Raw genomic sequence first — 1,153,433 nt, 5'->3', positions numbered from 1 at the left:
AAAATGCCAAAATTTCTTGCTTTAAAAAATAGAAGAAAAAACAGCCTAGTTTCAGCTTATATGGCAATTACAACTAAAAATGGGTTACAACAGAGGTGGCTGCTCTGTGGGGAATTGCCTAGAACAATGGAAAACCGCTTAAAGAAAAACTCTGTTTCTCTTGCTTTACTCAGTTTCTTAGTTTACACCCTAAAGGGCAACAGACACAATTAAAAGTTTAATTAGTGTTCTCATCCTCCCCTCCCAAATTATATGTTTTCTTTCTAATCAAAAATTATTTCTTTAACAGATTCATTGTTTTCTCCCTAAATTAAAGCAGATCCTTAATGAGGCACTGCAATCCTTAAGTCAAAATGGAATCATCAGAAACCTCACTTTGTGAACTCAAGTGTGTCTCTCTTAGTTCTCTAAGAAGCAAGGACACTTGTCAAGTCCTCTCTGTTGTGTGCAGTCCATCATAATTGCTGCTCATGGTAATTTAAAACACATGGTGAAGTGGTTCTTTCAAAAGCAATTAATGAATTTCATGGGAACAAGGCTGGGCAGAAGGCCTGCCCCAACGCAGTGAGGGGCATGCCATTTCAACCCGGGGACAATGACAAGCTGGAAGTCTGGCCTTTTAGCTGGATCTTCCTCTAAGTTTAAGGGTTATCACCCTTTCAAAAGTCTGGTGATGCTGATACGGGGAGGCAGCTTTATAATGGCTGAGTGATCTCTGGAGTCAGGCTGCCGGGATTCAAATCCCAGGTCCTCTACGTACTAGCTAGGTGAATTAGGACAGGATCCTTAATTCTCTAACCCTTAGTTTCCTCATCTACAAAATGGAAATGGACAGAATATCCAACTCATTGTTAGAAGAATCAAAAGAAAAGATGCATGAAAAATGTCTAGCGTAGTGCTCAGTACAAATTAGCTATCTTTTTTTTTTTTTAGACAGGGTTTGTTCTGTCACCCAGGCTGGAGAGCAGTGGCATGATCATAGTTCACTGCAGCCTCAAGCTCCTCGGCTCAAGCAATCCTCCCACCTCAGACTCCCAAGTAGCTGTGACTACAGGCATGTGCCAACCTGCCAGACTAATTTTTAAATATTTTTTAAAGACTGGGTCTCACTATGTTGCCCAGGCTGGTCTCAAACTCCTGACCTCAAGCAACCCCCGCACCTTGGCCTCCCAAAGTGCTGGGATTACAGGTGTGAGCCACTACACCTGGTCTACCATTTTTATTGTTATTATTAGAGAACAGTATTCCCCTCTACTGATGTTTCCTGCCACGTGGAGGGACATCCATTTGTATGACATTCCTGGCATTAGCCCCTTACGTCTTCCCTGGGGAGATGGAAGGCCTCATCTCATTAATGAGTTTGGGAAGAGAAGCTGGCAGGCATAGCTGAGCTCATCCACGCATCCTCCTTGGGAGCCAGCTACTAGCAGGAAGCAAGCATTCTGCTGATCTCCAGCATTACCATAGTTCCAGGTTGAGGTCTGCAGTTTCCTAGCACAGCTCATGAGTAGGTACTTACATCTGCTTCATTGTAGCATTCAGTATCAGGAAGCCAACTGTGGCTACACCACTAAGCCACTCTTAGTCTGTTTGGGTTGCTGTAGCAAAATATCATAGACTGAGTAGCTCAAACGACAAACATTTCTTTTTCACAGTTCTGGAGGCTGGGATAGTCCAAGATCAAGGTGCCAGCAGATTCAATGTCTAATGAGGGCTTCTTTTCTGATTCATAGATGGTGGTATTCTCACTATGTCCTAACATGTTGGAAGGGGCAAGTGAGCTTTCTGGGGTCCCTTTTTTATAAGGGCACTAATCCCATTCATGAGGATGCCACCCTCATGACCTAATTACCTCCCAAAGGCCGCACCTCCTAATACTCTCACATGGAGGAAAATTCAACATACAAGTTGAGGTGGCGGGGTGGGACACAAACCTCCAATCGATAGCAGCCATGTTCTACAAAGCAGCCTGTATTAGTAATACAAGCAGCATTTCCATCTCTATCTCCCTGACCTGCCCCCAGTCTACATCAGCTATATCAGAACTAGTGTAGAGAAAGGAGGTATTATTTATCAGATCCTCTCAAACCTCAATGGTTGTCACTGCAACCTTTCTGGGGGGCAATCAAAGCCTTTTATGAACTGGGGGATCAAATCCAGCAATTCCACATTTAGGAATTTATCCTCGGGATATAATCAATCATATACGAAAAGTTACGTTGCAGAGTAATTTACTCCAGACTGTAATTTGAACTGAAAAATGAGAAACAACTAAATGTCCAGTATTACAGAAGTGAACACAAAACATCATGCAACCATTTTAAATGATGCTGTCAAAGAGCGTATCACGACACGTAAGGACACTCATAATCTGACAAATGAAAAAAGCAGGCACAGAACAGTATGTGCAATATGATTCTATCTTGTAAGGAAAAAACGTAAATGCATAAAAACATTGGGAAATGCTATAATACATCAAGTTGTTAGCAGTGTTTAGCTCTAGATGGTGGGATGATGGGTCAGTTACATTTTTTCCTTTCATCACTTATGTGAATGCTCTAATTTTCTCTGATGTACATGTAGTCAGAAATATGAAAAGAAGGTATTTTTTATTTCTCAAAAAGCCAGGTGAGGCCAGGTACAGTGGCTCACACCTGTAATCCCAGGGGCTACTCCTAAAGTGCTGCTTTGGGAGGCCAAGGCAAGAGGATCTTTTGAGCCCAGGGGTTTGACACCAGCCTGAGCAACACAGTGAAATCCTGTTTCTACAAAAAAAAAAAAAAAAAAAAAATTAAATTAAATTAGCTGGGCATGGTGGCGCATGTCTATAGTCCCAGCTACTCAGGAGGCTGAGGAAGGAGGATTGCTTGAACCTGGGAGGTGGAAGCTGTAGTAAGCCATGATCATGTCACTGCATTCCAGCCTGGGCAACAGAGCGAGACCTTGTTTCAGAAAAAATACAAAAAGCCATGTACCCAGTGACTAATGGAGAGAACTCCTTTGGTGAGCACAACCTTCGCTTGTTGCCTTCCAATGGGCCTGGCTCCCCTTTGGAAACAGAGCCATTAGGTAAATAGGACTGTGCATCTTCCCTGACTTTGCCAGTTAAAGGCTGATTGCTCAGACTCTACTCTGAAACAAGTCAGGGCAGGGTTGTGTTGGAGCTTGGGGCACTTGTGGGACAGTCATTGCTGGCTGGGGAGGGGAGGTGGTGACCAAAGCAGGGAGCTTAGAATAGCCTAGAGAAAACATTCAGGAAATGGGAACCTGGGATTTTGGGGTCTTCGCTGCCTACTGGTGAAAGTCCCAACTGCTCAACATCTTACATCTTACCCCACTGGCTGGGCTCCAATCCAGCAAAACTCTTGCTGTCCCCCAGATGGTCCATACCCTAATCCCTCAAAGCCCCTGATGAGCTGTTTCTTCTCCTCACCCTTCTCCAACCACTTACTATCTCTTTCTGATGGACTCCTATTCATCCTGCAAAGCCCAGCTCAGCTATCACCTCCCCTGGGAAGCCTTTCATTACCTTCATTCCCATTGCATATTGTTCAGACATTGATTATATCAGTGACCATATAATGTAACAACTATTTAGTTATGTGACTTATTCTTACCAGCATGGGGTTTCTCTGAGAGCAGGAACTATCTCTTATCACTGGATTTTATAACTCAGCATAAGTTGGGCACGTGGTGGGCACCTGATAAAGTTCTGAGGTAGGAAGAAAAGAAAGGAATGATGACAGGAAGAGAGAGAAGAAGAGAGGGAGGGAAAATAGGAAAGTAAGGGAAGAGATAAAATTGGCAATAACCCTGGTGTCAAACTGGTGCCCAAACCATAGGCTGGCAGCTGACGATGAAAGGAGCAGAGGCAAGTGGAAAGGTCCCCAGCTTTGGTTCAGACTGAGGGAGGATCAAACCCCAGTCTTGGGCAAGTTACTTAAAGTCCCTGAGGCTTGGCTTTTTTGTCTGTAAAATGGGAATTTTACAGACAAAGTTTAGAAATGAGGTCTGCACAGCACCCAGCACATGGGATGCGGTCAAAACCTGAGAGCTATCATTTGGTGACTCACGGCTGCACTGAGTGCAGTCCACCAAGACAAAAACAAAGTCCTAAATAACACTCGGGCTGCCTGGTGACAGGCTGCAGTGCTCATCTCCCTAAACCTTTCATTTTAATATGACATCATGTCAGAGGCAGCTGTAATCTCTGCTATCCGGTTTCTGCTCCCTTTGGAGCCAGCACACCACCAGGATCCCCTGAATTTACCCAGCAGCAGTGTTCTTGGAGTACCCAGAGCCCTGAGCCTGGAGGCAAGACTGGAAAGGGAGCAGGTGCCTAGAAGCCCAGAGGATGCACAGCAATCTCATCTGTATCTAATTAGCAGTCATTTCTCCCTTCTAGGCCTCAGTCTTCTCATCTGTGAAATAAGACGCCTGGACCAGATGTCCTAAGGGTCTCTCCACCCTGACAGTCAATGATCCCATCTCTTGGGCATCAGCCCCACTTCCATGCCTCCTACCTTTTGTCCTCACAGTTGCCCAGCCCTCAATTTGAGCACAGGCACCACGTCTGACTTTTTTTATTAGTATGAATGTCAACTTCCAGATGCTGAGATGACAGCATTTCTTAGGATCAGGAGGTCAGGTCAACTCTGACACCCCTTCTGTCCCATGCCACACCTGCTGCTGCCCGCAACCTGCCAGAACATAAGATGGGACAGCAGACTCTTCGGGGGTAGTCAGGCCTGGCCTGGATGCTGCAGAGAGATGGCTCCCACATTTTAGTGGGTTTCAGAATCCTAGGAGGCCTCCTTAAAATAGACGGTGGAGGCCGAGCAGTGGTTCATGCCTGTAATCCCAACACATTGGGAAGGCGAGGAGGGTGAATCACCGGAGGGTGGATCAAGACCAGCCCGGTCAACATGGTGAAACTCCATCTCTACTAAAAATACAAAACTTAGCTGTGTGTGGTGGTGTGCACCTGTAATCCCAGCTATTCAGGAGGCTGAGGCAGGAGACTCACTTGAACCTGGGAGGCGGAGGTTGTGGTGAGCCAAGATGGTGCCACTGCACTGCAGCCTGGGTGACAGAGTGAAACGCTGTCTTGGGAAAAAAAAAACAAATAGATGGTGGACCCCACCCCCAGAGTTTCTGATTCACTGGGTTTGGGGTGGTTTAGGGACCACAGTTTGAGAATCATTACTTGAGACAGGATTTTAAACTCCACCCCATTACCTGTCTGAACTTATATCCTCCACTTTCCCCTCCGCAATGCACTCCAGCAGGCCTCCTCACTCTTCTACAAACACACCAGACACATTCCTACTTCAGTGCTTTTGCACATGCTGTACCTGCTGCTTAGAAAGCCCTTCTCCAGGTATCTGTGGAGCTAATTCCCTAACTTCTTTGAAGGTCTACTAACATGCCACTTTCTCCTGCCACCCCAGCAAAAATCACAGTCTCCCAATGCATATATCCTCATTCCCTGGTTCATTTTTCTCTGTAGCACTTATCCCCACCTAACAAGCTATATATTTTATATAACAGATTGCATTTATTTGTGTCTTTCCCCCTCCACCACTAGAATGTGGATTCCACTGAGGGCAGAAGATTTTGTCTGTGCTATTTACTCCTGGACCCCAGAGTACTGTCTGGTTCATTGTAGGCAATTTAATATTTGCAGGAGAAAGAGAGAGAAGAACAGAAGGAGAAAGGAAAGGGAAGGAGGGAAAGAAAGGAGGAGGAAGGAAGGAAGGAAAGATGGAATTTTGGAGACATGTAATTTTTTTAATAGTTGTAAGGGATCGACAACATGGGTGCCAACTGTGTTATTTTGCCAAATAGGGCTTTAAATGCCCAGAAATACCAACTACCATCTCTCATCCTATTAGGGCCTCGCAGGGCAGACCAGAGGCTGCTGAGCACATGTAGTCTGAGTGGACAGTGGAGTTGGGTGCTATGCAGCCCACGTGGTGCCACGCACGCTCTGAGCACCATCATTTCATGAAAGAAAGGATATTTTAGCCCCAGTAAAATATAACAGAGTAACAGAGAAGGGTCAGTAAGCAGATATCACTTATTTTTATTTTTTAATTTTTTATTTTTTTAGAGATAGAATCTTACTCTGTGGCCCAGGCTAGAGCACAGTGGCATGATCATAGCTCACAGCAGCCTCAAACTCTGAAGCTCAAGCAATCCTCCCACCCCAGCCTCCTGAGTAGCTGAGACTACAGGTGCATGCTACCACAAGCAGCTAATTTTTTTTAAAAGTTTTGTAGAGATGGGGTCTCCCTATGTTGCTCAGGCTCATCTCGAACTCCTGGCCTCAAGCCATCCTCCTGTCTTGGCTTCCTGAGTCTCTGAGATTACAGATTTCATTTTAAATACCAGCTCTGAAAGCCTGGGGCATTGGGTAGAGAAGGATGCTGAGGCCATCTCTGGGATGCCCACAACGGAGCAGTTGGTGGAGGTGGGAGCACAGGTGTGCTATACAGTTGCCATTCTTGCAAAATATGCCCCATAAATGCTGGGCAAACAGATAAGTGGCATTTGCCTGCTGAATGTGTCCATAATATGCTGGCTGTCTAAGAGAACAAGTACAGTGACATTTCAAGACATGACCCAATGCACAAGCAACTTCCCAAAGCTGTAATTCACGAGATTCCTCAGGGTCCTCTAAGCTCCTTGAGGGCAGAAACTTATCTTTGTATTACAGCTAACCTTCAATCAGTAGGTGTTGAGCTGATTTTCTTTTTCCTTTTTAAACTCAGAAGTTAAGTTCCAGCTTCAGTGGCTATGCCCAGATGGTCTGATTCTGAAGGACAAGAGAATTCAGTGGCATAAGCCCTGTGCTTGGCATGTAGTAGGTTCTCAGTAAACTTTAGCTGGCGGGATCACTGACAGATCTTCTGACTCATACAAATACTAACCACAGCTCTGTGGACTTGACTGTTGCTCAGTCTCTGCTGCTGCATTTGTTTCTAAAGGAGATAGTGCAGAATTTGTCTGGAGTATTGCCAGGATTTATGAGAAAGCTGGAAAAGAAGGAAAACAGCAAGTGGCACACAGGGTGGAACATTTTTAGCTAAAGAACCAGCCAGATGAGAGCTAATTTTTCCATCAGGGATCAAAGTGATGGGAAGGGCTGTATTAAGATGACGACATTCACAGTCCTATAAACCAAGAGCTTGAAACACCTGGAAGGGCTTCACACGGAGAATGGCAGGCTCCCAACCTCTCCATAGTGGTCACAGCATCATAGCTCCTAAGTACTCTGCTCCTGCGGTGCTGGGCCCCAGCTCCCAGCCAGCCTCCTCATCGTATTAAAGAGGATTCCTTCCGATCTTCTCCATAAGGAAGGGGAAGTGCATTCATTCTTCATCTTCCCCTTGATAACTCCGTTCATTCTGTCATCAATTCATTCATCATTTACCAAGTGCCCATAATGGATCTCTTATGGTACCTGGTGGTAAGGATACTAAGATGAATAAAACACAGACACAGCCTACCTATGACGAACCCATAAGCAAATCCCCGTATATCACGCCATTTCCTACCCCCAAGTGTGGACCAGCTATCGTTGTTGGGCAAAGCTGGTCTTAGGTGGTATATGGATGAACATTTTTATTGTGAGTTATGTGTTTATTCATTTGAAGGTGTAGTACAAAAAAATAAAACTAGCACATCAAACCCTCTGTGCTACAGCCTTTTTAAAATGGGACATGTTTTTGCTGAGCAAGAAATATTAAAGATGATTTTAATAAAAAACATTAGCTAAATAATAGCACAAGAGGTAGAAGTGACTTATGAAGGTGTTACACCAATAACTGAGGTTTAGGGCACACTGGTAGTAGATGAAAGCACAGACGGTGGGTTCAAAGTTACACATGGTTAAATAATTTGTTTAAAGTTGCACTGCTGATACTCAACAGCAGTGTAGTTCAACAGGGCTGCTGCATACCAGCAGTATAACTAAACAAATGATTTAACCACCTATGACCTTGATTTCTTCTTGCATAAAGTTATTATGTCTGTTTCATGGGTTCTGATATATATAATAAACCTGTTAGATGCAATTTCATTATTATTTTATATCTTTACATCATATTCTCCCTGAGCCTGTAATAGAAAGTTGGAAAATTGGAGCATTCAAGGGTGGCAGGGTGGGGGATGAGGGTGGCAGTGCTCAAAGCCCCAAGCTGCAAACCTGCCATGAAAAGATGAAAAGAGATAAGGGAACAAGAAAATGACTTTGTTTATCCGTCCAAGGAGCTTCTGGGGCTCCCTGATGAGACAGGAGACAGCTGGACACTGAAGGCTCAGGGCTCCCAGGCACCAGCTGTTCCACGTGGTCCAGTCCCCACCTGCCTCACTGGGCTGGGGCCCACACAGGCTGCTTCCCAAGAATGGCATGTCAGAGCCACGACGCAGAGAAATTCTAATCCCAGGTGGGTCTCCACCCCAGGAAGGCTCCAGCTCATAGACGGTGAGCCCAGCTCTGCAGCTCAGAGGGACCTACAAGAGGAAAAGGCGGAGTCTCCTGTGAGGCTGGCGGCCTGGGGAGACATGCGAAAGATCTCTCAAACTATAAAAAGCCCCCGCTCAGGTGAGAGAACTTGGCCTCTGATACATTTGGGCGAGGGACCCCTCAAACATTACTGGCAATAAAAGCAGGCACTCCTGGGGTAGCACATGCATGCAATGGAATGCTACTCAGCGACAAAAAAGAATGTAATCATATGGATGAATCTCAAGTACACAATACTATAGAGAGGAAGGCAGAGTCAAAAAGCTATATAATGTATGGTTACAGCCATCATATTCATCACAAGCAAATCTACAGGGTCAGAGAATAAACCAGTGAATTGCCAGGGGTTAAGGGTATATACAGGCAGACTTCACTGAGACACCACTTCACACCCACGAGGATGGCTATAATCAAAAATACAGATAATAACAAGTGTTCGGCAAGCATGTGGAGAAGTTGGAACTCTCGTACACTGCTCAGAGGACTGTAAAAGGTGCAACCGCTTCATAATAGCCAAAAAGCAGAAACAACCCAAATGTCCAGCAATTGATGGATAAACAAAACATGGTACATCCATGCAATTGAATATTATTTAGCAATAAAAAAGGAATAAGGTACCGATATCTGCTAGAAATGGATGAATCTTGAAAACATTATGATCAGTGAAAGAAGCCAGACACAAAAGACCAGCTATTATATGATTCCATTTCTATGAAATGTCCAGAATAGATAAATACATAGAGACAAAAAATAAATTTGTGGTTGCCAGGGGTAGGGCAGGGGAGAAGATAGACAAAAGGAATTGGGGGAGTATGACTGCTAAAGATTATAGGGGTTTCTTTTGGGGGCAAAGTGTCCTAAGATGGAGTGTGATGATGGTTGTACAACTCTCTGAATATACTGAAAACCATTGATTTGTATACCTTAAATAGGTGAACTGTATGGTATGTGAATTATATCTCAAGAAAGCTATTACAAAAACTAAGAGATAATAAATTATCACAAGGAGAGAAAGAATGTAAGAGGGTTTAGCTCTCAAAGAGGCAGGAGACAAGAGAATTGGGGGAAGGTTGTGGAACTATTCTGTATCGTATTTGCGGTGTTGGTTCCATGGCTCTATTACTTGTCAAAACTCAGAACTGTACAATAAAAACAGAAAAAAACACACCAAAAACTGGCCTATCCTAAACAACATTAAACATGGCTACCTTCTACTGGTCTACTAGAGCAGTGATCTCCAATCTTTTTGGCACCAGGGACCGGTTTTGTGGAAGACAATTTTCCATGGACGAGGGGAGGTGGGGGAGGGAATGGTTTCAGGATGAAACTGCTCCACCTCAGATCATCAGGCATTAGATTCTCATAGGGAATGCACAGCCTAGATCCCTCACATGCACAGTTCACAATAGGGTTCACCCTTCTGTGAGAATCCAATGTTGCCGCTGATCCGATAGGAGGCAGAGCTCAGGCGGTAATGCTCACTTGTACACTGCTCACCTCCTGCTGTGCCACTCAGTTCGGACAGGCCATGGACCCCTACTGGTCCACAGCCCAGGGGTTGGGGACCACTCTACTAGAGTAAACACCCTACTAAGCACTTTATATGCCTCAAATTATGTAATCCTTTAAGCAAACCTTTTAAGTATAATCACCCCCATTTCATAGGAGGGCAAACTGAGGTTCAGAGATGTTAAGTGATTTGCCTGGGCTCACAGCTAGGAAATGTTTTCAAAGCCAGAATTTGAACCCAGTTCTGTCTGATCCCAGATCCCATGTCAATATCCACTGTGCTCTGTCTCCCTACACAGCTGATAATCTGGAACATTCCTTGAGCATCTCTCAGTCTTTGATTGTTAACCGTCCACTTATTACCACCCCACTAGTGAGTTCCTTGACGGCTCACATGGTGTCATATGGTTCTATATCTCCCCCCCACCATGCTGGGCTCAGAGCCAGGCACTTAGTGGGTACTCCCTACATGTTTGAGCATCAGGGTATCATGAAAGAGAGGCAGGGATAATGCTGTTCAGAAACTCCAAAGAGCTGTCTACCATGACCTGAATGCCAGGGTCTCCTGACTCTTGGCCTTGAGTGTGGCCACTAAGCCACATGACCATCACCTGATGGGTCTCCTACAGTTGGATCAAGAGTCTGAGCCAGAGTTGGAGAGCTGGCAATCAAACCTAACTCTGGCTCTTTTGGTAGCCCAGGGGCAAAATACTTACCCTCTCCACAGTGTTCTTCCTCCACTTATGATTTCTGCTTTCGAAAGAACTTTCTCACCTCACCCACTCACAGGAAGTAATGAGATCCAGGTGGTTCATATAGGCCAGTGGCATCCTCAGTACTCAAACCCACTCATTCTCTCCAACCCCACTGCCTCCCCAGGTACCCCCCATCTCTTCTCTGCCCACAGCCCTGACTCTACATCCCCTCCTACTCCTTCCTCCAACAAACCCAGCAGCCAGAGAAGAGGCTGAAAAACACAGATATGATCACATCATTCTCCTGATATCAAGGATAGCACCAGCTCTTAAGGCTCCCTGATAAGAATTAGAAAAAGGCACGCTCTCACAGGTAGCCCCAGGCTCTGCACTGGGGCCCATGGCTTGGTATGTGGAAGGGCCCCCTTAGTTGGACACTCTTGTGCAAGACACAATCTGGGTAACAGCTAGCACAGCCCTGCCCTTTGATGCCTGCCCACTGCCCTGAAAACAAACATCAGTTTCCTCCCAGAGGTCTCTGAGGTCTTGCACAATGTGGTTCCTGTTTATTTCTGCATCCTCTTTTTCCTCCAGACTATTCCCTCCCCACTGCACTCTAGCCTCCATCCAGACAGTTGGCACAGCGCTCAATTCCCCAAGTGCTCCATGCGTGCCCTCCCTTTGCACAAACTGTTCCCTCTAAGTCTGGACAACTCCTGAACATCATTTGGCTCTTACCTTGGATGTCCCTCCCATCACCAGAGCCTCGCCTGACCCCACAAAGTCCTAGACAAGGTACCCACAGCACCCTGCACCTGCCTCCTAACAGCCCTCTTCACCCAGTGTCATAACAGCCTGTTGACTGGGGTATCTCTCCCCTAGACTCCAAGCTCTGAAAGGGCAGAACTGTCTGCTTAGTCACCAATATCTGGGGCACATACTTGACACAACATAGGTATTTATTAAGTGAATTAATTAATTAGTTAGTAAAGGAGTGAGTGAATGAAACAGAATGGCATGCCATTGGTAGACACACAGGATTTCATATCAGTTAAAGACTCTTCCTACCTCAGCCTGACTCATCATTTTACTGAGGAAAATGATGCCTTAGAGAAGTCCCATGATTTGCCTCAGGTCACACACAAACAGATATTAATTGGGAGAGGGTGTGTCTTAGTCTGTTTTGTGTTGCTATAACAGAATATCTGAGACTGTGTCATTTATAACAAACAGAAATTTATTTGGCTCATTGTTCTTGAGGCTGGGAAGTCCAAGATCAAGGGGCTGCATCTGGTGAGGGCCCTCTTGCTGCATCCTAACATCAGGAGAGACAGTGCAAGAGAGAGAAGGGGCCAAACTCAACCTTTTATCAGGAACCCACTCCCAAGATAACAGCGTTAATCCATTCATGAGAGCAGAGTCCTTGCATTCTAATTATCTCTTAAAGGTCTCACCTCTCAACACTGGTGCACTGAGGATTAAGTTGCCAATACATGAACCTTGGGGGATGCATTCAAATCATAGTAGGGCATTAGAAGCCAGGCCATTCCTCCATCCGCCACAGCAGGCAGAAGGAGCAGAAATACCTGTAGCCAATGGGGACACTCCCTCAGGAGAAAGTCTGATGGCAAAGTGCAGTGGAACACAATGGTAAGGCTCAAGCGTTTTGCAATCAGAAGACCTGGGGCTACTCATAAGCCAGTGCCCTCAGCAAATAACTCAAACCCTCTGGGTCTACAATATGTAAAATGGCCACCCGGATACCAACTGCATGAGGTAGGAATGAGGATCAAAACACCCTGAAAAGGTATGAAAAGCCCCTTGGCAGAGTGCCTGGCACTAACTAATCAATTAAAATTTGCTGCAAATCCTGTAATTGAATAAATGCCTTTAATAACCTTGTAGGACCCCTTTCATCCTCCCTTTCAGCCCCAGGCTTGGTTTTTTTTTCCGGTTTCCAATCTTACTAGCAAAGACCTTAGTGCTGACTCCTTCCCATCCAGCACTATGGCACAATGGAAAACTCAAACCTCACTGGGAGTTGGTTTCTCGAGGTGGCTAAAAGCAACCAAGAGGACTCCAGGATAGACTTTAGGCTTTCAGGCTTTTTAAAACAACCCTCTCCATCTAAAATATTCCCTTGCCATCTCTGGGAAAGAAGAGAGACCCTTCAGTAATGCTGTTAGACCATGTTCAATACCAGGCCACTCACTTACAAGAGAAGACAAGAATGTGTCTGGAAGATATCACCTTTTTAAAAATGTCCCCAATCTCCTCCAGCATTTTGATGCTTGGAGCTTTACCCAAAGAGATGCTTTGGAAATTTTTTAGTGTGAAGCCAGAGACACCAATTGTGTGCCTCCTATTAGATCCCTGGGTGGCACATGGGAAATTTACCCCTAGGTCTCTGGGGAAGCAGAATAATAATTTTTTTTTTTTTTTGAGACGGACTCTCGCTCTATTGCCCAGGCTGGAGTGCAGATCTTGGCCCACTGCAAGCTCCGCCTCCTGGGTTCATGCCATTCTCCTGCCTCAGACTCCCCAGTAGCTGGGACTACCGGCGCCCCCCACCACGCCCAGCCCATTTCTTTTTGTATTTTTAGTAGAGACGGGGTTTCACCGTGTTAGCCAGGATGGTCTCAATCTCCTGACCTCGTGATCCCTCGCCTCGGCCTCCCAAAGTGCTGGGATTACAGGTGTGAGCCACTGCGCCCAGCCAGAATAATGAACTCTTACCATTTTATCTGAGAAATGCACATTCCATAAAGTCAGGGAACAATATGATTTTTCCCCCCTAAATTAGTTTCATTTTATTTTTAAATGGCTTATAGAAAATTAGAAATAATGAACTGTCTGTTTCCTCTACAACAAAGGTTATCCTTTGCCTTGAGAGGGAAGGAAACAGAGTTCAGCCTCCTGGATTACTCAGTGGAAAAGCAAACTTGAACCATCTGTATTACTTAATGTGCTAGCATTTTGTGCTCTCGCATTGTCAATCTCACAGTCACCGGGGTATTTGACAAGCCTGCTAGAAATCAGCAAGCATGGGTCTGGATTCTTAGGAGCTCAAATGGAGATGTCTATGTTTCCACAGCACTCTGTCTGTGCCTCTGCCATCAGTCAAATTGCCCTTCAGTGTTTGATTAGCCTGTGCTCCTCCAAGAAAGGCATTTTTTAAATTAATCCTTATCCCTGGGTAGAGTTGCAGTTAAAATATAGGATGCACAGTTAAAGTTGAATATCAGATAAACATGCAATACTTGGGACATACTAAAATAAAATTCCTCATTTATCTGACATTCAAATTTAATTGCTGTCCTGTCTTTATTTGCTAAATCTGGCAATCCTATCTCCATAACTTCTCATCAAATCCTCACAACTCTTAAAAATAGAGATTGTACCCATTTTACAGCTGAAGAAACAAAGACTCAGAGAGGTTAAATAACCTGCTGAGATTACACAGTACATGGCAGAGCTGAATTTGAACCTCTGCCTTTCCATCTGCATGCTCAATGTCTGGGGAATGAATGAATAAATGAATGAACGAATTCAGAAGATGAGCAACTGGAGAACCTGTTATGCACCTTACTCTGAGTCATCATTCCCCGTCTGGAATCCCAGCACACTTCCTTATTAGTGAAATTGCTCACTGTGATGATGCCGCCCCACATTCCTCCTCTTGGGAAAGGGCCAGCTTCCAGAGAACAATGATGTTATAGATGAGGCCAGGCTCTCCCTAAGTGAAAACAAATCTCCCAATGCCAGGAACAGCTGGGGCTGAGGCGTCAGGACAGAACAGGCTGCTCATCCTGAGAAGCTACCTCTCCAGAGCTCAAGGCATGGAAGCTGACCAGTCACCACCTGCAGCTGCCCTCCTCTTTGGCTATGAGTGAGTAGAGGGCACTGAACTCTAGCTGTGTGACCTCAGAAAGCCTTCAGCGTGACAAGGCAGGTTTACAGGTACAGAGAGAACCACAGTGCAAGATGGAAGCTAAGTGCCAAGACAGTTCAAATATGCTCATGCCCAAGGTCTTCTCACAAGCTGTTCCCTTTGCCTGGAACTCTGCCTAGGGTCCCCCCCTCACTGCTGCTCAAGTGTCACCTCCCAAGGGAGGCTTTCCCAGGTGCCCTGTCTAAAATAGCATCCCTGACTAAGCTCTACCTTATCACTCAGTACTACCTGAAATCGCCTTCCATATTTCAATGTTTATTGCTGGTCTCTGTCACAGAACATAGGACCTTGAACAGATTTCTCTTTTTTATGAGACAGGGTCTCACTCTGTCACCCAGGCTGGAGTGCAGTGGCACAATCAAGGCTCACTGCAGCCTCAACCTCCCAGTCTCAAGCAATCTTCCCACCTCAGCCTCTCGAGTAGCTGGGACTACAGGGGCACACCATCACACTGGCATAATTTTTTAATTTTCTTTGTAGAGATAGGGTCTCACTATGTTGCCCAGTTTGGTCTCAAACTCCTGGGCTCAAATGCTCTTCTGCCTTGGCCTGGGATTGGAGGCATGAGCCACTGCACCAGGCGTGAACAGGTCTCTTCTGACTGCTTCTGTTTTCTTCACCACCACATCCTCAGCACCTAGAATACTGTCTGGCATATACATTAGGTGGTCAGGACACATTTACTGAATGAAAGACTGAATGGAAGTCTCTGTTAAAATATGTATGTGTGTGTGTGTGCGTGTGTGTGTGTAGATATGAGTATATACATATATGTATATGTGTGTATATATATATTTCTATATACATATGTAAATACATACATATGCATAGATACCCACATCATATATACACACACGCATGCACATATTAGTACATATAAATAAAAGTAGTGAAGTATGGGGAGACTTTCTGAGTAAGGCCTTCATGAGGACCCCACCACCACGCCTTCCCACCTGCAATTCTCTCTCCCTAAAGTGCACAAACTATTCATCTTTCAAAACCCATCTTTCAACCCCTGGTTGCTCTTTCTTTTGAAGCCTTCTGTACCTTCTCCCCACCCCAGCCCACTGGCAAGCCTGTTCCTCCATCTCTGGGCTCCTCCTTCAGCTTGCTGGTATTTCATTGTTGTGGTTACCACCCTGCATTATACTTTACTAAACTGCACATCTGGATGTCCTTTGTGGCCAACTGCATTTTCCAAAGAAGTAAACAATTGATCCCTTTGCACATGCTTTTTGGCAGGGTGACCTTGTGACTCTCCCATCAAGGGGTGGGATTCTTCCCACTCTCTTGAAAGTAGGCAACCCTGTGACTGCCTTGACCAATGATGAAAGTGACACTGTCAGTTTTGAACGTAGCCCTTAACTGACTTGGGAGTTTCTAACTCCTGACTCTTGGAAGCCAGCCATCATGTAAAAACAGCCATTACCCTGATACCTCCATGCTGTAAGAAGCCCAGGCCCTGTGGAGAGACCTTAGAAGACAAGACGCAATGTAGAAAGAGGGGGGTCGAAACGCATCAAGGCACCAAGTGTATGAGTAAGAAGCCATCTTGGGAGCCACATGCATCACAGATGAACTGCCAGCTGAGCCCTTCCTGGGTTCCTGATGCACACAATTAAATGGTTTCTTGAAGCCAATATGTTTTGGGGTAGTTGTTATGCAGCAATAGTTAACTGAAAGATTCTCAAAGGTAGGAATTCACCCTGCCTTCATATTTAACTTTATATTTATATTTATATCTCATATAAAGATATTTAACTTTATATCTCCTAGCCTAGAACAGTGTGAGGCTCATAGCTGGCTCAATAAAATTTGGCTGAATGTAATTGGTTTGCACTAAATTAAATATTCCCCAAGTTAGGAGGACTACTTCAGTAAATACAGTCAAAATGTAATCAGCTAAAGCTACTCCGTGGCCCATGTGAAAAATGGATGAGTAGCATTTATATGGAGATTTGCAGAATAATATATGCTGCTCTAAATGGAAGACTTTTACAGGGATGAAATAAAACTATGATTACCCCCAGTAAGTTTTAAGAATACTGTTGGTTATAACAGTCACTGTAAAAACATCACATAAAAATACCCCAGTTTTGTGCCTAATACTAGGAAGCCCTGCCCTGTTTCTTCATTCCCTGCAGGACCAGAATGGAGATGTGATACTTTGGCCTCTGCTATTTACCCGCAAGCAGTCAGAGACAGAGTCTGGCAAGCCAAGGTCTCTGTCTCCAGTAAAAATTGTACTTTTTATTGACAAAAAATTAAGAGCAGACTCACCGGGCATGGTGGCTCACGCCTGTAATCCCAGCACTTTGGGAGGCTGAGGCGGGCAGATCACAAGGTCAGGAGATTGAGATCATCCTGGCTAACACAGTGAAAACCCATCTCTACTAAAAATACAGAAAATTAGCCAGGCGTGGTGCCACACACCTGTAGTCCCAGCTACTTGGGAGGCTGAGGCAGAAGAATTGCTTGAACCCGGGAGGCAGAGGTTGCAGTAAGCCAAGATCACACCACTGCACTCCAGCCTCGGTCACAGAGCAAGCCTCTATCTGAAAAAAAAAATTAAGAGCAGAATCAATTTGAAGGGCTTCCTGTTATGTGATGGTATTTCTTGTAACGAAGAGCTATAGCTAGAGGATGCCTTCTCTGGACCATCACAAGGGGCCATTTCCTGGCCCTGGATGCTTCTCCTCCTAGATGCCCCCTAACTTCCTTCAATGGGGGTGCTTCCAGAAAGTATTCTCAGTTTAGCCCCCATCCCAATCTAGACTTTCCATCTTCCCCCACATCACAAACTCAGAAGCAACAGGGACTTGAGGACTACCTATTTCAGCAGCCCCCAAAAGAATCCCTAATCAGGAGCATGCTGTTTTCACTACCAGATTCCTTCCAGTGTGCAGGGCAGCTGGATGGGAATGAGCACAAGCTCCGCTCCACGCCACTCTCAACAGCCCCAGGTGTGAGCCCTGATTGTGCTACTTAATGACAAAGAGACCTTGGACAAATCCATGGACCTTCCTGGGTCTGCTTCCTCACTGGTGCAACAAGGCTAAAATGAGTTCATACCTCATGAGACCATTATGAAGATTAATTGAGATAATGTCTTGTAAAACTTTTGGAATCCAGTAACTATTGAACGAAAAGAGCAGCCATCTCCTTACGTCCAAGTAGCTTCTCTAGCTCGTCATTCATTTCCTTCTACCCACTGTTTCCTCTTAAGATCCCAGGCTTTGTCCCACCTCCCCACCCACCAAGCCCTACTGCCAACACCTGCCCACAGTCAGTTCAAATTTTGGGGAAAAATACATTGCAGAATGGGCATTTTTTTTTGTCTCCCTAGGTTTCCTTGTTTTCCTTTGGGGAATTCAGTCCCTCCTCCACTCTAGTGTGGTCTGGGAGCAGCTGATCTAGCCCCAGCTCCAGGGTTGGGGGTGTCCTATCTGGCCCAAGCCAGTCAGCATGGGCAGCCCCTGATGCCAACCCTGTCCCTGGGCTTCTCTTGTACATGAACCAATAATCCCCCCCTTCTGCTTAAGTGAGTTTGGGTTGGATTTTTTTTTTTATCACTTGCAACTGAAAAGAATCCAAAGATACCACACCCATTTTATCCAAAGAAAAAACAAACCTCCTTCCAATTCTCTTTGCTGGGCAAATCCTATAAAACTCTCCCTTCATAGAGAGCTCCAAAGCCAGAGAATGGAGCATCCACTTGCCTTATGAATAGCCTTGGAGATCCATTTTTCAGGCCCATCAAGGTGTCTACTTATTTGTAAAGAGTCTTCTGCCTTTATCACTCTTTTTTTGCCCATCTATTCAACCCAGAGGTAGCCCATGATCTTATATTTCATGTTTATCTCTATGCACTAAATACCCTGAAAAGAGAACACTTTCAGGTGGGTGAAAAGGGGCTCTCCTTCCAGGTAGGAAGAACCTCCTGAGCAACAGGAAAAGCAAGGGTGGTATCCAGCTCCATATCTCACAAGCCTGGATGAAGGACTAGGCTGGAAAATGGTTATCTTCCACTGGAAATAAACAAGGTCTGGCCATAAAGTTATGAGGTTGAGTGCTTTCTAATCCAAGGCTAATTTCTTTTAGAGCCCTTTTACCCACCAGGGTGATTTTAAAAGCAAATCAATCATTTTTAAAAATCAGAATTCACTCTTATTAATCAAGGCACTATATTAAAACCTACAGAAATATTAAATTAAGTCTGTGTTAAAGCTCAAAGTTGCATGGACTCAAGATTATGTTTATTATCATGCACTAGGGACAATGAATTTAATACAGAGGCTGTTCTGGCTCTACCTCTGCTTTAACAAATCTTAATGTGATCTGGAAAATGCCAAGAACATTCCTCAGTGGGAGGTGATGAGCTGGCCATGACAAAGGTGTCAGCCATCATCCCTCCACGAGGTCAATTGTAGTTCAGTGATTTGAGGGACTCAAGGTGAATCATTCAACAAACACTTGACTGGGGATGAGGTCTTAGAGAAACCTGACCTCTGATGTCCTGGGATTCACTGGCAGAAAACTGCAAAGCTGGGGCTGGAAATATCCACTGCCTTCTCTGACAGGCACTTACTCTGCCTGAAACACAATAGGTCATTAACTAGCTACGATAAGTACTATTGGTTGGCAACCCAACCAATTTCCCTTCTCTCCCTCTTCTTCACTAACATGATTGGGTGGTAGTGGTGGGAACACTGTTTGGGTAAAGAACTAAACTTCTTAGCCTCCCTTGGGGATATGGGTGCTGGGGGACTAAGTGCTGGCCAAAGAGATATAAGAAGAATTATTAGGTGGACATCCAGTGACGCTGCTTAAAAGAAAGACTGACTCCACTGGTAGGTACCCTTTTTCCTACCCTTTGTCACTCTTCATTCTGCTTAAAATGCACATGTGATGACTGAAGCTGTAGCAGCCATATTGGGACCATGAGGCTACCTTGAGACTGGAATCCATGTGTTAAGGCTGGCAGGGCAGAAAGACAGAAGGAGCCTGAGTTGATGCAGAACTACAGATAAGGTTTAGCTCTCTGTCCCCACCCAAATCTCTCTTGAATTGTAATCCAAATTGTAATCCCCAGGAGTCAAGGGAGGCACCTGTTGGGAGGTGATTGGATCATGGGGGTGGTGTCCCCCATGCTGTTCTCATGATAGTGAGTGAATTCTCACAAAATCTGATGGTTTTAAAAGTGGCACTTTTTCCTGCGCTCACACTTCTCTCTCCTTCCTGCTGCCTGTGAAGACGGTGCCTGCTTCCCCTTCGTCTTCTGCCATGACTATAAGTTCCTGAGGCCTCCCGAGCCATGCAGAACTATAAGTCAATTAAACCTCTTTCCTTTATATATGTCTCAGTCTCAGGCATTTCTTTATAGTGGTGTGAAAATGGACTAATATAATAACCATCCCAGCTTTGGACTGCCTACCTGCCTTGGACTGTTGTAAAAGAGAAAACCAACTCCCTACCTTGTTTAAGCCACTGTTAGTTTGGTCTCTGACACTAGCAGTCAAACACATTGTGGCATCGGATTGGCCAATACTTTCAAATCAAAGTTATTATTGGTCAAATATGGCACATTCACCTCCAGCCACCTTTAGCAATCAGAACACTCTATAAGTGAATACATGCATTTGTGCTCTAACTGAGGGAGTATTGACCAAGAGGCATCTTCATTGAGCAGAGAGCAGGAAAGAGATACAAAAGAACTGGAAGAGGTCAGACATGGTGGCTCATGTCTGTAATCCCAACACTTTAGGAGGCCAAGACAGGAGGATTGCTGAGCCCAGGAGTTCGAGACTGGCCTGGGCAACATAGGGAGACCCTATTTCTATAAAAAACCAAAAAAACAGCCAGGTGTGGTGGTGTGCACTTGTGGTCCCAGCTACTTGGGAGGCTGAGATGGGCAGATCCCTTAGGCCTGGGGGGTCGAGGCTGCAGTGAGCCATGATCGTGCCCCTGCACTCCAGCCTGGGTGACAGAATGAGATCCTGTCTCTAAAAATAAAAATTTTTAAATAAAAGAACTGAAAGATTCAAACCCTGCCCTAGAAGAGCTTACAGTCCAATGGAGGGGCAGGTCATAGCCACAGCAAAACACTTTCAACAGCAAAAGGACATACATGACCCATTGCCCAAGCTGTATTACAGACAGCAAGCAAAGCCTACGGGGGTTCAAAGGAGGAAAAAATGCTTGGATGGGAGCAACCCCAAGAAATACGTAGGGCTTGATTTGCAGCAGTGAAGCTGACAGCAGGGGAAGAGAGGAGCCATTCCAGGTGGGCAAATGACTTGAGCAGAAGCTTGGAATTAGGAATGACAGGGTTCATGGAGAGAATGGATGCTCTGCCTAGGAGGAGCAGAGGTTCCACTGAGGCAGAATTAGAGAGTGCCAGGATGAGGAGCTTGGACTTGACCCTGCAGTCAATAGGACAATAATAATATCAGAGCAGGGCTGATCTGGGGTGTTCAGGAGGGATGAACTTGGATGAGAGTAAGGCGAGGCTCCGATAAGAAGGTTGACCATGGTCCCTAGGTTCTTGAGATGTTCTGAGTGGGGATGAAACAGGACAGCTCTGGCCAGTGTGGGAGATGGGATAACAGTGACAACAGCATCACCATGGTCCTTTCAGCTGAGAGCTACTCTGGACAGCCAGAGGGACAGAGCAAGCCAACTACACCTCAGCTCTCTTCTCCCTTTCCTTCTCCCCATCCCCTAGGGAGCTGCTTGGATGGAAGCTTCAGTATCCATGCCCCTTCCACCACCCCCTCCCCCCAAAAAAATGAGGAATATGAATCTGGCATCCATCTGCAAAGAAGGATGCTAGCCCTGGACCCAACGGAAACTCAGGATTCCAGACACAGGATCACAGTGGCTTAGAAAGGAAGGGAACTGTCACCAAGAAGTCAAAAATTCTAGGACAGCTTAGTCTCCTGGAGGTCTCCCGTGTTAGGCTGTTCTTGCACTGCTATTAATAAATACCTGAGACTGGCCAATTTATAAAGAAAAGAGGTTTGATTGGCTCATGGTTCTGCAGGCTGTAGAGGAAGCGTGATGTTGGCATTGCTTGGCTTCTGGGGAGGCCTCAGCAAGTTTCCAATCATGGCAGAAGGTGAGTGGGGAGCAGGCATGTCACATGGCAAAAGCGGAAGCAAGCAAGACCAGGGAGGGAGGAGGGAGGTGCCACACCCTTTTAAAAGGCCAGATCTCATGAGAACTTGCTGTGGTGAAGACAGTGCCAAACCAACAGGGATCGAAACACCTCCCACCAGGCTCACTTCCAACACTGGGGATTACATTTCAACATGTGATTTGGGCAGGGACAAATATTCAAACTATACCAGCTCCTCAGGGATCACTTCACCCACTGGTTTTCAAACTGGGTTCCACTGAGTAGCATCCACTGATGCTGATCATAGCCAAACAATTCTGCTTTTTAATGTTTCACATATTGAGGTTCCCAGAAAGACTGCACACCAAACAAAGGGGTCACTATTAAGTCTGATAACCACTGACAGCTCAACTCCCTCCCTCACTTAACAGCTGAAGAAACTGAGGCCCATGGAACCCTGCACTCTCTTTCTTCTTACCCCCCTCAGTCTTGCACTGACTTGGTCAATGTCTACATTTCCTGGACAGCCTCACGGGGTTGGGGCAGTGGCATTCTCATTCACTGCTAGACTCCCCTGCCAGGGAGTCTAGTCAACCTCCAGGTTGACCCTCAGCTCCTGGGACAAAGCCTGTGTCACAAGGTAGGTGCTTCACAAGTCCCTGCTACAGTGCTATGGAAGAACGTGGATGAAGACAGCACAGTGTGTCAGGAGCAAAACCATGATTACTCAATCCCTGTCTGCACCTGCAGCTTGGTGTGGCCCAGCTATTGCGGGAGACAGCACTCAGGGGTATGCTAACAGTGCATCCTTGGCTCTTCTGCTCATAGAGCTCCCAGCAACCTGTGACAGGGCTTGGAGTCTGTGCCCAGCCCTTCCCACGGCCCGCTGTTCGCAGCCTGCATTACATCTCACATCATCCTAGATTTGAGTAATGGTGTGTGTTTCTCAAGGGCACCAACTGCATTGTATTCATCTTTGTCTCTCCAGCACCAGCCTGGCCAAGAATGGGCACTCAGCACCGCCCTTCTGTTTCTCTTCACCAAATTCCTAATTTTTGTAAGCATTTGGCAAATTTTCGAAAACATACCTGGGGATGTGCAGATTGTAAAGTGACTTAGCTAGAAAAGGGCTCCATCCTGGGAGATCTCTGGTGAATTTCCCAGGAGGGTTTGTTTGTTTCTTTGTTTGTTCCTGCCTGGTGCTTATTTTTTTATTCTCTCTAAAATAGGATGGGTGGCCACTTAATCGATTCTCCAAGGGTTGCATCGATGCTTCATGTAGCTGTAGGAAAAGGGACCAGTGAACTGAAAAAAAAACGAGGAGTCACATCACAGGTACCAACTGTTTTTCCCTTCCCCACCTCCAGATTCTGAACACAAATATCTTCCTATTCAGATTTATAGACAACACACAGCACCATCCACAGGGAAGGGGGAAGAGATGGGAGAAGGCTCACTGTTTGGTTTTGTTTAAATTTTGTACTAGATTCTATTTATTGTTAACAACTGCATAGCCCTGCACAGTGTGAGTGTGTATGCATTTGAGAATGTGTGAGATGCCTCAGTCAGAGAATGAAACTCTCAGAGTTACCTTTCTGAGGCCAGTCTCAGCTGGGTTTCTTTATGTCAAAAGCACAAGACCATTTTTTCTCCACTAAGCAACTCAGTTCTTGGGCCTTCTTGAGCGCAAGAAAATATCCAACACTTCAAAAATTATCAACTCCAACACATGAAAAGAAAACTGCAAAGCCATGATTAATAACTATGTAAATGGCTAACATGCTTAATGTGAAGTCAGCATAATTAATTGTTGACTTCAGTATTCACAACAATTTCGTTGGGGGGCAAAAAAAAAAAGTCTGGTTAGATGTTTCTCATTTTGGAAGAATTCCTGAGGATATAAAATAATAGCAGATAAATCAGAGCCCTCATAAAATAAATATGATATCAACACAGCAAAAACCATTCCACAAAAGCAAAATCATTACAAATTTTTTTCTAGCCAGGAATATAAAGGTAATGGTTTGTGTTTGAGTGTGACATGGGATGGGGCCTCCATAGATAAGAAGGCTGGAGTCTATGAAGATGTTAGAATTGCCTACATGACAGTTGGCAAATTAGTTATCAAAACTCAACCCACACTCAGAAGCTATGGCAGGCGTCCAATTTCTGATAATTCTGCTGAGTTGATATAGGCACATGCACATGCAACATACACACACACACACACACACACACGTGCATGCACACACACAAGCTCCCTGTTTCTCGGGCACTACTATAGCAACAAATACTTCCCATTGCTTAACCCAAATGAAAACACACTGAAGCTTCCTTTGATATACGATGTACAATCAATAACCTCCCACTTCTCCTTTCATAGAAAACTCATTTTAAGGAAAACATGATGACTGATTAAGATCCATAACAGAGGCCCTGTGAGCAGAATACATAAAGATTTTGATTGTGACAATCTTTCAGTGGAAATCTTTTAGCAGAGTAAAAACACAAAAGGAAGGGAACCTGTCTAGAGGCATGTCTCTCACCGGGCAGTCCTCATCTTTTCAAGAATCCGGTGCAACACAGAATGGCCTCTTTTGGGTGGGTGCGGAACAGATTGATAGCTGAGCCGAGGCATGTGGGGCTTAAGCCTCTGCACTTGTGTTTTCCTTCAGAAAGAGCTTGATCGGGCTGGGCCACAGGTTCCTCCAGAAAGGCCCACTATGGGAAAGGTGCAAGGAGCCCAGGACGGTGGCCCATTCTTTCTGGGCCTGTGGGATGTTGACTAAGGGGTTATCCGACCTGCAGAACTAGCAAGAGTGCAGATAATCTACAAGTTACATCCTCCTCTCCTTTTGAGTGGACATTCCATGGACTTCCTAACTTTCAAGTAGCAGCATCTGAGGTCTAAATCAAAATGCTCTGATAAGCTGAGTGCTGTGGCATACCCCGTAGTCCCAGCTACCCTGGAGGCTGAGGCAAGAGGATGGCTTGAGCCCGGGAGTCCAAGGCTATAGAGCACTATGATTATACCCGTGAATAGCCACTGCACTCCAGCCTGGACAATAGAGAGAGACTCTGTCTCTTAAAAATTAATTTGTTAATTAATTAAAATGCTCTGGGTGGCTCTCGAGGAGCCTCATCACCTCTGATGACTGCTGATAAGAGGGTAGGGGCCAGGGTCAGCCACAAGGCTTCATAATGGCCTTAGAGGCTACAGGGGACAGAACAACTTCATATGTCCAAGAGTTGGGGGATTATGTCCCCCAACATAACGTATTCCTTGGGTTGGTTGGATTATGTCCAAGGCTGAGTCAACCTCCATGTCCTCATTAGTCTTCAGATGAGACTTCCCAACCCTGGAATATTCAGTCCAGGTCCTCAAGACATTTGAGCACTAACAATGTGCCCAGAAAGAGCACTGGAGTGGAATCAAACATTTGCCCAGACTGCCACTTATTTGGTAACATAGGGCAAGATACTTCACCCTTCCCACCCTCAGCTTCCTCTTGTGTGAATTAGGATACTAACGCCTACCCACTCTACAACATAGGGCTGTTGTGAATATTAATAGAAATAATTAACAAGACGCTGTAAATTATGGAAGTCTAAAGAATTAATAATAATAAGGCGTTGTGGGGTTCGAAATTACAGTCAGTATAGCCTGATTAATATTAAACATCTCCTCCTGTCTTACTGTGGCCCCCTTTTCAGTTTCATTCAACTGGCAGGTGAGTTTGGTCCCTGAGGAAGTGGAAAGAAGATACAGATTTGAGTTAGTCAGGAGGAACATTAGGTTAAACCGGCTCAGATAGAGTATTTGAATTAATTAGTATCACACTGTTCTGGGGAAAAAAAATGGTTCTGGTCTTTCCAACAACAAAACCAGGTTAGAAACTGACAGTGGCATGTCCTTTTCCCATTACACCAGTACCTGGCACTCCTAGGCACTGAACTATTTCCTGAATGAAGAATTAGAAGAGAGATGGAGAGAGAACAGCAAGACCACAAACAACGACTCATAAGAGGATAGACAAGTGGTTGCTTTATCTTTATAATTCTACATTGCCAATTTGATTAAATCAACAATTATTCACCTAATGGCTGATTTTCCCCCATGGAATTGACCGGCTGCCTTAACAACATCTAGACACAGTTTTGGTGTCATCAGAGCATTGAAGGAACTTTCAACGTGTCACACTGTGCCCTTACCGTATGTGGCCAACACAGTTAATGGGAGGGTCTGGTGATGATGAGCCAGGTGGCTGGGTGGGAACCTCAGCCCCTACATCCCCACTGCATGGCCTTGAGTATCTGTTAGCCTCTCTGAGTCAGCTCCTCAATTGTGCGGTGGAACTAGTAACACCGACATCATCGGTGGTGATGGAGCAACTGAATGAGATACTATTGTGAACGTGCTCAGTAGAATCTGGTACATGGGAACCAGCCACATTAATAAGTAGGAAGTGGTGTGAATCACAACTAAAGAAAGAGAACAAAGCCTTGTTTCCTTTTCCCTGGGGCAGCATGGCATCGTAGAGGCACCAACTGGGAATTCAGAGGGCTGAGATCCCGATCCAGCTGAGAAGGAAGGACTTTCCACCTTTAAAACAGGACTTCTATCGCCCACTAGACTCACTTGCCTGCCAGCAGCTGTGCAACCCCATACAAGTCTATTAATCCCCCTGGTTCTCAGGTGTCTAGCTTGCAAAATCCATCTGATACCCAGACTGAAGACAGCGGGGCTGCGCCCGGAGAATTGTGAAGCTTCTCTCAGCTCTAAGATCCAAAAGTCTATGCAGACACAGCTTTCAACTTTGGATTAGAACGAGGTGCCATCTCATGGGCTGAAACTGGGTACAAAGGGATAATGGGCAATCATTTCCTTTCTGTTCTTCAAAGAGAAGCAAGCTTTGAAAAGGAGCGTTGTTCAGGGCTGAGAATTCAGAAATATGCAGGAAGACTCCCAGCCAGTTAACCAATGGTTAGCAACAAGCTCTGGATTTGCCTGTTAGTGAAGCTCCATTAATTCACAGTTCATTTTCACAGGCTGCAAATATTTATTCAGGACATACTATACTCTGGCAGTCTTCTAGGTGTTGCCGGGATAGTAATGAATAAAACAGACAAATATCTGTGCTTGCATGAAGTTTACATTCTATGGTGTCATCCGCTGAACAGTATGTTGAAGTGCCTACTATGTGCCAGATGCTGTGCTGGAGACACAAGATGATCTGTAAAGACTGATAGGTTAGTGGGTCATTCAGTATAATCTGATGAGTGTTATAATAGAGGTTTTCTATGACTGGGGAATGACAGTCCCAACAATACCAGCCAACATGTATCAAGAACTCACTGCCACACACTAAGTGCTTATAGACGTCACGTCATTCTGTTTTATCCCCAAACACTCCTATGAGGTTACCATGCTTACAAGGGAGGAAACTGAGGCTCAGAGAGAACTGGCCCAAGGTGACTCAGCTAATAAGGGACGATGCTGGGATTTGCAGCCAGACTGTCTTCAGATCCTTGATGTAACTTCCATGTGATCCCTCCCCTTAAAATCAACCAGATTAGACGATTGAGTGGGTAAGTAACTTAAACTGTACAAGTCACAATATCCCAAAGTCATCATTTGCTCACGTCAGCGTTTGGGAATGCAGGACTGATCCTTTCTGTTTTCAACCTCAGACCTTTGAGAGCCATCAGGTGGATGTGCCAAGTTTGACAAATGACAACAAGCACTTTGGCATGGAAGGTTGGGAAGTGTCTGGCTGGACAGGCTATTTTTGGTTCAGAGATGGCTTTGATGAGTTCTACCTCTGCTCCCACCAATCAGCAATGCCACCTGGGAGGTGAGGATGCAGCAGTGAAGGAGGAACACGAACAAGCTTTGCATTGGGCGGGTGGTGGGGAGGGAGCAGAATTGCAAACAATTGTCGGGGCAGGAGGAGGAAGGGAGAGTCATCTTCAACTGTGAAGCATCCAGTTGTTGGACCCTGAATTCTGCCAGTTCAGTTTATTACCAATATTGGTTCTCCTCATGCCCTGTCTTCTCTCTTCCATCCCTGTTGGGTCCTGGAGCTGCAAAGGTTCCAAGCGCAGCACTCTTTCCCTCCCCTCCTGGCCCTACCTCACTCGCCTAGCCTCATTCAGCTGCTTCTCTGAGACTCAGCAGGACACTTTCCAAGCTTGTCTCATTGGTCAAAGCCAAAGCACACATCCACTGTGGGATCCCAGCTCCGTGGGTAGTCAGAGCCTCATGGGATGCCAGAGCAGGAAGGACTTGCTCATTACCCAGGCTAGTGCTCTTCAAACTCTACATCTTATTCAAAATCCCAGTATATATAAAACAGATACAAGAAGAAAAACTCTGCTGATGTGTGTGTACAGGGTGGAAGTGAGAAGCCTCCCTGCCTTAATCCATGAGAACCCAGATCAAAATCGTTGATTTGGCCTAATCCCCCTGGTTTATGGTTTATAGATGATATACTGAGGGCATTTTCCCTCTATCCCCTTAGGAAAACATCACAAATATCCTCAGAATCATTATGGTTAGTGTGGTTCCCAATAAGTACATCGATGCTGCTGCTTTTTTTTTTTTTTTTTTTTTTTTTTTTTTTTTTTTTTTTGAGACAAGGTCTTGATCTGTCACCCAGGCTGGAATATAGTGGCATGATCATAGCTCACTGCAGCCTCAAACTCCTGGGCTTAAGTGATCCTCCCACCTCAGGCTCCCGAGTAGATGGGATGACAGGTGCATGCCACCACTCTCAGCTGACTCTTTACATTTTGTATAGAGATGGGGTCTTGCTATGTTATCCAGGCTTGTCTCGAACTCCTGGCCTCAAGCAATCCTCCCACCTTGGACTCCCAAAGCACTGGGATGACAGGCGTAGGCCACTGCACCTGGCCTCAATGCTGCTTCTTCATGGGGTCTGAAACAGTCCCCAAGGGTTGCAGACAGAAATACTCACAGAGTTTGGGGGTACAATGGGAGTAACTACCTCAAATACCACCTGATGCAAGGGACCACTTCCTCCTTGGGGACACACTATCTTCTGTTAACTTCTAGGACATTCCCAGTTCTCCTCCACACTTGGCTGCTCCTTCTCAGCCTCCTCTGCTGGTTCCTCCTCTTCCATCTGGCCCAAGGAAGGGCTCTGTCTTTGGTCTTCTTGTCCCTTCTATACTCACTCCCGCTGTGACCTTGCCCACCTCATGGTTTGAAATATCATCCACATGCTCTCAACTCCCAAATTTTTATCTCCAAACCATCCTCTCTCCTGAATCCGAGATACTCCTAAATGAGTATCCAATGGCCTAGTTAACATGTCCTCCTGGACACCTAAAAGATACCTCGAACTTTGCATGTCCCAAGCTGGAGTCCTGATTTTCCTGCCATCTCCAAACCTGCTCTTTCCACGGTATTTCCCGTCTCAGTTAAGACAACTCCTCCTCGTTGTTCAAACCAAAAACCCTTCAGAGTCTTCCTTAACCCCCCTCATTCCCTCACACCCCACACCCAACGTATCAACAGGAGCTTGGTGAATCCACCTTTTAGTTACAGCCAGAAGCCTCTTCCTAGCCCACCTCCACTGCTACCACCCTGGCTAGGCCACCATCCTCTCCTGCCTGGGCTATTGGAAGAGCCTCCACACACTGGTCTCCCTGCCTGCACTCTTGTTCCTCTGGAGTCCATCTTCAACCAGACCTGCCAATCCTTATTCAAAACCTGCCATGGCTTCCCAGTTCACTAAGAACAAAAGCTAAAGTCTACAATGACCTATGGGGCCCTACCCAACCTGGCTTACGGTGACCCTGTGCTTTCACCTTTCATTACTCTTGGCTCACTCATGCTTCTCCACCACAATGGGTTCTTAGCTCTTCCCACCTCAGTGCCCTTACACTGGCTGTTCCCTCTGCCTGAAACAGTTTTCTCCCAGATACCAACATGATCAATTCCCTCACCTCCTTCATCTTTCTACACAATGTCATCTTTGGAGTGAGGCTACCCTGACCATGTTATCATTGCAACCATCCCCTACTCTCCCGATTCCCCTTACTCTGATTTATTTTTTCCATGGCAGGTGTCACCTTCTAACACTTTTACTTATTCAGTGTGTTTAGTACATAGGGTCTCTCCCACTAGAATGTAAGTTCTGTAAAGGCAATGATTTTTTTCTATGGACTGATGGATGCTAAGTATCTAGAACCATACCTGGTATATAGTAGGCTCTCGATAAATAGCTATTGAACAAATGATCGAATGAATGGTTATTTTACAGTTTACAGAGCACTTCTACATCTGAGGATTCCTTTGAGCCTCAAAACAATTCTGAGAACCTGGTATATTTCTTATCTCCATTTTTCTGATGAGGAAACAAGTCCAAAGAGGTTAAGTCACTTGCCTGAGATCAACACGGCTTGTTCTAGAGTGGGCCTCATGTCCTCTTCTGGCACTAAACCCTCAAGTGCTGTCTCATCTGACCACAACGATGAAACCTCTCCAAAGCCCAGGTCCCACCCAGCTCTCTCCTGCCTCCCTAAACTTGCACCCCAGCTTGCTGATGACTATACTTGCAGGTGCAATGTGTGGTCTGCTTATTTTGTCCCAGAGGAGCATATGAACTCACTCTGCTTCTCTACAGACCATCTGACTTAGATATACACTTCCAGGCCACCTTCTGACCCTAAGACCCTCCTCCAGAACATAGGAGGAAGAGTCATATGCTGCCCCAACCCCTGCCTTCTGTTTATACACAAAGAACAACTGGACATCCCATAAGGAATGAGGGAGGGGGTGAAAGCAGCAGGGATGGGTGGGAGAGACCCTTTGCAGATCAAGAAGCAGCTCCCCTTGTTCTTCCTTAACAACCGTGGGCTGAAATGTGAGGTCACTAAATGCAGCTTAATAATGGCTTCTAGTCTCCTACTGAGAAACTTCTTTCTGGCCTAAGCAACAGGCACAGCTATAGCAACTAGTTTATTGCTGTCTCATCTACCACATAAAGAATTGTGAGTCGGCTCATGATTGCTTCTTTTGCACAGGCTTCTGGGAAGCTCAGCAGTGGCAAATCTGTAGCCCAACCCTAGCAGGGCCAGTAGGAGAACAGGGCCTTCCTGCGGGTCACAACATCGCATGGCATGGCCTGGGGAGACTCACATCTTTTCCCCTCCTCCCCTCATGTGTACTCAGGCCTTGAGGCAGGATGGCCTGGGTTCAACCCCGGCCTCTGCTGCTACTAGCCACACAGTCTCAGGACAGCTGCCTCACTTCTCTGCCCCTGACAGGGGTGACATTACTCACCCCAGGTGCCTGGGTAAGTACTCCTCAGTCATCTTCCATGATTTCTGAGTCAGATCTCTCTCACATCCCATATTCCCTCCTCAAGGCACGGTGGTTAGGAACAGGCACCGAGAACCAGGGATGGAGTCCCCACTCTGCATCTTACTAACTGTAGGACTTTGAGCAAGTCTATCCATCTCTCCCAGGTGTCCTCATCTGTAAAACAGAGATGATAACCATATCTGCCTCATAGAGCAGCTAATGCTCTCCATTACCTAAAATGGTGCCAGGAGTGTGGCAAATGGTCAGAATGTGTCAGATTTACCATGACGATGTGCTGGGCTTCTTGGTTTTCCAAAGCATCGCCTCATTAGACAAGTCCAACTCTATCAACACCAGAACCTGGTGTGATCATTATTTCCAACTCCCATGTGAGGGCAATGAGGCTCAGAGAGGTCAGGAGCGTGAGATCACACAGCAGGAGCCCGCCCTCCTGGGCCTGAGCCAAGTGACGCCTTCCCATGCACTGTGGGGCTCAGGGAAATTCCTACCCCAGCACACGCTCCCAGCTGCCCCTCGAGGCTCCACATTACGGGGCCATCAGAGGCTGTGAAGGTGCCAGCTCACTCTTGGTCTGTTTCCTTAATCCATAGCTCTCATGCTGGGAGAGAGAAAACTTAGAGCAGCAGCCGAATCAGCGAGAGCAGCCAGCGGACCCAGGTGGGGAGAGGTGGGGCGGGGGGGAGGCCCCTGCCCTCCATCCACCATGGCTGCCGCAGCAAGCTGAACCAGAGGCCTATCATCTGGCCCCAACAATGGCAGCCGCAGAATGGCAGGAGCAGGACGAGGGTGGGGAGGGCTTCCAAAGGGAAGGAGATTGAGCAGAATCAGAGGCACTGACATGGGGATGAGATTCCCTGCTCTCCGCCCTCTGCCTGCCCTGGTGGTGCAGACTTCCGGGTGGGAAGGAGGAGCTCCAATCACCTGTGCACAGATCACACTCTTACCCACCCCATCCCTGCAGGCTTCCCCACCGCTTGTGTCACCACCAGCACCAGGTGGAGGAGGCTGACAAGGAGCCTTCCACCTCTGAATGCCTGGTGTCCCCGGTCCCCCCGGAAGCCCAAGGAAGGGGCAGCTCCCCTCCTTGCAGGCACCGCCCTGGACCTCACCCCGCAGTCTAAGGAGGCTTTGTCCCCATCAAACACTCCTGTCCCCGTGAACCTCTCCCGCGGAGCAACTGTCATGGGTGCAGTTTGACATCTGTGTGACTATCTGTGAGTAAACTAAACCCGCCTCAAGCCTGCAAGCTCCATGAGGGCGGGAAGCACCTGTGGCTTTGCTCACGAGGGTGAGCCCAGCCCCTAAACCTCAAAGTCAGTATAGAGAAGGCTGAAAGGGGCTGAGGGAGGAGTCAGAGAGAGAAAAAGGCTGTGCCACGTTCCCAGTACTTGAAATGCTCAGAAGCATCCAGAGAAAGAAAGGTAATTTAAGTCTGGTGTGCTTCTTGTGCACCTCATGACTCTCTGGGTGGTAACCTGAGCTGGGATTAGGAAGGAACAATGACACATACCACCCAGAGAAAATCAGTTAATCCATGCAGCCTCAACCTCAGAGGCAGGCACTGTACTTTAAGATTTCACTTACCCCTCCTCAAAGCTTCCTCTCTGATTTGCTTTTAGATATGAATGCACAGGGGAACTGTTAATTTGATTCTGCATTTAGCACACCTGATCTTCACAGTAATTGCTTTCAGTGGTTCAGCCACGATGTAATGGGGACCTCCACATGCTTCCAGACTAGCATTTATTTTACTGTGAGATGTATAGCAAAACCGGAGATATTACAGCAGGATCGTAAATTAATCTCCAAACTGCTGTCAACAATGCAGGCTTTCATCCCACTATGCTTCCCACGAGTGATCTGGTTTAGAGGAGACAATACATCACTGTGGATGGGAGATGGGCTCTAAAAATCCAGAAACCTGGGATACCGGTTCCAGCTCTGCTGTGTGATCTTGGACAAGACAGTAGCCCACTCTGGGCCTCAGTTTCCACATCTGTAAAATGTGAGCGTTAAACCAGATACTCCCTTGGAATGAGGCATGGTATGGTGAGAGGAAGGTCAAATTTGAAGTCCCTCAGACTTAAATTCTGTTTTTAAATTGAGTTCTCTACTTATTGTCTTAGCAACTTTGGGCAAGTGACTTAATGTGTCACAGCCTCAGATTCTTCTTGGGTAAGATGGGGATGATGACAATACCTAACCAGCCTTCCCACATTCACCCTTCCAGTCTGCTCTCTGAACTAATGCCAACATGATCTTTTTAGAACACAAATCTGATCACTGCATCTCCCTCCTTAAAAGCTTTCAAGGGCTCTCCAGTGCCCTCTATAAAAGCCTGCTTAATCTGGCAGATGCTTAGTCTAACCTCTACCAGGCTCCCTCCCTACCCTCTCCCATTCCAGCTGCAGTGGCCATTCTACCTTCCCCCCATGCTCTCCCCTGCCACAGGCCCTTTGCACATGCAGTTCGCATTCACCAAGTATTCTTCCTACCTTTTCCACCAACTTGGCCATGCTTCAGCCTCATTCCAGCCTCACTCAAGCCTCACTTCCCCATTTCCTTAGTGAAGCCTTACTCCCAACCACATCAAGAGCTGTGGTAAAGACTCTAATAGCCTGTATGTCTCTCCTTTGTTGCACATGTCACCAGTTGTAAATTTACATCTGCATAATTCTTTGATGAATAAATTAAACCCAGCACAGGCCTGCAAGCTCCATGAGCACAGGGACTGTGTTGCTCAACATTTAACACAGTGCCTATAGAAACAGTCATAATGAATATAATAAAACCCCACAATAGCCAACATGTATGAAGCAATTTCTACATGTCAGGCACTTCCCAACAGCCTTCAGAATTAGTTTTCACTATTACTCTCATGTAACAAAGGGAAAGACTGAGTCACAGAGAGGTTAGGTAACTTGCCTGACATCACACAGCTAATAAGTGGTCAAACTCCAGAAGTCTGTTTACTGACAAACTATAGAAGGCTTTTCAGTCACTCAGTAAATGAGGCAGCATCCAGGGAGCAGTTCTTTCAGCAAGGAGGCTGGCACTGCTTAAGCACTTAATAATAATGATGATGATTATTAACAGATATTGAGTACTTATGATGTGTCCAATATTATTCTAAAGACTTTTATATGAATTAACTCATTTTATTCTCTCAACGACATTTTCTTTATGAGGGAGCGCTACCATTACCCTTATTAAGCAGACGAGAAAATTGAGGCTGGGAAAGATGAACTGACTTGCCCAAGATCACCTGGCTTGTAGGCAATAGAGCCAGAATTTGAACCCTGGTCCACCTAACTCCAGAGTCTGGGAAAAACCCAGCTCTGTGATTCTCAGGGAGGACCAGCCTCAGTCTCCTCTGCAGTAGAAATGGAATCAATTCTCCTGTATGTCACAGTTTTCTGAATTCAGTTCTACTTGTCAGAGGGCCTGTGCTTCTTATGGCACTGAGCCCACCCAGCTAGGCAGGGTATGGGGGGAGCTGTCCCTGGAGACGATAAAGCCAGCTATTTCCCCAGGGCCTCCAGCTGAGGAGGCTACGCTGTGATCTGATGGACAGCTGGGAAGTGACTCATGGGGCAGCCAGGGAGAGGGGAAGCCGGCGGGGACTAAAAAAAGACCTGCGACCACATATTATGCGCAAGGACAATCATCAACCATAACCACCACCACCAAGGCAAGCCCCGCCCTCTACCCCACACGCCCCTCAGGCTGCACTTGAGTCCTTCTGGGATCCTCCTGGGGGCCCCTATGATCCAGATTTCACCACTGGGCTGCGGCAGTTCAGCGCACAGGCTTTTGAGCCCAAGTCCCAACTCAACCACTTTGTAGCTGTGGCATCCTGAACTAGTTGCTGAACTTTTCTGAGCTTCAGTTTCTTCCTCAGCACAATGGGGATAAGAAACAGTCATTTCACAAGAAGAGTGTGGAGATTAAATGAAGTCATGTGTGTGGAAATCCTGGAATAGTCCCTGGTTCAGCAACTGGTAGTTCCCCCTGTGGATAAAATGCAGGAGAAGGCAAAGAAGAAAAGACAGACACGTAATACAATTTTCCTGGAGCACCCACTCATTCAGATTGACATTTTATCTTTGCATCCATTCACTGTTAAACCACTCCACTTTCAGTATAGAATGATACTATCGATAATAATAAAGATAAAGATAACAGTTATTAAGTGCATATGAGATGCTAGGATCAACGTTTCACATTCATTATGTCATTTTGCTCCTCACAAGTATTCTATAAGGCAGTCTGCCAAATGCCTAATTCAAATCTGGCCAGCCACTTGCAAGCCATGTCACCTTAAGCAAATTCATTAAACCTTCTGTTCCTCAACTTCTTAATCTGTAAAATGGGGATAATAATAGCGCCTGCTTTGTAAGGTTGTTGAGGTGGCTAGCTCTATTAAATGCTTATGCCCCTCTGATAGTGTAGACTTGTGGCTGTGGGTGGCTGCCCTACCAGAGACCATAATTTTCAGTCCCCTTACATCTAGTGGAGGCCATGTGACTGAGTGCTGGTCATTGGAATGCGGAAGGAATTGACACACCCACACCCAGGACTGTATTATAATCCTCCACATTCTCTATCATCCTCAATCAGAGACATCTCCGGGAGTTATGCGTCCAAGATGGCAGAGCTTTCATCAACTTCCACAGACAGAGCACCTCTCTCCCCTGCCATCAGGTGGACTCTACATGAATGAGAAAGCAGCTTTCATTATGTTCAGCCACTAAGACGTTAGGATTCATGTGACACATCAGCTAGCATTACCCTAACTAATATAGAACTTAGTTCCAGAAGTGGGCTGCTTAAAACATGTGACATTGGCTTAGAAGTCAGGTAGCAGGTTATACTAGAGCCTGGAAAACTGGAGACCCATGTGATACAGAAGTAAAATGTCTCATTAAACTGTCATCTATGATAACTTGGCAGTCAGAGCTCATGCCTACTAAGCCTGTATGCTCTATAGAAAGAGACTGGAAAAAATAATGGTAATAAAGTTTGCTAACTGTTCCTGGCTGAGTTAAGTAAGGTACTAGGGAAAGAGAAGAACTCAGGCCTAAATTAACCAGTTTGAAAGTAATTTTAGAAAGGAATAGTGGAGAGGTAAAAACAGACAACTATGTCTAAACCCCAAACAATAAGACAAAAGAGTAAGAAGACATTTAAGTGAAATAAGTATCATATTAAGAATATAAGCTTCCCACCTAAGCCTGATGACCTCAAGGTAGCTGCCATTAAATTTAGAGAGAAAGACAGGTGTGGGGAAAAGGAAGTAATAATCCGGGCTTCAGAATTAAGTCTAGGAAATAACTCTGGGTGTGGCTACTGGCATATTAGACATCATAGATGAAAGTCTTACTAAATTGTTGAGGGAATTGCATTGCAAAATCTATAAACCTTAATTTTAATAGTCTTTTACTGTTACTGCATTAAAACAATCCTTGGGCCCCCAAAGGTTCAAGGGAAAGAACTAGGTCACAAAAGATTTAGAGCCCCCAAGAAGGCCATACTGCCCACGACCAACTTCAGGTGTGGCCACGAAAAATAACAAAGAAAATCCTCCCACCAGCACAGCTGAGAGGGTGGAGAACAATGAACTAGTAAATTCCCATCAGGAGAAGAATCAGGACCTAATCCAGGAACTTCACCCACTGCTAGGATACAACCCCACAATGCTTGTTTGGCAAGATTTCATCACTACTGAGGACCAGTGACTGCTGTGTATGTACCTTCCATGATTATCTTTTCCAAATGGGAGTTTCATGATGGTTATCCCACCCTGCTCAGATGTGGGATATGAATGCAGAGTGGCAGATAATATGTTTGTTTTGCCTCATGGGTCCCTGGACCATGGTGAGGTGCCACACTCAGCTTCATGGATAGGACTATCCATGACTCTGAACTTTAAGTTGGAAGCAGGGATCAGAAAAAATGTGGGTTCCTCCCTTAGGGAAAAGAGAATGTGTTTTGTGCATAGGAAGAAGGAGGCACACATGTATTGGTGGTCAGAGAGCCAATGATACATCTGGTCAATGATATGTGAACACAAGCAACGTTAAGTCCCTCCAGGCTTAGCCTGTACCACCTTTCTTAAGCTCCTCCACACTCACTGTCTCCCTCTACCTACTGGCTGGATGAATGCCCAAGAAAGGTACTGAAGGCCACACGTAGAAGATAAAAAAGGCAAACTCTCCATTAATCAAGCTTGGTACCTAAATGACCCTCCTACCTCCTCCAACCCCACTCCTCTCCCAATCAGAGTTTAAGTGTATAAGAAATGAATTTCTATTGTGTTAAGCTACTGAGATTTCTGAACTGTCTTTAATAATAGCTGATGAGGCTAGGCACGGGGGCTCATGCCTGTAATCCCAGCACTTTGGGAGGCGGAGATGGGTGGGTCACCTGAGGTCAGAAGTTCGAAACCAGCCTGGCCAGCATGGTGAAACCCCTTCTCTACTAAAAATACAAAATTAGCTGGGCATGGTGGCGCATGCCTGTAATCCCAGTTACTCAGGAGGCTGAGGCAGGAGAATATCTTGAACCTGGGAGGTGGAGGTTGCAGTGAGCTGAGATTGCACCATTGCACTCCAGCTTGGGCAACAAGAGCAAAACTCCATCTCAATAATAATAATAATCATAGCTGATGTAACTATAATGATTATAATACATAAAGCTCTTAAAATAGTGCCTGGCATATAATAAGCTATACAAGTAGAGCTGTTTATTATAATACCCATTTTACAGATAGGGAAACTGCAGCTTACAGGTGTGCCTGACTCCAGAGTCAATTACTATTTTGTATTTACCTCTCAGTAGATAATAAGTCTGGTAATAATGAGTTTGGTGCCTGGCTCAAGGTCACAAATACTAACAGACTCAGAATTAGAGGCCTTCCTTCTATTCAAAGTTCATCAACTCCACCCTTGACCCTAGGTCTTCAGGTTAGTCCTTCATTGTTTTTATTTTGTTATTTTTATTTTATGTTTCAGGAAAACACCCAACTTGCAAATGCCCCAGCACTGAACTAGCAAGTCTGCACAGAAAACCAAATCACCCTCTACTGACCCAAATTCCAAGTTTTAATTTACATCAAGCCAGTTAATTAAAAAGGTGCTCTGTGAGCACAGATACTGCTACAGCTGGCTCTTGAGATAGCATTTGTTGTTCCTCTTAAGAAGATGGGTTCCTTCTGTGACATTTTTGGTCCAACACAGCAACACTGCTCAACAGAACAGCATGACCAGTTTAGGGACAGGAAAACGGCTGAGCAAGCATTTTGTGCAGAGACAATAGAAAAGCAAGAGACCTGAAAACCAACCTACCCTCCAAGCCCGTGCTGACAGGTGAGGGCTTGTGTTAATTAATGTTTATTAAGTGATTGGGGATCCCTGAAATGAAAGAGACTATTCAAAATCCCACAAGTATTATTGTTATCTCCAGCCTGAATAATCTGTTTTTTGAGGAAGCCATTATTATCGAGTGCCTACTATGTGGCAGGTGCTTTTATAAACTGTATCTGATTTAATCTTTGTAATCGCCCATTGCGTTCGGTTTGGGTTTTCTTCCTTTTTAAAATACATCTTCTTTTGTTTTGTAATCCTCACTGTACAGATGAGAAAACTAAGTTCAGCAAAATTAAGTCACTTGCTAGAGAATGGTAGAGTGAAAATTTGGGGTTAGATCTAAGCGTAAGGTCTTTCTCCCTTTCCTTTTCATCATTCCATACTGCCTCTTCTGGTCTGCCCTTCAAATTGTACATTTAAAACAAAATTTAATTCAAGAATGCCTATGGCTTTTTTTTTGGTGTGTCTTTTTTTTAACTGAAGTATATTTCACAATACAGTAAAATGCACAAATACTAGGTTTACCATTAGATACCAGCCTGGCCAGCATGGTGAAACCCCGTTTGACAAATGCATATACCTCTGAACCCACATCCCAATTAACATAAGGGACTACATCCAGAAAGTTTCCTGGTGCCTCTTCACTAAAGGTAGATATCATTGAAGTTTAAAGTACAGCAAATAAAATAAGCTAACTTAATTTTATTTTATTTTATTTTATTTATTTATTTTTTGTAGAGCTGAGATCTTACTATGTTGCTTCAGCTGGTCTCAAACTCCTGGCCCCAAGCAATCTTCCTGCCTCAGCCTCCCCAAAATAAGCTATTTTCCTTTGACCAAAACAATCTTTTTGTGACCCTGGCCACAGGGCTGTGCCCATGGCATCAATCCTTGAGGTGGGTGTACTGAGTTACTTGGTGCTATAATAAAAAGGAGGATCCAGTTAAAATTCTGTGCCTTGTTGGCTCCATCCACCCTAAGCATGTGGGAATGAATTAATCTGGATGTGATAGAGATGAGATACCATTGTGCCTGGATTATCACAACTATCATCATCATTTTAGCACCTACCATGTGTCAGCACCAGATTATAATAGGCTTAGACACATAATCTCATTTAATCCTTGTAATTATTACCTCTGTTTTACAGCTGAGGAAACTGGAGGACAGAGAGGTTGGGTCGCATACCTAAGAACACACAGCTAGAAAATGGCAGCCTTGAAATTCAAATCCTAGAGGTCCAACACCAGAGGCCATTCTCTTAACAACTGCCTTTACAGGTGATAGGCAAATTTTAAATGCCTAAAATTGAATGAGCTGGTTATATTCGTTTAACAAGCAGTAGAGAGTATCTGTTATACAAAGTGCCAGGCACTGTGCTGAGTGATATGGAAGGAGACACAGAGATGAATAAGAATGGAGAAGGGGTTGCATCAAGGAAGCCCTCACAAGGAAGCCAGGAAGACCAACTCATTCTTGAAGCCAAGTCTTCAAGGATGAGTAGGAACTGGCCAGCTCTAAAGGAGTTTAAGGTACAATGACTAGCACATACAAAGGCACAGTGAAGTACTTCTGCCCCCTCCTTATTTAGCTCAATCAAGTCAAATTTTTAAAACTCCACAGAAACATCAATGGGGTCCCTTAGCTGTTTCCCCGGCTCTTCAAAACAGCTGAAAATCAACACAAAACTCCAGTTCTGAAAAGTTTTTACATAACCACAAAGTTCATGCCCACAGCAAACCCATGGATGTGATTTTCGAGAGCCCCTAAGCCTTCTTTTGCTTTAGAGCCAATTATCTTTTTTTTCTGAATCCAGTCCCATGTGACTAGTTTCACAATTCCTTAGCCTGGGCAGTTTAGCAGCAGCAAATTAGAAAGGTGGACAGGTACAGAAATGGCAGTAAGAAGGGGCAACCAAGGAAGAAGAACTTGGAGCCAGTGCCTGCCTGTAGTCCCAGCTACTCGGCTGAGGTGGGAGGATTTCTTGAGCTCAGGAGTTCAAGGCCAGCCTGGGCAACATAGTGAGACCCCTTCTTTAGAACAACAATAACAACAAAGTAGAAAAACTTGCAAAGATGATTCAAGAAACTCAAAAAGCAATAGCTTCTTTCAGGACATCATTGTATAATACAGTACAATAGCTTGCTCAACTCAAAAAGGTATCTAATAAGCTCCAACTGTGTACTAGGGCCTCTCTTAGGCTTAGCAGGGGATAGAAAAACATGAAAAATCCAGTTCTGCCCAGTTCCATTTGATAGGAACAAAAAGTATATAATTCAGGAATTATATGACAGGAAGGGTCTCTGTTCACCTGTGTGGGTAATAAAGGGCAGGTGGGATGCCTGAAGGCAGGGAACTCATCTGTCACTAAAGAGTCATACAGACAGGAGTTAAGAGTACGGACTCTGGAGCCAGGCTATCTGCATTTAAATAAGCAAGATACTTAAGTTCCCTATGCCTCAGTTTCTTCCTGTATATAATGGGTACTGGGGATCAAATGGGTCAATATACAGAGCCCTGCTGGATACATGTTAGCTGTTATTACCTCTTACCCAGCACTTGCTCAGACCCTAGAATTCGGCAACTGTAATAAGTTTCGATAAACAAATGAATTCACAAATGAATAAATAAATGATGCTACCAAGTTAAAGGAGGGAAAATCTATTATGTAAGGTATGTTGTCCTTAATAAGGCTTGCAGATCAGAAAGACTCCGTACAAAATAGTTTAAGAAATAGGTTTGATGTTTAATGTATGATTCCAATACCTAAGGAATTAATCACTCATTCTTTAACTCTTCTGCATATTCAACCTGCCATTTTAAACAAGCCCAAAGAAAAGGCATGAAGAGATCACAATGAAATCATAGTATATCTCATACCCAGAGGAGGCTGAAGGGGCCCCGAAACCCAAGAGTTAAGCGCTGTGGTGTGGGAGAGGTTGTGATGGCAGCAAACCCCAACCGTCACACACTCACCCTGCCCAAAACCAACTCTGTGGTCTTCTCCTTCCTTAAATTATACTTCCTCCAAAAAGGGTAAACACAAAAACTGTTTTTAAAAGTTGTTAAGGTTCATAAAAGTAAAACCTATTTGAAAAAATATAGAAGCAACTACCACAGAGCTACAAGAGGACCTGGGGGTGTATTACATATCTAGCCCCCTATTTTACAGATGAGGCAACTGAGGCCCAAAGATGTAAAGTGACTTGTCCAAACTCACAACTTCAGGATAATGGCAAAGGCAGAAGTAGGGCAGGGTGACCAGATTTCCACACTAGAGCCTTCCAAAGGAAATACTGAGGGAGAAAAAAGAAGAGGTTCCAGGCCCAGAAGGTGGGTAAGGAGCTGGGAGTCAGGGGCAGCAAAGAGTAAAAGATGATTGTCATGGGAGCCACCAGGAAGGAAATTAAGCCCCTCTGTGCTTTTTGGTGGAGGTAGGGTTTCAAACAAAGAGCAATCCAGTCCAAAGCTCCCAGGTTTTGCAGGTGAATCCCCGCATTCTGAAGAAGCACATACAAAGCCCAATGCCTTCTCCCCAGATGTTTCCATCTTAGTCGATATTTCAGGATGTGTGTGTGTGTGTGTGTGTGTGTGTGGCCTCGAAGATATCCTCTCTTTGAGGGTTGTGCCCTGGCTGGCAGCAGACGGGGAAGGGCTCTGGCAAAGAGATCCCGAAGAGTCTCCGAGATCAGTGCGGATTCCCCTCCCCAACACACACAAACACACACCCGCTTTGCTCCTTCCTTCCCCTCCCCCACTGACGATCAAATCCAGGTGAAGGGACCGAGGGCGGCAGGGTCGGTTTCCAAAGGCTTCGGCTGGAGCCGGGCGCCCTGCGCGCCCGCTTGTTCCTGCGCACACTCACAAGCACACTTACACACGCACAGACGCGCGCGCACACAGACTCTCACACGCACATGCACACCCTTGGCACCGCCCACCGCAGTGCTCCTCCAGCCCCCGGGAAACAGACAGGCAGCAACATGAATGAAATCTGCCCAGAAAGACTGCATTTCAGCTCCAACCGCGCAACCTCTGGCCAAACCGCCGAATATGTAACAAAGTTTTATTTCGCCTTTAGAGTCTCCAGTTACGTTTCTACCATTTCCTGTGGAAAATTGAAGCTTTGAAGTGTCTAGCTCCGGCTTTCGCAGACGGGCAGCACCGCCAGCGCGAGCTCTCGAAAACAAGCGCCCCGGCCCCACCCCCTTCAAGGACAGAACTGCGGGTTCAAACCTACCCAAGTCAGGCCTTCAAAACAGTGGGGCATGAAGAGACGATGATAGAACCTGCTGGAAACGACGCCCTAAACTAACAACCCCCTCCAGAACTGCCCCCCGCCAGCTCCATCCTGCCCAGATCCCCAGAGGCGCTCCTTCAGCCAAGTGGTGAGAGCTGCAGCTCCCTGCCAGAGGGAATGGAGAGGCCAAGAGCTGGGAGGCTGGAATTGGGGGCTTTGTCCATCCCGCAGCCCCCACCAGCTGTGTGCTCTAGCCCTCAAAAACTGCTCTGGAAAAACTTGGCACCGACAAGTCTTCCCGCACCCCAGTCTCACCACACACACCTTTACGACTGTCTAGGCCGTGCAAGCTTTCAACCATTCAGCCGGTACGGCCGCCAGGCCCCTCCTTCCCCCGTGCACTGCGTGCCCCCCGAGGGAGTGGGGAAGTGGGAGCACTGGATTGCGGAGAGCGGAACGCGCCTCCTCCCAAGTCCTAGGGAGCCCAATTCATGCGCCCAGGGAAGTGGCATCTTCAAGGTCAAAACAAACAGTGCAGGGGTGGAGTATATGTACTAAGCGCAAATGATCTCAACCCTGCTCCAAAAAATGGTGCTGGGTTTTGCTCACTGCCTGCTGGAGGCAGCTGTCGCCCCGCCCCGCACCGGGGGCGGAACCTCGCGCTCCCGGACCTGGGACAGCACCAGCAGCGTGAAATACGCGCACCCGAGTGCAGGAGCAAACAGGCAACCTCTTGTTCTGGCTACCTCCAGCCCGGCCGCCTCCTCAGCGGCTTGGGACAGCAGCGCGTGGCTGGGAAGACGCGGGAGGGGGACGCGAGGCAAACTTGCGCCAAGAGTTGGCCAGGTTAGGTGAGAGGGAGTGGCACCCGCGCAGACACTTACCGCTGGCGTTCTTCCCGCAGATCAGGTGCTGGTAGGGCTGCAGGAGACCCCAGATCTCCGAGTCGTTGTTGACCGTGTGCTCCAGGGTCTCCACGGTGAACTTGGGCGCCTCGTGGAGCGCATGGTGGTGGTGATGGTGGTGGTTGGCGGCGGCTGCCGGCGGGACTGCGGCGGCCGCGGCGGCCGGCGGGGCGCAACAGCTGCTGCCCCCGCTGGCGCTGCTGGCTGCGCTGCAGGCGCCGCCGCTCGCCGCTCCTCCCCCGGGCGCCTCCCGCTCTTTATCCGCCGCGGGGGCCGCACCAGGGCCCGAGCTCGGGCCTGGGCCGGAGCCCGAGCCTGACCCAGGGCCACTGCAGCTCCGGGGCACCCCGGAGGCCACGACCCGCGAGTAGATGTCCCGGAAGAGGCTCTCCATGCAGGCTGTCAGGTAGATGGCGGCGTGCTCGTGGATGCGCAGCGCCACGCGGCTGTCCACCATCCAGCGATACACGCGGCCCACGGAGAAGGTGAGGCCGCAGCGGGCCGACTTGCCGCGGCCCAGGCGGTCGCCGCCGGCGCTGCTCATGTTGTAGAGGGACAGTGCGGCCAGCGCAGCCGCCGTACAGTGCGCGGCCAGGCCCCAGGACAGCACGATCTCCATGGCGCTCTGGATCTCGTACTTGGTGCACTTGGCGAAGCGCAGGCTCAGGCGCTGCGCCTCTTTGGCTATGCGCACCAGCGCCCGGCTCACCAGCGTCGACAGCTTGGCCAGCGCGTCCTTGGGCAGGCCGCCGGGGACCGCCGGGCCTGCCCGGGGATCCCGCGAACGCAGCAGCAGCGCCTCCAGCTCCTGGAGAGTCCAGGGGACCTCGTCTAGGTCCGGCAGCAGCCGCGAGCAGTGCTGGCCGGCGCAGTCCAGCCCCTCGGAGTCTTCCACCAGGGCAGTGTTGACAGTGTCAAAGCTGTTGTGCCGGCTGTGCATGGAGTCAGCTAGAGGCGGCCAGCAGCTCCCGCCATACGGGGACGCCGGGTGCGAGTCGGAACAGCACAAAGACAAGTTGGAGGAGCGCACCGAGTCCGCCGCGCCACCATAACCCGAGTCCAGCGTCAGATCCTCCAGCGTTCTCACCACGGGCTTCTTACCTCTCCTGGCCATCGCTGCGCCACTTCATGCTGCAGCCGCCTGGGAGCCAAAGGGAAGGAGCGGCGAGGAGCAGCGAGTGCCGCGGGGCGCGGGGAGAGCCGAGTCCGCGCCGCCTTGGCTCACTTTTCCACTAGCCGCTGCTACCAACTGTTAGTACTTTCGGCTGCCTCCCGGAACTGCCGCCGCTGGAATATACAGAGCAGACCCTGGAGTCATCTTCCAGAGTCCGGGCCGGAGCTGGGCGCAATGGGGAGCGAGCCAGGCCGGGAAGGAAGCTCCCGCCGGGGCTTGCCCCTTTCTTCCAAAATAAAAAGTGTCTAGACCGCTCTTCCCTGAGCCCCGCTGGGCGCAGTAGCCACCGGGCGCCGGCCACGGTGTTCGTGGGACTGAGACCACCCCAGATGCCGCCGCCGCCGCAGCTCCGCGGGCAGCTGGCTCCCGGCTCCCGGCTCCCAGTTCCCGGCCCTGGTTCGCTCGGCGCCAGCCTGCCCTGCACCGGAGCGCAGCAGCGGCCGTGGCGGCTGCAAACCTTGCCGAACCCCAGCAAACCCCGGGCAGCCAGTGGGACGGGCGTATGCAAAGCAGGGGCGGCGGAGAGCCAGTGGAATCGGAGAATGCTAATTACCTCGCTTTTTTTTTTTTTTTTTAAATCCCTCCTCCCCATGCGGCCCCGCCCCTCACACACGCCCCCGGCGGACACCGAGGCTGCAGGAAGTGGGGAGCAGTGGCCAGGGACTTGGGGAACCCTTGCAAGCGTAGAGACGTGGATGCTGCCCCCTGCTGCTGTCCCTGCCCGCATTCTCCCGGAGGGTGGTGGGTTGGGCCGGTGACCTCCCCACCTAGGTGTGCTCTCCACCGCGGTTCACAAGGTGTCTGCCTGACGGTCGCTCTCTCCCCTGCGGTTCGCATTTCACTTTTTTCCCCCCGTAACACCTGAAACATGGTTTTCCTCCCTCTCTATTCCCACTTCGGGTACGCAAACCAATTAGTGCGGCCCTCTTTCAGCCGGGGTTTGCTCCAGCATGGAGGGAAATAAGCCTGTCGAGCGGAGGCCCGTGGCGGTGGACACCACTGGGAGGCCGGATCTCCGGCCATTCGCCACCTGCCACTAGGGCGCGTTAACTCGATTCCTTTCAGTAGCCAGGAGGACCCTGTCCCTGCTTCAAAGTCCTGGGCGTGTGCTGCAGGGAGGGCTCAAGCACCACTTTGCCATCCTGGTGGGCATCTTTCCAAATAGCTCGGCCTTCTTAAAAGGAGTAAATTTGCTCAAAGGAGAATCTTCTTTCCTGACTAAAGAAAGATATAATATATATATGCATGGCTTAGCTGCATTCCTGTGTCAAATAGCATCGTGTCATCTACTTGTCTGTCCCCACCCACCCAGGCAGAAACCATATCTTACACACATGGGGATTCCTAGCTCCGCACACTGTGTCTCTCAGCTTAGAATCCCCTCCTATAGGAAGCTGGCCCAGATGTTTCAAGACTGGCTTCGGTGCTTCCACTGCCTCTATCCCCTTCTGTGGTTGCTGATTTCTGGGCCCTTGCAACACTAGGTTGCAAAAGCCTGGTTACTTGTCTGGATTCTACACTGGGCTAGGGGTTCCCATGCATAGTCCTGGCACAGTATAAGTGCTCAGTAAATATTTGTTGTAAATTGATGAAGGACGTAAGGATATGCTTTTAAATTGTTGCTTTGAATGTTCAACAATGGCCAACAGGTATATGCAAATATGCTCAACATCACTAATCATTCGGGAGATGCAAATCAAAACCACAATGAAATATCACTTCACACCTGTAAGGATGGCTATTATCAAAAAGTCAAAAGATAACAAGTGTTGGCAAGGATGTGGAAAAAAGAGAACCTTTGTACACTGATGGTGGGGTGTAAATGAGTACAGCCATTATGGAAAACAGCATGGAGGTTCCCAAAAATAAAAATAGAACTACCATGTGATCCAGCAATCCCACTTCTGAGTATACACCCAAAGAAAATAAAATCTCAGTCGAGTGCAGTGGCTCTCGCCTGTAATGCCAGCACTTTGGGAGGTTGAGGCGGGCAGATCACTTGAGGTCAGGAGTTGGAGACCAGCCAGACCAACATGGTGAAACCCCATCTTTACTAAAAATACAAAAATTTGCCAGGCATGGTGGTGCACACCTGTAGTCCCAGCTACTCGGGAGGCTGAAGCACAAGAATTGCTTGAACCCAGGAGGCAGAGGTTGCAGTGAGCCAAGATTGCACCACTGCACCTCAGCCTGGGTGACAGAGTGAGACTCCATCTCAAAAGAAAGAAAAAAAAAAGGAAAAGAACATCTCTGTCTTGAAGGGAGAGATGCACTTCCATGTTCATTGCAGTTTATTCACAATAACCAAGATGTGGAAACATATCTAAGTGTCCATCCACAGATAAATGGGTAAAGACAATGTGGTGTGTATATATCTGCAATGGAATATTATTCAGCTCTAAAAAAGAAGGAAATCCTGTCATTTGCAGTAACATCATGAACTTGGAGAATATTATCCTAAGTGAAATAGGCCAGACACAGAAAGACAAGTACTGCATGATCTCATTTATACGTCGACTCTTTAAAAAAAAGTTGAACTCATAGTAACAAAAAGTAGAATGGTGGCTACCAGGGGCTGGAGTGTGGGCAAAAAGGGGACAATATTGGTCAAAGGCCACAAACTTTCAGTTGTAAGATCAATATGTTCTGGAGAGCTAATGTATAGCATGATGACTATAGTAAATAATAACATGTTATATACTTGAAATTTGTTAAAAGAGTAGTCTCACATGTCCTCATCACACACAGAAGGTAAATATGTGAGGTGATGGATCTGTTATTTAGCTTGATTGTGATCATCATTCACAATGTACATGTATGTCAAAACATCACATTATCCACCCTAAATATAGATAATTTTTATTTTTCAATCATACCTCAGTAAACCTGGGTGGTGGTGGGAGTCAATAGACTTTCTCAGATAATCTCATGAATTGTCTCATGTTTCTCATACCAGTGAGCCTCAAATCTGCCATTGCCCTATAGCTGCTATGCTCATATACATGCTGATCACCTCCCACTTTGACTATTATACTTTCCTACCAACTGGTCTCCTGTTCTCCTGCCCCTACCTTCTCCAAACCATCCAGCCCAAGAATCTTCTGAAAGCCTTGTTTTCATTTTATCATTTTTTGTAATTATCAAAAAAGAAATTCAAAGGCTCTCCATTACCTTCCAGATAAAGTTTCTACTGATTAGCTGAATTTCAGGGATCTGTTTCCAGATCTCACTGTGTTTCCAGACTCTTTCCATAATATCATAAACCTTTATAAGGGATGGATGGCAAGGATGTGGAGAAAAGGGAACCCTTGTACATTGATGGATGGCCAGAATGTAAATTGGTACAGCCATTGCAGAAAGGAGTATGGAAGTTCCCCCCACCCAAAGAAAAAGAATAAAAATGGAACTACCATATGATCCAGCAATGCCACTTCTGAGTATATACCTAAATGAAATAAAATCTCTATCTTGAAGAGATATTTGTACTTCCTCTCTAGGGTCTCATCACCCCAGCCTTCTGAACACACACTCACACTCATGTAGACACACAGATATACACAGATACACTCACACACCTACACACAGAAACATGCATGCACTCATAGGCAGGCATACTCACATACGCATGCACCCTATGCTGCGGCCATCCTGAAATCGCTTGCTGATTTTCCAAGGTAACATATTGTCTCTTGCATCTGATATGCCTTTGCAAATGCTGCTCCCTTTGCTTGTGGCATTCTTCTCGCACCTCCACTTCTCCATCCTTCCTTCTCAACCATTAATGTTCAGATCCAAGCTTAGCTCCACTGTGTTTTCCCTGATGCTGCCTCTTCTCCACCAGCCCCGACCTGGGAAGGTGTCCCATTTCTGAGCTTAGGGCTTGTTCCCAAGGCCTTTCTCTCTTCTCTGTATGTTTCCCTGGTGATCTCACCTACCCCATGCCTTCAGCTACTATCATCTATCTAAAGTGATGAACACTCAGTAGAATGCAGGCAGCAAGAGAATCCTCATTTTCTCCATGAGGGAAAAACCTCATGGAGAGGGAAAAAGGGACTGAAAGCAATGGGCTGTATGTTGACTCTTTCACCAGGTTGACTTGGGTTCCAGTACTATCTCTGCTGCTTTTCCAATCGCGTATCCTGAAGTCGCTCATTCAATCCCTTTGCACATCTATCTCCTTGCCTTTGAAATGAACAAAGTAATCGCACTCACTTTATAGGGTTTCTGGGAGTGGGGAAGGGGGATTAAATGAGATTTTAAAAATATGCTCTGTAGGATTTGGCACAGTGTTCCACCTTGATAATAACCCTATAAATGTCTGTTAATAGCTCTCACATTTTCCTGTTTTCTGTAATAAGCATTTATTTCTTATAGAGTCAGAAGAAAAATAAAACAAATGTTTCATTAAAAATTCTACTTATCCTTCAAGACTGGGCTGAAATGCCACCTCCTCTAGGAGATTTTGCTATTTCTCAGCAGACATGCTCTTTCCTCTTCTTATGCTATAAATGTCTTCTCTCCCCTTGCAGATGGCACAATTCTTAAATGCAGGGATCTTGTCCACAACATAGTGCTAGTACGAATGAATGTGATCCTTAGAATTATGAATAAACCAAAGCACACGTCCATTTGGTTGACGAAGGTAAATCATTCATGATACTGTTAAGCAACTGGGAGTGAGTGATCCCAACACTGATAATAATAAACAAGTCAATCAAATGGTAAATATTAGCCCCATACTATTTGAAAATTCAGTGTCTGCAAGCACAAAAAATTAAGAAAGTTTAAGTCAGCCAAAATCCCATGCCATGGAGGTAACCAACATTAACAACTTCTTGTAGTATTTCCTTCTAGCCTTTTAATTTTTTCCCCAGCCTTTTTGTTTAAACACATATATTTTAACGTAATTGGGATTATTCTGCAAGTTATTTCACATTGTGATTTTTCCTCAAAAAATTTTCTCAAACTTTGTAGTATAATAATTTCCCCATGCCATCACATATTCATCCAAAATATTCTCTCTCTCTCTCTCTCTCTCTCTCTGTGTGTGTATGTGTGTGTGTATGTGTGTGTGTGTGTGTGTGTGTCTACAAGATATTCTTCCATTGTATGTTTATACTTTCATTGGCGTTCAGATTCCCCCTTTGGTTCTTTCTGCTTATTAGCTGGTGTAAGTGATGCTGGGAGGAAAATTTTTGTACCTAAATAACTAATATGGTTCAGCTGTGTCTCCACCCAGCTCTCACCTTGAATTGTAATAATCCCCACGTGTCAAGGGTAGGACCAGGTGGAGATTATTGAATCACCAGGGCGGTTTGCCCCATACTGTTCTCGTGGTAGCGAATAAGCCTCACGAGATCTGATGATTTTATAAAGGGGAGTTCCCCGGCACAAGTCCTCCTGCCTGCTGTCGTGTAAGATGTGTTTGCTCCTCATTTGCCATCCACCATGATTGTGAAGCCTCCCTAGCCATGTGAAACTGTGAGTCAATTAAACCTCTTTCCTTTGTAAATTACCCAGTCTCGGGTATGTCTTTATTAGCAGCCTGAGAACAGACTAATACAATAACTATTCAAAACTACCAGTAATATATGTTATCCTCTAAGAAACGCTACTAGGCTATAAACATATACTAAAGATTAAAAATATATTTAAAAAATCAGAAATTAAATTACCAGGATTATTTTGCCTACCAGATTGGTAAAGGTTTATAAAACCAGTGATGATGAATGTATGTCATGACAGAGCATACATCTGGGGAGGGTAGTTTACTGATATACATCAATATGTCAATGGGTATTGCTTGCGACTTCCCAGAAATCGTATCTTCTGATATTATCCAAGGGGATCCTTATACTTTTTTAAAAATATAAAGGAAGCTCTTGATCATGTTGTCACATAGGACTTTGAGAAACAATCTTAAGCAGTTGCAAAGAATAATGATGGTGACCTTTATTTCTACAATATACTGGTGCATGAAGAAATGTTTTTAAAAATAGGTTTGAAAGAGTATATGTACTATGATCCTGTTTATGTACAATGCCTTATGTAGAGCTAAATATGTATATAAGTGTGTCAATTTGCTTGAAAGGCTAGAAACAATAGCTATAATTAGTTTGTTGGATTTCTGGTGATTTTTAAGAAGTGAGGTCTCACTCTGTTGCCCAGGCTGGAGTGCAGTGGCAGGAGTGCTCACTGTAGCCTCGAACTCCTGAGTTCAAGGGATCCTCTTGCCTCAGCCTCCCAAGTAGCTGGGACTGTAGGTGCATGCCACCATGCCAGGCTAATTGAGTTTTGTTTATTCTAATTTTATTCTGATGTTTTCTTCTTTTTCTTTTTTTAAACTTCTGAACATTTTATAATAAACAGATATTATTTTTATCAGAGCCACAAAATTATTTTAAAAGACAACAATTTTCACCAACTATTTTGAATCCTACCTGTCAATCAGAGTACTAATATAATACTTTGCCTTTCAGCATTTTAGAAACCAAAGAGTAAGCACAACAACTAATCCAACAACCATAATACAAACTAGCCTCATTTGGCTGAACTCAGACATACTGAGTTCTGAGCTCATACATGTTGGTGTTTTCTGAGCATCTACCATGTATGATTGTACCAAGCAACACCACTTGGATTGAAGCCTGTCTCTACTACTTAACTATTAGGTTGGTGCAAAATTATGGTTTTGCAGTTAAAAGTAATGGCCTCTGCTCTTCATCTTCAGTCGGGGATAATAATACATTCCTCAGAGGCTCAGCTGTGAGGTTTAAATGAGATAACTAGAAGTGTGTCTGGCTAGCACTGTAAATGCTCGATAGTGCTGGTTACTTTTATTATAGGTCAGGTACGGTGCTATGCGGCAGGAGGCTATGGGGACTCAGCTTCCCTTCGGGAGCCTGCCTTTGCTGAGCTTTTAGTTGAAAAAAGGACTTTAATAAGAGCTGCAAGTGCAATGAATTTCAGAAAAGGGGAAGTTTGAGAATTACACACATGAATGAACAACTTCTGTATGTTTCACTGCATCATTTCTGAGCACACCCCATGCAGATATCAGCTGTCTCCCAAATGCATATGTGTAAACCTCCGCAATGATCCTTGTGCTAAGGCTAATGTCTGTGTTGTGAATGGAAGACTCTCCTACTGGGTAGATGATTATAAGTGAACCTACCCAATTTCAGTCTGCTTCAAATCAGAAGGAGATGTATTTTTCCACTTCTGAATTCTCTCCTGAAATAGAATTGCAAAGTCAACATAATGGCTCGCCCGTTTGCAGAGCAGATAGGTCACATAACCCAAAGAGCTTTACTTATTTTATTTTTTTGAGGTGGAGTCTCGCTCTGTCTCCCAGGCTCCAGTGTAGTGACGTGATCTCAGCTCACCGCAACCTCCTGCTCCTTTGGGGTTAGATGTGGCTATGTGCCTGGCTTTAGCCAATGAAAAACAAACAGAAGCGATGTGGCGTGTAACTTCCAGGTGAAAACCTTAAAATGTCAGTTTTATTCTTATGGCCTCCACAACCTCCGCCTCCAGGATTCAAGCGATTCTCCTGCTTCAGCCTCCCGAATAGTTGGGATTCCAGGTGCCTGCCACCATGCCTGGCTAATTTTTGTATTTTTAGTAGAGATGGGCTTTCACTGTGTTGGCCAGGCTGGTCTCAAACTCCTGACCTCAAGTGATCCGCCCACCTCGGCCTCCCAAAGTGCTGGGATTAGAGGTGTGAACCACCATGCCTGGCCTCAAAGAGCTTTAAAAAGGCACCTGTTAACTTTGGGGACTGTCAGAGCATATCCCAATGTGAGCATGGCCCTCCTAGCAGTGATTCTTTATGTCTTGGGCATCAGGCACCCTTTGTCATAGTGGGAAAGCCATCATCTCTCTCCCTGGAAGCACCCTCTCAACACACGCTTCTAAAACTGATGAGGCAGAAAAAGGGGTGGAGACCATAAGAATAAAACTGACATTTTAAGGTTTTCACCTGGAAGTTACACACCCACATTGCTTCTGTTTGTTTTTCATTAGCTAAAGCCAGGCACATGGCCACATCTAACCCCAAAGGAGCAGGAAACTACAATCTTAACACCCACCCGTAAAGGGAACTGGAATGTTTGTGGACAATCATTACAGCTACCACAAATGCAGCGTTCTGCTCCACCAGGAATGTTATTCTATCGGAGGTCAGTTTATTGAATTGACAGACTGGAGGAAATGCTGACCTTTCTAAGTTCATTATCTTCAGGCAATCTGGTCTGTTAAAATCTGAGAATGTTGGTGACAAGCACTCAGAGAGCAGTAAGAAAATAGGACAGGCATTTCTTGGGTCTCGCTTCCTTGGGGAGACTTGACCTGACCATTGAAACCCCAAGCTAGATGACGTTCTCCTACTATCAGCTCTCGTAGGATATTTACTTCTCTTTCAGTGCATGTGTTCTGGTTTTTATTATAGATTTATCTCATTATTGCTTAATACCTGTCACCCCAACTAGACTATATGATGCATGAGGATGTTGACCTATTTGTCTCATTCACTACTGTAAACCTCATCAACTAGCACATAGCAGGTACTCAAGAAACGCTCATTGGAGTGAATGGATAGGTGTGTTAGCACAGAATCTGCCCCCAAAAAGTCTTACCCTAAAAGTCTCTATTTCCTAAGCAGATTCTCTCTAGTCAGTGACTCTGGGAAAAATGGACCAGCCTCATCTCCCCAATGGCTTTCCAGTGCACCAAAGTTCCCTAGTAATATGCGAGCTCCACAAGGAAAGGCTCATTCTATATCCCCAGCATTTACTAGGTACTCAAAACATGTTTGTTGATTGAAGGAATGAAAGAATGAATGAAAGGAAACTACTCCACAACCCAAGCAAAGCCCCTGGAAGGAGGATTAAGAACTCGTTCCTCTTTCCCCCGTATCTTCTCTTTGCAGACCCCACACAGGAGAGCCTATGAGAATCACTGATGGGATCTGAGACCAGGAAATCAATCAGATAATTCTTGAGTAACCGCCATGTCCCTCCTGTGGAATTCTAAAAATGGAGAGAGAGTCTCTGTCCATTAGGAACTTCTGCTGTAGGTGGGGAATGTGTCAGAGTCCAGCCAGTGAATAGAAGCCACTCTAGGTGTTTTAATCCAAAAGAATCTAATACAAAGAATAATTTACAGCAGGCATGGGAGAGCTGAGGAGTTAAAAGGACAGGGAAGGCTGGGTGCGGTGGCTCATGCCTGTAATCCTAGCACTTTGGGAGGCCGAAGTGGGTGGATCACTTGAGATCAGGGGTTCAAGACAAGCTTGGCCAACATGGTGAAACCCCGTTTCTACTAAAAATACAAAAATTAGCCGGGTGTGGTGGTAGGTGCTGGTAATCCCAGCTACTCAGGAGGCTGAGGCAGGAGAATTGCTTGAACCCGGGAGGCAGAGGTTGCAGTGAGCCAAGGTTACGCCACTGCACTGCAGCCTGGGTGACAGAGCGAGACTCTGTTTAAAAAAAAAAAAAATGGACAGGGAGGAGGCAGCTGAAAAATTCGCACCAGCAGGCAGCCTCAGCCACCCCCAAGGCTGAAGGGACAAGGAAGGAAACGGTACTACCAGAAGCCAAGCTAACCGACAAGAGCTAGAACCACAGTGGAGGCTGAGCAGGAAGAAGCCTATGTTGGGAGGGGCTGTCTGGCAGGAACTGGAGTCAAAGGTAAGACACAGCTGCTGCCAGGAATACAACCTGAAGCAGACAGAGAGGGACAGAAAAGCCCAGGGATCTCCTCTCCACCTACCTCACATCTTCTGCCAGGGCCTCCTGCTGGCTAAACCTATCAAGCAGCTGGAGGGCAAGAGGGTCTGGGAAGGGGAGTTCCCCATGATACAAAGTAGGCAAGGCAGGGCAGGAGAATGTCAGGCATGGTTATGAGTATAGACAAGCGAAGGACCATCAAGGAGATAAGACACACATGTAGGTAGTTTATCATATTGTAAGACAGGTATTTATTAGGGAGGGTATCCATGTAATGCCTTCCCACTGTCCTTATCCCGGTAAAATCACTCATCACCTTCTGTTGGGATTGTTACCAACAGGCCCTCACTTGATGTCCCCAGTACCAGACTTACTGTCCATGCAAACTTACCTCTACTCTGCTGCCTGGATCATTCTTCTACACTAGCTCCCATTGCATCAGAAGGTAGTAGTGCTGGTCTCTGTCCAACCTCATTAGCTACCACCCTGCTTGGATAACCAACACCCACACTCTTTAAAAGCAAATGACAGTTTTATAGTTTCTTAAAGATAGTGTGTGTCTTTACTCATGCTGTTCCCTGTATTGTACTCATGCTGTTCCCTGTATTGAATACTGTTACTTTTTTTTTCCTGTTGTACTCCTATGCATCCTTCAAAGCCCAGGTCAAATGTTACCATTTTGGTAAAAACTACCACACTACTCCTATCCTGCCCTAAAGAACTGGCCCCTCCCTTTGCTCTGCTTCTTTAAAGCATTGAACATGTACCTCCATTACCACCCTTATCAATAATTATGAAGTACAATCAATATCATTTTAGTAGCTGCAGCAACCTTCTGCTCTTTGTGCAAAAGAGTAGTATCAATAGTCAAGAGTGTGGACTTAAGGTCATAAAGACCCATGTTTAAGTACCAGTGGCTGGTTTGTGGTTTTTAAATAAGTTTTTAACCTCTGAACTTTCATCTATTGATTGTTTACGTGGGGAAAATTGTATTGCCTCCTAAACCTCATGGGGGGTTATAATGACATAAGACAATGCCTGTAAGTGCTTTGCACAGTGTATGGCACATAGACAGACTCCCCACAAAATACCAGCTAATCCTAATCTTTTAACCAAAAGTGGGATCATACTGATTATAGTCCATTTGTTTCATTGAAATATATCATGTTTTTCTGGGTCTTCAAATGTTTGCTTATGTTTTTCCAGGTTTTTATTTTGAAAAATTTTAAACAGAAAAGTTGATAAACACCCCATCCATCCTTCACCCAGATTCACCATTACTAACATTTGCTTTCTCTCATTCTCTGATATTTTATATATATTTCAGAAATAACATATATATGGTTTTTTTTTCCCGAACCACTTGAAAGTGTGCTGCAGACATCATTAACACTTCAGCATGTATCCTATATTCTCCTACGAGGAAACATAAGATCATTATCACACCAAGAAACAGCATTGACATAATAGTATTACCCAACAATATATATTTCATATTCTAGTTCTCCCCAAAATGCCTTTTATAGTGGTTTTGCTTACATCATCTGTAACGATGATATAGTCTACTAAACGGATGTTCAATAATTTGCTCACTGAATCTGTTATTATTGGACATTTGTGCCCTTTCCAGTATTGCATAAATAAATGTACACAGTTCTGAACGGAAGCCATTTACAGCTATTTCTTCATATGTTTGACTTCTTATTTTCTTGGGAAAGATTCTTGCAATGGAATTTGATCCAGGGCAATGTAGCATTCTAAGAGCTTGATGCATGATGCTAAATTGCCCTCCAAGAAGACTGGACCATTTTATATCCCTCTAGCAGCATGCAGCAGTGCCTGTGTCTCTACTACATCAGCACCACTTGCCATGATCATTTTTTTCTATATAGCACTTTAAGAGAAATAACTAACACTTATATACCATTCGCAATGTGTCTGGCACTATTCCAAGTGCATGAAATACATCAGCTTGCCTTACAACAACCCTATAATGCTTATTTTACAGATGAGGAAACTGAGGTCCAGAGATTTAACAGCTTGCCCAAGACCATACAAGTGGGAAGCAGCACCCCTTTGGCCCTGAGATGTATTTTTCTTATTGGTTTATATGAACTACTTATAGAATTAAAATACTAAGTCTTTCTCTGTCATATATATTGTAGATAATTCTCCATGGCTTGTCATCTTCCCCCTTAAACTTATTTATTTACTTTGCTTTCAGAAGATTTTAATTTTCTCATGGTTAAATTTGTCAGTTCTTTAAGGTTCATAAGTTTAAAAGGTCTTCCCTATTTTGAAGAGATAAAGATTATCTTTTATCTTATTTTATATCTGTACATTTTACTTTTGAATTGTCAGTCCATCCCATTTCTTCTTACCTTTACCAACACCAGCACTGCCTTATTTCTATAAATCCAGACCTCAAATGCCTTCCAGGGATAAAAATGGGATATCATTAGCTGACAGATTGATCCCAGCACATTTACTATCTCACTAAATCTGGGACTGTCACGTGAATTCCTCAGGAGCAGTGCACCAAAGACAAAATAAGATTGCCATTTCAGTCCATTTCATAAACGAGGTGTCCCTTTCTCCCTGCCTTCTACCCAAAATATGAAACACTTGATACACATTAGACATCAAGATAAAAGCCTGGCTTCCACTCACTGCTTCTCTGAAGCCGGCTATTGTGGGGAAGACCTTAGTTGTGGAGGGAAAAGCACGCCAAGAATTCATTTCAATTTGAAAGACCTTTTCAGGGCTTTATTTGTTCCAAGCTTTCTTTAAACATTTTAAATACAGTACAATAAAGTGTTTCAGGCACTATTTCAATACGGATTATGTCTTCTCTCCTTGAGGACAATTCTCTGCTTTAATACACATTACTGTTTTCAGTGAGGCTTTGATTTTAACATTAGCCAATTCCATTCTTTCTCTTCTTTGCTCTTTGCCCAAATATTGTGACTGAAACCATTACTCCCAAAATGAAACAATTAGCTAATTTCCAAATAGACTTGGGGAGAAACACAGCAGCACCATTGCCCAAGCAACAATCCGGTGCCTGCAACATCGTAGATAATCAGTCAATGTTTGCTAAATAAATTAGTGAAAGTGTGCATGTGGTCCAGGAAAAAAAGAATCACTATTAAGCTCATAATGAACAAAGGGGGGCATACTCTGAAATATTTGCAGAGGAGTTTAAGCCTTTAAAATTACAAGTTTAATTCATTAACTCATTTAGCTTATAGAAAATTTTCTAATGTGTGTTCCACAAAACATTAGCCCTATAAAATGCCAAGCAAAATAAAAATGTTTAAAGTTTGGGATCCACCAAACACTTTCTACCCCTTTTAGAGATTCATGATTAATATTTACATATTAAAGCCTCTGTTTATTCCTGTAGGATAGAAACAGGTTTAAATTAATTAACTCCATAAGGGCGGAACTCAGTTCTATTGTAATCACTAAAATGTCCCAAGAGCCTTGCATCATGTGCTTTGATATTTATCGAATGAATGAAAGAATATACTAGTTATCTATTGCTATGTAAAGAATTATTCTGAAGCTTAGCACTTTAAAACAACATTTTAAAACATTATTTCATAGATTCTGTGGGTCAAGAATCCAAGCACAGCTTAACTGGGTTCTGTGCTTCGGAATCACACAGGCTGAGATTAAGGTGTCATCCTGGCTGCCATCATCTCAAGCCTCACTTGGGGAGGATCCACTTGCAAGATGACTCACATGACTGTTCATGGGCCTCTGGTCCTTCCTGGCTCTTGGCTGGAGGCTTTAGTTCTTCGTCATATAGGCAGCTCCCAACAGGACAGCTGGCTTCCCCCAAAGCAAAAGAGCAAGAGAGAGAACCCAAGATGGAAGCCATATTCTTTTTATAACCTAATCTCAGAATTGACATCCCATCACTTCTATTGTAGTGCATTTGTTAGAAGTGAGTCAATAAACCCAGCCCACACTCAGGGAGAGAGTATGAGACAAGGGTATGAATAACAGGAGATGCAGATCATTAACCAGCTTAGAGGCTGCCTATCACAAAAAATGACTAAATGAATTTAGCATTTTCCATAATTATTTGACCCCCAACTTTTTTTCAATAGCTTTTAATCTAGAAAAGTACTTCAGAAACATGTAGGACAATATGTGTTGAATGCTGAGTCCTAGGGCATAAGAATAAAACACATTCCTTTATTAATTTATTCCCTTTTAGAAACCAAAAATGGTTTGAATAGCTAGTACTATCTCTTCAAAGAGTGCAAAGGTTATCCCACATCTAGAGATCCTTTTTAGAATGCATCACCCTGGTAGAAACAAGCTTGACCAGCAGTGCAAATTCCAACTAACAAAGAAGAGGAAAAATTCAGTCATATTTGTGGTCTTAGGGCTGACCAGCATGTGCTGTCTCTCATGTGTCTTTCTGATGGGGCAATGTGCCAGTGAGACACTCTTGCCAGGATTTTAGATTTTAAATTTTGAGTAGCACAAATTGCAGAGCTAGTAAGCAAATATTCATGGTGGAGGTAGTATTGGAGTTTGTGAAGTCATCAAAGCTGATCATAAATATAAAAATTCTCCTTGGGGATACTTAAAAGATTTGTACTTTCCCACCCCTTATGAAATTAGGCATGGCTATGTGCCTTGCCTTCATTAATGAAATGTGAGAGGGAGGTAGCATGTGGTACATCAGAAAGAAGCTTCAAGAGCTGATGTACAAATGGCCTCATGCTCTTCATTTTTCCAGCCTCTGGGATCATGAACACCTGAGTTGAGCTGGAGTCTCTATCAGCCTGGGATCTTGAGCAACTCTGATGATCAGAGTCATCCTCCACACCATGGGAGACAGATAATGGGAATAAAAACTTAACTTTTGTCATTTAAGACATTGACATGGGGTTGTTTGTTACTGCAGCATAACCTAGATGATACAGTATTCCAGCAGTGAACATCAGCATTCAATATCCAGCAATGACAGACTGAGTGTCTAGTAGGGGTAGTGTCAGTGGTGGCAGCTTACCCAGCCATGACTTTGGTTATATTCTTGCCATGTAACCTCTTTTAGTTCCTGCCAACATTATAAAGCTGATTCTGTGGGCTATGTCACTCTAATAAATCCCTTTCCTGCTTAAATCACTCAGGACAGGTTTCTGTTGCTTGCAGCCAAGAACCCAGTCTCATAACATTCTGTTTCATCCAACAGTAATCTACTGAACTCAGTGTGCCCATTACTGTCTTAACTGCAGGCAATGCAGGCAAGTTTAGGATTGGAACTCAACAACGGATAAGACATACTCCCTAATCTCAAGTACTTTACACTCTCATTAAACAAATTAAAATGCACGTAAATGATGCTAGTTGAGAAAGTTAAAATAAGCATGTGACAATGAAGGTACATGGGTGTGTTCTTTACCTAGAAACTTTCAGAAGAAAACACACAGATAAAAACAGATAGGACATTTATATTTTAATTTCTTTGTCTTACCCTTCACTTACAAAAGTTTAAGTCTTTTGATTTGAGAAATATTTTCTAAATGGAGGAAATATGATCATTGCAACAGTGCCTGGCACACAGTAAGCACCAAGTATATATTTGTTGAATGACTAAATGAATGATTGTGATCACAGGTACATAAGCTTTAGAGTCGGTGGCCTAGAGCTTTGAGTCTTATCTCTACCACTTATTAGTTCCTGCAAAGCTTCCTTAAGGTTACTGAGCCTTGAAACAGATACTTTTATAATTCTCACCACAAAATGGGGTGCCACTCTTGGCTTCACAGGGTTATTGGCAGAATTGAATAGACATTATATGACTAGCATAAAGGAAGCATGCAATAAATGGAAACTAGGCATTTAAACACCCACATATAGGTACCTATGTGTGTGTGTACACACTCCCCAGAATGAAATTTCACTTCACTTATTTATTATAGAAATAGTTCCTGAGCATCTACCACAGGCTACATGCACTGCTAAGGACTGAGAATCAATGGTAAGCATGACATAAGCCCAACAACAGAGGAAGGTCATGAGAAGTTATGAGACTACACTGCAGAGGAAGTTTGGGCTGACCTTGGAAAATCAGCATTTCTGCTTTTTGTGCTTTTCTGGAGTCCCAGGAGTTCTCCAAGTTCTACCCTCTAAATACTTATCCCAGCTGAGAACAAAATCAAAGGCCAGATGTGGCTGATGGTATAAGTCACCTCTTTGATATCCATTTCCCCTTTCACCTTACTACCAGAAACTTGATTTCCTTTAGGGTATTAATGCATCCTGCTAGGAGACTATAATACCCATCCTCCCCCGTAGCTTGGGGTGACTCATTTCTGGCTAAAGAGATACATGCAGAAGTGTGCTGGGCATTTCTAGAAAGTTTTGCTTTCCTGATGTAGGTGGAACCTCTTTCTCCCAGTCACTTCCTTCTTTATAACCTGGAGCATGAAGGGGAGCCCAGAGGTGAGGCGAACATCCTCATGCTCATGAGAACACCATGGGGAGAAAGAAAGCCACCTACCAAAGATGGCAGAGAGGAAAGCTAGATGGCCAGGCCCCCTGATGGCCTTGTGCAGCCACCCTACTGGCCTGAACAGGCCTCTGTTTGAGTTTTCTGTTGTGCAGCAAAATTCTAAACCTATAATGTTATATTCATTCATCTGACCTACATTAATTGAGCACCTACTATATGCAAGGCACTAATCGAGACCTTGGGGATATAGCAAAGAGTAAAACAGACAAAGATACCTGTATTCAAGATGCTTACTTTGGGGTGGAGGGGTGGAGACAAGATAAGTAAGTAAAACATACATTATGTTAGTGAAAAATCCCTCAGCAAAGCACAAATAATGGAAGCAGGCTAAAGGCTGTCAAGGGCAAGCTATAATTTAAATAGAGTGACCAGGGAAGTCCCTGGGGAGAAGGCAAGTATCCAATGAAGCCCCAAGGGAAGGAAAGGAGCAAGTCATGAGGATACCTGGGGAAAAACATTCCCAGCAGAAGGACCAGCCAAGCCCAAGGCCAAGATGGAAGAGTGTATGATGCTTTAGGGAAGGGGTGTCGAATTTTTGGCTTCCCTGGGCCACACTGGAAAAAGAAGACTTGTTTTGGGCCATACATAAAATACACTAACACTAATGATAGCTGATGAGCAAAAAAAAAAAAAAAAAAAGAAAGAAAGAAAAAATCTCATAATGTATTAAGAAAGTTTATGTTTATGTATTTGTGTTGGGCCACATTCGAAGCTATCCTGGACCACATGTGGCCTGTGGGCCGTGTGTTGGACAAGTTGCTTTTAGGAGAATAGCAGAGAGCCTAGTGTGGATGCAGCAAAGTGAGCAAGGATGAGGTAGGGTCTGAGAGGCGACAGTAGAGAGTGGAGATGGGGCATGAGGTAGGGCAGGGGTCAGCAAGATTTTTTTATAAAGGGCTGATAGCAAATACTTTAGGCTTTGCAGGATGCATGGTCTTTGCTGCAATGGCTCAACTCTGCAGCTGTGGCAAGAAAGCAGCCCTAGACAGTAAACAAACCAATGGGCATGACTGTGTTCCATTTTAAAAAGACTTTATTTTTTAAATGGACAGCAGGCAGCTAGGTTTGGAGCATGGTTGGGAGACCCCTGATGCACAGCCCTGTAGATCAGTGTAAGGACTTTGGGTTTATGGGAGTAATTGGTTAGCTGTTGGAAGGATTTCAGCATACTGACATGATCTGAATTGTATCTTAACAGGATCACTCTGGATGTTGGGTAGAGAATAGAAAATAGAGAGGAGGAGACAAAGGTGAAAGTAGGGAGACCAGTTAGGAGGCTACTTCAATAATCCAGGCTCATGTCACATAAAATATTTCCTTGGTTTCCAAATCCTGGGAAAGAGTACAACAGTGTTACCAGAGTGATTTATTCAGACCCACACAGCTTTTGTGTAATTAATAATACCTGCCTCCCCGCCAAACCAGGAGGACCCCAAATGCTTTGCAACCTGATTTGCCAAGCAGAACATGAAGAACACTTCATCTAATTGAAACAGTGGGGGGAGATTTTAAATAGGCAACATGCAATTAACCAAATGAGGACAGACACAGGACACTAAGACTCACACCCCAACAGAAATAAAAAACAAAAGCAGTCCAACCCCAAGCTCAGGAGATTGGCAGAGAATGAGACCTGGAGCCGAGCAATTATTGGTACCATGGCAGAACAGGTTCATCATGAATATTGAGACTAGGACAGCATAATGGAGCTATTTTCTTCCCTTCTACCATAGACATGGTGCAGGCCCTGGGATCCTATTTAGAGAGGAGCCATGTCTGCATGAAGTCTGGCTGAGATGGAGTGCTCAAGGGCCATCTGTTGGGGCAAGGGCTTTCTTGAGGGGTGAGCTTTCTTGAGGCAGTGGGACTGACTTGGCCTATGGGCCATTGTTTGATGACCCCTGTACTATGTCATCACACATTTGTTTCTCCTATTAGTACTCCATGGGTTCTACCACCCCTACTACCACTGTGCCTGTTCCCAGTGAAACAGGGTCCAGATGACTCTAGTTCAGTGTGACGGCAGAGGCTGATTACCTACCATGAAGCTATTGAAGCTTTAGCTCCACAGGCTCACTTGAACAAGCTCCTGCTATGGCCCTGGGTGTGCCCCCAACAATGGGATTACATGATTTTAGTTTTTATTTTAAAAAATCATATATTTATATATATAATTTTTAAAATTTGCATAAGACAGCCATAAAAAAGGAGGAGTTCATGTCCTTTGTAGGGACATGGATGAAGCTGGAAACCATCATTCTCAGAAAACTATCGCAAAGACAAAAAACCAAGCACTGCATGTTCTCACTCATAGGTGGGAATTGAACAATGAGAACATTTGGATGCAGGATGGGGAACATCGCACACCAGGGCCTGTCGTGGGGTAGGGAGAGGGGGAAGGGATAGCATTAGGAGATATACCTAATGTAAATGACGAGTTAATGGGTGCAGCACACCAACATGGCACATGTATGCATATGTAACAAACCTGCACATTGTGCACATGTACCCTAGAACTTAAAGTACAATAATAAAAAAAGGCAAATCGTCTTCCATTAAAAGAAATTAAAAATTAAAATTTGCATAAGGAAGATATTTTAATAATATTTCCTCTCTTCCTCCTTGTTCTCATGTCAGTGGCACTGAAACGGTCATGAGTATTTTGGGGGATCTAGTGGAAGGGAAACTTGAGTCTGGAGAAGCATCTAGTTTAGGTCTAGTGGGCTGTTTGTGGGATCACAGTCAGTTGTGTGTATCGTGAGGCTACTGTTTGCTGCCCTAGTGTGGGAGTGGCTTCCAGGACATTCTTGCCACCCTCCGTGACACCCACATACTCTCTCTAGCCATGAAGGTGCAGGGTAGAGATCCCAAGGTGCTATGACAGTGTCCTACAATGGCTGGTACTGTGGGGAGGGAGGAAGGGGAGAAAGAAGACTTGATCTGTGGGAAGGCAGAACTCCATCCGTGGAAAATTTCTTTAATCATCAGACATGTAAAACTCTAAATGGAGAATTGAGTTCTCATCCATGCCCAATCAAAACAGTTTCTCTCTTTTCAGGCCAATACTTAATAATGCAGCATCTGCCATTGTGAACACACTACAGATTTTTTACGGGTATTGCACAAGACAGTAAGGTGCTTAATGAATATTAGTTATTTTATTCCATTTTGCTCTCATTGTTCTATCAAAATGGGTGGAAAATAGAAAACTGACAATGTTGATATGAGCACTAAGAAATATAGGTCTCAGAAATGTAACACTATTAAGAAACAAGAGAAAGTACATTGAGCAGATAAAATCGGTGAATTGTTAGCTTCAATTTGACACTTACTGACGTAAGGTGAACAACCCATAGTCATTCAAGAAGGAAAAGAACAAAATGAAAGAACATGTACAAAACATAAGAGGCATGTCATCGAAAATGATACATAAATAGGAATTCCACAATGTTTTTGTAACTGGGAAGCAGTCTCCCTTCCTTAGTCCCTTATGACATTTGACACACACACACACACACACACACACACACACACACACACACACTTTCAGTAGCTCATTTATATAAAAATCAGGCACTGACTAAAGACATTTCATCTCCCTGAGCCTCAGTTTCTTGATGTGTAACATGGAGTTTGATAACATGACTATTGCAAGACTTCCACTAGGAAATGTTCGTGAAACTGTCTAGCAGAGGGTGGGGCCCCCTGAGGGTGCTCAATACATTTAATTCTCTTCCCGATACCAGGTTGTCGAATGTGGAATAAAGAGTTGGGAAGCTTTGAAGGCCTTGTTTGCCAGTGCTTGCCAGTGTCCACATCATTTCTTAGTCCAACACTTGGCTTCCGCATGATGTTGAGTAACATCCTGCACTTTTTCGGAAATGATTTAAATCCTCTGCAGCAGATGCAGACCCCTGGTCTGAAACAAGAATGGCAACCCTGTGCTGCTAGGAGTAGGCCCAGAGCAATGAACATTTCAGAGGAGGTGTGAGAAGGAAGAGAAACACTTACAACCTGTTTGGGATAGAGGAAATAATGGAATTCCTGTCTTTATAAAACTGCCCCTGCACTTCATCCTATGAGAGATGCACTGAGCCATGTGCATCTCACCCTCACGTCTGTCCTAAGCTGGGGATTATGATCTTCATTTTACAGATGAGGAAACTGAGGCACAGAAATTCCAAGGAGCTTGCCCAAGGACACATGGCAGGACAGGGCTGGGGCTCAAATTTCCTGAACCCATCTCTAGTGCTCTGTGGCACTTGCCTCTCCCCATGTCACAGATTCCGTGTCTCTTCCACCTGCTCATGGTGAAGGCTTTGGGGTGGGTTCTCTGGTCCTGCTCCTCACCTTCCCACCAAACAAGAGGAAAGACACCATGTAATTTTACTTTGGTAAAATTACTCTCACTGATAAGCCAAATTTTGTCTAGAAATTCTGTCTAAGGTCATAAGAGTTTCTCTGAGGAGGCAGGACATTGAATCCCAAGTCCAGAGAGGTTGATCTCTATCTTTAAGAGTTTATCTGAGGCCAGGCATGGTGGCTTATGCCTGTAATCCCAGCACTTTGGGAGGCTGAGGCGTGCAGATCACGAGAGCAGGAGTTCAAGACCAGTCTGGCCAACATAGTGAAACCCCATCTCCACTAAAAATACAAAAAATTAGCCGAGTGTGGTGGTGTGCGCCTGTAATCCCAGCTACTCAGGAGACTGAGGCAGGAAAATTGCATGAACCCAGGAGGCAGAGGTTGCAATGAGCTGAGATTGTGCCATTGCACTCCAGCCCAGGCAACAGTGCAAGACTCTGTCTCAAAAAAAAAAAAAAAAAAAAAAAAAAAAGAGTTTATCTGGAAGAAAACACTTTATCCCAGCTCTTCACTCACTCACTCACTCATTCGTTTATTCATATGTGTATCGAGTGCCCACTCTCCATCGACTGCTATGCTGGGCACAGGCACACAATGGTGGACATGACCAATGAGGTTCTTGTCCTCCTGGACCTGCACCCCAGCAGGGAAGACAGACCAAAAGATAGGAAAACAAGTAAAAAGTACGACTGCAAATGGTGATGAGAGTTAAATAAGAATACAAACAGGAAGCTGAGGTAGAGGCTGCCACTTTGGGTCAGGTGGTACAAGAAGGTGACATTTAAGCCTCGCCCTAAGGGATGAGGGGAAGGCAGCCAAATGAAGGGTGAGGGTGGGGTTAGGATGCTTTGCAGGTAAAGGGAACAACATGTGCCAAGCCCTGACCCAGGAAAACGTGGCCAGTGTGGCTGGAGCACAGGGAGAGATGGAGAGAATGGCCAGAATTGAGTTTGGAGAAGTCATCAGGGACCCACTAATGGCAGGCTTTGTAGTGACGGTAAGGAACCGGTATTTTACTCTGGTTGCCATAGGAAGCCACTGAACTTCAAAAGCATTGCTGTCTAACTGTACTTTAGTGGAGTAGAAAATGGATAGAAATAAGAAGGTTTTGATTTGGACGTTCGCCTTGAGGTAGGCTGATTGCATTAATAGCTCCCAGTCTTCACCCTGTCCATATCCATTTGCCATGTGACTTTCCAATTCCTGCCAGAATCTAGGCGGGATGTGTGACTCACTTTGGCCAAAGGACTGTCGGCAAATGTGATGCAAGCAAAGACTTGAACAAGCACTCGCATGTTTCTATTTGTTCTGCCATCACCATCAAACATCCAGCCTAGATGGAAGAAGAAAGACACGGACCAGAGCTGGGACCTAGTCATCTTATTCGATGAATAGGTGGCCAGCCAGCTCTCACACCAATGAATGAATCTGGCCAGGTCAGCAGAGCTGACTAGCCGAAATGCAACTGACTGCAGGCACATCAGTGAGCCCAGCCACACCCAGAACAGCTGAACCATGCAGACTTGTGAGCTAACTAAATGTTTATTGTTATATGCCATTGAAGTTTTGTGGTTGGTTATTACACAGCACTGTAGTGGCGATGGATAACCAATTCATACCTCAACCTCAAACCGCTTATATCTAAACCCCTGAAACTTCAAAATCAAAGAGTTCAAGTGGACTATTTGGATGCTTCAGCTCCTTCTAGCATGAGCTCTGGAGTCAGGGGTCTGCTCTGCTGTTTATTCCCAGTGAACAGTTGAACAAGGTATTTTACTTCTCTGAATCTTAGCTTCTTTATCCATAAGATGGATTTAATGACCACACCCACCCAGTGGGGTTATTAGAGGAATCAAAGGAGAAAACACTTCATAAACGTTAAATTCTGTCTTTGCATCTTCAAGTTATGATCATCGATATCTTCATGTACAGAGAACATGGAATCAAAGTGAAAAGGAAATAAAAGCAGCTATGGAAAGTGTGGCACAGAGAAGAGATATAAGAACCTGTGCAGAGCTGTGTGTTGAGAATGCACCCTGGTTAGTAAGGTGGATCTGTCCTAGGAAAAACCAGAGATCAATGAACGGTCTTTTACCTGGGGTGTAATATGTTTGGTTGTAAATCACCTTTTACGTGATGGATTGAAAAGGATCACCAGAAGCTAAGAAATTGTCGAGCTAGTGTAACCAGAGGCCCAGAGGTGGTCTCCAGGGCTAGCTGTGTCTAGGCAGCACAAGGAAACACTGCCTGGGAGTCCTCCATTCTGTGGATCAAGATGTCATAACTGTCAAACAGGGCCCTGAGGCTGACTCAGCGGCTGATTCAGGGTTAGGATCACTCACCGGTCAGGCAGCACCTGAGGGTAAATCCCTCCTCCTGTGCTCTGGCCTCACCTCCTGCTTCCTGGGAGGCCCTGCCCCATAGCTTCCACCTTTACCTCTTAAAGATAGATGTTGGCTGGGTGCAGTGGCTCATGCCTGTAATCCCAGCACTTTGGGAGGCTGAGGCAGGAGGATCACGAGGTCAAGAGATCGAGACCATCCTAGCCAACATGGTGAAACCCTGTCTCTACTAAAAATACAAAAATTAGCTGGGTATTGTGGTGCATGCCTGTAATCCCAGCTACTTGGGAGGCTGAGGCAGGAGAATCACTTGAACCCGGGAGGCAGAGGTTGCAGTGAGCCGAGACTGTGCCACTGCACACCAGCCTGGCAACAGAGTGAACTCCATCTCAAAAAATAAAAATAAAAAAAAAATAAGGTAAATGTCTACCTTTCCCACCTCTTTGCAACTCTCTACTTCTGCCTTGACCTCTCAGAAGCATTTAATTCCACATCATTTCTTGCCCCACCCCCAAATATCAACTGCTTGTCAAATCCCAGAGACTTTCTACACCTCCCACTTCCATCATCTTGTTGTTTTGGCCGCCATGACCCTGGTTTTGATATTTATTACTTTTGATTTAAATAATTGCAAATAATCTCTGGTCTCTTTCTTTGCTATTCTGTATTCCATATTATTTCTGGACTCTTCTTTCTGAGTAACACATCTGAGCCTAGCTGTTTCCCGCTCAACATCTCTCACTGCCCACGGAAGGAGTTAAATAAACTCCTTAGAATCCTTCAAAGGCCTTCATGCTTTGGTCTCATCCAGCCTCCCAATTTTATTTCCCACCACTGTCATTCATGAATCCTGTGTTTCCATCAAAATGAATTTTTTTTCCTTCTACATATTGAGTACTTTAATACCTCCAGGCATTTGCTCATGCCATTCCCCATTCCTGGAAGGCATCCCTGCAATTTCTACACAATTGAATCATACCAAATCTTCAAAGCCCAACATAAATAGTTCTTCCTGCATGAAACTTTATTTTATTTTTTAGGAGAAATACATCTTTCCCTTCTCCTTTCCTAGAAATGGATACTTTTGCACCTTCGAATATAGTTGTTGTGCATATTATATCCCCCAAACTGGACTAGGGACTTCTTAGAGCAGGATTCATCTTTGTTTTTTGGGGGTTTTTGGTTGTTGTTTGGTTGGCTGGTTGGTTGGTTGGTTTCTCTGAGACAGGGTCTTGCTCTGTCCCCCAGGCTGGAGTGCAATGGCATGATCTTGGCTTACTGCAACCCCCGCCTCCTGGGTTCAAGTGATTCTCGTGCCTCAGTGTCCTGAGTAGCTGGGACTACAGGTGCATGCCACCATACCCAGCTAATTTTTGTATTTTTTGTAGAGATGGGGTTTCATCACATTGCCCAGGCTGGTCTCAAACTCCTAAACTCAGGTGATCCACCCACCTTGGCCTCCGAAAATGCTGGGATTAAAGGTATAAGTCACAGCACCTGGCCAGGATTCATCTTTGTATCACCACAATACTTAGCACAGTGCAATGCACATAGCAGCTAACCAATTACCATTTCCTGAACAATAAACAAATATGCTTCAAATTATCATTGACATAAAGATGGCTACCATAATCATAATCCTAAACAATTTTACCTTATGGTAAAATCATGTTTAACATACCAGTTAACCTAAGGGTTGTCAACCCAGATGATTACAGGGGCCAGGCAAGTAATATAAATGGTAAAATAGCTAGGTAGGTCCTGTGGCTAATGTTGTAGTCCCTGCCACATACAACAGGAGCAGCAGCTACTTAGTACCAGCCAATTGTCACCATTTGGAGATGTGGGTCCTACATTACCAGGTCATTTGATTATTAGAGATGCAAGAAATCTGAATATTATATGAAATCGTTCTGTTTTTAAAAGTTGGCAACTAGCTCAATTTTTAACAACTGGGCTGCCAATTTGCAAGTACTGGGCTAGAGAATGCTGCATTCTGTTTAAATGCTACTTAATTGACTTACCAGATAAAATATAACCAGGCAAAGATGGTTGGCTCTCAGAGAATTAGAGCATCCTATAACGTAGTTAATGCTGGCTCCATGGTTGATTCAGAAGCGTGGCTTTGCCATGTCTCAGCTTCTCATTTCCAACATCAGTCATCATCAGGGAGAAGACAGAAGAGCTTTCTGGGAACTGGAACTCTCTGCTGTCTGTATTGCGGAGACAACTGCACTGCTTTCTTCCAACTGCATCTATTTCTGAGACTGCTCTCATTTTCCCTGTCTTCTGCACTGAGCAACCACTAACCACTCTGTGGGCCTCTTGGCAGGTTTATTAGTCAGGGTTCTCTAGAGGGACAGAACTAATAGGACAGGTGTATATATGCAAGGGAGTTTATTAAGGAGTATTGACTCACATGATCACAAGGTAAAGTCCCACAATAGGCCATCTGCAAGCTGAGGAGCAAGAAAGCCAATCCTAGTCCCAAAACCTCAAAAGTAGGGAAGGAGTGCAGCCTTCAGTCTGTGGCCAAAAGCCTGAGAGCCCCTGGCAAACCACTGGTGTAAGTCTAAGAGCCCAAAAGCTGAAGAACTTGGAGTCTGATGTTTGGGTGCAGGAAGCATCCAGCATGGGAGACAGATGAAGGCCAGAAGACTCAGCAAGTCTGCTCTTTCCACCTTCTTCTGCCTGCTTTATTCTGGCCATGCTGGCTGCTGATTAGATGGTGCCCACCCAGATTGAGGGTGGGTCTGCCTCTCCCAGTCCACTGACTCAAATGTTAATCTCCTTTGGCAGCACCCTCACAGACACAGCCAGGAACAACACTTTGCATCCTTCAATCCAATCAAGTTTATACTCAATATTAACCATCACAGCAGGTATCAGAGAACTCCAAGGTCAGGTCTCTGATCCTCTCAAACTCCATATGATCTCAGTGGCTGGCAGAGCCCAGTCTCAAGGAACTGGGGGCCATACAGGAAGCTGCCTGCTCCCCCAACCCTGAAGCCCCAGATCATTTGTTTAGCACCATTCCTATAGGACTTATTAATAATTTTTATGTGACAGTGACCATATATTGAGCACCTAAGCTAGGCATTTCCCCAAGTGTGTTGAATTCTCATGATACTGCAAAGTAGATAATTACATTAACCAGGATAAGTTAATGGCTATAACAAGACAACCCCAAAATTTCAGTGACTGGACATAATCCCACATGATTTGGGTTAGGAGGGAGAGCTCTGCTCCATGCAGCCATTCAGCGACTCAGGATCCTTTCACCTTGCAACTAGACCTTCTTATAGGATCTCAGGATTCTCTCTCTTCAGGTGGCAGATGGAGAAAGAAAACAAGGATTGCATATGGGAGACTTTTATTGATCACACCTGGAAGGGGCTCACATCACTTCTGCCCACATCATGTGGACCAGAACTTTATCATGTGGCCATACTTAACTGCAAATATAGTCAGGCTCTATGCCAGGGCCAGGAAGAACAGGGGAACTAGATATTGGTGAGCTCTAGTAACCTCTGCCATAGTGGTCATTCCCATTTCTCACATAAGGAAATTAATTTCAGAAAAGTTACTTCATTGTCTAAAGTCACATATCACTAAGTGAAGAACTGGGCCTAAAACCTAAGCTCATCTGGCACTGACATCCACCTTTTCCCACTGCTCCACTTGGTCCTTTTGGCATCTCCCATTCCATCGCACACTCCTGGCATTAACAATTGTTATGTGTCGACTCCCAGAAGAGCACTTGCTTCAAGGGAGTGTTTTATTGGCATATCTCCATGGGACTTTGCCTAAAGACACTCTCAACTCTTACATCTTTGACCTTTCCTAAAGAGGTACACATTACTTTCTTCTGGTAGAGAAGGAGGACAGAAGCAGGCCACAGTGATGTGCGCATCACTTGCTCATCAAGGCCACTCTCAGACGACAGTGTGCCACTTCATATCACTGGTTAGCTTGTATTGTGTTTGTATATTGCTTCCCCCACCCCCAGTAGCTTGAGAACGTGTTGAGTCTCATGCTTCCAGAATGTTCCATAGCCCCATCATGGACCTGTGTACATCATAAATACCTACTAATACATTTTGGTTGATTAGTTTCTTAGAGTTAAGGTGGCTTACAAGGTCCATACAAATGCAACAGCATTAACTATGTGAGAGAATTTGGGAGTATAATTAGTTGCAGATAATTATAGATAAATTAAAGACAAACTTGGCTGAGTGCTTCTGTTCCACACTCTGCCAGCACTCTAGATTGACATGGACTTCCGTCATGACTACTGATCACAATTACGTTTTTGAAAATTGTCTATATAATTATTGATTTAAGTCTGCCTAACCCCTTCAGGCTATAAACTCCATGAGGGCAGAGATCATGTCTTTGTCACTCATCATTACTTGTATTGGTCAGTCAATGTTGCATGACAAACAATCCCTAAACTCAGTAACATAACAATAATGATGTATTCTCACTTGCATATCCACAGGTTCACTGGAATTTTACTGATCTAGGCTTGTTTCCACCGAACTTAACTCCAAGCTGACGGTGTTTCTTATCCTTCAGAGATCTGCTCTCATGTTTTTCTTATGGCAATGACAGAAGTGCAAGAGGCAATGAAAGCAGTCTCTTACAGCCTAGTCTAGGAACTGGCACGCAGTCACACCTGCCCACACTCTGTAGGCTAAAGTGAGCCACATGGCCAAGCCCAACCTCAGTGGGGTGAGACAATACACTCTGCCTCTTGTAGGAGCAACTGCAAAGTCCTACAACACAGGACACAGACGCAGATAGGAATGAACGATTTTAAGCAATAATGCAAGGTATCACATGGCTGTATCTCCGTTAGCCAGCACACGGCATTGTACATCAGAACTGTGAAATAAATATTATTTGAATAAACATATAGGATATTCTAAGAAAATCTCTCTGGGTTGAAAAAAAAAAAAAAACCCAAACCACTGGTTGGTGAGGATTAACTAATGTGACAGGATAATATATTAAGGGATTAATTAATTGTATGTTTAAATTGTACTTTGTATATTAATTATATTAAAAGATTAATTCCTTCCCTCTGTTTCAAGCAGGAAGCCAGGTGTAGTTTGCGTCCCTGCTCACAGGGCAGGAGAGCAGAAGCAACCTTGAGCCAAGAGCTCCTCTGATGTTTTGTTCAGGTCTCAGCAGATGCAGAGAGAATGTTGGTCTCCCTGAAAGAGAGGGTAGAGAGACTACTGAATGAGGAAGACTTGCCCAGCTAGGAAGGGGCGAGCTGACCGTGGGTTCATCACGCAGCAGACACACACACGCTGCTCTGTGCCCTTCTTCAGCACTTTGAGAGGCTGAGGTGGAAGGATACCTTGAGGCCAGGAGTTTGAGACCAGCCTGGCCAAGAAAGCAAGATCCCATCTCTACAAAAATATTTTTTTAAAATGAGCTGAGCATGCTGGTGCATACCTAAAGTCCCAGCTACTGGGGAGGAGACTAAGGCAGGATACGTTGAGCCCGAGTTTGAGGTTACAGTGAAATGAGTGGGACATTGTCACCAAACTGGGTGACAGAGCAACATTCTGTCACCGAAAAAGAAAAAGTGGCTATTGTGTCAGGGGAACAAAGATACTCAGACACACGCACACTACTCTGTGCCCTTCTTCTAGGAAAATGCCTCAGAAGAAAGGCAGTGAGGAATCTTCAGCAAGGACAGTTAGTGGGTGTGCCTGAGGCAAGGGAGACCCTGAGTCCATCTGGAAAAGTTCCCAAACCCTATAAATGGCTCAGAAGCAGAGACTTGCAGACATCAAGGACCCCCTTGGGCTTAGGCAGTGAGGACACCCAACCACTTAAGCCTCCCAGATCCTTTTAAGCCCCTGGGACATGAAGAAGTGTCCCCAGTATGGTTTGAGATTAAATTTCCCACATCCCACTGGCATAAGGATATGGTGTCATAATTAATCTGATTTAAAGAAAGGAATGAGGCCAGGTACTGTGGCTCATGCCTGTAATCCCAGCACTTTGGGAGGCCAAGGCCAGCAGATCACTTGAGGTCAGGAGTTCAAGACCAGCCTGGCCAACATGGTGAAACCCTGTCTCTACTAAAAATACAAAAAGTAGCCCAGCATGGTGGCAGATGCCTGTAATCCCAGATATTCAGGAGGCTGAGGCGCGAGAATTGTTTGAATCTGGGAGGTGGAGGTTGCAGTGAGTGGAGATCACACCACTGCATTCCAGCCTGGGCGACAGAGCGAAATTCTGGCAAAAAAAGAAAAAAAAAATAGAAAGGGAGGGAGAGGGAGAGAGAGAGAAAGAGAGAAAGAAAAAGAAAGAAAGAGAGGGAGGAAAAGAAAGAAAAAGAAAGAAAGAAAAGACAGTGTTATTTCCTGTATTATACACCTGAGTTACAGGGTAGTCATTAACACCTATTAAACTATAAAAATTATAGCTGGGAATCGGAAAACCAAGGCTCTTTGATAACATAATAATTGTATTTAAATATTTTGGGGACATTTGTTCCCATTTTCATGGGAAACCTTACAAATCTATACAAAGGCCTGCACAGCACACCAAGGGAGAGGTGCCCCCGTAATATAACAAAGACCTTTCCCCTGTCTTCCAGGGTTTGAGTACTCTCTTATAAAGCCCACATAATCCCAGATTGTTAAATTAAATTATCAATAATGTTTAAATTATGCGGGTTCCTAACTGTGCTGTGATGTTTGCACACTTTATAGGAAGTGACTAATTATAATTAGTGCTTCAATACAAAAGAGCCGCTGTCATTAAAAGAAAAGGAGAAAAATTCATCTTACGTGCTTAGACCTCGGCCTCCCAGCACAGGCTCTTTGCTTTCCCTTAGGCTGGGGTTGCCGAATGAAGGACAGGCGGGAAATGAATGCTGGTTTACACACGACGTGTGAGAAGATGGATTTAGATATCCTTGGGTCAAGTGAGGTTGCCAGACACAGAACAACTCGCAACACTGAGAATCTGATGTCAGCGAGCCACCTCATCAGAAAGGCAGTGAGGAGTAGAAACCGGCAGCAGGCCATCAGCGTTGCTGGGTTCTTGTTCCGGCTCCGTTCCTCATTATTTGCAGAAGGTCATTTAAATTCTCTGGGTCTCAGTTTCCTGAGTTGCAAAGTGGAGCCAACAATGCCTGCCCTACATCTTTGATAGGGTTTTTTTGTTGTTGTTCCCCTGACACAATACACAATGGCCAGTTTTTTTTTGTTTTTTTTTTTGCGACAGAGTGTCACTCTGTCACCCAGTTTGGTGACAGTGGCTCAGTCATCTCACTGTAACCTCAAACTCTTGGGCTCAAGGGCTCCTGCCTTAAACTCCCCAGTACCTGGGACTATAGGCATGCACCAGCATACTTGGCTCATTTTGAAAAATATTTTTGTAGAGATTGGCGGTGGGGGCGGGGGGGGGGGGTCTCACTTTCTTGGCCAGGTTGGTCTCTAATGCCTGGCCTCAAACTCCTCAGCCTCCCAAAGTGCTGAGATTACAGGCATGAACCACAGGCGACTATTTTCTAAGTGCTTGCAGGGTCCCAGGACCTAGGCTGGATCCTCTGGGGTTTATTAAAGAATAAACACAGAACCTTCCCTCCTATGCCCCCCCGACTTCCTGACCTATTGTTATCATGGTGGTTTTCTCAATTGATCTCCCTCACTCGCCCTTGATCATGAAGGACAGGGTCCAGGTCTTATTCATTGTTTACTGTTGCATCACCATCACCTCCCATAGTGTCTGCACATTGTAGACATTTGAGAAACGTTATTTGGAAGAAGGAAGGGAGACGCCTTGTCTTATATTAACAGAAAATGATTTAAATGTATTAGTCTTGCCTCATTTGCACCACAAACTCTTTGAAAACAAGGAGCGTGTCTGATGTTCCTTCTGGTATTTACTACAGTGCCCAGCAATTCTGAGATCCCCTACTATGAGGAAGACTCTTTGGTAGGTGTTGAGGGCACAGCACGGAACAACACAGCCACACATCCTGCCTCACGGCAGTTACACTGGAAAGGAGAGTCAGATCTTAATCATCAAACCAACAAATACTCAACCACAAATTGTGAATAGTACTACAGTAAACACTGCAAACTGCCAAACACCATCACTCCCACTTCTTTCTTTTGCTAACAGAACCCTGATTTGATTCGTGAGGTCAAATCTCCGGTTCCAAATGGTTCATCATGATTTAGTTGACTTGGACTAAGCAGTCATGATACTTCTGTTTCTCTTTGCTAGTCAATGGTCTGAGTGGATGTGTGACCCAGCCTGGCCAATTAGACAGTAAGAGAGGGGGCATTCTGCCTAGTGACTTCTGGGTAATATTTCCCTCCTTGATAAAAGAGAAAAGCACCTTTGCCTCCCTGTCCTTCCAGCTTGGATGTGTCACATGATAATGTGATATTTGCTGCTGTGGCAGCAATGCGATGCTAAGGGGACATATCTCCCAGGCACAGGAGGCAAATTAAAGGCATCTGGGCTCTTGATGGTGTCTGTTGGAGTCTCTAAAGAAGCCTACTGAGTAGCTGCTCTCCCTTCTGAGTTCTGAGCAAACTGAGAACTCAGGCCTCCAGGTCATAGGTAGATTCAAAGATTTTCTTTCTTGGCCAGGAGTGGTGGCTCACACCTGTAATCCTAGCACTTTGGGAGGCTGAGGTGGGTGGCTCACTTGAGGTCAGGGTTTCGACACCAACCTGGCCAATGTGGTGAAACCCCATCTCTACTAAAAATACAAAAAGTAGCCGGGTGTGATGGCGCATGCCTGTAATCCCAGCTACTTGGGAGGCCAGGCAGGAGAATCACCTGAACTCAGGAGGCGGAGGTTGCAGTGAGCCAAGATCACGCCACTGCACTCCAGCCTGGGTGACAGAGTGACACTCTGTCTCAAAAAAAAAAAAAAAAAAAAAGATTTTCTGATTGGCAATTGGTTGAAGAGTTAAGTTATTGTCTAAAAACCTAGAATCAATAGAAGGGAATGTCCGGGTTAAGATAGAGGTTGTGGAAACCAAGGTTCCCATTATGCAGAGGAAGCCTTTGGGTAGCAGGCTTCAGAGAGAATAGATTGTAAACATTTCTTAACAGAGTTGATTCTCTCCTGGATCAGGAAAAACACCTATAGCAGGAAGGGGATTCTCTTCAGAATGTAGATTTTCTCCCAAGAGACAGACTTGCAGGACTATTTCAAGATATGGCAAAGAAACATAATTTGGGGTAAAATACTTCAATTTCCTTCAGGGGCTGCTGTCTGTCAGGTGATGCTATCCTAGAGTGAGGTTGGAATTTGGTATCTTATTGCTACAAAGAGTCTGCTTTGTCACTCTTAAGATCTGTTTTAATGTTAATGCTTGTCAGCTGGTCCTGAATTCCAAAAGGGAGAAGGGTATAATGAGGCATGTCTGATCCCCCTTCTCATCACGGCCCAAACTAGTTTTCCAGGTTAACTTTGGAATGCCCTTGAGTGAGAGGAGGGGTCCATTCAGATGTTTGGGGTGCTTAGAATACCATTTTTATTTACAAGGCCAAGCACATATTCTCTGAGTCTGAATTAATATGCATTGTGTCAACTTCTGTTCCTGCAAAGAATGAGCCATCCCACCAGCTTTTTCTTTTCTGAACCATTGCTTCTGTGACAGGATGAAGCTCTCAGAATCAGAAGGAACGCTTGAGAGAGCAGACTTTTAGACACCAGAGGCTGGGTTCTGTAGCTGGCATCTCATGGGGATATTTGGGTCTCCATAGCTCTCTCCTTCAAATAATAACTGTTCCTCCCATCTCTTAGGGAGCCACTTCTTGGTGGAAGCTACAAGTCCTGTTCTATCCTCTGGTCTCTGGGTTGCCACTATCACACAAGATGGACCAATAAGAGGGCCAAATTATCTGATCTTAGTGATTGGTTCAATGATAGGCATGTGACCTCAGCTGAACCAATCACTGTTCAGCTCTTCTTTCTTTCTGGGCACAGATTTGGATGGCCCAGGGGTTGCAGGTATCAGCTACCCTGCGAGAGGGAGAATAGAGCTCACATAAAGAAATAGCAGAACAAGAGACAGAGAGCCATAACAGCATTGAGACCTCCTGTGGCAGAAGTTTTGGAGGCCAGCCCATCCATCTCCTTGATTATGCAGGGCTAAAAATTCTATGTCACTCCACTCTCAACGTCTTTTAATTTTTTTTCTTAAAATAGTTTGATTTGGGTTTCTGTTCCTCAAAGGGAAAAATTCCTGAGCAATACAGATTAACTAAGTCACAATGCCGTATCTATAGCAGTATGGGATATTAGAACAGAAAGAGATAGTTTTATTCACTTACTCATGTGATCACTCAACAAATATCTACCTGTCTACTGTTTCAAGACAGTCTAATAGTAGTTAAGGGTGTAGCTTAGGAGTCAGAACTTTGGGTTCAAATCCTGACTTCATCTCTCTGTGACACTGGGCAAGTAAACTGGCTGAGCCCTAATGTCCTCATATCTTCAAATAGACGTTAAAAGTATCTATATCAGGTTGTTGTGCGATTTAAATAACCTATTTAAACATGTTCAGCAATTGAGCCTAGCATTTTCTAGGTGCATATAGAATAACAGTTCTAAATGTAGATAACATCTCCTGCAGAAAGAACAGGGAATTTCCCAAGGTCACCCAGCTATCTAAGGACTCGATTTATCCCTGTTTTGCTCAGACTTACCAAATTCCCTTAAAGAACCAAATAATTTAGATCTAGTTCGCCATCCATTACTTTTAAGGGGTTGTCATTAACTTAAGCTTAGTCAAGTAAAAGGTGAGGTTAAGAATGCTTCAAAACTCTCTAATACCCTAATATCAATGAGCTTGTATCAGCATACACTGATGCAAACTCCAAATTGCAGTAGTGTAAGCACATAGGGATTTATTTTTCTCACATAATCAAATGTCGGAGAAAGGCAGTTCAGGCCTGAATTGCTCCATAATTCAGTTCAGACTCTGCAATGCCATCAAGGATCCCAGATCCTCCTGTCTGTCTTCTGTGCCATCCATGCACTGTGGCTTTTGTCCTCATGGTCACACCATGGCTGCTGCACCTCAAGGCATCACTTCTACATTCTAGCCAGAGCAAAGAAGAAGGAAGCAGGAAGAAGCGGTACCTATATCAGAAAAATAAAAGCTTTCCCAATAAAAGCTTACCCATCCAATGTCCAAATATAGCCACAGGAAGTCTAGGGAAGTGATTATTTTTCTTCTGGGTACATTGACCCCCTAAAGAAAATCAGTGTTTTTTAGACAGGAAGACAGAGAATAAATGTTAAGTAGAAAACTTGCAGTGTTCACTGTATTCCTATCTTCCAATTGGCAGCTAGGTCCACCTAAACCCCAAAGGACCTCACCTTTTATATCCTATCAAACTCTTAGTTACAGACAAATAGGAATTAATTACATTGTTTATTCATTTATTCAGCACATTGTCAGATACTAAGTTAAGCAATGTGACATGACAAATAAGAGATGGTTCTTGCATCAAAGGAGCTCTCAGGCTAATGGAGAAGATAAATAAAAACAAATGATTACAATATAAGTATGATAAATAGGGTATTAGAGGTAGGTTCACAGAGCAACTGGAGCACAGTCCAGGGAGTGGCATCTTACTCTGTCTATACAGGCAATTAAGGGGAAGTTTCACCTTTGGCCTGGGCCTTGAAAAGCGAGTAAGTATGTTAGTTAGGATAGGTTGTGCTTTGCTGTGGTAACAAGTAAATCTCCAAATCTCAGAGGACTAACAGTAAAATTTTATTTTATACTCGTACAAAGTTGAGTGCAGACACAAATGGTCAGGAGGCTCTCCTGGCTACCTCTACAGTAACTGGTGACTCGAGGGACACAGGCTTTTCCAACTAGGGGCTCCACTGTCACCTGGGGGCATCGGAGTCCTATCCAGATACTCTAAATCCAGCTGGCCATTGAGTGAAGAGAGACTGCATGTGGAGGATTGTGAACCCCAAACTGAATGACATTACCTGCAAGTGTCACATGCCAATTCTGCTCACATTCTATTGGTAGGTGCTGGTCACGTGGTCCCACCTATGTGCAATGGGTGCTGGGAAGTGTGGTCCCTGATTGAGTGACAACTCTGCAATATGGAAGGTTTACACTGCTTTTGTTGGCCAGCCAGCCATCTATGCTACTGTAGAGTTCGGTAGGCAGAGGAGGGAGATAAAAGACATTATTTGAGAAAGAAGGAGGGGCTTATGCAAAATCTTGGAAGTATAGTTAATTAGGGACACCTAGAGTAAGTTTCTGTGACTGGGTTTCAGGTTACAAGGAAGGGGAGTAGTGTCTACGGAAGAGATTGAGAAAGTAGATATAATGGGGAAGGTCCTTGAAGGAGCTGTAACTACATGCTAAGAATTTGGCCTTGTCTTATAGGCAGTGGGGAGACATTAGAGGTCTTTGGTATGTGAGCAGGACTTTGATGGCTACGTGAAGGATGAATTAGAGGATGCAGAGAAGGTAGGCAGGGGCCACATTTGAGGGACAAAAGCAAAAGCCCAAGTGAGAAATGATGAAAGTCAGACCTATGCCAATGGCTGGGAAGTGGAGAAGAGAAAGCTTTGGGAAACACTGTGTAGTAGAGTTGCTTCGACATGCCCACAATAGAACAAGGAAAAGGAAAGCTCCAGTTTAGTACAGGGTGCAGCATTCAAATACTATTCTGTTCTGTGCTCCCATCTTATTTCCTACTATGGTGACCTACATAGGATCTAAAGGAAAACAAATAACTCCTTTCTCTCTCTTGTCAATTTGGAACACATCCATGCAGCCTGGGCATCACCCCCTGTCCTGTCCTCAGAGTAAGCTACCCTATCCCAGTGCTCTTTTTGCACCATAGTTCAATAACAGCACAAAACATCATTGGGGCAGTGATATGGTTTGGCTGTGTCCCCACTCAAAATCTCATATTGAATTGTAATTCTCATAATCCCTACTTGTCAAGGATAGGACCAGGTGGAGGTGATTGGATCATGGGGGAGGTTTCCTCCCATGCTGTTCTCAGGATCATGAGTAAGACTCACAAGATCTGATGGTATTATAAGCATCTGGCATTTCCCCTACTTGCACTCACTCCATACTGTCACCCTGTGAAGAAGGTGCCTGCTTCTCCTTTGCCTTCCACCATCATTGTAAGCTTCCTGAGGCCTTCGCAGCAATGTAGAACTGTGAGTCAAAACTCTTTTCTTTATAAATTACCCAGTCTCAGGTATTTCTTCATAATTGTGTGAAAATGGGCTAATACAGTAAATTGTTACCGAGGTAGTCAGGCACTGCTATAAGAATACACACAAATGTGGAAGCAACTTTGGAACTGGGTAACAGGCAGAGGATGGAACAGTTTAGAGGGTTCAGAGGAAGACAGGAAAACGTGAGAAAGTTTGGAACTTTCTAGAGACTTGGAGGGCTCAGAAGACAGGAAGATGTGGGAAAGTCTTGAACTTCCTAGAGACTGTTAAATGTCTTTGACCAAAATGCTGATAGTGATATGGACAGTGAAGTCCAGGCTGAGTTATTCTCAGATAGAGATGAGGAACTTGTTGGGAATTGGAGTAAAAGTCACTCTTGCTATGCTTTAGCAAAGAGACTGGCAACATTTTGCCCCTCCCCTAGAGACCTGTGGGACTTTGAACTTGAGAGAGATGATTTAAAGTACCTGGCAGAAGAAATTTCTTAGCAGCAAAGCATTCAAGAGGCAGCAGAGCATAAAAGTTTGGAAAATTTGCAGCCTAACAATGCAATAGGAAAGAAAAACCCATTTTCTAAGGAGAAATTCAAGCCGGCCCTGAGAAGAGGGTTACCATCCTCCAGACCCCAGAATGGTAGATCCACCGACAGCTTGCACCATGCACCTGGAAAAGCCTCAGACACTCACTGCCAGCCCGCGAAAGCAGCCAGGAGGGGGGCTATACCCTGCAAAGCTACAGAGGTAAAGCTGCTCAAGGCCATGGGAGCCCAGCTCTTGTATCACTGTGACCTGGTTGTGAGACATGGAGTCAAAGGAGATCATTTTGGAACTTTAAGGTTTAATGACTGCCCTATTGGATTTCAGACATGCATGGGGACTGTAGCCCCTTTGTTTTGGCCATTTCTCCCATTCGGAATGAGCGCATTTACCCAGTGCCTGTACCTCCATTGTATCTAGGAAGTAACTAACTTGCTTTTGATTTTACAGACTCATAGGTGGAAGGGACTTACCTTGTCCCAGATAAGACTTTGGACTTTGACTTTTGGGTTAATACTGGAATGAGCTAAGATTTTGGGGGACTGTTGGAAAGGCATGATTGTGTTTTAAAATGTGAGGACATGAGATTTTGGAGGGGCCATGTGTGGGATGATATGGTTTGGCTGTGTCACCACCCAAAATCTCATCTTGAATTGTAATCCTCGTAATCCCCATGTATCAAGGGAGGGTCCAGATGGAGGTAATTGGATCATGAGGGCGGTTCCCCCCATGCTGTTCTCATGATAGTGAGTGCGTCTTGTGCACTTTGCATACCATAAATGTTAAAAATGAAGGTAACAGAATTGCTGGGAGTGGTGGCTCACGCCTGTAATCTGAGCACTTTGGGAGGCTGAGGAGGGCAGGTCACTTGAGGTCAGGAGTTCAGACTCAGCCTGGCCAACATAGTGAAACCCCATCTCTATTAAAAATACAAAAATTAGCTGGGCATGGTGGTGTGCACCTGTGATCCCAGCCACTTGGGAGGCTGAGACACAAGAATCACTTGAACCCAGGAGGCAGAGGTTGCAGTGAGCTGAGATTGCACCACTGCACTCCAGCCTGGGTGACAGAGCAAGAGTCTATCTCAAATAAATAAATAAATAAATAAATGTAACAAAATAAACAGATAAATAATAAATACATAAAAATTGAATTGAAGAATACATAGTCACTTAGGATCTGGCATTTAGCTCTGGTACAGCACAAACAACAACCCTAAACATTCACTCCATTATCAACACGGTCAGGCTCCAGAGAGATGCTTCTCTACATTGCCTTACAAAAGGTGACTGTGCTCAAATGCCATGAGGGTTTGTAAGCTGTTGTGGCAGCTGATGTCAGAGACGGACAGTGATGGAGTGTGGAAAGAACAGAAAGGATGGAAGTGTTTAGGTAGGAAAAAATAAAAATGAAATAATTTATCAAATCTTCTGTCTCAGAAAACAATGCAATACATTCTTGTATAACAAAGTTTTGTTTCCCAATAATGTCAAATGCCTGGTTGCTGCCTCTCTTCTTGCTCCAATTTGAAGTTCCAGGAATACTCATGATTCAAAGTGGCACTCACAATAGTTGCATGTGGAGACTGAGGGACATTTTACATTAATAATTCATATTACTCTTACATTTGCATGAGATTTATGAAGTGAGATGCCAGTTATTTCCGCTGGCAGCTGTGTAACTATTGAATGCTATGAAATTAGATTTAATTAGAATCCTTTCTTTCTTTCTTTCTTTCTTTCTTTCTTTCTTTCTTTCTTTCTTTCTTTCTTTTTTAGACAGAGTCTCACTCTGTCACTTAGGCTGGAGTGCAGTGGTGTGATCTCGGCTCACTGCAACCTCTACCTCCCAGGTTCAATCAATTCTCCTGCCTCAGCCTCCTGAGTAGCTGGGACTATAGGTGCATGCCACCATGCCTGGCTGATTTTTTTTCCTATTTTTAGTAGAGATGGGGTTTCGCCATGTTTGCCAGGCTGGTCTGGAACTCCTGGCCTCATGTGATCCACCTGCCTTGGCCTCCCAAAGTGCAGGGGTTACAGGTGTGAGCTACTGCACCCAGCTTAATTAGAATTTCAAATCTTAAATAACAAGTTCAGCCATTTCGACAATTAAACAATGTTGATTTAAGTTTTGATATCATTAATATTAATTTGTATTCTATCTTTGAATTTCGATAGGTACTTCTGAATATTCTAGAAGAAAGAGCTGTTTTAAACATGTAAAATATTTCTAATTTTTGTTTTGTACATTGTGCTAGCTTTCTATTGTATAACAAATGACCACTAATTGTGCAGTTTAACATAACACATTCATTTTCTCACAGCTTCTGTGGGTCAAGCAAGAGTCTGAGTCTTAGGCAGGTCTTCCACTCAGGGTCTTACAAGGCTGCAATCAAGCTTTCAGCAGGAGCTACATCCTCATCTAGAGTTTGGGGTTCTCTTCTAAGTTCATGTGGTTGTTGGCAGAATTTAGTTCCTTATGGTTGTAGGACTGAGGTCCTCAGCTCCTGAGACCACCTGCAGTTCCCTACCATGTAGCCCTCTCCATTAGTAGTTCACAGCATAGCAGCTTGCTTCTTCAAGGGCACAGGAAAATCTTTCTCTTTAGTCTGCTAAGGAGTCTCACATAATGTAACCTAATCAAGAGAGTGATGTCTCACCTTTGCCATATGCCATTGGTGAGAAGCAATAATAGGTCCTATAACAATAAACAAGTACTGCCCAAACTCAAGGGGAAGGGTGGACTAAGATAAAAATCACTGGGGTCATTTAAGGGTCTGGATTCTATATTCACATCAATCTTTTTAAAAAGCAAGATTTAAATACCACTGTGTTTATAAATTTTCTTCGTGGAAAATGCAAACAGGCAAAAAGAAGAAAATAAAGAAAATTCATAATCCCATTCATCAGATAGAATTAGTTAATATTTTGGAGTACGTTGGCTTCTAGACTTTTCCCTCAAGTATCGGTATATTGACCCATTACTTTTAAAAAAAGCAAATATAAGATCCTACAAGTATTTCTTAGCCATTTCAAACACTTAATAATACCCCATGACCATTTCTCATGTCAATACATTTCTATGATTTTATATACCCCATGTAAGGATGTGCCATAATTTATCTACTCAATCCTATGTTATTGAACATTTAGTATTTTTCCTTTTTTGGTGTGTGCTACATTAGGCAACACCAAGATGAACATCTTAATAGCTGAAACTCTGGACACATTTTAAACTTTTCCTTCAAGTTAAGTCTTAGAAGCACAACTGTCAGGTTAATGAATATCTTAGGTTAATGGCATCTAAAAGTGTATCTTTTTAAAGGCTTCTAGCATATATTGTCACATTGTCATCCATACACTAATTTTCTTTTTCTTTTTTTTTTTCTTTTCTTTTCTTTTTTTTTTTTTTTTGAGACAGCGTTTCGCTCTTGTTGCCCTGGCCGGAGTGCAATGGCATGATCTCGGCTCACTGCAACTTCCACCTCCCAGGTTCAGGTGATTCTCCTCTCAGCCTCCCAACTAGCTAGGATTACAGGCGTGTGCCACCACACCCAGCTAATTTTTGTATTTTTAGTAGAGACGAAGTTTCACCATGTTGGCTAGGCTGGTCTCAAACTCCCGACCTCAGGTGATCCGCCCACCTCGGCCTCCCAAAGTGCTGGGATTACAGGTGTGAGCCACCACACCCAACTGACTAATTTTCTTAAATATTGTTTTCTTCTTGTTATTCCCTTATTTAAGAACTTAACAGTGAATTATTTACTATGGCCAAGTGTCTGTTTGTGTCATTCGGGTGCCTCCATAAATTGGCCTCAACCTTTCTTTTTACATTTATTTTCCACCAGACCTTACAAACACCATTTCTGCCACCCAGATGTTCTGTGTACTTTCTCCTCTGGGCTTTTATTTATGTTATTCTTCCTGGCCCTCCCCTGAACTAAATAATCTTCAAGGACTGACTCAAATGTCACTTTTTAGGAAGTCTGATGCCTTCGTCTCTAAATTTCTATTGCACTTATGGCTCTTCCATTGTTTCATCTGGGTAGTTATGTTTCCCTAGCTAAATTGAGTCACTATGAGCAAATGCCAAGACTATTATGCTGAAAACTAGTATTCCAGAAAGGGAAGTGATGCTCACAGCCTGTCAGCATGGGTTCACTATGATTAAACTTAATGTCATTTCCTCTTTTGAAGGGCTTGCTAGAAAGTTAGACTAAGGGAAGGAAGGAAGAATACTAGTATTTCTGTAGTATATAATAGATACATATATGTATCAGGAATTTTTTAGCTTTTTTTTTTCAAGTGTCTATTCTGGGTACTCTGCTAACCTCTCTGTGAGTACTATTTAAGCTTCTGCTTACAACAGCACTGTGAAGTGGATATTAGTACTATTCCCATATTCCAGATGAGGGAATTGATGCTCTGAGAACTTCAGTGACTTGTCCACAGTCACAGATTAAGTTGAAAGTAGAACTGGAATTTGAACCCAAGTAGTGTGTCTCTGCAAATGGCAGTTGTAACTACTACGTTCTGCTAACCTCATGAATTATACACATATTCCATTTAATGCTCACAATAATCCTAAGAGGTAGGAAATATTTTTATTTCAATCTACAAATGAGAAATCTGAGACTGAAAGACACTAAGACATTCATGTGAGGTCACAACAGAAAATAAGTGGTTGTATTAGAATCCAAACCCAGATTATTTGATTTCCATATCTACTGTAATTATGGTGTGGATGGATTATCAGGGTCTCCTTGAGTATGACATATTAGGTAGAGATGTAAGGTTTGATTAGGTGGATGTAAAACTGGCTAAATGGCCATGCCTGAAAGATATTGGGCATGCAATCCTTCCTTTGAGGAAGATTTCTATTGTGGTATCATAGTGCTCTGGCTGTAACACTTTCCTAACTAAGGAGCCTGCATAGTCCATATCTAGTCTGGTTTCTATGTGGATCTCCAGGGGGTTACATTTGGACAGAAGGGCTGGGCTCAGAAGATGCACTCTTGTGTTGAATTTCTCAGTGTGTGAGGAATGTCAAAGCCATAGACCAGTGTGGTCTGCTGGAGAGATGAGAATGTCAGAACCAGCCTAGCATGTATGTCTCTAGCTCTGTAATTAAGACCAATAGTGAGAATTACAAAGAGACCACTGATATTCAAAGTCAGGAATAACCTTCCTAAAGTCAGGAAGTTTGTTGATAGAATGGGCAACTGTGGATCCACATAAACCCAGTGTCAGGAGATTTGCAGGGAGAGTGTTTTTCCCTCAACATTCCAAAATAATGTCTGAATATCCCAGAAGGAAAAAAAATCATAAGAATTGGAAATGTCATAGACCTGACAGAAGAACATGAAAGCAAAAAAGTGAAGTATTAAAGCAGAGGTCTATTTGTTCCACAGTCATATAGACTTGCAAAATTTTCAGCAAAATAGAAAGTAAAAACAGAGTATAAGCATCAGGTTATAGAGAGCACTGCCCCATCTAGATTAGCATCAGCCATTTGCTGTGCTGTGCTGTGCTGTGCTATGAGAGATAGTGAGTTTCTTGTCAATGACACATCCAAGCAGAGGACAAATGGCCATTTTGCAGGGAGAAGATGCTGAAGCTATTCTCAAGCACAGGTGGAGAAGCAGATTCAATGGGTTTCTTTCAGTCCTAACATTCTAGGGTTCTACAAAAGGAGGCAAGAAATTTTCAAGAAAATGCTAAAATAGAAGGTAGGGAAAGAAGAGGTGCTTTTTAAAGGTTCTTAATGTCAACACCTGCTTAATAGTGCCACCTTGCCCATCCTCTTTCCCTAAGAGGAGAACATACCCCAGTAGCAGGTATGTTCCCTGCCATTATGGGCTGTGACAAGGTTGTATTTGTGTTCTCACCTCAATAACAACCATTGTGAGGAGGGGCAGATGGTCATATTGGTTTAGTCAGGATAAACATTATGCCAAAGAGAGGCCTTTCTGATGAAAGAACAGTGTCTGGGTGATATTAGAAGTGAGACTATCTCTGAGGAGTTCTGGGTATACACAATGCTGTTTCTAAAAATTCTTCATGTTAAGAGCTCTGTCCTTTTCTCGTGAACAGCAAGTACTGGGTACAAAGGGCTCCCATGTCTTTTTACCTACCCTGTTAGAGAATCTTCCCAGCCTAATTCTGATTCTGTCTGGTTCCAGCTTGTGGAACCAGGGCCTTCTGCATGGCAGTGTGCAGTAGGTACTCAGTAAGAGGTGGATATGTATTAGGTAGGAACTTCCTTCCCCTCTTGCTTCATGTTCCAAGTGGAGGGACCACCATTAGGGTAACACTTCTGCCCTCTCTCCCCAGAGGAGGAGTGATTTATCTGCTTGGTAAATTTAAGATAAGGAGGTGAGCTGGCTCAGCTCTCTCTCCCCCACCCCGCCCCCACTCCCCTCTCTCAGGGCCAGATGCTTGTAAAGCATTATCATCAGCTCTAAACCTATTGGCCCCTGTAGGAGAGGCCTGGATTTTGGGAATTAAGTTCAGTACTGGAAGTGTTAGCAAGCAATTTGGCCAAATCTAAGCCATGCTTATTGTTTTATCAGTAGTAAAGCTGACATTTTAACCTCTATCTGCCTGACTCCTTGGGGTTCCTCTCAATTAATAATTCAGGCAGGGAACAGGGATGTCACTTATTAGCTCCCTAAATCCCAACAGATCAAGTTCCCAACTGGAAGACAAGGCCTTCCCAATGTGGTTCACCCATCTCGCCAGGCTTAGCCCACACTACCACCTGCCTTCCTTTTTATCCTTGAAGAACATCAGGGTGCTAGTCATTCTTTTGTACCCCTTGCTATTTTATGTTTTTATGCCTTTTTTTAAGTTATTTTTTTCTGTCTGCATCCTCATTCGCCTCCACTCCACTGCCCCATCAGCTAATGCATATCCACTGATCTGTCCTAATGCCTCATTTCAGAGAACACGTCCAGGAAGTCTTCCCTGATTGTCACCTTCCCACCATTCCTTACTCAGTTTGGGTCTCCCATAGGAATAAAGCTCTGAGATGAACACACTTACCATATTGTTTTAAAATCCCTCTCTCACCAATAGATTGTGAGCATATTGAGTAGATACTAAGTGTTCTTCATTCAGAAACTTTCACAGAAGACATGCACAGTAAATGTGTGTTAAATCAATGCATGAATTAGTCAAGAGTAGGCGACACCCAGTGCTGAGACCAGGCTGAACTGGGAAAGGTATTTACACCAAGGCAGAGGTGAGGAGCAGAATCAAGGTTATAGCCAAGGAGACAGGGCAAACTGTGTAGTCCACAGATCAAGGACAAAGTAAGCAGAGGTAAATACAAATGGATAGCAGAAAGAAGAAGCTGAAAAGGAAAATGGTGCATGGAATGGTTAAGGATAAATGATATAGAACTAAAACTGTGAGGGACAAATGAGCCCTAATGTCAGATGCATGGTCTAGTGAGGAATGGAAGCTTAAAGCAAGGATTTGGTGACAGTGGAGTGTGGAAAATAATCATAGGAGTGAGAAGAAGGAGGTGTGGATCCTAGTCCCAGCTTTACTACTAAAAACTTGGGTGATCTTGGACAAATCTTTTCCTTTTCCTAGGAGGAAGTTTTCTCATCTACAAACTTAAATTGCATGTCTTACGTCACTTCTAAGTTCCCTCCCAGCTTGAACGTATCATGATCCTCCAACTACCATTCCACAGTATGATGGGGGAAAATTCTTCTGTTACATAAATAATATGTAATTTTTATAAATATATAAAACATATTTTACATGTAAATATAATATTGAATCTCCATTTTATTCTTTCTATTTCATCAGCCAAGGATGTTTCTTCTGTATTAACCTCAGTTCTTCTTCTGAAATCAAGCAGATTAAACTTCATTATTTTTGAGATCCTTTCTAGATATAAAATGTTTGTTGTTCTGTAATTTTCTTTGTTCATTGAACACTCTTTGTTCCTCTTTGTGCTTGGCACTGTGGCACTCTCTGTTCTGAATAAATCTATAATCCAGTTGAAACAACAACATCTTCAAAGTGATTAAGAGAAAAACCTAAGTTGTGTAACTTAGTGCTAAATTGTGTGTTATAGACTCTAATGAATTGACAGAAATGAGGGAGATGAAGGGTAGCTGAAGATATTGAGGATATAAGGAAGATTTCCTGGAGGAAGTGGGTCTTCCAGGATAGGAAAAAAGACAGAGATGAAAGGATGGATGGATGGATGGATGGATGGATGGATGGATGGATGGAATAGGAAATAGTATATTCTTTTCTTTCTTTTTTTCTTTTTTTTTATTTTTGAGACAGGCTCTTGCTCTGACACCCAGGCGGGAGTGCAGTGGCACCATCTCAGCTCACTGCAACCTCTGTCTCCTGGGCTCAGGCAATTCTCCCATCTCAGCCTCCTGAGTAGCTATCATGTTGGCTAATTTTTGTATTTTTAGTAGAGGCAGGGTTTCTCCATGTTGTCCATGCTGGTCCTTGAACTCCTGGGCTCAAGTGATCTGCCTGCTCTGGCCTCCCAAAGTGCTGAGACTACAAGCGTATGCCACTGCACCTGGGCATAATAGGATATTCTTTTTTCTTTTTCCAAAAAAAAGTCTTTATGTTCCTTTACTGGAGCAAGATTCCTGATCAGTATACAGTGATGTATTTACTAAACAGAGACCTGTGCAGAAATTACATACTATCCATCTAGATAGGTTGTGACACTTTTGCCTATTGATGGAATAGTTCCATTCATCAAGTTCTATACATCAAAAACCTTTTGAATTTCACCAGACTGTCCATTAATTCACCTCTGAAAAAGTGGCATTTAATTTCAGCTACTGTATTTTACAGCATTAAAAAGCTTATGCATTAAGGTACTTCTCTGCACAATAGCATTGAGCAGACAGAGCTGAGTCCATTATTCCACCCAGATTCACATAGTCACATTTGAGAGCTTTATACCAGAGAGTAGGGAAAGTTACTGCTAACCACCACAGACTTCTTACTCTGAGAGCCTGTCTTCTTGGCCACATTTTATATAGCCAATGAAGACGTGCCAGCAACTGTCCCATGTATAACTTGGCATTAGAGCACCAGGTCTGTTGGATGGTGGTGGCAGGCACTATTATTTTATATCCAGGTAAAAGGCCAATTTTAAAAACTACCACTTGGAGATAAAAATCAAGGGCACAATATACTCAGAAAGTATTGAGCAATCCGGTATCTCAAATGATGTGAATAATTTCAGAAAACAATGGCAAATTTTACCCATGTTTCCCAGCTATGGAGATATTAGTACATTGATTCTAATCCCGTTACTCAGTTCACATAACCCTGAGGTCATCCTCCAAAGTGCATATCAAAAAATATGAAGTTAGAGTGACAAAGTTTGAAAGTGATGTTATACAAGTCAAACTTGGAAGGTCATTGGAAGCATACCTATGCTGAGAGAAAAGCATCAAATCTTTTGTGTACACATTTAGTTTTACTGTAACAAAGCAACTTGCACACTTTTAATGTTTGAAACTGAGCATCATCTTTCCTTTCCAGTGAAACAAAAAGAAAATTTAAAAATAAATGGAACAAAATTACAATAGAGAATGTCAATTCCAAATAAGATCCTACAGGTTCTGCTGATTCTCCCATTGAGTGGCAGGGCTCAAGTCATCATTAGGAGAGAATTTATTTTAAAAGTGTCATCTTAAACAGCAAGGATATCTGTCAAATGTCACAATTAAACATGCCAAAGGAGAAGCCATGTTGTCAAAATGCCCACTTAACCCACCCAAACATCTCAAACCCACCCTTTGCTGACGTTTTATAACCCCATTTTTTAAAGTTTCTTTTTTTTTAAACAAGAGAAAGTAGACAGATATATGTTGGTAAATGCTAACTGTCCATATTCACATAGAGACACAGTGTACTCTCTGAGCCCAACATACAGAGAAGGGAAGAAAAAAGCTAGAATTATACGCACTACTACACAGCGGCCTAGCACCCTCCAGCTTCCAGCAGAGCGAAGGGAGCAGGTTTTTCTTTTTTCCCACAGAGCTCAGTAGTGTTGATTCCATACAGTTTTTATTCAGATAGTAAGCAATAAAAATGAATTTCGAACAGAAAGAGGTAGAGACTCTTCCCATTGTATTCTGCTCAAGGTATTTCCCCTAAAATAAGTTGAGAAAAGAGATCTCAAGAACAGGGCGACTGAGCACAGGAGGAAAAAAAAAAAAAACCACTGCAACTTGCTCCCAGGGACTGGAGAAAATTTTTAAAAGAGAAGGTTGGAATCCATCAGTGTTCTATTAGTCATCTTCTCCTTCATCCTCCTCTCCTTCCTTCCCTTCATCATCATTTTCATCTTCTTCACCTTCATCCTCACCCCCTTCTTCATCAATATCTTCTAATCCTTCCTCATCTTCATCATCATCATCATCATCTTCTGCTCCTTCTCCTTCTTCGTCATCCATATCGGGAACCAAGTAGTACTGTAATGGTTTTGGCCAGATATCATCTGTGATGACCTCTCCTAACTCATCAGCCCCTACATCAGAATGGTCAGTAAACCAGGTAAAGAAGCTCTCTGGTTCTTCATGCTGTCTCTTTCTGCTGGCTTTCTTCTGCATTTGACTTGAACGTTTCATCAAATCCTTTCCAGATTTCCATTTGATTTCGGTGGAATTTGAAGATAGATCACCACTCTCATTCAGATGGAATTCTTTGGAGAGAACTTTACTTTCAAAGTAAGGATTTTCATCCACTCTGAACGCACCTGATGTTGTCTGATCTGAGAAGCTAAGCAGGGTCAGGCCTGGTTAGTACTTGGGTGAAAATAGGATATTCTTAATAAGAGGTATAGCCCAAGCAAAGGTAAAAATATAGAACAATTGTGCTTGTGTATGGGCTCCTTATGGAAACCTGCTCTTCTAGAATTAGGAGAGTGGGGAGGGATGGAAGCTAATATTTGTTGTGCTCCTACTTAAGCTAGGTGCTTGCAGCTCATATGTTTTGGGGTGTCTGCTCTCCTGAAGGCCCTCTCTCTAGGAATCATCCCCATACAGGGCTGAAACGGTGGGCCTGGAGCCATGTTTATGTCATTTGTCCAGTCTCACATCCTGGTCACAAATCACTGGACCATGGATGAACACTGGATCTAAGCTCAGTTGATCCAGTTCTTCTCCCAGGAACATGGCACTAGGACACAGAAAAACTAACCCGGAGTACTTCCTATGGAAAGGCTGGAGTGTAGAAAGGTCCAGAGTCGGAAATAGTGAGAGGTAGAAGGGAACTGAAGAAAGCTGAGATCAGTCTGCACTGTGTAGAGAAGGAAAAATGTGCACAGAGAAACAGACAGGATGCTGTAAGATAGATTCAGTAGCTCCTGGGAGATGGCACATGTGCCTGGATTCCAACAATTCAGTTCCTGGTTTCTCTCCTGAGGATGCTATATTTCATTTCTTATTCCTTGATTTCAGTTGAATTAGTTTAAGTGCTTTCCTGTTCCTTACGATAAAAATAGCCTTGGCCAAGACAGTTTGTTCACATTTTTTCAGATTATCCTCTTAACAATTCATTGAAATAGATATCACTTCCACTTTATTAATATGGATATCAAGGCTTAGAGCAGCAGTGTGACTTGCCTATATGCATTCAGTTGATAATGGTTGAGCTGAGAGTCAAACCCAGGCCTGTCTGGCTCTAAACACTTTACACTTCTCCCTAAGGGACCTTGGCCAGTGTTCGAATCAACAGTTGATCCCAAAACACTTTCTCTGTAACTGCACAAGACACCCTCACTTCTGATGCTGTGTCTATTCAAGGCCCATTTGATAACTTTTAGTCATTCTGAGATTCTCCTGTGGACGTTCAAGCCCAGAAAGCTTATTTAATACATGAATTCAGAATTTGTAAGAAGTCGGATGCTGTATTTATGACTCTTACTGAGTCAAATTCAATGCAATCCTATCCTTAAAAAATATCCAGATTCTAGTGAATAAAGAGAAACTGGTCAAAATTAGTAGAATTTTTCCAAATCAAGAAAATTAAGAATGTCTTTAATTTGGGGGCCAGCTAAGTAATTTATTCATCCTAAACAATACTCACTGAATGGTTGATATGCCTCTTATATTTTAATAACCCATTACAAATACACCTTCTTTGTGCAGTCTATATTCTAGTCATAGTCAACTCTTACAATCCTTTCAAATACCATGCTACTCGAACCTCTATGCCATAATATGTGTGAAAATTCATTTCCCTTCCCCTATCCATCTGGAACACTTTCACTCTTTAGGATTCTGCTGAAGGTGTCACCTCCTCCACAAAACTGTTCAGTAACTCTTAGCCTCATGCAGGTGAGTAGATCTTTCCACTACGTCCTCAGGAAACCCCAACCTTAACTCTCATCACTGCATTGTAATTGTCTCTTTGCAGTTGAGGTGACATGTTCTTCTCACTCCCATGCCAGGCTACTCTTCTTTCCTTTCTAATTGCCACTTCCTCCTCAACTCTCACCTAACAGACGAATTGCTAATCTAATGAACTTGAGATATTGATTAGGCTACATTTCATTAGTGAGTAAGGTTGCCATGGTCAAGACCACTTTATCCTTCCTGTAGAAACTCAGGACTTTCCTACCCTTCCCCTGCCATCAAAGAAGGTCTGGGATGTGACTCAGGCAACCTCCTTTTCCTTCCATTTTTCTTCTGTACAGTTGGTAAAATAAGAGATCATGTAGCCATGTGTGTGATGGAGGTGAGGCAGCTCTGCCCCACAGGCCCAGCCATTTTCTGCACACCTTTGTGCCAGCATCTTCACCTGTGCATGCCTAGGTAAGCCAGGTGGGTTATGTACTACCAGCTATGCTATCTTTTTGGAGGGAAAGAAATGGGAAATCCTACTTCAGTTTCCCAGCTGAAGTCAAGTGGTCCAGCTCTGGGTACCAGGGAAGCCCTAATTTGCATGAGTGGTGATGAGGTCATTAGTACCTGCCCATCGGTTAACAAAGTGGAACTTGCTTTTCGTTTAGATCTGTTTCCTTGTACACTCTAGACTGTTGTAGTCAGCATTCTGGGCTAGGAGACTCGGAGCAGAGCTTGGCACTCAAACTACATCCCACAAACCCCACTACACACTTTTTAGTGAAATATTCTAACCCAGTGGGCTTTGACCCTGGCTACACATTAGAATCACCTTCTATACCAGAAATCCAGATGACTCTAACACATGGCTAAATTTGAGAGCCCTTGCAAAAGAAAGCTTCACGGTCTCCCCCATCCTACCATAACCGAGGACATGAGTTCTGCTATGAGGTGGTGGAAGGAAGCTTCAGGCATCAGTAGATTTGAATAGAGCTCAGAGTGAACTTGAGTTCACCTCTCTGTGCCATAGACCCATCATCTATAAAATAAGAGGATTCACTGAGAACTCTTGACATTTGGGGAGCCATAGACACCTTTGAAACTTTCATGAAAGCTATGTGCATCTCCTCAGAAAAATGAATATTTGCCCACATTCACACATTCACATTCAGCTTCTGGGGTGCTTCGATGCCCTGACACCCTGGCCTGCAGGATCATTGAGATCCTGTCCAGCTTTCAGCTCCAAAGGCCAATCTCTGTAATGTGCTAGAGAGGACCACTGGGCTGGCCAGACTTCATTCCTTTTTCAATCTTGTTCAAAATACATGTGCTTTGAACACCAGCACCAGCAAAATGCCCATGCTGTGAGAAGCAGGGGGCATCTGATAACTAAGGGAATAGTTATCAGTGAGTGATTTATTAGTCAAATATTTATTGAGATTTTCAAGGCACCAGGCTCTAGGGATATCGTTGTGAGAAAACACACACACACACAAACCCCACATTCATGATAAGGGTATATTCTGATGGGGGTTTTTAGCTTTCATCTCACACTTAGTACAGGACATATGTTCACTGAGTAGAATTCACCCATTCTACTTAAAAATCTCTCTTTGTCTCTCTCTGTCTCTTTCTTTTTCTAATGGCTGAAAGTGCATCATTGACTTTCTAAAAGACAATGCAGAATTTCCTTTGAAACTGGGCAAAAGACCCTGTCCCTTGGTCTGCTCTGACCCTCCCTTTCCTGTGTCCTTCCACCCAGAGCAAGGACTCCTTGAGGCTAAGGACATGTCCACTTGGGGCCTGCTCTCCACCCTTTCACACCATGCTCTTGTCATCTGTGACCCCATACTCCCTGCCCAAATGTCCCTGAATCTGTTCCTACAGCTTGTGCAGGCTTCTTCTTCAGATGTCTCTTCCCCAGGCTGGGCCACACTGCTGGTTTATGTGTCCCTGGACCCAAGGGGTGGCCACAGGGCAGCAGTTTGCTGGGGATGTGAAGGAGCTTGCATGTGCAGGATGGCATATCCACACAAATGCAGGTGAGGCTCATTGCAGAGAGCCAGAACTGGGAAGACAGGGCCACAGGCTGGGGCTGGGGAACTGCCTCTCTCCAGGCCATCGTTTTACAGCTCTGAAACTGAGAATTCTAAATTCAAACCTGGCCTTCCAGGGTACTATAAAAGTATATTTGTCTAAGTAGGTGGATAAAGACATATTTTAGTGAACAGTCTCTTAGCCTGAATGACAACTTTAGAGTATTTTTGTAGATGGTATTTGGGCCTCCATTTGTACACTTCTTCCAGGCTCCACAAATATTAGCGGGAGAGTCTAAGGAAATAGGAATGTGGTATGGACCCACCCAAGCTGCTTTGGCTCCTGACAGCTTTCCTTCATAGTCCCTTATACCAACCAAAGTAATAATAGCTAATATTTTTTTTAAAAACTCTTATTGAAGTATAATATACATATATTAAAATGCACAATCATAGAATAAATACATCCATGTAACAGCCAACTGGATCAAAACAGAACATTACCAGCATCTCTTACACACCCTTACAATAACCACTCCCTCCATCCTTCTCAAAGGTGACCAGTATTCTGTATTACTTTGCCTATTTTTGAACTTTACATAAATGGAGTCACATCATATATATTCTTTTGCATCTGGCTTCTTTCCCTCAATATTATGTTTATGATTATCCACTTTATTGCATGTAGAAATAGTTCATTCACTTTCATTGCTATATAGTGTTCTATTGAATCAATTTACCACTTTTCATTTACTTATTTGGTTGCTGATATACATTTGGATTGTTTTCATTTGCTAATAAGAATGATGCTGCTATATTTATTCTTGTACATGTCTTTTGGTATCCATATACCTTCCTTTATGCTGAGTATATATTCCTAGAAGTGAGACTGCAGGATTTTAGGGTGTGTAAATACATTCAGCTTTACTGCACTGCAAAAAATTTTCCCAAGAGGTTATATGGAAAGATTTTTAAATTTTCTTTTATAGATAGAATGCTTTTCAGATTTCTCACTCTCTCATATGTCAGTTTTGTTAAGGTTTGATTTCCTAGGGATTTAATCATTTTCTTTAAATTTCCAAATTTAAAAATAGACATGTTGTTTCTAACAGTCTCCAATTTATTCTTAATGCCCATAGGACCTATAATAATATTTCCTTTTTATTTCTAAAATCCGTCTTTTTTATTTTCCTGTTTTTATTTTTTTGCAAGTGATTTATTGATGTTATGAGTCATTTCAAAAAGTAACTTTTGGTTTTGTTGATTTTCTTTACTGTACATTTGTTTTCAATTTTATTAATTTCTACTTTTATATATATTACTTTTTTCCTTCTACCTTCTATAGGTTTTACTTGCTGGATATTTTTCTAACTTCCTAAGAGATAAATAATTGAGTTTCAGCCTTTCTTCTTTTCCATCATACGCATTTTAAGCTATACATATTCTTTAAGCACTGCTTTAGCTGTGACCACAGGTTTTGATACGTCATATTTTCATAACAATTCCATTCTAAGTACTTTCTGATTTCCAATGTGATTTTATTGTTAATTATTTAGAAGTATATTGCTTAATTTCCAAATATTTAGAGATACTGTAGTGGCCCATCGTTATTTATTTCAAGCTCAATTCCACTGTGGTCAGAAAGCATGTTTATTTCAATCCCTTAAAACGTTTTGAGATTTACTTTAAGGCCCAGTACATGGTCAATTTTGGTAAATGTCCATGTGCACTTGGAAACAGTCTGTATTCTGCAGTTGTCAGGTGTAGCGCTCTATATATATCAACTAGGCCATGTTTTATAATCATGCTGACTTCTTTGCCTGCTTGTTCTATCAGTTACTGAGAAAGATATATTAAAATCTCCAACTATGCTTCTGGATTTGTCTGTTTCTCTTTTTAACTCTGTCTTTATTGCTTCATATATTCTGAGGTATTGTTAATAGGTTCACATACACTTAGAATATTTCCACTTTCCTGTAGATTGACCTTTTAATCATTTTAAAACACTTCTCTTTATCTCTTATAATTCTTCTTGCCTTAAAGTCTACTTTATCTGATGTTAATATAACTATACAGCTTTCTTTTGGTTGGCATTACATGATATACCTTCTTTTATCCTATTACTTTCAATTTTCTGTATCTTAGTATTTAAAGTGTATGTTGTAAAAAGAATATAGTTTTATTTCATTTTTTATCCAGTTTGACAATCTTTGGCTTTAAATTGAAGTATTAAGTCTTTTTGCAAATCATGGAATTATCTACATATTTGGGTTAATTTTGTTATATCACTATTTGTTTTCTCTTTATTTCATCTGTTCTATGTTCCCTTTTTGTACTTTTTTTTGGCCTTATTTTGGATTAATTACGTATTTTAATAATTCCATCTACCATGAACAAGGTTTTACCTATTGTTACTATTCTTTTCAGTGATTGCCCTGAAGACAACTGCACAGATAGACTCAGCCAAGTCTAATATCAGTGAATAAAATTTGCCAATTCCTGGACAATTCAAGGAACATGAATACTTCATTTATCACCCTCCCACCTTTGATGCTGTTATTGTCATATATTTTAATTCTAAAAATATTTTAAACCACATAAGACATTAATATTGCTGTTTTATATTCAATATTAATTTGGATATACCCACATATTTATGCTTTCCATTAATCTTTGTTCTTTCCTGTATTTCCATGCTTTCACAGTGTATCATTTACTTCCAACCTCAAGAACTCCCTTCAGTATTTTTTTAGGGAGCATCTGCTGATGATGAATTCTCTCATATTTTACTTGTCTGTAAATATCTTCATTTTACTTTTATTTTAAAGGTTATTATCAGTGGGTACAGAAGTGTGAGTCATAACTACTACCTTTCATCACTTCAAAGATATCACTCACTTATCGTCTTCCTTTCTTTGTGTGTGTGCGACGGAGTCCCGTTCTGTCATCCAGGCTGGAGTGCAGTGGCATGCTCTCGGCTCGCTGCAACCTCTGCCTCCCAGGTTCAAGAGATTCTCCTGCCTCAGCCTCCTGAGTAGCTGGGATTACAGGCACCTGCCATCACACCCGGCTAATTTTTGTATTTTCAGTAGAGACAGGATTTCACCATGTTGGCTAGGCTGGTCTCAAACTCCTGGCATCAGATGATCCACCCACCTCGCCCTCCCAAAGTGCTGGGATTACAGCCGTGAGCAACCACACATGGCCACCTAGTTATAGTTAACCCCCCCCTTTTTTTTTTTTGAGAAGTCATATCAAATTATTGTTTCTTCTTTAAAGGTAATATGTATTGTTTTCAGTTGACTTTAAGATGATATGTTCTTTGATTTTTGAGTAGTTTCACTACCATGTACCTATGTGTGATTTCCTTTCTATTCATTCTCTTTGGAGTTCATAAAACTTCTTGAATCTATGATGCATATCAGTTTTGGAAATTTTTCAGCCTCTGTCTCTTCATACATCACTTCTCCCCCACTCTATTGATCAGTACTGATCAGTTTTGGAAAATTTTCAGCCTCTATGTCTTCATACATTGTTTCTCCCTCATTCTATTCCTCTTGTTCTTCTGGGGCTCCAACTACTTATTTGTTCAAACTTTCACTCTGTCCCACATGTTTCTTAGGTTCTTGTCCATATTTTCCATTCTTTTGTCACTCCATGCTTTAGTCCAGATGTTTTCTTCTGACAAATTATTCAGTTCACTAATCCTATCTCAGCTCTTTCTAATCTAATGATAACTTCATATGTCAAGTTTTTTATTTTGGATATTGTATTTTTCAGTTCTGGAATTTTCATATCATTTTCAATAGTTCTATATTCTATGTTGAAAATTACCACACCACCATCTAATTTCTTTAATACGTTTATGGCAGTTATTTTAAAGTCATTTTAACTCCAGTATCTTTATTTTCTATTGGTCTCTTTGTACTGTCTGGGTTTCTCTTCCTCATGGTTGCTGGACATCTTGTCTTATCTCCAAGTGAATGCGGTAATTTTAGATTTAATATGAGATATTATATATCAGGCTCTTGGTTATGTTATCTTCCTCCAAAGATTATTAACTTTTGCTTCTGGCAGGTAACTAGGTAAAGGCAGATCAGCTCACCTTAATTAAGTCAATGAATGAACAGATTCAAAACTGGGCTTTAGTCTTTATGAGGGTTGTTGTATTTCTAGTTAATCCATATTTCTAGACTATAACCTTGAAAGTTCCACCTGAAAACATTGAGTAAACATCATGGTTCCTTTTTCTTGACCCTAAACTCCAATTTTTACGTCCTTTATCTCCATAAGTTTGCCAATAGAAATGCTCAACTCTTCACCTTTCAATCTTTTCTGTCCAGATTCTGGGTATCTAAGGTAATCCTTGTCAACTAGCAGATGCCTTGTGGGGAAAAGCAACACAGAATGTCAGGTTCACAGCTCTTTGCTTCCCTTCTCTCTGTGATCTTAGGCTCTTAAGTCCTCCCAGCCTTCGCAGTTCTCCAATGTCTTTAAAATTATTTTTTTATTTGTATTTATTATTTTTTGTTTTTGAGATGGAGTCTTGCTCTGTCACCCAGGTTGGAGTGCAGTAGCACGATCTTGGCTCACTTTAAGCTCCATCTCCCAGATTCAAGTGATTCTCCTGCCTCAGCCTCCCTGGTGGCTGGGATTACAGGTGTGTGCCACCACACCCAGCTAATTTTTATATTTTTAGTAGAGACGGGGTTTCACCATGTTGGTCAGGTTGGTCTCTAACTCCTGACCTCAAGTGATCCGTCTGCCTCGGCCTCCCAAAGTGCTGGGATTACAGGCGTGAGCCACTGAGCCTGGCCTAAAATTATTTTTAAAAATTTCATCCAGTTTTTCTATTTGTCCTTAGTGGGAAAGTTGGTCTGAAGCAAGATAGCTATTACGAAAATTTTGATAGCTAACATTTATGAAGAGATTAATATGTTTCAGACACCATTCTACACACTTTATGTGTATATACTCACTTCACAACAATTCTAAGATGTAAGTTCTCTTATTTTCCCTGCTTTACAGACAGAAGAAATGGATCACAGAGTGATGAGTAGTTTGTCCAGGGTCATGTAGTGTAAGTGATACATCCAGGATTTGAAGCCAGGCAACCAGGGTTTAGGACCCTACACTTAGCCATAGAGATCTAAACCTCTTAATTCTCAGCTGTCCTGTATGCATTTGGGATCATGAGGTATACCTAATGCCTCATATTAAATACGCATTTTACTTGAGTGAATCTGAGTGGGTTTCTGTAACCTGCACTCAGATGATTTCTGACCAAGCTCTTTGGACAAGCTGCCTCTCCCACCAAAATGCTTCATTAGCACAAAAGTGCATATTACTAATATCCTTTCCCCAAATGGGTCTTATTTTTCTTCCCAGAGCTTCTCATTTGTCATTATCCTCATGATCTCATTTACTTCACTTGTTTTTAAAAGGGCACTCACTGGGTAATTCCCTCACACCCATGGTTCCAGCAAGCCTGTCTATGAGAAGTAAAGGATATATTCAAGCTAAAAGTAGGCAGCCTCAGTGAAGGAACAAAGTCCTCCAGCAAGGTTAAAATTCCACCAGTCTTGTGTTTCAAGACCCAAAGCACAGCTTGAACAGGAGAGGTAATTGAGCTAGCTGCTGAGAGGCAGCAGCCATGTCCCCCCAACTCATTAATCTGCCTCCCTCTGCTATGAAAGGGACCCAGGGCTTCGATTTTAGCAGTGTGAGGAAGCACACCATTTTCATGCATCGTTCCATAAAATTCCCCTCCTGGGGCTCTTATCTAAAAAAATAAATAAAAACACTCAAGAGAACAGTCTCTGCAGCATCACATCACTTTTTATTTAGCAATCTTACTTTATAAAATTCAACCAGCTGTTTATTTTTTCTACTACTGGGCAAACTTGGTACCCAGTGGTGGTTTATTTGGGGTCCATTTTGGCCCACACCAAGGTCTAGAGTTGGGGGAAGTCCAAAGGAGGGTGTTTGTCTTGGGGGGAATTGGAGGTAAGAAAAAACAGCCTTTTCAGGGAAAATGGCCTTTCAGTCATGATGGAAACATTTTCTCTTTATCAGGACAGAATGGGGAAAAGGATAATAGAAATTCATCTTATCCAGTGGATATGCTGCTGCCTAGCATTCAGAGAGAAATCTAAAAACTTACTAAGAGCACCAAAAAGAGCTTAGGTTGCTCATCTCAGAGGATTCCAACAGGAACTCCCATCTCCTCTGTTAAGATAATGATGATGATCATGATCATGATGATGGTTCATTTTATTGGCTATCATGTGTGAGATGACTTATATACCTTATCTCTGAGCAACATGAAAGGCAGGTATTTGTATCCTATTTTACAGATGAGAAAATGAGGTTAGAAAAGTTGTACAATTTGCCCAAAGTTTCTCTGCAAATGGTGAAGCTGGGATTCTAACCTAAAGCCCATGCTCTTCTCAAAACACCACCATATCTTCTGACTTCTCTGTATTGTCACACCAAAGTGATAATGAATTTTTTTTTTTTTTTTTTGAGACAGAGTCTCGCTCTGTCGCCCAGGCTGGAGTGCAGTGGCATGATCTTGGCTCACTGCAACCTCTGCCTCCCGGGTTCAAGCAATTCTCCTGCCTCAGACTCCCAAATACCTAGGACCACAGGAGCCCGCCACCACGCCTGGCTATTTTTTTGTATTTTTTTAGTAGAGACGGGGTTTCACCATGTTAGCCAGGATGGTCTCCATCTCCTGACCTTGTGATCTGCCCGCCTCAGCCTCCCAAAGTGTTGGGATTACGGACGTGAGCCACCATGCCTGGCCAGTAATGAATATTTTAAAATAAGCTCAAATCTGTTTGAGTTCATTGTAGATTCTGGATATTAGCCCTTTGTCAGATGAGTAGGTTGCAAAAATTTTCTCCCATTCTGTAGGTTGCCTGTTCACTCTGATGGTGGTTTCTTTTGCTGTGCAGAAGCTCTTTAGGTTAATTAGATCCCATTTGTCAATTTTGGCTTTTGTTGCCATTGCTTTTGGTGTTTTAGACATGAAGTCCTTGCCCGTGCCTATGTCCTGAATGGTATTGCCTAGGTTTTCTTCTAGGGTTTTTATGGTTTTAGGTCTAACATGTAAGTCTTTAATCCATCTTGAATTAATTTTTGTATAAGGTGTAAGGAAGAGATCCAGTTTCAGCTTTCTACATATGGCTAGCCAGTTTTCCCAGCACCATTTATTAAATAGGGTCCAAACACCGCATGTTCTCACTCATAGGTGGGAATTGAACAATGAGAACACATGGACACAGGAAGGGGAACATCACACACTGGGAACTGTTGTGGGGTGGGGGGAGGGGGGAGGGATAGCATTAGGAGATATACCTAATGTTAAATGACGAGTTAATGGGTGCAGCACACCAATATGGCACATGTATACATATGTAACAAACCTGCACGTTGTGCACATGTACCCTAAAACTTAAAGTATAATAATAATAAAATAAAATAAAATAAAATAAGGTCAAATCTACGTTGTGACAGAATAATTACTCTCCCACAAAGAAACAAAAATACCGTAAAACCATTAAAGATTATTTTACAGTAATGAGTGGGAAAGTTCCTAGCTCCAGGAAAAGACAACTAACACTGAACAAAGGTTCCAAATATCCAACCTTCTAAATAGACCCACAAACAACTGAGCCAGACATTCACCCAGGACTTCTAAAAAGCAGCAGAACTGGTTCTATATCAAGAGGAAAGATGTTGTGGGAGGTCTGGGTAACTAGTCAGAGGCCTAGTGAGTCCTGCCGTATTTGGGGTCAGAGCCCTTTCCTTCTACAGTGGATGGGAGGGGTGCTTCTCCACCTCCTAGCACAACAGTTCTCAAACTTTTTAGTCACAAGACCCTTTTACATGTTTAAAAATTATTGACAGCTCCAGGGAGCTTTTGTTTACAGCATCTGTGAACATTTATGATATTAGAAATTAAAACTAGAACTTTAAAAATATTTACTTACTAATTTATTTAAAAATAATAAAAATCCATTACATGTTAACATAAGTAAGATTTTAATGTGAATAACTGTATTTTCCAAACAAAAAATTAATGAGAATAGCAGCATTGTTTTACAGTGTTAAAAACCTCCTTACTGGTGAAACCCTATCTCTACTAAAAATACAAAAATTAGCCAGGCGTGGTGGCATGCGCCTGTAATCCCAGCTAGTTGGGAGGCTGAGGCAGGAGAATCTCTTGAACTCAGGAGGCAGAGGTTGCAGTGAGCCGATGGCACCATTGCACTCCAGCCTGGGCAACAAGAGTTAAACTCCATCTCAAAAAAAAAAGAAAAAAGAAAAAAAAAACTCTACTGTCCACTTTAATCCAAAATTGCTAGATTCTTATATCTACTACTTCATTTTATCTGTTGTATTTACTTTGATTGAAGAATATGAAAAACACTGACCTCACACAGATGTGTAATCGGAAAAAAACGAATATTTTAATAGCCGTTAATGTAACTATGGATATACTTCTTTGATATTACACAAAAATTTAACAAATGGTTATTTCTTAAGCATTACTCAAATGTGGAATCTGAAACCATGTTAATCATTTCTGGTCTTTGCTATTAATATGTTGAAATCCATTGGTCTTTCTTATACTCAGAATGGGTCTTTTTTCCCATTTTTTTTTAACATCATCCATTGGTAATATTTGGAAATATTAATTATTTGAGTTATGCAGATTTCCTAAATTGATACATTTCATTACACTGGTCAGAAACCATATTCATTGTCACCTATGATGTCATTAGAAACGTGTTAAGTATGGGAAGCTATCAAGCTTATGGTTGCAGACGCAAATTTTGAAAAATTCTAACTTCTGCTTGAAAACTCATTGTTTTTTCAAGTGACAACAATACTGTCAGTTACTTTTTTGGAAGCGACAGGCTCTCTTTGTACAGTTTCAAGGAAATAGCTGCCAAACTCTTAGTTGATAGAGCAATAATTTGTTTTTTCAATATTGTTTCAAGTAAAAATGGTGTTCCATGAAAGAAGGAGCTAGTTCAGCTTACAACTCAGTTGCAAAGTGTTTTTTCTTAGGACAGCCATGATACTTTTGTATGCAGCAGAAGTGCTTCATGTGTATTTCCCATTCCATCACAAGGAATATTATTTTAAAGATGTATACCAGCCAGGCGCCGTGGCTCACACCGTAATCCCAGCATTTTGGGAGGCTGAGGTGGACAGATCATGAGGTCAAGAGATCGAGACCATCCTGGCCAACATGGTGAAACCCATCTCTACTAAAAATAAAAAAACTAGTTGGATGTGGTGGTGCACATTGTAGTCCCAGCTACTCGGGAGGCTGAGGCAAGAGAATTGCTTGAACCTGGGAGGCGGAGGTTGCAGTGAGCTGGGATCGAGCCACAGCACTCCAGCCTGGCAACAGAGTGAAACTCCATCAAAAAAAAAAAAAAAGTATACCCAAGGGTCCAGATTTACAAAATTTAATAATTTTTACTGCTTCATCAAAGCATTCTCTTTTTTTGTTTGTTTGTTTGTTTTGTTTTTGAGACGGACTCTTTGTCACCCAGGCTGGAGTGCAGTGGCACGATCTTGGCTCACTGCAAGCTCTACCTCCTGGGTTCAAGCGATTCTCCTGCCTCAGCCTTTCTAGTAGCTGGGATTATAGACATCCACCACCACACCCAGCTAATTTTTGTTTTTTAGTAGAGGTGGGGTTTCTGCCATGTTGACCAGGCTGGTCTCAAACTCCTGACCTCAGGTGATATGCCCCCCTCGGCCTCCCAAAGTGCTGGGATTACAGGCATGAACATTCTTAATGGAAACTGGAATTCTTTTTTCCTACTGGTGAGTGTGTGGTGGTGAAGAACCCAATGGCTGCTAGTTTATTTGAGTGCCACTGCCTTCATTAATGCTGAGGTGCTAGCAGTTTCATCTACCATTATTGTACCCTCAGTGCAAAAGTCAACACAGTGAGAAAGGCAAATATTTTATTATGAAAGTAATTTTAACCTTGTGAATCCCCTGAAAGGGTCTTGAAGACCCCCAGGAGTTCATGACCACACTATAAGAACAGCTGTCCCATCAAATTGAAGGAAGATGAAGCTTCAAGAAAATCACTGAGGGGGTTGCTTGCAAGAAGTGGAGACTGGCAACCTCTCTGGATGCTTGTGGAACTGCCGAGTCAGTAGGCAAACCCTGGGCTGCCATCACGGGTGAAGGGATTCTTGGGTGAACTTGGCATGCCTACCCTGGAATCTGGGGGGACCACAACATAGGATGGTGCGTTTTTACTGTTCATTAAGATGGCGGGCTGAGGGCAAGAATAGGGGCTGAGGAACAAGGAAAAAGGGTAATTTGTCCACTCAGATGAGGTGCCCTTTTACAGCCTGCACAAGGCATAATGTGTACCAGTGGCAGCTCCAGGTTGGGAGCATGCATGCACCCAAGGACTTCCTACCTGGAGATTTCTAAAATCATGAGGCTAGCTGGAGTAGCCCCCAATAGTATGGAGAGATGGGATGGAACTGTGGATAATGTGTGTCTTGGTCCTCTTGGATTGCCATAACAAAAATACCATGGACTGGGTGGTTTATAAACAACAGAAATCTATTCCTCATGGTTCTGGAGGCTGGGAAGTCCAAGATCACAGCAGATTTGGTGTCTCGTACGGGTCTGCTTCCTGGTTCATAGATGACTGTCTTCTCACTGGGTCCTTACGTGGTGGAAAGGGTAAGACAGTTCTGTGGGGCCTCTTTTATAAGGGCACAAATTCCATTCATAATCACTTAGTAAAGGCCCCACCTCGTTATACCACCATATTGGGGATTAGGACTTCAACAAAGGATTTTTGGGGGACACAGATATTCCATCTATTGCCTTGTGCCTAGGAAGAAAATGAGGCATCTTCTACCCAGCCTAGTTCCCCGCAGCCATTTGAGAATGTTAAAGAGGATGTCAGAGATTCCCAGGGCTTCATGCAAGGTAGCAGAGGGCTAAAGGAAGGGGCAGGGGACATGAAGATGTCCAAAGTTGATAAGAGGGATGCCCGACAAGGTAAAGGATCATTGAGAGAGATTAGAGGGGTCAGGGACATCTGGGGCAGCAGGGGCCAGGATGAAGCTCAATATTACCTCTAGAAAATCATGCATGTCATCAACACAGAGAGGACCACATCAAACAGAGGAGACCAAGGGCATCTCCTCACCCTCTGCCAGCAGATAATTCATCTCTTCTTCCTAACTCTCAATTGCCTGCAAGGATAGACCCAGGGAGGGGAGGGGAAAGGGAGTGAGCTAGTACTGCTTATGTCCTCCCCTGTTTTCCCCATTCCCACAACACAATGCCCAGAGACACAAGAAGGAAGAGCAGCAGCTCACAATCCCCTTGGTCGAGTTGGGACAGCCCGGGAGTTTGAAATGGACATTCAGAACCATAGGCTTAAACTAGACCGAAATGAGTTTCAATTGCCTGATGTGTCAAGAAAATAATTGGATCAGTTTATGCTCTTGATAAGGGATCTGCTACCCCGTGAGGAAGATTTAATACAATATAACTAGAGGTAGTGAATGAAATAAATGAAATTGTTATGTGTTTATTTCCCCAAACAGCTGAGGCCACAAATCAATCACATTTAAACAACTAAACTGGCTGTAAAGCACAATGACCAAGATTCCTTTCAGCCACCTCCCTAAAGTATCCATGGAAGTAAAAATAAATGTTGTCTCTATTTCTGCCCATTATTGGCTAGAAAGGCTCCATGGAGTAATGAAGGGAACATTGGGTAGAGTGAAGATACACAGCTTCTATCTTCCCAGAAACCTCTATCCATTGTCACTGTATCTCCACAACCCATCTGACACCAGTGGACTGCTAATTGCATTACTTTGCTTGTCCTCTGGCCACAGAGGTGGACATGTAGTTAAGCCTTGGCCAAACATGACTCCCCATCTCCTTGTTTACAACAATTAGTGTATTGCGCAGACTAAGATCAAAGCAGGCCAATCAGAGTGCCATCAAGTGAATTAATCTATGGTTGCTAGGACAAGAAGTTGTTTTCTGTTTTTTTCTAAAATCATGGTGCTCTAAGGATGAACTAAGCCTGTTGCTGGTAAGGACCCTCTTTAGTGGATAAAGGTGAAGAGCTGAGAAGAAAATAGGGCTGAGGGTTAGAGAGACAGATGGTGATGTTGTCATTGGACCCCCTGGGTCCACCTTGGACTGAAACTCTGAAAGATGCCCCTTGGAATTCAAGTTCTGGGCCTATTGCTCTTTTGTAAAATTTTTTCCTGAGACAGGGTCTTGCTCTGTTGTCCAGGCTGGAGTGCAGTGGTATGATCATGGCTTACTGCAGCTTTGACCTCCTGAGCTCAAGTGACCTTCCCTCCTCAGCCTCCCAGGTGGCTGGGACTACAGCTGCGTGCCACTACACCTGGCTAATTTAAAAAAAAAAAAATTTATAGAAACGGGGTCTCCCTGTGTTGCTCAGGCTGGTCTCAAACTCCTGGGCTGAAGCAATCCTCTTGCCTTGGCCTCCAGCAATCCTCCTGCCTTGCCCTCCCAAAGTGCTGGGATTACAGGCATGAGCCCCTGTGCCTGACCTATTGCTCTTTTTGATTAAGCTAAGCAAACTTGGGGTTTTATTGTTCTTTATGATCAAAAACGGTGTGAATACATGGGACTCTAGATTCAGCTATTTCAGTTACATAATAGTGTGGGCAACTTATTAAACTTTATTAATTTTTTAATTTATTTACTCGTTCACTTATCCAATAAATATTTATTGAACATATACTAAGTAAATTTAGCACCAAAGAAGAAAGATGAAACTATTTGATTCCTGTCTTTAAGGAGCTCACAGTCTTTTGGAGACAAAAAAAATGACCACAAAACAAGGAAAAATTGTTTTAAAATTCAAGAGGAGTACAGAGAAAGCATATAAACATAAATCTGTCTGGAAATTTCAGGCAAGGCTTTGAGTTTGAGACTCGCTGCCAGAGAGACAAGGGCATTCCAGATAGAGAAGAGCACCTTCAAGGCATGGAAGCAGGAGAGGGGTGGGTATAGGATAGCTCTAGCATAGTGTGGGAGACAGGGAGAGGCGGACTGTAAGTCAAGAGAGGCGGACAGGGTCAGATCAGAAACTACATCAGGCAAAAAGGTTTTGCCTAAGTCATGGAGAGCCACTGAAGGATTTGCAGTAGGAGAGAAAGATTAGATAGGATTTGAAAGATTAAAAAACCCAAACAAACAACACAATTCCAGATGATTGAAACAGGGCAAGATTGGAGACAAAGGGAACTAAAAGATGAAGTGGTGGTAAGAGTAGGAGGTTGAAGAAGGTAGCTGTTGAAATCGTTTGTGTGAGATGGTGAGTGGGCGGGCTAGGTCATATATCTAAGTGGTGAGTAGATATTCTAATTGAATAGCCAGAACATGGTGGCTCTTTGGATGTGGATAAGCAGGGAGAGGATTATATGTTACTTAATGGGTTTATAATAAGAACAGTTCTTACATTTCTGAGATTCTCAACCTTTTGGGAGTCATAGATCCCTTTGAGAATTTTATGAAAGCATAAAATTGTCTTCTCATAAATATGTCTTCCCATAAATATAAATGTATATAAATATGTCTTCTCATAAATATAAACATGCATAATAATAATAATAGCTACCATTTGCTAAACACTTACTATGTTCCAATCACTGTTCCAGATACTTTATTTATTTAATTGTCATAGCAAACCTATGATTTAGTACTTTTTTTAATCCCCATTTTATGGTTAATGAACTTGGAGAGGTTAAATAATTTGCCCAAGTCACACAGTAAACAGCAAGGCCAGAATTTGAACCAGGTTGTCCAACTCAAGCTCTGTGATTTAATGACTATGTTTCACCAGCCCTCATACACAGGTACCTGTATTAGTCCATTTTCACACTGCTGATAAAGACATACCCGAGATAAAGACATACCCAAGACTGGGCCATATACAAAAGAAAGAGCTTTAATGGACTTACAGTTCTGCATAGCTGGGGAGGCCTCACAATCACAGCAGAAGGCAAGGAGGAGCAAGTCTTGTCTTACATGGATGGTGGCAGGCAGAGGGCTTGTGCAGGGAAACTCTGTTTTTAAAACCATCAGATCTCATGAGACTCATTAACTATCATGATAATAGCACAGGAAAGACCTGCCCTCATAATTCATCACCTCCCACTGGGTTCCTCCCACTACACATGGGAATTATGGGAGTTAAAATTCAAGATGAGATTTGGGTGGGGACACAGCCAAACCATATCAGTACCTATGTTATGCCTACAGTTCAGGGCGTCAGAGATTCCTCCACCCAAAGCCCATCCACTGCCCCTTAAAAGTCCAGATCTGGCAATAAGAACACCTACAATAAATGAAAGCCATTTGTCAACTCTAGGGAGTGAGATCAGCGTAAGGGATTCTCATCAATGATTTTGGGTACCCTCAAACCTACCTCACATCACTGTGGTTGAAAGAGACCAGCTTTATGGCCTAACCCAGTGATACTATGTCTCTCCCTAAGGCAGCATTTGAAAACTTTTTTTTGTTAGATTCCTCATGAAATGTTAATAACAGATATACTGTTTATCAGTTTATGTTCTCTCTCTGTGTGTATATATATATGTGCTTTATACATAAAAAATAAGGTTTTTTTCAGTCTCTCCTCCCATTTAGAGTCAACTTTCCCCTGGTTAGGGGTGTCATGTTCCCACTGACATACACACTCTAACCCTAAACACCCACCTATTAAAACTGTTTTCAATAACTCTCTGTCTTAGCCTACTAAAAAGAGACTTATCTCCCTTGATGGCTTGAAGAAGCTGCTCTGCTGTGAGAGGACTTATGGAGACTGTCTTTTGATAAGAAAAACCTGCAGGCAGTCTCGGAACTGACAGTAATTCCCAGCCAATAGCCAGCAAGAGAACAGGACCTCAGTTCTACAATCCCAGGGAAATGGATTCTGCCACCAACCTGAGGGAAGAAAGGAGGAAAGGGTGGGGAGGAGGGAGAAGGGAAGGAAGGGAAGGAGAGAAGGAGGAAGAAAAGAGAAGAAAAAAAAGAAAGAAGTAAAATTGAAGGGGAAACTAGATTGGATGTTAATTAATATATATTGTAGGACAAAGAGAAATAGAAAATTGCCATTTTGCTACAAACTTTGAGGAGATGCCAAAACCACTGAGTGAAAAGTTATTGAGAAATTGGTTATTTATACTATCTCAAAGGATCACTCCATGAATTATTTAGTAATTACAAAAGGTTAAAAGGAACCTCTACAATGGGAAAATCTGGCAATATCACCTTAATCAAGTGATCAGAATTACCATCACTAATAATGAAACAAACAGATATCCTGTATCTACAGAAGTGATGTTCTGGAGACTTGATCGTTTATGCAGTATTCCTGTCTCTTAAACCAGAATCTAATCATAAGGAAACAATCAGACCGTTCTGCAGAACAACTGTCCTGGACTCCAAAACCTCTCAATGACATGAAAGACCAAATAAGAAGGAGAAATAAAAAGTAGCACCTTTCTGGATTAAAGGAGACACAGTGGACATACAAACATAGCAACTAAAAGCAATAAAACAATTGGAGATCAGGTTCGAATCCTGGATCAACAAAAACATAAAACCTACTACAGACATTTTGGGGCATCTTCAGGAAATTTGAATTTTTGTTACTATGCAACATCATTGCAGCAATATTAATGGCTCAAGTGCGATACCTGCCCGAGAATGTCCTCATTCTTAGGAGATTCATGCTGAGTAGTTAGAAGCAAAGTGTTGTGGTATTTGCAACTTCTTTTCAAATGATTCAGTCAAAAGAAGTGTGTGTGTGTGTGTGTGTGTGTGTGTGTGTGTGTGTGTGTGTGTGTACATACATGGAAAAAAGCAAATGTAGCAACAATTGATAGGTGTGATGGTCAGTATGAAGTGTCAACTTGATTGGATTGAAGGATGCAAAGTATTGTTTCTGGTGTGTCTGTGAGGGTGTTGCCAGAGGAGATTAACATTTGAGTCAGTGGACTGGGAAAGGAAGACCTACCCTTAATGTGGGTGGGCACCATCCAATCGGCTACCAGCATGGCTAGAAAAAGCAGACGGAAGAAGGTGGAGTAAGCTGGCTTGCTGAGTCTTCAGATTTTCATCTTTCTCCCATGCTGGATGCTTCCTGCCCTTGGACATCAGGCTGCACGTTCTTCGGCCTTTGGACCCTTAGACTTAAACCAGTGGTTTGCCTTTAGCCACAGATTGAAGGCAGCACTGTTGGCTTCCCTACTTTTGAGGCTTTGGGACTCGGACTGAGCCACTACTGACTTCCTTGCCCTTCAGCTTGCAGAAGTCGTGGGTCTTTGCCTTGTGGTCATGTGACCCAATTCTCCCTAATAAAATCCCTTTGATAAATATATATATCCTATTAGTTCTGTCCCTCTGGAAAGCCCTGACTAATACAATAGTTTAGATGGAGGGCGAAGTTCGTTGACTGTTCTTTAAATTTTCTGTAGTTTTGAATTTTTTCAAAATAAAATTTGGATACAAACAAAACAGTTTCCAAATTGTACAACCACTTGTATTGGTGAATCCCAAAGTCTTCCAGTGATAAGCATGTCACTTCGCACACATTATCTCAGCTAACGCTTACCAAATTTAAAAGTTGTTCAATGAATGAATTCATCATTTATCAGGTACTTGCATGAATGATGAATGAATTATTATGCTAACTTTCTAGCTGTAGAAAACTGAGGCTCAGTGATGCCAATATTTCTAAGGTCTCACTGTTAAACAGTGACAGAGCCAAACCTCCCCCATCATGGCCCCATGACTCCTCCCCAATAGACAAACTTCCCACACAGACCAGACTCCACCACCTCGTCATGGGTGCATATGAGATGCCCTGTCCAGAAGCTGGTGCTCCTGGAAGGTTCTAGAAATCAACAGGGAGCAGCATTTACAGTCTGCGTTTGAAACATGTTGACTGCCTGGGAAGCCCTGTCATCCATTCTTTGGGCTTATTTGCACCTTCTGTTAACATCTTTTGCCCCTTTGCAGTAATTCAGGTTGTAAATTTTAACAAGCATAGCCTTGGCCAGGTGCAGTGGCTCACGCCTGTAATCCCAGCACTTTGGGAGGCCGAGGCAGGCGGATCACAAGGTCAGGAGATCGAGACCATCCTGACTAACACAGTGAAACCCCGTCTCTACTAAAAATACAAAAAACTAGCCAGGCATGGTGGCAGGTGCCTGTAGTCCCAGCTACTCAGGAGGCTGAGGCAGGAGAATGGCATGAACCCGGGAGGTGGAGCTTGCAGTAAGCTGAGATTGCACCACTGAACTCGAGCCTGGGCAACAGAGCAAGACTCCGTCTCAAAAAAAAAAAAAAAAAAAAAGAAGCATAGCTTTTTGTACACATAACAAAGGATTTTGTTGCCTGTTACTGCTACCCAAAGCAGTCCAGAAATTTTCTCCAGTGGTCTATAGCAAGGGCATATCTGTACTACTCTGTAGGTTGCCAAAGGTATCCTTTAATACATTTTAATCTCACTGGGTATTTGAATAAACTAAGGCCAAGTAGGTAAAGTGACTTGGCCAAGTTGTTGTAATAAACTTGGGGACAAATACTATTTCCCAGAACTGTGGGTCGTAGTTCCACTAGACCCTTGCTTCCCAACTGACAGACAGAAGGAACACCAAAGAGACTTATTAAAAATACAGAGTCCCAGTCCCCATTTTTTGAAATTGTGATTCAGTAGCTCTTGACAAGGCCTGGGAATCTGCATTTTGAAAAAATGCCCCAGGTGAATGTGATGTTGGAATTCACCAGACTCCACTTTGAGAAACATCACTCTAAACTCTCCACTCCATGCTGACAAGGAGCAGGTCTTCTCATATCTGTTTCTCTAGTGGCAAATAGAGTGCCTGGCACATGAGAAGTGCCTATGGCATTTCAACAAGTATTTGTTGAGCTCCTGTGAGATGGTAGGTTCTATTCCAGGAATTTGGGGTATGTCAGTGGAGAGACAAAGATAAAAAAATCCTTGCCCTCAAGGAGCTTAAATTCCTGCAAAGTGTAGAGAACAACAAACCAAAAATGTTTCAATAAATAAATAATATATTATGTTAGCAAATGATAAGAATGATGGGGAAGAGAATAGCATGGGGAGGATCAGGAGTTTGGATCAGTGCTGTTTACAGTTTCATCTGGTGGTTTTGGTGAAGGTGGGTTTCATAGAGAAGACGACCTTTGAGCAGTGGCCTGAGGGAAGGGCGGAATGGACCACGCAGGCTTCCAAGGGGAAAGTGTTCCAAGCAGAGTGATCAATGAGTGCAAAAGTCCCTAAGAATGGAGTATGCCTCACGTGTTCAAAGCAGCGAGGAGGGCTGTGTGGCTGGAGCGGAATGAGGCAGGAAGGAGGTAGTTGGAGGTGAGGTCAGAGAGGTTATTAGCTGGGGGTGAGGGGGTGGGAAGTATTGGCGATGGGGAGGGGAGAGGTCGTGAAATACCTTTAGGTTTCTATGACGACTTTGGCTTTTACTCCAAATGAAATAGGAGCCATTGCAAGGTTTCGAGTAGAAAAGTGATGTAACCAGATTCACATTTTAGAAGGATACTTCTGGCTCTAGCATTAGTGGGGCAAGGGAGTAAGCTTGAAAAGCAGTGAGGAAGATATTTTAATATTCAGGCCAGAGATGATCATGGCATGAACCATGATGACAGTAGAAGAGTGGTAAAGGCTTGGAGGGTTCTGGGCTTATTTTGGAGAGGGAAGCAGCAGGGTTTCCTGGTGGACTCGATGTGGAGTGGAGAGAGGGAAGTCAAGGATGACTCCAGGTTTTCTGGCCTGAGCAACTGGAAGGACTGAGTTGTCATTCACTGAGATGGAGAAGAATGCAGGTGGGGTGGGTGTGGGGGAGGCTCACAAGTCAGCTTAGGACATATGAAGATCAGGGTATCTATTGACATCCAAGTGTAGGTGGTTGGCTATATGAGTGGGTACCAAAGAGAGCTCTAAGCTGGAGTTATGTACTTGGGAGTCATTGGCATAGAGTTGGTCTTTAAAGCCATGAGACAGGACAAGGTCACTTCAGAAGCAAAGGTAGAGAGAGAAGAGGACCAACGGCTGAGGCCTTCCTTATGTCAAATAAAAAAGGAGGAACCAACAAAGGAGACTGTGAAAGGGCAGAAGGGAAAACCAGAAGAGCATGGCATCTGAGAAGCCAAGGGAAGAAACTCTTTCAGGGGAAGAGAGACTAGAATGCAGTGTCAACTGTGTCAGATGCTGTGTTCTAGTCAAGTAAGATAGACTTTGCACTGAGAATGGACCATTGGCTTTAGGAATGTGGAGGTCATTGGTAACCTTGAGAAGAGCAGTTCAGCAGCAGAGTAAGGCCAAAGGCCAGCCAGAGTAGAGAATGACACTGGTTACTACAGCAAATATAAACAGCTCTGTGGAGGGGTCTATTAGTTTTCTATTGCTGTAGAACAACTTAGCACAAACTTAGTGGCTTAAAATACATGCAGTTATCATCCTACATTTTCCATGCATTGGGATTCTGGGCAGAGGTTAGCTGGGCCCTCTGCTTGGGGTGTCACCAGGTGAAATCAATGTGTCTGCTAGGGTGGATTCTCATCTGAGGCTCAGGGTTCTCTTCCAAGCCCATTCAGTTGTTGGCACAGTTGAGGTCCTTGCAGCAGTCATTTTTTTGCAGGCTGGCAGCCAGGGGTCACTTTCAGCTCCTAGAGGTGACCCTCAGGCCTTTGCCATGTACCCCCCTTCATAGACCCTCTCACAGACTAGCAGTTTGCTTGGTATTGGCCGAAAAGAGAGCATATCTGACACTTCATCTTCTCATAAAGGTCTCACCTGATTAGGTCAGGCCCACCCAGGATCATCTCCCTTTTGATAAACTCAAAGTTAGCTGATTAGTAACCCAATCAGAGGTGTAGCATTTCATCATATTCACTGGCCCCTCCCATACTCAAGGAGAGGGGACTATACAAGGTGTGTACATGACAAGTGGAAGAAATCCTGGGGCTATCTTAGAATTCTGCCTACCACAAGTGGTTTTGCTGCTAGGAAAATGAGGTGTTAGAGTCTGGGAGTGGTGCCTCACACCTGTAATCCCAGCACTTTGGGAAGCCAAAGTGGGCAGATCACCTGAGGTCAGGAGTTCAAGACCAGCCTGGTCAACATGGTGAAACCCCATCTCTACTAAAAATACAAACATTAGCCAAGTGTGGTGGCAGGTGCCTGCAATTCCAGCTACTCGGGAGACTGAGGCAAGAGAATCGCTTGAACCCAGGAGGTGGAGGCTGCAGTGAGTGGAGATCGCACCACTGCACTCCAGCCTGGGAGACACAACGAAACTCTATCTCAAAATAAACAGGAAAGGAAAAAAAAGAGAATGGGGTGGTAAGGGAAAATGGGTGTGGTAGGTGGTCTCCAAGATGCCCCCAATGATCCCTGCCTCCTGCTATTCATGCTTTCCCTTGAGTGTAAGTTCACTTATTTTTTTTTTGCTATAACTTTAAAAAATATGGTAAAATATACTTAACATAAAATTTACCATTTTAACAAGTTTTAAGTGTTCAGTTCAGTTGCATTAACTACATTTGCCTTGTTATGCAACCATCACCACTATCCATCCCTTAAACTTTTTCATTTTCCCAAGCTGAAACTCTGTTCCTATTAAACAATAACTCCCCATTTCTCCCCCCAGCCCCTGGTAACCACCCTTCTACTTTTTTTCTGTCTCTGAATTTATTCCAGATGGCTATAAGTAGAATCATACAATATTTGCCGTCTTGTGCCTGGTTTATTTCACTTAGTATAATGTCTTCAAGGGTCATCCATGTTGTAGCATATGTCAGAATTTCATTCCTTTTTATGGCTGAATAATATTCCAGTGTATCTGTATACTATATTTTGTTTATCCATTCATCTGTCAGTGAACACTTCAGTTGTTTGTACCTGTTGGCTATTGTGGATGCTATTATAAACATGAGTATACAAATATCTGTTTGAGTTCCTGCTTTCAGTTCTTTTGTGTGTATACTCAGAAGTGGAATTGCTGAGTTACGTGATAATGTTTGGAAGAACCACAGTACTATTTTCCACTGTACCATTTTACATTCTCAGCAGCAGTGTGCAAGGGTTCCAACTTCTCCTAGCCTGACTTACTGACTTCTGACAAAGAGAATAAGACAGAAATGATGAGATTGGACAGGTTGTCAAAAAGCTTTTCTTGGGTACTCTTTTGGTTTGCTGGCTCTGGAGGAAGCAAACTGCCAGGTTGTGAGCTGCCCAGTGGAGAAGCTCAAGTGGCAAGGAACTAATGTATCTAGCCAATAGCCACCAAGCACCTGAGCCCTCCCCACAGTTGTGTGTGTGTGTGTGTGTGTGTGTGTGTGTGTGTGCTTAGCAGTGAATCACCTCCCCATCAAGCCTTGATATACTGCAGCCCTAGTTGACAGCCTTGTGAGAGACATTCAACCAGGGCTTGAGCTGCTAAATTTTGGGTATACATAGCATAGATAACTAATGCAGTGGGGCTGGATAAAAATGTATTAAGAAGAAAGAAAGAAAACAGGTTTGTATGCTGCTGTCAGTGATCTTGTAGAGGAAAAATTCCAGGACAGAGAGGAGAGAATTGCTGAGGGGATACCCTTTGGTAGACAAGAGGGCATAAGATCTGGCAAACGAGAAGAGGGATTGACTTTAGATAGAAGCAGAAGCTCATCTACACAGTGAGAGAGTGGATTCACCGGAGAAATCCATATGAAGTCTGTGGTCAGGAATTTAAAGTAACACCAGCAGGAAGTGGTGTGATTTTTCTCTAGCCACTTTCAGCTGCACAGGTTTGAGTATAGAGTAGGTAGGACTGCATTTAACCAGGGCTTTGTTTTGCCAAGAGAGGATGGCAAAGCCGGAGGGGGACAAAGGAGTTGGAGATATTCACAAGGCAGTTATTTTAATGGTTGACCATGAATAGCGACATGGCAGGATTGAGCAACTGGGGGTCCCAATGAGGACAAAGGATTGTTGGAGTTGGGGTACTTGAGACCATAGTGTTTAGAAGGTGGACACAAGAAATCAAGATTAGTGATGGGGTGAAGTTATAGGGTGTGGCCCTGGGACACAGTGACTGAGAGAAGGTAGAGGAGAAGGTCATTAGAGGAAAGAAGTTCAAGGAACTGAAACACTAGTGTGTCAGGTGCTGGGGAGGGATCATCTTTAATATTATCACTATAGAGATCACCTATATTGAAATTACAACATTGAGGGTTAGTAGGAATAAATGCATTAATAAGTAAAGAGGCTATTGAACATGTGTGTTATATCTGTGAAGTCAGTTTTTAAAATCTAGGATGAAAATAGCAAAAAACAAATCTTGATCATGGTGAACATGTGTTTACTTCTTATTTTCTGCTAGGCACTATTATGAGTGCTGTATGTGCATCAACTCATTTGTTTAATCCTCAACAAACCTGTGAGGTAGGTACTGTCATCGTTCCCATTTTATAGATGAGCAAACTGGCAGAGAGAGGCTTAAGTAATTTGCCCCAAATCACATTGCTGATAAGTGGAAGAGCTGAGATTTGAGTCCTAGAGTCTAGTTCTGGGGTCCTTACTTTTAATCACTAAACTCTCCTGCTTCCCTTTCATCCCTTCATCAATTTGCTCTTCTCTAGAAAGTTCTCAAGGCACTAGGGTCAGGGCCATGTAACTTGTCACTTAATTATATTTCATCTTGAATTAATCATCATGCTTTCTTGTGTATCAGTCTTCCTTCCACAACTAAGAGCAAAGAAACATCTGTAATCCTCACTCTCTTCCTCCCCTGATCCCAGTTCTTGCACACACACTCACAAATATGCACACACACTCACAAATATACACGCACGCACACACACACACACACACACACACTTGCACCTCCCTCTGCCAAGCATAGAGCTGGACACACAGTTGAGTGCCTTCCCAGTGAGGGTAGAATAGGGCAGTGATCATGAATGAGCTCTGGGGCCATTTCCTGGGCCCAAGTCCTGGCTCTGCAGCCCCATATTGGCTATGTGACCTTGGGCAAGCTCCTTTGCTTTGCTGGGTCTTAATTTCTCAATTGTAAAATGGGAACTTTAATCGCCCCTTCCTTGTAGAGCCTGTGAAGAGACTGAGTGGGAATTACCTAACCCTAAGCAAGTGCTCAATAGAAGTTATTATTGTTATCATTATTAACCTCCCTAATCTCCCATCACTCTCCTACTTCCAGCTCATTGTCTTTCTGGTAATTCCTTGAATATATTAAGTGATTCCCTGCCTCCTGGCCTTTACATTTGTTATGTCCTCTGCCTGAATCATTCTTGCTCTATATTTGGACAAGATAAGCTTCTTTGATTCAGATCTCTGCTCAAATGTCAACTCCTCAAGAGACAGCCTAATCTCATGGTCTCATCTAAAGCTCACATGTGCACGTGCATGCACACACACACGCACACATTTTACTCTTTTATTATCTGCACAGCACTCACCACTATCTGGAATTATTAAAAATATTAATTGCTTATTGTCTGTCTCCCTCCCTAAAATATAAACTCCAGGAGGGCAAGAACTTTGTATTCCTTGTTCATGGCCATAATCCAGCGCCAGGCATAAAAAAACACTCAATAAATCTTTTTTGAACGAATGTTGAACGAGTAGCCATGACTGCTTATAATAAAGATCACTATTAACTGAGTGTTTACTCTGTGCAAGGCATTGCATTAAGTCCTGGATATGAATTGCTTCATTTAACCTTCACCAATAGCCTAAGAAATACCTATGATGGTTCTCAAATTTACAGAAGACACACTTGAGGAACAGAGCAGGTAAGTGACATACTGAAGATCACACCATAGGTAAATGCAGGAGCTGGGCTTCAAATCCGTGATTCTTGGGCAAAGCCTGCAGTCCTGACCACTGCGCATTTCAGGTAAAAGTCTTCTCCTCTCTTCCGGCCATAACTTTTCCCTCTCATATTCCAACCCAGCTGCTGTATCTGGCACTCAGACAGGCTGCCTTCAGGTCCACCAGGGAATATTCTGGAAAAGACCCAACTCAGCTCCTTGGAAAGGAGCCCCAGCTGGGCTGGGAGTGTCGGGTCTGTGAGGCCCCTGCTGGCTCACCTGCTGCCTGCTGGCAAATCCACATGTCCGTGATTGATTCTGAGGGGAAGCCACCAGGTGTGGGAGTTGCTGAGCCAAGATCTCAACAGGCTCCTCACCCTTCACAGCCTACGCCTGCTGGCCCCCTACCTTCTAACTGTAACAGAATATGTGGTATTTCCACAAGAGGCCAACCTGTCTCTCTACCCCTTGCCTCAGAATATTCTGCTCTCCTACTGTCTTACCCTTCCTGCCTCCTTGTCCTCAAGCAAACTCCTGCTTATGCTTCAAGACCCAGCTCAATGGTCACCTCTTCCATGAAGCCACCTCTGATCTTCCCCAGGCTGACTGGACTACCCTCCTCTGTTTCCTGCCTCTGCACTGTACTGCAGAGCAACTAAGCAGGTGGGCTTGGAGCCAGGTTATTAGATTCACACATTTTCTCCTTTGCTAGTAAGCTGTGTGACCTCAGCAAATCAAAGTCCCCAGGCCAAAGTTTTCCCATTTGTAAAATAGGGACAATAATAGCACTTACCTCATAGTATTGGTGTGAGGCTCAAATGAGATAACCCACGGAAAGTGCACGTGCCTGGTACATAGTGAACCCTCAAAAATATTAGCAATGATCATTATTAACTCTACCTTTCTTAGAGAACCTGTATGCCACTTTAGACTAATCTTGGGACATTATCTTGTACTCCTGAGCTTTGCACTGTGCTTGGAACATACTAGTTGCTCCATAAAGGTTTGTGGAATGGACCTGGCAACTTTTTAGGAAGCATGAATTAAGGGAAGAGAGGAGAATGCATTTCTCTCTCTCTCTGTCTGTCTCTCTCTCTCTCTCTCTGTCTGTCTGTCTCTCTCGACAGGGTCAGAGTCTTGTTGGGGTAAAATAGTAGGATGGGGATGAGGTGGCAAACAGCTCAACCAAAGCCTGTGGCTTCTGTGCTTACACTCAGCTTGTAGCCTCACTTTCCTTCATCCTCTTAATCATTGTATTTACAATGGGAAAATCTTTTTGGAAGATGGTTGCTGCAGGCATCTCAAAAAACCTAGGACCCAGAGAAAATTCTTGGCCCCTCTTCACCGGGCTCATATGCTCAGATTATTTCCTGAGGATTTCCTGAGGATCTATGTAACCAGATCCTTTATTGCTCTGGTGCTGGGGGACAGCAACAACATAACCTTATAGGCTAATGCTGGGGAGATCAGGTTTCTTTTCAACTTCCCGTGCATTTGGTGGGCACGGCCTTATCGAGTGATGAATGATTCCATGACTCAAAGTGCCACATTACAGAGGGGTTCCCTGGGTGTAGAAAGGTGATCCCTCTGCCATACCCCTCTCCTCATCTTTCTTTCTATAAGGGTCCAGTGCCCTGATGACAAGGGAGTACCTCCTTCCTACCATTTCCTCCCATTTCCTCTCTCCATTTTCCCTGCCTGTCCTCATATTTACTTCTACTTGATAAGAGTCATGCTTTCAAAAGAATTTCTATAATAAATATCCTACGTTAACATAGCACATTAATGCATTTCTATTCTTTTAAAAATAATCTTTTTATTAAATAAGTAATGCATGATCATTATAAAAGATGTCGAAAATGCAGGGGCATTTAAGAGTACTTAAATCAACTGTAACCTCATAGCCCCAAGATAAACCACAAAAAAAAGTTTGCACATTTCCTTCTTGACTGCATGTGTGCTTATGTATACATTTGTACTTACTTAATGCCACCCTACATATTAAACACAGATGCACACAAAACACTTTGCATTTATTCAGATCTTGTGGCTTTCCATGACATATTCCCATGATTTCTTTTTTTCCTGGCCACCATCATAAAAAGGAAAGCAGATGTTATTGTCCTGGGATTCTGGATACAGGAAAACTAAGACCCAAAAAAGGAACACCCTTTCTCAAGGTCTTGCAGCTTGCTGGCACAGTTGGGATTGGAGCCCAGGTCTCTTGGGTCACAGCCAAGTCTTCTTTCCACTGGCCTGAAAGAAAAAATAGTCTGCCCCGGCAGTACCAAGGAGAAGAATCTTAAGTACCAGTGCCAAATTGTAAAATCTAGAATCAGAGTTCTTAGATTGTTTACACTTTTACCCAAAGTCCAAAGCTAGCAAATCCTGAAGTGCTTCCATGAAGCAAATTGGAAAATGTCCTGTGGTCACTGAGGGAGGTGAGAGACATCTTACGTGGCCTTGATTTTGATACTCTCCTACCCCTGCTGACCCTCTCTTAGCCAGGGTTTTAAGTTGCAAACCAAAACATGACTTACCCCTAATATATGCAGAAAATTAATTTATCCAAGGATATCAGGTACATCACAGAATCTCCAGAAAGGCTAGAGAATCAAATATGGTAGCCACATTGCCAGAAACAACCAAACCTAAGGACAACCATCAAATATTTGACAACTTCATGACACAGGCTCCAAGTAATCAGAGGAGTGGAAGGTGGTAGATAACCTCTGCAACTGTTCTGGAACATACTTGCTCAACATCAGCCTTGCCCAAATATACCTCAGAAACACGCCAGTAGGAAATGGTATTAGTCAGGTTTCTTCTGTAGTAGGGCCATATAGCAAATTATTCTCCAATCTCAACAATGAGCATTTTATTCTCTGTTCTTGGATCTGTTGTGGCTTGGCTAATCTTGGCTGGGCTCAGCTGAGCAAACTGGAGTTTGGTTTAGAGTTCAGGTCAGTTTCAGTTCTGTTTCAGGTGTCTTCCTTCTAAGACCCAGATTGAAGCGGCAATGGTTACATGGAACGTAGTCTTCTCATGGTGAGGAAAGAGGCTCAAGTGGGCTGACGGAAACTCACCATGCTTCTTAAGGCCTCTCTGAGATGCTGTCCCTTTCATCTACTGTCCATGGCTCAAACCAAGTCACACAACCAAGCCCTCAGTCAACGGGTCTAGAATGTAGACTCTGTCTTCTGCCATGGGAGGCACTGCAAAGTCACATGGTTAAAGGCATAGATTCTATTACAGGGAGAACACGAAGAGTGCAGACAGTTATTCAGTCTACCATAGCCCTATGGGTGCCACCCTTGGGCATAGCTTCTTCAGTTTACACCACCAACACTGAGCCCTGCTACTACTGGAACCTCTGTTCCTACTGTCTCTTATAAATGGAGGTGTTTGCCACCATTTTCATTAGAATGGATTCTACCCAGAAGCCGCTTTTCCACTTCACTTGTTTCTAGTTCATTATCTAGAGCAGATACAGCCTCTTGACTGTGTCTTGGCTACCAAGGAGGCTCAAAAATCAAGTTTCTGGCTTCTCTCTAGGCGGGGATGGGCGAGTTCATTTATTAAGGGGGGAGTTGGTTCATTCAGTGAGAAATCTCTCCCACATAGGAAGTGTGGTCAGGGTATCAGGTGACCAGAAAGGATGGCAGATGCCCACTGCACCCACCTTCACAGCAGACCTCTGGGAACAGGGAGACCTAGCACAGCCCATAACTCAGCCGTGTGTCTACCACTGTCCTCTTGCTGTCTCCTTGCTCTCACCTCCCTGACTCCCCTGCTCCCTGAATTTATCTTCTCCCACTCATAACATCTGCCCTGCCTCCTTTACTCTGATGACTGTCACAGAGATTGCTGGACCCACCCAACACACATTGTCCCCTTCTTCCTTTAAGTAAAGAACTCTTAAGCTTTAGCTGGGTGTAAGGACAACCACCTGAAGACTACACGTTCCACTTTCCATGCAGTGAGGTGTGGCTCTGTGCCTATCTTGGGGCCAATGGATGTAGTGGAAGGGAAGTGTGAACAAAGGCAGGACCATATTCTTAAAAGGAAGTTGCTTGCATTTCATTTCCTACTTTTCCAATCCCATAGACTGGAATGTAGATGGGTGAGCTGCATCAATCCTGCAGGAAGGGCAGCAGCCATGGAGATTGTGAAACAGCAAGATAGAAGGACCCAGGTGTCTGAGGGACCTTGGAGAGCAGAACCGCCTACTCCCCTGGACTGTCAACTCTGATTTATATTAGTACATAAGAGAGAAATGAACTTCTATCCATTGAAGCCACTAAAATTTTGGTCACTATAAAAAATAAAACCAGCTGAACCAATATTCTAGCAAAAACAGAGACACACCCAGTCTTTCTTTGGTGTGAGGGTAGATAAGATTAACTTACTAGCTTTGGAGACAGGCATGTCTAAAGTTTGAATCCTGACTCTGCTAATTCTTAGCTTTGTGACTTTGGGCATATTATTGCAACCTCTGAATCCTCATCTGTTTTCATCTGTAAAATGGGATTATTCTATCTACTCATAGGATAGTAGTATGGTTTACTTTTTTAGATCGGATATAAAGCCCTTAGTACAGTTGTTGGCATTTAACTGTTCAAATAAAAGACATGTATTACTATTATTTGGGAGTAGTTTGGACTTTGGTTGCAAACATACATCTCATATATGTGACAGCCAAAGGCTTAGATTCAACAAAATTTTCATTCACTAACTGGAATAGTTATTAATTCCTACTGTGTATAGGACAGGTGATCCTATACACATCCTAGGTGATGTGGAGGAGATAAAAAGATAAATAAGATAAAAAGATAAAGATAAATAAGGAACAATTCTGCATTCAGGTATCTTACAATTTAGTGAGAAAGGAGAAAACAGAAATGACCCACTACTCCATGGCTAAATAAAATAAATGTGAAAGATAAAGTGCAGACAAAATGTCGGGCAAGAAGAGGTTATACCTAAACCCAACTAGGGTAGGATTACCAGATTAAAATGTGGGACATCAAGTTAAATTTTAAAAACAACAGGTAATTTTTCAGTATAAGTATGCTCTATGAAATATTTAGGACATACTTATAGAAAAGATTATTCATTGTGTATCTGAAATTCAAATGTAACTGGGCATTCTCTATTTCATTTGCTAAATCTGACAACTCAAAACTTGGAAGCACTAAAGGAGACTTCAGGGACGAATTGGCATATGAACTGTGTCTTAAGGATAATGAGCAGGATTTCAGTAGCTGGATTATTTAAGGCTATTCCAGGCTGAGAAGACAAGAAGAATAAAGGATGAAAGGTTGAAAATGTCTGGCATATCTTGGTAACTATGCATCACAGTCTGGTGATTCATCTAACTTGGCCATCATCTTGGTGGATCTAGCTAATGCTGAGCCTAGAGTCAGATACAGAAAAACGTGCCGCCATGTTGCAAAATGCAAAAACTAGGATCTGGGATCTTTAGCATTGTGTCTATCTAACAGTACATGTCCCAAATTCTGAAAGCACAATTAAGCCAGAAAGTGGAGAATTTAAAGAAGGAATGTGTAGTGTGATAGGGACATTCGATTCTAGGAAAAATAGGAATCACTGCCCAGGTCTTCTTTCTCTGCGAGACAACTATAAGACACACTACTTATAGGTTCTGGCAGCTTACAAGGACCCTAGTCTGTCCCCTCGCCCACAGGGATGGGCCCCAGGCAGCCATGTATGTTCTATGAGGCCCATGTCACCTTACCCAAAGATGATTGGGCCAATTGTGAGTATGTGACTCAGACTGAGCCAGCTGGACTCCATTTCCTGGGTGTTTGGAGTTAAGACTAGAAAATTCTAGTTCATTCTGAATCCATTGCTTGCATGGAGGAGTTGCAGTTATTAATAATTGCTGACAGTTAGAGCAAAGTCTTGTCCCTGCATTGGCTCAGGAACTCTGCTTGCTGAGGGCGATGAGACGGGAAGCGTGGAGACTCTTCTAAGTTTGCTGATTGAAAGTTGGAAAGGTTCTTTGCCGTGTTCTAAAAACTGATATGGTGTCATACTGTAAAATGTACAAACAGCCCAATAATTGAGCTTTAGCTGGGTGCATGGACAACCACCCAGCTAAACCATTTCTTTTTGTTCTTCATTCATTATCCTTTAGCTGGTGTCAGGTTTGGCCTGAGCACCAAGGGCCCAAGGTCAGGGCATGGCTGCCACCTGCTCTCTGGATCCCATGCTGGCCCCTTCTCCATATATATTGTCTGGAACCTCAGTAAAGTTGTATCCTGATCCCTAGGATTTTTCTGCTCTGTGCCTGCTCTAAGCTCTGAGGGCTGCTGTTTGCATTACTGATAAGGAGGCAGCGAATCTGAAAGATCAGCACTGTGTGCCTGCCTCTAATACTTCATTCAAGCATGGGCTTGCAAGACCGTAGACCACACCCAGTCTCATGATTCGAGCTTGGTGAGCTTGGGATTTAATGAGACTCATCTTGGGCTTGAACTGGTTTTGCTTTGGTCTTTTGGAATTCCCACAGAAAAGGATTCATCAGACCTATCAGGTGAGCTCTCTCTGAATAAAATGAAAATTAATTGCCTACCGTGTCTTGCGCTCATGAATCAGGAAATGAGTCAGGGGGAAAATGCTAAGGAGTTAAAGCTGAAGAATGGTTTCTCTAACCTTATTGCCTACATGTGGCTTTGAGCCCTATCAGCTTCAGTGCTAACTGTGGAAGGAGGATGCTTTGAATGAAGAAACAGGAAAAGACTCGTTTCCTGGGGCAGGGGGCAGGGGTATAAAGTGTAGGGGATGTGGTATCTTTCCCCTGACACTCTCAGGCATCCCATTGAAACTGGATCCCATTTCAAAAGTCCTCATTAAATACCTCATTCCAGTATTGTTTACAGTAGAAATACCAAAGTGGGGAGGATGTAACCAATCTTCAAATAACCTGAGGTGCTGGACAGAAATGATTTTCACAGCTGGAGCATAGGAAGATGGAATCACACAAAAGCAAAAAGTAGTAAGCCTGTTACATTCCCAGCTCAACCAGACTCGCCAAGGTTACCCAGGCTCCAGGGAAGTCCTCAATGATCAGCTCACCTCAAATTTAGTCCTTGCCCAACTGGCAAAACCTGAGAGTGGATTTGTGATTAAAAGGGTAAAGTATCTTCTTGCCAATAATAATGATCTTTGTTGCGAGGAAAAAGCCCCAGTTCTCTGAACCAAAGTAATCTTTCACCAATGCTCATGTTTAATCTCTTTCTGGAATGACAGTAATTGTTAATATACTTCTTATTTTGTGTGTGAGATTAATCTGATGTTTCATTCCTCATGCCAGGCTCGGGGGAACCATTGTAATTTTCCACTTTGTAAAGCTTTCCCTCACGTTTTGTCCCACTTGAAGGCAGCTGTTCTCAATTTTGAGTATCTTTTGAATGACATGGGCATTCCTTGGACTATTATGGATGGCTTTTTAGAAAAAGATATCAGCAATTGACTTTAGCTACACCAGCGAAACAATTTTATCATGTGAGGTTACATTTCTTTCTTCCCAGGGCCAATGCTCAGTGTTTTATAGACATGACCACTAGTCTCGCTCTTAATCAACTACCTATGATCTGCCCATACATTAGACAGTAAAGCCTTCTAAATTATCAATAAATCACTAAAACAGAGCAATGCAGAAATAAACCACATATATTTTATTCATTCATGCGTTTTCACAAGAGCTTTATGAGAAACTGGCGTGGAGAGACTCCCAGAAAGAAAGAACTGCTGGATATCAAGAGGCAAACTTCCCCAACTTTGGTAGTGCCTTAAAGAGTAAAAAGAGGCTTCTAAAAGCTCAGCTAGTAGGTAGATAGCGACTTTACCTGATTGTGCACATCAGGAACTGGACTGAAGACAGATTTGGGTTCATATTCTGCCTCCACCACTTACTATGCGATTTGAGACAAGTTACTTAATCTTCCTTTGCCTCAGTTTCCCCATCTATAAAAGGACAATAATAAAGGCACCCACCTGATAGAGCTGTTATACAGTTAAATGAGATACTAATACTAATATTAGCAGCTAATTTTTTGGGGGGACAAGGTCTGCATTGCCCAGGCTGAAGTGCAGTGGTGTGATCACAGATTACTGCAGCCTCAACCTCCTGGGCTCAAGCAATCCTCCCACCTCAGTCTCCTGAGTAGCCAGGACTACAGGAATGCACCACTATTCCTGGCTAATTTTTTGTTTTTTATAGAGTTGAGGGTCTCACTTTGTTGCCCAGGCTAGTCTCGAGCTCCTGAGCTCCAGTGATCCACCTGCCTTGGCTTCCCAAAGTGCTGGGATTAGAGGCGTGCCCAGCCTGAAGCTAACTCTTTCAACCAGGAAATATGAACCACTTTAGGTCTTTCAATCTAGGGGAATTTAATACAGGAAATGGGTTATTCAAGACACAGCAGAGATGAGAAAGCAAACTGATGCTCATAAGGCAGCTTCGAGATTAGAAGTAGTGGGAAACAGTTCCTAGGGTTGGAGGAACAGCAGCAGGCTGCCCTGTGGGAGCTGAAACCACATCAGGATCTGAGCTGGAGCCATGGAGGAGATGCCACAGGATGCAGAGAGAAGGGGGACAATATTCTGCCTCTATCCAAATTCTGTCTTCTGGTCTTCCACTGGTCTTCCTCCAAATGGCTGACCCTTCCTGGGAGTTACAGGGAGCCCAGGGAATGTAGTTTCTTGAAATACAGAGCAGAGCAAGGGAAGGTCCAGGACTGATCTGAGTGCAAACAGGCAGTTAACCAGCAAAGCTGACACTCATTGAGCCCTTACCATAAGCCAGGTACTGGGCTAAGTTTTACATGGGTTAATTCATTTAAACCTGTTAGCAAGTGGTAGAACTAGGGTTTGAAGTGCCCAATATATGTTATATCAATTACTGAAGTAATCAGTGTGCAACCTAAAGGAAACAATGGCTTTGGGTGCATCCCCCAAATTAAAAACAAATTGAAGGGAGGAAGCATGTCTTATTCATCTTTAAATCTCCAGCACATGGCATGGTACACTGCCCTTAGTGGTCACTCAATTCATATGTGTTAAGCTAAGTGAAATTAACAGCAGTAAAGTCAGTGAAGTGGGTTCAAGTAAAGGACTGTCTCCCACCCTTGCTACTGACTTCCAAGATGAGTTCATAAAAGATTCCTGCCTGGCTCTTTATCTTAAGATAGCTTTGGAGTCCTGAGCCACCATGTAGAGCCCATCATGTCCCCCTTGAAGCCCATGCTGAAAGATCACATGGCCAGACTACAGAGAGAGAGAAAGATGCCCTAGGAATACCCAAACCCAGGCACCAGACTTGTGAATGCAGAAGCCTCTGAGAGGAGGCCAGAGCTGGCCCCAGCCCCAGCCTGACCACAGCTACAGAAACTAGCTGGAGCCAGGAGTCCCACTTGGCTGCTTCTGAATTGATGACCCACAGATAAGAGATGTGTATATTGCCACTTTAAGGCACCAAGTTTTGGTGTGATTTGTTATGCAGTGATAGATAATTAATATACAACTATAATATGACAATATAAAATGGGAAAAAATCCATTAAAAAGACAGGAATAATATGTCCCAAAATATTAACAGTGAGTGATAGGATTGTGGGTGTGTGTGCATGCGTGCGTTTTTTCCTTCTCTTTTCTGAATTTTTTTGAATGATCAACTATTTCCTTGAAAAACTGAAAAACTACATTTTGTATTGAAAAACTCTTAACTGTGACTTTTTTTTGGCATCCAGCCTCCTACAGCCAAGCTCAAGGCTTCCCACCAGGGATTCCTGAGGATCACAGGCAGGTACATGAAACTGAATACAGCTGAAGCCTTAAGGGGAACCATAGCCCATCTCGCCCAGCCCCCAGCTGCTCTAAATCCATATGCGCACCCATGAGATTGTTGTTGTCCAGCTTTTCTGTGAATTAAACCTCTCCATGACAGGGGATTTATCCCATCCAGAGCCAGTTCTTTCCATCTTCAGGCTTCGCTGACAGAAAGTCTTTCCTCCTAATGAACTGAAAAGTGTCTCCCTGGAGCTTCTACTCATTGGTCTTGCTCATGAAAGATTCATGAAGTCTTCATCGAGTGCCTACTATGAGCCATTGTTCTAGGCCCTGGGTACAACTGAGAACAAGATAGATCAAGTGCTTATGCCCAAGGAGCTTAGATTCCAAAAGGGAAGATACACAATATTTTAAAAACTATATAAATTTAAAGACATTGTAGTAACTACTATGAAGAAAATAAATCAAGGTGAGATGATTTAATTTTTTTGCTTTTTAAATTTTTTTTTTTTTTTTTTTTTTTTTTTTTTTTTTTTTTTTTAGAGATTAGTCTCATTATGTTGCCCAGGCTAAAGTGCAGTGGCTATTCACAAGCAGGATCATCGCACACTACAGCTTTGAATTCCTGGGATCAAGCAATCCTCCTGCTTCAGCCTCCTGAGCAGTTGGGACTACAGCCATGCCTCATGGCATCTGGCTACAGCAAGAGGATTGAGAGCATGATTTTAACATGTGTGGTCAGGGAATGCCACCCTGGGGAGGTAACTTTAAGTAGAGATCTGACTGAGTGAGAGAGGGCACTTTGTGAATATCTGGGGAAAAGAACATTTCGGATAGAGGGGCATCAAGGATGGAGTCCAGAAGCTGGCAAATCCGAGAAAGAGTGTGAAGGCCATGATGGCTGGAGAATGGTAGAAACGGGTGAGAAAGGAAGGAAAATGAAGTCAGGGAAGAATGAAAAAGTCAATCATACAGACCTAGAGGGCCATGTTAAGAACTTTAGATTTTATTCCAAGCGTGATGGGGAACCACTGGAGGGTTTTGCTCACTGGGGTGACAGAAGTTGATTGATGTTTTCAAAGCATCACACTGGCTGCTGCGTGAGAACAGAAGGAGGGTGGGGAACACAGTGCGTAGGGAGACCTCCAGTTGTTGTCCAGGCAGAAAATGGGTGAGAAGTGGTTGGATTCTGGATATATTTTAAAGGCAGAACCAGCAGGACATGTTGGATTAGATGTGCATGTGAAAATGAAAGGGGAGTCAGAGATAAGCCTAAGCTTCTTTTTAAATCAGCAACTTTACATTAACAAATATTTGTGTAATAATACGGTGGGGACACACCTTTGAATAAAACAGCTGGTTGGTAGCCGGATGTGGTGGTGCGCATCTGTGCTACTCAGGAGGCTGAGGCACGAGAATCGCTTGAACCTGGGAGGCAGAGGTTGCAGTGAGCTGCGATCGTGCCACTGCACTCCAGCCTGGGTGACAGAGTGAGACTCTGTGTGAAACAAACAAACCACAACAACAACAAACAGCTGGTTGATATATGTTTTCAAAAGAGACAAACATATTTAACATATTAGCATTTAATACATTAAATACACTGTAGTTAGGCTAAATGTTAAAATGTACATCCTTGGGAACCCAGAGGAGGGGCAGTAAGGGCTTCCTAGAGGAGAAAGCCCTCCGTGAGTTGTGGGTGAGAAAGGCAGGCAAACATCTTCCCAGCAGGTGGCCCAGCCTGGCTGAGGCCCAGAGGTAGGAAACTGAGGAAGGTGTTGCGGAAAATGCTAAATGCTTGGATATTACTGAGCTTAGTGTGCAAGATGGAAAGGAAATGAGTATAGGAAAACCCACAGTGACCAAGCTCTAGGGCGGAGTGGTCATTCTAAGGAGCATGGGTTTTACCCTGAAGACAGTGAAAGCCATGACTGGGTATGGAACCAAGGAGCTCTGTGATGCTGTGGTCCTCAGAAAGATCATTTTGGCCACCAAAGTGCGGAGACAGAGATGAGATTGCAGTCTGGTATGAAAATCATAATAGTAATCCAGGTTAAAAAATGCTAAAACATTGAACTAACACAAGAGAGGCAAAGAAAGAAAATGTGCCCAGAAATAGGAGGTCAAGCAGACAGGTCTTCATGACTGATTGGATGTGGGGATGACCGAGTGTGATCTAGGGTGGTTCCAGTTCCTGTGAAATGGAAAGTAGGGGGAAAGGCAATGGGTGCTTCTGCACATGTGGAGTTTGTGCTACTGATGGACACGCCAAGTGGCTTAGTCCTGCAGGCAGTTAGATATAGAAGTCTGAAGCTCAAGGGAAAGGTCAGGGCTGGAAAGAAAGATACATCCATGTCATTCTGTCCCCGGGGGTTCTATAAGTCAAGTCTGATTTGCTTTCTACATGGAGGCCCTTTAAATATTTCAGGACAGCCATGACGTTCTTCAACTCCACCCTACTGAGCTGCCTTGAGGCAAAAACTCTTGGTTCCTCCCATCAGCGCTCATATTGTGGGTAGTCAAGCAGAGTGGCTGGAAGTCTCACTACTCAGTGTGGTCCGTGGTTCTGCAGCGTCACCCAGGACCTGTAAGAAGTGCAGAGGCTCGGCCCCACCCCGGACCTACTGAACCAGAGTCTGCGTTCTAACAGAACCCCTTGGCGATTTGTGCGAAGCGCTGGTTTAAAGTAGACTGGATTCACACTGCAAGGTTTGCATCCTGGTCCTGATGCTTATTAGCTGTGTGGAGGCAGATCATTTAACTGCTCCATGCCTCAGCTTCTTTCTTTATCAAATGGCAATAATTTTAGGACTTACCCCGTAAGGATGTTATAAAGGCTTAAATGAAACAAGCTAGGCAGGTAAAGCACTTCTGTCAAGCATTTGGTAAGCATGAGGTTATTATTGATGACAAGGCTCCAGCCCCCTTCCTAGCTAACCAGCTTCCTCTAGATAGCCTACAATTTGTCTACACCCCTTTTAAAGCGGAGCACCCAGAGCTGAGCACCTCTGCTGGGTGTGATCTGGCCAGCCCTGGGTAAGTTGAACTAGTTCATTCCAGATGTTCCATTTTTATAGCTGCTGCCTTCAGGTCCCATAGAATAGAGTCAATAGCATATAATGGCAAAAAAAATGAGCTAGATACCTAGACTACCTGTGCTTGCATCCTATCCCTACAATGTATGCTGGGTGGCCTTGCACAAGTCACTTAACCTCTTTGTGCCTATTTCCTCATCTATAAAATAAGGATAAAACTAGTACCTACCTTACAGGGTTATTGTGAAGTTTGGATGATGTAAGGCACTTAGATTAGGACCTGGGACATATAAAGTATTTATTAACTGTGATAATCAATAAAATCCCCGTGTAATGCATCTTGCAAAATAATGGCATTTTAAAGGTTCAGAAAGGTTAATATACATCCAAGCCACAGCATCTGGAAAGGTATATACTTAAGACCGGTTCAGAAACCAGGCCCCTTGCCCCACATCTGTGTCCTCTCCTCATGCCGGTATATTGTGGGCTATGGGGATGGTGTCGCCATTGTGGGGTTGAACCACTTGGCCTACACAGCTGTACACAGCACATCTGCCCTCTATGTGTTCAGGGCATCAGGATCCTGCTGCCTTCATGCAGGCTATGGAGGGAGAGGGAGGCTTGCCGTCTACACTCACAGAATCTTAATATCTTTGGATTTTGCTTCAGGTCAGTAACGAGTTCTGTAACTATGACTTAAATGTGGCGTTAATTTCAGCGAGAAATAATTTTGATTTTTCCTCCTCCCTCACTTCCTTAAGCCTTTAAAAACTGTTGATGGCAGGGATTTTTGTCCAGGAACCTGGTGCTGAATGTATTAACTTCTTTACCTTTTCCTGTCAATGTTGGCAGAATGGCAAAGAAATAATCACCTTTTTCTGGTCTGGTGATGGGCTGAGGTTTTGTTTGTTTTTGATTTGCTGAGTGGCCACCAGGAGCGGGGGTTATGCTAGGGCAGTGAAACCACCAGGACTGAAACTGACAACGGGATCATAAATATCAACCTCTAGTGAGCATCACAGCTGTCATTCCTAACCCTCCCCAGGAAGCTGATTCAGTATAGGCTCCAGGAGCTGGCATTTGAATACGTACCCCAAAGGCTTCTCCTGAAGAACATTCACTCTGAGAAACACCGCCGTATAATGTAGATTAAGGTAATAGTCATTGGAGTTAGATAAGGGCCAGGTTTCCTTGTGAGATCATAACTTTGCTAAGCTTTGGATCCCCTTAGCATGGGCTAATAATTTGAAACAGCTCACCAAGTTGCTTTGAGGATTAAATGAGACAAAGCATATAAAACGTTTAAACACTGTGCCTCAATAGTCTGTGAACTCAATGAAAGAAAACTCACTGTTCTTGAAGAGTAGTATAGACTTTTGGTTTGATTGCAAACACTGGGACCAAACAGATCTGGTCTCCCATCCTGTTCTACCATTTACAAAACGTGTGACCTTGGTTTCCCATACTATTAAAAAAATGAGACTAATATAGTTCCTCCCTCATGGAGTTATAAATGCAAAGACATGGATCGAATGCTCAATACAGTGCCTGGTGTAATGAGTAGTACTGTTCACCAATATTTTTGGCTCTCCTTCTGGGTACCTGATGGAATTGTACCTTTCCAATTTAAAGTTAGGTATGACTACGTGACTTGCTTTGACCCATGAAATGTGAGCAGAAACAATGTGTCACTTCTGAGCAGAAGTTTTAAGAGACAGTGTGCAATCAACCACATTCCCCTTGTTCTACTGGGGGAGAGTGTGGAGTACAAGTCCTAATGGAGCCTCTGTTTATCTGGATCCTGAGAGTCTATGTGGAGCAGAGGCTGCCTGGTGACTCCAATGGGCATGTAGAATTAGCAGGCAAAAAAAGAACATTTGTTATGTTAAGCCACAGGGATTTTGAGGTCATCTGTGACCATAGCATAACCTAGTCTATCCTACCTAGTACACCTGCTGCACAGGATCTTCCCAAGCCCTTATCAACTATGAATGTTATAATCTTTGTCCTTGAGTGGCTTACAACTCAGGTAGAGCACAAGCAAGACTACAAAAAATGAATACTAAAGAATAAGCCTTCACTGCCTATGAGAGTGCTAAATAACTGGAAATTTTCAATATAGTATATATTCTAGAAGGAAGTGAAGAGAGACTGTGGCCTGCAATAATTAGAAAAGGTCTGGTTTTATATTAAACCCAAATTTACTAAGACTTTTAATTTTTATTCTATCTAAAGTAAAAAGAAATTTAATTCCTGATGTGTCTTGTCATATAACCTAGACCTTGAGTTCTTGGGAAGAATCTTCAATTGAATATTTAAGCAATTATAACAACCAGGACCTCCCAAAGTGTACCCTGCTTTCATTAAATCTCAATTTCCAAGACATATGTCTTCTCTTTTAGCTTTTCATTAAAGAAAAAAAAAAAGAAAGAAAGGAGGGAGGGAAGAAAGTACAGTGAATGGCTATGGGATAAATTGGTGTTTTGTTCTTTCTTACAAAAGGCATTCCTCCTCTTTCTTCCTGCCTGGCTTGAAGCATTCTTGGCTCTCATCTGCTGTCCAAGTCACTAGAATCCAAGGAGGTCTAGGCAGTGGGATTGAGATGAGAAGGCTGCAGTGGGGAAAGCTGTGACAGGGACCACAGCTTCAGCAGCAGGTACCAGTACAGGGCACCAAGAGACCACGTGAGAGCAGCCAGAGACCAGAGCCTCAGAACAGAGCCAGGTCTGTGAACCTAGTGGGGTGAGCAGTACCCACTGTGCGAGGCCACTGAGCATGTGCAAAGACCTCTCCCCTGCTGCCGCGAGGCTACCTCAGCTCTTCCTTGTGCCCAAATGCCTTCTTAGGAGAGAGGTGTAGGAGGAGGAAAAACAGCCCCATAGAAGTTTGAACTTTGAATGGATGAAGTAAACTGAGACTTTCCCCGGAGAATGGGGACTCCAGAGGAAGATGAAATCAGTTTTAGAAAACTAAAGTACTATTTTTGTTTACCTGAATAAAATTTGACACCACCACATATTGAATTATAACCACATGCAATGAAATTGCAATGATTGTACTATCCATATTTGAACAAGCATGAAAAAAAATGAACCCACAGACAGTGAGGCCCCTTCTTTGCAAGCCATTAAAACAGCATTCATTAATTTAGTGGTTCTCAAAATTTACGTGTGCATCAGAAATACCTGGAAAGCTTTTTCTCTAGTGAGAACAAATCTTCTCTAGTGAGAAATTATATCACTGTTTGTGAGCAGAATACCAATTACTGGACCCACATTCAGAGTTTCTAACTCAGTGGATCTGGGGTGGGGGCTTAGAATCTGCATTTCCTTTTTTTTTTTTTTTTTTTTTTTTTTTGACATGGTCTCACACTGTCACCAAGGCTGGAGTGCAGTGGCACGATCTCAAGTGATCCTCCTGCCTCAGCCTCCCGAATAGCTGGGACCACAGGCACCCACTACCACATCTGGCTAATTTTTGTATTTTTAGTAGAGATGGAGTTTCACCATGTTCCCAGGCTGATCTCAAACTCCCAGAACCTGCATTTCTAACCAGCTGTCAGGTGATGCTGATGCTGCTGGTCCAGGGACTTTAAGAACCACTGCACTAATTCATCCAAGTCCAGTGTTCAGCTAGCTCTTCTTTTCTATGGTTTCTCCAGTTGATATTAAATACTAGCTGATGAAACTATAGAACACAGCTGTAGCTATTTCGTTATTGTTATCATCATCATTTCTTCTTCATCTTCATCCCCACTGACATTTACTAAGCAGTTACTATGAGCCAAGCACTGTACTAAGTACCTTATACAGCTGATCTCATTTCATCTTCATAAATACTATTATTCTCATTTTCCAGGTGAAGGAACTAAGCTTTGAGAAGTCAGAAAACTTACTATTCGAAGTGATCGAGCCCCCAAGTGGCACAGCTGGATCTCACTGAGCAGTCTGACCCAGAGCACAATTCCTAAACCACTGATACTTCAGTCTTTCACTTGAACAATGCTCTTTAGAATGGGGTGATTGAGGGGTATGGTGTCTCAGAACTGATAAAAACAAACATACACAAAACCGCACTGAATATATAAAAACTGTGTTAGTCGTCCTTAAGCCATCTCAGATTGGGGAACATTTCTGGCCCTGTTTCTCCATAACTTCTACACCTGCCACTGTGTCACTGACTTTTATTTTTTTCTTTTTTATAGTCTCACTCTGTTGCCCTGGTGGGAGAACAGTGGTGAGATCACAACTCACTGCAGCCTCGAACTCCTGGGTTTAAGCAATCCTCCCACCTCAGACTGTTGAGTAGCTGGGACTACAGATGCCCACCACTACACACCTGGCTGATTTTTTTTAAACATTTGTAGAGACGTGGTCTTGCTATATTGACCAGGTTGGTCTTGAACTTCTGGCCTCAAACAATGTTCCCCTCTTGGCCTCCCTAAGTGCTTGGATTATAGGCATAAGCCACAATTCCCAGCCTCCATTTCACTGGTTTTTAAAACTCTCTTCCCTCTTCTGAGCCAAAAAGTTTCTATTTATTTCCTATCAGAGTTTAGCTCTCTGTTTTCTGGTCACTTTCTCAACTATCCCCCTGGTGGGGGTGGGGGGCAAAGGGAGGGGTTCTTGCCTGAGCACCTAATTAAATTGAATTTTGCTAAACAAAAAAAAAAAAAATCTTCTCTAGTGAGAAATTATATCACTGTTTGTGAGCAGAAGCAGCTGTCAGCAATTATGTTTTAAATAGTAGGGCTTACTTTTCTATTCGATATGTGTGGTTTATAAAAACTCGCCTGTATGGAGAAGCAAGGCCTGTGATAATCTTGAACAGGAACAGCCCATGTCCAAGTCCACCTTTTGCAATCTGTATTAGATCCAAAGACTGTTTTCATAGTCTCCCCTCATTCCAGCCCCCTGGTGTGCCAGATATGGGGGCTAGCAGCGACCACTTGTTAGGTGGCCCCAGCAGTATGAGCAAACCTCAGATCCAAACTTTCAAAGAATGAATTGGGTCCATGAATCCCATTAGTCAGCTGCCAGGAATGTGCTCTCTATGTTTTCTCCACAAGAATTTCCAATCTGGGTGTCGCACGGAGCAGGGCAAGGTCGTCTTCAGGGTCCATCTGTGCAGGAGAGCATTGTTCTTGTTCTCCTGGAGGCCTGGCTCAGCTCTGCTTCCTGGGGACAAAAGCGGGGAATCCTGGATGGAAACTCCACTACTTCCTCCTCTCTCTGCCCCTCCTCCTCCTTCCTCCCCCTCCTCCTCCCGGGATGGGGGGATGGGTGGTTGGGAATGGCACATCCTACTGGGCCCAACTCTTTACAGGGTGAGGAGGCGTCTTCCCAAGGATCAGCTGGATCACAGCTCACCACAGCCTCCAACACCTGGGCTCAAGCTATCCTCCCACCTCAGCCTCGAGAGTAGCTGGGACTACAGATGCACACCACCACGTTTGGCTAATTTGTTTTGTTTGTTTGTTTGTTTGTTCTGTTTTGTTTTTTGAGACAGAGTCTCGCTCTGTCACCCAGGCTGGAGTGCAATGGTGCGATCTTGGCTCACCGCAGCCTCCATCTCCCGGGTTCAAGCGATTCTCCTGCCTCAGCCTCCCAAGTAGGTGGGATTACAGGCATGTGCCACCACGCCCAGTTAATTTTTTGTAAGTTTAGTAGACACGGGGTTTCACCATGTTAGCCAGGATAGTCTTGATCTCCTGAGCTCATGATCCGCCTGCCTCAGCCTCCCAAAGTGCTGGGATTTCAGACGTGAGCCACTGCGCTTGGCCAATTTTTTTTGTTTTTGAGACTGAGTCTTGCTCTGTCGCCCAGGCTGGAGTGTAGTGGCACGATCTCGGCTCACTGCAACCTCCGCCTCCCAGGTTTAAGCAATTCTCCTGTCTTAGCCTCCCGAGTAGCTGGGATTACAGGCGTGCACCACCACGCCCGGCTCATTTTTTGTATTTTAGTAGAGAACAGGTTTCACCATGTTAGGCTGGTCTTGATCTCCAGTGGTCAAGGCTGTAGGGATTTCAGATGTATGGAGGTCATGGTCCCAGCACAAGGAGCTTATAAGGAGATGGAGAGATTTGGGAGAAAAACCTAAGAGCCTCAACACGGGGGGAAACTGAAAACCAGGAACAGCTGTGGGGAGGCCAGGCACGTGGCTTCCACCTGGAATCCCAGCACTTTGGGAGGCCGAGGTGGGTGGTTTACCTGAGGTCAGGAGTTTGAGACCAGCCTGGCCAACATGGTGAAACCCCATCTCTACTAAAAACACAAAAAATTAGCCGGGCATGGTGGCAAGCACCTATAATCCCAGCCATTTGAGAGGCTGAGGCAGGAGAATTGCTTAAACATGGAAGGCGGAGGTTGCAGTCAGCCGAGATTGCACCACTGCACTCCAGCCTGGCAGGAGTGAGGTTCTGTCTCAAAATAAATAAATAAATAAATAAATAAACAAACAAACAAAGATTCCACCATCCCCAAATAACCACTGTTATTTTATGTACGTATGTATAGAGTTTTATATACATTCAGTATTTCATAAATATCAGATATTTATGTGTATCACCCAGATTTTTCCTATATTTAAATATATGATATTCAAAATACAATTGCATCATACTGTAGGTACTGTTTCACGATCCCCTTTTTTCCCTGCTTCATAATAAATTGTGGATCTCTTTCCAAGTCAATCAATAGACATCTAAGTCATTATTCCTGGTGGTACATTATATGGCAGACTATTATAATTTATTTAACAGGTTCCCTCTTGTGGAACTCCTGAGTTCAGCAAGAACTGGACTAGTCCACTTCAACTTGACTACAGTCCTCTTCCCTCTCCACTCCTCACCCCCAGAGACTAACTAACATATGGCATTTTTCTCCCCACAGCTGTTCCTGGTTTTCAGTTTCCCCCCATGTTGAGGCTCTTAGGCTTTTCTCCTGAATCTCTCCATCTCCTTATAAGCTCCTTGTGCTGGGACCGTGACCTCCGTACATCTGGAATTTCTACAGCCTTGACACCACTGCCTGCCCACGGACTGATTCATGGACAGGCAGGCCGCCACCCAGGATAAAGGAAGATTTGCTCCTTTTTTTTTTTTTTTTTTTTTTTGAGACAGAGTTTCATTCTTGCTGCCACGCTGGAGCCTCTCAAGTAGCTGGGAATAGAGGCGTGCACCACGATGCCCAGCTAATTTTTGTACTTTTTAGTAGAGACGGGGTTTCACCATGTTGGCCAGGCTGGTCTCGAACCCCTGACCTCAGGTGATCCTCCCGCCTTGGCCTCCCAAAGTGCTGGGATTACAGGTGTGAGCCATCGCGCCCAGCCGAGATTTGCTCTAAATCACTCTTCTCCGCATCAAGGGTTCTCCCACCTGTGCTTATCCTCCCTGCTTCCCTCACACACATTCTAATACTCTCTCACTTTCACCCCGTCTTATATTCTCCTTAAGCTTGCTTCGTTAGCCGACACACATTCTAGAAATCTTCCTCTTTTTCTTTATCCTCTTAATCTTTTCTTCTTTTCTTGCCCTCCCAACATACGGTTCACACCCCCATATCACACCCCTCAAACTCTCCATATCCATGTCCCCTTACACTCACACCCCCTACACACACGCACCCCTATAACTAGATATCCATCCCACATACACTAGGACCCTCTGTGTCTCTCCCTGCCTCTTCACTGAGGAAACCCAGCCTTTGTAAAATCAGGCTGAGCAGGCCAGCTGAAGACTGCCCATCTGATTGCAATGCTATTGAGGGATGAATATGTCCAGGCTCTAGAGCTCATGGAATTCCTTCAACCCCTCAAGCAGCATTGAATTTGAGCTGCACAAAGAAGAAAGAAAAAGAGAAAAAGCAAGGTATATGTTATCCTAGATTCTCATGGTGCTAACAGGAACAGGAATTTCAGATGCATTAACACTTTACATCAATTAACAGAGACAAAATGGAGGGGTATCTTCAGGGTGTCAGGAAGATTCATGGGAAGCCTGGAGTGTCTAGGAGGTTTCTTGGGAGAGTTTCTTTCAGTTTTCAAATGAGCATCACTGTGCTTTATCTAAGGTGGAAGGATTTTTTGGGGCTTTGATTCACGTCACCTTCAACAAGTTTCCTCCTGGCGCAGTGGCTCACGCCTGTAATCCCAACACTTTGGGAGGTTGAGGCCAGTGGATCACTTGAGCTCAGGAGTTTGAGACCAGCCTGGGCAACATGGTGAAACCCCGTTTCTACTAAAAATACAAAAATTAGCCAGGTGTGATGGTGCACATTTGTAATCCCAGCTACTAGGGGGGCTGAGGGAGCAGAATCGCTTGAACCCGGGAGGCAGAGGTTGCAGTGAACTGAGATGGCACGACTGCACTCCAGCCCGGATGACAGAGCAGAGACTCCATCTCAAACAACAACAACAACAACAAAAACAATTTTCCAGGGGAAACTTAGGAGCTTCCATATCTTTCCAGATGTGTTGTTCATTTTCTTGCCATTGCCCTCAACTGAGAAAATGGCAAAAAAAAAAAAAAAAAAAAAAAAAGAGAGAAAAAGAGGCTTAAGGTGGGAAGGTGGACTTACGTCTATGTGGCAGGGTAAAACCAAGACACACAGGTCCGACCTCTGCTACTAGCTACTTGTGTGACCTTGGACAAGTCACTTGCTTTGAATCTGTTTCCTCATCAATAAAATCACAAAGGCTTTTCTAGCTCCAGATTTCTATGTGAATAATGATTTTGCTTTAGGGAGCAGAGAGAAAACATTAAAAGGAAGAGAACTTGCAAAAAGCAAGAGACAACACTCTATTTCTCAGTCTGACCACTGCTGGCTGAATACTGATTCAAAATAAAACTCAGAATTGTAAAGAACAGAACTGTTCCTAGGGAGATTATGATGCAGCCTGTTAACCACTTCAGAGATGATTTCCCCCTTTTTTCCTTTAATGAATACAGAGTTACCCTGATCCAAATAACACATCAATATTAATTACTTTCTAACATCAGCACAATGGGATATGAGCAGTAGTGACATGTGTAACTGTAGCATCATTTTCTTTTCTTTTCTTTTCTTTTTTTTTTTTTTTTGAGATGGAGTCTTGCTCTGTTGCCCAGGCTGGAGTGCAATGGCATGATCTTGGCTCACTGCAACCTCTGCATCCCCCGGGTTCAGTAGATTCTCCTGCCTCAGCCTCTGGAGTAGCTGGGATTACAGGCACGTGCCACCACACCTGGCTAATTTTTGTATTTTTCATAGAGACGGAGTTTCTCCATGTTGGCCAGACTGGTCTTAAACTCCCGACCTCAAGTGATCCGCCCACCCCGGCCTCCCAAAGTGCTGGGATTACAGCTGTGCACCACCCCCGCCGCCCCGCCGCCCGCCTCCCAAATCCCCAACCCCCACGGCGCCTGGCCTCTTTGACATTATTTTCTTAAATATGCCTGTCCTTAACTCTTTCTCCCACTTTTCACCAGCTGATCGCAGGTGACAACTGGAGTTCCCTAGCAAGCCACATCATGAGTGGCAGAGCCTTCCTGCAGCCCTGGACCACTCAGCTATAGACTTTCACATGAGAGAGAAAAACAATCCTCCGCAGTTTAAGCAGCTGTGTTTTGAGTCTTTCTGTGAGAGGAAATTAACCGTTAGTCTAACCAATATGGAAATCTTCCTATAAGGATCTAAGAAGTTAGAAAGTAATTAATACTATCATCAGGAAAAAAGTTAGAAACAGCAATGGGATTGTATTGAAAGAAGACAGGCTAAGGAGCCTGGCAGACCTGGATTTGAATCCCAGCTCTGTTGCTTACCAGTTCTGTAATTTTTTTTGTTTTTGGTTTTGTTTTTTGGTTTTTTTGTTTTTTGTTTTTTGTTTTTGAGACAATGTCTCCCTCTGTCACCCAGGCTGGAGTGCAGTGGGCTGATCTCGGCTCACAGCAACCTCTGGGTTCAAGTGATTCTCCCATCTCAGCCTCCCAACTAGCTGGTACTACAGGTGCACACCACCATGCCTGGCTAATTTTTTGTATTAACGGATCATTTACCCTGTGTCTGTTTGCTCATCTATAAAATAGCAAAATGCTATCTGGTTTAGTTGTGAAGAAGAGATCAAGATGGAAAAGTGCCTGACTACTCAGTAGATGGCAGTTGTGGTTATTATTCAAAATGCATCATTGAAAGAATCAATTCAAGGAGGACTTAAGCAGTAGGACTCAAGGAGGAGAGGCATTTTTATTATTTTCATGTGTGGGGCAATAGCTCTCAACTTCAGAGCCTCCAGCATTCCCAAGTTCCAACCAATGTGAGAGAGAAGGTGGTTAGCAAAATGACTAAAAGCCCAAAGGGGAACCAAAAACAGAAATACCTTAACATAAAGGAGTGACTTTCGCGGGACTGGGATCAGGAGACATTTCTTTCTGGTCCTAGAGTCAAGAAGAATTGTGCCTAATGGACACTGTAAATTTTATAGCTGAGCAAGTCTCCCTCTTGGCCTTGACTGCTGAAAAACTCAAAGCCAAATTTGACTCCTGGAAAATGCAAAGGTGTTACACCTAGCTGGTAAGACAAGCTCTTTTCTGTTTGCTTAATTCCTGACTTCATCTTACATCTCTAACCTGAATGATTTTTTTTCTCTTTCTTGCTTCTTCCAATTTGTGTTCTCTCCTGGTATATTATGAATTCCTATAAGACTCTTAAATTTTTTCTTGGAGCAAAGAATGAATGAATGGATGGATGGGTAAATGAGGGAATAACATCCTCACAGATGGTCAGTCCAATTGCCTAATCTTGATATTTGCAGTGATTAGAAGCTCCCCATCTGATAAAATAGTCCATTTCAGCTTCATTATTAGAATATTCTGGCTTACACAGTTGATATCTGCTTCCTTATAGGAAATAATAATATTATTCATAACAAGAGGAATTTTTTGTTTTTTTGTTTGTGTTTGCTTGTTTTTTAGAGGCAGGGTCTCACTCTCACCCAGGCTGCAATGCAGGGGCACAGTCACAGCTCACTGCAGCCTCAAATTCCTTGGGGACTACTCAAGCAATCCTCCTGTCTCACCCTCCCAAGTAGCTGGGACTACAGGTGCAGCCACTTTGAAAAACAGTCTACCTTTTGCTCAAAAGGTTAAACATAGAGTTATTGTATAATCCGTCAATTCTACTCCTAGGTGTATACCCAAGATAAATGAAAACATATGTCCACAAAAAACCCACTTTGTACACAAATGTTTATCGCAACATTATTCACAATAGTAAAACAACCCAAATGCACAACTGAAGAATGGATAATGAAATGAGGTATCTTCATGCAATGGAATATTTTTCAGCAATAAAGAGAAATGAAATACGATACATACTACAAAATGGATGAAACTTGAAAACTTGAGGTTAAGTGAAAGAATCCAGTCACAAAAGACCACATACTATATTATTCTATCTGTATGAAATACCAAGAATAGACAAATAGATAGACACAGAAAGTAGTTTAGTGGTTACCTAGGTCTGCGGTTGGAGTGGGGTGCCAGATGTTGGGGGAAAATATAGAGCAACTGCTAATGGATATGGAGGTTCTTTTAGGGGTGATGAAATTGCAAAATTGATTGTGGTGATGGTTGCACAACTTTGTGACTATACTAAAAACAATCGATTTGTATATTTTAATTAGGTCAGTTGTATGCTATATGAATCATATCTCAATAAAGATGTTATTTTTAAAATGAGGTGCAGGTGTTGTATCAATCATTGTTCTTGATTGCAAACAAAGGAATCTATGGTTAATAGCTGTGAACAGAAGTTCTCATGAGGAAAAGGAATTTGGAGGAAAGAAACTTTATACCAGTGAACAGTTTGCAAACCAGGGAGCAAACTGTTTAAAATGAAGATGCATTTCAGAGAACGAAGGGAGGATCTGCATTTTATAGTGAAAGTTCCCACCCAGGTTCCCAATCAGGTCTGTTTTACGCATTTGAAGAAGTCAAGCTAACTTAGTTCTGATTGGTCTATATAGCTGAGTCCTGATTGGTTGATATAGCTGAGACCTGATTGATTGATTCAGGTGAGCTCTGATTGGTTGGTTCAGATGAGCTCTGAAAGTCCCAAAGTTAAATAGAGGTGTGGGTTTTCATGACAGAGTATGTGTGTGACTTCTAGTCAGCAAATGGTTGCTTGGTTCTATTTAAAATTTAGGCCCAGTTAGCCACTTGGGGATCCACTGGAAGGATTGACTCTTTTGGGTTCACACTTGTTTACATAGCTTAAGCAGAAAAGAGAATTTATTAAGGATATTAGGAATCTCATAGACTCTCCCAGTGGCTTAGGGTGTCAGTCCTCAAATGCCACCCTTGGGGACTCCTCCAGTACAGCCACTACTCACCCATACTCTATAGCTCTCACCAAACAGGCTCGAGTGGATGCCTGTGTCTGTATAACCTTACTGCTACATGCCAAGATCTGATTATCCTCATCACCACAGCTCAAATGAAGCTTCCTCAGGATGCCCTCTCCCGAATAGAAATCCAGAGGGAAACCATCTGATTGATTGGCTGAGCCTTAGTCACATGCGTGAACCTACCCTGCTAAGGAAGCTGGAAAAGTGAGATCTGGCTTCTGCATCAGTAGGGTAGGTTGCATTTGAGAAATACTCCAATCACAAGAAGGACGTTTCTTTTTATATTCTTTTCCACCTTTCCATTGGATAAGGTGAGTTTGCATTTGAGTTTTCTTCTGCTGGTTTAAAGGTTAGATATTCCATTTTTGTTCTTACGATAGTTGCCATTAACTTAAGACCCATTTGTAGGTTTCTTAATACAATAGTATGCTATAGACAACTTGTGCACATCTTACTCAGCATTCATTGTAGTCTGTATTTCTTAGTAGCTGGAATTCTGTCATAGCAGGAGAATATTTACACTACAGAAATTGTCAAGTGCTATCCCTGTGGCTGGAATTGGTTCCTTCCAGTGGGTTATTGGTCTCGCTGACTTCAAGAATGAAGCTGCAGACCCTTGCAGTGAGTGTTACAGTTCTTAAAGATGGTATGTCCAGAGTTTCTTCCTTCAGATGTTCAGATGTGTCCGGAGTTTCTTCCTTCCAGTGGGTTCGTGGTCTTGCTGACTTCAGGAATGAAGCCACAGACCCTCACAGTGAGTGTTACAGCTCTTAAAGGTGGTGTGTCTGGAGTTTGTTCCTTCAGATGTGTCTGGAGTTTCTTCCTTCCGGTGGGTTCGTGGTCTCGCAGACTTCAGGAATGAAGCTGCAGACCCTTGTGGTGAGTGTTACAGCTCATAAAGGTAGTGCAGACCCAAAGAGTGAGCAGCAGCAAGATTTATTCTGAAGAGCGAAAGAACAAAGCTTCCACAGTGTGGAAGGGGACCTGAGCAGGTTGCCGCTGCTGGCTCAGGTGGCCAGCTTTTATTCCCTTATTTGGCCCCACCCACGTCCTGCTGATCGGTCCATTTTACAGAGTGCTGATTGGTCCGTTTTTACAGAGTGCTGATTGGTGCATTTACAAACCTTTAGATAGACACAGAGCACTGATTGGTGCATTTTTACAGAGTGCTGATTGGTGCATTTACAAACCTTTAGCTAGACACAGAACACTGATTGGTGCCTTTTTACAGAGTGCTGATTGGTGCGTTTACAAACCTTTAGCTAGACAGAAAAGTTCTCCAAGTCCCCACTCAACCCAGGAAGTCCAGCTGGCTTCACCTCTCAATCCCCCCTCTAAACAGGACACCACAACTGCCGTTAGGAATTGGGCAATGACTGCTCTAGCTACTTCCTGCTGGATGGGGCGAAGAAGGGGCCCTACAACACCACAGTTGTAGTGTCCTCCAGAGGGGAACTCTTTAGGCCAGTGAAAGGGCCAGCGGGTCGGTCCAGGGGTCCTCGGTAGAAGTTGTTAGTTGAGCTCATTGAAGGTTCCATTTGTAAGACCATCTGTAGCTTGATGGCCTCGATTCTAGAGGAAACAAATTTGACAAGTAGGTTAAAAATACAGGGCCTGAGGGTGAGTAATAGCAAGATGGCTGCCACGGGACCTAGAAAGGGGAGAAGCCATGTTGCCCAACTCCAGAGGTTGGTATAAGAGTTTGAAAGGCGTCTGATTTCAGAAGACTTTTCCTGTAAACGCTGGGCGGCATCTCGTACTATCCCTGACTGGTTAGTGTAAAAACAACACTCTTCCCCTAAGAAGGTGCAGAGTCCTCCTTTCTCAGCAGTGAGGAGGTCTAGGCCTCGGCGGTTTTGGGGAGTCACTGCTGCCAAAGAGTCTATTTGGGATTGTAGAGTAAGGATTGATTTCGTTATTTCTTGCAAACTGTCTGAGAAATCCTTTGAGAGTGTGTGGTAGCAGGATAATGAAGTAGGTAAACTGGCTATTCCGGTTCCTGTAGCAGTAGCCATTCCTAACCCTCTAAGTAGGGGTATTAATTGTTTGGCTCTGCGCTGATGGACTTGAGCTTTGAGGAGTACTGATAGGGTCTGATTTCCTGGGGGCAATGTTAATGTTGGGACTTAGAAAGACTAAGGTGCAGGTGCCTGTCCAGTTAGTGGTGAGGCAGATATAGGTCGACGTTCCACATAAGAATATACCTTGGCTGGGTAGACAGAACTGGTTGTGTATGTTAAAAAGGTGTGTGAGTTTGTTGTTTTCATTTTCCCATACTCCTAGAGTACTTGCCAAGGTAGCCCCGGTGAGCGGCTGGAAAGGGGTGTTGGGAGCACACTGAGTGGCTCCCTGTGTTCTATTCTCCCATTGGAGAAAAAATCATTTTGTATCTACTAGGAACCATTCGAGAAAGCGATTGAAAGAGGGGATGAGAAGGCATTCACTAGTGGTGGGGGCGCTGCTGCAGGGAGTCCAGGGGTGAATGGTTATGCAGGGAGTATATTAGCCATTACAAAACCTGGACTGTTTGTTAATCAGGGAGGAGGTGGTGATTTTAGGGGTCCCTGAGAAGCAGACAAGCCATCTGAATGGAGCTGTTTGGGTGACTCGGAAGTTATAATGATCAGTTGGGCCTTGAAGTTGTAGGGTGTAATTACACTGATGGGGTAGTAGGTGCCCAAGAGGCAGGCCTGATAACAGGTTGCATTGGATGCATAAAGGGGCTTGGAAAGTTAAGATGGTATTCGTAGTTACAGGGCCGTATATGGGCTTTTCATTGCTTGTGTAATAGATGAGGTTGGAAATGTAAGAACGTAAAAGTTGGATTGTATGTCCTGTTAGGGTATTCTTGGTCCTATCAGAGGTGGGGAGGTCGGCTAATGATTGCATATTTAGAAGTTGGAAAGGGTCTCTTCCTTCATAACGAGGGTGGTAGGTTAAGTTGGTAAAGACCCAATTTCTTGTGGGAATGGGAGTGGCAACATAAGCAGAAGTTGATAGAGAGATACAAAGCCAACAGTCGTTTGCCAGGGAAGGATTGCACTGGTTTAACAGAGAGTGGGTTAAGTTGAGAGTCTTGTAGAGGTAATTAGGAGCTAGTGGAAGGGGAGGGGTGATTGTATGAGGTATCCAAGGAAGCAGGAGGGATAGATAGGCAAAGAGTAAATAGGAAGGTAAAGAGGGGGCTCTGGAAGACGAGATCATTTTGTCCAGTCTGAGATAAAGGTAGGAGTAAATTGCTGTCAGAAGGAAGGAAGATAGAAAGAAGGTTGATGTGATTAGGATTTTCATCCCAGCAGGAGCTACAGTACATAGTCCTATTGCAAAGAGTAAGGTTAGTATGCTGCTTAATAATATGATGAAATAGTAAAAGGGTTCCATTAAAGGGGCAAGGAGAGGTGTTGAAGATAAAGATTATGTCGGTTTTCACTTATCTTTTTTAAAGAGGAAGGGGTTTTTCCTCAGGATCAGCAGTAGGAGCCTTTTTAGTCTGGGATGTTTCCTTCCGAAATAGGAGAGGCAAGTCCTCCAACGGTTCGCAGGTGTATTGAGGCTGGTCTGGCTGACCTTGGGACTCCTGAGCTGACAGTCCCACAGGTTCCTCAGGGGGTGCCCAAAATTTAATTTGGGTGCAGTGAATCCAAGATTCCACTCCTGCCATCTTAATATCTGTAGCAAAGTCTCCCAATTACAACTGAGGAGGTGGGAGAATTATCTGGTTACAGGCTGTACCAGGATTCCTCAGATGGTAACAGACCTTGAGGACAGCTGTCTGGGACAGGAGATTAATACTGAGAAAGCCATGCCGGTGTCCAGGAAGAAGTCAATTTCCTGGCCCTCAATGGTTAAATGCACCCGGGGCTCAGTGAGGGTGATGACATGAGCTGGCACTTGCCCCGGGCACCCTCAGTCCTGTTGTTGGATCATCTGGTTTGAGGCTTCTGATCCAGAGAACTTTGCCCTCTGGGGCAGTGTGCCTTCCAGTGACTGCCTTGGCATAGTGGACATGGATAAGGGGGCGGCTTGTTTCTCATTGGACAATCTTTTTTAAAGTGTCCTTGTAAACCACACTGATAACAAGCCCTACCAAGTGATTGGCCTGCCTCATTTTCTTTCCTCTCTGAACCACCAAGGTTTGTTTGTCTGAGGGCCATGACTAAGGCTGAGAGCTATGACTAAGGCTGAGGCCTTTCTCTGATCTTGCTTTTCCTTTTGGGCCTGTTCCTCTTGGTCCCTATTGTAGAACACCGAGGTTGTCAGGTTTAATAATGCCTCCAGATTTTGTTCAGGGCCCAGGGCTCACTTTTGGAGCTTTATTCTGATATCTGCAGCTGATTGGGTAATAAACTTATCTTTTTTTTTAATTATACTTTAAGTTCTAGGGTACATGTGTACAACATGCAGATTTGTTACATCTGTATACATGTGCCATGTTGGTGTGCTGCACCCAGTAACTCGTCATTTACATTAGGTATATCTCCTAATGCTATCCCTCCCCCTCCCCCGACCCCATGACAGGCCCCGGTGTGTAATGTTCCCCATCCTGTGTCCAAATGTTCTCATTGTTCAATTCCCACCTATAAGTGAGAACATGCGGTGTTTGGTTTTCTCTCCTTGCAATAGTTTGCTGAGAATAATGGTTTCCAGCTTCATCCATGTCCCTACAAAGGACATGAACTCATCATTTTCTAGGGCTGCATGGTATTCCATGGTGTATATGTGCCACATTTTCTTAATCCAGTCTATCATTGATGGACATTTGAGTTGGTTCCAAGTCTTTGCTATTGTGAATAGTGCTGCGATAAACATACATGTGCATGTGTCTTTATAGAAGCATGATTTATAATCCTTTGGGTATATATCCAGTAATGAGATGGCTGGGTCAAATGGTATTTCTAGTTCTAGATCCTTGAGGAATAGCCACACTGTCTTCCACAGCGGTTGAACTAGTTTACAGTCCCACCAACAGTGTAAAAGTGTTCCTATTTCTCCACATCCTCTCCAGCACCTGTTGTTTCCTGACTTTTTAATGATCACCGTTCTCACTGGTGTGAGATGGTATCTCATTGTGGTTTTGATTTGCATTTCTCTGTTGGCCAGTGATGATTAGCCTTTTTTCATCTGTCTGTTGGCTGCATAAATGTCTTCTTTTGAGAAGTGTCTGTTCATATCCTTTGCCCACTTTTTCATGGGTTTGTTTGATTTTTTCCTGGAAATTTGTTTAAGTTCTTTTTAGATTCTGGATATTAGCCCTTTGTCAGATGGGTAGATGGTAAAAATTTTCTCCCATTCTGTAGGTTGCCTGTTCACTCTGATGGTAGTTTCTTTTGCTGTGCAGAAGCTTTTTAGGTTAATTAGATCCCATTTGTCAATTTTGGCTTTTGTTGCCATTGCTTTTGGTGCCATTGCTTTTGGTGTTTTAGTCATGAAGTCCTTGCCCATGCCTATGTCCTGAATGGTATTGCCTAGGTTTTCTTCTAGGGTTTTTATGGTTTTAAGTCTAACATTTAAGTCTTTAATCCATCTTGAATTAGTTTTTGTATAAGGTGTAAGGAAAGGATCCAGTTTCAGCTTTCTACATATGGCTAGCCAGTTTTCCCAGCACCATTTATTAAGTAGGGAATCCTTTCCCCGTTTCTTGTTTTTGTCAGGTTTGTCAAAGATCAGAAGGTTGTAGATGTGTGGTATTATTTCTAAGGGCTCTGTTCTGTTCCATTGGTCTATATCTCTCTTTTGGTACCAGTACAATGCTGTTTTGGTTACTGTAGCCTTGTAGTATAGTTTGAAGTCAGGTAGCATGAAGCCTCCAGCTTTGTTCTTTTGGCTTAGGATTGTCTTGGCAATGTAGGCTCTTTTTTGGTTCCATATGAACTTAAGTAGTTTTTTCCAATTCTGTGAATAAAGTCATTGGTAGCTTGATGGAGATGGCATTGAATCTGTAAATGACCTTGGGCAGTATGGCCATTTTCACGATATTGATTTAATAAATTTATCTTTTAGAATCAATTGACCCTCAAGTGAGTTGGGTGACAGGGGAGTATATTTTCTTAAGGCCTCCTGTAGCCACTCAAGGAAGGCAGAAGGATTTTCTTCCTTTCCCTGAGTTATGGTAGACATCATTGAATAATTCATGGGCTTTTTCCTAATTCTCCTAATTCTCCTTAGTCCTTCTAGAACACAGGTCAACAGATGTTTAAGACTCCAGTCCCCATGATCTGAGTAGAGGTCCCAGTGGGGATCCATACTAGGACAGCTTGCTGAACGGTAGGGAATTTGTCCCTTTCTTCGGCTGTCATTCTGTCATTTACTTGACTAAGATACCAGGTATCTCCAAACTCTCAGGCTAAAGCTAAAGCTGCATTCTTTTCATTAAAGGCCAGGGTTTGATCTAACAATAGCATGACATCTCTCCAAGTGAAATCAAAGGTTTGCTCTAGACCCTGTAGGACATCTATGTACCTATCAGGATCATCTGAAAACTTCCCCTGGTCTGCCTTGATCTGCTTTAAATCAGAGAGGGAGAAGGGGACATGTACCCAGGTTGCGCCAAATTCTCCTCCCCCTATAGCATGAAGGGGACATAACTGATAGCCCAGAGGGTTTTGTGGTCCTTTGGAGATGTCTTTGTTTATTTCCTTCTGGGTGGGGAAGATTAGAGGAGGCTTATCATTAATAGGAAGGGGAGCTATAGGGAGGCTAGGATATGGGGGTAAGCTGAGAGGTCCTCCTGTGGGATGTAAATTGCAAGCTTTGCATAGTTGTGGATTCTACTTCAATGAAAAGAAAGCGTGGACATAAGGTATTTCACCCCATTTGCCTTCCCTCTTACAGAAAAGATCAAGCTGCAGGATAGTATTATAATTTATACTTCCCTCAGGTGGCCATTTTTCCCCATAAGAGAGAGAATATTGGGGCCAGGCTGTACTGCAGAAAAAATGAGCCACCTCTTTTTCAGGGTTTGCGGGTCAAATTGGTCCCAGTGGCTTAGGATGCATTTCAAGGGTGGGCCTGTTGATGCCTGAGTGTTTCCCATCTGAAAGAAAAAAACGCCCATGGTTTTGGTTTGTTTGGTTTCTCCCCCTGACTAAGAACCCGCAACAGTCCCTGGACCCTGCTGATCGGAATAGTTGCACTCACCGATGAAGCAGCAGAAACACCTCTTGCCCAAGAACCCGCAACGGTCCCTGGACCCTGCTGATCGGAATAGTTGCGCTCACTGACGCAGCAGCAGAAACGCTAGTTTTCCTCCTAGACCACAAGGAGGACTGAGGAAGGTCGGATTTAGTGGCCCTTACCCACACATTCTCAAAAACCTGTTAGAGTCCTAAGCATTCTCCTGTTAGTACTGGGACCTTACCCATGTCCTATAAAGATGTTATGCCCCAAAAATGAAGTGGAGGGCCATACTCTGAGGGAGGAAAGGGACCTCCAGAGTTGGAAGAGTGATGCCTTTTGTCCTCACTTATATGAATAGGAAAGATACCATTTCTGAAGCTCCCCATATCCTAGCTTCAGGAATAGCTTTTGTTAGGCCTGCTAGTCTGAGGAGGGATCCTAAAATTCCAGATAGTCCCCCGCCCCAATGGGGCTTTGGGCAAAAATTATATCTTTCTGTTTGGCAAGCCCAGGTGCCTAAAGAAGGTAACAGAGTCCTGAGGTTTATACTAGAAATCATTCTTATAGGAGAAACTAGAAAAGCACCAGAGACAGGGAGTGGTTTTTAGAAGTGGGACTAGCCTTGGAGAAGAGAGGCAAGAGGAAGTTTGTCTGAGAGGCGTTAGGACCCAGAAGGCAAGGGTCAGGATAGATAGGATAGATGGGCGAGTCTTGCTTGGGCGACATGACTTTGAGAGTTCTGCTCATGGCCGCAGGGTCAACCAACTTGCTGTCAGGAACCCGGAGCTGAATAGCTTTCCTCTTTGTTGACCCTTGGCTCAGCCCAGAAGTACAAGAAAAGTGGAAACTGGTTCCAGGCAAACCAACACTCCCAACTCTGGAGAGTCAGGGTTTGTTAGAGAGTGCTTTCCCAGAAAGCCTGACACCCGTGTGTTTAGTCTGGCGGCTGTGCTAGTCACTTTTAACTGGCCGACAGATGCACGGTATTTAGCCCCCGAATTCTGAGGAAAAATAGGACAGAATAGCAAGCGAAAGGGGTCCAATGGTGCTCACCACTTGGCGATAGTCAATAGTCCCTTTGTGGTTGCCAAAATGTGTCTGGAATTGGTTCCTTCTGGTGGGTTCTTGGTCTCGCTGACTTCAAGAATGAAGCCGCGGAACCTCACAGTGAGTGTTACAGTTCTTAAAGATGATGTGTCTGGAGTTGGTTTCTTCAGATGTTCAGATGTGTCTGGAGTTTCTTCCTTCCAGTAGGTTCGTGGTCTCACTGACTTCAGGAATGAAGCCGCAGACCCTCTTGGTGAGTGTTACAGCTCATAAAGGTAGTGTGGACACAAAGAGTGAGCAGCAGCAAGATTTATTATGAAGAGCAAAAGAACAAAGCTTCCATAGTGTGGAAGGGGACCCAAGGGGGTTGCTGCTGCTGGCTCGGGTGGCCAGCTTTTATTCCCTTATTTGGCCCCACCCATGTCCTGCTGATTGGTCCATTTTACAGAGTGCTGATTGGTGTGCTGATTGGCGCATTTACAAACCTTTAGATAGAGTGCTGATTGGTGCATTTTTACAGAGTGCTGATTGGTGCATTTACAAACCTTTAGCTAGACACAGAGCGCTGATTGGTGCGTTTTTACAGAGTGCTGATTGGTGCATTTACAAACCTTTAGCTAGACACAGAGCCCTGATTGGTGCGTTTTCACAGAGTGCTGACTGGTGCGTTTACAAACCTTTATCTAGACAGAAAAGTTCTCCAAGTCCCCACTCGACCCAGGAAGTCCAGCTGGCTTCACCTCTCATCCCCCCTTCAGAGAACCAATTGTTAGACATTCATCAGCATATTACTGTCTTAATCACTATTGATAACTAATTTGTCCCTGAAACAAGACAAGTATTTTAGTACAGACCTACCCAATGTGGGATCCATGGGCCTATGGTGACCTACAAGCATTTACTATAATTCTGCAATAAGTAAAGAAATTTAGAGTAATTTACAGCAATTTGAAATTACAGTGATACCCAAATGTGTGATTTTATATTTCACAAAAACATCAGTCCAGGATGGGTTGGAAATTTGAAACTCATCCATCACCACTGGTTGTTTGTGAAGTACTGCTTTAGCGCACTGTCATGATTCTTTGTTCACCTCCCACCTCCTAAGACAGGTGGTGACATTGTCTTTCCAGATATTATAATAAAAGTCCTGTTAACTGGTTGTGGATGGATTCCTCATCACCTTCTTAACTCATGGGCTTTAAAAATTGATTTGATACCTTCAGTCGGGTTCCACTGTTCTAACTTCTCCTTGGCAGCCTCCTCTTCCAATTGAAGTAGCATCAAAAGGCTTAGAAGAAGTGCAAGAGTTTAAAAACAAAAAAATATTAATTTTATATTCTAAATATTAATGGTTACTCTAAAAATAAATGTTAATATATCTTAGTTTGAAACTTTCACATTCTATTTTGCTAACATTGTTGGCCTCAAAGAAAAGCCAGTTCAAGGTTTTTACAAAATAATAAAACAGAAGCTTTTAAAAGTGAAATAGAACATATAGGAAATAATAGTGTAATGTAATAGAATTCATCATCATTAAGGGAATAATGGCTGGAAGTTAAAAAATAGAAAATTTAATATGTTTTCTCCTAGTACTTTGCTTTCTGACATTATGCAAATGTAATTTTCCTGGGTCTTATTTGGCTATCTATTGAAATAAAAATGATGGATAAATCCTGATCCTAAAAAAAAAATTTAAAAAAATTAATTAATTAATTAATTAAAATTTTAAAAAATAAAAACAAACAGACTCATACAGATTATAAAATATCCCTTCCTCTCTTTATCTTTCCCATTTTTAAAACCAAGAAGGCTATGCACAGACTTATATTGGTGGTTATCTTTGGATGGTAAGATAATGAGAATTTGTGTTCTTTTGCATATATGAATTTTCTATATTTTCTACAATCAATTGTGTATTATGTTATCAAGAGAAAAACAAGTCCATGCCCTCATATCCTGGGTTTTATGGACTTGCAATGGATTTTCCTTCTTATATCCTGGTTCCCTTCAGAGGAAATGCTGAATTTTATGTATAATTCCTGGAAAGTCTCAGGACACTGTCATAAAACTGTTGTCTTAACATTCTCAGATATTTAAAGCCATATTAGAACTTGTCCACAAACACTGAGCTGTTACGTGAGTTGTGGTTTGTCTCCTCTCCACCAATTTTCCGCTAAATCCTGCAGTTCCTACCTTTATTGAGAAATTATTTTAATCTTGAAGATTGGTTTGCTGGAACATCATCACTAGTATTCCTACAGGAGGATACGATACATGTATTCAACTCTGAGTTCTCCATATGTAAAGCAGGGGTCTTTCTGGGCTTATCCTAAGTATCTTAAACATGAGAACTATGAGAACTATTTTGGTTTGTGGTCAGAATCTAAGTATTGCAAGACAGTAATACATGCCTCGCATTTCTACAGAAAAATTTTATATCCAGGGGAAGTTTAACACATATAACATCATCTCATCCTATTCTTAAGTAAGATCCTTAAAGTAATTGTAATTAGAGAAATTGAAATTAAATCCACAATGTAATGCAGTTTTTACCTATAAATTACAATATATTCATTTAATGCTATTATCCAATCCTGGAAAACATATAGGGAAACTGGCACTGTCATATACTACTGACAGGAGCATAAATTGGCATAATGTTTCTGGAAAGCAATTTATCTCTCTGTATCAAAAGTATCAAAAATGCATGCACCAGGCCGGACGCAGTGGCTCACGCCTGTAATCCCAGCCCTTTGGCATGCCGAGGCGGGCAGATCATTTTAGGTCAGGAGTTTGAGACCAACCTGACCAACATGGTGAAACCTCATCTCTACTAAAAAATTTAAAAAAAAAAAAAAGATACAAAAAAATTGGCCAGGCATGGTGGCGCATGTCTGTAGTCCCAGCTACTTGGGAGGCTGAGGCAGGAGAATAGCTTGAACCTGGGAGGCAGAGGTTGCAGTGAGCCGAGATTGCACCACTGCACTCCAGCCTGGGTGACTAAGTGAGACTCTGTCTCAAAAAATAAAATAAAAATGCATGCATAGACAGAACATCTGAGTAGAGCAGAAAGATGAGGAAGGCAAATCTCTCCCCCTTCCCCCAAACACCTGCAGTGACAAAACTGGACAAAGTTATTCAAAAATAAGTATTTCAGGGCTCTGGAAGTTGACCAAAGGCAAACAGAAAATTTAAAAATATATACTCATGAAAAGCTGCTGAACTTTGGGTGAAAAGAGAAGGAGTCTACTATATTATTGTCTGGAAATATTCCCATCCTGCCAGCCAACTTGTGACCCAGTAGTGTGGGGCAATCTGTGCATATCAGTAGCTTTGATACTAGAAAGGATTTGATTTGGGGTTGAGGGAGGAAAATCTGTGCCCAGGAGTATTGTCAGTAAAAGTAGCAAACAAATAGGGAATAGTACTGATAGTTTGAAGTTGCATTGCTAGTTGGGCTGAAAGACAGAATGGGGAACTATCCAGAAATTTGACAAGAAGATCCTGGAAATGATAGAATCATAGAAACTTGACATAGAAGCTCTCCACACATCCCTAGCTAACTGGGACACTGCATGCATTGATCTGTAGATCCAAGAAGTTCAATAATGCCTAAGTAGGATAAGTGCAAATAGACTCTCACCTAGACACATAACAATCAAACTATTAAAAGCCAAAAACAAAGACAAAATCAAAAACAGCAAGAGGAAAAATGACTTACCACCTAACAGGGAAACAGCAGTATGATTAGTAACTGACTTCTCATCAGAAACAATAGACGGCACAAGGCAGTGGAACAACATGTTGGAAGTGCTGAAAGAATTCTGTCAAGAAAGAATTCTAGCTGGGCTCAGTGGCTCATGCCTGTAGTCCTAGCTACTAGGAAGGCTGATGCAGGAGGACTGCTTGAGCCCATGGGTTTGAGATTGCAGCAAGCTATGATCATGCCACTGCACTCCAGCCTGGGCAACAGAGCAAGACTCTATCTTAAAAAAAAATTATATATCCAACAGAGCTATTCTTCAAAGACAAAGGCAAAATAATGTTATTTGCAGTTGAACAAAAATTGAGCAGTGTTGCTAGGAGACTTGCCTTATAGTAAATACCAAAATAAGTTCTTCAGGCTGAAATAAAATGGCATCAGATGATAACCAGGATGGACAGAAAGAGGCAAATGGTAAATATGTGGGCAAATATAAAAGACTGTATAAATGTTTTGTCTCTTCTCATTCTTTAGTGTCTTTTAAAAGATATAATATTGTCTAAAGAAACAATTACTACACTATATTATTTGGTTTTCAATACATATCGATGTAATACATATGACAAAAATAGCACAAAGTAGAGTGAATAAAATGGAAACATATTGGAACAAAGTTGCCATATTTTACTCAAATGAAGTCAGGAATAGCCTCAAGTAAAATGTGAAAAGCAAATGGAGATGCATATTGTAATTCCTAAAGCAATCACCAGGAAAATAACTAAAAATATATAGACTTTACAAAATATAATCCCATTAGGTAAATACAAATCAAAACCACAATGAAATACCACCTCATACCCCACAGGGGGGTTATAATTTATAGAAAACAGAAAATAGGCTGGGTGCGGTGGCTCACACCTGTAATCCCAGCACTTTGGGAGGCTAAGGCAGGTAGGTCACCTGAGGTCAGGAGTTTGAGACCAACCTGACTAACATAGTGAAACCTCATCTCTACTAAAACTACAAAATTAGCTGAGCATGATGGTGCATGCCTATAATCCCAGCTACTTAGGAGGCTGAGGCAGGAGAATTGCTTGAAACTAGGAGACAGAAGTTGCAGTGAGCCGAGATCGCGCCATTGCACTCTAGCCAGAGCAACAAGAGTGAACCTCTGTCTCAAAAAAAAAAAAAAAAAAGCAGAAAATAATAAGTTTTGGCAAAGATGTCATGTTTTTGGAACCTTCGTGCATTGCTGGTGAGAATGTAAAATGGTACACACACTATGGAAAGCAATTTGGTGGTTTCTCAAGTTAAACATGGAATTACCATATAACACGGCAATTCCAGTCTTATGTCTACACTGAAAATAAATCAAAACAGAGACTCAAAGATGTGCTTGGGCACAAATGCTCATAGCAGCACTATTCGCAATAGCCAAAAGATGGAAACAACCCAAATGTCCATTAACAGATGAAAGAATAAGCAAAATATGATATAGACATACAATGGTACATTATAAAAAGGAAGAACTGATACATACCCACAATATGGATGAACCTCTAAAACGTCATACTAAGTGAAAAAATTCACACACAAAAGGTTTCATGCTGTATGATTCCATGTATATGAAATATACAGAATAGATAAACCCATAGAGACAGAAAACAGATGGATGCAAGGAGCTGGGGGTTGGATGCAGGAAATGAGGGGTGACTGCTTAATTGGTATGGGGTTTTCTTTTGGAGTGTTATGTTTTGGAAGCAGATGGGATGGTGGCTGCACAACCAAGTGAATGTACTAAATGTCACTGAATTGTATATTTTTAAATGATTAATTTTATGTTATGTGAATTTCATCTCAATTTTAAAAACCTTGATCCTATACATTGAAAATCCTAAGGAATCTACCAAATTTTAAAAACCCTACTAAAACTAATAAAACTATATAATTTTAGCAGGCTGCAGGAAATAAAATCAATATGCAGAAATCAATTGAAAAACAAGAAGTCAATTGTATTTCTATATACTAGCAACAAACAATTTGTACATGAAATTAAGAAAACAACTCCATTCTCAATAGCATCAAAAAGAAAAAACTACCTGGGATTATGAAAAGATAGGCTATAGAATGAAATAAAATATTTTCAAATCATGTATCTAATAAAGGATATGTATTTAGAATATATAAAAAAACTCTTACAACTAACTCTGAAAAACAAAAAATCCAACTTAAAAATTGGTGAAATAGGCCAGGCACCATGGCGCATCCCTGTAATCCCAGCACTTTGGGAGGCTGAGGCAGGAGGGTCACGAGGTCAAGAGACGAAGACCATCCTGGCCAACATGGCGAAACCCTTTCTCTACTAAAAATACCAAAATTAGCTGGGTGTGGTGGTGTGCACCTGTAATCCCAGCTACTCAGGAGGCTGAGGCAGGAGAATTACTTGAACCCAGAAGGCAGAGGTTGCAGTGAGCCAAGATGACACCACTGCACTCCAGCTGGGTGACAGAGCGAGACTCCATCTCAAAAAAAAAAAAAATTGGTGAAATATTTGAATAGATATTTTACTAAAGAAGGTATACAAATAGCTAATATGCATATGTAACAGTGCTCAACATCATTAATCATTATGAAAATCCAAATTAAAACTATAGTGAAATACCACTACACATCTACTAGAATGGTTATAATCCAAAATATTGGTAATATCAAGTCTCTGCAAGGATGTGGAGAAACTGGCACCTGAACACATTGTACCCGGAATGTGGACTGGTACAGCCACTTTGGAAAATAGTATGCAGATTTTTATACAGTTGAAAATAAATTTACCATACAACCTAGTAATTCCATTATTAAGTATTTACCCAAGAGAAGTGAAATATATGTCCATGTCCATACAAAGACTTTTATGTGAATTCTCACAGTAGCATTATTTGAAAGAGCTAAAGGTAGAAACAACCCAAAAGTCATCAACTCATGAATGAATACACAAAATGTGGTCTACCCATTCACTGAAATACTCTTGGGCAGTATGAAGGAACAAGTTGCTAATATGTGCTGCCAGATGAATAACCTCAAAACATTATTTAAGGGAAAGCAGCCGGACACAAAACAGTACTTTTTGTATGATTCCATTTGTATGACATTTCCAGAAAAGACAATTTGTAGAGTGGATCAGCGGTTGCCTGGAGTTAGGCACATCAGCATGAAGAAACTTTTAGGGCTGATGAAAACATTCTCAAACTGAACTGTGGTGGTGGTTGCACAACTCTATAAATGTACTAAGAATTATCGAATTGTACCCTTTTGGTAAATTATAGTTCAATAAGCTGTTAAAAAGGTATGTACTTTTTTGAACCAGTAATTCCACTTCTATGTATTTTAACACTTATAACCATTTATGTGATCAGTTTTAGCTCTAAGGGTGTTTACCACAGACTCATTTATAAATAGAAAACAATTTGAAATAAATGGTTCGACATTGCATAATGATTAAATAAAGTGTGGTATAGCTTTACAGAGGAATATTTTTACATAGGAATATTTACCAAATTATAATATATACAATATTACATATTCTAAAATGATATAAAATATATTTATTAACAATGAAAGATGTTCAAGACATTCTGTTAAGCTAAAAAAGTAAGGCTATAAAATAGTACACAGGGCTAGGTGTGGTGGCTCTCTCCTGTAATCCCAGAACTTTGGGAAGCCGAGGCGGGTGGATCACAAGGTCAGGAGATCGAGACCATCCTGGCTAACACGGTGAAACCTCGTCTCTACTAGAAATACAAAAAAATTAGTCAGGTGTGGTGGCACATGCCTGTAATCCCAGTTACTCGGGAGACTGAGGCAGGAGAATCGCTTAAACCCAGGAGGCAGAGGTTGCAGTGAGCCGAGATTGCACCACTGCACTCCAGCCTGGGCGACAGAGCAAGACTCCATCTCAAAAAAAAAAAAAAAATTGTACACCAAATGATCTCATTTTAGAAATACACACACACAAGTACATGTATAGAAATAAGTCTGGAATGGTATACATCAAAATTATATCTGGATAATGGGGTTGTGAGTGTATTTCTAGTTCTTTTGTATCTTTGTTTGCCTGCATCTTATATTTTTATACAATATGAATATTTATGAAGTAAGAAAAAAATAACATGGGAGGCCAAGGCAGGAGGATTGCTTGAACTCAGGAGTTTGAGGCCAGCCTGGGCAATATAGTGAGACCTCATCTTTACAAAATGCTTAAAATTAAAAAGAAGAAAAAAGTTAAAAGAAAGGTCTGTGAGGTAGGCAGGGCTGATCAGTATGATAAGTAAATGGAGTAATTTGCCCACCTGATTTATCACCTCTGATTTATCACCTCAGCAAGTGAATTTCTGCAGAAAAATCCCTTCCCCCTTCCTTTATGCCATATTCATTAATCGTAACACTTCATACTTGTCATAGTAATTCGTGCATATTTATACTATATGTTATATATAGTGTATAACATAATGTATATTTTTACATATACATATATATTCCTCATTTAGCTTTCACAACAAATCTGAAGTAGTTATTATCTTTATTGTATGAATTGGAAGAAAACCTGAGTCACAGGTTAAGAAACTAGCAAAGTTACATTATTATCCCCATTTTAGAGATTGGAAAACAAGGACTGAGCCTCAGAAAGGCTGGCGTATGGTAAAATCACACAGCTAGAAAGATGCAGAATTGGCACTTAAACTTTCCATTAGAATGACTCATTATTACAATGGCCTATCCAGAATCTTCCATATTGTTTGAATGCTGACTTTCTTTGGAGGTGGAGAAATAACGAGTGTTGGCACAAACAGGTTTATTTCAGGGCTGGTAGCAAGTAACAAAAGTTGAAAGAAATGATGGATCCCTTCCAGTGGTTTGTCCAGGAGGTGCTTGGCCTACTTACTCTCCCCGTGGAGTTTGGTTCTTGGAAAAAGGTGATTTTCTTTCTTTGGATTTAGACCTTAATTTGGATTTGAGTAAATGCAAGCCACAATGCTCTGCCCATGTAAAGGGCCTAATACAATTTGTTCAAGTCCATTTGTTCCTGGATTTCAGGCAAAAACTGCGATGTTAAACATAAAAATATAAAAGCATAAAGTTCTCCTTTTGGAATCCAAATGCTCCAAACATTGAAACACATGTTTGAATATACTGAACATTGTATCATGCCTTTTAGGAACCAGGCACTGCAGATAAGTTTATGTATATTGTGAGCAGCTAGTGGAAGTTACAACGGCCATTGTTGATGCCAAGTGCTAGTCATATGACCTTGAATATGTTATTACTGTAGCTAGGCTTCAGTTTCCTCATCTGTAAAAAAAAAAAAAAAAAAAAAAAAGGCACAAAAATGGTACCTTCCTCACAGGGTTGTTGAAAGGAGGATTTCATAAAATCCCATATACAATGCATTAAGCTCTATGCAAAGCACACAGTAAGCACTCAGTAAAAGTAGATATTATTACTGCTTAGTGTTCTGGGTTTGACAGCTGTAAAAACAACCCTAGCACTTAGCACAGACAGAATTCAAACTCAGATCTGTTGGACTCTGAAGTTGAACTGCATTCTGTAAGAGATTCTGTCTGTTGGACTCTATCCTGCCCCCTCTTAGAATTGTGGATATAGGTATCCCTGACTCTGAAAATTTGACTACTTCAACTAAGTGTATTCTCAGAATATTCCCAAAGACCTCTACAGTAGTTTAAAAAAAAAAATAAAAGGAGTAAGAAATACAGCATTTATATATCAGACCAATTTCAACCTATGTGTGAAGGTGCTACCCACTTGCTGAAGTTGGAAGAGTTAACCAGCTGGTAAGGATTAGAACTACAGATAGTTAAAATCAATGAATTCATTTCACTCAGATTTCCTTCATGGCTATGGGGGTGCTAGGCCTTTTATAATATTATATTTGTGTTTACAATATGTACAATATATAACATGTGTTACATGTGTTACAGTGACAGCAGGGTGATGTTTAACATTTTCAACCTCTGATACGGCATGGGCACTGACTCACCAAGTGGAGTGGACCCTAACTGTAAACTATTGGTATGGCTGTGCATTCCTAGTAGTAAATGTCAGCTCTGCAGAGTCATACCTACAAGAGCAGGGAAGCTTCAAAGCAAGGTAGTATTTGATGATTCAAATTGAAAAAGGAGTTGCATTTCCCTGGGCAAAGAGCCAAAAGAGCATTCTAGGAAATAACAGCATGAACAAAAGAAAGGCAAGGAAAGGGCCAGGAATGGTGGCTCAAGCCTGTGATCCTAGCATTTTTGGAGGCTGAAGTGCAGGAGGATGGCCTGAGGCCAAGAGTTCAAGACCAACCTGGCCAATATAGAAAGACCTTGTATCTAGAAAAATAAAATTTTATTTAAAAAAAAATAGAAAGGCAAGGAGGGAAGAAGCTACGTGATCAATGGACCAGTTTAGCTTGGAAATGGCTCCCTAATGGGGACAGTAGGAGATAACCTGGGAAAGACAGATCAGAGCAACATTCTGAAGGGCCTTGAGTATCACAGTGAATGCTGTGATATTAATAAAGGAATACTGTGATTCCTTTCTATTCTTGGCAATTTGAAGCCTTAGGGTATTTTTAAGCAGGAAACTGATGTGATTACAAATTGATGAGAATCATTAGATATTTTCTAGCCCTTCATCCTTAAAAATGCAAGTGTTAATCCCTGCAAATTGGTCAGCCAATTTTTCCTTGAATACATTCAAGAATAAGCAGCTCATTATTCTTAGTCTAATTCTCTGCTAGAGAAAATACTTTCTCAACTGCTTTGCTAAGAAGGATACACTTTGTTTGTGGTATTTTGTGACTGACTGACTGATGAATGAAGAAATTCGTTTCCATGTACTAGTTCTTCAAAATGACATAGAAGATAACTCCGTTTCCCACACTGAGCCTTCAAAAATTTGAAGTTAGCTACATTCACTCAAAAATCCCCTCCATATAACCAATGTTTGGAAGCAACCTAAGTGTCTATCAATGGACAAATGGATAAAGAAAATGTGGTACATATACACAATGGAGTACTATTCGGCCATTAAAAAAAAATGAGATCCTGTCATTTGCAATGACATGAATGGAACTGGAGGTCATTACATTAAGTGATAAACCAGGCACCGAAAGGCAAGCTTCACACGTTCTCACTTATTTATGGGAGCTAAAAATTAAAATGATTGAACTCATGGAGATAGAAAATAGAGTGATGGTTACCAGAAGCTGGGAAGGGTAGTGAGGGTTTGGGGAGTGGGGGATGGGGATGGTTAATGGGTACAAAAAATAGAAAGAATGAATAAGATCTAGTATTTGATAGCACAACAGGGGGACTATAGTCAATAATTTAACTATATGTTTAAAAGTAACTAAAAGAGTATAATTGAATTGTTTGTAACACAAAAGGTAAATGCTTGAGGTGATGGATACCCCACTTACCTTGATGTGATTATTATACATCATATGCCTGTATCAAGGTATCTCATGTACCCCATAAATATCATAAATATATACACCTACTATGTACCCACAAAAATTAAACATTTAAGAAAATCCCCTCCATGACCTAATTCATAGCACCCTTCACTGTCTTGATTCCTCTCCTCCTGAATACAGTACTTTAGCTGACTGACATCCTTTTTATGCTCAAGGCTACACAATAGACATTCCCTGCAGTCTATCTAGCACATGAGACTATTCCCGTTCTTCATCTGAACATCTTTCTTTATCCTCAGTTTTTGTTAATTACTATTTTTTTAACTTTTTAAGATTTGCTTATTACAAAATTAATAAAATGCTCATTGTAAAATAAGTCAAGTAATACAATATGTGTAAAGTAAAACATATAGCCCTTTCTTCCTCCTAGTTCCACTGCCCAAAGATGACTACCATGAATTCTGTGACTTCTTCCAGACTGTATCCAAATACTAACACAATGTGGTTGCATCATTATTAGAATTTAATTAGGTTCTTAAGTGTCTGGCTGGCCACTGTCTCTGCAGACTCATACACAAATTGCAGTCAGCTAAACCTCCTCCCCTGCCCCACATCCTCAAGTTATCAGAGAGTTTTGCTGGTTCTGTAGACAGAAGCAGTGCTTTATTATTTCTCTTTGTTGAACTTCAACGTATTGGTTTGAGCATTTTGTCCCAACCTCTAGCAGTCTCTTCAACTCTTGCTTTGTATCACCCATAGATTTAATCATTGAATTGAACAGGAGAGACTTACAGAGAGCCCCGTTGGCCCATCCCTGTTTAAAATCTTTCAGCGGCTCCCCACAGTGCCTCTGAGCCTTCCTTTCCTCACCTGTAAAGTTAACAGGTATGATTTCGTGGTCTTTGAGCTCCCTCTCCGATTTAAAAGTCTCAGAAACCATGTGCAGAATGGCATGCCCTGAAAAGCCTCCTTCTAGCAGTAGCTGTAACGCTTTACAACCCCGGGAAAGCCCACATTTCCAAGACACGTTGCAGACTGTAGAGGTGATTATTCTGAGAAGCCGACCAAGGGCAAAGCAAACAGCTTTGATGAAATTATAGTCTTTTGTTTTGAAAGACGGGCTGTGAAAACATTTGCAGCAATTCTAGAGAGGGGCCTAGCTTAGTACTGTTTTCAAGTTTCAAGTCCTGGATACATTTTTTCCTGGAGGGAGAATTTGATCTTAAAAAAAAAAAAAAAAAAAAAAAAAAAAATCAAACCCGGCCAGGCGTGGTGGCTCACGCCTGTAATCCCAGCACTTTGGGAGTCCAAGGCGGGTGGATCACGAGGTCAGGAGACCATCCTGGCCAACATGGTGAAACCCCGTCCCTACTAAAACCACAAAAGTTAGCTGGGCATGGTGGTGCGTGCCTGTAATCCCAGCTACCTGGGAGGCTGAGGCAGGAAAATCACTTGAACCAGGGAGTCAGAGATTGCAGTGAGCCGAGATCGCGCCACTGCACTCCAGCCTGGCAACAGAGCGAGACTCTGTCTCAATAAATAAATAAATAAAAACAACAAAATAAAACTCCCTCATTTAGCTAGGCATGGTGGTGCGTGCCTGTAATCTCAGCTACTCAGGAGGCTGAGGCAGGAGAATCAGTTGAACCCGGGAGGTGGAGGTTGCAGTGAGCCGGGACTACGCCACTGCACTCCAGCCTGGCAACAGAGTGAGACTCTGTCTCAAAAAAAAAAAAAAAAAAAAAAAAGAAAGCTGTGGCTCCCACTTCTACCAAGTTTGGCTGGAAGTTAGAAACTTCTGAAGGTGACTTAATTGCTTGGCTGGGCAATTCTCTTGGATGAGAATCTTAGCCTAACCAGCCTTGTGAGACTTTTCTTGAAATGGAATTCAGTGCTACCTCAAAGAACTTGTCCTCACTTAACCCCCAGAAAAAGGAGAGACCTGCAGAGCAGAGCGAGGAAAATCTTGAAGTGTAATTAATAGTTGAGTACACTTTAATTATTTGGTTGAAATACATTATGGGAATAATTTTCATTTTTAAATGATTTACTTTTTTTCCTCTTCCAATGTAGAGGATAAAAGCAGTCCCTAATTTCTTTTTCTCAAGAGCATATTTTTAGGGTTCTGTTCAGACCAGAAGGCATTGTTATTTCCCTTTACACCATATGTCACAATAGGAAATATTGCAGTACCCAGCCTTGATTGATGTTAGAAAGTAGATGTACAGAAGGACTTTTAGGAAGAGGGGAGGTGATGAAAGGGAAATCCAGTGCATAAGAAGTTACCAAAATAAGTAGAATTAAGCAAAGCTACCAGAAGAGAAGACGTCTGAGTGTCCTTTGGCAAAAGCAAGGATTCTGGAGCCAGACTGCTGAGTTCAGATCACCACATTCCAGCTGCATGACCATAGGCAAGGTCATGCGTACTTACCCTCTATGTGCCTGCTTTTTCATCTATAAACTGGAGACCATAATCATACCTGCTTTATGTGGTTATTGTGAGCATCACATGAGCTAAGACATGTAAAGTGCATAAGAGCAGTGTCTGGCTCATGGTGGGTCTCAATAAAAGTTTTATATACAGTGTGTATGTATTACATATTTATTCATAATACATATTCAAATACGAATGAGACCTTCACAGCCATTAGGATGGCAATTGTATTAGTCAAAGTTTTCCTGCACAACGGGACCAAAGTCTACCTATCTATATCTATCAATCTATCAATCTATGGATCTATCTATCTATCCATCTATCAGCTATCTATTGATCTATCTTAGATAGATATAGATAGGTAGACTTTGGTCCTATTGTACTGGAAAACTTTGACTAATATAATTGCCATCCTAATGGCTGTGAAGGTCTCATTAGTATTTGAATATGTATTAGATAGATCGATAGATGATAGATAGATAGATAGATAGATAGATAGATAGATAGATAGATAGACAGATAATAGATAGTTGTAAGATATATTGAGATTTGTTGTAAGAAATGACCCACATATTGTGCAGGGCCAACGGTGTAGTTCCAGTTAGCAGGCTGTCAAGCTGGAGAACCAGGAAGAGTCGATGTTCCAGTTTGAGGCTAAAAGCCTGCTGGAGAACTCCTACTACTCAGGGGAGGGTTGTCTTGTGTTCTGTTCAGGCCCTCAACTTATTGGATGAAGCCCACCCACATTATGGAGGGCACGCTGCTTTACTCAAAGTTTTACCAGTTTAAGTGTTAACCTCACCCCAAAACACCCTCACAGAAACACCCAGAATAATGTTTGACCAACTATCTAGGCACCATGAACCAGTCAAGTTGATATATAAAATTAAACATCACAGCTATTATTATTTTTTAAAAAAATAGGGAACAACAAGATTTGGCAAGGATGTGGAGAAATTCAGCACTTGTGCGTTGCTGGTGGGAATGTAAAATGGTGCAGCCACTGAGGAAAACAGCATGGCAATTCCTCAAAAATCTACACATAAAATTACATTTGGTGGCCAGGGGTGGTGGCTCAAGCCTGTAATCCCAGCAATTTGGGAGGCCGAGGCAGGTGGATCACTTGATGTCAGGAGTTCGAGACCAGCCTGACCAACATGGTGAAACCCCATATCTACTAAAAATACAAAAATTAGCTGGGTGTGGTGGCACGTGCCTGTAATCCCAGCTACTCGGGAGGCTGAGGCAGGAGAATAGCTTGAACCTGAGAGGCAGAAGTTGCAATGAGCCAAGATCATAACACTGCATTCCAGCCTGGGCAACAGAGCAAGACTCTGTCTCAAAAAGAAAAAAAAAATTACATTTGGTGCAGTAATTCCACTTCGGGTATGTGTGTGTATATATATATATATATGAGTTGAAAAAAGAGACTTAAGTAGATTCTGTACACCAATGTGTATAGCAGCATTAATTACCATAGCCAAAATGTGAAAAAGAACACAAATGCCCATCAGTGTTTGAATGGATAAACAAAATGTGGTTGACACATACAAGGGAATATTATTCAGCCTCAACTCGGAGTGAAATTCTGATACATGTACAATAGAGATGAACCTTGAAGACATTATGCTAAGTGAAATAAACCAGACACAAAAAAGACAAACAATATATGGTTCCACCTATGTAAGTCACCTGGAATAGTTGAATTCATACAGACAGAATGTAGGACAGTGGTTGCCGAGGGTTTCAGGAAGAGGAAAATGGGAAATTATTATTTAATGGGTACACAGTTTCCATATGGATAAAGAAGTTCTGGAGACATATAATGATGATAGTTGCACAACAATGTAAACGTACTTAATGGCATTGAACTTTATACTTAAAAGTAGCTAAAATGGCAATTTATGTTATGTGAATTTTACCACCTTTTTTAAAATGACTCAACAGACACACACATGCACACATGCACACACACACACACACACATATTTTAATTAGACCTAAGCAGCCTGATTCATCTTTACATGTAGCTTAAAAAACTCATCATGATATAATTTCAGGGGCTTTCGAAGTGACTCCTTGTTAAAATATAACCATGAATTCAGCATATTCAAGCTGGAAGGGACCTAATTGACATTACTTAAATGTTTTTTCACCTGACATGCCCTACTTAGTGCTTTACATGTAATAATTCATTTTATCTTCTCGTGATCCAATGGCAAAAGTCCTCATCTTACAGATGAGGAAACTGAGGCACAGAGAGATCAAGTAACCATCAAATGGTCACATAATTAATGATATAAACATGGTCCTTTGGTCCTGGGTCCAGGTCTTTCCCACTCTGTCACTTAGAAATTATTCATTCAGCTGGGGCTTGAAATTCCCCACCCCGCCTGATACCTCCCCACAACACTGAAAGACATCTAGAAATTTTTTCTGTCATTGAGCCTGAAGACAGTTTTACCAGATTCTTTTTGATAAGGAGAGTAGAGAAAAGACTTGAGGAACATAACTATCTGAGGTGGAGACAAGATGATGCCAAGGAAAGAGAGAGAGAGAAAGGAAGAAATTTTAACCCTGCCCTGGTTTGAGTGTGTTCCCCAAAAGTTCATGTGTTAGAACTTTAATTCCTCAATGTGCAATGCTGGAAGGTGGTGCCTAGTGGGAGGTTTTTGGGTCATGGGGACTCTGTCCTCATGAAGGGATTAATGCAGTTCTTATGGGACAAGGTTCATTCTCGAGAGAGTGGGTGGTTATAAAGCAGGTTGCCCATTTATCACCCCTCTCCTTCATGTGCACTTGCCTTGCCTTCTGCTTTGCTACCATGCTACAAAGTAGCACCAGGCCCTCACCAGATGTGGCTGCTTGATCTTGGACTTTCCAGCCTCAAGAACCGTAAGAAATGAATTTCTTTTCTTTATAATTTTCCCAGTCTGTGGTATTCTGTTATAGCGACCCAAAAAGGACCAAGACAGACCAAATTGGGGAGCACCCTAGTTTTGATAAGAACAAACCCTAAAACCAGTCAACCATAATCTTGCTGTGTGAACAAGGGGGAGCCAAGTTTTAAAGGCAAACCAATGTTTGAAAGTCACAGACTTTCCTGTGGAAGGTCTTAGGTGCTTGGGGAGCAATGGGAATAGTATACTGAGTTTCCTGGGCAGATAAAGGACCTCACAGAAACACTGTCCCTGCTCCCTCCCATCTGGGTCCCCAGGAGCCATACCATGTGGAGCAGGCTTGGCATTCAGGTAAACAGCTGCCATTTGCTGTGTAGGGGGTCCTCCTCAGTACCTGGTCATCCTTTCCATTTGGCCTAGCTGACTTTAAGAAGTAGACCAGCAGGGTCCCAGTTTATTTCCTGTGAAAGCCTTACTGGGCCGCATGGGGTGATGTACTGAGACCAGGTTCCATGTACTGAATGGAGAGTACCATTTCTTTTTCCTTGATGATAAGGAATTTCATTTTTAAACTTGGTTTGTAGGAGGTGATTCTTGAGGCTCTCTCAGCCCCAGGCATGGTTTGGGGACTCACGAAATCTTTGTGACCCTGAGGACCTCATGTGATGCTCTGTGGTGCCTGATGGTGCCCATAGGACATACCCCCACTTTGCAGGACTTCTTGCCAGAAAAAATCTGATAAGTCACTGCTTTTTAGACGGTAAGACACCCTCCCTCCCAATTATGTCTACCCCTAACACCCACTCCAATCAGCGGCAGGGTAGCTACCACCTTAGTCCTTCATTCTGACAATAGCCACAGACTTGCAAATCCTGATAATAACAATACCAGCAGTAGTAATAATAATAGCTAATGCTTATATATAATCTAGCACAATTACTGTGTATCAGCAAGATTTCTAAGTGTTTCTCACATTATAACTTAATACAACAATCCTATGAATTAGATAATATTATATCACTCCATTTTATCAGTGGGAAAACTGAGGCACACACCAATGTCCTACACCAAATAAAATGGCAGAGTCTGGAATCCCAACCCAGGTAGCCTGATCCAAATTGCACATTATTCCCTAAAGGATTTTAAACTTGAGAGCCCCCACCTGTGAATACAGAGTCAAAAATTACATGAAATTACTGCAAGGTGCCTGTGAATCCATATGGCAGTCAAGTATAATCTGCAAACAAATATATAATGCTTGAGACATTTATGTACAAATATTTTTCAAATGTACATAGATGTTATTGTGAAGAATAAAAATATCAAATATTGAATACATTGTGGCTCTTACTCATTATGTTGTTTCTCAATCTCAGATATAGAGGAGAAATCAAAGCTCATGGTGATATATCTAATTACTGTCTTCTTTTGCCTTCTTTCGAGACGCTGATAGATTTGCTTTTCTCTAATATTTTAGAGAAACATAAATCAAAAGAATAAACAAGTGCAAATTCTAAACAAAGGTGACTTAAAAAATTGTTTTTATTGAAGCAAAACATGCATACAGAAAAGGGTATATATTGTAAGGGAAGAGCTGGATGAATTTTCATAAATGGAAGCCAGGAGTAGATAGCATGCAGATCAAGAAACAGAACATCACCAGCACTCCTGAAGACTCCTCCTGCTTCTCAATCACTCAACAACCCTCTTCAGGGAGAGCCCTTTAAAGGAGTAGAATCATGTCCCTAAAAAGTTATATTCAAGTCCTAACCCCAAGAATCTCAGAATGTGACCTTATTTGGAAATAGGGTCCTTGCAGATGTAATCAAATCAGGATGAGGCCATATTGCATTGGGGTGGACCCTAATCCAATGACTGGTGTCCTCTTAAGAGGACAAAGACCCAACACACAGAGAGGAGAACGCCATGGGAAGACACAGACACATGCAGGAAGGATGGCCATGTGACATGGAGACTGAGATCGGAGATGCAGCCACACGCTGAGGAGCACCAAGGATTACAGGCGGCAACAGAGGCTGGAAGCAGCAAGGAAGGCCCCTCCCTGGAGCCTGGAGAGGGGGCATGACTCTGCTGACACCTTGATTTTGGAATTCCAGTCTCCAGAACTGTGAGAGAATAAATTCCTGTTGTTTCAAGCCACCAGCTTGTGATAATTTGTTACAGCAGTCCTGGGAACATAATACACTGTTATTCTGACTTTCAACACCATAGAATCATTTTTGCTTGTTTCTGTCCTTTACATAAGCGGAAGCATACAGGGCCTATTCCTTTGTGTTTGCCTTCTTTCACTCACCATTGCTCAGCATCATGTTTGTGAAATTCACTCAGGTTGTTGAGTGCAGTTGTAAATCTCTCATTCTTTTGCTCTTAGTATTCTACGTACAGTAAACAAAAGGACTTATTAACAGGAGATCTACCTACATCACATGTTCTCCTGTCTCACCACGAGTTTGCAATCTACCTTTGAGTAAAGGCAGGGAACCTTGGCAGACTTTGTATAAAAACAATAGTTAGTGTCTTCACATTCCATTAGCTTCCTAGGAGAAAAAAACAATGCTATGAAGTGGTGTCAGAGAGTCTCAGGTCCCATGTACAAGGGTCCCTAAGGGTCTCCCTAAACAGACTCCAAACATTGCAAGGAATCCTATCACAGAATTTGCCTGCTGGTACAGGCCTTTGGCTGGAAAAAATATTGGTATTTGGAATTGAGGGGAAATTTTTTTTTATTATACTTTAAGTTTTAGGGTACATGTGCACAACGTGCAGGTTAGTTACGTATGTATACATGTACCGTGTTGGTGTGCTGCACCCATTAACTCGTCATTTAGCATTAGGTATATCTCCTAATGCTATCCCTCCCCCCTCCTCCCACTCCACAACAGGCCCTGGTGTGTGATGTTCCCCTTCCTGTGTCCATGTGTTGTCATTGTTCAATTCCCACCTATGAGTGAGAACATGTGGTGTTTGATTTTTTGTCCCTGCAATAGTTTGCTGAGAATGATGGTTTCCAGCTTCATCCATGTCCCTACAAAGGACATGAACTCAATATTTTTTATGGCTGCATAGTATTCCATGGTGTATATGTGCCACATTTTCTTAATCCAGTCTATCATTGTTGGACATTTGGGTTGGTTCCAAGTCTTTGCTATTGTGAATAGTGCCACAATAATCATACGTGTGCGTGTGTCTTTATAGCAGCATGATTTATAATCCTTTGGGTATATACCCAGTAATGGGATGGCTGGGTCAAATGGTATTTCTAGTTCTAGATCCTTGAGGAATCGCCACACTGGTTGAACTAGTTTACAGTCCCACCAACAGTGTAAAAGTGTTCCTATTTCTCCACATCCTCTCCAGCACCTGTTGTTTCCTCACTTTTTAATGATCGCCATTCTAACTGGTATGAGATGGTATCTCATTGTGGTTTTGATTTGCTTTCTCTGATGGCCAGTGATGATGAGCATTTTTTCATGTGTCTTTTGGCTGCATAAATGTCTTCTTTTGAGAAGTGTCTGTTCATATCCTTTGCCCACTTTTTTATGGGGTTGTTTTTTTCTTGTAAATTTGTTTGGTTCATTGTAGATTCTGGATATTAGCCCTTTGTCAGATGAGTAGATTGCAAAAATTTTCTCCCATTCTGTAGGTTGCCTGTTCACTCTGATGGTAGTTTCTTTTGCTGTGCAGAAGCTCTTTAGTTTAATTAGATCCCATTTATCAATTTTGGCTTTTGTTGCCATTGCTTTTGGTGTTTTAGACATGAAGTCCTTGCCCATGCCTATGTCCTGAATGGTATTGCCTAGGTTTTCTTCTAGGGTTTTTATGGTTTTAAGTCTAACATTTAAGTCTTTAATTCATCTGGAATTAATTTTTGTATAAGGTATAAGGAAGAGATCCAGTTTCAGCTTTCTACATATGGCTAGCCAGTTTTCCCAGCACCGTTTATTAAATAGGGAATCCTTTCCCCATTTCTTGTTTTTGTCAGGTTTGTCAAAGATCAGAAGGTTGTAGATATGCGGCATTATTTCTGAGGGCTCTGTTCTGTTCCATTGGTCTATATCTCTGTTTTGGTACCAGTACCATGCTGTTTTGGTTACTGTAGCCTTGTAGTATAGTTTGAAGTGAGGTAGCGTGAAGCCTCCAGCTTTGTTCTTTTGGCTTAGGATTGTCTTGGCAATGTGGGCTCTTTTTTGGTTCCATATGAACTTTAAAGTAGTTTTTTCCAATTCTGTGAAGAAACTCATTGGTAGCTTGATGGGGATGGCATTGAATCTATAAATTACCTTGGGCAGTATGGGCATTTTCACAATATTGATTCTTCCTACCCATGAGCATGGAATTCTCTTCCATTTGTTTGTATCCTCTTTTATTTCATTGAACAGTGGTTTGTAGTTCTCCTTGAAGAGGTCCTTCACGTCCCTTGTAAGTTGGATTCCTAGGTATTTTATTCTCTTTGAAGCAATTGTGAATGGGAGTTCACTCATGATTTGGCTCTCTGTTTGTGTGTTATTGGTGTATAAGAATGCTTGTGATTTTTCCACATTGATTTTGTATCCTGAGACTTTGCTGAAGTTGCTTATCAGCTTAAGGAGATTTTGGGCTGAGACAGTGGGGTTTTCTAGATATACAATCATGTCATCTGCAAACAGGGACAATTTGACTTCCTCTTTTCCTAATTGAATACCCTTTATTTCCTTCTCCTGCCTGATTGCCCTGGCCAGAACTTCCAACACTATGTTGAATAGGAGTGGTGAGAGAGGGCATCCCTGTCTTGTGCCAGTTTTCAAAGGGAATGCTTCCAGTTTTTGCCCATTCAGTATGATATTGGCTGTGGGTTTGTCATAGATAGCTCTTATTATTTTGAGATACATCCCGTCAATACCTAATTTATTGAGAGTTTTTAGCATGAAGTGTTGTTGAATTTTGTCAAAGGCCTTTTCTGCATCTATTGAGATAATCATGTGGTTTTTGTCATTGGTTCTGTTTATATGCTGGATTACGTTTCTTGATTTGCGTATGTTGAACCAGCCTTGCATCCCAGGGATGAAGCCCACTTGATCCTGGTGGATAAGCTTTTTGATGTGCTGCTGGATTCGGTTTGCCAGTATTTTATTGAGGATTTTTGCATCGATGTTCATCAGAGATATTGGTCTAAAATTCTCTTTTTTTGTTGTGTCTCTGGCAAGCTTTGGTATCAGGATGATGCTGGCCTCATAAAATGAGTTAGGGAGGATTCCCTCTTTTTCTATTGATTGGAATAGTTTCAGAAGGAAAGGTACCAGCTCCTCCTTGCACCTCTGGTAGATTTGGCTGTGAATCCATCTGGTCCTGGACTTTTTTTGGTTGGTAAGCTATTAATTATTGCCTCAATTTCAGAGCCTGTTATTGGTCTATTCAGAGATTCAACTTCTTCCTGGTTTAGTCTTTGGGAGTGTGTATGTGTCGAGGAATTTATCCATTTCTTCTAGATTTTCTAGTTTATTTGCATAGAGGTGTTTATAGTATTCTCTGATGGTAGTTTGTATTTCTGTGGGATCAGTGGTGATATCCCCTTTATCATTTTTATTGCATCTATTTGATTCTTCTCTCATTTCTTCTTTATTAGTCTTGCTAGCGGTCTATCAATTTTGTTGATCTTTTCAAAAAACCAGCTCCTGAATTCACTGATTTTTTGAAGGGTTTTTTGTGTCTCTATCTCCTTCAGTTCTGCTCTGATCTTAGTTATTTCTTGCCTTCTGCTAGCTTTTGAATGTGTTTGCTCTTGCTTCTCTAGTTCTTTTAATTGTGATGTTAGGGTGTCAGTTTTAGATCTTTCCTGCTTTCTCCTGTGGGCATTTAGTGCTATAAATTTCCCTCTACACACTGCTTTGAATGTGTCCCAGAGATTCTGGTATGTTGTGTCTTTGTTCTCGTTGGTTTCAAAGAACATCTTTATTTGAGCCTTCATTTTGTTATGTACCCAGTAGTCATTCAGGAGCAGGTTGTTCAGTTTCCATGTAGTTGAGTGGTTTTGAGTGAGTTTCTTAATCCTGAGTTCTAGTTTGATTGCATTGTGGTCTGAGAGACAGTTTGTTATCATTTCTGTTCTTTTACATTTGCTGAGGAGTTTTTTACTTCCAACAATGTGGTCAATTTTGGAATAGGTGTGGTGTGGTGCTGAAAAGAATGTATATTCTGTTGATTTGGGGTGGAGAGTTCTGTAGATGTCTATTAGGTCTGCTTGGTGCAAAGCTGAATTCAATTCCTGAATATCCTTATTAACTTTCTGTCTTGTTGATCTGTCTAATGTTGACAGTGGGGTGTTAAAGTCTCCCATTATTATTGTGTGGGAGTCTAAGTCTCTTTGTAGGACTTGTTTTATGAATATGGGTGCTCCTGTATTGGGTGCATATATATTTAGGATAGTTAGCTCTTCTTGTTGAATTGATCCCTTTACCATTATGTAATGGCCTTCTTTGTCTTTTTAGATCTTTGTTGGTTTAAAGTCTGTTTTATCAGAGACTAGGATCACAACCCCTGCCTTTTTTTGTTTTCCATTTGCTTGGTAGATCTTCCTCCATCCCTTTATTTTGAGCCTATGTGTGTCTCTGCACGTGAGATGGATTTCCTAAATACAGCACACTGATGGGTCTTGACTCTTTATCCAATTTGCCAGTCTGTGTCTTTTAATTGGAGCATTTAGCCCATTTACATTTAAGGCTAATATTGTTATGTGTGAATTTGATCCTGTCATTATGATGTTAGCTGGTTATTTTGCTCATTAGTTGATGCAGTTTCTTCCTAGCCTCTCTGGTCTTTACAATTTGGCATGTTTTTGCAGTGGCTGGTACCAGTTGTTCCTTTCCATGTTTAGTGCTTCCTTCAGGAGCTCTTTTAGGGCAGGCCTGGTGGTGACAAAATCTCTCAGCATTTGCTTGTCTGTAAAGGATTTTATTTCTCCTTCACTTATGAAGCTTAATTTGGCTGGATATGAAATTCTGGGTTGAAAATTCTTTTCTTTAAGAATGTTGAATATCGGCCCCCACTCTCTTCTGGCTTGTAGAGTTTCTGCCGAGAGATCAGCTATTAGTCTGATGGGCTTCCCTTTGTGGGTACCCCGACCTTTCTCTCTGGCTGCCCTTAACATTTTTTCCTTCATTTTAACTTTGGTGAATCTGACAATTATGTGTCTTGGAGTTGCTCTCCTCAAGGAGTATCTTTGTGGCATTCTCTGTATTTCCTGAATTTGAATGTTGGCCTGCCTTGCTAGATTGGGGAAGTTCTCCTGGATAATATCCTGCAGAGTGTTTTCCAACTTGGTTCCATTCTCCCTGTCACTTTCAGGTACACCAATCAGATGTAGATTTGCTCTTTTCACATAGTCTCATATTTCTTGGAGGCTTTGTTCATTTATTTTTATTCTTTTTTCTCTAAACTTCTCTTCTCACTTCATTTCATTCATTTGATCTTCAATCACTGATACCCTTTCTTCCAGTTGATCGAATCGGCTACTGAGGCTTGTGCATTCGTCACGTAGTTCTTGTGCTGTGGTTTTCAGCTCCATCAAGTCCTTTAAGGACTTCTCTGCATTGGTTATTCTAGTTAGCCATTCATCTAATTTTTTTCAAGGTTTTTAACATCTTTGCCGTGGGTTCGAACTTCTTCCTTTAGCTCGGAGTAGTTTGATCGTCTGAAACCTTCTTCTCTCAACTCGTCAAAGTCATTCTCCGTCCAGCTTTGTTCCTTTGCCTAGGTTTTCTTCTAGGGTTTAATTTCAGAAAAATTGCTAGAAAAAAAAAATCAGGGATCTATTCCTTGGCTTTCCAGCCCTTCTTTCTGGGGCTGCCTGCTAAAGTCGTTATAGAGTTAAGATTTTCTGTGTGTTTCTGTGCTGGTTCAATGAGGTAGATATACATGCAGTGATAAACAAATAATAAAACAAAAAGTCTTCATACTTGAAAAGATGAAGAGTCATCAGAGAAAGTGATTGTATTACTTTGCAAGGGCCACCATAACAAAACACCACACACTGGGTGGCTTAAACAACAGAATTTTATTTTCTCACCATTTTGGAGGTTGGAAGTCCAAGATCAAAGTGTCAGCAGGTTTAGTTTCTTCTGAAGGCATGTCTCCTTGGCTTGCAGGTGGCCACCATCTCACTGTGTCCTCATGTGGCCTTTCCTCTATCAATGTCAAATAAAATATAGAGACAAATCTCTAAATTTAGAACGTTTTCTTTGGGAAGCCAGAATTGCAACTTGAGGCATACACACAGACTGGGTGGTCTTTAGTATGTCCAAAGAACAAAGAGAAGGTTGGAAGTTTTATAAAAAGGAGAAATGTTATATATTGTTTTAAAAGAAAGTTCATTGGCATTATGGTTGGGGGAGCTGGCAAGTTTTGATTGGTTGAGTGACTGTGGTGGGTAAAACTAGTCTTAATGTCACAGCAAGTTGTTTCAGGAATTATTAGATAGAACTGGTTTCAGGTTACAACAGGCAGTTTCAGCAGCCAGGAATAATCAGGCTTGAAGTTTTATAAAAAGGAGAAATGTTACATATTGTTTTAAAAGAAAGTTCATTGGCATTCTGGTTGGGGGAGCTGGCAAGTTTTGATTGGTTGAGTGACTGTGGTGGGTAAAACTAGTCTTAATGTCACAGCAAGTTGTTTCAGGAATTATTAGATAGAACTGGATTCAGGTTACAACAGGCAGTTTCAGCAGCCAGGAATAATCAGGCTTACAAAGAATTACATTCTTGGGGCAATGTTATATGCCCTGAGTGCTTTTTTACTCCCAGGTCTTTCAACTCTGTTTTAATTGGGTATAACAAGAATGACCCAGTCTATATGATCAACTTTCACACCTCTGTGTGTGTGGGTCCAAGGCATCTTTCTATGTGTCCAAATATCCTCCTCCTGTAAGGACACAGTCAGATAGGATTAGAACCCACCCTACTGGTCTTATTTTAACTTAATCACCTCTTTAAGGTACTGTCTCCAAATACAGGCACATTCCAAGGTGCTGGGGGTTAGATCTTCAGCATATGAATTGGGAGATGGGGTGTGTGGCAAAATTGAGCCCATAACAGTGATTTACTATTGTTTTCATTGTTAACTTTTATGGTCGTTCTGACCTCACCGTGGGGAACTTTTACACAAGCAGGTTTCAGACAGTAAAGCCTGAACCAAGGAGATTGCTGGTGGGCCTTCTAACACAGAAGCTCTCTCTCCTAGGCCACGGTCTCTGTGGTCTTTTTTTTTTTTCTTTAATATGAAGACATTCTGATTTTAGAATGTGGGAGGAAATGCCAAGTGAAGTTCTAAATCATCTCCTATAATGAGGTTTGACACCAGTGTTTCCCTATGTAGAGTTGTACTGCCCATGACTGACAGTAATTGCCTTAGAAGGAAGAATTTTCCACTCAGTCACTTTCTAACGCAAGCACTTTTCAGGTTTGGTTTTTTTCTCCTTTCAGTGAAGGTATGCTCTTTCCAAGGATATGCCTCAAGATGCTCGCTGTTGTTTTTTCTTCCTTTTTTCTCAACTCACTGTGTTTTATTTTGTAATGTTTCATTGAGAGGTTTGTAAATAGGGACTTTCATTATTATTTGTGTGTGTAAAAGCAAATGAATAAATGCTCATTCTTTCAAGGAGTCTTTTTTGAGTGCCCACACTGTGCCAGGCAATGTGCTTTGATCTTGAAGCTATAGAGATGAGTCCCTGGGGGTTCAGGGTCTAGTGGAGGAGAAAAGAATGGTGCCAATGATTTCCAGGAAGCCTTGTAAGTTTTATGACACAGTTCATTCAATCTGGGATCCCATTTCTCTAAGGAATTGCTCCTTCTGATATGCAGGAACAGGACCTGGCAACAATGTGGGCCAGTGATCCTGCCATCCAGCCTTAGCAGATGAAATAAGAGGTGTACAGCTGTCACTAGCTGGGTGTATCATGGTCCCTCTCCTTTGAGTTTTGTAGAGATACTCATTAGTCTCTACTGATCACTTGAACCAAGGACATGTGAATTTGGGAGCAGCATCTTACGCTGCTGTTTAGAGAAACAGCCAGTCTGTAAACAGGAAAGACTAAAACTCGCTCTCAGAAAGATGAGAAAACAGGCTACTACATGGAGAGAGAAAGAGAGAGAGAGAGAATGAATGAGCAGATAAACTGATTCTTAGCATTCTAGGTCCTTTTCTGGTACCTCCTGATAAGCCCCTCTTTCTCCTTATGCTAGAAAGCGCAATTGATGTTTAGGGCTGGATAAGTCTTTGTTGTTGGGGACTGTCCTGTGTACGGTAGGATGTCTAGCAGCATCCCTGACCTCTACCCACCAGATGCCAGAAGCACCCTCCAGTTATAATAATCAGAAATGTCTCCAGACAATGACAGATGTCCCTGGAAGGGTGAGAAGTGGAGCAAAATCACCCTTCCCTGGAGAGCCATTGTGCTCACTCTAGTGTGAGTGAGGTCCTGTTACCTGCAACCAAAGGATCCCTGGCTGAGATCCTCCCTGGGGGAGGCTGCGCTGGCCCCAAGCATTGCCAGATGCATCTACAGCAGAAGGGGTGTCCCAGAGAGAGGACAGGCTGGACGTGGGTGCTAGACCCTTGGAGAAGACAAAAATTTGAGGGAAACATGGTGGCTGCTGTTAGAGGTTCCTAGAGGGTGGATAATATAATTTTAGAAAGAACAGCTCCTTAACCTTTGAGACATAAAACGTGGTCATATCTCTTTTATTTTTCTAAATTAAATTTAAACGAGCTGGAATACTCATCTGCCACATTAGAAGGAATACCCACCCTTTTGGTTCCCTTTTCCACCTTGACTATCTGAAATAAAAAAAACAATTCTAGGGCTTAAGCATCCCAAAAAATAGAGTCAATTCTACTTTTAACCCAAAAGGAATGAACACTAGTTCTAAGGCAGAGATTTTCAAACTTTATTGAGCATGGACTCATATCAGTAAAATCTTTTTGAGATTGTCTCTCCAATATATGTACTTATGTATACTTTTTTTTTTTTTGAGACTCCTCTCGCTCTGTTGCCCAGGCTGGAGTGCAGTGGTGCGATCTCAGCTCACTGCAACCTCTGCCTCCCAGGCTCAAGAGCTTCTCCTGCCTCAGCCTCCTGAGTAGCTGGGACTACAGGCACGTGCCACCATGCCCAGCTAATTTTTCTATTTTTATTAGAGACGGGGTTTCACCATGTTGGTCAGGGTGGTCTCGAACTCCTGACCTCATGATTCACCCGCCTTAGCCTCCCAAAGTGCTGGGATTACAGGAATGAGCCACCGCACCTGGCCTTATATTTATTTATTTATAAACCACAAATGAGATGACTTATAAAGAAAGACAGATGAATCCTTTTACAGAAATACATTAAATTATGTAACAATGTACTGTTATAAAACATGGAAAATATCAACATTTTAAAGTGATTAAAGTACATATAGTCCATCAATGAACAAATGGATAAAAAAAGTGGTATATTCAAACAACAGAATATTATTTGGCCATAGAAAGAAACAAAGTACTGATACATTCTACAACAAGGATGAATCTTAAAAACATTATGCCAACTGAAAGAAGCCAGCCACAAAAGACCTCGTGGTATATGATTCTATTCATATGAAAGTTCAAAACAGGGGAAACTATAGAGACAGAAAGTAGAATAGTGATTGCTTAGGTGGATGGGGATACTGGGTGATGAGGAGGGGGCAATAGCTACAGAGTAAAAGTTTTCTTTGTGAGATGAAGAAAATATTCTAAAATTGCCTTTGGTAATGGTTGCACATATTTGTGAATATACTAAAAACCATTGAATTGTACACATTAAATGGGTGAATTGTATGGTATGTGAATTATAGCTCGATAAAGCTGTTTTAAAAATACATATAAATAGATGTTCTATTTTCTCCTCTCACCCCTTATTTCATGCTGGGTCCTCTTGGGCAAGAACGTCTCACTTTGGAGATCACAAAAGCAATGTATCAGACCTATTCTTGCCATTGCCTTCCACTGCCAAATTGAGGCACTATTAAGACCTGGTCTGCCAGACATGGTGGCTCATGCCTGTAATCCCAGCACTTTGGGAGGCTGAGGTGGGTGAATCATTTGAAGTCAGGAGTTCAAGACAAGCCTGGCCAACATGGTGAAACCCCATCTCTACTAAAAATACAAAAATTAGCTGGGCGTGTTGGCAGGTGCCTGTAATCCCAGTTGCTCGGGAAGCCAAGGCAGGAGAATCACTTGAACTCAGGAGACAGAGGTTGCAGTGAGCTCGAGATCACACCACTGTACTCCATCCTGGGCGACAGAGTGAGAGACTCCCCCTCCAAAAAAAAAAAAACAAGAAACCAAAAAAAAGAGCTGGTCATCCTAGCATGCCTCAATATGATGGCTAGAATTAAGAAACCTTTCCACATCAAGCATTGCCAATGATGTAAAGGAATTAGGTGAAATGGATATACACTCATATACTCTTTGTGGAAGTGTAAATTGGCACAATCACTTTACTATTAAAACTAAATATGTGCACACTTTAAGTCCCAGTAATTTAATTTATTAGCATTTACCTGATGGAAATACAAACAAGTGGAAATCAAAAGATATGTACTAGAATGCTCATAAAGGATTATAAATCATGCTGCGAAAAAGACACATGCACATGTATGTTTATTGCAGCACTATTCACAATAGCAAAGACTTGGAACCAACCCAAATGTCCAACGATAGACTGGATTAAGAAAATGTGGCACACATACACCATGGAATACTATGCAGCCATAAAAAATGAGGAGTTCATGTCCTTTGTAGGGACATGGATGAAGCTGGAAACCATCATTCTCAGCAAACTATCGCAAGAACAAAAAACCAAACACCACGTGTTCTCACTCATAGGTGGGAATTGAACAATGAGAACACATGGACACAGGAAGGGGAACATCACACACCGGGGCCTGTTGTGGGGTGGGGGGAGGGGGAGGGATAGCATTAGGAGATATACCTAATGTAAATGATGAGTTAATGGGTGCAGCACACCAACGTGGCACATGTATACATATGTAACAAACCTGCACGTTGTGCACATGTATCCTAAAACTTAAAGTATAATAATAATAATAATAAAATAGAATACTCATAGCAGTATTATTCGTAACCGCCCAAAACCAGAAACAACCCAAATGTCCATCAACAGTAGAATGGGCAGATAAATTGTGACCTATGGATACAATGAAATTATATTCAGCAATGAGAATGAGTGAAATAATCTTACATGTAGTAAATGAATAAATCTCATGAAAATTACTTGAGCAAAAAAAAAAAGCCAGACACAAAAGTGTACATACTTTATGATTCTATTTAGATGAAGAAAGGCAAAACTAATCTAAGTTTTTAGAAGTCAGGCTAGCAGTTACTGCTTAGGATATGGGTGGGGACTCATGACTAGGAATGAGCAAAGAGTTCTGGGTTGTTGTAATATTTTATTTCTTGACCTAGGTGGTGGCTACATGGGTGGATTCACGTTGTAAAAATTCATTGAATGTTACATTTTGACTTTTGCATTTTTCTTCATGAGTGCTATACTTTAGTAATGTTTATTAAAATAAAGTGAAAAATATAAATAAATAAAATTGGGGGAGGAGGGTCTGCTTGAGTCCTTCAGCCCACTCCAGAGTGCTGCTGTGATAGGTTTGTCTGATGCACACACAGCAGGTCAGTATACTTAGGCAACAGGGATTGCAGCAGAGAAAGAGTTTAATAATTGTAAGGCAACCAAATGAGGAGATGGGAGGAAACCTCAAATCCACCTCCCTGAGGAGTTTGGGTCTAGAGAGTTTAAGGGGTTTGGAGTGGGCTGAGGTGTGGAGATAATTGATTAGTCATAGAGTGCAGGGTGAAGTCATGGGACAGGGAGATGAAGAAACTGCATCCTCATGCTGATTCGATTCCTCTGTGGGGATCTTTAAACTGGTTGGCATCAGCCATTCTGCTGGAATTCAGGATCTGAAGAACATCTCAAACAATTCCTAAACAAAAAGGCTTATGACCCTAATGTCAGAAATCCTATCGATAGAAACAATGGGGATGCAAATGGTCAGTACCTATGCTATGACTTTCAGATACAAGAAAGGCGCCCAAGTGCCCACTGATTATAGTTTAATTATAACTGTATTTCTGCCCAGAACCAGCATGTAATTCCTACTAGCCCTGTGAGGACGGTTTCATGCCTCCATGGCCCAGCTTAGCTCTCAGGACAGAAGGCTGCCAGGGTCCTCTGTGGGATGCTGGCTCAACTTCCTTCTCCTCCCCTCAGCTAAGCTGGACCACGGATGCCTCAGCCTCCCAGGGGTCTCAGCTCCTTCTGACTCTTGCACTGCCCTTTCCTACTCCCTCTACCCACCCTGCACCTGCCGCCGGAGGGTTTTATCAGAATCATTCAAGCACTGTCCTTTCATATCCAGAACCACTTGCTCCTTTCTGGGAAATACAGAAGGATCAGACCGGTTCCTTTTAAATCTTTTTTTTTTTTTTTTTTTTTTTTTGAGATGGAGTCTCACTCTGTCACCCAGGAAGTAGTATAGTGGCACGATCTCGGCTCACTGCAACCTCCGCCTCCCGAGTTCAAGCGATTCTCCTGCCTCTGCCTCCCAAGTAGCTGGGACTACAGGCACGAGCCACAATGCCCGGCTAATTTTTGTATTTTTAGTAGTGATGGGGTTTCACCATATTGGCCAAGGTGGTCTCGAACTCCTGACCTCAAGTGATCCACCCGCCTCGGTCTCCCAAAGTGCTGGGATTACAGGCGTGAGGCACTGCGCCCAGCCTTAAATCTTAAACAGAGTACATTTCCCAATTCACACCCTTTCTAGTGAATTGCACTATAGCTGTCTGCTCCACCTTCCTGTGAGAAACACCCCTCAGGATGCTGGTGGTTGTGAATTTATGTTTCTGAGGGAGGTTCTCCCCATTGGCCATAATAGCTGCCTTTTAGGGGGGTTTACTCTTCACCACATCCTGTGTTAGGTGCTTTGAATGCATCATCTCATTTAATCTTCACAACAAGCTTTTGAGGTAGATACTATTATCATCTTCACTTTCCGGACAAGGAAGTAAGAGCCAGCAAAAAAAAAAAAAAAAAAAAAAAAACAGTGTCAAGGCAATTTGTTCCTATAAGAGAACTTCCCAAGGGATTCCATCCTTCCAGCAGTTCCTTAGTGAATTCCTGCAACTTGTCCCAGAAGAGTAGAGGGTGAAGAAAAGTTGTTCTAACTAAACATCTACTTCAATGATAAACATATAAATAATGATTGTAGGAGGGAAGTATGTTAAATGCCCAAGAGAGACATAAACAAAGGAGGGACAAAGAGGTGAGATAACCTCACAGCGAGGAAAGGAAGAGAGGAAAGGAGGAGACACCAGTTGGAGGAGGTGGTATTGAGTGGCCCTCAATGAGCAGCCAGGAATTGGACAGGAAAAGATGAAGCAGGGACCCATCTAGACCAAAGCAGGGAGGTGGGAGAAGCCAGGCATGATTAGAAAGCACTAGGGGTGGCCAGGTGCGGTGGCCCACGCCTGTAATCCCAGCACTTTGGGAGGCCAAGGCTGGTGGATCATGAGGTCAGGAGATCGAGACCATCCTGGCTAACATGGTGAAACCCTGTCTCTACTAAAAATACAAAAAAATTAGCTGGACGTGGTAGCGCCCCCTGTAGTCCCAGCTACTCAGGAGGCTGAGACAGGAGAATCGCTTGCACCCAGGAGGTGGAGGTTACAGAGCGACAGAGCGAGACTCTGTCTCAAAAAACAAAAACAAAAAGAAAGAAAGAAGTAGGGGTCCAGTGTGGCTGGTGTGTAGAGTGTGTAGAGAGGCAATTGAGAGGTAGGGCTGGAAAAAGAGGCTGAGTGTCCCTCAGTGGCAGTGTGATGATCAATTTTATGTGTCAAATTTACTGGGCCATGGAGCGCCCAGATATTTGGCCAAACATTATTCTGGGTGTTTCTGTGAGGGTCTTTTTGGATGAGATTAATATGTAAATCAGTGTACTGAGTAAAGGAGCTTGCTCTCCCTAATGTGGATGGGCCTAATCCAATCACTTGACAGACTGAATAGAACAAAAAGGCTGACCCCCTCCCGAGTAGGAAAGAATTCCTATTGCCTGATTGCCTTTGAACTGGGACATTAGCTTTTTCCTGCCTTTGGACTTGAATCGAAATGTCCTCTCTTCCTGGGTCTCAAGTGAACCAGTCTTCTAGAGAGCACCATCAGTTCTCCTGGTTCTCTGGCCTTTGAGCTCAGACTGGAACTGCACAATCAGTTTTCCTGGGTCTCCAGCTTGCCGACTCATCCTGCAGATCTTTGGACTTGTCAGCCTCTATAATCCTGTGAGTTTATTCCCTATAATATCTATTTATCTATATGGAGAACCCTGACTAATACAGGCAGGAAAAGGAGTTGACACTTTTTGGTGAACAGTGTGGAACGAGTGAAAGGGTTTGGCAAGTGGACTTTGGAAAGATGAATTCAGCAATGGAGTGAGGCGTTTCCTCCCTGGGAGAAATACTCAGTTCAAGGGCACCTCTTCAACCACCTTTTAATAGTTGGGAAGGTCTTTGATTGAAGGATTGGTCGGAAAGTGCTGTGGTCTTCTGGTTCTAAAGTAATTCTAGAATCACATTCAGGTCATAGATGCCTCACACAAGCAAAGGGCTCTGTCATATTATTTTAAATTTTAAAGGTACAAGAATATCCAGTGAAAAGTGCCATTCCCACTTACATCCTTCATCTATCCAATTTCCTTCCCCAGAGGATTCCAGTGTTAGCAGTTCCCAGAAATATTTTGTTCATACACATTCATATTTTTTTCACTTTGCTACAAACAGCACAATAGACACGCTATTTTTGAACCTCACCTTATTCAGTTGACAATATATCTTGGGGATCATTCCTTACCAGTGCATAAAGTTCCTCTCATCCTTTTTATGGCTATATAATATTCCATGGCTGGGATGTGCCATCGTTTTATTTAACTAGCCCTCTAGGGGTGGGTATTTAAGTTGTTTTCATTCTTTTGCTATTACAAACAATGCTGCAATTTAAAAGCAAACAAAAACTCTTGTACATATGTCACTTCACACATATGCAAGTATTTAGGTGACAGAAGTCAGACATCATCATTCTCCTGCTCAAGACCCTTCACCGCCCTCCTGTCATACTCAGAACAACATCAAAATCCTTCCCACAGCCTTCAAAGCCTCACATGATCTGGCCTCTGGCTCCTCTCCAGTTCCTCTTTCCCCTGGCTCACTCTCCACACTGTCCTCCTTTCTCTTTCACAAACACGAGCTCCTTCTCACCGCAGGGCCTTTGCATTCACAATTCTCTATACCTAACAGAGCTGCACAGCCCTCTCTCTCCCTCCACCAGCTCTCTGCTCAAAAGTCTTCCCAGAGATGCCTTTCCTGACCACCCAGCTAAAGTAGTCCCGTCTATCACTTTTTTTAGAGACAGAGTCTTGCTCTTCACCCAAGCAGGAGTGCAGTGGCGTGATCGCAGCTCACTGCAAACTCTGCCTCCCAGGTTCAAGTGATCCTCCCTCCTCAGCCTCACTAGTAGCTGAGACTACAGGTGTGCATTACCATGCCTCCTAATTTTTTTTTATTTTTTGTAGAGACAGGGTTTCTCCATGTTGCCCAGGCTGGTCTCAAACTCCTGGCCTCAAGCAATCCACTCACTTTGGTCTCCCAAAGTGCTGGGATTACAGGTGTGAGCCATAACCCCTGGCCTTACTCTGTCACTCTTAATCCACTTTCCCCATTCTATTTTCTTCATAGCACTTACTGCTACCTGAAACTATGTTTGCTTAATTTTATTTGTTTCTTTATTTTCCATCTCCCCAGTCAAACATAATAGAACATAATCTCCAGGAGAGCAGGGACTTTGTTTTGTTCACTGCTATATCCACAGCTTCAGCAACAGTAACTGGCATATATAGTCAGCTCTCCATATCCATAGGTTCCACATCCATGGATTCAACCAATTGCAGACCAAAAATATTTGGAAAAAAAATGCATCTGTACCAAACATGTACTGATTTTTTTTCATATCATTATTCTCTAAACAATACGTTATAACAACTATTTACGTAGCATTTACATTGTATTAGGTATTATAAGTAATCTAGAGATGATTTAAAGTATATGGGAGGAAGCATGTATGTCATATGCAAATACTACATTATTTTATATTAGAGACTTGAGCTGTATGGATTTTGGTATCCGTGGGTGGTCCTGAGATCAATCCCCCCACAGATAACCAGGGATGATGGTAGTAGATGCTCAATAAATATTTGTTGAAGGAAGAAATTTAGTGTCTCCCCTGTCTTAGCAATGTGCCTGGCCCGTGGGCGATGTTCAGGAAATATACATTACATGGGTAATTGTCTGTGATCTAGTTATTTCTATACTTGTTTCTCTTTCCCTCTAGATTACAAACTCTCTGAGGCCAGGTATCCCCTATTTATACCCCACATCACCTATGTATCACAGAGCTTTATACATTATAGGCCATGCATTTATTGACATCTTTGCCTCTAAAGTGGGTGGTAACTGCTGTGCACCTATGATGCACTCCATCAATATTTTAAAATTGCTACTGAACATTTCTACTTAAACATTCCATTACTGGGTTCATTATGAAGAAAGAACACAGACATTAAACAAGCGAATGACCACATGGGGAAGATCTGACCCTCATTTTGATTCATTGGATGATTTTATGTCTACAGCATTAGCAACCTGCTATTTAACTATGCCACAATAATTTTGTTGAATACAGAATCGGATCCACTCATAATGTGATTGGGTTCTTTTTAAAGTGCCACTTTTGCTGTTTTTAAGGGATGCATCTTTGAACTAGCATTTTCAGGACATCTTGTTTCAGAAAGTTGCGTCTTCAGTGAAATTCAATAGCCTTGATGAGAAGCACTTTTTGGAATAAACAAGTGAAAGAGAGAAAAGACTTTTCTTTTTGATCCAAAGGTCACAGGAGAATGAAATTGTCAAACACTTTTGCCCCCGTGAGAGAGCTAAAGGGCTGAGTTAAAGCTGCTTCATTATAGAAGCAAGTGAAGAGTGGAAAGGAGAGAAGGGAAAGAATGTTGGCGTTATTTAGTTAATTTCCTACGGAAAACTCCAAGCATGCGACACCCGTGTGCTTGCACAGCAGCGTCCATCTGGAGTTTGACTTCTTCCAGTGGAATCAGGGGCTGTGCCCAGGCGCTGAGGTGATGTGGGTTCTTATTTCACCAGGCATCCACTTGGTATACACAAAGCTTGGGAGGATTTGTATTCTCTCTGATTCTGGAGGAATCAAATTTAGAAAAAGGACAGAAAGGGAATTTTCTAGAATCTAATGACTGCCATTATAAGCCAAAGGCAAAATGTCAGCTCAGGGCAGCGTGATAATGAAGTTGGTCATTAGCAGCTAGGAAATACTATTCCTGCAAATCCTGCTCTGGTGAACCACGTGAAATTGGTTGGAAGATTACAGATTGCCAGTTTATCCTGCTCTCAGTGGCCTGTCACATAGTGAGAGCTGGGTGTCGTCACGAGTTTTCCCGTTTGTACGAAAACAATAGAAGCTGAATAAAACTGAAAAAAATCTGTAAAAAATCTGGAAAGAATATGGAATGGTGAATATCTTAAAAAGTGATCAGATTCTAAGGGATGGAGCAGGATTTCTCAACCATAACACACATACGCACTCATTTTAAAGGAAAAAAAATTATCCTCCTCCCCAACCAAAGAATTTATTTGCCATAAGAAACAAAAGCCATTTTGCTAAATGGCTGTGAATGGCAAATAATCATGCACAAAGAGAAGTTTTATCTTTCTCTTTATAACTGATGAAGTATTTTAAGATTACCGCGAAAAATACATACTATATTTTAAAATCCTGGTAGAACATACAGACCCTAGTTTAAGAAATACTGTGTTGAAGAAGATCTGGCTTCTGTCAACTTCAGCTTCTATCATATGGTCACTGGCTTACAACCGACATTTTTCACATAAACCTAAAACTATGCTAACTATTAGTTAGAGGTAAAAGAGGAAAATGCATACAAAATTGCTGCATTTCTTCTTCTTCTTCTTCTTTTTTTTTTTTCTAGACAGAGTTTTGCTCTTGTTGCCCAGACTGGAGTGCAATGGCCCAATCTTGCTTGGCTCATCACCTCTGCCTCCTGAGTTCAAGCGATTCTCCTGCCTCAACCTCCCCAATAGCTGGAATTACTGGCATGCGCCATCACGCCTGGCTAATTTTGTATTTTTAGTAGAGACAGGGTTTCTCCATGTTGGTCAGGTTGGTCTCAAACTCCAGACCTCAGGTGATCCACCCGCCTCAGCCTCCCGAAGTGCTGGGATTACAGGCGTGAGCCACTGCACCCGGCCCAGTGCATTTATTTAATATGACTTTGCTTCTATTTTTGTGAGTCATGAAACGTCAGGTTTTATAGGCATGTCTTCCCCCCAGAAATGGTTGAGTTAGTGTTACAGGTTAAAATCCTCAATTAGCCATAATATTCAAGGATGCATGTGGTCCTGACTAGAACATTGGTAGTTGGATGCCAAAGACCAAGAGCAAAGGTCCGTACAACTCAAAGCCATCAAAGCAATGATGTGCTGGAATTACTATTGCTGGCTAATGAAAGCTGACTGTTAAATAATCAGGAATTTTGTAAGGTAGTTGATAAAGTGATGGTAGCTTGAGATCTGGTGTGCTGAGAATACTTACACCATAGAAATTGGCACACACTATATAGTTTGGGTTTTTGTTTTGTTTTGTGTTAAGAGACAGAGCCTCACTCTGTTCCCCATGGTGGAGTGCAGTGGTGCAATCATAGCTCACTGCAGGCTCCAACTCCTAGGCTCAAGTGATCCTCCTGGCTCAGCCACCCAAGTAGCTAGGACTATAGGTGTGTACCACCACCTACTAGTTAATTTTTAAATTTTTTGTAGAGACAGGGTCTCATGATATCTCCCAGGCTGGTCCTGGCCTCAAGCAATCTTCCCACCTTGGCCTCCTCAAATGCTGGGATTACAGGTCTGAACCACTGTACCCAGCCTTTTTTTTTTTTTTTTTTTTTTTTTTTTTTTTTTTTGAGAGTAATTTTCCCAGCACACCTGTCTACATAGAAGAGTTTTTAGAGACATGCAAAACTGGTCTTTCAGGAGCTGCCAGGGCAAGCTCAGGAGTACAGGCTAACTGGGAGTCATGTAATAGTCAAGAACATTGGCCTTGAAGTTAGGCAGACAAGGTTTCTAATCCCAGATTGGCTCTTATACTTGTATGACCCTGATCCAGTCACTTACCTGAGCTTTCTCATTTATAAAATGGAATGATGGCTGGGTGCAGTGGCTCATGCCTATAATCCCAGCACTTTGGGAGGCTGAGGTAGGCAGATCACTTGAGGTCAGGAGATCAACACCAGCCTGGCCAAGATGGTGAAACCCCGTATCTACTAAAAATACAAAAAATTAGCCAGGCATGGTGGCACACACCTGTAGTCCCAGCTACTCGGGAGGCTGAGGCACAAGAATCGCTTGAACCCAGGAGGCAGAGGTTGCGTGAGCTGAGATCATGCCACTACACTCCAGCCTGGGCAACAGAGTGAGACTCCATCTCAAAAAAAGAAAAAAAAAGGAATGATGCCAGCCACTTCATGTGTTTGTGATGATTGGGTAAAACAATGTGTATATAATCATGACTTACCTAAATATAGTCCTTGGCACACAGTAGCCACATAGTGGGCATATATGTGTTGAATGGCAAATGAGCCCATTCCAAGCACACACTGTTGGCTTAATTGCCTCACAGACCTCTGAATCTAAACCACTTCTTATCCAATTCTGATCCCTCCTGAGTTATATATATATATATATATGTATATACATATAGAGAGAGAGACAGGATCTCACTCTGTCACCCAGGCTGGAGTGCAGTGGCATGATCACGGCTTGCTGCATCCTCAGCCTTCCCAAGGTCAGGTGATCCTCCCACCTCAGCCTCCCAAGTAGCTGGTACTACAAGCATGTGCCATCATACCTGATAATTTTTTTTTTTTTTTTTTTTTTTTTGTAGAGACAAGGTTTCACCGTGTTGCCCATGGCTGGTCTTGAATTCCTGGGCTCAAGTGATCCACCCACCTCTGCCTCCCAAAGGGCTAGGATTATAGGCGTGAGCCACCATGCCTGGCCAGGTCATCTTTGATGACTGTCCTAGTCTTTAAGCTCCTATTCGTGCTCTTACTCAAGCTTGGGCTCGCTTTCTCTCTCTCTCTTTCTCCCTTTCTATTTCTCTCTCTCTCTCTCTCTGTCTCCTGTCTCTCCTCAAGTCCTCTGGTCCTGAACTCTAAGGTTACAGAAGGAGTGGATGGGGGATGGCAGCTGAGTTCATCTATAATCAATATGTTGAACAAGCACAACTTGTGACATAATCAAAACACAATTTTATATTTATCTCCCACTATCTCTTTAAAAGTAATTCAGTGAACAGTCTGGCAGTTCCTCAAAAGGTTAAACATGGCAGTTTTTCAAAGGTTATCATGTGACCCAGCAACTCCACTCCTAGATATACATCAAAGAGAAATGAAAATACATGTCCAAACAAAAACTTGTGTACTAATGTTCAGAGCAGCATTATTCATAGTAGCCAAAATGTAGAAACAGCCTAAATGTCCATTAACTGATGAATGGATTTTTTAAAATGTAGATATCTAAACGTGGGTCTCCAACATCCATCTCATAAATGCTGGCATATTATTTGGCTGGAAAAAGGAAATAAAGTACTGATTCATGATATAACATGGGTGAACCTTGAAAACATTACGCTAAGTGGAAAATCCAGTCACAAAATACTGCAAAGTACACAATTCCATTTATATGAAATGCCCAGAATAAGCACATCTATAGAGATAGAAAGTAGATTAGTGGCTCCCTAGCACTGGTGAGTTTGGAGGGAAATGGGGAGTGACTTCTAATGGGCACAGGACTACTTTTGGGATGATGAAAATGTAAAATTGATTGTGGGAATGATTGCACTAGACTTGGGCGAAGGAAGTAGAACCCTTTTTCTCTCCCCTCCTGGGAGGATAGAGGGAAATTGCACAGGACCCCCCAAAAGAACTCTTTCCACAAATCTTCTTCCACCCTCACCCTTTGTTAGATCTTTGATCTGGTTGAGGGATCCAAGGGTCACAGAATTGTTCTTAGAGATTTGCTTTGTAAATTCTGCAATTGTAATGTGACCCCTTAATTTGAAGCACTTGAATGTCTGAGCATGGGAAGTATAAATACTATACTTACTTGTCACCTGGTCAGGTTCCTGGACCATCTCTGCTCTCAAGGAACAGTTCTACTGAGCAATTCCTCTTTAGACCATAGTGAGGTCCAGGAGACTCTGCTACCTTCTTGAAAAGTTAGCCACAGAGGTACCGGGGCTGGCCTGAGCTTTCTACTTGGAGCAATGGTGGGGATGTGAGCAAGGAGTGAAGAAAACTTACTCCTTTATTCAGTAGTTGATAGTTAAGAACAGAAGTAAAGTGCACAAAGAATTTAGTCCTCAAATCTAGGGTGCGAGACATGTCACACTTCATTTCTTGAAATCAAACGTAATCTGCTCCAACGCACCCCCCACCACATTCCCCTCACTGGTGGGGAATATTGTGGGGATTCAGTAATTGCAAGGTGGAAGAAAGGACTCTCTCCCCACTTCCACTGGATAATTCAAGAATTCTGGGCTAGGTGTGGTGGTTCACACCTGTGATCTCAGCACTTTGGGAGGCTCAGGTGGGAGGATCACCTGAGTCCAGGAGTTCAAGACCAGCCTGGGCAACACAGGGAGACCTCATCTCTACAAAAATTAAAAAATTAGCTGGTCATTGTGGCACACACCTGTGGTCCCAGGTACTTGTGGGACCAAGGTGAGAGGATTGCTAGGGCCCAGGAGGTCGAGGCTGCAGTAAGGTGTGATTGTGCTACTGCATTCCAACCTGGGTGACAGAGCGAGATCCTGTCTCAAAAAACAAGAATTCTGAAATTACAGACAAGTCCCTTCAGCAGACACAGCATGAAGGGACAGTGGTAAAGCTGGCGCCCACTGTGATGCAATGAGTTGCCTCCTACCCCAGGTTTCTAGTCTCAGAATGGGTCTTCTCAATGGGTCTTTAGACATCTAGTGTTGGCCTTGTTACCTGGTGGGAGGTGGAAGGAAGCAGATGCTAACTTAGCTAGTCTTTCCTGTGTGTGTGAGAGTGTGTGTGTGTGTGTGTGTGTGTGTGTGTCTGTGTGTCTGTGTGTGTGTGTTTCCTTAAAAATTTACCCTCTTACAGAATCTCAGCAAACCATGAGTCTCAGCACACATATTCATGACCTGTTCAACAGAATAACTCTGGATATGTGCACTCCTGAGTGACCCAACCACAGATAACAAGGGCAAGCTGGTACAGGAGACACAGCAGGGAGAACTCGACTTCCGGCACTCTCCAGCCAAATTCCCTGTGTGCCTGGAGGGCCTGCACAGCTGGAAAGCTGGCATTGGTTCTTGTGAACACCTTCACTGTCCCCCGCCCCCAGCTGGCCCAGGGCACATCCATAAGTTACACACGTGCTTCAGGACAATGCAGATATCTTGGTGCTCAAGCCACACCGACGCAGTCTTCAGTACCTAGCTAGCCCTTCACTGAAGTCAATTTCAGATTTAGAATTTTGAGTAGAAAGAACAAAATGATTATGGATTTGTACTCACTGAGAAAGTAGACAAGCCTTTGCTCCACTTATATTTTATTAAAAACACTCTGCTCCATGAAAGCAGCCTGTATACTGACCTCTGAAAGCCGATCTCATTCTCTCCTGGAAATCGCATCCTCTTCCTTCCTGCCCCGCAACGTCTGTTAAGGACCAGCTCCTCTCCCACCACCTCTGGGAAGTCTCTGATCATGTCAGTCTGAGGAGCACTTGCTCCCTTCTGAATCCTGATATTGTCACTCTCTGCCTGTCCCTGCAGCTTAGTTCAGGTTGTCCTTTAAGGTTTTAATGTTTTATAAGTTTTACCTCTTTGAGGCCAGGGACTGTGTCCTCTGTCTTAGCTCTATTCAGAGGGGGCCTTTTTGTTTTAATGTTTTATATGTTTTACCTCCTTGAGGTCAGGTACTGTGTCCTCTGCTTTAAGCCTCCCATCTCTTCCCTGACCCCATATCCTAGCACATTGTTTTGGTCATTATCATTATTGCAACTATTTTTACTGTAACCACTTATCAATGGCATGCCGTGTATCAAGTAGCAAGCTGTTTACATGTACCCCTTCAACAATCCCCACAGCAACCCTGTAATGTGGGGACAGTTATTACTCCCATTTCACAGAGGAGGAAACAGGGACTTCCAGAGCCTGAGTCTCTCTCCAGCCAGATGTAACAAAACTAAGTCTTCACTTGGGTCCATTTGACTCCCACGCCTACACTCGTAGTTTCCAAAATTACTCTGGGGTCAGATTACAGAGCAGAAAATGGAAGGCAGGGGTTACTTCTTAAATATTTATTTTATAGATGAGCAATAATCCCAGGAAAGACTCTGAAATTCAGAAAGGGACCTACCCTAAGCCAACAATTTGTCCAGGACAGAGAGGGGTGTAAATGCAGAATTCTTGATCCCCCAAGCCAGCACTCTTCCTTCCGCACCCTGGTGCTCTGCTATAGGACAAAAATACTCCTTTTGGAAACTTAGTCTTTTTGTACTTCTCTACTGTAGAACAAATCACCCTTTAGCAAAAACCAAAATAGTAATTTTCTGTGGAGTGGATAATCATTCACTCCAGTAAACTAAAACAACATACTGTGGTTAGAGCAGGAGAAATGTGAAAAATCTTATGCTCTGTTTCTCTCTGTTTATACAAAGTAGACATGTATGTCTGTGTGTACACGCGATGTATACATACTTTCCAGTTCACCTCCCTTGTGAATAAGAGCTGCTCCTAGTCTGGCCACTAACCCACTGCTGCCCTGAACTCTTCAGAGACTAGAGCAGAGCAAAATAGAATCTGTTTCTGTAACCATTATTTATAATCTTTAGTTTAAAAATTTCACATCCTGAAAAACTTTTGAACAGCGTGGCATTGAAAAGGTATGAGGGAGGGTGACTGAGAGAAAGGGGAGGGGGAGAAATGGGTGAGGCTGCACTTTGCCTAGAATACCCCTCCCAGCACCGATCCCATTTTAATAGAGGTCAATTCAACAGAATTTAACTGACTGTAATACCTGCCAGAGTCTCTGCTGGTTGGTGAAGATGTAAAAATGAGTAAGATGATCTCCAGCTTCAAAGGCTCACAGTGATGGGGTAAACAGACATGTCAGAATGAACACCCTCAGGGAAGATTAAAAGAACATAAAACAGCCTCCAAGTACCAAAGGAATCATCTTCAGGAAGAGCTTTCTAGGGGTGGGATAGCATGCTTAGCAGTCAGATGATCACATCCCAGCTCCATTACTGACCTGACCACTCTGTGCCTTTGTTTCTGCATCTGGAAAAATAGAAATAACATCCATATTTATATCCTGGAGTTGTCAGGATTAGAGAAGACAATGCACATCAGAGACTTACTGCAGTGCTTACTGCAGCGCTTGGCTGGTAGAAAGTGCTCACTTAAACTGTAGTAAAATAAAGCAGGACACGGTCTAAAGAGAGATGGGATGGACAGCTTATTCTGAGAAGGGTAGCTGGAAAGATGTCCTGAAGGGCTAAAACTCAAATGAGGTGATGGAGAGAAATATAAGGAAAGTGTACCCCAGGCAGAGGGACAGGAAGTACAAAGGCATGATTGAGGAAGGACAGACAGACAAATGTGGCTGCAGTGGACAGAAGAAGGGAGTGAGCGGTAAGAAGTCAATGAAGAGGTAGCCAAGGGATAGATCATATAGGAAAAGGCTTTGGTTTTTGTTTCAAGTGTGATGGGAAGCCATCTGTAGGTTTTAAGTAAGGGAGTGCTATAATGTAATATCCACATATGTTGCTGGGTGCAGAATAGGCATGAGGGTACCAGGAGTGGACACAGGGCAACCAGTTGGGAGGCCGGTTCAGTAACCAAGGCCAGAAATGATGTTGATTTATATGATGGTAGCAGGAAAGGCAGTGGGCATGGTCAGATCTGAGCTATATTTTGAAGATATAGCTCACAGGACTTGATGGGGTCATGGTATTCATTTCCTCATTTGTTTATTGTCTATTACTGATAGTACTTTCGAAATGATCACCAAGAGGACAGAGACTTTGAATTTTTGTTTTCTCAGTTTCTAAAAGATGGCCTGGTGAATATCTGGCACTTACATTTGTTATGTATTTGTTTAATGAATAATACATTGAATATGGGTGTGAGGGAGAGTGTCAAAATAACTCCATCACACAGGTGACTTTGCCAACATGCTCATAGTTTGATTCATAATCATGGGTCAGTTTTACTCCTATGCTCTATGTTCAAGACAAATGGAGAAAGAGAGAGAGAGAAAGAGAGAGAGAGAATGAGAGAAAGAGAGAGAGGAAGAGATATAGATATATGGAAATACAGATATAAGATAGATAGATGATAGATAGATAGATAGAGATAGAGATATAATTTTTTTTCAGTCAAGAATCATGGGACATGACCTTGGGAGATCATCTATCTGCATGCCCTCAAATGAGTACGAATAGTCATGCTCATTTTGACTTATGAGGCAAACTAAGGACCAGAAAGCTGAAGTGACTTACCTAATATAATTGAACATAATGATGATAATAGATACATTTATTTTGCATTTACTATGTGTCAGGTCTATTGCAAAGTGCTTTATAATTCTCACAGTTACTCACAGAAGTAGAGACTGTTATTATCCCCATTTTACGAATGAAGAAAATGTGATGTCACAAGACCACATAGCCAGGAAATAATGGAACCAGGACTCAAATCCAGGTTCTGTTTAATGTTAAAGGAACAACCCAATAGGGTCTCCAAGAGTTACATAACATATTGTGTTGTAACAACCAATCCTCTCTCATCCTCCTGGGTTAGGTAGGGAAGAGCAATACAAGAGTTTATGAATGATTAGCTTCTCTGGGTTCCCCCACTGACTCAGTTGTCCTTGTGACCTTTTGGACTTAGAGCCTATTAAACTGAGGAGGTGAGGTGAGTCAATCTATTATTTTTCTCTGTTCTCGGTCTCTGTCTTTCCCACAAATAGATCACCTTTAATGAAATGTGTAGCAGTTAACTTGAACATGTGATATTGTGTGTTGTTACAACAAATTGTAAAGACCCATGGAACTGATTTCTTATTGTCTATTCAAAAGATTCAAAAGGTATTGTAGTTTATCTTTCTTTTATATCCAAATCAGTTATCAAAGCCCTAGAAGTTAGATAACTTTTCCACATACTATATAGGTCACTGGTTATCTTTGGTACCTTTTCAATGTTTTCATGCATTTTAATGAGATATTGATTGAGACTGTTATTCAATTTCCAGTACTTACTTAAGAAATGTTTTATATGTAGCCAATAGCTAAAACTGAGCCACTAACTCAGAAAAGGTACAGCATCTGTTGACAAGAAGTAAAACTTTGAAGCACCTCATGGTATGCTAAATTTTCAAAGGCTAACAATTCATGTTTCCTCTTCTTTTGTATGAAAGTGGCTTTTATTTAAATAAGTATATGACTTTTAGGCTGGGTGCAGTGGCTCACGTCTATAATCCAGCCTGGAAAACATAGCAAGACCTCATTTCTACAAAAAAAATTTAAAATTAGCCAGATGTGGCGGCATATTCTTGTAGTCCCAGCTACTTGAAAGGCTGAGGCAGGAGGATCATTTGATCCCTGGGGGTTGAGGCTGCAGTAAGCTATGATCGTGCCACTGAACTCCATCCTGGGCAACAGAGTGAGACCCTGTCTGAAAAATTAATAAATGTTATGAGGCTTTTAGAAATGACTTAACACTTTTGGGTACTGAAACGTGAAATGGTCACAAAACCAAACATTTCATATCAAATATGCAACATATAGTATAAAATCAGAAAAGGCAAGCATAGAATTTTAATACACAATTGATTAGGGACCTACTGTTTATACTAAGCACTAGACAGAGAGAAGATATGGCAAGAATAAATTGCATGTAGGAAACCAAGACAATTTTCCATTTTCTAACATAGAAATCTCAAAAGGTCCCATATCACTTGGCCTATATTAAGTCATGAGGCTGATTTAATGCCATGCTGTTTCATTTGAAAAAAAAAAAAAAGATGTAATAAGGCAAGAGAAACGAAACTACCACATGAACCACTAACAGTCTGAAGTGTTTAACTGTGCCAGGTACTGTTCTAAGCATTTTCAATGAATTAACTCAATTCTCATAACAACTTTGTGAGGCAAATATTATTATTATTGTCATTTTGCAGACAGAAACAATGTGTAATAGGAGATTGAGTGACTTATACAAATAATGTGACAAGTACATGGCTGAGCAGGGATTTGAATACAGGCATTCTGAGGTTCTTAGTCTAGGTTCTTAACTACCATATTCTGGCATCCCTCAACAATAACAATATAATAATTTAAATAACATCATTTTTAAGTTCTAGCATGTGCTAGGCCTTATTGTTGAAACATCTTATCTCTTATCTCATTGAATCCTTCCAACAACCCAATGAAGTAGAGTTTGCTATCCCAGTTTTACATGTGAGGGACTTAGAACTTTCAAAGGCTTAGATTTATCTTGTTTTCACTTTCCTCTCCCCATTAAGTTGTTAGTATTAAGAGGCAGAAATAGAGCAAATGCATAAGAACACAGACTCTCATGACTAGAAGGGAATTAAAAGCAACTAAGCCCAACCCTGAGATGAGACTTAACCCCCTTCTCCACAATCTGTGACTGGGCTTGAACTTCCACTAATGAGGTTGTTACTTCTAGACCTTCCCCTCCAGATGGAAAAATAGACTTCTGCTTCAGATTTAAAAAGGGAAACATTTCTTCATTTCAAAGAAGCTGAAATAAAACAAGATGAGGCCATTTATTAAAAGGAACCGGTGGGAAAGTGTTAAAAAGCTATGAGAGTCCAAGACTATCCTCAAAGCTATTAATTTGCTAAACCATATGAAGCTGAAGGCGAAAAAAGGTGGAGATACTGTCTGACAATCCAAACTACAGGAAAAATGCCTAGTAGAGATGATCCTGCTCCTTTTCCAGAGCATAAAGAGTTTTAGAGCCAGACTTGGAAATGACATACATTACCTCTGCCCACATCCGGTCCAACTTAGTTTCAAAGGAGGCTGGGAAATGTAGTCTTCCTATGTGACTAGGAAGAGGAAAATAAAATAAGCTTTGAGAAATACATGTTATCTCTATCCACAATTACAATGATTTCTACAGTTCTACCCCTGGATTTCGATTTAATATTTGAAGGCGCAATTATGAAAATGAACCAAATGAACTGTATCCCTAGCATGTAATACTATTCTTAACATATTGTAGGAGAGCAGTAAGTATTTGTTGGATGAATGTATGAGCTAACTTCACAAATTTGGACATAATAAGTCTATCACCCTGTAAGTCTGAGTCTGGGACATGGAAACAGGAAAAGAAATTCCCCTTGACTTGGCTCTCTACTGACTTCCATTTCTTCCCCAGAACTTTTATGGTTAAAGGTTACTTTAAAAATTATTGAATGGAGGAATTAATTCTGGGACATAAGATGAAGGACTCAGTCTTGGCTTTGACACATTCTATGTATGTGTTCCTTAGGAAGCCTTTAACCTCAATGGACCTCAGATTTCTCCCCTATAAATGGTGGTGGCAGTAGGTATGTGGAGACTAGGCAGGTGTGCTTATCCAACAGTCCTTTCATCTTCCTTCTGGATAATAGAACCACAGTTGTTTGTATGTGGGAATGTGCCCACCCCCAGGGGAATTAATTATGATTGGTTTAAGCCAAGGATGGGAATTATTTTCTTTTTGACACTAATTGGTCTAAAGGTAGGCTTGTGATTAGGTTATGACCCATGAGATTAAGAGAAGGTCTGATGAAAACATTCAGGAAAAGTTTGTCCTCCCTGATAAAAGAAAAAGATTCATGAGAAGGACTTTTGACCCTATCTACTGCCTTCTTGGGATGCTGAAAAATGAGACTATAATACTTGGAGCTGCTATGGCTTGCCTAGACCTTGAGAGGAGACATTGCAAACACACTGAAGTTCCAGCATGGAAAAATGGGAAGAGCCGGGTCGTCATTGACATTGTTGAGCCTTTGAAACAACCTGGGACAACCTATTTTCAGACTTAGTGTTATATGAAAAATGTGCACTCCTATTGTTTAAACCACTTTATTTGCATACCCTGTTACTTGCAACCAAGAACATTCCAAACTCATCATCTATAAAATAGATGACTTTTAGAGGTCTTTCTAGCTCCAAAATTGTCAGTCTTAAGTGACATTTCAAAGACAAAAACAAAAGAGGCAAATATCCTGGGATATAAGAAGGGATGGGAAAAATTAAATGGAAGAAGAAACAATTGAAGGTAGCTAAACCTAGATATATCAACCAGGTGACAAGAATGGCATAAAGAACTTAAATGCAAATTGGAAAGCCCACTGAAACAGAAAATTGGGTCAGGTCCCTGTGGAGGAGGGAAAAGAGCTGGTACAAATGTGTAGGTACAGAGTTAGAGCAAATAAAACCTGAACAAATATGCAACTTTATCAAGAACGAATGACCATTAAAAAAGCCTTTTGAAATTATATTTATTCAAAGCAAATGCTGTCTTTTGATAAGCAAAAGAGTACTAAAAACAGGTGATTTTGAAATAATCCCTTCCATCCAAATTTTATGTGTCTATGATTGCCTTTTTGAAACTTTCAAAAACCTGTTCCAGAAAATGCTGCCTATGGTCAGATGATTAGAACAAATTGAAAGTCAAATTAGAGTAGGGAATAAAAAAGTTGACGACCGTCTTATACAAACAAAGTTGTCCACTGCCTGTGTCTGAGCCTGTAATTAGCATTAACCTTTCTTGTAGAAGATCTATTGAGCATTGTCGACACAATATCTGGTATTTATAAGGTACTCCATAAATATTGGTTCAGTTTGATTTTTTATGCATATTTTAAGTGACTCTGCTCTATTTAGAGCAATAACCAGAACAAATGGAAGGGCATCAGTCAGCAATAAACAAGTAAGAACACTTCTGGGGTCCTCCAGAAGGGAAAAAAGACCTCAGGTTCCACTTTGAACAACAGATCAAATCTAGAACCCAGGCATTTAGGTCACATACAGTGGGTTATAATAAAAATGATCAGTACTTGTTGAGTGCTCTCTATTTGCCATACATGGCATATTCATTTTCCCATGTAACACTCATAGTAGTCCTTTGAGCTAGGAACCTTTCTTATCTCCATTTTACAAATGAAGAAACTGAGATTAGGTCCAGAAATCTCACCAAGGTCACTCAGTCTAGAAAGTGGCAGAAGTCAAGCCCAATTCTATCTGACTCAAAAATTCCACTGTAGAAGATGAAAAGGAAGAGCAGGTTCTGTACCAGCTGAGGCTAGAAGAAAGTTGTTTCTCAGAGAAGCAGGATCAAAAAAGTGTAGGCTAAGAGGAGAAACTGGAAATCAAACAAAATTTTCCTTGGAGAGTTGAGAGAATAGAGAAGGGAGATGACTCAGCATAGAGCTGTGATAAAACCAGGTAAAACTTTAAAAAAAAAATACAGACTTCAAAAATAATCAGGGAAGAAAATGAATTGGACAAACAACAGTTGAGTTTAGATATCCAGCATATCTGGATTTCTCTGGCAACACAGGAAATCTCAAAACAAGCTTTTACCTCCTCTACTGGATTCTTCCTAATTCAGCTTTTTTGATATCTGATGGAACTCTCATTCTGCAAAAAGCAAAACATTTGATGAATCCTTCACTTGCCTTGTTAGCAATTTCTTCTTTTAGAAGATTCAGGGAGCAATGATGAAGGACATGTGACTGGGTGGGGACTGTGCTGATGAGCTCAAATTTTCAAAGGGCATGTACAGGAAGAGGGAATGAGGGACACATAATCAAGACTGAATACACAAAATCTGGCGAAGCCCTGTAAGAATCATGTCCAGGGGGTAAAGCCCCAAATCTCTGAGGCTGATTTAAAAAATGCTAAGAACAACAAAAAAAGGATTCTTCCAGTTTATACAGAGAAAGTACCTCCTGCTTGGGGCTGAGGGCATAATGCTAACAGATTTTTTTAAATATGTTAGCCAAACATGGAAACAAGTGGCAAAATCAAATTATATTTTTTTGCAAAGAAACTAAGAACAAAAGTGTGAATGAGATCTGGGGGACCCCTGAAGATGGCACAGAAACCCTGGGCTGGGAATAGCAGAACTATTATCACTCCTAGGCTTGAAGGGATCCCAGGACAGAGATGTTACCACAACCTGGAAGAAGAGAGGGTCTTGCAAAGCACAGAAGCTTGAAGGAGCAGTGACCATCCATAGAAGGACATGGCAAACCTCAGGCTACCTTGCAGGAATGAAGCCAAGGGCACAGACCCCTGACCTCCTCTCCTCCCTTTCTCTAGTCTTCTACCAGGGCTTCTTATGGGCTGCATGGGTTCCCCAATTGGGATACAGAGGGCTGGGCAGCCCTTCAATGTAGAACAGACAGGGAAGGCTCCTAGGGTAGAGGGCAGAGTGGAAAATGGTAAAGTGAATCTAGGGGATCCACAGAAGATAGCTGACACACTGCCTCAATGACTTTGTGCTTCTAAACCTGCCACATAAAGTGGGCACTAAATACTAACCAGAACACATCTTTAAAACACAGAATCATCCCAGTAACATTTCTCTGGCTTTAACTACTTCTGTTTCCCTTAGCTATTACTTACACCTGAGCCAATGCTGATGGTGCAACTCTCCTCCAATTCTACAAATATTCCTGGTACAAAATGCCTTCTTTCTAGATTGCTGCAATTGAACATGTTTTGTAGGCCTCTCCAGGTTTTAGTGGGGTGAGAACCAATGATCCAATGACTTTGAGTTCTACAGCAGAGGCAGCTGATGCCAGAGATTCATGTTTCCCTTCTATCATGTATCTTGGATACTGGAAAGCAGCTGCCCATTCAGGGACTACATTTCCCAACCTAACTTTCTTCTACATGGCAGTCAGGTGACTATTTCTAGCCAACAATGAATGAGAGCAAAAGTGATGTGTGTGTCTTTATAGAGCTAAGTCAGTTGGTTAAGTATATGGTGTGCCCTCATGTTTGCTCACCCTTTCACAGAGAGCCATGTGTGAAGACGGTGGTGTCACGAGGTGGAAAGACTGTAATCCCTAAATTACCCCTTACATGAAAGCCAGCCTGACAAGGAATACCCACATTTTGAAAGTGAGAAATAAACTTTTATTGTGTTAAGAGTGGCTGGTTCTTTGTTATAGCAGTTAGCCTATCTAGACTAATGTAAAGCCCTCTACTCTGTAGTTACTTCCTGTGATCCCACTTTCAAATTTTCCACCCTTGGCTTCAAATTATAATAACTGGAATAAAAGACTCGCGTAGAAAATTGCCTACTAGCTGCCTCACCAAGAGTTTGCTGTTTAACTATTTTGTGTAGGAAACATTTGTGCTGATGTTCTTGTTGTTAAAAGATGTGCAAACCATTTTCTTTTTGTTAAATTGCAGTTTGAGGCAGTTCTGCAATCATGAAAAGAATATAGTATTTGGAGTGTTTGAGTCCAAGTTCTACCACTTACTTATGTTGTCTGACCTTGAAGAGATCCTATCAGCTTTCCTCTCTGTCAAAGAAGGATATTAATAATGCTTCCCCGTCAAGTTGTTGTGAAGATCAAATAAGATAAGGGATATGAAAACATTTTGTTCACTAGAAAGCTTTAGACAAAATTAGTTTTCATCTCCACTAAAAGGGAGTCAAGTTGCATTTGCCTTTTGAGATCATTCTCTTGGGTCATGTTGTTGTCAAATTAAATCCCCCCTCCTTTTCTCTCAGATGGTCAGGTTCAGTTCCTTCCACTCTCTCTCACCTCTATTAACAGGCAAGCAGTTCTCTTTCTTGTTCGGAATTTTTGCAATCTGAGTTTTTCCCAAGGAAGAATGATTTTTAAAAAAATGGATCCAAAAACAAATTAATAAAAATATCTTCTGAACACTTTAGGGCCGTGGTTTACAGGAAAGCTCACTCTTTGCCCTGGGCTGTAGTTTCCACGTTGAAGTTGTTGAATTTCTCATATGCACACACACAAACCCGTATCCAATGCCCTGTTTATTATTCCAAATATAATACGGCTTTTTGCTCCTTTAACTTTCTCTATATTTATAAGTAAGATATTTTTTCATCAGTGGCTTTTTTAATTTTAACCCAAGATATAAACAGTGAATCTAGTTCAATCTTCTTGTTTTATAAATGAGGAACCAGAAGCCCAGAGATATTTCATGACCCACTTTAAAAATCACCTCTTCCAATAAGCTTTCTCAGCTTTGTTACTCCCTCACAGACTAAGCCAGGTATCCATCCTTTATCATAGAACTTGTTGGTAATAGACAGAACCAGATTCTGAAGTCTGTATAGGAAAAAAGCAAGTCTTCTCTGCATCCCAGGGACCTCTGATCTCCATGTGAATCCCCAGCTATCTTCTGCTTCTGTCTCATCGGCCAAAACTGTGTCACATGGCCACCTCTAGCTGCAACGGAGACTGGGAAAGGAAGTAGTTAGCTGAGCAAATTGCCTCCCCAAACAAAATCAGCGTTCTATGGGCAAAGAAGTGGATGTGGATATTGAGTTGGCTACTCACAGTGTCTGTTGCAGCCTGTGATATAGTAGGAGCTCAATAAATATTTGCAGACTGAATGTCAGTGTAAGGCATTCAAGGTTGAATAAGTAAACTGTCTAAGTTTGCTATAGTGGTAGAACAGTGGCTAGGATTTAGATATGCTGAGTTCCAGCCTGTATTAATCCATGTTCACACTGCTATAAAGAACTTCGCTGAGACTGGGTAATTTATAAAGGAAAGAGTTTTAATTGGCTCACAGTTCCACATGGCTGGAGAGGCCTCAGGAAACTTATAACCATGGTGGAAGGGGAAGCAAGTACCTTCTTTACAAGGCAGCAGGAGAGAGAAGAGAAAGTGTAGGGGGAAGAGACTCTTATAAAACCATTAGATCTTGTGAGAACTCACTCACGATCATGAGAACGGCATAGTGGAAACCGCCCCCATGATCCAATCATCTCCCTCCCTCAACACGTGGGGATTACAATTCAAGATGAGATTTTGGTGGGGACACAGAGACAAACCATGTTACAGCCTGAAGCTCTTTCTACTACCTAGTACTACCTCAGTATCATAAATTCAGTAATATGAGTATCTGGTTCTGCATTCTTTCCAAGAATCACTCTTCTCTCTCTGCAGTATCTTAATTCCTCTAAAAGACATGTAACCAATCCTATTGGAGGTTTTCTCTCCAATTCTTCTGTAGTATTTACCTAGATACCTTAGTAATAGGAACGTGACATTAATGGGAATCTAATAAATGTTAAGATATTGGGGGTTTTCCCAGTTTTTTACTTTATTTACTTCCAGACTCAAATTTGTTATGACAGGTAACTTTATCTCACCCAGCATTACAGTTATTAATAACTTATCCTGCTGAATAAATCAGAGACCTGGAAAAATGTGGAGTAAGCATTTGTTATGCACATATGGGATTTACCAAGTTTCCGCATTTGAAGGTCTAATATTAGGATTCACATGTTGTGCAAGGCTTTGCAGAGGAAAAGACATTTCACGTCTTCTCAACTTTGAAAATAGGGTATACTTTGCATGCAAACAAGTCTAGGTGAGTAGAGTGATTTTGAATAAATCACCAAGAAACAAGATTTCAGTAAACTGTGAGAAATACATTTCCAGGATAATTTCAAAAGCAGAAAATAAAATTAGGTGCAAGGATTTACCAGGACTAGTGGACCAAGTGTTAGTAGGCTGCACGTTAGGTTGAGCTCTGCTCATAATTAACAGTGTGACCTTATGGAACACCATTAATATTTGGAGCCTTTGGTTCTGTCACCGTAAGAGGAGAGGGTTGTATCAGGTGATCTCCAACCACCCCCCACCAGCACCCCACCATCCATGTCTAGATTCCGTCATTCTATTTCTTATGCACTGAGACCAAGAGAGTTAATTTGTGGAATTACGTGACGGCCTAATCCTGAAAAGGGCACACTAACCTTTTACCAGTGATACCCTTGGTTTTAAGGCTGATAATTTCTAAAATTTACCATAGAATTATTATTATTTTGGCATATTACTAGTTGTTTGCAATTAACAGACTTGTAATCATTGGAAACATGCTGTTTTGAATTCCATTCTTTTCACTTAATATTTCATTATAAATATTTGCCCATATTTCCACAGTCTTCATAATTTTGGTTTTGATGGTGCCATATTATTTTTCCATTTGGTTGACATGCCACAAATTTGGAGTCATTGTTCCCTTCCTTTCATACTCTGCATCCAATACCTTGGAAAATTCTGTCAGCTTTACCTACAAGTTATATGCAGAATATAACATCTCACCCTCTCCATTACAACCCTTCTTGTCCAAACCACGATTCTCTGTTGCCTGGATTATTTTCATGGTCTTCCAGCTGGCACCTGTACCTCTGCACTTCCCCACTGCAGAGTATATTTCACATACTGCATTGAGAGAGGTCCTCTCAAAACATGATCATATCTTGTTCCTCTTCTCAAAGCTTTCCAATAATTTTTTGTCTTAGAGCACTTTAAGTCCTTCCTATGGCCTTAAGAGTCGACATGATCTGATTTCTCTTCTAATTCTTTGATCTCATCTTCAACCACTTTTCCCCTGGCTCACTCTACCCCAGCCATATGGGCCCCCCTGTTGCTCTTGCCAGGGTCACTCCTGTCACAGAGCTTTGCAATCACTGCAGCCTCTAAGAATGCCATCCCCCCACATATCCTCATGGCTCCCCCTCTTACTACTTTCAGGTCTCTGTTCAAAAGTCACCTCATTAGAGAGGTCTTCCCTGACCACCTTAGCTAAGATAGCAACCTCCCCGCAGCATTCTCTGTGCCTCTTTATATTTGTTTATGGCACTTATCACCACCTGATATATTATTTATTTGTTTATAGCCTTCTACCATCACTGCCAAGACCCACCAAAATGGAAAATCCATGAAGGCAGGGACTTTGTTTTCTTCACTGCTATAGAACCTATGTCCAGAACAGTAAGTGTTCCGTAAACACTTGTTTAATAAATTGATTAAACCATTGATAATTGTACAATGTAAGGTTATAAGTTTTGTGGTAGAACATTCAGGAGATAATGTTGGGAGATAAGACAAGACAAGCAAAGGGATCATCTCATGAAGATCCTTGTGTGCTGTGCTAAAGCTTTGAATTGCATCATTGCCTAACATGGAGCCATAGAAAGGCTTTAATCAGGGAAATGACAAAAGCACGTTTGCCTTTAAAAAAAATAAACTCTACCTAGAGTGGGAGAATGCATTTGTCATGAAGAAGATAGAAGACAGTGAGGGGACAGTTGCAAAGGTCCACGAGAGGTAAATAATTAAAAACAGAATTATCATGTGATCCAGCAATTCCAATTCCACTGTTGAGTCTATAATCAAAAAATTAGAAGCAGAGACACAAAGAGATATTTGTAAACCCACCTTCATAGCAGCAGCATTCACAATAGCTGAAAGGTGGAGGTCACCCATTCAATCAATGGATGAACAGAGAAACAAAAGGTGGTATATATGTAAAATGGAATATTATTCAGTCTTTAAAAGGAAGGAAATTCTGGGCCGGGCGCGGTGGCTCACGCCTGTAATCCCAGCACTTTGGGAGGCCGAGGCGGGCGGATCACGAGGTCAGGAGATCGAGACCACGGTGAAACCCCGTCTCTACTAAAAATACAAAAAATTAGCCGGGCGCAGTGGCGGGCGCCTGTAGTCCCAGCTACTCGGGAGGCTGAGGCAGGAGAATGACGTGAACCCGGAAGGCGGAGCTTGCAGTGAGCGGAGATCGCGCCACAGCACTCCCGCCTGGGCGACAGAACGAGACTCCGTCTCAAAGAAAAAAAAAAAAAAAAAAAAAAAAAGGGAGGAAATTCTGACACATGCTACAATGAGGATGAACCTTGAAAATATTGTGCCAAGTATTTCAGTCATTCTAATGACTATATGCTAAGGATGCCAAGTCTTATTTCCAGCTCAAATGAAATAAGCCGGCAACAAAAATACAAATTGTGTATAATCTCACTAATGTAAGGTGTCTAGAGTAGTAAAATTTATAGAGACAGTAAGTAGAATGGTGGTTTCCAGGGTCTGGTATAGAGGGTGGAGGGAGGGAGAGTTATCATTTAATGGGTATAGAGTTTCAGCTTTGCAAGATCAAAAAAGTTCTGTGGATAGATGATGGTGATGGTTGCACAACAATGGGACTCTACCTAATGTCACTGTACCAAATGCTTAAAAATGGTTAAAATGGTAACTTTTATATATTTTTTTTACCATAATTTTTTAAAGTCTATTAGAAAGCCAGTGCAAGCCAGAGCCTGTGTAATGCAAGGGAAAATAGTCAGGAGGGGACAGATTCAGGAGATATAAAGGGAATTTGAAGCAGCAGGATTCTGAGATCAATTGAATGTGGAGAATGAGGATGGTTTCCAAGTTTCTAGCTGGGTATCTAGAGGGGAAAGGGGGGCCTAAACAGAAAAAGGAGGAAGAGGAATGTATCTGGGGAGAAGGATAGTGAGCTAACTTTTGAACTTAAGTTAGAGTTATCTATAGGTCTTCCAAATGAAGATACCCAGGAAACCTTTAAATGTATAATGCAGGATCTCAAGAGAGACACTTGAGCTGCAAATGCAGACTGGGCATCCTTAGCATACAGTCATTGGAATGACTGACATCTCTCAGGAAGAATGTTGGAGAAAGAAGTGAAGAGGGTTTGGGGGTAGAACCCTGGGGTCAGAAAAGGAAGACACGTCTACACAGAGAGACAATGAAGAAAGAATTGAAAAAGAGCTAGGACTTACAGGAAGTGGATGGTTTTGGAATCCGTGGAGTGGTCACTGGCATCAACAGCCATGGTGTGTTTAAGAAAGATAAGTACTGAAGTGGGTATCTTGAATCTAGCCATCAGGAAGGTCATTGAAGACGTTCATAGGAGCAACTTGAGAAGAGTGGTAGGTTTAAAATCCAAATGCAGTGAAACTACCAAGAAGGACTTACCAGTTAAAGGCATGCAAAGAAATTTGAGGAGAAAATTACAATGTCTTTAAAAAAAAATCTCCTGTAATTCAGACCTTTAATCTGGCTGGAAAAAAAAAACTAATCAGCTGGGAGGGATACCATTTATTTTTTGGTGATGACTTAAGTCAGCCAAGTGAGTTGGCATATGTCCACCTACTCAGCCCTAAAAACAAAGCAAAACAGAGAACATAGCTGGCTTAAAAGAAATAGTATCTATGGTAGAGATAACAGTTTTTCCACCCATTATCCTTTTTCACCTTCTCTATTAGCACAACAGAATTCTGATTCATTTCAGGTCAGCAATGTGTTCAGCTAAAAGTCTACCTTCCCAGCTTCCCTTGCAGCTAGGGAGATGTAAATAGAAATCTTTGGATAGGGCTTTCAGGAGAGCTCCATAAAGAAGACTAACTCAGGCCAGGTGCAGTGGCTTACACCTGTAATCCTAGCACTTTGGAAGGCCAAAGGGGGCAGATCACTTGAGCCCAGGAGTTCAAGACCAGTCTGGGCAACATGGCGAAACCCTATCTCTACAAAAAAGATACAAAAATTAACCGGTTGTGGTGGCACATGCCTGTAGTCCCAACTACTCGGAAGGCAAAGATGGGAGGATTGCCTGAGCCCAGGGAGGCTGAAGCTGCAGTGAGGCGTTATCATGCCACTGCACTCCAGCCTGGGCCACAGTGTGAGACAAAAAAAGGACTAAGAAGACTAACTCAGCATGATGGTGCCTCCCTTTTGTTTCATGCTGTTTCCTTTCTTCCTTTCTGGAGAGAGGATGTTATGGCTGGACCTCCAGGAACCATATTGGGTCCATGGGGCTACTTTGAAGATGGAAGTTATATGCTGAGGATGGCAGAGCAGAAAACACACCTAGGTCCCTAATACTATCACAGATACGATACCCCTCTGAAGTTTTTACCTGCGGGCTTCTTCTATGTGAGAGAATAAACTCCTACTTGGTTGTAGTTGGGCCTCTGCCATTAGCAGCTGAACAGAATTATTAACTGATATGTCATCTTATACATCTGACTTTGAATTACTATTCTGTTCAGGTCCAGCATTCTCCAAGATCCACCACTAAAATACTGCAATATTAAGGGCACTGATAATGCTGGCTGCTTGATAAAAAGTCTTTCCTGGTTGCTGATGCCTAAAATTCCTGGGAGAGTGGCCAGAGCTTTGTTTTACCACTCAAGATAAGATTTAAGTTGCAAATATCCTTCAGAAAGATGTCTCGTGGACTAAAATTAATTCTCAGAGTCTACCCTGGGTTTTGATCAGGGTCAGGGAAGGAACATGATATGGATGAACACCTGGGGAAGAGGGGTTATTAAAGGAGCTCATGATAGAGCCAGGCAGTCGGGCACTGGGGCCCAGATGATATATTCACCAGCTTTGAGACGGAGCAGGGACCTGTCTTAGGGGCCTGTAGGCCACCCCAAGCAAGGAAATATAGAAAAATCTCGAGTTCCTTCAAGGGAAATTCCAGGCACCTAGCTAGCCTTGAAAAGTAAATGAGCAGCTTGATAAGCAAGAAGGTAATAGTAACTTAATACCCAAAGAAGTTAAAGTCACAATATTGTTTGGTTCCCTACAGAAACTAAAGATAACAGGCCTGCTATGATGGCTCACACCTGTACCTGGCAAATTGGGAAGCCAAGGCAGGAGGATCCCTTGAAGCCAGGATTTCAAGACCAGCCTGGACAACACAACAAGACCTCATCTCTACAAAAAATTTAAAAATTAGCTTGCCGTGGTGGTATGCACCTGCAGTCCTAGCTAAGGTCAGAGGAGCACTTGAGCCCAGGAGTTCGAGGCTGTATTGAGCTATGATCTCACCCCTGTACTCCAGCCTGGATGACAAAACAAGAACCTATTTATTAAAAATAAAGGTTAAAAAATTTAAAGAAACCAAATATAGTGTCTTAACCTATGTCCCTGAGTTGTTTTCCAGAAACCCAAACCCCCACCAAATGGATCCGCTGGCACATAGGTTTCACATAAGGAGGAATTAAGAACTGAACTCTGGCCACTGTTCTGTGTTCTTAATTTCTTCCTGAGGGGCCTGGAGGAGGTCACACCCACAAGCCAGAGCTAACATTCTTTTCTGCTGATCACAAATTTTTAAACAAAGCTTTGCCTCTTTAACCCATTGCAAATCAGAAAGTCTTTGAATCCACCTATGACCTGTGGCCTCCCTGCTTCAAGATGTTCTGTCTTTTTAGGTCAAACCAATGTATGACCTCCACGTATTGATCTGTGACTTCTCCTGTAATCTTCACCTCCCTGCCTTTACAAACCTTTACCCCATCTTAATTTAAAAATAAAAAATAAATTTTTTAAAAGACACATTGCAGTACATCTTAGTTCTTCAATGCTCTGTTACCTATTAGAAGCAAGCACTGTATAAATCTACTCATAAGAGCATTAATGACACCCAAGAGATAGTGATACCCATTATTCTCCTCATTTTACAAATTTGGAGGCACAGAGGTCACATGACTTGCCCAAATGGAATAGAGGAATCAGGATCATGGCCCCAGAAAAAAAGCAGACCCAACCGCTTTGCTCTGGTGGGGTGTCATGGTAAGATGAAGGATGGAGCTCCTCCACACAATTTAAGAAGAAGTTTTAAAGATGAAACTCTCTCCTCCTCCTTTTCCCCTTTTGGAATAAAGGGTCATTTTTCTCTCCTAAGGAATTCAATCATCTCAGCAGCTAGCCTGGGAACAATGTCCAGGTGTTAGGGACTCAGGAGCCATTGCTAGAGGTGCCTGGAATGGAAGGTGACACCACAGATCACACTGACACCTAAACCAGCATCTGGGAGGGAGGAGATGGGCTGAGCATGGTTTCCACCATCAGCTGCTACTCTCTGGCCCCAGGCATGTTCTCTTGCAGCTGACAGTCAAGCCATTGTGGTGCATGGAGGACACAAAAGAAATCCAAATCTGAGGCTGAGATTTTCTTTCCAGTGCACCAGGACAGGCTTCCCAAGAGTGTCCTTGGTGTCTCCTTTTGGCTGAGAATCTGAGGCAAAGGAATTCAATCTTTCTTCTTCTGCTCTCCAACAATTCAAGCTGGAAGGTTCTAAGAAAAAGTCTAGGCTCTGAGGCTGTGTGCTTGTTTTTTTGTTTTTTTGGTTTTTTTTTTTTTTTGCTTTGATATTGTTTATTTATACCTGTTTAGAACTGTACACTGTTGTCAAATTATATAAAGTCCAAGAAGAGCTGTGATTGCAGTTCAGAATCCAATGGACTGATGGTTCTGATGGCAGATATCTTTAGAAATAGTACCTGTGATTTATTTTGCATTTCAAAGCCTTGTGGTGGTAAAATATTTCACGTGGAAGCAATGGCTTCTTGACATTCATCATCCAGTGTATTTCTTGATCGTTAGAAACCACGTGACTGTTATATAGATTCTGATGTGCCACAGTCACTGTTTTTGTAAAATATAATACATTACAGTATAGGGTTAAAAAATAAGTTATTACAAGTATATTTTACCTCTACTCCATTGCTAGATGAAGCTGGAAACCATCATTCTCAGCAAACTATCGCAAGGACAAAAAACCAAACACCACATGTTCTCACTCATAGGTGGGAATTGAACAATGAGAACACTTGGACACAGGAAGGGAAGCATCACACACTGGGGCCTGTTGAGGGGTCGGGGGAGAGGGGAGGGATAGCATTAGGAGATATACCTAATGTAAATGACTAGTTAATGTGTGCAGCACACCAACATGACACATGTATACATATGTAACAAACCTGCATGTTGTGCACATGTACCCTAGAACTTAAAGTATAATAATAATAATAATAATAATAATAATAATAATAAAAGGTTACTGAGGCTGTGTTTTGAAACATCCGTTCCTGCTGTTGTAAGGGGACATATCTGCCTATCAGGCCTCTGGTGGCTTGAAGGCCAGAACCTTTTAGTTCCACCATGTTAAATACCCCAATGAGTGGACTATTAATGCATATGTTGGTTACTGCCAATTTTTACCTGGATTCAGGCTTACTGGTTTTTTAAAAAATAAAACAACAATGAGAAACCATTTTCCACTTTTCAAATACTTCATTTTTTTAAAAAATAGTAGTAAATGCTGAGATGGAGAAGGGACATGGAATGATTTTCTAATACTCAGCAGGTGAGAATAAAGATTGGCAAAAAGCTTGGTAAAAGCTGTCAAAATATTAATATTATTTGACCCAGTGATTTCACATGGGAATTTATGCTAAGAAATAATTAGAAATGCAATGATTGATATATGAGAGTGTTGCAGTAAATGCTTTTTGAATTCTATCCAGAACAACTCCCATGCACACTCACCTTTGTAGAAACTCCCATCTCATCATGGTTCAAATGATATCATCTCACCCATCCCAGGCCCCCTGGCCACCACTGATTGGCTGGACACCTGACCCAAACTGGATCCATGAGAGTTTCCACTCCCTTGATCAATCATCATTTATTGGTCCAGGGATGGCTAGTTATTTTTCAAGCTGGATTTGTCATTTGCATTTGAAATAGTGCAGATGTTTATCACAGCATTATTTATAATAGGAAAAGTCTGAGACATAAAATGTCTTCTAATGCAGGATCGGCTAAATAAACTATGATATACCTACAAATGGAATAGTGATATGATTGTCATTATCAGCATCAAACTTGCTATTTAATATCTTCCTTTGTTTGTTTGTTTGTTTGAGACAAAGTTTCACTCTTGTTGCCCAGGCTGGAGTGCAATGGGGCGATCTCAGCTCACTGCAACCTCTGCCTCCCAGGTTCAAGCGATTCTCCTGCCTCAGCCTCCCAAGTAGCTGGGATTACAGACACCCACTACCATGCCCAGCTAATTTTTGTATTTTTAGTAGAGACGGGGTATCACCATGCTGGCCAGGCTGGTCTGAAACTCCTGACTTCAGGTGATCCACCCACCTTGGCCTCCTAAAGTGCTGGAATTACAGGCATGAGCCTCCGCATCCGTCCACTATCTTCCATTTTAAAAATCCTCCCTCCGCCTGCCATGTCCTCCTCCATTCCACACTGCATCTCTCCCCTCCCTTTCTGCAAAACTCCTAGAAAGACTTATCTAGACTCAATGTCTCCACTGTGTCTCCTCCCCTTCTTTCCAAAATCCCTTCTAATCAATTTCTGTTCCACAAAATTGCTCTTGTCAAAGTCACCGATGACTTTCATGTTGCCAAGTCTATTGGCTAATTCTCAGTCCTCATCTTTCTAGACCTTATCAGCAGCATTTGACATGATTGATGGCTTACATCTTCTTGAATTTCTTCCTTCACTTGGCTTCTGAAACTTGACTCTTTCCTGTTCTCCTACCTCCCTGTTCAATCTCTTAGTCTTTTCTTTTGCTGGTTCTTCCTCATCCTCCCCACTTCTAGACATTGTAGTGCCCCAGAACTCAGTCCTCAGGCGTCTACTGTTTTTTTACTTCCTCAGTGATCTCATCCTGTCCATGAATTTAAATTCCATCTATATGCCAGTGACTTTCAAGTTCTATCTCTGACCTCGGTTTCTCTTTTGAATTCCAGACTCCTTGTTACTCTACTTTTGCATTTGGATGTCTAATAAATATCTCAAAACTGTCCAAAACTGAATTCTTAGTTTCCCTTACATCTTAATGCCCATCCCTGAAACATGCTCTTCTCCCAATCTTCCAATGTCAGTAAATGGCACTACCATTCACTTCATTGCCCAGGCCCATATACTAATAGGGACTGTCCATGGATAGTAGAAATATAGGTGATTTCTGTTTTTCTTTACACTATTGAATGAGCAACACTGATCAGAGAAAGAATTAATGATATTACAGAAGGAAAAGGATTCAGGAATAAAGAATAGATACAGACTCTGTGAATTTAAGGCAATAAGTACAAGCCACAAAGATCTTGTGAATAAACAGGTAAAACAAGGAAGTGGAAACTGGAAACTGCATAATGTTTGCATCCTTGTGACCAAGAAGGTGAGGTAGCCAAGAGCAGCGAGAGTTTGACCAGATGGAAGAGCAGGTCTCTATGTAAGAGTGACAGTCACGGCACTTGGCCTTCCTGCATGTGCTTAGCCAGACCATATAGCTGGATCTGGGCTCTGGACTAGGTGAGAATGGCACCTGAGACTCAAAATTGCTTCTCTTTAGGAGAGCTCCCAAAGTAGACATGGGTACAGGAGGACAGACTTTGTTCTTCATTCCTCCCTTATCTCAGAGAGGTGCACCTACATTTAGCTCACTCTGAATAAAATGTCTGCCAGGTCAGAGGAGTAAATCATTGCAAGCTCAATGGCTTCTATCACCTTCCAGCCATGGCAGCAGCTAGAAACAAATAATATTACCATAGAAGGCAGTAATTCTGCTTCTCAGCCAGTCAGGTCATCTAAGCTTAAGGTCCTAGGTTCAAGCCTTGAAATTCTGCACCAAGGTAATCTTCCATTATCAGCACCTGCACTTCAAGGCCAGAAGTTTCCTGTTTCTGTCTTCCTAGGGGCTTTCTGTGGGCAAGACTAGCTGTGGAAATCTGTATTAGTCAGGGTTCTCCAGAGGAAAAGAACCAACAGGATGTGTATATCTATATATATAGAAAAGCGAGATTTATTTTAAGGAATTGGCTCATGTGATTGTGGAGGCTTGGTGAGTCCAAAATCTGATAGGGTAGGCCGGCAGCTGGAGACTAAGGAAAGAGTTGCAGTTTAAGTGCAGTTTGAGGCACTCTGCTAGCAGAATTCCTTCTTGCTCAGGGAGGTCAGGCTTTGTTCTATGAAGGCCTTTGACTGATTGAATGGGTCCCATTCACATTGTGGAGGGCAATTTGCTTTACTCTAAATCCTCCGATTTATATGTCATCCAAAAAAGAATACCTTCACAGAAACATTCAGAATAATATTTGACTGAATATCTGGGGACTGTGGCTCAGCCAGTTTGATGCATAAAATGAACCCTCCCAACAACCTCACTTCAGTTATGGGACCTCTACTTCATAATGAGGAAACTCCATGCAAATGAAGTTCAAAGAGCCACGCATGCTCTAACTGGCTCCATGTGGAAGAAGGTCAGAGAAAGGCCTGGGAAGGCTGTGTGTCGTAGAGGGAACACATGGGAGTTATGCATAACTGGTTTAAGTTGAGCCTGTGCACAAGTTCTGGGTTCCAAATGACTTTCCCATTTCCCCTACTGACTTCAGATAGAGTCCATGCAGATAATAAAATATAATGCAGCATATCTGTGACGTTCACCTGCTCTTCCTATTGGCATCACTGCCTAAAAGGAAACTTGGAGCAGAGAATGTCAGGAGCTCATTCATCTGTTGACATCTGAACATTAACCTGAGATCACAGCAACTGCAGCTACCTGCTGATTAGATTACTATAGCCCAGGAAGGCCAAACATACCAGAATATGTTCATGGGCAAAGAAAACAATGCACACTTTGTTATTTTATAAATTTCCTGTGAAAATGTATCTTTCTATAACAGATATAACAAAAAATCTTTTAAATGGCAAATATGGAAAAAATACCTGGAGAAGAGGTGGAAGGTGGAGGGGGTCAATAAACAAGAGAGCACAAACAGCAGAACTCATGTCAACCAAAATTAAGGCTTTAGAGGCAGAAATAATTTGATAAAGGTTTACAGTAAGCCAATTTGAGGATCAACCCAGGAAGATACTCCAACAAAGTTGAGCAGGTTCTGAAGTCTGTTGCAAGTTAAAATGCTTTTATAAGAAAGTTTAGGAGAAGGGAAGGGGACTCCTCATATTGGAGTTGTCCTTTTTTGTTGGAGAGTACAATACCGATGTTACAATCCTTGGCTACAGATGACAACATGCAGGATAAAATGTTTTACCTGCAAGACGATAAGTAAAACTTCATGATTCAGAAACAAATCAGCAAAACTTCATGATTCAGAAACAAAGCAGTGTCCTTTTCAGTGTCAGTAGGTTACGTATTAATCAGTATGACAGCGGTTTGAGGAACTCAGGAGAAGATTAGAGGGATTCATGGTAAGATTCTTTACTGAAGGACAGGATGTAAGCCATGAATCATAAGACCTTCCCCAGGCAGTTAATTTGGAAGCCCATCAAATGCGATCTGTGGGTTATCACTAGGAAAGACACAAAAACAAATTTCACCCCTAATTACCCGGTTTGATCATTACACATTGTATGCATGTATCCAAATATCACATGTGTCCCATAAATATGTACAATTATCATATATAAATTTTTTAAAACGTTTGGGAAAATTCACCAATTAAGAAGAATTTTTTTTCTAAGAAGCTGTTTCCCCATGCCTCACCCAAGTCCACTGGTAGGGCTTAACCCCTTTGTTCTTGAATTCCTGCCATTAAGCTAATCTTGAGTCTGGTATTCCTGCTGTTCCCTGTTATTTGATCCTTCCCATCTATTTTTCTGAACTCGACCTATAAGACTGAAGTGATTAGTTTTATAATATATGTTTGTAGGGAAGGTCTGAGACTTTTCCCCTGATAGATGAGTGAGGTTGTCTATGTAATATTGATTTTTTAAGTTATTTTGTCATTTCTTGCTTATAAAATCATAAATTACAGGGCCAGATGATATCTTAGGGTACATTGAGTTCAACTCTCAACTCTCTGGGGTTAGGAAATGGAGGTCCAAAGGGGGTCAAAGACTTCTCAAGACCAGCATCTTGCACAGAGATGAGCCTAGGCCCCAGCTCACCAATTTCTAAGGCTCTCTCCACTGCATCACAGGGAGAAAAAGCAAGCCGTGTCAAAGGGAAGAAACAGAATCCCCTCCTGCCGACGAGGAGGCATGTGACTCCTTCCACATATTGCATGTTTGTTACTCTGGGAATTAATGGCTCAATCTGGTATTAAACAAAATGGGTCTCGTGGCTGATCTGGCCCAAGTGAAGGATCAGCAAAATGGAGACGTGAGCTTCCCTGCATGATAATTAGAAGTAGTCCCTGAATGGGTAAGACAAACACATTAAGCCTTTCTGCAAAGCCAATTTTGGGCAATGGTCTGATTGCTGGATAAATCACACCAAGAAGTTGAAATGAGTGGTGAGGATGGCACAAGCAGGGTACATTAGAGGGTAGCAAACGGTTTTCTTTACCTTCGAGAAATCACTCTATCAGAAGTAGAGAGGAATTGTGCAGAATGTCCAGGGAAATAAGGATAGACAAGGAAGAAGAAAAAAGCATATATGAAATACATAAATCAAAAGGATAAATCGATGTTAGAGGTGGTATAGAATTAAAAGAAAGTAAGAAACTGATAGCTAAAGACAGGGCTGAAAGGGGAGAGACGACTGCAAGGGAAACAAAATACCCAAAAATATACTTCCCTCTCAATGGTTCCTTGACTTGGTGATTTATTCATAGTGTATTTTTTTATGCCAGGTTAGACTGACATGGCCACAAAGCACAGTACTCCTGTTCTCTCCCTTTGCTAGCCTATATTCAGAGGATGCAAATTAGTGTAATGCTAAGTAAAGCATGGACAGGAGACTAAATTTATTACAGTCTTAGCTATCAATCATTTATTGACTTACTCATGTACTCAAAACGTATTTATTGGGCATCTAATATGTACCAGGCACTGTGTTGAGATACAGTAATATACAAAGTTGTTGTAGACCCTGTCCTTGTTGAGCTAACACTCTAACAGGAGAAGAAAAATGATGTAGTACAAAGCCACATAAAAGTAATTCAAGATATTAGCTACTCTATGGCTCACGCCTGTAATCCCAGCACTTTGGGAGGCCGAGGCGGGTGGATCACGAGGTCAGGAGATCGAGACCATCCTGGCTAACACGGTGAAACCCCGTCTCTACTAAAAATACAAAAAATTAGCCAGGTGTTGTGGGGGTGCCTGTGATCCCAGCTATTCAGGAGGCTGAGGCAGGAGAATGGCGTGAACCCGGGAGACGGAGCTGGCAGTGAGCCAAGATTGCGCCACTGCACTCTAGCCTGGGCAACAGAGCGAGACTCCGTCTCAAAAAAAAAAAAAAGATATTAGCTACTCTACAGCTTGGGTATCAGGACTGTACTTGCAACATACAACAGAAAACCTAAATAATAGTGGCTTAAACAAATAGAGGTTTATTTTTTACATTTAATAAGAAATACAAGCAAACAGAGATTTATTTTTCATACATAGAAATACAAATACAGTCCAGAGAACGTGCAACTCCTCAAAAATGACACCAGGACCCAGACTGGGTGGCACAATGGTTAAGTGCAAGGACAGTAGCACCAGGCTGTGTGGACTGCTGCTACTTACTAGCTCTTATTGAATCTTACTCAACCTTGGCTCTGCTACTTATTAGCTGTGTGACACTGGGAAAGTTACTTAACCTCTCCCTAGTCCTCCAGTTTTCTTATCTGTAAAATGGAGATGAAAATAATAGCCTCACCCCCTAGGCCTATTGAAAGGATTAATAGTTTGATACATGCAAACTACTGGCACAGTGCAGTAGGCAGTATGTAAGTGTTCCTGCAGATATGGATATTAGATGTACATATTAGATGCTCAATAAACATGTTTTAAATAAATACATAAGTCAATAATTGCCCTGACTTTACAAGTTGGATTTTGTTCTCATGTTTGGCTCCTCATAATCTGTTTCAAGAAAGCTGCTGCATCCTGAGGCATCACATAGTATTCTGGACACGAAAAAGGAAAATGAAATAAAAATGACATGGCAGCTCAATCCAACCCTTTAAAAATCAGGAATACAAAAGCTTTTCTAAAAGTCCCCTGCAGCAGACTTTGCTTTCATCTCATTGGACAGAACTGTGTCACATGACCACACCTGGCTGGAAGGTGAAGAACTCAGGTTGTAGATGAGTTAAGGAGACCGTGGATGGGGGTTGGAATCGGGGCATGGGATCAGCCACCGATGTCTGCTGTGGCTTCCATTTAGAGACAGCCACTTGACATATTTCCATTTTGATGTGCACTTTTCCCCTCAATTACATGACTCAAGCTGGGTGAAGTGAATAGTCCCAGCTTCCCATCTACCTGTTACCCACCTGGGTCCCATTTCCTCCACACAAGATAAGTCACCCCAAGTTATTCATTTCCAACCATTCCAGCCAACTCAACTATTTACTACATTCCCAGTATGTATGCAAAACTTGCCATGTGCTGCAAGAGGACCTGAAAATTTAGAAATGATGCCTGGTCTCATAGATCATACAATCTCTTCTGGCAAGAGGTGGCCCAAATTAAGGAATTTATGAACATTATGGAAAGAAATCTGGCCTTAAGAATCGATAGCCTTAGAAATGTTCTTACCTTTAACCCAGCAATTTCATTCCAGGGCAACTCTCAACACACAGCTGGGAGGCCAGATAAAAATTATATGCACAAAGATGTTGACCACATGCTGTTTTCAATAGCCAAAAAGGCCATACAACTGAACGTTAAACAATCACAAAAATTACGCTTATAAGGAGCTTTTAATGTTATGGGAAACATTATGGAGAGTTTTTGTTAGGTTTTTATGTTTATGTTTTTAATGTCATGAGACATAATGTTATGAGAAAATGCTCATGATATGTTATTAAGTTGGGAGACAGTTTACAAATGTGCTTAACTCTATGCAGTATAGTGGTTAAGTATATAAACTTTGGAGTTAGATAGCCTAATTCCACATTTCTTCTCTGCAGCTCACCAGTTTCTTATTTGGGTATCGGGACTGTACTTTGCAACATACAGCAGAAAACCTGAATAATAGTGGCTTAATCAAACAGAGGTTTATTGCTTAACCATGGACCACCAAGTTACCATGTGACATGAGCCGCCCATCATGGACTGGGAATTATCTGACCCTTAGAAGACCTAACATCTCTAAGTCTCTAAATCCAGCATGGAAAGATATAGGCAGGAAGGGAAAAATTGTAAGAGGAAAGAAATGCCTTAGCAAGACACCATAATGGGAATGGGGTGGAGAACGTCAACAAGACCAGCCCGGGTAAAATAGTTTTCATCCACTGTGATCTCCTCTTCCTTACAACAGAATTTCTGCTCAACCCATCTCCAGTTTGTATACCCACCCACCCCAGAACACAGATCAGAATATACTTGCGTTAAGGTCACCAAGGACTTCCATGTTACTGAATCTAATGTTGCTCTCAACCTCGCTGAGGTGCCAGTGTTATCAGCACCTCTCATCTCTTGAACCCTCTTCTTTCTTTTCTTTTCCTGACTCCCTCCTGAGTTTTCTCATTGGCCTCATCACTCACTTCTTCCCCATTTCCACTCCCAGCTTCTACTCATCTGCTCCATCCCTAAACATTGGGGCATTCCAGATCCCAGCCCTGAGCCTTCCACTCCTATCTGAATGCTACATTTTTTTTTTTTTTTTGAGATGGAGTCTCGCTCTGTTGCCCAGGCTGGAGTGCAGTGGTGCGATCTCAGCTCACTGCAATCTCCGCCTCCTGGGTTCATGCCATTCTCCTGCCTCAGCCTCCCGAGTAGCTGGGACTACAGGCACCCGCCACCACGCCTGGCTAATTTTTTGTATTTTTATTAGAGACCAGGTTTCACCGTGTTAGCCAGGATGGTCTCGATCTCCTGACCTCGTGATCCACCCACCTGGGCCTCCCAAAGTGCTGAGATTACAGGCATGAGCCACCGCACCCGGCCCTGAATGCTACCTTTTATGATGACTCATCAACTTTCATCTCTAGCCCTGACATCTCCAGTTAAACTCCAAAATCCTTACCCAACATCTCCGACATAGCAAGTCCAAAAGAGAACTCTTGATTTTCCCGCTGAAAAATCTGCTGCTTTCCTAGTCTTGCCTGTTTTAGTAAATGATATGTTCAGCCAACGAGGTACTCAAGTCCCAAACCTAGAATTCTTCTGTTCCTCAAACTACTTCCTGCCCTCACTACATTTAATGGACCAGCAATCCCTGCTAGCTACAACTGCAAAATATATCACTTCTGACTCTCTGCATGACTCCAGCCTGCTCTACACCATCATAGTCTCTTGCCTAGGTCAGTTACCAAACTGTCTCCTTAACCGTTTCCTGTTTCAATGCTTACCTCCTAGATTAGTTTCCTAGGGATGCTGTAATACCATTTATTACAGCATCCCTAGAAAACTAATGGTATTCTAAGCCACAAACTCGGTGTTTTAGGACAATATAAATCCATTCTCTTACAGTTCTGGAGGCCAGGAATCCAAAATCAAAGTGTCAGCAGGACTGTACTCTTTCTGAAGGTGCTAGGGGAGAATTTGTGATGGTTAAGTTTATGTGTCAACTTGACTGGGCCACAGGGTGCCAAAATATTTGGTCAAATATTATTCTGAGTGTTTTGGCGGGGGTGTTTTTGGTTGAGTTTAACATTTAAATCAATAGGCTGGATAAAGCTGATTGCCCTCTCTAATGTGGATGGGCCCCATCACACAACACATTCCTCATTTCAGTGTGTTACTCCTACCCATTTACTGAGTGACCCAAAAAGCTGTGAGTTTTGAGTGGGGCCTAGAACAAAAGAAGGCTCTGCAACAGGTCCATGCTGCTGTGCAAGCTGCTCTGCCACTGGGCAACATAATTAAGAAGATCTAATCGTGCTTAAAGCATCACTGCTGATAGGGATACTGTTTGTAGCCTTTGGCAGGTCTCTATAGGGGAACTGCAATGTACATCCTTAGGATGTTGGAGCAAAGCTCTGCCATCCTCTGCAGGTAACTACAGCTGCTGTTTCTCCTTTTGAGAAAAAGCTCTTGGCCTGCTACTGGGCTTTAGTAGAGACTGAATGCTTAACCCTGGGCCACTAAGTTACCATGTAACCTGAGCTGCCCATCATGAACTGGGAATTATCTGACCCACCAAGCCATAAATTGGATGTGCACAGCAACACTCCATCATCAGATGAAAGTGGTACCTCCATGATGGGGCTCAACTAGGCCCTGGTGGCATAGGCAAGTTACATGAACAATCAGCCTAGCCAGGCGCGGTGGCTCACACCTGCAATCCCAGCACTTCGGGAGGCCCAGGTGGGCGGATTGCTTGAGGTCAGGAGTTAGAGACCAGACTAGCCAACATAGCAAAACCCCATCTCTACCAAAAATACAAAAATTAGCAGGGCATACTGGCACTTGCCTGTAATGCCAGCTACTCAGGAGACTAAGGCAGGAGAATCGCTTGAACCTGGCAGGCAGAGGTTGCAGTAAACTGAGATCGTGCCACTCCACTCTAGCCTGGGCGACAGAGTGAAACTCCATCTCAAAAAAAAAAAAAAAATCAGCCCAAATATCCATGGTTCCCACTTCTGCTACACTGTGTTCTCTCTCTGAGTTCCATCTACAGCATTATGGGGAGTTTCCTACAATTAGTTGACAGAGGAAGAGAAAACTCAGGCCTGGTTTACAGATGGTTCTGCATGATATGCAGGCACCACCGGAAAGGGGACAGCTGCAGCACTACAGCCCCTTTCTGGGATATCCCTGAAAGACAGTGGTGAAGGAAAATCCTCCCAGTGGGCAGAACTTTGAGCCATGCACCTGGTTGTTCACTTTGCTTAGAAGGAGAAATGGCCAGACATGCAATTATATACCAGTTCATGGGCTGTGGCCAGTGGCATGGCTGGATGGTCAGGAACTTGAAAGTGAAACAATTGAGAAAATGGTGACCAGAAATTTGAAGAAAAGGTATGTGTAGAACTCTTGGAATGGGCAAAAATGTGAAGATGGCTGGGAGCAGTGGCTCACGCCTGTAATCCCAGCACTTTGGGAGGCCAAGGCGGGTGGATTGCCTGAGGTCAGGAGTTCGAGACCAGCCTGGCTAACATGGTGAAACCCCATCTTTACTAAAAATACATTTAAAAAAATTAGTGGGCCTGGTGGCAGGCGCCTGTAATCCCAGCTACTCAGGAGGCTGAGGCAGGAGAATAGCTTGAACCCTGGAGGTGGAGTTGCAGTGAGCCGAGATCCTGCCACTGCCCTCCAGCCTGGTGCAAGACTCTGTCTCCAAATATATATATATATATTTGGGTCCTATGTGAATGCTCAGCAAAGAGTGATTTCAGCAGAAGAGGATTCTAATAATCAGGTGGATGGGATGACCTTTTCTGTGCATATTAGTCAAGCCTCTTTCCCCAACCTCCACTGCCACTGCGCAGTGAGCTTGTGAACAAGGTTGCCATGGTGGCAGGGATGGAAGTTATGCATGGAATAAGCAACATGGACTTCCACCCACCAAGTCTTACCTGTCTACAACTGTTCCATGTTCAATCTGCCAGCAGCAGAGAACAACACTGAGCCTCCAATATGCCACCATTTCCTGGGGTGATCAGCCAACTACCTGGTGGCAGGTTGATTACATTAGATCACCTCTGTCACAGAAGGGGCAGCATTTTGTTCTTACTGGAATAGAAACTTTATCTGGATGCAGATTTGACTTCCCTGCCTGCAGTGCTTCTGCCAAAACTACCATATGTGGACTTTCAGAATGCCTTACCTTTCAGAACGCCTGTGTGGTATTCCACACAGCATTGCTTCCAATCAAGGAACTCACTTCATGGCAAATGAAATACAGCAATAGGTCCATGCTCATGGAATTTCATGGTCTTCATCTTACCATGTTTCCCAACATCCTGAAGCACCTGGCTTGACAGGTTGATGGAATGGCCTTTTGAAGACTCAGTTATAGCACCAGGTAGGTGACAATACCTTGAAGGACTGGAGCAAGGTTCTCCAAAGGCTGTGGATGCTCTGAATCAGTGTCCAATATATGACACAGTTTCTCCCATATTCCATATTCAGAGTTCATGAGGCCAGAAGCCAACAGGTGAAAATGGGAGTGGCATCACTCACTATTACCCCTAGCAACCCACTAGCAAAATTTTTGCTTTCTGTTCCCACAACTTTATCCTCTTCTGGCCTAGATGTCATAGACATCTTTTTCCTGAGAGGGAAGAATGCTTCCACCAAGAGACACAAAAATTATTTCACTTAACTGGAACTTAAGACTGCTGATTGGCTACTTTGAGCTCCTCATGACTCTAGTTGGGGTGACTGATCCTGACTACCAAGAGAAATTGGACGAGTACTTCACAGTGGAGGTGAGGAAGAACATGGCTGGAATATAGGAGATCCCTTATGATATCTCTTAGTATTACCATGCCCTGTGATTAAGGCCAAATGAAAACTACAGCAACCTAATCCAGGCAGGACTACTAACGGCCCAGACTCTCCAGGAATGAAGTTTTGGGTTACCCACCAGGTAAAGAACCACAACCAGCTGACGTGCTTGTTGAAGGCAAAGGGGATACAGAATAAGTAATGGGAGAAGGTAGTTATAAAGACCAGGTATGACCACCTGGCCAGTTACAGAAACAAAGACTATAATTGCCAAGAGTATTTTCTCTTTATTTTGTTATAAATATGTTTATGTGTATGTCAAATATCTTTGTTTTCTTCCCTCTTCTATTCCCTTATCATCCAACATAGATGTATTAACTTTGTGTCATAGTATTTAAGTATTATTAATTTTACATCATAGTATTAAGTTATGGGATATCAAGGAGAAGAGTAAATATCACTCAAGGACTTCTCTTCTAGAGAAGGAGTTCGTGCCTTTTTGGCTGTATGAAGATTAGTTGGCAGAACTGGTAGAATTATAACCTTGATATTGTCTTCATTTGGAGATTAAGTATGGTTTAAGAAGATGATGACAAGGGGTAGATTGTGATGGTTAATTTTCTATGTCAACTTGACTGTGCCATGGGGTGCCCAGATATTTGGTTGTATTAATCCATTTTCACACTGCTGTAAAGGACTACTTGAGACTGGGTAATTTATAAAGGAAAGAGTGAGTGGAGATCCAGCCTGGGTGACAGAAAGAGACACTGTCTCAGAAAAAGAAAAAAAAATGGAATCACTTGGTTTACATCGTTTACATAGTTGCTTACTTTTTTATAGTCCATATTTCAGGACTGCAGAGACTTGATCTCGCTTGTTCACTGCTGTATTTCCCAGTGCCTAAAACAGTGTCTGGCCACAGCAGGAACTTGAAAAAGATGTACGAAATAAATAAAACAGCACACTACTAGTAGTAATAATGAAACAAGTAATACTAAGACTAATGCCTTTCTTTGTATAATGTTGTGTTGTTTCAAAGCACTTTCAAATATGGAGCTATATATAGAGTAGGATTTTTTGGGCCATTCTATAGGCTGAGGTTCAAAGCTGAAGACAAATGACACTAGATAGCCCCATATTCCAAGCTCAAGGAGCTTTCTAGAAGCCATTAGCCATTGAAATCATCTGCCTTCCTGCAGAGTTTGCTGAAAAGACACCAGAACTGGTACAAATACTTCCATCTACTACCAGTCACCCCTCACATAGGACTCAATGGCCAAAAGAGTCCATTGACTCTTATGAAGCTGAGGCGATCCTCCCACTTCAGCCTCCCAGGTAGCTAGAAATATAGGTCTGTGCCACTATGCCTGGCTAATTTTTGTATTTTTTATAGAGACAGAGTTTTGGCATGTTGCCCAGGCTGGTCTCTAACTCCTGAGCTCAAGTGATCCACCTGCCTTGGCCTCCCAAAGTGCTGAGATTACTGGCATGAGCCACCGCACCTGGCCCCAGCATTTTTTCTAAATAATATGAAGGAACTAGAGAAAGTGCCGAGGTAGGGAGAGGCAGGGAGAGAAAAACATCACTGGCCTTAAAGAAAGTGCAGTGTTTGTGGAGAGAGAACATTCTCTCCTCTAAGCCAGGAATACCTCTTGTGATGTTAGGTGTTATTGACTGAATTATGTTCTCCCAAAATTCACATGTTGAAGCCCTAACCCCAACACACTGGTATTTGGAGATAGACCCTTTGGGAGATAACTCAGTTCAGATGAGATCATGAGGGTGGGGCCCTCATGATGGGATTAGTACCCTTGTAAGAAGAGGAAAAGGCACCAGAGAGCTTGCTCTTTGCCATGTGAGGACACAGTAAGAACACAACCATCTGCAGGCCAGAACAAGGCCCTCACTAGAACCCGACCATGCTGGCACCCTGATCTCAGACTGCCAGCCCCCAGAACTGTGAGAAGTAAATTTCTGTTGTTGAAGCCACCCTGTGTATGCTACTTTTTGTTATGGTAGCCTGAGCAGATTAAGACATTAGGGGAGCTTGCAAGACAAAGAGCTTCCCATTTCCTGGTGGGTTGTTTGCTGATCTCTGGTACCTGCTGGGCCAGTCATCAAGCTGTCCCCAAGCATTCTCTAGTGAGAGAGAGCTCTTGGAGAATGTTTTAAAAACCCAGGAATAGCCCATAAACCTTCTCATTTCTCTCCTTACTATGGGAAAAAAGAGTAGGTGCCCGAAATGTGCAGTCTTGTATTTGGGGGACTTTGGAAACAGACTGGTGCTTACTTAACTTCTTACTGAAGTTGGATATCTTGGTGGGATAGCCCATACCCACAGGGCTGGAAATATCCATGGTGCAGTGTGGTGTGGCTGGAAAGAAGACAGTGAAGGCCCACTCCATACCTGTTCTCTGTGGCCTTTAGAGGGTGCAGAAGAGGAATTTGGAAATTTCTGTGTCTCCACTGGGTAAAGCAATACCAAGGCAAGAAGAGCAGGAATCTTTGAGCAGCCCTGATGACCCCTGGACCAAATGATGGAATGTCAACCAGGGAAAGTGGTCCCCAGTGGCAGAGGAGACCCAATACCACTCCAAAGAAAAACATGCACACCACCTGTGAGGAGACCACCACTCCAACAGAGGGCGCTAGCATCAGATAGACCCAAATAGAACTGGAGGGAAGCCAGAGGCACAACTTTTGCCTACCCCTGGTGGCCTTGTGGGCAATCACAGAAGAATACCTCTGCTTCCTGTAACCTTCCTCCTTGCCCTCAATTACACAAGAACTGGGGGGAGGAGGGGGGAATGGGGGCAGGGCAATGACCTCAGAGCCATCTCTGGTCTTTGGTCTTCCACTCCAGGCTCCCAGGGCTGCAAAAGAGAATGATCTACCTGGGGCCAGGAACAGAACTTTTAATCAAGCTTGATATTGGGGTCATGAAAATAAACTGCGCTGTGTCTTAAACTCTGAGACAAGATTGCCCACACCACAAGGTGACTAGGAAGTTATTAAATCTGTCCAAGCTATCACCAAGGGAGCACTATCCCCAGGAAAAGAGCAATACAACATAGCACAGTTGGAAGCAATGATTGGGGAAAATAAAACTACTTCATGGCATTATACCCAAAGGGATTGAGACCCTTCAGATAATTGATTGCATACACACTGTTAGAAATTTGAGCCTCAAAATTGTTCTTTGAAGTTAGTTATTATTATCCCATTTTACAGATGAGAAAAGAGAGACCCAAGAATCCTGTTAAATTACTTGTCCAAGGTCACAAAGCTAATAAGTAGCAGAACCAACAGCTCAGCTATAAGTCCAATGGTCTTTTCAGTGACAACCAAGTCACCATTACCTTTTATTAAGTGGTTACAATGGAAGCCAACCCTGAACTAAGGACTTTCATTCCAGTGTCTCATGTAATCCTTACAACTCTCCAGAGGCAGATTTTCCTACTTTCATTTTGCAAAGGAGGAAGCTGCCTCTCTCACTGTAGGTGCCCAACACAGTAATCTGCAAAGCACTATCTGCATAGGTGGGTGAGACGTTTCAGCTTTCTGTGGCTCACAACAGTGTCATGTCAACACACAGCTGAGTCAAAGATAAGTAACCAATCGAAGGGAGGACTATTAAATAGCAAATGAAAGACATAATCTATTACGTTATAGGACTCAAAGTAGGGAATGAGCATGTGGAGATGGGCTTCTTGCCCACGCCTAAGAAAGATGGCATTTTTACTGGGTCTTAAAAGATTGTCCAGGTTTGGAAAGCTAAGCCTGAAAATAGTGACATGGGACCCCAAGAGGTAGAGTAGGGAAATAATCACCAAGGCCACAAATGTGGATTCCAAGGACAGTTTAAGTCCTCTAGTCTGGCATAAGATGACTCTTCAGGAACAGTAGGCCTTTACCACATACTAGAACTTTCTCCTTATCCCTCTTCTCTTCACCCTCCCAACTCCCTGCACCTGGCTTACTCCTCCTCATCTGTTCAGTTTCGGCTTGGACCTTGCCTAAAGAGATCACAACAGGGACAAATAGGGGATCAGGAGGACACATTGAGAAAGAAAAAACAAATCTGCACTTGGTAAGAATTTAGAAATAGTCTATTGGTCTCCTTTCTGTTCCTAAGATTCAAAGCCTGCTCCTGACTCAGGGACTTTCTCAGTAAGGCCTTCTCTGACCCAATTTCTATTCCATCCCTAACACTTTACATCCCTCTTTCCACTCTGGATTTTCCCCCCCTCCTTAGCACTCATCACTAATATACTAATTAATTTACTTATTTATTCTATTTATTTTCTGTTTTCTTTATAAGAGCAAGGATTTTATCTATTTTGTTCGATTCTGTACCCTGCAGCCTAGAATGTTTCCAAGCACACAGGGAATCCATACTAAAGGGACTAGACAACAGGGACTCTAAGTTATAAATCTGAGTGTTGGGGGAAATGGTGGTTTGGTTGGCAGAAATAAGGGAAAGTTAGCTTGAAGAGTGTATTAATCCATTTTCACGCTGCTGATAAAGACATACCTGACCCTGGGTAATTTATAAAGAAAAAGAGATTTAATGGATTCACAGTTCCACTTGGCTAGGGAGGCCTCACAATTATGGTGGAAGGCAAAAGGCATGGTGTTATGTGACGGCAGGCAAGAGAGAATGAGAGCCAAGCAAACAGCAAAACCCCTTATAAAACCATCAGACCTCATGGGACTCATTCACCACCATGAGAACAGTATGGGGGAAACCACCCCATGATTCAAGTACCTTTCACCAGTTCCCTCCCACAACACGTGGGAATTATGGGAGCTACAATTCAAGATGAGATCTGGGTGGGGCACAGCCAAACCATATCAAAGAGAAAGACTCGGCACCTGACATTTGTCGTAAGTCCTGCAAGGGTGGCAATCGTTGACTATAGGGAATAGAGGGAGAAAATCCTTAATGTTTAATGTTGTCCACCCACAGTCAGTGAGCTCTGCCTGAACCCAGGCCAGGCAGGGCCACTGTCTCCCCACACACCACTTATCATTTCCCTCTCACACTGCCCTGCAGTGTTCCCCAATAACTGGGAAACACTGGATGTCAAGCAAGCCCACTAAGGCTCTTGTCCTGCCTGAGCTATGAACTACCTAGGTGATTTTGAGTCCTTCATTTCAGTCTCAACTTCCTCATGGAAAACATGAGTGTTGGAGATGATTTCTAAGGTTCCTCTAACCTTTACAGATCCTGTGATTCCAGGATGAAAAGACTGCAAGCTAAGCCATTACATAAGAGGTCCTTCCTAGCCTTCACATTCTGGGATTCTAAGAAGGGTACAATGTGGGCATCCCTCTGCTCAAACAGCAATTCAGAGCGGGACAGCTCGGGGTAAGCAAAGAGGAATCCTATGAAGGTGCAGAGCGAAGCTGTTTCCTTCAGGAAGATGTCCAAGAAAGGGCGGAATTTTGCTTTCTATCCTGAATGTGTTGGCCCCTGCGTATGGTAATCTCATTCTTATAGCGCCACCTACTGATAAAGAGCTTTTCAGCAGCAGATAAAATGTGCTCACAAAAGGGTTTGGTATCTCTACCTAATCTTGACCTTTTAATAAGCGTGTTTCAGGAAAGAATGTCAAGTGAAATTTAAAAACAAAACCTCTCCCATAGAGGGGCTTCTCTAACAGCTTTCACATTTAGAAAGAAAAAGGAAATAGAGCTTTGCAGACCTTATTCCATATTTGTAAAAAAGAACCAAACCTTTCATTTGTTCTTCTTTACAAGGAATGGATTCCTTGCTCAATAAAGCAAGCATTTTCCTGAAAGGTCATGAGTGTTAACCAAATTTGAATTGAGAGATTTACATTTTAATGGCAATAAGAGAGATCACTGCTCTGAAGAGTCCCAAGGGTAATCCTTTTCTAAAGCAGAATAATCACTCCACAATATTTGCTTTGGTAAGTTCAGCCTCTCATTTATTTTGTTTTAAACTGGGCCCACCTGTTCTTGTGACATGGGTTCTGGGCAATTTTAAATGACAGCCTTTAGCTCACACCCTCTTTAAAAACAAGCCAAATGCACTCAAAACCCATTTTGAGCTGGCAGTGAGGCATGTGTAAGAGGTTATTTACGATGTGCTGCGCCTGCCTGGATCTGGTGGGCGAGCCAGATGGGCGCCCTCCTCTTGTCCTTCCCAGTGGCCTCTGCCCAGGATCTCTGGCTTGTCAAATGTTGTCCTTAGCAACTACCACTCTAGGGTGCTTGAAATCATTGTTTAGGCTCTATTGTGGTTTTGCTACTAGCTCATACCCCAAAGAGCAGAATTTAGTGCAAAATAGACTTCATTGGGGGTTAGTTACTATAAGACAAAAGGCTCCTATTTTTAAAGGATTATATTCGAACTGTGTGGGCCAGGATGAGAGAAAGCATTATAATGCGTTTGGGCTGTCTGATAACAATCTGCTCATATCAAGTAGGATAACTTAAGCTTTCTAGGCCAGCAGGCTTTAAAAGATAGTTTCATATCTTTTGCCAAGAGGATAAGGTTCTGGGACCCAAGGATGGTACTAAATAGTTAAACACTTGTTTTCTGAGGTCAGAAAGAAGTAGATTTAAATTTCAGTCCTCCCTTTCACTCACTGTCATTTAAAATGCCAGATAAATTACTTATTCTGTGACTCAATTTTCTCAGCTGTAAAATGGGATAATAAGCATACTTACCCCATCAGGCTGTTGTCAGAATTGAGTGTGATACCCAGCATCAGGCACTTAATAAGAGCTAAATAAATGGTAGTAATCATTATTAATAATAATGATATCAAATGTCATAGCCCCTTGGCCAAAAGTGATAAGGGGATTAGAAGTCCAGAATGAGAGAAGGGAAAGGGCATAGGGTTGGAAGTCAGAAGACCAAAGGTTTGTTTTTTGTTTTTTGGGTTTTTTTTTGAGACAGAGTCTCACTCTGTCACCCAGGCTGGAGTGCAGTGGTGCCATCTCAGCTTGCTGCAACCTCCGCCTCCCGGGTTCAAGCAATTCTCCCACCTCAGCCTCCCAAGTAGCTGGGACTACAGGCATGTACCACCATGCCCGGCTAATTGTTGTATTTTTTGGTAGAGACAGGGTTTCACCACATTGACCAGCCTGGTCTCGAACTCCTGGCCTCAAGTGACCCACCCACCTTGGCCTCTCAAAGTGCTGGGATTACAGGCATGAGCCACCATGCCCAGCCAGACCGAAGGTTTTCATCCCAGCTCTGTGTAGAACTACCCATACGACTTTGGGCTAGTCCCATTGGTTCCCTTTGGGCCTCAGTTTCTTCATTTACTAGATAAAATCGCTAGTGTACTTGATCCGTTTCCACTCTGATATTAAATCAATGAGATCTGTTGCTGTAAATGTGGTTTTGAAGTTCTGAGTAATGGAAATATATGGTTATTATAAAATGATTATTCTGAAGCTAAGAGAAACATTTCAATCAAATATTTAGGTTAAGTATTTTCCCCCATGTTAGAGCCATCATAAATATGAGAACATTTTGGAGCACAAAGGCTTCCTTGTAGATTGTTATTAAAGGTTTGATGTGAAATGAGGTCAGGGGAAAGCCGAGAGCGAGCACTGATGACAGGACGGCATGGAGCCCCATGCAGACTCTGCAGGGCCTCTCTCGATGGGGTTGGGACAACTCCAAGGATTTAGCACATCAGCTTCCCTGAGGAGCAACTGCCCATTGGGCTTAATTATGGCAAATGGAGGAGCTGCTTGTAAAGTGAGCAAATATCCCCCAAGGATCATATTTTAACCAACACATTGTACTTTTCAAACTGCTGAGTACAACGTGTGGGAAAATGACCTTGTAATCAAATCAGACTGCCAATGTGAGGTCGGCCTGGAATGGAAGTGATTTTGGATATAGAAATCAAATTTATGACTTGTCTTAGTCCACCAGCTTTTATTGATTTTTTGGCTAGGTTGGCAATAAGTAGAGTTAATGTCGCCCATCTAAAGGCAGTTAGCCTGCTGAGCAGTGGAATTCTCTTTTCCAGAAAATTTAACTCCATCTCAATAATGAATCAATCCAAAGGCAAGACCCTTAAGAAGCCTATAAAGCCAAGTTGTAGATATTGTATGTTAACCTTTGACAAGCAAAGCATACTGGAACTGAGGAATTTTCCAATAAAATTTAATACTTCCTTTACTAGCTAATTTATTTGATTGGCTTTTTTTTGTTTTAAAAATAAGTGAATTTTATTCAAATGGAATTACCTAGGTCTGCGAACTATTTTCTAGGTCCACACAGAAAACCAACACCACACACTCACATTTTGTTATTAAACTAAAATTATATATAGGAAAACTATAACAACCAAAACAAGGCTCCCCTTAATCCCAGAACCCAAAGAGAACCATGAGTAATGTCTTATAGTATTTTTTCTGCATGTCTATATGTAGATGCAAATAAAATTGGGATTGAATCTGTGACTTTTAAAAATAGATATAAAAAAAGTTCTGACATCATTTGAAAATCAAAAAGATTGCTGAGAAGTGAATAACAGGAAAATTAGAAACCTAAAATTTAACAATACTCGAAACTCAGGTGGGCATTTGACTGATATTCTGGAGTAGAGTACAATTTCAGAAAACAAACATAATTTGTAATTTAAAAGATATGCTCTTCTTTTCAGAGGGTTTTTTCTATCAAGTATATTTGTAGACTTTGCAATTATCATTATTTTGTTTATTTATTTATTTATTTATTTATTTATTTATTTTTGAGATGGAGTTTCGCTCTTCTTGCCCAGGCTGGAGTGCAATGGCGCGATCTTGGCTCACTGCAACCTCCGCCTTCCAGGTTCAAGCAATTCTCCTGCCTCAGCCTCTCAAGTAGCTGAGATTTCAGGCATGCACCACCATGCCTGGCTAATTTTGTATTTTTAGGAGAGGCAGGATTTCTCCATGTTGGTCAGGCTGGTCTCCAACTCCTGACCTCAAGCGATCCACCCACCTTGGCCTCCCAAAATGCTGGGATTACAGGCGTCAGCCACCACGACCGGCCTTTTATTTTATTTTATTTTATTTATTTATTTATTTATTTGCTTCTAATCTCAACAACAGCATGAGACCATATAATTATGTCCTGTACGTCTTTTTCAGTGTTCCTGTTATTGGAAAGAGACTGAAAGCACTCCCCCAAATGCAACCATGAAGATCTTCATTAAACAGTCAGGAAAGCTAAGTGATTGAATATGCTGTGCAGCCCTGAGAATGAAGGGATTATATTGTCAAGTGAGACTAAAAGCTTGTAATTAAAGCTGACTGAATTCAAAAAGACACTACAGAGACCTTCTGTGTACCAATAACTTTGAAATGAGTCTGTGATTTGCTATTTTAAGGTTCAAGGACTTTGTCTCTATCCACGTGGCCATGATATCTATGGGATCTCCTGTGGGATTAAGATAATATATTTTATTATATGGCTTATAACTATATCATGTGGCTTGGAGCTGAACACTTCATGTTGTCGTGTGAAACTTGGCCAAGTTCCCTGTACCATCTACACAAGACACAGGCACAACAATCAAAACCCAAAGGTGGCTTTGCTTCAGAAATGAAATTTGGCAGACTGGAGTTCATTGTGTTAGCATAGTTCTGATTCACAGGTAGAGAATTTTTTAATCTGAGAAAGAATTGAGATGCAATGGGTTTTGCTGAATATTCCAACAAAGAAAAATAAGGGCCAACAGGAATCGATTGCTTATTCTATGTCAGACACCTGCATGGATTAACTCATTTAATCCTGACAGTAATCCTGTGAGGCAAGTACTGTCACACTCCCCATTGTACAAACGAGAAAACTGAAGCAGAGCTAATAAATGGCAGAGTGAGGAATAGGCCCCCAGGAAGGCTAGCCCAGAGCCTATGTGTTTAATGGGACACTCGGGACACCCTCCCTTCACTCTTTTAATTAAAATAACAAAGATTCAGCTCTCCTCCTGGTTCTTGGTCTGCTTAACTCAGTCGTCTTTCAGAATTCCCTAGAAACCTTGCTTCCCTGGAGGACTTCCGTGATTTCTTAGGCTATATTTGGCTATTTTTTTAACTTGTCCTCCTAGTACCATGCTTCAACTAACAAAACCCAAATTATAATTTTTGGAAGTTACTCATTGAATTAACTGTCCTCCCCAGTAGAATTCTTCAAGAGGGCAGGGGCTGTATCTGTTTCGCTCACCATTGTAGTCTCAATACCAGGCACAGAATAGACACATGATAAATCTTTATTGCATGGATAAATAAATAAGCACATCATATCTGTGTGCTTATGGGAGATGGTAAAGAAAATGTGTCCTGTGTAATAGGAAGCATGACACAATATGGAAAAACATTGTGTTATGGAAACAATTAACTGAAAATCAGGCAGCAGGCCCAACAACAGAGATCAGATATGACATCTGCTGGTGGTTCTGTGTATGGAGGAGAGGCTGATTCTCAAATAAAAAACTCATGACATGGCCCCATCTTTTGCTGCTAGCACCTATTCATTCATCCAGACCGTCAGCCTGGATTTATTGGTTTCCCCTCAGAAGGGTATGACATAAGATAAAAACAATCATTATCAGCCTGGCATGTTCCCGCTACAACCCCTTAAAAGAGGAAGTGGAGGAAGAGTTCAGTTACACTGACATAAAAGCTAGCTTCAATCTGTCCAGGATTTTTGTTCTTCATCTCACTTTACAAAAAGAAGCAAGACAATCTCCAAAGACTGTTAATTTAGTATAAACAGTATCTCTTTTTTATTATGGACTTCTAGTGAGTATAGCTTATCTTTACTAATTTGATCTTGTTCATTCAATTTGGAACGCTGGACTTGTATTCTAATTGTAGTTCAGTTTTATTATTCACTTAACACATTTTTTTTTAAATCACAGCCTTATTATGTGCAACTGTGCTAATAGCTGGGACACAGGAGTGAACAAAAATGCAACCCCACCTCACAGTGTAGTCTAGTAGACAATACAGATGTGTGAATAGACAATTGCAAAAATGGTAGGGACCTATGGCTCCTGCATGAAATTCAGGGAGTTTAAAAAAAAATCCTTAACTGGCAAACAAAACTGGGTATGTATGTTTATGTGCATTTTTCACTATTTTAGCAGATATTTAATCATCTTCAATCAAATGGTTCAGGTGAGACAAAACTACATGTAAAAGTCACAAGCACATATAACCAAAGCGTACACAAATCATCCAGCCCAGCTATTTTGAGCTAGATGTACCATGTAATTGGGGCCAGGCAGGGGCAGCTCTGAACCAGTTACTGAAAGATCTAGTTTAGAAATTCTGTGTACATACTATTCAGAGAACAAAAAGGCAGGTGTTGTAGACTGCATTTTTGTTCTCTATCATTCTCTTCTCCCCGCCTGTGATATGATAATAACGCCACACCTCCCTGACATCAGGGTTGGCCATGTGCATAGAAGTGTTGTATGCCTCATACAGGAAGAAGCTTTCAGAGCCTTTCAGTAGTTCTTCATTATTCTTTGCCTTCTGACACAAAGCAGACCTGCCTCAGGTATGGGCTACTCCTCTAGCGTAGGTTCCAGAATGAAGAAAACAGAGCAGAGTTGGCCAGAGAATAACATGTAATATGCACAAGTAATAAATCTTCATGGTTGTAAGCCATTGAGATTTGGGGGTTGTTTATTATTACATATAACCTAGCAAAGGTAAAGTAGATCAGTAGGTTTCAGAGTCACCAAATGAGATTCAGAGAGGCTTCAGGGGAGGTGCAGTATACACATGGAATAAACACAAGTTCCTATAGCAAGCCAATAAATTAAACAAGGGAAGTTTATGGTCAAGTGAACAAAGAAGTCAGTGAGATTTGAAATATGATTTAAATAACCATGAACAAGCTGGATGTAATCTCTATTTATAGTGCATTAAACCCAAGAACAGAAAAATATGCATTGTTTTCTTTTTCTTTTTATATATATTTTTTCATAGATGGAGTCTCACTATGTTGACCAGCTGGCCTTGAACTACTGGACTCAAGCAGTCCTCTCACTTCAGCCTCCTGAGTAGCTGCAACTTCTGGTGCATGCCGCCACGCCTGGCTCATTCTTTTCAATTTCCATGGAATAATTTATGAAAAATGACTAACCATGGTACTAACCATGAAAGAGTCTCAGCAAAAAAATTGATAACCACGATCTCTGCCTATAATGCAATTAATTTAGAAATCCATTTTTAAAACAGAAATAATCATACATTTAGAAATATAAGAACACATCTAAATAGCTCATAAAACAAAGAAATCATAATAAGAACTAGCAAGTATTTAGAAGTGAACAACACTACTACTTGTCAGAATTAGTGAGATACAGCTATGGGAGTATTTGGAGGGACATTTATGGTATCTTAAATGCATATACTATAAAAGAATAAAGGCTAAAAATTAATTAGCTAGGAATCCAGCTTTAGAAGTTAGAAAAAGAACAAAATAAACCCAAAGAGAGAAAAAATATAAGAGCAGAAAATCATAGAGAACAAATACACCACGGAGAGACCCGACAAAACTAAAACATTCTGGGTTTCTTTCCTGTGAATTCTAGGGTGACCTAGTTGGGTTTTTTTGAAGGACCGATAAAATTGGCAAATCTCTGGGAAGACCCATTTTTTTAAAAAAAAGGACAAATAAATACTATTAGGATCAGATTTCCTAGGCAGATTTCCTAAAACCTCTTGTACATAAGTATCAGAAGACAAAATGTTTACAGCAGCAATATTTGTAATAATTTTCTTAAAAAATGAAATTTATCCAAATCCATTGATAAAAGAATGAATACATAGATCATGGCTTGTTCTTTTTAAAAATTCTATTTATTTATTTATTTTGATATTGACAAATTATAATTGTATATATTTATGGGTTGCAAAGTGATGCTATGGTATATGTATATAATATGGGGTGAGTGAACCAAGCTAATTAGCATATCTACCATCTCAAATACTTATCTTGTTTTTTTTTTTTTTTTTTTTTTGAGACAGACTCTATCTCATCTCACTGATACCTCCACCTCCCAGGTTGAAGTGCTCCTGCCTCAGCCTCCAGAGTAGCTAGGGTTACAGGCGCGCACCACCACACCCTGCTAATTTTTGAATCTTTAGTAGAGATGGGGTTTCGCCATGTTGGCCAGGCTGGTCTTGAACCCCTGACTCAGGTGATCTGCCTGCCTCGGTCTCCCAAAGTGCTGGGATTATAGGCATGAGCCACCATGCCCGGCCTCAAATACTTATCATTTATTCCTTCTGTCTAACTGAAACATTGTACCCTTTGACCAACATCTCTCTATTACCCCTCTCCCCAGCCTCTGGTAACCACCATTCTGCTCTCTACTTCTTTGCATTCAATTTCTTGTAGCTTCCACAAAAAAATGAGAACATGCAGTGTATTAGTCAGGGTTCTCTAGAGGGACAGAACTAATAGCATATATATATATATAAAGTTTATTAAGTATTAACTCATATGACCACAGGGTCCCAAAATAGGCCATCTGCAAGTTGAGGAGCAAGGAGAGCCTGTCCAAGTTCCAAAACTGAAGAACTTGGAGTCTGATGTTCAAGGGCAGGAAGCATCCAGCATGGGAGAAGGATGTAGGCTGGGAGGCTAGGTCAGCCTAGTCTTTTCACATTTTTCTGCCTGCTTTATATCTAGCTGCACTGGCAGCTGATTAGATTGTGCCCACCCAGATTAAGGTAGGTCTGCCTTTCCCAGCCCACTGACTCAAATGTTAATCTCCTTTGGCAACACCCTCACAGTAATACTTTGCATCCTTCAAGCCAATCAAGTTGACACTCAGTATTAATCATAGCATGCAGCATTCATCTTTCTGTGTGTGGCTTGTTTCTTAAAAGGAATACTATGCAACAGTGAAAATTAATGAACTTGGCTGAATTTCAAAAGCGTAATGTGAGCAACAAAACCAAGCTACAGAAGACTAGATTCAGTATAATTCAATTTACATAAAGTTCAAAAATACAGAAAACTAAGCAGCATATTATTAGAGATTGCTTTTCTTCAAAATCTTAAAGAAAAATATAGGAATGAAATATATATTTCAGGATAGTGGTTACCTCTGGGAAGGAGGGAGAGGGAAGGAACCAAGGAGGTACACAGAGTTGGCTTCGAAGTTATGGTAATAATAGCCTATGCTTAAACTAGATATTGAATATATAGGTATCATGGTATTGTTATTTAAGTTTTACAGGTGTTTTATAGTTATCACATTGTAGATATTCAATATCCAATTAAAAAAATTAGATCTTTAAAGAATGCATGAAATATAGTGAATTGTGAATGTGCAATAACAGAAATAATAAAATTTTAAAACAGAGATTTCATTCCCTCTTCCTTGTTTCCCAAAACACTAGACAAAAGAGCAATTTGGATTTACTTTTTCAAACTTCAGGTTTTCACCAGTAATTCTTCCTCCTCATCTTCAGCAGGGACCTGAAGAAAATGAGAAAACCAGTTATGTGGCAATCTGGGAGAAGCTTCTGGAACCAAGAGTAGAATACAGAGGGAACAATAAATTGATCTTTGTCCCGCAATATCAAAAGTTAATCAGACCTATCAAGAAGGCTGTAGTAAATCACCTCCAGCAGCTTGCAGCCGGTCTGTGAATGATATTCACCCCACCCCCACCACTGCCTCTCAACCCCAACTCTCCCCTTACTGTGATATTATGATGAAGATCCTGGGTTGCATTACAAAGCCCTCATCCATTAACTCGGCACCAGAAGGCTCCATGTCTAATCACTACTTCCTAATTTCCATCATCTTCACCTTGACTCTGAAGGGCTGTGTTTGTTGAGAGATTAGGGGGTGGGGGTGGATTGTGATAACCACATTCCTGTTACTTTTTCAAATTTGCTCCCCTCTCTTTATCTTCACACCTACCTACTTTATTATTTCTTGCCTACTAGGGTGGTCTCCCTGCCTGTACCAGCCCACTCTACTCAATCTTCCAGGCTTCTGCCAGAGAGGTCTCTTCTTTTAAGATATAAATCAGATTAGTCCCTTGTTTTAAAGCCTCACTGACTCCTTTTGGACTCCAGAACTGTCCACAGTCCTTACTGTGGTATACAGGATGCTTTCTGAACTAGCTTTACCCAACCTCCTTCCTCTTCTTCTCGTGCTCCTTATGTTCCAGTCTCAGTCAACTAATACTTCTCATTTCCCATATTGTTAAAGAAAAATTATTGAATTGCACTTATTACAGCACAGTAAGGTGGATTTATTCAATACTGTTGCAATAGGTATGGGGGCCACTGCAATGGAATTTTGCAATGAGGGAGAGAGATTGGGCTCAGCTTCGAATACAGCATGAGCAGGTTGGAATTTATAGCAGGGCAGTGGTCAGTGGATGGGAAATTATTAAAAGCAAACATCAGGGAAAAGGGGAATTCTGGCTAACCTGATCTAACAGGATTTTTCCTGAAGACAGGTCAGGGTCATCAGACATCACCTGGGGGAGGGTAGAGGATGAGGAATCTGATCAGATATCGAGAATGGGGGAGTCCTTGCTACACTGGCTTAGCAGAGTTCTTGTTAAAACTGGATTTTACAAGGTGCCCAGGAGAAGCTTCATATGCCTGGCCAAAGTTTAGTGAAGCAAAGAATCTTTGTCACTCTATACTATGCCCCTGTGCCTTTGCACATGCTATTCCCTCTGAGTCGAATCTTCTTCCTGCACTGTTACTGAAGCACCTGATCCCCTGCAGATTATTCAAGTGCTAGCACAAAGTCAGCAAGCGCCTTCCAAGATGTCTCTGGTCGGAATCACTGCCCGATCAGAGTACTTCCCGTATTTCACAGGTCCCAGAAAAGTTAGGAAGCATGGGACAAGCTTATTATTTATTTGTTTATTTTTAAATTTTATTTATTTATTTATATGAGATGGAGTCTCGCTCTGTCACCAGGCTGGAGTGCAGTGGCATGATCTCGGCTCACTGCAACCTCCGCCTCCCGGGTTCAAGCAATTTTCCTGCCTCAGCCTCCCGAGTAGCTGGGACTACAGGCACATGCCACCACGTCCAGCTAATTTTTGTATTTTTAGTAGAGATGGGGTTTCACCATGTTGACCAGGGAGGTCTCGATCTCTTGACCTCATGATCCGCCCGCCTCAGCCTCCCAAAGTGCTGGGATTACAGGCGTGAGCCATTGCGCCTGGCTGGGACAAACTTATTTTTAAATAGAGCGCTGGTTATATTTTCAAATGATCTACTTAGTAAGTTTTTATTTAATCTCCAGACAACTTTTCAGGTGATTCCTCAGCACTGCTAAATTTAAAGCAAGGGCTTTGGTGTTTAATCTAAAAAAAGAATACAATAAATACACTACCAACTATCCCAAAGCCTGAAAACATAGGGAAAATATGTATTGTTTTCTGTCTGCATGTTTTTCTCCCTTCACCAGGCCATGTGCTCCTGAAGGAAATACATTTTATGATTTCTTCTACTGCTAGCTCCTAACACAAGTCTCAACACACAACTAGCAGAAAATATATGCTTGAGAAATAATTTTTTAAATGAGGTCAGAAAATAAAACAGTTGAACAAATAAAATATTCTCTTTATAAATATTTAAGACATTCTTCTGCTATGGATTGGAAATAAGAGTGTGTAATATTATATCTAACAGCTAATATGATTTTACTTCATAAAAATGTCCTAAATTATTGATGCTGTGTTTTGGAACTTACAGTGTAATCAGTGTTTGACAGTGAGTTTCTTTTAATTTGTACATCATGACCATATGTATTATGTAATACTCAGGTGAGAGGGCTTTCTGAATTTTGGTAAATATTCATCTGTTTCTCCACTTGAAATTTCTCCTACAGGCCAGGTGCAGGTGGCTCACGCCTGTAATCCCAGCACTTTGGGAGGCCAAGGCAGCTGGATCACCTGAGGTCAGGAGTTCGAGACCAGCCTGACCAATATGGTAAAACTCCGTCTCTACTGAAAATACAAAAATCAGCCCGGTGTGGTGGCATGCATCTGTAATCCCAGCTACTCAGGAGGCTGAGAAAGGAGAATCGCTTGAACCCGGGAGGAGGAGGTTGCAGTGAGCCAAGATTGTACCGCTGCACTCCAGCCTGGGCAACACAGTGAGAATCTGTCTAAAAAAAATAAATAAATAAAAAGAAAAAAAAGAAATGTATCCTAAAAACTACCAATGTGGATCAAGCCATACCTCATATTCAAATATTTTTCTTCTGCTCATAAATTCATTTATATTTTTAAATGAATTAAGGAATGCATAATAGGCATTCAACAAAATATGTTCAGTTGATCTGAACATAGGTAAGCAATTCAAGATATACCGAGTGAATAAAATCAAACTTTGTCCAAGAGAAGTTAAACTTAACTAGTATCAAGTATGTCTACTAGTTCTCTGTATTTGGGATTCATGGCCATCACCTCAGTCTTACTAAGCTTAAATCCTCCTGTCTGGTTCTCACAAAATTCTAGGTCGATGTTAGTATTAATCCACTTCTAAGAGTGAGGAACCACGCAGTTTTGCAAACCATACTTCCTGGGTGCTAAACCTGGCTTCTCCCGCTTACTGTGAGATCTTGAGAAAGTTGCTTAGACTCTTTGTACCTTGGTTTCCTCACCTCTAAATGGAGGAAACGATACAAACCTGAAAGAGTTAATTCAGGATAAAAGATGATATACATATTGCAGGCCCTTTTGGGTTGATATTCCAACACTCTCCCCAAAAGACTCTGCCTCAGAATCACATTGCTGGGCCTGTGAAACATACAAGTCCCTCAGCTTTGCTCCAGACTGTCAAACCTAGAATCTCAGAGAAGAGGGGAGATGACTGAGAACCCGTATATTTTGGTCCTGATCAAAAGGATAATTCTAATATGCCTATGTGGTAGGTAGAATTCTAAGAATGATCCCCAATGACCCTCACTCTTATACAATGCCCTCCCCTTTGAGTTCAGGTGGAATCTGTGATTATGGTGAGATATCCCTCCTCAAAAAGGAGATGGTCTGAGTGTGCCTCATCTCATCACACAAGCCCTTTAAAAGCCAAAAGTTTTCTCCAGCCATTAGCAGAAGAAAAAAGAAACCCTAAGGAGAGATCCCAGTAGAGCCAGCCTGCACTTCTGACCTACAGAACTTCTGACCTATAAAACTGCGAGATAATAAAATGGGTGTCATTGTAAGCCAGGAAGCTTGTAGTGATTTGTTATGCAAAAAAAAGAAAAGAAAAGAAAAAAAAACTAGTACAACAACCAAACCTGGGAAAGATGAGAGACGGCGTATTCTTCCTATCCCCCTAACCTGTACACAGGCTAGTTTTGATTTATCTCTGTTCACATATGGAGGTGGGCTTTTTTGGTGTTTTTTGACTGTTTTTTTAACTGGAAAAGGAGAGATGTTTTCATGAGGGGAAGGGCTGAGTAGGAAAAGGGGAAAAAACCCAGAAAGGTGATGAAATAGTGTCTTATTTTCAGCCCTCAAGGAGAGGGAAGTGTGGAGGCAGATGGGGCTACTCAAGAGGATTTGAGGGGCTCTGAGCATAAGAAAAGCTGCTTTAGAAGCAATCTTGAAGGAAACCATGTTCGCCTGGCTACTCCACCACGCTGCCCAAACCCTTGGCAAACAAACCCTTGGCAAACACTGTTCAGGCACCTCAGGGGTTGAAATCTGAAAGTACCCAAAGGCAAATCTTCAGTACAGTTCTTGGCAGGGTCCTGGGCACTCCCATGCAAGGTGGCAGCAATGCGGGGTGGGGAGCCTTCTCCAAGCAGCTGCATAGACAATGTCGGTAGACATATGATACCAAGCAACAGAAGAAAGGTTTGAATCACACTTTGGGTGTCTTCTGGAAATAACTGTGATCACTGATGGTGCTGGGAGGCAGGTTGAGGTGGAACTACTAATTAGCAGAGCCTATCAACCTAGCAGACATCTGGGCTGTACATACAAAGAACTTAGCATTAATATGACATTTAGCAGACTTTCCTAAAGGGTAGATCTAATCTAAGTGTCCCTGAACTCACAAGAAAGTTCTCTATCCTTGATCACCAAATCCTATTTCTGGCCTAACTCTATATTCCTTGCTAATTTGAGCAATAAATCATGTCTGCTTATTATAGCTGGCCTTTTTTTATTTTATTTTTTATTTTTCTTGGTGTTGTGGTTATAGTTGCCCTTTTCTTCCTGCCTAAATGCCTGGACTTCCTTTCAATCACTGTTTCCTGGGAATGAGGGTTGTACTAAAGTTTGGCTTCAGCCACAATATTTGGCCAAAATGTGTTTAGGTATTGGCTTTGACCGTTGGAAGGCTGAGTAACAGAATGCCAACTTTAATGTCATTTCTGGGCTCCCTGAATGTGCATTTGATCAATGAGCAAGTGAATGCATAGTTACCATCAAATTTAATCAGCACAATAATACAATAAGACATGCTATTCAGAGTCATTATTAATATCTGAACGTGTACTTTCAAACATAGGTAAGTATTTTAGATGTAACTGAGAGTAAAAAGAAATTATTTGTGTGCTTTGGACTTTGAACTCCTATCACTCAGTTGAAGTATAAATGTATATTTTTAATTTGCCAGAGTAAAATGCTGGAATAGTTCATGATGATTATGAAAGTTCTCCATGTTATGAAAAAAAATTTCAAGAAATTTCTAACATGTAAATAGAGATAGCATTAACTAGAAAACTTTAGGCAGAATATAATATCCTTTTTGAATCAAAAAGCTTTATAAAAATTTAAATGGCATTAGGCAGAATATAGAGATTAGATTATTTCATAATTCTAATTTTTATATAATTATTTGTTTTAGCCCTCTTAACATTAAATAAAATAATCTCCAAAGCTATATTTAGCTTTTAGTAATTTAATTCTGTTTAGGCCATGAATCTTCAGTTGTGTTTTCAGAAAGTAATTAGCATGCAGCCTAATGAAGCAGAATGACTGACTGTAAACAGGAAGATAAGAGGCCACTTTCATCATTTTTCTTCAGCGAAAGACAAACCTCAAGGCAGACAAGGAATTTTGGAATTGACTTGTCATGTACTTATACAAGATGTTCAAACAAGATGAAATAGCAGCTATTACATTTTTAAAAGGCTGCTCGAACAAAACAGAGCCTTTAATTCAGCACTTTGCAGATTAAAATGCCCATATAGCAGGGCTTGCTAACCACCAGAGACTTCCTGCAGAGAAAGTGGTCCCTACACCAAAATCTACTGAATAGCCAGAGCAATGGTCCTTAAGAGAGCAAGCATTTCTTATCGATAAAGATGCACCTATCATGCTTTGTCAGGGAAGATGCGAAAATTTGCATACTACAAAGGCCACGTTGAAGAAGGAAATACAGAGAACTGTATTACCTTGGAAGCCAATTAAAGTGGGTCCATTACCACATTTCTGGACCCAAGATTTAAGAACACACTTTTCTAAAGTGGAGGTGTGAGGCAGCAAGTACATGCAAACATCAGGAATTTTAAGAAATGGAATTGATGACAATGCTTCAGAAAGTAGAGTATATCTTCTTCAGATAGTACGCAGAGCTCTTATTTGTGGAATCTCCTCCAAAAATTGTATCCTCACCATTAGACATATCTTTAAGTCCAGGAGTCAAAAGTCTTCTGTGAGTTACTACCAGGAAGAAAGAAAAGCTAAATAACTCAGTGGTAATGCTGTCATCGGCTGTACCATAAGATGGTAAGGCTAGTTGGTAAGGCTAGCTGGGTCAGCTGGGATAACTGACTCCTTTCTCCATGTGGTTTCTCATCATGCAGCAGGCTAGGCTGGGCTTGGTCACAAGGCAGTAGTCACAGGGATTCAAAAGCAATGAGAGAGCAAGCCGACAATTCCCCTAAAATTGCTCCTATCAAGATTTCCTTGGACCTTAGATTGCTTTTGATACCTGTGACCACTCTGTAGATCTCAAAACCATCATCTCCCTGTGGCTCCTAGCTCTCTTTTAAATCTTTCTTCATTGTCTCTCTGTGCAGACACTTCTTGCTTTTCTGGCCCCAGGGTTCTGCCTCCAAGCCCTTTTCTCTTTTGCCAACACTCTTCCTGAGGGATGTCAGTCATTCCAACGACTATATGCTAAGGATGCCAAATCTGTATTTCCAGCTCAAATATCTCTCTTGAGATCCTGCATTATATATTTAAAGGCTTTCTGGGCATCCCCACTCGGAAGACCCACAGATAACTCTAACATAAGTACAAAACTGAGCCTAGATTAGCTGGGTGTGGGGGCGCACACCTGTAGTCCCAGCTGCTCGGGAAGCTGAGGTGGGAGGATGGCTTGAGCCCAGGAGGTCAGACTGCAGTGAGCCTGAGCCGTAATCGTGCCACTGCACTCCAGCCTGGATGACAGAGTGAAACCCTGCACGCCCCCAAAAAAACCCTGAGCCCAGAATCTGAACCCGAGTGGAAGGGCATTCCCGTTACATACCAAGGGGGGCATGAATACAGGGAGGAGTATAATTAAAGTCATTCTTAAAAATAACCTACCACATTTGCATAAACCAGAAATTCATTCTGTGGTGACAATAATTAGTTTTTGGCATGATTATAACACTCAGCCCTTGGGTATTTGGCCAAAAGTTATATTTGGTGCACCTCTACCAACGGGCACAGTAAGTATCTTATAAGCTGTATCTTTTAGCTAAGCCAGAAGGCTATGGCTCAGACAAGTTTCTTAGGCCACAAAACTCAGGTGTTAGAAACAAGCAAACAAACAAAAAACCAGGAAGATATCAAGCATATTTCTCAATGATCAAACTTTGTTTCTACCTGAGCTCCCAGTCTGTATGAGGGCAGAAAACTTATGATGTTTTTAGGTTTTCTCAGCCGGTTCAGGATGTTCTCAGCCACCTTGGGTTTAAACTCAGTTGATTTCGAATTTTCCCCTCTGCCTTCTTCATTCTGTCTTCCTGAAGACTGATCTAAGTTCAGCTTGGATCAAGACAAGCTGAAGACAAGCTAAGACAGCTTGGAAGCAAGATTGGAAACTGATATGCAGCTGTCTTCCATTCTACACCATCATTGGTTAAAAGGGTAAAATCTCAGCTGAACTTGGGGTATGGGCATTCTTCCATGCTGGCTTCTATTGAGGCACCCATGTCCCAGGGGACATGATCAACTTTCTGCTTTCTACTTCTGCTTTCCGCAGCAACCCCTCACTGAAACTGACAATTCTTTGTAGGGTCGCTCTCTCTCAGCTCATTTCTAGGCATTTTGTGGGGCCTCTGGAAATTGTGCTTGTTTTACTCCTTGCAAACTGACCTAAGCTAACTTATCTGTCTTATAATTGTCAGGTTCTTTTGGTAAGGATCAGGTGTGTCCCATGCTTAGAGGGACTGATGTGTCTTCTCTGTGCAGTATCACTACCAGATGGTATCATATAAAGCAAGCAGCATGTACAAATATTTATTGGCAAGCCGGCACACACAAAAAAATCATACAACCTGTTCCTATAATTTCAGTGACATCCCTACTCTCTGCCCTTTTAGAGCCTGACAAGCATCTGGTGTGAAAGGTTCATGCAAACATAAAATGCAACAATATTCTGACACACTGGAAGCTTCTAAGGCAAAGCTTTCCAATAAAAATGTCATGTGTCAGATACACAGTTTAAATTTTCTAGTAGCCATGTTTTTTAAAAAGGTAAAAAAAAGAACAGGTGAAGTTTGTCTTTTCATTTGTGTTTAACTTTTTGTATGTAAGAAAAATAAATGCTGGAAACCTCACAGAACAAATGTATAGCTTCATAAGGTGAACACCTATGTACCTACTACCCAGGGCATGAAATAAGACTTCACTGACCACCTCCCAAGCCTCTTCCCTTGTCCCGGCCCAATCTCAACCTACTCCTGCCCTCTGCATGTTACCAGGATGTTGACTTTTTTTTTTTTTTCAATTAATAGACTTAACTCTTTAGAATAGTTTTAGATTTCCATGGGGGAAATGAGCAGATAGTATAAAGAGTTCTCATATACCTCCACAGACCCACCCAGTTTCCCTTATTATTAACATCTTAGGCCAGGCACAGTGGCTCATGCCTATAATCCCAGCACTTTGGGAGGCCAAGATGGGTGGATCATCTGAGCCCAGGAGTTGGAGACCACCCTGGGAAACATAGGGAGACCCTGTCTCTACAATAATAATAATAACAAAAATTAGCTGGGTGTGGTGGCATGTGCCTATAGTCCCAGCTACACAGGAGGCTGAGGTGGGAGGATCACCTCACCTGATCCCAAGGAGTTTGGGGCTGCAGTAAGCTGTGACTGAATCACTGCCCTCTAGCCTGGGTGATGGAGTGAAACCCTGTCTCAATAACAACAGTGACAACAACAACAACAAAAATAATCTTGAAACATAAGTATGGTACATTTGGTATAATTAATGAGCCGATGCTGATACATTATTAGCAACTAAAATCCACAGCTTTTTCACATTTCCTTAGTTTTTACCTAATGTGCCTTTCTGTTCCAGGAATCCATCTAGGTTGCAACATTACATTTAGTTGCCATATCTCCTTGGGCTCCTCTTGACTGTGACTGTTTTGTAGATATTCCTTGTGTTTGATGACTTTGACAGTCTTGAGGATTATTTGTCAGGTATCGTGTTAGTCTATTCTTATGCTGCTAATAGAGCATACCCGAGACTGGGTAATTTATGAAGAAAAAGAGGTGCAATGAACTCACAGTTCCACATGGCTGGGGAGGCCTCACAATCATGGTGGAAGGTGAAAGAGGAGTAAAGGATGTCTCACCTGGTGGCAGGCAAGAGAGCATGTGCAGAGGAACTGCCCTTTGTAAATCCATCAGATCTCATGAGACTCATTCAGTATCATGAGAACAGCATGGGAAAAACCAGTCCCATGATTCAATTACCTCCCACTGGGTCCCTCCCATGACACATGGTGATTATGGGAGCTACAATTCAAGATGAGATTTGGATGGGGACACAGCCAAACCATATAGGGTATATTGTAGGACATCCTTCTACTGGAATTTTTCTGATATTTTCCTCGTGATTAGATTGGGGTTATGGGTATTTGGGAGAAAGATGGCAGAGGTAAACGCCATTATCATCACATAATATCCAGGTTATATACTATCAACATAATTTACGACTGTTGCTGTTGACCTTGATCACCTGGCCAAGAGTAAAATTAATTTTAGTAATACATTTTGTTTGCTGCAATAATAGCTAAAATGTTATCATCTCAACATGAAATCACTATAAAATTATTAACGAGATATTTTACTTTCTTTTTTTAATACTAAGACTTCAAAATCAGGTGTGTTCTATACTTGTAACACATCACAATTTGGATTAGACACATGGCCAGGGTCCAATAGCTACAAGTGGTAGTGGCTACCATGCTAAACAGGGCAGTTCCAAGAGGCTCCTACCTCCCAGGGTTCCAGCAGAAAATGGAGCGCAAGCTCTTTCCCTTTGAGTTCCCCAAACATATGTAAGGATTAAACTCAGTTAATTTTGAATTTTCCCCTCTGCCTTCTTCATTCCCTCTTCCCAAGGGCTGATCCAAGTTCTCCCCCACCTGGTTTTAGCTAATCTCAGAGATCCTACCAGAATGTAACACTCTGGTTTCTTGTCCAGCTTCTTCTTCTGTTGGTGGTCCCCCTTCTATCCCTCTGCTCATGGAATAATTTTGCATAACTGGAAGACACGTATCACAGTAGCTCAACAGTAATTATCCAAGTCTTTTACCCTCACACCTGGAAACGTGTTCAGGCTTTTTGTTTGCTTGTTTCTTGTCTGTTTTGCTTCTGCCTAAGAACCAAGAATTTCAAGACTGTGCTTCATTGATCTTGATGTGCCTACTTCCTTCTGAGGCAATTGAAGTGGTGCAGTCTATTCGAGGGGCTATACCTCATGGTAAGCATGAAAATATTCAAAGGATTTTTTGAAGGAGGTGAGAAAAAATGTTAGTTAATACTTCCCAATATCACCTTGCCACACTCATTAATGCCCCTTAAAATTAGTTATGGTCCTTTAAAGCTGCAATGAAAGCAGCAAGATAAACATATCTTCACTATCATACTCTGTAAAGTGGGCTCTATACAAAACTATGCATTGTTATCTTTCAGGGAAAGGGAAAGTCATTTGTAGCTAATTCCCAATACTTACCCTGGATATTCTTGCATTTTTCTCTCATTTGTGAAAGTCAACATTTAGCATCAAACTTTCAAATGTTGACCCTTAAAAGTTCAAAAATGCTGTAGAATTTTGTTCCAATCTGAACAGTTTTGTCAATGGTTAGTTTCCAGGCTAGTTCCCCAAAACTACTTAATTCATATTGTAGCTGAATTAAATTACATTTGAACTGAATAACAATACTGTTACATTATTTAAGGGAGCCCTCACCATTCAGTTACAACAAATGTGTGTCCATATACATAAATGGCCCCTTAGGCAAAACTAAATTGGCTTCATGGTCTTAAGTATTCTCTTTCCTTCTCCACTCTCCTAATTTTTTTCTCCTGCACTATTGAATTTCATCAAGGCCAGGAACCTTCTTTTCCCCCTTCTTACCAATCTTGCTAGTAGTAAAAGCTCGTAGAAAATATTAAAAGACTGTTCTTTTAGCGTGGTATCCATGGAGGAGGGTGGAAGAGGTGAAAGTTTGGTGTGATGTACGAAAAATATTATTTTTAAGCTAATATTTAACTTATTAAAATAATAAAATTTAAAGCCTAGTTTCCCTTAAGCCTCTTAAGTTCAGTAAGTCTTATTATTCTATTAGTAAGTCTAGCACATTGTAATAAGGGGGCTTTGATTAATAGTCTCAAGTTGAACAAACTAAACTCCCTTCAACTAGCTCTGTTTACAAGCTTAGTTTAATTAAATTTCCCTTAAAACATTGTAAACTGCATTCATAAATTCAACATTTTCAATTTTCTTTTTTTAAGCACATTAATCACCTACCCTGACAAGCAAAACATTCCCAAGCACTTACAGACTAAATTAAATTTATAAATACAGTATAATGAATCTCAAACATTTCAATACCATACTGTTTGCAAACCATAAAATCCTCTTACACCTTTCAGCAATAAACTGCAAATCTAAAGTCAATTACTTCACTACATATTTCAAGTTGGAATTAGAAGCTTAGTCTCTCAGATATTCTCACACACCCAATTATTTTAAACATTATAAATACTGTAAATGTGAAATATACACAGATTGTTTCTAAATTTAATACATAAGTATTAATATTGTGAATTTGGTCTCTTGATTTTTCAATATTTAATTCTACATCTTCCCAAAACTAAAATTCATGTATACACTATAACTAAGGGAATAATTATATCATCTCAAAATGAGTTGCACCTCCTATCCCAAGCAAGTTGAATTTATTTCTTGTCAGAGATATTTGGCCCAAGGCAGCATGTGAATTCCAGGGTGATTTTTTCAGCATCAAAAATGGATGCATTTGGCCTTTTGAAAAATTAGTCACTTACTTTAACTGGAGACTTCAAGTACAAACCTTTCCAGTAAAAATGGTGGGTTTTGTGAACCCACCTTCTGGGCTTAAGCTACATCATTATCTAATTCTTTGTTTCTATTTGAGTCTGCAACCCACCCCGTCCCCCATACTGCTTCACCACTTTAATTGGATTCAGTTAATCTTTTTACTGCTTGGATGAATGGAGCATATCCTCATATTTTTGTCTTTGTTTGCTATCTGTACAATCTTAAAGTCTTACTGATGACATGGGTTTGCTTCAAGGAAGGGCTGAAGTCCAAGGAACTCTGTGAGACTTCATTCTGTTTAAAGCAGGAATTGGAAAGTATTCCCCAGGTACAAGGGGAAGATGGTGTTCATCTGTGTGTAATGAGAGAGGAAAGGAGCTGGCAGTGTATTGAGTTTATGCTTAGGAGCAGAGACATGATTGTGTTACTGGAAAGGTATCCCAATCCAGATCCCAAGAGAGGGTTCTTGGCTCTTGCACGAGAAAGAATTCAGTGCAAGTCCACAGAGTAAAGTGAAAGCAACTTTATTAAGAAAGTAAAGAAACAAAAGAGTAGCTACTCCATAGACAGAGCAGCGGCATTGGCTGCCCAGCTGCTTATACTTACTGTTAATTCTTGATTATACACGAAACAAGGGTGGATTATTCATGAGTTTTCTGGGAAATGGGTGGACAATTCCCAGAACTGAGGGTTCCTCCCCCTTTTAGACCATGTACGGTAACTTCATGACGTTGCCATGGCATTTGTAAACTGTCATGGCGATGGTGGGAGTCTTTTAGCATGCTGATGCATTATAATTAGCGTATAATGAGCAGTGAGGACGACCAGAGGTCACTTTCATCAACATCTTGGTTTTGGTGGGATTTGGCCGTCTTCTTTACTGAAACCTGTTTTATCAGCAAGGTCTTTATGACCTGTATCTTGTGTCGACCTCCTGTCTCATCTTGTGACTAAGAATGTCTTAACCTCCTGGGAATGCAGCCCAGTAGGTCTCAGCCTTATTTTACCCAGCCCCTATTTAAGACGGAGTCATTCTGGTTCAAACACCTCTGACAATAGTAATCATAACCCAAACGTGGATTCCCTGCTCCATAAGCCCTTGCCTCCCCCTGTATCCTCAATTTGCTGTCACCTCTGCCCCTAGTGTAGTGGTGGTGGTGGTGGTAAGGGATTTTGGTAGGATCTCATCTCACTGCTACATTAAAAACAAAAAAATATATATATTTCTACTTGGGAGGCTGAGGCAGTAGAGTGGCATGAACCTGGGAGGTGGAGCTTGCAGTGAGCCAAGATCGCGCCACTGCACTCCAGCCTGGGCGACAGAGCAAGACTCCATCTCAAAAAAAAAAAAAAAAAAAGTATTTCTGACACCCTGATGTCCCCAGGAGAATCCCTGAATGTAGATTTCATTTCCTAGTACTTCTCTGCAGGCAGGCCTGAGAGCCATTGGTAACCAATGATAGTGTTTTTCTACTGGAAAATTTATTTCTGAATCACAGCCTGTGTGGGCCTGCTTTATCTGACTGCTGTGCCACGAGCCTTCCCTTCTACCATCTCCCACTTTGCTCCCTACTCCTCAATGGCCTTTCACTTCCTGCTCTCTCTGCTTGCTGGATTTTACCCTTGTTTCTTGTGCCAGTCCCCCCTCCCCTTACCTTTAACCTTCAAGTCTTAGTTTCAGTTCCGCTTAGGCTTGGACTAACTCCTTTTTTTATAACCTCCTGTATTCCTATGATCTTTCTTCTGGGTAGGACCTACATCCAGGTTACAATTCGCTTTCAGTGTTGTCTTCCCCACTGGGCTCCATCCACTAGGGCGTGGGCTATGTTTGTGTTTACTGTTAGAGTCCGAACTCCTAGCACGTGTCTGTCACGTAACTGATCTACAAAAACTGTAACGTAGAATTGAATTGAAATCAGAACTCTAATCTTCAAAATTAAAAAAAGAAATAGTGTATCTTGAAAGTCAGTGTTTGAGAAAACCAAGTTTAATGAAGAGTTAAATGAAGATTTCTGAAGCTTTCAAAATTGACACATATGAACAGTAAACTCTTTATTGAAATCTAACATATGGAAAAGTGTCCAAATCCTAAATGCACAGTTTGATGAATGTTCACAATGTGAGCACTCCCATGTAACCACCCCCAGGTCAGAAGACTCCAGCACCCGAGAAGTCCCCTTTGTGTCCCCTGACAGTGAATACTATGTTTTTTCAACTTTAATTTAAAAAAAATAATTTCTAGGCTGAGTGTGGTGGCTCATACCTATAATTCCAGCACTTTGGGAGGCTGAGGTGGGAGGATCACTTGAGCCCAGTAGCTCGAGACCAGCCTGGGCAACATAGTGAGATCCCATGTCTAAAAAATAAATTAGCCAGGTGTGGTGGCACACAGCTGTGATCCCAGCTACTTGGGAGGCTGATGTGGGAGGATCACTTGAGCCCAGGAGGTTGAGGCTGCAGTGAGCTATGATTGTGCTACTGCATTTCAGCTTGGGCAACAGAGCAAGACCCCACCCCCACCAAAATAATAATAAATAATACTAATTTATAATGGTACTTCATTGTTTGTAGATGTGAGTAGCACTGAATATAAACGTGGGATCTTAGATAGGTTAATCTCTCTGTGCCTTAGCTGCCTCATCTGGAAAATGGAGATGCTAATAGTAGCTTTCTAATAGGATTGATCCTAGAATACACAATAAATGTTAGTGATTGAATCAATCACGGTCAAGCTAGGAAATAGGAACCTTGTTAAGTCTTTCAAACAAAGGAAAAATAACAAAGAAAACTAGTGTTGGAAGAACAAAGAAGCCCAGCAGTTTAGTGAGACAACCCAGAGATCATCAACAGCAGAAAGTGGCTCCCATCCTTAGGCCTGGAGGAACAAAAGAACGAAATGGTCTTGTCACAGCCAATTGTCTTGACTAGGCAGGAACTGGTACCCCTGAGAGAGGGGCTGTCCAGCAGGTAATAGAACTGTGAACCTAAAAAACCTGAGACAGGTCTCAGATAATTTAGAAAGTTTATTTTGCCAAGGTTGAGGACACACGCCTGTGACACAGCCTCTGGAGGTCCTGACATGTGCCCAAGGTGGTAGGGGCACAGCTTGGTTTTATACATTTTAGGGAGACATGAGACATCAAGCAATATGTGTAAGATATACATTGGTTCAGTCTGGAAAAGTGGGGCAACTCGAAGAGGGGAGGGGGCTTCCAGGTCATAGGCAGATAAGAGACAAATGGTTGCATTCTTTTGAGTTTCTGATCAACCTCTCCAAATGAGGCAATCAGATATGCATTTATCTCAGTGAGCAGACGAATGACTTTGAATAGAATGGGAGGCAGGTTTGCCCTAAACAGTTCCCAGCTTGACCTTTCCCTTTTAGTTTAGTGATTTGGAGACCCCAAAATTTATCTTTCTTCCTCAGAACCATAGAGGAATCACAGCCGCTGCCAGAAATGATGTCACTGAAATAGCTGTGGCACTGAGGGCAGTGGGTGGAGGTAAACCCTGATTTCTCTCCTCCTGCCTTCCAGTCTAATGCCAGTGCCTCCCGGGGGCCAAACCTATGTGGAAGCCAGAGGGTGAGGAACCTGCGGAAGGTTGTTCAATGTGATTTAGAGCAGGGGAAATACTCTTGTTGTTATTATTATCTAATTTCAAAGTATATACCTTTCCTTATTCTTGATAAAAAGTGTTTCATTAGCATTAATCTTATATTTATTGATAAATACTAGGATTTCTTTTGGGCTCATGTGGGAAACCAAAATATGCCACCCTAAAATATGCATCTTTGGCATATTCAAGATGGCTGTTCAGCAGGGCTGCAGAGGCAAGAATGGCTCTGGAAAGCTGTCCTTTGTAGGGGAGATTTGCATCTGTGGAGGATATCTACCTTAGTGATGAAAACAGCAATGTAGAGGTGTTCTCTGAAGTCCCCTTATCTGGATCCAGGAAAGATTAACACTCAGGAAACGGAGGCTAAAAGTCTGACCCTTTTAGAGGTCTGACACTTTTACAGAAACTTTCCACAGGGTGCCATCTATTCTTTCTTAGGGCTGCGACCTGGGAGGCTTTACCTGCATCCCAGGACAGCTTTTGCTCACCATGCCTTTCCTCCCCTCACCCTTCCATAACCTGTCACCATGTTCCAAGCCCCTCTTTCCTTCTGTCTGGTATAAAAACTGCAGTCATATGGCCTTCTTGGAGTCTTATAATTGCAGGACTCCCATGTCCATGTGCATATTGATAAGTTTGTATGTCTTTCCTCCTATTAATCTGACTATTGTCAGTTTATTTCTCGGACTCAAACATCAAACTTCCCAAAAGAACAGGGAAAATTCCATTGTCCCTATACTCACAGGTGGTGTTCACATAACATTGCTGTGTAACAAGCTACTCCAAAATTGCGTGGCTTAAAACAGCAACAATCACTGATTTGCTCATAAATATGCAATTTGGGCAGGGCTTGGAAGAGGCAGCTTGTCTCTGCACCATATGGTAATTTGACTGGGGGCCAGAGAATCCACCTGCACACCACTGTATCCCCAGTGCCCAGAACATGGCCTGGAACATAGGAATATATTGCTATAAAAAAATTTGACTGGCCAAATCAATCGCAGCCTGAAACAAGCCCCACTTCTAGATTTGCAGTCATTTGAGCCAATATACTTTCTTTTAAGTCAGTTTGAGATGCATTTTCTGTAGCTTACAACCCAAAGATTGTTAACTGATAGGAAGGAGGTGAGGAAGTGAAGGCAGAAGTAAAGAGTAAAGTGTCTCAGAGATGCAAGAAGTGGTATCCAGATTACCAGAGATTAAGGAGAGCTGTCCCCAGCAATGGAGGAGGAGTAGGAGTCCCAGACATCTCTTGGTGGCAGTGTCCCAAAGAAATGGCAAGGCTCAGAGAGGCAGGGGGTGGACTAGGGAGGCAGCAACATGGCCAGGTGAGGGAGAGATCCCAGCAGCAAGAACAAAATGAACCATGATTCTGTAACTAACACACAAAATCAGCAGATAGCCACCCAGATCTGAAATGACCATATAGGAGAGTGGCCATCTGTGCAGAGGCCAGTAGGAACAGACGGAGGGCCCCCAAAATGTGGGTACTGCATGGGGCCGCATAGTCTGATGACTCCCAGGAAGTAAAAGGGAAACTCAAAAAAATGACTGAGGTCAGTTTCTTACCAGCCTGGCAGACTAGGGGCATGGCATGAAAAATTAAGTTGATTTTTAGAAAATAAATTTTCTCAACATCAGGATTTGGAGACTGAGATTCACATCAGTTAAACAGGAGTGATCATGAGCTTGTTTAAGTTGCAAAGACTGGAGGAAATGGTGTGGGGGGGCGGGCAGGTGAAGGGACTGGTGGGGGTTGGATGCTGAATGCTCAGGAGGTCAGGATCCTCTTGAGCCCTGTGGAGGGAAAGTGACTTACAGGCTCTTCTACTACAAAAGATATTTATGTTATGCAAATTAGCTTATAGATTATTGGTTAATACAGAAATGATGTCAGTGAAAGGCAAAAGCTTTGATGATTCATATGCAATTTTACCCAGTACATTAATGTTTTATTCCACTAAGAAACAACAGTGAATGGCAAAGTAGATCCGCAGAGATGAACACAGCAAGCCACGGAGGAAAACCATACTGTGCCGGATACTCATGACTCATCCCATGTTTGTCTCCTGTCTTGATTTGGCCATAGGTGGAGTCATGCTCAACTTTTGTTTATTACATTCTTATCTCCATAAATCAATAGGCTCAACTTGTTCTTATACGCTTTGCATCAAGCTAGCAACACTTTTAAAAAGTAAAGCTTTATGTTTCTTTAATGAGAACTTGTCTTTTTAATTGTGCTGTCATTTTACTAAGATTGTTATTTTTGTGAGTACTGTGGTTAAGTTGTGTACATTTTAAGTGGTTCGTTCCAACCAAATGTTTCCATCAGCGTTATTGTTTTAATTGTGCATCTTTGCTGAAGTATTGTATAGATTTTTCTGGAATTTCTTGTACTTCTTGCACTAGCCTCCAGGTGGCATCACCAGCACCAGACAACTTCTTGGCTGTCACCAGACAACTTCTTGGCTGTCGTGGGACTCTGAGAGGTGTGGGCCAGGGAAGTAGTGGACTGGGCAGTGCCTGTTCTCGCTATCAGCATTTATGTGTACCTTGCCTTCTCTAAATTTGCCTATTGGTCTTGTCCACTAACTATTCTTACACAAAAATCTAGCTTTGAGGACAGAGGGTTTTTCTTTCTTCAAAGAGCTCCTACCAGTTTGTGTGTGTGTGTGTGTGTGTGTGTGTGTGTGTGTGTGTGTGTGTGTGGCTTTGGTTGATACACGAAGCAACTACTAAATCCACTTCTCTACCCTGACCCCTCTTCCAAGTATTACCATCTCAATACAACAACCCCAAGAGTGGCTGGTTTTGTCCCCACTAAATGCCCAAGTACCACGGAGCTAAGCACCATAGAAGCACTTTGATAGCTCTGAGTAATGCACAGCACGATTCAGTGCCATCTCTCTGTTCTTTCTTTCCATTTCTTCCCTGCTTCCTACCAGCAGGCTCTGTTGATATTGCAGTTATAAAAAATACCCCTCCAGGTAACTGTCATTGTTCATTAGATCTTCTATTTATACTTGACAACCTTTTTCTTACATATATCGACTTCACCACATGAACATTTTTAATAAATATATTGCCGTAAGTTGCACAACCATCTACTCCTTTGGAATCCTTTCTTTTTTGTTCCTTTTTTTTAAACAAAAAAAAATATGTTTTAAATTTGCCTAGTATAAGTGCTACTTTCTACAGAAGGCCTTCCCAGGTTTGTCTTAACCAGAATTATTCTGCCTTCCCCCATGCTCTGATAGCCCTTGGTTTGCACCTATATAAAAGCACCTAAATACCAGTGCAATGGAGGCAGTAGAGTATGCTGGGCAACCCACAGCCTCTGGAGTTGGGAGAGCCTGGCTTTGTATCCTGCCTCTTTTAGCTTCAAAGACAAGTTATGAGAACTTAACCACTCTGGACCTCAGTTTTCTCATCATAAGATGGCAGTAGTAATATCTATCTCATAGGGGCTGTTGTAAAAATTAAGTAATGTTATCTAAGGTACTTAGCAAAGTACCTAATAGAGTAGTTCTGTGTCTGGCATATAGTAAGGATTCAATTTATCTTGGAGATTATTTAGAGAATTTTGGACATTTAACCATTCACTTAATAAATAAATATTTATTAACAATAATTAATTAATAATAAATAAATAATATAATAAATATTGTGAATAACAATTCATTCACTTAATAAATATTCACTTACATAAATATCAACAAATATAAATACTCCAGTGGGGAGAGACACATGTAACCAAACAAATATATAACATAATATCAAATACTGGTGAGTGCTGTAAAGAAAAATCAAGGGGATAAAGGGAATAGAGAAGGATGAGGGGTGTAGATGCAGTGGACAGGTAAGAAGACCACCCTAAGGAGGTGATACTGGGGCAGACACCTGAGGGCAATGAGGGAGGGAGGCATGAGAATGTCTTGGGAAAGAACATTCCAGGCAGAGGAAGTAGCAAGGCCAGAGGGAGCATTGCTGGCCTGCTTGAGGAAGAGCAAGGAGTGAGTAAGAAGAGAGTGGGAAGAGTAGAAGCCAGAGAGATGGATGGGCCGCGAAGAGGATGCAGAGGCAGGCCAGATCGCAGTGCCAGATAGCTTGTGCAGGTCTTTGGAGTTTCTACAACATTTGGCTGGATTTAGTAGCAACTACTATATTTTTCAGTCTGTAAATCAGATGCCTTCACTTTTTTTTTTTTTTTTAAGATGGAGTCTCATTCTGTCACCCAGGTTGGAGTGCAGTGGCATGATCTCAGCCACTGCAATCTCCACTTCCTGGATTCAAGCGATTCTCCTGCCTCAGCCTCCCGTGTAGTTGGGACCACCTGCACGCACCACCATACCTGGCTAATTTTTGTATTTTTAATAGAGATGGGGTTTTGCCATGTTGGCCAAGCTGGTCTCGATCTCCTGACCTCCGGTGATCTGCCTGCCTCGGCCTCCCAAAGTGCTGAGATTACAGGTATGAGCCACCGTGCCCAGCCTGCCTTCATTTTTCTAGAGCTAAACTAGAGTTAAACTATTTTAAAGTCTCAGTCTGCTCACTGGTTGAAAACTGGGCTAGTCAATTCTAGATCATTTCACGTTGAAATTCAATCAATTCTGAAAAACATCTAAGGAGATGTCTCCTGCTTCTCTTCAGGATAGCATCTCTGTCCCCAGATGCTTAAGGAACATTACATCCTTACAAAGGAAGGGTATTGATCTGGCTGACATTCCTTACCTGTCTACACTGTCATTTGCTGAATGTATGATCCTGTCTGGTCTTCAAATGTTATCTCTCCAGGCTGGCATGTGTTGAGATGCCCATGTCCCCATCTGGTCTTTGGCCACAACCTCTTGTGACACCTTGTACCATGCTGTCCCCTTGGCATAACCCCTTAGTTATCTGGTTTTGTCTTTCAGGTAATTTTTGTGGCCCTCTAAAGATGAGGAAAAGTCTAGAAAAGTCCACCTGTTCTCTTAGCCTGCAGGCTTCTGAGGCCCAGTGGCATCCCATACAGGCTTACTGTGCTGAGCCATAGCAAAGTGGCATGGAATTTCCATGAGACTCAGCCTCCAGATTTCAGATGGGAAGCTGGCACAAATCTCCTCTACCCTCAGATCACCCTAAACTTATCTAGACATCTGGAGCTAATCCTAGATAAAGGCAGATGAGATATTTTGTTCTTACTTTAGTTAAGATAGATAATTTTAATCTTATTTTCCTTGCCCTCATATTCCACCCCAGCCTGGAGGATTTTTATACAGTGTTATGAGAAGGAGTGGGAAGCAGCAAATCTTTTCTGATTTACATCCGGACCAAGGCTCTTGAATTTAGAACAAAAAAATGCTGGACTACCTTTGTCCTCTAGTTCTGCCCCTCTGAGGTGAAAAGACTCCCATCCAATGACCTGCATGGGGATGGTCACAGGACAGAAAAAGATCTGTGGGGAAAAAACATTGGCTAATATTTCACAATATCATATTGCCACATTTGTAACTATTTACACTTTCTAAAAGTACCTGGTCAAGAAAAAGGGTAAGAACAAGAGAACTGTTCACAAGTACATTCTGGTGGACTAGGTCAGTTCATGGACTATATCAATCAGTGTCCAATCAGACACAGAAACCACACAGTAAATCAAACAGGAAATATTTAATAAATAGAATGATCAATTATAACAGATGATTGATTTAAAAAGTGTAGGGGGAATTCTAAAGAATATTCAAAAGTACTGAGGGAGAATACCCAACAAAGGACAAACTTGGAAGTGGGAGTGCAGGGAATCCTCTCTAAGGGTGGGACTCGGATCTCATTGGAGAATGTATTGCTGTAGCCACTGGATAATGAAGAAGTTGGCTGCGTTTCCCTGAGCTCAGGTGGGGTCTACATTCACCAGGTAGAGGCCAGAGGGCAGAAAACATGGATGGGAGTGGCCATAGGAAACACCTTCCCAGAATGCAGGTGGACTGAGGCTGGGTAGCCAACTGTGGGGATGCCCGCAAGACTCACTGGATCCACCAGCAGAGATGCCAGTGAAACCTGACAGAAGTGAGTGCTACCGCATGTCCCTCTCCAAGGCATCTTTGTCAGTGGCAAAATAAGTACAAGAAAAAGAAAACAGAAAGACCGGAACTAGGAAGAGAAGCCCCTTCCTCCTGTAGTTTCCCTCCAATGCTCTCTACTGAGAATGTTTAGCATCGTGCCAGTGGCAAAGATGAAATCCTTACAGGGCCTGGTTCCATTAACAGAGAGGAAGTAATGAAAGATGAATTTGGAGCTGAGAGGCAATAAATTGATAACTAATATATGGATGAAATGCAGTGTTAAATGTGATCAATTGGGTGTTAGCAGGGCCTCTAGAAGAACAATGGATTAAGAGTTGAGCACAAGGCATTGTAGCAAGTAGTAATGATATAACAAATACTCTGCCCTCCTGGAGTTTGCATTTGGGGTTGGAGCAGGCATAGGTTGACTGAGAATAAATAAGTAAACAAACAAACAAAAACACAGATCATAATTGGTGCCACGACAAAAGTAAATAGAGAACTATGATAAAGAATAAGAAGGGACCCTTTTTAGCCAGGCACAGTGTTTCATGTCTGTAATCCCAGCACTTTGGGAGGTTGAGATGAGAGAATCACTTGAGTCCAGGAGCTGGAGACCAGCCTGGGCAATACAGGGAGACCTCATCTCTAAAAAAATGTTAAAAAATAGCTGGTGCATGGTGGTGGTCCCAGCTACTCAGAAGGCTGAGATAGGAGGATCACTTGAGCCTAGGAGGTCAAGGCTGCATTGACCCTGAGCTATGATCACCCGACTCCACTCCGTGGCCTGGATGACAGAGACCTTGTCTAAAAAAAAAACAAAAAAAAACAAAAAAAAACAAAAAAAAACAGAGAGAGAGAGAGACCCTTTTAAGAATAGGTAGACATGGAGGACCTCTCTGAAGAGTTAGCAAAAAATTCTGGATGATCTTGAAATAGTCGAAAAAGATTACTAGGTCTCTTGACCAGTGTACCCTTCAAGTTATTCTCTGCCTATCATTTTAGTTTTTTTTTTTTTTTGCTATATTTGAGCTATTTTATAACTCTGTAAATTGCAGATAATTGATAGCAATGCAAATGAATCCTGTCCTTGGACATGCAAATGAATGCTGTCCTGTGAAAGTACAATTGATCTCCATTCCCCTACCCCTCTGTGGAAGAAGTCAGTTTCACATATATTAAGCAAATTCATTTTAAATGCATGACGGCCTATCTGTGTAACTGCTCTTTGGATCCTCCGTTTAATCCATTGTAACATCATATGGGTTCCTTCATTAATTAGTGAGTTAAGTGAAATTTTTGACATGTTCATTTTATATTCATAAAAAAGTCATAACTTACCTTTAAAAAATAATTACAGTGAGCTATGACCATGCTACTGCACTCCAGCGTTGGCAACAGAATGAGACCCTGTCTTAAAAAAAAAATCACCCTTTAACACATTTAAATTCAATCCCCCAAAGACTCCAGTGTGAAGGATACTCAGCCAACATTCACATCATATCAGGATTGAACGAGCTGAACAGACTGTCTACTCCTTCATTATTTGTGTATTAACAGATGCCAAAAATCACCTCTGCAAGATGGGTTCAAGAGACAACACAGGCTTTTGATTTAGAGATCTGACTCACTTTTATCAAGAGTGTTCATGAAATCAAGGATACATTGATTTTTCTAACATTGTTGGCAGTTAAAAGAACCTTTAACAGGACTCATATATTTCTGAGCTCACAGCAGGGTCACGTTCATAGAATTTTAAAATAGCACAGAAAACTTAGAAATCATGTAGTTCAGTTCCCTCATTTTATAGATGAATTAGGCCAAGAAAACCTGGGTGACTTGTTCAAGATGATCAACTAATTTAATGGCAAGCTGAGATACAAACTGCTCTCTTCCTCTTAGTCCTGTACTCTCTTACCACCACAATGTTGGAGCCAACCAGAATTTCAAAAATGATTCCTAACAATGGCCTCCACCTCTTCTTTCCCCCTTTATACATAATATTCACTCTGAAAAGAATGGGAGTGTGTGTGTCAGTGAGGGATGGTATATTTTAAGGAAAGAGTTTTGGATCCAAAAACAGTATTAGTTTTTCAACGGGTTTGACTATGTATTTGTGTTTCTGAGTTTCTGTTTCTTCAACAGCAAACTGGGCACAGATTCTTATTAAATAATTATTAAATATTAATAAACTGCATAATTAAGATTACTAGGATTAATAATCTATACAAATAAGCTTGCACATAGTAGGTGCTCAAAAGCCATAGCTAGTATTAAATGGTAACCCTCCTCCCCTAAATCATTTATATGCCATAAAAACCCTTCAGTATTTGAGGAATGTGCAGTTGACACTACTGACACTTTTATAATAAATTAGCATTTTATGTTTAAATGAAAGTTATACACACACCCCCACACAGCTGTTTAAAAAAAAAAACCTGTTTTTATTGAATGAAAAATCCACAAACGTAAGTCAACTCTATACAAATCAATATTCTCTGCACCTCCCACTGTTTCATTTGGATGCTTGAAAACAATTCTTATGTCTTTAGACACAATCTGCTTACTTTCAAATTGCCTAAAAGGAAACACAAAACATTGTATTTTAAAAAGTACAATAATGGGCCCTGAAGAATGAAGCAATCCAAGTGAAGGCACAGCTCTGTATACCAGATCTGCTGCATAGGCGAGGGGAGGCTAAGTGTGGTGATGACCCAAGGCTTATCCTCATCAGTAAAAATGACCCATATTTGCTTAACACTTTACAGTGAACACAGGGTTTCCCTTCCCTTCCCTCCCCTCCTCTCCTCTTCCCCTCCCCTCCCCCTCTCCTCCCTAATCCCCCTCCCCTCCCCTCCCTTCCCTTCCCCTCTCCCCTTCTCTCTCTTTCTCTTTCTTTCCTTCCTTCCCCTCCCTCCCTCCCCCTTCTTTTTCTTTCTTTCTTTCTTCCCTTTTCTTTCCTTTCCTTTTCTTTTCTTTTCCCTCCCTCTTCCTTTCCTTTTCTTTTCTTTTCCCTCCCTCTTCCTTTCCTTTCCTTTCCTTTCCTTTCCTTTCCTTTCCTTTCCTTTCCTTTCCTTTCCTTTTCTTGACAGGGTCTCACTCTGTCACCCAGGCTGGAGTGCAGTGGCATGGTCTTGGCTCACTGCAGCCTCCATCTGCCAGCTACATCAATCCTTCTACCTCAGTCTCCCTAGTAGCTGGACCAGGCCTGGCTAATTTCTTTGTATCTTTTGTAGATATGGGGTGTTACCATGTTGCCCAGGCTGCTCTCTAACTCTTGGGCTCAGGGGATCCTCCCCAGGGTTTTCATTGTATTAGTATGTTCTCACACTGCTAATACAAATGTACCCGAGACTGGGTAATTTATAAAGGAAGGAGGTTTAACTGACTCACAGTTCAGCATGGCTTGTGGGGGGCCTCAGAAAACTGACCACCATGGTGGAAAAGGAAGCCAATACACCCTTCTTCACATGGAGGCACCAAGGAGAAGTACCGAGCAAAAGGGGGAAAAGCCCTTCATAAAACCATCAGATCTCAAGAGAACTCACTCACTATCATGAGAACAGAAAGGGGGTAACTGCCCCCATGATTAAATTACCTCCTGCTGGATCCTTCCCACAACACATGGGGATTATCAGAACTGCGGTTCAAGATGAGATTTGGGTGGGGACACACCCAAACCATATCATTCCAGCCCTGACCCTTCCCAAATCTCATGTCCTCACATTTTTAAACACAATCATACCCTTCCAACAGTCCCCCAAAGTCCTAACTCATTCAGGTATTAACCCAAAAGTCCAAGTCCAAAGTCTTACCTGAGACAAGGCAAGTCCCTTCCACCTATAAGCCTGTAAAATCAAAAGCAAGTTAGTTACTTCCCAGATACAGTGGAGGGAGTTACAGGCATTCAGTAAATATACCCATTCCAAATGGGAGAAATTGGCCAAAATGAAGGGGCTACAAGCCCCACATGAGTCTGAAATCCAATAGGGCAGTCATTAAACCTTAAAGTTCCAAAATGATCTCCTTTGACTTTATGTCTCACATCCAGGTCATGCTAATGCAAGAGGTGGGCTCCCACCTCTTTGGCAGCTATGCCCCTGTGGCTTTGCAGGACACAGCCCCCCTCCCAGCTTCCTTCACAGGCTGGTGTTGAGTGTCTGCAGCTTTTCCAGGTGCACGGTGAAAGCTGTCGGTGGATCTACCATTCTGGGGTCTGGAGGATGGTGGCCCTCTTCTCACAGCTCCACTAGGCAGTGCCCCAGTGGAAACTCTGTATGGGGCTCCAACCCTACATTTCTCTTCTGCACTGTCCTAGCAGAGGTTCTGCATGAGAGATCTGCCACCACAGAAAACTTCTGCCTGGACATCCAGGCATTTCTATACATGCTCTGAAATCTAGGCAGAGGTTCCCAAACTTGAATTCTTGACTTCTGTCAAGGCTGAACACCATGTGGAAGATGCCAAGGCTTGGAGCTTGCACCCTCAAGCCATGGCCTGAGCTGTACGTTGGCCCCCTTTAACCACAGCTGGAACACAGGGCGCCAAGTCCCAAGGCTGCACAAAGCAGCAAGGCCCTGGGCCTGGCCCACAGAACCATTTTTTCCTCCTAGGCCTCTGGGTCTGTGATGGGAGGGGCTGCTGTGAAGACCTCTGACATGCCCTGGAGACGTTTTCCCCATTGTCTTGGAGAATAACATTTGGCTCCAAATTACTTAGGCAAATTTCTGCAGCTGGTCTGAATTTCTCCTCAGAAAATAGGTTTTTCTTTCTTATCACATTGTCAGGCTGCAAATTTTCCAAACTTTTATGCTCTGCTTCCCTTTTAAACATAAGTTCCAATTCCAAGCCATATTATTTGTGAATATATAAAACTGAATACTTTTAACAGCACCCAAGACACCTCTTGAATGCTTTGCTGCTTTGAAATTTCTTCTGCCAGATACCCTAAATCATCTCTCTCAAGTTCAAAGTTTCACAGATCTCTTTGCTAAAACATAGCAAAAGTCACCTTTATTCTAGTTCCCAAAAAGATCATCTCCATCTGGGACCACCTCAGCCTGGACTTCATTGTCCATATCCCTATCAGTAATTTAGTCAAAGCCATTCAACAAGTCTCCAGGAAGTTCCAAACTTCCCCACATTTTCCTGTCTTCCTATGAGCCCTCCAAACCATTCCAACCTCTGCCTGTTACCCAGTTCCAAAGGTGCTTCCATATTTTTGGGTATCCTTATAGCAGCACCTCCCAGTAGCAATTTACTATATTAGTCTGTTCTCATGCTGCTAATAAAGACACACTCAAGACTGGGTAATTTATAAAGGAAAGAAGTTTAATTGACTCACTGTTCAGCATGGCTGGGGAGGCCTCAGAAAACTGATCATCATGCTAGAAGGGGAAGCCAACACAACCTTCTTCACATAGAGGCAGGAAGGAGAAGTGCTAAGCAAAAGGGGGAAAAGCCCCCTATAAAACCATCAGATCTTGTGAGAACTCACTCACTATCATGAGAACAGCATGAAGGTAACTGCCCCCATGATTAAATTACCTCCTACCGGGTCCCTCCTACAACACGTGTGGATTATGGGAACTACAATTGAAGATGAGATTTGTGTGGGGACACAGCCAAACCATATCATTCATATATATAATTTTAAAAGTATTCTTACAGAACCAAAGAAAGGCTGATATATACTTCTTGTGGCAACAGAAGCAGAAGTAGGGAAGACTATTCAGACAGATTGGCTCTCTAGAGTATTGAATTTACTTTATTGCTGCACTAGTTTGCTAGGGCTGCTGTAAAAAAGCACCACAAATTGGGAGGCTTAGAACAATAGGAACTAACTGTCTCGCAGTTCTAGAGGCCAGAAGTTCAAAATCAAGGTGTCAGCAGTGCGACAGTCCTGTGAAGGTGCTAAGAAAGGATCTGTTCCAGGTCTTTCTCCTAGCTTCCAGTAGTTCCTTGGCTTGTGGCAGCACAGTTCCAATCTTTACATGGTATTTTCCCTGTATGTATATGTATTTCTGTGTCTAAATTTCTCCACTATATGAGGCCACCAATCACACTGGATTAGGGTGCACCCTAATGACCTCATCTTAACTTGAGCATGTACAAAGACCTTATTTCCAAATAAGGCCACATTTATAGTCATTGAGAGTTATATGATTTTGGGGACACACAATTCAACCAATAAGAATTGCCATCTCCTTCTTTCTTTTAACTTTGCCAAACACACTGGTGGCCAACAGCACTCACTCACTCACTCATTCATTCATTAAATAAGCATTTGCCTATGTCAGGCTCTGTTCTGGTGTTGATGCAAAAAATAAAAACAAAAGAAAACTGAATACAGACCCAGTCCTTGAGAAATCACACTTCAGAGGGAATCAGAGGCACATTATTATGATAATAAGTACTATTACTGAGTTGGTATTGCTAGGAATGGGCACTTTTCAACTAATTTTCACGGTAGTGTGAAAAGTGATGTAACAGAAACATACTTGGAGAACCCAGGGAGGTCCTAAATTTGCCCTAGGGATCAGGAATACTTTCAGAAATTAGTTATTATTTCATCTGAGTCTAAAGGGATGCGTAGAAATATCCTAGGTAGCTCAAAGGTGGTAATATTGAGTACTGGATTCCAAAGAAGAGTATTTTATAGAGGAAAAAACAGCAAAGGTTAAGAGACAAATTGTAAACCCCAGGAGGGGTGGGGTTTTAGTCTGTTTTATTAAGTATCTCCTGTATCTCTAGTGCTTTGAACAGTGCCTAGTTCATTCAAAAAGTAATCATTGAATGAATTTAAGGGCATCATATATCTAAGGGATGCCATGGCCTGCAGTTCACTGTCGCTGGAAAAGTAGACAAACGTCCAGTTTCAAAGAGACCGGTAAACTACATTAAATGTAAGAGACGAGGGGTGAAAGGTTGATGATATATATCGCTAGTATTAAAAAAATTCCAGGAAGTCCAGGAATGCCTGGCATCCGTCCTGCCAATTACCCTTTTCCCCAGAGTATGTACAAGGGGGAGGAGGCACCCAAGGGCCAGGAGAGTGGAGGGGCACAGCTCCACAATCTCCAAAGTAGGGTTCTCTGGCCAAAGCAGGATTGAAGCACATGGTTTGGACTTGAAATGTACGTGGAGCCTCCCACTCTCCTCCTTCCACTCCATCCTCCCCTCACTCTCCGCCCGACTCCACCACTGGCTCCTGAAGGAAACCGGACAATTTCCAGGCCCTCCCCAAATCCCACGGGAGGAATCGCCGAGCGCGCTCCTGCCCGCCGGCCCCGCCCCCTTACCCTCTGGAACGCAGCGAGAGCGCACGCGCGCCTAACGGAGCAGCGCGCGCGCCCGCAAGCTCCCCGCATCCCCGTGCTCATCCGGGTCTCAGCGAGCCTCGGCCAATGGTGGCCGCTCATGGCCCTTGGGGGCGGGGCTAAGCCTTCCCTCACAAGGGGCCTGTGGTCAACGCGATTTGCTTCCAAGGGACGGCCACCAGTCGGCACAGGAAAGGGGCAGAGGCAGTGAGTTCAGCGTGTGGACGAGGGTCAACAAGTTTGGGATCAAGCGGCTGCCGCTCCTCCAAAAGCGACCGAAGCGCGAGCAGATTACCCCTCCGAGCCAGTGTAGTAAACACACTTCAGAAACGTGAGGTGCCGGTGGTCACGAGGGGAGCGCGCCCTCCAATGAGGAGCCGGGGGCGGGGCCGAGGCCGCTGACGCGGCGGCGGCGGCAGAGTCACCCGGGCAGCCTCGGGACCGGTCACCGGCCGGCAACCGTCCAGCGGCCTCGACCACCGCCTCTAGCCTCCGTTCCCGGTCCTTTCTCCCGGGCCGAGAGACAGCGTCGCCGACAGGGGCTCATTCCCCTCCGGTTCTCCTCGGTGACTCACCTCGGGCGGGCCGTTTTGTCTTTAGGGGCCGCCTTGGTGGGGCGAGGTTTCCGTGACGAATCTCCTGGGGCCGTCCGTGCCGGCTCGGGCCGTCGTGGCGGCTCGAGCTCCTGGAACTTGCTCAGGCTCCGGAGGTCCGAGGCCCTCGAAGTTATGCGTCGCCTCCAGGCGGTTGCGGCGGGCGCGGGCTCCTAAAGGGCGTCACACCCGGACTCCGCCGACTAGGCAACCTCCATTCATCTTTCCACTGCGCCTCCGGCGCCCCCGCCTTCTCCGGTCCCCTCCTCGGAGTCATTTTTTCCTGTTCCCCCTCTGCCGCCCTTTCCTCACGCCCCGGGTGAGGCAATTCTCTTGGAAGCGAAGGTGTCGGCTATGAGCCGGAGCCTCCTTCCTTGAATTTCTCCGTGGAGGACCCGCCGCGCCCCCCGGCATGGGGGTGAACGCCGTGCACTGGTTCCGAAAGGGGCTCCGGCTCCACGACAACCCCGCCCTGAAGGAGTGCATTCAGGGCGCCGACACCATCCGCTGCGTCTACATCCTGGACCCCTGGTTCGCCGGCTCCTCCAATGTGGGCATCAACAGGTGGCGGTGAGTCACAAGCCCGTGGGAAATGGATTTGGGTGTTTAATGAGTCTGATGTTAATGAATTCCATGCGATCCGCCAAATCTGTGAATTTAGACGTGGGACTGTCTTGCTTATACCGCTTACGAATTTTAGGTGCCCTAAGTATTAAATAGAATTGACTTAATACTTCTCTGGCCAAAGAGTACTGACGACCTGAAACACTCGGTCTTCATCAGTGAGTTATGTGTCTTTCTGTGCTAACTGGAGCTCCTCCCCTGAATTTGTGGAGAATTCTTAGTGCTGGAGTTAAAGAAACACCTTTCCTGTCCTTAGTGGCCATTGTATATGGATTCCCTTGGCCTTTTTGTGGCATTCGGAAGGATTGTGATGTTTCCTGTTTACGTTTGTGTCTAGGTAACTCATAGTATGGAGAAAAATCATTCATTCAGTACAGCAGGCTCCAGATCCAGTGTTCTTCCACCTTGAGGTTACTGTGGGAAAAGCAAGGGAAACAGCATTATCTGGTTTCTCTGCTCGGTTCTTTTTCTCAACTCCTCCTTGTGGTTGCCGAGACAAAGCACAGTTTTTCTTTCTAGGCAAGTTGTAGTCCTTCTAGGGATCAGAGCACTGAAAGAAATCTTAGAGATGCTTTATGATCTTTTCCTGAAACACCAGGCTACATGATTGTTAGGCCCCCTGGTGGAAATAAAAGCATAGCTCAACAGATAGACTCTTGATCACTTAGCATGTGCCAGGCACTGATTTAAATGCTAGGGATATAGCAGTGAGTGAAAGACAGAAAGTCATGTCTTCAAGCAGAAAGTAAAATATGTAGTATTTTAGGTGGTGATAAGTATTGTGGAAAAAAATAGAGCAGAGTAAAGGGATAAAGAATACAAGGGTAGGGATGGGGTTGCAATTTTAAGTATGATCGGGGGAAAAGTCACAGAGAAGGTGACACTTGAGCAGACCTGAAGGAGGTGGTGGGATGCAGATATCTAAGGGAAGACCATTCCAGGCAAAGGGAAGAGTAAGGGAAAAGGCAGAAATATGCTTGACCTTTGGAAGGAACAGCAGAAGAATCCAGTATGTCTGGAGCAGAATAAGTGAGGGAAAAATAGTAGACGATGAGGTCAGAGTTGACTTAGGGCCAGATTGAAGAGAGCCTTATAAGCAGTTTTCAAGATTTGGGTTTTTACTTAGTGAAATGGGAATAACTGCAGGATTATGAGCAGAGAAGTAATGTGATCTGACATAAGTTTGGAAAAGAATTTTTCTGCTTGTGGTTCTGAATTGGGGAGTGGAGGTGGACAAGAAGCAGGAAGTCCAATTAAGAAGCTGTTGGCATTCATCCAGGTGAGAGATGATAACGGCTTGAATCATAGTAATAATCGTGGACGTGGTGAGAAATAAACAGATGCTGGTTATATTCTGAAGGCAAAATACAGGGTATTTGTTGGCAGATTGGATATGTAGTGAGAGAGAAAGAAAAGGAGTTAGGCTGGGCGCGGTGGCTCATCCCTGTAATCCCAGCACTTTGGGAGGCTGAGGCCAGGAGTTCGAGACCAGCCTGGCCATCGTGGCAAAACCCTGTCTCTATTAATACTGAAAATATAAAAATTAGGTGAGCATGGTGGCGCATGCCTGTTATCTCAGCCACTCAGGAGGCTGAGGCACGAGAATCGCATGAACCTAGGAGACGGAGGTTGCAGTGAGCTGAGATCGTGCCACTGCACTCCAGCCTGAGTGACAGAGTACTCTGTCGCAAGAAAAAAAAAAAAGGACTTATAGTTTGGTGCTATATAAAAAGCACCAAAATTCAGTGCTTTTTATATAGTAGCAGTTTAGTTACTGTTTGAGAAAATTTTTGGCTTGAGAAACTGGAAGGATGGGGCTACACTTTGCTAAGAAAGTGAAGCCAGCTGGAGAAGCCATTGGGAGGGTGATTGGAGTTCTCTTTCATTAAGTCATTAAGTTTGAGATGTATTTTACACATTCAAATGGAGATAGCAAATAGGCAGTTGGATGTATCTGGAGCTCAAGACAGAGATCCAGGCAGGAAGTATAAATTGGAGAATTCATTAGTTTATAGATAATATATAAAGCCATTTATTCATCCAACCATTTATTGAACAAATATTTGTCAAGCACCTACTATATGCCAGGCACTGTTTTAGGTGCTAGAGATCCAGTATAAACAAAACAGCCCCCAATTCTCACCCTGTTGGAGCTACATTCTAGTGGAGCCGTGAGACTGACAGCATTAATAAAATGAGATAGACAAGAGATGCAAATGGTGCAAGGGCTGAACCTTGAATACTCTTAATGTTTATAAATTGTGGAGCTGTGAAAGAACCAGCATATGAGACTGCGAAGGAGCCACTAGTAATGTAAGAAGAAAACCCAGAAGAGTATGGTGTCTTAGAAGCCAAGTAAAGAAAGTATTTTGGTCAGGCATGTAATCCCAGCACTTTGGGAGGCTGAGGCAGGCAGATCACTTGAGGCCCGGAGTTTGAGACCAGCCTGGCCAATATGGCAAAACCCCGTCTCTAGTAAAAAACACAAAAAAATTAGATAGGCGTATGGCACATGCCTGTAATCCCAGCTACTCGAGGAGGCTGAGGCAGGAGAATCGATTGAACCCAGGAGGCAGAGGTTGCAGTGAGGCGAGATCGTGCCACTGCACTCCAGCCTGGGCAACAGAGCCAGACTCTGTCTCAAAAAAAAAAAGAAAAAGAAAAAAAAGAAAGAAGGAAAATATTTCAAGGAAGAGTGTTTTACTTACGTCAGATGCTACCGATAGGTCAAGAGGAGAACTGAAAAATAAAAATTGGATTTAGCAATTTTAGGTCATTTGGAATTTTATCTGGAGTGGTTTTGGTAGTGTCAGAGGCAAAAGTCTTTTTGGAATCACTCATAGTACCAAATTCAGTGCTTTTTATATAGTAGTAGCTCAATTATTGTTTGTTGAATATAGTGATATCTTGGAGTCAATAATTTTATATTTAAACAGCTTTATTAATTTACTTATTGACTATGGGATAATGCCCAAATTCCTTAGCCTGGCAAGATCTACCTTTTGGCTTATGTATTTCATTTTCTGCTGTTTACAATATGTGATTTCAACTCCAGGGGGAAAACCCTCTTAGTTTTCTTTAGAAGCTATCTTGTATTTTCTTCGGTCAACACTTTTTAGACTTTTGGATTTAACAGAAAAGCAAAATTTTAAATAGTATTCTACCTAATAAGCACATTAACAAAACCACTTTTTGATATTGCCATCCTTTCATTTAAAAAGGATGTTTTATATTTAAAAAAAAAAAGTTTGGCAGAGCTCAATGTCTCATGCCTGCAATCCCAGCTACTCAGGAGGCTGAGGCAGGAGAATCACTTGAGCCCAGGAGTTGGAAGCTGCAATGAGCTATGAATGGGCTACTGCACTCCAGCCTGGGTACACAGAGAGACCCTATCTCTTAAAAAACAAACAAACAAACAACAACAACAAAAAATTTGAAGGACATTGTCTCAGAATAACATGTTTTTGATTTGGGTAAATTTACAAGCTTTATGAAAATTTGCATCTCTTAGAAAAATTATCCTATACAAAAACTTATACACTAACATTCACAGAAGCATTATTCATAATAGCCAAAAGGTGGGAACAACCCAAATGGCCATCAGTTGATGAATGGGTAAACAAAATATGGTATATCCATATAATGGAATATTATTTGGCCATAAAAAGGAATGAAGTACTGATATACGCTACATGTATGAATGAACCTTAAAAACAAACTAAACGAAAGAAGCCAGTCACAAAATTCCATGTGTTATATGATTCTGTTTATATGGAATGTCCACAGTGGGCAAATGTATAGAGAGAGGAAGCAGACTAGTGGCTCCTTAGGACTGGGGAAGCTAGGGAGTTGGGAGGTGATAGCTAAGGGGCACAAGGTTTCTTTTTGAGATGATGAAACTGTTCTAGAAGGTGATGGATGATTGTACAACTCTGTGCTTGTCTGGGATGATTAGCAGTATTCTGAACTCTTGCACCACTTTTTGCTGTTGCTCCTCACATCACTCTTAGCATTTGCTGCCCTCATTTGTGAATGTTAGTATTGTTTTATTAATAGTTTGTTTGAGCTGCTATAACAAAATACCTTTAGACTAGGTAGTTTATAAACAACAGGAATTTATTTCTCACAGTTTTGGAAGATGTCCAGAATCAAGGCACCAGCAGATTCAGTGTCTCTGCTGAATAGACGATGCTTTCTCTGTCTCCTCACATGGCAGAAGGGGTAAACAAGTTCCTGCAGCCCTTTTTATAAGAGCACTCCCTTAGTCTGTTTGTGTTATTATAAAGGGATACCTGAGGGTGGGTAATTTATAAAGAAAAGAGGTTTACTTGGTTCATAGTTTTGCAGGCTTTACTAGAAGCATGGCTTCAGCCTCTGGTTCTGGTGAGGACCTCAGAAAGCTTTTAATCATGATGGAAGGGGAAGTGGAGCTGACATATCACATGGCGAGAGAGAGAGGGGAGGGATACCAGTCTCTTTTTAATAATTAATTGTTCTGTTAATTAATAGAGTGAGAAGTCACTCATTACGTGATAGCACCAAGCCATTCATGAGGGATCTTATCTCATGTTCCAAACACCTCTCACCTCCAACATTGGGGATAACATTTTAACATGAGATTTGAAAAGGACAAATATCTAAACTATATCACTCCACTTCTAGCCCCCCAAATATCTTGTCTTATTTATTTATTATTTTTATTTTTATTTTTGAGACGGGGTATCACTCTGTTGCCCAGGCTGGAGTGCAGAGGCGTGATCATGGCTCACTGTAGCCTCAACCACCTGGGCTCAAGCAGTTGTCCCACCTCAGCCTCCCAAGTAGCTGGGACCACAGGCATGCATTACCATGGCCAGGTAATTTTTTTTATTACTTGTAGAGGTGAGATCTCACTAAGCTGTCTCATACTCCCGGGCTAAAGCAATTCTCCTGCCTCAGCCTCTGAAAGTGCTGGGATTATAGGTGTAAGCCACCATGCCCACCCTCTTTTTTCTATTGTAAGATATAATCATCTCTTTCAAAGTCCCCAGAAATCTTAACTAGTTTCAACATCAACTCAAAGTCTAAAATCTTATCCGAGACTCAAGGCAGATTCCTTATAGCTATGAACCTGTAAGATCAAAAACAAGTTATCTACTTTTAAGATACAATGGTGGAACAGACATTGGGTAAATATTTTCATTTTAAAAGGGACAAATTGACCAACAAAAAGGGACCCACCCAAGTCTGAAACCTACAAGGGCAGACATTAAATCTTAAAGCTGTAAAATAATCTCGCTTGACTCTTGTCCCATAACTGAGCACACTGGTCCAAGAGGTGGGCTCTTGAAGCCTTGGGCAGCCCCATCTCTATGGCTTGGTTGGGCACAGACCACATGGCTTCTTTCATGGATTGGAGTCTAATGTCTGTCACTTCTCCAGGCTGAGGGTGTGTGCTGTTTTCATCCAAAGGATTCTTTTAATCTTTCCACTTCCTCACTTTCCACTCCCTCCCACATCCTGAGCACACTGGTCCAAGAGGTGAGCTCTCAAAACCTTGGGCAGCTGCATCTCTATGGCTTGGTTGGGCATAGCCCACATGGCTGCTCTCATGGATTGGAGTCTAATGTCTGTCACTTTTCCAGGCTGAGGGTGTATGCTGTTTACATCCAAAGGATACTTTTAATCTTTCCACTCCCTGACTTTTCTTTTCCTTTTCTTTTTTTCTTTTCTCTTTTCTTTTCCTTTCTTTCTTTTTCTTTCTTTCTTTGTTTCTTTCTTTTTCTTTTTCTTAACAGTATTTAACACATTTGACCACACCTTTCTCTTCTTCTCTTGGCTTTAGTTAGACTGCCACCACTGTGGGTCCTGGAGGGCAGTGCCCCTGTTCCCGCTGCTCTACAGTGAGTTCTCTGTGGGGACTGTAACCCCATATTTCCCCTTGGCACCAGCCTAGTAGAATCTCTCTGTAGGAGCTCTGCTGTGGCAGGCTTCTGCCTGGACAGCCAGACTTCTTGACATATCTTGTGAAATCTAGGTGGAAGCTGCCAAACCTCCATGGATCTTGTATTCTGTATACCTGCAGACTTAACACCACTTGGAAACCATCAAGGCCTATGGTTTGCACCCACTGGAGTGGCAGTCCAGACAGTACCTGGGGCCTTTTGAGCCCTGGCTGCAGCCAGAGCAGCCAGAACGTGGGGAGTAGCATCTCAAGACCGCACAAGGCAGCAACACCCTGGGCCTGGCCTCCCAAACCATTTTGCCCGAGGAGGCCTCTGAGCCTGTGATGGAAGGGGTAGCCTTGATTTCTGGAATGTCTTGGGGGCTTTTCCCCATTGTCTTGACTGTTAACAACTGGCTCTCTTTTATTCATGTTAATTGCTTTAACAACCTGTTCTGTCAGGGCCTGGTACCTGGGGCTAGGTAGTTTGGATTTCTCTCCTGAAAACTTCCCTCTACCACATGGTTAGGTTGTAAATTTTTCAAATTTGTATGCTCTGTTTTTCTCTTAATTATTAGCTTTAACTTTGTCTTTTTTTTGAACTCCCATATCTGATAGTAGGCTGTTAGAAGCAGCCATGTCACCTTTTGAACGCTTTGTTGTTTAGAAACTTTTTTTTGCCAGGTAGCTTAAGTCATTACTCTTAAGTTCAGCCTTTTACAAAGTCCTAGGCATGGATACAATGTAGCCAAGTTTTTTGTTAACAAGCATAACATATAATGTGGCCATTTTTTTGTTTTAGTTTTTAAAAATTTTATTTGAGATCTCATGAACGTGGCCTTTACTGTCTATATTTTAATCAGCATTTTTATCACAACCTCTTAACCAGTCTCTAAAAAGTTTTAAAGTTTTTCTTGTGTATGAGGTTTTTTGTTTTTGTTTTGTTTTGTTTTGAGTTCTCTAAGCTCTTGTAAGCAGCTTTAGTTTTTGCTTTTTTTTTAATACTTTAAGTTCTGGGATACATGTACAGAACCTGCAGGTTTGTTACGTAGGTATACATGTGCCATGGTGGTTTTGCTGCACCCATCAACCTGTCATCTAGGTTTTAAGCCCCACATGCATTAGGTATTTGTCCTAATGGTCTCCATCCCCTTGCCCCTCAACCCCTGGCAGGCCCCGGTATGTGCTGTTCCCCTCCCCGTGTCCATGTGTTCTCATTGTTCAACTCCTACTTATGGAGAACATGCGATGTTTGGTTTTCTGTTCCTATGTTAGTTTGCTGAGAATGATGCTTTCCAGCTTCATCCATGTCCCTGCAAAGGACATGAACTCATTCTTTTTTATGGCTGCTTCATATTCCACAGTGTATATGTGCCAGATTTTCTTTATCCAGTCTATCATTGATGGGCATTTGGGTTGGTTCCAAGTCTTTGCTATTGTGAACAGTGCCACAATAAACATACATGTGCCTGTGTCATTATAGTAGAATGATTTATAATCCTTTGGGTATATACCCAGTAATGGGATTGCTGGGTCAAATGATATTTCTGTTTGTAGATCCTTGAGGAATCACCACACTGTCTTCCATAATGGTTGACCTAATTTACACTCCCACCAACAGTGTAAAAGCGTTCCTATTTCTTCACATCCTCTCCAGCATCTGTTGTTTCCTGACTTTTAATAATCGCTGTTCTAACTGGCATGAAATGGTATCTCATTGTGGTTTTGATTTGCATTTCTCTAATGACCAGTGATGATGAGCTTTTTTTTCATGTTTTTTGGCCACATAAATGTCTTTTGAGAAGTGTCTGTTCATATCCTTCACCCACTTTTTGATGGGTTTTTTTTTTTTTGTAAATTTGTTTAAGTTCCTTGTAGATTTTAGATATTAGACCTTTGTCAGATGGATAGATTGCAAAAATTTTCTCCCATTCTATAGGTTGTCTGTTCACTCTGATGATGGTTTCTTTCACTGTGCAGAAACTCTTTAGTTTAATTAGATCCCATTTGTCAAGTTTGGCTTTTGTTGCCATTGCTTTTGGTGTTTTAGTCATGAAGTCTTTGCCCATGCCTATGTCCTGAATGGTATTGCCTAGGTTTTCTTCTAGGGTTTTTATGGTTTTAGGTTTTACATGTAAGTCTTTAATTCGTCTTGAGTGAATTTTTGTATACAGTGTAAGGAAGGGGTCCAGTTTCAGTTTTCTGCATATGGCTAGCCAGTTTTCCCAGCACCATTTATTAAATAGGGAATCCTTTCCCCATTTCTTGTTTTTGTCAAGATCAGATGGTTGTAGGTGTGTGGTGTTATTTCTGAGGCCTCTGTTCTGTTCCACTGGTCTATGTATCTGTTTTGGTACCAGTACCATGCTATTTTGGTTACTGTAGCCTTGTAGTATAGTTTGAAGTCAGGTAGCATGATGCTTCCAGCTTTGTTCTTTTTGCTTAGGATTGTCTTGGCTATACAGGCTCTTTTTTTGGTTCCATATGAAATTTAAAGTAGTTGTTTCTAGTTCTGTGAAGAAAGTCAATGGTAACTTGATGGGAATAGCATTGAATCTATTAATTACTTTGGGCAGTATGGCCATTTTCATGATGCTGATTCTTCCTATCCATGAGCATGGAATGTTTTTCCATTTGTTTGTGTCCTCTCTTATTTCTTTGAGCAGTGGTTTGTAGTTCTCCTTGAAGAGGTCCTTCACATCCCTTGTAAGTTGGATTCCTAGGTATTTTATTTTCTTTGTAGCAGTTGTGAATGGGAGTTCATTCGTGACTTGACTCTCTATTATTGGTGTATAGGAATGCTTGTGATTTTTGCTGATTGATTTTGTATCCCGAGACTTTGCTGAAGTTGCTTATCAGCTTAAGGAGTTTTGGGGCTGAGGCAATGGAATTTTCTAAATATACAATCATGTCATCTGCAAACAAAGACAATTTGACTTTCTTTCTATTTGAATACCCTTTATTTCTTTCTCTTGCCTGATTGCCCTGGCCAGAATTTCCAATACTATGTTGAATAGGAGTGGTGAGAGAGGGCATCCTTGTTTTGTGCCAGTTTTCAATGGGAATGCTTCCAGCTTTTGCCCATTCAGTATGATATTGGCTATGGGTTTGTCATAAATAGCTCTTATTATTCTGAGTAACGTTCCATCAATACCTAGTTTATTGAGAGTTTTTAGCATGAAGCGGTGTTGAATTTTGTCCAAGGCCTTTTCTGCATCTATTGAGATAATTGTGTGGTTTTTGTCATTGGTTCTGTTTATATGATGGATTACATTTATTGATTTGCATATGGTGAACCAGCCTTACATCCCAGGGATGAAGCTGCCTTGATCGTGTGGATAAGCTTTTTGATGTGCTGCTAGATTCGGTTTGCCAGTATTTTATTGAGTATTTTCATATTGATGTTCATTGGGGATATTGACCTGAAATTTTCTTTTTTTGTTGTGTCTGCCAGGTTTTGGTATCAGAATGATGTTGGCCTCATATAAAATGAGTTAGGGAGCAGTCCGTCTTTTTCTTTTGTTTGGAATAATTTCAGAAGGAATGGTACCAGCTCCTCTTTGTACCTCTGGTAGAATTTGGCTGTGAATCCATCTAGTCCTGGGCTTTTTTTGGTTGGTAGGCTACTAATTACTGCCTCAATTTCAGAACTTGTTATTGGTGTATTCAGGGATGTGACTTCTTCCTGGTTTAGTCTTGGGAGAGTGTATGTGTCCAGGAATTTATCCATTTCTTCTAGATTTTTTAGTTTATTTGCATAGAGGTGTTTATAGTATTCTCTGATAGTAGTTTGTACTTCTGAGGGATCAGTGGTGATATCCCTTTATCATTTTTTATTGTGTCTATCTGATTCTTCTCTCTTTTATTTATTAGTCTGTCTAGCAGTCTATCAATTTTGTTAATCTTTTCAAAAAACCAGCTCCTGGATTCATTGATTTTTTTGAAGGGTTTTTCGTGTCTCTGTCTCCTTCAGTTTTGCTCCGATCTTAGTTATTTCTTGTCTTCTGCTAGCTTTTGAATTTGTTTGCTTTTGCTTCTGTAGTTCTTTTAATTGTGATGTTAGGGTGTCGATTTTAGATCTTTCTTGCTTTCTGATATGGACATTTAGTGCTATAAATTTCCCTCTTAACACTGCTTTAGCTGTGTCCCAGAGATTCTGGTATGTTATCTCTTTGTTCTCATTGGTGTCAAAGAACTTACTTACTTCTGCCTTAATTTCTTTATTTACCCAGTAGTCACTCAGGAGCAGATTGTTCAGTTTCCATGTAGTTGTGTGGTTTTGAGTGAGTTTCTTAATCCTGAATTCGAATTTGATTGCACTGTGGTCTGAGAGACTGTTTGTTATGATTTCCGTTATTTGCATTTGCTGAGGAGTGTTTTACTTCCAATTATTGGTCAATTTTAGAATAAGTGCTATGTGGTGTGAGAAGAATGTATATTCTGTTGATTTGGGGTAGAGAGTTCTGTAGATGTCTACTAGGTCTGCTTGGTCCGGAGTTGAGTTCAAGTCCTGAATATCCTTCTTAATTTTCTGTCTCATTGATCTAATATTGACAGTGGGGTGTTAAAGTCTCCCACTATTATTGTGTGGGAGTCTAAGTCTCTTTGTAGGTCTCCGAGAACTTGCTTTATGAATCTGGGTGCTCTTGTTTTGGGTGCATATATATATTTAAGATAATTTGCTCTTCTTGTTACATTGATCCATTTACCATTGTGTAATGCCCTTCTTTGTCTTTTTTTATCTTTTTTGGTTTAAAGTCTGTTTTATCAGAGACTAGGATTGCAACCCCTAAGCAGCTTTAGTTTTAAAGCTGCTTTTATGTTTTTAGATATCTTTATAGCAACACCCCATTCCTGGTACCAGTTTTTTGTGTTTGTCTGTCCCCATGACTCAGATACCTCTTGCTAGGCTCCATCTGCAGTATTAGAGATCAAGTTTTAACATGGGATTTGAAGGGGACAAATATGTAAACTATATCAGGCACTAATCCCTCTCATGACAGTACAATGCATATGACCAAATAACTTCCTAAATGCCCCACCTCTTAATACTGTAGCATTGAGGATTAGGTTTTAACATGAATTTTGGGGGAACATAGACATTCAGACCATAGCAGGGATGTATTCTGTATATAATCTCTCTCTCACTTAACAGATAGTACCTTCCTGAAGAGAAGTTGCCTCTTAAATCAAAAGTTTATTTTGTGTCCCTATCCATTATAGGCAGTATTATTGATGCTGGGTATACAGTATTGAATAAAACAGAAAAAGTTGCTGCCCTATTCCAGTGGGGGGAAAACGGACAGTAAGACAAAAATAATGTATCAGGTGGTGGTAAATTCAATGGAGAGAAATAAAGCAGAATGTGAGAACAGGGACCTAAAGGAAGAGGAAACAGGCTATACATGTATCTGGGGAAAGAGCCTTTTTGTGTTCTCCACAGCATAGTGGCTTATACATAGTAGGCATTAAATATTGTTTTAATTTTTCTTATAAATCTAAGGTTGAGGGATAGGACAGCTACTTTATATAATTTATATGTTAATGTCTATCTTAAACTCATAACTTAAAAAAAATTCTCAATGAACAGATTTGTTTTAGAATTTAAACTTCAACATGTTCATTACACATTTGAAGCTATGACTTGTAAGCTCTCTTAATTTTCAGTAACCAAATCTATAAATGTGCCTACATCCTTACTAGTTCTTCCTTCTAGTATACAACTTCAGTGGAAGAGATACTGCTGTCTCTTTTCAAAACGAGTTTCTTCTTCTGTGCTCCATTTCAAAGACTTTGCTCATTTTTTATATTTATTCTTACCTTTTCTTCTACTTTTTCTTCTTTTTAGGTTGCCTCCAATCAACATTTAAACATGCTTAAGATCAAATTCTGTAAAACATACACAACCTGTAACAACAAAGGAACAGAACTTAGCATTAACTGTGTTCCACTCCTGCAACTATGTATCTCAGTTTCTTTGTAGCCAATTTCTTGAGCAAGATGTCTAATAGTGGCTGACTTCATTTCTTTATATTCTACTTACCCTTGAACCCAATCCAAACTAAGGCATGTCCGGCTTCACTCCCACCCACTCTACCAAAACTATTTTTATCCAAAGGATACTTTAAATCTGCCCATTCCCTGACTTTTTTCTTTTTTTCTTTTTTATTTTTTTTTAACAATGTTTGACACATTTGACCACACCTTCCTCTTCTTCCCTTGGCTTTATTAAAGGACTCTTCTGTGCTTTCCTGCCAGCGCTATTAGTGTTCTTCCTTAGCTTCTCCTTTTCTGTTCAACCTTTAAATGCCCCTGAGGTCTGTGATCTCCACCCTCTTTTCATTTCACATATTTCTAGGCAATCTTATCTCCTCTCATAAAGTCCGTTACCATTTACTCGTCTATGCCCAGAATTCTCAAGTTAGTGTCTTCAGCGCAAATCTCTTTCCTGATCCCCGGACGTGTGTGTGTGTTTGTATGTATCATATATACCCATTTGCCTGCTTGAATATATGACATTACCTCAAACTCAGCTTGTCCAAAACAGAGTTCATCTTCATCCTTCTCTATTGCACAAAAACAAACAAACCCCAAACTGAGTTTTCCTGTGTTTTCTGTCTTCACAAATGATACTTCCATTTGCCCATTTGAGTCCTTACTGTGTGCCAATTACTTGCTAATTTCTGTGGATAGCATGATAGTCAACAGGTAATTTCTCTGCCCTCAGGGAGTTTATAGTACAGAGGAAGATTTATTCAGAAATAAAATAGTTACATAAATACATTCTTCCCTCTCCATTGTCTCTTTAGCCCATATCACCATTCTCTTTGCCTAGGTTGTTTGGGTAGCTTACAAATCATTGTCCCCCTTGCCCTTCTCTAATTCATTCGCTACACAGCAAGTAGAGTGATCTTTTTAAAATTGCAAATCTGGTCATGTCATTTATGCTTTAAAACCTTTTAATGACATTTCTTTACCCTTAGGTTAAAGTTCAAAAAGCCATAGCATGGTTTCAAATCCTTGTGTAATCTGGCCCTCTGCTTCTTTCTAGTCTCTGGTGATTATTTCACTGAGGCAGTTAAACTGAAACTTGAAGTGTAAAGTGGATCTTAATAAGCAAGGCATGGAGGGAAGGGAATTCCAAGCAGAGAGAAGCAAATTCCAGACTGAAAGAATAGCTTAAGGAAAGGCACAGTATTCTGATAGTGGTGAGGAGGCTGATGTAGCTGAGTCATGTGGTGCATGAAAAGATAGGAGATGTTGTTTAGTACTTTTTTGTTTGCTAGTTGGTTGCCTGAGTCAAACAGGCTTAAGCAAAAAGAAAGTTTATTGGTAGATGTAATTGAATAACCTAAGGGAAACTGGCTTTGGACATCGCTTGATACCAGGACTCAGAAGATGTTACCAGGATCACATTTCTCTTTGCATCTCTGAACTTCACTTATTCTGCCTTGACTTCTCAAATAGGCTGTCCTCTGGTGGCAAAATATAGCAATAACAATGGCATTTATCTCAGCAAAAAGCATACACCTTTGGCCCAGAAGTCTCAGCAAAAGTCTTATGGCACTTCATTGGCTCTTTTGGGCCAGTTTCTGAACTAGTCATCATGAGTTTATGATTGTCTTAGCTGAAGTGTGCTTCACTGGTGGAATCAGCTTGACTGAACTGAAGTAACTGAAGTAAAATGAGTAGGAAGTAGGTGGATATCCTAAAACAACATTGTTGCCTATTATATAAGAACTCAGATAAGTGGGTATAGTTCAGAAAAGCTGCCCTTGTTTGGGGAAATATAAATTTAGCAGCTGAGTGAATGTTAGAAGAGAGAGTCAAGATACTAGTTTGGAGACTTTATCAACAGTTCAAGTGAAAGATAATACAGGCTTAAACAAGGGGAAAGGCTATGAGGAAGGGGAAGATATAAGAGGAAGCCTGTAGAGGTACAGTGAAAAGCTTAGGTGACTGCCTGGAAAACACAGTTTCACAGAGGAGGAGGGTGAGGGAGAAAGTAGAGTGTAAGATCCTCATACTTTGTGCCTCTGTGACAATTAGACATTAAGTTAGGAAACACAGAAATAGACCATAGGTAGGTGAGGAAAAGAGTGAGTTTAGGTTGTTGACCAATTTGAAGCACTGCTAAGATATCAACATGAGAAATGGAGAAAATAGAAATTTCACTCTGGGAATTATAGACATTGGATCTGTGCATATGGGAATAATTCCTGTATAAGTAATGGATGAAGCATGCCTGGATGAGATTGGATACAGCCATAAAAAGTTATGTTAGTCAAAAGCCCAGTGAAAAAACTCAGCGAATACTATGTTTAAGATGAATAGGAGCTGGTGAAGGAGGCGAAAGAGAACCAGAGAGGTAAAAAGAGGATCCAGGAGAGTGCCATATTATGGAAACTGAATGTGGCAAGAGTGATTTTACCTTGCACTACAGGAGGCAGGTTAGGATGAGTTTTGACAATTATGTAGGAAAAATTATCAAAGACTTAGAGGTGGGAAAAGGAAATTATTGCATATCTAGAATGCTAGATGTTGTTTAGAGGACCCTCCAGGAGTTATATGATTCTGATTAAGGGATATGCATCTTTGTATTTGATTGACAAGGCTGTTTCACAACTCTGTAAAAAGGGATAAAAGTTAAGTTGTAGAAAACTGAAAGCAGTACAAATGTTTTCTGCCCATACCAATGCAAATTATGTTTGTGCCATGAAAATGAATTTTGTAAGTTGAGAAATAGTAAATCAGATTCTTATTTGAATCAGTTTTAACATCTTATTTCTTTCTTCCTTAATCAATGAATTACGTAAATTTTTTGCCAGATCTTCATTTCATGTTTGTATGAGAGTCATAATTTTACTGTTTTGAAAATTATACTTTATCTGTTACAAAGGCTTTTGGTGAACTTTGAGATAACACTTCAATGTAGGTGTAAGGATAGAAATCAGATTGTATAGGATGTTAACAAAGGTGTGTGTAGCAGGTGAGGGGAGGGGAGTGGGGGAAATGATTCAGGTTGGAATGTGAGGGGGATTTTTTATGAGAGAGGTAAGAAATTAGCTCAAGGCATAGGTTCTGAACAGGCTGAGGAAAAGTGAATTTTGGTTAGATAACTAGACTTTTAGTCAAGACTGAGCATAGTGTATTCACAGGATGATAAATAAATAAAATATATAGATAACTTTTAGTCAAGACTGAGCATAGTGTATTCACAGGATGATAAATAAGAAATAAAATATATAGATAAGGTGAGGCCTGAATATGTAATTCTTTGAATGACAGACTGAAGTAAGTTTAGAACATCTGACTGTACTAAGACCTACTTTATAATTCTTACTTTCCTATTAAATGGCCGTGGGACTGACCTTGGGTAAATCTCTCTCCCTTCATTTAGTCATTCAGGAAAACATTCAGTGAGAGCCTGTTATCTACCAGGTACTGTGCAAGTCATTGGAGATACAAAGATGAAGGTTATGGTTCTTGCCTGTAAGGAAACTTTCACACCACTAAAGGACAATTAGAACATACAATGTTAAAAAGGACCTCTGTGGAAATCTGCAAATACAATTGTGAAAGCACAAAGGAAAGACAACTTTAAAGGGGTGGGAAAAGGGGTAAAGGTGATGAGTGTGAGTTCTAGAGGTGTGTGTGTGTGTGTTTGTGTGTATGTGTTGGGGAGTGCTGGGTGTGAGATATGAGACTGAGAGAGGAGGAATTCTAGAATGCTTCTGTAGTAGGCCGTTCTTGCATTGCTATAAGGAAATACCTGAGACTGAGTTATATATAAAGAAAAGAGGTCTAATTGGCTCATGGTTCTGCAGGCTGCTCAGGAAGCATAGCAGCGTCTGCTTTTGGGGAGCCTCAGGAAGGTTACAATCATGGTGGAAGGCAAAGGGGGAGCAGGCATGTTGCATAGCAAAGGCAGAAGCAAGAGAGTCGGGGGGAGGTGCTACACACTTTTAAATGACCAGATTTCATGAGAACTCGCCATTGTAAAGATGTACCAAAAGGGATGATGCTAAATAATTCGAGAAACCTGCCCTTTTGATCCAGTCACCTCCCAGTAGGCCCCACCTCCAACACTGGGGATTACATTTCAATATGACATTTGGGCAGGGACACATATCCAAATTAGATCAGCTTCTTGAAGATACATGAGTCAGTGTACTTACATGAAAAGAGAGGTTTTTTTTTTTTTTTTTCTTTGAGGCAGGGTCTCATTTTGTCACGCAGGCTGGAGTGTAGTGGCATGATTTCAGCTCACTGCAACCTCTGCCTCCTGGGTTCAAGGTGATTCTCTTGCCTCAGCCTCCCGAGTAGCTAGTGGAATTACAGGTGTGTGCCACCATGCCTGGCTAATTTTTGTATTTTTAGTAGAGATGGAGTTTCACCATGTTGGCCAGGCTAGTCTTGAACTCCTGACTTCAAGCAATCTGCCTGCCTCAGCCTCCCAAAGTGCTGGGATTACAGGCATGCACCACTGCGTCCAGCCTGAAAAGGGAGTTTCTAAGAAATCGTCTCTTATGTGACACCATTGGAACCTGCAGTTACTTGAAAAAGGAAATCATTTAAAAAAAAAATAGAAAAGTGTGCATTAATTTGATAGTTTTTGATGTAAGGCTTGATTCCAGGTCTGAGTTCTTTTGCTCACTTCTTTATCCACATTTATTCTTTAGGTGATCTCATCTAGTTGCATACTTGAATACCTGATAATTTCCTATCGTGTATTACCTGCACTGGCCTCTATCTTGAATTCCAGATTTGCCTATCTAGTATTTTTACTTGGATTCAAAATAAGCATCTTAAGCTGATTTTGTCTCCATCTCCTCTACCTCCCATGGCTTCTCTATATCACAGTAAATGTCAACATTCACCTAGTTCTGCAAAAACCCAGGAGCTACCCTTTCTTCTTTTTGTACTCAAACTTCATATCTAGTCCTAAAACAATTGTTAGAGCTTTTCCCTTCAAATTAAATCTCATATCCATTCAAATAACACCCTCCCACTGCTATCATAATATCCAGGCCACCAGCATTTTTTACAAGATTACTGTAAAAGCCTCCTAAGTTTTCCACTTCCATTTTTGTGCCTACCTTTCCCATCTGTTCCATGTGGAATTCAGAGTAATATTTTTAAAACCATAGTTAGGTCTGGTGGCTCAATACGTGGCACAGGGTGGGTGTCAGTATGTCCTTGTGTATTGAATGTATAAATGAGTATTGTTCTGCTGATTTTGCTGATGGAATTTCAAGTTGACTTTCCTGTGTAAATTACACCCGCAGACTGATATTGCCTATTATTCGTTAAAGTTGATTAAAACCTTCAAGACCATGGTGAAGCAAACTTGAATACAGAATTCCTTTAGTACATTTTTTTCTTCCCATCTAGTTTAGCTGTCTTATCTACAGATAGTTAATTAGACAAACTTTTTTGGTGATTCACCTTTTATCAAGGCTTTTTGAAGCATTCAGTTTCATTTTCTATAAAACTTTACTTTTTATATTCTCAGTTTATATAAAATTTAAATTACGTGATGAAAATAAGTTCAGCTGGCATGAACGTGTTTGAGAAACACAACTGACTCTTCATATGTCTAGAACTTTAACTGATTGGAATAGGAATTGGACTTATTAGAAAGCAGTAGCCTATTTTATTTTTGTCAAACTGAAATTAGCCATGTCCATCAGTCAGCATGGCCTCTGTATGCTTTGCACAGGGTATAGAAGGCATTTGGTTATTTGTGTGAATTGATAAATTGGAGATCACTAGTAGTTTTTGTTTTTTGTTTTTTGTTGTTTTTTTTTTGAGACAGAGTTTCACTCTTGTTGCCCAGGCTAGAGTGCAGTGGCACGATCTTGGCTCACTGCAACCTCCACCTCCTCGGTTCAAGCGATTCTCCTGCCTCAGCCTTCCAAGTAGCTGGGATTATAGGCATGCGCCATCACACCCGGCTAATTTTTGTATTTTTACTAGAGACGGGGTTTCATCATGTTGGCCAGGCTTTTCTTGAACTCCTGAACTCAGGTAATCCACCCGCCTCAGCCTCCCAAGGTGCTGGGATTACAGGCGTGAGCCATCGAGCCCAGCTTAGTAGTTTTAATGTATGTTAACTACATAATTGCCAAGGTCCCTTCTAGTTCTAGAATTGTATGATTTCTGTGATGGTAATACCAAAATAATTTTTAGTATTATAAAAGATATAACGATAGGTTTTTGAAATTTGACATAAAATTCATTCTCAAATATTTTTATTTGGTTTGGGTTGCATATTTTAAATAATTGGATATTAGGGTTTCCTAGAGATTAAAAAATGCTATTTAAAAAAAAGAGAATTCTATTGACTCTGGTTACTTTTGCCATTTTTATCTTATCCTATCTGTCTTCTCAATAGCAACAGCAACAACAAATTAAATATCTTAATGACACGTATTTTTATTTAGTTTTCTTGTTTTAAGTGATGTAGGCCAGCAGGAGTTAAAAGGCTGTAATAGAATGACTTAATATTAAATTACTGTGCTACAGTGTATATGTCTTAGAGAATGTGCTGCCAAGCCTTTTATTGGTATTATGTATGGTATGGGGTCAGATTCTAATTTTGAGGTTAAAATACCCTTTTTAATTGTCTGGCTTAGTGTTAATATTTTTTGCAATTAGGGGCATAATTTGGGGTAATGTGGGAATAGAAAGGAAAGATTGAATGAAAGGAAGATAATTAAAAAGAAGAATAACCATCAGAGTAGAGTGACATGTAGGTTTTTGGAAAAGGAGGAGTCACTGATTATATTTTGAGATCCCATGAAGAGAGACATAACAAAGTTAAAAGGAACTAGTTTAGAAATTAGGATAAGCTTAATTTTAGGTGTATCAAAGTTTGTTTTAGGTGTATTGAGGTTAGGGTAACAGTGGGATATCCCGATACAGTTGGTTAGCAGGGACTGAAGCTAGGAAGAGAAGTTGGGACTAGGTGTGTATTTTTAATTGGAAACAGTCTTTTGAGAGGTGATAATTAAAATTAGGGTAATGGGTGAGAATACTGAAAGAGGAGCATATAGCAAGACAAAAGGAATGGCAGTCTTTTCTATTTTTTTGAAACGGACTCTGTCTCAATTGGTCGCCCAGGCTGGAGTGCAATGGTGCAATCTTGGCTCACTGCAACCTCTGTCTCCCGGGTTCATGCAATTCTTCTGCCTCAGCCTCCCTGGTAGCTGGGATTACAGGCATGCACCACCATGCCCAGCTAATTTTTTTGTGTTTTTAGTAGATACAGGATTTTACCATGTTGGCCAGGCTTGTCTTGAACTCCTGACCTCAAGTGATCTGCCCTCTGCAGCCTCCCAAAGTGCTGGGATTACAGGCATGAGTCACCGTGCCCAGCCAGTAATGGCAGTCTTTATGATTATGATTTTTAAAAAGTATATTTTAGGCCAGGCACAGTGGCTCATGCCTGTGATCCCAGCTGCTCAGGAGGCTGAGGCAAGAGGATCAGTTGAACCAGGGAGACAGAATGCAGTGAGCCGAGATCACGCCGCTGCACTCCAGCCTGGGTGACAAAGTGACACTTCGTCTCAAAAAAAAAAGAGAGAGAGAGAGAAATAAAAAAATATATTTTACATGTTAAACTTTTTTGTATTCAAACTTTTATGGTTTATATCATTAGCGATAAGCCTCAATGCCCCTTTCCCACCCAAAGATGATATAAATATTTACAATGTTTTTGTAATACATTTAGAGTTTTATTTACACATATAAATCTTTGTTCCATCTAGAATTTACATTGACACTGAGGTTACACTCTAACTTCTTTTTCCCCAAATGATGATCATTTTCCACAAAATGATGGCCAGTTATTCCAACACTACTTATTGGATCATTTCCAATTCAGTGAGGTAAGTAAATATAAGTGTTAATGTAAATTTTTAATATTTTACGATCATTTCTAGGCTATTTAATTTTTAAAATGTGGATTTTTTCTGATGAAAAATACAATCATAGTAAAGAATTCAAATGATACGAAGAAAGTGTCTGTGTAATATCACCCATAAGAAGATAAGAAATACAACACTGGTAGTAGTTTTAAAATATGAAAATATAAATGTGCATATATGCACATATGTGTTAATATGAATGTGTGTTTACATGGAAACTTTGACATCTCTATTCACAAGTGTGATTAATTCATATTTTTCTTTTGGGAGCTAATTTTGTTAATTTTAACAATGAGATCATGTTAGCCTTATAGTAACTTCCTATCCTTTTTATGCCCCCAACAGTATAAATAACATAGGACTTCTGTGTTCCATAAACCTTTGCTAGAATTCACCTATAAAGCAATTTGGGTCAGGGGTTTTTGAGAGGAGTCAGATTATTTTTATAGCAATTTCGAGATTCCTGTCCAGTCCACACATCAAACTGCCCACATCAAACCCCTAGTTAATACATGAATTTAGCCTCTAATTTAGTAGCTGGTGACTCTGTAATCTACTTTCATTCTTTCTCCTCTGGAAGGTTTATTGAGTCAATAATTGATACCTGAGCTAAGCTTTGCCCATTTGGAATTTGGAAAAGGGATGCAGAGACTGTAGTCAGTTGGTATTGGGCCTTGGCACTGAGTAGTCATAAAAAATAGATATCTTTGCATAGAAAGGTGGTTGTAGAAAGACAAAAGAATGAACACATATGCAGAAAGGAACAAACAAGAGAGAATTCAATTCCAAAAAGGAGTTGGGTTCTAACATTCCAGAATCCTTAGACTTGACTATACTACTTGAGCACAAGTTTCCATGAAATACTCCTATATTCTTCCAATGCTTTTTTTTGTTTGTATGACCTAGTTTGAGTAGATTTCTGTTCATTGCAGTGAAACAATTCCTGACTTAGATCATCTTTGACATACTTTTTATTTCATTTGTGTTTATTGGTTATTCTAGGTTTCTTGTCAGTCAGTTTGATAATTGAATTTGCTATTAATGCATATTTTCCTAAAATACCTGCCGTTAAATCTAGTCTTCCATTCTCACATGTATTGCTAAAGTTGTATACCATATCTTTTATTTAATAAGTACCACAATTGCTATGATAGTCCCTTTCTTACATTACTAATAGATATTTATTTTTTTCTTCTTTTTCTTTCTTCGACTTGCTAGATGTTTTTATACTTTATTGATCTTTTCAAAGCATAACTCCTATGGAAGGAATAAAGAATATTGTCAAAGAGTTACCTCCACAAAAAACATCAGGCTTAGATAGTTTCATAGTTGGGTTCTACCAAAGTTTAAGAAACATGTGACTTCAGTGATATATAAATTGTTCTAAAACATGATAAAAGAAGAGGAAACAATGTGTAGAATTATCAAATAGGATACAGAAGCATATTTTAAATGTATATCCTACATTCATGTTGAAAATGCAGGAATAATTCAGTATTGGAAATATATTAATATGTCATTATATTAGTAGATCAGAGTATAATTATATGATCACTTCCATAGATGCTGAAAATACTTTTGATAAAGTTCAATATTTATTCCTAATAAAATTTAGTACTAAACCAGAAATAGAAGGCTACCAAATCAGCTCAAAAGTCAGCATCATGCTTAATGGGTAAAATTTAGAAGTTCTACAAAGTCTGGAGCAAGATACAAATGCTGGCTGTCATCACTATTACTTATTGTGCCAGAGGTACTAACTAATGCAGTATAAAAGGTATAAAAATGGAAGAGGAAGTAAAATTTATTGCTGTTTTTAGGACAATATTATTATATCCCAAAATATCTAGGAGAATCAACTGAAAAGGTACTATTAATAATAAGAGAATCCAGGCCGGGCGCTGTGGCTCACGCCTGTAATCCCAGCACTTTGGGAGGCCGAGGCAGGGGGATCACCAGGTCAGGAGATCGAGATCATCCTGGTTAGCACGGTGAAACCCTGTCTCTACTAAAAAAAAAAAAAAAAAATTAGCCAGGCATGGTGGCAGGTGCCTGTAGTCCCAGCTACTCAGGAGGCTGAGGCAGGAGAATGCTGTGAACCCGGGAGGCAGAGCTTGCAGTGAGCCAAGGTCGCGCCACTACACTCCAGCCTGGGCGACAGAGTGAGACTCCATCTCAAAATAAATAAATAAATAAATAAATAAATAAATAAATAAATAAATAAATAAAAATAAGAGAATCCAGCGATGTGGCTAGATACAATTTTTATTAGCCTTAGGTGCAGAGAATTAGTTTAAGACATTATCATTACAGGTTTATGTAAGGTCTCTTCCTTGTTTTCTTTCTTTAGCCTCCTTTATTCCTATTTGAATTTCCCTTCTCCCATACATAAATGCATTGTTTGTTATACAGTATACATTGTGGTTATATTCTAATATATTTATCTTTTTGTAACTGTGTGTTCATGCAAAACAGATATTGTTTTATGTGCATTTATTTTTAACTTACATAAATGCTATTGTGTTGTATTTCTTATTCTGTTTTTTTCCCACAAGCACTAAATGTCTAAGATGTACTCATGTTGATACTGCTAATCCATTGCTTCTAACAGCTGTATAATGCTCTGTGAGACCTTTACCATATTATATCTGTTATCTTAATGATAGCTACCTGTTTACTTCTAGTTTCCTGACACCACAAATTGTTCTGCACTGAACATCCTTGCACATGACTCTGTGTTAAGTATTTGTTTGGAGTGTATATACAAATCAATAGAATTGCTGGGACATAGGTTAGCCCCATATGTAGTTTGACTAAGAAATGCCAGATTGCTATTCACAGTAGCTGAACAAGTCTATATTCCCACTAACAATGCATGAGTCTTCTCATATCCTTATGTCCCAACATTTAAAAATTATCCAGCTTTATAAACTTTACTGATCTAATAAGCATAAACTGATGTTTGATTCTTTTAATTTGTACTTTTCTAGTTACTAAGTTTGAGCATTTCTTATACATATTAGTTTTGGAGGTTTTTCTTTCTGTAAATTACCTTTTAATTGTCTTGTTCATTTTTCTGTTGATGTGCTGTCTTTTCAGTTTTATTTGTCGAAGTTTAAAGTATATATATGTATATATACTTTATATATATACTTAATATATATTACATATATACTTTATATATATACACTATATATACACTTTATATATATACTTTATATATATATACTTTATATATACTTTATATACTTTTTATATATATACTTTATATATATATACTTTTTATATATATACTTTATATATATATACTTTATATATATACTTTATATATATATTATATATATACTTTATATATATAATATATATATAACAAACAATGGCTACAGGCACCTGAAAAGATGTTCAACACCATTAGTCATTAGGAAAATGCAAAACAAAACCACAGTGCAATACCACTTCATATGCACCAAAATGACTATTATTGAAAAAATTTTATACAAAAAATTAGCTGGGCGTGGTGGCGGGCGCCTGTAGTCCCAGCTACTCGGGAGGCTGAGGCAGGAGAATGGTGTGAACCTGGGAGGTGCAGCTTGCAGTGAGCCAAGATTGCACCACTGCACTCCAGCCTGGATGACAGAGCAAGACTCCATCTCAAAAAAAAAAAAAAAATTTAAACGGAAAGTAATTGTTGGCGAGGGTGTGGAGAAATTGGAACCCTTGTACATTGCTGGTGAGAGAATAAAATAGTACAGCTGCTGTAGAAAAATTTGCCATTTCCACAAAAAGTTAAACATAGAATTACCAGCAATATCACTCACAGAATTCCAAAAGAATTTAAAGCAGGCATTCTAACAAAAACTTATACATGAATGTCCATAGCAGCACTATTCACAATCACCAAAATGTGGAAACAACCTAAATGTCTGTCCACTGATGAATGGATAAACAAAATATGGTCTCTTCACATGATGGAACCATAAAAAGAAATGAGATACTACAACATGGATGTCAGACACATTCTAAGTGAAAGAAACCAGACACCAAAGATCACATATTATATGATTCCGTTTATATGAAACATCCAGAACAGGTGAATTCATAGAAACAGAAAGCAAATTAGTGGTAGCTCGGGGCAGGGGGAAAAATAGAGAGTGATTCCTTAATGGGTACAAGGTAATCAGTACAGGGTTTTCATTTGTGATACAAATGTTTTGGAACTAGATAGAGGTGATAGTCACAGAGCATTATCAATGTACTCATATGCCACTGAATTGTACATTTTAACATTATTAATTTTGGGCTGAGTGCGGTTGCTCATGCTTATAATCTCAGCACTTTGGGAGGCTGACAAGGGTGGATCACTTGAGGTCAGGAGTTTGAGACCAGCCTGACCAACATGGTGAAACCCTGTCTCTCCAAAAAAAATACAAAAATTAGCGGGGCATGGTGGCACATACCTGTAGTCCCAGCTACTCAGGAGGCTGAGGCAGGAATTGCTTAAACCAAGGAGGCGGAGGTTGCAGTTAGCCAAGATCATGGCACTGCACTCCAGCCTGGGCAAAAGAGTGAGACGCTGTCTCAAAGAAAAAATTATTAGTTTTGTATTATATGTATTACAATTTTACCTCAAAAAATTGTAATCAAATAGTTTCCCTATATATCAGAGATTGGCAAACTTTTAATGTAAAGGGCCAGATGATAAATATTTTAGGTTTTTCAGGCCATATGATCTCTCTCTCAGCTACCCACCTCTCCTATTGTAGCATGAAACTAATTAGGATGTCTGTGTTCCAGTAACACTTTATTTACAAAGAAGGCAGTGAGCTGGCTTGACCCATAGTTGGCTGGCCCCTTGCTACATATAAGCAACCAGTTAGCAAATATAACAGGAAGAAAAATTCTGTGTATAATAGCAACAAAGAGAAATACAACAATCTAGAGATAAATTCAGATACAAAGAGAATGATGATTGGATCTTGTTCTCTACTGAAGCTCTTGTTCTTATGGAATAGTTAGGAACTGACTGCCTTATGGCCCATGGAACATCCTCGGTTGAGAACATCTGTCAGAAGGAAACCTATAAATTATCATTCAGTCAGTTTCAAGATTCCAGCCTTGTCACAGACTCCTGTTCATTGTCTTCCTTCTCCTGTCCCCTACACTTTTCCAACACCTTCTTCCCCCCATTAATCTGCAGTCTGGTATCTTTCTGTATAGACTGTTATTTACTCCTAGTCATGGAAGGGCCTCTTTTCCAGATGTCACAGATTTAAAATGTGAAAAACAAAACTATAAAAGTAGTAGAAGAAAACTAAGGAAGTTTTTTTTTTTTGCCTTTGAAAAGAGAAAAGTCTTCCTAACATGCAGTCCTAAAATCAAAAAGAAAAGATTGGGAACTTTAGATAATCATAAAAGTTGTGCATGCCGATATCACCATGTCAGCATCTAAAGACAACATCCCAAGGGATAAAAGGGAGTCTGTGAGATAAAATTTGATTTCCTTAATATATAAAATTCTCTTGTGTATCAGTGAATTATGAGTTCCAGTAGATTGTACCTTTTGTCAATATAGAGTCGATAGTATAGACTAAGTAAGGGCTGGCAACTTTCTTGAAGAGTTAGACAGTTAATATTTTCAGCTTTGTGAGCCACACATAGGGTCTCTTTCTCATATTCTTCTTTTTTTTATGCAGCCCTTTAAAAATTAAAAGCCTTTCTTAACTTGTGGGCTATACAAAAACAGGCCACAGGTCAGATTTGTCCCATGGGCCATAGTTTGCAAACACTTCTGTAGACTATTTCCTATTTGTTTTATTGAGTCCTTTTGAGAGACCAAGGTGGGAGGATTGCTTGAGCCCAGGAGTTCAAGACCAGCCTGGGCAACATAGTGAGACTCAGTCTCTTCAAACAAACAAATACATAAATAAAATTAGCTGGGTGTGGTGACATGTGCTTGTAGTCGCAGCTACTCAGGAAGCTGAGGTGGGAGGATCACTTGAGCATGTGAGGTCGAGGGTGTGGTGAGCCATGATCTCCAGTGCCACTGTACTCCAGCCTGGGCAACAGAGCAAGGCTCTGTCTTGAAAAAGCAAAAACAAAACAAACAACAGCAACAACAACAAAATTAATCTAAGCCAGGCACAGTGTTGCATGCCTGTAATCCTAACAATTTGGGAGGCCGAGGCGGGTGGATGTTGAGCTCAGGAGTTCGAGACCAGCCTGGGCAATATGGTGAAACCCCATCTCAACAAAAAATACAAAAATTAGCCAGATGTGTTGGCACATGTCTGTAGTCCCATGTAGTCTCTGTTACTTGGGGAGCTGAGGCAGGGGGATCACTTGGACCTGGGAGGTCGAGGCTGCAGTGAGCCGAGATCGTGCCACTGCACTCCAGCCTGGGTGTCAAAGTGAGACCCTGTCTTAAAAAAAAAACAAAAAACAAAACTTAATCTACCATCTAGAAATAACCATCTTAAACATTATGTAAATCATTCTGGGTCTCTCTATGTACATTTAAAGATAAAAGGATGAATGGATATAGAGAAATGAAGATGGGATCATATTATGTACACCATTTTAAAATAAAAAGAAGTAAATTTACTTGAATATAACAAGGAAGTAAAATGTAAGAATAGCTAAACTTAGGATAAACTTTTAAAAATTATTTTAGAATTATGATTTTACTGAACTGTAAAGTTGGTGTTGGGGGATGGGCAATAATCTTCACTTTCCCAGTTTCGGACTAATCAAAGGAGAGATGCACACACACAAAGGAGGGTTGTACTGTCAGAAATAATATTCACTTTATTCCTAGTAAAAACTAGGTTGTACGACTGTGTAGTCAGAATGAGCCTTATGATACTTTATTTTTGAATTAGACTTATTTAGCAACATAGTCATAGACTGTGCTTGTCAACCACAGCAGGAGTGGATAATGCCTCTATAATTTTACTGCATGGGAGAATAGAAACTACATCCTATAGGGCTGGGTTGAGCATGTGTACTTCCTTGTTTTTTAATGCAGAGGCAGAGATAAATTGAAGATGTTCCTTTTACTTTTTCATCTTGGTTGTGAAGTAGAAATTGCTTCCATTTATGAAAATATGAAATGTTAGGAATAAGTGTCTCATTTTGGGCAACGTCCAATTTCCTTATCTTTCATGGTATGGATCATTTAACATACTGTATTTCTTTCTACCACCAGTGCCAGATTATTCTTACTTTGTTGAAGTTTATAATAGTTCTGTTTTATTTTGTTCTATACACCAAAATTCCCAGTTATTTTTACTCTTTTTTTTTTGAAACAGAGTTTCGCTCTTGTCACCCAGGCTGGAGTGCAATGGCGCAATCTCAGCTCACTGCAACCTCAACCTCCAGTGTTCAAGTGATTCTCCTGCCTCAGTCTCCCGAGTAGCTGGGATTACAGGCGTGCACCACCACGCTTGGTTAATTTTTTTGTATTTTTAGTAGAAACAAGGTTTCACCGTGTTAGCCAGGCTGGCCTCAAACTCCTGACCTCAGGTTATCCGCCCGCCTTGGCTTCCCAAAGTGCTGGGATTACAGATGTGAGCCACCGCGCCCGGCCTTTACTCCTTTTTTTTCAGACAGAGTCTCACTCTGTCGCCCAGGCTTGGAGTGCAGTGGCATGATCTCAGCTAACTGCAACCTCTGCCTCCTGAGTTCAAGCAATTCCCATGCCTCATTCCTGAGTAGCTGGAATTGCAGACGCGTGCCACCATGCCTGACTGATTTTTGTATTTTTAGTAGAGATGGGGTTTCACCATTTTAGTTAGGCTGGTCTTGAACTCCTGACCTCAAGTGATCCACCCCTCTTGGCCTCCCAAAGTGCTGGGAAAATGGTGTGAGCCACCATGCCCAGCCCATTTTTACTCCTAAATAAATTCAGAACTTATCAGCAGTCCTTTTATCTCCATTTATCTGTTGTTTGGCTTGATATCATTGTCCAGCTTTTGCCCCTCCCTCAAGTTCTTTTAGTTAGAGAATGTCTGTTGCTCCATTAGCATGATAATCTGGTGGAATTATTTTTCTTCTAACATATTTGTGAATACTTTTTCTATTCCATTTGTTGTGTTTACTGTTTGAAGTTTACTAATTAAGTTAGATTGGTTTTGACTCTCCTGTCTTTTTGTGGTTTCTGTCATTTCACTGTTTTTCTTTCAAATTATTGTGATCTCCTAGAAACACCTACATGTCATAGTTATTTGGCGATATTGTGTGGATTCTGCCCATTTCTATTTCTAAGTTATTCTGTATTTTGATTTTCAGTTTTGTTAGCTTTGTGGTCTTTTTATGTGCTTCCACTGTTGATGATTTTTGTCTTCTGTTTTAACTTTATTGAAGACTGCCAAACTGTTTTCCAAAGTAGCTATACCATTTTGCATTCTCACTGACTATATATGAGACCAGCTGCTCCTCATCCTTGTCAACATTTGGTTTTGTCAGGTTTGTTCTTTCCCATTCTAATAAGTATGTGGCGGCATCTCATTGTGGTTTTAATTTGCATTTTGTTGTTGTCTGTTTTAATGTACTTATTTTCCATCTATATATCTTTGGTGAAGTGTGTTACTCTAATCTTTTGCTAATTTTTTATTGGGTTGATTATTTTCTTATTACTGAGTTTTGAGAGTTCTTTATGTATTCTGGATATTGTCTCTCTTTGCCTAGTTTATTTCACTTAGCATAGTGTCTCTACATGCATTCACATCACAAATGACAGAATTTTCTGCTTTTTAAAGGTCGAATAGTATTCCATCCCGGTCGTAATAGAATATTTCTATAATTACAGAAAGTTCTCTCATAACCCTTTTTGAGTCAATCCATTCAGGGAACTTAAAAAAAAATAAGTATACTCTCAGTTTCTACCCCAGATCTATCAAAGAAGTAATATCCAGGGTGGCGCTTAGGAGATTTATTTTGCAAACCCCTGTCCCCCCAACCCCAGTATGAATATAATGAGCCCTGATTAAGAACTATGACCCAGCTGGACGCAGTGGCTCATGCCTTAATCCCAGCACTTTGGGAGGCTGAGGCGGGTGGATCACATGAGGTCAGGGATTCGAGACCAGCCTGGCCAACATGGCAAAACCCTGTATCTACTAAAAGTACAAAAATTAGCTGGGCGTGGTGGTGCATGCCTGTAATCCCAGCTACTCTGGAGGCTGAGGCAGGAGAATCACTTGAATCCAGGAGGCGGAGGTTGCAGTGAGCCGAGATCGCACCACTGCACTCCAGCCTGGGCAACAAGAGCAAGACTCTGTCTCAAAAAACAAACAAAAAAACAAAAACTATGACCCAGCTGGGTTATATATTGCATTTACCACATGGCCTAGATTACCCTGTAACATATTTGCCCCCTAGCCTGTTGCATTTTCTTTCCCTTTAATCTCCATGTCAGCATTGAAAAACTTGCCCCAAACATAGCTTTAAGTGGTGAGGCAGGGAAACAAAAGCAAAAGAACTCATATATTAGAAATCCCTAATTCTCCTGAGTTCCAGTCCTTTTTATCTATTTGTCAGGTAATTGACAACTCAACCAAGAATATTTAAAACCAAATTTATTTCTTAATTAATAGCGTATCCTCTCAGCTCCTAAGCTAGAAACTTAGTGCCATTTTTGAAGTTTCCTCCTCTTCTTGGATGTAAAAATCCTATTGGTTTCCACCTCTAAAACAGCTTTAAGTCTGTTCCATTTGTGTACACTGCATTTCTTGCTTAGAATATTAAGACTCCAAAATGGTGTCTTGAGTCTTCTTAATCCAAGATCTTCCTCACTGCTGGCACAGTTTTGTTTCTAAAATTGAGTTCACAAACTGGGAAATAAAGAGAACACCATGAAATACATATTTTTAACTTAAAAATAAATAAAGTTTTGTATAAAATCAAATACTACCTTATATACACAGTATCCTAGTATAGCAAATGTCAGAGAAGCAAATGATAGTCAAGTTTTAAATTGAGAAAAACTTAATCATTAATGAATGTTTTAGGAAGTAGGGAAATATTTGCCAAAAAGACTGAAATTCACTTATGAAGCTATTGACTGGACTGTTCTGGAAGAAGAGGCAGAATAAGCTATTTGACAATATTCTTTTATCGTATGACGTTATGGATAATCCTGTATTCATGGTATACAATGTAAAAGAGTCAGTACTGTTAAATACTGGCTTGAATATATATTTCCTTTTGTTTGAATGCAACTCCCAGTGTGCATTGTAGAAATGAGGTATTTGTACTTCTATGGTGTATGTATGAGGGAGATCTGCAAGATAACTTACTATTTTATCACAGAAAAACCAGGAGAAGAAATTCTTAGTTTAATGATTCTTTTGTGACTTTTTTTAGACTGGAAAATATATATTATGTCAGCGCTGACACAGTACTAGCTTTGAGCATCAAGGAAAAACTAAGTTTTAAGTGATAGTAGAATAAAATAACTTGTACTGTAATGTAATTGCTGACATTGTTTTATTCAGAAAAAAGAGTTGGTAGTCAACATTTTGCTTCCTAATCATGATTAATTGTTGAATGTAATACAAATTATGAATATAATTAAAACTATAATAATCAAGTGAAAATTGTTTCATCTTCCTGAAAATATCTTGAGTCAAGGCTTTGGTTTCCATTTCTGAAGTATATTATAAAAACAAAAGGTGCTCATGTAAGTTTTTGAAATATAGGATGAGATGAAAACATTTATTCATAATACGATGTCAATAAAAAGTTACTTCTGTGACTTTTTAGTTTCCGGAATAGAGCCAAAATAGGATTTTTAATGTTGAATGTTGAGGATAAGATAATAGGGTTTCTTTTCTTTTTTTTTTTCTTTTTTTCTTTTTTTTTTTTTTTTTTTGAGACAGGGTCTTGCTCTGTTGTCCAGGCTGGAGTGCAGTGGCACAACCTTGGCTCACTGCATCCGCCTCCACTTCCAGGGTTCAAGGAGTTCTCGTGCCTCAGCCTCCCAAGTAGCTGGGACTACACCACTGTGCCTGAGTAGATAATAGGATTTCTAAAGATTGAACTGTGATGGTGAAGTTTAACTCCTTCCCAGCATTGGATAATTTTGATCACTTGTTTAGAGAAAGAAATTAATGATATGCTAGTGGATATGGTAAGAAAAATGTGTATTTTTGTGCATTGAAATAGGATTTGAAGAAATATTTTCCAAGTCCAAATGCAACTAAAGAATGTATTAGGGGCCGGGCGCAGTGGCTCATGCCTGTGATCCTAGCACTTTGGGAGGCTGAGGTGGATGGATCACTTGAGGTCAGGAGTTCAAGACCAGCCTGGCCAACATGGTGAAACCCCATCTCTACTAAAAAGACAAAAAAATTAGCCGGGCGTGGTGGTGGATGCCTGTAATCCCAGCTACCCAGGAGGCTGAGGCAGGAGAATTGCTTGAACCTGGGAGGCAGAGGTTGCAGTGAGCTAAGATCACGCCACTGAACTCTGTACTCTAGCCTGGACAACAGAGTGAGACTCCATCTTAAAAAAAAAAAAAAGACTGTATTAGGAATCAGTTTATTACTATTTCCTGAATTGAAGCATTTGGCTGTCAGCTTTTTTAGGGTTCACTGAATTAACTTCTGAGTGCTTATAGTAGTGAGCCATCACTAATAAGGTAAAGAGACACTGGTAAAATATTGTGGTAGAAAACGATCATTGTTATTATTAATTAAAATATGTTTACATTTTATTAAACATTTTAATATATTTTCTATTAATTTACCTGAATTTAGTGGTCCACATATATGTTAAATAGTTGTTATAGCCATAGATCCTTTAATGAACTTTTTAATAAAAGTTTGATAAGAAATAGGAGTTTAATAAACACAGACTTCCAGCTTTTTGGGAATCTCAGTAAAGAGAAATAATTTTTTTTGTTTGTTTGATTTTTGTTTTTTGAGACAGAGTCTCACTCTGTCACCCAGGCTGGAGTGCAGTGGCGCGATCTCAGCTCACAACTTCCGCCTCCCGGGTTCAAGCCATTCTCCTGCCTCACCCTCCCGAGTAGCTGGGACTACAGGTGCCCGCCACCACACCTGGCTAATTTTTTGTATTTTTAGTAGAGACGGGGTTTCACTGTGTTAGCCAGGATGGTATCCATCTCCTGACCTCGTGATCCGCCCACCTCGGCTGGGATTACAGGCGTGAGCCACCACACCCGGCCCAAATTTTTTTAAAAAAGAGTTAAAAGGTCATAGTTTCTCTTCAGAAAGACCTGCGTTCAGTTCCTGATTTGAGCATTTACCCACTAACAACATGTGTGACCTGGGTAGGATATTTAACTTTTCTAAGATTGTTTCTTTATTTTTAAATGGAGATAATACTATCTTAGTCTGTTGTGTGCTGCTATAACACAGTACCAAAGACTGGGTAATTTTTAATGAACAAAAATATATTGCTTATGGGTTTGGAGGCTGGGAAGTCCCAAGATGAAGGGGCTGGCATTTGATAGGACCTTCTTGCCCCATCATCCCATGGCAGAAGAGCAAAGAGAGGACAAGAGAGAGAGAGCAATAGGAGGCTGAACTTGTCCTTAGATGAAGAACCCACTTCTGTGATAATGGCATTAATGAAATAGAGCCCTCCTGGCCTCATCACATCTTAAAGGTCCCACTTCTGAACGTTGTTGCATTGGGGATTAAGTTTCTAACATGTGCTTTTTGGGGGACACATTCAAACTATAGCACCACATATCTCATAGAATTGTTTGAGTATTAAATGAGATAAAGAAAAATACTTAGCATACTATATTGGGGAAATTATACTCAGTAAAATGTATATTAATATCAACGCATATAATATCAATATTTTGTTCTTTTATGTTACATGGATGGGGACTACAACTGATCACTCTGATCCAGATTAAATTTGATCTCAGATTACCTTTGATCTGCATAGTACCAAAATATTTATTTATATCACACATATTTATTAAAAACAGTATTATTTATAGATAACAATAAATTGGTGAATTACACTGAGATCACATAATAGGCTTGAAGTTAACTAAAGCCTGCAGGTCTTGTTCATTTCACCTGCTGCCAGGCTCTGTTGAGAGGATTTCTGAACCTAAATGCAGAGCCTTACCTGTGTAGATTCATTTTGTTTTCAACCCAGTGTTCAGTTGTTTGGTATAATTCTGAGTTCTGTCACTGTGAGATCATCATTACTATTTATGTTGATATAGTATACATCATCTACTGGTTGGATATCATGGATTTTGTTTGATATCTAAATTGGAGAACTATTTATTAAATTGTACAGCTGTATATAGATGACTTTAGAAGTCTTGTCCATTATTTTTTCAAACCTGTATTCATGATCAGGCATGGTAGCTCATGCCTGTAATCTCAACACTTTGGGAGGCTGAAGTGGGAGGATTGCTTGAGGCCATGAGTTCAAGACCAGCCTGGGCAACATAGCGAGACTTCATCTCTACTAAAAAAACGGAAAAAAAATTAGACAAGTATGGTGGTGCCCACTAGTTTCAGTACTCAGGAGGCTGAGGCAGAAGGGCCACTTGAGCCAGGGAGGTTGAGGCTGCAGTGAGCTGTGATCATGCTACTGCACTCCAGCCTGGGCAACAGAACAAGACCCTGTTTCAGAAAAATAAACAAAATCTCTATTCATGTCCCATTTTTGGTTATGATATCAATTTGGGGGGTTGTAACTTACATTAAAAATAATGAAATAGACTAGAAAATATTAGGCACATTATGTCATAAGAGCATTCTGTTTTATGAAACTTTTGTTTTAGTTACATACACCAAACACATACATGTTAGTTGCACTGGATCATTTTTCTTACTATTAATATGAGGGACTGCCAGAAAGTTTGAATGTCACTGATTTCGTCCACTTATTAGATGAGGAAATAGGTCCAGTGAGATTAAACCACTTGCCCTAGGCCATATCTGTGCTTACAGTGTCTTAATATAAAACGTGATTGATTAGATTCCAAATCCTTTTAGCTTTTTTGTATAATTGAAAATAATTATGAAATCATCAAGAGCTGTATGGGTACAGAAAGCCTCATGATAGGCTCATTGGTATTAGAATCCTTATTCCAGGTTAGAATTTATTCATTCAACAATACTTTATTGGCTACAATTCATCCAGTTAAAAATCTTATCAACATTCAGAATTTTCTGTCTTCGCAAAAAGCATCATTTACTTTGCCATATACTATTGTCATATGTTATTGCCAGTCTAATAATCAGAAAGTGAAAAGAGGTTATCTTGACATGACCTTATTAGTAATTCAGTTTTTTATTTTAGAACAAGCTCTGTTTTCTAAGTACTTCTAAACTTTGTTTAATAACCCTTTATGTTACCTTCCTGAGGAAAGTAAGCACACTTACTGGCTTGTAAGGAATTTTCCCCACTGATAGCCACCTTTAAAAATCCAACTTGTTTTTTCATCTCCAGTCCTGTAACTATTTTCTCAACTTGAGCTCATTCATTGTGTCTGTGGTGTTCTGTTACTCTTGCCAAGAGGTTTATCTTGGACTTTTGTTCTCTCTTTAGGTTTGTACACTCCTATTTAAAGTTTCTTATTGAAGCGTGTGAGTGTGTGTGTGTGCATCTGTGTCTGTGTGTATGTATTTACCAGGTGCTAGTGGAAGAGGACGTTCTGCATTCTCTCTGTCATTTATTAATATTATATTATTCTGAGTTATAGGCTTGTATTCTCTTTGTTAATTTTCTTGCCATGAGCATGAATTTTAAAAGGAGTTATATTCTCATCTTTAACTTTTTTTTAAACTTCAGTTTGAATATTCCTGACACTTTATATATTTGTTTGTTTTTTTATTTTTGAGACAGGGCCTTGCTCTGTTGCCCAGGCTGGAGTGCAGTGGTGTGATCATGGCTTACTACAGCCTCAAACTCCTGGGCTCAAGTGGCCTCAGCCTCCTGAGTAACTGGGACCACAGGCACATGCCACCATGCCCAGCTAATTTTTTTTGTTGTTTTTTTGGAGAGACGGCGTCTCACTTTGTTGCCCAGGCTGGTCTTGAACTCCTGGCCTCAATCAGTTCTCTTGACTCAGCCTTCCAAAGTGTTGCAGTTACAGGTGTGAGCCACCAGTCCTAACCTTAATTAACTCATTCTTATTTTTTCATTTATTTATTCATTCTTATAGAGACAGGGTCTTGCTCTGTCACCCAGGCTGGAGTACAGTGGCATGATGATAGTCCACTGTGGCCCCCAGCTCCTGGACTCAGGTGATCCTCCCACCTCAGCCTCCCAAGTAGCTAGGAGTACAGGCACATACCACCACGCCCAGCTAAGCTGAAACTTTTCTTAAAGGCTTTTGTTTGTTTTTGCAGTTTTACTCAATTATATGCCAGTCCTCTCATCTTTGAAATGTGGGTTTGTGAGAAAACTTTGGAGAGAAAGAAAGAGGCATTCTTCTATTCCCTCACTCCTGATGTTAGATTCCGCTCGTTTTACTCATTCACGAGTGGGTAGGCAGGGCTTTCTTTTTAAATTCCTGTGCCATATTGCCTCCTGATTTGCCAACCCATTATTTGCTGATTATTATTTATGCCTATTAAGTGACAGGCACTCCATAAATCTTTCTACTTGGCATTTATTGGGCTTTCTTTATACCATTTTCATTGTTTAGTCAGTGTAGATTTTTCAATCTTGTTAACAAAAGTATGACTAAGTATTGTACAATACTTACTGCAGTATATTATGGTGCTTATGTAACTATTTGCTCTTCTGTATTGTAAGTACTTAGGAGGCATCTAATGCAGTGACTTCATTTTCTCTTAATTTTTTCTTTTTTTTATTGTTACATGATAGCTTTACATATTTCTTACATACTAGACAATCATCTGTAATCACTTTACTTCTGCCTAAAATATATCATTTAGAATTTTTTTTAGTGACATCTTTTGGAGACAAACTCTTTTATCTTTTATCAAAATGTCTATATGTTTGTCTTAATTCTTGAAAGATATCTTCATGAATATAGAATTTTAGGTTTCTGGGTTTGTTACCAGTTTATTGAAAATATTCTGTTGTCTTCTGGTTACCTTTATTGCTGTTGGAAACTGTTTCTCCTTTGAATGTAATTTGTCATCTACTCCTATCCTCTAGCTGCTTTGAAGATTTTTCTCATTTTTTGAAAGATTATTTGTGGGAACTTCCTGAGGCCTTTTATAAGGTTGTCTTCCTCTAGAACAATCTTTTGGCTTCCCTGGGCCACATTGGAAGAATTGTCATAGGCTACACATAAAATATACTAACATTAATGATAGCTGATGAGCTTAAAAAAAAAAAAGTCTGTGCTTAAATCTCATAATGTTTTGAGAAAGTTTACAAAATTGTGTTGGGCCACATTCAAAGCTGACCTGGGCCACATGCAGCCCGCAGGCCACAGGTTGGGCAAGCTTGCTCTAGAATTTGAACTTACTTCTTAATGGCATTAGAGTCATTACCACTGCAGGGCACTTTAAATTTATTGTTTGAGATTTCTTGTGCCCCTCTGATGAAAATCCACCTAAGGGCTGGCCAGTGCTTACAGCCTATAAATTCTTTACTTTTTATTTATATTTTCCATCTTTTTCTGCTGAGTGCCAAGGCAACCTCACAAAAGGTGTGGAGGAGGATTTTGTTTCTGGTTCACGTCTTCCCTAACGATGTCTAGCCTTTTGGCATCTTGGCTTAATGTTTTGGAGTATCTTAGACTCTCTGTCTTGAGCTGGTTCTAGGCTTTAATTTCTGTCCTTGTACCGTGAGGCTGTCAAAACCACTATTAAGGTTCTCTGGGATTATTAGCAAATGTTCTTAGGGCAAAAACTAATTATATGTTCGACTTAGCTTTTGGTTTGGGAATTCCTTATTGTCTTGCCAACTCTTTAGGGAGATATTTTATATATCTTAACCAGTATTTTTGTTTGTTTAGACCAATTAGATTGATCTAAATAACCTAAGCTGTTACTTGAAATTGAAACCCATTTAGCTTTATTCTTGTTTGATATAAATATATGTAGTATCTATGGTTATTTTGCCCTTTTCTTTCATTCTTTTTTTTTTTGAGACAGGGTCTTGCTCTGTCTCCTACACTCAAGCCATTCTCCTGCCTCAGTCTCCCAAAGTGCTGGGATTACAGGTGTGAGCAATTACACCCAAACCTTTTCATTTTTGATATTGCTTATTTGTGTCTCCTACCTTTTGTCCTGATACATTTCATCAGAGGTTGGTTAGTTTTATTGTCTTTTCAGACAACCAACTTTATTTGCCTTCACTATGGTAGGTTTGTTTTTTATTTCAGAATGTGTTAATTTTATTTCTTTGTTCTGCTTTTTTTTACGCTAACTTATTGAAATGGAGTTAGCCTATTGAATACCCTATTTAGCCTATTCAATTTAATAGGCTGAATTCTTAGGCTATTTTTAGCCTTTCCTTTTTATCTGATACAATTATTTAGGTGTGTAAATATCCCTCTAATTGCTACTGTAGTTTTATTCCACATTCTCTTTAATGTGGTATTTTCATTATTCAGTTCAAAATATTTTCTAAATTTTGTTATGATTTTTTTCTTTGGTCTGTGAATTATTTAGAATTATATCCTTTGTTACTTATAATATTTATTATATTCCAAACATGCAAAGTTTTCTAATTGTCTTTTCAGTATTAATTTTTAGCATAAATACGTCAAGGTCAGAGACTATGCTGTAAATAATTTCAGTTCTTTGAAATTTATATAGACTTTTTTTTAAATGGTCCAATATATGCTGAATTTTTAAAAATGTTCCATGTGTATACTGCTGTCTTCATTGTTATTAGACGGGATATTCTTTGTTTTTCCATTAGGTCAAGGTTGTTAATAAGTTGTCCAAATCTTCTGTACTCATTTTTGGTCTGCTTATCTCAATTATTATCAGAAGAATGTTAAAATCCCCACAGTTTAATCATAGATCTGTCTTTATTTGAAGCTCTGTCATTTTTACTTTATACAATTTGAAATGCTAAAATTAAATATATGTTCTCCTGGTGAAGTGAAGGCTTTTGTTCTTATCATTACGAGGTGTGGAGAAATGTGTAAAATATGTATATATTTAGATGATTATTAACCTGGTTAAAGTCATTATGAACGTGACTTTATAGTATATTTCTTTACAGTTCATTATGTTTATAATTAATATAGCTATGGCAGCTTTCTTTGGTATGTTTATAGTCAACTTTTTTGTATCCCTTTTTTTTTTTTTCAAACTTTCTGGAGTCTTTTAGATGTCTCTTGTAAATAGCATATATTAACTTTTGTTTATTTAGTCTGATAGTTTTTAATTAATTGAAGCCTTTCGTTAGTCTGTTTACATTTGTTATAATTACCAAAGTATTTGGATTTATTGTCATATTATTTTGTGTTTTCTTTTTGTCCTTCCTGTTCTATTTTTTAATATTCTTTTAAATTCTGTTGTTTTAAATTTCATTAATTTCTTTCTAATAACTAGATTTATTAATTTATCAGACTTAATAAATTTATTAATTAATAAAATAATTACACATTATTTTAGCTATTCTTTTAGTGTTTACTCTAGAAATTACCAGAAGCACATTGGTTAATGTCTAAAGTTAATCAATAATTTTGTCTATTTATTAGATAATTCAAGGCCCTTGAAACGCAAACTCTAATTACCTTTCTTCTGATTTATATATTCTAATTCTGGTCATTTCTCTGTTTTTGTTTTTAAAAACCAAAATATATTATTCTTGTTTTATAAGGCCAGTATTCATTTACCCACATATCTACTATTTACAATGTTCTTTATTCTTCCTAGCATCTCAGCTCTTCCATTGGGGAACATTTTTCTTTTATCTCAGATGTATCTTTTAGAATTCTCTATAGAAAAAGACTGGTGATGGTAAACTCTCTTAGGTTTGTTTGAAGATACTGGCCTTGTTTACACTGGATATAGAATTCTAGGTTGACAGTGATTTTCTCTGAGCCTGTTGGGGATGTAGTTATAGTCAGCTGCCACTCCCACTCATACTTTTTTTGGGGGTAATATCTTGTTTCTTTTTGTCTAATTTTAAATATTCTCTTTCTCTGACATGTTCTGAAGTTTTTCGATGATGAATCTCCGTCTGAGTTTCTTTGTATTTACTTCTCTTGGATTTACAGTGCTCCTTGAAACCTGTCTGTTGCTATCTTTCATCAGCTTTGAAAGTTTTTCAGCTGTTACTTTTTCAGATCTTGCTTTGCCTTGCTTTATTTTCTCTTTTTGGAAATACATTTGTAGCCGGCCACCGTGGCTTATGCCTGTAATCCCAGCACTTTGGGAGGCCGAGGCAGGCAAATCACCTGAGGTTGGAAGTTCGAGATCAGCCTGACCAACATGGAGAAACCCCCTCTCTACTAAAAATACAAAAAATTTGTCGGGTGTGGTGGCACATGCCTGTAATCCCAGCTACTCAGGAGGCTGAGGCAGGAGAATTGCTTGAACCCGGGAGGCAGAGGTTATGGTGAGCTGAGATTGCGCCATTGCACTCCAGCCTGGGCAGCAAGAGTGAAACTCCGTCTCAAAAAAAAAATACATTTGTACGTGTGTTAGACATTTTTACTGCACTCTTTTATTTTCTTCATATTTTCCATCTCTTTGGTTCTCTGTACTTCATTTTTAAAAATGTCTTTTTATCAGCTATTCTATAAATGTTATTTTTAACTGTATCTGTTAAGTTTGGATTTCAATTATTATATTTTTCATATATGGAGATTTTCTTTGGTTCTTTTTCAAATCTGCCATTTCTTATTCCTTGCTTTTTTTACTTTAAACATGTTGATTAAATTATATGGGCTCTGCCTTCAAAATGTATCCAAGTTCGGACCATCTCATGCTTCCACATTAACTACCGAATAATTTCCCTTCAGATTCTCTGGTTCTCTCCTTCTTCCTCTTCAGCTCATTGTGATCCTTCATAATCACAAGTAGGATCAATCTCTAGTGGCTTATATCTCAGAGTAAAAGGCAGAGCCCTTACCATAGTCTACAAGATGTCATGTGAACTGGAACTTGATAACTTTCTAACCTAATAATCTCTTGCCACTCTTTCACTCTCTGTGCTGTGGCCATACTGGTTTTTTGAGTATTCTTTTTAAAGTGCCATGCATGTTCTTCACCTGTGTTGTACATCTGCTGTTCCCTCTGCACAAAATGTTTCCTTACCAGCACTGCTTGCTCTCCAACTTTCCTTCAGGTTTCTGCACAGATGTTCTATTATCAGTGAGTATTTTCTTGACTTGTTTCATATAAAATACCAGTCTCCATTCCTTTATTCCCTGAAGTCCCAGTTTCCCCTTTAACTTTATGTTATTCAGTTATTACCATTTGAACAGTTTGCTTTACTGTTTTTGTATTATTCTGTCTTTACTCCCTCTCCTTCTAGAATATTAGCTTCAAATTGTAGGAAGTTTGACTTTAAAAAACCACAGGTGTGTTTCTAATATCTAGTACAGTCTTTAGTACATAAGTTCTCAATAAATATTTGTTGAATAAATAAATGATTATAAAGTGTTATTCAAGGGACTGCCCTTGTGGTAAAGAGGTACTGTCATTTTAGGAGAGTCTCAAATCTAATTACGTTAGATTTTTTAGAATTCTCTATAGTAAAAGGCTGCTAATGGTAAACTCTCCCAAGTTTGTCTGAAGATACCATCCTTATTTACACTGGGTATAGAATTCTAGGTTCTTTTATGACCTTCTTGATTTTCTTTTTCTTGTCTTTCTCTTTAAAAATCATCCTTACCAAGTAACCGTTAGAAAAACCTCGTGCAAACTTGGGATAGTTGTTTACAATTTATATCATAGGTCAGAAAAATCAGAATAATTTTCAGCATTTTTGAATAATTTTTTTGAGAAGGGAAATTTCTTTTAGACTACAGAAAATCATTATATATAGTTCTAATTTGCCTTTTACAAATGCTTAACAGATTTTATTTAATTTTATATAAGTCTCCTAAAGTCCCCAAGTAGATGTTCTGCTGATTTTCCCTCCCCTTTGGAGTCACAATATAGTGTTCTTTAAAAATAGATAAAAATTAGTAGGAGCCTTAGATTACAATTACCTCTATGTGGTTTTTGAAATCATGGTGGCATAAGTTATATAGACTTGTGCTAGTGTAATTCAACTCTAGAAGGTATATATACTTCTATTACAGATCATTTTATGCTGCTGTCACAAAGTGAAATGCTATGATAGTTAAAAGGCCCATATCAAAGATTATCTTCGTGAAACTTTATGGACCTTCCTTGACAGATTGACTCCTCTGTGCCATGAACTTTAATAATGCAGTTTGATAGGTAATATCCATATCTTATTCTCATTAAATTTGGGAGGCTTCAAGGATGGGAATTCTGTATCTTCTTATTTATCTATTTTTAAAGCTTTATTGATTTTTTTTAACTCAAGAAAATACCCAAATGTTGATTGAAAGAATGAGTGAATGAAAGTGCTTCAGATACAATTTTCTGCATTTTATTGGTCACTAATATTTTACCATAAAAAGGACATAAAAGCAGTAGGACTATAAGAATATTTAAAAATTAATACAGGCCTAAATGTAACTTTTTACCTAAATAAGATAATGTGACTCACAGGATTAGTTAAGAATAGTTCTGTTGTTTCTGTTTGTTTGTTTGTTTTTTCTCTACATAACACATGTTTTTCATATAATTACATAACAGCTATATGGTTAGGGAACATTTTTATTTTCAAATGTGTAAACGCATGTAATTGAAATTTGTTTTCAGTCCATGACAGGTTCATAACCCTCTTGTTTGAAATTTTTAAACTGTTTCTCCACCTTTCTTTTGAAAACCACATCATATTTAGTGGCTATCTTAATTGGATTTATTTTGTTGTTCTTTCATTATTTTCTTTTTTCTAGAGCTCTCATACTCACTTCCTGTTAAGTCTCCTTATCAAAGTGTCTGAATCTTTCTGTCCTGCTCTTTCTCATCCATTCCACTCTTCCTTTCTTTCATGCTGCCCCCTCCTTCTTTCATAATTGACATCCAAACACCCATTTGTCCTTTCTAAGACTGGTTAGTCTGTCCTTCCAAGGCTGGTTAGTCTGTCTCTGTCATCTTTACAAAGATCCATCTTACAAAGGTCTGTCCTTTCTGTCAGCCTTTCTTCCTTTTTGTGTTATTTCTGTTTGTGCTGCTATGAGGGAACATCTCAGACTAGGTAATTTATAAAGAAAAGAGATATTTTGGCACACACTTCTGTAGGCTATACTGGAAGCTGCTGCTAACACTTGCTTCTGTTGAGGGCCTCAGGAAACTTACAATTGTGGCAGAAGGTGAAAGGGAAGCAGGAGAATCACATGACAAGAGAGGGAGCAAGAGAGAGGGGAGGAGGTGCCAGGGTCTTTTAAACAACCAAATCTTACATGAACTAATAGAGTGAAAACTCACGCATCATGACGATAGCACCAACCCATTGATGAGGTATCTGCCCCAGTGACCCAAATGGCTCCCCCCTAGGCCCACCTCCAATACTGGAGGTCACATTTCAACATGAGCTTTGTAGGGGACACAATGTCCAAATCATATCACTTATTCTGTCTCTCCCTTCCTTTTTTGGTGCTACCTGCCTATCCTACCTTCCTTCTTCCAAACTTCCCTCCCCTTGCCATCTTTCTTCCCAGCCCTCCTCATTGTTTTTCTCTCTACCTTTCCATTTTTTCTAGCTTTTTCTTCTTCTCTTTCCATTATTCCTATTTTCTTATGGAAAGATGCTCTCTTGCTTTTACTTTCCCCTTGTGTCTCCCCCACTTTGTCTTTTGTAACCACTCCATTTTCTTTATCTCCTTACTTCCTTGAATGCCTTAGTTTTTCTTCCTTCCAACTGTTCTTCCACTTGTATATCTAGTTTTATAGCAATTAGGGCCATTTCTACAGTAAGTCCCAAATTTATGTCTACTATTGCAGATGTCTAGCTTAAATTCCAGAATTATGTACATCATTTTATAATTAACAAGTCCTCTTGGATGTCTCATAGGCACTTCAAACTAAATACATGTTAAACTGGGCATTTCTACTTCTGGAAGTGGCTGATTTGGTTGTCCTAGACCAAACACCAGGTATGTATACTAAAAATACATAGGAAAGCTGAGAAAATATTTTTTAAAAATCTCTTTGAAGCCATCAGAGAGTTACACAGATAATAAGAATTTGTCTGGACACGATGGCTCACACCTGTAATTCCAGCACTTTGGGAGGCCGAAGTAGGGAGATCACTTGAGGTCAGGAGTTTGAGACCAGGCTGGCCAACATGGTGAAACCCCAACTCTACTTAAAAAAATACAAAAATTAGTCAGGTTTGGTGGCACGTGCCTGTAGTCCCAGCTACTCAGGAGGCTGAGTCAGGAGAATCACTTGACCCCAGGAGGCGGAGGCTGCAGTGAGCCAAGATCGCACTACTGCACTCTGGCCTGGCCAACAGAATGAGACCCCATCCCAAAACAAACAAAAAAAAGATAGTAAGAATTTGTGGGGCTAAGATCTGGAAGAAAAGGAAAACCAAGATAATCGAACTTGACATTTGATGCTGTTTTTTCCTTAATGCAAAAGTCAATTCTGAAAATTACAATGGTGACTGAGAGACTGAGCAGAATTTTTAGCAGTTGTGTTGGGCTGAAAGGGAAAAAAATGGAGTTCAGAGACTAACAAGGAAGAGGAGCCCTGGACTATTTCAGCTTTTGGTTGAAACCCCTGAAAGGCAATATCCTAGGAATAGAGTGAGTAAAATATCCTATACAAGCACTAAAGTCCATAGGGAAATCAGCTTAATACTTAAGTGATTAATGGTGTTAGATCATATTTTAGAAGTGTGCCACAAGTAAATGTTAAGGTTCTCTAAAGGAGGATATCTATAGCTTTTTAAATATAATGTCTGGAACACGGTAAAAAATAACCAGGCATTTTGAAAGACAAAAAATGACTGAAACCAGGAGGAAAAAAACCAGACAATTAGACTCATAGGAAATCCACATTAGACTTATCAATTATGGATTTAAAAACAGCTGTGATTAATATTTTCAAAAATTGAATACAATAGGGAATTTTGACAGAGAGCTTTAAATACTCAAATGAAAATATTAGAAATGAAAAATACGATAGCTGAAGTTAACAAGTCAGTGGATAGGTTTATCAGAAGATTAGATATAGCTGAGGAGAGAATTGATAAACTGATAGTTCAGAAGAAATAGCCAGATTCAAACACAAAATAATAGGATGGAAAATACAGAAAATAGCATGAGAGACATACGGTATTTGGTAAAGGAATCTGAAATGTTTGTATTGAAATCCCAAAAGGAGAGGACAGATAAACAGAATCTGCAGATCAAATATGAAGGAAATCTAGAGGGGTTTTGCCAGGCAAAAGGAAAATGATTCTATATAGAAATACAGAGATACAGAAAGATATAAAGAGCAATAGAAACCATAAGTATGTGGATAAATCTGAATGAATGGCTGGGCACAGTAGCGCACGCCTGTAATCCCAGCACTTTGGGAGGCCGAGGTGGGTGGATCATGAGGTCCAGAGTTCGAGACCAGCCTGGCCAACGTAGTGAAACCCTGTCTCTACTAAAAATACAAAAAGTTAGCCAGGTGTGGTGGCAGGTGCCTGTAATCCCAGCTACTCAGAAGTCTGAGGCAGGAGAATTGCTTGAACCCAGGGGGCGGAGGTTGCAGTAAATGGAGATAATGCCATTGCACTCCAGCCTGGGCGACAGAGCAAGAGTCCATCTCAAAAAAAAAAATCTGAATGGATACTAGCATTCAAAAAATAATATAATTGCTTTGAACAGTTATTTTATAATAGTACTTGTTTTCTATATTAGTCTACCTATTGGTTTGTCAATTTTGTCTTTAAAAATTTTCATTTTGTTGATCTTTTGTAATTTTTTTTAGTCTCAATTTTGTTTATTTTGCACCAACCTTGATTGGTTTTTTTCTCTATGAATTTTGGGTTTGCTTTGTTTTTGCTTGTCTGGTTCCTTGTAATGCATTGTTAGATTGTTTATTTGAAATCTTCCTACTTTTCTGACATAGGTGTTTGTATTAGTCTGTTCTTATACCGCTGTGAAGAAATACCTGAGACTGGGTAATTTATAAAGAAAAGAGGTTTAATTGACTCACAGTTCTGCAGGGCTGGGGAGGCCTTAAGAAACCTTACAATCATGGCAGAAGGGGAAGCAAACTCATCCTTCTTCACGTGGCAGCAGGAAGGAAAATGAGTGCCAAGCAAAGGGGGAAGCTTCTTATAAAATCATCAGATCTTGTGAGAACAAATTCACTATAAGGAGAACAGCATGGTGGGAACTGCCTCCATGATTCAATTACCTTCCACCTAGTTCCTCCCATGACACTTTGGGATTATGGGAACTACAATTCAAGATGAGATTTGGGTGTGGACACAGAGCCAAACCATATCAGTGTTTATTGCTATAAGCTTCTTAATACTGTTTTTGTTGTAGTCCATAGGTTTTGGTATGTTGGTTTTTAATTTTCATTTGTTTCAAATGAAATGATTTAAATGTTTAAATCTTTTTCTTAATTTCTTCATTGATCCACTGGTCATTCAGAAGTGGGTTCTTTGATTTCCCTATATTTGTATAACTTCAAAAGTTCTTGTAGTGATTTATAATTTTATTCCATTGTGGTCAGAAAAGATACTTGATATGATTTCAGTTATCTTAAATTTGTTGTGTCTTGTTTTGTGACCTAACGTGTGGTCTGTCCACAAGAACGTTTCATATGCCAATGAAAAGAATGTGTATTCTACAACTGTGGAACGAAGTGTTCTAAATGTCTGTTGGGTCCATTTGGTCTTGAGTGCAGTTTAAGTCCAGTGTTTCTTTGTTGATTTTCTTCTGCCTAGATGATCTTCTCAATGCTGAGAGTTGGATGATTAAGTCCCTATTATTGTAATGGAATCTATCCTTTTAGATTGAATAATATTTGCTTTATATCTGGGTGCTCCAGTGTTGGATACATTATATTAACAGTTGTTATATCCTCTTGTTGAATTGATCCTTTTATCATTATATTATGAGCTTTTGTTTCTTTTTAGTTTTTGACTTAAATTCTGCTTTGTCTAGTGTAAATATTGCTATTCCTTTTTGCTTTTGGTTTTTGTTTGTGTGGAATATCTTTATTCATCCCTTCACTTTCATTCTGTATGTTTCTTACAGGTGAATTAAGTTTCTTGTTGGCAGAATACAATTGGATCATTTTGTTTTTAAAATCCATTTGGCTACTCTGTAGCTTTTTAGTGGGGAATTTAATCAATTTATTATTCAAGGTTATTACTGATTGGTGAGGTCTTATTCCTGTCACTTTGTTAGTTGTTTTGTGTATTCTTTGTTTCTTTCTTTCTCTCTTATTGTTTATCATTGTGGTTTGGTGGTTTTCTGTAGTTGTAAGTTTTTATTCTTTTTCTAATTTGTGTTATCTGTTCTACCAGTGAGTTTTATACTTGTGCATATTTACGTGATAGTGATTATTGTCTTTGTGTTTTTAGATGTAGGATGCCTTTGAGCATTTTTTTTTTTTGAGGCAAAGTCTCACTCTGTCACCCAGCCTGGAGTGCAGTCACATGATCTTGGCTCACTGGAACCTCCACTTCCTGGGTTCAAGTGATTCTTGTGCCTCAGCCTCCCGAGTAGCTGGGATGACAGGTGTGTGCCACCATGCCCAACTAATTTTTTTTTTTTTTTTTTAAGACAGAGTCTTGCTCTGTCGCCAGGCTGGAGTGCAGTGGTGCAATCTCGGCTCACTGCAACCTCCGCCTCCTAGGTTCAAGCAATTCTCCTGCCCCAGCCTCCTGAATAGCTGGGACTACAGGTGCTGGCCACCACACCTAGCTAATTTTTGTATTTTTTTGTAATTATACTTTAAGTTCTAGGGTACATGTGGACAACATGCAGGTTTGTTACATATGTATACATGTGCCATGTTGGTGTGCTGCACCCATTAACTTATCATTTACATTAGGTATATCTCCTAATGCTATCCCTCCCCCGCTCCCCGCACCCCACAACAGGCCCCGGTGTGTGATGTCCCCCTTCCTGTGTCCAAGTGTTCTCATTGTTCAGTTCCCCCACTATGAGTGAGCTGGGACAACTGGCTAGCCATAGGTAGAAGGCTGAAACTGGATCCCTTCCTTACACCTTATACAAAAATTAATTCAAGATGGATTAAAGACTTAAATGTTAGACCTAAAACCATAAAAACCCTAGAAGAAAACCTAGGCAATACCATTCGGGACATAGGCATGGGCAAGGACTTCATGTATAAAATACCAAAAGCAATGGCAACAGAAGCCAAAACTGACAAATTTTTGTATTTTTAGTAGAGACAGGGTTTCGCCACGTTGGCCATGCTTGTCTCTATCTCTTGACCTCATGATCCACCCACTTCAGCCTCCCAAAGTGCTGGGATTACGAGCATGAGCCACTGCACCCGGCTGCCCTTGAGAATTTCTTGTAAGCCTTATCTAGTGGTGATAAATTTCCTCAGTTTTGCTTGTCTGGGAAAGATTTTATTTCTCCCTTGTTTCTGAAGGATATCTTTGCTGAGTATGGTATTTTTGGTGGCATTTTTTTTTTCTCTTAGCACTTTGAATAGATCATCCCATTTTCTCCTGGCCTGTGAGCTTTCTTCAGAGAAATCTGCTATTAGTCTAATGGAGATTTCCTTTTATATGACTTGACACTTTTCTCTTGCTGTTTTTAGAATTCTCTCTTTGTCTTTAACTTTTGACAATTTGACTGTAATGTGCCGTGAGGAATGATTTGGATTGAATCTATTTGGGGACCTTTGAGCTTCCTGGATCTGAATGTGCATATTTCTCCCCAGACTTGAGAAGTTTTCTGCTATGATTTCATTAAATAGGTTTTTCTACACCTTTTCCCTTCTTCTTCTGAAACTCCCATAATAGAAAGTTTTGTTTGCTTAATGTTGTCTCATAAGTCTTGTAGGCTTTCTTCGTTCTTTTTCATTCTTATTTCCTTTTCTTTCTCCAATGACAAATTTCAAATAACTTACCTTCATATTCAGAGATTCTTTCTTTTTGATCAAAGTGTGCTGCTGAAGCTCTCTAATGTATTTCTTTAAATTTCATTTATTGAATTCTTCAGCTACAGCGTTTTTGTTTGGTTCTTTTTATTTATATCTCTTTGTTGAATTTCTTGTTTATATTGTGAATTGTTTTCCTGATTTCATTGAATAGTCTGTCTGTATTGGTCCCTGCATTGATGTCTGTGCATCTGGTAGAACAGTTGTCTCTTCCAAACTTCCTAAAATATCTTTCATAGAGACAGACTTTCACCTGTTATTGGGTTTTAGTGTGCCATTTGGAAAGGGTATGGTGACTCTCTTTCCAGATAGGTGCAGTGGTATAGTCTCCATGCAGCTGCTCCAGCTGCATTGAACATCAGCAATAACTGTGGGCACCTCAGTAGCCTAGGCTGTAGAACTTTGTGGCGGCAGCAGCTGCAGCAGCATAGATTGTTAATGTTCTTGGTGTCATAGGCTTTTTGGGATTCTTCTATTCTCATTTTCCCCACAATTAGGAGACTTAGCCAAGGGGATTCCTCTTATTGTCAGGTCTGACACAACCTACAAGCAGCTGCAGCAGCTCTGGGTTCCAGGTGCAGATGTCCAGAGCAGCTGTGGGGCAGATGGAGGTCCTAATCTCAGGGTCTCATGACCCTGTTTTGGCAACTGGGTCTTGGAGTACAGGTTCGCTTTCTGTGGCAGGGTTGGATACCGGTTGTCCATAGAACCAAAATCTGTGACTCAGGTACCATCTAGCAGCCTGGTCTCAGGAAGCTGAGTTGTAGCTATGATTCTACCCCTGAAGGAGGCAGAACACAGCTCTGGCCTGACTCCATGGAGTAAGGGGTACTTTGGAGGTTTGAGCCTGGGGAGCAAAATTCAGCTGCAGTTTAGGAATCTGAGCCAATAGGGCTCAGTGGCAATTTGGGTTCTAGAGGATGAGCAACTGTGTAGTAATAACTCTAGACCGTGGTATAGTGGGGCTCAGCAGTATCCTCCCTCTGGGAGGCCAGATGTAGTGGCAGCAAATACCCAGAATGGCAGAGCACAGCTGTCATTGGACCCTGCGAGGAACAGGGAACAGCACAGTTCTGACCCCACCATCAAGGGAGATGGGTATCTCAGCAACTCACACTCTAGGTAGCTAGTCCAGCTCCACAGAAGCAGGATACTAGAGCTGTTTGGCCTGTAGAGCAGAGTATCTCAGCTTAGCCACTGCTTTTTTGCCCTGGGATGCAGGGTACTACATCAGCTCAGCTCTGAGATGTGCAGCTGCTCGGCTCAGCCAAGGCACCTATTCCCAGAGGGTGATAATGCTGCTTCAGCTCAAGCTTGGTAGAGTGTGATTATTCTGGGAAGACCAGGAACCATTTCCCTGGGATGTAGGGCTCCACTTCAGCTTAGGTACTGTAATGCATGATCATTCTTCTGGGTGGCCAAGTCACCATTTCCTGGGATGCAGGGCACTGCTTCATCTTAGACTTCAGGGAGACATGACTGCTCAGAGTGGCCAAGGTACTGTTTTTGCAAGAGGCAAGATACTACTTCAGCTCAAGCACAAGGGTGGAGGGGTAAGTAAAGTGGCTCTGTCTCTGCTTGGCCCCACAGGAAAGGAAGCTTGGCTTGGGGATGTTGGACCACTTGGCTGGGGCGGTGGTTCAGTTGCATCTTAGTCTCAGAGATGAAGGAGAGTCACGGCTACTCACCGCCAGAGCAAGACACCCTCCAGCCATAGTTCCAATTCTACGATGGCATAGCGTAGTAGCCCTGTAGCTGCAGGGTGTGGAGCCTAGTGTTTGCTTTTTCTCTACGGTGAGCACAGTTACGTGGACTCCAGGTAATTCCGTCAGCTGGACTTTGTACCTGTGAGGTAAGATCTCTACATGTTCAAGGTGTTGATGGAGGTTGCTGGGATCCTCTTGCTTATCTCCTCACCATGAGAAGTTCCTCCTGGCTTTCAGCTGATCCCATTTGGAGGATGAGGTGGTGGAGGCCCGGCATTTCCTTCCATTCTCCGTGTGGCCATCCTAAGTTTCTGTACTCACCAGGGTTTCTGTTCCTGTGATATACCCCAGTGTTCTCCCTTAGCTATTTTCTTCAAAATACATTTGTTTATTTGTTGTTCTGTCTGTCTTTGTGATGGCGATGAGTGCTAGGGGCTTCCAGTTGGCCATCTTACTCAGATACAGTATATCATTACCTGGCGAAGTATTTTGTAGACTGCTCCTCAATTTGATTTTATCTGATATTTTCTCATAGTTAGATTAAGGTTATGCATTTTGGGGGAAAAATGCCACAGAAGTGATGTGCCTTTTTTTTATATCAGGGGATATGTGGTATCGGTATGTCTTGTTACAAATGATACTAACCTTGATCATGTGTTTCAGTTAATGTCTGCCAGGTTTCTCAGCTGTAAAATTACTATTTTTCTTCTGTAATTAATATTTTGGGAGAGATACTTTCAGACTTTGTAAATATTCTGTCTCCTTAAACATTCAACCATGAATTTTAGTATTCAACAGTAGATCTTGCCTGAATTATGTGCTATTCTAATGATGATTTTTCTATTCCCTTCATTCATCCTATATTTATTAGTTGGAATTCTTCTGTAATGAAGAGTTGTTCCTTCTCCCTCATTGATTTAATTATTCAGTCATTCATTTATAAAAGTACAGACTCATGAGTATATTTTTTTTACTCTTTGGGTCATAATGTACTGCTATTACTGTTTATTTCATTTAAATTGTTCCAGTGTTGGCACCCATCCTGTTGTTTAACATACACCAATCCTATTTGTCTTGAGCACTTTTTTCTGACACTATGAAATGCTCCAGTTCATCTTCTGTTTTCCTTTCCGCAGCCCCGGAATCAGCAACTGCTCTGTTGAGTCTTGGTTATTCTTATTGGGGGACGATATTTAAAAACCAAAATCTGGGTGCTGTATTCAACTTTTACAGCTTTATTTTTCTTTTCCTGGCACTCTTCCCCACCCCCACCCCATAGTCCTACCACTATGAAAGCATCTGAAAAACTTGAATTCATCTAGCGTAAAAATAGGAATATCAGAAAACCAGCATATATAGCTCCTCCATTTGCTTTTGTAAACATGTTGAACATACTTCATTTAGTTCCATATTAATCCTGTAAAGCCTAGAAGTATATTTTATACATGATTTTTGGCCTGTAGTGTTATGTTGCAGCAGCTTCTAAAAATACACATGGAATAGTAAAAGTCCTATATTTCAAATACTGTTATGTGATTTAGAGATTAGGAAGGCATAAATTACATAGCCTTATGCTAGTGTTAAGTCAACCTCAGAAGTTAAAAAATACTTCAAGTAAAGATCAACTTAAGCTGCTGTCACAAAGTGCCATGATAGATATAAAAAGACCCAGATTAGTTACCATCTTTCTGTTATAAAACCTTAGAGATCTTCCCTAGTATAATTGCTTTCCTTTTTTATGTGCTTTAACATTGGGGACATCAATGATACAATGCATTCATTAATATAACAATAAATTTGTGTATTTTAATCTCATTAAATGGTGGAGATTCTAAGGAGTAGAATTTTTTTTTTTTGTATCCTGAGTAAACGCCCAAATGTTGGCTGTATAAATGAAAGAATGTACCTCAATAGGCGGTTCTACATGTTATCTAATTAATTCTTAGCTTCACCTCTCATATTTCTCTCTGTAAGTGTAGAACAGGTTCTGTCATTTAGTTGTATAGCATCCATAGGGCAGATGCAGTGGCTCATGCCTGTAATCACAGCACTTGGGAGGTTGAGGCAGGAAGATCACTTGAGACTGAGAGTTCAAGACCAGCCTGGGCAGCATAGCAAGATCCCATCTCTTTTTTTTTTTTTTAAAGGTTTATATAGCATCCATAAAGTCAAGAGATATGTCTCACTTACAAAGATGAAATCAAGTGTATATGCAATATATTTGAGATTCATGGAAGGTTCATAACTCACTTATTAGTAATTGACCTTTTTTGTTACAGAATATCACGTCAGATTTAGGATTCTAAAATTTTGGTTTGATTGTTCCTATCTACTCTTCCCTCTTCTTTTTTTTAAAAATATATTTTATTGCTGTAGGAATAATTGAGATCTACCCTGTTGAAAGATTTTTAAGTGTAAAATACATTATTAACTATAGTCACAAAGTTCTACAACAGATTTTTAGGAAGTTTTCATCTTTTGGCTGGGCACATGGCTCACACCTGTAATCTCAGCACTTTGGGAGGCCGATGTGGGTGGATCATGAGGTCAGGAGTTTGAAACCAGCCTGGCCAATATGGTGAAACTCCATCTCTACTAAATATACAAAAATTAGCCAGGTGTGGTGGTGCACACCTGTAGTCCCAGCTACTCGGGAGGCTGGGGCAGAAAAATCACTTGAACCAGGAGGCAGAGGTTGCAGTGAGCCGAGATTGTGCCACTGCACCTCCAGCCTGGGTGACAGAGCGAGACTCCGTCTCAAAAAAAAAAAAAAAACTAAAAAAAAAAAAAAGGAAAGAAAGTATTCATCTCTCATAACTGACACTGTATACCTGTCGATTAGCAACTTCCTGTTTCCCCTTTCCTGTAGCACCAGATAGCCACCATTCTATGTATTCTCTGCTTCTATGAGTTTGACCAGTTTATATACCTCATATAAATGGAATCATGCAGTATTTGTCCTTTTTTCACTGGCTTATTTTACTTAGCATAATGTCCTCAAGGTTCATCCATGTTGTCACATATTGAAGGATTGCTTCTTTTTAATAGCCAAATAATATTCCATTGTGTGTGTATTTTATATTTGTGTGTATGTATGCATATACGTGTGTGTATATGTATGTATGTATAATATTTTCTTAATCCATTCTTTTGGATTCATTCCATCTTGTGGCTATTTTGAATAGTGCTGCAGTGAACTTGGGAGTGCTAATATTGCTTTGGAATCCTTAGTTTAGTTCTTTTGGATAAAAACCTTGAGTTGAGTGGCCAAATCATATGGTAGTTCTATTCAAAAATTTTTTAGGAACCTCTATGCTTTTTTCTACACTGATCACACCATTTTGCAGCGCCACCAACATTACATTAGGGTTCCAGTTTCTCCATATCCTTGCCAACACATTGCCTTTTATTTTTTTGACAATAGCTAATAGGTATAAGGTGATATCTCATTGTGGTTTTGATTTGCATTTCTCTAATGATTTGTGATGTGAACATCATTTCATATACCTGTTGGCCATTTGTTTGTTTCCTTTAGAAAAATGCCTGTTCAAATGCATAGCCCATTTTTTAACGGGTTGTTTTCTGTTATTGAGTTGCAGGAGTTCCTTACATATTTTGGAAATTTACTCCTTATCAGATAAATGGTTTGCAAATATTTTCTTCCATTCTATAGGTGAGCTTTTCTCTCTGTTGATAGTTTCCTTTGCTGTGCAGAAGGTTTTAGTTTGATGTCATCTATTTTTGCTTTTGTTGCCAGTTCCTTTGGAGTCATATTGATGAAAGCATTGCCAAGACCCAATGTCACAAAGCTTTTTCCTCTGTTTTCTTGTAGGAGTGTTACAGTTTCAGACCTTACATTTAAGTCTTAATCCATGTTGAGCTGATTCTTGTGTATAGTGTAAGATGAAGGCCTTATTTTATTTATTTTATTTTTTTTGAGGTGGAGTTTTGCTGTTGTTGCCCAGGCTGGAGTACAATGGCACGATCCCGGCTCACTGCAACTTCCGCCTTCCAGGTTCAAGTGATTCTTCTGCCTCAGCCTTCCCGAGTAGCTGGGATTACAGGCATGCACCACCACGCCCAGCACTCTGTGTTGAATGATACAGATGCTAGTCTCTTGGGCAGCAGCTGGGAGGGATGGAACATTGGATGTATCTTCCTCAGGGAAAACCTAGGAGCTGAGAGTTTTGTCTCAATCATATGGCTCTGTGCCAAGAGTGGAGATTTTGATGAGAGGGTGTCTCCTGCTAGTTTCAGTGTGGCTAGTTTCACATTCTCCCAATGTGCAGGAGCTTCTCAACTAGTTTGTTTCTCACAAAGGGAATTGATCTGTGTATTGCTGTTGAATCAGTGTGTCTGTGGATGAAAGGAAAGTCCAGGACTTCCTATTCTATCATTTCACTGACATCGTTCTTATTTCCTTCTTTTTGACCCTCTTACGATTTTCCATCTGTCTTTATCCATTCTTGCTTTTATATTCCGTTAGTCTTCGTTTTGCTGTCCCACATGCCCTTGCTTCTGTCTTCTATCTTTGCTTCTCTGTCCCATTTAGCTGTTTTTCCTTCCTCCATTTCTTTTATAAGTCAATCCATCCATCTTTCCTTCTGAGAATACATACATCTATCCTTTGCCACTGCTTCTGTAGACTTTATTCCATCTTTCCTCTTTTCTGCTCTCTCTTCAGCCTTCTCTATCATTCCTTCTGTTTATTCAAAGTGAAGCTGCTTCTTTCTGTCAGCCATTCTTTTCCTTCATCTAGTCTTAAGACTACTACAAATGTGCTGATGATTTCCAGTTTTATATCTCAAATTCAGCCTTCTACCATGAACTCCAGACTTAGTCATCTCATTTCCTTTGCTGTATTAGCTCTTGAATTTCTATTCAGATCCCCACTCTTTTACCATTTTCACCATTACCAGTTTTATCCATGTCATCATCATCTCTCTTGTAAAGAAGTAGTAACCTCTAAGTGATTTTCCTGTGCCTGCCCTTTCTTTGCCTGGTACTTATTTTCTACTCAGCAGCCCAAGTGATCCTTTTAAAGGCAAATTCAGGGCCAGCTGTGGTGGCTCACACCTGTAATCCTAATGCTTTGGGAGGCCAAAGCAGAAGGATTGCTTGAGATTGGGAGTTCGAATCCAGCCTTGGCAACATAGTGAGACCCCATAGCTACAAAAAATTAAAAAGTTAGCCAGGTGTGCTGGTATGTGCCTGTAGTCCCAGCTACTTGGGAGGCTGAGGTGGGAGGATCGTTTAAGCCTAGGAATTTGAGGCTGCAGTGAGCTATGATCATGCCACTGCACTTCAGCCTGGGCAACAGAGTGAGACTCTTTCTCTAAAATAAATAAATAAATAAATAAATAAAATAATTTCTAAAAAACAAATTTATATTATGTTCCAACCTCTGCTCAAAAGCTTTCAATGAGTTCCCAACTCACTCAGAGTAAAAACTTAAGTCTCTACCATGATTTACACGGACACATGTGATTGACTCCCAGTAGAACCTGAACATCATTTTCCTTTTTTTTTTGAAATTGAGTTTCACTCTTGCTGCCCACACTGGAGTGCAATGGTGTGATCTTGGCTCACTGCAACCTCCACCTCCCAGTTTCAAGTGATTCTCCTGCCTCTGCCTCCCGAGTAGTTGGGATTATAGGCGCGCACCACCACGCCTGGCTAATTTTTGTATTTTCAGTAAAGACAGGGTTTCACCATGTTGGCCAGGCTGGTCTCGAACTCCTGACCTCAGGTGATCCACCTGCCTTGGCCCCCAAAGTGCTGGGATTACCATTTTCTTATTATTCTTTCCCCTTACTATTTGATGTCCAAGCATATTGGCCTATTTTTTGTTCCTCAAACAGTCATGAGGTCCCATGTGTCTGGGCCTTTATTCCCTCTGTGATGTTCTGTTTTCTCTGTTATCTGTATAGGTCATTTACCCCCTTAGGTGTCTTTCTGCTCACATGTCATCTTCATTCATTGAAACTATATATATTTATTGAATGTAGTGAATAAAAGAGGCAAAAACCTTACTTTCATGGAATTTACATCTGAGTGGGGGTGAGATACAGGTCATTAACACATAAATAAATTATATAGTATGTTAAAGAGATAGCAAGGAAGGGGGCTCAGGAATGCTAGGGGCCAGAGGTGGGGAGAGGTCTATTTTAGATAAGATGGTCAGAGAGAGCCTCACTTCAGAGATGACCTTTGAGCAATGACCTAAAGAAAGAGAGGAATTGAACCCTGTGGATGTATGAGGGAAATGTATTCTGGATGGAAAGAACATCCTGTGCAAAGGTACTGAAGTAGGAGCATTTCTGGCATGCTCACAGGATCCCAAGGAGGACATGTGGCTGGAACAGAGTGAGTGAGAAGGAGAGTAGTAAGAAAGATGGAGTCATAGTGGTATTGGTTGCCCGGGTTCGTTCTGTAGGACCTAGAAAGCCATTTTAAGGACTTAAAAAAAAAAAAAAACCACCAACTTTAAATGGACTGGGAAGTCATTGCAGTTGGAGACTTTGTTCATAGAGATGACATGACCACTTGGCATCTGGGTGAAGACTGGACTGGATGGCAGTAAGGACAAGTATGGAAGCAGTGAGATCAGATAGAAGGCCAGTGGAATCATCTAGGTCAGAAATGATGAAGAATTGAACCTGAGCTGTAGAGGTAAAGGCAGTCAGAAGTAATCAGATTCTGGATGTATTTTGAACATAGAGCTGTTAAGATTTGCCATAGTTTTAGATGTGGACTATGAAAGAAAGAGAGGTCAAGGATGATGTGGTAGTGTTCACCAATATCCAATTCACCATTCGTACCTGGGCTATGCAACATTTCAATTCTCAGCTCTCTTTGCAGTCTGGCGAGGCCGTGTGACTCTTTCTGGCCAATGAATTGTGTGAGGAAGTACTTGGTGAAGGCAATGTAAAGCCCTGTATGTTTCCCAGTTCTTCCCCTACTGTGGAGGAGGCCTTGTGTTGAAATTATAGAACCACAAGGTCATAATAGCTGGGACGGTAAAGTCACCATTAGAAGATAACTAGCTGGAGCTGCAGTGAACTCAGCATGAGCAAGATGAAAACTTTTGTTTTGTCAAGCCACTGATTTGGGAGGTTGTTTGTTACTGCAGCATAACCCTGTTCTATTCTGACCAACCAGGTGAGTCTTTGCCCTGATTAACTTGAAGGATGGAATTAAATGAGATTGGAAGACTGTGGGAGGAGATGGTCTGAGGCAATCTTCAAAGGGAGATGTTTAATAAATGGAAGGATATGAATAAATCCTTCTATGACTGCTTTGCATAAAATTATACCCCCCGATATCCTTCTACTCTATTTTAGTTTTCTCCATAAAAATTATCAGCACTGAAATACTGTATGGTTCAAGGAGCTTGGAATTTGGAGCCAAGCTGACTGGGTTTGAAATCATGGCTTTGCCACTTTATTATTCAAGTGTCCTTGGGAAAATTACTTAACCAGTATATGTTTCAGTTTCCTCATTTGAAATGGAGGAAGTACCTATATCAAAGGGTTATTGAGTATAAACATTTAAAGTGCTTAGAGCAGTGTCTTATACACACTTTCTAAATGTTTGCAGCTGTAATCATCATTATCATCATAATTATCATCTAACATCCAAACCTCATGATAGCAGGCACTTAATTTTGTTCTCTGCTTTATTACCAGGGACCACAACAATGTCTGACACTTAATAGGCTCTCAATAAATTGTTAATAGATACATTACTGGATAGATTGCATAAGTGACTAAATTTTTGCAGTAATGTCAGTACGAGAAAAATCTTGACCATTGGCCAAACTTCAAACAGACCTGAATAGTTACATGTGCTAAGTCATAGATCAAAAAAAGTGGAATAATTTTTCAGCATTATTAATATCTTTTTGAAGGACAGAAATTTGAAATAGGGCTGTTAGACTACAGAAAAGCATTATTCATAGATCTGGGACAGCATGTTTTTGAACACGTTAGGCAGATGTTATTTTAGTTGTATGTAGATCCTTTAAATCCTAGAAGTATATCTTATACTTTATTTGGCCTAACCTGGTAGAGTCACAATGCAGTGATTTCTAAAGTTAGATAAGAACTAATACAATTTCTGGACTATAAATAGCTCTGTGTGATTTTTGAGATCAGAGAGGCATAAGTTACAAGGATTATATTAGTCTAATTGATGCCAGAAATTAAGTGATTTTAATCCTTTGAAACGCTTATTTATGTATTTATTTTTTTCTGTATCGATAGTACTTATTTGCCTATCATCTATAAATAATCATGGTTTTGCTTCTTCCTTTCCCATCCTTATGCCTTTTATTTCTTCCTCTTCCGTTACAGGTTGAGTATCCTTTGTCCATAAAGCCTGGGACCAGAAGTGTTTTAGATTTCAGATTCTTCCCCATATTTCTGAATATTGACATTACTAGTTGAGCAACCGAATTCATTGGAGCATTTCCTTTGAATGTCATGTTACCAGACATGGGCTTCTGATTCAGCCCTTAAGAGAGGGTTCTTGGAACTCACTTAAGAAAGAATTTGGAGCAAGTCCACAGAGTAAAATGAAAGCGAATTTATTAGACAAGTAGAGAAACAAAAAATGGCCAGTCCATAGACAGAGCAGCATCATGGGTTTCTTGACTGAGTATACTCAGTCAAGAGTATATGCTAAACAAGGGGTGGCTTATTCATGAGTTTTCCGGAAAAGTGGTGGGGAGTTGTCAGAAGTGAAGATTTCTCCTCTTTTTAGACCATATAGGGTAACATCTGGATGTTGTCTTGGCATTTGTAAACTGTCATGGCATTAGTGGGGGTGTCTTAACTTGCTAATGCATTATAATTAGTGTATAATGTGGAGTGAGGATGACCAGAGGTCACTTTCGTCTCCATCTTGGTTTGGTGGGTTTTGGCTACCTTCTTTACTGCATTCTGTTTTATCAGCAGGGTCTTTATGACCTGTATCTTGTGATACCAGTCCTGCCGACCTCCTGTCTCACCCTGTGACTAAGAACGCCTAACTTCCTGGAAGTACTGCTCAGCAGGTCTCAGCCTTATTTTACCAAGGCCCTATTTAAGATGGAGTCACTCTGGTTCAAATGCCTGTGACAGTGTCAGCACTCAAAATGTGTTGGATTTTGAAGCATTTCAGATTTGGGATGCTCAACCTGCACTACATTAGTTAGGCCTACTAGATTGCATAGAGAAGCGGTGGGAGTAGGCATCTTTGTCTTCTTTCCGATCTTAAAGGAAGTGCTTTCAACATTTCACTATTACATATGCTGTTTTCCCTAAGTATTTTTACGGGTACCCTTTTTCAGATTAGGGATGTTACCTACTAGTTCTAGTTTATTGAAGCTAAAGGGAATTGAGATTTTGTTGCTACTCTTTATACATCTCGTCAATTGGTTATATAGTTTTTCTTCTTTATTCTATGAATGAGGTGAATTACAGTAACCAATTTGTAAATATTAAATGATTTAACTTTCTGAGGATAAGCCCAACTTGATCATGATATATAATATGTTTTGTATATTGCAGGATTTGGTTTGCTGTGATAATATGCTCATGAGTGAAATTAGTTTATAATTTTCTTTTATACTGTCTTTGTCTGGTTTTGGTGTCAAGGTAAATCTAACCTTATAAAATAAGTTAAATATTCCTTTTCTGTCTATCCTTTTTATGAGATTGGAATCCTTTGTAAAAATAGAATTATCTATTCCTTAAATATTTTGTAGAATTCATCTGTAAAGCTAACTGACTCTTGTGTTTTTCTTGTAAGATTTTAAGCTATGGATTCAATTTATTTAGTGACTTAGAATTATTCCTGTTCTTTCTTTACTCTTGAGTCCATTTTGGTAAGTTTTAAGTTTCTTGAGTCAGTTTTAGCAAGGAATTTATTTCATCTAAGTTTTCAAATTTGTTTGCATAAAATTATTTATTTTCCGTTTAATCCCTGCAGTATCTAAGATTATGTCCCCACTTTTTAAAAAATTCTTAACATTTCTTACTCTTCCCTCTCCCATTTTTTTTCTTAATTATTCTTGTCGGACATTTATATTATTGTCTCTTCATATAATACATTTTGGCTTTGCTGTTTCTCACGAATTTGTGTTCTGTTTTCACTAATTTCTGTTCTTTATCATTTTCTTCTTTTTAGTTTTTAAGGATTTATTCTGCTGTTTTTCTTAATTTCAAGTCTTCAAGTATTTTCTAATTTCAAAACATATAAATGATACCAATTTAAAATTGATCTTGCTCTGTCATGCAGGCTAGAGTGCAGGGAAGTGATCACAGCTCACTGTAGCCTTGACTTCTTGGGCTTGAGCGATCCTCCCACCTTTGCTTCCCGAGTAGTTGAGATTACAGGTGCATGCCATCATGCCCAACTAATTTAATCAGGGTTTCTCCATGTTGCCCAGGCTGGTCTAGAACTCGTGGGCTCTGAGATTATAGGCGTGAGCCACCGTGCCTGGCCTGAAGTCTGAGTTTTAAAGTTGAGAATACAGAGAGGATTTGTGACGTGTGTGTGTGTGTGTGTGTCTGTAACAGTTATCTCAGAGCACACCAAGCCTGTGACCACTTTAAACGCATTGTCATGCTTGAGGTGTTTGGGACCACATAGTTTCCATGAATTTGCGTTGAGGTGATTCATTCTCGGAGGATTTTTTTAATAAAATTTTTTTGAATAATTTTAGATTTGTAGAAAATATGCAGAGATAATACACAGAGTTCCTGTATGCTCTGTATCCTGTTTCCTGTAATATTAACATTTCCATTTCCATGGTGCTTTTATTAAAACTAAGAAACCATAGTACTGGCCGGGCGTGGTGGCTCATGCCTGTAATCCCAGCACTTTGGGAGGCCGAGGCAGGTGGATCACCTGAGGTCAGGAGTTCCAGACCAGCCTGGCCAACGTGGCGAAACCCCGTCTCTACTAAAAATACAAAATTAGCCGGGCGTGGTGGCGCATGCCTGTAGTCCCAACTACTTGGGAAGCTGAGGCAGGAGAATCGCTTGAACCCGGGAGGTGGAGGTTGCAGTGAGCCAAGATCATGCCACTGCACTCTATCCTGGGCGACAAGAGCGAAACTCCCTCTCAAAAGAAAAAGAAAAGAAAAGAAAAAGAAACCATAGTACTAACTAAACTCCAGACTTTATTCAGATTTCCACTAAGTTTTTCTTTTCCACAATCCCATCTAGAATACCACACTGCATCTAGTCATACGTCTCCTTTGTCTCCTCTGTAACAGTTTCTTAGGCTTTCTCTATTTTTAATGACCTCTGTGGTTTTGAGTACTGGTCAAATGTTTTGTAGAACGGCCCTCAATTTGAGTTTCTCTGATTTTTTTTGATAATTAAACTAGGGTTATGGGGGTTTGGGGGACAATATCACAGAGGTGAAATGGTTTTCTCATCACATTAAGTCAGAGTGAACATAATATCAACATGATTGACCTATCACTGGTGTTGTTGACTCTGATTGTGTGGTTAAGGTAGTACTTGTCAGTATTCACTGCTGTAAAGTTACTATTTTTTCCTTTCCATTCAAGGAGAGATTTTATTTTCTTTCATCCCAAACTGGCTAGAGACAGATAAGTTTCTTTGTAGTCTTCATCTGTGACTTAAGATTTGTATCTTTCAGAGCAGTCTGGGTATAATAAGCAAAAAAAAAAAAAAAAGATTTATGTCTTATTTACTAAAGCTTTTGGAAGCCCAGGCTTTATATTGAATCTATTATTAGCTTCCTTACTTTGGGTGGGTCTTGGGCTTTATCTCCTGTCCTCTTCAACCCAGATGAAGCTCAGAGTTCTCAGGGCTCTGCAGAAATCCCCAGGGCTAAAGCTGACTTTAGCTCCCTGTGACCTGTTATGCCTTCTTGCTTTTTGGACAACCCGGTGAATTATTTTAAGAACTTTTCTGTTGTTGTTGTTGTTTCTCAGTTTGTTAGTTATTTCTGTTAGGGTATCTTAATCCGGTGTACTGTCAACAACAGAAGTTGATAACAGGTTTGTTTTGACATTGATTTGAATATATTTTGAAATGTTAAAGCTTGTGTTGGGGAGAATATACAACTTAGTATAGAAAGCATAATACTTACAGTCCCCAGGTACCCCCAACCCCCAGCTCTTCTGAGTTTCTGTGATTTAAGCATACATACTATTTTTTCTGCTTTGGTTGCCCATTTCTGCTTTATCACCTTAAGCAACACCTATTAATTCTAAACTCTACTCAAATCTTTTCTTCCTTGTGCCTTCCCCTGCCCCCTTCCCCACCCCCACACAGTTAGGTTTCTTCTGGGCTACCATAATACACTTTTCATAATAAAATTTACCACATGGCACATAATATCAGTGCTTAGATATTGTGGTAGATATCATTACTGTACACTGTTATTTAGTGTCCCTTCCTGCAAGAAGATTATGCTTTCCTGCCTTTTTGAAGACTAACTTGGCCATGTGACCTGTTTTGACTGATTTGTTACCATGGTATATCCTAAATTCTTCTTAATTGATACACACGCCTATTCCTCAGCTTGAGGACAAAAACTGTATACTAGTCATTGTTATGTTCTTAAAGCTGTCAAATTAATTTTCCTAAAACATCTTAGATTATTACATATTCTGTAGAAAAGTCACATTATGTAGTACAAAGAGCACTATGGTTTGGAGTCAGAGACATCCAGATTAAATTTTCTGCTTCATTGTTTACCTGGGTATGGAAATGTCCTTGGTGAGTTTCAGATTCCATCATTTTTAAAATGAGATACCTTGTAAAATTGTTGGGAATATAATATATGTAAAGTATCCAGCACAATAGACATTCAGAGAATATTCTTTCCCATTCTTGTTCCTTCTTCATTGACTGTTGAATCAAGCCTTTAAAATCCCTTTCTTCTGCTTTCATTAATTTATTTAGTCATTAGATAGATATTTATTGAACTCCTGCTATATGTCAGGAATTGGACAGTGGGAAGTGGTGAACAAGGCCTAGTTGCAGGCTACAGTCCAGTGGCCAATAATTCTCCTTCCTTATCTCCAGCTATTGTATTGATACTTCAGGGTCACTACCTACCATCACCACCACATCCTTGAAATTTTTGCCTAAGCCGCTCCCCATATCAAAACAAGGAAAGAAAAATCCAGAAATGATTTCTCCCACCTGATTTTTCAGAGCATATTAGTGATATCTATTTGTATTTTATATGTTTTATTCTACCATAGCCAGTTCTGTAGTATTTATTTACATAATATACATATTCAGGTTACTTTTTTAGGTTTTAAGCTCTGTGAGTATTGGAACCTCATTTATCTTTGTATGACTCATAAATCAGTGATTGAAATTATAGAAGTAATTAACAGTATCACTCCTTCAAACACATTTTAGAAATTTTGTAGAGGAATTTTCAGTTGTCATAATGATTGATTTTTTTTTTTTTTTTTTTTGAGGCAAGACCTCACTCTGTCGCCCAGGCTGGAGTACAGTGTGCAGTGGCATGATTACAGCCAGCTCAGTGCAGCCTCAACCTCCCAGGCTCAATTGATCCTCCTGCCTCAGCCCACCCCAAGTAGTTAGGACTACAGGCATACGCCACCACGCCCAGCTAGTTTTTTTGTACTTTTTGTAGAGATGAGATCTCCCTATGTTGCTCAGGCTGGTCTCAAACTCCTGCGCTCAAGTGATCCACCCACCTTGGCTTCCCAAAAGTGCTAGGATTACAGGCATGAGCCCCTGTGTCCGGCCAGTTGTCACAATGATTGGAAGGTGCTAGTGGAATTAGTAAGGAGAAGCCAAGAATGGAAGATTTCTTTCAGTACTCAGAGTAATCCCTCAAAATAAATAGTTGTCTCTAGGTGCCATAGTGTGCATGCACGTAGTCCTGACTATTCAGGAACCGAGATGGGAGGATCACTTGAGTCCAGGAATTTGAGGCCAGCCTGGGCAACATAACGAGACCCTGTCTCTAAAGTAAATAAGTAAATAAAATAGTTTTTCTGAGTTACACATAAATTTCAAATGTTCTTCCAGATGTTTAATGTAAGTGAAAAACTTATTCATAATTGTCTGAACCTAGAGCCTAAATCTTTATGTATAAACAGTAGGTATTTTTTACACAATTTTAATATACACTGAGTTTCCCTGGAATGTATTTATCACCTATATAAATAAAGGAAAGATTGTACTTTGCTTTTTTTTCTGAACTTTCCTGTCTTGGTCAATATTTCAGAAAATCACATCACCAAAGGCAATATCACTCATGGTGTATGATGTTTGAGTCGCCAGTAACACAACTGTGTTAGTCTGTTTTGTAGCTGTTAAATTTTAAATGATTCTGTATGTAGGTGTGGACACTGAGTTTTAATTCATTGTCTCCTTATATCATGCCCACATATTTACCTCTAGAAGTACATGTTACTTCTTTTTAAAATATTAATGACTTTCCTTTAATTTCTCCTATATGTTTCAATTAGAGCATGATATTAATGCTTTAAAATTGTGTGTATGGAAATGTTATATTATCTAGGTCTTTTATTTCAGGATTTAAAAGAGGGCATTGCAAAATATTAGTTATAAAAAGTGATATAGGTCTACTGGTTTATGGCTTTTAGAGTGTGGCAAATGCAAAGTTTGCTTTTAAAATATATATTTCATCTTTATTGAACATTAAACTCTTATCTTCAGGGAAAGTGTGTATCACAAATATCCAGACAATTTAGGTAAAATTAAGTTAGATGAAAGCACTAAAAATTTGTAACAAACCAGAAAAAAGAGCATATGTAAATTTTATTAAATTTACACACACACAAATTGTTATATTTTTTAAATCTCTAATAAAATATAATAGACTTTGGTTAATGACTGAGAATCTCCATTTTTTTTCTTTATGATGGTGTATACAGAACTTTAGTTTTTTCTACATTTAACTCTTGTTTTATGTGGATAATAAGGTTATTCTCCTTGTAGTTTTAGTGATTTTAGTTTATATTCTTTGAATCAGTTCTTTGGGGTCAGCAATGAGTTGTTCCTGTTTAGATATTGTAAGTGTAGTTTTTATTGCTGAGTGTGTAAGATATATTTTACAAACTAGCATACAGAACCACATGGCTTTATTCTGGCATGGTACATGTTCTTAATGCCTTGTGTTCAGCAGCAATAGGATTATGTTGTATCTTACCATTGCCTTTTTTGGACTATTTCATAGACAGAACTAGAAATTCTAGTTATATAAAGCTGTTCTAGCACAGACTGGTAAGTAGGTCATTGTGACGGAGTATACTAAACCGTCCACTGGTTGCTATAGCAATGACCTACTTTAGGAAAATATTTCTGTTGATTCATGTTGAAGTCATCTTTTGGAAGTGGTATAAGGAAGCTTACTGCATATAATTTTTAAAATAACAGCAATAGATAGTGATCTCTGGAGGAAAAAAATCCTTAAAATGTTTAAAGTGAAGAAATATATATTTTGTCACCTAATGCCTCTTCAATTTAAAGTGGTGTGTTCAGTATTGTAATTAAATAATATGAGGACTGTGCTTCTATGTAGGCAGTACAATTATATGAAGGGATATAGTGAGTTTTACTATCATTTGGCCTATTTAAAAAGCAACCTGTTGTATGTAGTTAATAGCAGTAATAACGGAGCCATCAAATGGGTGTAGTTCAAGAAAATAATATATATGCCAAATTGGAGAAGGTCTGAAAGTATGTTCCTGTTAAGATGATATCATATGTATTTTCAGTGGAATATATTAAAAATAAATCATTCATTTCATTCAATATTGAGTGTCCCAGAGCACATGCATTTCTATTACATTAAAGTTGAACTTGGTGTGTTCTTTGGAACACACTGAATCTGAACTCTAACAGATCTAATCCTTTCCCAGTTAAGGGTAAAGGATTGAGCATTAGATTTTGTATAGTTTTGAAGTAACATTATTCGTTCAGCATTAAAGAGAAATCACACACATCACTGAGTTGATACTTTGAACCTGGGCTGTTAGAGGTATTATCAAGGAAAAATTATATGCTTAGAGATTAGTTGAGTCTTAATTGCGTTGTACCTTGTTTTATAATATTTATAGTCACATTGACCTTGCTACTGGGAAAGGTTTCCTTCAAATCATAGTTCAAAGTCACATTCAGATGAAGTTGTGAATTCAAAGTAATTCTGTATACAGGTGTAGGCATCCAACTAATTCACGTTTTCTTTTGTCATGCCCAAGTATTTACATATAGAAATGCATGGGGTGTTTTCTTTAAAAAAAAAAAAAAAAAAAAACAGGAATTATTCTCAAGGGAAAATAACAACTTCTGTTTGATACATATCTACCATGTGCTAGAGACTCTACTAGGTGATTTTATGAGGCTCCTAATCCTTTCAACAGTTACACAAGACACCCCTACTAGGTCATTTGATCCTGTTTCTAATCTTTTCAACAAATTATACAAGGCACATAATGAGATTTGTTTGCCAAATATAGAAACCAAAATATAGATTAAGAAAACTGTAGTTAGGGCCAGGCCTGATGGCTCATGCCTGTAATCCCAGCACTTGGGGAGGCTGAGGCAGGTGGATCACCTGAGGTCAGGAGTTCAAGACCAGCCTGGCCAACATGGTGAAACCCTATCTCTACTAAAAATACAAAAATAATTAGCCAGGGTGGTAGCACACTCCTGTAATCCCAGCTGCTTGGGAGGCTGAGGCGCAAGAATTGCCTGAACCTGGGAGGTGGAGGCTGCAGTGAGCTGAGATCGTGCCACTGCACTCCAGCCTGGATGACAGAACAAGACTGTGTCTCAGAAAGAGAGAGATGGGGAGAACTGACTTAATTTGAAATCCATTAGGAGGAGGTTTTATTTTATATATATATGTAATATATATATATATATTTTATATATATATGTAATATATATGTAATTATATATAATATATATATTTTATATATATGTTATATATATAATATGTATAATATGAGGTAAAATTTTTTCATCCTCTGAAGGACATAATGTACCTCAGAGGTTCAGAAGATGTAGAAGTGACTTTAAGATGGAAGATTTAAGGTTAGTGTGATATGAACTTAAAGGGATAGGAATTGGGAAAGGTATTCCAAGCCAAGGAAAGGCCCTGGAGCACATTCCAGGAGATTGAATGTGTGCTGAAAGAGAAGTTTGGTTTGGTGTGAGAGAAAGGGGTATGAGGTAGGAAATCAACCTAGAACCCTAGGTTAGTAGCCAAGCAAAATGATTTGTTGTGTATTGTATAGGGAATGAGTCGTTGAAAACCTTTGTATGGGAAGGTGTGCCTCATGAAGATCTGGAATTGCATATAAAATGAATTAGAATGGAGAGAGATTGTTAGTAGGCAGATCTATTTTAAGGCATTGCAGTAAATACAAGCAAGAGATAATATGAACTAGAATTATTGTAGCAAAAACAGAAGTGGAAAGGAAGGAGAACACTAAAAAGTAATAGATAACATATAATTGTGCTTACTATGGGCAGGCACTATTCTAAGAGCTTCGCATATGTTAATTTATTTAATCTCACGAACAATGCTATGAGACAGGTCCGATTACTGTCCCAATTTTACAGATGAGGAGACTAGATAGGACTTTTCAGGATTGATTTAAGGATAGTAATTTGTTGATAGACTTGTTAAATTATAGGACATCTGTGCAATGAAGTACTATGAAACTATGAAAATTGATGCTGTAGAAGTACGTCCATTGCCTTGAAAAGACGTTCACCATGTATTAAACCAGATACATATGTAGTGTATCTCGTTTTTCTTCTACTTTGAAGGAATGTATGCTAATTATCAATTTTAAACTTTTTTTATGAAGTTAAAAAAATGTGTTTGTTTCTCTGTTTCTCACCCCTATCTCAAACCCCCACTCCCTAACGGGGAGATATGATTAATAGCTTGGTAAGTATTTTTCCAATTATTTTCTTGTGCACATATAAACAAAAGTAGATGCATGCAATGTAAATTTTATTTTATCAGAGTAATATATGCAAATAGTTTTAAAAGCCTTATAACAAAGAATAGCATCATAGTGTGTTCTACTTTAGCCTTCTCTTTTGCTTTTCTTTTTGGATCTTTTCTACTTAAAATATTTGATTACAAAATACCTATATTATTTTTTAAGTGTTTCTATTTTTTAAATCTGTGCAGCTTTTATGTGAAATGAGAGATGTAAGTTATATCTGTGGAAGAAGAACACCATACTTAAATACAGCTTTTAGTCTTTTGTTTCATGAAGTACCAAAACAAAATTAATTCTTAGGTTTCAAAACTTTTCCTATTGTAACACATTACTTTAGTCCATATCATTCTGTGCATTTGTTTGGTTCATATAATGTTTATTAAGGCCAGGCCTGTGATGGTTCATGCCTATAATCCCAGCACTTCGGGAGGCTGAGGTGGGAGGATGACTTGAGGCCAGGAGTTCGAGACCAGCCTGGGCAACGTGGGGAGACCCCACCTCTACAAAAACTACAAAAATTAGCTGGGCATGATGGCATATGCCTGTGGTCCCAGTCACTCTAGAGGCTTAGGTGGGAGAAGTCAAGGCTGCAGTGAACCATGATTCCAGCCTTAGCAACAGAGCACAATCCTGTCTCCAAAAAAAAAAAAAGAATGTTTATTAAAAGCATTCGGAATGCTTATTCAGCCTATTAAGAAAGGGAAAGATTATTAATTAATCCATACTTAATTCTTCATTTTATGAATTAATCATGTCCTTTTGGTTTGTTTCTTATCCCATCTTACTGTCATTGAACTCTTGCACCACATAGAATTGTTTTGACCAAAAAGTTGAATATGGAGAACTCTTGCTGTTCTCAGTTCTTACTCACTTCTGGTGGGGAAGATTTTGAAACTAATGGTACAACAGAGATTAGGGGATTATTATTGCCTTAGATTACCCCCTCCAGGACATTTAAGTTTTGTACTGTTTCAATTTAAGAAAACTTAAAATTGCTAGTTCTTTCAACTTCTTAATTTTTGATCTGTGTAAAAACCCTTCGATCTTTGTTCTGTCTAGTAACTCTTCTTGCCAAGCAAATACATAAAATTAGATGCTTCCCAATAAACATTTGTCACCAGACATGATAAATTATTCATAGTTGGAGATAATTTTATTAAACTCCAATGCTTTTATATCACTATCCATCTAACAACAACAGTCTTCTCCCCTGAAATATTTGTACATTGGTAGTGGTGGGTTAGGATGGGGATCAGGTGTTAGGGAGGTGACTCCAAACCAAGGCAGAAAAGGGATGTGATAAAATATAAATGTGGGGATAGAAAGGTTTGCTTCCTACTTGGAAACCCATGAGACTTCCTAAGGTGAAATGGTGGGATGTCTTTAACATCCTCATAAAAATATAGCACCTTGACTCTTCAAGCTGTACAGATGGTGCTCCTAAAGAGGAAGAAGTGTCAGACCTGACTAGTGCACTTATGTCACTAATAACTACAGTTGTAAAAAATCAACAAGACTTATTTGGTGAAATGATGGTATCGGAATGTGTAAAGCGAACAAAATGATCTAGACCAAGCAGCTTTTTAGAACAATCTGTCCAGTAGAACTTTCTGCAATGATGGAAATGTTCTGTAGCTATACTGTTCAGTATGGTAGCCAGCCACCAGCTATACATGTGGCTGTTGAGGACTTGAAATGTGGCAAGTGTGACTAAGGAACTGATTTTTAAATTTAACTAACTTAAATTTAAATGGCTACATGTGCCTTTTGGTTACCATATTAGATAGTGCACTTCTAGAATTTGCATTTCCCTGCTTCTTAATCACTCCTCTTCACAAGTAAGAGATAATTGCTATTCTGAAAGACCATGTGGCCTGTGAAAAAGGCAGACAAATACTTAACCTTGAGATCAAAAACATAAAAGAAGCAAAATAGGAAATAAGATACGTCCAGCTGAAAAGAACAGAATCTAAATGAAACTTAACATGAGTCAAATAATAAGATTGGACCTTCCATGGGTGACATCTCTTTTAAATTTGTTCTTGGGAATGTTCCATTTCTTCGCAACAGAAGATGCACAGTAAGCAGTCTTCTGGTACTGCCCCAGAATTTTCCTAGATATCTGTCATGTGTAAGCCTTGTTACTACTTATTTCATTGAAAAAGTCTATAATCTCCACCCCAACTCCATGAAACCTTTTCTTTTTTTTTTTTTTTAGAAGTTAATCTGGCATTTTCTACACTCAGGGAATTAATAACCACATAATTTGGCATCTACTTATTAGTTTCTTTTTTTAATAAATTAGAAACTTGAAAATGGGCATTATGATTTCAATCTCTTAAATGATTACAATATTACAAAAAAGTACTCATAATCTTTTTTTTTTGTCCCCTCAGATTCCTTTTTACCATGATATTCTTAAATTATTCACTTGCTTATTCATTACATAGGATGTTTCTGGTTTTTTCCCCCCAGCAGAAGATATTCTAGATTTTTCAAGTTTTCCTTTCTATATGAAAAGCCATTTTCATACAGAAAATATTTCATCAAGTTTAAACAATGAAACCAATTTAATTGCTTTGATACTTCTTTGTATGTTTTTATGTTCACAAATTAAATTTTTGCTAATAGTCACTTTTATTTAATGAAAATTAGTGATTTTATTCAGTATTTTATTAAAATACTAGGTAATTTGTGCTATAATTAAAAAATATATATTAGTATGGTTTTTGGAAAAAGTATATATCAATAGGAGGTAATAAGATGATAGGTTGGCATTTCAACTTTTAGAATAACATGACTTTGTAATAATTTATGTCTTCTAAATATGTATTTTTTAATAATTTAAATAATACTTTCTTCTCTCTAGATTTTTGCTTCAGTGTCTTGAGGATCTTGATGCCAATCTACGAAAATTAAACTCCCGTCTGTTTGTGATTCGTGGACAACCAGCAGATGTGTTTCCCAGGCTTTTCAAGGTAATTTGAAAAATATTTGCATAAAACAATCTTTTCTCAGATAATATTACATATTTGGTAAATAAAGTTTTTTGACTAATTGAAAATGTAGCGAATATAAGTATTTTCAAGTAAAAATTTTGTGGGTTTTTTTTCTTTATTTAATGAAAAAGCTATACATGGTAAAAATCAGACAGTGAGAAAATAGTTTACAATGAAAAGTTCAATCTTTCTTCTACCTTAAACTGCTCGTTGCCCTCCCAGAAGCAACAGCTACTACCAGTTTCTTATGTATCCAATTCCAGTTTCTTGTTTATCCAATTAGAAATATTCTTTGCATAAACAAGAATTTTTTGTGTGTGTATATATATATATTTTTGTGTGTGTGTGTGTATATATATATGTGTATACACACACACACATCCATGTGTTTGTGTCTGTGTTACTGTCCCCTTTGTTAAAAGTTAAAATGACACACTATACACACCATTCTCTGCCATGCTTTGTTCACATAACCATATCTTTTGGAAGTTGTTCCATATCATTTCCTCGGTCTTTCAGATGACTTCATAGTATTCCATTTTGTAGATGGCTATAATTTTTTAAACTAGCTTTCTACTGAACGTTTAATTATTTTCTCTGTAGGCCTTTTGCTAGTATAAATGCCAGTGAACTTACTTGTCCACATTTATGAATCTTTGCTCACATGGGCCAGTACATTTGTGGGATAATTCTTAGAAGACTTTCTGGGTCAAAGGATTGTAACAATGGACATTTTACCAATAATACAGAATTTGTAGTGCTTTTTTTTTTCTTTTTTTGAGATGGAGTCTTGCTCTTGTCGCCCAGGCTAGAGTGCAATGGCGCAATCTCAGCGCACTACAACCTCTGCCTCCTGGGTTCAGGTGATTCTTCTGCCTCAGCTTCCTGAGTAGCTGGGATTACTGGCGCACGCCACCATGCCTGGCTAATTTTGTACTTTTAGTAGAGACAGGGTTTCACCATGTTGGTCAGGCTGGTCTCGAACTCCTGACCTTAGGTGATCCACCGGCCTCGACCTCCCAAAGTGCTGGAATTAAAGGTGTGAGCCACTGCGCCCAGCACTGTAGTGCTTTTTAAAAAACTTAGTAGGATCTTAAAAATCTTTAAAAATGTTTAAGATACCTAATCTTATCTCTTCCCTTTTTTCCAAATGAAAAAATTAGGCCTAGAGAATAATTGAGTTGCCCAAGATCATACAACTAGCTCATGGAAATGCCCAGACCAGAAACTGAGTTTCCTCATTGCCCTTTTTGTATTCATCCCTTCCTATTTATTACTGTATTAGTCCATTTTCACATTGCTGCAAAGAAATATCTGAGACTGTATAATTTATAAAGAAAAGAGATTTAATTGGCTCACAGTTCTGCAGGCTGTACAGGAAGCATAGTGGCTTCTGGGAAGGCCTCAGGAAACTTACAATCATGGTGGAAGGGGAAGGGAAAGGGGAAGTAAGAACTTCACATGGCCAGAGCAGGAGGAAGAGAGAAGGAGCGGGGAGGTGCCACACTTTAAAAAAAACAAAAAACAAAAAAAAAAACAGATCTTGCAAGCACTCACTCACTATCAGAGCACCAAGGGGAAATCTGCCACCATGATCCAATCACCTCCCACCAGGCTCCACTTCCAACATTGGCGATTATAATTCAACTTGAGATTTGGGTGAGGACATAGATCCCAAACCATGTCAACTACTATTAAACTTTATAAATGTATATCTGCTTTTTCTTGAATCATTTGATTCATCAAATTTTTGAAATAGCAATGTTTCTATTTGTATTTCTTAATGTAGAAGAGAACAGCTCTTTATGTGAATGAGAAGATCAATCCCCAGTGCTGGGAATCAAATAAGCATTACTTAGCCTTTTTTTTTTTTTTTGCTTGTATGAAAGACACATTTAATGTTTGTGAAAATTTACATTCAATAAAGAGGGTTCACAACTGTAATAGATCAAGTTAGAATTTAACCTAGGTATTTGGGAGAGTTCTAACAAGAAAGCATATCAGAAGCAATGATAATAATCTATCAGCAACTCATGAATATAAGAGTGTGTGTCGATAATTGTTTCAACCCTATCTCTAAATCTGTTTGATATAAATAAAATGAATCCTAAGTGGAGTTGCCTTTTTTTTTGTTTGGTGCTGGGGAGACAGGGTTTCGCTCTGTTGCCCTGACTGTAGTGCAGTGGTGCCATTGTAGCTCATTGCAGCCTCAAACTCCTAGGCTCAAGTGATCCTAGGACTACAGGATCGAGTAGCTAAGACTGCAGCTGTATACCACCATACTTGGCTAATTTTTTTTTTGTTTGGTAGTCTTGCTATGTTGCTCAGGCTAGTCTCAATCTTCTAGCCTCAGGCAATCCTCCTTCAACCTCCCAAAGCACTGGGATTACAGGCATAAGCTGTAGCACCTAGCCCTAGTTGCTTTAAAATAACAAAATTCTTATTTACTTGTTTTTGAAACAACATTTTTCAAACCAGCAAGTGTTTTGTGTTCTTTGTTTTGAGATTTCTTCTGCCTAAAATAGCACATTATTGGGCCAAACTATCTTCTGTATTTAAATGATGTCCTATCTTATCAATTTGGCAGAGAGGAATGGGTTTCCACATGGGCCCTAATATACAAATACATGAACACATACATATACATATAGTACTTATTATTTTATTCTGATTTTTTCTTTAGCTACATATAGTAGTCTGTATAAAATTCCATTTATAAAAACTTCCTTTTAGATTTATTTACCATATCTAGAGCCATAGAGGGAATTAATTCCTTTTTATTGAATTAATGTTTTGATTTTTACTTTTTGCTTATAGGTTCAACGTGCATATGTTTAAAAAAAAAAGGCTAAAAGGATATACAATTAAAAGCATGTTGTCCCCCACCTTCACCCTAACCATCACAACCACAGTTTCTCTGAGGGAGAAGATTCTTCTGTCATTAACTAGCTGAGTTACTTAATTAGTGTCTCAGGTCTTTTGGTTCTAGTACAGCAAGTAGTGAGGATTTTTAATAGGTAATTAATCTGGTTTTCCACATTGGAGGTAAGGCTAGTTTAGACCTGGTAACAGTACCCTTAGTTAATTGGGATAGTTGTGTCAGTGGCTCCAGTACTGATATCTCCCCTAGTATGTATCTTTCTTCTGTGTCATTCACTCAATTTATTCTGTTTATAAGGAGTAGATTCAGGAATGGGTCAGAACATTTTTATACACACTTAGGTAAACACATATATATCTAATAAACTATTGTCATTTTTTCTGGCGTTTTTTACTTAGTTTCTTTTCTAAGTTAAACTCTGACTTAATATAGGCTAACAAGATGGCTCTTTCTAGGCCCTGCAGAAACTTTTAATAAGGAGTTTAAATTATTGGTTTTAGAGACTAGGTGCATAATTAATATCTAGATTTTTTAAAAACATTCTCATTATATCTATTTCTTTTTTTAATTATTTCTATTTTTATTTTTATTTTTTGAGAGAGAGTCTTGCTCTGTTGCCCAGGCTGGAGTGCAGTAGTGCTGTCTTGGCTCACTGCAACATTTGCCTTCCAGGCTCAAGCCATTCTTGTGCCTCAGCCACCCACGTAGCTGAGATTATAGGCATGCACCACCACACCTTGCTAATTTTTGTATTTTTAGCAGAGAAAGGGTTTCGCCAATTGGCCAGACTGGTCTTAAACTCCTGGCTTCAGGATCCAGGAGTCTCCACCACCTTGGCCTCCCAAAGTGCTGGGATAACAGGCATGAGCCACTGTGCCCAGCCTCATTATATCTAAGAAACAGTGACACATGGCTAAAGTCTATAGATGGCCACACTGAAGCATTATAAAATGTTTTGTTCAAAATCACAGAATAAAAGAACATATAAAGCCACCATTTTTCAACAGTAAAATTTATATTATGCTTTTTTAAGTTACTTTGGATCTTGCTTTGTTAATTCATGACACATGCTTGATAGAATGTATTCAACAGATACTGATTGAGTGCCTGCTATATACAAGGCTGTGTCTGAGGTACTGGAGATACAGTAGTGAAACAAAAAATTTCTGTCTTCATGGTGCTTACACTGTAGTGGAAGGAGACAGATAGTAAACAAATAAGTAAACATGCAATGTCAGGTGGTGATATGTGCTGTAGAGAAGAGTAAAATGTGGGATAGTAAATGTCAAGGTGAGGGAAAGTTACTTTATATGGAATCAAAGAAGGCCTCACTGATAAGGTGACATTTGAGCAAGCATATGAAGAGTGAGCCATGCATCTGGGTTGTGGTATATCATATCCACAATATTTTGCAGCTCTTTCCGTCAAAAGGTAGAGTTTATTTCCTTACCCCATTGAATCTGACTTGCCCTTACAACTTGTTTTTAACCAAGTGTCAAAGAAGACATTGTGAATTCCAAATCCTAGGCCTTAAGCGACCTTTCAGCTTCTACTTTTCCCCTCTTAGGATGCTCCTTCTATCATGTAAGAAAGCCTGGGGTAGAATATCTAACTTTGGGAGGCCACATATAGAGAGTGGACCAAACAACAGCCAACACCAAAGTCTGAGATGTGTGAGTTTGACTATCTTAGGCACTCCAGCCCCAGCCAAGCTGCCAGCGAATTGCAGCCTCATGAGCAGATCCGAGTGAAACCAATAAAAGAACCATCCAGATACCTGACAGAATTTTGAGAATTAACAATTCCACTAAGCTAACTGCAACATGGGGAAGGAGCATGGAAGGCAGAGGAAACAGTGCTTAACAAAGGCCTTGAAGTAGACATGTGCATGATTTGTTTAGGGAACAACAACAAGGCCAGTGTGCTAGAGCACAGTGAGTGAAAAGAAGAAATGGCGTCGGAGAGGTGGCTGGAAGCCAGATCATAGGGCTTTATAGATCATGTTAGGAGCTTCAGCCTTTACTCGGAGTGAAATAGATGCCATTGGAGAGTTTTGAGTAGAAGAGTGACATGATTTAACTCATGATTTACAAGAATTTCTCTGGCTGTTTGTGGAGAATACACAGGGGATTGGAAGTGTTGTAGAGGCAGAAGCAGAAAGATCAGTTAGGAGGCAATGGCAGTTATTTAGGAATAAGATGATGATGACCAGGACCAGGGTAGCTGTAGAGGTGTTGAGAAGTGGTAGGGTTTTGGATATATATTTTAAATAGAGGCTGTAAGGTTTGCCTATATGTGATATATGAGAGTCAAGGATGACTCTAGGTTTTTAGCCTGGACGCATGGCAGAATGGATTCCCATTTAATGGAATAACAGACTATGGAGGAACAAGTTTAAGGAAAAAATAAGAAGTTCATTTTATAAATTTTTAGTTTGGGATGCCTTTTAGGCATGTTAATGTACATGTTGAGAAGGCATTCAAGTCTAGTGCTCAGGGAGAAGTCTGGACTAAATTTAGGACTCTTCAGTATATAAATAGTAGTTTAGACCCTAAGACTAGAGTTATGAAACAGAAGGAAAGGATGATGGATGGATGGATGGAAATTTTTAGAGTTTTACCTTCTTTGTATTTGGATTATTTTGTGAGGTAGCTTTACATTTTTATGCAATTATACTGTTTAATTTACTGTCAATTTAAAAAATAAATGCTTTCTCCTAGGACATATGTGATTTACAACTTTTAGTTTTACTATCAAATTTTACATTGCTTATTTTCACAGTATATTAATTATGACTTAAGAACTTTTTTTTAAAATTGTTTGGGAGTGCTATTTCTTTCTTTTGTTTTGTTTTATTTTATTTTTGTTTTTTGAGACCAAGTCTCACTTTGTCACCCAGGCTAGAGTGCAGTGGCACGATCTCAGCTCACTGCAGCCTCCACCTCCTGGGTTCAAGTGATTCTCGTGCCTCAGCCTACTGAGTAGCTGGGACTACAGGAGTGCGCCACCATGCCCAGCTAATTTTTGTATTTTTAGTAGAGATGAGGTTTCACCATGTTGGCCAGCCTGGTCTCGAAGTCCTGACCTTAAGTGGTCTACCTGCCTTTGCCTCCCAAAGTGCTGGGATTACAGGCGTGAGCCACCACGTCCAGCCAAGAACTTTATATTCATTTAGTTGTTCATGTTATCCTTTCTGATTAACAAGTAATTGTGATACACAAAAATAGATACAAATCTTATTGCTTAAAATTGCCAAGTGCTTGAGCCCAGGAGTTTGAGACCAGCCTGGGCAACATAGTGAGACTCTGTCTCTACAGAAAATTTTAAAAATTAGCTGGGCATGGTAGCATACACCTGTAGTCCCAGCTACTCCAGTGGCTGAGGTAGGAGGATCACTTTAGCCTGGAAAGTTGGAGGCTGCAGTGAGCCAAGATCATGCCACTCTACTCCAGCCTGGACAACAGAGCAAGACCCTCGCTCAAAAAAAATTGCAAAGTGAATATTCACTTACTCAAATGAAAATATGTTGGTGCTATTTGCAGTCTTACTGTTAAATCTAGGTATTGAAATTCAAAGGTAACTACGTGTTGCTTAAAATAAAAACCTGCTCTAACGAGTAGATAAGCCTGGACAACATGCTGAGACCGCATCTCTACAAAAATTTTTAAAAATTAGCTGGGTATGGTGGCGCATGCCTGTGGTCCTAGCTACTCAGGAGGCTGAGGTGGGAGGGATGATCACTTGAACCCAGGAGGTTAATGCTGCAGTGAGCTATATTCATGCCACTGCACTCCAGCCTGGGCAACAGAGTGAGACCTTGTCTCAAAAAAAAAAAAAGAGTAGATAGGGACTTCCATCTCTGGTTAAGATGTAAAAACTCACAATAGATCATTGTTTCCCATATTAACAAGGAGATGAAAGTGAATGTGACACAAAATTATAGAGGTCTTTTTTCCTCTTATTTTGTTTGAACCCGTTAGAGAATTGAGAAAATAAAGTCTTTAAAGGCTGGGCGTGGTGGCTCACGCCTGTAATCCCAGCACTTTGGGAGGCTGAGGCCGGCGGATCACAAGGTCGGGAGTGCAAGACCAGCCTGACCAACATGGTGAAACCCCGTCTCTACTAAAACTACAAATATTAGCTGGGAGTGGTGATGCACACCTGTAATCCCAGCTACTTAGGAGGCTGAGGCAGGAGAAACACTTGAACCCAGGAGGCGGAGGTTGCAGTGAGCTGAGATTGCACTACTGTGCTCTAGCCTGCGCAACAGAGTGTGACTCTGTCTAAAAAAAAAGAAACAAAAACACACAAAATATATATATATAGATACACCCAGGTTATATCCTAATGCTACACCATTCTACATAAGGGACTTGAGCATTTGTGAATTTTGGTATCCACAGGGGGTCCTGGAACCAATTTCCTGCAGATACCAAGGGAGGACTGTATATCAAAATTTACAGAATGCAGCTAAAGCAGTGCTTAGAGGAAACTTAATATTATAGCTTTCAATATTGTATTAGAAAAGGAAAAATCAAGAACTAAGTTTCTACCTTAAAGATAGAAAAAGAACACATTAAACTAATAGTTAGTAGAAAGAAAACAAAAAATAAAGAGGAACGGGAATCAATGAAATAGAAAACAATAAAGAAAATCAGTATGCATTAATTAGTTTATTATTTCTTAGTGCCAAACCCACCCTTCTTGCCCTACTGTGTGATACTGTGTCACAGCAGGAGAGAAGAAGCTTTTCTTCTTGATATACTTGTGCTTTTTTTCCCTGGGCTAGCAGATGAGTATGCCGGAGGATCAGTAGCATTCACCTCAGCAGCCCTCCTGAACCAGCCACAGCCTACATACACCCTCTGGTGAATTTCTGTGTAAGCCTATTTATACCCTCTGATAAGTTTCTATGCCACCTGGTGGACAGCTTCTACAGATAACCTGGTTAGCCCATACCTACCAGGAAGTTTCTCAGCCAACCAGCAGGTTATTGGTATGAAACACCTTTGGTCATTGCCCTCCGGTAAATTTCTTTACAGGGAAGGTTGTGTGTTCCTGTGGCAGCACGCTCCATCCAATGAGCCATGAATCTCAGTGGCTTGGTGGAGGGAGCTTTTGTTAAGTTTTTTATTCATTCCTTGTTTATTTTCCGTCCACATAGAGGTGGCAGCTGCTTTCTGCAATTGGTACTTTTGAACACCTTAGAGCAGTACCATCCAATAGAAGTCATGTTAAATTTAAAATTTTCTAATAGCCACATTAAAAAAGTAAAAACAAACAGGTGAAATTAATTTTAATGATTTATTCAACACAGTATATCTAAAATATTCTATATAAAAGTATTAATAAGCTATTTTATCTTTTAAAATAGCTTATTTTAAACGGAGTTTTAAAAAAATATGAAGTTCTTGAAATCTTGTATGTATTTTATACTTCCAGCTGATCTCAGTGCCAGCTAGTCACATTTCAGTGCTCAGAAGCCACACGTGGCCTAGTGGCTACTACCTACCATACTGAAGTGTAGCCTTATCTCCTGTTTTATTCCTTGTCATTGTTGACCACCTTTAGTAGCTAACAATTACAATTTTTGATACAGGCATACCTGGGAGATGTTACAAGTTTGGTTCGAGACCACCACAATAAAGTAAATATTGCAATAAAGCAAACATCACAATAAAGCAAGTCACAATTTTTTTGTTTTCCAATGCATATGTATAAAAGTTGTCTTTATACTATTCTGTAGTCTTTTCTGTGTGCAGTAGCATTATGACTAAAAAAAATACACACCTTAATTAAAGATATTTTGTTGCTAAAAAAATGCTAGTGATCATCTAAGCCTTCAGCAAGTCATAATCTTTTTTGCTGGTGGAGGTTCTTGCCTCAATGCTGATGGCTACTGGCTCATCAGGGTAGTGGTTGCTGATGGTTGTGGTGGCTATGGCAATTTCTTAAGACAGTAATGAAGTTTGCCACATCAATTGACTCTTCCTTTCACCAAAGATTTCTCTATAGCATGCAATGCTGTTTGATAGCATTTTACCCACAGTACAACTTTAAAAATTGGAGTCAGTCCTCTCAAACCCTGCCACTGCTTCATCAACTAAATTTGTGTTATAACCTAAATCCTTTTTTATCATTTTGATGATGTTCACAGCATCTTCACCAGCAGTAGATTCCATTTCAGGAAACCACTTTCTTGCTCATCCATAGAAAGCGGCTCCTCATCCATTCAAGTTTTATCATAAGATTGCAGTAATTCAGTCACATCCTCAGGCTGCACTTCTAGTTTTAATTCTATTGCTATTTCTACCACATTTGTAGTTCCTTCCTCCACTGAAGTCTTGAACCCCTCAGAGTCATCCATGAGGACTGGAATCAGCTTCTTCCAAATTGCTGTTAATGTTGATATTTTAACCTCCTCCCATGAATCACAAGTGTTCTTATTGGCATCTAGAATGGTGAATCCTTTCCAAAGATTTTCAATTTACTTTGCTCAGACCCATCAAAAGAATCACTGTCTGTGGCAGCTATAGCCTTACAAAATGTGTTTCTTAATAAAACTTGAAAGTCAGAATTATTCCTTGATCCATGGGCTGCAGAATTGATGTTACATTGGTAGGAATGAAAACAATGTTAATCTCCCTAATAAATCTCCATTGGAACTTTTGGATGACAAAGTACGTTTGTCTGTGAGCAGTGATATTTTTAAAGGAGTCTTTCTTTCTGAGTAGTAGGTCTCAACAGAGAGCTTAAAATATGTATAAACCATGTTGTAAACACATGTGCTGTCATCCAGGCTTTGTTGTTCCTGTTCTGCACAGGCAGAGTAGATTTAGCATAGTTCTCAAGGGACCTAGGAGTTTTAGAATGGGCAATGAGAATTGGCTTCAACTTAAAGTCACCAGCTATGTTAGCCCCTCACAAGAAAGTCAGCCTGTCCTTTGAAGCTTTGAAGCTAGGCATTGACTTTTTCTTCTTTTTTTATTTTTGAGACGGAGTCTTCCTCTGTCACCCACGCTGCAGTGCAGTGGCACGATCTTGGCTCACTGCAGCCTTCGCCTCCTGGGCTCAATTGATTCTCCTGCCTCAGCCTCCTGAGTAGCTTGGACTGCAGGCGTGCACCACCATGCCCGGCTAAATTTTGTATTTTTAGTAGAGACAGGGTTTCACCATGTTGGCCAGACTGGTCTCGAACTCCTGACCTCAAGCATCTGCCTGCCTCAGCTTCCCAAAGTGCTGGGATTACAGGCATGAGCCACAGTGCCTGGCCTGGCATTGACTTTTTCTGTCTAGCTATGAAAGTCCTAGATGACATCTTCTTCCAATAGAAGGCTGCTTCATCAACACTGAAAATCTGTAGTTTAGTGTAGCCACCTTAATTCATTATCTTAGATAGATCTGGATAACTTGCTACTTCTCCACCCAGCACTTGTTGCTTCACTTTGTACTTTTAGGTTATGGAGACAGCTTCTTTGCTTAAACCTTATGAACCAACCTCTGCTAGCTTCCAACTTTCCTTCTGCAGCTTCCTCACCTCTCTCAGCCTTCACAGAATCGAAGAGTGTTAGGGCCTCTCTCTGGATTAGGACTATGCTTTAAGGGAGTATTGTATCTGGTTTGATCTTCTATCCAGACCCCTAAAGTTTTCTCCATATCGCCATTAAGGCTGCTTTGTTTTTTTTTATGATTCATGTGTTCATTGGAGTAGCACTTTTAATTTCCTTCAAGAACTTTTCCTTTGTTTAGACATCTTGGCTAACTGGTGCAAATGGCCTAGCTTTTGGCCTGCCTCAGCTTTCTTTTTTGTTTTTTTTTTTTGTTTGTTTTTTGAGACAGAGTCTTGCCCTGTTGCCCAGGCTGGAGTGCAATGGCTCGATCTCAGCTCACTGCAAACTCCGCTTTCCGGGTTCAAACGATTCTCCTGCCTCAGCCTCCCGAGTAGCTGGGATTACAGGCACATGCCACCATGCCCAGTTTTTGTTTGTTTGTTTGTTTTTAGTAGAGACAGGGTTTTACCATGTTGCCAGGCTGGTCTGGAACTCCTGACCTCGTGATCCGCCCGCCTTGGCCTCCCAAAGTGCTGGGATTACATGCGTGAGCCACTGCGCCCAGCCTGGCCTGTCTCACCTTTCAACATGCCTTCCTCACTAAGCTTATTTCTAGCTTTTGGTTGAAAGTGAGAGATGTGTGACTCCTCGTTTCACTTGAACACTTAGAGACCATTGTAGGGTTACTAACTGGCCTAATTTCAATATTGTTGTCTCAGGGAATAAGGAGGCCTGAGGAGAGGGAGAGAGGGTGAAAGAGATGGGGGAAAGGCTGGGTAGGGCAGACAGACCACACTACATTTATCAGTTAAGTTCACCCTCTTTTATGGGTGCAATTCATGGCACCCCAAAACAATTACAATAGTAGCATCAGAGATCTCTGATAAAAGCTGGGTGTAGTGACTGGTACCTGTAGTGCCAGCTACTCAGGAGGCTGAAATGGGAGGATCACTTGAGGCCAGGAGTTCAAGACCAGCCTGGGTGATACAGTGAAACCACGTCTCTTAAAAAAAAAGAGAAGAGATCACAGGTCATCATAACAGATATAATAATGAAAAAGTTTGAAATACTGTGAGAATTGATAAAATGTGACACAGAGACACGAGGTGAGCACATGCTTTTGGGAAAATGGCACCAATAGAATTGCTTAGTGCAGGGTTGCCGTTAGCCTTTGATTTATAAAATGCACAATATCTGAGAAGTGCAATAAATAGCAAAGCACAATAAAATGAGTTGCCCTTGTAAATTTTTCATGTTCAAATTGCTGATGTGATTTTTGTCTCCTGTTAGTCAACAAAGCCAAAAACGGGTTCTTTGAAAACATTAATAAAATTGATAAACTCTTAATACTGATTCGGACAAAAAAGAAAGAAAATACAAGTTACCTATATCAGGAATAAGAAAGAGGACATCACTAGAGATTCTCCAGACTTTAAAAGCATAGTAAAGAATATCGTAAACACTATACTGTCAATAAATTATATATCTGAGATGAAAAAATTTCTTGAAAGGTATAATTTACTAGAACTCTCATAAGAAGAAAAAGAAAACCTGAATAGCCCTATATCTCTTAAATAAATTGAATTTGTAATTAAAAACCTTCCCATAAACAAACTTCAAGCCCTTAGATGGCTTTATTTTGAGTTATATCACACATTTAAGAAGGAAGTATTTCCTTCTTAAATTAAACTCTTTCAGAAAACAAGATTGAGATTACTTCCCAACTCATTTTATGAGGACAGCATAACCCTGATACCACAACCTGACAAGGAAAGTTTGAGAAAAAATTAAAAGTATAGCCAAGTGTCCCCCATAAACAAAGACTCAGAAATCACTAAATTGAATCTAGCAATATTTTTTATTTAAAAAAAGTTTTTTTTGTAAAGACACTATGTGGTCTCATTATATTTACCTAGGCTGAGCTCGAACTCCTGTGCTCAAGCCATCCTCCCATGTTGACTTCCCAAAGTGCTGGAATTACAGGTATGAGCCACCGTACCGGACCGTGAACCTGGAGATATAGAGATTTTATATATATATATATATATATATATATATATATATATATGTTTTTTTGTTTTTTTGTTTTTTCTGAGATGGAGTCTTGCTCTGTCGCCCAGGCTGGAGTGCAGTGGTACAACCTTGGCTCACTGCAACGTCTACCTCCCGGGTTCAAGCAATTCTCCTGCCTCAGCCTCCTGAGTAGCTGGAATTACAGGCACCCACCACCACGTCTGGCTAATTGTTGTATCTTTATTGGAGACGGGGTTTCACCATGTTGCCCAGAGTGGTCTCAAACTCCTGAGCTCAGGCTATCCGCCTGCCTCAGCCTCCCAAAGAGCTCACTGGTGTGAGCCACCGTGCCCAGCCTGCAATATTTTAAAATACTGCTACTTCAGGATCAAGTGGGGTTTATCTCATGAATACAAAGTTGGTTGAGCATTAAAAAAATCAATTAATATAACCTACTGGGTTAATAGGATAAAGGAAAAGAGAAATTATCTTAACAAATGAAGAGAACGCATCTGACATAATTCAACACCCGTGTATACTTTTTAAAAAGGTCTTTTAGCTAACTAGAAATTCTTTAAAGTGCTATATTAGTTTGTTCTCACACTGCAAATAAAGACATACCTGAGACTGGGTAATTTATAAAGGAAAGAGATGTAATTGACTCACAGTTTCACGTGACTGGGGAGGCCTCACAATCCTAGTGGAAGATGGAGGAGCAAAGGCACATGTTACATGGCAGCTGGCAAGAGAGCATGGGTAGGGGAACTGCCCTTTAAAAAAACCATCAGACCTTGTGAGACTTATTCACTATCATGAGAACAGCACGGGCGAAACCCACCCCCATGATTCAGTTACCTCCCACTGGGTCCCTCCCATGACATGTGGGGATTATGGGAGCTGCAATTCAAAATGAGATTTGGGTGGGGACACAGCCAAACCATATCAAGTGCTAAATAGCAATTTGATAAAGGAAGTCTACAAAAAAACATAAAATCTTACTTAAAGGTGAAACACTGAATGCTTTCTACCCAAGATAGGAAAAAACAAGGATATTTGCTTTTACAAATTACTTGAAGTCTAGCCAGTGCAGTCATGGAAGACAGAGTGTGGATTATTAGCTTACCACCTCATACCCCATCCCCGTATTCTTTATCATAGCATTTTTTTCCCTAATAGTTACGTATTCAGTAATTTACCTCTGTATTGCCACTCTTTCTCAATAAGCTCCAGGAGAGGGGCATCTAGCATAATATCTGTCATATAATTAGAATTATAATAAATACTTAGTGTATTACTGAATGCATTTAATTTTGGGAAACTTTCTCTTCCCTAGATTTTCATTTTTCTTTTGGAGAGATGTTCACTAATTTATCCCCAGGGAAGGAAAAGTGAATGATCTCATTGGTGAGTTTAGGAGAAGGAGCTGGGCTAGTTTAGCTGAGACGGTTCCTTTTCTTTTAGTTGTAGAGAGCACACGTTATATTCTCCTCTTCTATGTGATACGTTTTATAGGGAAAGCCCACACTGCGGGAGGTGCTGCTTATGATTGAGTAGGTAAATCTGTTTGATTCAACAGTGAAATAGTATTAGCAAGTTTACCTGCCCTGAAACCTGGTATGTTTTCTACAATTCAGCTTTGCTAATAATATGGCTGATATTTTTATCTTTAGCCCCCTGGCTTACGTGACTGAACTCAAGAAGGAAAAGGGGCAGGAAGTGTTATTTATTGACTCACTTCAGTATTTACTAAGATTTAAAATAATGTTTTTCAAAAAACAGTGCTAAATTGCACTAGGCACATTGGCTCTCGTCTGTAATCCCAGCACGTTGGGAGGCTGAGGAAGGAGGATCTCTTGAGGGCAGGATTTTGAGACTAGCTTGGGCAATACAGTGAGACCCTGTCTTTACGAAAAAAAATTAAGTTAGCTGGTTATGGTGGTGCATGCCTGTAGTCCTAGCTACTCGGGAGGTTGAGGTGGGAGAATTGCTCAAGTCCTGGAGTCTGAGGTTGCAATGAGCTATGATTGCACCATTGCACTCCAGCTTGGGCAACAGAGTGGGAGCCTAACTCTTAAAAAAAAAAAAAAAGAAGAAAAAGAGTTCCTGTCATTCATTGAGGGCTTGCTATGCATTGTGCTCTGTCCTAAACACTCTATATGCATTATGTTATTTAATTCTTTAGCAACCCAATAATATGGTTAATTTTTTCACATCACTGTAGCAAATACTTACATAGGGTTTATTACGTGCTAGGCACTCTCTCTGCACCTTACTTACTCTACCCATTTTATAGACTAGGAAACAGGCATGGAGAGTTTAGCAGTTTGCCTAAGTAGTTGAGCCAGTCTTTGAACTTAGGAAGTCTAACTTGTTAGATCCTGTGTTTTTAAACTATTCTATACTACCTCACTATAAAACAAAGAAATAGAATGCTTTTCTATTCTCATCTTAGTTTTATTTTTAAATTTCAAAAATAGCAAGTTCGTACTAACAAATCTGAGCAATGCAGCAGAATGTAAAAGTTATCTTATTTACATGCTCAAATTCTATTCCTCAAAGTCAACAGCCCTTAATTTCTTGATGTGCACTTTTCAGGACTTTTAAGAAAGGAAAAAATTTTTAATGAGATACTATTTTTTTCCTAATAGTTTAGCAGACATTTAAAAACAATTACTGGCTGGGCATGGTGGCTCACGCCTGTAATCCCAGCACTTTGGGAGGCCGAGGTAGATGGAGGTCAGGAATTTGAGACCAGCCTGGCCAAAATGGCAAAATGCCTTCTCTACTGAAAATACAAAAATTAGCTAGTTGTGGTGGTATGTGCCTTTAATCCCAGCTACTCGGGAGGCTGAGGCAGGAGAATCGCTTGAACCTGGGAGGTGGAGGTTGCAGTGAGCCAAGATCATGCCACTGCACTTCAGCCACTGCACTTCAGCCTGGGTGACAAAGTGAGATGTCATCTAAAAAAAAAAAAAAAAAAGATTACTAATACATATTATTGGCAAGTGTGTGGAGATCAAGCCTTAGGTGCACTGCTGATGGGAATATAAATTTGTACAGTCTTTCTGGTACATAATTTGACAGCCTATCAGAATTTTGAATGTGCTTATCTTTGATCCATCAGTTGTTTTTCAAGGGATTATTTCTAGGAAAAAATTGGATAAATACCCTATAATTTGTAAGATGTGTGCATAAAGGTAAAGATATATACTGTAAAGTTTATAATAGCAATTTTTTTTTTTTGAGATGGAGCCTCGCTCCTGTCGCTCAGTCTGGAGTGCAGTGGCACACTGCAACCTCCACCTCCCGGGTTCAAGTGATTCTACTTCCTCAGCCTCCCGAGTAGCTGGAATTACAAGCATGTGCCACCATACCCAGCTAATGATTTTATTTTTAGTAGAGACGGGGTTTCACCATGCTGGCCAGGCTGGTCTTGAACTCCTGACCTCAGGTGATCCACCCACCCCAGCCTCCCAGAGTGCTAGGATTACAGGCATGAGCCACCGCACGCCGCCTAGAATAGCAATTTTTTTAAACCCACCATTGGAATAGCCCTTGTCTAATCTGGAGGTGTTTGGTGAATTATAGTATGTTACCATATAGGCAGTTAAATAATGGTAGAATTTTTTCTTTATGAGATAAATCAGAATAGACTTAGAATAAAAAAAAAACTTTCTCCTTAAGAAAAATCAATTCCTTTAAGTCACAGTTTCCTCATTTAAAATCAGTATAAGGAGATGTACAGAACTTATTAACATAGCTCCTGATAATAAGTAACTGCTATTATTATTACCATCTCCAAATTTTTCAGTTAACGTTTTTTAGTAATCAGAAAGAAAATATTTACATACACACACACACACGACCTCAGCCAGGCAGCTTATACCATATCAATATCAAAGGTTAGTTAAAGACCAGTTCTTAGACTCAACAGACATAAATTCAGGTGGTCTGGCTTTCTGTGAACTCTGGCAGGTCCCTAAGTTTTAAAAATAAACTTATCTCCAAAATGGAAATACTAACCAAAGTGCCAAACTCTGAGTGTTGTTTTGAGGCTCAAATGAAATAATGTAAGTATGAGTAATTTGAAAAAGTAAAGTGCTCTACAAACACATTTAGTATAAGAGCTGGTTTTAAGCATATTGCTTTGCTAGATTGTTGCCTAGCATAATGCCTAGAATCTAATGGGTTATGCATTCATTACTTATGTATTTTTTAATTGATAAATTGTTTACTTTTTCCTGCATATTCAAAGTTTGATTTATGTATAATCCTTTGATATGTAGATTTTCAGCTTTTTCACTTTTCGTTATAATAGAAAAAATAACTATTACAATTGGTGTACATTGTTCCCCTTTCTCTTACTTTAGGAATGGAACATTACTAAACTTTCAATTGAGTATGATTCTGAGCCCTTTGGAAAGGAACGAGACGCAGCTATTAAGAAACTGGCAACTGAAGCTGGAGTAGAAGTCATTGTAAGAATTTCACATACATTATATGACCTAGACAAGTGAGTCCTTTTTTTTTTTTTACTGTGGGAAAATGCGTATAACATAATATTTACCATCTTAACCATTTTTAAGTATATAGTTCGGTGGTATTAACTACATAGATAAGTTTTTAACTGAGGTTTATAAAGTAGAAATAACATGTACTTCACAGAGTTATGGGAGAATTAAGTGAACATATGTCAAATCCTTAGCATTTTATTTAGCTGCTATTGACCCAATGACAGGTATCAGCATTTCAGTTTCAAAACTATTATGGATTAAGACTATTACAGAATTTTCCTTGACTACTCTTAACTCAGCCTCCTGTGGTCTTGCCTTTCTGGGCTCTTAGCATTATCAATTTTATAGTTATATATAGTTATAAATTGCCTTGACATATTTTGTATGCTTGTTTAATGTTATCTTATTTCATGTATATCTATTATGTCTGTCTGGATTTTAAATCCAGATGCAAATTGGATGTAATATAACATTGCATAGCTGTAGTCCTCTGAACAATGGCATAATAGAATATTTCCCAAAGTGTATTTCTTCCAGCACCAGTCCTTGGTGATGCTTTGTCCCACAGAAATTCTGTGGTCAAACTTAAATTTAGGGAGTGTTATATGCTATGAGTCTTAGAGGTCTGTAAAACTTAACTTTTTAAAACTTTTGGCATACCATTGTCCTTTTAAGTACTGAAATCTTATAATTTATTTACCTTTTAAATCATTTTACTTTTTTAGTAATTTATGTATTTTATCAAGTTAGTAAAACAAATTCTGTAACATGACAAACTAGTTGATTTGATTTCACATTTTAAATGTATCAAAAAATCATGATTTGATTCAGACAAAGGTCTTGATACTAAGCTAGAATTCATATATCTTTTAATAATAATCTTGCCTTCGAGCTCACCAATTTGCTTAACTTTAAGGAGCTCATAGCAAGGAGGGGGCAACACAGGATAAAAGCAGTTGCTTCTAAGTGGGAGACTCAGTGTTATGCATAAAATTGTTTAGGCTAGGCGCGATGGCTCACACCTGTAATCCCAGCACTTTGGGAGGCCGAGGCAGATGGATCACGAGGTCAGGAGTTCAAGACCAGCCTGGCCAAAATGGTGAAACCCTCATCTCTACTAAAAATACAAAAATTAGCCAGGCATAGTGGCGGGTGCCTGTAATCCAGCTACTTGGGAGGCTGAGGGAGGAGAATCACTTGAACCCGGGAGGCAGACGTTGCAGTGAGCCAAGATAGCACCACTGCATTCCAGCCTGGGCAATAGAGCAAGACTCTGTCTCAAAAAAAAAAAAAAAAATCAAGTGTTTATTGGATTGAATGTGAATATTTACTATATGTAATCTATCATATTAAAATGTAACATATAGAAAATGTTTTGTCCTAAGATTCTCATTTTGCTACTGTTGTGTAATTAACAATGTCCTCAGTAGTATTATTGTAGCATCATTACATTCAGCAAAATTCATTGCAACCCTATGAATAAATTCAAAATACACCAAAACAAAATTTACTTAAACAGGATATCTTTTATGGTGATTGCTTTCTGTATTACTTTCTGTATGTATCTGTAGTTGATACATCACTACGTATTGTATAATGAAAAATACACTAAAATACACTAAGAAAACCTTGATTTGCCGTTTATCAGTTATATGACCTTGACTAGTTTACTTAACTCTCCTGGTAGGCCTGTTTTCACATCTATAAAATGATGGAGTTGGATTTCACCTGTCATTTTTTATTAAGGCCAAATGCTAAGCAAATGGCCATAGTGAAAAAGAGTAGTTATTCCAAAAGAGTGTCTAAACTTAATCTTTAACTACCATTGGCAAAGCTAGTTATTTTTTTAATTAATAATTGATTGAGTTAATTAATGATCAGAAGTAAAAAGATACTTAAATTTAAATAACTTGAAATTTGGGGGCTTATGTGTTCTAAGTATGTGACATAGATACATATGCTGACATCTCTCATGCCTTCATTAGCACAATAGAAAATAGGAAGTAATTGTCACCACAGTAATATAGAATCAAAATTTATAAAATTTGCTGAAGGAAATAGGGTAATTGTTTTAGTCTGTTTTCACGATGCTGATAAAGACATACCCGAGACTGGGCAATTTACAAAAGAAAGATTTAATGGACTTACAATTCCACACGGCTCAGAAGGCCTCACAATCATGGTGGAAGGCAAGGAGGAGCAAGTCATGTCTTACATGGATGACAGCAGGCAAGGAGGGATCTTGTGCAGGGTAACTCCCCCTTTTAAAAACCATCAGATCTTGTGAGACTTACTCACTATCATGAGAACAGCACGGGAAAGACCTGCCCCCATGATTCAGTTACCTCCCACAGGGTCCCTCCCATGATGTGGGAATTGTGGGAGTTACAACTCAAGATGAGATTTTGGTGGGGGCACAGCCAAACCATATCAGGAATGTAGGTCCAAGGATACAAAGTAGAAGTTATGTAAGATGAACAACACTAGAGGTCTAGTGTACAGAGTAAGGATTTTAGTTAATAAAATTGTATTTTATTTGGAATTTTAATCAAATAAGTAGATTTTAGCTGCTTTTGTCACACACATACAAAAAAGTAACTGAGATTATAAATATGTTAATCTGCTTCACTATAGTAACCATTTTACTATCTACATGTATCCCATAATGTGTTGTAAACTCAAATATATACAATAAAATTTATTTTTCCTAAATGAGACCTGCTGATTACTCTTTCATATAATTATCAACCTGGTTTAGTTTTTATTGATGATTGAGATTCTTTGAGCTGGGCCATAACATGTTTTTCATATGTCTGTGTGTATTAACTTTTTGTAATTGCCTTTAGACTAATTTCCCCTCTTACTTGTTTTTTCCTCTCATAAGTTTTTAATATTCTTTGTCTTAAAGGTTTAATATTTGTGTAGTATATTTGTGTAGTATATTTGATACCCAGAGGATGTCTAGAAGCTCAGGAGAATGATTTTTGGACTCATTAATCATTTTGGACACATTTCTTGGTCATTATAACAAGCTAACACCCTCAAAGACTTCAGTGATTAATTTTATTTTCTGCTTTTTAAGCCTTTTGGGAGCTTATTAGCCAAAATGTATTGTCTTTTTTAATACTAACTACATTTTACTAACTCTTGTTATAGGATCATAGAACTCAATGGTGGACAACCGCCTCTAACTTATAAAAGATTCCAGACTCTCATCAGCAAAATGGAACCACTAGAGATACCAGTAGAGACAATTACTTCAGAAGTGATAGAAAAGTGCACAACTCCTCTGTCTGATGACCATGATGAGAAATATGGAGTCCCTTCACTGGAAGAGCTAGGTGAGTGTAAACTGTAGTCAGTGTGAGGCTTGCAAGTTAATAAATCATAAATTACTCAGAAAATTCCCCTTTTAATTTTGCCATGTAAAGTATTTTGCATTAGGAGAGAAAGAAAGGGCAGGGGGAGAAGAAAAAGAACCCTTTAAGAAGTGATATGTTTGTTCATCATTTATGTGTTTTATAAATATGTGATCTATTGTTACCACCTTAAGATGTACATCCTGAAAAATTGAAACCATGTCATATCCTCTATAGGTGAGGGCTTATTTAGGCCTTCAGTTCATTTTTATGGTACTCTCTTAATTTTTCTGCAAAGTAATTTGTTCTCCCAGTTATTGGGGTTAAATAAAAATTAGTTTCGGAAGAATGATGTTTTTTTCTTTTCTTTCTTGTAGGTTTTGATACAGATGGCTTATCCTCTGCAGTGTGGCCAGGTGGAGAAACTGAAGCACTTACTCGTTTGGAAAGGCATTTGGAAAGAAAAGTATGATAATGTAGATTATATAGCTATGCTTGTATTTCCAAACTGCCATTTAAAAAATAATTTTTCTCTCTTTTAAAAATAACAAATAGATTGTTGAAAGGGGAGGATTAACAGAAATGGTTAAAATAGCACAAACCTAATTGTTTGAAAGTTAACTACCATCTCCTCATTTAAATGCTCTTTCTCCTTCTCTTCTAATTATTTCCCCTTTAGCTACTACCGCACTACCTCTTCTGTTCTTTCTACCTAAGCTAGTATCTAGTGGCCACAATTTCGAAACTAGAATAGAATTATATTTCACCTTTACCTTTGTGTTAAAGAGAGGTTGAAAGCCAGGCATGGTGGCTTACGCCTGTAATCCCAGCACTTTGGGAGGCTGACGCAGGTGGATCACTTGAGGTCAGGAGTTCAAGACCAGCCTGGCCAACATGGCAAAACCCCCATCTTTACTAAAAATACAAAAGTTAGCCAGGGTGGTGGTGTGTGCCTTTAATTCCAGCTACTTGGGATGCTGAGGCATGAGAATTGTTTGAACCCAGGAGGCAGAAGTCGCAGTAAGCCAAGATCGTACCACTGTACTCCAGCCTGGGTGATGGAGTGAGACTCCATCTCAAAATAAATAAATAAATTTTCCAGGCCTGGTGGCTCATACCTGTAATCCCAACACTTTGGGAGGCTGAGGTGGGCAGATCATTTGGGGTCAGGAGTTTGAGACCAGCCTGGCCAACATGGTGAAATCCCATCCCTACTAAAAATACAAAAATTAGCCGGGCGTGGTGGCGCATGCCTGTAGTCGCAGCTACTCAGGAGGCTGAGGCAAGAGAATCCTCCACCCGGGAGCTGGAGGTTGCAGTGAGCCGAGATTGAGCCACTGCACTCCAGCCTGGGTGACAGAGCGAGACCCTGTCTCAGGAAAAAAAAAAAAGAGAGAGAGATTGAAGGTGCTCTCAGCTTTCTGTTGGAAATTTGAAGGAAATTTATTTCACATGAGTATGTGCTGCACAAGGACGACTGAAACAAAAGAATGCTCACTTTTTTATCCTGTCTTATTTTTTATTAAAACATGTAATTTGTGGCTAGGATAAGATTTTATTCCCCAAGAACTATGTAACTTTAAAAAAAAAAATCTCCATTCTGAGTGTTCTTTTAAAATGAAAAAGACAATTAGTTAATATAATTTTCTCTGTGTGTTTTCAGGCTTGGGTGGCAAATTTTGAAAGACCTCGAATGAATGCGAATTCTCTGCTTGCAAGCCCTACTGGACTTAGTCCTTATCTCCGATTTGGTTGTTTGTCATGTCGACTGTTTTACTTCAAACTAACAGATCTCTACAAAAAGGTATTCTCTAAAATTAGAGCTTATTGTTTAATACTTTAAAAAAAAATTCTGATAATACTTCTTTGCTTTTTAACCATAGGTAAAGAAGAACAGTTCCCCTCCCCTTTCCCTTTATGGGCAACTGTTATGGCGTGAATTTTTCTATACAGCAGCAACAAATAATCCACGCTTTGATAAAATGGAAGGAAACCCTATCTGTGTTCAGATTCCTTGGGATAAAAATCCTGAGGCTTTAGCCAAATGGGCGGAAGGCCGGACAGGCTTTCCATGGATTGATGCCATCATGACACAGCTTCGTCAGGAGGGTTGGATTCATCATCTAGCCAGGCATGCAGTTGCTTGCTTCCTGACACGAGGGGACCTGTGGATTAGTTGGGAAGAAGGAATGAAGGTAAGTGTTCTAACTGATATAGCATGCCTTATTTTGAAGGAATCCTTACCTTAATAAAACAAATCCTAGAAGTTGTCTGTTTATAGATTCATTTATGGTGTAGTTTTTCAGTGGATAAAACATTTAATTCCCCAAATACGGGGACACTTTCAGAGAAAAATGGTATAATCAGACAAGCAAAAAGGTGAAAACTGGTTAAATTGATTAACCTAAAGTCATTTTAATGGTTAAACCAGCCTAGCCACTAAGAGAACTGTAAAATTTAACACTGAATTTGTTGATAGATATATTTATAGGTGATATTTCTATCACGAAAAGAATTCACTAAAGAGTTCCTAGAGATAGTGAATTCATATTATAAATTTTAAAATATAAATCATTTCACCTCACTTCTCAGCTTTTTAGTAATACTTCTATTATGTAAAGAGAAGCATACTACATTTTGTGACGACATCTTGTGGATTACACGTAATAAGACTTAGGTACTTTTTTTTTTTTTTTTTTTTTGAGACGGAGTCTCTCACTCTGTAGCCCAGGCCGGGGTGCAATGACGTGATCTCAGCTCACTGCAACCTACGCCTTCCAGGTTCAAGTGATTCTCCTGCCTCAACCTCCCGAGTAGCTGGGATTACAGGTGCCCACCACTGTGCCCAGCTAATTTTGCATTTTTAGTAGAGAGAGGGTTTTACCATATTGCCCAGGCTGGTCTTGAACTCCTGACCTCAAATGATCCCCCTGCCTCAGCCTCCCAAAGTGCTGGGATTACACGCATGAGCCACCGTGCCCGGCCATTACGTACATTTTTTACCTTTCTGGCAATACCATACATTTGCCCCATCCAAGGACCATTTCTGAGCTTGTGTGTGTGTGTGTGTGTGTGTGTGTGTGTGTTTAATCTCTTATATTTCCTAGTACACCGTTGTATACAAAGACAATATATAACATACTTAATGAATATATATAAAAATCATTTATTTTAATTCTATTTTCTTTCTGATCAAGGAATTCGAAATTAAACTATGTAATGCTAGTATATATTTTTAAGTGAATTTATATTTGAGTATGCTTCCTTTATTTAGGCTAGAATATGAAGCTAAGTTTTTGTTGGTGTTTTATGTAATAGCATTTTTGCTTTCTTGAAAGTGGTTGACTGCTTTTCCTGTGTCTACTAATAATATCCTTTTAAATCCACATCCTTTTAAATCAGTGATTTGAATATTTTTTTTACCTTCCATTCTCCCAGTAACACTGCAGAGGTTGGAAAAGTAAATTCTCTTCAGAAGCATACTATATTACCACTATGTTTCTTTCTCTGGAAGAGCTCATTATAGAACAGAACATAGGGAAGCTAACTTTGGAATGTTTAATTTTACAATTCTGTGCTAGATTTTCTTTGCCTTGACTTTGGCTCTACTGTGACCTTGAAAATGCTTGCTTTGCGAATTATGTGTGTGCAAACTAATTGGTTACTGTTACTTCTGAAGGTATTTGAAGAATTATTGCTTGATGCAGATTGGAGCATAAATGCTGGAAGTTGGATGTGGCTGTCTTGTAGTTCCTTTTTTCAACAGTTTTTTCACTGCTATTGCCCTGTTGGTTTTGGTAGGAGAACAGATCCCAATGGAGACTATATCAGGTAAATCAAGGGTGATTACTACTCAGTTTGGAATAGTTAATTCAAGAAGAGCTTTTCATGTTTAATCAATGCTTAAAGTATTCCCCACTCATGATGGGCAGCAGAGATGAGAAGGGTAAACAGATCATTTAAATGGTCTTGATTTGATTTTGGTCTGTCATAGCTAGTAGTTATAGTTTGCTTAGAGTGCATTTTATTAGTAATCTTTCTTTTTTCTCCCAAAGGCGTTATTTGCCTGTCCTAAGAGGCTTCCCTGCAAAATATATCTATGATCCCTGGAATGCACCAGAAGGTATCCAAAAGGTAGCCAAATGTTTGATAGGAGTTAATTATCCTAAACCAATGGTGAACCATGCTGAGGCAAGCCGTTTGAATATCGAAAGGATGAAACAGATCTATCAGCAGCTTTCACGATATAGAGGACTAGGTATGTTAAGAACTGTCTTTGTTTCTTTGGCAGCTGTTTATGTACTTATCTTTGAATTTTATCTTGATCATAATTTAAAAGAAAATTTTTTTGTCCTTTAGGTCTTCTGGCATCAGTACCTTCTAATCCTAATGGGAATGGAGGCTTCATGGGATATTCTGCAGAAAATATCCCAGGTTGTAGCAGCAGTGGAAGTAAGTGAAAAGGAAATTTCTGCACTTAGTAACATGAAGAGGTTATTAAACAAATATATTTGTTATTGATCCTCACTAACATATTTTATAAAAATCTGTCTTTGAAATTAGCTTAATAGATTCTTTGTATGCATGCATACATGTGCACCCAGACACATCTCTTCACTCCATTGATGACATTTTAGAGATGGAAAATATCATTACGTATAATAGATACTGGGTCAAGTTAAAGCTCTTGCAAACTGAGGAGAGCAATTTTAAGGATAAAATGAAACTCAAATGTCATATTTTCAGAATGCTTATTATTTTTTACTCCTTAGGTGTATGGCAACTATAAGGTAATTAGTTAAGAAAGTCAGTGGCCCTGTGAACATGGCCAAAAGATTTATTGTACACATGCATAGAGCCCTCTAGTCTTTTTGCACATAAGTTTTTCTTATAAAGTCTGGTCTGTAGTAGTTTTCTGTATGATACAAATTTAGTGACCATGTAAATTCTTATGTGTGATATTAATAATTTCAGGAACTCAGTATGTGTTAGAAATTTGAACCATCATATTAGTTTTTGGCTTTGACCAAAAATAGCATGAAGCTCAGTAATTTGATTAAAAAATAGGACAGCATCAGTGAGAATGGTGATTATTAAAAAGTCAAGAAACAACAGATGCTGGTGAGGATGCAGAGAAAAAGGAAGGCTTTTACATTGTTGATGGGATTGTAAATTAGTTCAACCATTGTGGAAGAGAGTGTGGTGATTCCTCAAAGATCTAGAAGCAGGAATACCATTTGACTGAGCAATCCCATTACTGGGTATATACCCAAAGGAATATAAATCATTCTGTTATAAAGATACATGCACACGTATGTTCATTGCAGCACTATTCACATTAGCAAAGACGTGGAATCAACCTAAATGCCAGTCGATGATAGACTAGATAAAGAAAATGTGGTACATATGTACCATGAAATACTATGCAGCCATAAAAAGGAACGAGATCATGTTCTTTGCAGGGACATGATGGAGCTTGTAGCCATTATCCTCAGCAAACTAAGGCAGGAACAGAAAACCAAACACCTCATGTTCTTGCTTGTAAGTGGAAGTAGAATGATGAGAACACATGGATACATGCGGAGAACAACACATACTGGGGCCAGGTGCAGTAGCTCACACTTGTAATCCCAGCACTTTGGGAGGCCGAGGTGGGTGGATCACCTGAGGTTGGGAGTTTGAGACCAGCCCCTGACCAACATGGAGAAACCCCCGTCTCTACTAAAAAGACAAAATTGGCCGGGCGTGGTAGCGCATGCCTGTAATCCCAGCTACTTGGGAGGCTGAGGCAGGAGAATCACTTGAACCCAGGAGGCAGAGGTTGTGGTGAGCTGAGATCGCGCCATTGCACTCCAGCCTGGATAACAAGAGCAAAACTCCATCTCAAAAACAAAAAACAACAAAACACACATGCTGGGGTCTGTTGGGGGGGCAGGGGCAGGGAGAGCATTAGGAAGAATAGCTAATGCATGCTGGTCTTAATACCTAGGTGATGGGTTGATCTGTGCAGCAAACCCCCATGGCACATGTTTGCCTATGTAACAAACCTGCACATCCTGCACATGTACCCCAGAACTTAAAATAAAAATTGAAGGGAAAAAAAAGAAAAAAGAAATCTATACATGTGATAAAAGAGCATAAAATCATACAAACACTTTGTATCAATGTCAATACCTGGTTATATTGTTGTACTGTAGTTTCATAAGATGTCACTAAGAAGATAGGGAAACAGGACCTCTTTGTACTAACTTTACAACTGTTTGTGAATCTATATTTTTCAAAATAAAAAAAACAGGATAAAAACAGGGTAGCATTTGAGGAATGCTTTTTTAAGTCAGATGTTCTAAGTTGATATTAAGAATAAAACCTTTTAAAAACTGAACCTTTTTGAATTCAGAAATGTCCTGCATCCTCATGAAAACAGCATGTATTTTATCCTCCAAGAATTAGTTTTGGGAGAAGGGGACAAAAGCACTCACATTTTGACTGCCTACCTTTGCCCAGTAGATAGTAAGGGATTTTTGCATACTTTCTCACAGTAACCTGGGGAGGAGGTAGTGGGATCCTCATTTTATATTTGGGGAAATAATCCTAGAAAGATTAGGTAACTTAACCAAGATCCCACAGTTAGTAAGTAGTTGAGCTAAGATTCAGATCCAAGTCTGACTAGCTCCAAAGCTTGTACTTCTTCCTGCATCATTGGGCCTCCTCTGCAAATGGAATGCCATAAGTGTTTACAAGAGAAAATATTTTATTCCTGGAATGTGATCCACCCAGCAGTCGACAGTTGCCAGTGATGGCAGTATACTTGAGAAATGTTCCTTCTCAGTATCTCCTACAATTTGAATAAACTTCCACAAGATAATCATTTCAAAAGTTCTTTCAGATCTCTTGTTCAGTTCACAGCCTGCCTTGTCAGCCCACACATGAGTGAGGGACAGAAGCTCTGTGAAGCACTAAGATAACAGGCAGGTAGCAATGGGCTAGGAACCAAGGGTTGGGCTAATACACAATGATGGCACAGACTGCTTCTTAGACCACTCAAACCTGTGTCGTTTATTTGGAATTATCTTCAAAAGCTAATCATAGTAGCAGGTTAAATTGGGACAATTTTGCTTCACAAATGTATATAGGGTAGTTTATTATATAATAGAAGAATTAATAAATCTTGAAATTATTTTAATCATGTAAATATTTGCCTGTAACATAGTTTGTAGCCAGCTTCTTGGAGGCTTTCAAAAGACATGAGACATGAAAAGCTAAGTAGAACTTAAGTATAAATGGGGGTGTGGAGGGAAAACAAAAACAAATGAAAAAGTGATAAATTATAAGATGCTGCCTCCATGTGCAATATGAGAAAAGGGAGAGATTATTGAGAGCTGAAGGGACTAGAGAAACTTTCTTGAAAGGTGGCAGGATTGAGTAGCATTTGGGTAGTCAGATGAAGGAAAAAAACATTTTAGACCTGGAAATGGGAAATTGTGAAAAGACACGGCTTGGGCTATGCTATTAATATTAAACATTTCTCCTCTCAGGTTTCTGCCCCATTTGAAAGGACTTAAATGCTTCTAAAGCATATCCTTTTATGCCTTACACTTATCCTGTCTGTAGGCTTTTATAGTACCTTACAAGGCATGTCAAAGGGCAAAATTCTTTTACTTGTCTTAGTTTTTTGTTTGTTTGTTTTTGTTTGTTTTTTTAATGACTGTGGAACATTCTTAATCTCTGCAACACAAATTGCATTTTTCTCTGCTCATCTTTGTATTTGTGTGTGTGTGCACATGTGCTCAGGAAAGGAATAAACTATACATAGAAGTCTTACTTTTGTTCTTATAATAAAACAGACTGTAATATGTTTACTACTGTAGCAATATGTTTTAGTTTTTATTTAACTTTTAGGTTTTTTTATTGTAAAATATCAGTTCATCGGCATTATTAGTCATTAGGGAAATGCAAATTAAAACAACTATGGGATAGTACTTCATACTCACTTAGGGTGAGCAACTGCCACTGATTGCCTGGGATTGAAGTTAATTAAAACGAAAGTAAGTGCACAGTCTTGTTCAGGCCATAAGGTGTTGACCTATCCACCTGCTCGTGGATAGGTCCAGAATGCTCATATTTTTCCATAAACTGGACACACTGACAGAAATGTTTCCCTAAAACATACTTCTCTGTTCTAGCCAACCTATTCTCCTATAATAGTGTTTGTTTTTAGAAGGGTTGATAGGATTGCTTAGGCTAGGTAACTGCCACATAGTCTGTGTCTTCTGCTTGTCGTATGATTTGAATTGTTTAACTCATCGGGCAGGCCCTTATTCCCTTATCCTCAAGGAAATATGTTTGGAGGAGCTCTGAAGGAAAAGCGTGGGAAAAGGGACAAGAGTGAGGGAGGAATGTCTATCTCACTCTTGCCCCTATGTTTTACCTTCATGGTCAAGTTTCAAATTGTCATCTAGTAAGGAAATGTTTTTTAGAAAATGATCATCAATGATTTTTCCTTTGAGCTGTCAACACTTCTGTGAGCCTAAATTTAAGTTTTCCTGGTTTGAGCATGTGATTTTTGGTTCATAGGAAGATTGAGATTTAGTCTTAAAAGCATATAAATGACCTTAAGTACAAGCGCTAAAAGTTGGATTTGTAGACTTAATAATACATACATCTTGGATTTGATTTTAAGTAATTTTACTGTGTTTTAAATACTAACAGGTTGCTCTCAAGGGAGTGGTATTTTACACTATGCTCATGGCGACAGTCAGCAAACTCACCTGTTGAAGCAAGGTAAGAATGAAGCATTGGAGCATACTGTTCTTTTTCCTTTTCCTATCTTAAACATACATTTTTTAAATGTGCAGGAAGAAGCTCCATGGGCACTGGTCTCAGTGGTGGGAAACGTCCTAGTCAGGAAGAGGACACACAGAGTATTGGTCCTAAAGTCCAGAGACAGAGCACTAATTAGGTAAATATTTTAGAGCTGTATTTCTTGCTTTAGAAGAGTATATAATTAACATAAATTAAGATAATTTCAAAAATGGAGCAAATCTCTATTTTCAAACCAGAAAATCTTGAGGCATTAATTTTTAAGCAATTTTTACAAACTCAGTTAATTTTTGGTCAAGAGACATGCATCTGTACTGGAGAAATTGTTGCACCAGTTTTATATTCATCTGAACCAATGCTCTTTAAATTAGAGATGTTTATGATTTTGTGGTCAAGTTTTTTCTTAGAAAAAGACAACTTTTTTATTTCCTTACTATGTAACTATGAGTCTAAAACAATTAAAGTGGCCTGTTTATTTTAGTGACATTAATATAATCTTTTTATGAACTTTCCCCTAAATCTTTGCCTCTTAAATGTTGATAAATTTCTTTTATCTGTTATGATGCTTCTAAAATCTAAATTATTTCCAATTTGGGAATAGTTCAAAATTTTTTAAAATGCTGGCCCTTATTAGAAGTATCAGAAAGCCTTGCCTGCATTCAATTTAATTGGATTTGGGATGTCATTTTGTGATTTAAATTAATATGAAAAATATTTATACGTTGGATTTGCCAGTTTTTAAAAATTTTCTGTTTCTTCAGTTTCTAACACTGTTTACATTTTTTATTGCTTAGTTTTTTTATGTCAACCTAATTAGACTATAAGTATCTTGAAGATAAGGTCAATAAACACTCATCACATTTTTGTCATTGAATTATTTGCAATCAAGCTTTACCTAGTTTTTTTTTCCCCCTTAAATCACAGAAAACATTCAGGAGGAATACTGTTGCAGCTGAAATTGGTGGGGAGTTCAATACTTTTCAATTAAGTTATTTAAAAATATTCTTCATTGATGGAAAGCAGTTACATATTGAAATATGTTGTTTCTAATGACATTTCTGTGGTTTTTAACTTTTTAATGAATTTCACAGAGGACAATTGGTAATTTGTATATAAAGAACTTGGCAAGAGAATTTGCTTAATGTAAATATAAACAGTCACAATTAGTATAGACCCATCGATATATTTTTGATAATTTTTCATGTATGGTAAAGTTAAAATGACAAATTGATATTCTGATATAAAACTCAAAGTTTTGAAGTCAGTGGGAAAAAAGGAGGTTTTTAGACTTTCTTAAAAGACGTTAAAATTTTAGGACAGAATTTTCTTGATGTTGTTTGATCTAACTTTGCACTCTTTGATAATAATGTTTTAGATAATGTGCGTAATCCAAATTGGTATTGTAGCCTCTGTTAACACAGACAGTATATGTTTTAAACTTTGATGTAAACCTTTTTAGACCCAAACTTGTGGAAGTATCATGTGTTAAGTTCTCTGTCTCTGTTTCTTTGTTCATTTATTACTAAAATGAACTTGTTATTAAAGTATATGCAAATATGAAATCTTGTGTACGTGTTTTTTTTTCTTTTTTGGTAAGGGAGAGAGTATTGCTGTATGATATATGATTACAAATTACAAAGAGATTCTATAAACCACATCATCATTTTGAAGGAACAGCTACCATATGTTTAGTTAAACAGTGTTTTTCAAAATTATATGCAAGAAAGAGGTAAAACTAAAGGGACTTTTTTCAAGTAATGGCATTTGTAACCATAAATCAGGCAGTATGGGCTAGCAATCAATAGAGTGAGCTCTCGAGTCAAATGCCCATTTCTGCCATTCATTAGCTTTGAGGTCTTGAGCAAGTTTAACCTTCTATGTCTTCTTTCTTCTTATCTATAAAATAGGGATGAGGGTAGTATCTGCTTTATAGTTCAGTTCCATGTAAAATACTTATGAGCTGGCATGTGATAGGGTACTCAGTGTTAGCCACAGGGCTGCCATGCTGTGTCACCCCCTGTCGTGTACAGTGCACAGTCTGCATAGCTGTATGCCACAGCTCTGGTTAGCTGCCATTATTTTTATTAGTATTGTTATTATCCCTTTAGTGTTCTCTAGTAGGTTAGTTCTTGCCATTCTGAATTATAACCAGTGGCTTTTCATTTTCCCATCATTAATCATGATAGATATTTAGTATGATAATTTAAAGATAACTGAAGATAAAAGTTGAGTAAAAATACAGAAACGATAACATTTTAGATGATATGCATTTTTAAAAATATCCTGGATAGTGAATTAACAATGATCAATAAATTCCATTACTGAGGCTAGGTGTGGTGGCTCACGCCTATAATCCCAGCACTTTTGGAGGCTGAGGTGGGAGGATCACTGAAGCCCAGGAGGTCAAGGCTGCAGTGAGCTATGATTGTGCCACTGTACTCCAGCCTGGGTGGACAGATCAAGACCTCATCTGAGCTGGGTGTGGTGGCTCATTGCCTGTAATCCCAGCACTTTGTGGGGTTGAGGCGGGAGGATCACTTAAAGCCAGGAGTTTGAGACCAGCCCTGGAGACTTAGCAAGACCCCATCTCTATTTTTAAAAAATCAATATAAAAATAAAAAAAAAGTAAAGAAGACCAGGCAGGGTGGCTCATGCCTATAATTCTAGCACTTTGGGAAACTGAAGTGAAGCAGGAGAATCACTTGAGGCATGAACCCAGGAGGCGGAGTTTGCAGTGAGCCGAGATCACATCACTGCACTCCAGCCTGGGCGACAGAGTGAGACTCTGTCTCAAAAAAAAAAAAATGATTAGCCTGAACAACATCTTGGGACCCCATCTCTACAAAAGGAAACAACAAAAATATTAGCCAGGTGTGGTGGTGTGCACTATGGTCCCAGCTACTTGGGAGGCTGAGGTGGGAGGATGGCTTGATCTAGGGGATTTGAGGCTGCAGTGAGCTATGATTGCACCACTGCACTCCAACCTGGATGACAGGGTGAGACCTTGTCTCGGGGATGGGGCGGCAGGTGGGAAATCCATTACCGAGAAAAAGAATAAGAAAAAATCCTGTGCTTTATCGTTCTTTTTTCACCACTGTTAAAGTGAAGTAATATTTTAATTGTTTTTTATGGTAAGTGTACCTCACATCCTACTCTTTGGACCTGGTTGTACAGTGCAGAGTTGAGAAATTCATAGACCTGAGATTTACCATCACCGTACAAGAGGTCATAGATTTCAGTTTTCTTGTTGTTATTTTGAGACAGAGTCTCACTCTGTCGCCCAGGCTGGAGTGCAGTGGCACGATCTCGGCTCACTGCGGCATCTGCCTCCTGGGTTCAAGCGATTCTCCTGCCTCAGCCTCCCGAGTAGTTGGGACTACAGGCGCGTGCCATCACGCCCGGCTAATTTTTTGTATTTTTTAGTAGAGACAGGGTTTCACCGTTAGCCAGAATGGTCGCGATCTCCTGACCTCATGATCCGCTGGCCTCGGCCTCCCAAAGTGCTGGGATTACAGGCATGAGCCACCGCGCACGGCCAAAGATTCAGTTTTAATGTGAATAAATAAACAGTAAAAGAACACTATCTCAGCATAAGCACTGGTATGCTATTTATAAATGTAAGAGGATTTTTTTTTTATTAGGGAGTTTTTTGGAAAGCTTTTTCAGTTTGGTGTAAATAGTGGTCAAAATGAATCACTGAAAGGGAAAGAAAAGGCATCAGTCATCATGCTCTACTTGAGCAGATACATGATGTTCGAATCAGTGTTCTCCCCTTAACTAGAAATCCTACTTGTGGTTAAGGGATTTAAGACATTTTACTCATTCAGCAAATACTTCTTCAATTCTTATTGCCAAAAACTGTACTGACAACTTGGGAAAATTATATTGAGAGAACCAGGGTTTTGAATGAACTGTACAAAGTCCTTATGTTTTTCATATTTGCTTAAAATAAATAAGTAAATTTGAGATATAAAAGTCTATCAGTATTTTTAATGCATCTCTTACATACTAGAAATTTCAGGATCTTCTCACAATTCAAATGTGTTTGTAATTTTCTTGTACATAATATGCATAATTGTAAGTTCTTTTCCCCTTTTCTTCATTCAAGGTTTTTTTTCTGATTATATGGTCCTAGAAATGCACTGTTTAAATATTTGGGCTGGAAAAAACTTTGAGTAGCATTTATTTAATACAGTTGGCATAGCTGATTTGTCAGTTTCAAGTTTTGATTACAATGCACGGGGTCATATGTATTGTAATTCCTTGCACAATTACGTGGAGCCCTAATACAAGCTTCCAGCACCCTGGTGCACATTTCTGCTCCCTCCCTCCTGACCAGTGATGGCAGCTTGCAGTTCTAAGTCCTGAGTTTACATTCCTTAACTTCCTTTTCTGTATCCTAATTTCCTTTTCCTAAGTGCAAATGACACACTTTGGTTAGTCTGGACCCCAAATCATTTTATTTCAGGAAAAAGTGTGCAATAAATCTATGCATAATAGAGTTTTTATATTCGGATAACTCAGGAGTTGCTGGACAAACACCCCCCAGCTGTACACATGAGTTGCTCAGATCATTCTAGAATATCCTAGAGATCAGAGGTGGGTGATCTTGAGGAGCCAGGATTCTTGCTGCTACTCAGTGGAGTTAAATGCACGTGTGAGCTCCTCTCAATATAGCCTGTTGAGCCTAAACTGCATAGTGAGACTAGACTCAAAGATTTAGTTAACATTTCCTGAGTTCCTACTGTGTGCCCAGCATTGTTGACAGAAAAAATAATCAGTAGCCTCAAGGAATTCACTCCACAGGGTGCGAGGGCAGTCTGTATGCCAGTGCCACCGACGGCAGAACTGTGCACAGTGTGCTACGAACACCTGACAGCAGACACCTCCAGCTGGGAAAACCAGTTTTCCTGACTCCAACTCCACACAAACAGAATCACCAGGCCCAGCTCAGGGCACCCTGTCCTCGATAACACTTAACTAGGTGTGATTAGTCACGTTATTAGTTGTTGATATCTCTGCCCTCCACTAGAATGTAAGCTCCATAAGGACAGGGAATGTGTTTTATTCCCCCTCTATTTTCTCATTGCTGTTTCAATATGCTTGGCACTTAGCAGGCCTGCCATAAATACTTGTTTTTTGGATGGATAAATGTGAAAATAAATGAGAGAGACATTCAGCCTGGCTTTAAGGAGAAATTAACGTGTTTAGTGTATGAGGTTGGGCATCACCGGTAATAATTAGAATGGAAACCACTTGGCAGTTTATCAGAAAAGGGGAGTATTTAGGTGAAGGTGGCAAGGAGGGAGAGAAAGGAGAATGGCTTTTAAAGACAGTCGCTAACTGCTGGGGTAGGGTGGGGGCGGGGAAGAGTTCAGATGTGTTTCAAAGAACTTTGGGGGTTTTTTAAACATTTCTTTTGTAAGTTGGTTCTTTACCTAACTGAATTATTTTGGGAACAGTGATTGGCTCTATCTTAAAGATATAGCGGTTTCTGTTACTTCTTTTTTTTCTTATATTTTCTAAGCGTCAAAGCTACTGGAACTCCGCTTCCTAAAATGCTGGGAAGGAAAGGGTGTGAAAATGCCAGATGCCCCCGCCAGCACAGGCTGGGCTGCCTGGAAAGCCGATTCCCACTCCGACTCGCCCTCGTGGTGCGGGGAGGGACGCGTAGTTGTGTCCCGCGCTCTGACTGGCTGCGTTGGGACGCGGGGGCGTGTCTTGGGGGGGCGGGGGTTGGCGGTCATCTCCCGAGCCCTGATTGGCCATGGGCGAAGGGACTGATGGCCTGGTTGGCGCTGCTGAGAACTGTCGGGAGCTTCTTGAGACCGAGGACCGAAATCCCGGCTCCAGGCCTCGGGGACTGCGGACTGTGGGGAGGCTGGCCGGAGAGAGAGGGAAGGACGGGGCCTGGCCCCCGGGACTCCCTGTGCCTTGCTTGGAGCTGACGCCGACGGGTGAGTCGCCCCCTTCCTCTGCTCCTGGGCGTGTTCCTCACCAGCGGCGCCGCAGCGGTCAGGGCCCGCAAAACCCCACGCCTCGCCAGACGCTCAGCTCAGCCTGCCGGGTTTCTCTGGAAAAGCGGAGGCCCCACAGTGAATGTGCGGCCTTTTGATCGGTCCTGGAGATCTTCCGTGGACCCTCGTTTTTCCTTGCTTATAAACGTTGGTCAATTTGAAACTGGCAGCAGGGCATATGTGTTACGAAAGAAGAACTTTATTGAAACCAGTGGTGGTGTAGAGAAGACCATACTAACCATAACTGTGTATTACAGAAGTGAATTTCACTCCCCAAAAATGCTTAAGAAACAAGCATCCTAGAACAGCCCACATTGTGATTTAACAAACATTTACCAAAAGCATTGCTATATGTGGGGGCACAGGGCTAAGAGCAGGCAGGACTCTGGAGCCAACCTGTGGGGTTTGAGTCCAAATTCTGCCGGTTTTTTGTTTTTTGTTTTTTTTTTTAGCTGAGTAACCTTGGGCAAGTTCCTTTACCTGCGTCTGTTTCCTCATTTTAAAATGAGTTGTTGTGATGATTTAATGATTTAGTATATGTGAAGAGTTTTCTGCATATTCTAAGTGATTTATGGTATTAACTCGTTTGATCTTTGCAGTCACCCAGGAGATAGTATCACCATTTTCCTGATGCCAAACTGAGGCTCAGAGAGGTGAAGTAACTTCTTCAAGTCACAACACAACTGTTGTCCAGGAATCAGGCAGTCTGGCTCTGCTAACCCAGTTTTACCCACTGCATTAATGTACCGCATCCACTTGTTCACTCAGTTTCACCTGACAAATACTAATTTTGTCTCTCTGTGGAACAAGTTCTTTGCTGGGTGCAGGGAATAAAGCAGAACACCGTTCAGTTCCTGCCTTCCCAACGCTTGTAAATCTAGTGCAGGTCATTCATGGCCGGGCTGCAGGGTGTCCATGAATCCTGCTAAAATCATTTGCGAAATGTTGTGAGCGTGGGTCTTTTCTTCTGGAAAGAGAGTCTGTGACTCTCAGGTTCTGAGTTGATCTGTGATCCAAACAGAGGTGTGAAGAAGTGTTGTTTTAGCAGATCTGTGCCTAGTATGCCTGATACACAGCTTGAACTTCAAACAAACAGCAACAAAATTCCTACTGGTTGGAAGAATGAAGAACTTGTAAGAGCATAATAAGTGCTGCAGTAGCGTCCGGAGCAGGGTGCTGTGGAAGAGCACACAGAAGGCCACCTGCCCAGGAATGCCTCCTAGAGGCAGTGAAGGCAGCTGGGTGAAGGATAGGGAAGCAGTTCATTGGAACACTGTGGTGACCAGTCTGTCCATGTAGTGTTGAGACAGAAACAACACGTGAACAGCTGCAGCTGTTGTACCACTTGTGCGCAAGTGTAAAAGTCCATGGTGCCATGAAATCATGTAATGGGGACAGGAGGCTTCATGTATTCGTGAAGGTTAGAAAAGTTTCCTTGAGAAAGTGACACTTAGGCCTAAAAGTTGGAGCATTTTGGGCATGGAATCTGGCCCACAGTCTTCAAAGACCACATGGTAGAAACCAGTAGAGCACCAGGGACTGACAGGAAGCAAATGCAGCTGGTGCAGGAGAGGGAAATGGGAATTAGGGTGGTGGCAGAGCCCAAAGAGGCCTTGTAGGCCATGGTAAGGCATTTCTATGTTTTATTTTACTTTGTCTTTATCCTAAAATGCCATTGGCAAGTTTATTGCAGGGAACTGACAAGATCACATTTTGAGAAGAAGTTGGAAAGAATCCCAAGTGGATGAACTGAATATCTGGATGAGGACAAGATCTGTGGGGAGAGACTGTAAGGTAAGAAGAAGAGAGGTCTAGAACCAAGCCTTGAAGGTGAGCTTGTATGGGAGACAGATAGAGGGTGGCGAGAAGTATAGAAAGGGAGAAGAATCAAAAAAAGTCGAGTGTCCAGGAAGTCAAATGAGAGAATATTTCAAGGAGAAAGTGGTCAACTCTGCTAAAAGCTGCAGAAGTCAAAAGAGATAAGGAAGGCTGGGTGTGGTGGCTCATGGCTTGTATTAGTCCTTTTTCATGCTGCTGATAAAGACATAGCCAAGACTGGGCAATTTACAAAAGCAAGAGGTTTAATGGACTTACAGTGCCACGTGGTTGGGGAGACCTCACAATCATGGCGGAAGGTGAAAGGCACATCTCACATCGTGGCAGACAAGAAAAGAGTGAGAGCCAAGCGAAAGGGGTTTCCCCTTATAAAACCATCAGATCTCATGAGACTTATTCACTGTCATGAGAACAGTATGGGGGAAACCACCCCTATGATTTAATTATCTCCCACTGGGTTCCTCCCACAACACAAGGGAATTATGGGAGCTACAATTCAAGATGAGATTTGGGTGGGGACACAGCCAAACCACATCACGCCTGTAATCGACACTTTGGGATGCCAAGGTGGGCAGATCGCTTGAGCTCAGGAGTTCAAGAGCAGCCTGGAAATGTGGTGAAACCCCTTCTCTACAAAAAAAAGAGATAAGAATGAAAACTACTCATTGGCTGTAACCACATGAAAGTTATCTTTATCGCAAGCTATATAAGTAGAAGAGGAAATGGAGAGAAAGAAGGATCTGCAAGAATTAGCTGAGGTGAAGAGAAAGATAGGGTTTGGGCAGGGAAAAGAAGAGCAGTGGAGAGAGAGAGGGTTTGGGCAAGGACAGGAAGAGCAGTGGAGTGATGGCTGGAGCATCAGAGGAGGATACACCTGAAGGAGCAAACACTTGAGAAAGGGCTTGAGAGTTCTCAGGCCAGAGAGGCTGAGCTCAGCACAGGAGCAGGAATGACCCTGGATAATGAAAGCTGTGACTGGATAATGAAAGCTGTGAAGGGGAGCTAGTGATAGGTTTATGTCTGCTGAGAGGAGCTGCTCTCCTTTCTTTGTACAGATAGGAGGCAAGGGCACTGGTTGTGAGTGAAGGTGGGTATGGAGGTAGGTGGGAGGCCAGAGGTCTGAGTTGAGAAGATTTGAGATAGTTGGTGGGAAGTGTGGAAGAGTGAGTCAACCAGAGCTGGTTTGAGGATGGTCTGGCAGGGGGAGCCAAGTATGCAGCAAAGACCAGAAATGAGCCTCTTGGCCCCTTTGGGGAATTGCAAAGTAGGGGGATGAGGATGGAGGCAAATTAGAGACAAAAGCTACATTTAACATATGATAAAGGAGGCATCATAAGTCATGGGGAAGGAAAGGATTGTTCAGAAAATGGTACTTGGAGAGAAGTAAACTATTGATAAAATCTATTTAGATTCTCAGCTCACACCCAGAAATTTCAAATGAACTTAAGGAGCTAAGTTTTAAAGTTCAAACAAAAATATGGGAGGAAATAATGGATGAATTTTTACTGATCATCTGGTACTTAAAAGCAGTAAGGATCATCAAGGAAAACTTCCCTGACCTTCCTTTGACCACGTGAAATTAACTGCTTTGTTCTAACAGATACTGTAATATGAACTTTGATAACATTATGCTAAATGAAATAAGCCAGACACGAAAGACAAATATTATATGACCCCACATATAAAAAGTACCTAGAATAGGCAAATTCATAGAGACAGAAAGTAAAATAGAGGTAACTGGTGTCTGGAGGGAAGAGGGTATGGAGAGTTATTGTTTAATGGGCACAGAGACAGAGTTGGTGTTTGGGATAGTGGTCATGGTGGTACAACATTGTGACTATACTTTAAGCCACTGAATGGTACACTTGAAAATGGTTTAAATGGTAAATTTTTTGTTATTTATATCTTACTACAATTAAAAAAGGGGCTACTTTGGTATGCTAAAATATACCATCAACAACTGAAAATGAGCTGAAGAAAATATTTTCAAAAATGAGATTATATTTCTTAATTCATAGAGTTTATACAAGTCAATTTTTAAAAAGCAGAACGATTGCAGTTTTACAAGTCAGGAATGGTTGATTCACAAAAGGAAATAAAGATGAACGAAATAGTTTAATTATGAAAACATCACCCTTATAAATAATAAAAAGAAGTTAAATTAGTGTTGTATCATTTTTTACATATCAAAATAAAAACTGATGAGAGAATCACTCATACTGCCTGTGAGAATGTCAACTGAGATAGTTTTTCCTGACAGGAAATTTAGCAGCTTTGCTTTCCCAGTGTTCACGTATCTCCTCTTCAGTCAGGAAATCTATTTCTAGGAATTCATCCTAAAGGAAAAGCATATGAGATGTGGACATTTATTCAGCATATAGCAAAAATTACAAATAGCCTAAATGCTCAATATAAGGAATGAATTACAAAATAACAGTATATCCATCCCATATACCAAGCACTCAAATGTTTACAGAGCATTTTTAATACCACAGTTAGATACTTACTGTGAATAAAATAGAAGCAGAAAGATAAATTAGATACAAATATATGTATTATGTGTTCATTACATAGGAGTCACAACATTCATACTTTTCACTTCCATAGTCAGTTGTGTTTGCTCATCAGAGACTAAGCAAGGCAGATTAACTAGTAAAGACGACTCATCTGAACACATCACAGTTCATAACCAACTACTTCATCTGTGTGGTGTCTGCATAAGAGATTTTCAAGAAAAATTCTGAGTCTTTGTAATTTTCACTTTATAGGCTGAATTCAGAACCTCAGTACCATGTGTAGGGAAGGTAACACACAGGAGACCAGTAATACACTATCTTTCAGCAAGTCCAGCACAGCCAGGAGTTCCTGGGGTTTGGAACCCCAGGCTAAGCACTAGATGCTGCAGTTGGCTTGGTTGGGGGTTACATTATACAGAATGACGGATCATTAAACATTAGAAGGACATCGACCATGGCAAGGCACATCCACTGACAGAGGCTCCTGCACAGTGAGGCTAAGGGAACAGCAGCTGTCTGCATTTCCTGCTTACTCCAAGCTGAACTGTGATGTGTTCAGGTCACACATCATCATGTATGCCAAAATATGAACAGTTGTCTTCAGTGGTGGGGATTGTGAAAGACTTTTTCCATTTCCTTATACTTTCCAGAAGTTGGCAATTTTTCCACATTGAATGTGCATTGCTTTTATAAGCAGTTATTTTGGGAAACAGAAGCATTTAAAATCCATTTTTTAGGCCAGGCGTGGTGGCTCACACCTGTAATCCCAACATTTTGGGAGGCCGAGGCGGGTGGACTGCTTGAGCTCAGGAGTTCCAGACCAGCCTGGGCAACATGGCAAAACCCTGTCTCTACAAAAAGTACAAAAATTAGCCAGGTGTGGTGGCTCATGGCTGTAGTCCCAGCTACTCAGGAGGCTGAGGCTGGAGAATCACTTGAGCCCAGGAAGCAGAAGTTGCAGTGAGCCGAGATCACACCACTGTACTCCGTCCAGCCTGGGTGACAGAGTGAGAACCTGTCTCTTAAATACATACATACATACATACATAAACTTTTTGGTTTTCAGTTCTCTTTGTAAATAATCTATTTCTGTCTAAAATACAATTTAAAGTCATACTACTACAAGACTTCTAGCTCCAGAAATTTTACTCTGTACCAGGCATTGTGCAAAGTATTTGACATGCATTTTAACCCTTACAGTTTTCCTGTAAGGCTTAGATTCTGTTCTTTCCATCTCACAGATTGCTGCTGGTAATACTCATTGAATAGTTAGTGTGAGGCGCTGTTCTAATCACTGCTGTCTTGTTTTCTCTGAGGCTAACTTACCCAAGGGTGCCCCATAAGCTAGAGCCAGGATTGGGTGTGGGTGGTTGGCAGCAGCCCACGCTCCTCCCCCACGTGTGGTACAGAGGTGCAGCCTGAGCTTGTGGGGTCGCTCAACAGGGAGTGGGGAGCGGGATCCCAGCCCAGATCTGCCTGTGCTTCATCATGCTGCGCCGCCTCCTTCCTGTTCAAGTTGATGGCCTTCTTAGAAAGTTTTTAAAATAATATTTTCATCTTGGCTTAACAGTATTAGGAATTATCTGAAGAAAATTCTAGTTGAACCACTAAGAGTAAAACAAGCTATGCCTACAATTATTTTAGTCTCCATAGGCGCTCACAGTGAGCTAAATCAAAATGGGAAACCAAAATGGAAAGGGTGTTACCTAACTTTCCTAACAGAATAATCATTTATTTGGATTAGTTAAGACAGGGCTGAAAGTGAAGAGTCCCCAGCATACCTGGCAAGGGCGTTTAAATTAAAGTCAGGGATGGAAATGGCTGCTTTCTTCTTTTCTTTCAGACCTGTAAAGAGTGAGGGAAGGCTGCCAACAGGCTAAATTGAGCCGTACTACACACTTTTGTGGCAAGGCTGAGACACTTACAACACTCTTAGGTACTAAAACCAGATGTATTTTCATTACCAGAGACAAAAGAAATAGTGGTGAAGGAGTTCATTATACCACTTTTGACATATTGACCATTTTGAATTAAAGGCACCTGAAAAATAGCAGGTGTAAGATCTTTCTTTCTGTTTCTTAAAAGCAGATAAAATTCCCATGTGAAAGACACCCTCCCTATACCAAAAGGAATAACATCCTTAACCTCAAGGATGAGAAATTGATACCAAAAGATTTCTGCACAGTCCTTTTTAAAATAACTTATCTTTTAGACCTCCCCATGTAATTCGGTTGCTTCTTCGCAGCTTCCTATTTTTTGTCCAACTCAGTACATAAATAACTGACTCTAACTGCTTCTTTGGGTCTTTGATTCCTTATGAGGGCTCCCATGCCATGTGAACTTGTATTAAGTAAAGTTTATGGCCAGGGGTGGGGGCCCACACCTACAATCCCAGCACTTTGGGAGGCCGAGACGGGCAGATCACGAGGTCAAGAGATCGAGACCATCCTGGCCAACATGGTGAAACCTCGTCTCTACTAAAAATATAAAAATTAGCTGAGCATGGTGGCACACACCTGTAGTCCCAGCTACTCGGGAGGCTGAGGCAGGAGAATCACTTGAACTTGGGAGGTGGAGGTTGCAGTGAGCCAAGATCGCGCCACTGCATTCCAGCCTGGCAACAGAGAGAGACTCTGTCTCAAAATAAATAAAGTTAAAAAAAAAAGTTTATGTTTTTCTCCTGTTAATGTATCTTATGTCTAATTCTCGGGTCCTGCCACGACCCTAAGAAGATGGAGGTGTTTTGCTGCCCCTATAGAGGCAAAGACTGTTAATGTGTCAGACACAGTATAGCCATCTCAAGATACCTACACATGTCAAGTGGATAGCTGATTACACTGTTCTGAAAGTACAGTCACCATTCCACAGCTGACCTGATTTCCCATGGCACCACGGGAACAGTCATGTGGCATTTTTTCATTTTACCCAGCTAGGGATTACAGGCATGTGCCACCACACCCAGCTAATTTTTGTATGTTTAGTAGAGATGGGGTTTCACCATGTTGGCCAAGCTGGTCTCGAACTCCTGACCTCAGGTGATCCGCCCACCTTAGCCTCCCAAAGTGCTGGAATTACAACTTATTCTAATTCTGGATTTATAAAAGGGAGTTTTGCTCACATAATTCTAAAAACAAAAAAATCCATTTATTAACTCATTTAAAATAAAATAATTGGCCCATTTTGGGTGATAGTTATTCAGCAAAATATTTAACGTATAAAATTAGAGATGACCCTTCCCCTCTTCCCCCTTTAAGTATCTGCTTCAGGTAAACATCAACTTAATAATGTAAAACATTTCAAAAAACCATGTTTGTGTGTGTGTGCATAATACAGGCCTCCTAAAAGAAAAGATAAACAGTTGTGGAAAAGGGAATTTGTATGAAAATAACATTTGAGGTCTGTGAACCTTTGAACTCTTTGGTCTTGCTGCTCTTCTGTAAAATGGAAGTAACTCAACAGTGTATTTACAAAGTATAAGATATCGAAGTTGTGGAGAAGTGTATTACAATTCAATTAATTATTTAGGAGGTTTTTTTTTTTTAAGAGTTTCACTCTTGTTGCCCCGTCTGGAGTGCAATGCTACAATCTCAGCTCACTGCAACCTCGGGCTTCTGGGTTCAAGCAATCCTTATTTAGGAAGATTTTTAAAAATATTCCACATGAGCAGTTTTCTTGTCTAATTTAAATCCACTTTATTTCCAGACTTCAACAGCTCAAATTTGTAAGTGTATGTGTTCTGAAAGTCAACACCCTTATACTAAAAACCTTTATTTTCTTTTTTTCAGATAGAATGAGTCCATTTAAGTCCCAGGACGGTGGAAACTAGCTAGTAGATTGCAGCCATGTTGTGGAAGCTGCTGCTGAGATCCCAGTCCTGCAGGCTGTGTTCTTTCAGAAAGATGCGATCACCTCCAAAATACAGACCTTTCTTAGCATGCTTCACCTATACAACTGATAAACAGTCGAGCAAAGAAAATACAAGAACAGTGGAAAAGCTCTATAAATGTTCAGTTGACATTAGGAAAATTCGTAGATTAAAAGGATGGGTACTTTTAGAGGATGAAACCTATGTTGAAGAAATTGCGAATATTTTACAAGAACTAGGTGCCGATGAGACTGCTGTAGCCAGTATTTTGGAACGCTGCCCGGAAGCAATTGTCTGTAGTCCAACCGCTGTTAACACCCAGAGAAAACTCTGGCAGTTGGTCTGCAAAAATGAGGAAGAGTTAATCAAGTTAATAGAGCAGTTTCCAGAATCTTTCTTTACTATTAAAGACCAAGAGAACCAGAAGCTGAATGTTCAGTTCTTTCAAGAGTTGGGACTAAAAAATGTGGTCATTAGCAGACTTTTGACAGCTGCACCTAATGTTTTTCATAATCCTGTTGAGAAGAATAAGCAAATGGTAAGAATTCTCCAAGAGAGTTATCTAGATGTAGGTGGCTCTGAGGCCAACATGAAAGTTTGGCTACTAAAATTGTTAAGCCAAAACCCATTTATTTTGTTAAATTCTCCCACAGCTATAAAGGAAACACTAGAATTTCTCCAGGAGCAAGGTTTCACCAGCTTTGAAATTCTCCAGCTTCTATCCAAACTCAAAGGATTTCTTTTTCAACTTTGCCCAAGAAGTATACAGAATAGTATTTCCTTCTCTAAAAATGCTTTTAAATGCACAGATCATGACCTGAAGCAATTAGTTTTGAAATGTCCTGCCCTTTTATATTATTCTGTTCCAGTTTTAGAAGAGAGAATGCAAGGATTATTGAGAGAAGGAATTTCCATAGCTCAGATAAGAGAGACGCCAATGGTTCTTGAATTAACACCACAGATAGTACAGTACAGGATAAGGAAACTGAATTCCTCAGGCTACAGAATAAAGGATGGACATCTAGCAAATCTAAATGGATCAAAAAAAGAGTTTGAAGCTAATTTTGGCAAAATTCAGGCCAAAAAAGTAAGGCCATTATTTAACCCTGTGGCACCATTAAATGTTGAAGAATGACATACTGACTGTTGTTGCTTCTTTCTAGCAGTGCAGGGTGAAACTAACTAGCAAAGACAAAAATTCAGGCAGTTTGTAGACACCAGTAATTTTAAGAACCTGCTTAGCTTCTGTGTTGTATTTAAGTTATCTCTAAATAGATAAATTCTGACTCATGTGCCATATTATAAAATATAAATCATATTTATTTTAATAAGGTTGGTAACTTTTACCTTGAACCATTATTTCAAAAACTCATATACTATTAAATGGCATATCAGTGTGATACTTTATAAGTGAATCACTTCTAAGAAATGGACAAGTGCTTCCTTAATTCAAGGTATGGATACATTTATATTCATACACCACATTTCATGTTAGGAAGCAAATCCAGTCTTTCTCACTACTAGCCATGAAACATCACTCTACTGTGGTCTGAATTCTGTAGCTTAGTGTTATGTGAACTATTAGCAAACTTCTATACCTTTTTTTTTTTTTTTTGGAGAAAATTTCATCTTGTGTTTGGAATAAATTACTGTCTTTGAGAATCAAGTATTACTCATCCAAAAAGAAGAGTTGGAGCCTACTTGTGTGGTCAGTTTGCTTAGAATTGACCATTATTATAACTCTTATAAAACACCATGTGCATTCATTACTTTCCTCATTTTACACATGAGGAAACTGAAGCTGAGAGGCCACTCAGCTGCCAAATGGCAGAGTCTGGGTTTATTAACTGGGCTCTGACTTCTGTTTAAACCTTGTGAACTGGAAGGATTACTTATGAATTGGCATAAGAGAAGTCACCCCTACCTGACAGGCCAAAAGGAATAAGTACTAACAACAAATTCGGGGACATTTATGAAAACCTCTCTATAAAGTGTTCTAATTCAAAATTATCTAATTTATATACATTTGAAATAAATGGAGCTTTTTAGAAAACTTTCTGAAGATCCAGGTCTGCCTGTAAGGGAAAGTGGGTGATGGTTAGTACTAATTTTAGGGGTGGTGTTTCAAGTTTCCATTTCTGAACCTTGTTCCAAGATAAACATACCCAGATAAAGAACTGACTCACTTTCAGCTGTGAAGTCTGAACTTTGTAACAAATGCACAGCCAAACAATTGACTGACAACATCTGTGCACTATTTGTACATGGCTTAAGTATAATGAAAAAATTATGGAAAATGCAGGCAGTATCCTCACTCTTCACTCCTTCAGCAAATGCAAGTAACCCTTACTATCCAAATCTGTTCACTTCCTATAGGGAGCTCTGTATATAAGTGCTTTACGATTCTAAAGTACCATTGTTCACTCTTCTATGGATGAGGAGACTCAGGGTAAGTCACTTACCCAAGGTCATGCAGGAAGGTTTGTTCAAGAAGAATAGCAGCCAGTACAGTTGGAGCAGGGTTGAGTGATTGGGAGAGTGGCACAAGAGGAAAGAGGCAGCACAGGTCCATCTAAGGAGCAGAATCTCATTTGAAGTGTGATAGGAAACGCTTGGAGTTTTCAGTTTATGCTTCTTGTCCTGACAAAGTATCAGGGGCGCTCTTGCTCTTTCACTCTGAAGTGTCTCAGTTGGGAAGACATTATATGTGATATGGTTACCTTGGTAGTTAGATGTCAATTTTGAGATGCCTACTAGACATCCTAGCAGGGATGTCAAACAGGCAAATGGCTAAGTCTGGAGTTGAGTTTCAGTCAGAACTGAAAATACATATTTGGGGATCATCTGCATATCTATGATATTTAAAGCCATGGCTCTAGATTAGACTGCCTGGGGGAAAAAAAGTGCAGATTTGGAGTAGGGTGGTTGGCCAAGCCTGGAAAAAGACTGGTCAAAGCAAGAAGTTGGTCCCAGGAAGAAACAAGGACATGGCCAATAATAATGAAGCCACTGAGGGGGTCGACTAAGACACAGAGAAGTGACTAATGGGTTTAGCAAAAAGGAAATAATTGGCTCACACTATAGAGTGATTCTGGGCCAGGCACTGTGGCTCACGCCTGAAATCCCAACACTTTGGGAAGCCAAGCAGGAGAATCACTTGAGGCCAGGAGTTTGAGACCAGCCTGAGCAACATAGTGAGATCCTGTCTCTATAAAAATGTTTAAAAATTTTTTTTAAATCAGCCTGGTGTGGTGGCACACACCTCTAGTCCTAGCTACTTGGGAGGGTGAACGGGGAGGATGGCTTGGGCCCAGAAGATCAAGGCTGCAGTGAGCTATGTTCATACGACTGTGCTGCAGCCTGGGCGACAGCAAGACCATGTCTCGGGGGCGGGGGTGGCGGTGAGTCATTTTGAGGAGGGTGAAAGCGAACATACAATAAAAGGGCATATTAGAAAGTCTGACCATGTGTACTTTGTGGCCATTAATTTAAAAGGAGACTAGTCAATACGCAGCAAAATTTAAGTGCTCAGATCTAGCCACAGAGAACCAGAAGTAGTTACAGTTATAGAAATACAATTGTAGCTTACTCTAACTTGAAAAGATTACATTCTTAATCAATTATGCAGTATACTGACTTTATTTTCCCTTAGGGTCCATTCCATTGCTTTTGGCTCTTGAACCTCTGAAATTGTTCTGCTTTGCCTTTTTTTTCCATTCATACATTCTAACTCAGATCTTCCTATGAAACAGAATTTTAAAAATTCAAAATCAGTAACATAGCAGGGGGAGATACCCTTTCATAAAACACTAGAGTCAAATTCGGTTTCCTCTGTGAAAAAAGGCTCTTTAACAAAATTAGATTTTCTTCAATTTGTGTAAAATCACACTAAATTCATTGCTGTAGCAAAATGTGGTCACCAAAGTAAATATGGTCACGTGAAAGACTTCCGGTAAGCTGCAAGTCAGACAGCCTGGTCAATCAAGCATACAGGCTGCACTGAATGTCAACACTAGAATAAAGGCCTAGTTACTGAGTAGCCCCATTTCTGTTCCTGGACATAAACTGGAGAAGTTGTGACCTACACTAATTCAAAAGTGATATGGAAAATTCAACTAACATTGAAAGTTAGCCTGTTCTGTATTTGTAAGAGAGTAATGATACTTCCTTCATAAGGCCCTCATGCTGATTAAATGAGAAGTATGGCCAGTACCTGGCAGGTAAGCAGATGCCCAGTAAATATCAATTTTCTACACTCCTCCCCACCCCTTTTAGTCAGTCATTTCTTTCCAGTGAGATGTCTCAGTTGGTTCCACAGCTACTTGGAACAGACAGAAGTGCTCCCTGCTTTATAATCCATCAGTTTTCAAACTTTGTTTGAAAGTACTCTTGTTGTACTCAAGAATTACCCAGAGAGGTTGTTAAAATGCAGTCCTGGGCCCCACCTTGCAGAGATTTGGCAAGTTGGGGTAAAACCTAGAAATCTACACTCTTAATCTTTATTATTAGAGTTGCTTAAAATATATTTGTATTTCATGGTTGTGTCAGCATCAAAATACATATCCAAAGATATGTTTGTACATTACTATAAAAAAAATTTTAAACTGGCTACAGCACTTTCTGAACTGCAAAGTAACTAAAAATGGTAAGATCACCCTGTTTTAAAGTTTCCTTTATTTCTTTAGATCTTTATGAAACATTCCATCGTTTGCAGATCATAGTGCTTTATTAACAAATTCATGTGTTCTTTTCCCATCCCTTTAATACAAAAAAATTATTCATCAGTTATTTTCATCTGACATTTCACTAAGTACAGAATGCATAATGTCAACATTATTAGATCAGCCATTCAAGTGGGTCACATAAGTTTATCCTCATTGTGCCAAATACCCACTCAAAGGATAAGCTGAATAACAGATGCCTCCAGGTGTATACAACAACCTTAGTTTCTTGACTTGAACTAGTCCTGTTTAACAGGTCAAACTGCTAGTCTTTCTAAGTAAACTAAAAAAGACTCAAGTACACAGCTGTACATACATATCATCAGATGGTAAGTTCATTTCAACAAGAACCTCTATAACTAACTGTACATTTGTACAGTTTTCTGCTATCATTGCAAAAGCCCCTCTGAACAAACTTATAGTTTAGAATTTAAAACAATCCTGATGAGACAAAACGTACCAGGTGGCTTTTCTGTAGCAGAAATTAATTACAACCATTTTTCCTCAAGCAATTTTAAAGACAAACAAAGTTGAAAATAAATATGCAAGCATACAGTAAACAAAATGTCTATACTGAGAAATTCAGACACAAAGCACAGTGGAGTCTATAACTGTAGAAGTTAGAAATACAAACTAGCAATGAAGCAACAATCTCTTCCAAATAGCAGGAAACAAGTTCTCCAATACCATTATTTAGATAATTATTTAGTGATTTTGGAGTTTTTTTTTTAATCCCGTTTGCTGATTATGACATTTGACCAGAATCTCAAGAAATACCTTAAATCATACTGCATGAAATAAATGACCATTTAATTCCTGATTAGTTGAACTCCTTAATGACTTTTCAGTTTTGTATATAATAGAAAGGTTCAAGAACCTTTGTAGATTTGCTTACAATTGCTGCTGGTATTTATGAAAGCTTTTAAAAGTTATGTTATATTCTTCTGCATCTGTTGATTCCACATTAATGTAATTCTCAAGTATTTTATAAACAAGCCTTGGGTGTTAGAATGGTCTGTTTCAAATTTTCAGGCATGCTATTTCGACTTACTTACTGCAAGGTATCACCCCCCTTTCCTCCCCTCCACTATAAAAAAAAAAAAAAAAAAAGGTGGCAGAATGGAGACAAATTTCCAGATTTAAGTAAAAAGAAATTTAAGATTTTCCCAGGCTTGGATTACAATCCTTGGTGGACAGGAATGCCAAGTATATATGCCAATTGTTAAACGTTTTATGAAATTAAACATGAAACGAAAAGAAAATGAATTCCAGCTAAATCATATTAAGAAGGAACGAGACATGAGACATATTAATAAGATATGACACATTTATCATCCATAATCAAACAATTCAAATCCCTGACTGAAATTGGCTTGAAAAATGATACAAACTCTATGGCTGCTTTAAAGGACTGTAAGATAACATGTTTTTAAAGCCTATATAAACCACTGATGCACTTTTATATACTTTATATTCAAAACTAATCTATGGAGCTCATTCCATTCCATTTAAAATAGTAAGTCCTCACATATTTGTGGTTACTTTTACAGTGTTTTTAAAAAAGGAGTACTGCTAATAATTTAAGACATCCTAAAGACAGAATAGGTGTGAAGGCTTCTTTTTATATTTGGGGTGTTTTAGGTAATTTTTAAGAACTTAAAATTATTATTTGTTCCTCCTTAATATGAAACTCTTCCAAAATACCTTCTGACCAGTAAGTAAATGTTCCTTAGGCACTGTGAGGTGTATTAATGATGAAGCATGAACCCAGGCTGAGAAGTGTACAATTTGATTTTAACTACTGCCAAAACAGTTAACAAGCTCTGTCTTATCCACTGACAGCAGGAAATGTCTTTACCCCACTACTCCTGAGATTCTAAAAAGGGAAAACTAATTTCACAAACAACCTTTAAAAGAATCCATAGATGATTCTAAGAACAGCACATATTCAGGGTATTAGAAAAGATGTTTTCTTTTGTAAGGCATCAATGATTAAAATAATAGAACGCATATTTACTAACAAAAGATGGTTAACATTATCATAAAACCATTTATCTTTTTAAACTTCTCTAATTCCTGCTAATTTTGCCAGCTTAAATAAGAAATGAATGCCTCTTGGCCTAATCAACTATGGTTATAAAAAACTAAGACATCTGAAACTATTAGGCACATCAAAGGTACGGCTTATGTAATTCAAGGTTCCCTTCTTAAGGGGCAGGTGAGTTACCTGGCACATTATACATATGGAACTGTGAAGATCATCTACTAAATTCAACTTTCACATTTTTAGTCAAACTGAAAGACTTATAGTAAATATTCAAACATACCATATCTTCAGTTACAACCGAGTAAGTGTAACATTTTACCAGATAAAAACCTGGAACTTAAGTATGAGAAACCTTCATATACTGTGCTCGTATTGGTCTCTTCTTTTTAGATGAAAGCCAGTCATCAATACTTTCAACACAGCAGTTTAGAAGATAAACGTCCAAAACAGTTGACTTGGTTGTAGTCCATAATTTAGCAATTCAATGCCACTGGCATTACAGTGCTGTGGAGCGCAAGTGTATCTCTATATTTCAGTCAGATTTGTCTTTCTTCTTTCCTGTTAAGGGCACTTTGTTTACAACAGCAGACCCAACAGCTGTAACACCTCCAGCCACAGCAGAGACACCCCCTTTCACCAGCCCTATTCCCATGGAAGGCACAGTTGTAACAGCTGTTTTGGTCACTTCCAGACTCTTTCCACCAATCCAAGCCACACCACCAATGGTGGCACCAACAGCTCCCTTTGTAACACTGAAGATACCCCCAGTCACACGGGACAACATGCCTGGCTGCTGCTGTGGGTGATCTTTCATTGAACCTAATGAGAGAAAATATCATGAGACAATCAAATATAAGTCACAAGTCTTTAAAAGAGCAGTACACATCATTAAGTAACCTAAGACTTCCTCACAACAGGAGGTTGATTTGATAAGGCCAACCACACTGATTCAAAGACACTGAAGAGCTCTTCCTTCAGGGTATAGTTGTACATGTTTTTACAATATCTTGGTCCAATGCTAAGTCTTAGTATCTATGAGAAGAAATGCTTTAGAGACTAGACAACTTTTGTAAAACAGAATCCTATTTTAAATGTTTCCTTGGTTTACGGTTTTGTTAACAAATAACCTTTATTTTACATCCTAAAAGGAACATGAAAAAATAAAAAGATAACTACATTTGGCCTTCATTTCCTTGATAGGATTTAATCAGTCATTACCGAAACAATCTTCTTCGTAAAATGCAGTAGTTTTCAAGGTATGGTCTGGGACCACTACAGATGCCGAAGACCATTTCAGGGGGTCTACAAGGTAAAAACTATTTTCATAATATTATTAAAATATCATTTGTCTTTTCACTTTCTGTCATGAGTCTATAGCAGTTTTCCAGAAGCAGAATGATGTATAATACAACAGACTGAATGCAGAAGCAGCTGCAAGAATGTAGCTGTCTTGCATTAATCCAAACATTAAAGAGATTTGCTAAAATGTATAAACCAGTATCACCTTGCTCACAATTTCCACAATTTTTTTTGTTTTGAAAGAATTACTATTCATAAAAATATTTTAATTATGTTAATATGGGTTCTTTTAATGCATAAAATATTCAAATTTCTCAGTTTTTATTGCTAATATGGTAAATATTGACAAAGACACAGCTCTTTGGGGCCTCAATTTTTGACATTGTAAAGGCATCCTGAAACCAAAAAGTTTAAGAACCCCTATTAAGTAAATACATTTGGGTCTCTGCTCTATGTCTCCCTTACTGACGTATTTAAAGAGCTAATACTATGTAAAAGTAAAAAACTATTCATCATTTAAAATCGTGTTATCTACCTAAAAAATCATTTTTATTCAGACATAAGTAGGATAGAGAAACTATAGATATGGTTAACACTTAAAATTACTGCCTCAGTAATTCTTATGAAAGAGAGTGTGTGCTTTAAGTATCTAGTTTTTAAAAACTAGAGATATCCCCCATAAAAGGCAATAGCAATATGAAAAATTAAGCTCTAAGTCATGAGTTTATTTTCTTTGTTTTTTTTTTTTAAATAGAGCCACATATATTAGCATGTAAGCTCAAACTTAGGAATAAAATGACTAGCAGAAAGATTTCATAAAAATTTGCACTAGCTTAAAATGAACACAGTGAACACAGGTCTTTTCTCTTTAGTAATCTAATATTTTTTTTTTTTTTTTTGAGACAGAGTCTTGCTCTGTCACCCAGGCTGGAGTGCAGTGGCGTGATCTTGGCTCACTGCAAGCTCCGCCTCCTGGGTTCACGCCATTTTCCTGCCTCAGCCTCCTGAGTAGCTGGGATTACAGGTGCCCACCACCACACCCGGCTAATTTTTTGTATTTTTAGTAGAGACAGGGTTTCACCGTGTTAGTCAGGATGGTCTCAATCTCCTGACCTCGTGATCAACCCACCTCGGCCTCCCAAAGTGCTGGGATTACAGGCGTGAGCCACTGCGCCCGGCCTAGTAACCTAATAATTTAAGCAGCAACAACACATAAGCATTAGTGTTTTTCTAAACTTCATGGAAAAATATTTGGTACTTACACAATTCAAGCTTTACTTCTGAAAAAGAGGGGTAAATTACTGGGTACGTAAGTCCAACTAAGAGCACCAAAACTATTAGATTCTAGCAGAATCAAGTTCTCAGAGAAGGTATCATGGGGAAACTGACAATATTTGATGGAGAAAATAAAAAATTCTGAAAACTGAGCTTTCCAATGCACAAGGCACAAATTTACCTTGAGATAATTTTTCTTTTCATTGTCTGAAGATTTTACATTTTATCACAAGTGGGAAAATCTCACTGACTAGTCAAAATATCTTTGCAAAATAGTGCATAAATACAGATACAGCAATAGCTATAAACTTTAAAAACCAAATATTTTTATTAAAACTACTTAATAAGTATAGTTAATACAAATTTTTAATGACTGAAGTAAAAGACTTAATATATAGATGGGCATTTGAATATATTAGTTATAAAATTATGATGGAAAGGATTACATAATTGGTAATTCTGTAATCGAGGTCACTAGCCCTAAGAAAAAAGGCAAAATCCTGATTTGAGGCTACAACAGATAACTGCCTCATGCCAAATATCTCATTAGTAAAACTATCTTGCCATGCCAAATTTGGTACACATGCATTTAAAGAAGACAAATAATTGTTCTTAATCAAGTCAGATAAATAATTAATGCAGCTGATCTCTTTTATTACAGTATACTCTTAATTATCACCATATAAATTATCTGCTTTGCAGATTCCTCTTGTTTAGTGGTTGGCATAGAAAGACATTCTGCTTTGTTCTCTTCCTTGACAATCATGCCCCTGGATGGCCTTTATTTATCCCTTTTCTGATTTCTTTCTCACAAAGTCCTTGTTAACTTTCTCACTGAGCCCTAACTTTTCAAAACTCCATGGTTCCAGACCTAAAAATGTAAGGCATGGAAAAGACCTGAGTTAGTAATTTTCCAGGCTATTCCTCCACCAAACTAAACTAAACCTAATCAGCTAGTTCTTTTTTTTTTTTTTGAGACGGAGTCTCACTCTGTCGCCCAGGCTGAAGTTCAGTGGCACGATCTTAGCTCACTGCAATCTCCGATAGTTCTTTTGAATTCTTTATGGCTTAAGTGTAAACCCTTTGTTGCTATTTTCCTAGCAATTTCATTTTTGCCTACCAATAAAAGAAATATAGGAAGAAAATTTTAGACAATGGGTAACAGAACTAGGAAAAAATATATAATACCTAGAGTCACAACCTCCAGCCCTAGTAATCAACATGCAATTCTCCAAGGAGATCACTATTTGGATTAAGTTTAGTAACAGTCTATACCAAAAACATGCCTCTAGTCATTTTCTGTATGTACTCAGGACATTCAGGTGTGTTTCCAAGGGTTTCTGAAGAATTAAAATGATTCATGATAACACAATTTTCAAACTCAAAGAGAATTATGACTTAAAAAGACAAATGAAGCAGATCCCAAGATCATGTGTTAATAGAGGAGAGGTACCAATTACAATATAATGAATAATAGGAGTTTAACAACAGATCTCTAATGCCTCTTGCATTAGGCTGATTTTGTATGCAGGATATCAAAACTAAACACAGTCCATCCTTCCTCTGTATCCATCCTCACCCTTTACAAATGAAAGGATACTTATACTTCTAAAATGGTCTTAAAAGAAGAATGACAGCAAAATATTATGCCTTATATGGTAAAATTGTGTCCCTATTCACCACTATCTATGCTTTCTTATTAGAAGCTAAAAATGTTATCTTCAATTATTTTGGGGACATATTTACTGACAAGGTAAACAGGTTATATTTCTTTAATAAAAACAATCAGGGCTGGGAGTGGTGGCTCACGCCTATAATCCCAGCACTTTGGGAGGCCGAGGCAGGTGGATCAACTAAGGTCAGGAGTTCAAGACCACCCTGGCCAGCATGATGAAACCCCTGTCTCTACTAAAAATACAAAAAATTAGCCAGGTGTGGTGGCAGGTACCTGTAATCCCAGCTACTTGGGAGGCTGAGGCAGGAGAACTGCTTGAACCCAGGAAGCGGAGGTTGCAGTGGGCCAAGATCGTGCCATTGCACTCCAGCCTGGGTTGACAGAGTAAGACTCTGTCTCAAAAAAAAATAAAATAAAATAAGTAAAAAATAAAAACTATCAGAACTTTAATTCAGTATATTTTTCCATTCTTAGTGTTACAGATGCATACTTACCTTCTGGTGGTTCATCATTAAGGTATGATGGGATTTCTTGTTGATTTTTATCTGTCTGATTCATGATCTCCTAAAAAAAAAACATACAAACACATTTCATTTTAACCTCAACATGTGAGACTACCTCTTATCACATGCTAAATTGCGATTTCATCAACATTATTCAGATAAACAACATTTTGTACCCACTATACAACTAGTCTTCATCTTGTTTCTCTCCTACTTCAAACTGCGGCATTTAATAAATACTTTAAATTATACCAGTAGACAATATAAATCTTATGTGAAACACTCACCAAAGAGTGGCAGTCATAGTATAAGTTTTCCTATGTTGTTACTGTGGTGCTTCAACTACAACTGAAAATTACTCACTGAAAGAGAGCTGGAAGGTGGGGGTTAGCCGACAAAAATGTTGTTTCCTCCTACAGAATACTGGTTAATTTAATTGTAATTTATTTCACAATAGACTTAAAGAAAAAAGTATACCAGAACTAAAAAAGGTGTTCCCTAGACAGAATGGTTATTATTAAAAAGTCAAAATATAACAGATGCTGGCAAAGCTGCAGAAAAAAGAATGCTTATACACTGCTAATGGGAATGTTAATTAGTTCAGCCACTGTGGAAAACAGTTTGGAGATTTCTCAAAAGAACTCACAACTACCATTCAACCCAGCAATCCCATTTCTAGATATAACTCAAAGGAATATAAATCATTCTACCACACACGTGTTATGTTCATCACAGTACTATTCACAATAACAAAGACATGGAATCAACCTAGATGCCCATCAACAGTGGACTGGATAAAGAAAATGTGGTGCATATACATCATGGAACACTATGTAACCATAAAAAAGAATGAGATCATGTCCTTTGCAGCAACACAGGTGGAGCTGGGGGCCATGATCCTAAGTGAGCTAACACTGGAACAGAAAACCAAATACCGCATTTTCTCACTTATGAATGAGAGCTAAACACTGAGTATACATGGACACAAAGAAGGTAACAAGAGACACCAGGGCCTGCTTGTAGGTGGTGAGTGGAAAGAGAGTAAGGGTCAAAAAACTATCTATTGAGTACTATGCTTATTACCTGGGTGATGAAATCATCTGTACACCCAACCCCCACAACACACGATTTTACCCACGTAATGAATCTGCACATGTACTCCTGACCCTAAAATTTGAAAAAGTTAATAAATAAATACTAAGGTGTTCTATCTGAGAAAGTCCTTAAAAAAAAGACATCCCTCTCTTGTAATGATGACACCACCAATCTGAATCAGTAACAGATCAATTTTGATGACTTTTTGCTGTTCTTAAAGCTCTTATGAACAGAGGCAGTTAACAGAATTCAAAATTTACTATAAAATATATATATATGTATATATCAATACAGATGGAAAAAATCTCTGCCATCATGAAATGGATACTCCAATGGGGAAAGGCAATAAATAAATACAAAATAAATACAAAGAGAGGACTATATGTCAGTGGTATTTATATGCTATGGAGAAAAAGGGATGGATGAGAGGGTGTGATACTTTATTTTTGTGTGATTTTTTTTTTTTTTTTTGAGACAGAGTCTCACTCTGTCGCCCAGGCTGGAGTGCAGTGGTGCGATCTCAGCTCACTGCAACTCTGCCTCCCAGGTTCAAGTAATTCTTCTGCTTCAGCCTCCCGAGTAGCTGGGACTACAGTCGTGCATCACCATGCCTGGCTAATTTTTGTATTTTTAGTAGAGATGGGGTTTCACCATGTTGGCCAGGCTGGTCTTGAACTCCTGACCTCAGATGATCCGCCTACCTCGGCCTCCCAAAGTGCTGGGATTACAGGCATAAGCCACTGCGCCCGGCCAAGGATGGATGGGGAGAGGATATGATATTTTAGATAGGATAGTCTGTGAAGGCTTTACTGCGATGACACTCAAAGAAGGTAAGGATACAAGATATTTAGGTGAAGAGTCTTTGCGGAAGAAGAAATGGCAAGAGCAAAGGCCCTGATGTGGGAGCTTACCTGGATCAGCAAGAAGGAACAGCCAGTAAAGTGTGGCAGGGTCGCATCAAGGGCAGTAGGAGAGGAAGACAAAGAGTGAGGTCTGGATCAACATAGGCCCTTGAAGGTGATGATGGAGAGTGGCTTTTAACTGAGTGAGATGGGAAACTAGTAAAAGGCACTGGACAAAAGAGTAAGGTGATCTTTTAAAAGATCATTCTGGCTGCTGTAGGGAATACAAGCAATAGGTGAACAACAGCAGAGGCAGAAAGTCCCATTAGGAAACAACTTCAATAATCTAGGCCAAAAAATGTTGGTGGCTTGGATGAGGGTGGTAGAGGCAGAGGTTGCGAGAAATGGGAATTTTCAAAGGTGATTTTAACTTCATGGAATTCATCTTCTTATGACTTTAAAACGTAAATCCTACTTAAGATGACACTTCTCTGCACCCCTACTGAGTCCAGCAGCACATGTGTTTAATAAATAGCTTTCAATTGCTCTAGTGAAAATCCTGACTCAGGTCATTTATCAATGGCACCTAATCTTATCCTGGTTTGGTTTGAGAATTTAGCACATCATCCCAAACATAAGATTTAAAAAGTAATAGTAAAGCTAAGTAATCTCTCACAGAAAAACTAGTAAGAATTTCAGCTGATGCATTACTGGGAAAGGAGGTTCTTGATGGATGTGCCCTAATTTTAAAACTCCCCAACCACAAAGGTTCATTTATTACCATTCACATTTATGTTTTCTTTGATTTATCATCATGGTAAGATCATAACAAATTATACAGGATGGTGGTTAAGGCTTTGGGGTCAGAGTGCCTGAGTTTGAATCTCAGCTTGACCATAAACTGTATAGAAGAGGACAAATAACTTCATTAAATACTTGCTGTTTAGGATAGTTAAAATAAAAATCAAAGACAATTCTAGCCTTAACCCTAAGATGAGAATGCTATTTAACAAATTCCAAAATAAAACATGCAGAAATTCCTGGTAGAATATGTGTGTCCCTTCTGAGAAATGATGATTTTGAAGCCACTTACTTCCCTGCTGGACAATTAATTTCAAGAGGACAGACACCTTTGTCCAATTTGTTCATCATGGTAATCTCAGTACTATATATTAATACCATACACATAGACACAAATCCAGGAGATCACTTGGCTGGGCAATCAACAGAAGGTACCATACCCTATAGAGAAATATGGGAAATTACATATACCCATACATCTTACATATTTTAACTGGAGTTTAAAAATAGGTGTGATTATGACTGTAACCGCATATATTTCAAAACTGACTTTCTGGTGCCTACCCCATAAATCCCTACCAACAGTCTTACCTTTTATTTCTAATACAGTATCCCTTAAAAACAATTATTTTTCTATATCCTATCTTGTAATTAAGAAAAAGACAATTTTTAAAAATTAGTTCTGCTTTATGAGAGCATAAGATAGATGCAGTTTAATCTAAATAATATGAATTGACTTCATCCTTCTGTGGATAAGCATTAAGAACCCATGAGCAGAGTTATACTGTCATATCTGTGCCTTAAGACGCTAACTGAAGCAAGAAGAGATGGAAGGACAGAGAGATTAATACAGTAAGTGGCTACTTTAGTAGTCCAGTAAGATAGAATTTTCTGACAGTCTAAACTCTGCCAGATTTTCATGTCTAAATAAATGCTTTGGACAAAATGCCAGGGTCACCTTTGAATTCTGCTTTTTTTTACATTCCCATCTAATTATCGGTAAATTCTGTTGCCTAAATAAATCCAGAATATAACCACTTCTCATTACCTCTACTGTTACCACTTTAAGCCATCATAATCTCTTACTTGTACTACTGCAAAATCTCTGAATGGGTCTCCGAGCTTCCACCTTTGTTCTTCTTTCAGTCCAGTCGTGTCATACTCTGTTTAATATCCTCCAACTGCTTCCTATTTTGCTTAGAATAAAATTCAGAGTCCTTATACCTTTGCCTTTGAGGCCAAATACTTAACCGCCATCTCCACTATTCTACCTCTTGTTCATTCCAGTCTAGTAACACAGAGTTCCTTGTTTATCCTTTCCTCGAAGCCTTTTCCCCAGTATATGTACATGGCTCAGGTCCTTCTGCAAATGTCCCCTTATCAGAAGATGTCCCCTGACCACCTTATAATAGATGAGCACCCTCCACTCTTCTTATCATTTTCACCTAATCTGTTTACTTTGGGTCTCTCCCAATTAAAATGTAAGCTCCATGAGAACAAACGCTTGGTTTGTTCACTACTCTATCACCAGAGACTTAATCAATGATGCATGGTTGACACTCATATACTTGAATTTTTTGTCAGAAGTAGAATGTAACTTTGAGATGAAAGGGAGAATCTAATGTCATATTTCTAGTATAAGACAGAGATGATGAACACAGAGAATATCAGAAGAGAAACCTTTTGAGAGAAGATGAAGGACTTGTTTCTGAACAAGCTGTATTTGAAATGCCTTCAGGGCATCCACACTTGTTCAGCAGGCAATTGGATTTAAGGGGCCAGAAATTCAGCATAAAGTTGGAGTTAGAGTTGAGGTTCTAAGAGCGGTTTGAAGTGATAGCTGAAGCTCTGAGCAGTGGGTGATATGATCAAGGAAAAGAGTGATGAGAAGCCGACTGACAGCCTTAATTGGCCAGCTCATATTTAAGAGGTGAGCAAAAGAGAAGCCAGCAAAAACAAACAAAACACATCTGAAAATGAACAAATGAGTACAGCCTCATGGAACGCAAGAGAGGAATTTATAGGCTTCCAAAAGACATACATTATGCAGATGTGAAAATAATTTATGATCAAATACTACAGAAATATGCTAATGCTATATTTAGAGACTGTAAAAGGCATATATCATCATGCCCAATTTTTTAAAAAATGCATACAAAAAGACTGGAAGAAAGTATGCCGAAGTATTAATAAAGATTGCCAGGGGGCGGGGGGGGTTAGAAATACATAAGTTTTACATTTTACATACACATGCATGAAGTAGTATACATAGCATTTATATATTCACAGTATAATATAGTATTTGTATATAGTATTTTTATACCTACACATAGAAATATGCATAGTTAATTAACATCTATAAATTTTCTACCATAAAAATGTATTGCTTTTATAATTAAAGAAAAATACATATTTTCAAGTCTTGGAAATCAGTAATATTCATAAATATTTTTAAAGATTATGTAGTTCATCTAATCCTAATTATTCTAAGTTTTAGCCACAGATGAAGTTAATAATCTAAAAAACAACATACTTGAATCACATGATGCTTTAAGAAAATGGTATCACTGAGTTTTGTTCACAGTTATGTCTTGGGTAAGGAAATCCTGACAAACAGCCTTATGCAGGTTATTACTATATTAACTGTACAATACTGTTAAAGACATTACCCACTACAACACTTAATAGCTCTGATACGGAACTCCACATAAGAAATTTCTTCAGAGGTAACTATTTAGAAAATGTCTTGTTTCCCCCAAATATTTAGCCTGTTTTCTTAAAGATATAGGCATTTTTATATTTAAAAGATACAAAGGTATGATGTCTTCCTTCTCTTTGGCTTCCTGGAAGCTTAAAGCTAAAATCCCAGCTCAACTAGGTAGGCTCCTGTGGCCTGCACAGTTGTGTCCTATCTTCCTCCACACTTCCACACCTCCTCAAGATTGCTACTTGGATTGCTATTTCTCCCTGGTTTGCAATTTGAGTATCTTATTTACATATTTTTACCAATTTGTTGGTACATGTTTTTGTTGTAAGCTGCCAGATAGTATTTGTGGGATAAGTAGAATAAAAAGAAAATATTGTAATCCCAGCACTTTGGGAGGTTGAGGTTAGAGGACTGCTTGAGCTAAGGAAGTCAAGACCAGGAAAACATAATGAGACTCCGTCTCCACAAAAAAAAAAAAAAAAAAAAAAAAAAAAAAAAAAAATTGACTGGGCACGGTGGTGCACGCCTGTAGTCCCACATATTTGGAAGGATGAAGAGGAAGAACTGCTTAAGCCCAGGAGTTTAAAGCAGCTGCAGTGAGCCATGATCATGCCATTGCACTCCAGCCTCAGCCATAGAGCGAGACCCTGTCTCAAACGATAGGACAGGACAGGACAGGACAGGACAGGACGAAGAGAAGAGAGGAGAAAAGAAGCGAAGCGAAGAGAAGTATCCGCATATACTTTAAGCATCACAAGAAGAAATACCTACCAATATATGGCCCAAATTTGGGGTTTAAAAAAAAGAAAACTCTAAGCTAGAGACATGCTTTCCAAATGTACCTTTTTAAACATAGGCAGTGGTGTGCCTAGGACTTAAGAATACACAGGAGAGACATAATGCCTGCATTTAATCTAGAGTAATTTAAAATACTGTTTTATTTTTAAATTCACACACAGTAAAAAGTGAAATGAAAAGTGCTTTGAGCATTGTGTTTTTTTTAAAAGATAACTAGACTTTCAAGAGATTTCACTCTCGCCTGGGGCTGCTTCCGGGTATATTCTCAGACTTACCAGCTCTCCCTGCCAGTCCAACCACACTCCCACTCCCACGCCCACCATGAGTTCATTCTGGCCTAAAATTAGGAGTATTTCTGTAGAGGAGTGTGAAATGTAAAAAGCTAGATATTATTATATAGAAATATTCAATTGCATTTAAAATTTATTAGCAGTAGTTACCAATAGGATTATCAATAAACAAGAAAGCAGCAACTCTGGAGTCCTGCCATGCCAGGCATATCCTAGACTAGAGGAATTCACTATTTAGAAAGACTTGAAAGTCCTAAGTGCCACAAAGATTAGTTTCATTGGGACTAAAAAAAAAAAAAACAAGGGCCGGACATGGTGGCTCACACCTGTAATCCCACCACTTTGGGAGGCCAAGGCAGGTGGATCACCTGAGGTCAGGAGTTCGAGACCAGTCTGGCCAACATGGTGAAACCCCATCTCTACTAAAAATACAAAAATTAGCCGGGCATGGTGGCGCATGCCTGTAATCCTAGCTACTCAGGAGGCTGAGGCAGGAGAATTGCTTGAACCCAGGAGGCAGAGGTTGCAGTGAACCAAGATCTCACCACTGCACTCCAGCCTGGGTGACAGGGCAGAACTCCATCTCAAAAAAAAAAGATTAGTTTTGTTTTGATGTTTGGGCATCTTGTACATCACACCTTAATAGCCAGTATGTTGTATCAAAATTCCTCTAGAACTCTTAGAGTAATAAAAATTATTACTAATTTTTAATTAATTAAAAAGCCACAAGTATTTGAGATTTTTTTTCCTGAATTCCTAATTTGATCATAAGACACTGAGTTACCTTATAAAGGTATTTGCTAAAATCCTTAACTGTGTCATCTGTACTTTTCATTCACATAAACCATTCCAAAGTCCTGCACACAAATATGTGCCTAACTTTTAGTGATATTACCTCTTTATGGATATTGCCACTTCGTTACTAAAGAGAAATACTTCTTATATTACTATCCTGCTTATTATCACCATTGCAGGAGACCTGTTTCTCTTATAGTAGGAACTGTGAAGATAAATAGACCCCAATCTAAAACTCTGAAAGGTAAATAATCTACTAATAAAATTTTAGAGTATATATGTAGAGACAAGTATCAACTGACAGTAAAAATTTCAAAATGGGCCTGTAATCCCAGCACTTTGAAAGGCTGAGGCAGGCAGATGACCTGAGGTCAGGAGTTCCAGACCAGCCTGGCCAACATGCTGAAACCCCATCTCTACTAAAAATAGAAAAATCAGCAGGGTGTGGTGGCGGGTACCTGTAATCCCAGCTACCAGGGAGGCTGAGGCAGGAAAATCTCTTGAACCTGGGAGACGGATGTTGCAGTGAGTGGAGATCAAGCCACTGCACTCCAGCCTGGGCGACAGAGCAAGACTCCATATCAAAAAAGAAAAAATTCAAAATGACCATTTTTAAATGTTACCCTTAAGTAATACATTAAAATTATTAAATTCTATACAAACTATCTGCCCTGAACTCACTGAATCATTAATTCAACATATACTTGAGCCCTACTATGCGACAGGCACCCTGTTACACAATTAGGAGTTCAGTGTGATTAAGCACACACAGGCACTACTCTAAACCAGAGTTTACAATCCAGTGGGAATAGACTTTTCCGGCACTTGCCATTTAGTGAATCATTCAAGAAACAAATTATATATTCAAGAAACAAATATATCTGCTCTCTAGGACCTCATAATGCACAAGTTTCTATTAAAAACATACTTTCTGGCTGGGCATGTTGGCTCATGCCTGTAATCCCAGCACTTTGAAAGGTCGAGGCAGGAGGATCGCTTGAGCCCTGGGGTTTGAGAGCAGCCTGGGCAACACAGCAAGACCTCATCTCTACCAAAAAAACAAAACAACACATACTTTTCTAAGGAAAGTAGTAATGACAGACAATAGCTTTAGATAAGTACAAATGATTTAACTTATTCTACAGACATAAATCAGTTCTACCTTTTGGTCCTGAAGTGTGAATAAACTATTACAATACCAACTAAACTGGTTATAAGTGGGTTTTTAAGAAATTGTGACATATGAAAGGCTTCTTTGTTGTAGACTGTATATCACGACTACAAATTCATCAGCAGTTACATTAAGCATTGTAGAGATGGGGAGAAATAATTCTTGCCCAGTACAATAGTATCACATAGATTTAGCAGCTGGCAAATACACTGAGCAAGGATTAACAACACAATTCCCTAAAGGGTAATTTATTCCAATAATAGAAATAAGTAAACAAACACCTCTTGGGAAACGTGTTTTCTTTGATGAATCAATCTTGTTTGTGGGTTTCAGTAATATTTCATATATAAAATTTTTATTCATAATAAAAAATTCCAAAAACAGTACATAAATTTTCCTCTGGGTACCACCCCTCTATACACCAAAGGAAGTTAAATAACACTAACACGTTATATAAAGCTTAACTACAAAATACAGTGCACAAGTTTATTGTCAAAGCCACTTAAAACCACCTGTTATTCAACAGTAGGTGCCAATTTCCCTATAATAGAAAAAGACGACTATAAATGAATTAGCTAAATTCTTCTACATATTCTACCTAAAAGAACTTTACCACATCCTCACTCCCATGTTTTAGCTTTTTTGCCAAATAACTGCAAAGAGATTCAAAAATATATGTATACAGAGCTTTACAACATATACACCAACAAGCAGAGTACATTAAAACTCCAGCTTACTGTTTTTATGTTTTTCTAGTTAAACCAACTATCAAGAAGAGTCTGCTTTTAAAGATGGCCCCTGCCCATTAAATCAACAGCAAATAGGCTACAAGAAATGCTCTCAATCTAGCAAGGAAGAAAAGGTCATCTGCCAGTAAAACTTGTAAGTGCCCACTTAGACGAGTAATAACTGACAGTGTCAAAATGGCAATTTTTAAGGGTTATCCTTAAATGAAACATTAAGCAGAATTACAATACTCTATTAAACCAGAGAACCAGTAAACCATCTTCACATTATTTCAACAGATATTTGCATTCCTACTATGTGTCAAACATTCTATTAGGCACTGAGGCATCCTTGTGAACAAGCATACAAAGGTCTTATTCTCAAGATGTTTATATATAATCCAGTGAGATATCTTCCGGAAATAGAAAAAGAGCAAATACCGAATAACTGAAACAAAGGTAAAGATTTTCCTGTAGTTAAAAAAAAAAAAATCAAACCCATGCACACACAAAGAAATCTGTATATTTGTCCAATGTAGCAACCGTTATAATTTCTAACGATGCTTTCTATAAATGGACAAATTTTTACTGAACTTGGTTTCTGGTACATCTGTTCTAACAAAGACTAAAGAAATGAAAGTGGAAAAAGCAAAACAGGATGCATATGGGTTTATCAAAGGCTACTTCTCCCTTTCTTTTTAAAAAGTTAAGCATGGGCGCGAGCGCGCACACACATACACACACACACACACACACACACACACACACACACACACACACACGGGCGCGCGCGTTTACCTGTTGGTGTTGTATCGATATTCCTGGGGAACCCCTGAGGGCACTCACACCAGCAGAAGTTTCAAAGGCTAAACAATAGCATACAGCAAATAATCACATATAGCAAATATTTTCATTTGGAATTAGCACAGTGTTCACAAGGACGCAAAAATCAAATTAAGAACCCTTCCCTTTTCTCTAGGTGTTTCTAAACCCTTCCGGGTGGCCCCTTCTCTCCCTACTGATCCCTTTAGGCACTAGCAAATCTTTTTTTTTTCTTTAGCAGTGAGTGACGTGGCAGGAGGCAGAAAATGACCCTGGAGGCGCCGTGGCTAGCACTGAGCTTGGCACCTCCTCCCTCCGCTCCACGTTGTACACCCAGCACTCCCCCCACTCCCGAAGGGCTCCAGAATTTCTATGTAAGAAGGGTTTAGGACAGGCGATCTGATTGGAAGTGGGAGCTGGGGGGTCGGTCTTGAAGCTGCGTGTGCAGAGCAGGCAGTTTTTATTTAGACTGGGAGGCAGTGACGGCACGGATGGGTGCTCCAGCCCTCCCTGTCACCCCTGGGCGCGGCCAGCACCCTCTCCATTCCCACTTTTACTTTAGGTTAGGCGTGGAGATACAGCCTTCCTACCCAGGAAGAGCTATGGGGGTGTCCACTGGGAAAAAGTCTTGTGTGCCTGAACCCAAAAGGGAGGTTTAGCAACAGGTCAGGAGTTGGCAGGGCGAGGAAGCCCGGTACCCAAGCCCCTCCGCTGCATCCCTCTCCCAGGCTGCTGATGCCCCTCACCTTCCTCCTCCGCCCCCAACCCCGAACCCCCAGATGCTAAGAAGTCAGGCGGAGGCTTTCCAGGGGTGCGCAAGCTCCAATCGCGGCGGGGCAGTCAGCGACGTATAAGGAGGAGTAGCCCCAGAAGCGAACCTCCATCCGCCCCCAACTTCGTCCCGCCCCTCCCCCTTTCCCGCTGGGGCCTCGCCAAGGCCCCGCTGGGCAGCCAGGCCGGGCACTGGGAGGTGAGGGGCAGGGGCGCCGACGGCAGAGGGCGACGGAGGAGGGCAGGAAGCCGGGACTGCGCCCCTGCCCTCGCATCCCGACTCACTCACCGCCGGGGTCGCGGCCAGCGCTAGGGCTGGGGCCGGGCGGAGTGAGCGGGCCGGCGCAGAGGAGAGCTGAGGCGGCCTGGGCGGCAGCGGCGGCCGGCACAACCCCGGGCAGTCGCGGCTCCAGAGGCGTCCTCTCAGGATGTGGAGCTGGAAGACTGTGGCGGCGGTGGTGGAGGCGGAGGCCTCTGGCTGCGGACGTGGCGCCCGACGCGACCCGCCCCCTCCGCCGCCTCCTCAGCTCCCGCCTCCTCCCGCGGCTCCAGTTCCGACGCGCACGCGCGCTCGTGCAGCCCGGGCCCCTCCCGCGCCCACCGGGCACACGCCCACCCGTTCTCGCAGGGTCCGGCCCTCCCAGCAGTCCCCAGCCGGCTGTGTCCCAATTGCGCACGCGCGACGCTCCGAGGCCCGCTCCCGCCCCTTCGCCCCCTGGACGCCTCCGTGGGAACCCCCGGCCGGCCTGCGCGCCCCTCCTCCGGGGGTCTCCCCGCCTTCTTCCCGCCACCATCCAATCAAATCGGGCGAGGGGCGCGAAGCCCGGGAGACGCGTAGGCCGCGGCCCCCAGGCCCGGTGTTTTGACGTCGGCGGTGCCCGCGTTCCGCGCCGAGTAACGGTCTTCGGAATTCAGAGCCTTCGCCTTAGGGAAGGTGGGACGGTCGCCAGTTTCTCCAGCACTTTCTTCGTCCAGGGACGTCAACCTCCCTTGCATGCTGTCCTCAGGGACTGACAGCGGGGCCTGCTCAGAAGTTCTCGTCGGGACTCTCTACAGGCCTTTGTGATTAAGTGCTAGGGGTGAGGAGAGACGTGGCTTATTTATGTGTTTTTCAGTTTGTTATGATTTTTTTTTTTTTAATTTTACTTCTCCCTGCCCTAGAATTGAGCTCCTTGAGAGTAAAAACCCGCCTGGGTCGCCATCACCCTAGGCTTGGTGCAGGGCCTGCCAGGCGCTCGAATTTGTTGAAGAGGTGGGTGTTCAGTATCGAAAGAGCCGCGGATTGTACATTAGAAAGCCTGGCTTTGCGCCGCGTCCTTGCCACTTGCTGACCAGGCCCCTCCACGTGGTCCCCGCCGGGGCAGCAGCTCTCCTCACCCGTCCAAAGGCACGGGGAGGCGCGTGGCGGCCCCGCCAGAGCTGAGCCCCCTGGGATGTGAGGCCGTCTCGCTCTGAGCTTCAGAGCAGGGTTGCAGGAGACACCTCAGAAGGTCGTTTTGAGGACGGGAGGAGATGAACTGCTCAAAGCCTGCTTAACTAGATAAATGGTATCGATTAACTTTTCTTTGACTCCCTTTCCACACCTATAAAATGAAGATGACGGGAAACTTGTCATACTTTTTTTGTGGTGGGTGGGAAAGGTCTTTATGAACTGTGAAGTCCTATGCAAACGTGAGATGTTTCCTTTCGCAATCTGATTAGCGAAGCAAAAACACGCGAGTCAAAAACATACACAGAAAGCAAAAAAAAAAAATTCACAAAATGGTTTATCAACTGCAGAATATTCAGGATGGTGGAACTGAATGGTAACTACTGACAACATAGCTCAGAAAGGACGTGCTAAAACATGCTGGATGAAGCTAACTTTGATCCAGGTCTTAAATGGAATGGACTATAGTTTATAGCTTCAACCTAATCATTAACTTATGAAATCAGAGAATTAAGGCCACTTAAGCCACTGTGCTCAGACTGTCAAGATATTTAGTTTCTCAAAGCAGAAAGAGGAAATTAAATACTCTTGTCAATTCAACATATGGGTTGGATGATTAGCAGGATCCGTGGATTGTTGTTTATCCAGTATGTGAAGAAACGGATATCCTCTGTTTTCTCGTTATTACACAAACTTCTATCCTTAATATGTGACCTTTCAAGGTTGAACTCTAGGTAAAATTATGAAGTGCACAATTACGTCTTGTTTCTTCTTCCCTTTGCACGTCGTTTTACAAGAGAATCTAATTATTATTAAAGTACAAATGACTGACAAGATTGTAGCCACTCCTGGGAGATTTTGCATTTTTACGGTTATTAAAAGCCATAACTCAAAGCAGCAGTTGAATCTGTTTCATAAACTAACTAAGATTTAAAAGAGCTCCTTTGGGAGGTCATGAGTTCATCAGAAACTTCTGGTGTAGGAGTTCAGCCTATAAAACAAACAAATACATGACTTGTAGTATTTCTTCGTTTTATAGTCTGAACTCCTCTAAGTTCTTGATTCCCATTCTGTGACCTCCCTTTCTTAGATTGTTAAAATAAAATACAGATGACTCACGCCTTTAATCCCAGCACCTCGGGAGGCTGAGTCGGGAAGATCACTTGAGCCTAGGAGTTTAAGACCAGCAAGGGCAACATGGGGAGATCCCATCTCTTAAAAAAATAATAATAATAATTGAGCATGGTGGCACCCTCCTGTAGTCCCAGCTATTTGGGATACTGAAGCAGGAGGATTGCTAGAGCCTGGGAGGTCAAAGCTGCACTGAGCCGTGGTCACACCACTGCATTCCAGCCTGGACAACAGAGTGAGACCCTGTTTCAAGAAAAATAAAATGAAACATTTATTTCTGGATGTTATTTTGAAAGATTTTGTCATGTCTTAATGAGCCCTGGCCACGTAATCACAGCATTTTGGGAGGCCAAGGTGGGAGGATTGCTTAAAGCCAGGAGTTTGAGACTAGCCGGGTCAATATAGTGAGACCCTGTTTCTACAAAAAATAAATAAATAAATAGCCAGGTGTGGTGGCACGCACCTGTAGTCCTAGCTACTTGGGAAGTTGAGGCAGGAAGGTCACTTGAGCCAGGATTTCAAGGCTGCAGTGAGCTATGATTGTGCCTCTGCTCTCCAGCCTGGGTGACAAAGTGAGACCCTCTCTCTTAAAATAACAATAATGATGAATTCTTAGTGCCTTCAGGCAATAAAATTCTTTTAACAAAATTCTTAATACACATATCAATTACCCAGCCTCTTAAGTGACTGAGTTTTCTTCTAGTTGGGTACACACACAGTCTTTTTGCCTTATTGAAAAACTTAGAAATTAGATGTGGCATTGCTTAACATGGTGGGGTGGTTCAAAGAGGACCAGAAAGAAGGCAGAAACCAGTAATGTTAAAGCAAGAAATTATTTCTAGGCTGATAGTACGCTGAAGTTTAAAAAGCTCCAGCCCAACCTTCTACCCAACATGTGAGTCTGTCTCCTGTTATGTGCACAATCATAGTTTTCATCATTATCAAACACTCTTCCCAGGGTTTCAGTATGGACTCATTTAAGTAAGAAGCCTACTTGTTGCAAGGTGCGCACGTTTTTCCTGTTTCACCATGTTTTCATGAGTGTAATGCATTATCCTTGCATTAAATTAACAGCTTTATAAAAGTTAGTTACCCCCCAGTGTAAATCATTATGCTTTCTATCCTCACTTTCTTCACTGCTCTTTGCCATTCCTGGCACAATCACCTGTGCTATTGGTTTTCCTTTGCCTGCACCAATATCCTTAATTTTTCCTATGATACGGCAGATTTATTTGACACAGCTCCTAACCTCGATCATCTGATTTCTCTCAATCCAATGAAGCAAGCACATTATATTCTAATATAGGAAATCCTATATTCATATGAGGAAACCGAGGCATAGAGAAGTTGGATAATTTACCCTGGGTCCCACAGGCTAGTGAAGAGCAGGCTTTAGAATCAAACCCAATTTTGTCTGACTCTAGAGCCCAAGTTCTTAATCACTATATTCCGAGAAAGAGAAAAGCAGTTTCTGACATGCAGTAGATGCTGGCACACTAGGCTTTGGTATTCTTGTTGAACAAAAATAATTTTAGAGAACATCAACATCAGACGAGGCCACTCCATGATCATGGTGGATCAGGACAAAAATAAGACTACTTCATAATCGTGTGTGAATGTAGACAAAAACACAAATGCTGTCCAACCCACCAAATGAAATACACAAAATGAAAATACCAAACTAGTCTACGTAGCTGTTGCCTCTTTGCCAATGACAGCTTAAGCCTCATTCCAGTCTTCCCTCTTTCTAGATAAGATTTATTAAGATACCCAATCATAGAATTACCCCCACTTCCTGACAATATCCTGTTTAGAGCATAGAGCAAAGTTCCACCACCTTAAACCCTCTATCAGATCACCTAACACAAACCCAATCTTACTAAAAGATTTTTTTGAACACCTTACCAGTATGCCACGTGGTTCCCCGTGATGTGTTCTTCCTTGCTGCAATGAGTAGTAAATTCGGCTTGTTCAACCACAGGTGTGTTCCTGGTGATCTTTGACTAGAAAGCATTGACAGTTCTTTCTGGACTATTCTATATCATGCATTTCTATGGAGTAGAAAGCATACTTATTAGGTATTTCTGCCAGTCAAAGGACTGGAAACTGCCCTTTCATCTCCAGCCATAGGATTGTCACACCAAAGCTAGAAGGTTCCCTTTCTTTTTGTGGATCATATATAGAGTGTCTGCTAAATTGAGCCTTATTAAAAGATAGTGAAAAGAAGCACATGTTGGAATAATTGGACATCATTTTTAAAACAAAAGCTTAACACCTATAAACTCATGCCTTTCACCATATGCAAAATAATTCAAAATGGATCATAGACCTAAATGTGAAAATATAAAACTTTTAGAAGAAAACATAGGAGAACATTTTTATGATCTTGAATTAGGCAGAGTTTTCTTAGGTACAACAAAAAACACAATCCATGAAAGAAAGAAATTTATAAAAACTTGCTGTTTGGATAACACTTGCTCTTTGGATGTCACTTAAGAAAACAAAAGAACAAGCAACAGACTGGGAGAAAATATTTGCAAAACATACCTTTTTTTTTTTTTTCTTTGAGACGGAGTCTCGCACTGTCACCCAGGCTGAAGTGCAGTGCACAATCTCGGCTCACTGCAAGCTCTGCCTCCTGGATTCACGCCATTCTCCTACCTTAGCCTCCCGAATAGCTGGGACTGCAGGCGCCTGCCACCATGCCCAGCTAATTTTCGTTTGTTTGTTTGTTTGTTTGTTTTTTAGTAGAGACGGGGTTTCACTATGTTAGCCAGGATGGTCTCCATCTCCCGACCTCATGATCCGCCTGCCTCAGCCTCCTAAAGTGCTGGGATTACAAGCGTGAGCCACCGCTCCCAGCCAAAACATACCTATTAAGTGACTGTATTCTGAATATGTGAAACAATCTTACAACTCAGAAGACAATCCAGTTTTAAAATGTGTGAATAATTGAACAATCACTTTACCAAAGGAGATACATGGATGGCAAATAAGCATATGAAAAGATGCGCAACCCCTCCCACCCCGAGGCAACCTCTCATCTGTTTTCTCTCCTTATGGTTTTGCCTTTTCCAGAATGTCATATAAATGGAATACAGTATGAAGCATTTTTAGTCTTGCATCTTTCACTTAGAATAATGGATTTGAGATGTATTTATGTTGTGTGTAGGAGTAGTTTGTTCCTTTTGTTGCTGTAGTCTATTTACTATAGTAGTCATTAGGGAAATGCAAATCAAAGCCACAGTGATCACTACTTGGTTGAAATAAAAATAATTTCAAAAGCTATTGATGATGGACAGAAACTAAAACTCTCAGATGTTGTTGGTGGGAATGCAGAGGGGTACATACACTTGGGAAATGGTTTGGGAGTTTCCTATAAAGTTATGCATACACTTGTGATATGACCTAGAAATCCTACTCCTAGATATTTACCCAAGAGAAATGAAAACATGTTCACACAAAAACCTGAACATATTTTATAATCATCTAAAACTAGAAACACCCTAAATGCCCTTTAATTTGTGAATGGATAAGCAAACCGTGGTACATATATACAATAGAATCTACTCAGCATATAAAAGGAACAAACTGCTCCTACACACAAATAAATCTCAAGTGCATTATTCTAAGTGAGAGATGCAAGATTAAAAAGTCTTCATACTGTATTCCATTTATATGACATTCTGGAAAAGGCAAAACCATAAAAAGAGAAAAGAGATCAGTGGTTGCCTGTGAGGTGAGAGGAGTTGACTATAAAGTGGAGCTTAAGAGAATTGGGGAGGGGTAATGGAACTGTTGGATATCTTGACTGTGATGTGTGTGGGTTACAGAATGTATGCATCTGCCAAAACTCATAGATTTGTACACTAAATAGAGCAGTTTTGCTGTGTGTAAATTATACCTTAATAATTTTGACTTGAAAAAGAAAGATGTTGGAATGGGAAAAAAGAGTTGTGATGAGGTAGAGCTACCTGACACCATGAATATGAAGACTGGCCCAAAGGTGAGCAGCCTCTTATACTCCTAATGGGCAGCACTTCACAGTAGTTTCAGTAATACAACCTGAGTTTAAAGATGTTCAATTTGTTCTTATGTTTTTGCCTAATTGCTTACCATACTTGACCACTGTTGGCTAGTTTCTTCTCTCAAGTGCCCTTACCTCTACAGTAACCAGTAGAGCAACTTCAGTACCCAGTTTGAGTCTGGTTTCTACCCTTGGTTCTATCCTTGATACAGTTTGGCTGTATCCCCACCCAAATCTCATCTTGAATTGTAGTTCCCATAATCTCTATGTGTTGTGGGAGGGACCTGGTGGGAGGTAATTGAATCATGGGGGCTGTTACCCCCATACTGTTCTTATGATAGTGAGTGAGTTCTCATGAGATCTGGTGGTTTTATAAAGGGACTTTTCCTCCTTTGCTCGGCACTTCTCCTTCCTGCCGCCATGTGAAGAGGGACATGTGCACATTAAGCATTTAAAGATCGTTAAAGGGTAATACAAATAAAGGCCAAATTGAGTAAAAAAAGAGGACTGAATGAGTGCAGAAAAGATAGATATGGATGTGGGCTGAAGAAAGCTTCTGCAGCAGGGAGAGGAGGGAAGTTATATTTTAATAAGAATTGAATACCTACTTTTTTAAGGACGTCAGCATGATACTTATAAATTATGAGAGCGGAATCATTACTATTTTCTACCTGCATCCAGTATAGATGTTAGGACTAGGGAGAGGACTAATGATAAGCTTCCATTTCACCTTGGAGCAAGGCACCCAAAGTGGTGGCAGAGCCCACACAGCATAATTTATGCCTTATCGATGGTAAAAAGTTAAATGGGGATTGGTGAAGATAGACAAGGTGGAGCTTTAAAAAGATAGAATAGAGCAGCCCAAAGCTGAACAATAGGGTCTTTATTGTCATCTGCAATAGCCAGGTTGAAAGAACATGTACATTTACCATGAGAAGGGAGATTTACCAAGTTGACATTTTCAACGTGACCCCAGAATGCAATATGGTTTGACTAGGATTTATGTGAATTACAGTAAGAGAGCCTCTCAACTTGGCCTGCTTTTGGAAACAATGGCCCACCCCATGGTTTAGGTAATGCTGTATGCATTCTGAGGGAGGTGGTCCGTCATTTACAGATGAAGAAAAGGCTGAGGGCATAAAAACATCTTAAGTCTTCTGCAACCAGGGTAGATGGAATTCTAACTTGAAACACTAATTTCAGTTTGCAAATGCAAATGAGTTCTAAGAGAGGGAGAAACTGTTTTAGGGGACCATTTGAAATCTGTCCTTCATATTCACATTGAATGTAAGGGAAATAGCCACCAATCCTCAGAGTGTGAAGGAGCCAACATTAATCTCTTCCTAGATCTAAAACTGCCAAATTAAAATTTGTATCAGTGACTACTTGACCCACTTTCCTTTCTTGCTTTCAGGGCACATCCTTACATGAGCCTAATCACTTATTTGCCAAGAGAATAATTAACGTTTTAGAGTCGCTGTGCTAGTTAATAGTGTAAGACAAAAATAAAATTCTTAGCCCCCTAACCATCTGAACAAACCCCTCCTCAGCCAAGGGCATTCCAAAGTTAACCTGAAAAACTAGTTCAGGCCAGGATGGGAAGTGGTTGTTGGACATGCCTCACACCTGACCAGCATTAACATCAACACAGAGATTTTCAGACTGACAGAAGAGACTCTTTAATAAGAAACATTTACAATCTATTACCTCTGAAGCCTGCTTCCTAGAGGCTTTATCTACATACTACAACCTGGTCTCCACAACTCCTTATCATAACCCAGACATTCCTTTCTATCAATACCAGGTCTTTAGACAATAATCAATTGCCAATCAGAAAATCTTTGAATCTGCCTATGACCTGGAAGTCCTCTCACCCCCCATACCTGCTTTCAGTTGTCCCGCCTTTGTGGCTGAAACAATGTACATCTTACATGTATTGATTGATGTCTTATGTCTCCCTGAAATGTATAAAACCAAGTTGTAGCCCAACCACTTTGGGCACATGTTCTCAGGATCTCCTGAGGGCTGTGTCATGGGCCATTGGTCACTCATTTGGCTCAGAATAAATCTCTTCAAATAATTTACAGAGTTTGGCTCTTTCACTTACAATAATTTGGCACCTAACATCAGGCCTCAGAGAAGACTCAGAGCCCTGAAGGAATTGGCTGAACTTGGAGCTAAGGTACCAGCAGGGGCCCAATGATAGTTCTCCCCAACTTTGAGCATTTCCTCCAGTGGAATTGTTAGGTCCTTCTGAGCACTGGACCTCCCATTTGGCTGATGGTCCTTGATTTATTCTTGAGTTTTTTTTTTTTTTCCTCCTAGAAAGTTATTTGGGATCCCTGTCTAGTTCGGAGGTGCATTCTAAAGGTGTTCTCCATTGCCTTTTTCTAAAGACAAGGAGAAGGACCCCTTTTTGGGCACCTCATTTGGTTTCCGGTTTGGAGGTGCATTCTAAGAAGTCTTCTCCGTTGCTTTTTCTTCCAAAATTAAGCTCAATTGGTTTGTCTGTGCATTTGTGTGAGGAACTGAACTGTTATTTTCATAGATAAATGAGACTGAGGTCCTCAGCTCTGAAGAAAAAGGGCATTTTGTTCCTCCCAGCTGAAAGGTGCTCCTGGGTGACTGGGGACGAAGTAAAAGTGTCTGGGGGTTGACTTCCTGAGACGTGCAATGGCCCTACAGGGAACCCCCAAGAAAATTAGTTTAGAAAGGCTCTTCCAGGAAACACATATAAGAGCTGATCACTTGGCATTTTGAGCCCTCTTGGAGGTAATAGAATTCCAGAGAGAGAAACAGACATCTAAGAGGGCAGAAACAATTCAGTGGTGGAACACTGTAGAGTCCTGCTCACAGTCAGCACACATCGAGCCACCACACACACAGAAAAACCCAAATGTCTTTCAAGTTTATGTGATACAAGTAAAATATTTAATAAATAAGCTGGCTTTCAAATTATTGGTAAAGTAATATTAGAAATGTCTTAAGAATTTTCAGCATTTTTTATATTTATTGATCAAGCAGTTCCATACTTATCCCTGCCAAATACTATAAGATGTCAACATATGGCATGAGGTTTATAAAACTATAAACCCAACCCAAAACAGAATGATCTTTGCTTGTGTAATTTTTTTTATTTTTTGAGATGGAATCTTGCACTGTCACCCAGGCTGGAGTGCAGTGGTGTGATCTCGGCTCACTGCAACCTGCACCTCCCAGGTTCAAGCGATTCACCTGCCTCAGCCTCCCAAGAAGCTGGGATTACAGGCTCCTGTCACCATGCCCAGCTAATTTTTTGTATTTTTAGTAGAGACGGAGTTTCACTATGTGGGCCATGCTGGTCTCGAATGCCTGACCTTGTGATCCACTCGCCTCAGCCGCCCAAAGTGCTGGGATTATAGGCATGAGCCACCGCACCCAGCCATGTAATATATATTTTTTTGAGGCGGAGTCTCAGTCACCCAGGCTGGAGTGCAGTGGCATGATCTCAGCTCACTGCAAGCTCCGCCTCCCAGGTTCATGCCATTCTCCTGCCTCAGCCTCCCGAGTAGCTGGGACTACAGGCGCCCACCACCACGCCCGGCTAATTTTTTGTATTTTTGGTAGAGACGGGGTTTCACCGTGTTAGTTAGGATGGTCTCAATCTCCTGACCTCGTGATCCGCCTGCCTCGGCCTCCCAAAGTGCTGGGATTACAGTAATTTTTTATAAAGATACTTATATTGTTGGTTTAATGAAAACAGCTAAATCCTGAGTTATTGGTAAAATACCAATATAGTTAGCCTTAAGTTTCTTACTCAGGTAAACACCTGAAATTCATAGGTTATAAACATGGTTAACAGGGAAATAACTTTAAATGATGAATATTGGTTTTCATAAATAATCTAGGTAAACTATTAAAAATAAATTAAACAAGTAAATGTAATGGAATAAATGCTTGTAAACAAATGTCATATAATTTCCAATCTAAAGTTGTATGAAATAATAGATATCCACTAAACATCTGGGTAATTTTCAATTTAAGATTCTAGGAAAACATTTCTTCTAAAAATGTGTTCTTATTAAAAGGTAAATAATTTTTGTCTAGTTTATATGTTAAAGGATATATGTAAAACAAGATAAAAGGAACCAGGAAATAAGAGACATAAAGAAAGTTACAGATATAAAGAGGTATTTTTGGTAAGAAAGATTAAAAGAAAAATGACTTTGTATGAGAGAGGATCTTGTATGTTAAATTTTTATCTTAAAATAAAATGACTGGTTGTTTAAGAAATAGGGATATTTAGGACAAGCCAGAAAGTCCAAGCATGTCATGAATGGTCTGTATAAGTTGTAATGAGGTTAGTAAAAAAGGAATTTATTTTTTAAAAAGTTATATAATTAAGTGGGCTGTAATTGAAAGGAAATTATAATAATCTTTCTAGGAATTGAACTTTGATATTAAAAATACACTAATACAAACGAAATAATTGGTTAAACAAGCTTTTATAAAAACTATTGACTTTTAAAGCAAGAAGTTTTTAATTTTTAAATTCTATAATCTGTTTCTTTTTGAAATTCTTCAGATATCTCAGAAGTGCAACTTCTGCTGTACCCTGCTGCTTCAGGTCTTTCTTCCTTTTGAGAAGCCTGGTATGGTAAATCTCTTCTTCAATTTTTGTTGGCTCCTGCAATTTTTTTAGTAAAGGGAGAGAATTTTTGAAAACAGACAGATAAGAAAATAGAGGATTTGCTTTTGTTTATATGTCTGTTATGTCTATATGTTTGAATGTGTAATGTGGAAGTGAAATTTCACTACCAAATTATATGGAAGAGCTCTAATCAATTGACTTAAAGAAAACCAAGTGTTTATCAGACTAATAGAAACTAGCTCAGATGCCTTTTAATTCACATGACTTTAGTAACATTTGGTAAGGTTAATTTCGTAAATTTACTCATAAAATTCTCTTCAGTAATTTAAAAATTTTAAACCATGTTATGTTAAAGTAAGCAATCCTTATTTTTTCACTGGGAATTTGGGTTACTAAGAGTTCAAATTATAGGAGAGTAAAATGTGTTACTCTTCACCAAAACCTTTTTTGGGGAAGTTTATAAAAACACAAGGATGTGGTGTTGGCTAAAGAAAATGTAATTTTTAACTGGGTGTGGTGGCAGGTGCCTGTAACCCCAGCTACTCAGGAGGCTGAGGCAGGAGAATTGCCTGAACCCAGGAGGCAGAGGTTGCAGTGAGCCGAGATCATGTAACAGAGTGAGACTCCATCTCAAAAAAAAAAAAAAAAAAAAAAAAAAAAAAAGGAAATGTAATTTTTTTTCTAATTTTGAGGCTATTTAGGGGACACATTAAAATAAAGAAGAAGTATATAAATAAAACTAAATGGATAGAGAGAAAAATAAAAGGCTGGTAAGGAAAAACCTTTGACTCCTTGGTGGTCGCGTGGTCACCCATGGTATGGAGCTGCAGCTGGGCTGCATTTAGTTACTAAAGGTAAAAGTTACCAGTGGAATTTAGAGATGGATGATACTCATACTCCCAGGAAGTTACTTCACTGAGTGCATAAGGAAATGCAAACTAATAAGAATAAAAACAAAATATCCAATCCCTTGGTTATTGCTATCTGTAATAGTTAAAATGAAATTAAAAGGCCAGGCATGGTGGCTCACACCTGTAATCCCAGCATTTGGGAGGCCAAAGCGGGTGGATCACCTGAGGTCAGGAGTTTGAGACGAGCCTGGCCAAGATGGCGAAAGCCTGTCTCTACTAAAAATACAAAAATTAGCCAGGCATGGTGGCAGGTGCCTGTAATCCCAGCTACTCGGGAGGCTGAGGCAGAAGAATTGCTTGAACCAGGGAGGCGGAGGTTACAGTGAGCCAAGATCGTGCCATTGCCCTCCAGCCTGGAAGACAAGAGCAAAGCTCTGTCTAAAAAAAAAAAAAAAAAAAAAAAAAAGACAGAAAAAGAAATTAAAGGAGAAGTCTGGGTTGAGCCTTGCTGCTAGACCAAGGTCTGATTTAAGTCAGTCTGAGCTTATGCCACCAGCCTCAAAGCTGCCCCCCAAAGGGCAAACTTATGCAGGGACAACAGAAAGTGCCTCTATGACTTGTGGTTACCAAGAAGATAGTCAATGTGGGGTAAGGCAAAACCAAGTAACTATTAAAACCAGAGCAGGCCGGGCGCGGTGGCTCACGCCTGTAATCCCAGCACTTTGGGAGGCCGAGGCGGGCGGATCACGAGGTCAGGAGATCGAGACCATCCTGGCTAACAAGGTGAAACCCCGTCTCTACTAAAAATACAAAAAATTAGCCGGGCGTGGTAGCGGGCGCCTGTAGTCCCAGCTACTCGGGAGGCTGAGGCAGGAGAATGGCGTGAACCCGGGAGGCGGAGCTTGCAGTGAGCCGAGATCACGCCACTGCACTCCAGCCTGGGCGACAGAGCGAGACTCCGTCTCAAAAAAAAAAAAAAAAAAAAAAAAAAAAACCAGAGCATATAACATAAAGGAATTGTTCCATTATTAATTGGTGTCATCAGCTTCCTCAAAACCTTGTAAGAGCAACTAATTTAAGGACAGCATCTTTAATTTTAAATGCCACATAATGAAAGAGCAAGTTTGGGTTGATACAGGACTCACAGCCCACTATTAAACACTCACTGATGAGTATATGTTATCCAGTTGCACAGGAGGTTATTCCTGAGGGTATATCCAGCCTGGTGAACCAGATAAAAGCCACTGTAAGGCTGATTACCCTGATAAGGGGACTGCCCAACTCTCCCTATTAAATGCTAAGTGGGACACCCCAGACAAAACAGCTGATAATGCTTCTTATGTGAGCCATGTGAGACTGGCTTTATGATGACCAGGATATTCTCCCACTTAATATGCCTATTACCCACATCGTGGTAAATGCTGTGGTTAAGAGGATCCCTTCTACATGGGCACTCTGGGTGACATTACTCTTGCAGAACCGAACAACTGTTTGAGGAGCCTTATCAAATTTGCTATCCTTCATGGGTCTTACAGATGCTTATAAAACATTAGGACATGTAACCAAAAATAAATGGGGAAGGCAAAAGGAAGTCAAAGGACTCATCCCAGAAGGGTGGAAATCTTTAGATGGTTATTAAGAAATGAAATGAAATGAAAATTGATGAGGTTAAAACAAAGGTCTTTACAACACTGTCAAAAGTTGGTTGGGTGGACCAAAGGGAGCCCCTGCTGGCCCCGCAACATTAAAAGGCCCCATACTAGTGTCCTACATTTCATACATTTCCTTAGGAGAAATCTAAGGAAAATTAAAAGGCAAAGGTTAAAATAAGAAAGCTGACATTGCCTAGGGCAATGTTGAGGCAAATTAAGATAAAGATTGATAAAAGAGGCTGAGTCCCTTGGCCCAGCTCGCTGTTGGGAACCCAAATTCTTTTTCACCAGAAAAGGCAAAATGGTCTAGGGGGTAGAGAAGTTCCTGGGATCAGAACATAAAAATGTAAAGGTTGACAGGATTATGAAATTTGAGATGTTTAAACAACTACCTTATGTAAGGTAGTTCTGAGTCCTTTACCTAAGTGTCTTATGAAAATGGGTATTGTGTCTGACTAGGGGATGTTTCCCCTATCTAGTACTGCAAAACTGAAGGCATGTAAATCTGTCCTTTGAGAAATGTTAACTGGACATGCTAAATGAGAACTAGTAAGATTCCCAGAATACAGGGTAGAAGTTGGAGTGCTGGTCAGGGCAAATCTTCCACTTGATAGCTCTTTGTGGCATGTTTATTGAGGCTTATGGCAAAAGCCGGTAAGCATTTCCCAATGACAACTACTGGGACTTTGGACTAGAGAGTTCCCACTTGAGAGACATGTGCTGCCTTGCTATGGGATGTTAGCTGAAACTATCCCTATGCTAATTGAAATAATGGTGCCCAAAAGAGTTCCATGATAAAATAAAAATTATTTATATAGGTTCTTGCTACCTGGGGATGCACGGAGGAGATACTTAGGAACAGGGAGCCTCTTTTTCCCTTAGGACTGACTCACTAGGTGAGGAGCTACTAGATTGTGCCGTGCCTGATGAACGTCTCTCATCTGACAAGAGCTGCTTCGGTTGTCAGTGGCACTTCCAAAATGAACAAATGACATCTTGTTTGGAAGACTGCTGCTCTGATTAGATAAGAGTCAAGGATATCTTTTGAGTTATTTATAGTTTAGAGCAATCGGGTAAAGTATGTTTTTGAGAGCATATTTTCCTTTCTGAGTTCTCCAAAATCCAGAAACTGTTCATGAGTATTTTGACTTTATGACAATATAGTTATTTGCAAAAATTCAGTAAAAAGCTTTATATTTTAAAACAGGACAATTGGAGACACTGGTTATTTTACCAAGGCTTTTACTAGAATAACACATTTTTAGGTAAAGTTCCAGAAAGCCAACTTGAAAAGAGCCTCTATGACCAGTCAATTCTTGCTGGACTTTATGTGAATAATCAGGCCAAATATAATAAGCCTGAAACTTATTTTGCACACAAATTGGTCTTACTATAGTTTCTCTTTAGCAGAAAAGGAGGGCTAGAGAAAGAAAGAAATTGTTTCAAGGGAAAACTATAACATCTGTTACTAGATTCCAGCCCTGACTTTTGTTTTTGAGTGCAGATTGACTCATGAATTATTTCTGGGCTTCAAAAATCCTCTAAAGAGTACCAGGTTATAATTTGCTTCATGTTTTAGTTGGTGCCCTGATGGAATATGTTCCTTTTTCTATTCTGACACACACATTATTTTTTTTATTGTCAAATTATTAATGTTATCTCTTATAGTTTTACTTCTTCTGGGAAAACTGGAATCATGATACTCTGAAAACTGAGATGATTTGACAAATCCTGCGAATCTCCCTCATTTGGAATCCCCCTGGGCCCAATCTGTTTTTCACTGTAAATACCCTGCTGCTAAAACTATATAAGCACCCTCCCTCTAGGCCCAGGGACTATCGTGGAAGAGGTGGGCACATTAGATTGTAAGGCCCAGTTTTGAGGGAAAGCATTATTTCAGATCCTCCCAATTAAGGAAGAGTACACAGACACCTAAATAGTTGGTAAAATAAGAGACTTTGCCTCCTGGGTTATTACATGTGTGGCACCTTTTTTATCCATCCCAGCCATAAAGAATTTCCTGCTTCCCATAGAATTAAAATAAAATTACTGAGAGAATATAAAAATACTTCATGACAAAGCCTCTTCAGTATAATACTCCCAGTTATGAGACTTATGTCAATAGATATATTTTTTTAAAAAAATTTATCGGCCACCTTAGGACAAATCACTAAAAGACCACAAAAAGCATGGCAGCACAACAAAAGTCTCCAAATTTCTTAGCTTAAAAGGTTTTAATAATGATTGTTTTGTATAATTCATTGCAATTCATCTGTAACTAAAACCAAGATCACAGTAGCTCAATACATAGAGGTTAAAGGTAGATAAGTCAATTTTGTAACCTCGCCTCTGGCTTTTCATTTGTTGGCTTTTATATTACCTTAAAAATTTTAAGGGTTAGTGAATGCCTGTTCACATTCATTCCCATCTGGCCTAGAACATTTAAATTGGCTGTAAGTCTTTTGACTCTTAAGTCCCTTGACCATAGGGGTCCCACCAAGGGACAGGAAAAGCCAGGGCAGCCAGCCATGCCACCTCAGCAATTGTTGTGGGACAAAATAAAAGTTTGGTGGCCATTGATGTTGCCTCTGGAAAATCTTAGCTAGAAGAGGGAGAATGTAAACCAAAAATAAAATTCTAAGCCCCCTAACCATATGAACAGACCCCTCCTCTTGGCCAAGGCCATTCCAAAGTTAACCTGAAAAACTAGTTCAGGCCATGATGGGAAGTGGATGGCCAGACGTGCGTCACAGCTGACCAGCATTAACATCAACACAGAGACCTTAAGACTGACAGAACAGACTCTCTAAGTCTGATAAGAAACATTTACAGGCCAGTAGCAGTGGCTCATGCCTGTAATCCCAGCATTTTAGAAGGCCAAGGTAGGCGGATCATGAGATCAGGAGTTCGAGACCAGCCTGGCCAACATGGTGAAACTCCTCTCTACTAAAAATAGAAAAATCAGCAGGGCATGGTGGCAGGCACCTGTAGTCCTAGCTACTTAGGAGGCTGAGGCAGGAGAATCGCTTGAATCCAGAAGGTGGAGGTTGCAGTGAGCCCAGATCGTGCCACTGCACTCCAGCCTGGGTGACAGTGCGAGACTGTCTCAAAAAAAAAAAGAAAAGGAAAAAAAAGAAACATTTACAATCTATTCTCTCTGAAGCCTGCTACCTGGAAGCTTCATCTACATGATAAAACCTTAGTCTCCACAACCCTTATCATAATCCAGACATTCCTTTCTATTGATTGCAGGTCTTTAGATAATAATCAATTGCCAGTCAGAAAATCTTTGAATCTGCCTATGACCTGGAAGTCCTCTCACCCCCTAATCCCCCCACTTCTAGTTGTCCCACCTTTGCAGACGAACCAATGTACATCTTACATGTGTTGATTGACATCTTATCTCTCCCTGAAATGTATAAAACCAAGTTGTAGCTCAGCCACCTTGGGCACATGTTTTCAAGACCTCCTGAGGGCAGTATCATGGGCCATTGGTCACTCACATTCGGCTCAGAATAAATCTCTTAAAATATTTTACAGAGTATGACTCCTTTTGTTGACAGTAGTCCCAAAATATACCACTAGTCCCATTGCTGGTTGCTTCTGAGAAGGGCAGATTATAGGAGTGACAGAATTTGAACAAGAATGTATCTGTCCGTGCCTTTATGCTTATGAAAGATGTCACCTCCAACTCCCTTGGCTTAGTTGGTCTCTGGTGGGTTGTCTTAACCATGTCCCTTCTCCTCCTCTCAAGATTTATGAAAGCTTGAGTAGATGAAACCTGAGTTTCAATGTGACACGACTGGACAATATGGTGTGGTGACTCATAGTCCAGGTGCTATAGCTAAATAGATTTTAATGAGGACTCTGCTACTTTGATCAAGTACCTTAACTTGACTGGGCCTTTTTCCCCCCAAAAAATGTAGACTAATAGTCCCCATCTGCTAAAATTGTGTTTATTGAGTAACATAATGTATTATCCTGTTCATTCGCAGAGTGAGTACTCAATACATGGTAGCTGATAGCTGTTTGTATTGTGATAGACAATTGAAGGTATATCTGCCTTTAGGCTTTTTAGCCTGGAAATTGATTGGATTGGCTGGGGTTGTTAGAACCTCATGGAGGTGAAGGAACATGAAAGTCTTTGATCAAATTGTTGCTCCATGTAGCAGAATCTAAATTTTGCACACTATACCCAAATGTATAAAACATACAGCACTCTTTATTTTCTGTAACTTGTCTTGATGCTCCCATTCCTGCTGATGGCAGGGAAAAGTCGTAAATTTTCCAATTATTAAGCATAACTCAATAACCTTCCACTATAAGGAGTTGGATTTTTTTGTTTGTTTTTTGTTTTGAGACAGTCTCACTCTGTCACCCAGGCTGGAGTGCAGTGGTGTGATCTCGGCTCACTGCAACCTCCACCTCCTGGGCTCAAGTAATTCTTCTGCCTCAGCCCCCCAAGTAGCTTGGATTACAGGCACCCACCACCATGCCCAGTGAATTTTTGTGTTTTTAGTAGAGACAGGGTTTCACCATGTTGGCCAGGCTGGTCTCAAACTCCTGACCTCAGGCAATCTGCCCACCTCAGCCCCCCAAAGTGCTGGGATTACAGACGTGAGCAACCCCACCTGGCCAAAAGGAGTCTTTTTAGGGTCAACTTAGCCTCTTCATAAATATTCCCATTACTCATCAAACTTTCAGTGAATTCATTGACTTATTTAAGTCAATATGGACCCACAGATTTCTGTTTCATTCAATGGGTTATAATTCATTACTGTCATTATTTTGATGCTCAAGTTGCCCCAGATTTGGCTAGTGAGAGCCTTATTCAAGTTGACTTCTGTGTCCTTTTGACATATCCCCATAATTCTGAGCAGTTTCTAACTTTCTAACACCAGGCGTTCCGGTTTTGTTTTGCGTTTTCCCTGCCCCAGCCTTGAATCATCCATTTCATCAAGGAAAGTTCTGAGGAAAAGTCCTTTTAGTGGAGAATGGTATCTAGAAACCAAGGTTTGATGCTGCATAGGCTCATTGCTATAAATTATACACACACACACACACACACACACACACACACACACACACACACACCATATTTCTACATGTCTGTATGTTGACAACCATGAATTCACACCAGAATCTCTAATTTCAAATTAATAACACAGGGTTCATTTTTGCTTTCTCCCTTTCCATATTTGTCTGCCCCTTCTCTGACAGACACCTGGTTCCCATTATCTTTAATGTAAAGTGTTAACTTATTTGATTAATCCCACTCTGTGTAATCAATCTCATCACTACTGCAGCTCCTTCTTCCACATGGGTACCCTCCTTGGGCTTTGGTACTGCAGGAGGAGGCCACTCTCCTGCACTGACTTCCTCTTCATTCCATTTGGGCTCTGAAATTCCATACCACCCTCGCCCCACATGGATATCCTCCTCCAACTCTGTCTTTCTACCCTGCCGTGGAAGCCCACCTGGCCAGTTTTTTTAATGGCCTTGGATTGAATTGCCCACAAAGAGAAGAAAAGGGGAAACAGTAGAGAGAAGGGGAAGAGGAAGAAGAGGGAACATATTTTTTTAAGCTATGAAAATATTTAAAAAAATTTTTTAGGCCAGGCGCGGTGGTTCACACCTGTAATCCCAGCACTTAGGGAGGCCAAGGCAGGTGGATCACAAGGTCAAGAGATCGAGACCATCCTGGCCGACATGGTGAAACCCCGTCTCTACTAAAAATACAAAAATTTGCTGAGTGTGGTGGCGCCCTGCTGAGGCACAAGAATCGCTTGAACCCAGGAGGTAGAGGTTGCAGTGAGCCGAGATCACACCACTGCACTCCAGCCTGGGCGGCAAAGTGAGACTGTCTCAAAAAAAAAAAAAAAAAAAAAAAAATCAAGTATTGGCTTGGCACAGTAGCTTGTGCCTGTAATGCCAGCACTTTGGGAGGCCAAGGTGGGAGGATCGCTTAAGGCCAGGAGTTTGAGACCAACCTTGATGGTCACTTTTTGTAGAGACCATCTCTTAAAAAAAAATTCTAAAAATTAGCCAGGCATGGTAGCGCATACCTGTAGTCCCAGCCACTCAGGGGACTGAGACTGGAGAATCACTTGAGCCCAGGAGTTAAAGGGATGCGGTGGGCTATGATTGTGCCACTGTACTCCAGCTTGGGCAACAGAGCGAGACCCTGTCTCAAAAAAATCAAGTATCAAATACATATTCTATTCACAATTATAATTACTTATTAAAGCAACATTTATCTTTGTATACAAATACAATATCAGGTGAGAAAACCTAACATCTCAGATTGCTTACTGTTCATAATGCAAACAAAATATATGTCTCAAGTCAGATTTTTAGGAGATTAACTTAAAATGAATAGGCAATTACATACATTAAATTTGTCATTAAAATGTTAATTAAAATCACAATTTCAATTATTTTTCACTGAAATAATTTTTTTTTTTTGAGACAGAGTGCTGCTCTGTCACCCAGGCTGACTGCAGTGGTGCAATCTCAGCCCACTGCAACCTCCGCCTCCCGGGTTCAAGTGATTCTCATGCCTCAGCCTTTTGAGTAGCTGGGACTAGAGGTGTATGCCACCATGCCTGGCTAATTTTTATATTTTTAGTAGAGATGGGGTTTCACCATGTTTGCCAGGCTGGTCTCGAACTCCTGACCTCAGGTGATCCACCTGCCTTGGCCTTCCAAAGTGCAGGGATTACAGGTGTGAGCCACCATGCCTGGCCTCACTGAAACAATTTAAGTGTACAAAGTAATGATATGTTTTCCTCTCACTTTTTTGATAGATGAAGGCACTATCACTGCTTGTCACTGAAGAGCACATACTGATTTGTTGCCATTAAGTAAACTTGACTGTTACATTAGATAATGTATCTAAAGGCAGAGTTGGCAACTTATTCCAATGTAGGACAACCATGATTTACATGTGTATTGACCTGGATTTTTATTTTAATGTTAGCTTCCATAAATAATAGGTTTTAGAGCTGTGTGACCCACTTAGCTAAAAATAAGACAAATTAGGTAGAACTTAAAAAAAGGAAAAGCTTTACTAATCAATGCTCAAGAATTAAAATGAGGGGGAGGATGGAAGGGGGGTAAGGAATGAAAATTTACCTACTGGGTACAATGTACACTGTTTGGGTGACTGGTATACTAAAAGTCCAGATTTCACCACTATAGAGTTCATCCATGTAACCAAAAACTACCGATACCCCTAAAGCTATTGAGATTTAAAAATAAATTTTTAAATAATTAAAATGAACACTGGCTAATGAGCTGAACACCAGACAGTTTTTACTGACAGTTTTTAAATGTATACTCCAAAATATAACCTCAAGAGGACCATGTTTGTTTATCCTATAAACAGAGAAATCATTTGTTTAAAGTATGGCACATGATTGTTTTCAAAAGTATGTTTATTTAGGGAAATGGTTATTATAGAAAAATAATTTGCCAATAAAGTTGTAGATTCTAATAATCTACATCATTTTAGATTTTTAAGTATGTGGTTTCATAAATTATATCAAAGAACTATTCAATATAATTAAAATATTCACCATAACTTTCCATAAAAAGCAAACAAAAATCATATTTGCATTTTTATCTGAATGTTCTAAATATATATCCAAGTTCAAGAGGCACATAGCTACTCTGAGAGGTGCAAGAATTGTTTTCATAAATGCCTTCTAAGAATACTAAAACCAGCATTTTAATATATGCATTCATGGGTACACACACACACACACACGCGCACACACTATACACAGGCATACCTTTTAAGATATCGCAGGTTCAGTTCCAGATCACCACAATAAAGCAAGTATCATAATAAAGCAAATCACACATTTTTTTGTTTTCCTGTCCATATAAAAGTTATGTTTATATACCGTACTATATAGTCTGTTATGTGCAATAGCATTATGTCTAAAAAACACAATGTACATACCTCAATTTAAAAATACTGCCAAAAAATGCTAACAATCACGTGAGGCTTCAGCAAGTCACAATATTTTGCTGGTGGAGTGTCAGGCCTCCATGTTGATGGCTACTGACTGACCAGGGTGGTGGTTGGTGAAGGTTGGGTGGCTATGGCTATTTCTTTTCTTTTTCTCTTTCTTTTTTTCTTTCTTTCTTTTTTTCTTTTTTTTCCTTCTTTCCTTCCTTCCTTCCTTCTTTCTTTTTCTTTCTTTTTTTTTTTTTCAGGGTCTCTCTCTGTTGCCCAGGCTTGAGTGCAGTGGCACAGTCATGGCTCACTGAAGCCTCAACCTTTCGGGCTCAAGCGATCCTCCTACTTCAGTGTTCCTGAGTAGCTGGGACTACAGGTGTGTGCTACCATGCCCAGTATTTTTTTTTTTTTTTTTTGCAATTTCTCAAAATGAGACAATAATGAAGTTTGCCACATCAGTTGACTCTTTCACAGAAGATTTCTCTGTAGTATGCAATGCTGTTTAATAGCGGCTTACCCACAGTATAACTTTCAAAATGGGAGTCAATCCTATCAAACCCTGCTGTTACTTTATCAACTAAGTTTATGTAATATTCTAAATTTTTTGTTGTCATTTCAGTAATGTTCATAGCATCTTCACCAGAGACAGACTTCATCTCAAGAAACCACTTTCTTTGCTCATCGATAAAAAGTATCTCCTCATCTGCTCAAGTTTTATAATGAGATTGCAGCAATTTGGTCATATTTTCAGTATCCACTTTTTATTCTAGTTATCTTGCCATTTCTACCACATCTGCAGTTACTTCCCCCACTGAAGTTTTGAACTCGAAGTCATCCATGAGAGTTGGAATCAACTCCTTCCTAATACCACTTATTGTTGATATTTTCACCTCCTCCCTTGACTCACAAATATTTTTAATGGCATCTAAATGTATAGATCCTTGCCAGAGGTTTTCCATTTACTTTGATCAGATCCATTGGAGAAATCACTGTCTATGGTAGCAATAGCCTTACAAAACATAATTCTTAAATAGTAAGACTTGAAAGTCAGAATTACTCCTTGATCCATGGACTACAAAATGGATGTTATGTTAGCAGGCATGAAAATATTAATCTCCTTGTGCTTTTCCATTAGAGCTCTTGGGTGACCAGGTGCATTATCAATGAGCAATAATATTTTGAAAGGAATCTTTTCTTCTGAGTAGTAGGTCCCAATGGAGGGCTTAAAATATTCAGTTAACCATGTTGTAAACACATGTGCAGTCATTCAGGCTTTGTTGTTTCATGTATAGAACACAAGCAGAGTAGATTTAGCATAATTCTTAGGGGCCCTGGGATTTTCAGAATGGTCAATGAGTATTGGCTTCAACTTAAAGTCATCAGCTACCTTAGCCCCTTACAAGAGAGTCAGCCTGTCCTTTGAAGCTTTGAAGCCAGGCATTGACTTCTCCTCTCTAGCTATGAAAGGCCTAGATGGTGTATTCTTCCAATAGAGTGCTGTTTGGTCTACAATCTTTTGTTTAGTGTAGCCACCTTCATTCATGATCTTAGCTGGATAACTTGCTGCAGCTTCTCCACCCAGCACTTGATGTTTCACCTTGTATTTTTATGTTATGAAGATGGCTTCTTTGCTTAAACCTCATGAACCAACTTCTGCTAGCTTCCAGCTTTTCTTCTGCAGCTTCCTCACTTCTCTCAGCCTTCATAGAATTGGAAGGGAGTTAGGGCCTTGCTGTGGATTAGGCTTTAGCTTAAGGAAATGTTGTATCTGGCTTTCTTCTATCCAGACCACTTAAACTCTCTCCATATCAACAATAAGGCTATTTCACTTTCTTATCATTTATGTATTCACTGGAGTATCACTTTTAATTTCCTTCAAGAGTTTTCTTTTGCACTCACACCTTTGCTAATTGTTTGGCACAAGAGGCCTAGCTTTTGCCCTGTCTCAGCTTTTGCCATGCCTTTCTCATTATGCTTCATCATTTCTAGCTTTTGATTAAAAGTGAGAGACTTGCAACTATTCCTTTCTCTTGAACACGTAGAGGCCATCATAAGGTTATTAATTGGTTTATTTGGCCTATTAATTGGCCTACTATATACAAATGTAGTATATAAGTATATACATATGTTACATATATATACTACATATACTGTGTATATACGCATCCAGTATATATACAGGCATAACTCATTTTATTGCACTTTATTGCAATTCACAGATACTGCCTTTTTTTTTTAACAAATGAAAGGTTTGCCTGTGAAATGAAAAGACAGCCTATAGTATATACACTATATATATATATATATATATATATATATATATATATATATATATATATACAGTGTGTGTGCTTTCAAAAGCAAAATGCTATCCCTTTATCCATTTTTAACTTAATGGTAAGAATGGGTAAGAATGAGGCTACCAGGCAGAAGGTCCCAAAGGAACTTGAAAAGAATTACGATGAATAGGATAGAGACTTGTGTGGGATATAGTCTGTGGTACTGGTGGTCTACATAGGACAGAGCCCCACTGGGAAAGATGACACTGCCCTGGTGCCGGGGAGGAGGATGAGTAAGATATGGCTCTAGATGTACATGTGGCATGTTTAGAGTAGGATGCTGCCTTCTCATTTCTGGTGCCCATGGTTCGGAAACGTGGATTTTCATGGACCTAAAATACCAGTTGCAGCACGACTTGTGAGACCTGTGAAAGCACCATATGGTCTGGGAAGCTCTAGAAAGGGCATTTTTGGCATAGGATATGGCCTGTGGGGTCCAGGTGCATCACAGTTGAAGTTGGGTAAGGACCATTAGTTGGGGAGCAGGATGGTCCAGAAAGAGGAAGAGTTCTTGGGTTCCCAGAGGCAGTCCAGTGGGAGGCACAGAGGGATGCAATCCTGTTAGCAAAGGTCCGAAAGGTACAATGAAGAGTGTTGCACTTGGCGGGAGTCCAGATGGCATAGAAGGCACAGCACATGGGTTCTTCCAAGGTTTGGAATCTGGCCGGCCTTAAGGAGGTTGACTAGATTTCTATTAATCACAGCAGGACCTGGTCAGGGAAGTGTTCAGGTAGAGCATTTGCCATAGAAAATTCATCAGACATTTTCCTGGCAAGATCCTAGTCTTCAGTAGAAGTGGCAAAGGGTTTGAGACAACTGGGTGCTGAAGAATCAAAAGCAGCCTGACAGCACTAATACCAACAGCACATGGCGCCTCCTCCATCCAACTTTTTTCTGAGACAGAGTCTCACTCTATTGCCCAGGCTGGAGTGCAGTGGTGCAGTCATAGCTTACTGCAGCCTTGAACTCCTGGGCTCAAGCAATCCTCCTGCCTCAGCCTCCAAGTAGCTAGGACTACAACTCTGCATCACCATGCCTGGCTAATTTTTTTTTTTTTTTAAAGAGATGAGGGTCTTGCTATGTTGCCCATGTTGGTCTTGAACTTCTAGGATCAAGCAATCCTCCCACCTCAGCCTCCCAAAGTGCTAGAATTACAGGTGTGAGCCACCATGCCCAGCCAACTTTTGTTTTTTAATAACAGCTTTATGGAGATATAATTGACATACCAAAAGATCTATCCATTGAAAGTGTACAGTTCAGTGCTTTTTAGTATACTGTATTTACAGAGTTGTGCAAACATCACCACTATCTAATTTTAGAACATTTCTTCTCAACAAAAAGAAATCTATGCCCCTAAACAGTCACTCTGCATCCTCACTTGTATTTGTTATTTTTTGTGTTTTTGATAATACCCGTCCTAACTGGGGTGAGATGATACCTCATTGTGGTTTTGATTTGCATTTCTCTGATGATTAGTGATGTTGAGTATGTTTTCATACATTTGTTGACCATTTGTGTATCTTCTTTTGAGAAATGTTTATTCAGATCATTTGCCTATTTTAAAATCAGATTGTTTATTTTTTGCTGTTGAAATGTTTGAACTCCTTGTCTATTCTGGCTATTAACCCCTGTCATATGAATAATTTGCAAATATTTTCTCCCATTCTGTAGGTTGTTTTTTCACTCTGCTGATTGTTTCCTTTGCTGTACAGAAGATTGTTAGTTTGATATAATCCCATTTGTTTGTTTTTGCTTTTGTTGCCTATGCTTTTGGGGTCTTATTAGCAAAATCTGTTTCTAGACCAATGTCCTGAAGTTCCTCCCCTATGTTTTCTTCCTGTAGTTTTATAATTTTGGGTCTTATATTTAGGTCTGATCCATTTTGAGTTGATTTTTGTATATGGTGAGAGATAGGAGTCTAGTTTCATTCTGCATATGGATATTCAGTTTTTCCAGCACCATTAGTTGAAGACATTGGCCTTTCCCCAATGAGTGTTCTCAGTGCCTTTGTCAAAAATAAGTTGGCTATAGATACTTTAATTAATTTACCTGTCCTCTATTCTTTTCTATTGGTCTATGTGTCTGTTTTTATGCGAGTACTTTGCTGTTTTGGTAACCATGGCTTTGTAGTATATTTTGGAGTCTGGTAGTGTGTGATGCCTCCAGGTTTGTTCTTTTTGCTCAGGATTGCTTTGGCTATCTGGAGTCTTTTGTTCTATATAAATTTTACACTTCTTTTTCCGTTTCTGTAAACAATATCATTGGTATTTTGATAGAGATTGCATTGAATCTGTATTTTGCTTTGCGTAGTACCAAACTGCTTTTATGAAGTGCATATAACAATACCAAAACCTGGCAAAGTGAGAAGTACAGATTAATATTAATTATAAATATCAATGAAAAAAATCTCAAATAAAATAGAATCAAAGAGCATCTGGTAGCCTATTAAAAAATAATACATCATGACCAAGTAGCACTTATTTTAGGAATGCAAGTAGGATTTACATTTGAAGAATCAATAATAAAATAAAGAGGTTAGGGAGAAAAAATCATATAATCATCTTCAAGATGCTGAAAAGATATCTGAGAAAATTTGACACTTATTGTTGATTTTAAAAGCCATTAAAGTAGAAATAGATACATGCTTGACCTGGTCAAAATACACTTGCATGTGCACACACACACACGTTGCAAAAAAAAAAACCTTCAAACCTTTTATCTATTGAGGGCATTTCCTCAATAGATATCATCAAAATGATCTATCATCACAATAAGTCAAAGAATGCCACCATACTGAAAAAAGGTATTTGTGAATGCAAGAAAACAAGAGGACAAAATTAGCGATGTAAAACTTGGAAAGGAAGAAGTACGACTCATACCATTTGCAAATATGAATACTTATAACTCCAGGAAACCAAAGAGAGTCAGCTGAAGAGATACCATAAACAAGAAGAGAATTCAGTAAGACTTCAGATAGCAACAGCCTTCACATACACAAGCAACAGCTAGTATTAATAGAAGGTATGATGGCAAATATCCCATTTATCATAGTGTAAATGAATGGATGAACAAATGAATTAATAGGGAATAAATAACAGGGAATGTTCCTATATGAAGAAAACTATACTAAACACTTTTGAAAGACATAAGACAAATAGAGAGACATACAATGAATTTGTATAGGAAGACTCAATGTTATAAAGATATCATTACTCCTTAAATTAATATATAAAATAATCACAATCTCAATAAAACTACCATCAGATTCTTTTTGCTGGAACTAGACAGGTTGATAATAAAGTTCATATGAAAGACCAAATAAGAACAAATAGGAAAATCCAGAAAAGAAGAGCAGTAACAAGTTTAATCTTATCAGATATTAAAACAAATATTATAAATCATGTATAAGTAAACTAGTAGGGTAATGGTGCATTAACAGACAGATCAACCAATGGAACAGAATGGAAAAGCCAGAAAAAGAGGCAATTGCATATGAAAATCTAGTGTATGATAAAGATGGCATCTCAAAGCAGTGGGAGAAAAATAGACTTTATGGTTTTTTAATTTTTAATTTTTGGGGTAGATAGTGACTGGCTCTGTCATCCAAGGGTGCAGTCATGCTATTATAGCTCACTGCAGCCTTGAACTCCTGGGCTCAAGTGATTTCCCTGCCTCAACCTCCTGAGTAGCTGAGACTACAGATGTGCACCACTACACCCAATTTTTAAAACATTTTTTGTAGAGATGGGGTCTATGTTGCCCAGTTTAGTATAGAACTCCTGGGCTCAAGTGAGCCTCCTGCCTCAGTCTACCAAAGTGCTAGGATTATAGACATGAGCCACTGTGTCCAGCCTGGACTTCTTAATAAATGCTGTTGGAATAATTGGTTAGCCATATGAATAAAGGTAAAATTAGACCCATTCTTCGCACTATGTACCAGGATAAGTTCCAAATGGACCAAATATTAAAATGTGAAAAATGGCATCCAGTGCTTATTTCTAAGTCCATTCTTCAAGAAAAGGATCTAGGGCTTGGAGAAGTGGCTGATTTTAGGGTTAGGGCAGGGAACATACAAAATGAGCCTGAAACATCTGTTAGTCCCAGGAAATCGAGATGTGCTCAGAGCAAAAGGATGGAGGCATGTCAAAAAGACATAGGAGCCAACACAAAAGAGCTTCCAATAGCCAAACCTGGAAGAATTTGAGCAACAAAATAAATAACATAGTATTACAATAGACCTCAAAGTATAAAATACATATCCATGCATCTATCTACAATTAATAAAGGAATAAATAAATAAATAAATAGGGAAGAAGAAACAAATGTGCCATACAGAAGAATGCCAAATAATTTAAATACGTACTTCTCCCTCAAGGAGATAGAGCTTAATTCCCTTCCCACACTTGAATATGTTCTGGGCTTCCAAACACAGGGCATGAAAAGGGGAGGAAAAATGTAACTTTATGGTGGAGAAACCTGGTAAACTCTACCTCAGCCAGATCATCAAAGTTAACATCATCAATGATAAGTCATGTTGATATCATGTGCCCTTGATGTGATTGTGATGAGAATAAAACTTGTCTCTGTGGTCTTTCAGTAGTCTGTAACCCCAGTCTGTATGTGAGAAAAACACCAAACACCAATGGAGGGATATTCTACAAAATTCATGGCCAGTATTCCTATAACTTGTCAGGGCCATCAAAAACGAGGAAAGTCTGAGAAACTGTCACAACCTGGAGGCAACTGAGGAGACATGACAAATAAATGTAATGTGGCATCTTGGATGAGATATCAGAAAAAACCTAGTGAGGCTGGGCATGGTGGCTCATGCCTGTAATCCCAACACTTTGGGATGCTGAGGTCGGGGGGATTGCTTGAGCTCAGCAATTTGAAACCAGCCTGGGGAACATGGTGAAATCCCATCTCTGCAAAAAAATTTTATTTTATTTATTTATTTTTTGAGACAGAGTCTCACTCTGTCATCCAGGCTGGAGTGCAGTGGTGTGATCTCGGCTCACTGCAGCCTCTGCCTCCTGGATTCAAGCCATTCTCCTGCCTCAGTCTCCTGGGTACCTGGGACTGCAGGCACGCACCACCACGCCCAGCTAATTTTTGTATTTTTAGTAGAGATGGGGTTTCACCATGTTGGCCACGCTGGTCTCAAACTCCTGACTTCAGGTGATCCACCTGCCTCGGCCTTCCAAAATGCTAGGATTATAGGCATGAGCCACCATGCCCAGCCAAGAAATTATTTTTTTAATTAACTGGGCTTGGTGGTGCATGCCTGTAGTCCTAGCTACTTAGGGAGGCTAAGGTGAGAGGATCACTTGAGCCCAGGAGATCAAGGCTGCAGCAGTGAGCAGTGATCGCATCATTGCACTCCAGCCTGGGGGACAGAGTGAAACCCAGAAAGAAAGAAAGAGAGAGAGAGAGAAAGAGAAAAAGAAAGGAAGGAAGGAAGGAAAGAAGAAAGGAAAGAAAAAGAAAAGAAAGAGAAAGAAAGAGAAAGAGAGGAAGGAAGGAAGGAAGAAGGGAAGGAAGGAGAAAAGGAAAAACCTAGTGAAATCCAAATAAAGTGCAGAGCTTAGTAGCCAGGTATCAATGTTGGTTCCTTGGTTTTCACAAATGTACCACAGCAAAATAAAATGTTAACAATAGGGTAAACTGAGTGAGGGGTATACAAAAATGCTCTGTACTATCTTTACAACTTTTCTGTAAATTTAAAACTTTTATAAAGTTAAAAATTTCTTGGGGAAAAATGAAATGGTGCAAATACTAGAAGAAAGCAAAGGTGAATTTCTCTATTGGGATTAGAGGACATTTCTTTGCTATTCCTCAAAACCTAAAAGTGGCCAGGTGTAGTGGCTCACACCTGTAATTCCAGCACTTTGGGAGGCCGAGGCCGGAGGATTGCTTGAGCTCAGGAGTTTGAGACCAGCCTGGACAACATGGTAAAACCCTGTCTCTACAAAAAATACAAAAATTATCCAGGTATGGTGATGTGGGCCTGTAGTGCCAGCTACCAGGAGGCTGAGGTGGGAGGGTCCCTTGAGGCCAGGAGGTTGAGGCTACAGTGAGCTGAGATTGTGCCACTGCACTCCAGCCTGGGCAACAGAGTGAGATCATGTCTCGAAAACAAACAAAACACCCAAGAAAACCAAAAACCTAGAAGCAATAAGGGAAAAAGATTAATAAATCTGATAAGACAAAAAGTTGTGTATTAGTTTGCTAGGTTTACTACAACAATCACAGGCTGGGTGGCTTAAACCAGGGGTTCCCAACCCCCAGGCCGTGGACTGGTACCAGTCCGTGGCCTGTTAGGAATGGGGACACACAGTGGGAGGTGAGCAGCAAGTGAGCATTACTGCCTAAGTTCTGCCTCCTGTCAGATCAACAGCAGCATTAGTTTCCCATAGGAGTGCGAAACCTATTGTGAACTGCACATCCGAAGCATGTAGGTTGCACACTCCTTATGAGAGAATCTAATGACTATTGAACTGAAGAGTTTCGTCCTGAAATCATCCCCCGCCCAAGTCCATGGAAAAATTGTCCTCCAAACTGGTCCTTGGTGCCAAAAAGTTTGGGGACTGCTGAGTTAAACAACAGAAATTCACTTTCTCGTGATTTTGGAGGCTACAAGTTTGAAATCAAGGCATCATCAGGGTTGGTTTCTTCTGATGCCTTTCTCCTTGGTTTGTGGATGGCTGCCTTCTCTTTGTCTTCTCATGGTCTTTCCCCTGTGTCTGTGTCCTAATCTCTTATAAGAGGACATAAGGCCGGGCATGGTGGCTCACGCCTGCAATCCTAACACTTTGGGAAGCCGAGGTGGGTGGATCACCTGAGATCAGGAGTTCAAGACCAGCCTGGCCAACATGGTGAAACCTCGTCTCTACTAAAAATACAAAAATTAGCCAGGCATGGTGGCAGGCACCTGTAATCCCAGCTACTTGGGAGGCCGAGGCAGGAGAATCACTTGAAACCGGGAGGCAGAGGTTGCAGTGAGCCAAGTTCTGTCCACTGCACTCCAGCCTGGGAGAAAGAGAGACTCCACCTCACAAAAAAAAAAAAAAGTTAGAGCCTACCAATAAGACCTCATTTTACATGCAACTTACATCACAAAAGGTTAATGTTCTTAACATATAAATAATTTCTAGGCCGGATGTGGTGGCTCACACCTGTAATCCCAATACTTTGGGAGGCTGAGGTGAGTGGATCAGTTGAGGTCAGGAGTTGGAGACCAGCCTGGCCAACATGGTGAACCCCCATCTCTACTAAAAATAAAAAATAAAAAAATTAGCCAGGTGTGGTGGCACATGCTACTCTCTTATAAGAGGACGTAAGGGCCAGGCCCAGCTACTCGGGAGGCTGAGGCAGGAGAATCACTTGAACCCAGAAGATGGAGATTGCTGTGAGCTGAGATCATACCACTGCACTCCAGCTTGGGCAACAGAGCGAGACTCTATCTCAAAAAAATTTTTTTCTAAAAATGGAAAAGAGAAAGGCCAAGAATTGTATTTTTAAATGAGAAGATATTTTACACACAAAAAATGCAAAGACATTGGAAAATATACTTAACTTGGCTCATCATAAATTCTCACTTTCCACCTATCAGATTGGCAAAACTCCAAAGTTCACAAGTATACTTCATTACCAGGCTTCGGTTAACAGGCACTTTTACACATTGCTGATAGGAATACAAAAATAGTACAAGCCTCGTGGAGAATAACTTAGCACTACATAGCAAAATGACATATGCAAATGCTCTTTGACTCAGAAACCTAACTTCCAGGAAGATATCCCAAGGATTCACTGGCAAAAATATGAAGAAAATATACACACAAGGTTGGTCACTGCAGCACTATTTGTAATAGCAAAAGACTGGAAACAGTCCAGATATTCAGTAGGAGACTAGTTGAATAAACTGTGGTATTTCCTCACAGTAGAATCATAGGCACCCATGCAAAGGAATGAGGAACATCTCTGTATACTACCATGGAGTGATTTCTAGAATATACCATTAAGTGGAAAAGCAAGGTAGACGAAAGTGTACACTTTAATATGTTACTGTTTGCGGGAGGAAGGAGGTGAAAAAATTTTCAAAGTTGGTAAGAATCCTGTCAAAGGACTCAGGAGGCAGATCAAAGAGTCTTCCACTGGCCAAAAAACAAAAACAAAAACAAAAACAAAAACAAAACAATTTGAGCATCATTAAAAATGACCACTACAGTGAAGTGAAACACATCAAATATCATTAAATCAATGAGTTTGCAATGTTATTCAAACCCAAAAACTCATAGTCATTTCTGGAGGTCTCTAGAGAACCAACTAATCTTTCTGAAAATTAGTAAATGATGTAGTTTGTCTGTGTCCCCACCCAAATCTCATCTTGAATTGTAGCTCCCATAATCCCCATGTGTCATGGGAGGGACCTGGTGGGAGGTAATTGAATCATGGGGGTGGGTTTTCCCATGCTGTTCTTATGATAGAGAAGAAGTCTCACGAAATCTGATGGTTTTATAAAGGGCAGTTCCCCTACACACACTGTCTTGCCTGCCGCCATGTAAGATGTGCCTTTGCTCCTCCTTCACCTTCTGCCTTGAGGCCTCCCCAGTCATGTGGAACTGTGAGTCCATTAAACCTCTTTTTCTTTATAAATTGCCCAGTCTTGGGTATGTCATTATTGGCAGCATGAGAACAGACTAATACAGTAAATAAAGAGAAAGAATCAAGCACTTGACCTGCTTTTCTTATATGAACTATAGCTGAGGACAATCAAATAGTTGATGAAAGAAAAGCTTCTCCTTATAGAAGTATCCTGGCTAATATAAGACGGATTGATAAAATTAGAATATCACCATTCTGCAAACCATTAATGAAATGATAGGTGTACCAACCATGGATGATCGTCAGTGGCCACTAACATCACAGAAAAAGACAAGCAAGTATTATTAATAAATGCCTCCCGATGGAAGTACATACCTCTCCCTATGAAAGAGAATTTCAAACTGGTCTGATCAAACCTCCGGATCTTGTAAGACTACAGAGACAGAGAAACATGTTAAACAACAGCACAAGGAAGCAATCAACAAGTCCAAACTGTGGAAGTTCTATGGGGAAAATGACCCATTTAGCCAACAAATAAACTTCAAGGAAAACAAGGAAATGGAATGGGAATCTATAGATTAAAAGGGATTTCAAAAATTTCAAAACTTTTCTCCATTTACCTGTTTAACAAATCTGTACATCCTGCACATGTACTCTGGAACTTAGAAAAAAGAGAGATTTAAGCGTCAACCAAATGAATTTATGGACCCTGTTTGCATCCCATTTTGAACAAATCACTGTTAAAAAGAATTTTAAGACACTAAGGGAAATTTGAACACTCACTGGATATTTAATGATACTAAGGAATTATTATTTTTTTAGTGTGACAGTGATATTGTGGCTATGATTTAAAGAGTCCATATAATTTAGTACCTACTGTAATGTTGATGAATTAAATAATATTATATCTGGGATTTGCCTAAAAATAATCTATGGGTGGGGGAGAGAGAAAGTAGGGGCATAAATTATACAAGATTGGCTGTTAATTGATAATCATAAAGCTGCGTTTGGAAGCAACCCAAGTGTCCATCAATAGATGAATGGATAAAGAAGATATGGTACATATACACAATGGAGTACTATTCTGCCATAAAAAAAGAATGAGACCTTGTCATTTGCAACAACATGGGTGGAACTGGAGGTCGTTATGTTAAGTGAAATAAGCCAGGCACAGAAAGACAAACATTGCATGTTCTCACTTATTTGTGGGATGTAAAAATCAAACAATTGAACTCATGGACATAGAGAGTAGAAGGATGTTATCAGAGGGTGGGAAGGGCAGTGGGGGGCTGGAGTGAGGGAGGTGGGGTTGGTTAATGGGTACAGAGAGCAAATAGAATGAATAATACCTATTATTTGATAGCACAATGGGGAGACTATAGTCAATAATAATTGGACATTAAAAATAGCTAAAAGAGTGTAATTGGATTGTTTGTAACACAAAGGATAAATGCTGGAAGGGATGGATACCCCATTCTCCATGATGTGATTATTTCACATTGCATGCCTTTATCAAAACATCACATGTACCCTATAAATATATACACCACTATGTATCCACAAAAATTTAAAAATTTTAGCTGGTTGCGGTGACTCATGCCTGTAATCCTAGCACTTTGGGAGGCCAAGGCAGGTGGATCACTTGAGGTCAGGAGTTTGAGACCAGCCTGGCCAACATGGTGAAACCCTGTCTGTACTAAAAATACAAAGAAATTAGCCGGGTGTGGTGGCAGGTGCCTGTAATCCCAGCTATTCGGGAGGCTGAGGCAGGAGAATCGCTTGAAACCAGGAGGTGGAGGTTGCGCCACTGCCCTCCAGCCTGGGTGACAGAGCAAGACTCCATCTCAGAACAACAACAACAACAAAAAATTTAAAAAGCAAGAATGAAAAATAAAAGCTGAGTGATGTGTACATGGGGGAAGGGGGTGGAATTGGGAAAGAAAGCAAAGGAAAAGTATCAGCAAATCCAAGTTATTGATAAAAATGTTACTGAAACTAGTTTATTTAGGGATATGCTGAAAGTTTCGAGTTAATAGCATTATTTTAACTATTCTTGGGAAGACCGACTTTGTAGCCCACTATAGGATAGATTAAGTGAGGAGAAACTGGAAGAAGAGAGGCTGATTAGGCTATCATCAATTAGTTCGGACTGAGAACTTGTGGTGCAATTGCTGAGGGGCCTTTTTTGGTTGCTCAGAAATTGACACTGGGATCTCAGTTGAAACCTGTAGGAGCTAGTTCTCCCCCACAGGAGGCAAGCACCAACACCTGAGGCTAGACACCTAGATCCTCTACTGTTGAAGGTGAAGGTGCAGTGTTTGGGGTGAGAAGTTTTCCTCTCCCTTAGGCCAAGAGAGAGAAGGTCCCCAAAGAATCACTGGTAAGTATTGGAGTGCCCACAATACGAGAAGAATAACGTCTTACTCCCACTCTTTCATCTGCTTAGGCAAGGGCTAACTGATCTGTCTCTGTGCCTACCTGAGCACTGGAAAGAGAATGAAGAGGGCAGGCCTTTCCCTCCTTGAAGCAAAGAATTGCTTGGAAAGTTAGTTGTGAGGTGGGGGAAAGGGGTACCTGAACCATCCAAATCTTTCCAAGCATCACCTCCTCAGGGAAGCCTTGTGTTCCCCCTGTGCAAACTAACTTCCCTTCTTACCTGTTCTCCCGGAACTATTTTTCCTTTAGAACATTTATTTATCTCATCCAGGAGTGCCAAGGGACAGAATACAGTCATGGGTTCTTAGTTTTTGCTTCTGGTTGGGCCAGTAAAGCCCCTTCCTCTTGCCTCTTTTCTGCTTATCACTAGAGACAGAAACAAAAAACCATGGTTTCAGGCTGCTAAAAGCCTAAAGCAAAACAAAACAGAACAGCAACAACAACAAAATAAGGCAGGTTGGACAAGCTTATATAATGTCTTTAAAAAAAAATCCCATCCATTGTATCTCCACCTGGTACAAATTAAGCATTTGTTAAATTTAATCGGAGAAATGAATGAATGGAGAAATGAATGAATCAAAAAAAAGGGAACTCTTGTTTTAACCAACAATTATAATCATATTTAAAAGTACAAATGTATACATGACATAAGCACTAAAATACTGGATAGATATGCACAGAATGTTAACATTGATTTTATTTTAGTGGTGGGATTTCAATTTATTTTTTTCTTTGTAATTTAAGAAATTTCTACAATGATGTTAATTTCTTTTCAAATCAGAAGCAAGAAAACACTACAGAATACACTATGCTAAGTGCATCGTTGTTAAGGAACCAGGTTATGTCTCTGCTACTTACCACCCATGTGACCTGGGGGAAGTCATTGCCTCACTGACTATCAGTTTCCTCATCTGTAAAGTGGGGATAATCAAAGAACTGGGTGGCTGTGAGGATTAAGTGGGAGAATTCACGTAGGGCTTGGTACTGAAAGACTCTGGTCTTTAAATGTCAACTATTATTTTTGCCTTTGGGGAAAACATTTCTTGCCCTTGGCACTGTGATACATTTCTACTGTAAATATGTATGTAAATTCATTTGGTCATAGTGAATACTATTTATTAATAAATGCTAAACCTCAGTTTTGCTTAGAATTTAAAATAATTCAATGCATCACCAACAGGTGGCAGCATATCACAGCTTCTTTACAACAGTTGAGCCCACGGTGTCATTGTACAATTTTCCCTATAAGAACCTGTTTTTAAAGGGAAGAAGCTTTAGAGTTTAAAAGGGAAAAGACCTTAGGGTTAATTTAATTCAACTCCTTCAGTGTACATATATGGAAACCTGGAGATGCGGTAAAAACAAAGAACAGGTCCTGTTCTTCTGCTAGGAAAGGGCAGGGTTGCGGGAAGAGGTGGAGAGAAAAATCCCTGAGTGTACTTCAGGCCTGAATTTGCAGTATTTCTGCAATATACACTTTAATCAAGAAAACTTAGAATACATGGCAGAAAACATTTTCTATGGAAATATCAATTTGGGGAGTGAAGAATATATCTCATTGTCATGCACAGTAGGTGGTTGATGAGCCTCAAAATACGGAGATTCCCCCACCCCACCTCTTTTTTAAAGCTTTTTCCAGCTGACAGAGGCATTGCCCCTTGTCATAGCACTGGATCCTCACAATCAGGGGCAAGGGTTGTCATTGCTATTGTGCCAATGAGGAAATGAAGAAGAAAATGCCTTCATAAACAGGGGACATGAATTCAAATCCAGATTATTTCTTCCTTCCTTCCTTCCTGCATTCATTGAAAACATGCATTTATTAACTTCCTGTTGTGTGCCAGTGCTCTGCTAGCTGTTGGAGATGCATGGCTTATTGGGAATACACCTCCGAAAGGTCACAGTTCTCTGTCCTTAAAGAGTTAGGGTGTCTGAACTGCATGATACCAAATTCCTGTCTCTTTCTACCACACACACACCTGCACAGTCCTCTGCATGCATAGTGGGTACCCAACAAATATCTGCTGTACTGGGCAGTCTGGGCACATCACCAAAGGCCCTTGAGACCACTGAATTGCAATGATGGTATAATGTTTGACTGCAGTAGTCAAATATTACAATAGTCAAACATTACAGGCTCAGAACAACTTTTTAAATGTCTAAGATTTGTTTATATATGTATACTCTCTCCCACTCAGAAAGCACTTAGGGGCTGTAGGATCTTTGCATATTCAATGAAGTTTTTGTGTTTTGAATAATAGCCCCCTGATGTCTTTCAAAATACCTGAGGAAAGCTAAATCCATGCAGCCCTAGTTGGACTGCTAGATGGCAGTAGCAGCACATGCTGTTTTTAGACTCTAGTCATTCAATCTCATAGAGAGGAAGGGGCCTTCAGGAGCAGCTGGTCTATACCCTTTCATAGACGGGAAGGCTGAGGACCCGAAAGGGAAGGGCACCAACTAAGGCGAGGTAACTAGTTAGCCAAACAACCTACAATTGGCTGAATTATATACAGGTTGCTGACTTTTATGATTTAATATTTGCATGAAAAGTTTCTTTATGGATACACTCAAAAACTATTTTAAATGTTTTTGTATAAAATTGTTTTGGAAAACAAAAAGAAAAAAGCAAACAAAAGAATGGAAAATGAGGTTAAAAGTAAATCTCTCTCCCACCCCACCTTAGATCTCCTCCCCGGAGGAGGAACTTGCTACCAAGTTTTTGAATAACTATTCAGAGATATATTTAATTAAGTACACACACACAACTGCATACGCATACACACACTTGGCTATGGTGCATTCATAATATCTAAACTCTGTGTGTGTGTGTGTGTGTGTGAGATCAGATGGATATAATGCATATATGAAATACAAAATAATATGAACAAAAGCGTGAAAGCCGTGGCCCCAGGAAAATGTCTCCTTCACCTTCCCAGCCTCCACTAAAAAAAAAGAAGAAAAAGTCTATAAAGTAGTTTTCCAAACTCTGGAGTGGCTTTATTTTATTTTATTATTATTATTATTATTATTATTTTTTTTTTTTTACCATTTCTCTGTTGATTTAACAGATCAAAACTCTGCCAGTGGCACCCATAGTATCAATCTTGGTAAATCCTGCCTTCTGAAGCTCTCCCTGCCATAATTAAATTACTGTAAATACAATTAGAAGGTCCCTCTAGGTGGTCTGTGTGACACCAACCCCAAAGGAATTGTCTTGAGATATTTGAACCAAAAGTAAAGAGCAAAGTGGCGGAATCCCCTTAATCTTTGGGGCCAGTTCTTTGAGGATTTGTGGCCATGAAATAACAGGCAGTCGGTTTTAGGCAGAGCAAGCGGCACTTTCAGGAGTTATTTTTCTCAACCATCACTGGCCTTTAGGGTCAGCATGGGGGATCCGGTCTCCACTGCCAGCTTCCTGCCCTCCTCCTCCGCACTGCCCAGTAATTTGCAAATTCTGCTTCCAATCTGGAATAGCACAGTCTAGGGTAGTTAGTACTTTGCATCTAACACTTTTGCATAGTGTTGGGAGCTGTTGCTATGTGGTCCACGTGTGTTACTCAACAAGCTTAAACTTTGCATAGCCCATGCTAAACTAATTTGCGTCAATTTGTCTACATCATGCCAACAATCGTCCTGAGAGTCCTGAATAGAACATACAAGGCTACTGATAAAGGCCCTCAGCACAGATGCCGCCAGCCATTCTGCGGGGCCCCACTGTTGCTAGTTCTTCACCATGGTTTCTTCATATCCTAGTGACAATGTTAGTTTTTCCACTGTGGAGTTAAAACTTTTTTTTTTTGGTAACAAAAGGCAGTGCCTATACAACTGGCACTCCAACTGATTTTTTTTTTTAAGAAAGACACGGCTGAATTCTAGTCCTGGTGTTTCCTAACAACTTTTTTTTTTTTTTTTTTTGCAAGTTTCAGAGAAAGCAACTGGAGTTAAATTTTTTAGAAAGTGTTTGTGCAACAGTGACAAGATGCTTGTCTAACTGTCATTATGTTGGACTAAAACTTTAAGCCTAAAAACTCATTACTTTTTATGGAAAGATCTATTTTTCTAAGTAAGAACATAATTAACATTTAGGACCAAAGATAGCAGAAGCAATATGAGAAAACCAAAGTAATTTGTGCTATATGAACTCTAGGAAATAATCTCCTATTTAGGAGAAATTTCTATTTATTTTCAAAGCCAGATCTGGAAATACATTGATCCTGACAGTTTAGAGAAAGCATCAGAAAGCCTGGGGAGCTAATTTAACTGAATCGCTATAGGAAATTGTCCAGGCTGGAGTGCGGTGGCACAATCATGGCTCATTGCAGCCTTGAACTCCTGGGATTGAGCGATCCTCCCACCTCAGCCTCCTGAGTAGCTAGGACTATAGGCACATCCCACAATGCCTGGATAATTTCTTAATTTTTTGTTGACCTGGCTGTTCTCAAACTCCTGGCCTCAAGCAATCCTTCTGCCTCAGTCTCCCAAAGTGCTGGGATTACAGGTATGAGCGACCACACCCAGCTCATTTTTCTAAGGATCTAAAAACCATCCTGAGAAAACTGATATATGTCCAAATGTTTACATGTAAGCGTTATGCCTATATGTCTAGGTAGGAGGAACTAATTAAAATGTATTCAATTAAATGGGTTGGAGGAAGGGAGATGAAGTGAGGTTGGGTACATTGATGGGTACAAACATACAGTTAGATAGAAGGAATAAGTTATGTTTGCTAGTATAGTCGGGTGACTATAGTTAACAACAGCGTGTTGTATTTTTCAAAATAACTGTAAGAGGCTGGGCACGGTGGCTCATGCCTGTAATCCCAACACTTTAGGAGGCCAAAGTGGGAGAATTGCTTGAGGCCAGGAGTTCAAGACCAGCCTGGGCAACACAGTGAGACCCCATCTACAAAAAATTTAAAAATTAGCCGGACATGGTCGTGGGTCCCTGTAGTCCCAGCTACTCAGGAGACTGAGGCAGAAGGACTGCTTGAGCCCAGGAGCTTGAGGTTACAGTGAGCCACTGTATTTTAGCCTGTGTGACAGAGCAAGACCCTATCTCAAAAAAAAAAAAAAAAAAAAAAAGGACTTGAAATGTAGAACATATAGAAATGATAAATACATATGGAAATGATAAATGCCCTGAGTTGATCATTACACACCCTATGCATGTCACAAACTTCTACATGTACCCCATTAGTATGTATAAATATCACGTATTAAAAAGGAATTTATTCAACAAGTGATTATTGAGTTACTGAGTGCCTACTACGTGCCAGGCACCCTTGCAGGCACTTAAGATATAGAAGTGAACAAACAGTCACAATCTTTGCTTTTGTGGCACCTAGGAGAGACACGATACGTAAACAAACCAGTAAACACATAACAGGCAATGGGAATGCCAGGTCATGGGAGGTGCGAAGAAAAAAAACTAAGGGGAGAAGTAGTCAAAGTGCTACTCTAGATACAGAGGTCACAGAAGGTGTCACTGCTGAGATGTCATTGAGCAGAAACTCCAGGGAGAGTGGGCAGAGCCTTGTCATGTCAGTGGTCCCAGCAGACAGAGGAGTAGGAGCAACAGTCCCAGAGGCGGGAATGGCCTTGTATGTTCCTGGCCAGCACAACTGGAGAGCAGGGAGCTGGGGGGCCAGAAGGTAGGAGAGGCAGTCCTAAAGAGATGAAACAGGAGTGACTAATGCTGTACCAGCATGGTCTCTCCACTATTCTGTCATAGCAACTCTAGATATCAGCACACTGGTTCTAGTCTCTCCCAGCTATCCTTGCAGAGAACCCTAGAGAAAGATGGGCAGGCTGATACTACATAGGAGGATGTGGAGATAATTGAAGCTAACAGGCATACGATAAGATGCTCAAAGTCATTAGTAATTTAAAAATTGCAAATTGGAGCAACAAATATAACTTCTATTGCTGATCTGGCACAAATTAGAAAACTAAATCATGACAGGTGTTTGCAGAAGTGTGGGGGTGGTGGCGCCCTCATGCACAGTTGGTGTGACAGTAGACAGGTGCAGCCATTCTAAAGAACAATCTAGAATTACTTAGGCAAATTAGTATCTGAGATACCCTATGACCCAGCAGTCCTGTTCCTAGTATTCATGTATTCCATGGAAATTCTGTTGTGAAAATGAAAAAGACCATAGCCTTGGAATTTAAAAACAGGACTTTGTAAGAAGTGTACTGCAGGAAGAAAGAAAGGAGGTACTTACCAACCAGGGCTTGGGGACGCCACATCCTGTTTCCATAATACATCAGCACTTTGTGAATTCTTTTTGACCATAAGTATAGTTTGTGACTCCCACTAGCAACTGCCAGTGCTGCTCTTATACAGACTGGAGGGCTGGGCCACTTGCCTTCCCACAGCAAGGCTGACTACCACCTTGCCTTCTCTGAGATCCACAGGGGTCAACACTGAGGCCAGTTCCCTCCATTCCTTTCTGGGAGACCTGAGGGGCCTTTTCACAAGTCAGGGACCATGAAGCCTCCACCTACAGGGGCCAAAGCTGAAAAGCAGATGTCCCCACAACATTCAGAGCCAAGGCAAGGGTCCAAATGGACGCCCACATCCCATATCTAAATATTTAAAATTGGCCGGGCGCGGTGGCTCACGCCTGTAATCCCAGCACTTTGGGAGGCCGAGGCAGGCGGATCACGAGGTCAGGAGATCAAGACCATCCTGGCTAACACGGTGAAACCCTGTCTCTACTAAAAATACAAAAAATTAGCCGGGCGTGGTGGTGGGCTCCTGTAGTCCCAGCTACTCGGGAGGCTGAGGCAGGAGAATGGCGTGAACCCAGGAGGCGGAGCTTGCAGTGAGCCGAGATCGCGCCACTGCACTCCAGCCTGGCCCATTAGGGAATCATGATAGGTTTAAAGCAGATCTTTAAGGAAATAAAACCAGAGATGATAGAAACAGAACCATTTTGAGATAATTAGAAGTCAAACTGCCCAAAATACTAAAAGGTAGCACTTACTAGCCATGAGCCTTGAGTCTACTTAACCTCTCTGGGCCTCAGTGTTTGCAGCTGTAAGCAGGTGGGTTAGACGAGATTAACAACCTCAAAGGCCCTCTTCTAGGGACCTCCATTCTTCCATGTGTAAGACAGGTTCTGGGTTGTACATGATTAGGGATTCTCAATTTGGACTCCCCTGAGGGTTCTCCCTCCCACCCCACTGCCCACTCCCCACCCCCCATTTAAATCAGAATCTCATTTTTTAAAGTTCCCCAAGATGATTCTAAGCGCAGCTAGGGCTGAGGTCTGCCAGACCCAATGATGTTTTCCAAGATCCTTCTCCCGCCTCCACTGGAGTTCCTCCCTATGAAAGGAGCACATAGGGCGGGATCATCCATCTCTTGGCTTCTCTTATTTCTAGGACTGGCGACTCTCTGAGACTCAGCGTTTCCAACAAGCGGGGCTTTGTCAGAAGAACTGTGGGCTCCGAGGGAGGCCCTGGTCATGGGGTCACCTGCATTTGTGCGAAGCAGCAGGGGTGGGAGATGGGGTTTGAGGCCTGGGCAGACAGGTGCTGTGAATGAGAACCAGGCCCTGCGATGGAGCTGCCAAGGCTGGACTTGGCACAGAGAAGACCACTTCTCAACCAGCATGAATGGGCTGATGCCTTCTGGCAGCTCCTCCACCTCCACCAGGCACCTGCGGGCCGGGGCTTCTTGGCAGGTGAGAAGCAGCGAGGAGAATGGGGCTTTTCTCAGACTGTTCCCTGGAACAACATCTCTTGACATCTGGGGAGATGAGAAGCGGAAAAGACAAGGCATTGCGTGTTCATCTGGGTCCATAAGCGTCTCGGTGGTGGAGAGGCAGAAAGGGAGCTCATGTGGAAGCGCTACTTACCAGCCTTACATCCGGAGCTTAACATATTCCAGACACTGTGAATGAGATTGGCTGATGCTTTGTATCAAATGTAAAGTGGCCTCTTTTTGCACAGCTGGCACTAGAGGCTGATGACCAGGATCCAGAGCTCTCCAGGAGCCTGGCAGGGCCAAGCATGGGGCCTGATTGCGGCTCTGTGGGGGCAGCAGGGACAGTGCCGCCTGCTTAGGTGTCATTGTCAACCAGGACTAGGAGCCTGGGAGTGATGAAATTCCCCTGTCAGGGACAATCGAGCAGGCTTTGCCACCGCCCACCCCTTCTGAGGCCCAGGTCTTAAGTGCAAAGACCACAGATTCCAAACCAGACTCTAGAGCATAAGGTGTTGGTTTGGGAGATGCCTTTTGGATACTAAAATATCAGAAAGTCCAGGATAATTCCATTCCAGGTTTACGTGAACAACAGGAGAGAACACTGTCATAAAGACAGTCCCTGAAAATCAGGGGTTAAAATCAAAGTAACATTTGTCATTTATTGATGTCTTCTCTGTGCTCAATGTTTTACAGACTTCATTTTCTGAGATCTTTAAAACAACCAGGTGACGGAGATGCTGTTATTCCTATTTGGCAGTTGAGAAGATGCTGAAGCTCTGGGAAGTGAAGCTGCTTACTCAAGTTGGTAGAGCCGGGATTCAAACTCTGCTCTGATTTCCAAACCTAAGCGTCTCCCACTAGGCTGTGCTTCCTGTAAATCCAGGAGGCAGCTGGGAGAAAGTGTGGCATGCACATGGCAGAGGTTGTTATTAAAGGAAGACAATGGGGAAGACCCCAGATGCACTGCCACATGACCCAGCCATGCAGACATTCCTGGTGTCTGAGACTTCATAAATGTCATTATTGAAGTTTTCAGGAACGTTTTGAAAAGTGAGCAATAAAAGAACTGGATTTAAGCTGGGCATGGTGGCTCACACCTGTAATCCCAGCACTTTGGGAGGCCGAGGCAGGCAAATCACTTGAGGCCAGGAGTTTGAAACCAGCCTGGGCAATGTGGCGAAATCCCATCTTTACTAAAAATACAAAAATTAGCCAGATGTGGTGGTGCACGCCTGTAATCCCAGCTACTCCAAAACTGAAGCAGGAGAATCACTTGAACCCAAGAGGCAGAGGTTGCAGTGAGCCAAGATTGCGCCACTGCCCTCCAGCCTGGGCGACACAGCAAGACTCCACCTCAAAACAAAACAAAAAGAACTGGATTGATTTATTTCTGTGTTAATCAGGGTTCATGTGATTTTAAGAAGCAAAAACCAGCCAGGCATGGTGGCTTGCTCCTGTAATCCCAGTGCTTTGGGAGGCTGAGGCAGGAGGATCACTTGAGGCCAGGAGTTCAAGACCAGCCTGGGCAACATAGCGAGACCCCGTCTCTACAAAAAATTTAAAACTTCACCAGGTATGGTGGTGTGCACCTGTAGTCCCAGCTACTTGGGAGGCTGAGCAGGACGATCACTTGAGCCCAGGAGTACAAGGCTGCAGTGAGCCGTGATCACACCATTGCACTCCAGCCTGGCAACAGAGTGAGGCACTGTCTCGAAGAAAAAGAAAGGAAAAAAGAAGCAAAAACCTATTCTCCCTATTGAATCAGAAAAGGTCAACGTATGGGAAGAACATGGGGGTGTCCCATGGCCTCCAAGGACAGGAAATGAAGTCAAACTCAAGAAGGAACCAGAACCAGCAACTGCCTGAGCCCCTCCCCCAGCCTGCATTTAGTAGATGGATGCCCAGGCTTTTATGGGGCGACTCTCCAATTCGCTGTTGACTAGGAGGTTTGTGAAATTTCCTACTGGGAGAGAATGGGATTCCCTGGTCTGGCAGTATGGAATCTTAACCGACAATAAGGAAAGTGACGTTTCTGAAACAGAGCTACAGAGTGGATAGCACACAGCTTCTGGAGCCAGATCAGACTTAGGTTTGCAGGCAGACTCTGAGACCCCTAGCTAAGTTATCCTGGGAAAGCTTTATTGCTCTGAGACTTAGTTTCCCTGATTGAAAAATGAGGATCATAAATCCTGCATTGGATGTGTCAAAGCAGCATAGAGCCTGGTACTCAGTAAGTGTCCAGTGTAACTTCCCCCCCATCACTTCCTGAGATGGAGGTGGCATCTGATAGAGAACCCCTCTGAGGTTATCATCACCCAGGAGTTCTCAGTGTGTGACACTGAGAACAGAGGAAACGGGAAGATTCCAACTGTCTCTTGCAATGGTGACATGAACTCTTTAAAAAAAAAAAAACCAAAAAACAAGTTCTGGGCAAGTTTTATTAAACAAAATTTTGTATGGTTTACTTTTCACCAGTCTTCTCTGCCATGCTTCTAATGAACTCAGAATCACCGAGATCAATGATAGACAATGTACAGACTCTAGTATTTTCTGCATGCTGTGCCTAATTCAATATTCTTGCCATTGTAGTGGCAATAATATCGGACACCAGTTTTGGCCAATAGGGCCTAGTACTCTATTTTGGATTTCCTCAAAGCTGGGTAGTTGTTAGCGAGGATGATCAATTTCGTTTTGCCTTGTCTGATCATCTTCAGGGTCAGCTTGTAACCCAGCATGTACTTTCCACTTTTCATAAGGAGCTGGAGTCTACAGTTGATTCAGTCTAGCAACTTTCTCCATCCTCTTTATGGCCACCATATTCCTGCCCTTAGGTCTGGGATGGCCTCTAACCAGGATCAGCTGACAAGATTTCTGGGGAGTGAGGAAGGAAGCGTTAAACTACTCTTTGGGTATTAACACTTGACCGGAATAGAAATCTGTACAATCTTGTCTTCATAAGAATGGTTTTCTTCCCCTGCTTGAAGTCCCAGAGACACTGGCTAGGCTTTGGGGAAAACTAAGAAGAAAATGCCCACCATAGAATTTTCATAGATAGAGCTATAGGAGGAAAAAAGGGAAGTGGTGGGTTTGTGTATTGCTCTAATTAGCAAAATCAGGAAGTAACACAAACCACAAATGTGACCTGCATTTAAAAATCATTTTCTCAGTTGGGCACTGTGACTCACATCTGTAATCTTAGCACTTTGGGAGGCCAAGGTGGGAGGATTGCTTGAGACCAGGGGTTTGAGACCAGCCTGGGCAACCTAGTGAGACCCCAGTCTCCACACACAAAAAAAATTAATCAGGTATGGTGATGCATATCTGTAGTCCTAGCTACTTCGGGAGGCTGAGGCAGGAGGATTGCTTGAGCCTAGGAGTTCAAGGCTGCAGTGAGCTATGATCATGCCACAGTACTCCAGCATGGGTGACAGTGAGACTCTGTCTCTAAAAAATAAAAAAATTATTATCTTCTGATGGCTTTTTCTTTTTTTTATTTTTTAGATGAAGTCTCGCTCTGTCACCGAGACTGGAGTGCAGTGGCGTAATCTCAGCTCACTGCAACCTCTGCCTTCTGGGTTCAAGCGATTCTCCTGCCTCAGCCTCCCGAGTAGCTGGGACTACAGGCACCCGCCACCACGCCCAGCTAATTGTTTGTATTTTTAGTAGAGACAGGGTTTCACCGTGTTAGCCAGGATGGTCTCGATCTCCTGACCTCGTGATCCGCCCACCTCGGCCTCCCAAAGTGCTGGGATTACAGGCGTGAGCCACCGCGCCCGGCTCTGATGACTTTCTTATTTATCATTTTGTGATGCCCAAAGTGTCCCCAAGAATAGGGCTTATTTATTGCCATGCAGAGAGAGGAATCCAGATGTCCTAAAATCCTGGCTCAGTTTCCAGAGTCTGCACTGAGCCCACCTCTTGGGAGACAGATAGACAATATTCTTTCAAAACGAATGAGACGGCATGCCAATTCTGCCCCACTTCCCTGGCTCCCTCCATGAATGGGTCAGCCTGGGCTCTCCAAGCAGCTCCCTTTTCACTCTCAGGCCTTAGAAAGGACCTGATTCCAGGCAGGAAGTCAAACTCCACAGCTCTCTGCTGCCCGTGCATACTACAGCACCCATCAGGAGCATTAGGGTCTGGCCCAAGAGCTGCCACCAAAGACTCTGGTTTCTGTTCCACCTGAGATTGGGTCTGGATACCTCAATGACCAAAACTGGAGACCTCTGGAAAACAGATGAGGGAGGGAGAGGGGACAGGAATAAGAACCTGCATGCACCCGTGTAGTGCAGTGACAGAATCACGGCTCACTGCAGCTTTGACCTCCCAGGCTCAAACAAGCCTCCCACCTCAGCCTCCCAGTGTTGGGATTACAGGCTTGAGCCATGGTTCCCGGCCAGTTTTGTTCTTTTAATAGTTCTTAACCTTTTCTGGGCCATAGATCACTCTAGGATCTTAAGAGGATTCCTAGGAAACATGCCCCAGGAAAAGGCACACGTGCACACAATCTGACAGGCAGCATCAGGATGATCCCTGTAATCCCAGCACTTTGGGAGTCTGAGGCAGGAGGATTACTGGAGCCCAGGATTTTGAGACCGGCCTGGACAACGTAGTGAAACCCTGTCCCTACAAAAAAATACAAAAAATAGTCAGGCGTGGTGACACGTGCCTGTAATCTCAGCTACTTGGGAGACTGAGGTGGAAGGTTGCAGTGAGCTGTGATCATGCCACTGCACTATAGCCTGGGTGAAAGAAAGAGAGAGAGAGAGACAGAGACAGAGAGAGAGGGGGGAAGGACGGAAGGAAGGAAGGAAAGGGGGGAAAGAAGGGGAAAGAAAGAAAGGGAAAGAAAGAGGAAGAAAGAGGACAAATTTAAAAATTGACATAGTTTAACTGAGCAAAGAAGGATTTGTGAATTGGGCAGCCCCTCAATGAGAGGGTCCAGCTAGTCATGTGGTATAAGAAGATTTATGGACAGAAAAAGGAAAATGACCTACAGAAGGTGGAATGGAGGTGCAGAAACAGCCCACGTGGTTACGACATGCATTCGCCTGATTTAAACATGATTTGAACAGTTGGCCACCTGTGATTGGCAGAAACTCAATGACTGGCACAAGAGGAGGTTACAGTCTGTTCACACATCCAGTTAGGTTACAGTTCACTAGGTAAGAGAAACCTTTAGGCCGAACTTAAAATATGTAAGGAGGCAGTTTTAGGCTAAACTTAATTTAACAGAACCATCACTAGAACCCATTCAACTGCCTTAAGGGAGACAAAAAAAAAAAAAAAAAAAAAAAGAATGGTACTACCGCTGGGTGTCCTGGAAAGTTCAGCGCTGCAATTACTCGCTTCAGAGCCACACAGTCTTTGCTCCCTGTCCCACTCTGTCTGTGCTACTTCCCTGTCTGGGCCACCTCAGCTGAGGCTGGGGTGGATGGGCACAGACATTACCAAGAAGGTTCTGAGAGTGGGTGTGAGGGGACAGCTCTCAGGGAGGCAGGTGTAGGCTGGGCAGGTACTCAACACAGTGTCTGCCGCACCTAGGAAAAGGAGGAGCACTAGAAGAAGAGTCCAGAAAGCCTGGGATTTGAGGAGGTTTCCTTCCCCAGAGGCCCTCTGAGCTGGGGTTTTCCCAGTAGATTCCTAGTCCTCTTTCTCAGGTCATTCCAGCTCGTTAAAGATTCAAATGAAGGTCTGGAAGCCCAGGGTGACTGTTCCAGAGCTCACAAATGCTCAGGCTGGTTCCCACGTGCTCGTCCCCCAGACCCCCACCTCCAGGAACTCATTGGCGTATGCCTTCCTTCCGCGGCAGCTCCTTTTCCTCTTTGTGCCCCCTCACTGGGGCTGGAGGGCTGGGTTCTGATTCAGGTAGGAGAAGAGGCATGTTGAAACATTTGCATGCAAGACAGACGTACAACATTGTAGGGAGAGCAAACAATTCACTGAGTCTATCTCTGGCCCTCTGCTGGTGAGATATGTGATCTTGGAGAAGCCTCAGTTTTCTCTTCTGTAAATTAGGGGCAGTAATTTTTTCTTAGGGAACCCTCCCTCCTGGCTGGGCATGGTGGCTTACTCCTGTAATCCCAGCACTTTGGGAGGCCGAGGCAAGTGGATCACCTGAGGTCAGGAGTTTGAGACCAGCCTAACCAACATGGTGAAACCCCATCTGTACTAAAAATACAAAAAAATTAGCTGGGTGTGGTGGTGCATGCCTGTAATCCCAGCTACTCAGGAGGCTGAGGCTGGAGAATTGCTTGAACCAGGAAGCGGAGATTGCAGTGAGCCAAGATCATGCCATTGTACTCCAGCCTGGGCAATAAGAACTAAACTCCATCTCAAAAAAAAAAAAAAAAAAAAATAAGTCTTCCTCCCGTCACCCACCTTGCTAGTTTTTGCTCTATTCTAAAGCTCATTCAAGTATCAGCTCCTCTAGGAAAGCATCCTTGTCACTCTTTTCTCACCTTCCAAAGCTAGGTTAGGTGCCATCTGTCCCTTTTTCCCCATAGCATCTCATGCTTATCTCTAATCTGAGCAGCCCCAATCAGGCTGGGTTGTGACAGCAGGATCGCTGGTGTGTTTCTGCCACATGACTGGAAGGAAATAGAACAAATAGAACAGGAGTTGAGAAATAACCTCATTGTTGCGCAGAGATTGTGGAGGTTGTTTCTGCAGCATGTCCTAGCCTATCCTGACTGATTCATCCTTAGCATTTCTTGCATGGAAGTGAAGAGTCTCAGTCTATCTCCTGAGGTTGTTATGAGAATGAAATGATAATGCCTCTAACTCTAGCACTGTTAGTAGTTTTTCATAAATTTTAAAGATGATGTGACCAACATGGGAGGAAGTCAAATGTTCTCATTAATAGCATGGACGCTGGAACCTGGCTACCTAAGTTCGAACCCCTGCTCTGCCATTAATCCGTCAGTGTAGGAATAAAAATAGAATCTAGCTATTGTGTGAAGATTAAATGAGGTAACATATGTGAAGTGCTGGTGCTTGGAATTCCTGGGTGTCTGTGTGGTTGGGGATGGTGGGTGGTGGTGGAAGCTGGGGCTGACAAGGTAAGCAGAGGCAGGTATAGCCTTGGATTACAGAGATGGAGGCAGATCCAGGTTTGGGAGGCCTGATGCTTCTGTAGTTCTTGGTTCTCTAAGAAAAGAATACAAAACTATGAATGCCAAGTTAGACGTGAAAGTGAATGCTTACATACAAATTTTATGAAGTTGTCCAGTACCACGAACATCACAAGATTCAGAAAAACACCTAATATTTTTTATTAATAATTTGAAATATTCTATTATGATCATTTTCCTACTATATTTGGCTGCATAATCTTTAATCACCTTGCTATAGTCTAAATGTTGGTGTCCTCGCAACATTTCTATGTTGGAACCTAATTTCTAATGTAATAGTATTAAGAGATGGGGTTTTTGGGAAGTGATTCAATCACGATACCCCACCCACAGGAATGGGACTCATGCCCTTATAAAAGTGGCTCGAGGGAGCTCATTTGTCCCTGCCGCCACGTAAGAACCCAGCAAGAGGGTGCCATCTTTGACTCAGAGAGCAAGCCCTCACCAGACACTGAGTTGGTTGGCACCTTAATCTTGAACTTCCCAGCCTCCAAAACTGTGTGCAATACATTTCTATTGTTTATAAAATACCCAGCCTAAGGTATTCTGTTATAGTAACCCGAATGGACCAAGACACATCTTTGTATAAACAAGGATTTTGTTACATTTTCCATAGAGAAAATAGAAAGATAATCAGCCTCTCTCTCCTAGTGTGGTTGATCATAATTTGTTTTTATATGGAGGCCGGGTGCAGTGGCTCATGCCTGTAATCCCAGCACTTTGGGAGGCCAAGGCAGGTGGATCACCTGAGGTCAGGAGTTCGAGACGAGCCTTGCCAACATGGCGAAACCCCGTCTCTACTAAAAATACAAAAATTAGCTGGGTGAGGTGGTGTATGCCTGTAATCTCAGCTACTTGGGAGGCTGAGGCAGGAGAATCGCTTGAACCTGGGAGGCAGAGGCTGCAGTGAGCCAAGATGACACCACTGCACTCCAGCCTGAGCAACAGAGACTCTGTCTCAAATAATAATAATAAATAAAAATAAAAACATAATTTGTTTTTATATGGAGAGTTTGGAATTCTTTGTTTCAGCTCCGTAACAAATGTCACATGTAAGGGATATAAGTTTTTTTAAGATTGTTGTCAAATTTGAGGAAGTATCAAATTCCTATCGTGAATGAACTATAAGTTTTCAGGGCAGTTGAAGTTTTCTCGCACAGTGAATGCTTAATGCACAGTGACTCATTAAATTGATAACACCCATAACCAGTAAGTCCTCAGTGTCTTCTCCATAATGTGGGTCAGGTGTTTGATATTATCTTCATAGTTGTTAGTATTCCTTAGCAAATCATTGAGCAAGTTTAAATCTATTCCTAGTGGGTCCCTGTAATTCACTCTTATCATTAGATTATCAAGCAATCCAAAAGCCTGACTATTGTTGTTATTTAAAATGTGTCTCTTATTCTCAATTAATTATGTTTTAGTATTACCTGAAATTGATTTTGTTATGCTCCTCAGTGTCAGAATAATTTTCTTTGGCTTTATTGCTCATCTTTATTTCTTTTTGTTTCATGTACCATTTTTTTACTATATGAATTTTTCTAGAGGATTTCAAAAATATATTTAAAGACGCAAAAAATAAAAGATGCCCTTCATATATATCCACATCAGGAGACTGCAAATTTCTCACCTGTTTTACTGAAAAGTCCCCAAAGCATCTTTCCAAAGTGTGATTAAAATGGAGCATTTCCAACTCAATCTCCCCTTAGCAAGACCCCAAAATGCCCTGAGCCAGGACACTGTCACCTGATGGAAGAGAAATTTGATAAAGGAAAGTTAGAATGAAAAGAAACAGTGATCTTAATAGATGGCCACTAAAATGTCTTAATTTTTCAAACTGTGCAAAAATATATGATCATGTGAACCTTTTGCCAGGGTCTCTCCCAGGGCCTTAAAAGGTCTCACAAGCTTAATCATTGAGTTAGGCACTGAACTGTGGCCTGAGAATTCTTAGAAATTCATTTGTACTCTGTATGAAGCTATTAACTTCTATTGCTGTTATGAAAATTAATCAGACCTGGTTTTTCCCTTCAAGTGCCTTTCAGGGAACACGAGGTATACATAGAAAGTATTAAAAAATAGCTTATTGGCAACTATTTTCTGTTATATATGTATATTTATAAAAAACTACTTGGAGGTAATTTTAGAGTCATATGCAGTTGTAAGAAATAAAGCAAATGAAACACCGTGCAAGGTTATATTACATTATCACCATCAGGAAATTAACATTGATACAACCCGCCAAATTTATGCAGATGTCACAGTTTTACATACACTTGTGAGTGTATTTAGTTTTGTACAATTTTATCACATATCCATGAGTTGCTTTATTAAAGTAACTTTTAATGCTTAATTTTAAAAAAACCCCTTCAGAATAATAAGCGTTTGAAATGTAACTGAATAAAGATGCTTATAATCTTGCATTTAAGATTTGGATTTTATTCTGAAGGCGGGAAAGGGCCACTACAATGGTTAGAATGTACATTTTCTGAAAGCTCAATGTGGACATGGTGGAGGATGGTCTGGCTGGAGCAGGCTACCCATCCGACAGGGGCTGTTCACCCCCGAGGGTCTTAGACTCTCAGGGTTGCTCTCCGCAGAGTGCTACCTGCCGAGACTCCTTGCCCAGCAGCCACTCACTCAGACCCCGCCTACTCCCTGGGCCCCGCCCACCCCCACGCCGGGCCCAGCTGCTCCTCGCTACGGCCCCGCCCTCCCCAGTTCCCTGAACACAAACCTCGCTGAACCTTTCCTGAGTGCGGAGCCCTGAGAATCCAGTGGTGAGCAAAACGCTGACAGCCCAGTCAGGGAGACAGACAGTAAACACATGCCCCCAAATATATAATCATGTAATTACAGGCTGTGGGAAGTGTTGTGAAAGGAAAACACACCGGACGATGTGGGTCTCCAGGGGTCCGGGGCGGAATTCCCTGCGGAAGCTTCCCAGTCAGATCTGGACCTGAATCCTAGCGCTCCACTCGCGAGGCGGGTGTCCTGAGCAGGCTGGGTGGTCCAGCTGGACCATGGGCTCTCGGATCCAAGTGGCTCGACTGTCGAGCCTGGTGTAAACTGGCACTTCCAAAGCGTAGTCCGGAAAGGTTAGAGCTTTAGCAGCTTCTTGGAATGTGCATTTATTTTTATTTATACTGCTCCCTTCTATGCCCACTCCTTGGAGGAACTTTTTTGATCTCTTGCAGAACCTAGGCTGGATAAGAATCCCGTCCGTGTGATCCAAAAGTGCCCTGTGCCTTATTACAAAGCTCAATTTGCACGGTATTGGGATTTCCTGAGGGCCTTTCTCAGCAGCTTCCAGGCCCCTTGGATCCCGGGTTGTGCGTTCGTCCTTTCTCTCTCTGAGACGCACTGGCAGCATCATCACCGTCATCATCGGCATCATAACTAACTCCTATGCAGTGGTTTTAGGGTGCTGGGCATTGAGCTAAGCTCTACGTTATTAATTCATTTTAATCCTCATACTCTGGCTCCTGGCAGGCACTTTATAAAACATGTTCATTAATAAGACACAATGGAAGGAAAAAAATCACTGATTTATTTTTTCTAGGCACTCTTAACTTCACAGAGGAGGGGACTTTGAGATGGATTTTGAAAGCGGAGTTCACCAAGCAGAGACGTTGGGATTCATCAGTGAAGAGGAGCTTGGGCAGGTATAACAGGTGCGTCAGATGTTCTAGGAATGGTGATTAGAAAAGTATGGCTGGATATTAGGTACGGGCGTGAGGATGTGGAGGAAGAAATATTGAAACAACACCGACCTGGATATATATAGCTTAAGCTTTACAGATGGCTATCTTAATTTTGTGAATCCATGCAACATACTTTATGGGGATTTCCAGAAGCACTTTGGGGATTGTTGTAACTAGGGTCCTGCTGTAGCAAGTGGGAGCAAGAGTCAGTCAAAGACGGGTTCTAGGTCTACAGATGAAACAAGGTTACTTATTTTTCTGCTGGAGAGTGGAAGCTTGGGTGATAAAATGTTAGAGGAATAAAAAAAAGAACGTAGCTTCTTCCTCTCTCAGCGCAGGGTGCCCATAACTTGCGCTCTTTCTGCTGCTCCCAGCTCTTGGATACAGCCGATGACGCCATGGGTTTCAGAGATCTGAAAAGCCCGGCTAGCCTCCAGGTGCTCAACGATTACCTGGTGGACAAGAGCTACATCGAGGGTATGTGCCATCACAAGCACGTGTGGCAGTCTATGAAGCAGTGTCCGGCCCACCGCCTGCTGACTTGTGTCATGCCCTATGTTGGTATAATCAGATCAAGTCTTATGAAAAGGAAAAGGCCAGCCTGCCAGGAGTGAAGAAAGCTGTGGGCAGGTATGGTCCTGCTAAGGTGGAAGACACTACAGGAAGTGGAGCTACAAATAGTAAAGATGATGATGAAATTGATCTCCTTGGATCTGATGAGGAGGAAAGTGAAGAAGCAAAGAGGTTAAGGGAAGAACAAACACCTTGCACAATATGAATCAAAGAAAGCCAAAAAACTTGCACTTAAGGCTAGGCGCGGTGGCTCATGCCTGTAATCCCAGCACTTTGGGAGGCCAAGGTGGGTGGGTCATTTGAGGTCAGGAGTTTGAGACCAGCCTGACCAACTTGGTGAAACCCCCCGTCTCTACTAAAAATACAAAAATTAGCTGGGCGTGGTGGTGGGTGCCTGTAATCCCAGCTACTCGGAAGGGTGAGGCAGGAGAATTGCTTGAACCCGGGAGGCAGAGGTTGCAGTGAACCAAGATCGTGCCACTGCACTCCAGCCTGAGTGACAGAGACTCCATAAAAAAAAAAAAAGTAAAATAAGATCAATAGAAGAAAAAATACATGATAAGTGCAAAAATTAGAGAGGATCATCAAACCTAAAAGAAAAAAAACCTGCACTTGTTGCCAAGTCTTCCATCTTAGACATGAAACCTTGGGATGATGAGACAGATATGGCAAAATGAAAGGAGTGAGTCAGAAGCATTCAAGCAGATGGCTTAGTCTGGGGCTCATCTAAACTAGTTCCAGTGGGATACAGATTTAAGAAACTTCAAATACAGTGTGTGGTTGAAGATGATAAATTTGGAACAGATATGCTGGAGGAGCAGATCGCTGCTTTTCAGGATTATGTATAGCCCATGGATGTGGCTGCTTTCAACAAGATCTAAATTCCATTCTGGATCATTGCACTTAAATAAAAGCTTGAAAGATTAAAAAAAATGTAGAGTTAGACAAGCTGGAAATTTGATCTGGTTTTAGTCACTTATGCTGATTGGGTGACTTTGGGCAAATTCATCGAAGTCTCTGTAAAATGGGGATAATGCTAAAATCTACCTCATAAGGCCATGTGTTTAATAAGACGGCAGAGCAATTGAGTGTTTTAAAAACACCCTACCTATTTGTTTGTTGTTTTAATCACAATAGTATAGTCCAGGCTTGTCTAATTCTTGTTAATATGTGGTAACCAGTCATTTTGTAACCTATGTTTCTTAAGTGACACCAACTTTAAATGCAGACCTGATAACAGTTTTGGAACATTACACTCTAGATTTGTTCCCACCACCTGTGGGAGAACCCCTCCCCTCCATTTCTCTCCAATTCCTCTGATTCATGCTTTCCCTGAGACCTAGAGCCTTGCTTCTCAAGGTGTGGTCTGCAGACCAGTATCACTGCTTTCAGCTGTGATTGGTTAGAAATGCAGACTCTTGGCCGGGCGTGGTGGCTCACGCCTGTAATCCGAGCACTTTGGGAGCTTAAGGCAGGCAGATCACCTGAGGCTGGGGGTTTGAGACTAGCCTGACCAACATGGAGAAACCCCCATCTCTACTAAAAATATAAAATTAGCTGGACATGGTGGAACATGCCTGTAATCCCAGCTACTCCGGAAGACCGAGGCAGAAGAATCACTTGAACCTGGGAGGTGGAGGTTGCGGTGAGCCAAGATCACGCCATTGCACTCCAGCCTGGGCAACAAAGAGTGAAACTCCATCTCGGTAATAATAATAACAATAATAATAACAGATAGTATTTATTGATTGCTTACCATGTGCCTGGTGTTATGCTAAGCACTTAATATGCATTGTCTCATTTTGGGGGCACATTTCATCTTTATTTTAGCCATTCCAACAGGTACATAGTCAGAGCCATGTAGTTCTCAAACCTCTTTAGTGGATGCTGTTGGTTCAGTGGTCACTATTGGTTGTATATCCAAAATTTGTTTCTACAACTTTCTTTCCAGCAGAATCCTATTTTCTCACATCTCCACTCCTCACCATGGGCTTCAGGGAGAGCTGACCTGAGCCCTAGTTCCATGTAAAGGCTTTTATTAACTAAGGGTGATCCCATTTCCCTTGATAATTGGTTCAGGAATGGGCAGATGACCCAATTCTGTCCAAAGAGTCTTCAGGAGGTCTGTTGGGAAGGTTTCTTACTCTTAAGAGGGAGTTGCAGGGAAAGGCGATCTTCTTGGCTATTGTCATGTCTGGATGTTATGCTTGGAACTTCTGCCATTTGGCTATGGGTTTCGGGATGAAGCTCTCTCTGCAGTGATGGAGCAGAGCGATGCTTCCTTACCAGCGTGGAGCCGCTAGATCAACCCTCTGGGCTTCCAGATGTTGTGAGATTCGCTTCTTATATAAGCCAGACTGAGTGAGGTTTCTGCTCCTTGCTTTTTTTTTTTTTTTTTTCTGGAGACAGAGTCTCGCTCTGTCACCCAGGCTGGAGTGTAGTGGTGTGATCGCCGCTCACTGCAATCTCCACCTACCGGGTTCAAAGGGATTCTCCTGCCTCAGCCTCCTGAGTAGCTGGGACTACAGGTGCCCGCCACCACGCCTGGCTAATTTTTGCGTTTTTAGTAGAGACGGGGTTTCACCATGTTGGCCAGGATGGTCTCAATCTCCTGACCTCGTGATCCACCTGCCTCGGCCTCCCAAAGTGCTGGGATTACAGACATGAGCCACCGCACCTGGCCGCTTCTTGCTTTCTAACAGATATAATTTGGTTTAGAGTTGGTGCCCAGCAACCTCTGTGGGAAGTGCTGGTCCCCAGAAGATGCGGCTACATCCTCCTAGAGGCTTTCCTTATGGGGTTTTCATGAAGGAAAGCTTCTCTCCCCATTCGCCGAGGCCAATGGAATGGAAAAGGAAGGAAGGGATTCTCCTGGAGATGAAGACTGTCTCTTCTATTTGTTATTTGTGTGACCCTCGGCAAGCACTTTCCCTCCTTGAGACTTCGTTTTCTTATGTGCAGATGGCGGGGCCAAGGATCCCAACTTGCTTTCCAGGGTGTTGGTGAGATTCCAGTGAGACGCTGGAAGGGCAAGTTTTCATCACCAATCAAGGGCCTGCAGATCCAGGACTGACACTGCTCGTGGACATGCTTACCTCAGAAAGCTGGTCAGTGCCAGAGGTGGGGCTCGATCTAAGTCTCCTGACCCCCAGAGCAATGTTTTTTCTATCATAACCTGACTCAGCCTCTGCCCTAAGGGGTCATCTATTTTCTGCCTTTTTCTTTCTCAAATGCAAGGCATGAGCACGCCCTGAAACATAACTGTGTCAGGGTTTCCTGGGGCATTTCTTTCAACTCGACCATTTCCACCCCCAACTTGGCCGGGCTCATGAGGGCCCGGCTTGGCCAACCCTGGCGTCGTAATGCATTGGCCGGGAAGGGCCTTTGTTGCCTCTTTGGGCTGCAGCCCCCCTCCCACTCACTGTCGCCTACGGCCACTTTTGCTCATTTCTCTTGGGAGCTGCCTAGCTGCAGAGAAAGGCCTTTGGAACCCTTCTCTTTTCAGCCATCCTTTATTGAATTTCACCTCCATTTTTTTCCTTTCCAAATAGGAACATCATTTATCCAGGACTTTTAAGTGGCAGAGGTCTTCAAGAGCTTTCTCTTTCCCAGCTGCATTTGTTGACACACAGTCAATCTGTTTCTTGCCTCCACTCCCCTTCCCCCACCCCACCCCCCACGCAGGCCATAAAGTGTCTACAGCTGTGCCCTTTATTACCCTTCCCTTTCTATGCCCACGAGGGGGATGAGCTGAAATATAGCACAGCCATTACTGCTAACAAAAAGGGACAATTTTAAAGCATTTCTGCCTTTCATCAGGGAAGCTGATGGCACAAAAAGAAAATGCATCATTTTATTGTAAATGTTTTTAAAATATGGGTCACTTGGCCATAATCAGCCTCCAAAGTCGGACAAGTTTAAAGCGAAAGCAGTCACATAGATATCAGGTTTTTCCCCTTGCCTTTTAAATTATGCTAATTGACACCAAGAAAAACAGGGAGAGGGTAGCTCCTACCAACCCACACACTCCGTCTCCAACTCCCTCCTCTCTCTACAGTGAAGAGCATGGGAAATAAGTTTGCCAGGCCAAGAATGGTGCCCCCAGACTAAGAAGCCCTTTTTACTTTTTACTTCTGTTTCAGTAAGTATTAAGACTAAGAGGCTTGTGGTCTGGTCTTTCAGGATGGGATGCTTTTCCCAACCCTGGTGGAAAGGAAACTTTTATTATGTTTGCTGAAAAACTTCCAAATGCGGAAGGCTGCCTGACAGCTACCTGGTGTGTGTCTGGGATGGCTGGGTCTGGCCAGGAGCAGAGGGTCTGGTTGGAACAGATATGCTGGTAGGGCAGGCAATGGAAGTGGTTGCTCTTCCAAAGGGGACACTCTCTGAGTGATTTTGAAGATAAATGGATATGATGGTTGTTGGGACTATGGTGAGGGATTAGAGGTAGCAGAAAGAAACATACCATATTCAGATTGATGGTCAAAAGGTGTCCCCTTGCCACCCCCTCCTGTGCAGCCCCCACCCCTGGGTTACTGCCTCTTATAGTGTGAACCAGGCTCCACCTCTGGGAAAGGAAGTAGGGCTTGAGAAGAGGATTTGAGCCATAGGAAATAGGACCAAGTTTCTAATGCAACTGGAATGAGGTGGGCTGGATTATCCACTCCTGAGAACCAGCTGTCTACATGATACAAAGAATTGAGACGTGGAATCCAAAGAGCTGGACTCAAGTCGTGGCTTTCCAGTGCACTAGCTCCATTAACACAACCTCTCCGAGCCACAGGACCCCAGTCTGAAATAAGGATGGCAGTGGAGAAACTTGCACCACCCAACTCCACTATGGGCAGTCAATGAGCTCATGTGCGGGATGTGAATCTGGCAGGTGTTCAATGGTCAAGGAAAATATTTGATGAAACTGATTCCGAACCAGGAGGTGGAGCCCCAGGATATGCTATGTGGGCTACATGGACAGCTAGACAGTTTTCCAAGACATTCACATTCGAAACTAGAAATGGTATCAAGGGATGCTTAGAAAGTGTCCCTAGATAGAGATGCATGAAGAAGAGGCATATTGGATGAGGGTGCTGAGTCCTTTGGTGGGTAGAGGGCATGGCTTAGAATCTGCCAATCTGCTTTTGATTCCAAATCTACTGCTAAGTAGTTAAGTGACCTAAGCTCAGCCACCACTTCCCATCAGTACATTAGGAATAAAAGCAGTGGGATGATACAAGGTTGTTGTGAGGACTAAAATGAGATTAATCATACAAAGCCCTTAGTGCATCAACTGTCAGAGTAACTTATTACATTTTGTTATTCTTATTCCTGAGAACTTGCAGGTGAGAAATGGAGACTGGTTGATGATGGCTTCTCTCCCCCTCCCTCCCCTCCCCTCCCCTCCCTCCCCTCCTCCCTCCCCTCCCCTTCCTCCCCTCCCCTCCTCCCTCCCCTCCCCTTCCTCCCCTCCCCTCCCCCCTCCCCTCCCCTTCCTCCCCTTCCCCCTCCCCTCCCCTTCCTCCCCTCCTCTCCCCTCCTCTCCTCCCCTCCCCCTTCCTCTCCTCCCCTCCCCCTTCCTCTCCTCCCCTCCTCTTCCTTCCCTCCCCTTCCCTCCTCTTCCTTCCCTCCCCTTCCCTCCTCTTCCTTCCCTCCCCTTCCCTCCTCTTCCTCCCCTCCCCTCCTCTTCCTCCCCTCCCCTCCTCTTCTTCCCCTTCCCTCCCCTACCTCCCCTCCCCTCTTCTTCCTCCCTTCCCCTCCCCTCCCTCCCCTACCTTCGCTCCCCTCCCTTTCTTCCCTTCTTGCCAGCCTGCCAAATCAAAGAGAGTAATTGTTTAGCACAGGTTTCTTAAGAATTGACTCTAAATCATCTCATAAGACAGTGTGATCTAGTAACTAAAAACATAATTTGAGGGTCATACAGATAACTATGAAATCCTTGTTCTGTGAAACGCTAGCTCACTTCCTTTGAACAAGTGATTTTATCTCTCTGAACCTCAATTTCTCATCAGTTACAAGGTCCTTTCCTATCCTTGGAAGCCTTAAGTGAGATAATGCATGTAATAATTACATACATCTTCTTTCCTGAGAGTCTGTCTATCTCCTGCTTTGCATTGGAGAAAGCAACACTTTTTACAGTTTAAAAAAAGTGTAAGGTTTGTAACAGGCTGCAGATGTAGCAGGGGTAATGAAAAGGAAGGCTGGACTTTACAAATAAAATATAAATGAGGATCTCTAAGATCTAACTCTGAAAGAAGATTCTCCAGAGGATAGAGTTGCTAATATAGTACTGAGACCCTCTGTTCTCCTGAGTTCTACCTTCAGCATGTTCTCACAGTTCAGTTCCTGCTGTTACGGCTTTGTCTGATGATGATGATGATGATGATAACGATGATGGTTATGATGATAGCAAGCCTTTTTGTGCAAGCTTAGAAAAACTCCAGGCCGTTTTGTACCAGTTAGAAAAAAACTCCCTTTCCACACCTCTCCTAAACACAGTCAAGACTGGTGAGAACTTAAAAAAACAAAAACTTACTAAAAAAATAAGGGATTGGGAGGTCGAGGCAGGAGGATTGCTTGAGCCCAGGAGTTCGAGACCAACCTGGCAACATAGGGAGGCCTTGTCTCTACAAACAAAATTAAAACAAATTAAAAACAAAGGAAAGCAAAGTGGAAACACAGGAAGTGTAAGAAGCCTGAAACTCTGGCTTCAGTTTTCTGACCCTCCTGGAGCTGGATTGCTCCCAGGTACTGTCCAATTTCACACAATATTTGTGATATTTATGCTCGGTGTCTAGCTCAGTATGTTATTGGTTTTTCTGAGAGACTCAAGTATACAGTCAGGCAGCCCTTAACAAGAGGGAAGCGTTCTAAGAATCTTGTGATTAGGTGATTTTGTCATTGTGTGAACATCACAGAGTGTACTCACACAAACCTGGATGGTCTTGCCTACTACACACCTAGGCTAGATGGCATAGCCTGTTCCTCCTAGGACACAAACCTGTACAGCATGTGACTGTACTGAATACTGTAAGCAACTGTAACACAATGGGAGGGATTTGTGTATCTAAACATGTCTCAGCATAGAAAAGGTACAGTTAAAGTACAGTATAAAAGATAAAAGATGGTCCACCTGTACAGGGCACTTACTACGAGTTGAGCTTTCAGGACTGGAAGTTGCTGTGGGTGAGTCAGTGAGTGAGTGGCAAGTGAATGGGAAGGTCTTGGACATCACTGCACACTCCTGTAAGCTTTGTAAACACTGTACCCTTAGGCTACACTAAATTCATTAAAAAATGTTTTCTTTCTTCAAGAAAAATTAACCTTAGCTTACTGTAACTTAGTTACTTTATAAACTTAAATTTCTAACTTTGTGACTCTTGTAATAACACTTAGCTTAAAACATAAATGCATTGTACAGCTGTACAAAAATATTTTCCTTTATGTTCTTATTCTATAAGCTTTTTCCCATTTTTAAAATTTTTTCTTTTTTTTTTTTTTTTTTACTTTTAAAAACTTTTTTGTGGCAGGGCGCAGTGGCTCACGCCTGTAATCCTAGCACTTTGAGAGGCCAAGGCAGATGGATCACGAGGTCAGGAGTTCAAGAACAGCCTGGCCAATACGGTGAAACCCCCGTCTCTACTAAAAATACAAAAATTAGCCAGGCATGGTGGTGTGCACCTGTAGTCCCAGCTACTCAGGAGGCTGAGGCAGGAGAATCACTTGAACCCGGGAGGCAGAGGTTGCAGTGAGCTGAGATTGCACCATTGCACTCCAGCCTGGCAACAGAGTGAGACTCCGTCTCAAACAAAACAAAACTTTGTTGTTAAAAACTAAGACACAAACACACCTAGGCCTACGCAGGGTCAAGATCCCCAGTATCACTGTCTTCCGCCTCCACATCCTGTCCCACTGGAAGGTCTTCAGGGGCAATGGCATGCATGGAGCTGTCATCTCCTGTGATAGCAATGCCTTCTGGAATACCCCCTGAAGGACCTGCCTGAGGCTGCATTATCATTAACTTTTAAAAAATAAGTAGAAGGAGTACACTCTAATGATAGAAAGCATAATACAGTAAATAAGCCAGTAATATAGTTATTTATTATGATGAAGTATTATGTACTGTATATAATTTTTTGTGTGTGTGTGTGAGACAAGGTCTCACTGTGTCACTCAGGCTGGAGTGCAGTGGCATGACCATGGCTCAAGGCAGCTTCAACCTCCCAGGCTCAAGCAATCCTCCCACCTCAGCCTCCTGGGTAGCTGGGACCACAGGTGTGTGCCACCATGCCTGGCTAATTTTTAAAAAATATTTTGTGGAGACAGGGTCTCGCTATGTTGCCAGGGTTGGTCTTGAACTCCTGGCCTCAAGCAGTCCTCCTGCCTTGGCCTCTCAAAGTGTTGGGATTACAGGCATGAGACACTGCACCCAGCCTTCTGTACATAATTAAACGTGATAGTTGTATAGGCCTGGCAGCACAGTAGGTTTGTTTACACCAGCAGCATCACAAGCTCATGAGTAATGCGTTGAGCCACGATGATACGATGGCGATAATGTCCCTAGGCTGCAGGAATTTTTCAGCTCCATTATAATCTCATAGGGCCGTGGGCATATGCACTGCCCATTGTTGACTGAAATGTCATTAGGTGGTTCATGACTGCACTTTATAATGAAGTGAACCACTACCCAGCGTACTGCTTATCAGTTAATTCTATTTTATTTAATTCCCTTGTTCAGCTCTAGGTTTATTTATTTTTAGTTCTTGCTTATTGTTCTGCTCTTTTCTTGTAATAGAGCTGAAGTCTATGATAATTAATCGTGGTTTCGTAGACATTTTCTTTGGCTCCCTGTTTTTTTGGTTTGTTTTGGCCTCTGTTTTTCATGCGAGAGGATTTCCTCAAAGGTCTAGACCCTGTGGACTGTCCCTCCATATGGACGAGTGAGACACAGAAAACCTGATTGAGAGCTCGGTGTGAGCCAATGGGTGTCTTCTCCAAGGCCTGCGTGATGTGGTCTCATTCTCTCTGACCATCTCCTGTCTCCCTCCCCCTTTCTTCCTTTGTCCCAGCTGCACTGGCCACCCTGCCATTCCCGTCATATCCGGATTGTTGCTGCCTCAGGGCCTTTGCACTTGCTGGGTCCTCTGCCAGAAGAGAACATCTCTTAAGTGTTCACTCGGCTTTTTTCCTCCCGCTTCTTTCAGGTCTCTGCTCAAAAAACAATTTATCAGAGAGGCTTTCCCTGATGACCCTTTATAAAACTTCCACCTGGGCCTTACTCTGCTTTTGTTTCCAATGGACTTATCGTCACTTGATGTGACAGCACAGTATGCTGTTTAGATTTATTTGTTGTCTTTCTCCAGAAGAATGAAAGCTCCATGAAGTCAGGGTCTTTGTTTTGTTCACGGTTGTGTCTTTTGCACCTTCTGCAGTGCTTGGGATATTAGCACTCAGTGTATATTTGTTGAATGAATGAATGAATGGTGGCTTGAGTGACTGTGAAAAGGCTAGGATCTGGGCATTTCATTGGAGGATTCCTAATATTCATTCTCTATATCTCTTCTTTTGGGTCAGCTTTCTCAGCTAGAAGAGTCCTGGCTGCCAGTGTTCTTAGAGCTGACTAGGGAAGGAGGCTGAAGATCCGGTGATTCAATGTGTGGTCTCTTACCTGACTCTCATTTTCAGTAAGAATCTCCCTTTCTTCTTCTATGCCTGAGTCTGAGGGTCTAGAGCCTTTTGAATTAACTTCCTCAGTGAAACTCCTGGCTTATGCTGGGGAGGTGGATTGGGAGTCACCTGGTTGCATGCACATGCTTGCAAGTGTGTGTGTGTGGGAGGGGCTGGTGGCAGAGTGGAATTTGCCTGTTTTAAAGCCTACCCACACCCTTATTTGCAGATGTTACTGGTATTTCTGATTCCCAAGCCATTCTGGGGTTCTGCAGGGTATACTACAGTGACTGCTGGTAAATGTTTAATTGGCTCTCCAGGGGAATAAAAGCTCTAATTTGTGGTGTTTGCTGATTCACGTGGTGTCAACATTCCCACCACAGTTGACTTCAAGTTACCATCATGACATCACTGAACATGGATTTTATAAATCCCTTTATCTCCTCCTGTAAATAAGACTCAGGTCTCAGCTGTGACCGAGACCCCACTCCATTCTTTCCACAGCTTGGTTGTTCATCTCCTCCTTTCTTTACAAAAGACACATGTTCTTCCATTACCAAGCTAGTTCAATTTGAGTTTCTGATACTTTTTACTAAGAGTTATAAGTTTTTTCAATTATGAGAATTTCTTTTTCTAAAGTCTGAACTTTCCAGGGTCTCCTTTCGCATAATAGTGGCTTATCGTGCTTTAACTGAGAAAATAGATGGGCAAAAGGATACTAAGAATGCAGTAATAACTTATATAAATAAGCTTTTATCATGTCAACATGTATATATATAAGTATTTGTACAATAGGAGTACTTGCATGTCCAAGGCATTGTTTATTTGGTATATAAATAATGTTTGGTGACCATACACATTTGCAGACTCCTTGAATTAACTCTTAACTCTATTCTCCTACTCCCAAACCCAGAGTTGTTTAGTTCACAGGTTAGGAGCCAATGGTTCAGATGATCTTTTCTCCGAACATTCTCATTCTCATGAGTTAAATGAGCTCTTTCTTGCCTTTCTCCAAGATCAAAGTGTGTTTCTTTTATCTTTGAAATATTTCTTGAGTCCATCCCCTTTTCTACGTCTACTGCCAGTGTTCTAATCCAGGCCCTACTTGCCCCTCCCAGGTAGAGGCAACAGCTTTCTGTCTGGTCTCTTCTGTCTGTCCCTGCATCAATCCATTCTCTATACGGCAGCCAGAGTGCTCTTCCTGGTGGGGTCCTTTTCATGCCTGAAAGGCTGCTGCTCATGTGTCCAATCACGAGACATGGGATAGCTGTTTCCATCATACTCAACAACTTGTGTTCTGTAAACCTTTTGCCCATGAGCTTGTGTTTGACCCAGTTCTTTTGGTAGCAACAGCCTTTTTCCAGTGGATGGAAAACGCATATGTTACCTACAAAACTTTGTTATTCACCCCCCGCAATCCTCCTGGCCAGCATTAGCCATACCTCATCCTGGCAGCCTGTAACAGTACAGACTTTGGTTATGGACTTCTTACACTGTGGGTATTCAGGGGATAGGACCTTTCAGTTATGTTTGTATACCCAAGCACATTGACGAGTACCTGGGACATAGTCAATGCTCAATCAATGTTAATTGAACAAATTGATATGGATTGGTGTGCTTGGGACTATAGATTTATCTTTGAGACTAGTTCCTGAATGGGAGCTAGATAAGAAATGTGTGATATGGAAATGAAGTAAGAAAAATGTGTTGTTTTCCCAATTCTGTTTTTCCCATTTGTCTCTTCTGACATTCTTTTCTTCCAAATAAGCAAGATTTTATTGCATTTTTCTGATTGCAGAAGCAATACATTCGAAGCATAGTATTTATATGGACTCTGGCATCAGGCTTGAGTTCAAATTTTGCTATGTGTATCAATTAATAAGCAAATAGAGAGGGCTGTGTGCTTGCACACAGTGCTTAACACCTTTATGTCTTAGTTTTCTCATCTGAAAAGTGGATGGAAGCTATTATAATAGTGCTTACTTCTCAAGATTGTTTTCAAGTTAGACTGTGCATGTCAGTGCACAGTACAGACTTTGGTTATGGACTTCTTACACCATGCATGTTAGTGCACAGTCTAACTTCAAGTGCTTGGCACAGTGATTGCTCAACAAATACTTGCAGCTCTTATTGTGAAGTTCAGTGCCGAAAAGGTAAAGGTCTCTGAGATCTGGATATAGCTGCAGGATAGGGCTTAGGATCTTCATGGTGCTGCACTAAAAGAAAACGCAAATCTGACTCCAGAAGCCTTGGAGAATAATTTTGATCTCTTCTCTTAGAAGAGCCTTTTTCAACCAGGTTTCATCTGGACCACAGAACACAGAAAGTGACTGGAGTGACTATTTTCTCAGTTCTCAGAATGTTACATAACTTACACTGTTCTAGATGCACGGGAGAGTATGTTCATTGTCTACAATTCAGGGCATGTAGGTTTCATGATCTCCAGTCCCCTCCGCTTTAAGAAAGGCTGCTCTGATATTCTTTGATGTTTCTTAGACCTGGAGACCTGGTGCAGGGACTCAACACAGTGCTCAGAGTCAAACCACTTAAAGTCCTCTCTAGATACCTCTCCCTTTCCTTAAACCTTCTCATAGTTGCTACAAATATCTCCCTTCCTCACCCATAATTTGTTCCTTGAACAGTTTGTTCTCCATATCGTGCTTATCACACACCTATTCTGACACGTGTTACCTTGCTTTTCAAAACTGAGAGTCACACATCACTCCCCAACCCTGTGTGTTCTCCACTTCTGGAACTGCAGTGAATATCTCCAAGAAAATTAATGCGAATAACTGGACTAAACACTAAACATGGTTGACGTCTTTTTTTTTTTTAATGCACTTTTCTAAGTCACCTGGCTCCCTCGCTCCCTTCAAATAACTCTTCTTGACAAAAACTATAGTTATCGGGGCACTTACTCTAGCTGTTCTGACTTGTGCTGCCGAGGCTTCTGTGAGACTGTTGCTGTGTGGCAGAGCAAGCCTGCTCCTCCTGGTGCCACCCCTAGTTCCTGCTGCTCTTCAGCACTAACAACTCATGCTGCCTTCTAGAAAGGCAGCAGGCACCACCTTTTTAAATTTTTTTTTTTTTTTATGGGCGTGGTGGTCATGATGTCTTCTGTTAGAAAGAATATTGGGAAGGAAACTAGCAGTGTCTGCCACAATTCACATAATGGAATATCATATAGCCATTACTTTTTGAAGAATATTTATTGACATGGGAAAATGCTCACAATATGTTAAAGAAAGCAGGATACAAATCTGTAAATACAGCATGATCCCAATCTTGTAGTAAAATAAATTATATATGCATAGAAAAAATACAGGAAGGAAATACACTAAAACATTAACAGTGATGATCTCAGGATGGTGGGATTTGGGGTAAATTATTAATTTTATTTTCTGCATTTTCCAAACTTTCCACAATGAACATATATTACTTTTATAATCAGAGGGGAAGAGGTCAATACAGGTGACACCTAGTCCTGGGAGGTGGCGAGACTGATGTGGCACTAAGGGGGTGTTTAGAGTCACTTGTACTGCCTCATTCTGTGTCCTCATTTATAAAGAAGGGATAATAACACCTGCCCTGCCTGCCTCCCAGGACTACTGGGCATCTGAAAGGGTCACAATATCTGGTGATTGTTCCTCTGTAGCAGCAGCTCAAATGCTTTATTTTAGGACACACGCCTCCGTACCCTGCTTCCAAGGTCAGGAGAGTTGTGGGCAGAGAGGCCAGCCTGCAGCCTTGGTCCCTGGCCTATCCTAACGGATTCCAGGTCTTCATTGGAAATCCAGTGCTGACCATGCAAGTTTCCCACTCATACTTCCACTTCAGGTCACTTCCCTGCTTAAAAACCTCTTTAAACTAGTTCTGTTGAAATAGTTATTGCTTAAAATGGCCTGAGAATGACCACCCTCCTCACACCACTCTGTTCCCAGCATTTCAGAGCCCTAAGGAGGCACAGTGTGGGCCCAGGTGTGCTGTGGGGAAAAGGAAGGAGTGGTGCTGGGAGTCAGGCCACCAGAGTTGGACTCTTCCTTGCTGTGACGTGGGGTAACTTTCATAAGCTTTCTGGAGAGGATCTTTCATATGCGATAAGGTGAGGTTACATGAGATAACATACATCAAAAGCCCAGCATGTAGTAAGCACTTAACAGATATTAGTTCTCTTTCTGTGTGCCAGATGAAGACACTCTCATCTTCTTCCCCGCAAACTCTCTTTTCAAAAACAAAGCTTAGTGCCCAGTGCAGAGAAATGCAAAATGAAACAGAACTCACTGAAAGCAGAAGAGCACAGCTACTGAAACAGGACTGTTCAAACACTTACTCTGCATAAAGAAAGCTGGTAAGATGGCATTTCATTAAACACATCTTCATTTAGGTAAGCTGACATGCATGCCAAAGCTATTTGATTATAGAAATTATAAAAATACTTTAAAAATGCATTTGTAGAATAACAAAAATACTTAAATTTTTTCTAAACTTTTCACTTAATCTAAAATTATGAATTGCCCATTTCTTTTGCTGTTGGTTAAAACCTGGGTCACTCACCTCTCCCTCAAACATTTTGGATGAAATTCTAACATCTATTGTCTTCTTCCTACCCTTTTATAAAGCGTTCTGGATTTAATTTCTTCTTTTAAAAAAACTCAGGGTCACCATTATAGGAAGTAGTCTACGGGCCATACTGTTGTACACACATTTTCTGGGTCAACTAGAGTATCCTTTGGTAAGTAGACAGTCCCAGATTTGCTATGTCTTGAAGTTTTATTCTTCTCATCTCACTATCTAGTTTTCAGTTGGCCTTTTTCTTCTTTCAGTATGCCTGCCTTCAATCTAGCAGCCTCTTTCTTTGCCATTCTTTTGTGAGCTTCAAAGCCAGCTAATAAAACATGTTGGAAGCGTATGCAAATTTCAGTTCAGAGTCTAAGAGTGATATTCTTGAAGATCTCTCCCATAAGTAAGTTGCAAGAAACTTTGTGACATCTCCTCTGGCAGCTGAAAGGCCTTTAAGACGTAATTCCTGATTTTTTTGCTTTGCCAGAGAGGTAACTTCTGGATAAATGACCTTTTCAGTAACCCTCCATGTACTCTACCTGTCCTTAAAAAGGCTATTAGAAGTGGGACCATGGATGTAAAAGCACTTTAAAAAAGCATAAACTGTGAAATAGTATTGTTTAGCCCATGTATCTATAAAGAAACACACACAGATGGCCAAATTGAATCAACCCCAATGTTTTATTTAATTTAAAGTTTTAAAAGGCAGTGGTTAAGCACATTATGTATATATGTATATATATGAATGTATGTACGTGTGTATATACATACATATATATACAGGAAACCAACCCCTTTTCAACTTTAGCCACTGATGAGCTAGGCCCACTGTCTAGTGCATGACTCACTTTCTACTTCTTCATAGGACCAATTCTAAAAGTAAAAATAAACACCCTTTATCAGTTTAACAGTAACTAATTGTGTTTCTTTTTTTTAAATAAATAAAGTTACTATTAAACTGATCACATATGGTAGAAACGTAGAACTCACACACACACCAGCACACACAGTCCCCAATTTAAAATGTGATGTATGAATGACCTATATGTACAAATGGGTGCTGCTGACTCCCCCACCCCAAGCAGAGGCCATGAAAGAACTCCCATTACTCAGGGAGTCCCCATTCTCTATGCTGGGATGGAGGATGTGTGTGTTCCTGGCACCCCGGGTTAGACCTCAGAATGCACACTCCCCATGCGCTGATACAGATGGTGGTTCAGTTCTATGGTACTAGTGTTCAGGTACATTAGGGAATAAATAGGCATTTGTAGCTGCCTGAGAACTAAACCATCATTTATAACTCTTTATAGGGAGAAATGTATTCTGAAGTTTTAGCTAACTGACATACAAACTTTTAGAGTATAATCAGTTTGTAAGTCTGAGGCTGTGTGTGTGTTTCTATATATTTATACAAAATTGATATGAAGAATGGGGCTAGGTTTATGGAGCAGCTGCTAGGCTTCCATTTGGTGAGTTCTGATCTAAGAAGTCGCTTGCCCAAGGCTTTATTTACCAGCTCTTTCTGCTTCTCACGTGCCTCTGGCTGCTGGAGAGATTCAGAAGGGGCCACTCACACAAGTGAGGGGAAGGACATGGCTAAATCTTCTGCTAGGGATCTTGGCAAAAAGAATTGCCAGATTCAACCAGGGCCGCTTTATAGAATAAAATCCTTCAGTTCCATCCCGATGAAATGGAATTTTTTTTCTGCTTTTAGCCCCCGTAACCCCGTCTAACTGCAGCTCTGTATGAATGCCTCAATATCACAAAAAACACAGGGTCACCTCTTAAATATGCTGGATTCTCAATGAGTAAACCAGTTAATGTGTTTCTAGCCAAAGCAAGGGCATAAATGTTTTAGAGAAAAGATTCCCCTGGAGCTACAGAGAAAAGATGCTGATAAAGCAATATTGAGAGTTGAGCAGGTGATGCTTTTAGTCTGTGTCAGAGCTGGTCTCTTCGATGACAGAGTACTGGTTGAGTGCTTCCTCCAAAGGCGTTATTGTCCCATCAGGTTTTAGTCCCATTGGTTTAAGCAACTCCTCTCTAGAAAAAGAGATAAAAGAGAGAGAAAAAAAAGTATTCACCAGCATCACACACACACCCCTCCCCCCCACCCAAATCCACAACCTTTTAAAAAGAAAAGTCTTTAAAAACCAAAGTATTTTCCCTTGAGCTTTCTCTGTGTGTTTGTAATAGGAAAGATGAAAGGGGCATGGAAAGAAAAAGAGGGAAGAGGGAGATAAAAGACTTCATTCACACAGGCCAAACCTACTAAGCCAATTAAAAGTATGAAAAGTCAAGGTCTAAATGGGCTCAGGACAAGGAGCAGGTCTCTTCTGTTTTGAATAATTAACCTTTTTTTTTTTTTTTGGTGGATTGGTTTTGTTTTAGACAAGTTGAAGCTGCCAAAATTTCACCTGCCCCAGTGGTTGGAGCATACAATTAAATGGCTGATTTGATATGCATACACTTCATTCAATGGAATAAATCTGTCGGTTTTGATTTTGCCTCAGTCTCTAGTGATATGTAAGTACATGTTGATTCATTTCAAATTAGTTGGCCTTCCCCAACTCTCTCCCCGACTTTTCTTTCCTTCTCTCTCTCTCTTTCACTCTTTCTTTCCTCCTCCTCCTCCTTTCTAAAAAACACCATTGCTTTTGTTTGTGGCAGTTTAATTATGGGATTGACAGCCATTTTAATCTCTTCAAAGCTCCGCAACTGCCGCTTTTCAGCTAATCCAATTATATCTACTCCACAAGTTACAGCCTCATCTAAAGATGATTAATTATTGATTAAGCCAGTCAAAAAGCATTAGGAAAGATTTATTTAATCTTTTCATAGGCTCTTATTTATTACATGGAGATTATGGTGAATGTACCTGTTGAGTTGCTAACTCCAGTCCTCCCATCCCTAGAAAGGTCAGCAGTGTACTTAAGAGTGGCCTTGAAGAGCCCCATGAACTGCTTAAAACTTATTTATCACAGAAATGGGCATCACCCCCCAAAAACATGTCCATAAGCAAAAACCCACATGGCAGCAGCTATAATGTTGGTGGGATTTGGATGGAGGGGAAATGACTCCCTCCTCACAGTTGTCCCTTAGGCCAACAGAAAGAAGGGCTCCCTCCTGGGAAGGGGCAGCCACACAGTAGTGTAATGGTGTTACAGACACAGTGAAATCTCCTGGGGAGGAGTGAGAACAGCTCAGTGGTCAATGGATAAGCCAACAGGAGCCTAATGAAGAGCTCTGGCTAGCTCAGTAGACAACTTCGAAGTGTTTGAAAGCTTTGCTTGGGAAATGTGAACGTCTGACAGGCTAAATTGAGGCTCCTGAATACTATGAGGGAGGAAATGTGTTTCCCAATCCAAGAAATGGGGTCAGAATCATAGAACTTAAAGTTGGAAGGGGTCTGAGAGATCATTTAGTCCAACCCCCTTCTTTAATAAAGGAGACTGAATGACTCATCCAAGGTCACTTATCTAGTGGCAGAGCTGGACCTGGGACATGGGTCTCCTGAATCCTAGTCCAGTGATCTTTGCAGCCCACCACATCTGGATTAATTGCCCTAACTGCATTGGAGGAGCACACTGAGTTCATGTCTTCAACATCTGTTCAATGACTATGTGACAGGAACTATGTCATATACTGGGAGGTAAGGAAGACTGGGTACAGCTGCTGCCTTTGAGGAGCACGGAAAACAAATATATGCAAAAGTCATTTTGAGCAGAATGAGGTAAATGCTGTAAGAGAATTATGAACAAAGAAGTGAGGCAGCTCCTGAGATGAAGCACTGACCAGGCTGCCTGGGGAGGGCACTGTCAAGTGAGGTGTCAGTGAGTGGCCCTGCACTAGGCAGATGGGCACAGAGCATTTCAGATAAAAGAGACTGTAAAGAGCTCTGAATGGTCCCACTGACGTGTGTGATTCTCTATCTTTTTAAACCTTTTTGGATTGTGTCAGCTCATCTTTTCTATCTCTGTGCTCTCATGAAGCCGGGAAAGGGCCCAGTGTTTGGGGAATGGTGAGGTTCAATGAAGGAGGGGCAGGAGGTAAGGCTGCAAGGGTAGTTTGGGATGCAATAGTCAAAAATGTCTTAAATGCCAAAATAAGGAGTTTAGATTTTACCCTATAAAGAGTGTTTGATTACGTTTGTTTTATAAGAAAGTACCTCTGGCAGCAGCATGATAGACACATTGGAATTGGTGGCAGATAGACAAGTCATTAGGGGGGTCATCATAATAGTGTGTGGGGGAGGAGACAGACAGCTGGATTAAGTCTGAGGTTGTGGGAAGAAAAGGCAACATTTCTGAGGTAGATCTCATGACTCACTGGGAGGAAAAGGGGTTGGAGAATGAGAGTAGTAAGTAGAGAGTTCCTGTTGTTTCAGCTCAGATGACCAAGTGGATGGTGACTCTATTCAATGGGGCCAGGACATAGGAGATGGAGATTTGGTGGGGAGATTCTGATATATTTTAGGACTTGAAGGGCTTGAGGTGCCTACATGACAACCATGTAGAAATGTTCAGTGGAGAGCTAGAAACAACGTTTCCATTAAAACTTCTCTCTAGCACTGACGTAAATTACATACCTATATTTTAAATAAATTCCTAGTTCTGATTGTGCTAAAGGACTTTGTGATGTTGGACACTACATATTAACAACTGAAGCAAAAGGAGAAGAGGGAGAACCTGCTGGGAATGAAACACTGAGGGTCTGAAGGGGTTGGTAAACTCAGGTGTGGGGTGGGGACTGAAGGGTAGGGATAGGTAAAAGTAGGATTGGCAGATGGGACTGAGTGATAAACTGCTGGGTGGATATACCATCACTCCTGAGACTAAAACTACTGCATCTCTTTGATAAAAAGATGATTCTGGGGCTAGCTACTAACTTGTGTGAAGTATCTAGCACTTTCTCATCTAAACCCAGAAGTAATATTTTCAAATAAGTCTATCAGCTTTACCCTTGCTCCCTAATCCAATTATGCAAATAATTAAAAATATTAGTTTTATGGCCAAATTATAGGATTTCATTATGGAACAACGGGCCTATATTTTAATTCTTACTTGTGAACTATTCTCAAGCATTTACTTTCTGGGTGCTTTGTATCAACCCCCACTAAAATGGAAGCTCCTCTGAAGGTATGAATTATTTTCTTCTCCACATGGCTCTACGTAATGCCTGGGCTCATTGATACTTCTGTAGGAAAGGTGTCAGTGAACACTGGCCATACAATCATGCATTGTGCAAATGAATTAAGGCAGCAATGTGATGTCATGGAAAGAAAAAAAAGATCTGGAGTCAGGAAGTCTGTCTGAAGTCCTGGTTCTCCTCCACTTACCAGCTGTGTGATCTTGGGCAAGCTTCCGAGTCTCAGTTTCCCTACCAGTGAAATGGGGGTCGTGATAATCTTGGCTGTACCTACTGACTAGTGAAGATGTAAGTAGTGGTAGTAATAATAATAATAATAATAAGGTAGACCAAAGAGTTGTGAATTGTACAGAACAAATATTCGTTGTTATTGTGGTATAGTGAAAAGCACATATAGGTTTTGGAGTCAGACGGACCTGTGCTCTAATTCTGGATCGACCAGTCACTAGCTGTAAGAACATGAACTCACTGAATTCCAATTTCCTTCTCTGTAGAATTAGGACAGGAACACATACCTCACACTAAGTTGTGATGAGGGCAAAAGGCTACTATACATACAAAGTGTATAGTATAACATTAGGCTGGAATGTAGTTAGAACCCACAAATTGTCGTTCCTGTCCCTTAAGTGCTTACAGAAGGTTTTCCCATGCTAGTTAGGGATTAAGTGGGGGAAGAATATGCAGAGGCAAATAAAAGACATGGTCCCTGTCCTCAAGAAGCTTTTAGTCAGTTCAGAAAACACACACACATTAAACAATATTGAAAGAGTTACAGAACAGCAGATCAACAAGCTTGAGATGATTAACAGGCAGAGAGCCCTGCTTTCTTTAAGCTTTAAAATTTGTCAATACACCCTTACTGTATTTGAAGTTGGTTTAAAGGAGATTTCTTGTCCTGTCTGGGAGTAGAAGGAGAGGATCATTTACAGATGTGTGACTGTTTGTTCTAATTGACCCCAGGCTTATTTCTCATACCCCCATCCTAACTTTTCTCATCTTCTTCCTCTATCCTTCAACTAGTGGCCCACAAATATCAAAATGAAATATTTGGTACAGAGACTCACTCCTAAAAGGCTTGGTAAATGACCTGGTTATATTGGACTGTCTCATTTATAATCTGGGACTATTTCATTTGCAATCTGTTGTATCTAGATCAGCAAGATGTGGACAGAGAATGGGAAGCTTTAATGAACACCACAGAAATATTCCTTCACCAGTCGTATGGCTATGCACATGTGAGAGGGACACAGGAGGAGACAGGGATGCTGACCACAGGCTCCTTGCAGTAGGTGGACTCAGGGGCCAGACTGTAATGGCAGTGATGGACATGGATTCACAGGGAGAAAGGCATCCCAGAAGCAGAAGAATTAGTCAAGCAGAGGCACAGAAGCAAGAGTTAGTTGTGTGCAGGGACTGGCAAGCAGGCTGGCTCGGCTGAGATAAAGGAAAAAAAAAAAAACAACTCAAAAGAGATGCGGTATAAAAGAGGATTTGAATGGAGACCTTGAATCCTAGGCTGACAAGTCTGGACTTGAGTACAAAGGTATTCTTGTTTTCTATTTCAGGAGCATACCCCCCACCCCCAACTTCTAAGGATATTAAAAATAACTGTCATTACAAAGTTTGAGAGCTATGAAATACTACTGCTCTGATATTTTAAAAAGAGAATGTCTATGCTTTACTCAATTTTCATATCCCTATGTGTCTAGCACAGTGCCTTGCAGATAGCAGATCCTCAATAAGTGTTTGTGAATTAAATTTAGTTGTACTTGATATTATCTTTCATTTTCCTGAAGAGAAAAGGTATGGTGTCTAATGGGACTCCTAATGACTAAACCATGAAGAGAAAAGCTAAATCTCTGGGTACACATTCACTTTCATCACGAAGATTTACAGGGTTAGAAACAGGATTAACATTCCACAGGAAATTCTGTATAATGCTTTCCAGAGATTTCTTGTTCTGTACTAGACTGTGAGCAACTTGAGGGCAGAGTCCATGTCTTCTCAGGCTGTGATTTGCCAGTATCTAGTATAGAACACAGCACACAGCAGGTGCTCAGTAAACGTGGCATAAATGGGAGACCATTTGTCAGGAATCATTCTCATGTTATTTTAACTGTAATTATTTTCCTGATGAATTAATATCATCAGACATTCTGACAGTTCAGCAGAAGTCAAGCCCCCTTTTCACCAGACAGCCTGGAATTCCCAACCATTAACTAACTGGTATAGACTGAGCTTCTTCCATATGGGGCATCAGAAGACCTAGATTCTAGTCTCAGATGTTCCACTAACTTGCTAGGTGTCCTTGGGCAGGTCACTTGCCTCTCTGGGCTTGAGTCTCCCCATCTATAAAGTGAGTGGTTGGACAAGATGATCCCCAATATTCTATACTAATTTCAAGAGGCTAAGTGTTGGGCTATGAAATAATTTTGATCTATTTAAAAAGCTGCTAGGTTTTTAAAGATACTCAAACTCATTATTACTAAGCCTTTGTTTCTAATGCAGATATTCTAAACCTAAGAGTCAAACACAGCATCCTACCAAATTGTCACAGACATACACCAAGACCACAAGCCCTTTCTGCAAGACTACCAGCATATGATTAAAATGATTACAAAGGAAAACCAAAGCAATGGCAAGTGCTACAAAAAAGGATCCAAATTCAATCATGGCCCTCAATAAACAGGCCATTTCATAAAGAGTTACTGATCCTAAATTATGAAGGTCCTATCTAAAAAGGATGGCTATGTGTCAGATACATGTATATCATGGTAAAACGGAGATACTGTATATTGAAATGTGTATCAGGATTAAGATATTCACATAGCAACAACTCCTTCATACTTACCTTCAATGCTACACACAGGCCTTAACACAAGTTAAGACTGCCCTCGTATCAAAAAGTACAGTGGTGTCTACTGGATAAAGAGCCCATTCTAGGCACTGTGACAGTATCATGGCGGGCTTCTCATCTGATCAGGCATCTGGCCAGGGAAGAGATAAGCCTCCAAGAATGTTCAACTGGAACGAAACATCATTTAGAAATTTGATCTTACTAAACGATAAGGAACCATAATCTACAAGGGCTTGGCCAGGCAAGAGGACACAGATAAAGCACGTCCAAGAAAGGAAACCCTATTTTGCCCCAGCCTAACCCTTGGGACTGCTAATGGAAACCAAAAAAATAATTTCTTAAAGAGCTAGGGATGGGAGATACGGAATTTACACCATATTTAAAATATTCTGGTCTGTTTTTTTTTTCCAGATATATTTTAACATTTTCCTGAGCCACCGTTTGCCTGTAAGTATGGTATACTCTAGGATGCCTGGGCTTATATGACTTCTCAGCACCTTAGAGAAGGTTCTGCTTTTTAGGGCTTCTGGTTCCTATATGACTCTTTCCCCCAAAAATGACAGTGCAAAATTGGGGTTCAGATACTAACATACCCAATCGCACAATATAGAATAGGTCAGACGTGTATGTGTATAAAACACTTTACTTGACCTGAAAGCAAGAGAATACTCTTGCCCACAGCACATGTTTTTGTGCAATACAAACAAAACATTCAATTCAAGTGTACTTGTTGAAAAACAGGACATAATTAAGCAGTTGGTAAAATGCATTCTTGTTTCCCACTTGCAGATCTCCCAAGAGTCCCTTCGAATTTACCTATACGAGTTTCAGCTTCCCGCTTGCCACTTAGCTTGATAACGACTCAAAAATCATTCCCTTGTTTTCAAGGGCTCTTCTTTCTTGTCTGCTCTGTGTACTACAGGGCAGTATTGACACATGGAATTAATGACAGGGTCTGTAATGAAACAACAGTCATGCAAACACCAGTCTGCTCTTTTGATAAAACAGCATGTTAGAGACCTATTCACCTCCCTCTAATTGAGTACTGCATAATAGTTCCGATCCTTTTATGTAACATATTTTGTTCTATGATTAGAAAAGAAGAAAAGGGGGGGGGAACATGAGGCATTGCTTCCTTCAATCACCCCCTGATTAATTCTCTGTTTTTAATGAGGGCGGCTGCTATTTAGGCAGGTTCTGTTACATACTTGTTTTGTTGACTTCTGTACAATGTATAACAAAACCCAAGACAGGATAATTGGGAACCATTTCTTAAGCACAGGATTCCTGCTCTTAATGTAAGGTTGACTTGGAAAAAAGAATCCTGACAGTTTAAATTAGCCATTTCATATTTAATTCCTTTTCACATTTGAAAGATGGGATGAGAAATTAGTATATAAATAAAGCATTTTAATTAACATAGAGCTTTTCAAAAAATGCCTGTTAAAATGGATGGAGCCTGTGATAGCCCTGAGAAGGAAGCTCTGTAGTTCTTTTAAAGTCTGGGCGTGCATCTTATATCAAGATTTCAGTATCATGGATAGTTCATAATCCACTGAAGTATAACGGGTTTCCCAATAACTTGTGATATTCTTATAAATGTTTTCACCTCTTTTTTTCTCACAGCAATAATATTATAACCTTTGGACTGGTAAACATGTTCAGTTAGATACTGTGAAAGTGTCCTTTAGGCTTGAACCCTGATCCTTCATCTTTCATCTAATGACTTCCTAGAGCTGACTGGTTACACCGATCTTTCATTAAGCCACTAACTTGGTAGGAATGAGTGGTATGGTAGCTTTTCCATAGCAAATTTGAGGTCTAGGCTACATCTTTGAAAGGATTCTGAGATCCTTCCCTCAGCCCTCATCATTGTGCTTTGGGATTGGGTACAATTGGGAAAGTAAAATATGCAACATAAAAATATTGTTACCCAAGACAAATTGATATGGTGTACAGTCCCCACATCACCATGTCTTTCCACTTTATAAAGGTAATTGGGAATTGTCTAAACCAGGGATGTCCAATTGTTTGGCTTTCCTGGGCCACACTGGAAGAAGAATTGTCTTGCGTCACATAAAATACACTTAACACTAATGATGGCTGGTGAGCTTAAAAAAAATTGCAAAAACATCTCATAATGTTTCAAGAAAGTTTATTAACTTGTGTTGGGCCGCATTCAAAAGCGTCCTGGGCTGCGGGTTGAGCAACTTTGGTAAATAGTCCCATAGGGAAGCCTTTTTTAAGTTAGGTTTTATTAATGTGATCACATGTATGAAAATTTGTCAGAAGAGCCATAATCATTCTCTTTTTAAAACAATTTAAAAACCTTGTATTAACATAGAATCATAGAAATTTTACTTGTTCCCTTCAAAAAGCTTTGCTTTGTTTTGTGTTTTAAAATATAAGCTATTTATTTAGTATTTGACCTGATACCTACGAAGAGCTCAACTGTGGAATGAAAAAGCAGTAATGCATGTCCTCTAAATCTTAGTTCTCTTCTAAAGTAAATATGCTTATTATCTGTCTTTCGTGCTTTTCATTTATTTAAAATTTAGAATGTCTTATTTAAAAATAATCAGACAACTTTTGAGAGCTGTTGGTAATTTCTCACAATAGCACACAATCTGGAGTCTCAAGACTGAAAACTGGACTTGGGTTAGTTACTTAATCTTTGGTGCATTTAATCCTTAAAAAAATACCTGACGCTATTTAATTCACAGGGCTGTTTTAATAATCAATGGAGATAACGTATATGGAAGCATTTTTTATACCTTAAAGCACTATATAAATATTAGTTTTTTTTAAATCACTGTTCACATTTCTGTTAGATCACATGCAAAGCTTCTAAAAATCTGCTACCCACCTAATTTACCCACAGTAAACAGCATGGTTAAGAAAATATAGAGAAAAAGAGATCAGGTATAGTACTAGAAGAATAAAGTGCAGTTTTATCTTTAAGTGGTTTTAAAAATTATTTCTTGGTAATTTATTTACAGAATTTTTCTTATCTGTTGTCCAAATTAACAAAATAAATATTAATAGGTCAGCATGCCAACTGACACTGTAGAATAAAGTAGTAGAAACAGAAGTTCTTAACGCTCTTCCCAATAAGGAAGGATTAAAAGTTAAAGAATGAGGAGAACTAAGAGAACAAACAGCCAGTGGAGATGATTCTTATTTGATGTTCCTCTACTAGTCAAAAACCATTTCAGAGAGTACTTTAACCAAGAGCTCAAAGTAGTTAGTCCCACTACAGATCTAAAGAACAATGACTACAGATAGGCAATACAAAGGTAGCATGACGTCCTACTTAAAGGTGTCTAGCTACTGGAAAGGTCCTATATAACCTAAGGATAGATAATATCAAGCTTCTCAAGTTAATCCTCCCCTGACACCTTAAGGTGTTTAATTTAGCTGGATCCAAGTCCTCTTAATTCAATTTCCAAGCAACCTTACAGTATATTTTAATGAGGTAGAACAGCACTGTCTAATAAAAATATAATGTAAGCCACAATGTAAGCCAAGTGTATGTACTCTTAAATGTTCTAGTAGCCACATTGAAAAAGAATAGGTAAAATTAATTTTAATATTTTAACCCAGTGTATCAAAAATATTATCATTTCCATATGTAACCTATATTAAACAAATAATGAGATATTTTACTTTTTTTGTGCCAAGTCTCTGAAATCTAGTGAGTATTTTACACTGATAGGACATCCCAATTTGGACTAACCACATTTCAAGTGCTCAACAGTCATATATAGCTGTGGTTACCATACTCTGGACAGGGTAGTCTAAAGAATATTCTGATGAAAACAAGATCTTTATATTTTCATATCTATAATAGATCTTACAATGCTCTAAAAATTAGATCATGTTTATGAAATGTACCTGAAAAGCATTTCCTTAACTAACTTATCACAAAGGTAGGTATAATCACAGTCGTTGATATTTTTGTAAGGAGAGTAAAATAACTTATTTTTAAGAAAAAACTATGTATTTGTTATTTTTCAGTTATAAACTACCTATCTCAGCCTTAGTCAGTTTAAAATTAATCTTTTGATTAAAGGGAACTAATCCTATATCTGGTGCCTGCATTTATTATAAAAGTCATGTTCCAAATAGTACACAATGACTGGCAACAACAAAAAAAACAAAACACTTATTGGCTAAGGAGTAAGAAAAGGAAGAAATGGTAGAACAATTATCTTTAATTTATATAAATATAAATTTTAAAACATAGATTTTGATGGCAGAATATATAAGTAAAAAGGCAATGTATCTTGTTAGACAGTGATGGGGTAAGGGTGAGTAGAGGATTAATTAGCTCTGGTTCCAATGTAGAAACTAAAGGGGATTAGAGAAGTCAAAACAAAACTGTAACTTGAAATATTATTTCCCTTGGTTAGTTTAAGCTTAAGCCAGTCAATGCTCTCTCCCCTTTTCTAGAGGAGGCACCACTATTATATACAAGTTGTGTGCAATAGCTAAGGCAAATGAAATTGTATTAGGCACAGTGGGCTTGCTTTTACTACACAATTCCCATTCAGATCTCCTGCTTGAGTTGCAGGGGCTTATTTTTTCCGAAGTCAGGGAAGGAAAGAGGAGGTGAAGAGGCAGGCAAATTTCATCCGCTTTTCCATCTCTGCCCTCACATTAAAAAATGTCAAATGAGGCTTTCTATAATTTCATGCCTCAGGCCTTAAATGTTTATATTTGATAAATATTACAGTTATCATTCTATATTAAAGGAATTATGGACCCCAATATTTAAATAAGCCAGTCATGGCTCAAAGTACTTTATGGAATTCCTTTCTGGCCCTGAATTTTATGACATCTGGCCAAAAAATGGAACTGACAGAGTGTACTTTAAAGTCTTAAGCCATGTAGGTATTTTAAAGCAAAAAACTGCCCTTCAAATTTGGGGATCAGCTATTTTCATTATTTCATCATCACATACTGTGGAAACCACAGGGTACAAGGCACTGTACTAGCTAGACATGATGGGATTTATAGGGTTCAGATTCTTTTCCAACTCTTTAGACCTCCAGGTGCACTGCCAATCACCTTATCTACATCTATCACAAATATAATCCTTATACTAAAAAAAAAAAATCACTTGGAATACTCTTAAGTCAGCTGGTATTCAATGGGAAGAAAATATCTGAGCACTAATCTCTCCAATATCTTTGGAAATCTAGTTGAGAGAAAGCTGCTAAGGTGATGAGCTCCTTGAGGCAGCGGCTATGTCCAGCATGGAGGCAAAATAGAAATGTAATTTTAACTTTTACATTGGTGGTTTTACAATTTTGGTAGTGAATAACATCTATACCCTACACCAGGCTCAGTAACAGTACTTGGCATGACCAACCTTAGTCATCATCACTTTGGTAAGTGCTTTGGCACGGGCCACTGTTGCTAACCACCATCCTGGTGCAGGTCCTTCACATCTGCTCTCCTATGGATGGAAAAAAGGAAGTGTCTAGTGTCCATTCATTGGCCACATCACCTCCAACCCTATCCTTTACTCACATGCCTTTCAATTCAGGTGCAGGAGAAAACCATTTCATTTTTGAGAAGGAAAGTTAATCAGACAAAGCTATGGTACACTCTTAGCACAATAACGACTTGGTTGAATGCAGAACGTCCTAGAGTGAAAGGGAGGGAACTAACCAATAGTACAATGCTGACAGGGTGATGAGGAAGTGTTCTGGCAAACACTTACTATAACAGACAGACACCGTAGTACAGTGGACAGAGCAAACGTCTTGAGTTCTGGAAAATGAAGGTCTAGTCTCACTTTTTAAAATGAAACTAGAAAGAGGATGTATGTGAAAGTGTTTTATAAACTGTTAAAAGGAAATGAATTATCATCAGTCATTAGCTTGGAAATGCTTTGGGCAATTCTTTGGTACTTGCTTCCCCCAATGATAAATCTGATAACGTACTAATCAAATAATGATAAAACAACCTGAGCTCTTTAGAAGAAATAAGTAGTATGTGACTATCCAAGACTTATTAACAAGATTAAATTTCTCTCCACCTGGAATGAATGGTCATTTTTCCATTTTTCTATTAAATACATCAAAATTCTAGGATCAGCACAAATGCTAGCTTTCCTGTGAAACAGTCCCTGAATCATCCAGACAGAATGAACTACTCCTTTTCCTGCATGCTTACATTTCAACATAGAACTCATTTTGTCATTATTTCCTTCTACCTTGTATTCTAGACTAGATTACAGTCATTTCTTCCACTAGAATGTGAGTTTTCCAAAGGCAGAGACTGTCACATTCTCCTCTGAATCTTCCTCAGGTTCCTAGCACGATGCCTTGCACAGAGTAGCTGCTTAGTAAATGTTCCCTGAATTGTACTGAGTTTAGTCTATTTTGGCTTTATGGCATCTTTTTTTACCTCAAAAAAAAGTGGAAAGAGAGAAGAAACTTAAGACTAATGAGGAACACAGCACAAAAGACATGTAAGACGCATAAAGAATGACTTCATTCTTTGCATTACTGCTTTGGAATGCCCACTGCTGATCTTTATACAGTTTTGTCATTGATTGTATTTAGTGAGAGCAAATGTTAGAAAGCACACAAAGGCAGACAATGTAAAACGCCCAACACACGTCATGCAAAAATTCTGTATGATTTGAACTATTCTCAAGGTTGCCTTTTGCTTCAACTTTAATGGCAAAATTGATACCATCAAAGCCAACATAAGACATATTTGCTCTGCTTTAAACATGCAAAAATCAGTGTCACCTTCAGTTGGGCATCTGCTGGGTACTTCCGGATAAGTAGGCATCTTCTTTGAGGCATAGTTTAAATCAGGTGGAAGCTGGGGTATTTCAGACTTGACGTTTGTATATTTATTTGTTGGCAGCTTCTAGAATATGTGGATTCCCCTGAGATTAAAAGGAGAAGGACCTAGCACCTTTGTTTTCTGTGCCTGTGATAGAGATGCCTTATGAAATGGTAGTTCCTCTATTAGTAAGCCAAGTATCTGGATTATACTGTGTAGTCTTAGGCAGTTATTTCCCCTGTCTTCCATTTCCCTACCTGGAGTTTACTCATCCAGGGTAGATGGCCCAGTTAAATGGCATTTGTGTTAAACTTTAAAAACTCATGTTGTTGGTCAGAATATGAAATTTATGCAACTGGTTTACTGTCCTAACACACTAATGTGTTCTACTCAGGTCCTTGCTAACCTTTCCTCTCCAGTTTCTACCAGATGGACTCTGTCGGGTTTGTTTTTTTTTTTTTTTTTGAGACAGAGTTTTGCTCTTGTTTGACCAGGCTGGAGTGCAATGGTGCGACCTTGGTTCACCGCAACCTCCGCCTCCCAGGTTCAAGCGATTCTCCTGCCTCAGCCTCCTGAGTAGCTGGGATTACAGGCATGTGCCACCACACCCGGCTAAATTTGTATTTTCAGTAGAGACAGGGTTTCTCCATGTTGGTCAGGCTGGTCTCAAACTCCCGACCTCAGGTGATCCACCTGCCTCAGCCTCCCAATGTGCTGGGATTACAGGCATAAGCCACTGTGCCCGGCCTGACTCTGTTGGTTCTTATCCTGTTGTTTTTATACCCCTGTGTTTCATTAGCTACATCAGCTCCTCCTGGAAGTGGCCAAGCACACATCTTATCTTTATATATTCATTTTGATCTTATTCTGCCTCCTATAGGTTTGCCCTATCGGTATCTTCTCTGTGACTATTAATCCCTTCTGGGAGGGAACATTTCTGTTCTATACAAAGGTATGGAGAATGTAATTTGCAAAGAGGCAACAATGTCTTTTGAAGATTGTGAATATAGTCAGTTAGCTGTAAATTCTAACCTTGAGAAAGGATGAAAATTTAAAAGGGCTAGCTGGAAGTTACTGAGTTCTAGTCTTATTAGCTTTGTAGATAATTAAGCTATTTACTCCTAAACAACTTCTACCACACTACCAGCATCATACTCTGCAGCGTGGATAAATATCCATACTTGTCACACTCCCCATGTCAGTCTCTTGTTCTTGTCCATTTCTACCCCTAAGCCTCTGCTGTGCCCTTAATCTCTGCTCGTTTCTGTGTTCCACCTTTCCCTTTCATGGTTGGCTCTCTGGCTTTTCCATTCCAATGGCTCCTTCTTTTGACTGAGGGATACTAGCCTTTACACAGTTACTGTGAAAAAGGGGATGGCCAGAAGAAATGCATCTTTAAGTGGCAGCTGCCACCAACACACAGAAGCATTCATTCAAGATGGCTTAAAGAAGATAGTGACTCAATGTATGACTAGAAAATAGAGTGACTCAGCCAAGTATGAAAGGAATTATTTTCTAATAACTCCTCCAAGATGACTAGTTGCTGATTAGTATATACTTGATTTAATTATTTCAAAACTGGTTATTTTTGAAGGGGAAGGAGGTGAGAAGCAAGAGGGGAAGGGGAGTTTTTTGGTTTTTTTTTTTTTTTTTTTTTTTTTTTAGAACTCCTAATTAATACAAGTCCCTGTTTTCAGAAAATCCTTCATGTGAGCTATTTCTTTTCACTTTTTCTTATTGGGTGCATGACATTTTAGAATTCTTGGTTTCAGCAGCAACCCAAAAAGGCGTAATTGCAAACTTACACATCAAAAATGAAAAAATAAAAGCATCATGATTTGAAACAAAAACTAAAACAGGCTAAAACAAAAATACAAGCAGCAGCAAAATCACTGAATCTAACTCACAGCATCTTTTTGAAGACAGGGAGGTTAGTTGGTTAATTATTACAGTGCTCTGGTAGTTACTATCTTAGCTTTGAGAGTTTAAATGTTTAGGAATGCACATCCAGAAGCGGCACATGTAGAAAAACCATGGTAGCCAAGAGCTATCTGAACTACTGCTGCCTGGGCCACCCTATTCCAATCAACATGGATTTCCAGAGTTGCTGTTCTATGGTAACTCTCAGTGAGAGAGACAAAGAAATAGACCATTTTTAGAAACCAAGCAAAAAATGGATGGGAATACAATACCTGGAAAGTTTATCAAGCATGTTGACAAGTTTCATGGCTTCATATTCTTTTTGTTCTTCTGTCATTTCATCTATGGGGTTTGGCATTGGTTCCTCTAAATGACCAGTGATAAGATTAATGCTACAAAAAGAAAAAAAAGTTATGCTGTATGTTTTAAAATTATGCTCTTTCTATACTTTTCTGGTCCAACTTTTAAGTGATAATAAGAAAGAGTATAATAGCCAAAAAATTGGCAATAATTTCAATTTTATGGTATAGAACTGATATAGGAATTTTTAAAACTGGACTTTTCCACTAATTTGCTTTGGGAAATGGGCTATACTTTTTTTAAAAAACGAAAACTGTCTTGCCAACTTTTTTTTTTTTTAGAGGCATGGTTGCTTTTTAAAAATACAAAATTTGATTAGTGCCGTTAGGATATCCGTGGATGCACAGCTTATCCATTAATTCTAAGGGGACACATGATTTCAGGGAAGAAGAAATGAGGAAATCCATTTTGTGATACAGCATAAAACAAACATCAAAAAAAATTGGAAAAATGATGACAGAGAGGCTACAATCTGGAAATGAAAGCATGCCAATTTATAATCTCAGGAAATTAGTCCATTAGTGAGACCACAGAGGGCAATGAGTGTTTAAATAATAAAAGATAAAGCAGAAGAACAATTTTAATTAGGTTTGATCTGGCCTAGACAAAAAAAGGGATGAAATCTAGCCTACCAAGAGACAGGTATATCATCCTGGCTATCTGGAAATAGATTTAATACAGTACTTAAAATGAATACTTTGCATAAACTTTGTATGAGGTTATAATACCAAACAAACTATTCTCTTAGAGAAAAGCCATACTTTTTTTTTTTTTTTTGAGGACAGGAAATAAAAGATAACTCTTTCAATGGCTCCTAAATATCCACAACAAACATTTTTCTGGAGAAGCAGACAAGAGATCACAGTATCTTGTACCAGCCAAGTACATACTGTTTTTTTGTTTTTGTTTGTTTGTTTTGACGGAGTCTCGCTCTGTCACCCACGTTGGAGTGCAGTCGCACAATCTCGGCTCACTGCAACCTCTGCTTCCTGGGTTCAAGTGATTCTCCTGCCTCAACCTCCAGGGTGGCTGGGATTACAGGCACGTGTCACCACGCCTGGCTAATTTTTGTATTTTTAGTAGAGACGGGGTTTCACCATGTTGGCCTGGCTGGTCTCAAACTCCTGAGCTCAAGTGTTCCTCCTGCCTCAGCTCCTGAAGTGCTGGGATTAGAGCCATAAGCCATGGCGCCTAGCAGATAGTTTGTTTTTAATGATCAAATTAAATATCCCTGCAAATAGCAATTGCTAATAAATTGCTTTCTAGGGTCTATGAACATAAACGCTTTCAGAAGCCACGCCTTTAAGATAAGCAAGTGAGTGAGAGGGTCAAATATACACAATGTGGAGTGTTGGGAGATTGAGATCAACTGGAAAACGGTGCCCAGTTTAAATTAAAAAAAAAAAAAGATACTGGCCAAGACAAAGACACAGTGATTAATTAAATCTTCTGGTAGCCAGCTTGCAACCCGTCTTTGAGACTTTCGGTTGGGCAAGTTCTTTACTGACTAGGGCTTTTCTCATCTGGGGTAAAGGCTTGCTTACTACGTACTGTTATCTATTACTATTAGATTTACTTTTCTTTTCTACCTTCCTCAGAGGCTGCATGACATACCAATTCTTATGGAAGGACTCAGTGCTCACCATCCTCGAAAACCTGATTCAAAACCTATCTTGCCATTCTTGCGTAAGACCTACATCTAGAGTCATGTTTAAAACTTTTCCCCCATTAGAAACCCAATATATAAAATAGACAAAAGTGAACTGCTCAGGCAAGAAGGGGATGGGAATAGCCAAGTAGATAGGGGCGTAGAGTCCCTTTATTTGTCCCCTACCCACTTGTTTTCTCTTAAGGTACTTTCAAAGGTTCTGGGGCAACCTGAAAACCCATAGCCTTGTCATTTATTTCTAGCCTTGGCTGTACATTAGAATCACTTGAGAAACTTTGAAAAAAGCTTGGGTGACAGAGCGAGACTCCGTCTCAAAAAAAAAAAAAAAAAAAAAAAAGCTTGGGCCTCACCTTAGACCAACTAATAAATCTGTGTGTGTGTGTGTGTGTGTGTGTGTGTGTGTGTGTGTGTGTGTGTGTCTAGAGTGCCTGCTTTAGACACTCATTGTGTGCTATTTCCTCTTTTATCAGGTGCTCCTAAAAGAAGAGAAAAAGGCCTCCAGTTAGAGGCCATCAACAAAAATGCTGAATGGGTCATCGTATTTCCTAAAAGTCAAGAACAAAGAAGACCCAGACAAGGCTTCTGAGAACTATGGAGACGTATCCAGATGCCACACTGAAAATACAATTCCACCACCCATCCATTATTTGCTCAGGCATATAACAAGACATCTCTTTTCACTGGTTTCTCTTCTGCCACCTGTTAAATTAGAAAAACAACTAGTCTTATAAATGAATAAAGGTGCTTATTATAGATACATACCACTTCCCAAGCAAAGAAAATCAGGCCTTAGAAGAAAGTATAAGGGAAGGTAGATGTATTAACTATGTAGATCATGCTTATTTGCCTCTTGAGAGATGGCTTCTCTCCTCAAATTCAATGGAGCTGTAATTTGAAAAATCAGGCCTGTAGGCACTTTTAGGATATAATGACATTTGCACACATGATCACATGCTTCAGGGAAAAAAATGAAATCAGGAGGACACACTGGTAAGCTGTGGGCTTATTGTGGGCACCACAGCATACAAAGTCACTATATGAATTCCCAGATTAGGACACAGTTTGATGGTTTTCTTGGTTCTCTTAAGAGCTTGGTGGAAATTAAGTCTGTTTTACATAAGGTAACCTCAAGTCCCCTGGCTGCTAAAATGATATAATGGTTTGCTCTGAAATTAGCTACTAAAGTAACACAATTCTTGCTATCTGAGTATAAAAGCAGAAGGCAGAAATTCATTCTTACAGAGTAAGAACTCATTTTTTGCCATAGAGTAAAACATTCCAACCCTCCAAAGTCAGTCTAGGGATTTGGGTTTCATTTTTTCCTTTAAAAAGACATTTTTCCCCTGGATATTCGGAAGAATGTAAACAAAAGCCACAGAAAACACAAGTTAGGGCACTGAAGTATAGCGTAGCACTCTCTTATGGGAAAAATGCCAGTGTGCTGTGGCAGAAGGCAGATGAACACTGTCTCTTCTCCCGCTCCCCACTTCAAACCAGAGTCTCATGTAGTTTCCCTACCCAGAAAGGAAGAGAAAACAAATAATAGCCATTGTGACAACAAAGACGTGAGATTTCATAAAATAGATTACTTTTGGTGGAACAAATACCTGACACCTTTCAACCTCAAATAGTACAGTCTGAGACGCCACAGTCCAGGTTTCAATCTTAACGCTATGAAATTCTGGAGTTAGTTTTATTTCATTCCAAAACTTGGAGTCTTAAGATGCTTTAAGAACACTAATTGTGGTGGACATTTTATTGGGTAATTATATTTATCATGATCTCCTCCACCTTGTCTCTGCTCCTCTGTCCCATTTTGTAGCACTCCAATCTTGTGACTTCCAATTAGGTGACAAGAAGTGTCTAAATTCTTATCTGTGGTATTTCATCATAAATTTTGTATAAGACTATTATATGAACTGACAACAGCTATGGGCCTGGAGACAAAAGGATTAAGACACACTAAAAAGGTATGGACAAATGAACACAGGTATAAAACCTGAACTGTATTTCAAGTCTTTTGCTCTTTCTTCAAATTTTTGCTACCTTTGGCCAACATCAACAGTACTAGGTCATTTAACAAAAAAGATCCATTAAAACTTAATTCGGCTATATGAAAATTAACTTCAATCTACAATGTGTGGCTTAAATTCATTCAAAGCATTGTGGTTAAAAAAGGAACTCTAAAGTCAACCTACAGGAGTTGGACAGGTAACATAAGTGAATAGGATAATCTGTCAAACCAAAGGAGCTTATACCTCGTAGGAAGGAAACCACAGCTACTCAATTCCATCAACTGGTTGTCACGTAGAATGCAGGCCCTATGTAACCAGAACTTCCAGTTTTTCAAAAGAAGTTAGAAATCAAGATTTTCATCTAAATATCTATGGGATATGTTAACAGAACTTCCATTTTTTCAAAAGAAGTTAGAAATCAAGATTTTCATCTAAAATATCTGAATTCTAAATGTTGCTAAGTAATTAAATTATTTTAAGAACACTGTGTAAAACAAGCAAAACCACAAACCAAATAACCAATAGGACATGGAGCAAGCCAAACAAAACATACTTGTGGGCTAAATCTAGACAATTTGCAACCCCTACGAAAGGGATCAGGGTTTTTAGGAAAGGGCATTTTGTAAGCCAAGACCAGGAAAGAAGGGGACAGGCGGGTGGGAAAGGAGATGTTATATGTGAATGAAACTAAAACAACTTTCCAGGGGGAAAAACCCAGAATACACTGCTCCCCCAAAAAACAATATAAAGAACAAAATGGAAATTTACCATATCTGAATTTTCTTGAATTCTATTCCCTGGCTCCCATTCCTCAACTAGATGTAGAAGCTTGACGAGGAAAGGGAACTCAATTTTCTTGGTATCCTAATGCTGAGGAGGGGCTGACTAACTCAAAAAATTCATTCATTCAACAAAAATTTACTGACTGCCTACTGTGTGCTGGGCACTATTCTGGGGACATCTACATGAACAAAAACAGACCAAAAAACAAAAAAACAAAAACTCCTCTTCCCTCTTGGAGCTTACTTTTTGGAGGAGAAAACAGACTTAATAAGTAAGTTATATGGAATGTCAGAAGGTGAATAGCACTGTGAGAAAAAAAGAGCAATGTAAGAAGTATGATATGGAGTGGTAAAGGCAGGAGTGCAGCAACTGTTAACAAGGGCACAGAACAGGTGATACCTGAGTAAAGACTTGAAGGTGGTGAGGGAATGAGAGCGATATGACAGCTATCTGGAGGACAGGCATTCCAGGCAGAAGGAACAGCAGTCAACAGAAAGGCCTCAGGCAGGAGTGTGTCTGCAGTGCCTGACACATAGTAAAGAGGTCAGTGTGGCAATAGTATAGCAAGAAAGGGTGCAAGTATACCACTGCGAGGACGTCTGAACAGTTGACTAGTCTGATTTACATATTAAAAGGATCCCACTAACAGCTGTTTTGAGAACAAAATGAAGAGGAACAAAGGTAGAAGCAACAAGACCAGTGAGAAGGCTTTGAGAATGATCCTGGAGAGAGAGATTTTAGCTTGGACCAGAGTGGTAGCAGCGATGACAAATAAAAAGGGTAATTAGATTCAGAATGTATTATGAAGATAGGACCAGAACTACCTGACAGATGTATGTGAATATTTACCAATTTAGAATGAATCAAATGGATTTTTCTGTTTTCAGGAATATCGGGGTATACACAGATACATTTTCTTTCTTTTGTTTTCTGTTTTGGTTATATCAAAGAAAAATAATAGATGCTCTGAGAACAGGGAAGCTATCTGAAGGGCAAACTTATTTCTCTCTTTGATTGGCTTTGAAACAGAATATAGTAGAAGTTAAAATAAGCTCTGACTTCACACCCATTAGGATGGCTATTACTAAAAATCCCAAAGACAAGCAACCCCAGAAAATAATAAGTGTTGTGAGGATGTGGAGAAAAGGGAACCCTTGTACACTGCTGGTGGGAATATAAAATGGTGCAGCTGCTATGTAAAATATGGCAGGCTGGCAACAAAATTAAACACAAGAACTACCTACCATGTGATACAACACTTCTGGGTATATACGCAAGAGAGCAGAAAGCAGGGACTTGACAGATATCGGTAGACACATGTTCACCAGCATTATTCACAACAACCAAAAGGTGTATATGTAATGTATATACACACATGGAATATTATTCAGCTGAAACTTTGACATGTGCCACAACATGAACGAATCTTAAAGACATTATTCTAAGTGACACTAGCCAATAACAAAAGGAGAAATATTGTATATGATTCCATTTATAGAGATTCTTAGATTCCATAGAGACAGAAAGTAAAATGGTGCTTACCAGGAGCTAGAAGGAGGGGAATGTGTACAGAGTTTCATTGGGGACAAGGAAAAAGTTCTGAAGAGAGATAGTGGTGATGGTTGCATAACAGTGTAAATGTACTTAATGCTACAAATTTGTTCACTTAAAGCTGATTAAAATGGCAAATTTGATGTTACATATTTTATCCCCAAAGTAAAAAGGCAGAATGAAGAGCACAATAAAACTTGCTTTGCCTACCTCAAAAAACAACAATAAAATTCCCAAAAACCGCAAGCTCTAGAGTCAGGCTGCCTGACCACTTAACGAACTGTTTGCCCTGGACAAATTACTCGATTCATTGCCTTTAGTTTTCTCATCTATAAAATGAGATTAATTATACCTCAAAGGATTGTTGTGAAGATTATATAATATTTGTCTAGTTCTTAGAAAAGTGCCTGGCACATATTAAGCACTCAATAAATACCAGCTATTATTACTAGCGTTAGGGAGCCACTTGTGGAGAAATAGGCAACACAGAAGGCCTCAGATGATCCAGGAGGTAAGTTACTCTATTCAGTCAAATCCTTACTATGGAGATGCATGTGTAATCTTCATTAACTAAAAAAACCATGCAACAAATAGGTGGTTTTGTGGCGTGTGCTTTAAATTCAGATATATTTTGAAGAGATACCAGTTTCTGAAAATGTCTCAAGTAATTTAAGAATTACCATATAAATGATACACTGATTCTCCATAAAAGAAATAGGGTAAATTATGAAAGCACAACCTAATTCAGGTTTTCACATTACATTTGCAATAGAAAGAACCAGTGTAATATGGTGTCATTCTTTCATTTACTTATCTGATATTTACTATGTATCTACCATGTATTAGCCACATAAATTTATACATACTGAATATATATACATACAGGAATACCAAATTGCATCTAGGCAATAAAACAAAAAAGACCTCAAAATGCCTTTTTAAATTATAGTGCTTTTTAAATGTTTCCCATGTCAGGCCGTTTGATTAAGAGTAATAACCTTGACATAAAGGATATAGAAAACTGACGATTGTGAATCCATAGCAAATAAACACTGGAGCAAAACTCAGTACTGTAGTTAAGCTAATATACTGGCCTCTTTTACCTCTGGTCTTTTAGAACTCTGAATTTAGATACGTTTTATGACTGCTTACAGTAACAGGTTCTAGTTCCCAGAAATGCTATTTTACATAAATACATCATCACAGCCCAAATTGGGCAAAGAGAAAAATCTTCATGTCCTGGTTTCTGGGTCACTTACTTCAATAAATATTTAATATTAAAAATAAATAAATTTATAAAGCCCAATATAATGAGACAACTATAAAAAGACTTGACTGAAGCAGCATAGCAAAATCTTGACAAATAAAAGAAAAAGTATCTTGCCTTGTGCTGAAGAAACTGTTTATACAGCTGGTGGCATAGCTACAGCTGAGAAAAATATGGTCAAGAAGGAAACACCCCTGAGTTTATTAGTACAATGGTTTTAAGCTTTTCGATCTGATTATGAACTGGTGTGGTGTGTTAAGTGTGCAAGGAGGCTCCCTAGGGTTCTGCTCACTTTTGACCATCTGTTCCTCCTATCCCTCCACAAAGCAGCCTTTTAAAGATACCTCTTTGGGCCTCTAGATGCCTATGCACCCTGTGAAAGCCACTCATCTAAAAGGAGCCAAATGTCATTAGACACACATCTTTCAGTTGATGTCTAGAATAATGTATAAACCATACCAGCCAGTTATATCACCTTTACAGTCAAGGGACCTCCATTCTCAGAGGCATTAAAGAAACAGGTATAAAGGTTAGAATTTAGAAATTTGGTTTCCCTTTGACACAGGACTAAAGTTTATCTGAAAACTTTCAACAAACCTGGCTAGACATACACCAAAAATTTATGTGGCATGTAACTCAATTCTATGAGTATATTTTCTCTAAGTGTGCTAATTGCAGAAAGCCATTTCCAGTCCATTAAATACATTTATTTTGACACAAAAAGCTTTGTTGTGATATTAACTGTCTCCCATAGCCTGAATGTAAGCTCCATACAATTCTTGGTTTCAGATTCCAGTAAAGGATTACAGGTTACCTTGGTGCATTAATCAGAATCCACTTAAAGTTTTGACAATGGGACTAGAGCCAACTGGATGAAGAGTAAGTTCTCTGCTTCTGCCAATAGTAGCAACTGTTGTGAATAAATGCATCACAAGAAAAGCAGACTGAGATCTTGGGAACTCTGACTGGTGAATGGTATTCAGGTGTAGGGGAGTAAGCAATCCTTTCAGATGCTGACTTTATAAGCTTGATTGGTAAAAAATTTTTTACAACTGTTTTTAGGAAACAAGTTCTTTGAGCTCTATGGATCGCTCCACAGAGTACAAAGGGTACTCCTGCTTGCAGAGTACTTTATTTACCACCACTTCCATAGAGATCATTTGCACAAATATTTTAAAGTAACATTAAATATCTCACCACACTTTTTCACTTTAAAAAAGGAAAATTTAAGAGAAAAACAGATGCAAATCTATCCGAAGGGGGAAGATGTGATGCTACTTGAAAAACACACATTTATACTTATAATGAGCAGTGTTTAAGAAATACAACAAAATTTCACAATGATGACTATTCTGACTACAAAAACATACCATTCCTATGAATATTATAAGCAAAGTCCAAAGGCTGAATATTATAATTAGGGATGTAAGGCTTAAGTACAGAAACTTTCCATGACAGAGAGCCAAGACAGTAACAATACTAATCATGGCTGTTGATTTCAACAGAAGGTACTTCCTGAAATCTAACATCACTTCCACAATGTAACATAATTCTATTTTCCTATTGTTATAGTAGCATTCTGGCGCTTGCTACATATATGACCATTACCATTATAGAAGTTATCTACTAAACAAAACTAACAATACATATTGAGATACAAAGATATCAACCATGTATGAGTACTCATGAGTTTTCTATCATAGTTGAATGTGTCCACACACCCTGGGATGTAAGAAATGCCTAATGTAATTGCTACTTTAATTTAGAAATATGAAATTTCTCAAGTGGTGTATTTTAATGACTCAAATCAAGAGATATCAATATTAAACTGATAAGGAAATATAGTTTATAGAATGAAAAAAGCTAGTAAGACTAATTTAGAATGATGACTTCTATAATTCGGGAAAGAAAGAAGCAGGATTCCTCTATCTTAGCTTCAAATACTTGTCAGAGATAGCCAATTGATAATATCTAAATGGTGGCAGTCTTAAGAAAATAGTGCTTAGAGTCATTGCCAGCTTTCCCCCAAAAAGTCTTTATTTCTAGGACACACTCTATAAGATCCTACTAAGGCTGATGGCATTGGGGATGCTAAAAGTAACACTACCTACTCAGACCTGATTTGCCAAGAAACAGGCCATATATGTCCTGTCTAATTGGGAACTGATCATTTCTTTCACCTTCTGACAACCCATTACTTGCATGTCAACAAGGCACAATGTATGTTTTTTAAAAGTATCTAATTTTGCAGATAAAGATAGTCTATCCTCGAACACCTATTGCATGATCCACATCACACTCCAGAAGATGCCAAGCAGAAAACACAGCATGTCAATGTCACCATGTCACAAGGAAAGGGCATGCTTTTCCAATTTTCAGATGGAAATCTTCAAATGGAACCCAGAAAAAACATAGCTCAAATAACTCCTAATAAGCGGAAACTAAGAATTTACATGGGTTGAGGGTTACGAGTGGGATGGAAAGGATAGAGAGGGAATAGGAGAAAGGAGAGGTGGTTTATCTTGGGATAAAAGAGAATAATTATAGTGTCTTTAATTTGTTAAGCACTGACTCAGAGAAGACTTCACAGAGTCTCTGGTTTGCCTACTCATTGCACTAATGTATCTGTTAAAAGATGAGTCTTATATGTTTGTTTGATTAAAATTCACTGTGAAGCCAGACTTCTTCTCTTTTGATATTAATGTGTCTTGTTGCCTATTTTACTGACTTATAAGGGCTTTTATGCAAGGGGGAGGATCAGAACCTACATTTAGATTTCTGAGAAAGACTAAAGCATCAAATAATCAACTTAAATATGTGGTCTTGGTTATACCTTATAAAATCTTAACCTATGGAAAGGAAAGCAAATAGTAAGCAATAACACTTTCTCAGTACAACCTAAACACACCAGCTCTCTTAGTACTTGGGAGAAGATAATAAGTACGTTGAAAATATCATTTCTTGCATTATTAGCCTTCCTCCATCACTTGAAGTCACTCTCTAAAGCACTAGCTATGAAACTGCCTCTAAAAACACCATTAAATGGAAAGTTTCCAAATCCACAAGAGAAAAGAAACACTTGGAAAATGAAAGACAAAGGAAATAACCAACTCAAAGGCACAGCCATAGTTAGGTGAAAAGAAATTTGATACTATACTTTGGTTTTGCATTTTTGTATTCTTCAGTGTCTGTGTCCTCATCCTCTGAGTACCAATTATCTCCTCTTCCTCCAGCCAAGAGGCCCCTGGCCGCCAACAGTCCTGCAGCATTCCCATAGCCAGTGTATTTCAGCAGACTATCCACTGCAAAAACAGAATAGGGTTTTAGATAGGAATCCTTGGGTCTTCACCATCATCATCAACCACTCACCAACACAAGAAGATTGAAGACACACACTATGGCAGTAAACCTTTAAACTGAGAGAATTTCAAAATGTGGTAGTGGTTATACTGAACTACTTACAAATTTTCCCATAGGTTCTGGGGACTAAGAGCCTTTTTTGAGGTACCAGAAACTAAAGCAGAGCTGTTCTGAACACACTTTATGGCAAAAGTGGGGCCTCTGTGACTGCCAGGCCTTTGGTAAGGGTCACGCTTTAAGTTTCTGATCTCAGATCTTACTATTTAAAAATCCAGTTTTGGAGAAATGATAAGAAACTAGAGAGAGTGAAAGTCAGATTGGGACTTTAGCAATATGGCACATAATGTAAAATCTCTCTCTCATTCTTTGTTGGAATTGGAGGAAAAGGAAGTAAGAAATAAAGAAAACTTAAGGAAGAATATTAGCAAATAGCATAGGTGATAACTTACTGCTTTTTTAAAATAAAAAGTCGGCAACCATATATAAGCACATGAAGCCCATTACGAAGGTAGACCCAGGAGTTAGACTGGCTGGATTTCAATACTGGCTCTACCAATTACTAATTGGTTGACCTTGGGTAAGATATTTTGCAGCTTTATCCTAGTTTTCTAATCTGTAGAAACAGAATAGTAACTATCTACCTCACAAGTTAATATATGCAAAGTATGAAAAGTATCTACCAAGAAGTAAACAATCATTCTTTTTCTCTGAGAAGAGTGGGTAAAATGATCATTTTAGAATTATCTTAGTTTAAAAAAAAAAGGAAGCCTAATGAAAAGTTTGGTTCAGGCTCTCTGAAAGTATTATCCTGCCAACAGGGTCAGGTGATGTCTCTCTTAAGATGAGCAGACACACACAACTTTTGCAAGGGACACTTGCACTGCAGTAATGTTTTTAGTGATTTCTAAACACCTTTAAGGAAGATACTAAGCAATAACTGGCAGCTTTGTTTAGCAGTATTTCATTTTCTTCAGGTACAATTTCAAGGTAAACAGAATATTTAATCAAAAGATAAGAATTGAGAAAATTTACTTAAGGTCTTTAACAGAATGTTGTTAAAATGTCATCTGAAAGGCAACTGTAGGAAACACAACATAACATACAATCTTATCCACGTATAAAGCCATAGTAAAATCTACATCTGTAATTCAGATCACTTACCTCAAAAAAGACAAAATAGAGCTGGAGAAGATTCAGAAAAAGGTAATTAAAATGACTGGGGAACTGAAAGGGATGGTGGAAAGGAAAATAGGTAAGAAAAGTGGGTATATATGATCAGAGTATAAAATCATGGAGGATACGGACAGGATAAATATATTCTAGGATAGAGTTTACTGTTACATTTTCAAATACCTGAACTAGAGGGTCCTTCTCACGACACCGAAAATAAGTGGTATGGGGATAAATGAAAGGAAGCCCTACTTTCAAATAATATAGCAAACTGGTGAAATTTGTGCAAAAGGAAACATGGGCTAATGAGTATATTAAATGATGTTGAAACTAGTCATTTTCAATCTTAAAACCTATTGGTAACTGTGGTCTCTCTGTAATAATTCTCAGTGGGTGCTGGATAGAATCCTATTAGAATTATTGAATGAGGGTGGGGTAAGCCCTCTGAATAAGTCTGATATGCTCTCTCTTGGCATCAGTGCCTCCCCAAGATGTAGTGCTTTAGATAAATGAAGGAATCCTTAAAAAGTACGAGCAGAAGAAATGAGTGTTCAGTGTATATAGGTATTCTTAATATTCATGAAGGTCAAACATTTTCTTAATGACATGGTCAGACACAAAGCGACTGAAGGCAAAGGATCACAGATCTAAACCCACACAAAGTAACTTACAGATAGTAGGTGATGCTATCATTGTAAGCATTACTGATAAAGCTTATTTTTAACAAACAAGGAGGTTTAGTGGATCCAGAAAAGAAATACTCATTACAATTAGGAAACTCTAAATTGAGATATGAATAAATGTTTAAATGAATATACTTAAAGACAAAATAACAATAATTTAAAAAGACACAAAATGGCGAAAAATTAAAAGAGTTTAAAAATGCAAAGGTTATGAAAAGCCAAAATAGGTTAAACAGAAGTAAACAGAATACTAAATAACTGTTCTCTTATGTAGAAAATCTCTCTGGAAGCCAGTTAACAGTAAAAGCCCCCGGCAATTTTATGAAAATCGTGTCAACTCCTCTTTCACTGGAACAAACCTTATGTGCTAACTCTATGACAGGCAGTGTGGGTTACAAAGGTGACTTAAGACATAGTTTGCTTTCAAAGTAGATAAAGGGTATAGCCAAGAGTTTTAAAATCACATGAACTTCTGTTAACAGGATAAAATACCCAAAAATTAGGGGTAGAGAAGGTGAGACAAATGAAATACGAAATCCTCACAGTGAGAAGCATTGAAGCAGTGTTTCTAGCTACTTTTAAGTCTGTTTTCAAATACACCATAAAATATCCTATTTGATACTGGGAAAGTAGTAAACGGAAAACTGACTGCACTTGGATGTTAAGGTGAGCTGCTAGTGCAAACAAAAGATTTTCTGGGTGGTTCTAAAATAAAAAGGAAACACACAAATATATTTGTTCCTTGCATAGTAATTATCCATGCAGTTATATGAAAATGCTGCCTAAATGAAACAATTCAGCATTCAGTCAAAAAGTTGCGAGAAATATTTCACCACTATTTTATCAGGATGCTAGAGGGCACTATGAACAGAGGAAACCAACCACAGCAGCACTGTGCAAAGTCAGAACTGCACTGGTAATAACATAGACAGTTACACAAATGTGGGTTCTACCACACTCTAAAATAAAAGCAATACGTTTTTGCTCTTTTACCAAGAACAAAGAATGTCAAGAACCAGATTCTACCCAGAGACCATTCCCCCTTCTCTGTGAAAATCCTTTTCCTTCTAGTCAAATGCTGTAACTTTTAGAAGACTCAACTAGTGGCTTCGTCTTGGTGTCCATACAGTCTCACACTCCTCCATTTCTTATTCCACACAACTGCCCAAAATATCTTTGTAAAGCAAAAATAGGATTTTACAACCTTCCTGGATAAAATCTCTAACGTCTTCCCCTAAAAACTAAGCTCAAATTCCAAAACAGGGGCCTAAAGGGCTCGTTTTCTGGCCTCTGCTGTCTTTTCCAAACTTGTCTCCTAAAGATTCCTCACACATTAAACCAGTCTCTTTTCTATACATTCAAGGCTACTTCCTATTTCTCTGTCCTCTTCTGTGAAGACTTTCTCTGATCTCCTCCACACCGCCCAAGCATTCCCTCTTCCAGGTTGCCATAGCACCGGCACATTTCTTCTTAGGGCACTTATCATAGTGTACTGAAATTACTCCTTTAAATGGGACCCTGTATTCACCAGCCTGAATTTATAGAGAGCACAAGCATTTGCTCTTTTATTAAACATTTATGGGGCACCTGCTATCTGTTAAGCACTGGGGATCCAAAGATGAGTAGGACATGATCTCCGACCTAAAGGAAACTCAGTGTCTAGAATGTAAGTTCAACAAATAAAGAGTTACAACATAGCAAATGTCAAAAGTATTAACAACAGAGAAGGAAAAATGGCACAAAGGAGAAAATGACGAACTCTGCCTGGAAGGTCTTCACAGAGATGATGCTTAAGCTGGTCTTCAAGGATAAGTAAAGCTCGCCATGGTAACAAAGATGAGGAAGAGCATTCCTCACAAAAGGAACAGCATCTGCCAAGCCATGGAGATATGCCAAGAAATGGTGCAGTATAATCAGGCAAGAATAAAGAATTTAGTATGATTAAGCATGCAGTGTAACAGGGGAACAGATTTAAAATACACTACACAGAGACTCTGTGGAGGTAAAATTTGGTTTTTACCATGCAGGCAACAGAGAATCACTGAAAGTTTTATATGAGGGGAATGACAAGATTATATTTGTGTTTTACACCAATCCCTCTGTTAACCACGTGGAAGAGAAACTGAAGAAAATCTGACTAGAAACAGAGAGATGAGATATTTTAATAGCTTATTAATAGTTAAAATAATTTTAAGGGTCTGCACTAAGATGGTGGTGTGGGAACAGAATGGGGGAAATAAATAAAAGATATTTAACAGGAGGTAAAATCTACAGATGTGGTGATTATGACTTCTACAGGTAAAGAAGGAATCTAGGGTAACTCCTAAGTTTCTGGCTTTAGGAACTAAACAGACAGTGGTACTGTTTGCAGAGAAAGTGATAGAAGGATAATGAAAAGGTCGAAGGGCATGGGAATGAAGATCATAAATTCAACTTTAGCTATGAGTTTGAGATACCAGTGAGAAACTCAGGCAGAGAGGTCCAGTAAGCAAGTAGATAAATATGACCGGGTTCAGAAGAAAGGTTGGGGCTAAAGATACATAGATTTGGGAATCTACGCAAACAGAAGCCAAGGGAGAGGATAAGATTACTCAGGGAGCAATGTGAAGTGAGGATTGGGACCAAAAGATTACTTTAGGGAACACCAGCAATTAAATGTGGACAAGGACAGGAGCTAGCAAATCAGACTGCAAAGAAAGAAGAGAGGTCAAAGGACATCTAGGAGTGTGTGGTAGTACACAAACAAAGGAAGTGGACAACAGCATTAACTGTTATGAGAGACGTAATAAGACAAAGACTAAAAAATACCCATTGCTTTTGAAAATCAGGTAATTTGTGACCTTATTGAGAGCATTTTCAGTGGTATTTGGTGGGTAGTGAATGGTTATGGAAAGCCTGACTTGCAGCAAGTTGAGGACTAGTTTTTCAAGATGTTAAGCAGTGAAGGACAGTGATATAAGTATGCATAGAGATTGGGGAAAGCACATAGGGCGAGTTCAAAGAACAAAAGAATAAAGGGTAATGAGTGATGGAGCAACACTTCTGCAAACACAGGAAGAGAAATGATCAACAGGAAAGGGAGACTAGTGAACCTCAAGCTAAAGAGACAACCTATTCCTCTGAGACTGAAGTGGGTATTACAGTAAATTTATTGGTGTGGGGCTATGTGCTAAGGGAGTTCAAGCCTAATTTTTCTTTGCAATTCAGCCCCTACATCATAATGCCTACCACATACTGAGATTTAATGAATACGATAAAAGGTGGGGGGGGAACCCCTACCAAGGCAGATTATTTTACAAATCATCTTCTTTTAATTAAACAATGTAAGGCCTATTTTTAGGCCCCTAGTAGAAGGTACACAATTTGCAGGGAGATAAAAATAGTCATGTTCAGGCTCAATTGAACAAGTTAATGGCATGAGTACAAGTTAACCTGTGGGCCATTATGTGCTGGAGATACCGTTGGGCCTGGCACAGATGGGTATTTAAGACCTTTGGATGGTTCTTTCTGTGCCTAGTCTTCCATAAAATTTTGTCCTTTCTCTCTTACCTCTTTCTTTTTTCTTTTTTGAGACGGAGTCTTGCTCTGTCACCAGGCTGGAGTGCAGTGGCGTGATCTCAGCTCACTGCAACCTCCACCTCCCGGGTTCAAGTGATTCTCCCCTCAGCCTCCTGAGCAGCTGGGATTACAGGCATGCACCACCACGTCCAGCTAATTTTTATATTTTTAGTAGAGACGGGGTTTCACCATGTTGGCCAGGATGGTCTCGATCTCCTGACCTCATGATCTGCCCGCCTCGGCCTCCCAAAGTGCTGGGATTACAGGCATGAGCCACCGCGCCTGGCCCCTCTTTCTTAATGCAGTCTCTGTGTTCCTAACCCATTATAACTGCTGCTTACTGTCTGTCTCTACTTAGTGGTCTGACCTTTGAGCCTTGATCAAGGTGCCTTCACTTTCAAATTTACTTGGCATATCCTTAAGAGACAGTTCAGACATTCTGAAAAATTATTTGAAATTTATTTTATTTTATTTTATTTTATTTTAATAGTCTACCTCCAAACCCAAATTCCAAAATCTGATTACTGTTAAGTTGAAGGTAAACTGCAGACATTTTCTTTTTTTCTGGCCAGAAGGTTTTAAATTTGAACTAGCTGACAACATTTAAAAACAGAGAGCTTCTCTTGAAAACATGGAACATCTGCTAACCCTGGCCACATGTTCCTTGATGGTAACCATCAGTCGCTGCTAAATAGTAGCAACATACTCTTTATAATCTCCCATAGTCCCTTCGTCTCCCTACACCAGCCAATTGTCTCCCCAACAGTGAGCCAAGTGTCAGCTTTCATTTGTTCATCTTACATCTAGTCCACTTGACTTACTTTTATTACCAGCCTGGCTGCTGTAGGCATTTGAGTCTGTGACCCTTAAATAAAAAAGTAAGTAATACATGGGCAGAAACACTGTTTATCTTATATATCTCTGTAATTCCAGGGTCTAGTTCAAAAACATTTGTTGAACAAATGTCTGTTTATTCCGGAAGAATACATTTACTAAACTTATAATCAAATTGGAAGGAAAAAAATGATTATAGGTCAGGTGCGGTGGCTCATGCCTGTAATACCAGCACTTTGGGAGGCCGAGGTGGGCAGATCACAAGGACAGGAGTTCGAGACCATCCTGGCCAATATGGTGAAACCCCATCTCTACTAAAAATACAAAAATTAGCCAGGCATGTTGGCATGTGCCTGTAGTCCCAGCTACTCAGACGGCTGAGGCAGGAGAATCGCTTCAACCTGGGAGGCGGAGGTTGCAGTGAGCCGAGATTGCACCACTGCACTCCAGCCTGGGCGACGGAGTGAGACTCTGTCTCAAAAAAAAAAAAAAAAAAAAAAAAAAAAAAAAAGACTATAAAGCAGAATTGTTGAGGTCAAATTAAAAATATATTATCTGCTAATGGAGGTTAGCTTTGGGCTCAAAGACAGGACTATGAAACTAAATACTGGGTCCAAGAGGGAGCAAAACCAACCATTTTAAATTTAAAAAGTTAACAAAATTCACTTATAAATGCAATTTACCATATTTGCTATGATACTCATCGGTAATGTGATTACATTTAGAAATTATTTAGATATGTAATTATTTATTTAGATTTATATATTTAGATATACACTTAGGTGTGTAATTACAGGAGAAATAAACTTTATTTTCCCCATTTTAAAACTTTTTAAAGGTATACAAAAAAATACATGTTCATTATAGAAAAATTATACAGACAACTAAAAAAATCACCAGTTCTCTTATTACTCAGAGGTAACAATAAATAATATTTTGGTATATATTTTGACAAACTTTTTAAAATGAATAGATACACATATGTGTGATTTTGGATTTATGCATAAGCATGTATAATTACACTTTAAAAAACAGATCATTTCCGATCTCGAATCAATTCAATTCAGCCAATATTTACAGATAACTATGTGCAAGGCACTATGCTAACCACTTAATTCCAAGATGCTAAATCAATCTTTTTTCAAAGTCATTAAAGAAGAAGTAAATTGTCTAAAAGAACAGATGCTAAACAGTCTATGATAATAGTTAATATAATTATTATGAGAGGAAATATGGCAGAAAGAAAAGACAGGACCCAAATTTGGGCTCATGCCCTCAGCAACTGTGTGACATGTTATTGAAAGGCTCTCAGGTGGCAGGTTGCTTCATTTATGAAATCAAAATATAATATTTACCTTAGAGAGTCATTATGAGAATTAAATGAGATTATACATAGAATGTCAGGCACATGATACCTCTCAATTCATAATCACCATTATAATAATGATCAAATTAGGTTACTAACATACCATCTTAATGTGAACTTAAGTGGTTGGATCAATACATCAGAAATGAAGTTTAAGAATAACAATTGACTTAAGATTTTAGGAGGAGTGAACTTTTCCATCTCCAAATTATCTATCTTATAAAACTGGGGTACTTTAAAAAAGTAGAACATAGATCTGCTTAGATGGGATTTTATACTAGCAGACTTACAAAGTAGAAGAAGAAAAAATAAGTAGGAATAACTGAATAATCAAAGTTACTTGTTTGGAAAACTTGCCTTTTGCAGAGTAATCCATATAATTTTAGAAAATATCTTTAATTGTTGGATCTATCTCAGTAGACAATCACTTTATATACACTTATAGAGTAGTATTTATTACACTGTAGTACAGTTATTTTAAAATTTCTCTCTACCACTATCTTAACTTTGTCTCAAGGGTATTATGCATTTTAAAAATTTCTATTCAGTATATTATATAGCTCACATTCAGTAAGTACTGATTGGAAAACGTAGTAAAGAAACCAAAACTCCTATAGCTTTAATTCCAAGAGGAATTAAAAAGAGGAATTAACCCAGACCTGTGCCTCTTATTAAAATAGTAGCCGCTGAATTACTGAACCAATTTTTCATAATGGCTCTATGTCCTGCCCCATTAAGATGAAGGCTGGGTTAAGGATACAGAAGGCAAAGTTTAAATGTGAGTGTGTTTGGTAATGTATCTGTCTTTGCATGTCTCAATGAATTCAGAAGCGTATACAAATGTTTTTGGCTATTAATTTTTATTAACTCCTCAGCCTCTCTAATAGAACAGACAGTAAGCTTTGGAAAGAATGGAATGAGACGACCAGTACTAACACTATCAATTAAATTTCTCAAAGTCCCTCTGAAAGATAAAAGGCAGAGGCAAAGAGAGTTTAACCTACCTCTCTCTTTGCAAAGGACAAAAAGGAATTCAGCAGCAATTTGCTTGACTCCAAGGTCAACATGTGTCATGAGGCGCACCAGCTTATTTCTCACAGTTGAGCCAACTTCAGGTCGATTTGTCACATCCCTCAACGGTGGTAAAACCTGATGGCACAAATGCAAAAACCATCATCAATCGAGGCTACTAGAGTGAGTGAGGATGGTACAATGCAACTGGCCAGTCTTGTAATGTCTACTGGGGTTTGTATTGTAGGAGCAAAAAAAAAAAAAAAAAAAAAGGTTAGCTTCCAAGTAAAACTAAACAACAAAAACCAGACCTCAAGTGATTTCATGCCTCTGATGAGGTTTCATTTGAACAGAAACATCTCTTCACTGTATCATCACACTATCCTCAAGAGAATTTCCGAGTTTTTGTTTATCTCAACACCTGGAATGCCTCAACTTGCCTCTATGAAAATCCATTTTGAAGTTTAGGTCAAGTTTCTCTTTCTTCCATGAAGACTTCCCTAATACCCCGAGTCATACTGATTTTTACCTTCTCTTGAGTCCTCCAACATTTTCAGTATAGGTTGAGTATACCTTATCCAAAATGCTTGGGACCAGAAGTGCTTCGGACTTCTATTTTGGGGGGATTTTGAAATATCTCGTGTTATACATACATCTGGATTAAGCATCCTTAATCCTAGAATCTGAAATCAGAAATGCTCCAAAATGACCATTTCCTTTGAGCATCATGTTGGTGCTCAAAAAGTTGCAGATTTGGGAGCATTCTGGACTTCTACATAGGGACACTCAACCTTTATTTAATTAAAAAAACTGTACTTATGTTTTCTAGCTATTTAATTTTATAATAAAAATGGCTATTAATTTTTTAGTACTTTCTATGCATTAGTTGCTGTAATAGATGATATATATACATTATTTATAATCCTCACAGTAATCCCGCAAAGGAGATAGTAACATCACTCTCATCCCTGTTTTGTATTAGGTTGGTGCAAAAGTAATTGTGGTTTTTGCTTTTAAAAGTAATGGCAAATAGACTGATCCCCAGAGGGCTTATGAAACTTTCTTAGTTTGTCTGTTAGTTTGCTCACTCACTCACCCATTCATCCACCCACATACCTTTCTCCTGGTCCTCCTCCTATCTCATTGGTTGCTTTGTCTCAGCCTCTTTTGCCAATTGTCTTTTCTATTCCTGTTTTGTTAATGTTGGAATATTCAAGGGTTGAGTTTGTAGGCAACTTCATTATTTTTACTCAATTTGTGATCTAATCCAGTTTTATGGCTTTTTATAGTCTCTGCATCCTGATGACTCCCTAAATCAGCAGTCCCCAACCTTTTGGCACCAGGGACTTGGCCAGTTTCATGGAAGATAATTTTGCCACAGACTGGGGCTTGGTGGGTGGTTTCAAGATGAAACTGTTCCACCTCAGATCATCAGGCATTAGATTCTCATAAGGAGCACACAACCTAGATCCCTTGCATGTGCAGTTCGCAATAGTGTTTGTGCTCCTATGAGAATCTAATGCACCAGCTGATACGACAGTAGGCGGCGCTCAGGCAGTAATGCTCGCCTGCTGCTCCCCTCCTGCTGTGCAGCCCAGTTCCTAAAGGCCATGGATCAGGCCCTGGGGTTGGGGACCCCTGCCCTAAATTATATCTCCATTGTTGATTTCTTCCCTGACCTCCAAACTTCTTTCTTTAATCACAGAAATTATAGGATTTTACAAAGAGCTATAGAAACTAATAGATTTAAATAAGGGCAGAAAATATATTAAAATGGACTCACTTTCATTTTTTTAAGATAATTATATCTATGATAGATCTATATAGAGGATATTCAATCTAACACAATATTAAATACACTGCCACCACCTTACTTACACTTACAGACTGATTACAGAGCATATTAAAGTGTCCTGAAGTCATCCTGTTAACTAGGGCTTTTCAGGCTAGTGATTTTAGACTGGAATGTGCATTCCAAACACCTGGGGATCTTGTTAAAATGCAGATTCTGATTCAGTTAAGTCTTGGTGGGACCCATAACTGATTCCTTGTTTCTTTTTTCTAACCTTCTTAAATTTGTATGTGTACCATACAGTATTTTTTTTTGTAGTTTTTTTTTTTAATTTTTAATTTTTGGCCGGGCATGGTAGCTCACACCTGTAATCCCAGCGCTTTGGAAGACCAAGGCAGGAGGATCGCTTGAAACCAGGAGCTCGAGACCAGCCTGGGCAACATAGCGAGACCCTGTCTCTACAAAAAATAGATAAATAAATAAATAAATAAATAAATAAATAAATAAACTATTTAAAAAGAAAAAAATTTTTTTAATTGTTGTGGGTACATAGTAGGTTATATATTTATGGGGTATATGAGATATTTTGATACAGGTATACCATACATAATAATCACATCAGGGTAAATGGGGTATCCACCATTTATGCTTTCTGTTACAAACAATCCAATTACACTCTTTTAGCTGTTTTTAAACTGTACAACAAATTATTGTTGACATCACCCTGTTGTGCTATCAAATACTACATCTTATTCATTCTATTGAAGTACATTTTTGTACCCATTAGCCATCCCCACTCCTCATTCTCCCGCCACTCCCCCATTATCCTTCCCAGCCTCTGGTAACCATCATTCTATAGGTACAATGTTGTACAGCAGATCTCTTGAACTTAATAATTTTACATTATTGAAATTTTATATCTATTGAATAATAACTCCCCATCTTCTCCACAGCCCCTGGTAACCACTATTCTACTCCGTGTTTCTGACCTCCAGGCTTTTATAGACCTCTTAAATTTAGCGGGTCCTAAGCAGGACTCTTGAAGTTCCCACCAAACCTGTTCCTCATCAGTTTTCCATCTCATTAAATGGTAGGTCCATTCTCCCAATTGCTTGGTACAAAAACCTTGGAAATATCCTTGACTCCTCTCTTTAATATCTATCCATCAGCATATTATGTCAGCTCCACCTCTGAAATATACCCACAATCCAACCACTTCTCCCCACCTCCTCCAGTATTACCAAGTCCAAGGTACCAATATTTCTCTGGACTAATACCAAAGCCTTGTAAGTGGTCTCTGCTTCCATGCTGGTCACTCTCTAATTCATTTTCTACATAGTGGCTAGGATGATCCTTTGAAAGTCAGATCATGTCACTCCTCAAAGTTCTCCAGTTCCCATGGCTTCTCATCTCACAGTAAAAGGCAAGGTCCTTACAACTTCCGTACAGGATTCCACATAATCTGGCTTCCTGCTACTTCTCTGACTTCATTTCTACTATTCTCCCTGCCTATGCTGTTACAGACACACAGACCTCCATGGACCTTCTTAAACATGCCAAGTACTTTCCTGCCTCAGGTCTTTTGAATTTGCTTCTCCTTCTGCCCAGAAACTCTTTTTCTAGAAACTTGCATGGCTCTCTCCTTACTTTCTTCAGATGTTTGCCAAAATGTCACTTACAGGAGACATTCCCTGACCACTCCATATCACTAACCTTTAGCCCTCTCTTTTTGCAACACCTCCACCTCCTTACTCTGCCAGAACCTCTCTCATAGCACTTGTCACCACCGGACGTAGTATATAATTATCTGTTTACTTGTCTGCCTCCTTCCACAAGACCAAGTTCCACTGGGGCAGAGATTTCTTTGTTTTGTTTACTGCTTTCTTCCCAGTGTCTAGCATATTACAGGTGTTTAATGAATATTTGCTGGTTGAAGGAAAAATGAATTAATTCAAGAAGCTTTTATTAAGTGCCTTCTATTATATAAGCTAGGCACTGTGCTAAGAAATGAGGGCAGACACGAAGTCAAATAAGAACTTACTGTGCACCTATTATATCCCAGATCCTTTATGTATATATAATTTTACTTGATCCACTCAAATGACTTTCTTCTCTCTCTCTCTTTCTATGTCAAGTATCCACCATGTATCAGGAGATATCAGAGGCAGGGGAGACACAGCTATAAACAAAAATGGAAACTAAATCTCACAAAATTGAGTAACCTATCTAAAGTGTTTATGGAATCCATATTTCAGTCTCTGGCTGGGTAGAACAAAATGCTAGGCACAAAGTAATTGCACAACAAATCCTTACTACTGTGAACCATTATTGAACCATACTTAGTACGTCTCCCATTTCTAGAAGAATGAAACATGTAACAAATGATTTCATGTAGTATATGTCTATAGTACCTCGAGTACAGAATCTATGAACAAAGGTTATCATGTAAAAATTTTGTTAGCTACATTTTTGGTTCCTTAAAACAAATTTTTAACAAAATTTTGTTGTTATTGTTATATACCACTCCCAAACTGCCTATGTATTTCCCCCTAGAATACTACCTCCAACAAATTTTTTCTTTGACAAATCTTGTCCAGTTTCTTTTTCAAATCCCCCAAATACTCATTGCTTCTATAAGCCTCTCCAGAATAATACAACCTGGGTCAGTAATTTCTACCACTTGCTTTCTTTTCTACCTCCCAAACACAGAATATAGACCAATTTCCTTTGGATAGGCATGAGTTGGATTTAACCAGGTATTTACTACAGGGCATAATAATAAATCAAGGTTCCACTTACATTATTATCAGAGTTAATCATCTGTACTTTAAGTTCTGCCTTTCTTGATCATAACAGTCTACAGTGCATCCTCTTCAGAAGGAAAGTTGATTTCTGTATTATGCCTTGTATCTTTAGTTATCTTTTTACCTGTCATGTTTCATCTCCATACCTCTACTGTAATGTTTCTTGAAGACAGACAGTGGGTCACATAATCTTTTATAATGACACAATATGTGGCCCAAGGCCTTCATATTAAGAAGTATTTAACTAATAGGTTTTTTTTTTTTTTTTGGCTGTTCTGTTTAGAGATAGCAAAATCTAAACAGTTTAGGTGTACCTGGATCCCTTGTGGAAAAAAGCGAAAATGCAGAAAAAAAGTATTTTCATTTACTGTGCTTCACCAACTCCTCCTAGTCAAGGGAGAATGTCTTAAAATAATCAAATGTGGAAATGACCTTAATTAATTAATTAATCTTGCCTAAATCATTATTCATGCTTTCTGGGTATTTCTCTTCTTTCAACAGACTGTAAATTCCTCAAAGATGGTCTCTATTTTCTAATCTCTCCTTATCAGCACTACCTATTAGTGTTTCTAGATACAGTAAGGTGCTTACTAAATCTTGACCATAAATACAGAGGGAAAAAATGAATCTGGTTCATTTATTAGGGGAGATTCTATGTAGTGATAAATGAACAATTGGGTGAATGGTGGTACCACGTATTGAAATGTGGAAAGAAGGGGAAGAAATAGGTTGGAGGGATGAAAATCAAGATATTAGTTTGAGGTATGTTAAACTTGAGATACCTACTATACATCCAAGAGGAGGAGATGAGTCGGCAGTTCACTGTATAAGTCTAGAGCTTAGGTGACAGGTCAGGGCTGGAGATATAAATTTGAGAGTCATCAGCATATATGGATGATTTTCAAAACCATGACTCTTGAATGAGATCACCATGGCAGCAGAGATAGAGACAAGATAGTATTGCCTCGGGGCACTCAAACATTTAGGGTTAGGAAAACGAGGAAGATCAACAAAGAGGTTCTCTATTGTGTCCTAGAAACCAAGTGAAGAAAGTATTTCAAGGAGGAGGGAATACTTACATCAAATTCTATTGGAGAATTTAAAAAAAGAGACTTGAGAACTATTAGCTTTGGCAAAGTTGAGTTGGTGACTCTGATAAACACCTTTGCAGTGGGGCGGAAGGCATGTAGCCTACAGAGGGTTTAGGAGTCAAAAACGAGTAAAAAGAATAGAGAGAGTGAGTACAGAGAACTCTTCTGAGGACACTGCATAAAGAGGAGCATAGAAATAGAAAGGCAGCTTGAGAAGTGGGATAAGGGAAGGTGTTTTTGTTTTTAAGATGAAAGATGTGTTTGGGTGCTGATAAATGATCCAATACATTTTTTAAAATGATTAATATAAGAAGAGAGAGAGGGGAAATAAATGCAGGTGCAAAGTTAATGAGAGAGAAAGAGATCCAGGACAAATGCTGGCCACAGAAGTAGCAATGATTCATCCATTGTGACAGATGGGAATACAAGGGATATGGCAGTATAGATGCAGACAGATAGCAGATGCAATGGTGGAAAGATAAAGTTTTTTCTTAATTTCATGATGAAACAGGAAACAAAGTCAAGAAATGAGAGTGAGGAGAGGGCAGTAAGCATTGGAGGTGTGAAGAAAAGCTGTGAAATAGTCATCTTGGAGTTTGCTAAGGAACCGGTTGGGGCTGGTGGTCTTAAATTTAAAGTAGACTCGTCAAAATGGTTGTGTCATTTTCTCTTATCATGTTCAAGTGCTTGGTGGAGACCCAGAGTAGGAAGAAAGCTGGAGTTAGCCAGTTTGTTAGGTTTTGCCAGGTGAGTACGACTGAGGGAGCGCACAAGGTGCTAGTTAGAGATGTATGGAAAGGAGTGATTATAGTAATGAACCTCAGGTGGAATCTAGCCTGGGTAAGGAGAGAAGGCACAAGTGAGTGAAGAACAGTGGGAAAAAATGACAGACTGACAATCCTCCGAGGAAGAAAGAATGTTGGATTGAGGGTACTAAATAAGAGAAGGTGCTTGAAATTGGGATTTTAGAGGAGGCTAGTTTCAGGTATTGTTACAATCAAAGTCTTACACTTGTAGTCTAAGATATAATCTGAAAGTTTAAAAATCACCCTTATTTTTTCTTTTTCAACCCATACTCCAATCTATCAGCAAGTTCTGTGAGCTACTTTTAAGACATATTAAAATATTTAAAACATATCCCCAAGTATGAACTCTAACCACTACCATCCTACTCCAAACATGCAACATCAGTTATCTTTTGGACTTGTCTCCTTGCATCCATTTGTGCTCCACTATGTCAATCTTACAAATAGTAGCCAGGATATCTTTAAGCATAAATAAGGTCACATCACTTCCCCTCTTAAAACACTCCAATATCTTCTCATCTCACTTAGAAGAGAATGGAAAGTCCTACACCGCCTGCTGTATCTGGCTCTTGTTACCTCTCTTTATCTACCACTCTCCCCCTTGCATATTGTGGCCTAGTCACACAGGCCTTCTTGCTTTTCCTTAAGTGTACCAAAGCATCCTCTTGTCTCAGGGATTGTGAACTTGTTCTCTCAGGGACATTCCTTTCCAATCATTCTCAGAGATACTCTTACTTTTCCACCTTTCTGTTCAAATGTCATCTCAGAGAGGTCCTCCCTTGTTCCCTTAAAGTGTCTCCTCTCTCTTAAAATGCTTTACCTTTCTTCAGAATGCTTATCACCACCTGCCATTATATTTTAAATTTGTTTACTTTTTGTCCCCCTCTCTACAAAATAAACTTCCCAAGGGGAAAGACTTCATCTGTTGTTCAATGCCCAAAACACAGCACACACAGCAGATCTCGGTAGCATTTGCTGAATGAATGACTCAAAAAATACACACTTCTTGATTAAGAAGATTTCAAAGATTAAGACTGAGTTTCTGATTATCTGAAACAAAATCATTGTGAGAAAATTCAATTAATTCTATGTTTAAAATGCACATAAAAAGACTAACTTTGCAATGTAATATGCATTAAGCAGTTACCTGATCTTTGAGAAATTTTCGGATGTTTCGATGGGCTCGGGAACATTCGGTTAATAAGCTGAGAACTGGAGTTAGACCCTCTCTATAGCTGCTTCCCTATAAAAAAAAAAACCATATGTTTTTGAAATACGTTAGTTTTGTTTCTAACAGTATTACTTTCCTTCATGTAACTGAGGATATCAATTTGTTTTTGAGGTGGGGACTTTTTTTTTTTTTTTTTTTTTGGGAGAGGGAGTCTCCCTCTGTTGCCCAGGCTGGAGTGCAGCGGCGCAATCTCGGCTCACTGCAAGCTCCACCTCCCGGGTTCACGCCATTCTCCTGCCTCAGCCTCCTGAGTAGCTGGGACTACAGGTGCCCACCACCACACCTGGCTAATTTTTTGTACTTTTAGTAGAGATGGGGTTTCACCATGTTAGCCAGGATGGTCTCGATCTCCTGACCTCGTGATCCACGAGGTGGGGACATCTTATGTTACCTAAGCTTACAAACTATTTTAAAAATTCTTTTCCTAAAAACATTTCCATTTTATCATCTTCATGTTTACTATTGCCTTTTTTGGTCCTTCCTGGATGTTCCTACATTTTCTAGGATTCCCATGGGCTTAGCCAAAGGGCTTGAATGAAGCAAAATTTTGGTGACTGGACTATGCTACCTTGCTGCCTTTTAATACAGATACCTGACAAAGTGAGTGATAGACCAGAGAATGTATAAACAGCTCACAACAAATGGGAAATTGACAAGGTCTTCTTTTTTCTTTTTTTTGGGAAGATGTCTTTTAGGTATTATGAAGAGTATTTAGCAAGTTTTTGGGGGGATATTTTTTATTTCTAGGACTCACAAAGTAACAAAATGGAACAGTAATTACTTTTTCCTTTGTTTTCAAGCACTAGTCATAATTTTGGTGTTGCATGAACATAATTTTCAGCATTAAACAAATAAATTAACATGGCTTCAGCAATTTATCATATATTGTAATAAACTGCTTTCCAAAGTAAAAACAATTATGCAGCACATCAGTCAGAAAAAAAGCTTAGATTTAAAAATCATGCTCTGTGATGTGTGTCTGTATGTATGGCACATTTACATTCTTTGGAAGCATCTTCCCAGGGCTTCCATTTTATCAGCCTTACCTTGTCTATTCTCTTCTCCATAAAATTCAGTAAAACATGAATGGCCTCCATATTCATACCATTGTATACCATGGTATTGTTTTTCAAAACTGTTTCTTTCTCAGCTGTTTTATTACTGGGCAGTTCATCTAGAGTCGTTGCCTCTTGGGCTGTTTCTTCATGGGTTAACGGACAAATGAGAACATCCAAACAAGAGACTGGAACATTGCTTAAAAGGTTGACTGCATTGCTGAAAAGCAATTAAAAAAATACAATATTTTAACTTGATTGAATAGTCCTTTAAAATGCAAACATAATAAGAAGTTCAAAAGTGACTTTTAAGAGTCAATTAAAATATTTCTTTTCCAAAAATGAGCCATTATGGACACTTGACACTTACTATGAGATAGGAAATAAAAAACTGTTTCAAATATATGTTGTACAAATTAGAAAAAAAACAAATGTTGAATAGACAGACACAATCACATGATGTCATGTCACTTTCTGAAATGCTAAAATAGGAATTAGTGAGCTTTAATGCCAGCTCCTTAATTTTATTATGGCAACAATGCTAGCTTTGCATTTCTTCCCTGGGATTTTAAATCCTTTTGTGGATCCACTGGTGTTTTATTATTCCTTAGATTACAACATAAAGCATTTGAGAAACACTGAAAATAAGCAGCTTATCAGTAGCAACAACAATAAACCAAATATGGTAGAATTAAGTTTTATTCTTTCTAAATGTAGAAAATACAATTTAAAAATCATCCCAATTTTTGTAAGACATATGCAGAAAAAGGGAAATGGAGTTTTTTCTCTCTTTCTTATCATCAGGTCTCTAAATGAAGTTAATATAGCTATTTCTAATCTCTAGCCCCTAGGCCTTTCAGCTGTGTATTAATGAATACACGAGACTGGGATGCACACCAGTAGGGGGAACCCAAACCTTATATTTTTGGCATTCCCTAAAAACCTTGTTCTGTTGTTCAGTGTACAAAAGATTAAAATGACACTAACAATTTCAAAATTAGATATGTTCTCAACAAACATATTTTCTTCCATGAGTTATTTCATATTCTTTCATCTAAAAGGAGTGGTGGTGTTCTGGGCTAACTGGCTCTTATATGCCTGTGCCTTAGAACTTCCTGATCAACAATGGAAAGACAGGCATTTTATTTCCTAGTGACAGAGAAGCAGATCTAAAAATAACCACATCCTGACTAAAAATAAACTCCTGCAAATGCAATTTAAAAGTCCAACCACTTGGAAACCAAATTTAGAGCTTAATCTATCTGATACTATCTTAATTTAGACCAGTAGCTCCTTCTACTTTAGATTATAGTGACACCCTAAAAAATAAAGCAAAACAAACAGAAAAACAAAGAAATAGAAATACAAAAATTTTTCTTTCCTCTACCCTGAATTGTGCTCCACTTCCCCAAGAATGAATATTTCCTTTCTTTTTATATTATGGAAAAATAAAAACCAGTAACAAGTCAGTTGAAAAGTTAGACAATGCAGAACAGAAAGTGGTAATGTATAGGGCATCAAAAAAATGAATCAAGAGCAAAAAATAATTTAACAAGTCATATGAATAAATGGTTCCTAGTAAAATACAAGTTATTTGATTGCCCTCACTAAAACCAAATACTGCTGCTGCTACTGGTGTTATGCACAAAATCTCTATATTTGGTTATTGGTAAATAATCAAAGGTGGCTGAAATATAAGCTTTCCCCAAAACTTTCTCTTAAAACTTTTTTTTGCAAATATCTGTAGTTTATCTTATCTATAGTTCAGAACGTTTTGCTTCTATCTTAAGCACTTAGAAATTGTTACTAAATAATACCATAGATTCATTGAGAATAAAAGGGGGGAAATAACTCTACCTTAGAATTATTTTCAAAAACTGTATACAAGCCATTCTGAAATGTTATGATTTTTTCCCTAAACATCAGGCAATAGGCTCTTAAATACACTGACCGTATGATGCTCTGAACCTACCAGAGACCAGATTGAAAAGTTTCAGATGGGTCATTTCATTACAAAGGAATGTTTCCCCTTTAAATTCGTTTAAAGTAAGCAGTTTCCAGGAATTCAGTAAATTTAAGAAACCAAATGTAGAGTTTGATTCAACAAATATTTGGAGGTTTTAGGCTTTTCAAGAAAAGTTCCCATTTTCTTATTTCTTATTTAACAACTTGGTTTCCAAACAACTACAAAATTAATTTTTCTGGCTCACTGTGTTTGAGCTATTCTTTTTAAGTAAGGAAGGCCAGCTTTTTGAGCTCTGTCACTTCTCTGACAGTTTTATTTGTGGTAGAAGAGTGTATGAAATTCTCCAGCTACCAGGAAGTCAGTGACTATGCACAGATCTGCACAATAGTGTTTGCATTCCTACTCCAGGGGGTAGAAATACTGTGTATATTACACTCCCCTTTTCAGCTTCCTAGAGATCATTAATCACTGAGACATGACATCCTCCCGCTCATGCTCCCAGCCCCCTCCTGATATGCAGATTCAAAAGCAAGACCTATTTAGAACTCCTTAATGCCCTGATTAAAGCCTTGTCAGTTGTGGGAGAGGAAAGGCAATCTAAAATCTAGTCCTCTGTGAATCGCTGGACAAAAACATGAAATTACACTGAAGAACATGATATGGCACACGTAGATCCATAGCTGTTAATAAATCTTGCTGGTCAAATGTATCTTCTTTATATTTGGGGCTTACATATCTTTTTTCAAGGCTGTAAAGTCTATGTAAACGAATCTTAAAATCTCCAAAAGATTTTCCTTTTGCCCTCTTTATTCATTAAAAAAAATTGTTTTTGAGATAGAGTCTCTTGCCCAGGCCAGAGTGCAGTGGCATGATCATGGCTCACTGCAGCCTTGACTTCCCGGGCTCAAATGATCCTCCCACCTCAGCCTCCTGAGTAGCTGGGACCACACGCACACGCCACCATGCCCCTTGCTAATTTTTTAATTTTTAGTAGAGACAAGGTCTCACTATGCTCCCCAAGCTGGTCTCAAACTCCTGGGCTCAAGCAATCTTCCTGCCATGGCTTCCCAAAGTGCTGGAATTACAGGCGTGAGCCACTGCACCCAAACCCCTCAAAATCTTTGAAAAGTATTTTTTTCTTTTGTGGTAAGAGCACTTAACGTAAGACCTATTCCCTTAGCAACATTCTAAGTATACAATACAGTATTGCTAACTATAGGCTCTGCTACACAGGAGATCTCCAGACCTTATCTTGCATAACTAAAACTTTGTATCTTTTGACTGACACCTCCCCATTTACTCCTCTCCCCAGCCCCAGATAACCACTATTCTACTATCTAGTTCTACAAGCTTCACTATTTTAAACTCCTCATAAAAGTGGGATCATGGAGTATTTGTCCTGTGCCTGGTTTATTTCACTTATCATAATGCCCTCCAGATCCACCCATGTTGTTCCAAGTGATGGGATTTCCTTCTTTTTTTAAAGGCTGAATAATACTCTACTGATTCTGCTCTGTGTGTGTATACATATATACGCACATTTTATCCATTCATCTGACTGATAGACATTTAGGTTGTTTCAGTATCTTGGCTATTGTGAACAGTGCTGTAAGGACCATGTGATGAAAATGCAGATATCTCTGTGAAACAGTGATTTTATTTCCTTTGGATATACTCCCAGAAGCGTGATTGCTGAATCAAATAATTCTATTTTTCATCTTTTGAGAAAACTCCACACTGTTTTCCATAATGGCTATACTAATTTACATTCCCACCAACAGTGTAAAAAGATTTCCTTTTCTTCACATCCTTACCATCGATTATCTTTTGTTTTTTGAGGTTTTTTTTTTTTTTTTGGAATAACCCTTCTAACAAGGTATGAGGTGATACTGAGGTTTTGATTTGCATTAGTGATGTTAAGTACCTTTTCATGTACCTGTTGTCTGTTTGCATGTCTTCGTTGGTTAAATGTCTATTCAGGTTCTTTGCCCATTTTAAAATCAGGTTTTTTTTTTGGCTATTAAGAGTTTTTTAATAGGTTTTAGATATTAACCTCTTGAGGTATATGGATTGAAAATACTTTCTCCCATTTCTTAAGCTGCCTTTTCATTTTGTTGACTGTTTCCTTTGCTGTGCAGAAGTTTTCTAGTTTCATGTAATTCTACTTGTCTATATTTGCTTTTGTTGCCTGTGCTTTTGGTGTCATACCCAAGAAATCATTGCCAAGACCAATGTCCGTAAGCTTTTTCTCTCACGTCTCCTGCTCCTGCTCCTCCTGCTCCTCCTCCCTCTTTTTTTTTTTTTTTTGACAGGGTATTGTTCTGTTGCTTAGGTTAGAATGCAGTAGTGTGATCACAGCTCATTACAGCCTCAACCTCTCAAGTTCAAGTGATCCTCCCACCTGAGCCTCCGGAGTAGCTGAGACTACAGGTGTGTCACCATGCCTGGCTAATTTAAGTGTTCTTCTAAGAGTTTTATTGTTTTAGGTTTTACATTTAAGTCTTTAATCTATTTTGAGTTGATTTTTGTGTATGATGTGAGATAAGGATTCAATTTCATTCTTTTAGTGAAATCCAGTCTTCCCAAAACCATTTATTGAAGAGACTATTTTTTTCCCCATTGTGTATTCTTGGCACCCTTGTTGAAGATAACTATATATGCATGAGTTTATTTCTGGACTCTTTCTTTTGTTCTTTTGGTCAATATGTCTGTTTTATGCCAATACAAAAACTGTTTTGATGACAAAGTTTATGGCCTTGATTATGGTAATACCTCTCAGGTATTTACTTAGAATTCCAAACTCATCAAGTTGTATACATTAACTATGTACAGCTTTTTGTGTATCAACCAAACCACAATAAAACCATCTGAAATGATTCAGGCAACGAAAAGAACGATCCCCGACCAGGTGTGGTGCTCACGCCTGTAATCTCAGCACTTCAGGAGGCTGAGGTGGGTGGATCACCTGAGGTCAGGAGTTCGAGATCAGCCTGGCCAACGTGCTAAAACCCCATCTCCACTAAAAATACAAAAATTAGCCAGGCATGCTGGCGCGTGCCTGTAATCCCAGCTACTTGGGAGGATGAAGCAGGAGAACTGGTTGCACCCAGGAGGCAGAGGATGCAGTGAGCCAAGACTGCACTACTGCACTCCAGCCTGGGCAACACAGTGAGACTCTCTGTCAAAAAAAAAAAAAAAAAAAACAAAAGATTTTCAGATGTAAATAAATAATTTTATTTAATCTAACTCAATCCAGTAATTATTTATTATTTACTTATGCCAGGCACTATTTCAGGCAGGTATCACAAAGAAAATAAAGAAAAAATTCCTGTCCTCACAGAACTTATTCTCTGGCATGGACAGAAAAGTAAATAAAATTTTTTTAAAGTTAATTAAATAATATGCTAGAAGGTGATAAGTGCTCTGGGGGAATAACCCATGAGGGTAAACTAGTATGTATGGGTTATACTTTTTTTTTTTTGAGAAACAGTCTTGCTCTGTCGCCCAGGCTGGAGTACAATGGCGCCATCTTGGCTCGCTGCAACCTCCGCCTCCTGGGTTCAAGCGATTCTCCTGCCTCAGCCTCCTGAGTAGCTGGAATTACAGATGTGTGCCACCATGCCTGGCTAATTTTTGTATTTTTAGTAGAGACAGGGTTTCACCATGTTGGTCAGGCTGGTCTCGAACTCCTGACCTCGTGATCCGCCTGCCTCAGCCTCCCAAAGTGCTGGGATTACAGGTGTGCGCCACTGCGCCCGGCCGGGTTATACGTTTAAATAGGATGGTTAGGGAAGGCTTCACTGAGATGAGTTATTTAAATGACTTGAAGGGATTAGAGAGAGAGTAATGTGACTGAGGAAGGAGCATCAGAGGAAGAAGAGTAAAAGCAAAGGCTCTGGGGCAGGAGCAGTGGCATGTCTGAAGAACAGTAAAGAAGTTGGTGTGGCTGACCCACCATACATAAGAGGAGTAGGATATGACATCAGGTAGATAACAGAGAAGACCAGATTGGTCTTGTAGGATATTATAACTTTAGATCTTATTCTGATGGAAGTGGAAAATCATTCATTGCAGGGTTTTGCATGATGAGATCCTCTTAACTTAGGTTAAAAAGGTCACTCTGGCTACTGCATTGAGGACAGTCAGTAGGCCATCAAAGGTAAGGGAGAATAGTTAGAATGTTACTGCAATAATTCAGGTGAGTGCACAAGGTATTAACAGTGAAGTGGTTCATTCGATACATAATGAAGGATTTCCTGACAGGCTAGTGTGGAGTGTGAGAGAATCTAAAGTTCTAGCCTTAGCAAGTGAAAAGCTGGAGGTGCCATAAACTGAAAATGGGAAACACTGCAAGAGAAGAAGCTTTTTAGGGGGATGATAGAGAGTTTAATTTTGGATGTTAAGTTTGGGGTGTCTAGTTGACATCCAAGTGGAGATGTTAATAGGAAATTAGCTAGGTGAGTCTGGAGTTCAGGGAGGGAGATCAGGGTTACAGAGGGATATAAACTGAAAAGTCATCAGCATGTAGATGGTATTTAAAGAGAAGACTGTATTAGATCAGTAAAGGAGTGAGTGTGGATTAAAAGACTATGAAAGCTGAGACTGGAGCACTCGATCAATCATTCAGAGGCTGAGGAGTAGACAAAGAATTTACAATTAGTTAGGTAAGAGGAAAACCAAGACAGCATGGTATCTAAGAATGGAGTGATGATCTGTGTCAAATGATGCTGACAGATCAAGTAAGATGACTGAAAAATGTCCACTGGATTTAGCAACACAGAAGTCACTAGTGACCCTAACAATAGCCATTCTAAGTGGAGTAGTGAGGCTAAAAGCCTCGGTGAACTGGATTCAAAAGAACAGTAGAGGAATCAGATAGTTACCACTTAAAGGAGTTTTGCTACAAAGAACAAGAGATGACTACAGCAGCAACAGGTGGGGAAGCTTCAAGAAAACTTTGAATGGAAAGACCCCTGAATGCTACCCTCAGTGAAATACCTTTTAACCCATGGTGACCAGGTCATTGTTCTCTAAATGTGCTGTAGACATACTCTCTTTTCTGTATTTGTCCATGTTTTCTCCTGCCTAGAACATTTTCATTCTTTAAGACTAGCTCAAACCTCACTTTATTCATTCAACAAATATAATATTTGCTATGCCTTGTGCTAGGTGCCAGGTATAAAAAAGAAAATAAACTCCTTTTCGTAAGGGAAGGCAGCATAACATAATTAGTAAAGCACTGGGTTTGAATTCTAGTATGCCTTAGGCAAATTATACAACCTCTTCTAGGCCTTGTCCTACCTCTAAAATAAAGGAGCTTAAACTTACCAGGTTGATGTGGGTATTAAATGAAGAAAGGCATGCAAAGCATTCTGCCTGGCACATAGTAAATGTCAACAATTAAGGAGCTTCTGAACAGCAGACATATTCCACTATAAGAGGGAATAGCAAAAATTTGGAGGAATGAGAGATTATGGTACTTGTGGGGAACTGAAAACAGGTTCCTAAACCTAAAGCAAATGATAAGGCCTCTAAAGGAGGGGTCTTAGTAGGTAATAAGACCAGAAAGGTCTATTTATGTATGTATGAAATGGGGTGGGGACATTATAAAAAGTCTTGTATGTTATGATAAGGTAACTTACTAATGACCTTAAACCAGAGTTGTGCTGGCAGAGGAATAGATGCAGAAGCCTGATTACAGTGGGCTGAAGAATGAATAGAGGGTAAAGCCATGGAAACGGTAAGTACAAACCAGTAGTCTGCAAAGTGAGGTAGATACAACCCTGGAGGTACATAAGATGATCTACTGGGTGTGGGAAGAAAAGAGTTCTACTTTTTTTTTTTTTTTTTTTTTTTTTTGAGACAGAGTCTCGCTCTGTCGCCCAGGCTGGAGTGCACTGGCGCAATCTCAGCTCACTGCAAGCTCTGCCTCCCAGGTTCACGCCATTCTCCTGCCTCAGCCTCCCAAGTACCTGGGACTACAGGCACCCGCCACCACACCTGGCTGATTTTTTTGTATTTTTAATAGAGACGGGGTTTCACCGTGTTAGCCAGGATGGTCTCGATCTCTTGACCTCGTGATCTGCCTGCCTCGGCCTCCCAAAGTGCTGGGATTACAGGCGTGAGCCACTACACCCGGCCGAAATAGTTTTATTTTTATTATTTTTATCTAAAAAGTTGAAAAGAAATTAAGCTTTACTAATATTTTATAAATGAATTGACATTGGTACCCAGACCTGAACCATAAATCAAATGCTCCCCATGTCACAAACAAATGCAAAGTATCTTGAGATACTTTGAAAGAAGTATTAAAATTGAGAGAAGAGTTAAAATTCCATGTTACAGAAGGGTAGCAGTGATGTCCTTCCTTCCTGGTCACTCATTTGCTTTCTTCATTGGTCATATTACAATTTACATATGCCCAGTTAACTGGGTTTATATATTATATCCAGTTTTAACTAAACCAATTCTTGTAAAATGAACAAACTGTTTTAAATAATTCCTATAATACAAAGACACCAACATTGAAGATAATTAGTATAAGCAAAGGATAAGAAAATGGCAGAGCCTTTTGTATGCCATTATCATGAGTCAAAACAAGGACAATCCAAACAGATCTGACAAGAAACTAGTTTTAGAAAAACTGGAAATTATCTGTAACATGAATTCACAACTACTACAATACTTAGGAGTCTTGCCTTAAGTACTGTATTAGTCCCATAAAGGAATAGCTGAGACTGGGTAATTTATAAAGAAAGGTTTATTTGGCTCACAGTTCTGCAGGATGTACAAGCATAGCACTTGTATCTTACTGGCTTCTGGTGAGGGTCTCAGGAAGCTTACAATCATGGTGGAAGACGAAGGGAGAGCAGGAGTATCACACAGCAAGAGCGGCAGCAAGAAAGAGGGGGAGAAGGTGCTAGGTTCTTTTAACAGCTAGATCTCGAGTGATCACAGAGTGAGAACTCACTTGTTATGGGGAGGACAGCACCAAGCATTCATGAGGATCCACCCCCATGACTCAAACACCTCCCACTAGGCCCACCTCCAACATTGGAGGTCACCTTTCAACATGAGATTTGGTGGGGACAAAATATCCAAACATATCAAGTATATAATGTGCCCACAGCTATTAGCTAATGATAGTTCAAAGCCACCACAATTAACAAGGTACTTAAATAGTAAGTGTGCAGAACATAAAGAAAAACTTCTGCTATTTGATAATTTTTTTTTTCTTTTTTTGAGACAGAGTCTCACTCTGTCACCCAGGCTGGAGTGCAGTGGCACAATCTAAGCTCACCGCAACTTTTGCCTCCCAGGTTCAAACGATTCTCCTGCCTCAGCCTCCCAAGTAGCTGGGATTACAGGCATGCGTCATCATGCCTTGCTAATTTTGTATTTTTAATAGAGACAGGGTTTCTCCATGTTGGTCAGGCTGGTCTCGAACTTCTGACCTCAAGTGATCTGCCCACCTCAGCCTCCCAAAGTGCTGGGATTACAGGCGTGAGCCACCACGCCCAGCTGATAATTTTGAAAGTTTGTGGCAGGTTAATTTTAAAAATCTATTTTAAAATATTAATCTCTATGTTATCCCTTTTTATTATTTGTATATAATTTCATTATTTCGTATGTCAGTTTAGCAGCATATATATATAAGGTATATGTAAATAAATATACTTGAGGGTGTATTCAAAAATTTTTATTGATTAGGAATATGATCAAAATATTTAGAGGCTAATGGCACACAAAACACTGTCAAAAAACTTAGCTGTGAATGGAAGGGAAGAAACAGGGTCATATCTCTGAGGTGACAAAGATCCGATAAAAGATTTTTTTTTCCTCACAAAAGGGATAGATCTCAGCATGTCACATATTGAAGGGATAAAGCCCAAAGAAGAGACTGAAGAACTAGAGGAGGAGTTCAATGCTGAAATAAGGCCTCAAGAGGCAGAAGAAAAAGGTGTGGGCATTAACCTTGGGCAGCGAGAGAGCCACTTAATTTCCTGAGATTGGCAGAAAACAGGAAAGAATAGGTACATTTTACAGTACACTTATAGGTAGGGATGGGGAATTAAGGGTTTAAGAACGATCCTGCTTGACAGTTTCCAATTAGCCTCTTAAGAGGTCAGCAAGATCATCTATCTATCCATCCCTTCATCCAACTAATATTTATTGAGCATTTACTAAGTATACCTGTTCTAGGTGTTGGGTATATAATGGCAGAGAAGACAGACACAATCTTCACTCTTTTTAAGCATAAATTTTTTTTTTTTTTTCATACAGAGTCTTGCTCTGTCTCCCAGGCTGGAGTGCAGTGGCCCCATCTCAGCTCACTGCAATCTCAGCCCCCCAGGTTCAAGCGATTCTCCGGCCTCAGCCTCCTGAGTAACTGGGACTACAGGTGCCCACCACCCGCCCATCTAATTTTTGTGTTTTTGGTAGAGACGTGGTTTCACCATGTTGGCCAGGCTGGCCTCGAACTCATGACCTCAGGCGATCCACCCGCCTTGGCCTCCCAAAATGCTGGGATTACATACAATTTAATGAAGGAGAGAAACAATAAACAAGTGGAAAAATAAAAAATGAAGATTATTTCAGTTAGTGATAAGTACCATGAAAAAAATAAAGCAGATGATAAGATAGTGACAAGATATGTGTGTGTGTGGTGGCAGGGGGCTGGGAGGGAGTTCTTAATCTAAATTAGGCAGTCAGGGAAGGCCTAACTGAGGAAGTGACATTTGAGCTGAGTTCTCAGTGTCAAGAAGGACTCAGCCTCTTAAAGATCTGGGAAAAGGATTCCACGCAGTAGACAGAGCAAGTGTAAAGGCCCTAATAAGGAATCTATGTCTAAGGAAGAGAAAGAAGAGCAGAGTAGCTTGAATACAAAGTCATGCAGATTGTGGAATGGTAGGCTCCTGGAGGCAAAGGGAGGAAGTGGCTCCATGCCATGCAAATGTGTTGCTTGATAACAGAAAGACGGATGCTCTCGGGGCAGAGAGTTCCCAAGGTGAAGGCCAATGCCTCAGATCCAATTCCATGGATTCATCCAATACAACGCAACCAGAGATGGTTTCCCTCATTCAGAAGTTACTGGCATATTGCCATGATAACAGCATTTTGCCCAATTTATTAGGCAGAGACTCTGACACTTTAGCATGATAGCATGATATTCTGCCCTGAAGTCTTGTTGAAAGGGTTTAGATTTAATCCAGATGTCAGGCTTCAATGGCCATGCTAAGATGTATTTGAAGGCTTTAAGCTCTCTCATAATCTCACAACCCCTACACCATGTTGCCAGGCCACCCCAAATATCCATAATAAAAACTAAGTAAAAACATGTTATCTTCTGAGGACAAGGGGGTGCAGAAGGCCTTTAGAGAGTTGCAAAGGTTTGGTAGAATCATATACATAGGATGAAAGTGGGAACTGACCAGGGGAAACAGATTTTCTACATAAGACTGCATATCATAAACACATGCAAAGTGATTAAAAAAATTTTTTTTCTCTTAATCCTTAAGACAGAGAAGAGCCACGAAAGGACTTAAAGTAGAAATCCGCTTTTTGAAAAACACCTCTGTGTGCAGTGGAGAAGATGGAGCCATCTGTCAGGTTAGGTAAAACTTTCCCTTAGGGCTCAGCAGCCTGTGGAGAAAGAAGGTGGGCTGACAGATCTAGGGTTGAGTGCTTTAAGACTGGCAGGACATGGTAATGGAGTGGAGCAGGTTGAAATGATGAACAAATGTTTTAGAATAGAGATGGAAGAAAGGAAATCTATAAGAGGACTTAGAGATAGGAGAAAAAGGAATCATCAGAGGACTAGAAGTCTGGAAAAGGCCAGGACAGGTATCATTTGAGCAAGGAAGACTTTCTTCATCATGACAGACCATACTTACATTGCCCTTTGAATTCTATTAGCAATTATTATTTGAATAATTAATTTACTGGGAAACTACTAAAAAAAAATCTGTGATATCTCTCTATCCCTGTCTCGAATTGTTATTTAGCTTTCCTAACATTTATGTCTTTTCTCCTTATAAAAAAAATAAAGCAGATGATAAGACAGTGACAAGATATGTGCATGAGGGGGAGGGAGGGTCTTAATTTAAATCGGGCAGTCTGGGAATTTAGTCTCCATGTTCCTCCAGGTATGCATTGTGAAGTCCTCTAAGACCAGTGTTCAGCTATAGTTCAGAAAACATCTGTTCACCTAGATGACTGTCATTTACAGAGAGTCAGCTTAAAGAGCTAAGAGCTTTATGATTACAACAAAACCAATCCAAACCCCTTCTCAATCTCTCCAAAGTAAATTATCCTTTTCTGTACAACTATATAAGCTTATTCATGTCTAATACCGCACTCATCAAAACAACTCTACCTATTTACTTACAAATCTGTCTTATCTATTGATTAGCGAGTCATGGAGAACAGAGACTGTGCTGTATTCACCTTTGTTACTCAACATAGTGCCTAACACATAGTAGTGCTTAATTAATAAACAAATGAAATCAATTTTCAAACATTTATTAAAAGTCTGCCTTGTGTAATTAGAAGACAGTATTGTTAAAATGTTAATACAACCCAAAGCATTCTATAGGTTCAACGCAATCCTTATGAAAATCCCCATGACACTCTTTTTTAGAAATAGAAAAACCCACTTTAAAATTCATATGGAATCTCAAGGGACTCTGAATAGTCAAAATAATCTTGAAAAAGAACAAAGCTGGAGAACTCACACTTACTCATTTCAAAACTTACTATAAAGCTACAGTAACCAAAACAGTGTGTTACTGGCCTGAAGCCATACAGACAAATGAAATAGAATAGAGAGCTCAGAAATAAACTCTCACATATATATATTCAAAGGTTTGGTAGAATCATATATACAGGATGAAAGAGAGAACTAATCAGGAGAAACAGATTTTCCACATGAGACTACAGATCATAAATACTTGCACAATGATCCCCCACCAATCCTGCTGCCAAAAAGTTTTCTCTTATTCCTTAAGACAAAGAGGAGCCATGACAAGATTTAAAGCAGGCATTTGCTTTTTGAAAAACACCTCTGTGTGCAGTGGAGAAGATGGAGCCATCTTAATGAATAAATGAAAAGAGTTACGGAGAAGGATGGTGGTGATGGTTGCACATTATAAATAGAACCACCAAATTGTACACTTAAAAGATAGCAAATTTTATAACTGTATTTTACCACTATAAAAAAAACTGAAAGAAAAAAAGACTGCCATGTTTAAGGCATTGTATTTAGCACTGTAATAAGGTGTTATTAGGTACTGTATTATGTACTATATTGTCCCCTTCAATATGTGAGACAAAGTGAATTAGTCTAAACAAAGAAACAGTAACAAAAAGCTTTATAAATACCAATGTACTCAGTGAGTAAAAGAAAACGAGATTGAGAGCCTAAAATAAATTAAATCAAATCTGGTCCTCCCCTCCTCTCATCAGCATATAGGCCATCCTGATTTCTTCCCTTCTCTCCAAAATAAAATAAAACCACAACCACATGCCAACTTTTTTGGGCTAAGTATTTATGCATAAGCTTGTTGATTATGGACTGGAGTGCTGAAAATACTTTCAGGCACATAGAAATGAACAGAATTAGGATGTCCTTCAGTGGAGCAAAAAAGGTGGATCATACCAACAACCTACCTGTTACCATTAAGTACAGACAAAAGGAAATGAAAGAATAGATTTTAAAAGCCATATAAAATGTTGATTAGTGGAAATGAAGGTCAAGGTCTGCTGTCTTTACGAGCTAACTCATTTCATCTCTATGTCCATGTCCTCTTGACTTCTCTGAAAAAACTGCACTGTCTTACAAAGACAACGTATCAGAAAAAGCTGCCAGGCTATTTTTTTTAACCTACTTTTCTCCTAAAGCACCTTTATAGGCTCCTAACATGCATATATCATAGAACTTATCTGGCTTCAGAAACACTTGGATTAAAAGAAAAAAGATGTCTTTACATGATCACAGGATGAACATAGGCATAAGTTCCTAAACAGCGTATCAAAATCAACAAACAACTTTTAAAAAAAGATTTAAAATAACTAAATATTCTAAAATCCAGTATGTTTATCATAATACTAATAGAAGTAGCACATCAGTGGCACAGTGGCAGTGGTGGCAGCAGCGGCAGCAAGTGCCATTTACTGAGTATTTTCTCATTGCCAGGGAAGAGGTGCTTTATGAACCTCTCATTTAATCACCATCACAACTCTTTGGGTTTGATGATAACGCACAACCATACACTGTGCTACCCAGGGTTACCTATTTCATTAAACTTTTCTTTAAAGCAAATCAAAGTGTCCAAAAAAAAGCAAAAACAAACTTAGAAAATAACTTTCAAAAATGGAATTTGAGATGTTACTTTGAAATCCTTTAAAAAAATTTTTATGCTTAAAACACACACACAGAGAAAAATTGTTTTCAGGATCACTACAGAAGCTTCCTAAAATAGCACTTTGAGGTTAGTGCCATTTTCATTGAATTTAAATGGATTAGCCTGGAGTCATTACTGCTCAAAATGATACTAATCACTCTAATTCTGATTAAAGGAACATGCAAGGCCATTCCAGATAAACTGTTAAGTCAGCAGCAACCTCAATCTCCCAGGAAAGCCTCTGAGAAATACTCATAAATCCTGTCTGTGGCTCTAGGCATGCTCCTTATTTACAGTGAAGCCGATAGGTTTTTATCAAAATAACTTTTAAGACAAAAGCAAATTTAAGGAAAAAAGCTAGCATCACTAAGGAAAATAAATACGACTTCTTTAAAAAAATTTTATTTTAAAAACCTCTATTACATAGTTTTGCTCTCTTTCAACAAATACTGGGTGCTGCGTCAAGATATTAAATTCATTATTCGGAGAAATCTTTGGCAATGTATTTGTGACTAGTATAGCAATTTTGGTCAAAGTGCCTTCCTTTCACATCCTTGTATGATTATTTAACTTGTGATATCTGACTTCTTAAAAAAAATCAATTTACTCTTGGGCTTATAAGAGCATTTTCTTTTAGTTTTAGGGTCTAAATTTCTAGTGTCTCTTAATTACGAAAAAAATTACAGTGGGTCAAAATGTTTAATAAAATCTTGTTAGGATATGATTTATTGCAGTTAATCTGACTTTTTTTAAAGGTACTGTCTTAAGAAAACTAAAGGAATGTTTGATTTGTAGCTACAGAAAAACAATTACATTTTTTAATCAAGAAAAACAGTCTTTTGACAGGCTGCAGGGCAGGGAGTACACTGAGATAACCTACCAGCAAATTCAGTACAATATCAAATAATAAGTTGCTGATCATAACTAAAATAATATGGATTTAATTGAAAAATAACAATTAAGCATATGTTTCACTTTATACTGTGGCTGTGTTTCTATAGTTTTATTTAAGCCGTATTTTGGAAAACTGAATATTTTAAGTGTTCAAAAAGGAATTTCTACTATTAAGAACAACCCTATGTTAAATTCTTTGTAGAGTTAATGCCAAAGTAATTTGTTTGCAGATATGAGTTTATTTGAATTGTTTAAAATGCCATTTGTATTCATATAGAATAAAGCATCATGAGTAGCATCATGATGAAGTCAGAACTCTTGTTATTGTAAATCTGATCCAGAATGGAAAGAGAACTGGAAAAATGCATTAATTCTTATTCAGTTGTTCTCAGAGTACAATAAATTTTTACAGCAGTCCGTTAATAGTTCTAACGGACAAGTCGCAAAATTTGAACTATTTTATTTATTTATTTGAGACAGGGTCTCGCTTTGTCACCCAGGCTGGAGTACAGTGGCGGAATTTCGGCTCATGGCAACCTTCACCTCCTGAGGTTCAAGAGATTCTCCCACCTCAGCCTCCCAAGTAGCTGGGTCTACAGGCGTGCGCCACCACATCCAGCTAATTTTTGTATTTTTAGTAGAGATAGGGTTTTGCCATGTTGCCCAGGCTCAACTCAAGTGATCTGCCCGCCTCAGCCTCCCAAAGTGCTAGTATTACAGGCATGAGCCACAGCACCCAGCTGAACTATTTTATATATTTTATTTACTTTTAAAATTAATTAATTAATTTTTTGAGATGGAGTCTCACTCTGTTGCCTAGGCAGGAGTGCAACGGTGCGACCTTGGCTCACTGCAACCTCCACCTCCCAGGTTCAGTGTTTCTCCTGCCTCGGCTTCCCGAGTAGCTAGGATTACAGGCATGTGCCACCATGCCCAGCTACTTTTTTTGTATTTTTAATGGAGACGGGGTTTCACCATGTTGGCCAGGCTGGTCTCAAACTCCTGTCCTCAAGTGATCCACCGGCCTTGGACTCCCAAAGTGTTGGGTTTACAGGCATGAGCCACCACACCCGGCCTATTTTATATATTTTAATGCTAGACACTATGCCCTAATTCTTACAAGTTTTTTTAAAAAATAAAACTATCATTGCCAAAATATATACTTTTTGGTAAGTACTCTTCAAATGAAATTAGTGAGAGTACTAGTTAAGTGTAGTAATTAAAAGCAGGGTTTAAATCCCAGCTCTTTCACTTGTTAGGGCTGTATAATCTCAGAGAAATTGCTTGATCTTTCTATGCATCAGTTTCCTCAACTAGTAAAAGGGAAAAATTGCAGAATCTACCTTATAATGTTGGCATGGTGATTAAAGAAGTTATCGTTATAAAGCACTTAGCACAATGCCACAGAGTTAAGTGTTCAATAACTGTGTACTATTATTGTTGTTCTGGATAAAACCAAGAACAGTAACTATTTGTGGCATTTGCAACAAATGCCAAATTCTCTTCTCCTGTTGAGCCTCAATATAACAAAGTGAAAGGGGGCAGAATAAAAATTTCTCATCAGGGCATAGTAATGATTTCCATGATAATGATTTCTGACCTACCAGTTACCTGATTTACTGTAGTATTTTCACTTTCTTGTGCTTATAACAATTGAAATTAGATGCATAAAACCAAGAACAACTGATGATGTCCTTCATTGGGATATCAATACAGAGCTTACCCACCTGTGTAGCTCTTCTGTTTTGTCTTCAGTTGGACCTACGATTAGTAAACAATGACGAAGGACAGCTGCCATTACACGGAACTGATGAGAATCACTCTATGGCAAATAAAAAAGAGAGGAAACATTGGGGGTTGAATGCCTGAACAGTGGGGTCTGCTACTTTACTACATCTCTTGCCCACCCCAAACAAGCATTCTTATACCATACATTTTAGATGGCAGAATATCCTAGGAAGAATTCCTGAGGCAATACTAATAGTCACTATCTCTTATGAACAACCATAACCACTTCTAGAAATGCTGACCTAGCCACTCTCATTTACCTTCTTAAGATTCAATTCCGCTAGAGACTTTTTTTCATTTCCAAAAAGCCTAAATTCGTTTTTTCTATGGTGCACTGTTGCAGTTTACTAACCATTATAAAAGTTTCAACAGATGTGATGTTACCAGGTTATTTCAGAGACTGGTTGTACACCCTTAATAAAAATGTCTCATCTCTTAACTTTCAAAGCAATAAATCCACGAACTTCATTTTAATCAATCTTAATATCCTAATTCCCCCAGAACTACCAGCAAGTAATGAAATACAAGTGATCTCCAATGTTTACTCATTGGCAGTGGTATTAAAGAGACACAGGGAGTTAGAGGCAAGAAGGCAAACAGTAGGAAATAAACTAAGCCCTGAATACTCATTTGGTTTACTTCTTCATTTTTAGTGAGATCTTGGGCCATTACACCTGCTTTAATTATCTGCATCAAAGTCATATCTTTCTTCTTCCAGATTTTAAATAATTAAGAAGACACATGAAATTAGAGACAATTGTGATAGAGAGCCTGGATATGCCATATTTCAGGAAGACTCCAACTACCTCAAAAACTACTAAAAAATTATAAAACTTTTTTCTTTTTTTTTTTGAGATGGAGTTTTGCTCTTGTCGCCTAGGCTGGAGTACAATGGTGTGATCTCGGCTCACCGCAACCTCCGCCTTCCAGGTTCAGGCGACTCTCCTGCCTCAGCCTCCCGAGTAGATGGGATTACAGGTGCCCGCCACCACACCCAGCTAATTTTTTTTTTCTTTTTGTATTTTTAGTAGAGACAGGGTTTCACCATGTTGGCCAGGCTGGTCTTGAACTCCTGACCACAGGTGATCCACCCGCCTTGACCTCCCAATGTGCTGGCATTACAGGTGCCAGCCACTGCACCCAGCCAAAACTTCTTAATATATCATCGATTTCAAGTCCATGTGAAGTGATATATTTTCATAAATTATACACATACATCCTATATTCATATATAGAACTCACATAACCCTTCTAGGAAGATGTCTCTCCTAAAATCTAGCAAGCAATTAGGGCACACTTTCACAACTCATAATGTGGACCATAACATTTTAAATATAACATCATCATGTATAGAGCTGGATGAGAAGAGGGCCTCAGTGGCCTAACTGAAATAAAGGCACTGCACTTGGGGTCAGGACTCCAGATTGGCACTTTAGACAAGTCGTATAGTTTCTCTGAGCCTCAGTTTCCCCACATGAATCTCCAAATACTGGAGGGTTCTGTCAGGGTTACAAAGGATTAAAGAAGATGATATGCATAAAAGTGCTTTAATGCTTTCAATATAACATTTGAAGGTTGGGGGAAGGGTAACAGAGGAAGGGAACAAAAAGCAAGACTGATAGAGCTGAAACAAATGATAAATCATTGTAGGGGGAAAGGGGAAAAACAAAGAGGACTACTGGAATGACAGAGACACTGAGACTGGAAGGGTTGGAATGAATGTTGTCCCATTCACTATCCATCTCAAACGCCTGAATAAAAATTCTCTCATACGAGTCGGGTGCCGTGGTTCATGCCTGTAATCCCAGCACTTCGGGAGGCCGAGGCGGGTGGATCACCTGAGGTCAGGAGTTAGAGGATAGCCTGGCCAACATGGTGAAACCCCGTCTCTACTAAAAATACAAAAATTAGCTGGGCATGGTGGTGCAAGCCTGTTAATCCCAGCTACTCGGGAGGCTGAGGCAGGAGAATTGCTTGAACCCAGGAGGCGGAGGTTGCAGTGAGCCGAGATCATGCCATTGCATTCCAGCCTGGGCTACAAGAGCTAAACTCCGTCTCAAAAAAAAAAAAAAAAATTATCTCATATGTTAAATACCTATGTGAAATGCATTCATTACTTAACTCTTGATAAGATCATATTTCCCTTAGTTTTAAAAATTAACTAGGGAATACACTTCCCTTTAAATTATATTTTCCTTTATTTTAGATATAATAATCTTTCTCTTTTCATGCTGATGTTGACAGACTTTTGGAAATCTATCCATTTGGTCTTTCCATTATTTGCAGCTGCAAACCAAAATTCTACTTTTTACCTTTTCCAGTTTTGATAACATCAACTCCCAAGTTGTACCCGATGTCTACAATGTCCTCTTTTACTCTAAATCCACTAAATTAGCTCTATTTCTCTACTCAAAACAACTACCAAAATCCCTGGATTGTTTGCCTCTGCTCTTTGCATCGCTGGTTCCTTTGCATACTCCAGGTTTCAGCTAAAGTATCTTCTCCGAGAAGACTCTTTTTTCTCTCATGAAATCATAATTTGTAATTTCACATTTGTTTACTTGCATACACTTTGTTTCCTCCACTAATCTACTACCTTAATGAGGAAAGAGGGTGTGTGTTTAATAGGTCATCAATAAATTTTAATGTAAATGTTAAGTATAATGTACATACAGAAAAGTGCACAAATCATAAGCACACAGCTAAATTTTGACAAAATGAGCATACCCATATAGCCAACATAAAAATCATGCAATGCCAAGATTAAGAATCCCAGAATTCTTTCCATACCCCCTACAAATGACCATCTTCTGCTCCTCAAGGGTAATTCTAACTTGTTAATGTCACAGGTTAGTATTTTGGTTGCTACTGAACTTTACACGTATGGAATCATAAAATACAGACTCTTGTGTTGGCTTGTGAGATTCATTCACACTACTCTGTGTAGTTGCAGTCTGTTCTTTGTCATTGTTTGAGAGCAGTGCTATTTGAAGTATGTTTGTGTACCACTGCTGGTCCCCACCCTGTTCATCACTGGCCTGCAACACCATGAGTACAGAAGGTATGTGTGAACATTTAGAAACTTTTGAGCAGTTTGGCGTTGTATGTAATATTGTATTACACAAGAGTTTCATCCTGACAGATTTTTAGGGAAAAAAATCTGGTTCCTCACCTACAGGTAGGTTAAGAAAGCACTGCTATATAGTATTCCAATGTATGAATATGCCACAATTTACTTATCTGCTGTACTCCTGATGACACTTGGATTGTTTCCAGCTTGGGGCTATCTTGAAAAGTGCTGATGTGAACACAATTTTTACATGTCATTTGATATCTACAGGTATACACCCTAGAGAGGAGATGCTGACTCACAGGTTATATCCATATGTCAATCTTTACCAGGTACTGCTGAACAGTGTTTCAAAGTACTTATACCAATTTATACCCCACCAGTTGCTCTACAGGGACACCAATACTTGTTAGAGTCAGCCTTTTTCATTTTAGTCATTCTCACGGATGTGTAGTGATTTCTTGGTTGTAGTATGCATGTTTATGGTGACTAATAAAGTTGAACACCTTTTCATATGTTTATTACTCATTTGGATATCTCTTTTGTGAAGTTCCTGTTCAAGCCCTTTGCTTTTCTTTTTTTTTCTTCTTTTTTTTTTTTTTTTTTTTTTTTGAGATGGAGTCTCGGTCTGTCGCCCAGGCTGAAGTGCAGTGGCACGATCTTGGCTCGCTGCAAGCTCCGCCTCCCGGATTCACGCCATTGTCCTGCCTCAGCCTCCTGAGTAGCTGGGACTACAGGCACCCGCCACCACAGCCGGCTAATTTTTTGTATTTTTAGTAGAGATGGGGTTTCACTGTGTTAGCCAGGATGGTCTCGATCTCCTGACCTCGTGATCTGCCTGCCTCAGGCTCCCAAAGTGCTGGGATTACAGGCGTGAGCCACCGCACCTGAACGCCCTTTGCTTATTTTTCTATTGGGGTGTCTGATTTTTATTTTTATGGGTTTGTAGGACTTTTTAGTGTATTCTGAAGAGAGTCATTGCACATATCTTCTCCTCCTGGTGTCTTGTCTTTTTGCTTCTTTTGATGAATTCACTTTAATGAAAATCGATGTCATTTCTTTAATTAATAATTTTATCCTTATTTTGCCCTGTTTTAGAAATCTTTGCTCATATAAGAAATGTTTGACTTGCATGAGATAAAGTCATGAAGATACTCTTCAGTAAGCTTTATTATTTACCTTGTATATTTAGGTCTCTTATCCATCTCAAATTAATTTTTTGTGTATGGTATAAGATGGGGATTCAAATTCACTTTTTTCCCATATGGCCATACAATTGATAAAGCCCCATTTATTAAAAAGCCCATTCTTTCACTACTGCACTTCAATGTTACCTGTAAGTCAGTGACTGTATCAACTCTATTTATTCTATTCCATTAGTCTATGTCTCCATAAATATCCGTTAGATGAGTGCTATCATTTAAGAAGTCTTAACAAAGCTTAAAGTAGACACTATTTTCTACTGTTGGTTATTCTACTGTGTGACTTTCCTTAAGTAATTTAAACTCTCTGATCTTCACTGTCCTCATTTGTCAAATTGGGTTAATGCTCCTGTCTCACAAAGATGCCAGCAAAGAAATGCAATTGCTTTTTCCATAGCATTATACAAACACAGCTTATACAACTGTTTACTAATTGTTTCCTGATTTAGTTTTGATATTTTCAGGGCATCAATATTCTCTCCTCCTGAAATGATACCACCTTCAAAGGCTGAGAGAGAAAAGAAGTCCCTAAGGATGAAGGGCAAAGGAAGAGAAAGACAGCAAGCAGGCTTGGTTGTGATAGTGAAAATCGAAATGAGGTAACATTAAAATGGAGAAAAAAACTCAGGAAATTCTTTGGGATCTCTTTATATAGCTTTCACATCTTAATGACAGATTCTACTACTGCATATTTCCTTCAAAGTCTTTAAAATAAGCATGGAACTAACCTCTTTTGTGACATTCCTAATTAACTTCTATGGACACTCACTGTTTTATCTCATTTAAATGGTATCCTTTGACTACTCAGATACTTGTACTTCTCTGTGTGCACTGGGTTGTCTGTTTCTAACATGTCTGCTGGTCTGTACTTTCTTATTACGTTTCACTGATACCTTGGAAGCACGGGAGAAGGGAATGTGGTCTTCATTCTAGGGACCCCTTACAGTCCCTAGAATAACATGCTCTCTTCCATCAACAGAGATATTTAGAAAAGTGTTAAAACAGGAGGAAGACAAGACCATTTCAATTAACTTTTCTAAAACTGACTTTATATCCTGCTAAATAAATCAATTGGCTTTTTAAAACACACTAGCTTTAGGAAAGGGAGACAGAGGCTGATTCCACATGTGGAAATAAGGCTAGCTACATTTCCCACTGAATGGAAAGCAAACTCCAAATTAATCTGCTGATGGCATCAGCAGGCAGGCACGAATTTAACACTGAGGCATGAATCTAAAATGAACAAATTGCACTAATTTGCTAAACCTCAAGAAAAACCTAGTCATTAATTTTCTATTTTTGGTGAACTGTAAATGAAAGTGGTCATAAAAATAACTAAAACAGTTTAAAACCAAATGTTTGCATTTTCTGTAACTGTAAAGCTGTGAAACAGGCAAAGATTTTAAAAAGTGAAATGCCCAGGGTTTGAAAAGGTATAAACCAACAATATTTTTCTGAAGGTAAATTTGGCAACATATATAAAAACACCTGAAACTTTGAAACCCGCTGGCCCACCAATTTCAGGAATGTACCTAGAAAGACTTTGTAAGAAAAATCATTAGAATTTAAAACAGCAAGCAACTGCAAACAATCTAAGTGTCTTCAAAAGGGAGATTTGTTAAAGGTTGATACATCTTTCCTTATGAAGGAATACTCTAAGTATATAATATATAAGTATTTTATATATTTTATATATACTTATATATTATATACTTATGAGTATTCCTCCTCCTCTTTTTTTTTTTTTTTTTCCTGAGACGCTGTTACCCAGGCGGGAATGCGGTAATGCAGCCTTAACCTTCTGGGCTCAAGTGATCCTCCCACCTCAGCCTCCCAAGTAGCTAGGACTACAGGCACATGCCACAATACCTGGATAATTTTTATCTTTTTTTATTTTTTGTAGAGATCAGGTCTCACTATGTTGCCCAGGCTGGTCTCAAACTCCTGGGCTCAAGCCATGCTCCTGCCTCAGCCTCCCAAAGTGCTAGCATTACAGGCGTGAGCCACCACTGCACCCAGCCATATTCTTTATTTTCATAGGTCTCTTTATACTTATAAGTATGTATTATTTCACAAGAAGTTAGAAGGTGGTCATCAAAAATTTCTTTTGGGTTGAAGAACCCTTTTTATCCCCCAAGTTAAATCTTAATTACAACCTATATTTAAAGAAAAGCAATAGCAAGAACAATTGGTGCTCTTTATTTAAAGTGAGAGGGAGGAACTTGGAGCACTGTCCAATTACTCCCAGAGGCCACTGCTAGGAACCTTGTGGCTTAAAGAAACACATGTTGAAAACCTACTCTATGAATTTTTATTGTGAAGAAAAAAGACTAAGATTATTAAATGACTGCATTTTTGTAAAAATGTATATATATATTCGTTTATATATTATACAATGAAGAATAGTTAAAAAGATATACTCCAGCTGGGCGCAGTGGCTGACACTTGTAATCCCAGCACTTTGGGAGGCCAAGGTGGGCGGATCACTGAGGTCGGGAGTTCGAGACCAGCCTGACCAACATGGAGACACCCCATCTCTACTAAAAATATAAAATAAGCCATGGGTGGTGGCACATGCCTGTAATCTCAGCTACTCTGGAGGCTGAGGCAGGAAAATCACTTGAACCCAGGAGGCAGAGGTTGCCGTGAGCCAAGATTGCGCCATTGCACTCCAGCCTGGGCAACAAGAGGGAAACTCCATCTCAAAAAAAAGAAAGATACACACCAAAAGGCAAATAGTGCTTGGTGTAGTAGCTTACATCTGTAATCTCAACTACTTGGGAGGCTGAGGTAGGAAGACTGCTTGAGGCTACAAGTTCAAGACCAGCCTGAACAACATAGCAAGACCCACGTCTTAAAAGAATAAAAAACAATTAGCCGAGTGTGGTGGCCTGCACTCATAGTCCCAGCTACTCAGGAGGACGGCTTGAGCCCAGGAGTTCGAAGCTGCAGTGAGCTATGATCACACCACTGCATTCCAGCCTAGGCAACAGACAAGACCCTGTTCTTTAGTTAAAAAAGAGAGGCCGGGCGCGGTGGCTCATGCCTGTAATCCTAGCACTTTGGGAGGCCGAGGCGGGTGGATCATGAGGTCAGGAGTTCAAGACCAGCCTGGCCAACATGGTAAAACCCCGTCTCTACCAAAAATACAAAATTAGCCAGGCATGGTGGCGCACGCCTGTAATCCCAGCTACTCCAGAGGCTGAGGCAGGAGAATTGCTTGAACCTGGGAGCCAGAGGTTGCAGTGAGCTAAGATTGCGCCACTGCATTCCAGCCTGGGCGACAGAGCAAGACTCTCTCAAAAAAAAAAGAAAAAAAAGTGTTTATCTTTTGAGTGGTGAGTTTACAGGTAATTTGTATTTTCTTATTGCTTATATGCCTTTTTCCTTGATATTATACAATGAGCATATATTATTTTCATAAAAAGGAAAAAAATGTTTATTTTAAAAGTTGGATTCTTCTGTACAATAAGTTTTCCATATCCTTTTATTTCAGTCACTGTTTTAAAATTCTGGCAATTCTTTATGGGCTTGCCCAATTGAAGTAAACTGTCTTTTGTGTCTTTTGTCGGACAATCAAGCAGATATTAAAATCCAGGTAAATGGGCTCTTAGTAGCAAGTTTCTCTGCACTCTGGTGAGAGATTTTTTTTTTTTTTTTTTTGAGACAGTGTTTCGCTCTGTCTCCCAGGCTGGAGTGCAGTGGCGCGATCTCCGCTTACTGCAAGCTCCGCCTCCCGGGTTCATGCCATTCTCCTGCCTCAGCCTCCCGAATAGCTGGGACTACAGGCGCCCGTGACCACGCCCAGCTAATTTTTTGTATTTTTTTTTTTAGTAGAGACGGGGTTTCACCGTGTTAGCCAGGATGGTCCTGATCTCCTGACCTCGTGATCTCCCCGCCTCGGCCTCCCAAAGTGCTGGGATTACAGGCGTGAGCCACCACGCCTGGCCGAGAGATTTTCTTTATGCTATGTTGTGGGTCCCTCACTAGAAAGTACTCTATGTTTTGGTCTCTGTCTTTCATACACTGTTTAACTTCCACAAAATGTTCATCCCCCAATTTTTTATCCCCCGGTTTTTCAAATGGCTGAATCGTTCTGTTTTCAGATCTCAGGAGAGACCTTCAGAAAATTTCTCTTACTAAGTATTCTCAATCAGTGCGCTCTTTCTCTCCTAGCACTTAACGGAATTTGAATTATATATTTGTTTACTGATTTATTACCTATCTCACCTAAAAAAACTGAAGTTTCATGAAGGCAAAGACAATGCCTATTATTTGCCAAAATATTACATAATGCAGGGCATTATGTCTAGCAATTGACCATAAATATTCACTGACTGACAGACTGATTGGATGAATGAATGACTAAATGTTTGCTAAAAGTTGACTTTGGAAACTCATGAAGACATTCTTATCTAACTGGGTTGGCAAGAATCTTATTTTCAATAGTATTTAAATTTCTGAGCACTTCAATAATAGCCCAGAGTCACATTAAATGTGCATATTTTATAATGGCTATATCAACTGACTCACAACAGGTACTAGGTCAGAGATACCTGCTCCAGGATTACTGATCCTTTTCATATATCTTTTGAAGAATAAATATTCTATAACACAGAATGAGTATTTGCTACTTCAACATTTTCTAAAGCTTCTTCTAGCTCCGATATTACTTATAACTGAAGTATACTAATAAGGGATAATCTCAATATACTGATATTTATTACCTATCATCCATCTCATAAATATACTGATGTGTAGCCACTGAATTTTAAACCCTTTTTTGTCAGGAATCTGAACAGTGTGAGCTACTATTTTGGGTATAATTTAAATAACAGGGGGCTCTAACAATGGCAAACCAACAGTCTCTGGAATTTAAGGTCTCAAATGGAGAACTTAAAAACCCCAAAACAAACAGCGTAAGAAAAATAACCATAGAAGGTACCAAATAAGCATAGAAACATAACATTTTAAATACTTCCAAATATTTGGTTTCAATGCATAAATGGAGCATGTGGGCTTTCCACATCTTTTCTTGCCAAGTCCCAGGAAAAACTGACCATACTACAGTCATCTAGAACAGCTGTTAGAGCTGATATTCAAATATTTAGTTTCAAAATACAGATCTATTTGCGCTTTAAAACTCAGATGTCTGCATATTCCCCCTATAACAATGCACTGAGATAATCCCTTTAAAGTAGGCTGCTGGCAAAAACAGATCTTTACTCATGGGTGAGAAGTGTTTCAAATGTTAGCCTAAATCTTAAAGTCAATTGTCAAAAAAGACAATTTGCTCTGGAACCAAAAATCTCTTTCTTTTTACAGGAGGGGGTGAATTTCAACAGTTATTTAAAGCTAAAAAGAGAATAAATGTGACATGTTATGCTTCTAGAAGGAGGGAAAAAAGCTTATGTCTACTTCACTTAATTTGTTGACTTCCTTAAACTAAGTTTCCTATTTAGCATATTGTTCTTGTGGGTACTCAAATGTAAACTATCAAATCTGCGTCACTTTGGGTTGCTGAAGGGTCCAAGCCACAGTGAAGAAAGATCTTTGTTTAGAAATAAGTCAAGTGGTTTAAAATAACCTTTCCCACACTCTGGTATAATCAGCTTGTTTTCTAGAACTTATATATGAGCACAGATATCTAGTTGTGGTCCTATGCCTCTGATAGTTATCTAACACTACAGAGAAACCTCCCAGAGACTGGGACAACAGGCATACACAGAGCATCTTCTACTCTCCTGAGCAGACACCAATTCTGATTGATCAACTTCAATTGGCTTGATCTGTCTTAACTTTTCTTTAAGATGGCAGCCACTGAAAATGCCTATAGCTTTATCAACTACATTGTTTTGTTTCCCCTCAAATCTTATAATTTAAACCTTATTCCTGAAAGCGGCACTCTTAAAAAGAGAGAATAATGCAACTCAGAAAACTATATTTGGCATCTTACAAAATAGTAGTCCATTTTTACACCTATTCTGATAGGTGTTATCACACAAATGGAAAGAATAAGACTTACAATGGTTAAGAAGTATATCCTGGGTAATACAATTGCTTAATGGGAGAAGTGGGAACTTTTTCCATTTCCCAACTTGTATTCTTCTCTTGCAGGAAACTCTAGGGATGTCCCAGACCAATTAAATTCCAGGTAGACAAAAATAGCCTTCTCTACCTTACCTCTTTATGCACCTTCCAACTGTCTACCGTCACATTGAAGAGAGCTTTGAGGGCCTCAATGGCACAGTCTGTCTCCTGAGGTGAGAGAGGAGGTCCATTATGGTCTATGGCCGATTCATACTCATCGGTCCACTTGATGCTAAAGGCACTTTCCAAGATCTGCGTTAGCAGCGGTAGTCCCTGGAGCTCATAGCGCAATTGTGACCTGATGTCGGTGTGCAAAAGTGACAGAAGGAAGAGCAAGCGCAAGTCAAAGCACTTAATGTCATTGATAAATTTCCGGTCCTTGCACTTTCTCAGGAGGTTACAGAGCTTTGCAGCAAGATTAAGTTCCAGGCTGAGCTGCTGTGCCATCTGACTGTTGAACACTATATTACACAGACATTTTAATGACTCCACAATAACTGGGAACTCTGATACTTTCTCCAAAGAATCATCTAACTCATTTAGCTTGGCTAGTCGCAGCAGTATCTGCATATTTTCCTTAGTTGTCACAGGAACTAAAACCTTTTTGTCTCTGGAGAGAATGCGGAGTACTTCCAGGCAGGACACTTGACATGTTGTTGGGATGTCCTTTATAAGGACTTTAAATATGCCTTCACAGAGTTTCTGAAAAACAAGAACGAGTATGCAAAAATCATTATTTGGCTCAAATGACTTAACACAGAATGTTTCTCTGCCAATGTACTTAACAACAGTTAAAAATCCAGAGAGAAAAGGTTTTTATTATTTTTTAAATCACGGAATGTTAGAAACTGAAATATAAGGTCACCATCAGGATGGAAGACAATCAGTTTGAATCATAGCTGTTCCCTTCCCAGAAATAAAGATTAACGTCTCAAGAATTGGTTCATATTTGTCCAGAGTACAGGCTCTTGCAAAAAGACTTAAAGAAGTATGCATTTCTGCTGAGTTTTAGTCATGCTATTGCTTCTGAATTTATAGCTCTTTAGCAGCAGTCCCATGTTTCAGAAACCCTTGAACCCCCTTTAGCTAAGATCTAATAATATTTAATCATCAAACAACCCCAGAGAAGAACTTTTGCTGACAAACTGATAAAAAATTATTCAAGTGTTAGGTTCCAAATAGAGTTGAATTAGCATCTATTATGCCTTGAGCCAATTGCAAAAAGGTGACCCCTCCTGGTATACAAACTACAGAAAAAAGTTCCCACTGGGTGGGCAAATTATTAAAAAGCACACATAGCTTGGAAAGCTCAGACTGTGGACAGAATTTTAGCTTTCTTTTGTTATCTTGCTGTAGGGCACAGACTGTACAAATATATGTAGTAGTTCTGGTTCCAAACCTTGCTATCAATATCTCAAAAACAATTCTAGAATGAACCCAAATATCTTATATTTCCTAAAAAGGATTTTTTTATACCATTGTCAAATTTAAGGATCACTGACCACTCCCTCAAAATTCAATGTCAGTTTTCTTCTCTACAAACTGCAGGTCTGGGTCTCTCAAGCTTACCCTTATATGTGAGGCAAGCAGGTATAACTACTCTATCACCGAACATTTCTGTACTCCCTTACATCTTATAAAAACAACAACTACTATTACCAATATAAGATTTTACAAAATTTCTATTAATCTATCATCAGACTTAATTCTTCAATAAAAAGAGGCTGCCTGTGGGTCCCATTGTGATCTTGTCAGGAAACCTAGGCTATGTGCACATAGTCATCAGCTACAAAAATGCCTATTTTAAATGTAGTCATCCCTTGGTATCTGTGTGGGATTGATTCCAGAACCCTCTGCAGATAATAAAATCCACAGATACTCAAGTCTCTTATATAAAATGGTATAGAAGGCTGGACGCAGTGGCTCACGCCTGTAATCCCAGCACTTCAAGAGGCTGAGGAAGGCGGAACATGAGGTCAGGAGATCAAGACCATCCTGGCTAACGTGGTGGAACCCCGTCTCTACTAAAAATACAAAAAATTAGCTGGGCATGGTGGCACGTGCCTGTAATCTCAGCTACTCGGGAGGCTGAGGCAGGAGAATCACTTGAACCAGGGAGTCGGAGGTTGCAGTGAGCCAAGATCATGCCACTGCACTCCAGGCTGGCAACAGAGCGAGACTCTGTCTCAAAAAAAAAAAAAAAAAAAAAAGGCATAGTATTTGCATATAACCTATGCACTTCTTACTGTATACTTGAAGACATCACTAGATTATTTATAATATCTAATACAATGTAAATGCTACGTAAATCGTTTTATTATTTAAGGAATAATGACAGAAAAGTTTGTACATGTTCTACACAACTATCCTTTTTTTCCTTGAGTATTTTCAACCTACAATTGATTAAATTCATAGATGCAGACTGCACGATACAGAGGGATGACTGTATTGCGTTCTCTAAATAGATGTGGAAAAGAACTTTATCTGATAAGACAAAAAAAAATTTCATAACATTGTCAATTCTATCCCTGCCATACCTGATATTTAGAAAGGACTTTCTCTTAATATTTTACTATCATTGTTAAAGCACTTTTTTTGAATGTAGTTTGGGGATAGTGGAAAGTATAATGTGCCCATTAATTAAAAGTATACAGAACAGGGAAAATTTTCTCCATATTTAGATCTTTCATATTCAAGACAAAAAAATACATTCTACATACTGCTTCACATGTGGTATATTCCTGGGGGTGGAGTCAGATCACCTTTGTTTCCACACAATTTTATTCAAGAAGGAAATATCTACCATCCTCCTTAAGTTGAGAAACATGTAATAAGGTATTATAAAATATTATATATGTGAACTTGGAGTTCTACATATCTAAAAGCACACAAATATCTTTCTTCCATTCTAAACCAAAAACAACAGCGACAATAAAATTAAAAAAAAAAAAACAAACTATAGGCAATATGGTACCTTTCTTCCTAATAACTTCAGACTCAAGAAAGAAAAAGAGCAGAGCCTGAAGACAAATTGGAATAGCCAGGGCTATACAAAAACCAAATGGACTGAGAAACTCTGGGACATGAAAGAGATTAAAGGTGCCTACAAAATTTATAGTTAAAAACTGCTTCATCTAAAAGCTTGTAGAAGATCATCCAGCAAGCAAAGACAAGATTTTTTTGCACAGTTTTTAATCATAGTTGTTCTTGAACATACCATTTCTCACTACAGACCTACCTCACACGGTGACTGTTGCACAGCTTTTTGCCATATCTCTTGAAAATTAATACCACTTTTTGGACAACGACTCTTTTTAAATTACAATTTTTAGAACCAAAAACACGTAAAAAATAAAAGTGATGTTTAATAGACATATTTAATGTTTTACTCAATACAATAATTTCTATTTAAAGAATATTATTAGAAACAAATAAAAGTGGTTGAAAAGGCAGCATTCTTTGTAGCTCTTCTATCTGTTGAGTTTGTGTACTGCTTCCATGTTTCAAAGGTGCTCTTGTATTTCCCCTTTATTTTGCCCTGTCAGTACTTTTCTGTGCTATAACTATTTAAGTTGATTTTACTCTTCCTAAAACATGCTCTGCTCTCCTCAAACACCTTTCATACCTTCCTGCTGCCCACAGAATGCTGCTGAAATGGGCCCAATTTCCCCTTTCCTACTGTTGTCTGATACACACAATGCAAACACACACAGTTTCTTCTTCAGGTGTTCCAAATTGACCCCCAGACCCTGACCATGATACATCCTGAGTCTTTCCTCCACTGTTCCTTCAGCATGGTATGCCCTGCCACTACATCTACCCATCAAGGATTGCCAAAAACTTTTTAGTAGTTTGCTCCCGAACTGAAATCCTAGAGTGGACTCTAAAGGTGGTTCTCAAACTTCATCATGCATCATAATCACCTAAAGGACTTTTAAAAAACAGACTGTTGCACCTCATCCCTAGAGTTTCTGACTCAGTAGGTCTGGGATGAGGGTCCAGAAATGGGACTTTTAACAAATTCCTAGTTGATGCTACTGCTGGTCCAGAATCCACAATGTGAGAATCACTGAACTATGATTAACAACAGAGTGACATAATTCGGACGTTAGGGTCAAGGGTTAACTGAGAATACCTGACCAGACGAACACAGAAAAGCAGGCAGACTTGAAAACCATTAGCACATTACCTTGACTTCTCCTTCACTGCCATGTGCTAAAGATGTGTAAGGGTGGCAGGGACAGGAATGAGATGTCAGTTTCTATTGTCACATTACGTTTCTTAACTAAAATGTTAAAAACTGCCAAAGGTGTGAGGCATATTACTTGTTTAAGGTCAGTGATCCTGGGCTTGAAATTTGTTCAACCCACCATAGACTCTAAAACCAAATCAGTGTGGTAATTAAGAGTAGAAGTTCTGAATTTAAATTGTTTGTATGCAAATCTTGGCTCTTCTTCTGAACAATTGTGGCCTTGGCAAGTTACTTGTCTCTGGACCTCATTTACTGCAAGAATTAAATGAGATCGTGCATGTACAAACACATAGGGCAGTGCCTGGCAAGTGATAAATGTTCAGTACAGGTTATCTGTTATACATTATTATAAGGTAAAATGTCAAAGTCCTCAGTTTGGCACTTAAGATCTGCTAACCTGCTCTGAGTCTTCTTTCATACTATTCTTATCAAATTTTCCTCTTTAGCTATATTTCTTTCCAAATTATCTCATATTGAGCTTCTTTGCTTTTTTACAGCCTCCCTCTACACATCAGTCCTTTTCCTTTTCTATTTAAGTTTTAGCAATTCTCGAAGGCTAAGCTTAAAACCCACTTTCAACATAAAATTTTCCCTAACCACTTCAGCCCTCAACATTCTTCTTTTCTAAGGGATACCTAAACCACAAATCTGTAGCAATCATTTGGTGCTTAGCACATCCGTCCTGTCAGTTTTCTTTTTATGAGTTTGCCTCAACTACTAAAAGCTCTCTGAAGGCGGAAGGGACATCTTTTTTACGAAGAAAACGTATTGTAGTGGCTTTTAAATCAAAGACCGGAGTTTAATACCTGGGTTTGCCACTGTGTGACTTTCTTTTCTTTCTTTTTTTTTTTTTTTACCAGCTGTATGATTTAGACACTTCTTAACCTCAGTTTCCCATTTTTAAAAAATGGGAGGCTGGGCATGGTCACTCATGCCTATAATCCTAGCACTTTAGGAGGCTGAGGTGGGAGGATCAAAAAAAAAAAAAAGGAAATAACATCCATATCTCACAGGGATGTTATAAAATAGACGCTGGGACATAATAAGCACTCTTTAATGGTGACTACTATTATGTTTTATTTTTTCCTAAGAAATAAATAATAAATAATAAATAATAAATATGTTTTATTTCTTCCTAAGAAGTGATAGTAGAAGTGGCTTTGTGGTGGATATGGAGGGGTTGGTTAATGGGTACAAAAATACCATTAGAAGGAATAAGATCTAGTGTTCAGTAGCCCAACAGGTCAATTACAGTTACCAATAATTTATTATATATTTCAAAAGAACTAGAAGAACAGAATTGGAATGTTCCTAACACAAAGAAATTTTAAAAGTTTGAGAGGATGGATACCCCAATTACCCTGATTTGATCATTATACATTGTGTACACTTGTGTCAAAGTATCACATGTACCCCATAAATATGTAGAATTATTACGTATCCATAAATTTTTTTTTTGTTTCAAATTTTGGAGATTTCAGGTTTGGGGATTTGGGATGTGTAACCTGTAATATTTTTTGCTTATGTGCTTTACAGTTTACAAAAAACTTTTATGTTTCTCAATCTAAGAAATGCTTACTGAACACTTACTGCACAATTCTTTTTTTTTTTTTTTTTTTTTTTGAGACAAGAGTCTTCTCTGTCTCCCAGGCTGAAGTGCAGTGGCACAATCTCGGCTCACTGTAACCTCCGCCTTCGGAGTTCAAGTGATTCTCCTGTCTCAGCCTCCTGAATAGCTGGGATTACAGACACACACCACCACGCCTGCTAATTTTTGTATTTTCAGTAGAGATGGGGTTTCGCCATGTTGGCCAGGCTGGTCTCAAACTCCTGACCTCAGGTGATCCTCCCACCTCGGCCTCCCAAAGTGCTGGGATTACAGGCCTGAGCCACCATGCCCGGTCCCACCACACAATTCTTAAAACGTTAAATGATTGCCTGGAGCCACTTGGCTAAGAAATAAAAGATCAGGACTCAATCCGGATCATCTGATTCCAATGTAATTTCCACTGTAAATTATGATCATACCATAGCTGTCTCCGATTTATTGTGATTTTGAGCATGTCACTTTATTAGGCCTTTTTTTCCCTCCACACCGTGCATTAAAACTAAATGCCCTCTAAGACAACCTTCTTTGAGCTCCAGAATAGTAGGCTTTTTTTTCACTCTGAATCAATAAAACAAGGATCATCTTTGGCTTTAGCTATGAAACAAAATAGGCTATGAAGCATATGTGGGCATTCAAACGATCTATCAAGATTTATATACTATCTTAAGAGGTGATTTCTAAAACTATTAAAAAATTAAAAGTTTTATATTTTATACATAAAGAAAATGTCTTTGTTTAAAAGATTGATACCACAGTTCATCTACTAGACTCTGGGAATCCAAAATAGGTTATTAGAAAACACTTTTGAGGCAAGTGCTACTTAGAAGAATTGTCCATTGATTAGTGCCAATTCACCAGCTCCTTGTTGCTAGATCATGTTGAGATAGGTACATAAGGTGAGACAGGCATAAAAAAAGAGTATGCATTTAGAAACTTTCATAGTAATTTGATGATTATTTCTTTTAGTGATTAATTTTTATTATATTTTAGAAAAGTATTGGCCTACTGCAAATTAGGGAAAAACAAACAAGAAAAGACCTTGATCCTTCATCTCAAATAATTTGAGAAGCACTGTTCTAGACCACATTTCTTATCCTTTGTAAGTTTTCTTCAACCATATAAGGTAGCAAAACTGAGATACCAGAGTAATAAATAAATAACATAAAGTTTCATAAATATAGTTGTCCCTCAGTGTCCTCAGAAGGCTAGTTCCAGGACCTCCATAGATACTGAAATCCACAGATGCTCAAGTCCCTAATATAAAGTGGTATAGTACTTGCATATAACCTTTGCACAACCTCCCATATACTTTAAATCACCTCTAGACTACTTATAATACCCAATACAACATAAATGCTATGTAAATTGTTATACTGTATTTTTTATTTGTATTTTTTACTGTTATATCATTGTTTTGGGAGGTTTTTTCCCCTAATTTTTTTTTTTTTTTTTGAGACAGAGTCTCGCTCTTTTGCCCAGGCTGGAGTACAGTGGTGCGATCTCAGCTCACTGCAACCTCCGCCTCCCAGGTTCAAGCGATTCTCCTGCCCCAGCCTCCTGAGTAGCTGGGATTACAGACACGTGCCACCACACCCCACTAATTTTTGTATTTTAGTAGAGATGGGGTTTAACCATGTTGGCCAGGCTGGTCTCGAACTCCTGACCTCAGGTGATCTGCCAGCCTTGGCCTCCCAAAGTGCTGGGATTACAGGCATGAGCTACAGTGCCCAGCCTCCCCTAAATATTTTTGAATTCTGTTGGTTGAATCTATGGATACAGAGGGCTGACTGTAGGCTCATCTAACAGTTTAATTGTTAGACACTGTGATGGAAACTGATAGCTGTCCACCAAAACTCACTGTCCTTTTCTCATGCAGTAACAACTGTGGCAAGGCCCATGGCTACCTAGCTACACCATATTCCCCAGTTGTTCTTCACTGCTATATGATGGAGCTCTTGCCACTAGAATGAAAGTGTATAGACACGATCTATGCCATTTCCAGGTCTGGCTCTTGAAGACAGTGGGTATGACTTCTCCACTGTCTTATCCCCTTCTATAGCCTAAAACCTGAAAGTGGCAGTCCAGCCTAGGTTAAGACAATGCTCAGAAGGTGAAGCATGACTTGACGACTTGAAAGGAAACAGGCCCCTGAATAAATTCATAAAGCAGAGCCATTCACTGCCTGAATGATTATCTCAGAACTATTACTTGAAAAGGTAATAAACACTCATATTTTGTAAACCACTTCTATCTTGAGGTCCCCTTGTTAAAACAACTTAGCTTTAACCTAAATATAATACAGCTTTGAAATATGGTATCCCATTGATGTACCATACAGAATCTGTACCATACAGAATCAAAATGGGTTGGACTGGAACAAACATAGTTTCAACTAGAGTGGTAGCAGCGGAGAGGGAGACAAGCGAATGGATTTGGTGTGTATTTTAGAGGGAAAATTGACAGGACTTACTATTTGTGGGGGAGAGGGAAGTTTCTGGCTTAAGCCAACATAGTACCATTTATTGAGAAGGGGATGACTGAGGAAAGAACAGGTTTGGGGGAAAATTCTGTAAGGTCACATTAAGTTTGTGATAACTAGAGATGTCAAATAGGAAGCTGAATGTATGTGGCTGGAGCCCTAAGCAGCCATCAGGGTTATCTATGCTTTCTATATGAATAAGGGCATTCTTTTATTTATTTATTTATTTTTGAGATGGAGGCTCACTCTTGCCTAGGATGGAGTGCAATGGCATGATCTTGGCGCGTGCAATCTCCGCCTCCCGGGTTCAAGCAATTCCCCTGTCTCAGCCTCTCAAGTAGCTGGGATTACACGCGCGCACCACCAGGCCCAGCTAATTTTTGTATTTTTAGTAGAGACGGGGTTTCACCAGGTTGGTCAGGCTGGTCTCCAACTCCTGACCTCATGATCCACCCACCTCAGCCTCCCAAAGTGCTGGGATTACAGGCGTGAGCCATTGCGCCGGCAATAAAGGCATTCTTAAGTTACAAAAGTAAATGAGATTGCCTAGAGAAAAATATATAGAGAAAAGGGGGACTAAAAGCCATGAAAGATGCCACCACTCAGTGGCTGTGGGGAAGAAAAACTGATAAAGGAGGTAAAGAGGTATTAGCAAGAGGAAATTTAGGAGTGTGGTGTTCTGGAACACAAGATGGCAGAAAATATTTTATGTAGGGAATGGTCAGCTGTTTGAAATGCAGATGAAAGATCAAATAGCATTAAGACCTGGCAATGCTAGAGCACAAATGGCCTTGATAAAAACAGTTTCTGGGGACAGGCACAGTGGCTCATGCCTGTACTCCCAGCACTTTGGGAGGCCGAGGTGGGCGGATCACCTGAGGTCGGGAGTTCGAGGCCAGCCTGGCCAACGTGGAGAAACCCCGTCTCTACTAAAATTACAATTAGCCGGGCATGGAGGCACATGCCTGTAATCCCAGTTACTTGGGAGGCTGAGGCAGAAGAGTCGCTTGAACCCGGGAGGTGGAGTTTGCTGTGAGCCGAGATCGCACCATTGCACTCCAGCCTGGGCAACAAGAGCAAAACTCCATCTCAAAAAGAAAAGAAAAAAACCAAACACAAAAAAACAGTTTCTGAAGAGTAACTGGGAGGTGAAAAAGAGAGAGAGAAGTAGATACCTTTCAAGATGTTGCTGTAAGACAAACAGAGAAATGGGCTGGCAATAAGAGGGAATGTAAGATCAAGAAAGGCTGTTCTTTCTTTTTTAAAGAGAAAATATACTAGTCCACGTTTATATGAGAAGAATGAAGAGTCTGGAATTAATCCAGAGGGAAATGGGGAACTTACTGCAGAGTATTAAGCAGGATAATGACATTAGATTTGTATTTTGGAAATATTACTCTGATGTTAATGTGGAAAATGAACAAGAAAAGGGGAGCAGGACCAGAAGCAGGGCAGTTAAGTGGTTGTTGCAGTAATCCTAGTGAGGGATGATGGAGGTCTGAACTAAGGCAGTGGTAATGAAACTGGGAAAATTACAGGGTTTTTTTTGTTGTTGTTGTTTGAGACAGGGTCTCACTCTGTCACCTAGGCTGGAGTGCAGTGGTGCCATTATGACTTACTGCAGCCTTGATCTCCTGAACTCAAGTGATCTTCTCACCTCCCAAAGTGTTGGGATTACAGCAGTGAGCCATGGCGCCCAGCAGAGGAAAGATTTTAAGGGTGCAGAATTGACTGAATGATTGGTGGAATGATTGGTCAAGAATGAAGAAGAAAGAGGAGGCAAGGAACCTCATAGATTTCTAACTTGTATAACTTGGTTGTTGGTGGTATCTTTTACTTCTGAGATAGGTGACTTGCTTCCTAAAGCTGGCAGCAAAAAGAAAATGTTGCTGCCTGGTAGACATTTCTCTTTAACTGTCCCATAGTAGATACCTGAAATAAAACACATCCAAACACATTAACCAGGAAGGGGCCCGATCCCCCATAACTCACCTTTCTAAAACTCACATTCAACTACTTATTGTCACAATATCCTTGATCTAGGCACAATAATCTACTCTCTAATGCCTGTCCAAACTTCTGTGCCTTTTCTCATGTTACTTCCTGGATTCAAAACGTCTTCCCAACCCCTGACCTTCTTGAATCACTCCTCCCTTCAAATCAAACGCTATCTTTTTCACCATCCCCCAGCAGGAAGTAATCCCTTCCACCTCTAAATCCAGAACACTTAATCTCTAGCACTTTTATAGCACTTAACACCTCTGACCTTGAATTATATTTATGGAGAGTTCTCTCTTTTATCAGCTTTGGCGGGGGCAGGGTCTGTTTAACATATTTCTCTTCTTCCACATGCACAAAGATGCTGTCAAATATGTTGAATATTTACAAACATACATACTAAGTATGACATCTTCAAAGCACTGTGTGCTATAGAATATTATTTCCAAACATTTAATAGGTTATTAAAGCTCTGGATTTGATTCCCAGCTGCCACCTGACCAATTTATTTACTTCCTTACCTGTAAAACTGGTATAATAGTACCTACTTCAGCCTAGGCATGGTGGCTCACGCCCAGCACTTTGGGAGGCCAAGGCGGGCGGATCACTTGAGGTCAGAAGTTCCGAGACCAGCCTGGCCAACATGGTGAAACCCCATGTCTACTAAAAATACAAAAATTAGATGGGCGTGGTAGTGGGCGCCTGTAATCCTAGCCACTCATGAGGCTGGGGCAGGAGAATCGCTTGGGCCCAGGAGGCGGAGACTGCAGTGAGCAGAGATCACGCCATTGCACTCCAGCCTGGGCGACAGAGCGAGACTCTGTCTCAAAAAAAAAAAAAGAAAGAAAGGAAGGAAAAAAAAGTACCTACTTCATAGGGTTGTTGAGGGAATTAAATGAGATGATGTGCATGTGCTACCCTAGAATTAGTCAATAAATGTTACTTATCATTGTAACTACACCACACATGCCACATACAGTATTATCATATGTTTTAATAAGAAGCTACAAGGTATAATAGAGAATATAAGTTGGATATGACTGCTATTTATTATTTGTGAGATCTGGACAAGTTATTAGGTTTCTCTGAGCTTTAGTTTCATTACCTATAAAACGGGGATAATACTCCTTCTATGACAATGTTGTTTTATTAAATGAAATGATGGTACACAGTAAGAGCTAAAATTTTGCATTTCTAAGAACAAGACCTATAATTAAAGATCTTAACCAATAGCAACATTTTAAAGGTGGCTTGTTTTTCTGATTGAAATAAGTCCACATGTAGAAGTGACATAGTTTTCTCTCCAACATTAGTGTTTCTCAAAAGGATTTAATGGGCTGAGGGTTTCAGAAATCTTTACTATGAGTTGGTGAAACTCAGATAAAGATGAATAGATTAATTTAGAATAAAAATGGGCCAATAATTGAATACACTGAAACAAAGGGGCACAGAGAAAGTGAAAAACTGCAAAAGACAGGGAGTAATGTTTGTTTTATTTACAAGAAACAGGAAAATGCAATAACTTTCCAGTACCAGCTGGAAAAAATGGCAGGATACACACACATTACAAGCATTGAGTTCAACTTGTTAGTAACCTAGGATAACTACAGTCTAGAAACGAGCTGCACAGTCAAACAAACTGTGTCCAATTTCAGAATGTTAAGAGTTAGAAGGCACTATAATGATCACTTACCATTAACAAACACTAGCAGTACAAAAGATTCTATAAAAATGGGTTTTGTAGGCAAATAAGCTTGGGAAACTTATAAGGCATATCAAACTACCAAAGATTCTCCCATGTATTATGGAAAAGAAACTTGCTTTTTTTTTTTTTTTTTTTTTTTGAGACAGGGTATCATCACTCTTGTCACCCAGGCTGGAGAGCAATGGCACGATCACAGCTCACTGTAACTTCGAACTCCGGGGCTCAAAGGATCCTCCTGCCTCACCCTCCCAAGTAGCTAGGAATAGAGGTCCAATTAACTGTGTTCAGCTATTTTTTTTTACTTTTAAAGACAGGGTCTTGCTATGCTGCCCAGGCTGGTTTCAAACTCCAAGCCTTAATTAAGCAATCCCCTCACCTTTGCCTCCCAAAGTGCTGGAATTGCAGGCTTGAGCCACTGTGCCCAGCCCTGTTCATTTTTTTTAAACTGATATTTCCTTACTTTGACCATAGAACCCTTTCAAAAAATAACACCTATTAACATACTCAGGACAAGAGGATTTATAGATATGAAAACTGACTCCCAGATAGGCTAAATGATTTGCTTAAGGTAGCAGAGAAAGCTACAGCAGAAAAGGGGACTCAAATTCTTATTTGACTCAGTCCTACTCTCTTTTACTGGTATCTAGTGATACACAAGAACTAAAACAAAAATGAGTGTTCTTAACATTAAAAGAAATTCTGGGCTAAACCAGGCCAGTGAAGGGAATTTCTAAGAACAGATTTTTGTTTTCCTTAAATAAACAGACCTAAATCCTTAAACATGGTTCTACTTAAAAAAAAAAAAAAAAAAAAAAAAAAATTCTCATATTGTAGTGGCAGTGAAATACCTATCCCTATAGTCTGCCACTTTCTCTTTAAAAAAATAGAATAGATAATAGAATAGACTCCTCCTTCCCTGCTTTTTTGTCCATTATGGCTACAGTGTTAGCCACATGCTTGAATTATACTCACTTGAATCTACCAGTATACTCCTATAGTGACGGGATAGACCCTAATCTTAAAATAGGTTATGCACATTCATCTGGGAGATGTGGCCCAGTGCCAGGGATACTTAAAGTCATAGGGTAATTTTGGTACATATTCTTTAACCACTATTTTACTAAAAGATTTATTTGGGGTAGGCGATTTCTACATGAAAATAAATGAATGCATTACAAATCACAATACATAACTTACATGAATGTTAAGATAAAAAATGAGATGTCAAAGGAATTTTTGTAGTTAAGGCAGGCTCCCTTGGATGGATGATGTTTCCCTGGCCTCTCAAGGTTATGTCTACACTCTTCTGTGATGAACGTCACTGGATATATATTCCACAAGGATCTAATTTTAGTTCTTAACTGGAGCTGAAGGTCAGCCACCTAAATCTGATAGTCCTTAATTTCTGCCCTCTGTATACAGCACGTGTATGTAGGGGGGAACAAGAGGTACATGTGTACATGCAGAAGATGAGGGTTGTATTAAATTCTAAAATAAGCTTACTATAACTGTAGTTGGGACAATGTTGTCAGTTCCACAAGACGGACCTATTCAAAAACTGTATTTCACAAAAATACTAGTTAATGACTTATTGCCAGAATTTTAAAATATGTTTTTAATAAAGGTTCTGGGAGGATTCTAGAGGTCAAATTTGGAATTCTTTATAAAAAGCTAACATGGAGATCTTCTAAAATGAATACTCATGCAGCTGAGTTCATGTAAAAGATTAATATTATATACACTTGAGGGTTTTTCCTACTTGTAATATGGGAGGCAATGGCAATTCTCACTTTTTATTTAATGGATACTGTCTCTATGAACGAGGCTGTATCTCACTTCCTAAATTTCATCTCTAACTTCCTTTCCTGCACATGTACATGTTTCAGTAACACAATCAATGTTATGTTATATATCATGGTGATCTGTCAAAAAAACTGAAAATAAAGTTCTGAGAAACAATTATTAAACAAGTTTGGCTCAAACTTTTTTGCTAATTAGCAATCCTGAGAAAGACACATTACATCATCAAGAGTTCATTAACAGGAAAGAGCTTAGGTGTAAATGGAAGCTTATAAAACCAATCAGCTGCCCTTTCTTTCTTGACAAGAAAAGTTTTATAAGCTTCCACTTACAAGCCTCCATTTTGAGGGCAAAAATGGGTATGTCAAAACTTTCTATTTCTCTTCAAACACAGTACCAGCCAACTCTGCTTCTTTTACTACTTAAGCCTATTTTTCAGAAAGCCCTGTTCTCCACTGCCCATGTGAAATGTATTTTAGTATTTAAAGTTAGTATGTTGGCAAATACAGCGGTATCTTCATTTGTTTCAAATTAGAATTTACCAAATGAGAGAACAATACTCATTTAATCTTTAGGGAGTTCTTAGCACAAGCTATAGTTTGATTATACAGTACACTAGGCAAGGCTGCAAGATGAACACTGTCACAATAACATATACCTCATATCTTGGTGGCTGATATAAATCCTGGTCCTATAGCAGCCCCTTTGCTTCTTTGCCTTTTTAGTGAATCAAGTTCTTTCCTATATACAATCTCTTTGGAATTTCCTTACTTTGTCTCCAATGCCATCTACTCCACAACACTCAATTAGCCACTCTGAACTAGTTCCTCTATCTTTGAATCCCTGGTTTTCAGCTCTAATAGCCCAAGCACGTATGAAAGATAGTCAGGGACTCTGATGGTAAGCTAACATATGGACTGTATGTTTGTGTCCCATGCCCCCAGATTCATATGTTAAAGCTCTAACCCACAATGTGATAATATTAATATATGGAGATGGGGCTTTCGAACAGTGATATGGTTTGGATCTGTGTCCCCCCTCAATCTCATGTTGAAATGCAATCCCTGGTGCCGGAGGTGAGAATTACATGGTGGGAGGTGACTGGGTCATGGGGGTGGATTTTCCCCTTGGTACTGTCCTGAGTTCTCGTGAGATCTGGCTGTTTAAAAGTGTGTAGCATCTCCCCCTTCTCTCTCTCTTCCTCCTGCTCAGCCACATAAGGTGTCTCCCTCCAGCTTTGCCTTCTGCCATGAGTAAAAGCTTCCTGAGGCTTCCCCGGAAAGATGCTGCCTTGCTTCCTGTACAGCCTGTAGAACTGTGAGCCAATTAAACCTCTTTTCTTTATAAATTACCCAGTCTCAGGTATTTCTTTATAGCAGAGTAAGAACAAACTAATACAGAGGTAAGTGGGGTTAGGTGAAGTCATGAGGGTGAGGCCCCGGTCTCTTGGGATTACTTCCCTTATAAGAGACACCAAGAGCTTGTGTTCTTGCTGTATAAATGCATACAAAGAAGTGGTTATGTGAGCACACAGTGACATGGCAGCTGCTCACAAGCTAGGAGAAAAGGCTTCGAAAGGAAATCTACCTTGACAGCATCTTGATCTTGACTTCCCAGCCTTCAGAACTGGGAGAAATAAATTTCTGTCCTTTAAGCCATACAGTCTACGGTATTTTGACAGCTCAAGCAGACTAAGATAGCCGAGAACAGGGGAAAGAGGGAAGTTAAGTTGTCTCAATGAGATAGCTGTGTGATTTTAGAGGTCTTCAAAGGCATAAGAACACATTAATAATATAGCAGAAAAAGTACGGAAACAAAATATGTGGGTTCTTCCTAATCCCTAGTTCTATTTTCTGAACTTGGATCTGGAGTAAATTGATCTTTCTGAAACTAAATTTCCTTATTTGTAAGATAGAAATGTATCTATCTCACATGCTTATGGTAATTATTTACATAGACAGCATATGAAAGACCCTATTATGAAGTATAAGGCATCTTTTACGTGACTTAATTGAAACAGTATAGTTGAAGTAAAAAAAGCACCTGGATTCAGCCACTAGCTGTGCTCTGCCCCTGTGGCTAGGTAATCTTGGGCAAATTTCTTGAAATCACTTGAGCTACATTTCCTTAACTCTAAATAGATAGGGATAACAACTAGGGCTTATAAATATGAAATGAGATGATATATTAGAAACCTCTAGCATAGTGCTTGGCATAGAGTAGGAGGTTGATGCACATTACATCATAAAGATGGCCAGATGGACAAACAGATCAAGAAACGTTAACAAGCACATTCTATACAAGAAAAATATTGCTAGAAATATTTTTGTTTTGTTTACAAGGGTTTGCATTTTAATGAAATGGCAAAGCCACTTGAGAAAGGGAAGTAGTGATGTTATAAAAAATAACACTGCAGTTTTTCTATTAATTCTATAGATTCTACAGTGTCCATTACTGAGCACCTATGTACACCACCCTGATACAGGAACGTATCTGAAAATGTTCCCAATTTAAAATTTAAGTGCATGCAAATTATTCAAGAGAAATATATTCTAACTTAGTGACAAGATGTCTATTTTGAGTTAGTGAGATATAAAAGAACATGACTCAAGTAGTTTATAATATTAGGGAGGTTGAAACTATGTAAAATGAATAAGAAATGCTAAATTTCAATAGACAGCAATTTAAGCTATGTGCTAAAAGACTGAAGGAATGAACTATAAGAAATTTTGCCAGAGAAAGCTTTTTGATAAATGTGTTGGGCAGTAAGTGGGGGAAAAAAATGATAAAGACTAAGTGGCAAAAAAGAGGTGGAAAGCTAAGTCAAATGACGGACAACAGCAGCAGAGAGAAATATGGGTAAACTAGGACAAGCAAAGCAGATTTAGAGTTCATATAAGTAACAGCCTTCTAACAATTACAGCTATCTAAAAAAAAAAAAGTACAGTGGCTGCTGTAAGCTTTCCATTACCGAAAGTATTCAGTCAGGGTGATGACCCTCAGTGTAGGATGCCTTAGAAGGAATCATACTGTACTGGAAGACACTGTGGGTCCCTTATTACACTGTGAGCTATCTGAGGATAGGCCCTGCAAAGATCATCACTGAAGTCAGAAAAGAAGACAGAGGAATTGGTTTGAGTTCCAGCTTTTCTGCTCATTAACTCTGATCTTGGGTAAGTCAACCTCTAGTTTTTTTATCTACAAATAGAGGAGTTGAGAACGTGGAAACATCTGGTCAGCCAAGAACTTTCAGGTCCCTATGAGTTTTCCATACATCAAAGATGTACAAATTTCTGCACTTTGCTCAGCATCTGATCAAAATTTGAAAGGAAGAAAAAAGCCAGCTACCGAGAAAAGGAAACCTTACATTTTTGACAACAAAAAATGAATCCGAGGCATCAAAAAGATCTACGATATGCCTAAGTGTTATAAGGCCAGTACTACACAGCTATCTTCTTCACTAGTTATTTTATTCAGTCACTTACACTGGCAAGCATGATCTTCTGTTTTCTGTCAACGCTATAACTAGTTTAATGTCAAAGCTTTATGTTCTCCATCAAATCTCACATTTCGGGTGCCTAAAATCAGGAAATAAATAGAATCGATTCATAAACTACACAACAGGTCAATCCAATTATTAATGAGCGGCAGTACGGTGTAGCACACGGGTCTTGGAGCCAGGCTGCCTAAGCTCGAATCATGGCCTCCAACTTCTTTATTTTCAGCGAGTAATTTCTCTGCGTGCCTTTGTTTCCTCATCTGTAAAATAAGCAAAATTCTACCTACTTTATAGCTTTGTTGTGAGGATTAAATGTTAATACCCAACAGTACTTGGAACGATGATGGGTGTAGAGGATACATTATCTACTAGTATTTATTTTAAAATAGCTTGAGATATAATTCACATATTGTAAGATTCAACTTGTTAAAGCATGCAATTCATTGGTTTTTACTATATTCACACTTGTGCAACCACCCTTATTATCTAATTTTAGAACATTCTCATCATCCCCAGAAGAAGCTCAAGATATCTATTAGTAGTAACTCCTGATTCCCCTCTTCCTCCAGCCCCTGGCAACTATGAATCTACTTTGTCACCATAGATCTGCCTATTCTAAAATTTTAAGTTAATAAAATCATACAATCTGTGGCCTTTTAAGTGTCTGGTATCTTTCGTGTAACATAATGTTTTCAAGGTTCATCCATGTTGTAGCAGCATCAGTTAGTTTATTCCTTTGTATGGTCAAATATTTCATTGTATAGATATAACACATTTTATTTATCCACTCACCAGGTGATGGGCATGTTTACATCTTTTGGCAATTATGAATAATGCCATGAATATTTGTGTACAAGTTTTCATGTGGATATGTATTTCCACTTCTCTTGGGTAGACACCCAGGAGTACAACTGCTGGGTCATATGGTAATTATTCAACCTTTTGAGGATCCACCAGACTGTTTTCCAAAGTGCTGCACCATACTACATTCCCACCAGCAGTGTATGGGGATTTTGATTTCTTCCAGTTCTTGTCAACACTTGTTATCTTTTTTGTTTTAGCCATCCTAGTGGGTATGAATTGATATTTTATGGTGGTTTTGATTTGCATTTCTCTGATGACTAATGATATCAAGCATCTTTACTGACCATTTGTATATCTTCTTTGGAAAAGTGTCTAGTCAGATCATTTGCCCATTTTAAGATTGAGTTGCCTTTGAGTTGTAAGAGTTACATAGTCTAGATACACGTCTTTTATCAGACATAGGATCTGCAAATATTTTCTCCCATTCTGTGGGTTGTCTTTTTACTTTCATGATAGTATCCTTCAAAGCACAAAAGTATTTTAACTTTGATGAAATCCAATTCATGTTATTTTTTTCTTTTATTACTTGTGCTTTTGGTGTTATCTCTAAGAATCCACTGGCAAATCCAGGGACATGAAGATTTACCTTTATGTTTTCTCCTAAGAATTTTATGACTTTAATGCTTACATTTGGGTCTTTGATTCAGTTGAATTTTTGTATACAGCAAGAGGTAAGAATCCAGCTGCATTCTTTTACATGTGGCTACCTAAGTGTCACAGCACCATTTGTTAATATCTACATTTATCCTCACACCAATACCAGCTGCCTTGGTTATTACTGCTTTGTAGCAATTTCTTTTTTCTTTTTAGAGATGGAGGGGGGTGGGGGTCTCACTATATTGCCCAGGCTGGTCTCGAACTCCTGAGCTCAACAGACCCTCCCACCTCGGCCTCCTAACGTGCTGGGATTATAGGTGTGAGCCACCGCTCTTGGCCCTGTAGTAAATTTTAAAATAAGGAATTGTGAATCCTCTGAGTTTGTTCTTCCTTTCAAGGTTGTTTTGACTACTCTGTGTCAAAAATTCATATGAATTTTAGAACTAGCTTGTCAATTTCTACAAGGAAGCCACCTGGGTTTCTAAAAGGTATTGCGTTGAATCTGTAGATCAATATGAGGAGTACTGACATTTTAGCAATAGTAAGTCTTCTAATCCATGACCATGGGATGTTTTTTCATTTATTTTAAGCTTCTCTAATTTCCTTTAACAATGTTTTACAGTTTTCAAAGTGTAAGTATGAGTTATGTCCTTAGTCATTATTCTAGGGCTTAGCATATATACCTTATTAGAAACAGCTCCAGATTTATACTAATTCCAGTGAGATACAGAAACATTCCTGTATAACATTATTGATACAGGAGTTAAGAAGAAATTACTTAGGCAGATAGTGAGGGTACGGAAGTCCTCGGTAAGGTTTTCCTTTTAATGAAAAGCAGCCCCAAATTATTTTCCTTTCTAACAAAGAGCAGCCTGTAAAATCGAGCTGCAGACATACATGCCAGCAGTTGTGCCAATCATATTCAAGATGGTGGCTCCATCTTCCCTTCTCTTTGTCAGCCACATGTACATTAAGGAGCAGACAAGACAGTGCTGGCCAATGGGAAAGTTCATTTGCATAATAAGATGAGGTTGGGGCGGCCAGCCCTCCCCACGCTATGTAAACATCATACCTGATCGAACCAGTCTGTGAGCCCTATGTAAATCAGACATCACCTCCTCAAATCTGACTATAAAATCTGGCACATCCGCTGCTGGCTCCTTTTTCCTCTCAGAAGTCCCCTCTCTCTCACTAGAGAGAGAGCTGTTTTCTTTTCTTTCTTTTGCCTATTAGACCTCCGCTCCTAAACTCCTGGTGTGTGTCCATGTCCTAAATTGTCTTGGCGTGAGAAGACGAACCACGGGTATTTACCCCAGACAACGTAGCTACTTCACTATTCCCTTCCCCCTTTTTCTATAGTATTATTGTTATATACATCTATAAAAATTACAAATCCAATAATACATTATTATAATTATTACTTTATAATTTTGTCTTTTAAAGAAGCTGGGAGAACAAGTATACATTTATAGCTTTTGATATATTAGCCTTATTTATCATTTCTGGTTTTCTTGATTTGTTCTTGTGGATCCTAGTTACCATCTGGATTTGCTTCCTTAGTTCAATACAGCTTTGCTCCCATTCACCATTGTGCTGTTTTTGGCAAGTGTATTACATTTCTCTATATTACTGACTGAACAATACATTATATACATATCGTTTTATACAAATGCTCTTAAAATCAATTAACAGAAAATGGGAGAATTATGTATTCATACTGACTTCTACAATTACATAATTAGCTTTACAGGTACTCTTTATATCTTCACGTGGATTCAAAGTACTGTTTAGGGTTACTTGCTTTCAGTCTAAAGAACTTGTTTTATTAAGTCTTGTAAGGTGAGTCAGCTAGCAACAAATTCTTTCAGTTTTTTGTTTATCTGAAAATGTCTTTATCTCCCTTGCAGTGTTAAAAAATAGCTTTACTAGATACAGGATTCTTAGATGAGGTTTCTTCTTTAAGCACTTCCAATATGTTATCCCACTGACTTACATTTCTGATAAGTCAGCTGTGAATCTTATTGACCTTCCCTTGTAATGATGAGTCATTTTTCTCTTGCTGTTTTCAAGATTTTCTCCTCGTCTTTGGCTTTTAGCATTTTTACTATGATGTATTTATGCATCTCTTTGGGTTCACTGAACTTCCTGGATATGTAGGTTTCCAATAAATTTGGGAAGTTTAAACCATTATTTCTTCAAATATATTTTTCTTCTCCTTTCTTTCTCTCTCCTCTCCTTCTGGTATTCCCATTATGTGTAGGCTGGTATGTAAATGTTATTCCACAATTCTCTAAGGCTCTCTTCGTTTTTCTTTATTCTTTCTTCTGTTCTTTGCCTTGAATATTCTCTATTGCTGTGTCTTCAGGTTTGCTTATTCTTTCTTCTGCCAGTTCAAATCTACTGTTGAGCCCCTTCAGTGAATTTTTATTTCAGTTATTGTACTTTATTCAACTCCAGAATGTCTATTGGGCTCTTTTTAAAAATAACTTCTATCTCTGTATTGATTTCTCCATTTTATGTGACTTCATTACATCTGTTACTTCTTTAATCATGGTTTCCTTTAGTTCTCTGAATATATTTATAATGGCTACTCTGAAGTCTTTGTTAAATCCAACATCTGGTCATACAGGCAGTTTTTGGTGCCTGCTTCCCTCCCCCACCCCCACCCCGCCCATGGAAACTGGACATCTTGTAACAACTCTAGGTATTTGCACTCCCTTCCACCCACCTTCTCCAGGAGTTGCTATTGTATTTGTTTATTTGTTTAGTGACTGGCTAAATTATCTTAGCAGTCTATTCTCTCTCTGCTTCCTCAAAGTGTGAAGCCCTAATGTTGCACCTTATAGGGCACACCATTGGGTATGTCCACAGTTGCACTGGGATGACAGTGGCTTTGGCAGACCCCTCTGACTTTCTCTTTTCCTGATCACACACAGCTCTTATGTGACACTAATTGCTGGTTGACTGATCTACTGTCTTCAAAAATGTCCTGGGGCAAAAATTGCTCCACAAACAGATCCAATCTTTTGAAGGGATAGTTCCTCCCAGCTACCACTTTCCTCCTTTCACTCTAGCAATCTAGCTCAGTTATCCCATTCCTCCTAGCAAAGTAGCTGGCCTTTGGGTTAACCTATATCTCCAATGACTGTGTTAATGTCACCCCAAGTGCCTTTCATCACAACCTGCACCCTTAGGCATGAACTTCTCCATATTCTGTGCAAATGAAGTCAGTTCCTTTGAGGAGACATTCAGCACTCTCTTTTATAAGGCTTGCTTCTTCCCCTGGACAAAATTTCTGAGCCCTGGTGCTGATGCTGGGGGCAGAGACAATGGTATGCTTCTGTGTGACACCCTCACTTTAGGGCTGACAGCTCAACTGAAGTAAAGGTACAGCAACCCTTGATCTCCTTGGTTTGCTTTTCCTGGGGTGGAACCATGTTCCGCCACCAGGATGACTGTGGCCCCGGTATTCTCAGCAGTGTCACATCCAAGGTACAGCTGCTATCCCATGAGGAAGGGCAGAATGGAAGGAGGTAAGACCCACCTCTCAGCTACACTTATCCAGAATTTAGTTTCAGCAACAGGTAGCTGGGGGCAGGATGAGAAATGCTGACATTCCATCACTCCTGTGAAGACAGCACTCCAACTGGGACTAGAGGGAAAGGGAACCGTATATTCTTCCCTGCACCAGTTTGGAGAAGAGTTCTATCTCACTTAGCCAAGAGAAGAGAGGGAGAACAGGTCTTGGTTCAAATAACACAGACTTTCACTTTCCTTGCTTTTTTTCCTTAGAGATAGGGTCTCACTCTGTCACCCATGCTGGAGTGCAGTGGCGTGATCATAGCTCACCACAGTGTCAGATTCCTAGACTCAAGCAATCCTCTCTCCTCAAGCCACCCAAGTAGCTGGGATTACAAGAGTGAGACACAGCATCCGGCCCACTTTTCTTACTTTTAGATTTTTTTGAATAGGTGTTTCTTCATTGACTGTATGCCTTTGGGACTATTTCCAGACTTTAAATGGTTGTTCTTAAAAATAATTTTTACCAGTTCCATTAGGGAGCAGATCTGTAGAGATCTTCACACTGTCATGGCTGGAAGCGGAACTTCTTGATGAAATCTCTATATGAGAAAATGCACCTGAAACTCTAAAGTACAAATCAGAGATAGTATTCTTATTATCCCAGACAGAAATCTTAAAAAGTGATCCAACGATCATGTATAGACTGCCATACCTGTGGCTTACTAAGTCAGGGCTGTCCTGTCCTTGCTTTCTAGATTTACTCCTCCAGTGCCATGGAAAACATCTAAAACTAAAAGTGGAATTTGGAATGAAGTTTAAATTGTTTTTTTGACCTACCGTGAAGCATTCATCCTGCCCTATGATACAACCCAGACCTAAGTCAAGTCTTGTGTCAGATTCCAGCTGGACAGGAACTTTAAAAAGTAAAAGGTTTAGATGTACTTTTGGTATTGTGTGCAATTATTTTAAAGAGATGAAGATGTTGAAAATTACTGGTTTCTAAGTGAGAACTGTACTTGCACTATGTAACAAAACATTCCCTCAAGCAAAGACACCAAATAAATTTTGAGTCAAATTTGCAAAGCATACAAAGCTTATTTTATTTTAGTAAAAACTGGAGTGTGACAATTCCAAATGACCAAAATAAGGACAAAGGGCTTTTAGAACAAGCATCCATTCCTCAAGCTATTCCAAAGCATGGATTCACAGTCTAGGATTAATGATTCTATTTTGGCACATATTCCTTGGGGGAATCTAATATAGAAATTTACCCATTCATTTTCTATAGTCCACAATGGCAAGCCTCAGCATGCATCTATAATTGAGAAAGTGCCAAACCAAACACCATGGACAAAAAGCCAACTTAGGAGCCAAGGCCTAACACAAGGCCAGGAATACAGGATTTACTGAGAAAACATTTGTGGATTACAGAGATCTCTAATATGCTAAATACATTTGTGTCTGGGGGAAAAAAAGAAAAAAGTATTTGAAATGGCAGAATGAACTTTTGTGTTTATATATATTTCACTCCATAAACTGGCTCTGCCGATAATACTGCCCCAAACTGAGTAAGAGTTTTTTATGCTCTCCCAAAAGGAATACGTAATCAAGAAGGCCAATTTTAGAGAAAATACATGATTTGAAAAAAGAAATATTAGTCCTTCGCTTATAACTCCAATCACACTATTGTAACAGTATATTGTAACGTTATAATTATATAATGAACCTATGCTTATATCATTATAATCTATTGTAATATAAAAGAACAGTTTAAAAAACAGAAAAGAAAAATATCCACAGTAATAACTATACAGGTGGCTGCCATTTATCTCCTTGTCACCATTTTTTCTTTGTATGGTTTTTATCAGTTTTACGTGGCTGTGATCATACTGTATGCATACTTTTGCACTGTATCCTGCTTTTTCAGTGAACAACATGAGCTGTGCTTGGGATTCTACTTTATAGCTAAAATAATATAGAACACAAAACCAAACAATATGTACAAGTCACAGGAATTCTGGCCTCCACTCACTCACCAAGTTCTTTTCATTCAGTTAACAAGCATTTATTATAGGTGCCTATTTTGCTGAAAATATAAAGTAAGCTAGAGTTCTTGTCCTCAAAGAGCTTGCAATCTCAACTTGACAATTACCTTACGGCTTCACAGAAATATGGGCTGTGTGAATTTGAAGGTAATAAAATATGCTTGATATTTGGCTACTTTTAACTTTACTCTTTTGAGGAAAATTACTATATACACAAAGATTTATCTCAGACAACTGAAATTTTCCACATTTGATAAGGCTGTATTCTTATATGTGAAAGAGCTGGAAATCTTTTAATCATTTTATGATATGTCTCTTCCAAAACTTATTGCAATTAGTACTCTTTATTGGTTTTGAGGTCAGTTTTGTTTTAAAGCTTTTTGTTTAAGAGCTTTCATTTCCTCAACATGTGAATTTTCAGATTATTCATTATATCCTCCCCACCAATCCTACATATTTGCATGACATATTTGTTTATGTGCTGGTAGATAATCACAGCCTACCAATTTAGGTACAGAATATAAAGCAAATGCTTCAATAAACACAGGTGCTTTTATCTAAGTATACAATGATCCACATGCACCTGGAACTATTTGCATTATATGCACAAACATTAGCCGTTGTATCTGACTTTACTTCTCTAGAAAAATGTAAGCACTTCTAGTTGCTAATTTCCTTTGCTATCTTCCAACTTAAATCTAGTTACCTAAATGGTTTCTCAAGGTATAAAATGAGAGAAAACAAGGTACTGGATGATAATTTCAAGCCTTCTGAAATATACCTCAATGGTAATAAGAGGGAGCTATTGAGCAGTGAGCAGTGAAGGAGCTGCACATAATAGATAATCTGCTGTCTATGTGAGGCTGAACCACTAACTAGTGGTGTGAGTGTTAGCAAGCTGTCATTCATATGAGCCTCAGTTTCCTTATTCATAAGATAGGAATGGTGATATTCTTACCATACTTACAGCACTACCGGTAAGAAGCAAATCTTTGTAAAACTGCAAAACACTATATAAGTGTCAGGAATTAGGTCTAAAGATCATTAATTTATAATTATCTCCTAAAAAGCACAGTATAATCAAGTTTTTTTTTTTTTGAAGGGCACTGTTCCCTTACACTTACTTCTAAGTTGTCACAAAGATTTTTCATATAAGAGGGGTTAGTGTTTTTCAAAGAGATAGCAATGTAGTTTACCAAAAAATGTCCCGCTGTTACTAAGTAGTTGCTGGCATAGAGCTCCAAAAACACATTTAGGAAAGAGAACGAGGGGAGTGATATGGTTTGGCTGTGTCCCCACCCAAATCTCATCTTGAATTGTGCTCCCATAATTCCCGTATGTTGTGGGAGGCACCTGCTGAGAGATAATTTGAATCATGGGGGCGGTTTCCCCCATACTGTTCTCGTGGTAATGAATTAGTCTCATGAAAGCTGATGGGTTTATCTCATTCTCTCTTGCCACCACCATGTAAGAAGTACCTTTCGCCTCCCACCATAATTTTGAGGCCTCCCCAGCCATGTGGAATTTTAAGTCCAATTAAACTGCTTTTTCTTCCCAGTCTCGGGTATGTCTTTATTAGCCGTGTGAAAATGGACTAGTATGTTAAGTTGGTACCAGTAGAGTGGGGTGTTGCTGAAAAGATACCCGAAAATATGGAAGCAACTTTGGAACTAGGTATCAGGCAGAGGTTGGAACAGTTTGGAGGGCTCAGAAGACAGGACAATGTGGGAAAGTTTGGAACCTCCTAGAGACTTGTTGAATGGCTTTGACAAAAATGCTGATAGTGATAAGAACAATAAGGTCCAGGATGAGGTGGTCTCAGATGGAGATGAGGAAACTTGTTGCAAGTGGAGCAAAGGTGACTCTTGTCATGTTTTAGCAAAGGGACTGGTGGCATTTTGCCCCTGCCCTAGAGATCTGTGGAACTTTGAACTTGAGAGAGATGATTTAGGATATCTGGCAGGAGAAATTTCTAAGCAGCAACACATTCAAGAGGTGACTTGGGTGCTGTTAAAAGCATTCCACTTTAAAAGGGAAACACAGCATAAAAATTCAGAAACTTTGCAGCTTGACAATGCAGTAGAAAAGAAAAACCCATTTTCTGAGGAGAAATTCAAGCTGGTTGCAGAAATTGTGAAACTAATGAGGAGCCAAATGTTAATCCCCAAGAAAATGGGGAAAATGTCTCCAGGGCATGTCATAGGTCTTAATGCAGCCCCTCCCATTACAGACCCGGAAGCCTAGGAGGGAAAAATGGTTTAATGGGCCGGGCCCAGTGTCCCTGGCTGTGTGCAGCCTAGGGACTTGGTGCCCTGAGTCCCAGATGCTCCAGCCATTGCTAAAAGGGCCCAAGGGACAGCTCAGCCCATGGTTTCAGGGGGTACAAGCCCTAGACCTTGGCAGCTTCCATGTGGTGTTGAGCCTGTGGGTGCACAGAAGTCAAGAATTGAGGTTTGGGAACCTCCACCTATATTTCAGAAGATGTACAGAAAGGCCTGGATGCCCAGGCAAAAGTTTGCTGCAGGGGCGGGGCCCTCATGGAGAACCTCTGCTAGGGCAGTGCAGAAGGGAAATGTGGCTTCAGAGCCCCCACACGGAGTCCCTACTGGGGCACCGCCTAGTAGAGCTGTGAGAAGAGGGCCACCATCCTCCAAACCCCAGAATGGTAGATCACTGACAGCTTGCACCCTGCACCTGGAAGAGCCGCAGACACTGAACACCAGCCTGTGAAAACAGCCAGGTGTGGAGCTATACCCTGCAAAGCCACAGGCGTGGAGCTGCCCAAGACTATGGGAACCTACCTCTTGAATCACCGTGACCTAGATGTGAGACATGAAGTCAAAGGAGATCATTTTGGAGCTTTAAAATTTTACTGCCCTGCTGGATTTCAGACTTGCATGGGCCCTGTAACCCCTTTGTTTTGGTCAATTTCTCCCATTTGGAATGGCTGTATTTACCCAATGCCTGTACCCCCACTGTATCTAGGAAGTAACTAGCTTGCTTTTGATTTTACAGGCTCATAGGCGGAAGGGACTTGCCTTGTCTCAGATGAGACTTTGGACTGTGGACTTTTGGGTTAACGCTGAAATGAGTTAAGACTTTGGGGGACTGTTGGAAAGGCATAATTGGTTTTGAAATGTGAGAACATGAGATTTGGAGGGGCCAGAGGCAGAATGATATGGTTTGGCTCTGTGTCCTCACCCAAACCTCATCTTGAATTGTACTCCCGTAATTCCCACGCACTGTGGGAGGAGCATGGTGGGAGATAATTTGAATCATGGGGCAGTTTCCCCCATACTGTTCTCGTGGTAGTGAATAAGTCTCACAGGATCTGATGGGCTTATCGGGGGTTTCCACTTTTGCATCTTCCTCATTTTTCTCTCTTGCCACCACCATGCAAGCAGGGCCTTTCACCTCCCACCATGATTCTGAGGCCTCCCCAGCCACGTGCAATTCTAAGTCCAATTAAACCTCTTTTTCTTCCCAGTCTCAGGTATGTCTTTATCAGCAGTGTGAAAACGAATATAGGGAGCAAACGAATTGGGCAGTAATGTGACTTCCTTTTATTTTCTGAGTAGGCTTAAGGTACAGAAATGCCTATATTCTATATGTCTCTCCATTAAGAACTTGAAAAGCTTATTAAGGTATAGATCCTTCTGAGCTGTCCAATAGTTCTGATGTCTAAGTCTAAAAAGAGCCTTAGGCATGAAAGAGTCACAAATGGTTTTAACCCCTGGAGACTTCACAGAAATGAATTTGTTTGTTGATGTTTTCCCATTAATGAAGATTACCTGGCTAGGTCCCTAATGACATTTGTTTATAACAGACCTCCCAGGAAGCAGAAACCTACACACTGTAACTGGTAATAAGCACTACAGAGTAGTTACTCTCTTCAGAAATCTAAAACTCAGAAAAAGACAGTACTTTGAAAATGTTAGTTTTTTTCTACTACCCTATTGGAAATAAACACATTTTATTAATAACTGTGAAAGAAATTTCTCCCTTTCACCTGAAATTTATATGGGGTAGGAGACTCTGTCTTAATATGCTTGTATTTACCAGTAAAAGCACTACCAAAGACTCTAATGTCAGATTTCTAAGGCACCATGAATCTATGGATATAGTATGGATCTTCCAATGAAATTAAATAAATAGCAGCTGGCTTCCTAGCCTGAATACTTATCATGAGTTTGTCAAACAACATGTTCTTTTTAACACCTTGCTTTTTTTTTTTCACTCTCTCATTAGCACATACAGCAAATCTCTTTCTACTACATCATAATATTCCATAATGTAAATGAGCCATAGTTTCTTCAAACACTCCTTAAATGCTGGACACTTGTTTCCAATCTTTTGCTATTATGTACAATGTTTCAGTGAATAACTTTGCTTACTTGGGGTTCAATCTATCTGCAGAATAGATTTCTAAAAGAGACACTTCTTGGTGAAAGAGTAAAACGTATCTGTAATTTTGGTAGACACTGCCAGTTTCTTCCCCATAGGGATTGTGCCATTTTGCACTCCCATCAGATATATGAGTATTTATTTCCTGAAGACCATCTATAAAAATACACATTGGGGCCAGGTGCGGTGGCTCACGCCTGTAATCCCAACACTTTGGGAGGCCGAGATGGGCAGATCACGAGCTCAGGAGATTGAGACCATCCTGGCTAACACGGTGAAACCCCATCTCTACTAAAAATACTAAAAATTAGCTGGGCGTGGTTGCGGGCGCCTGTAGTCCCAGCTACTTGGGAGGCTGAGGCAGGAGAATGGCATGAACCTGGGAGGCGGAGCTTGCAGTGAGCTGAGATGGCGCCACTGCACTCCAGCCTGGGCGAAACAGCAAGACTCCGTCTCAAAAAAAAAAAAAAAAAAAAAAAAAATACACCTTGGGCCAAATGTGGTGGCTCACACCTGTGATCCTAGGGCTGTAGGAGGTCAAAGTGGGAAGATCCCTTGAGGCCAGCCTGAGCAACAGAGTGAGAGCCCGTCTCTACAAAAAATTTAAAAATTGGCTGGGCATGGTGGCACATACCTGTATTCCTAGCTACTAAGGAGCCTAGGGCGGGAGGATCACTTAAGCCCAGGAGTGTTACAGGGGACTATAATCATGCCACTGCACTCCAGCATGGGCAACGAAACAAGATTCTGTTTCTAAATAATTTATATACTTTATACACACACACACACACACACACACACACACACACAGAGAGAGAGAGAGAGAGAGAGAGAGAGACATAGAATACACATGTCTGGAGCTCACCTCCCAAATTCTCACTCGGTAGATAAGAGGTTGGGCCTGAGCAGGGCTATTTTGAAAAAGCTCTCCAAAGAGCATATCCCTAGTTGAGAATCCCTGTTCTAAAAAGGTATTCTAGTCTTGGTTACATTGTTCAAATCCAAAAGAAAGTCAGAGTTAAACCTTTAATCTACAAAATTTATATTCCATGGTCACTCATCCAATAAATACTTTTTGAGTGCCTATTATGTGCTGGGCACTCCAAATGTCAAGTGTATAAAGATACCAGTGTCTAACATCAACAGATATATAATTAAGAAACAAGGCATAAATATTAATTTAGAGATTTATATAGAGTATTATGAGAATATTGAAGAGGTACTTCACCTTAACTGGAATGTCAGAGGAGGCTTGCTGAAGGAGGTGCCCCTGAGGTGAGTAGGGATTCACCAGGTGAGAAAAAGAAGAGGTGTACAAGAGGGAGAGAGCACTCTAGGTAGAAAACAATATATTGCAAAAGTAGTAAGCAAGAAACAGAAGGGATGTGGATGTGTGCATAACTGGAAACATTTTCTATTTCTAAAACACAAAATACAAGGGAGAGAAAAGAAATAAGCTGCGAAAGTAGGCATATGACAGATCACTGAGCACCCAGCATGTCATGTTAAGAAGCTTGAAGTTTATTCTGTAGGTAAAGAAAGTCAATGAAGGGATAGATGAAGGGTTTTAAGGCTAAGGATGACATGGTCAGATTGTTATTTTGGATTTATGGATGCCAATCTACTAGAAAAGCATGTAACTGGAAAATGAAAGAACAGTCAGGAAACTGATGCAGTAATCAGATGTAGGCCTGAATTAGAGCAGAGGTTAAGGAGAAAATGGATGGAAGAAATCTGAAAACGTAAAATGAGCAAGACACTGATATTAGGTATGGGGATACAGGTGAATGGAGGAATGATTTCAAGGCACTGTCAACCCACTACTAGCAAAATACTGGATTTAAGCTATTTTTCTAGCAGCAGTGATAGATTTACACTGATTCAGTCATACTCTCTTGTTTGGTTCTGGCATTTGTATAGCCAGGGATAGATGTACGGAGTACAGCAAGACACAAAGGCAGGGCCAGGCATGGTAGCTCACACCTGTAATCCCAGCACTTTGGGAGGTTAAGGCAGGAGGGATCACTTAAGGCCAGAAGCTCAATAGACCAGCATGGGCAACATGATGAGACCCTGTCTCTACAAAAAAATTTTAAAATGGGCATGCTGGTGTGTGCCTGTAGCTCTAGCTACTGGGAGGCTGAGGCAGGAGGACTGCCTGAGCCCAGGAGTCTGGGGTTACAGTGAGCCACTGCACTCCAACCTGGGTGATAGAGCGAGACCTTGCCTCAAGCTAAGTTTTGTAATATTAGCAATGGATTTTGGGCAACCTGGAGTCTTGCCACTAAACAGTCAGTCTTTGGGAGTGAGTAGATCTGGGAAGAGACTCCTCTGAATCCCTCCCACTCCCCTGATTTATACAAGTGTTAATAGTCCTGCGAGGACAAAGGAGGAAAGAGTTACGTGTAACCCAAACTAAACCTAACCTAACCTTTCTTCTCAGGGTTCCTAAAAAACAAAATGAAGGGAAACAAGAAACCAATCAATAACCATCAGATGAAAACATGACCACTGCTTAGAAAGTCCATGAATGCAATACACACACACATAAACATTCACAGAGCAACACCAAGGCTTACCTTTCTTTTATCTTCATCTGTTGATTCAAATTTGAAAGTAGCCCTATGCTGAGGGGGAAAAAAGGGAAACAATGTCATTTTAAATACATGTATTTTTTAATTTTGGCTACGTTTAATAGCATCTAAAATAATGTCCCTGTAAAAAATGTTGCCTTCCCGTATCTCAATATTCTTATTAAAGTAAGGGAGACAGGCATGTAAACAAATAGTTATAAAGCAGTGTGAAAAGACTACAGCAGATATATATACAAAGGAGCACAGCAAACCAAGCCACTAACTGCCCAGGAAAATCCGGAATGGCTTTCACAGAATACAGAGCATTTGTGTTGGATCGTGAGGGATAAACAGGAGTTTGCCAGAGGCAAATGGAATGCATTCCAGGAACAAAAACAAAGGCTCGAATGTGTGAAACTATATGATATATTTGTGAAATAAGCAACTTTGTGAGACTGGAACACAGGACATACGTTTGGGGTGGGGCATGGAGGAAGAAGAGAATGGAAAAGTAGACTGGACAGTGATTTGGAAGGGCCTTCCGATGCTGCTGAGTTTATACTTTCTTTTTCATATGCAATAAGAAATCATCAGAGAACTGTGGATAGGGAAGACTTGATGGTTTGATATTTCAGAAAAGTAATTCAATAAGAATAAGAGTTTAAATCATGGTGGCTCCACCACCTACTAGCTGTGACCTTAAGCAAGTAAACTCTCTGGAACTGAGTTTCTCATCTGAAAACAGGGTGTACCTAGTTCATAGAGAGACTGTGACAGTTAAAAAAAAGCTAAGGCATGTATATAAAGCACAATCTCAGTGCTGGCAAGTAGCAATACTCAGTAAATATTAGGGATATAATGATGATGATGCCAATGATTATGAGGAAAAAATAACTGGAAAGGCAGAGAGTGTCATGACTCTTCTGCAATGATTGGCAATACTATATTTTCTACTCTGTAGCTGAAGTAGAGGGGAATAGAAGACAGAATAAGTTGGCTTGCCCATGATCACAGAAAGAACAATGGTACCCCAAAAATAGAGCACAGAATTCCTCATTCTCCTCTGAAGTTTTATTCAGGAGAACCAAGTACTCTTAAGAATTCTAAGCCTTTCTATTAAAAAACAAAAATCTCCACCAAAAATCTCTCCACTTTTTCTTTTTTCTTTCTCTCATTAGCCACACTGACAAATATTTACTGGCAACCCACCAGGAGTGAAGTACACTGAGTACTAAAGATATCATCATCACAGGTGGTTCTGTGTTGACATCTTTGTAGAAGCAGCAATTTTTTAAATTAAAGAAGATAGAGAAATGTTGGCAGAAAAGAAGTTCTGAATGTAAGAAATGATCAGAGGGAAGACTCAGAGGTAGGAGAGAGTGGCCATTTGAGGGAGGGAGGCTGCCTCGAATATAGATGCAAAACAATTAAAAGGAATGAACTCAGGTGGTAAGGGCATGGATTTTAAAATTTACACCTGAATTGGCAAATAGGTGACAGGCAACCAGGGGAAGACTACGACGGAGGTGTGAGACCAGCATTCTGGTAGAACATTTTGGGCGGTAGCTCACAGGCCAGATTAAAGGAAAGCAAGACTAAGGACATAATGCCCTGTGAGGAATGGACATCAATAATCCAGGCATGATACTCCTGGTGGCAGTATAAACTGACATAAACCTTAAAAGAGAAAGTGATTTGGCAACAACACATATTAGAAGACATAAAAATATTCATATTCTTTGACCCAGAACTCCTACTCCTAGGAATTTATCCTACTGATCTAGAAGGAGAGAATAATTATATGTGTATCACTGCAGTGTCATCCAACATAGTGGAAGAAAAAAAGCGAGAACTGGAATAACCAACAGGAGACTGACGGAATGTTATGCATGTGACAGTATTCTATTATACATAATATATTCACCTGACAAAATATTATGTAGCAATTTTTTAAAAAGAAGACTCATTGTTGGTATATTGTTTTCATAATAAAAATTTTTTTTAAATAGATAATAAAGAACAAGAAAAAGAAAGAAGGAGGAGAGGAAAGAAAGATTGTAAATCTGAGGGCTATACTTAGAAATGTATAGACCTGAGGTTTAGTGAAAATTAACATTAGACTTAAAAGTGCCAGATATCAGGTTAAAGTTGTAAACTAAAGCCCCTAAAGGTTCAATACAAATGAAAATAATCGCACTAAGAAACCAAGAAAGCCTATTTTTTTGCCATTATATGTAAAATGCTAATTCCATAAATTATCTGGAATAAATGTACCTACTTGTTAATATAACGTTTCTTCTAAACTTTTTTTTGGCATTAATGGTAAGGGGAAAGAAAAATAAATTGTCTTTTGGAAAGACACTCAGTAAGTTATAAGTGTCTTTTAAACAGTTCCTCTGTAGAATTAATCTTTTAAGGTGGGAATTCAGAATAGTACCAAGGTCTAATTATTCTGTTGCTCTTAATTAGAAAATATAATGGTCTGTGAGGCACTACAAATTGAATCTGGAATGCGCCAATCTATTCAGAAGCTCAAACCTCTAAGAGTGTTTGGATCCAATAGATGTTGGCTTCTATAAACCTGGGTTCTTTTATCCAACTTAGATCATACTTAACTTATTCAGTACCCCTATCTTTATTCTCTCCCCTTTCTAAGGCTGAAATGGGGAAAGAGAGAACAAGCATTTCCAGCTGTACATGTATTTCTAGAACTGTTAGCCAACAGTCAGCCATCTCACCTTCTTTACATGTTTAATTTCCAGAGAAACAGGAGCAAAAAATCAAATATAAAGAGTTAAATTGGCCGGGCATGGTGGCTCACACCTGTAATCCTAACACTTTGGGGGGCTGAGGTGGACAGATGGCTTGAGACCAGGAGTTTGAGACCAGCCAGGGCAACACGATAAAACCCCATTTAAAAAAAAAGAGTTAAACCATTGTTCAATTTAGAGATCAAGCAAGCTAACAGCTCAGTGACACACCAGACTATTATGAGGACTCTCACTACAGGTTTCATACTCCATGAATAAGCTCTAAAAAGCTCAGGATCAGGAGTCAGACAACCTTGAGTTTGAGTCCAGTCTTACTGTTTACTAAAAGTGTAAACTTGGTCAAGTTATTCAACTTTACTACCTATCAAATTTTCCTTATTTTTTATAAGCATGGCACCTTGCACACAGTAGTGTTCAATGGCCACTACTGTTATTGTTGAATAACCTATGGTGTGGCATCTGGCCAAATATTGACCTATTAGAGAGCTAGGAATAATTTCATAGATTTCTAAAGATACACTCAAACAGCACTACTACAAGGGAATAAACCTAATTGCGTGGTGTATGTTGTGCTGTTTCATGAACACAGATTGCTTCTACAACTAAAAATTAGAAACAAATTATATAACATAATCTGGACATAAGAACAAAGTATAACAAAGGAACAGCCCACTAAACATGCTTCTCTGCAAGAACCCACAGAGTGAAATCAAAGAGTCAGAGCCCAACTTCCAAAGTAGAAAACAAAAAGTCCTCTTACATGGTCCTGGATATTTACATACTCTATTCAAATGTAGAGGCTATATTTATAGAACTGTCCCAATATCAGGTTTCTATGAATCAGGTTCTTCTAGCACATGAATGAAGACCTCACTGCCAGCAGTCTTGTTTTCTTCTCCTAAGAGGACTACTACTAGAGACCTACCTATCTGTCTGTATCTTAAATACCTTTCATTTGGCCAAAAACTTGCCATACTTCAAAACTGGAATGCTGCTGGAATTTGCTATGTATGGGGTAGTCATATGTCCAGGTGGCCTGCAGGGCCACCAAGCCACGTCTCTGGTTATCATCATAGTTGATGAGTCATCTATTAAACGAGGGGGTTGGGCCCTATTATCTTTGAGGCTCCTCTAACATAAATAGCCTGCGATGTAAAGAATCATGATACTACTCCATACCTCAGGGCCCTTAGTCACAGTTTGTTGTTGATAATCATGATAATGATGGCAACTAATCTCTCTACTAAATGTGTTATTAGAGAAGTCCTGAGGGCTGGGCACTGTGCCTCATGCCTGTAATCTCAGCACTTTGGGAGGCTGAGGCCCAGAAGTTCAAGACCAGCCTAGGCAACATGGTGAGACCCCCAACTCTACACACACACACACACACAAAAAAAAAAAAAAAAAAAAAGAACAGGCCCCCGTGGGGGAGCAAGAGCTTGAACAGTCTAGACTGGAATGATACATAATTCCCCAAATTAACAGTTCATTCTATAACTAAAGTTGAGGTGATTAGGACCCAACAGTAGCCAAAGGATTCTGTATCTGTGGATTCAACCAACAATGGCTTGAAAATATCTGAAAAAAAAAAAAAAAAATTTTTTTTTGTGTGTGTCTGTGTTGAACAAGTGCAGGCTTTTTTTTTTCTTCTTGGCATTATTCCCTAAATAATACAGTACAACTATTTGTATACCATTCACATTGTATTACGTATTATAAGTAATCTAGAGATTAAAGTATATAGGAGAGGCCAGGCATAGTGGCTCATGCCTGTAATCAGAGCACTTTGGGAGGCCCAGGTGAGTGGATCACTTGAGGTCAGGAGTTCATGACCAGCCCGGCCAACATGGTGAAATCCTGTCTCCACTAAAAATACAAAAATTAGCCAGGCATGGTGGCACACATCTGTAGTCCCAGCTACTCAGGAAGCTGAGGCAGGAGAATCGCTTGAACCTGGGAGGCGGAGGCTGCAGTTAGGCGACATCAAGCCACTGCACTCCAGCCTGGGCGGCAGAATGAGACTCTGTCTCAAAAAAAAAAAAAAAATGTATATAGGAGGATATGCCCAGCCAGGCTCAGTGGCTCACGCCTATAATCCCAGCACTTTGGGAGGCCGAGGCGGGCAGATCACCTGAGGTCGGAAATTCGAGACCAGCCTGACCAACATGGTGAAACCCCGTCTCTACTAAAGATACAAAATTAGCCGCGCATGGTGATGCATGCCTGTAATCCCAGCTTCTCAGGAGGCTGAAGCAGGAGAATCATTCGAACCCAGGAGGCAGAGGTTATGATAAGCCGAGATCGCGCCATTGCACTCCAGCCTGGGGCAACAAGAGCAAAACTCCATCTCAAAAAAATGGAGGGTGTGCCCAGATTATATGCAAATACTATGGTGTTTTCTATCAGGGACTAAAGCATTAGAAGATTTTGGTATCCACAGATTCTGGTATCCACAGGAGATCCTGGAAGCAATCCCCTTTGGATATTGAGGAATAACCGTAGTATACCACTCCTGAAAAAGAAACTTTTTCTGTGCTCAAAAACACAGAAGAGACAGGGTAAAGGCAACATAGCCCTGCAAAAAGATCCCTGGATATGGAATCTGAAGACCAGGTCTGCCATTTCTTAGCTATGTGACCTTGAGCCTGTATATAGAATACTTCCATCTCCCTCATAAGTTTTAATATAAGAGGATTAATATAAGAGGAATTAATATAAGATGACATACGAAATGTGAAAATGCTTGGGATAATACATAGTACATAGCAGGCACTCAATAAATGTTAACAGGTGCATTGAGAGGAGAGAAAAACAACTGCTCCTCCCATTAAACAAACAAACAAACAAAAAAACTTGCCTATGCTGAGACCTATGCTGTGTCATGCCCTTGACAAACAGACAAGTTTCATTCTTTCTGGGATAGATACATATTTCCTCTCTCCAAGATAACAAAGGTCAGTGAATGAAGCAAGAAGGCTTGGAAATGAGAATCTATATAACACAGTAGAAATTAGATGTTTCCCGGAGCCCGACAGGTATCTCTAAAAGCGGTACAAGGTACAATTTTGCTACCCATTAGAAAAAGAAGGGGAAGAATGGAGCATATTCCCAAATTTTAATATCGTGCTATCCCAACTCATGCCACGTTTAATTTTTTTGTTCAAAGCTAACAGTTATGGGGTGCCTCCTCAGTGGCAGGCACTGTTCTGTGTGCTTTACACATGTAACTCATTTAATCCTGACAACAAATCTATGATATAGTTACTATTATTATCTCCATTTGGCAGATGAGGAAACTAAGCCACAGCAAAGTTAAGTAACTCGTTTAGGGTCACACAAGCCATTAAGTTGAGGATCATAGCCAGGCTGGCTACAGAACCTGTGCTCCGGCCACACCTCTTAGGTACCCTGGTCATTATAACTGTAACTTACTGAGTGCTTCCTAGGTGCATTGTGCCCAGTGTTGGCATTATATTTCATTTAATGTAATCCTCACAATAATTTAAGAGAATGGTGATATTATCCCTATTTTACAGGTAAGGCAACTGAGACTCACAGGCTTAATATAATTTATCCATAGTCATAAAGCTAATAAATGGCAGAGTTGGGATTTGAACCAAGTTTATCTGATGTCAAATCCCACCACCTTTCTACTACACTTGACTGCCTCCTTTCAAGGACTAGCTTTATTAGAGGTATAAGGTAGCATAAAGAACCTCTCCACTACTCTCCCAAATAACGAACCGGTCTCTCTCTCTCTACAGCATTCATTTCTCTCTGTTGGACTCCTCAATGCCCTATAATCACCTCATAATCCAAACATTTCTCAAATCCATTTTTCCAGATAAGGAAACTGAAGTATATGGTACCCAACTATTTTTTTTCAGGGTTCTAAATTCCATATACCATAGAGCTGGGCAATTTAATTCCACCTCCCCATTCTTACTGCCTGAACCACTATGATCATACATTCACTTCCTATTCATCTGCTCTCAAAATCTCTCCCTTTGAGGGGCAAAACCTCACTGCAATATGATGTTCAGCCATTTTCTTTGTATTATAATCAGCCCTACTATACTGGCCCTACTACAGTCAGTATTAAATATGAGAGCTTTCTCGCCAGGCACAGTACCTTACACCTATAATCGCAGTACTTTGGGAGGCCAAGGTGAGAGGACTGCTTGAGCCCAGCAGTTTGAGAGCAGCCTGGGCAACACAGTGAGACCCCATCTCTACAAAAAATGAATTTAAAAAGTTAGCCCAGTGCTGTTGCACGCACCTGTAGTCTCAGCTACTTGGGAGGGTCGGTGGGGGGGAGGAGATGGAGGCTGCAGTGAGCCGTGATTGCACCAGTGCACTCCAGCCTGGGTGACAGATACAGACCCTGTCTCCAAAAAAGAAGGGAGCGCTTTCTTCTGAAAGAGCTAACTGACCCAGTTCACATCTAGTCAGAGCACTCTCAGGCTTGATCCCAAAATTACAAGGGTTTGGGAATCTTTTGAAACACTTCAGATACCACCTTAAGCAAGACACACCATGCAAAACAACCTTAAAAACATTCCCAATACAAAAGGGGAGCTGGAGATGTTCAGGATTTAAGCTCTGACAGCACCTGGCCAGGAGTGGTAAGTAGATACCAATCTGGAGGGAGACCAATGAGAAGAGATAAATTGGAGGAAGCAAATCTGGAGTCTAATTAGTTTAGCCATAAAGGGAAGGAGAAATATTAAAGAACGTGATTATATCCAGTTGAAGGTTTTTCCTCCTTCCTCCCCTACAGAAACAAATTCCTATTTATTGCTGGGTATCTGGCATATAGTAAGTGCTAAATAAACATTAGTTGATTCAACAAATGGCCAAGTTCTCTTTGCATTTCTTGCTTCTGAAAATCAGTTTGAAGCTGCCTTATATCTTTTCTGGAAAGCAGTAATAAATCGGGTTAAATCATAATCTCCACAATATGTACAACTATGCATTGAATGAGTTATTCCTAAATTAGGCAGACATGTTCAACAATAAAGTGTATCAGAAAGTGAAGGAGCTAAGATATGAATAGATAGAACCTATGAATCTTCCCAAGGAAAGCAACACAGTACGGCAGAAAGAGCGCTCGCTGGACTTGGAGTTGGACAACGTAAATTCAAATCTCAGCTCTATCTCTCAGTGGCTGTGTGGACTTGGGACCACATTATCATTCTAAATTTTATCATTTGTGAATTGGGGAATACCATCACTCTCCTCCCAGGGTTGTTGGGAAGATTAAACGGGAATTCAGCCACCAGTATGCCATTTCTGCCCCGGGTGGAAAAGATTCAAAAATAAGACACCAATTGTCAGTAATACAAAGTGGATGGATGCAGTGGTGGACACAAAGCAAACACTGAAGGGGAGACGATGTACGGGGGCAAAAGAAAGAAAAACATTAACAGCTAGGTTGTGACTTGGTGTTGGGTGTGTTTTCACAGAAGGGAGTCGCCAGTCATTCCTATAAAGCAGTCTTCTAAACCAAAGGATAAAGGTGTGGTAGGCTATCTTTTGAAGTGAGCATGTAAAATTCCTGGAAGGAAAAGTAATGAAGAGCTAACGGTTCTTGGAAAGAGGTTCTGAGAAGTGACTGGGATTTATAACAAGATACTCTTTTACGCAGAGTTGTGAAGTGGAAAGAACTAAACTGGAATACCAGCTCCAAGTATGACCTTGGGCAAGTTACTTAACCAATCTAGAGTCTCAATTGCAAAATGCAGATAATACCTCACAGGATTGCTGTAAGATTAAATAAGATAATGGATAGGAAAGCTGTTAATGCGATACAAATAACAGGTATCATTAGGAGTTACATTCTCCACCCACTTACAACATTATATGTCCATGACCTTGGGCGTGATTTCAGCTCTTTGCACCTCGGTTTCCTCATCTATAAAATGGGGAGGATGATACCATCTACCCTATAAACACTCTGAGGATCAAAGGAGACCATAGATGAGACATCAATGCCTTGAAAACCGTACAGTGCTAAACGTATAGAAACTGCCATCGTTGCTGATACATTTGATGCATGTCAAGGGCCGTGTTTATGCAGGGAAGCACGTATTTTTATGCTATACAGGTGAGGAAGCCTCTCATGCATTTATGCATCCAGGAGTGGGGCACGGGGCACAGATGCACATCTACGGATTCCGGGGGTGTGACTTGCACGCTTGAGAGGAGGACCGGAGGTCAAGCTGCTGGGCCAGGAATCAGAGGAGTGGGCGCTACAGTGGGGGTAGTGGGATGCAGGATGCATGGATGGAAAAGGCTGGGGGCACAAACACGCATGCCCAAGCCGGAAACGTTTTCGGGGGAGAGCAATGCGCATCCCCGGAATGAGGGGGGTGGGGAAGGATGCGATGTGCAAGCACGGAGGGCGGCCCGGGGGTGCGATACCGCACGCCCGGGGCCAGGACTCTTTACCTTGTCGCTGTAATCCCTCAGGACCCGCTCGATAGCCCCTGCTTCGCCGGCCCGGACGATGTAGAGGGCGCGCTCCTCATCCATGGCCGCAGGTGCGGGGGAGCCGCGGCCGCTCTGCGCGCCCAAGCCGCTGCCTCCAGGTAAACGCCTCGCGCCCCCGCTCGCTCCTTCCCAGCTTCCTTCCTTCCCTCTTTCCCTCCCTCCGTCCTGCCTCCAACCCGCCAGCCTCCGCCCGGGCCGGCCCGACGTCACCGCCCCTCAACTTTCACCCCGCGACGTCACCGCTCCCCCAGCAACCGGCGCCTCACGGCCGCCCCTGACAAGGCCCAGGACTCGGTCGAGGCCTGGCTAGCGGACCGAGGCGGAGTCAGGCCCAAGGCCCTGCTTGCTCTCCTGCCTCTCCCTCCCTCGGAGAACTGTCCAGTCTTTTAAGGGGGCTTTCACAGACTGAACCGTTCTTCTTTCCTGACCCTCCTCTATGAATCATTCTCAAAGGACTAGAGCAACCCGGCTCTTCCCCGCCCATCTATGAACCAGCCGCTAAATGGACTGCAATTCCCTGCATGCAATGGGGCTATCCCGCTCTTCCATCTAATTTACTGGCGTGCCGAATGGCATGCTGGGATTGGTAGTCATCCAGCCGGAAAGAATTCCCGCCAAGGGCATGCTGGGAACTGTGGTACCGCGAGGGCCGGAAACGGGAGTCTGGCGGCCGCCTGAGGCCAGCGGCGGGGAGACCGTTAGAGGGAGGGTCTAAGCGTCTGCTTCGGTTTTGTTCGTTATGTCGCTGACTGTCCTGCTTCAGTCTCGGCTGGCTGGGCTGGCTGGACTGGCCGACGGTCGCGGAAACTGCCATCCCTTGGTGGGAACTGTCAAGCACGGTTTAATTCCCTTTTCTCATTTAGCGGTTTCGGTCTCGGGAATTCCTTCCACCCTTATTTGCGTTCTTGTTATGTACTCAGCTACAGTAATGTGGGAAATAATTGAAGGCAGTTATCTGGATAAAAGAGGACTCGGCGATTTTCTGCCTTAATACTAATCTCTAGCATGCATCTCGTGCCACCGGGGCTCCAGACTCTCTTAGGTAATTTCCCTATATCCTCTAATTCTCCCAACACAAATTTTTGTGGAAATAAAAAGGAACCCGAATAGTTTCAGTAATTTATCCTAAGTCACACGGCCAGAGAATGGGAAAGTCGAGGTTTGAAACCAGGCCTTTCCCCCCGAAGCGGCCGCTCTACGACCTCCGGGAACTGTAATAATACCGATACAGTAGCGGTGGTGGTGATGACAAAGATTCCCATTGCCCCGGTGGTAATTACGTGTCAGGCACTCTGTTAATACTTCACCTGTGTTAGCTCAATCAATTTCATACACATTCATTCAACAAATATTTGAGAGCCTGTGCTGTGCCCAGGTGCTGTTAAATGCAGTGTGGATACAGTGGGCCCAAAGTAAAGTCCCTGCCTTCATGGAGCTTCCATTCTAGTGAGCACCCATATGAGTTATTCTCATTTTAAGATGAGGAAACTGAGTCTTGGAGAGGTTAGTTGGTTAATTTATCAAAATTGCAGATTTTTGGAAACTGAATTTGAACTCAGAGCCTGTGCTCTTTCTGCTCTCCCAAGCTTTTTTTTGATGGAAAGTGGATGAATTCTCCAAGTAATTTCAAGTTTTCCATTCCAAGCAGCCTTTACCCATAATCATCCTTGATGTCTCCCCTACCAGTCTCTCCCTCTTGAGCTGTGCTGAAGAGGAACTAGAGGGGGCAAAAGTTTATTTATCTAATGATTGAATTTCTTCTATGCTGTGGTAGATATTCTGCTAGATACTGGGAATTCGGAAATAAGAACGAACATGGGACCTGAGTTTATGGAGCTTTTGGTCTTTCTGTATATTATACTTTCCATGCAGCAAACATTTATTGAGCATATTTGAGTCAGGCATTGGGGTAGGTGCTCTGTAATAAATTAAGTCAGAAAGATTTTAATCCATCTCTCCAAAAAGCACATTTTAGTAAGGTCATGGAATAGTTAGCTAATTTTCTAAGCTAATAGTAACATCTTGCAATTGTTTTTAACAGTTTACAGAACTTTTTAATACTTCTAATCTCAATGGATCATTGGGGAAGGTATTGTTCCCACTTTATAGATAAGAAAACAGGGTCAGATGAGTTAAGTAACAAGAACTGGGACAAAAACTGAGAGCTGTTAACAAAGTATTTGGGTGCCTGCTCTGTGTCCAGTACAGAATTAAGTGCTTTGGGGGTATCCATATATTTATTTTTGGAGCAAGGGTCTCCCAGAGACGATATTAAACGAGCACAAAGTATCTTATTTCCGTAGAGATGTTTCTCTTTAGAATTCTTTTAGAAGGTCTCTGACATTTCAGACACATGTCTTTGAAATGTCTGTTTGCCAGAAATAGGCTATGTTTTTAGTCTCCAACTCTGTACTTCTAAAAAGAGATTTAAAAAATGTAAAACGAGATGAATTAATGACTTGGGAAGTTGTACTTTAGTAATTTTAATTAAATGTTCATATTCTGATTTTGTAACTCAAAGGGATCTTTGACTCTAATTCAAGTCATCTTTTGACCACTGACGAGACTCTGGTTCCAGAAAAATTAAGTGGCTTGTCCAAGGTCAATAGCAGACTCTGGGAATGGAGCCTAGACTAGCTGAGTCCTAGGTCACTACATCACTTTACCTCCTTGAATATTAGTTACGGGATACTTTCAGGGACTAGAGACTCTAGTCCTGTTCTGACTTCACTTCCTGGTGATGCTTGAGTGGCATGATAGCAAGGAATTAATATTTAGAGCCTTGGTAATCAAAGCAACAAATATTTTTTCACAAGTCGTTGCTCTTACAAACAGTAATATAGTAATCCTATATATATCTATGGATAGAGATTTTAAATTCTTAAAATATCTCCACATAGATTATTTGATTTAATCCTTACTATAGCTGAAATTGCAAGATCAATAAGAGGCACTATTTTCTTTTTTACAGAGAAAAGGGAAGTTCAGAGTATTGATTAGCTGGCTCATAAGCAAGGAAGTTTGCTAATAAGTGGTATAGTTAAGGGCTAGAAGCACCCTGGGCTCTGATAACATAAAATATTATGGACTTTCAGGTTAGGGCCAATGAAAAAGCCTGCAAATAGATACTAGTCATTTATTTTGGACTTTGATATATCCTGCTGTGGCATTTCCTCTTGCCATGACAATGGGCTAGTTGGAATGTGCCAAACTGAAGGTCTTTAATGAGTACCTGGTGCTAACAGCTTTTAAAATTCAACTGTTATAATATTTTGAATACATTTTCTTTAGAAGAAAGCAGAATTTAAAGCCTTGGCAGTTTGGTCTATTGGCTACAGCTCCAGAACTGGAGTTCAGAGAATTCCACTAATTCAAGATATGACTTGTCACTCAGCAACCACCACCTCACTATGTGAGGCCACTCACTCAGCCTTTCTTGAGGTTTAGAAATTTAGAACTGAAATAATAGCTGGATTGTCCCACAGTGTCCTTAGCTGTTAAACTAAGGGATTGATCCAGATATTATTTCAGTTCTAAATTTTTCAGTTCTAAAATTTTGTGATTCTCGGAAAAACAAAACCACCTTTAAATATGCTAATTCTTTAGAAAAACCTATTATGAAGAGTGGGGATGTGAAAATCAATATGTGCAAATCAAATATCAATATGATATATGCAAATCATTCCTTGGGCATACCTCCAAAGATTCTGATTCAGTTGATCTGTGGTGAAATCTGGATACTGGTAGTTTTAAAAGCTTCTCAGTTGATTTGAATAAGCAGCTAGTATTGAGAACCACTGGATCAATATTTTGATAGAGTATCTACCACTGAACTGGTTTTTTGATAGACCCCCAAACTCATGTGCATGTAACTCATTAGTCTTTGAGAAATAACCTGACAATATGAAAGTTATTTTTTTGGCCGGGCACGGTGGCTCATGCCTGTAATCCCAGCACTTTAGAAGGCCAAGGCGGGTGGATCACCTGAGGTCAGAAGTTCAAGACCAGCCTGACCAACATGGAGAAACCCCATCTCTACTAAAAAAAATACAAAATTAGCTGAGTTTGGTGGTGCATGCCTATATCCCAGCTACTTGGGAGGCTGAGGCAGGAGAATAGCTTGAACCTGGGAGGCGGAGGTTGCAGTGAGCCGAGATCGTATCATTGCACTCCAGCCTGGGCAACAAGAGCGAAACTCCGTCTCAAAAAAAAAACAGAAAGGAAGTTATTTTTATTTCATTTTTTACCAAGAATGCAGTCTCAGCCGGGTGCGGTGGCTCATGCCTGTAATCCGAGCACTTCAGGAGGCCAAGGCAGGCCGATCTCTTGAAGTCAGGAGTTTGAGACCAGCCTGGCCAACATGGTGAATCCCCATCTCTACTAAAAATACAAAAATTAGCTGGGCGTGGTGGTGCATGCCTGTAACCCCAGCTACTTGGGAGGCTGAGGCAGGAGAATCTCTTGAACCTGGAAGGCAGAAGTCGCAGTGAGCCAAGATTGTGCCATTGCTCTTCAGCCAAGGTGACAGAACGAGACTCTGTCTCGGAAAAGAAAAAAAAAGAATGCAGTCTCCCTTTGATAGCAAAGTTACTTAACATAGTTTGATCTTTTAACACATATGTAGTGCTCACTGGAGCACAGCATTGTCTTAGATACCATAAAAATTTTTTAAATTTTTCTTATATCCTTTGGGGATATAAGAAACAACCAAACAATAAAGTAATCTTTTTTACTGATAGGAAAAAACAAATTGAACATAGTACTGTGTAAATCAAAGCAAGATAAACATTAATGGGAAGGATAGTAGTCAGAGTAGCCTTCTTGAAGGAGGTGATCTGTAAAGAGGGATGGTGGAGAGAGCATAGAGGGCTCCAAAACGGGGAAATGCTGTAAGAAAAGGTCAGGAGGCCAAAATTAATGAGACTCTTGTTGAGAAATGACACCAACTTGGTTGAACTTGAAAGCCAGCAATGGCGATTTCTTAGAGGTCAGTTTGGTCAGTGGGAAAGGAAAAGTTAAGTATGAGAGATGTTTCATAATCAATGACGACTCTGTAACCAGCCAGTCCAACTTCGACTTACAACATGTTGCATTCCTGAAAACGTTACCTTACAATGCTGTAGGACATAAAATTAAATAGAATTGGGAGACAGGAAGGGAGAGTCTGTTGCTGACTGTCTTCAGATCTTTATGCACATTATTTTATCTCTATCTCATAAAATTAGAGTCGGACTAGATGACTTCAAAGGTTTTTTTTCCAACTCTTAAAAATTTACTTGATTCAGCCTTTCAGCACCTTTATGAGGTTCCTCAGTAATATTCACTGTATTCTGATTGCTTAAATTGAGTCCATGCCGTTAGTCCTAGGCAGATGTCCCTCTAGTTGTTTAATATTGATTGACTACCCACAGTGGGACTCTTAGATTAAGCACACAAAATGGGCTCTGCCCTTTAGGAGTTTTTATTTACCCAAGAGCAGGAATGTGGGTCAGACCTATTTGCATCTCGCTGACTTGGAATCCCATCCAAACACCTCTTGGGAAAACCCAGCGCTTTGGGTGGCAATGTTGTAATGTGGTGAAAGAACCCGGACTGAGAATCGGAAAACCTGGTTTTTAGCCCTGACTCACTGTGTGAGTCTCAGAAGCTGATCATTTGTCAAATTCCTTGAAACCCTTCTGGCAACCAATTTTTTGTATCTAACAGGAAAACCCGAAGCTGAAAGACTCTAGTTTGAATTTTAACTCTGGGTGTACAGGGATAAATCACTTGCCGTCTTTGAGCACCGATTTTTCTCAACTGTAATGAGCATAATTATACCTACTTTGCAGTCAGTTGGAAGGGTTAAAAGAGATGGCTGTCAAAGTGGCCAGCAAGGCGGACCTGGCATGGAGTAGCCACTAAAATGTTAGCTGAACTGGAATGAAAAATGCAACCTTCCTTAGAAAGATGTGAAGATTCAGGGCTAAACATCTTGCTGTTCCTATGGATGCACAAATGCATGAGTTTTGTTGTTGCTGCTGTTGTTTTTAACAACAGCAAAGTGATTCCATTGTGCTGCTTTGGTCTTTAGACTTCAAAGTTAACATTTTAACACTGACATGCTGTAAGACAGTTTTCGGGTAGTGACTGTTATGTGTATGTGTGTGTAAATAGGAATCTAAAACACTCTTTCAGCACCCCCTTCCCATATCAATGCCTTTGCAATTAAGTTTATTGAGATTCACATGTCAGAGGAAATATATTCTCACAACCTTTCTTCCCACCACCTCCTTTTGCAGTAAGGCATTAATTTACTTACCAACATTTGATTAAACTCTTAAGGTTCAACCCTAGGAGGAGGTGGCGGTGGACAAAGGATTATTGTCATTCATCATCAACACATTTTAGTCTTCCCCTTGAGTTGCCTATGAAGGATTAGCATTTCCCTGAAAGGAGGAGGACAGAATAAATTGCGTCTACCGCCAAAGAACTGCCAGCTCCTTTCAGCTGGGGGCACATACCGGGAGCTTTTCCCATATTAGTCAGCTTTATCTCAACTTTTGGGCAGTGCCTACATCTGAATTTCATGGGTTTCAGGGTCAGTCAAAACAGAATTGTAGGGCTGTTGAGGTCAGAGGCCACCTCTGTCAAAGGGTAGTGACCTTAACAGCAAGAGGTAGCCAGTCTCCTCCGTGCTCCCTCCTCCCCCACCCCAGTGACTTCATTCCAGTGAATGCTTGGCTCATTGCACGCCCCCCTGCAGAGCTTTTTTTTTCGACCTGGTAATAAAAATCCTCTGTGACCTGGTATTTTTTTTTCGTTATTATTGATTTTCTTTTATTCCTGTTTCTCTATAGAATAACCAAATCTCAGTCATAGATAATGCACTGGTTTGTTTGTACGTTGGGAAATGACAGAGGGAAAGGTAGTCTGCTATTTATTTACAGTGAGCAGAATGCCACCTCTGGTTTAGGGGAAGATCTGGTGCCCAGCTTAGAAACTGCCTGCAGTTCGTGAGCACAAAAATTTTCCAGAACTTCTGAAACTCTCTTCCACCCCAGTAGGTTCTATTACCACAGTCAAGGTTGATTTTTAAAACTGCAAAACTGCTTAGGAGAGGGGAATGGAAGTTAGGATAGGGGTGGGAAGGTGGGAAGAAAAGTAGGAAGGAGGAAGAGTGTGCTTTAGTAGAAAAAGCACAGACAGGCTCTGGAGTAGTATTTCTTTTATTGTGTTTTAAAAATTAATATATAGAGAGAGACAGAGTCTCACTATGTTGCCATGGTCTTAAACTCCTGGCCTCAAGTGATCTTTCCACCTTGGCCTCCCAAAGTGCTGTGATTGTAGGTCTGAGCCACTGTGCCTGGAGTAATTTTCAGATCCCAGCTCTGCCACTTAAACTGTAACCATCAGCAAGGCATTAAGCTGCTCATAGTCTCCATTTCTTCACCTGTAAACAGAAGCGATTATGCCACTGGTATTGCAGGGAACTTGTGAGAAGCAGACATGGTGAGTCTAATGTGCCTGATACAGAGAAGACTCCAATAAATGGGAGACTCCGTGGATTAAGGCAGATCTATTTCAGAAATATGCCCCTGAGTGTGAGGTGAGGAGGAAAGAGTGTTGCAGACTTCTCATTTAAAGATCATCCTTCTGCCTCAACTATATTTTGGTTCTTAAGACATCTTGCAGTTTATTGTTTCTGAGAGGTGTAGCATATGCCAAGACCTTCTAGATACCGTCCCTCACGGGCACAGTTTGATAGTTCCTTAAGAATTCACTCTTTTAAACTTCACTCAGAGGCTTTTCTTTTCTAGGAGGAGACTTATAAATACCAAATATCAGCACTTCAGCTCTTTCTGAGTCTGATTCTCTTACCCCTGCTGTCACGGTCAGACCTCATTATTTTTCATAATAGATTTTAAACAGCTGGTTTTTAGCTCTTGAGGCATTTATGATGAGAAAGGGAGGCATATAACTGGGGAGTCCTATTTCTCCCGCCCACCAATTCTCTTCACCCACACTCCTTTCCTAGCAACAGCTCTTTCTTCATCTCTTGTGGCCCACGTCTTCCGTCCCACCTACACCAGCAGCAGCAAAATATGGGGGTGAGAGGGCGGCGGCGGGGTTGGGGGAGGTTGAGACACAGGAGGGGGATTGGGGGAAGAGCTTCAGGGAGGAGGCTGGTGAAGCACAAAAGGTTCTGACCTCCTTGGAACAAGAGGAAGCCCCAAGCACTGTGTCCAAGCTGGCTTAGCTTGGGAGGCTGCCAAGGAACTGAAGCAGAGAAGTTCCAGGTTAGAAGGGCAGGCAGCAAAGTGGTAGGGAGGTGGGGGTGGCTGAAGGGCGAACAGAACAGCGCAGTTTAGGGAAAGGTTTGTCAGCTAAGGGAAAACTATGCACAGTGTAGGTTACTGTGGAGTGTCACTACTTGCACAGAGCATGGTTCTCCACTCTGGACAGACAACACTGCAAGAGAGAAACCTGGGCCACATGTTCAGGGAATAGTAGTCCCTGAAGTTTAGAACTTGAGGGTGGAAGGGATCACGTTTCTTAACCTTGACTGCATATTGAATCACCTGGGGAGCTTAGAAAAATACTGATGCCTGGGTCACATTCCAAGTCATTATTTATTGTGGGTGGGACCTATGCATCAGTATTTTTATCTTTACTAATTTATTGAGACAGGTCTCTGTCACCCAGCCTGAAGTGCAGTGGCCCATTCATAGCTCACTGTAAGCCCAAATACCCGGTCTCAAGTGTTCCTCCCACTTTAGCCTCCTGAGTAGCTAGGACCGCAGGTGCATGTCACCACAACTGGCTAATTTTTAAATTTTTTGTAGGGATAGGGTCTCACTATATTGCCCAGGGTGGTCTCAAACTCCTGGCCTCAAGTGATCCTCCTACCTCGGCCTCCCAAAGTGCTGGGATTACAGGTGTGAGCCACTGCACCTGGCTTATACTCAGTATTTTTAAAAAGTTGACCAGGGAACTCTAATGGCGCCAGGGTTGAGAGCCACTGACATCCAATCCTACTTTAGAGCAGGAATGCCCCCTCTACAACAACTTTGGTGAAACCAGAATTTGACCTCAGTTCTCCCTCACTTCAAAGTCGCAAATGGGCCAATTTTTTAAAAGCTTATATTGATGATGATTTGCATACTTAAGGCTCTTGCCCGAGTCTGAATTCTATGCCTCTGCTCTCACTAGACTTCAGAGAGCTTTCCCCTAGGCTTCAGAAGACCTATGGCAACCCTTCCCCAAGTCTCTTCCACTGTAATAATGGGGGTATTTATGCTATCCCTCTTCCTAGGATTTAATTTATATTCTTTTTTTTTCTTTTTTGGTTTTTTTTTTTTTTTTTTTTTTTTTTTTTGAGACAGGGTATCACTGTCACCCCAGCTGGAGTGTAGTGGCGCAATCTTAGCTCACTGCATCCTCCCACCTCAGCCTCCCAAGTAGCTGGGACTACAGGCATGCACCACCACACCTAGCTAATTGTTGCATTTTTTGTAGAGGCACCTGGTCGCCCAGGCTGGTCTCAAACTCCTGAGCTCAAGCTCAAGTGATCTACCCACCTCAGCCTCCCAGAATGCTAGGATTACAGGCGTGAGCCACCATGCCCAGCCTTAATTTTTTCTAATCTTGCAAGTCTGCCTTTAAACAGTGCAAGAGGTTGGGACAAAATAACTGTTTTTGCTGTCTTTCCTTCTCTAGATTCACTTCAGACATTTTGACTTTACTTTAAAGCAAATATTAAGGCCAGTTTTGAAGAGAGAGGAAAATTGCCAAACACTACTATCCAGAGTTGTGTAAGGGAGGATGGGGGTTGGACTCATGAGCCTCACTCTGTGTTATAGCACCAGCTGGTGGAGCCAGTGCCTTCTCTCCTGTGGCTCCCTGCCTGAATCACTGCCCAGCTGCCAGTCTACTCCGTTTTTTGTTTTCCCTAAGCGGCCCGTCCATCCTCCTCATCCAGATCTGCCAGCCCTGGTCCATCAGTGCAGACTGTAAGTTGGAATGTCATAATCATGTAACACAACTGCTTGAGGTCCAGAGTGGGGAGGTGAACCATTCAAGGTCACATGGCAGTTTCCACAACTCCCCCTGGCCCCCCCACTGCCATTTAGGTTGGGCTTACTCGATGGCAAACATTTTGGGTTGGTCTGTGCCTGGGTTTCAGTCTCAGAGGGGCCACAAATTCTCTTTCTACCCAGAGCTGGGGTGTACTAGAGGCCTGACAAAGGACACAGCAGGATGGAATCTGAGGACACCACAGGCCTGCAATGTGGGTGAGCCATCCTGGCTGCTCTTCATGACTTCAACCAGTTTCAAGCTGGCAGAGTTCTTTTCAGAAAAAGCCCTAAGAGGGGAGGGTCCCTTTATTGCCAAGATTCTTCTGTTCTTCCCCTGACAAGTGACTGGCCCCACTCCCAGCTGCCAACCTTGCCCAAATTTCCCATTCTGGTGACTGGCTGGGAGCTATCAGAGGGAAAGAAGGTGCATTTGAGTCATGTGCTCACAGCAGCTGTTGCCTTTTCCTATTCAGATCTTTCCCAGTTCTGAAGTTGAAAGTTTTAAAACAATTGGGAACATAGGTACTGCTCGGTTCCCAAGAGGTAGGCACCTTGTGCTCTGGAGAGAAGGCCCAGTGGTCTTTTGCCTTCATCTGAAGCTGCCTTCTTTTCCAGGGTGCTAATGATGCCTAGGTCTTGGTTGTGCTAAGAAAGGGAGGCACACATTTTCTTCCTTGCAAAGTTCCTGGAGTGACCTATTCTCTGGGCTTCAGGCCCTTGTTGATTATGACTAGTTTTGCCTAAAGATTTGTTCAGTTAATGAACTTGTGGCTGTTACGTGTAAATGGGTGTCCTATGCTGTTGTTACCTGACTAAAGAATTTGGTGATTACTTTTTTGTGCTTAGTAAGTCAAAAGTCAGACTTCCTACACCCTTTCATTTATTTAAGGGAGCTCTAGCTTTGAATTGTAAGAGACAGACTGGTCTGGTCACTCTCAGGTTTATTTTTTGCAGTGACTAAATCTGAAATTTCATTCTTCCTTTTCCTTACTTTCTTTATATGAAAGCCAACTAATGGATTGTGGTCAAAAGATCAAACTAATTGACCATCAGAAAGTGAAATTCAACATCTGCTTTCTTTTTGTAGAACAATATAGCTAAATATAAGGGGATGCTCTGTATATAATTTTAATCTTAAAAATCATGTTCAGGTATAAATATATTATGTAATAGCAAGTAAGAACCTGGCTTTAAATATAAATCTTTCAAAATGCAAATTGAGTTGTCAAGTTCTCATGCCTTTTAGTTAATATACTCACTACTCCCATTTCTGGAAATCTGTGGTTCTGAAATTCTCATAGATCCTAGACTCTTAATGTTTGAGAAAAACACCATCATTGTACTTCTATACCCCACTCCTTTCAGCCTCAGAATAAAAATACAGTGCTGGAGAAGAATTTGTTAATACTTATTAAGTATTCAGTAATGTTACTGTTCTGTTCCAGAAGTTTATTAGCATTTAAAGCACTGCACTTGAAATATCTTTACACCTAGTGATCATTAAAGCATAATGAACTAAGTACCAAGGGACCTCTTAATGGTGTTGGTATTGAAGAATAATATTCCCTATAAGAGCTGAAAGGTACCTGCCTTTGAGTGACACTAACCACTGTGCAAACTTAGGACACATCTCTGTGTGTAGAAGAACTGGTCCCCTACAAACCTCTATCAGGCTGTAGGTACTATTTTTACTTAATCATTATTCAAGGCCAGGATGTGTGGCTTATACACATTTTAATTATTATTATATGACAAGATGATGGGGAACTGGATAAACACAGCCATATAAGACTACTTAGTTTTTTGCCCTGCCTACTTACACCCTAAGTATTCAGAATGTTTATACACACACACACACCGCCCCCCCCCCCCCACACACACACACACACACAGGTCATGTCAAATGAAAAGTCAAAAGAAAGCAGGTCGTTTCAATATTTTTTATTTGAGTGTGAAACCATTCATATCTTGCACAACTGTACAGATAAAACTATTTCCATTTTAGCTGTAGACACAATTATCACACTGAGTGGTGTGATCAAAGATTTTATTTACAGAACAGTTGCTGAAACATCCGATGTCATATTTCCATTTATTTCTTACCCATAGGGTAATAGGTCCACCATAATTGCTTGGTGCATTTTATAATACAGAAAGAAAACCTATATTAATCTCTAACAAACCTCACAAATTACTACAAATCTGACAGAAAAATGCCTACAAAAAATTCTCCAAAAGTACAATACATTTTTATTTCCACACATACACAGTATAGTATAGGCTCAAAGGCACAGCTTTGAATTTTTTTCTATCAAAGTGTCGGATATTATTATAGTTTTATGAAGGAACCGTGAAAGTCACTTTCACACTTGGTGCTTGGTAAGTTAAAGTTTGTTCCATCCAGTTTCACAAAGTTAACACAGCAGAGCTGAGTGTGATACTCAATGCCATAAATCCACATTCTCATAGAACTTAAAAAAAAAACAAAAACCCTCTCCTGCCTTTTGCTGACACTAGCCATTGTGCAAACTTAAGACAAATCCTTGTATGTAGAAGAACCAGTCTCCTACAAACCTCAATCAACTTAAGGCAATACAGAACAGACCTCTTCCTTCCCTCAAGACAGTGCTTACATTCCAAGACAATGCAGGTACTGTGACAGATGTGGGTATGACAGAAAATCTAGAGTTTCCAGATAGCTCCCCATTTAGCCCTGGTGCTCCAGGAAATAGGGATGGTACCACCAGGAAGAAGGGATGTGCAGAACACGTCTGAGGGCTGTTCCTTGTACAGTACAATGACAAGACAGATGGCAAGGTGAATGCTCTTGGTAAATTATGTGCCCATCCAAGAACACAAACCAGATTCTGTCTCCAGTATCCATCCTTCAAGACTAAAGAGATTTTGTCAACAGGAAAATCAGTAGCTTACTAGAAGTGGTTGCCAACACAAAGCAAAGTCATGGAACAGAGGGAAAAGGCACAGAATGGCCTGCCCGAGATAGTGCTCTACAGAAACAGTCAAGTCTGGCTTGGCTACAGAAACCCAGTCCCACTGACTTTTAGTAAGTCCTGTTTCTGAACTAAAGTTTATTCATCCCACATTGATCCCATCCTCATGTTCATTAGGAAAATGGGCACTTAGGAATAGCCCATGAGTTACAATGTATAGAGATAAAGTCTTCTGGGGGATGGGTGTTGGGTTTATTATTATTATTAATTATTATTATTAATATTAAATATGGATGCCTATGATAGCAGTCATTTAGCCCATCCTGTAGAGGCCTCTCCGTTGATGTAAGCAAAGCCAGGAAAGTGTTGCATGTGCTCATATTCAGAATTCCTGCGCGTTGTCAGAGGTGTATACATGTCACTAGAGTTTCCGTACCTCGCAGAATGCACAGACGGGCTTGTGTAGCACGTGTTGGCTGAGGGCACCTCTGGCCAGCGGGGAGTGACTGGGGTAGGATGCAGTCTGGGAGTACTGCTCATCAAACAAGGTTCCATCCGGGAAGTGGGGCTATTAAAAGGGTACTTGTTGAGGGGAAAGAAATTCCACAAAGTTAAAATTAGCTTGAGGTTGCATATACACAATATCAGTCATGTTTATAGTTTAAGTTAAATTTCTTAAGATGCTATTAATGAGAGTTGATGGAGAAGAATCACTGAACTTCTACAAGACTGAATATTGGTCTTAGGGAAGTCAACAGGAGAAATGCAAAAGATTTCATAGCCTGAGTTGGGCTGGTGTTTACTCATGCGGTTATACTGGCTTTCTGTTCCTAATCTACAATATCTTGGGAAGTCAAACCCAAAATGAGAAACAGCCACACCAGGAATACAGGAAAGTGTGTGTTTGTCACACACACACATACACTAGTAACTGCATGTCCAGATAAATAAATATGGATGTACAGATGGATGGTAGTGAGTTTTATCATTAGTTATGGAGATGTGATAGGTCCTAGTCTGTCAACCCAAGAGCATAACACTGCCAAGTAAAATACAATGATGTTATTAAAAATAACATTTTACAGTTGAATTCAATTATAAACTTCAGCCTAAAAGCAGGCTTTTGAAGAGGAAGCAAGTCAACAATTTCGAAGGTTATTATTAGTGCCTATCATTTAGAGAACATTTTTCTTTTTGGCTCACATTCACTGAACTCCTGGAAGATACATGAATAGGAATTGGGCTTGGTGTGAATGTGGAGGAAGGAGTCAAGAGAAACCAGTTGAGAGGGGCGGGGAGGGGAGCTTTTGTGCAGGTCAGAGGAACAGGTGTTAGTAGCTACAAGAAGAGGGGAAGTAGTTCTAGAAAGGATTAGGAGTAAGAGAAGTGCTTCTGAAGTGCTTCTTCTTTTACATTCTTTTCTGTTACCAAGACAGCTATGCAAATAAGCCCGTTAGTAGGATCAGAGGGGAGGAAGGGGAGGAGCTATGGGCTTCCTTTGAAAGCTCCCAGTCTGCAGGCCAGTCAGCACAAAGATTTCTTTGCTGTGCTGAGGGCTACACCAACAAGGACAGGAGCCAATCAACAAGGATGGCCAGAGCAGCGAGGAGGAGAGAGACTGTGTGAATGTATGAATTCTTCTGCTCCCCATCTGTCTTCCCTGACAGTTGGAAAGTGGAGGCCCAGGGGATTAGGTGGGAGGCTGCCTCCTGTGAGGGAGACAGACAGGCTGAAGCCTAGACAGCAGGGAGAAGGGGTTATGACAACAATGGCTGCTCCCTGGAGTCTAGGTGGCTACAGGGAACTGCTCTTCCTCTGTGAGTGAGAGCCTAAGGGGAGCTGGGGAAGGCGCTTAGGCCGGAAGCATGCAAAGAGAACCAGCAATTCAGAGGTCAAGAAAGAGGGATCCCAATTTGAGTAGGGAGGGATTTTTCCCCCTACATAGGATGGCATGCCTTACATAGCAAAAGTACAGCCACTTCAGAACCAAAAGAACAGTTAGGAAAGAGGGAGAAGGGCGTAGGTGGTGTCTGGGAACTCAAGGGAGAAGGCACCAAGGGCTGTTGCCAAGGAGACTATGGACAGCACGCCAAGGCTTTCCTAATCCCAAATCAGATCAGAAACACTGGCGCATACCCCTGTGCTCTGCGTCATGGGAACCTACAGGATGCTGTTTGTGTGGCAGCAGTGGTGGACCCTCAGGCCTGCACAGTGGGATTCTAGCACAGGAACCTCTCTAAATCCCAGTGAGACCATAGTAAGATTGGGCCCTGTCCCAAAAAACAAGATCCCAGGTGTATTAAACAGATAACATTAGGAACTATTACTACAAAACAATCCTTACTTTTTCAAAAAGGTTGCTTGCCCCACCTGGTCTTCTCTCAAGTCAACTCCTGGGTATCACCTCACCTCCTGGTGCTCTCCCTGGCACAGAGGCCTCCCTTCTGGTCCCATGGCATGTCAAGCTGGTTCCCATCTCAGGGAACTCTGTCCTACCTGTGTTCCTTGTACCTAGAACCTTCTCTACCACCCCTACCCCTGGCTCCTGCCATGCCTGCCCTTTTGTCATTCTTTAGATCTCAGCTTAAATGTCACCTCCTCGGAGAGACTTTTCTGGAATCTTATCTCAAGAACCTAAACACCCCAGCCTGTGCCTCTCGGGCCGGGGCCTTACCATCCTGCCTGGCAGCTAGCTAGGTCTTTCTTTTGGCTTATATTCATATGCTCCTGATGGGGCTTTGCTGTGTTCAACACCATGTTCCCAACATCTGGCATGGTGCCTAGCACCTAGCAGGTGCTAAATAATAGTTGGCAAATGAACATTGGGACGTTACTACTAGAAAGAATTTTAGGGATCCTGTGATCCAACCCCATGTTGTACAGATGAGAAAGCCAGGCCCCATGAGATCAAGTGTCCTGCCCAAAGTCACACAGCAAGCTAGTGGAAGAGCTGGCATAGAAACCCAGTTGGGGAGCACGCTTTCCTCACATTGATATGACCGTCCCAAAGGAGGCTGACCTGCCACTGCCAAGTTACCCAGGAGCAGGAGAGCACTCCCTTTTTGGAGGCCAGCCCATTAGACTTTAATCCCTCTGCTCCTCTTCCTTCACTAAGCTGCCTCTTCCCCGACAGAGCTCTGGGGCCTTAGAATTCTCACCTGGCCTCAGCTTGCTGGTTCTGACAGAGTCCCCCTTGCCTTGGCTCATGTAGGTAAAATGTCACAGAATGGACTTGGGCTCTTTTCCACAGAACCCGAGAGAGTGTGGCTTTTTTGCCTAGTCAAGGACCCTCGACACAGCTGTGCTCAGAAGTTGTGTCATAGACTGAAAAGAGTAATTGCCTGGAAACAAGACTGGCTGAAAATATCTCTAATGTGACAATAAAATTCTGTTACCACAGAATCCAGCATGGAAAATTCTGTCCCGTTAGGTCAGCTAATTGCAAATGAGTCAGTGACTCGTTTTCCCTGTAGTGAAGAGACCATTGAAAGACCAGTTAGCTGAAGTGCTCACTGCCTTGGCCTGGTCATTAACATGACCAATGAAGCTTCTATTTAGTCTGGTGGGAGTGGCAGAGGCTGGCCCGTGGCACCCGCCTCACCTCTCACACTTTACATCCGGTTTCATACAGGGTCCTTAAGCATGCTGGGCACAAATTCCAGGGTCCAGAGATCTCTGTCTGGAATAAGGCACCTTTTGTTGAGGGCCCATAACAGCAAGTTACCATTCTTTGGATCAAATCATATGCTGTTGCTACTGATTTTAAAAAGGACATAAGTCACCAGTTTACCATCCCTTGAAAGGAGTGTATGAGAGGTGCCTGTGTGCACATGTGTGTGCCTGCACACACAGTCCAACGTTCATCAGATGCCTATGGCAAAAGCCCATCTCAGCTGTGACTGACTCTTGCTCTCTTTGGAACCATATTAGGAAGATCTATTTTGAGAAATGACTCTCCACACCAAGGGCTGACTTTCCTACACATGGAGAGGGAAGAAAGAGCCCTTTATTCCTGACCCCTTACCAAATGAGCTGCTACTTGAACAAGGGGTGAAAGGTGGCCCAGTCAGGAGCACAAACTGTTTTCCTATGAAAGGCGGCTCTCACTGCACCAAAGTACTGCCAGAGGGCTCACCCCTAGCCTCTTAGCTTCTTCTGGAGAAGGATGTAGCTCCCAAAAAATCTTTGTCAGACAGTCCACATCTGCTGAGCTTTTTTTTTTTTTTTTTTTGAGACAGGGTCTTGCCCTGTCACCCAGGCTGGAGTGCAGTGGGGTGATTTCAGCTCACTCCAACCTGTGCCTCCCAGGCTTAAGTGATCCTCCCACCTGAGCCTCTCAAGTAGCTGGGACTACAGGTATGTGCCACCACTCCCAGATAATTTTTAAATTTTTTGTAGAGGTGAGGTCTCACTACATTGCCCAGGCTGATCTCAAACTTCTGGGCTCAAACGGTCATCCCACTGGAACTCCTGGGCTTCCAGCCTCCCCAAGTGTTGGGATTACAAGTGTGAGCCACCATCCCTCTGCTGCTGAGCCTTTAGAGTCAGGATTAGTTAAGTTATTACATGTGAAACACTTAGAACTCCTATGTAGTAAGTTTTCAAAAAGTGTTAGCTGTTATTAATGTTCTTTTTAGAATCACAGGGTCATGGTCCATTAATGATAGGAAGAGCCTTAGTGACTGACCATCTGGTTCTACCTCTGGGTTTACAGATGAAATAATTAAGGTCAAGAGAAGGGAAATGATCTACTGCAGTCACACAGCAACTTAGTACCAGAGTAAGAATCCAGTCATTCATTCATTTCATTGACAAGTATTTACTGAGCACTCACTGAGGGCCAAGTTCGGTGCTAGGCCATGGGAATATAATGGGGAGAGAAAAAGGACTTGGTCCTGGCTTTCACAGAGCTAGTACAGTGAGGGAGACAGATCTTAATTATAAAATTACCCTAAATATAATATTATAACTATGGTGTTACAAAGGATAATAATAAAATGTGTTAACTATGAGCCAGGCCCTGTTCCGACCTTTATTAACTCACTTGACCCTCACTGCAACCCTGTAAAATAGATACCATAATTATCCTCATTTTTCAGATGAGAAAATTGAGGCACAGGGCTAATTGGAGGCAAAGCTGGGATTTGAACCCAGGGAGCCTGGCTCTACAGTCAGAGATCTTACAACACTATCATTGATTAATTTTTTTTTTTTCTTTTTGGCCCAAGACACCAACCCAAAGTACAGTGCCCTAAGCAAACTTTGTAGCACCCAATGGTCCTGGGTTGGTTTGAGCCAGGCTGCTGAAGATTCTGTGAGAGGGGGTGATTAGCTGATAAGGCTGGGCCTCTGCCTTTCAGATGAGAAATAAGGGACAGCTTTCCAGTCTAAGTGTGATCAAATGGCTTTTGAGCTCAAGGTCCCCAGTTCCACTATGGCTGCTTGACAGGGTAGAGGTTCTATGAACATGTATTGAATGAGGCTCAGAAAGATTTTGTAGCTATGTACTTGGTCTGGTTTATTTTCTCCTTTTGGTTGGGCCTGGGAATGGGGAACCTGGAAAGAGGCAGCTTACTTTGATGTGAACAAGTGCAGCACAGTTGCAATGTTTTTCCAAAATAATTCAAACCTCACGCTGTGAAACCTCATTCATCTGGACTCACTAAGTCAAAAGTTACAAGAATCTAAGCAGGGCTGGGAGGTTTACCTTTGTAGTACCCAGGAAGAAAGTATATATTGTGCAAATAAGTAGTGTAAACAAGGGCATACACATATTCTATTTTGAAAACAAATGACTTAAAATTATTTTGAGCATATAAATGCTGGGAAACCTACAATTACTGCACTTCATAGATGTATCAGCCCTCTAAGGCAAATCTAGCTGGCATTTATTTGCAGTAGTTTCAGTTACTTTTGTGCTGATGACCAATTGCATTTCTCCAACCATATTGTATACTTGGAATTTGTCTTCCAATTCAGACTGTCCTTTTCCCTGGTGAGTCTGATGTAGTGAAGTGTGATATTCAGTTACTCAGAATTGGAACAGCTTGACCCCTGCTCTGGAAAGCTAAAACTAATTAGCCCTGCAGTGGATTTTCTCTATGCTGAACCTTAAACCAAAGAACCAATAAACGTAAGAAATAAGGTTATCTTGGGGTGTGTGCTTCTCTTTGGCAACTTGAAACTTACTGAGAATAGCAGCAGTAACCTCTTGAATTCACCTTCCACTCTCCGAAACAGTAGTATTAAGTACCACTGGTTTAGCATTGGGTTTGAGAGCTGGAGGATTTGCATTTGAGTCTGCTTTGTCCCTTACTGGATGCATGACCTGGGGCACATTACCTTCTGAGGCAGTCTACTTATCTTTAAAAACTGAGGGAAAAGTCTAGGTGTGGTGGTTCACGCCTGTAACCCTAGCACTTTGGGAGGCCAAGGCAGGAGGATCACTGGAGCCCAGGAGTTCGAGACATGTCTGGTCAACATGGCGAGACTTTGTCTCTACAAAAACACAAAAATCAGCTGGGCTTGGTGGCATGTGCCTATAGTCCCAGGTACTTGGGAGGCTGAGGTGGGAGGATCACTTGAGCCCAGGAGGTAGAGGTTGCAGTGAGCCAAGATTGCGCAGCTGCACTCCAGCCTGGGTGACAGAGTGAGATCCTGTCTCCAAAAATGCTTTCTTCCCAGGGTTGTTAGGGCAATTAAGTGAGTCTGTATATTTAAATATGCCTAGAACAGTGCTCTGAATAAATGTTAATGAAAAACAAAACAAAGGATACTTTGTCTTTAGACAGTACCTTCCCCCAGAGAGTATATTTTGAACACTGACCTCACTCATCAACCTGGGTAGAGACTGATATAATTAATTTCTTCCCACCCCATTTTACAGATGGAGACTAAGGCATAAACCATGAAGTGTGGAGTGTGTGTATATTGAGGGGAGTGTCAGAGGCACTCGTCTAAGAGTCACAAGGCATGGTGGCGAAGAGCCTGGCCTAGGACCCTTTGGACTCTCACACCTTGTCTGGATTAAAAGGGCCCTTCCATGGGCTTTCACTTGTCCTTGGGCCATTCTATTAAGACCAGATATTAAATGGCAGTGTTCCAGTTGGGGACTGTTGTGGCTTCCAGAGCAGGACCTCATAGGCCTTGAGGAGACCTTGGCTTCTTTTTATGGCAATGGCTTTAAAAATATCACCCCAGAAAACCAGCTCCTGCCATTTCATGAGGGGGAATGAGGAAGTGAAGAAGGAGGGAAGACAATGCCCAGAACTATGGCTTGATGATGCTGTCTCCCACTGGAGCATAAGCTCTACCAAAGCAGGCATGCTCTGTCTCCTTCTCACTGTACTCCCAGTGGCTAGTGCAGTGCTTGCACATAGTTACCCAGGAGCCATTTGAGAAATAAATTAATGAATGAATGAGATGCTTGGAGTGTGCGGAGTGATCTAGGCTGTTGCAGCCGTTCTCAGTCATGCAGTGGATCACAGTGAGGAGCACAGAGTGCTCCCAAGAGACGGAGCTCCTAAGGAGCTGGCATCTCTGTGTGACGCAGTTGGAGACCTATAATGAATGCCCCAGGTGATGATTTATTGGAATCAACTTCTTGGCTTGTCTGGGGATTAAACCAGGGCTCCCCTTGGTACTGCAGATGGAAATCAAAACAAACACCTGTTTGCCCAGAATGCCCATGTGTTGTGGATACGTTCTCCTTGGTGTCCTCCCTCAGAGACAAGTCTTTGTGCTAACAGCTGATGTAATTACAGCCTCCATGCTAGCGTCAGTCCTGCCATCTCATTCCTAAACTTCTGCAAGTGCTTTGGAGCAGAGCCCCCTGCCTCCACCAGTCCCCCTTGGTTCATTTTGTGGGGGCCCTGAGAGCTCTCTTTCTTAATCATAGCTCTGATCTTACCACTCCGTAGCTTCCTGTGCCTGCAGAATAGAGTGAGCGTGCTCAGCACACCATACTATTGTTCATGCTGACGCCACCTCCCATGTACTCATCTGCTCAGTGTACACTTAGTGAATGCCTGCATCTGAGAGGCGGCAGGGGGTGGTGCCTGAGAGCTTGGACAGGAGTCACAGCGCCTGGGTTCAACCCCTCAGGCAGGTTACTGTGAGTCTCACTTCCTCTTCTGCAGGGGTTATCTAAGGGATGTGGAGAGTGCTCAGCGCAGAGCCTGGCATACAACACGTGTTCAGGAGAAGGTAGCTCCTCTTTCTGATAGGTGCCAAGTGCTGTGACCTGAGGATACTGGACTTCATCTTTGCCTTCAGGGAGCTTAGGGTCTCCGTGCGCGTCAGACAGGAAAGTTGGTGATGATAACAGGGTGTGAGAAATGCTACTGAGAGAGGAAACCCAGGGAGTGGCACCTAATAAGGTCCTGGAGGACTCAAGGTGGTACTTTCAGGAATGCCACAAAGACGGCAATATGATTGCCATGAATGCCCATCATGAATGCCCAGCCGAAGAGACTGGGGAAGAGACACCCAGCCAGAGGGAACAATTTCTGCAAAGACATGGAGGAACTCGGCACATCCAAGACAACCACATGTGGGCTGGCATGGCTGCGGGGAGGGAGGGAGTTTGTGAGTAGGCCAGAAAGGTAACCAGTCTTAAGAGACATACTAAAGAATTGAACTTGTCCTGGAAAGCAATGATGTGCCAAAGACAGGGAAAGTGTCACGGTCAGTTGGGTTTTTTTCCGAAAGCCTCCTCTAGCAGCAGTGTAGGGGGTGGACCAGAGATGGGGCACATTTTAGAGGCATAGAGACCACCAGGAAGGCTTCTGTCTTCATCTAAGCTGGATATGATAAAGGCCTGAGCTGAGACGAGCACAGAGGGCATACAGAGATACTTAGGATGCAGAGTGGAACTGGCCACCAGTCGGATCAGAGCCAAGGCACAGGGAAGTGTTAGACAGGTAGAGTGTCCAGCGGTGGTTTCCCAAATGCAGCCAAGTGCAATGGCCTGTCTATTCCCCACAGGCCACAGAGGGCTGATTTGGCTTATTAGACAGTGAGGAGCCCAAGGAGATGTAGGGCCTGAGAGTGATTTGAAAAGGGATCCATTTCAGGAGGATTCTTCGGCTTAAGATTACCTGTGCGGGCTGGATGAAAAGAGCAGACACGGGACACCCCAAGGCCAGTTAAAATGATGTTGAGAGACCAGTCCTGACAAGACTCCATGAGGGTCTGCACCAGGAGAGTGGTGATGGGAAAGGAGACCCAAGGCCCAGGGTGAGGGTAGCTGCCCGAAAAAGGGCAGCAGACATGCAGCCAATTAGATCTTGGCATGAAGAGGTCAAAGAGGGGATAGAATGAAAAAAAAAACTGTTTAGCGACCAGGTGTGTGAGAGCAAATGGAGCATGAACACTGGCCGAGCACCCACTGTGGGCCAGCCATTGGAGGCCAGAAATGACACTGATGAAAAGACTGTCCTACAGTAACCAAAACAGCATGGTACTGGTACCAAAACAGAGATATAGATCAATGGAACAGAACAGAGCCCTCAGAAATAACGCCGCATATCTACAACTATCTGATCTTTGACAAACCTGAGAAAAACAAGCAATGGGGAAAGGATTCCCTATTTAATAAATGGTGCTGGGAAAACTGGCTAGCCATATGTAGAAAGCTGAAACTGGATCCCTTCCTTACGCCTTATACAAAAATCAATTCAAGATGGATTAAAGACTTAAACGTTAGACCTAAAACCATAAAAACCCTAGAAGAAAACCTAGGCATTACCATTCAGGACATAGGCATGGGCAAGGACTTCATGTCTAAAACACCAAAAGCAATGGCAACAAAAGACAAAATTGACAAATGGGATCTAATTAAACTAAAGAGCTTCTGCACAGCAAAAGAAACTACCATCAGAGTGAACAGGCAACCTACAAAATGGGAGAAAATTTTCGCAACCTTCTCATCTGACAAAGGGCTAATATCCAGAATCTACAATGAACTCAAACAAATTTACAAGAAAAAAACGAACAACCCCATCAAAAAGTGGGCTAAGGACATGAACAGACACTTCTCAAAAGAAGACATTTGTGCAGCCAAAAAACACATGAAAAAATGCTCACCATCACTGGCCATCAGAGAAATGCAAATCAAAACCACAATGAGATACCATCTCACACCAGTTAGAATGGCAATCATTAAAAAGTCAGGAAACAACAGGTGCTGGAGAGGATGTGGAGAAATAGGAACACTTTTACACTGTTGGTGGGACTGTAAACTAGTTCAACCATTGTGGAAGTCAGTGTGGCGATTCCTCAGGGATCTAGAACTAGAGATACCATTTGACCCAGCCATCCCATTACTGGGTATACACCCAAAGGACTATAAATCATGCTGCTATAAAGACACATGCACACGTATGTTTATTGCGGCATTATTCACAATAGCAAAGACTTGGAACCAACCCAAATGTCCAACAATGATAGACTGGATTAAGAAAATGTGGCACATATACACCATGGAATACTATGCAGCCATAAAAAATGATGAGTTCATGTCCTTTGTAGGGACATGGATGAAATTGGAAATCATCATTCTCAGTAAATTATCGCAAGAACAAAAAACCAAACACTGCATGTTCTCACTCATAGGTGGGAATTGAACAATGAGATCACATGGACACAGGAAGGGGAACATCACACTCTGGGGACTGTTGTGGGGTAGGGGGAGGGGGGAGGGATAGCATTGGGAGATATACCTAATGCTAGATGAGGAGTTAGTGGGTGCAGCACACCAGCATGGCACATGTATACGTATGTAACTAACCTGCACAATGTGCACATGTACCCTAAAACTTAAAGTATAATAATAAAAATAAATAAATAAATAAATAAAGACTGTCCTCTCCTTGGGGACACACACGCTGCACACACAGTATGCATAACAGTTTATGAACTGTGTTAACCAGATTTGGCACCAAGTATACCAAGGCCTGGCCAAGAAACCAGGACCACTGACTCACCTGTGCAGAGCTCCTGTGGTAAGGGGCATAGTGGAGTGGCCCAGAGATAGCTGTGTCATGAGGGAGGGCCGGATACTGGCTCTGCATGGGGTGAGGATGCTGGTTGCCATAGCTCCCATAGTTATAGCTTCCCGTGTATCTAAAATGCATCAAGCACATTGAATAGTGTGAGTAATAGCAAGAACAGATCAGTTTGACACCTTTTTAAAAACCTCATCTATTTTTTTTCCTTTTTCTTCTTTTTTCTCTTTTCTTTTCTTCCCCCCTTCACCCCCAATCCCATTTTTCTTTCTTTCATCTGTTTTTTTTTTTTTTTTGAGTCAGGGTCTCATTCTGTTGCCCAGGCTGGAGTGCAGTGGCATGATCTTGGCTCACTGCAACCTCCGCCTCCTGGGTTCAAATGATTCTCCTGCCTCAGCCTCCTGAGTAGCTGAGATTACAGGCATGTGCCACCATGCCCGGCTAATTTTTATATTTTTAATAGAGATGGGGTTTCACCATGTTGGCCAGGCTGGTCTCAAATTCCTGACATCAGGTGATCCACCCACCTTGGCCTCCCCAAATGCTGGGATTACAGGCATGAGCTACCGTGTCCGGCCTCTTCTTTTTGATTCTTACCATTTCCACTCTTGTGGCCTTGTTATGGTTAACTTAAAACCCCAGGTTGATTTTCCTTCTCCCTCAACACCTAGAAGATACCTCCCTTACCCCCCAGCCAGCGTTCAGGGATGAAATCTAGCCCTGAGCCAAACATCATTAGTGATGGAAACCTCTACTCCTGCTGTGTTTAAAACCCCTGTTGTATCCTGAAATCAAATAGGGATAACAAAAAACAAACCACTGTGAGATTTATGTTTTTGTATCACTCAGGCCTCTGCTTCCACATCATGGGGAAGGATGTAGTGGGTTTCTGTAAGCTGTCTCCTGGGGGGAGAGCACCATGGCGTGTTCAAACAGGCATCAAAGACCCTGGTTCTAAATCAGGCTCCACGACTTTCTAGCTGTGTGACTTTCATGACCCTGTTTCTCACATCCATAAAAATGCTGCGCACGGTCATTCTGAGGATCGTATGTGTGAACACACTCCATAAACCAGAAAGTCCTGTGTAGACATAGCCTATTATTATCACTGTTCTTCTTAGTAAAATATTTATGGTAAAGATGCTGACCTATGACCATGTGAGTATTTTTTCTGCTATTTCTGCTGAATCAAAAATCTCTCTGAAACAGAGTTTTCAGAGTCTATTCTAAATGTGTGGAAATACTCTCAAAGGCCCCCTGAGAAAATAATGGTTGCCCGATTGACTGCTCAGGGGCACTTGAACCTATGGAAAAGTACACCAACATCCAGGCCTGTGCCCACTGTCAGGTCACCGCCGTGCTGCATTATGCTGGGCCAACTGTGGAAGGGACCTGAGAAATCCTCCCCCTCCTCCTCCCATGTCCCCCACAACTGGTCTGTTGGAACCTGGCCTGTGAGTGGTGAGGCCCACTGCACCACATGGTAGGAGCTCTCTTTTTTTTTTTTTTTTTTTTGAGTTGGAGTATATCGCTCTATTCTCCAGGCTGGAATGCAGTGGCGCGATCTCAGCTTACTGCAACCTCCGCCTCCTGGGTTCATGCAATTCTCCTGCCTCAGTCTCCTGAGTAGCTGGGGCTACAGGCACCCACCATGCCCAGCTAATTTTTCTTTTCTTTTTTTTTTTTTTTGAGATGAAGTCTCCCTCTGTCGCCAGGCTGGAGTGCAGTGGCACAATCTCAGCTCACTGCAGCCTCCACCTCCTGGGTTCAAGCAATTCTCCTGCCGCAGCCTCACGAGTAGCTGGGACTACAGGCGCGTGCCACTACGTCTAGCTAATTTTTGTATTTTTAGTAGAGACGGGGTTTCACCATGTTCGCCAGGATGATTTCGATCTCCTGACCTCGTGATCCACCCCGCCTTGGCCTCCCAAAGTGCTGGGATTACAGGTGTGAGCCACTGCGCCCAGCCCATTTTTGTATTTTTAGTAGGGAGATGGGGTTTCATCATGTTAGCCAGGCTGGTCTCGAACTCCTGACCACAAGTGATCCACCCACCTCGGCCTTCCAAAGTGCTGGGATTACAGGTGTGAGCCACTGTGCCCGGTCAGGATCTCTTGTTAATATCATAAGTGCTTTTCAGATCACTGCTCATTAGACATTGTAAGGTTAGTGTCTTTTGATAAAGACAGTGCATAATGGCAAAGAGCTATGAGGATTCAAGTAACACTTTTGTATGGATTTGTAGTTCATTCATCACAGCAACATCACTCCACGTATTTGAAAAAGAAAAAAATATGGGCAAAACAAATGATGCATTTTTCCAGGGCATAAAACACCGCTAGAACCTATGGGAAATCCCCTGAACCTCATGAATAACTGCAGCCTAAAGGGACCTCCAGCCCTCAGGTGGGGAAGCCCTTCTCTAAATGGAATCATAAAAGACTTGAACCTAAGATGAAGCTCTGTAATTCTGCGAAGTGTACAAAGAGCCACCCAGGGGAACTGCTGAAAGGGGTTTTCAGCTGAGGCGTTAAAGGAGTAAAGAGGGAGGAACACAGGCTTTGGAGTCAGACATTTGCTCAGTTTAGGCCCTACCATGTGCCAGCTGTGTGACCTTGGGGAATGGAAGATAACCAAACAAGTTTCAATTTCCTCATCTAAAATGGGGTCACTAACACCTTCTTACCTACCTACCTACCCTGGTTGTTGTGGGGATTACACAATACAGTGCTCAGGATATTGTGGGAACTCAGCAAAGGGTAGCACCCTTCCTGTTCTTTGAGAAAATAGCTGCTAAGGAAACCCCTCTTTAGATCTTTTTTCTTTTTCTTTTTTTTTTTTTTTTAAGACGGCGTCTCGCTCTGTCACCCAGGCTGGAGTTCAGCGGTGCGATCTCAGCTCACTGCAACCTCTGCCTCTCAGGTTCAAGCAATTCTCCCACCTCAGCCTCCCAAGTAGCAGGGATTATCGGTGTAAGCCACTATGCCTGGCTAATTTTTGTATTTTTAGTACAGACAGGGTTTCACCACGTTGGCCAGGCTGGTCTCGAACTCCTGACTTCAAGGCCCACCTTGGCCTCCCAAAGTGCTGGGATTACAGGGTGTGAGCTGCTGTGCCCAGCCTCTTTAGATCAAATTTTAAAAGTCCAGCAGCATCCCTGGAAAGTTACCTACCCATGTTCCTCTCTGTGGGGATAAACTGGTATCCTGTGTGTGACGGAGGAAGAAGGCACATGAGTGTTCCTCATACAGGGCAGCTGTTGGGAGTTCTCAGCTGGGGACCCAGCAGCCGTCGTCACTGTGTATGTTAGAGACCACGTGTAAGACTGCATTGCTCCTGCAGAGACAAATTAAGACGTCTTGATCATTAACAGTTCTCATATCCCTTGTTCTTCCTTACTTTAGTGGCTTCCCTTTGTTCTTAAGTTGAAGGCCAAAATCTTTATAAGACATGTATCTCTGACTCTGCTGAGCTCACCAGAGGCATCCCCCATCCCCTGTCTTTGTTTTGTCTGGTCCAGCCACAGTATCTTTCATTGTCTCCAGAGTACCACAATTCCCAGCAACTCAGGGCCTTTGCACGTGCTGTTTCTGCTGCCTTATTACCCACTCATTCTTCCTCTCACAGTCCAAAAAGCTGTCCTCTTCCTAACCCCAGACTAGGCCAGATCCCTCACTGTACTGTAGGCCTAAGTGGTGCCTACTGCAATTTGTAATCCTACACCCATTAGTGAATGTGATTAGATTAATGGCCCCCTCACTAGACAGAAAGCACCATGAGGGTAGGGGCCTGGCCTATTTTGGCCACCAATGGATTCCCAGTGCTTAGTACAGATCCTGACTGCCAAAACACTCAATAAAAATTTTAGAAGGGAGAAAAGGGAAGGGAAGGATAGGAAGAAAGGAAGGGAGGGCGAGAAGGAAAAGGAAAGCCTGGGGAAATACAGCCCAGATAGGCACTGCAAATTAACTTTTCAGCGCTCAACTCAACAGGTGTTAAGGATCCAACAAATTGCTTTAAGCAAACATAAGTAGATTACTGGGCTCTGCCAGCTCAGGTCTTTTTGAAGATTATTAGACAGTGACCTGGACAGTGACCTATTCCATACAAATTATGAATTCCCTTTGTCTATTTTTTAATTTAATTGGATACCTTGAAAGTGCTAAAGACTGGGGGATAAAAACCTGACAAAATTAAATGCTTAATATTTTATGAGATGGTTAGTTTTTTTTTTGTTTGGAGACAAGCTCTCACTCTGTCACCCACGCTGGAGTGCAATGACATGATCATGGCCCTCACTGCAGCCTTGACCTCCCGGGCTCAAGGGATCCTTCCCCCTTAGCCTCCCAAGTAGTTGGAACTACAGGTATGTACCACCATGCCCAGCTAATTTTTAATTTTTTTTTTTTTTTTTTTTGAGATGGAGTCTCACTCTGTCACCTAGGCTGGAGTGCAGTGGCATAATCTCAGCTCACTGCAACCTCCACCTCCTGGGTTCGAGTGATTCTCCGGCCTCAGCCTCCTGAGTAGCTGGGATTACAGGTGCACACCACCATGCCTGGCTAATATTTGTATTTTTAGTAGAGACAGGGTTTCACCATGTTGGTCAGGCTGGTCTCGAACTCCTAACCTTGTGACCCACCCGCCTTTGCCTCCCAAAGTACTGGGATTACAGGCGTGAGCCACCGCACCTGGCCTTTAAATTTTTTATAGACACAGGGTCTCACTATGTTCCCCAGGCTGGTCTTGAACTCCAGGTCTCAAGTGATCCTCCTACCTCGGCCTTCCAAAGTGCTAGGATTAGAGGCATGAGCCACCGCTCCTGGGCTAGAATTTTTTTTAATGATAATTTGATAAATCATTAATAGCAATACTAAACTCATCAGACAACTTAATTTCTGATAAATTTTAAAATATGTTAGTATGGTGGAAATAATTAAACTTGTTTTAGAAGGCAGAGGTAATGGGATTCAACATCCCCCTTTAGGTACATGGAAAACATGAAAGAATTTAAGGGAGGACATTTTTAAGGTGAAGTAAAAGAGAAAATTTGATCTCCCATTCTGTATTTTCTGCAGCAGACCATTTCTATCTAAAAATTCCTCTGGAAAGATAAAGGAAAGGTTTTCATTTTAAAAATTAGTCCATTCCATCCCAGGGACTTTGCAAATAGCATATGAGAGGAGCTGCATTGATATGGAGTAGTGGGAGGAAGCAGAGTTGGTGGATCAGCGCTGTGCCAGTTATGTGACAGAGACTCGGTAAGGAATACCCTTGAAGAAATGTGGAAATGGTGTCCTATTTTAAATACATTGGCTTATTGTTAAAAGAACCCTTTGGTGAGCCCTTTCATAAATTGAAGAATCTTTTAGAATGCAAATAATGTCCTTTGTTGTAATGAGGTGACAAAGATTTATTCTAAGAGTATGAAAGGAGACACCATTATTGAGCATCTCTTACAGACCATGCACTGTGCTGAGTGCTTGTCACACACCCTTAAAAGAACGTTATCCCCCATTTATAGATGAGGAAACTGATGGTTAAATCCAAAAGAATTTAAGGGAGTGTATAGCAATATAAAAGATTCGAGACAATAAAATGGAAGTGGGAATGAAAGAAGAAAGAAAAGCAGAATTGGAGGCAAAAAATGCAATTCAGAATGAGGTGAAACATGCCGCCCAAATTCTTCCTATATGTGAACTTTAAACTTAGATATGAGTTTTCCAGGAGCCAGTGCTCCTGGAAGCCTGAATAGTTAGGAGCACTAAGACTGACGATCGCTCAGGAGTTTACTGTCCTCCAAATTCAGAGCAAACAGCAATATCTTTAACTATGAACTGTTCAACAATGTCCTCAACACCCTTACAATGGACTTCATCTTGATTCTAAGGACGGTTCCTTTTGTCAACACTAACTGCAGGCTAATGGCATCACACAAAAGTCCAGTTCAAGGAAACTTAGAATGTTAAATAACTTGCGCAAGGTCCCAGAGTGAGTGGGTGGTTCAGTCGGGCTGTGAACCCACACACTTTGTGCCACACACTTTCTACTCTCTACCGTTGTGTCTCTTTGCTCTGGGTTCTGGTTCTGCCAGGTACTAGCTATAAGATCTTGGGCAAGCCTGTTAAACTTTATGAGCTTCTGTTTCATCATCTTTAAAACAGGAGTAATAATATCTATCTTGCAGGACTGTTGTAATATATGTCAGAGAGTTTGGCACGTGGTAGGCTTTTAATGGTATGCAAACACTCTTCATTATGAATTCAGGTATTCTTACATGAGAACTTCTTAAAATAGATATTTCTGTATTTCTCATTTCAGACCCCAGGGAAGAAAGGCAAGTTTCTTGGGTGAGATTCTATTACCAGGGATGAAACATTTGAATAGCAACAGTAATTTAGCCAATTACGGCAAATTTCTAAACATGTTTTTCTATAAAATTACTAGTGTCCTTACTCACCAGCACAGCTGAAAGTACCCCTTCCTGCTTTGCACATCTATTCCATATTCTTCCCCCAAAAGATAATGACTTTAGCAGGCTACATGTTAGGCTTGATTTATAAGTACAAGAAAATGGGAAGGGAAGATCCCCAAAATGATCACAACTCAGATGACTGGATTATGCATAATTGCCCTCCTCTATGTTTTGAACTTCATGTGAAATTATATTACTGTTACAGTTTTTTAAAATGTCATGTTTATTAAAATGGGTTATCATTGAGTGGTGGGATTGAGGAGAGTTTTACAGTGTTTTCCCTTATTTTACTTATCTGTATTTTTCTGTAAAGAATGTGTATTGCCTCCGTAAAAAGAAAAACATTAATACATTAAACAAAGTTTAGAGTTGGAAATGGAAGCAGAAAGGGTGAGAAGTTTGGGAGAACAATGAACCAGCCACAGCAAGCAAGTAATTAACCCTTGAAGCCTCTGGGACCTCAGGCGAGCACAGCGAGGTCAATGGATATTGAAACGGGGCAGCCAAGGAAACCAAAGCATGTTTTTTTCCAAGCAGTGGGAAGAAGTCATGATAATAGCCATCACCTGAGAGAATGCAACAGCAGTTACTTTTGTGTGAGCCCCGGAGCACAGCAACTGTTCCTTATTCATCTCTGTATCCCCAACAGAGGGTGTGCCAAATAGTAGGTGTTCAGTAAATTTTCGTTCCATTGAATTTGTTGTTGAAGGAGTAAATGCTGCTAGAAATAGACGTTATCAAACAAAAAGCTAGTGGAACTCTTGGAAAAATGGGCTCCTGTGGTCTGGGGAACAAAACCCCTAAATGGACATGTGCCAGCAATCTAACACATCCACTCAGGCAGGCTTAAGCAGATTAACACCTACTGGCTTGGGTGAGAAACCCTTTTTGCCTGGGGAGCAGAAAAGAACACCCCTTGAATTCCCTTTCCTACCAGTGAGACCTCCAGTGAGAATTGCTGCTGCTGCTTTTCTAAGGAAGCTAATAAAAGAAAATCTGCGCAGCTTACAGTTTGTGCTTAGTTTTTAAGACAATTCTAATGCTTTTTGTCGGTAAAACAATAGCAAATCTTCCCTATTTGTTCAATTCCCATATTTTTCTCTTATTCCCCCCTCCCCTCCTCACATTTCTATTTATTTAAAGGTCTGAGGATAGCGGTGGAAGCCCCTGATAGTTGAGAATCCTATAAAGATCCCAAGAGGAGCAGTTGTTGGTCACCTTACAGTATTGAAACTGCTACAGGGGAACATTTTCTTCCCCTCCCATCCCCAACAAAACACTCTTCTTCCCCAAGGTTGCTTTGTTTTGGAAGGGGTTTTAAGCACAGGACAGGAAGGGTGCTCGGAATATAATAGACAATCAGTAATGATTTGTCAAATAAATGAATTAATGATCATCCAACATAAACCATATCTCATGCTCATTTCCTTTTATACATTGACCCATTCAGTCTTGACAACAACCTTTTGAGGTAAGTAGTATTACCTCCTTTTTCAGGTGAGAAAATTGAGGCCCAAGAGGTTAAATGACTTGCTCAGGTAAGTGGCAGAGTTGGGATTTCAATGCAGGTCTGCCCAACCCCAAACCCTTTCCATAGCAATGTTTCTTACAGTTGAATGTGTATTTGAATCACTGGAGATCTTGTTAAAAATGCAGATTCTGATTCAGTAGATTGGGAGTGAGGCCCTTATATCAAACTTCTAAATGATGACAATGTGGTTGGTCTGTGAACCACACTTTGAGTAACAAAGCTCTATAACATACTGCCTCCTGTCACACATTCTGTATGTTAAGGGCCATTAAAAATCAGAAGCTGGCGAGGCGCAGTGTCGCATGCCTATAATCCCAGCACTTTGGGAGGCTGAGGTGGGCTGATTTCTTGAGCCCAGGAGTTTGAGACCAGCCTAGGCAACATGGTAAAACCCCATTTCTACAGAAAATACAAAAGCTGGGTGTGGTGGTGTGTGCTTGTAGTCCCAGCTACTTGGGAAGCTGAGGCGGGAGGATCACTTGAGCTCAGGAGGTGGAGGCTGCAGTGAGCTGTGCTCACGCCACTACACTCCAGGCTAGGCAACAGAGTGAGACCCTGTTTCAAAAACAACAACAATAACAACAACAACAACAACAAAAACCTGAAGCTTTGAGATTCTGCTACAGACTTCTGAAAATTTAGAGTGCTTCCCAAGCTACCTGGCTGTACCCTTTTTTTTCAGATCTTGGACTGAATCCTTTAACCCAGGGGTCCCCAACCCCAGGGCCAGTACCGGACCGTGGCCTGTTAGGAACTGGGCCGCACAAGAGGTGAGTGGTGGGCAAGCAAGCATTACTGCCTGAGCTCTGCCTCCTATCAGATCAGAAGCAGCATTCGATTGTCATAGGAGTGTGAACCCTATGAACTGCACATGCAAGGGATCTAGGTTGCACACTCCTTATGAGAGTCTATGCCTGATGATCTGAGGTGGAACAGTTTTATCCTGAAACCATCCCCCCCACCTCTTCCCCAGTCTATAGAAAAATTGTCTTCCACAAAACCGGTCCCTGGTGCCATAAAGGTTGGAGACCACTGCTTTAACCTTTTCCTTAGGAGGATTCTGTGAACCATCACAGATATTGCTCAAGTTTTAACCTAACCTACGCCTTTTGTTTGTAAGCTCCTTTAAGTGTGTCAAGATTCTAGAGCTGCTCTGCCCTATCCTATAGCCACTCGTGGCTATTGAAATTTAAATGAATTAAAACTAAATACAATTTAAAATTCAGTTTCTTAATTCCACTAGCCACATTTGAAGTGCTTAATAGCCACAGGTGGCTAATGGCTACTGTTTTGGATAGCTAAGATAGAAAAAATTTCCATCTCATCACAGAAAGTTCTATTTGGACGATGTTGCTTGACAGGATTTGCTACTAAACAAGCATTTCCTGTAATCTTCATGATTGAGACAGGGAAAGAAGACTATATATTGATATTTACCTGTATCTCTAGGTATGTCATTGGCTATCATCTTTTTTTTTGTTTTTTGAGACAGAGTCTCACTCTGTCATGCAGGCTGGAGTGCCAGTGGCGTGATCTTGGCTCACTGCAACCTCCGTCATTGGCTATTATCTATCCTTAAGACAGCTGTGTCTAAAGAGACCTCCTATTGAAGCTAGAAACCTCATCTGTTTGAGTTACACTTTACCAATAGTTCCATGGTCAAAATCTGATTGACAGAACTGACCGGGGCAGCAAATGAATCAGTTCCTTCTTATGTTGCTGCATAATCTAGCCTCTGCCTATCTCTGCAACTTCCTCTCCTGCCACTCTCTTCCTTATTTATTATACACATTTGTCAGTTCCCACTATGCCAAGCTCTTTGCTGCCTGAGGCCTGTGCACATGCTTTTCCCCGTCGCATAGAAAGTTCTTTTTCCCTCCGCAACCTCTATGTAGCTGGCTCCTTGTAAAACTTCAGGTCTCAGATAAATGTCACCTTGTCAGGGAGGCATCTCTGACCACCAACTAAGATGCGTCCCCACTTTATACTTTTTCATAGCACACTATTATTTTCACACATAGCACTTTGACCATTTGAAATTACACCTTTACCTGGCAGTTTACTTCTGTATTGACTCTTACCACTAGAATGTAAGTACCATGCGGGAAGTGACTATTACTCTTTTTCACTTCTGTACTCCCAGGATTTGGTACAAATTAGACACGAAATATATATTTGTTGAATGAATGAACAAATGAATGAATGAGGGAGCCTAAAGTCCCAGCAGCAAGCTAAGATTTGATTTTGTGATCCAAAAAAAAAGAGTCAATTAAACAATCTATTTTCAATCCCAGCTTATTTTTCGTGATTCCATTCCTTTAAAGAAAAGGAAGTAGCAGGGACGAAAGAAGGAGGAATTCACTAGCACTGACAACTCTGAGGTCCTGTAAATGAGTCATCGCAGACTCTGTGGCAGGGCTGAAGTGTCCATCCTATCCCACTCGGTTTAGCTGCCCTCAGAATAACTAGGCTTTTGTTATTTGGAAAGACTAAGGGTCGGTTATCTTTGTTACATCCTCAACTGATGTAGAGAAAATGCAGCTGGGCAGGCCAGATGTTCTACAGTTAGGGCCATTTATGAGGAATTCGCTTTTATTTCATTAAGTATCCTAGTATCTCAATGATTTAATTTGCTGGTTTTGTGTTGCAGGGAACCCATGGTGGGAAGTTGAAAACATGAGTTTAATAGTTAACTTTTATTGTCATTGCTGAAGGAGGGAATACTTAAAATGACATCATAAACGAGGTTTTAGAACCCTTCGGTGGCCCGATGGGACAGAGTAGGAGCTTAACGTTTTGCTTTAGATGCCATTAAAGAATTGCAGCCCAATGTCATGTTAAATAGACTGATCAGTTTGGCACTGCCTGCCATGCTCCCAAGGAGGAAAGGAGCCAGTTTTCCTTAAAGAAAGTTAAGGTTTCTAAACTTTGCCAACTTTGCCAGGTCATGAGGGAGCGTAGCAAGCCTACAAATTTGGGGAGAAAATGGACAGACAGGCTAGATCTTACCTTGTGGAAATCTGTTGGAATGGAATCCTTTAACCAGCCTCTTATCATGACATTGCCGTAAACCCAACCAAAATTGGCCATATATCAGGTTTAATTTTAGGTACCTGAAATTTATTTCATTTCCCTTTCTTTCCCCATTTAAAAAAACAATTAATAAGTACAGTCAATAAAATATATTTAGAAATGTGGACATGGAACTAGACGTAGCTACAGATAAGCAGAGTGACTGTTTTCCTAGTGAGTCATAACTCATTATCTGTACTACCTTGTATTCCCTAGTCCTTGTATCGAAGGATGCCAAAAGGTTATGTGCAATGAATTAATTTTAGCTTTGTGCCACCGAGCACACATAATACTGTTCCTTTTTCACAGCTGAAAAATGGAGAAGTGTCCATCCAAAGTGGGACATTTATTTGTTAAAGAGTCCCAGGTACTTGACTGGCCTTGATTCTCAACAAGTCAAACCTGGTAATATTTACATTGTCTGATCAACGATATGCTGGAAACCCAAAAAAATAACTGGGTCACATAAAATTTCACATATTAATAAGATTTTAATAAATTTTTAAAGCTAACCATTGTTTCATTTAATTTTCCTCACCTTTTCTTTCTTTCTTTCTTTCTTTCTTTCTGGTTTTGGTCCTTTTTACGAAATTGATTTTTCTGTTTTTATTATAAACTACTTCAAAACTTTTTGGAAAGTAGATGGGATATATAAGTCAAGCGATAATTTTAAAATAGAAATAAAAATTAACTGGGCATGAAAACCATGTGCTGAGTTGACTTTTTTAAAAAAAGAAACATGGCAAATACATTTTATAAGATTTACATAATTGTTTTACAATTTACACTATTGTTCAATGAAAATTTAAGAAGCCTACCGTAATAGATTTCCTAATATTTAGGTTTCTAGCATGGGTAAATAGTTTGTGCTTTATAATATAATATGCCTATATAATCATACATGTTGTTAGGAAATTGGGTTTCTTTTCTCCAAGACCATGACCCACATTACATGCCCAGATCCAGTCTAATTTAGCAATGGAGTATTTCAAAAGTGGTACTTGAGAAAAATATCATACATAGTCTTATATAGGATGACATTTTTAATGCCCCATGGAGATATCTGAGAACAAAGCTGGAATGTGCCAAAATCTTCAAAGCTTAAAATCATCTGAAGAGAACCTGTTTCACATTTGTATTTCTAAGAAGCTACGTTTATGGCTCTTGAACACATTGCACAGAAATATCTGAAGCCATTTATGATATTCCTGTGGCCTTGTCTATCACACCTGCCATAACTTGAGGCCTCCACATTGCTTCAAAGAAAGCCAGGCACACTCACTAGCTGGATGAGAACTATGAGAAGATCCTAGACATCTTTCTTTCACACTCTTCCCTCCCATCCCTTATTCCCTTTGAGTCTGTCTCCTTATTTGAAATGTTGCTACACTTTGAGAAACATTTCATCCAAATGGTTTCTGCTTCATAATGCAGAACTGTTTTATTTGTATAATTTCCCTGTTTATTTCAGAAGTTAGGATATTATCACTAGCAGACTCGTGTGTGTCTCCCTGGTGATGACAGGGATATTTGGGCAGGATTATTTGGGTAAATGGCTCTTTCTTTAGGGAGAAAGGAGACTCAGGATGGTTGCCCAATAATCCCAATCTTTGAAGAACTCCTGAGAGCTGCATGAAGAGCTGCGAATGGTACTTAAATTCTCTTCCCTTTTAATGTTCAGTGAACAAAGTCATTCTTTTCACTACACGTACTTTTTCTGAGCCTTCTAAGCAGGAACTACAACAACCCACTATGGAAAGAAAATGGGAGGGAGGTGGGAGCCTGATCACATTCTTCCTCCTCAAAGCAGAAAACAAAATACAGTTTGAGGCGCATCTATATAAACAAATACGGCGATCTCAAATCTAAATTTCCACAGAAGAGGGCTCTCTAGCTGTGTACCCAAAGTGAAATCAAAGCTTGATCTAATGCCATTTATCAACAACCCAGCTTTTCAATACTTTGAAGAATCCAATTTCCTTAGCTGTCCCTGACAGAGGGCCACTGAGTTTATTGACTAGTACACAAGATAGCAAGTCCTTCCAGTTTCTTAAGCATCCGCTCAATCCTTCTCTAAGTAGGTGTAGTTCCATAGAGAGAGGAAACTTTGGGGAAGGAATTAATCAAAAGTCTCTGGGATATATACTTTTAAGTTTCCTAAAAATAACATGCTCTCTCTTGCCTCTACTTGGAATACCTTTTCTCCCCTCTCCTTCATGCTCCCATGATACTCTGACCCTTCTTCCAACCTAGCACTCCTCACACTATATTGTTACTGTCAGTTTGCTCATCAAGAACCTTAACCTCTAAACATAAACTCCCAGGGGGCAGGGACCACACTTCTATTGTTTGCTATTATATCACCACCTATCCGAAAGTGTTTAGCACATAGAAGCCACCTGAGAAATATATTTTGGAGAAATGGATAGATAGGTGAGTAAATGAGTAAATGCTCCTGAATGGAGCAATCTGACCCTATTTATTTGGTCCTCAAAAAAAAAAAAAAAAAAAAAAAAAAAAAAAAAAAAAAAACTTTAGTTCCGAGTCTATTCTGGAAACAGTCCTAAATAGAATTAGGATATAATTAAGTCCATGCTGTGAGGGTCTGGAGGAAGATTCTAACTTGGAGGGTGAGGGAAACATCAAAGGAGGTGAGTAGGATTTTATCAGGCAGAGGGTAGAAGGAGGCTAGCCCAAGAAGAAGGAACAGTGTGAGAAGTGATTAGGAGAAAGAGAGCTCTTTAAGGCTTTTAGAGTGAGGCAGTGGGTTCTTTGCCCCAGCACTTTGAGGAGGCACAGGCTTCATGAAAACGAGACTTAGTGAGTAGTGTGAGAGGACAGAGTAGAGTCTGGAGGCAGGGTACCAGCTTGAGAGTCACTGTGGATGTCCATGAGAGGTGGGGGTGGCCTGAACCAGAGGCACAAGTGGGATGGGAAGGAACAGATCAGTCTAGATTAGTATTAGAACAACTGGACTTGGGAAGTGTGATGGAGAATGCCCGCTGTTGCCCCCAAAGCTGTTCCCCTTTCCCTGCCTGGGTACATGCTATTCTACATTTCCCAGCCTGTCTTGCTGTTACATGAGGCCATGTGATTAAGTCCTCGCTGATGGAATATAAGTGGAAGTGACGTGTGCCACCTTCAGGCCAGGGCTTTTAAGAGAGTCGGTTTTCATCCTCCGTGCCCTTTTTCCATTTCTGCCAGCTGGTTGCAGACTTAACAAAGCCCTCAGGCAGTGGTCCTTAACCTAGTGAGCATCAAAATCACCTGGAAGTTTGCTGAACAAGATTCCTGGGCTCTGCTCCTAGAGTTTCTGATTCATTGGGTCTGCAGCAGGACCAGATAAGAGCATTTCTAATAAGTTTCCAAGAGATACTGATACTGCTGGTCTGTGGATCAGTTTGGGAAATACTGCCCTGGGCTATGTGGGAGCTTAATATTGAAGGAGCACGTGTTTCCAAATGACTGCATTACAGAGAGCCTCCTTTATGACTGAATACCCTAGCAGTACTGTCTTCAAGCATGAAATAGATTTCTGTTGTGTTAACTCCACCCGTGTTTGGATCTATTTGTCACACCAGCTTAGCCTACCCTAACTAATACAGGAGTTGAGGGAGAGGAAAGATTTGAAGCTGACTCCCGTATTTGTTGCCTGGGTAACAGGAGGGTAGTAGAGCAGGTTTGGATGGAAAGGTAATGAATTAATTATCATAGCCTGACCAAGCCCTCCACTCCATAAAGCCTGGAATCTTTGTGAGGTCTTCCCTGATACTTCCAGCCACATAGAATCTCTCCTTCCTTGGGAACCTCATAGCATTAGTTTATATCTCACTTATTGCATATACCACATTCTTCCTTCCATAACACTTGTCTCTGTACTTTTCTTTATCCTTGTGTTCCCTCTTGGTAGCAAGGCCTTGGCATATTAATCTATTTATTTCCCATAGCACCCAGCACAGGACTTGGCACATAAAATGTCCTCACGGGGGAAAAAAAAATACATGTGTGTACATATATACATGAATAAACATATATAGGATTCTAGATCCAAAGCTTTCAATGCAGTTTTTTTCTTTACACTTCAAAAGTATGGTTTCAGGTATTGAATCTAATGTTGCAAATGAGAAGTCTGCTATCAGTCTGGTTCTCTCTTCTTTGGAAGTTATATACATTTTCTTTGGGGAAACTAGTAAGATTTCTTTTATCTTTGATTTTCTTCATTGGGCTTAGAGGTAATTTTTTTTTCCATTTATTCAGCACATGTTCAATGAGAGCTTTTGGTCTAAAAAGCCTTGTCTTTATTCCATTTTATAAAACTCTCAGCTATTACATCTTCACTTTCTCTCTATTCTTTCTCTGGAACACTTATTAAATGAATATTAGAATTTCTGAGTTTATCAGTCCTTTTTCTTAACATCACTTTTATACTTACTATTTCTTTTTGCCACATTATCAGAGAACTCCTCAGCTCAGTCTTTCGGTTTACTGATCTCTTTCAGTTGAATCTAATTTTCTAATATTCAACCTATCTATTGAAATTATTATTTCAACAATTATATATTTCCTTTTGAAGATCTTGACTCTCATGGGTATGATTTCTTTTTCTTCTTTCTTTCCTTTCTTTCTTCTTCTTCTTTTTTTTTTTTTTTTAAACAGGCTATCACCCAGGCTGGAGTGCAGTGGTCTGATCATAGCTCACTGCAGCCTCGAACTCCTACGATCAAATGATCCTCCCATCTCAGCCTCCACCACAGGTGCACACCACCATGCCCAGCTAACTTTTTTAAAAAGCTTGTGTAGAGATGGGGGTCTCAATATATTGGCCAGAGTGGTCTCGAACTCTTGGCTTCAAAACATCCTTCCACCTTGGCCTCCCAAAGTGTTGGGATTACAGGGTGAGTCACCATGCCTGGCTGATTTCTTTTTAGTTCTCATCTTAACAATACTTTTCAGGTTGTCCTATTAACTTCATTCCTTTGGATATAGACTCTCTCTGTTCTTAAGTTTGTTGTTCCTCCTTCATGGAATTGGGCTTCCACGGATGCTTGGGTGACTTTTAATTGTGGTAATATATATCCATATTAACTTTTTTTTTTTTTGAGATGGAGTCTTGCTCTGATGCCCAGGCTGGAGTGCAGTGGAGCGATCTTGGCTCACTGCAACCTCCACCTCCTGGGTTCAAGCGAGTCTCCTGCCTCAGCCTCCTTAGTAGCTGGGATTACAGGCATGTGCTACCATGCCCGGCTAATTTTTGTATTTTTAGTAGAGATGGGGTTTCACCATGTTGGCCAGGCTGGTCTCAAACTCCTGACCTCAAGTGATCCACCCACCTCGGCCTCCCAAAGTGCTGGGATTACAGGCATGAGCCACCACGCCCAGTATAAACCATTTTCAAGTGTACAGTTCAATGGCATTAAGTACATTCACCATGTTGTGCAACCATCACCGCCATCCATCTCCAGAGCTTTTTCATCATCCTATACTGAACCTCTGTACCTATTAAACACTAACTCCTCATTTCCCTTCCCTCCAGCCCCTGACATTCACCATTCCATTCACTGTGTCTGTGACTTTGACTATTCTAGGTACCTCATATAAATGGAATCATATATTTGTCCTTCTGTGTCTGGCTTCTTTCATTAAGCATACTATCTTCAAGGTTCATCAGAGTTGTAGCATGAGTCAGAATTTCATTGCTTTCCAAGGTTCAATAGTATTCCATTTATGTATATACCACATTTTCTTTATCCATCATCCATCGATAAGACGCTTCAGTGGTTTCTGCCTTTTGGCTATTGTGAGAAATGCTGTTAGGAACACTGATGTACAAACATCTGTTTGGATCTCTGCCTTCTTTTGGGTGTGTATCCAAGCTTGGGTAATTCTTGGTTGTAAATTAATCTTATGAGACTCCTGTGCATATCTTGGACTGTGTGGGCCTCCACACAGTCTCACGGTAGCATCAGCCTCATGCTATGTGCCCGGCAGCTCTAGCTTAGCTGAAGACCCACTCACATCACAGCCCTTGCCTCCTTATGGTTGCCATAGCTTAGTGTAAAGTTTCCTGTCTGCCTCCCTTTCCAGAGAAAAAGAAAGCAGCTCAGTTTTTGATTCAGAGAGTTCCCTTTCTTGTTTTCAAAATGTTTGTGTATTTATGTTATATAGCATTATAATCAATTCAGTGGCTTAGTTTTGGGATTTTATCATATGCTTAATTTGCCAACTTGAAAACAGCAGCATACAGAATGTGTACCAATGAATAAATGAATACCTGTACGTCATTCACAAATCCAGGAAGATACCCAGGTTTTGGCATTATCTTTTGGAGATTGTGGGAGAAGAATGTTTTTCCAGAAAGCCCTGTTTTTCTTTTTTTGAGACAAGGTCTCACTGTATCACTAAGGCTAGAATGCAGTGGTGCGATCGTAGCTCCTGGGCTCAAGCAATTCTCCCACCTCAGCCTCCCAAGTAGCTGGGACTACAGGTGTGAGCCAAGATGTCTGGCTTTTTGTGTGTGTGGAAATGAAGTCTCACTATGTTGCCCAGGCTGGCAGAAAGCCCTTTCTTCAAACATTAACTACCCAAAGTTTTTGAAGGACTTTCCATTACCTGTAGTGCTGAGGCCAGTGTACTCAGGGGAAGGATTGCTAACAGGGGAAGAGGGAGGTGGCACTTCCACAGATGTGGCAGATTTTGCTGGAGAAAACGATGGCACTGGTGAAGGGGTTGGTGCGGCAGCCTCTGTCAAGATGATCTCTTCTCGGACTTCTGCTGTGGATAGAGATAGGGTAAGTTTTTAAAACCAAATGTAAAGGCAAGTGTCTCTAAAAGACTTTAAAAAGTGAAATATTATTCTAATCTGTGTGATGTCACTCTCTTGTCAAACTCTTCGATGGTTTCCCATCACCATCATGACACTCAAGGCAATTTCTGTATATAAATATGCCCACTTTATTTAATTTGTTTATTTATTTATTTATTTATTTACTTATTTTGAGATGGAGTCTTGCTCTGTCACCCAGGCTGGAGTGCAGTGGCGCACACTCGGCTCACTGCAACCTCTGCCTCCCGGGTTCAAGTGATTCTCGTGCCTCAGCCTCCTGAGCAGCTGGGACTACAGTTGTGCACCACCACACCCAGCTAATTTTTTGTATTTTTAGTAGAGATGGGGTTTTGCCATATTGACTAGGCTGGTCTTGAACTCTGGTCTGAAGTGAGCTGCCCGCCTTGGCCTCCCAAAGTGCTGGGATTGCAGGTGTGAGCCACCAGACCCAGCCCACATGCCCACTTTAAAGAGGAAAAAGACATGATTGGTTTGATACCACTTAACCTGTTCACCATAACTAAATTCTTTGAGATACAGAGTTAAAGAAACATAAAGCACAGAAGTAAGGATACAAATAACATTACCAAGTGGTGCAATTCCCAGGAAAATGCTGGCTTACCAGTGCTTCCTTCTCCCTTCATGGCTCGCATGAGCTCATTGGCCCGCTCCTGACAGTGCAGAGATTCTAACAGGTAGAGCACGTAGTCATCAAACATTAAGTGAATTAGGTGAAAAGACCCTGGTGAAAAAAAGGATCAAACAGAAAGTAAGTCGTGCTGTCTCGTGTATGCCCCCTCTGTCTGGTCAACTGCACAAGTTACACAGTGTTCTAAATGCTCTGCTCAAGAGTCTAATTTTCCACTCAATTATGATCTCCTCATGGTCATAGGTTGCAGTTCTTGGCTGTATCCTCACCTTAGCCTAGTGCTTGGCATAAGGTAAGTGTCATTAACACTTTGTGGCAAGTGAATCTTTTCCTTGCTGAAGTTATATCAGTATGACACCATCAAAAATGGCACCCACCGAGCCATCTCTGAGCTCTTGCTTACCCACTGGCCTCATCCTCATGTGAGCACCGCTCACTCTCTTCGGCATTTATTAACATAGTGTCTCTCATTTTTATCTCTTCCACCAGCATATTATTCCCCCAATTGGACTTTAAGTATGTCCATGGCAGGGACTTTGCCTTGTATTGCTATCTACTAATGTACCTGACATAATTCTAGGAGCCAATTTGAAAATTTAAATCTGCAACAAGTTATTTACTTATTTCCCTAAATGTTTTCAAGACCTCATTTAGCACATGGTTCTTAGAAAAGGTAATTCATTAAAAATAGTTGGTCTTTTCAAGTGGCAGTCTTCATTTTTCAATTTAGAGTAGATTATTTTGTAAAAGGGAATGTGAACAGTCATTTTTAAAGACTTTCCTATATGCCAGTCTCTGTGCTCAAAGTCTTATCTTCTCTAATTTAATAACTACAACCATGTGGCAAGGTGGGTATTTTTATTCTTATTTTGCAGGCCAAGCACTTATGCAAGATGACACGATTAATAGATAATACATTATTTCAAAACCAGCTTTTTTTTGCATGTCATGCTGCTACCATGCACAGTGGAATGGTGCACCTTCGGTAGGGGCTCAGTTAATGTCTACTGTAATCAAGGCCTCATGGACCCAGGGTCAGAGAGAGGGGCCAAGCCTTTATCTCCCATCCCATGTTTCCAGGTCCCAATAGGACATCTCCATGTAGATATCCTGCAGTCCCTTTAAAATGTCCAAAACTTCTCACCTCTCTCCAAGCTGACCAGTATACTGTTTGCTTTTTTCCCATTTCCTTCTAGTTTGCTTTTTTAGAGACTTTTTTTTTTGAGACGGAGTCTCACTACCTTGCCCAGGCTGGAGTGCATTGGCGCTGTCTTGACTCACTGCAGCCTCTGCCTCCCGAGTTCAAGCAATTTTCCTGCCTCAGCCTCCCCAGTAGCTGGGATGATAGGTGCGTGCCACCATGCCTGGCTAAGTTTTGTATTTTTAGTAGAGATGGGTTTCGCCATGTTGGCCAGGTTGGTCTAAAACTCCTGACCTCAGGTGATCCACCTACCTCGGCCTCCCAAGGTGCTGGGATTACAGGCATGAGCCACCACGCCCAGCCTTTTAGAGACTTTACGGGACTCTCTGGCATTATTTTTTTTGTCATTCTGTCTTCATCATGGATCATTACCATCACCATTATTATCATCATCACATCTACTGTTTATTGAGTGTTTACTCTGTACCAAAAACTCTGCTAAGCACTGAACATATGTTTCTTCCTTACAACAAACTGTGAGGTAGATGGTATTATCCTCCCTTACCGATGAGGAAATGAGTCTCTTCATTAGTAATCAAGTAGGGATTTGCCTCAGTTTGGTCTGGCTCCGTAATCTGTTCCCATTCCCCTATAAGTCATTTAGTTCAATATGTTCATAGCACAGATGAGAAAATAAGGCCCAGATGGCATAAGTGACTTGGCCCCTACAGGGGCCACTTGAGCTGGGAGCTAGGTCTCTCCAAGTCTCAGACATAAGGTAGTGGAGGCTAGTTGGGGGCTTGTGGAGCACTCCTTGGTGAAATTTATGTATTTTCTCCTTAACTGCACCTGGCTTCTGTATACACCCACACCCTTCATCTCAGATCAGTTAATTCTTTTGGTCTAGAAAGGCTAGAGAGGAAGATCCCTGGCTTAACTGTAAGGCCACTAGATGCTCAGCAGGTCATGAACATGACCCCCTCTCTCTACAGCCTGCCATAAACTCCTGTCCTTGTTCCCACAGAGCTCAAGGCCAAGGTCCACTGTCCTGCACCTCCTTCACATCCTTCTTCCATCTCCAGTACTATGTCTGTTTTTCAATGCCATTTGGTATTCAGCAAAGTCCAGGTTCTGCTCAATCACTGTGAGATGCAGTCTCTAAAACTAAACTTTCCAACTGTTTCTCTGAAATGGGATCCTGTGAACCACTGAGGAGGTACAGCACTGTGTGGGTAATTACATGCGCTGTTGATCAAACTGCCCAGGTTGAGATCCTAGCTCTGCCACTTAGTAGCTTAGACTTTAGATGAGTTCCTTTACCCTCCCTAATCCTTATAAATACTGAAAACAAAATCTGACATTTATTGACCTCTGCCTCTGTGGCAGCCACTGTGTAAACCACCAGAGATTTATTTTGGCATTTAATCCTCATCACAACCATGTGAGATAAGTGATACTTTCCTTTTACAAAGGAAGAAAGTGAGGCTTAGGGAGGTAAAGTAGCTGTCTAATGTCACACAGTCATTAAGCGGCAGAACCAAGACTTGAACCCTGGACTGTCTGACTCTGAAGTTGCTCCTCAATCGTTATGTGCTACAGCTCTCCAAAAGGACAGTAAAATGTACATTACAGAAGTACTAAAATGAGTAAAAGTGTATATTAGATGCTTAATAATTGGTAGCTATTATTATTATTGCTAAGATCCCTTTTGCTGCTATGTTCTAAGATCTCATGACATGATTGTTTTGTTCATAGAGTCAAACAAGTCAAAAGATAGCATCAAATAAGGAAAGGGTCTCCAAAATGAAGAAATTACTTGCTGGGATGTTGATCTAAAGTCAACATGGATAGAAAGAGAGAAATGTACTATGAAATAATGAATTAGCATGGAAAGCTTGGATGATAAAAATCCAAACCAGTAGTTTTAGGATGAACAAACAACTTAGAAATCATTTTATACCATTCTCTTGTTTTATAAGACAAGGAAACAAAGATCTGATGAGGTGAAGAAACTTGCCTAAGATTACTCTTAGAAAACATCAGAGCTGAACTTGGAAGCCGGTACTTTAGGGAAAGTGCGGATTTGACATGGGCCTTCAAGCTCTCTTCATTAATGCCTCTGATCAGCTACCAGTTTGTCTGTTAATTTTCCATTCTAAATTTTAATCCTTCAAACAACAAGAGTTTGTAGAGCTACTGCTACCTGCTTACCATTGTGCTAAGTGCTCTGAGTACAAAGGAGGCATAAAGCTCAGTCTCAGACTCCACAGAAGCTAAGTGTTCTTACTAAGCAGAAATTAATCATTAAGATTATTGGGCAGTAAACAGTTCATTGCCAGAGTGTCGCAGCGATGAGGATAGTGAATATCGATGAAGACAGGAAAATGAAAAGGAGATACAGAAAGACTGATGAGAGAGACAGAGAGACACCAAAGACAAGAGGAGAGAGGCAGTTACAGCGAACATCCCACTTTATTTATCTCCTTAGCATTTCTCACCATCGAAGTTAAATACTATAACCTGTATTTAACTTAATTGTTATTGCATGCCTCCTCCACTAGATTGTAAGCTCTATCTTGCAGAGATTTTTCTGTCTTGACCAGTGCTTTATACCCAGTGACTACAACATTGCCAGGCACACAATAGAGACTCAATGGATATGTGTTAGATGTATGAATCAAATAGGCAAGCATTGACTACTTCCATATGCACCGCGCTAAGTAAGCTCTTTTAACTTCTCAACAACACTGCAAAGAAGGTATTATCTTCAGTTAATACATGAGGACATGAAGGCTCAGAGGGCTTGAATAACTTGCTTAAAGTCACAGAGCTAGGGAGCAGCAGAGCCTGTTATGGAAAAAGGCATTAGGATTAGAGACAAAAGGAGATTTTATTTTGTTATTGTTATATGGTAATATAGTTGATTGCATTTGGTAGAATCAAAGCATTTCATCTTTCTTATGAAAAATATGCATCATAGAAAAATATAGAGAATTCTAAAATGAACACCAGTGTAATCACCACCAATTTTTTGTTAGAATTATTTCTAGGTACATTTTAGTTTCTTTTGCTATTATGAATTGTGTGAATGTGTATGTTTTAAGTTATATTTTCGAGTTAGTGAAATTAAGAATGCCAATGATTTTATAAAAACTGAATTCAGGGCCGGGCGCGGTGGCTCATGCCTGTAATCCCAGCACTTTGGGAGGCCGAGGCGGGCAGATCATGATGTCAGGAGTTCGAGACAAGGCTGGCCAACATGGTGAAACTCCGTCTCTACTAAAGATACAAAAAATTAGCCAGGTGTGGTGGCGCGCACCTGTAATCCCAGCTACTCGGGAGGCTGAGGCAGGAGAATGGTTTGAACCCAGGAGGCGGAGGTTGCAGTGAGCTGAGGTCGTGCCATTGCACTCCAGCCTGGGCAACAGGGCAAGACTCTGTCTCAAAAAAAAAAACAAACTAAATTCAGTAACTTGACTGAATTCTCATTGGTTCTATTAGTTTGTGGATTCTCTTTTGCCAGCAATCATGACATCTATAAATAAAGACAATTTTGTGTTTTCCTTTCTAATTCTTCTATTTCATTTTCTTTTCTTAAGGCATTGGCTAGGACCTCCAGTACATATTTATTAGATATCATATTAGAAGGCATTCCTGTCTTTTCATGATAGAAATGGGAAATTTTCTAACATTTCGCCATTAAGTGTGATGTTTGCTGCAGACTTGTAGATGCCCTTTAAGATATTAAATTCCCTTCTATTCCTAGTTTGCTAAAAGGTTTTTTAAAAACCATACCTGAGAGCTGAAATGTATCAAATGCTTTTTTTCTCTGTATCTATAATGATGATTTTATGATTCTTCTCTTTTTATTAATATAGTATGTTAATTGGTAATTTTTCCTACTAGGATTTTTGGCATAGTCTAATATTGATTTAAAAAATTTTGCCACTAAATTTGATCTGCTAGTGTTTTATTTAGAATTTTTTTCACCTATGGAAAAAATGTGTGTAGGCTGGGTGTGGTGACTCATGCTTGTAACCCCAGCAATTTGGGAGGCTGAGGTGGGTGGATCACTTGAGGTCAGGAGTTCCTGACCAGCCTGGCCAACATGGTGAAACCCCCTCTCTACTAAAAATACAAAAATTAGCTGGGCGTGGTGGTACACACCTGTAATCCCAGCTACTTGGGAGGCTGAGGCATGAGAATCGCTTCAACCCAGGAGGCGGAGGTTGCAGTGAGCCGACATTGCACCACTGCACTCCAACCTAGATAACAGAGTGAGACTCTGTCTCAAAAAAAAAGTGTGGTTGAGTCATAATTTTCTTTTCCTCTGCTTTTCTTGCCAGATTTTGAAATCGAGATTATGTTAGCTTTGTAAAATGAGTTGTATATTTCTTTATTTTGAATGTAATTTAAAAACTAAAAACTAATTTGTGTATGTGTTTTAAAAAGTTAAAAATAAGTTCTAGGTAAAAATATAACACGAAGTAATGAGAAGAGAATCTTCAAGGAATAAAGTATGCTAAGGTCTTTGTCTTTTTTAGGAATACTAAGTAATTTTTGACTTCATTGGAGAAATTCATAGTTTGGATTTAATAAATGTTTAGCATATATGTTAATAAATTAAGGTATCATTACTAAAAGAATACAATCATTTCCTTATTTTGCGGGGGCAGGTCAAACCATTTTATTGAAGGGAATGAGGTGGGCAAAGCAGCACTGAGGACAATGAGATCAGACATCCTAGGCTGGGCCAGGATGTCCTAAACTTTGCAGTCACTGAAAACAGATTTTCTTCTTCTTTTTTTTTTCCTTTTTTTCTTTTTTTTTTTTTTAGATGGAGTCTTGCTCTGTTGCCCAGGCTGGAGTGCAGTGGCACGATCTCAGCTCACTGCAACCTCTGCCTCCCGGGATCAAGCAATTCTCCTGCCTCAGCCTCCCAAGTAGCTGGGATTACAGTGCGTGCCAACATGCCCGGCTAATTTCTGTATTTTTAGTAGAGACGGGGTTTCACCATGTTGGTCAGGCTGGTCTCGAACTCCTGACCTCGTGATCTGCCTGCCCGCCTCATCCTCCCAAAGTGCTGGGACTACAGGTGTGAGCCACTTCGCCCGGCCTCTTCTTTTCTTTTATTCTTTGAAATATTGATTTTCATGTTTATTTTCATAGACTAAAGATTTTACATTTTTTATAAGTTTAGTTAAACTTGCCTATAAAAACATTTATGCCTAATTTTTTTTGGAGGAAGAGACTTTCTCCTTTATTGTGATTATCATTTGGTCTTTATTTCTACCATGCTATTTTGTGCTTTCATTTACCATCCATTTTCTATGCTTCTTTTATCTTCTCAATTCTTCTTTTCCATTTAACGTTTTGTCTCTTAAGTTTTCATATTTTTCCATTTTCCTCCATAAATCATGATTGTGTTCTTTTAGTAATGATACCTTAATTTATTAACATATATGCTAAACATTTATTAAATCCAAACTGTAAATTTCTCCAACAAAGCCTAAAGTTACCTAGTATTCCTAAAAAAGACAAAGACATTAGCATGCTTTAACTGTTCCTTGAAGATTCTCTTCTCATTACTCCATGTTATAGTTTTACCTAGAACTTATTTTTAACTTTTTAAAACACATATACAAATTAGTTTTTAGTTTTTAAATTACATTCAATAGTTAATTAAATATGTTTACATATTTTTAAATTTCTTTCATCTTAAAACAGGGTCCCTAAATTCTTTGATGTGCCGTCCATTAACAATTGGGGTCTGTGCGCCTCCTTGACTCATGGTAGGCTTGGGACTGCCTTTGACCAATAGAGTATGAGGGAAGTTACACTGTATCTAAGAAGGGATCATAAAAGCAAAGTGACTTCACATTTGGGGCACTTGCACGTGGAACTGTGAGCTGACACATGATCCTGACTTGCAAAATCCATAAACATAATAAAATGGTTGTCTTAAAGCCATTAAGCCTAGGTAATTTATTACACAGCAATGGCAACAATAACTAGAACATTGTTGTTTCTTGTATTCTAGACCTCAGCTATGGCTTTTTTTTTTTTTTTGAGATGGAGTCTCACTCCGTCACCCAGGCTGGAGTTCAGTGGTGCCATCTCGACTCACTGCAACCTCTGCCCCCGTGGGTTCAAGCGATTCTCCTGCCTCAGCCTCCCGAGTAGCTAAGATTATAGGCACCCGCCACCACACCCGGCTAATTTTTGTATTTTTAGTAGAGACGGGGTTTCACCATGTTGTCCAGGCTGGTCTCAAACTCCTGACCTCAGGGAATCCACCTCCCAAAGTGCTAGGATTACAGGTGTGAGCCATCGCGCCCAGCTGAAATGCATCCTTTAATAGTTTTTTGTTGTTGTTTTTTTAAGTGAACATCTGTGGGTGCCAAATTCTGTCTTTGTATAACTGATTATGTCTTTATTTTGCCCTCACTCTTGAATAATAGTTGACAGTTCTTTGTTCTCAACACTTAAAAGATATTACTCCATTGTCTTCTGGCATCTCTTACTGCTCATGACAGTCTAATAATTATTCTTTTCTCTCATAGCTTTAAATTTTTAAATCTTAATCCATGGATATTTTAAAAATATTAATACCATCAATGTGGATTAAATAAATTTTTCTAGCTCTATTGTGGCATGCATCTGAGCCCAGAGTATTTGCCTTAATTGTGATAATCAAAAAGGAATGGGCTTTGCGGTCAGGCAGGTTTGATTTTGAAACAGAATTCTGACATTTGCTGCATTGATCTTGTGCAAGGAAATTCTCCAAGCTCCCTTCTCACCTCTTTAGAAAGTGTCTATTATTACCTACATTGCAGAGTTAATGCAAGAATTCAATGATAGTATGTGCTTCCAAAATATTTCTTATAATAGTCATCATTATCTTGTCTTTGCTTCATTCTTATCTCTAATGTTAAGCAAATCCTTCAAGTACTACCTCAGCTTCCTGGTCTGTCATATTGAGGGCAGTAATTCAGACCTCACGGGGTTGTGTGAGAAGTAATTGAGAAAATGTAATGTCTAAAGTATATTCGGCCCTCAATACATGTTTCTGTGTTGTTATTAATTTTCTTTTACCTAAAGAAAGGTAAATGAGGTGGTGGCAGTGTAGCATGGCAGAAAAAAACTCCAGCTTTAGCATGGGAACAATTGCGGGTTGAATTCAATCTGCCACTTCCCTGAGTCCACACGCAAGTCCTCTCTTCTCTGGGTTTTTACTTCCACTCCTGACTACAGGGAAAGCAATTCCTGTCTCTTAGTGCTTGGTGGGGGCCTGAATGACATTGCGAACATTAAGGTCCTGCAATTTAGCAGATTCTGTCTAAAAGAGAGCTGGGCCAGGCCATCTAAGCATAGAGAAGCAGTTGGGAAGGCTTGGTCATGGCCTCTTGTTCTGGGAGCCGCTCCCTGACACATGCCCACATGGTCTCCCCAGCCCTGCCCAAGTGAGTGAGCTTTGATGCTAGGTCAGACAACAGGTGTGTAAAAAAGTGAAACTGTGGAAGTGTTGTGCAATTGTGCCCCTCAGCTGTCACACCCAGGCTGCTTTATAAACTGATATATGCTGGAGTACTTCCGGGAACTATTATTACCTTCCAGATGTTCATAACAGTGAGATAAGCAGGCATTTGCTGAAAACCCAGAATGAAAAGGTAAAGGCGCTGGCACCAACTTGAGATCTAGGTACTCTAGGAACTGAAATCAGATCAGTCGACTAAAAAGATGGTGTTTTTTAAAAACAAAACTTTGATTTGCTCTGCTTCATTAGGACTAAAAGTTTGCCTGATAGCCTACCTTTGGTAACTAATTTTGCTAGAAACACTGCTTGCAGCAAAGAAAGAAAGTCTGGCTACTTTAGTTCACAGCATAGGTTCTTTCAGTGAAAAAGAATTAAGGAGAAGAGAGTGAAAAGGAATTAAGGAGAAGAAAGGAGTCAACTACCTTTGAAAGAGGCTGTTCTGGGAAGAGGTGATAGAGTCCCCTACAGGATCATTGTGATATTCCACACGATCATTGTAATGGTCAGCCTGCTACGCTGACACACAAACCCTGTACCCATTCACAGCGACAAGGACCATGTGGGAGTTATAAGATATATAGAGCTGGCCCCTGTGGCTGGGGGAGGGGACCAAGGAACAGAGGGCTCTTTTTCCTAATTAGCTGTTTTCATACAGGGAACACATGACCCAAACACAACCACCAACTGGGTCTTTGACATATATAAGCAGAAAGGGGGAGCTGGGCTTTTGTCTGCTGCAAACTCTTTTAACTTGCCTGTCACCCCAAGCTGCAAAATTCAACAATGAGTCAGATGAGCTGGGCCATTTCAGATAGTTTGCTAAATGGACTTGGAGACAGGTATTATTTCAACCCACTCAGGGTTGAGAAATACTGTAAAACTGAGACTGGGTTAATATCTCTTTTTCTCCTTTTCTAAGTGATTTGTGATCATCTTTTTTTGCCATTTGCCTGAGTTTCCAGTATATCTATCCCAAAAGAGTGTGTGGTTCAAAAAGAAACACATTTCAAGGAACCATATTTCTTAGTAATAAATTCAACCCATTCATAAAGCCTAATCATTCTCCTGCTCAAGCTTTCTTTTTTACATTGACTGTTAACTCAGTAAGCACAGATGAATTTCAAAGAATATTGCAAGGGAATTACTTTCCCTGTCTAATGAAAGGCACCTGCTACCATACGTGGTCAGTTTAAGAATAAGCAAATTGAAGAGTAAAGGATAAAGCATGGAGAGGATGCTCGCTGTGTGGATGTGGATATGTGTGTTTGTGTGTGATATTGTTGATTCTCTGACTTGGAAGCAATGAAGAAATCTCAAATATTTTCCAACAGTTCACTTAAGGGAAAACAGTTCTGCATGAATGATTTTTCCAGAGCTAGAGGTAACATGTGCTAACACTAACTGTGCTGAACTGGAAGTCATCAAAATGCCATGCCTGATGGCACTGCCCAGGTAGCAGTCAGCAGAGCATTTCCATATACAGCTCAAAGAGAATTTCCATCTGTAGCCATGGTGCAGGCAGGTTCAGAGAACCTTCCAATGCTGAGATTAAAGAAATCCACAACAAAACACTTCTCCAAGTGGGTAAACACAGTCTTTCATGGACAGGGCTGTTTAGAAAAAATAGTGCCTTCTTTGTTTTCCCACATATTTACTTCGTTGTATAGCACAACTGGAAAATGGTGACAAGACCATAAAAAGCTAGATGGAAAAGTGTCAAATTAAACCCACAGCAAAACCCAGAGCTGATTGGCTTAATTGGAGATAATGAGAAACAAAACCACAACCCTTACTTGCAAAGGGAAATAGAGAACTGAAGCAATTACCCAGAAAATTTACCAATGCCCCTTTGCCGAAAATGCCTAGAAAATTGAAACCAAAATGTTTTGGGATTTCAAATGTCTGGATAATGCCTAAAAGTCCCATCTCAGTTTGCCAATGATGACCTGGACTCAGTACATACTGCTTTCTTTCTGGTGAAAAGTAGAAAACTGTCCTACAATGTATCATAACATTCACCCCGATTCAGTAATCAGGTTGCTGCCCGCAGAGACTGTTATCAGTACCTTTGGGCAGAGATTTCAAGCCCTGTTATACTAGAAAGCAGCAGATGAAGACTTGAGGTGGGGATATCTCCTGGAGGTGATGAAGACTTAAAGGGTCAGTGAAACAAAAGGGAAAGTGAATGCAAATGCCCTCTTTTAGGGATTAGACTAGAGTACATTTTTAAAGAAAACTTAAGGTCATCTGCCCACAGCAAGAGTATGGTCAATCAAGCCATTTGCAAGTGTTCAAACTCAGAGGTTTCTTCATGTGCCCAGTCTTGGGAAGTGCACAAATACGGGATTCTATGAAATTGTGCTTTGGAAGCAGCAATCACTGGGAACATCTAGGCATGGGGAGTACAGCCACTGCAATTTATTCTTCTTTAAGCTCAGATAGTACTATCTGTGGGCAAAACCACTCATTTTCAGATTGATACTCCACCTTTAGCATGTAATGCCATCTCTCTCCCTGAAAGTCCTAACAATGTCATGTCTCCCCAGAAGAGATGTGTTTCAGGGTGATGACCTTGCAGAAACAGCAAGTTAGACTGTGGTAGATTCCTCTGGGCTCCGTGCCCAGAGGAAAAAGTGCTTGGAGATGGGGAGGGCTGGGGTGGCCTTACCGAAGCTGGGGGCGCTGTGCAAGGTCATGTCCCGGATCACCCTTGTGCCGAAACAGGACCACATCAAGAGGAACTGCTGGGCCACTTTCTTCAAGGACCCTTGTCTCTTGGCAGCCACCTACAAGAAAGTAAATGGCTTTAATAGTGGTCGACTTGACCTTTCATTTATTACTGTCTCTTTGAAAAATGAGGCCGGTTGAAGTGGCTCACGCCTGTAATCCCAGCACTTTGGGAGGCCAAGGTGGGCGGATGATCGCATGAGCCTAGGAGTTTGAGACCAGCCTGGGCAACGTGGCAGAAACCCCATCTCTACAAAAAATACAAAAATTAGCTGGGAATGGTGGCACACCCCTGTAGTCCCAGCTACTCAGGAGGCTGAGGTGGGAGGATCACATGAGCCTGGGGAGGTCAAGGCTGCAGTGAGCTGTGATCGCACCACTGCACTCCAGCCTGGGCAACAAAGTGAGACCCTGTCTCAAAAATAAATAAATAAATACAGAAAAATGACAGGAAGGCTTATGGTCTTCAAAGTCAATGCTATGGAGCAATGGTTTTTGTTTTGTTTGTAGCAGCAAAAAAACTTTAAAAAATGAAATCTTATACCAAGACTCAGTGTATAGAGCAGATAAAAGAGATGCTGACCTGGTTGAATCAGGGATGGAAGACTCAAGAGTCCTGCCTCCTGACCCCTCCACCTCCTGGGGCCTCTCCTCAAAACCCTGTTCAGATAGCTTACCATAGGGCTTTGTCTTGGCCAAGTTCACAGAGGGCAGTGGTGGGCTGCAGGGCCCAAGGCTGCCCGCTAGGTGCCGGTTTACCAACCTTCACAACACAGCGGTCAACCATGGTATCCAGCCACTCAATGTAGGACTCGATGGGAGACTGCTCCTCCAAGAGATGGTCAAACTCCTGATATACTGTCAAACAAAGGAGAACCCCACACGCATCACTGCAGTTGTATTTAACAAGAGCTACGTCTTAAAAGAACAGAGGAACAAAACTTTGAATAAAGTAAAACTTTAAATAAATAAAACTCCAAGGTCTTAGCAGAGCATTCAAGACTTTATAAAACATGCCCCAACTTACCTTTCCAAGATCATCTTCCATGCCTGTGAACATGTTAAACTGTGGCTATCCCATATTACTTGCCATTCCGCCAGCAAGCCCTGCTTTTTTCATAGCCTTAGTCTTTTTTTTTCAGGCTTTTCCCACTACTTGGTTCCTCATGTCCCAGCTGAAATGGCCCTGGTATGAAATCCCTTTAACCTTCCATGCCCCTTGCCCGCAGAACTGATCACCCCTCCTCTGCACTCACATAGCACTTTATTATCGGTTTTCTACCTTTATTATATGACTAATGGCACTGTGGCATAGTTGGGTGGGCATGTGTGTCTCCCTGCTAGTTCTTTGTCTGATATCTTCATTAGCTGGTGCATTATCTGTGACATAGTTGTTACCCAACAAATTCTTGCTTGAATTAATGGGTGAGGCATTGCTGCTCTCTTGCTCTCTGCCCAGGGTAGGGCACATGTGATAATTCAAATGTTTCTGGACCACAACTGTATCAGGCAAGCAGCCTCTCTGTGTGGCATGTAGTAGGTGCTTAATAGATACTTGTTGAGTAAGTGAACCAGTCTCTCTGCCCCTCAGTTTCCTCATTAGAGAGATAATCCTACCACTTTACAACCTGTCTTCACTTTAAGTCAGATAACTGAATCTGGAAGTGCTTTTTTTTGTTTTTTGTTTTTTGTTTTTGAGATGGAGTCTCGCCTTGTTGCCCAGGCTGGAGTGCAGTGGCGCAATCTCGGCTCACTGCAAGCTCCACCTCCCAGGTTCACGCTATTCTCCTGCCTCAGCCTCCCGAGTAGCTGGGACTACAGGTGCCCGCCACCACACCCGGCTAATTTTTTTTTTTTTTTTTTGTATCTTTAGTACAGACGGGGTTTCACTGTGTTAGCCAGGATGGTCTCAATCTCCTGACCTCGTGATCCGCCCGCCTTGGCCTCCCAAAGTGCTGGGATTACAGGCGTGCACCACCACGCCCGGCTGGAAGTGCTTTTTAATCAATGAAGTGCTCTAGAAAATAGAAACATGGCTCTGGTGATCTCTAGTTTGAAACATCTCTTTTCATCACATTTTTGTGTTTCTGTATGCAGAGATCAATAAATCAAACCACAATTCAAGATCCATACGTTTCTTTCATTTTCATTTGAGCAGTTTTTGTTCTCTCATTTTAAAGGACTGGACACTTTGCTCTATTTTACTTAGTTGACGCTTGCTACAAGAAGTAAGATTCTGAGACCAGAGGGTCATAACACTAGAATGCTCAAATGTTTGTTGACTGAATGGATGAACAACCCATGGAGGTTGGTACGATTATTATCCTCCATTTTACAAGTGAAGAAAGAGACAAACAAAGATGAGTAACTTTCCAAAGGTTGTTCTTTCACAGCTAGTGAATTGCGGAGACAAGATTCAAACACATCCTGACTCAAGTGCTTGCCTCCTAACCACTTCACTATGCTAACACTAGACTGTGTACCAAGCATGTGGCACAGATAGTCTCATTTAATCCCTTCACCTTAGTCCCATTTTACAGAAATGGAAACCAAGGTCACAGTGTACTGGAGCCAAGGTTTGAATCAAGGTCTTTTGGGCATCCAGCCCCATGCTGTGTAAGAGCTGTGTAAGAGCAAGGTTTGAACCAAGGTCTGTTGGGCATCCCAGCCCCAGGGATCCCAGCCAACAGAACTTGGACATGGGTCTGGGATGCCCAGCAGACCTTGGGCAGTTACAATTATAACTCATTCTAATCAGCTTGCTTAAGTACTAATGTGCACTTTTAAAATCTAAGGTAAGCTGAGCATTGCCGGCTGAGATCTATATCACAGAGGTGATGGTAACCCCCTAAGCAAGAGTTTGCAGATTTGTCAGCTGGCTGTGAGGAAAGAAGAGCACTGCACACAGTTGTCCCAGCCCTGCTCAAGCTGACCTTTGGTCCAACTCCCTGTGTGTCAGGGACTTCCCAGCTGTCTGGTTAGGAGGTACAGGGTTGACGCACATGTGCTGGACTGCCTTGAGGCTTGGTACCCTCTCTCAATTCCCCCTTCACAGCACTGTATTACATGACATTGTTCTCTTTGGTAAGATGCAACACATCTGTAAATACATGTTTGAGGTCTTATTTACCATTAACTGTAAGCTCCATGTTGGGAAGGGATGTGTCCATTTTATTCACTGCCCTTTGGCCAGCATCTAATACAGTACCTGACTTAGGACAGGCATTCAGTAAGGACTAGCTGGGTTGAACTGAACCACAGCATTTACTTCCCCAGAAGAAGAATGCAATCACAGCTTTAAAGGGCACCATTCTGCCCTGGACCTAAAGGAACTTGAAGAGAAAGCCACAGAAGGTTCTTTCTTGAGAGAGGCAGCAGTGACCTCCATGGTGCTCCAGCAAAGGCTCAGAGCCTGGTCCTTTAAGCAAGCAATACTGATTGTATTTTTCCTTATGAGTCTGGTTCACATTTTCGTCCCTCATGAAAGGAGCTGAGGCGGGAAGAGAACTGAGTCTAACACTGCTAGGAAGATTTGCAGAGCTAAGAACTAGGTTAACTCTGGGTTTCCACTCATCTCTTTGGTATTCCATGAATCTTGCTGGACACCTGCTCTGTGCCTGGCCCATTGGGAGTTCCTAGGGGCACAGTGATCAAAGGTACCCCCAGTGCTATTAGGGTGTGCAGGGCCATGCTTTCTGTTGACTTTCCATCAGGGGACAGGAAAAAGCAGAAGAGGAAGGATGATTGTAAGCACTTGGAAAGATCCTGGAACCTCTAAAACTCACCCATATTTCCTTTTTTTTTTTTTTTTTTTTTTGTCTCCTGTGCACATGAATACAATATGAGCAGCACTAAGGCCTGGTGATGAAGCTGGGACTAGACGTGAGACCAGACTTGGGTTCAGCTCTATTGCTTAGTGGCTGCATGACCTTGAGTTAGGTTCACCAACTCTCTAAGCCTGAGTTTTCTCATCTGTAAAGTGGGGGTGATAAGAGTGTCTTCCTCATGGGGTTGATGTGGAGATTAAATGGGACCGTGCATGTATTGGATTTGACACAGGAGCTGGCTTAGAATAGGCAGTCAATAAGCTGAATTATTATTTTAGTGATGATCTCTAAAATTCTTACCAGGGGAAAAGTGGGCTTGGGGCAGCTGTGAAGGAAGAAGTAACAGCCTGAGTGAGGTTTGGGCTAAGCCAGGAAAGAAGCCCTGGGGAAGGTCCACATGTTCAAACATTTCGGCTGTTACATTTGCTTTTGAAAAGGGCTTAATGGGAAAGAGATCTCTAATAGGACCCTCTTAGGGAACTTTGTTTAAAGGCACCTCAAGTTTAGACTGGGTAGCTGAATAGAATTCCCTCAAGACAGCAGTGCAGAAGGCATATACTAAGAAATCTGAAGGGCCTTGGGGCTTTCAGAAAGACCCCTCTTCTTGGTGGGACAGCCTCTCTGCAGCTCCCCAAGCAGTGTCACTATTGGGATCCTGGGCCTCACCCCATTGAGAACATGGGAATGCATGCTCTCAACACCTTTCCTGACCTGATGTTCTCTAATTATGGAGGTAGCCTGTAGACGCCTATGGATCCAGGGTTATTGGGCTGGGGGGATGCCCTGGGCAGTCAGCTGGGATGGGCATCTGAGGAATAGCAGGGATGTGCTAACAATGATGTTGTTCTCTGGCCTTCTCATATTGCTTTAGTACCAAGATCAAACATCCTGCCTACATGGGGTTGATATTTGGAGCAGTATACCTGCAGTCTGCATGTTGGAAGCCCTTGTTCACCGGGACATGAACATATATTCACAGAAGTAAAATACCATCCACCTGCTTCTCAGACATTTAACGTGATTGAAAGGTTCACCTACCAATAGGTGGGCTGAGTCGTGACCCTCAAATGAAAAATAGGCAGCATATCCAGCTGACCCCAGGCTGACATACACTGAGAGAGGCAATAAGCTTTTGTTCTCATATTTAATGCCACCTCCATGGAACCGGGGCTGGCATTCAGGTCACATGTGGGGCCCTTTGCATGACACTGTATGCTGCCCAATTGCACCAGAACACTCTTTACCCAGCAGTGTTGACACATGTCCTCTCAAGTCAATCAGCCCTTCCTTCTGGACTGACTCATTTAAAAGGAACAATAAGGAACAATAAGGAGGAAGAGATGCTGGGAAGAACAGGGTGGGGATGCCACTTCGGTATTTACTAAGACACTTTTTCTTTCTTTTAAAAATAAAAACAGGACAACAATCCCTGGTGGGACAGCTTACATTGGGTGATGAGTTTCCGGTGCTCATCGCGAGAGTCTTCCATGGTGTAAAGGGTTTGCTTGGTGATGCTGTTCAGGTCCACGTTCCTCCAGTCTTCCAGCATTTGGAACGTGATGTCTGCACTGTGGATCACTGTTCGAGATGCCTATAATCCAATCCAATCAACTCGTTAGCTCATGGGTTGTTAAAACCCTTTCACTGTATTTCCTTTTATGCCTTGTTAATGCATCTGCTTATGGTATTTTGCAAACTACCCTGAAATTCCGGGAAATTCAATTTCAGGAAAGCACCAGAAGACTCTGTAACTCAGAAGACGCAGACACTGTTTTCTCCTATGGTTCTTTCCACACATCTCTTTTTCTCTACAAGAAACTGCGAGGGTGGGCTAGGCCAGACCAAACCCTGCTGTTTCCAGTCCCTTTGGTCTTGACCCCATGGAACAATGGGATGAAGCCCAGAGATCTGTCAGCTTTCTGATGTAAGCCTGTGGGATGGGAGCTCTGTGCTGAATTATCCTTGTGTCTCCAGTACCTGAGAAGCTGCAGGCTGGGATTTAGAAGTGTTCTTGCTACCCCTGGGCCTAACTTAATCCCAGAAATTTCAAAGTGTGTATTTTTCATATAAATACATTCTGAAGCAGTTTATGCTCTAGTTTTCTGTTTTTGCTTTTTTAAAATGTTGCTATAATGATTAAAACATACATGAATAATTAGGTTGGAGGAAAAGGGAAACTATACCATACATCTCAGTAGTTTGTTAGTGGATGGAGGGATGTGTATAGTGTGTGAATAATTATATATATGTATTTTTTTTTCTTTAAAGCTGTGGCTTTTTCATGGAACCCTTATTAGTGAACTTAAATTTGCAAGTTGGAACAATACTTGGAACAATATCATCAAGTTGAAACAATACTGAGAAAAGCTAAGAAAAATATGTATCTAGGATCATTTCCTTTATTTGCATGTTTTCAAAATGTCTTTTAATAAAATAAAAAAAATTAAAATACACGAAGACATTGTCAAGTCTCCTAATGCATGTAAATTTCTAGGCAAAGGTAAATACTGACAAACCCTTGTTGTACCCAGACCATCCAATTACAAGTAAAATCTTAGTTAAATAATTGTAGAACTCTTTAAAGGTCACAAAGGTGTAGAATATATGAGTTAGGTGAATCTCTAATGATAATGAAAACAACTGAATGGAAAGGTCAGGTGTCCTGGATTCAAACATAACCTAGTTCAAATCCTGGCCTCGTTGCTGAGCAGCTGACTTGGGGCAGGCAAGTAGATTAACCTCAGCCTCCTAATCTATAAAATGGAGATATGATAGTACCTACCTTTTTTTTTTCTTTCCTGAGCATGTTCCTTCAGAGATGCGTTGTGAGCTACTTTATTACAATGAAATGAACTGTTTACCAAAGAGTGAATTCTGTAAGCAAGTGTTTAGAACATGCTTTTTTTTTTTTTTTTTTTTTTTGAGATGGAGTTTCACTCTTGTTGCCCAGGCTAGAATGCAGTGGCGATCTTGGCTCACTGTAACCTCTGCCTCCCGGGTTCAAGTGATTCTCCTGCCTCAGCCTCCCTAGTAGCTGGGACTATAGGTGCATGCTGCCACACCCAGCTAATTTTTTTGTATTTTTAGTAGAGACAGGGTTTCGACATATTGGCCAGGCTGGTCTTGAACTCCTGATCTCAAGTGATCTGCCCACCTAGGTCTCCCAAAGTGCTGGGATTGCTGGCCTGAGCCACCGCACCCTGCCTAGAACATGCTTTTTAATAGTGTCTCTAACCATCATGTTTAGGGCCTTAGTGCTTACCTCTTAAAGAAGGGCTGCTGTTGAGGATTCCTTGAGATAGTGTTTGAAAAACAGAGTGCATAGTGCAGGGAACTCAATAAAAGTGGCTACTGTTATCCGATCGCTTCTCTTTCAGTGATTGTGTTGATACCTCAAGGCCTTTGCACATGGTGTTCTTGCTGGCCGGAACATTCTTCTCCCTCCTTGCCCCAGCAGCCCCACTACAATGTACGCTCCAGCTTAAATGTCACACCCATGGAAAGGCCATCTCTGACCACTTTATCTACATAGGACCTGAATGCCTTGTGATTTTCTATTTCCATTCTGTTTCTTTCATAACATTTAACACTTTTAATTTTTTTTCCTGCTGAGGGCAAGTACCACTAAGCACAGTATTGGGCACACAGTAGGCACCCAAAAGATTCTGTGAAGTGAATGGCTGAGATAGGAATGCCAAGTGCTTACTTACCTGGTGTATCTGAAAGAGCCTGGACGTGAATCTTAGGTCTAAGTATTTGAGGTGAGTCTTCAGTTGGACGTTGTTTAGTCTGACTTGCTGTGTATGTGTGTTTGGGAAAGCTCACTGGGATACTAGCTGGTGTTTCATTCCCAGCCTTAACCCTAGTCCTCTGTCTGATCTGGGAATGCGTCTGAAAGCTTTCCGGTAGAGATGGAAATGGGGCATTTGCTGATTAAATTACATACTGTTTTTGTGCGGAAGGTGGAGAGGGAACGTGTGTGTGCGCCCCTACGCTTGTGCAACACGTGGCTATAGGCATGGGTGTGGACGCTTTTATCTACATGTGCATTAAAGGAACAAAGTCCTCTCTAAATTGTCTGATCCCCAGAGGGAGGCACCAAAACCATGTCTAGTTCCCTGATATGACCCAAGAGCCACTCTTCCAAGCTGGAAAAAAGAACCAGATGCTGGCATGCATCCTCAGAAATAAGGCAGTGTTTCTTTGTTAGGCCAATATTCACCTTCTTTCCTGAATCCCATTAATCTGTCAGGCTCTGCACCATCACCAGAACAATGCCCAGGTGTAGCCTCTGTAGCAGCCTGCATGAATCTGGATGAGTTTCCCTCTGGTCTCCAAATCATCCCCTGTGCTGTCCATGCCAGGGGCAGGACAGGAGCAGTGAGGTATATGTGGGTGTTGTGTTATACTTTCTGGTTCCTGGTCTGGGACCCTCCTTCAGGCCACTCTAACTAGAAACCCCTCCCTACCACCTTGACCTTGAACCCACCCAGAACCAACAGCACCTTAAAGGAGAGGCTGCAAACAGAAACACAGGAAGGGGGCAGGCAGGTGACATTCAGGAGTGAGGTGGGCCAAGTGTGAGAGAGTTGGTGGAATGAGGACGGTGGCTGCTGTGGAGAAGCTTGGCCCAGCAGCTGACAGCTGCCCTGGGGAAATGGGACTCTGGGAGCAAGTTGTCAGCCCTTGAAGGTTTTCTACAGAAAAATGTGGGTGTTTAGCTGTCATCTCCCAGTTCCAACTGTTAGTGACCATGTGAAAAAAATTGTTTTGAACATATTCAAACCAAACAACAATAACCCCACATATCTGAGGGCCAGATTTGGCCTGTGGCCACCGGTTTGCCACCTCTGCTTTAAGGTCATTAATATTTTAATGTAATGTTAATCGGTTGCCTTAACAGACTTAGAGTCCCTTCATTAAAGTGCAAAATTAATAGAAATGTAGTTATATGCCATCAAGCTATAACTACAGAGTTGATAGGGGCATGGAGTGGGATCTTCCACTTTTACTTACTACACTTATATTTTTAAATGTTTTTGAAAGCAAGCATATGTCACTTTTGTGCTAAAAATAATGCAGATCTGGAAAAAAACTAAACAAAATTAGGCAAATATTGAATATATTATGTGGCTTTGAACTCAGATGATACAACAAACAAATCATCCTCTTAATCTGTTTGAATCATTTGATTCAACCACTACATACATTTTGGGCTGGATAATTAAGAGAAACACAGAACTGTGGACTTAGAACATATCTGAAAGGTTAAGGGGCAACTGATACCAGAAATTATTTTGTATATTAGTTGAAACTAGTTATTGGCTAATGTTTTCATTCCTTATCTGTAGAAATTAAAAAATAATAGAGAGAGTGCCCTGTTAACCTGAAAGATCCTGCAGGAGGTTGTTTTTGTGGATTTGCCCCCTCATTTGCAATGACTCAGCAGTGATTAAAACACATAATGGAGGACAGCTACCTGGCAGAGATGATTTAGTGATGTTTGCCGTCTCAGAATTTGGGAGAACCTTCTCGACACTGCAAGGAGAAAAGAATTAGTTTGAAATATTTGCATGCTTTATGATTCTAACTTGGATTTTCCAGGGGCACATTTCAAAAAGTAGCCTGCTTATTTTGCCTACGTTTATCTCACTGCCCAATCCCATTTTATGTACCCACTGGCAAAACCCTGCACTTGATTCTTTGTTCTCCCATGTGGGCTTCAACAACTACTTCCTAATGGTGACATTTGGGGTACATATTTCAAAGTCATGCACACGATACACTCGCAGGTGTGAGAAATGGTGGCGTCAATCAACCGTGAGTAAAAGCAATTATTTACTTGTCTTTCATTTCGCTAATTGCAAGCTCAATCACTTCTCCCCGTAAATAATTGCAGGAATCAAGTGGAAGCTTTGAAGAAGTCCCTTTAAAAAGTAGTATGTCTAATAGTAAACCTTGATTGAGCCTCAGCGGTGTGTGGGGCTAGGAGGTGCTTCTGGGATGGAACCCTGGCTTTGCATTCATAATCTGTCCTTTTTATCAAGTGATCTCCATGACCTGTTTGCATGTTTTGATGATGACTGCAGCTAGGAAAAGGTCTTGTTTCCTACACTGACATAATAGGCTGATAATTTGAAGTAGGGTGATCTTATATCTGTGGATTTCAACGCAGACAAGACATGTGCCTGCCCTAGCTCTTCATTCTTACAGAGTGGTTGCAGTGGGACTTGTTTCCACCCCTTGCACATTCTCAAAATACACTCCCAGGCTGGGCTCCCTGGGAAGAACAGCTTCCTCCAGACACACACAGGTGGAAGGTCCAACAAACCTCCTTGCCGCCGACTTTGAACAGGTTTGTTTTGTCGGCATAATTAAAATGGGTGCGGGGGCATTCTTCTTGGTAATTTCTGAACTGGTCAAGTAATAGTCAGAAATTTCCCTAGGATTATTCTAATTTGTACTCAGAGCTGGCTTGATTTGAAAAATAAGGTGTGGAGTGGAGGAATGGGGGTGGGAGGGGGCAGATGGACTTCTAATTTTCCAGGCTGATCAATCGTTAATCCTTCTCCTTAATTACTTTTTCTTTAACTTTGTGATGTGGAATTTAGTGCTCATGAAAAGAAAAGAGCTGAGAGCCATGAAATAAAGCAGGCTTTATCAATAGGTGATGGCCACTGCAGGCAGCCTCAAAGCGCGTCTGAAAGGGCTCCCTTTGCCTGTGGAGAGAGGGTAATTTGATCGCCTTCATTTTGTTCACTGGCACTTATTTTGGGCAGGAATAGCAAGCCGTTGTATTCAAATGGGGCTTTAAAAAATGTATATTTTAAAACTTTGTTTTGCTGAAAATCATTTCATCTTTGTTTAATAGCAGCAAACGAACGGTACATGAGTCTCCCTGCAAGTACAGGCAGATTGAAACAGAAAATTAGAAAACTAATGCTGGGGAATGGGTGCCAACACTCAGCAAAGAAAAGGTTCACAGTCTCAATCCCTTTATGAGAAATATTAATTTGGCTTTCTAATTAGGCAGAGAATGCATGAAGCCCTTAAGCTATTCTCTCTCTCCTGCTACCACCATTTTATGGGCAGGAACTTCAAGGAAATCTGAGACCTGAGTTTGATTCCTGGCCCCTACTTACAGCTGTGTGGCTGCGTGGCTTTGGGGGAACTCTCTTTGCCTCTTAGAGCCTCATCTGTAGAACAGGGATACTACTTTCTACATCGCAGAGGCAGCATGAGGATTAAATGAGATAAGGAGGATGGTGGTGGTGGTGAGCAGAAACTTTGGTGTCAGACAGACCTGGGAGAAAATCCTGTCTCTGCTACTTACTACCTCTCTAAGTTGATTCCTCTTCTGTAAAGGAAGAAATGTGCCACCTATAATAAACATTTTATGAGGATTAAATATATTTACATATGTAAAGTAATTAGTATAATACCTGGTGCTTTATAGTCAACCAGTAAACAGTAGCTGCTGCTACTATTAACAACTTATGTAAAATATTTGGCACTAAAATGTAATTCTCTCTTCCATCCCGCTCTCAACTCAGTACTTACATTCGAACTTGATGTTTCGCAAGTTTTCTGGGAGGTCGTGGAGAGCCACTTTTAGCCACTCATCCAGTTGCTTGGCAAACTTTCGAATCACCTGAGTTAAGCTAGAAAAAGAAACGATGAGTTTTAAGTGCTGCACATGTTGCTTAGCTCCTCCCACAGGCCCCTAGAGGGTTTTATTTCCCCTAATCATGTTTTGGCTGCTACCAATAGGTGCCATTTGTAATAGCAACCTCAGAGACAGTGCCAACAGTCCAAGCCCTGTGGAGAGCCGGTGGGTCTGGGAAGGGCACGAATAGAATGTACTCTGCTGGTCACTGATGGCCACTGCAAGGCTTGGTGGCATCCAGAACTATTTAGATGCAAGGAAAACATGCTCCTTCATGCTTTTGAAGAGCTTGTGTGAGGGGTGAAGACAGTGGGCCGTGGGCCTTAGAAAGCCCAGTCCTGTCTGATCCTCCCAGGCAGGCAGGAACCCTGTTTGCAACATAACTGCCATGCCTGCCCACCCAGCTTACCAAACTGCTCGCCATTTGGTGGGAACTGGGAAGCAACAGCATATTTTTAAATTAGCAAACAACCCTGATATGGGCCTTGAAACCATATTAGATTCCAAGAGTCAAAGACCATATTAGAACAGGAGGCAGGAAGGAACTGGAGAGGCGAAGCACTGAGCAGGGCAGTAGGTTGCAATAAGATGGGAATTTGAAGTTGAGAAGACACCGGGCACCATTTTCTGGCCCTTGCTATCAAAGCCATCTGCTCACAGGCCTAGGTTCGTTCTCCTCCACGAAGTCCTCCTTGGTTGTGCCAGACACAGGGACATCTCCCCATTGACCATCCATCCTTGCCTTCCACCAACACCACCTAGCCTGCCCTGGTTCAGCCTTTCACCCACTGTCTCCTGTCAGACACAAAATCACCAACCTCCACCCCACTGGGCAACCCCATTTCTCTCTGGTCACTGACTCTTTCCTTTCTCATGGCTATCTCCAACCTTCTTCAAGACCCTTACGCCTCCAATTCCCCAACTCTCTCCTCCCTGCCAGCGGGTGGAATCACCTCCTACTTCTCAGGGAAAAAAAAAAAACATACACACACACACACAAAGGAAGGACGTCATCAGCACTCAGCTACCTGTCTGGTTCATCTCTTCCTCCTTCCTGATAGAATCCATGAGCGATCCTTCCTCTTGCCATCCCCTGCTGCTTTCTCAGGAAATCTACATTACCGACGGTCCCTTCTCCTGTATATTCAGCTTTTTCTTCTCTACTACATCATTCTGCTCATCAGTTTTTTTAGGAGACAGTCTTGCTCTGTTGCCCAGGCTAGAGTGCAGTGGCACAATCTCAGCTCACTGCAACCTCCGGCTCCCAGGTTCAAATGACTCTCGTGCCTCAGCCTCCTGAGTAGCTGGGATTACAGACACACACCACCACGCTCAGCTAATTTTTTGTCTTTTTAGTAGAGATGGGCTTTCGCCATGTTGGCCAGGCTGGTCTCGAACTCCTGACCTCAAGTGATCCACCCGCCTTGGCCTCCCAAAGCGCTGGGATTACAGGCGTGAGCCACTATGCCCAGTCCTGCTCATTATTTTAATGCATTTAAGAATGTCTCACCTTAAAAACAACAACAACAACAACAACAAACCTCTTATTTCCTCCACTCTATCTCCTTGAGCCACTGCCCTTTCTCCCACATCACAGACAGACTTCTTCAAAGTGCTGCCCAATTCTTTGTCTCATTTCCTTCACCTCCCATTCCCTCCTCACCCCGCTCCTGACCTCAGCCTAAGCAGCCCCCATGCATGATTCTAAACCCAGTGGACTTGTCATGTTTCTCATCTGCTTGACATCTTGGCAGCATTCGATTCTGTCACCTGCGCCCTCCTTTTGGAAACACTCACTTCTCTTGGCTTCTGTGATCCCTCCTTCTGCTGCTCCTCCCCAGTCACAAAACTCCTGCCCTCTGCCTGGTCATCACGCCTCTCAGTTCTTCATGTCTAGTCCTGGGCTCTCTTCTCACAAAGCTTTCTTCCTTCCCCGGGTAGTTTATCCAGGCCCACAGATTCACTGAATCTGCGAAATTCCCATCTGTGCAGATTCACTGTCTGCACTTAACTTTTGCACCTCCGGCCCAGAGGTCTCCAAGTTGAACTTGTGATTTCCCCCTTGGACCTGCTTCTTTTCTTGTGTCCTCTATTTCAGTATGAACTCTATTTTTCATCATTTTATTTTTATTGATCACTTTTTTATTTTCAAGAATTTCAAACATACCCCAAGACAGGTAGTATAATAAACCTCCAAGCACCCATGACCCAGCTTCAAAAATTGGCATCATTTTTGCCAGTTTAATATATTATATTCCACTTTATCTTTTCTGAAGTGTTTCAAACAAATCCAAGATGTCATTTAACCCCTAAAAACTTAGTGTGCATTTCTCACTGGCAAGGTTTAAATACATATGTGTACATGTATACACACACGCACACAATATGCATGCAACATTTAAATCCTCCATGCCATTAGTTTATCTAACTGAATGAATAGTAATTCCTTAATATCATCTACAGCCCAGTCTGCATTCAGACTTTTCTATTTCTCCCAAAGATGTTTAGTTTGTTTGAATCAGGATCCAAACAAGGTCCACACATTGCATGAAAGATATAACATTGTCCTGTTCTATTTCTTAAATATTTTTTTCCCCTATTTTGTGCCATTTATTTATTGGCAACATCATGGTATTTGTTCCCTGGAATGTCCTACACTCTGATTTGGTTGAGTTCTGTCTTGTAGTGTCATGTAATCTATTCATCTATCCTGTCTGCTTCTAAAGACTTGATTAATTCAGTTACAATTTCTTTAGGCAAGTATCCAGTTTTGCATACGCTATTTTGGACACAGTCTCTCTTTCCCTTTACCACATATTACAGATTTTGCTTCCAAATTACTTCCCAAGCACAGCCACTTCTCTCCCTTTTCTCCCTAGTTCAGGCTGCCGTCATCTCTCATCCGGACTTACAGTAGCTTCCTGAGTCCATCCTGCCCTGCTCACCCTCCCACCTCCACTCCATCTTCCACATTGTCAGAGGGACATTTCCAAAACACCTGTAATTCCGATTAAAACTCCTCAATGTTTTCACATTATTCTTAGGATAAAAACCCCAATTCTTGCTGCAGCCCCCAAGGCCCCACCTTGCACCTTCTCCCTTTCTCTGCATTCCGGACCTCTGGCCTCCAACTCCAACTGGTCCTCTCCCCTCAGGGCCTTCGCCCCTGGCATCCTTTCAGTCAAGAACATCTCTTCCCTCTTCACCTGCTTAGCTCCATGTTATTTAGCTAATCTCAGACTAGATATTATTTCTATAGGCAAACCTTCCCCGAAGCCCCCAGACCAGGTCAGCACCCCTGATGATTCCTCTTGAAAGACCATGTAGTTGTGACAGTTTGTTGTTACGTCAACTTGTGTGATTATCTGATCATTGTGCATCTTTCTCACTGTACCCTTCATGCAGAGGGCAGGGACTATGTCTGTTTTGCTTATCACTGTATCCTCAGTACCTAGCATAGTGCCAGACACATAGTAGGCACATAAGAAATGCTTGTTAAGTGAAGTGTAAGAATGAATGGCTCTCCATCCCCAGATGGACAACGGGTCTTGTCCAAACTGTCCCCCTCCCTACCCTCCTTATCTCTGGCTGCAGCTCCTCCCACTGTCCCCTCAGCTTACTCCATCCCTGCAGCACTAGCCTCCATTCAGTTTCTCCAACACTTCAGGCCCTTGCTTACCTCACCAGGACCTTTGCACTTGCCATCCCTTCTGCCTGGAAGCTCTTGCCCCAGATAGCAGCTCACCTCCTGATCACCTGCTCTAAGAGATGCCTCCCTAAGCCCCAACTGACTCCATCTCCTGCAGCATCTATGCCTTCTTGACATACTGTCCTCTGTGGGTGTATACCTGCAGCTCGACCTCCTTCCTCCGCTTTCCCTCCACCTCTTTCCTTCCCTAGGCTGGGATGCCAGGGTCTGTCCTCCACTTCTAGGGACACACTTTTCCTCCCTCTTGTGCGGCTGGCTGCCAAGTCTACAGCTCCAGCTTCAGCCCTTCTCCTACATCTTAACTCCACACTCGTAGCTCCCTGAATGCCCATCAGCAGTGATGCTGTTACAACTGCAACAACGGTGATAACAGCAGTTACCTTTTAATGAGTGCAATGTGCCAAGCTACTGAACACTTCACATGTACTTTCTTAATTAATCCTCACCTCAGCCCTAGAAGTACATACTGTTGTTAGTCCCAACAGAGAGGTGAGAAATCGAGGCTCACAAAAGTTATTTTACTTGTCCAAAGAGATGCAGCAAGTGGCAGAGCCAGGAGTAAAGCCCAGGTCTATCTGACTTACAACCGCTGTCCTACTCCACTTTGATGAAAGTACCACATTGTGCACTTTGACATGCCTTGCTGCTCCCCATCTCCAGTGCCCTCTGCCTTTCTGTCTGATGTTGCTATTCCTTTGGCATTTCAGGCTTGGTCCTCAGTCTTTTCTTTGCCTCTTTGACTTCTCCTCCCTGCCCATACGACACACACACGCGCACACACACACATGCACACACACACATGCATACACACACACTTTCTTACTATAGCTAACCCAATTGTTATTAACAACCACTGTGCTGAGATTACTTGGAAGAAGTGAAAAACCCCAGTTTGAGAATGATTTCCCTTTCTTATAAATGGGAGTGTATGATCCATGGTTATCTCTATCATAGTGTCTTTTTATTCCCCTGAATTTCAACATGCTCTTCTGAGTTGGAAAGGAAGGGATGGGTCTGAGCTAGGGGGTGGGGAGATGTGCCTCAGCCTGGGCCTGCCCAGGGTCATGAGTGAGAACTTCTAGTACCAATTCTCATTTCCATGATGCCAAGCACAAGGCTTGGTACAGAAAAGGCACTCAAAAAAGTTTGAGGGATGGATGAATATATAAAACTGAAAAGTCAGCTCTCAGATGGAGCCTGATGTTTTGAATAACTTTGTCTTCCTGATTTAATGAAAACGGCACTTGATTTGTAAGCCTTGCAGGCTAAGATTGCAGTAGTAATTATGTAACCACGTGATTTTTTTAACAGTCTCCTTTGGCAGACTGTAACTCAATGAGAGCAGGGAGCATGCTTATCTTATGTAATGCTGTATTCCAGGAACTAGCATAGTCCCTAGCACATTGTAGTAATCAATCAACATTTGTTTAATGAATGAATGAATATTGTGGTTTTCTTGAATGAATATTCGAGTCCTGACTATTTCATTTATTTGCAGGTGAAGGTAGACAAGTCATTTCAGCCTTTTTTTTTTTTTTTTTTTTTTTTTTGAGACAGTGTCTTGCTATGTCACCCAGGCTGGAGTGCAGTGGTGGAATCTCAGCTCACTGCAACCTCCGCCTCCTGGATTCAAGTGATTCTTGTGCCTCAGCCACCCAAGTAGCTGGGATTACAGGTGCCTGCCACCACGCCCAGCTAATTTTTGTATTTTTCGTAGAGACAGGGTTTCGACACATTGGCCAGGCTGTTCTCAGACTCCTGGCCTTGAGTGATTTACCTGCCTCGGACTCCCAAAGTGCTGGGATTACAGGCATGAGCCACCATGCCTGGCCCTCATTTCAGCTTTTAATCTTTAACCTCCACATCTGTAAAAATAAGTCAATTATAGATAGGAAGGGAGGGGTTAACATTTCATTTGTACCCCACAAACTGCTTTGTAATAAACAGCAAATGCCATGTGTATGTGTGTGTTTAACACCTATAAAGCATTATTAAAAGTATGTGAATCTTTCTTATAAAGATGTGTTTTACTAAATCCTCAGAAGATACCTTTGTGGTACAAAATAAAAGTGGAGATTTAGCCTCCGTTCACTTGATCAGTGACTGAGAAAGATTTTAATAACACAAAGCCCTAAATGGCTCCTACGTATATAATATAGACATATACATATTATTATAAAAATTGAAATTCGGTCTTAATGTAGAACATTTGAATAATGCAGAAAAGGATGAGACTAAAATGTGGCCATAATCCCCTCTGGAGGTAACCTTTGTTAACCTATTTGGGTGTGTTTCCGTTCCATCTACAATGTGGAAAGCCGGAAAGAGCATCACTTCCACCATAACAAGAAAAAGCCAGATAATCTACAAAATTATAACTTTTCTTTAAACCATTAGAGAGCTGAGGTCACAATCATGTAGCCTGGAATTTATGGAAAGAAAGGCACCTCCAATGAGAGAAGGACTTGGGGACTGGCTCACTTGCAATAGAGGGAAGAAAACAGGGCGTTACATACAAGTGGGTGAAATAAATTTTGCTAACACTTTTAACAAATTGCTAATGGGCCAATATGAACTACCATGAGAGTATAGAACTCTTGGAATGACAGATGCAAAAGAAGTTCACATCTATTTGCAAGCCCTCCTCCACAGGCCTCACCAGGTGTTCATGAGGAAGACTGGGGACAGGACAGGAGGACAGAAGAAGCCTTTCTGAGAGGTACATGTTTGGAGGAAGGGAACAGCTGTTGCTGTGGAAAAAGCATGAAGTTCCACCAAGACCTTTCTCCCTTATGGAACAAAAGCCTCAGTTGACTAGGGGAAAAGCAGAAAACACTGTTGACCCCAGGGAATAGGGAAGACCCGTTGTAGGTGGGGGAAAGATGAAAAGAGAAAGCTCTGTAACCCTGCTAGAAACCACCAAGGGATCAAATCACTAGAGTTTTGTCTCTGCAATGAGTCAAGATCACTGAGAGTGCCCAACTCTGAGATCCAAAGCACAGGGCTTGCTTAAGACTGAAACAGGACTGTACAAAGGAGAACCCACATCCCCACTTCCAGCTCCAATCAGGCTAACAAGCACCAAGTCTTAAGCAACTGTGTGCATAGGGATGGCCTACAGGTAAAGGAGTAGGCACATTAAGGGAAACAACCCAACAAATCTCCAACTTAAGCACAAAGTACCCCAGAAGAATTTAAATCTGGTGCTACACTAAAGGTAATCATAGGAACAACAAAACCCAAATGCAATGAACTCCCGAATAGACTGCCTCAACTCATATTCAGAGCCCAGGGGAAGAAGCATGCCCATTTCCAGGCATAAGTATTATTTACCCCAGTCTCTACTCTTCTACACACTGTTTGGCAGCCAATAAAAATTATGAGATAAACAGAAAATTAAGAAAAAGAACCTACTGTCAAGAAACAAAACAATCAACATAACCAGACTATCAGACAGGAAATTTAAAATTTAAAGTAACTATGATTACTATGTTAAAAGCTCTAATGGAAAAAGTAAACAAGCATGAACAGAGGTGGAATTTCAGAAGAACACATAAATAATTACTACTATAAAATTAATATATTAATAATAAATGTGATAATAATTATTATTAGAGACAGGGTCTTGCTCTGTCATCCGGCCTGGATCATGATTCATTGTAACCTCAAATTTCTGGGCTCAATTAATTTTCCCGCCTCAGCATCTTGAGTGGCTAGACTATAGGCACAAGCCACTATACCCAGCTAATTTTTTTTTGTAGAGACAGGATCTTGCTATGTTGTCTGGGCTGTCCTCAAGTGATCCTTCTGCCTTCATCTCCCAAAGCACTGGGATTACAGGTGTGAGCCATACGGCACCCAGCCAGAATGCAGAAATTACTTTTAAAAGAATGTAATATTAGAAATTGACATAAAAACAAAGTACAGTGATGGAGATAAAAAATGCTTTCAATAGTCTCATTAGTAGCATTGGCATAGCAAAGGAAAGACTCAGTGAACCTGAAGATAGGTCAGTAAAAATTACTCCATCTAAAACACAAGGAGAAAAATGAGTAGAGAAAAAGCAAAATCAAGCATCCGGGAGTTGTGGGACAGTATCAAATGGCCTAACATACTTGTAATTGAAATATCAGGAGGAGAAAAAAGAGAGAAAGCAGAGAAGAAGATAATGAATGGGTATTTTCCAAAAATAATGAAATACATCAAAGCACAGATCCGAGAAGCTCAGAAAACCCCAAGTAGGATTGAAAACAACACAAAGCATTGAGACACATCATGGTCGAACAGCTGAAAACCAAAGATAGAGACTGAAAAACCAAAGACAGAGAAAACTGTGGAGGCATCCAAGGAAAAAAGGCACACTGCCTACAGAGGAGCAAAGATGTACAAAAGACAAACATGCAAGCCAAAAACAATGGAGTGAAATGTTTAAAATGCCAAAAGTGAAAAACGTGTTAATTCAGAATACCATACCCAGTGAAAGTATTTCTCAAAATCAAAGAGAAATAAAGACCTCTTCAGAAACAAATAATTTGTTACCACTAGACCTGCAATATGAGAAACATTAAAGAAAATTTTGCAGGCAGAGGACTATGATTACATATCCAACTCATATATTACACCGATGAGTTGGATATACACAAAGAAATGAAGATTAGGAATCATGTGAATGAAAGCAGATATAAAATATTTTTTCATATCTTTAATCATTCTCAAAGATAGTTATCTAAAGCAAAAATAGTTATAATGTTTTAGGAGTTTATAGCATATACAAAAACAAAATGTATGACAACAATAGCATAAAAATGGGAGGACAAATAGGGAGTATACTGTTGTTAAGATTCTTACACTACATGTGAAGCAGTATAACATTATTTGAAGGTATATTATAATTGAAGATATACAAACTTGGCCGGGCGCGGTGGCTCACGCCTGTAATCCCAGCACTTTGGGAGGCCGAGGCGGGCGGATCACGAGGTCAGGAGATCGAGACCATCCTGGCTAACAAGGTGAAACCCCGTCTCTACTAAAAATACAAAAAATTAGCCGGGCGTGGTAGCTGGCGCCTGTAGTCCCAGCTACTCGGGAGGCTGAGGCAGGAGAATGGCGTGAACCCGGGAGGCGGAGCTTGCAGTGAGCCGAGATCGCGCCACTGCACTCCAGCCTGGGCGACAGAGCGAGACTCCGTCTCAAAAAAAAAAAAAAAAAAAAAGAAAAAGAAGATATACAAACTTAAAACAACTAGTAAATTTTTTTTAAGAGGTATTTTTAAAAAGACAATCATGGCCAGGCATGGTGGCTCACACCTGTAATCCCAACGCGTTGGGAGACTGAGGCAGGAGGATTCCTTGAGCCCAGGAGTTCAAGCCAGCCTAGGAAACATGGCAAGACCCCATCTCTACATAAAAGTAAAAAAATTAGCCAGGCTTAGTGGCACATGCCTGTAATTTCAGCTACTCAGGAGACCGAGGTGGGAGGACTGCTTGAGCCCAGGATGTTGAGTCTGCAGTGAGCTGTGTTTGTGCCACTGTACTCCAGCTGGAGCCTGGGTGACAGAGTAAGACCCTGTCTCAGAGGGGGAAAAAGAAAGCCAACCATGGAGATAAATGGGATGATAAAAATAATTAAACAAAATTAGGCACAACAAGAGGAATAAAGGAGCAAAAACTGATGAAACTAATAGAAAACAACTAGGAAGAGGGAAGATCTTAATTGAACCATATATTTAATTACATGAAATATAAAGATCTACACATACCATACCAACTAAAAAGGAAAATTGCCAGACAATAAAAAAGAAAGACCTCCCTCTATGTTTCTATGTTGGTTACAAGAAATCTACTTCAAATATAAAGACAAATTAACAGGGTGGAAAAAAATGTAATGCAAACACTAATTTAAAAAAAACCTGGAGTAGCTATATTACAAACAGACAAAGTAAACTTCTGAACAAGAAATATTATGAAAGATAAAAAAAGACATTATGAAAAGAAGTCAATTCACCAATAAGACATAACAGTTCTAATTTGTATGCATTTAACATCAGAGCTTCAAAATACATGAAGCAAAAATGTATAGAAATAGACAAATTCACAATTAGAGCTGGAGGTGTCTATACTTCTCTATTGCTAATCAATAGAACAAATGGACAGAAAATCAGTAAAGACAAAGAAAATTTAAACAATACTATCAATTAACTTGACCTAGTTGACATTTATAGAATAATTAACCTAATGATACCAGAATATATAGCTTTTTCAGGTACACATAGAACATTCACCAATAGGCCACATTCTGGAGCATGAAACAAGTATCAACTTAAAAGAATTGATATATTACTATGTATATAATATGACCAGAAGGGAATTAAACTAGAAATTATTAATAGAAAGATATCTTGAAAATCCCCAAATATTTAGAAATTAAACAGTTTACTTCTAAATACCCCATAGATCAAAGAGGAATTCACAAGAGAAAGTAGAAAATATTTTGAATGGAATTAAAATGAAAATCCAACATATCAAAATCTGTGGGTGCAGCTAAGTAGAGATTAGAATAAAATTTATAGCATTAAATGCTTTTATTAGGAAAGTAGAAAGATTTATAATCAATGACCTAAGCTTTCACTTAAAGAAACTAAAAAAAGAAGAGCAAAATAAACCCAAAGCAAGCACAAAAAGGGAGGAATAAAGATAAAAAGCAAAAGTCAATAAAATTGAAAACAGAAAGCAAGAAACCAGAGAAACCAAAAGCTATTTTTTGAGATCAATAACACTGAAAAATTTCTAGTCACACTGACCAAGAAAAAGGAAAGAAAACACAAATTACCTACATCGGGAATGAGAAAGGACACATCACTACAGAGCCTACAGATATTAAAAGGATAATAAGAAAATATTATGAATTAAAAAAAAAAAGAAGAGAGGGAACACTTTTCAATGCATTTATGAGGCCAGGTTTCCTCTGATATCTAAATAAGAGAAAGACATTATGAGACAAGAAAACTAAAGATGAGTAACTTTCGTTATTGATCAAATAACTTTGATGAACTATAAAACCCTCTGAACAAAATATTAACAATTCAGATCTAGCAACATATTTTTTAAAAATTTATGACCACCAGACTAGGCTGTATAGTGAGACCCTATCTCTACAAATTTTTTTTTTAAATTAGCCAGGTCCTGTGGGGCATGCCTATAGTTCTAGCTACTCCGCAGGCTGGGGCAGGAGGATCACTTGAACCCAGGAGTTTGAGGCTGCAGTGAGCAGTGATCAATGATTGCACCACTGCACTCCAGCCCAGGCAACAGAACAAGACCTCATCTTAAAAAAAAATTAATTGGCCAGGTGTAGGGGGCTCACGTCTGTAATCCCAGCACAAAGGGAGGCTGAGGCGGTTGGATCGCCTGAGGTCAGGAGTTCAAGACCAGCCTGGCCAACATGGTGAAACCCCGTCTCTACTAAAAATACAAAAAATTAGCCAGGCATGGTGGTGCACACCTGTAATCTCAGCTACTTGGGAGGCTGAGGCAGGAGAATCACTTGAACCCGGGAGGCAGAGGTTGTAGTGAGCCAAGACTGCGCCATTGCACTCCAGCCTGGGCAACAAGAGCAAAACTCCGTCTCAAAAAAAAAATAATAATAATAATTATAATAATTATAAACACACACGAACACACACACATTCAACCAGATATTAAAAACCTATAGCTAGCATTGTATTTTATAGTAAATACTGAATGCTTTCCCCTTAAGGTCAGGGTAAATGCAAAGATGTCCACCCTTGCCTAGGCTAGGACATCATCCTAAAGATTTTAGCCAGTGCAATAAGACAGGGGTGGGGAAAAGGTATACAGATTGAAAATCACACACACACAGAGCAGGAAGCACTGTGAAGGTGGAGGCAGAGATTAGAGTGATGCGTCTGCAAGCCAAGAAACACCAAGGATTGCTGGCAACACCGGGAGCCAGAAGACAGGCATGGCACATACTCTCCCTTAGAGCCTCAGTAAGGAACCAACCCTGCCAATGCTTGATTTGGGACTTCTGGCCTCCAGAAGTGTGGGAGAATAACTTTTCTGTTGTTTTAAGTCACCCCGCCAGTTTGTGGTAATTTGTTACAGTAGTTACAGGAAACTAATGCACTTCACCATGTTAAAAAAAAAAAAAAGGTAAATGAAATGTCATTCATCACAGTGTTGTTTGGAGTAGGACAAAACTGGACATATCAAGAGAATTGACTAAATGCAAGATGGTGGAACCCTATACAGTTGTAAAAAAGAAAAAAGCTCCTTATACCTTATACATGGATGTGCAATGTGCTTTGTAACAGTCCCAACAGGAAGGAGTGCCACTCTAAATGGGTGGGTTTATTTACAAGGGACATGTCACAAAGGTGTGGACGGAGTAGAGGAACTATGAGGGAGACTGCTGCAACCTAAGGCTCGGAGCACAGGTTCTCGCCCACTCTGTGCCCAAGGACAGCCTGGAAAGTTGCTTGGAAGGGAACACAGCCCAGTGAAGGAACCCAGCCAGCTCAACACAATCTCACAGGAAGGGGGCCAGATAATCCATCTCCTGACTTCACTCTCCTCCCTCCATCCCTCCCTGAGAAGCGCCCTGTGTGGTGGCCCATGCTATCAGCATATGCCCCACCTCTGGCCCCAGCAGAAGGCAGCATGAAGTGTGGTGGAGAGTACATCTGGAGGGGCATGGAAGCTGTCCAGCATAAACTTCAAGGTTAAGTTGTTTTGTTTTACAGCAAGGCACAGAACAGGGTATAGTGTATGTCACCATTTCAGTAAGAAAAACAGTATATTATATGCATTGATTACATGTGCATATCAGATCTGGACAGACTCCAAGAAAATGATTCTATTTGATGTTCTGGGAAGGGACTGGGTTGTCTGGGGAACAGGAGTCTGGTGGGGAGATTGTTTACTGTACACCATCTTATACCTTTGAATTTTAAGCCACACAAATGGTTCAAAATATTAACAGTTTATTTATATTCCAAAATATAAATAAACTTTAATATTTAAAAGTTCAATATTAATGGTCTTTACAAGGGAGGCCTCTGGACAGTGCATGATTATAATCAGTACAAGAGAAGCAGAACAATCCCTTCTGTGGACCAGCCGTGAAGGAAGACAAGAATAAGCATGCCCACCTGTCAGGTAATGCCTGCAGCACAGTGGGCATCAGCACCCCGGAGATAGCTTTGTAGAGGATGGAGTCACACACGCCGACAATGTTCACCACCGTGGAGGAGCCCAGCACAGGCAGCATGTGGGGCGGCATTCCTTGCCAAAAGTGCAGAAGGAAACTTTGAACCTGTATTGACCCACAGAGAGAAGAATCATGAGGTTACCCAGGGCCCTCCCAACAGAAGCTTGGGACTCCACCAAGGCCAACCCAGTCTACAATGCTGTCATCTACTTCCCCTGCGGCAGCAGAAGTCACCCCCAGCCTGCCATGTTGTAGGAGGCCCTGGGAGTTTCTCCTGCTTCAAGTCTTCCCTCTGCCTAGGCATGCAACATGCACACTGCTGGGGAACTGACTAGCCTGGCAGGCTGGGGTCTCCTCTGCCCCAAAAGATGAAGCACTTTCACCCCTCAGCGCCTTCAGTGCTTACTGAGGTCTGGGAAGAGTTTAAGGAAAGGAAGGTGGGGCATTGTTTTTAAAAAGGTCGGAGCACTAGTACTCACTATTCTTTGAGCCCACTGAACCTCAGGGGCCCCTGGGTATTCTGGGAAGGAAGGGAAAGGTATGGGAGTCGCGGGTAAAAGGAGTGTGGCTGAAAGGAGAGTAGGTGCCACACACACAAAATTCTGATTCAAATTTGTGCGTCAAAGATTGGGTCAAGTGCAAAAGTCTTTTCATATCAGAATTCTTCCATTTCCCAAAGCTCCCTGGCCAGTGGGTGCTATATGGGATGCTAGATGGTGATACCTGAGTGGTAAGCTATGTGGGCACATGAAGTGTGTGTGACTGACTTTTTAAAACTCCCCAAACCACTAGCAAAGAACCAGATTATAGCAGGCACCCAGAAATGCAATTATTACTATTAATATGATGATAGCAGGAACTTGAGCCACATTGTTACTGAACGAAGGGCAGAGTGAATGTCCAAAGCAGAGAACCCCTTGCCGCCTCCCCTACACCTCTGTCTTTTAGCTGTGGATTAGAAGTTGAGTAGAATAGGGGGTGAAGTGGTGGGAAAGGTAAGGGAAGTGAAGAGAAATAGTAGAAGATAGTAACTGATGTATATAATAACATTTGAGAAAATCTAGACTTCAGCTATCAGCTAACATCTGCAGCACATCTTCAGTTGGGGAGCAGCCCATCTCGAAGCTGGGGAACACATAACTGAATTTTTATACATTCCAATGGGTTTGACTTGGTTTCTGGATCATGTTTCCTTCTCTCCCCAACAGATGGGCACTCTTGAGTTCCACATGTAGCATTATCCACATCCCTGTTTCCCCAAATCAATCCTGATTTGGTGTGGGAGATAATTGAGTCCCTCTAGTCTAACATTTTGGGGCAAGTATTATTGCCATTAGCTTTCTTTTCTGGGGAGATGGAGTCTTGCTCTGTCACCCAGGCTGGAGTGCAGTGGTGTGGTCTCGGCTCACTGCAACCTCCGCCTCCTGGGTTCAAGCGATTCTCCTGTCTCAGCTTCCTGAGTAGCTGGGATTCTAGGTGTGTGCCACCACACCTGGCGAATATTTGTATTTTTTAAGTAGAGACGGGGTTTCGCCATGTTGACCAGGCTGGTCTCGAGTACCTGACCTCAGGTGATCTGCACGCCTCGGCCTCCCAAAGTCCTGGGATTACAGTGAGCCACCGCCTGGCCGCCATTAGCTTTCTTTATCGAGTACCTACTATATGCCAGGTACTTTGCTTAGGTTCTTTCATGTAATACTCATAATACTATAGCTGAGAATCATTACTCTTATTTGCAGAGATATTAGTTGTCCAAAGCCAGACAGCCAGTCAGGGTATGGCTGAGATAGAGCCTATGTCTGCCTTAGTCCTTCCACAGTCTCTCTTGTGGCATTTGTTCTTCACATGGTAACTGGGTTTCTACCCCATTGCTGAGGCCCATGTCTCTCCCTAGACTGCTGCCTACTTCCCAGCTTTCTGCCCCTGCCCTGGTAACCTGCAGCATCCTTCAGGCCCCTCCAAGGAGTAGGGCCTAATTTTGCTCTGAAAAGGCTGCCTCTGGCTAGTAGAGCCATGCCCCGACTCTAGCCTGGTGACTCCATCTCAGCCTCCTGTGAATAGGCTTCCCTGATGCCTACAGCCTGCCTGGACTTCCCTGTGGAAGTACAGGATGGAAGGCTTGGAGGATAAGGAACAGGGATAAAGGCATGCCCCTCTGACTTCCTAGGAGAGAAGTGGTGATTGCCGAAAACATGATCGTAGTGGTGAATGAAGTCAGGTCTGTAAATCGAAAAGACTTCAGTTAGAGTCCTGTTTATTCCCTGACAGTGGAAATACTGCAAAGTTTTCATCCAGATTGAAAATGAAAACAAAATCTGGAGGAGTGAAGACTGACTTGCAGGGTTCTAATCCTGGCTCCACTACTGAGGAGTATCATATCTCTAAGCCTCCGTTCCCCTTCTGTGAAATGGGGATAAAAGCAGTATTTACTGCATAGGTTTTGGTGAAGATTTCTAAAAAGTGCTTCTAGTGCTTGGCACATCATAGATGTTTAATAAAGGTTAGCTGTTATTACTACTATTATATCATGGAGGCACTACCACTACTGGGCTCAAGAGATCAGTGTCCTGCCCTAGGTGTTTGAGACTTTCTTGCCTATGTTTCTGAATGTCACCCAGCCAGGATCCCTACTGTGGCTCCGCTCACCTATCAAGACTTTTGTTCTGTCACTGAGACACCCGGTGGCTGACTATTAGCGTGGCCTGAGCCTGGAGATGTCCACGGCTTTTGGACAAGGTACTTGCCCTCCAGAGGACCCTCCACTGTCCCCTGATCCCAGCTCATTCCCTGGGCATCAGGCTCAGGTCAGGTCCTGGGCCTTCTTGTCTGCTCCTCTAACTCTGAGTAAGAAGCTCTGCCCAGCTGATTCTTGAGTTGACACATTTTGAATTCATTTGCCTTACTTAGCTCTTCTTGCAGGCAGCCGTACCCCCTTTTTTATATGAGCAGTCAATTTCTAGCAGAATGTCTAGAAAAGATCAGCTGTTGTGTGGATTTAAACAAATCTGTGCAAAATCAGTCTCCTCAGCAGGCATCTGTCTGTTTGAAGCCTGTTCAAGCTGCACTGGGAAGGCTGATCCATCCTCAGTTTGCTGAGTGGCTTTTGTAGAAGATGTATTCTCCAGTTTTAACATCCCTTTCTACTCTGCATTTTAGGTCATTTATTGTCCAATGATACTTGTTCCTCCAGGTGAGAAGGAAAAGGAAGGAGGGAGAATGGCCTTAGCTCAAGCACTAAGGCTTGGAAGTTAGGCATGAAATGGACAGATGCAGTGTTTCCCTGCAGAAGGTGGAGCTGACAGGATCTCCCAGTGGACTGGATCTGAAGGGTGAGGGAAAGGAGAGAATCAAAGTTTGTGGCTTAAGCAATTGGGTGGAGGGGAGTGGCAATCTAAGACCTGGGAAAAACAGATTTGGGGCAGAAAATTAAGAGCTCTGGTTTGGCCGTGTTAAGTTAAATTTCAAGTCAATTGAATCTGGAGCTCAGGACTAAACATATAACTCTCAGAGTTACCAGCATTTGTAAAATGAAGATAATGATGTCTTCCTACTATTAGGGTGAAATAAGATAGCTTATGTAAAATGCTTGGCATCGTGTAGGCATTTAACAAATGGAAACATTATTAGGCAGAAAGGAGAGTTCTGATAAGTTCTTACACCTTACAAGCATAAACAGTGAAAGAATCAGAGGCAAATGATTCCAAATTATTAGTAAAATTAAGTTTCCTGAGGTATCTGTTTCAATCTTCTGAACTCTCGGCCCTTTGTCTCTCAGCTCAGTGAAGTACTAGGAGATGATTTCCTTAGGAATACCAAGCAAATTTTCTATTTCTTTTTCCATGTTCATATTTAGTTCATTCTGAACATTGGCACCTTGTGGAAACACCTGTGATGACTTGCAATTGGGGTCCCTAAGTGTACCAGGCTTGGAAGGCTCTCAATAAAATAATTACAAAAATGCCTAACATCATATTCTAGAACAAAATCAGACACTTTACATACACAATTTCATGTTCACTATGAGATAGGTATAATTATTATTTTCATCTTGTAGCAAAACAAATCCAGGCTCAGAGAGGTTAAGTGCCTTGCTCAAGGTCACAGGCTAGTCAGTGGCAGATTTGAGACTCAATCACAAGACTACTGAACTTTACAGCTTATTGTGCAATGTAGTCTGGAGAAGACGTTCCCGAGTCCCCTACATGCAGATTTGCATTTTTTTTTTTTTTTTTGAGATGGAGTCTCACTCTGTCACCAGGCTGGAGTGCAGTGACGCAATCTTGGCTCACTGCAACCTCCGCCTCCTGGGTTCAAGCGATTCTCCTGCCTCGGCCTCCTGAGTAGCTGGGACTACAGGCACGCGCCACCACGTCCAGCTAATTTTTGTATTTTTAGTAGAGATGAGGTTTCATCATGCTGACCAGGATGATCTTGATCTCTTGACCTCATGATCTGCCCACCTCGGCCTCCCAAAGTGCTGGGATTACAGGCGTGAGCCACTGCGCCCGGCCTCAGATTTGCATTCTTTAATTGCTTGACAATGTTATAAGTCAATGGCATTTCTACACCTGTTCATCCATTCATCCACTCATTCACCCAACAAATACTGACTGACAGCCTAAAAGTATGGCTAGATAGGATATAGTAGTGAACAAGACAGATGAGCTTCCTGCCCTCAAAAGCTTACATTATAGTGGTAGAGACAAACAATGAACAAGTGAACAAACAAGATAATTTAGGACTGTGATACTAGCATAAGTTGTAACCTCAACTGATATTAAAGACTTGGAAGACTTGAAACCAACTGTAAAGTCAAGGTGTACCAGATACATCCACCATCCATTTACCAATGACTTTTCTCAGCTATAGGAGAAAGCCATCCTCATCAGAGGTAAAATGTCTCCCTTCATTATTCTGTGGCTGAGAAGAATTAGCTATCTTAAAAGCAGCCACCAAATATTCCTGCCAGTGGGGTGGAATTGGCCTAAGGGTGTGAGGTGACGAAGGACCTTGTCACACCTTTGGCCCTAACCAACTGTGTGACCTTGGCCAAATCTCTGAACACTCTGGTTGATACATCTGAAAAGAACAAGCATTTGTATGACCTTTTACAGTTTACAAAGAGCTTTTACCAGGCAGTCTTATCTCCTCCTTCTAGTAACACTATGAATTAAATAGATGGGGATGATTTTTTTAAATCTTCATTTCTAGGATGAGGAATTGAGGCTTGAAAGGCAGAGCCAGCTCTTGAATCCAAGCCTGGGACTTGAAGCCTGGCACTCTTTCCATAGCAGCATCTGCCCCTCAATGTTTCTGGACCTCTCACCATATATTCTGCATCCTAGTTGCTGGTTACATGCCTTCCCCCCATCCTATCAACTGTGTTTTACTTATCTCTCCAATAGTGTATGGGACCCAATAGGTGTTGGAATTAAGCAAATGAAATGAAATGAGAGTGAGTTTTGAGATGACTAAGCTACATATGAACATAAGGGGGGACTGCCACTAGTTTTGTTGTTGGTAACTGTGGCAGAGAGGAACAGCTGTCCCTTAGAGATTTGAGTAGTGTAAGCTGCTGCCCAGTGAGGGACCACACTCCCCAGCCCCCGCTGCATTAAGGTGGGGCCGTGGGACCAGCTCCCGTCCATGGAATATGGGCAGAAGTGCTATTTTATTTCTGGGCTGACAAGGATAAGTAGGGGGTATGCCTTCCTAGTAGTTCTTTTCCCCACCCATCAGCTGAACAAAGAGGACTCCAAGGTTCTAGGGCAGGGTGGAAGGAGCCTGAGTCCCTGAATCACCCCCCAGCAACCAGCCTTCCAACCAAGAACAAACGCACTGGATTGTGACATGGGTGGGAAATAAACCTCCAGTGTGCTAAGATTTGCAGAGTTATTTGTTACAGCAGCTAGTATTGTCTTAGCCAGTCACGAATCATTATTTGTCCTGATCTCAGTGATCTTTGGAATGTAAGATAGAGCCAAACCGCAGTTCGAAAGAAAGCAGGGAGTTTTCTTTCTTAAAAGAAAAAAATCACTGAAATTATTGCTCAAGTAATTTGGGACATTTTAAAGTACATTTTAGAAGTCTAGTGGATAAAAGTCAAGAGAAGGAAGAACAGTACTTCTTTACCAACACACTCCCATCTTGTCTGGAGCTGTGTCTGTGAGCAAAGTGATAGTGGAAGTGCTCAACAAACATTTACTCCTAAAGGACACAGCCGTGGGAAGGCAGAAAAGTACAGGAGAAGAGCATTTTGTACCTGACATCGTTTTTATATCCCTCCACCTACAACAGCACCCCCTTCCCACAACACACACACCAAAGGAATTTCTGGGATGTCTTCCATCAATAGCTACTGGGTTTTTTATAGTCCTTTTAGAGACCACATTGTCTTCCCTCAAAAAATAATAAAGTTATATAACTTTATTATTGGTTATTGTTCTCCCATCCTTTCTCATTTCCTCCTCTCCATTCTTTAACTACAATATTTTAAAATAAAATGGACTTCTTACATTGTTTGTATTTAACGATGGCCCTACTAATGGGATTTGATGGAAATCTATGGATCAGACCTTGGGAATGGAGGGTAACCAGCTCCAAATGTACCCAAGTGGACAAGCCTCAGGAAAAGCCTAAATATACAAAATAGAATAAAGCTTTTTATATATTTTTTCCAAAATGTAAGGAAGCTTTTCTTTAGCTTCTCTGAATCTATAATCCTGGGTTTAATGATATCCTGGCAAAATGGTCTTCCTAGTGTGCTGATAGGGCAGGAGGCAGTTCACCAGTTCAGTCAAAGGAGGAGGCCAAGCCCACTGCTATACACATGTATGGTCTATAAAATGGGGATAATAATCGTACCTGCTTCATGGGATCTCATGAGGATGAAGTGAGCTAATGGGTATCCAGGAAGGGCTTCCAGATGCCAGGCCTGGCACCTAGCAGGAGCTCATGAAATAGGAGCTAGTGTTACAAGATTTTTAATACCGAGTATTCACAGCTCAACCCTTGTTGACCTACCTCATCAAAGTTGGCTCTTATTACAGTGTCCAGTATTCTCTGACAGTGTGTTCTGTACATCATAATAAAGGTAGAAACCTGTGGGGGTGTGTAGAGGATCAACAACAAAGACATACATTAATACACATTGCTGCTGCCCTTGGACTTTCAGTTTTTAAGTCATTTCTTCCCTGTGGGGGGGATGCAATTCACCTAACACCGGCTCAGCCTACCAGACCCAGGTGAGACTGATTTTCATTAGGTGGTATTCTCTGACCCTTGGCTCCCTCCTCTGTGCTCACACAGCACGAGTGTGTTTCTCCCTGAGATACGGAATGCGCTGGTTTCTCCTCCTGCCCCCATTTTCCACCCCCTGAGACTGTGAGCTCTAGGAAAACAAAAATGGTATCTTATTCATGCTCATGTATCCAGCACTTAGCACAGTGCCTGGCACATAGAGCTAAGCAGGGTTATGGAACTAAATTCTCTTCATTGGCTGAGACCACTAGAAAGTTAAAATCCAATGTATAGTTATATGAAGAAGTGATTCTGCCTAAGTCACCATAAGACATTTGGAAATTCTCTGCAATGTGCTTAGCAAAAATAAAAAAAAAAATTAATCTCCCCCTCCATTTATCCAATAATTTTTTTATTTTTATGTTTTTTTCAATTACCTGAGAATTTTAAATCCATGGTGCAGGAAGTTCATTTGTATGTTTATTGACCAAAAAAGCAAATTTAAGAAAAAATATTTATCTATTTCTTAGATTTAATGTATCCTTTACAGATACAAGTTCATTTTCCTCATTTTAGAACATAGACATGCATTTTATATAAACTTAGTTTGACTTATACAAGCACTATCTCCCTGGTTGACTCTAAGCTTTCTGAAAGCAGGACTCATCTCATTCTTCACTGCATCCCAGATCCTAGTGTGACATGGAGACTTAGTAGAAGCTCAATACATGTTAGAGCAGCACTGGGTTGCATCAATAGGTGCATTAAAGATGTGATACTCGACTGGGCCCGGTGGCTCACACCTGTAATCCCAGCACTTTGGGAGGCCGAGGTGGGCAGATCATGAGGTCAGAAGTTCGAGACCAGCCTGGCCAACATGGTGAAACCCCGTCTCTACTAAAAATACAAAAATTAGCTGGGTGTGATGGCGGGCGCCTGTAATCACAGCTACTTGGGAGGCTGAGGCAGGAGAATTGCTTGAACCTGGGAGGCGGAGGTTGCAGTGAGCTGAGATTGCGCCACTGCACTCTAGGCTGGATGACAGAGCAAGACTCCATCTCAAAAAAAAAAAAAAAAAAAAAAAGAAATGTGATACCCCAAGGGAAACTTCCCCAAATTTATTTTTCCAGTAACTTGCTCCAAATATTCTATGATCAAAACTATCAGATTCACTATACCTATAAAATCTTCTTTGACTGTTAGACTATTATTTCACCAAATCCCCTGCAGCACATGGGAAAATGGACTTTATCCTGTGGAAAAGCAATTCAGAGGGGAGAGGTTCTTTCCTCATGAAATGAGACAGCATAAGATCATAGGACAGGTAGGTAGGTAGAAAGACAGAAGATAGATGATAGGTAGATAGACAGATAGGCATACATGATAGAGATTGACAGAGCAAATTTTATTTTAGAATAGTTTTGGATTTACAGAAAAGTTGTAAAGATAGTACTGGGAGTTCCCATATGCCTCACCCCAATTGTTAACATCTTGCATTACTAGGATATATTTGTCACAACTAATAAACTCATAGTGATAAATTGTTATTAACTATAGTCCATGCTTTATTTTGATTTCTTTTCTTTTTTTTTTTTTTTTGAGATGGAGTTTCGCTCTTGTTGCCCAGGCTGCAGTGCAATGGTGCAATCTTGGCTCACTGCAACCTCTGCCTCCCAGGTTCAAGCAATTCTCCCGCCTCAGCCTCCAGCTGGAATTACAGGTGCCCACCTCCACACCTGGCTAATTTTTTGTATTTTTAGTAGAGACAGGGTTTCACCATGTTGGTCAGGCTGGTCTTGAACTCCTGACCTCAAGTGATTCACCCACCTCAGCCTCCCAAGTGCTGAAATTACAGGCATGAGCCACCTCTCCTGGCCTGGATTTCTATCTTTATATTTTTAAACTCACGGTTTTGCAATAAATGTGTGTGTGTGTGTGTGTGTGTGTGTGTGTGTGTGTGTGTGTGAGAGAGAGAGAGAGATAGAGACAGAGAGAGAGAGAGAAAGAGAGAGAAACCACCCACCCCAAATAGTCACTTCAGTTGTAGTTACCTTCTCCTCAGGCAGGCTGGCTGGCAGATTTAGATCTTTGACATTGGGAAATTCTGGCAGCAGTGTTCCGAGTTTGGACCGGGGTGAATATGCCACTGTCTGTTTGCTCACTTCTTTCTTGCCCGTCTCACTCACCCAGGCAGCTCCTTTCTTGGAATACATCACATCATAATATTGGGAGCTTTCTTTCACTGCAATGCCATAGTAATGGTACCTGGGCCACAAGGGGAGGGAGGGAGAGAGAGAAAAAAAAAAAAAGAGAGAGACCCACATGCACTGTTATTAAGTGAGGTTTCCTGAGTAGGGAGTGTTGCCCAAGGCCAAGGAAAGCTGGGGCCATCCTACCTGGGGATAGAAGAGTTAACTCTCCTGTAAGGCTAATATCACTGAAATATAGAATTAAACCAAAGTGCCAGCCATCAATCAGGCAGGTAAAAATAACCAAAATTGCCTCCTACAGAAAACGTTAAGTCAAATACTTTGCAAAGCAGAGAGGGGATGAAAAATTTTCCATTAGTACTTGATCTCTCATGTCTAGCCAAATGGGATACCAGCACTTGAGGGTCCCTTCTCTGTGGGGACCCAAGCAGGATATGTTTGTGACTACTAACTGCACCTCTAATAAAAATTCATTTGGCCTGTGTTTTCCTTTTCTTTTTTCTTTCTTTTTCTTTTTTTTTTTTTTTGAGACAGAGTCTCGCTCTGTCACCTAGGCTGGAGTGCAGTGGTGCAATCTCAGCTTACTGAACCTCCACGCCTCCCGGGTTCAAGCGATTCTCCTGCCTCAGCCTCCTAAGTAGCTGGGATTACAGGCATGTGCCACCACACCCAGCTAACATTTGTATTTTTAGTAGAGATGGTGTTCCATCATGTTGGTCAGGTTGGTCTCAAACTCCTGACCTCATGATCTGCCCACCTTGGCCTCCCAAAGTGCTGGGATTACAGGCATGAGCCACCGCGCCTGGCCTTGGCCTATGTTTTTCTTAATCAATAAATGGTAGTCTCAAAGAACTGTATTTTTAAAAAGGTAAATTCAGTGCTTCAGTTGACACTGAATGTAAAGCGAAGACCAGAACTTTTTATTAACTCAAAATAGGCTTAATATTAGCAATGTTTTCAATTAAGACTAACAAGGGATTGGAGGCTGCATTTTGTTTAGATTTTAGCTATAATCTATTGAGCATTATATATTGGCTACATGCCAGGCAGTTTGCAAAGGACTTTGCATGCATTAATTTGTAAAATAACCAATAATGGAAATTATTACAGTCTTTCTACACATGAGAAACTGGAGGCAAGAAAGCTCAAATAATTTGTTTAAGGTCATATAGCTGTTTAGGGGAGGAACAGGTTCTTGAACACAGACAGGTCTTTTTGACTATGAAGCCACAGTGCTATCCTACTGAAAACACTGCAAGATAGTCTTATAAACTTTGATCTTATCAGAATCATTTTTAAAGTTTAATAAAAATACAGACTCCTGGGCCCTCTCTCAGTACCTACTGATTTAGAACATCTGGGAATGGGGCCCAGGAATCAGCACTGAATCAAGCACCATAGGGGTAATTCTAAAGCACATCAGTTTGAGATCTCTGGTACTGAGTGCTTGACACACATTATCTTATTTAATCTCACAAAATCCCCATAAAGCTAGAATTAATTATTATCCCCATTTTTATAGATAAGGAAACTAAGGCCCAGAGAATTTAAGTCATGCACCCAAGATCAGCCAGTGAGTAAGGAGCAGAGGCAGGATTTGAACCTCCCAAGTGCTTTGAACCACTAAGCCAGTGATTCTCAAACCTTACTACTACTAAGAATCACTTACAAAACATATTAAAATATCCCTGGTAGTCTAGTAGCTAGGACTAAAAGAAGAAGAAGAAAAAAAACCATTAAAATAGAGACTCCTGGGCCCTGCTCCCCCCTTAAAGACTCCTATTTAGTACGTCTAGAGTCGATTTTCACAGTCCCGTGGCAATACAAATGTTAGGTCATCCGTGGACCTCGCTTTCAGAAACACCGCACAACATATTAACTACTTTTCTCTACCCATGGAGATACAATGAAAGTCACAAAATCATACAGATGAGAAGGCATTTTGAATTATGGGAAGGGCTTTTGCGAGGAGGGAAGAGATGAGCACGTCAAAACCTTCCCTCTCCCCAACCCTCCTTTACTCCTGATACCATTCCGTGATATTTCTGCTTAGTGGGCATCTCGAATCTATCTGAATGCCTTCTGGGATGAAGAATTCAGACCCTCCGAAGGCAGCCCAGTTCATTTTGCCAGTATGGTTATCAGAAAATTCTTTGTGCTGAGCGAAGTCTGCCTTCTGTGCCTTCCGTGTCTTCTACTACTTCTCAACTGTCATAACTGCCTTCCCACCTGGAACTCACTCTGTGGGTGGGGGAGGAGCATGGTTCCGGTGGCTTCAGGTGGGATGACAGTTATGACACACCACCGTAACCTTAAAAAGTTCACCTTTATAACTTCTTAAGAGCCAGATCATCTAATATGTTCAGACCAGACCACTTCTTGACTATTCAGAGATCACGTAGCTAAAATCAACAACCACAGTGAAGCTACTGCTCTGATCTTGAGTTCTTCTATTTCAGTTCTGTAGGGCACAACAACACATTCCTCACCAGCCACCCCCAGATTTATTTATTTATTTTTTAATTTCTTCTAAAAAAAGGCAGGGGATACATGTGCAGAATGTGCTTTTTTTTGAGACAGGTCTCGCTCTGTCACCCTGGCTGGAGTGCAGTGGTGCAATCGTGGCTCACTGAAACCTCTGCCTTTCAGCTTCAAGCAATTCTCCTGCCTCAGCCTCCTGAGTAGCTGGGACTAAAGGGACGTGCCACCATGCCCGGCTAATTTTTGTATTTTTTGTAGAGATGGGGTTTCACCATGTTGGCCAGGCTGATCTTGAACTCCTGACCTCAAGTGATCTACGGGCCTCAGCCTCCCAAAGTGCTGGGATTACAGGCGTGAGCCACTGCACCTGGCCCACCCCCCCAGATTTCTTCTGTCATTGTCAATTTGCCAAGGGAGTTTCTCTATAAGGCCATGATGCAGGTTGGAGACAAGAGCTTCTTACTGCCTTTCAACTGGTCGAAGGTGTGACCAACTTTGGAGTATCCTTATGGAAGAGGATACAATAAAATTGATTATACAGAATTTTTAAAGAGGGTATTTTGCCAACCTCGAGGTTAAAGAAAAAGAAAAACAAACAAAACAAAAACAGACTCTCCCATGTGGACAGAAGGAAATTTTCTCTGTTTATGCAGGATGGGAAACCTTTCTGCTCTCTCTTTACTGTGTGTCTTTACTATTTCTGCTCTTCTTAGAAATGAGCAACAAGCTATCGGAGCCACTGATTCCTCAAAGACCAAGAGCTGGAGAAAAATAATTTATTTTCATTTATTCCATATCGTTCTATCCATCCACTCTTCTGTTTGACCAACATTTTGAATTGCCTACTATGTGTTTACCAGCAAACAAGGAAGAACCTGGCTTTTGTAATCTATAATCGTACCAAGGCTGAAACCTTACTTTTAAACAAATACCAGAATTTTAAAATTATAACTGAGGTTTGTTTTTTTTTTTTTTTTTTTTTTTTTTTTTTCAGAATAGTCATCTTGGAAAATTATTAGGAATTTATTCCAAGAGGTCCTTTGTTCAACAGTCTTCTGGAAATTCCTTTAGAGACTGGTTCAAAAGCTTCTGAGCTACACCAAAAAAATTAGTCTCATTATTTTCAGAATACCAAAAAAGGGTTTTTCCCAGTTCGATCATCCATTTTCTTTCCCTACCTTGGCTCCAAAATCAAACCCACCCTTGGAGGATGGGAATGTGCTGCCCAGGGATGAGAGGAGCTGGTGAGGGACAGGGGTTTGGCCCAGGGTGAGAGCACTGGACATGCTTTTGACACATCCTTCAAGACAAGTCTTAAAAGTCCTATATGGTTGCCTTTCTAAAAAGTTACAGTGTTTTATAGGTCACTATGTGCTGACCTGCTCAACGTGGTCAAAATGCTTAGAAATGCTGCATAATAAGGCACCCTCTAGTGGAGTCACCTTGTACATTAGCATAATAAGGGTTCTGAGAAGTCTTGCAGTAAAGGAAACTGTTTAAACTTAGTGTTAACCAAACTTATAGGGCCTGCTGCTCTTCTTCATGGAACACCTATTATCGTCCAACAATTTTTGAAACATCCTTAGAGGCAAGTCCTATAAATGCAGATTTTAATGAAGGTCGAGCAGTACAGGAAGAGATTCCCTTCCCACTGACTCACACCTAGCAGACAAGTGTCTGCACAGCCTTCTGCACTCCCCTAGTCTTTACTTAAATGTAACCTCCTCTGAAAGACCTTCCCTGGCCATTCCTCTTTTGTTGCTCTCTGCTACAACTTTGTCACAATCTGATTCTCTGTTTTGTCTGTTTCCCACCGGAATCTATGCTCCATGAGGGCAGCAACTGATTTGCTCCTGTGTTCCCAGTACCTAGCACCACATATGTGACACACAGAAAGTATAAAGCATGAGTTGGTTGGTTGCTTGATGAAACTGATGAATGGGAAGCCGTGAACCCTCATGGACCATGGTGCAGCTGGACCTTTCTGCCCCATCTCCCATGCAGGGAATAGTACAGTTTTGCTTCTCTGGTCTACTGCATACTATCAGAGCAGAGTTTGCTCAGCAAAACAGTCCAGATAACCTGGTGATCCTCCAAGAGGCCACAAGGCAATCCTTTCAATGATGCCCAAGACTATTTTACAAAATATGCCTAAAAGCAGGGTGGTACAAAATCAGATTCCTTAAAGCAGCAGAGCCAACTCGTCTTGGGCTTTTGGACAACCTCTCTTTCAGGAGTCCTGAGAGAGGGGCCCTGGCCGTCATAAAGCTCTTCCATATTCCCTCTAGGCACAGACTTCTGCCAGGCCTGCAGACAGAGCTCAGGATAAAGAGCCAAGGGTGTGGCCTGTCTCGAGGCCCATAGATGTGCGCTCTGCAGGTGGAATGGCCGTCCGGTGCTTACTTTGACTGTCCTCGGGTCCCGAGTCTTCTGGTGGTTAACTGAGGAAACTGCTGCCTTATGATCTGTAAGTCAACACAAGAATCAGTTACCCATTGGGAAGAGTTGGGAGCATAGTGACTGAGTTTTACAAATAGCCATCTACAGAAGGGAGGAAAACATAGGTCCTTGGTTGCAATGACTTAATAGGAGTCTGTGAGGACCCTGGAGAAGACTACTGGTGTCAGAGTGGGGAGTGCTTGGATGGTTGTGGGGCTCTGGATACTAAGGGGGTCTCACTTGGCCACTCTATGCTTCACCCCGTCCTACTCACAAAGGAAGGAGAGTTCTGGTTGGTCCAGAACCTGCCTCTCCCCTGTTTAAAACCCTCCAGTGGCTTCCACAGCACCTGGAACTAAAACCCACACTTAGCCTCTGTAACTCGTCCTGCTTACCTTCTGGCCTTCCTCTCTTATAATTCTCACCTTTACTCACCAGATCCCAGCCACACTGGCTTTTTATTGTTTTCTCTATTACTGAAACACACCAGCGTTGCTCCCCATGGGGGGCCTTTGTACTGCACCCAGGAGTGGAATTTCACTCAGCTCTTCACAAGACTGCCTCCTCTTTAACCATTCAGGCGTCTGGACAATGTCCTTCTGCCCAGAGGCCTTCTCAGACCAGCCAGTGTGGAGTAGCACAAGGGTCACATGGCCCTGCTTTGTCTTCTTATCACTTAGCACTATCTGAAGTTATCTTGTTCACTTACTCTCTGGGTACTTAGTTTATGTCTCCTCCTGCTTGAACACACGCTCCATGAGAGCAAGGACCTCATACAGGGTTTGGCACATGCAAAGACCCCAATCCACATCTGTTGAATGAAGGAATGAAAGCCTAGGGGTATCTTTTTTCTGTCTGCAGAGCAGAGGATGATAATTGCTGTTGCCCAGGACAACCACACCAGTTCACAAGAAATCCGTGAAGAGAGAGCATCTCTCAAGGTGAAAACATAACCATGAGGCCCCTTTCCTTGGGGTTTACGGAGATGATGTTTGTGGAGAGGCATGACAGGTCAGGGGTTACGTGCAAGAACTCTGGAACTCGACTACCTGAATTGAATGCAAGCTCAGGCATTGGTTAGGCTGGATGCCCTTGGGCAAGTTATTTAGTATCCACATGACTCAGTTTCCCCATTTGTAAAATAGGAATGATAATAACCTCTAGAGTTATTGTGAAATTTTAAAAAGTGAATGTATGTAAATAGCTGGCAGTAGTGCCTGGCAGTTAGTAAGTACTTAATAAATGTTACCCATTATTACCACTGATTGTCCTGATGACCCTTTTACTTCCAGGGATTTTTTGAGTGTAACCAAGACTCCCTTCCCTCCTGGTACAGCACTGAGCAGGCATACATGGTCAGAGAGAGTAAGCCTTCATGAGAAAAGAAGCTGTTGCTGATTTCTTGTTGGTAGGGCATAAACCTTGAGTGCTTTCTCTAGGGATGGGGATGAATCTCTATTCATCTATTCACCCCTCTTTTATCCACACCACTACTCTCACTGATTGATTTACTCATTCACTCAACAAATATGGACTGTGACCTTGTTAGCTGTTTGAACTGGGACATACTGTTTAACCTCTCTGTGCCTGAATTTCCTCCTGTGGCATTTGAGGACTAAGGGGTTGTGTAGTCTTCCCCTAATTGGAGGGCTAGGTGTTGGTGATCTCAACTAAAATGGTATCAATGGGATGGACAGAAGTGCACAAATTAGTGAGAAATTGAGAACCTTGAAGACTGACCATTTCTCTACACTGGGGAGCTGACCACCTCCAGTGTGGAGAATGGATGCCGCAGCATTTCAGCATCAGAGAATCGTTGACAAAAAGATGCACCTCACAAGAATGTTTAGAGAATCTAATACGATAGCATCATGAAACCACTTTTGGAAGTAAAAAAGGCTTTTAAAATACCATCTCATGGTGATAATACTGAACAAAATGATGCAACAATTCTCTGAATTCTTTAAGGGTACCACTTTGTAGGCAATAAATCCCATCTCTTTAACCCTGACTCTTGTAAACTGAAGATCCAAGCTTTTCACTTTATGTCCTTCTCAAATTGTGGTGACCTGAGTAAAAGGCAGTGATTCAAGATGGGGTCAGTAACAGTGCTCTTTAAACACTTTGTCTAGCAGTGCAGCCTAAGACTGCATCCAGGTTTAGTGGCCTCATCACCTTGGATTTATATTAACCTGTGGCCAAGCCCTTCAGACTTTCAGCATATGAATGGCTTCAGAGCCAGGATTTGAAGCAGCTGTTCACAAAGGCACACTACTGAACAGACATAGACATGCTAATAGCGATAGAAAGAAAACAAGGGAAGCATAAAAATTGAGCCAGGGGATTTTTCACATTGGTTAAAAGTGGGTTCTAAGTTTCCTAACCACCCAAGCAAAGAAGATAATACAATAGAGTTCCAAGAGTCCCAGTATCAATATAAGTGCATACTAGTTGCTTAGAAAAAGCAGAAATTTTCCTATGTTTAGGTCTGGAAAATTTCTCCGATACAAATGGACACAACAGTAAAGTATTGTGGTTTTTGGTTTTTTTTTTTGTTTTTTTCTGAGACAGAGCCCCCACTCTGTTGCCCAGGCTGGAGTGCAGTGGCATGGCTCAGCTCACTGCAACCTCCACCTCCTGGGTTCAAGTGATTCTCCTGCCTCAGCCTACCAAGTAGCTGGGACTACAGGTGCACACCAACACGACTGGCTAATTGTATTTTTAGTAGAGACAGGGTTTCGCCATGTTGGCCAGGCTGGTCTCGAACTCCTGACCTCAAGTGATCCACCCACCTCAACCTCTCAAAGTGCTGGGATTACAGGTGTGAGCCACTGCACTTGGCCAGTAAGGCACCATGTTTAACCCTCTGTTATTCACAGACATTTTGGAAAGGTTAATATTCAGTGCTGTCAAGGCTGTAGTAAAACTGGAATACTCAGATGGCTGATGATATCATTTATTAGCACAACCCTTCCCCAGAGCGTTTTTAAAATACATAGGAAGCCATAAAGTACTTATATTTTTGATCTATTAATTCCAAGGAAATAATCTGAAATAAGGAAAAGCTAAATGTAAGTCTACTAATGAGAGTGAAAAATTTGAAACAGCATAAATGTCTAATGATAGGAAACTGTCTAAAAACATGATAGTATATATACACACGGTAGAAATTATGAAATAGCCATTAAAAATGATGGTAACAAAAACTATGTCACAACACAGAAAATGCTTATAATGTTAAATGAAATAGCAGATCTCAATCTGTGTTTATGTTATAGTTTTATAACAGAGAATTGTTTGTAAAAATATAGGAATAAACAGGTAATGTGGTAAAATGAAAATGGATATTCGTTAGGGCATTGGGATTGTGGGTAGAACAAAAAGGGTTTGTATATTTATGTACTAAATAAACTTTTTGTTTTTTGCAAATAGAAAAGGATTTCCTTATTGAAATAACTGAAAGTTCAAGATAATCTTGGAAGAAGCACCTAAAATCTACCAGAGTGTTATAGTGTTGTTATTTTTTTCTTTCTTTCCTTTTTTAAAAACATAAATCATTTCCTATTTTCTATAAACAATACGTAGATAATTGAAGAAAGCAGCATTGTTTTGTTTGGTTGCTAAGTCTTATGATTACTTGATTTAAGAGACTGGGCTAAGTTCTGAAATCTTTCTAAGTGTTTATCCAAATGGTATCCTACATAACATCTATAAAGCAACACAGGCCAAGCCCTTGATGCCTGGCCCTAGGTGAAGGTACCAGGGGTTGCCGACTGTGTTCTAGAGATGTGCCAGAAGGCCCCTGGGAAATGACTGGCCTTCTGGAGCCATTTGTTCTACCTCTGTGAGGCAATAACGTGTACAATCAGTGTGTTTGTGATTCTACGCACTGTGATCTTGAGGAATTATCAAGCCATAGCATGGGGCCTGGGAATTCACGGATCAATTTAATCTATGACTCCCTTCATTCCTGATGGTTTTTACTTATTCTTTTTGAATAATGTATAGATCAATACATGCAGTTTTAACATCTGTGTGACCAGCATCAATCTCCACTGAGTTACCTAAGACAGAACAGGAGAGTCCTCCCTGACTCCTCTCTTCCTAACACTGCACAACCCCAGGTCCTACTGGTTCTGCCTTCAGGATGTCTCCTGAACCTAGCCCCTTCTCTCTTTCTGCCCTTACCCCCACTACTGCACTAGTCCACTGTGATCTCTCACTGCCTGGACCACAGAAACATTCTTCTAACTGGTTTCCCTGCCACCAGTCTTGTTGCCTCACCAGTGGAATTTGTTTTTTTGATTTTTTTGAGACAGGGTCTCACTCTGTTGACCAGGCTGGAGTAGTGGTGCTATCCTAGCTCACTGCAGCCTTGAATTCCTGGGCTCAAGAGATCCTCCTGCCTCAGCCTCCAGAGAAGCTAGGACTGCAGGTACATGCACCACACCCGGCCTCAGCGGCAGGATCTTTCTAAAATGCCAATATGATCATTTCACTTCCTCATTGAAAATGCTGGATGTCTTCTTGCTGCCCACTCTGAATAAAAATCCAGGCTCCTCAGGATGGTCCATGAGGCCCTCTGTGATCGACTCCCACCCAGCTGCCCAGCCTGAAATCCAGCCACTCCCCAGAGCTCCAGGCTTATGTTGCTCCCACATCCACAGTGCTGTTCCCTGTGCCTGGAATGCCAAGGCCACACTGTTTCCACTCACCCCAAGGAACTCCTAGCTTTCTCCAAGCCTCTCCCACTTGCCCTGTGACCCTTCCCATGCAGCCTTAGCTGCCTCCTTTCTCTGTTTTCCTAGTGAATTGGGAAACAGTGGTATACAGTGATTAGGCACACAGGCTTTGGAGTCAGGCTCACCCGGGTTCCAGTCCTGGCTCAGGCACTGTGCTAACCACTTTACATGTATTATCTCAGTTAATCATCACAACAATCCAGCGCCAGGTTCCACTGATATTCCCTCAGTATAGATGAGTAAAGTGAGGTTTAGAGAGGCTAAGCAACCTGCACAAAGCCACACAGCTCAGATGCAGACCTGCGATTTGAATGCATCCAGTCCAACTTAACACTCTACCACCGCAATGTTACTGCTTCTAGACGAATGAGAATGTCTCGAAGCCTCTCATTCCTTCCTTTAACAGTAACCTTTATTTCTTTTATGTCATATTCCTACATTTACACATTGGGTGTGTTTGAGGAATGAAATGATTTCTCGTTCTCATCAACTCTTCAGTGAAGATTTCTCTTCTATTCTCCTCACATTGACCCTCTTGGAGATGTTCTGGTGGCCTCTGCTATGAACAGGATCTGAGGGCCCTGCACCCAATAGGCTAGGGAAGGTGAGAAGCAGCTGAGGGGATGGTGTCATCAGCAGACAGCCCCGTGTCTCCTCCTGGATGAAATTTCCCTGCACCCACTCAAGTGATCATCTGGCAGTGAAATGCTCCTGCTTAATAAAATGCTAATCAAAAATCATTATTTGCATAATTGAGGTCCCCAAGTAGGTTTACTGAAGGAATGATGCAGATCATTACCTGTCTACCTAGAGGCCTCTGGCAATTCTCCACGGTCACCTGACTTAGCAGAGGTTCTTTTGATTGAAACTCAGACACCACTCTTTGCTTCCATCTTTTCTCTAAATTTCCTTCCATGAACTCGAGGTTCTGTCCAAGTCAGACTACTTGGTGTTGCACTATTCCCTGAATGCTTCCCAGGTCCATACCTCTGCACCTTCTACCTTAAACTCTCTCTCCCTCCTCACTACCTGTGCCCTCAGAGCCCATCCAGCCACGCAGCATGCACTCTGCTGCTCTGTGAGCCTTTCCCCATTACCTGACCACACCAGAGCTCGCCTTTCCCAAACCATGATTGCCTTGTATGTGCCACTTCCAACCTGTGACCAAGTTCTACCCTCTATCTTCATATTCCTGATTCTACCCATATCCTCCCATCTCTACGCATCCCAGGACCATGGTTTTGCACCTGGAGTGCTGCCATAGTCTCATTGGCCCTGCTTCCCGTCATGCCCCATCACGACCACTTTTCCATGAAGCCTCTAGACAGAACCCAGACCCACCAGGTCCTGCCTAATTGGCCCTGCCTTTGTTCCAGCTTACCTCTCCCCGTCCTCTCCCAATTCCTGTGCTCCGGCCATACGGAATGGAACTTCTTCCAAGTTTCATGAACACACTGTGTTCTGTCTTACTCTGGCCCTTCCCACAGGATGTTCTCATTGTCCAGAGCCCTCTCTTCACACCCTTTTTCTGCCTAATGTCTACTCATCCTCACATCTCAGCTTGTACCTTATTTCCTCCTAGAAACTTTCCCTGGGCCACTTGTTGGGTGACCGTAGTTATGTGATCCATAGAATCTTTTTTTAAAATTAAAGTTGACAAATAAAATTGTGTATATTTATGGTGTACAATATGATGTTCTGAAATATGTATACATTGTGGAATGGCTAAATTGAGTTAATTAACATATTCATTACCTCCCATACTTGTTATTTTTTTGTGGTGAGAACACTTAAAATGTACCCTCTTAGCAATTTTCTTTTCTTCTTGTTTCTTTTTTCTTCTTTTTGAGACAGAGTCTCACTCGTCACCCAGGCTGGAGTGCAGTGGCACCATCTCAGCTCACTGAAACCTCTGCCTCCTGGGTTCAAGTGATTCTTGTGCCTCAGCCTCCTGAGTAGCTGCGATTACAGGCATACACCACCATGCCCAGCTAATTTTTGTACTTTTAGTAGAGATGGGGTTTTGCCATGTTGGCCAGGCTGGTCTCAAGCTCCTGGCCTCAAGTGATCCACCCACCTCTGCCTCCCAAAGTGCTGGGATTACAGGCCAGAACTACGGTGCCTGGCCAGTAATTTTCAAGAATACGTTGTTATTAACTATAGTTACCATGCTGTGCAATAGATCTCTTGAACTTGTTCTTCCTGCCTAATTGAAAGTTTGTATTCTTTGACCAAATTTCTCCAACTCCGCCACTCCCATAGAATCTTTATAAATAATCAGTGTTCTGCTTAGCTCTATAAAGTCCTGACCTAGGCCTGTAAGACTCCACACAAACTGGATCTCCAGCCTCATTTTCCCCATGTTCAACAAGCTGCAGCCTCAATAACCATAATAGGTTGGCTAATGGTACAAAGCAGGGATTCATTCACCAGCAGATATCCACTGAGCTCATGCTACAGGCCGGACATTTTGCTAGGCACTGAGAAACACACTGAGCAAAACAGAAACAGCCTCTGTTCAAGAAGCTTACATTCTAGTGTGAGAAGACCAAAAATAAATGAAAAAGTCAATGTATCTTCTATCAGGTAAGTGCTCCAGAGGGGAACACAAAAGTAGGGTGAGGGGAATAAAGAAAATGGAGGTGGGGGCCAGGCACGGTGGTTCATGCCTATAATCCCAACACTTTGGGAGGGTGAGGCAGGCAGATCACTAAGGTCAGGAGTTCAAGACCAGCCTGGACAACATGGTGAAACCCCGTCTCTACTAAAAATACGCAAATTAGTTTGGCGTGGTGGTGCATGCCTGTAATCCCAGCTACTTAGGAGGCTGAGGCAGGAGAATTGCTTGAACCCAGGAGGCAGAGGTTGCAGTGAGCCGAGATCACACCGCTGCACTCCAGCCTGGGTGACAGAGCAAGACTCTGTCTTGGAAAAAAAAAAAAGAAAGAAAATGGAGGTGGGGATGTTATTTTGTTTAGGGTGATTAGGACTCTGTGATGATGTGGCATCCGAGTAGTGACCTAAAGGAAGTGAGAGAATGAACTTTGTGGATATCTGGGGGAAGGAAACTGCAAGAAGGAATAGCCCATGGGAAGGACCTGGGTGGGAGCTTGTCTCATTCGTTTCAGGAAGAATGAGGAGGCCCATGTGGCTGGAGCAGAGCCAGTGGGCGAGGGAGTGGCAGGAGGAGAGGTCTGGGGGCTGGAGGGGTTCACAGGGCCTTGCAGGCCTTTGTAAGCTGTCTGCTTTTACTCTTAGTGAGATGGGAAGACTTCAGAGGGCTTTAAGGAGGGGAGTGGGGAACAAAACCTGACTTACCATGCAAAAGGGTCACCCTGGCTGCTGTGTGGAGAACTGACTTAGGGGCAAGGATGGAAGCAGGGAAACCAGTTGGAAGGCTACTGCAGTAGTCCAGGTGGGAGAGAAGGTGGCTCAGTGCATTAATTCATTGACTCATTGAATGAAAGAATGAAAGAATCATTCCTCTTTGATTGGCCATTGAAGTTGTCTCCAGCATTGTGTTAATGCAAATAATGCTATAAGCAATATCTTTTTGTGGCATGATTTTTGTTTTTTATTGTGGATACTTTGTTTTGGGATTTCCTCCTCGTGATAGTTTCTCAAAGGTGGAGCTGCTTTATCCAAGGGGAGACACATTTCAATGTTCTTAAAACACACTTTTATAAAGTATAGGACAGCATTAACACTTTATAAAAATGTGCTAAATTGAAAAGTCACAAAAGACCTTTTGCTCTTTCTTCCATTTGAGCATCAAGTTCTTCATCTATAAAGTGGGGATCATAACACTCGCTCAGCTTATCTCACAGGCTCGTAGCAGGATCAGAGAGGCTAGAGACTGGGTACCCAGGCTTGCCTCCTGGGACTTCACCAGCCGGAAGTGGGACAAGAGTGCAGGGCAAGAGCTCAACCTCAACAGGCTTTCACAGCCCGCTGGCTGGAGGGGAGCCAGGAGTGACCAGCTGCCAGGGAGGAGCCGGAGCAGGGGGTCCATATCTATTAACACTCCTCTCTGCCTCTCTAGTGACTCGTCCTCTAGTTATCATTATTTTCTAGCCCTTTCTCTTCACTGACGGAGTTAGCCCTCTATACTTCCATCCTTCATGGATTTGCAGACGCTCCTCATTCAATCTAGTTTTTGGGCTTTTGTGGTATATTATGCTTTCCCAAGGAACATATTAGTGTGGTTGGAATATTTAGTTCTGTTTGTGAAAATTCTTTTACCTAAAAGTATCTAATGGCCAAATCTTCTCCTCCTCCTCCGAAGAGAGAAAAAGGCAATCTCAAGTAAAGAAATCAGAGGAAAGGGAGTTTGCTGTGAGTAGGGGATGGGGGATGGGTGGAAGCGCTGCTGTATCACATCACATTCTGCCCAAATGCAGGTCAAGACTTTTCCCACTCTGAGCAAAGAAAGGGCTGCTGCAGATAGCACCTCCTCCTTGCAGCTGCAACAAAAACCTGTGGGAAGGGGGTTTGGCTTTTTTTTTTTTTTTTTAAGTGTTTCTTATGGGCTGCAAATTACAAATTATTCTCCTCTCCTTTCACCAAATAATCAACTGGTCCCTGAATCTGAAAGCCCAGCACAATTTAGTTCGAGTCTCAAAATGCAGGGTCGGTTCAGCCCCGCTCAGGCTGCTCAGCTTTTAATTTCTGGAGCAAGACTCAGCAAACAGTAAAACACTTTTGTGGAGCTGTGAAAGTTGAGCTTCGCTGTTTGATAAATGAGCAGACAGGCAGGCAGCCCCTCTTTCTTTTTTTGTATGGATTCAATGAAGCCTGCCTAAAGAACACCACATGCTGTTCTAGCTACTGATCTAACATTCCGCAACATCCCAGCCTTCCAAATTCCCTTTAATTACTCATGAATCCCACCCTTCTCTCTTTCAGCCTGGGCAGACAGAGCTGGGGGCTCCGCAGGGATAGGGGTGGGAAGCAGAGAAGCTCTGGAGAACTACTCTCTCTGGAGCTGTTGGAATTCTTCTTTAGGTGGTGGTGGCCATGTCACTCATCTCCCCTGTCCGTTCTCCTCCCCATACACCACACTCCAGTTGAAGGTAGCCCAGCATGCAGGATACCCTTACATCATTTTGTGGGTGCAATTTTTTTTTAAAGAAACATGAGTTTTAAGCAAGAATTTCCGAGATGGCATGTTCAAACAATTGCCCTCCTAATTTAAGATGAGGAAAGGAAAGAGTGAAAAGAGGAACTGTCAGCCACTGAGCATCACTAAGCACCATGCCCTAAATGAGGTGGTTTTATACTCGGTAGTACATTTTGTCTTAGAAAACAACACTGGAGGCCGGGTGTGGTGGCTCATGCCTGTAATCCTAGCACTTTGGGAGGCCGAGGTGGGCGGATTGCCTGAGCTTAGGAGTTTGAGACAAGCCTGGGCAACACAGTGAAACCCTGTCTCTACTAAAATACAAAAAACTAGTCAGGCGTGGTGGCGTGCACCTGTAGTCCCAGCTACTCAGGAGGCTGAGGCAGGAGAATCACTTGAACCTGAGAGGCGGAAGTTGCAGTGAGCCAAGATCATGCCACTGCACTCCAGCCTGGGTGACAGAGCGAGACTCCATCTCCAAACAAAAGAAAGAAAAGAAAAGAAAGAAGGAAAACAACACTGGAAGAGAGTATGATGATCTCACTTTACAAATGAGGAACTGGGATCTAGGGTGATTCAAGGCTGTCTCCATTCACAGTCTCTGGCCAGTGGAAGAAACAGGAATCTGATTCTTCTACCTGTCATCTTCTTTACTGTGGCTGACACATGCCCACACATGCCAGAGCCAGCACGGTGTCCTCTCATTGTGAATGACACCCCCTGCCCCACTGCCTCTCTTGGTGTTGCCTCAAGAGACACCCCCAGAGCCACCCAGGAAGGCCATTCAGTCTCATCACTCTACATAATACAGCCTTCAATTTTGACCCCAAATAATATGATCTTGATCAGTTTGATCTCCAATCTTAGTCATCGGGCGTTTGTTTCCAAAAATTCCACCCACCCTCAGTAGGTAAAGATTTGCCATCAACAAGAAGTGATCTAAAATAAATTCTAATGCAATGGAATCAGTAGATGTCCTTCCACACACTGAAGGAGATAAACTCATGTAGAATAAAGTATGCTGAACATAGTTTAAAAATGAGAGTTGTGGGTCTTACTTCAGGGGTCATTTTAGGTGTGGGTAAAGAAGGGCTTTTCAAGAAGCAAGAAATTAGAAATTTAATACAATGACAAGTTCCTGTTTTATAACCATATATTGTGGAAATCTTGTGGCATATTTTTAAAAACACACATAAGAAACAATGCTTTGAACAAGAGAGAGAAATGATTAGGGAAAGAAGTTGGTTAAAGGGAACTAATTGTCACAAATTTAACTCTGAAAGCAGGATATTCACTTTCTTTCTTTTGACAATAAACCTAGTCTATTTTTCAGAAAAGAAAAAATAATTAAAGCTGGTGATATGAATGGGGACTGTAAAACATCCTATCTCAATGCTTCCATCTTAAAATGAGTGTTTGCTGGGGTCATTTTACTATACTGATGTAACTCTTACCTACTCAACAATTTTTATGACACTTCCTGGGTGCCAGGAACTGGGGAATGAAAGGGTTAGAGAATGCTACAGGTGTCACAGGAAATTCCCTAAGAGAAATTGCAAAATTTCTACAAGAAATTCATACTGAGGGCAATGAGACAGAAGTGGAATTTCAAATCATGCCTATGGATTGATGAAGAATTCTTTGAAAAGCCCCAGGGCTGAAAAGGTAACAGTGAATCTGTTGCCCCTTGAGGGGTACCACGGATGGCAATAACAAGAATGCCAAAAATCCATATGTGAACACCTCATTGTCCTCAGGGTGACTGGATAATGTGTCACGTGTACATGAGAGAAGGCAGTCATCACACACTGATTTAGCTAGAATGAGGTGAGTTACATAAGATACAGGTTAAGTCAAAAATGGAATAATTCTGAAGATGATAATAAGAGAGGGCGAGGGTGGTGATGGCAGCATGTGTGTGATGTAGGACATTTTTAGAACAATTGTTCTCAAAATTGTTCAGAAAGAAGAGCACCTAGAAAGGCTGGAACACTGATATGTTAGTGATCATGAAATATTGCTATAATAAACTGAAGTCATAACTAACAAGCATTGAGTGTTTATAATTACAGGCTCTGTGCTAAGTAGCCCTTTTACAGTCATTATCGCAACAGTTCTCCAGGTGATTGATTGCTATCAATATTCCATTTTACAGATGAGGAAACTGAGGCTGAGGGCTGTTAGGAAATTATCTGAGCTCACACAGCTGCTAAGTGGTACAACCAGGATTCAAATTCAAACCCAAAGAGTTTGACCCCCCAGAGTTTTACATGGCACTACACACACACACACACACACACACACACACACACACACACCCCTAGAAAAAACCTGGTGTGAAATCAGACATTCTGTCATGGATGCCCCACAGCAGATTCAAAAATATTAAGAAAAATATATACAAGAATTAAAAGTAGAAGGAAAGTCTGTCTATGTACGTATTTTTTTTTCCTTTGAGAACTGGAAAAAGACCATCTTTGAAGGATCCTAAAGATGCCTCAAGAGTGCCCTCATCTTCTGCTGTGTCAGTTCAGGGGTGTGCAAGTGACCCCACGTCAGGATGGGAGGAGGGTGGGCAGACTGGTGGGACTAGAAGAAGAGGGCCACCGTGTAAATGAGGAAGTCTCTGTTCTCTCCAATGCAGGTAAGTGCAGCTGATGAAGCACAGGTCCCCAGAACACACTTGGCTTTTTTCCCCATTGCCCAAGGATGGTCAGCGAGGAGAAAGGAGCCAAATCTTCAAGGATGAGCCACCCACAACCCAAACTGCCAATTACCCATGTCCTCACTGAAAAAATGCAGGATATAAATAAATTTAATTCATACAAGCACATCTGTCACCTCAGCTTCCCTTTCTCCAGTCTCTCTACCTCTTACTGGTGTCTCTTCCACACTCTCAGCCCCACCACTGGATCCAGTGTGGGGGAGGGGGAGACCTGCCACCAAATGTAGGAACTGGGGAAAACCACTCAGTCCCTCTGAGCTTTAATTTCCACATCTGGAAAGTGAAGGGATTGCATCAACTGATCTCTGAGTCTCCTTAATAGATTAAACTCATACATACTGAAGTGTTAGTAAGTGATAAGTATTAATGAATGATCTTATCCTGTTCTAGTTGCATTTTTACAGACTTAAATAAGTGGGATTGAGGAATTTAAGACATCATTAAGCCTTTATTTCAGAAGGTATATTTTTGAGGCCAAATGGCCTCTCCACATATTCAAATTACACTATATCACAACTATCTAGTGCCTATCCATAAGCCAGCCTTTTCCTGAAAAGTTCAGCAAATTGCTGACCATGAATCATGTCACCCTCCACAGTCTTAAGTGATCACATTGTACCACCCATGTTACTTCCCATGAGCTCATAATTTGAGAGAATAACCTATACTCTTCCAGGATCCTGAGTTCCATTTCATAGTTGTAGCATATACAAGGATGCATGGATGTGTGAAACACCCTTATGTGGATAAAATGGCTAGTTGCCTACTCCTTCCCCACTAAACCCTAATTATTTTTTCTTTTTTCCCCTTCATCCTTAGTCCAAGGTAAATAAATCCTAATTATTATTTAAGTTTAAAAAATTTTTTTAAGAGGGGCTCTCGCTGTGTTGCCCAGGCTGGACTCGAACTCAGGAGCTCAAGTGATCCTCTCACCTCAGCCTCGTGCCTGAGTAGCTGGGACTATGAGCCTGCACCATTGCACCTGGCTCAAACCGTAGTTTTTATTCCAGGATAGAGTGGACCACATTTTCTTGCCTCCCTGATAGCCAAAGGCAGCCAATGAGATGTAAGGGAAAATCACTGGGCTGAGCTCTGGGAAAGAGTCTAAAGAGGGCTGACTGAACTGGGAGCTTTGACCTTTCTTCCCTTACCCCATTTTTTTCTACTTCTTTCCTGGAAGATAGTTTTTGGAGTCTAGCAGTCATTTTGGACCATGAGGTGATATAGAAACTGGAAGCCATCTGCTAGAAAGGGCAGAGCACAAAGACAGAAAGAAACTGGGTCTCTGATGCTTTTAAGGAGCTGCCCAACTGCAGCTGGGTTACCTTCCTCTAGACTTAGTTTATGTGAGAAAAGTAAGACCACTAATTTATTTAAGCCACTATTGAGGCATGGGGGGGACATCTTTCCCCACAGCCCCAATTTTTGTAATAACTCAGAGACCTTCTGGTTTCCACCTAGGATCGACTTTATAGAGAATGCTCCAGTGTTTTGCTCCTTTGCATTGATCAGAAATCCGATATTGACAACACAGGCCCTGGAGACAACTACCTCATCTTTAAATGGGAATAAAAACAGCATTTTGACTTCCAGTTTCTGGTTTTCTGTATATAAGAAGCTTTGAAGTCACCACTCCATCCTAACAAGTAAAAAGCAAAACAAACTGAAAAATCAACAATTCTTCTTGGGTTCTTAAGAGAGGGGAGGACACAGAGCAAACTGCTGCCCTCAAGATTGGAGAGACGGGTAAATACAGGGAATCGTGGCTCCCTGGAGCAGAGACTCAGGAGTGGGAACTGCCTCAGGACCCAGTACTGTGGTAGGAACACCTGAATTGTAATTGACAAGTTGTGAAGGCTTAATGCAGACAAGGCTGAGAGTTAAAAAATAACTCTAGGGAGACCCAATCATAGGGGAACCCACACAATATTGAGAGATGTACCTCTAGGAGCTTGACCAGGTTCCCACAGTAAATATCAGAGCAAAAGTCCCTCACGCTTCCGGCAGGGGAAGGAGTAAAGGAACCATTTTGAAATACGCTGGAGCACTCTGTTCTTCTTAACAAGGCCTGCTTTCAGGAGAAGCTAGTTAACCAGAGCCTAATCTGCTGGGGTATTATCAGAGCCTAACTGACTTGGGAGAAGGGAAATACCCAACTCCAGTCAGCTCTAGCCTTCCATGCGGAGAAGGGAAATAACCCAACACCAGTCCCCTCTAACCTTCCATGTGAAAGAAGGGAAATATCCAATTCTAGCCAACTTTAGCCATCCTATGACATCTAAGAGGGGAGGGAAAAAATGGAGAAACACTTGTAGTAAAGTTCACAGTCCAGAGGCATAGGCTTACTAAAGGATTGAGACCTAATCACAGGACAATAGATTGCTTCCCCCACCAACAACACGCCTTACCACCATATGACTAAAGGTGATTTACAGCAATTCCTTTTTTACCTGGCATATCATGTTCGGCCACCAAGAAAGAATTACAAGGCATGCTAAAACACAATTTAAAGAAACAGCAAGGCTCAGAACCAGACAAGGCAAGGATGTCAGAATTATCAGACCAGGAATTTAAAACAACTGTGATCAATTTGCTAAGGGTTCTAATTGATAGATTAGACAGCCTGCAAGAACAGATGGACCATGTGAGCAGAGAGATAGAAATCCTAAGAAAGAACCAAAAAGAAATGCTAAAGATCAAAAACACTGTAACAGAAATTAAGAGTGACTTTGATGGATTTGCAGGTGACTAGACACAGCTGAAGACTCTCTGAGCTTGTGTAGATATCAACAGAAACTTCAAAAACTAAAAAGCGAAGAGAACAAAGACTGAAAAACCGAACAGAACATCCAAGGACTAGGGGGCAATTACAAAAGATGTAAATACACATAATAAGAATATCAGAAAGAGAAAAAAAGAGAGAAAAGAAGCAAAGAAATATGTGAAACAAAAATGACTGAGAATTTCCTCAAATTAATGTCAGACACCAAATCACAGATTCAGAAAGCTAAGAGAACACCAAGCAGGATAAATGTCAAATAAACAACAAAAAGCCAAACCACAGGAAAACAACATCAAGGTATATCATTTTCAAACTATAGAAAATCAAAGATAACGAAAAACATCCTGAAAAAAGCCAGAGAGAAAAACAACCCATGTTACCTATATAGGACAAAGACAAGACTATCTTCTGACTTCTGCTTGGAAATCATGTAAACAAGAAGAGAGTGAAATGAAATATTTAAAGTATTGAGAGGAAAAAACCTACCAACCTAAGTTTCTGTACACTAGAAATTATCCTTCAAAACTGAAGTAGTAGTAGAGACTATCTCAGACAAACAAAAATTAAGGGAATTTGTTTTCAGTAAACCTGACTTGCAAGAAATGTTAAAAGAAATTCTTTAGGGAGAAGGAAATTGATATAGGTCAGAAACTCAGATTTACACAAAGAAAGGAAGAGGACTGAAGAAGGAATAAGTGAAGTAAAATAAAAACTTATTTTTCTTGTTTTTTAATTGATCTAACAGATGACAGTTTATTCAAAATAATAATGGCAACAAAGTACTTGATTATATGTGTATATCAATTAAAACACATACATAAGTATGTGTGCATGTTTTTTTTTACAGAGGGCACAAAAGTTATGATTTTCTCATTATAAGGTGCTCGCCCTTCTTGTGAAGTGGCATAGCATTATTTAAAAGTGGGCTTGAATTAGTTGTAAATATATATTGCAAATTATAGGAAGGCCATTTAAAAGGTTTTTTTATGTTAAAGTATAACATATGCTAATAAAGGAGAAAAAATGGAATGATATGAAATGCTCAATTAAAACTGCAAAGGGCAGCAGAAGAGTGGAAGACAAAAATCGTAACAAATAACAAGGGCAACAAATAGAAAACAGTAACAAATATGGTAAATATTATCCAATTTTATCAATAATTACTTCGAAGATCATGGTCTAAATGCATCAATTAAAAGACAAAGATTGCCTAAGCAGTTCAAAAAACAAGATCCAACTATATGTTGTCTATAAGAAACCCACTTTAAATATAAAGATCCATGTAGATTAAAAGTAAATGGATGGAGAAAAATATACTATGATAATACTAATCAAAAGAAACAGGAATAACTATATTAATTTCATATGGAGCATACTTCAAAGCAAAGAAAGTTATCAAGGATAAAGAAGGGCATTATATAATTATAAAGGTATCAATCTCCAAGAAGACACAATGATTCTTAATATACATGTGCCTAACAAGACAGCATCAAACTATATAAGGCCAAAACTAATAGAACTGCAAGGAAAAATTGATGAATCCAGTATCACTGTTGGAAACTTCAATACCCCTCTATCAGAAATGGAAATCAGTAAGGCAGAAGATCAGTAAGGACATGAATCAATTAAATATAATTGACATTAATAGACAACTTCATCCAAAAATAGCAGAATATATATTCTCAAACTTATATGGCACATTCATCAAGATAGATCACATTCTGGGTCATAAAACAAAAATCATATAATGTCTGCTCTCAGGCCACAGTAGAATTAAGCTATCATTCAATAACAGAAAGATAACTAGAAAATCCTTGAATGTGTGGAAATAAAACAACAATTCTACATAACTCATGGAGCAAAGAAGAAATCTCAGAGAAATAAAAATATTTGAACCAAATGAAAATGAAAATGCAACATTAAAATTTGTGAGATGAAATGAAAGCAGTGAGTAGAGGAAAATTTATCACACTGAATGCATATATTGGAAAAGATATAAAATCAATAATCTAAGTTTCCACCTTAGGAAACTGGAAAAAGAAGAGTGAATTTAATCTGAAGTAAGAAGAAGATACAATAAGAATTAGAGCAGAAGTCAATGAAATTGAAAACAGGAAATCAATAAAGAAAATCAATAAAATCAAAAGCCAGTCCTTTGAAAAGATCACTAAAATTGATAGGCCTCTAGCAAGCATAACAAAGAAAAAAGAGAGCAGACCCAAATTAGTAATATTAGTATTGAAGGAGGAGACACCACTACAGATCTTATAGACATTATAAGGATAATAAAGGAATACTATAAATAACTCTATGCCCACAGATTCGATAATCTAGATGAAATGGACTAGTTTCTTGAAAGATTTGATTTGCCAAAACTCACACAGAAAGAAACAGACAGAATAGGTCTATATCTATTAAGTATATTGAATCAATAATTAATAATCTTCCAAAACAGAAAGCACCAGGTTCAGATGGGTGCACTGGTAAATTCTACCAAACATTTATAGAAGAAATTTTGTCAATTCTTTACAATCTCTTTCAGAGGACAGAAGCAGAGGGACTACTTCCTAACTCTTTCTATGAAGTCAGCTGTTACCTAGTACCAAAATCAGATAAAAGGCATTAAAAAAAGTTACACACCAATTTCCCATAAACATAGATGCAAAAATTCTTAACAGAATATTTGCAAATTGAATCCAATGATGTATAAAAGTAATTATACACCATAACCAAGTGGGATTTATCCCAGATATACAAGGCTGGTTTGACATTCAAAAATCAATTAATGTAATCTATCACATCAACAAGCTAAAAAATTATATGATCATATCAACAGATGCACAAAAAGTATTTGGCAAATTGAAACACCCACTCACGATTTGAAAAAAAAAAAACGCTTTCTGCAAACTAGGAATAAAGGGTAATTTCTTCAATTTGATAAAGAATATCTACAAAAAACCTACAGCTAACATTATACTTAATGATAAGAAACTCAAAGTTTTCCCACTATGATGAGGACCAAGCCAAGGATGTCTCACCACTCCTCTCACCACTCCTTTTCAACATCATACTGCATTAGCCAATGCAATAAGACAAGAAAAGGAAATAAAATGCATGTAGATTGAGAAGGCAGAAATAAAACTCTTTGTTCAAAGATGACATAATTGTCCAAGTAGAAAATCCAAAAGATTCTACAAAAGAAAAAAAAATCTCCTGGAACTAATAAGCAAGGTTGCAAGATACAAGGCTAATATACAGAAGTCAATCACTTTCCTATATACCAGTAATAAACAAGTGGTATTTGACGTTGAAAACACAATACTATTTATGTTAGCATCCCCTCAAAATGACATACTTATGTAGAAATCTAACAAGCTATGTATAAGAGCTACACGAGGAAAACCACAAAATTCTGATGAACTAAATCAAAGAAGAACTAGATAAAAATAGAGATTCCATAATCATGGATAGGAAGATGCAATATTGCCAATATGTCAGTTATTCCCATCTTGATCAACAGATTCAATACAATCTCAATCAGAATCCCAGCAAGTTATTTTCTGGCAATCAATAAATTGATTCTAATGTTTCTATGGAAAGGCTAAAGACCCAGAATAGTCAGCCTGATATTGAAGAAGAACAAAATTGGTGGATTGATTCCACCCATATTCAAGATGTACAATAAAGCTACTGTAATCAAGACAGTATGGTATTGGGAAAAGAATAGACAAATAGAACAACAAAACACAATAGACAGTCCAGAAACAGACCCACATAAATATAGTCAACTGACCTTTGACAAAGGATCAAAGGCAATAAATGAAGTAAAGATAATCTTTTAAACAAAATGGTGCTGGAACAACTGAATATACACATGCAAAAAAAGTGAATCTAGATACAGACCTTATACCCATCACAAAAATTAACTCAAAATGGATCATAGATCTAAGTAAAACACAAAACTGTAAAACACCTAGAAGACAACATAGAAGGAAACTTAGATGACCTTGGGTATGATGATGACTTTTTAGATAAAACACCAAAGGCACAATCCGTGAAAGAGATAATTGATAAGCTGGATTTCATTAAAATTAAAATTTTATGCTCTGTGAAAGACAATGTCAAGAGAATGAGAAGATAAGCCACAGGCTGGGAGAAAATATTTGCAAGAGACACATCTAATAAAGGATTGTTGCTCAAAAGATACAAATAACTCTTTAAAAACAATAAGAAAACAAACAACCCAATTAAAAGATGGACCAAAGACCTTACTTAACAAACACCTCACCAAAGAGATATACAGATGGCAAATAAGCATATGAAAAGATGCTCCACATCACATGTTATCAGGGAAATGCAAATTAAAACAACGACATACCACTACATACCTATTAGAATGGCCAAAACCTGGAACACTGACAACACCAAATGCTGGTGAGGATGTAGAGCAACAGGAACTCTCATTTATTGCTGTGGGAATGCAAAATGGTACAGCCACTTTGGAAGACAGTTTGGCAGTTTATTACAAAACTAAATAAACTCTTACCATACAATCTAGCAATTGCCCTTCTTGGTATTTACCCAAAGGAGTTGAAAACTTATGTCCATACAAAAACCTGCACATGCATATTTATAGCAGCTGTATTCATAATTGCCAAAATGGGAAGAAACCAAAATATCCTTCAGTAAGTAGGTGGATAAATAAACCATGGTACCTCCAGACAATGAAATATTATTCAGCACTAAAAAGAAATGTGCTGTCAAGCCACAAAAGACATGGAGGAAACCTAAATGCATATTATGAATGGAAAGAGGCCAATCTGAAAAGGCTACATACTGTACGATTCCAGCTATATGACATTCTGGAGAAGGCAAAACTAGAGACTGTAAAAAGATCAGTAGTTACCAGGGGTTAGGGGACAGGGAGAGAGGACTAGGCAGAGAACAGGGGATTTTTAGGGCAGTGAAAATACTCTGCATGATACCAAAACAATGGATACATGTTATTATACATTTGTCCAAACTCACAGTATGTGAGTGAATTCACCAATGTGAGTGAATTCACCAAGAGTGAATTCTAATATAAACTATGGACTTTGGGTGATGATGTGTGAATGTAGGTTCATCAGTTGTAACAAATGTACTACTCTGGTGAGGGATGTTGTTAATGGGGGAGGCTGGGCAAGTGTAGGGACGGGGTATATGAGAAATCTCTGTACAATTTATTCTTTGCTGTCAAACTAAAATTTCTCTTTTAAAAAGTTTTAAATGCACAAACAAAAAACCCAGATCACAGCATCTCATTCACAGAGTATGCGAGGATTAAATGAGATAATCCATGAAAAGGGCTTGCCCAGGAACTGGCATAGAGTCAGTGTTAGCTATTTTATGATTTCTAGTTGAAAAGTGTTTTGGGCTAATACGGTAAGATCCTCATATGCTTGTAGACTAACTTCCCCATTTGATAGATGGAGGAAGTGAGGTTCAGAGAGGGAAAAGGACCTGCCCATCATCACATGGTGAGTAAGGGTGAAAGATCCTCAAGTTCAGGGCTCAAAACCTGACATTATTGGAAATTCCATGGGCTACAGCACATGGTGGGCCCTCAATAAGTGTGAGTTGAAGAAGACATTCTTTCACTTTGTGGCCTCTACTGCAGCAGTCCCCAACCTGTTTGGTACCAGGGACTGGTTTCATGGAAGACAATTTTCCCTTGGACAGGTTGAAGGAATGGTTTCAGGATGAAACTGTTCCACCTCAGATCATCAGGCATTAGATTTTCATAAGGAAAACACAACCTAGATCCCTCACAAGCGCAGTTCACAATAGGGTTCTCACTCCTGTGAAAATCTAATGCCACCACTGATCTGACAGGAGGTGGAGCTCAGGAGGTAATGCTCGCTCACTCGCCCACCCACTCACCTCCTGCTGTGTGGCCCAGTTCCTAACAGACCACAGACTAGTACCAGTCCACAGACCAGGGGTTGAGGACCTCTGCTCTACTGAAATGCAGCTTACAAATGCTTGGAAAGCAACTCATTTGTAGGCTAGAGATGTTCTCTTTTCTCAAAAATCTGAGGCTCAGTTGTTCTTTCTGAAAAGGCTTAGCTTGTTGGCCAAATGCAGTGATGCTCCATCTTTGTGTGGGTAGAGTTTTTGTTTTATTAGAGTTTCTGAAAGACAAGTGGTCAAGCAGGAGAAGGAGGTTTCTGGTGAAATTAAAACACCCACTTTAGCTTCCATGGACCTTCCAGGGTTGTGGGCTGAGAGAGGGGGATGCTCAGTGCCTGGAGCTTTTCCACAACCAGCCTGGTTCTCAGGCTGCCCCTCACCCCTACAAGGAGGAAGCATCCCTCTAATCCTGTGCCCTTCCAATCTTGCATTCATACTCAGGAATTGCATTTGCCATCTGGTTTTGCAGTCACTCATGTGTATATATCTCCTCTACAGGGCCTTCTCCTTGGAGGCAGACTTCACTCTGTATCCCATCTTCCAGCACGGGGCTGGGTCCACACAGACATGAGATAAATGAATATCAGATAAATGGATGAACCCGGGTGCTGAGGGAGTTAGTACTCAGTACCCCAGAGTTCACAGTACCCAGAACACCCCAGCTGGGAAGATTTGGGAAAGCATTTCTCAACTGCAGTGATCAGCACACTTGATCCCTGAGATACACAGAGGCTGAGACTTCTCTCCAAAATTCCATCACCTAGGAGATCACCAGATGACTACTAATGACTGCAACAAAGTCAAAAGGACAAGTGTGTGCACAAAACCTGCCTCCACACATACCTAGCCTAACCCTGAAATAACTCATCCTGTGTAAATGAGGTGGCTAAGGGCATGAGCTCTGGGGCCATATTTCCTTGGTTCACATCCTGAGTCCACCACTTACTGGCTGTGTGAACTTGGCAAATCATCCAGCTTCTCTGGGACTCAGTTTGCCATCCATGGAATGGGAACAATAACAGTATCTACTTCATAGAGTTATTTAGAGGACTAGACACGGTTGATATATGTAAAGTGCTTAGAACAGTACCAGGTATACAGAAAGCCCTACATAAATGTTTGCTCTTTAATCGTATGAAAACTGAATGTTGCATTCTAAGTTAGACAGAGCTAGACACTTCTACCATCTGTTAAAAAATTGCCTATTAATAAGCTTGGACAACGTCATGAGCATGCCAATTGTGATCCCTATTACCGTATGTTTGTTTCAATTTATAGTTCTGTTGTTCTCTAAAAATTTATTTCACTGTTTCCCTGGAGAGCTAGAGTTATATTCTGAAAGTATTTTTTCTCAGTCTAACACACCTAAAGGGACCAGGAGCAGGAGGGAATGGTCAGGGAAAGGAGAAGATCAGATCACACTCTTCCCTTCCTCACTGTGGGTCCCCAAGCCACAGATAGCCAGACCCCAGCTGGGCTAGGGAGGAGTTTTGAAGTGGATGTGAGACTGCAGTTTTAAATTCAAGAACTGGACTGGACTGGACTTTTAACATCTAAAAAAGAGTATAAATTATTGAGAAGATGCTTGTTCTTATAATCAATAACCCAAAAGCTATTAAATCTGCCATGCAACAATCAGGGGTCAGGGAAGGAAGTGGGCCATAGACAAACTTGGAACAAAGCAAAGCTATTTTTTGTTTATGCTTCATTGAGTTCAGCCTGTCCTATCTGCCAGTTCTGCTTTTTGGGGCTCCTCTGGGCATCTCTAAGAATCAGGGTGTAACACTCGGTGTGCAGTGAGTTGGCCAGAAGCTTCCAACACAATAACAGAGCTACAGAGGGACTCCTCAGTTACCCGAGGGGCCAAAGCAGCCTGTGAGTGGAGGTGGTAGGAGGTTGGCTAGAGAGCACATCTCTCAGCTAATGTGGACAGAGATCCACAGTGGCTCCCCCAAAACCTATGACAGGACCCCTGGCCCCAGCATTTGGGTGACAGTCATAGCAGAAGGCACTTATAGCTAGGAGAAGCCCCCAGTGAGCACCAGTTTGTCAAATGACTCTTGTTGCCTTTCCTCCCCCACTGTCTCCCAACCCCAACCCTGGAGGAGCCAGAAAAGGAAGGAGAAAAAGCTGATCCTACCCCTCTTTCCCAGAGCAAATTCTGAGCCACAAGGAGGAAGAAGGTCTGACTTAGATGTGAGATTGAAGTTTTAAATTGGACTGAACTACACTTTTTAATAGCTGAGAATGAGCTGTAATTATTCAGCCAAGACTGATGTGATGGGTGAACATGGCCAGATGCTGTGGGATTTCCTCTGAAGACATCATCATCAGAGCAGGAAGAGTTGGGTGGAGAACTTTGAAGGCGATTCTTCAAAGTAAGTAAAAATACAGCTAGTTTCCATGTGTACCTCAATAAGTTCATTTCTACTCAGTAAATGGGCTAATGGAAAATGGATACAACACCAGTTTCATAGGGTTATTATCATGAAGGTTAAACGAGTTCACATACGTAAAAGTGATTCACATGGTCCCTGACAAGTAATGTAAATATAAATCATACAACATGTAACAAATATCTGAGGGCTTATTCTGTGCCAGGCATTGTTCTGGGTGTAGGGGATGCATAATGAACAGAAAGTCCTCATAGAGCTTTCATTCTAGAGGAGACAGACAAAACAAAATCATTACGTATATATAATGCTTCTGTATACTCACATGGTAGGTGTATACATAGATATAGATATTTGACAAGCATAGAGTAGCAGTAGGGAAAGTTAGCTATATATCTATATATAGAGAGAAAACTATACTATATAAATGTATAAATATATCTATTTCAAGTCATGATAAATGCTATAAAGAAAAATAAAGCATGGTAAGGAAGGATGGGAGGTGAGATGGAATGAGGCCATCATTTAGAGAATGATGATTTATTTGATGGGTAGAGCACTTGACAGTTTCAAAAAACGCCCTCATAAGCACTGTCTCATTTTATCCCTAGTTTTGTGAGGGATTATTCCTGTCTAAAGATAAGGAAATATGAGCTCAGAAAAGTTCAGTGACTCCAAGTTGGGTGAACTTTCATTACCCTTAACAGCGAAAGCAGGCACAAGACCAGTTCAGCTAGAAGCTTTCACATTCTCTATACTCCCTAAATTAATTCTGGGACCCAAAGTCAATACAGCATTACTGGAAGCCGGTGTTTTTGGGGCTTGGCCACAGACTTGGAAAGAGGATTTACATTTCAGATCTTACTTGCAGCGAAGCAATGGCTGCCACCCACTTTATGAAGAACGGTATCCCAACCAGGTCACCCTGGTTGTCCCTGGGGGACAGCTTCAGCATTGATGTCTGTGTTGCCTCAGCCCACTTGCAAACTGGGTAGAGACTACTACCAATGTATTTGTTCTCCAAAAGCTAAGCTGAAATATTAAACCTCGCCTGCTCTAAGTTAAAAGTTCATCAATGAATTGTAAGTTTGGATGGATCTGCTCAAAGGAAGACTGTCCACGATTTCATCTCAAAGTTTCACAGAACAACTAGTCCCTTTCTCTCAAGGAGATGGCAGCTGCAGCATGCTGGAGTCCTCAGGAAAGGCAAATGTGTCTGGGATTTCAATCCAGCAAGCTCAGTGTGGAAACCCTTAGCAGGCAGCTCCTGTCCTCTGTGGCTGGAAGGACAGCTCCAATGCCCAGTCCATTTGAAACTGATGGCAAGGCAGCTGCACAGAGCATTTGCATTTGTGTTCTTAATGCCATTAGAGTATTTCCTTGTTTTAAGGCTGAAGATAAGATGGAGTTCGGATGTTTTTTAAATGACTATTTTGGAAGCAGCTGGCACTATAATTCTTAGGGAGGAAATGTATTGTTCAGAAAAATATTTTGAAATGCCATTTGGGGTGAGTGAGGTACCTCTATGGGCATAGATGTCAGCAGAAACCAAAGATCGCAGAAGAGAGACATTTGGTGGGGGGTGTCTCAAGGAGGAAGGGGAGAGGAGAATGAGGAGAAGGGAGATGGAAGAGGAGAAAAGGGAGACAGCAGGGTGGAGAAGCACTGGGACTAGCTTTGGGAACCATCAGGGGCAGGGCCAGTAAGCCCCCACTGTGGTGAAGAGGATGAAGAGCATTTTGAAGTGGGGGATGTCTGTTCCGTAGGACCCTGTTTGGGATGTTAACCCTGTTTGGGATGTAAACCTCTCCTACAAATCTCACTCTACTAGGATCACAGAGGCTTCCTGTGGGCTGTCTTGTGAAAAGCAAAGTGGGTACTGAGTTTCCTCCTTGGCTCACTGCAGTATAACACAGGACTCTCTGATAGAACTTTCTGTGATGCTGGGAACGTTTCATTCTGCACTGCCCAATATGGTAGCTTCTAGTCACATGTGGCTCTTGAGTATTTGAAATGTGGTTAATGCAACTGCTAGTGTACTGAAGTTATTATTTTGTTTAAGTTAAACAGCCACACATGGCTAATGACCAGAAGGAAGAGTCTCAAGTCAAGGTGACCCTGAGAATGCAAATGCCTTGAGATTTGCTGAAGTCTTGGGGCAGGCTTGAGACTTAAATTGAAAATGGGACTGGGGTGCTGAGGTGAAGGCGTGCGCTTAAACTGATTTTACCTAGATCAGGAGGTCAAGAAAACCACAAGCTAATAGGGTTACAAAAGTAGTTGAGGAAAAGAGAATAGAGGCTTCTTGTGCAGGCAAATTGGAGTTTCTACAAGTGGTGAGGGTTTTTATTTGTTTTGCAGAATATAAGCTAACAAATGTCTGTTTATGTCCATGCACAGACATCTCATGCAGAATTCATAACAGCAACAGTTGTAATCGCACATGGTAGGTGCTTAATAAATGTCTGAGTTATTGGATGACTGAGTAAACAGTACCTTCCATCATCCACTGACATCATCTCAGTTGACTCTTGCAACATCCCCCTGAGGAAGCTGGGGCAGCTGAGGCTTAGAGAGGTTAGATAATAAGTCCAGGAAAGTCAGGATTCTTGGTCTTTTGGTTCACCCAACCTGTCCCCAACCTGTATGTAAGAGGCCTCATCTGGGCTTTCCACTGTGGCCTCTGCGAGGGGTTTGTAGGTGCCACTGAATATTCCAGGACCGCAAACTCCTGACCAAGCTCTGGTAGCATACACATCCACCTTGTGTGCTCTCCCTTCTCCCACCTGCTGAGGGGCACCTCCATAGCAGAGCCATACTGAGTTCCTTTCTGGGTCCCCACTGCCACTACTTAACACAGGGCCTGCCACACAGCCAGTCTCTACCAATACTGAAGGATTGAAGAAATGAATGAAAGAAATAGCCAAAGGTAGTTTCTCCACTGACTTTTAAAAAAACATCCCTTTCACTTTGGAGAAATCATGTTAATCAACACAAAAATGTTTTTTCCTCCCCAAGTCATCACAGAGCATCCTCCCATTTATTGAATGGAGCCATTTCTCAGCCACTCCATTTTTGGGCTCTCCAGGGTGGCTGGCTCAGCCCTAACACGGCTCTTTGTCTTTTCCTACTGATGATTTATCTTTTGGGGATCTGAAAAGGGAATTCCTGAAACTCATACACTGACCTCTTTCTGCCATTTCAGCCCTTCGTATTCCTGCACTCAGAAAACTGATAAAAAATCATGGTACAGAACAAGCCTATTTTTGTTAGCAGATGCAGAAAAAATTACACATAGAAAAAGGAAGCTAACAAAAGGAGGAAGGTTTAGATGTATTGACTCAAATTGGGTATTTTTTTGGTGTAGCCATCAAATAAATAAATGATCAGTCTTAAAGAATGCCCCAACAGCTTTCCTTGGCCTATTAAATGGGAATGATCACTGCTAACAATTTTTTGTAGACATAGCTCTAAATGTGGATTGCATTTTTTTTATAAGGTGGAAAGAGAACAGTCTGGACTGTAGTGATAATGCAAATAGTACCACTCTTTGCAGAGGACTCCCACACCTCCAATCTAAGGATACAGGGCCATTTCCAGTTTCTCCAGGCATCCACATGACTAAGCCAAGCAGGTTGCCTGTCCCAGGCTGATTGACATCCATGTAACACACTTGTGAGTTCAATATTTGCCTCTCAGAGAAAATAAGTGACTTCATGAAAATTAAGTACTGAGGAAATTCAAGTGAGACATTGAATTTCTTACTTTACAATGTTTTTGAATTGTTTGAAATTTTGATAGCAAAGTATTACAGTGAAGTTGAAGTTGTCAAAGTACCAAAGTAAGTAAGTACTTTGATAACTTAAAAAAAATAACTAAAATGCTTTAAAACTGTGCATAAATTACTTAAAGTTGGGGTGGTAGGGAGGACAAGCCTGATGAGGCTGGACTCACCTTTCCAAAGCTGGCAGCATTGACAGGTTGGGTATCATTCTTCTCGCAGAAATCCAGGTAATGCATATAGAGGGCACTGCGAGGGATGCAGACCCCCTCTGCAATCTCATAGTTCTCCTCCAGCCTAGGGAAATAAACGCCCAATGAGCAAAAAATGTGTTACCTTCCCCAAGCAAGAACGGTCTGTTCTTTCTAGTCCTCCAGAGATGGGCAGTCCTTAGAAATAACGTTCTTTCTACAGGTGGAGAAGCTGGGGCCCAGGAAGACAAAGCAAGCTGCCCAAGGTCATGCCTGGCATTAGTGGCTTGGCAGTGTCAGAATCCTGGCCCCTTTGGGTATGACACCAGGCTACTTTTTCAGCCCAAATTCCCAGATCCTCTACTCTGTACTGTCATTGACCTGGCCTTGTTCTGGCTAGATCAGATACATGCAAACTCCAAAAACTACATAGGGTCTTGTGGGTGCCCCAATCAGCCAGGAATGGAACCACAGACCAACTTGAGGAGCCATTTGTAACAGCTAAAAGCCCAAGGAGGATGTGTCAACATCTTGGAGCTCCTTGGCTGACAAATGCTATGGAGGGGGATTGTCTGGGAAAACCAATGCCCCAGGAGAGGCCTGTATAGCTGTACAGACACTGATCTGCTGACTGAAGGGAGGTCTCATGACCAGAGGAGGAAGTTGGCCCCATGATTACTTTAGAATCCTCTTCTCCTCTGCTGTGCTAGGAATAATGATTCTATACCCATCACCTTCTTAGTGAGTCTCCATTAGGGATTCTGTAGGAGAGATTTTCTACAACTGGGTTTACATCCCAGCCTTGTCACTTGCTGGCTTGGTGACCTTGGGCAAGTTACTTAAGCTCAGGCCTCAGTTTCCTTTTGGTGGGATTGAATTGTAAGTGCCTCCTAAAGTGGTTATAATGATCAGACGAGGTAACGTGTGACAAGCATCCGCATGGTGCCTGGCACGTGCATGGGAAGCACTGAGAAGACGTCAGACCTCCTCATGATTCGTTCTTCCTCTCCAGAAAACATTTTTGGGCACTATATGTCCTGACCGTGTGCTAAATATTGGGGATATAAACAAAAATTAGATACAGGGTTTAAAAAATTTATTATTCTTTAACCCAAACACCAGAATGTAGGCATCCAAATAAATCTTGCCTCCATTGTCCTAGGCACTCTGGAAAGTTAAATACCTTTCCCAAGAAAACTGCTGTGGCACAAGACAATTTGGGAACTTCTCTTAGGGTCATGCCTTCGAAGCCTGGGGCACCTACTGCTAAATCAATGCACCAACAGGAAACATTTCTCCTTTGATCATTAACTAGATTTTAGGAAACAACCCAAAGTTATTTGGAAGCAAGTTTGGGGGATAAAGTGACTGGAAAACCATCCCCCACCCCCAATTTTTTGGTCAAAAATAAGGCATAATTCCAAAGTGATGAAATAAATGTCCTCAAGTGGCTTCAAAACTCCCTCTGAGAGCATTTGCCAAAGAAGTGGCCCAGCGCTGTCGTAAGTGAAGTGGAATGAGGACACGGCCCCCCAAGGTGCCCACTTGAAAGGGCAGCACTCGCTCAACTTATTCCAACATGTGATTGCAAGAACATCAGTTCAATCATTTCATACCCAAACCCCACAGAGGGGGAATACAACCCTAGGGACACAGACCTGTCAGCACCAAGACAAAACCTGGTGCTGAATAGTCCCCGATCATCTCATCTACTTCCCGCGCTTCTGGGATGGGGAACATTGAGTAACTTGGGATAGTTTTTAGAAATGTTCCCAGAAAGAGTTGATGTAATCCTTTCTAGGTGATCAAATTCCTTGAGGCTGGGATAGTGTCTGAGTCAATTCTGCATCATTGAGGTCCAGCATATTCCTTGGCACACAGTAGGGGCTCAGTAAGTGTCTTATGGATAGATTATTTCAGTCATTTATTCATTCAACAAATATTTATTGATCTTATCACCTGCCAGGCGCTGGGGATATCACAGTGAGCAAGATAGTCCATGCTTGCATACAGTGAACAGATTAATGGTAGACAGATGGACAAAGACACAGATAACCTTTAACTCAACAAATATTTACTAAGTGCCAGGCAATGTTCTAGACATTAAGGAAACAGTGGTGAACAAAACAATGGTCCTGTCCTGAACAGGCTTACATTCTGATGTATGTCTTTGACATCATAAATTGGAATTCTAAGTGTGTTTTCCAGTGGGAAAAGGGTTTCACATAAAGAATAGGTTTCTTAGGACTGTCCTAAGTTTCAGGTCCAGTATGAATGAAAATCAGCCTGGGAGGTTAGCCTGGACCCCTAACTGCCATTCGCGGCATTGTTTCTCTATAAAAGTGAGTTCAGAGGTCCAAATAACCAGCTCGCGTACAAACTTGTAGGGGCCATCTGAATAAGACAGCTTTCTCAAACTGGGGTCTCACAGACATGCTTTGTTTTGGCCTGAACAGTGTTGGCCCAATTTTTAAAATTCAGGACATTGCACATAAGAATCTGGATTTCTGGCTTCTTTTGAAAAAGCTGAGATCTGGCAACACTGGACCCATATTCCCGCACGACAACAATTGGCCAGAGCTACATGTGCCCTGAAGTTGGCCAGAGTCCTCACTCCTCCCTATTTCTTTGTACCCTGTCTATTTTCTGTTCCTTGTCTGGCTCCTGTAGGCACTTGTGTTGGCATAAGACATGATCTATGTCCTAGTTAACTTTGCAGTCTATTTGGGGAGACATATGCACAAGAAATAATATTTAATTACTATAAACTCCTGACCATAGGTACAGTTGAAGGTGGGAAAACAGAGAGATTGATGTGTAGATGAGAGTAGATAATTAAAGTTTCATAGAAGAGTTGGGTTTAGGATTGTGTAACAACAACAGTTAGCATCTGTTGAGCTCTTACTAGGTGCTGGGCACTGGGTATCCATGGTCTCATTTGACCTCACAATAACCGTATGGCATGAGGTAGGTATTTATACATATGTTTCAGGATAGGAATCTGAGGCTCAGAGGGTGTAACTCATTTGCCCAGTCATGCAGCTAGTAAATAGGAGGGTTTGTCTCATTCCAAATCTCTCTGGTATTCTGCCACGGTAGTTGGGGGAGGGAGGGAGGTTCCAGGCAAGTAGAACAGCAAGGATGGGAGACAGTGCCATGTGCTTTTAATGATGGAGATGCTGATCTGAGTAAAGAGAGAAGGAAAGGGTATCTAAAGGGAAGAACTATGGGAGGTGGAGGGAGTCTTTAAATGCCACACAAATGGATATGATTTGGCTTAAGAATTTAGCACCCACTTGGAGTTCAAGAGTTACTATAAAAATGTTATTTTCAGAAGAAGGTGGTAGAATTGTACTCAGGAGGACTGAAAGAAACAAAGACTCAAAGGAGTCGGGAAGACCTGAGTGCTTCCGGGATGCTATAGGAATAATAATGATGATAATAATAATAATATCATCAGTAACAACAATAACTGACATTAATTTAAAGCTTAATACGTTCTATTTGCCAGGAATGGCTTGAGTATAATAAAAGAATGTCAAACAACAAAACAACAACAAAACACCTGTCTCATAGGTATCATCTTAGACTTTTTTTTTTTCTTTTGAGACAGAGTTTCGCTCTGTCACCCAGGCTGGAGTGAAATGGCGACATCTCGGCTCACCGCAACCTCCGCCTCCCCGGTTCAAGCAATTCTCCTGCCTCAGTTTCCTGAGTAGCTGGGACTACAGGTGTCCCACACCTGGCTAATTTTTGTATTTTTAGTAAAGATAGGGTTTCTCCATGTTGGCCAGGCTGGTCTCGAACTCCTGACCTCAAGTGATCCTCCCACCTCAGCCTCCCAAAGTGCTGGGATTACAGGCATGAGCCACAGCGCCTGGCCATCTTTGACTTTTGAGAGTTCCATTAAGCAATTTTTAAGAGATTTGACTTCAACACTTGTAGTGGAACATTTTCCAGTCTCATGCATACACATGAACAATTTGGGCAACTGCAATTTTGTGTATGACAAGCTGTGGGGAAGATAAAAGTATCCCTTTTTGCTTATTTTTGCTAATGGCTTCCTAGAATTTATTTTGGCTAAAAAAAAATCCATGAACACACTAAACAAATGTGTATTTCAAACCATTCAGAATTCATCTTGCATATGATTATTTAAATTGATAGAAATCCTTTAAAACCAATTAGATTTTTTAAAGCATGGGAGTGGCATGATCAATGCATTCTTTGGAAAGTTTGCTCTGTACCTCTAGGGGAGGTGGCCCAGGAGGACGATCAAAGCCTGGCACATAGTGGCTGATTAATTAGGACTTGTTGAATGAATGAATGAACACAGGAGACCAATTAGGAGCTACTATAATAGTTCTGGCAGGAAATGATGGGGCATGAACTGAAGCAATGGTTGTGGGGGCAGAGGTAACACTTAGGGTGTGGGCCTCATGCTGCCAGATGTGAGGAGGACAGGAGTAACCAAGCAAACCCTCAGGTTCCTAACTGGGCAGAATGGATGAATGGGGGGCTCCATTCTCCACTACCAGAAATGCAGAAGGAGAGGACAGTTAAGGGTGAAAATCATGCTTTCAAATGCAGCATTAAACAGCATGAGTTTCTAAGTAAGTTACTTTATTTAAGCTCCTTGTGCCTCAGTTTCCATTTGCTGTTCTTGTGGCTTGTGTGCTTACTAAATCTGGCCAAGAGGTCAAGATTAAAATACAAGATCATGGTTAAGAAACATCACATCAAATGAACCCATAGCAGCAACAAACTATTCAAATCAGATGGGTGTAAGTCATGGTTCACACAGGCTGGGCTAATTAAACAGTTACCTGTCAAAGGCCAGAGCCTCCTAAATTACTACATTTCAGCCCACGTTTTGTTCCTCTTTCCGGAGCTTCTGAGCCTCAAAGTAACTAGGTGGCTTATAACTATGAAGCATTTTAATAAGCTCTATGAACAAATGGATGTAATTGGCATGGAAGGGCCCCTTTGATGCTTGATAAGTTTCTACAGGAATAGCATCATGACACCTTTGCCCAAAACCAGAGGTTCTGCCTATCTACTAAAGTTGCTAATTGGAATGTCCACTTCCCTGACCAAAGCATGGCAGAAAGAAAGGCAGTTAATTATTCTTCTTCATATCTGATGAAATTTTCTCGTTTCCTCCTCTCTTTTAGAGGACATCATTAGTCTGACATGGTGAACAATGCTCCATTATACCTGGGTTTTTTTTAATGATCACAAAAAAATTCCCACTTCTTCCATTTTCCTTATCTTCTATTTAACAACTTGATTATATTTGAATTGAGCCTATCCTATTATGGAGAGATAATGAGCTCAGTCTGCTAGCTAACATGAGTCATTATCTGAGTTATATATTTTTAAGAAGACTTCCTCACAAGGTTTCAGCATGTGGCCTCCTAAGGCACATGGAGGAAGCTTTGTATCAGCACTTTACAATGAAAAGCAAATGTTTCGGCACCTGGCATCATTTCCCACTGTCCTCATTTTAAACCTGTGATTTCTTATATGTATATGCAGAGATCTTTTAAACTGATTAGATGTTTTATAGCATGGGGGCAGCATGATCGATGTATTCTTAGGAAAGGTCGCTCTGCGTCAGTTCAAAGTGCCCACTCCTCAAGTTCTTGCACACATGTCAAGAACAGAAACTTTTTCATTCTCTTTTACCAAAAAAAAAAAAAAAAAACCCCACAGGATTTTTTTTTTTTACAGAAAGCCCAGACTTTACAAGACAACAGGATTTTTAAAAATATTAACTATTTTAACTTATCACTGAAGTTGTCACAGAGATCTGAGACTGTAAACTATGTAGAAAAAAAAAAAACCCTTGCTAAGCAATCAGGACAAGACAGTAGTCTACACCCGTCAACGGCTCCCTGTTCCCTCTCCACAAAAGTCTGGATTCCTGACCGTGGCATCCAAGGCCCCTGGCTCCTTTTCCGTCCTGCTTTCCCACACGTATACCTCTTTCCAGCCAACTGGATCGTTTCCTGCTCCTGAGACACACCTTGTCACCTTCCACCCACACACACGATCCATCACCTTCCTACCGCAGGGGATGACCTCCTCCACCGTGTTCCACGCATCAAGGCGCAACTCACATTTCTCTTCCATGGAACTATGTTCAGTGCACACTCAACCCCATCTGCTAACCACTTCTTCATCCTTTCCTCCCTGCCAAATTCATTTATTCATTCAATAACATGTAGAGTGCTGCAGTGGTCTAAATGCCAGCTGCTGTTATGTCTGTAGGAAAAGCCACATCCTCTGCTTGTAAAGCTCTCACTACTTCCCAGGGATGGCCATGGTTCCTCATAGCTTATGGCTCAAATAGCTTCATCAGGAGCCAGCACTGGTTTTAGAGTTTGAGATCACTGACTTTGAATCCTGCCTCCACCACTTACAAGCATATAGCCTGGGGCACGTTACTTGAACTCTCTCACTTCCTTCATCTGTAAAATGAGAGAAACTGTACCATCTCCCAAGCTTGCTGTGAGGACTAGACAAGAATCCATGCACAGCCTGAGGCCCTTTATTGTGGGGGACACTCAATAAAGAGTAACAATTAGCATTATTTTACAATATTGTGGAATATTCAGGTAATGTTTTGTATCTTAAACTGAAAGTCCTTTGATGGCAGGGATCAAACCAAATTCCTATTGATGTTAACATAGTTCCTAGCACTGTGTCCTGAACACAGTCAGTAAACACTGCAGGAGGAAGGAGGGGAAAGGAGGAAAGGCCAATAAGAAGGAAGGCAGGCTTTTGCACAGGTCAAGGGATTCTGGTATTTTATTAATCTTAATATCTGGGTAGTTAAAGGAAAAGCATGGTTAATATTAATATATTTGATTTATATTTTCAAGTGCCTACCCTGCGCTAGGGATGTTCATATTGGCTATCACTACCCCCACAAGATGAGTAAACACTATGCCCTAGGACATAGAGGAAGAAATGGAGGGCCAAGGAAGTAAAGTGGCTTGTCCACAGCGACTCTGCTGGGAAAAGCTAGGCTTAAAAAGTATGAACTCAGGTATGATGCCTCTAAAGTTCTCACTATGTGCCAGAGACTGACATTCATTTGGTTAGTCAGAATACATTTATTGAGCACCTACTATATGCCAGGCACTGTAGAATACAGCCATGAACAAGAAGATGCTACTCTTGCCCCAGCCTTTAAGAAACTGACAGTTTACCAGAAGGAAGATGGGAGCTAGGGAGATAACACCACCAGACAGCAAATGAATAGAAAACAGTGGGCTTTGGCTCATACAGGCTCTGGTTAGGACTGAGGCTAAGTCTAGAAAACTCCAAAGCAAAATAAAACAAACAAAAAAACAATCTATTTCATTACACAACCATTAAGCCATGCTTTGCTGCCAAGTAGACGAGCCAATCAGAAACATGCATTTGTGTGGACACTGACATTTCTCAGGGGACTTCAGCTGACCCAGCTTCCTTGTTGTTGAGGATTTCCCTGGGGAGTCAGGAATGTCCCCCTCTTTGTGTAGAAAGAGACTACCTTGGTTTCCTCCTCTTTAAATACAGGTAGCTGTCCTGCCTTCTCTACAGGATTTTCATGAGGATTAGGTGTGCTCAGCAGTGACATCACCTGACAAGCCTGGCATCCCACGGGTGATTGCTGAACCTGTAGGTTTGGCTGATGTGGGGCAATGGACTGAATCAGAGATTTATTCCTGCCATTGTAATGTCTAAACTGGACCAGAACAGTAGTCATCCAATTCCTACGCTGGGTTTGACCTACAACCTACTGAATTAGTGTTCTAGTAAGGCCTGGGCTTAGGTAGCTTCTGGAATCTCTCAGCTCAGTTTTTGGTTATTCAAGTCCCCTCTTTTTTTTTTTTTTTTTTTTTTTTTTTTGGATAAAACTAGGCAATGTATTAAGCACAGTGTTGCAATTTCCATTTGGTTCCGAATGCTTCTTTTGGGGCCTAGGCTACAGGTTTGCAGCCCAGAGCTCTGGTTGTCCTGGACAGTAGCTGAGGTGATTTTGGCACCATCCCCTACCAGAAGCTACCTCCTCAGTGGTCCCTTTCCACCTATACCCAGTACTCTACTCATCTCTACTGCACTTTGCCATTATGAATAAGGCCCCGCAGAACATCTTCGTATGTGCCCCCTTACACACCTGTGTGGGAGTGTTTCTCCCTGCCAGCATCAAGAAGCACAGCTGCTGGCTGCATGTGCTTCAAATGCTAATGGATTGCAAAATTGCCCGTCAAATGGCTTTACCATTTGACACATTTACCCACAGCACAAAATACTTTTTTTAAAAAAAGTTGTGGTTCCACAACACAGCATCTCATTCCCTGAGAAATTTCTGCCCTTGGCATTGGGTTGTCCAGCTTAACTGACCTTTCTCCATCTGTAGCTGAGGTCATCCGGAGGGACACAGTCACATCTAGTGGCATTATCTATCAACACTGGTTGTGTTCAGAGCTAAAAGTGTTCAGCCTCCCTTTTTAGAACCATGTTACCTAACTCACATTATGAAAGCAATGTTCTGTCACTGTTGAGTAAGAATCAAGTCACAAAAGGGTGCAAAATGTCAGTTATCGGTTACATCCAATGAGTCTGATCTAGCAGCTGTGATCTGGTCTAAAATGTCAATGTATTTCTTCTTTGGAACAGTGCCAAACCCAATGTCTTACCTATGACCTTCCAGAACATTCTAAAGAGAAATTATAAATTTCTTTTGTTTCATATTAATTTGGAATATTGATAGCTTGTCAACCACCCAAGTCCTCAATTTAATTTTTTTCAAAAGAAAGGAAAATCTCCCCCCAATCCCCCCCGAAAGTGACAATTTGATCTTCTGTCCTCCTTTTTGGAAGAGCCTCATTTCTTCAGTAAATTGCTGGAAGGGAAAACGTCCCCACCCAGAAGGCGTACAAGGAGCTCTGGGTAAGGGCGGCAAGGGTGGCGGGCGAGGGCGGGGCACGGAGGGGGCATGTGTTGGCAGCAAGTAGGCCGGGACTGCGGAACAGGCTGCTTTCCATTTCGAAATTCTCTGCATGAATAGAGGTTATTGTGCGGCCGGGATTCCAGCAGCGCTCACCATCCCCAGTGAGTTGGGATTTACTAACCCTCGTGACCGAGGATGCTGGAAAGTGTTTGGCAGAAGGCATTTGACAATATTTGCCTGTTTTCTGCTGGGAGTTGCCTCCAGATCACGTGTCCCCAATTATTTTAGGCTGCTTGGCTGCTGTATTATTTGTTCTTAGAGCGGTGTTATTTGTTCTAGGGGGAGGGGGAGGGGGTTTGTGGCAAGGAAGGGGAAGAAGGAGAAGCAAATAGCTCCTAACCCAATTCCAATAACAAGCCAAATGTCCCAGGAGAGCTCGACACTGTCAGGCGGGTGGCGGGCGCCTTAGTGGTGCGGCCAGTGTCCTTTCCTGGGCCTGCCCTCCTCTCTGTCCTCAGGGGCTGGCCACTGCCGCTGGAGAGAGGGCACAGCATGAAGGACATAAATGCCTCAGAGAATGAGATGCTTGTCCTAGCATTAGGTTCCTGTTTTGTTTTGTAAGTATTTTGCACTGCAGATGAAGATATAAAATGGTAAAGCCATTTGATGGGTAATTTTGCAATCCCATCAACACTTTAAGTGTTAATGGAGCAATTCTGTTTCTTGATACAGACATGAAGAAACACTCCCACGGTGTCCAAGGGGGCACACACGAAGATGTTCCGTGAGGCCCTACTTGTAATGGCAAAGATGAGATTTGAACAAAACTTAAATGTTCATCAAAAGGGAAGTGGCGCCGGGTGGGGTGGCTCATGCCTGTAATCCCAACACTTTGGGAGGCTGAGGCCGGTGGATCACTTGAGGTCAGGAGTTCAAAACCAGCCTGGCCAACATGGTAAAACCCCATCTCTACCAAAATACAAAAATTAGCTGGATGTGGCGGTGCGCGCCTGTAATCCCAGCTTCTTAGAAGGCTGAGGCAGGAGAATTGCTTGAACCTGGGAGGTGGAAGTTGCAGTGAGCCGAGATCACACCATTGCACTCCAGCCTGAGTGACAGAGCAAGGCTCTGTCTCAAAAAAAAAAAAAAAAAAAAAGGGGAAATGGCAACATTAATTCTGCCATTGTCTTATGCTAAACACTGAGCTGCAGTTAAAATGAGGTTGTTCTTTATGAACCATGAGTGTAGCTTCAGGACATTCTACTAAGGAAGAAAGCAAGTAGTGGATCAATACAGCATAACAGGTTGCGGGTCAATATTTTTAGTGTGATACATCTGCATGCTTTTTATAAAGGAGACAATGCTAAATTAAAAACCATACTTCAGAAACTTCTACAGATACATATGTGTGCAAATTCATAGGGAAGGGTCTGTAATACATATCTACACATATGTATACACACAAGTGCACACATGCACACACATGTCTCACTGAATAGGGTTGCTTTTGAGGAGAAGGCAAAGAACTACAAGGAGAAATGGACTGGAGTCTTACCTATAATGTTTTTAATTTTTTAACAAGGAAATGTATTTCTTGTGTAAACAAAATAAAAGTAAAGCAAAAATATATTTATTAAATTTACTTATATCCTGGGTTTTTTTTTAAGCTAGCAAAAGAAGAAGAAAATTAGACAAAGGAAAGAAGTGATTGCAAAAGTCTGTAAGCATCAGATTTAGCTCTCAACCCCACGGCAGCCACAGCAAAAAGGGGACACGTTGTAAATCATGTCACTTTTCCTTGTAAAATGGAGGGTGCATCCACTCTCTTTTGAGAGAGAAAGTTTTTATACTGAAACCATATTTTTTAAAAGATGATACATGTGCAGCTTTACGTAGGAGGTCACATGTTCTCCACACCGTTTTAAGCATGACTGTTCCTATCTAAGTTTAATGTCCTACTTTCTTTTCCCTACTGCTTATGTAGCCTCTCCCCTGCCTGCCTCTCCCACCTCATCTTGTGTCATTCTCCTCCATGTGTGCTATGCTCCAACCACATGGGCCACCTTCTCGTGGGTCCTTCAGCAAGCTCAGCCTGCTCCCATCCCGGGAAGGAGTGGTGGACGCTGAGTGTGCCCAGACTGCCCTGAGGCACTGAGACATTGTTCCCCCTACTGGGAGGCTGAATCATTCCAAGGAGTGATCCTCAGCAAAACATGAAGGCAACCGCCTCTCCCAAGTTACACCCCCACCCTGGGGGCAGCCTGTATTCAGTGATGGACAATGGGGTTGGGGGATAAAGGTCTGGATCCGTTGCTTTGATTCAGATCATTTTTAACTGGCCATCTCCACCTCAGAACTCCCTGTAGGATTGGCTGAAGCCTCTGTGATAACCTCTTCACTGCCTAACACCCCCTCTGTCTATTCCAGCATCCCTCACACCCCTATGGGCGTGGAGGCTGGGCGCATGCCCTAATAAACCACCTGTAGGCACAACTCTGCTCAATCTGGAGAGGTCACCTGCAACAGTGGGGCCTTTGTAGAAGCTGTTCTCTCCACCTGCAACATTCCCCTGTCCCTGGTTTTCACACTGTCATGGTGTCATACATGTATCCACTGAAATGTCACCTTCTCAGAGAAACTTGCCCTTACTGCTCAACCTGAAATAGCCTCTCAGACACTATCGTATTAGCCAAGCTAAAGTCTCTGCACAGCACTTCTCACTATCTAATGCATTACTTGTTTATCTATCAATCATTAGTTGTTTTTTTAAATAGAGACAGGGTCTTGCTCTGTCACCCAGGCTTGAGTACAGTGGCACAATCAGGCCACTACAGTCTTGATCTCCAAGGCTCAAGCGATACTCCTGTCTCAGCCTCCAGAGTAGGTAAGACTGCAGGCTTATGCCACCATGCCCAGCTAAGTTTTTTGTTTTTTGCAGAGACAGGGTCTCACTATATTGCCCAGGCTAGTCTTGAGCTCCTGGCTTCAAGCGATCCTCCCACTTCAGCCTCTCAAAGTGCTGGGATTACAGGCGTGAGCCACTGTGCCCTGAGTGTCATTAGTTTAATGACATATATATACGGGCACGGTGGCTCACACCTGTAATCCTAGCACTTTGAGAGGCTGAGGAAGGTGGATCACATGAGGTCCAGAGTTTGAGACCAGCCTGACCAACACGGAGAAACCCTGTCTCTACTAAAAATAAAATATTAGCCGGGTATGGTGGTGCATGCCTGTAATCCCAGCTACTCGGCAGGCTGAAGCAGGAGAATCACTTGAACCCAAGAGGCGGAGGTTACAGTGAACCGAGCTCACGCCATTGCACTCCAGCCTGGGCAACAAGAGCAAAACTCCATCTCAAAAAATAGATATAGATATAGATATAGATATAGATATAGATATAGATATAGATATAGATAGATATAGATATAGATAGATATAGACATAGATATAGATATTTCCCCTTTTTCCCCTGTCATCAGCTCCTCTTCTTGGTCTACCTTATCCACCATTGCATTTCCAGAGCCTAGAACAAGGAGCTAGCAAATACCAGGTGCTCAGTAAACATTTATTGAATTAGTTAATGACTGAAATTCTATCTTAAACATATAATATAAAGATAATTAGAGCAAACGTTAATGTTCTTTGAACAACTTGATGTCTTTTGATAAGAATAGGCGAATATGTACAAATTCTCAGATTTGGTTTGGCTTTGAAAATAGACTTATCATTAAAAAAAATTCACTGTCTGACCTTGTGACTTGGAGGGTGAAATTTCTTCTGGAATGATCTATGTGACCCTTTATTTAGAAAAACAGATATTTTGTGCAGAATTAGGTACCATAGAAGGAGAACTGGCTGTGCCTATGCCAGGGAGGAGACGGGGCCTGCTCCAGGTGGTCCCTGTGGGTCTCAGAAGGAAGGAGTGTGCTGAGGGAAGGACTGAGCCCCACCCCATGCCAGGTGCTGTTCAAGCACCTTCTATAGAACAACTCATTTCATCTTCATGACTACCCTATGAGCTAGACACTATTGCTATCCCCATTTTACAGGTGAGTAGACTGAAGCACAGAGAGGTTAAGGACCTTGCCCAAGACTTCACAGCTTGTAAGTGGCAGAGTTGGGAGTTAAGCCATGACAGTTTGATTTCAGAGACTGCACCATTTACAGCCTCACTGCTCCCAGGCAGATGTCCTGGAATCCCAGAAAAATAGATGTGAACAAAGTGATTTTCTTCTAGTTCCTTTCAAATTTTTTACTCTGAAACATATGACATGTTCAGGTTATTAAAGCAAGAATGTTTGTTGGCCAGGCATGGTGGCTTACACCTGTAATCCCACCACTTTGACAGGCCAAGGCAGGAGGGTCACCTGAGGTCAGGAGTTCAAAACCAGCCTAGCCAACATGGTGAAACCCTGTCTCTACAAAAAGCACAAAAATTAGCCGGGCATGTTGGCAGGCACCTGTGATCCCAGCTAGTAGGGAGGCTGAGGTAAGAGGATCACTTGAACCCAGAAAGTAGAGGTTGCAGTGAGCCAAAATCACGCCACAGCACTCCAGCCTGGGCGACAGAGTGAGACTCCACCTCAAAAAAAAAAAAAAAAAAAAGTCTGTCAATTCCATGCATGTCTAGAAACTCCCACTCCCAGAGTCCTTTACATCGATGCCTCATTCGATGTCTTGGCACTATGGGAACTTGCATGGCCATAATACTTAGAGAAGGGTGAAGGGGGAGATTTGATCTGATACATAAAGTAGAATTTTAAATAAAGCAAAAAGCAGCAAATGCAATGAGAAAAAGTCTATAGGAACAAATGATGGAAAGAGGCCAAAAGGCTGGAAATAGAGCTCTTGAAAACAACCTTTGCTATTCTTGAAGCAAAACAAGCTGACTGCTGAGGCTCTTGTTAGAGAAGATTGAGTTACGTTCCTGAATGCTTTCTCCCAGTGTTGTTTTCCTCTCACCTCTGGATGGATTAGACTAGAGAATCTAATATGATTTGCTCATTAAAGCCCATCTGCTTCCTTTTCTGATCTGTCCTCTCTTCTCTATCCTTCCTGATGTTTCTTTTCCTTTCTTCGCAAGCATGAGCTTTGCAGTTAAAGAGACCCAGCCACTTCCTGCCTCTGCCACTGATTGGCTGTGTGGCTATTCAGGCAAATGGTTTAACTGGTTCAGCTTTATTTTCCTCATCAGTTAAATGGGCACAACAATAGCAACTCCACAGAATTGTGAGAATGAAATGAGGCATATATATAAAGTGCCTAGCCTGGAGGGGTGCATATAATGGATTTTAGTTCCTTTCTTTTCCCCATTTCTCTTTCCTTCCCCGTCATTCCTTAATTCCTTCATATTGCTCGGCTGCACTGCTAGGGGAATAATCGCCTTCAATGGCCAAGATTCTTCATAGGGTGAATCTCAGGCATAGAGAGCTCTAGTGTTCAAAGCTACAACATAATTTCCAAATAAAGCTTTTAGAGGAGAATTTATCTGTAAATATCAAACACAAGTGCAACCACTTAAACATTATTAAATATTTCATCAAGCCCAGGAATGCCAAATATTAAAGAGAAAGCCATTCTAGTAGATTACTCTTGTTAGTGTTATTAATGTTAAAATAATTATATACAATTGTAATTCATTATGAATTAAGGGTTCATTGGTAAGAGTCAACAGACCTCTGTTTTTATTATAAATTGTAATAATGGATTCTATTAAAATCAATTAATAATACCCATGGGGAATCCAGTCCTTGCCAGTGTTTGGATAACAGAAAAAACATCTACCCTAAAATAAAATACAAAAATTCCAATCTCCAGGCTAGATCTAAGGCTAGTTGAGCATTTTACATATACTGCAAATTAAATAGATTTCATGTTGTGGAATGTCAAGTTATCAGGACAATGTTAAAATATCCAAGTGATATCCTATCCTATAGACAAGAAGATATGAGCATCCTCTGAAGACAGAACTTGCTAAAAATGGAAACTTACCATTGCAGAGTAGCAGGAGTGGAGTGGGGCTTGGATGCTCTATTATTTTCTTTTTCCTCATCTGTTAAAGGAAAGAAAAAGAAGCTAACTTCAGTAGGAAACAGTAGGAAAAAGTAAAAGTCCTCTCGACTCTCCCAAGTTTCAAAAGACTATGTTTCTTTGAAATGTTGATGCTTTGAAACAATATTTTGGCTTTTCCAACATGTTAGACTCATCATACTTTAATACTAAAAAGGGGAAATTGACTTTTATTTTAAAACTCTCATGTCAATTTTGTTTTTATTTGACACAATGTGTTAGAGTTTAAAGAGCATTTCCCTTTATCACTGAGCAATGTGATCACACTCATCCACTTAATATTTTCCTAACTGAAGCAGGACAGACTACAATTTCAACCCTAAAAACATAGGGACCTCAGTCACTGCTATGGACTGAATATTTGTGACCCTCCCAAAATTTGTGTGTTGAAACCTAATCCCCCAGATGATGATGATATTTGAAGGTGGGGCCTTTAGGAAGTGATCAGTCATGAGTCTTATGAATGAAATTAGTGTCTTTATGAAAGAGACCCCAGAGAGCTCCCCCATACCACTTTCTCCCCTCTGAGAAGACAGAGAAGATAGTGAGAAGATAGCCATCTATGAACCAGAAAGTGGGCCCTCACCACACCCAAATCTGCTATTGCCTTGATCTTGGACTTCCCAGCCTCCAGAACTGGGAGAATGAATCTCTGTTAATTAATAAATCGTTGAGAATAAATAATAGAGAAATAAATCTCTGTTGTTCATAACCCACACAGTTTATGGTATTTTGTTATGAAAACCTGAACAGACTAAGCTATTCACCATTTGTTCTTTGTAACCCCAATGAAGCAGAGCCTTAATGTGGGGAGGGAAAGTGTTCAGAAGAATCAGGTTAGCAATGCAATGGAGCAGGGTTTAGCACATATTTTCTGTAAAGGACATGATAGTAAATATTTTAGGGTTTGTGCATCAATAGTAAAAATCAAGAATATTATGTAGAATTTATATGACAGGAGAGAAAACAAGTTTCCATGAAATAGTTATTAATAAAATTCAATGTAAGGCCAGGCACAGTGGCTCACATCTGTAATCCCAGCACTTTCGGAGGCCAAGGTGAGTGGATCACTTGAGGTCAGGAGTTCAAGACCAGCCTGGCTAACATGGTGAAACCCCGTCTGTACTAAAAATACAAAAATTAGCCAGGAGTGGTGGCATGCACCTGTAATCTCAGATACTCAGGAGGCTGAGGCAGGAAAATCACTTGAACCTGGGAGGTGGAGGTTGCAGTGAGCCAAGATCACAGCACTGCACTCTAGTCTGGGCAACAGAGCAAGATTCAAAAAAAAAAAAAATCCAGTGTAATAGTAATAATCGAATATAATATTTGTAATATATGTCTATTAATAAGAAGAATTAAATTAATTTTGGGGGTGTGGGTAATGTTCTTCTAATTGGGATTAAAATTAGTATTGCCTATTATTAAATAGATTGCAAAAGTTGATCTGTAAAGACCATTTTTAACTTGCAGCCCTACAAGTATCGGGCCAGATTTAGCTCACATGACCCTGATTTGCTGATCCCTGCAATACCACAATCTGAATAACAGATTAATTTTTAGCATATCTAAAAAGAATTTGTCACAATTTCATCATGGATTTACTGAGAAATACATATAATCAGTCTCTTATCCAATTCCTAATAAAGATTATTGATAGGAACAGTCAACATAAAATTCCCTGACCCACAAAATTTGGCCCAAGATAATTAGGATAAATAACAATCTCAAGAAGAAAACTAATAATGTCAAAGCCTACAAATATTATCAATAAAATTTAATATAGACATTAAAAAGATCAATGAAATCAATCTGTGGCATAAAATTTATATGGAAAAGAATTGGTATCTATGAAAATAGTTTAAATAAAACAAAAATGAAAATAAAAAAATGAAAATGTCATATGATGTATAGAAAAATTTTTCTAAAATTAAATTAGCTCATCAAAGCTGAATCTAGAAAATATCTTCTTGATGAAAATTTATCAATATTGGTGTAATTCTGATTTAAATGTCTGCTTGTAAGCACTGTGGCAGATACTGTTGTTGCTTAATCAAAACCTACATGTACCCACCTTCTTCCTTATTTGTAGAACGCCAGTTTAGAGGGGATTGTGTGTTCAAGGAGAATGACCCCCTTTCAAATCCTAGAAAGGTGAATGTTGATTCATTTACAACAATCATGGTAATTAATTTTATGTCATCTAGCCACTGATTGGATTAGGTGGAGCATGTAACATGATGCGGGCCGATCACATTTCAGGAGACACTCTCTCTCGGGGCTTCTGGGAAAAGTATTTTTCCCTAATAAAATTGAAGGAGTGAGAGATTCTGGCCTGTTCTACTTTTGAATGTGGCTATGAGATGACACAATAACTAGATGAAAGCAGCAAACTTGGGATGGGGAAAAACGCAATCTGAGGACAAAGTCAACACCTAGGAAGGCAGAGAAAAAAAGGGAAAGCCTGGGGGCTCTGATTGTCACATGTGGTGCCTCTGTTGAACCAACCCAAACAATGGCTGCCTCCTGTTCTATGAGATAGCACAGTTTCTTCAGTTGATAAAACCTCCTTTCATTGGGTATTCTCTTCCCTGCCACCAAAACCATTCTAACTGGTAGTTAGAACCCAAACCACACTAATGCTAAATGTTCTCAGGAACGGAATGTAAAATACATCGTAGACTCAACACTTGTTCATGATGCTTTGTCAACCTGGAGTTCTTCTAAATAGATGTTTCTCATCCTTTCCAGCCTGGAATAAATGCCACCAACTCTTTGAAGCCTTCCTTGATACTCTCTTAGTCAGGAATCAATCATTGATCCTAACTCTGTGCTTCTATAACACATTATTTGCCTGTTAGCTGCCCAGTGTAGCCACCTGGATCATTATTTCTTTCTTTTCTTTTCTTTTTTTTTTTTTTTTTGAGACAGAGTTTTGCTCTTGCCACCCAGGCTGGAGTGCAATGGCACGATCTCAGCTCACTGCAACATCCACCTCCCAGGTTCAGGTGATTCTCCTGCCTCAGCCCCCCAAGTAGCTGGGATTACAGGTGCCCACAACCACGCCTGGCTAATTTTTTGTATTTTTAGAAACCCCATTTAGAGATGGGGTTTCACCATGTTGGTCAGGCTGGTGCCAAACTCCTGACCTCAGGTGACTGGAGCATTATTTCTGTATACATCCATCCCTTCTGCTCAAGCATAAACTCAGTGAGAAGGCAGGGGTGGTATCTCAGTCATCTGCATTACCTCCTGCAGGACCTAGCATAGTGCCTTCCACTTAGTATTTAAATACTTAAGTGTGCCTTCTCCAGTCTTAAAGAACAGCACAATAAAGACATGAACATGTGGGTCTCACAAGAATGTGGGTAAGTGAACCCCTAAACACATAGAACAATACTCAACCTCTGTTGTTCACAAAGAAGTGAAAAGGAAACAAATAATGAGGCACTCCTTATATCTCTGAGGGAAAAGCAAATTTAAATAATGACAATTTTTGATGCTGGTGTATACATGGTGAAATTGACACTCTCAGAGTTCTTTATACCTGAAGGTAGTGTTAATGTTTTTAGTATGCAGTTTGGCAGTAATACTGAGGGACATCTAAAATGTTCAGCTGCTTGTCCTCACAACCCAACTTCTAGAAATTATAATACTGAGCAAATAATTGAAAGGAAAGAAAAGGCTATATGAAAAACATGGGACCGGGCATGGTAGCTCACCCCTGTAATCCTAGCACTTTGGGAGGCGGAGGGGGGCAGATCACTTGAGGCCAGGAGTTTGAGACCAGCCTGCCCAACACAGTGAAACCCTGTCTCTACTAAAAATACAAAAATTAGCTGGGCATCGTGGCGCACACCTGTAATCCCAGCTACTCGGGTGGCTAAGGCACAAGAGTCTCTTGAGCCTGGGAGGCGGAGGTTGCAAAGAGATCACGCCACTACACTCCAGCCTGTGTGACAGGAGTGAAACCCTGTCTCAAAAACAAACAACAATGACAAATTGTCAATTGTATTTTTTTAAACAAGAAAAACAACCAAAATCTACCTCTACCTAGCTTGCACTGGCATGTTGTTAGTATTTTTGTTCCCCCTAAAACTGGCGGGGTTTTACATTTTTGTTTCTTTAAATTTCAGCATTTTGGTCCACCTGGACAGGTTGTCAAAAGACCTAGATTCGAATAATCCTAACACTTACTGGCCAGAACTGAGCAAATCACTCAACTTACTTGAGCTTCATTTTTCCTCATTTGTAAAATGGTCATCTTCTATGGCAATTATAAGAATCCTATTAATTTGTTCAACAAATATTTATTGAATATCTTATTTGTGCCAACTAGGCACTGGGGAGAAAGAAATTAAACTCTTGCCCTTGAGTTTGGTTGGGAAAAGAGAAAGGCAGAGGAGAGAGAGGACAAATTCAGCAAGAAGTGGTAAGTGCTGTGATACAGGTAGGCACAGAGGAGTCGGCCAACCCAGACTACATGAAAAAGCAGAGCTTGTCAGAGAAGACTCCCTGGAAGAAGTGATAGGTGAGCTGTGTCCTGGAGTGAGCCAGAGATGGGCACCAGATGGGGGGAAGGTGGGATGGAAGTGAGGAGTAGGGTGGAGAAGGTGAGAGCAGATAAAGACAAGGGGACCTGACAGATTATGTCACTTTCCCAGAAGCAAGGTGGCTGCAGCACGGGTCTCTGCTGGGTGTGGCAGAGTGGATCCAGGTGAGTATGGAACGTGATGTGATGTTTAACAATCTAATTATCCCGTTTAAGTCTTAAGACAGTCATCTCTAAATGGAGGATAATAATAATCCCTACCTCAAAAGGTTGTTGGGAGGATTAAGTGAAATGAGCTTAACAGAGGGTAAGCGTTCAAAAGCACCCTCTGCAGCCATCTGCGGGGAAAGGTTGCCCTTGGCTGTGCCTGGCCGGCCAGGAGGCTTTTGGAGCAATTCTGTCTGCTGGGATCTGCTGCTTTGGAAGATTTACAGGGGCAAAGACAATGGCATCACCAAGGACCTCACAAGGCAAACACACACCAGGGGACGTCACAGCTCCATATAGGAGACGGCACTTGAGCTGAGCCCTGAAGGGATGGTTGAGGTTTTTAAAAAATAACGTTGCTTTATATTCACAAAAGTAATGCATGTTCATCTTTTTAAAATTAAGAAAGTATGGAGAAAATATCTGAGAATCCAAGCTCCTCTCAACAGAGGGAACAACTGTTATCTTTTTATCCTATTTGCCTCATCTTTTATCAGGGTTCTTTCACACACAAGCACATGCATATCTACACTTAAAACATGTGAGGGTCATACAGTCCATCCTAGTTTGTAACCTGCCCTGTTCATTTTGAAGAGGACCTGTCAGACTCTGGGAGGAGGCCACCAAGGGAGAGGGTACTCCAAGAGGCAGAAGCAGCAGGAGCAAAGGCAAGGAACTGGGACCTGGGGCCCAGGGAAGATGCATGTGGTCCCATTGGTGGAGCCAGGGAAGCTCCCTGTTCTGGGATTCCATCGCAGTGTCTCCCACTCAAGCAATACTGCCTTTGTTATATCAGGTTTTTTTCCCAACTAAACTTTGTTATGGCCCCATTTCTGAGTATCAGTGAATAAAAATAACTTGGCTTTGAGGACAGGCAGGCATGGGTTTAAATTCCAGCATTGCCCCCAACTGTGTGGACTTTGAGCAGCAACTTGACTCATCCAAGCCTGAAGGCCCTTATCTAAAAAAATGTGAATCATAACTTCTGTCACAAGGATGTTTTGAGGATTAAATATAATATGTTAAGAACTAGATACAGTTTTTAAAAATGCCATACTAATAATAGCATTCATTGGTCAAGTACTTAAGCCAGGCACTACACATCACTTTTCATATGCTACCTCATTTTATTCCTCCAAATATTGCTATGAAGAAGTTTTATATCCCCATTTTATAAATAAGGAAACAGATCTTTGGTGAGGGTGAATAATTGCATGAGGCCATGTAGCTGGTGAATGGAAACAGGACCTCACTAGGTGCTCAGCAATCCAGTGGCTACTGATAGTGTTTAGAAGAGAACTGGTCTACCCCAAAGCCAATGTGGGCCCTCCAGCTCAGTCAGCAAACAGGTGCTGTCCACCTCTGCTGGCTCCTTTCCTTAGATCACTGGTGACTTTGTGCCCAGGGTCTGAATGCCCAAGCCCTTTTCTTCTAAAGTAGGAGGTGTGTCACACCCAGGCCTGACCCTCCTATTTGATGGCTCTCTATCTCAGTTCTCCTGAAGTGCTGGCTATTTATTTACTCATTCATCAGATATTTATTGAGCGTCTGCTACATTCCAGTCCCATGACAGGTGCTAAAGGGTAAGAAAAAACAGACGTAGTCACTGCTCTCTTGAGGCCATAAATTATCAGCCAATTAAATGTAAGTCCAAGCCAGATACGGTGGCATGCACCTGTAGTGCCAGATACGGTGGCGTGCACCTGTAGTGCCAGATACGGTGGCATGCACCTGTAGTGCCAGATACGGTGGCATGCACTTGTAGTCCCAGCTACTCAGGAGGCTGAGCTGGGAGGATCACTTAAGCCCAGGAGCTCCAGACCAGCCTGGGCAACATGGCAAGACCCCATTTCAAAAGTAAAGTAAAATTAAAACAAAACAAAACAAAAAGAAACCCCAAACTTTAAAATTAAGTCCTAGGCAAGAGCTGTGAAATGCAGGTCCAGGATGCTATAGCAGCACCAAGTGTGGGGTATGAGCCTGGCTTGGGCATCTGAGGAGGAGCAGCAACCTTACCTAGGAGAAGAGAGTAGAGAGTAGGAGAACACATTTTAGGTAAATAGCCATAGTTGATAGAGACTTTAGGAACTGGTCCTGCCAAATGCCTTTTCGTTTTCACTGGGAGACATGCCTTGAACCAAACAAGATTCATCCTGTAAAGTATCATTTTAGGCCAGCAGGATTCCTGGAGCCATTCGCAGGCACACCTGCAGTGCCCCGCTGATGGTCCTGCCAAGGCTGGAGAGCAGTGGTCTGCTTTAAAAAAAAAACTCCTGCCAAGATGCTGCCCCAGCGCCTGGTCTTCTTGCCACTCCGTTCTGCTCCCACTTGGCAGTTATGATTCCTAACACGGTGCAGAGGTCTCAGTCCAGTTTGCAGTGGTGAGCATCTCTGCTCTCCTCTCTGCATCTACCTCCTGACATAAACTCTGGGGCCAAATTTCCAGGCTCAAATCCCAGCTCCACTACTTATTAGCCACGTGACCTTGAACAACATTTTGGTTCCTCAGTTTCATTATCTGTAAAATAGGGATAATAATAGTACCAAGCACATACAGCTGTCATGAGTATTAATTGAACCACTTCCGGTTCAAAGGACTTGCTATCTAAGTGTTCCCTGCTCCTATAATGGTTATTGCTCCTCCAGAGGGACCATGTGCCTGAGGTTTGGCAAGCCCTGCAGCAGGGACAGGGTTATTCACTCTGTGCTGCCTCAGCACCCTGACTGCTCCCCAGCAAAGTCCCCATGGCAGAGTGTGGTCGCTGCCCATGGATCATTTTAATCCATTCAGGCTGCTGTAACAAAATACCACAGACTGGGTGGTTTTTAGACACAGAAATTGATTTCTCACAGTTTTGGAGGCTTGGAAGTTCAAGATGAAGGCACCAGTGATTTGGTGTCTGGTGAGGGTCTGCTTCCTGGTTCAAAGACAGCTGTCTTCTTGCCCTGTGTTCACACATGGCAGAAGGGGTGAGGGAGCTCTCTGGGGCCTCTTTTATAAGGAGACACTAATCCCATTCACAAGGGCTGAGCCTTCATGACCTAACCCTTCCCCAAAGCCTCATCTCCAAATACCATCACATAGGGGGTTAGAGTTTCAACATATGAATTTGGGGGGATACAGACATTCAGTCTGCAGCACTGACCACTGGGTCTGCCTTGTTAGCTTGTAAGCTCTGCAGGGTGCAGACCTTGCTCACCGTTGTCTCCAGCACCCACATGTGGTAGGGTCGGAGGAAGCACTTGTGGAATGAGTGAATGAATAAAATGACACCACAATTAAAAGTGGAGCCTTCCCATCTGATTTCAGTAAGCATACAAAACAGCAGTACCATCGGGGAATGTTTATTGAGGACTCATATTGTGCCAGGCACTGTGCAAAGCTCTTCATGGTATGGCATTTAGTTTTCACAGCTGCCCTAGACAGTGAACAGTTTAATGCATGTGAAACATCAAATGCAGTGCCTTAGTGCTTAATCAATGTTAGGCCTAATGATTAGTATTATCCCCGTTTACAGAGGAAGAAACTAAGGCTCAGAGAAGTGAAGGAATTTGTCTGAGGTCACATAGTGAGTGGCAGAGCAAAGACAAGGACCCAGGCTAGTTGATGTCAAAACCTCCCCAGACCCAAACATTTATAAGCCTCATTCTGTCTTCAAACTCATAGTACTGGACTGAAGATTTTAGAGAAGTTATTATCTGCCTCATCATTTCCTTTCTGCCTCCATGTCAAATGAATTCACATTTGGGAATCTATTCCAGAATATTTCCTGCCTGGAGTCAGTGTGGCAGAGTTTAATATTGAGGAAACACATTTCTAAATTAATTACTTCTTTTCAAATCCCAGGAAAGGTTCAAGTTTATGTGAGTCTCAAATTTCACTTCAAAGTTCTAATTCTATTTCCTTTCATTATACTGACCTGGCTGCACCTGGCCAGAACTCACCTGTTGGGAACATGGGGCTGCCAAACGTTTCATTTCCCCTCATTTGCCTCGTTTCCAGCCCCTGCAAAGGGCACCAGCTGATGAGCAGGGTGACTGGCACCCAGGCCTTTGGCAGTGGGCATCAGCCTCTGGCAGCAAACCCTTCTCCCCGTGGGAACGTGGCTAAATCCCAAACAAAACTGTGATGTTGGCAGCATTTGCTGTGAGGGGCCCACACCTGCTTCCTCTCGCCTCCTCTGGGTGAATTCCTTCATAATCTTGGAGCGAGAAAGAGGCTGTCTAACTTTGATACAAAATCACAAAGCCATAAAAGAAAAGATTGATAAATTTTACTATATAAAAAATCCAAAATTTCTATGTGAGGGAAACAAAAACCACAACATGAGTACAAAGATAATGACTCACTCAGGAAAACTGCAATCATTCCACAGACAATGGTCTCATCTGCCCACCATAGAAAAGAGCTCCCAAAAAAATAGCAGGAAAAAGACCAAGAACCAAAAGAAAAAATAGGCATGCACATGACACACAGTTCATGGAAAAAACACAAATGCTCTTAAAAGGTGGAAAGATGGTCAGTTTTAATCAATAAACATAGAAATTACACCAAGATGGCATTTCTTACTTATCAGATTGGCAAAAATCCAAATCACAACCGCACAACTCTGCTGTGAAGCTATGAGAAACAGGCACCCTCCGACCTTGCAGGGGGAGAGCGAACCGTGCCTCCTGGCCAGACAGTGGCTCACACCTATAATCCCAACACTTTGGGAGGCTGAGGCCGGAGGGTCATAGTGAGACCCCGTCTCTACAAAAAATTTAAAAAATTAGCTGGAAAGACTGGGCATGGTGGCTCATGCCTGTAATTTCAGCACTTTGGGAGGCCAAGGTGGGCAAATTGCTTGAGCTCAGGAGTTCAACCAGCCTTAGCAACATGGTAAAACCCCATCTCTATAAAAAAATTAGCCAGGCATGGTGGTGCACACCTGTACTCCCAGCTATTCAGAAGGCTGAGGTAGGAGCCATCACCTGAGCCTGGGAGGTTGAGGCTGCAGTGAGCCACGATTACACCACTGCACTCCAGCCTGGGTAACAGAGCAAGACCCTCTCTCAAAAACAAAAACAAAACAAAACAAAACAACAAAACAAACAAAACCCAGGGCTTCCCTGTATGGAAGGTCATTTGGCAGAATCTACTGAAATCCCACGTACCCTTTATCCAGCAGCCCCAGGTCTGTGAACTGATCCTACAGCTTTACCTGGACACATCCGAAACGATGCATACACAAGGTTATTTGTTGCAGCTTGTCTGTAGCAGCAAAAGTTTGGAAACAGCCCAGGTGTTCATCTGGGTAACTAAATTAGAATGCATCCTCACAATGGGATACTATGCAAGTATTTTTTTTTAAAGATGAAAACCAAAAAAGAATGAGGACGCTTTCTATGTTCTTACTGATATGGAACATTCTGGTTTTTATTATTAAGTGAAAAAAGCAAGTCACAGCACAGTGCATATAGTATGCCACTTTTTTGTGTTAAAAAGGTAACAAATGGCTGGGCATGGTGGCTCATGCCTGTAATTCCAGCACTTTGGGAGGCCAAGGCCAGTGGATCACTTGAGGTAAGGAATTCGAGACCAGCCTAACCAACACGGCAAGACCTTGCCTCTACAAAAACACAAAAATTAGCCAGGCATGGTGGTGCATGCCTGTAATCCTAGCTACTCAGGAGGATGAGACAGGAGAATCACTTGAACCTCAGAGGTAGAGGCTGCAGTGAGCCGAGATGGCACCACTGCATTCCAGCCTGTGACAGAGCGAGACTCTGTCTCAAAAAAAAAAAAAAAAAGGAACATATATTTGAATTTTTCATTTGCATGAGGAAATACTCGAAGAACGTGTAAGTAACAAAAGTGTTAATACTAGGAAGCTGGGGTAGAGTGTTGCAGGGGGAAGTTGGAGGTGAGACCAGGACTTCTCAATGAGTACCTTTTAAAGCATTTTGATTGTTGGACCATATGGCTGTATTATCTATTCAAAACTATTCTAACTTTTAAGCATGAACAAATTAAAAAGACCCTATAGGGGAGGGGCATCCACAGGAAGAATCTACTCAAATGGATAAGTGGTCCTGGAGTGCCAAAAACTGGAAGCAAATTATAAACACCCATAATCTAGGGAGGCTTTATGGTCTATTTTGTTTTCCTAATATCCATATGCTTACTGAGCACCTACTATGTACCAGGCCCTACTATGTTAAGTGCTGGTGAGATACAGTCAGACATAGTGCCTTCCCCTCAAGTATTTTGGCCCCATGGAGAGACTAAATGGAGGGTGGAGGGGCCCTGGCCTGGCAGTGTGCTCAAAGCCCAGAGGAAACGGTATGTCCTTCTTCCCCAGAGGAGTGGGGAAGGTAAGCTGGTGAAGAGAGGACAGATAGACTGACACTGCGGGCAGAATGGGCAGCCCTTGATGACACTGTGGGCATGGAGGTGAGGAAGGGGAGGAGCCAAGGAGGTCATCTTAAATCACAGCCTAAACACTGGGGCCGTGCCAGCCAGCTAGCAGTCTCGAACCTGGGTTCCCAGCCAGCACTAAAACTGCAGCAGACACCCCATGGGGGCAATCCAATTCTTTGCAAGTGTCCCAGGAGGTCTCTCCTGTTGAATCCTGTCCTGGACTCTCAGTGTTGCCCTAGCTCTAGGAGCTGCCTGAACGCCTTTCTGCTATTGGCAGGGCATTTGGCCTACATCTCAGTGGAAATACAAAACAGCTCCTGACCACCCTGAACTTCCTTCTTCTCCTGGAGACATTCCATCTCACCATAGTCTTCTCCTCTCCACAACAGATAAGGCCGAGCAGTTCCTTCCGTCTTTTTTAGTAAAGAATTTCAAATAAGGTTTAATGACATTTCCTCTTCTCTGGAAATCTTTTTATGAAGTTATAAGAAACCAAATTGGATAATCAACTAAGACATGCTGAGTGAGGTGAATGGAGTGAGAGAGAGATGTAACTTCCATTTACGTAGCCTTGAATTGTGATGTGTTTTGTTTTGTTTTGTTTTGTTTTTTTCTGAGACGGAGTTTCACTCTTGTTGCCTAGACTGGAGTGCAATGGCGTGGTCTCGGCTCACTGCAACCTCTTCACCTCCCAGGTTCACGGAATCCTCCTGCCTCAGCCTCCCAAGTAGCTGGGATTACAGGTGCCCGCCACCATGCCTGGCTAAGTTTTTCATTTTTAGTAGAGACGGGTTTTCACCATGGCCAGGCTGGTTGTGAACTCCTGATCTCAAGTGATCCGCCTGCCTCGGCCTACCAAAATTCTGGGATTACAGGCATGAGCCACTGTGTCCGGCCCGCAATGATATTTTAATACAATAGTGATGAGTCACCTTAAGTGGTGACCCCAGATTTTCTATGCCATCATGCCACTGAATTAGAACTTTTCCCTACCATTTGCTATAGATATCCTCTGTCCCCACTGGACAGTCAGTAACACAAGAGAGTAAAGGAAGAAGTGTACACTCAGAGTGAGGAACATGGTAAGACAGGAGAATGGCAGTGGCTAGGAGCTGTGAAAGGGCAGAGGGAACGGGACACAGCATGGACTGTCTCAGGAGAGGAAGAGCCTCATTCCATACATTCCACAACAAACATGCACACATGCATGTGTGTGTCTGATACCTCGTGGAGGGAATTGGAAGGTTCTGGACTCCCGCCTAGGATACAGGATGGAGTCATTTCATTTAGATGTTAAGGAAATGGTGACCTGAAGACTAGAGGACTTGAGCACCTCTTGGTTACATTTGACTTATTCTGTCTCTGAAAGAGGGAAACAGGAATCCCAAAGAATCCCATTGGGTTCCTGCTCTTTGGACCCATCCTATCCTCCCAGTTTCTCCAATTTCTTCAAACCCTCTAACACCTGCCTAGTCTAAGGCCTCAAACTTGGAGTAGGTAGCAGCCCTGATGTGTCTGCTGGCTTGAATCCACCTGCATAGAACCTCCACGCCAACCTTCTGAAAACACCACTTTGATTTGTCACTCCTCAGCCAGCTCCTTCAGTGGCACCTCAGACCTCAAACTCTAGACCCCTTGTTTGGAATTCAGGTCCCTCAGTGATGTGGCCCAAACTCATTCCTAGCCCTATTTCCCATGATTCTTCAACCTCTCTGTTCAAGCCAATCTGGAAAACTCTCCAAGCTCAAGACCAGTCTCGTAGCTTTCTGCCTCCCCCGATTTTCCCATCACTGCAGGAACCACATGGATCCTTTGAGGCCCAAGGCAAATGTCACCTCCTCCAAGATGCCTTCCCCAGAGTCACCTTTCAATCTTGTGACCTCTCCCAGACTTTAGCATGCATAATTAGTAAATCATCTGCAAGTATTGTTAAAAGGCAGAGCATGTTTCAGTGAGTCTGGGATGGGCCTGAAATACTGCATTCCTAACAAGCTTCCAGGGAGGTCTATGCTATAGGCCAGGATCACTCTTGGTGTGGCAAGGTCTTAAGTACAACTCATATCATTTGAATGAAGTCAATCACATATGGCCTTGCATTGTTAATATTCAAGTATGTGCCTTAACTTCTCTTCTAGATTGAAAATTCATTGAGAGCAGGGATCCATGGAAAAGACAGTTTATGTAGTCAAAAGAGAGCCAGCAATAAAATCAGATAGCTCTAAATTAAAGTCTTAACTCTACCACTTACTTGCTATGACATTGAACAAGTCACATAATCTCTGAATCTCAGTTTCTTCATCTGTAAAATGGGGAGAAAAAATACTTTCCCTCCAGAGGATTAAAAGAAATCATGGTTGTGATTATGCCCAGCATACTGCCTGGTGCTGAATATATTTTAATATTGGCTCCCTCCTCTTTCTTTCATTATATAATTTTGGGATTTCCATGGAGTCTAGCATGTAGTAGGGGCTCAGGGAATCTTCTGGGCCCAACTTTTGCAGAAATTTCTGTTCTACCCATACAACTCTGTCTAATCCACACTGCTGAGCTTTCCTCTCTGTATATGATGCTCCAACAGTCACGGACTTTTTAATATTTTACAGTCACAATCCTCCTGTTTGTTGGTGAGTATGCCATGAGAAGCATACATATCTACTGACATCTACTAGGGGAAAAATGCAATTGTTTAGATTGGAAGTGAGAATTCATGAGACCTGAATTATGGTAAATAACCCATCCACTCTTGCTCGGTTTCTTCACCCATCAGGCATTTAGGACTTGACCCCACTGGTCCAGGGTTTTCTTTCCAACTGCATTCCATCAAAAAATATCAGTCCCATATCACATTTCCTCACGCTTACTGAATCTCTAGCGAATCAACTGAATCAATCTTTTCTGGGTTGCTAAAGGGACGTAACAGAGCATTTGACAGATATCAGAAGACCTCAGTAACAGTCCTGATTCTGCCACTAACTAGGAGTGTGATCTCTGGCAAATCACATCCCTTCTCTAAGCCTCAGTTTCCTTAACTGTAAAACAGGAGAGTTGGGCCAAGATGATCCATAAAATCTCATACTATTTTATTCTAGGCTAACAAACTGAATAGTCTCCCATTCCGAGCAACACATTTTCATTTTGACCAGGTCCCTGGTGCTGATACTGAAAGGCTCATGCCAGAAAAAGCAGTCCTCTCAGTGGGTAGAATCTTGACTTCTCTGAAATCACACCCCGAGAAGGCATTTTTTCAATTGGCCCGGTCCAGAGATACACTCTATGGCAGGCCAGCCAATAGCCAATCGTTAATTTTTTCCTGCTTGCTAATCAAACCCCAGTTTTATCCAAGGCAATATTATGATAGCCCAAGAGGTAAACCATGATTTTTCTAACCAAGAGTTGGTAAGCTTTTTCTGCATAGAGCCAGATAGTAAATATTTTAGGCTCTGTGGGCCACATATGGTCTATTCCTTTTCTTCTTCTTCCCCCCTCCGCCCCGCCCAACACTCTTTAAAAATGAAACAAAAAAAAAGCCCGGGCGAGGTGGCTCACGCCTGTAATCCCCACACTTTGGGAGGCTGAGGCAGGCGGATTATGAGGTCAAGAGATTGAGACCATCCTGGCCAACATGGTGAAACCCCATCTCTACTAAAAAAAAATACAAAAAGTAGCTGGACGTGGTGGTGCGCTCCTGTAGTCCCAGCTGCTCGGAAGGCTGAGGCAGGAGAATTGCTTGAACCTGGGAGGCAGAGGTTGCAGTGAGCCAAGATCGCGACACTGCGCTCCAGCCTGGTGACAGAGTGAGACTCCATTTCAAAAAATAAAATAAATAAAATAAAATAAAAATGAAAAAATTATTAGATCATGGGATGTATAAAAACAGCCCAAGGCTAGATTTGACCTGTGGTCAGTCCAATTATCATAATCTTATTCTTTGGACAAATCCTCTTTCATCCTTCCTTTCAGCTATAAATGATAGAGTTCTGGACAAAACCAACGTAAAATAAGTCTGTTGAGGGCTTCTGGGAAAGATTTTGTTGTTTTCTGATAAAAGAGAGACACACAAGAAGAAAAGTAGCTGGCACCTCCCCTTGTTCCATTTTATTGTCTTAAATGTGGACCTGATGCCTGGACCTGCAGCAGCTGCCTTGTGATTATGAGGTACTAACTCGGGGACAAAATACCAACAATGTGGGGACTCAGCAGAAAGACATAAACAGCCTGGGTCCTGGAGGATGCTGAGTTGTTGAATAAACCCCGGAGCCTACTCCTTCCCATCTTCGGTTAAATAAAATAATAAATATCTACATCATTTAAATCATCAGGTTTCTGTCTCTTACAATCCAAAGCATTCTGCTGGATTTTTGTTTTTTTGAGATGGGGTCTCACTCTGTCACCCAGGCTGGTGTGCAGTGGCATGATCTTGGCTCACTGCAACCTCCACCTCCCTAGCTCAAGCATTCCTTCCAACTCAGCCTGCTGAGTAGCTGGGACCACAGGCCAAAGCATTCTTAACATGCTAAAGCAGAGTGGTTTTTTCCCTCGTAAGTAATTTTTAAAACTTCAACCATGTCCTGTGCCAAGTACTGGGGTTACAACAGTGAACCACACAACATTTCTGCCTTCTTGGGGCTTTCTAGTCTAGTAAAGGAGATGACAAGGCACAATCAAATATTGACACTCCAGATCAATCACTAAGCAGGGGTGATGAGCTCTACTCTTGGTGTTCCTACTGGCAAATTATGAAATCTCCAGTGGCAAGTCTTTGAAACGTGAGGGTTCATTACTTTCTGAGAGGTAGACAAGTGCAAAAAACACTATAAAAGACTAATGCTGGGTCAGGCACAGTGGCTCATGCCTGTAATCCCAGCACTTTGGGAGGCCAAGGCGGGCAGATCACGAGGTCAGATTGAGACCACCGTGAAACCCTGTCTCTACTAAAAATACAAAAAATTAGCCAGGTGCAGTGGTGGGCGCCTGTAGTCCCAGCTACTCGGGAGGCTGAGGCAGGAGAATGGTGTGAACCCGGGAGGCGGAGCTTGCAGTGAGCCGATTTCATGCCACTGCACTCCAGCCTGGGTGACAGAGCAAGACTCCATCTCAAAAAAAAAAAAAAAAAAAGACTAATGCTGAAAGGCAGACATATAGACCTGAGTTCAAATCTCAACTCTACCACTTACCAGCTATGTGACTTTGGGCAAGACTCTTGACACCTGCTAGGGGGAAAAAATGCAATTTGGGCAGGGTGCAGTGGCTCATGCCTGTAATCCCAGCACTTTGGGAGGCCGAGGCAGGCAGATCACCGAGGTCAAGAGATCGAGACCATCCTGGCCAACATGGTGAAACCCCATCTCTACTAAAAATACAAAAATTAGTTGGACGTGGTGGCACGTGCCTGTAGTCCAAGCTGCTCAGGAGGCTGAGGCAGGAGAACTGCTTGAACCCAGGAGGCAGAGGTTGCAGTGAGCTGAGATCACTGCACTCCAGCCTGGCAACAGAGTGAGCTAGACTCTGTCTCAAAAAAAAAAAAAAAAAATGCAGCTTGGAGTGGGCTAAGGACTTGAAGGGAATTTGAATGCAAGTATGCTTGAGCTTCAATTTCTACATATGTAAGCAAAAGCTCATAATCATAAGCCACCTCTTTGGACTATTGTGAGAAAGAAATGAGATCATGGAATTAAAGCACTTCTCATTGCTCAATAAATGATAGCTATATATACATATTAACTATAAATATATACATATATACAATTTTGCTTAACAATAGTATTCTTAGAAAGAAAAAAGACTGGAAGGAAACACAAAAACATCAAGAATGGTTATCTCTACATAGTAGGATTAGAGGCAATTCTTTTCTTTCCTCAGATATTTTTCCAAATATATGTACATGTAACTTACAGTTGTGGGACTGTAAGTTATATTATATTTTTTTAAAATATAATCTTTGTGTTTTGAAAATAAATGCAAAATGTGAACTGAAACTTCTTTATTCTTTTATTTGGACAAGAGTCAGGTGGCCCATGTTCTAGATCTAGCACTGGTATTGACTTCTTGTATAAGCTTAGAAAGCCACTTCACTTCTCTAGGTCTCAATTTCCTTGTCTAAGAGTTGTTGATAATCAGACTTCCAGTTCCCTCCATGATAAAGTAGCTTGCACTAGATTAACTCACCCACCAAATTGTAAAAGCTAGATAAAATATACAAATAGCTATTTGGAAACATTGGAGAGCAATAAATGCAGACAGGACTAGAGGAACTACAAGCCTTGAAAGAAAGGAAGCACCAGAAGTAAGCTCTACAGCCACCTTGGCGTTTTCCCGAAACACCAAGATCTTTCCAAAGATCTTTCCCGAAAGATCTTTCCAAATTGCTACACTGGGAAATGGAACCCAAGCAAAGAGTATAGTCTATTGAGCTAAGGAGAGTTTGGGGATGACAGAGTAGCTAATATCTAAGGAGCAAAATTCCAAAGAGAAGAGAACTTTAAACAAAGAGACAAACATACTTGTATTCAAATTACCCCTCAAGTCCTTAGCCCACTCCTAAGCTATACATGCAGATTGAGAAAACAAGAAATTGAGGGAAAAGTAGCAGCTTAGAGACTAAAGAGCCAATCATTAATTGGTTAGGGTTGGAGTCCAAGCTGGGTCAAAGTAAAGGGAAGTCGGTAAACACCCAGTGCTTTCAGCAGTGAACCCAGAAAGGCCAGGCTTTAGGAATAAAAACCACACCCTAGTAGTACAGACAAAAGTGAAATAGACTAGACTTAAGCAAGGCTTGACAAGATTAAGGAGATCTGCTAGCTCTCTCTCTGCCTGCTAGAACAAAACTCAACACTTGCTGTGTTGTGGGAAGTCAGGGACCCCGAACAGAGGAACCGGCTGGAGCTGTGGCAGAGGAACATAAATTGTGAAGATTTCATGGACATTTTTCAGTTCCCAAATAATGCTTTTATAATTTCTTATGCCTGTCTTTACTTTAACCTCTTAATCCTGTTATATTCGTAAGCTGAGGATGTACGTCACCTCAGGACCACTGTGATAACTGTGTTAACTGTACAAATTGATGGTAAAACATGTGTGTTTGAACAATATGAAATCAGTGCACCTTGAAAAAGAACAGAATAACGGTGATTTTTAGGGAACAAGGGAAGACAACCATAAGGTCTGACTGCCTGTGGGGTCAGACAAAAAGAGCCATATTTTTCTTCTTGCAGAGAGCCTATAAATGGACGTGCAAGTAGGGAAGATATACTAAATTCTTTTCCTAGCAAGGAATATTAATATTAATATTCCTTGGGAAAGGAATGCATTCCTGGGGGGTGGTCTATAAACAGCCGCTCTGGGAGTGTCTGTCTTATGTGGTTGAGATAAGGACTGAGATATGCCCTGGTCTCCTGCAGTACCCTCAGGTTTACTAGGGTGGGGAAAAACTCCACCCTGGTAAATTTGTGGTCAGATCGGTTCTCTGCTCTCGATCCCTGTTTTCTGTTTTTTAAGATGTTTATCAAGACAATACATGCACCGCTGAACATAGACCCTCATCAGTAGTTCTGCTTTTGCCCTTTGCCTTGTGATCTTTGTTGGACCCTTATCAGTAGTTCTGCTTTTGCCCTTTGTCCTATTCCCTCAGAAGCATGTGATCTTTGTTCTGCTTTTTGCCCTTTGAAGCATGTGATCTTTGTACCTACTCTCTGTTCTTATATCCCCTCCCCTTTTGAAACCCTTAATAAAAAACTTGCTGGTTTGAGGCTCAGGCAGGCATCACGGTCCTACCGATATGTGATGTCACCCCCAGTGGCCCAGCTGTAAAATTCCTTTCTTTGTACTGTCTCTCTTTATTTCTCAGCCAGCCGACACTTATGGAAAATAGAACCTACGTTGAAATATTGGGGGTGCGTTCCCCCAATATTGTTGGAGAAAGCTAACATCCTTCACCCAGAGGCTCTGCAACTTTGCATTCATAATGTCCAGCATTGGATAAAAAACTATGAGGTATTATTGAAAAACCTCAAAAGGACCAAAAATACCTGAAATCCAAGAAATAGCCAGATAATAGAAATAGATCCAGAGATAATTCAGATACTAGACTTATCAGACAGGAACTTTAAAATAACCATGGATAATATGTTTGAGGAGATAGAGAAAAATATGGGCAAATTAGAGGAAATGGACAAAACAGAAGAAAAAATGGAGAATATCAATCAAGATTTAGAAACTATGAGAAAAGAATCAATTGGACCACCTACCACAGAAGAATACAATATCTGAAATTAAGATCACTTGGATGGGCTTAATAGAAGACTAGATATGATAGAAAATGGGAATTTAGAACTGAAAGGCAGGTCAATTAAAAAAATACAAAACTGAGGTACAAAGAGATGAAGATGGACAAACCAGAGCAAAACATAAAAAAATGAAGTATAATCGAAAAGTCTAATATTCATGTAACTGCAGCTCCAGAAGATGAGAATAGTGAGGGAGACAAAATATTTGAAGAGACAATGGCAAAGAATCTGCAAATTTGATGAAAGACAACACACAGATTCAAGAAGCTCAGTGATCCCCAAGAAGAATAAAAACAAGAAAGCCATATCTATGCACATCATAGTCAAACTACTGAAAACCAAAGGCAATGAAAAAATTTTTAAACCAGCCAGAGACAAAAAGACACATTGCATTCAAAGGAGTAACAATACATCTGATGACTAACTTTTCAATAGACATTTTTGGACCCCAGAAGACAGTGGAATGATAACTTTAAAGTGTTGAAAGGAAAATTAAAATTAAAAAAAGTCTCACCAACCTAGAATTTTATCACCAGCAAAAATATCTTTCAAAAATATATGTGAAATAAACATGTGTTTCATGATCTTCAGTATACTACACAGTATGATAATAAATCTGCAAGGAATTTATCTGAGTTAAAGAAAAAATGATTCCAGATGGAAGCATGAAACTGCTGCAGGAGAAAGAACCCTGGAAAGGGTAAATTTGTGAATAAATAAAAATAAATATTAACTGCTTAAAACAATAATAATTATGCCTTGTGGGGTGTATAACACTTGTACAAGATGTATCCATTAAAACCAGAGCTCAGAAGGTGAGAAAGAGGAAAATGAGGTTAAAATGTGATGGTGCTCTTTCACTGAGCTTGAAGTGGGGGAAGAAGTAATGTGAGGTAGATGTATTAATAATAATTAGTGAAGAATGCAAAAATGCATATTGTAATCCCTAATAGAACCACTCTAAAAGAATGTATAATTGAAAAGCTAGCAGAAGAAAACATCAAATATTTTTAAAAACTCTATTAATCCCTTCCCAAAAAGCTAAAAAGTAAGAATAAAGGAATAAAGACAGATGGGAAAATAAAAAATAAATAGTAAGTTTGTTGACTTAAACTCAATAATGTCAGTAACAATATTAAATTTAAATGGTCTAAATTCAAAGATTATCAGACTGGGTTTTGTTTTTCAAAAAAGCTATAGTGAAAAACTTTACTAAACTAAATGTAGTAAGATTATATAGTAAGATTGAAAATAAAAAGATGAAAAAGATATACCATATCAACCCATGTATAAAGAAAACTGGTGTAGCTGTATAATATCAGACAAAATAGACTTTAAAGCAAAAATTCTTACTAGAGAAAAGGTAGAAATATTTAACAATAATAAAAAAGTCATTTCAATAAGAGGACATAGCAATCCTAAATTTCTAAGAAATTAATACTTCAAAATATATAAAGTAAAAATTAACAAAGCTAAAAATATCGATAGCCATAACCATAATCAGAGCTGGAGATATTAACATACCTGTCATAGTAACTGAGAGAACAAACAATAGCAACAATAAAACAGTAAGGATATGGAATATTTAAATAACATAATTAACCAACTTCACTGTTGTTAATCTATAACATATGTTATCTATAACATATAATCTATGTATATAATCTATATACATATGTATATAATCTATAACGTATGTTAATCACATAACTGTTATCTATAAAACACTCCATCCAGTATACATTCAAAATGTACATTCAAAATGCAAAATACTCATTCTCCTCAAGTGCACATGGGCATTAACCAAAATAGACTATATGTTGGGACATTTAAAATATACATTCAGCTGGGCGTGGTGGCTCACACCTGTAATCTCAACACTTTGGGAGGCTGAGGCAGGTGGATCACTTGAGGTCAGGAGTTCAAGACCACCCTGGCCAACATGGTGAAACCTCATCTCTACTAAAAATACAAAAATTAGCCAGGCATAGTGACAGGCACCTGTAATCCCAGCTACTTGGGAGGCTGAAGCAGGAGAATCTCTTGAACCTGGGAGGCAGAGGCTACAGTGAGCTGAGATTGCACCACTGCACTCCAGCCTGTGTGACAGAGCGAGGCTTTGTCCCAAAAACAACAACAACAAACCCAAAATGTACATTCAAAATGCAAAATATACATTCTTTTCAAGTGTGCATGGACATTAACCAAAATAGACTATATGTTGGGACAGACACTAAGTCTCAACAATTTCAAATTTTGAAATAATACAGAATGTGTTCTGTGACCACAGTGGAACTAAAAGAGAAATCAACAACAGAAAGACAATTAGGAAATCTATGAATGTTTGGACATTAAGCAACAGATTTCTAAATAAACCATAAGTAAAAGAAGAAATCACAATAAAAAATTGAAAATATGTTTAACTGAACAATAATGAAAGTGTGATATCAGAAAAATGTTGGGATTAATTAAGCAATGCTTAGAGGAAAATTTATGACTTTAAATGTATATCTTAGAAAAGGTTGAAAATCAATAATCTAAGCACCTATCTCAAAAGCTAGAAAAAGACAGCAAATTAAACTGAAAGAAAGTAGAAGGAAGAAAGAAAAATAAGAGCAGAAATGAATGCAATTCTTAAAAGATATAAATTGAGAAAAACAACAAACCCAAAAGTTGGACCTTTGAAAAGACTAATAAAATTGATAAACCCTGGCAAGACTGATGAAGAAAAACAGAGAAAACATAAATTGCCAATATCAAAAATGAAAGAACATCAACATAGATGTCAAAAACAGACAAAAGTGGCCAGGCACAGTGGCTCACACCTGTAATCCCAGCACTTTGGGAAGCTGAGGCAGGCAGATCACAAGGCCAGGAGTTCGAGACCAACCTGGCCAACATGGTGAAACTCCATCTCTACTTAAAAAAAAAAAAATACAAAAATTAGCCGGGCATGGTGGCGCACACCTGTAGTCCCAGCTACTCAGGAGGCTGAGGCAGGAGAATTGCTTGAGTCTGGCAGGCAGAGGTTAAAGTGAGCTGAGATCACACCACTGCACTCCAGCCTGGGAGAAAGAATGAGACTCCGTCTCAAAAAAAGTAAAGGCAAAAGTAATAAAAGGAAAGTTTGAACATAGTGTAAATAAACTTGAAAATTTAGATGAAACAGATTCCTTAAAAGTAACAATTTACTAAAAGTAAAAAAAGAAATAAAAATATAAATAATCCAATAACTATTTAGAAAATTGAATCCATCATTAAAAACTTTCCCTCAAAGAAAATTCCAAACCCAGTTGTTGAATTCTTCCAAACAATTAAGAAATAAAGAATACCAATCTTATATAACTCTTCAAAACAATAGAGACATAGGAAACTTCCTACCCCTTTTCATGAGACCTCTGTAATCTTGACACCAAAACCTGACAAGAACATAATAAAAAAGAAATATCATAGGCCACAAATCTCATGAACATAGATGCCAAAATCCTTAACAAAATCCAGCCTGAAATATATAAAAATCACACCCAGAAGTATATAAAAAAGATAATACTCTGACCAAGTGTGATTTATTACAGGAATGCATGATTGGCTTAACATTCAAAATTCAACCGATGTAATTCCCAGTATTAATAGAATAAAGGAGAAAAATATATGATCATCAAAACAAATGTAGAAAAAGTGTTTGATAAAATTCAACACCCATTTAAGAAAAGTCTCTCAGAAAACCAAAGATAGAAGGGAATTTTCTCAACCTGATAATGAGTATCTACAAAAATCCACAGCAAACATCTCACCTAATGGTGAAACACTAAATGCGTTCACCACTTAGGTTGGGAAAAAGGCAATGATGTCCACTATCACCACATCACCTCAAAATTGCACTAGAGAACCCAGCCAGTACATAAGACACACAAAAGAAATAAAAATACAAAGATTATAAAGGAAGGTGCAAAGCTGTCATTATTCTCAGGTGACATGATGATGTTCATAGAATGTTCAAAAAATGCAAATTTTAAATTAATAAGCACATTTAGCAAAGTGGCTAAATATGAAGTTATTATCTAAATAATTGATTATCATATGCTAGCAACTAACAATTAGGAAAAACTTTAAAATATTACTACTTACATTAGCATTGAAAAACATCAATTATCTAGGAATAAGTCTAAAGAAAGATGTGTAAAATCTCTACAGTGAAATCTACAAAACACTGCTGGGAAAAATTAAAGATGATCCAAATACATGGAGGCTCTAATACAACATATATTAATTGGAAATTTGATGTTGTTAAGGTGTTCTTCCCAAATTTATTATAGATTCAATGCAATCCCCATCAGAAATCCTAGCAGGTATTTTGCATATGTGAAAAAATGACAACTAATTCTAAAATCAATATGGAATTGTTAAGAATGTAGATTAACCAAAACAATACTGAAGAAGTAAAGAAGAACAAGAGGTCTTATGCTACCAGATATCACGACTTATTTTATAGGTGCAGTAATAAAGACTGTAGTATTAGCCCAAAAATAGACAGTAAGACCAACAGTTTGGAATAAAAGTCCAGACCCAGATCCAAATATATATAATCTGCCAATTTATGATGAAGGCACCACTGAAACTCAGTGGTTAAAGAGTGACCTTTTCAAGAAATCGTGCTCTATCAGTTGAAAATTAATAAGAAAAAAAAGAACTTTGATTACTCCTTCACACCATACACAAAAGTTCCAGATGAACTATTGATATAAAAATGAAAGGTAAAATAGTAAAGCTGCTAGATGATATGTTAAAAAGACCTTCATGAACTTCAGGTAAGCAAAAATTTCTTAATAGGATACCAAAGCACTAACTATAAAAGAAAAACATTAATTAAATTTTATTAGAATTGAAAACTTGTGTTCATAAAAGTTATTATGAGAATATAAAAGCAACCCACAAACCAGGAGAAGATATTTGTAATACTTTTACCTGACAAATATTAATATCTCCTATTCAAGATATAAAACCAACTCTTACAAACCTTTAAGGAGAAAACCAACAACATAATTTTTAAAAACACACAGGCGGCCAGGCGTGGTGGCTCACGCCTGTAATCCTAGCACTTTGGGAGGCCAAGGCGGGTAGATCACGAGGTCAGGAGATCGAGACCATCCTGGCTAACACAGTGAAACCCCGTCTCTACTAAAAATACAAAAAAATTAGCCGGGCGTGGTGGCGGGTGCCTGTAGTCCCAGCTACTCAGGAGGCTGAGGCAGGAGAATGGCGTGAACCCAGGAGGCGGAGCTTGCAGTGAGCCGAGATCGCGCCACTGCACTCCAGCCTGGGCAATAGAGCGATACTCCTTCTCAACCAAACACACACACACACACACACACACACACACACACACACACACAGGCAAAAGACGTGAAGAAGGGCCGGGCACAGGGGCTCACGCCTGTAATCCCAGCACTTTGGGGGGCCGAGGCAGGTGGATCATGAGATCAGGAGTTCGAGACCAGCCTGGCCAATATGCCGAAACCCAGTCTCTACTAAAAATACAAAAATTAGTTGGGCATGGTGGCATGTGCCTGTAGTCCCAGCTACTTGGGAGGCTGAGGCAGAAGAATCACTTGAACCTGGGAGGCAGAGGTTGCAGTGAGCTGAGATCATGCCACTGCACTCCAGCTTGGGTGACAGAGTGAGACTCCGACTCAAAAAAAAAAAGACATGAAGAGGTAATTCACAAAAGATACAAATGTCTAATGAGCATATAATAAGATGCTACAGTCATTATTTATCAGAAAAAATGCAACCAAAATGACATATGCTATTCACCCATGAAAATAGCTAATATTAGAAGGAATGGCTATCCCAAATGTTGGCAAGGAAGTGAAACACTGAAACTTATAAATTGATAGTGGGAGTCTAAATTGGCACAACTTTAGAAAACTGTTTCGGCAGTATCTACTAAAACTAAATATACCTATACATTATGATCTAGCAATTCTACTCCTGGGAACATACCAACAAAATAAGTGCTCATGTTCACCAAAAGATATACAAGAATGTTCAGAACTCTAATCCTCAAACTCCTTCAAAATAATGAAAGAGGAGGGAACATATTCGAATTTATTCTATGAGGCCAGCATTATCATGATATGAAAGCCAGACAAAGATACTACAAGAAAAGAAAACTACAGACTAATATCCCTTATAAATATTGATGCAGGCCAGGCGTGGTGGCTCACACCTATAATACCAGCACTTTGGGAGGCCAAGGAAGGTGGATCACCTGAAGTCAGGAGTTGGAGACCAGCCTGGCCAACATGGTGAAACCCCATCTCAACTAAAAATACAAAAAATTGGCTGGGTGTGGTGGTGGGCGCCTGTAATCCCAGCTATGTGGGAGGCTGAGGCAGGAGAATCGCTTGAACCTGGGAGGCAGGGGTTGCAGTGAGCCAAGATTGTGCCATTGCACTCCAGCCTGGGCAAAAGAGTGAGACTGCATCTAAAAAAAAAAAAAAATTGATGCAAAAATCCTCAGCAAAATACTAACAAACAGAATTCAGCAGCATAGTAAAAGGACTACAGATCATGACCAAATGGGATATATTTCTTGAATGCAAGGATGGTCTGGCATACAAAATCAATAAATACATTATATTGATTGATTTTTGTTTGCCAGACCATCCTTGCATTCAAGGAAGGAAAACTACATAACCATCTCAACTGATGCAGAAAAAGCATATGACAATACTCAACACCATTTTATGATAAAAGCACTCAATAAACTAAGAACAGAAGAGCATTACCTCAACATAATAAAGGTCATATATAAAAAAACAACAGCTAACGATGGTGAAAGACTGAAAGCTTTTTCTCTAGAATCAGGAACAAGACAAGGTTGCCTGCATTCACCACTTCTATTCAAAATAGTACTAGACGTCCTAGCCACAGCAATTTGGCAAGAAAAAGAAATAAAAGCATTCCAAATTAATAAAAAGGAAGTAAAGTTATCTCTTTTCACAGATGAAATCATCTTTTTTTTTTTTTTGAGACGTAGTCTCGCTCTGTCACCCAGGCTGGAGTGCAGTGGTGCAATCTTGGCTCACTGCACCCTCTGCCTCCCAGATTCAAGCTATGCTTGTGCCTCAGCCTCCCAAGTAGCTGGGATTACAGGTGCCTGCCACCATGCCCAGCTAATTTTTGTATTTTTAGTAGAGATGGGGTTTTGCCATATTGGCCAGGCTGGTTTCGAACTCCTGACCTCAGGTGATCCACCTCCCTCGGCCTCCCAAAGTGCTGGGATTACAAGTGTAAGCCACTACACCTGGCCGAAATGATCTTATATGTAGAAAACCCCAAAGATTTAACACATACCCAAACACAAAAGTACTGTTAGAACTAATAAATGAATTCAGCAAAGTTGCAGGACACAAAATCAGCACACAATAATCAGTTGCATTTCTATACACTAAGAATGAGCAATCTGAAAAGGAAATTAAGAAAATTTCATGTACAATAGCATCAAAAAGAATAAAATACTTAGGAATAAATTTAACCAAGGAAGCAAAACACTTGTACACTGAAAACTAGTAAATGTTGTTGCTGAAAGAAACTAAAGACACCAAATAAATGGAAAGACATCCTGTGTTCATGGACTGGAAGACTTACTATTAAGATGTTAAAACTATCCAAAGCAATCTACAGATTCAATGCAACACCTATCAAAACCCGAGTGGCATATTTTTTTTTCCAGAAATAGAAAAATCCATTCTAAAATTCATATGGAATCTCAAGGGACTTTGAATAGCCAAAACAATCTTGAAAAAGAAGAACATGAAAGGTCACACATTTCCTGATTTCAAAACTTACTACAAAGCTACAGTCTAGTTCTGTCATAAAGACAGACATATAGACCAATGGAATAATATGGAAAGCCCAGAAATAAACCTCCACATACATGATCAAATGTTTTTTGACAATGGTGCCAAGACATTCAATGGGGGAAAGAATAGTCTTTTCAACAAATGGTGCTGGGGAACCTGGATACCAACATGTGAAAGAATAAAGCTGGACTACAGCAGGCACAGTGGCTCATGCCTGTAATCCCAGAACTTTGGGAGGCTGAGGGGGGCAGATCACGAGGTCAGGAGTTTGAGACCAACCTGACCAACATGGTGAAACCCTGTCTGTACTAAAAAAATACAAAAATTAGCCTGGCGCAGTGGCATGTGCCTGTAATCCCAGCTACTCAGGAGGCTGAGGCAGGAGAATCACTTGAACCTGGGAGGCGGAGGTTGCAGTGAGCCGAGACAGCGCCACTGTACTCCAGCCTGGGCAACAGAGTGAGACTCTGTCTGAAAAAAAAAAAAAGAATAAAGCTGGACTCTTACCTAATACCAGATACAAATGTTAGCTCAAAACAGATCACGAATCTAAATGTAAGGTCTAAAACTGTAAAACTCTCAGAAAAAAAAAAGGCGAAAACTTCACAACATTGGATCTGACAATGATTTCTTAGATATGACACTAAAGGCACAGACAACAAAAGAAAAAATAGTTAAATTGGATGCATCAAAATAAAAATTTCTGTGCATTAAAGAACACAATCAACAGAGTGAAAAGGCAACCCATGGAATAGGAGGAAATATTTGTAAGTCACATAACTGATAAGAGGTTAAGATCCAGAATATGTGAAGAACTCCTACAACTAAACAACAGAAAACAACCTGATTTTAAAATGGGCAAAGGACTTAGACATTTCTCCAAAGAAGATATGCAAATGGTGAATAAGCACATGAAAAGATGTTCAACATCACCAATCATTAGGGAATTGCAAATGAAAACCACAATGGGATACCATTTTATATTCATTAGAATGGCTATTATTAAAAAAAAAACAGAAAATAACAAATGATGACTAGGAAGTGGCAAAATTGGAACTCTTGTGCCTTGCTAGTGGGAATGTAAAATGACGCAGCCACTATGAAAACCAGTTTTGTGGTTTCTCAAAAAATTAAACACAGAGTTACCATATGATCCAACAATTTCATTTCTGGGTATATACCGCCAAAAGAATTAGGAGCAGAGACTTGAAAAGATATTTGTATGCCTGTGTTCAAAACAGCGTTATTTACAGTGACCAAAAGACAGAAACAACTCAATTGCCCATCAATGTCTTAATGGATAAAGAAAATGTGACATATCCATACAGAGGAATATTATTCGGCCTTCAAAAAGAAGAAAATTCTGACACATGCTACAACATGGATTAACCTTGAAGGCATTATGCTAAGTGAAATATGCCAGTCATAAAAAGACAAACACCATATGACTTCACTTATATAAGATACTTAGAGCAGTCAAATTAACAGAGGCAGAAAGTAGAATAGTAGTTGTCAGAGACTGAGGGAAAAGGAGAATGAGGAGTTACTGTTTAATGGGTACAGAGTTTCAGTTTAGGAAGATGAAGAAAGCTCTGGAAATGAATGGTGTAGATGGCTGCACAACAAGGTGAATGTACTTAATGTCAATGAATTGTACATTTCAGATGATTAAATACTAAATTTTATGTTATGTAGATTTTGCCAAACTTAAATAAAACTTAGAATGTTCAGATATGTTTCATTCTTTTTTTTTTTTTTTTTTTTTGAGATGGAGTCTCACTCTGTTGCCCAGGCTGGAGTGCAGTGGCACAATCTTGGCTCACTGCAAGCTCTGCCTCCCAGGTTCACGCCATTCTCCTGCCTCAGCCTCTCGAGTAGTGTTTTATTCTTAATAATCAAAAACTTGAAACAACTAAATATTCATCAACACTTAAAAGGATCTGTAAACTGTGATATACTCATACAGTGAAATACTATACAGCAATGAAAAAGAAATAACTACTGCTAGAGACAACAAGATGAATGAATCTCACAGACATTATACTGACTGAGAAAAGTTACACACAAAAGAATACAGAGTCCATTATCCCATTTACATGAAGTTTTAAAAGCAGGCAAAAACGGGCTATAGTGATAAGTCAGGACAGTAGTGATTGACAGGGAGGAGACATGAGGAAGCCTCCTGGGGGACAAGAAAGGTTCTATATCTTTTTTGGGTAGTAATGACACCAGTGGATACAATATGTAAAGAAAAAAAAAACCCCATCAAACTAATTACACAAGATTTGTATACTTTATGTTCAATGTAGCTCAATTTTATAAAATGAAGTGACATGGTGATGATAGAATGACAATGCCAGCTAAGACTCAGGAGGGGGCTATTGAGTAGATCTAGCAAACATGCTAGGGGATTGTGGAGCAGGTGGGCCGGGGCTCATGCTTTCAGAAAACTGAACGAAGGAGATGCACTTTACCAACCATGGAAGAAAGACACTTCTGACTCTGCAAAAAATTAGACTTATAATAAGCTGATCCCTCTTTTTTAGTGTTTAAGGGAAAAAATACAAGTCCCATGTAGCCTACTGCTCTTAATATAGCACCCAGAAGCCCCAGTCTGACATAACACAGGACAAGGTGTAAACACAGGATGATACATCTTTCAGTTAACTCTAGCTCTCTAGTCCAAGAACCGGAAGAAATTTCTGCTTTCTGATATCAAGGACATTTATGGCTAAAACAACTATCCTGTGACACAACTACTTTGAACCCATATTTACAGTGGACACTGAGAATGGCCTTTCCCAACCAGGGTCCACATTTGCCCGCCTAGAGCGTCACTATAACAAGGTTTTTGGGAATGCAGGCTAGCAAGTCTCCTGCAGAAGATGAGTATGTAAACAGCAAGTTTTTGCTGTGGTCTTAGTTTCCAGGTCTTCCTGAATGGATTCCTCTCCCCATTGTGGAATATTACAGAGAGGACCTGGGATATTTCATAAATAGCTAGAGAGTGTCTTGTTCCAGGTGACTTGGCCCAGCCTAGCAATCTAGTGGCACTACCCTCCCATCAGGACATTGGCCATGTCTGGGATGTCATGGAAGAATGAGTTTCAAGCACTTACTTTCATCATTAGAAACATTCCCCAGAGATGTGTGGCTGGAATAACGTTTGTTTTCACTTTCGTTGAGACATCTTTCAATCCAGCTCTCTAAAAAAAAAAAAAAGAAAGAAAGAAAGAAAAGAAAAAGAAAAAAGAAAATCACAGAATTGCTGTGGGTGTTTGTGAAGAGACAGAACATCATAAATGCATTAGATTTAAATGCTCATCAATATTCATGTGGCATCTGCCCAGATTGGAATGGGATTTTGCATGGAGTTCCATGTGCACCATTGCTGCTGCTGATGAGACTGCTGAGTAGTTTGGATGCAAAATGGCTCTTTGAAGCCTCACTTGAGTACTTCTTGGTCAGATTCCATGAATTCTGGAGTATTTGTAGCACCAACTGAGGATTATCTTTCTGAGCAAAGAAGGTATGTTCCTGAGTAGCAGTTTGTAAAACCAGACTTGGCCAACTGAACCACTGGTGGTGATTTGTAAACTTGTGAATTAGCAGCAGAACTTTTCTTCAAGTGAAAACAAAGAGAAAAGCAGGTAAAACTTTAGGGACTCTGGTTGAAAGAGGGCAGGGAACCTTGTAGCTTGCCTCCCTTTGGCCAGGGACCCCTCAAAGAGCTCTCACAGACTGGAAGCCACAGCAGGAGAAGAAATCAAAAGCACTATGGTAGCTATGTAGCCCCTCTTTTTTTGTGTTTTTGAGACGGAGTTTTGCTCTTGTCACCTAGGCTGAAGTGCAATGGCGTGATCTCGGCTCACTGCAACCTCCGCCTCCCGGGCTCAAGCAATTCTCCTGCCTCAGCCTCCTGAGTAGCTGGGAAGGCACCCGCCACCAAGTTCGGCTAATTTTTGTATTTTTAGTAGAGACGGGGTTTCACCATGTTGGCCAGGCTGGTCTTGAACTCCTGACCTCAGGCCATCCGCCTGCCTCGGCCTCCCAAAGTGCTGGGATTACAAGCGTGAGCCATGGTGCCCAGCCACTATGTAGCCCTTTTAAAATCCAAGACTATGGTTTGTTTTTTTTTAATCCAATTTCAAAGGCTACCAATGTATTTTTTGCAATGTAGTGTAATACTTATTCTGTTTTCTAGACCACCCACCATTCATTCATTCATTCATTCATTCATCATTCAACAACATCAGCTAAGTACAGTCAGCTCTGCTATAACACTTGTCCTGAGAAAACAAATGCGTCCCAATGCAAGTGATATATTTGGGAACAATTTGAGCATAGTGCAAACTTTGTGTCTTTTTATGCTCCATTTATTTCATAAAAAAATTAGGTGAATGCAGAAAACTCCACGCCCCCCCCACCCCACCCCCCATTATACTTAGCACCACAGAAATATGCAGAACACACTCACGTTCACACCTCAGACACCTACCAGCTACTTCGGTCCACGTTGTGTTATGAGTCACACCTGCTCACTTCATAATAACTCACAGGCTGCAACCCTTCTGATACCCACCTCTAAAAGCAATCTTCAGGTCTTTTCCAAGGTGAAGTGCCATTTTTATTGTATTTGTGTATTTCTAAACCATTTAACACGTGCAAAACTGTGATATCATTTTTATTAGGTTTCTATCTTTTATTATGTGTCATTGACAAAGTTTTTCAGCATTGTGCCCCTAAGCTTATTTTTCCAGTAAACTGAGTGGTCTTTGTTGGCCGATTCTGTATAATGTGGTGATTTTTAGGAAGGCATATGGGGTATTATAGCAGAAGTGGCGACACCTATGGCTGCAGGCTTTTGGACAGTGTGGTTTCCCATTGCCTTCTTTATGATCTGGGAGCTGGTATTTATTGAACACCTATTTGAACATGCCAGGCCCTCTGCATAAGTTATTTCATTGAGTCCTCACAACAACTCTCTGAAGCAAGGATTTTAATCTCTGTTTTTCCTAGAAAGCAACTGGGATTTAGAGGGATTAAGTAATGTGACTCCTCATAATTCAAAGAGCCGAGGAAAAGATCATTAGTTAACACCTTAGGTTACACACCATAAAAAGAAGCCACGCGGACGAGTAAGCTATGCGGAGAGGGGAAATCAATGCCAACAGCTGGGAGAAATGTCGGATTTTTGTTTTGTTTTGTATTTTATGTCCCAACAAACTGCTCTTTTAAAAGCTGCTTCCAAAATTGTGAATAAGTAGGGGGAAAATATCTGAGGGGAAGAACAAGGGCCAGCTTGTTGAGAGGATATGGAAATCTGATATTTCCCAGGAAATACTGAGGAGCAGAGAAATTCAAAACATTAAAACGCTGCACCTTCCAGACATCGAATGCACAATGTGGAGACAGACAGCTTGTAATGTTTCAAAGCTGGGATGCACAAGGTAGGTGTCTGTCATCACACTGTATCCAAACGCACATCTGGTTACACATCTCCAGAGTTCTTTTCAGGATTCTCCAGAATGACTCCACTCACTTCTTCTCATCCTTTCAAGTCCTGGCACATTTTCCCTGGCAGCAGCCATAGCTACATTTAGATGGCATCTGCTAAAGTTTGCAGCCCCTGCCTCCACCAAACCTTACCACCAAAAGCAATATCTATAGTTCTGGGCCAACCCCTGGTCTTCCTAGATAGGTATACACACCCAGTCACTCTCACACACACACTCACATCTACACCCCAATCCCCCTTTCATCAGGAACTAAGGGAAACACTCTCCCTCTCACCCATTTGCCTGCACTGGATTCAGGCCTGATAACATCAAGGTCCTTAGAAGGGCCTGTTCTTGCAGGTGAGAACCCCCTGTGATTGATGGGACATTCTCTGAAAACTTCGTGGCAACATTCCCGAGAGAAGCTGGTTCTATTAACCAGGTAAGCCAAGAGAGCACAGTGCCCACCCGCAAGAGTTTGAGTAAAGAAAGAACTTTCCTCACGGCAGCACCTGTCCTCCACACTGTGCAATCCCACACTGGAGAGAGATGAAAGCAAGGCTACAAGAAGTGGGAGAGGGTGGGAGGTGCCATGAAAATGAAAGAGAAGACATCTCACCCATTGCACCCACTCAGATCACTCTGACCCCACAGTCTATGCCTGTAGCCAACTCTGCTCCCTGGGGCAATCCAGAATAAGTCTGGTCTCACTGGCACATTGCAGATATGAGAAGACAACCATCATTTCACCATATTTCTGGTTGAAGTACCCCCATCAAAGAACCACATTTGTTTCACCTCTTTCTTGGAAGAAATTGTTCCCATTTCTTTGCCATCCAGTTCACCTGCTTCTGGGTGTCTTCTAGTTAATCAATGTCCATGTGAACACGTGGCACTTGGGATAGACTCTGAGGGTTCAGACAATGGTCTGAGCAGTGAAAGAACCATCACCTATGTTGTTCTGGACAGTTAGAGTTCTCATGCATTCAAGGGTCTTGCATTTCAGACTATGTGGATGCAACACTCTGAGATATCCAAACCAGATTCGGGCCTTGGATCTGCAGGTGCACTTTGACCTCTGACTTCTTCCCTAGTGGAGCCCTTAGGAGTGGCATCTCCAATTCATGTCTCACAAGCCAGGTAGCTTCCTATGACTGGAAGGCCTCTATTTAGGTCAACTGAAGTCAATGTTATATACTTTAAAATTATTCTTAACAATGGATTTTGGTCTTGCAGAGGTCAAGAATTACTTAAGCAGAATGACATGTATACTGAATTTTGAATGAAACACTGTGTTCTTCCACCTTATTGATTTGTAGATGATGTGATTTCATAATAATAAAGTTCACTGTATATTGAGCTCTCACTATGGGTGAGGTATCATACAACTGCATTACATACATCATCATACTTAATACTCATCACAATCCTAGAGGTGGGTGCTATTAATAGGCCCATTTTAGAGATAAGAACACTAAGGCTCAGAGAGATTCAGTGACTCGTCCAAAGTCATCTGGCTAGTAAGAGGAAGACCAGCATTCAAATTCAGGTCATAATCACAGTTCTCTCTCCAAATGTGAACTGAGCTTTCTCCTTTTTCTATGTCCTGTTTAGTCCCCAGAACAATGTGCCAATTCTGCAGCATTTTTCTCAGTCTGCTTTGTATTCGAACTTTTCCTAAAACTCTACTTACATAATTTTGCTAAATTCATTTCCATATTCTTTGTCAGCCTTTGTCATACACAACAGCCTCTTCAGTTTAGAACTTAAACCACTTAATAATGGAGCCCGTTTTATTCTATTTCTTTTGACTCTCTACTAGTACTGTTATAAAATTTTTCCTGTAGTCTGGCCTCAATAACTGTTACATTAGTGACACACATGTCAAAGAATGCATAGCATATAAGTAGATACATCCACATATCTATAGAATTTCCTAATCATTTTCTTTTTTTTTTTTAACCACATAAGGCATGGAAAAGTATAACATATCAAAGGCGATTTTCCAAATAAAGCAAAATTCAACACACATTTATTTTGTGCCTTCCAGATGCAAGAAGCTGTGCTAAAGAGAAGCTGTAGCGGCCAGGTGTGGTGGCTCACACCTGTAATCCCAGCACTTTGGGAGGCTGAGGCGGGCTGATCACCGGAGGTCAGGAGTTCAAGACCAGCCTGGCCAACATGGCGAAACCCCGTCTCTACTAAAAATACAAAAATTAGCCGGGTGTGGGCAGCACACGCCTGTAATCCCAGCTACGCAGGAGGCTGAGGCAGGAGAATCACTTGAACCCTGGAGGCAGAGGTTGCAGTGAGCCGAGATTGCACCACTGCACTCCAGCCTGGGTGACAGAGTGAGACTCCATTCTCAAAAAAAAAAAAAAAAAAAAAAGAGAGAGAAGCTGTAGTGATATAAACATGAATAAGACTGGCTTCTGCCCTCTAGTTACCAAGTAGAAAGTAAGGCACGTGCTACTCCCTGAGCTCATGAGAGTGGGACCCTGTCATTTTTGTCCATCATCTCACACCCAGTGGCTGGCGCTGTGGCTGGCTCCATAGATGTCGCACAATAAATGCATGCTTTTTCTAAAAACTTTATTAAGCTCCTATTGTGTGGCAGGTACCATAGAAGCCATTTTCACATATGTTGTCTAAATTGGGACCAGAACAACATTACATGTTATGTTTTCATATCTCTATTTATAGATATGGAAAGTTAGGCTTGAAGCAAAAGTTCTAAAAGGAAGGCAGACTGTGATCAATGCTGCAATACTGGTACTGAGTTCTGGGGACTGCATGGGACATAGGAGAAAGAGAGTTCAGTTCATACTGGGATAACTTCCTATTCCCAATTGCCTCATTCTTGATCTATAAAAATCATCTGACCTGTTAGTAAGGACCAAGCTTGTGCTAAGTGCCCAACGGGATTTGCCTACAGCCGTGAGCAGAGGCTCCTGGGCTGTGAAGCATCCCTTCCCCTGATTCATCTGGGATTATGGGCAGAAAGGAGGAGGCAGATAATGCCTATGGATTTTCACTTTCAGGGAGTTCAGCCCACATACCTTAGAGGAAGATCTTTATGCCTCTGCACTTTGGACTGAAGATTTGGAAACCCCAATGTGAAGTTATTTTCTCGGGTACATATAATGAGGTTGAGCAGAGCCATATATAGTTATCATGTTTTCTACAAGGCTTCATTCTCTTTACAGCAGCAAAGAATAACCCAGAAGTAGCCGCATCAGGGACATGGCACGTCCAAGGCAGTTCAAGGTTCAGAGTGGTGCCTCACAAACCCATATTGACCTGGCAGGGAGGGCCTATTAAGACGGTTATCAAGAGCCAGGTAATCCTTGAAGTTTATAGCACACACTGACAGCAACCTCTTAGATTATCCCTGCATCCATTTATTCATTTTCCAATAATTATCAAGTGCCTTCGATGTTCAAACAGAGGGGATGAACAAAAGCTATTCAACAGGACACACATATATTACACAGGATATCTCTGGTGGACTAGCGTCTCAAGACCTAAAAGTATCTTGGGTTTTTTTGTTTATTCCATTTCTTTAAATCACTTATTTTTCCCACCCTTAACATGTAAGTTCGAATGACCTTGTCTATCTTGTTCAGTACCTTGTCCCCAAGAGCCTAGTACAGTACTGGGCACATAGCTGTAGCGATGCTTGTGATGAAGAAAAGTAAAGGAAGAAAAGAATAGAGAATGAGAGACAAGGAGGGGGGATTCTCCACCAGAAAGGCCTCTGGGAAGAAAGAGCCTATGAGCAGACACTGAGTTTAGTGAGGGAGCAAGGTTTCCCAAGATTCAGAGAGAGGGGACCACAAGGGCGAAGGTTACCCCCAACCCCAGGAAAGATCATGCTTGACTTGTTTGAGGAATGGCAAGAAGGCTCAGGTGGCTGATGCAGAGTGACTGACGGGGAGGTGGTGCAACATGAAAGAGAAGACAGAGACGGGCTTGGGAGAATGTGGGGTTTGGAGCTCAAATCTGACTGGATTTCAAATCCCAGCCTGGCCACTTACTAGTTATGTAACATTGGGATGGTTCCTAAATTGTCCTAAATTCCTACCTACCTGATTTCTTCAAAGATTAACTGGAATTATAAAGGTAAGGCACTTAGTGTGTTTGGCTTTAAGGGCCATAGAAAAATGAGGAAGGCATGGTTTCTATCCACCAGGAACTCACGGCTGAGTGACAGGGACAGATGCCTAATGGTGATGTCTGGCATTTATTGAGTAACCTCCAGGGCTGGTTGCCCCGCTCCACATGCTTCATCTCTGTTGCTCGCAGCAACTGAAGCAGAGACTTGACTAACTTTGATTTGCAAGAATGAAACTCAGATCCAGAGAAGCTAGTTGATGGCTGAGCTAGGTCAGGTCTGCCTGACTCCGAGGCTGGGGTGCACTCACTGCCCTCATGCCCACACTGCCCACACTGCCTCTACAAGCAAGCAGGTACCAGGAGTGTTTGGTATTATAATAAGATGCTGTGGGGCATAGAGAGGAGAGCTTCCATGGAGAGGAAAGCCTGGCTGCTTCACAGAGGGGGTGGCATTTCAGCTGGTCCTTAAAGGATTCAGCACCTGCCAGACCAAGGAGGGAAGCAGGGCATTTCAGGCAGGAGGGCTGCCTTCAGGACAAAGGCACAAAGCTGTGAAAGGCCTGGTGGTTCTGGGAAAGGTGAAGAGTTCGCCGACCTGTGACTCCCAGTGGTGGGAGACAGGTGGAAGAGTCCGTTAGGAGCAGATTGCAAAGGCCTTGCCCGCCGGGCCCACCAGGCCGCGAAGCCTGCAGGCAGCTGGGAGCCAGCCGTGGTGTTCAAGCAGTGGAGAAGTGAACACGCTGAGTTTTGTTCCTGAGGCACTGGATGAGAACAGGGAGGTCCTGACTTATGCAATACCTGCAGAAAACGCTGCCTGACTTAAAAAGTGTCACCGGGATTTAATAGAGGCCATTATTCACACTATATCAACAGTCTCTCAGGGCACTGTGCTGAGGCCTATTTTAGGAAATTGCAGCTCCAGAAACGCTACATAAAAGAGTTGACATGCCACACTCACAGCTACCAAGGCGGGCCTGGCCCCAGTTCCCCCTGAGGGTGCCAGGCCCACCCCAGTCTCCTGTCCCTGGGCCCTGGTCATTACCAGTGGAACGGCGCCGTCGAGGCCTGGTCCTGTCGCCTCCCGCACCAGGGTGGGCTCTCCTTTTGATCATTCTGTCTCAGCCCCTTTCTGTCTCTCTCCTGGCTCCCTGCCGGTGGCAGTGGCGACACACAGGAGTTTGGAGAAGCCCAGGAAGCCAGCAGCTGTGGCCTCTCCAGGGGGTGGCTCAGGTCAGTGGGTTGCCATGGCAACGCCACAGGTCCTGCCCCAGGGGCTGCTGGGTTCCAGGAAGGGGCCCTGCCCTGCCTCTGCTTTCATTCCTTCCCTCATTTACCAAATATTGATTTAGAACCTACTGTTTGACAGGCTCTGAGCAGCTAGTGATCAACATGGCAGACAAGGTCTCTGCTCTCAGAGAGCTTATATTCTGTGGCGGAGACAGAGACAAATTAGCAAGAAGACAGCAGAAAGTGAGTGTTATGAAGAAAATAAAGCCATAGAATGGGAGATCAAGAGAGGTGGGGGTGCTTTTTGGGCAGTGGGGACACTGAAGGCCTCTCTGAGGAGGTGATGTTGGAGTGCAAGGGCCTGGGTGGGCTTGGGTGTGTGAGGAGGAGCCAGGAGGCCAGCATGACGAAGCGGGAGGTGGGGAGAGCAGCAGGAAATGAGGTAGAAAGTTGGGAAGAATCCAAAGTATGTAGGGACTCGCAGACCCTCCTAGGAACTTCACATTTATTCCAAGTGCGCTAAGAAGCTATTGGAGGACTTTAAACAGGTGATGCGGACTGCACTGGCTCAGAAAGGGTAACCCACATTCATTCATCCCTGTCTGCATTTGGCAACTATTTATGGGATACCATGCACCAGGGGCTGGCTACACAGGAGGGACACAGCCTCGATAGACAGTTCTTTTTGGAAGATTAGAGTTTAGTGTGGTCAACTATAAATAATCATACAAACAGAGATGCAATTACCAAGAGTGCCACGCGAGAGAAAAAAAGGGGGGTTGGGTCTAATCTGGGGGAGTTAGGAAGCTTCTTGGAGGAAGCAGCATTAAACTGGCAGCTAAAGAATGCGAAGGCATGAACCAGGTAGAGAGGGAGGAAGCGTGTTCCTGGCAGAAGGAACAGCATGTGCGAAGTTCTTGAAGCAGGCAGAAGAAAGATGCTTTCAAGAAACTGACAAGCAGCCTGAGCATGACTACACACATTGATTCAGGTATCAACACGTGTTTCCTGATATTATCCTGCTTGATGAGCACTTTATGAGATGCTATAGGAGATGCACATACATAAGCCTTGCTTCTGTACTCAATGCTGGGTTAAGGAGTCTAGATTGTATTCAGTAGGTGGTTGAGAAGCTCATAAAGTTTTTGAGTAGAGTGGGGCATAAGCAAAGCAGTTCTGTGGGCAGCTCCATCTGGTGCTGCTAAACATATTTTAGAGGGGAGAGAATGGAAGAGGAGGCCACGGAGTAAGGGTGACCGTATCCCTTATCATCCAAACCTGAACATTTTGAGATTGAAAAGCAATATTATTAATAATTTTGCCAGGATCACATGCATAAACCAGGATTGAGCCAGGCAAACCGAGACTTACTTGTCCCCCTCTGTAGGAGGCCGCTAGAGGCTCATTATGTCTTAGAGACCTGAACTGGAGGGATGAAGTAATTTGTTTAAAAAAAAAGAATGTAGTGGAGAAAAGATAAGAACTCTTTCCAGTTAACTGTGTTCACTCCCCAGCCAATCCATGTGATCACTGGCTCTATGTCTCCTCCTCATCAGCTGGAGTCTCAATCACAATAGGACACAGGTGAGCCTGAGATGACGCTAATATCATTCTCCTGGAATATGGCTTCCCAACACAAGCACCATCACCTTCATCATCATCATCATCATCATCATCATCATCATCATCACAGCGATGACTTGCCCAAGATCACACAGTTGTTAAGCTGCTGAGCAGGGATTTGAATCTGACTCGAACCTAACTACTCACCTGTGGTTATATACTCGTAATTATATATACATTAAAGTCTCATTGTGAATTCTAAGCTGTGTCTAACATAACACCAATTGTACAATAGGTGCTCAATAATGTGGCTGCCCTTTCCCACTTTAGGGAAACTCAATATGTAAAACTCTAAAGTGGGCAAGGAAATTAACTAAGGGTCATTGCCTGCAATGTACAAGAAAAAAAAAAAAACAACGAGGAGGAAAAAAAAAAGAACGAGGAAACTCCCAACGATGCACAAATGCCGTTTGTTCAGAGATCATGAACTCACCAAGAGTCTTCAGAAACTAGAGAAAATTCAACCTAAGGTGTTCAGTGCCATCTCCTGTTGAAGATAAATTCAATGTAAAAGCAGATCTCGGCTCTGAAAATATCCCTGGGAACACTAGCATTAATGTACATTATTGCATAACCAGGTTGTAAAAATTTCATTTTCCCTCAACTTCTGGGGAAGGGTGTACCTACTACTACTTAATGTTAGCAGACTTTTTTCTTTGTTTCTATTTCTACTATAACAATATTATTAAAACATAAAATTAGGAAAAGAATCATTGAGGCCAAGGCTACTCGCTCTGCACGGCATCTGATATTATTCCATCCTTGACATCATTGCCTTTTCTACTTTTGGGTTTTTATTTTATTTTTACCTCTCCTGCTCTGTTTGGGGATGTGAATTCCCCCAAAAGCTCAGGAGCCAGGCACTCCTGGCTACAGAAGCCAAATAGATTTTAACCCAGCCTGAACTTTTGAGGTAAGCCACCAAAACACCCTTCTCCTAGGCAAAATGCTTTTTTCTTTCCTGTAAGTCTACTGCAGAAATTACATTTTAAAATATTGAAAAGAGAAACATATTTTCCCACAATCCCACCACTCTAACCCGGTAACTACCTTTCTTTTCTTTTTTTGTGTGTGTTGGTCGCAAGTCTCATATCTATAAGTGCACGTAAGAGAACTGTAACTCTAGCAAACATAGCATTTCCATTCGTTTTTCTCTTAATGTTCTATTATTATGCAGATTTTTCCTAGGTCACTACAGTCTTCATATTCATCATTGTTTGAAAGATGCCAAACGTTCCATTGAGCAAGTGTTTCCATTTTCCATAATGTTTCAATAAACGACTTGGTGCATATCATTTTTTCTTTGTTTTGAATCATTTCCTGAGAGTCACTTAGAAGAAGGAAAAGTTACCAGGTGGGATTAGTGACTAATTACCAATGAATTTTCTGAATTCTAGGCTTAATACTTACTAGCGCAATGAATCAAGGCAAATTAACTTCTTCAAACCTCAGTGTCTCCTTATGCATAATACGGATAATAATAATCTGTCTACCTCATCTTAATAGTGTGAGATTTAGGTGAACAAATGCACAGAAAGCACATAGAATACTACCTGGACCAGAGCAAGTTCTAGCCACACAGAAAAACCGTAATCCCAATAGTTTGTTTTTGACAGAGGCACCCTTTTTCCTCTTTTTCTTTTTTATTTTTGCACCCCCATCCCAACCACCTTTTTTTAGAGATGGGATCTTGCTCTGTTGCCTAGGCTGGGATGCAGTGGCACCATCATAGCTCACCACAGCCTCAAATTCCAGGGTTCAAGTGATTCTCTCACCTCAGCCTTCCAAAGCACTGGGATTATAGGTTTCAGCCACCACACCTGGCCATGTTATTGTTTTTAATGTCAGTATAATAGTTAAGACCATGGACTGGCGAGCCAAACTGCTAGATTCAATTCTGACTTCTTTGCTCTGTGACCTTAAGGCAAGGGACTCAACCTCCTTGAGCCTTCGGTTCTTCATCTGTAAAACGGAGTAGTATCAGTAACAGCTCACAGGGTTTATGTAAGAATTGAGTTAATAAGGCACATCAGGTGCCTACATGATTTAAGCATTGTATGTCTTAGCGAATGTATCAGGCCCACCTCTAAGGCATCCCACCTTAGTCTGTACCTGAAATCACCTTTCCTGTTTGATTCTTGGATCTCCCAATACAATTAAAAGAACTTGGCCTTGGACGCCAGAAAGACACTAATTCTAATCCTCCCCTTACAATTGACTAAGTAAGCTCTGCAACCCTGGGCAAATTACTTAACCTCATGGGCCTCAATTTCCTTCCTATTAAAAAAAAAAACTACCCCATGAGGTTATTATGAGGATTAGAAGAAATAATATAAGCTCCTTAAGTGCTGATTGTACTTTATTCACCCACTATTCGTTGTATTTAGGACAGCCCTTGGCCCAGAATAGCAGATCAATAGAAGTGGAGGAAAGGACAGAAAGGAGGGAGGGAAAGAAATGAATGAATGAAGCACTCACACTGTGCCTAGCACATAGTAAGGGATCCAAAGAGTGTTAGTTAATCTGTAATTTATCAGGTACAAACAAGTTTGTAATTTATCAGGCACAAACAAGTTTGCAGGGGCCCTTGGGCCAGGCTTCCTAGAAAGTAAGGAAAGAGATGCAGCATCCTTTGTAATATTAAAAATGGATTGATTTATATATTAAATAAACATTTATTAAGCACTAACTATGTGCAAGCCACTCTAGCAGATGCTATGTACTGTGCTAAACACAGATAAAAATTACACAGGCAAAACTCTTGAAAAAGGAAAAGCTCCAAATAACCATATAAAATCGGAATGAAAAATACACTTTCTTATAAGTTTTTAATTGAGATATAGGTGGCCTGGTTTAAACAAAGCAGGATCAGCTTTGGAACAACAAACCTCAGTTTGGATACTCAGTTGCTGTACAGACCAATGCATGTGACCGAATCTTACTGGTTTTACCAGGTGTACAATGGGAATGAATGATCCTTCCAATTCACTGGTTTATGAGATATTGCCTCAAAAGACTGAACACAGTGGAAGAACAAATTCTATAAAATTTTGTTTCCTTTTCCTGTGTATTAGTACGTTTTCATGCTGCTGATAAAGACATACCTGAGACTGGGCAATTTACAAAAGAAAGAGGTTTGATTGGACTCACAGTTCCATGTGGCTGGGGAGGCCTCACAATCATGGTGGAAGGCAAGGAGGAGGAAATCACATCTTACGTGGATGGCAGCAGGCAAAGAGAGCTTGTGCAGGGAAACTCCCGTTTTTAAAACCATCAGATTTCATGAGACTCACTGACTATCGCAAGAACAGCACAGGAAAGACCTGCTCCTGTGATTCAATCATCTCCCACCAGGTGCCTCCCACAACACCTGGGAATTATGGGAGCTACAAGATGAGATTTGGGTGGGCACACAGAGCCAAACCATATCATCCTATGTGGTCTTTGTGTGTGGGGGTTGGGGGAAAAGGTCTTGGAAGTCACTAGAGGACCACAAGGTTCTCCTTGCAAGTGGTGCTTAAAGCAGCTTCTGTTTATTGAGCTTTTACAATGTGCCAAGACCTGTGCTGGTTCCTTTACATATTACTTTATTTAATCCTCACAATACTCCATGAGGTGGGTATTTGAATAGTGCCATTTTACTGAAAAGCAAACTGAGGCTCAGAGAGGTTACCTAAGTTGCTGAGTTCATATATCCAGCCCATGGCAAAACCAATTCTCAGGAAGCCTGCTGGATTCCAGAGCCCGCACTGTTAATGATTCTATCGATGATTATAGACTGTAACATGCTATACAAATGGAAGGTGCTGTTCTTTTAACAGCAAGGTTTTTATGTTGAACCTATTCTAAGTGAAATCATGTCTGTAAGTAAATAGAAATGAAGCCCTTGATGATGTGTGTAAGATGTCAGATTTCCCAAAGTAACTGGCAGGTGGGAAGATACTGGCCTAGTGGTGGTGCCAGGTTGAACTTAGAAGCTCTGAGAATGATTTGAGATGAAAGGCACACATTGCATGGAGGCACCCACTCAGGGAGGAGTGCCCGTGGGCATCCTCAGCAGCCTGCTGCTAGAGTCACATCTCAAGGCCAGTGGCACCCAGTCGCCCACTGACACCCACGACAGTACACTCCAAAGAATGGCAGTGTGAGCTGCTGTCTCCCACCAGGATGAGGGAATGACTGGACCTCCTGAACTTTATGCAGTAGAGGAGGTGAACTAGAATGTAAAACTCTCAGGTCTTCCTTCTAGCTCTGGAGTTGGGGAGGCAAGGAGGCAACCTGGCTTTGGAATCACAGTAATCCGTGTTCAAATCCTGGTTTGACACTAGGGGTTTGGCCTGGACATATTGTTAACTAGGCTGTCTGAATCTCAGTTTCCCCATCTGTAAACTGGGAGTAATAATACCATAGAGTCAATATGTGAGTTAAATAAAGTAACATGCATAAGTGTTCAGCACAGTGCCTGGAAAAAATTACAAGTTTGATTAATCTGCTACTCAATTTCCAAAAGGGACTCACTTGTATAAAAAAGAAACTAATAATTTTGAAAAAACTCATTAAGTTAGCCTGCTGTCAATTATGGAAATGATTCTGATGGGGTCTCTTCCTTGCCTCCCATCCTCCCTTGGGGTCCCCCTCCCTCTCTTTCTCCCTTCCTTCTCAAAATGCTCTGTTTATCATCAGCTATCGATATACAACATACAGCCTTGGTGTTTTCATTTCTTTTTTTTTTTTTTAATCCCTCTCAATACCAAGAAAAACTTTGAGCAGAACACGGGATCCATGGGGCATCCTTGTGTAGGTCCTCCGTGGCTTGGATCCCTGTGCACTGCTCAGCTCGGCAGCCTTTCCCAGCGGCGCTCAAGGCTCAGCCGGCCTCTGTGCGAGGCTGCCCAGTACATGCGGGGCGAGCTCTGGACTGACGGCGCTCCCACTCCCAGCGCCTCCTCAGCTGTGCCCTGTGAGGCAGCCGAGGCGAGAATGCCCCGCAGCCTGGGCACCCAGAGGAAACCTCAACGTAGCAGAGAAATAATTTATTCTTGTCATCACACCAAAGTTTTCAAACTTTAAAACGCAGCCTTGATTAGAAGAAAAGCTGTGTTTTTTCTAAAAGCCTGGCATTTCTGAAAAGGTCCCCTACCCAAACCACAGAAACCTCAAAAACTCTGCCCACTGAGTTGAAAATAAAAGTTCACGGAGACCAAAGCCTTTCTCACAACAACCGCTCGACGCTTTAGAAATCTTCTCTCCAAAGCTTAAAAGTTTTAATGTTTTAACTGAGGGCCTCAAGCCCTCTGGAATTTTTCTCCCTTGTAAACTCCCAGAGCTTTCTGAGGCAGACTTATTTATTTTCTGTGATGTCCAATAATGCTTGTTGGAGAAATTATTTTACTTTTGAAAAAGGAGTCACTGAGTAAAAGAAATAAAAGTAAAAGAAATTTTAGCCCGGTTAGTAGCCATTTAAGGAGGAAGCAAACTGTGTTGATTTTCTTTTTGGGGAGGCAAATAACTTTACAAAGGCACCCTACTTCTTCCCTCACCCTAGACTTATTATCAGCAGTGGAAGTGAACACCATGAAGAAAACTTGGCAAAATGTTTAGAATAATCCATCAGTTCCACCATAAATAGGTTTGAGTTTATACCATGGACCCAATTCTGCCAATTCTGGAACTTTATAAAATCCTAATGACTTCAATAGAAACTTGACTTATTCATGAGCATTTAGATTCAGTACACAAATTATAAATATGTTCTATGTATGGACACCCCAAATTTGGACTAATCACGTTCAGAAAAAGATAACGTAGAACTCAAAAACTCTTTCATGCTCACTTTTAAAAATTATAAATCCTATAATCGCAACATTCCAAGAAACACTTCCTTCTTCAAAAGTGTAATGTAACTTGCGATGATTTGATGGCCAAGATTCAAAACAAAGGCACTGACATCATTTTATTCACAAAATGCATTTGTGTCTCAAAAATTAGATGCTGGCTTGGAGATGTAATTGTCAATCACTAATCACTCGTTAGATTATCCAAATGTCCATTCAAAATCTAGTTCAAAGACTAGTTTGCTTCCATTGACTGATACTGTATTTTCTCCAACATGATGGATTCAGGACATCAGTGCTTATGTAGTGGTAAATTTCCATTCTGATTAAATAAATATCTGCTACATTCAGCAGTCTCACTTAGGTTGTGTCTAAACACCGGTCTTTAGCACAACTACTGGGTAGCTGGAAAACACACAGGACACAAAGTGCTAACTAACCTTCACCGGGTTGCAGCCTTTTCAAAGGCTTTCTCATTGTTCTTTTAAATTAAAACAAAACAACTACAAAAATACAAATCCAACGTGTCCATTTTCACCTCTCTACTAATAATTATTGATTGCTCCGAGGCACAATAATGCTTTTATGTTTTATGGAAGAATAACCAACCAGAAAAGTGGAAACTGTACACATCTTTTGAAGTATTCCTGCCTTGAGGGTGGGATATGACACACATAAACTCCGTAATCTCCCGGCACAGGTCAATCCAGCCCTAGTTGCCTCAATTTGGACCCAATTCAACTGAAAGCAAAATGGCTGCATTTCATTCTTTTCTGCTTTTTATCATCTCTTTCCCTCTCGTAAACATTTCAAGAACTCAAAAACTGCAGTGTTAGTAAACATCAAAGTGTAAAGACAAAAACAGAACAAATGGACGTTTTATCCTCACGTTAAAAATATATATATAAATGCAAGAAAGGCAAAAGAACCAAACTCTCTCTGCATCCTGCTAAAATGAGTTCCAGAGAACGGCTCACTTGAAACTGAGTTTTCTACTTCCTGAAAACCAAGTGTAAAAATGGCTCAATCCTTAAAACAGTGATGCCTAAAAACATAAGAGGGTTGGGTGGTTGAGGGGGCTGGGGTGGGGGGAAGGCAAGAGGAAGAGGCATGAAAAATGTGGGCCATCACATTCCAGAACTGGAAGGGCATCAGGAGTTGTGGAGGGGCCTCGATCAGGGTTGTGCAACATACGTCGTCTCTGAGTACACCACAGATCTCTCTTCCAGGATTTAAATTCAAGCCCACAGGTGTTGCCTCCACAAAGACACATTTTCCACTTCCTTTAACAGACTGGAAAACACAAGGATGAAATAATGGCAAACAGGGGCATATAAAATGCCTTCTTCATGGGAAAGGTGGAGAAATAAAAATAAAATTAGTCTTTTGGTCTAAACCCTTCAGAAAAAAAATGACTTATCTCAACATTAAAACTGGGGTTGTATCTACATAGTACAAGCACATCTAGGTATTCTAAAACAGTCTACATTTTTTTTTTCAGTATTCTTATCCCCTTTCCCAACTAGACACCTAGAATAAAGTATAGGAAGGCCAGATAATTATTGTTAATAATAATAATAATATCTGCCTTTTACCGAGCAACTTTTAGGAGTCAGGCATGAAATCAAATACTTAACACGTGCAATCTTACTGAATTTTCATAACCATCCTAGAATGTAGTGAGTAGACATTTTCACAAAGAAGGAAACTGAGGCTTAGAGAAGTAAGATAATTTGCTCTGGGTCACACAGCAAGAATGTAACTGATACAGGATTTGAACCTTGTCTGATGGCAAAGCTCATGTTCTTTTCACTAAGTCACACTACATACCCCTGAAGCCATATTTTAACACATATCTGTGAATGACTTCTAGATGCAATATATTGTTTAAGTTACCTAAAGGCTCCATATATTATCATATTACTTAGCTGCTTTTGCTTCATTCTATTATTCTTCCTGTTGCATGAATGAAGCCTTGACTTTCTCAGAGACAAAGCAAATATTAACCAAAGTTTGAGTGAATCCCAAAGAAGATGAAAGTACATTTCACGTGTGTAGTAAAGGTATGAATGATTTACTTATGTCCCTATTTTTGTCAACAATTATACATTTTGCCTTTACAGTTTAAAAGATTATTTTAGCCGGACGCGATGGCTCACGCCTGTAATCCCAGCACTTTGGGAGGCCGAGGTGGGTGGATCACAAGGTCAGGAGTTTGAGACCAGCTTGGCCAACATAGTGAAACCCCATCTCTACTAAAAATACAAAAAATTAGCCAGCGTGGTGGCGGGCACCTGTAATCTCAGCTACTCAGGAGGCTGAGACAGGAGAATTGCTTGAACCTGGGAGGCAGAGGTTGCAGTGAGCCGAGATTGAGCCATTGCACTCCAGCCCGGGTGACAGTGCAAGACTCCGTCAAAAAAAAAAAAAAAAAAAAAAAAAGGGACTATTTTAACACTTTCATATAGGGAGAAAATAGCACGTCATTTACTTTTGCTAAAATGCTACGTATGTTACTGGGCATTCCTCCCACTGCCACCCTCTCCCTAATGAAAAAAAGAAAGAAAGAAAGAAGAAGAGATTGTCCATACAGCTTCATGACTAAGAGTATGGATCTAAGAGCCAGCCAGCTGGGTTGTGGGCCCTCCGCTCAAATCCTGGTTCTGCCACTTACTCATCTCTTGGATAAGCTTTCTTTTTTTAATTTTTCTTTTTTTATTGTTCTTTTCCTTCCTTCCTTTCTTTTTTATTTTTTTCTTTGAGACAGAGTCTCACTCTCACCCAGGCTGAAGTGCAGTGGTGTGATCAGAGCTCAGTACAGCCTTGAACACCTGGGCTCAAGTGATCCTCCCATCTCAGCCTCCTGAGTAGGTGGAACTATAGGCATGCACCACCATGTCCGTCTAATTTTTTAAATTTCTTGTAGAGATAAGAGTGTCACTATGTTGCCCAGGCTGGTCTCCAACTCTTGCCCTCAAGTGATCCTCCTGCCTCACCTCCCAAAGTGCAGGGACGACAGGCATAAGCCACAGCACCTGGCCATTATATCCTTTCTCTGTCACAGTGTTTTTAAAACATTTGCTTTTTAAAATACAAATGAAAAGCTAGGTCTCCTACTTGCATTCTGCCTCAGGAAAGTTAGGAACACACAATAAGAGTGATCTTGCTTCCCAAGCAATCGAGGTACAGCTTGCCAGCCCAGCTTCCTAGGGCTCAGAAACTTATTGAACATGTCAGCTTCTAGTTTCAATTTTTCCTTTAACTTGTTGGTTTCTCTATTTAAACTGTAAATAATAACAGTTTCTTCTTAATAATTACAGTTTCTTCTTAATAGGATTGTTGTGAGCATTACACAGATAATGTACTTAAAATGCTTAGCAAAGTGAAGACACAGTAAGTATGGAACGTATGTTAACTATTACCACTTTCATATTTCATATTCACTACAGCTGTATCAGCTGGTTGTATCAATCCCATAAGAAAATTGAGGCTCAGCAACATTAAGCTTCCAGACCAAATGCTCACAGCTTTACGTGGCACAGCCACCCTATGAAGCCAACAACCCCATCACCATGCTCTGTCTTTATTACTCCAGATAGGTTTTTTTCCTTCATATTGCTAATCACTTACTGAAATTATCTATTTTTGTGTTTACTTATTTGTGGGTCTAGAACTTATGCTCTAGGGAAGCAAAGATGACATTTTTGTTAAGCCCAGTATGTAGCAGAATGCTGGGCACATAGGAGACACATAGTCTTCTTGGATGAATGAATGAACACATGAATGAAGAAAGCCAAGATTTGTCTGTGCCCCAAATCTCTACTCAACCGCTGTGATACACTGCCTCCCATTGCTGCCACCATTTAAAATCCCCCTTAAAGGCGGAGTCACAGGATTCCTTCAGAGGGGTTTTCTCTGGAGCCCAGGGAAGACAACATTCTGTGATTCTCCACTCTCATCCATCTGTTTCCCTTCTCACCAAGTGGGATTCAAATCCACCTAAAGCCAGTGTCATAACTAAACCCTGACCTATCACGACAGCAGAGTCTAGGTGATGTGGCCTGGGTGGGGAGAGGGCATGAGTGTTGCCTAGTCTGCTCTCCAATCTAGCTCTGCCATGTACCAGTTGAGACCTCAGGCAGGTTCCAGACCCTCTTTCATCCTAAAAAGAGACTATGCAGAGTTGTGATAAGGCTTCAATGGCTAATGTGTGAAAAAGTGCCTGTTACAGAGCTGATACATGGTAGGTACTCAGCAAGAGAGAGCATCCTTTCCTCTAAGCTCCAAAATGACTCAATTTTTATGTTCCTTGTAGTGCTCACCACTCTCAGTGTGTCCATACCTTCTCTTAGTAAATGCATTCTGAAGTCCTCGACAGTAGGGACTGTGACCTTGTTCATCTTCAGGGTCTGCCACCTAGCAGGTAGTCAGGAAGTGAGACTGAATAAAACCCAAAGTAGTCTATTTTCTTCTTTTTTTAAACTTCACTTTTACCTGATACCTCCAAATAAACTCTTCAAGTTCATTCTCTCTCTCCCCTAAACCTTAATAAAATTGCAAATATCTAAAATAGAGTGGAAGAGGTTAAAAACAACATTGGGGGTTTCTCCCACCGTCTCCATCCTGCAGAGCCTTATGGCCATCAGAGGGGCAGCTGAAGAGTTTCCCAAGTGACCTGCAGAACACGTAGGATGGGCTCTCAGGAACCTGTGGAGTAGAGACCTGAGTGTCCGGCATCCCAACTTGTGATGTCACCACTTTATATCTTCTCAGCCTTTTTGGAAAAGACACTGAGGCAAACAGACCAACTTGGCTTAGAAATCAGTCTTAAAATGTTGGAAATGAAAGAAAAACCCTATGTTTCAGAATAATGCCACGCTCATGGAGTGCCTGGGAGGCTCAATGTCAGTAAAACTACTTTATAAACAAAGTACCCAGAAGATTTGACATAGATGTCAGAACACAAACGCGGACACAGGCATATAATTGAGAGGTAGAATTTTATTGGGTTGATGCAAAAGTAATTGCGGGTTGTGCAAACCCACAATTACTTTTGCACCAACTCAATAGAGCATATCAATTTTTACACCCAATCCATTCTTTTGCAAATGAGGCAATGGAATCTCAGGGAAAGGAGAAGGGCTCCTTTGCCCAGATTGTCATCAGGAGGGATGCCTAGGCGTGAGAAGAGACTTCTTCCCAAAAACTTGAGCAGTGGAGGGTGGAGTGATTTTCCTTTGATGGCCGCATTTTAGTACATTGGCCAATGTGTATTCCTCTCTCACATATGTGAGGGTCTGTGATGCCAGCTTCATTATCTAGAAGCATTTCAGTGTTCCCTAAATTGGCACTGGATACAGCCCCATAAAGTCTAGTGTCTTTTAGTAAATCCTTTGGGGATGGAGGGAGTTGGCCAAACAATTAAGGAATGCACTGCAGGTGGCAATGAGAAAGGACATTCTGGGCCTTTAAAAAGAGTTGTTCATGGTTATTGACTCTTAAAATCCCAAATGATTTGCAAAAAATAATATATCATTAGTTCGAGGAGAAATTACCTAATTGTGCAGTGGGTCATATTTCAGATAGTGGTAACCAGCTCATATATTGCTTCCTGGATTCTACAGTAAAGCCAAAGGAATAGAGGGAAATGTCTACCTTGTCAGAGATCCCAGCCTGTGAGCTGTCTAACCCTTCATTTTACAGGCAATTAAAAATAATCTTGGAAAGCCTAGAAGATTAACCTAAAGTCATATTACAAGTGGCTGAGTTGAATCACGACTCAGCGCCTTTCTCACTGTAAAAAGGGGGGAAAAATCAGAATCTCCTCTTTACCCATCCCCACTCGCAAGATTTCTGGCCAGACGCTCCCTTCTCTTCCCGTTCCGTTCCCACCTTATTCTAACCCATCACCCTTTCAGATCGGGTTTGAGATAGGGGGTGAGAAACTCACCCTGGGCGACCCACGGGTCGTGGGGAAGAAAAGCCAGAACCTTTCACGTTGGTGAGCCTGTGGCTCCTGGGGAGGCGGGCGCACTGCCCAGCTGGCGCCTAACCTCCGGACGGGTGAGGGGGGAGGCTGGAAGAGAACCCGGAGAGGAGGGAGGGAGCAAGGGCTCCAAGGCGGGCTGAGAAAAGGTATAGCTGCTGGAGAGAAATTAGAGACCTCGGAGCCTCTGGGAAGCAGGATGGTCCAGCACTCACACAGCGGCGGGGAGGCCCCGTGCAAACTCCTCTCTCTTCCTCGCACTGGGCCCTTTGTTGTCGGCCTCTGCCTCTGGCTCCCGCTCCTGCCCTCCGGTCCCCCCGCCCCCTGAAGTCACCCCAACTGCACTCATAATATTTTGCTTTGCGCCAGGTCTGTTTTCCACCACCAACTTCCAGCAGTCTCCATGGTGACGCGCTGGGGACGGGGGCGGGAGCGGCTTTGGAAATCCCAGGCCCGAGGCGCCGGGCGGCCCCTGCAAACTTTTCCGAGTCTCTGGGACCTGCAGGCCGGGTAGGAAAGCGCGCTGTCCCAGGCTGCCGCACAGAGTCGCGTGCTGAATCCGGGACTCCGAGGACCCAGCCTGCGTGCAGCCTCCGCGCCATCAAGGGCTGCAGCCTCGGGGACTCGGAACCCTGGTACCATGCGGCTCTCACTTGACCCCGCTGCCAAATCCAGACGCCGGCGCTTAGCAGGTGGCAGAGATGGGGGCGCACATGCCCCGTTCGCCCGCGCGCGCGCACACACACACGCCCGGGGAGGGCGAGACTGTCTGGTTTGGGCGCTGGAGCAAGGCTCGGACCTCCGGCTCCTTGCTCTCCCAAGCCCGCAGACAGTGGCTCCTTCCCCAGGGCTGTGCCTGGGCAAGAATGGAGGAGGCTCGGGCCCTGTTCCCTCCAGGACGCACTTTGCCTTGTGGGCACGGCGCCAAGGCCACTGGACATCCCTACCCCGGGCCCACAAAGGCATATAATTAATTTGGTGGTAGAATTTTAGAAAGAATTTGTGCTGAGCTGGGGGCCTGTAAACTAGCGTGCCCTCCCACCGATGCGGCCCGGGGAACTCAAATCCGGCTCCAGGAAGTACTTTGGCCGCCTCAGCTCTGGGTTCTGGAGATGGGAGCGGAAAGTGGATGGAGGCAGAAGTTTCCAGCTCCAGCTTGGCAGTGGCCCTCTCTAACGCGCCATCCCGTTTTAAAAGAAATGATCCTTCTGTTGCGTAGGCGACCGACCCGGCCCGGCCCACTTTGCACAAGTTCTCGGTGGCCTAAAATTCTACCCACTTTCCCCCATCGTTCTCGAATTTCCGGATAACTTGAGTAACTGAGCAACGATCACCCGGGCAGAGCAGCCCTGATTGGACCCGGCGGCCACAAACACGTAGCTGCCGGTGGCCCGCGTGGGGAGCGCAGGCCACGCGGGGCTCAGCACCCACTTTTGCGCGGCGTGGGGCTGTAGCGCGGGCCGAGCGGGACGCGCGCCTGCGCTTACTGCAAACCGCGCACCGGCCAGAAGGTGCGTCGACTGCCCCTGCGCGCGCCTGTCGCCTTTGCCTCCTGCCGGAGCACCGCGGCGCGCGGCAAGCTGGGGCTTTGCCTCCGAGAGGGGCTTTGCTTTGTCGGGCTCGGCAGCGAGAGCGCCTAGGGCCCAGGAGGCGCGCGCCGGCTGCCCAGCTTCCCCCGACCGGGCCATTGTCTTAGCTCCACACTTGTTGAGTATTTTGGGGAAACCCGAGGAATATATTACTGGCTCAGTGTGCGGAACAAAGGGGCGCGTTTCCGCAGGTCATGCTGAAGTGGCCCCAAAGCAGGCCACTAGAGCCCTGGCCCCTGCAAAACTGTTCTCCCGGGCCCGAGGCACTTCGCGGGGATTTTCCTTTTAAGAGTAAGGGACGGTGGCCCCGCTCGCCGGCCTCTCTTATCCTGGACGTTTCCTACTTCGCCCCAGCACTTGCTGTGAGTCGGTTGTTCCAGTCCTTTCGGAATGATATAATAACAGCAATATTCCTGGTTCTGATCGCGCGCGATCTTATACAAAAGGAGCAGAATCGAACTGCTCCATGGAGCGCGCGTCTCTGCAAGCCAGGAGAAAAGACCCTTTACATAACAAGGGAAACTCAGAAGAAAGGCTAATTGGATTAAATTCTCTGGAAGGGAGGTGAGGGAAGGCTTCTGGACTGGACCACGCCGAGCCGCACTTCCCTTGTCGTCGGTTTTGCAAGTCGGAGTGAAATGTCACCTGGTGCGTCTAGTGTCATTTCTTCACACTGTCGTGTACCAAAACTTTTGATTTTGCGTTCAGGGTGGTGACCTAGGGATGTCTCGGATATACAAAAGGGAGAGAAGTGGATGGGGAAAGGATTTCATTTCAGAACGTCTCTGGAGTGTTTGCAGTTGAGGTGAAGAGGACCCGGTGCCCCCACGAGCACCAGTTGCATCGAGAACAGAAAACGCCACGAATCCACAGCCCCACAGTCCTCCCCAGAAGTACCGAGGGGCCTGGCCCTGTGGAGGAGGCAGCTAAAAGCCCCCCAGCAGGGCCACTGCAGGTTTGGGATGTAGGGAGACCCTATGTCCCTGCGTGGGCCGCTCGAAAATACTTGGCCACAAACTCTGCAGACATGCGTTTAAGTTTGTTAAGGATATTCATTTTTAATGTTAGGGTTCTCAGGAGGTGGTGAGGGCGCAGCGCTTGAGATGAAAAAATGGTGGAAAAGGCGCTTTTCTCTCTCTGGGCTCCCGCTTTACCGCCAGTAGAGACCTCAGCGGGGCCTGCCGTGTCCGGAGAGGCACGCAGGGCAGGCGACGCTTCTCCTTGCCTTCGTTTGTCATCGAGTATAGGAAGGAGAACTTCGGGGCTTAGCCTTTCCCCACTCCCTGGGGGCTCACACCCAGCCAGGGGAGTGCAATCAGGCGGGGCCTTGACTCTAGGAATCAGAGATCGACAACTACCCTAAAACACAGAATATCCCCCTGGCAAGAGCAGTCCGGTGTCCGGGCCACCAGGGCTGCAGCGGAAACCTGGAGAGGCCTTAAATATTTCTGCAGGGACCGAGGAAAGACCTTCTGGGGCAATGCCCCGATGACCCCAGCCCCCACCCCACTTCCATATCCAGCCTGCCTAGGGGTGGAGTTGGGGAGACATTCGTGCGGCATTTGTTTATTTGCTCAAGGAAAGGACGTGCATGCTCAGGGGACGGCCGGGGCTGGAAGGCACTTGTTGCTCCGCGCTGCAATGCTCAGCAGCTTATGCTTGCAGGCATTCTCTCAAACCTCGCCACGGCCCAGGCTGAGTCCACTGCCCTATTTCTGCCTCTCCCCAAACTCATCACCCTAAGAAATTCTGAGGCTGCAGGGGGCCAAAATGAAAATAGCCGGGTTGCAAGAATGAGCCTAGGGGAGGGGGTGAACTGTAAGAGAACTTCCACCTGCAAGGGACTTAGGGAGCGTTAACAGATCTAGAAGTGTGACGGCTCTTCAAAGGTGCTAGGAGTGGGAGGTGGCGAAAACTACTGGAGGAAGAACCGAGATACCGGGTGTTTTCGTTGTGAAAGATTCCTTGGCCTCCTTTTTTCGTTGTTAAGGACCGCCGCACCCCCAAAACTGACGCCCAGCAGCTCTTGAACTGCAGAGCAGTTTGCAGACCCCAACGCCGAGTTTAGCGGGCCAGTCTGCGTCCTGCCCTCCCTCCAGCAAGGTCACAGCTCCCTAGTGGAGCCCGGCGTTGGGTGCCCCTTCCTGGCAGAAAAGCTAAAAGCCCGACCCCACAGCCCAGGACTCCCACCTCCCGTTTCTGCGGATTCCCCCGGACCACCGGGTTCGCCGCCGCCACTCCCTCCAGCTGCGCGTCTCTACCAGCCGGAGCCTCGGTCCCCACCTCCCAGGCGCAGTGCGAAGCCGTCACCCTCCCCCGCCTCGGGGCGTTCCGCTCGGCTTCCCGGCCCTGGCCGCCAGACCCCGAGCGCACCGCTATTCCGAGGCCCCCATACCCTAGGAGGACCTGGGTCCGGGAGGGGGCGGTCGGCTGGCAAAGTTTCTGCAAGTGGCACCTCGAGCTCGCCGCGAGCCAGCGCATCTTTACGTAACTTTGTGTCCAGGGCAAGCGAAAGCGCGCTCCTTCGCGCGCGCGCACGCACACACACTCACACACGTACACAATCACACGCTTATACACATACTTCCACGCATCCAGTTACACACATCGCCTCGAATTGAAAACTTCTGCAAGCTCTGCGTTATTCTTTGGGGTTCCACTGTCAAGTTGACCCGTCTGAACTTTTCCCAACTTCTTTCTAAAGTTCCCCCTCTCCCTTCTCCTTCCCTCCCAATGTATCCCCCCAACCCCGCCAGTAGGACTAACCTGTGGAATCCATGTCGGGTTCCTCCAGTAACCCACAATGCATGCTCTTCCCATGGACAGCACAGGCGCCCCCCAAAAGTCCTGATGTTTGGGGATCCCCTGTGCTAGAGATGCCCAGGGAGGAAGGGAGGGAGGGAGGGAGAAGGGGAGAGAGAGAGACGCAGAAAGTGAGGGGGCACAAGGATAAAGGAGGAAAGGAAAAGAAAAGAAAAAGAAGAGGAAAGAAAAGAGAAAGAAGAAAAGAGGAGAGAGAGGGAGAGAAGGGAGCGAGCTCGGAGAAGGGGGAGAGAGAAAAAGCGAGCGAGCAAGGGGACACTCAGTAATCCAGCCGGGCAAAGCCAAACCCGTCAAAATGTTTGCGGATGTTTCATGGGAAAAAGCATCATTTTATAGGAGCCCCGATGGGAGCAATGTCATTGATAGGCCAGCCGGCCTGATGAATGGCCGCTCGTCAGATGGGGCCGTGGCGAGGCGCACTGTGAAGCCCATTGTGGGCCTGTTTTGAATAAGAAAAGCCGCCTCCGAAAAGGGGGGCTCAGAGCGACGCAATCCCAGCCCTCCGACTTCCCCCTTCTATTATAGCATTAGCAACGTTTTTCTTATTTAAAGTTCCAGAGGCCTTCTCCAGCCTTCGCCCGGCACTCATTATAGGCGAAATCAAAATTGGCTTAGATGTGGCCCCCTCCCCCTCCCGGCCCTTCCCCACCATCGGGCCCCGCGCCGTGCTGGCAGGCCGGGAGGGGGGCGCGGGCGGGGGGGGAGCCGCGGGGAACTCCTGGAGCCTGGGGAGTCGCCTGCGCTACCACGAGTGGGGCCCCACTCCCTTCCTTCTCTTGCGCCCCCACCCACCCCCCATTTTGGTCCTGGGTTAGATTTCGGGTGGTGGCCCTGAGAATGCGGGAGGGGGTATGTCTTGACCCCTTGCACGCGGATCCGCAGACACGCGTGGGGAGTGAAGCGAGCTTGAAGGGGAAAGGGTGGGGAAGGGGAACTGAATCCCTAAGACCCCATGCCCCAATATGAGCGTAACAAGGCCGCTAGGCGGGGAGGAGGTGAGTGGCTGGTTCGCCTCCTCCAGAACTTTCTGTCTTCCTCTGGGCCTGGGTCCTTCATCCTGTTTCTCTCCTTCCATCTCGCTGTCTCTCTCCGCCTGTCTCCCGGTGTCTGTTTCTAGCTCTCTGTCCCTCTCGTCCTCTGTGTCTCTGTCTCTGTCCATTTCTCCTTCCTTGGCTGCTAGTGTCTCTGTCCAGACCCTGCCTCCACTTCTCTTTGTCTCCCCCTAGGACTCTGCCCCTCTCTGTCTCTATCCCCCTCGGTCTCTCTGTACTGTCCCCCCTCCCCCGCCTCTTCCCGTAACTCTGTCAGTCTGTCTGTCTCTGTTCCTCCGCCCTCCCCCTGCCCTCCCCACCCCACCGCCGTCCCCCAGTCGGCCTCGAAGTTTGTGAGAAGCCCCGGCATCCAAGTGGGGACGCGGTTTTCCCAGGGACCCCCTCCTCGGCGGAGTTGAAAGTGCAGAAAGAGGGGGGCGAGGGCCGGGGGGTGCTGGAAGTGGAAGTGAGGGGGAGCAAGCTGCGTCTCCTGCGGGCCCCGATAAAGTGGCCGTTCGCGGGTCGGCCGCGCTGTGATTAGAATATGAATGGGGCCCGGCGGGCGGAAGAGAAAGGCGGATTACCCCGGGTGCTTTGACCATGGACAGAGGCAGAGCCGGCGGGCCGCGGCGGGGGCGGGGAAGCGCGGAGTCCCTAACGCCGTGCGGGAGTGGGGGTCTCTAACCCCGGGCCCCTGGCAGCGCGCGGCTTTCCGCGATCCTTCGGAAAGACGCCCCCCGCCCCCTCGGTCCGCCCCCTCCCCACAATCAGAGCTGAGTGGGACAATGTACGGAGACTGGGGAGCCCGAGGGGCCAGCACGTGCCGAGTTAAGGTCACGGTGCGGGAGGAAGAAGGCGGCGCGCGGTACCGGCTGGACAGAGCCCGGGATGGACTGACGGTAGCGCGGGGTTCGAATCCCAGCTCTGTAAATTCCTTCATCGTTCTGGGCCTCAGCTTCCTCGTCTGTGAAATGTAGCAAAGTTGCCCCCTCTCAAGCTTTGGGGGAAGATAACTGAAGCAGTGGTTATAAAAGGAGCCGGGCATTTGCTGTTCCCTCTACTTGGCACTCTGCCGGCTCCTCCTTCCTCACAGGTGCCTAACCGGCCGACACCTTTGCGTCACCCTGGTCTCAGCTGAGCGTCGCCTCCTCGGAGGGGCTGTGCCTGACCACTCTCTGCGAAGGTCCCTTCCTGCCCCGGCCGCTGCCGGGCTCATTACCCGGTTTATTTCTGGAGGACTTTGTTCACCACCCCATGCCCAGTGCCCAGAAGGGCGCCAGGCACATTCTTTCCCGCTGCGATGCTGGTGATGGGAAAGAGGTCGATGGAAACCTTTGGCAGCCGAATGCCATGGTGGCGGTCACCGCGCGTCCTCGTGGTGCGCCTGGCAGCAATGACAGCGGAATTCGAAGTCAGATCTGACTGTTCGCGTTCGCCTTTGTAGCCTTAGCTTCTCTGCCACTGGAATAGGCTGAAGAGTAAAAGCCTTCTTCAGACGGCGGGAGGGTCTGACAGCGCGTAGATGGAGCCTGGCCAGGGGCGTTCCGGTGGCAGCAAGGAGCGCGTCCCCAGGGTGGGCGGCTGCCACCGCCCGGAGAGTCCTTGAGGGATGCCACGGGGGCACGGGTGGTCTCCAGGGCGGATGAGACTATTATTGTTGCTATTATTATTATAATTTTTGCACGCAGAGTGGAGGTGGGTAGGGTGAGGTGAGCCGGGCTCACAGGCCAGGAGTGAGGCGGAAGAACCCGGAGCCAGCCCAGCACAGCTCAGAGCCGGGCCAGGTGCGGCTGGTCCCGGCCCAGCGCTGCTTCACCTGGGATGGCACGAGTTCTCGGGCATGACCATGCTGCAGCGCCTGGGAGCTTAAAGAAATGAAAATAATAATCGCTCATTCGTTCCTTGGCAAATTTTTATTGTGCATCTACTATGTGTCCAGAACTATTCTAGGAAGCGGAGGCTACATCAGTGAACAAAATAGACCAAAAAAAAAAAAAAAAAAATCTTGCTCTCCTGAAGCTTACATGGGAGTGAGGGGAAACAGATAATATATACAACATAGAATTAAGAGGTGGGAGACGAAGTCAAGGGAGGGCCTCTCTGAGAAGCTGACATTTGAGCTTAAAAGTAATGGTATCCAGGGGCTAGTCACAAGGGTGTCATTTGTGACAATTCACTGACTGTGACACTTGTGATTTTGCGCATTTTTTGGAATGTATTTCATACTTCAATAAAATGTTTGCTTAGATTTAATGCTGTCAACATCATAAATAGTAATAGCTACCATTTACTATTAATGTATTCATTATGTGTTTCCACGGGTTCAGGCGTCTTCCATGCATTAGTTCATTTCATCCTCACAACACAACTAATACATATTATTGTCGTCTCCACTTTTAGGAGAACTACTGGGGTTCTGTGTGGCTCTCTTGCCCTTGACAGACACTGTGGACACAGTAATGAATTATCCAATTCCTATCCTGCAGAGGCTTGAAATCTCAATAGAACATAGCACAGGGGCAGGGAGGGGGTGATGGGGAAATTGTGGGTGCTGTGAGAGCAAAGAGAGGGCAATGTGACTGATCCTGGGAGGCTGGTGTCAAGGCAGGCCTCCTGGAGGAAGTGGTGACCCAGGAGCTGAATTAGCCAGACAAGGGGGTTGAGGGTGTTACAGACAGAGGCACAGGCGAAGAGGAGAACCTGTGGAGTGTGTTTGGGACTGGAGCCTGGCCTGGCTGCACACGGAACCCAAGAGAGGAAGAGAGGATTAACAGGCCATTTCATGGGGAGGTAAGCTAGGGCCATGCCAAGAAATGTACCCTGGAAGGGTTTGGTGCATATAGGACTAAATCTACATTTTGAAGAGATCACAAAATGTGAAGAGATCTCAAACTGTGTGGTGGCCAGATGGGGGTTGGTTGCAGGAGGGGGTGGGAGGGAGGGATCAGGATGACCTGACACAGGTACATGGCAGTTGGGGCAGGGTTCAGGAGATACCAAGGAAGCTGTATTCCCAGCCTTGATGTTGATTAGTTGTGGCCAGGGATGGGGAGGGAGAAGGGATTCCCAGGTTTCTGACTTGAGCAATGAGTAGCTATTGGTACCAGGATGTGACATGAGGAGGGAAGACTTGGCAGCAAGAGAGAAGGGTTTGAAGGGCCCTTAAAACTTCCCAGTAGCCCAGTGGCAATGACAGCCAGGCAGACCCACAAAGGTGTGGAGTTGGCACTGCTTGTGCAGACCTGGGTGGCTGCTGAATCCCCTGGAATGGATGAACGAGCAGCATGAAAGAGGAAGGTGCAGGGCGGATCCCTTTTAGATCACGGGGTGTGCTCTGCCTCCACTGCTGTAATCTCAACAGTCCCTGTACTTTCCAAACCCAGCACTCACTTCATTGTAATTATTTATTTGTCTGATGTGGTAGATGGTATTACTTATTCATAATTCTCTCTTCCCTCTCTGGCCTACTCTGGCTTTCCCTCCCGCTGATTTGGGGTTTGGCTATTGGCTTGCTTTCGCCAACAGAATGTGAGTGGACAACATATGTTAAATGAAACCAGAGGCCTTACATGTCCTGGGGGTAGTTTGGCTAGTACTCTTGGACTCCTGACTTGCCTTGAGCAAACCCCACGTAGTCACTGGTCCTAGAACGAGAGACACATGGAGCCAACCAGGACCTGCCAGGCAGTTTGAAGAGCTCCCCTTTTTCCCAGGGACCCACAGAACTGTGAGCAAGAAATAAATGTTCGTTGTTATAAGCCACTGAAAGTTGTTGGTAATAGTCTTACCATCTTAAAGGGGAAAGACAAGTCTATAAGTAGGGTTTTGATGTATTAATGTCTTCTCCTTTAAGATGGTAAGACTATTACTAATAATAGCTAATGCTTATTAAGCATTTACTAAGAATCAGGCACAGTTCTAAGGCTTAATTGTCACAAAAATCCTGTGAGGTACTTTTATTATACCCACTTACATGAGGCACAAAGAGGTTAGGTAACTTACTTAAGGTCACACAAGTAACAACAGGGTCAAGATCTGAACCTAGGCAATCTGCAGACATAAGGGGAGCTATAGAGGTGCTAGTGAGGAACATCTCTCTGGAGATGGCTTCACCACTGTGAATCGCCTTAAAGAGTAAGCCCATGGAAGAACCCTAGCTGGCTTCTCTCAGCATCCATGTCAGCTTAAGCCAGCCTTTCTGGAAGAAACCCTTGGAACTATAGCATGTGCTTCAGATCTGAGCTCATCCCCAGAGCCACTGGAAGCCAGGCCTCCAGGTTGCCCAACCTACATGAACCTTTGTTTCCACAGTGCACTGTGACTGCAGCCTGAGGCAGGACTGCCTAGCCAACCAGCAGACCTGTGATATATGCTTGTTATTGTAAGCCACTCTGTCCTTGGGTGGTTTGTGATGCAGCCTTGTTGCAGTAGTAACAGGGTTAGGGTAAGAGTTAGGGATAGGAGTAGGGGTTAGGGTTGGGGCTGGGGTCCAGGCAAATTGTATGGTGACTTTTAAAAAGAGGGTAGATATGAAGATAGGAGAAACGGACAGGTTTGGGGTATATGTTGGAAGTAAAACAAGACTTGCTGATGGATAGAGGTAGGGAATGAGAATAAGAATGAAGAAACCCTTGTGTTTTTAACTCTAACAACAGGGTAAATTGTGGTCCTATTTACTAAGACGGAGGAGTCTGAGGTCAAACAGGTTTGGGGCAAAACCAATACCTCTTCTCAGCCACGTATGGTTTGAGATGCCTCTTGGGCATCCACTGCAGATGTCAAATCGGCATTTTGATATATAAGTTTAGGGTTCAGTGGAAAGGCTAGAACTAGAGATATAAATGGGAGGGGATTGTTATCCATAGAACACCGTTCCTTAAACTTAGTGTGTTGCAGAATCAGCTGGAGGACTTTATATTGAAATACACTAGTGAGTCTTGTCCCCCGAGATTCTGATTAAGAAGGTCTGCAGTGGGCCCAGCAATATGTACTTCAAGAAAGTTTTATTATAAAACAATTCAAATAAATATAAAATAAGAGGCAGTAATACAGAGAACCCCCATAAGAAAGTAACCATAAGGCAATTATTATCAACATGGGATCAATACCGATTCATCTGTAAATCTACCCTATTACCCTCCCCGGCCCTTCACCTCTGACAGGTTTATTTCAACACAAATACTTTATCCATAAACACTCTCAGCATGTATCTATACTGACATCATATACTTCATCCATAAACACTCTCAGCATGTATCTATACTGGTATCATATACTTCATCCATAAACACTCTCAGCATGTATCTATAAAATACAAGGATTTTTTTTAAAAAAACACAACCATATCATTATCACACCTAAAACATCAATAATAATTCCATAACCATCAACTACTTGCTGTCAAAATTTGCCTATCTGATAATTTAAGTTGGTTTGCATTAAGATCCAAGCCAAATCCATGCAATGCATTTGTTCGCTATATCTCTCAGGTCTCTTTAAATATGGAGGTTTCCTGTCCTTGTTTTATTCCTTCTTATTTAGTGACAAAATCATTTGTCCTGTTGCGTGCCCAACATTCTGCAATCTGCTAATTGCATCACTGCTGGGTTGTTTCACATGCTCCTTTGTCCCCTGTAGTGTCTGTATATTGGTAACTGTGTCTAGAGACTTGATCAGGTTCAGATTCAAGGTTCTGGCAAGAGTAGCACATGGGTGGTGGTGTGTACTTTCTGTTACATAACATTGGGATTCACATGTCTCTATGTGTTAAGAAGATCAATGGGTTCAGGTGTTACCAACCTGATCCATTTTTATAAATTTCCTCATCAGTTGTTCACCTAGTGGTTTTAACAACCATTGATGACCATTACTTAGATCCATTATTTTTTCTTGGGGCCTGCAAAACAGCAGTATTTGATTTTATCATCCCATCTGCATGTATAGCTGGAATTCTCTATAAAAATTATTTCCATCCAGTATTTTGTTGCCTTGAGATAGAGTTAATATAACAAAGGCAGGATAAATACTTGATTTCCCCCTTTACTTACCAGGTTTTACAATAATAATTTTGTTTCCTAAATTCTTCCAAAGGTGGCCCTCATTGGATATTTTGTTGTAGTAGTATTATGATCTTAAAGAATTTAACAAATTTGAGATGCTTAATCCATTAAATTACTCTTTTTACACTAAAATTGTCCTACCTTTCAATTGGCCCCCAAGCCTTTTGACATGACCCTTGTGGCTTTTGATGGCTTCCTTGCTCTCTGGCATGACAAGATGACCCAGGCTCATCTTTTATTTTATTTTTTTCCTTAGACATGGAATCAGCTATTTCTCCAAGGAATCCCGGTTCCTTTCAGTGGGAAATGGTATTTAGAGCATATGGTAAGCTTTTAAAATGGTGGATTCTGTGCCTCTAGTCTCCCTCTCTTTTAAAACACCCTCCAGCCTCTATACCACTGTTTAGTAATATTTCTTTAAGGCAAATCTGATTACGTCCCTTACCCGATTTTAATTGTACACGGTGTATCATCATTCACAGGTTCAAGTCTAAGCTCTTTATATTGGCACACAAGGCCCTTTTTGTCTACTTTTGTGGCTCACTTCTCTATATTTCTAGCCTTCTTTTCTGGGCATACAATGTTCCCCAATCCTGTCAAAGCAATTTGGTAGCTTTCCAACCAAGCCATGCCTTTGTCTTTGTAAATTATCTTGGCCTGGATTGCTGTTCTCACTTTGTACTAGAAATTCATATATAGTGCAATTGTTACTTCTTCCGGGAAGCTTTGCCTGGCCTTATCACAAAAAATTCAGTATTTCCTCCTGGCTATTATCCTCGAATCTTGTTCATATCTCTATTATATTATTTATCGTATTGCCATGATTATTAGCTTTTATGTCTGTCTCTTGCACTTGGCTATGAGTACTGAAAGATAGGACAGTGTTCTTTATAGTTGTGTGTGTGTATAATAGTTTCAAAATTACAATACTGTATTATTACTAACAATATGATTATGGAAAACAGTTTAAGGTCATTTTATTACAGTGCTCGTTGTCATTAGAGTATATTTTGCACAAGCTATACAGTCAAATAATTGTTTCAAAATCCCTTGGGGAAAAAAATCTGGATAAATTATCAGCTTTATTCATTTGTTATACCTTCTTGGAAAACGGATCCTTTCATTATTATTTAGTGCCCTTCTTTGTTCCTGATAATTTCTCTTGTTCTGAAGTCTGTTTTGTCTGAAATTAGTAGAGTTATTCCAGCTTTCTTTTCTTTCAATGGAATCTCGCTCTGTTGCCCAGGCTGGAGTGCAGTGGTGCGATATCGGCTCACTGAAACCTCCGCCTCCTGGGTTCAAGCAATTCTCCTGCCTCAGCCTCCCGAGTAGCTGAGACTAAAGGTGCATGCCACGCCTGTCTAATTTTTCATATTTTAGTACAGACGTTTTCACCGTGTTGCCCAGGATATCTCTATCCCCATTACTTGTAATCTGTCAGTCTTTATATTAAAAATGTGTTTCTGTAGACAACATATATTGAACCTAGTTTTTTAAAATCTACTTTGATAATCTTTTGTTATATTTAGACATTCATATTTAAAGCAATTATTAATATATTTCTGGGAATGTCAACTATGTTTGTAACTGTTTTCTATGCATTGTCAGAGACTTCTTTTATTACCTTGTTTGGTTTTAATTGTGCATTTTCTCTTCTCTCTCAGTGCGTTATACTTGGTTTAAAAAATGTTATTGATTGCTCTAGAGTTTTCAACATACTTTTCTAACTAATGTAAGTTCACGCTCAAATAGCATTATTCACCTGTAGCACAGGCACTTTATAGCAGAACATTCCCAGTTCTTCTCTCCTGTCCCTTATGACATTGTTGTCATTTATGTACTTATCTATATGCTATAAACACCCATTATATTGTTAATATTATTCCCTTAAACTGCAGTAATCTTTTAGATCAAGTAAGAGAAATGAAAGATTTTATTTTACATTTAAACTTTCCCCAATGCTCTTATTTTCTTTACATAGATCTGAGTTTTCGCTTTTGTTTTGTTTTCTTTTGGTTTTGTTTTTTTGAGACAGGGTCTCACTCTGTCACCCAGGCTGGAGTGCAGTGGTGTGATCTTGGCTCACTGCAACCTCCATCTCCTGGGTTCAAGCAATTCTCGGCCTCAGCCACCCAAGTAGCTGGGATTACAGGCATGTGCCATCATGCCTGGTTAGTTTTTGTATTTTATGGTAGAGATGCGGTTTCACCATGTTGGCCAGGCTTCTTTTTTTTAAATACTAGATATGGGGTCTCACTTTGTCACCCAGGCCAGAGTATAGTGGCATAATTACAGCTCACTGCAGTCTTGCACTCCTGGTCTCAGCCCCCCAAGTAGCTGAGATTATAGGTGTGAGCCACAGTGCCTGGCTAGATCTGAGTTTCTGACATCACTCTCTCTCTCTTTGAAGAACTTCTTGTAACATTTATTGTAAGGAAGGTCTGATGACAATGAATTCCTTCAGTTTTTGTTAAAGAATGTCTATATTTCTTCACTTTTGAAGAATAATTTTTGCAGGATATGGAATTTTGGGTTGGTGTTTTTTTTTCCTCATAACACTAAATATATCACTCCATTCTCTTCTTATTTGCATGGTTTCTGATAAGTTTATTGTAATTCTTATTCTTGGTCCTTTATGGGTAAGGTGTTTTCTTTTTTTTTTTTTTTCCAATTTTCTCTTTGTTTTTTGTTTTTGCATTTTAAATGTGATATGCCTAAGTGGAGTGTTTTTTTGTTTTTGTTTTTGTATTTATTCTGCTTGGTGTTATCTGAGCTTCCTGGATCTGTGATTTGGTGTCTGTCATTAATTTTAGAAAGTTCTTTATCATTATTACTTCAAATATATATTTTGCTCTGTTTTTTTCTTCTCCTCCTGATATCCTAATTATATGTATGTTACTTATTTTGAAAACTGTCCCACAGTTCTTAAATATTCTCTTCTGTTTTTTTTTTTCCCATTGTCTTTGCATTTCTGTTTGGGAAGTTTCTATTGACTTATCTTCAGGCATGCTAATTTCTTTCTTCAGCTATGTCAAGTCTATGAAAGAATTCATCAAAAATATTCTTCATTTCTGTTAACAGTGTTTGTGATTTCTAGTATTTCCTTTAGATCTTTTCTTAGAACTTCCATCTCTCTGCTTAAATTGTCCATCTGCTTTTGCATGTTGCTTACTTTTTCCACTAGAGATCTTAACATATTAATTACCGTTATTTTAATTTCCCTGTCTGACAATTCCAACATCTGTGTCATACCTGAGTCTGGTTCTAGTGCTTGCCTTGTCTCTTCAGAGTGTTTTTTTCTTGCCTTATAATTTTTTTTTTTTTTGAGAAGGAGTCTCGCTCTGTCACCCAGGCTGGAGTGCAATGGTGTGATCTCAGCTCACTGCAACCTCCACCTCCTGGGTTCAAGCGATTCTCCTGTCTCAGCCTCCCGAGTAGCTGGGACTACAGGCATGCGCCACCATGCCTGGCTAATTTTTTGTATTTTTTTTAGTAGAGATGGGGTTTCGCCACGTTGGCCAGGCTGGTCTAGAAATCCTGACCTCAGGTGATCCACCCACCTTGGCCTCCCAAAGTGCTGGGAGTACAGGCATGAATCACTGCGCCCGGCGACCTTATAATTTTTTTGTTGAAAGCTGGACATGTTGCATTACGTAACAGGAACCGAGCCATTAGTGTGAAGATCTACATTAATTGGAATAGGAGGTAGACTTTGTTTAATGTTTGCTGTAGTCTAGTGTCAGAGATGTCAGAGGTAGTCAGGTATCAGAGGCTTCAAACTCCTTCAGTGTCCTTGTTTTTATCTTCCCTCTTGACGTCAGGCTTCCCTAAAGTATTCCTCTTCCTAAGATATAGTCTGAGTCTTCCAGCTGTAAGATGTCATCTGTAACCTATTATTATACTGGAATCCTGTTGGTGTTGTTGTAAGGTGTGAGGGAGGGGAGCCTTCTATAATATTCTAATTAAACCTTTTAGTGGGCCTGTGTCTCTGAACTGGTTTTTTTGTTTGTTTTGTTTTGTTTTTTGTTTTGAGATGGGAGTCTTACTCTGTTGCCCAGGCTGGAGCACAGTGGCACAATCTTGGCTCACTGCAATCTCTGTCTCCTGAGTTCAAGCAATTCTCCTACCTCAGCCTCCTGAGTAGCTGGAACTATGGCCATGGACCACCACACTCAGCTAACTTTTTTTTTTTTTTGTAGTAGTAGAAACAAGATTTCACCATGTTGGCCAGGTTGGTCTTGAACTCCTGACCTCAAGTGATCCACTCACCTCGGCCTCCCAAGGTGTGAGCCACCACACCCAGCCTGAACTATAATTTTCCCAAGTTTTCTATAGCTTCTCTTTTCCCCCTTCCCTTAGGTGAGACCGGGAGGCTAGAGGGGGCTGGAATGGGACACTCTTCCCTAAAGGCTCTGGGACAAGCTTCTGATGAAGATTTTTACTCTGGAGAATAGGCCTTTATTACAGAAAAAGCTCTGAACATATTTCACAATTATTAGTCCTTTCCTCTCCGTGATAGAGCCACGAAGGGATCTTTCTTAGATCTTTACCATGACAGCCTGGGTTGCTAGAGGTAAAGCCCATGAAATTTTGAGGGTGCCCTTAAGACTGAGGTCCCCAGGAACGTCTTCCTATTATGCTAATCCACACTTAACCTTCAACAATTCAAGAAAATGACCATTTAAACGTCGTATTAGTTCATGGCTCCAGTGATTTCTGCTCCAGATAGTAGATCTTGGCTGTGACTCTTTGGATCCTTCAGTTACGCTATATTCTGGGGTGGCACTTGCCTGGCAACCTCAGTTCTCTAGTGGATCCAAAAAAGTCATTGCTTTTCAGTTTGTCTAGAATGGGAGTAACAACTTCTGATCTCAAGGCCTAAAATTGGAAGTTGATTCATTTAACTTTTTAAAAAATGAAAAGAATTTTTTTTAAATGTAACTTATTTACATGTTTTCAAAGTCAAATATACACACAAAACATCTATGAAACAAAGTATATTAAGGATTTCATATCCCATTCCTGTCCCACTTACCATGTATTTTCCTTCCCTTATAGTAACTATTTCTTTAAAAAACAAAAACTAGGCTGAACACGTTGGCTGACGCCTGTAATCCCAGCACTTTGGGAGGCTGAGGCAAGCAGATCACTTGAGTCTAGGAGTTGAAGACCAGCCTGTGCAACATGGTGAAGCCCCGTCTCTACAAAAAATACAAAAATTAGCTGGGTATGGTGGTGTGCACCTGTAGTCCCAGCTACTCAGGAGGCTGAGGTGGGAGAATTGCTTGAGCCTCGGAGGCAGAGGTTGCAGTGAGCCAAGATCATGCCACTGCACTCCAGCCTGGGAGACAAAGTGAGACCCTGTCAAAAAAAAAAAAGAAAAAAAAAAAGAAAAAACTTTTGGTTTATCCTCCTATTGCTGTTGTGGCCTTTAAGTAAATGCCCTATGTAATTGTGATGCAGAAGGGTCAGAAGGGTCTTGGATCCACTTTGAGAGAACACTGCCCTATGGAAATATGTCTCATAAGGGAGTCAGCAAATGTGCATTTACAAAAAGAGAGGAGAAAAGAAAGAAGGATGTAAAGAAAGAAGAAAGAAGAAAAAGGAAGGAAGAAACAAAAGAAGGAAGGAAGGAAAGTGAAAGGAAAGGAAATGAAAAGGAAAGAAGGAAATAAATGAATTACCAATTCAGAGAATTACAAGATAAATAACCACCTCACTATTTCTACCAAGTTCTAGAAACCTAACTCTAAAGGCCTACATAACAAAAAGTCTGGTCATAGGAGGATTCCAAGTTTGGCTAATTGAGAGGCTCAAGAATGTCATCATGGCCCCAGGTTCCTCCCACATTCAAGCTCTGCTTTCTGCTTGCTCTCGTCCTCTGCTTATCTTTCCTCACCATCACAAGATGGCTGTAGCTGCTAAAGCATCATGCCTACCTAATACACTTCTCAAAGATTGAATGGAGGAAAGAGAATGCATCCCTTCCTTCTGTCCTTTCTTAAGAGTAGAAGAACTTTCTCAAAAGCCTCTTGGAAGATTTTCCCCCTTATACCATCAGATAATTGATTTTTACCTGCCCATTCCTTAACCAATACTAGGCAAAGGGAAAATAAATACCATGATAGGTTAAGATGAACCAAAATTCTCCTCTAGGTCTGGATAAAGGTCTGTCCTCCTCTGAAACACACAGGAATAGGCAGACAGCCAGGAGTGTATGCCATACTATTTAAAAGAAGATCAGCCTTGCATAACTTCATGCTGTGTAGTGGGAAGGACCCTTTTGCTCAACTAAAAAATATACATCTTGTCCATGAATACCTTCACCCCAGGTCCTTGCCTTCCAGAGCACATGACCTCCAGCTCTCTCCTGTTTGATTCCCATTAACAATTCACTTGTGAGAAAGAGTATTCACTGCACAAAGCTTTGTGTCCCACCCATTTCTCAAGACAGTATCTTCAAAATGGTTCTGTGGTTTGGTTTGACAGGTGTAAAGAAGACTCATGTTCCCAGCTCTGCAAAAATACCTCTCCTGCTTCTTGTTCATGAGAAGAATGGATTCACCACAGTGAAAGGCTTTACTCTTTGTAGCCAGTGCTTTTGCATATAATAGGCTGTTTTAAGGGAATATGCATTGAATGAGTGAATGAATGAAAATTCACCTTTAAAATGCACAAATAACTGGGAGAAAATAATTTACACATCTAATACACTTCCAAGAGAAATTTTCATATGCTTTTATTTCATTTGGAATTGGTAGGACTTAGTCAAGACAACTTTTATTTTTCTTTTTTAAAAAATTCTTTTTGCCTTTGTTCAATAACAGAAGTAATACATGTTTGCTATAAAACTCAAATTATGGCCAGGAATGGTGGCTCACACCTGTAATTCCAGCACTTTGGGTGGCCAAGGTCAGTGGATCACTTGAGGGCAGGAGTTTGAGACCAGCCTGGCCAACATGGTGAAACCCTATCTCTACCAAAAATACGAAAACTAGCCGAGTGTGGTGGTTCACGCCTGTAATCCCAGCTACTCGGGAGGCTGAGGCAGGAGAATTGCTTGAACCCAGGAGGTGGATTTGCAGTGAGCTGAGATCAGGTGTGGTGGTACACGCCTGTAATCCCAGCTACTCAGGAGGCCGAGGCAGGAGAATCCCTTGAACCAGGGAGGTGGATGTTGCAGTGAGCCAAGATTGGGCCACTGCACTCCAGCCTGGGCAACAGAATGGGACTCCATCTTAAATAAATAAATAAACAAATAAATAAATAAATAAAATTTATGAAGATATATTAAAAATTAATAATCTACCTTTCCCTCTATAATTCTATTGTGGTAACACATATTAATAGTTTGGTGCATGTGATTCCAAACCTTTTGCTATGATCAAACATAAACAAATCGGATAAGAATATTTCATAGTTTGGTTGTACCAAAATTTCTCCAATCTTTCCCTTATTGAAGGTCCTTCACTTTGCTTCTAGGGGACTTTTTTTTTTTTTGCCCTCAGAGATAATGTTACAGTAGACCATCCTTGTACTAGCAAGTACTAGTGCTTTTATTTCTATGAAATAGATTGCTGTGAAGGGGATTGCCAAACCATTTAATATTTTAGTGACTGTGTTAATCTGTTTTGTGTTGCCATGAAGGAATACCTGAGACTCAGATATTTATAAAGAAAAGAGGTTTATTTAGCTCACGGTTCCATATGCTGTACAGGCATGGCACCAGCATCTGCTTGGCTTCTGGCGAGACCTAAGGAAGATTTTACTCAGGGTGGAAGGTGAAGGAGGAGCAGGTGAGTCACACGGAAATAGAGGGAGCAAGAGAGAATACAGGAGGTGCTGGGCTCTTTGAAGCAGCCAGCTCTTGTGTGAACTAACAGAGTGAGAGCTCACTCCTTCCCTTGGGGTGGGCACCAAACCATCCATGAGGGATGTGCTTCTGTGGCCCAAACACCCACTAGGCTTCACCTCGAACACTGGGGAGATCACATTTCAACATGAGACTTGAGGACAACAAATATCCAAACCATATCAATGACCTTGATGCATTGCTTTCCCCAAAAGTTTAAAAGTTCACAGTTCTACCACCAATACATGAAAGTGCCAGTTTCTGCAATGCCCTTCTGTGCACTCAATGTTATTACTTAAGAACAATTTTTAAAGCCAAATGTTGAGTAAAAATGAATAATTGCTGTTTTAATTTGTATTTTGTTGAATACTAGTGGGTACTCAGCACATTTTCTTGTGTTTGACTTTTGCATTTTGTGCTTTGTGAACTGCCCGTGTTAGGCATCTTCTAAAATGGCTCTCAGTGATCCCTGCCTCCTGGGATTCATACATTTGCATAATCCTCTCTCCTTGAATGTGGGCCAGACTTAGTGGCTCCCCTCTAGTGATAGAACATGGCAAAGGTAATAGGATGGTACTTCCGATTTTTTCCATTCTATGGTTTGCTCTTTGAGGGTCTTATTTAAGAATTCCTGTCTCCAGCATTACATTCATTTTTCTTTCATTCACTTGACCTTTTATCATTCCATCTAGGCACTTAGTCCATCTGTAGTTCGCCTTTGTATTGTTTTGCAATGTTTTTCCAGTATGGTTAACCATTCTTTTTCCATCAAAACATGTCTCAGTCAGCTTGTCCTGCCATTAAAAAATGCCATAGACTGGGTGGTTTAAACAACAGAAAATGATTTTCTCACAGTTCCTGAGGTGAGATGTTCAATTCTGCCAATTCTGTGTCTGGTGAAGGCTCTCTCCCTAGCTTGTGGACAGCCACCTTCTTGCTATGTCCTCCTATGGCCTTTCCTTAGTGTGTGGGCAGGGAGATAGAGAAAGAGATTTCTCCCTTTTTTTTTAATACTAGTGCACAAAATTTATGTATGCTTGCCTGTTTTTCAGGGAGAAAAATCTTCATTAATCATGGTGAGAAGAAACTCAACTCCTTGGACCATAAAAATACAACACCCAGGTATCACTTGTAGCCAGGTGCCTGATTTATACCTAGCAGGAGTTAAAGCAGCTATGGCACACTGGCCTGGAAAACACACTTATGGAAGGTCATGGTCTAGTTCTCTAAAACAGTAGGGAGGCTGCTTGTGGGGAAGGCTCCCCAGTAGGATCCCACCACACAAAAGATTCTTCCTTGATTGCTCATAAAGGCTCATCCACTCTCCACACCCAAAGACAGCCGTATGGGTATCTAACTGGAGTGGCCCAAGATGATCCAGAGGAAATTCAAGACGCAGATGCTATTCAGTGCAGAACAGATGCTTCCTGGTATCTTTGTGGTCTAGATGGCTGACACATTCTTTTGCCAAGAAAAGCATTTCAAAGCATGGTCCACGACTCTAGAAACCCTTTTCCTCTGCTTGGGGGCAGTGAGAGATGGATCAGTCAATCCAGCTGCTGGATTCTGTCTCTTGTTCATGCCTCTTAGTTAAAGGCAGATCCTGTAACTGGCCCAAGGTGACCCATGTGCAGGTGATGCCCTGCAGTCTGACCCCCACCCCAGCTGTCACATAGACAGTTCTAGGACCAACAAGGCATTGAACCCACCAAATTGGTTCCAGTTTTTATAAAGGTAGTTTTTAATGCTGGTGTGATGGTGATGAAACAGACATGGACATTTCAACTCAGGAATAGCCAAATGGAAGAGATGTGTAGGGCAAGCTGTGGGGAAGCAGGGGGATGCGCGTGTCTGTATGTCCAGAACTGTCATGTCTTCTCTTGGGTGCCACCCTCCCAAATCTCAAGGTATTCACCAACCTGGAAGCTCCTCCCTCTTCCTATAAGGCCACCAATCCTGTCGGCTTAGGGCTCCACTCTGATGACCTCCTTAAACCTGAATTACCTCCTAAAGGCCCTGCCTCCAAATACAGTCACACTGGGGGCTAGAGCTTCAACATATAATTTTGGAAGGACACAATTCATAATTCAGTCCACAGCAACTATCTGTTAAATAATCTATATTTTCCCCACTGGTGTGTGGCACCACCACAATCATACTCTAATTTCCCATATAGGCACTCTTTAGTCATTTTCTTTCATCTGTTTGCTTCTTCCTGACCTGGTTCCATTCTACCTTTATCACTATGTCTTTGTAACATTTTTTATATCTGGTAAAGCAAGTTTCCCTTTCTCTTCTTTTTCAAAACTGGCTTAGTGGTTCATGGAATTAAATTTTTCATATATATTTATTTTAGAAGAAATTTGTCAAATTTATCAAAAATCCTTGAGCAATTTCTTTCCTTCTTTCTCCTTCCTTCCTCCCTCCCTTCCTTCTCTTCCTTTCTTCCTTTCCTTCCTTCCTTCCTTCCTCCCTCCCTACCCCCTTTTTTTCTTTCTCTTCTTTCTTTCCCTCCTTCCCTCCCTTCCCTTCCTTCCTTCCCTCCTTCCATCCCTCCCTCCCTCCCTCCATTGCCCAGGCTGGAGTGCAGTGGCACAATCACAGGTCACTGAAGCCTCGACCTCCCAGGGCTCAACTGATTCTCCTGCCTCAGCTTCCTGAGTAGCTGAGACTACAGGCACACACCATCACCCAGCTAATTTTTTGATTTTTTTTTTTTTTTTAAAGACGGGGTCTCATTATGTTGCCCAGGCTGCTCTTGAATTCCTGGGCTCACTCGATCCTTCCACCTCAGCCTCCCAAAATACTTGGATTACATGCGTGACCCACCATGCCCAGCCCTTTGAGTAATTTCAGTTGAACTTGCATTAAATTGTTGAGTTGAATCAGTATGTTTACATGTCACTCCACATATAAACATGGAATAATCTGTTCATTTATTTTAAAAAAATATGTCCTTTAAGTTTGTTGGTAAAAGTCTGCCTTAGTTTGTTCAATTTAGTCAGGAACTTATGGTTTGGTTTCTATTATTAATGCTATCTTGTTTATCCTGTTTTATACGTGGTTATTGCTAGTATAGAGGAACACTATTGGATTTTTTTTTTCATAACTTTGCTGAGGTATGTGGCAGTCAGGTAGACGTGTGACTCAGATCTCTTTTAAGAGAATCTGCTGTGGGAGCATGGTTGACTGACAGCTGCTGCTGCTGCCTCTCTGTGGCTACCATCACAGTCTTACCTATGGCTCCCAGTGACTGGGTACAGTAGTGGTAATAGCGCCGGTGCATTCTTGCAGAATGCAAGCTTTGTCTGAAGGCCCCCCGTTTGCCCGGCTGAACCATTTTTAGAACGTTGCTGCAGACTGAGAGTTGTCCTACCTAATCTTTCTTCCTTCCCCCTTTCCTTTCACAGATATGAGTCAGGCGTTACCATGTGACGATTCTCCCCATCTTTTTCTACTCTTTTTTACCCTTCACAGGAATTTTTCTCCCAATACATTTCTTGCATGTCTAATCTTGCTTTGTCTCCTGCTTCTTGGAGGACTAGAACTGAGAGAAGGGATGATTTACATTTAGTGAAATGCACAGATCTCATTTACAGTTCCATGAGTATGACAAATGCTTACACTTGTGTGTCTCATACTACCAACTATACTTGCTGACTTAGTTATTTCTTTCAATTGTCATTTAAAAATATGTGTTTCAGTGCTTTCTTAGGTGAATATACAGGTGTGATCATATATCTGTTGAAATATGCCTTACAAATATAAAGCTTCCTTCTTTGTCACATATCTATTTGTTCTGATAATAAAATTGCTCTCTTTAAGATCCTATTTCTCTGGTGTATTTATCTCCCTTCTTGTATTTTTTATCTTTTTGTATTCTCTTGCTTTAAGTGTTTCTCTCATAGATAACATTAGATATTAATCCTCTCTGCATCTTTATCTTTTTATACTAGTGAATTTTATACATATGACCTTCCTTTCATGTATTCTATTTACCACACTTTCTGTTCCTTTTATTTCCTCTTACTACTTGCCATTAGAAAGGGTAAAATTAAACCAGGTTTTTGTTTTAGTAAGTTATGAACGACTACCCAAAGAATAAAATTGAATGTATAATTTCAAGCAAGAGACATTTCAATCTATCTAATCATTTTTAATTATCGATTGTCACATACATGTTTTGTTTGCTTATTTCATTGTAATGGTTGCTGAGTTTTACAACAGAATTTACCAAATTATTTATTCACCCTTCCATTTTTGACCACATCCTCCTTGTTTCCTTCTTGCTAGAGCACTTCCTTGAATATTTTCAAAGAGGGTGTTTCTATGGCAAACATGAATTATTAACATTAAATATTACTATTAATTATCATATTTAAATGATAGTTTAGCTGGATTTAGAATTTTAGGTCCTAAGTTCTTTTACTTTAATACTGAAAATATTACTCTGTGGTTTCCTTGTAGATGTCACTGTTGAGAAACCTGATGTTGGTGATTCTTGTTCCTTTTCAGGCAATTTGTTTTGTATCTCGAAGTGTTTAGAATTTTCTCAATGTCTCTGATGTGCTTAAATGATATGAACATGTATCTAGGTATGTTTTTTTCTTATGTTCCTTATCTTGTTAGGAGTACTTGTACTTTGAGGTCTTAAAAACCTCTCTAATCTGAGAAATTCTCTGTTTACTCTTTCTTTAAATATTCTACTCTTGTTATTTTTTCTTTTCTTCTGAGACTTCTATTAATTGAATGTTGGTGCTTCTGTTTCTATTTTCCATATCTCTTTTCTTTTTTATATTACAACTATAAAACCCATAATGATGCTATCTGGAACTAATACTCCACTACTTTGATTTCTTATCTATGTATTCTGCTATTCAATCTACTAATCAATAGTCAATCCATTGAGTTTTTGTTTCAATTTTTTATACTCAGAAATTCTTCTTGGGGCTTCATTATGCCTTTGGCTTCACAGTATCCTTTCTTATCTGTTTAATATGCTTTCTTGTTCTGTCTGGTCTGCTAAGTTTGCTTTATCTAAGATTAGATTTTTCCATTAGTTGCTTTTCTCTTATATCAGTGGCTAATTATACCCAGGAGTATATTTTTTTCCTAGGAGTTCAAATTCAGAGCTGTCACACTGCAATGCAGTGGCCCTATACCTATTCTTCTAGAATAGAGATTCTCAACCTGGGGTAAATTTGCCCCAACAGAAGAAATTTTTGGTTGTCATCACCTGTGGTGGAGGGTGGAGGAGTATTACTACTGGCTCTAGTGTGTAAAAGCCAGGGATGCACTTAAAAATCCTATAATGTACAGGAAATCCTCCCACAACAAAAACTTATTTGGCCAAAATTTCAATAATGCTAAGGTTGAGAAATTCCGTCCTAGAGGTACTAGATGCCTGAGCCAGTGAGAAAGGCTAAAGCATAAGCCCTAGCTTCTATCTTTCTTGATAAATTTGGCATTGAGGGAGCAGAGAGAAAGAGAGCAAGAGAGAGCTCAGGATGTTACAGTTTGGACTTCCATCTGGACCCCCTTGTTTTCAAGATTTGTCTGTGAAGGAGGAGTCACTATAAAGCAGGGTAGAGGGAGGAAGGAATGCTAAGGGGCTGAGCAGTTTACTTGTACCCACTGTTAACCGGTTCTTAACTACCCAGCTTGGCTACAGTGCCTACTCTGATGTTATCTTGGCAACTCTGGCAGTACTAGACTGGCTGCTTTTTCTGCTTCGCTGTGGCATTGGGGTGGACACATGTCCACTTAGGACAATGTTAAAGAGCAAACGGTGCATCTAAAAGTCTCTTTGAAACATATCTTCCTGCCACCATCCGTGGGACTCAGCCATGCTGGGCTCTGGGCTTCTACTTCTCCCTCACATCAGGACCTAAACACCTACTGTTATACCATAGATTTTTAAATGTGTTTATGTTAGTTTCATAAACATAGTTTCAGGCTTTTGTGAAATTTATGAGGAGGGATTTGGAGGAAAAAATTGGTGAGGCTAAGCTAATATTATTTTGTCAGTAACTGGAACTCCCAAATCATTTGAGTTTTAAAACTGTATAGCTGTGTCTGTCTGATAAAACAAACATTAATTTAAAAATAAAAGAACAAGCAAACTGAAGAAACCAAGGGGATGTGCAAAATTTACCATCTGAGTGGTACCAAAGGAGTCTACATTAGTTAGAATTGGTTCAGCTGGAGTAAAAGATTCAGAATAACAGTGGCTTATTCAGGATATAAGTTTAATTTTTTAATATAAGTGTGTGAAGTAGAGATATTTCAACTTATTTTCTCTTGCATGATCTCCATTTCCAAGATTACTTCAGAGTCCAAGATGGTGGCTCCAGCTCTGGTCATCATGTATATGGAAGAACAAAGGGAAAAAGAAGAGGCAAAGAGTGTATGGCTTAGTTTATTTAGTGTTGCTATAAAGGAATATCTGAGGCTGAATAATTTATAAAGAAAAGAGGTTTATTTGGCTCACAGTTCTACAGGTTGTACAGGCATGGCACCAGCATCCGGGTCTGATGAGGGCCTCAGGAAGCTTCCACTCACGGCAGAAGGCAAAGGGAGCCAGTGTGTGCAGAGATCACAGGGTGAGAGAGGAAGCAAGAGAGAGTAGAGGAGGTGCCAGGCTCTTTTTAACAACTAGCTCTCGTAGGAACTAATAGAGTGAGAACACACTCACCCCGAGGGGGAAGGCATTGATCTATTAATGAGGAATCTCAACATGAGGTTTGGAAGGGACAAATATCAAAATTACAGGATTATGTAACTATATTTTAAGAAAGATGTGTTAATTTTCTATTGCAGCATAACAAACCACCCCAAAACTTAGTGGCTTCACATAACAATAACTTATCATATGTTATGATTCTGTGGGTAGATGGCTTTTCATGGTGTTGGCCAGCATTCTGACACAGTTGATAGATCCAAAATGACTGCAACCACATGGCTGGCAAGTTGGCACTGGCTATTAGCTAGGAGCTCAGCCAGGGTCATGGCCTGAAGCCTGCTCTCCTTCATGAGGTTTCTTCCTCACAGTTGCTTGAGCTTCCTTGTAGCATGGAAGTTGTGTTCAAAAAGGATCATTCTGAACATAAGTATGTGGAGAAGAAGGAAACAGAAGCAGCCAATCCTCTTAAGGCCCAAGCTTGGAAGTCCCAAGATGTCCCTGCTACTATATCCTATTGGTCAAAGCAGTCACAGGGCCAGCCCAGAGAAGGGGTGGACATGTTCCACCTCTTGATGTGAGAATGGCATGCACATACAGGGTGAAGGGGAATTGCTGGGGGCCATCTTTGGAGGATAGCAACCATAGAAGCTTCCTGGAAGTTGCCATAGGCCACCCCTGCTTACCTCCCATCAGCCAGAACTAAGTCATATGGCCATACTTAGCTACAAGGGAGACTGGGAGATATAGTTTTTAAACTGAGCAACCATATGCCTACATAAAAACTGTGGGTTCATCCTTTATGGAAGAATGAAGAATATCCAACACAGGCTTGAAATGAGTCATCAAAACATGAATGGCCTGAAGTGGTTATCAGGAACCAGGATGCAAAACCAAGGGTTGGAAAGCCAGGGAGACTAGAAAAAAGAATGGCAAGTTGAGTGGGCAGACAAAATGGCTCACTGCAAGAATACAGTTTAGCAGATCCAATGACAAAGGATACTTTAAAAAATTATATTTTATTCATCAGTGTATCCACTGATTGTCAAATACTTATTGATTCCCGACTACAGACTAGGCACTGGGTTAAGTGCTAGGAATATAACAAGAATAAGACACTGTCCCTATACTCTGGGGCAGATGCAAGGTAAAGGCAAAAATAAAAGACAAGGCTAGCTAGCATACACTTCCACTATTCCCGGTGTAGATGACACTTTATGTGAGTACCATCACATAAGGGTAGAAGCAATACTAAGCAGCAGAGCACCTCCAAGAACCTTTATTCAGAAGAGTGGTAAATACAGTCATGCACCACGTAATGACGTTTTAGTCAACAACAGACTGCATATGTGATGGTGGTTCCATAAGATTATGATGGAGTTGAAAAATCACCTAGTGACATCTTGATGATTCTGACCCTGTGTAAGCCTAGGCTAATGTATGTGTTTGTGTCTTAGTTTTCATTGTTGTTGTTGGAGACAGAGTCTTGCTCTGTCACCCAGGCTGGAATGCAGTGGCACAAACTCGGTTCACCGCAACTGCTGCTTCCTGGGTTCAAGCAATCCTCCCAGTGTGCTGGGACTACAGGCACATACCACCACTCCTGGCTCATTTTTGTATTTTTTGTAGAGACAGAGTTTCACCATGTTGCCCAGGCTGGTCTGAGAGATCTGCCCACCTTGGCCTCCCAAAGTGCTGGGATTACAGACATGAGCCACTGTGCCCCGCCTGTGTCTTAGTTTTTAATAAAAAACATTAAAAAGTAAACAATAAATTCAAAGATTAGAAAAAAGCATATAGAATAAAGATGAAAAAAGAAACTATTTTTGTACAGCTGTATAATGTTTGTTTTAAGCTGTGTTACTACAAGAGTCAAAAAGTTTTTTAAAAAATTAAGCGTATAGGCTACCTGACTTCAAACTATACTACAAGGCTACAGTAACTAAAACAGCATGGTACTGGTACCAAAACAGAGATATAAACCAATGGAACAGAACAGAGCCCTCAGAAATAATGCCATATATCTACAACTACGTGATCTTTGACAGACCTGACAAAAACAAGAAATAGGGAAAGGATTCCCTATTTAATAAATGGTGCTGGGAAAACTGGCTAGCCATATGTAGAAAGCTGAAACTGGATCCCTTCCTTACACCTTATACAAAAATTAATTCCAGATGGAATAAAGACTTAAATGTTAGAACTAAAACCATAAAAACCCTAGAAGAAAACCTAGGCAATCCCATTCAGGACATAGGCATGGGCAAGGACTTCATGTCTAGAACACCAAAAGCAATGGCAACGAAAGCCAGAATTCACAAATGGGATCTAATTAAACTAAAGAGCTTCTGCACAGCAAAAGAAACTACCATCAGAGTGAATAGGCAACCTACAGAATGGGAGAAAATTTTTGCAATCTACTCAACTGACAAAGGGCTAATATCCAGAATCTACAAAGAACTCAAACAAATTTACAAGAAAAAAAACAAGCAACCCCATCAACAAGTGGGCGAAGGATATAAACAGACGCTTCTCAAAAGAAGACATTTATGCAGCCAAAAGACACATGAAAAAATGCTCATCATCACTGACGATCAGAGAAATGCAAATCAAAACCACAATGAGCTACTATGTCACACCAGTTAGAATGGCGATCATTAAAAAGTCAGGGGAACAACAGGTGCTGGAGAGGATGTGGAGAAATAGGAACACTTTTACACTGTTGGTGGGACTGTAAACTAGTTCAACCATTGTGGAAGTCAGTGTGGCAATTCCTCAGGGATCTAGAACTAGAAATATCATTTGACCCAGCCATCCCATTACTGGGTATATACCCAAAGGATTATAAATCATGCTGCTATAAAGACACATGCACGTGTATGTTTATTGCAGCACTATTCACAATAGCAAAGACTTGGAACCAACCCAAATGTCCAACAATGATAGACTGGATTAAGAAAATGTGGCACATATACACCATGGAATACTATGCAGCCATAAAAAATGATGAGTTCATGTCCTTTGTAGGGACATGGATGAAGCTGGAAACCATCATTCTCAGCAAACTATCACAAGGACAAAAAACCAAACACAGCATGTTCTCACTCATAGGTGGGAATTGAACAATGAGAACTCATGGACACAGGAAGGGGAACATCACACACCAGGGCCTGTTGTGGGGTGGGGGGAGGGGGGAGGGACAGCATTAGGAGATATACCTAATGTAAATGATGAGTTAATGGGTGCAGCACACCAACATGGCACATGTATACATATGTAACAAACCTGCATGCTGTGCACATGTACCCTAAAACTTAAAGTATAAGAATAATAAAAAAAGAAGCTTCCTTTGGAGGTAATGGCTGGTCTGATAATTCACCTGGGGAAATTAGGCTACTAGCTGCAGTCATTGCCTGCCTCACCACTGAAGGATCTGTAAAATACCATAGAATTTCACCTATTTTGATTTTGGCTGTATGATATCCGGGACAAAGGGGGCAATATATGAATAAATATGAGTGATTAAAAAAAATTGAGTGTATAAAGTAAAAAAGTTACAGTAAAGTAAGGTTGATGTATTATTGAAGAAAGAAAAATATTATTTATAAATTTAGTGTGGCCTAAGTGTATAGTGTTCATAAAGTCTACAGTAGTGTACAGTACTGTCCTAGGCCTTCCCATTCACTCACCACTCACTGACTCACCCAGACCAACTTCCAGTCCTACCAGCTCCATTATAAGTGTACTATAGAGGTGTACCATTTTCATCTTTTATCCAGCATTTTTTCTGTATCCTTTTTATGTTTAGATGTGTTTAGATACACAAATATTTTCCATGAGGTTATAATCATCTACAGTATTCAGTACAGTCACATGCTGTACATGTTTGTTGCATGGGAGCAATAAGCCATATAACATAACCTAGGTGCGTAGTAGACTATACCATCTAGGTTTATGTAAGTGTACTCTATGATGTTTGAACAACAATGAAATTGCCTAACAACAGATTTCTCAGAACTATCCCTGTCATTAAGTGATGCATCACTATATTTTCATATTTGATAGCATTTCCTAAATCCTCATCTTAAATGCCAAATTCCCATAATAGCTATTCCTCAGATTCCAAACTATTAATAGTTAAGCCCCATTGTAGACATCTGTGAGTTTGGTTTTTTCAATATCTATTCACACTCATTTCATTAAAAACAGCTGTGTTTTTCCTTTGATAGCATCTACTTTATGTGTTTGAACTATATGGAATTGACCCCATCACTAGTTCCAGTGAGTGGACATGCGGCTCAAACCTAGCTAGAGCTTTTGTTAGAATTCTTGCAAAGGGCAGTTGAAACTGATGGGTGAAATGCTGAATCTACCGGAAGTCACCTGAGAGGGGAGCCTGGCTGAGACTGAATCCCACGTGGATGGAAACAGCTGACAAATGAAGGGGAGAGTCCCAGTGATGCCTTTGGAGTGGCTGGGTTTAACCATGCCTGAAGTTGGCTCTTCTCTTAGGATTTTCAGATATGTCAGCCAAAAAATTCACCTTTTTTTTGCTTAAAGCAATTCTAGTTTTGTTTCTGCTACTCACAACCAAAAGAGTCCCAACCAAATCATTCCTTATATGATAGACTTTCAGCGTACCCTGTTCTTCTCCTTTGAGCCGCTTGGCCAAACATCTCCTAATTACTGTTACAGTGTTCATCTCCCCATGGATCCCTCTCCTCTGACCAGGTGCTCATTGAGCTGAATGGTGACTGGGACTGCCTACACTATTTCCACAGTGTTGACCTGTTTGTCTCCCTCTTTTTAAACACAAGGCTGAATTCCCCAGGTTAAATGCTTGTATGTGCTACCCCCATCCACTGCCTTCTCTCTGGCAATGGCTGATGACTGTGAATACCACCTCTCCACACTCCATCAGGCTAAAACCATCTCAGCCATGCTCTGTCACTTAGAAAACTTCCTGGCTCATAATAAATGCTCAATAAACATTAGTGACACTGATTATAATTAAAATCAATAGTACAAAAGTATAACTAAGGATAACTTTAATTATTCTTCTTTTCCTTTATTCTGCACTTAACAATGTATGCTGAAGCTTATGACATTTTATATCTATGTGGTGCTGCTTTGGTCTTTACATTTTTTAATGGTATTTTTTCTTATACATGTTCCATAATTAATTGATTTCATCTTTGTTGGCATTAGGTTATTTCTAATCTTTTTTTCTGGTATAAACAATGCAACAGTAAATCTCCTTGTACATTCATTTTCTGTACATGTGTAACTGCGTAGGATATATTACTAGACATTTAATTGCTGAATGAAAGAGAACATTTATTTTAGAATCAGCTTATCAAGTACCACGAACACCTCATTAGAATCGTTGTTGGATTTTGTTAAGTCTATAGATCATTTTGGGGAGAATTGTCATGTTTATGTTACTGTCTTTCTATCCATCAACATAACAGTTCTACTTAAATATTTTATCTTAGTTAATGTCAAAGAACAAGGCTGAAAGAAGTCAGTATCTTCTAAAGAAAAAAAGGAAGGAAGAGAACCTTGACCTACTAGCTATTAGGGCTGACTGTGAAGCTCCAGTAGTTGATAAATTTGTCTCTATAAGAACTGTTCAATAAAATACATTGGAAAGAAAGTGAAAATGCAAGTAATTAGCTATCTGCTTTAATGATTGCTACATCAACATTGTGTCCCCACCAAATCTCATCTTGAATTGTAACTCCCACAGTTCCCACATGTCGTGAGAGGAACCCGGTGAAAGGTGATTTAATTATCGGGACGGGTCTTTCCTGCGCTGTTCTCATGATAGTGAATGAGTCTCACAGGGTCTGATGGTTTTAAAAATGGGAGTTTCCCTGTACAAACTCTCTTCTCTTCTCTCATCTGCCACCATGTGAGACGTGCCTTTCACCTTCTAGTGTGAGGCCTCCGCAGCCACATGGAACTGTAAGTCCAATAAACCTTTTTTTTTTTTTTTGTAAATTGCCCAGTCTCAGGTATGTCATTATCAGCAGCATGAAAACGAACTAATACATCATTGGTTTTTCAATTTTATATGTGATTTACCTGTAATGCTAGCACTTTGGGAGGCAGAGGTGGGAGGATTACTTGAGGCCAGGAGTTCAAGACCAGCCTGGGCAACATAGTGAGGCTCCATTTTCTACAAAAATTTTAAAAAGTAGCTGTGTGTGTGGTGTGCACCTGTAGTCCCAGCTACACTTGAGCCCAGGAGGTTGAGGCTACAGTGAGCCATGACTGTGCCACTGCACTCTTGCCTGGGCAACATAGTGAGATCCTGTCTCAAAAATCAACAAATAAAAATCCAACTGGATAGCTGCTTTTTTATACCAGGTAACTTATTTCATGGTTTGAATGGTGGTGTCTAAAAAGGTGTGCCCACTTCCTTACCCCCATAGTCTGTGAATGTGACCTTATTTGGACAAAGTAGATGTAGTCAAGTTAAGGATCTTGAGATAAGATCATCTTGGACTATTCAGATGGGCACTAAATCCAATGACAAATGTCCTTCTAAGAGATAACCAAAAGAGAGAGAACAGAACGCCATGTGAAAGAGGTAGAGATTGGAGTTATGCAGTTACATGCTGTATTAGTCCATTCTCACACTGCTATAAAGAACTAACTGAGACTGGGTAATTTATGAAGAAAAGAGGTTTAATTGACTCACAGGTCTGCAGGCTGTATAGGAAGCATGCTTGGGGAGGCCTCAGAACACTTATAAAATAATCATGCTAGAAGGTAAAAGGGAGGCAAGCACGTCTTCACGTGGCCAGCAGGAGAGAGAGAGCGAGCAAAAGGAGAGGTGCTACACACTTTTAAACAATCAGATCTCGTGAGAACTCTCTCAGGAGAAAGCACTAAGGGGATGGTGCTAAACTATTAGCAACCATCCCCACGATCCAATCGCCTCCCACCAGGCCCCATCTCCAACAATGGGAATTACAATTCAACATGAGATTTGGATGGGGACACACTGCCAAACCATATCACATGCCAAGGAATGCCTGAAGCCACCAGAAGCTGGAAGAGGCAAGGAAGGATCTTCCCCTAGAATCCTGAGGGAGCACTTTCCCTGCTGATATCTTGATTTTGGACTTCTGCCTTCCAGAATTGTGAGAGAATGAGCTTTGGTTATTTAAGCCACCAAGTTTATAATAATTTCTTATGGCAGCCCTAGGAAATTAATATAATCTATAATATAATTAATCTATAAATATAATCTATTATTAATATAACTAATGTTTATTTATATTTATTGGCATAAATAGCATAGACTTTTAACAACTTTTAACACTTATTTTTGTGTTTTGCTTACCATCCTTTTTATTTGCTGCTTTACTTTCTTCCCTGATTTCTGTTGGATTGAAAATGTTTTGTATATTTTTTCACCCTCCTCTGTGCTGATTGTCTTTCTATTCTTCCAGAGGTTTCCCATGAAGTTTTAGCTATATATTCAATTAATCTTTGTATAAAAAGACTAAAGTCACAAATGAAACAAGCTTAACACACTTTAACTGCCCATTGACTATAACTCCCACTTAATGTTGATTTACGGATTTTACCTTTTTTTGGCGGGGGGATGGAGTCTCACTCTGTCACCCAGGCCAGAGTGCAGTGGCACAATCTAGGCTCACTGCAACCTCTGCCTCCTGGGTTCAAGTGATTCTCCTGCCTCAGCCTCCCAAGTAGCTGGGATTATAGGCATGAGCCATCATGCTTGGCTAGTTTTTGTATTTTTAGTAGAGACGGGGTTTCACTATGTTGGCCAGGCTGGTCTTGAACTCCTGACCTCAAGTGATCTGCCTACCTTGGCCTCCCAAAGTGCTGGGATTACAGGTGTGAGCCACCGCGCCTGGCCGACACTGAGATTTCTTAATTTGCTTTGGAATTTTGTCTGTAGCCTCATTTTGAGAAGAATCTCCCTCTAACAAACCCCCTTTTCCTCCTCCCTGTCCCTCTCTTTCTCTCTCTGTTCACTCTCCTACCAGCCAGCCTATTGGCACCGTTCCACTTAGTCCACTCCATCCTGAACCAGGTTTCATTTGGCAATGTAAGGTTCCTGCCCCATGGTGATATTGAAGAAATGGCAAATATGCTACCAAGCTGTCAGAGGACAGTTTAATTTAATTCCTGGTCATAAACTGTGCTGTGTTCTTTTCCTCCCTAACACCACAGTTCATGCAAGCCTTGCTCCAGGCAACAATAATTTTTAAGCCTTCTTTCACAGGTAGAAGAACCCTGGGTGCTGCCTCTGGTTTCTGGTGACAATGGTGGCTGCATAGGACAGCTTTTAGACCAAGTTACCCTGCAGAGGACAAATGCCCATCTACCATGGCAAGCTGAGCCTAGTTTGCCTGTTTCATTACCTGGGATTGTTACTCTGTGTTACTGTCCTATTTGCCAGTGCATGGATCTGTTTAATTTGTTTTTGAGCCTGCATATCTTAATTTTCTGTTTGTATATTTTATCCATTATTGAGATCTCTTTGGGTACCTCAATACAGGGACTTACAAAGCTGTATTATTTAATGTTCCAGAAAAAAATGTTGAAGTACTAGAATTCCTAAAATTTTGGTTCAATTCCTGCTGGCAAACCATGTGGGATGTTTTGGTGGAAGATACCTGGCTAAATCTTTGAAAGTTTATTTTGTCTATGTAATTGATCTGTTGAGATTTTTTTCTCTAAGCTGAATATTATACAGTATTTTGTTTTTTCCTGAAAAATCACCTCATTCCATTTGAAGTTTTATTTTATTGTCAGTTGACATATAATAATTGTACATATTTAGGGGGTACAGTGTGATGTTTTGATACATGCATATAATGTGCAATTAGGCTAATTTACATATCAATCACCTCAAACGTATCATTTCTTTCTGGTAAGAGCATTCAAAATCCTCTCTTCTAGCTATTTTGAAATATACTATGTATTATCTTTAACTACAGTCACCTGACTGTGCAATAGAAGACTAGAATTTATTCCTCCTATCTAAGTATAACTTTGTATCTGTTGACTAACCTCATCCTATCCCTCCAAACCTCCTACCTTTCACAGCCTCTGGTAACCACTATTGTTCTACTTCTATGAGATCAATTTTTTTTTTAGATTCCACATATGAGTAATCATTCAATATTTGTCTTTCTGTGCCTGGCTTACTTCACTTAACATAATATGCTCCAGGTTCATCTGTGCTGCCAAAAATGACAGAAATTCATTCTTTTTCATGGCTGAATAGTATTCCATTGTACAAATACACTACATTTCCTTATTCATTCATTCATTGATAGACACTTAGGTTGATTCCATATATTGGCTATTGTGAATAGTGTGCAACAATAAACGTGGGAGTGAAGACATCTCTTAGACTTACTGATTTCATTTCCTTTGGATACATACCCAGTGATGGGATTGCTGGATCATATGGTAGTTCTATTTTTAATTTTTTGAGCAACCTCCATACTGTTTTTCATAATGGCTGTGCTAATTTATGTTCCCACTAACAGTGTGTGAGGGTTCCCTTTTCTCCTTATCCATACCAACACTTACCTTTTGTCTTTTTGGTAATAGCCATTCTAACAGGCGTAAGGTGGAGAGATCGTTCCAAGATGGCCAAATAGGAACAGCTCCGGTCTACAGCTCCCAGCGTGAGTGATGCAGAAGATGGGTGATTTCTGCATTTCCAACTGAGGTACCGGGTTCGTCTCATTGGGACTGGTTGGATAGTGGGTGCAGCCCACAGAATGTGAGCCAAAGCAGGGTAGGGCATCACCTCACCTGGGAAGTGCAAGGCGTCAGGGAATTCCCTTTCCTAGCCAAGGGAAGCCGTGACAGACGGTACCTGGAAAATCGGGACACTCCCGCCCTAACACTACACTTTTCAAATGGTCTTAGCAAACGGCACACCAGGACATTATATCCTACGCCTGCCTCGGCAGGTCCCACTCACACAGAGCCTTGCTTACTGCTAGCACAGCAGTCTGAGATCGAACTGGGAGGCTGCAGCGAGGCTGGGGGAGGGGCATCCACCACTGCTGAGGCTTGACGAGGTAAACAAAGCAGCAGGGAAGCTCAAACTGGGTGGAGCCCACTGCAGCTCAACAGCAGAGGCCTGCCTGCCTCTGTAGACTCCACCTCTGGGGGCAGGGCACAGCTGAACAAAAGGCAGCAGAAATATCTGCAGACTTAAACGTCCCTGTCTGACAGCTTTGAAGACAGCAGTAGTTCTCCCAGCATGGAGTTTGAGATCTGAGAATGGACACACTGCCTCCTCAAGCGGCTACCTGACCCCCGAGTAGCCTAACTGGGAGACACCTCCCAGTAGGGGCCAACTGACACCTCATGCAGCTGAGTGCCCTTCTGAGGTGAAGCTTCCAGTGGAAGGATCAGGCAGCAACATTTACTGTTCTGCAGCCTCCGCTGGTGATACCCAGGCAAACGGTCTGGAGTGGACCTCCAGCAAACTCCAACAGACCTGCAGCTGAGGGTACTGACTGATAGAAGGAAAACTAACAAACAGAAAGGAATAGTGTCAACATCAACAAAAAGGACATCCACACCAAAACACCATCTGTAGGTCACCATCATCAAAGACCAAAGGTAGATAAAACCACAAAGATGGTGATAAACCAGAACAGAAAAGCTGAAAATTCTAAAAACCAGAGCACCTCTTCTTCTCCAAAGGATCGCAGCTCCTCACCAGCAACAGAACAAAGTTGGACGGAGAATGTCTTTGACAAGTTGACAGAAGTAGACTTCAGAAGATCGGTAATAACAAACTTCTCCAAGCTAAAGGAGGATGTTCAAAACCCATCGCAAGGAAGCTAAAAACCTTGAAAAAAGATTAGAAGAATGGCTAACTCGAATAAACAGTGTAGAGATGACCTTAAATGACCTGATGGAGCTGAAAACCATGGCACAAGAACTACATGACTCATGCACAAGCTTCAGTAGCCGATTCAATCAAGTGGAAGAAAGGGTATCAGTGATTGAAGATCAAATGAACGAAATGAAGTGAGAAGTTTAGAGAAAAAAGAGTAAAAAGAAATGAACAAAGCCTCCAAGAAATATGGGACTATATGAAAAGACCAAATATATGTTTGACTGGTGCACCTGAAAGTGACGGGGAGAATGGAACCAAGTTAGAAAACACTCTTCAGGATATTATCCAGGAGAACTTCCCCAACCTAGCAAGGCAGGCTAACATTCAAATTCAGGAAATACAGAGAACTCCACAAAGATACTCCTCGAGAAGAGCAACCCCAAGACACATAATTGTCAGATTCACCAAGGTTGAAATGAAGGAAAAAATGTTAAGGGCAGCCAGAGAGAAAGGTCGGGTTACCCACAAAGGGAAGCCCATCAGACTAACAGCAGATCTCTTGGCAGAAACTCTACAAGCCAGAAGAGAGTGGGGACAAATATTCAACATTCTTAAAGAAAAGAATTTTCAACCCAGAATTTCATATCCAGCCAAACTAAGCTTCATAAGTGAAGGAGAAATAAAATTCTTTACAGACAAGCAAATGCTGAGAGATTTTGTCACCACCAGGCCTGCCTTACAAGAGCTCCTAAAGGAAGCACTAAACATGGAAAGGAACAGCCAGTACCAGCCACTGTAAAAACATGCCAAATTGTAAAGACCATCGATGCTATGAAGAAAATGCATCAACTAAGGAGCAAAATAACCAGATAACATCATAATGACAGGATAAAATTCACACATAACAATATTAACCTTAAATGTAAATGGGCTAAGTGCCCCAGTTAAAAGACACAGACTGGCAAATTGGATAAGGAGTCAAGACCCATCAGTGTGCTGCATTCAGGAAACCCATCTCACGTGCAGAGACACACATAGGCATAAAATAAAGGGATGGAGGAAGATCTACCAAGCAAATGGAAAACAAAAAAAAGCAGGGGTTGAAATCCTAGTCTCTGATAAAACAGACTTTAAACCAACAAAGATCAAAAGAGACAAAGAAGGCCATTACATAATGGTAAAGGGATCAATTCAACAAGAAGAGCTAACTATCCTAAATATATATGCACCCAATATAGGAGCACCCAGATTCATAAAGCAAGTTCTTAGAGACCTACAAAGAGACTTAGGCTCCCACACAATAATAATGGGAGACTTACCCTCCCACTGTCAACATTAGACAGATCAAAGAGACAGAAAGTTAACAAGGATATCCAGGACTTGAACTCAGCTCTGGACCCAGCAGACCTAATAGACATTTACAGAACTCTCCACCCCAAATCAATAAAATATACATTCTTCTCAGCACCACATCACATTTACTCCAAAACTGACCACATAGTTGGAAGTAAAGCATTCCTCAGCAAATGTAAAAGAACAGAAATGATAACAAACTGTCTCTCAGACCACAGTGCAATCAAATTAGAACTCAGGATTAAGAAACTCACTCAAAACCGCACAACTACATGGAAACTAAACAACCTGCTCCTGAATGACTACTGGGTACATAACGAAATGAAGGCAGAAATAAAGATGTTTTTTGAAACCAATGAGAACAAAGACACAACGTACCAGAATCTCTGGGACACATTTAAAGCAGTGTGTAGAGGGAAATTTATAGCACTAAATGCCCACAGGAGAAAGTAGGAAAGATCTAAAATTGACACCCTAACATCACAATTGAAAGGACTAGAGAAGCAAGAGCAAACATATTCAATAGCTAGCAGAAGGCAAGAAATGACTAAGATTAGAGCAGAACTGAAGGAGATAGAGATACAAAAAACCCATCAAAAAAATCAATGAATCCAGCATCTGGTTTTTTGAAAAGACCAACAAAATAGATAGACCACTAGCAAGACTAATAAAGAAGAAAAGAGAGAAGAATCAAATAGACGCAATAAAAAATGATAAAGGGGATATCACCACCGATCCCACAGAAATACAAACTACCATCAGAGAATACTACAAACGCCTCTAAGCAATAAACTAGAAAACATAAAAGAAATGGATAAATTCCTGGACACATACACCCTCCCAAGACTAAACAAAGAAGAAATTGAATCCCTGAATAGACCAATATCAGGCTCTGACATTGAGGAATAGCCTACCAACCAAAAAAAGTCCAGGACCAGATGGATTCACAGCTGAATTCTACCAGAGGTACAAAGAGGAGCTGGTAACATTTCTTCTGAAACTATTCCAATCAAAAGAAAAAAGAAGGAATCCTCCCTCACTCATTTTATGAGGCTAGCGTCATCCTGATACCAAAGCCTGGCAGAGGCAAAACAAAAAAAGAGAATTTTAGACCAATATCCCTGATGAAGATCAATGTAAAAATCCTCAATAAAATACTGGCAAACCGAATCCAGCAGCACATCAAAAAGCTTATCCACCATGATCAAGTGGGCTTCATCCCTGGGATGCAAGGCTGGTTCAACATATGCAAATCAATAAATGTAATCCATCATATAAACAGAACCAAAGACAAAATCCACATGATTATCACAATAGATGCAGAAAAGGCCTTCAACAAAATTCAACAGCCCTTCATGCTAAAAACTCTCAATAAACTAGGTATTGATGGGATGTATCTCAAAATAGTAAGAGCTATTTATGACAATCCCACAGCCAATATCATACTGAATGGGCAACAACTGGAAGCATTCCCTTTGAAAACTGGCACAAGACAAGGATGCCCTCTCTCACCACTCCTATTCAACATAGTGTTGAAAGTTCTGGCCAGGGCAATCAGGCAGGAGAAAGAAATAAAGGGTATTCAGTTAGGAAAAGGGGAAGTAAAATTGTCCCTGTTTGCAGATGACATGATTGTATATTTAGAAAACCCCATTGTCTCAGCCCCAAATCTCCTTAAGCTGATAAGCAACTTCAGCAAAGTCTCAGGATACAAAATCAATGTGCAAAAATCACAAGCATTCCTATACACCAATAACAGACAAACAGAGAACCAAATCATGAGTGAACTCCCATTCACAATTGCTTCAAAGAGAATAAAATATCTAGGAGTCCAACTTACAAGGGATGTGAAGGATCTCTTCAAGGAGAACTACAAACCAGTGCTCAACAAAATAAAAAAGGACCCAAACAAATGGAAGAACATTCCATGCTCATGGATAGGAAGAATCAATATCATTAAAATGGCCATACTGCCCAAGGTAATTTATAGATTCAATGCCATCCCCATCAAGCTACCAACGACTTTCCACACAGAATTGGAAAAAACTACTTTAAAGTTCATATGGAACGAAAAAAGAGCCTGCACTGCCAAGACAATCCTAAGCCAAAAGAACAAAGCTGAAGGCATCACACTATCTGACTTCAAACTATACTACAAGGCTACAGTAACTACAACAGCATAGTACTGGTACCCAAAACAGAGATATAGACCAATGGAACAGAACAGAGCCCTCAGAAATAATACCACACACCTACAACCATCTGATCTTTGACAAACCTGACAAAAACAAGAAGTGGGGAAAGGATTCCCTATTTAATAAATGGTGCTGGGAAAACTGGCTAGCCATACGTAGAAAGCTGAAACGGATCCCTTCCTTACACCTTGTACAAAAATTGATTCAAGATGGGTTAAAGACTTAAATGTTAAACCTAAAACCATAAAAGCCCTAGAAGAAAACCTAGGCAATACCATTCAGGACATAGGCATGGGAAGGACTTCATGACTAAAACAAAAGCAATGGCAACAAAAGCCAAAATAGACAAATGGGATCTAATTAAACTAAAGAGCTTCTGCACAGCAAAAGAAACTACTGTCAGAGTGAATAGGCCACCTACAGAATGGGAGAAAATTTTTGCAATCTACTCATCTGACAAAGGGCTGATATCCAGAATCTACAAAGAACCTAAACAAATTTCCAAGAAAAAAATCAAACAACCTTATCAAAAAGTGGGCAAAGGATATGAACAGACACTGCTCAAAAGAAGATATTTACATGAAAGACACATGAAAAAATGCTCATCATCACCGACCATCAGAGAAATGCAAATCAAAACCACAATGAGCTACTATGTCACACCAGTTAGAATGGTAATCATTAAAAAGTCAGGAAACAACAGGTCCTGGAGAGGATGTGGAGAAACAGGAACACTTTTACACTGTTGGTGGGACTGTAAACTAGTTCAACCATTGTGGAAGTCAGTGTGGTGATTCCTCAAGGATTTAGAACTAGAAATACCATTTGACCCAGTAATCCCATTACTGGGTATATACCCAAAGGATTATAAATCATGCTACTATAAAGACACATGCATATGTATGTTTATTGCCCCACTATTCACAATAGCAAAGACTTGGAACCAACCCAAATGTCCATCAGTGATAGACTGGATTAAGAAAATGTGGCACATATACACCATGGAACACCACGCAGCCATAAACAAGGATGAGTTCATGTCCTTTGCAGGGACATGGATGAAGCTGGAAACCATCATTCTCAGCAAACTATCGCAAGGACAGAAAACCAAACATCGCATATTCTCACTCATAGGTGGGAATTGAACAATGAGAACACATGGACACAGTGTGGGGAACATCACACACAAGGGCCTGTCGTGCGGTTGGGGGAGGGGGGAGGGATAGCATTAGGAGAAATACCTAGTGTAAATGACGAGTTAATGGGTGCAGCACACCAACATGGCACATGTATACATATGTAACAAACCTGCACGTTGTGCACATGTACCCTAGAACTTGAAATATAATAAAAAAAAAAAAAACAAGTGTAAAGTGACATCTTGAATTTCTCTGATGATTCATGATGTTTCGTACTTTTCCATATACCTGTTAGCATTTGTATGTGTTCTCTGGAAAAATGTCTATTCAGATCTTTTTCTTTTTTTTTCTTTTTCCTTTTTTTTTTTTGAGAAGTAGTCTCATTCTGTCGCCAGACTGGAGCGTAGTGGTGCAGTCTCAGCTCACTGCAGCCTCTGCCTCCCAGGTTCAAGCGATTCTCCTGCCTCAGCCTCCTGAGTAGCTGGGACTACAGGCACATGCCACCACGCCCAGCTAATTTTTTTGTATTTTAGTAGAGATGGGGTTTCACCATGTTGGCCAGGATGGTCTTGATCTCTTGACCTTGTGATTCACCCACCTCAGCCTCCCAAAGTGCTGGGATTACAGGCATGAGCCACCGTGCCTGGCCCCTTTGCCTGTATTTAAATCAGAATGGTGTGGGTTTGTTTTGTTTTTTTGTTTTTTTTTGGCTATTGAGTTGTTTGCATTTCTAACATATTCTGGATATTAGTCCCTTGTGAGATGCATAGTTTGCAAATATTTTTCTCTTATTCTGTAGATTGTCTCTTCACTTTGTTGATGATTTCCTTTGATGTGAAGGAACTTTTTAGTTTGATGTAATTCCATTTGTCTATATTTGCTTTTGTTACCTATGCATTTGGAGTCTTATAAAAAAAGTATTTGCCCATACCAATGTCATGAAACATTTACTCTATGTTTTCTTCTAGTAGTTTTATAGTTTGCCATCTTACATTTAAGTCTTTAATCCATTTTGAGTTGATTTGGATAGGTGGTGAGAAACAGGAGTCTAGTTTCATTCTTCTGCATACGGCTATCCAGTTTACCCAGCATCATTTACTGAAGAAACTATCTCATCTCCAGTATTTGTTCTTGGTGTCTTTGCCAGAAATCATTTGGCTATAAATGTATGGATTTATTTCTGGGTTCTCTATTCCATTCTATTTGTCTATGTGCCTGTTTTTTTTTTTTTTTTTGAGACGGAGTCTCGCTCTGTCGCCCGGCTGGAGTGCAGTGGCGCGATCGCGGCTCACTGCAAGCTCCGCATCCCAGGTTTGCGCCATTCTCCTGCCTCAGCCTCCTGAGTAGCTGGGACTACAGGCGCCCGCCACCATGCCCGGCTAATTTTATTCTATTTTTTAGTAGAGACGGGGTTTCACCGTGTTAGCCAGGATGGTCTCGATCTCCTGACCTCGTGATCTGCCCGCCTCGGCCTCCCAAAGTGCTGGGATTACAGGCGTGAGCCACCGCGCCCGGCCTATGTGCCTGTTTTTATGCCAGTTCCATGATCTTTTGGTTACTATTGCTTTGTGGTATATTTTGAAGTCAAGTAGTGTGATGCCTCTAGCTTTGCTTTTTTTTTTCTCAAGATTGTTTTGACCATTTGAGGTCATTCATACAAATTTTAGGATGTCTTGATATTTATGTGAAGAATGTCATCAGTATTTTGATAGGGACTGCATGGAATCTGTAGATCACTCTGAATACTGTGGATATTTTCACAATAGTAATTATTCCAATCAACAAACATGGGATAGCTTTCCATTTATTTGTATTCTCTTCAAATTTTTTAAATTAATGCTTTAGAGTTTTCATTGTAGAGCTCTTTCACCTCCTTGGTTAAATTTATTCCTGGGAGTTTTTTAGCTAATATAAATGGAGTTGCTTTTTAAATTTCTTTTACAGATAGTTTGATACTGGTATATAAAAATGCCACAGGTTTTTGTACATTGATCTTATATCCTGTAACTTTACTGAATTTGTTTATTAGTTCTAAGATTTTTGGTGATGTCTGTAGAGTTTTCTATAAGATTATGTTATCTACAAACAAAGTCAGTTTGACTTCCTCCTTTCCAGTTTGGATATCCTGTATTTCTTTCTGTCACCTAATTGCCCTAAGACTTCTGGTACTATGTTGAATAAAAGTGGTGAAAGTGGGCATCCTTGTCTTGTTCCAGATTTTAGAGGAAAAGCTTTTTTTTTGCCACTTAAAACATAAGATTCATATAATTTTTTAGTTTACCCTCAGATTATTTTTATCATCTCTATGACTTTGTGTTTTTATGCTTTTTCATTTTCTTGATTAGGTTCTTATTTTTATCTAGAAAATTCCTCTTATTTTTTAGACCAATTTAACATTTTAGTACATTAAATTCTGTCTTTACATTAGTTTTTCTTTCTGTTTTTGTTTTCTATCTTGTTAATTTATTTTAATCCTTAATTATTTATTACTATTAATGTCTTTGGCTATGAATTTTTCTCTATACAACTTTGGTCCTATCTCATAAGTTCAAGGAAATATTTTTATTATTGTCATTTTCTAATTATTCTGGCTTTTTGTTTTGATTTCCTCTTTGGTTGAATAGTTGTGGTAGTTTTTTGTTTTCTGTTTTCTAGTTTTATCATTTGACCTTTCTTGCATTGTGACTGGATACTGTTGTGTTTTGCATGGCTTCTGAGAAGATACTGACTACTTGCTTTGGTTGTGTAGAGTTCAATACATTAAACTTTCCTAAAGTATTTTATTTAGGCCTTCAATGAGCTTATTTATTTTTAAATGATATCTACATAGACTGAGAGATATTAAGTATCCTACTTCTATTTCTTTTTTTTTTCTTTTTTGAGATGGAGTTTCCCTCTTGTTGCCCAGGCTGGAGTGCAGTGGTGCAATCAGCTCGCTGCAACCTCCACCTCCCGAGTTCAAGCGATTCTCCTGCCTCAGCCTCCCGAGTAGCTGGGATTACAGGGGCACACCACCATGCCCAGCTAATTTTTTGTATTTTTAGTAGAGATGAGGTTTCATCATGTTGGCCAGGCTGGTGTCAAACTCCTGACCTCAGGTGATCCACCCGCCTCAGCCTCCCAAAGTGCTGGGATTACAGGCCTGAGCCACTGCGCCTGGCCCCTACTTCTATTTCTACCTCTTCTTTTATTTCCTTATATTTTTGCTTTATGAATTTAGATGATATGTATTTGGTGTATGAATAAGTATAAATGCAAGGCCTTTATTTCACAGTTTACCTATTATTAAAAATTGCCTTTACTCATCCCATATGCTTTTTGCTCTAAGTTTTATTGAGTGATAATTTTTGCTTTCTTTGTTTATATTTCTCTAAATTTTGCCCTGTATCTCTATGATATGGTTTGGATGTCTATCCCCTCCAAATCTCATGTTAAAATGCAATCACCAGTGTTGGAGGTGGGGCCTGGTGGGAGGTGTTTGGGTCATGCAAACACCTCATGAATTGCTTAGTGCCATCTCCTTGGTTATAAATGAGTTCTTGCTCTGGTAGTTCACACAAGATCTTGTTATTTAAAAGAACATGTCACCTCCCATCTCTTTCTGTCTTGCTCCCACTCTTGCCATGTGATGTATCTGCCCTCACTTTGCCTTCTGCCATGTTTGCAAGCTTCCTGAGGCCCTCACCAGAAGCTGAGCAGATAATGGTGCCATGCTTGTAGAGCCTGCAGAACCATGAGACAATTTAACCTCTCTTCTTTACAAATTACCCAGTCTCAGGTATCCCTTTATCATAATGCAAGAATGGCCTAATACAGAAAATTGGTACTGAGAGTGGGGTGTTACTATAAACATACCTGACAGTGTGGAAGAAACTTTGGAACTGGGTAACAGGCAGAGGTTGGTAGAGTTCTGAGGGGCTCAGAAGAAGACAGGAAGATGAGGGAAACTTTGGAACTTCTTAGAGATTGGTTAAATGGTTGTGACCAAAATACTGATAGAAATATTGACAATGAAGGGCAGGCTGACAAAGTCTCAGATGAGAAAGTTACTGGTAACTGGAGCAAAGGTCACCCTTGTTATGCCTTGACAAAGAGCTCGGCTGTATTATGTTTGGGTCCTAGGGATCTGTGGAATTTTGAACTTAGAAGTGATGACCTAGGATATCTGGCAGAAGAAATTTCTAAACAGCAAAGTGTTCAAGATGTGACCTGGCTGCTTCTAACAGCCTATAATCAGTCATGGGAGTAAAGAAATGACTTAAAGTTGGAACTTTTTTTTTTTTTTTTTTGAGACAGAGTCTTGCTCTGTCACCCAGGCCGGAGTGCAGTGGCATGATATCAGCTTACTGCAATCTCTACCACCTGGGCTCAAGCAATTCTCAAGCCTCAGCATCCTGAGTAGCTGGGATTACACGTGTATACCACAATGCATGGCTAATTTTTTTTTTTTTTTTTTTTAAAGTAGAGATGGGGTTTTGCCATGTTGGCCAGGCTGGTCTCAAACTCCTGACCTCAAGTGATCCACCTGCCTCAGCCTCCTACAGTGCTGGGATAACAAGCATGAGCCACTGTGCCTGGCCCTGGAACTTATATTTAAAAGACAAGCAGAGCATAAAAGTTTAGAAAATTTGCAACCTGGCACTGTGGTAGAGTGAGTCCAAGCAGGTTGCAGAGCAACCACTTGCTAAAGAGATTAGCATGACTAAAAGGGAGCCAAGTGCTAATATTCAAAACAAAGGGGGAAAAAGGCCTGGAAGGAATTTCAGAAATCCTTGAGGCAGCACCCCCCATCTAGGCCCAGAGGCCTAGAAAGAATGGTTTCATAGGCCAGGCCTAGGGCCCCACTGCTCTCCACAGCCTCAAGACACTGCTCCCCACATCCAGGCTGCTCCAGGTCTAGCCTCAGCTTAAAGGTGCCCAGATACAGCTTAGGCCACTGCTCAAGAGGGTGCAAGCCATAAGCCCTGGTGGCTTCCACATGGTGTTAAGCCTGCAGGCATACAGAATGCAAGCATGAACAAGGCTTGGGAGCTCCCACCTAGATTTCAGAGGATGTATGGAAAAGCCTGGGTGCCCATGCAAAAATGTGCCACAGGGGCAGAGCCACCACTAGGTCAGTGCCAAGGGGAAATGTGGGCTGGAACCCCCCCAGAGTGTCCCCACCAGGCCACTGCCTGGTGGTGCTGTGGCAAGTGGGCTGCTGTCCTTCAGACCCAAGAATGGTAGAGCCACTAGCATCTTGCAACCTCAGCCTGGAAAAGCCACAGGCACTTAACTCCAAACTATGGCAGCAGACCTGGGGGCCACACCCTGCAAAGCCACAGGGGAAGACATGCCCAAGGCCTTAGGAGTCCACTGCTTGCACCAGTGTGCCTTGGATGTGGGACATGGGGTCAAAGGAGATTATTTTGGAGCCTTAAGATTTAACGACTGCTTTGCTGGTTTTCAGACGTGTGGGGCCTGAAACCCCTTTCTTTTGGCTGATTTCTCCCTTTTGGAATAGGAATATTTACTCAACGCCTGTACCACCAGTGTATCTTGGAAGCAAATAGCTTGGTTTTGATTTTACAGGCTCAGAGGTGGAAGAAATATGCCTTGAATCTCAGATAAGACTTTGGACTTAACTTGGGACTTTTGAATTAATGCTGGAATGAGTTAACACTTTGGGGAACTGTTGGGAAAGCATGATTGTATTTTGCAATGTTAGGAGAACATGAGATTTGAGAAGCCAAGGGTGGAATGGTGTGCTTTGGATGTTTGTCCCCTCCAAATCTCATGTTGAAATGCAGTCCCCAGTGTTGGAGGTGGGGCCTGGTAAGAGGAATTTTGATCATGGGGCAGATCCCTCATTAATGGCTTAGTGCCATTCCCTTGGTGATGAGTGAGTTTTTGCTCTTGTACTTCACACAAGATCTCGTTGTTTAGAAGAGTATGGCACCTTCACATCCCCCAACCTTACCCCTGCTTTTATCATGGGATGTACCTGTTCTTGCTTTGCCTTCTGCCATGATTGTAAGCTTCCTGAGGCCCAGAAGTTGAACAGATGTTGGTGCCATGCTTACACAGCCTGTAGAACTGTGAGCCAATTAAATGTCTCTTCTTTATAAATTACCCAGTCTCAGGTATTCCTGTATGGTAATACAGAAACAACCTAATACATTATATTTCAAACTTCCTAGGTTTCCATGGTTTTCTGTGTTGGCTCACTAGTGCAAATGGCTCAGATTTGCTTTGTGGTATAGCCTGAATATTTTCTATTTAAAAAGTTAGTTTATCCAGTGAAATCTATGGATACAACAGGTACATTTGGTGTTCAGTTTTTAAATTATATCTTATGCTATACTATGTATTTTTTATTCATTTAAAAAATATTTTTATTATGTTGACATGATTTGACTGTCTCCCCACCCAAGTCTTATCTTGAATTGTAATCCTCGTGATCCCCACATGTCAAGGAGGAACCTGGTGGGAGATGATTGGATCATGGGGGCAGTTCCCTCCTTGCTGTTCTTGTGATAGTGAGTTCTCACGAGATCTGATGATTTTATAAGGGGTTCTTCCCCCTTCACTACACACACTCTTCTCTTGCCTGCTGCCATTTGAGATATGCCCCTTCCCCTTCCGCCATGATTGTAAGGTTCCTGAGGCCTACCCAGCTATGTGGAACTGTGAGTCAATTAAATCTCTTTTCTCTATAAGTTACCCAGTCTCAGGTTGTCTTTATAGCAGTGTGAAAACTGACTAATACACGTGTGATTTGTGTTATCTGTATTTCATTCATTCTGTGAATGCATTTTTCTGATGATTGGGAAGATTTTTGGGGTTATTTTGTTATTTTAGTGGTTCATCCTTTTAAAAGTTATTTTAGTGATTTAATTTTATAAAATTAATTATTAAATATTGTTCTCTTTAAATAGCAATTAATGGCTTTTGACTATGTGCAATACAAAAGTTAGTATGTGTTCACCTCCTCCCACCTCCTTATTGTCTCTTCCTTCTATCACTAACATTTAATTTTATAATGATTTTTAGCTGTTCTAGTATTTCTCTTCATACCTTTAAATATCCTTTATATGGCTTTATACAGCTTTATACCCTTAAATGTCCTTTTACATCTAATTATTTGAATTACAGGTTTAAAAACTCCTTTGAACTCACATTATAAAATAATGTCATTTTTTCTCTAATCCTCTTTAAAAGTCAACCTCACTAGGGAACAATTTATACACAAGAAAATGCACACATTTTAACTGTATAGATGAATGAATCTTGATAAAGATATACATCTGTATAATCACTACCATAATAAAAATATTTTCATTATCCTAAAAAGTTCCTTTTTGCCCCTTCTCAATCAATTGCCCCTGCTCCCAGCCTCACACCACCACTGATCTGCTTTTTATCACTATAGATTAGACATGTCTTTCCTAAAGTTTCATAAAAATTGAATCACATAATACTTACTCTTTTACGCCTGGTCTCTCAGTATAATGCTTTTATTATATTGATCTAGTTTGTTGCATATATATGTAGGTTTGTTCATTTTTTAATTCTAAGTAGTATTCCTTTTTATAAATATACCACAACTTGTTTAGCCATTTTTATCTATTGGGTGGCTACCAGTTTTGGGCTATTACGAGTAAAACTCATATGAATATTTTGGTACAAATCTTTGTGTGTACATATGCTTTCATATCTTTTGGATAAACACCTTGAAGTGAAATTGCTGGGTCATATGGTAATTGCATATATAACTTTATAGGAAACCATCAAACAGCTTTCCAAAGATGGATTTTTACACTCCCTTTTACACTCCCATCAGCAATGTATGAGAGTTCCAATGTCCCTATATCATCACCAACACCATCAATTGTAATTGTCATATTAAAACATTTTAGTTATTCTAATGGTTATATTGATACTTCATTGTGGTTTTTTAATTTTAACATTCAAAATTGTTTCATTTATTATTTTACTGCCATACATGATTAAATTTCAGTTTAAATTATTCACTTCCTGTAATTTTTAAAGATAAACCTTTTATTCTAGAACAGCTTAAATTTACAATACAATTACAAAGATCATACAAAGTTCATATATACCTAATACCCAGTCCCCCTTATTATTAATATCTAACATCAGTATGGTACACTTATTAATGAGCCAACATTGATACATTTATTATTAACTGAAGTCAATTCTTTATCCAGATTTCTTTAATATTTTCCTAATGACCTTTTTCTGTTCCAGAATCCCAGTCAAGGTAACACATTACATGTAGTAGTCATGCCTCCTCAGGGTCCTCTAGGCTTGCTCTTGCCTCTGCCACTCCAACAGCAAGAAACCATATGCCATATGATTGCCACCATATGCCATCATTCACTTAATCGCTCAACCACAGTGTGTAGCGGTATCAGAATTGTTAACCCACAACTCCCTGGGGAAAACTGTATCAACTAGATCAGTGGTCCCCAACCTTTTTGGCACCAGGGATCAGTTGTGTGGAAGACAATTTTTCCATAGATGGGAGTAGGGGGCTGGTTTCAGGATGATTCAAGAGCATTACATTTATCATTAGATTCTCATAAGGAGCATGCAACCTAGATCCCTCACATGTACACTTCACAATATGAGAATCTATGAAATTCTCTCCTACAAGAATCTAATGCTCCCACTGATCTGACAGGAGGTGGAGCTCAGGCAGTGACGTTCACCCACCGCTCACCTCCTGCTGTGTGGCACGGTTCCTAACAGGCCACAGACCAGTACCGGTCTGCAGACCAGGAGTTGGGAAGGACTGAACTAGGATAAATGCTTATATACAGTTTCTTGTGCCTTTAGCCTTACAAACTTGATTCACTTCCAAAGCTACTTAGGTCAGCACCTTTCCCTACCTCCTTTAATGACGCTGCATTATACATTTGTAATACAGGTAGGTTTTTTTTTTTGTTTTTTTGTTTTTTTTGTCGTATTCTACATTCCATCTTGGGATCCCTCAACCTCCCAATTGTTTTTTTTAAAACTTTACATCCATTAAGGTTTATTCTTTGGGCTACAAAGTCCTATGGGTTTTAAACAAATGCATAGTATGTATTTTCCACTACAGTATTATATGGAATAAATTTCTCCACCTGGGATGGAGGAAAAACCTCCCGTGCTTCACTTTTTCAACTTGTCTCCAAACCCCAGCAACCACTGATGTTTTTACCACTTCATTTTTACCAAAAATTGTTGCCTTTTCTAGACTCTTTCACTTAGCAATATATAATTAAGTTTCATCTATGTCTTTTTATGGCTTGATACATCATTTCTTTTTATTGTTGAATAATATTCCATTGCATGAAAGCATCTTAGTTTGAATGTCTATTCACCTATTGAAGGACATCTTGGTTGCTTCCATTTTTTGGCAATCACAAATACAGCTGCTATAAACATTCGCATGTAGAATTTTTGTGTGTGCATGTTTTCAAATCAGGCAAATACCTAGCAGCATGATTGCTGAATTATATGGTAAAACTATGTTTAGTTTTGTAAGAAACTGCAAAACTGTTTTTCAAAGTGGCTATACCATTTTGCATTACCACAGCAATGCATGAGAGCTCCTCTTGCTTTGCATCATCATCAGCAATTTGTATTGTCAGTTTTTTGGACTTTTTTCATTCTATAGATGTGTAGTGGCATCTCACTGTTAATTTTTAATTTCCTATTGGCAAATGATGTCAAGCATCTTTTCATATGCTTATTTGCCACCTGTATGTCTTATTTGCTGAGATGTCTGTTCAGATCTTTTGGCCAGTTTTAACTAGTTCACCTTCACTATATAACTTCATGGTAATGAACATACCTTATAACAGAGTAGAGATTGCAGCTCTGACTCGGACGGACAGAGCAGCGTGCTGAGGCTTGCATCATGAATTTTAGCTCCAGATCAACTGCAAGAACAAACCAGCAATCCCGAGAGGACCCACAGACCCTCTGAAAAAAGCGGACTGCTCCTGCAGGACCAGGGAGACACCACAAATACCGTGAGTGCCCCAACTGCAGAAGTGGGAAAGGGAGAGCCTCCTCTCCCGAACACACACCCCCACTGGAGAAACTGAAGGTCTGTTTGCAGGAGAAGTTTCCAACTGTACCTGGAGCTGAGTCAATTTAGAGAGCTGAGTGAAATACAGGGGTACAGGAAGCAGCAGAAAGGCCCTGGGAGCTTGCTGGATCCCCAAGCAGGCCATTCTTGCCTGGCACCACAGGGATCCGTCAGGAAGGCAGCAGCCAGAGGAGTGGAGTGCAAGGGGAAACACTACAGGGAGAAGGAAATCTCCAGCTAACTTTGTAGCAATTTGAACTGGGTGAGAAGCCTCCTGGCTAGAACTTGGGGGAGGGTATGAATCCGGTGTGCAGACTCCACAGGTGGGGGAAGAACCAAGCCCCTTTCTTTCACAGCTGGGAGGTGGGTAGCCTGGGGCAAGTTCTCAAGCCCGGCTCGCCCACCACCTGGAAACAGATTCAGGGCTGTTAGAGGGGCATGGTGGAAGTGAGACCGGCCCTTCAGTTTGCATGGGAGCTGGGTGAGGGCTGTGACTGCTGGCTTTCCCCCACTTCCCTGATAACCTGCATGACTCAGCAGAGGCAGCCATAATCCTCCTAGGTGCACAACTCCATTGACCTGGGCACCTCACCCCCATCCCCCATAGCAGCCATAGCACCTAACCCTGCCACCACCTGATGGTCCTTCCCTACCCACCCTGGTAGCTGAAGACAAAGGGCATATAATCTTGGGGGTTCTAGGGCCCTACCCTCTGCTGGTTCCTCCCCATACTACCACAGCTGATTCTCTGGAAAGTGCCACCTCCCAGCAGGATGCCAAGCAGCACAAAAACAGAGCATTAAACCACCAAAGCTAAGAACCCTTACAGAGTCCATTGCACCCCCCTGCCACCTCCACCAGAACAGGCACTGGTAACCACAGCTGAGAGACCCATAGATAGTTGTCATCACAGAAGTCTGTGCAGACAACCCCCAGTACCAGCCCAGAATTGGTTAGAATTGCTGGGTGGCTAAACCCAGAAGAGAGACAATAATCACTGCAGTTTGGCTCACAGGAAGCCACATCCACAGGAAAAGGGGGAGAGTACTACATCAAGGGAACACCCTGTAGGACAAAAGAATCTGAACAACAGCCTTCAACCCTAGACCTTCCCTCAAACAGAGCCTACCCAAATGAGAAGGAACCAGAAAACCAACTCTGGTAATATGACCCAACAGTACTCTTTAGCACTCCCCAAAAAATCACACTAGTTCACCAGCAATGGATCCAAACCAAGAAGAAATCCCTGATTTACCTGAAAAAGAATTCAGGAGGGTAGTTATTAGGCTAATCAGGGAGGCACCAGAGAAAGGTGAAGCCCAATGCAAGGAAATCCAAAAAAATGATACAAGAAGTGAAGGGAGAAATAATCAAGGAAATATATAGCTTAAAGAAAAAATAATTAAAATTTCAGGAAATATTGGACACATAGGAATGCAAAATGCTCTGGAAAGTCTCAGCAATAGAACTGAACAAGTAGAAGAAAGAAATTCAGAGCTTGAATACAACATCTTCGAATTAACCCAATCCAACAAAGACAAAGAAAAAAGAATAAGAAAATATGAACAAAGACTCTAAGAAGTCTGGGATTATGTTAAATGACCAAACCTAAGAATAATCTATGTTCCTAAGGAAGAAGAGAATTCTAAAAGCTTGGAAAACATATTTGGGAGAGTAATCAAGGAAAATTTCCAAAGCCTTGTTAGAGACCTAGACATCCGAATACAAGAAGCACAAAGAACACCCGGGAAATTCATCACAAAAAGATCATCACCTAGGCACATTGTCATCAGGTTATCCAAAGTTAAGACAAAGGAAAGAATCTTAAGAGCTGTCAGACAGAAGCACCAGGTAACCTATAAAGGAAAATCTATCAGATTAACAGCAGATTTCTCAGCAGAAACCCTACGAGCTAGAAAAGATTGGGCTCTATCTTCAGCCTCCTCAAACAAAACGATTATCAGCCAAGAATTTTGTATCCAGTGAAATTAAGCATCATATATGAAGGAAAAATACAGTCTTTTTCAGACAAACAAATGCTGAGAGAATTTGCCACTACCAAGCCACCACTACAAGAACTGCTAAAAGGAGCTCTAAATCTGGAAACACATCAAAACAGAACCTCTTTAAAGCATTAATCACACAGGACCTATGAAACAAAAATACAAGTTAAAAAGCAAAAAAAAAAAAAAAAAAAAACCCAAAAAACAAAAAATACCAAAGTACACAGGCAACATAGAGCACAGTGAATGCAATAGTACCTCACATCTCAATACTAACATTGAATGTAAATAGCCTAAATGCTCCACTTAAAAGAAACAGAACCGCAGAATGGATAAGAACTCACCAACCATCTGCTGCCTTCAGGAGACCCACCTAACAAGTAAGAACTTACATAAACTTAAAGTAAAGGAGTGGAAAAGTCATTTCATGCAAATGGACACCAAAAGTGAGCAGGGGTAGCTATTCTTATATCAGACAAAACAAACTTTAAAGCAATAGCAGTTAAAAGAGACAAAGAGGGACATTATATAATGGTAAAATGCCTTGTCCAACAGGAAAATATCACAATCCTAAACCTATATACACCCAACACTGGAGCCCCCAGATTTATAAAACAATTACTAACAGACCTAAGAAATGAGATAGACAGCAACACAATAATAGTGGGGTACTTCAGTACTCCACTGACAGCACTAGACAGGTCATCAAGACAGAAAGTCAATGATGAAACAGTGGATTTAAACTATACCTTGGAACAAATGGACTTAACAGAAATATACAGAACATTTCATCCAACAACCACAGAATACACATTCTATTCAACAGTGCATGGAACTTTCTCCAAGATAGACCATATGATATGCCATAAAATGAGCCTCAATGAATTTAAGAAAACTGAAATTATATCAAGCACTCTCTCAGATCACAGTGGAATAAAACTGGAAATCAACTCCAAAATGAACCTTCAAAACCATGCAAATACATGGAAATTAAATAACCTGCTCCTGAATGAGCACTGGGTCAAAAACGAAATCAAGATGGAAATTGAAAAATTCTTCAAACTGAACGACAGTAATGACACAACCTATCAAAACCTCTGGGATATGGCAAAGGCAGTGCTGAGAGGAAAGTTCATAGCCCTAAACACCTACATCAAAAAAATGATGTAGCATGAGCAATCATTCTAAGGTCATACCTCAAGGAACTACAGAAACAAGAACAAACCAAACCCAAACCCAGCAGAAAAAAGGAAATAACCAAGATTGAGCAAAACTAAATGAAATCGAAACAACAACAACAAAAAATACAAAAGATAAGTGAAACAAAAAGCTGGTTCTTTGAATAGATAAATAAAATTGATAGACGATTAGCAAGATTAACCAAGAAAAGAAAAGAGAAAATCCAAATAACCTCATTAAGAAACAAAACAGGAGATATTACAACCGACACCACTAAAATACAAAAGATTATTTAAGGCTACTATGAACACCTTTATGCATATAAACTAGAAAACCTAGTAAGAGATGGATGGATTCCTGGAAAAAATACAACCCTCTTAGCTTAAATTAGGAAGAATTAGATACCCTGAACAGACCAATAATAAGCAGTGAGATTGAAATGATAATTTAAAAATTACTAAAAAAAAAAAAGTCCAGGACCTGATAGATTCACAGCAGAACTCTACCAAACATTCAAAGAAGAATTGGTACCAATCCTTCTGACACTATTCCACAAGATAGAGAAAGAAGGAACCCTCCCTAATTCATTCTATGAAGCCAGCATCACCCAAATAACCAGGAAAGGACATAACCAAAAAAGAAAACTACAGAATGGTATCCTTGATGAAAATAGATGCTAAAATCCTTAACAAAATACTAGCTAACCAAATCCAACAACATATCAAGAAGATAATCCACCATGATCAAGTGGGTTTCATACCAGAGATGCAGGGATGGTTTAACATATGCAAGTCAATAAATGTGATACACCACATAAACAGAATTAAAAACAAAAATCACATGATCATCTTAATAGGTGCAGAAAAGGCGTTCAACAAAATTCAGCATCGCTTTATGATGAAAACTCTCAGCAAAATCAGCATACAAGGGACATAGCTCAATGTAATAAAAGCCATCTATGACAAACCCACAGCCAACATAATACTGAATGGAGAAAAGTTGAAACCCTTCCCTCTGAGAACTGGAAAAAGACAAGGATGCCCACTCTCACCACTCCTCTTCAACATAGTACTGGAAGTCCTAGTCAAAGCAATCAGACAAGAGAAAGAAATAAAGGGCATCCAGATCAGTAAAGAGGAAGTCAAACTGTCACTGTTTGCTGATGATATGCTCATTTACCTTGAAAACTGTAAGGACTCCAAAAAGCTCCTAGAACTGATAAAAGAATTCAGCAAAGTTTCCAGATACAAGATTAATGTACACAAATCAGTAGCTCCTCTATACATCAACAGCAACAAAGCAGATAATCAAATCAAGAACTCAACCCCTTTTACAATAGCTGCAATAAAATAAAATAAAATACTTAGGAGCATACCTAACCAAGGAGTCAAAAGACCTCTACAGGGAAAACTACAAAACACTGCTGAAAGAAATCACAGATGACACAACCAAATGGAAACACATCCCATGCTCATGGATGGGTAGAATCAATATTGTGAAAACAACCATATTGTCAAAAGCAACCTACAAATTCAATGCAATCCCTACCAAAATACCATCATCATTCTTCACAGAATTAGAAAAAACAATTCAAAAATTCATATGGAATCAAGAAAGAGCTCATATAGCCAAAGCAAGACTAAGCAAAAAGAACAAATCTGGAGGCATCACACTACCTGATTTCAAACTATACTATAAAGTCATGGTCACAAAAACAGTGTGGTACTGGTATAAAAATAGGCACATAGACCAATGGAACAGAATAGATAACCCAGAAATAAACCCGAATACTTACAGCCAATCAATCTTTGACATAGCAAACGAAAACAAAGTGGGGAAACCACACCCTTTTCAACAAATGGTGCTGGGATAATTGGCTAGCCACATGTTGGAGAATGAAACTGTATCCTCATCTCTCACCTTACACAAAAATCAACTCAAGATGGATTAAGGACTTAAATCTATGACGTATAAAAATTCTAGAAGATAACATTGGAAAAACCCTTCTAGTCATTGGCTTAGGCAATGATTTCATGACCAAGAACCCAAAAGCAAATGCAATAAAAACAAAGATAAATAGCTGGGACTTAATTAAACTAAAGAGCTTTTGCACAGCAAAAGGAACAGTCAGCAGAGTAAACAGACAACCCACAGTCTGGGAGAAAATCTTCACAACCTATATATCTGACAAAGGACTAATATCCAAAATCTACAATGAACTCAAACAAATCAGTAAAAAAAAGCAAATAATCCCATCAAAAAGTGGGCTAGGGACACGAATAGACAATTCTCAAAAGAAGATATACAAATGGCCAACAAACATATTTTAAAAATGCTCAACATTGGCCGGGCGCGGTGGCTCACACCTGTAATCCCAGCACTTTGGGAGGCCAAGGCGGGTGGATCACGAGGTCAGGAGATCGAGACCATCCTGGCTAACACGGTGAAACCCTGTCTCTACTAAAATACAAGAAATTAGCCGGGCGTAGTGGTGGGGGCCTGTAGTCCCAGCTACTCGGGAGGCTGAGTCAGGAGAATGGCGTGAACCCAGGAGGCGGAGCTTGCAGTGAGCCCAGATCGCACCACTGCAATCCAGCCTGGGTGACAGTGTGAGACTCTGTCTCAAACAAAAAAAAAAAAAAAAAAAAAAGAAAGAAAGAAAAAAAAATGCTCAACATCACTAATGATCAGGGAAATGCAAATCAAAACCACAGTGCAATACCACCTTACTCCTGCAAGAATGGCCATAATAAAAAAAATCTAAAAACAGTAGATGCTGGCTTGGATGCGGTGATCAGGGAACACTTCTACACTGCTGGTAGGAATGTAAACTAGTACAGCCACTATGGAAAACAGTGTGGAGATTCCTTAAAGAGCTAAAAGTAGAACTACCATTTGATTCAGCAATCCCACTGCTGGGTATCTACCCAGAGGAAAAGAAGTCATTACACAAAAAAGATACTTGCACACACATGTTTATAGCAACACAATTCACAACTGCAAAATCATAGAAACAACCCAAATGCCCATCAATCAACGAGTGGATAAAGAAACTGTGGTGTGTATATGTATGTGTGTATATATGTGTGTGTGTGTATATATATATATATATACACACACACACATACATGTACACACACACACACACAATGGAATACTACTCGGCCATAAAAAGGAATGAATTAACAGTATTTGCAGTGGCCTGGATGAGATTGGAGACTATTATTCTAAGTAAAGTAACTCAGGAATGGAAAACCAAACATTGTATGTTCTCACTGATATGTGGGAGCTAAGCTATGAGGATGCAAAGGCATAAGAATGAGGCAATGGACTGTGGGGACGTGGGGGGAAGAGTGGGAGGGGGCCAGGGATAAAAGACTACAAATATGGTGCAGTGTATACTGCTTGGGTGATGGGTGCACCACTAAAGAACTTACTCATGTAACCAAATACCACCTGTAACCTAATAACTTATGAAAAAAGAACTCTAAAAATAACAGTTTTATTCACAATTCTATCACCCATTCCTTAGGTTGTTGCTGTCATTATTTCACTTGTCTATATACTATAATCAACCAATAAATTATTATTCTTTAAAAAATTACTTTTTAGGTCAATTAAGAAATGTATTTTATTTTACTTTCATTTATTCCTTCTCTAATGCTTTTTTTCTTTGTGTAGATGCAAGCTTCTGAACTATGTCATTTCCTTTCTGAAGAAAATCTTTTAACATTCATATTGGGCAGGTTTCCTGGTGATGAATTTCCTCAAATTTTGTTTGTCTGAGAAAGTCTTTATTTTTCTTCACTATTGAAGGATAGTTTTACTGAATATAGAATTCTAGATCAGTAGTCTTTTTCTTTGAACATCTGAAATATTTCATTCCACTTTCTTCTTGCTTGCATGGTTTCTAATGACAAATCCATTGTAAGTCTTATCCTTGTTCCTTTACAGGGAAGATTCTTTTCCCCCTCTGGATTCTTTCAAGAGTCTCTATTTGTCTTTGTTTTTCTGCAGTCTGACTACAGACTATATGCCTGGGTATAGCTTTTTGGTATTTATTCTAGTTGGTATTCGCCAAGCTTCTTGGATCTGTGGTTTGGTGTCTGTGATTAATTTTGGAAAGCTTTTGGCCATTATCATTTCAAATATTTATTTTGCTCTGTTCTCTCTCTGATATCCCATTATGCATATGTTCAGAAATTCTGAAATTCTTTCACAGTTCTTGGAGGTTCTGCTCTGCTATTTTCTCCTCTCTCCCCACCTCCATCTTTGCATTTCTTTTCTTTTTTTTTTTTGAGACGGAATCTAGCTCTGTTGCCCAGGCTGGAGTGCAATGGTGCAACCTTGGCTCACTGCAACCTCCGCCTCCCAGGTTCAAGTGATTCTCCTGCCTCAGCCTCCGAGTGGCTGGATTACAGGTGCCCACTATCACGTCTGGCTAATTTTTGTATTTTTAGTAGAGACAGGGTTTCACCATGTTGGCCAGGCTGGTCTCCAACTCCTCACCTCAAGTAATCCACCCACCTTGGCCTCCCAAAGTGCTGGGATTGCAGGCATGAGCCACCACATCTGGCCCATCTTTGCATTTCTATTTAGGATGTTTCTACTGATCTATCTTTAAGTTCACTGATTCATTCCTTGGCTGTGCTGAGTCTTCTACGAACCCAGTGAAGGCTTTCTTCATTTATGTTAGTATATTTTTGATCTCTAGAATTTTCTTTTAATTCTTTCTTTGAATTTCCATCTCTTCTTCTTACATTGCCCATTTATTCTTGTATTTTGGCTACTTTTTGCATTACAGCTCTTAACATGTTAATCACAGTTATTTTAAATTCTCTTTGTGATAATTCCAACATCTGTGTCATATCTGAGTCTGGTTCAGATGCTTGCTTTGTTTTTTTTCAGATTGTGTTTTTTTTTTCTTGCTTGTAGCTTTTTGTTGAAGTTGGACAGGACATGTTGTACTGGGTAATAGGAACAGAGCCTTTGGTGTGAGGATTATGTTAATCTGGTTAGGAGTTGGGCTGTGTGTAATGTTTGCTGTAGCTATAGGTGTCAGGGGATTCAAATTCCTCTAGTGTTCTTGTTTTGTCTACTCTCTTGACTTTGGGCTTCCCTAAGTACCCCTCATCAGAGAGTCTGTGTCTTGCAGTTCTTTCAACTATAATCCACTGTGATTGTATTGGAGCCCTGTTGGAGTGGTGGTATGGTGTGGGGGAGGGGAAGCATTCTATAACCTTATGATTAAATCTCAGTGTTCTAGTGGGCTGCGTCCCTGACCTGTGACTGTCACAAGTGTTTCTCTATTGGCATAGATTTTCCCCTCTGAGTCAGAGGAAGTTAGAGGGAGCTAAAGAGGGAGGAATGCTCTTCCGGCCAAGTGGGATAAAGCTCTGGTATAGTCCTTTCCCTTGGAGAAAGGTTCAGGATATCTAATTCTTCCTGATTTAAGCTAGAAGGTTCTTGGTCATGGAGAACACTCTAGGTGTATTTCACAATAACTCTTCCCCTGCCCCTGCCAGAGCCGTAAGGAGATCCTTCTGGCATCTTAAGCGTGGTAATCTGGTGGGCTTACTGGAGGTAGAGCCCACAAAAATGTGAGGGACTCCTAAAACCAAAAGCCCCAGAAACTTCTCACTCTCAGGCTAGTCAACACTTCCCTTCTAGGAAGTCATGAAAATTACCATTTAAATTTTCCCACCACTTTATGGCTCCCTTGGCTTCTGCTCCAGGTAAGCAGATCTCAGATGTGTCTTCTGCATTCCTCTGTGTCTCTAGATTTCAGGGCACCGATTTGCTCTACATACCCAGTTCTCTGATGGGCCCAAGAAAAATTGTTTCTTTTCAGTTTATTCCATTTTTTCTCGTTGCAAGAATAGAAATGACAGACTCTGTATTCTTTACATGTAAGAGGTGAATTTGAAAGACCTGTAATTCTTTTTAACACTTTAGTCACATCTGTGTCATGTACAGGATCCTAGATGAGCCCTCACAAATATAGCCATTATATTGAAGGGACTGGCCTCTACTGAGTACAATTAAAACAACTTTCTCCTGCAGTCTCTTTAGATCTGCTTGTGGGCTAGTTATTTTCCCAGCTCTGGATGAAATGTCAGGCAAGATTAATTGCCTTCTGGCCAGTATTAGATTAAAAATTTTTAAATCTAATTTGTATTTTCAAAGCTTTAAGGAAAGAGGGAAAGAAGCTCCTGGGATATAAGTGAAAAAAGGGAAAACAGTATGTAATATTTGATCCCATTGAAAGAGAGACCCATTTCTCTATATACTGCTATGGTGGAGTCTCATGGATATAATGCTGGGTGAAGAAATCAAGGTGTAGTAGCATATTTCTGTTTTTCAAGGAGGATAATATATGCACGTATTTTAAAAATAATAAAAATATTAACATAAAAATTAAATGGTTACCTATAGGGTAACAAGGACAGGTATAGAAGCCAGAGTTGTTTTAATATGGCTTGCATTATAAATTTAACTTTGAAGCCACATAAATATTTCACCTTAATAAAAAATAAAATTAAATAAAAATCAAATTCCTAAAAATCCAAATCAAATTAAACAAATAAACCTAACTTTACGTACTATTGGTGATAACCTCACAGAGAACAATTCTAAATTACTATACAACCAGTCATTGACTGTGTATCCCTAGTATGATATCCTATAGAAACAGAAAGAATTGTAGCTGGATGTGGTGGCTCCCAGCATATGGTGAAACCCCATCTCTACTAAAAATACATAAATTAGCTGGGTGTGGTGGCACACGCCTGCAATCCCAGCTACTCAGGTGGCTGAGGCAGGAAAACCCCTTGAACCTAAGAGGCGGAGGTTGCAAGTGAGCTGAGATCACACCACTACACTCCAGCCTGGGCAACAAAGCAAGACCCTGTTTAAAAAAAAAAAAAAAAAAAAATTGTAAAGCCACAAATATATTACACTCTCATTAGTAATCATATTGTTGGTGGTAATGTTGGTATTGCTATTCTAAGACAGTTATGCATATATTCTGGGACAGCAACTAAGTAATTATGTTGGTATTGTTGAGAACTTGGTACTGGGAGTTTTAGTGAGAGAGAAAGGGGAAATTTTGATTGTCTGTAAGATGGATGCAATTAAGAAAACCTTGTAGTCCTGAATAAGAATGGGAAATATTGGTATGAACTTGATGTATTCTCTCTCGCTCTCTTTCTTTCCCTCTCTCAGCCAATTTGTGCTGCTACAACAAAATATCTGAGAAATGTACAAGGAACAAAAATGTATTTCTGACAGTTCTGAAGGCTGGGAAGCCCAAGATCAAGGCACCAGCATTTAGTCTGGTGAGGACTTTCTCTCTGTGACTTTGCATGGCAGAATGCAGAAGGGCAAGGTCACCAAAGAAGGCATAAGGCTTCTTTCAAAAAGGCCTTAATCTCAATCATGAGGGAGCCGCCCTCATGGCCTAATCACCTCTCAAGGGAGCCACCTCTTAATACTATCACATTGGCAACACTTGAATTTTGAAGGGGACACTTTCAGACCACAGCTTGCTCTCGCTCTGTCTCATCTATCTATCTTAGTTTTAACCATCAAAAAGGCCTGGAACCAATTACCTGCTCAGCAGTACTGTTTCCCTAACACCTAGATTGTGGTCTTGAAATATTATTTCACACACACACACACACACACACACACACACACACACACACACACACAAACTAGGCTCATTTAGAGAAAAGGTTGGGTTCAGGCCTGGGACAGAAAATGTACAATGGGAGACTGGAACATCATGTCATACTTGGAAGCAAGGAAATTTCCAAGTGTTACTGAGTTTGTATCAAAAGGGCTCAGGAGACATTTTGAACAGCTTGTCTTGGCCAAAGAGGGAGTAATCTGATCATCAGAAGAATAATAACTGCAATGGATTGGGACAATGCAATATGTTTAGTCCATGAGTTCATAAGAATTCCCCCCCAAACTCATTGGCTCCCACTGAAGGATGCTAGGGAACTAACTCATTATTTTGACAACTGGTAAGTAAAGGAAAAGAATAAAACACGTATCCAGCCTTTATTATATGAAATAAACTTCTGGGTAAGCAAATAATTGATGAAAGGAAGTTTCTCTAAACAGGTGTATCCTAGCTAATAAATGAAGAAACGATAGAATGAGCATAGCACCATTTTGCAAACTCTATTAAATTAATGGAGTATTGTGCACGAGTGGCTGCTGACATCACAAAAAGAGGGACAAAACGTGCGTGCCTCCTGTGGGAAGGCGACACCCCCTATGAATGAGTCTTGTCACAAAAGTCAAACTTGATCCAATCGAGCCTTTAGTTCTAACTGCAGACTTACAGAAGACACAGAATACAGAAAAACATGTTGAACTCTACTAAAGGAATGCAACTGGCAAAGTACAAACTATAGGAAACTATATGACAAAGGATCTGGTTTCTTCAAGAAATAAATTGCAAATAAAAGAAGGAGATGGGGACCTGGGAGATAGAAGAGACCAGTGCTGACTGTAAGAGAATTCAAAGATTTATTAACGTTAATTATTTGGATTCCAGTTCTAACATCTGGAAAAAAAATTTATGAGATGATTGGAAAATCTGAATACAAACTGGATATTTGATGACAGTAAGAGACTATTGTTAATTGTTATTATGACAATGGTATTGTGGTTTTTTTTTTAAGAGTGACTTTAGTGGTATATATTGAAATATTTATGGGTGAAATGAATTTGTAAACCTGGGATTTGTTTCAAAATATTCTAGGAGGAGAAAATAGGTGGGGTCATGGATACCAACCTAGCAATGAGTTGATAATCGTTGCAACTGGGTGATGGATAGATGAGGGTCCACTATACCATTCTCTCTAGTTTTGTAAATATTTGGAATTTTTTGTGGTTAAGGTTGAAAAAGTGTGTCTGTGTGTGTATGTGTGTGTGCCTGCATTTATATAACTATATATAGAAAAGTTTTGGATGCCAATTTGCTTTACTTTTATAAATTATTTTACATTATAAAGTAATGCATATGTGATGTCATAAAATACAAAAATAAGTACATGAAATAAACATAACTGAACAAAAAAGAAAACAAGGAAAGTTCTTTTCCTAAGTCCTTCCTCTTCTCCCTCCCTCATCCCACTCTTAACAATTTGTTGTCCAATCGGACATATTTTTGTACCTTGCTAAATCTCTTTCTTTCTCCCCACCTCTCTGTGTCTATCATCTATTTATATATCTACCTACTTATGTATCCATCTACCCATCACTTTTTTTTTTTTTTTTACAAAAATGAGACTTTATATTTCCTAAGTCTCTTTTTTCTTCCAAGTGTGAAACTTAGAGAGCTTTCAGTATTACTAGGTAGGGCTGCGACTGTCTGTCTTCTGTGTAAAGCTGCACAGTACTCCACTGCATGGACTACACTGAAATGTTAACAATTGTTATTTGTGATGAGATTATGAGTAACTTAAGCTACTTTATTGGTGCCTATCTGTAGTTGGTCCACAATGACATGTATTTTTTGTAGAGTACTGTATTTAAAGGACCCCCTGCTATGGGAAGGAATTATGGATCTCCAGCACCCGGGTCTCAGAAGTTTGGGGTTTTCATAAATTGAGGCATTTCTGTATCTAAGTATAAATCCCTAATACAAGAGATCTCCTCAGAATGGGCTTTGGCCATAAAACCCAGATGGTGGCCCCAGCAGTGAGGGATCAGTGGCCTTCCAACTTGGGTCCCAATAAGGTTTATCATTAGAAGCTGCTCCTGAAGTCAGGGAGGTGCAAGGTTCAAGGAAATCTCTTGGCAGCAGCCAGGAGAGTATGAAAGCACACAAACACACACATACATGGACACACACACATACATACAGACATACACACCCAAAAAAACCATACAGACACACATGAACACACATGCACACACACACAGACACACACACAAACACACACACACACACACACACACACACACGAGACTGTCTTCCTAGACCTGCTGTAAAAGGGATGACTCAGCGTTATTTACAGGTTGCTTCTGGTCTAAACTCTGCATTGCTGAAGAAGAATTTGAAGAGTACCTGGATAGCACTGAGGCCATGGGCTGGCGTACCATGTTTGGGTCCTTGAACACATTCTGCAGAACATTCCAGGGCTTTCTGACAAAGGAGGAGAGGTGGTAGAGTAGGCTTAGATCCAAGTCTGGCTCAGGCACTTAGTACTGGGTACCACTGGGCAAATCACTTAGTCTCACAAAACTGAGATAATATTTACCTCACAGGGCTGTGGTATGAGTAAAATGGGATTATGAATGCACACCCTAGATCCTCCATAATCAGATTGATTAATAGATCACCCAGTAACAAAATTTTACCCTGCAGTGGGCCTATAACAAGCTTAGCTCAAAATTGATTTTGCATTTCTTACACATAGGGATTATTTTGTATTAAGACATTTCTCCCAATCACATCAGGTTAGAAGGGAATACAATGGAGGAGAATAACGTCAACCTAGCAGGGTTGGGTAGTGGGATCCTCTACGTAAAGGGATTAGCCCCTAGTACGTGCTCAGTAAGCTTAAGGTTCCTTCTGCAGCAGTATTGGTCAAGTTGGTCAAAGTCCAAACTGTGCAAGTTGTGGGTAGGACAGCATGTTCTTCTGTCACCCTCCCCTCACTGTAATTCCCAAAGCCTCCATTATGCGGGTGGTGGGGTGTGGGGTCTGCTCACTTTGCCTCTCTCTAGCTGCCCTCATCCCGCCCTCCTGATCCTCGTCCATTTCCTCAGGGGCCTGAGAAGACAGGTTAGGGAATCACATTAGTCTTGATAGGAATCAGGTGTTCATGGATGGTCCTCCCAGGTGACTTGCCTGCGGAGTCCAATGTGGGGATTGCAGGCAGGCTGATGGGAGAGAATTCTGGGAAAGGGTGCTGACACCAGCACACTGGAGGCCACACAAAGTCCAGTGGTGTCTCCTAGGTTTGTTTGCCTCTGTTAGACAGTAAGTGGGCAATTAGGAACGCTAAGGCATCATATTAAACAGCCTCCTGCTGCTCCCTCCTCTAGTGCCTTTAACCTCTGCTGACTTCATGCCCTTGAATCAGCTCTCACAGCCTGGTGGGATCCACTGGACTTGCAGACTTCATCTTCCTGGTCCTCTTCACATTCCGACTTGTGACCTCCTTCCTACTTAGAAACCCTCTTCCCTTGGCCTCTGGACTCTGCTGTTTTCTGGCTTTCCTTTGCTGCCCCAACTTGGACTTCTTGGAAGGTGCCTCTCTCCGTGCCCATTCCCCACATGCTGGGGTCCTCAGGGTTCATTCCGACCCTCTTCCCTTCTCTGGAGCGGGTGTGTGTGACATTCATTCTGTGCCCACAATCACTGATGACTTCCCAATCTACCTTGGCAGCCCCTGCCTCTCATTTCCAGATGGGCCACTAACTCAGGGGTCCTGGACACACCCAACTCCATATGTGCCACACAGAACACATCGTAGTGTGTCTGCCACTCGCTCCTTGCCTTGGAGGTTCACTACCCACTTGGCGGTCCAGGCTGTACTTTCACAGTGCCCTTGATTCCTCTCTCACTGCCTGCAAAGTCCTGTCAGCTCTACTTCCTGATGCTCTCACCTCCAGCCCCACCCAGGACCATCTGCCCTTGGCAAATGTCCACTCATTCTTCAAAAGTCAGCTCTGGCAGACACCTCTTCTGGAAAACTTGCCCTGCCTGCACCGGAGCCCCCACTATAGGACACTACGGGCGGCTTCCCCTCCTGTATGATAGAGAAATCTAGTCTGTTATTTTCTACAGCAGGCATTTAAATAGTTTCAAGTGAAAACCCCATAAAGTCAAAATCATCCTTGAAGATAACTTAAACAGCTCATCATTGGGACAGTGGCTATTTGTTTGGTTGAACACCCAGTGGGACAGTACTTTCCATTTAGGGTCTATAAGGTACAAAAAGACTAAAAACTATCCATATCTTTTTAACTCCAGAGATTCACACTGCAGCAGAGATGCTCGTATTGTGAGAGGCATGAGGAGACAGAAGACTACATTCCACTCAACCTGGGCTCAACTATGGCAGGGGTGTGGATGAAGGATGGGAGTGGTATTGTCTGCCTTAAATACTACCCTTCCTTTACCTTTTAAATGCTGAGCATGTAATTGAATTTGCCAAAGTTACATAGGTGAATGGCGGCCTCCTCTCTCTGGTAGCTTCTCTATCTTATCTCCCAGTTCTGAGCATCCAGAGGGCAGGGACATCATCTAACTCATTTCTGTAGCCCCAGAACCTAGTAGAGCATCCGTTCCTAGAAGAGACAGAGAGCGCTGACTGAACAGATAAGTCATAAAACTTTTCCTTGGACTTCTCCAGAGATGTGGAACTCCATAGAAAACGGAACAACCCATTCTGTCATCTGAACAAATAAAGTAGACCTACTGGTTCAAGGTCTCTATTAGCTTACCATGATTCTAACTGGAATTAATGACAGGAAGTAGAGTTCCCAAAGAAGAGCTGGTTGGCAGATAGTAATATTTCTTTGAAGCCTCTCTTGTGGTTGGACCCAACTCATTGATGGGCTTTGGATGGGTTTCAACAGCGGGTAGGCTTGCTCCTCTCTTCCCTAATCCAGGTCTAACAAGATGAGCCCCATTTAAAAAGGCAGGGCAGTTATCCTTTAAGTGAGCACAGTGACTCTTCACAGAAGGACTGATTTTAATAGCCCAGTGCAAGACCCCCTTTAAGGTACAGAATGATTCTGGCACATCAGTAAAGTGTTACACAAAACAGACGTTGAGTATTCAAAATCAAAGGCGTTTTTCATTCACGTGAAAAGGGATCAGTAAGCCGCATGAAAACTGGGGTGTGTAAAAGTCTCCAGGGCCTCTGTCCACAGCAGGAAAAGCTCAGAGCAGATTGGACACAGGGGGAGGCAACCTCAGCCGCCCGTAACTCAAGAGATAGAAGGCAGTGATCTTCCTGCACCGCCTGTTTCATGTGCGGGCTCCTGCTTCTGATCTTATGGCAGTTGCCTAATTGCCAATGACTGTTTCTGTGGACACGAGGGTCTGCTAAATGTGTAAGGCCTGCATTTTTCCAGGGGAGACTTTTTCCTTTGCACATAAGCCAAAGATTCCTTTATATACAAATTCCTTCTTATGTAGGTCATCGGATTCTTACGCGGGGAGCATTAATGCTGTGTTCAATGCACACAGCTGAATATGGACATTATATATAAAATCTGGTAATATGAGGCAGTGTGGATGCCGGATGGGAAGAACAACAATGTCATATGCATGTCTTCAATTTCTTTCACACATGAGACTGTACTCCCTAACTCAGTGCTAGGTAAATACTTTAAGCTGTTTTGTTTCTGAGAGTGGAGATGGCTTTACTTTCAGTCAACCACACCCTTTAACCCAGTCTCCATTGTAATCAAAAGTAAACATTTATAAATTTTTGAACAAAAATTTAAACTTACTACTCCAACAAAGATGAAACCCTACCCTTAGCATGAGAGGCTGCCCCACTTAGGTAACCAATCACATAGCTGGATTGAACTTAATCTAAAAAGAGGAAAAAATGCCACTATACAGGGATGGAAATTAAGTTTCATAAGAAAGCCATTTCCAAGTAATCATGATGATAGCTGGTACTTATTGAGCATTTGTTATGTGCTCAATTGATTGATTCAATTAACCTATGAGTAGGTACTATTATTATTATGGGAGACAGGGTCTTGCTCTATTGCCCAGGCTAGAGTGCAGTGGCATGATCATAGCTCACTGCAGCCTCAAAGTCCTGGACTCAAGTGATCCTCCCACCCTCAGCCTCTTGAGGAGCTGGTACAACAAGCATATACCACCATGCCTGGCTAATTAAAAAACAAAAAATGTGTGGCCGGGCACGGTGGCTCACGCCTGTAATCCCAGCACTTTGGGAGGCCGAGGCGGGCCAATCACGAGGTCAGGAGATCGAGACCATCCAGGCTAACATGGTGAAACCCTGTTTCTACTAAAAATACAAAAAATTAGCTGGGCGTGGTGGCAGGCGCCTGTAGTCCCAGCTACTCGGGAGGCTGAGGCAGGAGAATGGCATGAACCCAGGAGGCAGAGCTTGCAGTGAGCCGAGATCGTGCCACTGCACTCCAGCCTGGGTGACAGAGCAAGACTCTGTCTCAAAAAAAAAAAAAAAAAATTTGTAGATGAAGGGTCTTGCTATGTTGCTCAGGCTGATCTTGAACTCCTGGGTCCAAGTGATCCTCTTACCTTGGCCTCCCAAAGTGCTGGGATTACAGGCATGAGCCACCATACTGGGCCAGTAGGTACGATTACCTCATTTTTACAGACAGGAAACTGAGGCAAAATAATCTGCCAGAGATCATAGAAGTCAGTAGGTTGTGGAGGTAGGATTTGAAGGCAGTCGATTTGATCGCAGAGTTCTTGCTCTCGACCACAGCATGCTCCTGACTCGCAGCTGATGGGTTGTGGCTGTCAGAGCTTGGTGTTCAAGAGTCTGAGATCAAATTCAGGTTTAGCACAATAGACTGGCATGAGCTAGATTAGGGAGCCACCGAGAATGGGAGCACATATATGTGTATTTGCCATCTCTGACTTTATTTAAATGAAAAAGTCCTATGACATCTGTACTATCAGAACTGTGCCTGTCTCATAATCTCTATAAATATTTACTCCTGGATTTTTGTAACATCTGACACTGAATAAGGTAATTAGAATAACTCTCCCTGCAGGCAGAGCAGGTAGTAAATCACAAACAGCCTCCTGTTTCATTGTCTGGACCGATGTTTCCATATTTCAGGTCCTGACAGATTATAGACATCCTTGGGACATGCAAGACCCAGAGTAACGATGAAGGAAACCTACCCGTAACTCACAAAGAGAGTTGTCGATGCTGAGATTTCTGTGCTGGGGACCCAGCCCTATTGCTGTCATATTAAAATGCAAGCAGGACTTTAGCTTGTGTGGAAGAGGGCCCTCCCTAGGACTTTCAAGCCCATTTGCTCCCACAGGGCCATTCAAGGCAGAATTTTCAGCGTTGGGGTGAACTGGGAGCTGAACAGTCCCTGCCACATGGCAGGCGGGCAGATGCAAGGCTGAGGGGTGATTGAGTAAATGATGAAAATCAGCATATGTCCTTGACAAAAACCAAAAATAGGCTAGATCTAGGACAAAATCAAGCTGGGGGCAAATGTGAATGACAACGGAGATTATGATTGATCTTATTTTTATGACTATAACATTACCAACAGATCTATAAAAGTACAGTGTACAACAGGAATGAAACTTATTTAACTTAATGACCAACAAATGATTGACAGCAGCTTGATCTGATGCCATGACAACTGATACATGAAGAAAAAACAAGGGTTTGCATTCATGTTCACATTTGTTAATACAGTCCCTCAATTATCCAGAAGCAGATTGGCTATCAGTTTCCTGAGGACAAAGCTGCAAAAGATTTGCTGAGACTGTTCTCAATTGCTCTGGAATTTAAAACACTTTCATACACATTGTCTAGTTCAGTGGTTCTAAACTGGGGGTGATTTTTCCCGGCAGGGAATGTTGGGCGATGTCTGGAGACATTTTTAATTGTCATGATTAGGGTACATTACTGGCATCTAGTGGGTGGCAGCCAGGCATGTTGCTGAACATCCCACAATGCACAGGACAGCCCCACAACAGAGAATTAGCCAGCCCCAAATGTGAGTAGTGCCAAGCTTGAGAAACTGGCCTAGTTTGAAGTTTACACATACAAAGAAAGAAAAGCGAATCTCTATCAAGTGTGTAGCATGGGGTAGGCCCTGTTCTAAGTGCCTCACTTGAATTAACTCATTTATTAATCACAGCAAACCTATGGGGTAAGTACTATTCTTACTCCTGTGTAAGCCCGCATAGGTCATTAGGTGGGGAGGTATTATATACCCACTGAACAGATTAGAAAGTTGAGACTCAGCTTATTAGTGGAAGCACCTTGGCTCCTTCTTTGTTGATAATACCACTGCCAACTCATTTTTAGGACAGCAGCCCTAAGGCTGGTCATACTCTAAAGCAAGCTTGTCCAACCGGCAGCCCATGGGCCACATGTAGCCCAACACAAATTCATAAACTTTCTCAAAACGTTATGAGATTTTTTTTTTTTTTTGAGATGGAGTCTTGCTTTGTCACCCAGGCTGGAGTGCAGTGGCCCAATATCAGCTCACTACAACCTCCACCTCCTGGGTTCAAGAGATTCTCCTGCCTCAGCCTCCTGAGTAGCTAGGATTACAGGCACGTGCCGCCATGCCCGGCTAAGTTTTGTATTTTTAGTAGAGATGGGGTTTCGCCATGTTGGTCAGGCTGGTCTTGAACTCCCAACCTTGTGATCCGCCCGCCTTGGCCTCCCAAAGTGCTGGGATTACAGGCGTGAGCCACTGCGCCGAGCTGTGATTTTTTTTTTTTAAAGCTCATCAGATATCCTTAGTTTATTTTATATGTGGCCCAAGACAATTCTTTCAATGTGGCTCAGGGAAGCCAAAGGTTGGACACCCCTGCAAAGAGAGCTGAAAAATCCCAGCACCAAACCACCCCTGCAGGTGCCAAGGAAGCTGTGCAGCACCCAGAGCGTCTCTGCTGACTTCAGGGCTTTGCTGTGGGAGAGGCGATGCTGTCCCATCCCTTCAAGGACTTGGACAGCAGACTGACATGACCAGTTGAGATAGGAAGAGAAACCGTGGCCTTCCAAGCACTCACTTAGGCCCCCTTTGAAGTGGGATATCTTTATGGGAGTAGCAGGGAGTGGAGAGGAAGCTAGAGGGAGAAAGCGGAAACCTCCAGACCCAGATTGCTGAGCCTCTCCAGCAGATTTTCTGAGCAGGTTTGGGGAGGGGCCTGAGAATGTGCATTTCTATCAAGTTTCCAGGTGATGCTGATGTTGCTGGTTCAGCGACCAAACTTTGAATACTAGTGGCCTAGAGGCATCCCAGTTGAGTGTGGCTAACCACCCCCCCCACTCCAAAGATCTGTCATTACTTAGCCAGAAAAGACATTATTATTCCACTTTCTTCAAATACAGTGTTCCTAGGAGTCACTATTTGAAGTACAGCAAACTCACCAAACCACCATGCAAGCTATATTAAAAATGTGCCTGCAAACTTCATCCCAGCATCCAATACAAAAGATGTTGAATTCATCATGTTTTAATTGATTCACATCACACCTTGCCTCCATTAATGTGGATGACTGGGAGTTAGCCAGACTTAAAATTTATTATGCATGGAACGAGAGCTATTACCTGACCTTGAAAAATACTTTGAGCATGGTGTGAGATGTTAGACTTGTGAGTAAAAATGTGAGTGTCTGGTTGTGCTGAGATTTTCTGCCGTGACATCCTGATCAAGACTGATTTGCTGAAGCAAATCTCTTCACTGCTTCTGAAGCCTCTTTCTAAAACTCAAACTGGTAGCTTGGCATTAGTAATCTATATACTTCTAGATTGCTACTACTTTTTCCCCCCATTTAAAACTGCCTTTTTAAAGCTTGGCATTAATTTCCCACTAATCTTGGCCCTGTGGGCTGAAGTAGTAAAAATCAACTTTTGGTCAACAAATGAAATAAACTGTTTTCAAGACACATATGGAGTAAATATGGATGGTAAAGAGGTGCTACTTTTACAGTCACTTTTCTGATCATCCGTTTCACAATGGAATTATTTACAGGTCTCTCCGAAACTGGCTCCTCTATTACTCAGACGGCGGAGAACGGATGGGCCCAGCCACCAGCCCTAATGTGCTCACCCTCATGTGGTTCATTACTGCAAATAAAGGTGTTAGCCAAAATGCTCTGAAGCAGCTGAAAACTATCCCATTATGTAGCACCCAATCAAGGACTTCTGTGTTTTTTTCAATCCTTTACTTGACTCTCACCACATGGAAGCATTTTGAGAACGTTCTGTGGGTTTCATGAAACCATTCTGGGACTCCCGCGCCGACGACAGGCCTCACTTTGATGTCAGTGCTAAAATGGTTGTTCCAGGGAAGTGTGCTCACTAAGTCCACCACCTTCCTTCCGCCCATCATTGTTAAACAGGGCAGCTTTCACAAATCGCTTTTGCAAAATCCTATGGGTTCTGCACTTGGTCCTAGTTTCCAAACTCTCTTCGAAAGGAAACTCAGGGTTTGCCTTTCCTAACCCTTGCCTGATGAAGTTGTACAGTTGTACACTGCCAGTCCTGGCAGTGCTGTTAATAAGGTGTATGATATGATTACTGGTTATCATCAATGAAGGCAATAACAAACATTTGTGAACACCTCTTTTGTGCCAGGCACTGTGGTAAGCCCTTTAGATGCGTTATCTCATTTAATCTTAAAAATAGCCCCAGGTGTTGGTACTATTATATTCCCTATTTTGAAGATGGGAAAACTAAAAGAACACAATATGTTATATTTGGAGTGACATATCTATTATGTGAAGAGACTGAAACACAGGTTTAGAGCTTGTATTCTTAAACTCTTAAGTCACCTGGTAAAGATTAAAAAAACTTATTAAACAATGATGTACATTCAGAAAGGTAAAAAGTCCTCAGTGAATATGGCTTAATGCATTTTCATAAAATGAACACACCCATGTAATCAGCACTCAGGTCAAAAAAATATTACCAGCATCCTAGAAGCCCCACTCTTGCACCTCTTAGCCATTAGCCACCCCACTCTGCACAGGGAAATCTTATGACTGTTCATATTATATCTTAATTTTGCCTATTTTTGAGCTTTAAAGGAATTGATATGTTTCTTTTGGGATTAACTTTATTTATTTACTTTTTTTTGAGACGGAGTCTCACTCTGTCGCCCAGGCTGGAGTGCAGTGGCGCAATCTCAGCTCACTGCAACTTTCGCCTCCCAGGTTCAAGCAATTCTCTTGCCTCAGCCTCCCGAGTAGCTGGGACTACAGGTGCCCACCACCATTCCTGGCTAATGTTTGTATTTTTAGTAGAGACAGGGTTTCACCATGTTCGTCAGGCTGGTCTTGAACTCCTGACGTCAGGTGATCCACCCACCTCTGGCCTCCCAAAGTGCTGGGATTACAGGCATGAGCCACCACACCCCATCTGGGCTTAAATTGTTTTGCCCTATATTATATTTGTGAGATTACCTATGATATTATAGGTAGCAGCAGCTCATTTTTCATTGCTGTATAGTATTCCATTGTATCACTGTATTCATCCATTCTCACACTGCTATAAAGATACTACTCAAGACTGGGTAATTTACAAAGGAAAGAGGTTTAATTGACTCACAGTTCTGCATGCCTGTGGAGTCCTCAGGAAACTTAAAATCATGGTAGAAGGGGAAGAAGACGAGTCTTAACACGGAGCAGGCAAGAGAGAGAGTGGGAGAGCAAAGAAAAAAATTACCATTTATAAAACCATCAGATCTCGTGAGAATTCACTCACTATCACGAGAACAGCATTGGGGAAACCGCCCCCATAATCCAATCACTTCCTTCCCTCAACACGTGGGGGTTACACATCCCTCCCTTGACACGTGCGGATTCCAATTCGAGATGAGATTTGGGTGGGGCATAACAGCCAAGCCATATCAATGACCATCCCACAATTTATTCTGTTGTTAATAGGCAGGGATTATTTACAACCTGGGCTACTATAAATAATGCTGCTAGAAACATTTTTGTACACACATACTGATAACACACTCATATTTCTGCTGGCCCACACCTAGGAATGGAATTGCTGAGTATGTTTAGCTTTAATAGATACTGCCAAGTTCCATCCGTGCTGTTATGAATTGGCAAATGTCTTCAGGGGTATGATGGACTGAACTGTGTGTCCCCAAATTCACATGTTGCAGCCCTAGCCCGCAGCATGATCCCATTTGGAGATAGGGCCCTTAAGAGAATAATTAAGGTTGAATGAAGACATATGAGTGGGACCCTGATCCAACAGGACTGGCATCCTAAAAAGTGACACCTGAGCTCACTCACATGCTCCCTTATTGTGTGCCAAGGAAAGGCCACGTGAGGCTGCAGTGAGAAGGTGGCCACAAGCAGCCAGGAAGAGAGGCCCACTAGACCTAACCCTGTGCACATCTTTTGTCTTGGACTTTTGAGCCTCTTGAAATGTGAGAAAATACATCTCTGTCGTTTAAATCCACCCAGTCAGTGATTTCACATTTTATTAGCTGGAGCTGGCAAATCCAGAAGAGTTGTGAAGAAGCTGAGCTCACTTCAATGTACTTCCTTTCTATATGGGATCTTGACCTCTCTGATCCTGGCATCTGGGCAATTTTGTGCCCACAGTCTTGTCTCCCCAGCCCTTTGATTCTGTCAAAGCTCATGTCAGGGTCACAGCCTCTTCAATGGCTTTGGTGTGGCTTTTCAGCCTCATCCTGTGCCACTTCCAGCCTCGCAAAAGACTGGAGGGAAAAAAGTGCTTTGAGGGTGGTCTGTAAAAGGTTACTCTATCATTACTGGAAAAGAAAATCTAATTATTTATAAACAACTCTTTAAATAAAGTTTAAATAAACTCTTTAAATAAAAAATAACTATTAAAGTTATTTGTAAGTTAATTGTTTTTAACTTACAAATAAATAAAACCGTAGTGGGACTAGCTTACCAAATCTGGCTGCTTTTTTTTTTTTTTTTTCCCTAGAGATGGGGTCTTGCTGTGTTGCCCAGGATGGTCTCAAACTCGTAGGCTGAAATGACCTTCTCGCCTCAGCCTCCTGAGTAGCTGGAACTACAAGTGCCTGCTACCATGCCTGGTGTCTGGCTGCTTTTCATTAAAGTATTTCTCAGAGTCAAATAGCTATTCAAATGTGGCAGTTGCTAATTTTTGAGATATCAATCTGATAGAATTTTTTCCTTTAAGGATGTCTCGACTTGAAAACCCATACTTTCTAGATCTTGTAAACTTAGAATTTCCTAGACACTTAGAAAGGTGACTCCCTCAGAAAGATTAGACTGGCTTGGAATGGTTTCCTGAGAAGGATGTTCATTTATAAAAGATACAACCATTCAAGGGCATCTGAATTTTTTTAAAAACTATCACTTTTGGTGACTGAAAAATATATAATCACAGATAAAACCAGAACAAAGCCCTGCATGTGAGAATGCCTGGTCCCAAGGCCCTTGCTGTCCCCCTTGTTAGCAGTGAGGCTCTGGGGAGTCACTTAGCTACTCAGGGCGTCAGTTTCTTCATGTATAAAGGGCATACTCACACTTGTGAAGTGTTTCCAAATCTTCAGAGCACTGTTGGCTGCTTTGCCCTGGGCACTCCCTCAGCACTGCCGAGGTTAATCCTCAGCACTGACTGCAGGGCAGTGCTCCATGACCAGCACATATATCTTGGCCTCCTCCACTGGACTATGTCCTCGGTCAGGCAGAGGCCCTGTCCTGTTCTTTTATCCTTAGTCCAGTGCCTTGTACGTGGCAGGTACTGAATGATGAACGATGAAGTCCTCCTGCCAGCACCCAGCACACTGCCTTTAACTCTTCCAGCCTGACCCTCTGAGTGTTCACTGAAATGGTGTGTCCCACACTGCAGGGCAAATGGATTTGGGAAGTGGATTTGCTACACGATGTGAGATAATCAGGATCACCCTAGAAAACTCCTTAAAAAGCCCACAAAGTACAGTATGATTGTACATTTAATCCAGTACGGCAATCCTTATGTACCATCAGTTTTGAGAACTATAAGCTAGGTTAAAAAAAGGAATTGGCATAGCAAAGATCTGAACATTCAAACTCCTTTTTGAAATACCTGTTGAAATACATATTGAGGCCAGGCGCAGTGGCTTACACTTGAGATCCCCGCACTTTGGGAGGCCGAGGCGGGCGGATCACTTGAGCTCAGGAGTTCAAGACCAGCCTGGGCAACATCGAAACTCCATCTCTACCAAAAATACAAAAATTAGCTGGGTGTGGTGGCATGCGCCTGTAGTCCCAACAACTCAGGAGGCTGAGGTGGGAGGATAGCCTGAGCCCGGGAGATTGAGGCTGCGGTGAGCCGTGATCTTGCCACTGCACTCCAGCCTTGGTGACAGAGTGAGAGACCCTGTCTCAAAAGAAAAAAAAAAGAAAAAAGAATACCTATTGAGTCCCTGCCATGAGGGCTGAGGAAGGCCTGCTCACCTGCAGTGTCTTTCATTCTGCTTTCACTGATACCGCTATGACTGTTATACCCACGTGTGTTAGAAATTTTTTATTGTGAAGAAAAAGAAGAAGTGAGGTTGAGTTCTCAAGTCAATGACTAGCCTCGGTCCCTGGAACATCCCTCTTTTGAAACCCAGTACACATTAGCTTGGGATCTTTAAGGGCTTTGAAAAAGTCCTGTGGAATGTTTAACTTGGTTACCCCGTTTCTCAACCTTAGTTTGACATAGGAGCTTGATTCTTGTTGGTATATAATACCTATTAATATTCTGTTGAACATCTTCAGTGTGACATGCTGGGAATGAAGGCTTAGGCCATTACTCAAAGTGTTTCTGACTCTGATTTTACAAACAATCCTTAACACAAATGTTTATCTGGCTTTGGGGCAGCAGTTGAGAACAAATTAGAAATGAGTAAGGAAGTCTGTCAGATTAAAAATGAAATGGACAGCTAGCATCCTGGCAGGCATGGAAGGGACAGAGCATGACAAAGCAGCCACGGGGTTAGATTCAGATATTTAACGAATAGTATTGCATGGTACAATCATGCAGGTTTAAAATAATAGCAATTGAGTCCATAGGAGAAGACGACATTCTTGCTTGACAAGGTAGGAACAAATTCATTATATTTCACCAAGACTAAAATTACAAAGTTTGGGTGTGTAAAGGCAAGATTTAATTGTTGGGAAAATTTATCCGAGCCAGCCACCACGACAAAAGCCAGGCTGACCAAATCAAATGGATTCTTTACATCCTCCAAGTTTCAGAAGAATCTTGAATATGGTTAGCCAGAAGATATGGTAAATTTGACCCCAAACATTTGCTTGAAGGAGTAAGGTCTTCTAATGAGTGAATGTCAAGAGATCAGCACATAAGTAATAGCTTATTTATCCTTTAGGTCACATCCATCTGTGAATCAAGCAGCCTTGCAGTCCACATGGTCAGCATCTCTCCCATGGCTCGAGGCTCAATGATCAAGGTTGTTTAGCCAGTCTTAGAGTATATAAAAAGCCTCTCCATTTTTTTTTGGTTGTTTTAGAGAGAGAATACGCAAGGGAATTCTTCACAGGAGGAGACGTAGTCCTAAATCCCTTCTGCTTTCCGTTGCATTGGATGTATCACTTGTTCTCTTTAATAATCATTTTTTCCATCCTCATTCATTGTACTTGGACAGTTTTAACCTGGGGATGATGTTCATAGACTGTAGTTCCTGGAAGAGCAGCTTGCAGGCATACGGAATACGGAGGGAAGACACGTGGCAGGATGACTTGCAGTAATGGCACCTGAAACGCAAGTCAGCAAGCGTTAGACAGACAGCAACTCGGAAACAAAGGCCTCCACGTAGGAAGTGAGAATGGTCTCTATAAAGTTCTATTATCATTCTATCAAATTATCTTTCTATTCCTAAGTGTTCAGTTGCACTATCATATAAGTACGTATGTGCCCAGAAAAAAAGAAACATCCAAGGAAGCAAAAGAAAAGAGGAAACAAACACCATTCCCTCCAGTGTTTAAAGCATGCAAGTTGAGTCAGTTGTTACCACACATCCAGCCCTTTCTCCTTAAAATGTAAAACATTTGCCAATATACTGTTTTGAAAGAGCTCCAGAAATCTGAACCATTGGGAAATTTACTCAGATTTAAATTTTTTTCATTGTTTAAAGAGTTTTAAACCAATTCAATCAATCTCCATGTATTTGATAAGCATCAACTATACTAGCAGTATATTATTCTAGGCAAGGCGCTCAACAATTATAACTTGATTTCTGTCACTGAGATACGTAAAGTCTGATGGAAAAGACAAGACTTTTGAATAGGACAGTGGTATTCAATCAAATGGTAACTTGTCTAGTGCTCTTCAGGCTTGGTGATTTCTATGAGTGTTGGAGGTACTATACTTACAACATGTTGTCCCTTGTGCAAAACTAAGAAATGTGTGTATGTGTGCATGTGCACATATGTTCCCACTTAACCCTAGCAACAACAGTCCATGTTCCTAACCACTTTGCCTCATATTCCAATTAGGACTTTAATTTCTCTTCTTTCCGGAAGAGCTGGTAAACTGAACTTAGTTCTTAATCAATGGCTACAACTGTAGAAGGGTCCCTGGGGAGAAAGTGAATTATTCTTTCAGGTTTCAGACCAAAATACAACCTTACCCTACACCTCAAGGGTCTGCAGCAGCTAGGACAGTAGGTATCCAGTACAAATCCTGACTCTTAACAGGTAGAAAACTAGGTCCTCACAGTTAACGAGGAGGAAAATGAGTCCAAGAAGAATAGCAACTGAGGCTTGGAAGATCGGGTGCTGACCAGGAATTGAAGGGGGATTCCTTAGTGAACAAAGGATTGGCCATTCTGGAGGGCAGTAAGACAGTGTGTGTAAAAACTGTAAATGTGCATATTCTTTGATTTTGTAATCCCAAAAGTGGCAAAGGTATGTGCACAAGAATGCTGACAGCCACACTATTTATAACAGCATAAGGTGAGAATATGCAAATGTCCACTGGGACATTTAGATAGAAGAAGACTGTGAAGCCATTAGACCTGCTGTTGTGGACACACATTTATTGAAATGGAAGGTGTATAGGACAAACTGTGAGGTGAAAAAAGCAGTTTGTTGATCAGCATGGTCCCAAGGGGGCCCTCAAACAAGTTTTGTAAGTGTATGGAGCCCCCAAAATCATACGTAAAATTTTAAGTTTTTTGTGTGTATATTTGTATTTTTCTGCCCTTATCAGAATCTTGAAAGAGTCACCAAAATGTTAATAGTGGTCATCTCTGGGTGGTGGGAATTAATGTGACTCACTTTATATTTGTGGTAACTTTTGAATGTTTTACAATGAGCAGGGATCATTTTTGCAATCAGTAAAATAAAGCTTGTATTATTTTAGAAAAGAAAAGCAAGAACTGAGGCTGAGAATGTGCACGTGGTGGTGGTAACTATGCAGACAGAGTTTCCTGAGGAGGAGAATGGGAGAAGACTAACCCTCACAAATGCACAGTTGATGTTATGATGAGGGGACGCAGGGTGCTTAACCTGTATTTGATCCGTTAACAGTACAAATACAAACTTGGTGAGTTACTTTTTCTTAAAAGATTATCTAAAGACCTATTTAATGCATTCGAGTTCAAAAATTACGTTTTTAATGTGCTTGGGTTGATGTAATTTATCTAGGAATCATGTTCATGCTTTCATTAAATTGGGGAAATGCATTTAACGGGGGTACCTTTCGCTTCTTCTCCTGACTAGTACATTACCCAATGACTCCGATCCAAGCTAATCTATTTTAAATTTCCATATGTACTGATTCATATTCCAGAAAGCCCTTTAATCTTCTCTATTATTAAATACTTCTCCATCATTTAAAATGTTCCAACGTGCATGTGTGTGTATAAAACCTTACCTTACCTTGTATCTGAACAATTTGCAAAGGTAGAAACTTGACGTGAACAACAATAAAATGAACGGCTTTTTTAGGGCAAAGGTAGCAAAAAGGGGAGGCTGTGGCTTCACACGAGAAATGACTGTCCAGTGAAACATCCTCTATGAGCTAATTACCTTAATAGGGATTTTCTTCTTCCTGAAGTCTTCCTTTTGGACCTCTCTTTTGTGACTTATGCCCTTAGTGTCTTCTGTAGAACAACAGTCGTGCTGTAAACATCCCCATAGCAATGCCTCACTAATGTGCAAATCCCTGACAAAAGGCCAGTTTCAAGGTTCCGAACTGCTCTAATTACCTAGCCTTCATTGTGTGGCTCATTAAAGAGCGACTTCCTCCAACGACGCCCATGCTCCCTCCCACTCAACCCAGCACACATGATCAGGTAATGATGGGAAAAATGACAGCATCATTACGCTCCTCGGCCAGAAAGCAGCACCCGAGGCAGCGGCTAGACTACTAGAATGGATTAGGATTTTTTTCTGTTGGCAACAAGGGTATAAGTAGGCCACTCAAAATCAGACATACAGTATATATTGAGGTCTGTTTAATTACAGTAAAGACCCTCAAACTGTATAACCTGATTTAGTCCTCTTTCAAAGGATTTCAAATACAATACACACGGAATACATACGCTTCAAAATCAGACACTGCCATCAGATGCTCTCTAAATGAGACAGAAATGAAGCAGGAAAGAAGATATACATTTAGCAGAATAATGCTGAAGGATCAATCGCTGCTTACAGGTCTTCTTGCTTACATTACCTTCCCTGGGTAACCAGTGGCGGAGAGGGGAAGGTTTTCAAAGCACATAAGTGAATCGGGTTGACTGTTTTCTTTTTTCTCCGGGGGTGGGGAGAGGGAGGAAGAATGCAAGGGGGAGGAAGAGAAAAGGAAACTCTTTTTGAAGTTCCATGACCTCTATTTTTAATGACGTGATTCTTCTGTACCATCCTTTCGAAGTAAATTATTTAAAAATCCTTGTGTCAAATTTGAAGATTTAAGCATAGTGGAACTAGGATCCAGGCATCTTCCTATTACATGATTTCTTTTCTTTTTTTTCTTTTTGGTTGCACAGCCCAGACTATAAAAAGCAAGCTCAATATGCATTTCAAAAGACAAATAGACATCTCAGGACTGAAGCAAACCCCCATCTCATTCATATAAGAAAGAGCTAGGCTTATCCTTGGAATCATGTCACCTCTGCAACCTTATGAAAGATGAACCGCAAATGGCCACCTCTTCTGTTAGTTTTTAAAGTGAAATGATCTCCTTACAGACGAGAGTCTTCACCAAAATCATGAAATAACTGGCCAGAAAGTTTTGACATTTATCTGGCAAGGGATACACTGCGTTTTAAGGAGCCCACTTGTTCAACTTGTGATTGGCTTTTTTCAACTTAGAAATTAGTAGCTCAGGATGGCAAGAAGTTGAGGCTCTGTCTGGAAGGAAACTACGATGGGGACTCAATGGGGAAAAGGTGGCCCACAAATTCCTCAAACCCCAGCAATGAATGCTATTTGGGCCTAACTCTATCTTGGGGATGGCCCCTATCTAGAGAAAAGGCACTCTGGGGAGGGCAGGTGAGGGGCAATGAGGGGGTGAGGCTGGAAGCTCTGTAGCTTGTGTCTTAGATCTTGTTGGACCTTGCCTCTGCTTGAAAAGTAAGTAAAGAACTCACTTTTGGCTGGGCATGGTAGCTCATGCCTATAAATCCCAGCACTTTGGGAGGGATCACTTGAGCCCAGGAGTTTGAGACAAGCCTGGGCAATATGGTGAAACCCTGTCTCTACAAAACATACAAAAGTTAGTCAGGCGTGGTGGTGTGAGCCTGAAGTCCCAGCTACTCAGGGGACTGAGGTGAGAGGATCGCTTGAGCCTGGGAGGTTGAGGCTGCAGTGAGCCGAGATCACACCACCGCACTGCAGCCTGGGTGACAGAGTGAGACTCTGTCTTGAAACAAACAAAAACCAAAAACAAAATAAAAAACCCCTTGCTTTTGGGGAACTATGGATTCTCTTGCCTACAGGAGTGTTTTAGGAATAACCCTAAGTGAGCTTTTTCTTCTCTGGTGAGAGTGGAATCATTACAAATAGGAAAGGTGGTGCAACTGCACAAAAACAAAAAACATCCAGCATCATCTTTTAAGGTGACCTTTGTGTACCAAATGCTACACAGAAATTATAAACTTTACAAATGACATGATTTACTTATTGGCAATCCTACAAATGCAGGGTATCATTCAACCAGTATTTTTTTATGAAGCATCTACCAGGTCCCAGGCTGGAGAAATGAGGGTAAACATGACAGGATGCAATCAGAATGAACTAGAAGATAAGCTCCTTGGGAGCAGCCATCCACTGTCTTGTTCACTGCTGCATTTCTAGGGCCTAGAACAGTGTCTGACACTTAGCAGATACTTACTACATGTTTGCTGAATAAATTACTGAGACAGACCCGGTTTCTGCCCTCACAGAATCTACAGTACAAGTGTGAAGCAGCTAGCCATGGCAGAGAGAGTACAGACAAGGGGGCAGGGTACCAGGTCGTCTTGGTCTTGGCTCTTGGCTCTGTCACCAATTTGCTATAAGACCTGGGGCAGCATCCCTGGCTCTTTGGGTCTGAAGTTACAAATGAAAGCATTCGATGTAATCTTCCCTAAAGAGTTTCTTTAACACACTGCGATTCTAACACCCGACAATGCATCTGTAGGATTTTCACAGGCAAATAGTGTTATAAAAAGTACCTGAGAGAATATTTAAAAGGAGGTAAAGTTTGTACTCCTTGGGAGCTTAGCCTCTAGTTGTGTAGGAAGTAGATCATGATGTAGACAAATGAGACATGTACACAGAGTATCCCCAATGACAGGAATACATGCATGAGGGAGGGTATGTTAGTGATCACAGACAGAGGCTGGAGAATATGCGGATAGGATCCAGGGTCAATTCTTGAGCTGTGATTTAAGAGGCAAGGGGTGTGGTATGGGAGACATATGGTATCCACTTACCAGCCAGAATACCCCAGAAGTCCACACTGCCCACAGACATCAACCTCAAAGGCATCACTTGAAATCATTAGTCTCTCTAGCAAAAGCATACTGGCTCCATAACCGATTAAACAGTCACGTTCCATTTCCCCGAGACGCAAGCCACCATCACGAGACCGTCCTTCAGTGGGTTGCCTTTGAAACAAGTTATTAGACAAATGTGTTATTATTCTGTTAAACAAACAAAGAGGTAGCATCACATGCTGGCAGAGAGCACGAGGCTTTGGAGCAGGGCTCATCTGGATCCAAATCAATAACTGGACAGGGACCTTGGACACGCTGCTTAGCCTCATTTGTAAAAGTGCATAAGCACACCTATCCCAAAGAGCCTCAATTGAGAAAAGATGTAATATTGATGGTTGTTATGGTTAAATGAATATATAATTGCATAATATCATATGATGTAATAACATATTAATATATAATCACAGAAAACACCATTACTATTACCATCACTATCATTATTATTAGGACAGCAGAGTTTTCAAATCAGGAAACAATGTCTTTAAGTATTTTCAAAGAGTCTCAGTATTCTATTATTTAAAAGCAGAAAAACTAAGCAGAATAGACTGTGGGGGAAACCTGGATCCTCCAGTAGCTGCTGCCAGAGCTGTTAGCCTCTTGAATGGATTCCCTGTGGTTTATATGCTGGGCTTGAGAATACTTTAAGAGGTTAAGAATACAGGACCCAGAGGTGTAGCTAAAATTAGGGGGATCTGAACAATTTAGGCAACCCCATGTAGGCATGGATCACACAAATTATTTGGGGGGAAAAAAAAGCAAGCTCCCTGGCAGGCTTCTTAAAGGTAATCTTTGAGCAGGGGTGACCATACACCCCTTGTTTGCTGTATTCCATAGCATCTTTTAATCTTTGTTGTTGCTGCCAGTCTCCCAAAGAATTAAGAAGGTGAACACAGGGTATGCCAACACATACTGAAATTTTAAGATTTTTTTAAATTGTTGTGGTTGAGTTTCAATGTGAAATCAAAGAAGTTGTAGATTACTTGTTGAAAGGAAATATACACATGAATAACTTACAAATACGTCTAAATAAACACATTATAGTGGAAACTTCATAACTGAGCACATCTATACATTTTTATCTGCCGGTAGAAACACAAATGGGTAGTTGCTCCCTTCACTTGAGGTCAGTGAACGAGGTAAAGGTAGACAGACCACATGTGGACAGAATCCAATACTTGGATTTTAACCAACTAAGATAACCAACTACAGACAAACGCACTCGAGGCAGTCTTCATATGGAAGAGACAAAAGTTACCAAAGTAATAACTTTTTCTACACAACAAAGCAAAATATAGGAAATAACTGCTTTGACATTTATGTTACTCTGAAATAGTTTTTGGATGTTGTAACTGAAATGGAAGTTTAGGAGGGGACAGCATTTAGGGGAGAAACACATCTAACCCAATTACGGTACCATTGCTGAGGTGATTATTGTCTTGAGAATCAACTTCTCTTCCCTCTTTGCAGTTTTAAGCACACATATGTCTATCATTTCAACAGACACGTGCATGTGCTCAGTTTTAAATGGTCAAAGAATTGAGTCAACTACACCTCTCCCTTGGCTTAAAAAAAAAATGAAACCCCAAGCATGAGCTGCCTCATCCTTGCCCCTTCTCTACATTGTTACATCCAGGCAGTGCTCAGTGAAAGTGGGGAGGGAACTGGATGCTTGCTGATGCCACCTGTGGATGGGTGCTGTACACATTCTGTATTCACACTCTTGACATTCACTGGCACCTGTTAAGTAGGTACTATTGTCTCCACTTTAAATATGAGAAATGCTTAAGCTGTGAGTTTCATCAGACTGTGGTCATCAGTGATCTGTCTAAGGCTTGTGACGGAATGAAAAGGTGGAGATGAGATCACAGCCTTGTCTGTCTGACTCCAAGGCCTGGGTTCCCTCCCCTAGCCCAGGGTTCCTCAACCTCGGCACCGCTGACATACTGAGCTGGGTAACTCTGTTGTAGGGGGCTGTCCTTGCAGCATCCCTGGCCTCTCCCTACTAGATGCCAGTAGCTACTTCCCCAGCACCAAGTTGGGACATCTGAAAATGTTTCCAGATGTTGTTAAATGTCCCCTGGGAGGCAAAATCATCCCTGGCTGAGAACCACTGCCCTCGACTATGCATCTCCAACTGGAAAAAGTAGCACTAAGAACATGTGAAACTTAGTAGCTATAATTCTCTTTCCCAAGAAATTTATCCATTCATTAACCCACAGACATTGTGCTTGGGATTGAGGGTACACCTGTGAACGGGGCACATGTGGCCCCTAACCTCCTCTAGCTTACTCAAATAAGTCTGCAAGTGGAGGTACTTTATGCTTCAATAACATTAGTTTTAAAAAACTCCAATTGTGGTTTATGCTACCAAATAATGTCTGCATGTGTCTTCTGTGTGCACATGGGTACATGCAAGTATATCAATGTGTGTGTGGCTATATACATACACATCTTCTTGTATGGACCTTTATAAATAGGACCATATTTGCAGACATTTACACAGTAAATAGTTGTGTTAGGAGTCCACTGGCAAGACCTATGGTGGGTTTGCTCTTGCGCTTGTGAAATATTTTTTAATTGGCTGCTACTTTTTCATTTTAATCATACATATATGATTTTCTTAATGCCAAACTTGCCAAATTTTGACATCTCAGGAAAACAGAAACTTTGTTGAGTCTGCTTTTTGCCATATCTGGAAAATACAAGGTGGACTTGACTGCATTATCAATTCTTTTTGTAAGTACTTTTCTCTTACCTGGTAAGGACGGCTCGTGGGCCCCGGGCCCGGGCATGCATTTTATCTAGCACCATGTGTTTCAGCTTCTGATAGTACACGGGGCCAAAATAGATGTATGCTTCTAAGGGCTCACTGAAAGAAAGATCAATTGTTGTGGGTTAAGAAACTAAGTTTGGGCTAACAAGAGACAGCCTTTGGACCCATCACTGGCAGGTCCTTACTCATTTATGACTGACTGGATAAGAATGATTTTCAGTCTGTAGTGAATGAAAAGACTAGTTGTAAAAATATGAAAAGTACCATAGCTATATTTAAAGATAAATGGCTTTACAAAGAAATAGACATTTAAACAGGTTGGGAAACAGTGTGTATGGGATGATCTCTCCTTCAGGATGACCTCCCTGGTCAGGCCACCATCCTTTCTTGCTTGGGCTACCACAGATAATCTTCTAATTAATCTCCCTGCTTCCACTCTCATCCCTCAACAATCTATTCTTTGCATAAAAAGTCAGGGGGATGCCTTCTAAAATGTAAATCACAATAGGTCATTCTTCTGTCCTGAACTCACCAATGGTTTCCCATCATACTTGGAATCTGTATTGCCAACATTCTATATTATGGCCACATGGTGAGACATACTCCAGTTCCTGCACACCTCACTGTTTCCTATTCCAGTGTCCCGCCAGTCACTCTACTCCAACAACACTGGCCTCTTCATTACTCCTCAAATGGAGCAAGCCTGTTCCTCTCTTGGGGCCTCTGACTTACCGTTTCCTTTGCCTGAAACACTCTCCCGCCAGGTATTCATATGGCTCTGTCAAACATTTCACCTGCTCAGAGAGACTTTCACTGAATACCACATCTAAAGAAGTCCTCCTCCCACCTGGCATCGTCACTCCGGCCCTGTCTCAACCTGACCCTTTGGCGCACTTGCCCCTTTTGATACCGTGGTGTACATTTATTATCTCTCGGATTATTGCCTGTCTTCCCCACTAGAAGTAACTCTGCAAGGATAAGCACTTTGTCTCCTTTGTCACGGTGGCTCCAGCACCTGTGACCCTGCCTGGCACACAACTGGTACTCAATAAATGTCTATTACATAACTGCTTCAATGAATCTTTAGAAAGTCTGTAGTAAGAGTTTAAGAAGAGGGTGAATATATAAGTACTTTGACAGAAGAAACCTTTTCTCATTAATCTGGAGCAAGAACAACCAGAGAACTGATGTCTTAAAAAATTTTTTTTTAACTGCCTCAAACTTTCTTCTTCAAAGGGAAGGAAGCAACTACCATGTGCTACTTAATCCACACAACGATCCAGGGAGGAAGAACTGTCACCTCTATTTTGAAGATGAAGAAATGGACACAGAGCGCCCGACAGGTCAGATAAGAACTGGTGAGTGGTGCAGTGAGGGTTCAAATCCAGGGCTCTCCCTGCAACACTGGTCTGATTTGGAACAAGTAAACTCTGGGGTACAGCATGATGTAAAAGTAGAAAAAGTAAAGGAAACAACAGACACAGCAGAGAGGCAAAGGAAAAGCTTGGCCACTGTTTGCTCGGTGTCCCTGATCACACTCTCAGCATCCTGAGCCAAGGCTTTTGTGGTCATCAGGCCATTCTGCTGACTTCAGCACAACCTGGTTCTTGGAAGACACAGAGTGGAGTGGAAGGCACAATGGAGAGGGTATTAAGAGACCCTGTCCTTGTCTTGGTTTTGTCACATAGTAAAGTAATTACATGACCTCTCTAGCTGAGTGTTCTTAGTTGTACAAGAAGGCGGTCAGAACAAGATTCTTTCCTGCTCTAACAGTGAATGATTCTATTCCTCAATGGTAGGGTTGCTCATGGTAGAATTTATGACACTCGGTTACCCAATGCTATTCCATCATCCACAGAGTAAAGCTATATGCAATTTTTCCTCCTACCTATCTATGTTCAAGAATGAACAAAAAGTGAAAGCTGGTGGTGATATATTTAAATGCCCTCGGGAATTTTCAACTAAACAGTGCTTCTCAGATTTTGTCACTGAAATAAATGGCAAAGAAAGGAAAACTCTGGCTGGGGGCATAGGGGAAGGCAGTGTGGACTGGGATATAGACTAACCATTGTCTACGGCAAGCAGGATATAACCCATCCAATTCTTTCAGTACAAATTATGTTCACGAAGGTCCACCAAATTGATCCTATGGTTTTGCACTTTCTGGTCAACACCTGGCCAAAAATGTGCCTTATTTCTGGGTGGAGAAGTGAAGAGAAGGTTAATGAATTTAGCAATGACAACTATGTTTTCTGAAATGGTCACAATTATTTTATTGAACCATTTCTGAAATGGTCCATTAGTCTTTTCCTGTAATGTGCTTTTCTATAACATCTCAGGTATGATACACCTAAGAAATCCATATTATTATAGTTTTAATAGGCAATTTTTAAAAGCACTCCACATTTTTAATAGATAGAGGCTTTAACAATTTCAATCACATCTGGAGAATCTATTTGCAGCACTAAAATCAAGCTCTGTTCTTACATTTGCTTCCATGCTGAGTTTCACTAGTGTTCAAGTGGTTTAAAACCTTAGGGCGTGGTGGCTCACGCCTGTAATCCCAGCACTTTGGGAGGCCGAGGCAGGTGGATCATTTGAGGTCAGGAGTTCGAGACCAGCCTGGCCAACTTGGCGAAACCTCGTCTCTACTCAAAATACAAAAACTAGCTGGGCATGGTGGTCTGTGCCTGTAGTCCCAACTACTCGGGAGGCTGAGGCAGGAGAATTGCTTGAACCCCCCCGGGAAGCAGAGGTTGCAGTGAGCTGAGACAGCGCCATTGCATTCCAGCCTGGGCAATAAGAGCGAAGCTCTGTCTCAAAAAAACAAAAAAAACAAACCCCAAAAAACAAAAAAAACTCCCAAAACCAAACAAAAAACAACACCCAGAAGAACACTAGAAACACTAGGTCCTGGAGTTTTATCTGGCATTAAATACCTAAGTGTGTCTTAATTTAGGCAACTAATTTGAACTTTTAAAAACCACGATGATTCCAGCTTCAGAACCTTGTCATTCACGATCATTGCAGAGATCTGTTTCTCACAGGTTAACACAAGCTCCCAAGCCTGGTCGCCTGGCTCTTCTTCCCCTCCACCCTCACCTCGGGCTGCCGGTACTGCCTCTTCACTGCACCGCAGCCAGGCTGGCCTCTTCCTGTTCCCTGAACTTACCAAGCTCTTTCCCTGGCAAAGTGTCAAACATAACTTTTCCTCTCCCTTAAACACTCTTCGAATGCCCTATCCTTCTCACCCTTTATCTCTCAGTTGAAATATCATAGCCAGTTCCTCACAGGGCCTTCTCACCCACTCTGTCTTCATTTTGGTGAGAGCTATATGTACTTGTATTTATTTGTCTGCATTCCTTTTTTCAATAAATGTTTATGGAGTGCCTGCTGTGTGTCAGGCCCTGTGCTATGCCCTGGAAATAGAACAGTAAACAAAACAGACCAGCCCTGCTTTCATGGAGGTTACATTCTAGTTGGGGAGACAGGCAATAGTATTACTATGTAGTATATTTGAAAATGGTCAGTGCTACAGGGAAAATAAAGCAGCAAATGGGCAGTATGGGGTTATAGTTTTAAATTAGATGGTAACAGTAGGCCCTACTGAGAAGTTACCTTGTGTCTATTATTTTTTAATGTCTAGCAACACACCTAAACGGTCAGCTCCATAGAACTGGGACCATGTCTACTGTATTTATTGGTATATACTCAGTGCCTAGCACATATTAGGTAGGTGCTTAGCACATCTTTAGTGAACACATGCACAAATGTTAGGCCTTGGTCTATCTGTCAAAGCATTTATTATTCTGATACTCATCACATAATTGCAGGGAAAGTTCAACAGTTAAAGGAAAACTTTGCATTATATGTAATTGATGTGTTCCTTAAAAGTAGGCATAGGGTAGAAATCATATTTTGGTAAATTAAATCTTTTCTACTTTATATTTTTTGAGACGAGGTCTCACTATATTGCCCAGGCTAGCCTCAAACTCCTGGGCGATCCACCAGCTTTGGCCTACCAAAAATCTACTTTCCAAATTATAATCTTACCAGTACAAACAGCACTCCTCAATTGTTAGTTTTCTAAAGTTAGATTTTCTTGTATCCAGTTTCTTAAAAAAATAAAGCTTAAGGCATATAGCCTTAATGCTTACATCTTAAGGCAGGGGTGTCCGATCTTTTGGCTTCCCTGGGTCATACGGGAAGAAGAAGAATTGTCTTGGGCCACACATAAAATACGCTAACACAAATGATAGCTGATGAGCTAAAAAAAAAAAAATTTTTTTTTTTAAATCATGAAAAACTCTCATAATGTTTTTAAAAAAAGTTTACGAATTTGTGTCAGACCGCATTCGAAGCCGTCCTGGGCCACATGCCGCCCACGGGCTGTACAAGCTTGCCTGAAGGTATACTTAATAGAGTATACCTTAAGGCTTTGTCTCCCCTATCCTAGTAAAACCATTCTTTTTCTTTAAAATAGCTCAATCGCATGCTTACCCTGTGATGCCGGATGTAACATAGTCTTTCCCCAAGTAGTTATAACCATGGCGAACGAGGTCCTCACACACATCCTTCACTTTACTGCCTCCAAACGCAGTGCCGTAGTGGAATCTGCCGTCCAGCACACCGGCCTTGCCAGCCAGCAGCTCAATGAGCTTCCCCACCTGCAGGATGTGAACAAATTAAGTGAGCACCTCCCTGTGGCACAAGCACTCTCTCTGCTTATTTATCTCCAGCTCATTTCCCCACGACCACTATTAATAACAGTAATAAATTAATAGAAGCAGTATTTAAGCTTGACATGTGTGATCTAATTTTACGCCTCTCAATACCCCTATGAGATAGGTCCTATATTTCTTCATTTTACAGATGAAGAAACTGAAGTATGGGAAGGATAAGCAACTTGTCCAAGGCCACACAGCTGGTAAGAGGTGGAGCCAGGATCACTAAAAATAATCACTGAAAGGGAGATCCATTTAGGTTCAAGACAAGGGATTCTCTTTTGCTGAGGGGTAAATTCATCACTCAGAAGACTCCACTCTCAAAGGGAGGTATAGATGTGCTCCTCATTCTTTATGTAGAGGGGAGTGGCCCAGAATCGTTAGGGGCTGGAAGCCTGTTTATCTGGCAAGGGGCAGAAGAGCTCTACCTGAAAAAACAGCTTCAGAGTCCTCGTCACCTCCACTCACTCTAACTAAACTAACTGCCTGCTTCTTCCTTAAAGGCAATGCCTCTGAAAAACCTACAGGTCACTGACCGTCATTCGTGATGGGAAGCCGTGTGGGTTCATGATGATGTCCGGACAGATGCCAGAATCACAAAATGGCATGTCTTCCTGGGGGACGATCAAGCCACAAACACCTGGGGGAGAGAAGATTTCATGCCACATAAAGCAAGTTGGCAGAAAGGAAGAATACAGTACTTAATTGGGATCTCCCCGCTGCTATCTCTATTTCCACTGCTCTAAAATCTTCCCCATGGCCTCTATCAAGAGCAACAAAAGTGATTTTCAACAATCCTGCTTGACAAACAGTTCAAAAACGACTCTCCTTGCGAAAGGCACTGCAGCCTGTGGACTGTGCTGCCGGCATAGCACACAATGGTGCTGTTGGGCTGCCTGCCCACCCTCCTGTGCCACAGAGACTGAAGAGCAGCAGCTTCACTGGACCCCAGGCCTGTGGCCATACCTGAAGCTTTAAGTCAGCAGCAGTTTTGCTCCTCATTAGCTAGTTCGTGATCTCCTGGGTTCTACACCCAAGTTATAGGAATCCAAGTTCTCTGACCCCCAAACACAGAAATGATTGGATGAGGAGTGTGCTTACAATGTGGTTTGAAAAACCAGTGACAAGAAGTACCTGTGTGTGGCTGATGTGCTAACAGGTCTACCTATAGGCTGCAGTGCTCTGGCTGGTTGGCTGATTTTTGCTAGGGCTTCCCCTGGCTGAGTCTAAACTGCCCAAAGGAATTTTAATTCCTATAGCTTACAGCCCATTAGGAAAGTGATCTTTGATTGAACTTGTAAAGTTGAACAAGAAAATTGAATACCAAATCGTTCTTGGAAAAAAAAAGGCTAGAATTAGAAATGGAATTCTAAGAATGAAAACAACAAAACAAAAATCTACCAACTCTATACACTACTAATATTCTCTTAAATTAATTCCCTTAATATTATTCTAACCTATAGGGGATTTTGTTGCTAAATAGTTTTTCATTCCTCTGATTTTTTTGGGAAGAGGAATGGGAATAGAATTTAGATTGTTAACTATAATCTCCATAATTTAGAATTGTACAGTGTCATTGGACTAAGAAAACAAACACTTTTACATTGGTAGTAAAAGATAAAATTCCTTTTCTCTGTGTATAAAGTTATTAACTATCTGCCCCTATTGCAAAGAAACTGCTCTCAAATATTTCATTCAATTTGATTCTATGTAATTATTCAAACTATTTCAATAGTTTGCGATTTGTTGTAATCACCAGGAGCTAAAGTCAAAAGAAAAAGAATGCCATTTTCCTAGGTAATACTGGTTATTAATATTCTGATTTATTGTAGCTGACAACAATATGGATATTGTGGAGTTGAATTCTAGAGCATGTAGTTAGTTTAAATTGGCTTTTGGGTTAAAATGGTATTGTTTATTATAAATATATGCTTTCCTACATGAAGAACAGAAACAATCATTCAGTTCACTTTATTTCAAATTCAGCTACAATGTGTTAGAATTTCAATCAAGCAGAGTGTGTGAGCCTTCTTTCTTCCCTCCAAAAATCCATCTTATCCACACTGAAATTATCTGACAAAACCCTAGGGCTACTGGGAAATCTACTTTGAAAGAGATCAAATTGTAAATCTAGGTGCACCGACAACAACATTGTTCAGCAGTGAACAAAATGTTAAAAATGGCAATCCCTAAAGGGGCCGGTTCTGGGACGAGCTCGGGGGAGAATGTAATTTTGGCTGGTGAGGAGATGGAGGGTTCAGCTATACCCCTGAAAAAACAAAACCAAAGAGAAATCTCGGCACCCCTTAAGCAGCAGTTCGCAGGAGGAGGCTGGCGTCTGCTCAGGAGGAAGCTGCCTGTCCACCCTCCATCAAGAGAAGGTGGGAGAGAGGGGCAGGAGGTGCAGAAACTGACCAAGGAAGCATGACATACTTATATTGGGGGTGGGTAAGGAGAGAGATGACTTACATTTTGTGTTTTCAGTTTTAATCGACACATTTAATTAAGCAAATTCAACTTTATTATGTTATTAAAATGAAAAAAGTGCTCGTTCCACTGAAATGTGAATCTCTAATACCTTTGCTTGAAATCTGATTAAGAATATTTAGTGCAGAGCTTCCTTCTGGGGAAGTTGTTTTCTTATCAGCCCTCTTCTGACATTTAGTTAAAAAAAATACACATAAGCAGCTTTCGGATTTTTTTCCTTCCATTATAGGAACTGCTTTGGCAATATCTGAACCAAGGGCACCTGTAAGTCAAAAATTAAATCTTAGCTGACTTAAAATTACTTCAGGCCCTGAAAACCCTTTTATATGCCAAGATGGTTCCCATAGCAGACAGCCCTGTGTTGTTTGTTTTGTGTGAAAGTGAATGATAAAAGATCCATGAAATCGACACAGAAAGCCAGAACAGCAGAAAGAACTGAGGGCTCTCCATCATTGCGGCTTCTACCCTCTGCTGACTTGCGGAACAATGGAAGCTACACATCCAACTGCAGATCTAACACAGCTGTGCATTTCATTAGATGAAGAGCACTAGTGACACAAGTAAATAATTAACTTATTCTGGTCCGCTGACTGTGCTTATGAGACCAGTCATAGCTGACAGATTTTAATACAAGTTAACACAAAGAGACCATAATGAGCTTAGAAGTTAAAACAAAATATTTAGACAGAATTTGATGATCTCGAATCTCAAATTAGACAGATGATTTTTAAAAGTTTGTATTTTACTGAATTCATTAGGGGTAGAAAGAGAGTTCTCAATCTTAGAACCAGACTTATCTTTTTCTAACAGTATTTCTCTGTTTCAGAATTATTCAAATCCTTAATCACAGCGGGAAGGTTTCTTTTCTTATTTTCAAATGAAAGATTAAAACTGTTTTCTCCAGGGACAGAGGCATAAAGTCCATTCCAATATTTAGAAGTCTTAAAAGTTATGGTCATTTTCCCTTAACACTGGTTTAAAATGTAAATGATATGCGGTGCGCTTCAATGTGTTAACACTCCCCTGGATCCTTGAAAAGAGGATGGACTACAAATAAACCATATCTAATGGAAGCTGTTGTGAAACAATTACCAATTCATACCTTAAATGCTTACACAGCATTTCAGATTTTAAAATAAAATTTCATCCCCTGGCTCAAGCTGGTGTCTCAACCCCATTGTTTACAGCACAGCCTCCCAGCAATAAAATGCAAATACACCAGTTTAACATGCTCAGGAACATTTAATGCACTCAGGAGGGCCAAATGGGAATTGGACCACAGACTACAGTATAGAACTTTTAACAAATGCAAATAGTAAGAAAAAAAAATAGAATCACAGAAAGTTAGAGCAGAAAGGGACTGCCAATACCCCAATCGACAAAATATTATTCCATCACCATCCATCTTAATTTCTAGTTGTAAAGGGGAAGAATTGAGGGAGTCTAAATCTGACTGCCGATCCACTCAGGAGAGGCACTTCTGACATCCACTATCACAGCTCTCTGTATCATGCTTCAGACACTGCTGGCTCCTACACCAATTTGTTATTTCTATTTCCAAGGCTTCACAGAACAACATAGAAATCATTTAAGAATAGGCTTGCTCAGGAAAAGTCAAGTTAATCTCAGGAATCATCTGGTTGTCTTTAAACATACTCATTTTTTCTTTTCTTAGACAGGGTCTCACTCTCTTGTCCAGGCTGGAGTGCAGTGGCACAATCATGGCTCACTCAAGTGATCTTTCCACTTCAGCCTCCCTAGTAGCTGGGACTACCACATCCAGCTGCGTGCCACCACGTCCAGCTAATTTTTAATTTTTTTTTTTGTAGAGATGAGGTCTCACTATGTTGCCCAGGCTGGTCTCAAGTTCCTGGACTCAAGTCAAAGGGCTGGGATTAAAGGTGTGAGCCACCATGCCTGGCTTAAAAAGTATTCCTAATTCTAAACAGCAACTGACATATTCAAGTCATTTTTGGCCTTTAAAAAATACTGGTTTTAGTGTACTGTCTCTGTGTAATGGACTATCTTAAGCAGGAAAAAAAAAGGTAAGAAAAGAAGAAAAAAATGGTAAGAAAAATTAACACATTCTAGTAGCATATGAAGACAGGAAAGCAAATGGCAACTGCAGAAGACAACTGTAATGCCATCTCTAATTCAAGAGATGTTTTTGATGTGACTTCAGTGTGTTGAGACCTGACTAGAAGATTGTTTCAATTTTGCTGATGGCCAGTTCTCATTTTAATATTACAGTCTGCTTTAATTTTTACATTTTTATTTAGCAAGTCTACCTTCTAAGTGTAATCACATTTGAATTAAATTTACCCCTCTGAGGTTAATATATATTATTACTCTTCCTTTTCTGAGTGAGGAAAGAGAAAAAGAATCATTTCCCTCAATTGCTGGGGAAGTAGAGGTTCAGGGCCCCAACTCCAGATAGGCGGAGGTAGCTTATGTCAAGTCATCTGAGTGAATATTGAAAACTTCGTAAATATATTGCATACATTTATACAATTCAGCTTGCCACTTTCTAATGCTCTAAATGATGTGGAGCACATCTGGCAGGATGGTCTGCTGAAATAATCCTAATCAAAGTCTAAATTACCTCCTTTTACTTTCTGCAGATACTCAGCAGTTGGACAAGGCTATTTATTCTGCACAGTTTTACACTCCTTACACTGAATGGTGAAATGATGCTGTGGTTTTTCTCCATCAGTCACAGTGCAAGAAGAGAGCTGTGTTTAGTAAGGGATGAACACTCAACCAGTGCCCAGTATTAGTGAGGTTTATAAATGTGGGGGAAATGCCGTCTGTAAAAAATTCATCACCCCTTGGACTCTTAGACCTATGTAGAGCAGGTGAATCGAGGAATTGGGTGACTTTAATTTGACTCAATGCTGTTCCACTGATATGTTACTTTGGGGGTGCGGGGGAAGCACCACTTTCTGGTGAGCCTTAGTTGTTTGCTCTTTGTAACGGGAATAATTAGCACCTATCTCATGAAGCAATTGTGTTAGAAGAACAGATGAGCTAATGTCTGAGAGGTACTTTAAGGTCCTTAGAGAAAGGCTGCATCTAAATACAAGGAATTATTATTATATAAGAAACCTAATTACTCTCAGCAGGAAGCAAACTAGCAAAGCAAAGGAGACCAACTTAATGAATAGAAGGAGCAGTTGCAGTTGCACTAACTTTGGCTGGAGAGGCAGAAAAGCAGCTCATTCCTTCCTGGGTTGTGCAGGTCATTTAACATCATCAAGACACTGTCTCCTGATAACTTTCACGAGGCCTGGGGTTGCAGATATCTATTGGGGAATAGTTTACTGCTGATGAATATGGTGGTAAATGGGGCCAAAGAAGCAGTAGGAATGCTTTCAAGTTTGACTGTTCCTATTAAGACATGGTTTGCTTTGAGTAAACTCATCTCAATGAGCCTTTATACATTCAGAAATGAAATCTCTAAATCAAAATGTTAAGGCTAACACAGGTGGTTATTCCGTTCTTCCCCTCCCCTTTTCCAGCTATCGAATTAACCTCCTTTTATTTTTCACACCACCACCTTAAATAATCCCCAGAGGGAGGGGAGTAGACAAAAACTGTTGAATCATATTGGCTTTGTTCTGTTGTTGAATCATTTCCAGATCTATCACATCACTTGCCATATACCGGTTGACATAATTTTAATTCGGCTCTTCCTTACATGTTAACAGATAAATAATGCATAAGAAAACTTGATTAGCTTTCTTATTAAAACATCACTCTAAATGAGAGGAGGCGCTAGAAGACAATACAGTTTTTACACGGCTTTCCCATGAGCAGTTGAATGGTTTGATGTGATAAATTTGCATAGTCTGAAGCGCACAAAGGGCTGATTAATTGAAACCCTTACAATGCTTTTGCAAGCAACTATTGTAAAACAATAACCATAGGAACTTTACAAAATACACACGGCTGAATGTGTCAAGAGCTTAATAAAATGTGTTGAGGCTACACTATTTGGAAACAGAATTGGAGATTTTTATTCTGGGCCATAAAACACTAAATACCCTAATTTCAAAGCTTTAGTTGGATATTTACTGAAAGGTCAGAGGGTTACTGGCGAGCTACTGAAGACCAAAATTTGTTCCTAAAAAAGTCAATTCCATAAAATCTTCTTCCAATAAGGTATCTGTGTGGACGAAGAAACCCTGATTTAATAACATTAAAGTAAGAGCTGCTGGAGTTTTGGTTTTGGACTGAAACTCTGATGGATCATTTGGCATCATACACCTTATGATGGGGCTCATACGGATAGCCCTACCAGCCTCCTTCTCCCCTCCCACTTAGAAACTTCCATTCAAGCAGGATCAAGCAAAGCAGACAGCCAAAGCTATCCAGACTGTTTAAAGCTGTGGACTTGCAGAGAGGATTTTAGACAGTCTCAAGTACTACACGAGTACAAGGTGTTATTATTATTACTTTAAATCAGGTTCTTTTCACTGTCTCAATTTTAGAAAGCATAATACAGAAAAAAGGACTAACAAATGAAGGTCTAGCAAAACCAAACCTTGTTTAACAGATAAACTTTCTCCTTGGCTTTTCTATCACACATGAATTACCATTTTCTTACTTCCCACAAGCCTCTTTATATCTACTGTAAAAAGATTCTTTAATGTGTTGGAAAGTCAGGGCAGGTTTTCTTTTCTTCTAAGAAACATTCAATCAAAATCTTAATAAATTAATTCTGCAGGTTATTGAATAACTTATTAGTGCAAAATGGAAGCAAGTGACCTTATAATGGAACTTTTCTTGTATAAGAGAGGGTCAATGATGAATCTTCCAAACGATTTTATCCATATACGCATAATCCTTATCAACCACAGATAGGCAGACTAAACCATTAAGTGAAAAAACTATATTTTGATAAGACTAGACTTCTATTGTAAAACAAAAGTTGACTTCACTCCATTTAAACTAGCTGTCTGGTCCTTAAGGATTTAGGGAGCGTATGCCATTATCTCAGATTTGCAGTTATTAAAAAGCTTCTATTTGCCAGGACAAACACTCTTGCTCAAATACAGTTTTTCCTCTCCTTAGGAGTACTGCTTGGTATTGCTGCCCGATGCTGTGATCCACAGGACCTTTGTTGGAGGTGCTAATCCTTTTTCACATGAGAGACTGAGAAATGTTCTTTCAGGGAAGTGATATATTGCTTTTTTTTTCTCTCCACATCAAAGGAGTCCGCTTTTTCCTCCTTCATTGTGAATGGCAGCAAAAGAAGAGGAAATCTGGAAATATAATAATTTGGTTTGCCTGAACACTGAAATGGAACTTGAGAATTCCTTGGGCTGTCAGATAATTTTTGTTAAAGATTTTTTTTAAAAGGAGTAGTTAATCTTCTAATAAATGCACTAATCATCAGAGAAAACAAGGCTCAAGATAAAAATATTTGCCCTTGATGAGTTCCCTCCATTAGAATTTATAACACAGTTGAAGAGGCTTACATGTGTTATTTTGATTTTAATAGAAAGTCTAATTCCAAACATAATTTCAATCAGCATATGTGAATGTCTCTTCCTATCTTTATCTATAAAAATGATTAGAATATACAGCAACACATAGAACATTCCACACCCATGTTCAGCTCTGTTTTCCCTTTGGAACATCATTATGCCTCAACCAGATAAGTCATGGCTTCACTCGAAAATACCTAGAAGTCTAGACCACTTGGGAAATGAGCTCAAGACTTCAGGGTTTACATATTTCTCCCCAAATGAATTTAAAACAAAACTAAACTTTCCTGCCTTCATAAATAAACAAAAGACAAATTCACAACTTTGATGTATAGAAGGTTATTACTAAATCATTTCACCTTGGCCAGCATTTTGCATACTACTAAAGGATGAACGGCTCTAGAGATTCTTAATCAAAGGTCCAGCTCTTTTGGGGGGATGCAGACTCACTGCACATTTACTGATAAGATATATAACTGACCTCACAATGCCCAAAGGAAGGTTGTACTTCATTAAGATTCTTTGAATGTCTCAGTAGAAGACTGTATTGAAATGTCCTCATCTAAAAAGTACACTGTGAGTGAATCCTGCCTGCTTCTGAGCCCACAGTAGTCTATGTTAATTGTGATGCCACCTTCTTTACAAAACATGGTTCCTCATTACTTGGTTCTCTGCTTAGTCCTCCTCCACTTTTGAGGTTACAGAAGGTGATGTTGCTTATTGGGTCTGTCACCTCTGTATCTGATAAAACATTTTCACTTCTCCAGTGGGCCTCCTCTGACCAACTGCATTCAATCTTTGCTTATCATGCAGCACTGATGTTGATTCCCAACTACTCAGTATTGACTCGCTTATTCCAGCTGACCCACGCATTCTGCCCCCTTCAGTCTTCTCCATGAGCTCTGTGATCACATGCAGCACATAACTACCACTGTTCCGCTTCCTCTTTATGTTTGTTTCATTTAGCTACTAATTATCCTACCACCTTTGAAGCGATCAGGCTTGAGCGGGACAGATGCACATGTTCTGTGAAACTAAATTTTCAAGTCTCCTTTAATTGTTAGGATATCTGAAGAGGCATTGGGCACCGAAATGTGATCTACACACAATTCATATACAGAAAGAATCCCTAACAACAGCTTTGTCGAAGTAAGCTTTTAAGAAAAGACAAAAATCAGACAATCTGCAGGGCCATGTTACTTTCTGAACACCCAGAACAATACATTTAATGCTCTAAATGGAGAGAGAAAAATAATATGCACAAAGGTATACTAAATCAAAAGAATTTTTAAATTTTCTCATAGATAATATGTATGTGTCAACTTGCAGGAGATACTACAAAAGAAAAAACAGGATTTCCAAACAATTCTACATCTCAGGATTAAAAACTAAGTTCAACTAACCACTGCTCTTATTCTGGCATGTATCTGGACCAAAACAGAAACAAACAAACAAACAAACCTCTGCAGGAATCGTGGTGTGACACATATACCCTGAAAACTCAACACTTTGAAATTTTTATCAGCTCATTTCATGACAACTACAAATAGCATAACTGATGTTGTGGACTACATTTTCTGTTTCACTCACATTTTACTTGCCAATATCCAACTCCTTTAGGCCTGATGCAGTCCCCCTTAGGGCCCACACTAAGCGCTGGGTTATTGTGTGGCTCCTTACAGACACCTGCCATCTGTGCCTGGCATGTGAAGGTTCCAAGTGCACTAACTGTAAACACTGTGGCCAAAACATTTTCTTCAAGTGCCCTCTTTTTGTGGCTTTTACTGTCACATCTAGCCAAATAAATTGGGAGAACTGTCAAAGTTGAGGGCTCAGAAATTTACTTCCTTTTACATCTGTTTGAAATCCTGATAGATTCTGAATTTTACACAAGGCCACTAAAGCCTGACCAGAGGACCCGTTAAAGAAGGGAGTGGGGATAGTGTTTTACAATAAGCTGATTTTAGAAGGAAAGGGACACCAGAAAATACAGCTTTATTTTAGGAGTACATCTTAATATGGGGCTTTGGCAGGCATTTGTGCGACATGCTGTATGAGGGTAGTATTTATTCTGGATTTGTGGCAGCTGTAAAGCTGCTTATCCAGGAAGAATGGGAATTTTGAGAAGATGCCCATCTTAAGGAGGAGACAGAAAATAATACTAAAAAACAGCAGGATTCATCCTCAGAAAAGGTAGTGTCTTTCCAACGAGAAATCTCTGGGAATATGGCAATCTCAGGAGCAGAGTAAGATACAAGAAGAGAAAAGAGCCACCTTTAACCAGATTTAACCAAATGAGCCATATGCTTGGAATCAAAATCCTGGATTCAAATGTGGGCTCTGCCAGCACCAAGCTGTAGGAGGCATGCTACTCACCTCCCCTGAACCTCAATCTCCTTACTCTTTTTTTTTTTTTTTTTTTTTTTTTTTTGAGACGGAGTCTCCCTCTGACCCCAGGCTGGAGTGCAGTGGCCCAATCTAGGCTCGCTGCAAGCTCCGCCTCCCAGGTTCACATCATTCTCCTGCCTCAGTCTCCCGAGTAGCTGGGACTACAGGCACCTGCCATCACGCCCAACTAATTTTTTGTATTTTTAGTAGAGATGGGGTTTCACCATGTTAGCCAGGACGGTCTCGATCTCTTGACCTCGTGATCTGCCCGCCTCGGCCTCCCAAAGTGCTGGGATTACAGGCGTGAGCCACCGCGCCTGGCCAATCTCCTTACTCTTTATAGTAGGAATAACAACACAAACTGGAACTGTACCAGTTAAAGGATGAAATATAGATAAAAGTGCTTATAAATGATCAATACACAAAAAGTAAAATACTATAAATGTGGAGATAAACAGCATGCAAATGATTCCTCAATTTTTTCTCTAGCCCAAATCTCTCCCTGGAGCTCTAGACTCTATAACCAATTGCCAGCCTATATCTTCACTTGGAGTCTAATCATCTCAACCTGAGGCCCAAACTCTCAACCTCTGCCCTTGTCTAATGCCAAAAAACTATTCTTTACCCAATTGCTCCCATCTTGGTAAACAGCATTATCAGTTGCTCAGGCCACAAACTTCATCCTCAACTCCTGTCTTTTCCTCTTGCAACATCCATCCAAGCCATAAGCAAGTCCTGTTGGCTCTATCTCCAGAGTATGTCCAGAATCCAGTCACTTCTCTCTATTTTTCCACTGCTGCTGTCCTAGTCCAAGCCACCACCCTTTCTTGCCTGGACCACTGCAATGGTCTCCCTGCCCCCTTCCTTGCCCGTTCCAATCCACTTTTCATATAGAATCCACAGTGAGCTCTAGAAGTTGTAAGTTAGATCTCGTCACTCCTTTGCTTATATTCATTTTTATGGTTTGTATGTACCCACAAAAACTCATGTTGAGATTTAATTGATATGGGGCCTTTAAGAGGTGGTTAGGTCATAAGGACTCCATTCCCATGAATGGATTAATGCCATTATTACAGACTTGGGTTACTTATCTCAGGACTGGTTTGGTTATAAAAGCAAGCTCTCCTGCCCCTCTGCCTGTCTGCCACGGGATGATCCTCTCCAGATGCTGGTGCCACGCTCCTCCACTTCCAAGTCTTTAGAACCATAAGCCAAATAAACTTCTTTTCTTTATAAATTATCCAGTCAGTGGTATTTTGTCATAGCAGCAGAAAATGGACCAAGACACCCACCATCCAACGGTTCTGTTGGTTCCCAGCATATCTGGAGTAAAGTCCAATCTCCTTTCTTTTAGCCAAAAGGCCCTATAGGATATGCCCCCATCATCCTTCTGTCACTCCCCAAGTCTCATACTGTGCTGCTTGTCAGGCATATGCCTGGCCAGACTGGCCTTTTTTCTGTTCCTTGAATATACCAAGCTTATTCGTGCCTCAGAACTCTTACCCTAATGATTCTCTCTGCCTATAACTAAATCCTCCCAGACTTTTGCTCGGCTGGCTCCTTTGTATCCTTCGTGTCTCAGCTCAATGTCGCTTCCTCCGAGAGGCTGTTCCTGATCGTAATCTAAAGTACACACCCCCACCTCTAAACCATCCACTCTTTTATATCATTCTTCATATATGGCACTTATCATTACCTTCAATTATCCTGTTTATATTTTTGTTTACACTTTTTTTTCTTGAAATGGAGTCTTGCTATACTGCCCAGGCTGGTCTCAAACTCCTGGGCTCAAGTGATCCTCCTGCCTCAGCCTACTAAGTAGTTGGGGTTTATATTTTTGTTTACTTCTTTTTTGTCTGTTTCCTCCCCAAGGAGAACACAAATCCCGGGAGAACAGAGACCCCATCAGTCTTGTTTACCTCTGTATTTCCAGTATTTAGAACAGTGCTTGGCACACAGTGAAAGCTCAATAAATGGATGAATTAATCAACAATATAGGCACTCGAGATGATCTTCCATCATCTCACCATCTCAAGTCAGTGAGACACAAATGCTTTGTGATTGGTGCCATCGTTTACCGGATTAAAACCACAGTCCCCGTGGTTTTTCTTCTTTATGCTGTCTTTATTTCAGTCAGTCAAGTCCATTCATTTGCTCTTCTCTGCTGCCCCCTGTTTTTCTTTCACATCTTTATCAAAGCCCTCTAAGCCTGAACCCCATCTAGTCTCTGAGGGCTTCCTTTACCAGGCAGCCTGCAAGAGAAGACCCAAGACAGACCTGCCCGCAGCTCACCTTTACTGCCTCCTGTCTGTGCATCAGGCACTGTGTTCCCTGCTTTTACACATTAGTATCAAGGAGGCCAAGACATAAAGGGACAAAATAGTTCACCTAGTTGGAGTTCAAGACCTTTCTCTCTCTGCTATACTTTTCGTCAATCCGAGGGCTTTCTTTAAATACTGAACAGAGGATGGCTGTGATGAAAAGGCAATATGTTCATTCAGTATGGCCCACAAGACAAGGCAGGACTAACTGCAGTAACTTATAGACTCTTGAGCACTCTTACTAACTCTTGAGCACCTCTGACTCAAGAAAACTATCAGAGCAGTGCTACTACAGAAGAGGCTGCCTCAGAAAATAGCAAGGGCCTCCCTTCACAGGCCACAATCAACATGGAAAACCATCTGCCAAAGATAATCTAAAAAGAACTCTTATACTAGAAGATGGATTTAGACTGGACTTCTAAAAGGACTTTTCAAACTCTAAGATTCTATTCCTATCTATGGTAAACTCTAAACCTCTATATTTTTAGTGGTTTCTCCCATATAATTTAGCATTTAACTATGTAATCCTTCGTATCCATCTTTTTGCTTCAGGTGTCAGTCAACTCCTCATGGGCATTAGTCAAGGGATTAATTTACTTTCTATCCCCTAAAGTGCCCCACACAGTTTTGAGCCCACAACAGTAACTTAAAAATGACCGAATAGGTTTCCCTGGGGCTGTCAAGGCAGGTTCTCATTTGTGCCTGGGATGGACGTGGGTGGGCATGTATACAGTTGACCCTTGAATAACACAGGTCTTAACTGTGCAGGTCCACTTATATGGGGATTTTTCTTCAATGAGATATGAATCGAAAATACAGCATTTGCGGAATGTGAGCCCTTCTCCACAGAGGGACAACTTTTCATATATTTGGGTTTTACAGGCCCAACTGTGGGACTTGAATATATGCAGGGGTCCTGGAACCAATTCCCAGCATATACTGAGGGATAACTATATTTAGTTATTATGGCTGAAGAAGCTTTAGTGGGCCTGTGTGATCAGTTAGGGTTGGGGAGCTATGAGTCTTAGGTGTTGAAACTCCTGGTGCCAGTTTAGATAAAAATGAGGCATCTCATTTCTGATATTTACTAGGAAGAATAAATTACACTTATTCTGGGAGTAGTGAGTTTGGCTTGTTATGTCAGTACAATTTCCAACAAGACCAATGAATATGTAAAATCCTTTATTTAATAAAGGATTCCTCAAACATCATAAGTGGATACCATATTATATGCAAAGTGCTATGCTGGGTGCTTTGGGGTTAAGTAAATCAGCAGGGCATGTTTCCTAATCTCAACGAACCTAAAATATACTTACCTAAGTGATATGGTTTAGATTTGTGTCCCCACCCAAATCTCGTGTCAAATCCCCAGTGTTGGAGGAAGAACCTGGTGGGAGGAGATTGGATCATGAGGTGGATTCCCCCCTCGCTGTTCTCATGATAGTGAGTGAGTTCTCACAGGAACTGGTTGTTTTAAAGTGTGTAGCACCTCCCCCTTCTCTCTCTTCCTCCTGCTCTGGCCGTGTAAGATGTGCCTGCTTCCCCTTTGCCTTCTGCCATGATTGTAACTTTCCTGAGGCCTCCCTAGCCATGCTTCCTGTACAGCCTGCAGAGTTGTGAGCCAGTTAAACCTCTTTTCTTTATAAATTATCCAGTCTGAGGTATTTCTTTATAGCAGTGTGAGAATGGAATAACACACTAAGTTAGCCAACAAGGTATTCTGGATATTTAACAACATATACAATTATTTTTTAAAAAAACTATTGGTATCTTTGAATCTTTAGAATTTTATTTATAAAACTTCAAAAAATAGACTTTTACTACTGTCATGCCTCTGGCTTCAGATGGGTGACATTCAAGAAGAGGACCAAAGTTGTAGACCTTAGTTACAACAATGATCCAGAAGAAAGATAAATTATTTTCAGATAAGAGCTGACAAACTATGATTAATGCTTCTCTGATGATTGTTAGCATTTATGTAATAATTCTCAGGGTGTGAGCTTTAAACATTTTAAAATTAATTTTCAATCTGAGAATTGATTAAAATAGACAAAAACAAACAAACAAACAAACCCAAGAAGTCTTAGAGGCAAGGCTCTGGTCAGGAAACAAAAGGTTAGTGCTCTAAAAATCCTTCTCATTTTTTATTAAAATAATTTTCAGTTCTATAAGTTGCATTGAAAAAAATCAAGCATACTCACTAAACATTCTTGTGCTGAATATTCACAAATAATAAACAGATTTCTAGTTAAACATGACAGATGAAACACATGTGTTTATCAACACTGCTTCTCTAAACTTCACTGAGTTTAAAAAAATTAAGGTGTAAACCTACGTGTAAGGAGAAAGAATGGGCACAGTGGTATCAGTGGGCATGAGATAATTCTACAACTTTGAAAGCTGATAAAGAGAGGAAAGAAAAGTAACAGGAGAGTAATACTAAGTCCCTGCAGATGAGATGTGAAGAGGTGAGCTGACATGGCCTTTGGTGCCACCCCCACTCACCCACCCGATTCCTGGGAAGGCTCAGAAGACAGAGACACGAAGTACTAGTATTGCAAAAGGCAGCGTGAGGAGCGAAGCTGAAAGCAAGAAGACTGAGTCAAAGCCGCCCAATCCATCAGCAATTCCAGGAGGCTCTACTTTCAAAATGTGTCCAGACTCTGATCCCTTCTCACCAATTCCTCATCGTTATGCTTTTCCAGCCCACCTCCAACTCTCACATAGCTTCTGAACTGGCACCACTGCAGTTTCTTTCAACACAGCAGCCAGTGTCAGTCAGATCATCTCTCTCACCAGCTCAAACCCCTCTCCAGTGGCTTCCCTCTCCCTCAGAATAAAAGCCAAAGTTCCTGCAGTGACCTATGAGCCTCATGGCTGCCTCCTCACTTCTCACTCTGCTCCAGCTATGGGGCCTCCTTGCTGGTCTTCTATTAGGTGAGCTACAGCTGCAAAACCTTCACCTCAAATGCTCTTCAGCCAGAGAGGGCTCACCCTCTTACTTCTCTCAGATCTTTACTCAATGCCATCTTTTCAACATGGTGTTGTTCCCCAACCACTCTGCCTAAACTTTGAATCACTAACCACACGCCCTCCCCTCACATGCTTCCCATCCCCCCTCCCAGCTTTCAATCTTTTCTCATCTCACGACATATCATTCCCTCAGCACTTACTATTTTCCTTCTTGCCCACAAGAACACAAGCCCCGCAAGGGTTGGAACTTTAATCTATTTTGTTTACTGCTTGTGACCAGAGCCTAGAATAGTACCAGACACGCAGAAGATACTTAACAAATATTTGTATAAATAAATGTCTATATAAGAAATTGTCAGTTCTCTGTATTCCCTAGTCCATACAGCCAGGAAACTACACTTCTCCCCTAACCCTTACCTGAGTAACCATCACTTGAGTACTTGATCTGAGACCCAAGGGTAGCAAGCGCAGCAGAGGGTGGGCTGGTCAAAAGCCTGATACAGAGGAATTAAAGTCTATGCACTGAAGAGTAAGCTCCAGTCCCTGCCCCTGCCTGACTCCTGGAGGTCAGCTGACAGCCTTAAGCACTGCCCCACCCTCATTCCCAGCTCCAACCTTCAGGCAGGAGTTAGAAAGATCCTAGTATGTTGAAACTGAATGGCACAACAATAAAGTAGTTCACTACCTGACCACCCAGCAATGATATTCACTAGTCAACAAGTTCTATCCATGGGACACAGAGCTTTGAAATGCTTTCTAGGGTTCAGGGGTATACCAGGTATTAGAGGAAAGCCTCCAACAACAACAAATCAGACACTAAAACAAATAGGAGAGGAAAATCCTATCGAGAGATAGAAACAGCCAGGCACAGTGGCTCACACCTGTAATCTCACACCTGTAATCCCAAGGTTCAAATGCCATTTTGGGAAGCTGAGGCAGGTGGATCACTTGATCCTAGAAGTTCGAGACCAGCCTGGGTAATATGGCAATACCTAGTCTCTACAAATAATAATAATAAAAAAAGCCAAAAAAAAAACCCAAAAACAAAAAACAAAAATTAGCCAGGCATGGTGGTGCATGCCTGTAGTGCAGCTACTCAGGAGGCTGAGATGGAAGGATCGCTTGAGCCCAGGAGGTTGAGGATGCAGTGAGCTGTGATTGTGCCACTGTACTCCAGCCTGGGTGACAGAGCAGAGCAAGATACTGTGAAAAGAAAAGAAAAGAAAAGAAAAGAAAAGAAGGAAGGAAAGAAAATTAGAAACAGAAGAAAACTAAAAAGAAAAAAAGAAAAACCAAAAAACTAAAACTCAAAGAAAACTAAAAATACATACTTCTTGCTATAAGAGAAAGAATAGGCTGGGTGCGCTGGCTCACGCCTGTAATCCCAGCACTTTGGGAGGCCGAGGCAGGTGGATCACGAGGTCAGGAGATCGAGACCATCCTGGCTAACACAGTGAAACCCCATCTCTACTAAAAAAAATACAAAAAATTAGCTAGGCATGGTGGCGGGCACCTGTAGTCCCAGCTACTCGGGAGGCTGAGGCAGGAGAATGGCATGAACCCAGGAGGCAGAGCTTGCAGTGAGCCAAGATTGCGCCACTGCACTCCAGCCCGGGCGACACAGCAAGACTCTGTCTCAAAAAAAAAAAAGAGAGAGAGAAAGAATATAAATTAACTTTAAACATTTAATTAGAAATTTAAAATATGATAGGTTTAAAAAAATCTGAAAAATAACGTTGATCAAATCTCCTAAAAAGAAAAACAAGAAGGCAAAAAGATAAGAAAACTAGAGCATCAATCTGGAAGTCCCAATATTTGATCACTAAGAAAACCAGAAAGGGTATGGGGAAAATGAGGAAGAGGAAATTATTAACTAAATAAATATAAGAAAATGTCCTAGAACTGAAGGAACTTAAACCTCCAGGATGCGACGGTGTCCAATTGCCCAGCACAAGGAATGAAAGAAGAGCCTATGAAATTTCAGAATGTCAAGAAGGGAAGAAGATAGTAAAAGCTTCCAGAGAGAAAGGAATAAAGTAGGAGGGAGGTAAGGAGGGAAAAAGAGAAACAGGGCACAAAAACACGAGGAAGAAGAGTGACATTACAATTTACATGGAATTTAGATGACCATGTGGCAAGGCCACCAAAATCCTTAGGGAAAACAATTTTCAACCTAGACTTTTATACCTAACCAAAGTTGGGTGAGGAGGAGAGACAAGGACTGATGGTTTTTTTTTGTACAAAGAACCCTTTCTTGTTCTGTTTGACCTTTTAAAACCATGTGCATTTATTATTTAATAATAAAATTATACTTAAGAGAAATAAAAATTATGTCCAGTTACGAGTCCCATGTCAATCCTTCTATTACTCTGTTAAAGTTTACACTACCTACTTTTTGTTTGTTTGCTTGTTTTTTCCCCAATCTTTAACATAAATTTGATGAAGCTGTAAGAGAAGGGACTATCAAGGGAATCTAGGCTAATCAGAAGGTTTTTACCCTTGGATTAAAAGCCATCTGGAAAAAAAAAAGTAGCAAGACAAAACTCCTCACTACAAGGGAAAGGTCAGCTAGACCCAGGAGGACTCCTTCAGTTTCGCAAAGAGACGTACAAGTCAAAGCTCCCCTAAGAATGAACAGTTCTCTAAAATCTGCTGTTTCAGATCACTGCAAATTAGAAACCATGCCTGTTAATGAACATTATACCAATCATATTAACAGTCTGAAAAAATGCTATAGCACAAAGACCTTCCTGACGTTTTACCTAGACGCCTGTATTTTCAGGAGCTTACTAATTAGGTGTGTTGTTTTCATTTTTAAAAGCACTGCTTTGGCCGGGCATGGTGGCTCACGTCTGTAATCCCAGCACTTTGGGAGGCTGAGGTGGATGGATTGCCTGAGCTGAGGAATTTGGGACCAGCCTGGGCAATATGGTGAAACTCCATCTCTACTAAGAATACTAAAAATTAGCCAGACATGGTGGTACACACCTGTAGTCCCAGCTAATGGGGGATGCTGAGGCAGAAGAATTGCTTGAACCCGGGAGGTGGAGGTTGCACTGAGCTGAGATCGAGCCACTGCACTCCAGCCTGGGTGACAGAGTGAGGCTCTGTCTCCAAAAAAAAAAAAAAAAAAAAAAAAAAAAAAGGGGAGGAGCCAAGATGGCCGAATAGGAACAGCTCCCGTCTACAGCTCCCAGCCCGTGAGCGACGCAGAAGACGGGTGATTTCTGCATTTCCATCTGAGGTACCGGGTTCATCTCAGTAGGGAGTGCCAGACAGTGGGCGCAGGCCAGTGGGTGCGCGTACCCTGCGCGAGCCGAAGCAGGGTGAGGCATTGCCTCACCTGGGAAGCACAAGGGGTCAGGGAGTTCCCTTTCCGAGTCAAAGAAAGGGGTGACGGACGCACCTGGACAATCGGGTCACTCCCACCTGAATATTGCGCTTTTCAGACCGGCTTAAAAAACGGTGCACCACGAGACTATATCCCACACCTGGCTCGGAGGGTCCTACGCCCACGGAGTCTCGCTGATTGCTAGCACAGCAGTCTGAGATCAAACGGCAAGGCGGCAGCGAGGCTGGGGGAGGGGCGCCCGCCATTGCCCAGGCTTGCTTAGGTAAACAAAGCAGCCGGGAAGCTCGAACTGGGTGGAGCCCACCACAGCTCAAGGAGGCCTGCCTGCCTCTGTAGGCTCCACCTCTGGGGGCAGGGCACAAACAAAAAGACAGCAGTAACCTCTGCAGACTTAAATGTCCCTGTCTGACAGCTTTGAAGAGAGCAGTGGTTCTCCCAGCACGCAGCTTGAGATCTGAGAATGGGCAGACTGCCTCCTCAAGTGGGTCCCTGACCCCTGACCCCCGAGCAGCCTAACTGGGAGGCACCCCCCAGCAGGGGCACACTGACACCTCACAAGGCAGGGTATTCCAACAGACCTGCAGCTGAGGGTCCTGTCTGTTAGAAGGAAAACTAACAAACAGAAAGGACATCCACACCAAAAACCCATCTGTACATCACCATCATCAAAGACCAAAAGTAGATAAAACCACAAAGATGGGGAAAAAACAGAACAGAAAAACTGGAAACTCTACAACGCAGAGTGCCTCTCCTCCTCCAAAGGAATGCAGTTCCTCACCAGCAACGGAACAAAGCTGGATGGAGAATGATTTTGACGAGCTGAGAGAAGAAGTCTTCAGACGATCAAATTACTCTGAGCTACGGGAGGACATTCAAACCAAAGGCAAAGAAAGTTGAAAACTTTGAAAAAAATTTAGAAGAATGTATAACTACAATAACCAATACAGAGAAGTGCTTAAAGGAGCTGATGGAGCTGAAAACCAAGGCTCGAGAACTACGTGAAGAATGCAGAAGCCTCAGGAGCTGATGCGATCAACTGGAAGAAAGGGTATCAGCAATGGAAGATGAAATGAATGAAATGAAGCAAGAAGGGAAGTTTAGAGAAAAAAGAATAAAAAGAAATGAGCAAAGCCTCCAAGAAATATGGGACTATGTGAAAAGACCAAATCTACGTCTGATTGGTGTACCTGAAAGTGATGAGGAGAATGGAACCAAGTTGGAAAACACTCTGCAGGATATTATCCAGGAGAACTTCCCCAATCTAGCAAGGCAGGCCAACGTTCAGATTCAGGAAATACAGAGAATGCCACAAAGATACTCCTCGAGAAGAGCAACTCCAAGACACATAATTGTCAGATTCACCAAAGTTGAAATGAAGGAAAAAATGTTAAGGGCAGCCAGAGAGAAAGGTCGGGTTACCCTCAAAGGGAAGCCCATCAGACTAACAGCGGATCTCTCGGCAGAAACCCTACAAGCCAGAAGAGAGTGGGGGCCAATATTCAACATTCTTAAAGAAAAGAATTTTCAACCCAGAATTTCATATCCAGCCAAACTAAGCTTCATAAGTGAAGGAGAAATAAAATACTTTACAGACAAGCAAATGCTGAGAGATTTTGTCACCACCAGGCCTGCCCTAAAAGAGCTCCTCAAGGAAGTGCTAAACATGGAAAGGAACAACCGGTACCAGCCGCTGCAAAATCATGCCAAAATGTAAAGACCATCGAGACTAGGAAGAAACTGCATCAACTAATGAGCAAAATAACCAGCTAACATCATAATGACAGGATCAAATTCACACATAACACTATTAACTTTAAATGTAAATGGACTAAATTCTCCAATTAAAAGACACAGACTGGCAAGTTGGATAAAGAGTCAAGACCCATCAGTGTGCTGTATTCAGGAAACCCATCTCATGTGCAGAGACACACATAGGCTCAAAATAAAAGGATGGAGGAAGATCTACCAAGCAAATGGAAAACAAAAAAAGGCAGGGGTTGCAATCATAGTCTCTGATAAAACAGACTTTAAACCAACAAAGATCAAAAGAGACAAAGAAGGCCATTACATAATGGTAAAGGGATCAATTCAACAAGAGGAGCTAACTATCCTAAATATATATGCACCCAATACAGGAGCACCCAGATTCATAAAGCAAGTCCTGAGTGACCTACAAAGAGACTTAGACTCCCACACATTAATAATGGGAGAATTTAACACCCCACTGTCAACATTAGACAGATCAATGAGACAGAAAGTCAACAAGGATACCCAGGAATTGAACTCAGCTCTGCACCAAGCGGACCTAATAGACATCTACAAAACTCTCCACCCCAAATCAACAGAATATACATTTTTTTCAGCACCACACCACACCTATTCCAAAACTGACCACATAGTTGGAAGTAAAGCTCTCCTCAGCCAATGTAAAAGAACAGAAATTATAACAAACTATCTCTCAGACCACAGTGCAATCAAACTAGAACTCAGGATTAAGAATCTCACTCAAAGCCGCTCAACTACATGGAAACTGAACAACCTGCTCCTGAATGACTACTGGGTACATAACGAAATGAAGGCAGAAATAAAGATGTTCTTTGAAACCAATGAGAACAAAGACACAACATACCAGAATCTCTGGGATGCATTCAAAGCAGTGTGTAGAGGGAAATTTATAGCACTAAATGCCCACAAGAGAAAGCAGGAAAGATCCAAAATTGACACCCTAACATCACAATTAAAAGAACTAGAAAAGCAAGAGCGAACACATTCAAAAGCTAGCAGAAGGCAAGAAATAACTAAAATCAGAGCAGAACTGAAAGAAATAGAGACACAAAACACCCTTCAAAAAATCAATGGATCCAGGAGCTGGTTTTTTGAAAGGATCAACAAAATTGATAGACCGCTAGCAAGACTAATAAAGAAAAAAAGAGAGAAGAATCAAATAGACACAATAAAAAATGATAAAGGGGATATCACCACCGATCCCACAGAAATACAAACTACCATCAGAGAATACTACAAACACCTCTACGCAAATAAACTAGAAAATCTAGAAGAAATGGATACATTCCTCGACACCTACACTCTCCCAAGACTAAACCAGGAAGAAGTTGAATCTCTGAATAGACCAATAACAGGAGCTGAAATTGTGGCAATAATCAATAGTTTACCAACCAAAAAGAGTCCAGGACCAGATGGATTCACAGCCGAATTCTACCAGAGGTACAAGGAGGAACTGGTACCATTCCTTCTGAAACTATTCCAATCAACAGAAAAAGAGGGAATCCTCCCTAACTCATTTTATGAGGCCAGCATCATTCTGATACCAAAGCCGGGCAGAGACACAACCAAAAAAGAGAATTTTAGACCAATATCCTTGATGAACGTTGATGCAAAAATCCTCAATAAAATACTGGCAAACCGAATCCAGCAGCACATCAAAAAGCTTATCCACCATGATCAAGTGGACTTCATCCCTGGGATGCAAGGCTGGTTCAATATACGCAAATCAATAAATGTAATCCAGCATATAAACAGAGCCAAAGACAAAAACCACATGATTATCTCAATAGATGCAGAAAAAGCCTTTGACAAAATTCAACAACCCTTCATGCTAAAAACTCTCAATAAATTAGGTATTGATGGGACGTATTTCAAAATAATAAGAGCTATCTATGACAAACCCACAGCCAATATCATACTGAATGGGCAAAAACTGGAAGCATTCCCTTTGAAAACTGTCACAGGACAGGGATGCCCTCTCTCACCACTCCTATTCAACATAGTGTTGGAAGTTCTGGCCAGGGCAATCACGCAGGAGAAGGAAATAAAGGGTATTCAATTAGGAAAAGAGGAAGTCAAATTGTCCCTGTTTGCAGATGACATGATTGTTTATCTAGAAAACCCCATCATCTCAGCCCAAAATCTCCTTAAGCTGATAAGCAACTTCAGCAAAGTCTCAGGATACAAAATCAATGTACAAAAATCACAAGCATTCTTATACACCAACAACAGACAAACAGAGAGCCAAATCATGAGTGAACTCCCATTCACAATTGCTTCAAAGAGAATAAAATACCTAGGAATCCAACTTACAAGGGATGTGAAGGACCTCTTCAAGGAGAACTACAAACCACTGCTCAAGGAAATAAAAGAGGATACAAACAAATGGAAGAACATTCCATGCTCATGGGTAGGAAGAATCAATATCGTGAAAATGGCCATACTGCCCAAGGTAATTTACAGATTCAATGCCATCCCCATCAAGCTACCAATGACTTTCTTCACAGAATTGGAAAAAACTACTTTAAAGTTCATATGGAACCAAAAAAGAGCCCGCATCGCCAAGTCAATCCTAAGCCAAAAGAACAAAGCTGGAGGCATCACACTACCTGACTTCAAACTATACTACAAGGCTACAGTAACCAAAACAGCATGGTACTGGTACCAAAACAGAGATATAGATCAATGGAACAGAACAGAGCCCTCAGAAATAACGCCGCATACCTACAACTATCTGATCTTTGACAAACCTGAGAAAAACAAGCAATGGGGAAAGGATTCCCTATTAAATAAATGGTGCTGGGAAAACTGGCTAGCCATATGTAGAAAGCTGAAACTGGATCCCTTCCTTACACCTTATACAAAAATCAATTCAAGATGGATTAAAGATTTAAACGTTAGACCTAAAACCATAAAAACCCTAGAAGAAAACCTAGGCATTACCATTCAGGACATAGGCGTGGGCAGGGACTTCATGTCCAAAACACCAAAAGCAATGGCAACAAAAGCCAAAATTGACAAATGGGATCTCATTAAACTAAAGAGCTTCTGCACAGCAAAAGAAACTACCGTCAGAGTGAACAGGCAACCTACAACATGGGAGAAAATTTTCGCAACCTACTCATCTGACAAAGGGCTAATATCCAGAATCTACAATGAACTCAAACAAATTTACAAGAAAAAAACAAACAACCCCATCAAAAAGTGGGCGAAGGACATGAACAGACACTTCTCAAAAGAAGACATTTATGCAGCCAAAAAACACATGAAAAAATGCTCATCATCACTGGCCATCAGAGAAATGCAAATCAAAAGCACTATGAGATATCATCTCACACCAGTTAGAATGGCAATCATTAAAAAGTCAGGAAACAACAGGTGCTGGAGAGGATGTGAAGAAATAGGAACACTTTTACACTGTTGGTGGGACTGTAAACTAGTTCAACCATTGTGGAAGTCAGTGTGGCGATTCCTCAGGGATCTAGAACTAGAAATACCATTTGACCCAGCCATCCCATTACTGGGTATATAACCAAATGACTATAAATCATGCTGCTATAAAGACACATGCACACGTATGTTTATTGTGGCACTATTTACAATAGCAAAGACTTGGAACCAACCCAAATGTCCAACAATGATAGACTGGATTAAGAAAATGTGGCACATATACACCATGGAATACTATGCAGCCATAAAAAATGATGAGTTCATGTCCTTTGTAGGGACATGGATGAAATTGGAAACCATCATTCTCAGTAAACTATCGCAAGAACAAAAAACCAAACACCGCATATTCTCACTCATAGGTGGGAATTGAACAATGAGATCACATGGACACAGGAAGGGGAATATCACACTCTGGGGACTGTTGTGGGGTAGGGGGAGGGGGGAGGGATAGCATTGGGAGATATACCTAATGCTAGATGACGAGTTAGTGGGTGCAGCGCACCAGCATGGCACATGTATACATATGTAACTAACCTGCACAATGTGCACATGTACCCTAAAACTTAAAGTATAAAAAAAAAAAAGCACTGCTTTGTTTATACACATACATGTACTCACACATAACAGACAGATTAAAACCTGAATAAAATCAATCCATCAACAGTAGAGAATCTACCTCCGTCACTTCCCCTACCTCCAATTTCATTCACTCATTCATTCATATACATTGTGAATTCACCTATTAACTACTATCTATTAAGTGTCTGCTAAGAGAAAGGACTTACTGGGCTTTATGGAGAATACAAGGACATGGTCTCTGCCTTCAAGAAGTTTAGTGGAGACTGACTGCATCCAAGATGGCCAAATAGGAATGGCTCTGGTCTATAGCTCCCAGGGAGATTGATGCAGAAGACAGGGGATTTCTGCATTTCCAACTGAGGTACCTGGTTCATCTCACTGGGACTGGCTGGACAGTGGGTGCACCTCACGGAAGGCAAGCTGAAGCAGGGCAGGTTGTCACCTCACCTGGGAAGTGCAAGGGGTTGGGGGATTTCCCTTTCCTAGCCAAGGGAAGCCATGAGTGACTGTACCTGGAGAAGAGGTACACTCCTGCCCAAATACTGTGCTTTCCCCATGGTCTTCACAACCGGCAGAGCAGGAGATCCCCTCCTGTGCCTGGGCTTGGTTGGTCTCATGCCCACGGAGCCTTGCTCACTGTTAGCGCAGCAGTCTGAGATCAACCTGGGATGGTGGAGTGTGGCAGAGGCAGGGGCATCCACAATTGCTGAGGCTTGAGGAGGCAGTTCCATGTTCACAGTGTAAACAAAGCGGCAGGGAAGCTCGAACTCGGCAGAGCCCACCGCAGCTCAGCAAAGCTTACTGCCTTTCTAGATTCTACCTCTGGGGGCAAGGCAGCAGAGAGCTTCTCCAGACTTAAACGTCACTGCCTGACAACTCTGAAGAGAGCAGTGGTTCTCCCAGCACGGTGTTCAAGCTCTGATAATGGACAGACTGCCTCCTCAAGTAGGTCCCTGACCCCCGTGTAGCCTGACTGGGAGACACCTCCCAGTAGTGGCCGACAAACACCTCATACAGGCAGGTGCCCCTCTGGGACGAAGCTTCCAGAGGAAGGATCGGGCAGCAATATTTGCTATTCTGCAGCCTCCATTGGTGATACCCAGGCAAAAAGGGTCTGGAGTGGACTTCCAGCATACTCCAACAGACCTGCAGCTGACAGGCCTGTCTGTTAGAATGACAACTAACAAACAGAAAGGAATAGCATCAACGTCAACAAAAAGGACATCCAGACCAAAACCTCATCCATAGGTCACCAACATCAAAGACCAAAGGTAGATAAAACCACAAAAAGATGGGGAGAAACCAGAGCAGAAAGGCTGAAAATTCCAAAAACCAGAATGCCTCTTCTCCTCCAAAGGAACACAACTCCTTGCCAGCAAGGGAACAAAACTGGATGGAGAATGAGTTTGACGAGTTGACAGAAGTAGGCTTCAGAAAGTCAGTAATAACAAACCTCTCCAAGCTAAAGGAGTGTGTTCTAACCCATTGCGAGGAAGCTGAAAACCTTGAAAAAAGGTTAGATGAATGGCTAACTAGAACAATCAGTGTAGAGAAGAGCTTAAATGACCTGATGTAACTGAAAACCACAGTACGAGAACTTCGTGAAGCATACACAAGCTTCAATAGCCAATTCGATCAAGCGGAAGAAAGGATATCAGTGATTGAAGATCAAAGTAATGAAATAAATCAAGAAGACAAGATTAGAGAAAAAAGAGTGAAAAGAAATGAACAAAGCCTCCAAGAAATATGCGACTACGTGAAAAGACCAAATCTACGTTTGATTGATGTACCTGAAAGTGATGAGGAGAATGGAACCAAGTTAGGAAACACTCTTCAGGATATTATCCAGGAGAACTTCCCCAACCTAGCAAGGCAGGCCAACATTCAAATTCAGGAAATACAGAGAACACCACAAAGATACTCCTCGAGAAGAGCAACCTCGAGACATGTAATTGTCAGATTCACCAAGGTTGAAATGACGGAAAAAGTGTTAAGGGCAGCCAGAGAGAAAGCTCGGGTTACCCACAAAGGGAACCCCATTAGACTAACAGCAGATCTCTCTGCAGAAACCCTACAAGCCAGAAGAGAGTAGGCGCCAATATTCAACATTCTTAAAGAAAAGAATTTTCAACCCAGAATTTCATATCCAGCCAAACTAAGCTTCATAAGTGAAGGAGAAATAAAATCCTTTACAGACAAACAAATGCTGAGACATTTTGTCACCACCAGGCCTGCCTTACAAGAGCTCCTGAAGGAAGCACTAAACATGGAAAGGAACAACCGGTACCAGCCGCTGCAAAAACATGCCAAATTGTAAAGACCATCGATGCTATGAAGAAACTGCATCAATTAACAGGTGAAATAACCAGCAAGCATCATAATGACAGGATCAAATTCACACATAACAATATTAACCTTAAATGTAAATGGGCTAAATGCCCCAATTAAAAGACACAGACTGGCAAATTGGATAAAGAGTCAAGACCCATCAGTGTGCTGTATTCAGGAAACCCATCTCACATGCAGAGACACACATAGGCTCAAAATAAAGGGATGGAGGAAGATCTACCAAGCAAATGGAAAGCAAAAAAAAAAAAAAAAGCAGGGGTTGCAATCCTGGTCTCTGATAAAGCAGACTTTAAACCAACAAAAATCAAAAGAGACTAAGAAGACCATTACATAATGGTAAAGGGGTTAATTCAACAAGAAGAGCTAACTATCCTAAATATGTATGCACCCAATACAGGAGCACCCAGATTCATAAAGCAAGTTCTTAGAGACCTACAAAGAGACTTAAGCTCCCAAAAAATAATAATGGGAGACTTTAACACCCCACTGTCAATATTAGACAGATCAACAAGACAGAAACTTAACAAGGATATCCAGGACTTGAACTCAGCTCTGGACCAAATGGACCTAATAGACATCTACAGAACTCTCCACCCCAAATCAACAGAATATACATTTTTCTCAGCACCACATCGCACTTATTCTAAAATTGACCCATAATTGGAAGTAAAAGACTCCTCAGCAAATGTAAAAGAACAGAAATCACAACAAACTGTCTCTCAGACCACAGCACAATCAAATTAGAACTCAGGATTAAGAAACTCACTCAAAACCACACAACTCATGGAAACTGAACCACCTGCTCCTGAATGACTATGGGGTAAATAATGAAATGAAGGCAGAAATAAAGATGTTCTTTGAAACCAATGAGAACATAGACACAACATACCAGAATCTCTGGGACACATTTAAAGCAGTGTGTAGAGGGAAATTTATAGCACTAAATGCCCACAAGAGAAAGCAGGAGAGATCTAAAATCGACACCCTAACATCACAATTAAAAGAACTAGAGAAGCAAGAGCAAACACATTCAAAAGCTAGAAGAAATAACTAAGATCAGAGCAGAACTGAAGGAGATAGAGACACAAAAACCTGTCAAAAAAATCAATAAATCCAGGAGCTGGTATTCTGAAGAGATCAACAAAATACATAGACCACTAGGAAGACTAATACGAAGAAAAGAGAGAAGAATCAAATAGATGCAATAAAAAATGATAAAGGGGACATCACCACCGATCCCACAGAAATACAAACTACCATCAGAGTATATTATAAACACCTCTATGTAATAAACTAGAAAATCTAGAAGAGATGGATAAATTCCTGGACACATACACCCTCCCAAGACTAAACCAGGAAGAAGTTGAATCTCTGAATAGACCAATAACAGGTTTTGAAATTAAGGCAATAATTAATAGCCTACCAACCAAAAAAAGTCCAGGACCAGACGGATTCACAGCCAAATTCTACCAGAGGTACAAAGAGGAGCTGATACCATTCCTTCTGAAACTATTCCAATCAATAGAAAAACAGGGAATCCTCCCTAACTCATTTTATGAGGCCAGCATCATCCTGATACCAAATCTGGCAGAGATACAATAAAAAAAGAGAATTTTAGGCCAATATCCCTGATGAACATTGATGCGAAAATCCTCAATAAAATACTGGCAAACCAAATCCAGCAGCACGTCAAAAAGCTTTTCCACCACGATCAAGTCGGCTTCATCCCTGAGATGCAAGGCTGGTTCAACATATGCAAATCAATAAACATAACCCATCACATAAACAGATCCAATGACAAAAACCACATGATTATCTCAATAGATGCAGAAAAGGCCTTTGACAAAATTCAACAGCCTTTCATGCTGAAAACTCTCAATAAACCAGGTATCGATGGAACATACCTCAAAATAATAAGAGCTATTTATGACAAACCCACAGCCAATATCATACTGAATGGGCAAAAACTGGAAGCATTCCCTTTGAAAACTGGCACAAGACAAGGATGCCCTCTCTCACCACTCCTATTCAACATAGTGTTGGAAGTTCTGGCCAGGGCAATCAGGCAAGAGAACCCAATAAAGTATACTCAGATAGGAAGAGAGGAAGTCAAATTGTCTTTCATTGCAGATGACATGATTGTGTATTTAGAAAACCCCATCGTCTCAGCCCAAAATCTCCTTAAGCTGATAAGCAACTTCAGCAAAGTCTTGGGATACAAAATCAATATGCAAAAATCACAAGCATTCCTATACACCAATAACAGACAAACAGAGAGCAAAATCATGAGTGAACTCCCATTCACAATTGCTTCAAAGAGAATAAAATACCTAGGAATCCAACTTACAAGGGATGTGAAGGACCTCCTCAAGGAGAACTACAAACTACTGCTCAAGGAAATAAGAGGGGACACAAACAAATGGAAAAACATTCCATGCTCATGGATAAGAAGAATCAATATCAGGAAAATGGTCTTACTGCCAAAAGTAATTTATAGATTCAATGCTATCCCCATCAAGCTACCACTGACTTACTTCACAGAACCAGAGAAAACTACTTTAAAGTTCATATGGAACCAAAAAAGAGCCCACATACCCAAGACAATCCTGGGCAAGAAGAACAAAGCTGGAGGCATCAGGCTACCTGACTTCAAACTATACTACAAGGCCACAGTAACCAAAACAGCATGGTACTGGTACCAAAACAGATATATAGACCAATGGAACAGAACAGAGGCCTCAGAAATAACACCACACATCTACCACCATCTGATCTTTGATAAACCTGACACACACAAGCAATGGGGAAAAAATTCCCTATTTAATAAATGGTGTTGGGAAAACTGGCTAGCCATATGCACAAAACTGAAACTGGACCCCTTCCTTACACCTTATACAAAAATCAACTCAAGATGGATGAAAGACCTAAACATAAGACCTAGGATCATAAAAATCCTAGAAGAAAACCTAGGCAATACCATTCAGGACATAGACATGGGCAGACTTCATGTCTAAAACACCAAAAGCAATGGCAACAAAAGCCAAAATTGACAAATGGGATCTAATTAAACTAAAGAGCTTCTGTACAGCAAAAGAAACTATCATCAGAGTGAACAGGCAAACTACAGAATGGGAGAAAATTTTTGCAATCTATCCATCTGACAAAGGGCTAATATCCAGAATCTACAACGGACTTAAACAAATTTACAAGAAAAAAGCAAACAACCCCCATCAAAAAATGGGCAAGGGATATGAACAGACACTTCTCAAAAGAAGACATTTATGCAGCCAACAGACATATGAAAAAATGCTCATCATCACTAGTCATTAGTGAAATGCAAATCAAACCACAATGAGATACCATCTCATGCCAGTTAGAATGGCGATCATTAAAAAGTCAGGAAACAACAGACGCTGGAGAGGTTATAGAAAAATAGGAACACTTTTACACTGTTGGTGGGAGTGTAAATTAGTTCAGTCATTGTGGAAGACAGTGTGGCGATTCCTCAAGGATCTAGAACCAGAAATACCATTTGACCCAGCAATCCCATATACCCAAAGGATTACAAATCATTCTACTATAAAGACACATGCACACGTATGTTTATTGTGGCACTATTCACAATAGTAAAGACTTGGAACCAACCCAAATGTCCATCAATGATAGACTGGGTTAAGAAAATGTGGCACATATACAGTATGGAATACTATGCAGCCATAAAAAAGGATGAGTTCATGTCCTTTGCAGGGACGTGGATGAAGCTGGAAACCATCATTCTCAGCAAACTATCACAAGATCAGAAAACCAAACACTGCATGTTCTCACTCATAAGTCGGAGTTGAACAATGAGAACACTTGGACACAGGGAGGGGAACATCACACACCGAGGCCTGCCTGGGGTGGGAGGCTAGGGGAGGGATAACATTAGGAGAAATACCTAATGTAGGTGATGGGTTGATGGGTGTACAAACCACCACGGCACGTGTATACCTATGTAACAAAACTGCACGTTCTGCACATGTAATCCAGAACTTAAAGTTAACAAAAAAAAAGTTTAGTGGAATTAGAGCACATTGCATAGCCACTGAAATATCTGCAAGTCTGCAACTCTTTGCATAATACCCTGATGGGATAAAGACATAAGGATTTGGGGTACCTTAGTCTTGTAAACTGATTCAGAAGGGGGATATTCTCTTATGGTGTACATTCTTGTGAAGCTTCCAGTGTCAATATTTTACAAGAAGAATATCAACTTTGCTCTTGTCCAAGTAGGAGGCCAAGTAAGATAGAGACTACAAATGAGGTTAAGGTTACCCCACAATGACCTAGCGAATAAGGTTAAGGTTACCCCATAATTGACTCAGCAACTGTCAAGACCAAGATAAAAGGGGAAACAGTTTCAATATACAGAATTTGATTTTTTACTGGCAAGCCATATAAAACATTAGAAACTCAAGATACTTTTAAAAACACTCAAAGGGCATTAAGGGTTAGTATCTCAGGGAACTATATAAATTACAGGTGTCAAATTCACATTAACAGATGGAACCAATCATTTCTTAAAAATATTGGCAGGCTAAAATAATCTTGCCTCTGTCAACAGAACTAAAAATGATTTTGATGAAAGAGTATCTTAGTCTGACATAGTTTCACTGGCAGAATGACAACTAAGGCTGGGTATACCTGACCAAGAAAACCGTAACATGGATATACTCGCTTGGCAAAGAAACTTAAAATCAGCAGAAACACAATGTGCAGTTATCTTCAAACCAATTAAAAATAAGAAGATATCACACTAGTAATTTATAAGCAAATGTGAGAGTCAAGGTAGAAAAGTAGAAGTGATACATCTTAAGTATATATCAAAAAAAAAGATGGTCAATGTTAATGATCATTGCTGCTACTTCTTGAGCACTTACTATGTGTGCCAGGCACACTGCTAACTGCTTAACAGTCAGTGTGGCCTAGTAATTAAGAGCTAGGTCTCTGGAGCCAAGCTGCCAAGGTTCAAATGTCAGTTCTCCCATTAATTGTGTGACCTTGGGCAAGCTATTAATCTTTCTATGCCTCTGTTTCCTTATCTATAAAATATGGATAATGATGCCACCTCCCTCCAGAATTGTGTGAGAATCAAATGAGTCAGCACCTGTAAAGTGATGAGAACGCAGCCAGGCACACAGTTAGTGCTACAAAAGTGTTAGCTGTTGTTCTTCTTAAAGCTAAGCGGCAGGCAGAGCTAAAATTAACAGTGATACAGTGCGTGTTTCTTGAAAATAAACAAAACTACAAATAGATGAAAACTGTGCAGTAACCATCAAAGGAATGAGTGAGGCTTGCCAATGGGATTAGATGTAAGACACACACAAAGCACCGCCCTGGGGTCAGGAGACCCAGGTTCTAACACCAGCTCAGCAACCAAGTAGCTGTGTATCCTTGACTGGCCACTGAAAATGCGGGGTCTGAACTTCCTCATCTGTAAACAAGGGGACGGATAACTCTGAGGTGTCTTCTAGTGCTAACATCTGACACTATGACTCAACAGAACATATAGTAGTTTAAAGATGTATCTTTCAGAAAAAAAAAAAGGTACTACTATTTATTTTTTGAACAGCTACATGTATCTCAATAGGCACATCACCTAGACTGTATCTATAATTATAATTCTGGGCATAGCAACTGCAGGAGAATGAAACAGACAGCATAGAGGAGCAAGTCTACCATGTATTTTTAAATGCCATTAAATATAAACAGGTTAATCTAAGAAATAAAACAAGATTAATTTTTATAACAATGTAATACTTTTCCAAAGTAAATTTTTTAAATGGGGGAATTTTATTTAAGTGGTTAACAAATACATTCATATATTGTTTTATAATCAAGTTGAGAAATGATACAGTTTACCTTTTTGCCCATGACGACTGCTGAATTTGTCTCCAATTTCTGGACGCCTTGTCTGTCTCAGCAGCATTTTGATCAGAAAAGCATCTTCAGCATTTGAAGATATCATCACTTTTTCAATATATGAGTCTGTTGCTCCTTTGTAGCTGGTGTTAAGAGAAAGTCACTAAAACAGAGTTTTCAAACTGCCCTTTGTGAACTTCTCACCCATGTTATATTTCATTTCATGCCTACCATAGAGTATTCTGACATTTTCATCTTGGGCTCTGAAAAATGACTTCAATTTTTTTAACATTAAATTCAAATTTCACAATTTCCCTTTTACAATGCTACACGTTTATTATGAGGAAGGCACAGTGCAATTTAATCCTCACAACAGTCCATACTGTTATTCCCTTATTATAGATGAGGAAAACTGATGCTTAGAGGGGTTAAGTAACTTGTCCAAGGGCACATGACTCACACAAAGTGGAACTGGGATTTCAGACTCAACTCCTAGTTCTTAATAGTAATAGCACTTTTACTTACTCAGCTTTTCAATTATTAATTTTTTTCACATAACAAACATTATTAGAAATCTACCAGGTATCAGATCCTGGTAGCCTTCGGACACATAACAATTAAGTAGACAGTTACTGCACCAAAGGAGCTCACAATCCAATCAAGGAGGAGACAGGTAAGTGCAGTAATGGTATCTGGTATGAAGAACAGGAGAGGCTCAAAGGAGATAGTCAATTCTGCTGGGGGTGGGGGATGACAGTGGTGGCAGGAAGTGGCAAGCTGTCAAGCCCTGCCACAGAAGAGGTAAACCTCAACTTGAGACCTGACCAGAGTGGGTCACTGACAGAGTGGCAACCTGAGCGAAGGCCTAATTGAATTAGGATGGCACATTTTGGAGAATAAGAGGTGATTTCCTAGAAACATAGGGCTTAGTGTGCAAGAGGGGCCTATGAGGCCAGGGAGGTGTGCTAAGGACACCTTTCCCACAGGCACCACTGTCGTTCACACTTTTACTTAACTTACTCAAGTTTCACTCTATTTATCCAAGAGAGTAACATGGCCAGAGTAGTTTAGAAAATCACCCAGCCGGGCACGGTGGCTCATGCCTGTAATCCCAGCACTTTGGGAGGTCAAGGCAGGCGGATCATGAGGTCAGGAGTTCGAGACCAGCCTAACATGTGAAACCCATCTCTACTAAAGATACAAAAATTAGCCGGGCATAGTGGCATGCCCCTGTAATCACAGCTATTCAGGAGGCTAAGGCAAGAGAATCGCTTGAATCCAGGAGGTGGAGGTTGCAGTGAGCCAAGATCGTGCCACTGCACTCCAGCCTGGGCAATAGAGCGAGACTCCGTCTCAAAAAGAAAAAATCACCCTAGCAGTGATGCAGAGAGACCCTGAGTGGTACCAGCCTGGAGGCAGATGGACAGTTAACAAGAACTCCAGGCAGAGCAGAGGGCCACAGTGCAGACACTGTAGCATGAAGCAGGAGGAGGGAGAGAAGAGAGCTGCTAAGATGACAGGAACGACAGGATTGGTGTGTGTGGCAGGTAAAGGAAAGGAGTCAGGTTGTGCTGGTGACTGGCTGGCTGCTGGCAGCTGATGCCATTTACCAAGACAGGGATCCAGGAGGAGGAGCCTGTTTGGGACCACTGTAAAGCTGTCCAAGTGCTGATATGAAGCTGACACTGGGCAGATGTCTATATGGGAGTCATCAGCAAAAACAGGGTGACTGGAGTGCTGAGAACTGGGGAGCTTGTCCAGATGAGGTTCAAGAGTCATCTTGGCCAGGGTGAAGTCATCACAAGGCCAGGCAGGATGGGAGGCTAAGAGTGAGTGATTAGACTGATAGGGAGGGCCAGGCGAGAGCAGTGTCACAACATCAAGGGAAGAGAGAGGTCAGTGGTGTCAAATGCTATAGAAGGGTCATATGAAATTCATTCATTCACATAACTATTTACTGAATACCCACTATGTGCCAGGTACTATGCCAGAGACTAGGGGGTACAAGGTGAAAAAGAAACAAAGTCCCAGTCTGCAAGAAGATTCCGATCAAAGAGTCTGTCTGATTTGGCAAGTTCGACTATACATGGGTTTTGCTTTTTTACTTCTTGTCTTCCTGCACTGGGGTGTGATTCCCACAAAGACAGGGACTGCTGGTTTTCCTCCCTGCACTATCCCATGTGCCTGGAATAGTTCCTGGCATACTGTTAGTGCTCAAAAAGTATTTTTTAAGGGCTGGGCACGGTGGCTTATGACTCCCAGCACTTTGGGAGGCCAAGGTGGGCAGATCATGAGGTGAAGAGTTCGAGACTAGTCTGGACAACATATTGTATTTTTTGTTTTTGTAAAAATACAAAAAATTAGCTGAGTGTGGTGGTGTGTGCCTGTAGTCCCAGCTACTCGGGAGGCTGAGGCAGGAGAATCACTTGAACTGGGAGGTGGAGGCTGCAGTGAGCCGAGATCGTGCTATTGCACTCTAGCCTGGATGACAGTGCGAGACTCCATCTCAATAAAAAAAAAAAGTATTTCTTGAATGAAACAAACACATAGGATGTCTTTGGTGACCTCTTCTGGAGCTGTTTCAGGAGAATGAGGAGGTAGGTAAGAGGCCAGTTCCGAGGGTTAGGGAGCAAGCGGAAGGTAACAAAGTAGAAATGGAGACGACAAGATGATTGCTCTGAGGAGCTTCGTAGTGAAAGGAAGAGGAATACAGTGGCAGCTAGAAAGGGACACAAAGACCAGGAAAAACTTTCATTTTCCTTTAAAGGTAAAAAGTATCTGAGCACATTTTCTAGCCTGTGGAGAAGGAATCAATAGGAAACAGGTTGAAAATATGGGAGGATAAAAGAGAAGATGACAGAAAAAGGTCTCTGAAAAGAGTGAATGAAATTAAGAAACCAAAAGGAGAGATGAACTTCGCACAGAAAAAGAGATATCCTCCTTCAAGACGGGAAGAGAGCCAACCAGCAGAGGCACCTCTGTAACTGCAAAATAGCTTTTCATACTGTAGAAGTCAGTGTAGAGTCTGGACCCATCCCCTAAGCAGAGCTGCCCATCTTCTCTTTGGTGCTCCTCCTCCAGAGACAAATCCGTGGCACCCACAATGCTTTGCTGGGTTTAGCACAGTGGTCAAGAGAAGCGCTCTGAAGCCAGATTGCATGACTTCAAATCCTGGTGCTGCCCTTTATTGCTGTGTGACCTTGGTAAGTTACTTAACTTCTCCTTGCTTCCATCTTATCTTTCTAATGAGCCACTAAGAGAACATAGCTCCTGGGATGCTGGTAGGATTAACTGAGCTAACACATGTAAAATGTCCAGAACAGTAACTGGTACAGTGTAAATTCCCAATATGCTATTATGATCATGGTCATTATTGCACTTTTTTTGTGTGGGGGTCTTTGCCAACTAAATATGACTCATTGCAGGCAACGCTTGTGGCTTATTTCAGCTCTATATCGCTGGCACAAGAGGCAGGATGGTTGGCACATGGCAGGCCTCAGCTACTGTGTATTGAATACATTTGTAAAACTGCCATCACAACTCAAGAATCCAGTTCTCCTATGTCACCCTCACTGCCACCTCCTAAACTCAGCCTAGTTCACCTTGGCTAGGTTAGATATCTCTTCTAGTTTGGTTTTTATATCACAATGTGGTGACTATCATTGGCCCTTCTCACTAGGTTCATATTTTATTAAATTTTAGAGCTTAGAAGAAATTTAGAGATTAACAAGTCTAACTCTTTCATTGTATTATACAAATGAAAAAACTGAAGCTAACAGAATTTAAATGCTTTACTCATGTAAGATACACAAAACAACGTCTACTAGAGCTGGGCTATGTTCTAGTATACTGTGATGCCATGCTGTGGCCAGTGTGTTTTACTGTTTAAAAATATGACTCTTATCATGTCACTCTCTGCAGTATCAATTCCCAACTCTTTCACAACCTAGCCCCAGCAAGCTACACTGATCCTCCAAAACCCAGGCACTTTTATGCCATGTGCCCTTCATCCTGTTGTTAATTCCACCAGGAACCCCTGCCTATGTGGTCCACACCTCAAACCCAGTTTAGGGCCTATATGATTCCATAGACTAGCTTTATCTTCTATGCCATGCTTTTTCCATGACAAGTAATGCTACCCCAAATTGCTATTTCTAGTTCTCCAACACGCCAAGACCTAACTTCGAATTTCTCCCATTTCTTCTCTTTTTCTAACCTTTCTACATATTACCAGGGCACAACCAATACATACGTTATGGGTACATCTTTGTACTGTGGTTGCTGTGGTACATTACTTCCTTCCAAAGGAATCTGAGTCACTGTGGGCATGGACTTATTTACAAGCACTTGTTTGTTTTCTACTTTCTCACCTGAGAAAAAAAGAAAAGTGTTAGGCACATCGTTATCATCTGTGTGGAATACAAAGATTACGAACTAGGCAAAGATGCACAGGCCTGCAGTCCCAACAACTCAGGAGGCTGCGGTAGGAGGACTGCTTGAACCTAGGTTGAGGCTGCAGTGAGCTATGGTCATGCCACTGCACTCCAGCCTGTGCAACAGAGTGAGACTCACACACCCACACACACACACACACATCATAGTCTATATAAAATTAAGAAAATAATTCAGAGTACTACATGAACATGAGAAACATCATCTCAGTAAATAGCAATTTTATATATCTCTTAGGGTGTTAAGTTTTGGTCACTTATTTTTATTTATAGTTATTTCAACCAGTAATAAGCCACCACCAATTTAACTTGGGCAACAAGGAAATCAAAATATTTCTTTGGTTATGCTGTTATTCCCATTTTTGCTTTGTATCTCTTCCTGGTAAGTTCAAAGACCAACTACCTGTAGTACTGTCACAGCGCGTATTTTCCAAGCCATACTGACCAGTGTTAGGGTGAGAAAAATTCTCCAAGAAACAAAGGCAGAGGGAGGGAGGAGAAGTCGCGTACTCTGTGTCTCTTTGGAACCACAGCTTGATAAAGCATTCACCGCCCACAGGCCAACCATGACAAAGTCATGTGGATTTCCCTCCTCACAAACTGGGTTCTCTCCACCTTCACCACAGCTCCTGGTACCAGGTCTACCTTCTATTTTAGTGCCCTTCTAATCCTTTTTCTACACTGTAGTCAGAATGATCATTCAAAACACATATCTGAATATATCATTGCTTTTAGGATCATAATGAAAATAGTATCATGGGCTCGGCATGGTGGCTCAAGCACTTTGGGAAGCCGAGGTGGGTGGAGAACTTGAGCCCAGGAGTTCAAGACAAGCCTGGACAAGATGGTAAGACCTCATCTCTACAAAAAATACAAAAAACTATCCAGGCATGGTGGCACGTGCCTATGGGTCCCAGCTATACAGGAGGTTGAAGTGGGAGAATCACTTGAGTCTGGGAGGCAGAGGTTGCAGTGAGCTGAGATTGTGCCACTGCACTCCAGCCTCAGTGACAGACTGAGACCCTGTCTCAAAAATAAAATTAATAAAATAAAATAAAGACAATACTAACATGGTTGCAAGGACTTGCTTACTCTGGCCCCTACCCCTTGCGTCACCCACCAACTCATGTGCACCATGCTTCCCTGCACTCTCTTCTTGTTAGCCACGCTGGTCTTCTTTCAGACCTTTCAACTACCAAGCTCTGGGACCCTTGCACAAGCTTTTCTCATTACTTAGAACATGCTCCCTGATCCTCTTCTTTAGTTAACTCTTCCCTATCCTTCAGATTCCAGCTCACTTCCTCGGGAAAGCCATGCTGATCTTCCCAACAAGGTCAAATTCTCTTGCTATAAAATGGCCTCATAGTTACCTATATGATTCCTTAACCTGGATTTATGCATGATCCTCTGATCAATGTCAGTCTCCTGCACTAGCCTGTGAGACCCATAAGGGCAAGGGCTATTTGTTTCATCAACAAAATGCATTACAAGTTTGTAATTATAATGGAGTCATACCTTTGCAGGGGGATAAAATTCTAAAGTAGTCTGTAAGCTAAATGTGTAAATGAAGAAATACCAGTGCAGATGCAGGGACATAAACTACTCTAAATATTTCCTTAAAGTGGCTTTTCTATTATTCAAAATTATAACTAGAAAATTATAGTTAGCATAGATTACTGATAGGTAAAAACATAGTGTATAGAAAAACAGACTGGAAGGAAATTCATCAAAAATGACCTCATTGGTTGAGTTTGGATGGTGGTTTTATAGGTTGTTACTTTTTTCTGCCCTTTTTGCCAAATATTCAGAAATATTATTGAATAACATATGATGTCAAAAAGTATTAAAATTTTTTCTTTTAAAAGGCTTTTACCTGGAGAACAAATACCATCTGCATCTAAGATTTCATGTCGCCAGATAGGTTTCCTTGTAGCAGCATCCAACATGGGCCCCATCACTTTATCAAAAGTCTGATTGGTGTATCGTTTCAACGTACATTTAGCATTTTTATATACAAGGCAACGCCCAAAGCCTAAAATGAAACCAAGATGGGCATTAGAACCACCAGTAACCCAAAGCTATAAGGAAATATGGATTTGTGCTACTCAACAATCCACTCCACCTCACCCTCCCCCAAATCCCAAAACTTCTCTGTATTTGATAATAATCTGGGACCAGTACAAACCAAATAAAAATCTGATAATCTGAAGAAGCAGCACAGGACTTGTCCCCTACCTACTGTCTGTGTAAACACTGGAATCTCTACAACCATTTTCTGCATGGAATACACCTTGTCATACTGGAGAACGGTGAGAGAAATCTAAGACTGGCGCTGTGATTCTTTCAGAGGACAGAGCCATAGAATATTAGAATTGGAAAGGCCCTTAGAAATCACCTGCTTAACCTATCTGTTTTACAGGCACTAGGAGTGAGGTCTAGAGAAATTAAGTGGCCAAGGTCATCCAAAAAGTTGGCAGCAGAGTTGAGAATTGTGTTGAACAGCACAAGTCCACTGACTCCTGAGCCAGGATACACATCCTTTTGGTGCATAACTTCTGCTAAACTTCCCTGGAAAGTTTTCCTTTTTAAAATTTGGCATTTAGAGCAAGTTCTAAGCCAACAAGTAAAAACAATAATTTTTCTCCAGAGAAGAGACAGAATGAAAAAAGAAATAATCAAATTATTTCAATGGGAAAAATAGTTCTCCTCTGCCCTAAAGATTGGAGTTTAATTACATTTTTAGATTGCATTTATCTAGTGGATGAGGGAAAGGCTGTGAAATCAACTAACAATCTAAACATCAAGAAAAATAAGCTGTCTAGCAATGGATCAGAAAAGAAAAGGAAGAAAAATAAGCAAAAAGGACAGAAGAAAAACCTTTGGGTGGGGCAAAAAAACTCAACCACTGAATCCCTAAAAGAAAAAATCCATGAGTTGTAGAGTTACCCAAAACAGCTGTCATTCCTTCAACACTATAATTTCCTGATTCTGTGGCTGCATTTCTTTCTTTTTTCCCTTTGGCCAAGCAGTTATTTTAAACTGGATTCTCTTACTAATCTCCTCAGGATATACTGAGCCATGCCAGAGTTCACTTAAATAAGAAATGTCTCAGGATTAAATGCCGCTTATTACTGATGAAATAAATGCATGGCAGTAAAATCCTTCACTTAACAATTTTCCACCAAAAACAGAAATCTAAGAATGTGACTTTAGAAATCAATCAGGTAAAAGTGGATTTATAAATAAAATCTCAGGGCTGTAATGTAATTTTTTAAATATGAAGGTGACTGTGAGATGAAGTAACGAATTTCTAAAATTGGACGTCAGATGAAGACATTTGTGTCTTTAAGCAAGGCCGTAGTCATCATGGCTCCTAGGAAATTGTGTATGGCCATAATAAACTCGGCTCAGAATGCCAGCTGGTTTGGAAACATTACATGATCTTGAAATTTCATACAGTAGCCATTAACTGCAACATGCTGGAGTGCAATGTGAATCTTAACTGCATGAAATCAAGAAGTGTTTTCTTCAAAGTGTAAACAGACATTTTATTTACAGGTGATAGCTTAAAAGCTAGGGGATAGTAAACTCAGATCACTGAATTGGGTTGCAGAGTTTCTGACAGACATCACAAAGTCTTCAGATTTCCACATAAACGTTACCAGTTAATCAGAAAGGAAAACATCTAGTTTTAAAGCATGGCTGTTGTCATTTGGAGGAAAAAAAGAGGCATAAATTAAGTGTGGCCAACATTAATGCCAAAGACACATGTCTAGGAGTACTATTATGGCTGCCTAGCAACTACAAAGAGGGAAGGGGAAGGCATAGTGGGTACGCCAGGAAGGAAAAAGAGAAATCGAGATTATGAATAGAGAAGTCAGACTTCAGATCAGGTGATGTCTAACAAACCACGAGGTGGTGACTTGTGAAAGTATTGTCAAAAACAGAAAGAAAAGCAGAAAAACTCCACGCCAGAGTTTGTGGCCGTGTATTTTTAACTTTCGTCACTTGGCCAAAGAAGTTACCAAATTATGAGGTTACACAAATAAGAAACAGCCTTTTACATCCAAATATTGCTACTGCCCTCTCAAACAGGTTTGTTGTTAATAATATGTATCACTAGACACAGTGAAAACACATATTTCATATACTGTAATTCCTGCTGGAAAACAAACACATTCTTACATTTTTTTTCTTTTTGAAGGATTGTCTCACGTAACCAATAAAATAATAAAGGAGAAAAATATTCTGTAGTAGTATGTTTAACAAATTATTTCAATATACTAGTCATTAAAAATGACAAGAAAGCCAACATCAAAACCCAACCACCTCCTGTTTCTATATCATAAAATTCAAATAACTTAAAACTGACATTAACCAAGTGATTTTTACATTAATCATCCCTATATCTAATTCTGCAAAAAGCAACTTTGGTGTTAGTTTTGAAAATTCACTTACCTCTGTCTAAAGAGGCCTTGTTTAAAACAAGAGCATCTTCAATATCATAGCCACTATAGCTCATCACAGCAACTGTTGCATTCTGTCCAGCTGGCAGTTTCTCAAATTCTATCAATTCAATGGTTTTTGTCTTAACCATGGGTTTTTGTGGATATGCTAGTAGATACATGAGAGTATCAATTCTGTTTCGCTGGTTGTATCCTATAGTACCTGCATTGATATGGGAGAAAACAAAATACAACATTCTATTATGTGAAATAATAAGGTAGTAATGAATATAGAGATAAATACATTAACATCACTAATTAAAATGAACAAAATCTTCAGGTTCAACATTTCAAAAGCAATACTCTCATGGTGGCTTAACAACTTGCAAAAGCAACTTTTCTCACTAATATTTAAAGTTCTACAAAGAAGGAAAAATATAAAGTATATTTTAATCTAAATAATTTAGACTTTTTGGATTTACATTATCCCATTTGAGGGATTTAGTTTCCACTGGTTAATTTCACAATCAACAATTCTTTATTTGGTTCTACCGTGTTCCAGGCCTGCTGGGGAGAGGTAATGTAAGAACAACGCCCAGTGTTCACATCCGAGGAGCTTATAAAATGGATAAACAGGTATATTCCATAAAAAGAAATAATTGCAAAAGTTCTAAATGAAAAAGAATACAGGAGAGAAGGGAAGAAAAAGAATGAACAAAGAGGAATTCAAGTGAGAGCAAGGAAGAGTGGATTATGCATTTATTTGATGATTCATGTATTAAGCAGTTAATAAACATCTACTCTGTGCCAAAAACTGGAGATAAAATGAGAAAAGGCTTGGCCCCTTCCTTAAGAAATCTAGGGTACAGCCCAATCAGGGGTGGGCTCTTCCCTCCTTAGCAATCAGTCTTTCCACCTGATTGTTCCTCGGATGGGTGTTATTGGGTCACTGTCAACTGAACATGAAATCAGAATGTTAACCCTTTCTCTCATTTCCCCTTATAAACACACTGGGGTTCATGCACCTGCCTGAAGATGAGTCTTTCAGTCTCCTCGGCTTGTGGACACAGAACTGATGCTACAAAGAGATGTTAAAGTTGGAAAACTCAGGCTTGCTCTACTGCTGAGCTTGAGTGTGGGCTACTGAGCCTCTTTAACTTCTCCTAGGTATCTCTTTTCTCCCCCTGTGAATAGCTAAGGCAGCTTTAAGTCTCTCTCTCTTGCACACGCTTCCATAGTGACACATACACACCACACACACACACTCCGAAGTACCTAAGTGCCATTTCACAGAGTTACACCCTAGGGTATGCAGACACCAAAACTCAGTATTTATTTCCTTTAACTTTTTCTCCATACTCATGTCATTAAATCAATGATGATTTCATTTTGGGGATGAAAATAAGCTATTCAGGCTGGGCGTGGTAGCTCATGCCTGTAATCCCAGCACTTTGCGAGGTCGATGTGGGTGGACTGCTTGAGCTTAGGAGTTCAAGACCAGACTGGGCAACATGACAAAACCATGTCTCTACTAAAAATGCAAAAATTAACGGGGCATGGTAGTCCCAGCTACTTGGGTGGCTGAGGCATGAGAATCGCTTGAGCCCAGGAAGTAGAGGTTGCAGTGAGCTAAGATCATACCACTACACTCCAGCCTGGGCAATAGAGCAAGACCCTGTCTCAAAAAAAAAAAAAAAAGAAGAAAAGAAAAAGAAAATAAACCATTCAAGCAGCAAAAATTACTTGACAATTACTACTGAAAGAAATAGTACATATGTAGGGAATACCTAGTGCAGTGCCATGCTTATTATAGATGCTCAATAAATGTCAAGCAAATTAAATTGAAGAATTCTATTATACTTTTTATGACAGTATGTGCTTAAATCTCTAAAAACTTAAAAAGATTCAGCTGAAAAACAAGTCAAACTGAAACTCATGAACTTTATCAAGGTTGCACTATAAATTGCCAATTGATTTATGTTATTTTAGTGCCAACTAATAAACTGGGCAGGATACCTGGCAATAGATCACTTACTGTTTTAGAAATAAGATTACTACTGCTGGGATTATGGTAAAGTTCACTGACAATAAGTTTGTCCTTTTTTATGAAATCACTTAAAATTTATGTTGAGATTTCAGTTCCAATTGTATACCTTACTCAGCTGGAGACAAGGGTTCAGGCAATGTCCCACCAGGCTGCCAAACATGTCTTCTGAAACCTGAGACACGCATTATTATGCAGCAGGGAAGCATAAATGGCTGCACCTCTAAACAATGGTGAAAGAGACTGGATCCTGCTATAAATTGTGCTACCAGGCCCAGAACATAATTCTCAGGCATTACAACTGACCACTGAATGGATGAACAGCAAAATAGTTTAGCAAATGTTTAGTGCTTATGACATCAAAAAGTTTTCTCTAAAGGCCTTTTAAAGAACTTGTGAGAGTATACATGTACGTGCATTTTTAGCAGCACTGACTATGGGTGTGTAAGTTAAAATGTTAAAATAGAATTTATAAACTATTCTATATCATAAAACTTCAAAATGCTATCAGATTCCCAAATGTTTATAAAAATAATGAATGGCTGACTAACCATTTTGCCAATAAGCAACAGGCAAGCAAATGATAGGGCTTGCCTGTGTGCAGCACACGCTCAAACTTTGATTCCCCTATTAGTATTTTCAGCTTCCTTAAAAAGGGCGTTACATATATATACACACATATAAAATAACACAAGGAGAATATCTATAAGTTGCATTCTACTTCTATTATCCCATTTTGCTGTACTATGGTCTCCAATGATTCCCTTTACTTACTAAGGCATAATCTTTCTAAAAAGCCCTATTTTCTTGATAACAACTTTCTTAAGTCACAAGCTGGCACTACAAGGTAAACAAATGTAAGTTAAAATATTGAAAAAGTGCTCTTTTATAAGGCAGCATGAAAAAGCTTGGTAAGGAAGGATGTAAACAGCTTAGAAAATGTATGCTGAAAAAATTAAAATGAAGTTTTATGCATTTAGCTATTTTTTCCTATCTTCCTTTGCCAAATTTCCTCCCCTCTCCTTCCCTCCCCTCTCCTCCCCCCCCGCCTTTTTTTAAATAACAGAGTCTCACTCCATCACCCAGGCTGGAGTGCAGTGTTACAATCTCGACTCACTGCAACCTCTGCCTCCTGGGTTCAACTGATTCTTGTGCCTCAGCCACCCGAGTAGCTGGAATTACAGACTTGCACCACCACACTCAGCTAATTTTTGTATTTTTAATAGAGATGGGGTTTCACCATGTTGGCCAGGTGAACTCCTCAACCTCAAGTGATCCGCCTGCCTCAGCCTCCCAAAGTGCTGAAATTACAGGCATGAACCACAGTACCTGGCCTCAATTTTCTTTTAAATCAACATTATTGAATACAATAAACTTCATCCATTTAAAGTGTACAAATTAATGAGTTCTGATATACATATATCAGAACTTTTTATCAAGGTTGCACTATAAATTGCCTGTGAAACCACCACTATAGTCAAGATTCAGAACATTCCTAACCCCCAAAAGATCCCTCCCTTTGTTCCTCACCTCAGGGACCACTGATCTGTTCTGTATTGTTACAGATTAGTTTGCATTTTCTAGAATTTTATATAAATGGAGTTATACAGTATCTGCTTATTTAGCATAATGATCCTGAGATTTATGCATATGGTTGAATATTATGCTTCATTCTTTTTATGGCTTAGTATTGTATAAATATACACTTCGTTTATCCATTCACCTGCTGATGAATATTTGCATCGTTTCGCAGTTTTTGGCTACTGTGAATAAAACTGCTATAAACATTCATGTACAAGTCTTTGTATGTTTTTTCATTACTTGGGTAAATATTTAATACCTAGGAATGCAATTTCTGGGTTGTTTGGCAAGGGTATAGTTAACTTTAAGAACATTCCAAAGAATTTTCCAGAGTGATTATACCACTTTACATTTCCACCAGCAGTATATGAGCATTCTGGTTGCTCCACATCCTCACCAACACTTAGTAGGTCAGTCTTTTTAATTTTAATCATTCTGAGTGTGTAGTAGTATCTTATAGGGGTCTTAATTTGCATTTACCTGATAACTAATAATGCTGAACACAGTTTCATGTGCTTATTTGGTCATGCCAAAACTTTGTGAAGTGCTTGGTTTTTGTTTTTATTTTGTCCATCTTTTAATTGGGTTGTCTTACTATTGAAGTGTTCTTTATATATACTTGAATACAAATCCTTTATCAGATATATGTATTGCAAATACTTTCTCCCATTCTATGGTTTGCATTTTCATATTCTTAACAGTATCTTTCCAAGAGCAAAAGTTTAATTTTGAGAAGATCAATTTTTATACTTTGTACTCTTTATGTAAGGAAATCTTAGCTCAACTCAAGCTATGAAGGTTTTCACCTAGGTTTCCTTCTTCAAGAGTAACGGTTTTAGCTCTTACATTTAGGGCTATAATATATTTTTTGTTAATTTTCATATGCTATGAGGTAGGAGCTAATGTTCCTTTTTTCCATATAAGTATACAGATATTTATTTTGTTGAAAAGACTTTACTCTCCACTGGATTGCTTTGACACATTCATTGAAAATCAATTGCCCATAAATGTTTGAGTCTATTTCTGGACTCTTGATGCCAATTCCATTGACCTATATGTCTACCCTTCTGTCAACATCATACTGTATTACTGTAGCTTTATAGTAAATCAAAATCAGGTTGTATAAATCCTCCAACTTATTCTTTGTTTCAAAATTCTTTTCAAAAATCTACCCCTGATTCCTTAATGATTTTAATATTCTCAGAGATTCATTCATTCATTCATTTTTGAAACATGACTTACTATATTCCCTACTAAGCCGGCACTATGCTAGACACAAAGGATATACAGTTGACCCTTGAACATGGATTTGAACTGCGAGGGCTCACTCATATATGGATTTTCTTTTGCCTTTACTACCCCTGAGACAGCAAGACCAATCTCTCCCTTCCTCTACACCTCAGCCTACTCAGTGTGAAGATGACGAGGATAAAGACCTTTATGATAATCCATTTCCACTTAAAGAACAATAAATATATTTTCTCTTCCTTATCATTTCCTTAATAACATTTTCTTTTATCTAGCTTATTTGAATTGTAAGAATATAGTATATAACACATATCACATACAAAATAAGTGTTAATTGACTGTTATTGGTAAGGCTTCCAGTCAACAGTAGGCTATTAGTAGTTAGCTTTAGGGGAGTCAAAAGTTATACACAGATTTTCAACTGTGAGAGGAGTTGGTGCTCCTAACCTCTGTGTTGTTCAAGAGTCAACTGCAGCACAGGTTGAGCATCCTTAGTCAAAAATCCAAAGTCCAAAATGCTCCTAAACCAGAAACTTTTTGAGCGCCAACATGCCGCCACAAGTGGAAAACTCCACACCTGACCTCAGGTGATGGGTTGTAGTCAAAACTTAGTCAAACTTTGCTTCATGTACAAAATTATTAAAAATATCGTATAAATTACCTTTAGGCTATGCGTATAAAGTGTATATGAAACTTAAACGGATTTCGTGTTTAGACTTGGGTCCCATCCCCAAGATATCTTATTATGTATATGCAAATATTTCAAAATCAAAAAAATCCAAAATCTGAAACACTCCTGGTCCTAAGCATTTCAGATAAGGGATATTCAACCTGTAATAAGTAACGGAGCTCCTGACTTCGAGGGGCTTATAATTTACATTCTACCAGAAAAGGCAGCCTGATCGTGATCCACAATGGACAGGAAAAAAATGAGAAAAGAAGTTAGTTTTGGTTGAGAAGAATGTTAGTAAGTTTTATAGGTAACATTACATAGAAGACATAGAAAACCTTTTATATGTTACTCAACAAAACTGGGATTCAGCTTCCTTGTCAGAACAAAAAAAAGTATGTATTATATTTCAAAGGATTATTATTGTAATTAAAAAAAAATGGGCTGGGTGCAGTGGCTCACACCTGTAATCCCAGCACTTTGGGAGGCCAAGGCAGGTGGATCACCTGAGGTCAGGAGTTCGAGACCAGCCTAGCCAACATGGTGAAACCCTGTCTCTACTAAAAAACAAAAAAAAATTAGCTGGGCATAGTGGTGTGCATCTGTAGTCCCAGCTACTCAGGAGGCTAAGGCAGGAGAATTCCTTGAACCCAGGAAGTGGAGGTCACAGTGAGTTGTGATCGTGCCACTGCACTCCAGCCTGGGTGACAGCAAGACTCCATCTCAAAAAAAAAAAAAAAAAAAAAAAAAAAAAGAAATAACGTATGTAAAGAATTTGGATACTCAGTAAGTGGCAACATTATTTATGACCAATATTAACAATATTAGTAATAATAAAAATACATACCTTATTACCCTGTAATATTATCCATTCTACCTCCCACTCAAACCTACATACTAAACTTAGTGTACTCAATTTTACCTCCATATATATGTATATATTCATCGCTAACATTCTAGTCTTAGGAAATACCACATAAGCTTAAACCTAAAATAGCTATAATAATTAAAAAAACTTTTAACCAATAGCAGAATTCAAAAAATAATTTCCAGGGGTAATTTGGCCAGAACATTTTTTGCATTTTGTACCCTTAAACGGACAAAGAATAAATATGCTAAAAATCAAATCAAACAGAAAGGGGGAGGAGGTGTAGAATGAAACAAAATTTTATGAGGATCTTTGTATATTGTGTTTTTAGTGTCTCAAAATTCTCCAGCCTATTTCTAGTGCATCTCAGCCTACTGTAAAGTGCGGAACATAAAGGAAGAAACTATCTACTTAGGAATAAAATCTATTAAAAACAAACACAAAAACAGAAGCTGCATTCACTCCTGAGCTTTAAAAAAAGTCCCAGTAGTTTGAAGTTGAAGCAGGAAGGGGTAGTGAGAAGAAGCCACTGTTGAGGTCTGGGAAGGTCTGTGCTGCATATTCATTAATTGAGCTGATAGTAACTGAATGATCCTTTACACAGGAGAAAGTGTTCCACTAGAGGACTGCCAACTAATAAATGGGCAGGATATGAAAGTGTGGCTCATGTGAACTTGGCATCGGGTGCCGATGAGAGGACACAAAATGCGGCTCCAACACACAGCCCTTCCTGGTAGTGCTGAGCGAGTGACCTGGAGATCCAGCCATTTCCAGATGTCCACCTGACTTCTTGCTCTGAGCCATGTCACAATACACACACAGCCATACCCATGGAGAAGTGCTTCTCAGTGGCACAGTAAGATGCTGTGTGGAAACTCGAACTTTATTAATAAAGCGCCTAAGATTTAAAAAACACCCTCTGCTGGTGTTTTATCGTGGATTAGCTCTCTTACATAGAAGGTAAGGCTTTCCATCTCTGTGGTTTGTGCTGGCCTTGGTCTCCTTCGTAGTGATAGAAAATGACTTTCTCTCATTTCTTCACTCTCTTGTAGGGGGAGTGGGAGGGATAGTAGGGAATGGTAGAGAGCAAATTTTCCAGATTGGCTAGAATATTTAGTGAATTAATTCTGAGCTACTATCTTGCACGTTATACATGGACCAGCAGACAGATGAATACCAACTAAAATATTATTTTAGAAAATCCACATAGAAGCTCTGAATTTAAATAATGTTTAGCAATGGCTCATAGTAAAAATGGGATAGAGTATGAGTTTTAGTTGTCAGCTGTCAAGACTGCAAGGAATTAAAACGATCCAGAGAAGTCCTACTCAAAGTGCGAAGTCTGCATTACAGACCTGGGTATCTGCTGTGGGTTTTCTCCCTCTGCTGACCTTTTTCCTTTTGTCATTTTTCAAGCAGACTTTGCTCAATACTTCTGCAGCTATTTCAGTGTCCACAGAGAAATGCTGCTGCATTATATGCCAACTCTAAATGTACTTTTATCTCGCTGCTTTTCTTTCCAGTCAGGTGTTTTATAATAACAAACAGTAACAAAGGCTTTTTTTTATTACTTAAGATATTCAGTGGCTTTTGTCTTCCTAGCGTCAGCAGTAACGTCAGAGGATTGTATCCAAGGAGCTAAATGTGCAGGACCCAGGGTCAGAGCAGCTGAATACACCAACCTCAGAAAACACAGACAATGAATTGCAAATGACACTCAAAACAAAACGAGAAAAAAAACCTTCACACAGAAAACTACAAAAGAACTCTACAGACACTGAACTGGCTTTCTGTACACACTGATCCTGCTTAACTGTGTGTGGTAACTAACCAAACGTTTCAGATACTCATTGCCACATATAAAGGGTTTCTCTTTTCTTTTTTTTTTTTTTTTTTGTGGGGAGAGGAGTTATAAAAATAAAAATATTATTTCTTTCTTTCAAGTCTATTCTTTATTTTTTAAAAAAGCTTCACTACATAGAGATAGTTGCAGCTCTGTTTCGATCTTCAAACACACTGAAGAGTGGCATTAGCGATGAAGTGATTAGTCTTCCGTTAATTCTGCTGAAGGTTCTACACAAAAGGTGTATTGTTTCAGCTGGGATTCACATCATGAAACAAAATGGTTTGGTAAACCCAATAGAAGTGATAGCCCTTTCATGACACACAGGGTTCAGTACTGTATATTTCAACTTGTTAGCAAGTCAGAAGCACAAGCGGGAAATCAGCCTACACCGCTACTGAGGATGAATGGGAAAGGCTAAATTGATGAGCTGCTGTTTAGATTTTCCCACTGGGAATTATTCTCAACTGTCCAGGCTTACATCATTCAGGTAAATACCAGCAGGATAAAATGCTTTTTATTTCTCTGTAGCTAACCAGAGGGCAATATAAAAACTTGAAAAGAAATATATCTACTCTCTATCCATAATGAAGAAATAGGGTTTCTTAATTGCCAAGCTATGGTCAGTTGCAGCTGGTTGTTGGTAATGGAGGAGCTAAATGCATTCTGGTTGTTACCCAAATGCAATGCAATGCCTCCCTCTCTGTATTTTTACAGTTTCTTTATGAAGCTCCTTGTATCATACTTTAAATCAGAGATGGCAATCATATTGGTGTCATGGGCATATATGAAAATAAAATTTACTAAATATATTAGGATTTAAATGATTTTTTAAAACATTTCAAAAAGCTTTATAAGTAAAACTTTTTTTTTGGCGGGGTCAGGGGGCACTGGTATTCTCTCTGTATTACCTTCAAGATAAAACTCAAACTCCTCAACATATGGCACCTCCCCTTCACGCCTCTGTACCATGCTACACTAGGCAGCCACACTAAAGTACTGAGACCTCTTATGCCATACTTGTTCACACTTTCATACCTTCAAAAATACTCAGTCTTCCAAGACTCAGCTCAGCTCTACCCTTCAGAAAAAACCCACTCTCACTTTAAGTGATCTTCCTCCTCTAATTTTCTTAGATTTTGGTTGTCAATTACAGCATTTATTACACCAGATTGCGTTACTGTTTTATTTGTTGGTCTCTCCTACTAGACTTTGAACTCCCTGAGCACAGGGCTCTGCCTCATCTCTCTATTTTCAGGCTCCAGCCTCATGTCTAGTCTACAGTTATGCTCAATAAATGTTACAAATGAATGAATAAATAAATTAATAGATGAAAGAGAAGACAAAGAGAAAGAGGAAGGAAAATAAACTCAGAAATCAGTGTGACATGAATTGGATAAGTTTTAGGAGATACACTAGCAATTGCAAGGGTATAATGGGTTTGGGGATTGTCAATCAGGCAATTACTAGGTACACTCAAATAGACATCGTACATCTTTATTTTTTTCTCCCTCTTCCTCCTTAACCTTGAGTTTTTCTGCCCTTTCTCCCTTCTCTCAAGGTTAACAAGTTACATCTTATAGGGCTTTTCTCTTTATATTTATCCCTCTTAATTCTGTGACACTTATTACACATTGCTTTGTTTGGTGAAGGAAACAAGTTTAGAGAGGTTTTCTCCATTTTTTGTTTAAGATTTAGACATAGCAGGGCACCAAGCCTTGCAGAGTTCCATAGGCAACTCCCTGGGCTTGGTAACCCTCAGGTGTTCCCAGTGCCTGGTTGGGAACATATAATACTGGTGAAGCAGGAATAAAGATGTAAGGCTTTTTCCAAAAGTATTTCCAAGTATTTAGAACCAACTTTCAAGAAGGAAATCTTACCCATGGCTTGTTTCCCCATGGCACACTGATAAGTGTTTCTCGGTGACTGGTTATGGTGAGGGTATGGGATAAGTCCAGCACACACGCCGAGAAGAGTGAAGGGTTCAATCTCCAAGTGGGTGGTGTCTCTAACAAGTTAAGTAAAAATCACATATCTTAAGCATCAAGTACAAAAATAAATGTCTTTTAAAGGGTACAAAAATATTGTTATCTAGGTCCTCCAGGGATTTATATGTCAATAAAATTTGATGCTAGTAAAACTGGTAAAATAAAAACATACTTAAATAAAATACAGTAAAACATAAGAAATTGTAATTAACACATAAATTACTATATTCAACACATAGAAATACATCAACAATATTCACATGGATGACTAGCCTGCTTTTCCTCATTCTTCTAACATATATCAATGAGTAGGTTGTATCACCATTTAAGAGTGGAATATACGTCCTTTAAATACAGTTACTAGCCAAGTACAGTGGCTCATGCCTGTAACCCCAGCAGTTTGAGAGGCCGAGGCAGGTGGATCATGAGGTCAAGAGATCGAGACCATCCTGGCCAACATGGTGAAACCCTGTCTCTATTAAAAATACAAATTAGATGGGTGTGGTGGCACCCACCTGTAGTCGCAGCTACTTGGGAGGCTGAGGCAGGAGAATTGCTTGAACCCGGGAGGCGGAGGTTGCAGTGAGCTGAGATCATGCCACTGCACTCCAGCCTGGCGAGAGAGCGAGACTCCGTCTCAAAAAAAAAGAATAGGTACTATAGGCCGGATGCAGTGGCTCACGCCTATAATCCCAGCAGTTTGGGAGGCCGAGGCAGGTGGATCACTTGAGGTCAGTAGGTCGAGACCAGCCTAGCCAACACAGTGAAACACTGTCTCTACTTAAAAAATACAAAAAATTAGCCAGGCATGGTGGCGGGCACCTATAATCCCAGCTACTCTGGAGGCTGAGGCAGGAGAATTGCTTGAACCCAGGAGACGGAGGTTGCAGTGAGCTGAGATCTTGCCACTGCACTCCAGCCCGGGCAACAGAGCAAGACTCTGTCTTAAAAAAAAAAAAGAATAGTTACTATAGACCAACAGAGACCAATACCATAGCCACTAGACACTAGATAACTGTGGCTACTGAGCACTTGAAATGCCGGGCTAGTGTGACTGAGAAACTGAATTTTTAAATTTTACTTAATTACTTTAAATTTTAAAACTCAAATTGAAATTTAAGTAACTCAGTTCAGTTATATAAAATCTTTTATCTTGGAACAACTCACATTTATGAATCTTTTAAAAGTGTAAATGTTATGAAATGAGATCTAGTATTTCTGATAAAAAATTGGCATCCAAGTTGAAATGTGCTGTAAGCACACACCAGATTTTGAGGACTTATAGTAGGAAAAAAAGTGTAAAATAGCTCATTAGTTTTATATTAATTACCTGTTGATATAATATTTTGGATATGTTGACAAATAAAACTATTATTCAAAATAATTTTACCAGTTTCTTTTTACCTTTTTAATGTGGCTATTAGAAAGTTTGAGGTTATATAGGTGGCTTGCATTTTATTTTACTGGACAGCTCTGCTATGGGTAGTACTGGACACAAAGTAAGATTTTACCTAGTAGATGTCAGAATCTTGGTTACTTTCATAATATATTTCTGCAGAAAATTCAGTTTTTTGGCCAAATGATGAAGCTACTCAGATGTGTTAATAGGAAAGAGTACCCAGATTAATTATAGGTATTTGTGGAAAGTACCAGATGTGTCATCCAGGATCTGTGATCTCTGTGGACCCGCTATTTTTCCCTCAAGTGTTTGTGAAGTGTAACCTTAAGAATTTCAGTGGTTTACAGCACCTGTGGACTGAAGTGATGTCCAAGAAACCACGTCCCAGCCCATCAATGGAATGTACCTGGTAAAAGATCTCCCACTTATCCAGTTATTAACCTATTTTTTTTTCCAAAACACATGTATTAAATTATGTCCCTAGTTTGGTGAGAGAAAGTGCCTTCCATGTGGTTCTTGGTTTGAAGAGTACTGTTTTCACCTTATGACCTAGCAGAACCCCAATCCTCTCAGACAAGCAGGAAGGGAAAAGACTTCCTTTGTTAAGCAGGAAGGGAAAATACTCTAGGTTTTGTTTTGCTTTTTTCTTTAAAGAACATCAGCTTATAGCTACATTTTATAGTCTAGAAGAAAACAGATTTTCTTTTAAATATACTGCTTTGTTTAAATATTGGCCAAGTTGACATTTTCCATCTAAGTAAAAACTACTTTTTCAGATGTTAACATTGGATTGAGTTGAAAAATGAAAAGAAATATCTGAAGTTTTTTTCTCTTATGGTGACAACATACATAAACTCACATAGTATCTAATAATTACTGGAAGTCCAAACACTCTAGATTCTGACTTTACAAAAAAAAAAAATTATTCTCTTTAAAATCATCAGTTTAGAAACTGAACAGGAATTGGGAGATTTCTTTCTTTCTTTCTTTCTTTTTTTTTTTTGAGGCGGATTTTCGCTCTTGCTGCCCAGGCTGGAGTGCAATGGTGCGATCTTGGCTCACTGCAACCTCCGCCTCCCGGGTTCAAGTGATTCTCCCACCTTAGCCTCCGGAGTAGCTGGGATTACAGACATGCGCCACCACACCCAGCTAATTTTGTATTTTTAGTAGAGATAGGGTTTCTCCATGTTGGTCAGGTTGGTCTCAAACTCCCAACCTCAGGTGATCTGCCTGCCTTGGCCTCCCAAAGTATTGGGATTACAGGCGTGAGCCACTGCACTCAGCCGAGATTTCTTATTCACTGTGTATAAAGCACTTAAATTTAGTTCGAATGAAAACTAAATAACCTGTTGTTTATAACAGTAGAAAAATTGGAAACTACCTAAATATTCAACAGTAGGAAACTAGTTAATAAACTAAATGTGTGTAGGTAGATAATGTAATAACAAATGGCAATTAAAAAAATATATATATGTATACAGTCACACACCACATAACATTTTGGTCAACAACAGACTGCATAAATGGTGGTGGTTCCAAACGATTATAATACTGCATTTTTACTATACCTTTTCTTTGTTTAGATATGTTTTGATACACAAATACTTACCATTGTGCTACAACTGCCTACAATGTTCAGTAGAGTAATATGCTGTACAGGTTTGTAGTCTAGAAGCAATAGGCTTTAGCATACAGTCTATGTGTGTAGTAGGTGACAGTGGGTGACAGACACCATCTAGGTTTGTTTAAGTACACTACGATATTCACATAATGAAATCACCTGACAACAAACTTCTCAGAACGCATCCCCATCATTAAGTGACATAAGACTGTGTATACAAATATACATGTATATAAATATATATACTAATATGGAAAATGTCCAGAGTATACTGGTTAAGTTTCAAAATCAAGGCACTGGAAATGTTATCACTGTTTTATACACACACATTGTGTGGAATCATGTGTGTATGTTTGTACTCAGAAAAAAAATCTAGAATAGTACATAAGAAATTATTAGCATCGGCAACTTCTGGAGGGTGGAGTCTGGTGGGATGGGAAAGGAAGGGGATTCATTCTTTGTACTTCATGCATTTCTATATTTTAAAAAACATAAGTATGAATTAAATAATACAAAAACTTCTAGATTTTTTAAATGAAATTAATTTGATGTATGGAATAGCTTGGTAATTGGGTAACGCTGAGAGTTATATTCATTTACATCAATGAAAAACCAGATGAAAATCCCTGCCTTCGTGAAGCTTCTAAGTGAGGGAAGATAGACAATACATAGATACATCAGTAAAATACCAATTTTACTCTATGGTAATAGGCACAAGAAGTAAAAAAAAAAAAAAAGTAGTAAAGAGGAGTGGATAGAGATAAGAGTTTCTACTTTCACTAGAGTGGTCAGAAAAATCTCACGAGAAGGTGACACCTAAGTGAAGACCTGGAGGGGGTGAAGCAGTGAGCCATGCAGGTATGTGAGAGAGTGCTCCAGGCAGAGGAAGCAGCCAGTGCAAAGGTGCTAAGGCAGAGGCACGCCTGGAGTGTTTGGAGAAGAGGCCAGTGTGGTTGAAACAGGGAGTGGGGAGAGGTAGAAATGGAAGTGGGCAGATTGTGCAGGAACTGGAAGGCTTCTGTAAGGACTTCTGAGGGAGACCGACAGCCCCTGAGGGATTTGAGAAGAGAACGGACATGCCCCCTCTGCTCTATTAGGAAAAGACTATATGGGAACAGGTGTCAAAATAGTCAGGAGGCCTTTGCAAAAATCCAGGTAAGACATACAAATGGCCTGGACTAGGTGATGGATTGAGGTAGTGAAAAAGAGTTCAGATTCCAGATGTATTTGGAAGGCTCATGTGATGAGCTAGGGATTGATGTCAATATAGAGAAAAAGGGTCAGGACGGAAATAGACAGTTTTGTTGGCTTGAGTAATACAACGATGGAACTGTCATTTATGGGGCTACTATAAAATAGTTTTCTTTTATACTCAGGATACATATCTATATCTATATTTTTTTTGAGTAAGGGTCTCACTCTCTCGCCCAAGCTGGAATGCAGTGGTGTTCCAAGTATAGCTCACTGCAGCCTCAAACTGTGCTCAAGTGATCCTTCCACCTCAGCCTCCCAAGTAGCTGGGATCATAGGTGCACACCACAACACTTGGCTAACTTTTTTTTATTTTTAGTAGAGATGAGGTCTCACTGTGTTGCCCAGGTTGATCTCAAACTCCTGAGCTCCAGCAACCCTCATGCCTTAGCCTCCCAAATTGCTGGGATTATAGGTGTGACCCACCACACCTGGCCCTCAGTCAATTTTGAAATGAGGGGTATAAAATAGCACTTTGAGAGATTCACATCTTTAAGGAAGAAAAATTCTGACCAAAAACCACTATTTACAAAGTGCAAAAAATATATATATTTGCAATATATATATTGGCAACAGGGTTTGCTTTGTCACCCAGGCTGGAGTGCAGTGGCATGAACATGGCTCACAGAGCCTCCACCTCCTGGACTCATGCAATCCTCTAGCCTCAGCCCCCTGAGTTACTGGGACTACAGGCGTACATCACCACACCTGGCTAATTTTTAAGTTTTTTGTAGAGACGGGGTCTTGCCATGTTACCCAGGCTGGTAAATTATAATCTTCTAAAAAGTAATATATTTCATTTGGTAGCAGAAAACAGAAAAGTTTTTCTTTTTCCTGTTTTAAGAGATAGGTTCTTACCCAGGCTGGAGTGCAGTGGCACAATCATAGCTCAGTGTAACCCATAACTCCTGGGCTCAAATGATCCTTCCACCTCAGCCTCCCAAGTAGCTAGGACTACAGGTGTGTGCCACTGTGTCCAGCTAATTTTTTATTTTTATTTTTAGACATAGGGTCTTGCTATGTTGTCCAGGCTGGTCTCAAACTCTTGGCCTCAGGCGATTCTCCTGCCTCAGTCTCCCAAAGCACTGGGATTATAGGGGTGAGCCATTACACTGGGTCAGAAAAGTACTTATTCTTGATTGAAGACATAAATAGTTATTAGGTGGTAGTATTAAACTCTCTAGCAATATATCTGCAAGAATTCCAATTTCAGGTAAGTGGTACATCAGTCACATGCATCAGACAGCAAGTTACATAGATGTTCTTTAATGTACTCTAAAATGGAACACAGATGCTTCTAAAAATATCATTGTTCAAGAAGAAATATTGTGAACATACTACCAATTCAAGTGCATACTGCACATAAACTTAGAGTTTTTGAACAGACTATGTAGAGAATTCCTGCACTGACAAGAATTCAGATGTCCATGGACAAAAATCATCTCTAACAGAGGTAAGTATATTTTTATACAGCTTGATTCATTAGTTCAACTTTGGCAGTAATCAAGTATTAAAATCAGAGAAGCAACTCCTTTTAAAAAATACACATTAAGGCTGGGCATGGTGGCTCATGCCTGTAATCCCAACTACTCAGGAGACTGAAGTGGGAGGATCACTTGAGATCAGGAGTTTTAAGTTTCACTGAGCTATGTTGTGCCACTGTACTCCTTCAGGGTGACAGAGCAAGACCTTGTCTCAAAAAAAAAAAAACATATATATGGTTTTATATACATATATATATATGGTTATCTATCTATATGGATATATGGATATATCTTTCTATGAGTGTGTGTGTGTATATATATAAACTGTCACACGAATAGGAAGGATAATTAAATCTAAAGATGACTTGTTAGCTGCTTTGTAATACTCTTCACTAGGATAAATGATGCGTTATGCTCTGCTATAAAATTGTATATTTCTTTATGGTACATACAGAAATATACAATATACATATATACCATGAAATACTATGCAGTCATAAAAAGGAACAAGATCATGTCCTTTGCAGAGACATGGATGAAGCTGGAAGCCATCCTCAGCAAACTAACACAGGAACAGAAAACCAAACACCGCATGTTCTCACTCACAGGTGGAAGCTGAACAATGAGAACACATGGACACAGGGAGGGGAACAACACACACCAGGGGGACTGTTAGGGGGTTGGGGGAGGAAGAGCATCAAGATAAATAGCTAATGCATGCTGGGCTTAATACCTAGGTGATGGGTTGATAGGTACAGCAAACCACCATGGCCCACGTTTACCTATGTAACAAACCTGCATGTTCAAACAAAAAAAAGAAGATTGTATATTTCTAACAGTTCCTGTCAAAAGAGTAAAAGATAGAAGGACTGAAGATGACAGTAAAAGAGAAGGTAGTTTCTATAGTCAGAACACGTTTTAATTATGGTTGCTATGGATCCTACTTACTTATTAATTGTGTGTTCGTACAGTGCAATGTTACAATCATTTTCTTCATTCACATCTAAATATTCAACCAGACTCTCATGTAAGAAATCTTCAAAATTCCTGGGAAAATATTGGTGAAAGAGACATCATTAAAAAGCATTTTTCTGCAGTATTTTATATAATAACAGGAGATACTGGCTTTCGTTTAGGCCCAAAGCACCTTTCTCTCCCAGAGAATATCATTACATTGGGATACCTGAAACATGTTATTCTTAGCTCACACAGTAACCACAAACTGCTGAAATAAAAACAGCAAAGTGTCTGTCTGTAACTCTTGTGAACCTAGTCCCCACTTCTTAAAAAAAAAATTCTGACCTTAGAAACCTCATAATGAGACCCACAGTGTCTACACTGACACATGATGTAAGTCCTTTTCTTACCAGAAACACTTACTTGTGTACTAACTGACATCAAGACTAGGTAACCCTCATGATCTAAATTGATGAATATTTTACAATGTCCAAGCAAGTTCACATGGAGCAAAATAGGTTTTTAACAGGCTGGTAATTTGGTGGAAAGAAATTAAAACACTAAAATGAAAATACACTTTTCTTAAATCATGTATGTGGGTATTAAGGAGATTGGTAAGTTTTACTTTTGGCTACTTACCTGTACCCTTGGGCCAGCTCTTCCATATGTTTATTTGTGACTGCTGGCTTCTGTTTCTTGACAATTATGTAGGGTCTAGAATGGAAACAGCAAACCAAATTAATAATAGTTCCAGGGAAAAATTACACAGGCAAGTTAGTTTACCAAAGTGAGATGAGGGAAGATGTAAATACAAACAAACCTATTCCTGGATTGCTGAGGACACCAGGTAATTTTTGTATGGATGAGCATGGTGTAGGGGACTATGCTCTCTCTCACATACACACACATACATACCCAAGCCCATGTGTACATGTGAGTATGTGTGGACATATTCATGCACACACACAGTGCTTCCTGCAAGTATCTTAGGAAACATTTGGTTTTGAATGAAAAGGCAACACAAAAATGATACTCAAAGTCTGAAAAGGAAACAAAACCTTTAATGCCATATTTTAAAAAACGGTGTAATGTATCAATCTAAAAACTTCCCGATTTCACATTGGAAAATTTTGCATACTACTCATGGAGTTAACAGGCAAAGAAGCACTGTCACCTAGGGTAATAACGGCGTTGTGTTGTGAGGTTCTGATGAATATCCAGATGTTTAGAGTAGTTTGATTTAGTCTAAACATCACTGAGCTAGGTTAGCAAGATACTTAAAGCTACACATTACCAAAGAGAGTGGCTAAAAGTTGGCAGAGAATGAAGCTTTCTTACTTTGTGGTTTTCAGTGACGTAATGGGTGGAAGGTGGAGAAGGCATTCTGGCAGATTAACCTGTAACTGTCAGTGGGGACTTGCCTCGGAGGGCTTTGCCACCATGAGGAAACCCGGACACAAAGGATGGCATGCGGCACTGAAACGTCAAGGGCTGTTGCTATTTGGATAAGCAGCTCTTACAGAGAGGAGCAAGTAACCACCAGACACTTGTGCGCTCTACCCTAAAGTCCAAATAACTATTTGAGGACTAATGAGCACTTTTCAACAGTTAAGAAGAGGAGCTGCACAATTACAAAAGGGGAACACAAGTTGTTGAAAAATGAACTGGGTGAGCTTTTCATGGAAATCCACAGTACCTCGAAATTCTGGCTCCTTCTTGGTAGGGAAGCAGAGCCTACTAATGCCTCATTTGAGCGCTGCAGTGGATTCAGGTTAAGCCTCAGATGAGAAGACAGAAACCGGCGGAGGAGAGGGAGGGGATCACATTTAGCTGCCTCAGTTATCCTTACGTTACTCAACGCATTCTACTATTTTTTCCTGCTAGATCTGTTATGCCATTATAAAGTTGCTTCTATAAAAGAGTTTTATTTTTGAATATATATTATGTTGGATGTAATGAAATCCTAAAAAAGAGTAACCTAGAAAATGTCACTGTTATTCCTGCCCTTAACTGGACCATGCTATTAAGTTATAAATAAGCACCTAATGTGTGCCTGGCACCCTACTGAGCACTTACCACACCTTCTATCAACTAGTTCTCAGGACAATCTTAGGCAGGCATTATTGTTTCCATTTTACAGCCAAGGAAACCAAGGCTGAGAGACTGAAGTAGTATACTCAGAGTCACACAACTCAGTAAGTGGGAAGTTAGGATTCAAACACAGGTATATCATCAGCTAACCATTCTTCGGTTGCAAAGAAGAGAAACCAATTCTGGCTAATTTAAGCAAAAATGAAGTTTACTGGAAGCATTAAGAATTTACAGGTGCTGGGTGCGATGGCTCACACCTGTAATCCCAGCACTTTGGGAGGCTGAGGTGGGTGGATCACTTGAGGCCAGGAGTTCGAGACCAGCCTGGCCAACACAGTGAAACCCCATCACTACTAATAATACAAAAAATTAGCCAGGGGCAGTGGTGTGTGCCTGTAATCCCAGCTACTGGGTCAGGGACGGGGGTGGGGAGCTGAGACATGAGAATCGCTTGAACCTGGGAGGCGGAGGCTGCAGTGACTCAAGATCGTACCACTGCACTGCAGCCTGGGTGACAAAGTGAGACTCTGTCTCAAAAAAAAAAAAATAATTTAATGGAAGGATAAGAATCAAAGAAAAAGGTGAAATGCTCAGCCTCAGAAAGAAAAGGAACGAGAGCAGTTCCAAGAATCCAGAAAATGAGGTTTAACAGGCAGTCTCTTGCATGTAGCACTGGGAGAATGAATCAAGTCCAACCACCTCCCTCCCTTGATTTATTTTACCTGGGATTCAAATTCTCTGATGAGGGGGTCTGACTGACCTCATTTGGGTCATATGCCCAACCCCTGGCTGAAGAGAAGAGGGTGCTGGACTGACCATCCCAAGAAGCCTGCCAATGGGGACAGGCAGTCCTCAAAAGAAAATGAGGTAGTGTCATATGAAGGAGGAAAGGATGCTGGAGGAAAGAAAGCATGCAGTCACTCTCCCAGCTCTGACAGACTTCCAGCTACTGCTGGCTCACTGCCTTGTGCTTCAACACTACCCGAGGTATACACAGAATAACTACGGTAATGCTAGAAAAGGCTTGTGACACAAGGCAATGTCCTCAGCTGATGTCTCTGCATAGCCCCTCAAACCAGACACCATGTCACATTCGTCTCTGTACCTCCGGCTCCTAGATAGTACCTGTGCACAATAGGCCCTTAATAAATACTTACTGAATGAATAAAAGGAACCTACTTTTCCATTGGATCTAGTGTTATTTTATTTCTTCATGCCTCCATGTTTTCATTCTTGCCTTTTTTCAGCCTTTCTCCTCCCCACCTACCTCCAAGTTAACACAATCCTACTCCTCCTTTAAAGCTCAGTTTGTAGCAACAGACTATAGTGGGCAAAATCATGCGTCAAACGAATCCTAAGGACTTTCAAATAAAAAACAGATTCCACCACTCTTTAGCTTTCAGTAAGTTACTTAGCCTCACTGAACCTCAGTTTCCTCATTTCTTAAATGACAAGAATAATCCAACCTCATAGGGTTGAATGAAGAAGTTAAAGCCTTACACATATAGTGTCTCCATTAAAATGACAAATGGTGGCTAGCATTAACCACTACCACAGTTGATTGTTATTAGTCATTTTTTCTGCCTTTCCCGGCAGACTGAGCTCTCTGAGGGCAGACTCTGTCTCCCATTAATCTGAATCCTCGGTACCTAATATGCATATTCATGAAGTGTTTGCTCACGGAATTAAATTTATCTTCACAATGAAAGAGGTTAAAACAGTTTCAAAAATAAAAACAAGTCTATTTCTTTCAAGAGCAAATATAAAGAGATTCTTAAAAACTCTTTTTAGTAACCTGCATATATACCTGCATAGCCTTCCCCCATCAGAAGAAATATAGACACATCGATCTGTAAGATTTGTTGAGATGGAAACAAATTCATTGATATATCCTGCTCTTCTCATGAGTCGAAATGTATTCACTAGCTTTTTGTGGTCTCGAATGACACCTAAGATGTTACCTAGGCAAAAAGAAAGAACAGGTAAGACAGAAATAAAAAATAAATGCAACCTGATTTAATATATCCAACCAATAAAAATAGTAATCAGCACTAAGCAGTTATTTGAAAATACCATTATTAACACCTGCAGCCAGTCCACAAGGTTGCAGGGAAGCAACAAAGGAAGAATGCTTAAGGGCCAGTCCTTCCACATGCAGGCTGAGGAATACTGGAAAAGTCAGCTTCATTTTCCTCATCTTTCAGCACAGTGCTGGGGCATGAACTTGGGGTCCAAACAACCTGGGTTTGAACACTGGCTCCATCACTTCCACAGGCTGGCAGTAAAGGTTAAACGAGCTGATCATTTAAAGTACTGAGAATTCTGCCTAGCACCTACTAACTGCTATTATTAAACTGCTTCTTGTTGTAATCAACATTTGTGAAATGAGGAAAATGAACTTTGCTTCCCAAGGTTAGCGGGAGGATTCAAAGAGGCACTGGGTGAAAGTGCAGAGTAAAAGCTCACTCAATGTTAGCCTCTGGGATACAATGAACTAGGCAGTCAGTTAACAGCCCTGCTGAGGCTCTGACCCCTTCCTCACCAGCAGATATAAAAAAGAGTTAATGCCTCCTAGAATGAGAGGAAGGGGGAGAGGAAGAGAGAACAGACAAGTGATAAGGGATAAGCTCATGGAGCATACTAGGGAGAGAACAGGCACACAGCACCAAATCAAAAGCAGAAAGGAAGAGAGCACACTTGCTGCTAAGTCTCTGGAAGACTTCGAAGGAGACGGGAAGAGGTATATGAAAGAAATAACTGGAGTGTGAGCCAAAGGAGAGGGATCCTCTTATCACAGGCTGCTGACATATTGATTATCAGATGGCTAGACAAAGTCAATTCATTATAAGAGTTGATCTGATAATTTTTGCAGAATGACTCCAATATTTGACTTGTACTTAAAGATACCATGTTGAACCGTATTCCACTAAGGATATGCCAGCAACTGCAAAAGGGGAGAAAGCAGCCACTTTCTGCAAAGTTACCCTTTAGCTCTGATAGCTATATCCTCTCAGAACCTTGGATAACCCAGCCAACAAAGTAACTGTTTCTGTTATCATTGTATTTTCTACCTTTAAGTGAAGGTCAACCTGGGCCCAGAATTAAAGTCTATCTGTGCTTTAAATACCAGGATAATAATGGATTCCCTCCCCCTCTTCACAGACTATCTAGGACCAACATGTCTCTATAATATACCCACCATTAAGAAAGACAAGAAACACATTTGGGTAAGAGAGCTCTTCCCCACATAATAAATTCACATCTTCTACTCCCAAGTTACTGGCTAATTTAACAATGGGTCCATCTTCCATATCAGTTGTGATGTGTGTCATAAGGGCCAAGTTTTTAACCAAACCACATGCCTAAAAAACAAAAGATGGTCATTTCTAAGAATGAACATTAGTAATACAAAGTACAGTTTACATCTGAAAATAGCTCACTACTTTGCTGGCAGCAATGCAAAGCAGTACAACTTTGTAGGGGATACTGTGGTGATTCGCACAAATGCCTTTAAAAAATATATATATCCCTTAACTCAGGGGAATTTCTCTTCATAACAAGCAAGGATATAAAATAGATTTAGATACAGAAATGCTCAGCACAGTACTATTTGTAATTGTAAATGCTGACGACATCATAAATGCCCAACAAAACTGATTACATTAACAATTACTCCCAGACATTGGAACATTACAGTCATTATGATGACATTGTATAAAATAAGTAAAGGAAAACATTAATAAATGCAGCTACATAAAAATATAAAACTTCTGGCCTGAAATGAGAGACTGTATAAAATAACTGGCCAGTGCCCTTAAGTTTCTTGGTCACGAAAGGTAAATAAAGACAGACTGAAAAACTCTTTCAGATGAAAAGAGACAAGGAGACATGACAACTAAAAACAATGTGTGATTCTGGATCAGAAAAAAGACAACAGTGGGACAACTGGCAAAATTTGAATAAGATCCATAGATTATAGTATTGTTCAATGTCATGAGGCTGATAACAGTGCTATGGTTACATAAGATGTTCACAGTTGGGAATCTAGATGAAAGATTGTGGAAAATCTTTGTACCAGTTTCATCACTTTTTTGTATATCTAAAATTATTTCAAAATGAAAAGAAAAGAAATCTTTTTAAACATCTATGCAACCCGGTACAGTTCTAAAACAAAAATACCAACAAGGACAGAATATAGCAAATAGGAAAAAAATACTTAAGACAGGTGACTTGTAAGATTGTATCTTCAGGTCTTAGAACCATCTGCTGCAGTAATGTACAAAATAGCTACTTTTTTGAAGTTAGCTGAAGCAATCTCTGGGAAATGAAATGTTTCAAAGTTCAAGATATATAAATTATGCAAAATTTGACAAACTGGATAATTTTAGTGTCAATTTCCATATGGTTTAAGATAAATTAAATAGTTTCTAAAAATCGCAGCTCTATACAGACTCCTATTTTCATCTCTTCCAAATAATAAATTCCTACACTTTGGACCCTACATCTTTTACTTGTTGTAATTATTAATTCAGCATATATTCATGGGGCCTGTACTCTAACCAAGGCTCTATGTTAGGAGCTTGAGATACAATGGTGAACCTTCCTTCCTCCAGAATTTTACAATTTAGAAGGAATAGAATCAAGTGAAACTAACAATGTTAACACAAAGGAGAAAGGACCGTGACACAGGGAGTAGCGGGTGCTATAGAAGTAAACCCATGTAAACTCCCTGGCTTGATGTTTAGGCAATTGCTTGTGTTTCCAATATAAGTGAGTCAAAATCCACATTAGGTCATGGACTGTATACTCCTAATTGGCTGTGACTGAGCCTACCTAAGGACAATAAGGAGCTGCTCAAAAAGAGCCCCTCATGAGCATGAGAGGTGGTAGGTCTTTCAATCTGCCTTCACAGTCTTATCCCCTCTGTGCATGTTTTGATTTTGGGATAAACTAAAATAATAAAGAGAAACATGGACTATATTACTTTTAGCTAACATACTGAATCAAATGCTTCTGCAGGTCCTAGTTTTAGAATGATACTAATGTAGTCTTCCAAGCATGTCAATATTTATTTGCCAGATAAATGACAGACCAAAGAAAGGATATGGCCTGGAGATGGGAACAGAAGCAGACCTCCCCACCCCACCCCATGCACAGACATAGGTATCGCCTCTTACACAGCATCAAGACTCCTCAGATTCCTTACCTCTCCTTCAGGAGTGTCCGAAGGACACAGCATTCCCCACTGAGATGGCTGGAGGGAGCGAGGACCACTCACTTTTCTCGTTTTTTCAAACTGGGAAGAGATTCTTGTCATCATGCCCAGTGCGGATATATATGACAAGCGAGACAGCACTTGGGTTACACCCTGGCGGTCCATTTTAAATCTCTTTAAAGACCAATTTCCCTGTAGGGAGATGAAAGACATAAGACTATTCCTAACCCAATCCTATGTTGTCTGATACCGTGCGGTCACTCCAAGAAGTTCATTACAGGAGCTTCATGCTTACGAAATTAGAACCATGACATATATTCAGAAATCAAAGTGTCACAATTAAAATGAAAGTTTAGTCAAGTCACTTGCTGGGGTTTTCTAGGAAGATAATGAACATTACTATGTCTAGCAACCATCTCAGAATTATTCGACGCATAACCTTACCACATCAGAGCACTCACCTTCTGAGGAACTAATTCTATAATGAAGAGCCAGTTCAACCAGAGATTTCCATGGGAAGTCATAAGCTAACTGATAAAACACCAGCAATTTCTATACACATTTAAAGGAAAACTAGTATGAAGCTCAAAGAGATCATTTCATGTAGGAATGTGCTATTATTTGGATGTTTTCCAAAGTTAGTCTTAAGAACAGGAAAATGTAGCAACAGAAAAATAACTCAGATATCATTTACTTAGGATAATGAACAAACTGAAGGCTTCTTAATTAAGGTTTAAGGAATCTAAAAATAGTACATATATTCATATTAAGAAACATATATTCTCTGTGGCCACTGTGTCATTATTAAAATAGATTCATATGAACTAAACCTTGAACATTAAATTTACTTTATCTTCTTATGCATTAAATATGTTGTATTATTTTAAATATATTTTATAATTGTATTAATTGTATACATTAAAAATATTCTCAAGGATAAAGATTAAGATTAGAAATTTTTGAAATTTAAATTCATGGTAACATGAATTAACAGTAGAAAACAGTATTCATCAAAAAAGCAAAGCAGGCCGGGTGTGTTGGCTCACGCCTATAATTCCAGCACTTTGGGAGGCCGAGGTGGGTGGATCACCTCAGGTCAGGAGTTCAAGACCAGCCTGCCAACGTGGCAAAACCTCATCTCTACTAAGAATACAAAAACTAGCTGGGCGTGGTGGTGCACGTCTGTATTTCTAGCTATGTGGGAGGATCACTTGAGCCCAAAAGGCAGGGGCTGCAGGGAGCTGAGATTGCACCACTGTACTCCAGCCTCGAAGTAAGATGCTGTCCAAAAAAAAGCAAAAAGAGCAAAGCAGACAATAAGATTTGCTCACAATTCTAAAGAGAAAAACTGCACCTGCCATGGTTCTTCATTCCTCCTCAGAGGACCCAATAAAAGCCAGGAATGTTCTCTTGAGAAAAATGCACATAGAAACAAGAACAAAAATTTTATATTCATTTTTGGACTCTTGTGGATCCCAGGTTAAAAACCCTTGTAGCAGAAAAACTGCTAAGGCTTCAGGAAAAGATTAGATGATCTGTTTGCATTAAAATATGTAACTTTGGGGGAGCTCCCTCACAAATTACAGTTGGCTCACTGTTATAGTGAAGATCGATCACTTTGGAACCTTGAGTTTCTGAAACGTGGGAAAGAGCTAAACTCTAAGAAACCCTATTATAAGGCAAAGAAACACAGCGACCATATATATCCCACAAATGAACCTCTCATATTATTACTTATTTCATTAACTCCTTTTATCCTTGGAGGCAGAATGAATCTAGTAAACTGACTTATGCCCACAGAGTAAGAGTAAATAAGGTAAATAAGTATTCAGCACACAGCTAAAATAAGGCAGCAGCTGTTGGCAAGCAGCAAGTAGATGGGAGTGAAGCCAAGATGTTCAGCAAGAGAATTTGTTCTTGTATTCTGTAGGAGTATTACAAAAGGGAGAGACGAGAAACAGACAAGAGGGCTAAAAATGCTCCTTTGAGAAAAATGTATTTGGTAAAAGCATTCTTCTAATAGCAACATTAAGAATTTTAAAGGTTGATCTTTTTCTGTTGCCTAGAGTGGGGCACACCTGTAACTAGGCCTGCTACTGATTTTTGTAATAAGCAGTTCTATCAGGGAGGTAAAGCAGTTTTCTTTAGGAGCAAAAGAACTACTCAAAATAGCTCTTTTGACCTGAAAATCATGGGTGAGGAAGCAAGGAAAAGTAATTCTAACAGAAGTTTGTTCAAGCATTCTTTGGAAGATTCTCTTCAAATATTCAGGGATCCACCTCAGACGACTTTGGGCCACTAGAGTTTATGTGCCTAAATAGGGACAAAGGCCTGGTTCTCCTCAAATTTAGATGTAGCTGTCACTGTATGGGCCACTCACACAGACACACTATAAAGTTCTAAAGTCAAGTATTGAAGCAAGTTTGCACTAATTCTTTCATCATTAAGGGAATCAACATGGTAGATTATACTATGCTTTGTTGGGGCAAAATCTCATCCATAAAACTAATTTTATGTCTGGCATGCAAAACATGAACCAGACTTCATCAGATAGACCTATAGTTGTTATGCTTTAAGAAAGGAAGCAAAAACCCATCTGATAACCTTTTATGAATAGCCTGAGACCCTGACTACACAGCAGCTGCCGAGAACTGAATTCATCCAGAACTGAATTCATTGCTTATGTGAGGAACAGCTGATAGGTCTTTGAAGAATATAAACCTCCTGTGAAATGAAACACTTTGTATTATTTTGGACAAAAGGTTGATAATTAATAAACCTGCCTGAAATGCGTCAATTTTACTACAGAATAAAATAGGGGAAAGTATTCTTTAAAAGAATGGTTATTAACAGTTCAATGAAGATTTTTCCTCTATATAAGAGTATCTATTTTCTTATTGCCTCATATAACAGCAACTATAATTTGGCAGGAAAGTTATAGTAATAAACACTTCAGACTTTCTTTCAAAGTAGAAATTTGTGCTTTGTAAACATTCGTTTTGATATATATATTTCACCTGGATTCTCAAAGTGCTTTAAGTTTCTGTTCTATTGAATAGGTTTACAAATAAATTACAAAATCCTAAAAGAGTGACTGAAGACTTACGGTAGAAATAGCATTCACCATGCCATTGGTGATCTGGTCTTGGCGCATGTGTTTGACAACATCAAACTGGGCTGCTCTTTGCTTAGGAATCACCTGGTCGGCAATCTTTTTCATTTCAGAATTAAATTTTTTGAACAAGTCTTCAAAAAGAAGAGATAAAAGCTAAAAAAAAAAAAAAAGGTATATGGTGATTTTTCAAAAAGCATTGCTAGATTATTTTAATAAATTTTAGGTCTTAAGATTTTTAAAAAATAAGATGGAGAAACTGCTTAAAACAGAAAAAAAATTGCTATTTTCAAATTCAGTTTGACAGATATGTACATAATTTTCTATGTGCTTAACACCGTGCTAGGCATTTAAACGAGAGCAAAGATGATGACATACTCACTGCATTCAAAGACATTTTCTTTAGACCAGTCACTTCTAGACTTTCAGATTTCATTGACCAATGACCTAATTTTTAATTTTACAGATAAAGTTATATATTAAAACCAAAAAGGACGGGGGGGGGGGGGGGGGACGGTGGAGAAGAATTACCATTATAAACTCTGAAGATATCCAAGATGTTTCCTGTATCATTGGTAAAGGTATAAATTGGTACAATCACTTAGGAAACAGTTTGCCATTATCTACCCATCCCTGTGCCCCAACAGTTCCTCTCCTAGTTATACCTGCTGCAGGAGTGTTTCTCAAACTTTAGCATGTGTAGTAATCACTCTGAGGGATTGTTAAAACACAAATTGCACCCGGGCGTGGTGGCTCATGCCTGTAATCCCAGCACTTTGGGAGGCCAAGGTGGGTTGATCACGAGGTCAGGAGTTCAAGACCAGCCTGGCCAAGATGGTGAAACCCTGTCTCTACTAAAAATACAAAAATTAGCTGGAGTTCAAGACCAGCCTGGCCAAGATGGTGAAACCCTGTCTCTACTAAAAATACAAAAATTAGCCGGGTCTGGTGGCGGGTGCCTGTAATCCCAGCTATTTGGGAAGCTGAAGCAGAGAACTGCTTGAACCCAGGAGGTAGAGGTTGCAGTGAGCCGAGATTGCGCCACTACACTCCAGCCTGAGCGACAGAGTGAGACTCTGTCTTAAACACACACACACACACACACACACACACACACACACACACACACAAATTGCAGGCCCTGCCCTTACAATTTCCAGCTTAGTAGGTCTAAGGTAGTGCCCACGAGTATGAATGCCTAATCAGCTCCCAGGAGATGACAGTGCTGCTGGCAGGAGGAGGGCACTCAAGATACTTATACTAGCTATTCATAGCAGCTAAAATCTGGAAACCATACAAATAATATATAGACAAACTGTGGTAGACTCGTATAATGAAACACTGTAAAACAATGAAAATGAACAAAAAATAACTAACCACAAAATCATGGCTGAGTATTAAAAACAAATACTCAGCAAAAGAAACCAGACATAAAACAACATATATATGGCATGATTCCATTTATATAAGGTTCAAAACCCAGCACAACTACATTATATTGTTTAGAAAGGTACAACTAGGTGGTTAAACTTTAAAGAAAAGTTAGGATGCAAATAGTGTAATTGAAGGAATCAGCTAAAATTTTAAGGACTTCTTAAAGGCCAAATGTGGACTGCCACACAAGTTCAGAATTCTTCTGAAGCCCAGGCACAAGAAGTGTCCACTCCCACTCACAAGTTCCTTTCTGTGGAGTGCTCATGAAAGGCTGCAGTGAGGAGAAAACCTGAGAAAGACCCCTTTGTTGGAAAACAGGCAATAAAACCCTACCTACCTACTTCCCTGGGCTTTCTTGCATAGGAAGCAACACCTAAGTCCCTGGGAAGGGGGCAGGACACCCTCCTGCCTGGCAAAGTCCCAGGAGGCAAAAATAACCTCTTCTCAGAGAGGGACAGAAGCAAAAGCTGTCTGTCCCTAATCCCCCAGGCTCTCCCAACAAACTCTGCACCTACAGTAACTAGCAACAACAGTCTACCCCCGGAAGAGGTCCAGCAAATCCTCTGATTCCAGGAAAAGGTGCAATGCCAGAGAGAAGAGGAGGGAGAAGCATCTTTCCCTAGGGGAGGAGCAGGAAACCTGGTTGGGCAAAGATCCTGCACTGATACACAGCAGGGGCCAGATACCACAGGGAGGGGCAGGAAACTGAAAGCTTTCCTTTAGAAAATGTGGGAAAAAGAAAAGATTGCCCATGCTCAACACTCCTATTCAACATTGTATTGGAGGTGCCATTCAGTTCCATAGGACAAGATAAATAAATAAAAGATATAAATATTGGAAAAGAAGCAATAAAACTGTCTTTACTTGCAGATAATATGTTCATCCACATAGAAAATCCAAAAGAATCTAAGAAAAAAACCTTAATAGAAATAGCACATGTGTTTAGCAAGTTTGCAAGATACAAGGCCAATAAACACAAAGCAACTGAAAATTACTGAAAGAAATTAAAGAAAATTTCAATAGGTGAGATGATATGTTCATGGATTGGAAAGCTAAATATTATTTAGATATCAGTTCTCCCCAAATTGACCTACAAATTCAAATGCAATCTCAATGAAAAAGCTTGCAGGCTTTTATTTATTTATTTGTGAAAATGGAGAAGCTAATTCTAAAACTTAAGTAAAAATGTTAAAATTCCTAAGTTTATAATAATACTCAGAGAAAAAACACCTTCACTATTCACTTCTGGAGGAAATTAGAGAACTAAATCATTATTCTGCAAACAGGCTTAAAAAAAAATCTAGCAAGCATTTACCCCACCTTTCCCATGGAAATTATGTTTCAGGGTAACAAAAGGGATGACAATGAAAGTACTCTTTATTAAAAAATTCCAGCTAATAAATGGACCAGGATGAAAATGTTAGAATATCACTGTTTTGCATGCCCTAATGAGATAATGAATAAAGGAAATGATCATCATCAGATGCTAAATAAAACTATCAGGAGAAAAGTTGATGGGGAACTTAATAATGGATGAATCAGGGACCCAAACACCTAAACCCAATGATCAATTTCAATGGCACAAAAAGTGGATAAAATCAGACATACAGGATAGGATATACTCCCACCACCCATGAAGTGTTCTAGTCCCAAAAACTAAACCAAACCAAAACCGGAATACCATCTATCCTCTAGATTTAACTCCTGGTTTATAAGAAATTTAGGAGGGAGAGGAATATATATATATGTTAAAAGACACCATGAGGGCTGGGCTCGGTGGCTCACGCCTGTAATCCCAACACTTTGGGAGGCTGAGGCGGGTGGATCATGAGGTCAGGAGTTTGAGACCAGCCTCGCAACATGGTGAAACCCCATCTCTACTAAAAATACAAAAATTAGCCAGGCATGGTGGCGGGTGCCTATAATCCCAGCTACTCAGGAGGCTGAGGTAGGAGAATCACTTGAACCCGGGAGGCGGAGGCTGCAATGAGCCGAGATTGTGCCACTGCACTCTAGCCTGGGCAACAGAGCAAGACTCTTGTCCCGAGGAAAAAAAAAAAAAGACACCATAAGGATATGTGAGTTAATTTTAGGTGTCAGCTTGACTGGGTTAAGGAATGCCCAGAAGGTTGGAAAAGCATTACTTCTGGGTGTGTCTCTGAGGGTGTTTCTGGAAGAGATTGACATTTCAATCAGTGGGCTGAGTAAGGAAGATCCGCCCTCAACCAACGTCAGCAGGCATCATCCAATCTTTTGAGGACTCAGATAGAACAAAAAATCAGAAGAAAGGCAAATTTATTCTCTCTTCTGGAGCTGAGACACCCATTTTCTCCTGGCCTTGGACATCAGAACTCTAGGTTCTCAGGCATTCAGCCTCAGTCTGAGAGTTAACACCATCACCTCCCTGGCTCTCAGACCTTTGGACTTGGACTAAACTATACCGCTAGCTTCTCTGGTTCTCCAGCTTGCAGACAGCACATTGTGGGACTTCTCTGTCTCCATAATCACATGTGCCTATTCCCATAATAAATTCCTTCCTATCTTATCTATCTATCTAAAAAATTTTAATGTGTGAAAAGGTGTGAAAAATTTTAGTCATGTCTTTTAGGGACACATTTTTAAGTATTTACAGAATGTGATTTGACATCTGAGATAATGAAATGATTTGATGGCGACAATTTGTTTAAACAACATAATTTGGGGAATAAGGGGAGGGGAAAGAGTTGAGAAGGGTACAGAGGAAACAAGATTGCCTTCTACTGATAATAGTTGAAGGTCTGTGATGGATATATGGCAGTTAATTTTACTATTCTATTTTTGTATATTTTTGAAAATGTTCATATTTTTATTTAAAATGTCTACCAAAAACCCTTAAAAACTTAGAAATAAATCTGAAAGAGGTGCAAGACCCTCATGAATAAAATTATAAATCTTTATTGAAAAACATCAAAGAAAACCAAAATAAATGAAAAGAAAATATTCATGGATAAAAAGCCTACATATTTTAAGATTACGAATCTTCTCCAAATTGATCTACAGTTCCAATGCAATGCCAATTAGAATCCCTAGAAGACTTACTTTGATGAAAATTGACAAAATAATTCCAAAATTTATATGGAAAAGCTAAGACCCTGAAATAGCCAAGACACTCCTAAAAAAGGTAAAGGTACTAATGAATACATAGACAAGCTGACCAATGGATAGACCAAAGAGTCCAGAAAAGATCTGCACATACAATAAAACTTGTTATATGATAGAGATGCATTTTGGATCAGCGAGGAAATGAAAGACTATACAATAAATGGAGCTGGGACAACCAGTTATCCATTTAGAAAACAAATGAAATTGGATTCCTTACTTCATTCCAGATGAACAAAAGAACAAATACTAAACACACAAGTTTAAAAAATAAAGAGCACTGTATTAGTCTGCTCTTGCATTGCTATAAAGAAACAACTGAGACTATATACTTTATAAAGAAAAGAGGTTTAATTGGTTCATGGTTCTTCAGGCTGTATAGGAAGCATGATGCTGGCCATCTGCTCAGTTTCTGGGGAGGCCTCAGGAAACTTACAATTATGGCAGAAGGCAAAGGGGAAGCAAGCATGTCTTATATGGCCAGAGCAGGAAGAAGAGGGAGAAGGGGACGATGCTACATATTTTTAAGCAACCAGATCTCATGAGAATTCTACCAAGAAAATGGCACTAGGAGGATGGTGCTAAGCCATTAAAAACCACCCCCATGACCCAATCACCTCCCACCAGGCCCCACGTCCAGCATCGGGGATTACATGTCAACATGAGATTTGGGTGGGGACACAGATCCAAACCATATCAAGCACTATTAAAAGTTAGATAAGTTGACAAATGGCTGCAACTAAAAGCACAAATTAGTAGCACTTTAAAATACTATAAAGTTGGCCGGGCACCGTGGCTCATGCCTGTAATCCTAGCACTTTGGGAGGCTGAGACGGGTGGATCACTTGAGGTCAGGAGTTCGAGACCAGCCTGGCCAACATGGTGAAACTCCATCTCTACTAAAAATACAAAAATTAGCTGGGTGTGGTGGTGCATGCCTGTAATCCCAGCTACTTGGGAGGCTGAGGCAGGAGGATCACCTGAACCCAGGAAGTGGAGGTTGCAGTGAGTAGAGATCATGCCACTGCACTCCAGCCTGGGCGATAGAGCCAGACTCTGTCTCAAAAAATATATATATATATATAAAGTTATTAAAACAAGAATTTAGACTGGAAAAGGATATCTGCAACACATATAACAAAAAATTAGGAAGCAAAATATACAAAAATCTCCTTGAAATCAGTAACAAAAATGGGAACAACCCAAAAGACATTGCAAAGAAAACAGGAATAGTCAATAAGTACATGAAAAGGGGCTCAACCTCATTAGTAATATAGAAAATGCAAATTAAGACCACAAGGAGATGCCATTTTGCATCTATTAGACAAAAACTTAAAAGTTTGATAGTAAGTCATGGGACGGAGCTCATCAGAAATTCATATACAACGTAATGTAGAAATACTTGGCAAACTAGTGTGACATTCTGCAGTTCAGGTAAAAATTTAACTTGACTCTGACTCCATGACTAGGCAATCCTCCTTAGAGAAACTCTTGCATATGGAAACCAGGAGATATAAATAAGAATGCCAGTGTTGTTGTGTTTTTTTTTTTAATGTCAAATGGGGAGAAACAATACAAAGTCCTTGATCAGTAGAATGAATAAAGTGGTATTCATCATACTGTATCACATCTTGACACAATGGAAAACAGAAATGAAAATGAACTACAGTAACATGCAACAATATAGACACATCTTAATGTTGAAAGAAGAAAAAAATTGCAGAGAAATTATACGGTATATGGATCTATTTCTATAAAGTTCAAAAGTAAGCAAAGCTTATACTGTAATAAATAATTTTAAAACTTTAAAATTAAAGATGTAAATGATATAATAAATCAAGAAATTAAAAAATGCAAAAGTTCAGGATGGTAGGGGAAAATGAAGAATGGAGTAGGGGGTACATAGGTAAATGAAATGCTATTGGTAATAGTCTAGTTGTTGAGTAGTGGCCTTGAGGTTGTTCATTTTATTTGTACCCTTCATAACATATAAATGTAACATTTAAATTTTTATGTTAAAAATTACCTATAAATGCTATTAAACCACAGTGATATTTTAAAACAGTGATTATGGAAGCCAAATCAACGGGATAGAACAGTAAGTCATGAAAACAGACTAGGTGGCTCTGTTTCCCGAATTGGTAGAGTAGGTCCTATCAGACGGATTCATCTGCAGATAATAATCATAAATTCTGGACAAAACATTTAAAAACTTTTTGAAGGCACTAGGGAGTGTCCAAAAGCAGGACACTGAGAGTGAATGGCACTGGGTACACATCTCATTTTTAAGGCTTTTCACCTAAGGGTAGGCCACGTTAATAAAAAGGGTCCAAGCCACACTGGGAAGCTGAAACTCAGAGAAAGACCTGCAGTCTTACTGGACTGAAGAAACAGAAGAAAAAGATCTGAACTACTGGATTTGAGTAGCTGGAAGGTGAAGGGGAATTCCATAAAGGAGAGAACCCAAGGAAGAAAACTCCAAACTATATATATAAACTTTGCCCAAATCTCTGGCTGATCCCTGAAGCAAACATTGAGAGGTGTGGCCCATGTCCATCCCTACCCCCGTGCCCCACTGCCCCACATCTGGGTGGGGACTATTTGACCAATAGAATAAACATAAGTGATGCTGTGACTTTCAGTCTAGGTCACTAAGGTCACACAGTTTCTTGTCTATGGGAAACACTTACTCTTAGATTCCTGAGCCACCGAATGTGACAACTCTGGAAACGCCTGAGCCTAGCTTTCCAGCCCTTCCCACCAACCTCTAGCAGAACATCAACCAACCAACCTCCATCAACACCATGTGAAACAAAAGAATCAAATAGCCAAGTCCTGCCTGAATTCTTGACCCACAAAACTGTGAGGTATGTATAATAAAATGGTTGTTGTTTTAAGCCACCATTTTGAGATAGCATGTAACAGAGTAACACATAACCAGAATGCCAGTTATATCAAGTTCATTAAAAAAAAAAAAAAAAAAAAAGCAAAACTAAATATCTGGCTCACTATAAATAAAAAAAAAGTAGACTTCTTCAGTAATATAATAGATATTATGCATACTAAATACTCCTATACAATTAATTCTATTAGTTTTTTCCCTTTGTACACATCTTTTTTCTTTGCAGTGGAAGAAAAAAGCTCAATATATTTGTGATCTAAGTTAAATAACAAAACATTAAAGTAATATGGGGGGCATATTTATACTAATTAATTTCTTAAAGAATTCTGAGGTTCAGTGAAGTATGTTTAAGCTAAAGATTTTCCAGATTCCATACTGACTATATTCCTGAATGTTTCTGATAGGTAGTTTTTTGACTCAGAATGAAGAAGGTATTCAAAGCAAATGAATCTTCTCCTCTAGCTAGTGCCAAAGAAGGAATTTCCTAAGTGGAACTGGATTTCATGCTTTTCCTTCTTTAAAGTTAAGACATGTCCTTCCACTTTTCTACTAAAACCACCTTTTCAGATAGAAAAGCCTGGATCTTGGATTTGAATTTACTATGTCAGAAGTGTTCTAAAAAGAAAACTTCCTCCTCTGAGAGCTTAATCCTTTCTTACAGTGAGACCCAGCAGTTTCACTCTTGGAAAGAAAGAATATGGGAATGGAAGCAGGTGCAGAGGGGTGAGAGGGGATGAAGAAGCCTATTCCAGCAACTTCCTGTGGAAACTGGCAAAAGGAACTTGAATAAGCATCCTGAACAGAATCGAATGCCCTTAACCTAAACAACAAAAGCTCAGCTCTATTTTAATTAGTCCCTTACACTTAGACACTTTTGTCTCAAATTATGACAAAGTTTTTTTGGATCCCAGCTGAATTTATTGTAGCCCCTTGATTCAAACACAAGGAAATGTCCTTGGTACTAAAGAAGTAAAAAGTAAGAACACAGTCAACAGAAATACTGCCTCATTATTAAATTTTCCTACTCCTAAAATTTCAGTTTAAAAGAAAAAATGCTGTCCAAGTTCACAGAGCAGTGAGAAACCACAAGGCCATCCACACAATACACCACATTATTTAGGTCAAAAGTAAAATGACTAAAAGGGAAGGAATGCTGGTGATAATATTCAATACCTTGGTAGCACAAGGCCTTTCAGCCTGTTTAAGACAGGAGAGTAAAGAGCAAATCATATTTCAGGGAAAAATGCTGACAGCTCATCAATTGATTTTCAATGAAAATGCTAAAAAAATTAATAAAGAAGTTAAGCTGCTGAAATACAGTTTCACCAATTAGCTTAATGTCAGAGAATTCTAATTAGGCGTCTTGAGATTGCTATTTAGTGTTTAAGCCTACAGAGTGCCAAATTCTCCTTTTCACACAAACTGGTTGCAAAATTAAAGACATTAGGCAGCCTTAATTACATTATCAGAACAGCTGGGATTAGGCAATCTCTGAAGTCAAGACGGCATTCTTTTGTCATAGGGTAGAAATCCCTGGCTTTCCAGGGTGCCGGATTTTGGTGCCATTCCATATCTCACCCATACAAAGCAAGCTGCATTAGAAACAAAAAATTTGCAGACAAAGAATAGAGTAATGCTCAGCAAATAATGAACACATTACCGAAAAAGAAAAGGTAGGTGAAAGATTAAGCCTGAAATCGGTAGGTTTTGCTAACACCTCTACTGGCGGCTGGCCTGCCAACCCTCTTGTGGCATCAAGACTGAAGGAAAGCTCTGTGAACCCGCTTGGCCAGTGGAGACAACTCTGTTATCTAAAGCTGAAGCACATTTATGCTCCCTCATCCCATGGGGTGTGAAATTAGCAGCTATTGTTTTTACACATTTTTGCTAACACAATACCTTTTATGTCTTTACATTGTTTATAAAGCTATGTTTTCTTGCACATGGGAACCCTCTTTTTAATTCTAATTTTTTAAGCAACAGGATCAGCTCTCCTTTCCCCCTCCTTACTCCATTCCTTATTCCTCTAAACAATCAACTTTTTTTTAATGGACTCATTTAACACCATGGTTTTTCCGAAGTAAAAAATAGTAAAAATGGGATTGATGGTGAGGATACCCATAATTCCTTGCACAATGGTCAATCTGAAGGTGGCCAAAAACCAAACTGCTAAGTAGTGGCCATTAACCAAACAGAGCTTCCTCAGTAGTCCTGATGCTAATTTTTTTTTCTAGAACCTAAAGTTACTATAATTTCATAATTCTAGTTTTTAAATTTTAGTTGTGGTACTATCTGCTGTGATCATCCCAGCCGCACTATCTCTCATCTAGAAAACTGCTACAGCTTCTAGCCGGTCCACTCTTCGCCTGTTCATCTCCACATCAGATCTTTCTAAACTAAAAATCAGATCATGTCACTCCCCTGACTAAAACTCTTCAATGGTCTTCTGCTGCATGTAGAATGCCAAGTCTCTTCCCATGGCACACAGGGCTCCAGATGATCCAGCCTCCACCTGGGTCTCCAGTGTCATTTCTTACCATCCTGACACCTCACTCACTCCAGCCACACTGACCCTCTATCAGTTCCTCCAGTCCCTAAATTCATTCGTGCCTTAGGAGATGTGAACTTGGTTGTGTCTCTTGCTGGAATGCAGTTTGCAAGGCTGCATGAGAGCAACTTCTCCTTATTCAAATATCGGCCTGCACATATGTGGAAATAACGAGATGAATATAAATGGTTCCTTTCCTCAATGAGCTTACAATCTAAAAGGGGGAAGAAGCATGGAAGTAAAGAATTACATGTTAATTTAGCATGCAAATAAAGACTTGAATAAACTGTTACTGGCCTAAGGAAGACAGAGCAACTAACTGCACCTAGGAGGTCACAGTTTCAGAGAGGGCTCAAAAGATGAATAAGGAGGAGCTCCTCTTTAGAGAGAGGGTGAAAGGGATATGAGGGAGGGGCAGCTTCGGTAGAAGGCATAACTCAAAGGAATAGTGATAGAAGAGCATTATGGTATGTTTGAGAAGATGTAAGTGCCTCACTTTGGCATGAGATGAGGCCGGAAAGGCACAGAGGGGCACGATCATCAAGGACCCTGCAGGCTCTGTGAAAGAATCTAAACATCCTTCTACAGAGGAAACTGTGCTTATGAATTCCATGGAGGAGTTTCAGGGGAAGGGGAAGGAGGCAGAGAACCCCTCTGTCCCACCTCAACCAGAAAGGCTCAACTTTTATCTGTTTTAATATTGGGATTCCAACTGAGAGTTCATGCTTTAAAAACTTTGAAACCTACATCTGAAGCTCAGGTCTGCTGCGGATGCTCCTGGGAAAAGGACCTGTGCTTCACTTAATCACACAGAGAATGCTCAGGAATGTGTTGGGATTGCTTTGTACCAAGTGAATAGGCAGGCACATGGCCAGAGCCTCCAGACAGATGGGAGGGGCAGCCAAGAACAAGAGAAGGCACATGGAGGATTCAAATGTACTGACGCTGTGTTCATTCTTAAACTGAATGGGAATATACAAGTATTTGCTTTATGAGACTTAATGCACACACATTATATATAGTGGTGTGTATGCAATTTCTCATAACTAAAAAGCACATACACAAACAGGTATATGTCAATTTCTGCAGCAACAGACACATTTAACTGATTAAATTCCCCCTTAAGTCAAAGGGCTTGGCAGTAATGGTCAAATAACATTCTCGGACATAACTGCTTTGAAAATCTGTTTCAAACTAATGACAGCAAACCACACCTTTATATAACTTCTTCTGAACTTGCAAAACCTGACTCCAAACTTGCCTGTGACAATGATCCCCAAGGAAGCCCCACTAAGCATAAATTCACAGAGTCCTGAATAGTTTTCAGGGCAAGAGCTTCCAATGGTTTAACTTTAAACTGCCAGTTAATAAAGATATTTGTATATGCATAGAGTGTCTCTGGAAGGATAGAGGACAGTATAGGAAAAGTGACTTTCTGGAAAGGAGAACTGGGGAACTGAGTCAGAGGGAAAAGAGGGTCAGAGGTGGGTCACTTTTCACTGCAAATCTTTTTGTTTAAAATTCTTTTTGCTATGCTATTTTTTTAAATGTTTACTAAGAATGACTTCTGCTATTTTACAATATTTATTATTTTTACTGCTAACATTACTTTTTAAAAATCATAACACTTTTAAAAAAATTAAAGATATTTGTTTAAATTGGTAAAATAAATGAATAACCATCAGAATAACAAAAGAAGTGTCTTGGGCTTTGCAAAATTTCATTCTAGGCCAGTGGTATCATTCACAGATACATATCTCCTGGGAAAATTCCAGGGGACTCAGAAAGTAGTGTCCCTAATTAGGAGCATGCTAGTGCTTTATACACCCATATCCCTAAGTTACCATATCTTTAGTTATTAAGGAAACTTGGCATCCTCTTTCCATCAACCATACCATCATCCCTCTGTGACAACCACAAAGACTGATCTCATAAGTAGAATTGTCACCAACAACATAGACTCTAAATTCCTAAAAGATGATTTGGCTGACACATCATTCCCTAACTTGGTATCTTCCATTAACCACATCACATCTCACTGTAGTGACCTCACTGCTTTCAGAGGGAGCCATTCAAATAGCCTAAGTACAAGAGTGAGAAGATCATATTTGTGTGTTGAAATAATTTTATTAGCACTGTGGAAGATGAATGGAGTTGGGGTGAAGCTAAGAACAGAGACACTTGTTAGGAGGTTACACTGAAGTTGAAGGCCTGTGCTCTAACAGTTACACTGGAAGTAAATTAGAGATATATTTAGGAAGTGGCACAGGCAGGATTTGATGATTTGATGAACCTGATGTGTAGAGTGAAGGAACAGAAAGAGTCTGGAGTGACATAGAGGTTCGTAGCTCAGCAGCATGGGTAGATGGCACTGTTAACTGATTAAGACAGCAAATGAAGAAAGAATATCAGAATTCAAAGGGGGCTTTAAAGTAAACTATTTTAGAACATGTAATTAATTGATTCATTACTACAACAAATATGTGATGAACATTATATCTGGGGCATCTTATTAGTTGCTAAGTTTAGTAAGATGAACAAGAAAGATACAGTCTCTGTCCTCATGAAGCTTCAAGTCTACTGTGAAAATGAAGGGACCTCTGCTGCTTGCAGCATACTGGGTTGGATTCTCTGAGGAGTCTGGTTACTACAATATGACTAGATTCTGGATAAAACATATTAAAAATGAGGTGAAGCCATGGTAGGGAGTAGGGAGCAATAAGCAAACCCAAATGGCAGAGTTGCCCTGAGAATAAATACTGATATCAGCTTAGGGACCTGGAGACTAAATCAGAGTTCAGTGACAAGATGAAGGATGTGAACTTGAAACTCATAATCCTCAGAATCATGTAAGAAGACTTAGAAGTTCCAGGTCAGCACTATTCCCTGAAAAAGAAAATACATATCCCCAAAAGAAAGTATCCCTAGAATAACACCCAGGATCAGAGCTCAATTAAATATGAGTTCATAAACAAAGATCACTAAACTCACAAGGAACCAATCTATCTTGAGTAAGAGTAATCAAAAACAACTAACTCAGCAGCTTTAGAACATTAGATACTGGAATTACTATATTTCACTGATTGGAATTTTTTTTTTTTTTTTTTTTACTTTTGTATCCCATCCTGAACATGGGATACATCTTAGCACTGTGTCATAATTTAACTGGTGATGTGTTTTATTTCTTAGTGGAAATAAAAATAGTGGTCCACCTGATAATTAATGGCATATTAGATTCTAGATGCTAAAATACAGTTATCAAATATGGAATTAAAAAAAGCTATGTAAATCTATGAAGAAATAAAAAAAACACACAAAATAAGATGATCAAAGTGACCACAAAATCATTCTTCTAACTCTTCTGAATGTTTCAGAATTTTCATCATAAAATGCAAAACCAATAAATTACCAAAAATATGTGAAAAAGACTTCTATAAAAGTAAACAACAAAAAACTCAATTACTGAACATGGCTGAATAGAAAATGAACTAAGAGCTAAATTAGAAAAACAATCGCACAGAATGCAGTAAAGGAACAAAGATAATAGAAAAAAGAGAACAGAAAAAAGGGAGAATAGGCAACACTTGAAGAGATAATAGCTGAGAATTTTTCTGAACTGATTAAAGACATTAATCCTTGGGTAGCAGGAACACGCACATACCAAGCAAAAAAAAAATAAAAGAAATTCACACCAAGGCATATCATAAAGAAAACTGCAGAATAACAAAAGCCAAAAGAATATCTTAAAAGTACCTAGAGAGATAAGACAGAACACCTGTGAAGGAACTACAATGGTTCTGTGCCATTCAAGGTACGGTATACATCATTCATCTAATCCCATAACAATCCTATAAGGTACATGGCATGAACCCCATTTTTACAGACAGGGAACCTGAGGCAGAAGGAGGTGAAATATTTGCCTAAAGTAAAAAAATAAAAACAAACAAATAAACTAGTAAATGATGGGAGATAATAAATATCTCCACCACCAAATGGTGACACATAATAAATATCAATCTAGAATTGTACATCTAACAAAATTCTCACTCTAAAGGCCTAAACTTAAGAGCTAAAACTATAAAACTTTTAGAAGAAAACATTGGGGAAATCAAGACACTGAATTTGGTTATAATTCATGAATATGACACCAAAAGCACTGGCAACAGGAGAAAATAATAGACAAATAGGACTCTTTCAAAATTAAGAACTGTTGTACATCAAAAGACACTGTCAAAAAAGTGAAAAAACAACCTATAGAATGGGAGAAAATAATTGCAAATCATATATCTGATATATGTATGTATCCAGAATATACCAAGAACTCCTACAACTCAACAACAACAAGAAAAAAAATTTTTAAATGGGCAAAGGACTTGAATAGACATTTCTTCAAAGAAGGTGTATAAATGACCAATAGGCACATAAAAAGATGTTCAACATAATCAGTTTTTAGGGAAATGCAAATCAAAGTAGTAAAAAGGATACTTGTTTACAGTATGAGAGCTGAAACAAGAAGGCAGAACATTGCCTTGTTAGACTGCAAGTAGGAATGTGTAGTGACTCAAATTTTTTGCAGTTCTGCATATGCCTGCAAATGGCCAATAAAATGCCGCTGAGTACAGATTTGGAGGTTGAAAATACATTTTAGCAAGTAGACAAATTTGCAAATATGCATAATGTGGCTCAACTGTATAAACTGGATGAAATATTAGATAAAACAACTACTTGAAATTCATTGAAAGAGTATCAGGAAGCAGAAAGAAACTGAGGAAAAGGAATGCTTATCAAAAGCAAATGGTTCTGAGTGAGTTTCCTGTTTTATGGCTTTTCACCTAAGGGCAGGCAGTGATCCCTGTCAAATCAGAAGGCTAAAACATGAGAAAGTAAGTTGCAGTCTTACTGGATTGAAGAACCAAAAGAAAAAGATCTGAGCTACCTCAACAGCTAGAATGTAAGTGAGGAAATTCCAAATTCCACATTTAAACTCTATCTAAATCCCCAATTGACCCAAGCTACAACTGAAAGAACTAAATGAATATTTCAGCTGATGTTTGCTGCAGGAAGGCAGGATTCAGAGGTTTTCAGCCAAGTTCAGAGGGTCTTAAAAAAAAAACAAAAAACTGGGACACTCTTTAGAGGAATACAGCAGAATTCAGAGCCTCCACAACTTATCCACAATGTCTATCAGGTTGCAATCCAAAATTATCAGACATAAGAAGAAACAGAAAAACATGAGCCACATTCAAGAGAAAAGCTAATGAAGAGAATGACCCACAAGTGACTGAGACGTTGAAATTAGCAGCAAAGGTTTTAAAGTAGCTATTAAAATACAAGGATGTAAATAAAAATAGGCTTGTGATGGATGAACAAATACAAAATCTCTGTAGAGAAATAGAAGCTATGAAAAAATACCTAAATGAAATTTCTAAAACAGAAAAATACAATATCTAAACTAAAAAATTAACTGGAGCTTTTTAGTTACTTGCTAGCCAAAGATTTTTGGATGCTTGCTAGCCAGTTGAAAGAGATACACAGTCTTGAAATAAAATGTCATTTATCAGCTAAGACTTAAAATGAGATTAGAGATATCCTCACTAACCTACCTCTACCATGTCACCAAAACAATCAGCGGATTGTTTCCTTGATTATTGTCTCTCTCCCTTCCACTGAGACTACAAGGAGTAAGAGAAAAGGGGCTTTTGTCTGTCTTACTCCCTCTTATATAACTAGTACTTAGGAGTATGCCTAGAACATAATAGGTGTTTAGTAAATGTTTGTTAACTGAATAAATGATATTACTTAAAGTCATACTTCACTTTGTATATTATACAGAATGAGGGTAAACATCCCAACAAAAGATATAGGTCACGTACTATTAACATTTAAAGAATTAGGCTGGGCATGGTGGCTCACGCCTGTAATCCCAGCACTTTGGGAGGCTGAGATGGGCAGATCACCTGAGGTCGGGAGTTGGAGACCAGCCTGACCAACATGGAGAAACCCCATCTCTACCAAAAATACAAAATTAGCCGGGCACGGTGGCACATGCCTGTAATCACAGCTACTCGGGAGGCTGAGGCAGGAGAATCGCTTGAACCCAGGATGCCAAGGTTGCAGTGAGCTGAGATCGTGCCATTGCACTCCAGCCTGGGCAACCAGAGCAAAACTCCGTCTCAAAAGAAAACAAAAAAAAAAGAATTAATGTTTTTATAGTTAAAGGAATTCTAGGAGATAATAAGTCAGGTATGAAATGTTTATACTTCAAACCTGCAAACTATATTTCATTCAAATGTTTCTTCTTATGTGAAATGAAAACCAAATTAATTTTCATTAAGGAAAACAAGATTTCTGACATAAAATATTAAATCACCTGTCCTGCCAATTCCAGTCGCTTGTTACCATAATAATCTCTGTCGTCAACTTTATTATCTCCTTGGGCCAGAATAACTCTTCGCACCATCACTGCAGTATAGATACATTTGGCTCGGAAATTGAATTCCTTAACCTGTAAGTCAGAAATTGGAGAAAAATTTTGAGAAAATGGACATTAAAATTTAACGTACCTCAAGAAAAGTATCAATACTATAACATTCAACTAAGAAAATACTGAATTGTTATGATTCTCTCCATTCAAATAAATTCAACTAGTCTGGAAATTTCCTGAGCTGAGATGATGACTTTTCATCATTGTCCTCAGTAACCTGTGAGTACCTCTGTGTCAAAGATGACTACATCAACTTCTTCCCTTCATATAAACTTCATGCCATTCCTTCATTAAAGGTGGAATCTATCACTCCCTTGGGATTGGCCTATGATTAATTTAACCAAGAGAATACAGCTGAAATGATACCAGCCAATTCCAGAATTAATCTTTAAGTCAACTGGCAGTTTCCTCTTCCTTTCTCTTAGAGTCCTGAGACACTAAAGTCCAGAACGCTCTGTTGCACAGAGAGAGAGGCTACATTTCATTTAGTAAAATCCCAATGAAATGGAAAATCAAGGAGGGGCCAGAGATATGAGTGAAGATGCCATCTTGAATGTCCAGCCCAGGTGAGCTTCCAGATGACTCAAACCTCAGCTGCTATCTGTCTGCAACTTTGTAAGAGACCTGAAATGAGAACTCCCTCCTCCACCTTAAGTTAAACCCGGTCAAACCACAGAATCATGAGATACACAATGAACAGTTACATTAAGCCACTAAGTTTTAGAATTGTTTGTCATGCAGTGATAACAAGAATTGTACTAACATGCTGTCTGGCATGCAACAAATAACTGCCGAATGAATGAACAGATGAATGAATTTGTAGCAAATGTTCTAGTCAATCTTCTCTAGCAGAAACACTGAAACCCATATGAATGAATCTGGCTCAATCATAGTAAGTTGACTCAGAACTGATAAAATAATTGCACTGGTTTGTTTGGAGAGACAAAAAAACTGAAGTAGATCCTACATCTAAAAAGACAAATTTTGAGAATGTAGCCTGAGCTTCTGCCAATTCCAAGGAGTATTTATAGGCTTTTCCACAGATGATACATACTATTTTAAAATTTCTTCTTTACTTACCTTAATCATTTAGTAAAATCCCAATGAAATCTCTTTTATAAAATTTATCACTATGACAATAAATCAATAGACTGCATTCAAAAAAAAAAAAAACAAGCAAGCATTCTCCTTCATACATTTTGTTGTTGCTGCTAAGTAATTTCACTAAATAATGTAGGATGTTAGAATTCTGTATGTGTTTCAAATACTCCATTTTCCTTCAAAGGAAGTTTTATTTCTTCTCTAGGTCAATTTACTCTCTATTACTGAGAACTCTGGAATGTGTTAAAAGAAATGTGTTTGAATGTGGTAAAAGAAAAAGTAGCCCTAAAAGCTACTTTGTTATCTTGTACCCACAAAACAATTACATCAATAAGAAGGTCTTTAAAAAGAAAAGGCTCTTGTCCATCCTCAAGAAAAAAAAAAAAAAAACAAAAAAAACCCTCTTACAATCGTAACACCAGTTACCACAAAACCAAGCAGAAAAACTCAGTGTCTGGGCAGCTATAAGTAATTTACATTTTCAATTGGTATTTCGAAAGCTGTATGGTCCTCCATTTAAGTATATATAATTTACATTTTATTGTTCTAATCTTAATGTGGCAAGTTACATGGAACATCTAACTCTTCTAGTTGTAGTTATCTTTCTTGTTAATGAGAAAAATAAAGCAAACTTTCACTAACAAAATTTTCAATTTTCAACAAAGCCCATTTCACATTTTCCTTTTGCATAAACACTGGTAGTAGATTCTCCCAAGACATTTATAAGTAGAAATAAATATGGATATTTACGGAAAATGCCCCTACTGAACTGTATAATGCCACTCGATTAGAGGTACAGTCCATCACCCCCTTGGGATTGAACTCTAACTCATTTCACTCCCCTTTTTAATGACTATATGCTGGAAAGCAAACCCTAGGTCTAAATTGAAATGAGTTAATACTTAGCATATTTTTCCAGGACTGTTCCCAGAGTCATATGGTGAGTGGGGATCTTCTCAATCTAGCAGCAGGTAAGACTTTTTAGGAGAAAGCTAAGAGTAGTTCAGATACTCCTTTGTGGGATACTAACCTGTGGATTATGTGAAAGAGGGGGAGAAAAAAGGACTAACAAACGAACCCAGAATGCTGACACAGAATTGTTGCCTATTTCAGAACTCCGGAGATCTTTTAATACTACATTAGAGGAAAGAGTGGTCTGGGACTTAGGCATCTTGGAGCCTAACCACTCTTATGGCAGTGGTTTCTAAACTTTAGCATGCACTAGAATCATCTGGAGGGCTTGTTAAGACACAGATTACCGGGACCCACCCCTAGGGTTTCTGATTCAGTAGGAAGAGTTCAAGTATTTCTTACAAGTCCCCTAGTGATGCAGATGCTACTAGTCCAGGGAATGTTCTTTGAGAACCACAGTCTCCAAGGAACTGAAAGGCCAGTATACCAAGACAAAGGCCTCTGCAGGCCCACCCTCAAGGACAAGCACTGAGAACTACTGAATATCTGCCCGTGTTTTTCCCTCTACACAGACACACCTAAACAATACTTTCCAAATGCTAGTCATTCAAGTTCCACCATCACGAATATCAGCATATCTCTGTAGTACTTATTTATGTAATACGTCTAATCATCTTTAAACAACCAATTTTAAGCTAAGCTTCATCCTATGCAATAATACCATAAAATCACATATATCACAAAAATGGATTTGATGTGCTAGTTGTATTCCTTCTAATAAGTATGTAATTACTTACATAAAAAATGACCCTGTATCACTGAAAATCATCCTTTATATCACATTTAGGTAAATACTGTCCAAAACAATTCTGGAAAACAAAGTTCTTTTCCCTGAACCATCTATTCTGACTTTATTCCTCACTGGATTATGTATAACCAAACTTTTAAAATGGTAATTTAGGTTCCATGCAACCACAGAAAAGCACAAATGATTTTTTTTTTTTGAGTCGGAGTTTTGCTCTTGTTGCCCAGGCTGGAGTGCAATGGTGTGATCTTGGCTCACTGCTACCTCCGCCTCCCAGTTTCAAGCGATTCTCCTGCCTCAGCCTCCCAAGTAGCTGGGATTACAGGCATGCACCACCACACCTGGCTAATTTTGTGTTTTTAGTAGAGATGGGGTTTCTCCATATTGGTCAGGCTGGTCTCAAACTCCTGACCTCAGGTGATCTGCCCGCCTCAGCCTCCCAAAGTGCTGGAATTACAGGTGTGAGCCACTGTGCCTGGCCTATCTTTATCAGTCTAACTAAACAAATGTTAATATCGGCAGGACTCTATCAACTAAAGCTCTTTAATTAACCCAACATTCTTCTCAGTTATAGTGTGAAGGTAAGTGTAGCTCCTGAGAACTACATGGGGAGCTGTGGAAAATACAGAGCTTTACGTATATTATATCTCCGAATCATCACAAGAACCCTGCAAGAAAGTGGAATTACTTTTATTAAAAAGATGAGAAAACTGAAGCTTAGAAAAGTTCAGATTTGCCCAAAGTTCATCAGTTAGGATGTAAGAAACCAGGATTTGAACAATTACGTCTCAGGCTCAAAAGCCTTTGTTGTTTCTACTATCCATTTTTGCTATTTTAAGTTTCAGACTCTTCCAATCATCCAAAAGAGCTTAAAATTCAGTTGAGACCCAGCTTTAACATTCAGAATTTTCTAATTATTTGGATTAAATCAAGGACATGCACAAATGGTAGCCAAGGGGCAGAATGAGAGACCTGTATTATTTGGATTGAAGGGTGTTTTAATACAGGAAAATCGGATCTGGATGCATTCAGGTGGTTACTCTCGACTTCCACAGATCCCGTGACCTTCCATTATTTTACAGTCAGCCCCTGAAGGTAGTGTTTGCAACCCTTGAAAAAGATTATTCACGGATGGAACACATGATAACTCACTACAAACCAGACTATTTAGTTAACAAGATAGTCTAACAAATAATAATTCCATAACTTAGTAAGAGTAGCATATACATTAAATGGGAAGAAAATTGAGGGCTGCCTCTTGCCAACACCCCACATGCCAATATGGTTGATCTCTGTTTAATAATAAATTAATAAAAAATAAATATTACATACTAGTTCAAGGCCAGAAGATAGGTTCTAACCCTTACTCTTACCACTAACCAGCTGGGTGACAACGCAAATCATCTAGCATGTTTGGATCAGAGAATCTTCACAATAAGTGAAGGAGGCTGGATAATGTGAACTTTAAATTCAAGGTCTAGAAGATGAACTCATCCAGTAAACATTTTTAAAACTATCTGCTGTGGTGATGGTTGTACAATAATGTGAATGTACTTAAGTCCAGAAAATTGTACACTTAAAACAGTAAACTTTATGTTACGCATATTTTACCATTAAGCATATTTTACTATACAATAAGCATAAGCATATTTTACATAAGCAATTTTACCATACAATAAAAAATATGTACGGGCAAGGCACTGTAAGCTTATTTTAATTTATTTATAAAACATGTAAGACACCATCTCTGTCCTTCAAAACCATGAAATCTAGTAGCAGTACTAATGTATGTATGAATATAAAATAACAATAATTTAAGACTGAAAGAATAACCACAAGAGAATAAACATGATGATGGCGATACAGCTAACATTCTCCGAGTATAAACAAACTGCTGATAATGGAAGGTTATTTCTGATGGGGCAGTACAGTCCTCTTTAGAATTTTCTCTTGAGGAATTGGACTTTAAATAAGGTAAACTCTTATCACAGTTCTCTAACAGGAATTCACAGACCCCACAGTCCTTATTCACAATAACGAAGTGTTACTCACTGGGACATGGGTCAGAATGGTGGAAGCCAGGAGCTCTCTTGCTTCTTCTATTTTGGTTTTCTTTGGTCCACCTCCCCACATCCTTTGCCTTCTTACTTTGTTCCCTATATATTTTAATGCCTATAAAAAACAGATTACAATAATGTTTGAATGACATCACTGGAGGTAGTTTAGCAAGCACCTAACCACATGTACAGTATGAGCGAAAGAGATAAAGACCCTGGTTATAGAGAAAGCTGTACTGGGTCTAGTTGAAAATCAACGTTTATCATAAATCAATGACAAAAAGCATAGCATACTGCCTAACACACTGGTTCCCTTTTTTCTCTTACTAAAAAAAATGATACATTGTCATTGTAGGAAATTTAGAAAATACAGACACAAGTAAAATATATTTGTGTGTGTGTGTGTGTGTGTGTGTGTGTGTGTGTGTGTGTAGACATATAGCAGCCATCAGTCCTTCACCCAGAGAAAACCACAGGTAAATTTTATAGTAGTACTTTTTTCCTCTCAAAAATGAATCATACCATGTAAGACCCCTACATTGAAAGCTACAAAACAGTGCTGACAGAAAACAAAACCTAAATAAATTAAGGGTCATGACATGTTCGTGGACTGGATGATTCAATGGTATTAAAAGTGGTTTAATGTTAAAATTCTCTCCAAACTGACCAATACATTCATAACTGTTCATTATACGCTTAGCAGGCTTAAAAAGCAAAAACTGACTAATTCTAAAATTCTAGATTCTAAAATTTACATGGAAATGCAAAGGACCTGGAGTAGCGAAAACAGGATTGAAAGAAAAAAGTTGGAGTATTATATTACCTGATTTTTAACTCTAAACCTAAGTAATCAAAACAGTGTGATACTGGCACAAGGATAGACAAATAAATCAATGAAAGAGAATAAAAAGTCCAGAAATAAACACATACTAAATGGTCAGTTGACTTTTGATGAAAGTATCATAGCAATTCAATGAGGAAGGAAAAATCTTCTCAACAAATGGTGTTGAAACAACTATCCATAAACTAAAAAATTAATCTTGACCCCTACCTCAAAACAAATATAAAAATTAGTTTAAGATGGATTTTAGACCTAACCATAAAAACTATAAAGTTTCAAGAAGAAAACTTTGAAGAATATATTTCTGACCTTGGGGTAGGCAAGATTTCTTTAAACAGAACACAGAGAGCAATAAATATAAAAGCTAAACAAATAAAAAAATCCTCCTAAGTTTTTTCAAAATTAAAAGAATTAAGAAAACAAATAGGGAGTTAATGGACTGGGAGAAAATACATAATGCTGACAAGGAAGTTACATCCAGGATTTGTTTTTAAAAGGACTCTTAAAGTCAATAATAAAAAGACAATTCACTAAGAAAAATGAACATTTGGCTCACACTTCACAGAGAAGAAAATACAAATAGCCAATAAACACATAAGGGCTCAACATCATTTGTTACCATAAAAATAAAAACTAAAACCATGAGATACCACTATACACCCATTAGAGTGGCTAAAATTAAAAAGACTAACAACACCAGATATTATGAGGACATGAAGCAACCTGAACTTTCTATCAGGCTGGGTGTGGTGGCTCATGCCTGTAATCCTGCCACTTTGGGAGGCCGAGGCGGGCAGATCACCTGAAGTAAGGAGTTCAAGACTAGCCTGGCCAACATGGCGAAACTCCGTCTCTACTAAAAATACAAAAAGATTAGCCGGGCATCGTGGTGCACACCTGTAGTCCCAGCTACTTGGGAGGCTGAGGCAGGAGAATTGCTTGAACCCAGGAAAGGGAGATTGCAGTGAGCGGAGATCATGCCACTGTACTCCAGCCTGGGTGACAGAGTGAGGCTCTGTCTCAAAAAAAAAAAAAAACAAAAAACAACTCTCATACACAGCTGGTGTAAATGCAAAATGGTACAATCATTTTGGAACAAGGTATATATAAAAATTATATACATATCTGCTCTCTGATTCAACAATTCTTTTTTTTAAAATTTTATTATTATTACACTTTAAGTTTTAGGGTACATGTGCACAATGTGCAGGTTTGTTACATATGTATACATGTGCCATGTTGGTGTGCTGCACCCATTAACTCGTCATTTAGCATTAGGTATTACCTCCCAATGCTATCCCTCCCCCCTCCCCCCACCCCACAACAGTCCCCGGTGTGTGATGTTCCCCACCCCGTGTCCATGTGTTCTCATTGTTCAATTCCCACCTATGAGTGAGAACATGTGGTGTTTGGTTTTTTGTCCTTGCGATAGTTTGCTGAGAATGATGGTCTCCAGCTTCATCCATGTCCCTACAAAGGACATGAATTCATCATTTTTTATGGCTGCATAGTATTCCATGGTGTATATGTGCCACATTTTCTTAATCCAGTCTATTGTTGTTGGACATTTGGGTTGATTCTAAGTCTTTGCTATTGTGAATAGTGCCGCAGTAAACATACATGTGCATGTGTCTTTATAGCAGCATGATTTATAATCCTTTGGGTATATACCCAGTAATGGGATGGCTGGGTCAAATGGTATTTCTAGTTCTAGATCCCTGAGGAATCGCCACACTGACTTCCACAATGGTTGAACTAGTTTACAGTCCCACCAACAGTGTAAAAGTGTTCCTATTTCTCCACATCCTCTCCAGCACCTGTTGTTTCCTGACTTTTTAATGATCACCATTCTAACTGGTGTGAGATGGTATCTCATTGTGGTTTTGATTTGCATTTCTCTGATGGCCAGTGATGATGAGCATTTTTTCATGTGTCTTTTGGCTGCATAAATGTCTTCTTTTGAGAAGTGTCGGTTCATATCCTTTGCCCACTTTTTGATGGGGTTGTTTGTTTTTTTCTTGTAAATTTGTTTGAGTTCATTGTAGATTCTGGATATTAGCCCTTTGTCAGATGAGTAGGTTGCAAAAATTTTCTCCCATTCTGTAGGTTGCCTGTTCACTCTGATGGTAGTTTCTTTTGCTGTGCAGAAGCTCTTTAGTTTAATTAGATCCCATTTGTCAATTTTGGCTGTTGTTGCCATTGCTTTTGGTGTTTTAGACATGAAGTCCCTGCCCATGCCTATGTCCTGAATGGTATTGCCTAGGTTTTCTTCTAGGGTTTTTATGGTTTTAGGTCTAACATGTAAGTCTTTAATCCATCTGGAATTAATTTTTGTATAAGGTGTAAGGAAGGGATCCAGTTTCAGCTTTCTACGTATGGCTAGCCAGTTTTCCCAGCACCGTTTATTAAATAGGGAATCCTTTCCCCATTTCTTGTTTTTGTCAGGTTTGTCAAAGATCAGATAGTTGTAGATATGTGGCATTATTTCTGAGGGCTCTGTTCTGTTCCATTGGTCGATATTTCTGTTTTGGTACCAGTACCATGCTGTTTTGGTTACTGTAGACTTGTGGTAGTTTGAAGTCAGGTAGCGTGATGCCTCCAGCTTTGTTCTTTGGGCTTAGAATTGACTTGGCGATGCGGGCTCTTTTTTGGTTCCATATGAACTTTAAAGTAGTTTTTTCCAATTCTGTGAAGAAAGTCACTGGTAGCTTGATGGGGATGGCATTGAATCTATAAATTACCTTGGGCAGTATGGCCATTTTCACGATATTGATTCTTCCTACCCATGAGCATGAAATGTTCTTCCATTTGTTTGTATCCTCTTTTATTTCATTGAGCAGTGGTTTGTAGTTCTCCTTGAAGAGGTCCTTCACATCCCTTGTAAGTTGGATTCCTAGGTATTTTATTCTCTTTGAAGCAATTGTGAATGGGAGTTCACTCATGATTTGGCTCTGTTTGTCTGTTATTGGTGTATAAGAATGCTTGTGATTTTTGCACATTGATTTTGTATCCTGAGACTTTGCTGAAGTTGCTTATCAGCTTAAGGAGATTTTGGGCTGAGACGATGGGGTTTTCTAGATATACAATCATGTCATCTGCAAACAGGGACAATTTGACTTCCTCTTTTCCTAATTGAATACTCTTTATTTCCTTCAACTGCCTGATTGCCCTGGCCAGAACTTCCAACACTATGTTGAATAGGAGTGGTGAGAGAGGGCATCCCTGTCCTGTGCCAGTTTTCAAAGGGAATGCTTCCAGTTTTTGCCCATTCAGTATGATATTGGCTGTGGGTTTGTCATAGATAGCTCTTATTATTTTGAGATATGTCCCATCAATACCTAATTTATTGAGAGTTTTTAGCATGAAGGTTGTTGAATTTTGTCAAAGGCCTTTTCCGCATCTATTGAGATAATCATGTGGTTTTTGTCGTTGGTTCTGTTTATATGCTGGATTACATTTATTGATTTGTGTATGTTGAACCAGCCTTGCATCCCAGGGATGAAGTCCACTTGATCATGGTGGATAAGCTTTTTGATGTGCTGCTGGATTCGGTTTGCCAGTATTTTAATGAGGATTTTTGCATCAATGTTCATCAAGGATATTGGTCTAAAATTCTCTTTTTTTGTTTTGGCTCTGCCAGGCTTTGGTATCAGGATGATGCTGGCCTCATAAAATGAGTTAGGGAGGATTCCCTCTTTTTCTATTGATTGGAACAGTTTCAGAAGGAATGGTACCAGCTCCTCCTTGTACCTCTGGTAGAATCCATCTGGTCCTGGACTTTTTTTAGTTGGTAAGCTATTGATTATTGCCTCAATTTCAGAGCCTGTTATTGGTCTATTCAGAGATTCAACTTTTTCCTGGTTTAGTCTTGGGAGGATGTATGTATCGAGGAGTTTATCCATTTCTTCTAGATTTTCTAGTTTATTTGCATAGACATGTTTATAGTATTCTCTGATGGTAGTTTGTATTTCTGTGGGATCGCTGGTGATATCCCCTTTATCACTTTTTATTGCGTCTATTTGATTCTTCTCTTTTATTCTTTATTAGTCTTGCTAGCAGTCTATCAATTTTGTTAATCTTTTCAAAAAACCAGCTGCTGGATTCATTGAGTTTTTGAAGGGTTTTTTGTGTCTCTATTTCCTTCAGTTCTGCTCTGATATTAGTTATATCTTGCCTTCTGCTAGATTTTGAATGTGTTTGCTCTTGCTTTTCTAGTTCTTTTAATTGTGATGTTAGGGTGTCAATTTTAGATCTTTCCTGCTTTCTCTAGTGGGCATTTAGTGCTATAAATTTCCCTCTACACACTGCTTTGAATGTGTCCCAGAGATTCTGGTATGTTGTGTCTTTGTTCTCATTGGTTTCAAAGACCATCTTTATTTCTGCCTTCATTTCATTATGTACCCAGTAGTCATTCAGGAGCAGGTTGTTCAGTTTCCATGTAGTTGAGCGGTTTTGAGTGAGTTTCTTAATCCTGAGTTCTAGTTTGATTCCACTGTGGTCTGAGAGACAGTTTGTTATAATTTCTGTTCTTTTACATTTGCTGAAGAGTGCTTTACTTCCAACTATGTGGTCAATTTTGGAATAGGTGTGGTGTGGTGCTGAAAAGAATGTATATTCTGTTGATTTGGGGTGGAGAGTTCTGTAGATGTCTATTAGGTCCACTTGGTGCAGAGTCGAGTTCAATTCCTGGTTAACTTTCAGTCTCGTTGATCTGTCTAATGTTGACAGTGGGGTGTTAAAGTCTCCCATTATTATTGTGTGGGAGTCTAAGTCTCTTTCTAGGTCACTAAGGACTTGCTTTATGAATCTGGGTGCTCCTATATTGGGTGCATATATATTTAGGATAGTTAGCTCTTCTTGTTGAATTGATCCCTTTACCATTATGTAATGGCCTTCTTTGTCTCTTTTGATCTTTGTTGGTTTAAAGTCTGTTTTATCAGAGACTAGGATTGCAACCCCTGCCTTTTTCTGTTTTCCATTTGCTTGGCAGATCTTCCTCCATCCCTTTATTTTGAGCCTATGTGTGTCTCTGCACCTTAGATGGGTTTCCTGAATACAGCACACTGATGGGTCTTGACTCTTTATCCAATTTGCCAGTCTGTGTCTTTTAATTGGAGCATTTAGCCCATTTACATTCAAAGTTAATATCGTTATGTGTGAATTTGATCTGTCATTATGATGTCAGCTGGCTATTTTGCTTGTTAGTTGATGCAGTTTCTTCCTAGCCTTGACAGTCTTTACAATTTGGCATGTTTTTGTAGTGGCTGGTACCAGTTACCGGTTGTTCCTTTCCAAGTTTAGTGCTTCCTTCAGGAGCTCTTTTAGGGCAGGCCTGGTGGTGACAAAGTCTCTCAGCATTTGCTTGTCTGTAAAGTATTTTATTTCTCCTTCACTTATGAAGCTTAGTTTGGCTGGATATGAAATTCTGGGTTGAAAATTCTTTTCTTTGAGAATGTTGAATATTGGCCCCCACTCTCTTCTGGCTTGTAGAGTTTCTGCTGAGAGATCCGCTGTTAGTCTGATGGGCTTCCCTTTGTGGGTAACCCGATCTTTCTCCCTGGCTGCCCTTAACATTTTTTCTTTCATTTCAACTTTGGTGAATCTGACAATTATGCGTCTTGGAGTTGCTCTTCTCAAGGAGTATCTTTGTGGCATTCTCTGTATTTCCTGAATTTGAATGTTGGCCTGCCTTGCTAGATTGGGGAAGTTCTCCTGGATAATATCCTGCAGAGTGTTTTCCAACTTGGTTCCATTCTCCCTGTCACTTTCAGGTACACCAATCAGACCTACATTTGGTCTTTTCATATAGTCCCATATTTCTTGGAGGCTTTGTTCGTTTCTTTTCATTCTTTTTTCTCTAAACTTCTCTTCTTGCTTTATTTCATTCATTTCGTCTTCCATCACTGATAGCCTTTCTTCCAGTTGCATCGGCTACTGAGGCTTCTGCATTCGTCACATAGTTCTCGTGCCTTGGTTTTCAGGTCCATCAGGTCCTTTAAGGACTTCTCTGCATTGGTTATTCTAGTTAGCCATTCATTTAATTTTTTTTCAGTTTTTAACTTCTTTGCCATTGGTTCGAACTTCCTCCTGCAGCTTGGAGTAGTTTGATCGTGTGAAGCCTTCTTTTCTCAACTCGTCAAAGTCATTCTCCGTTCAGCTTTGTTCTGTTGCTGGTGAGGAGCTGCGTTCCTTTGGAGGAGGAGAGGTGCTGTGATTTTTAGAGTTTCCAGTTTTTCTGCTCTGTTTTTTCCCCATCTTTGTGGTTTCATCTACCTTTGGTCTTTGATGATGGTGACGTACAGATGGGTTTTTGATGTGGATGTCCTTCCTGTTTGTTAGTTTTCCTTCTAACAGACAGTACCCTCAGCTGCAGGTCTGTTGGAGTTTGCTAGAGGTCCACTCCAGACCCTGTTTGCCTGGGTGTCAGCAATGGTGGCTGCAGAACAGCAGGTACTGGTGAACCGCAAATGCTGCTGCCTGATCGTTCCTCTGGAAGTTTTGTCTCAGAGGAGTACCTGGCCGTGTGAGGTGTCAGTCCGCCCCTACTGGGGGGTGCCTCCCAGTTAGGCTATTCGGGGGTCAGGGAACCACTTGAGGAGGCAGTCTGCCCATTCTCAGATCTCAAGCTGCATGCTGGGAGAACCACTACTCTCTTCAAAGCTGTCAGAGAGGGACATTTAAGTCTGCAGAGGTTACTGCTGTCTTTTTGTTTGTCTGTGCCCTGCCCCCAGAGGTGGAGCCTACAGAGGCAGGCAGGCCTCCTTGAGCTGTGGTGGGCTCCACCCAGTTCGAGCTTCCCAGCCGCTTTGTTTACCTAATCAAGTCTCGGCAATGGTGGGCGCCCCTCCCCCAGCCTCGCTGCCGCCTTGCAGTTTGATCTCAGACTGCTGTGCTAGCAATGAGCGAGACTCCGTGGGCATAGGACCCTCCGAGTCATGTGCGGGATATAATCTCCTGGTGTGCCGTTTCTTAAGCCCGTTGGGAAAGTGCAGTATTAGGGTGGGAGTGACCCGATTTTCCAGGTGCCGTCTGTCACCCCTTTCTTTGACTAGGAAAGGGAATTCCCTGACCCCTTGTGCTTCCTGGGTGAGGTGATGCGTCGCCCTGCTTTGGCTCACGCACGGTGCGCTGCACCCACTGTCTGGCACACCCCAGTGAGATGAACCCGGTATCTCAGTTGGAAAGGCAGAAATCACCCGTCTTAGTGCGTCGTTCACGCTGGTAGCTGTAGACCGGAGCTGTTCCTATTTGGCCATCTTGGCTCCTTAACAGCAATTCTATTCTTAGGTACACATTCATGAGAAATGAAAATGTCCACACATCCACACAAAGATTTGCTTATACAGTCTTATTTATAATTACTAAAGACTGAAACACCAAGTGTCTATCAATAGGATAAACTGTGGTATATTCATATAACGAAATACTACTCAGCAATAAAAAGAAATGAACTACATGGATAACTGACATAAAAAGGAATGAAAAGAAATAACTTGGATGAATCTTAGACAATAAGCTCAGCAAAAGCTAGACACAAAAGAGTATATATGGCCTAATTCCATACACAATGCTGTAAAATAGGTAAAACTAATCTATGGTGCAAAAATCACTAAACTATGATGCCTAATTCCATATATAAAGTTCTGTAATTGGCAAAACTAATCTACGGTGCAAAAATCAGAATAGTGGGGAAAAAAATCAGAGAGTAGAGGTAAAGATTGACTAGGAAGGGGCATGAGGGGGAACTCTGTGGGATAAGGAAATATTCTATATCTTGTAAAGTCATACAATTAAGATTTGTACATTTTAGTGTACATAAATTTACTTAAAATAACCAAGTAAGAGTGTTGACAACTTTTGAAGGTAGGCCTTGGATACATGAGCATTTATAACACTATTCTCTGTACTTTGTATATGTTGAAATTTTTCCTAATCAACAATGTTTAAAGAAGAGGCATATGTGGTTCTTATTATTTTGGAACAACAATGTGCTTTTTTTTTTTTTTGAGACAGGGTCTCACTCTGTTGCCCAGGCTGGAGTACAGTGGTGTGATGTCAGCTCACTGCAGCCTCAATCTCCTAGGCTCAGGCAATCCTCCCACCTCACTCAGCCTCCCAAGTAGCAGAACTACAGGCACACGCCACCATGCCCAGCTAATTAAAACAACGACAACAACAACAACAACAACAACAAAACCTTTGGTAGAAACAGGGTCTCACTATGTTGCCTAGGCTGGTCTCCAACTCTTGGCCTCAAATGATCTTCCTGCCTGGGCCTCCCAAAGTGGCAGTATAACAGGTGTGACCTACTATGCCTGGCCAAGAATGAACTTAAAAAAAAAAAGACTTTCAGCTTAACAGAAGAAAAGGCTGGGATCTTTGATTCTTTAACTTGGAATTCCTGTCCAATTACCTGCTTGGGGAATTCCTTTTTCATGCTTCAAAACCTAGATCAGGTATCACTTCCTCTCCGAAGGCTTTCCTAACCCCACTCCTCTTTCTCTGCAGTTTTAATTCTTTATGCATTCAGGATTGCATATTTTAATTCTTGTTCATATCACATTATGTTTTAATGATCTATTTACATGTATGTTTTTCCTACTAGACTTGGTTGGTGGGAATTCCGTCATCTTTTTCTTTGACTCCCAGTGATTAGTACAGTGTTTGGAATTGAATGAAACTCTGTCCCCATGATAAGATTTGGACTTCAAATCTAAATCTTTCCCATTAAAAGGCCATTAAAGTTTAAGATAAATTAAAACCCTGAAAACACTTGCTGCAGTGACCTAGTAGTAAGTAGTAACTAAGTAACTGAAGAAAGCAGGTCAGTTGGCAGGAACCATGAGTAGATAGGCAGTTCAGTTTTCCCCCAACTAAGCTGTCTTCAATAAATGTTGGCCTTCTAGTTTCCTTGTGAAAAAGGCTAAAATTTTTCACTTGTTTGAGGGAGAAATAGAGGAACACAGGTGAGCAGGGTATCCCTTGTGATGCAAAGGCCAAGATAACATGCCTAGTGCCTCCTATCCCCCGCTACAGCTAGTACTTTCTTCTCTATATACTAGAGCCCAAGACAATGATGGTGTAAAACATACATGACCAACACAGAAAGAAGGCTTCAGGGAACAGAAGAAATGTGAGAGAGACTACAAAGCGAGGCATAAAAAACGGAGTCTCACTCTGTCACCCAGGCTGGAGTGCAGTGGCGCGATCTTGGCTCACTGCAACCTCCGCCTCCTGGGTTCAAGCGATTCTCCTGATTCAGCCTCCCGAGTAGCTGGGATTACAGGCACCCACCACCACGCCCGGCTAATTTTTGTATTTCTAGTAGAGGCGGGGTTTCACCATGTTGGCCAGGCTGGGTCTTGAACTCCTGACCTCAAATGATCCACCCACCTCGGCCTCTGGATTACAGGCATAAGCCACCATGCCTGGCCAAAAAAACAAAACCCCACAGGTTTTAAGCAATCCATTAAAGTGCCACATCTTCCAAAGTTCTATTATATAAAATAAAGTGTGATATGGTTTGGATCTGTGTCCCTACCAAACCTCACGTCAAATTGTAGTGCCCATTGTTGGAGGTGGGGCCTGGTGGGTGGTGGCTGGATCATGGGGATGGATTTCTCATGTCTGATTTAGCACCATCACCTTGGTGCTGTCCTCCTGATAGTGAGTTTTCCCAATCTGGTTGTTTAAAAGTGTGTGGCACCCCCTCCTCCCTCACGCTCTCTTGCTCTCACTCCCACTATATGAGACACCTTGCCCCCTCCTTTGCCTTCTGCCATGATTGGAAGCTTCTTGAGGCCTCCCCAGAAGCAGGTTTTGGTTCCTGTACAGGCTGCAAAACCATGAGCCAATTAAACCTCTTTTCTTTATAAATTACCCAGTCTCAGGTATTTCTTTTTTTGAGGAAAGGTCTTACTCTGTCACACAGGCTGGGGTGGCACAATCATGGGTCACTGCAGCCTTGACCTCTCAGGCTCAAGTGATCCTCCTGCCTCAGCCTCCCAAGCAGCTGAGACCACTGGTGCCTGCCACCACGCCTGGCTAATTTATTTTTATTGTTTGTAGAGATGGGGTCTTATCATGTGGTCCAGGCTGATTCGGTGTTTCTTTATAGCAATGTGAGAACAGACTAATATAAAGTGTACTTACTACATCTTCATTTTGAATAGCATAGAATATTCATGTTTTCGTAACTGTTAATATATGTTCTACATACCAACTATTTTGGGTTATTTGCATCTCTATATCCTTTTATTAGTTTCAATAGCTAATATGTGCCTTAATCCTGCACACAGAGTACGAGCACTGTCAAAGTTATACTTCCCTTTCGAGGAAAAGGAACATTTGTCTTTCTTATGTTAACTTCCTTCCATCTTTTCCTGCCATCTTCTCACTAATCTGATCTAATTTAGTTAGCTGACATTTTCTGTCAGAACCTATTTAACAGAAATAAATGAATGATTTTCCAACCTACTGTTTGGGCTCTGCTCAAACAGCTTTACAATGCTAGGGTTATTTGACCCCAATGATGATGTTTGAAATAAACTGCATACCGGATTTCACTGAAGCCACTGAGGAACCATTAAGGTAAACTTGTAGGGCACTACACAGCATTAAAGAATAGGGTATCTCCCAAAATGGAACCAAATATTCCTGTTTGCAGGGTAGATTCTACATTTTCTGCCTCCTTGATATTTCTTAATGTTTTCTCTTCATGTTCTTGGAACCCTTGGACAATGTAACTTTAGTGTACAACAAAGATTCATGCCTACCAAATATTTCATTTTTGATAAAGGCCAAAAATAGAATCTCCTAAATCCAAACCACCCTTCCTGGTGCTGCCTGCCCTGTAACTGCAGTCAACTATTAATTAACTGTAGAAAAAGAGGAAGACGGTGATGAGAATAATCCTTACTGATTTGTGCTTTGGAATTATATATATATACTGACCTATTTCGATCTTCCTAAATATCTAGTGTAGTCTACAAAAATATCAATACTGATTTGATTTCAGAATACACACTAACAGATATAAGTGGGAAATGCTTTCTCTACAAGCATCCTGGGTGAAGAGAAAAAAGCAGCCCAGAGTTTACATATGTCATACATAACCCACAGAATAGACAATGTACACGTGGATAGGTAAGAACTGTCTGTTGTGATTCTATAGTGGGGAATTCCCACCTCCCAGGATGGCTATGAGGGATGTTAACTTTGATTTATACTTAGGAAAGCACTTGCAAATATGGGACTAAAATCCTAAGTATGGCTGCTGGGGCTCCCTCCATGTGGGAAGGGAAGTGCAATTATTTTTACTATGGGGTGTGTGTGTGTGTGTGTGTGTGTGTGTGTGTGTGTGTATTTCTCAGTCTTCATCTTTGAGTCTTGCCCTAAAATTCCCAGGGTCCAACCAGGAGTGCCTGAGCAGGTCAATGAAGGCTCTGCAGCAGTAAAAGGGACTGATCCTGGGTTTTCCTTGCTGTCCAAAGCAGCACTGGGAATTCAGGAAAAGAAATAGAAACCACATACAACTGGATGCCTAAAGCAACTGAAGTAGGGAATAAAAAAAGATATTAAAGAGAAATGCATGCACACATACACACACACACACACACACACACACACACACACACACAAAACCTGTACACGAGAGTTGCCATAGTTTAAAAAGTATATTATCACTCAGGCAAATAAGGAAAAAAAAACAGTACTTCCTATTATATCAAAACAAACACCTCTTCGCCATATATCCCCTATTCTAAGTCGGGCACCATAGGCTCCTAATTTGTCTGGGCAAACTCCTTCCTCCAAACCTGACGAAAGTGAGTTAAAGAAACTTCACTCCTCCCATATCTCCCCAATACCTTTCCCAAATCTATGAGCCCAAAGCCATCACATCCGATGAGCTTTATCAATGAGCAGCATTAAGTCTCCAATTCCATTTCATAGCAAAGGACAACATGAAAAGACACACCTGCATCTGTGTGAAAATCTGAGCTTTCTGGCACTCTTCCAGACTGGGCCCAAATGCAGCCATCACGTGCTCCTCTGTTCCAATCATCTGCACAATTTCCTGGTCACTCTCAACACCCATGGCCTAGGAAGGAAAGAAAAGATAGAAAGAGTGTTGGCTTTGTGTTAACTCACTGACATTTGCTTATGCTAATTTGGCATTGTTTGTGGGTATTACTTCTAAGCAAAAGCTAGCTCTTCTCTCAGAAATGGTGCCATCTGGCATTGGCAGCCTTGCCCAAGCTGCAGAAAAACCTGAAACAGATATTTTGATTAGAAAGTGGAAAACAAACATTCTCAAACATTTTTTGCATGTGTACTATCTGCTAAAATTTTTAAATATTCTAAGAGTTTCATCACGAAAAAAGGAGGCTGGGAGGTATGGTAAAGACAACTGGTCATGACTACAAAGGCAAACTGTAAAGACAAACAGCCAAAAGGCAGTGAATCAGAAAAGATGCATTGCTGAAAATAAGCAGAACCCCAATCAGTCTTGTCACAAAATTAATTTTTCTGAGAACTGTCAAATCACTCATATTTTTCCTAAAAAGGAAAAGAATTTTTCCTAAAACACGTTTTACCTCACTATTCTAAAGATATCAAACCAAACTTCATGCAGGTTTCAAAGGAGACTTAAAAAGTAGGAACACATGGGCCAGGCATGGTGGTTCACACCTGTAATCCTAGCACTTTGGGAGGCCGAGGCAGGTGGATCACCTGAGGTTGGGAGTTCAAGACCAGCTGGGCCAACGTGGCGAAACCTCATCTCTACTAAAAATACAAAAATTAGCCAGATGTGTTGGCATGTGCCTGTAATCCCAGCTACTCGGGAGGCTGAGGCAGGAGAATCGCTTGAACCCGGGCGGTGGAGGTTGCAGTGAGCTGAAATTGTGCCATTGCACTCCAGCCTGGGCAACGAGAGCAAAACTCCGTCTCGGGAAAAAAAATAAGAAAATAAAAAAAGTAGGAATACACTTAAGAGGTTTCAGAAACCCACTTAAGTGTTTCAAGGTGGCAGCAGCAACGCAAGTCTTTGTAGATTCCATATGGTACTAGGGCTCACTCCTTCACACATTTGCCTGGAATTTTGCCATATCAAGGAACACAGCATAATCTCACTAAATCTCTCCTGGAAGAGTAATAGTCAGCTTCTTAGAAGTGAGGGGAAAAGTTATGTTTGCATTAAAATTCTTCCTTCAGCTGTAGAGAAGACAGAACCAGAGGATAATTGTGTAGTTAGTGTTGATGCCCTAGTTCCCAGTTCTCCACACAAAAAAGAAAGGAAGGGAAAATCAAATCCCAAGTTCCAATGCAGAAAATCAAGGACATTATCCTCAGTACAACAGGGGCATCTATCTAAAAGTCCAGAGATCTGAGGTGTTTGTGCTAATATAATACCAACAACACACACAGACATTACAACTACTACTGTCATGCAACCTCTTCGCCTTTGTTTTCTCATTTGCATAAATGAAAAACCAGATCCCTTCCAGCTCAAAATGCTATGATTCTACATTTGACCTTCAGTGGTCTGCATTCTAAAAATTTGATTTGGATACTTTAGGATCCGATGTAAACTTATAGAAAGTTTTGAAGATTTGGGGGAAATCTGAATAGATCCCATGTCCCTTTTAGGCCAACATTGGTGGTTTTAAAAACCTTCATAGATTCTTTGATACTCCCTTCAAAAGGTGGAGACTAATTCCCCACCCCAAGTGCAGGCTAAGCTCAATGCCTCACCTCTATAGAAAAAAATGTGAAGGTGGCACGTATGATGACTTTGAAGGACTGGTCATAAAAGGCACTATAGCTGCCTGCTTGCTCTGTCTGAAAGTGCTCTCTCTGGGGGAAGATAGCTACCATGTCATGGAAACACACAAGCAGTCTGTGGCAAGGTCCGGTGGTGAGAAACTATGTCCTCTTACCAACAGCCAATGAGCACCTGCAGTTTTCTGTCAACTGCCATGGGGGTGAGTTATCCTGGAAGTAGATTCTCCAGGCTGCTTCAGTTCAGCCTTCAGATAACTGCAGCCCTGGCTGATTATCTTTTCTTTTGTTCTCTTTGGTGAAGCGGTCTTGCTTATGTTGCCCTGGCTGAAGGCAGTGGGTATTCACAGGTGCAATCATAGTGCTCTACAGCCTCAGGCTCCTGGGCTTAAGTGAACCTCCCACCTCAGCCTCCTGAGTAACTGGGACTACAGGCACATGCTACTATGCTCAGCTTGTGGCTGACATCCTGGCACATGAAAGACTCTGAGCCAGAACCACCCAGCTAAGCAAGTCTTAAATTCCCAATGAATAGAAGCTATGCTATAATCTGTTACACAGCACAGATAACTAATATACCAACTTTTGGAATTAAATTCACTATCTGAATTTAAAACAATTTATTTTGTTCTTTTTTTTTTTTTTGCAAACAAGTTCTCAGGATGCAAGACCTTTTTCTATAGTTTTAGCAGTCTTTTTTTTTAACCTCCAATTTGATATGGAAACATTTATCAAATGGATACTAGAAATAAGCTCCACTATTTAAAAATTACACGATTTCATTAAAACACTAAGCCTTTCATGGATTAAAAGATAGCAATCCTAAAAAAAATTACCAGTTCTAATTTTTAAACAAACAAAACTAGATTATTCTTAGCTCAAGCACACTGAGTTGCATTTACTTTGATGGTGATGGCACATATGTAAAATCATCTACACTTTCTCTTTGGTCTGCAAGTAGCCAGTCACAAATATTAGAACAGAATTCCTTTCTTTGGTGTTTAAATAATACAGGTTAATTTTCCCTAATCTGAAAATCCAAAATGCTCCAAAATATGAAACTTAAAAAAAAACTGGGGGGGGAGAGAGTTTTTCTGCTTGTTTTTTTGTTTTGCTTTTTTTTTTTTTTCAGAGACAGAGTCTTACTCTGTTGCCCAGGCTGGAGTACAGTGGTGCAATCTCAACTCAGTGCAACCTCTGCCTCCCGGATTCAAGTGATTCTCTTGCCTCGGCCTCCCAAGTAGCTGGGACTACAGGCATCTGCCACCATGCCCAGCTAATATTTTGTATTTAGTACAGATGGGGTTTTGCCATGTTGGCCAGGCTGGTCTCAAATTCCTGGCTGCAAGTGATCCACCCACCTCAGTCTCCCAAAGTGCTGGGATTACAGGTGTAAGTCACCACGCCTGGCCAAAGCCACCGCGCCCAGCCAACTTTTTTAAGAGACAGGGTCTCACTATGTTGCCCAGACCGGGGTGCAGAGGCCATTCACAGTTGCAACTGCAGTGCATACTATAGCCTCAAATTCTTGGGCTCAAGCAATCTTCCTACCTTACCCTCTAAAGTAGCTGGCACTATAGGCACAGGCGACCATGACCAGCTTTCAGAATCTGAAACCTTCTGAGTACAGACATGACACTCAGAGGAAATACTCATTAGAGCATTTCAGATTTTGGATTTCTGGATTTGAGATGCTCAACCATAAGGATAAGGACAATGCCAATATTCCAAAATTAAAAAAAAAAAACCTGAAATCCTAAACACTGCTGGTCCCAAGCATTTCAGATAAGGGATGCTCAACCTGTAACGAAAAAGTCTTTCCTCATTTGACGTATGGATTGCCACTTCAAGTTGTCTTGATGCTGAATCTAAGTGGTGATTTCATAACTGCATAAAATTCTCAAATGTCCTAACAGGGATCTAAACAGACTGCTTAGGCCTTCCAAATATTTCTAAGCTATGAAGCAAAGATATGCCAAGCACATGGTAAATGACACCATATGTGCAAAAAGCATGATTACTGCCAAAGCTTTGCTCTAAAAGGACTAAACTCTTCCTATATCAAGTCACTAAATACAGGGGCGATAACTCAGTCAAGTTATCATCAAAGCACACCAGCTGCAAAGACCGAACTGACTTTATGACTATTTAGCCTTCAGTAGTCACAGCTACAAATAAATGACATATTGCTATGGAAACGACAGCAAAATGCTCAACTATTTTACTTTAAAGACATAATTTAGACATCTGAAAACTGGCTTTATATGGACCTCTTTGTACTCCAGATATCTGAAATCATTTTTTCTAATAAGTCAAAAGTAAATCCTACATAATAAACTTATGAAAAAATAGCAGAGATAATACATTTCAGCAGGTCCCCTACACTCTAGCAATCAGCAATACCATTGAACAAAAATAAGGGGAGATGCACTATAAAAAGTGGCATGAGGTCTTTTTAGATATCTACAAAGCGTGACTTTTAAAGACAAAAAGAATACTAATGAGCAAAAGAGACTGATACACACACTAATGGTGACAGGTTGAAATATATTGTGTGAAGGCAGGAAAGGAAATAACTTCTTAAAATATCTAATATTCAGAAATCTCTAATGTTTCTTTAAAGTAGACCAAAATCAATCTATTATTACTCACAGTAGTCCCAGCAGGTAATAAGAGAACTGTGATAGCCCTCTCTAACTTTGTAACTGTTTCTCTTTAAAGAAGATAAATTTCAGCCAGGCACATTGGCTCACGCCTGTAATCCCAGCACTTTGGGAGGCTAAGGTGGGCAGATCACCAGGTCAGGAGATCAAGACCATCCTGGCCAACATGGAGAAACCCCGTCTCTACTAAAGATACAAAAATTAGCTGGGCGTGGTGGTGCATGCCTGTAATCCCAGCTACTTGGGAGGCTGAGGCAGAAGAATCGCTTGAACCAGGGAGTTGGAGGTTGCAGTGGGCTGAGATCGCGCCACTGCACTCTAGCCTGGTGACAGAGCAAGACTCCATCTCAAAAAAAAAAAAGATAAATTTCCATATAAGTTAGTTTCCAGGAAACACTGCCCAGCACCCTTGAAATTTGATTCTCTTTTCCACAAAAACTTTCAAACTACAGATGCCATCATAAGTGCAGGCAGCATACTTGGGAATACAAAATGTAAAGTGGGGAAGATTCATGGGCAGGAGAACCTTTGTAGTGATCCAAGTCCATAAATAAGGCTGATCTATGTCTTAAAAGCTTTCTCCATCATATTCAGACTCAGCATGGAATCTGGAAACCCTGCTGTTCCTGTCACTTTCAGCCAATTGTTGGTTATAATCAACAACCATCAAGTCCTAATGACTGTCAAGGTCTGTGTTAGGGCCACACAACACTCAAAGAGAAATGATGTGTCTTTTCTGGTATCCCCATTTGTTTTCCCGGGTTTCTGACCATAAAGACAACTAAGGAAAGAAAAAGGGCACTCCCCTTCCAGGACTTTTCAAAAAATACATGATCCTGTTTGCTCTTCACAGCAACTCTCTTAAAATTCTCACCTTAATAGATGAGTTATTCAAGACTTAAAGAGACTGGAAAATATGCCCAAGGTCACATAACTAATAAGTGCAGATGCTGGGATTCAACCTAAATCTGTCTGATTCTAAGATATCCAATACTCTATGCTGCCTCCCAGATGGAAAAGTCTAAATAGTGGTTATCAAACAAATTCCCATCAATTTATTAAAACATACCTATTGTGGGAGACCAATAAAAGTGACCATTTATGACCAAAATATTTAGCTCATTTATCCAAACTAAAAATTTTAAAATATTTACTGATTAGAATGTAGTGGATACGTTTCAGGAAAATAATTGGCAACATGCACCAAGTTTAAAAAAAAAGAAATTCCACTCTCAGGAATAAAGTCTTACAAAACAATCAGCAATGTGCACAAACAGGTATGTATAACAGTCATCCTAGGGTTGTGTTTAAGAGTAAAGCCTTGGGGAAAAAAATGACGCCTAAATGCCCCACTAGAGGAAAGTGGTTAAGTAAATTCCACCACAAGTATGCAACTTCTACACAACAGTCACTAAAAATAATGATGCAGATTCATAACAGGGAAAGCTATTCATAATGCACTGTTAAGTGAAAAAAATAAAAATGTATGTGTATATCACAAAAGCACAGGAAAACTGTCTGGAAAAATATATCCAAAAATGTAGATATACTTTTAAGTGGCTTTCTAAATTTAAATAATGCAAGGAATGTTTTTATAATCAGAAAGGGAGAAGTCTGAAACCACAACTACTGGTTACATAAATATGCATATTGTTAATTTACAGCCCTATTCTAAAAAGGATTTAAGTCAGCTGTGTGTATGTAAGCATATGCGTGTATAGATGTACAATATAAACATTAAACAAACTTGACAGAAGAAACTTTTTTCTTTTTTTTTTTGAGACAGAGTCTTGCTCTGTTGCCCAGGCTGCAGTGCAGTGGTGTGATCTTGGCTCACTGCATGCTCCGGCTTCCAGGTTCACGCCATTCTCCTGCCTCAGCCTCCTGAGTAGCTGGGACTACAGGCACCTGCCACCATGCCCAGCTAATTTTTTGTATTTTTAGTAAAGACGGGGTTTCACCGTGTTAGCCAGGGTGGTCTCCATCTCCTGACCTCGTGATCCGCCCACCTCGGCCTCCCAAAGTGCTGGGATTACAGGTGTGAGCCACCACGCCCAGCAAAACTGTCTTATTAAACTCATCACCGGGCCAAAAAACAGTACTTAATGTTTTCTGATTTTAATGTATGCATGAGTCTAGTCATGCATTTTCCATGAGTGATAGAAGATTATATGCATTATAATTAATTTATAATTTCTGGTAGAAAGAAAGAGTACTATGCATCTTCAAGTGTCTATAAAACTTTCTAAAAAAAAAAGTCCTTTGGATGCATGGGAACATACTGCCCTCTGCTGGAGATGTAATTCTACACCATTAGATAAAGTTTTCTTTTTTTTTTTTTTTGAGACGGAGTCTCCCTCTGTCACCCAGGCTGGAGTGCAGTGGTGCGATTTCGCCTCACTGCAACCTCTGCCTCCTGGGTTCAAGCAGTTCTCCTGCCTGAGCCTCCCAAGTAGCTGGGGCAGGCGTGAGCCACCATGCCCGGCTAGTTTTTGTATTTTTAGCAGAGATGGCTTCTCACCATGTTAGCCAGGCTGGTCTCAAACTCCTGACCTCAAGTGATCCACCCACCTTGGCCTCCCAAAGCGATGGGATTATAGGCATGAGCCACCGCGCCCAGCCCCGTTAGATAAAATTTTCTTTATTCATCAGTATGTACATAAAACACTGCATTGGGCACTGTGGGATCCCTACAAGAAAAGTCAAAATTACTTTTGTGCTTAAAAAATGCAAACCGTAAAGAAAGAAAAGAAAAAGTATATTTAAGAATTCTTCCTGGGCCCTCTGATATCATGGTACTGCTACTAAGACTATCATCATCATCATCCTGAAAAGAAAATGGCTCCATCTCATTTATAGAACTCAAAAGCACATTAGGCTACAATAAACAGTTTAAAATTTCCTAAAAGTTTCTTCACACAATTGCATTTAGAACATGGATGCTTCCTGAGTTAAAGAACCTGACTTGTCAATGTCCATTCAATACTTATGAATACTCTTACCAATACTCTCTCCCTAAATCCCAATCACCAGACTGATTTGAGGGCTACTTTCCTCCCTGACTCCTATACTCTGTCACCTGATTACAACTTTAACAGTAAAGACTCATTCCCTTCTTTCTTACTCCTCTGAGGCTTATACCCAAAATGCTTTTCCGTTTCAACGAACTTAGTTCAGCCTCAGAGGATCTCTTCCTTTGTTTTTTTTCTAATTTTGACTCAAAAATTATTTCCACTATCATAACTATTGAAACTGAATAAATACTATAAATTTCTAAAATTATCTGAAGCATCCAGTATCTCCTCAAATAATCTGAGCTCTTCATTTCAACTAAACTGGTTATCAAGATTCATTTTATACCTATATACAATCGGTTATCATTATCCAAGGTAGTTATGTTCTATAAAGTTGCTGAATTATACCAAATACTGAATAGTGAATACTGAACCATTGCTCCAGGAAAAATATAGGGCTAGGTTCCTGTGAGCCTATGGTCACAACATTTTCCTCAACTAATCAATACAGAACGTTATTTTCTGTGTGTTTCTTTTAAAAGATATTTAAGGCCAGGCGCTGTGGCTTACACCTAATCCCAGCACTTTGGGAGGCCAAGGCGGGAGGATCACACGGTCAAGAGTTCGAGACCAGCCTAGCCAACATGGTGAAACCCCATCTCTACCAAAAATACAAAAATTAGCTGGGCGTGGTGGAGGGCGCCTGAAATCGCAGCTACTTGGGAGGCTGAGGCAGGAGAATAGCTTGAAACTGGACGGGAAGTTGCATTAAGCTGAGATCACGCCATTCCACTCCAGCCTGGGTGAAAGAGCGAAACGCCATCTCAAAAAAAAAAAAAAAGACATTTAATATATATCGATTAGTTAACTTTGAAGTTAGCCAACAGCACTATAACTCATGCCTGAACAAAGCTTATCAAGCTTATCTAACACATATTTTCTCCAGAAGGCACATCACAGCCTGTTTGCCCTTTGGAACACCTCGACAGCACTTTAGCATTATACTAGGGGGCCATCTTATACTGCAATCAACAAAGCACAAAAATACAAAAAATACGGCACTAAATAGACTGCAAAACAGACACTCGATTACAGCATGAGGGCTGAAACAAGAAGGCAGAGTGTTGCCTTGTTCAATCTCAGCTGGGAATATGTGCGCTGGGTGATTCTAAGTTTTTACCACTCTGTGTCAGTGCATATCTGTGAATAACCACAAAAGCACCACAAGTATTGATTTTGGGGTTATGTATAAATTTTAGCAAGTAAGTGAATTCACAAATAAGGAATTTGCAAATACTGAGGATCAACTAACTGTATCACATAATGCCAACTATTTTTTTATTTTGCTTGATAACTAATACGACAATTTAACTGTTCACTGAATGTGTATAGTATTTACATCTTAGAACAGGTTAAATGGGCTGCTATGTAACTACAGGTACATATCATTTTTATCATGCTTTGCTTTATTGGGCTTTGTAGATATTGTGTTTTTTCCAAATTTAAGGTTTGTCCCTGCTTCCAGATTGACCCTGCTTCAGGCAAATCTATTGGTGTCATTTTTCCAAGAGCATGTGCTTACTTCATGTCTCTGTGTCACACTTTGGTAATTCTTGCAATATTTCAAACTTTTTCACTGTTATGGGGACCTGTGATCAATGATCTTTTTTTTTTTCTCTCTCTTTTTTTTTTTTGAGATGGAGTCTCACTCTGTTGCCTAGGCTGGAGTGCAGTGGTGCAATCTCGGCTCACCGCAACCTCCACCTCCCGGGTTCAAGCGATTCTTCTGCCTCAGCCTCCCAAGTAGCTGAGATTACAGATGTGCGCCACCACACCCGGCTAATTTTTGTATTTTTAGTACAGATGGGATTTCACCATGTTGGTCAGGCTGGTCTCGAACTCCTGACCTCAAATGATCCCTGCCTCAGCCTCCCAAAGTGCTGGGATTATAGGCGTGAGCTATTGCGCCCGGCCAATCAGTGTTCTTTGACGTTACTATTTTAACTGTTTTGGGGTGCCACAAACCGTGCTCGTAAGAGATGAAAAATTTAATCTATAAATGTGTGTGTTGTGACAGCTCCACCAACTAGCTATTCCCCCATCTGTCTCCCTTCTCCTTGAGCCTCCTTATTCCTTGAGACACAACAATAGTGAAATTAGGTCAATTAATAACCCAAGAATGGCTTCTTAAGTGTGCAAGTAAAAAAAAGGGTTGCATGTCTGTCACCGTAAATCAAAAGCTAGAAATGATTAAGCTTAGAAAGGAAGGCGTGTCAAAAGCTGAGACAGGCCAAAAGCTAGGCCTCCTGCACCAAGTTGTGCACACAAAGGAAAAGTTCTTGAAGGAAATCACAAGTGCTATTCCAGTGAACATATACATGATAAGAAAGTGAAACAGGCTTATTGCTGATATGGAGATGGTTTTAGTGGTCTGGATAGAAGAGCAAACCAGCCACAACAACATTCCCTTAAGTCAAAGCATAATCCAGAGTAAGGGCCTAACTCTCTTCAATTCTACGAAGGCTGAGAGAGGTGAGGAAGAGGCAGAAGAAAAGTTGGAAACTAGCAGAGGTTGGTTCATGAGATTTATGGAAAGAAGCCATCTCCATAACATAAAAGTGCAAGGTGAAGCAACAAGTGCTGATGGAGAAGCTGCAGCAAGTTTTTCAGAAGATCTGGCTAAGATCACTGATGAAGGTGTCTATACTAAACAACCGATTTTCAATGTAGATGCAACAGCCTTCTATTGAAAGAACATGCCATCTAGGACTTTGACAGCTGGAGAAGTCAATGCCTGGCTTCAAAGCTTCAAAGGACAGGCTGATTTTCTTGTGAGGGTCTAGAAAAAGTTCAAGTCAGTGCTCATTTAACATTCCGAAAATCGTAAGGCCCTTAAGAATTATGCTATATCTACTCTGCATGTGCCCTACCAATGAAACAACAAAGTCTGGATGGCAGCACATCAGTTGACAGTATAGTTTACTGAATATTTTATGTCTACTGTTGAGAACTACTGCTAAGAAAAAAGATCCTTTAAAAACATTACTACTCATTGATAATGAACTGAGTCACCAAGAGTTCTGATGGAGATGTACAAGGAGATTAATGTTTTTGTGCTTGCTAACACAACATCCATTCTGCAGCCCATGAATAAAGAAGTAATTTCAACTTTCAAGTCTTATGGCTATAGCTGCCATGATAGTGATTCCTTTGATGGATCTGGACAAAATAAACTGGAAACCTTCTACAAAGGATTCACTCTTTTCTAGATGCCAATAAGAATATCTGTGATTCCCTTGAATACAAGAGACCCTAATAGTTAGGCAGGAATATCATCATTCCTATTCAGCCTGAAGAAGTTATGGAAGATGGAGCTTCATCCTTCTATAAACCTTAGGACTAGGGTTGTCTTATAAAAGGGAAGGGGGAAAATATGTCAGAGGTGTTCGACCCACAGTGACTCCCTCTTGAAGAGGGGCTGGGTAAAATAAGGCTGAGACCTACTGGGCTGCATTCCAAGGAGGTTAAGGCATTCTTAGTCACAGGACGAGATAGGAGGTTGGCACAAGATACAGGTCATAAAGACCTTGCTGATAAAACAGACTGCAGTAAGGAAGCCAGCCAAAACCCACCAAAACCAAGATGGTGATGAGAGTGACCTCTGGTCATCCTCACACTCCTACTAGCGCAGTGACAGTTTACAAGTGCCATGGCAACGTCAGGAAGTTACCCTATATGGTCTAAAAGGAGGAGGGAACTCCCCACCCCTTTCCCAGAAAACTCATGAATAATCCACCCCTTCTTTAGCATATAATCAAGAAATAACCATTAAAATGGGCAACCACCAGCCCTTGGGGCTGCTGTGCCTATGGAGTAGCCATTCTTTTGTTTCTTTACTTTCTTATAAACTTGCTTTCACTTTAAAAAAAAGAATGTTTGTATATCTGTGATTCATGAGAAGAGGTCAAAATACCAACATCAACAAGAGTTTGCAAGAAGCTGATTCCCATCCTCAAGGATGATTTTGAGGGGTTTAAGACTTTAATGAAGAAAGTAGCTGCAGATGTGGTGGGAATAGCAAGAGAACTAGAAGTAGAAGTGGAGCCTGAAGATGTGACTGAATTGGTGTAATCTCATGATATAACTTGAATGGGTGAGGGGTTGCTTCCTAAGGATGAGCAGAAAAAGTGATTTCTTGAAATGGAATCTAATCCTGGTGAAGAGGCTGTATACATTGTTGAAATAACAAAAAAGGATGTAGAATATTATGTAAACTTCATTGATAAAGCAGCAACTGGGTTTAAGACAACTGACTCCAATTTTTGAAAGAAGTTCTACTGTGGGTAAAATGCTATCACTGACTCCAATTTTTGAAAGAAGTTCTACTGTGGGTAAAATGCTATCAAACAACATTGTGTGCTACAGAGAAATCTTTCATGAAGGAAGAGTCAATAGCTGTGGTAAACTTCACTGATGTCTTATTTTAAGAAAATGCCACAGCCACCTTCAGCAACCACCACTCTGATTAGTCAGTAGCCACCAACACTGAGGTAAGACCCTCTACCAGTAAAAAGACTATAACTCACTGAAAGATTATGACTCAGATAATTGTTAGAATTTTTTAGCAATAAAGTATATTTTAATTGAGGCATATATTTTTTATACATAACGCTATTGCACACTTAACAGACTACAGTATAGTATACATATAACTTTTGTATGCACTGGGAAACTAACATATTTGTGTGACTCACTTTACTGTGATATTAGCTTTATTGTGGTGGTCTGGAACAAAACCAGCAATATCTCCGAAGTATGCCTGTATCTGAGAAGACTATACCATTTCAATATTGTTTCTATGGAAAATGTCTTTTGGGTTCTAGGCCAACAATTCACAAATAAGCTGATTTTTTGTTTGGTTTTGAGACTGGGTCTTGCTATGTTGCCCAGGCTGGAGTGCAGTGGCATGATCACGGCTCACTGCAGCCTTGACTTCCTGGGCTTGTGTGATCCTCCCATCTCAGCTACCCAAATAGCTGAAACTATAGGCACATGCCACCACGCTTGGCTAATGTTTTTATTATTTGTAGAGATGAGTTCTCACTATGTTGTCCAGGCTGGAGCAGAGTGGCACAATCTCAGCTCACTGCAACCTTTGCCTCCCAGGCTCAAGCCATCCTCCCACCTCAGCCTCCTGAGTGGCTGGAAGTAGAGATGCACACCACCACACTCAGCTATTTTTTTTTTTTTTTTTTTTTTTGGTAGAGATGGGGTTTCACCATGTTGCACAAGCTGGTCTCAAACTCCTGGGCTCAGGCGATCTGCCCATCTTGGCCTCCCAAAGTGTTGGGATTTCAGGCATGACCCACCACGCCCAGCCAGCTTTCAATTTAAAATACATCATATGACTGACAACTTACATCACAAATCTTTCTATTCCAAGAATTCCTTACCCTCCAAATCTCTAATTACATATGTAAATAAACCAGAGAAAGAATTCTTACAATTTTCAGAAGAGAGCTGCAGCTTTACCTTAAATATGATGACAATGGGTATATCTTCTGACAAAGTATTATGCCTCAAATAAAATCGTCCTTGTTTCACAGCCATATTGGTTCTGCTTTTTTTCTCATGGGTAGAGCTATGAGTAAATACAAGTTGGTTAAACTGCATCCCCACTTAGTTTCAAGCTAGTAACATGCAATAATAGCAATGATCATTAATCAATAAGGGTCAACTGATCAACAACAATCACAAGGTCCTTTCTAATAAGTACTTTAAAAAGACAATTCCTTTCCTGCCCTGCTGCCACTTCAGTGAACATTTAAAAACACTATAAATTTTTCTTTGACTTTGAGATTATGATGGAAGTTCTGTGTGTGAATGAGTGACAATTACTTTCTGACCAACTTCACTTTGACTCTACCTTGAATTACTTTGATCCAGTGTAGAGCATATATACAAGGCCAATTTTATATATGGGCCTTAAACATAATGAGGAAATTAAAAAGAAATGAATTTATATACGAGTTTTTAAACTAGTAATTCAACAAAATATACCCACAGTCTTGGTATATAGTAAAGCCAAAAGAAAGGAATATCCTTCTGTTGGTATCTGTGTTAGTTATAAAATTCCTAATGGATTTCAAAGCATTTTAAAAGCTCTAATCAACCACATTAGTAACACACACAGATTACCTGCTACTACGCATTGTTACCCATGTTACTTACATTAGCTCTAATCTTCTACATAGTCAAACTGAAGTATTGTCTCAAAATCACTTATGAGGAAACCAAGGCTTAGAGAAGCTAACTAACTGCACATTCCAGTGCCTCATAACTAGAAAACAAAGCTTTAGGATTCAAATTCAAATTGCCTTGGCTCCAAAGTTACAGATAGTGGGAAGACATGGATTGTAAAATTAACCGTATCTGGGTTCAAAGGCTATCTACCTCTTACAGTCAAGGTACCCCTGAGCTTAAGGCCTGTTAGTTGTAAAATGGAGATGTTAATAGTACCACTTATCTTGGAGGACTGAGGTGACAAATAATATACCTAGTATTTTGCCTGGCTCCTAGTAAGTACTCCATGAATGACCATTACTGTTAGCTGCCTCTCCATCAGAAAGAAAAGTACAGAAATTCTGAGTTAATCAGTTCGTTGTAGGTTATCAAACAGGAAACTACCGCACTCTCACATCTTATCTATGCCACAAATCTTTCTATTCCCAGAACTCATTAACCTCCATATTTCAAATTACACGTGAAAATAAAAAGAAGTTACAGAAGCCTCGAAAGGGAGACTGTAGTAAAAATGAATACACTGTGAAAGAGGCTGGTCTAGAAAACTAACAATAGGGTGTTAAGTCCATGATACAGGTCATTCAATATTAAGTGTCAAATAGTCCCTGATCATACTGATGCAGGAATACACATGTAAATGGTAAAAGGCTGAAAAGGAGCATAAAAGGCTGAAAAGGAGTGTGAAAAACTGAAGAGTGGTTTTATTTTTTTTTTTTTAAATCTCCTTTCATGCTCTATAAGCTAACATAAAATTCAGCTTAAACAGTGACTTTTCAAACAATGTCTCAGACTCCCATCACTGAAATTTTAAAATCAGTACCCTATGCTTCCAGACTTTCATAATAAATTGAATGCAGATAGCTTAAATATTACAATGCCTGCTTTTAGAGGGTAATAACTGGCTCCCTCTGTATTGAAACATAGCCATTTAGGACTAATGGAATGACCAATATTGCTTAAGGACACCATCTCTGCTTTCCATACCTGGTAACTGAAGCTCCAACAGCCCCTTTTCTATCAGCCTCCACGATGATCCTGTTCTTAGACAGCTGCTCTTGGATAAGAATAACTTTTTCTACTCCTTTAACAATGAAGTAGCCACCTACCCAAAGGAAACAAGAAAAACTTCATCATTTATTCCTCAACCAGTGTTGATTTAGTAATGGCAGGAATCTTGTGAATCAGAGATTACCTTTTCTACTACTGCTTCATGGCACTGGCTAACACTTGATTCAAAGGGGTTGCTGATTTTATTTTTTATTTTATTTTATTTTATTTTTTGAGAAAGGATCTCCCTTTGTCGCCGAGGCTGGAGTGCAGTGGCACAATCATAGCTCACTGCAACCTCGGACTGCTAACCTCAAGTGATTCGCCCGCCCCAGTCTCCCGAGTAGCTAGGACTAGAGGCATGTGCCACCACACGTAGCTAATTTTTAAATTTTTTGTAACAACAGGGTCTCACTATGCTTCTCAGGCTGACTCCCTGTCTTAAGCCATCCTCCCGCCTCAGCCTCTCAGTGCACTGGGATTACAGGCAAGAGCCATTGCGCCCATCTGATATTGTTTTATGGACTGAAGATCAGCACGTGATTTTATACAAATGAGCTACAAGATAAAAAATTTCTTGAGGACAGGAAATGTATCTTATTGGTCTATGAATCACCCGCCCCTGACATATGTAAAAAGTGAATGAAAAAAATAGTTAAATAAATTAGTTGTCAGAGCTCTTAAGTACAAGTGTAACTGACAATTTTCAATATAAGCTCAAATTTACTCTAAGTTTTCTAACAAATCAGTGGTAATGGTAGATTAAGATTAGGTTTCCAAAATAATATTCCATATTCAAAAAAACTCATGCATCATCATGTATTTTTTTTGCACACAATTCAGAGTAGGATAAAGTAATACTTCATTTTATACCTGCAGAATATAAGCAAAAACAATACAACATATTTGACTTATGCAACATTCTGTTATAGTCTAGTAAAGTCACATTCTTCATTAACTTCTTTCCAAAACTTCTGGGATTCTAAAACAATGCAACTTTACAGGAATAAGATTAAAGCAACTATAAGTTCAAATAAATCAATGTGAAATACGAGTTAAAGAACTAAGAGAAACTTTTTGTTAAGTTCTAAGTTTGAAATTTTACAAAAGAAATTGCCTAGAAATAGGTACAAAAATAAAATTTTTAAAAATGTAAACAAAAAAATACTTTCATCTCCCTACTGCTTTACTGCATTTAAAACACCCTGAAGTGTGATACTTGATTTTTTTCAACCAGGCAAGGCCAGTAACTCTGGAAGATTATTCTTGAATTTTTAGGCATACCAAAAGAAACTCGTGGGCAAAGATAGAAAGAAAAGACTGACAAATCATGGCAATAAACAAGAATGTGTCATATTAAAGTCTTAAGCCTGAAATAAAAGAGGAAACAGTATGTCTTTGAGAAATATAGACTAATAGGGCTAGGCGCAGTGGTTCACGCCTGTAATCCCAGCACTTTGGGAGGCCAAGGTGGATGAGTCCAGGAGATCAGCCAGGATGACATAGCAAAACACCATCTCTACTAAAAATACAAAAATGAGCTGGGTATGGTGGCACAAGCCTGTAGTCCCATCTATTTGGGAAGCTGAGGTGGGAGGATTGCTTGAGCCTGGGAGGCAGAGGTTGCAGTGAGCTGAGATCACACCACTGCACTCCAGCTTAGATGACAGAGTGAGACACTATCTCAAAAAAGAAAGAAAGAAATACAGACTAGTAGCATAAAGCTAGAGACAAATTTCTGGGTGTTTTGTGAACAAGTTCATTATAAAGTAGAAAAGCTGGTACTGTTTTTGAGACAAAATGTTAAAACCACAGCAGCAGCAGAATAAAAGAATAAGGAAAGTGGGACAAATCCAAGACTTCACACATACCTGGATCTAAGGGACATTCGTTCAGTTTGGCAAATTCTGCTGGCGTTTTTCCTGTAAGAACACAGTTTGAACTACGTAGCATTATGGGCATTCTGTATAAAATAAAACAAAAGAAAATATCACATGTAGGCTGTCAATGATAAAAGCTGCAAAAAATACAAAACATGCAGTGCACACCACCTCACTAAGGGTCTATCTATGCACCATGTTAGAAAAGGCAGAGAAATAGCAATTACATGGAAGCCAAGCAAAATGAAGTATTTTCTCAGGCACGCTGCTCGTCTAGTACAGATGATAAAAACTCAGGCTGGGTGCAGTGGCTCATGCCTATAATCCCAGCACTTTGGGAGGCCAAGGTGGGTGGATCACATGAGGCCAGGAGTTTGAGAGCAGCCTGGCCAACATGGTGGAACTCCATCTCTACTAAAAATACAAAAAATTAACTGGGTGTGGTGGTGTGTGCCGGTAGTCCCAGCTACTCAGGAGGCTGAGACAGGAGAATCGCTTGAACTTGGAGGTGGAAGCTGCCGTGAGCCAGGATCACACCACTGCACTCCAGAGTGAGGCTCTGTCTCAAAAAACAAAACAAAAAAACAAAAAACTCAAATGTTTGGTTTAAACTTTGCATACAGGCTTTAGTGAGAGTCAGAAATGACAGCAACACTTCCTTCATGGAAGACAAAGTGATTCTCATCAGTTACTTGGCAATAGCACAATGCATCCAAGTGTAAGGAACAAGAGGCTATGAAAACTAACCAGGCAGTCTGGAAAAAGAACTGAGCAAAATGTACTAGAAATGGAAATTTTAAGCACTAACTTAAAAATGTAGAAATAGGTTGGATAATAATAGCTTTGATACTGCTGAAGATATAATTACTGGGCTGGAAAAGACATCTGAAGAAATTACTGAGAATGAATTTCAGAAAGACGTAGAGATGGAAGATATGAAAGAGAGTTTAAGAGTCAGGGAAGGATAGAGAGAGAGCGACTAATCAACACCTAATCAGACTTCTAGATGGCGAAAATACACAGAATAGGTGAGAAGTCCTATTCAAAGAGATAAGAGCCATAAATTTTTAAAGACATATGAAAGCCATAAATCCTCACGGTAACATCTGCACAAGATAAAAAGAAAGCTACACCTAAGCAGATCACAGTCAAGATACTAAACACCAAAATTAGAGATAAGGTTTAAAACCCAGCCAGAAAAAAAGAGAGGCTACCAAAAAGGGAAGGATGACTGGATGCACAATAACTTCACAACAACCAATGACACAGAGCAGTGTGCTCGAAGTGTGTGTCAAGCACACAACCAATGTGCTTGAAGAGAAAATAACTGCCAACCTCGATTTGTGTATTCTGCTACGTATTCACTCAGAATGAGGTCAACATAAAGATATTTTCAGACAAAAACTGAGAGAAGTTACTAATGTACTAATAGGCCCTCACTAAATAAATTTCTAAAAAAAATTCATCTTCAGGAAGACGGAAAATAAACACTAACCAAAAGTCTGACGTGTAAAAATGTATGGTGAGCAAAGAAAATGGAAACTAATGTGTGTGGATATAAACAAATGCGAACTTCATAAGACAATAACAATTTCTAATTTATAGGTGAAAAAAACATGCCAAGGAGGCCAGGTGCGGTGGCTCACGCCTGTAATCCCAGCACTATAGGAGGCCAAGGCAAGTGGATCACAAGGTCAAGGGATCGAGACCATCCTGGTCAACGTGGTGAAACCCCATCTCTACTAAAAATACAAAAAATATTGGCTGGGCGTGGTGGCGTGCGCCTATAGTCCCAGCTACTCAGGAGGCTGGGGCAGGAGAATCACTTGTACCTGGGAGGCGGAGGTTGCAGTGAGCCAAGATCACACCACTGCACTCCAGCCTGGGCAACAGAGCGAGACTCCATCTCAAAAAAAAAAAAAACATGCCACAAATGGTGGCTCATGCCTGCAATTCTCAATGCTTTGGGAGGCCAAGGCGGGTGGATGACTTGAGCCCAGGAGTTCGAGACCAGCGGGGGCAACATGGCGAAACCCCGTCTCTACAAAAAATACAAAAATTAGCCAGGTGTGGTGGTGCACTTATAGTCCCAGTTACCAGGGAGGCTGGAGGTGGGAGGATCACCTGAGCCCAGGAGGTTGAGGCTGCAGTGAGCCATGAGTGTACCATTGCACTCTGGCCTGGGTGACAGAGTGAGACCCTGTCTCAAAAAGACCAAAACAAAACAAGATAGAACAAAAATTTGGTACAACAAAAGCATGTAAGTCAAAGTGATTGATTTGATCCAAGTTAAAGCTTTCTAAGGTCTTTGTTGCCAGGAAGAGAATAAAGGTATTTTTTATTTTCAAACTTTGTTAAGTATGCATTTCAAAATTTCTAAGGTAAACATAAACAATCAGAAATACTGTATATGACTTTTAAATCAGTTGGGGAAGGGTGAGAAAAAAAAAATCTTCCATTATCCAAAAAGAAAAATGGAAAAAAACCTGAAACATGAAAAGCTAGACAGTTTTAAAATATAGAATAAGTTGACAGATATACACTCCAATATATATGCATATATGTATGTATATAAAACAAATAAAAATAAACTACATTCTCAAGACAATTTTTTAAAAAATCTAACCATATGCAGTTTACTTCAACTAAACTCAAAACATAAGGACATTTAAGAGATTTTTTTTTTTTGAGATGGAGTCTCGCTCTGTTGCCCAGGCTGGAGTACAGTGGCACAATCTCGGCTCACTGCAACCTCCGCCTTCCGGGTTCAAGCAATTCTCATGCCTCAGTCTCTCAAGTAGCTGGGATTACAGATATGTACCACCACACCCAGTTAATTTTTGTATTTTTAGTAGAGGTGAGGTTTCACTATGTTGGCCAGGCTGGTCTCGAACTCCCAACCTCAGGTGATCCACCCGCCTCAGCCTCCCAAAGTTCTGGGATTACAGGTGTGAGCCACTGTGCCCAGCCCATATAAAAGATTAAACAGACAATAATTTTTTTAATGATATGCCAGAAATATAACCAAAAGAAAGCAAATGTAGCTATGCTAAGAGCAGACAAAATAAGATTCAAGGCAAAGAATATTATAAGAGATAAAGAAGATAAATGTACAATCATCAAAGGTTCAGTTTACTAGCAAGATTTAACAATTCTAAACTTCTATGCACCTAATATCATAGCTTCAAAAAAGCAAAAATACACAAAACCATAAGGAAAATGGAAAAATCCACCATCATAGTGGGAGATTTTAACATACCTATTGTAGTAATTGATAGAACAAACAAATCAAAAAGCAATGCTGATACAAAACGTCTAAACAACACAATTAACAAGTCTGATCTGAAGGAAATACACAGACAATGGCACAAAACAACTGGAGAATACCTCTTGTTTCCAAATAAACATGAAACATTTATAGAAACAGGTCTCTACAAAGTTCCAAAAATTGACATAAAGCACCAATTGGGAAATCTTAAGTCTTCTAAATAACTCACGTTAAAAGGGAAATCGTAATGGGAAGATAGAAATAAGAATATTCTCATTTTATACCAAGGGAAATGAACATACTGACTAAAGTTATGTAATATGACATGAAGATATAAGAATATTTCAGTTACTACAGTAACCAAAAAGATAATTAAAAACAAGAAGGAAAAATTGGAAGACGAAGGGAGAAGCAAAGTGGGTGACACAGGTAAGCTAAGCCACATCCCGTATATCAGGAGGGAAAAAATAATGTCTACAGTTAATGTATTAAGAAATAGAGGTCAAAGCATCGCATTTAAAGTTATGGATATTGGCCACGCATGGTAGTTCGTGCTTGTAATCTCTGCACTTTGGGAGACCGAGGCGAGTGGATCACATGAGGTCAGGAGTTCATGACCAGCCTGGCCAACGTGGTGAAACCCTGTCCCTACTAAAAATAAAAAAAAAATTAGCCAGGCGTGGTGGCGGGCACCTGTAATCCCAGCTACTCGGGAGGTTGAGGTGGGTGAATCACTTGAACCTGGGGGGCGGAGGTTGCAGTGAGCTGAGATCATGCCACTGTACTCCAGCCTGGGCAACAGAGTGAATTCCATCTCAAAAAAAAAAAAAAAAAAAAAAACACACACACACAAAATAAAGTTATGGATGTAATAACCCCCAGAAAAAAATAACAGAAATAGTTATGAAGTTGGGAATGGGACGAAAGGTGAGGAAGGGGAGAGAAGGAGGGAGGTTACTGTTTTGAATCAAATGTTTTTATGTACTGTTTGATTTCTAACCAAGTACAAATATAATTTGGATTAAACTAAAATCTTTTTACTCCAAAAAATAAATGAGATTATATATGTAATTTAGGTAATGCATAGCACATATAAGCATTCTAATGACTAGAGGTCTTTTTTATGAATGCGGAGCTAACAAACAACATTGCCTATCATAGTATGGCACATAGCAGGTATTCAACAAATGCTAGTTACATGCCCCCTCTTTTTATTTTATTTTATTTTATTATTATTATACTTTAAGTTTTAGGGTACATGTGCACAACGTGCAGGTTAGTTACATATGTATACATGTGCCATGCTGGTGTGCTGCACCCATTAACTCGTCATTTAGCATTAGGTATATCTCCTAAAGCTATCCCACCCCCCTCCCCCAACCCCACAACAGTTCCCAGAGTATGATGTTCCCCTTCGTGTGTCCATGTGTTCTCATTGTTCAATTCCCACCTATGAGTGAGAATATACGGTGTTTGGTTTTTTGTTCTTGCGATAGTTTACTGAGAATGATGATTTCCATTTTCATCCATGTCCCTACAAAGGACATGAACTCATCATTTTTTATGGCTGCATAGTATTCCATGGTGTATATGTGCCACATTTTCTTAATCCAGTCTATCATTGTTGGACATTTGGGTTGGTTCCAAGTCTTTGCTATTGTAAATAGTGCCACAATAAACATACGTGTGCATGTGTCTTTATAGCAGCATGATTTATAGTCCTTTGGGTATATACCCAGTAATGGGATGGCTGGGTCAAATGGTATTTCTAGTTCTAGATCCCTGAGGAATCGCCACACTGACTTCCACAATGATTGAACTAGTTTACAGTCCCACCAACAGAGTAAATGTGTTCCTATTTCTCCACATCCTCTCCAGCACCTGTTGTTTCCTGACTTTTTAATGATTGCCATTCTAACTCATGTGAGATGGTATCTCATTGTGGTTTTGATTTGCATTTCTCTGATAGCCAGTGATGGTGAGCATTTTTTCATGTGTTTTTTGGCTGCATAAATGTCTTCTTTTGAGAAGTGTCTGTTCATGTCCTTCGCCCACTCATGCTCCCTCTTTAAACCAGGATTTAAACCCTCAATCTTATGAATTTATGTTTTCCTCCAGTCTCTCTTGCCTTTCCTTCACAATAGTCAATCTAGTTCATAATTTAGCTATGGTCCAAAATTTAACTGGACACAAGTATGGTCCATATACAAGAAAGAAAGAAGTTCTCACCTTAACACTGATAGGCCAGGCGCGGTGGCTCACGCCTGTAATCCCAGCACTCTGAGAGTCCAAGGCGGGCGGATCACCTGAGGTCAGGAGTTCAAGACTAGCCTGACCAACATGGCAAAACCCCATCTCTACAAAAAATACAAAAATTAGCTGAGTGTGGTGGCACACGCCTATAATCCCAGCTACTCAGGAGGCTGAGGCTAGAGAACTACTTGAACCCGGGAGGCAGAGGTTGCAGTGAGCCAACATCATGCCACTGCACTCCAGCCTGGGTAACAGAGTAAGACTCTGTCTCAAAAAAAAAAAAAAAAAACAATAAAACAAAAAAAACACTGATAAACAGTCCTGCTAAAACCAAGATGAACATTTTAATATCTTACTTATTTTTCTAAGTGAAGACTAAGGAGAGAAACAATACAAATTACCCCTTCCTTTGAGGGAAGTATAGGAGGATTTGTTAAACCTGCATGTTTCCATAAAAATCTGGACTTCTAGACCCCTTACCAAATGGTGCCATAATTACATATGCCTGTCTTCCCTGATAGCTGTGAATGAAGGTAGCCAATAGGAACTGTATTTTGTATATCTTTTACTCACCTAAGTACTCAGCATCATACATAAGAAGTGATAGGCAGTTGGTATATATTTATTGAACAAATGGATGTTTGTTCAAAGTGCTCTTAGCACTTTTGAGAGGGGGAAAAACACTTGAACAGAAATTATGTGGACTGAGTTTAAAGTCTAGTACCATTATTGACCACACAATATTGTGGGTTTTGTCCATTTCTAAAGGAGAGTCAATATATTTCCCTAATCAGGAAGGGCAGATTGCAAAAACGCAAGTGGATGCTATCATTTCCAAACTTGTACCAGGCAAATAAGTAACTTCTCCCTTAAATACTTGTAGATGAGAAAAAGTTAAATTCCAGGAAAACTCAATCTCAGAATATACCTATCCACCAAGAAGACCTGTCCAGGAGAGTTCACTGAAAGGCTATTGTATCTAGTGGTTCCCTAGCAGCTCAGAGTTATAGTAGGAAAGGGAAACATTTTCCTCAACTTCTTAGAAAAGGTTTCACAATTAATAAATAGTAACAACCACGACTATGTGCTGGACATTATTCTAAGTGCTTTACACATGCTGACTCATTGGACCTATGAAATAGGCAGCATTTCCTGCATTTTTCAGATGAGGAAATGGGATCACATCATGGGGCTGGAATCCAGGCAGTGTGGCTCTAATACGGATTTCATTTCTCACCTGCCGATAGGTAAGGCATTGCGGATGATCCTCTGGCTGCCTCGGGTATATTCAATATCCACTGTAATAGGGGCAGAGTATGTCATGTCTCTCAAACGGCACTGAAAGAGAATCAGGAATCTGACAGTTACTGCTCCTCTCTGCAACAGGGTCCTGACCACTTCAAAGTGCTCCTTCTGTAGTAGAATTATGGTCCACATTGAACTTTAATCCCTTTTTCTCCAAAGAATGTCCCCCCCCATCCCATTTTTAAATGATCTTTTAAGAGTATATATTAAGGGCAGACTCTGAGTTAAAGCAAACAAGTCCAATTAAAGTAAGGTTCATAATTACCTCATGAGGGGACACTGGTCTAGTTACATTGAAGCTTTCTTCAACATCAGGAAGCCCAACATAGATATTAAGATATCTGAAAAGCAAATTAGTGCGGTATGAATTATACTTCTTCGAAGATCATAAAAGCAAACAAGCTATTTTCCTTCCAAATACAAAGATTATGTTTTGATAAATGCTTATCTTGGTAAGGATGACAAATTAAATATTAAAATTGGAGATCTTCTTGAAGTGATAGTACATATAGCTTTACAAAGGAGGGAAATATTATCAAAGTATCTTTTAAAAAATATTACAAATCTCTTTACAAAAATACTGGAAATACAGCTCCCTAAAAATGATACTTAATGAAAGAGCAAAGTGTAAAGAGTACTGATGATATGCTATCATTTGCAAAAGAAAGAAGAGGCCATAAAGGCAAAAACAAACAAAACAAAAAAACAAACAAAAAAAAAACGCTCATTTGTGCAAAAGAAGGATGAAAAGGATAAAGCGGAAACTAATGAGATTGGTTACCTATGGAGAGTGGCTGGGAACAGGGTGGAAAGAACTGGAAGTGGAACAACTATTTTCTGAATATACTTTTTTGTGCAAGTCTAACTCTTAAACCATAATAATGTCTCACATACTGAAAAAATAAAGAAAAGAACTAATGTAAGTAACCCTGGGAGACAATATTTTGATTGGACATTGAGAGGCTAAAGATAAAAACGACAGTGCACAAATCCTACACTCTAGTAAATTTTATCTCTCAGAGGTATGAGTTAATAATTCTGAAACTTTATTTATAGTCTAGGATTGAAAAATTTTTTTTTAAATTTTGCAGATAATGGGAGCCAGATTTCTCATTATTGGGATAAAAGTTAAATAAGGAAAGGGAAAAGGTTAGAATGAGTCCTGCAGTGTCGAACTGAAATTGGAGGTATCAGTCTGCATGGTTTTTAATATATGTAAAAATGGATAGGATAAAGAAATACAGATGTGTCTGCACATATGTGTTCGTATACATACACATATTTCTGAGCTCTACCTGCTGAAATCTTAGTGTCCATGTCTTGGAATCTAAATACTATTTTCCAATAAAAGGGAGACTCTAGGGCTCCTTGGATTCCCAATCTGGGATGGGGGCATACCAGATGAACCATATCTTACGGTCCAAGAAAGCAAAGGAGTGCTCAAAAAATAATGGTGGCATCTTGAAAGGACACCAGAGTCAATCTGAAGGGTCTCCCTATGGTCAAAGCTGAAACAGTCTGAACAACAGAAAAATGACAGGACTGGATATATATATATGATAGTACTCATAGAATAAAATAAAACATCCATGAGTCCAAATTGATATAAATTAATATAGAGAGATATGTGAGGGGAAAAGGAAACTATTCTGTACAGAATTCCAGTATCACTGCAGAAGGAATGATAGAAATAAAGGTTCACCATTAGATAAGCCCACAATAATAACTGTTATAGGTAAGAATCATCAATGTATGCTAAAACTGTTGGTGAAATTATGATGAGAAACGGTATTTGCATAGTCTCAAAGAATGTCCCTATAAGATACTTATTAATTACAAAAGGAAAAATAGTAACCTTTCAGTGGAGAAATCTGGAAGATCCTACCTTAATCAAGTGAACAAAGTTAAAATCATTAGTAATAAAATATATTGGCATCTGTAACCCCAATACGAATCAGTGAGAACAGCATAAAACATTGCTTCTGTGGTATTCTTGCCAAAAATGTATAACCCAATCAGACGTCATACAAACTCAAATTAAAGGAACTTCTACAAATACTGACTAGATTGTTCAAAAGTGTCAATGTCATGAAAGACCAAGAAAGATTGAGGAGACTAAGGATACAAGACAACTAAACATAACACGGAGCTCTGGATTGATTCCTACACCAGAAAAAGGACATTTGTGAGAAAACATCAAATAAGGTCTACAGATTAGTAGACAACATCGTATCTGTGCTAACTTCCTGGTTTTGATCATTGTGCTATGGTTATGTAAGATGTTAATATCAGTGAAGGCTTGGTGAAAAATATTGAAGAATTCTTTGTACTACTTTTGCAATTTTTCTTTTAAGCTTAACATTATTTCAAAATAAAAATTTAAATATTTAAAACCTAATAGTTTCAAAATTTTCCCAACCATAGCTCATTATAATTTGCCAGTTAAAAATTTAATTTGAGCACTTTATAGTTAATAAAAGACAATGATTTATTTTTTCATTTTTTATTTTTTTGAGTCAGAGTCTCACTCTGCTGTAAAAGATAGAGTGCAGTGGCACAATCTCAGCTCACTGAAATCTCCCCGTCCCAGATTCAAGCGATTCTCCTGCCTCAGCCTCCTGAGTATCTGGAATTACAGATGTGCACCACCACGCCTGGCTAATTTTGTATTTTTAGTAGAGACAGGGTTTCACCATGTTGGCCAGGCTGGTCTCGAACTCTTGACCCCAGGTGATTTGCCCACCTCGGCCTCCCAAAGTGCTTGGTATTACAGGCATAAGCCACCGAGCCTGGCCAAGACAATGATTTTAAAAGAGTTTTGATAGCAACTTCACTCACTTTAAAAAATGTTAGATGTAACCCACATAGCAAATTAAGAATGTTGGTTCCTTACTTTAAGTACCACATAGGGTCAGCGTCACTTGTAACCTTTTCATTGGCTTTCATTATCTTCTTTATCTGCAGTGGAAAATGCAACATTAGCAAAGACTCTGGCTTCCAATTAATCCTTAGTTTATGTCTATTTCTAACATCTGATGCTTACCTCTACATTAATGAAATAGTTAAATGAATCTATATGCTGTTTCACAAGGCCTTTCACCTAAACAGATAGAAAGAGAAAGTAAACAGGTTAGCAAAAGTGCAAAGAGTACTGATGATATGCTCAAATAATAGATCATATAATGGAATCTAATAATAGGTGAACATCAAATTTTTATCAAAATCAAAATGAGAAAAATAATCCATGAATTTTATTTAATAAATCTTTTCATTAATGCATTCTCATTCCATTTCTGCATCGTCTTACTAGCATATCCTCGAGAGTTTTCCTCCTTGAGAAGCAATCTGACTCTCGGAAATCAAAATATGAGTACATGAATATATGGTCATGTGCCACATAACAACATTTCATTCAACTACAGACCACATATCTGACAGCAGTCCCATAAGATTATAATGGAGCTGAAAAATTCCTATCGCCTAATGACTTACAACTTGATTTGATTTCATAGAGTGTATTTCTGAAAAGAATGACCCCTCCTCAAGAAGAGCCTCCGGCAGGTCCTTCAGCAAGTATTCTAGAAGAAGGTATTGTTATCATAGAAGATGACAGCTCCATGTGTGTTACTGTCCATGAAGACCCTCCAGTGGGACAAGGCATGGAGATGGAAGACAGTGATATTGATGATTCTGGCCCGGGCTAATGTGTGTATTTGTATCTTAGTTTTTAACAAAAAAAAAATTTTTTTTTTTTTTTGAGACAGAGTCTCGCTCTATTGCCCAGGCTGGAGTACAGTGGTGCGATCTCGGCTCACTGCAACGTCCGCCTCCCTGCATCAAGCAGTTCAGGTGCCTCAGCCTTCTGAGTAGCTGGGATTACAGGTGCCCGCCACCATGCCCAGCTAATTTTTGTATTTTTAGTAGAAACGGGGTTACACCATGTTGGCCAGGCTAGTCGGTCTCAAACTCCCAACCTCAAATGATCCGCCTGTCTTGGCCTCCCAAAGTGCTGGGATTACAAGCGTGAGCCACTGTGCCCAGCACCCAGCACCTTCTTCTCCATTTATGTGCAGCTCCTTTTAAAAAATAACAAAAAGGCCAGGCAAGGTGTCACATTCCTACAGTCACAGCTACTCGGGAGGCAGAGGCAGGAGAATCACTCAAACTCAGGAGTTCAAATCCAGCCTGGGCAATGTAGCAAGACCTGGTCTCTTAGGGGGAAAAAGAAACTTCTTGACCTTACGACCATTTTATTTGATTCTTGGTCACTCCCCAACTTAGAAACTCCTCAATAGCTTCCTACGGCTTTTAGAAGAAAAGCCAAATCCTTAACACGGCTTTCAAATCTGATCAGGAAACTGGCCCTGACAACTCCCAGCCTCGTTTCCCAGCACTCTCCCCTCTGCCCATAACACGCAACTGAACTCTAGAGTAGAGTCCAAAATGAGTAGAGACAAAACTCTACTCATTTTTCTTTTTTTGAGACGGAATCTCACACTGTCGACCAGGCTGCAGTGCAGTGGCGCGATCTCGGCTCACTGCAACCTCTGCCTCCCAGGTTCAAGCTATTCTCCTGCCTTATCCTCCCAAGTAGCTGGGATTACAGGGGCCCGCCACCACACCCAGCTAATTTTTTGTATCTTTAGTAGAGACGAGGTTTCACTATGTTGGCCAGGGTGGTCTCAAACTCCTGACCTCGTGATCCGCCCACCTCAGCCTCCCCAGGTGCTGGGATTACAGGCGTGAGCCACCGCGCCCGGCCTCATTTTTCAAGTCTCCATTCTTTCACTTAGCACAATGCTTTCAAGATTCGTCCATGTTGCAGCGGGTACCTGCTTTCTTTTTATTGCCAAATAATACTCTGTTGCACAGATACATCCCATTTTGTGTATCCATCCAGCAGCTGATGGCCATTTGGGTTGTTTCCACTCTTGGCTATTATGAATAATACTGCTATGAGCATTTGTGTACAGGTTTCTGCATGGACACATGTTTTCATGTCTCTTGGACAGATATCTAGGAGTGGAATTGCTGGAGGATGTGGTAACTTTTTGTTTAACCATTTGAGAAACTGACAGCCTGTTTTCCAAAGTGGCTATAACACTTTACGTTCCCACCAGTGGAGCATGATAGTTCCCATTCCTCCACACCCTTATTAACATTTGATTTTGATTATAGCTATCCTAGCGGGTGCCAAGTGGTCTCTCACTGTGGTACTCATTACTTCTTAGCATAAGCTCTTGGAAATTGAATTGAAGCCCGACACCACATCATATCATATTCAGCAGCTCCTCTTGACTGGTCGCTATTTCCTGCAGACTCTGTGGAGGCTCCTCTTGAACACCTTGATTGAGCCACGCTCTCTGCACCCAGCTTTCAGGCTTAAACCTTCTTCTCTTAAGATGTGGTTTATGTCTCACTTCATTTGGGTGGCCCTCTCTGACCATTGCTCTTTTGCTGATAGCACTTTGGTTTTTAATCATGTGCCATGCTACTGTGCATGTACTACTACTTCTCTCTAAAATTAGACTACCACTCTCCAAACCAGCACCTTTCAGGCAGGGATTTTACCTTATAATTCCTTGTATTTCCAAACACAGCTATACAAAATCAAAAAATGTTGATGACAAAAATTTAATCTTTAAAAAATGGCTTATTTCTTGACTTTTTCATCTGAAAAATAACCAATTATTATTAAATGTGAAACAATTACCTTTAAAAATGCTGGAAGCAGCCTCCATTTTTCCTGTGAGCCAAAACAAGAAGAATATCAGAACTCTGTACCAGCAACAGTACTTTCATAAGTTATTTTAATGTTCCAAAATAAGCAAAGGAAAGTAAATCAAAACAAAAAGAATAATTTTTAAACATTTTTATGGAAATCACATGTGTGCATATGCATATAAATATGTATACACATACATACATACACTACAGGTTTCCTAAACAGAATATAACTTAATCTCTTCCTGATGACTCAAGATTTTAAGCACTTTTCAATCCTTTATTTTATTCTCATGACACTTCCTAAGTGAAGTTTGCCAGTTTGAGAAAAGGAAAATAAGGCTCAGAGAGTCTGGTGGGAGAGCTGGGTCTCAAGACCCAAAGGGAGTTCTTTCTCCCTCCCATTCTCTCTCAACTACTGTCTGGTCAGAGCTCATCTCAGGGCTACAGAAGGATGACACATATGGTGATTGCTTCCTACATTGCCTGAGCAACTAGAGGGATAGAGTTAAAATTGATGGAGGCGAGGAACATTGTAGGAATAGCAGGTTTAGGTGTGGAGGGGCTACTAGAAATTTGGTTTGGGTGTGTTAAGCTTGAGATCTCCATTAGACATTCAGGTGGAAATGTCAAGGAGGCAACAAATGAGTCTTGAATTCGGGAATGGAGTGGCCTGGAGATATAAACTAGGAAGAGATTAACAAGTGGATGGCAATTAAAGGCACGTGATGGATGAGATCACCTATGGAATGTAGATGGAGAAGAGTTCCACAAAGTGAGACCAACCAAGAATAATCCAACAATCAGAGAGGAGGAGCAGGAGGCAGCTCCAGCAAAGGAGACCGAGGAGTGGCCAGGGAAGGTGGCAGACCCCTGGGTATAGTCAAAAACAAGAGAGGCAGGCAAAGCTAATCTATGATGACGGAAATCAAAAGGTGCTTGGGGGGATAGACTGAAAAGGGTCATAAGGGAACTTTCTGGGGTGATGCAATGTCCACATAGAGCACATAACTATAAAACCAATGTAACTGAATATCTAGTATCCATACATTTTATTATATAAATTACACCTAAATTTAAAAATAGAAGAATGACAATGATATAGGTTGAATTGTGTCCCTCTCAAAATTCATATGCTAAAGTCCTAATCCCCAGTATCTCAGAATGTGACTGTTTTTGAAGATGGGGTCTTGACAAAGGTGATTAAGTAAAATGAGTCATTAAGGTGAGCCCTAATCCAATACAACTGGTGTCCTTATAAAAAAGGAGAAATTGGACATAGAGATGCACACAGGGACAATGCCATGTGAAGATGAAGGTAGAGGTCTCAGTGAAGCTTCTGCAAGCCAAGGGATGCCAAAGATTGCCAGCAAACACCTGTAGTAGGGGACGGCCCAGAGCAGATCCTCTCTCATAGCCCTCAGAAGGAGCCAGCTCTGTTGTCACCCTGATCTCAGACTTCTAACTTCCAGAACTATGAGAAAACAAATTTCTGTTGTTTAAGCCACCTAGTTTGTGGTTACTTTGTTACGGCAGCCCTATGAGCTAATACTCCCACATCTTCAAATTCCTCTCTCTACACCCCTTCTTATACTCGTTTCCTCCCACTTCAAAGGAAGGACCATCCATTCCTTGGTCTAAGGCTAACCCTTCCGCCACAGACACAATCCTGCCAACCTTCTCCTGAAGACTGGAAACCTTGCCCCAGTTCAGTCCTTGATATTCAACCTGTTCTATTTAAAACGAGTATTCAAATCCTCCCATTAAAAAAAAAATTTAAAACTTTCTTGACTCAGCAGCTCCTCTGACTACTTTCTTCCCTGCCCTTCAGCTTACGATCTCTCCCAAATTACTCCATATTTAGCTTCTCTGTTCCTCACTTCCCACTCCTTCATTCCGTTATAGTCAGGACTCTGACCTACCTGCCAGTGAAAGAGCTCGACAGAGGTCACCAAGGCTGCTACTTCAAAAGACCTCCCTTGATGCCCCCTCACATTCCCTTTCCACAGTATTTGGCCATGCCGATCACTGTCTTATAACACTCTGTGGTATCATTCTCTTATGTCTTTCCTTCCTCCGGCCGGGCCTTGTCACACCTCTTTTTCTCTGCCACCCTGCAAATTTTGGTGTTCTTCAAAGTTCTATCCCTGGCGATGTCTTTTCTCAAGTAGGGCTGGGAATGGAGGATTTCAAACAACACTGTTTGAAAGTGTTGTTTAGCTTCCCCCATCTCATCCCACAGCCCCCCAGTTCCAAATGTGGGCTCTTTCAAGGGCAGTGACCCTGTCTATCCTGTTACCACAGTGCCTGGCACATAAAAGACTCCAATAAATACTGAATAAATAAATGAGTGAGTGAATATCACTGTTGCAGTAAGCTACTGGGTATGGGCCTGTCCCCTCCAACTATTGACTGGGCAGTGATACCTTACAGCCTCAGAGGCTACTTAAGATCAGTATGTCCAAAATTAAATCTTCCCCCAGCTCCATTCTCAATCTCAATGAATATCACCATTTATCCCAGTCAATCCCAAATTAGATACCCGGGAGTCCTAACTTTCTGACTCTTCTTAATCAACAGGAAAACAAAAATTCTACTGAGTCGACCTCCTTTTAACCTTCCTCGCATTTATCCTCTGCTCCTGTGCCAGTTGAGGCCCTCATAATCTTTCAGCTGGTCTGCGGCAATACTTCCTTACTACTCTTCCTGCTCGTCCCTTTCAATGCTCAGCACTAAAGCCAGTGTACATGTCCTCATGTGCACAGCTGAGCACCTCATTCTCTACAACTCTTCAGTGCCTCCCCACCCTCTTCACCATGTCTTAACTCCACAGCGAGGCATACATCATATGCTGTGCTTGCAGCTGTACTTGTGCCTACGCCTCCTCCTTCTATCTGGAATGCTTCCGCACCACCACACTTCATCCACATCTGGCAAACTCAGTTCAGGCATCACATCCTAGCTACCATTTGTAATACCAAAATACCCCTCGCCTACTTGTATCACAGTACCTATTGCATGTTATTCCACTTGCTTACACGTCTCTCTCTATAAGCCTATAACACACTGGGAGGCAGAAAACACATTTTTTGAACTTGTATAAACCCTGTGAATAATACACCACCAGGTAAGTACTCAGTAACACTGACAAATATTTATTCAACAAGTAACTGATTAATTGGCTCCAAAGCTTGTGTTGTTTCTACCATACTACCATGCTGCTGTGCTACCATAAGCACAAAAAAATACACACCAGGCATGGCCAGTTCAAGTAAAACTGAGCTCCTAACTAGAAAAAGTTGCAGCGAAAACACTGAAGTTGGAAAGTTTAAGTAAATATTTTAATATCTCAATTTAAAAGGAAATGGCAGCAAGTAGCAGAGATCTACCATCTTCTGGGAGAATCAGGAAAGGCCTTCCTAGGGAAGTTATATTATAGATATGTGGGATTTAATCTACAAATAGGAAGGGGAGAGCGATCCAGAAGAAACTGAGCAGAGTAGAAAGATCTCAGGGGAGGGAGAGGGGGGAACCATGGGAAAAGAGACTAGAGAAGTAAGCACTGGTCAGACTGAGGAAATTTATTACAAACATGGTAAACACTAGATTTTGCCCTAAGAGCAATAGGCAGAGATTGAAGAACTTTAACCAAGGGAGCAACATAACCATGTTTGTGTGTTTAAACGGACAGCTCTGGCTGCAGAGCAAGGAACAGACTGGATTGGGACAAGTCAGGTGCCAGGTAGGCCAGTTAGGAAGTAAGAGAGGACAGTCGTTCTGGGCTGGAAAACGGTGGGAATGAAGTTTCAGATATGCATAGATTAAGAACTCAGGACTTTTTAGAGGTGATGGTGGATTGGATACAGAGTGCAGGAAGAGGAACTGTTATTCTTCAATCAGAAGGCTGGAATTATAGCACTGTTCACTTCATAGCTGTGTAAATTCAGATAAGAAATAGAAATCTCCCAGGCTTATTTCTTCAGCTCTCTGGAGAAGCGGTCCGATAGCAGTTAGGGATGAAGACTCGAGTCAGACTGACAAGAGTCCAAATTCCAGATTAGCCACTACCAGGCTTCTAATGCAAGGCTATTTACTTAACATCTTTGGGCCTCTCTGGCAAAATGGGGGTGAAAATAGTACTTATTTCAGAGGATTAAATAACATAATGCATGTTATGGTTAAACAGAACCTGGCACATTAGCAAGTGCTCAGTGAATGCTGGCTCTTTGATATTCACTTTTCACGGTTAAAATACAGTTTTGCAGCCGGGCACGGTGGCTCACGCTTGTAATCCCAGCACGTTGGGAGGCCGAGGCGGTGGATCACGAGGTCAGGAGTTCGAGACCAGCATGGCCAACACAGTGAAACCCCGTCTCTACTAAAAATACAAAAATTAGCTGGCGGTGATGGTGGGCGCCTGTAATCCCAGCTACTTGGGAGGCTGAGGCAGGAGAATTGCTTGAACCCGGGAGGCAGAGGTTGCAGTCAGCCGAGATTACACCACTGCACTCCAGCCTGGGCGACAGAGCTAGACTCCGTCTCAAAAAAAAAAAAAAAAAATAGTTTTGCCTGATGATCAGCAGCCTATTGCATGCACTTATAGACTGAATCTGTTGGAACTGCTAATTCAACTTCCTTAACTTGTCAAACTATTATAAAGAGGTTTTGTTTTGTTTTCCTTGAGACAAGGTCTCAGTCACCCAGGCTGGAGTGCAGCAGCACAATTACGGCTCACTGCAGCCTCGACCTTCCAGGCTCAAGTGATCCTTCCACCTCAGCCTCCTGAGTTGCTGGGACAAGTGCACGCCACCACACCCAGCTAATTTTTGTATTATTTGTAGAAACAGGGTTTTGCCATGTCGCCCAAGCTGTTCTCAAACTCTTGAGCCCAAGTGATCCGCCCGCCTTGGCCTCCCAAACTACTGGTATTACAGGCCACCACGCCTAGCCAAGGAGGTTCTTATAATCCGATAGACTTACTGATCATGTCACTTTCCTGCTTAAACCCTTCAAAAGCTCTGCTCCAAGACAAAGTCCAAGCTCTGTCAGATGTTTATTGAAACTTTTCATAATCAAGACCCTTACTTAACCCTGTCTTTTATCTCTTCTCCTCTATTTTTCTTCACTCTAATACTACTGGATTTACTTTCCTTCCTCAAAAACATCCAATGGTCTTGCCGAGGAGGTTTCAAGTATCCTGTTCTCTTTCCCTGAAATCTCTCCTTTGCTATCTTCTCCGGCCACGTCTCCACTTCCCTATTCCACGTCAGTGTAGATTTTGAGGCTCAGAGAGATTACAAAATGTGCCTTATCAGATAACAAAATATGTCGACAGCCGCACTTCACTGGGCAGCTCGCTGTGGGGCAGCTGTCCTTAACTTCCGAGAAGCTGATGAAAGCTGTGGAGTCTCTCCCCCAGAAAACACACAGGCAAATTCTTTAGTAAATATTGAGGGCGTTTAAAATTCCCCTGCAACCCAAACTGGAACTTCAAGTTAAAAGGAAAGATGACTAGCTTGGAATTCAGACGATCTGGTTTTACCCCCACAGCCGGCTGTGGTGCCTCATGCAAATGGCCTGAGCTCCCTGGCCCCGTGTCCTCTGTAAGACTGCAAACATGCAATACGTCCCCCACAGTAAGTGCGAGGGTCAGTCCTCCCCACGCACACCTATGCTGGAAGAGCTCCAACCCTAGAGCCAGCAGCGGGGCTTCTCGGCCCCCGCAGCGGCTGACAGCTCCTCTGGGATCAGCCTTCACTCGCGCACGCGGAGGCCGGCTCTGGAAAAAAGACTCGCAAGCGCGACGCTCTGGGCATGCGCAGAAGCCCGGCGCATGCGCACAAACCGCCAGCCCGCCCCCTTGGCGGCCCGAGCACTCCGGGCAACGCCCCCTCAGGGCGCATCCTTGTCCCTGACGCTCCCTGCGTGCCTGGCACTGACCTCTACAGTCGGGATCGGCGCCGCCAGCTGCTCCGGAGTCAGGTTCCCAAACTCCTCCGCTAGCACGTCCATGCTGCTCACGAAGGAGGAAGAAACAGATAGAACCTCCGCGCCCGCCTTCCCTGCACCAAGCAAACTGCAAGACTCCCGGCGAACGGTGCGCGGAGGCCTAAACTGTCCCCGCCGTGCGTGTTAGCTAGAGACGCGGTAGAAAGGTTCCGCCCGCTCCCTGCCCGAATCTGCGGTGGAACCCGGATGTGGCCGAGGCCGAGTAAGGAAAGTACGCCCTCTGGTGTAGCTCGGAGGTCTGGCGCAGGGAATCCTAAGCCCCAGCTGTCAGGTTTCTTGCCAATTCTCTGGTAATTGAGACCAGCAAAACATAGTGGTTGTCATTTTAAAAGTAATCCGAAGAAAAGTGTAAACGCATAATTTACGCAACTTGAACCACTGAGGCAGAGAATTATTTAATGTAGTCCAAAATTCTATGCATTGTTTAGTATGGAAGAGCAGGAAACGTCCCAAATGCCTACCAATAGAAGATTGATTAAATAAATGATGGTACATGCGTGTAATGGAAGAGTGTTGAAAATTCTCAAAAGCACTAGATGGAAGATGTAGGAGTAAATACCCAGCGCATGGAGAAATTTAATATGAAAAGATGACATTTACGTTAGTAGGGGAAGGATGGCCTGTCCAGTAAATAATGTTTGAAGAGCTGATTACCCATTTGGGGAAAAAATACATGTAAGTGAATCTTTTGTGGATTAAATATTGAAATGTTAACAAAAACTTAGAAGAAAATGTAAGTGCAGATATTCATAACATTGAGATGTTGAAGACTTTCAAGACGGCAACAGTCAAATCATAAAGGATTTTATAATCTAAACACGATTTTATGATTCCACGGAAAATTTTTAATTTTCTGAACAGATTTTAAAAAATCACCAACAAATAGAATTAATAAAAAATAAATTGGCAGAAGACAAAGGGCTGGTCTCTCTAATTTAAAATGAGCTCATACAAATCAACAGAAAGAAAAATCCTATTAGAAAAAACAAGGCAAAATGCACCAATTAATTAATGGGTACGGAGTTTCGGTTTGGGAAGATGCAAAAGTTCTGTAAATGGAGAATGGTGATGGTTGCACAACAGTGTGAATGTATTTAATGCTGCTGACCTGTACATCATTTTAAAGGGTTAAAATGCTAAGTTTTATGTATATTTTACAACGATAAGAAAAGTTATGAAAATTTGTAAGTACATATATGCTTTCCAATTTCTCCCTCATAAAGGTAGAACCCTTGCACCAGGTTAATTATTCTTATTTACTAAAGAGCTACTTAAATTTCAGTACTTGTATTTTCTTTTTTTTTTTTTTTTTTTTTTTTTTTGAGACGGAGTCTCGCTCTGTCGCCCAGGTGGGACTGCGGACTGCAGTGGCGCAATCTCGGCTCACTGCAAGCTCCGCTTCCCGGGTTCACGCCATTCTCCTGCCTCAGCCTCCCGAGTAGCTGGGATTACAGGCGTGAGCCACCGCGCCCGGCCGTATTTTCTAAGTATTGCACTGATATCTGAAATACGAGAAGAATGGAAAAAACACCAAAAGTAGAATCAACCCTGCCTTTGAAGTTCTTACAATTTACTTATTACAGAGACAAGATACAACTTGTGTCTCATCATTGTGCATTACCAGATTGCAACCAATTTAGCATCTAGCCTAGAAGGGACTGTGAAAGTGATTTATAGATGGCAGAGGATCTCAAGGTTGGCTCAAGTGTGTTGGTTGTCTGTGCCAAAGTCTTCTTTGCTTTCCATTATCAAGGTGATTCTCCGACTTTAGGGTGTATCAGAATCACCTGGAGAGCTTGTTAAACTAATCTCAGCTTTCTGATTGGTAAATTGGGGCTGAAATTTTGCTTTTTTGGTGGGGGGCGGGGATGGAGTCTTACTCTGTCGTCCAGGCTGGAGTGCAGTAGTGCAATCTTAGCTCACTGTACCCTCCCAGGTTCAAGCGATTCTCCTGCCTCAGCCTCCCGAGTAGCTGGGATTACAGGCGCGTGCCACCATACTCAGGTAATTTTTGTATTTTTAGTAGAGACGGGGTTTCGCCATATTGGCCAGTTTGGGCTCAAACTCCTGACCTCAGGTGATCCGCCTGCCTCGGCTTCCCAAAGTGCTGGGATTTCAGGCGTGAGCCACCGCGCTGGCTGCAAATTTGCATTTTTTTTTTTTTTTTGAGACAGAGTCTCACTCTGTCACCCAGGCTGGAGTGCAGTGGCTCGGTCTTGGCTCACTGCAACCTCAGCCTCCTGGGTTCAAGTGATTCTCCTGCCTCAGCCGCCTTAGTAGCTGGGACTACAGGCATGCGCCACCACACCCGTCTAAATTTTTATTTTTAGTAGAGACGGGGTTTCACCATGTTGGCCAGGCTGGTCGCGAACTCCATACCTCAGGTGATCCGCCTGCCTCGGCCTTCCAAAGTGCTGGGATTACAGGCGTGAGCCACCACTCCCGGCCTGCAAATTTGCGTTTCTAGTAAGTTCCCTGCTGTTGCTTTCCAGTGATTATGCTTTGGAAATCACTAACCTAAGACTTATCACTCAATGCCATATCCTCTTTTTATGTGTCTCATTATCCAGACTGAGCTCTTGGTACGGGAACTATCTTGTTTGTCTTTGTGTTTCCAACTTCTAACCCATCAGTTGTTCCTGAATATATTTGTGTTGAATGAGTGAGTTGAAAGAAAAAATGCAACGAATGGGTGATGTTTGATATTATACTCACTTTTTAAGAATCCTGATTGTTTTTAGTTTCTCTTCAAAAGCAGGAGGCTCTGGTAGCCATGGTCCCAAAGTCCTATACGGCAACAATCGGCTAATGCTGAACGGTGTTGGCCCTTAGACCATAGCTGCCACAGTCCCTCATAGTCCTTCCCCCAGATCAAATCTATAACTTCTTTCTGATACCCTAAGGGACTGGAGTTTTGAAACCAAGAAGCCAGGAACAGTCTCAGCATTTCTTTGTTTTCTGCTGCCATGTCCTTTTCCTGAGGTATTAGTACAAAAAGACCAGTGGTTTGAATAGAGGGGTGGGAAATTAGGGAAAAGAGATCACAAGGCTGGGCGCGGTGGCTCACGCCGCCTGTAATCCCAGCACTTTGGGAGCCCGAAGCAGTGGATCATGAGGTCAGGAGTTTGAGACCAGCCTGGCCAACATGGTGAAACCCTGTCTCTACTAAAAGTACAAAAATTAGCCCGAGGTGGTGGCGCACATCTGTAATCCCAAATACTCGGGAGGCTGAAGCAGGAGAATTGCTTGAACCTGGGAGGCAGAGGTTGCAGTGAGCCGAGATCACGCCATTGCACTCCAGCCTGGGCGACAAGAGCAAGACTCCGTCTCAAAAAAAAAAAAAAAAAAAAATCACAGAAGGAAAAATGGTTAACATGTTGGAATACTATCTTATCACTTAATGTACAATGGCTTATGGTAGCCAGATGAAAAATTGACCAGTGCCATGGGGGAATAGGGGATCTTGTTTAAGGGAGAGCAAGGAAAAAGGAAAGGCAGAGGTGTCCAAGCTGGGCCTTGAAATATTAACATTTACCGAGTGTTTACTCTTAGGCATTGCAATGACCACTTGATGTGCATTCTCTAATTGAGTGCTGAACCCCGGGGATAAGTATGATTATCCCCACTTGAAAGGTAAAGAGACTAAGGCTCACAGGGGTTAAGACACTTGCCCAAGCAGAGCTGGAATTTAAATCCATAATTATTTGACCCCAGAACCCATGCTTTTAACCACTCTATCATAACGCCATACCAAAAGCATGGGGTAGCGGAAAACGTTTCAAGTAGGGAAACACAGCGTGAGCAATGGCATGAGGGCATTAGAGTACATTATACCACATTCTGACAATTGAGTGTGGTTCTCACATAGGGCTTTTCAAGGGACGTGTCTGTAGATGACACTAGAAAGATCCACTGGAGCTGTACCATCACGGACTGTTATGCCCTGTAAAAAAAATTAGACCATGCTCTGAGAGGCTTCAACATGAAGGTGCTAGAAACAAAAGAAAAAGATTATCTTCCTTTCTTGAAACCTTGATGCATTCAGACTGGGAAAAAAGATACATATGGTTCTGATTTCTATGTCTCAATTAATTCATAATAGAACTAGAGAAGACCAGAAACAATGTCAGAGAAAGAATAAGGACTCTTCAGTCTCAAAAGGCAACAGCAGAGGGAGAGCCCTTGAAGTCAGAACATTCTGCATTTTAGGCAAGACTGGATAGTCCAAAAACTTTCAGCTGCCTGCCATGCCCCCAGACCTTTCTTTGTGGATGTGATCTTATTATCCTATCAAAACCAATAGGGCCGGGTACCTGCCCAGGACAGCCATGTGGGCTGGATTTAAGGGATGAAGTGGCTTATCATGAGAACCCTATCTAATGTGGGGTTTGTGGGTCATCTAAACTGACACGTGGCGAGCAAACTCAATCGTATTCCCTCTCAGGACACGTTTAATGAAGACACCCCAAAGGGGAGGGCAGCAACAGAAGCTGAGAAGTAAATGCCAAGTCAGCATTTGGTAACAGCACCACAGAGATATCTTTTTTTTTTTTCAGATAGGGTCTTGCTCTGTCACCTAGTTCACTGTAGCCTTGAACTCCTGGGCTCAAGCAATCCGCCTGCCTTGGCTTCCCAAAGTGCTGGGATTACAGGAGTGAGCCACTGCGTCTGGCCTGAGAAATACTTTTCTTTTCTTTTTTCTTTCTTTCTTTTTTTTTTTTTTTTGAGACAGCATCTCACTCTGTCACCCAGGCTGGAGTACAGTGGCGCGATCTCGGCTCACTGCAACCTCCACCTCCCAGGTTCAAATGATTCTCGTGCTTCAGCCTCCGAAGTAACTGGAATTACAGACCTGTACCACCACACCTGGCTAATTTTTGTATTTTTAGTAGAGATGGGATTTCACCATGTTGGCCAGGCTGGTCTCAAATTCCTGACCTCAGGTGATCCACCTGCCTCAGCCTCCCAAAGTGCTGGGATTATAGGCGTGAGCCAGTGTGCCCATGGCCCTGAGAAACACTTTTGATGGATGACACACATTCCAGGGTTAGACTCCTTGGGTTCAAATACACTTACCAGCTCTGTGACGTTGGGCAAGTTCCTTAGCCTCTCTGATTCTCGTTTTCCACATATGGAAATGATGGAGCCTGCCTCCCAATGTGCTGTGCAGTTCTGTGATATTTACATAAAGTGCTTCGGGTAGTCCCTGCCATAGGGTAAGTGCTCAGTGGCTATTAATATTTTTTTCTTATATTCTGAAAGAGAAAAGAAACTATATTCAGGTTCACCACACCTACAAATACAGCTGCTGAGACAAATTCCTGGATTTCCTTTCTTCTTCATAGAAGTTTGCAATAAATACCTCTGTTCCTTTCCCTTGAAATCTGAAAGGAGCTAACATAGTAAGCTTAGAAATGAAAAGGTAAGGCCTCACTCCAAAAACAGAACAAGAGGGCACAATATGATAATACAAATATACCTTTTAAAAGATTGAAGTAAATCATAGAGGATAATGTCATAATTGATTACTAAATGGAATTAGAACATGTTGGGTTTTGTCGCTAGCCTTTGACGTTGACATCAAGGACAATAACCGCAGCCTTCTGCATACCCTTGGGTTTCTCTGCCAATGACAATATTGGGCTTAATGAACCATGGTTCTGATGAGATATTAAAATTTTTGTTCTTATGTACTTAAGTACTTGATCATCACATCTCCAAATACTAAAACCCCTTGAAGCTTGAAAGAGATTTAGGACTCATAAATTACAGTTATTATAATGTATTCTGGCTACATTATGCCTTAGAGTTTACAGACAATTTCAAATATGACTCACTTTATTTTCACAATAACTGTGAGGTAGGAAGATAGTAGGGTAGGGAAGTAGGGTGGAAAATTGAGGTTCAGCAAGATTAAAAGATTGGCTCGCGTTCATATAGCTATGAAGTAGTAGGAGTGAATTCCAACTAAGTTCTTACAGCTCTTAGTCCCATGCTTTTACAGAACAATTAGTGGAAAATTTTTGGAATTGAACATCCCCAGAGGTAGAACAGGCTGAACTTTAGTCTTGAGAGATGCAACTGAGAAGCACAAATATGTTGCACAAAGGAGGTACTCCCCATTCCTATAGCACACTTTGCCAATCAACTACAGAACTCATTAGTGATTCTCCTGGGTCTGGCTTTCAAATCCTCCCCTCTTTCAGTTACCCCCTCTTTCAGAAAGATCAGGCACATAATTTTAAACCTATTTTCGGGAAGAGAAGGTTCACTGGAAGGGACCCGAAGTGGAGACGGCTAATGCTTACCCATATCCATGACAGCCTTTCTCCTGGGCACTTTTTCCAGCCTCCCTTGCAGTAAGATGAGGCCACATTATTGAATTCTGGCCAATGGAACATGAGTGGAAGTGGGCAGTCTTTTTCTTTCCCTATCAGCTGAGTGAATGAAGATTTAGAGGGCAGCAGAGTCATGACATGGATGACGTTGGGTCTCTGGATGGCTAAATGGAAGACCCGCCCCCCAACGCCACTCTACCCCCCTGCTTTGAACTATGCTTTGAGAAATGAGCTTATGAGACCACTGAGACTTGGGGGCTGTTTGTTCAGCAGTTCACCTACACTTATTAGGAAAGGTTGACTTCTTGTAACTACGCCTTTCCTTAAATCATCTTTTGTATAATTCTCAGAAGCACTGCTGGTTTGGGTGGTCTCACACATTTCTCACATCCAAATTTTAAAGATTTCATGAATGTTCATTACAGTGGATTTATTTTTCTCTTTCTGCTTCTCGGCATGCCCTCTCAATTTGGGAGAAATCTCTAATTGGATGACTTTGGTGGGACCACAGGAGTGTAAGGATCGTAATTCCCTCACTCCATCCCCTGCAAATTAAAGCCTGGGCACTTAAGACTCACTCAACTGAATCTTGATATGTGGGACTTTAGATCTTAAGCAAATGAGGCAAAGAAGGAAAGACAGTTGAGAAATCAATCTCTGAAGTTGCAGCACTGATTCCAGCGTGGACGGACTCCTGCAGCTTGCATCGCCTTGGTTCCTGTCCATTTTCCAAACCTGGTTCCTCTCTGATTAACTAGATTCTGTGAGGTATTTCATGCCCATCCAATAAACTCCTTTTCTGCTTCAGTTAACCAGAGTCCATTTAAATTGCTGGTATCATGTCTTCACGTGTGAGTGCATGTAAACATACATACACTAGACGTAGGAATATTCTAGCATCAACAAGTGTTGTCAGGGCAATCTTTCCAAAACATAGATTTTGTTTGTGACCTTCTCATGTTTCAAGAGATTCAATGATTCTTCTTCCTTTTCAGGACAACCCCTGCCCCCCGCCCAAATTTTAGCATGGCATCCGAGAACCTTTTCATCTTTCTTGTTTCACCTCTCATCACTTTTTTTTTTTTTTAAAGACAAAGTCTCCCTCTGTCGCCCAGGCTGCAGTGCAAGTGGCACGATCTCGGCTCACTGCAACCTCTGCTTCCTGGGTTCAAGTGATTCTCCTGCCTTAGCCTCCCGAGTAGCTAGGATTACAGGTGTCTGCCTCCACATCCAGCTAATTTTTGTATTTTTAGTAGAGAGATGGGGTTTTACCATGTTGGCCAGGCTGGTCTCGAACTCCTGACCTCAAGTGATCCACCCACCTCGACCTCCTGAAGTGCTGGGATTTCAGGTGTGAGCCACTGCGCCTGGCCACCTCTCATTCATCACTTTCATTCTTCCAACTTACTCTCATCCCTGGCTCACCATTTCTCCCTACTGTTGTACTTACTGTGCACTTGGCCTGTTTTGTGGCCTCTTGGCAAGTTCCTATGTATCTCTCAGGTTTTAGCTAAAGAATTATCTTCTTTATGAAATAGAGTTTGACCATCTTCTCCCTAGCACTATGCTTATTTATTATTATTATTTTTTGGAGACAGGGTCTTGCTCTGTTACCCAGGCTGGAGTGCAGTGGCAAGATCTTGGCTCACTGCAACTTCTGCCTCCCAGGTTCAAGTGATTCTCCTGCTTCAGCTTCCCAAGTAGCTGGGATTACAGGCATGTGCCACCACACCCGGCTGATTTTTGTATTTTTAATAGAGATGGTGTTTTGCCATGCTGGCCAGGCTTTTCTTGAACTCCTGGCCTCAAGTGATGCACCTGCTTTGGCCTCGAAGTGCTGGGATTCAGGCGTGAGCCATTGCGTCCAGCCCCGGCCTTATTTTTTAACCCTCATTACACTTTATTGTAACTGTTCACAAGTTTGTCCTTCTCACTAGATTGTAAACTTCTTGAAGACAGTATGTTTTATCATGTATGTATCACAACCACTGGGATACTTCTTGGCAGGCACACAGCAGATGCTCAATAGGTATTTGTTGACTCAATGAATGAATGTGTGAATAAACATGATTTGATGTCTGTAAGGCTCTGATGGTCAGCACAAGAATCATTCTAAAAAGACTATCCAATAAAGACTATCCAATAAAGACTATCCAATATTCCAGCCCCAAGCTACCCAGAAGTGGTTTAGAAAACAGAGACACTGGCTATTTTGAAATAATTTTTAATGCTTTAAAATTTAGTAAGTGCACACAATACATGTTTTAGCAGAAGAATGAAAATGTGTGTATGGCATTTAATACAAATTTACATTACAAAATGAGACCATGTTAGGAAAACATTAGAAGTAAACATTTAAGTAAAAACCAAATAAACAACATGCTAAGGGATACAATTTAAAAAATCCTAGTAAATGTAGTTGCCTAAATCCAGACTTGAAACATTGAGATTGACTTTGCCACTAAAAAAAAAAAAAAAAAAAAAAAAAAAAAAAAGGCAGAATGCCCTTCATTTTAAATGCATTAAAAAAAAAAAAAGTTTGTACATTGTTTTCCTGCTGGCCACTGTAGTATAAAAGAGCATCAGCTGGATTCAAATCTGGTAATAAAAAAGTACACCACCTGTTAAGTATACAGTTCACCCCAGAAAGCAACAAAAAAATCACACTACATAATACCTTTCTACTGTCAGAATCTCCCTGATGCCCATGCCCCAAAGACAGAACAGCTGAGAACTCCTTCAGCTTAAGAGAAAACCAAATGTCTTCAGCACCTTATAGTTGCTGTGTATAGGAAAACATGGGCAGAAGAGGACTGCAGGAAGAGAAAAAAATAGCTAAGACCAATGGTGTACTCTTCAGTAATACTCCACTTGCATGCAGCAGCTTACGTGGAGAGAATGGCTGATGTATTGGGCATTGTGAGAAAAAAAAAAACTGACGTTTATACTTTCCTCAAATTTTGGCAGATTTCCCCAAATATAAACAATGGAGACAATTTATTCACACAATCATTTCCTAGAACTTCATAAAATAATGAAGTAACACCGTAATGGTGAAGGTTGTGGTGAGGAAAAGAAGGTTGGGGAAGAAAGGAATGCTTCTTTTTATTTTCTACCCACTCGACCTCACCAAATTACTAGGGCTCAATTGAGTCCTTAGCAAACAAAACAATCAAAAATGTATTTTATGCAAATGAAGCTCTTTTTAGACCAAGTACCTCCCAACTGCAGTGCTTCCCGCAGCACTCCAAGAAGAGTAATTCCAGGATAAGCAGATTTCTCTAAAGTCTCAGTGGCAACTAGTGCCCAACTTTGCAAGGTTTGATTTAACGCTCAAGAATGGCAAATGAGGCCGGGCGCAGTGGTTCACGCCTGTAATCCCAGCACTTTGGGAGGCTGAGGCGGGCGGATCACGAGGTCAGGAGTTTGAGACCAGCCTCACCAATGTGGTGAAACCCTGTCTCTAGTAAAAATACAAAAATTAGCTGGGCATGGTGGTGCATGCCTGTAATCCCAGCTACTCGGAAGGCTGAGGCAGGAGAATCACTTGAATCCGGGAGGCAGAGGTTGCAGTGAGCCGAGATTGTGCCACAGCACTCCAGCCTGGGCAATAGAGTGAGACTCCATCTCAAAGAAAAAAAAAAAAAAAAAGAATGGCAAATGAGGCCGGGCATGGTGGCTCACGCCTGTAATCCCAGCACTTGAGGAGTCCGTGGTGGGTGGATCACGAGGTCAGGAGTTCAAGACAAGCCTGGCCAACATGATGAAACCCTGTCTCTACTAAAAATACAAAAATTAGCTGGGCGTGGTGGCGGGCGCCTGTAGTCCCAGCTACTCAGGAGGCTGAGGCAGGAGAATTGCTTGAACCCAGGAGGCAGAGGTTGCAGTGAGCTGAGATCACGCCACTGCACTCCAGCCTGGGCGACAGAGTGAGACTGCGTCTCAAAAAAAAAAAAAAAAAAAAAAAAAGGCAAATGATAATGATCCTTAGGAGGGCATCTTGGTCATAACACGGTAAAGCTTTCATCAGCACAAAAGACATCTGGTAGTTAAGTTATATGGGTAAGAAATCCAAAGTTTAACTGTTTCTTTTTCAGATATGAACTTCATGGAGAATGGGATCTCATTTTATCATTGACTCCCTTTCTTCTTCTTACAAGTAAACCAAATGAGCCCTGCCTCACATAAAAATATTAAACTCTTATATAAACCTTATCAATGGCCTGAGAACTGCAAGGACATTCACTAAGAGATTTGTGCAAAAATTGTTTTTCTTGGAGAGCAGACTAAATTGTAAGAAGAAACAAACTTCTAGAATAATTTGAGAAGGGAGTTGCTTCTATTTTCACTAAACAAACAAGGGAGGTTTTATCTGAAGTTTGTATATAGCATGAAAATGTACTTAATACATTAAAATTCTAAATAAATACTGACCATTGGTATTATAAAGTGTGATTTGGTACATTTGTGGAATTTGAGGACTTACTTTGAAAGTTTCTATTAACACATTAATAAAATGTAATTGTACATTTCAAATACAATTGTGTTTACTTCACATCATTTATTCAGAACATCAGTTCCCTCAGTTATTGTCACAACCTTCAACCCTTTAAGGAGTTGTACCAAAATTAAAAACCATTAGGTTTGATAATAACAAGTGAGAAAAACAACTCCTTAGGGGTTAAATGTCATAAGCCAAATATAAATGGTTAAGAAAACATTTACAAGTATTATATAGGTAATATAATTAATTACAAATTGTTTTCTGTTCATTACAAATATTTGTTTTAAACTTGAAAATGATGCACAAATAGGGTCTATGTGATGTTTACGTCTTCTGAGGGTCTATGTGATGTGTGTGTCTTCTGTAATGCTAATATTACCCATTACACAGATTTGGGCTAATACTGCACCACAGTACTGAGAATGTGCTGGATCTCTAATGCCATCAATGGAAGTGGACTGGATACCAAAGTACTGGATTTCCAATCTCTCGTCCAATGTCAGTTCTTCTTTAGTTAGTAGGAGGTGAAGCATCTACCTTCCCCATGGCTTCCTCATTGAAGAGCAGCTTTCGAAGTATATTTGCATAAAATGGTCCATACACTTGTTTGTTGAGATTCACAATGTTTGCATATTGAGAGCCTAGGGCTTCTAGCTCCTGCTGAATGACAGCTAGGCCTCCTGGCATAGGAGGCATGCATTTTTGAGGGCTTGGAAGACAAAGTAGCCTTCTCATGTAAAGCTTAATTCGTTTATCTGAAGGGGAAAAAAAGATACTTTTATCTGTCCATTATTAAAGTACATAATTTTTAAAAACAAGAACAAGTAATTGTAGTAGGTTGACTGCAATAATGTTCCCAATTCTTTACCCCTCCCTGCACCCATCCCCTTTCCAAGGTAGCTTTGCAGTTCCTCCTATCAAAGCTGGAGTGTGTTTTTCCCATCCTTTCCATCTGGGCTGGCCCTGTGACTTACTTTGGCCAATACAGAATGCGGTGGAAATGCCAGAGTACCAGTTTCATGCCTTGGCCTCAAGAGGCCACTCTTGTTCATGTCCACCGTCTACCTACTACCGCCATGAGAATAGGCCTGGGCTTGCTGGAGGATGAGAGACCAAGGAGAGGGAAACCCAGCTGTTCCATCTGAGGCCATCCTAGACCAACCCATAGCCAACCAGCATTCAAACACCTGAGAAAGTCCAGCCAGGATCAGCAAAGCTTCCATCCTGAGTCACAGCTGAACCACAAATACATTAGTGAGTTCAGCAAGACCAAAAGAGCCACCCGGTCGCCTCACAGACTGGTGAGTAATAATAAATGCTTATTTTTTTTAAGCTCAGGAGTTTTGTGGTATTTTGTTATGCAGCAATAGCTGACTGATAAAAAAAAAAAGGCAGAGCCCTATTTGGGGGGAATCTTCTACAAAAGTTAATCCTAAATGTTCATGATTATAATTACATACACTAAAGCTGAGTTTGTAAACTGGCATTGCCAGTCTGGCCCATGCAGTGTCTTTTTTAAAAACAGAAGCCATTTAAAATCAGGAGATTTCACATAGAAATCCATATTTCTGCTTTCTCTTGAAAAATCTAGAGATCTGGCAAACTTGGGGGCCCAAATTACCACATGGCAAGGGGGACCACACATCTAGGTTTCCCCAGGACAGTCAAAATTTACACCTGTTGTCCTGGCATAATTTTAAAAAGAGACTCTCAAAAGTACCCTGGTTGAACAATAAATTACATGGTGCCAGGCGTAGTGGCTCACACCTGTAATCCCAGCACTTTGGGAGGCCGAGGTGGGAGACTGATTGAGCCTAGGAGTTCGAGACCAGCCTGGGCAATATAGTGAAACTTCATCTCTACAAAAAAAATTTAAAAATTAGCCAGGCATGATGGTGTGTGCCTGTAGTCCCAGCTACTTAGGAGGCTGAGTTGAGAGGACTGCCTGAGCTCATGAGGCTTCAGTGAGCTGTGATCATGCCACCACACTCCAGCCTGGGCAACAGAGGGAGACTCCATCTCAAACATAATTAATTAATACTAAATAAGTTACAGGGTACTTCACACATGGCCAAGAATCAGGAGACACTGAGGAAGGGACATCCCAACCAGCACACCATTGTGCCACCTTCCCTGCCCTTCCTGCATCACTGCCTCAATGTATTTGACTTTGAGACGACTACACAAAAGCATAGAAATGCATATGGAAATCAGGCTGCAATAGTATAGGACAACTATTAATAATACTGGACAGAAAAGACCTGCTATAGCTCAGGCTGCTCCAAGGGCTTTCTCTGGCTTTGGGAACAGAAACCTCACCAATAAGAAGGTTTACTAAGGAAAATATGCCACATTGAATATAGACAACTATGATACTACTAAAATTCTTATCACCAAAGAATGCTCACAAAAATCATACATTCCAGCTAGGTCTGACCTAGAACTTGTTTCCAATGTCTATGTCTTAGAATTCTTTCCTTTTACTAGAATGCCCTTCAATCTCATCTCATTTCATCTCATCTCTGCCCAGAATCAGAGGCATCCTTCAATGTCGTGCCAAAAGTTACCTCCTTTCTGTGACTTTCCTTAGCATCTGTTACCAGACTATCGTGACATATGATTGCCAGTTGAGAAGGTGTCTCTCTCCCTTCTTGGACAGTGGACTCTCTGAGCGTGAGGTTTATATCTTTTTTATCTTTATATTCTTGGTCTGTCATGTGACAGACACATTGTAAATGCTGACTGAACTTAAGTGAGAATGGACTGAAAAGAGTCTATAAAGATAAATAACGAACTGAAAACCGTGGCAGCCAGGGGAAAATGGGGACTGAAGAAGGCAAACAAAGGTGACTTAAGCCTTATCTGTATTTTTTTTCTTTTTTTATATATAGACAGGGTCTCCATCTGTTGCCCAGGAGAGTCTCAAACTCCTGGCCTCAAGCCATCCTCCTGCTTTGGCCTCCCAAAGTGCTGGGATGACAGGCATGAGCCACCGTGCCTGGCCTTTGTCTGTAATTTTTCTACAAGGAGAAATTATTGTATCACCTGTGCAACTGAAATTACTTGTTAAAAGTGTAGATGGCAGGCCAGGCACAGTGGCTTAGGCCTGTAATCCCAGCACTTTGGGAGGCCAAGGTGGGCGGATCACGAGGTCAGGAGTTTGAGACCAGCCTGGCCAATATGGTGGAACCCCGTCTCTACTAAGAATACAAAAAAAATAGCTGGGCTTGGTGGTCCGCACCTGTAGTCCCAGCTACTAGGGAGGCTGGGGCAGAAGTATTCTTCTTGAACCCAGGAGGCAGAGGTTGCAGTGAGCCAAGATCACACCACTGCACTCCAGACTGGGCGACAGAGCAAGACTCCATCTCAAAAAAAAAAAAAGTAGACGTAGGCATGCAAATAATTTACACAGCAGGTAATCCATAATTTTTACTTAGTATGTATTCGACAGAAAAATCCCTTTCTAATATCTTTTCAAAAGGTTAAGAATTGTAATGGGAATTGGGGATTATGATCCCTTCAGTAAATAAATAGCGCATCAACTGAGAACAAAAGAAAGCATACTGTGGGTACCCTTAGCAGAGGAAAACCATGGCCAACACTGATCAAGCCCTTCTCAGGTTCCAGGAATCTCTCTGTTTAATTTATTCTAACTCCTCTGCAGGCATACATTTAGAGTTAACTGTGTACTACTTTCCCTTTAGACTAGTTGCCTGACCTTCAGAGGCCCAGGTCTATATCATCACAGATATGATCCAAACGCTTTCCCATAAGAAGGTTTAAAAATGAAACCCTTTCAAAATCCTTATTATGTCAGCAAGTGGTTCTGCCTCTTTTGCCTCTTTTGCAGATGAGTCTGTTTTTAGGCAAAGGCTAAAGTGACCGGAGTGTTTGTAAAGTTAGGAGCAGCCACACGGAGTCCCTGCCAAAGGCGTGTCCTTGGCTTCCAGAGTCGAAGAAGAGACGTTCAAGTGAGTCACTTAAGTTGCTAGGGCAACAGTACTTTGAATGAGATTAAAAATGCTTTCAATTTGCAAAAGGACAGGAAAGTTGGACTGGGGAAAGCTGGGTGGACAAAAGTTGCTTTACCAGATTTTAAGAGGAATCTCCTAGCCCTCAGCTTCCCTCTTCCTTCTGATACTGCAAGCATTTCCCTTATCCAAAGAAAAGTCACAGAGTACACTCTGACACTCTGGCCACTCTGCCAGCAAGCAACAGCGCTCCAGCTCTGACTGACGTGCCAGTCAGAGCAGTTAGGAACATGAGCTCTGGAGTCAGACAGGCTGGGGAAGACAGACTCTGCCCCCAGCTTGTTATGGGACTTTGAGTGAAAGTTATTTAACCTCTCCAAGTCTCCTATGCATTTACCCATTTCACAAATATTTATTAAATATATGTGCACGTGCAGCATTGCACAAGAATATAGCAGTGAACAAACCTGCACGCTGTCCTCATGAGGCCTGCACACTACTGGGGATCTGGCAGTATGCTGCAGAGACTGCTGGGCAGTGTCTCAGTCCCTACTCTATCCCTCTTCCTCCTAGAACACCATCTCTCAGGTTTTACCTGTTCAGCTGGGGACAACATGCTCTGAGGACAGATGCATGTCAGCATGTGAAGGTATATAGATAAGGGCTTGGCCACAGGTGACAGTGGTCATAATCTGTTATTGTTATCAACTGTCCCCTCTTAGGAGCAGCCTCTCCAGCAGCCCACAATGTCGTATACACCAACACTGTTCCTTTCTGGGGGCAAAGTTGAAGCTTGGATCCCCAGCATTCCATGTCCCCAGGGATAAGGATGAACAACACCATTTGAAAGCCTCAAATCAATAATAAAATGTATTTGTATTCTTAAGGCCGTCAATGTTGTACTTTGAAAATTTGCAGATTAGTCCTAGCAGGTTAGTACATTCTAATTCTACACTCTTCTACTTTTGGTTTTCATCCTTCAACCTCTGTAGTAGACAACTGCTTTGTACCACACGGCAGCTTCTCCCCTTCCTTATGGCCACAATACTCTGATTTTATTTGGGGGTAACCATCTCCTCCCTACTCTCATCAGGTGTTACAGAGAAAACTGACTCTTCCTTGGCTCCAGGAGGTGAATACATGTCTCAGGCTTAACTTTCTTCCCCTCAGGCCACCATGACCAATTCAAGAATGGGACATGAACCATAGTCAGGCTAACTGGAGCCACTGAGACTCAATGATGGGGTCACTGTTTGAGCCAACAGGGAGGCAGATTCCTTGTTTTTCACTGGACTTAAATATGGAAGGTTGTAGGCTGGAGCTAAAGCCATCCTGCTGTCATGAGAAAAGTCTGCCTGTGAAGGCAGCTGGCCCAGGAGAAGGTAGTGTTGAGAGCTGGAGGCGGGAAAACTAGTGCCAGTGACAGCTGGAACTCTCATTAGGCTGTACCAGAAGCCAGTCCTACCCCTGGTCTTTTCAGTTAGATGAGAAAATAAATGATCATTTTGTTTAAGCTAGTTTAGAAGTTTAGATTCTTGTCACAGGTAGCAGAAAAAGTCCTAACTGATACATTATCCATTTTCCCAACTCACCAACACAGCTTGACTTTGAGACAGTCAATTTCCTGGCTGACCATTACAAAAAGAAGCCTACACACTATGTCTCCCGGATCCACACATTTTTAGTCTTTGTCTCTTTAAGCCTGACCAAGTTCCTTCAGAGCTGCTCACAGCAGAACTCATATCTACTATCTGTGAACATACTGCCAGCTGGTTTGAATTACTGCATTGATCTAGGATTTTAACATTACTCCAGCACTCTGTTATTCTTGTCATAAAATCTATTGGCTGAATAGATAATAGGCCCTGAAACATCCCCCAACTCCATGACACACAGAAGCAGCAATGAGTCCTAGGCCTTTGAAAACATTAATATTTCTTGATATTTTCAATATTTATCCTCCAAAAGTGGGTAATGTGTTTAAGATCAAAATTTGACTGACTTAATGTTAGTCAAAATCAGCAAGTTAAAGCAAATTGGAATTGAAGCAGAAATCAATAAAAGGACTCACCAATCAAGGACCAGATAGGATTGTCCTCCTCTTCAATGCTTGAAAATTGACCTATAAGATTAGCTTGAATCTCAGCATTTAAAGTGGGTAAACCTCTTTCCATCAGGGTCTTGTTAACCTCAACACAAGTCTGAATACCAATAGAATTCAGGACTTCCTTCAAGTTAAAGGTCCTATGAAACATAAAATGAAATTCCACCAGGGAAAGTTTTTGTTCATCAAGTTATTATTTTTAATATACAGACTTGTTTTAGATGTCTACCAAATTTCTCTTATACAGACAATAATAACCTCTATTAGAATGAACTCATAAAATAGTAACTCCTCCCAACCACCAACCTTCTGATGTAGCAGACTTCTAAATGCTTAAAATCATTAAATTGTGTAGCAGTGTTTAAATAGAAAAGCATAAGCAGAAAATGTGGTCCCCAAAAATGCACCTGCAACCCCATTTATATTGCAGGGCTATCAGAAAGGGACAGAAAACACCAATTTACTTCTTAAACTTGTTGGTCTGAGTGGATTCATTCACACATTTTAAAAAATGCACTTGATAAATGAAGTAGACTCAATTCATCTATGCCTGAGCAGTAAATCTATAACACCAATCAAAAACAACAAATGAAGATATTCAGAGGTCAAATACCTAGAACTTTTGGCTGATCATGACCAAGGATAATAAGCTCCTTCACATTATTCAAGTAACTGATAAATAATCTCCAATATATAGAGTCCAGAAAGTTGTAAAGGTAATTAAAGAGTGAGTTATTTAGTAGGTAAGGAAAAATAGGTAATTAGAAAAGGCATTTGTTGGGTCCACACTATTAGGGAAAGATGACTGAAAATTTTATCTCACTATCCAGAAAAGGTCCTTAAGATAACTCTGCAAAATGGGAATTAAAGGATGAGAGAAGGGCTCAATGATAGGAAGCAGTATAACGGAGCGAGTTGGAACATAAGCTATGGTGTTATGTGGAGCTGGGTTCAAATCCTGGCTCTACCACTGAACTTCTATGTGTCTAATATTTAGCTCTTAGCAGATTATCAGGCACATGGAAGAAGGAAAAGAGAAAAATAGGTTATCATGTTTATCATCATTAACAGCAATAAGAAATAAGTTCTTGGCATTCTGCCTTGACTGGAATTTGTTATAAGCCCACACTGGACCTGACGTTGGAATTCTGTAACCCAAGGATAGACTGATTGTAATAAAATTTTTACCTTCCGACTTTTTATCCACTACAATGTACTGCCCTAGATTTTTCTTGCTTTTAATCAGTGAGTTCTTAGGCTAAAGGGAAACTGGCTAGCCATATGCAGAAAATTGATACTGGACTCCTTCCTTTCACCAGATACAAAAATCAACTCAAGATGGATTAAAGACTTAACTATAAGACCTTTAAAAACCCTAAAGGAAGACCCAGGAAACACCATTATGGACATAGGCCTTGGCAAACATTTCGTGATGAATTACCCAAAAGCAAATGCAACAAAAGCAAAAATAGACAAGTGGGACCTAATTAAACTAAAGAGCTTATGCACAGCAAAAGAAATTATCCACAGAGTAAACAGCCTATAGAATGGGAGAAAATATTTGCAAACTATGCATTCAACAAAGGTCTAATATCTAGAATCTACAAGGAACTTAAACACTCGACAAGCAAAAAACGACCTCATTAAAAAATGGGCAAAGGACATGAACAGATACTTCTCAAAAGAAGACATACATGTAGCCAACAAGCATCTGAAGAAATGCTCAACATCACTAATCATTAGAGAAATGCAAATCAAAACCACAGAGAGATACCATCTCATACCAGTCTGAATGGCTATTTTTTTCTTTTCTTTTCTTTTGAGACGGAGTCTCACTCCGTCACCCAGGCTGGAGTGCAGTGGCACAATCTCGGCTCACTGCAACCTCTGCCTCCCAGGTTCAAGTGATTCTCCTGCCTTAGCTTCCTGAGTAGCTGGGACTACAGGCATGCGCCACCATGCTCGGCTAATTATTTTTTGTATTTTTTGTAGAGACGGGGTTTCGCCATCTTGGGCAGACTAGTCTTGAACTCCTGACCTCAAGTGATCTGGCTGCCTCGGCCTCCTAGAATGCTGGGATTACAGGTGTGAGCCACCGTGCCCAGCCTGAATGGCTATTATTAAAAAGTCAGAAAATAACAGATTCTGGCAAGGTTGTAGAGAAAAGAGAGCACTTATACACTGCTGGTGGGAATGTAAATTAGTTCAGCCACTGTGGAAAGCAGTTTGGAGATTTCTAAAATAACTTAAAACAGAACTACCATTCAACTGAGCAATCCCATTACTGGGTTTATTCCCAAAGGAATAGAAATCACTCTATCAAAAAGACACATGTACTCATATATTCACTGCAGCACTATTCACAACAGCAAAGACATGGAATCAACCTAGATGACCATCAATGGTGGACTGGATAAAGAAAATATGGTATATGTACACCATGGAATACTATACAGCTGTAAAAAGAATAAGATCATGTTCTTTGCAGCAACATGGGTAAAACTGGAGACCATTATCCTAAGCAAATTAATTCAGAAACAGAAAACCAAATACCACATGTTCTCGCTTATAAGTGGGAACTAAACACTGAGTAAACATGGACATAAAGGGGAACAACAGATACTGGCTCCTACACTTAAAGGTGGAGGTCTGGAGGAGGGTGAGGGTTGAAAAACTAACTATGCTCACTACCTGGGTGATGAAATCACTGGTACACCAAACCCCAGTGACCCTCAATTTACCCACGTAAAAAACCTGTACATGTGCCCCTACACCTAAAATAAAAGTTGAAAAAGGGAAAAAAAGCAAAAATCAATTAATCAATAAATCCTCTTTCAGCTCTTCAAAAAAAGTTGTCTTAGCATAAGCCATGCCTTCTACTCACAATGAAGAGGGAAAAACTCCTTCTAGTTTTCAAGATGCATCATCAAACCCAATATAAATGACATCTTGGTCTATTATTTAGTACTATCCCTTTTTTTAATACTATGAATGCTATTGCCCCATCCGTAATGAGGATAATTGAGAATTGATTGTATTGATTTCCTAACACAGGAAAAAAATTTAAACAATGAAACAACCAGATAAACAACCAGATACAATTATAAAGAGGATGATTTAATGACTAGTTATTAATAGCTAGCATTCATTGAGTACATATTACGTGCCACACATCTGTACCTGAATCATCTTAAGTTCTCACAACTCCAAGGTAGATATTAATACAATTATTATTCCCTTCTTACAAGTGAGGAAGTCAGGCTCATAGTAATTTGAGAACATATTCAAGTGTTCATAATAAGTCAGTAGCAGAGCTGGGATTTAAACCCTGGTCCATCTGACCCGAAAGCCTGTCTTCTTAGTAACCACTTTCTGTATACTTTATAATAACATTTCAGCAGCACTGGGTATTCCCTAAAGGCTTAATAAATAAAAGTTTCTGGAAAGTAATGACTACCCATGCAGGGAAATCATAAGATAAGACCAACTGCAAAATCAGAGGTTTCCTTTCATTATAGGTCTTGGTCCTGGAATATTAATGAGCATCAGAATCAGGAGAAAGGTCAGATCAGGGCTCAGTCCTTGGTCTGCCCTTTTCTGTTTGCAGCCCAAGGCAAATTCTATTCTATCTGTAAGCTTCAGTTCAAAATGAGAAGTTGGATTCTGTAACTACATGGGCTCCTTTTGGCTCTTAATAGTCTAGGATTTCATCAAGTAATTTATATGCTCTCTGAATAATAGGTGGGAGGATGAGAAGACAGGTGCATTTCCCTTCAATTACAGGAATAAAGAGGACATGCCTCTGAAGACACCTGAAAGGGGAACCAGCAGAAGCTGATCCATAAGAGACCCATAGAACCATCTGGCCATTCACCAAGACTAAGAATTTCTGACTTAGATAGGAATTCCTATTGGATGATGTAAATGCAAAATCTAAATGGGATTCTAGCATTCATGAAGGTGTAATACTGGAGATAAATTTAGCAAAAACCAAAATCTTCACTGGACTGTGTCACATCTCTGAAGGGCAGAATTGTCAGCACTTCTGAAGACTTCGTAGCAAGGTGGATTTGTGAAGTCAGTAAACATTTCACTGCAGAAAAATGATGAAGTCAGAACAACTGGAGGAAAGCCCTCTTCAATAGCACAATTCTAGGGAGGCCGAGATGGGTGAGTCATGAGGTCAAGAGATCGAGACCATCCTGGCCAACATGGTGAAACCCGGTCTCTACTAAAAATACAAAAATTAGCTGGGCGTGGCGGCGCATGCCTGTAGTCCCAGCTACTTGGGAGGCTGAGGCAGAAGAATTGCTTGAACCCGGGAGGCGGAGGTTGCAGTGAGCTGAGATTGCGCCACTGCACTCCAGCCTGGTGACAGAGCGAGATTCTGTCTCAAAAAAAAAAAAAAAAAAAAAAAATTGCGCAATTCTAAACATCAAGCTTGGCAGATTTCTGTGTTTCATTTGTTTTTTTCCAAAGCACTGTCAAAGAAAAGCTGTTGTACACATTCATTGTAAGTGGAAATACTACACTCACCCTGGCACTTGTCATGGAAAACACCTCTCCCTTCCTATGAGAGGACATCTAAGCCTTCAGAGATATTAAAGGAAATTCTAGAAAAAGGTGTAAGATAAGCTTCTCTAAAGCACAGTCCTGAATCTCACATCCAGATGTCCAAGGTCATTCTTGTTCTCTGAGACACATGCAGAGCCTTAATACAAGAGGGAGCAGATGCAAAAATTTGGAACTTACTCTTTGTTCATGCCTTCAAGTAGAACAGCTGAAATCCTTGTTAACCTGCTTGCAAGCTCAGGCAGGCCTCCTGTAATAGCACCCACCATGTTGTTGGTAATTAGGGACAGGCAGGCAATAATTTTCAATTGATTCAGCTTTTCTGTTAGTTCCTGAAGACGTGCTCCATCTGTCATAAGTGTCTAACATATTTATTTAAAATATAAAAATAGAAAGGGTAGCTCAATAGCATGAAAATACAAAACAGGCAATGTCATTTCCAAATTCCCATTTTTATCTGATTTTTGTAAAGTCATTAAACCACATGAAACACAGACCAGATGATTCAAAGTTAGAACTTAAGAATAAAAATACTGGGAAATTTGGGTGAAGAACAAAACCACTCACCTCTGGTAATTCTTTTTTCTGATAATCCCACTGTAACAGTTTCAAGTAACTATTATTTAGCACCAAAGTAGGGCTCAGGCTTGGCTTGGAGGTATTTTCGGCCCCAGGAGTTAAAGCACTCTCAGAAAGAGAAAATAATTCTTCATTTACAGATTCTTTTATCCATTCTGTAGTCTGATCAAGAGCACCTAAGAGTGAAAAGGCCACATATTTGTTCTACAGCTGATTGATCCCTTCACTGGTGTATTCCACTTGACAGATGCTGTGTTGGGTGCTGGGCATGAATGAGAAGACACAGCCATGCCCTGCAAGGAGTTTACAGTCCAGATGGAAAGGCAGACCTGTAAACTAACAATTATAACAGAGTACAATGAATGCTAGTAATTGTGGGAAAGAGGCTGTCCAGGAAAGAATCTAAGAGGAAGAGCTCTGTAAGTGCTCTGGAAAAGACAGCATATGGCACATTCTAGATGTCACATTCTGGATGCCACAAACAAATCTGTATTGCTGGTCCATAAAGAACTAGGGGTAAGAGGGTTGTAGCAAATGGCATTGGATGGGTGGTTAGAAGCCAGCCTTGAGTTTGTGCAGAGAAGGTATTTAGAGAAAAGGCATTAATTTTCACACATTTTTGGTAAAAGGTGAAAGATTTATACAATCTGAAGAGAAAATAGAGTATAATTATTACACATTTTTGGGTCTTGGACCACTTTTAATAACTAATTGGAGATATGCCTTTCCCAAAGTGAATGTGCACAATCACGTGCACATGTCCACAAACAATTGTCATTCTCTCTTACCAGATTGACAGTCCCCAGGTTACAAACACCAGCGATGGGAATGGGGAGTTTTGAATAATATTATTTTCTTTCTTTTCTTTTTTTTTAAGACGGGGTCTCACTCTGTCACCCAGGCTGGAGTGCAGTGGGGCAATCTCAGCTCACTGCAACCTCCACCTCCCATGTTCAAGCGATTCTCCTGCCTCAGCCTCCTGAGTAGCTGGGACTACAGGCGTGCACCACCACACCCAGATAATTTTTGTATTTTTAGTAGAGATGGGGTTTCACCATGTTGGCCAGGATGGTCTCAATCTCCTGACCTCATGATCCACCCACCTTGGCCCCCAAAAGTGTTGGGATTACAGGCGTGAGCCACTGCGCCCGGCTGAATAATATTATTTTCAACATGGAACCTGTATGATCAGATATGTATGTCAGAAAAATTGCTTGGAAAGAAAGACTGAATTAGTGGAGGGAGAGTAAATTATTGCAGTGGTTCAAACAAGAGAGTGAATGGATAAGGGCAGTGGAAGTGAGGGGTAAAGAGGGAAAAAGTGAGAAATATTTAGGGGGAGTACCCACAGGTCTTGGTGACCACTTACATGTAGAGAATAGGAAAGGAGTATTCTAGGATGACTCCCAGATTTGCACCTTGGACATCTGAATGAATGCCTGTGCCATCTACCAAGATACAGAATATAGGCTAGAGAGGTTCTGAAATAAATCCTTCCCATAACCTTTCTAAGGCCACCACCTGGTTGTCAAATCCAACAAACATGTCCTTCCTACCTTTTTTAAACATCTCTGTAATACAGACATCTCTTAGTACAGCCCTCCAGAAACTCTTTCCCTGGCTTTTCTGACACCACTTTTTCCTGGTTTCCCCTAGCTGTGCTTCTGCATCTCATACTTGGGTTGAGAAGACAGGTGCATCTCCCTTCAATTACAGGAAGATGTTCCTCTGCCTGTTCATTAAATGTTGATACTTCCAAGCACTCTACCCAATCCCCACTGATTTGGTACTCTTCAATCTCACTAGACCATCTTACTCATTCCTGTGGTTTCTATTTCCGCCCATACCCCATAAGGCTCCTAAATCTGTATCTATAGCCCTCACTTCTCTCCTGAGCTTTTGATTTCCTCATTTGTAGAACGAGCAAGTGGGAGGAGAGTCATTAAATATGAAGTTGAGCAGAGATGCCCAGTACAGAACACTGCTACATAGTGTTTCCATCATCCAGATATAACAGGTACTTTATACCTGTTATATGTACAGTCTTGAGATTCTTTAATGTCAAGACTATAGACAATAGTAAGATAATTTGGAAGTGAAGCGTTTTTAGTATTTGTTTACCTTTACTTTTTATAATTATTTTGTTTTTTTCACATATATAAATATGTTTATATTTACAGACATAATAAATTCATACAATAAAATGTTCAGCTCTTAAGTGTTCAGTTTGGTGAGTTTTGGCTATTCTATATACCTGTGCAACTACCACCTAAAACAAGATATAAACCATATCCATTACCCAAGAAAGTTCTCTCGTCTCCCTTTCCAGTCAATGTGCACCTCACTCAACTACTTTTAACTCCTAACTGCATGAATCAGTTTGCCTTCTAGAAATTCATATAAATGGAATCATAAAGTACCTAGCATAGTGTTTCTGACATTTATCCACACCGACTTATGTATCACAGTTCATTGTTTTTTAGGGCTTTAAAAATAACTTTTAAATTTTGAAATAGCTTTAACTATTTCAAAATAAAAGACTTAAGAAGTTGTGAAAATAGTACAGACAGTTACTGTATACCCTTCACCCAGCTGCCCCCAAGGACAGCATCTTAAATAACTATAGTATATTGTCAAAATCAGGAAACTGACATGGGTACAATACCACTAACTTATACTGATTTTACCAGTTTTTGCATGCATCCTTTGTGTGTGTATAGTTCTAAGAAATTGTGTTACATATGTGGATCCCTGTAACCATCAGGATACTCAACTATTCCATCACCATAAAATATCTCCTCACGTTACCTCCCAGTAGTCACACTCTCACCTCAACCCTAAATTCTGGTAACCACTGATCACCAAAACTATGTCACTTCAAGAATGTTATGTAAATAGAATCATACAATATGTAGCTGTTATGGACTGTTTGTGTCCACCTGCCACCCAAATTTCTATCATGAAGCCCTAACTTCCACTGTGATGACATTTGGAGATGGAGACTTTGGGAGGTAATTAGGGTTAGATGAGGTCATGAGGGTTGATACCCTTAAAAGAGGAGACAAAAAAAAGAGCTTCCTCTTTTTCTTTCCATCTGCACACACTGAGAAATAGGCATGTCTGCAGTGCCAGGAAGAAAGCCCTCATCAGGAACCAAATCAGCTGGCACCTTCATTTTGGACTTTCAGCCTTGAGAACTGTGAAAAATAAACTAATATTAAGCTACCCAGTCTGTGGTACTTTGTTATGGTAGCCTGAGCAGACCAGCAAAATAACCCTTTGAGATTGGCTTTGTTTTCTAAGCATCCATCCAAGTTGTATGTATCAATAGTTCATTCCTTTTTATTACTGAGTGGTATTCTATTGTATGGATATACCACAGTCTGTTTATCTACTTACCTGTTGAAAGCCATTTTGGTTGTTTCAGTTTGGGGTTATACAAATAAGGCTGCTACGAATATTTATGTATAGGTTTCTGTGTGAATGTAAGTTTACAATTCTTGGGGATAAAGACTCAGTATTGCAATTGCTAGGTTGTAACTGCGTTTAATAAGAAACTGCCTAATGATTTCCCAGAGTTTTACCTTTGTTTTTAATATAATGTATTTAATTGTAAATTTATATAATTTAATTTTTAGTAATGGCTGTGTTTACTAGCTCACAAAATTCCTTAAAGTATAGCAAATGGCTCCCAAGTCTGTACCGACCACATCCAGCTTACCACTGACAGTGTCCATTTCTAAAACTGATTATCTGTCAAACAGAGCCCAGTATAATTAGGCAGGCAAGTCTTTTACATTTATTCCTTGAAACAGATTTGACAAGAACATAAACATAAGTTGCAGTGCAAAGAGACTGATCAGCAACAGACTGCTGCAACAGTTTAGAAAGCAAGACAGAGAATGAAGAAGCAGCTTGACTGGGGAGTCAAATTTGCATTGCAGATGAATGAATCTCAATTTAGTGCAACCTAATATCAAAGCAATCAACATGTGACTAAGAACTTGTGCTAGGCTCCCCCATGCAGAGCAAGTGGCTGGTGCAGTAGTTGGGAGCCGTGGCCTCTGAGCCAGGCAGTCTCAACTTCGGTCTGGCCTTTACCACTCATTAGCTGTATGTCTTGGGCAGGTTACCTAATGTCTCCTCAGTTTCCTCTGTCTGTGAATTGGGGATAATATTCTTCCTGAAGCTGTGGTAAAGATTCAACAAACTAGTACATGCAAAACACTTAGAACCGTTTCTGGCACAAAGGAAATGTCCCCTAAGTGTTAGCAACTGTAAACTCTGTAAACAACCTTTAAAGACGGGGATTATTGTCTCTAGAGGGCCCAGTCAGGTTCTCTGCCTGATACACAACAGCTGCCTTATTAACAAAGTTGCCTCAGACAAAGTGATCACCCGTGGAATAAAAAGAGTGAGTAGGCTAAGCAGTGGGGTGGTTAAAATGAGCTTTTTTGGGAACTTGGCTTTTTTCTTTTCTTTTCTTTTCTTTTTGTAGATACCAGTTAGCGTGCTAGCTTGAGGGAGCAGAATCTCAGCAGATCTCCTTAAAGAAAAGCCAATGCTTTAAAGGAGATGTTATCTGGAAAACATGCAGACACTGAAAATCTAGTTTATGCAGTATGATCCCTGGTATTTGGCAAGGGCTATTCCAGAAGTCAAGATGGGAAAGGGAGAAGGAAGCAGTGAGGAAGGAAGAAATCACTGAACTTGAGTCTCATACTTAATTTGACCTTAAAGACTATGACCTTAAAGACAATGTCCAGTTAGATTGTCCTTCCACTTTAGACAAGTTTATCAAGTTCAATTCTTCTGGATAAAAAATATGTATCACTGGAAATGAGGTTTTATACTTGAATTCATTTCATTTTTAAGCATATGGCACTTAAATATTACTACAATATAGGTTACTAGGTGCCTAATAGTTATTATTAGCAGAGTTCCCTTGCTAGCAGTTTCTATGACAAACAACTCACACAGAGTTGCTTCAAAAGATGCCTCTGCAAGGGCTCGCTTCTGCAAGTGGAAATGGCTCCCTCTAGACAATGGAAAGAAGGCAAGAAGAAGGAGGCACCCACCAGCAGCCATGACTAGCTGAAATCAGACTGATTCCAAACACAAAACAACCCCCAAGTGCTCAACGGCCACCAGACTTCCTTGCTTATTGAAGCCCAAATTTTCCTGGAGCATAAGATGGTTCCTTGGGTCATCACGAAATGGATTCATTCCAATTCTTTATTTAGGGTGTCTCAACCTCGGCACTATTGACATTTTGGACTGGATAATTCTTCGTTGTTGAGGGCTGCCCTGTTCACTATAAAATGTTTAGCAGCATACCTAAGCTCTACCTACTAGATGCCCTTCCTCAGCCTCCCGCCCTGCCCTGCCAGGATGGGACATACAAGTGTCTCCAGACATGGCCAAATGTTGTGGGGCGGGGGCAGTGGCAAAAATCACCCCTAAGAGAACCACGTTGAGAACCACGGACTTAGATGACAAATAGTTTTTATTTACTTTTGCTCTAAGTAGTTCTTCTAACTTTGAATAAAATGTCTCTTACATCATGAACTAAATGAAATTTGACATGCCAAGGCTATTCCAGGAGGCTGAAAGTTTGGAGGCAGTAATTCTCTACTGGGGCTGTCTGCCTTAGGACAAAATTCACTTTATTTTGCTTTAGGCCCAGTTCTAAGGTTTCCCACTAGAAACAAATTGCTTTTTATACCACAGTTCTTATACAATTATACATTTGGTAGAATTTATAAGGTGACAATTGCCAAGAAATACAGCCTGAACACAGGTGCAGAGTAGAGAGAGACTGAAATTCTTCTTGGACCCAGCACTTGAGCAGGGATAATTTATGAGTAGTTCTGTTTGCCACACTAAAGCAACACCACCCCCAGAATTTCACAACTCTTGTTTCTCCTCAGTTGGCAAATGTTGTTTTTGGTTTGCTAGTTCTGTTTTATAAAGATGTAAAAGACTTGCAGTCTTTCATTTAAAAGACATCCAACTGAGAGAGCGCGAGTGGAAATCATCGTGAATATAATTACAATGTGGCAGTAATAAGCATTTATACTGCAAGTTTAATCATTTACAGCTGACACATTTAAGAGCCCATTTAGTTACCTTGAACAAAAGCAACAGTGTGGCATAGTGGTTCTCAATCCTGGCTGACTTTAGAATCACCTGGGGAGCTTTAAAAAGGAAAAAAAGAGTTCATGGGCACAGCTCCTGGAGACTTTGATTTATTCTGTCTGAGGCAGGGCTCAGGCCTCTGTGTTTAAACGCCCCAGATGATTCTAATTTGTAGTCAGACTTGAGAATGACCGGTAAAGCAGAAGGAGCATGCGTTTAGAGTGAAACGTTGGCTCTTCTCTTAGGGATCGGCAGAGACTTCACTCTCACAGGCTGGCACGGTGACTGCTCTCTCTGGTTCCAAAAGCAAGGTCAGCCTCATGAGGCACCTGCAACCTCGGCTTTTCCTGGGGACAGGATTAAGAATTTTTCCACTCATTCGTTTATTTGACGAAAACCACTGGGCACCTACTCAGTCCCAGGTATTGTACCAAGTACTGGGGATTTAAAGGTAAATAAGCACAGTCCCTGCACTCGAGAAGTTCCTAGTCTAGTAAGGGAGAGACAGACACCAGAACAAGCAATGGTATTACACGTGCTTCTACCCCAATTTTCAGTTGGAAAAATGTAGTTTCCTTATCCATGACATCTTTTTTTTTTGCCTGGCAACATCTCACTTTCCCTTCTTTTGGTGCTGGCTTTCTCTGAGAAACCATTTCCTCTGGTTCCATGTTTTCTTTTGTGAGTCTCAATTCAGAGGCCCCATCTTCCCGACCAGGGGCTGGCCGAGCAGAGTCACGTGCCCAGCAGAGCCGACTCCTTCCCGGGATCTGAGTGGTGAGAGTGTTCAGGGATGGCCTACGTTTACAGCCCACATCAACCATCGTGACAATGGAGCCTTGCTATCCCTTGGTTTTTCCTATCCAGATTTGTGACATTCTTCTGATTTCTGACATTTTGGCTTTTCCTTTGATTCTGCAAACTTCCTCCATCCTTCCATTCACTTCCCTTTGGCTAAGTCAGCTAGAGTTGGTTTCTGTTCCTTGCAATACAACTCAGGTAATATAACACAAAACTGAAAAATTCAAAGAAGGCTGAAAAAGTAGCAGCTTGGTTTAATCTGGACTTGGATTTGGGAGACCTGGTTTCCAGTCCTAGCTCCACTGTTTTTTGTTTTGTTTTGTTTTGTTTTTGAGACAGACACTTGCTCTGTCGCCCAGGCTGGAGTGCAGAGGCGCAATCTCGGCTCACTGCAGCCTCCGCCTCCCAGGTTCAAGCCATTCTCCTGCCTCAGTCTCCTAAGTAGCTAGGATCACAGGCACGCGCCACCACACCCGGCTAATTTTTGTATTTTTAGTAGAGACAGGGTTTCACCATGTTGGCCAGGATGGTCTCGATCTCCTGAACTCATGATCTGCCCGCCTTGGCCTCCCAAAGTGCTGGGATTACAGGCGTAAGCCATGGCGCCCAGCCTCCACTGTTTACTTAGCTGAATGATTCTGAGTCTAAGGAGGTCATCACTGAGCATCAGTTTGCTCTTCTTTAAAATATTCCATAAATATTTCTTGAACCCCTCATGTGACAGGTGAAGGCAATCACAATAGAGTTTCAAATATTCTGAAAGTGATATTTATGTCCCACAGAATTTTTTTAAAGAATAACATGAAATAAAGTTCATGAAAACATTTGATCAGATATGACGTATTGTCTAAATAAAGCCTTTCTTTCTGGGTATCTTAAAAATTACTTATGGCCCCCACCCAGGGATAATCTCTTGCTATTTTCACAGATAATTTACATGTTGGATCTAATGTGGTTATCTTGTTGCTACTTACTTAGTACAGATAATCATTCCTAAGGTTCTCCTGGCTATATTTAAAATAGGCAATTATATAAAATCTCCTCTTAGGCAAAATAAAATATTTTCCTGGAGCCAATTCAGAAATCTAGAGTACTTCTCTGTATTAATTTTCTAATAATTCTTATATAATCATGTGTACACAGAAATCCAACATTTTGAGGCTCTTATTTTGATATTAGGGCACAGGGGCTGACTTTTGGCAGAGTGACTTGGGGACATAATTAACAGCTGACATACACTCTGCTTCTGGGACTCTTGATTTCTCTTGCTAAGCAATAATGACCTATATGCAAAGCTGGGTTTGCTCTATTCTTAAATCTCTGAAAATATCCAAGTCAATAGAAAAGTTGCAAATGGATTACAGGTCACTAAGCCTGGGTTTTAAAAAGAGAAGCAAGCCAGGTGCAGTGGCTCATGCCTGTAATCCCAGCAAGTTGAGAGGCAGGAAGAAGCCAGTAGTTAGAGACCAGCCTGAGCAACACAGACCCCCGTCTCTACAAAAAATGTTTTAAAAATTAGCCAGGCGTGGTGGCACATGCCTGTAGTCCTAGCTACTTGGGAAGCTGAGACAGGAGAATCCCTTGAGTCCAAGAATTGGAGGCTAGAGTAAGTTATCATCATGCCACTGCACCCCAGCCTGGGCAATAGAGTGAGACTCTGTCTCTTAAAGACAAACAGGGGGGAAAAAAAAGAAGGAAAGAAAAAAAACAGAAAAAAAATAGGCAAATAATTTGAGATGAAGAAAATCATAATTCACCCTATTAGAGAATTTGCTCAAGATTCCAAGCTATCTTGATGAAAGATATGGGTGCATTTGTACATGTGCTTACATACACAGGTACACAAATGAAAGCAACCACTAAGTCTCAGAGAAATGCTGCTGTGGACAGTTGCCACAGTTGAGGTTTCAGATCCAGGTTCGATGTAGGGTTCTACTTCACTTTACTCCCTCCCCTTTGAAGCTAAAACAACATAGCCCTTGGAGTCATAGAGTTTTTGTTATAGAACAAAACTTAAAAGTTATCTGACTAGATAACTGGCTATCCAGATGACTAAATAATCTGCCAGATGATGTGAGAGATCCCTCTGCAATATCCCCCACAGTTGATATCTTGTTTGAAGAGAGGCAGGGTTGCACAGTATCTAAATGCACACGCTTTGAGTCAGAGACACATCTGGGTTACCCAGGCTCTACCCCTTACTAGTAGTCATCTAGACTAAGTACCTTAACCTCACTTTCCTCAGTTGTATTAGGGGGTGATAACAGTACCAACCTCATAGGGCTAGTGTGATGCTTGCATAGACTACTAAAGTGGTACAGTAAGGACTTAGCATGTAGTAAGTGCTCATACAAAATGTTAGCTAGCACTGACTACTGCTATAATAGGCCCATTCCAAAGTTAAAACAGCTCCAACTATCAGGAAGGTCAAAACCAGCTGTCTGCTTCCTCCCTCTCATGAATCCTAGTCTGCCCTACAGAATTTCACCAGTCTCTGAGTTGCTGTCAACAGGGAGGGTGGATGGGGCCATGGCCCACCTGAGTCTCCTTGTTACCAAGCAGAACATGCCCAGCTTCCTCGACGGTTCCTCAGGTGGCCTCCATGATCAATGTGCTCTCCCCTGGATGTGCTCCTGCCTGCCAGGGCCCCTTTAAATGTGGCGCCTGTTTTGTCTTTTTTATATAAGGCCATTGTGTTGATTATCTCGGCAGAAACCACCTAACTCAGCCTTAAATAGTGGTTAATTAAACCCCAGAGGCTGGTGTCAAGAGTTTGCCAATGAGCAGTTAGCCAGCCTCTTGCAGCTGTGCAACCTCTGGCATCTCAGTTTCCTTGCCTGTAAGATAAAGGGAATAACAGTACCTACTTCACTGGGTAACTGGTAATTGTGAAGATTTGATGAGCTAAGATTTCTTCTAATCCTATTTTTCCTTGATCCCCCTCCAGTCTGGTGTGTGTGGGTTTTTTTTTTTTTTTTTTTTTCCGAGACGGAGTCTTGCTCAGCCCCCCAGGCTGGAGTGCAATGATGCGACCTTGGCTCACTGCAACCACCATCTCCTGGGTTCAAGCGATTCTCCCATCTCAACCTCCCGAGCAGCTGGGATTACAGGCACCTGCCATCATCCCGGCTAATTTTTAGATTTTAGTAGAGAAGGGGTTTCAGCATGTTGGCCAGGCTGGTCTTGAACTCCTGATCTCAGGTGATGTGCCTGCCTCGGCCTCCCAAAGTGCTAGGATTACAGGTGTGAGCCACTGTGCCCTGCCCAGTCTGGCTTTAATGCACACAAATCCACTGAAACCACTCTCATCAAGGTTACTGACCATCATCAAACAGTCAAATCCAATGGTCAAGTTGGCCTGTGTCTTTCTTGACCACTTAGCAATGCTTGTCAAATCCAAACATGCCTTCCTTCTCCAAATACCTTCTTCACGTATCTTACAGGACACCCGCCTCTCCTGACTGTCACACTACCTCTCTGGCTACTCCCTCATAGTCTCCATTGTTAGACCCTCCTCCTCATCTCAACTTCAGCTTCTAGCTGCTGGAGTGCCCCACGTCAGTTTCTTTCAGAGTCCACACTCACTCCCCCTAGGTAGTCTCACCCAGTGTAATATAATGGACAGGAACATGGACTATGGAGCCAAGCTGCCTTCCTAGGTGAGCTCCTATACTTTTAAGTGTGTTACATAGGCCAGTGACTTAACCTCACAGTGCCTCAGTTTCCGCACCCATAAAATGGGGGGTAACTTCATATAGTTGTTGCAAGGATTAAATTAGTTTGTACAGGTAAAGTACTTAGAGTGTGATAAGGATTTTCTAAGTGTTAACTAGTACCCAGTTCCATGGCTTTATATATCATACATATACTGATGATTCCCAAATACATATACAGTTTCCATTATTCCTGTAAACTCATAATTCATATCTAAATGCCTACCTAACATCTCCACATTGATGTCAAATGAAATCTCAAAAGTTTACATCACCAAACTGAACTCTTGATTCCATGTCATCTCCCAACCTTCTTTCTCCTGGTCTCACCAGTTTCACTCAAACTGTATGACCATTCACCCGGTTGTACGAGGCCAAAAACCTTAGAGTCACCCTCAACTCTTTTCTCCCTTATCCAATCTTCAGCAAATCTGATTACTCCACTTTCAAAATGTATCCAGAATCTGGTCTCTTCTCACTCCTTCCACCATTACCATCTGGAACAAGCCACCATCATTTCTTGCCTGAGCAACTGTAATACCACCTAATTGGTACCTCTGTTTCCCTCTTTGTTCCCACATGACCTATTCTGTAGCCAGGAACAAGAATATTCTTCAAAAATGAAAATCAGATGTTGCTCCCCTGATTAAAACTCTCTGATGAGTTTCCACCGCACATGGAATGAAATCCAAACTCCTCTCATTTACTAACAATGCTCTATGTGACCTGCCTTTATCTCCTTTTCAGCCTCATCTCTTACCACTCTCCCCTTACCAACTCTACTCCCGTCACAATGTCTGCCCTGTGTTTGTCAAACTCATAAGCAGTTTCTGCTTCAGTGCCTTTGTACCTGCAGTCCCTCAGGCTAGAACGTTCTTTTCCCCATCTTTACATGCCCCTTCCTCATTTCTTTGCAAACTTTACTCAAATGTTACTTACAGAGACCTTCCCAGTCCATCACATCTAAAAAACAATGCTGTCCTCACTTCTGACCCATTACTGTCCCTTTATCCTATTTTTCTTCATAGCACTTAATAATACACCTGACAATATATGTTTATTTATTTGTCATGCCTACTAGAATGTCAGCTCCTTGGGGACGGCAACTGTATTCCATTCTGTTCGCTGCAGTATCCACTGCACCTAAGCAGTGTCTGAAACACAGGAGGCACTCAATAAATATATCTTGAATGAATGAAGAAACGAATAGTGCTTAGCACAGTTCCTGGACAGAATAAACAACTGTAAGTTTGTGATGTCAATTTTGGAAGGTAAAAAAATGTTTAATAGAAAGGCCAAAATTCTTTAGTGATACTATATATGAAGTCAAAAATGAAAACATCACCTAATTTTCATTTTAACCTTTAACATTTTAAATTTTAATTAATTTAAATTAAATTAAATTTTATTTATTTATTAATTTAATTTAATTTAATTTAATTTAATTTAAATTTTAACATTTAAAATCATCATTTTAACCTAATTTCAATATAAATACACATTATATTATACTCACTTGGAGTTTCTTCCAAAATTTCCTGGAACTTGGTTCTCTCATATTCCACCAACTGGCGTTGAAGGTGCGGTCTGAGACTCATAATTGTAAAATTGGCCATGTCCATTTGCATGAGGTCCAGGACATGGAATATTTGTCTAAAAATTTTAGAATTAAAATAGAGAGATGATTAAGAAGTGAAGCTGAAATTCACTAACAATGATCTATGTTCCAGGCTGAAAACAATAAACATCCCCAAAATGGTTTTAAAGTTCCAATTGCCATTTGGTAGGGTCATGTTTCATAGAAGCTCATACACGTGTACTGCAAATGTGTCCTTCCACAGATCTCAAGAGTAATTACTTGAAGCATAAACAATCTTAATGATATAAGAAAAATTCAAGAAGGAATTTTCATTTGAAAACCCCTGAAATTTTAAAGAGCCAGGACACAGGGTATATGGCCTCTATTCCTTAGGGAATAAGAAAAATTAAAAAAAGAAAGGACAAGGCAGTGAGGCACTGAGGAAAAAACACTTCCTTTTAGAGTTAGGCAGCCTCATGCCCAAACCCAGCTTTGCAACTGGCCAGATTTGTGGGCATATACACAAGTAAATCAGTCTCTCTGAGCCTCAGTTTCCTCATCTGTGAAAGAGGACAACCTCAACCTTGTAGAGATGTTGTGAACAGTCAATGAGATAACAATTGTAAAGTGCAGGGGGCAGTGGCACCCAGTGGGCGCTCAACAAATGACCATGATGAACATCACAGATTTGAGATCTTACTAGGGTAATACGACAACTAGAAGCAAGGATCCTATAACTGAGGAATCACAATCTGCCAGAGCCGAGCACGACTCTAAGGATACTTAACACCCATTTGACAGAGAGTGTCACTTTGAGAGTCTATTAACCTGCCCAAGATTGCAAAGTAAATTACCCACTACATGCAGACCAGTCTTTCTCCTACCTTTCCAAAACATTTACATAAAACTCAATTCTCAATGTGGCCACCATACACAAAAAAGAAAACTCTGCTTCAATGGCAAAAAGTGTTGCAGACTCTTCTTCCCTCTTGGATCACAAGGAAGTTATCGTCTATGTAGCCAGATGAGATCCTCGTGACATAATATGCACCCCACTTCCTTAGAGAAGCTCCAGAAGATGTGGCTGGCTGACCACTAAAGGCCCAATCTCCCTCCCTGCAGTGCAAATTTGTGGCTGTGAAAAGTATTTCCAGGCTGTAACTACCTTTCTCAACTCCCCTTTCAATCTAGGTGGGATCATGTGACTAGTCATGGTCAAAGAGAATGTGTCACTTCTGGGCTGAGGTGGCTATATATTGCATATGTCTTCCCCATGGTCTCTTTCCCATTTGCCAGCTGAATGGAGAGGACTGTAAGGACCTGAGCAAGGGTAGAGCCAAGCACAGGAGGAGGCTGGGTCCCTGGATGACACGTGGAGGGTTGTCTGATCAAGGACCCCTGAATTGGACTGTGACATGAGAAACAAACTTTTACTGGATAAACCACTGAGAATTTAGGGTTTATGTGTTATAGCAGCTAGTGACCCTAACTAATAAAGAAGCCTTGACTAAATTAGGTCCCTTGTCGGAGGCTCTATTAAGACCCTCTACTTCCCCTTCCACTTATCACAATTGTAATTAATTGTTCAAGATCTCTCTGCCCATTAGACTCCCTGGAGTCAGGGATTATATCTGTCTTTTTCATCATTGCATCTTCAGGGCCCACTATGTGCCAACTAACAACCTTGTCAGATCATTCTATGTGAAAACTCTCTGCATACAGTAAATAATTGACATGGTCTCTGCTTATATGGTTTTCTTCTAGGGTCAGTAATTTATTTGGGGTACTAGTTGTTATTCTGTGTTCCCTGATGCCCAACTTCCCTTCTGAATGAACTCAAAGATACTCTAGGAAATGCAAACAGCAAAAGTGCTAACCTCAGCACCTCCACGATGTTGCCAGTAGCCTTTAACTCTCTGATATCATTATCTCGCACGGGAGCACACAGCTTTCCCATCGTACTGATGACATAGTTGGCCAGGCCTTGGATGTCAACAGCACTGTGCTCAGCCTGCTGCCTAATGAGGTCTGTGTCCAAAACTTCACAGATTTGGTTGCGAAGCCGGTTGCCACCGGGAGTGAGAAAAGAGAGAAGAATCTACAGGGAAAGAAATAAAAATTAACAGCATCATGATGTGAATAAAAGCTGTCACTTTTCACCTCAGTGTCTAGATGACCAAGCTCTTTGCCCACATTTTAGTGCCTCAGATGCCACAGAAGTTGGCACTGACTGCATGGGTGGATCAGAGGAGCATTCCAGTGTCTCAACCCTAAATAGCAAGGTCTATCTTCTGAATTAAAGGGCCCCCACCATGGGAAACTCCTGCTCCTGTCAGAATAAAAACAGCTAGCAAGGAAGCAAGATTACTGAAAGCACAGTAAGTCCTTACTTAATATTGCTGACAGGTTCCTGGAAATTGCAACTTTAAGTGAAATGATATATAATGAAACCAATTTTAAGATAGGCTAATTGATATAAACAACGGTTAAGTTTCTATGGCATATTTCTGGTCACAAAAAAAATCACCAAACTTCTAAATAAAGACCCCAAACACTTCTAATATTAAACACTGAGATAAATGTGAGCTATACATACAAGAAAAATTAATAAAAACAAGATAATGATTGACCCAATTTTTGGTGAATCAGTGAGTGACAGCTGCCATGGTGGTAGGTTAAACTGGGGAAGAAATGTTTGCAAACAAAAATTCTTAAGGAACACCTCCTACCACCACACAGTTCAAAAATAAATAATAATTATGGCAGGCTCACTGAGCACTTTCACGGCACATTGTTTATTGTTGTGCATCTGTATGACTATCGAAGACTTTATGAATTTTTATGTTACAATAATTTGTATTCATTCGTTTTCCAGCTTGCTTACTCTAGTTCAGGGTTGCAAGTGGCAGGAGCCTACCATGGCAGCTCAGGGCACAAGGCAGGAACCAGCCCTGGACAGGATGCCATTCCACTGCAGGATGCACTCACTCACATACCCACACTCACTCAGACTGAGACCATTTAGACTTGTCAATGAACTTAACATGCACATCTTTGGGATGTGGGAGGAAACCAGAGTACCCAAAGAAAAGCTATGCAGACATGAGGAGATCATACAAACTCCACACAGATGGCAGCCCCAGCTAGGAATCTATCTTTTTTCTTTCTTTTCTTTTCTTTTTTTTTTGAGATGGAGTCTCGCTCTGTCACCAGGCCGGAGTGCAGTGGTGTGATCTTGGCTCACTGCAATCTCCGCCTCCCAGGTTCAAGAGATTCTCCTGCCCCAGCCTCCTGAGTAGCTGGGATTACAGGGGTGCACCACCACATCCAGCTAATTTTTGTATTTTTAGTTACAGATGGGGTCACCATGTTGGCCAGGATGGTCTCTATCCCCCGACCTTGTGATCCGCCCACCTGGGCCTCCCAAAGTTCTGGGATTACAGGCATGAGCCGCCGCGCCCAGCTGGAATCTATCTTTTTTCTCATCAACATTATAAAGAAAAAGTGTTGAACAAATCAATATGATGCGAGGATCTGCTGCATTTCAAAACGTCTACAGGTAAAAGTTCAGGGAAGAAAGAACAAGGTGCAGATCATGGCTCCAAAAGAACTCTTTAAAAAAGGATAGATGAAAATATCCCATGGGGTCGATTAAGTATATTTTACATATAGAATATTTATTATATACAAGCAGCCTATTTATTGATTATTCAGTTACAGAGGACACTGTGCTTATCCATACAGTACATGCTTAAGAGCTTGCGCTCTGAGCCAGTATGGCTCAGTTCAAGTCCCTCTCTACCCCACAAAGTTGTGTGACCCTGGATGAGTCAGAAAACTTGGATTTTTAATAAATAAGAATAACAGGAGCAACTACTGTACAGTGTTCTGATAAGAAGAAATGAACAATCTAGTGCTTGGAATAGAGCAAGCCCTTGTAAATGTTAGCTAACATTACAACTGTCACCTCATTTAGTTCTTATGACTACCCTGTAAGTACTCAGGAAAGAGAGACTTAAAGAGAGAACCCGTCACTAAACCAGAGTCTCTGCGCTTTAGCATCACCCTAAGCTGTGTCCATGGCACTATTTTTCCAGCCTTCACGCTACTCCAGGAGGTGCAGGGGGAAACTCTGCCAGTGAACTTGATCCTTTTTTGAAAAAGAGTGGCCAATACTAAAGAACATAAAACAATCTTTGGGGGGAAAAAACTGCTATAGTTTCAATATTTGTGTTTTCCTCTGTCCCCAAATTCATATGTTGAAACCCAATCCCCAATGGAATGGTATTAGAAGGTGGGGCCTTTGGGAGGTGATTAAGTCATAAGGGTGAGGTCCACATGAATGGAACTGTACTGTTATAAAAGAGACCCTAGGCTGGGCGCGGTGGCTCACGCCTGTAATCCCAGCACTCTGGGAGGCCAAGGTGGGCGAATCATGAGGTCAGGAGATCGAGACCATCCTGGCTAACAAGGTGAAACCCCGTCTCTACTAAAAATACAAAAAATTAGCTGGGCGCGGTGGCGGGCGCCTGTAGTCCCAGCTACTCGGGAGGCTGAGGCAGGAGAATGGCGTGAACCCGGGAAGCGGAGCTTGCAGTGAGCCGAGATTGCGCCACTGCAGTCCGCAGTCCGGCCTGGGCGACAGAGTGAGACTCCGTCTCAAAAAAAATAAAAAAAAAAAAAAAAATAAAATAAAATACAAAAAATTAGCCAGGCATGGTGGCATGAGCCTGTAGTCCCAGATACTTGGGAGGCTGAGGCAGGAGAATTACTTGAACCCGGGAGGCAGAGGTTGCAGTGAGCCGAGATTGTGCCACCGCACTCCAGCCTAGGCAACAGAGCGAGACTCCGTCTCAAAACAAAACAACAAAAAGACCCTAAAGAGCTTCTCTGCCTTTTCTGCCACGTGAAGACACAGCAAGAAGGCACCATCTATGAATCAGGGAGTGAGCCCTCACCAGATGCCGAATCTGGTGGTGCTTTGATTTTGGACTTCCCAGCCTCCAGTACTGTGAGAAGTAAATTTCTATTGTTTATAAGCCACCCAGGCTATGCCAGTCTGTTATAGCAGCCCACCTGGAGTAAGACGCTAACTGACACAGACAACAAAGCAACTTGCCTCTCTGATTTCTTCAAACAGTTTGATGGCATGTTCAAACTCAGGAGGGTCAGCATTTAGTTCTGAATCCAAGACGTCCCAGAAGGCCTGGTGAACAATGTGCTTCACTCGACCAGCCAAACTATGGCAATAAAATGAATTGTTTTTTAAAATAAGCATAACTTTTTCCTGATTATAAAAGAAACATCCTCATTGTAGAAATCTTATAAAATGTAAAAAAAACACAGAATAATTGTCCTTAATCCATTAATCTTTTAATATTTTTCTTGTTGAATGCATTATTTTAACATAGCTAAGAGCATATATACAAAATATATACTTTTCATTTAACATTCTGTCTTGTTTCCCCTAGACCTTGAAAATGCTTTCAATAACTTCATGAAATTCTGTCCTAAAGAGATTTCATAATTTATGTAGCTACCCTTCTATATAGATCTTTAGACTTGTTCTACATTTTTGGGATGAGATGGCAAAGTTGCTCTTCCTCACCAGCTGAAATTTCATGGCATGGAATAGAACAGATTGGCCCCAAGGGCACATGCATTTGAATGCCTGCCAACTTCAGACTTAGGTGTCCCATTTAAAGTTAGCCAGACCAAACTGGTGAAATAGAAGCCTTCCTAGGAAGAGCTCACAATAGAATAATTGGCCACCTTGCTTCACCCCTTATGTCAATCCCTTAAAATAGGTGCACGTTAAAATACACATTCCTACCTAACTTCTCTACCATTTAGCAATAGTTTTTAGAAAACCACATGTCCCTCCACTGTAATTACTGACGAGGCTCTTTCCCCACAGAGCTATATACCTTTCCTAAGCAGAGGCCATAAGTCCTCCAGGTAGGTACTTACCATTGTGCCTAGTACAGTGCCTGATATATAGTGACTGCTTAACAAATGCATGCATGGTGAATGAATTCATAATTTGATAAGTATATCTCTTTTTTTCTGAGACAGAGTCTCACTCTGTCGCCCAGGCTGCAGTGCAGTGGCGCAGTCTCAGCTTACTGCGGCCTCCGCCTCCCAGGTTCAAGTGATTCTCATGCCTCAGCCTCCCAAGTAGCTGGGATTACAGGCATGCACTGCCACACCCAGCTAATTTTTGTACTTTTAGTAGAGACAGGGTTTCACCACGTCGGGCAGGCTGGTCTTAAACTCCTGACCTCAGGTGATCTGCTCACCTCAGCCTCCCAAAGTGCTGGGATTACAGGTGTGAGCCACTGCGCCCGGCTAAGACTTTATCTTTAAACAAAGGCAATGTGTCCTAACTCTGTACTTTGTTTCCCTTGCTCACATTTTCTAGCCATGGCAGAAACTGAAGGGAAGAGAGATTAATATTTTCCATAGTATCAAAGTATTTATGTGCAAGGCACTTTTATGCTAGTGAGTATGCATTTGAAGTGAGTAGTGTAGCCCCCTTCTTATTCTTGGGAAGTGTGAGGTTCAGGTATGGTCTCAGCAAAGCCAGGATTCAAACCCCACAGTCTGTCTGAGCCTAAAATGCCTTCACTATGGCCTGTACTCGCCACTTTTGAATTTAAAGTACAGATATGCCCTGTCTTTTGCTTTACCTCATAAAAAATACAAATTTTAACTTTAAAACAAGACTCCATCTCAAAAAATTCATTTGTATTAGTCAATAAATGTTTATTAAACATCCAATATGTGTAGGGCCCTGTTTTAGGAACTGGGAATACTACAGTGAAAAGAAAGTCTCTGACCTCAAAAAGCTTATATGTTAGCAGGGACAAAAAGGCAAAAAATACATTAAAAATGAATACGACAATTTCAGACCTATGAGAAAGAATAAGACAATGTGGTACACAGTTACAGAGAGGGTGCTGATTTCACTGGATGGTGGGAAAAAGCCTCTTTAAGTCAGTGACCTTTGTGTTCAGACTCAGAAGGGGAGAGCAAAGAGCCATGTGAAGGTCTGGGAAAAGAACATTCAAAAAGAAGAAGTCAGAGGAACAAAGTTTATGAGACAAGATCCAGATTGGTGAACCCTGAGGTAAGGAAGGAAGCCAGTGTGGCTGAAGCACAGCAAGCAGGAGGGACAGCACTGAGATGGGGTCAGGGGAGTGGGGCCATCCAGGCCATAGGAAAATGCTTAGATTTTTGGTCTCTGAGTAAGTGAAAACCATTGAAGAGTTTTTGGCAAAGAAATCATCTAATATAGCTCATTCTTTAAAAACATCATTAAGGCTACTGGATATGGAAGATGAACTGTTGGGGGCTAAGAAAGGAGACACGGCAACCAGTTAGGACTGAAAGGGTCCAGGCCACAGATGACGGTGGCCTAGCCTAGGGCTGTAGCAGTAGAGCTGGTATCAAGGGTCATGGCAAAATGCAAGTTACCAAAGGAAACCAAACAGATACACCCACGATACATGGCAAGCTTAAAAAATGTTAATATTAAATGAACAACATCCCCAAGAGGACTATGATCCACATTTTAAAGAAGAAGAGTTATTACATTGACTTCCTTTACTTTTCCTGCTTTAAAACAAATGAAAAAGTTCTGAATGGGATCAAATATTCTAAGTTGTCTTAACTGATAGAATGCCTCAGGATTTATAATTGGTACTGTAAGGTTGAAAATTCAATCCACGAACCAACTTTGCTTCTAAAGACGACTGATCTGTAATAATAGTCTCAAGCCTCTTCTCTTTGTCTCAGGAAACCTGTGAGCCACTGACTCCAGAAAGGCTGAAGTAGGATCCAAAGGGGTGGCTCCAACTAGAGGTCGGAGGGCGAGGTTAACCAGGAAGTGCCTCTTGCAGCTGTGATTCCTACCTCCAGACATTTCTGGATTGCCTGCTTTTAGCACTTTGACAGTTCAGGTGCATTTATTTATTCTTCAGAACCTGAGTATCAGTTTTCCATAAATCAATGTGCAAATATGTCTTGAGCCTGTACTGTATGTCAGGCACTATGCTAGACAATAGGGATACAGCAACAAACAATACAGACATAGCTCCTCCATAAATAGTGCATTTCAATCAAGTGGGGAAGATGGACATCAAACATAAAATTATAAGACCTCTTAACAAAAAGGAGGCAGCAAGGGCTACAGGTGTCTGTAGCAAAGGGATTAATTGTAGTCTAGGGGGTTCACCAATGTCAGAAAAAGCTTCCCTCAGGAAGTGACATATAAACTGAGTTCTAAAGATTATGGGTAATATGTATCCTAGGGGAATTTTTTTGTTTGTTTGTTTTTGTTTTTGTTTTTTGAGACGGAGTACTCTGTTGCGCAGGCTGTAGTGCAGTGGTGCGATCTCGGCTCACTGAAACCTCCACCTCCTGGGTTCACGCAATTCTCCTGCCTCAGCCTCCCAAGTAGCTGGGATTACACGCGCCCCACCACCATGGCCGGCTAATTTTTGTGTTTTTAGTAGAGGTGAGGTTTCACCACGTTGGCCGGGCTGGTCACAAACAGGAATTTTTTTTTTTTTTTTTTGAGACAGGGTCTTGCTCTGTCACCCAGGCTGGAGTGTAGTGGCATGATGAGAGCTCACTGCAGTCCCTGAACTCCTGGGCTCAAATGATCTTCTTGACTCAGCCTCCCCGGTACCTGTAATTACAGGCTCATGCCACCATGCTGGATAATATTTTTATTTTTATTTTTTACAGAGATGGGGTCTTGCTTTGCTGCCCAGGCCAGTCTCAAACTCCTGGCTTCAAGGAATCCTCCCGCCTCCACCTCCCAAAGTGATGGGGTTACAGGTGTGAGCTATCACACCCAGCGAGAATTTTTTTAAAACAAGTATAAGACCTTGTTAGAGAACTAAATGTTTACCCCTGAGGATATTATACAAGAACTTCCAGGAATCAGTGTAAATATGTGTCTATCTCTCTCTCTGTCTCTCTCTCTCTCTCTCTCTCTCTCACACACACACACACACACACACACACACACACACACACACAGAATCTTCAGCAGTTTATATACAACAAATGCCCCCAGGTTACCTCTTTTCTGGGAGAGCCTCTTGTTTCAATTGAAAGTTCTCATTTACAGCAATCTCATGAGCAAGAGTCAAGTTTGATAAGTTCCTTGCTGTAGCCATCACTTCATCAAATGTTACAACCCTTGGAGGGCTTGTTGCTGAAAGAAAAACAAAAGCCAGTTAATGTTGCAGAAGAAAAGTTGTCATCCAACGAAGCCTCCTGATGCAGATAAGGTTTAATTTATCAGAATGTATATACTTCAGAGTTTTATAGGTCAGGAGACTATATATTAAAATAGGTGAATTCCCTCAGTTAATAAAGGCTTCAAAAATTTAAGAACTCCTTCAATAGCTTCAGTTACCATATTTGATAACATTGTCTCAAATATTTATGAGACCAACTTATTAATATAGGCCCATTATAAGTTACTTTTAAAAATTAAATTACCAGGCCAGGCGCAGTGGCTCACGCCTGTAATCCCAACACTTTGGGAGGCCGAGGCAGGTAGATCATGAGGTCAGGAGATCAAGACCATCCTGGTTAACACGGTGAAACCCCGTCTCTACTAAAAATACAAAAAAATTAGCCGGGCATGGTGGCGGGCACCTGTAGTCCCAGCTACTCGGAAGGCTGAGGCAGGAGAATGGCGTGAACCCAGGAGGAGGAGCTTGCAGTGAGCCAAGATCGTGCCACTGCACTCCAGCCTGGACGACAGGGTGAGACTCGTCTCAAAAAAAAAAAAAAAAAAAATTAAATTACCTCATTTTTAGTGCCCATTGAAATCTGCACTTATTATATGTATTATATAGGAAATTGATAAAATTATTTTTATTCTGTAATTCAGAAGTCTCATTAAGTAAACTCAATATGAAATAACTGATTTTTAAAACCGTAATATTTATTTATTTATTTATTTATTTATTTATTTATTTTTTTGAGATGGAGTCTCACTCTGTTGCCAGGCTGGAGTGCAGTGGTGCAATCTCAGCTCACTGCAACCTCCACCTCCTGGGGTCAAGAGATTCTCCTGCCTCAGCCTCTCGAGTAGCTGGATTACAGGCACATGTCACCATACCAGGCTAATTTTTGTATTTTTATTAGAGACGGTGTTTCGCCATGTTGGCCAGGCTGGTCTCGAACTCCTGACCTCAGATGATCTGCCTGCCTTGGCCAAAGTGCTGGGATTACAGGTGTAAGCCACCGCACCCAGCCAAAAACTGTAATTTTTAAATGTATAGGCAGTATAGTATAAACACTTAGGTTCACTCTGAGTTTTGCCAATTGGTATTTATCATTGGATTTCACTGAGGCATAGCCTTCCTCCTCACAGGGTTGGCCTGAGGTGACCGAATGAGATAATTTAAGTAAAGAAGAAGATAGTAAGAACTCAATAAATTTACATAATTAAAAGTAAAATAGAATAAATCTGAGAAGCCAGATATTTTACTTCTCAGTAGGAAATAGTAAATGAAGAATCTGAGTTATTTCTAAAGATTATACTAAGAAACTATTCTAATAAATCATGTCTTTTAAAAATCACTGTTGGAAATCTTAGCTTCTTTTAATTAAAATCATGTGTCAAACAACAGCAGTGACAGGTAATACTTTACTACCTAATTTATTTTTTTTTCCCAAGACAGAGTCTTGCTCTGTCTCCCAGGCTGGAGTGCAGTGGTGCAATCTTGACTCACTACAACCTCCACCTCCCAGGTTCAAGCGATTCTCCTGCCTCAGCCTCCCAAGTAGCTGGGACTACAGGTGCATGCCACCATGCTCAGCTAATTTTTGTATTTTTAGTAGAGATGGGGTTTCACCATGTTGGCCAGGTGGTCTTGAACTCCTGACCTCAGGTGATTTGCCTGCCTCAGCCTCTCAAAGTGCTGGGATTACAGGTGTGAGCCACTGCGCCTGGCTACCTAATTTTTAGGAGAAGATGAGGAGGAGGATCAGGGAAAGAGGAGGAAGAAGAGAAAGGTGATACACAGAATTGGTAAAACCCTTCTTCAGGATGCCTAGGTACCCTGGTGTCAGATGCAACAACACCACATACAGTATAAAGAGTGAGAAAAGGCACAGAAACCTGGGGTGGCTGCTGTTAATTTCTTTTGCCAGGTCTGACTCAAGATTCTCCTTAAAAATGTCTATATACTTTGGTCCAATAATCCAGTGATATCCAAAAGTCTTTCCAGAAAGGCTTCATGCAGTAAGATGTTCATAAAGCACTATTTATAACAGCAAAAAAAAAAAAAAAAAAAAATGGAAACTAAATGTCCAGTGATTAATCAATGGTTAATTTTACCGTACATTCACTTGGTAAAGTAATAAGTATTCATAAAACCAATGTTTCAAAAACATGTAATCATGAGTAAATGTTTTAGTTATAATACTAAGCAAGAAGAGTCCACACACATATACACACATATGTCTATGTGAAGGATAAAGATACGGCAAAGCACTGCCAGCTGTCGTCTTTGAGTGATATCATAGGCAATGTTTTCTTTTCTCTATTCTTATGTATCTTCTAAGTTTTAAAAAATGAGAATGTAAAAATTTAAAATACAAATGAAGCAATTTGTAAGAAGTGGACAGTTCAGCATATTAAACATTAGTTGCTTTTTCCTGCATTTGCTTTGCCAGTTAAAGCTGTTATATTTACTAAATAAAGTGCCAATTAAAAAAAAAAAGGCAAACACATCTGCTTTACCCATCTCTAGTTTCTACATGCAAAAACGGGAAAAAGATATCTCCTTTTGCTGTGGCCTCTCTTTTAACTCTTTCTCACACCCCTAATGTAGTAATTCTCCTTGTGGGTACCTTCCTGGGGTGATTTGCACAATATTTTTTTGAAATCAACATGAAACCCTTTAGATTATTTCACTTCCTTCCTGACCTTTCAATGAAGGCCAGTTTCCTTCAATGTAAATCAGGAATAATCAGAAAAGACCAATTTGAATTTATCCTTCAGTGGAGATCTAAGAAGTAATCTCAAGGAATGGCTTTCTGCTGTTTGGGAGAAAAGACAGATGGGGTTGAAGTCCTGACTTATCATCAGACCGAAACAGATCGGAAGCAGTGATCAAAATAAAAATCAGCAGGTTGTAAACTTTAGTGGCTATTTCTGAGAATGTGTCCCGGAAAGCTGCAGTGCCTCTGCAGTGCTATTCTGGTGCATCTAGAAAGGAGGGGAAGTCTGTTGCTCTCAGGCGTTTCTGAGTTTTCAAATCCAACACATATCTAGAAGTACCCCTGCCACCCACAACCCCTGCTCCCCCATCGGCTCACAAGCAGGAGAGCTGGATTTGCTGGAGGAGTCACTTGCAAAGCTCTGCCTGGAGCATTCATAGTCACTGAGCGAAGCCATGCTTTCGGAAAACCGGGAAGAATCAGAATCGCTTGGCTGGTCCTCTCCCACACACTGCTTCTCGCCATTGAAGGGCATTTTGCGTCACTTAAGTGTGGGTAAAAAGGTAGCACCTGCACAGACAAACAGACCCTGCGTCAATGTTCTGTGGTACTTCCACAGGCACCACCAATGCTTCTTCCAGTGTAGACAACTGTCCCCACAAGTGTCACTGTGTTGGAAAGGCCCCCAGATGACCTCATCCTTCCCCCAGCACCTTGGCCGGACTAGGCCAGATCACTAGGTCATCGAGATTGCCTTTCTGAAAAGGGATTCCACAGCCATAGGTGTGAGCTTACTCAGGACACACCCACTATAAATGTGAAGCTCTAAGTAATGGCAGGTCCTTTTTAAAAAGATGCAGGACACATGCTCTCTCCTCCTGGGTTGCTGAAACATGAGAAGGCGGGAGTGTGGGACTTGGGTCAGATCTCTCGTTCTGTTCTGCCTTTTGCCATGAGACCTTGGGAAGGTCACTTAACTACCTACCTCATAGTGAAACTGGACTGAAAGACTAACCTCTCATTGGGTTGCCAGAAGATTGAATAGAATTCATCTTAAAGAGCTTGGCACAGTACTCAAATGTTAGCTGCTATTATTGCTCCTATTGCTTTGTTTCAGATAAAATAGCTGTGAAATCAGCCTCTTTACGCTTTCTGTGAACCTCCTGGGGAAAGGGGAAGACCGCATGAAACCTCTGGCTGGCAAGTCTTTAGCTTCTTCCCCCTCCATTTCCACATGAACTGCTGTGATATGAAGATTAAGACCTGATATATGGTTAGGATTTGACAATTTACAAAGTACCCATCACAACCCTATGAGTGCACAAGCATGTAGGATCCTGACTCACAAGTGGGGGAACAGACTCAGAGGGATAAGGGGATTTACTACATGATAAAACCAGTCCCTTGGTGTCTATGTCCAGTGTTTCTGGGACATGAGAATCCTTCCAGGGAAGGGCCGTCAGGTTTGGACACTACCCAGAAAGCAGATCACAGGCACACAGGATGACCAGGCCTTGGTCCCAGGAGCACCAGCCAGGCCCGTGAGGGAGCTGACCTTGATGTGAATATGGTATCACCTGACACTGAAGGGGAAACCCGGGCTCAAGGAGAAAGGCACCTCAAATCCTGGATGGACAATAATGAGAGGAAGAGTTCACTGAATCCTTTTAAACCTAAACCAGCCCATGCAATGAGGGATGCAGTGCTTTTAAAGCGGCCAGAATGGGAAACCACAACTATGTATAGTATGTCTGAAAATGCCTGCAGTTTCTTCAATGATTCCATTAATATTCAACAAGTGCCTACTTGAGCACTGAGCACCGGGGAAAGTAACCAAACAAAGACAATGCCCTATTCTTGTGGTTCTCAAGTCCAGCTACCTAAAACTGTGTACTGAATGCTACTAGATGGGAAAAGGGGGAATAAGGCATTGTTGAGAAAACACAAGAAAGGAGAGGCAGGCTCAGGATTAGCAGAGCGGGAGAAGGGGCACTAGCCTTTGTTGAGAGAAAAAGAGTAATTTTTTTAATTCCTTGGATGGTGATGGGGACAAGGATGAGTCTGAGAGGGATCTAATAAGGGTGAAAGGTCTAAGGTCATTTGCGCCTTGCCTCACCTAAACAACCGTCTTCAATCCTGCCACAGAAATGTATCCTTGCTGAGCCCACCACTTTTGCAAGCAGAAAACCACTAGAGTCCACTTGTGCAGGCTGAAGGGCAAGGAGTGGAGTGGAGACACTCACCTTATCCCAGAATCCCAAAGCCATGAACACTGGCTATAAGATTCTTGAGCCCTTGCATCCTCAGTGGTGAAACAGCCTCCTCTAACTCATGAAGACTAAATTCTACCTGAGCTTAAACTCCAATCTGCTCAGGGGAAGGCGAGAGAAGACAGAAGAAAAGGGGCTACTTCAAACCTTTCACTGCCACCAAACCCCAAATCCTAAATGGAATGTTCACCCTCCCCTCTAGTTTGCTTCCTCTCTTTGCCAACATTTGATGTCCCACTGATGGCATTTCTTGCAAATGCTACCTTCTCCAGGAAGCCTTGCTTCTAGCCAAAGTGAATAGCACTCCTCTTGGTATGTCTGCAGCGCGTCTCCTGTATCTCCATGACAGCGCTTAGTTCCTTGTACATTAGTTCCTTGTTCCTTTCTTCCCATGGCTACTTCTGAATCTCCTTAATAAAGCAGAGTTTGTGTCTTGTCCATGACCAGCGCCAAGTATATGACAAGTATTCATTCAGTGTCAGCTAAATCAGAATCCCTGAATCTCATTTGGTACAGCTTCAACCAGAACATTTGCAACCTGATATCATGACACGTTAACCAGGCTGGTACTGCCAAAGCCCAAGCCTTAGAGCAGAGAATCTACTGCTTAAGCCTATCTTATTAGATTTAAACCTCAAGATTCTCAGGTCCTTGTCATGCTCTTATTTGAATATCTTAAAGTTTGTTTCCACTTTAAGTCATTTTTCCCCCAGTTATTCCCCTGTAATGTAACCGCTGTGCTATGCATGCTCTGCTCTTAATTTTTCTCTACTTCGGTTGCCCTCAAATGAGCTCTGGCTGTTTTTCCAAGTGAAATTGAATAAGAGCTTCCAGCCATGAGAATTTATGAACTAGCTTAATAGTTTTAACTGTCCATTTCATTTTTCTACTTTAGCTGGATAGCACACTTGGTAGGTTTCTTAACTGTGTTTAACAAGGCAGAAAAGTGCAAAGATTAAAATAATTGGGAGTCAGGAGTCCAGGGTTTGTGGCCTGGGTTCATCATTAATGTGCCGTGTGACTTTATGCACATTTTTCTGAGAGGTTGGGCCAGTCATAAGGTTTCTCTCAGCAAGGAATATATGATGCTCCAAACCCAGAGTTCCATGAGGCATCACTAGAAGTTCTGAGAAATTAAATGTGCTTATGGCAGTCATGCTTAACAATGTGAAACTACACTTTCTTCCAGCAATTCACTGGAGGTAGAGTTCCTGGCACAGGGGCTGCAATGGAAAATTTAAAAGCTTCAAAATGTTTAGAAACTCTTGTTTAGTGGGTAGAAGCCTCCACATTACAACTGGGCCTTAGTGTATCCAAACAGAAACCTGTATTTGAAGCCAAAATGCCCATTATTACTCTATTAAAAATTTGTCTGTTTCCTCATATAGGCTTACTAAGAATACCTAATTCATAGGGTTGGTGTGAGATTTCAGGTACCCAATACATGCAGCGTGTTTGGAACAGTCATTGACACAGTAAACAGTATACAAATGTTTTCTATTATTTGCTTTTTTTTGTTAATATCATTGCCTCAGGAATTAAACACTCTGGAGGGAAGAACAGTTTTATGTCAGGATAACACCATATTCTTCAACAGACAAACAAGGCTGGTAGTTAACATAGAACAGAACTCTTGGCACTTGTTTGACAGACAAAAACCAAAAGCGAATGGCCCATCACTGTGTGAATGGTCTTCCGCAAGTTCCTTCATACCTGCTCTTACCTTTCTCGGTCTTGAGTTTCCAAGTAAGTCACCTGGGGACAAACCTACTTGATTCAAAAGGCACTGAGGATATTTAGATTGCTTTAAAAACTATTTTGGATTATCCTTTAGACTGATGATAATGAAACCAGGCTGTATCTTTAAGAAAGGTAATACTCCTTATGCAAACTTAGATCTACCTAACCTTTGCCACTGCAACTCACAAGTAAATCAAACAACTTTTCAGAAACATCACATCTCATCATACCTGGAGGATTTAATCACTGGTCAAAGGTAAAGTCAACAGAAAAGACTGAAGATGACTCCAAGCAAAGCCTCCAACACGATAGCAGGTCACTATTCAAAGAAAAGTACTGTCATATTCACATTTTTGATTGTATTATTCCATCACTTTGTGATAATAAATATAATGTCATTTCTTCTGAGACCATCACTGGAATGCAGCAAGCATTCAAATATTTATTCAAATATTTATTGTTGAATAAATGAATGGTAGTAAGACTACTGACATTTAAGAGGTGTGAATGGGTACAAGGACTTGAAGGGGCTAGTGCTGTATTTCACTACAGATAGAGAGGAGATTGGTTTTTAATTTGCTTGTGATTCCTCAGCTCGTGTGCAGCTTTACTTCCTGATTTCCTTTCTGCAGCAACTCTATCTGCAAATAGTTCTGCACTGGTTCAGAATTGCAAAGATACACTGATGATAATACATGTCACTGAAGCCATAAGAACATTGCCTCTGGAGCTAGGTGGACTGGGTTCTTGATCCCGGCTCCTCTTGATTATTTACTGACTAGAAACAGAGAACTCGCCATTTGTAAAATGGGACAATAATAGTATCCACCTTGTAGAAGTGTTGTGAAGATTAACTGAAATAGTATCTGTCAAGTACTTAAGCTCCTAGTAAGTGCCTGACGGATGTCAACTATTATTTTATTCTTATTAAAAGAAGTTACAAGTTCCGAAAATGTAATGTCATAAAAAACAAAGAAAGGTTGAGAATATGTTCCAAATGAAAAAAAAACACTTGATAACTGAGTGCAATAGGTGATCCTAGAGTGGATCCTATACTGAAGCAAAAATGCTGTAAAGGACAGTATCAGTCAATCAATAGCACTGTTAACAATATTTGAATCTACTGTCTGTTATCCAATGTTAAATATACTGAAGTTGAAATGTACTGTGGTTTTGTATTTAGGAATAAAGGGCCATGACATATACAACTTTTTCTCAAATGATTCAAATGCAAGAGAGAAAAAATAATAAAGCACATAGAGCAAAATGTTAATAGGTGAATCTGAGAAAAAGGTAGACAACATGGTATTCCTTATACTATTCTCACGACTTTATCTGTAAGTTTGAAAGTATTTCCAAATAGAAGGTTAAAAGAGAAGATGACAGGCTGAACTGAAACTTCAAGATTCAAATTCAGAACAGTCCAACCTCTTGCAGTTTTGAAATTCTGATTGTGCCCACTGCTGTGATAGCTTAAATACCACTCTATTACAAGAACTCTTCTAGACAGTCAAACTTGTCCTGATGTCCTTCTTGAACAGTGCCTAAAGAATAAAACAGGAAATAGGCCAGAGCCCTCCAGAAAAGGCAAAATAGATAATCCTTTTTAAGAGTTCATCCCTAGGTGGGTTCCCTTTTCCTAAGTCACTGGGCCATGGTTTACAACCCTCTGTGATCTTAACTCTGCCCACCTTATTCTGCAGTGTTCTCCCACTAACCCTTCATGATCTTCTTTGCGTTCCTCAGACATGCCAAACTTCCTATTTCGGGGCACTCATACCTGCTGTTCTCTGCCCCTGAAATGTTCCTCTCCCTGATCTCCTTGTGGTTGGCTCCCTATTGTCATTCAGATTTGAAATTTAATGTCACCAACTACGAGGTAACCTTCCCTGATTGCTACACTCACTGCATCTAATGAGCCAGCTAGAGCTTAGAACACCGCTAGGGCTAGAGCAGGAGCTCAGTGAGTACAGCTGCATGAACTAATTACGCCACACTCCTATTCATAAGACACCTTGAGTTTTCCTTCTTTTCTGCCTCACTCACATTACTCATATTCCCATTACGCAGTCACTTACAGTACTACACTTGTGTGCATATCTGTCTCCCACTAGATTTTAAGCTGCTGGTGGAAGCGATGACTCTCCTCTCCAATTCCCAGTGCCTACTTCAGTGCATTTGCAAGGCACCAAAAATTCAAACTAGCAAAGACCCACAGTTCCAGGAGGTTAAAGAAACTCACGTGTAGCAAATAACAACAATTACAGCTAACAGTAATTGAGTGCTTATTATTGAGGTAGTAATAAGCACTCAATAACTGTTCTATGATAAGTTCTTTATATATTTTATCTCCTTGAATCCTTATTATAACCTTGTTAGCTAATGTATCAGTATTATCCCCATTTTATAATAAGATCCTGAGGCCCAGAGAGGTTGCGTTACTTGCCCAAGGGTTCACAGCAGTGTAGAGGCACAACTCAAATCCAGGAAGCGGATCCCTAAAACCCATGCTCTCTACCACTCCAGTTTGGCTGGAGAAAATTTGGTGTGCTGCTCATTCTTTCCACTCCCACTCTGCCAAATCCATCTACCCATCACCCTGTGGACACTTGCACATGTGGTAGCAAGCTGATCTTATCCTGGTATGGCTGCTCAAGTGCTATTCTGTGAAGGGCATCACTGAAGGAGTACGTCACCCAAAACAATTCTTCACCACCCCGCTACAGTGACAGAAAATCCTCTAGGAGGGAGCCATTCTTTATGCACCGCAAAATCCCTAGTTAGACCCCACGTATTAGCAAAAAGGTTAACTGCTTACAGTCATAAACATTTTGGAGTGAAATATTCAGATTACCCAGCAGGGCCTTGAGGAATTGAACCCATCCAGTTAAGGTTAGCTCACGCAAAAAAGAAATTTCAAGAAACTTCTAGTGTGTACCATCCTTCAACACTAGATCGAGGTCAGCTGCAAGGACAAGCCTTCACATATGTGTAGTAAAGGGAAGGGAGTCAGAGGACTAAGTCTGGGCTCTAAAGAAAAAAATTGCAGATGATGTGAAAAATTTCCATCTTCTGCAAAATGCTGCTTTAGAATCAGTCTTAAATAGCAGCACTAAAGTTATTCATCCACAGCAAAGCAAAAACCATAGAGCAGAGGGATAGGGGCCCATACCATTCATCTAGACAATACTGGTCTTCATCAAGTTAGAACCAACAAAGAGCTAGATAAAAGCCAACAAGCCAGTCACTGTCCACAAAGCAGATGTTCACGTTACACGTGGCATTACAGCATCAGGGAGAAGGATTCCTGGCACTTTTCACATTTGAAAGCACTCCTCCCACACTTGCTGGTCTGTTTTGTTTTAATACCTGTGCTTCCCCCTCTGGGGCCCTCAACCTCTCACAAAATGGCATTGAAGCTGCTTCCACACATGACTGGGTATCTTCGGCCCTGGGCCTCTTCAAATCAGGCAACTTCCACTGGCTGTCAGGGTGATGCATGAAATCCCTAGAGAAGAGAGGAAAAGGACCACGGCAGGGAGCCTCCTCAAGTGGGAACCACTGAGATTAACTCATTATCCGTTGGCAGGTAAGAAGAGCAAAGTCCCTGACTGGGCTGGTGACCATGGGTGCTGAGACACCCACTGGGGACAAGGACAACTTGTCCAGTTTCTTCACAGTTAAGGTAGCAGGACAACCATCTAAGATTTCCCAAACTTAAGTCGTTTGAGTGCCACTCTTCATGACTATTTCTACGTCTCCCTCCTTACCTTTACTATAATTTAGTAACCGCGTCTCTATCTTGACTAGATTTTTGCATTTAAATATATTTATTTTAAAAGGAAACTCTATCATTGTGAAACTGCTTACTTAATGGAACAGATTTTCTTAATAGTAACGAAAACAAGTAACTATGTTCATCCATATGCCACCTCAAATCATTGCTATTACCCCCAGTGGTGCCACCTACAGTAGCAGCTTTGGGAAGCACAAGCAACACCTGAGGGTTCAGCGTTCGAGCCCAGGCCCAATCGGCTTTTCTCCACCTCTTCCCCTTAACCAAAGGTCCCGGCAAGGGGACGCAGCAGCAGTCTGCACGACCTCACCCACGTCCTCTGGCCGCCCCTCCCCTCCAGCAGCACCAGGTTTCCTGTCAAAACAAACCCTTGGGGGAGGGGACGGCGGAGGCAGAGCTGAGTGCCGGGGAAACCACGGCAACAAATCCCAAACACACGCTGCCGGGCCCGCCCTGCCTCTACCCTGGCTCAGTTCCCTACTCCAGCCCGGCCGAGGAGTGTGGGGGAAGGGGGTGCCCTGGGCCCCTGATGGCGGGATGCCGCTGGTACCTGTCCAGCAGGATTTAAACAGCGGCGAAGCGGCCTCCGAGGCCCGAAGTCCGTGTCCACCCCGACACGCGGGGCGGCCACTCGGTGCCCCGCTCCCCGCTCCCACGCGGGACGGCAGTTCGAGGTCAAACAAGGGGACGCGGAGTGGGAAGACATGAACTAGGAGCCGAGCTTGATGGCCCCTGACCCCGCCTTCCCAGGATGGAGTTCCGAGATAGGGCAGGGGAGCCTTCGGGCTGCAGCGGTGTCCCCTCCGTTGGACCTGGCCGGTCACCTCCGAGCCGGCAACGCCTCCCCCGTGATGGATACGCACCGGGTCCAGCACGTAGACAAGAGGAGAACGGCGACGGAGTGACCCCGGGTCAGGGCTCTCTGGGCGTCCCCTCACCGAGCACAGCACAGTCACCTCGAAAACTCACCAGCCCAACAAACCCCCCCAGCCCCAGTGTCCCCCCCAACGCGGTATTTAAAGGGCCCTGAGGGACTCTAGGGAGGCAGCCACGGCGCGGCCATCACAAAACCGGATAGCGGGGGGACGACGGCGCGACGGGGCAAGGGGATCCAGGGCCCTTCAGTCTCCGAAAGCCGAGCGCTCACAGACTGAACCTATTAGAGAAACAGTCTTCGTCAGTTTGAACCAGAGAGGCCGAGAACAGCTCGGATGGGAGGGTGTTTCGGATGCGAGAGGGCACGGTTCCCCCGCGCGGCGAGTGGTGCGGTCCGGGCTGCCGGGGGCGGGGTGAGAAGTGTTTACGGAACTGAGGCCGCCGAGCCGACGGGAGCGCCCGGCGTTGGGGGCGGGGCCTGCCAGGGCACTGGGGGCGGGGCCGAGTGGGGGAGCGGGGGCTGAGCGGGGGCTGAGCGGGGGCTGAGCGGGGGCTGAGCGGGGGCTGAGCGGGGGCTGAGCGGGGGCTGAGCGGGGGCTGAGCGGGGGGAGCGGGGGCTGAGCGGGGCTCTGGGGAGGTGGGCGAAGCCGCGGGCCAAGCCTCCAGTGGAGTGCCGGACAGATCCCCTGGGCTTCCAGGCGCACTGGCGTGGACCACACTGCGAGCTCCCGGCCGCGCGTGGAACATTGAGTGCCCGCACACCCCTGTCTAGACGGGGCAATCGGAACTGGGTGCCCACCAACACACTGTCCACACTTACAGAGACAACCCAACCAACAACGCTGCTGGTGGGCTTTCCCACGCACGTCAGCCACTAACCGGGTCATCTCCAGTTGCGTCTACACCTCCACATAAACACGGGTCTAGATTTGCACCTGCACGGGACGATTAGCTCCTTGGAGTCACACCCATCCAGGCCCTCTGAAGACTTGGCGTGCGTGCAAAAGATAAAGCGTCTTACTTCCTCTAGGGTTCTTGGCAGCACCTATCTCCGGGAGAAGTTTCCACCTTGGTTAATGTAAATAACCAGTCCCAGGAGGGCTCTGTGCCGTCTGGCCTGCTGCTCAGCTCCTGCTGTGGGCGTGCTTGAGGGTGTAGAGAAACAAGCTTCCCCCAACTGTTCACATCAAAACTATGCCTTCTGCCAGGTGTAAATCGGTGCTGTATTACTTGGGAAATAGTTTCATGCAGGAACTACTTACATGAAGTTTGTATAGACTAAAGTATTTCTGTTTAGTGCCGAAATTATGTCTGGATTGTGGAGGCAGATTGGCCACCACCGTTCAAAAACAACAACAACAAACAACAGGCAACATTTTAAAGCAGGGTAGAAAGTCAGTTGTTCAGTGGTTACAACACAGACTCCTCTATGGTTCCAGTCCTGGCTCTGACATTCACTATCCATGAGATCTTGGTCTCTGGGGATAACAATGATAGCTATTTCCTTGGGTTATTTTGAGGATAAAGTGAAATAAAGCATGTGAAGTGCTTAGCAGGGTGCACAGTAAGCACTCTAAGTATTAGTTATTGAAATTCTTTGGCAAACCACTGTGGCCAAACTTAGCTGGTGATCTGTATAAATTTGTATCTGTGCCTCCTTTTGCCACTTTCCTCTCTTCTCCTAAAATATACAACCTAATAATACAGGTTAAGAGATTAAATAGAAGGTGCTGTCCCCACCTGAGTTCTTCCCTACAAACATGCTCTTATTTGTGTCATTCGTTGGATAAGTAATCAGAATGACAGAAGCCTCCAATTTCAATTCCTGCCAAATGACAACCACCACACAACTGCCATCACCACCCTAAAAACTCCACAATAGAAAGATGAACACCCAAATCCCCCAAACTTCTGGTAATTCTGTGACAATGACACATGGCAACATTACTTCCTTTGTTAGCTTTGTAAGGATTTAAGTATTGTTTTGAGCTATGACATAAGTTGGAGCAGGTGACCATGAGTCAGGGTAGTTGTCCTTTATACTGGAGTGACCAGCTGCCTGATCCTAGGCATGACACTTCTTTTAAAGTTCAGATATGTAGCTCTCAAAGCCACCAGGAAAGCAGCTTTTGTCAAAGCAAGTTCAACTGTAACATCAGAGAACCAAGCTGAGATAAGAAAAGATGCTGGAAATACTATCTTCTGTTACTTTAATGTTAAATAACTTGCTATCTGAAAACCCTTCTGTGAATTACCTGACCAACTGCCCTTGGCCTGACTTGTGTATAAAAGCACTTTGGGCCAGGCACGGTGGCTCATGCCTGTAATCCAAGCACTTTGGGAGGCCGAGGCAGGTGGATCACAAGGTCAGGAGATCGAGACCATCCTGGCTAACACGGTGAAACCCCGTCTCTACTAAAAATACAAAAAAATTAGCTGGGCGTGGTGGCACGCACCTGTAATCCCAGCTACTCTGGAAGCTGAGGCAGGAGAATCGCTTGAACCTGGGAGGTGGAGGTTGCAGTGAGCCGAGATCACGCCACTTTACTCCGGCCTGGGCGACAGAGCGAGACTCCATCTCAAAACAAAACAAAACAAAAACAACACTTTGAAAAAATGGAGTGCTGTAAAATATAAGGCAGTTCCCTCAAAAATGAGCCTTGTATCACATTGTTGCTCAGAGGGCTCAGACAGTCATAACACAAAATCTTCCCTGCTCAGGTTATGTTTATGGCTTTCTGAGGAAAAAAAAAAAACAACAAAATCTGAAAAGGCAACCTCTTTAGAAGTAAAATAATTAGCATTTTATTTGAAGAAGACATATTATTACACCTAGTTTTTCTAACTTACCTTTTTGAACCACTTAGAGAACTCACAGTAATACAGTTTTTTTTTCTCCCTGTAAATTACACGGTAGACTAAATGTGGTCTATCACTCTTGGCAAAAGACTAAGGGCAGATCAAAATTTTTGTTCGATGAAGAAATAGAAATACTCATTTTCTTTTTACACATCTGAAATCTGAGTTTTAAATTATAATAAATCATTGACAAAAATCTAAAAATGTAATTACAGTTGGATTTGCAACCTCTCAGCCTTATAACTTTTCTAGTGGAGTTGCATATTGTACTGATTTAATGTAATGCAAATTTAGCTATACGGGACTCATCTAGGACAGAATATGAGGAACACAAGAGAATAATTTAAATACTTCCAGTGATCTTGTCCCCTATTTCTCTCTATGGGAGTTGTGAGGCTTCTCTTACTGTGTTTATCTGAGTTTCTGAGCTTCTCATTATGTTCCAAGCTTCTTTCCCACGGCTGGCTTCATGTTCGTGCAGTCTGGGCAGTTGCACAAGGCCCCACCCTTGGAAGAGCCCTGTGCTTGGTTTAATACATTGCTGCTGTTGTGTTGAGATTCTTAATACTGTGCTTTTTGAAAGGGGGCCTTGCATTTTCATTTTGCACTGGACCTGGCAAATTATGTAACTGGTCCTGATCTCCCCACACAGAATATGAGTCTAGTGGTTAAAGGTGCTTATCTTCCTGCCCCTAAGTGCCAATCAATTATTTCAACCAGTGCTCACTTGAAGAAACTTATGTCTGTTTCAATGCTGGAAGAAAAGAAATAGCCCCAAACAAACAAAAAACGACAAAAACTTGGTGTATCCCAGGTCTTATGGCTCATTAAAAAATTTTCAAGAGTAATTTTCACTGCACTTTGACCTCATGGTCTTCCTTAAGAGCCTAACCCCTCCTGTAAGATGTGACTCCATTGTAATTGAAAAAAACAAAAACAAAAAGCAAAAAAATGGGCTGGGCATGGTGGCTCAGGCCTGTAATCTCAGCACTTTGGGAGGCTGAGGTGGGTGGATCACCTGAAGTCATGAGTTCGAGACCAGCCTGACCAACATAGTGAAACCCTGTCTCTACTAAATACAAAAAATTAGCCAGGCATGGTGTGCATACCTCTAATCCCAAATACTTGGGAGGCTGAGGCAGGAGAATCACTTGAACCCAGGAGGCAGAGGTTGCAGTGAGCCAGGATTGCACCATTGCACTCCGGCCTGGGCAACAAGAGTGAAACCTGGTCTCACAAAAAAAAATGGCCGGGCATGGTGGTTCACACCTATAATCCCAGCAGTTTGGGAGGCCGAGGCAGGTGGATAACTTGAGGTCAGGAGTTTGAGACCAGCCTGACCAACATGGCAAAACCTCATCTCTACTAAAAATACAAAAAATTAGTTGGGCGTGGTGGCACACACCTGTAATCCCAGCTACTTGGGAGGCTGAGGCAGGAGAATTGCTTGAACCTGGGGGGCGGAGGTTGCAGTGAGCTGAGATTTCACCACTGCACTCCAGCCTGGGCAACAGAGCGAGACTTTGTCTCAAAAAAAATTTTAAACTAAAAATTAAATTAAAAAAAATGTTTTTCAAAGGAATCCCACTTCTTTTCTCTCCCCTGTCCATCTTCAGGTGCTACAGAAAGGGCCAAAAATCAGTGAGGGGGAAAATACAATAGAAAGCAAAAAGAAGAAAATGAATTTGGCTAATACACCAACTAGAGAATTAGGCCCTGAATGTTCAAAAATTAACTGCATACCTCCTACTCAATTTTACTGTGAGCTCTAAAAATAAGGTCTATTAAAAAAAATTAACCACACCTTTTAGGCAATTTTTTTTTGTTCTATATCCTGTGATTTGGAAGATAAGGTAGATTTAGATAATTGACCAGTTTTGACTATTAATTGATGCTTGAACAATTTTCCAAAGCACCAAAACCAGTTTTCTTTTGACTCCACTGAACTGAATTAGTAAAAAAATTAACAGTTATTTCTCATTTCAATTGCCTGTACCTTCACATTTAGGCACTGCCCAGTCCCTGACCCTGTCACATACTAAAAAGACAAATATTCTTAGTGCTCCCTACACCCCACCCTGGGCCCCTTCCTCTTACCTGGGCACCACTGTTGTCCCCTGGGAAGCAGAAAGAGTGAGAACCAGCAGTGAAGACAACTTTGGGGCAGGAAGTGGGAGGGGCCAAAGAGAGTTGAAGCTCAAAGGAACACCTATGGGAGGCCAAACAGGTGATGGCTCAGACCTCTGACCAAGCCAGTCACTCTCTTTAGCTCATCTCCAGGCCAGCAGGCAATCAACCATTTTCTAAATGATTGCTTTTCTAAAGTGTTCATGGATGAACACAGGCCCTCAGTTTTAAAATCAAATGAAATTGTCAAATGGGCATGAGGAAGAGCTACTAAAATAAGATGCAATCTCCAGAAAACATAAAGGAAGGATTAAGAAATGTGACTTTTTAGGTACACGATTCAACATGAAAACATGAGTTACAGAACACTGATTATGGGGTGACACGATTTATGCTAGAGAGAGCTTACACTAGAGACAGTACATATGCATTGTGTGTATATGAAATACATAGAAATGGACTAAAAAGAATCTCAACCGTTTAGAAGGCTATTTAGGCAAGTTAGTTCCTGGTTTATTCCGTACACATTCAAGCAGCTTATTTCTTTTACAATGAGAATGTCATTCATATATTACTAGTCTATTTCACACTGCCATACAATGCAACTATTCTTATTATTGTATGTCCTCCTAAATATACCTTAGTGAAGATAGGCTATTGATACTGCACAATAAGCAAATTTCCCATCTCTTTTTTATTCATATTTAAGAAAGCCATGACAACAAATGGAGCTTTTCATGTAAAATATATGAAAGAATAGATTTACAAAAAGTCCCTCACTATGATATGTCAAAATTATTAATGCTGGGTGGGGGAATATTGATCTTTACTTTTTAAGTTCTTCTCCTCAAGCCCTATTCTTCGATAGCCAAAGTGCATGGAGTTTGCTTTCATTTTAAACATGTTTTTTGCCCCAAACTCTGACCTCTAAAACCTTCCCTTTCTTTGATGATAAACTGGACAAATGTCCTTTCTCAAAGTTATATGGGACTTTAATAATTATACTACCTTTTTTTTGTTGTTTCTTTTTTTTGAGACAGAGTCTCACTCTGTCAGCCAGATTGGAGTTCAGTGGCATGATCTCGGCTCACTGCAACCTCTGCCTCCCGAGCTCAGGCGATTCTTTTGCCTTAGCCTCCTGAGTAGCTGGAATCACAGATGTGTGCCATCACGCCTGGCTAATATTTTGTATTTTTAGTAGAGATGGGGTTTCACCATGTTGGCTAGGCTGGTCTCGAACTCCTGACCTCAAGTGATCCACCCCTTGGCCTCCCAAAGTGCTGGGATTACAGGCATCAGCCACCACACCCAGCCGTACATTTTGAAGACAAAAAAATTGAGAGCTCTGAACATTCAAATGCCTGAATAGTAGCTTTTACCTGAGTTCCTGGGCATTCTAGAGGAAGGTCATATACTAGGGCACTAAGGGTTTATGTTGACTAAAGGGATACTCAGCAGTGACTCACTCAGTTGGCAGGTCAAGAATAGAAACCAGAAGAACTCACTTCATGGCTTCTCTCCGCAAATACACACATATACACGTGCAGTGTCACATGCAAAGTATTACCTATTGGCATAATTATCTAATTTCCATAACAACATATCAACAAGCATACCAGCTCTGTACCAACTAAGTGCCCAAAGTATTTATAATCACATTCCATTACTCTAGAAGGGTGCCTGGACCAGATACTGGGGTGGCTGTGCCTTCTAGAAAGCAAGAATGGAATGCAGCTTTATACAAAAATATGAAGCTGTTTACATAGATATATATTCACCCGCACACATGCACACACGAAACATTTCTGGCCAATTCCCTCAGAGGGATCCCAAGCCATGCCATTGTTTATGTTACATGTACATCTGCATGTATATTATCAGTAAATTCCCACAAAGCTCAGTATAGGCTGGGCGCAGTGGCTCATTCCTGTAATCCCAGCATTTTGGGAGGCCGAGGTGGGCGGATCAACTGAGGTCAGGAGTTCAAGACCAGCCTGGTCAGCATGGTGAAACCCCGTCTCTATTAAAAATACAAAAAATTAGCTGGGCGTGGTGGCGCACTCCTGTAGTCCCAGCTATTTGGGAGGCTGAGGCAGGAGAATCACTTGAACCCAGGAGGCAGAGGCTGCAGTGAGCCAAGATCACGCCACTACACTTTTGCCTGGGTGGCAGAGTGAAACTCAGTCTAAAAAAAAAAAAATGCTCGGTGTAACATAATTATACAAATAAATTTAATTTTAATGCTGAAGCTGAATTCTTTATTTAAAGGAAGACCTCTGTGATGATATGTGGACGTTTAAAAAAATGACTTTTTAAAAGTTACAAGCATTACGTAGATCAAAATTTTCAAAGAATTAATCAACTGAGGTACAAAATAATTGTATATAATGAGGAAATGTGGTATGGTGGAAAGAGGGTGGGCTTTGGGTTCAGACAGACCAGAGGGTTGACAGCCAAGTTCCACCACTCATTATACATATGTCCTTATCCTCACAGGTATAAAATGGGGATAATAATGTTGTGGGGGCCATTTGTCATTTTGGTGATCCAGCTTTCCGAATGGTATTTGAATTGTTATCATTTATTATAGAAGCCAGAGAGGGGATGATATGCTAATCCCATTAATACTTTACTACTGGAGCTGGAAAGGCATTCTGTCTTCCCAGACCCTGGTGGCTGTAGCATGGGCATGGGACCTACGCATGTTCTGTCAGATGCTGACCACCACAGGTAGATAGGGGTGATTCACAGAGCTACAGTGGTGGTGCCCAATGCTGATGACACCAGCTATGGCATCCTTAGCATGTTCTTAGCTATGCCTGGCTTCCTTTAGTTCTTTCCCAAGCTTGGTTCTTCAGTCTAAAATATGTTAGAGTCACTCGATAGCTAATTCCATGAGCTACCAAGACCCTCTGGTCTCAGTTCCATGAGCTACGAAGACCCTTCTGGTCTAGTCAGACTAAGGTGTATTATTTGCCACTAAGAACTTTGACTAGAACAAATACTCCATAACCTGTGGGAGAATTAAAAGAAATAATGTATATGAAGAGTTGAGCAGAGTGCCAGCGACATTGTATGGATCAGTAAACTGTAACTACTATTATTATACTCTTGTTATTTTAATGATTTAATATTTACAGTTTCGACAGGTCCTGGGCAACTTAAAGGTCTGTGACATGCGATAATTTAAAATTCTGCCAAGGAGCAAATTTGAATCTAATAAGTTGGTGGTACAGGAGCCATTTATTTACCTCACAAATGAGCCTAACACATCACCCAGTATTTATATATCAATGTGAGGATTACTATTCTCCACTCATTAGGCCAGTAAGTCAGATCCATTCAGGAAAATAATATAACTTTATATTGTGTTAAGAACAATGATCCAAAAACTTGGATAATTATCCAAACGTTATCCAAAGACTTGGAAATAGGCAAAAGGGATTACTGGATGTCCTTTTAGTAGGGTGCTGTGTAGTGCAGTGTAGTAGCAGACTCGTACAAGGATTCATGCATTATCTAGGACTGTGTACCTTTGTTGGACTTACTACTCGTTATTGGTTCAGATATTCCAGAACTTTGTAAAGGCAGATGTTACTTTATCAAAAACTGATAACAAGGGCCCAGTGTAGTGGCTCACGCCTGTCATCCCAACACTTTGGGAGGCCAAGATGGACAGGTTGCTTGAGGCTAGGAGTTGGCGACCAGCCTGGGCGACATAGAGAGATCCTGTATCTACAAAAAAAATACAAAACTTAGCTGGGCAGGGTGGCATGTGGCTGTAGTCCCAGCTAATCAGGAAGCTAAAGTGGGAGAGTCCCTTGAGCCCAGGAGTTCGAGGCTACAGTGAGCTATCATCATGGCACCTCAGTTTAGCCTGGGTGACAGAGACCCTATGTCAAAAAACCGAAAACCAAAACCCAAAACAAAACACCAAAAAATTGATAACAATGCAAATTATTCTTGTCCATTTCTAATACAAGTAAAATCTTTTCTGTTCTATAGAAAAGATAAAAGCTTACTATTTATTACCTTATAAGACATTAACCAATTTTGTGTCTAACCTAGTAATCTTATTGTAAGATTTTTAAAAATGCATTTCTTGATGGGATATATAAACCCCTATTTCTCAAATATTCCTTAAACCAACTTTACCATTTTACTGGCTAACTCTTTAATTGATGAAATAAATATTTTTTTAAGCCCGTGTTTGTTCTGTTTCATATAAGTCATGTTTTCAATTTGTTGAAAATTATACCTTGACAAATAGAAGTCAATCCAAGGGGCCACATAGAAGGAGCATGTAATCCAGAACTGACGACCCCCAGGTAGGCTTCCTAGAGAAAGGAGTAGCCAAGCAGATACATGTACAAGAAGTTCTCAAGTGATCTCAACAAAACAGATTCAGGCCCCTAAATCAGTATTTAGGTCAAATTCATTGTTGAAAAATAAGGCTGATATGAGCTTAACTGATAAGGAAGAAAATTGGAACTACTTAGCTAAAAATCTGGATTGGTTTAAACTGCTTCAGTGTTGCTTTTATAATTTTCAAAAACGGCAGCTCACTTTGGAACCACAGGTACCTGCGAACTGTGGGAAATTCACCATTCTTGCCAAATGAGGTGAGGAACTCAATTCACTTTCTAAATCTACATAGATGGTTCTGCGCCATTTCTTCAGGAGTCCAAAGCTGAACCATAAGCTTGATGTAGAGGGCATTGCAATGAGTGGCTTTCAGCCCACAGGTGGACTTTGAATTTGAATGCCACAAGCCCACCCCTCTTATATGTAGCCTACTTCATTCATTTACATGGTTCACCTAGCTCTTTAAGCATTTTTGCCATCTCCATGAAGAAAAGTAGGGCCCCAAGCATTGTTTTCACCCATGAAATCTGCTATGCATGACTAGATGCAAAAAAGCAGACTTCAGGAAATCTTTTAAATGTACAGCATGTATCACACATATCCTGTAATTATTGGAGGACATGAAAGTCACTCACTTCAGACTGTTCCTTGGGCACAAGGAATGTCTTCTACTCATGAATACAAGCAATTTAACTGTCTGAAGGCTGAACTCAGAGGCTCAAATTAATTGCCTGACTTTGGACTAACAAGGGTTTCAGGGTTTTTTTTTTTTCCTTTTAGCAGGAGGGGTTGTGCAAAAATTAAACTTCTCCTGAGCACCTAAAGTCTCCAGATGCTGGGCAGGTAGTGTTTACCAACACTCCCCTCAATAGCTGCCTCTTATTCTCAGACTACCTGATGGCTGAGACCACGATGTCTCTTTTGGGCAAAGTCGTTCTCATACTTGCTCCATAAAAGGGGAAAATACAGGTATGGGAGTTCCTCTTCTGGAGTACAGATCTGAGGCACATGCAGCTATGCCCTAACCCAAATACACCTCTTGGTCATGGGTGACGAGAATAGGAGATACTTCTGCCTGTGCATTGGAGCCTGCAGTGAGCAATGCTTGCTCGTGTTTGCCCCAAAACCTTTTTCAGACAATAACTCTTTATATCCATCTTTGTTTCTTTATTTTTTATTTATTTATTTTTTTAATTTGAGACGGAGTCTTGCTCTGTTGTGCCCAGGCTAGAGTGCAGTGGCACGATCTCGGCTCACTGCAACCTCCACTTCCCGGGTTCAAGCAATTCTCCTGCCTCAGCCTCCAGAGTAGCTGCGATTACAGGTGCCCACAACCACACCTGGCTAATTTTTTGTATTTTTAGTACAGATGGGGTTTCACTATATTGGCCAGGCTGGTCTCGAACTCCCGACCTCAGGTGATCCTCCCACCTTGGCCTCCCAAAGTGCTGGGATTACAGGTGTGAGCCACGGTGCTGGGCCTATATCCATCTTTAAATTAATCTATGTTATTTTGCACGGTGCCTGTGACATAGTAGTTTCTCAGTGCTGTATATACTGATTGGTAAGAGGACGTTACAGACACACTTCTAAATACTGGCTGGGAGTGCGGGAAGTTAGTTGGCAGGGACAATCACTGATTAGGAGGGAAGTTAACTCTGACGAACTTTGACTATAACTTCCTTTTTCCTTTTTTCTTTCTTTCTGCTTTGCCTGAAAATTAGGAAATAGACAAGGTAGTCAGAGGGGTCAGAGAGCTAATGGTGAAAATTAAGAAGAAAATATATTCCCTTCTCTCTGCTTAAATTGCAAAGGGATCTCTGTCCCTTTAAAGAAAATCAAAAGCTATATGACCGCAGAGATTCTTGAGGAAAATCTACATAGTTTTTCTGGAGACACGATAAGCTGAAACAAACTCCAGGCAAACCAAGAAAGATGAAGAATCATTTAGGACTACCCAGAATTCTGCAAAGTACGGTGATTAAGCAGTGTTTCAAACAATTACAGTCATGGTTGCTTAATGATCAGGATACACTCTGAGAAAGGCATCATTAGGTCCTTGTGCAAACATCACAGAGTGTGCTTACGCAAACCCAGGTGGCATAGCCTACTACACACCTAGGCAATATGGTCTAATCTATTGCTTCTAGGCTACAAACCTGTACAGCACGTTACCATACTGAATATTGCAGGAAATTGTAGTAACACTATGGCAAGTATTTGTGTGTCTAAACATATCTAAACATACAAAAAGTAGAAAAAATATGGTGTAAAAGATAAATTATGGTACATGTATCTAGGGCAGCTACACTGTAATCTTATGGGACCACCATCAAATATACTGTCCACTATTGACTGAAACAGTTATGAGATGCATGACTGTATAATTATTTACAAAGACACATAACAACATAAACATTTCTTTTGGGGAATAGTAGCAGGGTTGGGAAAAATAGCATACAGGCAGTGGAAAGAGGGTAGATTTATTAAAAAAAAAATCAACCTTCTGTTTGAATTGCAGCACTACTATCTAAATGCTGAAGGATTTTAGGCAAGCTGCTTAACCTTTCAAAGTCTGAATTATCTTGTCCATAAAATGAGAATGATCAGGCCTAACTAATTGGGAATCCTGTGAAAGTAAAATGAAATGAACATATGTAGACTATGTGCCAGAGAGTGACTTATCTACTTCCTTTACCTGCTGGTCACACAGCCTCCCTTATGGTTAGATATTGACTTACTACCGGATTTACTGGATTCTGGCCAGTGAAATAGGAGGGAAGTGATGGATGGATCTTCACTCACTTTCTTGGGACTCCAGATTCATTTTTTGTGTGTGACAGGGTCTTGCTCTGTCACCCAGGCTGGAGTGCAGTGGCACGATCATAGCTCACTGCAATCTTGAACTCTTGGGCTCAAAATATCCTCCTGCCTTGGACTCTTGAGTAGCTGGGACTACAGGTACATGCCACTGTGTCCAGCTAATTTATTTTATTTTATTTTATTTTTGTAGAGACAGGTTCTTGCTTTGTTGCCCAGGCTGGTCTCGAACTGCTGAGCTCAAGTGATTCTCCTGCCCCAAGCCTTTAAAAGTGCTGGGATTACAAAGGTGAGCCACCGCACCTGGGTGCCCTGGACAAAATTGTACCAATAAAATTGATACCATCACTGTTTCATTTATATATCTGGTTACATCTCTTCCTCCCACTGGACTCTGCGCAGATAGGTAATCTTCTTCATGGCTGTCTTTCTAGTGCCTGATGTGGTGTCTGGTACAAAATTTGGTTCTTCATAAATATTTTGTAAATAAATAAACAAATGAGCTACCCCAAAGCTGAGTCTTGAGGGGTGAGTTAGCTAGAAGAAGAAAGGGAGTCAGAGTGTTCTAGGTAAGGGGACAGAATGACAAAACTCAAAGAGGTGAGAAATGGCAGTGTGTACCTAGCGGGGAAAAGCCAGACTTAAAGAGCAAGAGGGATGATACATTTCGCATTATTTAGTTGATTTCTCTTTGTATAAGTCTCGCCAATCTAGTTTTTTCTTAATCCCATTGAAAACGAGGGGAAAAAAAGGCCAGGTGCGGTGTCTCACGCCTGTAATGCCAACACTTCGGGAGGCCAAGTCAAGCAGATCACTTGAGGTCAGGAGTTTGAGACCAGCCTGGCCAACATAGTGAAACCCTGTCTCCATTAAAACTACAAAAAAATTAGCTGGGCATGGTGGCTGCTGCCTGCAACCCCAGATACTTGGGAAGTTGAGGTAGGAGAATCACTTGAACCCGGGAGGTGGAGGCTGCAGTGAGCCAAGATCGTGCCACTGCCCTTCGGCCTGCGCAACAGAGCAAGACTCAATCTAAAAAAAAAAAAAAAGGGAGAGAGAGAGAGGAAGAAAAGAGAAAACTAGCTTTTGGTGTAATATTCAGGTCCTGAAGCAGTGGTTTTATACATTGGTATATCTTAGATATTCCTGCCCACCATGCTTCTGTTTTCATATTTCTCAGGATTTCTCAAGGAGATGAGAGAAAGCCACAGAGACCGATGTTTCTGCTTCCATACCACTTCCCTGAATCATGGACTCCATATCTTGCTCTCTTCCTCCTCTCATCATGTGTCATGTCACATACCTACTCAAAAACCATCAGTGGCTCCCCATTACTCCCAAGTAAAACTCAAACTTCAAGGCCTTCATTGATTGGGAAGCAACCAATTCTTTCTGCCTTATCTTCTAGCAAGCTTTCTCTAGTTATAATGATTGTGCAACAAATTAGTCCCTAAACTTAGTGGCACAAAACAACCTTTCATTATGCTCACAGATTCTTGTGTATCAGGAATTTGAACAGGATTCAGCAGGGAAGGCTTATCTCTGCTCCACAATGTCTGGGACCTGACCTAGAAGACTTGAAAGTGGAGGGTAAGAGTCACTGGAAAATCTCCACACTTGTGGTGGTGGTTGATGCTGGGAAGACTCCAGTAGCTGGGCCTCTGAGGCATCTCTCCATCTCGCTATGTGGCCTTTCCACGTAGTCTCTGCAGCCCAGTAGCTTCAGGGTAGCTGGAATTCTCACACATGGGTTCCCAAAGCACATGTTATGAGAGCATGCCAGGTAGAAGTTGTATCACCTTTTCTAGCCTGGCTTCAGAAGTTGTGAAGTGTCATTTCCACTACATTCTCTTAATTAGAAGCCTGTCATTAGAGTCGGCTCATATTCGAAGGGAGGGGCATTAGACTTTACCTTTTGTAGGAAGTGTCAAAGAATTTGCAGACATGCTTTAAAACTACAGTGGTTCCCCCTTATCTGTGGTTTCGCTTTACAAGTTTTCAGTTACTTGCTGTCTACTGCAGTCTGAAACTATTAAATGGAAAATTCCAGAAATAAACAATTCATAAGTTTTAAATTGTGTGCCATTCTGCGGAGCATGATGAAATCTCGCCCCATCTTGCTCCAACCCGACCAAAACATGAATCATCCCTTTGTCTAGCATATCCATGCTGTGTACACTACATGTGAGTCACTCAGTAACCCATTAGATTGACTGTGGCAGTATTGCAGTACTTGCGTTCAAGTAACCTTTATTTTACTTAATAATGGCCCCAAAGCACAAGAGTAGTGATCCTCACATATTGTTATAATTATTCTATTTGATTACTAATTATTGTTGTCAATCTTTTACTGTACCTTATTTATAAATTAAACTTTTTCATAGGTATGTATGTACAGGAAAAAACATAGTCTGTATAGGGTTTGGTGCTATCCATGGTTTCAGGCATCCATTAGGGGTCTTGGAATGTATCTGCCACAGATTAGGAAAGACTACATACCACAAAACCCCACCATTATTTGTCACACTTTAGGAATGCTAAAACACTTATTGATACCTAAATTTGGGGTCCTGGTTTTACTTATACACTACTCTTTTCTCACGGTATCTTTCACCCCATAAATCTATCTATCTCCCAAATTTCTACTTGCCATTTAAGATTCAGCTCAGATGCTACCATGCAACCTGTATCATAACCTTCCACGGCTCCACCTTTGGAAGTAATTATGCCCTTCTCTGTACTCCCCACAGACCTCAGTTTCAATTTCCCCTGGGTGACCTGAATACATATTTGTTGAATGGATAAATAGAATAGGATAATAAAATCTTAGGTGTGAAAGTGACATTAAGTGCTACTGAGAACATCCTTTTTGAGTTTATTTATTTCTATTCATGTCTGTTCCTCCTTTAGATTTTTAGTGTCTGGAAGGCAGGGACCAAATTTCACTCACCTCTGTAACCACCCCCCAGCCCAACCTTTAGTTCTTCCAGCAGTGATTTGGCCTAGTAGGTCTTCAAAGAAAGTCAGTTAAAGGAAGAAACCTACCTCCCAACACACACACCCCCTGCAATGCACATTTGACTAATTTGCTATTTCTTTACTAATCAGGTAATATTTGGTTTGAGGCAGGTTGGAACAGTTCGAAGAAATGATCTCCAAATGCTCTAAGAGCATAAAATGCTCTTAAACCACAAGAAGCCACAGGTCAGAATTAATAGTCTTTGTTATGGCTACCTTCCCACCAACAGCCACTTTTCTGGAGAAGATTGATGCTATTGTTTTAAACAGACCTGTGAAGGGTCACAGGTTGTAGCCTCATTCTCAGCCACCCTTCCTAGCCCCTTACCTGTCTTATTTTCTCTTCTGCAAAAGCAGAAATTTCTGGGCCACAGCAAGCAGATGAATCAAGATCATTTTGTGTATAGTCGATATCAGCACTTAAAAAAGCAACCCACTGTTGAGCAATTTATGATTTTTTTTTTTTTTGAGATGGCATCTCCCTTTGCTGCCCAGGCTGGAGTGTAGTGGCACGATCTTGGCTCCCTACAATCTTTGCCTCCCGGGTTCAAGCGATTCTCCTGCCTCAGTCTCCCGAGTAGCCGGAATTACAGATGCCCGCCACCATTCCCGGCTAATTTTTGTATTTTTAGTAGAGACAGGATTTCACCATGTTGGCTGGGCTGGTCTCGAACTCCTGGGCTCAAGTGATCCACCCACCTCAGCCTCCCAGTGTTGAGATCACAGGCATGAGCCATTGTGCCCAGCCCAATGTATGATTTATAAACAAACGACGTCCCAGTAATTATCAGGGATTCTTGGCAAGAATACCTAGTTGCACATAGGAAACTTAGTTCCTTAGGTGGCTCATAAAACACGATTCAAACAATAATGTCTTTGAAATACCAAATAGTTAAGCTGGGCGTGATGGCTCATGCCTGTAATCCCAGCACTTTGGGAGGCTGAGGTGGGTGGATCATGAGGTGAGGAGTTCGAGACCAGCCTGCCCAACATAGTGAAACCCCATCTCTACTAAAAATACAAAAATTATCCAGGCATGGTGGTGCGTGCCTGTAATCCCAGCTACTCGGGAGGCTGAGGCAAAAGAATCATTTGAACCTGGGAGGCGGAGGTTGCAGTGAGCTGAGATCGTGCCACTGCCTTCCAGCCTGGGCGACAGAATGAGACTCCGTCTCAAAAAAAAAAGAAATACCCAGTAGTTGCAATGAAAAAAAAAATGATACAATGCCAGTAATTAAACAAACCTGAAAAACAGTGAATATAGTTTTTCTAAAGAACTTCTTCAGCATGTTGATGTTTGGGGGGAAAAGCAAACTGAAGGAAAGAAAAATAAGAACATAGTTGGAGAATTTGGAAGTATATTTACTAAAGACTGACCCCATCCATGATTTGGATAATTAATTTACCTGGTTCATTTTTACATCTAACTCAGATTTTCAACTCATGTTTTACTCCTGGTCTCAGTCCACACAACCTTGTGAGTAGAAAATGAGGTCATACTTCCTTTTTGTATTCAAATTATGATGGCATGAGTGCATACCAGCTGTATTGCTGGAAATCAGTCTTCTTTAAACCATCCCGCAGTTAGTTCTGAGCACTCATGCATGTCTCTGAGTTTACAAACACTGCATGCCATTAACCTTGTTTGTCCTCTCTTACTCGGATTATCGCGTGTGCAGGTTTGCTGTGCATAGAGATGCTTAGACACCTTTGCCACTATGAGCCATAGGACAGCCAAGACTCATGGCAGACAATCTCTGGATACTTCCATAGCTTCCAAACTTGTGCTGGGCTCAATGCAGAAGTGGGAGGCAAGTCCTCTCCCTGACCCTGTACACACTCCTGTTTGCTTATGCTTGGAGCATCGTGATGTCTTCCTTAATCAGTTCTAACATAGTTTAGCCTCCTGGAGACAGCTCTGTTAGTGCCTAGCCCAAGAACTTTGGCAGTTATCAGATTATTAATCAGACATGGCTTTGTGAAAAATTATATATATGTGTGTGTATATATATATAGTGTGTATATAATATATAAATATATATTATATATAAAATATATACTATAAAAATATATATAATAAAATAAAATATATATAAATATATTATATATTATATATAAACATATATATACACACACACACATATTTAAATCAGGGGACTGAAAAGATTAGATGGAAGCAAGGCTTTCCCAAAAATATGAGAATTAGAGGAGTAGAGAAAAGGAAGAAGAGGCTTTAAAAGGGTGTGTGTCTGTGTGTGAATGTTCTTGCTAGGCCATGGAGTGAGGTAGAGTCAGTCAGATTGTCATTAATTCATTCAGAAAATATTTATTGAGCACCTACTAGGTGCCAAGCAGTGCTTAAATCTGGAGAACCCAAGAGTGATCAACACAGGAAAAGTCCTTGTCCTCAGGGAGCTCACATTTTAGTAGGGTAGGCAGGCAGCACAGAAACCAAGAAATTGATCCACGTGATAATTTCATGTATGACAAATACTATGACAACAGAGAGGGGCTTGGGGGCCTATTTTTTTAGGTAGCTTGGTCAGGTAAGGCTGCAACGCTGAAGTTACATTTGAGCAGAAATCTAAACAAAGCGAGGGCGTTAGCCTGCAGATGTCTGGGGAAAGAATGTTCTAGGTAGCAGGAATGGCAGGTGCAAAGGCTGGAATAGAAGAAACTGGCATCCTAAAGGAACCAGCAGGGGCAAGTGTCGCTGAAGCATGGCGAGTAAGGAAGAAGTTTGGCAGGAGAAGCTGGAGCTAACCCAGGGCCAGATCATGCGGTATCTGTAAGTGACAGGAAATGATTGGAGGGAAATGACAGGACGTGATAACTCTTTTAAAAGAATCACCCTGGCTGCTGTAAGGAGACCAGTTGGAAAGATGTGGCAGCGATTCAGGCTGGAGATGAGGGTGGTTGAGCTGGGGTTGTGCAGGTGGCCTTGTCCCTGTGGACAGAGCGTGCCCTTGAACAGCAGTTGCATGTTGATCCTTTTGAATCACATCCTGGGGGTACACTTTGAGGTGCAGCTTTCTGACTCTCATGCTTGACAATGAGAATGAGATTAGCTGGAGTGGAAACAATTGACGGGTATGTGACAAAGAACATAGTGTCATTAGAGGCTCTCAGGAAAACCCTCAAATGGAAACTAAGACTGTGGCATCTCCTTGTAATTATTTTTCCTTGCCAAGGGAACAGATGGGATGACTGGATGACAAAGACTGCTCTTAAGGAACGCATGCCAAGGTGGCTCTCTCAGTTTACTTTCAGCTTCAAGGAACAGAAATCCAATCTAAACTGGCTTCCACAGTGAGGAAATCACCTCACATAACTGGAAGTGCAGGATTCAACCGGGAAGTTCAACTGGGATTCTGCTCGCTTGAATATTTTTATGTGCATCTCTTTATAGACAGAGCCCCCTAACCTGCTTGACATTTTCTTTTTTTCCTAACACTTGTCTTCTAGCATATGATGCAGTGTATTTACTTATTCTGTTTATTAGTGCTGTATTGTTTATTCTCACTAGAATTAAGCTCCATGAGTGCAGGGATCATTGTTTTGTTCACTAATGGATCCCAAGTGTCTAGAAAAGTGCCTGACACTTAATAAATGTTTGTTGAATGAAAGAGTAAAAGGGTGAAACATCTTCCCTTGGATTCCAAATGAGGAAAAAGGAGGGTCACCATGATCCTACAATTTCTCCCGTGGGGAATTCGATAAAAGGAAACTCTCCATTTATTGGAACAATTTCCTTATGGCCCCCAAAGGAACAAGACTATAAGCTGCAAACCAAACCCCTTTGTCATTTGTTCCCCAACCACTAATTGAGGAATACCAGGTTCAGGATGGTTCAAATGACCTTCAGGTTTGCCCAAGTGGTGGATGTTAGTTGGCAATGTATTTGATCAAGATTAAAGAGTGTGTGGTTCCTGGTTGGGCACGGTGGCTCACACCTGTAATCCCAGCACTTTGGGAGACCGAGGTGGGCAGATCACCTGAGGTCGGGCGTTCAAGACCAGCCTGACCAATATGGAAAAACCCCGTCTCTACTAAAAATACAAAATTAGCCGGCGTAGTGGCGCATGCCTGTAATCCTAGCTACTCTGGAGGCTGAGGCAGGAGAATCGCTTGAACCCAGGAGGCAGAGGTTGTGGTGAGCCAAGATCACGCCATTGCACTCCAGCCTGGGCAACAACAAGAGTGAAATTCCGTCTAAAAAAAAAAAAAAAAACAAAAATAGAGTGTGTGGTTCCTTTGACTGGTCTCAGCCCCTGAACTTTATGCCTTGACAACAGCATTCCTAACTCTGGCGGGCCCTACACACATGGAAAAAAGAAGCATGCAGTGCCACTCCCTTGAGACTGTGGATGTAGTTAGTTCTTTTTCTTTCAATATCTGCCTATTAACCTTACTTTACTATGTTCTGGGCACTGTGGAAGACGCTGGAGAGAGGATAATGACCAAGAGACGGTTCTGGTCCTCAAGCTTAGTGATGGGGTTCAGGGAGGCAGCCAGTTTAGCACAGGAGACAAACATATAAACAGATAATTATAATCAAACGTTATGGGTTTGGCATTAGAGGTATAGTGGGAAGAGTGATCAACTCCATGTGAGGGAAAAGGCAAAACTGCAGGGAGTGGGGGGGGGGCGTCTGTTAAGTAGGGTTCTAAAAGCTGAATAGGAGTTTGCCTGGCAAACATGGAATGGGAGTGGGCAGAGTGATACTCCAGGGAGAGAAAATAGCAGGTGGCAGTGTTACAGCTCTTTTACAATTTGTGTGGCAGGTTTCCCGGTTTTTACCAGAAAAATCTAAAGAAAAGAAAACAACAGGTACAAATATATGGATGTGGGAAGCAGCACTGTGTGTTTAACGAACTACAATTGGTTATGTATTGCTAGGGTACAAAGTGCTAGGAGGAGAAAATTGAGGCTGGAGAGGTGGGCAAGGGTCAAAGTATTCCTGCTTTGTATACTCTGCTTAGAGGTCTATGTTTGTTTTAGGTGACGCGTTTTCATCATGAGAGTGAGAAGATCAGATTTGTATTTAGAAAGATCACTCTGGCTGCCAGGGACAAGATGGATTTGAGAAGGGCAAGCTAGAGACCAGGAGATTCTAGAGAGAAAAATACTAAACCTAGGTAATATCTCACATTGACCACCAGGTGGAGCAAGTAGGCCAGGACAGCTCGGTTGCAGGCTGCTGGGGTAAGGAGGAAGGATAGGGTAGGAGAAAGCGCCAGCATGGGACTGATTCATAAGTTGGGTGTTCATAACTCTGGGAAGATCTGTAGTGAAGCACAAACAAGAGGCTACCTAAATGTCCACAAATAGAGGACCCACTAAATATCACAAAGCATTCACACACTGAATTCCCAGGCTCCAGCGAGGTAGATCTGTACGTATACACATGAAAACAAGCCCAGGTGAAAAAAGCAAGTTATAAAATACTGTGTACACTATGACCCTGTTGCGTAAATGTCTAGAAAGATGATCATAACATTAATATCAGTGGTAACTTTTGGAGAGCATTTTGGAGCTATTGAGTGTGTGTGTGTGTGTGTGTGTGTGTGTGTATTTGTCTTGGTCTGTTTGGGCTACTAGAATAAAATACCAGAGAATTAGTGACTTATAAATGCTAGAAGCTTATTTGTCACAGTTCTGGAGGCTGAGAAGTCCAAGATTTGGCAACCGGTGAGGGCAACTTCCTGGTTCATAGAGGGCACCTGCTTGTCGTGTCCTCACATAGCAGAAGGGCTGATGAGTCTCTTTTATAAGGGCACTAATCCCACTCATGAGGACTCCATCCTCTTGACCTAATTATTTCCCAAAGGTCCCAACTCCAAATATCACCTAGGGGGTTAGGAATTCAACATATGCATTTTCGGAGAACATAAGCGTTTAGTCCTTTGCAGTGTGTGTGTGTGTGTGTGTGTGTGTGTGTGTGTGTGTTGAATTTTGTCAAAATATAGTTGACATACAGTATGCTGGATATATTTAAAGTGCGCAGTTTAATACATTTTGACAAATGTATACACCTGTGAAGCCATTGCCACAATCACAATAATGAATATATCCATCACCCCCAAAGGTGTCTTTACTGCCCTTGAAAACCCTCCCTATCATCCTTTTCTGTCCTCCATCCCCAGGCAATGGCTGGTCTGCTTTCTGTCACTAACAGTTTGCATTTTCTAGAGTTGTATATAAATAGGATCATTCAGTATGTACTATTTTTGGCCTTGTGTCTTTCATTCAGCAATATTAATTTGAGGTTCATCCACATCGTTAAGGGTATAAATAATTAATTCATTTTAGTTGCTAAATAGCATTACATTGTATGGCTGTATCACAATTTGCTTATCCATTTATCTGCTGATAGACATTTGGATTGTTGAGGGTTTGGGGCTATTATGAATAATGCTTCTCTGAACATTTGTGTTCCAGTCTTTGTATTTGCACATGTTTTCATTTATCTTGTGTAAATATGTACCTAGGAGTGGAATGGCTAGGTCATATGGCAGGTATACGTTTAATTTTGTAAGAAACTGCCAAACTGTTTTCCAAAGCAGTTTTACCATTTTACATCCCAGCAGCTGTATGTGAGTATTCCAGTTTTCCTATATACTTGCCAATATCTGGCATGGTCAGACTTTTAAATTTTAGGTCTTCCAATGGGAAATTTTTATTTCTTTAATGACTGATGATGATGTACATTTTTTCATATGCTTATTTGCCATCCATAGATCTTCTTTGGTTAAGTGTCTATGCAAATTTTTGTTGGCCATTGACATTTACATTTTACTTTATACTTCCATAAAGTTATACCATTTTTACAATGACCATATGTCTCTTTTATATTTAAAAACATCAATTTAAAATATCTCAACCCAGAAGACATCAATAACTATGATTTGAACTTTAAACTTACTAGCAGTATATTATGCTAAGGTGAAGGCAAATCTTGATTATATCATTAAAAGATAAAACATTTGATTTTAACATCTGGTTTCAAATTATTAGAAATAACCTCAAAACCAATGCAATTTTTATTTCCATAGATTATTACGTTTGAGAGATATCATGAGTTTAGACTCAAATGAACCTGGCTTCAAATTCCAGCTCTTTTACTTATCAGCTGTGCAATCTTCGGCAAATTCATTTTTGAAATCATCAAGAAGCAAGGCCAAAAATAGTACACATTGAATGGTTCTATTTATATATAATTCTAGAAAATGCAAGAGCTTCTTCCATTTTCTTCTTTTAGAAATCTGACATATCATTTACTGCATAGGTTCATTTTGAGGTTTAAATTGATATTATATTTAACCAGTCAGCGCAACAACTAGCATGTAGTATGTACTCTACAAATATTAGAGCTTCTATGACAAGACAGTTTGATTGTCTTGGCAACCAAATTGCTGCATGCTCAAAATTCAAGCTAGTCGGTGAAATACAGCACAGTCACAGTATTTTGTAAAGGAACTGTTGAAACCGTTGTCAAGGCAGGCAACATCCTTTGTGATAACAGAGATCTCTCCCTTACCCCATTTATTTTTAAAGACTCTGAAAGAAAAGCTCTGGTTTGCGTTTGGTTTTGAGGAAACAAACAAACAAACAAACAAAAACAGGTACAGGAAACTTAGGTTGAAATGGACTTTTTGAGCATCTAGCACATATTGGCTTTCTTTGTAGAACCCTCAGTATCTTCTGTTGCTCAAGCCACCAAATGATCTTGCAGATGCTCATGGTACCCTGCAGGATGGTTCAGAGGTAGTACAGAGCTACTGTTTTACATGTTTCAAATTGGAGTTATTGTCAAGTTAGTGTTATTTGGGATAGTGTCATTCATAAATGCTGTATATTACATAATGCAGTGGAAGAATCATGGCAGTAACAGGGGCAGGAGGCAGAGAAATTCTAGGGGGACAGGGGTGGGTCCCCAGTGAAACCTCACCTTCAAGCCAAAAAAACAGCCTGAAACCCATGGCCCAGAGTGAGAACTTCTATTCCTGTTTGTCTGCTCTTTCCCAATTGGTTCTTTCTGAATAATGCCTTTTAACCAATCAAATGTTGCCTTTTCCAGTACTACCTATGGCCTGTCTCACCCCCATCCTGTGCCTATAAAAACCCCAGATTCAGCCACAATGACAGAGACAACCTGACTTTGGGGAAGAGACGACTTGACTTCGGGGAAGATAAGCTGATCTTCTCATCCCCTCTCCAGCTCTCTCTCTGCTGAGAGCTGTTTTTGTTGCTCAATAAAATTCTCCGCTGTCATTACCCTTCAATTGTCAGCGTGACCTCGTTTTTCTTGGATGCTAGACAAGAGCTCAGGACCCACCAAGTGCAGGTACCCAGAAAGGCGGTCACAGTGGCCCTTTGCCCTCACTGGCGGAGGGCAGCCACCCCATGAGATGGGGCCAGGGGCCGACTGAGCTGCTAACATGCCACCATCTGTCAGGCTGTGGATGGCATAATTAAAAGAGCTAATTATCCCACTAACACCCACTCTGGGGCTTTGGGGTTGCAGGCATCCCAGCCTGGGCACCACCACATTTCCCTTGGGGTGACATGCCTGGTCTGGGCACAGGCCCCGCACAGAGCTTGCTCCTGTGTTGGTGCTCAGAGTGGCTGGCTGAACCCCACACTCACTCACTCATGTGCTTCCTCCTGCAAGGGGCTGAGCGTGGTGGGCTGAGTAGACGGGGTGCCCCTTGCTTCTAGTCCAGCAAAGGAGCCGAGAAGAATCCTTCATCAGCAGCTACACCCAAAATGAAGCTTTTGAAAGGGAGACATGAGGAACACCAGCTGAACACATGGCTAAAGAAAGGGAATCAAGACAGCTGCATGTCAGGCCCTTGAATTTCTAAGGGGTCCCAATCTACAGGCTGTCCCATCCCCTCGAGCCCCATGGTTATTTGCCCCTGTCTCTATTATAGCATCAATGACCTGGCATGAGGGTTGCTTGTTCCATAAGCTGCGAGTTCCTAAGGAACTTAAGGTTTAAGTTCTTAAGGATTGTTGCTTGCGTGTTTTTCACTTTTCTATATGACTAGCATCTGGCACAAAGCAAATGCTCAATAAAGTTTATATATTTAAATATAACAGAAAAGGATAAAAAATGTTTGCTATCCACAAACAGCTGCCTTGTAAGAAGAGTATGTTCTGCATCAATAAAAAGTCTTTTTATTCAACGGGGCACCTGGGAGCATTAGGAGCTGAGTCTAGAGGTTGGGGCTTGCATGAGTGGAGAGAATTTGGAGTTCAAGTATAGCAGACCATGGGGAGGGAGGGTCAGTGGGGATCCAGTGAGACACTACATAGAGCAAAGCGGCCATAATACATCTTCAGGGCCTGGTGGCCAAAGAGTTTTATTTTGTTTCATTTCGTTTTTACAAGGATGTGTCAAAGTTCATGTTGAAGTTCTTTGAATTTCAGCAGAGTAAACCTCTCCTTGGGGCTCCAATAACTTCAGTAAATTCTGCACATTTGAATTACTTTGTAAGTGTGGGCTTTCCATAGAAACCAAAGAAGGGGTTGAGTTTTCATCTGGGTCAGAGACAGAAAGGTGAGACTTTTCATGAATGAAGTAGCTTGGTAGAGTGTTAGGAGTTGGAGGCAGAAGAGGCTATAACAAAATAAACTTAAGAAAGCAAACTCCTGGGGTATTTGGGGGAAATCTTGGGTAAGGCATTTAAACATCCCCCTAGGACATGAATTTGTAAGTTTCTACCTCATTTTATGTATGATGTAGTGAGACTGCAGCTGACATCTAGTATACAGCAGGAAGGAAAGTGGGTAAAAAAATGTAGAAAGAATACAGTGAGGGGAAGATGTCCTTCCCACTGTTGATGAAAAGAGCCAGACATCGTAAAATATTTGAAGAGGTTTATTCTGATCCAAATATGAGGCCCATGGCCCATGACACAGCCTCAGGAGATCCTGAGAATATGTGCCAAAGATGATTGGGTTACAGCTTGGTTTTATACATTTTTAGAGAGACAGAAGTTACAGGCAAAGCCATAAATCAATATATGTAAGGTATACATTGGTTGAGCCTGGAAAGGCAGGACATCTTGAAGATCTTGAAAGTGGGGTGACTTCCAGATCATAGATAGATTAAAGATTTTCTGATTGGCAATTGGTTGAAAGAATTAAACTATGCCTGAAGAGTTGAAGTTGGCATAAAGAAATGCTTGCGTTAAGATAAGGGGAGTGGTGGAAGCCAAATTCTTGTCATGTAGATGAAACCTCTAAGTAACAGGTTTCAGAAATAACAGATGATAAATGTCTCTTATTAGACCTTACAAGGTGTCAGATTCTCAAGTAAAGAACTAGTAAGGGAAGGAGATTCTCTGCAGAATGCAAATTTCTCCTACTGGAGATTGCTTCTCAGGGCCATTCCAAAATATGACAAGGAATATATTGTGGGGTAAAATACTTTAATTTCCTTCAGGGCCTGCTATCTGTCATGTGATGCTATCTATACCAGAGTCAGGTTGGAGCTGGGTATCTTGTTCCTACAAAGAGTTTGTTGAGTTTGTTGGGTATCTTGTTCCTACCAAGAGATCAGTCTTATGATCTCTGTTTTAATGTTAATGCTGGTCGGTTGGGCCTAAACTCCAAAGAGAGGAGGGTACAGCAGGCATGTCTGACTCCACCTTCTTGTCATGGCCTCAACTAGTTTTTCAGGTTTCTTTGGGATCCCCCTCGCCAACAGAGGTTCCATTCAGTCAGTTGGGAAACCCTCAGGCTTTCTGGTTATTTGATAGCCTAAATCCTATATAAAAGAAAAGAGAGCCAACAACATAGGACAATGTAATAATGAATGAAGGGAACAAACAGTAGCACAAAAGTTTAGGGAGGGGAGCAGAAGTTCTCACCTAAGAACTAGCCTTGAAGGATGGATCTACTGCTTAAGTTTATTTTTTCTTTAAGATGTAATTCTTTATATGTAAAGTCATATGTAAATTGCTTATCTATTTTTTTTCTCTTGTTGGGAGGGATGGGTGGATAGTAGGCTTTGGTTCTGAAGTCAGACAGATCAGCTGTTAAATCCTGGCTCCTCTACCTATCAGCTGTGTGATTTTAGCCAAGTTACTTAAGCTCACTGAGCCTCATTTGTAAACTGGAGATAATAAAAGTACCCAACTCATAGGGTTGTTATGAGAGTAACTTTTTTTTTTTTTTTAGAGAGGGCTTCTCACTCTATTGCCCAGGCTGATGTGCAGTAGCCATTCACTGGTGAGATCATCACGCGCTACAGCATCAAACTCCTGGCCTCAAGTGATCCCCCTGCCTCAGCCTCCGAAGTAGCTGGGATTACAGGTATGTGCCATTGTGCCCAGCTTGCTGGGAGAGTTAAACAAAATAATCTATGAAAAGTGCCTAGCATAGGACCTGGCACATAGTACATGCTCGGTAAAATAGTATCCATTTTTATGTAAGTTTATTGAACACCACTTGCAAAACATGGAGAAAAGCAGAACTGAAAACCATCAATAGTTCTACCACCCAAAGAAGAAAACCACAGTTAACATTTTTGAGTATGTTTTTCCAGTTTTCAGTCAATGCCTAGTTTGCCTTTCTTTCCTTTTTGTGTTGCCTGTCATTCTGAATACAAAATTTAAATCCTAATTTTTATTTAGATAGCATAAGAATTTTTCCATCCTATTATAACCTTTACAAAACATTTTTCATGACTGCAATGCATTACATTGAGTTAATATATTGTAATTTACTGAATCATTCTCCTATTGTTAGACCTTTGTGTGGATTCCAGTTTTTTTTTCCTTGTCTAAAAAGCTCAGTAATAAGCCAGTCTGTGCATAAATGTTTTCCTTTATTTTGTATTATTTCTTTAGAAATGATTTCCAGAAATGAAGAAGTATGGGCAATTTTAATGTTCCTAGTGTTGCCAAAATAATTCCGAAGGCACGTGGAGAAGGAGCTTTTATCTCCAATTGCTTCTCTGAGCCCCTTCTTTCTTTCCTCGTTTCCAAGTGAAGGAAGAGGAAGAGGAGGAATATGATTGACCAGAGGCCCAGGCGCTTGTTGGGTTACCTTTACCGTGGGCGGGGTCACTGGGCAGAAAGAAGTCTGGAGACGGATACAGTGTCTCCTTTCTCTGCCAATCTGTTGAGTGCATTCCCAGATGAAAACTGACCCAGAACATGGACCCTTAAAGGAAGCCTGGGCCTTTCCTTGGCTCTCTTTTCTCCCATGCAGCAAGCGGGTCTGACTCCTGCCCGGGTAGATCCTTGCTAAGCTCAGAGGCAAATGCATTTTCTGCTGAGGTCTCTTTCTCTGTGGCTTCGTCGCATACAGCTCTGATAGATGTGCACCGTGTCATCTTTCTCTGCAAAATGGCCCACCCAAGATTCAGGTTGGGGAGAAGTTGAACCTTTACGTGTCTAGCCTTGGCTGTGCAGAACAGTTTCACACACCAGAATTCTGCTTTGGGGTTTGGGGCCTAAAGCCCAGCTAACAATAAGACTCTTTCTGGGTGTCACCTCCCTTCGGGACTGCCTGGGGGAAGTTTCTTCATTTGTGGAAGCTAGTGATAATGAAAGTCTCAGGTGGGATTTAGGTGTTCTCAGGATCTCTGGCTGCATTGTCCAAAATACTCTGGATTGTCGGTGACAGAACTGCAGCCCAGTTACCTCAAGGAAAGTTGGTAAATGTTTAACAACTGGCTTGCCAGGAAAAAAAAAAAAGAAAAAAAAAAAGGCCTGATTTGTAGTGCTTAGTGTTTGCAGAGTTCCATGGGCTGGAAACTCCCATCGGTAGACTGAGAGTAAATACTTCCGCCAGGGCTGATTTCAAGCTCCCAACCATTTAACAACCAGTTTACAAAATTCCTGAACATTTAACAATAGGCTGTTGCAAGCCAGAGAATCCCACTCTAGCACACTAAATGAAAAATGTAAAAAAGAGCAAAATGATTCACTCACTTCTGCAACATGTGGGAAGAGCAGGGACACAGAACGTGACCTCAGGAAGGAAGAGAACCAGGGAAACGAAGGCCAATAGGGTTCTCTCTGCAAACCAACCTAGTTTTTCCCAACTACAGATCCACTCTCTCTGTGTTTCAAGAGACGTCATGCCAGCAGCTGCCAGAGTTACAGCCTCACCAATTCCCAACCAGAGAAGAAGGAGGGCTTCGGTGCTGGTTTGAAAAATCCCAGTGCCAGGTTGGCCAGTCTTTAATTGTGTACTCTCCCCTGGGGTCAGAGGGTAGGTGCACTGCCTGAGGATCATGGGGTCTGTCAGGAGGTGGGGAGGGAGGGTTGCTGGCCAGGAAAAAAAAACCACTAATCCCATTACAGTGACCATCTCAATGCCATCAGAACCTCGTTCCCATTTCTGCTAGTCTCCAGAGTGGCCGAATCAAGGATAGCATGAAGAAGCTGTTTCACCCGTGTTTTGGCATTATATTTTATAGTTTTCTTTTCTTTTTTTTTTTGGGATAGTCTCACTCTGTCACCCAGGCTGGAGTGCCGCGGTGAGATCATAGCTCACTATAGCCTTGAACTCCTGGGCTCAAACCGTTCTCCCACCCAGGCCTCCCAAAGTGCTGGGATTACAGGAGTTTTCTTTATTGTGTTTGATCTCAGCTAATTTCACAGGCAAAAATAATAATCTATTGATATTTTAAGTACTTCTCTCTTTCCTTTTCTTTTCTTTCCTTTTCCTTTCCTTCCTTCCTTCCTTCCTTCCTTCCTTCCTTCCTTTCTTTTTTTGATGGAGTCTCACTCTGTTGCCCAGGGTAGCGTGCAGTAGCGTGATCTCTGCTCACTGCAATGTCTGCATCCCAGGTTCAAGTGATTCTCCTGCCTTAGACTCCTGAGTAGTTGGTACTACAGGCGCGCGCCAACATGCCTGGCTAATTTTTGTATTTTTTTGCATAGAGATGGGATTTCACCATGTTGGCTAGGCTGGTCTTGAATTCCTGGCCTCAAGTGATGCGCCCACCTCAGCCTCCCAAAGTGCTGGGATTACAGGCATGAGGGAGCCATCATGTCCGGCCTATTTCCACTTCTTACGTCACAAGTGAGGTTAGCAATATGTTCCTAAATGTGAAGTAATTGTATTTCCTCTTTTGTGAATGTTTGGATCTTTTGTTCATTTACCTTATGGATAAGTTATTTTTAAATCTCTTTATTCAACAAATATTTACTCATTTGTTGTTATAGGCCAAGCATTTATAGATGCAGAAAATATAATAGTAAACAAGGCAGACAGCATTCCCATCTTTAGAGTACTTACCCTCTATTGGTATGGCCTGTTTAGAAAACAATACACTAAGTCTTGCTTGTCATACTCACAATGAATATTTTTCCTATAAGCTGTTTTTATTCTTCCATACAGTTGTTTTACATTTTTATGTGGTTGAATCTGGCCTACTTTCCCCTTTTACACAAGCTTTTTCTTCCATGCTTAGAAATTTCATTTCCTCAGCAAAATTTTAAGATATGATTCATTTTCATTATTTCTGATTTTCCTAGTCATGAAACTTTGTATGCAATTATTTAATTTATTTATAATTTATCATAGTGTGTGGGGTGAGCTGAGCGTCTACACTGGTTATTTTTTCCAAACATTGAACACTTACTGAACTGTACCTTTTTTCATTGATTTGAATAGATGACAATAGGCAGAACATTGATCAGTGGAGAGGTGAGATGAAGGTTGTTGAAGGGCAATTGGAGTTGCTCAGTTTAGGTAATTTGGTAAGGGAAATGGCAAGGAAATTTGTACATACAAGGCATTAATGCAGGCAGAGTTTGTCTGGAATAAAAGGTCCATATATTGTAGTGATTCTTAACCAAGGATGGACAAACCTGTTGACTAGGGAGCTCTAAAGACATACTCACGCCTGGGCTGTACCATTAGGAGGTTTAATGTACAGCTGGAACTCATTTATTTATCTTTTTGAAGCAGGGTCTCACTCTGACACTCAGGCTGGAGTACAGTGGCATGATTACTGTTCACTGCAGCTTCAACTTCCCAGGCTCAGGTGATTCTCCTACCTCAGCCTCCCTAGTAGCTGTGACTACAGGTGTGTGACCCACCACGCCCAGCTAATTTTTTTGTATTGCTTGTAGAGATAGGGTTTTGCCATGTTGTTCAGGCTGGTCTCGAATTCCTGGGCTCAAGTGATCCTCCTGCCTCAGACTCCCAAAGTGCTGGGATTACAGGTGTGAGCCACCACTGCTGGCCAACTCATCCGTTATTTATTTTATTATTATTATTTTTATTTTATTTATTTATTTTTAGACAGAGTCTCGCTCTGTCGCCCAGGCTGGAGCACAACTAATGTGGGAAATTGTGGCAGATAAAGCTGGTCTGGTAAGTAGGGAGCAGATTGAGAGAGATGGCAATGCCAAGCTGAATCTAGTTGTGGGTTCAGGAAGCCTCTGAGGGCACAGCTGAAAGAGCATGGACTTTGGACTCAAGCAGATAGAGGTTTTGATACTATTTTTACTGATTTCAGGCTATGTTTTCCAGTTTGCAGGTCCTCTCTCAGAGTCTTGCTTTTTTTTTCTTTCTTTTTTTCACCTCGAACAAAATTAATAATATCTACTTAATAGGCTGTGATGAGTCAATGGGAAGTCAAGTATAAAATACCTGGCTCAGCACCTTATGCGTAAATGAATTCTGCCTTCTTCCTCTTGAATGAGCCTTTGGCCTATGCCAGGCCTGCCTCATGGTTGCCTTTGGGATGAACTAATGTAAGACATTTCCGGAGAAAACATGCAAATACATGTCAAGATGATAAATGGAAAGAGATCCAAGTTGTCCTTTAATCCCAGAGGTTTCCAAAACCTTCAAAGAGGTTGTACTTTTTAGGAGAGGAACTCTTCTTCCTTAGAGAAATGGAGAGAAGCTTTGAATTTCCCAAAGGCCTTGCCTTCATAGCTTGACAAAGGCAAAACTTGGCTCCACTACAAGCCACCTCAGCTCAGTTGCAGAGATAATCCTTGCCCCTGGGCAGCTTAGCCTGGGAACCAAGGTCAGCTGTTATGAAAATAACACAGCCATAGTCATTTTTATAAAAGAAAATTCCTCATTCAAATCTGTTTACAGAGCAAAGAATCTCCTTTCTTGAAGATGGAAAATACCATTCCTTCTCAGAAGATCCACCCTCCTTAACTTTGTATCATTGATATTCATTCAGTGATTTGACAAATATTTATTGATATCACTTCTGTTTGACAACTACTTTGGAACTGGCCTCTCTCTACAGTAATAATTTTAAACCAATTTTCCACGCCTCCTTGTATTATAAATTGACACCAAATATTTATTTTGGGATTGGGTACTAATCAGCATTCCTTGGAGGTCACCCAACCAAGAGGTAATGTGACTGGAAGAAAGGGAGAAAGGTTTAAAATCAGACACACATAGTCTCAAACCTTGACTCTCGATGGGGACAAGCCATGTGACTTTAGGCTAATCGTGAAGACACTCTGACCCAGCTTTATTTTTCTCTAAAATGAGAATAATGTCTTTCTCACTCTAAAGCCAGTTTTCTCTTCTTCAGAGTGGCATTCAGTTGGGTGGAGAGGAGGAAAGAGCTCATTCATCCCAGAAGATGGGAACTGGTGAGGTACCAGAGGGACAGAAAGAGACCAACCAGCTTGCCCAATAAGCGGGGAGGGAGGTGTGTTTGGGAACAATGAGAAGTTACATTGGAACAGTGGAAGAAGAGCGCTTCTGCTTGATACACAGATCACAAAAGCACCCCTGGGTGATGGTGGGGCTTCAGCTGCAGAGGATGAACACATTGAGACAACTTGCAGCTGAACTGAAAGCCTCCTGAGAATGGAGGGTTCTTTTTTGCTCTGCTTTTACTGGACTCAGAGAAATAGATCAAGAGAGGATGGCTTTGTGTGTGTGTGTGTGTGTGTGTGTGTGTGTGTGTGTGTGTGATGGAATTTTGCTCTTGTGGCCCACGCTGGAGTGGAATGGCATGATCTCAGCTCACTGCAACCTCAGCCTCCTGGGTTCAAGTGATTCTCCAGCCTCAGCCTCCCCAGTAGCTGGGATTACAGGCTCCCACCACCACGCCTGGCTAATTTTTTGTAGTTTTAGTAGAGACGGGGTTTCACCATGTTGGCCAGGCTTGTCTCGAACTCCTGACCTCAGGTCATCCACTCGCCTCAGCCTCCCAAAGTGCTGGGATTACAGGCATGAGCCACCATGCCCTGCCGATGGCACTTTTTTCACTTGAAGAAAGAACGAGGAGACCTAGGCTTATTGAATCAAGAGGGTCTTAAGTTAGATAGTAATACTGACTTCCTCACTGTGAGAAAAGTACAGGATTATGTTACCTCACCAAGGAGTTTCCTTTCTAAGAGACTTGAAATCTCCTAGCTGGCAGAGGCTCAGAAGGAAGTTCCTTAGTGACTCTCAATCTCTTTCATGTACAGCAGGTCTTGAATAACGTCTTTTCATTCAATGTAGTATTGTTATAAAGTTGGTGAGAAAAAAAACAGTGGATTCCCAGCCGGGTCACTGTTTGTATGGAGTTTGCAGGCTCTCTCCATGTCTGCGTGGGTTTTCTCCAGGTACTTTGGTTTCCTCCCGAAGATGTGCAAGTCAGTTTCACTGGCATGTCTCAATGGTCCCAGTAAGAGTGAGTGTGGGCATCGGTGTGGGTGTGAGTGTGCCCTGTGATGGAACAGCATCCTGTCCAGGGTGGTTTCCAGTCTTGTGCCCTGAGCTGCTGGGAGAGGCTTCTGCCACCTACAACCTTGAACTGGAATAATTGGGTAAATAATTATCTTTCTTGTTTTTATTAATCTTTCTTAAATGTATGTGTAGCTCACAGGTATTTTAGTGTTTACTATGAGAAGTGTTTTGGTCTTTAGAAGTTTGGTGACACTTTTTTTTTTTTTTTTTGAGACCGAGTCTTGCTCTGTCACCCAGGCTGGAGTGCAGTGGCATGATCTCGGCTCACTGCAACCTCTGCCTCCCTGGTTCAAGCAATTCTCCTACCTTAGCTTCCCAAGTAGCGGGAACTACAGGCGTGTGCTAACACATCCAGCTAATTTTTGTATTTTCAGTAGAGATGGGGCTTCATGATGTTGGCTGGGCTGGTCTCAAACTCCTGACCTCAGGTAATCTGCCCGCCTTGGCCTCCCAAATTGCTGGGATTACAGGCTCAGATAAGCCACCACGCCTGGCCTGTTTGGTGATACTTTTGTGGCCAGAAATAGGGTGTAGAAACTTAAGTCGTGTTTATATCAATTAGCCTATGGTCAAATTGGTTTTGTTATATGTCATTTTGCTTAAAGTTGCAATTTCCAAGAACCTATGAACAGTGATAAGTGAGGACTTAAGCATACTAGATAAGTCTACTGAGTTATTGCAGTGTCACTGTGGTTGAAAGTTTCCTGGTGAGCTCTGGTTCCCTCGCTGTCAACTACCCCTCTTTTTGGCAGAATCCCTTCAGAGGTGAATCTGCATTTTAAACAGCAAGCTCCTCATTCTGGCTGCTGGGTCCTGCGTGATACTCCAAAGCCATGGAGATGCTGGGCCTGGTGCACTTGCCCTTCCCTCAAGGGATCCTGCTGGTCATGGACCTATACAATGAAGGGATCCAGGGGACTGATTGGAAGTCAGAATCCAAACACTAGACTCTCTATCATTTTGAAGGTAGAGGAATTAAACCAAAGAAATATACTACTGCATTTATATACAATTCTGGTATCACTTTAAGACCTGATGATTTTTTAGAGCAAAAAGTCCAATGTAAAGAAATAGTTTCCAATGCGGCTAAACCTCAAAGGATAACCAAGTGTTAATGGTTAGGGACACCAGCCTACACAGGGCAATGAGATTCAGTTTACTAAGCAGCTTCTGGGCTCTTACTAGGTGGCAGGTCTTGTGCTGGGTACTGGGTGATGGTGGTGGTGATGGGAGAGATACAGAGATAATAGTGATAATGACATTGATAATAACATCACATGTCCTGAGAGCTGATTACTTGCCGGGCATTGTGCTAATTTATTTGTTAATTTAATAAATAAACAGGGCAACATAAATACTTGCTGAATGAATTGTTTACTTGCACAAGCTCTCCTGGCCTCCTTTCTGTTTCTTGGATGCACCTCAGGGCCTTTGCATTTGCTCTTTTGTTCTGCCTGGAAAGCTCTTCTTCCATGTATTTGGTTGGCTGGCTCCTCACTCCTTCAGGTCTTTCCTCCAATGTCACCTTCTCAGTGAAGTCCTGACCACTTAATCTAAAATTATAACCCCTATCCCGATTCCAAACCCTTTCTGTTCCTATTTCTCCATTTCACTTTTTCCTCTTAGCACTTAGTACTACTGTATCTAGGATGCTGCCTTTAACTTTTTTTTTTTTTTTTTTGAGATGGATGGAATCTCACTCTGTTGCCTAGGCTGGAGTGCAGTGCCATGATCTCCAGAGTGCAGTGGCACAATCTTGGCTCACTGTAACCTCTGCCTCCTGGGTTCAAGCGATTCTCCTACCTCAGCCTCCCTAGTAGAGTAGCTGGGACTGCAGGTGCATGCTACCACACCTGGCTAATTTTAGTATTTTTAGTAGAGATAGGGTTTTCACCATGTTGCCCAGGCTGGCCTCGAACTCCTGCCCTCAGGTGATCCACCCCCGTCAGCTTCCCAAAGTGCTGGGATTACAGGCGTGAGCCACCACGCCCGGCCATGCTGACTTTTACTAATGTACTATTGTCTGTCTCTCTTGCTAGCCTGAGAGCTCCACGATGGTAGGGACTTTGGACTGCGTTGTTCACTTCTGTAGCCCCTTGGCCTAGGTCTGATGCTCAAATTTGCTCCATGAATTGAATAAAAGATATTATTTCTTAGTGTTAGTTATGTGCTCCACCCAACAATTAGCAGCAGGATAGTGTAGTGAACGAGGCAGACAAGGTTGTTCCCTCCAGAGTCCTATGGCTTGTTGAGGATAAGATACTGAACTAATTACACAATAATCTCCATTCTCCTGAAATAGAACATGCTGGGTGCTTTACTGATATCATGTCGCTGAAACCTTACCACAACCCTAGGATGTGGGTACTATAATCCCTAGTTTACAGATGCTATCTTTGTTTTTCTACAGTTGAAAATACCCAGATAGCCTCTGACTTACAGAGAGAATGGACTTTTTTGTTGGCACATATTGATGATAAGTGTATATATGTAACTTACCATTATAATGGCCTTTTTTGTATTTAATGCTTCCCATAAATACTGTTAATTATTCATCCTACTTTATAAATGAGAGAAGTTAGATAACTTACCAGAGCCACACACCTACTAACTCTTCTAGATGGCATCAGACCCAATCCATATCCTTAAAATTCTTCTCCATTGTAAGGAATCCAAATGATGGGGGCACTAGTTGGACAGGGAGGGGTAGTCAGGGACTATATTCTTCTAGAGAAAGAGACCATTGGGACTCACAGGTGGTAGCACTAGGGAGAAGAGCTTGAACAAAGGACAAAGGCTTGCAGGTGGCTGTAGGGCAGGGAGTGGTGGGTTGAGTAGAATCCTGGGTGGGTGATGAGGCATAGTTTCCACATCTCCAACCCTAACCACCCCCACACTCCTGGCCATTATGGTTTGATTCTAATAAGGAGATATGGCAGAGCCCTGAGCAAGGCAAGGGCAGGATGAAATAGGGCTTCTACAGCTATTTTTTCATCCTACTTATTTAGAAATCCATCGTGTCCATGCACCTCTTCTATTTTCTTGGTTAAATTAGCAACATGTGTTTATGCGTATTATCTGAACCTATCATAGAACATTGCATTTATATATAATACCCACTTCTACTAACCACTTTCAAAGCTTTGAGACTTCCCCAACATTGTGTCCACCTAAAGAGTGGGTACCCTGGGCTGGGTGTGGTGGCTCACGCCTGTAATCCCAGCACTTTGGGAGGCCAAGGCGGGCGAATCATGAGGTCAGGAGTTTGAGACCAGCCTGGCCAACATGGTGAAACCCCATCTCTATTAGAAATACAAAAATTAGTCAGATGTAGTGGCGCATGCCTGTAATCCCAGCTACTCAGGAGGCTGAGGCAGGAGAATTGCTTGAACCCGGGAAGTGGAGGTTGAAGTGAGCTGAGATCGCCCCACTGCACTCCAGCCTGGGTGACAGAGAGAGACGCCATCTCAAAAAACAAACAAACAACAACAAACAAACAAAAAAAGAACCCTGACAATGCAGGATGCTGAGAATCAGAACTCTAGCATTCTCATAATTTTTTTATTTTTAATTTTTGTGGGTGCATAGTAGGCATATATATTTATGGGATATATGAGATATTTTGATACAGGCATAAAATATGTCATAATCACATCAGGGTAAATGGGGTATCCATCACCTCAAGCACTTATCCTTTGTGTTACAAGCAATCCAATCACACTCTTTTAGTTATTTTACAATGTATAATTAAATTTTTATTGACCATAGTTACCCTATTGTGCTATCAAATACTAGGTTTTATTCATTCTTTTGAACTATTTTTTGGTACCCATTTGATGTAGTGTGGATATTTGTTCCTGCTCAAATCTCATGTTGAAATGTAATCCACAATGTTGGAGGCGGGATCTTGCGTGAGGTGTTTTGGGTCATGGGGTGCAGATCCCTCATGTCTTGGTGCTGTCCTTGCAGTAGCAAGTGAGTACTCATAAGGTCTGGTTGTTTACATGTGTGGCATCTCCCCACGACTGTCTCTTGCTCCTGCTCCTGCTTTGTGAGACGCCTGCTCCTCCTTCAGCTTCTGCCATGGTCGTAAGCTTCCTGAGGCCTCCCTAGAAGCAGATGCCAGCACTATGCTTCCTGTGTGGCCTGCAGAACCATAAGCCAATTAAACCTCTTTTCCTATAAATTACCCAGTCTCAGGTATTTCTTCATAGCAATGTAAGAACGGACTAACATACCATTAACCATCTCCACTTCCCCCTTACTCACCCACCCACAATTCCACTACCCTTCCCAGCCTCTAGTAACCATGTATCTCCACGAGTTCAATAGTTTTAATTTTTAGCTCCCACAAGTAAGTGAGAAAATGCAAAGTTTGCCTTTCTCTGCCTGGCTTATTTTACTTAACATAATGACCTCTGGTTCTATCCATGTTGTTGCAAATGACAAGATCACATTCCTTTTTATGTCTAAATAGTACTCCATTGTGTATAACTAACACATTTTCTTTGTCCATTCATCTCTTGATGGGCTTTAAGTTGCTTCCAAATCTTAGCTACTGTGAACAGTGCTGCAACACACATGGGAGTGCAGATATCTCTTTGACATACTGATTGCCTTTCTTTTGGGTGTATACCCAGTAGTAGGATTGCTGGATCATATGGTATCTCTATTTTTAGTTTTTTGAGGAACCTCCAAACTGTCCTCCATAGGGTTGTACTAATTTCCATTTCCGTCAATGGTGTATAAGGCTTCCCTTTTCCCCACATCCTTGCCAGCCTTTGCTATTGCCTGTCTCTTGGATGGAAGCCATTTTAACCAGGGTGAGATGCTATCTCATTATAGTTTTGATTGGCATTTCTCTAATGATCAATGATGTTGAGCATCTTTTCATATACCTGTTTGCCATTTGTATGTCTCCTTTTGCAAAATGTCTATTCAGATCTTTTGCCCATTTTAAAATCAGATTATTCGATTTTTTCCTAAAGAGTTGTTCGAGCTCCTCATATATTCTGGTTATTAATCTCTTGTCAGATTGATAGTTTAGAAATATTTTCCCCAATTCTAGGGTTGTCTCCTCACTTTAGTGATTGTTTCCTTTGCTGTGCAGAAGCTTTTAAACTTGATGTGATCCCATTTGTTCATTTTTGCTTTGATTGCCTATGCTTGTGGGGTATTACTCAAGAAATGTTTTCCCAGTCCATTGTCCTGGAGAGTTTCCTCAATGTTTTATTATAGTAGTTTCATAGTTTGAGGTCTTAGATTTAAGTCTTTAATCCCTTTTGATTTGATTTTTATATATGGTGAGAGAGAGGGATCTAGTTTCATTCTTCTGCATATGGATATTCAGTTTTCCCAGCACCATTTATTGAAGAGGCTGTCCTTTCCCCATTGTGTGTTCTTGGCACCTTTGTCAAAAATTTGTTCACTGTAGATGTATGGATTTGTTTCTGGGTTCTGTATTCTGTTTCATTGGTCTATGTGTCTGTTTTTATGCAAGTACCACACTATTTTGTTAACTATAGTTCTGTAGTGTAATTTGAAGTCAGGTAATGTGATTCCTCCACTTTTGTTCTTTTTGCTCAGGATAGCTTTGGCTATTCTGGGTCTTTTGTGGTTCCATATAAATTTCAGGATTTTGTTTTCTATTTCTGTGAATAATGTCATTAGTAGTTTGACAGGGATTGCACTGAATCTGTAAATTGCTTTGGCTGGTATGGAGATTTTATCAATATTTATTCTTCCAATCCAGGAACATGGAATATCTATCCATTTTGTGTGTATGTCCTCCTCAATTTCTTTCACCAATATTTTATAGTTTTCACAGTAGAAATCTTGGTTAATTACTAGGTATTTAGTTTTATTCATAGCTATTGTAAATGGGATTGCTTTCTCAATTTCTTTTTCAGATTGCTCGCTGTTGGCATGTAGAAATGCTATTTATTTTTATATGTTGATTTTATTTTATGCTTTTGTTTGTTTTGTTTTGTTTGTTTGTTTGTTTTGAGACAGAGTCTCGCTCTGTTGCCCAGGCTGGAGTGCAGTGGACAGTCTTGGCTCACTGCAACCTCTGCCTCACAGGTTCAAGCAATTCTTCCTGCCTCAGCCTCCCCAGTAGCTGGGATTACAGGCACCCTCCACCGTGCCTGGCTAATTTTTGCATTTTTTAGTAGAGAGGTGGTTTCACCATGTTGGCCAGGCTGGTCTTGAACTCCTGACCTCAGGTGATCGGCCCACCTTGGCCTCCCAAAGTGCTGGGATTACAGGCATGAGCCACTGTGCCATAATATTGATTTTGTATCCTGCAACTTTACTGAATTCGTTTATCAGTTCTAACATTTTTTGGTGGAGTCTTTACGTTTTTTCAAATATAAGATCATATCATCTGCAAATAAAGATAATTTTGAATTTTTCCCTTCCAGTTTAGATGCCCTTTATTTCTTTATCTTGTCTGATTGCTCTAGCTAGGACTTCCAGTACTATGTTGAATAACAGCGGTAAAAGTAAGCATCCTTGTTTCGTTCCAGATCTTAGAGGAAAGGCTTTCAGTTTTTCCCTGTTCAGTATGATACTAGCTGTGGGCCTATGGCGTGTAACTTTTATTATGTTGAGGTATGTTCCCTCTATACCCAATTTTTTGAGGGTTTTTTTTTATCATGAAGGGATGTTGAATTTTATCAAATGATTTTTTGGCATCAATTGAAAGAGTCATATAGTTATTATCCTTCATTCTGTTGATTTGATGTATCACATTGATTGATTTTTGTATGCTGAACCATCCTTGCATCCCTATGATAAATCCCACTTGGTCATGATGAATGATCTTTTTAATGTGTTGTCGAATTTGATTTGCTAGTATTTTGTTGAGGATTTTTACATTAATGTTCATCAGAGATATTAACCTGTAGTTTTAGTTTTTTTTTTTTTTAATATGTCTTTGGTTTTGGACTGAGGGTAATACTGGCCTTGTAAAATGAGTTCAGAAGTATTTTTTCCATCTCTCTTTTTGGAATAATTTGAGTAGGATTGGTATTAGTTCTTTAAGTGTTTGGTAAAATTCAGCAGTGAAGCCATTAGGTCTCAGGCTTTTCTTTGGAGACTTTTTATTATGGCTTTGATCCTGTTACTTGTTATTGGTCTGTTCAGGTTTTGGATTTCTTCATGGTTCAATTTTGGTAGGTTGAACATGTCTGAGAATTTATTCATTTCTTCTAGGTTTTCCAATTTATTGGCATATAGTTGCTCACAGTTGCTTCTAATAATTATTTGAATTTCTGCAGCATTGGTTGTAAGGTCTCATTTTTCATCTGTGATTTTATTTATTTGGGTTTTCTCTCTTTTTATCTTACTCTGGCTAAAGATTTGCTAATTCTGTTCATCTTTTCAAAAAAACCAACTTTTCATTTTGTTCATCTTTTGTATTGCTTTCTTCGTTTCAATTTCATTTATTTCTGCTCTTACCAGTATTATTTTTTTTCCTCCACTAACTTTAGGTTTAGTCTTCTTGCTGCTCTAGTTCTTTAAGATGCATTGTTAGGTTGTTTATTTGAAGGTTGTCTTCTATTTTGATGGAGGTACTTATGATAATAAACTTCTCGCTTAGTACTGCTTTCACTGTATCCCATAGGTTTTGGTACGTTGTGTTTCCATTATCACTTGTTTCAAGAAATTTTTAAGTTTCCATCTTAATCTCTTCATTGACCCACTGGTCATTCAGGAGCATGTTGTTTAATTTTAATGTGTTTGTATAGTTTCCAAAATTTCTCTTGTTATCGACTTCTAGTTTTATTCCATTGTGGTCAGAGAAGATATTTGATATTATTTCATTTTTAAAAATGTTTTAAGACTACTTTTGTGGCCTAACATGTGGCCTGTCTTTGAGAAAGATTCATGTGCTGAGGAATAGAATATGTATTCTGTGGCCTTTGGATGAAATGTTCTGTAAATATTTGTTAGATCCATTTGGTGTATAGTGCAGATTAAGTCCAATGTTTCTTTGTTAATTTTCTGTCCGGATGACCTGTTTGATGCTGAAAATGGGGCGTTGAAGTCTCCAGCTATTATTGTATTGAGGTCTCTCTCTCTCTCTTTAGCTCTAATAATATTTGTTTTGTATATCTGGGTGCTCCAGTGTTGGGTGCATATATAGTTACAGTTGTTATATCCTCTTGCTGAATTGACCCTTTTATCATTATATAACGAACTTCTTTGTCTGTTTTTATAGCTTTTGCCTTGAAATCTATTTTGTCTGATGTAAGTATTGCTGCTCCTGCTTTTTTTGGTTTCCACTGGCATACAATAATTTTTTCAACCCTTTATTTTCAGTCTATATGTGTCTTCATAGGTGAAGGGTGTTTCTTATAGGCAATAGATTGTTTTTTTAAATCCATTCAGCTACTGTATGTCTTTTGATTGGACAGTTTAGTCTATTTACATTCAATGCTATCATTGATAAGTAAAAACTTATTCCTGTCATTCATTTCTAGTTGTGTTGTGGTCTTTTCTTCATTCTTTCCTGTCTTCTCTTTAGTGAAGCTGATTTTATCTGGTGGTATCTTTTAATTTCTTTTTGTGTGTGTGTGTATCCATTGTATATTTTTAGATTTGAGGTTTCCATAAGGTGTGCAAAAAATATCTCATTATTTTAAACTGATGACAACTTAACACTGATTGCATAAACAAACAAGCAAAAAAAACCCTAAAAGCTCTATGCTTTAATTTTTTCTCCCCACTTTTTAACTTTTTGTTGTTTGAATTATACCTTATTGTACTATGTCTTGAAAAGTTGTAGTTATTTTTGATTGATTCATTTACTTACGATATGAATTTCCACCTCATAATTACAGTGTTGTAATATTCTTTGTTTTTCCATGACCTGACTATAACCAATGAGTTTTGTATCTTCAGATGATTTCTTTTTATTTTTTTTATTTTTTTTATTTTATTTATTTTATTTATTTTTTTTTTTTTGAGACAGAGTCTCGCTCTGTCGCCCAGGCCGGACTGCGGACTGCAGTGGCGCAATCTCGGCTCACTGCAAGCTCCGCTTCCGGGGTTCACGCCATTCTCCTGCCTCAGCCTCCCGAGTAGCTGGGACTACAGGCGCCCGCCACCGCGCCCGGCTAATTTTTTGTATTTTTAGTAGAGACGGGGTTTCACCTTGTTAGCCAGGATGGTCTCGATCTCCTGACCTCATGATCCACCCGCCTCGGCCTCCCAAAGTGCTGGGATTACAGGCGTGAGCCACCGCGCCCGCCCTCTTCAGATGATTTCTTATTGCTCATTAGCATCCTTTTCTTTCAGATTGAATAACTATTTATAGCATGTCTTGTAGGACAGGCCTGGTATTGATGAAATCCCTCAGCTTTTGTTTGTCTGGGAAACTATTTCTTCTTCATGTTTGAGGGATATTTTCACAGGATATATTATACTAGGATAAAAGTTTTTTCCTTCAGCACTTTAAATATGTCATGCCACCCTCCGGTTTCCACTGAAAAGTCTGCTGCCAGACATATTGCAACTCCATTGTATGTTATTTGTTTACTTTCTCTTGCTGATTTTAAGATCCTTTCTTTATCCTTGACCTTTGGGAGTTCGATTATTAAATGCCTTGAGGTAGTCTTATTTGGGTTAAATCTGCTTGCTGTTCTATAACCTTCTTGTACTTGAATATTGATATCTTTCTCTAGGTTGGGGAAGTTCTCGTTATTATCCCTTTGAATACACTTTCTACCCCTGTCTCTCTCTCTACTTCCTCTTTGAGGCCTATACTTCTGAGATTTGCCCCTTTGAGGCTATAGTCTAGATCTTGTTGGCATGTTTCATTCCTTTTTATTCTTTTTTCTTTTGTCTTCTCTGGCTGTATCTTTTCAAATAGGCTATCTTCAAGCTCACTAATTCTTTCTTCCACTTGATCAATTCTGCCATTAAGAGACTCTGATGCAGTCTTCAGTATGTCAATTGTATTTTTCAACTCCAAAATTTCTGTTTGAGGCTTTTTAATTATTTTAATTTCTTTGTTAAGTTTATCTTATAGGAGTCAGAATTCCTTCTCTGGTTATTTTGAATTTCTTTGAGTTTCCTCAAAACGGCTATTTTGAATTCTCTCTGTGAAAGGTTTCACACTTCTATCTTTCCAGGGTTGGCCCCTGGTGCCTAATTTAGTATATTTTGTGAGGTCAGTAATGCTTTCCTGGATTGTCTTGATGCTTGTAAATATTTGTCAGTGTGGGCCGGGTGCAGTGGCTTATGCCTGTAATCCCAGCACTTTGGGAGGCCGAGACGGGCGGATCACCTTAGGTGGGGAGTTCGAGACCAGCCTGACCAACATGCAGAAACCCCGTCTCTACTAAAAATACAAAATTAGCTGGGCATGGTGGCACATGCCAGTAATCCCAGCTATTCAGGAGGCTGAGGCGAGAATCACTTGAACCTGGGAGGTGGAGGTTGCGGTGAGCTGAGATCGTGCCATTGCACTTCAGCCTAGGCAAGAAGAGCGAAACTCTGTCTCAAAAAAAAAAAAAAAAAAGTTTGTCAGTGTGTGGGCATTGAAGAGTTAGGTATTTATTGTAGTCTTTGCAGCCTGAGCTTGTTTGTACCCATCCTTCTTGGGAAGGCTTTCCAGGTATTCAAAGGGATCTGGGTCTTGCAATCTAAGTTTTTGGTCACTGCAGCCAAATCTGCATTACGGGGCACCCCAAGCCCAGTATTACTGTAATTCTTGCAGACTCATAGAGGTACCACTTTGGTGGTCTTAGATAAGATCCAGAAGAATTCTTTGAATTACTAGTTCTCTTCCATTACTTTCTCCCAAGGAAATAGATTCTGTTTCCCTCTGTGCTGAGCTGCCTGGAGCTGGAGTAAGGGTGACACAAGCATCCCCGTGGCCACCACCACTGAGACTGTGCTGGGTCAGACCTGAAACCAGCACAGTGCCAAGGTCCCCTGGGGCTCAGACAGGTCCAGAGATGCTGTCCAGGAGCCAGAGCCTGGAGTTGGAAACCCTAGAAATCTACCTGGTGTGCTCTATTGTTTTGTCACTAAGCTGACACCAAAACCTCAAGACAAAGTCCTTCCCACTCTTCTTTCCCTTTTCCCCAGGCAGAGAAGTCTCTCCCCATGTCCACCACCACCACAGATCCATGGGGATTACTGCAGGGCACCAATGTTGTTCACTTAAGGCCCAAGGGCTCTTCAGTCAGCTTGTGGTGAATGTTGCCAGGCATGCAACTCACCCTTCAGGGCAGTGGGATCCCCTCTGGCTCAGAGTAGGTCCAGAAATGCTGTCCAAGAGCCAAGGCCTGGACTTGGGGACCCCAAGAACCTGGTTGGTGCTCTTCCCCACTATGGCTAAGCTAGTACCTAAACTACAAGACAAAGTCCCATTTATTCTTCCCTCTTCTTTTCTCAAGTAGAAGGCACCTCTTCTCATAGCCACCACAACTATGAATATGATGGGTCACTCCGGAAGCCAGCATGTCCCTGAGTCTCACCCAAGGCCCATGGTGTGTACTACTTGGTTACTGCTGCTGATTATTCAGGGTCCAAGGGATCTGTAGTCGGCAGGTGATGAATCCTGCCAGGATGAGTCCTTTCCTTCAAGGCAGCAGGTTCCCTTCTGGCCCAGAGTGTGTTATTTGGAGCTAGAGCCTGAAATGATGGCCTCATGACTCTGCCCGGTGTCCTATCCTACTGTGGCTGAGCTGGTATCCACGTTGAAAAACAAAGTCCTCTTTACTTTATCCTCTTCTCTCCTCAAGCAGAAGGAAGCTGTCTCTTTTGGAGCTGCAAGCTGTGCTGCCTGGGGTTTGGGGAGGGGTGATACAAGCACTCCTTTAGCTGCCCCAGCTGGTGTCTTACTAGGTCACGTTTCCCCAAAGTCCACTATCTCTAAGCCCAACACAGCACTAGGACTTGTCTAGGAGTTGCAGTCCTTGTGGCCTAGACTGCTTTTCAAGTTTATTTTGAACCCTACATCACTTGGGCCAATAGTCACAAAGCTTGCTGGAACTCAGATTCTGACCACTGAGATGGGTGAGTCCCCTCTGGCTGGGGCTTGTCTATATGCTCCCTCCATGGGTGTCAACTGATTTCTGCCCAGTGTTGGCAGCACTGTGTTCCAATGCAAAGTTCCCTAATTGCTGTCCTGTCCCTCCCTCAAGTGCACAGATTCTCTCTCCTCACCACGAGGGCACTGCCAGGGAATAGGGAGAGGTGGAGTCAACAATTCAAGACTGACTTTCCTACCTTCTTCAGTGCCTCTTTCAGTAATATGAAGTTAAAACCAGGTACTGTGAGTGCTCACCTTAGTTTTGGTTCCTATGAAGGTGCTGTTTTGGGTAGATAGTTGCCAGATTTGGTGTTCCTGTGGGGAAGACAATCAGTGGAGGCCTCTGTTCCACCATCTTGCTCCACCTCCTCCAGAAGCCTAGCATTCTAAGTCATGTACTGTCATATCTACCCATTCACCAGTTATGGGCTGAATTGTATACCCCCAAATTCCTTATGATGAAGCCCTCTGGTACCTAATAATGTGACTGCATTTGGAGATAGTATCATTAAAGATAGTATCAATCCATCCATCCATCCATCCATCCATCCATCCATCCATCCGTCCATCCATCCATTTAAACATCTATCCATTCATCTATCATATATTGAGTGCTTATGCAATATATCTGGGCAACAATCTAGGCAAAGTGCCTCATATTGGGATAAAAAAGGAACAGATCGGTCTCTGCCCTGAAAGTTCTAGTGTAGATGACAGTAAGTAAACAGCAGCAAACACAATTACAATACATTGTGATAAGTGCCATGACCCATCTGGGAGCTGGGGATGTACCAGGATGGGACACCTTATCCAGGTTGGGGGTAAAGGCAGGAAAAGGGTCAAGGAAACTGAGTTCCAAAGAGAATGTGGCAAATTAGGGTAATTGCAGGAAGGGTCAGTCTGGCTAAATGTATAGATAAAGGGCTAAGTTAAAATTAGGTCTTTATGGTGAACCCTAATCCAATTTGACTGTTATCCTTATGAGAAGAGGAAATTTGGACATACAGAGAGACAGCAGAGATGCATGTGCAGAGGAGAAAGACCATGTGAGAACACAGTGAGAAGGTGGAAGCCAAGGACAGAGGCCTTAGAAGCAACCATGCCTGCTGATAGATATCTCAATTTTTCACTTCTAGACTCTAGAACTGTGAGAAAATAAATTTCTGTTGTGTAAGCCACCCAGCCTGTGGTATTTTGTTATGGGAGTGCTAGCAAACTAACATATAATCCATCCATCCATCCATCCATCCATCCATCCATCCATCCATCCACATCCATCCATCCATCCATCCATCATGAGTGCCTATGCAATACATCTAGTCAACAATCTAGGCAAAGTGTTGGGATAAAAAAGGAACAGATCAGTCACTGCTCTGCAAGTTCTAGTGTGGATGACAGCAAGTAAACAGGCAATTAAAATACATTGTGGTAAGTGTCATGACCCATCTGGGAGCTGGGGATATACCAGGAAGGGACACCTTATCCAGGTTGGGGGTGAAGGTAGGAAAAGGGTCAAAGAAGCTGAGTTCCTAAGAGAATATGGCAAATTAGGGCAAGAGCACGAAAGCTCAGTCTGGCTAAATGTATAATAGGAAGGGACTAGGGGAGAAATGAGGCTAGAGAGAGAAGGATTGAGGAAGGGTTTTTTTTTCAATGTCATGTTAAGGCAGTGTTCCTCGTAATTTTTTTTCTGCCTATAGCACACCTAAGGGATGATGCATGTCCGTCAACAGCGTGGTGAGAGGGAACAGTTGCAGAGGTGAAATACCAGTGTCAGGTTGAGATACGGCCCTGCCTTCCCCTTCACAGTTTGAGATTCATGATGCTTAGTAAGAATGTGGATTTTATCTGAAGGCTGAATGATATTGGCTTAGTCACTTCATCATACTAGGCCTTCTGTTCTTATCTCTTATCTGTTCGTATGCTAGTTGAGAGTATGGCCTTTAGCATTAGCTGCCTGGATTCTACTCTGTCCCCTACCATTCTCAAGCTGGGTCACCTTGGATAAGCAGTCCACCCTCATCAGCAAACTGGATCAATACTACTGTGGTGCCTACATCAAAGATTCGCTGAGGATGAAAGGAGGTAACGTGTGTAAAGCTCCTGGCATAGTGTTTGGCATACAGTAATGATCAGTAAATGTTAAAGACCACAAAGGCATGTGTCATTGCAGCTCCCCTGGAGCTGAACGGTGTTAGTGATCAAATTCTCACTGTCATTGTAGTAATCATTGTCTTCATCATCATCGTCCTTGCCATCCCATCATCCTTCTCATATTGCCATTGTCATCAGCACAACCATCCCCACTATCACCATTGTCATCATCACCATCACCATTTCCATAATAATCACCATCATCCTCCTCATCATCATCATATCGAAGCTCTCACAGGTCATTCCTCACTGGGTTCCTTGCTTCCAGTCTTCTTCCTTGTGGTTGTCTTATGAAAAAGAAGGCCCTACCTAGACTTTTATGATGTGATATTCATAACATTTATTGGGCTCCTACTATACATCAGACATTTTTCTGGGCACAAAGGATATAGGGGTGAGCTAAATAAAATTCTCACTTGTGGAATTAGGTTAATGAGAAGTGACAGACATATCCTCTGTCTCTTCTCATTAACCTAATTCCACAAGTGAGAATTTACAATACTACAAGGATTGACATTAATTTTTTTTGACATACTACATAGTTCCTTGTAGAATTTGACATACTACAAGGAACTATGTCGTACGTCAAAGTAAAATTAATACTGGAGAGAAAAATAAAGCAGGGAAAGAAGTTTCTAGGGTTGGGCAGTTGTCATTTTTATTTGGGATGGTTAAAGAAGGCTCATCTAGAGGTGACATTTGAATTGAGGAAGGGAAGGAGGCCCCATGTGGATACCTGGTGGGGCAAAGGCCAGGAACAAAATTATAAAGGCCCCCAGGTAGCAACATGCCTGGCATGTGAGGAGCAAAAAGGAGGCTAGTGTGGCTAGATGAAAGCGGGGAGTAACAGTGGATGAGATCAGAGACACAGCAGGGGGCAGAACATGGGGACCAGGTCATTGTAAAAACTCTGGCCTTTACTCTCACTGACTTGGAAAGTCATCAGAGGGTTTTGGAAAGAGGTGTAACATGATCTGACTTATATTCTAATGGAGTCACTCTGGCTTTTGTGCTGAAAACACAAGACAGGGCCACAAGTACTTAAGCAGAGAGGCCAGTCTTTAGCTTATTTCAGTAACGCAAGCGTGAGCTGCTGGTGGCTGGAATCAATGGAATAGCTGTGGAGGTCATGAGAAATGGGAGATGCTGGATATATTTTGGAGATAAAGCCAGCAGGATTTGCTAATATATTGCACTGAATATGGAACAGGAGTGAGAGAAAGAGACAAGACAAGGATGATTCCTGAGCAGCTGAACAGATGGAACTGGCATGTGCTGGGATGTGGAAGACTGTGAGCAGATGTGGAGGAGAAAATCAATTTTATGCTCATATTATGCCTGTAAAGTAGGTACTATGGTTATCTTCCATAACAACTGGGACTCACTAAGGTGAAGTATTTTGCTCAAGGTCACGTAAGTGGCAAGAACCAAGATTTGAACTAGCTCTCCCTGATTCTACAGAATATAACCCTATAACAAAGCCAAGTTCACAGAAACTCTGGTCTTGGCTTCCTTAGACCCAGGTTCCAACCAACCTCTCAGCTGCAAGGGCTTTACCATTGACCATCAAGGGTTATACTGATGGCTCCCACTCAAACTAAACAAGGTCCCTCTTTTCTACAGGAGTGAAACTTGTGCACAGGAAGGCTTCCCTTCCTCCAGAGAGAACACTGGAGGCCACTCACCTTCCAGACCACCAAATTTAACATCACTCATGCCAGCTGGAGGAGGCCCCAGATCCCTCTGGCCAGTGAAGTTTTGGTTGGTGAGTGAAATTCGAACTCATTAACTTGAAAATGAATGAGCTTCAGTGACTGTTAAGGCACCTCGGACTGAGATGTCTGATTTCCATTCCAACTCTGGGTGCGAAGCTTTCTCCATCCTTAGCCACCCAGTGATCACTATTTACCCATTTCAGCACTGGCTGGGCCTGCTAGGATTGTAAGCAGCTAAATGGTGCCTAACAGCACGGGCTCTGGTCAGTCCACCTGGGTTCAAATCCTGGTTCTATCACTTAATAGCTGCAGGAACTAGGACAGGTTTCTTAACTGTTCTATGCTTCTCTTCTGTTTTATCATCTGTAAAACGTGGAGAAGAGTAAGTCCTTCATAGGGTTGTTGTGAAGTTTAAAAGATATAATGGGTGCACCACAATCTCAGAAATCACCACTAAAGAACTTAGTGATAACCAAACACCACCTGTTACCCAAAAACCTATGGAAATAAAAAATAAAAAATATATGCAGAGTGCTTAGTACAATGACCACACATAAGCAAGACCCAACAAAAGTTTGCTATTAATTTTAATATTATTTTATTAGGCTTTTATTTTGTGCCGGGAGCAGTTGCTCACGCCTGTAATGCCAGCACTTTGGAAGGCTGATGCAGGAGGATCACATGAGGCCAGGAGTTCAAGACCAGCCTGGCTAACATGGTGTAACCCCATCTCTATTAAAAATACAAAAAATTGAGCCGGGTGTGGTGGCACAGGCCTGTAATCTCAGCTACTCAGGAGGCTGAGGCAGGAGAATCACTTGAACCCAGAAGGCAGAGGTTGCAGTGAGCTGAGATCGTGCCATTGCACTCCAGCCTGGGTGACAGAGCGAGACCCTGTCTCCAAAAAGAAAACAAAAAACAAAAAACCCCAAAAAGACTTTATTTTGTGCTCATTGTAGTGGTCATCATTCTTGTCGAGACTTCACTGCTTTGTGTATAGCATCAAACTGTGCCCCACAGAAAGGGATACAAGTAAATAATTGTTTAGCACCCTGTAGTTTACAAAATATTTTCATGGGCATTATCAACTGATACCACCTGAGGATATGGATGTGTTAGCCAAAATTTAAAGGAGGGTGTAGCGTTAGCTCATATCATACAGTCAATTTAATGAAGTGGCATCAAAATGTAAAACCATTTCATGTTCACAATATGAACAGTAGGCCTTCCTTATCCCGTCCCCCATGCCATCTCTGGGTCTTACCCATCCCTCAAGTTCACATTAGAAGGGCAGGGATGCTACTGAGCACTTATCTTAGGACTGCAAAAACAAGTAGAAATGTGTTTATGCATTCATTTATTGATTGCGACAGAGCAAGACCATCCCTACTATCACCATTGTCATCATCACCATCACCATTTCTATCATAATCACCACCATCATCCTCCTCCTCCTCATCATGTCCAGTGTAAGCTGGAGTGTAGTGGCGTGATCTCGGCTTACTGCAACCTCCGCCTCCTGGATTCAAGCGATTCTCCTGCTTCTGCCTCCCGAGTAGCTGGAATTACAGGTGTGTGCCACCACACCCAGCTAATGTTTTGTATTTTTAGTAGAGGCGGGGTTTCTCCATGTTGGCCAGGCTGATCTCGAACTCCTGACCTCAGGTGATCCACCTCTCTCAGCGTCCCGAAGTGCTGGAATTACAGGTGTGAGCCACTGTGCTTGGTCTATTTTTAAAGTAGTATCAAAATGTGCCCACATGAAAATGTCACATACTCATTCCTCAACCAAGAGGTGCCCCAGCTGGGCCCTTCCTCTTCTGCATGGACTTACAATATCTGGAGGTAGGCAGCTCCTGAGGATGTGCACCCCTGAGGCTGGGAAAGGTGGTCCTAGCTCTCCAGAGTCAAACTATAAAGAATGGCCCCCATCCCTAACACGTACTCAATTTGCAGGGCATCCAGGCTCATGCCTTGGCCACTGGGGGCCTTGCCAACCTGGAACAGACAAGAGGCAATCAACATTAACAGAGGCTTTCTATTTAGGCATTCTAACCAACATGCAAAAAGCCAAGAGGGCTGCAGGCTTACAAAGCTTGACCTTATAATTTATGGTGCATGTGGTATGAGGGAGTTCTGAGGCATTTTTACACAAGCTGGATGAAAGGATGAGATGTCTCCAGCTCCCCCTCTTCTCCGCCCACATTCCTGACCATCCAACACACTTTAGCAAGGAAAAGGGATAGAGGAAACAAAACTAGGAGGAAAAGCAGAAGAGAAACTCCTCTAGATTCATGCTGTGCTCAGAAACTGGGGTAGGAGAATGGAAGTCTCCAGGAAGAGCTGTTGATCCCTTCCTGCTCTGGAAGATGCACTTCTATGACTGCCCACCAGCCTCCTCCTCTGGGTGTAACCGAACACCATGGTGGAGCCACACTTCAGAGAAACACACTGCTTGCTTTTAACGTTAAACACATCCTAGCCTGTGGTTTGTGAGCCACATATGGTCCTGGGAGCCCCACGAAATAATGATGAAAGAAAATCGTTGAAATCTGGACACAGAAGCTCTCTGAAGCTATACTTTTCCTCAGTGACTCTGCAAATTGTATTAGCTGTCCAATATTCACTGAGCATTGCCATATGCCCAGTATCATATGGTGTCTCTTGTCTAATCCGCATAACAGCAAGGTTGTTCTTTTTTTTTGGGTGGAGTGCAATGGTGAACAGGGCTCACTGCAGCCTTGACTTTCCAGGCCCAAGTGATCCTCTCACCTCAGCTCCCCAAGTAGCTGGGACTACAGTCACACTCCACCATGCCTGGATAATTTTTTTTTGTATTTTTTGTAGGGACAGGGTTTTGCCTTGTTGCCCAGGCTTGTTTTGAACTCTTGGGCTCAAGCAGTCCATCTGCCTCGGCCTCCCCAAGTACTGGGATTATAGGTGTGAGCCACCACACCTGGCCTAGTGAGGTAGCAATTACTCCTGTCTTATAGCTGAAGATACTGAGGTTCAGAGAGGTCACACTCCAAAGTCAGTCATGGAGCTGAATTTGAACCCAAGTCAGTCTATTCTATAGCCTGTGTCTTAACCATTGTATGTACTATCTCCCAGAGGAAAAGAATGAGAGGGAAATGCTGAAAATATTAACAGTCCCATCGTCCTACTCTCTATTCATTCATTCAGTGCTCAGTAGAGGTAAAAATTGAGAAACCGTCCATTCTCATATCTGGCCTACAGTCTGCTTTTTTTTTTTTCCTGAGACAGGGTCTTGCTCTGTTGCCCAGGCTGGAGTACAGTGGTGCCATCATAGCTCACTATAACCTTGAACTCCCAGGCTCAAGCGATCCTCCTGTCTCAGCCTCCTGAGTGCCACCACATCCAGCTAAATTTTTTTTGGTGGAGTCAGGGTCTTGCTGTTATCTAGGCTGGTCTTGAACTCCTGGCCTCAAGTGATCTTCCTGCCTTGGCCTCCCATAGCGTTGGGATTACAGGTGTGAGGCACTGTACTTGGCCTGGATCAATTTTTAAAAATTTAAATATCATTTAATTATTTTTGATAAGGATCAGATGACTATTTCTCTAAGAAACGGATTAATAATAAGACAGGTCCTTAAAGATGCACCTTACAGAAAGGGTGACCCTGAAATCTAGAGGAGTTTAGGGATACTTCTCAAGGTCACACACTTTGGTAGCACTAAAGGAGTAGGGCTCTTGCTTTCAAGGCCAGATCTTGGCAGCAAGCTGCTTTACCAGTTATCACTGCCTCTGCCCCTAACATGGAGAACTGCTTGAAGGGGGATAACCTCTTTTTGCGCGCTAGAGATTTTAACAACACAACCCGAACTCAGCTGAATAGTTTTTAAACAAGGTTCCTGTGATGAGTGTCTTCTGATTTCTTCTGCTGTCTCCCCGCGCCACAGGTCAGAGACCTGTGCCCTGTTGAACCTAGAGGCTCCTACAATAGCTCCTGGTATTTAGCTGAAGTAGGGTGTTCCTCTCTGTCTGGGGCAGATGGTTGTATTTCTAGTCCAGAACCTGCTATAATTTACTCTGTCCTCCCACACTAATAGCGATTCTTCTATCTGCCAGCTTGGCTTCTATAGCCTTCTGCAATCTGGACCCGCTCCACCCAGTTCATCTCTTTCTTCTCTACATGTAGAACACACCCTCATGGCCAACAGGTGTCCTGGGCTCACCCCATTTCCGCCACAGAAATATCCTCCCTGCTCTCCTCATATGCAAATCATTCTTCAAGGCACTGCTCAAGGTCTTTCTGCCCCCAAAGCCTGCCCATGTACAGGCCAATGGTTTGCTTTCCAAATCTCTTTACATTTATGTTCCCAATTTACCTAAGTTAGCCCTCAACAGGTTTCTGTATATATCTCCAAGTGTAGTGCAGGCTCCTTGAGGGCAGGCACACAAGTGTTCATTCATTCACTGGAGGCTTTTAGCAACACCTTATAAAGCGAGAAAGAAGGAGAAATATAAACTATGGTTGCTTCCAGTCCTCAGGGAGGGGAGACATACCTGGCACACAGTGGGCCCTCAACAAAGGTTTGCTATATTGAACTAACATATATGCCTCTCGTTGCAATTACTTGCTAAGTCCCATGAGAGGTATCAAATGGTGTTATAGGGAAAGCATCATCAAAGAGGTGGCATTTGAACCCTATAGGCTTTAAGGGCAGGGCATGGTTTTGTCTTTGTTTACAGAACTGGGAGGAGGTTACAGACAGAAGAAACAGCATTCCTACTACACACAGTGCCAGGTGCACACAGTGCCAGGCACACATCACTCACCAGAAACTGGGGAAAGCAGTGGAATTGAGTGAGTTCTGTCCCTGCCCCGGCACCAATTAGACTGAGTGAGTGGGCAAGTTGCTTAACTTCCCTGGGCCCCCGTTTCCTTCCCATTCTGAAGTGATTAAGCTGCACAGACTTCAGAAAGAAGCAGACTGAGTGAGGTTCGAATGATGACTATATGTGACCTTGAGCCAATCCGAAGCCGGCTCGCTCAGTCTCAATTTCCTTCCTATAAAATGGGTAAAATAATTTCTACCTCACAGGGCTTTTGTGAGATTTCGAGAACATATGTGAGTCGCTAACCACACAGCCTGGCAATACCAGATTTCCTTTTACAAAAGTAGGGGTGACAACGCTGATCTGCCTCTTTCTGTGTGGCTGCTGCTGCCTCCGCAGCACCCATCCCAGAGGCTGTCAGGAGTAGGGGCCGTGGACAAACTTCATGACCCCGAAAGAGAAAACAGAGCTGAAGGGGCTTCGGGGGGAAAAAGTAAAGAGCTGGCCACAGCAGGCTAACTTGGCTAACGGGGACACTTGGTGAATGCGTCCCCTTGAACAGACTTACCACAGTCGAGAATCTTTGCTAACTCGCATCAACCATGCCTCCCAAGCTGGCTGGATTTTGGACAGCCTTTTTTGTCTCCGCCTTCAAACCCAAGGCAAAGGACAAGGCCCAACCCCATGGCGGGCTGGGAGAGTGAAAGCAGGGGGAGTCCCCCAATTCCCAGCGGAAAGGAAGGGCGATCTGTTCCCACCCGCTGACTCCCACTCCCGGGGCCAGGGCTCCTTGGGCGCCCCCCTTCATTTCTCTCCTCTCCGCACAGGTCGGGAAGGGAGGGGGTCGCGCTTGGCCCGCGGCGCAGGTTCACCCCGGCTTTCGTCCCTCCGACCCCGCCTGGCCGCCCATCCCCGACCCCCGTGGACCCTGCTCGGCCGCCCCGGCTGGGGTCGATCTGGCCCTCCGCCCCCAGCCTGCGTGGAACCCGCCGGGCCGCCAGCCCCACCTCGGCCGCGTCCCCTCCCCTCCGCTCCGCTCTTCTCCCCTCCCCTCGCGGCCACCTCGGTGCCCACCCCGGCCTCCGCAGACCCCGCCGGGACCCCGCCCCGCGCCCAGCCACCCCCGCGCCGGCTTCCCGGCCCCCGTAGACCCCGCCCGGCCCTCCCTCTCCGGGGTCGTGGCGGCGGGGAGGAGGGGCCGCCGGGCCGGCGTGCGTGGCAAGCTCTCCCGGCTCGGCTCGCTCGGCCTCCCTTACCGGGAGGCGGGGTCGGCGCCGCGGCGGCGGAGGCAGGCCCCCTCCTCCCGCCTCCTCGGCCCGGCCTCCTTCCCCGGCCGCGCGTCCTCTCGCCGCTCCGACGCCAGCAGCGCCCGCGTGCCGCTCGCCCAGTCCCGGGGGAGCCCCTGCAAGTTTCCCGGGCCGCGCGCCGCGCTCGCTCGCCTCCCAGCCCGCGGCCCGAGCCGCCGCCGCGCCCGCCATGCCCTCGGCCAAACAAAGGGGCTCCAAGGGCGGCCACGGCGCCGCGAGCCCCTCGGAGAAGGGTGCCCACCCGTCGGGCGGCGCGGATGACGTGGCGAAGAAGCCGCCGCCGGCGCCGCAGCAGCCGCCGCCGCCGCCCGCGCCGCACCCGCAGCAGCACCCGCAGCAGCACCCGCAGAACCAGGCGCACGGCAAGGGCGGCCACCGCGGCGGCGGCGGCGGCGGCGGCAAGTCCTCCTCCTCCTCCTCCGCCTCCGCCGCCGCTGCCGCCGCCGCCGCCTCGTCCTCGGCGTCCTGCTCGCGCAGGCTCGGCAGGGCGCTCAACTTTCTCTTCTACCTCGCCCTGGTGGCGGCGGCCGCTTTCTCGGGCTGGTGCGTCCACCACGTCCTGGAGGAGGTCCAGCAGGTCCGGCGCAGCCACCAGGACTTCTCCCGGCAGAGGGAGGAGCTGGGCCAGGGCTTGCAGGGCGTCGAGCAGAAGGTGGGTACCCCCGGCCCCGCAACTGTCCCCATCGACTGCGGCCTCCGGACCCACGGCCGGGCTCCTTCGTGCTTCCCGACCGGCCCCTAGCGCTGCCTGCCCAGGCCCGGAGGCGGGAGCCGGCCGCTCCTCCTTGGCGGGCCCTGGCCTAGACATCCCACTCCACGCGGCCCCCTAGTTCCGAGGCAGTCCCCAGACCCCCTTTGTTAATGGCTGCGGAGGAATCGGCCCCGAGGGATGGGCCGCCGCGAGGATGCCCAGGCCCGCCTGGCAGGGTGGGCCAAGGGCCTGTCACAGGGCATTAGCGGTGACCTGTAAGGAAGCCGGCAGGCTCCGGGGAGCCCATTCTTTCTGCATTAGGAACCGCTGAATGGGCAGAGCTGTCTGAAAAGGAGGTTGGAAGGGAAGCCAGCGCATCCCTGGAAGCCTCAGGCAAGGCCCCACCTCAGCTCTGCCTGTGGGAGACATCCGAGCGGGGTTTTTAATAGACCCGGAGCTGGCATTCTTACTCATTTGCAGGTCCAAATGAAATACCATCTATCTTTAGGTCCCTTGTCCTGTATTGGACCAGCCTGCCCAGGTGGGCCTTTGACGTAGTCCTACTTCAGCTTTTTTGGGTTTTCTTTTGAGAGGGAGTCTGGCTCTGTCGCCCAGGCTGGAGTGCAGTGGTACGATCTCAGCTCACTGCAACCTCTGCCTCCCAGGTTCCAGCGATTCTCCTGCCTCAGCCTCCTGAGTAGCTGGGATTACAGACATGTGCCACCATACCCAGCTAATTTTTTATTAGTAGTAGAGACAAAGTTTCACCGTATTGGCCAGGCTGGTCTCGAACTTCTGACCTCAAGTGATCCGCCTGCCTCGGCCTCCCAAAGTGCTGGGATTACAGGCGTGAGCCACTGCGCCCGGCCCTACTTCCGCTTTAGGGGAAGAGGAGGGCCAAAAATACTAGATCATACTGGTGAATAATACTTCTAGCCACATTTATATGGTGTTTAGAATGCTTACTCACTCACATATTATCTAATTCTTATAACTACCCTGGGAGGGAGGACTAACAGTTTTGATTTCATTTCCCAGAGCAGAACATTGAGGTTTAGACAGAGGAATGAGTTGACAAAGTCCCCAGCTGGTGAGTGACAGACACACGAGAATGTCTAGGCCACTGCCCTGTTCGTCAAGGGTCCACAGGGGTCCATTTCAGGTATGGATGGACCCAACTCTCAAGGCGAAGGTGCTTAGCTTCCACCCTTCTGTGGTTTTTCCATACCAAGTACAGCCCCTTTGATCTTATTCGCCCTCCACTATGTCATTGCTCAATGAAAGTTGGTTGCAAGACTGAAACAAAAAATCCCGCCACTTCTGATCCCGGAGCCACTGCCTCCTTTTCCCAGCATGCTGTCTGTCCTGCCAAGTTGCTCTCTGCTTTTGTTGAGTGTGCAGGACCAGGAATTTCCTCTTAAGACTGGCAGAGCACGGCCGGGCGTGGTGGCTCACGCCTGTAATCCCGGCACTGTAGGAGGCCGAGGCGGGCGGATCACCTGAGGTCAGAAGTTTGAGAGCAGCCTGGCCAACATGGTGAAACCCTGTGTCTACTAAAAATACAAAAATTAGCGGGGTGTGGTGGCACATGCCTGTAGTCCCAGCTACTCAGGAGGTTGAGGCAGGAGAATTGCTTGAACCCGGGAGGTGGAGGTTGCAGTGAGCGGAAATCCTGCCAGTGCACCCCAGCCGGGGCAACAGAGTGAGACTCCGTCTCAAAAAAAAAAAAAAAAAAAAAAAAGACTGGCAGAGCAACTGGAATGAGTCAGCCTGCTAAACGCTGCAGGCCAAGGGAGGTGACTTTTCTAAGGGAATTAAGTAGGCAGTGCTGCTTTGCCTATCCTGAATGTCAAACCATTCTTAAAAAATAGACATACTGCTGGAGTATAATGACTAGCCTCTGTTTCTTCTCTTTCATCCTCCTACTTACTAGTCAATCATAATATTTATTAAAGTCTGACAGTTGCATGGCTCTGTGTAGGCTTTGTGGGAGGGTATGAAGGAGCAAAAGACACGAATCACTTGTGCAGCGCATAAGGAGGTGTCAGTTGAGGGTAACTCCTGTGAAAGTTCAGAAGAGGGAGGGTGTGGAATTTCGCCTGTATCCCGGTGGCCAGGGTAGTGCCAGCCATCTAGCTGGTGATCGATAAATGTTGAGAGAAGGACTGTGATGAACACCGTGGCAGGGGCACTATTTTGAGCATGTTTGAGAGAGAGGAGGTGGCTACCCTGCCAATGGCAGAGTCACATGTAGGAAATTGTGAGAGAGGGTGGGTTGGAAGTTGAGGCCAAAATAGGGAAGGTCTTGAATCCAGGTTAATTCTCTGTGCTTCTCCCTGCCCCTCACTTAGTCCCTTCTTTTTGCTTCTCACCCCTTCTCCATCACAGCTATGTATATAGATCACTTTCTTCTTTGGGGCTCAGTTTTCCCACCCACACAATGAGAAGAGGGCTCCATCCAGACTTTTAAGAATCCTCATGGCTCTAAAATAATTGAAATAGTGACTTCTCTGTTTTTTATTTCATATTTTATATTTCGTAGAGACAGGGTCTCACTCTGTCACCAGGCTGGAGCGTAGTGGTGTGATCATAGCTCACTGCAGCCTTGAACTCCTGGCCTCAAGTGTTCCTCTTGCCTCAGCCTCACAAGTAGCTGGGACCACAGGCATGCACAAGCACGTCCAGCTATTTATTTATTTTTAAAATTTTTGGTAGAGACAGGGTCTTGCTGTGTTGCTCAGGCTGGTCTCAAACTCCTGGGCTCAAGCAGTCCTCCTGCCTTGGCCTCTCAAAGTGCTGGGATTACAGATGTGAGCCACTGCGCCTGGCTGACCACTTTTCTTTTAATTTAGTAGTGTAATCAAACTATAATTTAATGTGTCATATTTATGGTGCACTTATTACGTGCCAGGCACTATGCAAAGCATTTGAAAATGCATCATCTGCTGACTCTCACAACAACCCCAAGAGGTAAGTACTATTATCAGCCCTCTTTGACAGATGAGAAAAGTGAGAGGCTAAGTAACTGAGCGGTGATATAGCTAGTTAGTGGCTGGGCTAGGATCCAAACTGTTGTCTAACTCCTGGAACACTATTAACCACTCCACTATTTAGCCTAGTACATAGTAGGTGCCCAATAAATGTTCCATTGACTTGAGACTCAGAACATGGCCAGAACAGTGTTAGATTTGCCATAGAATGTGGCCACTCTGTCTGTATCTTTGGGGTGGCCAGTAAATAAATTATTTTGCATTGAGGAACCAGTTGTGTTTGGTTCTCTGACAGCCTAAGTTTGAACCCTTTTATAACTCTTGGTTACTTGTTGGGGGGTGGAGTTTGGTTCATAGCAGGGAAGTATACTTACAGTATTCATAATTACTGTTCACTATGGGTCAGCCATGCTATTAAATGCTTTATAGCCATGATTTCTGTTCTCCCAGCCACCCTCTGAGGCAGGTATCATTTAGTAGTACCATTTTGCAGATGGGGCAGCTGAGGACTGGCTGTGTAACTCATTCAAGGTCACACACAGACCATAAGTTGTGTAGCTGGAGTTGGGTGCCCACCTGTCTCTTGTTCTCCAGATGTTCTTGTTATTGGAGAATGGCTCAAATCTTCTGAATGACTGTAGCACAGGCAGAGAGGCAGGCCTGTCCTTACCCAGAGGATTCAGCAGGCACAAGTGGGTCCTGGGCTTCAGAAAGTGTTGGCAGTTCATCTCTAGGCCCTCTGAAGAGCCTGTGTTGCCCTGGCAGATCCAGCGTGATATAAAGCAATGGTAGGAGTAGGCTTAGGCCTGGTAGGGACAGTTTAATGAGACTAGGACCTATTTGTGGAAGAGTGAGCTCCCTGGTCATATTTCTTTGTTTTCTTGTCTAGATTCTCTGGCTAAGGAGTCAGGGCTTCAGGAGTTGGCAGTCTCTCTTCCAGGTACTCAGGGCACTTTGAAGTCAGTGCCCCTGCCTGAGCATATCACATACTGGTTGAGAGCTCAGGTTCTGAAATCAAGCATTTTGGGATTTTAACGTTTGAGCCTACCACTTACCAGTTTCCTCATTAGTAAAATGGAGATCACTGGGAGATACCAACTCATGAGATTATGGTGAGGGTGTAATGAGATGATGTGTCTGAAGTCCTTTGTATAGTTATTGGTCCATCACAAGTGTCCGGTTGAATGTCAACCACTGCTAACACCCAGTCCCCCCACCCTAGGGTGTAACCTTGAGGGCAAGGATCCTAGCCATTATTTCATCTCTGGCATCTTGCCTGTTGCCTACCACTTAGTGGGCATCCCACATTTGTTGGGGGAACAGATATTTCCAATGCATATTGATGATAATGAATTATTTGCACATAAAGATGCACAACTCATAGTCCCCTCAGTAGGGGAACACCATGTTCTTTTTTATAGTGTTGGGGGTTGGATATAATTTCTGTTCTAGTCTCCTTCCTAACCATTTGTGAAGAGCCAGCGCAGGTCAGGGCTGACAGGGATCAGAGGAGACATGGACCAGCTCATCAGGCTTTGCTTGAATTCCCTCATTATGTGATTCCATCAAAAAACACTGGATGAAAGCCTGCCATGTTGAAGGTACTGTGCTCACCTGCTCACACCTCTGTTCTGAGTGCTATGCTTAGAACAGGCAGACAGTGTGATTTAATAACGTAGTTTCAGAGATGGGCTCTCTCCAGTACCTTCACAGAGTGTCCTTTAAGACTCAGGTTGTATTTGGTTGGGCAGGGAAATTGTCTAGTATTCTGGAGCCCCTGAGAACCTTATTCTAATCTGCCTTAAAACAGACTGATGGAGCTAGACAGCACTTTAGAGACCTATTTGCTATTGGATGAGGAGCCTGGGACTCGGAAAGTGAATGTGACTCTTCATGCTTACAGAGCTGGCTACTGGTGGGGCTGGCACGAGAGCTGAGGGATGTTGTTCACATCCCACTTCAGTTTATCCTCCTGCCTTTTGGCATGGGTTGAGGATATTTCTAGGAATCTGCAGACTTACCAGGTGCTTCAGAAGAAATGGGAAATAATCACGATGATAATAGCTGCCATGTATTGAGTGTTCACTATGTGCTGGGCACAGTTTAAGTACTTGATATATTATTAATTCACTTAATCTTCATACAGACAATCATATGAGTCCGGTACTGTTTTCCCATCCTTCAGCTGAGGAAACCAAGGTACAGATAGGCTAAATAACTTCCCCAAGATCACACTGCTGGAAAGTGTTAAAGTTATGATTTGAACCTAGGCAGTCTGGCTCCAGAGACCGTGCTGTTTTATTTTTTAACTTTTTATCATGGCAGTGTTCAAGTGTAAACAAAAAAAGAATATAATGAACCTCAGTTTCAAGAATTACTGATGTTTTGCCATTCTTTTTTCATTCCATCGGCACTCTTCCCCTCTGCCACTTTTTTTTTTTGGCTGGAGTTAGAAGTCTGACTGTGAACCACTCTCTTGCCCTATGCGTGCCCAGCCTGGTCTCCCTTCTTCTCCAGATGCTGTTGGTGTTGCATGGCCATAGCACAGGCAGAGAGGTTGTCCTGTCCTGAAGCCAGAAAATTTACTAGGCAGAAGTGGGTCCAGGGCTTCAGAAAATGTTGGCAGTTCAGCTTTAGGGCCTCTAAAGAGCCTGTGTTGTCCTGGCAGATCCAGGGGATAGTGAATTAGGAATTAGTTTTAAAATGAGGCCAGGCGCGGTGGCTCACGCCTGTAATCCCAGCACTTTGGGAGGCCGAGGCGGGCGGATCACGAGGTCAGGAGATCGAGACCATCCCGGCTAAAACGGTGAAACCCCGTCTCTACTAAAAAATACAAAAAATTAGCCGGGCGTAGTGGCGGGCGCCTGTAGTCCCAGCTACTCGGGAGGCTGAGGCAGGAGAATGGCGTGAACCCGGGAGGCGGAGCTTGCAGTGAGCCGAGATCCCGCCACTGCACTCCAGCCTGGGCGACAGAGCGAGACTCCGTCTCAAAAAAAAAAAAAAAAAAAGAATCCCTGGCTGACATTTTTAGTTTACCCAAAGCATTTTAGGATTTATTTCCAACTGATAAGCGTTCCTTTCCTTTCCTTCCCTTTGTACTCCTTTCCCTGTTTGTTTTAACAGAACACAGCATATCATACCTAACAAAGATTACAGTATTACTTGAATGTCATCTGACACCCAGTCCAGAATCACAGTTCTTGATTATTTCAAAAATGGCTTTAAAAATTTTATTTATTTTTTAATTTTTTTGTTGTTTTAGAGACAGAACCTCACTCTGTTGCCCAGGCTCAAGGCACTCCTGGGCTCAAGGCAACCTGTCACCTTAGCTTCCCAAGTAGTTGGGACTTCAGGTGGACACCACCAGGCCCAGCTCAAAGATGTCTTTTTAACAGCTGGTTTGTTCAAATCAGGATCTATAGAAGATCCACACATTATATTTGATTGAAAAATTTCCTAAATTTCTTTCAGTCTGTAAGTTTCCTGCTTTTCCTTCTTTTAAAATGCCACTTAGTTGTTGAAGATCCTGGTTCTTTGTCCTGTAGAATTTTCCACATTGTGGGTTTGGCTGATTGCATCCTCACGACATGTCTCTTCTGCATGATGGGGACTTGATAGAGTCAGGTTCTTGTTTTCTGTCTTTTCCCTTTTTTTTTCTTTTTTTTTTTTTTGCAACAAAGCATTAAAGGTGGCACCATGTGCCACCTTTAATGGTTATTAATCCATTTATTTCCAGGTTATTAATCATTGTGCTGTGCAGCCTGATTAGTCAGGCCTGGGTTATAAATCATCCCTGGAGCACTAGGAGGGGACCCTAGGATTGGTCCTTAAAACCATATGGACTATATGTGGAAGGATGTTTCTCCAAAGGAAAATTGTGGTGACATTCTGGAAAAAAACAGGACCTGGAGGCTGGGCAGACAAAAAAAGTTGTATCATGTGAAACTCATCAGCTCTTCTCAGCAATTAACGTCTGGATTTTGATTACAGGTGCAGTCTTTGCAAGCCACATTTGGAACTTTTGAGTCCATCTTGAGAAGCTCCCAACATAAACAAGACCTCACAGAGAAAGCTGTGAAGCAAGGGGAGAGTGAGGTCAGCCGGATCAGCGAAGTGCTGCAGAAACTCCAGAATGAGATTCTCAAAGACCTCTCGGATGGGATCCATGTGGTGAAGGACGCCCGGGAGCGGGACTTCACGTCCCTGGAGAACACGGTGGAGGAGCGGCTGACGGAGCTCACCAAATCCATCAACGACAACATCGCCATCTTCACAGAAGTCCAGAAGAGGAGCCAGAAGGAGATCAATGACATGAAGGCAAAGGTTGCCTCCCTGGAAGAATCTGAGGGGAACAAGCAGGATTTGAAAGCCTTAAAGGAAGCTGTGAAGGAGATACAGACCTCAGCCAAGTCCAGAGAGTGGGACATGGAGGCCCTGAGAAGTACCCTTCAGACTATGGAGTCTGACATCTACACCGAGGTCCGCGAGCTGGTGAGCCTCAAGCAGGAGCAGCAGGCTTTCAAGGAGGCGGCCGACACGGAGCGGCTCGCCCTGCAGGCCCTCACGGAGAAGCTTCTCAGGTCTGAGGAGTCCGTCTCCCGCCTCCCGGAGGAGATCCGGAGACTGGAGGAAGAGCTCCGCCAGCTGAAGTCCGATTCCCACGGGCCGAAGGAGGACGGAGGCTTCAGACACTCGGAAGCCTTTGAGGCACTCCAGCAAAAGAGTCAGGGACTGGACTCCAGGCTCCAGCACGTGGAGGATGGGGTGCTCTCCATGCAGGTGGCTTCTGCGCGCCAGACCGAGAGCCTGGAGTCCCTCCTGTCCAAGAGCCAGGAGCACGAGCAGCGCCTGGCCGCCCTGCAGGGGCGCCTGGAAGGCCTCGGGTCCTCAGAGGCAGACCAGGATGGCCTGGCCAGCACGGTGAGGAGCCTGGGCGAGACCCAGCTGGTGCTCTACGGTGACGTGGAGGAGCTGAAGAGGAGTGTGGGCGAGCTCCCCAGCACCGTGGAATCACTCCAGAAGGTGCAGGAGCAGGTGCACACGCTGCTCAGTCAGGACCAAGCCCAGGCCGCCCGTCTGCCTCCTCAGGACTTCCTGGACAGACTTTCTTCTCTAGACAACCTGAAAGCCTCAGTCAGCCAAGTGGAGGCGGACTTGAAAATGCTCAGGACTGCTGTGGACAGTTTGGTTGCATACTCGGTCAAAATAGAAACCAACGAGAACAATCTGGAATCAGCCAAGGGTTTACTAGATGACCTGAGGAATGATCTGGATAGGTTGTTTGTGAAAGTGGAGAAGATTCACGAAAAGGTCTAAATGAATTGCGTGTGCAGGGCGCGGATTTAAAGTCCAATTTCTCATGACCAAAAAATGTGTGGTTTTTTCCCATGTGTCCCCTACCCCCCAATTTCTTGTCCCCTCTTAAAGAGCAGTTGTCACCACCTGAACACCAAGGCATTGTATTTTCATGCCCAGTTAACTTATTTACAATATTTAAGTTCTCTGCTTCTGCATTTGGTTGGTTTCCTGAAGCGCAGCCCCTGTGAATAACAGGTGGCTTTTCATGGATGTCTCTAGTCAGAGAAAAATGATAAAGGCTTAAATTGAGGATTAACAGAAGCAGATTAACCTCAGAAATCCTGTCTGGCTGGCAGATTTCAAGTAAAAAAAAAAAAAAGGTGGGTTGGGGGGACCCTTTTCTTTCTAGTTGTCTTTAAGGAAAATTAATTTTACTTTTTTTTTTGTTCTGGCCGAAATTTTTATGAGATATCTCTCACTTGTCTTCCACTTTGAACCGGTTAAAGCTCATAGCTGTCAGCTCTGAATGAGGAGGGGAGAAGCCCCTGGGTCTTTCTTTGAAAGGAATCCGCTGCTTGAGGGCTGCCTCCCTCATGGTGTGCGTGTCGTTTCTCTTCCTGACGCATCTTGTGATATCAGAGGTAACTATGCAAAGCATCCAGGCGGTTCTGAATGTGAAGCACTACACCCAGCAGAGTCCCGGTGCCCTCTGTCCCCACTGCCGGCCCATGTTCTCTCTCCGGAGGTCACCAAGGAATGCACAGGTTTCGACTACCAGAAAGGGGAGTCCTTGGGTTCTTTCAAAAAATTCGTGAGGAGAGCTGTCTACAGTGGAATAGGGGGTCTCCCTGGGGAATGCAGGCCAAGTCCTTTTATTTTAACATGATGTCCATGAAGAGGTTTGCCGTCTGGGCAGCCCTGTCGGCAAGGAGCGTGCATACTGCGTTTGTGTAATTGTTTGCTGTATCTCCCTTCCCTCTGAGCTGTATTGTTCTTTAATGGCTGTCTTGCCCTTCCAAAAAAAATTGAAAAAAAAAAAAAAAAAAAAACCCGAAAAGTAAAAAAAAAAAAAAAAAGTTTTGTTTAGTTTACTGTGAAATGAACTGTATGGCTTATTTACAGTATTTTTAATTCTTAATAAACACTTGAGCTTTGTTATGACTTTTCCAGAGTGGTTACATTCTGAGAATTTCGTAATTATGATGTGTTTTATTAGCACATGGTATAAACGATTAGCAAATAGGTAAGTTTACTATTTTAAGGCTGTTTTTTCTTTTAATTCTGAAACCGAGATGGCCTCACTCTTGGGCCGGGGACCTCCTTTGATGGACTGTTAGCAAGTGTGTTCAATGATTACTTGTCTCCAGCTCTGTTAGCTTCAAGCACAGGATCTCAACCCTCACTACCTATTAGAATCTTCCTAGGAGCTTTTAAAAAATGCCTGGGCCCTGCCCGCACAGATGCTGATTGAATAGGCATAAAGAGGCTGGCACTGTTTTTTTTTTTTTTTTTTTTGAGACAGAGTCTCGCTCTGTCACCCAGGCTGGAGTGCAGTAGCAGGATCTTGGCTCACTGCAAGCTCCGCCTCCCGGGTTCTGGCCATTCTCTTGCCTCAGCCTCCTGGGTAGCTGGGACTACAGGCGCTTGCCACCACGCCCGGCTAATTTTTTGTATTTTTAGTAGAGACAGGGTTTCACCGTATTAGCCAGGATGGTCTCAATCTCCTGACCTCGTGATCTGCCCGCCTCGACCTCCCAAAGTGCTGGGATTACAGGTGTGAGCCGCCATGCCTGGCCAGCACTGGTATTTTAAAGGCTCCCTCTCTGATTTTAATGTCCAGTCAGGGTTGAGAACCAGTGTCTCAGACCATCTGAGTGACCTTCAGCCCTAGTGCACACCTGGGCTTGTTTCCTTCTCTGGATTGCCTTCCACCCTCCACCCAATAAAAACCACATGCTGTTTATTGAGTACCTGTGTGCCAGGTCTTGTGCTCAGCATGCATAATAACCTGTTATTCCTTCTTACAGTCCCCCGAGGTAGGCAGTATCATTTCCCATTTCACAGAGGAACAGCAGGCTGAGAAGCTTCATACAAGGTCATTCATTACGAAGTGGCAGGGCTAAGCTTTGGACCTCATCCTTGCTCTAACTGGGACAGCATCCTCTACCGTCCACTGACACCAGTGCAGGTCCATTTGGCCTGTGGAATATCTGTCCTGTTCCAGAGCCCAAGGCTGCAAGAGATTTCTTCTTTCCCACCTAGGGAGTAGAGGGTGGCTAGGACCTGAGGTCCTGTGGCTTGATGTCCCCCTTTCTGGCTGAAAGGCCCCTCATCTCTGAATTGCTGTCAGTCACTCTGGGTCCCTCAAAGCTTCACAACTCAGAGCTGGAAGTTTTTTCCAAAGCAGTTAGCAAATCAGGACAGGCTCTGTAAATAATTTCTATTTTTATTTCAAAACCATTTTACTTTTTATTTTAAAGTCTTAAGTATTGACATGTATGCTTTAAATGGCTACTTTCACCCACTTGGGGAGGGTGCGGAACAGCATAAAGTCGCAGGCATGGAAAAAATTAAATTCATTTCCTTTTCAGGCCAATTGGTTGCATTGAGTATGTTCTTGCTGTTTCTCCTGTCATTTCTGCAGTTGCTCATCTCTGACTATGGAGTGGTTTAATAGATTCTCATTAATATTATAAAAGAAAATATTGACAAGTGTCTGATAAATATAAATTCAAGTGGTGAAAATAAAAGGAATATATTAGGAATTCACATATTTCTGATGGTGGGGCAGTTAGAGTTCTTACACCAAATAATGCAGCTCAGTCTTGTTTCTTCATTCAATATAGTGTTCATTCATTCAATAAACATTTATTGGGCTGATAGCCAGCCATTTTGCTAAGTATCAGTGAATTAAAATGTACAGGACTAGCCCAGTGGGAATGACAGTCATGTAAAGTGGTAGGTATTAGAAATACAGGTGCCATACTTGGGTGTATTGGGCCAAGAGGAAGGAGTGACCATTGTGCCATGGTTGGTCTAGAGGTGGTTAGAACAGGTTTTTGAAGGGCTGGGGGAAGTCCCTTGGAATGCTTTCATGAGTAATGGGAAGCTTCGGGAAACAGGTTGTTTTGCCCTTTGAACAAACAATATACACAAATTACTGAACATGTTGGTTAAATTGCAGATCCAGCACCAGGATAAGAGGCTGCAGTGAAACTTCTCAGGCAGGACTGACAGCACCCTGGTGAGGAGACTACTACACCACTGACCATGTGGCCTTGGGCAAGTCACTTAGAATGGTGATGGTGTTGATAATAGAGATGATGGTGGAGATGGAGATGATGATGGTGGTGATGAAGATGATGTGATGGTACAGGGTGGTTGTCAGGACTGAATGAGCGTGTTGAGGGGTTAGCACAGAATCTGGCACATCATAAGTGCTTCAGTGATCATGCGTGCATGGATCATACCAGAGGTTAAAATGTTGAAATACTGTTGTCCTAGTTGGTGAATAGCTTCTGCCCTGAACCCCCTGCATGTCCTCTCTCTGGACCACTATACCTCTTTACAATCCAGCAACTAATAGGTTAATATTCTAGTATAGCAGAGACCACAAGACTCTGCTCCAGCCCCAGGGCCTGCATTTGTTCTGATGGGTGGGTGCCCATCAGATTAAATATTTTGAAGTTATCCTTCCTTGTGAGCTCAATAATTTGTGTGTGGGTAAGATTTGTTTCAAAGAAGTGACTATATAATGAGGTGGTAAAACTTGAACCCAGTTCTAAAAGATAGGTAGGGTTGTCAGGTACCAGGCAAAAGGTACTGGGTTTGAAGTAGTCAGGAGAGTTGAGAGGCTGAGCACAGTTCTTGCAGTTGGAATAGAGAAAGCACAGGTGGGGAGTCGGGTGGAGATGGGGTAGGAGGGCTAATGGGGCCAGGACCTGGAGGCCTTGCATGTCATCCCTGAGAGTTTGGATCTGAACTATGAGGAATAAACAAAAGGGTTTAAGTGGGGCAGGGGAAGTAACCATGGTCAGAACTGGGTTCTAGAGTGCCCCCGCATTGGCAGGATTGGAGGAGAGCAAGGGGAGGGCAGGTGGACATTGGGAAGTCGTGGTCCAGGCTGGGTCCGATGTGCCCTGAGGATGAGGGTTGTAGATGGATGTCAGAGATGTGCCAGGTTAGATGCTGCTGAATGCATGTGGGGTGAGGAAGGGAGAGGCCTCTAAGACAACAGCCCTCCCAGATTGGGAGAGGATATAAGAAGGTGACTTGCGCTCACGTTGCCTGTACAAACAGAGCCCATGGGCTGGCCAGGTCTGGAGCTCGGTTGAGAGGCCTGCTTTCAGAATTACTCATCCATACTTACTATGAAATTAAGGAAGTGGATAGGATTGCTTAGATAATTTAAAGGAGATGTGAAAGAAAGGAACCCATGAAAAAATGATCAGAGAGGAAGGAGAAAAATGAATGGGGAGTAATGGAAAGGAAAGGCCCAGGAGGCCAGTCAGCAGCCACAGCCCCATGGCTTGAATAGTTAACCATGCCTCACTAGATCACAATTCTGTATGCTGAAATTCCCCTAATTAAATTACTTAATTTCTGTTTCCTTACGGGACCATAACTCATACAGAAGGCCTCCAATGGGTGAAACATTATTTGATAAAGAAAATGTACTTTCTTTCATGGTTTCCAGCAATGCCCATGCCTTACTTCTGAGACTGACACAGTGCCCTGCTTTCAGCAGACACTTAAGAAATTGAGTGATTTGAGATGGCTTTGCAGGGGCAACCCCTTGAAGACATTTCTTCCTGATATCACCACTGCAACGGAGATAGCTGCCTCTGTTTAGGCTGTGTAGCTTGATCTTAGTCTTTCTTCAGATGTCTGGATTATGTCCTGTTATGGCCAATGTGTGATGCTGTGTCCGGAATTGGTGGGTTCTTGGTCTCTCTGACTTCAAGGATGAAGCCGCCAACCCTCGCGGTGAGTGTTACAGTTCCTAAAGGCCGCGTGTCTGGAGTTTGTGCCTTCCCATGTTCGGATGTGTTCGGAGTTTCTTCCTTCTGGTGGGCTCGTGGTCGCGCTGGCTTCAGGAACAAAGCTGTAGACCTTTGCAGTCAGTGTTACAGCTCATAAAGGCAGTGTGGACCCTAAGACTGAGCAGCAGCAAGATTTATTGCAAAGAGTCAAAAAACAAACGTTCCACAGTGTGGAACACGACCGAGTGGGTTGTCACTGCTATCGCGGGAAGCCTGCATTTATTCCCTTATCTGGCCCCACCCACATCCTGCTGATTGGTCCATTTTACAGAGAGCCGATTGGTCTGTTTTACAGAGAGCTGATTGGTCCCTTTTGACAGGGTGCTGATTGGTGCATTTACAAACCTTGAGCTAGACACAAAAGTTCTCCAAGACCCCACTAGATTAGCTAGACACAGAGCACTGATTGGTGCATTTACAAACCTTGAGCTAGACACAGGATGCTGATTGGTGCATTTACAATCCCTTAGCTAGACATAAAGGTTCTCCAAGTCCCCACTAGACTCAGGAGCCCAACTGGCTTCACCCAGTGGATCCCGCACCAGGGGCTGCAGGTGGAGCTCCCTGCCAGTCCCGCTGGGTGTGCCCGCACTCCTCAGCCCTTGGGTGGTCGATGGGACTGGGTGCCATGGAGCACATGGAGCAGGGGGCGGTGCTCGTCGGGGAGGCTCGGGCTGCAGGAGCCCACGGAGGTGGGGGAGATGGGGGCGGAGGCTCAGACATGGCGGGCTGCAGGTCCCGAGCCCTGCCCGGTCAGGAGGCAGCTAAGGCCCAGTGAGTAATCGAGTGCAGCGTGGGTGGGCCAGCACTGCTGGGGGACCCGGCGCACCCTCTGCAGCTGCTGGCGTGGGTGCTAAGCCCCTCACTGCCCAGGCCGCCGGCTGCTCCGAGTGCGGGGTCCGCCAAGCCCATGCCCACCCGGAACTCTAGCTGGCGCATGCAGCCCTGGTTCCCGCCCGTGCCTCTCCCTCCGCACCTCCCGGCAGGCTGTTTGAGCCAGCTCCGGCCTCGGCCATCCCAGGAAGGGGCTCCCACAGTGCAGCAGTGGGCTGAAGGGCTCCTCAAGCGCCGCCAGAGTGGGCGCTGAGGACGAGGAGGTGCCAAGAGCGAGCGAGGGCTGCGAGGGCTGCCAGCACGCTCTCACCTCTCAATGTCAGGCAAGTACATCTTTTAATTTCTCTGTATCTCATGTTCCTCATCTGCAAAATGATGGCATTGGGCCAGACTAGTGGCTCTCACATTGTAACATGCATCAGAGTCACCTTGAAACCTTGTGAAAACACTGGGCCGGGTGTGGTGGCTCATGCCTGTAATCCCAGCACTTTGGGAGGCCGAGGCGGGTGGATCACGAGGTCAGGAGATCGGGACCATCCTGGCTAACATGGTGAAACCCCGTCTCTACAAAAAAAATACAAAAAATTAGCTGGGCGTGGTGACACGCGCCTGTGTTCCCAGCTGCTTGGGAGGCTGAGGCAGGAGAATTGCTTGAACCTGGGAGGCAGAGGTTGCAGTGAGCCAAGATCACACCACTTGCCCTCCAGCCTGGGCGACAGAGTAAGATTCCGTCTCCAAAAAAAAACAAAAAACAAAAAACAAAAAAAACAAAAAACCGCACACACACACCCACACAAAAACACTGATTGCAGGTCCCAGAATTTCCAAGTCAGGATGTCTGGGGAGGGACCCAAGAATTTGCATCTTTAACAAGCTCCAGATAATTCTGATGCTGCTGGTGAGGGGATTACACTTTTGAGAACCACTAGGGCAGAATTAGAGAGTAAGACTAAAATTCTATGGTGGCAGGTGTATTTATTTCTACCTAGAGGAAAAAGATGAAGGAGCCGGAAGCTATAGCCCAAAAAGAAATATAAAAAGTATATTTATGAGTGCCATCTCAATTTTTTTCATAACAAGGCTGGGCATGAATGAATTCATTAAATCATTTTTTATTTCAACATAGGTGCCAGAACGACACAGTCATTTTCTAGACTTTTTCTTGTATATGCATTCATGTAATTTGCCACCTAGATAATAATAATTCCTAAATCCCTATGCCTAGCTGAGACCATACCTCTGAGCTACTAATCTGTTTTTCCAATAATATCTGGACACCTTGCTGCCCCCTAACACCCTCGGAAATCTCCCTCGGATCCAAACTGAAGTCATTTCCCCTCGAAGTAAATGGCACAGCTGGCCCCTTCACTGCTTAAGCTAGAAGCTCAGGAGTCACCCGTTGTCTCCCTGTTTCTCCCCTTTCCCCTCCCTCCACTTCTCCTAGGGTTGAGGCCTTGACACATCCACCTCTGTCCCCTCCTCCCAGCCTTTTGGGTTCCAGCAGCAGCCGCTCCCCACGATGCTCTCTGCTGGTCAACTGAGATCAGAAACGTGGTCCATGCACTCAGTATCCATTCAACAATATTCAGAGAGCGCACACTCTTTGCCAGACTAAGGAGATTACTTTATAGATATGGTTCCTGCCTTCATGGTGCTCATGATGCAGCTGGGAGGAGACATACAGGACAATGTATTATACACACTGCAGTATATGCTTGAGGGACAGGTACAGCCTCCTAACTGGCCTCCCTGTCTCTAGCCTGGCTCCCATTCAGGGAATCAATCCTCCATGGGTGACCATCGTTCTCTTTCTCAAAAGTAAATCTGCCTGTGTCCCCTCCCTGCGAAATCCCTAGGCTCTCCCCTTGGCCTCAGGAGCAGCCTGGCTCTGGGTCGTGGCCAAGAAGGAGCTTTCCGATTGCTCTGTCTTCCTGCCCTCCAGCCTCCTCTTCTGTGAACTCTGTTTGTAGCCGCCCTGATTAGCATAACTACCCCTCATGTGGCCCCTGGTTCTGTCACTCTTGGTGCCTTTGCACGTTCCCTGGATCCTTCAACCCAAACCACAGGCTGAATTTGGGAGCTCCTCCCACGAGAGCCCACACTCCAGGCTTCTTGTCTTCAAAGTGCTCCTCTGTCTGTATCATGACCGCTTGCTTCTGGTGTGTTCCACATGAGAATAAGGCTCTGTCTTTCATCTCTGCATCCACAGAGATCATTGTGCTTGGCCCACATCAATAATAACAGAAATAACTAAAATTTATTGAGCATTTACTATGTGCCAGACACTGCTCTAAAGGTTTTACGAGGATTATCTCATTCAATCATTATAATAGTCCTAAGGGTAGGTACTATTGGCCTCTCCATTTTACTGATGGGGAAACTGAGGTACAGAGCGATTCAGTAACTTGGACAAAGTACTTCCTAGTCATAGCTAGCAAGTGGGGTAGCCAGGTTTAGAACCCAATAGCTTGAGTTATTAGGTTGGTTCAAAAGTAATCGTGTTTTTTGCCATTAAAAGTAATGGCAAACCATTACATTTTAATGGTAAACCATTAAAATTTTGTACTGCTCTAGAACTGGTTTCTTTTCTTCACTTAAAAAGACATCACTGTTTGGGATTACTTTTTGTTGAGGTGCAACTTTGGTGCTTTAAGGCACACACATCTGAAATATATGGCTGAATGAATTTCTGCACACGATATCTCCATGTACTCACTACCAGATCAAGATATGCAACTTTTCCAGCACACCAGGGGCTCCCCGTGCTCCTCAGTCAATACCCTCTAACCTAACCACTATTCTGCTATCACCATAGAATATTTTGCCCATTTTTGAATTTTGTAGAGATGAAATCATACCATATAAGACTTGGTATTTCTTTTAAAAAATGACAGCTTTACTGAGATAAAATTCACATACCATAAAGTTCACCCTATTAAAGTGTACAGTTGTTTTCAGCATATTCACAGAAGGCTGGAAACATTCCTATCTGGATGAATCTTGCCCAGCCATATATTAAAAAAAAGTGTGAGACATAGTAGGTGTTCAATAAAGGGCAGCTGTTTGAGAACATACTGACTTCTGAACTGGACACTGCATTTGTCCTGATGGTCAGTAACTCAGAGAGAAAAAGAGAGGGTGAGGTGTAGTGGACGTTTTCTTCGTCATACCCCTCTGACTGGGTTCACAGAGGGAGGACCTAAAACCTCAGAGGCAGAGGGTTGAATTGCCCTTCCCCGTCTTCAGGATGTGTTTGGTCAAGGGATTGATTCCACCTACTGTCATTTATTATAAACTGGGTGCTGAGCTGCATTTGCTCAGCGGAGATGAGATGAAAGATGAAGTCTTCCTCTTTGAGAGGCTCCCAGCCAAACAGGGGACACAGACATGTAAATGGCACCATAATCACATGCAGGGTGACCTGTGCAGCGGTCAAGGGACCACATGAGGACTGCTGGGTCCTGGACATGTGTTGTTGCCTGCCCAGCATCCAGTCCTCCTTCATTTGGTGACCACTTCTCTGTTTTCTGTTAGGGAATCACCCCTTCCCCACTCTCAGTCCATTTGGCTTTGATGAGACTGACTGGGCTGAGTGCATGACCCAGGTTTGGCCAATCAGAAATCTGGTTTGACTTGTGCAGGAGGAATACAGGTCGCCATCCAGTCCATTGACTACTGCTGGAACTTTCTGGAAAGGGATGCTTTCTGCCCACCGGGACTGCCAAGCTGGATAAATGCCCAGGGCTGCTAAAGGCCACCACATGTGCAGAGTCCACTGAGAATGAGGCCAGCATAGAAGAAAACAGAACCAAGAGTCGGCAAAACACAGGTTCCTGAGGACATAGTTTGAACACCCAGGTCACTTGTGCTAGAGGCCATGTGTGTCTCCACAGAGCCCCTGAACACCACTGTGTCCCCTTTCCTGCGCACAAGGCGACATGCAGCCGTGGAGAGAATGGGCACAGCAGCGCCGCTTACGAAGAAAGAAAAGTGGAAACACCGAGAAAGTAGCTACAAGATCAGTAAATCCACTATCACTTGTTCATACAATAGACCTCAAAACGACAACAAAAAGGAAGAAATCCTAATCTCATATATCGTGGGGATGAATCTCACAACTAAAATGCTGAGTGAAAAAATAAGCTGCAGACAAAATACACAGTGTGACACTTCAGAAATTCCTTAATTCTTAAAACTAAGACATTTTACCGTGTAAAATAATACTATACATTGTAGTGAAAGTACCAAGAAATGACTAGGAGACCGAATATCCAAATTCAGATCATTTGATTTCTTAGGCTGAGTGGAGGCTACCTAAGTATTCATGATATCACTCATAATACATTTTTTCTCCTTTCAATATTTTATTATGAAAATTCAAACAGCAAAGTTGAAAGAATTGTCCAGCGGACACTCATATATCTACTACTTAGATACTATAATGAACACTTTGCTATGTTTGTGTATCACATATATATCCATCTCCCCATTTTTACAATTTTTTTGAACAGTGTCTTGCTCTGTTCAGAAAAATAAAAAAATATGGGGAGATGGTATATATATATGTGATATATATACGTCCAGGCTGCAGTGCGGTGGCCGATCTTGGCTCACTGTAGCCTCTACCTCCCCAGCTCAAGTGATTCTCCCACCGCAGCCTCCCAAGTAGTAGCCGGGACTAACAGGCGTGCACCACCACACCCGGCTAATTTTTGTGTTTTTGTAGAGACAAGTTCTTGCCTTGTTGCTCACTCTGTTCTTGAATTCCTGGACTTAAGTGATCACCTGCCTTGGCCTCCCAAAGTGCTGGGATTACAGGTGTCAGCCACCATGCCTGGCCTCCCCATATTCCTGATATCTTTTCATAGGTCAGAAATATTTTGTAATTAAACTTTTTTTTTTTAAAGGGGAAGAAACACATAGAGAAAAGCTTATACTTTTAATAGTTAAACTAGTACAGGTCAGAAAACAAATGACGCCTACATATATTACGTGAAGTGCTGCATTTACGCATGATTACTTTTCATAGTAATGATAGCTAAGTAGCCATGTGACAGGCCTTAGAAAGCTAAGGCTGAGAGAAGGCTCTAATCTAATTCTGTTGTTTTACAGATGGGGAGGCTGAGTCTCAGAGAAGTTGTTCACCCAAGCTCATACACTAACTGGCTAAGAAGACAGGGCCTAATTTCTTCTCTTATCCCCCACAATTTGTTTTGGCTCCAGGCCTAAGCACAGATGCAAAATGCTCAGAAGTAAGCGAAGAATCAGGGCAGTTGAGTTGCTGCAGGCAGCAAAACCCACTCTTGGCAGGAAGGGGTGTGGCAGCCTGGCCTTGCTGTGCAAGCCCCCGCGTGTGGCAGCGAACACTCAGGAGCAATACCTGTTGGGTAATGGGGCTGTGGGGAAATCCCGGCCTGTGTTCAAATAGCTGGTGATGTTGTGTTGAAAGAGGCATTACCAACTGGGTGTGGCTGCTGGTGTGAGGACACATCCTGTCCCACAGAGTCCTTCATGGAAACTCAGAAGGCTAGGTCTTTTTGTTTTCTTCCATTCACGGGTATGATCTTGGTTTGCACTCCAGGACGGAGTTCTCACATGGTGTGACAAGAACAGCAGGGATGGGGGAAGTCACCTGGAATCAGGACTCTGGTCCGAATGCTGGCCTGCCGGGCTGTGCTGCCTAGGATAATTCACTTTCCTTCTCTGGGCCTCCATCTGTTTTCCCATCTGAAAAGTGAGGGGAGATAAAGTAATCTTCATGTTCTCTTCCAGATCCAACTTTCCTTGACTTTAACCATTGCACAAGAGTCTTTTGGAGCCTCGGGTGGGCAGGAGGAGGCCTAAGGGAAAAAGGACTAGACAGTGAGCAGATCTCTAGGGGCCAGGGTGGCTTCTGTCTTAACCAAGGGTCTGTTTGTAGCTCCCATGGGGGCCGGCACACACTGGGTCACAATTAATGTTTTCTCATTTATTGGGGTGAAATGGGGAATGTTGGCCGGGCCGGGCTGACATCTTGGATAACCTCATGTGAAGACTATTCACTTTCAGAAGATGCCGGGATGCACCAGTAAAAAATCCAGAGCGGCTCAAGCCCCTGAACTTTCAGCTGGGGAATAGCCCCAAATCAGCTGACTGTGGCAGTAGGAACCCAGAGAACATAATTGAAGTGAGAATTTATTGCCATCTAGTGTCAGAGTCAGGGATCACAGGAATGATTTCTTCATTTTTCGCTCTTGTTCCAGAAAGGGGATAAAATCCAATTGTACCATTAAAAATACCAGAGAAATCCACTATTTAAAAGACCTATGTGTGTATTTCTCTGTGACATGAATGCTTTTGTAATGTGTATACTATCCTACTAATTAGCCCCTTTTGAAAACTTAGGTAATAAAGGGTTTTGTTTAATATGAATCTTTTGTTAGTAGAAGTTTAGATACCGAAAGACCTTTATCGTTCCTATGTCAAGCTAGTTAAGAAGTGCGCAGTGGCTCACGCCTGTAATCCTAGCACTTTGGGAGGTCAAGGTGGGCGGATCACGAGGTCCGGAGATCGAGACCATCCTGGCTAACACGGTGAAACCCCATCTCTACTAAAAACACAAAAAATTAGCTGGGCGTGGTGGCACGTGCCTGTCATCCCAGCTACTCGGGAGGCTGAGGCAGGAGAATCGCTTGAACCTGGGAGGCGGAGGTTGCTGTGAGCTGAGATCACAGCACTGCACTCCGGCCTGGGCAACAGAGTGAGACTCTGTTTCAAAAAGGACAAAAAAAAAAAAAAGTGCAAGTGGCGCCCTTTAAATAAGGCAAGTCAAATGTTGGATGCTTAGTCCTTCACTTAAGTAATAGTCACCCATAATTGTGTTTTGTGTTTGATGTCATGCTTTAGGTGGAACACATTTATCATCTCGCTTACCCTGACGATTATCCCAGGGAGTAAAAGTGGTTGTCTCTGATTTACTGATCAGACACTAAGAAATGGTCATTAATTTGCTCTGGGAGCACGCAGTCTGTGGTAGCAGCAGGACTCGGACTCTGTTTGTCTCTAATAAGGCCTGCTTTTTGTCTGTTAAACCATACTCCCTTTCCCATAGTAATAAAATCAGCTTCCCATAATGTCCCAGGATACAACTATGTACTTGTACTGTGTGTATAGTACTGGTGGTTAAGACACTGGGTTCTGGCCAGGTGCAGTGGCTTGTGCCTGTAATCCCAGCACTTTGGGAGGACAAGGCAGGCAGATTGCTTGAGCCCAGGAGTTCGAGACCAGCCTGGGCAACATGGCGGAAAACCCCATGTCTACAAAAAATATAAAAATTAGCCGGGTGTGGTGATGCATGTCTGTAGACCCAGCTATTCAGGAGGCTGAGGTGGGAGGATTGCTTGAGCCTGGGAAGTCAAGGCTGCAGTGACCCATGACGGCAGCACTGCCCTCTAGCCCAAGTGAGACCCTGTCTCAAAAAAAAAAAAAAAAAAAAAGATAAGAAATTGGATAAGTTGAGTTTTTGAGCCTTACTATTTGAGTTCCCAGCCATGGCATATTCTATCTGTCTGACATCGGGACAGTTACTTAAGTGCTCCGTGCCTCAGTCTCCCCACCTATAAATGCAAATGATGCTAATGATAGTGCCTACTTCATAGGGTTGTTGTGAGGCTTACTCCATCTGAGGTGCTTAGAACAGTGGCCATGACAGTGAAGTGCTCAATAAATAGTACTTAGAAATTGACTAAATGCAGGGAATTTGAAATGCCAGGCTTGTGAAATGAGCCCTTCTATTGTTGGCCTGCAAAATGTGAGTTTAGAATTTTTTTTTTGACAGGGTCTTACTCCATTGCCCAGGCTGGAGTGCAGTGGCATGATCATAGCTCACTTGCAGCCTTGACCCTCCGGGCTCAAGCGATCCTCCCGCTTAATCCTCTCTTGTAGCTGGAACCACAGGTGCACACCGCTACACCTGGCTCGTGTTTTGATCTTTTCATAGAGACAGGGGTCTCACTATGTTGCCTAGGCTGGTATCAAACTCCTCAGATCAAGTAATCCTTGCACCTCGGCCTGCTGAAGTGTTGGGATTACAGGCATGAGCCACTGTGCCCCGTTGAGTTTGGAATTTTGATTATGAGTGCCTTCAGGTGGGCCTGTGTTTGATTGTGAGTGCCTTCAAGTGGGCCTGTGTTTGATTGTGAGTGCCTTCAGGTGGGCCTGTGTTTGATTGTGAGTGCCTTCAGGTGGGCCTGTGTTTGATTGTGAGTGCCTTCAGGTGGGCCTGTGTTTGATTGTGAGTGCCTTCAGGTGGGCCTGTGTTTGATTGTGAGGTCTTCAGGTGGGCCTGTGGCCTCTAGATTCTCACATTTCCCACCACTCACTTGTGTCTGCTTCTCCATTCATTTAGGCCTCCTGTCTGGCTCCTGGAAGCATTTGGTGTTTTGATCCTTGCAGTGAGTGAGATGAATTACATGGACATTGTCAACCTGATGGAAACTTTGGGCTCTTTGTCGACCTCTTTTAAGGGCTGTGACTTCATGGCTTTGTACATCAAAGAAGATCTTTGGGTTTTCTTGTGCAATTTGGCTTCTCCTGCCGAGAACAGAGGCTCTTCTAGCCAAGAACTAAAGCCCACCATGGCAGTCCCTCCCCAGATTCTTCTGCAGATGGCTACTTTCCTCCTAGCCTTCACGGGAAGGAACCGGGGCTTGCTGAGGTAAGGAGGGGCACAGGAGAGAGGGAGTAAAATCTGCAGAGAGGCAGCCCACACACTCAACCCCTAGAGCCCCTCTGCAGAGAAAGTCTATGCTGAGGAGATGTCAGAGCCACAGGACAGTCCTGAAAATCAGGTGCCACTCAGAGGCAATTGCCATCCACTACCAGAAGAGGGCACTGTAGTGCAGCGGCCCGGGAGGGAGCAGCTGCAGCCGATGAAGGTTCTAGGCCAGACTGCATGGAAGTAGCTGGGACCTGCCGTTAAGAAGCTTGGCCCAATTTTTCCTGATGGCCCCTTCTAGCTCTGACATTCTGCAATCCCATCAGGAGAGAACTGGAATGAATCAGCCAAGAATTCCAAGTGGGTTATAGAAGGAAGAAACCAGAAGCAAGGGCTGGGGGAGGAGGTGGGTGTGGCTGGAAAGTTTCTTTTGTTGGGGGCTAAAATCTGTCTAAGTGAATCCAGCAGGAGGAAAAAAAAGCCTTAAAACAGCTCCCCTGGGGTCACATGCTCAGGTTGGGCAGCCTGTCAAACCACCCCAAGTCGACTGGAATCCAACATGACATTATAGCTCACTCCTGCCCTTGTTGGAGGAGTGCTTAATCCCAAAGAAACAATTAAAGTTACAGATAGCACACACTGGTGGTTTGCCCATCTCTGCATTTTGTAAAAGCAGAGCCTATTTTCTTTCTTGATGGAACTGCCTTCCAGAAATGGCTTGCTGCAGAGTCTGTGGTGGCCTTGGGTGCTCCTTGGCAGAGATGAAAAGTGAAGTCAGCAGGCGAACCCTTTCTGGCTTGGCTCAGGCGGCCACCGAACATGCCTTGTTATGCTTCAGAAACCCCATTGGCAGTCCCCTCACCTCCCAGCCTCTGACTCTGGGCAGAGTCTCTTTCCATTGGAGTCATTTCAGTGGGTGCTCTGGAAGACTAAGGGCTTGTCATTAAGAGACAAATGGGTATTTTCGATGGTTCTGGGTATTTGTTTCTCCACTGGCCTCTGATCCTGCCAGAATCACCTAGCACCACAAAGCCAGCACCAGAAGTGTGAGCGCTGGATAGGGTGGGTGAGACTTGTTCAGGGCCCTCCTACCTCACTTCCCATTTTCCAGACTATTCCTGCATCCGTGGCTGTGGCCCTCTTACCCGCTGTCCTGGTATTACCCTTGGACTTGTTTCTGGAGCTGGTGGGGGCAGGATAGCCTCGTGGCTAGAAACTTAGGCTCTGCAGCTAGACCACCTGGGTGTGTGACTTGGGGCAAAGCACTTAAACTTATTGCCTCAGTTCCTCACCTGGAAAATGAGGTGATTATAATAGTACCTACCTCATAGAGTATTCGTGAGAAGTAAATCTATAAAGTGCTTACAGCATTATTATCAGGTACCTAACAAAGATTTGTTGAATATATACATGCATGTCTATATTACACAGATTGATGTATCCTGATAAAAAAAAATCTCAGAAGAAAATACATAAAAAAAAAATCTCTTGCTTTCTGTTTCTGGCCAGGTAGAGTAACAGGGACTGGATTTATCAACCTGTCTGAAACAACTAAATCATAAGCACATAATAAGTGCTCATTAAATGTTTACCATTATTATTTTCATGCTTTAACTCATCCCTCACAAGTGTGTGAAGCAGGTTGTATTATTAGTTCCATTTACAGCTGAGGAAATTGAGTTTCATATGGCTTATGTGACTTGACCAGGTCACTTAGTAAGAGGCAGAGTCAAGATGCAGACATTCCAGAGGCTATGTACTTTTTATTTTTGAGACAGAGTCTCACTCTGTCACCCAGGCTGGAGTGCAGTAGTGCGATCTTGGCTCACGGCAACCTCTGCCTCCTGGGTTCAAGTGATTCTCCTGCCTCAGCCTCCCGAGTAGGTGGAATTACAGGCATGTGCCACCACGCCCAGCTAATTTTTGTATTTTTAGTAGAGATGGGGTTTCACCATGTTGGGCAGGCTGGTCTTAAACTCCTGACTTCAGGTGATCCGCCTGCCTCAGCCTCCCAAAGTGCTGGGATTACAGGCGAGAGCCACCGTGCCTGGCCCAGAGACTGTGCTCTGAACCACTGTGCTATCATGCCCAAGCATGTAGCTAAGGGTTCAGTGATATTTGTTGAATGAATGGCCCCAACCACCCAGAAGGAGATACTCTCGATCCTCTTCCTCCTCTCCTGTCTCTTCAACCTCTCCTTTCCTGGCTTTATCCAGTCCAGTCTTAAACATGTTTGCCTCTCTCCTATTCATGAAAACAAAAAAGCAAAAAAACAAAAAAAACAACAAAAAAAGAAAAGCTCCAGTGCCATCTCACCCCTTACCTTCCCTCCACAGACAAACCTTCCAAGGAGTCACCTGTCCTTGTCTGCTTGTCTTCACTCTTCAATCCCCTGTATCATGAACTCTGCTCTTTGTCATCAAGATGGTTCTTGCTGAAGTCACCGATAGTTTTCAAGATCTGAGTTCTTCCTGTTCCCATCTCCCTTAGCCTCTCATCCGTGTTCACTGCAGGTGCCCACTCCCTCCCTTGGTGTGCATGCAACTTCATGCTCCTGGTTTTCTTCTTACTTTCTTGACCACTTCCTCTTGCTAGCTGTGCAGGCTTCTCTTCCTCCACCAGACCTAAGGGCTTGGATGTGAGCTGTTCTCTCTCCTTGCTCTATGTTTTCCTCCTGGGTGATGCCATCTGTGCCTACATTATGCAGGCCACCTACACAGGCTGAGGACCCTAAAGTTTTATCTCTAGTCCAGACCTTTCTTCTGAGTTCCAGCTCAGCACTGGTCAAATGCTTACTTGTCATTTCTACCCGGATGTTCCAAGATCCTTCAGCAGATCTCTGTCATTAAACCGCCCCCATCTATTTGGGGGAAAGGGCTCAGATATCCTCTCTTCTAGTTCTCAGCCAATTACGTGCTCTCAGACTAGAACTTCTAGTCTTTGTGGGGCAGAGATGATCAGAGGTTATTTATACTGAAACTGAAGACATTGAGGGTCCAGGGTTGAGGTGGCAAATGTCCTGGTGTGGTGATGCCACTAGTAGCATCCACAACAGACTGTTTTCACCTGAACTTTGCCTACCTCCTGCCTGAATAATTTAAGCACCTGAATCTCTGGCCTTTCTGATGACCACTTCCTCTTGGGAGCTGTGCAGGCTTCTTTTCCTCCACCAGTCCTAAGGGCTTGGTCGTGAGCCACTGGATATCCTTCCAAGGCTTGCTTAAAGATCTTTCAGTGGACTCTCCATCATTAAAACACCCTTTCTATTTTAGGGAGGGGGCACAGATGTTATCTCTTCTAGTTCTTAGCCAATTACATACTCTCAGACTAGAGCTCTGAATCTTTGTGGCACATAGGTGCACATGTACCCTAAAACTAGGTTTTCTATGTAGAAAGATAATAAAACTATACTTGAGTCTCCAAAAAAAAAAGAATTATTTACACTGAAACTGAAGAAACTGAGCATTCAGGGTTGAGGTGGCAAATGTTCAGGAGTGTTTTGTGTTGATTGCAACAAAAACCCATGAGTGGTACAAACTTATTACATTCACTGTGCTCCAAATGAGCTCATTGACCACTCCTCTGAAACCTCCTCCTTCTCCATTGAACCATATCGGAGTAAATGGCTTTTCCATCTATCTAATTTCTCATGTCAGAAGCATGAGTCCTTGTGCCTCCCTCTCCCTTAGTGTCCACAGCTGGTCATCGTATTGATGCATCTCTATAAATATCTCCCGGGAACTTTTCCTGATTTCCACTGCCATGACTCTTGTCCAAACCATCATTCTGTCTTTCCCAGACTCTCGTAATTGCCTCTTAACCAGTGTCTGTGCTTCTCCCAGTCCACCCGTCACACAGAAGCCGGAGTGATGTTTCAACAGGACAAATTTACTTACGGTCATTTGCCACTTAATGACATTTCAGTCTGTGATGAACTGCATATACGATGTTGATCCTGCAGGATTATAATACCATATTTTTACTGTCCCTTTTCTATGTTTACATATGTTGATACAGAAATACTTCCCATTCTGTTACAATTGCCTACAGTATTCAGGACAGTCCCATGCTGTATAGGTTGCAGTCTAGGAGCAATGGGCCATAACATATAGCCTGGGTGTGTAGTAGGCTATGCTGTCTAGGTTTGTGTATGAACTCTGTGATATTCTCACAATGACAAAATCACCTAACCACACATCACATTTCTCAGGATTTGTCTCCATTGTTAAGTGATACACGACTGTGTATCATTCCTTTGTTTACAGTCTGGCTTGTGTTGCTCTGACGGTAAAGTTAAAAATCACATTGCAGTCCCTCAGTTTTCACTAGAAGCACTTTCAGTTCCCCACCAATGCAAAACTGCTTACCACCTTGGCATCTTGGCACAACCTAGTCCCTCTGCCTAGAATGCCCTTCCTATTACCCACCTTCACTTGGCTAACACCAGGTCATCTTTTTGATCTCAGCTGAAATGCTGCATGTGAATAAGGCTTCCTTGCCTCTCCAGGCTAAGTCAGGTTTTTCTAATACGTGGCCTGCTGGCATTCTGGATTTCTCTATCTCAGCTCTCATCAAAATTGCAATTAATTATTACTATATTTCCTTGACTTTCTGATATGTGTATATGTTTCTAAACACCTAACATCTCTGAAGTTGGGATGCATCTTATAATTGAAGGCATCTCAGAAGTATCATTGGTAGTGTTTTTTTTAGTGGCATATAAACTAATGGTGCAATTTATGAGCAATGGCATCTTAGATTTGATGAACTGTGGTAATTATATAGTTACGTGTTTGCCTAGTTCATCTACTAGGCTGTAAGTTGTGTCTGTCTTGATGAGAGCTCTATCCCCAGCACTACTATAGTGCCTTGCACATAGCAAGCACCCAGTAAAGATTTGTGTGTGTATATATACATATATATACATTATATATATGTAACACAGACGAGTGTATGCCAGAAAATTCCCTAAGAAAATAAATGAAAAACTCATATTTTGACTTCTACTTCTGGCCAAGGTGGAATAACAGCAGGGGATTTACCCACTCTTCTGAAAAAAGTAAGAAATTGGATCAAATATATGAAACAATGATTCTCAAGATACTGATCACTAGGCAATGAAGGACAGCGATCTTTGAGAGAAGAGAAGCAAATGAAATGAGTGCTATAGCTGCCCTAGCTTGTTGCCTGGAGAGGAATATGTTGCCCAACTGAGGAGAGTTGGGCAACCCAGGCTGTGGTGCAGGGAGGGAGATCCCAGGTGGATTCTGGCAGTCTCCCTGAGTTGAAGAGGCAAAGCCAGGAGCCTGGTGAGGCCAACATGGCTAGAGGTTACAGGACAGAGAACTGCAGAGGAGATAGAACTCTGAGATCTGCAGATGGTCTCCCTCCAATCTTCAATAGAGTACCCATCAGCACATGTGTTTTAGAAAACTATCCAAGGCTGGAGAAAGAATGACTTAAAAGGATGAGAGTCTGGGCGCAGTGGCTCACGCCTGTAATCCCAGCACTTTGGGAGGCTGAGGTGGGCAGATCACTTGAAGTGAGGAGTTCAAGACCAGCCTGGCCAACATGGTGAGACCCTGTCTCTACTAAAAATACAAAAATTAGCCAGGCATGATGGCATGCACCTGTAATCCCAGCTACTCGAGAGGCTGAGGCAAGAGAATCACCTGAATGCGGGAGGCAGAGGTTGCAGTGAGCCAAGATCGCACTGCTGCACTCCAGCCTGGGTGATAGAGTGAAACTCTATCTCAAAAACAAACAAACAAACAAACAAAGAACGAAAGGCCATAATTCTCAGAGCTCACATAGGGTTAGGATTCTGTTCCCACCAGTAAAAGTGAAAACCTCAAAACCTCATACTTCACAGTACATTAGGCAGAGGACTCAGATGTAGGGAAAATTAGCCTCAAACAAAACTGCTCTGGTCCTGCTCAATAAAGTTTAACAGCAAGACTTGAAAACATCATACTGTCTCCGGGTAACTTCACACTGTCCAAGAACAAAGTTCGAGAATATTTATAATAATACAAAAACTGTACAAAATTTTACCCAAAAAGGTAAATTTCACAATGTTAGGCTGATGCAAAACATCAGCAAAATGCAACCCATAATGAAGAGAAAATTCAATCAATTAGAACTGACCTAGGAGTGACACAGATGTTAAGAGCTATAGGCAAGGATGTTAAAATAATTATTATAAATGTATTCCATGTGTTCTAGAAGCTAGAGGAAATATTGAACATGGTAAGTAGAGATATGGAAGTTATAAAAATGACCCAAGTCAAACTTCTAGAGGTGAAAACAATGATGTTCAAGATGGTACTAATGGCAGGTTAAACATTTGAGAAAAAAGATTAATAAACTTGAAGACATAACAGTGGAAATTACTGGAAATGAAACATTGAAAAAAACCCAGAACGAACAGCATTAGTGAGCTGTGGCAAAACTGCAAGTAGCCAAATATACATGTAATTGGAATCTCTGAAGCAGAGGGGAGAGCAGGAAAATATTTGAAGAAATAATGGCAGACATTTTTCAAATGTGATGAAAGATATAAACCCACAGATCCAAGATGCTTGCTAATCCCAAGAAACATGAAGAAAATTACACTAAGATACATCATGATTCAATTGCTTAAAACAGGTCACAAGTAGAGAATATTAAAAGCAACCAGAGGGAGAAAAACACATTTTCTACCAAAGAGAAGACGGCAGATATCTTGTTGGAAATGATGTAAGGTAGAAGAAAATTGGGCAATATATCTAAAATATTGACAGAAAAACCGTCAACTCATTTCAAAAATGAAGGCAAAATAAAGCTGAAAGAATTTATTAATATCACCAGCCAATTTGTACTAAGAAATATTAGGCTGGGTGTACTGGCTCACACACTTGTAATCCCGGTGTTTTGGGATGCAAAGGCAGGAGGATGGCTTGAGCCCAGGAGTTCAAGACCAGCCTCAGCAAGATGGCGAAACCCCATCTCTAAAAACAAAACAAAACAAAACAAAAAAACAAAAATTACTCAGGCATGGTGGCATGCACCTGTGGTCTCAGCTACTTGGGAGGCTGAGGTGGGAGGATCTTGAGCCCAGGAGGTAGAGGCTGTAGTGAGCCATGATCACAGCACTGTACTCCAGCCTGGGCAATAGAGTGAGACCCTGCTTCAAAAAAAAAAAAAAAAGAAAGAAAAAGAAAAAGAAATATTAAAGGAAGTCTTCCAGACAGAAGCAAAATGCTACTAGGTAGACATTTGAATCTATGTAAGAGAATGAAGAGCCTCAGAATTGTTAATTATGTTGAGTAAAAATTCTCATTATTTAAATTCTGTAAACTATAATTGACTTTAAATTTACAAAGTAACAAACTATTGTGGAGCTTATAACATGTATAGAAATAAAATATATGAGAACGAGAACACAGAAAGGGAGGAATTGCAAAATAGGATAGTTGTACAATTCTTAGATGTGAAGCAGCATTATATACTTGAAGGTAGACTGTGAGTTAAAGATGTATGTTATACATCACACACCAGGGCCTGTCGGGGGGTTGGGGGCAAGGGGAGGGAGAGCACTAGGAGAAATACCTAATGTAGATGACGGGTTGATGGGTGCAGCAAACCATCATGGCACGTGTATACCTTTGTAACAAACCTGCATGCTCTGCACATGTACCCCAGAACTTAAAGTATAATAGTAAAAAAGATGTATGTTATGAACCCTAGAAAATCCACCAAAATTGCAAACCAAAGTTATAGCTAATAAACCACCATGGAAGATAAAATGCAAAGGGGTGGAAAGGAGGGATTCCAAGAGAGTAGGAGAAAATTTTCGGGAGAGACAGACATGGTCATTGTATTATTGTGGTGCTGATTTCATGGGTGTAGACATATGTCAGAACTGACTAAATTCTACACCTGAAACATACGCCCTTTATTGTCTGCCAGTTGTACTTGAGGAAAGCTGTTAACAAAAATATTTCTTGATGGGAGGATTATGCATCACTTTTATTTTTGCTATCCTTTTCTGTGTTTTCTAGCATGAAAATGAGAAAGATAAAGCCAATCAGTCTGTTTTCATAAAGCCACTACTTCTAACCCTTCCTTTTGTCATTCTTTTCCTTTCATTATAGAAAAACCACAAAATTCTCCTGTTTTTCACACTTTTTCCTCTTCTCTGTCTCTAATCCACTCAGCCAAAGATTACCAGCTTCATTATTCTAACATGTTCCTTTCCTGCATCTCTCCCTGGCTACCTGTCACCTACCATGTAGCTGAGGTCTCAGACCCTTAGCGGGGTATATAACACTCTCAGTCTGGCAGCTTCCTCCATGTGGTCTGGTTAGCCTACTCCAGTGGGCACATTTTGGTGCTTAGAGGCTTGCTTGGGACTTGGGTTTTACTTCTCCAGGGTACCATTTGCCTGGGCCTCTGTTCATTAGGAGGGGGCTGCAGAAGGAAAGAAAAAGCAAGAGGCTAGGGAGCAGCTCCTCACTGTCCTGAATCCAGCAGTCTTTCCACTGAGCCTGGGGGACTCAGCCATGGAGGGTGAGCTAGGAAGAGGGAGACCCCCGCATCTTAAGTGTCCCAGAAAAGAGAAGACCTTGAGCTGAAGTGAGCTACACACAACACTGATCTCTCAGGATTTGTCAGCATTTAAGGGGTGTGTGTGTGTGTGTGTGTGTGTGTGCGCGCGCGCGCCTGCGCGCGCGTGTATCTTTCTCCCAGCCATAAATTCTAAACAATAATATGTATACCCCCAACACTAATAGTTTCTTTCTCAACCTCCCCTCCTCTCCCCTCCCCTCCCCTCCTCTCCTGTCCTCTCCTTTCTCTCCATTCTTCTTTTTCCATCTCCACTGGCTTCCACCAACCCACCCTCCCTTCTCCTTGCACAAGTCTCTCCCCCTTTTATTATCACTATATCTTGGGCTGCGTTTTCACAGCACATGGTCTTGAAAAGTGCCCAGCTGACTTGAGGGCTCCCTTGTGATGCTGTTTCCAACAGGTGTGTCCTATTAAGCTTTGCCCCAGCCCCAGCCTTAGCCCCTGGCTCCCATCTCTGCCCTGGCCACCTGCAATGGCCCACTTCCCCACCTAACCTCAGCTTTTGCAGAGCACGGGAGAGGGCTACCTTTAGCAGGTGTGCTCCTGGCTACACGTCTGGCTGCCAAAATCAATGCTCCTCATGCCAGGCAAGAGCTCTCCGCATGGTAGAATGTTTATGGAACTTTTCCGCAGAAAAATCTGGAGCCAAGCAGTTTGAAACAACAGGGAGGGATCCCGAAAAACATTTTTTTTTGCACTTTCTCCAAGGAACTTTCTCAGAAAGCAAAGGCAAATTGCATTGTTTATGGGGGAAAAAAACACAAGACACCAACAATAACACAGGGTAATTACAGACGATGGAGCGAAATGCTGTCAGCGACCACTGGAAGAAGGCTGGCTTTTTTTTCCTTAGTATTCTTCATGTTGGATGCAAAATAGCCACGGCTGTGCTAAATTCCTGCGGATGGTGCGTTTCTGCCAGGATGGATCTGGTTGGGACAAAATCTTTGGTTCTGAGTAAGGGTGGAAAGCATAATAAGTGTTTGTTGGAAAGATTGGAAATTCCTTGACCTTCTCCAGGCTCTGGATCTCCCAGGGAGCTGTGAATGGGAAGCTCCCAGTTTAGTTTCTGTGACAGCTGGGTCTCGTCTAATGAAGTTTCAGGGACCCTTGACCTCTGGGTAGTGAAGTCTTGGGTTTACACTGCTCCCCTCTGCTAGAGCATGGACTACCAGCTGACCTGCCGAGTCACTCACCTTAAATGTTAGCAGTAGCTATGGGGTGTGTGTGTGTGTGTGAGAGAGAGAGAGAGAAAGCAAGCAGGCAGAGTGTGACTTTTTTTTTTTTTGAGACAGAGTCTCTGTTACCCAGGCTAAAGTGCAGTGGCATGATCTTGGCTCACTGCAACCTCTGCCTCCTGGGTTCAAGCAATTCTCCTGCCTGTCAGCCTCCCATGTAGCTGGGATTATGGGCGCCCACCACCATGCCTGGCTAATTTTTGTATTTTTAGTAAAGATGAGGTTTCATTATGTTAGCCAGCGTGGTCTCGAACTCCTGACCTCAAGTCATTTGCCCGCCTCGGCCTCCCAAAGTGCTGGGATTACAGGTGTGAGCCACTGCTCCCGGCCAGAGAGTGACTTTTTTTTTTTTTGGAGACGGAGTCTTGCTCTGTCACCCAGGCTGGAGTGCAGTGGCATGATCTCTGCTCACTGCAACCTCTGCCTCCCAGCTTCAAGCAATTCTCCTGCCTCAGCCCCCTGAGTAGCTGGGATTACAGGCCGCGCACCCGGCCACGCCTGGCTAATTTTTGTATTTATAGTAGAGATGGGGTTTCACTATGTTGGTAAGGCTGGTCTGGAACTCCTGACCTTGAGATCTGCCCACCTCGGCCTCCTAAAGTGCTGGGATTACAGGGGTGAACCACCGCACCCGGCTGAGAGTGACTTTTAAAGACCTTTCACAGAACAGCCTTGTATCAGTTTCCTCTGGCTGCTGTGACTAATTATCACAAACTTAGTGCCTTACATCAACACAAATTTTATTCTCTCACAGTTCTGGAAGTCAGAGTTCAAGATCGTCTCACTGGGCTGAAATCAAGGCGTTGGTAGGGCTGCATTCCTTCTGGAGGCTCTAGTGGAGAATCTGTTTCCTTGTGTTTTCCAGCTCCTAGAGTCACCCGCATTCCTTGGCCCCCCTCAGAGCTGGCAGTGCAGTATCTTCAGATCAACCTGGAGTCCCTCTGACACTTTGCTTTTCTCTTTGAAAATCCCTTTCTGACTCTTTTAAGGACCCTCATGAGGATCCTTGGACCCTTGGGCCCACCTGGATAACCCAGAATAATGTCCCCTTCTCAAGACTTTAACTTAATCACACATGCAAAGTCCTCTTTGCCATGTAAGGCAACATATTCACAGGCTTCAGGGATCAGGATGTGTACATCTTGCAGCGTGAGAGGGCCATTATTTTGTCTACTATTGGCTTCTTTGAAAGGCAGTTCTTTCAGTCATGTGGTGAGAACAGAGGGGACTTGCTTTAAATGGAAAAGACAGTGGCTGAGATGGGATTTGAATCCTAGCTTAGGACCCCCTGTTTTTCCACTGCACTAGGATTTGAAGGTGAACTTTTGAGGGATTCTTGCAATGCACATCATAGCCTTTTTGGAGAGGAAGCAATGAGATAAAATTCTAAGCCCAGAGGGTGTTGGAAGGACCAAATGAAAAATTGTAGAAACCATATATTGAGTTTGCTTTATGCAAAGACTATGGTTAAGTGGTAAAAGGCCTTACTTCACGGAATCATTCCCGGAACACAATACAGTGGGGGCAATTCTTAGCTCGTTTTTACAACTAAGAAGACCAAGACTAAGGGAGATTAAATAATTTGCCCAAGAAAGCAGTGAAACCAGGGTGCAAAATGAGGTCTGTCTGATGTCAAAGCCCACGTTCTTCATGACTGTGGTAAAGGGGGAGGACTCATAACACACTTTTCTGATAGGAGAAAATTCTACTGTTCCTTTTGATTTACCTGCAAGGCTAAGTTAATTCAATAACATTCAGAGGGGATTCAAGATGGCTGAATAGGAACAGCACCGGTCTGCAGCTCCCAGTGAGATGGACGCAGAAGGTGGGTGATTTCTGCATTTCCAACTGAGGTACGTGCTTCATTTCACTGGGACTGGTTGGACAGTGGGTGCAGCCCATGGAGGGTGAGCTGAAGCAGGGTGGGGCATTGCCTCACCTGGGAAGTGCAAAGGGTCGGGGAATTTTCTCCCCTACCCAAGGGAAGCCGTGAGGGTCTGAGCCTGAGGATCTCTGAGCCTGAGGATCTCTGGCACAGATACTGCACTTGTCCCACGGTCTTCACAACCACAAATCAGGAGATTCCCCTCCGGTGCCTACCCCACCAGGACCCTGGGTTTCAAGCACAAAACTGGGTGGCCAATTGGGCAGACACCGAACTAGCTGCAGGAGCTCTTTTTTTCCATGCCCCAGTGGCACCTGGAATGCCAGTAAGACAGAACTGTTCACTCCCCTGGAAAGGGGTACTGAAGCAAGGGAGCCAAGTGGTCTGGCTCGGTGGGTCCCACCCCCATGGAGCCCAGGAAACTAAGATCCACTGGCTTGAAATTCTCACTGCCAGCACAGAAGCAATCTGAGATCCACCTGGGACTTTTGAGCTTGGTGGGGGGAGCGGCATGCGCCATTGCTGAGGCTTGAGTAGGTGGTTTTACGGTCACAGTGTAAACAAAGCCGCTGGGAAGTTCGAACTGGGCAGAGCCCACGGCAGCTCAGCAAGACAGCTGTGGCCAGCCAGCCAGATTTCTCCTGTCTGGACAGGGCATTGCTGTAAAGAAGGCAGCAGCCCCAGTCAGGGGCTTATAGCAGATTTAAACATCCCTGCCTAACAGCTCTGAAGGGAGCAGTGGACCTCCCAGCACAGCGTTCAAGCTCTGCCAAGGGTCAGTCTGCCTCCTCAAGTGGGTCCCTGACCCCTGTGTATACTGACTGGGAGACACCTCACAGTAGGGGCCAACAGACACCTCATACAGGAGAGCTCTGATTGGCATCTGGCAGGTGCCCCTCTGGGTCGAAACTTCCAGAGGAAAGAACAGGCAGCAATCTTTGCTGCTCTGCAGCCTCCGCTGGTGATACTCAGGCAAACAGGGCCAGGAGTGGACCTCCAGCAAACTCCAGCAGACTGGCAGCAGAGGGGCATGACTGTTAGAAGGAAAAGAAACAAACAGAAAGGATTAGCAAGTCCACTCAAATACCCCATCCTAAGGTCACCAACATCAAAGACCAAAGGTAGAGAAATCCACAAAGATGGGGAAACACCAGCGCAAGAAGGCTGAAAATTCCCAAAACCAGAACACCTGTCCTCCTCCAAACGATCACAACTCCTCACCAGCAAGGGAACAAAACTGGATGGGGAATGAGTTTGATGAACTGACAGAAGTAGGCTTCAGCAGGTGGGTAAGAACAAACTCCTCGGAGCTAAAGGAGCATGTTTTAACCCAATGCAAGGAAGCTAAGAACCTTGAAAAAAGGATAGTTAAATTGCTAACTAGAATAACCGATGTAGAGAAGAACAAAAATGACCTGATGGAGTTGACAAACACAGCATGAGAACTTTGTGAAGAATACACAAGTATCAATAGCTGAATCAATCAAGTGGAAGAAAGGATATCAGAGATTGATGATCAACTTAATGAAATAGAGAAAACAAGATTAGAGAAAAAAGAATAAAAAGGAATGAACAAAGCCTCCAAGAAATATGGGACTATGTGAATAGACCAAATCTACATTTGATTGGTGTACCTGAAAGTGACAGGGAAAATGGAACCAAGTTGGAAAACACTCTTCAGGATATTATCCAGGAGAACTTCCCCGACCTAGCAAGACAGGCGAACATTCAAATTCAGGAAATACAGAGAACACCACAAAGATACTCCTCAAGAAGGGCAACCCCAAGACACGTAATCATCAGATTCACCAAAGTTGAAATGAAGGAAAAAGTGTTAAGGGCAGCCAAAGAGAAGGTCAGGTTACCCACAAAGGGAAGCCCATCAGACTAACAGTGGATCTCTCTGCAGAAACCTTGCAAGCCAGAAGAGAGTGGGGGCCAATATTCAACGTTCTCAAAGAAAAGAATTTTCAACCCAGAATTTCATAGCAAGCCAAACTAAGCTTCATAAGCGAAGGAGAAATAAAATCCTTTACAGACAAGCAAATGCTGAGGGATTTTGTCACCACCAGACCTGCCTTACGAGAGCTCTTGAAGGAACCACCAAACATGGAAAGGAACAACCAATACCAGCCACTGCAAAAACATACCAAATTGTAAAGAACATCGACACTATGAAGAAACCGCATTAACTAATGGGCAAAACAACCAGCTAGCATCATAATGACAGGATCAAATTCACACATAACAATATTAACCTTAAATGTAAATGGGCTAAATGCCCCAATTAAAAGACACAGACTGACAAATCGGATAAAGAGTGAAGCCCCATCAGTATTCAGGAGACCCATCTCACGTGCAGAGACACACATAGGGTCAAAATAAAGGGATGGAGGAATATTTGCCAAGCAATTGGAAAGAAAAAAAAAGCAGGAGTCGCAATCCTAAT

The 1,153,433-nt window shown here is 41.3% G+C and overlaps 9 protein-coding genes, 6 long non-coding RNA genes and 4 pseudogenes across 93 annotated transcripts in view, besides 44 other annotated features; 9 read left to right on the top strand and 10 right to left on the bottom strand.

Annotated features, from left to right (window-relative positions):
- The window catches only part of ABTB3 (ankyrin repeat and BTB domain containing 3), a 341,209-nt gene extending 295,921 nt beyond the window's left edge, over positions 1–45,288 (bottom strand). For 3 of the 5 annotated variants that reach the window (NM_001018072.2, NM_001347943.2, XM_047428301.1), the window contains exon 1: positions 43,647–45,288. In NM_001018072.2, coding sequence (NP_001018082.1) covers positions 43,647–44,781 — 1,135 coding nt within the window. In that variant the 5' untranslated portion in view covers positions 44,782–45,288. Of the gene's footprint in view, positions 1–43,086; positions 43,595–43,646 lie in introns of those variants that run through there. The other 2 variants (XM_011537910.4, NM_001347944.1) reach the window with 2 other exon arrangements.
- Positions 44,067–44,786: an enhancer, noted in NCBI's record as "H3K4me1 hESC enhancer chr12:107712713-107713432 (GRCh37/hg19 assembly coordinates)". NCBI's record gives its function as "activates a minimal SCP1, AML or CMV promoter by ChIP-STARR-seq in naive H9 embryonic stem cells {active_cell/tissue: H9 hESC(naive)}" and the evidence as "EXISTENCE:reporter gene assay evidence [ECO:0000049][PMID:30033119]".
- Positions 91,679–92,328, bottom strand: SETP7 (SET pseudogene 7; annotated as a pseudogene).
- Positions 228,857–229,151: an enhancer, noted in NCBI's record as "tiled region #11431; HepG2 Activating DNase matched - State 12:CtcfO, and K562 Activating non-DNase unmatched - State 13:Ctcf". NCBI's record gives its function as "activates a minimal TATA promoter and a strong SV40 promoter by Sharpr-MPRA in HepG2 and K562 cells {active_cell/tissue: HepG2 | K562}" and the evidence as "EXISTENCE:reporter gene assay evidence [ECO:0000049][PMID:27701403]".
- Positions 231,517–231,811: a silencer, noted in NCBI's record as "tiled region #1195; K562 Repressive non-DNase unmatched - State 12:CtcfO". NCBI's record gives its function as "represses a minimal TATA promoter and a strong SV40 promoter by Sharpr-MPRA in K562 cells {active_cell/tissue: K562}" and the evidence as "EXISTENCE:reporter gene assay evidence [ECO:0000049][PMID:27701403]".
- LOC124903009 (uncharacterized) lies at positions 264,860–266,286 on the bottom strand. Its single transcript, XR_007063445.1, has 2 exons — positions 266,252–266,286; positions 264,860–265,014 (listed from the first exon to the last, which is right to left on the bottom strand). It is a non-coding gene; the product is annotated as an uncharacterized LOC124903009 (long non-coding RNA).
- Positions 269,702–269,781: a silencer, noted in NCBI's record as "silent region_4821". NCBI's record gives its function as "represses an Ori minimal core promoter by ATAC-STARR-seq in GM12878 lymphoblastoid cells {active_cell/tissue: GM12878}" and the evidence as "EXISTENCE:reporter gene assay evidence [ECO:0000049][PMID:35858748]".
- Positions 269,882–270,031: an enhancer, noted in NCBI's record as "active region_6951". NCBI's record gives its function as "activates an Ori minimal core promoter by ATAC-STARR-seq in GM12878 lymphoblastoid cells {active_cell/tissue: GM12878}" and the evidence as "EXISTENCE:reporter gene assay evidence [ECO:0000049][PMID:35858748]".
- Positions 270,112–270,341: a silencer, noted in NCBI's record as "silent region_4820". NCBI's record gives its function as "represses an Ori minimal core promoter by ATAC-STARR-seq in GM12878 lymphoblastoid cells {active_cell/tissue: GM12878}" and the evidence as "EXISTENCE:reporter gene assay evidence [ECO:0000049][PMID:35858748]".
- On the top strand, positions 270,173–372,358 carry CRY1 (cryptochrome circadian regulator 1). 17 transcript variants are annotated; one of them, NM_001413469.1, is made up of 14 exons: positions 270,173–270,918; positions 320,544–320,805; positions 341,530–341,638; positions 358,474–358,616; positions 361,774–361,958; positions 362,354–362,442; positions 363,640–363,780; positions 363,860–364,171; positions 365,656–365,807; positions 366,032–366,234; positions 366,336–366,428; positions 370,686–370,757; positions 370,832–370,935; positions 371,721–372,358. In NM_001413469.1, exons 5-13 carry the CDS (start codon positions 361,841–361,843, stop codon positions 370,933–370,935), a joined length of 1,284 nt encoding a protein of 427 aa, NP_001400398.1. In that variant the 5' UTR covers positions 270,173–270,918; positions 320,544–320,805; positions 341,530–341,638; positions 358,474–358,616; positions 361,774–361,840; the 3' UTR covers positions 371,721–372,358. The 17 variants fall into 17 exon arrangements, 15 of the variants coding, with proteins under 15 accessions (NP_001400398.1, NP_001400393.1, NP_001400397.1 ...); NM_001413464.1 differs by lacking the exon at positions 320,544–320,805 and adding an exon at positions 290,668–290,787; NR_182152.1 differs by lacking the exon at positions 320,544–320,805 and having other exon boundaries at positions 363,930–364,171.
- Positions 360,805–361,005: a silencer, noted in NCBI's record as "peak1931 fragment used in MPRA reporter construct". NCBI's record gives its function as "represses an SCP1 promoter by STARR-seq MPRAs in K562 erythroleukemia cells {active_cell/tissue: K562}" and the evidence as "EXISTENCE:reporter gene assay evidence [ECO:0000049][PMID:32103011]".
- A 4,217-nt stretch (positions 372,359–376,575) lies between the features above and the next one.
- Positions 376,576–386,445, top strand: MTERF2 (mitochondrial transcription termination factor 2). Of its 6 annotated transcripts, none has more exons than XM_017019986.2 (4): positions 376,576–376,753; positions 378,507–378,607; positions 383,009–383,101; positions 384,951–386,445. In XM_017019986.2, the coding sequence occupies exon 4, from the start codon at positions 385,008–385,010 to the stop codon at positions 386,163–386,165; it is 1,158 nt and encodes a 385-aa protein (XP_016875475.1). In that variant the 5' UTR covers positions 376,576–376,753; positions 378,507–378,607; positions 383,009–383,101; positions 384,951–385,007; the 3' UTR covers positions 386,166–386,445. The 6 variants fall into 6 exon arrangements, with proteins under 6 accessions (XP_016875475.1, XP_016875474.1, NP_079474.2 ...); XM_017019985.3 differs by having other exon boundaries at positions 378,497–378,607; NM_025198.5 differs by lacking the exon at positions 383,009–383,101.
- Positions 386,446–389,686: 3,241 nt separating this feature from the next.
- On the bottom strand, positions 389,687–407,815 carry TMEM263 (transmembrane protein 263). Of its 6 annotated transcripts, none has more exons than NM_001319664.2 (5): positions 407,657–407,815; positions 406,573–406,640; positions 404,337–404,452; positions 396,542–396,611; positions 389,687–392,617 (listed from the first exon to the last, which is right to left on the bottom strand). In NM_001319664.2, the coding sequence occupies exons 4-5, from the start codon at positions 396,603–396,605 to the stop codon at positions 392,331–392,333; spliced, it is 351 nt and encodes a 116-aa protein (NP_001306593.1). In that variant the 5' UTR covers positions 396,606–396,611; positions 404,337–404,452; positions 406,573–406,640; positions 407,657–407,815; the 3' UTR covers positions 389,687–392,330. The 6 variants fall into 6 exon arrangements, with proteins under 6 accessions (NP_001306593.1, NP_001306592.1, NP_001306595.1 ...); NM_001319663.2 differs by having other exon boundaries at positions 404,337–404,434; NM_001319666.2 differs by lacking the exon at positions 404,337–404,452 and adding an exon at positions 396,321–396,439.
- Positions 406,868–406,927: an enhancer, noted in NCBI's record as "active region_6950". NCBI's record gives its function as "activates an Ori minimal core promoter by ATAC-STARR-seq in GM12878 lymphoblastoid cells {active_cell/tissue: GM12878}" and the evidence as "EXISTENCE:reporter gene assay evidence [ECO:0000049][PMID:35858748]".
- Positions 407,428–408,187: a silencer, noted in NCBI's record as "silent region_4819". NCBI's record gives its function as "represses an Ori minimal core promoter by ATAC-STARR-seq in GM12878 lymphoblastoid cells {active_cell/tissue: GM12878}" and the evidence as "EXISTENCE:reporter gene assay evidence [ECO:0000049][PMID:35858748]".
- Positions 407,857–408,151: an enhancer, noted in NCBI's record as "tiled region #9924; HepG2 Activating DNase matched - State 1:Tss, and K562 Activating DNase unmatched - State 1:Tss". NCBI's record gives its function as "activates a minimal TATA promoter and a strong SV40 promoter by Sharpr-MPRA in HepG2 and K562 cells {active_cell/tissue: HepG2 | K562}" and the evidence as "EXISTENCE:reporter gene assay evidence [ECO:0000049][PMID:27701403]".
- On the top strand, positions 408,227–410,209 carry TMEM263-DT (TMEM263 divergent transcript). The gene has a single exon (NR_185933.1). It is a non-coding gene; the product is annotated as a TMEM263 divergent transcript (long non-coding RNA).
- Positions 452,610–452,965, bottom strand: RPL30P12 (ribosomal protein L30 pseudogene 12; annotated as a pseudogene).
- EEF1B2P4 (eukaryotic translation elongation factor 1 beta 2 pseudogene 4) lies at positions 461,324–462,484 on the top strand (annotated as a pseudogene).
- On the bottom strand, positions 474,406–589,040 carry RIC8B (RIC8 guanine nucleotide exchange factor B). 25 transcript variants are annotated; one of them, NR_147131.2, is made up of 13 exons: positions 588,893–589,040; positions 579,678–579,725; positions 548,418–549,026; positions 537,902–537,996; positions 520,905–521,133; positions 519,775–519,870; positions 512,128–512,272; positions 503,310–503,454; positions 492,780–492,899; positions 489,155–489,241; positions 484,597–484,735; positions 483,775–483,947; positions 474,406–477,818 (listed from the first exon to the last, which is right to left on the bottom strand). NR_147131.2 is itself a non-coding variant. In NM_001351364.2 (12 exons), the coding sequence occupies exons 3-11, from the start codon at positions 565,662–565,664 to the stop codon at positions 489,202–489,204; spliced, it is 1,491 nt and encodes a 496-aa protein (NP_001338293.1). In that variant the 5' UTR covers positions 565,665–565,745; positions 579,678–579,725; positions 588,893–589,040; the 3' UTR covers positions 474,406–477,818; positions 489,155–489,201. The 25 variants fall into 25 exon arrangements, 10 of the variants coding, with proteins under 10 accessions (NP_001338293.1, NP_001338290.1, NP_001317076.1 ...); XR_007063099.1 differs by lacking the exons at positions 474,406–477,818; positions 489,155–489,241 and adding exons at positions 478,278–482,949; positions 490,548–490,690; XR_007063098.1 differs by lacking the exon at positions 474,406–477,818 and adding an exon at positions 478,278–482,949.
- LOC105369961 (uncharacterized) lies at positions 482,383–494,714 on the top strand. The gene is made up of 3 exons (XR_001749306.2): positions 482,383–482,466; positions 484,192–484,227; positions 494,466–494,714. It is a non-coding gene; the product is annotated as an uncharacterized LOC105369961 (long non-coding RNA).
- Positions 486,752–487,301: an enhancer, noted in NCBI's record as "NANOG hESC enhancer chr12:107270199-107270748 (GRCh37/hg19 assembly coordinates)". NCBI's record gives its function as "activates a minimal SCP1, AML or CMV promoter by ChIP-STARR-seq in naive H9 embryonic stem cells {active_cell/tissue: H9 hESC(naive)}" and the evidence as "EXISTENCE:reporter gene assay evidence [ECO:0000049][PMID:30033119]".
- Positions 588,520–588,569: an enhancer, noted in NCBI's record as "active region_6949". NCBI's record gives its function as "activates an Ori minimal core promoter by ATAC-STARR-seq in GM12878 lymphoblastoid cells {active_cell/tissue: GM12878}" and the evidence as "EXISTENCE:reporter gene assay evidence [ECO:0000049][PMID:35858748]".
- Positions 588,891–867,312, top strand: LOC100287944 (uncharacterized). The gene is made up of 4 exons (NR_040246.1): positions 588,891–589,032; positions 855,912–856,094; positions 863,540–863,646; positions 867,176–867,312. It is a non-coding gene; the product is annotated as an uncharacterized LOC100287944 (long non-coding RNA).
- Positions 588,900–589,129: a silencer, noted in NCBI's record as "silent region_4818". NCBI's record gives its function as "represses an Ori minimal core promoter by ATAC-STARR-seq in GM12878 lymphoblastoid cells {active_cell/tissue: GM12878}" and the evidence as "EXISTENCE:reporter gene assay evidence [ECO:0000049][PMID:35858748]".
- Positions 589,340–589,891: an enhancer, noted in NCBI's record as "H3K27ac hESC enhancer chr12:107167609-107168160 (GRCh37/hg19 assembly coordinates)". NCBI's record gives its function as "activates a minimal SCP1, AML or CMV promoter by ChIP-STARR-seq in primed H9 embryonic stem cells {active_cell/tissue: H9 hESC(primed)}" and the evidence as "EXISTENCE:reporter gene assay evidence [ECO:0000049][PMID:30033119]".
- On the bottom strand, positions 600,919–780,718 carry RFX4 (regulatory factor X4). 3 transcript variants are annotated; one of them, NM_213594.3, is made up of 18 exons: positions 780,359–780,718; positions 754,839–754,925; positions 724,330–724,390; positions 709,371–709,494; positions 681,668–681,729; positions 676,625–676,838; positions 674,358–674,435; positions 667,276–667,439; positions 654,292–654,392; positions 652,211–652,269; positions 648,178–648,322; positions 643,668–643,762; positions 642,846–642,963; positions 631,473–631,592; positions 630,637–630,798; positions 616,123–616,285; positions 612,929–613,067; positions 600,919–602,525 (listed from the first exon to the last, which is right to left on the bottom strand). In NM_213594.3, exons 1-18 carry the CDS (start codon positions 780,399–780,401, stop codon positions 602,253–602,255), a joined length of 2,208 nt encoding a protein of 735 aa, NP_998759.1. In that variant the 5' UTR covers positions 780,402–780,718; the 3' UTR covers positions 600,919–602,252. The 3 variants fall into 3 exon arrangements, with proteins under 3 accessions (NP_998759.1, NP_001193620.1, NP_115880.2); NM_001206691.2 differs by lacking the exon at positions 780,359–780,718 and adding an exon at positions 762,376–762,574; NM_032491.6 differs by lacking the exons at positions 681,668–681,729; positions 709,371–709,494; positions 724,330–724,390; positions 754,839–754,925; positions 780,359–780,718 and adding an exon at positions 678,814–678,993.
- Positions 609,711–609,760: an enhancer, noted in NCBI's record as "active region_6948". NCBI's record gives its function as "activates an Ori minimal core promoter by ATAC-STARR-seq in GM12878 lymphoblastoid cells {active_cell/tissue: GM12878}" and the evidence as "EXISTENCE:reporter gene assay evidence [ECO:0000049][PMID:35858748]".
- Positions 651,715–652,914: an enhancer, noted in NCBI's record as "MED14-independent group 3 enhancer chr12:107104586-107105785 (GRCh37/hg19 assembly coordinates)". NCBI's record gives its function as "activates an origin of replication core promoter dependent on BRD2, BRD4, P300/CBP and CDK7 cofactors, and independent of MED14, by STARR-seq in HCT116 cells {active_cell/tissue: HCT116}" and the evidence as "EXISTENCE:reporter gene assay evidence [ECO:0000049][PMID:35650434]".
- On the top strand, positions 679,022–682,964 carry LOC100505978 (uncharacterized). Its single transcript, NR_038912.1, has 4 exons — positions 679,022–679,062; positions 679,978–680,220; positions 681,553–681,731; positions 682,565–682,964. It is a non-coding gene; the product is annotated as an uncharacterized LOC100505978 (long non-coding RNA).
- Positions 718,786–719,287: an enhancer, noted in NCBI's record as "H3K4me1 hESC enhancer chr12:107038213-107038714 (GRCh37/hg19 assembly coordinates)". NCBI's record gives its function as "activates a minimal SCP1, AML or CMV promoter by ChIP-STARR-seq in primed H9 embryonic stem cells {active_cell/tissue: H9 hESC(primed)}" and the evidence as "EXISTENCE:reporter gene assay evidence [ECO:0000049][PMID:30033119]".
- Positions 733,117–733,411: a silencer, noted in NCBI's record as "tiled region #7289; K562 Repressive non-DNase unmatched - State 22:ReprW". NCBI's record gives its function as "represses a minimal TATA promoter and a strong SV40 promoter by Sharpr-MPRA in K562 cells {active_cell/tissue: K562}" and the evidence as "EXISTENCE:reporter gene assay evidence [ECO:0000049][PMID:27701403]".
- Positions 762,397–762,691: a silencer, noted in NCBI's record as "tiled region #8958; K562 Repressive non-DNase unmatched - State 8:EnhW". NCBI's record gives its function as "represses a minimal TATA promoter and a strong SV40 promoter by Sharpr-MPRA in K562 cells {active_cell/tissue: K562}" and the evidence as "EXISTENCE:reporter gene assay evidence [ECO:0000049][PMID:27701403]".
- Positions 777,344–777,929: an enhancer, noted in NCBI's record as "H3K4me1 hESC enhancer chr12:106979571-106980156 (GRCh37/hg19 assembly coordinates)". NCBI's record gives its function as "activates a minimal SCP1, AML or CMV promoter by ChIP-STARR-seq in naive H9 embryonic stem cells {active_cell/tissue: H9 hESC(naive)}" and the evidence as "EXISTENCE:reporter gene assay evidence [ECO:0000049][PMID:30033119]".
- Positions 779,684–780,268: an enhancer, noted in NCBI's record as "H3K4me1 hESC enhancer chr12:106977232-106977816 (GRCh37/hg19 assembly coordinates)". NCBI's record gives its function as "activates a minimal SCP1, AML or CMV promoter by ChIP-STARR-seq in primed H9 embryonic stem cells {active_cell/tissue: H9 hESC(primed)}" and the evidence as "EXISTENCE:reporter gene assay evidence [ECO:0000049][PMID:30033119]".
- Positions 781,757–782,639: an enhancer, noted in NCBI's record as "H3K27ac-H3K4me1 hESC enhancer chr12:106974861-106975743 (GRCh37/hg19 assembly coordinates)". NCBI's record gives its function as "activates a minimal SCP1, AML or CMV promoter by ChIP-STARR-seq in primed H9 embryonic stem cells {active_cell/tissue: H9 hESC(primed)}" and the evidence as "EXISTENCE:reporter gene assay evidence [ECO:0000049][PMID:30033119]".
- Positions 812,042–812,543: an enhancer, noted in NCBI's record as "H3K4me1 hESC enhancer chr12:106944957-106945458 (GRCh37/hg19 assembly coordinates)". NCBI's record gives its function as "activates a minimal SCP1, AML or CMV promoter by ChIP-STARR-seq in primed H9 embryonic stem cells {active_cell/tissue: H9 hESC(primed)}" and the evidence as "EXISTENCE:reporter gene assay evidence [ECO:0000049][PMID:30033119]".
- Positions 822,060–822,649: an enhancer, noted in NCBI's record as "NANOG-H3K27ac-H3K4me1 hESC enhancer chr12:106934851-106935440 (GRCh37/hg19 assembly coordinates)". NCBI's record gives its function as "activates a minimal SCP1, AML or CMV promoter by ChIP-STARR-seq in primed H9 embryonic stem cells {active_cell/tissue: H9 hESC(primed)}" and the evidence as "EXISTENCE:reporter gene assay evidence [ECO:0000049][PMID:30033119]".
- Positions 827,580–828,079: an enhancer, noted in NCBI's record as "H3K4me1 hESC enhancer chr12:106929421-106929920 (GRCh37/hg19 assembly coordinates)". NCBI's record gives its function as "activates a minimal SCP1, AML or CMV promoter by ChIP-STARR-seq in primed H9 embryonic stem cells {active_cell/tissue: H9 hESC(primed)}" and the evidence as "EXISTENCE:reporter gene assay evidence [ECO:0000049][PMID:30033119]".
- Positions 853,524–1,005,974, bottom strand: POLR3B (RNA polymerase III subunit B). 3 transcript variants are annotated; one of them, NM_018082.6, is made up of 28 exons: positions 1,005,771–1,005,974; positions 999,820–999,852; positions 997,150–997,206; positions 997,000–997,064; positions 994,372–994,447; positions 994,039–994,139; positions 987,272–987,363; positions 985,338–985,455; positions 983,583–983,691; positions 970,569–970,691; positions 957,746–957,865; positions 952,762–952,896; positions 936,364–936,525; positions 933,249–933,449; positions 931,242–931,404; positions 929,850–930,003; positions 926,591–926,665; positions 925,943–926,041; positions 919,132–919,259; positions 909,011–909,220; positions 906,426–906,584; positions 904,354–904,471; positions 900,102–900,244; positions 867,564–867,667; positions 866,804–866,970; positions 862,286–862,399; positions 859,468–859,641; positions 853,524–854,302 (listed from the first exon to the last, which is right to left on the bottom strand). In NM_018082.6, exons 1-28 carry the CDS (start codon positions 1,005,840–1,005,842, stop codon positions 854,173–854,175), a joined length of 3,402 nt encoding a protein of 1,133 aa, NP_060552.4. In that variant the 5' UTR covers positions 1,005,843–1,005,974; the 3' UTR covers positions 853,524–854,172. The 3 variants fall into 3 exon arrangements, with proteins under 3 accessions (NP_060552.4, NP_001154180.1, XP_016875110.1); NM_001160708.2 differs by lacking the exon at positions 1,005,771–1,005,974 and adding an exon at positions 1,005,500–1,005,612; XM_017019621.3 differs by lacking the exons at positions 853,524–854,302; positions 859,468–859,641; positions 862,286–862,399 and adding an exon at positions 862,416–864,500.
- Positions 869,370–869,534: a silencer, noted in NCBI's record as "fragment chr12:106887966-106888130 (GRCh37/hg19 assembly coordinates)". NCBI's record gives its function as "represses an EF-1alpha promoter that drives an FKBP-Casp9 reporter gene in an ReSE screen in K562 erythroleukemia cells {active_cell/tissue: K562}" and the evidence as "EXISTENCE:reporter gene assay evidence [ECO:0000049][PMID:32094911]".
- Positions 872,256–872,833: an enhancer, noted in NCBI's record as "NANOG hESC enhancer chr12:106884667-106885244 (GRCh37/hg19 assembly coordinates)". NCBI's record gives its function as "activates a minimal SCP1, AML or CMV promoter by ChIP-STARR-seq in naive H9 embryonic stem cells {active_cell/tissue: H9 hESC(naive)}" and the evidence as "EXISTENCE:reporter gene assay evidence [ECO:0000049][PMID:30033119]".
- Positions 886,145–886,717: an enhancer, noted in NCBI's record as "H3K27ac-H3K4me1 hESC enhancer chr12:106870783-106871355 (GRCh37/hg19 assembly coordinates)". NCBI's record gives its function as "activates a minimal SCP1, AML or CMV promoter by ChIP-STARR-seq in naive H9 embryonic stem cells {active_cell/tissue: H9 hESC(naive)}" and the evidence as "EXISTENCE:reporter gene assay evidence [ECO:0000049][PMID:30033119]".
- Positions 908,484–908,533: a silencer, noted in NCBI's record as "silent region_4817". NCBI's record gives its function as "represses an Ori minimal core promoter by ATAC-STARR-seq in GM12878 lymphoblastoid cells {active_cell/tissue: GM12878}" and the evidence as "EXISTENCE:reporter gene assay evidence [ECO:0000049][PMID:35858748]".
- Positions 919,039–919,244: a silencer, noted in NCBI's record as "fragment chr12:106838256-106838461 (GRCh37/hg19 assembly coordinates)". NCBI's record gives its function as "represses an EF-1alpha promoter that drives an FKBP-Casp9 reporter gene in an ReSE screen in phorbol 12-myristate 13-acetate-treated (for megakaryocytic differentiation) K562 erythroleukemia cells {active_cell/tissue: K562(+PMA)}" and the evidence as "EXISTENCE:reporter gene assay evidence [ECO:0000049][PMID:32094911]".
- Positions 965,068–965,567: an enhancer, noted in NCBI's record as "H3K4me1 hESC enhancer chr12:106791933-106792432 (GRCh37/hg19 assembly coordinates)". NCBI's record gives its function as "activates a minimal SCP1, AML or CMV promoter by ChIP-STARR-seq in naive H9 embryonic stem cells {active_cell/tissue: H9 hESC(naive)}" and the evidence as "EXISTENCE:reporter gene assay evidence [ECO:0000049][PMID:30033119]".
- Positions 965,568–966,069: an enhancer, noted in NCBI's record as "H3K4me1 hESC enhancer chr12:106791431-106791932 (GRCh37/hg19 assembly coordinates)". NCBI's record gives its function as "activates a minimal SCP1, AML or CMV promoter by ChIP-STARR-seq in naive H9 embryonic stem cells {active_cell/tissue: H9 hESC(naive)}" and the evidence as "EXISTENCE:reporter gene assay evidence [ECO:0000049][PMID:30033119]".
- TCP11L2 (t-complex 11 like 2) lies at positions 1,016,719–1,065,787 on the bottom strand. Of its 20 annotated transcripts, none has more exons than XM_047428666.1 (12): positions 1,059,491–1,060,989; positions 1,056,352–1,056,440; positions 1,054,645–1,054,791; positions 1,052,490–1,052,681; positions 1,049,229–1,049,364; positions 1,045,258–1,045,378; positions 1,042,016–1,042,236; positions 1,040,076–1,040,212; positions 1,027,896–1,028,083; positions 1,027,509–1,027,690; positions 1,022,724–1,022,896; positions 1,016,719–1,017,436 (listed from the first exon to the last, which is right to left on the bottom strand). In XM_047428666.1, the coding sequence occupies exons 4-12, from the start codon at positions 1,052,644–1,052,646 to the stop codon at positions 1,017,192–1,017,194; spliced, it is 1,560 nt and encodes a 519-aa protein (XP_047284622.1). In that variant the 5' UTR covers positions 1,052,647–1,052,681; positions 1,054,645–1,054,791; positions 1,056,352–1,056,440; positions 1,059,491–1,060,989; the 3' UTR covers positions 1,016,719–1,017,191. The 20 variants fall into 20 exon arrangements, with proteins under 20 accessions (XP_047284622.1, XP_016874618.1, XP_011536431.1 ...); XM_017019129.3 differs by lacking the exon at positions 1,054,645–1,054,791 and having other exon boundaries at positions 1,059,491–1,059,629; positions 1,060,468–1,060,989; XM_011538129.4 differs by lacking the exon at positions 1,054,645–1,054,791.
- Positions 1,031,918–1,032,419: an enhancer, noted in NCBI's record as "NANOG hESC enhancer chr12:106725081-106725582 (GRCh37/hg19 assembly coordinates)". NCBI's record gives its function as "activates a minimal SCP1, AML or CMV promoter by ChIP-STARR-seq in primed H9 embryonic stem cells {active_cell/tissue: H9 hESC(primed)}" and the evidence as "EXISTENCE:reporter gene assay evidence [ECO:0000049][PMID:30033119]".
- Positions 1,060,326–1,061,211: an enhancer, noted in NCBI's record as "H3K27ac-H3K4me1 hESC enhancer chr12:106696289-106697174 (GRCh37/hg19 assembly coordinates)". NCBI's record gives its function as "activates a minimal SCP1, AML or CMV promoter by ChIP-STARR-seq in primed H9 embryonic stem cells {active_cell/tissue: H9 hESC(primed)}" and the evidence as "EXISTENCE:reporter gene assay evidence [ECO:0000049][PMID:30033119]".
- Positions 1,060,922–1,061,061: an enhancer, noted in NCBI's record as "active region_6947". NCBI's record gives its function as "activates an Ori minimal core promoter by ATAC-STARR-seq in GM12878 lymphoblastoid cells {active_cell/tissue: GM12878}" and the evidence as "EXISTENCE:reporter gene assay evidence [ECO:0000049][PMID:35858748]".
- Positions 1,061,072–1,061,151: an enhancer, noted in NCBI's record as "active region_6946". NCBI's record gives its function as "activates an Ori minimal core promoter by ATAC-STARR-seq in GM12878 lymphoblastoid cells {active_cell/tissue: GM12878}" and the evidence as "EXISTENCE:reporter gene assay evidence [ECO:0000049][PMID:35858748]".
- Positions 1,061,232–1,061,351: a silencer, noted in NCBI's record as "silent region_4816". NCBI's record gives its function as "represses an Ori minimal core promoter by ATAC-STARR-seq in GM12878 lymphoblastoid cells {active_cell/tissue: GM12878}" and the evidence as "EXISTENCE:reporter gene assay evidence [ECO:0000049][PMID:35858748]".
- Positions 1,074,997–1,075,291: an enhancer, noted in NCBI's record as "tiled region #12855; HepG2 Activating non-DNase unmatched - State 5:Enh, and K562 Activating DNase matched - State 8:EnhW". NCBI's record gives its function as "activates a minimal TATA promoter and a strong SV40 promoter by Sharpr-MPRA in HepG2 and K562 cells {active_cell/tissue: HepG2 | K562}" and the evidence as "EXISTENCE:reporter gene assay evidence [ECO:0000049][PMID:27701403]".
- On the top strand, positions 1,080,733–1,080,795 carry RNU7-94P (RNA, U7 small nuclear 94 pseudogene; annotated as a pseudogene).
- LOC124903008 (uncharacterized) lies at positions 1,110,935–1,115,450 on the bottom strand. 2 transcript variants are annotated; one of them, XR_007063443.1, is made up of 2 exons: positions 1,114,963–1,115,450; positions 1,110,935–1,114,051 (listed from the first exon to the last, which is right to left on the bottom strand). It is a non-coding gene; the product is annotated as an uncharacterized LOC124903008 (long non-coding RNA). The 2 variants fall into 2 exon arrangements; XR_007063444.1 differs by lacking the exon at positions 1,114,963–1,115,450 and adding an exon at positions 1,114,395–1,114,457.
- Positions 1,115,127–1,115,466: a silencer, noted in NCBI's record as "silent region_4815". NCBI's record gives its function as "represses an Ori minimal core promoter by ATAC-STARR-seq in GM12878 lymphoblastoid cells {active_cell/tissue: GM12878}" and the evidence as "EXISTENCE:reporter gene assay evidence [ECO:0000049][PMID:35858748]".
- Positions 1,115,497–1,115,806: a silencer, noted in NCBI's record as "silent region_4814". NCBI's record gives its function as "represses an Ori minimal core promoter by ATAC-STARR-seq in GM12878 lymphoblastoid cells {active_cell/tissue: GM12878}" and the evidence as "EXISTENCE:reporter gene assay evidence [ECO:0000049][PMID:35858748]".
- CKAP4 (cytoskeleton associated protein 4) lies at positions 1,115,702–1,125,841 on the top strand. Its single transcript, NM_006825.4, has 2 exons — positions 1,115,702–1,116,353; positions 1,123,373–1,125,841. The coding sequence occupies exons 1-2, from the start codon at positions 1,115,871–1,115,873 to the stop codon at positions 1,124,696–1,124,698; spliced, it is 1,809 nt and encodes a 602-aa protein (NP_006816.2). The 5' UTR covers positions 1,115,702–1,115,870; the 3' UTR covers positions 1,124,699–1,125,841.
- Positions 1,116,467–1,116,556: a silencer, noted in NCBI's record as "silent region_4813". NCBI's record gives its function as "represses an Ori minimal core promoter by ATAC-STARR-seq in GM12878 lymphoblastoid cells {active_cell/tissue: GM12878}" and the evidence as "EXISTENCE:reporter gene assay evidence [ECO:0000049][PMID:35858748]".
- Positions 1,139,336–1,139,445: a silencer, noted in NCBI's record as "silent region_4812". NCBI's record gives its function as "represses an Ori minimal core promoter by ATAC-STARR-seq in GM12878 lymphoblastoid cells {active_cell/tissue: GM12878}" and the evidence as "EXISTENCE:reporter gene assay evidence [ECO:0000049][PMID:35858748]".
- Positions 1,139,496–1,139,545: an enhancer, noted in NCBI's record as "active region_6945". NCBI's record gives its function as "activates an Ori minimal core promoter by ATAC-STARR-seq in GM12878 lymphoblastoid cells {active_cell/tissue: GM12878}" and the evidence as "EXISTENCE:reporter gene assay evidence [ECO:0000049][PMID:35858748]".
- Positions 1,151,061–1,151,561: an enhancer, noted in NCBI's record as "H3K4me1 hESC enhancer chr12:106605939-106606439 (GRCh37/hg19 assembly coordinates)". NCBI's record gives its function as "activates a minimal SCP1, AML or CMV promoter by ChIP-STARR-seq in primed H9 embryonic stem cells {active_cell/tissue: H9 hESC(primed)}" and the evidence as "EXISTENCE:reporter gene assay evidence [ECO:0000049][PMID:30033119]".

Source organism: Homo sapiens, chromosome 12 (assembly GCF_000001405.40).
Source record: "Homo sapiens chromosome 12, GRCh38.p14 Primary Assembly".
In the NCBI taxonomy this organism is placed as follows: Eukaryota; Metazoa; Chordata; class Mammalia; order Primates; family Hominidae; genus Homo; species Homo sapiens.
The sequence above is the reverse complement of the archived record's forward strand: the minus strand, read 5'-3'. Positions and strand labels throughout refer to the sequence as shown.

Excerpts from the sequence above, each read along its gene's own strand:
- CRY1 (NM_001413458.1), top strand. The coding sequence starts at position 270,761 with ATGGGGGTGAACGCCGTGCACTGGTTCCGAAAGGGGCTCCGGCTCCAC. Across the intron at positions 365,808-366,031 it reads CCCAATGGAGACTATATCAG|GCGTTATTTGCCTGTCCTAA; the intron begins GTAAATCAAGGG and ends TTTCTCCCAAAG. Across the intron at positions 370,936-371,720 it reads AGAGACAGAGCACTAATTAG|AAAACATTCAGGAGGAATAC; the intron begins GTAAATATTTTA and ends CTTAAATCACAG.
- MTERF2 (XM_017019987.2), top strand. The coding sequence starts at position 385,008 with ATGTTGTGGAAGCTGCTGCTGAGATCCCAGTCCTGCAGGCTGTGTTCT.
- TMEM263 (NM_001319664.2), bottom strand. The coding sequence starts at position 396,605 with ATGAATCAGACAGATAAAAATCAACAAGAAATCCCATCATACCTTAAT. Across the intron at positions 392,618-396,541 it reads TAATGATGAACCACCAGAAG|GTTCAATGAAAGATCACCCA; the intron begins GTAAGTATGCAT and ends TTCTCTCATTAG.
- RIC8B (NM_001330145.2), bottom strand. The coding sequence starts at position 588,976 with ATGGATGAGGAGCGCGCCCTCTACATCGTCCGGGCCGGCGAAGCAGGG. Across the intron at positions 579,726-588,892 it reads TGAGGGATTACAGCGACAAG|CATAGGGCTACTTTCAAATT; the intron begins GTAAAGAGTCCT and ends TTTCCCCCTCAG. Across the intron at positions 519,871-520,904 it reads TGGAGAAGAGAATAGACAAG|GGAAGCAGCTATAGAGAGGG; the intron begins GTAAGGCTGATA and ends TTTTTTTTATAG.
- RFX4 (NM_001206691.2), bottom strand. The coding sequence starts at position 762,445 with ATGATCAAAAGGAGAGCCCACCCTGGTGCGGGAGGCGACAGGACCAGG. Across the intron at positions 654,393-667,275 it reads CTGCAGGCATTACCTGACAG|CTTAACTCAGGTGATTCGAA; the intron begins GTGGGCATGCTT and ends TTCTTTTTCTAG. Across the intron at positions 616,286-630,636 it reads CACTGGCCTCAGCACTACAG|GAGCAATGCAGTCTTACACG; the intron begins GTAATGGAAAGT and ends TTGTCTCTGCAG.
- POLR3B (NM_018082.6), bottom strand. The coding sequence starts at position 1,005,842 with ATGGACGTGCTAGCGGAGGAGTTTGGGAACCTGACTCCGGAGCAGCTG. Across the intron at positions 994,140-994,371 it reads GACCAGTGTCCCCTCATGAG|TGCCGTTTGAGAGACATGAC; the intron begins GTAATTATGAAC and ends ATTCTCTTTCAG. Across the intron at positions 866,971-867,563 it reads GCTTCCCATCACGAATGACG|GTGGGGAAGCTCATTGAGCT; the intron begins GTCAGTGACCTG and ends CACATCCTGCAG.
- TCP11L2 (XM_047428667.1), bottom strand. The coding sequence starts at position 1,052,646 with ATGCCCTTCAATGGCGAGAAGCAGTGTGTGGGAGAGGACCAGCCAAGC. Across the intron at positions 1,040,213-1,042,015 it reads AACATCGTGGAGGTGCTGAG|ACAAATATTCCATGTCCTGG; the intron begins GTTAGCACTTTT and ends TAAAATTTTTAG. Across the intron at positions 1,017,437-1,022,723 it reads TCCTATCTGGTCCTTGATTG|ATAAACGAATTAAGCTTTAC; the intron begins GTGAGTCCTTTT and ends TTTCCCCTTCAG.
- CKAP4 (NM_006825.4), top strand. The coding sequence starts at position 1,115,871 with ATGCCCTCGGCCAAACAAAGGGGCTCCAAGGGCGGCCACGGCGCCGCG. Across the intron at positions 1,116,354-1,123,372 it reads TGCAGGGCGTCGAGCAGAAG|GTGCAGTCTTTGCAAGCCAC; the intron begins GTGGGTACCCCC and ends TTTTGATTACAG.